Source organism: Pteronotus mesoamericanus, unplaced genomic scaffold (genome assembly GCF_021234165.1).
Source record: "Pteronotus mesoamericanus isolate MK-2021 breed Mesoamerican mustached bat unplaced genomic scaffold, CSHL_Meso_final contig_43, whole genome shotgun sequence".
In the NCBI taxonomy this organism is placed as follows: domain Eukaryota; kingdom Metazoa; phylum Chordata; class Mammalia; order Chiroptera; family Mormoopidae; genus Pteronotus; species Pteronotus mesoamericanus.
Genome location: NW_026555161.1, coordinates 1,537,897 through 2,649,149, shown reverse-complemented (window position 1 = coordinate 2,649,149; position 1,111,253 = coordinate 1,537,897). Strand labels below are relative to the sequence as shown.

At 40.1% G+C, this 1,111,253-nt stretch overlaps 2 protein-coding genes, 1 non-coding gene and 1 pseudogene across 3 annotated transcripts; 1 reads left to right on the top strand and 3 right to left on the bottom strand.

The window, feature by feature from the left end:
• Nucleotides 1-67,302: 67,302 nt before the first annotated feature.
• Nucleotides 67,303-67,429, bottom strand: LOC129073785 (small nucleolar RNA SNORA19). Its single transcript, XR_008529467.1, has one exon. It is a non-coding gene; the product is annotated as a small nucleolar RNA SNORA19 (small nucleolar RNA).
• A 25,050-nt stretch (nucleotides 67,430-92,479) lies between these two features.
• On the bottom strand, nucleotides 92,480-104,144 carry LOC129073782 (COP9 signalosome complex subunit 2-like; annotated as a pseudogene).
• Nucleotides 104,145-139,620: 35,476 nt separating this feature from the next.
• FAT3 (FAT atypical cadherin 3) lies at nucleotides 139,621-768,731 on the bottom strand. The gene is made up of 29 exons (XM_054577438.1): nucleotides 768,548-768,731; nucleotides 636,044-639,352; nucleotides 487,492-487,806; nucleotides 336,614-336,675; nucleotides 267,103-267,417; nucleotides 264,315-264,525; nucleotides 263,830-263,898; nucleotides 252,431-252,570; nucleotides 233,183-233,458; nucleotides 230,507-230,717; nucleotides 221,874-225,947; nucleotides 217,860-218,056; nucleotides 216,686-216,839; nucleotides 213,938-214,171; nucleotides 192,761-193,150; nucleotides 190,048-190,262; nucleotides 188,673-188,810; nucleotides 187,594-187,737; nucleotides 184,573-184,770; nucleotides 180,707-181,505; nucleotides 170,278-170,412; nucleotides 168,266-168,423; nucleotides 161,785-162,253; nucleotides 149,531-149,684; nucleotides 147,000-147,655; nucleotides 143,820-143,933; nucleotides 141,510-141,569; nucleotides 140,869-140,904; nucleotides 139,621-140,243 (listed from the first exon to the last, which is right to left on the bottom strand). The coding sequence occupies exons 2-29, from the start codon at nucleotides 639,333-639,335 to the stop codon at nucleotides 139,621-139,623; spliced, it is 13,839 nt and encodes a 4,612-aa protein (XP_054433413.1). The 5' UTR covers nucleotides 639,336-639,352; nucleotides 768,548-768,731.
• Nucleotides 768,732-818,928: 50,197 nt separating this feature from the next.
• Nucleotides 818,929-819,948, top strand: LOC129073777 (immunoglobulin-binding protein 1-like). Its single transcript, XM_054577435.1, has one exon. It carries the CDS (start codon nucleotides 818,929-818,931, stop codon nucleotides 819,946-819,948), a length of 1,020 nt encoding a protein of 339 aa, XP_054433410.1.
• Nucleotides 819,949-1,111,253: the final 291,305 nt, after the last annotated feature.

The following is a 1,111,253-nucleotide window of genomic DNA, read 5'->3' as shown; positions in this document are numbered from 1 at the left end:
AAGGAGAGAAAAAGTTTTGAAGAACACGATCACACACTGAAAGAGAACTAATTCCAATATTTCTCAAACTCTACCAAAACAGAAGAGAAGGGGACTCTTCTGACTCATTTGATGAGACCAGCATTTCTCTTATGCCAGGGCCAGGGAAAAACACCAGGGGGAAATTTTCAGCTCCCATACTGTCTATGAATAGAGATGAAAATCTTCTCAACGAAACACTAACAGACTCTATAGGGAGTGGAGAAAAACGATTCTATGCCATGAGCAAGTAGGATAATCCATGAATGCAGGAAGAGATCAATACAAGAAAAGCAATCTATATCATAGACATTAATGAAATGAATTATTGATTACCTCAATAACATAGAAAAGAAGTTTAATGAAATCTAATACCCTGTCATGAGAAAAACATGAATAGCCAAGAGCTTCTTCAACGTCACGAAGCTAACCTGGGAAAGCCTCACAGGTAACGACGTCACACATGTAGGAAGACTGAAAGCTTTCCCACTGGATTCAGGAACAGAACAAGGATGCCCACGTTCATCACTGCAATTCAAAATGATTCGTAACTCCAGACAGAGCAATTAAACACGAAAAAGAAATAGAAAGGCATCCGAATCCTAAAGGAAGAAGGAAAACTATCACAGAGGGCATGATTCCATAGATATATAACCTCTCAAAGAACCCGCCATAGATCTCCTCGTGGGGACAACAAGCATGCTGAGCAAATTTGCAGGAAACACAAAAAGCAGTTGTGTTTCACTCTACCAGCGAATGAAGGGAAGTGAAAAGCACTTCCATTTCCCATAGCATCTTAAAGAACTAAATACTTGGAAATAAACGGAAGCCAGGATATGAAAGACATGTACATGGAAACCTATAAAGAGAGGGTGAAAGAAGTTAAAAATGTCCAAGTAGAGAATGGCATCCTGTGTTCGGGGGATCCGAAGACAAGTGATGGAGATGTCAATACCGCCTACACGGGTACAGAGTCAACGCAATTGCAATCAAAGTTTCATTCCCCCTTCTTACGTCAACAGAAAGCGGGTCATCAAATTCACATGGAACCGCAGGGAGCCCCACAGGCCCAAAGCAGTGTTGAGAAGGAACAAAATCGGAGGACGCACACATTTGAGGAAGAAGGAGTGCCCAGAATATGTTAAAACAATGAAATTAGAAACACCCAAAGAACCCAAAGAACTGCATTTTCTACAGTGAGATAGAGATCTGAATATTCTGTCCCGCACCCAAAACCATGGATGGTCACAAGCATAGGAGAAAAATCCTCATTAGTCCCATGGAAACTGCAAATTAATACCCCAATGAGATACCAATGTTTACCTACTAGAGTGGTTAGCAGGAGGAAAAATTTTGAAAACTGTCCCATCTTTCATGGCGCACGAAGAAACAGGGATGTACCCATGCAGTGGAACGGTACTAAACAGGGGAAAGCAACACAGTATTGATTTAAACAGAATGAACATTCAGCAACCTATGGTCAGTTCTTCTACAATATCAATTCTAAACCTGTAACTGTGCCCCTGCTTCCCTGGGGGGCTTTGCCGCCAGAGCGGAAGGACCTGTGCAGCACTCAAGAGGGGCGGGTCCTGGCAAGCTAAGGGACAACTTTGGGGAGCGGGCTTCCTGGCCCAGCTGCCAAACACAAGGGGCAGCTTGGGCATCAGCACCTGTGAGACTGTGTTCGACTCCTTGGTCTCTTCCAGCCATACATACCTTCCACAGCAGAAGAGGAGAAGGTAGGCCATCACATCCTTACCAATTCTGTGTGTCTGCCTTTGTTTCTGCAGTTGCCAGCTTCTTTCCTGGAAAGACCACGGAGAGTCCTCCTGTTAGTGGACTGGACCACCCCTTCCTTTCCAGCCCCCCACGAGAGATAGTACAAGCTCTTGGACCCCAGCAAAAGGACAAGGACATTTCAGAGTTTCACCTCCCTCTTCTCCATTCTCTGGCCTGGGAACGAAGCCTGTGCTATGACGTTGTCTTGGGTCTCACGATTGTCTTGGCGATGCCTCCCAGATAAAAGACCTTGTGTTGAGGCTCAAAGTTCTCAGCTGTCGGGTGAAAACTCGGTCGATGGCCCAATGGTGTTGTGGTTGTGCGACAGTGGGGCCCGGACCACAAGGCTTTTCCCACTGGGAGCAGAAAGGAGCCCCCCCGCCCCCCCCACGCAACCGCCCACTCCAGAGGACAGCTACTTAGGTGGGGTGGTGTCCATGGGGGAGCCCTGGGTGTCACGGGCTGGCTGGGCAGCCAAGCTTGCGGAGGTTCTCGTTGACGGGCCCGCGTTGACAGGCGCGGTGTATGGTAGGCCGGCGGTCCTACCAGTCCACGCTGTGCCCGCAGCGGGGGCAGGGTAGATGGGGGTGAAGGCCGGGACAGACACCCCGCTAGAGGCTGCATTGCTGGTGCCAGTGCCGAGGCCCCCGCCGGAAGGATGGGAGCCATGCTTGGGTCCCCCGCTGAGGATGGGCGTTAAGGCGAAGGCAGTGCTGCCACCAAGCACAGGGTTCTGCGGAGCACTGGGGCCGGTGTGCGCCAGGAGGCTGCCCTGGCGAGTGCGCTTCCGGCCGTTCCGGCCCAAGCTGCCCCCAGAGCCTTGAGTGCCTGCGCCAGAGGGACCCGTGGCAGCCAAGGCCGGCCTGGTGCTGGTCTGGGTGCCCGAGGTGGCCGGCGTGATGGTGCCCAGGGCTGACAGGCCCGGAGCAGAGGCTGGGGCCTGGGCAGGGGTGGAAGCTGCCTTTGTTCCACCTCTGGGGTCACGGGGAGCCCCCGATACTGGAGTGGAGTCAGGTGGGGAGGTGTCCATGGGGGTGACCTCCGTGTTCGAAACGGGCCTGGGAGCCATGCCCCTGGGCGAGGGGCAGGCTGAGGGGCCGGCACTCACTGCGCAGGCGCCTGGCAGGCTGGTGGGTGAGGGGCTGCTTGAAACAGTGGCAGGAGCGGTCCTGGGCACAGGCTGCGGGGGGAGGCCGCCGAGGCTCTGGAGCGCCACAGGCCGAGGAGGCCTCCCCGTGGGCCCACAGAGCACGGCTGATGCGCTGCCACAGCGCTCGCCTCTCTGCCTCCACGTCTTCGGCCGTGACCCTGTAGCCCGGCTGGGGAGCTGGTGGCAGCCTCAGAGGTTCCCCTCGCCGGCGTGGCAGCAGAGGAAACCTGCGCCTTCGAGGCCTGTCACGGGCAGGCGAGCGGTTCCGCGGGGATGGGGGAGGGTCCTGCCCGCGCCTGTCCCCTGGGCCCTGGTCAGGCTGGCTCTTCCTGAGGGACCTCTGCCCACTTGAGGGGGGGAGCCTCAGGCGCCTGCTGCCTCACCGTCTCGGACGGCCCGGGGGATGGCCTGGCGCGGCAGCTGGCCGCACGCCTCCTCCTCTCCACTGGAGGGAAACCTCGAGTGGAGCTGTAGGAGCTGGTGATGGCGTCCGTTCCGCGGCAGGAGCTCCTCACGCAGGCCTGGGGTTTCTGCTGGCATCCGTCTTCGTCTTCATGGCCCCTTCCCTCATCGACCTGCCCCTCCGGGGCTCTGGGCTCTCCCTCCGGTTCAGGCATCTCTGGCCTGCTCTGTCCAGGGGCCCGCTGTTGACGGCAACGCCGGCAGAAGGAGGTAAGGAGGCGCAGGGAGACGCACAGGGCCCACTGGATGCTGAAACACAGCCGCAGGAATGCTGCAGCGCGGCGTGGCTGCCCAAGAGGCAGACACTGAGTGCGGGATGGCCTTGGAGTAGATGGGGGCGCGGGGACCTGTGGGTGCCGCTGGCGGACCAACTGGTGGGCGAGGCGAGCACCGAGCTGGCCCCCCAGGTCCCAGGGTAGGGGACGAGGGCAGAGTCTGCCCAGGAAAGTGCCCATCGGGCGCTTCGGTGAGGTCAGTCCTCAAACAAATGTACGATCCCAGCAAGCTCCTGGAGCAGCCAACTACACAGTTGAAAGCCAAGAGCTGACTGTTGGGCCTGTTGCTAGGAGACAGTTGGAACGTCCAGTGTGGGGGGCGGGGGGGCGGGGTTGGGCGGGAGGAAGCGGTGACCTCACCAAGGTTCTGGGGGGAGGGGCGCCCCCGGAGGACCCTCGAGGACCCTTGGGTACTTGCTGATCTCCCTCTGGCGGGGGCGGGCGGGGGGGGCAGGCGAAAGCCGTTCAAGCCAGGGCTGTCATGATCCTGGGGCACAGAGATCCAGGGGCTACCGCATTCTCGGGGCTCCCGCCAGAGCCACAGCCGCAGGGTGCCCGCCCTTGCCCTTGCGCCGCCGCCTGCTCCCGGTGGTGCTTGGCGAGCTGTTAGGCCACAGTGTTGGAGCACCGGGACTCAGGCCCGGCCTGCAGGGGCCCTCCTCCAGCACCCGAGGGATGACTGGGCTCTCATAGTCACCCTTTAAGGGGGTAGAGCCCTTAGAGCCAGAGAAGCTGATGCCCACCCTTCCCTCCAACCCTGTCTGCCACTTGATGGCAAGTGTCAGTCTTCTTGCCCTGTGCCAGAGAGCTCTCAGTAGGTTAGTGGCCTTGGCGGTGGGCGCAGAGGCTCTGGCCTCTTCTATTTCCTCCTCTTCTTCTTCCTCCGACACTGCCTCTGCCCTCTGAGCACAGGGGCCTGGGGTGAATACGGGCGCTGCCAGCCCCCAGCCCCTGCCTGACCCTTGCTCTCTTGCTTTTTCCCCTTTAGCTGGGTCACCACAGCCTGAAGCTGCACCCCTTGAAGAGCTCCCTGTGCTTGTAGCAGAGGGCACGTGTCCTTGAGTTTAAACAGCTGCTTCCCTGCAATCAGGTGTCAGGGTCCCTCCCTGAGCTCCTCCTCACTCAGGACATCTCCCCTTGGAGGCTGCCGCAGCCTGTCCTCAGGAAGTACCACTGTGGGCTCCTCATTGGTCTCTTCTTCAGCCAGTTTCTGGACATCTAGTGCTGCTTCCTGCTTTTGGGACTCTTGTGCTTCACTGGGCGGCTCTTCAGGCTCATCCTGGGAGGCTCTGTTCGTCCTGGCTCAGCCTCTTCTCCTACAAAGGAAGGCCCTTCGCTCCACGTCTCTTCTATATCCCTCTTCATCCCTTAAGCTTGCTGGGAGAGTTGTGGCTGATGCTGCAGGCCCTGCCTCTTGGTTCTTGGCTGCAACCTCCTAGGCATCTTCGCGAACTTGATGATGCTAATGGAGCAGCGGAGGACCTGGCTCTCAGAATGGCCGCTGGAGTGCCCCAGTCCTGCCTGCTGCGCGGGGGTGCGGGGGGGGGGGGTTGGGGGGGTGCTTCTGAGGCTGCCATAGCAGGTGAGCACCTTCTTGCTGCTCTGGGCATCATCCTGGGTCTGGAATCACCAGAGCTGGGTTCCAGTAATGTATTTTGACTTTTGTCTTTGTTTTTTTAACCTGGAGGAAAACTTCACAGATCGTGAAAATTCATTGGTCTTTTTGATCGTGATATTGAAGATTTTTCTTTACATATATAATACTTCAATTAAAAGTTGGAAGGAAAGGAAAGGAAAGTTAAGTTTTAAACATGTTAGGAAAATCTCAGCATTGACTCATGGCTGCAGACAGGGAAGCTGAGGAATCTGTCATAAACCCAAATCAACACCTCTACATCCAAGTGCAGCCATTATACTGAATGACTGTTTCACGACACCAAAAAGCCCCCAGATGGCTGCAGGAGCCTCTTAACATTCACACTCACTGGACCTCATGGCTTGGACTTCCCAAGGCAGCACTGTCTAGCACTCACTTTGAATCCTTAGATTCAGACAGAATCTCCTAAGCACACAAAAAGCATAACTCTTAGGGCATTTAAAAAAAGCTACATCAGCTTTTATTTTCAACCCTTTTATCCACCTCTTTTTCCATGATTTTATCTACATTTATTGAGAATATTGTATGCCTGCATACTGCCCTTTCCAGGAATCCTCACGCATACAGAAAGTGAGAACTCAGTAATACAGTGGTGGAGATTGTACTGGTGTCTTACCCCTTCCTCAATTTCCCCTTCTTCCTTAGTAAGAAGATCCTAATTCTATCTTAGGACAACAATGTGATCATGTAAATTAAGTGCTAAAACATGACTACATTTATTAAGACTCATGGTTAATTTGGTTGCTTATGATATCAAGAGCAAATAATTAGTTTGATTTTTTTTCTTCCATAGAAACATCCCCAAATATGAGTCGAAAACCACTTTCATTAAATGTATATTTTATGAGTCCTATTCTATAAAGCAACAGTAATTCAGAAAAGGGAATGAGATTTGAACCCACTATAGATAAGATCCATATACCTGGAGAGGATAAGGGCGCATGGATGTTCAGATAAGTTGAAATTCACCTATATTTTTCTGCCACACAAGGTATCTAAGCACGTGAGGTTCTAAAATTGTCAAAATCATAAATATCTTTTAAATATTTAAAAAACTAAGCATAAAACTAAAAACAAAGCCAAAGATTCATAAACTACCAAAAATGTCTAAATTTTTAATGAGACAGATTATAAAGGGAGTCTATTAGAGCTACTAGAAATGAAAATATGGAAATTAAGATTAAACATTCATTTAATGAGTTATATCAGATTAGAGATAGGTGAAGAAAGAAATACAGAAATGGAAATAGACCTGATGTATTTTCCCAGTTCAGATATACAAAGAAATGGACGATTCAAATAAAGCAGTTAAATAATAAGAAACACAGAATAGGAGCTCTAGTCATCTAATTTTATTCCAAGGGGAAAGTGGAGAGAAAAGAGGATGATGGTTGTTAATGATGGATTGGCTATAAAAAGAGGATTGGCTGTTAATGATGGAGCCACTCATCTGCTCAGTGAGTGGCTCCATCATTAACAGCCAAAATGTACTGAGGGATACTATCCATCAAGTATTATCTCATTGGAAACTTCCTACAATTGTGTTGTCCATTCCACAGATGAAGAAATAGAGGTTTTTAGGTTATGGAATTAAGCCTACAAAGCACCTTGATGAGATTCAAATAAATCTATCTTTCTCTAGAACTGAAACATTAACAGTATAAATATGGGCAATTTAACAGAATACCTAAATCCAAAGTTACAGGCATCATGAATCCATTCTTTTGGGAGGGGTGTCCAAAACCATTAGTGAAAAATCGCTGAATGCGTGTAGAAAGCAGGTTTCTCCATGATTCATTTGTATCCTGGACTAAAATATCATGAACCATGTATGGAAGCACAGTTTGACAAGGTCAGTTTTTAACTGCAATGCACAAACACAGTCAATAACGTTAAGTAAAAATAATATATTAAAATTTCATTCCAACAAAATAAAAAGACACCCCAAAGAATGAGAGAACATACTTGCCAGTACATTGGATAAGGGGTTAATATCCAAAATGTATTAAGGACTTACAAAACCCAATACCAAAAAAACAAATAACTTAATTAAAAAATGGGAAAAGGACCTGAATAGACACTTCTCCAAGGAGGATGTAAACATGGCCAATAGACGTAAGAAAAAATGCTCAGTGTCACTGACCATCAGAGCAATGTAAATTAAAACCAAAATGAGATACCATCTCACACCTTTCAGAATGGCTATCATCCATAAATCAACAAACAACCAGTGCTGGTGAGGATGTGGAGAAAAGGGAACTCTTTTGCACTGTTGGCGGGGCGGGGGGCGTGCAGATTGGCGCAGCCACTGTGGGAAGCAGTATGGAGATACCTCAAAAAATGAAAAAGGGTCAGCCTTTTGACTCAGTGATCCCACTTCTGGGAATATATCCCAAGGAATCCAAAAGAGTAATTCAAAAGAACATAAGCACCCCTATGTTCATTGTAGCGTTATTTACAGTAGCCAAGGTATGGAAGCAGCTCAAGCGTTCATCAATAGAGGAGTGGATACAAACTGTGGGACACTTACACAGTGTAATACTACTGGGCCACACAAGAAGAAAAATTTACCTTTTGTGACAATATGGGTGAACCTGGAGAACATTATGTGAAGTGCAATAAGCCAGTCAGAGAAAGACAGATATATGATCTCATTCATATGTGGGATTTAATGAAGAAATTGAACTAATAAGAAAAATGGGAATAGAATCACGGATGGAGAGCACGATGACGGCTAAGGATGGGCGGAGGTTACGGGGGGGACAGACGGAGCAGAAAAGGAAAGGACTCATGGACACGGATAACAGTGGAGCGATGCTTGGGGGACAAAGGTATAAGGTGACTGAATGATAGAAGGAAAAATACAATAAAGAGTGAAAAACAAATGAATAAAATTTTAATTCTATATTACTGGCATATAAGCTTTTAAAAAATTGAGATCAGTATGCCATAAACTCAATGTACTGTTAAAAACATCCAAAAGCCATGTGTATCAGATAGGGTTTTTAAGAAAGTATTCCAACTAACCTACAATATCTATATGAAACCATGTGGTTAGATACGATGTTAACTGTTCATTTCCTTTCTAGGCTTTTCGCACATAACAAAACAGAGTACGACTTACAGATGAACTTATGTCACTATTGTAAATAAAATTTATTCATTAATATCATTTTAAAAATATATTTTAAGCTATAGCTGGCACATTTCTGAAGAGATTTTCCACAGAAAATCTGCACTCATTAAATGTTTCATTTGTGACACAATAATTTACAGCTGGATTTTTTTGTTTGTTTATTTCAAGAAAGGTACACACAGGGAGGAGTTTGACTTTAACTTGAGAGACCTAGGGAACAGCTACAGTTTGCTGTTCCTATGCTTCTGTACGAGGAAAAATATCATTACAGATTTATAGCCCCTCAGGTCTAAGAGGTACATTGGTGAGGAATTCCCACACAGCTGGTCAGGGAAGGCTTTGCTGAGGAAATGGCATCATCTTGACATGAACGTTGAAGAATCAGCTGGAATATAGTTGAAGACAAAATGTCCCATTAAATCAACAATGAAAAGATGGCAGGTAGACTTCACTGCTAATCATGTATTCCCCAAGAAAAAGGAGGGAGTGATTGGAAGGAAACAGATGCAAAATACCTATTGACCTTACATAGGGACCCTGCTGTGGGCCAAAATTCTTTGAACTTACGCCCCCAAAATTGTGATGCAGTGCTCAGACATACCAAGAACCAATAAACAAATGGTAGATCAGTGGGAAGGGGGCCAAAGAAAGAGAGCAAAAGTAAATTGCTAACTAGCAAGGTGAACTTATTCTATTATCAATTGCAATTTTGTTTTGCAGAGAATAACTGAGTAAAAGAAAACTGTCTAAATTAGCTTACAAATTTTTGAGTTCTGCAGTTTCTGCTCTAGATCTATTTTAAAAGGATCAAAAGAGTCTAAGCTGAAAATACTGGCACATTTGATTTTTTTCCAGTTTCCCAAGTATCCCAATTTGCATTCCCCTGTCATAATGTTCTATGTGGAACCACATGGCAATTTTCTTATTATCCATTTGTCTAGTCTACTTTCACCAGAACTTCACATGGACCTTGTTTAGCATATTCATCATTATCTCAAATGCCTGGTACATTGTAGAGTTGCAGTAATTTTGTGCACTAATAAAAATACAGCCATTTCCATTAAAATATTTTCCCCTATGATTTTATTTCCCAAGGATAGACTGACTAGTAACAGAATATATATACATATATTAAGGTTGAGAGTTTAAACACAGTTAGTGTGTGAAAGAATGAACAGACTTTAAAACTTACAACATTTTTAGCTATGATGTACATAAGGACAGCAAACCTTCAACACTCAGTTCAGCAAAAACTCCCACACACACAAATGCCCGCTAGTGCACACACAGAATCTATTTCCCACCTGTGGTATCACTACCCAGATGAAAACGGAATGTTTTCTGCATTGCAGAGAACTCCCTCGTGCTTTTTTACCCCACATGGTGGACTTCATTAAAATCTGTTCACAAATTTCTTGAGAGTCCTCCTTTGGAAAGGTGAAGCCTTTTCTTCCCTTCTGAAGTGTGGGCTGTCCTCAGTGACTCACTTCTAACAAATAGAATATGTACAAATATTTTACCTCCTGATTAAATTTATCTGGACATACTTAACTCTTAGATACTAATGTCAATTCAATTCTAAGTGAAATGCAATTTCCTTTTTAGGTTGTTCACTGCTGGTACATAGAAACACTACTGAATTCTGTATGTTGGCCCTGTGCCCTGCAACTTTACTAATTCATTTCTTATCTCTATTAGAGTAGCTTTCTTATACCTTCCCTGGGCTTTTTGACGTGTATATATAATGATGTCAGACCTGGTCTCTAAACACCTGGTGAATAGAGGTGTTTTCGTTCTTCCTTTCCAGTTTGAATAATTTTTATCTCTTTTCCCTGTTCAATTGCTCTGGTTAAAATTTTTGATATTGTGTTGAATAGCAGTGGTAAAAATGAGCAAATTTCCACATTCCTGATTGAATGGGGAACACTTTCAATCTCTCACCATTAAGTGTAATGTTAGTCATGGATACAAAGATTTTGTGTTACAGAAGAAAGCCACTTAGGGCTCCTGTAGCAAATGCAGCTTTTCCCCAAAATTAGTACTCCTATGGACAAAGGGGTCCATTTTTTGGTTCAACAACTTCTAGGATGCTAAAGGTTCTTTTCCTTCATCTGTACTCTAAATGCACAGGTGTGTTCTGCTGGTGAAAGTTGTTTAAGTTATAGACACACAATCTGTACATTTTCTGATAAAAGCTATATTTCAGTAAAGAATTTACCAAAAGATAAGTTTCAGGGCTATTGGACTCCCAATGAGAAGAACGACTCCATTGAAATATAGCAAGGTCTGTAAAGCAGCTCTTATTTTGTTATTTTTTTTATTGGAGGCCTGCTGTCATGACATCTTCAAGCTGATTTCAATGGCATTTTTTCGCTCCTCTCATAACCAAACCTACACACCTACACTAGGCATGATGTTGGCTGTTTTTCTTACCTCAGGTATCCCAAATGGTGATAGTAAAGGTCTTGAATCCAGTTTTAATATATGACTTCAACCTAGCACTACAAGTTCTCTTTCTTATTTCTCTTCTATTAAAAAGATATAAAGCATCTGTCATTTATTGCACATATCAGAAGTCAATTTCTTTTTGATTTTGCTATAAATAGGAATATCTGATTTTCCTCAATATTGACAATGTATTTTCAAATGGACAGTTATCTACATGTGTAAGTAAACAACTTTTCCCTTTATATGTACACATATATGAATGTCTAAGAAAGGAAAAAATGAAAGAAGGGTGGCTTAGGGATATTTGAACTAAACAGAAATGTCCCTTAACTAGCATCTCACATTTCCTCAATATCCCAAATTACAAAGTTTACTGATTTGAAAATATTATGAAATGACCACTAAACCAAAAACTCATTGCTCACAGTCATTCAGCCAAAGAGTGTACCTAAAACTTCCCTTTTGCAAGTGTGAGTTGACGCCATCTTGGATAAACTCAACAAGCTGACATCGAGCGTCACCATGATGGCATCTCATGGGTTATTTAGGAGCAGTTTTGAAATAATTAAACTATAACGGAGACAAATCTTTACTTTACAATATGTTTACATATTAAAGTTATCTCACCAGAAACCTTATATGATGAAATATTTTGAAAAGTTTTCAAGGCATGAGCACTTCAAAAATATTAAGTGATACCAACCATATTCTCTGACCTTAATGCTTTGAAATTAGAAACCAACTGCAAAAGGAAGTGGAAAAACCACATAAATGGAGACTAAACTACGAGTTATGAAAAAATAGCTGGATCAAATAAGAAAGAAATGCGAGAAAAAATATATATATAAAACAGAGAATGACAATACATCATGTCAAAATTTTGGGATTTTTAGAAATTGATTCTGAAATTGGCCACAGTGGGCCCATTTATTTCTTTTTAATCCTTGTTTATTCTCTTACAGTTGCCCCAATTTTTCCCCCTTTGCCCTCCTCCGTCCAACCCACCCTCAACTGCAACAGTCCATCCCCTCACCACTGTCAATGTGCACGGGTCACTGAGACAGCCTCTTTGACTGATCCCCTTCCCTTCTTTCCACTGTTCCCCTCCCTGTTTTCCTCTGGCAGCTGCCAGGCTGTTCCCTGTTTCCAGGTCTTTGGTTCTCTTTTGCTTGTTGGAATATTTTGTTCATTAAATTCCTCTTATACGTGAGATCGTATCAAAACGTTTTGGATGTTTCAAAGGTGGTAGTGAGAGGGAAGTTTAACCATTTCAGTCCTATACAAAGAAATGAGAACTCCCAAGTAATGACCTAATACTGCATCTTAAAGAACAAAAGGAAGAAAAAAAGGAGCCCAATGTTGGAAGAATAAGGAAATATAATAAATATGAGAGTAGCCGCGGCCGGACGCTGGGTAGGTTGCAGTGTCATCCTGTGAGCTAAAGAGTCATGGGTGTGGTTACCAATCAGGACACATACCTCAGCTGTGGGCTCAGTCACTTGTTTGGGTGCAGAAGGGAAGCTACCCACCGATGTCTCCCTCACATTGACATTTCTCCTCTTTTTGTCTATCCACAATCAATAGACTTGTCCTCACGTGAGGATAGGAAACAAAAACAAAAACAAAAGGTAATAAAAATTACAGGAGAATTAAATGAAACAGAGAACACAAAGACTATAAAAAATCAAAGTAATAAAGACCTTGTTCTTTGAAGAGGTTAATAAAACTGAAAAACTGGGCAATACTCCTGAAGGAAAAAAGAAGAAAGAATAATACAAAATGAGAGAAGTTATCATAGACACCACGAGAAATACAAAAAATCATATAAGTATATCATGAAAGACTATATGGAATCAAATGAAAAACCTAGAAGAAATGAAAAAAATTCTTAGAAATATAAAAAATTGAATGAAAAATAACAGGAAACTCTAAATATACCAATCAAAAGTGAGGAAATGGAAATAACCATCAAATACTTCCCAGAAACTTAGAAGTCCAGGACCAGGTGGCTTCACAGGTGGATTACACCAAACATTCAAGGAAGACTGGATACCTATCCTTCTCAAAACTCTTCCAAAAAGGTAAAGAAGAGGAAATAACTTGAACACATTCTCGGAGGCCAACAAAATGCTACAGCAAAATCCTGCCAAGAAAAACACACCAAAAGAAAACTGCGAACCAGTATATCTGATGAATACAGATGCAAAAACAAATACAACAATACATTAAAAACAGAACATTCCATGCAACACTGGTCAAGTTCATCCCAGGGGGACAAGGATGCTTCAACATATGCAAATAAATCAATGTAATGTCCCTATCACAATAGCAAAATAAAGACTAAATATTATATGACCATATCAAGAGAGCAGGAAAAACATGACAGGATACAACATCCACTTATTATTAAGCACTCAGTACAATGAGTATAGAAGGAAAAGTATCTTGACATAATAAAATCCATATATGACACCACTCAGCAAACATCCTACTCAATGGTGAAAAGGTAAAAGCTTCTATTCTAAGATCAGGGACAAGACAGGGATGCCCACCCTCACCACTGTGATTCCACACGGTACTGGAAGTCCGCACCACAGAAATCAGGAAACAGAAAGAAATAGAAAGCATCCATATTTGGAATGAAAGAGTGTACTTGCCACTTGTTGCTAATAATAGGAATCTTCCTATGGAAACTAAAGACCTCACTGAAACAACTGTTAGAAACAATAAACCAATACAGGAAAGTGGCAAGAGACAAAACCAGTGTAAAAAATCCATTGCATTTCTGGTCTGGGGTGGGTGGAAACCCCGCGCAGGCCTCCCAGTTAGGAGCGGCAGCGGGAAGCGAGGGGGCGACCACTGTGGCACCTGTGCAGCTGCCAGGAGGAAGAGCGGCGAGAGTACCTGCACCTTCCAAGGCGCAAGGTGGAGCGGAAAAAGGCAGGCCCAGCAGAGATGAAGCAGCGGCTCAGGCAGGAGCAGAAGAAACCCCTCGAGGAGATCCACCAGGAGCACGTGCCGAGGCCTGCAGGGAGAGAGAAAGAGACGGAGAGAGAGACAGAGAGGTCGTTGGAGGAGGGGAGGAAGTGGACTGGCTGGTGACTGCCCAGCCAGCTTCAGTACAGCACGACCACCCCAAGCACACCATCATGTTGACCACACTTAGTGTCCCGGACTGCCCCGCCTGAGCCCGGGTTGGGCCCCGATTCAAGGAAGTGGTGGCATCCACGGAGAAGCCCACCAAAGCCTTCTACAGGAAGTCCAGGGAACACCTGCTACCCCAGCAGTGTCCTCTCTCAGGGCACCCTTGTAGGCACACAGTGGCAAACAGTCGAGAGCAAACAGGAGAACTACCTGAAGTCTGGAAGAGCTGCAGGTGTTGCTTGAAACCACAAGGCTGGCCAGCAGCACACAGCTGCCTGGAGCCAGAGATTCCTGTGGAGGCATACTACGGATCGCCTCTCGCCTGGGAGGAAAGTTGGGCAGAGAGCTTTTTCTAGAAATTAGAGAGCATTATGCTAAGCGAAATAAGCCAGAGGGTGAGAGACAAATACCAAACGATCTCACCTAAAAGCGGAACCTAACCAACAATACAAAGAGGCAAGGAAAATAAGACCAGCAACACTGAAAGGAAAAGAAACCAACAGAAACAAGAGGGAAGGAGGGAGGGGTGCGTGGGGGGAAAAGGAAGGGAAGGGGGAAGTCAAGGAACATATAGCAAGGACTCATGGACAAAACCAAAGGGGAAGGATTGAGGGAGGGGCGGGGGGAGGGGGCAAGGGAATGTGGTGGGGGGAAGGCAGAGACAAATGTATTTGGAAAAAATAAATTAGTTAATTAAAAAAAGACATTCAGAAAGATATAAAGAATAGTTCATAGTAAAAAACAAACAAACAAACAAAAAAAATGAGACTTAACATATTCCTAGATCTATTACATAAAATATACAGAGAGTGGGGCAAAAGTAGATTTATAGTTGTTTGTATGGAAAATACAATTAAATACTAATACGACAATACAAAAAGAAAAAAAAGGAAAGAAATTAGAGCACTCCCAAGCACCCATAAAGCTAGGAAACTGATGAGGTCACATTCATGCCAAGGGCCACATGCTTGCTCAGAAATTGCATTGGACGACACACACTCTCACATTGGACCAGTCCCTGGGCTCAGGGAAAGCCTGGTGACATGCCTGGGGAGAGTCCTAACACAGGCAACCTGCAAAATCTCCAAAGGCTGCCATTCTCTTTCCCTGACTCCTGGTGTTCAAGAAATTCTCTGTCCAAACATTCCCTGAATGTAAGTTCAAGAAGAGTCTGCAGTGGCCAGGCACGGCAAGAAACAGATTCTCCATACAAAGAGTTGAGCCAACTCATGAAACAAATGGACTACGGCCCCCTTTCACAACCACAAGACAGGAAGTCAAACCCGGAACAGGGGGGAAATCTGATTTCGGCAGTTACGGAATAATAGTCAAGCATGCCGCTTGCAAGAAGAATTTCCCAAGGCGTGAGCCAATTAGGACAGAAATGAAGCAAGAATGGCCCATTCATAGGCATCAACATCCTGACTGAAAAAGGTCCTGGGAAAGTTCAGGGAATATCGTCAAAAGACTTCAAACAACTGTCTTCAGTAGGTAGGGAGAGCTTAGAGACCAAGGAAACAGAAGACACAAGGTACCAAAACCACTGGGATGCAGGAGATGCAGTGCTGAGAAAAAAATATGAAACAGTAAGCACTTACATGAACAGAAAGACTGGAGCCTTGGCTGGCGTGGCTCAGTTGCTTGCAGCATCATCCCGTCACTCAAGGGCCATGAGTGTGATTCCTACTCAGGGCACATACCTAGGCGTTGGCTTCATCACCTGTCCGCAGCACGAACAGGATGTCGACTGCTCCACGCCTCTCTCTCTCCCTTCCTCTCTCTAAAAAGCAATAAAATACACACACACACAGACACACACACACACACACACACACACACACACGGTGAGGATCAAAAAGGAGAGACAAAATTTTGAAGAACATGACCATACACTGGAAGAGAACTAATTCCAATATTTCTCAAACTCTGCCAAAACAGAAGAGAAAGGGACTCTTCTGACTTATTTGATGTGACCAGAGTTTCTCTTATGCCAAGGCCAGGTAAAGACACCATGGGGAAATTATCAGCTCCCACACCGTTTATGAACAGAGATGAAAATCTTCTCAACAAAACACTAACAGACTCAATTGTTGGTGGAGAAAAAGGATTGTATGCCATGAGCAAGTAGAATATATCTCAGGAATGCAAGAAGAGGTCAATACAAGAAAATGAATCAATACCATAGATATTAATGAAGTAAAACGAATTATTGATTGCCTCAATAATACAGAAAAGGCATTTAACAAAATCTAACACACTTTCACAAGAAAAACACGAATGGACAAGAGCTCATTCCATGTCAGAAAGTGAGCCTGTGAAAGCTCCATGTGGAGAGACTGAAAGCTTTCCCACTGGATTCAGGAACAGAACAAGGATGCCCACGTTCATCACTGCAATTCAAAATGATTCGTAACTCCAGACAGAGCAATTAAACACGAAAAAGAAATAGAAAGGCATCCGAATCCTAAAGGAAGAAGGAAAACTATCACAGAGGGCATGATTCCATAGATATATAACCTCTCAAAGAACCCGCCATAGATCTCCTCGTGGGGACAACAAGCATGCTGAGCAAATTTGCAGGAAACACAAAAAGCAGTTGTGTTTCACTCTACCAGCGAATGAAGGGAAGTGAAAAGCACTTCCATTTCCCATAGCATCTTAAAGAACTAAATACTTGGAAATAAACGGAAGCCAGGATATGAAAGACATGTACATGGAAACCTATAAAGAGAGGGTGAAAGAAGTTAAAAATGTCCAAGTAGAGAATGGCATCCTGTGTTCGGGGATCCGAAGACAAGTGATGGAGATGTCAATACCGCCTACACGGGTACAGAGTCAACGCAATTGCAATCAAAGTTTCATTCCCCCTTCTTACGTCAACAGAAAGCGGGTCATCAAATTCACATGGAACCGCAGGGAGCCCCACAGGCCCAAAGCAGTGTTGAGAAGGAACAAAATCGGAGGACGCACACATTTGAGGAAGAAGGAGTGCCCAGAATATGTTAAAACAATGAAATTAGAAACACCCAAAGAACCCAAAGAACTGCATTTTCTACAGTGAGATAGAGATCTGAATATTCTGTCCCGCACCCAAAACCATGGATGGTCACAAGCATAGGAGAAAAATCCTCATTAGTCCCATGGAAACTGCAAATTAATACCCCAATGAGATACCAATGTTTACCTACTAGAGTGGTTAGCAGGAGGAAAAATTTTGAAAACTGTCCCATCTTTCATGGCGCACGAAGAAACAGGGATGTACCCATGCAGTGGAACGCTACTAAACAGGGGAAAGCAACACAGTATTGATTTAAACAGAATGAACATTCAGCAACCTATGGTCAGTTCTTCTACAATATCAATTCTAAACCTGTAACTGTGCCCCTGCTTCCCTGGGGGGCTTTGCCGCCAGAGCGGAAGGACCTGTGCAGCACTCAAGAGGGGCGGGTCCTGGCAAGCTAAGGGACAACTTTGGGGAGCGGGCTTCCTGGCCCAGCTGCCAAACACAAGGGGCAGCTTGGGCATCAGCACCTGTGAGACTGTGTTCGACTCCTTGGTCTCTTCCAGCCATACATACCTTCCACAGCAGAAGAGGAGAAGGTAGGCCATCACATCCTTACCAATTCTGTGTGTCTGCCTTTGTTTCTGCAGTTGCCAGCTTCTTTCCTGGAAAGACCACGGAGAGTCCTCCTGTTAGTGGACTGGACCACCCCTTCCTTTCCAGCCCCCCACGAGAGATAGTACAAGCTCTTGGACCCCAGCAAAAGGACAAGGACATTTCAGAGTTTCACCTCCCTCTTCTCCATTCTCTGGCCTGGGAACGAAGCCTGTGCTATGACGTTGTCTTGGGTCTCACGATTGTCTTGGCGATGCCTCCCAGATAAAAGACCTTGTGTTGAGGCTCAAAGTTCTCAGCTGTCGGGTGAAAACTCGGTCGATGGCCCACTGGTGTTGTGGTTGTGCGACAGTGGGGCCCGGACCACAAGGCTTTTCCCACTGGGAGCAGAAAGGAGCCCCCCGCCCCCCCCACGCAACCGCCCACTCCAGAGGACAGCTACTTAGGTGGGGTGGTGTCCATGGGGGAGCCCTGGGTGTCACGGGCTGGCTGGGCAGCCAAGCTTGCGGAGGTTCTTGTTGACGGGCCCGCGTTGACAGGCGCGGTGTATGGTAGGCCGGCGGTCCTACCAGTCCACGCTGTGCCCGCAGCGGGGGCAGGGTAGATGGGGGTGAAGGCCGGGACAGACACCCCGCTAGAGGCTGCATTGCTGGTGCCAGTGCCGAGGCCCCCGCCGGAAGGATGGGAGCCATGCTTGGGTCCCCCGCTGAGGATGGGCGTTAAGGCGAAGGCAGTGCTGCCACCAAGCACAGGGTTCTGCGGAGCACTGGGGCCGGTGTGCGCCAGGAGGCTGCCCTGGCGAGTGCGCTTCCGGCCGTTCCGGCCCAAGCTGCCCCCAGAGCCTTGAGTGCCTGCGCCAGAGGGACCCGTGGCAGCCAAGGCCGGCCTGGTGCTGGTCTGGGTGCCCGAGGTGGCCGGCGTGATGGTGCCCAGGGCTGACAGGCCCGGAGCAGAGGCTGGGGCCTGGGCAGGGGTGGAAGCTGCCTTTGTTCCACCTCTGGGGTCACGGGGAGCCCCCGATACTGGAGTGGAGTCAGGTGGGGAGGTGTCCATGGGGGTGACCTCCGTGTTCGAAACGGGCCTGGGAGCCATGCCCCTGGGCGAGGGGCAGGCTGAGGGGCCGGCACTCACTGCGCAGGCGCCTGGCAGGCTGGTGGGTGAGGGGCTGCTTGAAACAGTGGCAGGAGCGGTCCTGGGCACAGGCTGCGGGGGGAGGCCGCCGAGGCTCTGGAGCGCCACAGGCCGAGGAGGCCTCCCCGTGGGCCCACAGAGCACGGCTGATGCGCTGCCACAGCGCTCGCCTCTCTGCCTCCACGTCTTCGGCCGTGACCCTGTAGCCCGGCTGGGGAGCTGGTGGCAGCCTCAGAGGTTCCCCTCGCCGGCGTGGCAGCAGAGGAAACCTGCGCCTTCGAGGCCTGTCACGGGCAGGCGAGCGGTTCCGCGGGGATGGGGGAGGGTCCTGCCCGCGCCTGTCCCCTGGGCCCTGGTCAGGCTGGCTCTTCCTGAGGGACCTCTGCCCACTTGAGGGGGGGAGCCTCAGGCGCCTGCTGCCTCACCGTCTCGGACGGCCCGTGGGATGGCCTGGCGCGGCAGCTGGCCGCACGCCTCCTCCTCTCCACTGGAGGGAAACCTCGAGTGGAGCTGTAGGAGCTGGTGATGGCGTCCGTTCCGCGGCAGGAGCTCCTCACGCAGGCCTGGGGTTTCTGCTGGCATCCGTCTTCGTCTTCATGGCCCCTTCCCTCATCGACCTGCCCCTCCGGGGCTCTGGGCTCTCCCTCCGGTTCAGGCATCTCTGGCCTGCTCTGTCCAGGGGCCCGCTGTTGACGGCAACGCCGGCAGAAGGAGGTAAGGAGGCGCAGGGAGACGCACAGGGCCCACTGGATGCTGAAACACAGCCGCAGGAATGCTGCAGCGCGGCGTGGCTGCCCAAGAGGCAGACACTGAGTGCGGGATGGCCTTGGAGTAGATGGGGGCGCGGGGACCTGTGGGTGCCGCTGGCGGACCAACTGGTGGGCGAGGCGAGCACCGAGCTGGCCCCCCAGGTCCCAGGGTAGGGGACGAGGGCAGAGTCTGCCCAGGAAAGTGCCCATCGGGCGCTTCGGTGAGGTCAGTCCTCAAACAAATGTACGATCCCAGCAAGCTCCTGGAGCAGCCAACTACACAGTTGAAAGCCAAGAGCTGACTGTTGGGCCTGTTGCTAGGAGACAGTTGGAACGTCCAGTGTGGGGGGCGGGGGGCGGGGTTGGGCGGGAGGAAGCGGTGACCTCACCAAGGTTCTGGGGGGAGGGGCGCCCCCGGAGGACCCTCGAGGACCCTTGGGTACTTGCTGATCTCCCTCTGGCGGGGGCGGGCGGGGGGGGGGGCAGGCGAAAGCCGTTCAAGCCAGGGCTGTCATGATCCTGGGGCACAGAGATCCAGGGGCTACCGCATTCTCGGGGCTCCCGCCAGAGCCACAGCCGCAGGGTGCCCGCCCTTGCCCTTGCGCCGCCGCCTGCTCCCGGTGGTGCTTGGCGAGCTGTTAGGCCACAGTGTTGGAGCACCGGGACTCAGGCCCGGCCTGCAGGGGCCCTCCTCCAGCACCCGAGGGATGACTGGGCTCTCATAGTCACCCTTTAAGGGGGTAGAGCCCTTAGAGCCAGAGAAGCTGATGCCCACCCTTCCCTCCAACCCTGTCTGCCACTTGATGGCAAGTGTCAGTCTTCTTGCCCTGTGCCAGAGAGCTCTCAGTAGGTTAGTGGCCTTGGCGGTGGGCGCAGAGGCTCTGGCCTCTTCTATTTCCTCCTCTTCTTCTTCCTCCGACACTGCCTCTGCCCTCTGAGCACAGGGGCCTGGGGTGAATACGGGCGCTGCCAGCCCCCAGCCCCTGCCTGACCCTTGCTCTCTTGCTTTTTCCCCTTTAGCTGGGTCACCACAGCCTGAAGCTGCACCCCTTGAAGAGCTCCCTGTGCTTGTAGCAGAGGGCACGTGTCCTTGAGTTTAAACAGCTGCTTCCCTGCAATCAGGTGTCAGGGTCCCTCCCTGAGCTCCTCCTCACTCAGGACATCTCCCCTTGGAGGCTGCCGCAGCCTGTCCTCAGGAAGTACCACTGTGGGCTCCTCATTGGTCTCTTCTTCAGCCAGTTTCTGGACATCTAGTGCTGCTTCCTGCTTTTGGGACTCTTGTGCTTCACTGGGCGGCTCTTCAGGCTCATCCTGGGAGGCTCTGTTCGTCCTGGCTCAGCCTCTTCTCCTACAAAGGAAGGCCCTTCGCTCCACGTCTCTTCTATATCCCTCTTCATCCCTTAAGCTTGCTGGGAGAGTTGTGGCTGATGCTGCAGGCCCTGCCTCTTGGTTCTTGGCTGCAACCTCCTAGGCATCTTCGCGAACTTGATGATGCTAATGGAGCAGCGGAGGACCTGGCTCTCAGAATGGCCGCTGGAGTGCCCCAGTCCTGCCTGCTGCGCGGGGGTGCGGGGGGGGGGGGGGGTTGGGGGGGTGCTTCTGAGGCTGCCATAGCAGGTGAGCACCTTCTTGCTGCTCTGGGCATCATCCTGGGTCTGGAATCACCAGAGCTGGGTTCCAGTAATGTATTTTGACTTTTGTCTTTGTTTTTTTAACCTGGAGGAAAACTTCACAGATCGTGAAAATTCATTGGTCTTTTTGATCGTGATATTGAAGATTTTTCTTTACATATATAATACTTCAATTAAAAGTTGGAAGGAAAGGAAAGGAAAGTTAAGTTTTAAACATGTTGGGAAAATCTCAGCATTGACTCATGGCTGCAGACAGGGAAGCTGAGGAATCTATCATAAACCCAAATCAACACCTCTACATCCAAGTGCAGCCATTATACTGAATGACTGTTTCACGACACCAAAAAGCCCCAGATGGCTGCAGGAGCCTCTTAACATTCACACTCACTGGACCTCATGGCTTGGACTTCCCAAGGCAGCACTGTCTAGCACTCACTTTGAATCCTTAGATTCAGACAGAATCTCCTAAGCACACAAAAAGCATAACTCTTAGGGCATTTAAAAAAAGCTACATCAGCTTTTATTTTCAACCCTTTTATCCACCTCTTTTTCCATGATTTTATCTACATTTATTGAGAATATTGTATGCCTGCATACTGCCCTTTCCAGGAATCCTCACGCATACAGAAAGTGAGAACTCAGTAATACAGTGGTGGAGATTATACTGGTGACTTACCCCTTCCTCAATTTCCCCTTCTTCCTTAGTAAGAAGATCCTAATTCTATCTTAGGACAACAATGTGATCATGTAAATTAAGTGCTAAAACATGACTACATTTATTAAGACTCATGGTTAATTTGGTTGCTTATGATATCAAGAGCAAATAATTAGTTTGATTTTTTTTCTTCCATAGAAACATCCCCAAATATGAGTCGAAAACCACTTTCATTAAGTGTATATTTTATGAGTCCTATTCTATAAAGCAACAGTAATTCAGAAAAGGGAATGAGATTTGAACCCACTATAGATAAGATCCATATACCTGGAGAGGATAAGGGCGCATGGATGTTCAGATAAGTTGAAATTCACCTATATTTTTCTGCCACACAAGGTATCTAAGCACGTGAGGTTCTAAAATTGTCAAAATCATAAATATCTTTTAAATATTTAAAAAACTAAGCATAAAACTAAAAACAAAGCCAAAGATTCATAAACTACCAAAAATGTCTAAATTTTTAATGAGACAGATTATAAAGGGAGTCTATTAGAGCTACTAGAAATGAAAATATGGAAATTAAGATTAAACATTCATTTAATGAGTTATATCAGATTAGAGATAGGTGAAGAAAGAAATACAGAAATGGAAATAGACCTGATGTATTTTCCCAGTTCAGATATACAGAGAAATGGACGATTCAAATAAAGCAGTTAAATAATAAGAAACACAGAATAGGAGCTCTAGTCATCTAATTTTATTCCAAGGGGAAAGTGGAGAGAAAAGAGGATGATGGTTGTTAATGATGGATTGGCTATAAAAAGAGGATTGGCTGTTAATGATGGAGCCACTCATCTGCTCAGTGAGTGGCTCCATCATTAACAGCCAAAATGTACTGAGGGATACTATCCATCAAGTATTATCTCATTGGAAACTTCCTACAATTGTGTTGTCCATTCCACAGATGAAGAAATAGAGGTTTTTAGGTTATGGAATTAAGCCTACAAAGCACCTTGATGAGATTCAAATAAATCTATCTTTCTCTAGAACTGAAACATTAACAGTATAAATATGGGCAATTTAACAGAATACCTAAATCCAAAGTTACAGGCATCATGAATCCATTCTTTTGGGAGGGGTGTCCAAAACCATTAGTGAAAAATCGCTGAATGCGTGTAGAAAGCAGGTTTCTCCATGATTCATTTGTATCCTGGACTAAAATATCATGAACCATGTATGGAAGCACAGTTTGACAAGGTCAGTTTTTAACTGCAATGCACAAACACAGTCAATAACGTTAAGTAAAAATAATATATTAAAATTTCATTCCAACAAAATAAAAAGACACCCCAAAGAATGAGAGAACATACTTGCCAGTACATTGGATAAGGGGTTAATATCCAAAATGTATTAAGGACTTACAAAACCCAATACCAAAAAAACAAATAACTTAATTAAAAAATGGGAAAAGGACCTGAATAGACACTTCTCCAAGGAGGATGTAAACATGGCCAATAGACGTAAGAAAAAATGCTCAGTGTCACTGACCATCAGAGCAATGTAAATTAAAACCAAAATGAGATACCATCTCACACCTTTCAGAATGGCTATCATCCATAAATCAACAAACAACCAGTGCTGGTGAGGATGTGGAGAAAAGGGAACTCTTTTGCACTGTTGGCGGGGCGGGGGGGCGTGCAGATGGGCGCAGCCACTGTGGGAAGCAGTATGGAGATACCTCAAAAAATGAAAAAGGGTCAGCCTTTTGACTCAGTGATCCCACTTCTGGGAATATATCCCAAGGAATCCAAAAGAGTAATTCAAAAGAACATAAGCACCCCTATGTTCATTGTAGCGTTATTTACAGTAGCCAAGGTATGGAAGCAGCTCAAGCGTTCATCAATAGAGGAGTGGATACAAACTGTGGGACACTTACACAGTGTAATACTACTGGGCCACACAAGAAGAAAAATTTACCTTTTGTGACAATATGGGTGAACCTGGAGAACATTATGTGAAGTGCAATAAGCCAGTCAGAGAAAGACAGATATATGATCTCATTCATATGTGGGATTTAATGAAGAAATTGAACTAATAAGAAAAATGGGAATAGAATCACGGATGGAGAGCACGATGACGGCTAGGGATGGGCGGAGGTTACGGGGGGGACAGACGGAGCAGAAAAGAAAAGGACTCATGGACACGGATAACAGTGGAGCGATGCTTGGGGGACAAAGGTATAAGGTGACTGAATGATAGAAGGAAAAATACAATAAAGAGTGAAAAACAAATGAATAAAATTTTAATTCTATATTACTGGCATATAAGCTTTTAAAAAATTGAGATCAGTATGCCATAAACTCAATGTACTGTTAAAAACATCCAAAAGCCATGTGTATCAGATAGGGTTTTTAAGAAAGTATTCCAACTAACCTACAATATCTATATGAAACCATGTGGTTAGATACGATGTTAACTGTTCATTTCCTTTCTAGGCTTTTCGCACATAACAAAACAGAGTACGACTTACAGATGAACTTATGTCACTATTGTAAATAAAATTTATTCATTAATATCATTTTAAAAATATATTTTAAGCTATAGCTGGCACATTTCTGAAGAGATTTTCCACAGAAAATCTGCACTCATTAAATGTTTCATTTGTGACACAATAATTTACAGCTGGATTTTTTTGTTTGTTTATTTCAAGAAAGGTACACACAGGGAGGAGTTTGACTTTAACTTGAGAGACCTAGGGAACAGCTACAGTTTGCTGTTCCTATGCTTCTGTACGAGGAAAAATATCATTACAGATTTATAGCCCCTCAGGTCTAAGAGGTACATTGGTGAGGAATTCCCACACAGCTGGTCAGGGAAGGCTTTGCTGAGGAAATGGCATCATCTTGACATGAACGTTGAAGAATCAGCTGGAATATAGTTGAAGACAAAATGTCCCATTAAATCAACAATGAAAAGATGGCAGGTAGACTTCACTGCTAATCATGTATTCCCCAAGAAAAAGGAGGGAGTGATTGGAAGGAAACAGATGCAAAATACCTATTGACCTTACATAGGGACCCTGCTGTGGGCCAAAATTCTTTGAACTTACGCCCCCAAAATTGTGATGCAGTGCTCAGACATACCAAGAACCAATAAACAAATGGTAGATCAGTGGGAAGGGGGCCAAAGAAAGAGAGCAAAAGTAAATTGCTAACTAGCAAGGTGAACTTATTCTATTATCAATTGCAATTTTGTTTTGCAGAGAATAACTGAGTAAAAGAAAACTGTCTAAATTAGCTTACAAATTTTTGAGTTCTGCAGTTTCTGCTCTAGATCTATTTTAAAAGGATCAAAAGAGTCTAAGCTGAAAATACTGGCACATTTGATTTTTTTCCAGTTTCCCAAGTATCCCAATTTGCATTCCCCTGTCATAATGTTCTATGTGGAACCACATGGCAATTTTCTTATTATCCATTTGTCTAGTCTACTTTCACCAGAACTTCACATGGACCTTGTTTAGCATATTCATCATTATCTCAAATGCCTGGTACATTGTAGAGTTGCAGTAATTTTGTGCACTAATAAAAATACAGCCATTTCCATTAAAATATTTTCCCCTATGATTTTATTTCCCAAGGATAGACTGACTAGTAACAGAATATATATACATATATTAAGGTTGAGAGTTTAAACACAGTTAGTGTGTGAAAGAATGAACAGACTTTAAAACTTACAACATTTTTAGCTATGATGTACATAAGGACAGCAAACCTTCAACACTCAGTTCAGCAAAAACTCCCACACACACAAATGCCCGCTAGTGCACACACAGAATCTATTTCCCACCTGTGGTATCACTACCCAGATGAAAACGGAATGTTTTCTGCATTGCAGAGAACTCCCTCGTGCTTTTTTACCCCACATGGTGGACTTCATTAAAATCTGTTCACAAATTTCTTGAGAGTCCTCCTTTGGAAAGGTGAAGCCTTTTCTTCCCTTCTGAAGTGTGGGCTGTCCTCAGTGACTCACTTCTAACAAATAGAATATGTACAAATATTTTACCTCCTGATTAAATTTATCTGGACATACTTAACTCTTAGATACTAATGTCAATTCAATTCTAAGTGAAATGCAATTTCCTTTTTAGGTTGTTCACTGCTGGTACATAGAAACACTACTGAATTCTGTATGTTGGCCCTGTGCCCTGCAACTTTACTAATTCATTTCTTATCTCTATTAGAGTAGCTTTCTTATACCTTCCCTGGGCTTTTTGACGTGTATATATAATGATGTCAGACCTGGTCTCTAAACACCTGGTGAATAGAGGTGTTTTCGTTCTTCCTTTCCAGTTTGAATAATTTTTATCTCTTTTCCCTGTTCAATTGCTCTGGTTAAAATTTTTGATATTGTGTTGAATAGCAGTGGTAAAAATGAGCAAATTTCCACATTCCTGATTGAATGGGGAACACTTTCAATCTCTCACCATTAAGTGTAATGTTAGTCATGGATACAAAGATTTTGTGTTACAGAAGAAAGCCACTTAGGGCTCCTGTAGCAAATGCAGCTTTTCCCCAAAATTAGTACTCCTATGGACAAAGGGGTCCATTTTTTGGTTCAACAACTTCTAGGATGCTAAAGGTTCTTTTCCTTCATCTGTACTCTAAATGCACAGGTGTGTTCTGCTGGTGAAAGTTGTTTAAGTTATAGACACACAATCTGTACATTTTCTGATAAAAGCTATATTTCAGTAAAGAATTTACCAAAAGATAAGTTTCAGGGCTATTGGACTCCCAATGAGAAGAACGACTCCATTGAAATATAGCAAGGTCTGTAAAGCAGCTCTTATTTTGTTATTTTTTTTATTGGAGGCCTGCTGTCATGACATCTTCAAGCTGATTTCAATGGCATTTTTTCCCTCCTCTCATAACCAAACCTACACACCTACACTAGGCATGATGTTGGCTGTTTTTCTTACCTCAGGTATCCCAAATGGTGATAGTAAAGGTCTTGAATCCAGTTTTAATATATGACTTCAACCTAGCACTACAAGTTCTCTTTCTTATTTCTCTTCTATTAAAAAGATATAAAGCATCTGTCATTTATTGCACATATCAGACGTCAATTTCTTTTTGATTTTGCTATAAATAGGAATATCTGATTTTCCTCAATATTGACAAGGTATTTTCAAATGGACAGTTATCTACATGTGTAAGTAAACAACTTTTCCCTTTATATGTACACATATATGAATGTCTAAGAAAGGAAAAAATGAAAGAAGGGTGGCTTAGGGATATTTGAACTAAACAGAAATGTCCCTTAACTAGCATCTCACATTTCCTCAATATCCCAAATTACAAAGTTTACTGATTTGAAAATATTATGAAATGACCACTAAACCAAAAACTCATTGCTCACAGTCATTCAGCCAAAGAGTGTACCTAAAACTTCCCTTTTGCAAGTGTGAGTTGACGCCATCTTGGATAAACCAACAAGCTGACATCGAGCGTCACCATGATGGCATCTCATGGGTTATTTAGGAGCAGTTTTGAAATAATTAAACTATAACGGAGACAAATCTTTACTTTACAATATGTTTACATATTAAAGTTATCTCACCAGAAACCTTATATGATGAAATATTTTGAAAAGTTTTCAAGGCATGAGCACTTCAAAAATATTAAGTGATACCAACCATATTCTCTGACCTTAATGCTTTGAAATTAGAAACCAACTGCAAAAGGAAGTGGAAAAACCACATAAATGGAGACTAAACTACGAGTTATGAAAAAATAGCTGGATCAAATAAGAAAGAAATGCGAGAAAAAATATATATATAAAACAGAGAATGACAATACATCATGTCAAAATTTTGGGATTTTTAGAAATTGATTCTGAAATTGGCCACAGTGGGCCCATTTATTTCTTTTTAATCCTTGTTTATTCTCTTACAGTTGCCCCAATTTTTCCCCCTTTGCCCTCCTCCGTCCAACCCACCCTCAACTGCAACAGTCCATCCCCTCACCACTGTCAATGTGCACGGGTCACTGAGACAGCCTCTTTGACTGATCCCCTTCCCTTCTTTCCACTGTTCCCCTCCCTGTTTTCCTCTGGCAGCTGCCAGGCTGTTCCCTGTTTCCAGGTCTTTGGTTCTCTTTTGCTTGTTGGAATATTTTGTTCATTAAATTCCTCTTATACGTGAGATCGTATCAAAACGTTTTGGATGTTTCAAAGGTGGTAGTGAGAGGGAAGTTTAACCATTTCAGTCCTATACAAAGAAATGAGAACTCCCAAGTAATGACCTAATACTGCATCTTAAAGAACAAAAGGAAGAAAAAAAGGAGCCCAATGTTGGAAGAATAAGGAAATATAATAAATATGAGAGTAGCCGCGGCCGGACGCTGGGTAGGTTGCAGTGTCATCCTGTGAGCTAAAGAGTCATGGGTGTGGTTACCAATCAGGACACATACCTCAGCTGTGGGCTCAGTCACTTGTTTGGGTGCAGAAGGGAAGCTACCCACCGATGTCTCCCTCACATTGACATTTCTCCTCTTTTTTGTCTATCCACAATCAATAGACTTGTCCTCACGTGAGGATAGGAAACAAAAACAAAAACAAAAGGTAATAAAAATTACAGGAGAATTAAATGAAACAGAGAACACAAAGACTATAAAAAATCAAAGTAATAAAGACCTTGTTCTTTGAAGAGGTTAATAAAACTGAAAAACTGGGCAATACTCCTGAAGGAAAAAAGAAGAAAGAATAATACAAAATGAGAGAAGTTATCATAGACACCACGAGAAATACAAAAAATCATATAAGTATATCATGAAAGACTATATGGAATCAAATGAAAAACCTAGAAGAAATGAAAAAAATTCTTAGAAATATAAAAAATTGAATGAAAAATAACAGGAAACTCTAAATATACCAATCAAAAGTGAGGAAATGGAAATAACCATCAAATACTTCCCAGAAACTTAGAAGTCCAGGACCAGGTGGCTTCACAGGTGGATTACACCAAACATTCAAGGAAGGCTGGATACCTATCCTTCTCAAAACTCTTCCAAAAAGGTAAAGAAGAGGAAATAACTTGAACACATTCTCGGAGGCCAACAAAATGCTACAGCAAAATCCTGCCAAGAAAAACACACCAAAAGAAAACTGCGAACCAGTATATCTGATGAATACAGATGCAAAAACAAATACAACAATACATTAAAAACAGAACATTCCATGCAACACTGGTCAAGTTCATCCCAGGGGGACAAGGATGCTTCAACATATGCAAATAAATCAATGTAATGTCCCTATCACAATAGCAAAATAAAGACTAAATATTATATGACCATATCAAGAGAGCAGGAAAAACATGACAGGATACAACATCCACTTATTATTAAGCACTCAGTACAATGAGTATAGAAGGAAAAGTATCTTGACATAATAAAATCCATATATGACACCACTCAGCAAACATCCTACTCAATGGTGAAAAGGTAAAAGCTTCTATTCTAAGATCAGGGACAAGACAGGGATGCCCACCCTCACCACTGTGATTCCACACGGTACTGGAAGTCCGCACCACAGAAATCAGGAAACAGAAAGAAATAGAAAGCATCCATATTTGGAATGAAAGAGTGTACTTGCCACTTGTTGCTAATAATAGGAATCTTCCTATGGAAACTAAAGACCTCACTGAAACAACTGTTAGAAACAATAAACCAATACAGGAAAGTGGCAAGAGACAAAACCAGTGTAAAAAATCCATTGCATTTCTGGTCTGGGGTGGGTGGAAACCCCGCGCAGGCCTCCCAGTTACGAGCGGCAGCGGGAAGCGAGGGGGCGACCACTGTGGCACCTGTGCAGCTGCCAGGAGGAAGAGCGGCGAGAGTACCTGCACCTTCCAAGGCGCAAGGTGGAGCGGAAAAAGGCAGGCCCAGCAGAGATGAAGCAGCGGCTCAGGCAGGAGCAGAAGAAACCCCTCGAGGAGATCCACCAGGAGCACGTGCCGAGGCCTGCAGGGAGAGAGAAAGAGACGGAGAGAGAGACAGAGAGGTCGTTGGAGGAGGGGAGGAAGTGGACTGGCTGGTGACTGCCCAGCCAGCTTCAGTACAGCACGACCACCCCAAGCACACCATCATGTTGACCACACTTAGTGTCCCGGACTGCCCCGCCTGAGCCCGGGTTGGGCCCCGATTCAAGGAAGTGGTGGCATCCACGGAGAAGCCCACCAAAGCCTTCTACAGGAAGTCCAGGGAACACCTGCTACCCCAGCAGTGTCCTCTCTCAGGGCACCCTTGTAGGCACACAGTGGCAAACAGTCGAGAGCAAACAGGAGAACTACCTGAAGTCTGGAAGAGCTGCAGGTGTTGCTTGAAACCACAAGGCTGGCCAGCAGCACACAGCTGCCTGGAGCCAGAGATTCCTGTGGAGGCATACTACGGATCGCCTCTCGCCTGGGAGGAAAGTTGGGCAGAGAGCTTTTTCTAGAAATTAGAGAGCATTATGCTAAGCGAAATAAGCCAGAGGGTGAGAGACAAATACCAAACGATCTCACCTAAAAGCGGAACCTAACCAACAATACAAAGAGGCAAGGAAAATAAGACCAGCAACACTGAAAGGAAAAGAAACCAACAGAAACAAGAGGGAAGGAGGGAGGGGTGCGTGGGGGAAAAGGAAGGGAAGGGGGAAGTCAAGGAACATATAGCAAGGACTCATGGACAAAACCAAAGGGGAAGGATTGAGGGAGGGGCGGGGGGGAGGGGGCAAGGGAATGTGGTGGGGGGAAGGCAGAGACAAATGTATTTGGAAAAAATAAATTAGTTAATTAAAAAAAGACATTCAGAAAGATATAAAGAATAGTTCATAGTAAAAAACAAACAAACAAACAAACAAAATGAGACTTAACATATTCCTAGATCTATTACATAAAATATACAGAGAGTGGGGCAAAAGTAGATTTATAGTTGTTTGTATGGAAAATACAATTAAATACTAATACGACAATACAAAAAGAAAAAAAGGAAAGAAATTAGAGCACTCCCAAGCACCCATAAAGCTAGGAAACTGATGAGGTCACATTCATGCCAAGGGCCACATGCTTGCTCAGAAATTGCATTGGACGACACACACTCTCACATTGGACCAGTCCCTGGGCTCAGGGAAAGCCTGGTGACATGCCTGGGGAGAGTCCTAACACAGGCAACCTGCAAAATCTCCAAAGGCTGCCATTCTCTTTCCCTGACTCCTGGTGTTCAAGAAATTCTCTGTCCAAACATTCCCTGAATGTAAGTTCAAGAAGAGTCTGCAGTGGCCAGGCACGGCAAGAAACAGATTCTCCATACAAAGAGTTGAGCCAACTCATGAAACAAATGGACTACGGCCCCCTTTCACAACCACAAGACAGGAAGTCAAACCCGGAACAGGGGGGGAAATCTGATTTCGGCAGTTACGGAATAATAGTCAAGCATGCCGCTTGCAAGAAGAATTTCCCAAGGCGTGAGCCAATTAGGACAGAAATGAAGCAAGAATGGCCCATTCATAGGCATCAACATCCTGACTGAAAAAGGTCCTGGGAAAGTTCAGGGAATATCGTCAAAAGACTTCAAACAACTGTCTTCAGTAGGTAGGGAGAGCTTAGAGACCAAGGAAACAGAAGACACAAGGTACCAAAACCACTGGGATGCAGGAGATGCAGTGCTGAGAAAAAAATATGAAACAGTAAGCACTTACATGAACAGAAAGACTGGAGCCTTGGCTGGCGTGGCTCAGTTGCTTGCAGCATCATCCCGTCACTCAAGGGCCATGAGTGTGATTCCTACTCAGGGCACATACCTAGGCGTTGGCTTCATCACCTGTCCGCAGCACGAACAGGATGTCGACTGCTCCACGCCTCTCTCTCCCCCTTCCTCTCTCTAAAAAGCAATAAAATACACACACACACAGACACACACACACACACACACACACACACACACGGTGAGGATCAAAAAGGAGAGACAAAATTTTGAAGAACATGACCATACACTGGAAGAGAACTAATTCCAATATTTCTCAAACTCTGCCAAAACAGAAGAGAAAGGGACTCTTCTGACTTATTTGATGTGACCAGAGTTTCTCTTATGCCAAGGCCAGGTAAAGACACCATGGGGAAATTATCAGCTCCCACACCGTTTATGAACAGAGATGAAAATCTTCTCAACAAAACACTAACAGACTCAATTGTTGGTGGAGAAAAAGGATTGTATGCCATGAGCAAGTAGAATATATCTCAGGAATGCAAGAAGAGGTCAATACAAGAAAATGAATCAATACCATAGATATTAATGAAGTAAAACGAATTATTGATTGCCTCAATAATACAGAAAAGGCATTTAACAAAATCTAACACACTTTCACAAGAAAAACACGAATGGACAAGAGCTCATTCCATGTCAGAAAGTGAGCCTGTGAAAGCTCCATGTGGAGAGACTGAAAGCTTTCCCACTGGATTCAGGAACAGAACAAGGATGCCCACGTTCATCACTGCAATTCAAAATGATTCGTAACTCCAGACAGAGCAATTAAACACGAAAAAGAAATAGAAAGGCATCCGAATCCTAAAGGAAGAAGGAAAACTATCACAGAGGGCATGATTCCATAGATATATAACCTCTCAAAGAACCCGCCATAGATCTCCTCGTGGGGACAACAAGCATGCTGAGCAAATTTGCAGGAAACACAAAAAGCAGTTGTGTTTCACTCTACCAGCGAATGAAGGGAAGTGAAAAGCACTTCCATTTCCCATAGCATCTTAAAGAACTAAATACTTGGAAATAAACGGAAGCCAGGATATGAAAGACATGTACATGGAAACCTATAAAGAGAGGGTGAAAGAAGTTAAAAATGTCCAAGTAGAGAATGGCATCCTGTGTTCGGGGATCCGAAGACAAGTGATGGAGATGTCAATACCGCCTACAGGGGTACAGAGTCAACGCAATTGCAATCAAAGTTTCATTCCCCCTTCTTACGTCAACAGAAAGCGGGTCATCAAATTCACATGGAACCGCAGGGAGCCCCACAGGCCCAAAGCAGTGTTGAGAAGGAACAAAATCGGAGGACGCACACATTTGAGGAAGAAGGAGTGCCCAGAATATGTTAAAACAATGAAATTAGAAACACCCAAAGAACCCAAAGAACTGCATTTTCTACAGTGAGATAGAGATCTGAATATTCTGTCCCGCACCCAAAACCATGGATGGTCACAAGCATAGGAGAAAAATCCTCATTAGTCCCATGGAAACTGCAAATTAATACCCCAATGAGATACCAATGTTTACCTACTAGAGTGGTTAGCAGGAGGAAAAATTTTGAAAACTGTCCCATCTTTCATGGCGCACGAAGAAACAGGGATGTACCCATGCAGTGGAACGGTACTAAACAGGGGAAAGCAACACAGTATTGATTTAAACAGAATGAACATTCAGCAACCTATGGTCAGTTCTTCTACAATATCAATTCTAAACCTGTAACTGTGCCCCTGCTTCCCTGGGGGGCTTTGCCGCCAGAGCGGAAGGACCTGTGCAGCACTCAAGAGGGGCGGGTCCTGGCAAGCTAAGGGACAACTTTGGGGAGCGGGCTTCCTGGCCCAGCTGCCAAACACAAGGGGCAGCTTGGGCATCAGCACCTGTGAGACTGTGTTCGACTCCTTGGTCTCTTCCAGCCATACATACCTTCCACAGCAGAAGAGGAGAAGGTAGGCCATCACATCCTTACCAATTCTGTGTGTCTGCCTTTGTTTCTGCAGTTGCCAGCTTCTTTCCTGGAAAGACCACGGAGAGTCCTCCTGTTAGTGGACTGGACCACCCCTTCCTTTCCAGCCCCCCACGAGAGATAGTACAAGCTCTTGGACCCCAGCAAAAGGACAAGGACATTTCAGAGTTTCACCTCCCTCTTCTCCATTCTCTGGCCTGGGAACGAAGCCTGTGCTATGACGTTGTCTTGGGTCTCACGATTGTCTTGGCGATGCCTCCCAGATAAAAGACCTTGTGTTGAGGCTCAAAGTTCTCAGCTGTCGGGTGAAAACTCGGTCGATGGCCCACTGGTGTTGTGGTTGTGCGACAGTGGGGCCCGGACCACAAGGCTTTTCCCACTGGGAGCAGAAAGGAGCCCCCCCGCCCCCCCCCACGCAACCGCCCACTCCAGAGGACAGCTACTTAGGTGGGGTGGTGTCCATGGGGGAGCCCTGGGTGTCACGGGCTGGCTGGGCAGCCAAGCTTGCGGAGGTTCTTGTTGACGGGCCCGCGTTGACAGGCGCGGTGTATGGTAGGCCGGCGGTCCTACCAGTCCACGCTGTGCCCGCAGCGGGGGCAGGGTAGATGGGGGTGAAGGCCGGGACAGACACCCCGCTAGAGGCTGCATTGCTGGTGCCAGTGCCGAGGCCCCCGCCGGAAGGATGGGAGCCATGCTTGGGTCCCCCGCTGAGGATGGGCGTTAAGGCGAAGGCAGTGCTGCCACCAAGCACAGGGTTCTGCGGAGCACTGGGGCCGGTGTGCGCCAGGAGGCTGCCCTGGCGAGTGCGCTTCCGGCCGTTCCGGCCCAAGCTGCCCCCAGAGCCTTGAGTGCCTGCGCCAGAGGGACCCGTGGCAGCCAAGGCCGGCCTGGTGCTGGTCTGGGTGCCCGAGGTGGCCGGCGTGATGGTGCCCAGGGCTGACAGGCCCGGAGCAGAGGCTGGGGCCTGGGCAGGGGTGGAAGCTGCCTTTGTTCCACCTCTGGGGTCACGGGGAGCCCCCGATACTGGAGTGGAGTCAGGTGGGGAGGTGTCCATGGGGGTGACCTCCGTGTTCGAAACGGGCCTGGGAGCCATGCCCCTGGGCGAGGGGCAGGCTGAGGGGCCGGCACTCACTGCGCAGGCGCCTGGCAGGCTGGTGGGTGAGGGGCTGCTTGAAACAGTGGCAGGAGCGGTCCTGGGCACAGGCTGCGGGGGAGGCCGCCGAGGCTCTGGAGCGCCACAGGCCGAGGAGGCCTCCCCGTGGGCCCACAGAGCACGGCTGATGCGCTGCCACAGCGCTCGCCTCTCTGCCTCCACGTCTTCGGCCGTGACCCTGTAGCCCGGCTGGGGAGCTGGTGGCAGCCTCAGAGGTTCCCCTCGCCGGCGTGGCAGCAGAGGAAACCTGCGCCTTCGAGGCCTGTCACGGGCAGGCGAGCGGTTCCGCGGGGATGGGGGAGGGTCCTGCCCGCGCCTGTCCCCTGGGCCCTGGTCAGGCTGGCTCTTCCTGAGGGACCTCTGCCCACTTGAGGGGGGGAGCCTCAGGCGCCTGCTGCCTCACCGTCTCGGACGGCCCGTGGGATGGCCTGGCGCGGCAGCTGGCCGCACGCCTCCTCCTCTCCACTGGAGGGAAACCTCGAGTGGAGCTGTAGGAGCTGGTGATGGCGTCCGTTCCGCGGCAGGAGCTCCTCACGCAGGCCTGGGGTTTCTGCTGGCATCCGTCTTCGTCTTCATGGCCCCTTCCCTCATCGACCTGCCCCTCCGGGGCTCTGGGCTCTCCCTCCGGTTCAGGCATCTCTGGCCTGCTCTGTCCAGGGGCCCGCTGTTGACGGCAACGCCGGCAGAAGGAGGTAAGGAGGCGCAGGGAGACGCACAGGGCCCACTGGATGCTGAAACACAGCCGCAGGAATGCTGCAGCGCGGCGTGGCTGCCCAAGAGGCAGACACTGAGTGCGGGATGGCCTTGGAGTAGATGGGGGCGCGGGGACCTGTGGGTGCCGCTGGCGGACCAACTGGTGGGCGAGGCGAGCACCGAGCTGGCCCCCCAGGTCCCAGGGTAGGGGACGAGGGCAGAGTCTGCCCAGGAAAGTGCCCATCGGGCGCTTCGGTGAGGTCAGTCCTCAAACAAATGTACGATCCCAGCAAGCTCCTGGAGCAGCCAACTACACAGTTGAAAGCCAAGAGCTGACTGTTGGGCCTGTTGCTAGGAGACAGTTGGAACGTCCAGTGTGGGGGGCGGGGGGCGGGGTTGGGCGGGAGGAAGCGGTGACCTCACCAAGGTTCTGGGGGGAGGGGCGCCCCCGGAGGACCCTCGAGGACCCTTGGGTACTTGCTGATCTCCCTCTGGCGGGGGCGGGCGGGGGGGGGGCAGGCGAAAGCCGTTCAAGCCAGGGCTGTCATGATCCTGGGGCACAGAGATCCAGGGGCTACCGCATTCTCGGGGCTCCCGCCAGAGCCACAGCCGCAGGGTGCCCGCCCTTGCCCTTGCGCCGCCGCCTGCTCCCGGTGGTGCTTGGCGAGCTGTTAGGCCACAGTGTTGGAGCACCGGGACTCAGGCCCGGCCTGCAGGGGCCCTCCTCCAGCACCCGAGGGATGACTGGGCTCTCATAGTCACCCTTTAAGGGGGTAGAGCCCTTAGAGCCAGAGAAGCTGATGCCCACCCTTCCCTCCAACCCTGTCTGCCACTTGATGGCAAGTGTCAGTCTTCTTGCCCTGTGCCAGAGAGCTCTCAGTAGGTTAGTGGCCTTGGCGGTGGGCGCAGAGGCTCTGGCCTCTTCTATTTCCTCCTCTTCTTCTTCCTCCGACACTGCCTCTGCCCTCTGAGCACAGGGGCCTGGGGTGAATACGGGCGCTGCCAGCCCCCAGCCCCTGCCTGACCCTTGCTCTCTTGCTTTTTCCCCTTTAGCTGGGTCACCACAGCCTGAAGCTGCACCCCTTGAAGAGCTCCCTGTGCTTGTAGCAGAGGGCACGTGTCCTTGAGTTTAAACAGCTGCTTCCCTGCAATCAGGTGTCAGGGTCCCTCCCTGAGCTCCTCCTCACTCAGGACATCTCCCCTTGGAGGCTGCCGCAGCCTGTCCTCAGGAAGTACCACTGTGGGCTCCTCATTGGTCTCTTCTTCAGCCAGTTTCTGGACATCTAGTGCTGCTTCCTGCTTTTGGGACTCTTGTGCTTCACTGGGCGGCTCTTCAGGCTCATCCTGGGAGGCTCTGTTCGTCCTGGCTCAGCCTCTTCTCCTACAAAGGAAGGCCCTTCGCTCCACGTCTCTTCTATATCCCTCTTCATCCCTTAAGCTTGCTGGGAGAGTTGTGGCTGATGCTGCAGGCCCTGCCTCTTGGTTCTTGGCTGCAACCTCCTAGGCATCTTCGCGAACTTGATGATGCTAATGGAGCAGCGGAGGACCTGGCTCTCAGAATGGCCGCTGGAGTGCCCCAGTCCTGCCTGCTGCGCGGGGGTGCGGGGGGGGGTGGCGGTTGGGGGGTGCTTCTGAGGCTGCCATAGCAAGTGAGCACCTTCTTGCTGCTCTGGGCATCATCCTGGGTCTGGAATCACCAGAGCTGGGTTCCAGTAATGTATTTTGACTTTTGTCTTTGTTTTTTTAACCTGGAGGAAAACTTCACAGATCGTGAAAATTCATTGGTCTTTTTGATCGTGATATTGAAGATTTTTCTTTACATATATAATACTTCAATTAAAAGTTGGAAGGAAAGGAAAGGAAAGTTAAGTTTTAAACATGTTAGGAAAATCTCAGCATTGACTCATGGCTGCAGACAGGGAAGCTGAGGAATCTATCATAAACCCAAATCAACACCTCTACATCCAAGTGCAGCCATTATACTGAATGACTGTTTCACGACACCAAAAAGCCCCAGATGGCTGCAGGAGCCTCTTAACATTCACACTCACTGGACCTCATGGCTTGGACTTCCCAAGGCAGCACTGTCTAGCACTCACTTTGAATCCTTAGATTCAGACAGAATCTCCTAAGCACACAAAAAGCATAACTCTTAGGGCATTTAAAAGAAGCTACATCAGCTTTTATTTTCAACCCTTTTATCCACCTCTTTTTCCATGATTTTATCTACATTTATTGAGAATATTGTATGCCTGCATACTGCCCTTTCCAGGAATCCTCACACATACAGAAAGTGAGGACTCAGTAATACAGTGGTGGAGATTATACTGGTGACTTACCCCTTCCTCAATTTCCCCTTCTTCCTTAGTAAGAAGATCCTAATTCTATCTTAGGACAACAATGTGATCATGTAAATTAAGTGCTAAAACATGACTACGTTTATTAAGACTCATGGTTAATTTGGTTGCTTATGATATCAAGAGCAAATAATTAGTTTGATTTTTTTCCTTCCATAGAAACATCCCCAAATATGAGTCGAAAACCACTTTCATTAAATGTATATTTTATGAGTCCTATTTTATAAAGCAACAGTAATTCAGAAAAGAGAATGAGATTTGAATCCACTAAAGATAAGATTCATATACCTGGAGAGGATAAGGGCGCATGGATGTTCAGATAAGGTGAAATTCACCTATATTTTTCTGCCACACAAGGTATCTAAGCACGTGAGGTTCTAAAATTGTCAAAATCATAAATATCTTTTAAATATTTAAGAAACTAAGCATAAAACTAAAAACAAAGCCAAAGATTCATAAACTACCAAAAATGTCTAAATTTTTAATGAGACAGATTATAAAGGGAGTCTATTAGAGCTACTAGAAATGAAAATATGGAAATTAAGATTAAACATTCATTTAATGAGTCATATCAGATTAGAGATAGGTGAAGAAAGAAATATAGAAATGGAAATAGACCTGATATATTTTCCCCGTTCAGATATACAAAGAAATGGACGATTCAAATAAAGCAGTTAAATAATAGGAAAGATAGACTAGGAGCTCTAGTCATCTAATTTTATTCCAACGGGAAAATGGAGAGAACAGAGGAGATAAAACATTTGACATAATACCAGTCAAGGTATTTATTTTATACTTTGCTTTAAATGCCGATACTGCTTTATTTATTGTATTGCTGATATTGTTCCAGCTTTGGCCATTGAAAATTCTCTCAGTTGACTCCTAGATGTCTTTGATATATCCCCATCAACGTAGGTTGTTGTTGTTTGTTTGTTTTTTATTATGTTTATGTTTTTTTAGCACTACTAAATGCCGCAGGCTCATGTTATTTCATGTCCCAGTTCTAGAATCGGCCCTTTCATTAAAAGGAAGGACAGGATTTTTAAGATATTATATTTCCCACTTTACAACTAAGATAATAGAAGCGGACTAGGTAATTCATTTAAGTTTCCAGAACCAACTGATAATAAAATTAATATAAGAATTCTAGGTTCCTTCCACTAGGCCATAATTTTTATCTGCTTAGTAAACAAATCTTATTAGGTTCTGTGCAGAAATTTCAAGTAAGCACAGACTTTCCGAAGTTCTTAGTATAGAACCCCAGCCATTTGTTGGGGATTGTAAAGTTGTAAATGCTGAAACCTAGTAGATTCCGCACTCTAAAGAAAAGAAGGAATATAGGAGTATTGGGTAGGCTTGAGATGAAACCTCAGCTAATCCACCGAGGAGTTGTCATTTTTCAGAGAACCGGGGTTTCTGGGGGAGTCTGAGTAGTTCTCAGAGCAGGAAAGGGCCCCTCCCAGGAGTGCACGTCTGCCAGGGCTGCAGGGACCCTGTGGCTCAAGTCAGAGGAGCCGGGGCTACCCCGCAGGAAGCTGGCTCTCTGTGTGAGCCCCAGGGTCTCCTGCACAGGCTCCTTAGCTCTACAGGGAGCTTGTGGAAACCACTGGGGGCAGCTCAATATAACTTAGGATGTTTTGAGTATAAGGTCAGTCATTTGAATCAAGTGGGGCATTGTTACACAAGCTCTGTGATTGAAGCCCTCCGACATGTTGGAGGCAGAACGCACTCATCAGCACAGTTCCTGGAAAAGATGTTAAACTGTCGTGCTGGGGAGATAAGCATGAAGTCTGCATTTTCCATGACTAACACTCATTAATGTTCACATCCTGTCACTTGGGTCAAAAAAGCATTTGTTCATAAAAATTGACCAGTGGGATTTATCCATCTAGACTCTGTTTCCCATTGATGTGTTTTCTTGAAATTCCCCAGTGCTGATCCAAAGATCCCCAAGGAAGCTCTCCTATTTCCATTTAATTTTCTACCAATACTTTGCTGCTATATTAAATGTACCTTTTTAAAAAATTTATTTATTACAATTTCTGGTGCCCTCTCCAGTGTGTTGTTTTAGCCTATTGCCTGCATGATTAGACACCCCACAAGGAAGTTAGGATAAAATTGGCTGATGAATCATCTCCACCATTGCTTACACCATGGTCTCTATTTTATCTCCCTCCATGATTCCATCTTAAACAAGAGATGTTAACATTCTTGATAAACACCACACTTCCCAGAGGGCACATTCAAAGCTCTGAATGACAATTGCCTGAGTTATATATAATAAAAATGTTCAGTTCTTCCCTTTACCTATGGAGGTATTTAGTAATGAACCTTGATAAGTACTAGGGAGCATCTGTGTTGGTCAGGGTCCAGTCAAGATACAGAAACCACAGCAATCATTTTATAACACAGAGAACTTAATATAAAGGATTGTTAGCTAGGTATCAAGAATTGCCAACAAAATAGGTAGCTAAAAACTTGAATAGAGAACAATAAGATGTCACAGAAGTAGCAAATGCCGAAAGCCACTCCCACTCTGGGCTGGGAGAACAGAGGGAAAAGGTTGTGATTATTAAAATTTAGAAGCCTGAAGAGCTGTTACTTAGATCTCAGGATGGGTGGTATCTTCTCAGCTGGTCTTGGCATTTCTGTGCTTGACAGAAGGGCCCCAAGGACCTGAGACCCCGACCTTAGGGAAAGGGCATCAGCTGACTGGTAGTACAAATCTGGCTCCATGAATATTGGAAAAGTTGCTGCTCCTGGAAAAACTGCCACTGCCAGGGAAAAGGAGACATGTGGCTGGGGGGACACTGGCAGGAAGGGAGACCAGGCCGTGCAGATGGTGGTTACAAGTACCTGCTCTAGAGCCAAAATGATTGTTCTTGCTCCTCAGCTTGGCTATTTGCTAACTCTGTGAAAGTTCCTTAAACTCTTGGCAAGTCACTTAACCTCTAATAGCCTCAGTTTTCCTTACATAAAGTGGAGCTGGTGCTCATTATCTGATACTCCTTATCTGAGGAGCCACAGTGACAATCTATGTGAAGTATTTGGCAAAGTACCTAATACATAAATTCCAAATGTACAGTTGCTGCTATAGCAGTTAATAAATGCATGATGGTTTAATTAAATGCTTCTTACTGCATGGTGATTTTTTTTTCTCTCAAGGGACATTCAGCAATACCTGGAAATATTTTTGATTGTCATGACTTGGGGTCAGTGCTCTGGCATCTAGTGGACAGAGGCTGAAGATGCTGCTTAACACTGTATACCATACAAGACAACAGATAATTATCTGGCCTAAACATCAATAGTGCTGAGGTTAGGAAACCCTGGTTTAAATAAAAACCAAAAACTGTGTTCTAAGAACTGTGAAGAAACAATAATTCAGAGGGAGGAGAGCTCAGTGAAGACCAGAGTTGTCTGTGCACACTCAGGAGAACAAAAACCCAGAAAGACGGATGGGTTTGGCTGAACAAAGTGGAAATAAGAAGGGCATTCCAGGGGGGGAAACGACAAGAAAAGGTCTTAAAGGTGGAACCTTGTTTATTTTTCTGCTTTTATTAGTAAGTTACACATCAAACCCTCACAGAGACAGTGTAAATCACTGACTCAGAAAGGGAATGCCAACTGTGAGTCTCCATTCAGGTTGCTTTTCTAACAGATCTCAGACAACCACATGCTATCATTATGAGGGAGAAAATGTTCCTGCAGGATATATCCTAGACTTACCTGCCTGTCAATCTCAGTATTTCACAGAACTGGCACTGCAGTCAGACAAATTTCAGATGATGTGGGGAGACACAGAAAATTTGACTACCTTTCCAGAGTCCTGCCTTCTAAAAAATTATTTATCCTTTAGAAATTTGATGACTTTTCAAAATTTTTATTGTATTTTTTCCATTACCACTTAGCCTCCTTATACCCCACTCCCTCTGTAATTATCACACTGTGGTCCATGTCTATGAGTTCTTTTCCTGTTTGCACAATCCCTCTACTCCCTAACCTTTCCCCCAAGAGCTGTTAGCCTGCTCTCTATATATGAGTCTGTTTCTATTTTGCTTGTTAGTTTAGTTTGTTCGTTAGACTCCATACATCAGTGAAATTGTACGGTATTTGTCTTTCTCTGACTGGCTTATTTCACTTAGCATAAAGTTCTCCAGGTCCATCGATGTTGTCAGAAAGGGTAAATTTTTTTTCTATTGTGTAAAGGTCCCATAGTTGTTTTATCCATTCATCTACTAATGGACACTTAGGCTTAGGCTAATGGATACTTCCATATCTTAGAGATTGTAAATAATGCTGCAATGAACATGGGGGTGTGTATGTCCTTTCAAATTAGTGTTTTGAGTTTCTTCAGATATATTCCCAGAAGTGGGACCTGTATTCAGAAAAGTATAAGACACCGAAGAAAGAAACTGAAGAAGATACAAATAAATAGAAGCACATACCATGTTCATGGATAGGCAGAATTAACACCATTAAAATGCCCATGTTACCCAAAGCAATTTATAGGTTCCTATCAAGATTCCAATTATGTAATTCATAGAACTAAAACAAATATTTCAAAAATTTATATGAAACCACAAAAGGCCCTGCATAGCAACAGTAATCCTGAGTAAGAAGAATAAAGTTGGAGGAATTATGCTACCTAATATCAAACTATATTATAAGGTCATAGTAATCAAAACAGCAAGGCACTGGCATAAAAACAGACACATAGATCAATGGAATAGAATAGAGAGCCCAGAAATAAACCTACATCTTCATAGTCAACTGCTGACTTTTCAAAACAATAGCTTTTATGGGAAATCAACCATTCTGGCTAAACCACTGCTTGGCAAATCAGCTGGGCTTTGGATCCTATACTTCACCTTATGCAAATGACCTTACAAGTTAGTATAAAAAGACACTGAGTTAGTCCTATTTTTTATTTTTCTTTCAATGCCTTTTCTTTTAATGTCATTTTCAGAAAAAGTCATTGCCAAGATCCATATCAAGGAGCTTATGTTTTATGTGCTCCTCTAGGAGTTTTATTGTTTCAGGTCTCACATCATGTCTTTAATCCATTTTGAGTTACTTTGCTCTGTACTCCCATGATCATTGCAGCATCATTCACAACAGCTAGGATATGGAAACAACCTAATTGTCTGCCAGTGAATTAATGGGTAAAGAAGATGTGGTCCATATTTACAATGGAATATAATTCAGCCAAGAGGGAGAATGTAATCCTGCCATTTGCAGGACTTTGCAGGCATGCATTCAGTGAAATAAGACAGGCAGAGAAAGACAAATACTGTATGATATCAACTATATGTGGAGTCTAAAAAGCTAAACTCATAGAAACAGAGACTAGAACAGTGATTGCCAGAGATTTGGGAATGGGAGGGGGATGGGAAGATGTTGGTCAAAGGGTACAAACTTCCAGTTATAAATGAAGAAATTCTGGAAATCTAATGTGCAGGATGCTGATTATAGTTAATTATCCCATACTATATATTTGAAACTGCCTAGAAAGTAGATCTTAAATGTTAGCATCACAAAAAAGAAGTGGTAACAATGTGACTTGATGAAGATGTTTGCTAACACTATGGTGGTGATCATTTTGCAATATTTAATGTAGTATATCAACAGGTTGTATACCTTAAACTTACACAGTGTTATTCATAAATGAAATTTCAATAAAGCTGGGGAAAAAAGACCCTGAGCACATTCAAGGCTGTACCATAAATGAGTTGCCTGAAAGTTTTCATGTTTCAGAGTAATGGGGTTGAAGATCTAACCCTACTACCAGTAAACCTTATGACTTTCTTTTAGCAAGTTCATGGGCATCTCTTTGCCTTAGTTTTCCTCCCACTGAAATTTAGAAGACTGGACAAAGACTTGCTTAGGTTAATTCAGGGTATACATTTCTAAGGTTTTATCTTGCTTCTTTTCAGAATCTAAACTCTCTAGATCTTCCTTACTAATGTTAAAAACACTAGTTTTTTTTTTTTAAATCTTTCTTTACCTGATAGAGTGAAGACTACATGAGGATAGGGATTTATTTACTTTGACTGTAAATCTCTGGCTGTGTCTTCAGCACCTTGAGTATTTCCTGACTCATAGGGGAGACTCAATAAATATTTGTTGAAAGGTGAATGATCTCGAGTCTCCCATGGTATAGGGGTTGAGACAGAAAAAAATATGGAAAAAATATGGAAAAAGAGACAGAAAGAGAAAGAGCAATAGGTGTTTCAGAATGTAGACTAGGCAGAGTAGAATAAGAAAAAGATTAACGATATGTTACTTGAGCTGAACTTGTAGTATGAGTAGGAGTTTGCATGAGGAAAAGTGAGGGAGAAGACTTTATAAACAGAGTATGAGATAGACTAAGGACAAAGAACAAAAACAAAATTATTTTCAAAACCTGCAGATTGTGCCTTGGCTGGTGTGGCTCAGTGGATTTAGCGCTGGACTGCAAAGCGAAGGGTCATGTGTTCAATTCCCAGTCAGGGCAGATGCCTGGGTTGCAGGCCAGGTCCCTGGTGGGGGCACAGGGGAGGCAACCACATATCGATGTTTCTCTCCCTCTCTTTCTCTCTTCCTTCTCCTCTCTCTAAAAATAAATATATATATATTTTTTATAAAAACAACCCTGCATATGGCTATAATTTAGCTCTGGCTCAGCCTAAGATATGGCAGGGCAGACATCAGAAGATAACCTGAGAGCAGAGCCAGACCTGAGAGAGGCCTGTGTGCGGGCTGGCCCTCATCAAGAAATGTAGAGCAACCAAGAGTAGTTACATGACCAGACTAGGGTGTGGCAAAGCTTTTACTAGAATGACGGGGAGATGTGGGGCCAAGCAAGAGGAAGGGAGTGGGGTTAGACACAATGTCTGCCTGAGGCTGAGAGGGAGATGGTAGATCTCTAATCCATCAGATCTTCTGAGTTATGCTAGGTGTGTTAAATTGACTATTATCAGGGGTAGCTCTGCTCTTCAATATTATATATATATATAATATATATATATTATATATATATTTTATATATATATATTCTCGAAAACCTTCAAAACTCAAAACACCCTATAGTAGATTAATTGTTGCATATATTTTGCTAAACTCAAGTGAGATGTCAGATGATATTTCTGTCCCTGAGGGTTCTCTGCTTGTAATGGGTTGACTGGGTTTGAACGAGTTTTACAATAGTCAGGCTTCTGCATTTAGGTCATATTATAGACATTTCCTTGGCAATTTCAGTAAGATATTCTTTCATCTTCATTGTCAAATTGCCTGCTAGGCTTTATAGAAGTGTATATGCAAATATTTATTTTGAACTTTGAATTTTCCCTACCGGACTTCTCATTTCTGGAAAAATAATGTTTGCAATACATTGCAACTTATTTCTTACCAGGCAATGCCAATATCACTAAGTAGGATTATGTAGAAACAGTGAAGAAAGGTTTCTCCGTTTCTCATTATTTTGAGATTGAACGTGTCCTTCTGGACAAAGGGATTTATGCTGTTTATGGGAGCATTGTGATTTCCTTTTCCTTTTGCACATTCACTCATGTCATTTTAAGATGTGAAAGGAAGATTGGCCATTGGGGTCCAGATACCACTCACATTGTTGGATTTCCTATTCACCTTAAGTAAGGAGAGAGGCAGCGAGTTTATCTTCCTTTCAAGATTTTCTTTTTATTTACATAAATGTGATGTTTTCACTATAAAAATGGCCAGCCCCCTTGTATTTAGCAGAGCACACACTGCAGGCGAGACACAAAAAGCACCGCTGAATGGCTGTCGGTGAGCATCCTATCACCAGGGCTCACCTACCTCATCGCTCTGCTTGAAGCAGCCCTCTAATTGCTTTCAGCTGCTACTAATGAGCTTTGGATGTGGAAAGAAACACCTTTAAGTAAGCGTAGTGAAAACCACTTTGCTCACCTTTTCAGGTCAGTGGCGGGGGTATATTCCCAGGGTTATTGTCAGTAAGTCATGGTGACATTTTTTTCCTGTGGATACAGCTACTCATGTTGAGCTTTCATCCAACTGATCATCTTCACTCCACATTCTGACTCATGTGTTTTTTCTCTATTCATGGAAGAGAAACCCTTAATTCAGTCTGTTTAATTTCACACAACTTGGAAAAATCCAGAGAAGTTTTAGCAGAAACACTAATTTTTCTCTCTAGTCAGCAGCATCTTGAGCACACATGTTCAGAATGATTGTGAAGATTTTTACAGACTTGGAAAATCATATAAAGAACTGTGAACAATAGTGTGTGCTCTACTGCAAGAACTCCCTTCTGTTCCATTCCTCAGGTATTCACCAAGCCCTTACCATATGCTTTCATCACATCACAGGGCTGCTAAAAAATTTTCAGTGGTGCTCCATTACTTACAGAATAAAATTCAAACTACTTATCCTTGTATCCTAGGCCTGGCTAGGGTGATTCTATTCCCCATCTCCCTCCAGTTCCTACCAACAAACGCACACACACACACACATACACATACACACACAAAGACCCTCTAGGCATGAGTCTCCAAATCATGAGTCTCCAAATGTAAGTACCATTCCATCTTTTGAACCTATGCTTATGCTCTGGATACTGCCTAGAGTCCTCCCTCCAGCCCTTTATATATGGTTCCCCATCATTACTCACAGATAACTATTACAAGAAAACTATGGTATGCTAATAAATATTTACAACGACATCTCCAGAAAAACAAACAAACAGATTTGGGGCATTCACAGATTTCCATGGAGTGAATACTCCCATTATGGCCGATTGCAATCTACCAATGTGGCGTCACTGAACGGAGAGCTGGGAAGAGATGAGCCGTGGCCCACCATTATGAAATATTTCTATGATTAGATGCAATAAAATCAAACAATCTCAAGAACATAATAGTAAATGAGTATGAAGTAATTAAGAAATGAGTTGATTATTCATTACCTTTATTGTTCACATAGTTTAATCGTAACTTTATTTAATTTAATTTCTAATAATGGCCATATTTAACAACTGAAAACTTGACAGCTGTCTCTTGTGAGTTGGTTTAAGCCAGCACCAGCACACCACTGTGTGGACCCTGCCTTTACTTCCCCAACCCACAGAAATCTCCCTCTGTATGCATCTCCATCTATGTAATTATTTTGACAATACATTGAAGCCAATGTTTATTGAATACCTACTATGCAACAGAAATTCTAGCTCAGGGATTCAGGCTAAAAGCACATAGGGAAATAAAAACACAATTTGAGATGTAATCATGATCACCAGGAGAAGAGTGACTTGGTGGGGGCGAGTGGTGCCATTTATAATGGCTGACCACAAATGGGGCGGTAAGGCAGGGGCTAGGGGCTTGGTTTTGGATATGTTAGGCTTCAGATGCCTGTTAGGTATCTAAGGGGGAGAAGCAATCAGACAATTTTTATATGGATTCTAGAGCTGAGAGTGGAGCCAAGGCTGAGGGCATAGATATGGGTGTCATCCCCATAAATGGCATTTAAAGTCACAGAAAAGGAAGGAATCATTCCCAGAAAGAATAAAGATGAAGAAGTTAAAAAAAAAAAAAAGGGACAGAAACCTGAGGAATTCCAGCATTTAGAAATCAGGTGTTACAGACTAAACTGTGTACCTGCCAGTATTCATATATTGGAGTCTTAACCCCTAGTACCTCAGACTGTGACTATATTTGAAGACAGAGTCTTTAAAGAGGTATTTAAATTAAAATGTGGTCCTATGGGTGGGCTCCACCCAATGGACATGTGTCCTTAAAGGAAGAGGAGGTAAGGACACAGGCGAGTACAGAGGAAAGGCCATGTGAAGATACAGGGAGAAGAGAACCATCTACAAACCAAGGAAATCACCAACCCTGCTGAAATCTTGATCTCAGACTTCTTTGCTCCAGGATTTTGAGAGAGTAACTTCCTGTCGTTGATGCCACCTAGTCTCTGGTACTTCACTATAGCATCCCTAGCAAACTAACACACCAGGCAAAGATAGCAGCTGTGTTCTGCTTTCCACAAACTGTTCACACGTTTATCTTCTTTGTATAAACAGTATAAATCCTTTTGTCCAGAAGGACATGTTCAATCTCAAAATAATGAGAAACTGAGAAACCTTTCTTCATTGTTTCTACATAATCCTACTTGGTGATATTGTCATTGCCTGGTAAGAAATAAGTATATTGCAAACTACACGCTCTTGGAAGACGGGAACTATGTATCCCCCCAGTGTCTGCCACGCAGCTGGGCTTCTCCTGCTTACCCTTGCAGGGGTTTACCTGGGCCCCATGGCAGCAGCAGCGAGACTAGACCCTTTCATGCAGAGCAGAAAAGGAGCTGAGAGCACCAGCATCTTTGTTCCATGTACGGCAGCTCCCAGGCATTCATCACCCTCGGGGCAGTGTGCAGTGCTATAGGAACTCTGGAATGCCTTATATTTGTCTCGCATCTCACGCTTCACATCAACAGCCTGTGAGCTAGGCCGAGCTAGCACTATCACAACCATTCTACAGCAGAGAGAGCAAGCCCAGAGAGTGGCAGAGAGAGAGCCAGATCTGGGGCAGAGCCAAGGAAGGAACTCAGATTTTCTGTCTCCCTGTCTGTTTGGGTTCCTGGGGAGTTTTAATTACAAAGGCTGATTCCTCAAGGGAATCTCAGGATCCACCGAAGTATAAAATTAAAAGTACCACCAGGAGTGTAAGGCAAAGACTTCCCCAGAGACCAAATAGCATTAAATCTAGGAAGAAAGAAACAGTCTCTGTACTGACGTCGAAAGTAAACAAGTTTGTGTTATGCATTATTCAGAAAAGACATTTCTTAATATGATACAGAGTGTCATTTCACTTTACTCGGCTGAGAATTTATCATTTTAATAATAGACTCTGAAGTTTGAGAGGCAAGAACACTTCCCGCATTTGTAAACAGAACCAAACTTCCTTTGTTTTAAAAATGTGACTGAAATGCAGGCTTTGCGTACCAACAAGGAAATTAAAATAATTTGCCACTACACTGTTTTTCTCCAAGGACAAACCTTATAATACATGTTCTGACGTTCTTCCTATCGCAGTCTCTCCAGACACTTCAAAGACTGAAATGTAGTTACCTAGCATAAAGTTACTTTTTTCAGCTTTATTCTTGCACAGAAGTTAATTCCTGCAGAGCTGGTGAACTTGAATTACCTGCTTGTTCTTAGAATCAAGTCCTCCACGTCTCAGCATTCCATTTCCAAGGCTGTGTAGCCATTCACAGGAAATACTACCCAGCTACCTGAAAGCCACAGCTTAACATTTTTCTGTGCATAAATTTGGCTTGACCAATTTAAAAAAGGATTAGAGTGCATTTACTTTTGTGTTTAGTTTTGGTTTTATTTTTATTTATACTTTTAAAGCCACATTAGGTTTGGTTTTATCTACTTTTATCCAGAAACATTCTAAGAAGAAACACGATTTGTAAATCTTTTCTCTCTTCTAGTTTACTATTTAGTTCTGTCACATGCTATTTTTTCCCTCAATTTTTAACGTTATGGTAAAATACACATAACAATTTGCTATCGTAATCATTTTAAGTGTACAGTTCTGTGATATTAAGTACATTCATATTGTGCAACATCACTATTCATCTATAAATATATACGTATTTTTATATATTTTTAAGTCAGCAAATCACTCTCTCAATCAATGTCACATCTGCAGTCCCCATAATAATCCACCTATGTCACAGGCATGCGAAGGTAAGAAAACAGGGAGTCTGCCTGTCAGAGGGGAGCTGTTTCATGGGGAGAGAGTGGCTGCTTAAAGACTGAGGGCTCCCTGGGGGCCGAAGAGTGTTCTGAGGGAGGGAGGGGACAAGAGTGTGGCAGGCAGGAGTTGTGTTCCAATGGGAAGCTAATGAGATAATAAAGAGGGAAAACTTCAAGAGGTGTGGCCTAAGAGGAGGTAGCAGTACTAGAACAGAGATGAAAGTTATACAATCAAGGAAGTCGTGTGGCAACGTGAAAAGATAGAAAAATGTTGTCCTGTTTTGGGTGACTCATGGAGCTGTCCTTCTACTTACAGAGAGGCGCCCCTCTGAGGGTCCTGACTCCAGGCTCTGTCAAAGCTCCTGTTGTATCCTTTTACTTATGGCCTTGAACAAGCAAACATTTCAATTGCTAATCCCACCAAGTGCTGCCTCAGCTGTCCTTTGGGCAGAGGTCTGGTGTGAACCACCAGGAAGATGGACAGGCCTGGAGAAACCTTCAAAAAATGGCTCAAAGCTATAAACGATTGATGTTCACATGCAATCAAAACATGCTCCATGACACAGCGATTCTTGTCACAGTATCAAGTGCGCTAGAGGGGACTGCCTTAGGGTCTGTGAGGGCCCTAACAGAACTTATCTCGGCCCTTAGGAAGACCTGGAACAGTCCTGGGGAGAGGAATCAGGTAAAATATGAAAAGAATATAATATTGCTGGACACTTCATGGTTCACCCGGCAGGCACAGTCCTATATATGTACAACGACAGCCTGAGGAAGGCTCATATGTTTTGAAATGCAATCTCCTGTCTCAAAATTTGGTCATGAAAAGGGGTATGAAGGGCTGTGCATGGTGTGAGAAAAGAGGATAAGGGGAGTCTGACCTAGTCTGAGGAATCAATGGCCAGGTTAAAATCACTATTTAATTCTAATAATTTGTCTAATTACCCAACTGGCTACTCCTTTAAAAAGTAAAATAAAAAAGGTAAAACTAGTTTTAATACTGTTTCATTTAACCTAATGTATGTTAATTATCATTTTAGCATGTTATCAATACAACATAATTTATACCCTTTTATGTCATGTGAAATCTTCAAAATTCAGTGTTTTACATTACATCTCAATTCAGTCTAGCCTCATTTCAATTACTAAATAGCCACACATGGCTAGTGCTGGATAGTGTAGTTCTGGGCTTGACTGGATTCAGGATAAGCAATTTTGGCAAGAATACTTCATAAACGATATTGCATACTTCACGTAATATCACGTTAGGAGGATGTTATGGTGTCCCATGATTAGTGATGTAAGTTTTAGCACTTGATAAATAAGGGGGTGACCATCAGATTCCTTCATTACAAAGGTATATTTTCACCTTTATGTTAGTTGGAAATCTGTGGGCTGATACTTTGGTGCCATGTAAATGTCCTGTTGCCCATCCAAGTGTTAGCTACTGATTTTAGCTACTATTGCTAATAGCTGCTCAAATCAACTATTGTAGTGGATGCTGGAAACCACTGACTCTCCAATTCCATATTCCTTTTGTATTCACTATATTCTGTAAAGAAGAGTTTTGACTTATCCTGTTCCCCTGTTTTGAGACTCAGTATGGTTTGTGGATTTTTATTTACTTGGTGTTTTATGATTAAACAGTGTTTAATATTCAAGTTATTGCAAATTTTAGCCTCCTCAAGCTCATTTTTAAAAAAGCAAGTGCTAAATTTGTTTTTTACTTCTTTAGATACTTGCCTAAACAATAGCTTTCCAAATGACTTCATAATCTGTTTTAAAGTAAAATATCAGTAGCACTTCAGAAGAGCAATATTCCATATTCTACAATGTGTCTGTATTATGGTGGTTTTTAGGTGTTCATTTCTTATTCTGACATTGGCAGGATTGTCTTTTAGGCATAATGTAAAGATGTATTCCATTTCTTTAATCTAAGTAACAGGATGGTTATTTATTTTTTTAAATAAAACAACCAGTGTTGGTGCAATAATAGACTGCTACCACCAACCATCCACACTCTACAGACATGTATCTCCTGACAGGAGCTCCATCAATGTCGAGATGAAGAAGATTATAATCTGTCAGTCACAAACTGGCTGGTGGTATTTTGTTTATTTTGTGTTTCCCTGTTGGTGAATTTTCACCTCTTCTCCAAACTCATACCTTCTCCATGCTAATAATAGATGAAGAAATTCATTTCTCTTTGTTTTAAAAGAAGAAAAGAAGAAGGCATAAAAACTCTCCCTTTCCTTTTATAAAGTAAGCCAGGCTTTCCCTTAATTAGCATCTGTACTCATTTAACAGCAGGGTCATCATAATTCCCCAGCTTCACTGGACAGGCATGTTTGGAAAGCTGCACATCTTTCCATGCCTCAATGTTTCCTCAGGATAGACAATGGAATCGGTCATGCAGTGGGGCAGTGCTGGAAGTGTCCCTCCCTTGGGCTGGTGCTTGCCTGTGCCAGCTGGCATGACAAAGGAATCAGGGTCAGCAAGAACACACAAGACACACTCCTGTAACCCTGCTCTGACCTCAGGGCTTCTTGCTTATGGTATTGCATCTTATTCAGCAGAAGAGCTCGGTTTTCTCTGTGGCATCAATTCACATTGGCCAATCTAAAAAACAATATAAATGAGACTTCCAGTCAAGATGGTGGCATAGGCAGATATGGCTCACCTCTTTGCATAACCACATCAAAATTACAACTAAAATATAGAACAACCATCACTCAGAAATGTCAGAAATCAGGTTGAATGGAAGTCTGACAGCTGCAGAAAAAAAATAAACCTCATCCATCTGGACTGCTAGGATGGGCACAGACACAGAATGGGCTGGTCCCTCACCCATGTGTGGTGGATAAAAATTTTGGAGGGATATCTCGGGTGCGGAGAATCCCAGCCCCTCACCAGGCACCCCCAGCCCAGGGTTCCAGTGCCAGGAAGATAAGTCCCCACAAATTCTGGCTGCAAAAACCAGCAGCAATTGAGTTGATGTAAGAAATTTCTGGAGCACCACGCAGTTCCTCTTAAAGAACCCACACATGAGCTTCCTCAAACTCATTACCTCTGAGCTCCAGCACCAGGATAGCAGCTTGAGAAGCACCAGTGGTATATAGAAAAAATCTGAAGTGTCTGGCATCAAGGCAAGCAGAGGACATTGTCACTTTACTAAACCCTCCCACAACATAGCCTGCAAGCTGGGGCTATATCTGAGACTCCATCAACCTGGTTAACACTGCCCTGCCCTGAAGTTTCCCTGGATACTCAGCCCCACCCAACTTATCAGTCCACCCAAGCTGCTGCTTTTCTATATGAGTAGCTGGTCTTGGCTTATGCTTCACAACTACCTAAATCCTCTCAAACAAGCAACAGTCAGCTTCAGTCAGCGCCCAGCCCCCCATAACTCTTGCTAAGGGGCCCCAGGCCCAACACTGGCAGCAGGCAGTATAGATTAACAGCTTGGCTTCACCTGGGAAATCTCCAAGCCCAGCAAAAGTAGAAGCCATCTCAGATCACTTTATAGATTGGGTACGGTGATTCTGGGCAAAACACAGGTTGGGGCTGACCTTGGCCTGCACCACCTGAGAAACCCAAGGACGAGTGTACCCAGTGGATAGCTACAGACCACATCAGAGCACCACCACCCTGTCCCTGCACAGCTAATCCTCCATGTAGGGCAGAGGTTGGTGGTCAGGGGTCACAGTCAGTCCTTGCAGCTCACTGGCCTGGGTAAATCCCTCCCATTGAACTGCCAGCAGCAATCAAGGCTCAACTACAAGAGGAGGGAGTACTCAGCCCACATGAAGGGTGCACCTCAGGTACTTAGCTTTGGTGATAGGGGAGGCTGTACCACTGGACCCTATAAGACACCTACTATATTAAGCCATGCTACCAAGACAGGGAGTTATAACAGCTCTACCTAATACATAGAAACAAACAGAGGGAGGCTGCCAAAATGATACTAAGAAATGTGGCCCAAATGAAAGAACAGATCAAAACTCTAGAAAAAGAACTAAAGAAAATAGAGATAAGCAATCTGTCAGATGCAGAGTTCAAAACACTGGTTATAAGGATGCTCAAGGAACTTAGTGAGGACCTCAACAGCACAGAAATATCCAGTCAGAAACAAAGGATACACTAACTGAAATAGAGAACAATCTATAAGGAAACAACAGTAGAGTGGATGAAGCTGAGAATCAAAGGAATGACTTGGAACATAGGAAAGCTAAAAAACAACCAATCAGAACAGCAAGAAGGAAAAAGAATCCTCCCAAAAAGAGGATAGTTTAAGCAGCCTCTGGGACAATTTCAAGCATTTTAACATCTACATCATAGGGGTGCCAGAAGGAGAAGAGAAAGAACAAGAAATTAGAAATCTATTTGAAAAAATAATGAAAGAAAACTTCCCTAATTTGGTGAAGAAAATAGAGATGAAAGTCCAGGAAACACAGAGAGTCTCAAGCAAGATGGATGCAAAGAGGCCCACTCCGAGGCACATTATAATTAAAATGCCAAAGGTTAAAGATAAAGAGAGAATCTTAAAAGCAGACAGAGAAAAGCAGTTAGTTACCTACAAGGGAGTTTCCTTAAGGCTATCAGCTGACTTTTCAAAAGAAACTTTGCAAGCTGGAGGGGAGTGCCAAGAAATATTCATAGTTGTGAAAAGCAGGTACCTAATGCCAAGATTGCTTTACCCAGAAAAGCTATCAGTTAGAATGGAAAGGCAGATAAAGAGCTTCCCAGACAAGAGAAAAGTTAAAGGAGGTCATAATCACCAAACCATTATTATATGAAATATTAAAGGGACTTATTTAAGAAGAGGGAGATCAAAACTATGAACAATAAAATGACAAAAATACATAACTATCAACAATTAAATCTGAAAAACAAAATAAGCAAACAAGAAGAAGAGAGAGAGAATCATGAATACAGAGATCCTTTTAATGGTCGCCATAAGGGAGGGAGGTTTGGGGGAATGGGTGAAGAGGTGATGGGATTAAGAAGTACAAATACGTACATACATGGGAATGTAAGATACAGTACAGGAAATGGAGTATCCAAAGAACCTATATATGACCCATGGACATGAACAATGGTGTAGGGATTGGCTGAGGGAGAGGATGGTTTTGCATGTCGGGGGCAGCAAAAGGGGAAAAGTTGGGACAATTGCAATAGCATAATCAATAAAATATAATTTTAAAAGAAAAAAAGAACTAGACACCATATATGAATTAATTCCACTTTTCATTAGAAGAAAGAAATACATTTTACAAGCCTCTAACAGGTAATAAGGATAAGGTCAGTTCTAAGTAAGGTTCTGGAAAGTGTTGAATGTGAACATATAAGTATGCTTTTAGTACTCTTCTTAAAAAAGACCGTAAATCATTTCCTGTAGAACTAAATAGCAGATAAATTTTTTTTCTGCTGAGTACTCAACATGAATTTTTTCCTTTTTGATAAGAATTACAAAATATACCGCCTCAATTTTTTACTCTAAACTGCTAGGAAACAGCTTCAGGTTCAACCATATCAACTATGAAAAACTCTATAGTCTGCATAATTGGATTCTATTTTCTGCCCAAGGTCAAACTTCCTATTCTGATTTAAAACTCCTTGGTCCTGCTTAATAGTGCATATTTGTGTTTACCATTATATTGTATGTATGTAAGATACCTCAGGTCTTTGGAAAAATAAGGGAAGGGCAACAAAAAGAGAAAGGCAGGGAATATAAGCCTGGAAGAGCAAACAATGACTAGATTTTAGCATGGTTTCCTTAAGTTACAAGTCATGGTGGACAAATCTAATTTCCTTATTTAATAAAGGGTTAGATTAGACCAATAGATAAGGAATTTAAGGGCATAGGTACCTCTTATTTGTACCTTCTGAAATGCCATGATACCTTTCTGGTCACAATGAACATATCTGTGCTGATAGCAAAGCGCCAGGGAGATTTAGGCTGCTAGACTTTAAGCCATGGTGACTCAGAGGAAGCTTCTGGATGGCAGGACTTATGCTTGGGCCCAGGCCCTGGCCTCAGGCTCAATGTCTTCATCAGTGACTTGGATGAAGACCTGAAGAGTGGCCTCATCAAAGTTCTAATGCAGGCCTCTGGTCAAGATGGAGGCATTGGTAGACACACTTCACCTCCTTGCACAACCATAAGAAAGATCACAACTAACCTCAAAACAAAAACACCAGAACTGCCAGAAAATTGAACTGTAAGGAGTCTAAGAACCAAGGATTTAAGAAGCCATATTCATGTAGATGGGGAGGAGGGGTGGAGATGGGAAGCCAGGACAGGGAGGACACAGTATGGCGGCAGTGGTGGCCAGCAGAATGGGCATTTCCACATTCACATGTGATGGATAAAAATTAGGAAGGGTACAAAGGGAGCGAGTGATCCCAGCCCCAGGCCAGATGGTCCAGTCCAGGGTTCCAATACTGGGAAATAAAGCCTCTTAACTTCTGCTGTAAAACCAGTGGAGGCTGGGGCAGTGGAAGAAACTGCCAGTCTCTAAGGAGAGTCCACTTAAAGGGCCAGCACAGCCCTAGAATGTACACAACCTACTCTGGGAACCAACACCAGAGCAGCAGCTAGAGGGGTGCCAGTTGCATATGACAGGTGGGTGGAGTGACTGGAAGTGGGACAAGTGCCAAGCAAGCTTCCAGAAGCCAAACAGTGGCATTGTCCCCTCTCTAAGTTTTCTCCCATTATACAGAGGCACAAGGCAGTGAAGTGGGTTGCCCCACCTGGTGAATGCCGAAGGCTCTGCCCTAGACAACTTAACAGTTGTGCTAAGACAGGGAGTCAAAGTAGCTCTACCTAATACACAGAAACAAACATAGGGAGGCTACCAAATTGAAGAGACAAAGAAATATGGCCCAAATGAAAGAACAGAACAAAACACCAGAAGAAGAACTAAATAAAGCAGGGATAGCCAACCTACCAGGTGTGGAGTTCAAAACACTAATGATAAGGATGTTCAGAGAACTCATTGAGTATGGCTAACGCATAAAGGAAGAAATGAACATTACACTAAGTGAAATAAAAAAAAATCCACAGGAAACCAACAGTGAAGAGAAGAAACAAAGTCATTAACCCACTAAACCACAATACCATTATTGCATTCCAAAATTTTAACATCTATTAAAAATGTAACCCAAATGTTTGCAATTATTCTCCAAATATCATATTAGTTGTCCCCCACACTTCCAGGATTCACTGAAAGTTTAAACATTACCTTTGGTTGTCATGTTCTTTTAGTTTTCTTTAATCTAGAATAATCTTTTTGTCTTTTATTTTCTTCCATGATGTATTAGTTATCTATTGCCATGTAACAAATTAGCAAAGAAAAAAAAATTACCAAAACTTAGTTGCTCAGAAAAACTCTAAATTTTTATTGACTCACAGTTTCTTTGCATGAGGAATTTGAGAAGGGCTTAGTTGTGCAGTTCTGATGTGCAGTCAGAGTTTGCAGTAAACAAGTCACCTGAGGATGCAGTCATCTGAAGGTTTGTTTGAGGCTGGGGGATTATTTCCAAGGTGGCTCACACACACACATGGTTGACAACATGGTTTTGGCTGTTGACAGGAGGTCTCAGTTCCTCACTACAAGGACCTCTCCGTAGATAATTAGACATCTGCCTCCCAACCTGGTGATTAGCTTCCTCCAGACTGACTAATCCAAGAGGGTATGAAGAGAAAACCAGTATCTTTTATGACCTAGCCTTGGAAGCCATAGATAGTAAATTTTGCAATACCATATTATTTACACAGGTCAGCCTATACAATGTTAGAGGTACTGCACAAGGGCATGAGAACCAGGAGTCTAGGACCACTGGGGAATCACCTTGGAAGATAACTATCATGCCTGACATTGACATTTTTGGAAAGGCCAGGCTAGTTGTCTTACAGGATACCACAGGTTCTGGATTTGTCTGATAATTTCCTTCTAACTAGATTCAGATCATGTGTATTTCCCATTGTATTACATCAAGAGGTGCATAATGTCAACTTCTGCTATTGGTCAAGCTAACTTTGTCCAGTTACTTGAGGGAGTATAGCATGTACACTAAGTCTTTGATACACTGTTACTTCCTTGGCTATCTCTCTTGATGAAGCATCAAACATCGCATGTCAGCTTCTGGGCTGATTTCTCCACAAAAAATTTTAACAAGTTTTACTGTGCTTTTATACTACCAATCATGTAGTAGCAATTGGCTGTGTGTGTTTATATTGATATTAATAGATATTCTGAACAGAAAAATTCAGTAGACATGAAGCGAAGGGACACACTAAAGAGTTGTTGGAAACTGTCCTACCTGGTTTCAGGGACTGCAGCCTTGCCAACAGGATAGAGGGCCCCAAGGCTTGAGCTGAGCAAGGAGGCCTTGGGAAAATAAGCCACTGAGGAGACAAAACCTGTCCCCCTGGCACAGACCCTGTCTCCCTCACATCACCCTGCTTGGCCCCAGAGGATGGCTGGTTAGTCAAAGATGGGTAAGATCCCTCAATGCCAGGGGCAACCTAAGACAGATACAGTCGCATAGGGGCCATCAGAGAAGGACATGGGGGACATGGGGAAGGGGCAAAAGACCCTCACCCCTCTGCTTTATCATGGTTGGATACTATCCTCATTCTATCTGAAAGAAGTCTCCTCATCTCTTGGCTGCTCTGCTCCCCCCATATGATTCAGGCTTGAAACAATGCTAGAGGCAAGTACAGCCCTAAACTAGATCAGCTGGTTCCTGGGGGGCAAGTAGGTCTGGAAAAGGAATGCATTAAATTCTATGAAACCTGCTTTGCTAAGAATGCCCTTGAGTTCATGAGAACTGGTGTTTGGGGTCCAAGCATAGGATGAGTTTATTTTCCCAGGTTTTAGGGCCAAATGGGCATCACTCTGTCTACCAGACCCTGACTTGGAAAGACTCTTGTAATCACTTTACTGTTATCCATAAACAATATCGCCTTCCTTTAATCATTACTGTTTAACATTGATTGATGAGCTTTATGCGCATTCTACAGATGCCAACGAGCTATACTCAATAAAAGCCCAAGGAGGAAGGTGCTCTGGACTCTTCTCCTCTGAAAGATTAGCCAGCCTTTCCTCCCCAAGCAGATCTTGCACTGGGCATTTTCATTTCATCCATGACGCTGGGGGACACTACGGGATGGAGCTCCCCCTTCAAGGAGTGAATTCACTGAGAAGAGAAACTGTCTTTTTTTGGCTCTGGCTGGATAGTTCATTTGGTTAGAGAATCACCCTGATACACCAAGGTTGCAGGTTCAGTCTCTGGTCAGGGCACATATAAGAATCAACCAACAAATGCATTAATAAGTCAAACAACAAGTCAATGTCTCTCCCTCCCCTTCTCTCTAAAATCCATCAATAAATTTTTTTTAAAAAAACATCTTTTTTTTCTTTGTATTTTTATTGCTTTTCACAGTGTTAAACAAGTAACAGGCACTTAGTAAATATGTGTTGAACAATTGAAAAAAATGAACATAAAATGAAAGAAACCAGGAATAAAGAGGCACTTTCTAATCTATAAAAATGTAGAAATCAAAATATTAACATTCATCAAAATAAATGAGTAATTCCCTGAAGTCTCGTCCCCTGCTGTTCCCCTCTCAGGGCGGTTTTAGGTGCTTTAGGTCCTTGGGGCTGGCCATCAGATCCCGACAGTCCAAATCTCCGGGATCCGTGGTTCCTTAAAGAACACAACAAATTCTACACCAGCATTCCCCTTTCTCTCCCATGAGGATAAACGGCTTGCATGACATTTTGACCTTTGTTCAACCACTTTGTCAGTCCAAGAAGGAACTAAAGTAGAAGTAATGATATTTTCCTAATGGTGAGAGCCACGATAGATTGAATTGCCTGAGCTACTCTGAGCACACTTCTGTGTTCAGAATTATCCTCTTACAATTCCATTTTCAATTTGTTTTCTCTGTGTCATATTGATTCATGAGACCTTGCTCTGAGTTGTATGAAATCATGGTAGTGTGTCCTCTGGTGAACCAAATAATTAAAACAATGTTTCTCATTTTTTAACTGAGTTTTCTACTATAGAAAAAGGACAGAGAAAAGCCCAAGGCACCATGGAGTAAAATTCCTTTCTTTTCAAGCTTGCCTCAGGGACTGCCCTATTACCCAGCGAAGGCAGGTCACTGGAGAATGACTTGCTTGGGTATTTTCTTTCTTTGATTCACATATATAAATGCAAGAACTGAGAAGCTCAGAGAACAATAGAAGGAAGAAAGGAAAATGAAGGAGAAAGGAAGAAGAAATTACTGAGAAACTGCTGTGGTTGGAAGTGAATGGATGCTGTTCTGTAAGCTACCTCACCTTGTGGGCTGAGGGACACTAATAGCTTGTTCAAGGCAATAAACATCCAGGAAGTGTCAGATGCAATTCTAAAGCTAGGTCTCTGCTGCCAAAGCTAGTACCCTGAACACCGTATCACCACACCAGTATGCCTCTCTTAAGTTGAGATAAAAAGCCCTCCACCTCCAACATTTTGGGTCCACCTCCCACTACACATATTCATATACACCCTAAATTCCAGCCACAGATGATTCTCCAAATAAACTATATATGTAAAAGTTACTGAGCGTATATATCTAAAGGAAATAAAATCAGGATCCATTCTACTTACACAAATAGTTGTCTGTACCTGCTGCTCTACACATTGTGCTTTTTCTTCTTATGTACCTGGAGACTATTTCATCTCAATTATAAAGAGCCTTCTCTTTCTTTTACTGCACCAAGGCTTTGCACTGTAGGACTATGCCGAAGTTTATTCGCCTGGTCCCCTATGTCATACACTTAAGTTGTTTCCAATCTTTTTCTCTGACAAACTATGCTGCAGTGATCAACCTAGTACTTATGCACAAAGATGGGCTTATCTCCGGGACAACTTCCTAAAAGAGGAATTGCTAGATCACATGTAAGTGCATCTGTAATCATGAGAGATCTGATAACTATTCCTATAGGGCTGGTACCAAATAATACTCCAATCAGTAACCCCCGAGAGGGCTTGTTTCCAACACTGCTACCCACACAGCATCACATTCATTTTGAATCACTGACAGTCTGATAGGAAAAATCGGACTATGCATTTCAGGCCCTCATGACTTTGCTTTCACAGTTCCCTCTGCCTCACTCACGCTTCTCCCACTGGTGGGTGATCTTCTATCTGCTCTGCAGTGCCCAACGGCCACCTACAGTTCCCACAAGCATATGAAATGTTCTCACAGCACTTGGTCCTTTCACTGTTATTGCACCTCCCACATGATTTGTTTAGATAGTCTCCCTGACTTTTTTAAAATCCTCACCCAGGGATGTGCTCATTGATTTTAGAGAGAAGAAGGGGTAGGGAGAGAGAGAGAGAGAGACATCTATGTGAGAAACACTGATCAGTCACCTTGCACAGGTGTCCCAATGGGGACCGAACCCTCAACCTAGGTACGTGCCCTGATGGGGTATCGAACCCACAATGTTCTGGTGTACGGGGATGACACTCCAACCAACTGAGCCATCCGACTAGGGCTAACTCCCTGACTATTAATTTCTTTAAGACAGGAATCCTGACTTACTCACGTTGGTATCCCCAACACATAACAGGCCTGGCAGATAAGTGCTCATTTAATGAATTTTTAAAATGCCTTGATTGCATTTCACTTGGTGACAAAATTTCTCCTCTCTGACATACTTGGGTGGCAACTTGCCACACTGAAACACCTTCAGGTCAGGACTCTTCTCTGGTTTGCTGCTAGTATACATCCCTTGCAGAGAGAAGGAAAATGGTGACTAGGAATGGATTGTGGAGTTGATCATCAGAACTGACCCCATGCTTTCTGGGTGTTGCCTGGCTTTGACTTCTGAATGTAAGTGAGCAAAGTTGGAAAAATTATGTCATATGTGCTAGGCTCCAAGGGAGCTCATTTCATCCACAACTTAACTAGAAAAGTGTTATAAGTATAATATTTCAGCCACTGAAAATTTCTCTTCCAGATTTGCATTGCTAAAATAAAGGGTTATATCATTGTCAGACAGGAAAAAACAGACTTCTTTTAAGTGAAAACATGGAGCTAGTTTGTACACTAAAAATGAATTTTAGGGTCATGACAACTCTCGACTACTCTGAAAAATAAACGAATGTGAATTTATTGCCCACTCTGCTCATTTTTTTTCATATATGAGTGTTTCTTCCTCCTACCCACATTTCAGCTGGGTTAAATGAAGAGGAATGATGATATATCATATCTACTTATCTTAATTTGTTTTTCATCATAAGCAATTTATATGAAGACTGGCATTAATTAATTCCAGCTTCATCTATCATGTAATTCAACATTTAATCTAGCCTCATGCATCTGATAAAAAAAGTAGTATTCTCTTCTGAAATCCACAGTGAGTGATAAAGGAGGTCATAAATCTAAGACAGCACTTGTGTCTCTTCCTTTCTCCTGCTACTCCATCAAGTACAAGTAGATATTGACTTCCAGAAAGTTCGGGAAAGAGAACCATCAAGATGGATGGACTTAGACCTAATGTGGAGGTTTGTTTAACCATGACCACACTCATGACCCTCAAAATAAGGAGTCTATTATGAGGAGTATTTATCAGAAATTCTAGAAGCCTTCACTTTGAGTCAGTACTATTTCTAGTATTTCTTCATATTGTGTTGTGGATTCCTGGTTTTCTTCCATAATCTAGACCAAACACATTCTAACTGTCCAGCTTTGGAGAGCCAGCCAGAGGCTAAGGTCTGTAGCACCTTCTCAGTTACCCTGAATAGCACCAACACCTGCCTGTTTTCCCTCTCTGCAGCCTTTTTTTCCAGAGCTCAGAACACTTGACCTTCCCATGGGAGCTTGGCCCTGCCCCATACACTGGCCAGTGGCATGTTATAACTGAAGAGATATCTTACGGCTGTTCTAAAGTTAGGGTCCGTTTTTCCTTCTATGGGTCCGCAGCTGTGCCTTTGTCAGAAGGTTCTCCCTTGCTCTTGCCATCTCACTCTGCTCCGCTCTAAGGGCTGAGGCCCATCCCCTGCATGGAGGCTCTTGGCTAGGTCTTGGATTCCTGCTGCCCCCGACATTCTAGCCCACTTTCCTAGTCAGTCACCTGGGGATAGGATATTCTGTAAATCCCTGGGACCAGGGACACTGGCTGTTTGCTTCAACCTACCACCTCTCACCATTGTCCCCAAAACCTGTTCCAAGGTGTTGGATATACTTTTTCCCAGTCCTATTAACACAACTCTACCCCTCTGTTAGCACTAGAAGACCTGAGTTTATCCAGACCCTTTTCTATCTGTCCCTTTTGCTGTGGACAGCCATCCACAATTTAAGTCATCTTTGTTCAGTGGTATCATGAGAGATGACCAGAGTCCCAGCTATGTGATATACTTAAAAATTGTTTTTTATCTTTAATTGTTATTTCCCAAAATAAGACATGCTGAAAGAGGGAGAGATTATAAACACACATATACCATAATGTACACAATCTATACACAATTGTCTTATATCTGTTGTTTTCCATTTAACCCTATGTGATAGACACATTCCATGTTAGTTTAAAAATCTACCCTATGCTTATGCATACCTACAGGGTATTCCATAATTTATTTGTACCGCTTTCTATTTAACCATGATTCTGTTGAAATATACTTAAACTGGCCCTGGCTGGTGTGGCTCAGTGGACTGAATGCTGGCCTGCAAACCAAAAGGTCACTGGTTCAATTCCCAGTCAGGGCACATGCCTGGGTTGTGAGCGAGAGGCAGCCAATTGATGATTCTCTCACACACTGATGTTTCTCTCCCTCTTTGTTTCCCTCCCTTCTGGCTCTCTAAAAATAAATAAAATCTTCAAAAATTAAAAAATAAAGAAATATTTTTAAACTGAATCCAGTTTTCAGCACTATAAATAATGAGATGATATACATTCTTATACCAAATGGTACAAATATTTCCACAGGTGGAGAAGGGTCAAGACTGAAACAGAACCATTCTCTGAGTTCTATTCCTCTGGGTTCTATTGCCTGCCACCAAAGAAACCATGACTCCCAGTGCCAGAGTCTTATGAAAAGGAAAGGAACTATTTATTCAAAAGTTACACAGGTTCAGAACAATGGTAGAACTCTGTCATTACATCCTACTCCCTTTAGAAACAAAACAAAGCACCCAAAATCACACAGTCCTGCCTCCCCTTGCCAAACCAGGCCACTCAGAGTCACCACCTCTCAGGAAAAGAAATAGAAGTTCACAGCTCAGTATTCCCCCGAGTCTTAGTTGAACATTCCTGGCCTCTCCCAGCAATCTTGCTCAGCTAGGCTGCTCCTCTTAATCCAAAACTGCATGGCTCCTCCTCACAGTGGGCCGATGTGGTTCCTTCAGCATCTTCTCAAACCTCATGTCCAAAACAGCCTTCTCCATTCCCAAGCCACATGGTTAAGAAGGCAATGGCTGTCCTGCACTTGGGTTTAAATCTCGGCATGCATCTTCCTCCATAATCCCATTTCTGACTCCTCCCACAAAGGGTTACACCTGCCAGTACTCTGGTTTCTTCTGCCTTTCTTGGCTGCCATCGCCAGTCCAGGCAAGCGTGGCCCTGTGGTATAGGAACCTCCTCCAAGCCACTTGCGCAGGGTGGTAACTGAGAGACCACCTCCAGCTTCATCCCAGTTAGAGTCACACCCATCTCCCTGGCTCTGGAGCAGACACAGATATTAGCATTACTAAAACACTGGCCAAGTTCTTTAGAACTTGCAAATATGCAAAGTAGTTCTCAATGGCCCTGGTCTGCTGCTGCCCCTTCCCCAAGCCAGGTTAGTGGGGGGACTTCCCTTTTTTGGGAACCTCTAATTCGCTGTTACAATAAGAGAGACTTAATCTTAAGCTACATTATAAATGCCATCCAACCTAATCTCCCTCACTGAAATTTTGAGAGAGGACATCCATCTTTTTGAGGTCTAAACCATGACTGTAGGTCTAACCAGTTTGGAATAATATCTGACCTTGGCATAGGAACAACTGATGAAGCCAGCAGTTCTCTTCAAATAGTCTTGAAGGAGGCTCCCATCAGATGGTTGGAGGTGTGTTCCCCACTTAAGCAGCAGAGGTCTGGAAGCTAATGTGTTTGGAAAAATAGCTCTTCCCCACAGTTCCACCAGGATATAACCCACTGCATTTCCTTGTGAACTGAAAAAGAACACGCACACTTCCTTTTGTCTTAGAAATTTGCACCTTTGTCTTTATCCAAATTTATACTTTATATTTATTTAATATCAAGTTGATCAGTTAATATTTGGGGGAGGGTCAAAGAACCACTCCTAATCTGGTCCTAACATGTGGAATTAAGTTTCCAGTGATTCAGGGCAGGTGCCATTCATCTCCAGATACTGAAATCGGACGCTTCTTCTCTTTACTAATAAAGGCTCGGTCACTTGTCATAGGATAGGGCTGTTATGGTAACAGCATAGAGGAGGGCGGGATGGAGGATGTGTAGAGAGGGTACATTGTGACAGTAAAGTAAAATGTGACAAGGTAAAGAGCTTTGGGCATGCTTGTTTGGACCTCCATAACCTTGCTCCAGTCTTGAGACATCCATAGCCTATTGCCATGATGAGGCCAAGAAGATCTAGGCCTGGTTCCACCTGCCCTGTCGCCGGCACTCAGGCATTCTTGCTGCATCTGTCCCACTGTGTCTCAATCATTTTACTCATATTTGCTGATTTTTCTCTCAAGGTTTCTGTCAACCCCCCAATGCTATCCTGCTTCCTTCACAACTCCGGCAATCCATCAATCATTAGTTATGCCTAAGCTCTAAATAGAAACAGGGTACCTGCGCAAAGTTAGGACTGTGTCTAGATAGTGGCAGGGTGCTGTCACCTGTTTTTCTTTAGCAGCCCATCCAAACCTGAGCTCCAACCACATAGGATCCCCACAACATGCATAAAACACCCAGCACAGTGCCTGGGACATGTTTCTAGTAAGATTTATAGGAGAGAAGTAAATAGATAACTATCTCAAAATACCAAACCAAATGTACAAAAACGAAGAGAGAAAGAAGAAAGCTGCAACTACAGGGAAGGGTAATTCCAGGATACCTAGGCTGATGTGCTTTGCTGCGTGGATTCCCTATGTGTGTAAGAAAACAAAGACACTAAAAAAAAATCATCAAACACTTTGAAAAGAGCTGGAAGAAGCTTATTTTGTAAAGCCAAAAACAATTCTAAATTATAGCAGAGAGATCTTACTTTTAGAACTTGGCTTTAGGGAAAAACCCCAGGGTTTTACATTCCTTTTGACTTGTTCTCCTTAAATGCTTTGGGAATCTTTAAAACCACCTTTAGAATAAGCTTGTTTTGCCCTGGTCACATGCATACAGGTGGCACTGCAAACAGCAATTACATAATTCCATGCACAGCTCTAACATGAGATAAAGGAAAGTAACACCAAGAGTGAATGAGTGAGTGAGTGTGTATGTACAGGGGTGCTGTTCAGAGAAAGGAGTGTTCTCAGAGTGAGGACAACATGCATGACCGCACATGATCATGGCCTCTGAGAGCAGGGTCAGGGTTCCTCCAGCAGAGGAGCCATGTGTGGTTGTGGGTCTCAAGTTGTCAGGTTTGACCTGATGCTTATCAGCTCTGCAGAGCTACCCAGAAAGCCTCTTGGTCAAACAAAGCTAAGTTTATTAGGCCAAGTGCGTAAAGGAGAACAGCACATTAACAATCTTAGTATTTATGAAAGGGGAAGACGGGGAGGGTATTTGTAAGGTTTGGAGGTCTAGATTTAAGTAGTTTAAGGTGAGTTCCAGTGGGTAACTAGCTGGGATTGGGTGAGTTTTGTGACATGGTTGTTTAGGATTAGCAAGTCTTAAGAAGTAAACTGTTGTCTAAGAAGAAGTTTGCCCAGGTGAACAAAGTCTATTGTTCTCATAGCAGAGCTGTTCACTGAGATAAACAAACTCTGCCTGAATCAATCAGTTTATAAGGATTTCCTAGAAAACACAGGGAAATGACATATTAGATAAACCCTTATCTTTCTGATCAAAATTTTATCATGAAACAAATGAAGTTTTGTGGACACAGGTGGTCTCAGTTTTCTGGTTCATTGTTAAGGTATGAGACTGCAGGCAGTCCCAATTTTCAGGTTAGTGCAAGAATGAGTTACAAGATAATAGAAGACGGAGCCTGAAGGGTGTGTGGTTGAAAGCCACATTGACCTAACTGCCAGGTAGCAGAATAAATAAGTTGTAAAAACCTATTTGAAATCTGTTAGCGGCAATGTTGCTAGCTTTGGTCACCAGCTTTCTATTCACATTGCTACCACCCCAGGTACAGTTTTCTCTGTATTTTTCCCAGAAGTTTTCTAAATGGCCCCCCACACTCTGGTTTCTCTCCTTTCCATCCCTTCTACATGCTACTCTCAGATTACTCTTGCCAACATGTAACTTGGGCGCTGTTACCGCCCACATCACACAGCTCTTGAACACTAGTAAGTAAGCCTTCTGCTAGATCCTGACGCTTCCCAACCCCTGTAGCCTCCTGCATGTCAATGAACACCTGTCGCGCCTGCATACCTCACCCTGAGGTCTGCAGACCTGGGAGGACACTGTGGACGGGATGCGAGGGGTGGCCTCCAAGTTAAGAGGAAGGGTGTGACTTACAAAAACACACTCTGTCGACCTCTGTGATAAAGACCCAGATAGAAACCAACGTGTGATGCTTAAGGGTTTTGTTTTTTTTAATTGTGAGAAGGAGACTGGCAGCATTACTTATAGTTTTACGGCTAATTAGCCTTCAATTATTTGTATAGCATATAAGAAATAACACTGCTTACGTATACGAGAAAGCAGGTCAATGAAATGTGCACTGATATTTAAGGTTTAGTGTAATTTAGATTTTGTCGTGTTTTAAAGCAGCTTTCTAAGCTGTGTTCTCAGTGTACTAAAAACAAATAAACAAAACCCTGGTTTTAAGAAAGGGTGTAAACAAGGCACATGAGTTTTCACTCAATCTTGAATACCAGTTTCTCCCTCGTTATAGGTGAAGTTCTAGGGATGGGACAACTACGTTGTGCCAGGCCTGGCGCCAGGCACTTGACTACACACAAACGTTCAATCCTCCCTGTGACCAGAAGACGTGGCTATTATCCCCCACATTTCACAGAAAAGGAGCCTGGGTGCTCGCACAGGTCAGTATTTAATTTCAGATCTGTTTGACCCCCCATATCCTGTGCTCTTGGAGGCTGAATTTGCAAACCAAATTTCAAAGGGATGCAGCAACTCCATCTCAATTCCATAACAACCTGCCCTAATGTCGCATTGCAGCTCCTTCCTCAAGTGACCAGGTTGCTCACCTTGACCAGCCTTTCACTCACACCTCTCCTCCCCAAGCATAGCAATGCTGCTCCGACTAACACTGCGACTGAAACTGTTCCTCTCACTGCTGGCTCCCCCGCCCTGCCCCGTACCTTGGCTAACACTGAGGGGTACTTTCTCTGGGTCATTTGAGCACTCTACAGACTCTATTACATTGTCTTCTGAGACAGGTGGGGTAGGGTGGGGTGGGCAGGGTAAGGCATTTAGAAAATTATTTCAGTTTAAACCATTGATGGGTTGAATTCTTCCATTTTTTTTCTCGTAAGCATTTGACTTCACAGAGCCAGAGACTAATGTAACTTTCTGGTTCTGACAGCTTTGTCATCTTAAAGTTTTCTTGCAGCTTTCCTTTGTATCAGTATATCTTCCTTAAACCTGGGAAAACCACAGGTCCCACTGTACACAGAAAGGTCTAATTTGCACCTATTGTATTTACATGATCATTAACAGTTTCTTCTTTCATTTGCAAAGTATTTGGTCATCCTACTTAAATCTGCCATTGCAGCTGAAAGGAAACAGCAAATGTTTTGCAAGGCTGTAGGGCTCCCTGTAGGCTGTAACTCTACACTTCTCTCAGAAAGCTTTACCTGGTGGGCATCTTTGCAGAAGTCACGTAGGTCCCACCTGCTTTCTTCTCCTGGGACAGGGAGCTTTGTTCTATGAGTGATGCTGGGTGCGTATGCACAGGGCCTATCTCCATGCTTACCCAGTGGTTATGCCATTTCAGGATAGACTTCATCTTTCTCTTCACAGGATGAAGAAGAGAATGATGTGATTTGCAATTTTTCTAAGAAAAACAAAGAAATATGAGGGCATAGAATTTTCATGCCTCACATCAAGATGAATTTCCCTGCCTAAGGAAAGCCTTCTTTAGAATGCTTCCATCATCCACAACAGTGCACAGGCTCAGCCTGAGGAGTGATGGTGTTAAAAGAACTGATTTGGAAACTGCAACTTGGTCAAACATTAATAAGTTTCTATTTTTTAACTTCCATGTGCAATTAGAAAAATGTTATGCTACTATGGCAATTAGAGAGCAACTATTCCTGATTAGAGGCTTCCTGGAAAGCAAAAGCCCCCTCAGAGACAGTCTAATTGAATGAGGAAGCAAAGTTGAGGATATCTAGAAGGAAAAAATAACTCTTGCTTGGAGGCAGTCTAAATTTATGCCAGTGTCGTTGTGCCTGTCAAACGAATAGATGCATTATGCAACACTTACACAAGGGGGCTTTCTATGATACGGACACTATTTTCAGCAGTCACACACTACCTCACAGTAGATGGCAGAAACCATGTGTGACTCTTGCCTGCACTCTCCTCTGCCTGCCAAAGCCCATGCACAGTGCTGAAACAGGGGTGGCAGTCCATGAGAGTCCGTGTGGCAGCTGACCTGACATGTGGCAAATCAGTGCCACTATCCCTCTGTCAGCGCTGGCCTGTCATTTGGCTGTGCTCACTGGCCACGTGATGCAAGTCAGTGGCAGACTGCTTCATTTAACCAGGCCCTTTGTTGACCTAGCTTCAGGTAATCATCACCCATCATGCACATTTTGACCTGGTCCAAGAGTATGTCCAGTGGCTTGTTGATTTCCAGCTTACACCCTCCTACCAGAAAAGAAACTGCACTGATGCTCTGGGAGAGCACTTCAGATCTGATTATAATTTGTCAGCTTGAGATTTTTCAAAAAGTGCACATTCTAGAGGGGATGGAGACCTGTTTGCATGGCCAACAAATGGACCAATAAGGATATGGAGAACTTCTGGGCATGGTTTTAGCTTGTGGTCTTTAGGGAAGCAAGGGAGGCTCTGGGTCTCACTGGAGAGGAGGGCTCTAAGCAGGAGTGCTCTCAGCCCTCATGATTGGAACCCTGTTAATAAAAACCTGTTTCCTTCAACACTAATAGTTGGGTCATATGTCAAGGTACTAGGTGGCAGAGGCCCTGTTCGCTCAGTAACATTATGGGTCTCTCAGGCCGAAGTCTGAACTGGGAGGCCTCCCTGGGCAGGACTCTCCACACCCAGCAACTGGGTGTGCAAATGCTGGCAACCAGAACTGGAACATCTACCTTCCTAACAGTTTGGTCCAGGACCAACAGGGGCTGAATCAGATTCCTAAGTACTTCCTCAGATTTCCACAATGGGAAACTTCATGGAACCCAGGGCATTTGCTGATATTCAATAAGCTCCAAGGGTAATAAGGTGACTGAGCATAGCACCTGGCTTGATTCCTTACATTACAAGGGAAGGGAGAGCATCAGCGTAGGGCTGAGAATCAGCATCTGGGCACTTCCTTCCAGAAAGCAGCCACTGCCTCAGGTAACTTCTCTCTCTCTTTGGAGCTCCCTGGCATCATCTACATTTGGGGTACTTACTCTTCATCGCCTCGTTGCTGCCACACATTCTCAGGTGTGTGTAGAGGGTAGCCAAAGCAGGTGCTGCTATCAGACAGACATGGGCTCCACATCTAGTTTTGAATTCAACAGCCCTGTGAACTAGGATATCATTTCACATTGAATTTCAGTTTCTTACTAAAAATAGGGATAATGTACCTTCTCAAAGAATTCTATAAGGATTAAATGAAATAATGCTTACCAAGCATTTACCCTAGTACCTGATACCAAGCCCACATCTGATAAATGTTAGCTGATATTATTTGTTAACACGCTATGGCCTCCCAGAAGGCAGACAACATGCTTTTTGTTACTCCTGCTGGACCTAGCATTCTATTAATATTTGTGGATTTGAAGAATACAGATAAGTCCATTGGTGCTAAATGAAGATCTGAAATGTCTACAGATAGGAAGCCCAAAATAAATTAGCCATAAGAAAGATATTTGGTTGGAACCACCCTTCTCCACTTCCACACATGTCTTCCCCTTTCTCTTTTCTTGCATCCGTGTATGTGTGTGTGTGAGTGCGTGCGTGCGTGTGTGCGCACGTGTGTGTGTGTGATTTATTTTCTCCTTCCAGTTTATCTTAGATTTTATGTAGTTAGAATAAGAATAATAACTAATGATTACTAAGTGCTAGCCATGTGTCAGGCATTGTCCTCAGCTTTGCATCTGAATTATGCCAACAAATCCTAGGAGGCATTGGTGTTATCCCTCATTTTAAGGTGAGTAACTGAGAAATACAGAGGTTTGGGGATTTGCCCCAAGTCACATAACTTTAACTTGATGGAAGGAAGAAAGGAAGCCTGGCAGACTTTGTGATCCAAGTACCTCAATTGTGTGTGTAGTGTACTTGTGGTATGTGTACATGTACAGTGTGATGTGTTCATATATACAGATCACATATCGTGTGATGTGGTGGCATGTGTAGTATACATATGATGGTATGTGTGTGGGGGGGTGCATGTATGTATGTGTAGGGAAGGTCAGTGGGGAGAGTGTATATGGCTTGCCAAGACAATCTCATACTCCCTGCAGAAGCTCTGGTTCAGGAGCCCATAGACAGATGGCATGAAGACAGCTGTTGAAGTAACCCAGGAGGTAGCTCATGACGAAGAGCCCTTCTGGTACTTGAAGAGCCATTTATTCCATGTTGATGGCCGCAGCATGGCCAATGCTGTTCAGTGGGGCCCAGTAGATGGCAAAAATCATAAACATCACAAATGTGGTTAGAAAGCTCCGGATGTCACTGGGCCTCAAGCGCAGCCTGCTCTCCAACTTGGCTTTCCTACGGGCCTGGAGCAACAGCACCTAGAGGTGCAGGGGGCTGGGGCTGATGCGGAGGGTAAGCTGTCTACACTCTCCTCCACTGACCTTCCCTACACATACATACATGCACACCCCCCACACACACAATCATATATACATTGTATATGCCACCATTTCACACTCTGTGTGACCTGTGTATATGTATACATCACAATGTACATGTACACACAACCCAAGTGTGCTATACACACACACTCTTTTCTGGGAACTGAACACAGCCACGTTGCCATGTGGGCAGACATGTGGCAGGGTTGCTCAGAGTCCTGTCCTGTGGAATGGGGGTAGGGGCTGTTGGTACTCCCCTGTCTCAGCCTCTGCAGGACTCCCCGCTTTGCCTGCATATTCACCAGCTTCCGAAATGGCCACGCTCCTTTGAATAGAACATTCTCCAGCATCACCACACTCCAGAAAAAGCCTCAGACAACCACACAACCATTAATCAATATGCTTTAGCCATGTTCTGGACCAGCATCCTAGAGAGGAGATAGGACTTAATTCAAAGTACCTGCATTCTAAAACCAATACTCATGAACAAAGCACCAAAAACCTGGAAGACTGGGCAACATGAAGTTCAAGGCATGAGCAGCTCCATTACTAATGTCATTTGTTTTATTCACAAGGTGCGGTACTTTCTGAGCCCCTACTGTGTGCCCAAAAGATAACTTCCTACCAGTAGGGGCACTCAGGGACACAGTGGGTGCTGGACCCAGTGCTTCAAGTCTGCTGGCTGCTTGCCACATGGTGAAGCGCCAGCTACCAGCCTTAGAGTGGCTGACACAGAGGGCAGATGAAATGGATTCATAGAAGAGACTCTCCAAAGAGGCAAGGACACTGATGCTCCACTGCCATCATGCATCTGTTCCACATGCCAGAGCCTGAAGTGACTAGTCCAGGGGTCCCAGGGTCAGGCAGATGGATAGATTCCATAAGGCACAGTAATCAGAGAGGTCAGGATGTGGTCTGGCTTCAAGGAGGTTCAGATAAAGGGAGGCTCAGAGCCACCCAGCTGCGACTTCCCTGAGTCAGACCGTTAGGTGAGGTAGACTCCAGACTTGCAGTTATGACCCCACAAGGTAGAGAAAGGGCACGTCAGCCCTCCCCTGGCCCAACACACATTTTCATCCCACCTCAAGGAAGCTTCTATGGGACATGCTCCATGTGTCTTCAGAAGCTGGAAGACCCATAGGCAGCCTTCCTCAAGTGTCTATTTTGCCACCAGATGTTTGGGGTCAACCCCACTCAGAACCAACAGAAAAGAAGTCTGTTAGTTCTCGGAGTTCTCAGGACCTAACTACTCCTAGGTCCGGAGCTAGGGTAGGGCTCAAGGGAGACAGGATGTAATCAAATAGAAAGAGATCATTGGAACAATTAGAGAGTTTATAAGGTGGTGAGCTTCCCTGTCTCTGGAGACATTCAAATAGAGGTTGAGGGTAAAGGAGACTCTGGCCTCAGACTGACCTGTTGGATTCCTTCCAGTCAAATATTTTAGGGAATCTATTTATTTAATGGGATAAAGCCCGCTCATGTTCTTCCTGGTTGGTATTGCAAAGCAAGAAGTGCACACCTGAGGAATTGCTTGGGGTATGGAGGGTCTCTGCTTCTCCTTCTAATTCCCAGCTTTGTTGGCTGTCTCCACTGGTAGCTTTCTGTCTGTGACTCCCCTACTCAGACCCCACTTGGTCCCAAAGGGTGAAGGATTTTCTCTCTCAAAGTTCTTGTTTTCAGCTGAATTTTAAATGTCCTTTTGACATTTGGAGGTGGCGCTGGGAGTTGGAGTGACCTGGGATAACCTCAGTTCAGTCACTTTCTGGCCCCATGAACTTGGTCAGGCAAGTTATTGAACTTTTCTCTGTGATGATTCCTTCATGGGTTCCCTCCTTCTCTTTTGAAGGCCTCCTTTTTCCTCTTCACACATATTCACGTGGTTGTTTCTATGAGGAAACTCAGTTCTTTCTAGCAGTGGAATGTTGGTCTCTGCCAGGCCTGCTAAGTGGCAAACAAGCTTTTGGCACTTGCAAGCATGTGGGGAGGAAGTCAAGAGATGCCAGAGCTGGTGGCAGCTTGTCTGGCTGTTTCCCTAGCAAAGCCAGTTAAGCTCTGTCATTTTAGTGTGGCTTATCCCCTGATAATGCCCCAGAGGTTGGCAAAGAGCTGGTAAATAGTAGAAGAATACATTCAGCTCCAAGTGGAAAGTGATTCAATTAATCTCTTCTATTACTCTGGCTGTTCTTGAAAGGCTGAAACTGTCCAGTTCCTGCTGTAGAGTCATACTATCTCCTGGCTTTCTTGACACCATTCAAAATTGGGCAGATATAATTCTCATTTTTGTCTCCCATCTGTAAGAAGCCAGGTCCTATCTGGATGATAGTCAAGGAAAGACCCAGTTCTCGATCCATTTCTTCCCTGGACAAGTGAAAAATCAACCATCATGCACACAGTGCTGCCCATCACCTCATGCACAAGCTTCTAATGAATACTGATATCACAAGTCCTAGTGTACCTTATTTCCATTTTCCTCCATCAGACTGGGCGTATTAGTAGAGACAAACAACAGAGTTTTGGTCACTAAATGTAATTCTCTTCCATGTTCATATGCAAATCACAGCCCTTCACATACCAACAGTCACAATTCCCCCCTCCCTCCTTGCCTCCCCTCTCCTTCTTTCTGGGAAATCTATTCCTTAATGAGAACCTGGTAACCTGGAAAAGAGCCAGCAAGTGTTGAGCTACCTAGTCTTGAAAGACAAAGCTACTTCCAATCCCTTGCCCTCTTCCCTGAGGCTGCCCTGTAATGCCCAGAAGAGTTTGCTGAATTTAAACTGTTCCTCATCATTGAGCTAAAATAGGCAATGTACAAATACACAGCCATTGAGTAATTAACTCAACAAATATTGCTGAGTATCTACTAGGTACTGGTTCTTCTTATACCGGGGCTCAGAGAAGGGGGTGAGCTAGACAAACATGCTATACCCCCTTACAAAGCTCAGGATCCCATAGAGGAGACACTTAACTAAAAACAGGAAGTGAGGATTTTGATAGCAAATTCAGCAGATGGTCTATTATTTCTAACAGGATTAAACCTCCTGTGCCTTGAGGTCTTTTTCTATCTTCCACCTATTCAACCATATTATGCATTTGTTGAGCCCCTACCCTGCTTGGGGAGGGCACAGTGATGGATGAAAGACATGGGCACTGCCACTGAGATGACACAGTGCTGCTGGGGAGCAGACACAGCAACAGGGGCCCATTGGTATAGTGAGAGCTGGGAGAAAAGCCAGCATGAGATGGTGGGAACAGTGGCACGGGGCTGAGGGCAGTGTTGGGGGATGAGGCTGCTTGGGCAAGACAATTCAAGAAGTTGGACAAAATCACTAATACCCCACAAGAAGCTGCCTTCATCCCAGAAACAAGAATTCTCAAACAAGATCTTATAAGGGAGAACGCATAAGAAAGTATAGCAATCTCCAAATGAATGTGAGATATTTTTATTACTTTCCAGGGATATGCATTTGAAATCACTGTGAACAGATCATTTATTACAAACTTGATTTTCTGCCCTGGTTGGTGTGGCTCAGTGGATTGAGTGCTGGATGGCAAACCAAAGGGTCACCAGTTTGATTCCCAGTCTAGGGCATGTGCCTAGGTTGCAAGTAAGGGGCATGCAAAAGGTAACCATACATTGATGTTCTCTCTACCTCTTTCTCTCTCCCTTCGCTTCTCTAAAAATAAATAAAATCTTTTTAAAAAATGGTGACTTCAAAATAAAAAAAATAAAAAACTTGATTTCCTTACAAATACTAAAACAAATTTTTTATATTAATGTAAGCTCCTAATTCAATTCTCAAACTCTTTGAGGGGAGAGACTGTCTTCCTCTAAAATTACATTATTTATGAAAATCCCAGACTTATGGTCAACATGGCAGCATAGGTAAACACGACTCACCTCCTTGCACAATCACATCAAAATTACAACTAAATTATAAAACAACCATCACTTAGAACCATCAGAATTCGAGTTGAATGGAAGTCTGACAAAAACTGAATTAAAGAAAACTCATCCATCCAGACTGGTAGGAGAGGTAAAGAGGCAGAACAGACTGATCCCACACCCATCTGTGGTAGATAAAAATTAGGGAGGGATATCTCAGGATCAAAGAGTCCCAGCTGCACACCATGCTCCCCAGCCCAGGTTTCCCATAACAGGAAGATAAGTCCCCATAATGTCTGGCTGCAAAAACCAGCAGAGACTGAGTTGGTGGAAGAAACTTCTGGAATTTCAAGCAGTTCCTCTTAAAGAACCCCCACATAGACTCACCTAAGCAGACTCACTCCCTCTGAGATCCAGCTACAGGTTAGCAGTTTGAAAGGCACAAGTGGCATACAGGGAGGAAGCGAAGTGTCTGGTGTCAAGGCGAGAACTGGCAGACAGCTTTCTCCCAAACAGAAAGACCATTGCCCCTTTTCTGAATCTTCCTGCCACAGAGCCATGGAGCCGGCAGGCAGGTGCCATATCTAAGACTCCATCAACCTGGCTAATACTATTTGCTCCATCTGGAAGATCCCCTGAGACTCCAACCCACCCAAGTTACAGACCCACCCAAGGTGTTAACAGAGCCTTTTCCATATACATGACTGGTCTTAGCTCATGCTTCACAACTTCCTAAGTACTCTCAAAGAAGCAACAGCCAGCCTCCGTGAGCCCCAGCCCCCATACCTTCTACTAAGTGACGCTGGGCATGGCACTAGAAGCAGCCAACCTAGAGTCACAGCTTGGCTTCACCTGGGAAACACACAAGTAGCAGCCATCTGTGTTTGCTTTATAGCTCAGGCAGGGTGGCCCTGGGCAAAACACAAGTCAGGGCAGACCTTGACCTGCACCAACTGGGAAACACCAAGGCCAGCACCCAGTGTATAGCTACAGACCATGCCGGAGCACCACCATCCAGGCCCAGCACAGATGATCCCTTCACAGAGGGTGGAGGTTGGTGGGCAGTGGTCACAGCCAATCATTGCAGCTGACTGGCCTGGGAAAATCCCTCTCATTGATCTGCCAACAAGAATCAAGGCTCCACTACAAGAGGTGGGTATACTCAGCCCACACAAAGGGCATACTTCGAGTACTCAGCTTGGGTGCTAGTGGAGGCTGTGCCACTGGGACCCTACAAAACACCTACTATATTAGGTCACGCTACCAAGACATGGAGTCATAGCAGCTCTACCTATTATGTAGAAACAAACACAGAGAGGCTGTCAAAATGAGAAGACAAAGAAACATGATTCAAATGAAAGAATAGATCAAAACTCCAGAAAAAGAACTAAACTAAAGGAAGATAAGCAATCTCTAACAGTTCAAAACACTGGTTATAAGAATACTCAAGAACTTAGTGAGGACCTCAATAGCATGAAAAAAAATCCAGGCAGAAATGAAGGATACACTAATTGAAATAAAGGACAATTTACAGGGAAACAAAAGTAAAGTGAATGAAGCTTAGAATCAAATGAATGATTTGGAATATAAAGAAGCAAAAAAACAGTCAATCAGAACAAAGAAGAAAAAAGAATCCAAAAAAAAAACAAAGATAGTGTCAGCAACCTATGTGACAACTTCAAGTGGACTTATATTCACATCATAGGGATGCCAGAAGAAGAAAAAGAGCAAAAAATTAGATATCTATTTGGAAAAATAATGAAAGAAAACTTCCCTAACTTGGTGAAGGAAATAGCCATGCCAGTCCAGGAAGCACAGAGAGTCCCAAACAAGATGGATGCAAAGAGGCCCAATCCAAGACACATCATAATTAAAGTTCCAAAGGTTAAAGATAAAGAGAGAATCTTAAAAGCAGACAGAGAAAAGCAGTTAGTTACCTACAGGGGAGTTTCCTTAAGGCTATCAGCTGACTTCTCAAAAGAAACTTTGCAAGCTGGAGGGGAGTGCCAAGAAATATTCATAGTTGTAAAAAGCAGGTACCTAATGCCAAGATTGCTTTACCCAGAAAAGCTATCATTCAGAATCAGAGGACAGGCAAAGAGCTTCCCAGAGAAGAAAAAACTAAAGGAGTTCATCATCAGCAAGCCCTTATTATATTAAATGTTAAAGGGGCTTATTTAAGAAAAAGAAGATCAAAACTGTGAACAGTAAAGTGGCAAAAATACATATATATCAACAATTGAATCTAAAAAGCAAACTAAGCAAACGAGAACAGAGGCAGAGTCATGGATACAGAGAGCCTTTTGATGGTTGTCAGATGGGAGGAGGGTTTGGGGGAATGGGTGAAGAGGTGAAGGGATTAAGAAGTACAAATAGTTACAGAATAGCAGTTATATAGAATAGCCATGGGGATGTAAAGTACAGTATAGGAAATGGAGTAGACAAAAAACTTAGACACATGACCCATGGTTATAAACAATGGTTGGGGGATTGCTTTAGGGAGTGGAGGGGGGCAAAGGGGAAAATCAGGACAACTATAATAGCATAATCAATAAAATATAATTTTTTTAAGAAAAAGGTACCTGCCAGACTGAACATTCCCATCAGGAACCCTGAAGCACAGTCACCTGTTCCAAAGAAGAGATGGTGTTGCTGAGCATCTGCAAGACAGAGTGAACAGAGTGGATGAAGATCAGTGTGTTCAGCAACCAAGTCCTCCACATTTTCCTGAGTAATTTCATTGTCATTTTTTCAAAAGATTTTATTTGTTTATTTTTTAGAGAGAGGGGAAGGGTGGGAGAAAGAAAGGGAGAGAAATATCAATTGGTTTCACACATGCCCCGATCAGGGACTGAACCTGCAATCCAGGAACGTGTCCTGACTGGGAATCAAACTGGCGAACTTTCACTTTGGAGTATGATGCCCAACGAACTGAGCCACACTGGTCAGGACTCCATTGTCAAATTTTGAATATATTCCCTCTTTACAAATTACCAAAATGTCCTAGAAGTGGCCATGTGTCCACTCACTAACAACACCTTCCTGATAGCCTGTTTAACCGATTTGTAGCATTAAGAATCCATTGTCAAGCCCTAGCCAGTTAGCTCATTTGGTTAGAGTGTTGTCCTGATATGCCAAAGTTGAGGGTTCAATCCCTAGTCAGGGCATATCCAAGAATCAACCAATGAATGCATAAATAAGTGAACAACAAACTGATGTTTCTCTCTCTCTAAAATCAATCGATTAATTAAAAAATAAAAATAACAAAGAATCCATTGTCTGACCATTGTTCCTGGCTGTTGCCTGAGAAGTTAGGGCTGCTGTGTCTATAGACCAGGAATAACTGATGTTGTTGTGCTTTCTCCTTTGTTAATGGAGATTATCTTGACATCACAGTAAGGACACATTTCTCTCAGCTTTCTTCTGTGTGACTGACTATCTAGATAATGCAGGTAATGGCAGCAGGCTCACATTTATGAGCAGCTTAAAGGGGCCAACACCCTAAAGAGTCACTGGGACACAGCCTCAGGCAGCCATGGTGTGGCTGGAGCCTACTGGCCGCACAGAAGTAGTCAGGGAACAAGCACAGCTTCAGGCAGAAGGTGCCAGTCAGCTTTCAAGAACAGGAATGAGCTTTTAGTGCTAAAGGCAATTCAGTTCCATGAGAACTGTGCTAATTTCATGAGCAGTGCTGAATACTGTAATAGGCCTACCCTGCTTCATGAAGCAAAATTAATTTCTTTGGTCCCACTGCTTTCCTGGTATCTTGTCCATTCCTAATTTGTTTCAATATACCTGCATTTTGCATGTACTTACCTGGCGCTGTGGACAGAAATGGAATAAAAATCTCAGCTTTCAATGAGTTTGTGGTCTAGTGAGGAGATAAAAACAAAAACAAAAACAACCCCCCCCAACAATAAAATAGTGAGGCGAGGGCCATATGGGAGAGCACATGGATGCCAGAGGAGGGAGAAAGTAATTGCACTTTCCACAGTATTAATATTAGAAACATCAAAACCCCTTGGGGGACTTAAGGAAGGGGTTTGAAAGAAATATTCACTAGCAGAAAAGAGGCAGACTGCATCCCAAAATGAAGGTAGTACATCAGAGAGCACAGCCAAGCGGGAGTGGCAGCAACCCGCTGTTCTGGAGGTGACCTTGGTCTGTGGATGAGGGCAGTCACTGAAGGCAAGGGTGGCAGTGTCAGTGGGAGCAGCCGCTGGAGGAGGGAGCAGGGGGAGAGCCATCTGGGCACTATGGACACAGTTTGTTCAAGACACCATATGGGTGTATATTAGAGCAAGGGTAAAGACAAGAAAGGGGAAATTTGAGATATGGCCTACAGCAAAAATCACGAGGATTTGGGGAATAAAGGAACAAAGAATAACTCCCAGGGACCAGGGGACTGGGGGATGAAGAGGGGAAGGAGATTCAAAAACTAGCACCAGGTCCCCCTGACCAGGTGGCTCAGTTTGTTGGAGTGTTGTCTTGTACACCAAAAGGTTGTGAGTTCGATTCTCAGTCAGGGCATGTATGCGAGGCAACTGACCAATGTTTCTCTCTCACATCAATGTCCTTCTCTCTCTCTCTCTCTCTTATCTTCCTTGTCCTCTTTCTCTAAAATCAATGGACATAGTTTTGGGTGAGGATTAAAAAAAACAAAACAAAACTTGCACCAGGTAAACCAAGGGAATGAAAGGTCCCAAGAAGAAAGTGGCCCTCAGTGTCATTCATACCCAGGACAGAGGGGCATGTCCAAGGAGGCCAGGCACCAAGGGACCAAGGAGGAACTGAAAAGCAATGAAGTGGTCAATGGATATAAAGTGGTATATTAAGGTACCTGGCCAAGAAGGGAAGGAAGTTAGAAGGAGACATAAAATCAAGAAAAGATTATTTTTCCTTTAAATGCTGGGGACCCCTGTGTGTATGTGCACACCTGTGTGTGAGTGTGTGTGTGTGTGTGTGTGTGTGTGTGTGTGTCCTGGCTAAAAAGAAAGGGGCTATCTCTGAAAAAGCCAACTGAACGCATGCAGCAATAGAAGCAGCCGCAGGGCAATCCCGAGAAAACGGCAGTTACTCTGACCACTTACCCTGCCATCAGGAACATCCCTGTTAGGAATGACAAGGACCTGCCCCACAGAGAAACTGGGTTTGTAATAGTCAAGTAAAGAATACCAACTTCTGCTAAGAAAGGAGCTATGCCCTTCATATGACTGTGTGCCTTGGTTATTGGAAATGTATCCTTATTGTCACTCCTACCTTCTTAATACCAACGAGTTAAGGAATCAGACTTAACTACAGAAAGGTCTGAAGGAAGTGTTTCTTAAAGAAAATCCAAACACTTCAGTAAGGGAAGACCTGATTAATAGTGGGGTGAGTGCTAACTGTTCAAAGTTAAGTTTTAAGCACCTTTTGAAATTTCACTCTGCCAACATCAGTTAAAGTCAATACTATGCTTTTTCATTGCTATCATTAATAAAGCCAAGGGTCAGATAAAAACTGGTAAAATTACATGACTAGGACGGTCACTGGTGTGTCAGAAAACAATGCCATTGAGATACAGTGTTGTTGTTTTTTTTCTGGTGCTGAGATGTAGCAGATTCAACAGGAAGTAGGAAGGATAGAATACAGTATGAGCCAGCAATTTAACATGCACATTACCTGCTCCTACCATGCTCTCAAATCAATAGGTTTCTGTGAACCTGGTCAGCAGTGCAGAAAAGGCCAGCAGCATGGAAGAGACACTTGTCTGCCTCCAGCAAAAGAAAGCAGCACACACTACTCTCAGCCACCTCTCTTAGAGTAGGCAGCCCAACTTACTGAGCAGGGCGCCACAGCCCACCTGGCCTTCTCTAAACACTCGATTAGTCAGAGAGAGAAGTAGCTAGTGCCCAACCCTGGGGGGCACAGCCCTGTGCCCCTCTGTGCAGGGAATGAATGTGTGACTGCTGCAAATAGACGATATGATCGACAATATTAAATATAACTTTCTAATCATAACCTGCCCTTTCCTAATACACGGGCTTTTACTCAAAGGACACAATAATATCTTGAAAATATCCCAGATAATACTAGCCACTACTACTGAAATGACTGAGTTAGAAAGCTTACTTTTTCTTAATAATGTTGTTTTCTATGTTATGGATAGAAGCTCATGGAGGGACATGTTCTTTAGACAAAAATTCTAGTATCACAGGGTCACATGAAATATAAACATATAACCATTTACTAAAAATGATCATTCAAAATGGTCTATCTCCTTAGAAAAGCATGTTTAAGCTATATATTTCATTTCTTGCTGTTATTTTTTCATTTTAATTAATGCCAATATATAAGTTGCCTCTAATATCAACACTGGGAAGTTACAAATTGACAAATAGGTCATTGAATTTCTTTCCAAGCAGAAATGGTCAGCATACTCTAGTGACCCCATAGGACCAGAGTTCAGATATTCCTTTTCTCTGGTTTTGTTCCCTTGCAGGCCTGAGTATGGGAAAATAGAAATGAGCGTGGGCTGAAAGGGAGAAAATATTTTCAGGATTGCAGCACTCTGTTAGCCAAGTCATTGTTTTAATCCTTGGTTAATCCCAGAATGCCCTTTTCTGGGTTGGGGAGGGTGAGGGACACCGTATCTCAAAGCACTCTATCTCAATCCAAGCAGAGCCTGCAGATTTCTGCGTTTGCATTCTCTTGGTTGGAACTGGTCTTCAAAGAACCTGGAGATAAACTCCCAGACCAAACAAACAAACAAACAAACAAACGACAAAAAACAAAAAACACCAGGGTGCTTTCATTCATTCATTCATTGTCTCAGCAAACATTTTCTAGGCATCTACTGCTAAAGCCAGAGTGTTTGAGGGGAGGGAGAAGACTATTTAAAGATTCTGAGATTTCTGTGGCCAGAGGGGGGCTGCATCTGGACCTGCATAAATTGGAACGCCAAGGATGGAGACGTTGTTCAGCTTGGTGGGGGTCCCCACAGCTTTTGCGCCTGGCCAAAAAAAAATGTGGAAGAAAAACTTCCCAATTCATGGAAGCAGTGATGCGCCAAGTGCATCCTCAGCAACTGCAAGAAATGGGATCCGGAGACGCACACGGGAGAAAAAGCAGCAAGTCGCCCTAACTTTTTAGTTCAAGACCTAACTTGAGGACTGGGTTGTAGAGAAACAAACGGGGAACCTGGGACTGAGAAGGGACAGGGCGGCGGATTGCGGGGTCAGGGTCAAGACCAGATGCTAGGGGACGGCCTGAGCCCAGAAGCTGGTGTGGAGCTCACCTGCGTAGTTCCGGAGCTTGCGGTTCCTGAGCACCGAGAGGATGACCAGCAGGTTTCCCAGGACGTCCACCACGGTGGTGACGACGAGCACGGCGGACAGAGCGGGCGCCACCCAAAGAGGCCAGGGAGACCCTGATGGGCAGGCCGTTTGCCCCGGGCCGGCCAGGGTGCAAGGCACGACCACCCGTCTCGCAGCTGCAGGCAAAGGATCCGTTCTCAGGCGTCTCAGATTCTCGTGCGCTGCGCTCCAGCCACCGCGCCGTCCTCTCTTTGTAGCAAGACGAGCAGTGCAGAGGAGTGCAGTCCTGCCGCCCCCTTCCCTGTCCAAACCGCGTGGGCTAGGGAGGATGCCAGAGGGCAGGGAGCTAAAGGAGGGCAATTAAGTAAGCCTGGGCAGGGAGCGGAGAAAAATAGGGGACCAAGAGGAGGAGCTGAGGTTCAGGCATTAACAAAAGGAGTGGGTCCCTGGACAGCTTGCTTAGGAGCAGCTGCAACGGGAGCTGGAGCTGCTCGCTCTGCCACCGAGAGACCAGCACGTGTCTGGTTCAGCCCACATTCAGTTCCCGAGTGCACAGCCACGCCCAAACACCCGGATTTTCCCCCCAGAAAAGCTGTGCTCAGGAAGGGACATGCAGGTTTGCCAACTAGAGAGGGTGCTGGTGGTCCAGACCTGCTGTTGTCAGAAGGGCAAAGGTTGAGGCCCCACAGGGCTGTGCATCTCCAAAGGGAAGTGATCCCCAGGGTGTGGGGACAGATCCCAGGGCAATGCAGGGGAGAAAGTTACACACTAGGCAGCTGCAGGAGAAAGGTGAACCTGTGCTATTTATTGAGCACTTGCTGTTTATCGCGGGAGACATTGGTGATATCTCTTAATAAAGTCAAGACAACGCTTTGATAAATTTATAAACATCTATTTAAACACGATAATTCTCAAATAGATGCATGGTCAATACTGGAGGTTATTATAATGTGGTTTTTGAAGGGGTTAGAACAAAAAAAGAGAAGGTATGATATAGGAAAGAAAAAACTTGGATGCTCTATTTAAAATGTTTGAGCATTTGCTCTGATGGTAACAATAGCTAACCCCTTTTTAGGGCTAACTTTATGCCAAGCATTGTGCTAAACATTTCTTGTAGCACCAGAATCACTTAAATAAAAAAGCGCTGATGATACTAAACGTGGCACGGAGGGAAGCACCCGGAAGTCTCACACACCGCTTTCATCAGAGTGCAAAATGCTACAGCCACTTTTAAGAGCTGTTTGGTAGGTTTTTTACGGAGTTAAACATAAACCATCTTGTGATTAAAAATGGAATGCATATGAAATAAGTGAAACACATTCCCACAACAAATCTGTGCAAGAATACCCGGAGCAGTCTTATTTATAGTAGCCTAACTCTGGAAACAGCCCAAATGTCCATCAACAAATGAGTGGCATATTCCTACAATGGAATACTACTCAGCAATAAAAACTACTGATATTCACAATAACATGGATTAACTGTGAAATATTATATTGAACAAAAGGAGCAAGGTACAAAAGAGTACATGTTGTTCATTTTCATTGATACGAAGTCCAAAAACAGGAAACATGTATCTAAAGTTATAGAAATCAGGACAATGTTTCCCTTTAGGGGTAAGGATTGACTGGAAAAAAATACATCTGGAATGTTATTTGTATGTGTATTTTTTAATATAAATTCTACTTTTAACCCCCACCCCAAACACCAAAACAAAAAGAAAGAATGAGCCCTGGCTGGGTATCTAGAGCATTGTCCCCATATACCAAGGTTGCGAGTTCGCTCCCTGACCAGGGCACGTACAAGAATCAACCAATGAATGCATCAATAAGTGGAACAACAAATAGATGATATCTCTCTCTCTCTCTCTCTCTCTCTCTCTCTCAAATCAATCAATAAAAAAAGTTAAAAAATTTTTTTAAAAACAAGAAACCAGTAGAAAGGGAGAGACTCTGATGATGTGATGATGCAGAAGATGATAATTAAAGGAACAAACTCCAGGAGAGGGAAGCTCATCCAGAGAAGGAATATTATTGTTGAGAGAGAGGCTTTCTCCCCTACAGTAGAAAGGAAGCAGAAGCCAGGTGCCAATTCAAAAGTGCTTCTAGATTGGTGTGAGCAGATGAGGGAGTTCCTTTCTGGCTGCTATACTGCTATATTCTCAGGAAGTTTGAGGCTTCCTCATTAGCCAGGATTCAGGTGGAAGAAAGTGCAAGTTGTATGCAAAGAGAAGAAGGTATGAAATGTCATTTAAGAAAACGGGAACATTTCCTAGGAAAGTGTGACGGGTATGTCAGAAGAGCAAGTGTCCCTGTAGTTTAAGATTAAGGCTTTGAATGAAACCAGCCAGCTACATCAGGTGGTTGTCAACGAGTGACTTGGAGCTGTTCTGGACAGGCACAGAGAAGGCAGAGTGAACTTCAGTGAGGACTGTGGTTTACCAGCCAGGAGTAAAAAACAGAAAGAAGTGCAAGAGTATGATGGGAAGATCAACTTATGTTAAATGAGGGGTGATGAGAAAACAGAAGGGGACTGATAGACCAGGAGAAAGACGTAGGATCAAGGGATTAGAGAGATTGCATTCAAAGAATTTTAATGAGTGAATCTGAAAATACAGATTGTGGCATTTTATAGAGAGTGACTTGTTTGAAACTGAGATTCCTGAGGGGTGCAGATTCTATTGATGCAAGGGCTCTGATGGTGATTGTGGGAGGGGGGGGCTGGAGGAAGGTGAGAGGAAGGTTGTTGGAAAAGAGAATCTCATAGACCTGAGAAGTCAGAGGGCAGATATTGTGGAGATGAGAAAAAAAAACAAAAAACAAAAAAATCTGTGAGTCAAGAGGCAAATCCCCAGTGAAGGAGAAGAAATGCCCAGCTAGTTGGTAGGAAAGTTCCAGGGAAGAGGAGAAGGATACAGCTGGAAGAAGAGACAGCCAAACTTTCCTTGTTACATGCACACATATATCAAACATATAGTGGCAGTTCTTTGGCTTTCAACAGCCTTCATAGCAATAAATGATTTGAATACAGTATACATTACCTTGGTACAGACATACTAACAACACACATTTGATTAATTGAGCATGAAACATAGGGATTTGTTCCGTGTTGCCCTAGAATGTGATCATGAACACCCTGCAATATCCACAACAGTGTATCTCAAGACTCGTGGGCATTAAGAGTCAGGGTACTATCTACCCAAGAAGTCAATGTTGTGTTTTGGCACATCTGGCCAGGCTGTGCCTTAAAAAGGTAGGGAGATCATGCAGCCACTTTGGAAGACAATTTGGTGGTTACTTACAAAACTAAACAAACACACTCTTACCATACAATCCAGTAATTGCCCTCTTTGGTATTGTCAACAAAAGGTTGCTGCCACCAATGTAATACCAACAGAAGTCCCAATCCAGGGTGCAAAGGAAGAAGAAACTTTGTTCAGGTAAACAGAATCCACCCAGCTATCAATAAAACAAAGTAAAATAAATTAGAGAGGGGAGTCACAATGGTGAGGAGGTTGGAGCCATGACACCTGAAGTGATGGAGAACAATGCTCAGGTTTAAGAGAAAGGGTGTTACATTCAAAGGACTGAGAAGACACCTCCAAAAGAGTAAGCTCAGGGCAAAGAGGCTAGAGACTTGGCTAGAGAAGTAGAGAGGAACTGGTCCAGGTAATCCTCAAGGGAACCTTGAAGACCCTGGACTTGATTCCAAGTGCAGTGGAACCTGTTGAAGGGTTTGTAAGGCATCTGTACCCTGCCCCACTTTTGCAGTCTTCCCTTGCAATACAGAGAGGATGTCTATGGTAGAAAGCAATTGCCATGTTAACATATAAGGGTAGAAGAGTGGTGGTTTCTTCCAGTGTTCTAGGCTGATGGACTCATAACCTAAGATGATTCCTTTCATAGTAGATGAAATCAACAGTGGCTGCAGCAGTAAAAGAGAAGTATATGGGAAGAAAAATCAAACTCTGAAGAAGGGATGGGAGAGAGACAAAGGAGAGAGGTTCAAGACTCTTAGCAAGTTTCTTAACAAAACAAATCAACACTTTGAATAGCTACAGAGTGTCCTAGGATTACAAAAATGAGCAAGACTGATGTTTCTCACACCTGCCTTCAAGTTGAAACTCAAATCAAAATACACTCACAGAAGCTCATCTTCCTTCCCTTTCTTTTCCCGTTACCTCCCTCCCTTTTTCCCTCTCGTTACTGTCAGTTTGGTTTTTTTCTTTCAATGTTGCTGGTTATATTTTTCTTGCTTGTTTGTTTTGTTGATTAGGTTCCACTTATAGGTTAAATCATATGGTATTTGTCTTTCACCCACTGGCTTATTTTGCTGAGCATAATGCTCTGGACAAAGTGGGGAAGGATTAAGGGTGGCAGGTGGGGGTGGGTGGGGCTGGGGAAAGTGGGGGCAGGAAAATGGAGACAAGTGTATTTGAACAATAAAAAAAGAAAAAAGAAATAAAAGAAAACTTTTAGAAAAATGAACAATGGTAGAATTAAAAAAAAGGAACTTATACGCATGACCCATGAACAATGTTGGGTGATTGCCTGAGGGAGCGGGGGGTGCTGGGTGGAAGGGGGGAAAGTCAGGACAACTGTAATAGCACAATCAATAAAAAATAATTAAAAAAATGGAGCTCAGCTTCCTACATCCCAACAATAATACCTTTCACTTTGGATAGTGCTTGAAACCTTTTCCAAACCACTTTTACACATGCCATCTGGTGTCTCCTCTCAACAGCTCTGTAAGGCCTGAGAAGCAGGTATAATTGTCTAGTTGGAAAAGAAGGGAGAGATTCTCAGAAGTAAGTAACTTGTCAAGGTTGGTGGCTGATGATTGGCCAAGAGGAGCCTGTTGCCTAGATGTCTAACAACATCCATTTCCTTTTTTGAGTGCACAATGGTTTTTATTCCTGCAGTATTCAATGTACAAAGAATATAATCAAAGTTTTCTTTTGGTAATCAGCTTCCAACATGACTGAAACAACCATTTGCCCTTTTAATAATACTATAAACAGTCATATTAGTGGCCACAGCTCATATTGAGTGTTTAGTATGTGCTAGATATATGGGATATTTGGATTCTCTTATTTAATCCTCACATCTCTATGAGATGGATATGATTACTGTGTACTGTGAAAAAACTGAGACTCAGAGAGGTTAAGAAATCTGCCCAAGGTTGCCCAGCTAGTGGACCTCATGTCTAGGATTGGAACCTAGGCTGAATCCAAAACCTGGTGCAATTGTGCTCATGTGTTGCAGAGTATTAAAATCTCTGGACTCTTCCCCACTTGAAGAGAGAGATAAGGAAGCTCATCAATGCTGGGAAGGTTAAACCCTCTGAGAAAATGGTTCTGTCAGTTTTGAAAAAAATGGTTTTTATAGATTGCATAGAAGATATGCCACTACCTGGTGTCATGAAGCTGCCCTAATCTTTCCCTGAATTGAAGAATAGTCTGCAAAGGAGGGTATTATATTATAAAAGAGTAAAATCAAAACAAAACAACAGAAACCCCACCTTGGGGGCAGCCTTCTTTAAGTTACCCAGCACATGCCATGGCAGAGACCAGCAGGGGGATCCCTGGGCCAAGCCAGGACAGGTCAGGTCAGAGCAGCAAATTACCTCCACTGCTGGTTGCACGATCTTTGCCTTTTCTGATTTTTCTTTCCCTTCAGAGGAAATGTGAGAGTAAGAACTTCAGTCCTGGTTATTTCAGATTTGAATGTCAAGTAACAGCTCAGTGTACAAGCAGAGGGGGCTGACCCTTCCCGGGGAATGCACTGAATATCACATTGTATCTCTATTATCACTTACAGTCCTGAATGGATTATTTCTCCAAAAAAGGTATATAGTTACAATTCTTTAATGTTCGTTTTATTAGAAGATTTTTTTATAGTTTTTAATTTACCAGAAGGGTATACTTTCCTAGCAAAGTAAATTATCAGCTGAAGATCACAAGCAGAAAGATTCAAGTGAAAGGGTTACACCAATGTTGTGATGGTTTTGACTTCTACAGAAGAAAATTTATTTTAAAATCTTAATGCTTGTTTTTAAAACCTGGAGATGAGGCGGCTCAATCATAAAGAAATCAGTCAAAGGAAGAGCTATTAAGGAAGCAAAGCCCTGGGAAGAGCAGTACTGTCCCGGGGCCCATGTGGACTTTATCTCCTGGGGCAGCACATGCTGATATATCGACCTGTAGCCTCAGCCGGATGGAATATGTGAATGCCTGCTGTCTCTCGGGGGCATGTTTATGACTATGGCAGAATACCCACAGCCCTACAGAGACCTTGTTAGCAGACCAGGCCTCTTCCCCAGGGACTGACTGTCAACAGCCCAAAAGGGCCACAGTTGATAATGTTGCACCTTTGCCTCCAAGGCCAGTGAGTGGAAAACTCAACCTGAGGCAGAATTTTAAACACGAATGACTCACTCTAGGTTCCCCCTGAGGTTGCTTAACTAGAGCTATTTTTTCCCAAGCAAAGTTAATTAGCCAGGTCTGGTCTGGCTTATCCCCGAAATTAATATCCACAGCCAAACTGAAGTCTTTACTATAGAGATTTGAGTCTGTTGCTGTGACTGGAGAAGCAGCCCTTAATATTGTCTTTTGCCCCAAAAACCACTGATCCCAGACAAGTCTGATGAGTCACTAAAGAAGATATAGATTAAACATAGAAAGCCAGCTTGTTTGTAAAGGTCTGTCGTTGCCTGCACTATCAGGCAAGAGGCAGAGCTCGGACACCCATCCATCAATTAGTCAATTCCCTTTGTCCTTGGGGAAAGGAAGATTTGATCCAGAAAACGGTTTGTCCTAAGAGGAGACTGAATTTTTCTCCAGTGCCTGGGGACATCATGAGAGTGGATGAGCACTCGGCAGGAATTCCTCAGAATTCACTGCTCAGTGTTTCACCTAGCACATACCTGTCATCCCTGTAGGTCCCTGCCTCCATTTCTGTACACAGGATCCTTCTGGCACCCAAGACCTACCTTCACCACTAGGAGAAAGCGAAATAATGTTGGTTCTCCTGTGGGATCTACATCCACAGACTTCTCATTGTGACCCTCTGCTCCTACACCTCTTCCTTTTGTTTCTGTCCCCATATTCTCTGGCCAGGTCTACAGCCAATAATAATAGTTGTTTCTTGAGCATATTCAGATAATGTGTTACCACTTCCTATATATTACCTAACAAGAAGTCCCTGAAGTAGATAAATTCATTATTCATATATTACAAGCGAGGAAACAGGCACCAAGAAATTAACTAATTTTCTGAAGGCCATAGGGCTAAGGTTGGCAGGCCCATATTTGTCTGATTCCAAAGCCTCTTGACCATGCATGTCTCCCTGGTTAATAATATCTCTGAAGTATATTGTGTGGTAGTTAACCCTAAGCCAGACTACTAGCTGTGTGACCCTGGACAAGTTGTTTAACCTCTCTGTGTTTTGGTTTTTTCATGTGGTAAAATAAGGATAATAATGCTTATGTCACCAACATGTCGTAAGGATCAAATGAAGTGCCTGACTCATACACTAAGTAAATGGTATCTATTACTTACATTTTCAAGGGCTTTCACATTTATGTCTCATTTAATCCTCACATGAAGAACCAGGATTGTTCTCATTTTACACTGAGTTTCCAGGAGACTAAGTTAGCATACCCAGGACTTGACAATGGTAAGGAAGCCAAGACCACAGCCAAACTTCGGACACCTCTGCTCCACCTGCCCTCTCTCACTTTTGAGTGAATGCTGAGACATCTGGCCCTCCTAGGTTCCAAAACATCTCCTCAAGATCCGGCCTTGTGAGCTGGCTGTGTTCTACCTTACACAGACAACTGACTCAGAACTGGCTAGCTCCTGCATTGAATGTCTAGACACACATTCTTCCTTCTTTCTTTCTTTTTTTTCTTCTTTCTTTTCTTTTTCTTTCTTTCTTTCTTTCTTTCTTTCTTTCTTTCTTTCTTTCTTTCTTTCTTTCTTTCTTTCCTTTCTTTCTTTCTCTCATTCTTTCTTTCTTTCTCTTACTTGCTTTCTTTCTTTCTCTTTCTTATTCTTTTCTTTCTCATTCTTTCTCTCACTTCCTTTCTTTCTCACTCTTTTTCTTTCTTTCTTCCTTCCTTTCTTTTCTTTCTTTCTTTCTTTCTTTCTTTCTTTCTTTCTTTCTTTCTTTCTTTCTTTCTTTCTTTTTTCCTTTCTTTCTTTCTTTCTTTCTTTCTTTCTTTCTTTCTTTCTTTCTTTCTCTCTTTCCGTTTCTGAGCTGCACTGTTTATTTTGCTGCTTGAAACCTAAGTGACAGTATGCCACTATAATTATGGGGTTTCATCTAAACCTTTACTACACTGCAGATACAGAAATATATGGACAATTTTTGGAGAACTGATATATTGCAAAATGCAGCAAACATTTTAATTTACACATGAGACAGGCATGTGTTAAAAAAAAGGTATTCATTTCAAGCTATAGCAGGTTATTCATGAGAAAATTTCTGCAGGTAAAACATGTTTAAGTTTAACCAACCATAGTGTGTTAGTGTATTTAAAATCATGGCATCCTGTCCAGGTGGCTCAGTTGGTTAGAGCATCATCCAATACTCCAAGGTTTGGGGTTTGATTCCCAGTCAGGGCACATACAAGAAGCAACCAATGAAGGCATGAATAAGTGGAACAAAAAATTGATGTGTTTCTCTCTCTAAAAAAAAATCAATCAGTAAATAAAAATTTTGAATAAAATAAAATAAAATCATGACAGTTGCCCTGGCCGGGTTGGTTAGAGTGTTATCCTGATAGGCCAAAGTTGCAAGTTTGATCCCCCATCAGGCACATACTGGAATCAACCAATGAATGTATGAGTAAATGGAACTAGATATTTCTCTCTCTCTCTCTCTCTCTCTCTCTCCCCCCCTCTCTGTGTGTCTCTCTCCCCCTCACTCCTTCCCTCCCTTCTTTTTTCTCTAAAAAAAAAAAAAATCAATTAAATAAATAAATAAGTAAATAAAACCATGACAAAAATCTTCTCTCTGGTCATACTGCCCATGCCGAATTACTATGATGTTTTATGTTTAGGGCAAGATGTCAATACAGCATAAATCTCATGGCATTTCAGTTTTCTTCTTGAGATTAAGGCTGTTTTTATTGGAATAAATGCAGCAGCAACACAAACCAGTTGATTAAAAAAAGCACTTCCGCCATAACTTTCATAATTTTCAGGACACATCAACCGACAGTTTTGCCATTCCCAGTTCTAAATATTTTTTATTTATTTATTTTCAGAGAGAGGAGAAGGAAGGGAGAAAGAGAAAGAGAAACATCGATGTGCGAGAAAAACATTAGTTGGTTGCCTCTCACATGCCCCCAACCAGGGACCTGGCCTGCAACCCAGGCACATGCCCCGACTGGGAATAAAACCAGCTACCTTTCAGTTCACAGGATGGTATCCTTTGCCCACTGAGCCACACCAGCCAGGGCTTTTTTTAAAAAAAAAATTTTCATTTATTTATATTCAGAGAGAGGAGAAGAGAAGGAGAGAGCAATTCCCAGTTCTTTTAAGAATCGCATCTCTGCACTGTTGCCTTAAGTATGTCTATAAAAGCTTATTCTCTGTTAAGCCAGTTTACTGACTACAGCCTGGTTGAGAGAATCTAGAGGTTGGTCCATTTATCTAGTACAATGTATTGGGCACCACCCCTCTTTTGATGATACAGTTCAAGGAGTTGGTTACTTGATCAATTCAGCCAGGAATACTGTTGCCCAATATGCACTGTACCAGCAAGCTCTCCACATCAGCTACATCTGTGCTTGTTTCCTTAGAAAGAAAAGGAATATGCATTATTGTGTAAGATTTAACTAATTTTATGAGCTCTTGTGTTCTGATGTTGTGCAAAAGCTCTTCAATGTGTCCCTTTATGAAAGAATCATCCCTGATGTTGCTGTGATTTGTTTTTAGAATCTTTTCAAATTCGATGATGTCATTATTCCATTAGGCACTTACTAACTTCATCATTGTGTTTAGTAATGAATCATTTTTGTACCATGTGGCCTTCTGTAAGTCAAATAGATTTATTCCTGATTTCATTAGCATATTTGCTAAGACCAAATCGTCATGAACTTCCTCATTCATCATAATTTTTGAAGGCTTCAAAAGAAAATCAATGTGTGCTTTTTTAATTTCATGTTCCCTCAGGTGTGTATTACTACCACATTCTCTGATGACTCCCATGATCAGTGGATGAGGGATGGCAGACTTGACATAAAGTGACTGTTCATAGAGTGCCTTAAGATCTTGTTATTTTTCTGTGCCATATACATTTGAGTTTCCAGAGTATAAATTTATAATAACTGTGTACCCTTTTTCAAGTCATCATTTACACCATCAGTCTGGCAGGACTGATATGGAAATGCCTAAAATGATACAGAAAGGCCTACAATGTTTTGGAGCTTTCCATATTTTTCTGGTTCTAAATACAATTTTCCAAGCTTTGTGTTTGTCTTAAACCACAGTCCATCATTCTTAGCATCTTTTAAAGTTTCCAGCGTTGTTTTGTAGAATTCCCACAGTAAACCCATCTGTTTAGTAGTGGATATAAAATCAAGAATAGAATTAATGGATTTTTCAGAATAATTTCTTCTGATTGCACTCTGAAAATAGATCAATGGTTGTTTATATCTGTTCACCATTTCTGGAAATTAGTCAACTTGAAGTTAATCTTAATCATTTGTTTTGGTGATTAAATCCCCATTCTCTCTTTTCACATTCAAGTTCCAAAATCTTCTGGAAACTGCTTAATTCTGCTTTTGGATCATCATCCTTTAACACTTTGGAGTTATAGTAGTGAGTTTCCAAATCCACATTAGGCTCACAGTTACTATCTTCAGAGTGTTCCAGGTTGTAGTGCTCCTCGTCATCACACACGAAATCGTCTTCCACCAGACATCTTGGACAGGAAGTGAGGAGGGGAAGCCCATATTCTGCAGACATAAAAAAGTACAACCAGTTTAGTTACAAAAGCCCAATGCATGCATAAAAATGTTTCTAAAATCCAAACCTTGGAGCCACTGTGTGTGACAGTCTGGTCTGTAAGGGTCTTACCTGCAGTTTTCTGATCGGCTGAGGTTGAGGGAGCGAACTTGCAGCCTTGACCATAATCAAAGCTAAACTACAGTTGATGATGACCCAGGCCTCCTTCTAACATGAAAAGAACATATAGTTTCAGCATGAAGTCTCTGCTCAGCCCACTCCTCCACCCTCCGTGTGTACTAGACACACCCTCACAATTTCCACCCTTTGCCCTCACCTCTCCCCTTCTCAACGAGCCTACTCTTCTGACTATAATAGCCAGTCCTAGGGCCTAGATTCTTCGTGACATTCTTTTATAGTCAAATACTTCATTCTGTTGTCAGACCTTGGGTGTCTCCCATTCTTAGTTGGTAAAATGCAGTCAACAAACCTTTGTCACCTGTAGTTATTACCACTCACTGTGGCACAGTCCAAGGTAACACAGCCAAACTGTCTCCTCTTCGCCTCAAAGAAAACATAGATGTGACTACAAACACATTGAAGAGCACTGTAGATTTCTTTCTTTGATGTCTTGAGTATCCAGGGCAGGAGATTGTGTACATGCTTCATGGCAAAATATTTTAAGATTCCTTTAAACTGCTCCCTCTTTTCCTAAAGTTGCTTGCCCTTCAGCAACTGTCCTGAATCTCTCTCTCTCTCTCAGGTTTTATTTTTTCTTTTGCCTCAGGCTTTCTCTTCCTTTCCAGATTCTCTGTCTTCAGTCCATTCTTGAGAGAGAAGTGTAACCCTCTGCTAACCCCCTTATTCATCATCTTCATTAGCAGAATATCTCAGTGTTTCTTTTCTTGCCCTCTCTCTTTCTTCAGTGGGAGGAAAGAAATTCACCCTTATTAGAAATTAGTAGTAAAGACATGGAAAACCTATGATTGATTTTTTTCTATCCTACAATATTGTTTTATAATGGAAAAGAGAGAACAAGGTTGAACATATGTTAAGTACTAATTATATACCAGAGATATTCTCATTATATGCTCAAGTTAGTATTTATCAGCCATCCAGGAATTTCTTCAGGGAGTGAAATAAGTTTGACCACAAAATTATGGCTCATAAGGCACTTTCTAAATATTTTAATTAGAAGTCAGCAATTGGGTATATATGAATATCTCACCTAGAAATACTGACATCTGGCTTATCTTGAAAAACTGGGGATTTGGTATGTCCAACCTGATGTGAATTGGAGAATTTAACCCAGATCAGCCAATTTAGTCCAGAGATTGATTTGTAATCATTTAAATCACTCATCTTAAGCCCTGTTTCTCAAAGAGTATGAACCAAATTTTGGCATTCACACCAAGGGGAAACAGGGAAGGAATTGACAGAGCAGCAAATGACAATACAGGACATCCATGCCAGATCTTCCAGTATACCTGCTTATACCTTCTCTCGATAAAGACAGTTTGTTAATTGGATAATCAAATGTTACCTAATTTGTATATCTTTGTAAAGGTTTTCATGTAAATAATTTTAAGAATTAAGGAGAGATATTTCATTGTTTTACCATCTACCTGGATTTTTTTTTTTAGAAAATATGATAGTTAAAATTATATAGCTCCTTTCCTAATAACATTGATGCTCCCTGGGTAACACAGAGAATCCTGAGGCTAAGGTGGAGGGACAATGTTAGGGCTGGGGAAATTATTCCCCAAGTATCCTTGGAGGAATATTGATTTCACTCTTGTTTATGCTGACATCTCTCTACAGTCTACTTCACTTTTATTTTAGACCCCATTTGGCTCCCTGCTGGTTTCTAATAAACGTGCACTCTCTCTCTCTTTAGACCAGAATAGTTTGAGGATGGACTGTGCTATCTTTTTCCTTTTTAAGACATATTAGTGCCTGACTTGGTATCGAACATGCAGTAACTTTTTAAAAATGCTCCTTGAATGAGTGAAAATCTTTTTCTGTGGAGTGGAAACTCTCTGGAACACGTCCCATTCCTCTGACCCCTCTCATAGCTCCTTCTTCATGGCCCCCTCGTCAGTGTTAAGAGAGACTGAACAAAGTGGGAGCACTGGAAAGGAGAGGCCAGAACCAGATCTGCCTCCAATTTTTCCCACTTTAATTCCTGCAAATCTGAGTCTAGAAAACTCATAGAAAGAATTTATTTCCACCCTGGTTGGGTGGCTCATTTAGTTGCAGCATCATTCCACACACTAATAGGTTTTGAGTTTGATCCCTGGTCACAGTGCATACAGGAGGCAACCAATTAATGTTTCCCTCACATCAATGTTTCTCTCTCTTTCTCTCCCTTCCTCTTTCTTTCTAAGATTGATTAACATATCCTTGGGTAAGGGTTTTTTTAAAAAGGATGGACTTCCAGTCAAGATGGTAGCAATCTCCTCGCAGAACTACATCAAAATTACAACTAAATTATAAAACAACTATCACTCAGAACCATCAGAAACTGCGTTGAATGGAAGTCCAACAACAAATTAAAGAAAACACATCCATCCAGATTGGTAGGATGAGTGGGGATGCAGAATAGGCTGGTCTCACACCCACACCCACACCCACATGTGGTAGATAAAAACTTGGGAGGGATTCTCAGGAGCAAGGAGTCCCAGCCCCACACCAAGACCACTTGCACAGGGTTCCAGTGACAGGAAGATTAGTCCCCATAACTTCTGGCAGCAAAAACCAGAAAGGACTGAGCTGGTGGAAGAAACTTCTGGAGTCCCAAGCAGTTCCTCTTAAAGGACCTACACATGGACTCACTTACTCAGACTCACTCCCTCTGAGCTCCAGCACTGGGATAGCAGTTTGAAAGGCACCAGTAGCATACAAGGAAGTGAAGGGTCTGGCATCAAGGTAAGCTGGGGGACAGCTTTCTTCCAGACAGAAAGACCATTGTCCCTGTTCTGAAACATCCCCTCAAAGGGCCATAGAGCCTGTAAGCAGGAACAATACCTGAGACTCCATCAACTTGGTTAACACTGTTTGTCACACCCTGGAGATTCCCTGAGACTCCGTCCCACCCACTTTATGGGCCCACCCAAGCTGATGACCTTGATTTTTCCAAATGAATGGCTGATCTTGGCTTATTCTTCACAACTTCCTAAATCCTCTCAAAAAAGCAACAGTACATCAGTGAGCTCCAGCTCCTGTACATCTTGCTGAGTGGCCCCATGAATAACACTAGTAGCAGCGAGCCTAGATTCATAGCTTGGTGTCAGATGGGAATCTCCAAGCCCAGCACAAGTAGCAACCAACTCAGGTTGCTTTATAACACTCAGGGTGGCCCTGGGAAAAACAGGTGGGTGTTGACCTTGGCCTGCACCAACTGGGAAACCCCAGAGCTTACACACCCAGTGGATAGCTACAGACCATGTCAGAGTACCATCATCCTAGCCCTACAGAGTTGATCCTCCACAGAGGGTGGAGGTTGGTGGGCAGTGGTCACAGCCCGTCCTTGCAATTGACTGGCCTGGGTAAATCACTCCCATTGACCTGCCAACAGCAATTAAGGTTCAACTACAAGAGGAGGGTATACTCAGCCCACACAAAGGGTGCATCTTGAGTACCCAACTTGGGTTATAGGGGAGGCTGTACCACTGGACCCTATAGGACACCTAGGACACTAGGTCACACTACCAAGACATGGAATCAAAACAGCTTTACCTAATATATAGAAACAAACACAGGTGGCTGTCAAAATAAGGAGACAAAGAAACATGACCCAAATGATAAAAACAGATCAAAACTCCAGAAACAGAACTAAACAAAGCAGAGATAAGCAATCCAGCAGATGCTGAGCTCAAAGCACTGGTTATAAGGACATTCAAGGAACTTAGTGAGGATCTCAACAGCATGAAAAAGATCCAGTGAGAAATGAAGGATTCAACTAATTGAAATAAAACAATTTACAGGGAAACAGCAGTAGAGTGAATGAAACCGAGAATCAAATCAATGATTTGGAACATAAAGAAGCAAAAACAAGCAATCAGAACAACAAGAGAAAAAAAAAATCCAAAAGCACAAAGAGAGTGTAAGCAGCCTATGCAACAAATTTAAGCGTTCCAACATTCACATCACTGGGGTGCCAGAAGGAGAGTAAGAGCAAGAAATTGAAACTGAAAAAGTATTGAAAGAAAACTTCCTTAATTTAGTGTAGGAAATAGACATGCAGTTCCAGGAGGCAAAAAGAATCCTAAACAAGATGGATGCAAAGAGACCCATGCCAAGACACATCATAATTAAAATGCCAAAGGTTAAAGATAAGGAGAGAATCTTAAAAGCAGCAAGAGAAAGCAGTTAGTTACCTACAGAGATGTTTCCATAAGATTATCAGCTGATTTCTCTAAAGAAACTTTTCAGGCTAGAAGGGATTGGCAAGAAATATTTAAAGTCATGAAAAGCAGGGACCTACAGCCAAAAATTGCTTTACCCAACAAAGCTATCATTTAGAATTGGAGGGCAGATAAAGAGCTTCCCAGACAAGAAAGAATGAAAGGAATTCATTATTACCAAATCATTATTAATGATTATCATAATGATTTTAATAATAATCATTAATAAAAATTAATAATGAAATAAAATAATGAAATTTTTAATGAAATAAAATCATTATTAATGAAAAAATTTCATCAAATCATGAAATTTTAAAGGGACTTATTTAAGAAAAAGAAGAAGAAGATCAAAACTATGAACAATAAAATGGTAATAAATACATGTCTATCAACAATCGAATCTAAAAAATGAAGCAAATAAGAAGAACAGAGACTGAATCATGGATATGGATAGCATTTTGACGGTTGCTAGATGGGCGGAGGTGTGGGGGAACAGGTGAAGAGGTGAGAGGATTAAGTACAAATAGGTAGTTACAGAATAGCCATTGGGATATTTCAACAGGATAGGAAATGGAGCAGCCAAAGAACATATATACATACCCTTGGGCATGAACAATGGGTGGGGGATTGCCTGAGCGAGTGGGGTGTTGGGTAAAGGGGAGTAAAAGGGGGAAATATTGGGGCTACTGTAACAGAATCATCAAAATGTAATTTTTAAAAAAGATTTATTTCCCTCACATTGAAGAGGAAGAACTTATACAAGGCAGTAGCTGTGGCAGGTTTTCCTTAGAGGGCAGGGTTCTTCCCTCAGGGAGGGCAGTGGGGCAGGGGTGAGCGTCACGAAACATTATTGCCTGTGAGTGGGGGCTCACCAGAAGGGTGGCCAGCTGGAAACCAGGGGCCTGCATGCTGCATGCTGCGCACCGTGCAGGACCAACCAGCTATTGTTATGGATACTCTCAAATATCCTCCCACCATACCTCAAAGCAGCCACTGGAACTTTATCCTTAATGCTTTAAAAATGATTTACCATAACCATTCTGAAATCTGCTGCTGGCAGCTGTGATCTTTTTTGGAAGTATATAAAAATTCTGAGCCAACATTTTCAAATATCCAGAGTCTATATCGCTTTTCCTTAAAAATCAGCAGTTCTGGCTCTGGCTGGGTGGCTCAGTTGGTTGGGGTGTCAGCTCACACACCAAAAGGCTGTGGGCTCCATCCCGGTCGGGGCACCTACCCAGGCTGTGTGTTCGATCTCTGTCAGGACACGTGCAGGCAGCGACCGATCGATGTTTCTCTCTCACATCAATGTTTCTCTCCCTTCTTCTCTCCCTAAAAAAAAAAATCAATGAAATATATCTTTGCATGAGCACTTATAAATAAATAAATAAAAATCAGCAGCTCTGACATCCCTGACCTCCATAGCCTTGGCTGCGCAACTGCTGCCCATGAGGAAAGACTGTGCCTCAAGCCCAGCCCAAACTGATTCACTTCTCTATCATGCTTGCCTGGCTACTGCAAGCATCTGAGTTCAGGACTCCGAAACTTCAGTAGCCTTAAGACATTTGGAGCAAATGCCATCAGGTTACCCAGCTCTTTGTGTTATTAAATCCTTTCAATGATAGCATATTATCTGTATATAAAATCCATGTATATAAGGAGAAAAATAAACATCCAGTACTTTTTCCACCAACCCACAACTGCCTGACCCTCACTTCTGCCTATGTCCCAGCACACGTGCCTGTGATTTGGTGCATGCCCTGTGTTCCTGCCTCTGAGCTCTTATTCCCAATGAGTAACTCATACTTGGCAGCTTCCCTCAAAGGAAGAGTCAGAGAGCAAGAAAGAGTGCTCAAGTCAGAGTTACAGCCTTTATGTAACCTAGTCTTGGGGGTGATATCCATCACTTTTGCAATATTGTATTTATTAAAAGGGAAGGGGTTACCCAAGGGCATGGATACCAGCAGACAGGCTCCATCTGCCACACGTATCTTCCATTTGTTCTTCCCTTCCTTTCCCTGTCCTTACTCAGTCCCTCGCTACTTCCACCCAGTACTTACTGTGAGTCTACGGTGGCCCAGGATCTTCACCAAGCCCTGGGAATTGTGGACCTGAGAAAGAAGATGCCTACTAAGAAGGGCTCCTGGTGGCTAACTGGGCTCAAATTTTAAAGAATAGAGCCTAGCAGCCGTTTCTACACCTGGACCTCTCATGCACCAGTAAACTGACCGGTAAGCTGCCTGCCTCCTGCACTGAAGTGTTCCTGCCACCTGAGCCAGCCCTCCTAAATGAGTTCCTGGAATCCTATTTCAACCAATGAGACCGAGATTTTCCCCATCCTGCTGGAGCTGTGCAGCCATATCCCCATCAGCATCTTCACCACCGACTAATCAGAGCAGCTCTGTTCTGACCAGCCAGATCAGCACCTTTTGAACCAAACCGTGAGAATTTGGAGTCCTCATTTGCAGAAGGACAGATCAATCAGGGACCAGAAGCAGGGACTATGGTCTATATAAAACAGCTTCCCTCTTTCGCCTATGACTGAAGACCGTGCTTCCCTGCTGGAGCTGAAACACCAGAGATGTCTCACCGGAGCAGACCAGCGCAGGGTAGGGCAGACCCTTACGGCACAGGGCTGAGCTGCCCAGCAGGAGAGGGGCCTGGCCTCAGGGCCGGCTCACCCCAGGACCTCCTAACAGCCGTGCTATTTCACAACCATGCTGCTTCATAATTGAGCTGTAACACTGTTGAGCTGTTCCACAGCCATGCTATTTCTCCCAGCCCTGGCGTATCACAATTGAGCTGTTTGCACAGAATGGAATTTCCCTCTTTGTGACACCCCAAATTAAGGAGTCCTATTGACGTTGAATTGGTGCCAATGACCACCAGTTGGCAGAATACAAAGTCTGAGAACACTGAGGTTCCCAGCCTAGCGGAAGAGAAAGGTCCGATAAAATCAATTGTTTTCCAAGCTTCAGTCAATGTTTTTCATTAAGTTGATTCCCCTCTAAAATAGAACCTTATCCTAACCCCGTTCTTCACTCTGGCTGCCCATTAGCAGCACAGGAAGGCTATTTCGCCCCGAGGCGAAGGAGATAATGGTTAGCACAGGGCAGCTCTCCCCACTGTCCCACACTTACTTAGCACCCACTTAAGTCCACCCCAAGTGATCACCAGTAGGGAGGTGGCAGCTTTCTGCACTGTAACTCCAAGCCCTGCCTCCTTATTTTTCCCATCCCCCACCCCCCACTTCTAACCCCTTTAATCTTTCATCAACAAAGCAGCAAAACTAACTACCTTGTTTCAGCGAGACACAGCTTTCACTTATGAAAAACAACTTTGCTTTCTTACAGACTGTACAGTATTGTGGGCACTGGTGCCCCCAAGTGGTAGAGAAGGGAAAATACATGCAACGAAGTCAGGCAGGAAAGCAGTCTCTCTCCGGCAACCTAGAGCCACATTATGCAAAACAGTGTCTACAGGGGGCAAAAGCAGCACACAATGATCAATCACCTCTGCCTCTCACCTCATGTTTTGAGCAGTTTCATTCACATCTAAACAATCAGCACTTCCACCAGTACAAAAACAACCAGAAGATACAAATGCCCCTGTTTTTTTCTGCATCTTGTCTCCAGAACTTTGGAGCACGATACAGGAGGAGCTTCTCAAACTTCCCAAGTACCGCTACTGGCCGTAGGGACTAACTAGGTCCCTGCGTGGCTAAGGAGATAGCAAAACAAAATGATTTTGAAGGCTCATGTTTTATTTTAAAAACTCATGTGAATGCTGCATTCTGATGCACTCTTAATATCGTTATGCCTAACATAAAAATGATAGTTTACCCAATCTCTGAAAAGAAGGAGATACCATCTTTCTGCAGAGCTCCCCTGGGCCCAAGGATGAAGGGTGTAGAGAACATGTGGTTACGGGGGCCAGGCTCAGCTGATTGCTATCCCAGCTCTCCTATTTCCTGTTTGTGTGACATTGGCAAATCGACTGACTGCTCTGAAACAGTCATCGTATCTGTAAATGCCATGGGAAGCTCTGAGCTCTGGAGAGAGCCAGAACCACTGAGAATGATAATACTCTTGTGGTACAGTGTTTTACAAGTTACTAAGTATTTTTAGGTGTTATCTTATTTTGATAGAGCACCTTGACGTGGCAGAAAGAGAGCCGACTTTGGAAGCTACAAATCTCGGCTGATGCCCAGCTCTGCCGCAGAGTGGCTTCGTGCTCTTCAGCCAGTGACTTAGCCTTTGAGAGTATCCACAGCCTCATTCATGAAAGAGTTGTGATAACAACGTTGCAGGCTGTGGGATCATTACACAAAACATCTCCATAATAAGGTGGACAGTCTTTCATAAGTGGTAAGTGGGTGATGAACACACCAGCCTGCAGTCACAGTGGCTCAGCTCTTACTAGCTGGGTGGCCTTGGGCAAATCACTTAGCATCTTTGTGCCTCTGTTTCCTCATCTGTTCAAAACAGGATAAAAATGGTACCTCCTCAGAGGGTTCTGAGGATAACCTGAATTAACACAGGACACGCTCACTCTAGTGGCTGACTCATAGATATTAAAAATTACAGGAAGTCTCCCTGTGTGGTCAGCTGGCCAGACCATTGTCCTCTTCAAGTAAGAAAGCAGAGACTCAGAGCAGTTCCCCTCTATCAGCATGAGTCTCTTTCTGAAGTAAAAGATGAAGATGTGAATCAAGATTATGATTTAAGATCCAGTTGTTTTTTCACTGTGACCCAGCAGGGCCTCCTGGGAGTAGAGGCTGCACAGGGCTTCCAGTGGCAGCCTCAGACCCCTGGGGTGGGCCCATAAAGGGCAATGCTCACACAATATTCCCAAAGATAAACAACAACGATTCTCAGGCAACTCACTTCTAGTCCATGAAATAATGCACTCTAGTTTCCTGGAGAAGTCATAGAATAGACAAAAGCCCCATGTCTAATGGATTTCTCTCTAGGACATCATCATTCTGATACCTACACGGTTCCAACAGAGTTATAACATGTAAAAGTGAAAAGAGATCATAAGTTATTTTCTCCAAACAGGTAAGGAAATTGAGTACCATAAAATGTAGACCACTGACCCACACTCATATTTGTTTTGATCTATTCTATTTAGTAACCAGAGACTTTCTCATTTGGGCCCCACCAAACATGCTCCCCAACCTATTGAAGCTACCGCACCCACCCTCTGTCATTCTGTGTCCGACACGTCAAGTCTTCTTTCCCTTCAAGGCTCCAAACCTCCCCCATTTGCTCTGTCCCAACCTATGACCTCCCTTCTACTTATTACACGGAGAACAGAGATGCCATCGGGGGAAACGTGGGTAACTTCCACAGATGCACCTACATTGTACCGACCCCTCCGTCTCCTTGCCTGCCCTTGCAGAAGAGGGTCTTTACTAGTGCAATGTCTGGATGCCACACCACCCTGCCTTCTGAAGGAATTTAAACCGCAGTGATTTTCCTTGCTCTCCCATAAATCTCCCACGTAGCTTCTTCTAATCAGCTTTTGTACATGGCTCTGTCTTTTCCATTAAAAAAAAAAATCAATGTATGATGCCAAGTGGGTACCACTTTGTGAAGTATATGATTCTCTTACCACTATGCTGTTTACCTGAAACTAATACAAAGTAAAATTGAATGCCAACCATAACTGAAAAAATGAAATCTAAAAATGCTTTGAATCAAAAATTTTGCATGTGAAAATTGATTAATTAATTTGAAAGAACAATGAAAACCTTCCTCGATCTCACACCTCCCTCCAGATATCTCCGATATCTTCCTCATCCCCTTTGAAGCCCATTTTCTCCGGGGTCGTCCAAACTCGCGGCGCTCCCTGTGTTCCCCTGGACCTGCCACAGCTCCCGCAGCCGATCTCCCACCCTCATTGCACGGTCAGCACAGCCATCGCCAAGATCACTGATGAATGAGCTCTACGGTCAGTTCACTGGTAAATAAAAGACCAACTATGCTGCAGACACAGCCGGAGGTGCTGGGAACACACTGTAAACAAACAGCAAAGGTCAAGATAAGAATGCAAAAGTTTGGTCTTCATTTAACTTCATCTTCAATAGAAGCTGATCTCTTGCTTATTTTTTAAAATATCTGGTACTGGGTGTCATTTTTTTTAAATGGCTGGTATGTCCTGCTTTCTGTGTAAACTTATTGTCATCCTACCTGACTTCTTAAACTTGTCATTTATTTTTTTCATTCCAGAGATTTTTATGGAAGACCAGATATGTGCCAGACACTCTTCTAAGTGTTGGGAAATAGCAATAAAAAATAGAAAGATAAACATTCCAGCCCTCACAAAGCTCACAGGTTAGTGGAAAAGTGGATGGAGAGTGCCAAGAGTGAGTGGGGGTTACACAGGGTCACTGCATAGGTTCAGAGTCACTGCAGGGAGAAGATGGCATGAACTATGGAGCCAAGCCATGCCACTTGGGAGGGAAAAGTATTCCAGGCAGAGGGAACAGCTGGTACAGATGTCCTGATGCAGAACAAGAAGGTGAGGAGTTGACAACAAGGTCAGCTAGGAAGAGCCGAGCCAGAGAGACTGCAGAGCTGATACGCTCCCCACCCGCTGCAGCTGCCTCCAGGCATTAGGGACTCATCACGCACCAAGGTACGCCCACCTTCCAGACGGGAGGGGTGGGTGGACCAGGAAGTTTGTGTGCTGAACTGTGCAGAGCCTTGCAGTCGAAAAGACTATGGCTTTCCCTCTGAGTGAGCCAGGAGCTGTTGGAGGGTTTTGTGCCAAGGAGAGATGTGATCTGATGCGCGCTCTGACCACGCTGACTGCCTCGCGGGGAATGGCAATGGTGGAGGCTGAGACCAGGGTGCTGGTGGTGGACGGCTGTGAAGTCCTGGAGGCTGACACTGTGAATCTCCCCAGGGCTCAGCCAACCCTGGACTTTCTCCCTAGCGAAAGCCCTGTAATGACATGCCACTTGGGCGACTGCATCCCCTCCACAGCTCCCGTTGCCGTCTACTCACTGACAAGTCCACCCAAGCATCTTCCTTGAGTTCTCTTCTCAGCTTCTCCATCTGATTTCCTCACACTTAACTGATCCTAAGCTGCAGGCAAACAGAACTTTTAAGATGCAGATTTCATCAGACCACACCCCAGCTTAGAGGCCTTAAATACCTTCCCATTGCTTCCAGATAAACTCTTACAAAACAGAATTCACACCCTGAAGCATCTCACCCCTTCCCACGGTTCATCTCCAGCCGTTTCCCATACCCTCTCCATCTCTCTGTGTACTCCAGGCATATTAACCTTCTTTGGTTTCTTCCCACTTCAGGGCCATTGCACATAATGCTTTTTCTTCCTAGAAGACCCTCTCATACCCTCTTTACCTTCCATATCCTCCAGGCCTCAGCCTGTGTAGCTTTCCAAGGATGACCTTCCCCAAACCCAAGATGAGGTCAGGGATCTGTCTTCACATGCTCATACTACCTTGTAATTCCTCTTTCACGGCATTGAAATAGGACTGAATTTTTTTTTTTTTAAGATTTTATTTCTTTTTAGAGAGAGGAGAAGGGAGGGAGAAACAGAGGGAGAGAAACACGGGTTGCCACTCGCGCATCCCCCACTCACTGGGGACCTGGCCTGCAACCCAGGCATATGCCCTGGCTGGGAATCAAACCAGTGACCCTTTGGTTCACAGGCTGGTGCTCAATCCACTGAGCCACACCAGCCAGAGCTGAATGATTTTCTTAAGTAGCTATTTAATGTTTGTTCATATTACACGTTTCATGTTATATCTGTCTTCTCCCTGTTCTAGCTCTAGCATCAAGGCCAGTGCTGGCACAAAGCAGTATGGTCGCAAACAGAGAGGCCAGGCCTGGCTCCCGCTCCTGCCGTCCTCCAGAGGCAACTCTTGCCATGGGGTAAGCAGCCTAGAGGGCCAACAGAAATTTTCTATCCAAGGTTATATGCTCTTTCTAGAGGCCCAGCACCCTCGAGCTATCTACCCCAAAGGCCCCGGATCTACTTCCATGCCTGTGCGGGTCTTACCCAGCTCTCTCCTCCCACAGGTGGATGGTGCCATCAGGCAAGCACCCTAGTCCTGAGAGGTGTTCACAGAGTGGCTGACGACTGTACATACATCTGGGACACACAAGCTAGAGCAGCCACATGCCAGTGTGCAAGGACGCAGGTGCAGAATTGAACTGGGTGGGAAAAGGAGGTACCAGGCCATAGGCAGGGGCCAGGCACAGCAATCCTTGCATTGACTGACACATTTGGGCACAGAACTCTGAGAATGCCAAGAATTCTAAATTTAAACCTGGATTTCCAGTTCACCTCGAGAGTGAATTTGTCAAAGTAAGATAAAGTTTTTTATGTAATGATTTGTTACATTGAGTTTTGTCATTGTTAAATATTTAGACACATGCTATGTGGACCTCTGCAGTCTATCCCAGAGCCTGATAAATAAGTGAATAGATTTTATCCCTGGATCATGTGCATCAGTCCTCTCAATGGCAAGTACATTTTATTTCAGGTAAAGAGCCAGCCATCAAGTGAATAATCTGCCTATGAAGGGCAATGTTTTCTTTCCTCAAGGGAGCTCTTACTTGGATGCTCCCTTTCTACAATTCATTGACAAGTATAAATAACCATAATTGTCAATATCTATTGGGTGCTTATGTTCAGGCACTATTTTAAACCCTTTCCTATGGATTAATTAATTTAATATTCATGATCCTATGTACTGGAATGATCTTCATTTTACAGATGAGCAAATTGAGACTCAGAAAATTTAAATGACTTGCCCAAGATCACACAGCTAGTCAGAAGCAAAGCTAGAGTTACATTCGTAGACAGCTTCTGCTCTGTACATATGCAATGGTGTGTGCAGGAGCCCAAGTCCTCCTGTACCTCCCTCTACTTATCAATCCTTGGGATTGACTAATATTCTCAAGTCTAATTTCTACGTTCAGTCTCCTCTTGTAGACTTATAAGAATGCAGAGATAAGACAAAGAGCATCTCATGGTATAGAAAGTTATTGAATTTTCATTTATTAATCACAACATCAAGGGACCTGGATGGGAAAATAAATCATAAGCTCCTTAAAGATGAATTTTTCACATGCTGTAAACTTTAATTAGCAAGAAAGAATATTGACTTTCTGCAAATGCTCTCCCTTCACCTGGTAGATTTCCACTCTCAGAATGGAAAAGCCCAAATCCCAAAGGGAAAGTGGAAAATCTCCTTCCTCGTCTATGGCCATAGGATCACCAGCAGTGAAGCTCCAAAGGCCCCGAAGGGCAGTTTAAGCCAAGTTAGTGTTAGAGATGTGGGGCTAGGATGGGGGAAGGAGAAGGGAACAAAAACTGGATGTGAACTCAAGGCTATGGAGCTCCCGAGCACTAGGTCCCCAGCTACAGAAGCTGAGGGCAGGAGCTGGAGGGAGGGGTACCATTACCAAGGTTGGGCTCTGTATGAGCTTAATCTATGACCTCCCCTGGGGACATTCAGAAGCCACTGGAGGACTACTGGGTAGTCCCAGGCAGTGTCAAGGTGTCAATGTTAATCAACAATTTAGATAAATGTTTTTGTATAATAAAATGTTTTTATTTCAGTGTTATTTTAGGAACACTGATGTTACTCTGTGCAGCATTATTCATAACTGCAAAAAATGAGAAACACCATCTTAACTCTACTCTATAACTGGTAGTCAATTAAGGTCAATTCTCTTTTCCTCTTCCACTCTTATCCTGATCTTCCATTTAGCGTTGCTACAAGAATGAAATGAGGTAAAATATTGATATGCTCAACACAGTTGCCATTTACTCATAACCATGATCTACTGACATGATGTCATGTAAAAGTGTCTGACACACAGCAAACATCTAACACATTTGCTAAAACGAAACAAATGCTTGGAAAATGGCTAAACTTAAAAAGACAATCCTCTCCTTCCAGACTTCCAGGAATGTGTCCCAAACCAGAGTGGTGGAAATAAAGCAGGCTGAAAACCTGGGATAGTTCCAGCAATTTCAAAACAGATAACAAGATCCAGGGTTCGGCATCAGTTTTCCTAAAATACAGATAGCAGCACAAAGTCTCGGAACACTTTGAGTTCATTGAAAAAATGACCTACGTTCTTGAATGGTCATTGAGAAGTCACAGTCGTCGTGTACCAGCAAGCACTTCAAGTGTCCACTCCTGGTTGTCTCATGACTAAATCTGATCTACCCCTTGGGACAGTCACCTGGCCATTTCCGTCTGCTTGGCCTCTCACCCTGTAGCACAGGTGGTTCTTCCCTTGTTGTCATATGGTTTCCTTCTGTAGGCCACATGGGCCTGGACAAGGGAAGCCTGGAACTAGGTTCTAGCCTTATCCTGACCCTGCTTGACCAAATGGACTTCAGCTAGCCATTGACCTTTGTGAGTTTCTGTATCTTCATCTGCAAAATAATGATGTGGGACAATCTACCCTACCTCTCACTGTGTGGTTGTTAAATTTGAGAACCTGGTGGACTGTTCCCTCTTTCCCCAAACCTTTATTGAACTCTCTCACCCCCTACCCCCCCTACCCCCAGTTACCACTCCCCACACTGGCATTCCCCTAGCTGTGTGCAGGTCTCTCTCTTAAAGCACCTTGGATGCTGTATGTTTGCTGTCATTTCTCCTGCCTCCCTGGATCTCAGTCTCCTTAGTGCCTGGAGAAGGTGGTGCTCAAAGATTTTTGATGAATGAACACTAAAAAACACAATGTTCTAAATCAAGGAAACTTATCCATAAAAGTCCAGATATTTCAAGCTTTACGGGCTTATTGTAACTACTTAACTCTGCTGGTGTAGCCCGCAGACAGCCACTGACGTAGGTAAATGAATGGATGTGGCTGTGTTCCAATTAAAACTTATTTATGGACGCTGAAATTTAAATTTCATCTGATTTTTACATTCATTAACTATTATTCTTCCTTTGATTTTTTTCAACCATTTCAAAGAGTAAAAATCATTCTTTGCATACAGGCCATACTTGAAAACTGGAGTCGCTTGACCAATTCTGTGCTGTTAGTTATTGGAGGGAAGGAGGACTATCGATGTTTCCAAAGTAGACCTTGTGACCTTCATTTCAAGCTCAAGGGATCTTTTAAACCTCCTTTTGTTTAGAGCCCCAGCCCATTTATTATGATTGAAAATATCCAATGTTCCCTCAAAAGCCAAGGTAAAATGCCACTTTTACTACAAAGGCCTGGGAATAGCAAAAGGCATTTGCATTGTACTAGAAAAGCAATATTCCAATGGGATTTGGTGTCTTGGTAGCCTCAGTGAGAAAAAGGACCGTAATGGTGCCCAGCTCATAGAGGTGTTGTGAAGATGAAATGAAGCTGTCCGTGAAAAGTGCTCAAAGCTGTGCCCGAAGGTCAATGTTCTTTTTTTCTTATTTTATCCTTGTTATTGTACAGTTAAGGAAATCATTGATGTGACAACTGCAGTGATAATATTTGCAGTTTCCATGTCAGACCCCTTCTTTGTTCAACTATTGACAGATTCAGTCAGAGCCATGAGTCCTTCACCCTCCCATTCCAGCGCCGGGGGTCTGTGTGGTGTGTGGGACTCACAGCTCCTCCGAGGCACAGCTCACGTGGATCTGATGGTCAGAGACAGGGCACTGTCTTGTGCTCTAATGGTGTGAAAAAATGACAGCAATGACTTCACTATAAAGACTTTGTTCCCATGTGTACAAAATCAATAAAGGTCAAGGAGGTCATTTAAATGTCCCAGATATAGTCATACAACATTTTATTTTTTTTTTAAAAATGGTATGATATAGGTGTATTTAGAAACCTGGGGATTCAAGGTTTCAAAACATCTCTTATGATTGTTAAATGCCAAAGAAAAACAGGAGTGTGATTTGTTTCCTTATGAGAAACATGCCCACCATGGAGACTGCTCTTCTGCTCTCATTTTCTGTTCTCTAAACCAGTATTTTCCAAACTGTATTTCTCAGTACATTAGTTCCACGAGTGGCTAATAGCATGCCTCTAAAAAAGGATTCCCTAAATATGTGTGGTGAATCTAAAATGTGCTTTTTCCCTATAAAACAGGGATCTTGTAGAATTAAACCGTGGATTGCTCTGTTCACACCACTGATGAGGCGGCTGCTTTATCCATGCTAATGAAGACACAGTTCTCCTGAGATTACATTTTTATTGGCTTCTCAGGCACTTAAAATGTACAGATTATTGCTCAGTTGGGGATACTTCTCCAGAACATTAACCTCACCAATTGCTAGTGAATTTTCTTCATTATTTCTTCTTTTTTAGTTCAATTTTTTGAGCATTAGAATGTAGATTTCCTCTATATGTTGATGATAGCTTCAACTCACCTGACTAATCTTAGTTCATGTTCCCTGTTTTCATTCCTTCTGTTTTTGCCAAGTCTTTTGACTTCAGTAATTCACCAAATGTTTTGACTTTGACTTTTTCTACTTTATAACCCTCCCCTCCCCCACCGTTATTCTCTGCATGAAGGCTAATGATGTTTATGAATCTTATTAAAATGTTACCTCATTCATTCAGTCAGTCAGTCAATTATTAAACACCGAGGACCTATTACAAGCTGGGCATTGTTGTAGGATCTGAGTGAAAGGATCAGTGAATAAATGGATTTACTCATCCCTGAGAGTTGGGAAGATCCGTTTAATAATGCATGGCTAGCTACGGTTGTCTTTTACGGAGAAAGTGCTCTATAAATCAGGAACTATTATAATATTTACATGCTGGTCTCAGGAAAAATGATATAGGCAGTTTTCAGTATAATACAAATCTTGGTTATTTGCATTTATATAGCACATTATTGGCACAACAGCTTTGTCCCTTTGAGAAGCTTCATTTAAAATGGTTTTGTTTTAATTATCTCTCACACAGCAACTATAAAATGATTGTAAAACAATTTGTAATTATGTGTGTTATCTGTAAATGCTAAATAACAGTTAAATTTTAAACACTATGCAGTGAAATCTGACATTTCTCAGGATAATATTTTGGTTGTTCACCTGATGTACTGTCAGCTCTTGAGCATTAACATCTGGAATAGGACAGATGTGTGTCTGGGGAGGTAGGGTAGGGAGTGCACTTGCTTTAGGAGCATCCCAGAGGAAGGAAAACTTTGTTTTATTCTCTTACCATCTTACCATCTCTCAGTAGATCAAACGTAATTATTTCCAAAGAAAACCAAGGTATTCATAAAACATGGATGTATTCATGGACTGATAGCTTGCATTCAGATATACAAGGTGCTTTAGATATTAACTAATAAATGGACACAATAGACATCTGAGCACATCCTTCATTTAATGTACTGTGCAAATCACTGTGAATGGCATCATGATCCCTGAGCATCCATCCAACAAAAGAAGCACCTGGTAACATTTACATAATCACTTTTCTTCTCCAGTGCTCTGAGAATAACACCTATTTTTGCCAGCATTGCAGAGTTAAGTTTAAAGCTCTCAGTCTCTACTTGCTTTGAGTAGAGTTGCTCTGTGGATCCCTTATGGAACCTACGATTTCATGTCCAACCCATCATCTCATTCTCCTAAGGACTCTTAGAGGGCCAGGGCAGGGACAGAACTGGACCTGTTCTATAGGTGAAGAGCCTGTGATTCAGAGAGCGTCAAAAGCTCACTCAAATTTATACAGTGGTAAATGAGAAGCAGAACCTGAATTTTAGACGTCTAGAATCAAGGGAGGGAAGGGTGTTCACAAATATGAGATATCTACAATCTGATTTTCTCTACATCACATGCTTCACAATGAAAAAAGTTAGAATTGAAAATATGTACTTTTCCATTGCTACCTTAATGAATGATTGATTGAATAAATGAATGAATAAGTAGGAAGTTCAATGCTGATATCCCCTACTGACTTATCAAACACTTGCTGTCTTTAAAAGGAAGTCCCCTGGGACATTTAATTTTAACTGTGTCCTTAGCAGTCTCTTCTTACACCAACTTTATGACCACTTCATCCTGCCTTCTCCTCCACCCCTGCTGAACCACAGAGGAAAGGAGCCTCTCCTTTGCTTCAGTTCTTCCCCTGAGATACTTCTTTGAGAAGATCCTGGGGCTAGAGGTGGGGCACCTTGGATAATTTCAGTCTCCAGTCTGTGCCCTACCCTACCTCTGAAGTTCAGAATCTACTTTTGGATTTATACTCCTATTTGGTCTATGCTCCAAAGTGAGTAGAGATTGGTAGTCTCAAAACTAACTGCAATCCCGACAGAAAGAGGTGCTACCTTTAGAACACTGGAGGAGAAAAATTGTTATGTAAATATTGCCAGGGGCTTCCTTTGTTGGAAGGATGTTGAATAAAGGCACTTGTGGTCAAATCAATCAGCGGGATCCATGGAGGGTCTGTGACCACACTGCTAGTGTATTGAAATAGCCTATTTTTTAAAACAACTTTTAAAGTATATTTTATTGATTATGCTATTACAGTTGTCCCATCTTTTTCTCCCCTTTATTCCCCTCTGCCCTGTACCCTCCTTCCCACCAGCATTCACCCACTTTAGTTCATGTCCTTGGGTCATACATATAAGTCCTTTGACTTCTCCATTTCCTATACTATTCTTAACCTCCCCCTGTCTGTTTTGTACCTACCATTTATGCTTCTTATTCCCTGTACATTTTCTGCCAATTACAGCCCCTCCCCCCCCCTTGCCGCACCACTAATAACCCTCCATGTGATCTCCATTTCTGTGATTCTGTTTTTTCTAGTTGGTAGCTTAGGGTTTTTTTGTTTTTGTTTTAGATTCAGTTGTTGATAGTTGTGAGTTTATTGTCATTTTAATGTTCATAGTTTTGTTCTTCTTTTTCTTAGATAAGTCCCTTTTTAACATTTCATATATAAGGGCTTGGTGATGATGAACTCCTTTAACTTTACCTTGTCTGGGAAGCACTTTATCTGCCCTTCCATTGTAAATGATAGCTTTGCTGGGTAGAGTAATCTTAGATGTAGGTCCTTGCTTTTCATGACTTTGAATACTTCTTTCCAGTCCCTTCTCACCTATACGGTTTCTTCTGAGAAATTAGCTGATTTTCTTATGGGAACTCCTTTGTAGGTAACTGTCTCCTTTTCTTTTGCTGCTTTTGAGATTCTCTCCTTATCTTTAATCTTGGATAATGTAATTATGATGTGCCTTGGTGTGTGCTTCCTTGGGTCCCACCTCTTTGGGACTTTTTGAGCTTCCTGGATCTCCTGGAAGCCTAGTTCCTTTGCCAGATTGGGGAAGTTCTCCTTCATTATTTTTTTTAAATAAGTTTTCAATTTTTTGTTCTTCCTCTTCTCCTTCTGGCACCCCTATGATTTAGCTATTGGAACATTTACAGTTGCCTCAGAGGTCCCTATGCCTCTCCTCACTTTTTTTTGGATTCTTTTTTCTTCATTCTGTTCTGGTTGAATGTTTATTTCTTCCTTCAGCTCCAAATTGTTGATTTGAGTCCCGGTTTTCTTCCCTTCACTCTTGGTTCCCTGTATATTTTTCTTTATTTCACTTTGTGCGACCTTCACTTTTTCCTCTATTTTGCAACCATACTCAACCATTTCTGTGAGCATCCTGATTACCATTGTTTTGAACTCTGCATGTGATAGTTTGACTATCTCCTCATCACTTAGTTGTATTTTTCCTGGAGTTTTGATCTGTTCTTTCATTTGTGCCATATTTCTTTGTATCGGTGCTCCTGTTACATTGTAAGGGGTGGAGTCTTAGGTATTCACCAGGGTGGGGTAACCCACCTTGCTGCGTTGTGGATGCTATATGTGGGGGAGGGGTATGATAGGGAACAGTGCCACTTGCTCTGGCTCTCAGCTAGTTTTTAGTCACTTCCCCCACTACCCATAAGCAAATTGGACCCCTGTGGTGCTGAATATCAGGCTGGTGGGTTTGTGTACTTTTGGGACCCTGTGGGTCTTCCCAATGGACTCTCATGTGAGGCTGAGAGTTTCTCCTGCTGCCACAACCCCCACAGGTTTTTAGATCCAGAGGTTTTGAGGCTTTCTTTTCCTGTGCTGGAACCATGGGTTGTATGGTCTGTCTAGTTCTCCAGTTGTTCTTCCCAGTTTATTCTCATGCAAACATGGGGATGCCTGGCCCTCTAGCCACTGCCTGGCCTGCCCAATCCTCCAGCTGCTGTCTTGCTGTGGCTCCTCTCCACCCTGGCTGCCCATATCAGCCCCTCCTACCAGTCTGAGTGAATGTTTCTTCTTTAACTCCTTGATAGGTGGACTTCCATATAGTTTGATTTTCTGGCAGTTCTTGTTTTTTTGTTTTTAAATGTGTTGTTTTTAAATGTGTTGTCGTTCTTTTGGTTGAGCGAGGAGGCTAAGTGTATTTACCTAAACCTCCATCTTGGCAGAAGTTCTGCAATAGCCTATTGAGTGAAGGTATAAGTGTGTAACCCTTACTGTTCTGACAGTTCCTGGAGGTATGGATCCTTCTTGCACAGTGCCTGGTGCATACTTGTTAATGGAATTAAATCAGATTGAATCAGATTTGCCTGAGTCTTGCATTCTACATCTAAGATGAAGGTTCTGCCCTAGAAAGATGCTTAGGGGACTTCTAAAAAGGAAATGTGTTCTGGCTGGGATAAGAATGTTGTTTTTAGAAAAGAACACATCTTGATTAAAACTCCAGGTCCACTGCATATGTACTCACTGTGTGTTTTAGACAACTCATTTTACTTCTCTGAGCCATCTGTAAATAAAGGCAAAAATGCCCACCCATAGCATTGAGGTGAAGACTCATCAACAGAAGATACTCAGGAAATATTTGTTGAATGAATGATGCTTAAATAGTTGAGAGGAACTGCTTTCCATTTTAATGTGTTTTGACCGTAACTTCCCATATTGCCATTTTTTCCTAAAGTTATCAAGCTTTGGAACATAAAGGTAGAAACAACTACCTCACTTTGTTCCCATTCCCCACCTCAGCTAAGGTTACTCATGCAGAAAACCACTAATTTAAAGTCACAAAAATATTAAGACCTTTGTCTCCTCCAGTGCTTCCAGTCTAGCTCCCTGGTTCAGTGTAAGATGAATCCACCTTGTTTTCCACATTATGCTGTTGACTCAGTGAAAGCAGGTATCATGGTCCATTCATGCTCCAAGACTGCATCATGCAAGATGCTCTCTCCAATCATCTGTTGCAAAGAAATAACATCTTCCTGTTACCGAAGAGCACCTGGGGCTCTGCTGCCCTCCTCTGTCCTCTAGACAAAAATTCCAGAGGCAAAGGTTTGTTGATAAAAGAAAGGAGTCTTTATTCAAAAGCATCCACTTAAACCTATCAATTAAGGCTAACTCTAACACCTGAGTTCTCCTATTTTTCCCTGTTAGTTTTTAGTTATCTTGTTTCTGTAAGGTTAGTTTATAAACCGAAAATGATATAATATACAAAAACTACACAATTTTGGAAAAATGGCAGGCTTCTGCCTCAGAGCCTATTCCCTCTAGAACACCCAAAGAATAAACCTGCCATCCTCTGCTAGGCCAGCCTGATCCTAGGCTGTGTCCAGAGTTCCTTCCCATATAAAATATCATCCGTTAGGAAATGCAGGCAGCTGTAGCACAGTTATCCAAGCATCCTGAAGGAAGAAGAGCTTGAGAGCCCGAGTCAGAGCCAGAATCTGAGAGAGGGCCAGTGCAGGAGCTAGAGACCTCTCTCTCTGAGCCAGAGAGCCAGCACTCTTTTCATTTCCATTGGCTCTGGAGGCATTCATGTTCTCAGCCAATCCTGTCCTAGGTGGCCCACTGTTGCCTCAGCAAATTCCTCCTTCAGCCCCTCCCTACTTCTCCCCAGTGATCTGTTATCTTAGTCGGATCTCTCTGTATCATTCCTACTTAGAATTTTATTTCCTATTTCTGCAGGTCTGCTAACTGGGTATCTTCTTATCCAGGTGACAGATCAGACTTTGGGAAAGTTGGTTTTCTCTGCTCATGAACACATTTGAAAATGGTCTGAATTAAGTCAAAACAATTCTTTAGCTGGAAAAAAAAAATCTATTTTATAAATCAGGATACCAGAAGCTTGGTTACTAGAAGGAATTTGAAAAAGGGTCTTCCACATGTCCTCCTCAACCTAATTACTTCTGGAAGACACCCACTCAAAATAGCCCCAGACAGAATGGTTTTATACCTACCAGAGACTCAGAAGATCTGCAATCCAGTAATTTTATCACTTTGTTTACATTAGGCCTGTTTACATGGCCCAACAAAAACAAAGTACTGTGGCTCTTCTAATTTCTTGGTATTAGGTGTGGAACACTTACCAGTAAGGTTTCCCATTACTAACTCCAGTTTGCTTCATTTTGTGTGTTTCTTCTCAAATATACCAGTTTTATTGTGCAGACTCAGTCTATGTTTGCAATGAATTCTGTGTCCTGAAAGTTGGATGAGGTGTGGGAATTTCATAGCTACACCTCTGCTCACTAACTATAGAGACAAGGGGGCTTTGGGCAACAGTTATCTAGATGGATAAATTAATTGATAGATGTATCTAGTTCATATGCCAACATTGATGACATCATCAGCATCATCTAGTCTTTCAAGCATTGACCCTCTAAGTTTGGTTTTCACGAGAGTCATCTCTCCTTGTATTAAGCATTTGCCCAACAAGCACATTTTGATAATGTAACTTCATTTATCTCAGTGACTTCTCATTGCATTGTGCTTGTTCTAAATGATTTTATTTCATCATGTCTGAAGTCTTCATTACAGCTACTATAGATTTGTTTCTAATTCTTAACCATTCCATTCCAAAAACTCTGATGACTTTACATTTACAAATTATAAATACCATTCTAATAAAATGAATTGCCAGGTCCTTTCATATTTGTGAATATTGGGGATGTTTCCCGAGCAACAGCCAGTTACAGTAGGCAGGGGAAGTCATTCTATCAGGAACACTTATCTTTCAGCTTATTTCAATGTCAGAAAACCTCTTAATTTTGATTATTCTTTCAGTTCTGAGTCAGCCAAGACCACAGAGATATGCAAATGGATTAAATGGAAGAAGCATAATAATGATTCCTAATGGGGAGACTGCGTGGCTCAGAAGCAGCTTGGAACCCCATTAGACAGAGAGGTATCACCCTGTTTCTTCATTATTGTCTTTTTTGGCCTTGGGAAAATCATTTCGTCTGTATGCGAGCACTTTACCTCCCAGTGAGTGGAGTCTGGCAACACAAGACAGGCAGAGGAAGAGAAGACAATAGCAGTAACCAGTTACTGATCACTTACCCTGTGCCAGGCACTGTGCAGGAAGGATCTCCTGTAATCCTTATGTTAAGGAAGAGATCAGTATTATCTCCATTTTCAGATAAGGAAACTGAAGCTCAAAGATACTAAGTTCACAAAGCTGGTCAGTGGTACAGGCAGGATTTAGACAAAGGTCCATTTGATTGTGAAACTATCTTATGATTTATTTTGCCTTTGTGCTATTTCAAAGAGGCTAAAATACCAAAGATGGTAATGCAGTCTCAGGCTAAGATTGGCAGTTCAGACCCAGAGCAAGAAGTAACCAGCTCACGCGCACCCGTTGGGTGGGCTGCAGTCAGGAAGAGGCCTAAACTCTGGCCCTTTGGAGTTCACAGCAGAGTCTTCAGGGTGCGGCATCAAGGGCTTGACCCTGACTTTGGGACGAGGGAGAAAACATTGACAAAGTTATACCCCCCATCCTGGTAGCATGTGTCCCTGTTAAAGCCCAAGCTACTTTTCTCTCTCTGACCCCCTTTCCTCCTATGTCAAGTGTGTGTCAACTGCACCACCTGGCTGAGGCCCTATCACCTCCACCCAGGGCTCCTGCCGTGGCCCCTAAGGAGCACCCTGCCTCCACTCGCAGTCCCTCCAGGCTTCTGACCGCTTTATGAACAGAGTGATTTTTCCCACGAGGGCAATAAAGACTAATCAACAGATGTAAGCAGGATGATTACATTAGATTTACAGTTTAGAAAAATTAAACTCTGAGGAGTTAAAACACAATCATCTTCTCCTCCTAATCCCTTTAGCCACCATTCTCTCCCACTCATTCACTGCCCTCCAGGCACATTGAGTGCAGGACAGAGCTCAGCTGATTCCTCTTCCAGGCGTCCCCCACCCCTGTGGACCTTGAACTGCTCACTGTCTTAAAGACCTGATAAAGCTTCTCTAGGAAGCTATCTTTACCTCTCCACCCAAAGAAGCCTCCCTCAAAGCCCTCATGACTCATTCATTACATTGAAATACAGTTGATCTATAACAATGCAAGGATAAGGGACACCAACCCCCTCTCTCTGGCCCCATATTAATTGTGACTTTCCAAACGCTTAACTAGTAATAGCCTACTGTTAACCCGAAGCCTCACCAACAAAATAAACAGTCATTGAAAACATATTCTGCATGTGTTACGGAAAGCCAGACTCAAGACACGATTCAGGGAACGGAGTAAGCCTTTATTCACACGCGCGGGCTCAGAGGAGGCAGTCTCCAAATTCTGAGCCCCGAATCGGGGTTAGATAGGGGTTTATAAGCCCTAGCATTCCGGGCGGGAAACGGATGGGCTTCCCAGGTGGGGGAAGGGATTAGCATTCAGGTGGGAGATTGATGAGATTGATGTGCTACCCAGGCGGGGGGAGGGATGTGAAAACGGGCTACAGGAACAGATAAGCAATGATTAACAGTTAACCTGGGAGGGGTCTCTGGCTAGGCTGCTCCTCCCAAGTCATCTTGCCCTTATCACATGTATGTATGTATGATGATATACTTATATTCTTGCCATAATGGAAGCTTAGAAAAAAGAAAACATTATGAAGAAAATCATGAGGAAGAAAAAGATACATTTATACTATGTATTGAAAAAAAAATCCATGTTATGTGGACCCGCAAAATTCAAACCTCTGTCATTGAAAGATCAGCTGTAGTTTCTTTGCATTCTGTCTTCCCTATCAGAGTGCAAACCTCTCAGAGACAGAGGCTGTACCCTTCACATTTCCATCTACAGCTCCCAGAGCAGAGCCAAGCAGTGGTCTCTCCCAGACGATGGTGAAATAAACTGGCCAAACAAATCGGCATCCTCTAGAGAGGACAGGATAAGGACAAAGATACTGATTCTTTGTGGCTCTTTAGGGGCAAAGATGTAAAATGGCAGCTTCAGAACAAGCAGGATGCTCTAGGACATGGGTCGCACTAGAACCAGGAACCTTGAATGTCCAGACCACTGGCCTCCCACCACCCAGGCACAGCACGAGTCAGGGAGAAGACTGGGAGAAGAAAATGGGCATTTACTGTGTGTGACTGACCTGTGCAAATGGCTTCCCCAGGGAAGGTTGAGGAGACTCTTGGCCTCAGAGAAAACTCCAAACAGCTACAGCCAGACTCAGTGCAGTCTGAACAGATCTTCCAAATAATCACAGACTGCAAAACTGGACAAACCTCAGCAGAAACTGCTGTCTTCCCAGGACCCTGAGAGATTTGCAGAAGAGAGGCCAGGACTACTCCCTAATTTGGGGTGCTCAGCCTCTCACAGCATTGGGCACTGCTTTTCTCAGTAAGTGCTGAATGAATGAATGGTTAGCCACAATCTGCATCTTAGTCTTGGAGAGTCACCTGTACAAAGTCTGGTACTGTGAAGAATTTATTCCCTATTTTTCTCCTCACCCCATCTTCTTATGTTTTTAAATTTCCAGGTTTTTCCCTACCACCACTCAACACTCCCAGCAATTTAATTAAATAAGTATTACTGGGCCTCACCCACCCTTCTTCCAAGTATCTAATCAGTCCTGGGAGAAGTCTGAGAATCGGAACCTGAGGATAAAGATAGCAGTTCCTAACCACTCAGGGCTCTGGTTTCAGATTGGGTTGGAACCAGAAGAGGGCAGGTTCCTTGTTAGGTTCGTAAAAGCAGGAGGCAAGAAGTTCTGACTTCACAGCTGCTGTGGTTCTTGCTGATCTTTGGTTCAGCTTAGTTTCTTTTTCTTCAGGGTGAGGATTTCTAGGGGACCAAGAAATATAGAACATCAGGGTCTCTAGCCCTCGAAGTGAACCAGAGTTGGGGGGAGGCTGAGCCTCAGGTGTTTAAGGAATGGGTGACAGCAGGAGAAAGAATGGGACAAAACTGCTGGGAAGTACCCAGTATGGCTCTCAGATTAGTCAGGGTGGGGGTAGGGAGATGAGTGGGGGGAGACGAGGCAAGTCCTTTGGCTTTTCAGTTTATACCTACCATGGCCTCGACTCTGAGCTTGGTACTGAAGCGAGGAGGGGATGCTGGAGAGGAGCAGAGTGAGAGGTAAGGACAGATTGCTCACTAATAGAGATGCTGGTCTGGACAGAGGAGAGAGGTCTTAGTCTGAGGTCAACAGAGAGTGAGTCACATATGGAAGTGGTATCCCCTCTCCTAAGATTCTGCTAGGAAGTGCTCAACATGCACACACACTGCACTCCTTGAAGGCAATTAATCAACTACACAATTGCCATCAGGTTTTTTTTTTAAACAAACCATTAAGCATCAAACATTGAAAGTGTCATTGAGATGTGCCAAATTCTAGAAGCGTACTGTTGGAGTCCCTTCTGCAGCCAGGTTGGAATATCATCCCTTCCTGACTGTTTCTGAGACTTTTTTATCCAAGGTGTAGACTAGGCATGCTGTGGCCTATTTTTCTTACTGATCATCTTTTCATGACAATTAACTTGGCCCCCTTTCAAGTGCAAATCTCCAGGGAAATCCCAGTCCCAACACAAACCCAGAAATAATATCAGAATGACATATCAGAACTGTCACCACAACAGGTATCAAGCTCACCTATCTTCCGTGCTGGCAAACCTGTCAAATTCCAGCTGTTGTCAGAATGAACCTTCCTAATGGGACCTGGATCAGCCTCTGGAAAACCTCAGGCTTATCAATGTCATCAAAGGCCCCCCAGCCTGGGAGCCAGCCAGATTCACAAGCAAGGGGTAGGGTGCAGATTGCTGGCTCGTTGGTTCCCTACCCCTTCCTTGGATGTGTGCAAAACAGCTACTCCTTTTTGTCCTCAGAAGTCTTAGTTTATAATTCTGTCAGTCACAGCTGCAGGCTTGCTTGAAAAGATTGGAGAACTAAACTTCTTAGGGTCACTAATATGTACTCGTATGCACTCAATAGACTTTTCTTGGATAGTGAATGAATGTCAACATATGTGTTGGGAAATGCCCATCTGGTTTCAGGGACTGTAGCCCCACCGACAGGTGAGAGAGCCCCAAGGCCAGAGTTAATCAAGGAGGCCTTGGGAAAACAGGCCACTGAGGAGACAAAACCTGTCCCCCTGGCAAGAGCGCAGCCCCTGCCTCCCTCACATCACCCTGCTTAGCCCTGTGATGGCTGGTAGTCAAAGACGGGTAAGATCTCTCACAAGGAGGGATGACTTAAGACAGACACGGCCAGTATGGGCAGCAGACAAGGACCTGGGGGACACGGAGAAAGGGCAAAAAGGCCAGCACCCCTCGGCTCGGCTTGGACACGGCTGGAGTCCTCATTCTGTCTGAAAGAAGTCTCCTTGTCTCTTGGTGGCTCTGCCCCACCCACCTGGCTCAGGCTTGAAACAATACTAAAGGCAGGTACAGCCCTAAACTGGATCAGGCAGTTCCCAGGGGGAAACCAGACCTAGAAGTAAGTTCCTTGAAGCATGCTTTGTTCTTCCCTCAAAAGCTATGATAACCAGCTCATACTGGGAAGGAGATTTCCATTATTCATAGACCCTGACCTGAGGCAGATCTCTGTGTTCCTCCAATTGTTATCTATGATCTCTATTTGTTTTCTGCAAACATAGCCTTTTGACATTGATTGATGAGCTTTGCATCCATACCCCTGTGCCTATGGTTCTCAATAAAAGCCTTGGACAAGGGGGCCCCGGGCCTTCTCTACTAGAAGGAAGAGCCATGGCCCCTCTCCTGGCAAACAGAGAAGTGTTTGCGATGACTCGTGCTTATTCCCCCCATCTGTGACAACCCCAGGCTGGGCTCTGCGGGATTCAGAGCCCCGCTCCCTCCTCAGCTGGCCCCGGACAGTAACCCTCACTCCAGGAGCACCCCACGCAGCGCTCCCCTGCAACACGTATGTTTGTTGAAATACGTGAAGGTCTGTTTGGATGCCAATTTACTCTCTTTTTTCTCACTGAGGTATAATTGACATATTAGTTTCAGATGTGCAACCTAGTAATTCAATATTTGTATACGGTCATGTGCTGCTTAATGATGAGGATACATTCGAAGAAATGCTTCATTATGTGATTTCATCATTGTGTGAAATCATAGGTGCACTTACATACACCTTGATGGCATAACTTACTGCACACCTAACTATGCAGTGTAGCCTATTGCTCCTGGGCTACAAACCTACACAGCATGTTACTGTATTGAACACTATATTCAATTGTAACACAGTGGTAAACCTTTGTGTATCTAAACCTGTGTAAACATAGAAAAGTTACAGTAATAATACTGTTTAAAAGATAAAAAATGGTGCACTTCTGTAGGACACTTACCATGAATGGAACTTGCAGAACTTGAAGTTGCTTTGGGTCAGTCAGTGAGTGAGTGGTGAGTGAATCTGAAGGCCCAGGGCATTACTGTGCACTCCTGTAGATTTTATAAGTGCTGTACACTTAGGTCACACTAAATTTATAAAACAACACGAGATTAAGTCAGGCACAGCAAAGATGACGCAGTAAACATGAGATGTATGAGGCTGCTGGCAGTGTAACATGACACACTCTTTTACAGAAAAACTTTTGTTAATAAGTAGTAAGAGTATACTATAAAATAACAAAAAAAGTCTAGCATGGTAGATATATAAACCAGTAATGTAGTTGTTTATTGTCATTATCAAGTATTACGGACTATACACAGTTGTTCATGCTATACTTCTATAAGGCAGGCACTGCAGCAGGTGTGTTTATACCATCATCACCACAGACACATGAGTAATGAGTTGTGCTATGAAGTCACATGGACTTCAATCTCTGTCACTAGGTGACAGGGATTTTTAGCTCCATTATAACCTTATGGGACCACCATTGTGTATGAGGTCTGTTGCTGATCAAAACATCCCACACATGACTATACTGTGAAATGATTACCATGATATGTGTAGTTAAAACACTTCAACATAGGTAATTACAGAATTTTTTTTCTTGAGTTTTTTTTAAAGATTTACTCTCTTATCAACTTTCAAATATGCAAACAGTATTAGTAACTATAGTCACCATGCTATACATTACTTCCCCGTGACTGACTTATTTTGTAATGGTAAGTTTGTAACTTTTGGCTGCCTTTACCCATTTTGCCTACCCCTCAGCCTCCCCCCTGCCACACACACACTTCTAGAAACCACCAGTCTGTTCTCTGTATCTGAGCTTAACGGTTTTTTTTTTTTAAGATTCCACATAGAAATGAGATCATATGGTGTTTTTCTCTGAGAGACTTATTTCACCTAACATAATGCCCTCAAAGTCCATCCATGTTGTTGCAAATGGCAAGATTTTATATTACTTTTTTATGTCTGAGTAATAGTCTGTTGTATATATGGACTACAATTTCTTTATCAATTTATCTGTCGACAGACAACCAAATGGTTATTTGCATAACCATTTTATTGGCTATGTAAATAATGCTGCAATGAACATGAGGATGCAGATATCATATCAAATTAGTGTTTGGGTTTTTTGTTTATTTGTTTGTTTTTTGGATAAGTAACCAGAAATGGGACTGCTGGATCCTATAGCAGTTCTACTTTTAGTTTTTTAAGGAAACTTCATAGTGTTTTCCTTAGTGGTTGTACCAATTTACATTCCTACCAATAGTGCACAAGGGGTCCCTTTTCTACATTTTTTCCCAACACATTTCTTGTCTTTTTCTTAATAGCCATGTTAACAGGTTTGAGGTGATATTTCATTAAGGTTTTGATTTTCATTTCCTTGATGATTAATAATTTGAATATCTTTTCATGTACTTGTTGACTATCTGGATGTTTTGTTTTGAAAAAAAAATGTCTATTTAAATCTTCTGCCTATTTTTTTAATTGGATTGTTGGGGGGTTTTGTTATTAAGTTGTATGAGTTCTTTACCTATTTTGGATATGAACCCTTTACCAGATATATGCTTTGCAAATATTTTCTCCCACTCAGCAGGTTGCCTTTCCATTTTGTTAATAGTTCTTTTGCTGTGCAGAAGCTTTCTAGTTTGATGTACTTCCAAGTGTTTCTTTTTACTTTTGTTGCCTTTGCTTTTGGTGTAAAACCTAAAAATCATTTCACTAAGACCAATGTCAAAAAGCTTACTACCTATGTTTTCTTCAAGGAGTTTTATGGTTGCAAGTCTTATGTTCAAGTCTCTGATCCATTTTGAGTTAATTTTTGGTTATGGTGTAAGACGGAGGTCCAGAGCAAACATTGCTGGTAAGTGGGGTAATCTCATCACCTTAGAAACCCCAAGACCATTTCTTTATAGCACTGCAAGGAGAACTGCAAGAATTGACCAAAATTTTGCACTATAGCAGTACAAACTGTCATGTAAGAGCTCTGACAGTATACTTGAGAATGCCTGCTGGTCCCTCCTTTAGTCCTTAACATAATGTTGCAAATGGACCTAAAGCATCTTGGGCAATCACAATTATTAGGTTCTTTGCTGATGAGTGTCGGTGACCTCCCTGTTGTTAGATCTCCTAGGCCCATCCTTGAGACCATTTGGTACAATGAAGCTAGTCTCAGACTGAGTGCCATCACACATATTTTTATTAGCAGGCATAAAAAATCATATGTCTGTTGTAGAGCTTGATGAAATCTCAGCTATTCTTCCTTTAGTCTCTGATGAGCATCTCATGTGCAGGCAGAGGATAGCACCTGGCTTCAGCTAGCCTCCTAGTGGCAGACAGAGAACCCCCTGGAAATGACTCAACACTGGATGGATTCCTTAGGCTCTGGCTGCCTCTTCAAAGGGTAGAGGCTGCTCGGCTCACCTGTTCATCCAGGAAGCTGCCTATACAATAGTTCTAGTCAACTCATATGTCAGCCGTACTGGTTTCACCAGTGAAAAATCTTTACTAATATTCATTATGACAAACAACAACCCTCTGGTGCCAACTGGGCATAAATAAGGTTGAGGCTGGCCTGAAGCTTGTGGTAATAGCACCTCAAGAGTGGGGGCTTCTGATTACTCATTCAAATGTTAAATAACCACCTACAGAGTGTGTAGGCCCAATTAGGATTCTACAACCACCCCTATTCTGTAGAATAAAATTGTCCTACAGACCACTTGTCACATTCAAACACTCCTTATGAAGTCCTTGGGCCCACTCTTTCCTGAGAGATTATATGACCCCAACCCAGCCTCCCCATCACTTTCCAAAAATCCTGACTTGCTTTCCCAGTAGCAGCTTTCCCACCAGTTCTAGATCAGGTTAAAGAAGCATTTGAGTTGTCACTGAATCCCCTTCAGGTGAAAGCTGGCTGCACCCAACAGTTGCCTTGGTTCCAGCAGTCCCTGGGTGCGGAGCTGATCCAACTGTCTCAGAGCCAAAAGGAAGCACCCTGGCCCCCAGGCTGATAAGTACTCCTCTGTCTGTCCTATCCCAGAGCTCTAAAAAGCTTCCTGTCTGGTCAGCTGTAAGTCTGTCTCCTCTGGCCAATTTGGGAGGCTCTGTAGCTCTCAACCTACTCCCTGGGTGGTCTGTGCCTGTGGGAAGGGAGCATGTTCTGGGCTGGAACGCATTGCTCCCAGGGCCCAACCACTCCTCTGGCAATAGCAGGTAGCCCTTGACCCTACAGACTCACTGTGGACACCATACTTACTCCACCTGACTGAGGCCAGGAGGACGGGGAGCCACTTATGATTCAGTCATTCATTCTCTCTTTTACCAGATATTCACTGATTACACACATGTGTTGAACTGGGTTGGACACTTTGTCCTGCCCACCTAGATATCTGTCTCTAAGGGAGACAGAAGAATGAATGACTCAGAAATTATACTATGATATGAAAAAATGCTGTGGTAGGGCTAACCACAGGAGGCTATGGAAGGATAAAGGGGCAACAGCAAAGCTTGAGGAGTCGGAGAAAACTTAGAAATATTGACCTCTAAGGAAAGCATGTTCAAAGGTCCGAAAGAGAGCCAGGCGTAGAGGAGCATAAAACTGGCCTGCAGATTAGGACTGTCAAGAATGGGCAGGTTTTTCAAGGGCCTTGGTGTCAGGCTAAGGAGTCTTGCTTTGTGGTGATAGAAGTGTGGGGCCATGCAGTGCTCAGGGGATAGTTATCCTCTAAACAAACAGCGCAGGCTTTAAGGTGTCTCAGAAACTTCACTTGGGCCCTAATGCAAAAAAGCACATTATGATAGACAAAGCCTGATATTCCATTCGCTGCTAGGTGGTCAGGTACCCCTTCCTACTTTCATTAAGGCCTAGTGGGCCTGGGATTGAGGGCATCCATGTCACTGGCAGAGAAATAAACGAGCAAGACTCAATCCCTCCCTAGAGTAGAAGCTAAACCAAAATTCTAAAATGACTCTATTGTCATTTGCCCGAATACAAGTGATTTCTTTTTGTTCTATTAAACCAAGTGCCCCATACTGGAAACAGAAATCCAAGCTGCCACTGCCTATTCATATAAACAATTAATATTTTGGCCTTGGATGGAGACACACCAGCTCATGTTTACAGAGCTGCTTGCATTTGATGATGACAACATAACACAACTGAGAAAAGTCACCCTATGGAAAAATCTGTTTTCCTTCCGCTCTGAAGAGAAAACTCACATGTCATTAGACAGAGTAAGCATGTCCGGCATAAACATAGAGCACAGTAGACTAATAATTTCAAGTAAAAATCTTCCCTCCCCATTTACCTATAGGCCAACAGGAAGGTAGAAATAGTTCCAGTGAAGAACTTCATACCTTACCCACTTACATTCCCATTTCCCATAATTAAGCAAGTCCTAATTAGTCCCTATATTGTCTCTGCCACATTAGTTTTGTGAGACAATGGTATGTGAGACAATGGTGCATAACTCAAATACAGGGCCTATCTAAATGAGAAACAGGCAGAGGACTCATGGGACAATTGCATTATTCATGAAAAGACATCAGAACAATTGGAGGATAACATTAGATTTTAAATCACAGTGGCAATTACAAGACAATTATCTAAAATGGTGTAATTGCCGCAGCTACAGTGTATGTGATAGAACCTACACAGTGTTCATGCCACTTTCTATAATGCCATGAGGAAAACAGGTTTGTACATTGTAAGAGGAAATTCTGCAGAAGAAAATATTTGTATTCTCTTCCCCATGCTCCATACAGCTAACAACCAGAGCCTAAGTGAAAAATGGGGCCTGGGGCCATGCTTAAGTCTTTCAGGACCCCTTGCCTTGATTACTCCAAACTGTGCTGCTCTCAGTTATTATACCCTGTCCTTGTGTGAATTTCAATCCAACCATAGAATATGAATCCCACTCTTTCTAGAGTTTCTTAGCCAAGGATATCCTATATAGGGCAATGGGTAGTCACTTGCTTTGGAGGCAGCAAACTTGGGTTTATTAACTGTTGTAATACTGATAGTATAATTTAGTATCTGCAATTATAAATGCAGCTACCGTGTACCAGGTGCATACGATATGCAAGATATTTTTCATAACTTATTTAACTTACTCTCAGTAAGTCTTGATTATCATGCATTCATTTATTCAGCAAATATCTATCCAATATCTTCTTTGTATCAGGCTCTGTTGGAATAGCTTATGTTGCATTGTTGAATTAATGACAACACAAACCCTGTCTTCCTGGAACTTACCTCATGGGAGTCATTTTTGCACAGTCCTCACTGGTACTGTCTACAGTGCTGACAGAGCCAAATGCAAATTGGTATCAAAACATTCTCCATCTCTTTCTAAATCTCCTTTCTGTTCCATTTCTCTCTCCTTTCCTTTTCTGCTGTCCTTTTTTAGAACTCAAAGTACTTTCAAATCAATTCAAAAAACACTACTTAAGCACCTATTAATTTGACAATACCTAGCAATTTTAAAATGAGCCTATCTTTTGTTTGAAAAATTTCAGTATTAGATCTTTATCATACAATATACTTGCACAACATTGCTAAGATAAGTTCAATGATATGCAGTGCAGTGTTGTCTGTGACAGATCCAAACTGGAAACAATGTAAAGTATCCATTAAAAAGGGACTATTAAATAAATTAGGGTGCATCATCCACATAGTAGAATGTTATTCAGCTGCCAAAAGAATGTGCTGATTAAAGGATGTGTCCAGAGACTCCCATGAAGTGAAAATGGCAAGTTTCAGAATGGTGGGCACAGTTGGACCCCATATTTATCAATTTCACACACACAGGAGAAACACTAAAAGGATATACATCAAAATATTATCTTGGGGAGCCTCTGGGTCTTTACTTATCTTCTGATGTAAAATGTGCACAGATTCCTTGTGTAGTTAAAATTGTATGAAGAACTCCCCAGGCCTGGGCACTGGGTGTTCAGAGATGACTAAGCACGTGTGACTTTCTGACCTGGAGGAAGGTGATGGTTAACATTAGGTAGCTGTGCTATGGTTCCCAGGTATTTGGTCAAACATTACTTTGGTCAAAAATTATTTTGTGAAGGGGTGTGTGTGTGTGTGTGTGTGATCAACATTTAAATTAGTGGACTGTGAGTAAAACAGATTATTCTCTGTAATCCAGATTAGTCTCATCTAATCAATTCAAGGTCTTAATAGAACAAAGACTGACCTCCCAGAGCAAAGTTGTCTGCAGACTGACTACCTTTAAACTTGAACTGCAACTCTTCCCTGAGATATAGATGTAGATATAGATGTAGATGATATAGATATAGATATAGATAGACACAGATATAGACACGCTGTTGATTCTTTCTCGGAATAACCCTCATGTGGTTCAGTGGTCTAGTGAACACTCTCAGGGAGGGTGCTTCTTTGGGGCAGGTCCTCAGGCTCAGCATGCGGTCACACCAAGTGGGCCTGCAGGGGTGACTGGGCGATGATTTGGAGCTCCATAATCTCCTTCAGATACCCAAAATAAACTTAAGCGTGCACTTGCTCTGCAAAAGTGACTTTAAGAAAGTCCTCACAAGCCCTCAGGGAGATTTCCTCTGGAAAACAAGGTATGAAGTTTTGGAAAACACCCATTTCTTGTGACCAGCAGGGCACTGGGGCGGGGCCTCTAGGTCTCCCAAGGCCTCGTGGCAACATCCACATCCCCAGGGGCTCTCATTCTCGAAACTAGATCCTTGGCTTCCTGCCCCAGTGGACAGGCCTGTGATCCAGCTTCAGGGGGTTAAGGATTCTTCTCATGTCTTCCTCCGCTCAACTCTCCCAGCCTGGAAGCCCCATCTTCCATGAATTCATCTATAGCCCTCAAATACAAAGTAGACAAATGATTAAAACTTAAATATGATGACTTTGTAAAAACAAGAAAAGTATTATTTATACAGAGTGAATACATAGAATGTAAAATGATGTCAGTACTGTAATTACAACTGTAAAAAATTATGCAAATAAGTCAAAGAGTGTAAAGTAATAATAGAAAATAAAAACAGAAATTGTTAGGTTGGTAGAAGTGTGGTGAGTTCGCCTCCCCACCAATAAAAGCTTTTTTAGTTCTGAGGGGGTCCATGTGCAGTTGGCCTGGGTCCCAGGCCCCATTCTCTTGAGGGGGAGCACTTACTTAGGAGGGATTAATTGTAGGATATTTACTGAGTGTTTTTTTTTACTTTTGTTTAGTGGGGCAAAGGCAACAGAATTCTAAACTCAATAAATAGAGAATAAAGAAATTCAGAGGCGTTTTGCTTTTTTAAACAAAAAAGAAAAAGTTTATTTAACATTACTGTTATTGCTTGTTAATAAAAACATATCAATCAAAATGGAAAACTGGATGAGGTCTTTTTTGCCTGAGGAGCACAGGGTTGGCTATTTCTATTGGGCTTGCTTTTTGTCTATAGGCCTCCTTGACATAGAAGCTAAAATCTTTGCGTGTGCCGAGCACCTCTAGTGTTTGTGCCTATCAGCAGCATCTCATTTACCTACCACCCAATTCTGTAAAGTAGATACAGTTTGTTAACACCAGTTCTTGAAATCCAGGTAGCAGCAGTGTTGGTTCCTTCTGGAGTTTCTGAAAATGAATCTGTTCCATGCCCTTCTCCTAGTTTCTACCAGTTGATGACAATTCCTTGGTATTCCTTGCCTATAGGCAAGTCACTTCAAACTCTGTCCTCTTCTTCATATGACATTCTCCCTTGTGGGTGTGTTGTATCTCTTTTCCTCTTCTTATAAGGACAACAGTTATATAGGCTTGGGGCCACCCTAATCCAGTGTGAATTCATTTTAACTTTCGATGACCTTATTTCCAAATAAGGTCACTTTCACAGGTACTAGTGGCTAGGACTGCAACGTGTCCTTTCAGGGAATACAATTCAACCCACAACAGAAGGAGTCAAACCCATGCCTCTCTGACACCAAATCTATGCTCTTGGATGGGGCTCCAGGAAATCTCCATAGATAGCACAGCTAAGGTAGGGATTTTATAGGTACAAAATGAGGCAACAGATACTGTAAAATCATTCTAACAGCCTTGAAAATGCATGCTGGATAATTGATGCATTAATAAAAAGCATTACAAGTACACCTGGAAATATTGAAATCATCACTGATGAAATAATGTGAAAATGAGTAATTCAAGTACAGTAGATTGCAGCACATCAGAAAGTGAATTTTGTTCTTAATTTTTAACTCTATGAGTACTAATTGGAGATTAAAAAGTCTCTTCCTGTCAAAGAAAGTTGTAATTCCTTAGTAACTGGAGTTCGCCTCCATTATACATATGAATAATTTACTCATTCCCCTGACCTCAGTATATAACAGCAGATAATAAAATAGATTTACACACACACACACAATTACAAAGGGAGCAACTACAGCAGCTTAGGGTTAAGGAAGACATGAGATTCAATTGCAATTTTTTACATTTTTTTCTCAAGTATTTTTCAACTCTGAGAATCATTTCCATGATTTAAATTCAATCCTTTGATCCTGATTTTTACTGGGAAATCAAAATCAAAAGAAATAATTTAATTTGCTGACTGCACTGTATGAACCTTGCTCTTTACATCATCCAAATTTAAAATCTATGGCAGAAGATGAGAAAATTAAATTTTCTCATTGTTAAAAATGATCAGAATAATTCAGTAGCATGCCTCCAGGTTACGGTTTCTCTAATTACCTTGTATCCTGAATTCTTAATTAATTATATTCTCAGACATGAAAAAGTCCCTTTGTGCTCAGAGCCCATCCTAAGCCTTTTTCTGTACTAGCGGAATTATTTACACAGTAAACCTTATCACTGCACCTCAGTTTTTTCCCTGAAGTTGTGCCTTTTTGGTCATTTTAATCTTATTCCTCTCAGAGTCAATTTCCTACCCTTTGGAACAAGCATCTGGACCGTTAGCCTTCCCACACAGCAACATCTCATCACCTGTCACTGAATTCCTTTGTGACCTAGTTAAATACCATTTCTTTCTGGTTCACAGAAATGATACTGCCTAAAGTCTCTACCTCAGAAAGTACCTCCTGAAATTGATCAGGGACGCTGCTTCATTAGAGAACAACTCGATGAGAGAGGTGATGATCCTCAATATGGATATGCAACAGCACCAAAACCTCCTATCTGTGCAAAACACGTTGATTTAAGTAAGATGCTGGATAATGCTCCAAAGAATGTTCTCAGCCAGCATGACTCCAGAGAACACCTGAGCTTTAGTTCACAGAATTTTGCTTTTTTATTAATGGTTTTGATCATTATGACTGGACTGTTCCTCCAGCAGCCACACTAGATGGGATCCCTGGAAGTGATTAAAGCTCATTTTACACAATGGGACTTAGATGAAAATTAGGAAAAAATGATATATCGCTAACATTTGAGTGCTTATTATTTGTCAGACACTGCACTAAGATCTGTGCATGCATAGCATCAGTGTCTTCTTGGAACTGATCTATTTTGTAGATGAAGCAACTGAAGTACAGAGTGATTAACTCACCCAAGTTCACATAGCCAGTATGTATCAGAGTTCTAAGTCAAACACCCAGGGTGCTTCCCATTCACGGGCATACGAATCACCTGAGGAACTTGTCAACATGGTGATTCTGACTCAGTGGGGCTGGGTTTCTGTATTTCTAGCAAGTTCCTCCCTGGTAGATCAATGCTGCTTGTCCAAGGACCATGATTTGAGGTGCAAAATTCAGTCTCTGAAGTAACACATTATGGTTTCTTCTAATGTTCCCTTTTCAACTGACAAAAGCTCATATGGAAATCTATGTGTTAAGGTTTCTTTGTGTTTTTCTACATTGCAGAGATGGATATTCTCAAGATTAAAGGTTGTGGAACAATGATCATTCAGACACCCCTGATGTTATAAGAACCTCAACATTCAAGCTCTGTAGAATCTGCTTAGGTTTCTCTTGGTAAAATCTGTCTGCCTGGACCCTCCTGTCCAAATGTATGACCTGAGAGCCAGGCATTCAGTGTTTCAGAGAGAAAATTCTTGGTGAGTCTGTCAGCCAGCCCTCTGGCCCTCCTCTATGAGCCCTGCCCCGGGAAGGCAGAGAAGGGTACCACAGGTGACAATGTTTATAGAAGTGGAGACTTAATGGGTCAGTTCTCATGGTGAAGAGAAGTTGCCCTAGCAGTCCCCAACCTCAGGTGTCCTAAGAACCTATATAGTATGGCTTCTGGAACACGGGACCAGTTCCATGTACTTGGTAGAATGAGCTATGTAGTTGCTACAGGCTGTGTGGAACTATTGGTTGGGTTATTCTTTGATGGAGTCATTTTGAAGGCAATTAAAATGAGAGAAATGCCCTTACTTAAAAATGGACATATTATCCCTGGCTGGTATGGCTCAGTGGATTGAGCGCCAGCCTGCAAACCAAAGGGTTGCTGATTCGATTCCCAGTCAGGGCACATGCCTGGGTCACAGGCTTGGTCCCCAGTAAGAAGCGCACCAGAGGCAACAACACATTGATGTTTCTCTCCCTCTCTTTCTCCCTCCCTTCCCCTTTGCCTAAAAATAAATAAATAAGAAATGGACATATTATTTGGCCTGAAAATTCTGCTTCCAGAAATCTATTTTTCAGAAATCCTAACACATTTGCTCACCTGTTTAGGGGAGCATTGTTTGGAATGTCCAAACATAAAAATAGTCCATTAATAAGGACATGATTAAATAAATTATGGAATCACCGTAATATGGAAAACAATTCAGTCATTTAGATTACAGCACTGACTTGAAAAGATATCTAAGATAGATTGTTAAGGGAAAACAGCAAGTTTCAAGACAGTATCTAAAATAGGATCCATTTATACAACTCCCTCCTATCTACGTATGTGTCTGCGTACATACACAGAGAGTCTTCATTATCTGATCATTTTTGGAGGCACCTATACCACTTTTAGGACACACATTTACCTGCATACCACTGCGGGGATGGACTGATGATCAGAGGGTTGCAGCACACCTAACTCTACCAGCACAGCAAGGATTTCAAGAAATCAAGTGCCTACCCAGGGGCCGTTCTTCAGCAAGTGGCTCCAGGATCCTGGTTAGGGTGGGGCAGGGGGAGTTTTGCTGCCAGCCCAGGCAGGGCACACTCTCGTGGCAGCCAGCGACCCAGAGAAGGGACCTTTCTGTTGCTGGTGCTCAGACAGGGACATTCTCACAGCAGGTCCTGACCCTTCCTCACCAAGATAAGGCAGAGGGTCCCTCCCCCTTCTGGAGTTCTCCCTGGTCTCAAGCTAACTTATCATGTTAGCTTCCTCTTCAAAAGATCAACGTGTCCCTACCCACAACTTCTCCTGTACATACTTTGACTTTCTTTCATGTAGAAAACTTTCTTAAGGCTCTTTGGAGGAAAACCCAAGTGTTAGTCATGACCCTAAATTCTGCACGCATGCGTTCATTCGTTCATTCATTCATTCATTCATTCTTTCACTTATTTTGAGGGAAAGAAGTACTGGAGAGGTTGCCTTGAAGGTGTGGGGTTGTGTTGAGAGATTTCTGCAGAGGTGGGTGGAACTCGATGTCCCTCATGTGTCCTAGTCTCCAGCACTGTTTTTATTTTCATCAGGGAAAAACCCCACAGGGTATGTGGCCAATAAGAAGCTGTGTGAGATTCCAGCACATGTGCACCAGAACCGGTAAAAGTCTTTCTGGAGGTGAGAAGTCTCTGAAAAAAACCATCACGTCCTGCAGAGAGTGACTGCCCAAGCGCCGCCATGAGCAGTTACTGTAACTGAAGACAAAGAAAAGGAAACACTTAAGAAAAGTCAACACAATTGCTAGTTTTGTTTTTTTCTTTTTACTTGAAAACTTATTTTTAACCACCAAATTTTGTAAGTTATAAACACTGTTGAGTTTTTGTTTTTGGCTGTCTTTTTTTGTTATTTTTGTTTTTCTTTCTTTTTTTTAGAAAAAGAACACCAGAGTAATACTGCCGACAGCAATATATGCAGAAACAATCCATTTCAATAAGGGACAAGATTCACTTTAAGTGTTAGCTTTCCCCTTTGCATAAGGTTTGGTGCATGATGTGCGCGCAAGTTTCAGTGATTACACATGTGTGTGAAAAAATGATATATTTCATTCTGAATCTGAAATGGCATAGATATCAGGTGCTTAGTAACTGGGCAAAACACACTCATTTAAAAAATGTCAATAAAAAACATTTTCTTGAAAACAGAGAAAGTTAAGTGAAAACAGTAGAACCAAAGAAAGTTTACAGTACATTTTGAAATGATTAGAAAACACCATTTTCAAATCTAAAATCCTTTTTGTAGGTGTGTATAGTTACCTCAAAAGTTTGCAGACCAACAGCATGGATGACTTAGAATTGTATTCGAACCCCCAAATTAAAGCATCCTGATAGGCATCAAATACAGTATCTACAAAAGCTTGGAAAATCGAAACCATTATATACAATTTTATAAACATTTTAAACACCAAAACATACATCTTTTACAAACCAGCCTGTTTGCAACAGGTAAATATACAAGACAATCTCTCTGGTACAGTGCTTAAAAAGAACTGCTTCCATTTTCCAACACACTTGTCACTTCCCGAAATGCAGTAGTATGGGCTCATAAAATTGTTAAATAGTAGCAATTCAGGTATTTGTTTGCTGGAAGGGTACTACAATATACACTCATGGGTCCAAACACACTCCAAATGACTGTATGATTCTCTAGTGCATCCTAAACATTGGAAGAGACTTATTATGGCCTTTGTGTAATAGTATATACTTGTAATTATTGCTTTTCATTATTACATAAGGAAAGAAAATCTTATTCTTTTCCTATCTCTTAGCCACCTGGCTAAATATTAACTGATGCCAAACCCACAAATGGTGACTTTAAACCCTAGACTTATACAACCAGAAGCTTAAAGACATTGTGGATTTTCACCAGAACAATGTGCAGTTGAATGTCGCAGGACAAAAACCAGGAAAAACATATGACCACCTTCTCACAGACCACACAAAATGATGATGCTGAAGAAATGCCTTTTCAAATCCCCATGTCCCATGTTTTGAAGCTAAAAACATAAAACGTAAAAACCTAATCACTTTATCAATATCTGTGTACTGGAAGGGCAGCAGAGTAGAGAGAACAGACAATTATCTGGGAAACTCTTGCAAAATGAACACTAGATCTTCCTGAATTACCTCTCATGAAAGTGTTTACTGGACCTCAGATGATTTATTTTGCTATCTCTTTTCTCAATTCCCCTGACTTCGATTATGTAGACACAGCATTAGTGGGGGAGCGGCTGGGGTGAGGGTGGGAAGTAAGTAGGAGCTGGCTGATGGGGGTGGGGGGGGTGTGTGTGTGTTTATTTCACTTACTTGTTTTTCTCCAGGCTGTGCTAGTGATACCTAAGGGAAGTCCCAGGAAGTTCCAGGAATGCAGCATAAATTCTTTTCCATGCCTTCACAATGATCCTCTGATAGGGCAAACCTCAAATGCATGGATTTGGCCTATTGCTATTACTATGCCTTCTACAATGGCGTTTCATTAACAGTCGGGACCTGAGTATGTGGAAAGTTGGCATGGAATGAAACTCAGCAGCAAAATGCTTGTACAAGAAACTGAATAAACACCTACTTTTACAGCCCCAGAGCTTATAGATGACAAACATCAACAGTCTAGCCACTACCAACTTAACCAGAAAGTGTGCAATGCAAGTAAAGTGCTTACAACAGGCTATGGAAATGGCTTCCAGGAGGTGGCACATGCATGTTAGAAAAAAAGGGAAAAACACTAATTGGCTTAAATATTTTCCATGTGGTTCATCACAGTGGAGAGGGTAGGAACAAACACCAGAACTGGTAGAGGGGGAAAAAACGAAAAACAAAAATGCAACCAGTTGGTAATATTATAAACAAAGTTTCACCGTAATGGATGCCTAGTCTGGGTTCCATTCTGTAATTATCATTCCATCCTCATTTTAGAAAACATTCATTTGGTAAAAGCAGCATTTTGACACATGTCCAAAAGCATGTGTGAATTCTGTAACTGCATCCTTCCTAGTGGGGCTGCTAGAAAACATGCGATCGTGAGGCTTCCAAAGAAATAGCATCCATGATTTCTAGCACTTTCCAAAGTAATAGTGGTGGTAAGTCAGAAGGTCCAGCAGATAACATGCCCCAGGCAGTTCAGTGGCGAATGATATTATATAGAAAGAACATGGGCCACATGGATGTTCAGCTGCTTCACTTTCTGTGTGAGCTTAGGCAAGAGCCTTCCCCACCTTGGGCATGTTTCCTCTTGTATAAATATAAGAGGGTTGGACAAACAGATCTTAATGACCCTTCCAGATCTTCACATCAGCAGACATCCCACCTAGTTCCATCTTGGCCTAACTGCAAACCTCATAATCTACAAGGAAGTCTAATTTTCCAAAAGGTGAAAAGAGACATGTTTAAAGGGTAATGAATCAAAACAACAACACATTCTTGACGGGTATACATTTAGGTGCAGAGCTATTCTGCAGAAAACCAGAGGAAGATATCCTGATGAGCGAGGTATTTTATATAGGTCAGAGCAAAAGGAGGGCACGATTTTCTTGGGTGACTTCTGCATTAGGATCTATTTAGTCCTTCATTACTGTGTCAGTCAGGCATTCTCCCCGGAGGAGATGCTGTGTAAGCAATAGTGACTCACTGGCATTAATCTTGTCCTAATATTTCCTGGGGGCAAGAAATGAATTGTTGGTTTTACTTTGATGGTTTTTATGACATTGCATTATCAAAAATGTAGCAGTGATTCTATTCTAGACCATTAGTTCGTCATTTTCTCCAAGTTTTTGCAAATGTGCTTCTTACATAAGAAAAATACCAACGATTTTATCCTCAAAAGCAGCCTTAGTGAAATTCATTTATTTCAAGACCACAGTGCAGACGATGCTTCCATGAGTAGGTCTAACCAAGAGACAGGAAGGGAAGAAAAGCTGAAAAATGTGAATTGTATATGTGTACTCAGGAAACTTGACAATGAAAAGGAATTTCTTTTATGATAAACTTCAGAAACACTACAAAGTGGGTTAAATACAACTGAAACAACTGAAAATATGTCTGAGTGGATCATACACAGACTTAGGACAGCACAATTACACACCAATGCCATATGTTATCAGAAACTGTGGGCACAGATTTGCTCATTAAGCAGATAGTGCAAATATACATTTATTTACCATGGCCACTGCACATGCAACCATAATCTGATTGAAGCAAAAGAGGAAAGTCACTCAACTTGTCAAATTTAAGCTTAGAGTGCTGAGTTATTGTATTTCCAGTGGAATGATTCCCTTGTCAATTTTGGAAACTGACGGCCAAAGTCCACATGTCAGAGGAGAACCCCAGCGTGTAATTAAACATTACACATTTTTCAAATAAGAGTTTAGTTCTGGAAAATTATAACAAAATACTGTTTTTTTTAAAAAGCACAGTTTTGCTTTAAGTTAATATAAATGGCAGTATCAAAATAAAGTTAGTTGAACCGGAGTAAAATATGGCATTTGGTGTTTCTCTAATGCCAGAGAGATTAGAGAAATTGGAAGGTCTGCCTCGCAGGCAGGATTTTCAACACAGTCCACAGCCTAAAGCTCTCACGTCCGCGTTCCTCAAGAGCAGCCTTACTAAGTGCAAGCACATATTTGTATGTCGGCCCAGACACACACACTATTATAATTTATACACAAGAACTAATCTATTTTCTTCTTTTTAAAAAACATAATTGCATTTAGAGTGATGATGCTAATCAATTTTGAACAATACTCAGGTTTTATTTGCATTATCAAGAATTGTGATTATCTGGCTGAAAACTTTGAAAATGTTTTATTTTATTTTTTCTAAATTTATGGATTCTGCTTAAGCCTCTGGATATCTCTCATTCTAGAGAACAAAGTACTAAAGTACTACTTGCTTTCTTTTTATTTTCTGATTCTCTGAACAAAGGCCAATTTCTGGAGTAATATTAAAACTGTAGTTGCAGCCAGGGCTGTTAACTGAAAACAGAAAATCACATTCTTTCTAATGTTTGAACAATATTAACATCCCCACCCCACAAAATGGAACCCACATATCCTTTTATTCCTCTTCATTACACCTTTCTTAAAGATCGTGAAACCCAACTACTATATTATATTGGATGCTTAACACAAATAAACAAAAATAACTAAGCATACTAAACATGTTACCTAAACCTAATTTTATAGCTGAAAATTGGGCAGCTTATAAAAAAAATAAAGTTGATTTTTAAAGGCTTCAGCCCATTTTCTTGTTTGTTTCATAATATTTGCTTTTCCTTTCTTTTGCCTAAGTGACTAACTTTTCCAACGATGATAACTAGTATTTTCAGTTTCCCCCAGTAGCTCAATATTACATGCCTCTTTGCTCATTGCCAGTTATTAATACTGCAAGGACTGATGCTGTAACACTTTCTAGGGCACAATACTGCACAAAGCCACACAAGATTGACTGTGTAACCGAGGGGGTGAAATTTACTCCCCCCTTAAAAACTTGGTGAGCGTTCTTGGTCCTGAACGCAGGTACATACTTCAAGGGTTATCAGTCACCTCTCAGAAACAATTTCTGAGCCTTTTCTTTCCACGCAACTGGAGTCAAGCTGGCTTGAAGCAGGGTGACTCGTGAAGAAATTCCTAGTGGAAAATACCACATTTCCTCTGTGCTCAACACACTACTCTCCATGGAGACACTAGCCCAGCCAGTCTCTTTCTGTAGCAAACAGTGCAAAGTGCCAGAGGCGCGTCCTCTATACTTGGGTCTGGTGTTGAGTCTCGACAAAGGGAATGTGAAGGCTGGTGAGGCTGAGCTCCCCAACGCTCTCGTAGTCACTCATGGCTACTTCTGCATCATCAAAGCCGCAGTTGGCTGACACATCCGAGGATAAGGTGCCTCTGGAATTGTGCAAGGGTAGAGACACACTGTCTGCTGGGCCTGCCGTCTCCGTGCCCTGGTTCATATTCACGGCAAAAGTACTAAATTCACAGGCGGCAGGTGGGCCCACCAAATCCGCTTCATTGGGGAATGAGTGAGGTGGGAGGTACTGGCTGGGATGGAACTGGGGTCTTCTCCTGCAGTCTGGGCTCAGTGTGCTGGCCAGTGAGACAGGCTGGGAGGGCGGCAGGGTCTCGTACTGGTCCGGGAAGTCCTCTGGCAGGGGAGGGGGCAGCTGGTCCTGACTCAAGAACTCCTCCTCATGAGGAGGTGGGTACTCGCTGTCGATATCGTAGCCACCCAGGTAGTAATCACTCTCTAACTCCCGCGTGCTTCCCTGGTGTGCAGACCCTCCCTCCTGGTTCTCAAAGTTGGGCACCTCCTCAATGTCCGACAGGCGGGCCGCTGGCATCCAATCAGAGGTGTCCCAGTGATAGGCTGTGAGTAAAAAAGCCACAACAGTTAATTTCCTCAAGGCTGGAGTTGGGGAGGGTTTGGAAAAGAGCAGAGAAGGAACCTGGCATGCATTTAACATTCAAGAGACCCTAAAAAGCCAAGTCATGTGCATGCTCCTTACAAGGGTGGATCAAGGGCCAGCCATGCTCTGGCCCTGGGAGAACTAGGTGATGGCAGCTCTGAGAGGTGGCGCCTGGGTGCTGCGGGACCTTATGCTCAGCCACGCCATAAGGGATGGCTAGCAAGGGCATGCTGAGGAAACACAGTTCTAGGACCTTCTCCCCCATTCTTTCTTCCTGTCCATAGGCTAAGTGCAGAGTCAGGCTGGCAACATGCTTGCAGAGACAGAGCTGCATCAGCTGTACTGTGCACCACAGAAGGCAGGGAGGTGTGCACACAGATGCACGAACTGCACGAGTAGGGGAGCGGCTGGGAAGGGATGTGGGCAGGGCGCTCACTGCCAATACCAAGCTCACAAGACACCTGAAACATGCAAAATTCAGATCAAAGAAGCTCAGAATAAATGGAAGGAGAGGGACAGTAGGAACAAACTTAGCAATTGAAAACATGTAAGTAAAATGCTATGCTGGGGGTATAGCAGAGTCACCTCGGTTGTAGTTCTGCCCTTGATCCATGACAGACACTGTTTAAATACAAAGTGAGAGGTAAAACTGACAATCCAAGCCACGTGAAGAGGGCAAAAGAGAACATTTTTGATGACTTAAAACACATGTTGCTTTTCCTCCCCATTGCTATTTAGGCAATAAAAAGATAAATCCCATCTACACCAGGCACTAATTTTATTATGTCAGTAATATCTGTTACCTGATTGAAATCAATCCCCATTATATTGTAACTTGGAATGGTTTCTGAAGTATTATCAGGTCATAGTAAGTGCTCAATGAATACATGTTTAATGTAAGGTGCTCAATGAATACATGTTGAATATAAGGATGAATTTAGTATTAATCCGGATTCCAAGTAATTGGGTATTCTCTTGGAAGAAATTTCATAAAAAGGGCATCCCACATACTTAAAAAAAGATGAACTAGATTTTTTTCCTAAACTTTTAAATTCACCCCAATACCTAGAGAAACATCCAGTGTCTCCTTTGAACCTGTCTCTTTACTGCCCCTCCCAGTTGTCAGCTGATTTAAATCACCCTTAGTTCAAAGTAACAAGGAGGCTATATTTCCAAAAGCATGAGTCTTTACACAAAGAAATGCCATGGAAGAAAAAAGTAAATACCTTCATTTTCTATAGTGTCAACTACATTGTTGACAAGCTGAATGACAGTCACTATGGATGCTTGTGGCGAGGAAAAGAAGACAGGAGGGAGGGGGAGGACAGCTTTAGGTTAGTTATGTATTTCAAACATCTGTTAACTTTTCTTAACAATAATGACAACAACAAAGGCGCAGCATGCAAACACCCAGAGCTTCCTGCAGCCGTCCCTTAGGCAGTGATCCAGTGGACACTTTTTTCTAAGGTCTCAGGGTTCTGGGAACAGAAGGGAAATGGGAGCAAATCTGGGGCCAGGCCTCCTGAAAGGCATGATGGGCAGGGATGGCTGGGTCATAAATTCACACTTCATGGCCCAGTGACATCAGTCTAGGAAGGCAGCGGCTCATCAAGCTCATGCTGACTCCTCATTAGCAACTCCCAAAGGCTCTACAGCAAGGGTGCCCAACCCATGTGGCCCGAGGTGGCAGGAATGCAGCCCCACACAAAACTGTAAATTCACTTAAAACATTATGAAGTTTTTTTTTCTTCTTTTTGTCAGTGTTTATGTATTTAATATGTGGCCCAAGACAACTCTCCTTCTTCCAGTGTGGCCCAGAGAAGCCAAAAGGTTGGATACCCCTTCCAGGAACACCTCACTATTCCCGAAGAGAATTCTTTGTTGGTCAGCTATGCTGCTCCAAACCAAATGCCATGATTGATGGAGGATACCCTTCAGGACTCATGGTTTCACACTCACATGACACCAACCATAGCCTAGAATGACCCAAGGCCCAACTTTCACCAGTAAAATATAGACAGACGGACGGCAGCTTTTGGCCTCTGGAATTGTTAGAATCTGAGAAGGTGATTTCTGTGCTCTGTGTGAACTGACTTAGCACCTGATACCAGCAGCTCGTGGAGAGGTGATCAGGTTTAAAACTAATTTGCTGAAAGCTCCTAACACTGCCTACTTTAGCCAGGACCAATCCAGAATGCTAAGCATGTAAGGCTGAGTGTGTTAGGGTACACAGAGCAGAGCCCATGAGAATAGCCAGCCCACGTCACTGCTGGAGCTGCTGCCTGGAGTTTGGAAACTATCTGTTCTCGGTTGCTTCTCTACAAAACTCAAACCAGTGGCAACTTTTCTTTTGGTTGGGGATGAGAAAAGGAGTGAGTGCCGAGGCAAACAGCTGGAGGTGTGCCCCTGACCTTCTGAAAATGGTCAGGAGAAATCCACTGTAATAGGGTTTATTACCCCAGCTGTCAGGTACACTGTGGCTTCTGCACCTCTCAGGAGTACTAGGTCTCAGGGAAGGAAGTGATCCGGGAGTGGGGATGGGGAAAGTGGACTATTGTACTGCCAGGATTGCCATGGCCTTCGAGCTCACCTGCTTCTCTGTTTACCTGTGGGCAAAGGTAATGCTGTTTTCATTTTGTGCTTCTGGGTACAACATGTCCAGCACTGGGTTCAACACACAGAAGAAACTCAACAAGGATTTACGGGTTGAATGATTATATAAGTAAATAAATATTCAATTTCTGCCAATGGCTTTTAAATGGGAAAATGACACATAGGAAGGCTAACTGTCTCTGTGGATGACAATTTGATATTATTCTTGGTTCACCGCTCTTGCTGTCTCATGACCGTTTCTGCTATTCTCCCCTGCCCTGAGGAGGCCAACCCATCCTCCAAAGCTGGTTCCTCAGCTCTGGAAATCCAGTCCAGCGACCTCTTCATTAGCATAGATCACAAGGGGGAGAGGTCCATGAACCACATAGAACTGCATGCAGCATTTTGGGTATATGTGCATTTTTGTAAGGAGCTGATCCGTAGTATTCAATAGATTCTTCAGAGGCCCATGACCCCAAATGATCATAAGGGGGATTTAACTGAATGAAGATGTCAGTTCTATGGGAAGGCAGTATTGCCTCTGAACTTATTTCTAATGATATGGAGGCTGGATAGAGAGTGAAGAGACAATCATTAATAAAATGTTTTTAAAAGATATAAACAGCACTGTTAGCTAGAGAATATTAGTTGGGATAAGGCAGTTCCATCGTGAACCAAATCAAAGACGACACATTACTGGAGGCCCAGGGGAACCTTGTCAGCCTGTGACACAGATCCCTGGGCTTGCCCACAGCTGCAGCTCAATAGACACCCCTGCAGCAATGACACCCAACAATGGAGCCACACAAAAAGCTGGTGAACACACGCAAAAGCCCTTGATCGGGTCAGGAAACAAAACTGGTCACATCACCTTCCTCTCAACCACTGCCTGCCGGCGTAGGAGGCAGACGCCACCCCGGGAGATCAAATCCATGACTTCTTACCATTGTCGTCGCCAGAATCTGATTGGAAGGAGCTCAGGGACTGAACTTCAGAGTTGCTGCCTTTATTACTGCCTGCAAAGCAGGTCACTTCTCCTGGGTCATCGACTCCTTTGTCTTCGTGGACAGCCAGAGAAAAAGCAGAAATGACACTGTGTTACCTTGTGCGTATTTCCAGTCCTGCCACCCCAGAGTCCACTTCTTGGAGCTCTTTCATTTGCTCAGAGAAAATAATTTAGCTCCACAATGGAGAATTGATTGTGCCACTGGGGGCAAAGGTCCCTCTGTCAATCAAGTGATTTACATTATGGATACAAAACCCTTAACCCGTGGTAAATGAGCTTCCAAATAGCTGACAGCCGAAAGTAGCAGTTCCCTCCTCAAAGTGAAGCCTAAGTGAAGAGTGAAACGAGGATGAAGTGTCTGGGTTGCTCTTTGCCATTCAGAGTTCATTTAAATCATTTACATGAACCGATGTGGTGTCAACACCGGGTTAAATGAGATTACTTTTCAAATAGGGGTATAAATATTTTATAGGCAAGAATGCCATTACATTTATCCTAACTTCCATCTCCGGGGAGTGAGTGGAGTTCTCAGCACTGCCTTCTAGAGGGCAGTGTCGCCCCACTTTTGGGAATGACAGCGTTCTGCGCTCAGGTGAGAGGCAGCGGTACAGCACAGGCACGCTCTTACCCACACGCGTACTCCCTCTTTGCTATACAAAGATACAAACGCAGCCTGAACCACCTCCCCCCCTCCAGGGCTACCTTCTTGTTTCTTATTTGATGGACTAAAGGAAGCAATGAAAACAACCCATATCTTGAAACTGTCAAGTGCAAAATGAATTAGCCACCTAGAGACTGCCTCTCCGGCTAACTGCCTTGCTTAACAAAGAAGGAAATGTATTCAATAAAAACCCAGTAATACTTTGGGAGAAAATGCGTGTTTGGGCTTGAGGTAGATTCCAGGAATAAAGCTGTCTGTCACATTACCAGTGGGTGGAGGGAAAAGATCACTAGGAAAAGCTTCAAATCATCATGTAATGTGACGGTATGTAAAAAAACAAAAACAAAAACGGTGACTTGTGATTAAGAGAAAAGTTGTTCCTGTTTGTGGCTGGAGAAATCCCTGTTTCTTCCACTATGGGTGCTGTCAGTAGCGGGCAGTGGCTCTGCATCTGCTGTCAGATGCTAAAGACATGGCAAAATGATGAGTTGGATAAATAACTGATCTAAATGGAGAGGGACATCACGGAGGAATTTGCCTCCCAACAGCCACACCACAGCAAATAGGATGACGTGCCTTGGAAAAGCACTAAGTGGGCACCAGGCTCAGGCCTGAACACAAGGGGGAAAATTGACAAATGGCCTGTGCTGGTGAATATAGTGCTGTGCATAAAACTGCTTCCTCCATTCCTCCATTCATTCAAACCCCATTTTTTTCATTGTTAAATTAAAAAAAAAAGAGCCTTTCCTTTAGCCAGTGGATTGGCAAGGCTTTAGTAAAGTCTAACTTCACAGATGATTTGAGAGAGAATATATTTATTGGTGCAAGTCCAAAGGCATTGTCTTAAAATATAAATACTTTCCAGAAAAACATAGTCAGAAAACCCTCATGTGCTCTCTCCAGTGATCCAGATACTTCCTGCTTCTGGAAGGCCTTTTTCAACAGCGTCGTACCCAAATTTTACTCATGCTTACAGACACCAGTAGGAATGCCCCCTTCCTCAATGAAGGCACCCATTATCTCCTTGGCTACATAGGCTCTTTAGCTTCATTTGAAATCTGCCTCTCACCTACCCTCTACACCAACATATATCATAATATACCCAGGGCATCCCTGTTTCTCAAACAGAAAGCTATTCGGCCTGATGAAAGTCTCAGGTTACAACAGAGCTCGTCTTAGTTTCATCCCAACTGATGTTAGGGCAGGGGCAACAAACACATCTCTCACCTAGATGTTCACAGACAACATCTAACTAGTCTCTCTGCTTTCTTCTTTCTTTGATTGTGTTTAGTCTCTTCTCCAAGGAACACAGCCATCTTCTTTCAATGCAAATTAGATTAGGGCACTCACCTGCTTTAAAACCCACACTAGCCTTGCTGTTAAAAATGTAGCCATTCTCTTCTGGTGCTCAACAAGCTCCAATCACATTGATCTCCTCTGTGGTCTTCAACATGTGAAGGTCTTTCCTGCCCCAGGGCCTTTGTACTTGTGGCTCTTCCCTTTGTCTAGAATCCTGATGCATGGAGCCAACGGAGTGGGAATCACCACCATCTGGCCCAGACCATTTTTCCTGCCTGCAGTTCACCCTCTTGTTCCATGGACCCTGCTTTGCAGCCAGATAGAACAACTTGCTTTTCTTCTACCATGTGGGTCCTTCTACGTGGAATGCCCTCCTTTCTCCAGACTTATTATCCCACCATGATCCAGCTGAAATGCCTTTCTGCTCTTCTCAAGTCTTCAGTCTATAATACTGGAAATACTCTCTTCTCCTGTCCTTCCCGAGCACACTTTCTGTGTATCACTTATGTAGCTACACTGCCTACTTTACTGCCAATGGTGTGCTGTTTTGAGAAGAACATGGGCTTTAGAGTTTGGCAACGCTGGACTGGAGAACCTCTTGTTAGCTTTTACTATGAAACAGACTGACAGCTATCGGGGGGCGGGGCGGGGAGGATTGGATGAAAAACGTGTTTCTCCTCCAGTCCTCCCCACCCAAAATCAGCCAAGGGACATATATGCATAACCCACAGACACAGACTGGAGTGTGATGATGGTCAGAAGGAAGAGGGGGTGGCCGGGACTGGGTGGAGGTGGGCAAAGGGGGAGAAAATGGGAACACCTGTAATAGTGTCAAGAATAAAAACAAGGTTAAAATAAATAAATAAATAAATAAATAAATAAATAAATAAATAAATAAAAAGACTCTTATTAGCTTTGTGACCATGGGCACCTTATATGATGCTCTCTGAGCCTCATTTTCCCCATCTGAAAATGGGGACAAGACCCAGAGAGATTTTTCAGGGCTGGTATGTGAACACTCAATGCCACAACATGTCATAATGTGTGCTCTGTCCCTGCGGGTTCTCTCTTCCTTGCCTAATTCCCTTCTCAAGTGCCCCCTGCCCCCTCGAGGCTTCCCCGAAAATGACAGAGAAATACATAGTGATTCCTACTCACTCTCAGTTCCTGCATCCCAGCCATTCTTCCGGATAGAGTCGCAGTCAGAGCGGCAGGGTGACACGGCTGGGAGGTTGGGGGCCACACTGCACACGACCACACCCCGCCTGGCTGTCAGGATGCGTGGGGACTCAGGGTGGAAGGTTGTCATCTCCTGGTGCTCGCTGCCCAGTCCGTCAACGATCTTATCCAGGTTGCTCCTGGAGTCGCTCTGGAAGCACGGGGTGTAGGCCATGGGGCGCACGGGCACCTGCGGGGGCCCCACCTCCTGGTAGACGTTGCGGCCGTCCCCGCCGCCCCGCAGGTTCCGGAATGGGATGCCGTTGCTTTTGTTTAGCAGGGCGGCCGTGGCGGGGTCCTGCACCAGGGTGATGTTGTTGCGAGAGTAGTTCTTGCGGAAAACTTTCTTGCGGAAGACAATGAAGAGGACCACCAAGATGAAGATGATGAAGAGGACCACTGCAATGCCGATGAGCTCCTCCTTCCCCACGTAGGAGTGGCCAGCCTGGATGTTGGGCACCACCACGGGGCGCAGCCCGCAGTACTGGCCCACGAAGCCCGGGGTGCAGTTACACAGAAAGGAGCCAAACACGTTGACGCAGGAGCCCCCGTTCTCACACTCCTCTCGCTCGCATTCGTTGATGTCCTCTTCACACCTTCAGGACCAAAGACACATAGTCCGCTTTCAAACAGCAGGCCTGACCACACAGGCCTTTTTACTGGAGCTCGATTTAAAACTGACTTCTTTAAAAATGAATGAATGAATGAATGAATAAATAAATAAATAAAACACCTAAAGGGTACATGAAGTACCACGAAAATGGCATGGTGGTGCGTGTGAGCAGCAGGCGGCCGGAGTCTCCGGCATGCAGTAAGATGTTTCTCCCACCCAGCCTCTGCCAGATAGTCTGACCCTACCCTGGTGGGAGCATGCAACTGGCCAGCTTGGGAGAGAAGAGAAGGAGCAGAAAGAGAAAGAAACAGGTGAACAGATGCTGCTGAAGAGGTACTGGTTTACAAATCCTGGGGGCCAGACGCATTTCAGAATTTAAAATTTTGCAATTTTAAAAATGGCACACAGTATATACCTTTAATATTATGTAAAATACCCACCTCACCCCAGGAATTGGTGCTGATATAGGACCCATAATCAATATACCAGTGTTTCAACGGTAGAACATTTAGATATTCACACTCAATGAAAGAAACAAAGACTTAGAAATAGCCTTAGAGTGGCTTTGGCTGTTTTGGGCACCAGAATAGCTTGCCATTAATTTATCCTCAGTCCTGTCAGTTCGTGGAGCTTTGGGGTTTTGTAGAATTGCAGATAAAGATCTGTAAAATTACATATCCTGTAAAGAGTTTCCCGAGAGGAGGAAGTCGTTAGTTTTGACATTTTCCTGTAATGGTTACAGTAATTTTTGGGTAACAGGATGTACAGAGGTGGGTATGAGCATGGAGGTGTCTACATAGCTCCATATCTTACACATTCTATGCTTATATTAAAAGCTAATGCTAATGCAGATTACCAGGAAAAGAACGATTAAAGCATTCTAGTGAAAAATAATTAAATTAATTTTATTCTCTTTAAAGCAATCCATGACTTGCGTTGAGTATAATCATAAGGCAAACATTTAAGTGTAACTATTTCTTAGTTTAAAATTATTTGAGCACACAGACCATTTTCCTTTCACTTTTCTCTACTTCAGCAATTGTTCTGCTATGTTCACTTAAAAGGCCCCATCACCTACTTATATTTTTGGTAATCCACTTTGTAAAATGTAGTCAAATGTCCCTAATTTGAACAGATTGAAACCAGGTCAGTTGGAAATTAGTCAGAAACACAGAGTATTTAAAAATAAATGCAGCTTTATTGCTTTAAATTACATCCAATGATTCAAAGTTGGTTAAGTATTTCCTGGTAAAGTCCTCGGGAGATTTGCTTTAATGAATACATGAGACTGATCTGTAATTAGAATATCACTTGCTTGAGATTACATATATATACTTTTAAAGCCATCCAGGATGGATGAAAGTGACACTTTACTAAAAACTTACAATATTCCCTTTTCATTCGTCTAACACTTTAATCTCCCTGTTTCGTGGGAAGGGGAGTTGCAAAGGAAAGGTAAGCTTTAGTTTCTCAGAATGATCATAAAATGTTAAGCAGCAAAGTCCAGCTAATGAGTTCTGGGGAAATGGATACTATGTCTGCCTCAGAATTACACTGGAAATATTAGGGGGCAGAGATGACTTTCTTTAAAAGAATCGTTTTCTTGCTTATAGGACTCACAGTAATTATATAAGAATTTGAAAACATAGAGAAGTATAAAGTGTATAAATTACCCATAACCCCATTACCTAGAGATAAACCCTGTTAACATTTTAGCCACTTGTAAGCACTCCTCATATAAAGATATTAACTCTTTGCCCCTCCTATTAGTGCTTAATATTTCATCCCAGGTAGTTGTCTACTGTTTTGTTTTCTTAGCAGCAAGAAACATCATAATGACTTGAACAATCTCACTTACGTGACTCCAGTGAGCCCAGCTTTGCAATTGCAGATGAAAGTATTTCCTATGGGGTCGCAGGAGCCTCCATTCCGGCAAGGGTTTGGGAAGCAGGCTGTGATCTCGGATTCACAGTTTCTCCCGGTGAACTGTGAGAGGCAGGTACATTGATAGCCTGGAGAAACAGAGGACTTCATGAGCCATGGGTGCTGCTGGTAATGCTCAAAATACACTGACTCAGTTATTACACGTCCTCCTCATTCCTTCTGAACAAAATCAAAGGCAGATCCCGACTTCCAAAGATGATTAGTGAATTGGTTATTTTGAACTTGGAACACAGCTTTTCACAAAAATGGCAGGTAATAATTTGGATCTCCCACTAGTCCACAAAAATTCACCTAATTAATTACATACATGAATAATAGTGGGAATGGTAAGAGGCTCTGAAGGAACACCCAAGATTTCAAGAACAGAGACGAGGATGAGGAGGGAGATGCTTTATCATAGGTATCATGCTCATGTCATTAGAACACATTCTACGGTAGCTTCTTGAAAAGTGGTTTGTTTATATAAGGTAAATGTTATGAGACCTTGCATAGCTGGACATACCTTTTGTCCACTCTTATACCTTTTTTGATAGTTAGTGTATGGAATTATAAGCATTTCCTTCCAAGTTACTTTTGAGAAATCCAAAGTTGTTCTGTTTCCTCAAGTTTATATGTGACCTGGTTTCTCTTCCTAATGGCTTGGAGTTTCTTCTGTTGCCCCCAGTTTTCTGAGATTTCACTGTGATGTACTTTAGTATGGGCTATTTCAATAGTGCCGGGTACTCAGTGGGTCCTTGCAATCTGGGGAAAATTTTATTTCATTGATGATTTCCTTTCCTTTGTTTTCTCTGTTCTGTCTTTATAGAACTTTTGTGGTTTGAATCTCAGATTTTTTGGATCTTCCTTGAATTTTATTTTTTTCTTATACTATATCCCTATGCATTATTGCTTTATTTTCTGAGTTTCTCAACTTTTGAAACTTTTGTGAGATTTTCATTTATGTTGCCATTTTCCAAGAGCTCTTTGTTTGCTGAGATTTTTTTTTTTAAAACATAATACACTCTGCTCCTACTTCATGGTTGCCATATTTTCTCTTATCTCTCTGTAGATATTTATAATATATTTTAATCCTCACCTAAGGATATGTTCATTAATTTTAGAGAGAGGGGAAGGGGCGAGAGAGAGAAGTTGGGGAGAAACATTGATCAGTTGCCTCCCATATGTGCTGCAACTGAGGATCAAACTCACAACCTAGGTATGTGCCCTGACCGGGAATCAAATACGCAATCTTTTGTTGTATGGGACGGCACTCCTACCAACTGCATCGCATGGGCAGGAAAATATTAATCATATTTTAATGAAGTTTTCTCCCCGCATAGTTTCCTCCAAGTTGCTTTTCTCTGCTTCTGTGTTTTGGTCTCTGTGATGGTAAATTTTTTGTCAGACTGACCAGGCTATCAATGCCCAGTTGTTGGTCAAATGCTCAAATGCTACTTCAGATGTTGCTGTGAGGGTGTTTGTGGATGTGATTAACATTTATGATCAATTGACTTTAAGTAACACAGATTACCCTCCATAATGTGGGTGGGTCTTGTCCATTCAGTTGAAAATCCTAAGAAGAAGGAATTCTGCTTCAAGACTGCAACATAGAAATCTTACCTGAGTTTCCAGCTTTGAGAATTTCAAATTCAAGACTGCAGAATTAACTCTTACACAAATTTCCAGCCTGCGGGCCAGCCCTATAGATTTCATGCTTGCCAGCCCCAACAATCCTGTGAGCCAATTTCTTAAAATCCATCCATCCATCCATCCATCCATCCATCCATCCATCCATCTTATTGGTTCTGCTTCTCTGGAGAACCTTAATACATTCCATCTTCCAAATTAGAGGATTTTCTTCCTTGTCTGGTAATCCTGGCTTATCAGCTCATATTGGGGTGATAAAAACTAGAAATCTGATTGAAATTTCTAAGCACTTGAGTGGGGCTTTTTAACCATTATTGTGTGTCAGTTCCTTTGAGTCAGTCGATTTTTCTGGTAATTGCTCTCAGAGGCCTGATTTCTAATATTCAGGGGACTGGGTGGAAGAGGAAGGGTGGTTGTGGGTCTCAGCATTCAATGAGCACAGTATATTTACTTCTTTTGTGAATACTGTAAATTACCATCCTCACTCATATTTGAAGGGCTCTTGGGCTCATCTCTGTTCCCCAAGTGGTCAGTAACTGATGGTGGGACGTTGTAGATTGAGCTCTTATAGGTATAAGATATTTAATCATCTATAGATTGAAATAGTGCATACACTAATGAACATTTTACTGAATCCACTCTGCAGAGAACTCTTCTCTTGTATAGGACATTATGATTATGTGCAAGTGTTCACAGGTTCAGAGAGAGAAAGACCATTTTCAGGAGGCAGGAGCAGTTGGCAAGAGAGAACTCTTTACATTTTTAATAGGAGGGAACTCTGTAGCCCCAGCCTCTGTGGCACCAAGAAACACGGAGGGCCAGAGACAAAGGTTCAGAGAGGGACACTCTTAAATGCAATACCAATGAAATTCAAAGGTGCTAACTTATAAGGAAAGGCCATTATTGATGCAAACTGTGTCCGACAATGACCAGCCTAAACTCTATGGGCAGGTGCAGTGATCTGAGATATGCTTGCTTCAAATTAGACTGATTTGGAATTACTCTTTTCCAATTTGGAAAGTCATTCACTTAAATGTAACTGAGGATTGCTGAAAGCTGTTGGGATTGGGAAAAATGCTTCTTTGTGTCACCTGGCTACTCCTTAGCCAGGAGGGCATGACATTTAGAGGTAGAGTAACTTGTGAGGGTGAATTAGATTCCTTTTCAGACTGATAGGAGGGGTGGGGCAGCTGCAATACAAGACTCTGGAAAGCTTGTCAGTGATGATAAAGAAAGGAAGTCAAGAAGGGGGAATCTAAGGCAAGGCGGGTCAGCTCAGATAAAACTCCTCCTTTCTCAGCTCCTCTTTGGCATGATTGTGGCAATTGCTCAAATAAAACTATAGCAAAAGTAGTAGGGGGCAAGGGAGGGGCAAGGGGGAACTGTCTGGAAATAAGGAACTTTTGAATCCTATCATGGAAACTAGATTCTACAAGGGTTGTGGGTTTCATTTCTTTGATTTGATGTCTCTGTGCCCGGGAAAATCAGAATTTAAAACGAGGCACTACCTCTAGTGCACTGTTTTACACCCACACATTTCTTTCTTCATTTTGCCATTTCATTATCTTTTGTGGAATGTCGAGTGCTACCTGATGCGGCAGCCAGTCTGACTGATTAACCTGTTCATGGACTGAGTGCCCAAGCATTAGGCAGCAGTGTGCTGGAGCCAGCTCAGACAGGGGCGTGAAAGCTGACTGTTTAACACCTGGGAATTTGGCAGACCAGTTATTAAAACACTGGTAGCCTGACATCAGCCACGGTGGAGTATTTATGCTGCAGAAATCAGTAAACGCTACAAATCAGAGCTTTTATATTTAGAGAGCTGCTTACCAGCATACTCCTGGAATAAGGACTATGGCAGGCATTGGGATACTGTGAACACAAAGATGCTACGAAACTAGCAGGCACAGGGTGCAGTGGGAGCACAGAATGGGGACATTGGACCTATGCTGGAGAAAACTGTGCATGACTGAGGGGCGCACTCAGAGAAAACGTGCTGTCCATGTTGAAGATGATGACGATGACGACAGCTAACATTTATGTGATGTTTATTATGTGCTAAACAATTCTAAGCACTTTACATATATTAACTTATTTAATTTTCCAAAAAGGCCTATGACAAAGTGATTATTATTTCCATTTTATAGATGAGGAAACTGGGGTACTAAGAAGTCGGTTACTTATTCACAGTCATGAACCTAGTGTGGATTTGAACAGCAGCAGTCAGGCACCGGAGTCCTGAACCGTTCAGTATTATCTTGAATTATATTTTCAACAACCACAGTTCATCACACTATCTGGATTTCTTTGTTAGTGTGAAAGTAAACTGTGTAGGATCTGCTCTCATAGTCTCAAACCCATGGGGCAAAGGAAGTAGAGACCCTTTGGAAGGAATCTTGCTTTTTAGAACTTTAAGTTTGAAAGAGTTTTTATGTTAACATAATGCAAGGAAAAAGCAACTGGATATTTTTTTTAGTCATCGGATTTTTTTTCTAATGAAAAGAAGAGTGATATCTATTGTTTGGCTCTATGAAAGAGGGTTGTTGATGAAAATTAACCTGTTCTCACAAAGTATTATTTATGATCTCATTATCCCAGCCTGGGCCCTATTATGAATAATTTTTATAATATCAATAAGTCTGCCATAATACTAAGTGATCTAATGCTTTAGTGGTTTAAACTCATTTTCAGTCATTTTATGAAGGATAATAATAATCCTACAAAGAAAAAATAAGAGGCCCATTAACATCCCAACTCCATGGGGTATTAGAGAGGTTGTTCAAGGACATACAGCTAGTAAATGATTGAACTTGAACTTGAACCCAGGCTTTAAGATTCTCAAATCTTTCTATAAGACTGTACTGGCACTGGAACTTGTCAGCGAGCCAGAACTCATTACTTGCTAAGAATAAGGGAGGGGCTTGTAGTTACTTCCCACAAATCTCCAGGGAGCTGATGAGACCCACTGAGATGAGCAGTATCAGACTCCCTTTCTGGGAGCCAAATAATCATTAAATAATAAAGATAATAGCATAATAAAGTTTCTCCTCTTCCCAAACATTACCATATGTTGATATACAACACAAATAAAAGAACAGAACTTCAAGAGATATTCAGGCATTATTTGATCACTCATTATTTTAATTTCTGTAAATGGAAAAGAAAAATAAAATTCAGTGGGTAATCTCGAAGTCTTGTTTTTTTTTAAATCCTCACCTCATAGTATTTTAATTTTTGTGAGTGGAAAAGAAAAATAAAATTCAGCGGATAATCTCGAAGTCTTGTTGTTTTTAATCTTCTCCTGAGGATATGGTTATAGACCTTAGAGAGATAGGAAGAGGGAGAGAGAGGAAGAGGGAGAAAGAGACAGCCAGAGAGAGAGAGAGAGAGGAAGGAGGAAGAGGAGGAGGTGGAGGAAGGGGGAGAGAGAGGAGAAACTGAACGAGAGAGAGAGAGAGAGAGAGAGAGAGAGGATAGAGAAACAATGATAGGTTGCCTCCTATATGTGCACTGACCAGGGTTTGAACCCGCAATCTAGGTATGTGCCCTGACCAAGGACTGAACCTGCAACCTTTTGGTGCATGGCACAATACTCCTACCAACTGAGCCACTTGGCCAGGGCTCAAAGTCTAATTAAAAAGAGTGGATGTTTTTCTCTGGGGTGGGAGAGAATGTCAAATAAGAAAAGCATTAGCAAGAACAACAGCTTATTAGGTGCAAAAAAATATATGCTAATAACTTCCTATGCATTATTCTCATTTAATTCTTGATAACAACATCATTGTGTAAGTATTATTATAATAGTTACAAATGAAGGAACTGGGGCTTAAATAAGTTGGTTTGCTCAAAGTTACATAGTAAATAAGTGGCAGGTGCCACTTTAAATTTATTTTTGAAAGATTTTATTTATTTATTTTTAGATAGAGGGAAAGGGAGGGAGAAAGAGAGGGAGAGAAACATCAATGTGTGGTTGCCTCTCATGCATCCCTTATTAGGGACCTAGCCCACAACCCAGGCATGTGCCCTGACTGGGAATCAAACTGGCGACCCTTGGTTGGCAGGCCAGTGCTCAATCCACTGAGCCACACCTGCCAGGGCTCTTCCCAGATTTAAAAAGACAGTCATCCTACAAGTATTGAGATATGCATTAAAAATACCCCCCCCCCCCCAAAAAAAACAATGTCACAGCTTCTCTCCCTTCAAATCTGGCAGAATGAGAAGTGTATTTTTAAGCCTTGCCTCAATGCTGTGCTCCTGTTTATAATCCTTCTACTTTCTTTGGATGCAGATGGTTTTGAAACCTGTACCCAGATGAGCGTAAAATGCTCCCTCCTTTCCTTGTCAAAGAAGAACATGGCAAAAACCTATTAGATACAAAAATAGAAGTGGTGTGAGCAATTATAGTGTCAATTTAGGCTGTGTAGGTAAACAATCAAGATAATTCCTATCTTACTTCTTTGACTCATTAGTTGTTTTCCAGCCTGATTCATTCAGGTAATGGCCTCAACCCTAGGTTCTGCTCGCCAGCTTAGATGAACATCACTCTGATCAGATTTGGCTGCCTTGATAAGGAAACATCTGCCTGATGCACAAAGGTAGAAATAATGACAAATGTGCAACTGGCATGTGGGATCTGAACTCGGTATCAACCACTATGCTTGCTGGCTGAATTACAGATTTCATTTAGAAACTCCAAGAACTTGCAGGATTTTGAGAGGCAGCTGTGACTTGGTGGTGAGGCCCTGGATGCCAGTGTGTGTTCCGGCTGTTACCCAGCAGCCGAGTGCGATTGCAGCCGAGCTGCCTGATCTCTCAGAGCCCCTCGGTTTTTATCTGATAATTGAGCCTCACTAAGACCCATTTCATAGAGGATAATAAGGTTTCTGGATTCATCAACCACAATACAGCACACAAACATTAGGTGCTTTATTGTTGTAACTATTACAATTGCTATGGATTCTGAAGTTTCTGTGTTGCTATTAAATCAAACAATTGAAAGCTATGGGAGATTTTTACTCTTTTAGGCTGAAAGTTGGAAAATATTGAAACCTCTGGTCTGTGAGAATCTTAGTATGAGGAAACTAGAGGATGCATTATCGTCGAGATGCTGTCCCTACGTGGGATGAGCTCAGCCACAGACCCCGGTCTTCGGTCATTAGCCTACCATTTCCACTTGTAGTCTCTCTGACTTTTCTCTTTCACCAAGCAGGGTACACACATACCTTAAGACCTTCTAAAATAAAAGTCTTTGAAGGGTGACCTGTACATTTCCCTTGGAAATCTGGCTCACGTTTCATATATTGTGTATCGATTGGGTCAAGCCTTTAACATTGTCTTTGAGGATCTGGAAGCATTTAATGTGCTAACAACACTAAGCACACAATAAATCCCCACCTTCTGGTATGTTTTTTTGTGTCTGCGATATAACCTTACTGGGTTTTGAGTTTCTCTGTTTGTATCAATATTATATAATTTATGCTGTTACAATGAGCTTTTTCAGAAGTATTGAAAAAAAAAGTTTAACTCTATTTAAAAGCTATCTGGAAAAACATCCCCCCCACCCTGTGAGCTGTAAAGCTCAGTAAAATTGCAGTATATTCATTGGGAGCCTATTTTTTCCCTTCCCTGCTTTCTGTGCTCAGTGGGCTGACGGGCTGAACACATACAGGGGAACCCTGTTCAATCCCCTTACGCCAGTTGTGAGGGGAAGGAGGCCACACAGTTGAATCCATTGGTCACAGAAACAGCAATGAGACCCCAGAATTTAACAGAGAGCTTGGCACAAATCAGGCACTTGATTAAAGTTCAATAGACTGAATTTACCTAGACCATACAAGTTAGGGACACAAAATATGTTTTCAGTAAAATATCACCCATAGTAGCATGGATAGCTTTGTTGCTGAAAGCACTTCTATGCCCAACTATTTGTAACATCCAAGAACTTGTTGTTTTGTGCAACATGCTTAGAAGGGAGTATGTCGACACTGTTACTTTTATCTTTGAAGGGAAGCTCAGGGGCACTCCAGACTCTTGACTGTCTAGAAAAGAAAATTCAATCGTAATACGAAAACAACTATAAAAATGCAGGATAAGCTTCTGACATTCAAATTCTAAATGTCCTATGACTGCTTAGCTCTTCTGGAATTCACTAACTCACAGTCTTGCAAATACAGAGTTTACTGAGAGCTCCAAATACTAGTGGCTCTCAAACTCAGATGTGCACAATACCTTGGAGGCTTGTTAAAAATGGAGATCCCTGAATTCCACCAGGGCAGGTTCTGAGATTCTGACTTGTATGTTTGGGTTGCCCCCCCACCTCCAGACGTTTCGCTGAAAAAATTGTTCTTGGTAGGAAGTTCAGGAATTTGCAAATAGAATTCAGCGACCTAGCGGGAAGTCCCTCTGACCCGGAGAGCCAATCATGGAGGCAGGTAAGCAGATGCTCCTTCTCCCCTCACAGTCAAGCAGCTCTTCTATAGCAAAGTCTTATTTTAATCAGGTCCTCAGGTGACGCAGCTGTACCGCGGAGTTTTAGAACCATTATGTGCAATGTGTATACACACAAAAAAACTAGTTTTCTTAGGTCTCAGGGCAGTTAAGAGAAAGAAAGAAGAATCAGTATATCACCTAGGGATCTTGCTAAAATCACGATTTTGATGCGGTAGGTTTGGGGTGGGATCTTCGATGCGGCATGTCTAACATTCCCAGTGACATCAATGCTGCTGGTCCCTGGGACACACTTTGAGTTAACAGGTTAAGGGCATAGGCTGGATGGTTTCACACCCTTGGATCCACTGTACTAGCTGTGTGATGCCGGGAGAGCTATTCAACTTCTCTGGCCAGTTTTTTTTTATCTGCGAAATCAGGGTAGGGGAGAAGAATAGCATTGGCCCCAGGGTGCTGTTCTGAGAACTATGTCACAGTGCATAACCATTTATCACAGTGCCAAGCACATAGCAAGAAGCTAACAAACAGTAGCTTTTATCATTTAAAAATTTACCAACTTTTCATTTTAAGATTTAGACTTCTAGTCTCGTGCAAAGCAGTCTGAATGACTATTCTGTTTCGCCAAATTATAGTTTAGCCTCAACTAGGTTTTCCCGTAACGGGCTCAAGCTGAGCAGGGGGCAGCACGGAGGACCGAGGACTCCTTATTCCAATTGTGGGTGCTCACTGGGCTGCTCCCTGCCCACTAGGTCTGGGAATGTAGGGGTCAGAATGGGACCAGACCATTTCTTCTCCCACAGTGTTTGCTATTTCCAGTTCATGTTTATGAAATACATATAATTTGAAGCCTTTACCAAAAGAAAGCCTTTCCCGTGTGGTTGTTTTACAGAGTCATATTTACACTCTTATTACAAGTCAGTGTTCTGGGCTCTGACTCCTGTGGGGTCCCCATGGCTTGCTCCTGGGACAACCAGAGTCACAACACTGGTCAAACCTGCTGACCATGTCATTCTGAGCTAGCAGGCCTGGCCTCCTTGCCTTTCTGCCAAAGGTTTGATTGTGAGGGGTGTGGTTAAAGCGGAATCCTCCTTCTCTGAAAGAAAACGCTCCTTGCTGTGAGTTGCCTGCTTTAAAAACTCTGAATGTTTGAGAATAATGTGCTAGGGTAACCACAGTTTGAAAGTTGGCCTGTCACCAGGAGAGCCAATGGCCAATAATACTCCAGCATTCTTCAAGGTGCCAAGAGAATGATTATGCTAAATATGTTCCTGGAATGTGAGAGTAACACATGACACAGGGTTCCAACAAGTTAGATGTCCAAACAATTAAATTTCCATATCAACATTCTCCTGTGCATGAAGTCACATTTTAAGTACCTTACTTTCTCTAGCTCAGAGCTCCTCTTTGAATACTGCATGCGTTCCAGCCTTTGATCTGGGGGAGCACGACTCTCTCCCTGGGATTAGACACCCCTGGCAGCCAGCGGGAATTCTTCAAGGCATGGATATTCTTTCATTAATGACTCAGACTTATCGTTCTTTTTAATCTATCACTCATAACTAAGATGATTTTTATTTTAAATAACCTTATAATTAGCTACATAGTTTCATAGATATGAGTTAAAAAGCCAAATTGTTGGTTCTTTCTTCTTCGTTCCTGCCCCCTGCTATTTGGCACCCACTGAGGGAATTTGCACATAGGATACAGGGACCTGCCAAAATTACTCTAATATGAACAGATAGTGAGGGTGAGCAAATGGATTCTCTCGCCGCTTTTCTCAGAAGCCAAGGCCTTATCCCTAAAACCAGGAAGCAGGTACATGTCTCCTCACATATCAGAAGCGGAACCCCTCGCCTTTGACTCCTCAGGGAAGCAACAGAAGCTCTCCTCTTGGATTTCCTGGTGAGCGTCAAGGAGTTTGCTGGTCCTGGACTCAGTACTGCTGTGCAGAAGAGCCCTGGAGTGCCCCCTCTGCACCATGCCCTGGGGCTGCTCCCAGAAGAACCACTGGGCCCCCTCAATTAAACCGAGGTAGTAGGCTTGAGAGAAGTAAGCTGTGATGGTGGTGGTGAAGAAAGATACTTTCTTGGCTTTAGGAAAACATAAGCCTCCAGGTATAAAGGAGAGACTTGAACAGGTGAGACGCTGTATCATTTTGAAGAAAGAGCACCTGTTGTGGAATCCCAATCCCAGCCACTGGTGGGAGTGGGGAGCAGAGGGACAAAGAGGAGTATGAGTGCATGTAGGGTAGGTTGACCTTGACTGCTGAAGGCAAGTTGGGCCCCTGGGGAGGGGAAAGCAAGTTCTTTCGGCCGTGTGAAAAGTCTTTGACAGGTGGGTACTCAGTGCTGAATCTGGTTAAACCAAAAGGGGATTAGAAGTAGAGGAAAATTGCTGTTTTTGATGTGGGTTATAGTCATTTCACAAACATCCCTTCACTGAATACTTAGCTCAAGGATTTCATGGCAATTAAAAAAAATTACAATGCACCCTGAAGAGCAAGATCCCATCACCTTTTTCCTTAATACAGTGATTATTATTATTTTTAAAGATAACCCCTGCTGGAAGCTCACAGCTTTGCCAGAAGAAACAATGTCCTGCCATCGTTAAAAGTATGTTACAATTTGTGGCCGTGTACCTAGCATTTGACATGGAGTGGTGTTCTATTTCAACCCAATTTAATTACATGCTCCTTTTATATATTGTAGATGGCTCACACTAGCAGAATTGTTTTTGCCTGGTGAAAAACTGGCCATGACTTGTCATAATGGGCTGGTTTATAGAACCACTGAAGTATAGTTAGTGCCCATCGTTCGGGAATTATGGCACCATAACAACCCTTTATTTACATATACTGCTGAGATAGTAAAAACAGCAAATAGATTTCTTAAATCGAGACTGCAGAAATTTTCCCCCAGGGCACTTGGCCCTCATTGTGGCAGTAACATATGCAGGTCTAAATAACTTTGGTGTCTGTATTTCAGCAGTGCATCATTCGGCGGACAGTTTATAACATTCTAATAATAAAATGGACTCTAAATTTGGAGTTGGGCTTCACGAACATTAGATGGTAATGTGCACGGCAGAATCTCTAAGTGATTTGTGAGGAAGGTTTAAATTTGCTAATCACACTGCCACTGAGAGACTCCGAAAGGAGCTGCAGCAGAATCAGTGGTTGAGAGGCAGGGAGGTGGCAAAGGTGTCAACCAGGAGGGTGCCTGACCTACTGTATGTTAACACAACTGCATCTGAGTAAAGCCAGGGATTCTTTTATCTACAGACTCATAGGGCTTCAAAAATCTTGGCATTTTCCTCAAACAATAGAAACCCTCTTTGAGTTCTCCCACCCCTTTCTGTGGGGGAGGGGCACTCTGTTTTTTTCATTCTTTCATCTTCATGGTGTATCTTTGGGGAGAAAATGATTAAGGTAAAGCATTAAACCCTCATTGACTGTTTACTCCTCTGGAGATTTCATGTAAATTGCTGTCTTCTTATTCTTGACTTTCCACTCCTTTGTAGGGTTGTCACTAGACTTATCATTAATACACACATTTTAGAAGTATCTCCACTATATTTCTCTTCCTGAGGCAGTGGCTTCACTGCTCACCCCACCCCTTTAGCTTCCGGTAAATTTATATGTCTACGTAGGAAAGGATTATGTCATATGGTCTTCATAACTCAGGCTGCTATCAATCATTCTGCAGCCACATGCAGGTGACTCAAGAGGGCAAAAACTTAAAACGGGATCCGATTCCTGCAAGCTGCCAAAGCTTGGAAATGTGTGGGGTAGGCACAGGAGGGGGCAGCTGTGATAACATCTCTAGACTCCTGTAGTCACAGAGTCTATGGGTTGTCACAAATGGATGGGCTAAACTGGACACTCCTGTAATTAATTGCCAAGCTCTCAATCCCCACCCCCCCCCCCCCCCCCCCCGCCCCAGCCCAAAGAGATTAAGAAGCTTTGCCAGCATCTTGGCTGAATACTGATCTCTGGGAGAGCACTTCGGTTGGTTATGCAGGTGAGAGAGAGGTCTATTGCCCCCACCCCTCTCCTCCCCCTCCCCCTCCAGGGTGCCCAGGGCACAGAGCACTCACCCCCCGAGGGCAGGCCCGAGCAGCTGCCCCCGTGTTGGCAGGGGCTGCGCTCACACGCGTCGGGGTACAGCACGCAGCCCAGCTTCAGCTCGGTCAGGCCCACCACCTCGGCAAAGCTGCTGCGCTTGTTCTGCAGGGGCAGCTCGTTGCTGTTCAGCACCACCGAGTCCAGGCAGCCCTGGAAGCCGCTCAGCACTTGCGTGACCCGCGTGTCAGTCAGGCTGCGGATGTTATCCGCCTGCACCAGGGCCCCGAAGTAGATGGTACTCTCGGTGCTCAGTGTCTGGAAATAGAGGGGCGCCCTGCGCCGCTCCACGTAGCTGTCGTCCAGGGACAGGCTGGTGAAATTGCGGTTGAGCTCCAGGAAGACCGAGTGCCAGCTTCCGTCGTTGACTGCACGGCCGGAGATGCCCAAGAGTCCGGGGCCACTGCCGCAGTCCAGCTGGAACCAGAGCTTGCCATCGACGATCTGCGTGGGGAAAGACACCAAAGTGCTTTTTTAATATGCTTCTGGCAATACGTTCTTGTACACCCTGTTCCCTCCCAAATGGGGAAGGGGAAGGAAAGGGGAAAGGACAGGACTTCCAGGTCACTAAGAGCTAAGGAGATATAAATAGCATGTAAATTCACAGAAACTGCACTGAACCAGTCTTTCCAAAATGTTTGACTCGTGGTAGGCCCCTTAGGGACTATCACAGCCACACTCATTCTGACAAATAGGCTATATCTCTGTCTGTGTTTCAGTATGTCCCACAGGCAGCTCATTCTTAGGGACTCACTTCTGTCTCTGTGGCTCCATGGATTCCCTGGTGCCTTCTCTTTCTGCAGAAAGTTAATAGGCTCATGACACATAAATGAATACTATGCAAGAGGCAGACAGCCGTGTGAACCAGGCAGAGCTCTGGGAATTTAGGAATAAAGACTTGGATCAGGGCTTTGTCCTGTATCACCAAGGTCACCTGGAGAGAGTCACCTGGTTGGCCTGTCTGGGTTTGGGATCCCTTATCTGTAGAGCAGAGATAACCGCTGTGGCTTCTTTTATAAGGAGACTATGTCTGCTGTAGAGTGGTTGGCCACATCGTGCACAATTAGTGCTCTGTAATGCAATTGTATGGATGTGAAGACTGGAGACAAGTATTTATTTGCTTTTCAGAGAGCTTTCATGACTAATCTATGCTGTTGCCTTTGTCGCTTTTTTGGTTCAACAAAACGGACCAAATAGATATTGTAAATCATACCAGAATACTTGCTCAGTGACAACTCCTGGATAAATACCCATATTTTTATTTCAATGTGAGTAATAAAATGATCAAATGTGACTTTGGGGACTACCTTCTTCTGCATAGTCCATCTGCTGTTATGCTCTGTGGGTCCAAAATAGTGTCTCCAGTCTATCAAGGAAAATCTGGTGGTGAGGGTGCATTTCATGTAAGGTTTTATAAAAGGAAGTATTCAATTAATATATTCCTTGGTCCATTCTCCCCCTAACCCTACACTTCATCTCTTGGGATAATGACCAAGTTACAGATTTACCCAGGAGAGCTGATGTGGCCCTGAGGTACTCACATACATTGAAGCTCTGTAACTGAGAACCATAAAATTATCCCATACTAACACTGAGCACTGTTAAGTTTAACTTTCTTTTCCTGTTGAAAAAATAGCAGCAGCAACGCTACTGAATGTGTAGGAAGCCAGAGGCCTACATGATCCTCAGCTTTGTGAAAATAAAAGTCATTTGTATCTTCAAAATTCTAAGCCTTGTTTAGATGACAAACTAGAATGCTGATGCCAAAAGCTGCCTTGCAAAAAGTTACTTTGTGATTCCACAAGTTTATTATGCCACGGAGAGAAAAGAGCACTTTCATATGCTCTCACACTAGAAAATTATACTCTGATCATATTTCATTTTTCTCTGTCTTCAGAATAGGGTTTACCCAATTTTGAAGCATCTCTCTTTTAAGAGATCAAGACTTTTTCAAATCAGGGGGTAAGCTCTTTTAGCTGAAATTGGGGTGTACCTGAAACTGTAAGGAAAGTATATAGCAAATGATCTGAAATGATGTACCAGGCGAAGGGAAGGAGGCAATTTCTCCAATGAAATGCATAATTCAGAGAGTGTGGCCCTAATGTTACCAAATATTTAGGTCCTCGGGGTTGTTTCCAATCAATGATGTCCTTTCACTCAGATCTTCAGTGGCTTGGGGCTTGGGAGATAACACATCAGAACTGTAAGAAATCTTCTGGTAGGCTTTTGAGTAAAAACGTTTAAATTATGCCACAGAGTCTTACTGCTTCAGATCCGTGGTGTATGGCTGCAGGAAATGCACCATTATCATATGACTTGTAAGAGGGTTTACCATATATTCTTTGAAAAGGAGACTTTTAACAAACCTATTTTCCTGGCTGCCATTAATCACTATCTCACACACAGCAAGAGCTCAAAAAATACGTTTTGAATGCATGAATGAATAAATGATGATTCCAGCCCTCCAAATGTCTTCTTTTTATGAACACTTTCGTGGCTCCCAGCCTGTTTGCCTCTGTCTGAGGCCCAAATCGACTACTGAGCAGCCATCACTTCAGGCTGGTCACTGGGTCTCCCTGAGCCTCAGTTTCCTCACAGGCAAGACAAGGAGTCACCATATCTATGCACAGGGGAATGCAAATAAAAATATATGTATATTAAAATACTTTATTAACTTTTGGGTCTGTTACTATAACATGTTAACTTACTTCTCAGTGATATTCTTCTACAGACCCTTGGGACTCTGGAATCTTGTGGGAAGCTTCCCTGTTACACTTCTGACCTATGTCGGAAAGATCTGGATGCTCCAAGTGGCCGAATGAGCTTTCCCTGACCATCTCCCTTTGAGCCCTGAGACGATAACTAGCCATGTTTGACAGTCATCAAAACGAAGCACTATATCATCTGTAACTTTTCTCAAATATAAAATATGTGATATTTCCTTTGCCATAGTACTGGACTTAAAAGACTGGCACAGGGCAAAAGTTACTTGTATCTGGCAAATCTCTCCTGGTCGTCTGACATAGTTGCATTCTAGGTTTGAGGAGAGCCACAGAACCAGTCCCACCATTTTCATTCTTGCTCTGGCTGTCAGGAAACTCAGACTTACAGTTTGCGTTCAACTGAAATAGCGACCCTGGGTCTAGACTTCTAATGATGATATTCTGCCCTTCCCCACTTCATTGGTTGGCTCTTACTAGTCTGTCTTTATTTTAATGGTGCTTTGATTTTATTGCATTTGCATAATCATGGTAAGCCTCGAATATCTTTTGGAAGTAAACAGGGTATCAATGGTGAACAGATGAATGAGCACCTTTCCTGCTGCTTAGAGATAGCAGTGCTCCCTGTCCATAAGCATTTTCATTTCTTGAGTTCCCCATGCAATTCTTTAGCTGTCTTCAAGGGGTGCCCTCCACCCCACTGATTGTCTTAGGTACTTTTTAGAGAAGGCCTTCTAACTGGGAAAATATAAATAACCAAGAGTGCAATTTAAACAATGCATTTCAGCATAGTCACAGAACCAAAGTATAAACCACATACTGTACCTAAAGCCAATGAAATTAAATCTTGCATGAGGCTGAAAATCTTAAGCAAACAGATTCAAATCCCCTACGTGGCTATTCCTGGCGACTGTAGGAGAATATCTGCAATAGTTCAGTACAGCTGTGTCCTGCTTTGGGCAAACCGAACATATGAAAAGCAAACTCAGAGAACAGACAGATTGGGGGAGATTATTCACACCACAAAGGGACTAATGGAAAAGGCCCTTCAAACAGCAACAATACCTAGTTTATTAACATTCCATTTATAGAGAATCAGTTTACACAACTTTCAGAAACACGCTTGTTTCATGAAATAAAATCTACTCAGGAGCTAGGGCTGCCTAAAAGATTTAATTCTTCTTCTTTTCTGTCCTCAGGGATCTACACATTTTAGACATTTGCCAGTAAGGTGTCAAGTGACAAGCTCTATTTTAGGGTCAAGCCATTCAGGTCCAATATTTTTTTCTTCTCAGATTTACCACAGTATAAGAGATTTGCTAATAGACAGTATTTGTCTCAGAAAGATGCTCTGTGACCACCAGCCCTTTTAAAGGAGGAAAGAGCAAGGTCATCAACGCCCAGGCAGAACCCCTAGGAGCAGGTAGCTCTGAAAGGGCAGAGCATCTTCCAAGCAATTCTGCCAACCACTGCCACTCTGGGCTGTTTAGAAAGTCATCCACTGACTGAAGGCAGGGTGCCTTGGGGCCAGGAGAGAATAAAGACAGGACTTAGGTCTTTGATTTTGTTTTCTTTACACCATGAATATTTGATTTGAATTAATTGTTCTCTAAAATTGCACCTCCAGAGTGAGTGTTTTGAAAACACTGCTTTAGATCTCCGCTCAGGGCACAGAAAAAAATCAACCAATGAGATCTACTTGATTATTTCTGTGCTGGTGTCATGTTGTTTTAATTGCTGAGACTTTATAATGGTTTTAAAATTTTTAATATTTTATAATTAACTTTAACATTTAAAAAAATTAATAAAATCAATCTGCATTTAAAAAAGAAAGAAGGAAGGAAGGAAGAAGAAAGAAAGAAAGAAAGAAAGAAAGAAAGAAAGAAAGAAAGAAAGAAAGGAAGAAAGAAAAGAGAGAGATGGAACTCCTACCTTTTGCGACAACAGGAATGGAACTGGAGAATATTATGCTAAGTGAAATAAGCCAGTCGGTGAAAGACAAATACCATATGATCTCACCTTTAAGTGGAATCTATTCAACAAAATAAACTAACGAACAAAATTAACCACAGGCATGGAAACATGGAGCAGACTGAAAGTGACCAGAGGGGAAAGAGGACAATGATGGGAAGAAGGGGAAGGGACTAGACAAAGAACATGTATGAATGACTCATGGACATGGGACAACAGAGTGGGAACTGACTGTGGGAGAGGGGGATGGGGGTGGGATGGGTGGAGGGGGATAAAGGGGAAAAATTGAGACAACTGTAATAGAATAAACATCATTTAAAAATTAAAAAAGAATCAACCAATGAATGCATAAATGGAACAACAAATTGATGTTTCTCTCTCTCTCCTGCCTTTCCTCTCTCTTTAAAATCAATACATAAAAAATTTTAAAACACTACATTCCTTTTCAGAGCTGAAATCCTCTGAGTTGAATAAGGATAGTGGGAGATTTCTCACAAAAGTAGCCAACTTTTAAACCCCAATTCCCTTATCACTCCCTCTTGGCCACCAAGTAATACCTGGCAATACCAGAGTGGGTAAGCAAAAGTCTAAGCCATAGGGGAAGCCACTGGCATTCAATTCTCTCCCTCTAGGATTGAAGTCTGGGCACCTAGCTGATTTGGATATGACCTATCCAACAATCAAAGGACAGAAGCTAGGAAGGCACACCGTGATTCCAGTTGAACCTAGTGCTAGAATCCTAGGAAGGAAACATTGTCAGACATTTACACTTGGATGGACATTTCCTGCTGGACAGATTCTGTGTATTCTGCACGTTCTTACAATGGGCTGGTATGGCACCCTGGCAAGAACAGCATTGGATTAAGCACGTCTCCCTCCTTCTTATTTCTTCTCCTCACAATATTGGAGGGCTTGATCTGAGCTACAGACACCTAGACTGTGATTTTTGATACAACAACTTGTGATGGCAACACCAAGAGCTGGGAGAGCATGGGGATTAAGAGCCTGGAGTGAGAGAGGCCGGAGTGCGGGCCCCAGCCTTGCCACTTACTAGCACATGCACACCTTAGGTAAATTACTTAACCTCTCTGAGCCCTATCTGCTCCATCAAATGGGGATGATCACATATAACAAATCTATTGTATTAATTCTATAATCAAAATCAAATGATGCATGTAAAGTTTTTAGTATGATTTCTGTTGCTGTTTCATGAAGGTACCAAAAGCTCTGAGCTGAATACAAATGCCAGACATGCTCTAAAGGAAATCTGGTGGCCTTCGCAAGGTTTCTGAGGCTGGGATTTGTTTTAAAAATGGAGCTACTTGTGTCATGATGGGACATATGGGATCATCTATGCCCCAGATTTCCAACTTCAACCTGAGCAAGAACAGAAGTTGCTTTCAGAGGTCAGTGGAAATAGAAGCGTATACAGCCATTCTTTTTAAAGGACTACCCTTGCCATGGAATTGATTAGGAGATACATCCTAATGAACTGTTGAGTGATTATAGCTCAAAGGAGGCTGGCCCTTGAACCCACTCTAGAGAGAGATGCCCCAATCTGCCAACAGCCAGTTTTGAAACTGAATGTACAAAAGGAAACAGGGTATTGGCACAGTTCCCAGTCATGCTGCTGTTCCCTTTGCCCTAAAGTCTGCTTCTGGTCTTCTGACTTTAAAAGACAAAACAATTTCAGCAGTCCCCAACCCAAGAGCCAAAATACTAACATGAGAACTGACTGCAGGACAAGATAATCCACTTTAATTACCTTCAGAATTATGCACGGATTCGCTCTGGTGTACATTATAATTCCGTTGCTTTGCAGTGTTCGCAGACGCAGAGCTAGCTTAAAGTCCTCTTCTTTGCTGTTTTCAGAAAGCCGGTATTTAATGTAACTGTTTCCAGCAAAGCTGAGAGAAGTGTGCCCTGAAAAGACAGACCATGACGAGAAGACACATATGCTTTTAACTTCCAGAAATGAGCAGGGACACATGAAATCGCCCAACAACTACCAAGCAAGTTAATTAAAGACCATGAGAAGTTAATGAAGGCACTGAGGAGAAACAATTTTTGATTAAAAAATGATTCTCCATTTCAGGTTACACTCTAATTTCAAAGTGAAAAAATCTATTAACTAGTCAGATGCTAAAAAGATCTTCGTTGTTTAATGACAAGAGGAACTTGGTAAATTCTAAAACCTGAATTTTCTTAGTGTCACTAAAGTCCCAATTCCCACTTTCTAACATTAGTTCCATTAGAAGATAACCCATCACACCCACCCCCATCACTTAGGCACTTAAGCGAACTTTCAATTCCATGGAAAAAAGGAAAGACACAGCCATTTTCAAAGAATATCCATATTCCCCACATATCCTAAGGCCAAGTAGCCAAGTCATGACATTTGCAGTGATGCTAACAGAGGTAACTGATATAAAGGAATTCTATGTCTTGTGCAGTCACAACTCTCTTTTCTGACTCTTAATTTCAAGGCTTCTCTTCCCAGAATTTTTAGCTTTACTCACATCGCCCTCTCTTTTCACTGTCTCCAACTTTATGTTTTAACAACCAAAGTAATGGTTGAAAAGCTGTCTTGCTGGGGTGAAAGGTGGAAAGTTTGGAAATATACCAAATGGACGATAATTGTGGAGAATCAAAAGTTTTCTGTGTAGAAAGGACAAGGGAAATGGGCAGAAAGTGACATCTGAAGTTAGGAGGCTTGGCTTTATTGTCACCCAACATACACACCTGCTGTGTGCACAGTGTGTGTGTTGGGGTGGGAACAGCATAAATATCTTTTAAGTATAAGCCTTAGATGACTTCAAAAGCAAATATGCTGGTGACCCCTTCACTTAACGGGCAGCTCTGTTCTTGAAATCATCTATGAAAGAGCTTTGGCCCTATTTTTAAGATCAGTGCTTCTCTTTGCAAAGGCTGAATTTCTAGAACCCAATGCTCAGCAAGGTGCCTTGCGCACACTAGGCATGATCATTTTTTATTTCCACTACTGTTACTATTATAATCATTACTCAAATAGTTTTTGGATTCCAGAGTTGGTATCAGTGTACCTATATTTTACATATATCCTCTACCAAAAAGAGGGTTCTATTGGTACCAGAAATGAAAAATACTCTAAGAAAAAAAGTGGTAGAGAATATATAAATCAAATGAAGTACTGAAACTGAGTGAAGATCAGAAATAGAGGAGGATCATTTGGATTGAGATAACATAAGCACTACTTTTCTTTCTTTCTTTAAAGACACAGAGGTGAGCACTTGGAGTTTGGGGAAGATGCAGTTAGTTAGACATCTCCAGTGGAGAATCTGCTTACTTGGTGCTCTAGGCTGGGCTTACCCTGTGGAAGACCAACTGGACTGGCTCAGTTCTACCTTCTGTTGGTCTCTGTTTGAGGCTATGGGCCTGTGCAGCCCTTTGAACATCAAAGGTCATGCCACATATATTCCAACTCCTTTGCCTAACCAACAGCCTTCTATGTGCCATAATTTCACATCCTCATCCACACAACATGATTGAAAACACATGTTGTGGTCTCCCCATTATATCAGGAGTCTACAGTCACCGCATGTGTCCTTAGCACAGGCTGCAGTTGCAATAAATGCCAAGTACTTCAGAGAGCGGACGTCAGCTATGGTCCATTATGAAGGTCAATGTTGCCTGCAGACAGATAGGTCTTCTGGAAAGGCTAGGGCAGTGTAATTTACTCAAGGGCAAGTGTTTCAGGAATGTGAATTTAGACCCTCATCATTCCAACCCACTCTTCACCTGAGCACTCTCCAAGCTTCCCTGGTGGACACTGGCAGAGGAACGGTCTCCTGCTGGCTTCGTAACCAACACACTGCATGTCCCCCGGACACGGCTTCTCCATGCAAGGATCGTTGGACCCCGGGCACAGTCCCCCTGTGACAAAGGGAGAACATATATGATCAATACAAAAGGAATCACTCTACACCCCAGGGAGCACAGAAATGGTTCAAGAGCTGGACTCTACAGGTTCTGAGCTGAGAGACAAGGTGAAGAGGCTGCCTAGAAGCAGGAGCACCTGAATGGGCTTCACCTAGCGTAGGTGCCCATCAAACATTTTTGCATCTGCTGGAAGCTCATTGCCAGACTCAACTAGGTTGGGTGCAAAGAGTAAATGGGGCTCCTCCTTTGAGGCTAAAATGTGCTAAGGTTGTGAGTGATTCAGCTTCAGCTGAAAAAAATTCACACCACACAAGTCCTGGTAGTAGTTCTTGGAGTGGGATTCCTGCATACTGGCGGCCATTTAAATGCATCACTTGAGTTTAGATTTTTTTCCTACATCCACGTCCTGCTCAGGGGAAAACAGGGAGTAGACATCAGAAGATGTCAGCTGTTGTTCTCAGAAGAGGTGGGGGAAGACTTTTCTAAAGTATCATAAAACTAATTCTAAATTGTGAAAGTACAACTCATATTGTTTCCTAATCCCTTCTGCTACATGCTATTGTATCAATTAGCTGTAAACGTGCCCTACCAGCTATCAAAAATAGTAGAATTATCCTTGGCAAAGGAAGGCTTCCTTTCTACTTGTTCGATGTCCACAGCATAGTGAGATGAAAGGTTAATCCGAAATCCTGGAAAGCAGATTAACTGATGAAGGCAGAATGCAGGCCCCAAGTGAGTCATTTCAGAGCTGTGGCGACGGCAAATGTGGGTCCACTGAAGGACATGCTCTTTTCACAGGCTTTGGGTAATTCAAACGTAATTAAGCCACTTTCAAGCTGGTGAGAGTTAAAGTGGTAAAAGGTCTACAGAAAAGGAGACACATTGAAAATAACCCACAACTAGGTTAGCAGTGGCCGTAAGGCACGGCCCTCCTTTGGGAACCCAGAACCAGGCTGAACTTCAGCAGCTTCTTTCCTCAGCAAGATCTGGGCTGTTTTCATACTGCTTTCCATCCAAGCTCTTTCCTCATCATTAAGCATATTGTCCCATTGTATGTACAGTCATTTCTTTGTCCAGGAGGAAGCAAAAACTTAAAGCTAACTACACATAAACATTTTAAAAACTGTAATCCTTGAGAAGAGCAATATAAGTAGCAGCAGCGAACTCAGAATCCATAAATCTCATTTTCCACTGGTTTAGAGCTCAGCCAAAAATGATACTCTTGGCAATAGTCCAGCTTACAAAGTCTTAGAAGATGAAGGGATTTTTAACTGAAAATTTAGAACCTTCTCTGCAAATGGTACTAAAAATGCGCAATTGTCCTGAAATCCATCTTCCCATTTTTGTTCCAAGAAATCTTTATTCCTGCCACATATTTATCAATATTTATGGAACTTTAAAAAAAGCTGTTCAACCACCTTTTATCATCTGTTTCATAAGGCTTTTTTGATAACCAGTTTTAAAATAACTTTTGGTGCATTCATTCAACAAATAATTTTTCAGGGCCAATGAGGCAACAGGCCTGGACAGTGAAGATGGAAGGAAATGATCCTGCCTCTTCCTCCCTGCAGGCAACAACACGCAAAAACATGATCACAACATGATAAGAAGACTGCTTTTACAGAGATATGCGAGTGAATGGAAGCACCAGAGAAAGAAAAATGGTGTTTCCTGGGAGGATGTCATAAGCCTTGTGTAGGAAGGGAGTATTTTAAACTCGGGCTTGAAGGATGAGATCCTTTGAGTAACGAGAAACTGTGTTTTGCGGGAAAGAACCAAGCACACTGGTTCAACTGTATTCATGCGTTTTGTATTTATTCATGGTGAGTTCACAACTCTACCAGCTGGCTCTTTGCTGTCTCCATGAGTGGCTTCCTTTCAGTTTCTGATGGCCTGCACACTTCCAGGTTGCTCCTAAATGTTGACTCATTAGTATATGCTCAAAAAGTGCAAAAGGAATCCAGTGCTAAGTTCTGTCTCATGGAGGGGGCAATAAGCATGAATAAATAAAAAATGCATCACATTTAACTTGGGATTACCTGGACATTTTTTTCCAACTGGACACAGAAACAGTAATTTATGTATTTCAGAAATCAGTGGTTGGGTAAGTCCCATCCCCTGGACAGGCCTCTTTCCACGTCCTAGACAGCCCAATGACATCCCTTCCATAAACTTCTACATTTCTGAGATACAGCTGTATCTAATTCATTCATAATCTTTTCTGCTCTAACACGATGGCCACAGTGTTAAGAAACTTTGCATTATCAAAAAATGCAGTTTAAAAGCCACCATTTCAAAGGAAAAAGAGGGCTAGATAATTTTAGATCCATGATAGCAAAGCTATTTTTTTCCTATAGGAATTGTGGTCACTGTTTAAAAAATACTTATAAGTGCATATAACAAAAACTAAACACTGTATTTCAAAATAAATGTAGATTCGGGTACTTCTCCCTTTTATTCACAAGTTTTGACCTTTTCTTTTACCATCAGTCCTGCCCTGGTAAGGAGCACAGGGTTTTTCACTTTATCACCCACATGGCTTACATTGGGGTAAAGCACCAGGCCACTGAGACTTACAACCGAAGTTCAAACTCAGCTCTTTTTCTTCTTTTTTCTTTGTGGCATAACCATAGAACCCATATAATTAAATACAGTAAATTAATGAATTACGTTAGAGCCAATTCCTATTGTGGACATTCTAGCTGGAGAATATATAAAAACATATTAATATAAATATTTTGACACGTGCATTCTAAAATTAATAATGTTAGATATATAATAATGTTTATTTCTATTTATTCTAGCAATTGACTCTGATAAGTTATTTTTCTTTCTTTCTTTAAAAAAAAGGGTTTTTTTGTTTTGTTTTTTTTTTTGTTTTTTTAAGGTAAAGGGGGTCAGTTCTTGGCAAGGGATCTATCTCCAGATGCTTTCAAAATCCTCAGGACCTGTCCCCAGTCTCAGCTGAGATGGGAGGAGCCATAAGCATTTGGTCTCCAGCTGCAGCTGTCAGTTTGCTCTGCTCACAGCCCACGCTCTCGTAGTTTAAGGAAGTATGAAGGCAGGTTAGAGTCTGGAAGTCCGTGTAAATGTAAAGGACTTTCTAGATGGGGCAGGTGTGAGCATGTGCCTAAAATGCAATCTATTCTCAGTAGAGAAAGACTTCTAGTTACTGACAAACAGGTTTCCCAAAACTAAATAGTTTATTTATGCAGTGTTGTAATTCTCCCCTCCCCACGGACTGTGGTAAGAAATGAGGGTCTTCCTGAAATATACATTGCCAGAAGGACTTGATCGTTGAATGTCAACTCTGAACAATGTCATGTGTCCCTCAACCTCAGATGTACCCAGGTCTGGGTCCTGGAGACAGATGCCTAGAGATACTGACTATCTTTCTGGGCAAAGGCTCAAATTCTCTGGCAACATAAAATCCAGTGTACTTTTAATGGTTGCTGAGGGGTTAACCTTGTTTTTGGAAATCGTGTTTCTGTCATCCCCTTGGCAGGCAAGTGTGTACACCTACCACTGCAGAGAGCCTTACAGGCCCTCTTTTTGGGGGCAGAAAGGGCCTCATCAGCTTTCAAGTAACAGTGAGGAGACAAGAGTGTCAGCTCCTGTTGGCTTCTGAGAGGAAGTCAGCTTATTAACTATCATTAAATAACCCAGGTTTAATTAGCTTGTGCTGTGATCAGTGACAGCTTAGGGGGGTGGGAGCTCTAGACCTACACGCTCTGCATCTCCAGGCACCCATCAATTTTGTTCCAGGATGAGCATGAAGGGAGAAAGGTCCTACTTTATCAAACCAACTGACGCCATTTGTTGCAGGTCAGGGCAGACAGAAGGAGCAGACATTTTTAGCAACTGTCAGAACATAAAGCAGGCAGAGAAAGCTCCGTCCTCCATTCCCAGGTCCCCTCTGGAAGGCGGGGTAGTGTAATAGAAAATGGTGCTGCGCTGACAAGCAGCAGACCTGGATTTTGGCCCTGACTACATACTCAGCTTATTTACTGTATGGCTCTGAAAAAGTCTCTGGGTCTCAATTACTTTTTCTGAAAAGCGAGGATAATGATTCTTCATAGAGTTGTAAGCATTAAGTAGGCCAATGTATGTGAAAGCAACTTGCAAAGAAAAAAAAATTACGGTAGAAACAAATTGTTTCAAGGTCCCCAAACTGGGGACACTAGCCTGAATCAAGAACACGGCAAAGACCTGGACTCTGGTGTAATCTTTTTCTTGCTGTCCTTTTTGGGTCCAATTCATGATTTGTAAATTGACAGACATTACAAAATACCGGGTGCATGAGAGGTACAAAATAAAACCTGGAGATTTTTACTAACCAGTGTCACAGGCTACGTGCAGCCATGGCACCCCCTTTACCACCTTGCAGCTCTTCTTCTCCTGCAATCTCTCCGTGAGGAGAAACGTCTACACAATGTAGCCATTCTCCAAAAGGTTTTTCATCCTCTGAAGTTTGGCTTAGACAGAAATTTAGGTCACTCTCTACCGAGTTAACAGCATACAATTCATTTCAGCAGAAGCTTCAGAGCTTTGGAAAAGGCAGGGAGGAGGAAAGTAATCCTCTCGAGGTTTTAGGAGGTTCTCGCTATCATACATAATGACTCTCTTCTCTTCCTCTCCCCAGCATTCCTACAGCCCTTAGGATTAACTCAATGCATTTAGCTAACAAATCAATATCTAGCTGTGATTATTACAGCTACCACTTTGAGCTGATTCAACCTCTTGATTTATGTCTCTGCCTAATTATACTGAGAATGCAATAACTAAATGGTAAACACCTTGAATTCACATGCTTTGCCAAGGTGTTCTGTCTTGGCAAATGCCACAGAAGTCAGTAATCTTCCCTCTCAATTCCTGGCCTGCATGAAATTTTAAAACACCTTCTCCTAAGGTCTCTTGGCTTTGAAAATGGCCTCTTGTGGTTCCCCCAGAAACACAGAATCATCTGTGATGGTGTCTTTTTGGCTCAGTTCCATCTTCTGGATGACTTTTCTAAAGGTTAAGTGTCCGTTCATTAACGATAACCTCTCTGGGGCAGTTGCATGTGAACTCAATATATGAGGGAATATCCACATGCTGAGAAGCTCCACTGGGGCGGACACCTCCAAACCTCTCCTGGCACTTTGGAACTCGTGTGCTGGAGATGAGGGATCTACAGAGACATATATGTTATGAATGAAGAATGGACACCTTCTAGAATTAAGGAGAAACCTGGTGAAGATTCAGAGACAATACTGGAGGCTACTCAAAACCGCTGGGGTCAGGACTGCTGGTTCTCTTCTAAGAATTAGCGTTACCAATCCCCAGCCCAAGAGCAAACGCAATCGCAGGTTTTTCTTTGCTTTTTAAAAAAGCACAAGGCTAACTTTTACCTGTCTTACTGCCTCAAAGAAGCCTTCATCATTTTATTTTATTGTGCTTATTAGGAGCATGTTGCCATGGCTGCCTACCTATCACAGGCTGTTTACCTGTCCTGCCACATTCCTCCCAGGACCGTCCTTACTCCTCACCATCCAGTCAGGCTGAGCTCCTTGTTGTCTGTCCACTGCTGGTTCATGCTCCATAAGGATGGGGAACATATCAGTCTCATTCACCATGTATCTCTCCAGCACCCTGACCAGGGTCTGGCATAATATTCAGTTCAATGCAGAGTGAATGAGCAAAGGAAAAGGGGCCCAAATACCTGGACCTTTCTCTTCACTGCTCCTTAAAATTCATTCCCTGTCTGGCAAAGACCCAATAGGACCAGCTGCATTGCTTCCAATGCCTCTCATGGACTTCTCTAATAGGAGTGAGGACACCTCCTTTATGTCTCTTCTGTGCCCCACTTATGATACTTTATAGCTCCTATTTGTTTAAGGAACTTCTGCTGTTTGTTGAGGAAAAGCTGGTGCAAGAGCTCACAATAACTACTCTTAGATATCTGGATGGCAGCTTGCAGAGGAGGAGTTAGGTGAGATTCTGTGTGGCTCTAAAAGATGGAGTTGGGTGACATTACAAAGAGGTGGACTTTGGTGCTCTGTAAGGGAGAAGTTGTCTCAGGCCTATCTTGTGAGGTAGTGAGCCCCAGGCATGGTATTCAAATGCTGGCTGAATTACTGTGCCAGGAGTAATGTAGACAGGATGTCTACAGTAGTTCGGAGTTTGGATTAGGTCACTTTCAAGTTCTTTCTAAATCTGTGGAGAGGCAGTAAGGCAGTAGGTACAGTGGGAAAGGCTGCCAGCTGTGAATGCTTGCTCAGCCACTTACTAGCTCGGAGACCTTAACATTTCCAAGTTTTAGTTTCCTAAACTTTTGAAGAAAGTTAATGATACATGCCCTTTCAGGTTATTGTGAGGGTTAAATGCAACTATATATGCGAATGTTCAAAAAACAGGACTGTGACTGGTCATGGCTTAATAAATGTTAGTTGTTATGTTTGTCCCTGCCTTCATCCGTGCACTGAATTGCACTGTTTCTCACCTCCATTCTTTTGCTCTAATGCTCCTTTGGCAGGAACCCTCCCTTTCCATGTCTTGCCTAATCCTAGGCACCCTGTCAGACCTAGCTCAGGTGGTGTCACCCCCAGCAACGGGCTTCAGTGCTCATCCTATCTCCCCAAGCAAACTTTTACGACAGTGCCATAGCCTATGGTTGTAGTTGTGACTGCTGCTGTGTCACCTCCTCCTGGTGCGGAGCATCACCCAAACACTCCATTCATTTGATTTGGAGCTCCGGGTTCCATATCTGAACCAGGAATCGACAAATTGGGCTTCTACTTCCAGCATCAGTCATAAATGTACTGGTCTTAAACTCTGATGGTGTCATGGGGTGTTCATTCTCCTGGACAAATGTCTCCTTTTTGATATATTTCTGTATCAGGCTTTTAAAAAATCAGTGAAAAATTTCCAAAATAGATAACCAGCCCAGCCCCATGGACTGCCCCTGTGGGAGCTCAGGGGTGTCTATCATTCCTATTTGCTAAAGCCAGTGTCAGGTTTTCTCAGCCAAGTGCCAATGTTTATAGAACACCTGAAGTTTGTGAGGCACAGTCTCGTGGCATCAGAACTTTGTATCTCTTGAACTTCTGTTCAAAGTGATGCTTGATGGTGGTTGGAATTTAATGAACCTATTTGGCACTAAAATTCAAGTTTGCTCTCATTTTTTTGAGCAACTTGGCATTTTGGTTCAAGAGGCTAATGATGTTAATTGGACACAAAAAATCTGCATGAGTAAAAGAAGTTACTAGAGGGATAAATATCAAAGGATAAATTTGTGCAAATCTGTACAAATATCACTATACATCCCTTAGCATACTAATTGTTCCACCACAGGGTAGGAAAATCCATTGAATGAATCTGCCAATCTTCCAGGGTAAACCAATGCTAGCTGTGTGCATGTGTGTGTGTTGAGGGGAGGGGCATTTACTGAATTCAATTACATTTCCCTTCCAATAAATGCAAAGATGCTTAAAATGCCTAATACTTTCCATAATAGTTCTTCACTGTATTTTTATCTAAGAGGGCACTTTACAAGAAGTGAGAGAGCTATTACTATTACATCTAAAAGCTTGCCCCCTGAACCTGGAGGAAATTTTTTCTACTTTATCTTGCTGTGAGATTTCTCAAAGTTTGATTTTCTGACCGCTAGTATTAGAATCACCCAGGCGACATATACAGATTCTAGGCTCCACAGGGAACTTCCTGTTACATGAGGGTGGGCCTCAGCAATGGGCATTTCTAGGAAGCCCCATGCACACCACAGTCTGAGAGACCCTCTGCCATCCTGAGATGGTTACTGTGAGTCTGGAGATAAGTCTGCTGGGAAAAACAGGGTTACGTGAGTATCCCTACAGAGTACGTAGCACTGGGGTTATGACTCACATAAAAAATGGAAGTCTCTTAAGATGCAGATAATAAAACAGGGGCCCTAAATTACCTTTATTGAATCAGCATGCCACCCTCACCAGCTGTACAGCCCTGGGCAAGGCACAGAGCTATCACATTCATAAAACAGAACTTACCATATATCACCTGCTAAGACAAGACTGGGCCAGATGACCCTTTGGGGTGCTTTCCCCATTAAAATCCAGTGTTTTATTTTATAGCTTAATTGTAAGAGTGACTTGAGGGTGAGAAGAGGCTCCGAGGTGGACCCTAGTCTGCACAGAGCTCCCATTGAGGAAATGTTTGCTTTTCAAACCAAAGCCTCCTCGTGAGATGTCTGGGCACTGAATCACAAAACAATCCAGCATTCTGCAGTTACTGGGAGTAGAAAGATTTGTGGGGACTGAAGAACAGGAGTTCTGGGCAAGGACACGGCCTTGAAACTTACTGCATTTAAAACATTAGTGTCTCATGTAAAATGCAGAGCAAGCCCCCTTCTCGCCAACAAAGGTCAACCCCTCTAAATCCCTCCTATAAAGAAATTCTGCTAAGTCTGCCCTCGCCCTGTCTCTTCTTGATGAACTCACACTCATCCCTCGAGGCCCAGCCCCTAGGTGATCTCTGGTACATAAATATCACAGAAAGCTTTCCTCTGCCCACAGTTGAGACTTTGTCCTTTCTATTCCCTAACATTGATTAGAACACTTTTATTGTCAACAGGTACTTGCAAGCTGACTGCACGATAGCCAGCTCCTGAAGGCAGGGACTGTGCTTTTTTCACTTTGACTCTTCAGTGCCTAGGACATTGCTGCCGCCACTGATTTTTGCTGAATGAAACAAGTTTTCAGAGCAAAAGGATTAATTAGCTGGTTTGGTTTCTCCTGAAGGGTCTGCCCTGTCCTGTGGTGAATGCCTTTTGAACCTTGCTTTGAAGCACTGAACCAAGGCCCTAGCAGAGCTTTGGTGCATAAATCAGTTTGCCTACAGAAGAAATCTAGGTAAGGCCCAGACAGCTGGCATTCCTAAATCCTGCATGTTGGTGGCATCTGCCAGAAAGGCATTGCACCTAGTGTGCATGCTTTGAGTTATTCTGGAACTAATTTACATCTTCAACAGGTCAGACATCACTCCTGTACCTGATGAAAACACAAACAGAATTCACTTGGTACAGCTAGAACTCGTCTGGGCTGCTTGGAGGCTGTCAAAATGTCTCTTAAAGGGAACTATGATCCCTGTAGTCTTTCTCTGATGAGGTTATTTTCCAAACTGCAACCAAGAACCTCCTCCAAGGGACGAGGCCATGGGCCCTGCCTGTCCCTAATTACCTATGGGGATGTTTTACAAATGGCCTTTCTTCTGGCTACAGTCCTTTTGGGCTAAGTTCACACTGGCTAGAAAGGCTCTGGGTGCAATTTTCTTAGAAGAGGGCAGTGAATTTATGGCTTCACATGTCAAAGAGAGGAAAGGAGGGAGGGAGCAATGCTTCTCGCTGACCATGGTGGGCTCGTCACTCTGTGAAGTTATGGCCTCTGACCAGGGAAGGTCAAGGTTCAGTGGCTCTAGTTACATCAACAAACATGAAGCATTCCGTCTCTGCTGCTCTGAGGGCTGAATCCATCCCTTCACTATGCCCCCAGACATCTGGCCCCTGTTTTTCACTGAAGCAAATCTAACTGACTTGCCCTCTGCAATAGCTTCCTAACTTGTTTCCCTGCCTCTGACCTGGCCTGGTCTAATCCATCCCCTTCTACAGCCAGCATGCTCTTTGTGAAAGATGGAGCCAGTCCTGTCACCTCTTCTTTCACCTCAGCCAATGGTTCCCTTTGCCCCAGGATCATTTCTAAAATCTTCATCCTGGCTAACCCTTGTGTGGTCCTCGGCTTGCTTACAAGTCTCATTTGTCATCACTCCTGGCTGCTTCCAGTGACAGGAAATCTCTTTCAATCCCCTCAGTGCAGGTTCCTTTCTTGCCCTTAAGCCTTCCTCATACCAGGTACCCATCTACCTGGAATGCTCTCTTTCCCCTGCCTGCCTTCACATGTCTAATTCCTCCTTGCACTTTGTCTCAGCCTAGAGAGACTCCCTTTAGGAAATCTTCCCTCTGGACTGGGTCCTCTTGAAGGACTTTGTACTTGTCCTAACAATACTTACTGCATGTGCTCCAGCTAGCCTGTTTGTTTATCTGTGCTGTTCATAAGCTGTATGCTCTATGGGAGCGGGGGATGAGCTTGTCTTGTTACCCTAACAGCCCCAGAATCTCTCACAGTTGATAGACACATAATAGGTAGTCAGTAAATATTTTGTTGAATGAGTGAATGGACAAATGCACGTTTACCAGGAATGGTAACCCAGTCTACACAAATCTCACAAGGTGAGGTGGAAGGGCACTCTAAACCACACTCACCATTACAGGTGCACCGCACATTCCTGTAGAAACGCGGACACACAAAGCTGATGCGAGCTGTGCTATAGGTCATGAGCGCGTGGGAATCCAGCGACAGGCCCTGCTCACAATGCTGCTCCTGACAGTCCAGCCCAGAGCAGTTCTTCTCCAGGATAGCGGAGATGCGCATGACATTCTCCAGATGTCTCCTGGCATTGGACAGCTTCTGGATCAGGTAGGCCGGCTTGTAGAACTCACTGCTGTGCATTTCCACTGCAAACAGCATGTCCAGCTGGTTGGTGCCCACTACGGGCTGGATGCTGATGATGTGCAGGGTGTCCTGCTTCTGGGTGAGGACCACGTTCCGCAGGGTGCGCCGGAACCCATGCATGTGCAGCCCCACAAAGTCCTCAGGGGACACGTTCTCAAAGCGGATGGTGACGGTGTTCTGCAGCATCTCATGCACCAGCTGCTCCACATGCACGACCACATCAATGGGTACCTGGAAGCGACCATCACTCACCGACACATTCAGGACATACTTGCCACCATCCAGACCCCCCAGGGCGATGATTTTCCCATCATGACTGTTCACTTTGAACAAGCTTTTTTGCTCCGATTTCAGGGCAAACGTGAGCACGTCATACATGTCTTGATCTGTGGCGTGGATCTTCCCAATGACTCCACCAGGAAAGTCATCCTCCATGGTGACAATGAAAATTTCCAGAGGGATGGCCGTGGGCTTGTGGATACTTTCCTCAATGACCCGTATGCGGATGTAAGAGTGAGAAACTTGCTGGGGTTTGCCTGAGTCTTTTGCCTGAAATAATCAAGAGGCAGAAAGGCAAGGAACTAAGAAAAAAAATCATAATCATTTAAAAAAACAACAAAACTCAGAGGACATCTGCTCCTTTTACAACATTCACTTCTTCCTTTATCCCCTGCCACTAGTCTGAAAAATGCTGAAGATGTGCATTTAAGTAAGAGGAGTGATTTATCACCTTCAGTCCCCATCTGTACACTTTGCTATAGACAATGACATGTATCAACACAATAGAGCCTGCGGGGGGGGGGGGGAGCAGTGATAGAGGCTAGAGGGTGCTATGAGATCCAACCTGCCTGAAACAAACTGGTCTTATTCTCATTTTGCACAGAACTAGCATTCTCTCTTGAAGAAAAAAAATTAATTTTTATGTGTTGATTTTAGAGAGAGTGAGGAGCAGGGAGAGAGAGAGACATTCATTTCTTATTCCACTTATTTATGCATTCATTGGTTAATTCTTGCAAGTGCACTGACCGGGGATCAAATGCACAACCTTAATATATCAGGAAGACACTTTAACCAACTGAGCTACCAGGCTAGCATGGAAGGAAAATTTTTGTTTTCTTCAAATTTTTTCCTTTTGATTGGACAAGATGGCATCTTCCCACATACTTAAGAAGCAACATTAAGTGGAAATTACGCAAAGTTAAAGTTTAGAATAAAAAATGGTACACTGAAGGAAAAAAGTAAGTAGCCTGAATAAAACCATTTTAGTCTTCTTTCTCTATATCAGAATTGATGGAACAACAAATCTGACAACAGATCTTGACTGAGCACCAGCCACGTGTAACATGAACATAGTTGGTGTTGTAGGGCTTCAGTGAAGGGCACTCTCCCACAGGCTAGATCCTGGGGCGGGCGTCTGAGGATGCAGGGCTGAAGTGGACCTGGGGAGATGTGTACTTGTGTGTGGAAGGCAGGGTAAAAGCAGAGGCTTGAGCATCCCACAGACTTGATTTCAAATCTTGATCCTGCAGCTCCCTAATGCCTGGCTTTGAGTAAGTTACTTACTCTCTCTGAGCTTCAATTCCTGTATCTTTAATATGAGTAAAATGGTATTTGATTCAAAGGATTCTCATTTGGCAAGGATTAAGAGACATTGTAATTGCAAAATGGTTAGCACAGGCCTGACCCACAGAAGTACTTATTATATGAAAGTTAATGTGATTGTTGTTATTTTTATTATTATCCTCACCACATGCTTTATTTGATGGTCAATGTGAACCAGAGATGCCAACATGGAAAATCCATATGGAAAAGGATATGTTTAACAAATTAGGTTGAACTTGAAGTCAAACTGTGGAGGGTCTCAAAGGACAGTGATGAGTTTGGACGGTATAAGCCAGATGTTGTCCACTCAAAAGTCAGAGGCCAGAAAGATGACACAAAGACATGAAGCAGCTGGGTATAAAGTGATAGACTAGTAGGCTTGTGGCCTGAGAAGGACTGAGAGTCATGTCTGCCTAAAGACCCTGAAATTCAGAATCTGAAAGGGTCTGTGCCAGAATTTAGCCCATAGGCCACACATTTCCAGGCACTAGGAAGCCACAGATGGTTTTAGTTTAGGGCAGGGGTTGACACATCTTTTCCATGAAGGGCAAGGTAAGAAACAGTAGTTTAGGTTTTGGGGGTTATATGATCTTTATCAACTACTCAGCTAGGAGTCCAGCACACAGGCAGCCACAGAGCATATATAAATGAATGAGCGAGGCTGTGTTCCAATAAAACTTTATTTATAAAAACAGGCCAAAGGCATGATGTAATCTAGGGGCTTTCATGTGCTGACCCCTGGTTTAGGGGAATGACATAATCAGTGAATGATTAATTTGAAGGGATATAGGAAGGGATCAGAAGAGAATGAGGCTGAAGCTAGGGGAATCACCCACGAGGCTTCTGCATGGGGATGAGGTCATGCAGAATAGAGTGGCCGGTGGCAAAGGGAACATAGCTGATGCACACAGGGACCTTAAGAAGGCAAACACACAGGACTTGGTAGTATAAGAGACTGGGAGGAAGAAGCTTTCTTTAGTGTTTTCCAAGTGTGAGATGTGAATCTGCTCTGTGACAATCATAGAAGAGAGGAAAAGAACTCTATATGCTCCTGTGAGAAGGCCCTGGAAATCTCTCCTTGCCCTTGGGCATCTACTCTGTGATATAAAATTATTTACATAATATTGTTGTATGGAATGGGTGGAACTGAAGCATTCACTGATATGCTCAGAGCCAAAAGTCATTAATTTGGAAGGTTTCATGGAGCAGAGTAAGCCATACTTCATCAGAAGAAATAATGTACACAATTAAATGCTATACAAATATAAAAAATTTTTTGGTCATTATTACCACCATTAATTACATCTTCAGGTTTCCCTCTGTGGGAATTGTGTATAAAAATAGTCACTCAGTTTCTCTGATGGGACCCAAATCTTGGTACTGGCAAAATTCATAGATAGGAACTTTTTGGTGCTCTCTCATTTCTTGCTCCTGCCCACACCCTTTCCACACCTGCCACTTCTGCTTCTTTGTCCCATTTCACTGCACACAGGCCAATGACCTTGAAGGAGCAGGGATGTTAGGAGGTCATTGCCAGCTGAGTGCTTGGTTCTCTCTTGTCCCATTGAGGAAACTCACCAAGCAGAGGTTTCTTCAAAAGCAGAGACCATGATTTGGCTCAATTACCTTAGGACCAAGACTGGCTTCCCCAAGTTGCGTAATACTGCAAATACGACTCAGTACAAAGCAGCAATCCTTGACCAAGTAGTTGTCTTTGGGGGTCAATTAGAACCCCAGGATTTTTTGGAATGCAGATTTAGGCCCTGAGACTGTCTGCCCGGCACATCCTCAGGAATGTCCTTCCTGAACTATGATGCTTCCCTTCTTTCCTGTTCAATTTCACACACAGAGGCCACTTTTATTGGTGTGAAATTGAATTTGAGATTAAAAGGGGAACATTCCTGCATGATAATGAATTACGTTGACTCGCTCAGTAAAGAGAAACCAAACCAATGGGGCACAGAAACCAGCCTGAGAGAAAGCCAGCCCGACATGGACAGGAATGAGGCCATACCTGGACACACAGCACGTATTCTGGAGACTCCATGTGCCGGAAGACCACGGCTGACCGCAGGACCCCATCCTGGTCCAACACGAACTGTTCCTCCTCATTTCCCGACAAAATAGAGAATGAGAAGGGAGGCCCGTTGTGAAAGGAGTCTCTGTCTGTCACCACCAGCTGCAAAATGCTGGTGCCTACTGGCTTATTTTCCTGAATAAAAGAGTATATTAAAAAGGAAGATAAAATTACACCTCTCTTCACATTTTAAGAAACCCCATCATTACTGGTTGACAGTGCTGTGTTGGAGAAAAGGGCTTCAGAGGAAGGGATTCCCTGCGATATCATCTTGTCTACCGAAAATATGCTGTCATCTGTAAGCGTCATGCTTCCTATCCTTGGCTGCCTCCCCATGACTGCCCCATGAGACATTGAGCTGCAGGTGAGGACACAGGACTTCACCTTGAATGGGCTTATAGATTCCAAAGATGGTGTTGCTGCGTCTTGTCCTTGGATAGACTGGAAACGTGCTGAGCTCACCTGCACAGCTCTGAAATATATGGTGCTCACTGGCATTTGTGATTACGTCAAAAATCCTCTCAGGCCAAGAAAACATCAACCTTCTGGGAGGGGAAGGCACTTTCTCACATTTGTCACAACATGATCATGCTGACGCCCAACACTGTGGTGCAATGTCACAGCACTGGACTTTCAGAGGGGACATCTTGGCAACTTCCCAGTAAATGTACAAAGGCATATGCCAGGCAGAAAATGGGTTTTACACCCCAGCCCTCAGAACACAGTTTTGCCATGTTTCTTGAGGAAAGGGAAGGAGGGTAGAATGAAGTTGAGCATGAAGAGAAGGAAATCCTAACTTCATCAGTATCTTTAGAAGCCCCGATGTTATTATGCAAGCATTATTTTGCAGAACCTCTCTGCCCTTCCCCCAAAATAGAAACACATTCTTTCTTGGCTCAAAGGTTATCCTCACTTTTAAAATGCCATATTAAATTCCTCTGTAGCTCAGGCATGGGGTCCCTGGCCTCACTCTGTTTAGACTTCAGCATTATCACAGCTTGGGCCTAAAGTCAGTTTCATTAGTTCAGGCCTTCTGACAGCATCAATTTAGGATTAAATGGGTTTGGGTCACAGAGATGAAGACAATGATACACTGATGTTTGGAGGAGAGTCATGAACGGGGCAACACACTCTCACTGTATGTGCTGCATTAGTCTTATAAAAACCATGTGTTGGAATAAGAAAATTAGTCTTGGTTGAAAACAAGGAGAAATACTTTTTGAAGGAGAAAGAGAGAAGGACCTCAAAGACCCCTTATTTTGCTCCTTCCCTCCAGCTGCTTTTTGGTCATTGGGACCTATACATAGTCTTCCTCAGGAATCAGTCATGGAACTGCCTCCGCCCGGCATGGATTTACTGTTTCACATTGACAGCACACTCAGCACCACACAAAACAGAAGATTCATTGATTTGTTTTGCTCAGTCTATAAAGGCTATTTCCTCCATAGAAGGCAGGGATGGGGCGGAGAGAGAATGTGTGTCCTAGGGGCACTAGCTGAGAAAGAAGGGTGAAATATAACATAGACAGGCCCTAGTGCTGCAGACATGAACCACGGTCACTGCCCACGGGTGGAGGTTCTCGGTCTTCTCACTGCTGACTTCCTGTTGTGCATGTGAAAGCAGTCTGTCAAGCTGATGGATGTGTGTCATCAAACTGAATGTTGAGTAGGCAAAGCCCACTTTGCTTAGGGGCGAGCTCACTGAGGTGGAGAGCGGCAGGGAGGGTGACGGTGATGACAGTCATGGAGAAGAGCAGTCTGAGAGGAGGAGGGATGGAGGGAGCTGTAGACCCTGCATGAAGCTATGTGGGAGCAGGAGAGATATAAGAATGCACAGCTGCTGGAAAAAGCATCAGACAGGAGAGGAAAGCCAAAATACCACCAGGTGAAACAACTGGGTTTCATCGACAAGGGTGGGAATGAAGCAGAGAGCTGCTGGCTTTACGACGGCCCCTCGGTCTGATTCCCGGACAGCTCAGTGGTGCAGGGGGGAGCTGGCTATGGACGGCTGGACTCAAAGTCTTGAGTATTATTCCAAAGGGGCCCCTCAAGATCTGCCTCACTCTCATCTTATCTTCTACCCACAAAGCACTGGGCTCCATGGGGGGTGATTCTGAGGCCAAACTGGGTCAGGCAAGAGCTCATCTTTAAAATATCTGTAGCCTCCCTAAGACATGTATATCAATCCCTGTCTCCTCTAAATCCTCCACGCTGACAGTATTCCTGAACTGGATTTCCTTATCCTCCTGAAGTCAGGTTTCCAGATTCTAGAAATATCGGGAAGTGGCGGTAGCTCAGTGCCTAGTACTGTGCTCATGAAATATCTTTTGCATAAGAAAAAAATAGATGGGAAAGAGTCATTCTGATTGCAGAATATGAGCAGTAAGTCATTCTATCCTGCAGTCTAATTTTAAAGAGTTAGTGGATTTAAAGTGCTAAACAAATTATTTATGGAAGAGAGACTAGTGAGTAGTGGCTCTAGCCTGATGCCCAGACTTCCTTCAACTGATACCACTGTTTGTAGCAATGTCCCTCTCATGCCAGCATAACACAAAGTGCCTTAAAGGCAGTCTTCACCGTGGCAAGAAAATACTTTTTGCCGAAGACAAATCTGAGTTCTATTCCTGACTCTACCACTTAGCTACTTAACTCCTCAGATGCTGAGCTCCTGTGCTGTAAAGTGGGGCCGGATCCAGCACCCCACTTTGTGGGGCTGTGGTGGGGACAGACGGTGTATGGAAAGCACCTGACACTTTAAAGAATCCCATTGGTGATAGCACTTACTAATGTTTATTAATCAGTTGCAGTAGAAGAATCAGCTTTTTTTTATACCAACTCTATGACTAGATGAGTTGATATTAGGTTAAAAAAAAACAAACAAACCATGACAAGTAAACCACAGCAGAGAAATGAAGGTGAGTATATAAAGACAAGTGCCTGACAGGCAAGATTTGCTCACCTGAATCACAGCGGTATAGTTAGCAGGTGTAAAGACCGGACTGTTGTCATTCACATCAGAAATGTCAATGTTGACAGTGGCAGTTGACGACATCACAGGAACGCCACTGTCTACTGCCTGGACAAGCAGGGAATATCCAGACACCTGTCAAAGTGCAAAGGGTTGACGGTAAAGAAGTGCAGCACCTTCTTTCTTCTGTGCACACTGAGAAATGCTGCAGGCTCTGCTCTGCTTTGTTGAAGTCCAGCCACCTTCACTCTGATTCTAAACCAGAGTTTCTCAACCTTGGCACCAGTGACATTGAGAGCCATGTTATTCCTGGTTGTTGGGGGCTGACCTGTGCATTGTAAAATATTTGGCAGCAGCCCCGGTCTCTACCAGAAGCCATTATCACCTCCCGCCAATCTGGCAACTGAAAATGCCTTCAAATATATGGGGGGCAAAACCATTCCTGGTTAGCACCACAGCTCTTGACCTTTGTTCGGACATAACCATTGTCAACACTGATCTATCCTACAAGTTTTGATACTTCGGGAATCATGGGACTATACCATCCAATGAGGTCTTTCTGCTTTTTAGCATCACCACTAGAACACCTTTTTTCCATATTTAATTTTTCTCTGAAGACTTTTTTTTTTGGCCAAAGAAGATAATGTTTAGAAACTTAGTATAACCTTGGACAGAGATTTTCCGAACCATTCTCTCTGACCTGGATACCTTTAGAAGATCCTTTTGTACCTGCTCATGAAACTGGGACCACAGGATCCTGATGCTCAAGATGCTTCTTTGCCTCCTTGTTTTGGAGGGGCCAAAATTCAAACCACCCAGAAACACACAGATTTGCTTTTTCTTTAAAACATCCATAGGTAAGAAACTGCCATCATCTGTTGGCAGGAAATTCTTCCAAAGGCCTAACCCAAATCATTGTGCTGTATATTAGCCCATCCCAATTTACTCATAGTATTTAGAATGGAGACTCTTCCTACTTCTTTCTACTCATTGAGGCTATGCCTGATTCCAGTGAAGGGACAAGTGTGGACAGGAGTGGATGGAAAGGGGACTGGCCTAAACTAGCTTACCCGTTCCCGGTCCAGTTTCTTCTTAACCTTCACAAGTCCCAAGACAGGGTCCACAGCAAATTCATTGTCCCGATCTCCACTCACAATGGAAAAATGAATCTGTCCGTTGGGCTGGCTATCTGCATCTTCTGCTATTAGCTTCATGGGACATATGCAACAAAGAAATCACATGAGAGGAGAAAAGGCTTATTTTTAGGGTTCCAGGTGTTTGCCAATGGGCACAGCTCTGACAGTCGTATTCTTAGGTGCTACACTCAGCGGTGACAGTGATCATGACCCCAGTGAGGGAGACAGTGTCGTCGGCTCAAGGAGGAAACCACAATTGTTAGGGCTGCCATTTTATTCTGCTAATTTTTAACCTGCATGCTGCCTGATGCTTGTTAGGCCTGATTTTCCTCAGGCCCTGAGCTAGTAAGGACAGAGCCAGAGCCAGCTGATAGGACTACTATCAGCTGTTCCAGTTCTGATCCTGTTGTGATCCTGTTCCAGTTCTGCAAAACAATGGTCTCTGTCACCTGGCTGGGCACTCTCTCAACCTGTGCATTTCTGTGTTACGGGAGCCCCCAAAATTTCCTTTCCCACCTGGCCAACACACTTTCCACTGTCTGCTGCTCATGTTGGTGATGCTGGTTTTTATATGAGTGGGAACAGTTTCCTAATGTCCAGGAAGGAGCAAGGACCTGGAAAGTCCATATCTGATGTATAAAGAATGCATACTCACAACCTGGTGCTGCAGGAACAGCGATAAGGATCAATGGAAGGCACCTGTCCAACCCAGGCATGATGAGGGTGGTGAGGATGGGATTCATTGTTTCCAAAATGTAATGTGTAAGTTGAAGAGAGCCCGTGCTCTCCCAACACATCATTTGTTCTTATTGGCATTAGAAAACAATCCTTCTGGAAAGAGGTCCTGTAAGAGTGGCCAGTTCATCTTAAACTTGCTCCCATTTGTAGCTGCCTTTGTGTGTGTGTGCACATGCACACACACACACATGCAGGGGGCTGGAAGGGATTTTATTCTACCCTTAGCTACCTAATAACGTATCATCTAAGATCACAAGCTAGTGGGAGCCACCATTACAAATTTATTTCATTGTATGTTTTATTTTCTCAAAAAAAAAAAAACCCAAAACATTCCTGGGAGGACAGTGATTATCAGTGACTTGTACCTTAATATAAATGCATTTTCAGACTCTTTTTAATAGACAAACTGAAGAAGAAGCAGCTGAGAGACTAATGCCTGAGGAGAGTTATTGGGGACAAAAAGGCATGGAAAGGATAAAGTGTGGAGAGAACCCAAGGCAGACTTTGCTCACTTTTTCACTCTTTTGAGGATTGTTAGTCCCAGACATCTGGGCCTCCCACTGGCACCTACCAAAATGACAGAGTCCCCAACCAAGGCATCTTCACTTATGACAGCGCTGTAGATGTCTTGGCTGAACTTGGGAGGATTGTCATTCACATCTGTGAGGTTGATGTTGACCGTGGCCATGGCGCTGAGAGCTGGGGTGCCCCCATCTTTAGCTTCCACCACCAGGTAAAACTTTTTGCATAATTCATAGTCCAGGACGTCAGAGACTGATATACCCCCTTTGAAGGAAAATGGGGAGCTTTAGATTTGATTAGGAGAAAACATTGGTCAGCAGTTCCATAATCATGGAAATATAACATCATCCCCAGCCAAGAATATTAGATAGTCAGGAATTTGTTTATTTAATTCCCTGCTGGGTCTGATTAATGCTGTCAGTTGACATATAGCTATCCATCTGACAAAACACTGAAGAAATTAAGTGTTTGCATGCTTTGGTTAATAGTTCCTGAACTTCTCTCAAGCAGCCTAACAGCCTCTGGCATTATTCACCCTCATGCAGCTAGGGACAGGAACAATAGCTCTGGTAAGTGCATCATGATGATTTTTCAAGTGAACTCAGGCTGACTGAGAATGAGCCAAGATGTGTGGGTGCAAGTGTATGACCCCTTGCCCAGGTCAGCAAATGAATACTTTTAGATAGCTGGACTCTCATTAGAAAATCTCCTGTGTTCCTGGCCTTTGCTTTCTGCGCTTATCTAACGCTATTATGACACAAAGAGGGCAAAGATCTCAGAAATGTGAAGGTATAGTGACCGAATGGAAGAGAAAATACCTGGGAATCACTGGCCAAATAGTGTGAGCTCAGTGTCCACAACTACAGAACAGCAATCCTGCTCATGTCACAGATATATTTAAATTAAGCAAATAGAATAGGTGAAAGCAGCTAGTTGGGTGCCCCCCTTCGGAGAAGTCCCATGAGCTACTTCCCTCCCATCCAAGCCCTTTCTGGTGTGGCAACCCAATCCTTCCTTCATCCTGCAATTGGCTACTGGAAGACTGGTTACTGAGAAACAATCAGTAGGACCAAGGTGAGTGTGTCACATCCACTCACAGTAGAAGGAGCTAAGGCTACCCTTCTACTTAAGGTGAGAAACAGAAGTCATACTTGTAACAAGAGTCTTTTTCTCCCCATAATTAAGTTGTCTTAGCAATTATCACCCTTAGCATTTTATGTTGTACCCCAGTCTTATTCTCCAGTGCCAAATTTAAACAGTACTTAACCATTTCCCCATGGTTCTCATATACAATAGCCATAATGAGACAGGTGAAGGCTAACAAATATTTAAATGAGGAAAACTTCTGTACATTTTAATTTGAAGTAATGACCTTAATAAACAGAGTTACTGCTGGGAGGAGCTACTAATGTAATTCCTTCATCAATATTTCCACCTCCCTATACTTAAGGGCAGGTACTGTATCTCCTTCATTTTTTTGGTACTCTCCACAGCATAGCAGTGTAATTTAGATGTTAAGCATTTATTCCAAAGTCAGCAAGATCTGAGTTCAAATCCTAGATCCTCTATTTATTCACAGTGGACATTGGAGAAATTATTTAACCTCTCTGAAGCTGTTTTTCTAATATGGAAAATGTGAGAAATAACCCATGATTTAATAGGAACCTGGAGCATTTGCTGTGTTAAATGAGCACTGCTAAGTATGCTAATTATGATGGTTTCTTCTTTGTATTTACTGGACTATCCAAATGGACCTCCTTTGCCACCTTGCTCAACAAGTACATGTTCCTTGAGTAATGAGGGAATTGTGCCCAATGGCCAGAAGGTGTGAGAGACTCGATTTTCTTTTCTACCAAACAGGACTACCTTGCCTATTCATAGGGGAATAAACAAATGAGAAAATTCACAAAAGTGCTTTGGAAATATTAACACAAACACTGTATGAAAATACAAGGGTAAATATGTTTACTCTTCAAAGAACATCTAAGCGCACATTCTAAATTGCCATCTTTATTTACCCAAATTATCCCTAATAGTTATTAAGTCTTTGATGAAGAGAAAGCCCAGGGGGTTCTCTTGGTTTTTTTCTAAGCATCTTTTCTCTAGAAAATGTCACATCTTCCCCTATGGTTTGAAAAGCATGTGGTAAGAAATGACAATGTAGTGACCAGGAGCAGGGAACAGGACTCAAATACAGTGCCAGTTCCACCTGACTGGAGGGCTGGGTTGAGAAGGCCTATAGGTCATTGTCAGATCACTCATCGATGTCTGCCTTGGTAGGTGAACAGAGGGTGGCAGCCTGAGTGTGGACGGTGGCAAATGAACGCTAATCTCCAGGAGCGCTTACCAACATGCAAACACATGATCCAAGTTAGAAAACAAAGCAACACACAGGAAAAAAATAGAGAAAAAAACAAACCCTTGTGCACAGTGTGCAAAGAATACTTCCCCTCCCCCATCTAGGAACTGCATTACTGCTCCCCAACCTTCCTGTGGGGAACCCTTCAGACAACCTGGGGGTCAAGCATCTGCCAAGTGAATCCACAGCTAGGAGCTTCAAGCTCAGCAGGGGCATCCTTAGAAGCAGAATGCCAGAGGGCACTCTGGGGCCTGCCTGTAGGCCGTGCTTTAAGAAGACTTGTTTCTGCTGCAAAGAAAATAACAGGAGGAAAAGAGCCTGCCAAGCAAAGTGGTTAAGGGGTTAGGAGATGAAGCAGGACAGAATGAAGCCTTGAATTCTAAGTAGGCTGCCGTTTACCTACCTGTCTTTGGATCGATCCTAAATTTCCCTTGTTCATTCCCAGAACGAATGAGATATGTAATCTCAGCATTCGTGCCAATATCTTTGCTGGTGGCAAAAACGGCAAGGACTTGGGTGCCAGGGGAGGTGTCTTCAGGCAATGTCACCAGGTAGTCCCTTCTTTCAAACACAGGGGGGTTGTCATTAATGTCCAGGACAGTGATGGTGACAGTGGCAAGAGAGGACAGGGCCTGTCCAGGGCTCTGGTCGGTGGCCTGCACGCTGATGTTGTAGGAGGACTGCTGCTCTCGGTCCAGAGGCTGCTCCAGGATGATGATGCCAGATGACTCGTCAATGGAGAAGAAGCCATCGGCCGAGTCGGCCAGGGAGTACACAACCTTCCTGTTGATGCCTGCGGGAGATGCGAGGATGTGAGCGCAGAAAGTGTGGCCTGGCGCACTTTCTCCAGAAATACTCTGGAGCAGAAATACTCTGCTCCAGAATATTAGGACTGTGCTTACTTTCGAAGGACTGCACAAAGAAAAAGCAACTATAGAAACCCACGGCTTTGGTCCTACAAAGATGTAAACTTCAGTTTGTAAATTATATACAACTAAATTAAATAGTAAGGAGATAAAAATATTGGCAACAAATATCAGAAATAGTTGGACATTGCTAATATATTGAAGGAAACAAATTTAAGATGCTAATAGATACGAGGGTGAAAAGACATGCCACAGAAAGACAAATACAAATTAATCAATTACTTCCACAAATGTTTCTCTAAAATCTCTCAGGCACTGTTTATTCTAGATACTAGAGAGTCTATCAATGGAGAAGAGCCAAACACTTCCCGTGGAAATTTTTACATCCTAGTGGGGTAAATAAGAAATCAACAACAACAAAGAATAAAAATAAATGGCATGTTACAGAGTAAAAAGGGAAAAAAATAAAGCCATAAAAAGGGAGAGGATGAGGAGTGCCGTGGGGAGAGAGCATTTGGGGGATGGCAGGAAGGGTGGTAACTGTAAATGTGGTCAGAGAAGACCTTGACATCTGAGTGAAAACCAAAAGGAGAGGAGGGAGTGAACAGTGCAACGAGCTGGGGGAAGAACACCCAGGCGGAGGCCCCCGCAAGGGCAGAGGGCCTGAGCCGGGCATCCCTCTGCCGTGTGTGAGGAGCACTGTCACGAGGCCCAGTGTGACCAGAGTCAGGAAGGGAGAAAGAGAAGATGAGATCAGTGAGCAGATCCCGCGGGGGGGGGGGGGGGTGGGGGGTGGGGGGTGGTAAGGTGGCGAGCCACTGAGGGGCTTAGGTGGGGAGTCGTGTGATAGCCTTCAGATTTTAACAAGACCCATCACTCATGATATTGCCTGTGAACAGAATGAAGAGCAGATGAGGGGGAAAGCAGGGAGACCAGCCGGAGGCTTCCGCAGGAATGCAGGTGTGTGAGATGGCAGCTAGAACCCAGGGGCCATGGTGAAAGAGGTGAGAAGGGAGAGCTGGCCTGGTCCCAGGCCTAGTCTGAACACGTGAGTGATGAGAAAAGACTGTTTTCTGATTGAGGAACTGGCAAGATATGGGATGTGACAGAAAAGGACATTCCAGGAAGACTCTTAGGTTTTGGTCTGAGCAAGTGAAGAGAGGGAGTGACCATCAGCTGAGATGGAGAGAATGCAAGGGGATGAGGATTTGGACGGAAGATCAGGAGCCCTATTTTGGGCAAATTCAATTTGGGATGGACATTTTATATTTAAGTGGAGATTCAAGTAGGAAGTTAGTACAGGAGGATGGAGATCAGACAGGATCAAGCTGGAGCAATACATTGGAGGGTCATCAGCATTCAGAGAGCCTGCAGAGCCGGGAGAATGGATGAGATCATGAGGGAATGTAAACGAAATCCAATGGCCAGTGAGCCCGGAGCACGCCATCAAAGAAGGGAGAAGACCTAGTCAGAGGGGGAGTTCCAGCTCTACAATGTAAAGAAATGCACTTAGACACCAAAATACAATTTTATCTCCATATATATGAATGCTAAAACATATCAACAAGGAAACGTCCATTAACAACCAGCAAATCAGTGACTGATGACTGGGTTTACTTCTGGTTCTGAAGACTGATTTACCTGCTTTTATCAGAGGATCTCAGCACTTCAAAATGGTTTATAAACCTCCAATTTGCTGGTAGTTAAGATTTATAAGGAGCAAAATTTAATTGCTTTGTAGCTGAAAAAGCACCGTTTTGATCCCAAATGCTCTTAATAAGGGCAATCATCAATCATGAGGTTAGCTATTACAACACCTGAAAATGGCTTTTGCGAACCATAGACCTCTAGTATAAGCCCTTAGAGGAGAGGGCCTAAGTCTGTGCTGTTTTCTATCTTAACACCTCACTGTGGGGACGGACATTTGTCAGTAACTTGCCCAATGCACATTTCCCTTAAGCCAAAATTCCCAGCAAACCAATAAAATCATATATCTAGAGGGGATGACATAAATTGCGTTATGTGGTTTTAGCCAAAAGGTCAACACTAAGAGCTTGTTCTTGATTCCATTCCAGGGAGTCCATTTTTTCCAAAGTTTCATCATTTACTTAAATTTATCTCTCAAAGCAACCACCCTATGATATATAAACAACAACCTCTGATTTCATAGATGGTGGGATTCAGAAATAAAAGGTTTTTCTCTTCTCCACAAATAAGGCCCCAGAGCAGATGTTTCAGGGGTGGTTTCTGGCTATTTTTAGAGTGTCTGAAAGATTAAATTCTTTAGCACAAATCCCTGGGGTAAATGCATAGAGGGTTGTGGAGGTGATTGAAATTGTACCTGAAAAACAGTTCACTGCCTGGGTGTCAGAGCTGGATGCATGCCCCGGGAGCTGCCTTGACTAACTGGATGGTCTCAGGGCACTTCTCAAGGTCACAAAAATGAACTTATGTAAACATATCAGTGATTGACATAAATCCACCACATAGGGTTTCAACTCACATACATTCCCTGTGGATTTAACTTCCACCCCCAGCATATGGTACAGCAGTCTCACCAGTAATAAGATGGGGCACGAAATCCATGCAGGGGCTTTCCTCAGAGCATCTGCTGACAACTACAAAACCCACTTTATTGACACATAAACCAAGGACTGATGGATTTGCTTGGTGCCACCAGCATTCTTTAGGTATGCACCAGGGACAAACAGAGTCCTGTTTTCCCCAGGCTTCTTGCTCAATCCATTTAAAGATCTAAGATATGCCCCCTGAGATGCTTCCTCTTCACACCTGAAGATCATTCGAGAGGTAATTTTGGACTTACTGTCCTGAAAGCTGTGGTGCTTGAAACAGGTGAATTGGGAGAGAGGGGTTGGATTTGCACAGTGCTGCTCTCTGGGGCTGCAAGGCCCGAAGGGAAGGTGCTTTAAATGGCTGCCTGCATTTCCTTCCCTGGGACAGACAGCTGAAATCTCATTAAAAGTATCTCCTGCATTCCCGGTCTCCAGCTTTCTCATCCAGCCTTTTCCAGAGGCACGGGGTTCTGCTCAGATCCCCAAGCAGGGGGTGCCGTCTTCTGCCGGCGTCTGCTCAGCGGGCTAGCCCTGTTGTTGGAGCACTGCATTTACAAGGCTGACATTAATCAGCCACACAAAGACCATGGCTCCCCTCTGGGCAGATTCTGTTAATTTAAACTCGGTGACAGGGTTTTTCTGCTTTACCACAGCAGAAAACCATCTCCTCCCCCAAAGTGGCTGACCTTACTTCCCCCCACCTCCCCATACATTTTGTTTCTGACAGTATCTTGGGCATTCACACCAGGAGGAAGGGGGAGATTTATTGTTTACCTCTCCTTTCTGTTACCAATCAGACTGATAGGGAAGCAAGACCAAAAAAGGTGGGGGGAATGGGGGATCCCAAATCAACAAACCTGCTAAACTCTATCACTTATGATTTGGTAGCTTTCAAGAAGAGGGCAGGATATATTTTTGGAACATATTAACTCCAACTGAGACACAGTTGGTGATGGATTTCAATGATTTCTAGAAATAAAGTTAGATGTGTAAATGCGATTTGGAGGCAGCACTTTTGGTGTAGCACTTTCTTTGCTGTGTTTCCAGGCGATGGGGCGCTGTCTGTTAAATGAATGCAGGTCATGTTACTAAAGCGGAAACTTTCTATCCAAGGGCATTTGATAAATGCCATCCTTCAATTCACTATCCCTTTGCTCCATACCCGGCAGAAAAGATGAACCCGGGCAGAAGACTCGCTCGCTAATTGGTCTAATGCTCTTACTGCATGTCACGATGTGTTACATTAGGTATAACATTAATCCATCATTTTGCGTCTGTGTTGTTTAAGTATGTAATTCTGTTCTCCAATTTGAGTCTAATTTAATGAGGATGGAGCTACTTAGCTTCTTAAAATGCTGAAAGGCCAGGCTACCAAGAGAAGTATGACTTTCATTGCAAGTGAAGTTTCTGCACGTTAACTGGCAAAGGGAGCAGGGCTTTGGAGGATTAAAATCAAGTAAAAAGAGAATGATTAAAATCCCTATTTGTTCAAAGGAAGTAATAGGCAGTGGCATTTTGCAGAGTGGGGTTGGAGGACAAAAATAGCACATAAAAATCCCCAGTGGGAAAGGCTGTGAAATCCCGGCATGGCTTGCCAAGGGCATCGCTTATTCCTTCCCTTGAAAGGTTTCTCAATAGAAGTGAAATCCCTTTCCATTTGGCCAAATGGGAAGATAGACCTTTTGGATGTGGGGCTGCCAATGTGGTCCAGTCCTGCAAGACAGGAGACATTGCTGCTAGTGCATGATCTGCCCAAGCTACACAAGTAAACTTGGGCAAGTCGCTTCACTTCACTGGGTCTCAGCTCTCTTCATATTCAAAATGACAGAACCCAGGTCAGTTGAAATCTAAGATTATCTTCCAGCACTGTCCTTCATTTCCAAGTTAAACTAATAGCACTGGTTTTGTTTTTATTTCCAAAGGACTATCCTTCTTCCCCAACTGCCCATTATGTTGCTAGACCTGGGCACAGATGGGCCATGTCACCAACGGAAAAGTCCACAGTAACCTCGACCATGATGAACTGTTGGACTTTCTGGATAGAAAGAAAACTTAACACAGCAGACTCATACCATTCAGTTAAATGTTCAGAGTTCACACATACAGCGTGTAGCAAGGCTCTTACACCTCGGTGAGAAATAACACCCACTGCTAGGATCATCCCCAAGGACTTAACCCAGTGTCAGAATAACTCAGCTTTATTTGAGATTGTTAAAGGTGTTAAAATCAGCACCAAAACCAAATGGCAAGAGTGGGCAGCACAGCAAGTGCATCGAGACTTTTTTCAACCTGACCTTTAAAAAAATGTTTCCTCCCCTCCTCCAAAGATCAAGCTCACTGGCATAAGGAACCTAAGGAGAGCTCTGTTGTGCTTACTCTGAGGTCTTATGTTGGCAGCTGCTTTGATCTGTCAGGGCAGGGCCTCATCCTGGACGTTCACCACTGTACCCTCCAGCGACTGCACAGGGTCTGGCCTGCAGGCAGCACACACAAAAGGTGGGCTGTACTAAGTTGCTATAAACTGGCTTTTATAAAAGCGTGTAAATATATATGGAATATATATCTGGGGAAGAAATAATTTGAAAAAAATTCCATAATTAGACTCTAGTAACACTTTAAATCTTGGTTCTAATCACTTTTATATCAACTTCATCAAGGCGTCATAATCTACATACAACAACATGAGCACGTTTTAAGTGTCCAGCTCATTAACTCTGACAACTGTATACCCCCAAGGAATCACGACCCTCATTGAGATGTAGAACAGAAGAGTCACTCCTTAAAGAGTCACTCCTTTAGTCATGCGCAGGATACCATGCCCCAGGCAATCTAATAATTTGTTTTTGAACCAATATTTTCTCTTGCCTTTGTTAATGCCAATTCATCAGTGCTCAAAATCTCAGAAGAATATTTAGATATCACAGCTTTTATGACTCAGGGGTGGTGATTAAGGCATGCTCTTATTTAAACTATAAGGCTTATTCTTCATAGAAAAGGTTAAAAAAACTTTGGCTCTTGAATATGTCAATGCATTCCTCTGCTAAGGTCTTATCCTTAAAGGACAGTAGTTACTTTTGAGGAATGGAAGAGTTCTGGCTTTCTTTCAGAAGACACTGGCTGTGGCCCTTCCATTTAATAAATATTTGCTAAGTCCCACCTGTTTGATTGCCCCAGGCATGGCACTGAGGAGAATGGAGCCCAAAAGACATCATCCTGAACTCTAATAGTTTAGCAATGTGGCAAAGAATTACTTAAACTAGTCGGTTTCCTGTGCATCTTGCCCCAACTCCCCTCTCCCATCTGAATCCAAATGCTGCGTTCTGTTGATTCTTTTGCTTGTCTTGAGGCCAGGTCTCACAGCCAGGTGAGGCTCCCATCCCCTCTCACCGAGACCGCTGCAAGAATCCTGATTACAAACTATCTCAGGCTCTTTCCCCTTCTGGCCAAACTTAACCAGAATTAAGTTCTTAAAACTGGATCCAATCTTCCCTCCAGCTCCTCAAGATAGTGACTGACTTCTTACTTCTTACAGTCATAAGTAAAAACTTTTGGGAATGGCCTTTAGTCCTTTGCGGTCAGCTCTACTTCATTCATTTACTGTCTTTCCATTCGCTCCTGAAGACATTGTGCACTTTGACCCCTCAGACCATGGCCTGTGCTCTGCCTTCTCAAAACACTGTCTACCCCTCCTTCCCTTGTCAAAACCCTATGTATTTCCAGGGTCTCCTCTGGCACAGTTTCCTTAATTCCGCAGTTATTTCCTTCTCTCTGCTCCCTTGACATTATTTTTGCATTATCATTAATTATATTTATGTCCTCTTTCCTACTCAGTTAAGATATCTTTTAGGCAGAGTGGCTTGTCTTATTATCTTTGTATTCTACACTGAGCGCAGGAATATTTAATATTAATAATGTACATAAATCCTTCATAGCTATATTAACAAACTATTGCTAAATAGGTGTCTGTATTTGTGAAAAATACCTGGAAATGACCCAATTTTCTAAGAATGAGGGTTGGTTGAATAAATTATAATGCATGCATATCAAGGAATACCATATATATCTTATCATCATATTAAAATGTAAAAGAATATATAATGACATGGAAATACAGGGAATGACAAAAGGAGGTTTACAGTTGTGAGTATGCAAAACACAGTTTATTCTTCTATGATTTATTATTTATAGTATTATTTATTACAAACAACTATAAACCTGCTTTTGTCTCCCCTCTGTATGTTGCAAGCAGGTTACAAAACAATATCTAGTTTATGAGCCCATTTTTGAAAAGAAAAAAAAGGCAGAAGGGACCTCTATCAAAATGGCTACAGTTGTTAGAACTGAATTGTCTTACTTTTTCCTTGTCCTAGATTTTATACAGTGGACACGGATCATGTTTGTAATACGTAAAAGAACTATTATAAAAATCATGTACCTGGAAAATAATCATTTAATATCAATTTTAGAGAGAAGTCATAATTTCAAGGTATTTTACAGTCCAGTTTAATGCTCACCATGCATACCATTTGAACTGTTTGTAGAAAAAGATATTTAGATATTGTATAATATTTCTGTTTCTGGATATTTACATTTCTCAATTTAGTTTATGCTCAGAAAGACACTGACTTTACTTAGAAAATCATTTTTGTTGAAAGTCTCATTATAAAAGTTATTTCAAGGGATAAGCTTAAACATTTTTTTTATCTTTATTGCATTTTTTTCCATTCAAGGGGTACACTTTTGGAACAATATTCTTTTACACTTAAATTACCCTATAGAAGAAAATGGCTAGCCTAAAATTCTTCTCTCACTGTGGGAGTCAAGTAAAATTCCACTACAGTGAAAAAGCTTAAGCTGACTGCTCTTATCTATCTTTAAAATATGCCTTTCGATGATATGAAATAAAACAGAAAGTTGTGAGGAGGTCCATGGACTTGCAATTACTTTTCAAGTTAGAAATGACTTTTAAATAGACTCTAATTATTTCTGTTTTAAGTGCCTTTTAAAAGTTTTTCATTGGGCGATGACTAACCCTGGCGCTTTCCCATGTGCAAAATACCGAGTCCAGGGTCAGCAGTCCCTTGACTCTTTGAACAGTCAAAAGAAAAAAAAAAAGACCAAAGGCAGTGCCAGTCATGTATCCGGGGAGGTCCTGACTATACCATAAACCTCTTGGGGACTTGCCAGTTGGGCAGGCACCAGCTCTGCCGGGCAGGATCGGCAGCACAATTATGAGCTCCCATGCAACATAAAAATGTTTTAAAATCGTTAAGTTCAACACAGCCACAGCAGAGTTCTGAACCAAGCAAGGGGTCCTTCTCAGCAAGGTGCCCTGTACAAATGTAAAGGTGGCACGCCCATAAAGCTGGCCCTGTTGTTGAGCAAGGCCACCTTCTATGATAATTCAAAGGCTACACTCATCTGGGTATAAGCTCTTTCAACTTTGCTAGGCCTGGGAGAGTTAAGAGTAAGTAAATTAACTCATCAGCCAAGTACTCAAAACTCCATCTCTGTGGGTGCAAAGCACTTTGAAGCTGAACTGCTACATGACAATAATACTCGAAACGTTTCCTAAGTAGTTTTCACTAAGTATGGCTGTTGCGTCAATTCATCCATCCATTTAATAAAGACTCCCAGGACTTCGGCCCGTGGCAAGCACTGGGGATGCAGAGCAGAATGGGTCACTCTTCAACCTTGAAATGGCTGTCTTTTCTCAGAAGACAAACGTATACACTTGACTATTGGAGGGGGTGGTCAAGGGAAGTTTCCAGAGAAGAAAAGAACTGAATTGAGACATGAAGGAAAGACTGGAGCTGTCAGGAGTACAAAAGCAGAAAAAGTGACAAACAGAAGGAGCACTTCAGGTGATATGAATACACATGAAGGTAAGAATGATGAAGCTGCAAGGTGTACTCAGAGAAGGGTAATGGGTTCAATATGACTAAATTAGAAATTTAGAAGAGCAGAAGCTGAAGCTATCTGTTTTCGGAGCCGCTAGTAGATTATCAGAGCTGTTGTAAACAATTATTGCTAGAGTAATCTAAAAACTGGGCATAAGTTAATGGATAAATTTGCAGAGAGAGAAGTACGGAGATTGGAAGAAGCAAGTTGGAGAGGGTGTGTGGCTGTGAACTGGTTTTTAATATGTGGGAAGTTACTCAAAGAGCTCCCAGCAGGTGATGGACAACATAATTGCGCCTGTCAAGGAGGCTCCACAAGGTGAAGTGAGAGTGTATATCCTGCAGCAAAGCTGATAAGCAAACTCTGCTGAGCCTCCACATACCCTGCAAAGACAAGAAGCCAAATCTGGGGACTCCTTGGATTCTGCACAAAATGCCCAGGGGGAGGTGGAAATTCCAGACACCCTGCCACTCCCTTAAATCCATTCTCTGCATTTCTGAGTGTTGAATCGGGATTGATCCATTTGAGCAGCTCAGAGGCACTACCAACCGGTGGCATCTATGGATGAGGCCGCATGTGAATGGGTGAGCTCATAGAAACGAATCACTGTGATCAACTGTTAGAAATCAAAATTCCCTGCCCATATGGCTGATTGCTAATATGCTTAAATAAGATACATTTTCTGAAAGAAATGAGCTATTTCATTTAACAACTAGTATTTTTTTACCCCCTGCCTGGAAGACATTGAATTTTAAAAAGAATAGTAATAACAGCTTGTATGTGTTAAATGCAAAGACTCCTAAACCAGGCAAGGGATCACAGTCAACTAGAGAAAAATACATATGCAGATCCCTGCCCTGCACTTTCTGAATCAGATTTTGGAGATGCATCCCTTGCCTGTTGGTTTATTTTTGTCTGTTTATTTTTAAAAGTTCCCAAGGGGATTCTGATGCTCAGCCAGGGTTGATAACCAATTTGTCTGATTTTTGTGCATTATTTTATCTGTTGCTAGATTCTGGAATTTTGGATAAGGTGGTTCGTAGGCCCCAATCAAGTGAAGGGATACTGTTTTCTGGTGCATGGGGGAGTCACTTCATACTGCCAAATTAAGCTGCGAGTGACAGAAGACATTCACATGATCTCCAGTGGAACTGGAGAGCAGAATTGCCAGCCTTTGAGGATTCCTGCAGGAGGGAGCCCAGGGCGTGAGTGTGAAAGCCTTTGCAACAAGGAACTCATATATGAACGAGAGGACCTTAGGAAACTTAGGTGGACTGTCAAACTCAGTTCTCCCAACAACCTGGCAGTTCGACAGACATGTATCGCACATGTACTGGGTGGCTGGTGCCATGCCAGTGCTGGCAACACAGCGGTGGCCAAGCTGCAGTCCCAGCTTCCCAGGAGCTCATTGTCTGGTGGGAAAATAAAATAACAACATTAATATCTCCATTTGTTCCCAGAGAAAGAGGAGTTCAGAAGGTTTGGGGAACTTATTTAAGGTCACACAGATGAGGTTGGCCCTGGGATTTAAGATCAGACAGTAAAGGCTGGCACTGGGATATTTAACCAGGTCTCATCCCAAAGCTACTCTACTGTAATGTAAAGCATCCTCATTTAGGGCAAGTGTGACCCAGAAGGGATGGGGTGTCATGGGGCTGCCCTTGGCTTCTAGCGACATGCACTGCAGAAGGTGTCCTGATGCTGGTGGAAGATAAAGAATTCAGGGGAGGGGTTTAGAGGGCCCCAGAGCCCTTTAGTTAGGACCACTATCCATCTAACATGCCTTTGGAAGAACCACTTAAACTTTTTGAACCTCAGTTTCCCCATCTGCAGGTGGGTGTGAAGATCTATTCTTACCACAGTAAGATTGCATGTGTTAAGTGTTTGGGGCTCTCTGAAGAAAGGCTTTAAATATGAAATTATATTTTTTGATATCTACAACAGACAAAGGGCTTTGACCTCAACATCCTTGAAAGAATGGCTCACAGCTCTCAGTCTTTAGGGGGATTACTTAATTTTTATGTATATTTTGATAGCCCTTCAACTGTCTTCAAGGATTTAATACTTCAGAGAATAAATGAGCTTTGAGAAAGAGAAAAACAAACATTGAATCACTGATCTGTGCAGCTGAGAGGTAAGAATTTCTAAGGTGTTAGGAAAAATATAGAATACATGATATTTAAGAGCAGATGGGCTGAATTCAGAATTGGATCCTTGAAACATCTTCTGGTAGAAACTACTAGGGAAATGGAAAGAGCACTGGACTGAGTGTCTGCCTACCCTCCTTTCAGGTCTAGCTCTGACACTAACAAAGTCATGTTGGGTAAGTCTCTGTCCCTGGGCTTCAGTTTCCTCTTCAGAAAAAGAACAAACTGATGTTTGCCAGAGGTGAGGGGGTTTGGGAGATGGGTGAAAAGGTGAAGAGATTGACAAGTACAAATTGGCAGTTATAAAATAGTCACAGGGATGTAAATTCAGCATAGGGAATGCAGGCAATAATATTTTAATAACTATGTATGATGCCAGGTGGGTACTTAAATTATCTGGGGGAATCACACTGTAAATTATATAATTGTCTAACCACTATGCTGTACACCTGAAACTAATATATAATAATATCCAATGTCAACTGTAACTGGAAAATAAAATAAAAAAAGAAAAAGAAGTATTTTAAAATAATTTTTATTTTTCCATTACAGTTGATGTACATTATATTAATTTCAGGTGCATAGCATAGTGATTAGACATTTATATAACTTATGAAGTGATCACCCTGATAAATCTAGTACCCATCTGGCACCATACATAGTTATTATGGTATTATTGATTATATTCCCTATGCTGTGCTTTACATCCCCATGACTATTCTTTAACTACCAATTTGTACTTCTAAACCCCTTCACCTTTTTCACCCAGTCTCCCAAGCACCCTTGCCTCTGCCAACCCTTAAAATGTTCTCTGTATCTATGAGTCTCTTTCTGTCCTGCTTGTTTATTTTTTAGATTCCACATATAAGTGAAATCATATGGCGTTTGTCTTTCTCTAACTTATTTTACTTAGCACAACACCCTCTATGTCATTCCATGTTGTTGCAGATGATTGAGTCATGTCCCATTATCCACATGCACCACTTCTTCCATTCACCTACTGATGGACACTTACGTTGCTTCCATATCTTGGCTATTGTAAATAATGCTGCAGTGAACATAGGGCTGCCCATATCTTTTCAATTTAGTGTTTTGGGTTTCTTCGGTAAATACCCATAAATTGAATTGCTCAGTCCTTCTTGGATCTTATTATGCAGCCTTTGTTTTAAAGTCTATTTTGTCTAAAATTAGTATTGCCAGCTCAGCTTTTTTTTCCATTTCCATTTTAATGAAGTATCTTTTTATGTCCATTTACTTTCAGTCTATATGTATCTTTCAATCTGAAGTGAGTCTTTTGTAGACAACATATGTATGGATATTGTTTTGTTATCCATTCAGCCACTATATGTCTTTTGCTAGAGTATTTAATCCATTTGCATTTAAAGTTATTGTTGATAGATATGCATTTATTGTCATTTATTATTCATATTTTTAATCTGTTTTTTTCTTCTTAAAGAAGACCCTTTAGACCCTTTAACATACCTTGCAATATTGGTTTGGTGATGATAAACTGCTTTAGTTTTTTCTTGTCTAAGGAGTCCTTTATCTGTCCTTTGATTTTAAATAGCTTTGCTGGGTAGAATAACCTTGGTTGTAGGTCCTTGCTTTTCATCACTTTAAATATTTTGTGCCAATTCCTGTTGGTCTGCAAAGTTTCTCTTAAAAAATCAGCTGACAGTCATACGGGAGCTCCTTATGTAGGTAATTCACTGCTTTTCTCTTGCTGCTTTTAAGATTCTCTCTTTGTCTTTAAACGTTGGCATTTTAATTATGATGCGTCTTGGTGTGGCCCTCTGTGGTTCATCTTGTTTGGGATCCTTTGTGCTTCCAAGATTTGTATGTCTTTTCTCTTCACCAGGTTAGGGAAGTTTTCTATCAGTATTTTTTCAAATAGGTTTTCTTTTTTGTTTTGTTTTTCTTTCTGTTTTTAATGGTTCATTTTTTATTGTATTTTTTCCCCAGTACCATTTATTCCCCCATACTCTCTTCCACCTCCACCCACCTCCCCCCCACCACAATCAGCACACTGTTGTCTGTGTCTATGAGTTCTTTTTCTTTTTTGCTCAATCCCTTTATAACCCGCTTCCTTGCTGTCAGCCTACTTTCTATTTATGAGTCTGTCTCTATTTTGCTTGTTAGTTCAGTTTGTTCATTAGATTCCACATAGGAGTGGAATCATATAGTATTTTTCTTTCTCTGACTGGCTTATTTCACTTAGCATAATGTTCTTTGGGTCCATCCATGATGTCAAAAAAGGAGAACATATTCATTGATACATCTGAAAAGGGGTTAATATGCCAAATTTATAAAGAACATATACAACTCAACACAAAACAACAACAACAAATAATCTAATTTAAAAATGGGCAAAGGACCTGAATAGACACTTCTCCAAAAAGGACATACAACTGGTCAATAGACATATGAAAAGATGTTCAACGTCACTAATCATCAGAGAAGTGTAAATTAAAACCACAACAAGATATCAGCTCACACCTACCAGAATGATTATTATCAATAAATTAACAAACAACAAATGCTGGTAAGGATGTGGAGAAAGGGAACACTTCTGCACTGTTGGGAATGCGGACTGGTGCAGCCACTGTGGAAAGTAGTATGGAGCTACCTCAAAAAATTAAAAATGGAACTGCCTTATAACTCAGGGATTCCACTTCTGGGAATTTATCCTAAGAAACTCAAAACACTAATTCTAAAGAATATATGCACCCTTATGTTCATTGCAGCATTATTTGCAATAGCCAAGATATGGGAGCAGCCCAAATGTCCATCAGTAGATGAGTGGATAAAACAAGTATGACACATTTACACAATGGAATACCACTTGGTTATCAAATAGTTTTCAATTTGTTGCTTTCTCTCTTCTCCTTCCAATATCCCAATAATGTGAATGTTGGTAATGTGAAGTTGCCCCAGAGGTTCCTTATACTACCCTCATTTTGTTTTGTTTTGCTTTTTGGCTATTTTGATTTGGTGTTTTCTGCCTCTTTACCTTCCAAAATGCTGATTTGACTCTCTGCTTCATCTTTTCTACTGTTGATTCCGTATAAGGTACTTTTCATTTTTGTTAGTGTCGTCTTCATTTCTCACTGGTTCTTTATTGTTTTCTATCTCCATTTTATGTTTCCTGTCTCTTTGTTGAAGTCCTCACTAAGTTCATTCAGTCTTTCTCTAAGTTCACTGAGCATCCTTATAACCAGAGAGGCCAATGACTGGGCCAAGGTCATACAGCTTGCACACAGCACAGGGCTCCCCCCATGCCCAGGTGGCCTCTTGATCAATCTGGTTAGCAGGAGATATGTCCCTGAGGAATGTTTGGGGATATCCTCATGCCTCATTTGCAGAGTCCAGAGATGCCACAATGTTGGCTCAGGCTGTCTTTCCTCTCTGTCCCACACACCCAATTGCTGAAAACAGTGGAAAAGGATGCTTCAGGCCCTGGCCAGTGTGGCTCAGTTGGATGGAGCATTGTCCTGCAACCAAAGGGTTGCAGATTTGATTCCTGGTCAATGTACATGAATGGGTTGTGGGTTCGATCCCTAGTGTGGACATGTACTATCCCCAGTCTGGATACATATGTGAGGTGACTGATTTGTGCTTCTCTCTCATATCAATGTTTCTCTCTCTCCCTTCCTCTCACTCTAAAAGCAATGAAAAAATGTCCTCAGGTGAGGATAAAAAAAAAAAAGAAAGGGATGCTTCAGTATTTACCTCTTCTGTCAGATATGACCTTTTTCATTTTCTTTTGGGGACCAGTACAAAGATAATATATAGTTAAGTCATTCAGATAGCACATGCTGAACATCTATTTGTTTTCCTCCATAAGACCAAAGGCACTGATGAAAGATTTAAAATCAAAAGCCTCTACAATTTCCTCTGTTAGATCATAGGTTGAATAGGGAAGATTTAAAATATACCATCATCACAGGACTGAAACTTCACTTTGGCCAACCAATTCGAAGTTAAGTGAGAGTGCCAGGTGTAGACAAGTGTTTCTAATTCTTATAGGTGGGTGTGAATAGAATTCTCTCAGACTTCATCCCAGTAAGATGTAGGAATCTGCTAACCCAGAGCACTGGATGTGCTTGTTTGCCATCGTTCCAGCATCTATCAATCACACTGTGCTGCAGACTTATCCCATGTCTTAGCTGTCTTCCTAAGACTCCTTTCATGGCTCTCCATACGTGGCAGGCACACAGGCTAGGATGAGTCAGAAGAGGCAAGAAACATCTGGATAGATTGATTTAAAGTGGTTTGGTCAGAAAGATTTCCATTTAATAACCCTCCATGGTTATTTTTGTGAACATTTCTTTCAGATAAATAATTTTCTCCTCCTTCATAAGGAACTACACTCTCAGAGAAAGTGATGCTCCAATATACTGGACGAGATACCTGCAAGACTGCTGCATTGGAAAGCCAAGTTCATTCCAGCTTTTGCCCCATGAGAGCACAGCACAGGGATCATGTCCCCATCTCCCTCCGGAAATACAGAGAAAATAAATGCCCAATATTGACAGTAAGCTTACACTATTACACTGAATGATAGTACAAAATGAAGGCTGCTAAGGGCCGCTAAAAAACAAACACTTGGTAAAAAATGGAAAAGTTCTGTCAAGAGATGTTCTCTCCGTCTCTTTCTTGATCTTTGTTAATATGAAGATTTAGCTATTAACTTCAGAGGGAAAGGCATCATTTGGAAGACTCTGAAAGAATTTCTCTTATTTCCTATTAATATAATTCACTGTACTGATTGATAGTGTCCACTCATCTATGTAGCCCAGGACCTACAGAGCCCTCAGTGGGTGAGACATTTCTCTCCCTCATTTCTTAGTGACCCTTTTCACTTTCCTCTAGTCCCTGAAACAAACTACTTGCATTCTCTGTAGAGTGCCCAGCCAGCTGCTGCCATGTTAGTCTCCTGAGATGATAGAACCTCTTACCATGTGGAGATGCCTGCACGCAGATGTGTGCCTCCCATTGGGTTATGCTCAACATCTCCCTTTTTTCTTTCTCTGGGTGTCAGTTTTTTTCCTTTCTGCTTCTCTCCTTTTCACTTCTAAGGTTAAGTGGTCTCTCAGTGTTGCTGAGGCTAACATATTAGTAAGGTCACTCTCTCCTGCCTCTTTGAGACCTGCTGAGCCAGCTGTCTTTTCCTGCTTTCATCACTGTGACAGAGACGAGTGCTCATCCAATCTCCCATGGCCGCCCCCACATTTCCTAGCCTCCTCAACTAGTGCTGGGCAACGGACAGTGACAGAGGGGTGTGGGTCTCTCCCAGGCTGAAGCAGCTAAGAGCTGATGTGCCTCCTTCTTCCCTCTCTTCTGTATCAGTGACCTTGAGAACCAAAGGCCAAGAAGGTGGTGTTGACAAGAGAGAGACCAGATCTCCATCTCATCTGTACTTCACATGGGAAAGAATTAAATTTTTCCTGTGCTAAGCCACTGAAACTTTAAAAAATTACCCCAGTTTAGCCAAGCCTATCTTGAGAGAGGGGTGATACAACTCTCTTTCTCTCCCCCTCTTCTCACTTGCTACTAGATTTTTCTCTTTTTGCCTATCCAAATTCAAGCCCCATCCCTTGAGACACAACTTAAATGCTATTGCCACTTTGTGGATCCTTCCTGAGTCACCTCAGTTGAAAATTTATTGCTCACATTGTAATGTTTCGAAAGGGACCTGCACTAACATATTATATGTGTTGGCTAATCCTTACTAAATCCCCATTTTTACCAATGTACTCTGTTATAACATTTATTACATTATTCTTTGAATGTTCACGGGTTCTTGCTTATTACTAGGACTGTAACCCCCTTGGAGGCAAGATCTCCCTACTTTGTCACGAGTAACAAATTTACTTTATCCTCACATTTTTTGTAAAGGACTATACTTTTAATTTCCAATATGTCTCTAATTTTTCCTCTTTCTCTCTACACTAAGTCCTATTCAGGCCACCTGTGCTACCTCTGTTCACTCAGCACCTTTACCTGGCACTCATGTTTGACATCTTGCCCAGACTGTTTTGCCAAAACTTAAGAGGTCACATTTAAAATCTCTCATATGCTCCTTCTTTTTATTGCTCAGCTTTTTTAAAGAATGATTTTTAATTTTTCAATTATAGTTGACATTAAATATTATATTAGTTTCAATAATATTCCCCAGTGATTATATAGCTTACTAAATGATAATCCTGATAAACCTCGTACCAATCTGACACGATACATAGTTACTTGAATTTTATTGACTATATTCCCTATGCTGTACTTTACATCCCCATGATTCATAAATACAGAGAATATTCTGCTCCTTCATTTTAAATCCCAAAGACACCACACCTATTTTGGCCTTTGTGGTCTTTCTCAATCTCCTCCCAGAAGCTTTCCTTATTCCCATTTTAATTGTTTTTATCCTTACCCAAGGAAATGTTCACTGATTTTAGAGTGGGGGAGACAGGGAGAGAAAGAAGGAGAGAAACATCGATGTGAGAGAAAAACACTGATTGGATGCCTCTCATACATGCCCCAACCGGGTATGGAACCTGCAACCTAAGTATGTGCCCTGACTTGGAATCAAACATTAAAACATTTCTTTGCTCTATGTCCCTCATCCATTAAAGGAAAACCAGGTAGTCTTGCATTTCAAATATGTGGAAATTGGCCTCTCAATAAATCATAGGCTATAGCCTATGTAAGCATATTCCAGTGTAAGTTGACATTTTATTTTCATATTATTTGCCCAAAGTGGTCAAAAATTTTAGCTCTGAACTTCATTCATTACTATATATTCCATTTGCTAGAATAAAAAACTCTCAAAATTTGGAACCTGGACATAAATGGTACCTCTAAGAGGTAGACTAAATAGTAACCAAAGACATAGTGCAAGCAAATGTCTCCTAATTTTTACTGAAAGGGTTAAATTTTCATAAATATTAGGTTATGTCATGCCATTAGTGCATGGGATTGAGGCTATTTACATTTTAAAGGAAAACAAGTATTTCACCTAGACAATAAAATCTAGGCAATTGCCATGCTAGTTCTTAGAACTCAAGATAGGTATTGAAATGATCTTGTCTGCCTCTGGTTTTATTTTATTCCTGACTTGGCAGTTACTTTCAGGTAACGGAATACAGTTAACAAAAGAAGTTTCATGAGCCAAACAGCCCTGTCACTTACACAGGGCGGCCAACATTCTTCACTAGAATCAAAACCAATTTAACAACTTGGATGGATCTCAAGGGAATGGTGCTGAATTAAAAAAAAAAAAAAAAGGCAAGCTAATCAAAAGGCTACAAATTATATGATTCCATTTAAATACAATTTTTGAAATAACAAGATTACAGATATGGAGACTAGTGGTTGCCAGAGGATAGAGTCTGGAAAGCAAACGTAGGAGGAGGTCAGTGTGGCTGTGAAGAAGAGGTGGCAAGAGGGAGCCTTGTGGTAGATGAATGTGCTGGTGCTTATGTGAAGTTGCACAGGTGGTAAAGTTACAAAGAACTACACACACACACTTATGATAAAATCTGATAATTTAGTTACTCAGGGTATTATCATAGGGGAAAGTGCTGTACAACTTCCTGTACATTTTTCTTTTGTAATTTCCTATGAACCTATAATTATTTCAGAATGAAAAAAACATTAAGAAAAACCCAGATATTTCCTTGTCACTTTAGAGAATGGACCTCTGAGATCAATCAGTAACATAAGTAAGTGAAGGGGTGGGAACGGGGAGGCTGGGAACTGCCAAAGCTCAAGGAGGCAGCTTTTATTTAGCTCCCACCACAGTGAGGCTATGCACAAGGAATTGCTGAGTCTTCTGAGTGCTGTTGTTGTTTTTATAAAATGCCAGAAACTAAAATTTTGAATAAAAATCTCCTGACTTTTATTGACAACTAATTCAAACTTTTTTGAACACTGTGTACAAGCCAAACTAAATACACTAAAAGACTGGATTTAGCCTAATGATTCATGTGCAAACTTAGCTTTAGGCCAGAGGTTCAGTTTGACCCCAAGACGACCTGCCCGCTTCACAATCTGGTAATCTCAGTTCGCAGTTCATTCTCCTCTGTGGTCCCTAAGAAAGCCTGAGAAATGGGTGTTCCTGCCAAAGTAAGAGTTCTTCTCATGCCACTGCTGAAAAATGGCACAAGCCACTAGTCACTGACACTCTGGAGAATATCAGGCTGATTACAGCTCAAACTGACACCACCGCTGCTGGGATCCTCCTGCAAGCTCTGACCAGGCCTTCACGCCCGCTGCCTCAGCATGCTGCCTGCGATAGGGGAGGTGCTCAGTTCGTGTTTCTGGATGTGTTCATTTGTTCTTCTCCAGCTATCTTAGTTCTCTTATTTTTAAAAGCTAAATGAGTCCTAAGAAAACCCCCAAAAAAGTGAACGAGAATCTGGTCTTCTAGGTTAGGATTTTCCTGAGGCTGATACGGTGGCCCGGTGAACGTAATTCATATTTTGGTGTCAGCAGCACTCACAGCTTCTGAGTCTATTTGAGGCCTGAATGTAAGGCTTTTGTTAATTAGTGCAAATGAGCAGAGGGAGGTGTTGATAGAGCCATTATTCTGGTTTTGGTCCTTTAAAGATTCTATCATCTCTGCCCTGCTTAAGGCCCAGAGTCTAGTCATCCTTTCTTCTCCAATTCCCAGCCAGGACAGCCGACTCAGAAGAAGTAAAAAGGAGGACAGAGCTAACGGCATGTTCTTCACCCAAACCACACCTGTGAGTTCATAGTATCTCCCCACTCTCCTCTGTCTGAAACACCATGTGCCCTAATCAGACTCCTTCTATCTTCAGCCTCCAGTAGACAGAGCCCACCCAATTCCTTCATGAACAAAATGAGTAGAATTCTTTAAATTGGAGTTTTAATTCAATTTCATTTTAATTAAAAGAATTATTAAATCTTAAAATTCTATCTATGGCCCAATTACATATATTTAAATTATTAAAAATTTCATTTTCATGATTTCTACCCTCTTTTCCCCAAAAGTCTGCTTGTAAGAGTCCAGAGAATGTTTTCTAACTTCCTTTATAAGACATCATTTGTAGGTATTACATAATTATAAATCATAAGAGTCATTTCCTGTTTATCAATTTTCATCAAGCTTTATAATATGCAGATTTTTAAAGGGTTGGTTGTCAGCCTAGAAAATTATGCTAATGAGATAAGAGCAATAATTCAAAGTGTAGCCACTAATTTCTCTGAGGGGACATATGCAGAGACCCTGGGCTTTATGTTTGTTTTCAACTAATTATAGTGTATTTACTTTTCCATTAGTCCAATAATTTTTCTTTCAATTCAGAATTAAGCAATAAGACAATGAATTATAGAAAGGCCTGTTTAGCATAGCAGACATGCCCCATCATTCCCTAGTCCTCTGATTTACAGCTCTTAAAATGCACAAATGCTGTCTATATGCCCTTTTGTATTTATATTCCATCATGCAGTCACCTCAATAACTTATGCATTCTCAGAAGGACTACCTAGCAATTAACTCCAGTCTTTTCTAACTTACCATCTCATTATGTAAAGTGGTTTTGAACACAAACTTTATTAGCAACTTTCATTCTAATTTCTTCTTATCTCACACACCCTCAGCCTGACTAGAAATGTCAGTTTATATGTGACCAAGATGCTCTGGAAAATGGCAGTTTAAAAAAAATCCACACTGGACCAGCAGCACATTTAGTAATTGGTCTTTACACTATGGGGCACTACCATAAATCGAGATTGTCATATTTCAGCTGAAGCATGTGATGCAATTCTTTATAGAAATGGAAATGAATTCTCCCTGCCACACAACACAGCATTTTAACTATGTTCAGGAGGAATGAGCAAGTAAGGAAGCTGTAGTTTTTATTCACAAAGTTAAAAGAAAAAAACCCCCCAAAATTCTTTGTTAAAAGGCAAAGGAATTCATAGTACTGGAAGAGCTGAAATGTGGCTCAATGCTCACGTTCTTGGGAAGGAACTATGGTGGGCTGATGAGACTAGAGGGAAGGCAACAGGCAGCACCTGAAGATGTGTCGACTGTATAAAGGGGGAAGTCCCATCAGTGCAACGGACTTACCAACATCAGGATCCACGGCTTGAACTCTGGTCAACAGAGCCTTGGTGGCTGTGTTCTCGTAGACACAGGTGTTGTAGTGATCAGAAGAAAACACAGGGGGATTATCGTTCACATCCTCCAGGATCAAGCGGACATCAGATTGGCAAAACCTGCCACCCCCGTCAGTAGCCCTAGCGATCAGGTTGTATGCAGGGACCCTCTCCCGGTCCAACAGAGACAAGGTTTTTAACTCGCCTGTGAAAATAAATAGCTTGGCTTTTCAAAAATTGTCTTTCTTTGAAAAGCAGAGGATCAATTACATAAAGAATCCCAAAACAGGAAAGAACAATGACATTTGGCTCAAGTGCCTCATAGTTTGAAAAATAGAACAAATTCAATTTTAATCATCAGAGAAAAAATTTATGTGGTTTTGGATGCAACAACAAACCAACTGCATGACCTTCAAATTTATTAATTCCACTGCCAAACCTCTGGGATCGGGGGTTCCTCCTTTGGGCTATGTGGTGAAGCTCCCTACTTCCATAAACCTCCCAAGACCTGCCACATCTCTGGATTTCTGCTATATCTTCAGGGAAAACATACAGTGTGGACAAATGTCCTGAGTTCTCTGATAATCAATCAAGTCAATAATAGGTAGACACTGATGGGGCAGGAGTGTCTCTGCTTCTAGGTACTCAACATCTTTTCACTTCATCTTTTTATATAAACTCACTTTAAAAAAAATTTATGTATTTTTAGAGAGAGGGGAAGGGAGAGAGGAAGAGAAAGAGAGAAACATCAATGCGAGAGAAACATCGATCAGTTGCCTCTTGCATGCCCCCAACCAGGGACCTGGCCTGCAACCCAGGCATGTGCACTGGCCAGGAATCAAACAGGTGACTTTTCACTTTGTGGGATGATGCCCAACCAAGTGAGTCACACCAGTCAGAGCTTTACCCCATCTTTTAGAGGAAAACAAACTCAAAACAAAGGCTGGTTACAGCAGGAGTTTCTAAGGGAGCCCTCCTGTGTCAGGGGGAGCCCTCCTGTGTCAGGGGAACCCTACTTGCTGGACTGTGGAAGGGCCCATGGTTGCTGGGGGAGTGTTATGGAGTCACATTTCAGAAGCTTGGAAAAGCAGCTATTAGCAACCAACATGGAGGTGGGTTATGTATTTTAACCACTGGAACAGCTGTACTGGTGCTGGGTGTCAGCCCCCATGGAGATTGAGGTTTTGTTGTCATTGTTTAAAGTTTAATGGTTAAAGATTAAGTACAGTGACAGGTCTGAATAAGTGCTATTTAGTGAAAAGTATGACTCACTAAATATTATACACTTAACTGAAATTAGTAGATGTTATTTGGACCATGTCAGCCATACTTATAGAGCAGTTCCCCCTCTGGCTTCCTTGCCACATACAGCCAGTTCTCAAACACAGGTCGGATCATTTCCCTCTCCTACTCAAAGACACATAGTTTTCCAGGTAGGCATTCAAGACCCTCCATGATGTGGTCTAAAGTCATTTTCCAACCACTTTCGTCACAAACCATTCCATGGCTCCTCTCTCCAGTGACAATGCTGTCTGAGGCATACCCTGGAGGTGCCATGCTCTCTGCGCACACTCCCCCAGGCAGTGTCCTGCCTCAGCTACCAGAATCCTGGCTTAATAAAATGCCAGCTGTTTTCAAAAACAGTTTCCTCTTTCCTCTCATCAGAATATTAGCGACTTCTTCCTCTGTGCCTGATGTAACTCTCCTGATATCTCTCTTGGGCACTCATTTCATTCTGCCTTTCGTTATTATTATTATTGGTTTATGGGTCTGTCTTCCTCCCTTGGGCATGGTTTGTTTGGTTCATCTTGGAGTCTACCACAAATGTCCCATAAAGTTCTTTTATGTCGACTAGCTACCCAATAAATGTTAGCTGTTGAATAAATAAACACCAGGCACATTTAGTCAAGTAGTATATTCCTGTGTAGCTCAGTGCTTCCACGTACAACAAAGATGCCATTGGCGCAGGGCAGGGAGGAAACACTACCTTTTGGAGTCCCAAAATTTTGTAGTTCCAAGGACCAAGACAACACTGGAAATATGCGAGTTATTTATCTTTACAGGTCACTTAAAAATTACCAGTGGATGAACCATCCAATACATAACGCTGAAATAATTTACCTCTATAGAAAGTGTCTTTTCTATTAGCTCTGGTGCTCAATGCAGGCATCTGCTTTGGCAGACATAACTTTTCACGTTATAAATTTTACCTGAATATGTAAGCAAATGTAAGGGCTTATGACTTTGGAGAAACTAAGCAGGAATGTTTAATAAAAACCAGACAAGTGTGTTAATAAGCATCGGGAAGGGGCCCAAAAGAAATTTCAACAGGGGAAAAACTTTCCTTACTGTGCATTGCTGTCTGGTTTGCATGGCAGCCTGTATTTGTGATGTAAATCTATTCATACTCTTTATAGGGCAGATGCTTTAGCTAACAAATATGAGGAATAGGAAAAGCAAGATGACATGTCTGATTACTTGATGCTAATAAACGTAAGTAATTCAGGTCAAGTTTTATAATCCAAATAAAGTTTGTATGCTCCAGAGCACCCATCTTCAGATACCAGGTGCAATGAACACTTCTTAGAGACCCAGGTAGTCAAGCGTCCTACCAAGGCTCTTGAACACTAGCTACCAACTCTTGATGAGACCACATGAGAACTTAACATCTCTAATGGATTAACAATGACATTTACCCAAAGAATAAATATCACCTTACCACTTTCTGAATCTAGAAAAAATTCATTATGTCCAGGTCCATAGAGTGAGTATTGTATATCTCCATTGGATCCAATATCGGCATCTTTGGCACTGACCTTCAGGATGATTTTATTTGACGGTATGTCTTCGGGAAATAATACTGTATATGCAAACTAGGGAAGGGTAAAGAAATATAACTAAATTATTAGTATTTGTGGGGCAACTGCCATAGGTAGCATGATACATGATTTTTTTTAAACAAATGCATTCACATAATTTAGTTTGTTATTTTTTTCCTGTGCCATAGAACCATCCTACATTATATGATGAAACATGGCATGTCTCTTGCCCAGCTTCTCCCATGCTCATTCAACAAATACTTATTGAGCACCTGCTATATGCTAGGCACTACTGAGATTCTTGGAGTACAATGGTGAAGAAAACAGATAAAAATTCCTGTAACCATGACACAGATCACATATTGATCAAGGTCCTCTTTTCTGTTAAGCACGAGTGAATCCTTGGGATACTTTAACTCTTTAAAGAGCCACTACTAACATTTGGTATTAGAAAGAGAGATTAAATCTGGTTGTAACACTTTTCTAAGCTACAGAACACCAATATTGTCTCTTGGTCCTAATGGTGATTAAAAGAGGAAAGGTAAATAGTGATTTAATTTCAGTAAGAAAGAAAACCAGATCTATTACTGGCACCTGGCACAGGCTGTCACGTTTTGTACTGTGATAGAAAAACCACCATATGAGGAGCTTGGAGATCTGAGTTCATTGCCAACATGGCTATTAACCAGCTGTGTAAACCTACATGAGCAGAGTAATTTATGCTTTTGAGTGGTCCATTTCTCTTTTATGAAATCATTGATTTAGGCAGCGTAAGTCATAAGGTCATTTAGAATTCCTTTAAAATTATTTAATTTTAGGACTTATGGTTTTGTTTTTGGTTTTGTGGGCAAAATTAGATACCTGCCCATGCTACTTGTCCTCTTTCCAAGTTTATAATATTTCACCCTAGATTCCACCTCCTACCCTCTTATATACAATTGGAGCTCACTAATTAAGTGGATACGAGCAGAAATTAGCCTGGCTTTAAGAAGAAAAGGGAAATGGGTTTTGGTTTAATTTTAGAGAAGCAAGAGTAAGAGGGAGCAAAGTATCTGATATATTAACAGATCTTACCTGATCACACACTGGGCTGTTGTCATTCACATCACTGACAGTCACTTCCACCATGGCCTGTGTGACAAAGAGCCCATCGGTGGCAGTGATATTGAGGAAGTAAATGTCTTGTTCTTCCCTATCTAGAGGTCTCTTCACATAGACCTTCCACTCACTCTGCACCAGCCCGAGGGCAAACCTTCCTCGGGGGTTCCCTCCTGCAGTGAAAGAAAAGAGATTTTGCAGCTGCGCAATGAAAAGCTTTGGCCTACACTTACAGTGAGAGGCCTGTGTAGGGCCACCCAGGTGCCCTACAATTGCTATCCTTTATGATATGGAACAGCAATTGACACTTGCTTCTTCCTTTTGGTTCTTGTGCAAGGAAGCCTTGTATTTATACACTTGGCTTATGTGGAAAGTAAAACAGTAACTTTCCAAGAGAATAAAATGCACTTAGAGAGATGATCTTGTGTTTAGTGCCCCTTAAGGACAATCAAATTCAAACTGTGAACAATCAATCCTCTTCTCAGGATGATACAATTGTCTTCCCACTTTTTCTCAAGAGAGGATGTAATACACTGTAGCTCTTGTTACCAAGACAATTTCATTAGCTGTTGATTATGCAATCAAGGGGGGGGGGCAGTCAGTTCTAGTAAAGAATCTTTTCTTTAAAGGAATCTTTTTATTTTTAATTTATGAGGGTGGCATGGGTTAATAAAATTATGTAGGTTTCAGGTGTACAGTTCTACGATACATCACAAGTCTATTATTTTATTGTGTGTTCACTACCACAAGCCAAATCGCCTTCTGTCACCATTTACCCTCCTTTATGCTCTTCTACCTCCCCCACCCCTCCTTCCCTCTGGTAATCACTATACTATTGTCTGTGTCCATGAGTTTTTTTCTTAATCATTCACCTATTTCACCCAGCCCCCCAATCCCTGTCCCTTCTGACAGCTGTCAGTCTGTTCTCTCAATCTATGAGTCTGTCTCTATTTTGCTTGTTAGTTTAGTTTGTCTCATTAGATCTCACATATGAGTGAAGTCACATGGTACTTGTCTCTCTCTGACTGGCTTATTTCACTCAGCATAACATTCTCCAGGTCCATCCATGCTGTTGCAAAGGTAAGATTTCCTCGTTTTCAACAGCTGAGTAGTATTCCACTGTATAAATGTACCACAGCCTCTTTATCCACTCACCTACTGATGGGCACTTGGGCTGCTTCCAAATTCTGTCTATTGTCAATAACACTGCAATGAACATAGGGGTTCATATATTCTGTCAAATTGGTGTTTCTGCTATTAAGGAATCTTTTAATGAAGGCTTTATCATACAGCTGCATTCTTCTTAGAAGGACTGGAGTTTGGGGGAGGAAAGCAGGTGTGACAGAAGACGACCCATTAGTACTGCAGAGCCCTAATGAGGGGCCACCGAAAGAGCAGTTCAAAGACAAGACTACAATTAGATCAAATTTATCACAGTGAAGCTGTGAAAGAGGAGGAAGAAGAGAAGAAGTGAAGTGGAACAGCTTTTGATGATGCTGAAACACCGACAGTGGTCCCGGCAACAACACAAGGGAAGAAAACTACCTTGACCTTCCAATCCCGAAGAGGAGGAAGATAATGTCACTTCAAACATGGAGGGAGACTGGAGGAGACAACTGGCAAGGAGCTTGGAATTCAGTTAAATCATCACCGTTTCACTCGTTTGGCCATTTAGCCAGCATTTGTCACCTGCTCTGGGCCAGGTTCTGCTCCAGGCAGTATCATTACAGCGGTGGACAAAGCTGACAAAAATCTCTGCTCTCCTGATGGAGCTCACATTCTAGGAGGGAAGGTCTGCCAACAAACAAATAAATAGGGAAACATACTGTATACTGGCTGCTACTTCATAGAAAAACTAGAGCTAACGTGCCTTCTTACAATGAATCTTCAAAAGAGAAGAGGGCACAGATCATGGTCCTGCCGAAGCCGGGGAGGGGGAAGGAGTGGAATTCCAAGGGCCGGCCTGTGCTCTGCATCATATGGCACGGTGGGCGGTGGGGGTCAGCCCAGGGGCCTCAGCCATGTGGTGCAAACACGGGGAAAACAGACCGTCCTGGGCAGACAGTACAGAAAAGGAGAGGGCTGCCCAGTCCTCTAGGGCAGTGGTTCTCAGTTGAGAGTGACTATGCCCCCTTCCTCTACCCCCCTCAGGGGACATCTGTCAATGTCAGAAGACATTTTTGCGGGTCACATCAGGGGTCCTACTGGAATCCATTGCATAGGGGCCAGAGATGCTGCTAATCACCCTATGAGGCACAGATTGGCCACCTGCAAGAAAGACTTCTCTGCCCAGAATGTCAGTAGTGTCAAGGTTGAGACACCTGCCCTGGTGAGGCTTGGGGTCCTCATTAGGAGACCACTTTCCTCCATCACTGGCCAGGATTCAATCAGGCTGCTGCTGAATATTACTTGAGCATGCACAAATTTAACCTGTTAAATGCTTTTGCTACAGGCCCAGATCGTTCTTTTGTTATATAAAATGATTAATAGTCCTTTGTTAATCTGTGGCAGCACAGCCAAATTGTGCAACATCAAGAGCAAAAGTTAAATCTCATTAAAGTCAGCTGGTGGTTGGCACTGTGAACAGTAACAGTAGCTTTAAGCTACTCTGTTCTCATTACTTTGATAAAGTTGATAGGATGGTCCCTTTAAATCATCCATTCAGAGACAATGTATAAATAATTAAAATTGAGTAACAGTTCTTCAAAATAGGAAAATATCCCTCAGGATGCCTAAGAAGCTTTTTATTGGAAACTGAATGCAAATAAAATCAAAGTGATGCCTTACTCACCATTCTTTCCTTACCACTATGGATCATGTCTTTATTATAGAAATGTACATTGTAATAAAAAATGAAGTTCTCAGATAAAGCATACAACCCATAAAGAGCTTTAAAAAGAACACATCAAGAAAACAGCTCCATAAAAAAGAAGAGTCATGCAGCAAAGTGTGGCAGTCCCAAGCACTGACACCCATGCTCTCCTGCGGATCTTATTCTGCAGTGATTAATTAACTTCCCCACCAATGTACTTAAGCAGATTCTATGTCCTGAGGGCATTCTAATTAATTCATTTTTCACGTTGAATAATGCAGTTTTTCTAAAGGGAAGCCACCTGACTACAAGTATTGATGGAGTCTTTAAAATCTTTTGGCACTTTTCTTATGTTCTGCCTTTGAATGTCACAACACCAAAATGTTAGTTTTAAACCTCCCAAAAATAGTTTTTAGGAAGGCTGCTCCCAAACCACCACCCTCTCCTCTTTGTAGTTTAAGGCCAATCATCCCTGGAAACCTACCCCTGATCAAGGCACCCCTTCTTCACTCTGACATGAAATCCGTGGGCCCTCAGAGCAATGGTGACATATTTTGTGCCCTCTGGGTGACCTAATTTGTCTATCTTTCCTTTCGCACTGAACTGCTACTTAGTATTTGGAAAGACAGAAGAGGGATCAAATAAAAAGGAGTTGTCAGAAGAATTATCTTTGGCTTAGAGTTATAATGTTTGTTTTTTTTTAATCAAAAGATCAAACTAGGCTCTAGAGTTTGTATATCAGCATGCACTTCAATTTTTATTATCAGAGGAAACTTGTAAGTGAAGCTTACAGGGGTCAAGCTCTTTACCTTTTTCCCCCCTAATAAAAGTAGGGAAAAGAAATATAGGTAAAAATATATCTCCTATATCTCCCAGGCAAAAAGAGCTGTTATATTTGACATATTTGGCTGGACTCCGTTTGAAATGATAAAAAGTGACTCAAGGACTGGGTAGCGATCTGGGTCATCTGTCGCAGGCAAACCAGTGAACTCCAAACTAAGGCTGAGTTAGTCACAACCAACAGTTGTGTCTACACTGAGGTCTCTTCCTCAGCCCCAGAGTATTACTACTCTTGATCCTTCATCTCATCTTCCTTCTTCTCTCCTATTCTTACCACCTGCAACCTTCCATCTTTGGAAAGCAGAGCACATCGTGAAAACCAAGCGTGGTAGACTCACCTGTAATATGGTAGCTCACTTGGCGATTAATGTCGGAAGTGTCTCTGTCCCACGTGCTGAGCACCGCAACCACCTCGCCCGGAGGGTCACTCTCCTTCACATTCCCCTGGTACACTTCATGGGCAAAGACTGGTGCATTGTCATTTATATCTGTCACCCTGACAGAGATCAAAGCTGTGGAAGAAAGAGAGAAGGCCTCTCCAAGGTCGGACGCCACCACAGAGAAAGTGTAGGAGGGGTCTGTCTCATGATCCAGGTCCTTCAAGGTACTGATCCAGCCTGTGTTGCTGTCGATACTGAATGCTTCCATTACCTTTTCGGGCTGGGAATCTGAGTGGAGGGAGTAAGTGACCTGCCCATTAGCTCCCCAGTCCATGTCAATGGCTCTCACCTGTGTGAGTTTGGTGCCGATAGGCATCCCTTCCATTATAATGGTCTCATAGCTTGAAGTGTCAAAGACCGGCTTGTTGTCATTCAAATCCAACACCTTGATATCTACGTCCACAGTAAACACAATGTCCACCTTGTCCAGGGGGATAGTGGCTGCTACTTTAAAGTGAAATGCTGGGCTGACTTCATGATCGAGGCGTTTGTCAAGCTTGATGGTGCCTGTTTCCTGTTCTATGATGAAGACACCCCCTTTGTTATTTTCTGGACGTTCCCCATTAACTGTGCTAAATCTGACATTCTGACTAGGCAAAATTCTCAGGGTGTCCACTGTGCTCCCAATGGCTGTATCTTCTGAAATGGTAAAAGAATACTGAGACTGGGTAAATGAAGGCAAGGAGGTTTCCGGGGGCAAGACGTGGATATAGACAGGAATGAGGGAGTGCTTTACTGGAATGCCCCCATCTACCGCTTTGACAAAGAATGACAGCACCGTGTTTTTCAGCTGGTTAAAACTGCCCTTTGTGACCATCCAGCCATTGTCAGGATCGATTTCCAGCAGGTCAGCCACCGAGACTGAAGCCTCACTATAGAGGGAATAAGTAATCCTTGAATTGGCTCCATCATCTGGATCCATGGCTTGAACCTGGGTAACCAAGTGGCCCCTTCCAACGTCTGCCCTGACACTGGCCCTGTATTCCACTGTCATGAACTGGGGAGCATTGTCATTTTCATCCACCACAATCACCCTCACAGTGCAGAAAGTCGTTCTCCCTCCACCATCAAGGGCCCTCAAGAAAATACTAATATCTCCTTCCAGAGGGTTTTCCCGGTCAAGCCTTTCTGTTGTAATGACTTGTCCATTGTTGTCTATGAGGAATCGATCTTTAGCAAAGTCATTGATGATGGCATAGGTGATCTGCCCATATGTCCCTGGATCCCCGTCTGTGGCTCGAACGTGAATTACCTTTGTCCCAGCAGCCACATTCTCTCTAACCTCAGCTACATAGGTGCTTTGTGAAAAGGCAGGGCTGTACAGGTTAGCCCCGAGGACCCTAATGTGCACCTGTGCAGTGCTAGTGAACAACCCATCAGAGACAGACACATTAAGACTGTAGAGAGGCTCCATCCGCTGCTTCCGGTGGTTGGACAGTGTGATGATGCCACTTTTGCTGTCCATCAGGAAGCTTGTCCGGTCATTCCCAGATAAAATGTTATATTCCAACCGGTCAAAATCAGAGCTGTCTGCATCAGAAGCTTGCACACACGTTACAAAATGGCCCCGGGGGGCTAATTCACTCACATACGACTCATAAATGAGCTGATTAAAAATCGGAGGGTTGTCATTTATATCTGAGATGTAGATATGCACCAGGACCTCACTGCTCAGGGATGGGAAGCCATTATCCGTTGCTCTGACTTTCAAAGTGCAATGCTGCACTAACTCGTGGTCCAGCATCCTTGCTGTCAGGATTAAGCCACTTGTGCTGTCTATGTGAAAATAATCTGTGCTGTTATAAGTATCCTGGACAATCTGATAATGTACCATTTTATTGTTTTCTGAGTCTGCATCAGTAGAGACAACTTGCAAAACAGGTGTCCCAATGAGAGATGCTTCTGACAATGTTGTGTTGTATGTAAGCTGATCAAAAATAGGGGGGTTGTCATTTACATCATTAACCAGTAAGTCAACAGTGACTTCAGCCCTGGCACCAGTAAGGGCATCACTGGCTCTTACTGTCAACTTATAAACAGGTGTAATTTCATAATCTAGAGGGCTAACGACTTTCAGGACCCCAGTGTCAAAGTCAATGTTAAATTGTTTATAAAGATCTCCATCAATAATGATGTATATGATGCCTTGGCCTTCTGGGCTGGTGGCATTGATGCTCAGAATGGGGGTGTCCATTCCGATGTCTTCGTTGATGGATGCTGTATAAAAGGGCTTATCGAACACAGGCATTGCTTTGTTGACAATAGTGATGGGAAGTTCCACAGATGTGGACAAAGAGGGTTTTCCACCATCTTTGGCTAGGATGGTGATGCCATACTCAATGTTGGACAAGTCAGAGTTGAATGCTTCTTTTAAAATAACATTTCCCGAATTAGGGTTAATTTCAAAGTGGCCATAGTCATCCTGTAGGACATAGGTCACTTCCCCATTTGCACCTTTATCTTTGTCAATGGCTGTCACTCGGTAAATCAGAGTCCCAGGCTCAGCATCAACCTGCACAGCAGCATAGTAAGGTAGGCCCACAAAGACTGGAGAATTGTCATTTATGTCTTCGATGTTAACTCTGACCACCACCCTAGCCACACGCAGATGATCCATCTCACGGCTGGCTTCCACCACCAGCTCATATAACTCCTGTTCTTCACGGTCAAAGGGGACTCCTGTGGTCTGAATGACCCCTGAGGTAGATTTTATCTTGAACTTATTTCCTGGGTTTAAGATGCTGTATTTTAAGGGCTCATTAAGGCGATTTCCTACTGCATTGACAATAGCAACTTTGGTTATGTTAGTGTTGTTCTCTGAGATTGAGGTGGAGTAAAAGCTTTGTGTAAAGTGGAGGCCACTGTCCATGGCTTCTTTAACTGAGATGGTGACCATGGACGTACTGTAGAACTTCCCGTCAGAAACTTTAACTACCAGCACATAGTGATCTTTGGAGAGGTTGTTGTTTTTTATGGTGAGCACTCCAGTATTTGAGTCAATTAAAAAATGATCCAAACTGCCTTCCATTAGGCTGTATGTCAGTTCCGGGGGCACCTCTGAGTCAGGGTCTGTGGCACTAACTTTCAGAACCTCCACTCCAACATAGGTAGGAAGAAGTAAGATGGTCTCAAACACAGCCTGAGTGAAAACAGGCGGGTTGTCATTCACATCTGTCACCTCTATGTTCACTTCAACGGGGCTCTCTGCAGTCAGCTGGGGGCTACCACTATCTCTCACATGCACATGAAAATGGAAGTGGGAGATGGTTTCATGGTCCAGGGGGGCAATTGTTCTGATTGCTCCTGTACTGGAATCTACTGTGAAGAACTTCTTGGCTGTGGACTCCACAATCTGATACACAAGCAGAGCATTCCGGTTGCTATCAGCATCAGTGGCTCGAATCACCAGTGGGCTGTTATCTAAGCTCCTGACAATGCTATTAACTGGGGCAGCCTCACTCAGGCTGCCCAAATATTGAGAAAAGAGGAAAACTGGGGCGTTATCATTTTCATCAACAACCTGAATATTGACCGTGACATTGGAAGCCATTCCTGCCATGTTAGTGGCCTGTACAATGAGGCGATAAGAGGAAGTGTGCTCATAATCCAGTGCCTTCCGGGTGGTGATGACTCCGGAATATGGGTTTATGGTAAAGATCCCATCAATGTTGCCATCTTTAACTTCATAAATGAGGGTAGATTGACTGATAGCAGAGATTAGAATGACTGATGTTCCAATATCAACATTTTCATTTACTTCTGCTTGGTAGTCTTTGTGAGTGAACTTGGGATGAGAATTATCAGACATGGTGACAGAAATGCGCACAATTGCAGTGGCAGACATCGGCGGGGAACCCTGATCTGTGACTTTGACTGACAGGACAAACTGACCCATGGTCGTCATGTCTGGTTCTTTCGAAACAGTAATGATGCCCAGGACTGGTTCAATCTTAAATGTGTTCCCAGTGTTCCCTACAATATGGAAATCAAAGGGGAAATGAGTTACAATTGGATCATTTTTTGAAGATTAACTTTTCATCTAAAGGCTACTTTACTGCGATGGGGCAAGTAGAAAGCAGGGTTTTGTTTTTGTTTTTGTTTTTTGTTTTTTTTTTGGTATCCATTCCACCTCATTCTGAAATAAAACAAGAGACTTCTCTTTCACAAGTATTCAGAAGCAACCAAAATGAGTTTTCTGGTAAAACTGTGAATTTCAGATCATTATCTTCTTAATCCAGGTTAACACCAACAACATAGTACTGTGTACATTAAAACAGGTAAATAAAAGCTTGTAGGAGAGACTTTTCTGTTAAGAATATTTAGGACCTTCTTATTCCCAGCCTTGTGAGAAGAGAAACAGATTGGGCTGGCACATGCTAATGACAACAGGAAAAAGGTAGTTTTACCTAAACCATATTCCGTATTCTATGTTATGAGAAAGAGGGTTGTAGAAATTGTTTCAGAATAGTATCACAGTCATTTGGCTTCAGATTATCCTGAAGAGAAGCTTTACTACATGGAATTGGTATTGTTTTATGCTCTCAAAACTGACTTAATCCTAAACACTACTTTGGAAAAGGAAGGGTTTGTTCAGGCAGAGGGAATTCTTCCCAAGTCACTGTTTGCTTCGTAAGTCCTGAGGATTTTTTTTTTTTTCTGACTAACCAAGACTTCATTTCCCTGCATTCCAAAACACACACAGGCACACACAGACATAAAACTAGACAAATAATTATAAGGCAGTTGCTCCAATCTGCAATCGTTCTATTTGCAAAAATTTTCAGGGGTTCCTAAGGAAGTAGGAAACTGTTGATAATCTGAACCAGCATCCAAACTAAGAATCTGAGGTGTAACCCTTATGAAGCTGAGAAACTGGTGCCCATTCTGACATAGTTGAAATGGAAGGGCTGTGAATTGTGAAACGGTACAAGGTTAGAGCTCTGTCTCTGAAACATGTGGTGGTGGGGACTGTGGAGGAGAAGGGACCTTAAAGGGGAGAAGGGAGTGGGGGACACATAACTTGAATAATGGAAAGAATGTAGTTCTGAAGTAGTGGACGGCATGAAGCAGAATCCTTCCCCAAGTTTCTTTTGCTTTTCTCATCAGGCTTTCTAACACTTCTCAAAGAATACACATGCTCGTGTGTCTAGATTCTTTTAAATCAAAAGTTAATAATAATCTTGATTATTCAGTTATATATGGATTTTTCTTTCTTGTTGAAATATTGTAGTATGGCAGACACATGGACAGTTTGAATGTTATTATCATTAAGAACAGTTCCAGGATTGAGAGGGCCATTCTGTAATGTTTCCATTGTAAGATAGAGCAAATGCAGCTGTATACATACTTCTTACTACATACGTATTAAATAAACTTTTTCATGTCTGAAAAGTTTCATCCTCATAGAAATCCATTTCTATGAAATACTTGCTTATTGTTAAAGAGGAAGTATATCTAACAAAGAGGTAAAGAATTTAATTCTAACTCTGAAATGTGAATATTAAATAATATCATCTTTAAGGTTGGGATGATTCTTTTACTTCGCCACCTAAACATGACCATACTGTGATGAAAACAAGCTTGCAAATTTTCAATAACTAGCACAGTAGAATTGAGTGGGAGTCCAACATCAACATCAGATTCATAAACCTCACAAGGAGGCAGCAGTCATCTCACTTCAGCATCTCAGAGGAGAGAAGTGTAGAGATATCTGAGTAGTGGTCACCTTCCAGCAATGGCACCAACATGCAATGACGAATGCGCCAGAGCATCCGGTGTCCCACTGTGGAGTTTCCAGGTAAGTGTTTTTCAACTCTAGGCACAGCAGATTTTTACATACCCAGCAGGGCATTCAAGGCAGGGACCAAGAGGAGCCGGCTTCTGACCTTGAGTAGAACATCATAACCCCGCCATTATCTGGCTGCTGACCTGCTTGGCCCACTCCTCCAGGATGCTGTGCTCATGTCAGGTCCAATGTGGGCTCTCTGCCTCTTTTCCTCCTCAACACACTATGCCATATTCTTAGGGTCCACATCCTGCTATCATTAAATCCTCAGAACCTAATCTCTGCTTGTTTTCTTGGAATCTACAGCCTCTTGTAGACTTCCCCCAACTGGGCAACATGCTTATGTTACTTATCATCATTTATCTAGTACACGGTACAGTACCTGACACAAAGAAAGTGCTTGATAAATATTTGTTGAATGATTGAGAAGAGAGATTTAAAAAGATTTTTAATTCTCTATCTCTATATATCTTGGGATTCAATATGCCCCCGTCTAAATCAGCTCGTAGTCCTGGTCTCCCTTATGCTGCCTGGTCTCAGAGCCACACACGAGCCACTGTTTGCACCAGACATGAAACCTGAATTAAGTAGAAGACCTGAAGTTCTGCACTTGAATTCTGCCTCAGTCCTTCAGGCCAAAATAAAAAGCTCCAATAGTTACTTAGAGGCCAGGAAGGGGAGGAAATTTATAGCCTGCCAGTAAACAGAGTAAAATCTTGTTTATTGGAGATTTGTGAGGGAAATTAAAACATACACTTCACACAACTACTTGTCATTTGCTTCAAAATGCTGATGCATCTGGGATCTGCCTCTCTTCTACCCTGATCTGGGAAGAAACTGGATAGGTAGGAAGAGTCCCATCCAGTGTAGGTCTGTGTCCATGAAGGCGGCCCAGGGGATTTATTGAGATTTATTGTATACACTGTAATTCTCATTAGCTTTTTACATATAGAGCTAAAGGCCATTTTTGAAGATACCAATCATTCTTGTGGACTTCTAGAAATTCAAGCTTTCTATATAAAAGGTGTTTTAAGGAAATAACGTTTCTCTTTAGTTTTAGTAAACTCTGAAAGAAATGACAGAGTTCCCACTCTATGCACAGCATAGGCTGTAGCCTGTGAAGGTTCAAAGATAAAGGGAGGCAGTCCTTTCAGTTGGATGGTAATTTACTTTTAAATTAGTCTTCAGGAACTTCCAAATTGGTTTAAGAATGATCTGGCGATCTAAGAGGTGTGGTGTAGTAGCCTTAATGACAAACATAAAAAGCAAGTAGGCATACAAATGTTTAGAAAAAGTAAGTAAAGTAGAAATAAAACCCTGTATCTAAATGATTACAATGACATGGAACAATGTACATGCATGAATGGATATGGGGAAAATATATAAGTTAGGAAAAAACTATAAAAAATATAAAGAGTTATTAGATTAGGTGACATTTTCTATGATGCTATTTAAAAATTGGTTTCTTGAAAGGAGTTTCTAGGTTATCTGTAGAACAAAAAAACAAGAATTACATGATGAAATAATAAAATGTCCTGTGATAAACAAGAGATGTAAAATAGCATTAAAAAAATTTTTGGTAGGGCTTTATTTAGACTGAAAGGAAATTCCATGGAAATCCAGGGGAAAAAATGGTGAATTTGCTGAAGTCACCAGGCTGTTATGAACCTTTTTTTTTATCTTTTCTTTTTTTAGAGAGTTTACAACAGACTTATAAAAAATGTGAATGCCTAATATAGGAAATAATTTTAGATTATCATTCAATGCAGGGTTTTTAAAAGAAGGTTGTTGGCTTTCCTTTTTCTAATATTTTTGAGTCCAAAACTGTCATTGTAGCATTCATATTTTAATTCCACTACTCATAAAAATGCTCCACATTTAAATCAAGGGAAAGAAGCTTTCCCAGTGCTGGCATGAAAGGAGACAGCATTTGGCAGGATGCAAGACAGACATAATGTTGCAGAACATTTTGGAAAAATGTGGCTTGAATATTCAAATAAAAAAAAGAAGAGAAGAGAAAACAGAATGGATAAAAGATATTTGTAATTTTTAGGTTTACAATGCTATCCCTTGATTGAACATTTATATCTTCTGTCATAAATGATTTCCAGTGGTCCATCTTCAAACGCTCAGTAAACTATGTATGGTCCTACCTTATAGACATTAACATTGATTTTTTAAAAATCTCACAATTAACAAAATGAGAGTCTGTATTTATTTATTTATCTGTCCAGTTAAGCAGGCAGTTTAGTACCCACCAAATACTCTGCTACTCAGATTACCTCCAGTGAAGTGAATTTGTGTCAACTGTGGGGGCATAGGAATGTCTGAAGTCCACAGCCCACCTACTGACAAGTAAACAAAGTCATGTAAGATTCGATTCACACGACTGTCTGGGAGCCCTCAAATGACGGGAGACTTTGGTTATTTCAGTCTGAGACCATGGCATATTGACCCATAAGTAAAAGACGCTGAGTTTATTGCACATTTCTCTTCTCTTTTCCATTCCAGAAAAATCTGAAATTGAACAAAAAAAGGAAACTCTTTCCTCGCTGTCAGTGATGGAAAACATATTACTGAAATGCCAAGAACTTTATACACCATCATCACACAAATAGGGTAGTTGCTTGGCCAAAAAATTCATTTGGTGATGTTCCAGTGGTAACTACGTGAATTTTGCAAGGTGATAAATACTACTGAGGGTCCAATGCCATCATTATTGGGCAATCAGTGCAACAGCTCTCACCTGCTTCTATGGTATATATGAGTTCTGCATTTTCCCCTTTGTCTTTGTCCAGTGCCGTCACTTGCAGAACAGCTGATCCCAGAGCAGCCGATTCAAACACAGATGCTTCATACAGTGGGTTGGTAAAATAAGGGCTGTGATCATTAGCATCTTCCACATTCACAATGACTCGGGCCAAGTTTCTTCGATAAGGAAACTCCTGATCTCTGACCTTTAGGCAAAATACAAGAAGCAGTAGGACTAAAGTCTTAAGTTGCAAAGAACTCACATGGCTATGCATGTAGTGGAAAAAAAAATGACACGATGCACACAAAGTGCTTGACCCAGTCCCAGGCCCATAGTAGGTGTTCAATCAAGTCAGGACACTGATTGTGAATCAACTGAGAGGAGGGACCACATCATCTTTATTGCTCAGTATCATGCCTGATGAATGGTCTGTGTTCAGCCTGTGTTTGTGGAACTCAGTCTTGGATACCACAAACAGCAGTCTGCTCAGCACACCCCCAGCCCCATGTACACAAACAGCCACTACCTCTCAGTTGTGTATACAGCTGCTAATTGAAGGGTGGATGGGGGCTCTTTTTAAAAGGAAACTAAAAAGTGGAATCGATGAATGCAATGTAGGCATTGCCATTCATTGATTCAATCATTCAACAAACATTTACGGTCATCTATTATCCGTCAAGTTCCAGGACTGACTTTGGTGGTTGAGCAGTGAATTAGATACAGTCCTTACCCTCAAGAACTTTATCACTGACTGAGGAATTCAAACAAGCAAATAGGCAGGTGTAAGGCCCAGTGGTAATTGCCAGGATGGGAGTGGGTAGTGAGAAGAACTTCATTTTGTGTTTAGCTTTGAGAAGAGGTAACAAAAATAAGTATGAGTAGTAAAATGGTGGGGGTGGTTGTGTGTGGCGTGTATTTCAGGCAAAAAGAACAAACATACATAAAGGCCCAGGACTGAGAGAGAACCCTGATTGTTGGGAAGATGAGCTGAATCTTAATTTTTAAAATGTGAGACACTCATTGTGACTTCACCAAAGAACCTGCCTTTAAAGTTCCCCATTTAGGGCAAAAGCTCGCAAATAATCAATTCTTTAACTCTAACCACATGATTCTGCTGTAATTTTATGTAACACTAATCAAATGTACACTTTCCATTTGTTCAATTTTAGACTCCATATCTTGAGAGATGTAAAACAATTAGAAAATTTTCCGAGAAGAGTCATCATAGGGAAAGGGATTTTCAGAAATGATACCTAGAAGAAATGAACAAACTGACTAAAATGCTTAGCTTGGAGAAAGGCAGCATTAAAGGATTTGTTTGCTCTAAACATTCAGTTACATAAATGGTAATGGTACAGGGTAACCAAACTGAATTTTGAGTTTGTTAAGGAAAGAATGAACAGAAATGACTTGAAGAATCATGAGAATGGAGTTAGTCACTGGCATAAGGTTTCTGCCCCTGAAAAAATGCATGCCACAGCAACCCAGGGGGTACGCTGAATTTCTGCCTGCAGATTGGCCTGCCACACCCAGGGACCACACTGCACTCTCTATTTTGGGCTTACTGAAATCTGGGTCTGTTCCATATGAATGTCTAAGGGTGCAGGGACTTTTGTCTATTTCATATCTTTAGTGCCCCCAACAGTATTTGGTACACAGCAGGTGCTGGAGAAATAGCTGTTGAATGAATGAATGGTGGTTAGAGGGATGGATTCAAGGGTTCCTTCTTCTGTTCCCTGGAGTCTCAGCTGGAAACCAGAGCTGAGGGCATGACACTCAGGTTTCCTCTTGTCCAGGACAGTTCTCTAGACTTGGGCGGGCAGAGGAGCACTTGGTAGAACATGAACTACTTTCAGGTGCTTGGGAATTGGTAGCATCTCGGTCTATCTTAAAGCCAATTAGTACACAAGATTAAGCCTCTGTTATGCCACATGGTCTTAGGGGACTCAGGAGGGCTCTGCAGGCAGAGGCTGTGCAATTGCCCAGAGGTTTCTTGGGTGGTTAAAGGGACAGATTTTAGGTCATAAACCACTCAAGGATGCTTCTTATTAATCCCTACTTCACAATATGGGAACTAGGCAAACTCCACTTTAAAATAAAGCAACTTCTACATAATTTGGAGGCCTATTAGCCCAAATTCAGATGTAATTCTCTCGGCAGGTTCGGTGTGTTTTCGGTCCTCTTTTGTGTGCTAGTATTTACCACTAGGTCCAATGCTGGTGAAAATAGATGAATTCTCTAAATGCTTCCAAGGACTGAGCATTGCATAGGCTGAGTAAATGATTATCATTGTAATTAACTTCTCAAAGAACTTCTTTCAAACTTTCCCACATAATCTTCTGGATGTGAACCAATCCCATACACGGGGAGATTTATGGCAACTCAGCCTGTTCCCCCCTCTACGTTAGTCTGTCAGCAGCACTTCCTGAGCAGCCACTGTCTGTAGAATGCATCTAATATTTTAGTTTGGCAAAAATATGGAGTCACTGCCTAACAATAGTAATTCTTTGCTGAAATAAAAAGGCAAAAATGAAGGCAGCCTTGCTGTGAAAATACCAAATTTAGCACTACTTAAAAAATGTAAGGGCCTTGTATATCTGGAGACTAAGGCATGTGCCTTGAGTAGTCAATGATTCTGTTAGGAGAGCACATTAAGCAGGGCAGGCCTACCATTACGTTGAGAATGTGCTTGTCCTGGGCCTCGTGGTCCAGTCTCTCGGCGGTGTAGAGCACCCCGGTGCTGGGGTCAATCCGGAACTTCCTCATGCTGACTGCGTCGATGCTGCTGTGGACAGTGTAGCTCAGCTTGTGCTTCTCATCTCTGTCTGTGGCTTCAATCTGCAATATCTCTGTGTCTGGGACCACATCCTCAGAAATTGTGACATCGTAATTTGGCTGAGAGAATTCTGGGCCGTTGTCATTATTATCCAACACTTTGATAAATACCTATAGTTAAAAGAAGGCAAGAGTGATGACTAATGCCAACACACTCATTGCTAGTGTACGAGGCCCCAGCCCTCCTGCTTCCCTCCATGTCCTTGGATCCCAGCTTGTAGCAGCTCTCTCAATATGTAAGAAGTTCATGTATGAAAACACTCTGTAATTAGAGGCTGACACTAAACCAGTAGTTCACAGTAGCAGGAACATAAACTACGAGCTGATCAATTATTCTCATTATTAATTGCACAGCTGAGACAGCCCCCAGGGAGAGATAATTCCACAGGATTACTTGAGGCACAATGTAAGAGATCACAAAGTGACCTTAGTGTGTTCCATTCCTATTATGTTAAGTTTTTGTTACATGTTCCTCATAGTGGGCTTTATGTGGAGGCAGTGACAGAATGGGAACAGTAACAAGAGGCTGAGGAAAGTGGTGGCGATCTCAGAGCAATGAGCGCTTCTCAACTGCAGCGTGCACACACTTGCAGCTCTCCTTTAGATGGGATGTGTTGAGCAAGGAACGTGAGAGGTAAATATGAAGTTCCCAACTTGTTTTCCTTTATAAATCATTTTGCTTTTAATATTTTCAGGCAGATATAAAAGTAATAGCTTAATGAACCCTCATGTATTCATCACTCAGATTTGACAATAACAACTTCAGGGTTCACCTTGTTTCATCCCCATCTGCTCCCATGTAATATTTTGAGGCAAAGCCCAGCCATCATTTACTTTCAGCATGTGTTGCTAATAGGAACTCTTAAATACTCACAATACCATTTTTCCATCTAAACAGAGAAAAATTAATTCCTTATTACCATTTAAAGTAAATCATTATATTATCAGTTGGTGTTCATCTTTCTATAACTTTTTTACATGTGTTATATATGTTGATAAACATATACATAGGTTTTTTTCCTAGTGTATTTTAGTCAGGATATGCAAATAAGATGCAAACACTGCATTTGGTTGACATGTCTTTTAATTTATAAATTTTCCCTTGTTTTTCCCTCTAGTCCCTGCAATGTTGTTATTTTTGGTATTGAACAATGTGAGCCATTTTATCTTTAGTTTCCACAGTTTGAATTTCACTCATTGCATCTTGGTGGTTTCATTCTATATGTTCCTCTGTCCCCTGTATTTCTTACAAACTGGTAGTTTGAGAAAGGAGAATTGATAAGATTCAAGTTTAATTTCTTTCTCCTCCTCCCCCCTTCATGGGTGAAGGTCTTTTTTTGACAAAAATATCTTTCATAGGTGATATAGTATACTTCCACCTGGAGATACATAATACCTGGTTCTTTCTTTGGTACATGGTATTAGCAACCATTGATGATTGTTACACACATAACATTAATTCATTAAAATGCAAAATGGCAACATTTAAATCTATGATTTATTTCTCCCTTATTAGCTAGAATAGTTTTAAAAAGAACTTACTACAATTATTTGGATACTCTGAAGTACACTTCCTGTAGGAATGGCAGGATAAATACTTAATTCTTTTCCTCTATTTATTGTTTCAAAATAATGAATTGGTTCTTCAGCAATACCCACAATGATCAATGAAGTTTTTTTCAAGTATTGTTATGAACTACTGAATGTAATCACATCTGAAATATTTCTGACCACTGCAGTTATTATACTTACTGATGCACACATGGCCCTTCCTTGGTCAGTGACAGCCTCTTCAAATTGGCTCTTATGATCTTTTGACACAAGCCTAGTAGTCTTTGATAACTCACTTGCTTTCCAATAATTCCTATTGGTAATTTTTTTCAGGATTGTTTTGCATATTTTCTAACCTCAGTCCTGAATTATTCATTTCTACAAATGTGTTGGTTACTTTTTAATTAGAAATGGCATTTAGAGACCATGCATGATCTGGTATGAGGAATGCTCATCGTTGCTAGATCTGCTATTATATCTAGCTTTTTTCCAGTGGTCAAAAATCAGAAACATTTCTTTGTTTTTAATAATTGTTTCATGAATTGATATCAACACTTCCAATTTAAAATGGAAGCATATATCGTGCTCATGGATTGGAAGAATTAATATCATCAAAATGTCCATACTACCCAAAGCAATTTATAGATTCAACGCAATCCTTATTAAGCTACCAATGACATATTTCACAGAAATAGAACAGACGTTTCAAAAATTTATATGGAACCATAAACGACCCTGAATAGCCTCAGCAATTTTGAGAAAGAAAAACAAAGTAGGAGGGATCACAATACCGGACATCAAACTCTACTACAAAGCCACTATACTCAAAAAACAATCTGGTACTGGCACAAGAACAGACCCATAGACCAGTGGAACAGAATAGAAAGCCCAGAAATAAGCCCAGGTCTCTATGGGCATCTAATATTTGACAAAGGGGGCAGAAGCATAAAGTGGAGCAATAATAGCCTCTTCAACAAATGGTGTTGGGAGAGCTGGACAGCTACATGCAAAAAATTGAAATTGGATCTTTAGCTGACACCATACACAAAAATAAACTCAAGATGGGTAAAAGACTTAAATATAAGTTGCAACACCATAAAAGTCCTAGAGGAGAACACTGGCAGGAAACTCTCAGATATCCCACGCAGCAATTTTTTCACTGATATGTCTCCTAAAGCAAGGGACATAAAGGAAAGAATAAACAAGTGGGACCTCATCAAAATAAGAAGCTTCTGCACGGCTAGAGAAAACATCAGCAAAATGAAAAGGGAGCCAACTGTATGGGAAAATATATTTGCTAATGATACATCAGATAGAGGTTTGATCTCCAAGATATATAAAGAACTCACTCGACTCTACTCTAAGAAGACAAACGATCCAATCAAAAAATGGGCAAAGGACCTGGGCAGTCGGTTTTCCAAGGAGGAGATACAGAGGGTCCAGAAGCATTTGAAAGGATGCTCAGCATCACTAGCCATCAGAGAAATGTAGATCAAAACCACCATGAGGTACCACCTCACACCGGTCAGAATGGCCATTATAAACAGATCAACAAACAACAGGTGCTGGCAAGGCTGTGGAGAAAAGGGAACCCTAGGACACTGTTGGTGGGAATGCAGACTGGTGCAGCCACTGTGGAAAGCAGTGTGGAATTTCCTCAAAAAGCTGAAAATGGAACTGCCTTTTGATCCAGTGATTCCCCTGCTGGCACTATACCCTAACAATACCAAAATGCCAATACAAAAGAACCTATGCACCCCAATGTTCATAGCAGCACAATTGAGAATAGCCAAGTATTGGAAGCAACCTAAATGCCCATCAGTAGATGATTGGATCAAAAAGTAACGGTACATATACACAATGGAATACTATGCAGCAGAAAGAAAAAAAGAACTACTAAACTTCGCGACAGCATGGATGGAACTGGAGAGCATTATGCTAAGCAAAATAAGCCAGGGGGCGAAAGACAAATACAATATGATCTCACCTATAAGTGGAACCTAACCAACAATACAAAGATGCAAGGAAAATAAGACCAGCAACACTGAAAGGAAAAGAAATCAACAGAGACAAGAGGGAAGGAGGGAGGGGGGGCGGGGAAAAGAAGGGAAGGGGAAAGTCAAGGAACATATAGCAAGGACTCCTGGACAAAACCAAAGGGGAAGAGCTGAGGGAGAGAAGGAGGGAGGGGGCAAGGGACAGTGGTGGAGGGTAGGCAGAGACAATTGTATTTGAAAAAATAAATTAAAATAAAATTAAAAAAAATTTTACTAAAAAAAAAAATTGGGGCATCGAAGTTTTTACTTAATCTCATTCTTTTTACATTTGTATTTCCTCTCTCCCATACTGAAATTTCTCATGCTTAATGACATCATCATAACTAATCTCTGTTTTATTTGAAACTCAAAGTCTCAGAATAATAAAACCAACACTGTTGTTATAACTCCATTACAATTATAGCCATTCAAAAACTATTTAATATTATTTTGCAGCTCTTTTGGTCCTTAGGATTTATCCCACTAGGGATATACAGTCAAGTTAGCATGTTTAAAGTAACTTAGAACAGTTTTTCTCTGTGTAGATGTCCTACCAACTGAATACACATATAAGTTCATTTGCTTCAATTTACTTTCAACTTTTAGATGTCTAAAAAATATTTAATTATACACACACACACACACACACACACACACACACACGTACCAAAGTTAAATTTACAAAATGGTATAGTGAAAGAAATTTAGCTTCTATATTTTCCTTTCATCTTATTCCTTCTTTCTATAGGGAATCAGTTCTTTAGAGTTAATATTATTTTACCCATCTATTTTGTTAATATAAACATATTATGTACACTTTCTCCCAACATGCTATTTCACTTATTATATCAACGGTTCTCAATTGGTGATGACTTTGTCCCTCAGGGAAGTTTTGCAATATTTGGAGACATTTTTGGTTGTCACAAGTGGGAGGTAGAGTCTTCCTAGGACCTAGTGGGTAGAGGGCAGGGATGCTGCTAAACATCCTACGATGCACAGGACAGTCCCCCACAATAAAGAACTATCTGGTCCAAAATATCAACAGTGTCATTACATTATATCCTGAAGGTCAGTCCACTTCAGTTTAGAGATATTCTTTTGGGGGGTAGAAATGTCATAGCTAACTCAATCAGTCCTCTACTGATGTTTATTTAAAACGTTTCCTGTTCTTGCTCTTAGAGTGTGTAATGAAGACACAGAGTCTGTACCCATGTCTTTTCATATTTTTGCTAACATATATTTGGGACCCTAGATTAGGGGATTGCTGGATCGAAGGAGAAGTGCTTACACAGTTTTGGGAGATACTGGGTTGGTGAAAAAGTTCATTTAGTTTTTCCATAAAATAAAAGACACATTTTTCATTTTTACCAATAAATTTGATTTGCATATTTTGAATATGTTCGCTACCTCTCACGTGGTATAACATTGATTGTCCTCAATGTCTCCATTTGATCGCTATCAACTTCAGCTGGTCTGACTGTGGAGCACCATCCAGTGAGAAATCTCCAGCATAAAATTCCGCAAACCACTTTTGTCATGTTCAATCAGTCACGGCATCTTATCCCTACACTACCCAAATCTTTTTTTGCGTATTTCTGTTGTGTTTTTACCTTTCTTGAGATAATAAAGCATAGCATGCTGTAAATGTTGTATATTTTCTTTCATCTTCAATATTAAAATGGCAACACAAAATTTCATCAATTTTTGTTTTTTTCTAAATGCACGCTGATATGACAACTGTCACAATACAATCTAACAAAATTGTTTTGAATGAAGTTCAAGAAAACAAAGTGCTTACTAGAACCATCTTACAAAAAAAGCAAAATGAACTTTTTGGCAAACCCAGTATTTCCATATTCTCCTCCCCAAAAGTTTTATCATTTTGCCTTCCCATAGCAAAATATTGTGGGGCAAATGTAGGTTTACAGTTGTGAGTACATAAAACAGTTTACTCTATTTTGTATTATTGTATTATTTTCCATAGGAATAGCTGTAAACCTACTTTTGCCCCAACCTGCATATAAGAATGTCTTCCCACAGCCTTGGCAACAGAGTATGTATGTAGCAAAACTTTTGAGGCCAATCTGATGGCATCTTAGTGTAATTTTCAATTGTTTTTCTCTTACTATGAGTAAGGTTGAACATCTTTTCCTTTTCATATGTTTAAGGGTCATTTGCATTTCTTTTTGTCATAAAACTATGTCAGATCATTTGATAGGTGAAATGGTCTTTTATTCTTGGAAAGTATGATGATATAAATTGCAAATGTTCTCAATTTTGTCATTTGTCTTTATTTTGCTCATGGTGATGTTTTTGCCATGGAAAGTTTTTATTTTCATGTTCATGTATTTGAATAGATCAATCTTTTCCCCTGTTGTTTCTGTACCTTAAGTCATAGTTTAGAACACTTACTACATGTTTACATAGTTTAGAACATTTCCTACATGTTTACTAGGTTATAGGTGAACACATTCATATTTTTAATAAATAGCATACACGTTTCCTTTACTTACATTCCCATCTCTAATTCATTTGGAATTTTTCCTTGTATATTATGTGAGGAATGGGCCCAGTTTTATTATATTTTTTTCCACATGGCTCTCCATTTATTTCAGTGCCACTTTTTAGATCATCACTTCCCTAGCAATTTAAGAAGCCACTTTTATTGTATACTGAATTTATACATGCAAATCATGTACATGAGGCTTTTCTATTTTGTTCCATTGGTTTACCAGTCTTTTCATGCAGTAATATAAAATGTTTTAATTACACAGGCTTTACTGCACATTTTAATTATTTGGAAAAGCTGGGCCTTCTGTTTTTTCCAGGGTTTTCCTGGCTATTCTTGCTTGTTGTTCTCCCAAATAAACTTGATAATCAATCTGTATAGCAACGGACAAAACTTGAAGCTAGCTTGCTTTCTCTCTCTCTCTCTCCCTTTCCTTCTTTCATTTGTGTTTTCACGTCTCACCTGTGCATATATTTATTGATTTGAGAGAAAGGAAGGGAGGGAGGGAGAGAGACATTGATGAGAGAAGCATCGACTGGTTGCCTCTCTGACCAGGGTCCAAACCTGCACCCTAAGTGTGTGCCCTGACTAGAAACTGAACCCACAGCCTTTTGGTGCACTGCACAACCAAATGAACCACATGGCCAGTGCAAAACTTGAAACATTTTAAATTGGAATGACTCTAAGGGAGAACTGGTTTCTTTATGATGGTGTCTTTCTATCCAAAAAACCTAGTTTGTCTTTTTATATTTGTTCAAATCTACTGTTTTGTTTTTCAGAGGTGTTTTAATTTTCCTCAAATAGGTTTTGGACTTTTTAAAAAAGTTTATACATGTGCTATCTTAAATGGAGTCTTCTTTTCCATTATATCTTTTCATCATTTTTTTTATATAAATGTAGGCTATTGATTGTTGTAAGTTAAATTTATAACCTGTTCCTTCACTAAATTTTCATATCACTTGTAGTAGTTTTTCATTCACTCTTTTGAGCTTTTTGGATGCATAATTATTTTATATGCAAATAGGTATCATTTTACATTTTTCTTTATAATTCCGACAACACAAATTGCTTTATCTAATTGCTTTGACTAGTCCTTACAGCACAATATTAAATAGTAGTGGAAATAGTGATACTCTTGTTTTATTCTTAATAGGAATGCCCCTAGTGAGCACCATGAAATGATATGCAGGCATTTGGATGCATTCCAGAAAATTATTTTTAAAAGGAAATTGAGTCAGACCATGGTCATTCTTATCACTACACTTTGGTCCAGATATGCTTTTCTGAGGGAAACAGGGCGGCACTCTGACCTCCAGGCTAGGACAGCTTGCCCATGGGAGTGAGCCTGACGTGGGCACAAGCTTTGTCTGTAGCTTCAGGCAGAGAAAGGATGGAGAAGTGTGCCTATAGAGTTTTCAGTATTGTTTTTATATCCACTGTATTTGGAAAGTGTTTGAATGTCAATCTGTCCCTTTAAAAAGTTCAAGTTAACTTAGTCAAGATGCTAAAATATTTGTGTTCACAGATGCAGTTATATTAATGGGGGAAAAAAAAGCCTTTCCAGCTAGTAAGCCTGCCCTGACCTTCATGAAGTTTCAAAGCTGATGTGCTCTTGAAAAGCTTGCCTCTTTCTGCTTGCTTTGTCCGGAGCCTAATCGACAGTCAGAACAAGTGTTTCTCTGTAAAAGACTTCCTTTTCCTCATTTGCTTTTTATTTCCCACAGTTGGGGCCATTTGTGAGTTCCTGAACTAACAAACAAAGCCAAGTAACTCTCAAAGATGTTGTGTTCAAAATGGTAATCGAAAGGCCTTAGGAAGTACAATGGATTCAAAACAGGAGGAGACCTGAATGCAGGGAGTCCCTTCAGAGTTGGTTTCAATGCTGCCCACCATAAACACTTGAGACTTTGCAGGCTCATCTAGGCTAAGTCTGGGTGGATGCCAAGCCTGGCTTTACAAAGACTCATGGTGGGAAGCGTCCATGGGGCGAGTTGCAGGGTAAGAACTCTGTTTTTTATTAGAACCAATTAAGTGCTAAATGACTGAAATTCTGTTCTGCCTCCATTGGCATTTCAAAACCATATTGAAAACATTCTATAGTTGTGATTTCAAGGGTGATGCCCTTGGATATCCCCCAAACTAACAAGTTGTGTTTTTGAATGTATAAATATAAACATCATGTCAATTTTTGTGCTTGTTTTACAGTTTATAAACCTGTACCATCTTTGTTTCTTAAACTTTATTATCTGTAGTTTACCAGTGTTGCGAGAATCAGAGAAGATAAGGGATGTGCCCAAAGTCACAGTGTCATGGCCAGACTCAAACCTAGGTCTAACAGGGGCACATTCTGAATTCATACCGTCCACTCCATCATACCATTTCATGTGCATGTAAATTATACATACATTAATTATGAAATGCATGTGAACAAATGTGTGCAAATATTATGTACCTTGCTAAACAGAAATCCTAATTTACAAGGCAGATAACTGGCCTCACATGGGATTATTCTAAATAGAAAGTTTTCTGTGGTCCTTAAAATTAGAATCCACTTCCAAAAACTGATTTACTCATCAATTGTCAGGCTCAGATCTACTGTCAGCAGTGAAATTTTGTCATTATTATTTTTGAACAGAAAGTTTCACATTAGAGTTGGCTTCCTGCCTTTTTTTTTCTATATATAACTGCACTTGTTTCAGCATTTTTCTAACTTAAGTGTACAAGAAAGCTTTGGGCCACTGCCCTTTTTACCTGCTAAGTGTGACATGACACTAAAAGAGATGAAAGAAAATCTTTGATGAGGGCAGTGTCCCTTGGGAGTCCCTTGATCTAGGGAATCATGGAGCAGCTTTAGCAAAAGTGGTTTGTTTCTACCCTCCCCCACCCCTCACCTTTTATGAAGGTACAAAGTAGAGAGAAAGGATAAGACAAAGTCCAAAGTTTCAGGATAAAGTGTGTTTTAAAAGAAAGGAGGCTAGTAAGGAACTCCCAGGACATCACTTCGAGGCAAACGAAGAAGAGAATCCTCCTGGCTTTGGAGGACAAAGCTATCTTTAGGAATGCAGGTTACAGACCCTTTGTCAGAAAGCCTTTGTGGCCAATCTCAATGAACTGCCTTTGAGGGGCTTAAGAATTTTGAAGATCATCTGAAAGAGATTTTTAATCTCAGGTTTGGTTGCAGAACATACAAATACAAGCTGATTTTTATATTTTTATAAATCAAACAAGACTTGAATAAGTATATTAAAATCACAAAAGCACATATCGTGAGTCCCTGAATCAAATCAATGTAATTTTTAGATTATTATCTGGGCATGACTTTCTCTGGTCATTCATAAGTAATAATAAAAGCCACACATGCAATATTTTATAGTTATCAAGTATATTATTCCAATTTTAAGTTGAAAGGAAGACTATAATAATAAGACCTGCATATGTCCAACAAATCACAGATCTCAAGGACTTTCTCAGAATAGTCTATCCTTACAACAACCCATAAAGCACGTAATGCCTTATCCCCAATATAGAGAAGAAAACAAATTTCACAGAGGTGGAGCTACCTTCTGTGGTAACCTTCTGTGGTAACACAGACAGCAATTGATTAAGTGCTGACCTGAACTTGAGCACCCGATTCAGGCTCAGTCCTCCTTCTACTATATCAAATGCTTCACCAAATGAAGTAAATTGTATGCTTTGTATATATAGGTGTCTAGAGAAAGGTTCCTGAAATGGTATCTGATTCTGAGAAGGAAGAAGTGGATTTATATCTCTTTACCTGTGTACACCTAGGGTGGCCACCTAACTAGTCTATAGCCTCAGTTTCCCACCATAAAAAAGAGTGTAATGATAACATTTGATTTACCTACCCTCAGTGTGACAAGGAAATAAAACTTAAGAAGGAGGCTTGTTAAGTCTTACTATACAAATATCAAGAGTTGTAAATTACTATGTACTTCTATTGACCTTTTGAAAGGGTCACACCCTAAATTTGTTTAAACTTTCTGTGAAGATGCAGTAGCTCAGATTGGTCTGGCAGATATTTGATGAAAGTTGTTAAAATTCATAATTTCTCATTCTTGGTAATGTGTGTCTTTGTGTCCCATAAGCTCAGTGGGTTGAAGGGAGGGCTGAGGATGGTGGGGTATAGTGCCTTCTTCCCAGCATGTATGGCTGGCTACAAGACATTCCAATGGCTATAGGTGGTGCCATGTTCCCCAGGAATCCACCTTAAAGTGTTGCTCTGGTAATTAGGTTAAATTCTTCCTGCCTTAGATTTAATCATGACTTCAAGAGGCGGCACGGAGACTTCTAGTCAGGATGGTGGTGTAGGTAAACACAGCTCGCCTCCTCACCCAACCACATCAAAATTACAACTAAATTATAGAACAACTATCACTCACAACCCTCAGAAATCAAGTTGAATGGAAGTTCAACAACTATAGAATTAAAGACAAAAAGGAGGGGCAGAGATGTGGAACAGGCTGGTCCCACATTCACATGTGCTGGATAAAAATTCAGAAAGGATATCTCAGAAGCAAAGAGTCCCAGCCCCACATCAAGCTCTCCAGCCCAGGGTTCCAGTGCCAGGAAAATAAGTCCCCATAACTTCTGGCTGCAAAAAAACAGCAGGGATTGAGTCAGTGGAAGAAAATTCTACAATCCCAAGTAGTTCCCCTTAAAGAACCCACACAAAGACTAAATCAGACTCACTCCTTCTGAGCTCCAGCACTGGGTAGCAGCTTGAAAGTCACCAGTGACATACAGGGAGAAACTGAAGTGTCAGGCACCAAGGCAGGATCTGAGGGGAAGCATTCTCCCAGACAGAAAAGTAAGCAGGAGCCATTATCCCTTTTCTGAACCCTTCTCCCACAGAGCCATAGAAGCGGCAGATGGGAGCCATATCTGAGACTCCATCAATTTGGCTAACACTGTTGGCCCCACCTTGGAGATCCTCTGAGACTCTGCCCCACCCAACTTATGGGCCCACCAAAACTTTACATATGAATGGCTAGTCTTGGCTCATGCTTCACAACTTCCTAAATTTTCTCAAACAAGCAACAGCATGTCAGTAAGTCCCCAACCCCCATATCACTTGCTAAGGGGGTGCCAGGCTCAGCACTAGGAGCCGCCAGTCTATACTCACAGTTTAGTTTTGCCTGGGAATTTCTAAGCCCAGCACAAGTATCAGCCATCTCAGATTGCTTTATGTAGCTCAGGCAGGGTGGCTCTGGGCAGAATACAAGAGGGAGCTGACCTTGGCTCACACCACCTGGGAAACCTCAGACCTGTGCACCTACTGGACAGCTACAGACTATGTTGGAGCACCATCACCCAGCCCCTGCACAGCTGATCCTCCCCACATGGTGGAGGTTGGTGGTCAGTGGTCATAGCCAGTTCTTGCAGCTGACTGGCCTGGGTAAATCCCTCCCATTGACCTACCAACAGCAATCAAGGCTCAAGTACAAGAGGATGGTGTACTCAGACCACACAAAGAGTACACTTCAAGTACCTAGCTTGGGTGCTAGGGGAGGCTGTGCCACTGGGACCCTAAAGAGACCTACTACATTAGGCCTTGCTACCAAGACAGGGAGTCGGAACAGCTCTGCCTAATACATAGAAAGAAGCATATGGAGGCTGCCAAAATGAGGAGACAATGAGACACAGTTCAAATGAAAGAACAGATCGGAACTCCATAAAAAGAAAACTAAACAAAATGGAGATAAGCAATCTGTAAGATGCAGAGTATAAAACACTAGTTATAAGCATGTTCAAGGAACTTAGGGAGGACGTCAACAGAATAAAAAAAGACTCATTCGGAAACAAAGGATTCACTAATTGAAATAAAGAACAACTTCCTGGGAAACAAGAGTAGAGTGGATGAAGTTGAGAATCAAATCAATGCCTGGGATCATAAGGAAGCAAAAAACAAGCAATCAGAACAAGAAATAAAAAGAATCCCCCAAAATGAGGATAGTGTAAGCGGCCTATGGGACAAATTCAAGCATTCAAACATTTGCATCATAGGGGTGCCAGAAGGAGAAGAGTAAAGAATTGAAAATCTATTTGAATATGTAATGAACGAAAACTTCCCTAATTTGATGAGTGAAATAGACATGCAAGTCTGGGAAACACAGAGGGTCCCAAACAAGATGGATGCAAAGAGGCCCACTCTAAACACATGACAATTAAAATGCCAACGGTTAAAGATAAGGAGAGAATCTTAAAAGCAGCGAGAGAAAAGAAGTCAGTTATTTACGGGGGAGTTCCCATAAGACTGTCAGCTGATTTCTCAAAAGAAACTTTGCAGGCTAGAAGAAATATTCAAAGTCATGAGAAGCAGGGACCTACAGTAAAGATTGCTCTACCCATCAAAGCTATCATTTAGAATTGAAGGGCAGATAAAGAGCTTCCCAGACAAGATAAAAACTAAAGGAGTTCATCCTTACTAAACCATTATTATATGAAATGTTAAAGGGACTTTATTAAGAAAAAGAAGATTAAAACTTTACAAATGGCAATAATTTAAGAATAAAATGGCAATAAATACATATCTATCGACAATTGAATCTAAAAAACAAAGTGAACAAGAAGAACAAAGACAGAATCATGGATACACAGAGTGTTTTGATGGTTGACAGATGGGAGAGTATGCTGGGGAATGAGTGAAGAGGTGAGGGTTTTAAGAAGTATAAATAAGTAGTTAGGTAGTTACAGAATAGCCATGGGGATATAAAGTACAAAAATAGGAAATGGAGTAGCTAAAGAACTTAGATGCATGACCCATGGACATGAACAATGTTAAGGGATTGCCTGAAGGAGTGGTAGGGTCTGGGTTGAGGGAGGCAAAAGGAGGAATGGGACAACTATAATAGTGTGATCAATAAAACATAATTAAAAAAAAAAAAAGGCTGCACAGTGTGTGGTTCAGAAACCAGGCTCTGGAATACAAATGCCTGTGTCTGAGCTCTAATCTACTCAATCACTTAACATGCTTTGCCTTAATTGCTTTACCTATAAAATGGGTATAACAATAGAGGATTAGTTTTGTGGATGAAAAAGGGCAATGCAACAAACCTGAGAAGCTCACAAGGGCCACATGGCAGGCCTGACAAGATCAGTGAACAAAAGTAATCACATAGTATAATCTGATCACAAGTTCCTAACTGGGCAGGTCATAGTGGGTAGTCATGCCCCAGGCCTATAGCTTCCTTAGGTCAACATTTATTTCAAGTGAGCTCTATCAATTGTTCTTATGCATATAGGATAATATACCTTTGAAATGCCTGAGTAAGTTGGCATTGCTCTTCTAGACCTCTGGTAGGCACAATCACTGGTATGCAAGCACAAAACCACTGAACCTCTCATTGTTATTTAACTCCCTATCTACCATCTCTATGTGCTGTTAATGTTGGTTATTAACTACCATGCACCCCACCAATGTAAAAGAAGTATGTGTTTCTCCATTTTTCCTTTTAACCAACCCTAGAGATTTTCCTGCTTTGATTTTTCCCACCCCCTTAATCTAAATTACCAATGGGTCTCATGAACCTTCCTTATGTCTTCTTTGATGTTAATGTATACAATAAGGTGCCATTCTCCAGAGCATTTGAGACCTTTCTTTCTAGTCTATGCCATCAATTTGGCTCAAATAAGCTTATAAAAATTCTCTAAGATTTGGAGTTTCTTACGTCTACAGTTTCCTATTTCTAACGTAACAAATTACCACAAACTTAGCAGTTTAAAACAACACCCATTTATTATCTCCTACTTATGTTGTTGAGGAGTTTGTATGGTATGGCTTGACTGGGTTCTCTACTTAGAGCCTCTCACAAAGACGAAATCGGGGGTTGGCAGGATGTATTCATTTCTGGGAGCTCTGGGGATGAATCAGCTCCAATTTGGCTGAATCCCATTCCTTGAAGTTGGAGGCCTGAGGTCCCTGTTTCATTGCTGGCTGTCAGCAGAAGCTTCTCTCAGCCTCCCTAGGCTGCCTGTGTTCCTTGTCATGTTGCTCCTTCCACACTCAAGCTAGTGGGGGTGTTTCAAATCCTCTCACAGCTGGAAACTCTGCCCCTTTTGCTGCAGCTGCATCTCTTCTGACTTCAGCTGGAGAAAGTCATCTGCTTAGGGGCTCATGTGATTAGATTGGGCCCATCTGGATAATTCAGGCTACTCTGTCTTAAAAGTAACCTTAATTATATCTGCAAAATCCCTTTTGTGATGTAACATAACATATTCACAAATTCTGAAGATTAGGGCATGGGCATCTTTGAGGAGTCAGCGGGGGAACACTCTTGGCTACTGTAAATCATACCTGTTTCATAAAGTAATTGGGAGAGTTAAATGAGTTTGTTTTTAATATAATACGAACACTTGGGTTTTTAAAATCATCTATTTTATGTGTTTCAGTCAATTATAATCATTATCTTTTAGATGTTCAAATTATGCCATCTTTGATTAGTGGAAGGCAGATTAAGTTGTCTCTTTTCACCTTTTAACATGATTCCACTAGTCTTTTCTTTTCTGTCAGAAAAGATGCCCAGGCTCCCACCCCAAACCTGGAATCAGCTATTTCTATAAGAAATCCTGGTTCCTTTCCATGGGAAATGGTATACAGTGACCACAATCTGGACTTTAAGGCCGAATTCCTTTCTTTTTCAAGATTTTATTTATTTATTTTTAGAGAGAGGGGAAGGGAGACAGACATCAATGTGTGGTTGCCCCTCATGGACCCCCTACTGGGGACCTGGCCTGCAGCCTAGGTGTGTGCCCTGACTGGGAATTGAACCAGCAACGCTTTGGTTTGCAGTCTGGAACTCAATCCATTGAGCTACACCAACCAGTGAGAGAATCCCTCTTATAAGAGATGTGGAGTGCTCCATATGTCTAAACAGTAATCTCACCTTCCTTGGCTTCTCATTATTCCTTCTCTTTCTGGGTGTCTGGTTCCACCCGGATATTCCCTTTCCCCTCTTATAACAACTAGGGCTCTTATGATTCTGCACCTTTCCCCTAAGCAAATTGGACCACCTCTGTCAACCCTTTCACCCTTCCCTTCTAAGCTAGACCCTCATGCTCACCTCTGGGCACCTTGTAAATCAAAGTGGGGGACAGTTCCACAATGCTAAAGAGCGGTACTTTCCTTCCTTCCTTCCTTCCTTTTCTTCCCTCCTTCCTTCCTTTCTTCCCTCCTTCCTTCCTTTTCTCTTTCCCTCCCTCTCCACCCCCTCTCAATGTCTTGAAGGGAGTTAAAATCTTGTTTGCTACCCAGGGCTTCAGTAGACAAGCTTAGTCTCTTTCTTAATGTAGATCAACAGTGCTCTGAAACACCATGGAAACAGCCAGCCTGGTCCCCAGAGCAGTGAGGCTTTATAAAATCAACAGTCACTTCAGGTATGTGTGTTTCCTAGGAAGCATGGGTGGTTGCATGTTGAAATTTTCAGCTGAAGTTTCTGAGTAATGAAAAAGTGTTGAGGAGTTAGTTGATCTTAACCGTTTTTAGGCCACATATCCATTTGAACACCAGATGAATACTAATGATCTACACTCTATAAAGAGATACATATACACCAACATTCATAAACAATTTCATGGCCTTCAAGGATCTCACAGGACTTCAAACTCTCTTGAAGAGTTTCCTTTGTTTGCACAACTGGGTCCTGATTTGCCTTGGCTTGCTGGAGCAGCAGGGTTTGGAGGTCAGGCATGGGTCTCGAGGGGAAGGAACATAGCTGGAACCAGGGTGTTGGTTTTACATCTCTCCCCTCCACATTATTAACTTTCTGGTCTAGAGCACTGCTATTCTGGCCCCAGTCATGAAAAATTTGTTACTCTTCCATGCCATTATACATGTAGAAATTGGGAATACATTTTTAAAACTGTGGGATAATTTTTGGAACACAGTGAGCACTCAACAATGTTGGCTGGTTTTAGGCAGAGAGAAGACTGTCAAAGAGCCACCAAAAGTGACCATCCTGGGAGGAAGCATCAGGAACTAGGAAAAGCCCATGAGTATACCTCTGTTGTGCTCAGAGTCCTTGACAAATTCTACCTGGTTTGATCTGCACCGAGGATGCCCAGCGGGATCATTTTGCACTTTCCATCCCAGGGCAAGTCAGAAAGTGTCCAAAACAGTCCTCCATTAAAAGCCTGGGATGCAGCACTGGATCATCCCTTTACCCAGAGCATGTCTCAGTCTCTCATTCATTTCTCACAACAGCCTGGGACACAGTCCCCGTAATACAAATACTCACAGAGACTGTGATGACAGTAACAATAGCAGCAGTAGCTAATATTTAGTGAGAACTTACTATGTTTAGACCTCATACTAATACTCTGTATATATAAATTCATGTAATGCTCAGCAATTCTAATGATGCAGGTATTAGTGTGCCCATTTTATAGGTGCAAGGGCTATAGTGCAGAGAAATTAAGTGACCTGCACGTGCTGGAGGGGATGCAGCTACTAAGTACAGAGTTGGGATTGGAACATGTATTTATTGCTATAAAACGCATGCTGTCAAATACTCTGCAATATTATATAAAGTACAATAATGTTCTTCATAAAATCAACTACTTTATGCGGAGGCTCTTGTCCATTTTTCCAGGTGGGTTTTGTATATGTTGGGATGCTTTGTTCTTCCATTTAGTACATCTTCATCCTATAACTTGAATTCCACATAACTTTTTACATCCTGTACTTCATGCAAGGGGATTTCAGTAAGGAAAAGGATGTTTATTCATCACCAGATATTGTAGCTGTGAGTCTCAAGAATCTTATGAGTTGGGACAACAGGCAAAACTGAAGATGAAGGAAGAGTTTTCACGTAGACAGAGATCCCCGAGGCTCAGATTTATTTGACATTTGTGAAGTAAACTCCCACCTGTTGTTTACGGCTGATTGAAACTTGTGTCATACCATGTTTTACGATTCCTAATGAACAAGCTAGAGAAACATTCCCAAAGGAAAACTGAACAGGTGTTTTGGGGCTACAGGACATTTATTTAGTTATGTGGTGAAGGGTATCTGATGGTAGAGTCACTAGGGTCATGGGTTGGAGCAGGCTTTAGCGGTTTCTAAAAGAAACCTAGAATGCTTTTCTTTCCCCAGACATCCTTTTGTAAAATGTCCTTGACACTGAGGGCTTTGACTGATTCAGAGAACAGCTGCCGTCACTGCTGCCAGAGGAGCTGTGGCAGATGCGAGCAGAGGCCTGGACTGGCAGAGGCTGGTGGGGTATCCAGGCCCAGCGCGTACCCCATCTGCCCATCAAAAACCATGACTCAACAGGGTAATGGTTTTTTGATGGCACTAATGATGACATACAAGTTTATGCTTTGGAAGCTATGTTTGTTCTCACTTCTTGAGAGGGTCATGGCCGTGGAGACACAGAGTGGCTTGGAAGCTTTTGACAAGAAAATCTCTTGATACCCTTTTATTAATCTGCTTAGCTTGGCCTTGCTAAGAGGAAGCTCCAAGTTCACCCCATTTCTCTAACTCCTTTCCTACTGTTCTAGAGATAAGTCTGAAATAAAATCAATGAAAGTGGGACTCAAACAATGTGTGCATTCAAATTTTTGTAATATATGCTTCCATACAAACTTTTAAAAGGGGGTGCACATTAGTCATCTGGTTTTAAACTTCTGAATCACTGTGACCTCCGGCATCTAGTACAGCTCCTAGCACATGGTATGAACTCAAAAAATATTTGTAAAATAAATGCTGTTAAATGATTCCTCATTGGGTCCTAATGAAATTCCAAAATAAAATTTCATTGATAATTTTTTTTTTCTGGTTAACATGAATCCGTTTGTGCTTTGGATCCAGCATACCTGCAATAAAGTTCCTGTTGAATATACAGTATCTGCCACTCATTCACTTATTCTAAAAATATTTAATGTATTTCTATAACATTCTGGGCACAATGAATTACCATTTAATTCAATTATTTTAAAACCCTGAAGAAAAGTATGGAACTAAATATGGTTCCATGCTTTATTTGTATTTTACTCACATGTCTCATGTTTTTAGGTGGTGCTAAAAACTTAAGGTTGGATATGCTAAGACATGACTAATTTAAAAAGCTTAACTGAAATTCCCATTTTAATGAATTAGCACTAAAGATTTAGCAATACAGAAAGTGGGTTATTTTATATTAGGCTTGGGCCTTTCTTTGATTCCTGCAGGAACTCAACCATGGTGTCCTTTCCCAATATTTTGGAGGTACTCTCAAACAGGAGAGATTTAGGTAGGGTGACCATGTAATTTGCCTATATCTCTGAGGCTAAAATATAAAACAAGCCCTGGTCATTCAATCCCTGCTCAGGGCACAGACATGAGTCAACCAACAGATGCGTAAATAAGTGGAACAAAAATTGATGCTTTCTCTCTCTCTACCCTTCTTCCTCTCTCTAAAAACATCAATTAAGATATCTATCTACCTATCTATAAGATTTCTCATATTTAAGGTAAACCTGCTTTAAATTGATATCTATAACACTATGTTGGTCTCACCTAGAGATTTTCTCTTCCTCCTGGCTTCAATGTCCTCTCATAAGCCCTCACGTAGCAGAGTGTAAGCAGCAGTCTCTGACTCTCGCTGCATGTTAGAATCCTGCAGGACCCCTGGGGATGTGGCCCAGGCTGCAGTGGTTTTTAGTGTCCCCAGTGGCCTCAACCAGGAGATTTCACAGTGCGGCCAGGATACAGAGCCACTGGCACACAGGCTAAAATAGGAGATGGGAGTCAGGGCACATAGATCTTAGTCCTTGTTGTTCATTAATGCTGTGTGACCTTAGCTGTAGCACTTAATCTGATCATAGTTTATAAAAAGAATTTGGACTCAGGTATTCTCTAGCTCTAAGTTACTGTGGCTAACAAATAAGGAGGTGAAGAATATCACAGTGTATTAACTCAGATAATATAGATGTTCTCCTCTTTGTAAATTCAAGAAAAGAGGACTTTGTTGTCAGAAATCAACATCTTACCTGAGTGACAGCAACATTTGTCCCATCGGTGACTTCCACACTCATATTATAAATGGACCTCTGCTCTGCATCCAAAGGTTTTGCAATGACAATGGTCCCAACACCCTTCTCTGCATCAAAAGAGCTGTCAAAATTCCCCCCTGATGATTTCACAAAAACAACATAAAATTAGCATATCTGAGAAGTTATTACATGTATTGAAGCACAGGCATCCTTATGTTTCAATTTTGTACACAATCAATGAGACCTCTTTATTTCTAACTTCATTCATATTTTAAAACACAGCCTCTACGATGCATAACAAATGTCACCCCAAAATAACATACTGTGAAGACAGCCTCAGCACTGATGGTAGAGTCGTGCATCATAAACTGACTCTATAAACTGCTTAGAAAGTTAAAGGCCCATCAACCTCTTGTAGCTTCTGTGCTAGGAATTTGTACATCGTTTTGCTTTCCCAAAGTAGATTAAAGTCTAAGTACACAAATATTCCAATTATGATGAACAAAAATGAGTAGACACTCTTAAAAATCTATTCCAGGATTGATGGCAAACATTTGGTTGGTAGAGTTCATAGTCCCTCAATTAGATTTCAAAAATAAAATGACAATACTAGAAAATAAGAAAAAGCAAAAAACATGAATTTCATATTGACATTTTATATCTGCAAGTTGGGATATAGAAATGTTTTTATGCCATTTTGACAAGGTGAATTATTTTTTTCCCCTGAAGGGGAAAGTATATGGGGGATTTACAAAATGAAACCTGGAAAGAAGTTGAGGAAAACATCAGCTTATGAACATAAACTCATAAAACAATTAATATAAAGATTAGAAACTTTACTTTTCCCCTCCTGAACCAAGTACAATCTACCATCTGTGAATGATGTGCTTATGAAACAAAGGCTTTGTTAAAATTACTGTAGATGTTTTCCATCTCTGTGAACCAAAGTGTGGTTTATGATCATTGCAAAATGAAAACTTTTTTTAGGGGAAAGAGAAGATAATGGTTTATACTTTTTATATGCTGGAACAATTTTAGTTAAATATCAGTGTATGTTCAGAAGCTCTATTTTTGTCTGAAATTTTATGGTGTCAATTAATTTTGTTCTTGAGCAGTAACTTTATTTAGCTACAGCACACAGGGCAATGTGTTTACTGAATTTCCTATTTTATAAATGAAACCTTGGCTTCTTTTACAGCCAACATTCTCTTCATTTCATTTTGCTGATCAAAAAACAATACCATATATGATTTCTATGATATTACAATTACAAATGAGGGAACGGGTTAAGGTACGGGAGAATTTTACTTGAATTACTAAAATTTGATACAGTGACACAAAATAAATACAGTGGTCCGCCCATCTTATCTGCAGGAAATGAGGGGCGACTCCCATTAGATGCCTGAAACCCAGGGTAGTGCCAAACTCTAAATACGCTGTGTTTTACATGCATACCTATAATAAAGTTTAATTTATAAATTAGGCACAGGAAGAGATTAACAACATTAACTAATAATAAAATGGAACAATTATAACAATACATAATTTTGTAATAAGAGTTATGGGAATGTGGTCTCTTTCCCAAAATATCTTGTACTCTACTCACCCTCTTCTCAGGATGATGTGAGATGATACAATGCCTATGTGAAGGGCATGGCATAGATACTTTCAGACCAGGGTTGACTGCAGGTAACTGAAGCCGCAGAAAGTAAAATGATGGATAAGGGGGGGACTACTGTAATATGGTTAATTAAAAAAAAACTGGTCATACATATTTCAAATACTTATTGCTTGCAGCTGTCATATACACTTTAGATTATATAATTGCTCGAGAGAGCATAATTGCCCTTGACATTTAATTAAAGTTATGCAGATACAGGGGTATCAGAGAATTGCTTGGAGATGATATATTTTCAAAAAATTTCATCTAAAAAGAGGCTCATCTTCCAATTAATATTTTAACTGATTTACTGAGAACTGTTAATTCTAAAAAAAAATCCTTTCAAGAACAGGATAAGGAGAAAGGGGAGGAAATCTAGACTGAAAAGGGAAGCAAAGTTTAGGTCACCATGTCTTTTTCAAGGGGAATGTTTCATGTTGATAACCACATGAAAAAAATGTAAGGCTGATTTAAGTGTCTTGAATAACCATCTTAATGAGCAAAGAAAAAAATCATTTGCTATCAAGTGGTACCTTCTAGAAAAAAAAACTTTCAAAGAAAGAACATAAAATCTTGGACCTGTGTAGAAAAAAAAGATAAGAATGCAGCTTCTCAGGATGTCTCTGGTGGGTATTAAATCATGTTTTCAATTACATTTAAAATCAGTTTTATAATGTTTTCCTAACCAAGATGTTTACAGTGGCCCTCCCTTATCTCCAGTTTAAATATCAACTGTGGTCCGAAAATATTAAATGAAAAATTTCAGAAATAAACAGTTTAGAAGTTTTAAATTGCTTGTCATTCTTAGTGTGATTAAATCTCTGAGCTGCCCAGCTCCATCCCGCCTTAGGCATGAGCCATGCTTTGTCCTGCCCTTTAGTCACTTGGTAGCCAGTTTGGTTATCTCTTGTATCTCCATAACTTGCATTCAAGTCACATTTATTTGACTTAATTATAGCCCCAAAGCACAAGACTAATGATGCTGGCAATTTGGATACACCAAAAAAAGAGGAGAAAGGTTCTTTATTTCAGTGAAAAGATAAAAGTTCTTGACTTAAGGAAAGAAAAAAATCTTACGCTGAGGCTGCTATGATCTGTGATAAGAATGAATTTCCTTCCTTTCATTTGTAGTCTGTTTTACTGGTTATGCTATTACAGCTATCCCATTTTTTTTTCTCCCCTTTATCCTCCTCCTCCCTTTAGCATTCTCTCCCCCTTAGTCCATAGCCATGGGTCAAACATGTAAGTTCTTTGGCTTCTCCATTTCCTATATTATCCTTAACTTCCTCCTATTTTTTTGTGTACCAATTATGCTTCTTATTCCCTGTAACTTTTCTCCTATTTCTCCCTCCCTCCTTGCTGATAACCCTCCATGTGACCTCCATTTCTGTGATTCTGTTCCTGTCCTAGTTGGTTGCTTAGTTTGTTTTTGTTTTTATTGTTTTTTTAGGTTCAGTTGTTGATAGTTTTGAGTTTGTTGTCATTTTAATGTTCATAGTTTTTGATCTTCTTCTTTTCCTTAGATAAGTCCCTTTAACATTTCATATAATAATGGCTTGGTGATAAAGAACTCCTCGAACTTGACCTTATCTGGGAAGCACTTTATCTGCCCTTTCATGCTAAATGATAGCTTTACTGGACAGAGTAATCCAAGTTGTAGGTACTCATTTCTCATGACTTTGTATACTTCTTTCCAGCCCCTTCTTGCCTGTAAGGTTTCTTTTGAGAAATCAACTGATAAGTTTTATGGGAACTCCTTTGTAGGTCTTCTTTTCTCTTGCTGCTTTTAAGATTCTCTCCTTATCTTTAATCCTGGGTGATTTCATTATGATGTGTCTTGGTGTGTTTCTCCTTGGATCCAACTTCTTTGGGACTTTCTGAGCTTCCTGGACTTCCATGTCTATTTCCTTTGCCAGATTGGGGAAGTTTTCCTTCATTACTTTTTTCAGATGTTTTTAATTTCTTGCTCTGCCTCTTCCCCTTATGGCACCCCTCTGATTAAGGTGTTGGAACGTTTAAAGTTGTCTCAGGGGTTCCTAAGTCTCTCCTCATTTTATTGAATTCTTGTTTCTTTATTCTTTTCATATTTTGCTTTATTTCATTTTGCATTGCCTTCACTTCTTCCTTTATTTTGCGGCCATAGTCAATCATTTCTGCGAGCATCCTGATTACCACTGTTTTGAACTCTGCATCTGATAGGTTGGCTCTCTCCTTGTCGCTTAGTTCTTTTTCTGGAGTTTTGATCTGTTTTTTCATTTGGGCCATATTTTGTGGTCTCAGCACACCTGTTATGTTGAAAGGGCCTTTGTTAGGTATTTTCCAGGGTGGGACAATCCACTTTGCTGCATTGTGGTGATATATATTGGGGAGTGGTCAGAGAGGGAATGATGCTGTTTGCTCAGCTCTTGCTCTGCTTTCAATTACTTCTCCCAGTTCCGACAAGCAGATTGTGTCCTTTCAGGTGCTGATTCCCAGGTACGTGGGCTTGTGTGTTCTAGGGTCCTGTGGGCCCCTCCAATAGACTCTCCCGTGAGACTGAGAGTGTCTCCTCCACAGATTTTTACAGCCAGAGGTTTTGAGGCTTTAGTTTTCCCATGCTGGAACCCTGGGGTGTGCAGTCTATCTTGCTCCCCGGTTGTCCCTCCAGGCTTATCTACACACAAACGTGGGATATACAATCCACTAGCCACTGTCTTGTCATGTGTCCTTGCCACCCTGGCTGCCCATCTACACCCCTCCTACCAGCCTGGATGAATGTTTCTTCTTTAACTCCTTGGTTGTCAGACTTCCATACAGTTAGATTTTCTGGTTGTTTTTTGTTTTTAAATTGGTTATTACTATTCTTTTGTGTGAGGAAGTGAAGCATGTGTACCTCTGCCTCCATCTTGGCCAGAAGATCCAAGAGTGAATTTTCTATTTGTGAAATTGTGAAGAAAGAAAAAGAAATTTGAACTAGTTTTGCTGTTCCACCTCCAACTGCAAAAGTCCTGGTCACAATGTATGGTAAGTGCTTAGTTGAGGTGGAAAAGGCATCAAATTTGTGGGTGGAAGACATGGACAGAAAACATGTTCCCATTGATGGCTGTTTTGTGCCAGGAAATATTGAGCCCACTGAAGATGTCAGTAAGGAACCCCTGAAACAAGTGACACCAAACCATCTGTTGTAAGTGAGGGCAGGTTACACAGATTCAGGATGAAGTTTAGGCTGAAAAATTACTGGGGAGAGAAAGACCACATTCACATAACTTTTATTAGAGTATATTGTTTATCATTGCTCTCTTTCATTATTAATTATTGTTGTGAATCTCTTATTGTGCCTAATGTATAAGTAAAACTTTCTCATAGATATATATGTATAGAAAAAAACAGTATATGTAGGATATAGTACAATCCACAGTTTCAGGTATCCGCTGGAGGGGAGGGTCTTAGAATATGTCCCCCAAAGAAAGGGGGAACGACTATAGTTTCTTACATCTGAGGACACTGATTAGTTTTGGGGGGCATGGGAAAACAGGTCACTTTTCAACATCAATTATCTGAGAAGGTGAAAATTTGTAGATTAAGGCAAAACAGAAATTATGCAAATTATAAGACTGGTTTAGAGAACACGCAAGCAGATTTTCCAGTTTCAGTTACTGTTTATATTTTATATTTTTGTTTTGATGATATAAAATATATTGAAGTGTCTATTTTAAGTCAGTTACTATTTAAATGGGGCAATCCTATGTTTTCCCTCAACCGCCTGAGGCTCACACTGTCCTCGGGGCCCTAGGCAGAAATACATCATCATTTCATGTGCTTGATGGCATAAAATTGACGTATTTTACATATGGCATATGGATTGTGTCCTTTATTACTAGTTATTTTTCATATCAGATAATATTTCTGGCTACTCTGAGGGCTGTCATTTTTTATAGTTCTCTCTTCCTGTGTATGTGTATGTGTGTCTCCTTCATTTACTGTTTCAAATATTCTAGAACAGAAACCTCTAAAAGGGTCAGGGAGATGGACGAGTAGAAAGCAGAGTGGGAATGCTTGAGAGAGCCTGTGGAGTATCTCTCAGTCCATCAGTATGGCTAACAGCCATTATGATTACTTCCAGGGCACTTGCTCCTGGTGAAACCAAGATTTCATGTACAACAAAGTTCCTGAAATCCTTCCCATGTTTTAAAATGAACTCCTGACAGGGGACACAGAATCTAGACCAGCAGTTCACCATCAACCCTCACACAATTTAATAACCTACCACTTAAGCATCCCATTTCATAAACAACTCCATGTCTCTCCCCCAGGGCTCATTTTTCAGGCTCTCTTTTAGCCTGAGAGGTAATTTCATTTCATAGGAAACCATGTCCAATTCATCTGGGGTGAGATTATCAAATGAAAGGAGTCCCTTTTCACCAGCAGCATTCTGTTTAAACAAGATGTGCTTCCTCAGAGCCAGTAACACAACATGCAAAGCCAGAGTGTGCTGCTGCAGCAGCGTTACGCTAAACAAAAGGTGGGAAAAGGGAAGGACACCGCCAAGCTGGTCTGAGTTTCAACAGAGTGGGAAATTAGAAAAGTCACAGCCTGAGCGTTGCTGCGGGGGTGTGCGGCAGAGATGGTTAAAGCGAGGTTGTGAACAGCCCACATAACAGATAATTCATGTTGGGGACATTTCTCTGTGACTGTTTTCTGCCAAGACAGGTGTAATAGGGTAAACAAAGAGCAGAAGAGGCATCTTGGATTTCTGTTGTATTCTAAAGTTAAACATAGTAAGTTGGAATGTCCTAAAAAGCTTTTAAAAATGGGACAAGAATGGCAATACTTTGAGGCAGCAGCTATTGCTTGAATATGCTGGGCAGCAGTTGTTGACCCACAATTTAGTTAAGTTTTTCTCTAGAGAAGGGCACAAAGTGTCACCATCTCTCCATTGTGAGCTCCAATGGTGAATATCATCCCCTCAGAGAAGCTTCTAGCTTCCTCCCCTAGCATATGATTCCGCCCCACTCTCCCTGTAATTATAAATATACTAACCAAAATCTAGTAGCTACCAAGGGGGAAGTGTTATATGAGAAGCTTCCAAAACACTGAGCTGCTGAATCTCAGTGAATTAAGGGAGTCGCTCACAAGTTGTTCATTCAAGTTCTGCATGTACACAGAACTAATGGGAAAATGTTAAGCACCAGTAGCAGTTTGATCATGACTAATTTTTCTGCCTTGGAATGAAGCAAGCACAGCACGGAGCTGAAAAGGATATTTGTATGGAAGGCAGGAGATGTGGGGTGGAGGTCAGGCAACAGCGGTAGGAAGGAAAATCCCTTCTAGAATCTGATTTCATTTTCTTAAAACAATCAATAGAGAAATCACTGGTTAGCCTTTTTACTATTTTCCTAAAGTCTCTTCAGGTGTGCTCCCATGGTCTGTATTGTTGCTATGGAGAAAAGAGATTCCTGTTTGTGATCAAATTAGGGGCAGGGAGCAGCCTAGGATAAATAACGTGTTTGAAGTCAACTGAACGACTTTGAGTAAGCATCACACTGATGGTGAGATAGCTATGTGAGAAATGGTACACGGACATGGCTTCTTTCAGGAGGGATGGGTAAGGGTTTTGTGGTAAAGAAATATGGCCATTTGATTAGAGAAGACCCAAATGTGTCAAAACTCTAGTTAAAGAACTGGGCTGCTGCTGATTCTACCAAACAGTTTAACTTGTCCACTTGATCCAATCCTAATATGGGAAGGCTCCACTGGGGACAAGGTTCAAGAAGGACAGGTATTAGCTTAGGAGACAGAAGCATCCAAGAACCCACAGTCTGCAGAAACCTGCGATAATAAATGTCTAGGCAATCTTTATCTACCTGCAACACAGAGAGGTATTTCCAATAGAGTGGAACCTATGTCCTAGCTCACCCCTTCAGAAAACAGCCTTTCTCCTCTCTACACATTAGGTGAGGAGAATGAACAAATATGCTGTCATTGTTTACTATCTACCAGAAAAAAAATTTTGTAGCCTAAGTCAACTATGAAGCTAGAAAAGTGGGTGGCAACATCCCCACCAAGCTGAGGGTGAAGAGGAATTCTTTAAAGTGTGTAATAATGGTGGTCTTTACAATACCAGAATTTGCCATTGGGCACTCAATGGTGAATGACAGTGTGTGCCCATTAGAGAGTATGTAAATCACAGAGCTACTGACTTAAAATCACAGTCTCCTGAGAAGTGTGAAGATATATGATAAAGCCACAAAGGATTATGGGTTAATTTTGTTCTCGTCATTTTTCCCCCCTTTTAAGGCACAGAAGGAACATGCTGTGTGCTGGGATGTTTAAACACAGAACAGCTGAATTTTATTATGTTTCCTTTTAATAACAGCTTTTTTAACTGGGTTACAAGTCAGGCTTCTATTTCTGGAAGCTAAAGTGAGTTTGGCTGTATAACATCTTGTAAGCAGAGGTCTCTTTGGAGGCACAGGAAAGTGACTGGCAGATCTTGATGCAGGAAGTCCAGGCTTGGAAGAAAATCATGCTGGCCATCCAGTTTTTGTGAATTTGTATTATGGTGGGATGAAACAAATGCAGTTATATAAGAATTGGGTAGATGTGTAAATATGGAAATAAGGAGACTGTGATCTCAGGGGGAAAAGCATGCTGAAACACTATTTGTGCTCACTTAATGAGAATTCACCAGTTATAGCATTTATAAGCTGTAAGTGCTAGGCCAGGGTGTTATATTCTCTGTAATCCTAGTGTCAGTATAGGTGTCTGAACGCACTAGTTTTATAATGGAAACAAGGGTTGACTCCTCTTGGAAGAGTCATAGAGTATTTGCCCAGAAGAGACCTCCACTTTAACCTGAGACCTCATTTCAGGTCCATGCTGACACTGCATGCCTTGTGTCTACTCTTAGCATTTAACTCTAGTGCACTGCTAGGTTTCTTACCCACTGAGAAACACTGTTCCCTCTATTTCCCTTCTATTGTTTGCTTGACCAGGGAAGATGCTTAGATAAGGAATAAGGAAAGAGAGAGCAAAGTTTCAGTGGCTAAGGATAATTAAGCAAGAAATCCTGAGAGTGAGAATGAAGCATCTGAATATGATAAAACAATAGTTTTGTAGAGAGAGAAAACAGATGGAAAAAAAATGACTCTGTTACATTAGAAAGGATTTTCAAAAGTAAGATTTGGTGGAAGAGAGATCATATCTATACTGAAAGCAACCCAGCACCTGGGAAAAAGCTTTTATGTTTGCAGTGAACTAGTGCTGGCGTTTCAAGATGTTGTTGGCTAGATGTAGGGGTGGAAATAAAATCATGTTCTGTTTGGGCCTTCGGCTGAGTAAGTTTCATTTGTAGAAGCTCGGCTAGATGTTGCCAGATGTCCAGTGAGATCTCTCTGAGGGAAGCATCACAGACCAGAGGGACAACCCTGCTCTGTGGCCTTCATTAAAAGAGCTACTCAGTCCACTGACATGGAGAGGAATCTATGGGGAGACTACAGCATTTAGAAATGCAAAGATGCAGAAACAGAAAATGGATACCATGTTTTTGATAATGATTCCCGGGTATAAATTTGGAGCAACCTAAAGGGACTCCTTCCAGAGAGGGCTATCATTTGTAAAATGCTCCTCTCACGTTGGAGTGTTCTCATTTTGTTGAAGGTGCAGTGGTTGATATGGCTAGGAACACAATGGAAGGTCACACTGCCTCTGAGTTGGTCTCAGGCAGCATCAGTAGGATGAATGCATTAGCTACCTGGGCCATCTCCATCGGTCACCATTGTTTATTCCACGCACACTTGGTAGACCACAACAGAAGCATTGGCAGCAGGAAGGAATGAGGACACAAAGGCCTTGACCTTAAGGTTTAAGAATGGAGATAGGACAAACACAAATGAAAATATACTATAGCACTAATAATGATAATATAAAAACATGCAAGTAAGACTACATGCAGCACTACTAGGCATGCCTTACCTATATGAAATCATACACACACACACATGCAGGAATGCTGAGGAATTGCAAAACTGACTTGGTTAACTCGGGTCAGATGGCTGGTCAGGCTGAGCATCAGAGAAGGGTGTGCTTGCATAGTTTTTGAAGAGGGGTACAAGCAAGGACATCCTGGGTTGGGCGGAGAAGGTGGTGGGATGTGCTGAGGATCAGGAGGTTGCATGCATGGATCATGCAAGGGACAGAAACACTGCTGTCAGGATGTCATGGTGCTTGCATACTGGATGGTCAGGGAAGGAGGGAGATAAACTGGTGGCTGATGAAAGGGGGCGACTCCTCCCAAAGCTTAGGACAGCACACAAGGAACCCTGTTGTTTGTCAAGTTTTGAGTGTACTCTCCTTTGGGTTATTTAAAAGAAGTCACTATCACACATGCCCATGGAGGCCTGGGACCACGGGCACATATTGACGCTGAAATGCACTTTCTGGGAGTCTGACTGGGAGTGGTGGTGAAGGAATCACCGCAGGTGATAGGTCAGACAACCAGGAGGGGCGTGTATGCAACCCTTTGTTTCACCAAGAGAGAAGACGCTGCAACAGATATTAACTTAATGAGCTAAAAGTTACTGAGGAGATACAGAAGCAAAGACATCTTTCATGGATCAGAGGAAGTTCCATTTCAAATGCATTAAGTGGAGATGAAGAAGGAGCTGAAAGCTTGGAATGAGGATGGCCATGTACAGGGATGTTGTGGTTAATGCCAATTAAGGAAAACAAAGACATTCTATCATTATTCCATAGAATGAAATATGTGGAAAACAAGTCCTTTCTTTCTGGGATTTCAGAGGACCCTCTACTGAGGTCTGACTGGGGGTCATGGGGCGTTTTTTTTCTGTGCCTCATTAAAACAGACGTGGAATGTTCTAAATGCTTCCCCAGACCCAGCCATTCCTGGGAAGAGAGGCAGGTTCCTCGTCTTTTCCAGGCAGTGACATGTGGAAGGAAATGAGGAAATGATTCCCCCAGACCAGCAATCTGGATTCCCTGCCTCCCACGGAGAACCGTGGGAAGTCAGCTCCAGCTCAAGCAGAGTCAGATCCAGGGTTGGCACATGCTCTCCCCTCTCCTCTTAGCAACAGCCTGTGATGTTTCCTGGTCCTGAACTTATTTCCTCTCACCACCTCTCCCTGCCGGTTTGTTGAGGGCAATAGTGCGGTTTTACCCTCTCCTTTTGCAGCCTGGTGCTTGCTTGCTTGCTTTCAAGGAATTCAAAGATTGGCTCCCAAGGTCTGTCCTGCATGCTCCCATCTGCTTTTTCTATTCAGCTCTTGAGGGAAGCTCTCACTGGCTATATATCTAGGTTCCATTTCCTGCCCTTCCTTTTGTGGACAGCAGCCAGGAAACCCTTCCTGGTGGGTTTTTGTGTGTCTAGGAATGGCATTACTGCTGCAAAACAGACGAGTTGGTATATATTTTAATTTACTTCTCAATTGGAAAAGGCTCCGTTAAATAGACCAACCTACCGAACAAAACAATAAAAGCCCACATACTGCAAAAGCAAAGAAAAAAATTAAAAATAAATCAAAACAACCCCCACCCGAAATCCAAACCCCATCAAATCTCAAACAAAAGAATCACTGGATCCAAGTAACGAAATAGCCGTTAGAGGCATGTATGAAGTCTGTGGGCTGAACTTCAGCATGCCACAGGCAGTTATGAAAGATGTCATTTAACTCGCTTAAAAAAACTGTAAAAGGCAGATTGGATAGCTGTATTTTAGCAAACGTGTTTGCACTAAGGGTACCTTCTGTTGAACAGTTCTGCCCACAAGCTGTCTGCAGAATATAGAACATCTCTCGAGCATGCTTGCCACCTTGAAGCAGGGCAGTCGGGAGCAGAAAAAAAAAAGAACAGAATGCAGAAAAAAGGTGAAGAAAAGAGAGAAATGAAGGACAGCAAGTCTAGTACCATCAATACATTTAGAAATGAGATTAGCCAAGTGTGACAATAGAATTTAAATGACACACAGAGAGACATTAAGATTGCAGTAAATAACATACTATGGAAAATTCAGCCAGAGAGCACTTTCTGTTCAGCTTAGCTACAGAGTCGGAACGAAAGCACAGGTCTATTATTCATTTTACTGGCTCTTTTGCATTCCAGCACTACACATGTTTTAATCTTAGCACTAATCATTAGTGGGTTTTGTTTGGGGGAGTTTTTTTGCTAGTTACTCCAAACAGTCAATGATCACATTGCCCCACACAGCTCCGGAGGACTCAAACTTACCAACTATGTCAAACCACAGAGGGGTGTTAGCTGGCTGCACAGACACCACCCCCACAATCTCGGTGACTCTATCGCTCTCCATGACTGTGAAGTTATAAAACGGCTCATCAAAGGTAAGTGGTATAGGTGAAGGGGGTGGTTTCTTAATCCATTCAATGTGCAGACGGGCCGTGGAGGATTTCTGTGGGCGCCCATTGTCCACCGCCTTTATCTACTCACACAGGGAGAGAACACAGAAAGCTGCCTTAGAGACTGGAGCTTGTGGAAGTTTGGATCTGTCACTCATACATTGTTGAGCTGAGCGTCCACACTCACCACACTGTCAGCAAAAGGGAGAAGAGAGTGGAGATTGGGGAAGCATGACCTCAGGAATTGGGAGGAAACAACTTGGTCACCTAAGGACCCCATGTCACATTTGCCAGAAGGTGATTTGGACCACTGCCAACTTTATAGATGTGGAAAACTTGGAATACAAACTTTGCACTTACAATTGTTAGTGTTTTATGGTCATGAATGGGAATAAAGTGCATTGTGAATCCAGCTTGAGTGTGAATAAAGTGTGTGTGCACAGAAGTGTGTGTGTGTGTGTGTGTGTGTGCGTGCACGCGCGCGTTGACGCACGTGTTGTCTATGGTCATGTTTTGCAGCTCCTTCCTTCTGCTTTACTCTGGAGAAGGACTGCACTCACACAGGTTCCCAGACGAGGGATGGGAGTAGGTATGGGAAAGACAGCAGCCTTGCTCTAACCACCTCACAGCCCCTTCAGTTATGCCAGCTGAATGGTAAAGAACTGTCTTGGTGGAAGCTTGGGTTCCTGAAGGCAGTGGAGCAGGAAAGAGGTGGTTAATGATTCTTCTGTGTGGTCTTATATAAAAGCTGAGGAAAGCTTTTCCTCATGCCTCCTCACTCACATGTACAGGGTTAACTGCTTTGGTGTCCTGGGCTTAAATTGGGGAAAGGGCAGTTAAGTCCAACAAGAATTCACCACTGAGAGAAAATAAAAATAAGGATTTTAAAATATTACATTAAAAATAACATTTTAGGTCCTGGTCAGGTAGCTCAGCTGGTTAGAGCATTGTCCCGATATGCTGAGATTGCAGGTTTGATCTCAGGTCAGGGCACATACAAGAATCAACCAATGAATGTATAAATAAGTGGAACAACAAATCAATGTCTCTGTCTGTCTGTCTGTCTCTCCCCGCTTCCTCTCTTGTTCTAAAATCAATAAATAAAATTTTTAAAAAAAATTGTAGATGCATATAATAATTACAGCCTTTAAAAACAGTGGCAATTCATAGTTCCTTAATGCTATGTGTTAATGGATGATCACTTTGCCCTGGAAAATTCATGTGAGATAGAGAGGACCATTGACAGTAGATGGCTTAGGTCAAGTTTTTTTGGAGCAAGAGCCCAAGCAAGGATTTGAGTACAAATGATTTTTGGGAAGAGAAGAAGTGTTCTCAGGAGAAAGGAAGTAAAGAAAGCAGGATGGACAGGGAAGATGTTAAGCAAGAAGATGGTCTTAGCTAAAGTCTAATCTCAGCCTTATGCCACAGGGAGCTTGGTATCATTAACTGCACCACAGAGTTGGATATGTGTGGAGGTTAGGGGGCTGGGATTTTGTATTGGGTGTCAGTCAGTCATTGGCTGTGGGCTGCTGGCTGGGATGGGAATGTAGAACCAAGAAGTTCAGTCAAGGATGACTCTCTGGAGAAGATGGCACCTATGAGCCAATAGTCAGTTATAACAGCTGGGGGATGGCTGCAACAGCCCGGTAAAGGGAAGCTGGATGGGGCACCAACTGTATCCGCTGCAGTCCATCCAGTCCTCAAAGATTCCCACTGGCAATTTTCACACAGCTGCTATAGCACTTATTATATCAGAGCTTTTAATGATAGAAACAGGGTTAGTTTTTTATTATCTTCTTTTCTCTGCCCACTGTTCTGGATATATTAATGAGCAGGGAAAGAACTCAACTCCAGACCATAGAAGTGAAAAATAAATTAAGAGACTCAGATTATCCTTTAAAATAAAAAAGAGCTGACCATAAATAGCAGAGAAGATTGAGGACTAAGAGAAGGATGGCAGATGGCACTAACTCTTGACATTTGTTGGGACCTCGAAAGTGCTCATCATTTGCAGGATGACCAGTCCCCTTTATGGCACAGGTGCTACATGTCTATTGTGGTTGGGGTAAGGGGAGCAGGCTGGCACCTTAGATATGCGAATTTAACTCTCTATTTGAGATGGTACTAGTGTTTGTTTTTATTTTAAAATTTCTAATACTGAAGAAAGTGACATTTAGTCACTTTTTACTAAAGTTTTTTTTCCTTACTTTTTAGAGAATACATATCTATGATTTGTGTCTCACAATTCACACAGTTAAATTCATGTTCTATCACATTATCAACAATTACAAGCATTGTTTTCTTTGGGAATTCTTGGAGCCATAGAGTGACGTTGAGTAGCTGGTGGGATGTGTCACTCTGCTATTCCCCTACCCTCAGTTTACATCTGGTTCAGTACCTTGAAACAATTTAGGGTTGCAGGAAGTATGTTGAATATGTGATGGAGCAGGCTGTGGACTGGCAATGAGGGAGGGTTGCTGATAAAACACAACCGAAGGAAATGATAACGTTATTTAGGAATAGCATTGAAACAGAAGTCACCTTCCACTGCTATGTGGCTATACACTTTACTCTAAAGATTTATTATTCAGGGAATATACATGAATAAGAAAATGACTCCCTCCCCTCATTAATGTCACTGAGGTTCAGAATAATCTTACCGTTAAGATGTCATAACTTCCTGCTGTAAACTGCTTTCTGGAAGAAACCATGCCAGTTTTAGGGTCAATAAAGAACTTTCCATCATCATTCCCATCCACTATACTGTAGGAGATTTCTGCGTTGGGGCCCTCATCTCTATCAAATGCAAAAGCCCTGTAAATGGGTTCTCCCCTCTTCTTCCGGTCACGTTCTGGTAGCTTGATCTGGTAGACCTTCTCTGGGAACTGGGGCTTGTTGTCATTTTCATCCAGGACCTGAACCACCACCCAAATGGTTGACTGTTTTGGAGAGGAACCACCATCTGTCACGGTTACCTGAGATTTGAAAGAGAAAGCATTTTATAATCAGAAAGGAGAAGATCTTTTCTTGCCACTACTCTTCCTGCCACTCTACAAAAGGTCTATTCTGTGCCTGAGAACATCTCAATGTTTCTTATTTCTGCAGTTCATGTCAAATGTCCAACTCTTCTTAGTTCATCCATAAAAGCAGGGAATGCTCTAAGCTGAGTAATGGAAATCACTGCTGAAATGGTGGGAGGGAGGCAAGCCTCTCATGCTACAGAGTGAATAGGGAGAAGAAACAGGACTGCTTTACAAAATGTGCCAGCTTATGCAGACTTAGTAGACCTAAACTATTCTCCCCTCAACAGACACAAAGAATAATATAACAATTCTTATATGTTAACCCATGGGTATTTCTTCTAATCCCTGGCCAATGCTATCGCCATTCATATTTTTTCACCATTCATTTTCTTTTCTTTCTCTCCCATCTTCATGTAAAATTTGTGATATTTATACTGTTAATACACCAAGGGAAACTGAGAGATATACTTCACAATTTTGCTGGCTGGTTGGAAATACATTTGATAGTTAAAATATGATTTTGACAGTCACAAAATAACTTTTTCCCCCTCTCTGAAAAATGGGAGGTGGGTGGGCACCCTTCCCGTAGCTCTAAGATGCTATTTTTATGTCTGTCTTTGAAAACTGAGAAAGAGGAGAGATATAAAGTGCACACATATAAAAATTTGTATGGCAGATGTAAAGAGTCTTTGAGTCTTAGGGTGAATAATCTCCTTGTTCACAGCAATGAGAATTACTATCATATTCATACTTAACACGTGGATGGTGACACAGTGTATAAAGCACTATTCCATGCATTACCTCACTCACTTTCTAAAATACCCTCTTCAGTAAGTGGAGCAGATTTATTCATTCCCATTTTATAGATGAGAAAATAGAGGCACTGGGATCCATTGTTACCAAGTGCTAAAGCCAAGTATTGATTTTTTTTTTGGCAATTCTCCTTTACCACAAAACCTGGAAGAACCTACATTTAATCTTTAAATCATTACCTTGGATGTAACAGCTTATTACCTCAAAATACGTATTTGGAGACTGGGAGGAACATGCAGATGCACTCATCATCAACAGGAGAAAAACAATAGTGAATTACAGCACCTGGTCATCCAGTTTTTTACCTAATAAGCCAACCTGACAGGAATAATGGGGAAAAAAGGCCAAAAAATTGGCAAAACAAATTAAAGACTTTTTGCAAAATGGAATTATAATTTAATTTAGTTTCTTTTACAAGGTGCCTAGGAGGATGGCTTTTTCAGAGGAGTTCTTGTTTTCTTTCAAAAATCTATCAAGTTTCCTTCCAAGGTTATTTTCCCAATTGGTTTGTTATGACACACACACACACACACACACACACACACACACACACACACACACACAGAGTCAAGGCCAATATGTGCCAAGGCTGAATTTTGACTCTTGAGCTAATTCCTGGACACACTGGGCTCTGAAGAGGCATGTTCTGCTGCTGCCAAATTAAAATGTTATACTCCCAGGTGAGCTGTGTTGACCAAAACACATTAATTTCTTGGCTTCTCCACTCCTCTGCCTGTCTTTTCTGCTTGAACAGCCTCTTTCCAAATCCAGACAACTCTCACAGTCTTCACCATGCACAAAATCACCTCCTCATTGCTTGCCAATCAATGCCTCAGGGTGAACCTTGAGGTGGAGCGCTGGTGCTGGTTCAGGCCAGGTAGCTGCCAAGGAAAAGAGCCACTCTCTGGGCTGTGGTTCACTGCTTCCTTGAGGATCCCACTACTGTAAAAATGTTTTCCTTTGGAGTAAACCTGGATTGACAAAACCAGGTCCTCAAGGCCAGCAGGGAAGAAGGGCAGCTGCACCGGCTCATTCATGAAGCAGCTCCCAGGTGTGCTATAGGGAGCTCGGTCACCTATGTCACCATCTCACTTCAAGCACCCAGCTCTCTTGCTCCCTCAGGCTGAAAAGGCATCCTTCAGGTCCTGGAACACACGCTTCCATCTTAGGGCTTTTATACATGATGTCCACTCTCCCTGGAGTGCTCTCTGCTTCTGCCCCCCTGGGTCTTGCCTACTCATCTTTTAGGTCCAGCTGAAATGTCACTTCCTCAGGGATATCTTCCTCTGACCCCTCAGGCCAAGCACCAGCCTCTTCCCCAAATGCCTCCCTCAAATTATGTACTGTTAAATTGCCCTAAGTACTTTCCTTTTGTAGTACTTCCTATTGTGGAAATTAACTACATACATGATTCTCCAACCTAAGCAGTTAGTTAGGCTGCAGAAGGGCAAAACACTTTGCCTTTTTTTGTTCGCTGCTCTCACCCGTGTCTCAAACCACATAACATGCTCCTCATATACTTATTTAATGAATTAGGTTTTAATTCAACTTCTGCTTGCACAGTCTCTTTAGCCAAAGCAGTCTCACCTTGTAAAACCTTCCTAGATTATTCAAGGCCTTCTATAACGTCACTACAAGGTGTCTTTCCTGACATTGGCCTATATATCTTCCATCTTCTTACCCATGGCTGCAGTCACCACCTATATGCTGATAATTCTCCACTGTGTGCTCTTGTACCTAAGCCTCATTCCCCATCTCCAAACCAACACGTTCAATTATTTGCTAGGAATCTACTCTCTGGACCTCTCTGGACCCCATCACTCCCAAATCACAGATTGAAATCACTACCCTCAAATATTTTCTTCTCCTATTTTCATTGACTCAATGAGTGATACCCCCATCTACTCTTGCTCTGGTCCACACCAGAATCCCGGAATGCATCTAGAATCCCTGCTAATTATCCACATCCAACCAAACTTAGAGGTCTTCATGTATTTCTCATGTGCACCTGCTATGCCAATCTCCTCTGCCACACTGTCGTATGGACAGGCCCCATTTGCATCTTGCTTGGACTACCAAGTTAGTCTCCTGGTGTCCCTGCCTCTAGCTTTCACCTTTGTTGTAAAGTGTTATTTCTTCCTCAAAAATCTGACCTGCGTACCACTCTTCAGGGGCTCCTCGAGGACAAGGAGCTGGTTGGCTATCACTAGACCACCGCTATCTGCCCTCCCTCTTTTCCTCCCTGTGTACTCACACTGTGAGCCTAGGAAGTCCTGAGCATGCCATGCTCTTACACCTCCATTCCATTGCACAGCTGTTGGTCTCCATGAATGTTTTCTATTGGGAATACACCTGACTCATTCTAGAAGCTTCAGTTCAAACACTCCTTCTTCTGCAAAGCCATCCCTCCCTCCTGTACACTGAGGTACGCACCATTACCCTATTCCCACCCCACTGTGTGCACAGCTCCAGGGCACTCATTATCACCTTGCATTTTTGAGTGTCTGTTTGCTTGTTGGTCTTTGTTCAGTCATTTCAGATCTTGAGCAATCTGAGATGAAGGACTGTTTCTTATTTATTGTTATGTTCTGGCAGCTAGTACAGCTCTAAGTGCCAAATAAGTGTTGTTAAATAGAATTAAGAATTAATTTACCCAAAACTCTTCCTTATGACAATAAATAGAGAGCACATTCAGATCCTGAAGGGTCACTGTTTTTTCATCCATAACAAAGATATTGATAACATATTATCTTCCAAGTGCTTCTCGCTCTAGAATTCTATGAATGGGGGTCAGGTAGAGATAGACAAAGTTTCAACCATGCATTCTGGTGTTCATAACAAACTTATATCATTGAGAACACTATATCACTGATTGCATGATTATTCATAATGATTTCTAAGCAATTCCAAAAGTGTGCTGGCCACTTACCTACTATCTTCTGACATGATTTATTCATGTGTTTGGCTCCTTCAGTTCACTGTGAGCTATCCAAAGGCATAGACCTTGTCTTTTGCACATCTTTCCTAGAACCTGATATACTCTTAATAAAAGTTTCCTAAACTGAACTATGTCTTAATTTCCATTATTATTTCTGTGAAAATTAATAAACATAAAGCTCAGTTAAAATGGAGTTAGAAGGCTAAAGAGACAACTTGCACACATGTGTCACTCAATGCATACTACTGATCCGAACAGAGATATGTACCTTGCATCTTCAACAGGGAGTGATACCACATTACTACCTCAGCAGGAGGAAGAAAAGATTTCTCCTTGCCCAGTAACAGCTCAGCCAATGAGGGACTGCCATAACTCAGCCAATGGAAAGTTACTGTATGAGGTCTGTCCTGAAGGTATCCAGCCATGCAATATGAAAAATAGAGAAATTTATTGAAGAAGATACAAGATACAAGAAACATTGTACATAGGACGACGATGCCTCAGTCCCCTTCAAGGTAGGCACCTTGGGAACTCGCACAGTTCTCCCAATCACCATCAGCTGCCCCATCATATTTTCCTGAATCTCATCAATGGTCTGAAATCGCTTCCCTTTCAAAGGTGATTTTAGTTTTGGGAAAAGCCAGAAGTCACAGGGTGCCAAATCTGGGCTGTAGCGGGGCTTAGTCACCTGGGTGATTTGATGTTTTGCCAAAAGACTCTGCAGGAGACATGATGCACGAGCCAGCTGTGGTCAGGATGAAGCTGTCAACCCCCAGTTGCCCACAGCTGTGGCCTTCTAAATCATCTCAATGGTTTCGTGGAGGAATGTTCAAGCTTAATGCAAAATTTGATGCAGATTTGTCACTTTACTTGCTCAGTCATTTTGAATGAGATGGCCACACAGTACACATGCTAACTTAATAGCGCCTATCACTCCCACTGACTATTACAGTGAAGTCATTGTTGTTCATGCATGTGCATTCCAGTCCACTCTTCTTGGCTGCCAGGTTACATCGATGTCATGCAAACTGTTCTCATATTAACATTGGCTGCACTTTTCCCTGACAGACCTCTTCGTATATACTTACAACTTTCAGTTTGTTCCCGTGGAGTCTTCATTTACCACGGCACCTCCCAGGTCCTTAAAACAGCATTCTTTTCTTTGGTTTCTCTGGATTTGTGTGTGGCTCACTTTTAGATCACAGGTCCCAAACTACAATTCTTTGTTGTTTTCAAATTCTTTGCTTATTTTGGTTATTTAAAATTCTTTGCTTATTTTGCCAGAAATATCTGGCAGTCTCTTTGTTTAAGGTCAACATTTCCCTAGACCCACTCATGTCTCCAGCCATGTTTTTACCGAGATGTTTGTACTTTGATGTTTCCATCAGATTCTTAGACTTCATACTTAATACTGCCATAGGCCTCAGCACATCATGAGGAATTAGCTTATATGGAAATAGCAGCAGCACTGGAGATCAAAGCAAAACTAACCATGATAAGCCCTTTTTTTCCTCTTCCTCTGCATAATTTTTTATTAATGATGCAAGGAATTAGCCATTGTTTAGAAACCATCCATTGTCTTCTTGCTCTGCCACAACCTGACAAGAAAATACCAAACCATTTTAACTTAGATTTTCTGTTCTCGTCATTGGTCAATAATCAGTGGTTTGGCAATTAATCAAAAGCTTGGAAGATTAATTTCTTCAGTTCTTTACAGCTAACAAAAGGAAACACAAATAGTTCAGTACCACTGAAAGAATAACATAATCCATTTCAATTTCCTATGGTACCTTTGTGGTCTGTGAATACCAGGCAGAACCAGAACGTAATCAACATGGCCTGATTGATTATGACAGTGTTATACAAGAGGGATATGTTTTTAAGTCTATCCATGGAAGATGAAAAAGCTTTACAAAACCAAAAATGGATGAATATTGAGAATTCTGAAGTTTGACACCTGGTGGAGGGTCACACTTCTCACTCACTGAAATTGCCTGACATATTTACATTTGCTGTCTCCCTGCAGTAGAATATAATATGTAAGCTACATATTAGAATATTATATGTAAGCTACCTTAGAACTGAGACCTTGTGTATTATCACTAACTTGTCCCCAGTGATTACATTGGAGTCTGAGAATATACTCACTTATTTCTAAGATGGAGAGTTCAATTCTGTCATTCTCAACCATTAATTTATAAAAAATTGCTATTTACAGACCATGATATTTAAAGTAGTAAACCTCTCTTCAAGAATTACATATTCCCTCCCACTGCTCTTTATTTGTCCTTGACCCTTTATGTGATTTAACTTGTTTTATATATACAAATATATTTCACTTATATACTTATTTATTGCGTGTCTGTCTCTTTTAGAATCTGAGCTCCATAAAGCATAGATTTTCATCTGTTTTGTTCACAGATGTATCCCCTAGCATTTACAACAGTGGGTGTAGTAAGCATTCAATAAATATTTGTTATTAATGAAATATTCATCCAGCACCTTCTAGTTACAAAACTCTTTTCCAGGCAAATTGAGAGATAAACCAACAAACAAATACACATGGATTCCTACTGAATTCACCTCCCCCATGCCTCAAATCTCTATAATATCCAGACCTGCAATCATTTGGACACAGTTTAGATGTTTTCAACAACAGCTCAAAACAGCCCATTTATTAATTGATAGCTTTAATTTTTACAAAGCTCTTCTTAATATTGAGCCTGAGTCTACTTGCCTATATTTAGCCTAGATTGTCTGTAGCTCAATAGACTACTTTTACTCTTTGTAACTATGCAGAAAAAGTTCAATTCCTCTTCCATATTATTTCAGTTAACATGGTGTAACCCAAAAATAAGTGGCTTAAAATAACCATAACCTAACCAGCCATAGTCTCTTCTGTTTCTAGGGGTTGAATGAGGCAGTTCTTCCTTAGAGTTTGTCGAGAATGCAACCTCAGTCATAGGTAGCTGGGCCTCTAATCATTAAATATGCCTATTGGCTTACGATGGCCATTGGCTGGGGCCTCAGGTGGAGCTGAGGTCAGCAGCCCCAATACTTACAAGTGGCTTTTTTGTGTGGCCTGTGCTTCCTCACAGCATAGTGACTGGGTTCTAAGAGCAAAGGTTTTAAAGTACACAAAGTAACAGGTGCCAGTTTCTTAAGGCTGAGCACATAAACTGCCACAGCATCACGCGATCCATATGCTGCTCACTAACAGTCTCAGAGTTCAGGTTCAAGGAGAGGGGTCACAAACCCTACTCTATGAGAGGAGAGTTAAGTAATTTAGGGGGCCATATTTTAAAATTGCCATACTCATAAAATCCTTAGGTATATTTGAGATTCCTCCCCCAAGACTGAAAAACTCTAATCCATATAATCATTTTTCAGGTCATTCATTATACATAATGAACTGCTATTCATTACACTGGTTACCTCTTTCAGGTGTTTTCTTATATACCAGCTTTCTTCTTAAAATACAATGGCAAAGAAAAAAACAATAGCATATTACACTTATTCAGATCTGTGCAAGCTACCTGTGTAGCCCTATAGACAATTTCATATGTATTTGTGCAGTCCATGACACTACTTATTTTGGATGACAGCCCTGTCACACAGCTTTGTGACATGAATGAATTAAACTACCTAGATCTTTTTCCTGTGAAAAGCAATCAACTATAAGTATGTGGTTTCCTTTTGGGGCCCAAACGGCAAGATTTTACATTTGTCCTTATTAAATTTTATCTTACTGGAGACTTTGACTCCTAATCTAGATTGGTGGGGTAATCATATTGATGACAGGTAACAAATGTCAAAAGCTTACCCTGTATCAAGGACTCACTGTGAGAGGCCAGCTCATGCTGCTTTAATTTTTCCTTTAATTCCTTTATTTGTTAAAACTCTTTTCCAATAATAACAATCTCATAAGATAGTTATTATTATTACACACATTTCATAGATAAAGAAATTGAATTTATAAACTTGTCCAAGGTCACATTGCTCGTAAGTAGTAAAGCCTTATTTTAATCCTGGCAATTGGTCTCTGAACCAGGGATCAGCAAACTATAACCAAATCTGGTCCTTGCTATTGTAAATAAAGTTTTATTGGGAGACAGCCATGCCCATTCATAACATCAGTGAACATATTATCTATGACTGCTTTGCTGCTATAAGGCGTAGTTGAGCATCTGAACCAGAGGCCTAACATATTTGGCCTTTTACAGAAGAAATGTGCTGATCTCTGCCCTAAACCATGTGTTCTGCTGCCTCTTTTGTTACAGTGACATCACTTATTGCATACCTGCTTTGCCCAGTTCTCGGCATGATCATTTACCTTGTCACTATTTTTCACAGGAACCCTGTAGGCTTTGCTGTTTCTATTCTTCAGCTGGAGACAATGAAACTTGGGACTTAAGTAACTTTTGCAAGACCACTCAGCCAGTCAGTGACAGAATGCCGGTCCGCACCCACGTCAGTTTGGCGTCACAGCTCATGCTCTTGTCCTTACCTTGCACAGTCTGTGCAGAGGTAGAGGCATCTGCTAACCATCTGTGTAAATTTCCCTCCCCAAGTGTGGCTTTGAATCAAAATCAAGCTCGCAGCATGCTTCTAGAATCGAGACTTTCCGTCCTTTAATAATTGGGACCATCTCTGACTGTCTCCAGTCTTTGCACACCTTTCCTATTTTCTTCAATTGCTTAAAAACTGCCACCAGGTGTGGGTCATGACGCAATTTCTTTCAGCTCTCAAAGGTTTGAGACCCCAATTTATTTAGTGCAGCTACATCTTCTTCTGCTATCTTGCTATACTTCCACACCTTCCGCTCCCTCTCACAAAACCTGCTCTATCCTTCTCCCTGATGAAGAAGATGGGAGGCTGCAGGGGGACTGGGTGGTCTTCAGTTCCTGTTGTCTCTTATTTCTCAGGCACTTGGTGTTTACTCTGTGCAGGGTCTCTTCTTTCTACATGCTTCACAAATATTAACTCATTTGTCCCCTGGTCAGACCTACGACAAGGAGGAATGATTGTCCCATACTACAGATTAGAAACATGAAAGATGAAGTAAAATGGATTCAACCTGTTCCAGGGTCTGTGCCCGTAACCTCTGCTTTATTCTTCCTCTCACCTGACTGCTTGCCTTAAATAGGGAGAATGGCCACATTCTCCTCCCTCTGAATACAGTTAGAACATGCCCCTTCATTGGCACCTGCACCACAGTTTTAGTAAAGATGGCAAATGGATGACATGTGGGTTGTGGCTGCTCCATTGTGCCAGCTGCACCCTGATGTCACAGTAGACAAACAGCTTATTCTTCACATGGCAGGTGGGCTGTGGTCTCAGCACCTCCAAGATGCAGTTCCCCCGAGTGCTGTTACTGTTAATTCAGCTACCACTATCTAGGCTGAACATACCCCAAATACCAAGTATACCAAGTATCTCTGAGCTCATACTTGGCTCCTGCATCCCTTCTCTCTCTTCTGGAAATACTCCTTCTTTCTCTAAAGTACTTTGTGCCCTTATTTATTCTGAGTCTCTTGATTGCTATAAGCTATTTGAGCACCTGATACTCTTCTAAAGCCAAAGACAAAAATCAAAAGGAGTTTATTTTTCTTCCTTCTTCTCACTACCAAAACTCTTAGGGTCCAACTAATAGATTTTGTGCAAGAAAGAAATCTAAAGATAAAGCTATTTCAACTAAGCCATAGCTTCCAACTGCAAGTGTCAAGTAGATTACAGATATGCAGCAATATTGATTCTCCTAACTAGATAGATAGATAAATATAACCACCTAGAGTTGGACCACAGGGCTACTCACCTCTGGCTGGGGTTAGCCTTTCTCTTTACCTAAAGATAGTGTACAAATATTACCATATTTTAGGTGCACCATATAGGAAAAAGATTAGGAAGGCTTGTAATAAATTACTAATAATATAAGTATGTTACTCTTCTCTTGGATCTGATTGCATTTTAAAACCCTATGTCCAGAGATCACTGGATTCAAAGGACACACAATTTTAGATGCTGTGACTATTGAAAACTGATTCCAGTGGGGAAGCCTATCTATTTTCACTAGTCTCTTACCAGACCAGTTGTGGATAGCACAGCCTTCCCCATTTATGTGTGCTTGGGTGTCTCCATTCTTGGTTACCCCACAGGTAGGCTGACAAGTGAGGGGCACACTGTTGAGTCTTTTCTTACCCCTATTATGTTTTCACATGCACAGAAGAGCTTCAGAGCGAAGGGAAACTGCCTTTCCTTACTTCTATTATACTCAGGAAAGCATAGAGTCACTAGGCGTTAAAAGAGCTCTAGAGTAAGTGAGAGTTTATGCTTCATTCCGGTTCAATCCACTAGTTTTACAGATGATAAGACAGTTCTAGATAGACGAACTTCACAGCCCAACACCATATTACAAGCAATAACCTCAGTCTTCCAAGACATTGGCTCCACGATTCCAAGCTGCCTTTTCAGTACTGCATTCATAATGAGACCTTCTTTCATAAATTCTCATGCGTGTGATTTCAATATTGCAGTGGTTTTCATTTAGGTATTTTTAAGAATGTTAAACCCTTAAAATAGAAGTGTGTTTAGAGTTCAGATGTTATGTTTATCTTTAATTTGCAAAATGTTTCATAAACATTAAATACTTAATCCTTCCAAGAGAGCAGAGAGGTTGAAAACAACTTTATCTCCTCTTCAAAGAGAAACGATCCTTCTCAAAGAATATTCAGGTCCTGATATCAAGGTGGAATTCAGACCTCTTTGCCTATGCTTTCAGACTACCGCACAGTATGGAAGACAAGCACTTTCAGCCTTTTCTGGGAAGAAAACTATGTACAAACAGTAAACTAAAGGGTAGGTCTCTAAGGAGGGACAACTCTTAAAGATAAACCTGAAAGGTAAAATCACTGAGCTAAAATTAACATGTACTATGACCCACATTTTCCATGGAGGAAAAGAAACAAGCCAGCCTTAAACCATCTGCTCTGGGTGTTACTACATGTGATTAATTTGACTTAGATTTAGCATTAAGGATTAATTATATGGAGATGGGTGCTCTGGTCACTTACCATCCTGCCTTCCCACCCTGTGTTAGCTTTTAGGTACCACTGAGGAACATATTCTCTGGACTGTGAAATACTGGTGTCCCTGCTATTTCCAGTTTCAGTAAGTCAGGTATTTCATGACGTATACACTTACGAGGTTGAATAAATTTATAGAATGGTTTATTTTGTAAGGGAAAGTCTTGATCTGAAATAATAAGAAGAAAGGAATTAGGAATTAAAAGGAAAGAAGGATGAGACAAGAGGAAGGAAAAAGGAAAGAAGAAAGGACCAAGTATGGAGTGAGGTAGGGAAGACAAGAAGGGGAAGAAGCAAATAAGGAAAACAGGAAGATAGGTAATCTTTTGGGAAGAGGTGAATGTAGGATGCACAGTGAAGCTTTCTCAAGAGAAAGAGAATGCTTCCTTCATACAGGGAAGGACATTTACAAAGGAAACCAGAATATCCACTGAAATACATTAGATAAATCAGATGAGAATTTACTCTGAGATGTCTTTCAGAAAATCTGTTTTTCCTAAAACATTTTTTAAAAGGCACAAGGCATAGGCACTCGATGATTTGTTTAACCATGGAACTTAGAGGTTAGGGCCACAACATTCATTTTTGTAATCTTTCTCTTTTCCCAAAGATGCCACAATACTGTGGAGCCCCAGGACAAAAATCTAATCACAGTCTACCTGAGACCCCTTCTGAGCACCTGCGGTCTGTCTTCTGCAGGGCGTTGATTCTCCCACGTCTGCAAGCCACTCCAGGGGCTAGCTCAGCGGGGGCATGTAGCTGGTCCTCAATAAACATTTGCTGGTTGGATGCACATGTAAACCTTGCATCTCAGGACAATGAAGGCATCTTTTCCTTACCATGTTTAGACCCAGCAACTGCTAAATGGCAACTCTTTAGAAAGATCCTTGACCAATTCACTTTGGCAGCGGCTGCTGAGATTACAGCTTTGTCCAAATCTCTTCTTTGCACTTCAGGAAATAAAGCATTTCCCAGCCTGACATCTTTTAAAGCTTTTTTTCCCTACAGAGAGGTATATATCAGCTACTAATCTCATCACATTTCCATTTCCTTCCAGGCTCATCTGCTCATCATTTTCTATTCATAAAACCTTCTTGATTCTAATCTTCCCTATCAGCAGGAACTAAACACCTCCTCAAAGTTTCTTTAGAATGATGGTGATTACCACACATGTGCGAACTCCTCTTTTCAAACACATGGGTCCAATCTCTGGGCTCACATGTGAGCCATTAGGAAAGTTCTGCCATGAACCAAGATGTGACATCATTTTAGCCCCAGGACTAAATCCCCCTTCACTCTTTCCCATTTCCCCTGACATCAAGGTCTTACTCAGTATACCATTCTGCATTCCCCTCTGTGTGAAACAGAATCCACCAGGTACAAATTACAATGGAAAGTGCATATTCGTAGCCTCCCCCTATTTACAGCACCGGACCTCACACTCCATGTAATTGTTATGCTGGCAGACTCGCAGGCCTTACCTCCAATGATGATGCTATTTGGACTTAAGCACTACACTCCAGCAGGCACCAGATTTTTGGTCTTTCTTCCCACAGTAAAGATTTAATGCAAAAATAGGAACATGTTCTAATTGTTAGCTCCGGACACACGGCTTTTCTCCTCTCTCTCAGCAATTCAACATGGGTTTGCAGAGCAACTTAGCAGGTCATTTAACACCTTGCCTTCCTAAAAAATATCAATTTTAAATCTATCAACTTAAAAAAATTAGGCCCATGTGAACTAAGGTAGAAATCATCAACCAGTGGCCCAGAGATGTGTGTGTGTTGTGTGTGTGTGTTGGGCTATACTGTGTATTGTAAAAATTTCTGCCAACACTTAAAACTAGAGAAATTTCACATAAAAATTCAAATCACCACTTCTCCTCAAAAGTCAGAATAACTGACCCACCCCTCCCTATTGTGTTCCTAATACCGCAGCCATGTGAGTTGTCATTCATCATCAATACTGTCCAGAACACTTTCTTGGAATAGAGAAATATTTCTCACTATCCACATGCCAATCAAAAATGGTTATAAAAAATAGATGGATAAGATTCCATATTCAAAGACAAGTGGAAGAGAGCATATTTCTTTTTATGAGTAAAGTACTTTCCTGTAAGTTTAATATGTGAGCCCTCAGCCTGTTATATGATGCCTGAGTGGGCTGTGTAGATATCTGAGTTTATAACCCTTGGTTCAAGGTCTTTGTAAAAAATCTCTGTGTAATGATAGAATGTATATTTTAATGTGCGTTGGAGATAAACCACAGCTTTTGGTAGAGACTGTTTAGAGCAATAGAGTTACACATTCATTATTCCTTCAGATGTTTATGACTTTAGATACTATCTTTTTAGAAGAATTGAAAGAAGTTTTAAAAAATTAAGGCAAAAAAAAAGGCATCTTTTGCCATACAGTTGTTTAAAAAACTATGAGTCATTGAATGCATCTTTTGCTTTCTTGCTACATCTCATCATCTCAGTCATTAACTGGGGACACTGCTAGTTGTGGATTAGAAATAGGTGGGCTTCCTGGATGGGCAACTTACTAACAAAGAGTATGGGCTAGGTTCAGTGCCCTGTGACCTACTTGGCCAGGTGTCTCTGGGTAGGGCACAACCTGCATACCTCTAATAGTTGCCCTGACAAGTTCTACCTCTGAAATGTCAGTTGCATTCCTTGGCTCTTTGTTCTCTGTTCTTGGAGGTCAAGCTCTCATGATCCCCTGCATAAACGGTTGCACCTGTCTTTAAGTGGGTCTTCTTGCCTTTAGTTTTGCCTTACCTCAGTTCATTCTTCAGAAGTCCAAAGAATCTTTTAAAATAAAATTCAGATGATATCAATCCCCCACTGAAAGGTCATTAATGCTTCCCCATTGCTTTGAGCAGATTTCATAAAATGTGTCATGGAGAACAGCAGTCTTGCAAGGTGCCTGCCTTGAAAGACATGGTCCAGGATCCTAGAAAGTCGAAGAATGCAATGGACCTTTCTGGGTGCTTTACAGTGCACATATTCAGAGTGAAGGCTCAAAGAAAGTGTAAGCAAAGAAGGTGATATAACTTTGTTTACATCAGTATTTCCCAAACCTATTTGGCAGCAGAACCTTTTTGTTTAGTGATGCTTCTTAACATCTTTCAGATTTGCTATTTCAAGGAACATACTTGAACATACAAGAAAGTGCTAAATTGCAGGATATAGTCCACACACTTAGTATTCACCTAGAAGATTTTTTCACTATTGATACAGCCTGTCCACTGGGTTATTCTCAACCTTGAGTTTCTATCCACTCCACACCTAAAGTTGTTTTTTATTTTTTAAGATTTTATTTATTTATTTTTAGAGAGAGGGGATGGAAGGGAGGGAGAAAGAAAGGGATAGAAACAGAAATGTGTGAGAGATACATTGATCGGCAGCTTCTCACATGCCCCCAGCTGGGGACCTGGTATGTGCCCCAACGTGGAATCAAACCAGCAATCTTTCAGTTTGCAGGCCAGTACTCAAGCCACTGAGCCACACCAGCCAGGGCTATTCCTACAGTTTTAATCACACAATCAGACCACTTAGTTCAACTCACATTGTGCAGTGTTTTAGACACTGGGTATACAGTGTGAACAAGACAGGTTTCCTCCCTCAAAATGCTTACAGTCCATTTATTCTTCTTCCAACATGCAGCATGTACTTCAATGCCCTTGCAGCTTTGGTTCGGGCTCCCACCGCATAGAATCCCCTTTACTCCCTTATTCTTGTAATTCTCACAAAATCCTCCAAGGCCCAATCCAAATGTCTGTTTCCTATAATGCCTTCTCAGAGATCACATTCAGGTAGAATTACTCCTTTTTATGATTCACTCAACTTTATTCATATACTAACACATTATTTATCACATATCAAATTATTAGGTCTGTCCTCTTTAACACCTTTTCATTGAACTAGCTTGTAAGCTTCCTGGGGATGAAGACAATGCCACATCAATTACTATATGGCAGCACCCAGCACAATGTTCTGATACATAATAAATGCTAAACGAACATCAGTTTCTTTTGGTTTTCATAAAAGATATCGGGAATGAGGCCCTGTTTTGGTGAAGGAATTATTTTTTTTGCTTTGTTTTCCTACTTCTAAAGGCATGTTATTTTAATTTTGGAGTAATAGCAGGATCATAGATTGCTAATAAATGCAGATTAATTAGGTAGATATCCTGTTGGTTAGAAACAAACATCATTCATTATCCTATTAACAAGAGCTATTAAAAATCCTATGTACTTGTGTATTCATCACACAACAGGTAGGATTTGTTCTCTACATATAATAAAATTAAAATCTCCGGGGAAACATGTTTTAGAGTTGCTAAAAGATGAAGGTGGTTCATCTTAGTTATTTAAAGTATCTTAATTACTTTCACAAGACTAAAGGAAATATATGTAAGGTTTAAATAAAGATCAATTCAGTAGACTTAATAGATTCAGGAAGATAAATTCAAAGGTGAACATTATGATCAATATGCAATGTTTAGGAAGTATTTATCATATATCTGTATTCAGCAAATTTATTAGATGTATATTTATATTCATCTAGTTCTTGCCTTACATGAGAATGTAAGACACACACACCCAGGCCCATGTCTAATTATGCTCCTCTCTTGAGTTCTCTCAGAGTTTGCGTTCATTTCTATCACACCGCCTATAAGCCTGCATTAAAACTGTTTGTCTGTGGGTACCTTGGGGGCGGGAACTATGCCCTTCATCTTCCCATTCTCAGTACCTAGAACAGGAGGAATGGAAGCAATGTATGGAAAAGTAAACTGCCAAAGATACGAAAACTCAGACATGAAAAATATTAGTGGTAAAACAGTTCCACACTGTATCTAGAAAATGAAATCAACCACAAATATAAAAGTCATCCATTAGTTGAAAAGACTGGAACTTTTAATATTGCAGGAAAGAATGTAAAACAAACAAACAAAAAAACACATGGGTGCTCAAGTACCTCTTCTGTTATAAATTCTTGAAAATTTGAATGTCTGTTGCAAAGTCAAGAATGCAACAGTTTTCTTTTTAAGTATAAACATTTTTTTAAATCCCTTCTTTCTCCCAGAGATAAGGGGAGGGAAAATAAAGCCAATTAACTTTTGGCCATGAAATCAAATAGATTCAGAAATCCAGTAACTTCAGAGAATGAATAAACACCTGAAAGAATAATTAAAAAATTAAAAGCTTAAAACTTCCACTGTGTTCCCAGTAAACACTCTATCTGTTTAAATCCATATAAAGCCTCAAATGACTCTTTGCTTTTCACTTTTTCAGCAGTGGAGGCAGAGGACTAAGTATGAACCTTCTCATCACTGTGCCCTAGGCAGCCCTTATCGGAGGCCTAAGTAATGTAAAGACAGTGGCTGGTGAACTTTCTGCCCTGCCCAATGCAAAACAGATTACATATGTTAAATCATGGAAGATAAATGAGAGCTACACTGCCCCCAGGAGTCAGTTAAAAACATATAGCTCAGTTGTGCACCTGTAAACTCTAGAAATATTCTTTTGCCTAGCCAAAAATATTGAAAAGGCATTTGAAACGAATAACCTCCAATATGTACTAATTTTTTCTGCTGGGTGTAAATATAATACAGTAGTTTTCATAGATGAGACTTTACAATCTTGAATTTTATTCTCAGAGTGTTATTACCATGACTGTATACAACTCCCTGCTATGTGCTATCTTCACACATGCCAGATTCATCCCTGTGCTTGACAGATATCCCCTTCCATTCATTTTGTGAGCCAGGGCATGACATTATCAGGACAATTCAACTACTTAATTTTTTTCTCAAAACTTTCTTCTCAGATCAAGCCCACAAATACCTATGTGTGAAAACTTCTGAGGTCCCTGGTGGGCAGCACTGAAGAAAAGTGAGTAATGAATAATGAATGTCTCTTTGTAAGAACTCTATTTAGCAGGCAGCTAGAACTATTTTTACTTTATGGCAAAAGTGCTCTGGGAGGAATATTCCCAAACCACGTTTCAGAATGTGTAAGAGGCAGCAGAGATTGCCAAGCATTTAAAGAGATTTAACACCAGAATGCACACTCACGGATTGTTGTTAATTGTTCCAGTGGTGGTAAAAAATCTCATTCTAGACTTAAATTTTGTGAACGAGTATCCTTTTCTTCAGCTATCATCAAAAGAGTAGTATGTCAGGGATTCCAACGGTCAGCCAATATAAAAAAAAATAATTCACTAAAATCTATGGAGAATGTCCTTGGAAGCACTGTACTATGACAGTAAGAGGAACCAGCTTTTGAAGCTTGCAAACTGATTAGATTTTTACTAGACTACAAAACTCAGCAGATATGGTGATTACCAGAGGAAAAGAGGAGTTAGAGGGAGGTAGAAAAGTGTATGGGGGGATAAAAGGTGATGAGAGGAGACTGGACTTGGCATGGTGAACACACAATATAGATGATATATTGTAGAACTGTACATGTGACTCCTATGTAATTTTATTAACCTATGTCACCCCAGTAAATTCAATTAAAAAAAACAAACCTCAAAAGAAAGCTTACAATAAAAAAAAATTGAACAGATATAATGATGATGGGGATATCTATTGATCATAAAGAGTTATCAGGACCTGGCCAGTGTGGTTCAGTTGGTTGGAGCATCATCCCATACATAGACCTTAAGGTCACAGGTTCGATTCCCAGTCAAGATACATGCCCAGGTTGTGGGTTTGATCTCTGGTCAGGGTGTATACAAGAAGGCAACCAGTTAATGCTTCTCTTTCACATCAATATTTCTCTCTTTCTCTCTACCTCTCCCTCTTTCTCTAAGAACAATGAAAAAAATGTCCTTGGGTGAAGATTAAAAAATAAAAATAAAAATAGAGTTATCAGTTTCCAGGCTTCAATGAATAGGACCATTACCATAACATATCAGTTCACAGCCTTCCCTGGAAAACTACAGAAATAATACTAATGAAAAGATCACATCACACATCAAGACAATGTGCTTTTGGGGAGAGAACTGAGAGAACAGCCGGCGGAATCTCAGTGCTGACTCATTCCCCCAGGCAGCAGCAGCCATTTTGCTCAGGCAGAGGCCACTGCCCTGAGTGGCAGCAGCGTCAGAGGACCCAATAGCCCTGCCCCCAGGAGGGACTCTGCCCCTCCCTGTGGTGTCTCTAAGTCAGCCTGCTGAGTGCAAAGGGACTAGATTAATAGCTGAAGGAGACAGCCACAGACAGCAGATGATTGGAAGTCTCAAAGAGACTGCCTACGGTCAGACAGGGACGACATCTGACATCATCAGAGGAAGATCCAGAAAGTAAAAATAGTGGTCTCCTACAATAGAAGTTTACACCACAAAGTCAGGAAGTCAAGACAGATCAATTTAAGAAGCAGAAAGAAAAAAGAAGAGTCTCACAAATACTGGAAAGACAAAAAAAAAAAAAAAAACCTCCCACTCGAAGGGAAAAGAGGAATCCCCAGAAAGAGAACTAAATGAAATAGATGCAAGTAAACTATCAGATATCGAGTTTCAAACAATGGTTCTAAGGAAGCTCAATGAGCTCAGTGAGCTCAGAGAGGATTATAAAAAACTACAGGGAAACTATGAGGAACTTACTGAAAACTATATCAGCATGAAAAAGGACATAGAAATTATCAATGAGACAAAAGAAAATGAAGAATACAATTTCTGAATTGAAGAACACAGTAGAAGGAATCAGAGGCAGGCTCGATGAAGCAGAGGATCGTATCAGTGACCTGGAGGACAAGGTAGAATAAAGCTCCCAGAAAGAGCAAGGAATTGAAAAAAGACTCAAAAAGAATGAAGAGGCATTTAGGGAAATGCAAGACAACCTGAAACATAACAATATCCATATAATAGGGATACCAGAAGGAGGAGGAACAAGGGATAGAGAACCTGTTTGAAAAAGTAATGATGGAAAATTTCCCTAACCGGAGGAGAGAAAAAGTCACACAAGTCCAGGAAGCACAGAGGCTCCCATTCAAGAGGAACCCAATAAGGCCCACTCCAAAACACATCATAATTAAAATAGCAAATATCAAAAACAAACAGAGAACCCTAAAGGCAGCAAGGAAGAAAAAAGTAGTAACATATAACCCAGCCCTGGTACAGCTAGCAGCTGACTTCTCAACAGAAACACTACAGGCCAGAAGGGAATGGCAAGAAATATTCCAAGTCATGAAAAGCAAAGGCCTGCAACCAAGACTGCTCTACCCAGCAAGGCTCTCAATTAAAATGGAAGGCAAAATAAGGAGTTTCCCAGACAAAAGAAGGCTAAAAGAAGACACCTCCACCAAACCAGCACTGCAAAATATGCTAAAAGGACTGCTTTAAGATTAAGAAAAAGAGTCTATGAATACCCAGTTCCTTTTACAGTTGCCAATACTTGGTATTACCAATATTTTTAATACGTATTAACCTTATTGTGACAAAGATGTGTTATTTTAATTGTTACTTTATTATTTGTTGAAACTAAGCCTGTTTTTGTATATTTCTTGCCTATTTTGATTAATTTTAAAAAGGTTTAAATGACTGGTATTCTTTATCCATTTATTGATTAAAGGTTTGTAGAATTTTTTTTTCCTAAAAAAAATAAACCCAGCTCTTAACACTTTTTTAGATGTGTGGCAAATACTTTCCCATTCTATTACTTGTCCTTTAACTTTTTTTATATGTGTGTTACTGTATAGTTTTAAATGTTTAATGTAGTCCTATTGTCAATATTTTACTTTATATCTTCTGGGTTTGATTATTTTACTTCAGGGTAAGAAAAATATTAGTTTGTATTTTCTCCTAAAACTTCTTAGATTCTACATATTGATTTTTAACTCACCTGAATATTTCTTGTATAATGTGTGAAACAGGGCTCTATACTTGTTTTGTTTCAAGTAATAGTGGTCCATGCACCTTATTTGTTGAATAAGACTTATTTTCCCCATTGATTTGAAATACCTATTTAATCATATATTACATTGTTAGACAGATACATACATTTGTTTATAGAATGCTCATTATATTTCATTGATCTACTTGATTATTTCTCTGCTGGTGTCATGTTGTTTTAATTGCTGAGACTTTATAATGATTTTAAAATTTTAAATATTTTATAATTGACTTTGGCATTTAAAAAATAAATAAAATCAATCTGCATTTAAGAAGGAAGAAAGAAAGAAAGAAGGAAAGAAGTGAAAGAAAGAAAGAAGGAAAGAAGTGAAAGAAAGATGGAACTCCTATCTTTTGCGGCAACATGGATGGAACTGGAGAATATTATACTAAGTGAAATAAGTCAGTCGGTGAAAGACAAATACCATATGATCTCACCTATAAGTGGAATCTATTCAACAAAATAAACTAACGAACAAAATAAACCACAGGCATGGAAACGTGGAGCAGGCTGAGAGTGACCAGAGGGGACGGGGAAAGAGGACAATGGTGGAAAGAAGCGGAAGGGACTAGACAAAGAACATGTATGAATGACCCATGGACATGGACAACAGAGTGGGAATTGACTGTGGGAGCAGGGGGTGAGGGTGAGGTGGGTGGAGAAGGGGAAAGGGGGAAAAATTGAGACAACTGTAATAGAATAAACATGATCTAAATTTTTAAAAAAGAAAAGACAATGTGCTGGTAGCAGCAGAGGGGTCCCTGCCAATGACTCATGGCTGTTATCCAGGTGCTGGTCCCTTTGGTTTTGACACATGATGGTCAGGGGGCCCAGGACATGTCACTGTAGTCCAGGGCAGGCTGACTGTGAGTTGGCCTGAAGCTTGTTCAGCTGTTCTCCTGACACACTTTACATCCTCAGGCCAGCTCAAGTCTTAGTGCTTCTTCCTGGTGCTTTTGAATTTGGTGGATCTGCTGCCAGAATGACTGGGACCCTTCATGTTCTGGATCCCTAATCCATTACAGTAATACTACTGAGGCCACCTCATTCATGACACCCCATTTGGAGCTCTTTCTTACCTGTGATCTCATTTGATTCTCCCAACAAATGAACTAGGGAAATTGGTCAAGGAATATTAATCTCATCAGACAGAAGATGGAAGACCCAGCAAGGCCAAAAGTTTTGCTTAAAGTCATGCAGCTCATGGGTGACAGCATGGTCTTACAAGACACAGCACTTTGTGAAATGCAGACCAATGATACAACACCCTCACAGACTCATAGGGCACCGACTCAAATTCTCATTACTGCCAGTGAAAACCAGCTAGAAGTGGGAAAGTGGTGTCATGTCTTCATGTATGGCAGTGTTGTCTTGTTTGTATCAGAACACTTTGACTTCACTACTCTCCATCTGAAATATGTATTGCATGTTCAATAACTATTCTTGGGGTCGTGCAATGCAAAAGCATCGTGGGGGAGAGTGACACAAAGATGAATGAAAACACGGTCTCTGCTCCTCCACAAGCTTGCCATGTAGAAGGGAACACGGGCGTGCCTGTAAATAACAAAGGGACGATGGAAAGTAGATGAAGCTCTGTATGTGGGCTGTGTGTGAAAGGAGTCAGTCTAAATGTTCCTAATGGCGTCATCAATGTTATGGTGCCATTTTAAATGCCATGCTGGTGCCCTGGGGAAACTGGTGTTTTAAAGAAATGCTCTTTACTTTCAGAAAGTCAAAGTCCCAGAAAAGAAATCTGTATTATTTATTTCTCTTTTTATAATGTGATTATAGAATTCTTCCTCATAAAATGGAATGTTTTTAAATCTATCTGGAATGATACATTTGTGTTGTTTTGGAGAGCTGCCCAGAGGATTTCTCAAGGTTTTGCTGATCCTTAAGACCGGTACTTTTCACAAAATGCTATAGAATAAAAGATGATAGGTTTTACACATCTTTTTTTTAATGGATTTATAGGACTTCAAGTTTATTTTCCACTGATTCTTGGCAACCCTCTCCTCACCCCCCTCTCTGTGCCAATGTGAACAAGCAAATAAGCAGTGCTAGTTGATTCTGGTGGCCTTCTTAGAATGAAGAGGGATGCCAGCTTCCAGAAGACCTGACCTCGAAGGCAGCAGGGCCAAGGAACTTGGTGTCTTAGCCTTGTTACACCGTGGAGCGATTTCCAACACTGGTGGCTCCTGGACTCCTGTTAGGTGAGTGATGTATTTTCTGATTGGAAAAAAAAAGCGTATGCTTCCTAAATTTCAGGAACTAATTCCACTGTATTTTTAATAAGCTGGCTAAAATGTATTAATTGTGACTGCTTATTCGTAGTAATTCTATGTAAAAATTACTTAACCAGGTAAATTCTTATCTAATGTTTGGGTATTCGCTTTTTATTATTCATATGTCTTACCATGTGTTCCTGTCTGAATAAACTTACACATACACACACACAGTAATGTAGACATATGCGCACACACCCTTTAACCGTGGTTTAAGAAGACGCTCTGGGTGAGGTGTTTAATGTGTCTTTGGATTGCTGTAGGTAAGGATTAGGATCCAATTGCTTGCACCAGACATCACCATATTATAATAGAACAAAATGCTCTCTGCTATTCTTTATATCCTCAGTACAATGGCTACCCAGGGAGAAGCCCTGTCGTAATGAAAGGACCCCAGCTGAATGTAAATCAGAGAGTAAAATCAAGGGCTGGTATATTCCCTTTGTTACAGAGTATAATCAGAAGGCCAGGCAGATTACTCGAAATTCCAATTTCTTCCCCGTCTGCTGACAGCATACTTGATCTTCTGCTTTTCCAAACATTTTGAATAGTGACTCAGGATTCTATGAAATCCTTACTGCTTTAGACTTCTGAAAGTTGCAATTAAATACACTGTAAGTAGATGTCACCTTGCCAACTTTTCGTAAAGGTATAAGAGAGAAAAAAATTAGCCATCAGAGGAAAAGAATTCATAGTTAAGGCTCTTTCTTCTTCCTTAACCACAATCTGTTTGTCGCTTTATGGTAACAAATGTCTAATCAGAGCCTGGTTACAGCTTTCTAAAGATACCAATGAGATGGGAACAGGGTGGGAGGAACATATCTCCTTTTACACATATGAAAGGAGGAAAAAAAAAAAGACAACCCTAGAAGTGACAAAAATTTCATGCGAGTGACAGATCTTTTAAGTAAATGGATCAGATTCTGAATTTATAGCTCAACTACTAGGAGTCTTTCATTTCCAGAAGAATGTATAGTATTGTTACATTTATGACTTTCTTCATAAAGACAACATTTCTACAATATTAGTAGTCAAATGAAGCCGGGGGACTTGCTGGAGAGTTTGGTAGGACAATGCTAATGGCCTCTGGTGGCAGGGATTCAAGGTGCAGGTCTCAGAATGTTTGTTCTTTTCACAGTCTTATGTGGGTCTGACCAAACACCTAAAGAATCAATTGGTATTATTTACCTTTTATTACTTAACAATTCTGCCTCCATGTGCCGCTCTTTTACTCCATTTCACCCATCTGCGGTGTAATTGGTTCTACTGAATCAATGGTAATCATTTTCACGGTTATCTGAAGTCAGCCTGGTGGCCTGTGGGTGAGGGATTACGGTGCGCTCTGTGGAGGGTGCACATCTGGGCTGGGGCAGCATCTTGCAAGGTTGGGATTGTGAAAGTCATTATCTGGTGCATTGCATGAAGCTGGGGGCCTGGGGTCACTTAGGCTCAGCCTCTTTGCTGGTGCTTCTCCAATAGTGGCTCCACATGAATATACGTGATGTCTGAGTCAGCACAAACAAGTCGGCTGCTAATGATGAGACTTCTCCACGACCTGAAAGAGTAACTAGGAACTGTAGAGAAGCTCAGGTAAAATCCCCCACTACCTTCAAAGAGCCCTATCTCTGTGACACTGGAGAGAAAGAGAAAAATAACACTTCTGGATCACAGAAACTTGTGTTCAATTTCCACTTTTTCCACTGTTTTGAAGTTGTACCGTCTTTGAGGCAAGTTATTTAAATTATGCAGTGTTGTCCATGTCTGTTATATGAATACAGTGATATCTACCTCACTGAGATTTTACTAGAGGTACCTCAGTTATTATGTTAATTATCCATCAAACATTTTCAGAACAGCAACTACCTGCCAGGGAGGCACTGAGGATACAAAGGGAAAGGACCTGTGTCTTTCAAAAGCGATTTTTTTCCGCATTGCAAATTGGTTGCTACCATAGCATAACACCTCCATCATGTCACATAATTACCATTTCTATTTTTGTGGTGAGAACATTTAAGATTTACTCTCTTAACAATTTTCAAGTATATAATACTGTATTTCCAAAAAAAATGCATACAAATGGCCAACAGGTAAATGAAAACATGCTCACTAATCATTAGGGAAATGCAAATCAGTTACTATCATCTTGCACCTGTTAAAATAGCTCCCATGAAAAAGACAAAAGATATATAACTAGTGCTGAGGAGGATGTAGAAAAAGGGAAACCCTTGTGAACTGTTTGTTGGGAAATTGATTCAGCCAAGGTTTGACTCTATTAGTATATGGAAGTGCTCAAAAACAGTGCCTTGAATATAGCTGTTTAATAAATATAAGTTATCTTGTTACTAATTTTCCTTTAAAAAATTTAAAAAATTATTTAAAATGTGTTCTTAAATTTTATTATTTCTACAATTTTCTTTCAAAATTGTTAATGTTCTTGGAAACGGAGCACTGACTGTTATCATTGATTTCTATTTGTCTGCCTATTTGTCTATTTGTCTATGTCCATCCATCCATCCTGCTAAACATTCATTTCTGCACAGTCTGCGTCCATCAGTTTAACATAAACACGCGCACATGCATGCACTTACACACACACACACACACACATCTGCAATGAACAAAGGATTTGATTGTCAGTGGACCTCTGTGGTAACTAAGCTTCTGAGAACATAAGCAGTATAAATAGTGATTTTCATGACACTGGTCTCATGGAATGGTCTTAATGCAAATAACTTTGTCCTGAGAGAGTGAAATCTTCTTCCTGTGTGAACTGCAGTGATTTTGCTCTCAGTACTGCAATTCAGTATACAATTGTGAAAATGGCTACGATTAGCCCCCTAGTGACCTGAAAGTGTTAATGCTACTTCCCAAAGTGTCAAGCAAACCATCAAGCAGAAGAACATTGGTGCTGGAAAAATCAGACTCATCCATCAGCACAAGGAGAGGCCAGATATGCATGCTCCACGTCAGATGTGACTTGTTCAGACTCCACTGGAAGTCTCTGAATGGTGGCATTCTGAATCCTTGTCTGTTTATACACACATTCGAACAGCTACCAACTTCTGTTCATCCTACCATCCAAATCTATCTAAAATCCATCTCGTCTCCTCCCTACCTTCGTTCAGATCCTATCCATGCTCCTCTAGACCAGAGCGATAACCTCCTGACTTGTCTCTTTGAATCTGGTATTGCTTGGGCTGTAATCCACGTTCTCCATGGCAGACTCAGGTATTGTTTTATAAAGCAAATATGACCATTTACTCACTAACATTTCCAGCACAACCTCCCAACAAACCTGCATACCATGCCCACTCTTCCTTTCTGTGTGTTTTTGGACACCTACCTTATTTTTTCCTTCTGGAATAGACTTCATTCTTTAATTTCCTTACTTCCTGACACATTTTTTTTTCCATTTTTGAATGCTTTTTGTGTTCCAGGAAAAGAAGGATGTTGCTTTAAAAAAAAAAATTAAGACTTCCCGGTTTTCCTTATTATTTATATCTTGTATTAGGATGGTGCATTGGTTACCATTGGTGAACTGATATTGATATATTATTATTAACTAAAGTCCTTAGTGTACATCACAGTTCACTTTTTGTGTTGTACATGCTATGGGTTGACAAATGAATAATGACGTGTTCACTATTACAGTATTACATACAGTTTTATTGCCTTAAAAGTCCCCTGTGCTCTACCCATTCATCCCTCTCACCTCCCCTGCAAAATTCTGGCTACCGCTGAACTTTTTGCTGTCTCCAAAGTTTTGCCTTTTCTAAAATGTCATATAGATGAAATCATATAGTATGTATCCTTTTTAGTTTGGCTTCCTTCACTAAGCAATGTGTTTTCAAGATTCCTCCATGTCTTTCTGTGGGTTGATTGTCCATTTCTTATTATTGAATAATGTTCCAGTCTCTGGAGGTACCACAGTTTGTTTATCACATGCTCAAAGACACATTGATTTTCTCAAAGTTTTGGCAATTAGGAATGAAGCTGCTATACACATTGATATGCAGGTTTTTGTGTGGACATTGACTTTTAAACTCATTTGGGTAAATAGTAAGAAGCATAGTTGCTGAGTCTTAATTTTAATTTTGTAAGAATTTTTCAAACTGTCTTCCAAAGTGGCTGTACCATTTTGCACTCCCACTAGCAATGAATGAAGTTCCTGTTGCTCCAATTCCTTACCAGCAAACACTGTACTTGTGTTTTGGATTTTAGTCATTCTGATAGGTGTTTATTATGTATCACATTGTTGTTTACCTCAGGTTACCTCCTTGTTTTTCAAGCTCAAGTATTCTACCTTTATAATACCCTTTGAACTCTCTTACATCAAGTGCTGATGTTCTTAAACTAGAGAACTTGTATGATTAGTATGATTTTCAGAAACCTGCATGCAATGCAACTACCATTATGTGCTTAGTGAATATTTTATTAATCATAACATTGTTTGTCAACTAAGTTGGATAAAGAAGTTTGTGACATTAACTTAATATGGCCTAGATATTATTTATAATAGATATACCCTAGATTTAACACCACTAATAACTGCAATAGCCCTCAATCTCAGTTTCAAACATAACCCTCTGTGATCATCATCTCCTACCCTTCTAGCCTACCTTCTACAGTATTCCTGCTCAAACAGCAAAGTTACAAAATCCCATATCCATTGGATTTTCCACACGTTCGCTATACACTACTCAGCTTGGATTCCCCTCTAGCCTACTCAAGAACTTTGCTCTTGCAATTTTCCTTCTTTCTCCTGTGTTACCATTTTTTTACGCCTTCAGTACTGGATCATTCACTTAGGAACAAAAATATATCTTCATAGTAGCCACCTTTAAAAAAACCCCAACAAAACAAAAAACCTTCCTTAACTCAATTAAGCTGCTGTTATTGCCTCATTTCTTTTTTCTCCTTCACAGGAAAACCCCTCAAAAGAGTTGGCACTACTGGCTACCTCTACTTCCTTACTTCCCACTCCCATTCACCTGCGCTTTTGTCTCCACAATTCCATTGAAACAGATCTTGTCAACATCACCAATGTCGTGCACTAGCCAAAGCCTTATTCCATTCTCTCTTCATCATACCTGGCTCCTCACTACTTCTGATACCTTCAACCATAGCCATTTTTAAACACTGTCTTCTCTGAGTTTCCAAGGTATCCTCTCTTTTAAGCTACCTGCCTTCACTACCTCCACCTTTCCAGTTTAGTAAGATATTGGTCATCCCAAAGCTTTTAGTCCTTCCCGTTAGTCTATCTACATCTGTCTCATGGCTTCAAACACTATCCATATGGTGATGATTCCCAGCTTTAGATCCCCAGCCTGGGTTTTTTCCCTAGAGCTCCAATTCCCAGTGTAAAATACTTTAATGCCTTTCCACTATACCTGGAGTAAATACATTTGTTTATTTTAAATATAGAGTTTTTCTTCACCATGTCTTATGAGGTACCTACATAAACTGTCAGTCTTCTAACTACTTCCAAACTCCATCACTTGCTGCTATTTTACTCATTTACTTACTTCCGGCCATTTACACTGGCCTTATTTCTGCCCCTGCAACATACCAAATTCACTCCTGTTTGGGGCATTTGTATTTTCTGTTGCTTAAGCTTGCAAATCTTATCCGCCACCTGCCCTCTTCCTTTCATTTAGGTCTTAACTCAAATAGGATCTCCTCGTCTAGGCCCTTTGCTGAAGCAACTGCCCTAGTCACTCCACTATATTATTCTACTTCTTAACATGTTTGTTGTCCACCTAATTCCGCTTTAATACAAGCTGTATGAAGGCAGACACTGTGACTGTCTCCTCTCTGCCACATCCTCAATGCCTGAACAGTGCCTGACACAGACTAGATGCTCACTATATACATTTGGTGCCAGCTGGCATCATTTCACTTAACCGCTAAAGCAAATATTACTTAGCTTTAGAGTTAAGTTCAAATGACTGGTATTTCTACACTACTTCCCTGGGCAGGGTCTGCCTCTGTTTCTTCTAGGGCACACCTCTATTTTAGCCCTGACCATACTCATTGAGTATCCCAAGTATTTAATCCAGTGCCTGATACATAGTAGGCACTCAAATATGTGGGGGTCCCACTGACATAAGAGACACCAAACTGAACCTATGCTTGCTTCTCCCTCCCAACTAGAGACTATTTTTTTTCCAGAAGAAGCAAATAGATTACCACACACAGGGTCTGGTTATTAAGAACTCTCACCATAATTAAACTAGTGATGTTCCCCTATGTATTACAATATCAGACATTCAGACAGTGCTTTGGAGGCTGGAAATCTTCACACTGCTTCCAAAGGTGTCAATGTATCACAAGGGAGTTGCAGAACATCCTGGCTTATTAGGTAGCAGATGTTTTCTAGAAAAGAAAATGTATTTACAAATGCGGCTCTGTTAATCAAATGCCATACAAAAGCAACTATTTAACTCCAGAAAAACTTCTTTCAAAAACTAACATAAAGATCATGAAGACGCATTTGCTTACTAGTTAAAACAATCATCTATGTTTTGCTGATTCCCAAATCTGTACCTGTAGCTTCAGTTTCTTGCACATGCGTTTACCAGATATATCCAAGATCCAAATGGAAGGTTTCATTTTTTGGCTCCCTTGCATCGAAAACATAATGTACAAAACTCAACTCACCATCTCTTTCTCAGACCACATCTGCCTATTTTATCCAGGAATCCCCATGCTCTCGTTTACTTCAGCTTATAGTTAGTTGTAGCCTCCCCCTCTCCTTTTCACACTGTTGGTTCTTCCTTCCAGAAGACTGGAGTCCATCTCTTAATTTCTGTTTCGATTGTTCCCCCCTATCCTGATCTATAGTTTGATAACTAAATATGTAATATTCACATCATCATATTCAAGCCTCAGGTCTTTTATTCATCTATGACATTTTGCACATGGAGCTAAAAATCACTTTGCAGGTAAGTGACCACCGAGACTACCATAATTCCATCACAGTCTTGCCTCATCCTAGTTACTCAAATTAGCCACCTAAACTTTCAAACATGATCCTTATGCTAGTAATGCCAGAGTATGCCAAATTCACTTGAATCTTTACCTCAAATTTTCTGGAATGCAGAATTATTTTACTCATCTATGAAGTAGTTACCAAGCTCTGTTTCTTCCAGTGGCTCCCAGTTGTATCCGCACCCTAACAAGGCTCACACAGCCCGCTGGCATCCAGCTCTGCTCCTCCGTCTTCACTGCTCTGTGTTGACACTGTGCCCACCCCTGTTTGTACCCCATGTCTCACTTTCTTCTAGGGTCCAGTCAACCACCTACCCCTCAATAACTTGCTCTTTTTTTATGTTTGGAACACCATGCTCAGTGTCTTCCCAAGACTAACTTCCAATCATTTCTAACATTAAATTCAGTGGTTTTTCTCCTCAGGAAAACTGTTTTTTGTTTCACCTCTCCACCCTCCAAGTCAAGTAAACCTGCTCTGTGATCTCTTGGATGGAATTCATCAAACTATCCCAGAAGATATGTTTATTGTCCATTTTTCCTTACCAAATCATGAGCTCCTTGAGGGAAGAAACAATATTTTATTTATCTCTAGCAGACACTAAAAGTTTATGTGAATATCTGAATGAGTGAGTGAGTGAGTGAGTGAGTGATGGACAAAAAAACACCTGTTCAAGTTCCATCTTACTTTCAGGAGCACAGATTGAGTCATTTCATTTCTACAAGTTCCTCACCTATGATTAAATTCTATTTTGATTTTTCAATGAATAGAGACCATCATCCAGCCATTATTGGATTACAATTAAATTATATATTGCTTTTACCTAAGCCTTGCTTCCTCATTCCGAAAGACAGGTCCCTTATACCCTTCTGGAAATGCTGCACTTATCATAAGGAAAAATTAGTAAATTGATGAATTAACTAACTGGGTGAAAAATAGAACCCCAGATGACAAAATAACCAATGGAAAAAGTAATACTGAACTCAGAAGGCACAGTGATTCTGAGGAAGGGGACAAGGAAATACAAGCAACTGGAATTTATGGTCTAGAACTTGAATATGAAACTGCAAACAATACAATTAAAGTCATTAATTCAACAAACATTTATTACATGATTTTTTTTACATGTTGCCATTATGCTAGGTAATGGCAATATGTCCTAATTTAATTTACTAAGGAGACCAAAACAATACCCTTAAATTGTGAAAAGCAAACAAACCGTGTTCCACTAGAGAGATAAGGGGAGGGTGCAGATGATTGAGCAACCAAGTGCACTCTTGGGTGTCTTCTTACTCTCCTAAATGCTTTTTATTATTTTCCTAAAAGAATGAAGCTAAGGCCTCACAGAAGGAGCAAGCCACTTTCTGTACCCTAGATTTGAGGTGATATGAAAACCACTTCTATGCTAGGTTACCAAGGCGAAGTAAGGATGAATCTGGATCACTGGAATAATGCTGGACTGCCTTGTTTAAATGCATTTTGCAAAGCCTTTGTTCCTCAGTGGGAAAAGGGCTGGGAACATCTGTGAGATGGAGATGAAAGATGGGTGCTGTTGATCTGTGTCAGCATTTCTTACAATGGGCAGTGCTGCCATTTGTAAGAAATGACATATAATTCTCCACTGTGGGAGTATATCCTGGGCATTTGCAGATGTTTAGCACCATTCCTGACCTTTACCCACCAGATCGCATGCCCTCAGGGCTCTCCCTACCCCTCACTATTATGACAACAAAAAATGTCACTAGATATTACTAAGTGTAATATCTATACTTTTGTCTGGGGGCAAAATTGCCCCTACTTGAAAACCAGCAATCTATGCCATGCTGTGAAAATATTTCTGGTTAAGAACAATTGGAATGCAAACCATCTATTAGTTTTCTCATACACATTTCCATATTCAGTAAAAATGTCTAACCACTATGCTGTACACCTGAACTAACATAATACTGAATATCAATTGTAATTGAAAAATTAAAAAAATTAAAAATATTTCCTCACCTAATGATTTTGACTATAGAGTTGTTTTGACATAGCTATTTACAAATTACATGTGGATAGATATGTCTTAATCACATTGTACATTCACTTTTATCTCTCATCTTTCATTTATCTTTTATTTTTTATATTCACTTTCTAAATTATATTTTATTTATTATGCTATTACAGTTGTCCCAATTTTTCCCTTGTCCCTCTTGACCCGACATCTCCTAGTCCCTAAGGCAATCCCCACGCCATAGTTCATATGCATGAGTCATGCGTCTAAATTCTTTGGCTACTTCATTTCCTATACTGTAATTTACACCCCCATGGCTGTTCTGTAACTACCTATTTATACTTCTTAATACCCTCACCTCTTTACCCACTCCCCCACCCTCAACTTCCCATCTGGGAACCATCAAAATACTCTGTATCCACAATTCTGTCTCCGTTCATCTCCTAAGCTTAGTTTGTTCCTTAGATTCATTGTTGATAGGTATGTATTTATTGCCATTTTATTGTTCATAGTTTTGATCTTCTTCTTTTTCTTAAATAAGTCCCTTTAACATTTCATAAAATAATGGCTTGATGATGATGAACTCCTTTAGTTTTTCTTGTCTGGGAAGCTCTTCATCTGCCCTTCAATTCTAAATGATAGCTTTGCTGGGTAGAGAAATCTTGGCTGCTAAGTCTTGCTTTTCATGACTGAATATTTCTTGCCAATCACTTCACGGCCTGCAGTTTCTTCTGGGAAATCAGCAGACAGTCTTATGGGAACACCACTGTAGGTAACTAACTGCTTTTCTCTTGCTGCTTTTAAGACTGTCTTTATCTTTAACCTTTGGGATGTTAATAATGATGTGTCTTGGAGTGGGCCTCTTTACATCCATCTTGTTTGGGACTCTGTTTGCTTCCTGACTTGTATATTTCCTTTACCAAATTAGGGAAGTTTTCTTTCATTATTTATTTTTTTTATTGTTTAATTACATTTTCCCCATCCCCCCATTATTCTATTCTACCCTACTCACTTAACACATTCAATCCTCCCCCACACTGTTGTATTTGTCCACATGTCCTTTATACATTTTCCTTAGCGACCCTTCCCCTTCTTTTCCCTGCTATCCCCCTCCCTCCGCTCCTCTGGTTTCTGTCAGTTTGTTCTTTATTTCCAAATCCTTCATCATTTTTTCAAATAGATTTCCAACTTCTTACTCTTCCTCTTCTTCTGGCACCATTATGAAGCAAATATTGGAATGCTGATATTGTCTCAGAGGCTGCTAACTCTATTGTCGATTTTTGAGTTATTTTTTCTTCTTCTTGTTCTCATTGGTTGTTTTTTGCTTCCTTATGTTCCAAATCATTAAATTGAGTCTCAGTTTCATCCACTTCACTACTGTTTCCAAATAAATTGTTCTTCATTTCAATTAGTGTATCCTTTGTTTCTGACTGGATCTTTCATATGTTGTTGAGGTCCTCACTAAGTTCCTTGAGCATCTTTCTAACCAGTGTTTTGAACTCTGCATCTGACAGATTACATATCTCCATTTTGTTTAGTTCTTTTTCTGGAGTTTGGTTTGTTCTTTCATTTGGGCCATGTTTCTTTGTCTCCTTATTTTGGCAGCCTCCTTGTGTTTGTTTCCATGTACTAGGCAGAGCTGCTCTGACTCCCTGTCTTGGTAACATGGCCTGTTATAGTAGGTGTCCTGTAGGGTTCAGTGGCACAGTCTCCCCTATCATCCAAGCTGAGTGTTCACGGTGTGTTCTTTGTGTGGGCTGAGTACTCCCTCTTCTTGTAGTTGAGCCCTGAGTGCTACTCACAAGTCAATGGGAGGGATTTACCCAAGCCAGTCAGCTTCAAGGACTGGCTGAGACCACTCACCTCTGTGGAGGATCAGATGTGCAGGGGCCAGGTAATGGTACTCCAACGTGGTCTGTAGCTGTCCACTGGGTGTGCAGGTTCTGGGGTTTCCCAGGTGGTATGAGCCAAGGTCAGCTCCCTCCTGTGTTCTGCTCAGGGCCACCCTGCCTGAGCTATAAAGCAATCCAAGAGAGCTGCTACTTGTGCCGGGCTTAGAGATTCCCAGGCAAAGCCAAAATGTGAATCTAGGCTCACTGCTGCTGGTACACCCCCTTAGCCAGAGATATAGGGGCTGCTGGCTCACTGAGGTGCTGTTGCTTGTTTGAAAGGATTTAGGAAGTTGTGAATCATAAGTTAAGGCCAGCCATTCATATGGAAAAGTCAAGGTTAACAGTTTGGGTGGGCCTGTAATTTGTGTGGGGCAGAGTCTCAAGGAATCTCCAGGGTGAGGCCAACAGTGTTAGCCGAGTTGATGGAGTCTCAGATATGGCATTGACCTGCAGGTTCTGTGGTCTGTAGGGGGAGGGCTCAGAAAAAGGATAATGGCCTCTGACCACTTTTCTATCTGGGGGGAAGCCTTTCCTTCAGCTCCCTTCCTTCACATCAGACACTTCAGTTCCTCTTTGTATGTGACTGGTAACTTTCAAGCTGCTACCTGGTGCTGGAGCTCAGAGACAGTGAGTCTGATTTAGTCCATGTGTTGGTTCTTTAATGGGAATTGCTTGGGACTCTAGAAGTTTCTTCCACTGTCTCAATAATTGTGGGACCTTTATTCCTGTTACTGGTACCCTGGGATGGGGGCCTGGTATGGGGCTGGGGCTCCTTGCTGCCAAGATATTCCTCCCAAATTTTTATCCACCACAAGTGGATGTGGGACCAGCCTGTTCCACCTCTCTGCCCCTTTTACCTGCCTGGATGGATGTGGTTTCTTTTATTTCATAGTTGTCAGACTTCCACCCAACTCAATTTATGAGTGTTCTGTGTGATGACTGTTCTATAGTTTAGTTGTAATTTTGTTGTGGTTGTGCTAGGAGGCGAGCCGTGTTTACCTATGTCACCATCTTGACTGGAAGTCCCCATTTATCTTTTTTTAAAACAAATCCTAAATATTCACAACTTCCCTTAATTATATGAATAACTTGTCTTCTGGTATCAGTTAAGATAAAACATTGGTGATCTCAAGTCTAAACTTTGATAATCCTTAAATTTCCAAAAAAGACCCCTGGGAGTGAAAGCTCTAGAGCAACAGAAAGATACTTCCTATAAATGGTAGAGACCCAAAGGCTATATCTAATGAATTTGAAGTGTTCAATCCTCCTGCAAAAACAGCACAGGGATGATGCAACTGGCCAGCATGTTCTCTCAAAGGCCCGAACCTTGAGATGTGCAGCAGGAGACAGGGAAGTAAAGGAATAAAAATAAAGAGGACTCGCTGGTGTGGCTCAGTGGATTGGGCACTGGCCTGTGAACCAAAGGGTCATTGGTTCGATTCCAAGTCAGGGCACATGCGTGGGTTGCAGACCAAGGTCTTTAGTAGGGGCACTTGAGAGACAGCAACATATTGATGTTTCTCTCTCCCTCTCTTTCTTCCTCCCTTCTCCTGTTTAAAAAATAAATAAATGAAATCTTTTTAAAAAAGAATAAAAATAAACAGAAGAAAAGGAAAGAGGACAGGGGTGACCAGCATCAGCAGGAACAATGGGGAGCAATCACAGCGCAGTAGTCAGAGAGAAGCTAGAAGCCTACAGGTGAGAAAAAATACAGAAATGTGTCGGAATGCCACTTTAAGGACACAGATCATCTCTAGTGGGAACAACAGAAAGGGTGCAAATGCATGATGAACACTAGAAACTTTTAAAAAAGCCAGCCCTTGTCCCTCCATCAGTGTCTACTTGGCCCTCGGCCTGCACGCACCTGCCCCCGCAGCCCAGCCACTTCATCTGTAACACTTGGTGTGGGGAATGATACTGACATCTATTCCCCTAGTCTCTTGCAGGGCAGAACGGAACTTATTATTTTACAGAATTGTTCATTGTAAACCAATTAAAAACAAAAACTTCCAGTAACCAGGTCCTCCTCTCATTTCACACTATGTCTTTAACAATTTTTTTAAACATGCTCATTGATTTTAGAGAAAGAAAGGGAAAGAATGACAGAGAAACACTGATGTGAGAGAGAAACATCGATTGGTTGCCTCCCGTATGTGCCTGGACTAGGGATTGAACCCACAACCTAGGTATGTGTCCTGACCAGGAATCGAGCTCCTAACCTTTTGGTGTAGGGGATGACAGTCCAACACACTCAGCTACACTGGCCAAGGCACACTATGTCTATTTTAAAGGACTGTTACACCATGCTTTTTTTTTTTTTTTTTTAAAGCATTATTTCAACTCTAAATAAGTATTTGTGTAACTTTTATTTAATGTTTGTATTCCCTGATATACAGTAACTCCTGTCAGTTTAGGGGCAATGTTTGTTTCAGTCACCACATATACCCAATTTCCCAGCCAATGACTTTTGGCACATGACATTTATTCTTTTAAAAATGAGTGTTTTATTATCCAGTTTGCACTTTTTCTGAGGCCACCAGATATCAGAAGAAAGCTAAAGTGCTAAAGATCAACATGCTGAATTAAATAATGTACAGCATGACAGTTTGACAAAGTCAATGTGCTAAAAATCACTGTAATCACTTTTTGTAACTGTTTACAAATTTAATGGAAGTTCATTTACTTTAAGAGGTTTTAATAATTTTTAAAGATTTTAGGAAAGTGTTAGATGACTATTTCTCCATTTTGTCACAAGAGCAGCATTTCAGTGAATGTTCATTTTACTGAGAGTTAAAAAAACCAGAGGGATTTATACTTCTACAGAACAGATTTAACATGACGATAAATTTGATAGCGTCCTGATCTTCTGAGTAATCCCATCCTATTTCCTTTCTATTACATTGGACAGTTTTCACTTTTCATGTTGAATCTGCCTGCCCATTGCTATCAACCTGACATTTCCTATTTATAGATATCCAAGTTGCTAGGTAATAACTAATGAGCTTATCATTTGAGATGGAATGACTTTAGACATTCTAGATTTCTTCAGTCTTTTTTTTTGAATGGCATTTTCTATTATTATAGAGTTTAACCATTCTTACATTTTCAATCAGAGTGATTTAGACTTAATTTACCTTCTGGCAACTCACCTGTTAAAGTTTATTATATCACATGTGAAGTTGTTGTTTTGGGCATCTGATTGTCTTCCAACCTCTGCCATTAAAAATACTTCAAATTTTAGGCATTTTATTATTCTTTTACCCATGACTCAAATGGTACATAGCTGAAGACTTGCATTTATCATAGTAATAAAAATTTCACCGTTTCCTATTGCTATGGTTGCTCTGGATTTTTCCTCAGCAAATTCATCTGTATGATGATATATAGGAAATTAGTGTCATCTTTCTATTGTGGTTTGTCACTATAAAATATACATTTCTGAAGGTTAAACACTTTGATAAAGAATAAATAAATTAGGCAACTATGACCTTTAGTTTTTGAAAAATTAAATATACTTAAATTAAATATAGTTACAATGCTGGATATAGAAAAGAAAAAGAAAATCCCTGAACTAGAACTAACTAGAAATTGTCACAGCTGTTAAAACAATTCCACCCAATGTGGAATTTCTGTAGACTTTATAGCTGGTGTTTGAGTAAATTTGGTGAAGTGACTTAAAGCTCTAGATGGAGTATTTTTGGTAACTGAATAATTTAAAATTTAAAAAAATTGAAAGTTTTAGAAATTAAAACATATATGTTAGCTTTGTAGCTGCAGAGCAGTAACAGGGAGATGGACAGACTCTCCAGTGTAGCTTTCCTGGCAAGACATTTGCCACTACTCCCCCTTTGGCCCAGTAGACACAAATAGTGGAAAGCAGCGTCTATTTAATGTGTCAACCTGAGGATTATAGCAAGGAAATGAGATCTCTGCTTTGGAGAAAAATATAAAAGCTCTTTATAATTCTAAATTTACATACTCCTAAGAAGCTTGCCCAGGACTTTTATTTAAAAAATCTTAATTGTATCTGAGGCCACAGATTATGAAAAGAAAATAGTCACTTAAGATACCTTTTAAGATGTTAGATTTCTATACCTGTATAATCGGTTAAAAAAAAATTCTAAAGTAAGAAGGTCTTCTTCTTCTTCCATTAAATAGCTTGGAAGCATGTATTTCATTTGATGCCATGACCCTGGGAGCTGTGTTTATAGAAAATGGATGCCTAGGGAGAGGAAATCAAATTGAACACTACACTTTGCTAACGTAGGTGAGGGATGAAATTTTCTGTTTGAGGCTGAAGGTTGAACTTGAAGAAGTTTTTCAAAGTTGGACTGCACAAATTTTTATTGGTCATGGACAAAGGTCTTTGGTTCTGACGTAGCTAATGTCACATATGTGGAGTTGAGTGGTTTTCCTAGCTAGACCTGGGCATTCTGCTCTCCACCTATAAGGAGAAGGCCTCTCTCTTAGGGACAATTGGCAGTGGAATGATGACCTCACTGTTTTAACAAAGATGTGAGATTATACTTAGATACTTCTCACTCCCAAACTTTTCCCATTGCTGCGAGAAAAGTTTTAGCCAGCAAATGACCAGAATCAGAACATAAACCATAATGTAATTGATTCTCAATTACCCAATGTGTACTAACCACAACATAATTTTAATCCCATTTTGTTACTCCTGCTCCTCTGGCATCAGGCTCCTATGTAATGGTATAAAAATTTGGAGCACAAAGAAATATTTATGCTAGATAAATCTGTGGCAAAATTCAAAAACAGAATTGAAACATTTTTGGTTATAGCTGCTGTTATCTCTACCACTTCCAGTGAGGCAATTAATCCAACATTTAATACATGTGTAATATTATGATTGTGTATTTTATAACACCCACGGCCAAATCATCTTTATTAGAGGACCTAATTTAATTAAAATGAAAGGGATACAGTGGATATCACCAAAACAGATTAATATAGAATGTATAGTATGGTGGATTGCAAAAATGGCCACAAAATTTCATAGCTCCCTGTACTAAGAAGTGAATTCTATTTCCCTATCTTTTAAATCTGATCTGGCTTGGTGTTCTGGACTGAATGTTTGTGCACCCAAACCCCAAATTCATAAGTTAAAATATAATCTGCAGCATGATATTAGGAAATGGGGCCTTTGGGAGGTCATTAGGTCATGAGGGTAGAACCCTCATGAATGGAATTATCAGAGAGGTAGTTGGCTCTCTTTCCTTTCTGTGGGGATACAATAAGAAGTTGGCAATCTGCAGCCCAAAAGAGGGCTCTCACTAGACCCCAAATGTGCTGACACCCTGATCTTGGACTTTATAACCAGTCTGTGGAATTCTGTTGTAGTAACCCAAGCTAAGACATTGGGTGACTTTCTTTGACCAATAAAATGCAATGGAATTGCCACTGAATAAGTTCTAATTCTGAGTCTCAAGAGGCTTTGTGGGTTTTGCTCATGCTACCCTTAAGTCCTGGGGTCACTGTGTGACCAAGGTAGAAAATGAGAGGCCATGTAGAAAAGAATAAAGCACCTCAGATATCAGCCTACCAACTCCCAGCCATACAAGTGACTCTGTTGTAGATCAGCCAACCTTCTCACCAGCTGACTATATGTCTTGAAAAAGTCCAGCTGAGATCAGCCAAGAAAGGCCAGATAACAACCACCCAGAAATCCACAACATTGTGCGCTAAATAAAATGGTTGTTGCTTTAAGCCACAAAGTTTTGTTACATGGCAACAGGTAACTGATGCAATTGTGTTTTATTATTTTATATCTTTGGCTCTCCAGGAGCAATCCTTATCAAAATTAAACTTAATTAGCACTTGCCAAATGGCAGGAGCATCAAGGATGATACATTTGTATATCATAAGATGGAACCATGGCCACAGATGAGACACAACCTTCAGAAAATTTCTTGGGCAATTGATGTTTACACCTTTAATGTTGCAATTACTATTTGTTTCAACTGAAGGTTTTATTAGGATTACTGATGCCTTTAAAAGTATATATAAATTAAACTATTATTTCATTACTTCACCAGGAGGCAGCTTTTTAAAAAATCAGCTTTACTGACATATAATTTATATGCTATAAATTTCAGCTGTTGAAAGTATGCAATTAAATGGTTTTTTTTAATGGTTAATATCTGTTTATTATGTTATTTTTACAAGTAGCAAAGTCCCTCATTTTTTCCCCTAGGTTAGTATACATGAATATAAAAAGTTATTGATTTTCACACTGCACACCCCACCCCATTCCAACTGGGTTAATAGGAAGTTGTGAACCATAAACAGTCTCCTGAAGTAGCTGTGGTTTCCGCCTTAACTGGGTCTTGAACTTTAGTACTCTGGTCACTCATCCTTTCTAATTTCTCTTCAGTTTAAGAAAATCGATGAGTTTGTGAGCATCTTCCTCAGTAGAGAGGTCTACAAAGTCCTTGGGCAGTCAATAACTCAGACACTGGGCTGGATGGAATGTAATTTCACTGTTTGTGCAACGGAAAGCTGTGGAATTCTGTTCCAGAGCATCCCCTTCACTAAAATCACCTTTTTGCTTTCTGAAATCAGTTCTCCCTAAGTAAACAGCAGTGAATCTGTTACTTCATCAAATGGATTAAAATTGATTAGCCACACCTCCCCACTACTTTCTTTATAGATATCCAATACAAAGTCTTTATCCAAGAATTTCTACTCTATGTTTCTTGAAAAAGTCTTGTATACCTCTGCAAATTTCTTCCCTTTGTTTAGAAATATGATCACAGCATGGTGTGTAGTCCCTTTGAGAAATACCAATAAGCTTGTTTTCCTTGACAAAACATCGGAACTCAGCCCCAGTAATTAATTCACACTATCTTCAAAGAACAAACTCATATTCCATACAAGCATCTGGGGAATCATCAGTGCAGTGGCTGAATGAAGAAGTCCTAAGTGATGAAATCAGAAATCTTGACGCCCCTGAAGGTTTTACATTTTAGAGAACTATGCATTGCTATGCAGTACTCCTCCTTTGGGGCACTCCAGTTAAGCTTAGGAAAAACACTGCACCCATGGAATTGATAGCTTCTTGGACTGTAGTGGTGAATACAAGAAATTCCATGTCTAAGTGGGACTGCGTTTTTGTCATCTGACCACTGCATTTCTTCTGCCTCATCATCACCGCCTTGCTGTGAAGGTGTTGGAAAATAGTCTCTTCCTGAAACCACCAGAGTTCCATCATGGAGTAAATAATGCTTCACATTCTGAGAAGTGGAAGAATGGCCCTCTTGAAGGTAACGCTTCAGAACAGTGTGTACCACACAAAGAACTGACAGCGTAACACATGCTCCTTCTTCCTTCCGCAGCTGCTGCCACTATCTCCTCTTTCTCCTTCCAGCAGCCTCCCGGAACCCAATTCTCCAGGGCCGGAAGAGCGCGCCCAGCTCTTTTGGCTCAAGGACTATTCCAGTCCATAAAGCACGGAGAAAGTGACAGATAAGGGAGCAGAGGAGGAGAATCTTGGGGCTTGCTTTTAGTGTATACTCATGCGTGGATACATACAGACTTTGGATCCGGGGAGAGGAATTCTGGGAGTGTGGCGAACAAGACTTGAAGAAGTGTATGCCTCTGCCTTGTCTCCTAGACACACAGGTTTTTAAAAGGGGAACATACACATACTATTGTAACTGCAAGGTGTGGTTGGTCTCTCAAGCACTGGTACCAGCTTTTCTAGAGACTGCCCTTGGGCTAGTGCTTTCCTCTTCTGTCCCCCTTGCCAAAGGGCTCTTAAATATTTTTTTAAAAAAATATATTTATAAAGTTGTGCAATAACCAAAATCTAATATTTTAGCATTTTCATGACCCCCAAAGAGGCACAGCTTTATACATATTTTTCTTTTAATGATACAGCTATCATTAAAAGACTTTTTACTATCCCATTTGATTTCTAATAATACATTTCCTGCATTTGCCCAATTAGCCCATATTGCAGTATATAAACTGTGCCTTGTTACTAAAACATGCTGACATTTAGAATCCTGGACTATGACACAGAAATCCTAAGAGGATAACAAATGCTGTGGTCAAATATTATTTGTATTAAAGGAAGTAGTCAGCAGATTTTGAGTTGGAAGTCCTGGTGTAGTTTAATAATAATTTATTTTTTAAATGCAAAAAAATTAAGCAAACTTAGATGTCTATTAAAATAGTTCTTGAAATTACTATTAACAAGATAGAGAATAGTTAAGTTCCAGAAGCAGAAGCATGGAATCTAGAAACGGGAATGAAGAAAACGGAATAAATGGATAGAGCTGAGGATATGTTGCAGACTTCTAACACTTCACCACTCTCTGACCCAGTGTGCAATACTGTCAGATTAATAGTCCTTCCTCACCAAATGCTTCACAGTTCAGTATCTCAAGACATACATTTATTTACTGGCTTATATATTTACTATACTATATTTTATCATTTAAAATTTTTTCTTTCTAACTTAATCTTTATTTTACACTTTATTACATTACCTTTTATTCCCCTTATACCCTCCTCCCCCCAGCAACCACCACCCTGCTGTCCATGTCTATGAGTCCTTTTTCCTTTTTGCTCAATCCCTCCACCTCCTACCATACCCCTACTACCAGTTGTCTTCCTGCTCTCCATCTATGAGTCTGTCCCCATTTTCCTTCTTAGTTCAGTGTGTTCATTAGATTCCACATACGTGTGAAATGATATGGTATTTATCTTTCTCTAATTGGCTTATTACACTTAGCACAATGTTCTCCAGGTCCATCCATACTGTTGCAAAGGGTAAAATTTTCTTCTTTTTTATAGCCAAGTAGTATTCCATTGTGTAAATATCCCATAGTTGTTTTATCCACTCATCTACTGATGGACACTCAGGTTGTTTCCATATCTTGGTGATTGTAAATGACACTGCAATGAACATAGGGGTGCTTATGTTCTTCCAAATTAGTGTATTGAGTTTCTTCAGATATACTCCCAGAAGTGGGGTTGCAGGGTCAAAAGACAGATCCATTTTTAATTTTCTGAGGTATCTCCATACTGCTTTCCACAGGGGCTGCACCAGTCTGCATTCCCACCAAAAGTGCAAAAGGATTCCCCTTTTCCCACATTCTCATCAGCACTTGTTCATTGATTTATTGATGAGAGCCATTCTGACAGGTGTGAGATGGCATCTCATTGTGGTTTTTATTTGCACTTCTCTGATGATTAGTGATGTTGAGCATCTTTTCATATGTCTATTGGCTATCTGTGTGTCCTCTTTGGAGAAGTGTCTATTATGGCCCTTTGCCCATTTTTTAATTGGGTTGGTTGTTTTTTTGGTGTTGAGTTTTGTAAGTACTTTGTAAATTTTGGAAATTAACCTCTTATCAGATGTATCAGCAAATATGTTCCCCCATTCTGTGGGCTGTTGTTTTATTTTGCTGATGATTTCCTTTTCTGTGCAAAAACTTTTTAGTTTGATGTAGTCCCGTTTGTTTATTTTTTTTTGTTTCCTGTGACTGAGGAGTTATATCTAATAAAATATTGCTACAAGCAATGTCCAAGATTTTGCTGACTATGTTTTCTTCTAGGATTTTTATGGTTTTGGGTCTTTTATGTCTTTGATCCATTTTGAATTTATTCTTGTGTGTGGTGTCAGAAGGCAGTCTAGTTTCATTTTTCTGCACGCATCTGTCCAATACTGTCAGTACTATTTATTAAATAAACTATCTTCAACCCATTGTACATACCGGCTTCCTCTGTCAAATGTTAATTGACTATAAAGGTGTGGGTTTATTTCTGGGCTCTCTCCTCTGTTACATTAATCTACATGTCTGTTTTTACATCAGTACCATACAGTTTTGATTATTACAACCTTATAGTACAGTTTGATATTAGGTAGCGTGATTCCTTCAAATTTGTTCTTTCTGCTGTTACGTGGGGCCTTTTCTGGTTCCATATAAATTTCTGAAATATTTGCTCTAGTTCTGTGAAACATGTCATTGGAGTCTTGATGGGAATTGTACTGTATCTATAAATGGCTTTTGGTAGCATGGACATTTTAATGATGTTCATTATGCCTATCCATGAACATGGTATGTGCTTCCACTTATTTGTACCTTCTTCAAATTCCTTCTTCAGTGTCTTATAATTTTCCAAGTCCAGGTCTTCTACATCCTTGGTTAGGTTTATTCCTGGGTATTTTATTCTCTTTGAAGCAACTCTGAATGGGATTGTTTTCTTTATTTCTTCCCTTTCTTTTAGTTTGTTATTGGTATATAAAAATGCAACTGATTTCTGGATATTAATGGGGTATCTGTTACTTTAATGAATTCACTAATCAGTTCTAGTAGTTCCTTGGTGGAATCTTTGTAGTTCTCTATGTACAGGAACATGTCATCTGTGAATAAAGACAGTTTTACTAATTCGTTTCCAATTTGGATGCCTTTTATTTATTCTTCTTGTCTCATTGCTGTAACTAGGACTTCCAGTACTATGTTGAATAAGAAAGGTGAAAGCAGATATCTCTGTCTTCTTCCCAATTTAAGGGAACATTTATAGTTTTTGCCCATTGAGTATGATGCTGGCAGTGAGTTTTCATATATGGCCTTTATCATGTTTAGGTATGTTCCCTCTAATCCCACTTTGCTGAGAGTTTTGATCATAAATTGGTGCTGGATTTTATCAAAAGCTTTTTCTACATCTATTGAAATGATCACATGGTCTTTAGCCTTCATTTTATTTATGTGGTGAATCACATTTATTGATTTGCAAATGTTGTACTAACCTTGCATTTCCAGAGTAAATCCCACTTGATCATAGTGTATGATCTTTCTGATGCATTGTTGTATTCAGTTTGCTAACATTTTGTTGAGTATTTTAGCATCTATGGTCATCAGAGATATTAACCTATAATTTTCTTTCTTTGTAGTGTCTTTATCTGGTTTACAAATTAGCATAATGCCGGCCTCGTAAAATGAGTTTGGGAGGCTTCCCTCTTCTTGAATTTTATGAAATAGTTTAAGAAGCAGAAGTGTTAGTTCTTCTCAGAATGTTTGGTAAAATTTACCTGTGAAGCCATCCAGTCAAGGACTTTAGTTTGTTGGGAGTTTTTTTTTTAAATTATTGCTTCAATTTCACTAGGTGTAATCTGTTTATTTAGATTCTTTGATTCTTCCTGATTTAGTTTTGTAAGATTGTATTTTTCTAGGAATATATCAGTTTCATCCAGGTTACCCAGTTTGTTGGCATACAGTTGTTAATAATACTTTCTTACAATCCTTTGTATTTCTTTGGTATCAGTTGCTATTTCTCTTCTTTCATTTCTGATTTTATTCATTTGATTCCTTTATCATGTTTTCTTGATGAGTCTGGTTATAAGTTTGTCAATCTTGTCTATCTTTTCAAAGAACCAGCTCCTGAATTCATTCATGTTTTATATCATTTTTTTAGACTCTATTTTGTTTATTTCAGCTCTAATCATTATTATTTCCTTCCTACCACTTTGGAATGGTTTGTTGTTCTTTTTCAAGCTCTTTTAAGTGTAAAGTTAGGTTGTTTATTTGAGGGTTTTCTTTTCTTTTTTGACATGTTTGTACTGCTATGAATTTCCCTCTTAGAATTGCTTTCCCAGTGTCATACATTTTTGATAATTGTATCCTTATTTTCATTTGTTTCAAGATACCTTTTGTTTTCCTTGGTCTTATTTTTGACCCATTCATTGTTTAATAACATGTTAATAACGTGTTATTTAGCTTTCATGTCTCAGTGTCTTTCTTGTGATTGACTTCTAGTTTCATAGCATTATTATCAGAGAAGATGTCTGATATGATTTCAATCTTCTTAAATATATTGAGCTTGTTTTGTGTCCTAACGTGTGGTTTATCCTAGAAAACATTCCACGTGCACTTGGAAAGTATATCTATTTTGCTGCTTTGGGGTGAAATGCTCTGAGGATATCAATTAAATCCATTTGATTTAGTGTGTCGTTTAAGGCTGCTGTCTCCTTGTTGATTTTCTGCCTGGAAGATCTATTGATTGAAGTCAATGGTGTGTTAAAATCCCCGAATATGACTGTATTTCTGTCAATCTCTTTCCCTTTATGTCCATCAAGATTTGCTTCACAAATTTAGGTGCTCCTATGTTGGGCACATAATTGTTTATTAGGGTTATATCCTCATGTTGAATTGTTCCCTTTATCATTATGTAATGTCTTTCTTTGTCTCTTACTATTGCTTTGTTTTTAAAGTGTATTTTGTCAGATAATTACTGCACCCCAGCTTTTTTTTTCTTTTCCATTTGCAAGAAAAATCTTTTCCCATCCCTTTACTTTTAGTCTATGTGTATCTTTCAATCTAGATGGATCTCTTTGAGGCAGCATGTATATGGGTCTTATATTTTCGTTCATTCAGCTACCTTATGTTTTTTGGTTGGAGCATTTAAGCCATTTACATTTGAGGTTATTATAGATAGATATGCATGTAGTGCCATTTTACTGTTAGACTGATTTCTTCTGTTTTTGTGTTTTTTTTCCCCTTTCTCTTTTTCTTCTTCTTAAAGCAAGCCTTTTAACATTTGTTGCAGTACTGGTTTGGTGTTAACTAACTCCTTTAGCTTTTTCATGTCTGGGAAGCGCCTTATTTTTCCTTTGATTTTAAATGATAGCCTTGCTGGGTAAAGTAGCCTTGGTTGTAGGTCCTTGCTTATCATAACCTTGAATATTTCACACCACTCCCTTCTGGTCTGAAATATTTCTGATGATAATCAGATGACAGTCTAATTGTTGCAGCCTTGTAGATAACTACCTGCTTTTCTCTGCAGCTTTTAGGACTTTTTCCTTGCTTTAAGCCTTGTCATTTTAATTATGATGTGTCTCGGTGGTATAGGTCTTTTGGGGTTCAACTTGTTTGGGACTCTCTGAGCTTCCTGGACTTGTGTGTCTTTTTCCTTCCCCAGATTAGGGAAGTTTTCAGTCATTATTTTTTCAAATATGTTCTCGAACCCTTGCTCACTCTCTTCCCCTTCTGATATTCCCATAACCAGATGTTGTTTTGCTTCATGTTGGCCAAAATGTCTCAAGCTATTTTCATTTTTAAAAAATTCTTTTGTCTTTTTGCTCCTCTGCCTGAGTGTTTTCTTCCACCTTGTCTTCCAAATCATTGTGTGATTCTCTGCTTCATCTAACCTACTGTTTATTCCTTCCAGTGTATTATTTATTTCAGGTATTGCATTCTTTATTTTTTAAGGTTTCCATGTCTTTGATCATGTTTTGAGTATCCTTATAATCACGACTGCAAGCCATCTGAAAAATTGCTTGCCTCCATTTCATCTAGTTCTTCTGGAGAATTCTCTTGTTCTTTCATTTGGAGTCTGCTTCTTTGTCTTTCCATTTTGACAGTTTCTTTGTATTTTCTGCCTTAGCTGTTAAACTAATCAACCATTTAAATTGATCAGCTGTTAAAGGAATCAAGCTGTACTCAGCAGCTGGGCTTAAGCTCCACAGAGTGGGGCAGAGTAATTCCTGCTGTTGGGGCTATTCCTTCCCCTAAGGCTGATACCACTTGGAGAGGAGTGCTCTGCCTGAGAGAGATGGCTTCCGCCATATAGGGAATGACTCAGCACAGGAATCCTGGTCACTGTTCCTTCAGTTCTCCCCCCAGCCACCAATCCGAGAATCTCCTCAAGCATCTCTATTCTACTCTGCCCTCCCTCTGCTGTGCCAGGGTAGTGGCTGCAAATTAAATTTTGTGCACTAGCCCTTTAAGAGGCTCTCTTGAGTCTCCAGCCTTCTCTCCCTGGCATACAGAAACCCTGCTGCTTTTCACAGCTGGTTGTTATCTGGGTTCCTTTCCAACTCTGGTGCTGTAGGCTGAGGAGCCCAGCTTTGCGTTTAGACCCCACATTTCTCAGGGGAATCCCCCAGCCACTGAAATATCCCTCTTCAGCACTGCCCGTGGGAGCCCCGCCAGCCCTCTCGTGTTTTTGCGCTCCTTATCAGTCATGTTGTGGTGAAGCGTTTCCTTCTGCCTGTCCATGATTATAAGGCTTCTCTCCAGCTAACATTTAGTTGGTTATTCAGGATGCTTTCTCCACAGTTCAGTTGTTATTCCATATGGGCCGTAGGAGGAGTTTATTGTGGCTTCTTCTTACTCCTCTGCCATCTTGAATCTTTTATCCTAAAGGCATATTTTTAATGAAAACATATCTCCAATTGTATGGCAAAAATGTCAGGAGAACATATTCATTTTATAGAAACTAACTCTATTGTTCACCTTATGTATATCCACCTATTTCTTTAAAAATTGTTATTTTTATTACATTTTAAAGCACTATAGGTTAAAACAACTATATTAACAATGGCTTTTTGTTTCATTTTCATTAAATCAAGCTCTAGATAAAAGAAGACCATCAATCCTATAGTTTCAAAGATAAAGTGTTCCTGGAGATCATTCTACAATTTTGGGGGTCCTAAGACTTAGGCATTATGTTAAGCAATGAGAGGACAAAGAGGAAAACCAACCCCTTACTCCACTTAAAAGATGTCCTCTGGGATATTCCTGGAAAGTAGATGTGTTTAAAATTCTAGATCCTTATAGTCTCCAAGTTCTGGTCATGAATGGCACTAATTTAGCCTCTAAGGTGTTAAAACAAAACCTCAAGAGAGAGTAATGCAACAAAGATTTGTTGACCACTTAAAATATGCTAAGAGAGATGTATGGGAGAATAACACTCTACCTCTAATGGAGTAACCTCATAGCACACTGAGCTTTTCATTTCTCTTTAACAGAGAAAGGACAATGGAAAGTTAAGTCTCACTCAGACTTTTTCCAGTGTGTCTCAGAAGTAAGATCCATTTATTAATTACTAATACCATCCTTACTTCCAAAGAACAGTTGAGGAGGCTTAATAGGAAAAGTGTGTGTGTATGTATACATATACAATTTTAACAAAATTGCATGTAGTTATAAACAAAAAAAGGCAAGAGGTGGGTATGTGAGTGTGTTAGGAATAATATGAGAAAATCTAAGATAAAGGAAGCAACAAGTGTTTAGCACAACAGTTTGCTCTATAGTAGATGGCTAAATTCCTTATCCAGTAAAGGGGGGAATTCCCACTAGCCCGATGTCTTTTTCTAGGAAATGGTGAATAACCTAAAGGATGGTGTTCTGAGCAGCACTTTTACAAAATATTCAGAGACAGGTGGACATGGTTGTATAGTATAATAATGTCAATAAAAATCAAGAACATGATGCTGTAGAAATATTTCCAGGGGAAGCCAGAGTAACTTGAGCCAGGTACATGATGTTCTGGCAATCTGACTTGATACAAAGATATAGCTCAAAATGTAGAGAAGAACCAAAAACTAACAATTCCCAGCCATTCCTTTGGGGGTATCAACTTATAGGAGAAGCAGAGCAAGTTACTCAAATTTAACATTATTAGAATTACCTGCGGTGCATCTGTTCTGTGGTCACTAAGCATCAGGATTGAGCACAGAGAAACTAACGTTCACTTGTAGAAGTTCATTCATACATAACTATTTACTGAGCTCCTATTATACATCCAGTACTAAACTAGTGGCTGGAGATTCAGTGGAGAATAATATAGATTTGGTCCCAACCAATACTCAGTTTATAATCTGTATTATAAATACAAGATAGAAAAGGTAGAGAAATAAATAACAAATGGGTAAAATTTCTTAAAAAGATAATTTCAGGTCTAAGTGCTATGAAGACATTTGCATTAAAAAGTAGTGAAGCGTCTAACTCCATTTTTCTGACTGCTGACAGCTTTCAGGCCCCACTACACTCTTTTCTTTTGTCCCACATCTAGGCAAGTGGGTGAGAAAGCTTAGGTGCTCCTACCTTTGGTGCTGGTAAGAAGTGCAAACCATGTCAGCACCAGCTCAGAAGAAGGAAAATTCCTTTTAGTCCCAGCCCCAAGCACATATAATCCCAAACCTCCTATCCCTACTTTCTCAAGCCATTTTTGAACCAGCTTGAGAGTTTAATCTGCTCTCCCCAGATAGTGCATTATTCAAGTAATAAACCTTTCGTAACCTCTTGGTGAAAGTGTGGCATCATATCTAGACACTCAAGCCAAAATTTGGTTAGAGGGTCCATCTTGCCTCTGAGGAGTGACCACATCATGAGAACATGGCAAAGTCTCAAGATAACAGGCACAGAAAGAACAGAAGCAAGGTCTCTTGGGGCGTAGACTCAGAAATTGCGCATGTTTCTTTCACTGGATGCTATTGGTCACAGCAAATCACCAATCCAAGGCTCTGCCTGTTATTGGAAGAAGCTGCAAAAATGTGTGGCCATTTTTACAATCCATCTTGCTTATCTTGCTGAATCCAGTTTGGCATCATCTAGTTTATCACTTTCATTATAATGTCCCTATCTCACTGAGCACAGAACCTACATATCCTAGGCACTGGGGGAATGGTTGTAGAAGTGAACTAAAACCAAATTTAAGTTAAGAATAATGTAATAGTTAAGGCACAGGAGTAAAAACAAGTCTGTCATAACACATTTTGGAAGATTATTCCATATATGTTCATATATCATCTCATGTATCATTTACATTTTTCAGTCATTTTGAACACAGCAGTATCAAACCAAAGTCTGTTGTCAGGTGGGTGAAAAAACCATTCCAGATAATTCTATATTCTAATAACATAATTAGCCACCTGATCTTTAGGAAAGTGAGTCATCTCAGCTGCTGACAGACCTGTGAGATGGGATAAAATGGCTTACCTTTGGAAGTACAAGTACAATGCACACACTTGCATGTTAGCGTGGATGTATGTTAGCTGAAGTGCTGAATAGGTTCCTCCAATGGAAGGCAAACAGGTGTAATTACCTATGGGCATTGCTGCTCTCTTTAGTCCTCAAAATGCTCTTTGGCTTTTGCATCCATTGAGCAAAATATTCACTGACTATGCTAGGACTGTGCTAGGTATTACAAATAATGAAATATGCAGAGTTTTTGCCTTGAAAAAGAAGGAAATTAATAACAGGTGATATCTTTACATGACTGTGATTCAGTTGGAATAATGGATACATCAGGTAAGGAGGCCCTGGTGAGTGAATGCCTACTCCTCTTGGTCAAATCCCAAGTACACATTCGGTGAAGAAGAAAATTAAAATACATGGACTCTAAGTCAAACTCACCTGTGTTAGAAACACAGCAGTTACCAGAGTGGTCCCAACATGCAGAGTCAAGAACTTTATGAAAATGAGTAAAACATATAAATTTACAACAAAAAAGGAAAATTATCTTTCTATTTTTTTCAGAAAATGTTTATAAGTCCTTCTATTTTGCACAAGACAAGAGTAGACCAATCCTGAGATCATATTCTTATGATGAATGAGAAGAGGCTAATTAAACAGGTAGGAGTTGGCATTATGACCACATCACTTCATTTAAAGGGAAGACTAACAGATGAAGCCAAGCACACTTACGAGGTCTTGATAGGTCTGCTGCTGAATATTAGCTTCTGACAACTGTGGGAAACAACTACCCTTGTTCCTCCCTTGAGTCTCTCATTCAATCCCCAAGTCTGGCTCATTTTCCCATGTCTCTCTCATATTACTGATATCCCCACCTGTGTGTGATTGGGTAGCAATCCCCTCATACCTGCGTCTTGCCTCCTCTTAACTTGCTGACTTGCTCTCAGTCTGTTTCTTTCTCCAAAGCCCCCTTTCACTATACAAGTGATCTTTATATACAACTTCATTTCCTCATCATTCTGCTCAAAAACCTTTCATTGCTCTGTATCTCCTCATGTTTCTAGTCAAAATTACTACCTTAGTCTCCCCCTCCACTGGTCTTGAAATCCTATTTCCCTGGGCAGCCACGCTGCACCAGTCTCAGTCTTGCAGGGGTGCCATATTCATCCCTCCATGCTTGGATCATACATGTTCTCTTCTTTTACAGGTCCCCTCTTTTTATCCAAGGTGCAGATCAAGTCTCCCATCTTCCATAAAGCCCCCACTGATAAGTCCAGCCCTTAACTCTTATTGGACATACAAGCTGTTTCTCAAAATTGGATACATAATTTTATTACATACTGTCCTACAGTTAATTACTGAAGCATTTGTGTTATTCTAGTGTCCCCAACTGTTTTAGGGTAACCGTGAGTCTAATCATCATGTTTTATGTATTGGAAGTACTTGTGTGTATATGAGTGTGTGTGCACATACATGTATCTATAGTTATTTATTGTAGTAATCATGGATTGTTACTACAATCTCACACGAAATATTTGCATATTTGCACAAATAATCATTTACATAGATTTAATATCAATTTAAATATTCCCATAGAATTTTGTTACATTTATTGATAAATTAGATTTTTTAAAAGTAAGTTCATTGCCCTAAAAGTCCAAACTGAAATATGAGAAAAAGTTAAGGATTTTGTAAGGTAACCCCAACAATCTTTTGCTTTTAAAAAAGTGGCAAAATAACCAAGACCAGGTTCCTGATTAATTACCTCCATGATTAATTAATTGATTCATTCATTTATTCATGCAATTAAATAGTTCCAGAATGCCTTTTACATGCCAGGTACTATGGCAGATATCAAGGACACTATTGGTAAGAAAACTCTCTGTGGATAATTTCTATTAAGCCCAAAGAAAAATTAAATTTCATTGGAGAAATACATATGCAAACTGACAGATATTCCAAAGTATAGTGAGAGATGAATCAGGCAGAGGGAAAAACATTGTTTTCCTGATTTGAAAGAACAAAAAAGAAAACACCCCAAAACTTGTTCCAGCCCTGTTTGATTTCTGTTTCAGCCCCTACTATGGCATAAACAGTTTGACTGAGGTTGGTTAGAGCTATTTAATCATCATAGACCTATTCAAATTTTCTCTATTTCTCTCCTTTTTGTGTGTTGAGGGATTATGATGTAGATGGTTTGGAGGACGGGGTTGGAAACGCCAGTACACCAAGCCCTGAATTTTAGTGTGGGGAGTAAAATTTCTCTGCTTTTTAATGAATTCTTGGACAACCCCATGGCTCTGCTCCAAAAATGTCCTGCTTGAAGTAGAGGATTATCTTACATGGGTCATTACACTTCCAAGCTTTAAGGCTTAGAATGAGCATTAAATTAAAATTCCCTGCACCTTTTAGGCAGAACATTGTGACACTCAAAAGATGTGAAAGTGTTAATGAATTCTGAGCAATAATATTATCACCACTGCATATTTATTGAGTTCAACAGTGTGCTAAGTCCTGTACAGACAGATAATACAAGCAGCCTCCACAAAAAAAAAAAAAAAAAAAAAAGGCAACAGCAATAGTCTTACAAGAACTCTCCCACTCCCATTCATTTGCTTTAGGAATACACATTGTTAGGAATAGTCTTCTCTTTTCAAAAGTATCCTCAGGGCTCTGTATATTTTTGTTTGATTTAAAAGCTGCCTGGTTTTCTACACTTACCATTTATGAATGTGGCCAAGTCTCCCAATTTCAAGATCACCATAAGAATGCTGTAGGCATTAAAATGAAGACCCTCATCCCCTCATAACTAGATATTATGAATGGAGTTTTCTGGGAAACCTTAAATATATCTGTTGTAAGATATGATATACATACTATTATGTTTTTTATTCAATTGGGGCAGTATGTGTTTTTAAATTGATAATACTGCTTTTTTAAAACTAGCCTTCAATTTTCTGAAAAAAATGCATAGATTTAAATGCCAGAATAACATTATAGTTTAGCTTAAAATTAGAGTGCAAATATTCAAAGTTAAACATGAAGCAAATTTCCTATTTTTAACAAATCTAGACACAAATAGAGGAAAAGTTAAAGTACAATACACCCAATATGTAGGTACAAGAACCCATGTGCATGTGGATGAGCAGAACGAATAATTCTGCTTATACAAAAACTAACTGAATTTCAGAATCCTGGCTTTCTTTATTTAAATGCCAGCCCATCAGGGTTATAAGGAAAAAAAAATTAAGTGCTTTAGAGAAAATGGGTTATAAATTGTCATTGTTGAGTTTAGTGTTCTGACAACTTTGAAAGTAACTATAATGTAATTTCCCAAGTTGGTAGCTAAAATAATGGAACATCTGGATGCCATTGAAATGTATGACAATCAAAATGAGAGCAGAAAAGCAGTGGGAACAATGCTTTTCCTTTGCTTATAATTCTTTGTGGTTTTGAACTCTTGCTCCAAACCTCGGTTGTGGCAGTCAAGGGGAACACCCCTCTCAAAGAGTCACCTGTCATTCCTGACTATATGAGTCCATCTCTGGGCCTGCTTATTGCTTCCAGCAGCTGTACTTTCCACTGGCTTGTCTTCTTCTTTGCTGTCAGACCTTATGCCTGGACACCTATGTGAGGTGCTAAGCAGTGTACAGGGTCATATGTAAACGGGTCCGCATGCTGATTTCAACTTCATATGCTGGGTCTGGCCTTTGGAAGTGTAGGCATCTCCAGAAAGTGCCGTTTATTAGGCAAGCATTAGAGTCCAATGTGTTCTATTCTGGGAACAAGTGCTCCTGTAGTGGATGACATAATGAAGTTGAATGGTGGCTATAAATGATCCAGATAGATGGTCTTACAACTGGCAGCCTCATACATGGTGCTTCCTTCTACGGTTTCTAGACTGGCTTTGCCATTTGTCAGATGTCTCTATAGTTATACAGTATGTTGTTAGAAATATCTGGGCACAGGCCTACATAGCTAAAGCTCCTCCCACATAGGAACTAATTGTAACTGAGATTCATTTTCTCCTTCCTGTATCTAACCACAACAGAGGGGAGGGAGAAACATTTTTTTAGTCCAATCCAGCCAACACTTAGGAGGGCTGTGAGTCTAATAAGTATAACTTCAGTGCCAGGAGAAAAACAAAAATAGTCATTAAGGACCTTGTAATCTACAGTCTCACGATAGTCACAATTTCATGAATTATATATTTCTTTACATTTTTACCCTCAAAAAAGAATATTCCATAGAAGCATATTATTTTTCTTGCCCTTCCTTACTAAAAACCATGTTTCAAGGTTGTCTGAAAGTAGAGTCTGAGTACAGAGATGACTTGTTCTTGGCTTGCATGTCTGAGTCTTTCCAGAGTCCCTTTTACTTAACAGTTCCAAGCTGGAACTGATGTGGCATATGGAGGGGCTGCCCTTCTTTCGACGCATTCTACGTGCATCATCTGATAGGATTCTGCTTTTAAACATGGGAAGACATATGTGCCCTCTCAAAGATGTGTCAAGCCTCAGTTACAATTTGGTTTGGATCTCCTCCCTCGTTTTACACTACAATTTGTCACCGGTACAGAATGCACATGGCAATGCCAAATGTGAATGTCACTTGCGTGCCCACATTTGGCAAATATTAACTGAGATCTTTAACTTGAGATTTCATAGTCTGTCACCTAATACATGATTTCTAAGGTATTGTCTAGTGCTGTAATTTTATGATTTTGTGGGATTTATTTGCACTTTTGTGAAAAGATGCTTACGATGAATCATTCTGCCTTCAATGAAAAAATATTATAAGCATAAGGTAGAATATTAATATCCAGCAGAACACTGTCATTTTCTACAGTGGAAGAGAGAGAGTAGTTCATATAAGTGCATACACATTCAGCTAAGTTACCATATTTAGTTTACAGGTTCAGATTTCTAATTTTCCAAAGAACATTAGTTAATATGCAGTAGTCTTTTTCTTCCAAGTGTTTCAGAGATATTTATGTACACATTTTCATACACTGCATATTTTTTCTTTCAGTAAGTGAATGCTATAAGATAAAGTATCACAACTCCAGTCAAAGGAGGGATTTTTGCTTCTGTTTGTGTGTAGTCTGGTCAAGTGCCTGGCACAACCTGCTAAATGACATTATGTCATGCCCAGGGTCAGCTAATCCACAGGCAGAAGACGGGGTAAGTAAACGCCTGCCTGAAAATAGGCACCACACCAACACTACAGAAATACGAGTAGGGGACTGGGCTGTATCCATGCAATCTTCCAGAAAAAGTGACAGACGGTCCATTACTTAAGGTCATTAAAAACCCTGCCACATGCAATCTCATGCAACTGAAAAAAAAAAAAAAGAACAAATGGAATGTGAATTTGTTAATATAAAAAATGTCATAAAATAAATTGATAAAGGCAAAAGGAGGGGTTAGAAAAACAGTATGCAGAGTATTATTTCCATTGTTTTGACAAATTTTATGCAGGATTATACTATGTCAGCTTAAAGAAGTTAAGAAAGTTTATATTCCAAAATGTAAAAAGTGATCATTATAGCATAAGAAATTATGAGTGTTACATACTTCTTCTTTTTGCTTATGTCTCTCTACTTTTTTTTTACACTGAACATGTATTCTATATTACATATTTCTGGCACATTGTATTTACATATTTCTAATTATGTGATAACTGGAAATATTTTTTAAAATCCTACTATAAGCACTGTGTAATTTCTAAAAGAGTGTTGAAATAGACTCTAATTTTCCCTCTTTCACTGAGGTGTGTGTGTGTGTGTATATATATATACACACACACACACATAAACACATATACACACACACTTTAAACCATTAGAAATTGAGTTCACTCTTCCTAACATATTGATGTCCTTGGGATATGACAGGAACTTTTAAATGAGTTGCTCCTGGAAGCATCATTTTTGGTAAATGGTTTTGTGCATGTATCAAAGCACACATCAGAGTTCTGTCACGGCCTTGCACAAAGAGATCTGTAATTCTTCATTCCGAGGTGGAGCAAGCATGTTCTGGCTACTGCTGATAGAGACAGAACAACGTCTGTTGTTGTAAAATGCTAAATAAAAACCCCATCACATTCTCTAGCTCAAACCAAACCAGCCCATCTCGAATTCCCACATTCCACAAGAACTTGTCTATTGCAGCCCTGTCTCCCTGCTGGCAAGGCTATAGTGTTGCCTTAAATTGAACTGCAGACATTCCGACTTCTCCTTCACTTGATGAGAAGAGGCCTAAGGCCTTTGATGGTAATGATGGAACATGTAATGATAAGACTTTGCCAAACTTATTTTCAAGTGGCAAAGAGGCTGTCCCCATACCATGAAGAGAAAATTTCAGTGATTTTATGACCTTATAGGCCACCAAAAGTTGTTTTCACAGCAATGAATGGCAAGAGCAAATTAAGTACCTTTCAATACAGAGAAACTTAGAAAACCTTTTTCAGAACACAGGGCTTCATTGGTCAGAAGCCCCCTGCTCTGTAGGTACTAGTTGCCTAATTAAATTGCCTGCATGAAGCTTCTTAAAGAGTGCTATTAATGCGTACTCACACATTTTTTAAAATATTGAAGTTTTTTTTAATTTTATTTGAAAGTAGTATCCTAAAAGTAGATTTAATCTCAATTACATAATAGCAAAGTGTACATTAGCCCAGAGCTTAGCCCCGTATCCAATTTTAAGAATTATCAGCAAAAGTGTGTTGTGGCATGCCAGGAATTGCAGCAGGGCACCTCATGAAAAATCCACAATCTTCCTTCTGAATAATATATTTATGAACCTCTGATGATGGTAGGTTTCAGGTACATAAATGTGATTTAGGGACTATTTAGGCTCCAAGTACACGCTGGGTTGGCAAGCAGCTTCTGCGCCGACTGGGACGCAGTGGGGCGAAGCCTGTCCCCTTCCTGCCTGTCAGCTGGCATAATGGGAACCCTGAAAACCCCTGGCCAAAGCACCTCTTTTATGTAGATTTCTGGGCAGTGGAAGTATGGGGTACCTGGCTTGTGGGTCACCTGGAGCCCTAAACTTAAAGTTCAACCAACATTCATTGAGTGTCTGTGATGTCCCGGGTGTTGCTCCAAGTGCTGCGGGTCCTCCTCAGCTCTGGCCTCCAATCCTACTGCTGACCTTTATGAAAGGGAGGGCCCAGAAGGGAGAGGACCCAGTGTCTCTGCGGGGCTCACCCTGCAGCTTGCTAACAGTGGAGAATGGCATGAAGGAGAGGAGGAGCACGAAACTAGTATGGGCGGTGAATTTTGAATTGTGGTATCTGTCACTGGATATTAACCAAGCAATGGGTTGCCTCCACCGAGAATCTCCTGATTACTCATGACTGGTTTATTATCTCCACACAATTAAGGTACTGACATCTGAATGAAACGGGAAAAAAATCCCATTATGTGTTTACATATTAAAAACACTGACTGCATTAACAACGAAACACAATTTAGGGCCTTAAAGTGGTTACGATTCTGGGGAAAGCATGGGAGTTAATGATGAGACTGAGTAGGCCGGAAGACGGCTAACTTAGAAAAACTAGGGACCTGTCCCATGCTAGTCTCAGGAGTACTTACTTTACTGAGACCTTAGAACTGGGAATGCTGCAGCTCTGCCATTGAGCTGGGATGCTTTCGTTTCCATCTCAGATTCTGACTTAGAAAGCCAGGGGGCTGCGGATCCTCTAGGAGAGCACCAGTGACCCTCTTCTTAGCCAGTTCAGGTGCCTGGTGGACTCCCAACTCAGCCTATCTGAGGACAGTGAGCTGCTCCAGCTTACACGGTTACCATCCACTTATATGGATGTTGGCAAATGGAAGACGATAAATCTCTGAAACTTTGGGCTCTTTCTCAGAAAAGGAAGGAAATAATTAATACTTTTGCATGCATGTCATATGCCAGGAACTACTCCAGGTACAGTCATAGATATTATCTCATTAAAGTACCGTAAGTATATTCAACAATGATGAGCCAAACTATAAATACAATGCATAGTAAAATGCACTAAGTGTTCTGAATTCTGCCACAAGAAGAGTGCTTCTGGAATCACAAGGAAAAATTTTAAGCTTCTAATCATCATGGCTAACAGATAAGAAACACTCTATATGCACAATGTACATGCAACATGCCAACCCTCACAAAATCCTATGAAGAAGCTGTTATTATTATTGTCCTAATTTACAGGAGAGAAAACTGAGGTTATGTAAAGGTTACACAACTAGTGAGTTGTGAGCCCTGCCTGTCTGTCTCCAGATCCTATGCTTTAACCATCTCTGTCTATATATGTGATAAAAGATTAGATTGACATAAACTTTACAAGGGCTGCTATAAAAAGGACATTGTTTTATATGGTTTTATTTATTAATAAGATTGAATAATTATGTAAAATATATACAGTGCTACCTGAGAAAAGAAAAAATAATCAAATTTATTATAGATTTTCTTAATTCTGAAGGAACTGATGGTATTTGCTCTAATATAGCAATCTATTTTCCTTGGCTCTGACATTGAAACTCTCCTGACTTATCTCCCTTGCAGTGATCTGCATCCGGCTGACAACCCTCTCAGCATTTCACTAAACCAGTCTTGCCACAAAATAGATGAGGCTGGTAGCCCCTGATTTGCCACAAAAGCAAGTCACTTGAAAGGTCCTGAAACAACAGCTCATTTGATCACAGCTGTCGGCTGCAAGCAGGAGGCGAGCCAAAGTAGTTTTTCCTTTTCATTAGCAGAGGCACTTGAGTTGGAATCTCATGCTCTGATCCTGCTGCCGTTACATTTTTTATTTTCCCACAGACAGATTTAAAGTGCTCAACTGGGTCATGTACATCTGGTGTTAGGCACTGGCTTGGATGGTTTCTGAAGGGCCCAAATGAAATCAGAGTGGACAGATCATTCTGTAGCTCAGAGAGTTTGCTGCACAAAATAAACTACGAAATCAACATGATGGAAAAAGAAGGGAAAGGTGCTTCAGGAGCACAGGACAGAAGGTCCATTTAGCAACACTGCAAAAGGGGCAGAAGGCAGCCTGGCTCCCAGACTGTGTGATGTGCAGTGGGGACTTCTCATGATTGTTCAGAGCCATACAAGGAAATCTGAATCTCTTCTCTGAGAGGGGATAAGGCATTTATGTGACCAGACCTGCTGAGTAAGAGGTTCTCTTCCACTCCTTCCCTCCCCACAGGACCCAAACAGTACTGCCCAGGGAAGTGTGAAGGGAGCAGCAGCATAGCACCCCATTCGGGCAGGAAATAATTCACAGGTGAACTCAAAAGCAGAAGCCTGTGTGCTCAGCTCAACAAGCTGTGGCCCGCCTGGAGCAATTATTGGCCAGGAGCAGACTTGAGCAGAGCGCAAAAGCCGGCTCATTTCCATTTCCGAGCTGAGCCACTGGATGGAAGGACCTTCCCAGGTCCAAGGTAACAGGTTTCATTTACTGTTGCTATACTAATTAGGATTCAGATTCAGGGAGAGCAAAACAAATGCAACCTTTCACTGGCAGGTAAATGAGAGGTGGTTATTTATGAAATCAAGGATTTATTTCAGACAACTCTCCTACTGTGTTTGCCTGCAGATTATTAACTTGGAGGCTAACCAGGGACACAGACAAGCAAGGCGAAGGAGTAAAGAACTGCCAAGGTGGGAGACAAAGCAGTCAGGAGGCCCAGGAAATTCTGTTACCCAAGGACCCAAAGTTCTGCTTCCCCTCCTTGGTTCATACACAGTAGCGGCCCTCAGCTGAGATCCTAACCAAGTCCTCATATGCTGTCATTTCCAACCTCAACAAGGTCTCTTAAGGGACCCTGAGTGGGCTCCTTTCTTCTATTTCTATGGGCTAAAAGGGACACACTGTGAAAAATTGTGGTGCAAAGAGATGACAAGAAGCTAAATGTATTCTGCCCTGGCTGGTGTGGCTCAGTGGATTGAATGCCAGCCCGAGAATCAAAAGGTCTCCAGTTCAATTCCCTGCCAGGGCACAAGCCTGGGTTGCGGTCCAGGTCCCCAGTTGGGGGCATGTGAATGGCAACCAGTTTATGTATCTCTTGCACATTGATGTTTCTCTCCCTTTCTTTCTCCCTCCTTTCCCTTCTCTCAAAAAATAAATGAATAAATTATCTAAAAATAAATAAATATTTTTTTTTTAAAAAAGAAACTATTTTGTAATACCTGTGATTTATTTTATTGTGACAGGATTATAAATTATGAGGCAGGTAAGAAAAACCAATCTTCCTTTATATCAACTGTTGCAAAACAGGGGCTCATTGGTGCACACTGTTAAAAATGGAGGTGTCAACATTTACTAGTTTGACACGTAAATCCAACTTTGTTGTTTTGTTGGAAAAAAGACCCGTCACACTTCCCCTTTATCCCCGCTGCATACATGCTGCTCCTCCGAATTACCTGCCTAGCCCTGTGGGCACCTTGCAATCTCTGTTTTCAACAAACAATCTTTGAGAATTAATATTTGCTTTGAGAAATTCATTTGTGTCTCTGATTCAATATTGACTCTTCGGTTATTTGGGAAATATATCTGCCATTCACACAGCTGGGAAGATCTCACAAAAGATGGCTCTCAAGGGCCTGCATCAACCAGAACTATTCTGCAGGAAGTGGAACGGCAACCCTTGCTCCTACTTCATACGAATATGCGTGCACACGTGTGTATACACATGCCACCATAGCCACGACTACCTCCACCACCGCCTCTCCTTGTGCAACTTGACTAGGTGTGCCCAAGGCCACCCCGGACTGCCCTGCTGAAAGCCTCTTGGGGCATTATTTCAGACTTTAAAAAAAATCAGCTGCTTAGAAGAGGTTTATTCCTTGAGCAAGAACAATTCCCATGGGAGAAGTTATAGGATTTTCTGGAAAGTTGGGCTGGAAACTTTCACTGAGGTGTGTGAAGGAGGCGGGCACTCAGAAAAGCAGGCCCTTGCGATGAGGGAAGCAGTGAGAAGCCATCGTATGCCCTGAGGGCTTTCTGTGAAGATTTTAACGTGTAGCGTGGAGCCTAGAACATGGAAATAACCATATTTAGATGTAGGTTTTATCCCCCTAGTCTGTAACTGTAGTTGCTTCAGTCCCTAGCAAAGCCTGATGCATTTAGATAGCCTTTAGAGATGGTGAGGGAGAAAAGAGTGGCAGGCCAGGCCAGGAAGTGAAGTCTGGCCTTCTGGAGAGTTTGCCTGGGGTTGCCACAACAAAGGATAAACACTGGGTGGCTTACATGACAGAGATTAATTTTCTCACAGTTCTGGAGGCTAGAAATCTGAGGTCAAGGTGTCAACAGGGTTGCTTTCTTAAGTGACCTCTCTCCCTGGCTTGCAGGTGACCATCTTTTCCCTATGTCTTCACATGGTCTTTCTTCTGTATCTGTCTGGTCCAAAGTCTGTTTCTCATAAGGACACAAATCATACTGACATACTGAGTTAGGGTCCACCCCAAAGACCTCATTTTAATTTAATTATCCCTTTAAAAGACTCCAAATAAGGTCACATTCTGAAGTACTAGGGATTAGGAATTCAACATATGGCTTTTAGGAAGGTTCAATTCAGCCCATAACACCTGGTCTACAGTCACTCTTCTACTGGAGCCCAAACTGCCACTCACAGCATGGGCACAGCATCCTCTCGGTGGACTCAGTCCTGAGCTCAGGGAAGTGCCCAGCAGCAGAGAGGGCCCCTGTCCAGAGCACTGAAGGGTAGTGAAGGGCAGAGCAGTAGGTGCTGAGGAGCAGCTGAGGGAGTGGTGAATGGACAACCGAAAAGAGTAAGAGAAAATCTCCTCTTTTCATGTGTGTATATGCTGATCCCTCAGCGTGGGCTGACCTGACACCTGGTAAACCCATTAGAAAATGAGAGTGAGAAGAGATAATTCAATTTGCCACATTTTAATATGCTGATGGATGTTTATGGCCATATGTGTTCTATAAAGGAAGACCTATAGTGGACACTATCATGAAGTGATTATGTGTCCTCGGACCTCTCTCTTCTATTTTCTCAGTCTCAGTCCCTGCATCTATATGATGGAAGAGAAGAAGTTTGGATGGTATGAATGAAAAACAGCTCCTTGAGTTCAGGACAGCAGCTAACTGTTAGTAAGTAACAGCAGTTACTGTTAGTAACTCATGAATAACTAGAAGTTTCACTCTCTAATAGACTTCAGTGTGAAAGGCAAAGGAAAAAACACTCACTACAGTAACAGAATGTTAGCGCCTACCCCCAATGCGAGACCCAAAATAAGCATTTGATAAAGCTTTTAAGACAGGAGGGAAAAAGAACGAGTCTCCATTAACTGAAGTTGATATAGCATGAATGTGAATAATTACGGCTTGAAGAGGCATGGTCCCAGAAATAGAGAACAGAGGAGAGGGTGTCATGCTCTCCTGGGAGCTCTGGAAAACAGAAGTCATGCCCAGTTCTCCTTCTGAGTCCCGAGCCTGCCACAAGTGCTGTGAATGTGCAGGTAGACACCATCTTTTTTAAGGGTCTACTGGTGCTTCTTGCAAAGTTTTCTGAGGGTGACAGAAAGAGGAACCCAGTGAGAGAATTTTCCATTTCTCTTGGGATTAAATTATTAAAATATGGACTTCTTAACGGGTTGAAAAAGCCTACAATTCTTCACCTTCAGAAATCACCATCATTTCCCAAGCAGATACTTATCAAAGAAAGAAACTGCTAAGGAGTGTGCTCACTGAAGAAATCAATTTGCATCCTAAGGCAAGGAGAAAATGTTACAAAAACTTTCCAAAGGGCTGTATTTTTTCCCTCAGAAAATAAAACTTTAAAAAGTGATGAGAATTTTAGACAGGAAGAAAAAATAGTCGCAAAAGGTGTGTTGTACAGAGGACGAAGATATAGATGAGGATGCTAAAGGGACAGATACTAAATAACTTACGTTCCTATGTTCCTATAGCTCTAGTGTATTCCTCTGTAATGTGTTTTGCTATTTATACTGACTGAACTATAAAATATCACCAAATTCTCTTGGCTACTTCAAGTTATATGCACACATAGCATCGTTTCTCATCTCTGTCTTTATATTGGTTACTGGGTCCTGTCATCTTTTTTGATTTGCAAATAAACCACTCTCTCTGTTCTCTTTTGGAGACTTTTATCAGAACCATCCAGCCCTGAACAGAGAAACATTTCAAGATCAAGAGGGAGGCAAGCTAATACTCTTTCAGGAAGCAAGATAAAGATTCACACATAATTAAGCCAGGACTATAGAGTTATTTAAGTGGATATATCTTTTAAGAACAATCAAACTGCCAAACGCTGTTCAAACTACTGGGCGCAGTACTGAAAAAGAAAGGGAACTGACAAGGTGTTTGTTGAGGACAAGGGGAAAAGGGAGCAGCTAGAAAAGAGGGAGGGACAAACAGTGATTTAGTAGTCTGTGTGTGCTAGGTCCTTTGTGTAGTTCGCCATGAGGCAGAATTTATTAACTCTATTTCACAGATGAGGCAACGGAGGAGCAAAGCAAATGGGAAGAGTCAGTGTGTTCCATCCTTTCTGTCTCTGAGATCGTGCACTTTACAGTGCGCTACTACCCTCCCTCCATGATCTCATCTAGGGATAAAATAAAGGTCTCTTAGCGTAATCACTCATTCACAGGACATTAATTGAGTGCCTCCTATTTTTCAGGCATGGGGCTAGATGCTCTGAACACAGAGATGAGTAAGACAGTCGGTGCTGACAAAGCCACCACTGTTCATGGATCCCTTACTGTCTAAAAAATGGCATCCTAAGGACTTTTTGCCTGTCATTTCATACTCTTTATATCAACCCTATGTTAGGAACTGTTATCCCCACTTTACAGACGAGGTAAAGGGGGTCCAGAGAAGTCCAGTAGCCTATCCAAGCTCTGTGAACAGTCCTAAAATAGCATCTCAGCCCTGTCTGAATTTTATATCCACACTTTCCCACACTACTTCCTTTCGCTAACTTGAGAAATCAAGTTGCAAGCCCACAAGGAGATTAAGTTTAGAAGGTGAGGAAACAATCTGTACAAATGGTTACAATAAAAATTAGTGCCTTTATTCCCTTATTTCATAGCTGCCTTCTCTGATAATGGGGAAATCAGGGCTGAAGTCACAGCTCTTGATACTAAGCTAATATATTAATTCACTATTTAGTTTGTGCATCCATTATCAACTTTCTGCATCTATTTGCTGGAATTGGGCTTCTACCTACACTACAATCATAACAGGCTATCAAGGAATGTATATGACTGGGAATAAATGGGCTGAAAATTCCTTATTTTTGGAGTGAGAGAAGATCAGACTAGTATTTTCACATAACAGCCTTCTAATTTAGGCAAGAGTGTAAAACTTAAAACTAACTAAAAAGATGTCTATGCTATATTTGTGATTTTTTTAAAGTTCTGTGCTGTTCTTGTTTCTTTAGCAAGTCCCTTGGATTCTGTTAATAACTTTCCACTAACACTCAGAGATTTGAGGTGAATGCTTACAGACTCAAAAACCCTTACAGCCCATACATGGTCAAGTTTACCAGCTTAAATCAATGCACAGGCAGAAACCCAGCAGTGCACGATTAAAGTGCCTTCTATCATGAGGATAGAAACTATAAACAAATCATTAATATCATCCTGGTTACCTGTTCATAAGTATACCTGCTGAGTCAGCTTCTAAATGGGTCCTTTCAAGAAGAGAAATTTTATTTTATTGGGAAGGAGAGAAATAAAATAGAGCCAGGAGGTTAATAGGAGTTTAAGAGTAACATAGGGTCATCTTAGCAATTAAAGGCTCCCCAGGAGGTTAATCACCCACACCCAGCACATACAAATGACACATGTATCAGCAGTTATAAAATTCTGTGTACAGTGCAGAGCTGTGATCTGCACCCTGGAAGGTATTATTTTACTTATTTATTTATTTTGAGGAGATGAGTTACAGCAATATTCTTTCCATGACCCATTTAGAAAAAAAGAAATGAGTGTCACTCAAACTGTCAGAGCAATGTTATATGTAAAAACCAATGTGGCCAAGCATTTACAATGGGTTGGGAGGGGGAGGGCAGGGAGAGAGAGAGAGAAAGAGAGAGAGACTTAACTGGTTTCCGTAGTAGGAGGGTTTACTAAATGAAAGAGCGCATCATACGAGGAGGGGTCCCTGGGAGTGTGCAGAGGCAAGCTGGAATGGTTCAAAAGATCTCCAGTTTCAAAAATTTCTGTTCTGAAAATTCAGAAAAGACAGCGTGCTGTTTCTTGGCCAGAATCATGAGGGATTTGTGTAGACAACCATTCCCTTTGACTCACTGCCTTCATGTTGAAATAACTTTCTAGGCCCAGCATGGAACTGCACCTGTCCAGGGAGCCATGTCAGCAAGCCAGAACTTAGGTAACTTCCCTGACCCCGTAGACGCTCTGCTTGAGTTCAACTGCAGTAGATCCAGGCAGCCGATCTCAAACACCAGACCAACGCTGGGCCTTCTCACCCCGAACAAGGTTGACTAAGTGGCCCCAGCCAATCAGGTATTTTCTGTTTTTCTCCTCCTTGATCTTTATTCTTTTTTTTTTTTTCGAAGCTTCTACCATGAACATTTATTTTTGTTAAAGCAGATTATAAATTCTCATCAGTACAAATATATATAACTTACATTTGATTGTAAGGCCAACGTTCAAAAGTAAAAATGAGATGGGATCTCGTGTTGTTACCAGAAATCAAGTGGCTGCTGCTGGCAACGGGGCGTTCTGCTCGCCACAGGGGAGGGGGCCGAGGGTGGACGCACACACGTACACACACGCACACCCCTGACCAAACCAGGAACTCCATCCCCACAAAACTTGGGGGAACAAAATTTAAAGGACAAAACAAACCCCACCAAGGCAGGCCCACATGACAAGCCAGCACAGTAACCTGCGTTCCAGTCTATGGATATGATGGCATTGTTGCCTTAGTGTTAAGTAAAGGATTAACATAAGGAAACGGCAGCAATATATAAAGGAAAATACATATTCTCTATAGAGCACATTTAGATTGCGTCCATTAAAATAATGACATTAGAATTTCATCATAGGTTTAAAACCAGGACAATACTAGTCTTTCATTTTCTTTATTTAAACTACAACCTAGTCACTGTGTTGGTCATAGCATGATTGTTGTTGCAATGTAGAAAGCAAGTCCAAGCAGCGCACTAACCCCTCACCCACCAACCCTTTCTCCAGTGACTTACAGAAGATGTTTGAAATTGAACTGTGAGCAGTCCCTATGGCTTATGTATTTTCTCTGTACTTAGGCAACGGGTGGGGTGGAGGTCAGAGCAGACTTTGCGTCCCTGATCAGTACACTTTTCACTAATCCCAAAGGTTCCAAGGAGCATGTCCAAGCACACAGTGCTGTGCGGGTGATTTTGCAAAAAGTGGAGAAAACCATTCCTAGAAAAGAGCTGTCCTAGTTAAGCTAAAGAAGTCAAGAAAATGTAACCCTCGGCCCATTCCTCCTGCCTCAGCCCCTTACAAATCTCTGGCAACAGAGAGGCAGATGTATCTGAACAGGAATCTGTATTATTCAAAGCACATTTACTGGAATATAACACAACAGGAAGCAAAACGACCTCTTTTTGTTTTTCAGGCCATGCACCCGCCTCCTGTCAGTACTGGCCTGTCTTAGAGGTCAAGAACAGGGCGGCCTGTGCTTGGGCTGTGGACGAGAGGCAGGCGGTATGGCCAGAATTCCCAGGAGGGCGCACCAGCAGCTGCCCAGAAGAGCTATATTTTAGGGGGCAGGGTAAAGTTGAGCTTCCATTTTGAGTAAGAATAAATATTATAAATATATATCAAAAAAGCCAAAATCTTTATTTTTATGCATTTAGAATATTTTAAATAGTTCTCAATATTAAAAAGTTGTAAGAGTTGTAACTAATCTTGCCAAAGGTAAAAGGGTTAACTGTAAGAAATTGTACATAAGATTGATTTATCATTGATGCCTATTGAAGTAAAATGAGGAAAAGCCGGAGATGCAGATGGGATCCCTAGCTTATTTGGTGTCAGTCTTAGTAAGTAGCACATTGCAACAACGATCTTTATTCTTTATACTAAAAACGTTTCCCACCTCCTGCTCCATTTTGCAGTTCTCCGAATGGATACAGCACGCTTCATGAAGTGTTAAAGTTTGTTTCTATCACCTAAGTAGTTTTCTTGAATCATTTTTTAACAACACTCATCCAAATCACCATCATCTCTCACCTGGTTCCCTCTGAAAGACCGCACAGTCCCTCCACTCCTGGAACCCTGCCCAGCCTGCCTCTGCCCAGCAGAGCAGCCATCGACCTTTTATCTTGGCGATTTTGCATCATGTCACTCCAGCTTAATGGCTCCCACTGCTCTCGGAAAAAATCAGGACCATTACTGCAGGCCTGTTTGCTTTCTCCTACTTGACACACTACCATATTTACCCTCCCCCGCACCTTTCTACCCTGAGTCACACTGGCCTTGGTGGTCATGTGTGACCACCTGGCCTTGAATAGAATCTTGGCTTCATGTCACCAAGTTTTTCCTCCTTAAAGGGGCCCTTCTAACCAGCCTATTGAATGTAGCCCATCCCAGCCCCACTTTCAGGTACTACCACGGAACCTTCTTTGAGTGGCCTTAGAGAGCTTGCATCTGAAGTCACAGCATTTATTTGGTTATCATGTGTCTTCCCATCCTTCATGTTCACCCTGCATCCCCAGCACGCAGGGCAGTCCCCGGGACTTGGCCGAGTCCGGTGGTCCCTGAGGCTCCTGCGTGCCAGGGCCTGGAGCTGCTATCATCTTGGAATAGGGAGGTGAGTGGAATCTTTAGGAGGGTCCGGGTATCATGGCACCAGAAGATAATAATTAAAGCCACAGTGATTATGACTACCCTTTACTCAGCACCTACTTAGCACCAGATATTGGACTGGATGTTTTACACGTATTTCATATTTGAACCTCCCAGCAGTCCTCTAGGTAGGTTGTTAACTGCTATGCCATACTACTTTGTTAGGCAGAGTAGACCAGAGACTAAGAAATGGTGTTCCAGATCCATCTGTGTCAGACTAAAGAACCAAAATGTTTGGTCAGTATTAATGTAAGTCTGTAGAGGATGTGAAACCATGAAGGGCTCTTCTGGGAAATAAATCCACATGCCTAGAAAATACTCTTGTGTTTTTCTCTACAGTCACGCTCTGCACCACACACACCCTGAGGACACTGCCTTTCCAGGAACAAGCCAGTAAATGATCTTGGACAGATTCCCCAGCTAATGAGACACCCTCCCTTTTCCCTGCTGGGAGGTAACGGGTTCAACCATCTAGGAACACAGCCTCTCCAGGAGACTTGGACTCTTCGCTGCAAAGGAAAGGAGCACAGAAATATAATATAAAGTGTCATTATTCTGGCAAACGTACTCTAATTCTGGACCAGGTACATACAGCAGCCTAATAGTATAATTTTGAAAAAAAATTATAATAATTATTTTTTGGCAGCCTGGAGTCTTTCATCTTTATCAGATGATACCAGTGTTTTAAAGGGTTATTGTAATGCTGCAAGGTAATAATAATAATAATAACCCTTTATTATGTGTAATGCTTTAAGAGTTTTAAAAATACTTTGATATAAAAATGGAAGATTTGATCTTAATAGATATCTTTTGAGGTATGCACGTGTGTATGCCAGGGGGACCTATGAATTCCAGTAAGTCTTTCTTAGGGCCTAACAGGTCATTTTAGAAGCACAGACACATTGTAAAACCTTAACAAAGCCCTAACTTCTAAGCATTATCATCTGTTCCGTATCACACTTAAAACACAATGTCATACATACTATTCAGACTTCAACTTCCCAATAAAGACACTACTTGATAAGTAGAGAAAGAATGTTCCACAAAGCTCTTTAATATCTATTTTTTCATCCCTGGCCTTACAGTGCTTTTCCCCTCTTCCAGAAATAATTCTCTTCTAGTTTATACTGCCACTGCTTCTGTCTTAATGAATTATAGGAGTGCATGTTATAGTTTCAGAAACAGTCATCTTGGACAGTGAATCAACTAGCAGCCTTCTCTTCCTCAACTCTCTCCCTGGGATAAAAAAAAAAAAAAAAAAAAAAAAGAAAAAGAGGAACAAAGACAAAGCAAAGCACTTCACAAATGATGCACTTCACTTTAGCTGCAGTACTTTTGCTCTTTCTCATTCTACATCTGAGGCCACAGTGGCTCTGGGGGCTCTGCTCCTGAACTTTCTTTTCCTATTATTGACAACAGGACTTGAAGTAAAGGCAGAGATGCCCATGCATCTGCTTGTATTCAGCAAAAGCCAAGGCTGCTGTGCCACCTTTGCTGAGTACACAGAAGTATATTCTGAGGAATATACCAGAAATCTCAAAATTCAGAACCAGTCAACCCAAGAGAAACATCTTTATTGTGTAAGCCAATGTTCAAATATATTAAAGTTGTAGTTTATATCGAAAGTTAAAGAGGTTTAGTGAAAGTCAATTTAATTGAATGCCAGTTCCCTCTACGTGCTTACCTCCAGAAAATGTTCTGCCTGTTGTTCTCGATCCAATTTCCTTGAAGTTGTTGTAATCAGACCTGTGTAGAAATGAGAATATTTGACTTTTAAATATCTGGGGCAAGTAGTTTACTGAGAGTGGGAAACAAGTCCAGTTAAAGGGAAAGCAAAAACAATGGGAACAGTAACTGTCCAGTCCCTAGTGACAACCAGATGGTCTTGGAATTCTTCTTCTTCTTTTTTTTAGGATAAGCAATTTATGGATCTTCAGAATTATTTTTTGAATTATTCTTTTTATTTACTGATGGGGGAGAGAAACATCGATTTGTTGTTTCACTTATTTATGCATTCATTGGTTGCTTTTTTGTGTGTCCTGACCAGGGATTGAACCCATACACATGGCAATATGGGGATGACTCTCTAACCAGCTGAGCTACCCAGCAAGGGCTTCAGAATTATTCTTAAAACAAAGAAAATTTACAAAGAAAATCTGAAAAATTTGTTCGGGTTCTGTTTACCTCAGGTATTATAAACACTTTGGTGATGTAAAAACTCACGAAAGAACCATTGTTTTTCTGATAATGAGGAATTTCAATGATTTACTTGTATACGACTAAAATTCTGCAGTAGGAACCTCATTAAAGATTTTAGAGTTTTCGAACAATTAATATATTGTTGATGCTGATTAGATTCAGGCTATGAAACAGCACTTTCTTATTTAACTTTTCTTATGCTTACAATGTTTTTGTTATACTTGACAAAGAAGGTTGTATTTTTGCAATAACTATTGTACATAAAATTACTGCAAATTTAGTAACTCATATACCTAAGATTTCATGCTATAATTTTATCATTTTATTATACGTGTTTAAATCTTCACACAAAATAAGTCCCACACGGGAAATATCTGTCTTTTCTTTGAATGGTCTTTCTCATAAATGAATCACCCAATTCATTTTGTGTATAAAGACAAAAATAGGGAATGAGAAGACAAAACCTTCAAGGCCACCCAGCTTTTACACCAATTTGTCTTTTGCAGGTTTTATTATTATTATTGTTGTCAAACGGCAATTATGAGGTCAAACTTACATTCCATTTTTTGATTCTCTAGTGTGTCTTAAGATAAGAGGCTATGGACTGGGCTGTTTTCATGACATACACTGAATGACAGGAAATCACAGAGAGAAAATCACATGAAAATCTCCCTCTCAAGGCTGGCCAGGTACATCAAATAAGAAAAAGGTATTTTATAGAGGTTTGCTGAGGACTTCATGACCTCCAGCTTTTACTGTACATGGAAGTTGTGGGTGGCAGTACATGGTGGGTTTTAGAGAAAGCTGAGAGCCGAGAAGAGGCCATAGGGGGTTAAATGGGCTTCAAAATACAATCCCACTGGAGTAGCAGAGCTCCTAACCAGCTGCCCCCCACCCCTCCATTCGCATCCATCTACATTCCCACAGAAGGAAAATCTGTGTTCCCATCACACAGATGACCTGCCTTTCTATGAATTCTTTCTGGAATGGGCCCCACTCCACTGCTTCACCCAAGGATCTTTCAAGTTTAGGTCAAGTGTTAGCTCAGGTATTAGAGGTGACCTCTCCACCGGGGTTAGGTGCCCATCTGGCTTGTCCCAGCAGAACTGGTATTCTCCACCATCACTGTCCTTTGCCCTATATAGCAATCCTTTGCTCATAGGTCTGCATTTTCTTACTAAACAAGTTGACAGAGTTCCTTCAGGAGAAGGGCCTGCCTTTTCATTCTGAAGCCTTGGTGCCCACCAAGCTCCTGGCCTAAAACAAAGACCAGCAACCTCATTAATGCTCAGATAATGGAAATTGTTGTAGAAGAGATAGATTATTTATATTCTAATCTGCAGTTTTGCTTCAGAATAGGATGTGTTTGCTTGGGAGGGTATCGTTTTGTGTGTAGGGAGAGTATGGGACGGTGGGCAGAGTGTATATGCCGTTAGTATTCATTTGAAACCATTTCTTGAGGTCCTCTGTGTGAATGGTGACATGCTCAGCACCCTCAGAAACAAAGATGAGCTATCGTTTGAGATTATTGACAGAAGACGGTTATCAGGAATTTTAAGCGAGAGAATCAGTAACTTCTCTTCTCTGGCTGCCCATGAGAACCTTCCGGAAACTGAAAACAGATTCTGTGTCCCGCTCCATCCCTCCTTTACTGTATCTGAATCTCTTAGGGTGATGACAAATAGTCCCCTGATTCTAAAAGAAGGTTCTACATAATTCCACCATCCTTGCTGACTTTCACTATGACTTTATTGACATTAATTTTTCTGCTCAACCACACAGAAAAGAGAAATACATTGAGCTGCTTCAGCATATGGACCAGGCGCCTGGGCTCGGTGTATGTGCGGGGGTGAGCAACAGGAGATGGAGGTGCTGTGTGAGGGCCCTGGCGATTGGGCTGATAAAGGAAGAATAAAGGGGAACACAGCTCTCTGCTTCATATTGACTGTGGGTTGGTGTGGTCACACCAGTAGGTGCCTTCATTTCCTGGCCATTCTATTTTACGAGGTCATATGTCACAGAGGCTCTTTCTCAAAAGGAGGCGGGACGCTTTCACCTTTTCAGGGGGCTTCCTCTGGAAGAGGTCACAATGGGAGAGAAATATACTCGTTAAATTAAGGCTATGAAGGGGTGAAGGGCTGTCGGCTTCCACTCTGCTGTTAGCCTGCTGCTCTTCCAGTCATAGAAGACCAGGAGCCCTTTGCCCTCTGTTCCCCTGAGGGCACTTGTGGCATTTCAGGTCCCACTCACCCTAGGTCAGGTCACCACAGCCCAGTGTGGTGTGACTGTGCAGAGGGAACAGGTCAGCTTCCTCTCCCCATCATTCTTACAGTAATTTTTTAGGAAAGTCATGTGTTTTCGCAAAGCACATGTGTAACTGGGAGAGCAGCATGACTCCCCTTCCATCTGTATACCTTCACCAAGATGTGCCTTTCACATATTTATCAGCCAACAGAGAAAGCAGCAGGCTTCCTGGAAAGTCTGGAACAACATACACAATAGTGAACCTGGAGCTGTGAGGAAGGCAAGCAGGGTCTGTTCCTGGAAAAAAGGCAGGGCAACCTCTGCAGGCTTTCAATCTCTAGGTGTGCATCGTTTTTATTGGCACAGAAATGAGGTGAAAGTATCTAATGCAAAAGTGAAAACTGGTAGGAAATCAGATGAGGTAGGGGAAGGAATGATGAAAATAAAATTATAGATTATGGTGACAGTCACATAGTTCCCTGAGTATTCAGAAAACCATAGCATTGTATATTTTAAACAGGCGAATGGGAGTTTATGTAAATTATACATCAGTAAAGCTGTTTAAAAATCAGTAGGGAACCATAACTGTGCCTTTTAGATTTTAACGTGTCTTTCTAGTTGGAGAAGACAGGCATTTCAAAATACTTTGAATGAGTGAATGAATGAATGAACGATGGGGTGAGTGAGTTTAGGAATCAGGCATGAAGAGGGGTTGGAATGAACAGAGTGATCAGGCTAGTCCGTAAGGATCTGGAACATAAAAATAATGAACAAAGCATTTTGGGTGAAAGCCACAACTGGCAGCTATTTGCATTGAAAAAAATAAACCTTATTGAGCCAGGGTCAGCTAAATCACAAAGCTGAAAAAACTTTCTTCCTTCTAAAGCACCAATTTTCAACCTTTTTAATCTCATGGCACACAAAAACTAATTACTAAAATTCTGTGGCACACCAGAAAATATATTTTTTGCTGATCTGACAAAAGGTATAATTTTAATTGATTTATAAGTGTAATAATAATAATAATAACAGCAACCGCCTACGTTTTGCTCCAAAGTGAAAAAAATAAATCAGGTGCCTATACTTGTATATAAAGATTTCTGGTACCAAGAATTAACCAATCGGATGCAACCTTATTATATGATGTGCCAATAAGATGCAACTCTATTATTTGACCTATGTGTTTATGGTTCAAGACAGTGCATTCACACTGGATGGTTATTGCTGTGTTGGCTGTTGTCATTTTTTAGTTTGACAATCTAAGGGAAAAGAAGTCAGTGCCCCTGACTAAATAGTCAGGGGCTGTACATTTGAAAAATTCCTGAGGCACATCAGTTGAATACCATTGCATTAAAGGAACATACTTAGGATGAGCTATGGTGCTTTGGAAGCTGTGTTTTTTATAGTCAGAAAGGAATGCGGTGAGCCACCCCTCACAGCCCAGAGGAATTAGTCAAATTGCCAAAGCTGCATCTTCATTTTCACAACTTTGTTGTGGTGAATGCAGTTGGGCTTTAGAAAAGGAAAATGAATAAAACAGAGTGATCTCCCTCTACAACTGCTATGATTCATCACCGTGGAAGGCAACCTCATTGCAGTCTCTGCAGGAAAGGGGCACGGGCACCACACAAGGAATGTGGGCCCACACAGTAAATTGGAGACTGACATGACAAAATTGAATTTCAAAGATAAATCATAGGCAAGCTTTTGAATGTGGTTCGGAGATATAAACACACACATCATTTGATACAGTCACATTTGCAAAGCTCCAATTTAGGAGGGGAGTTCGGCCAGTCCTAAGGGAATGATACTCAGTAAAGCAGTCGGGAGGGCACACGGCTGGGACCGTGTAATTATGTTAAAATGGCCACTTGATTTTTGGTTGCGGAGATGGAGGAGTCTAACAATCGCCTTGAGGAACAGCCTGAGCATGAAAATGTGGCTGCCTGTTCAAAAGAGAACCCAAAATGTTCTAAGTAGTTACAATTAGAGAAGTGATACTTGTGAGGATGATATCTTTTCCCTGCTCTTTCTCCCTGTGGGTGTCCTGGGTCACAGCTGTGTAACCTACTGCTATGACAGTCACATTTCCTTTAAGTGTTACTTGAAGCAGTAGAGTTCTTAGCTGTTTCAGCATAATTTTCCAAGACTCTTGGAAGCTAGGGCTCGCCTTAAAAATAAAACTAGAATTATCAGCTCTCTGAGCCAAAATTAGTGAGTATTCTATCTTTTTCATACCCCATTTTTCCACGCCTACCCCCAGCTATCTGGTAAACCCCTCAACATCCTTCCAGACAGTTCAACTGTCACCGTCTCTGTGAAGCCTCTTCTGAGCTTCCCTTCATTTGCATGTTGCATGTTACTCAACTGCTGTCTTGATCCCCTTCACAGTTTTAGGAAGGCAGAGATTCTGGGTAGTTCACTAGCTGAGCTCAGGAGGCTAGATCAGTGCCCGTCACATTTGTTGGCTATGTAAATATTGCTGTCATAGCACCTAATACTGGGTTCGAGTTATTTGTTAAAGAGTAAATCTTTCCAAACTATACACAAACAAAAAGGTGGTGAGTAGGTCTTATTCATGCTGTGTTCTTGGTATTTGACATAGAACCTGGCACACTGCAGGTATCAAGCAAAACTTGTCTCAGTGGTGTCATGGACACAGTCTTCCAGAGCTCTAACCTTGTTTCGCCATAATGATCCCAAGGCATAGGAATTAAGTGATCTAAAAGCTCTCTTCCATCCTTTGAATGATTTTAATATTTTCCCAATTTTTGGACACTCTCTTCCATGCTCATAGTTGGAGGTCATCAGAACAATTCCTGTTGGCCTTTTAAAAATTTCCAGCTGCTGATTAAAAATTTTAATCTTAAATGTCATGCACAGGGGCTTTGTGGCCATCCCACTGTCTTCCCAGATCCTGGTTTCTAACTAGTTTATAGAGAACGGTGGGCACCTAATAGTATAGCAATGACCCCCATCTGAGTACTATGTGCCAGGCACTATACTAAACCGTTCATATATATGATCTCATTTAATCTCACAATAGTTCAGAGAGATAGGAACTATCTTGACTTGGTTTACATGAGGAAACTGAGTTAAATAACATGCCCAAGATCACCAATGACTGAGCAAGGATTCAAAGCCAGAAACTCGGAAGCTTCTTCCCTGTCTGCCTAGCAGACGAGGATGCAGAGTGGTGGCAAAGCCACCTGCCTAGGAGCTGGGAGACCTGGGTTCCAGCCTCAACTCTGTCAGTCACTGGTTATGAGATTCCAGTAATCCCATCTTTTTTTCTAGGCCCTTGCTTCCTCTTATAGGAATGTTCCAATGTCGCTTTTCAGTATGAAAAGTCTACAACAATATAAAAATACTAAAAAGAGACACTTCTTCTCTCTCCTCTCCTGCTTTCTCACCTGGCCCCATTTTCTTCTTCATGGACCCAAGTGCATCTATGAAGGTCACCTAGGCAGGAAGAGGGGCTGTATTCTAGCTTTGATTTATCCACAAAATCAGCACGTAAATGCCCACATGCATACATCTCAAAGGGAAAAAGTAAAAAGGTCACTTAACTGCAAGTGTATGTTTTTAACTAGGAAAAAAAAACCCTTAGTCATTGCCATGTTTGTTGTCTCTTCTTCAAGACTGTACTTCTAGAACCCTGTTTCCACCTCCTTTAGCCCATTACAAAGCCTTAAAATGTTCCCTGCATTTATACATATACATAAGGATGTGCAATGGATTTACAGAAAATAAAAGGGACACAGTAAATGCAAATTCATGATTGTAGGAAAAGTTAAAGTTGAAGTTAACATATATGTTAGGTTTATTTTAAAGAATACTAAGTAATAGGTGGTCTTAGACTAGATGATGCTTGTTTGAAAAGAAAAAGAATAACCAGGAAGAAAAAATATAAAAGACTTACAACATCAGTTATGAAGGGGTTAAAACAGGATTCTAGAAATTGGCCCCGTCACACATGCTTCTTAAGTAAGGGCTGTTTCATCAGGTGTAAAGATTGGGAGCTGCTCGATTGAGCATACAGTGCTGCTATTAAATTTACTAAAGAACATCTGACACGGGAAATCACTGAAGGAGCTCAAGCCTACAACTTAAACTTTTCTTTATAAAGAGTTATTTTCAAGATGCTCACAGACCTGTTTTAAAACTGTGTAAGTGAGGTTGCATCTAGAGCCAAAGAATGAAGACCATGTGGATTGACTGGGTTCATAGCTGTGGCTTTTCTGTAACAGAAAAGTTTCATTTCTTCCTTCTTTGCAAGCCAAGGGATGGCATTTCCTGCCTTCGCAGCAGAGACATCACAGGCAGCATTTCTTCTGCCAGAATCACCTTTCCCTTTGGATATAGGATTGGTAGGTGCTGCAGGTAGCAGAGGGAAAAGCCAGCTTGTGAAGGAAAAGTGTTGATGCTGGCACACACTTTGTACCTTCCCTTCAGGCCTAGTTGACAGATGGAGTTGCCCATAGCCTGGAGGGAGAGTTCTGAGCTCCAGACATGCCCTGCTCACTCACTGTACCCCTCATTACAGACAAGATCAATTAGGGACATCTGAGTCGAGGCAACTGAGTCATCCGGGTGAAGGTTAGGATCGTGGCCAACAAAGGAGGACTAATGAAGAAGATATATGGTGGAAAATGTTTCCAAAGGCCTTTTCCTCTGAATCACTCTCTCTTGTAGCAGGTGGTCCTGCCAAACACACACACGTACACACACATATACACTTAGGACTAGAGATGCTGCATGTAGGTTTAATTCTGCCAGAACACCTGGGTCCTTACCAGTCCCATCTGTCCCTCCCTCAGCTCCTGTCCTCATCGCCAGTCCTCATGGCTCCCCTCCCATCTCACCCAGATCCCGCCGGCTCTGCCTCTCGATTCGGCGGAGATAAAGAAGTATTTATGTACCTGAAGAAGTCTCCGGGCAACTTTAACTAAACCTCGAATGCCATATTGGGTTTCATCAGAGAAATTCAGCTACAGATGGTGAACCAATATGAAGGGTGTCGTATGAAATGGTGCCATCTTTAGGTGCCATTAACATACCACTGATGTGTGTGCTCAGATGTGCGTTATGGTGCACTTCTCCCTTTTTCTGTCTCTGTCAAGATTTTTTTTTTTTTTGCATAACTCTAAATATTGGTTGATCAAAATAAGAAAGAAAAAGTGGCCGGCAACCTAAATGACACTGGATGGATGGGTCTTAGAGGTTGTCTAGTCTGAGAAGCATCCTGGTATCCTGGTTAGCAGCACACCGACCAGTACCTAAGCTCTGCAGCAGACCGTCTGGCTTCACATTCCAGTCCCACCCCTAGGCAACCGCCTGTGCTTCGGCAAGTGACTTAGCTTCTCTAAATATCAGCCTTCTCAGTAAAAGGAGGCTTATTAAATTAAATAACCGATTTCAAATGCTTAGCTTGGTTCCTGGCATATATTAAATGCTCACAGCATGTTGCTTTACTATGCGCTCCAAGGATGATGCCTGGAGTATCACATGTGTTCAGGGGTCTAATCTTGCCTCCTTTCCATCCTGAGATTCCCTTCAAATGTGTCTAGACATTTGGGCAAGGAAAATTGTAAAATGTCTGCTACTTACCCTGTCATCTGGCAGATAAGGAAACTGATGCTCACAGTTGAAGTAATTCGTTCAAAGACTTATTCGTAAGAAATCCTTCATCTGTGCACTGCTAAATGTTATTGAGTGGACAGTATATACCCTCGGTTCTCAAAGCGCGACAAGGATTAGCAGCATCAGCATCACCTGCGAGCAGCTGAGAAATGCAGAATGCAGGCTCCTCGCAGTACACTGAATTTTGAGACACCTGCACCTAGACCATTGCTGGTTTCAAACTTGGCTGTGCACTGGGATCACCTGGGGTGCTTTAAAATATGCAGATGCCAAGGTCCCACATCCAGGGATTCTGAATGATTTGGTATAAAGAGGGGCCTAGGCATAGGGATTCTGAAAAAGCTCCAGGTGATTCTAATATCCAGTCAAGTGTGAGAATCACTGCCTCTCCAACTGTTAGCCCTGGGTGAAGGGGTTATGGTAATTAATTTTCCTGGCTTACTTAAATGGTCTAGCTTTCCCACAATGAACAATGCTCTATTTTTATAATCCAAAAGGATTAAAGGCCAATAAAATGGCACAAATGGCACACAGTCTCCTGCATGTCCTTGCCGGATTCCACCAAGGTCTACCTGAATCCCCCTAGCAAAGGTGTCAACTTCGTGCTTGCCAGGATTGTTCTTCCTTTCGCTCTGACCCATGCTTTGTGTCTTCCTCTAAAGCACTGGCTGATGACAGCAAAGGTTTGGCCTTTTCATTCCACACTCCGGCATACTTTGCCGTACTGCCTATAGGGTTACACCTCTCCTAGCTCCATCTGGCCCCCTTGGTTCTTGTAGTGGAGGTAAAATGCCATCTCTGTGGTGATTCCACATATTCCCCACAAAAGCATGTTGGACACAAGGCACAAGAGTAGCAAGAGCCACAAGGATACAACAAGTCCTCATGTCTGCCTTGCTGCAGCAAACAGCCCCATGAGGGAGATGGACACATAGGCCAAGGACATCGACTGCATGTCCTTGGTAACTCTGGGTGCCCTGAAGAAGGAAAGAGAATGCTGAGCTGTGTGACTCAGAAAGATAAGAGAGTAAGTTGTATTTGTACCAGGCCTTTAATAACGAATAAGAGTCCAACAGATAAAGAAGCTGGAAAAAGTTACAATACCTAATCTGTAGCTGAGAATAACGCGACAGAAGGAAGACTAACAGAAAAAGGTAAATTTGGTTTTAAATCTTGGCTCTGCTATTCCTTAGCGGTGTGACCGAGGACAAGTTACATAACTTCTCTGAGCTCAGTCTTGTTACCTTTGAAATGGGGATGGTAATAATCCCTAAAAGGCTTTGGTAACAAACAGCACAGATGAAGTGCTTGGCAGAATGCCTTGCACTGAGCAGATGCTATTTGGAAACAGAAACAGCACCTATAAGAAGCAGTGAATTATTTTTTATTTTTATTAAAAACCCTAAAAGCACTGGGGTGCTATTACTAACTACATTCAAAAGGGAAACCTTATCGTCTCTAGTTTGGTCACCTCTGACAACGTCTGAAAATTTAGTAACCAGATAACTGACAGTTTAAGTTTCTTTCTGTTTACTTGAATGAAAACACCATCAAGTTCTTTAATTCCTACACACTCTGGAGGTGTGAAAACAACTGCTGCACTCCCCTCAGAAATGATTTCACTGGAAATAATCTGTTTCTACATCTGTTTTCACATGACAGATAAAATCAGGAGGATGGATGGAGTGCAAATGATGCAGAGGAGGATGTGCAAATCTTGAAAACATGTGTGCTTTGTAGGTACCCAGTTCTTTAAGACCATCTTTGCTCCATGATTGATAAAAGGTCTTAGGGAGGAGCAATGCTTTAGAATCTAATTTTAAAAATTCTGGGAAAACTGTCACTTGTTATGGGAGTTTTGAATGTTATCAGAAGACTGACAACACTTTTTTTTCATATCACACATTTTCAAGTTAATTTTCACACAATTCAATGCTGTCTTTTTGTCTTAAATTTACACACACACACACACACACTCACTCTGTAATACCTCATTTTTCATTCTACCCATCTGAAAATTTGTAACAGTAATGTGGCTAGTTGAAGTTTACCTTTGTGTTACCTAGGTAAATTAATACGGTAGCAAGGTCTCAGGGGAATATTTAATGTACTGGAAACAAACTATTTGCAAAGCACTTTAATTTTAACAACCACTACTTTGATGTTTTAATTGCAAACAACCTATGTAACTATTCATTAGAGACTGTCCAAGCAGGTCTTTTGTTTGGCAACACTTTGCTAATAATAACATTAACCTTATGTGTTCATTTGAGAATAGTAAACATGTGTCCCTTGGAATATTCTAGAACACACATTTTCAGCTGCTATAAAATCCTTCTCAATGAGAGTCTGAATAATGAAATGCCATGGTATTTCTGCTCATTGGGAAGAAGGACCAACGATTGCTAGAATGATGAAATGTATGCCTAATCATTTATCAATGCAGCAACTTTGTGTAAGTCTTTAAAATTGTTGTGTGCCTCCGTTTCTTCCTTTGAAACATAGCAATGATTTAACTGAGAAACAATTAACCTCTTCCTCAGTAGGAGTAACATACAGTTTTTTTTTCTTTATAAGTGGAAACAAAGGAGGAGCTGGAATCCTTTACAATTCATTGAGGAAAAATGCTGTCAACCTGGGGAAAGGCGTATATTTCTTCTGCTATTTTGTAAAGAGCTTTATAAACAATTCTGTTATAGCTTTATCACATTGTCTTCTGTTTGCAGGCTTGTTTCCTTCAATAACAGAGGTTGTCCTGTGACCTCTCGAGGACAACCATGTTTTTATTCATTTAATGTTCATTACAGGGATACCTTTTAAGAAACTAGACTAATCTTTGTATCTTTCATGCTTGGCACAGTGCCTTGCATATGAATGGCAATCAATACATATTAGTTTATTAGATAAGTAAACTATACTATTTGTGTGTGAACACATGTACATGTACACCACCCAAAGCAGGTAATGGTCCATGTTTGTGAGAATGATCACCTAGTATTTGTTATGGCTTTCAAAAGCTTCCATGCCTTTTGGGAAAGGCTTCCAAATAAATTCAAAATAGAATTATGTGCTATGGTAGTGATTTTGGACTTGTAACGTACAACATTACAAGTTCACAAAGCCATGTTCTTTTCACATCGTGTGTTGGAGTCTGACGTCTGTGTGGTTGAGGTTAATGGAGGGAAATGGCAAACTGCCAGTGTTAATGAGTTTTTCGACTCCAGTATGTATTTTCTTTCACTTTTGCCTTTACTTTTTGTTTAATTAAACTGTTATTTATCTAATAACCTGTCACATAAGTAGGGATTGCTCACCTGTCAGAAAGGGTTCAACCCATGTTTCATTTCCCAAAGAATAGTAAAGCCTTGTCAGGGGCAGGGGGCAGGGGAGGGGTAGAGGAAGACAAAGGGAAGGGCTGCAGAAAGCAGCCGGCCTCCGACTTCTCTGGGTCCACCGAGCATTCCACGCTGAACATCAGGATGGAAGACTGGTCAGAGAGCCTTGCGGCTCTCACTCCTGGCTGGAATTAACCCATTCAAAATGCATCCAACAATCTAGCAAGCAGCGTGCTAAGGGGTAACTCAGCCATGTAATATCAAAAGGGTAACATGTGTGGCATTTTAATTTCTATTCAGAAAATGCAAACAAAAGACCAGCAATAAAGTGAGAGAATCAGTGAAAGAGCAAGCTGAGGAAAAACCAGAGAGCAGCCAGTGCTGGTTCTGTGAGACGGGGCCTGGCACGCGCAGTGGGACAGCCTCAGAGACCACCACTGCATCCGTGCCTAGATCTTGTCTATTCTATATTTATCCACAGACAGAAGAAACATGAATATACTTCAGTTATTGAGAGCTACTCTGTGTGACTCCTAAGTTTGTGCCCTTGGCTAGCATACCGTTATTTTTTTTGCTTGGTTTTCTTCTACTGGTGCCTTTGGCAGAAGCTTGTTTGGGGTTTCCTCCTATTTCCAGAATGAGAACAGTGACAGCAGACCTGAAATGGGGGCACATGACCTGGCCAGTCGTACATTAGGGGTTCAGCTGATGGCGGATTGCAGGGCACACGTGTTGAAGTTCCTGTCTCTTACTCCTTGTCTTGTCATCCCCGGCTGACCTCCATCCCCTCCCACGTAGTCCAGCAGAGGCGCCAGAAGCAGAGCTGCTAAATGTTTCTCCTATCAATACATTTTCAGCAGTTTAGCATTCCCTTTTTGGGGCTAACAGCTCACACAAAAGATACCCATTTAAAAACCACCAACATGCCGAATACACATACCACCTATGTCAAAAGAAAATGTCATCTTTGTTGACATTCAATATCTTCTGAACAAATGGATGCGCACCCAGAGTCTGAGTGTGGATTTTTAACCATAGCACCGTGTCAGCTCTTTCTCAGTGAAAATGAGCTCGATTCTGCTGTGGCTGTAATTAGTGACTGATTAGTACTTGTACGTGTCCACGCACTGGCCCTGGTTTAGCATCCATTCCACAGGACTACTTTATTCTGTTGCAATTTTACTTCTTTTGTGTCACACTGGTGCCCTGACACTAGAAAACCTGAGACTCAAGCTAAACAAACTAAGGTTTGAAACTATATGAATGGATTTCATTTTTTCCCACGGGAAGAAGAGTGTTGGAAGGTTTGGCATTAATAAACCAAAGCAGCAGACAGGACAGAGGGCAGGATGCACCCCACAGTTTCAGCAGCTGTTCTGGACACCAGGTTTTTAATATAACACAAGCTACCGTTCTGGACCCACCGTAGGCTTGGCACCGGGGTACTTGCCTTTAGAGGACTCTGAGAGTTATGGAGAACAAGCAGTGACTAAATAATTGTAGCCCAGCTATTAAAGGCTCTGGTGGAACTACGCAAAACAGTAACATGAGGGCACAGAGGGTCAACCTTGAACTCCACCTGGGAGGTGCAAGGAAATGCTTCTCAGAATGGGGTCCCCTGGTTGGAATGAGTAAATGTTTCTGAGGTAGACAAGGAAGATAGGACCTTCCACAATATTCTGATCAGAGAGGAAAAGCACATAGGCAAGAAATATCCCTAGTCCTGTTCCAGAGTTACTTCAGGAGACCTTAGGGGAAATCTTGGAATTTTTAGTATTTATGGTTGGGACTGGAAGGAAAGTACTATCTTTCTCCTTATGAGCACTCAAGTCAGTCAGCTCTAGAAGGTGCTTTCTTATCTTTTAACTTGGAGGCATCTTTGCATTTTTATGTGTCACAAAATAGCATTGTGAGTTACAATGGGAAAAGTTCTCTTTCCATTCCTATCACACTCAGAATAAAGGGACCAAGATCACATTATAAGCAAAGACCTGGCCTTAACAAAGTGACAGGTGGGGATGACAGAAGAACACCAGAATGTCCAACAGACACTATTTAAATAGAGTTTCCTCCCATTCCCTTTGCTTCCTCCTGGAAGCAACACTGTAGTAGGGTGAGCAACCATCCCCGTCTGCCTGAGACTATTGGCTTGCACTGAATATGCCAATTCTACATCCCGAGAAACTCCTTGACCTTGGGCAAACCAGGGCGGTTGGGCTCCCTAGACCACACCAGATGCCAGGTCTCTGTGACTGACTGATCATACAGTAGACTTTCAGGGCCGGATGCCTGTGAGAGCTTTTACTATCTTGCCCTGCCATCCACTTCCACTTACAGGGGGGGAAGAGAACTAAGGCCCAATGAGGAGAAACACCTCGTCAGATCGTACAGTGCTTAGCTTCAATGATGGAATGCCTGCTCCAAAACACTCAGAGCTGCTTTATGACCTCTTTTTGCCTTCCTCACATAATCACATATTTTAACCCTCCTTCCCAGCTTCTCCCTAATATAACTAACAACTGATACCATTTTCAGATTATTCTCTGCGTGGTCGATGGTACACTGAGCAGTTTAATCGCAACATTTCATGTAATCCTTATAACAATTCTAAATAACTATTATTAAATTGCTAATTGCTACTGTCATCCCCATACTGCAGATGAGGAAACTTAAGTCTTACTTAGCAAGACCAAGTAACCTGCCAGAAGTAACACAGTCAGTAAGAGAGATTTGAAACTTGATCATGTTGTTTGGCTCCAGAATCCTCATTCTTAATTATGAGGACACAAGACTCCTTTTCCAATTCATTTTTATCTTTCACTATTTCATGTAAAATTACTCCATCATTGAACCAAAATAGGTGAAAAAGCCCAGGAGTGGATTTCCCATCTCCACACTTGGTTCTATCTCCCATTCATTATTTCATTCACTGGAAAAGCAGCTTCAGATGAGAGCCTACACTTGCCTTTCAGGTCTCAGTAGGTTTGGAGCCACCTCAAACCTTCCCACTGTAATATTGTTTCAGAAAAATGCAGATTTGCTGTATGGATGGTGCTTTTGTCTTAAGCCAATGAGCTGTTGTAGGAAAAACCCAATTAAATGACATTGGGGCCCCCCACTCACCGAAGGACACCCTAAAGGAATCCTTCTCTTAGGAACTTTGTCACAATTATTACCTTTCCGATTTCTACTAGATTTTCTCTAAGGTTTTCTCTCTTTTTCCTCATCCAGTTCTTCTGCTTGCTAATCTCTTTATTTTGAAAGCAAAGTCTTCATACTTCAAAAATTCAACTCACTTCACCAAAGTATTGATAATTTATCAGCAGGTTCCAGCTCCCCTGCAATTCTTCCTGTTTATTGAATGTTTAAAGCTTAATTTTGCTTTCAGCCTTTGTTCTTGCCTTTCCCTTGACCAGTAGCCCTCTTCTCTGACCCCCTCTTAACCCCCATATCTGTATGGCTGGTTACTTCTTCATCACACGGACCTCAGGTCAAATATCACCCCTTGAAAGAACACTTCCCTTCTCTGATCACCCCACCTAAAGTCTCCTCCTCCTCATTCTATATTCTTCTGACCCAACCTGTCTGAAATCATCCTGTTTGCACACTTGTTCATTTACCTGTGGTCTCTCTTCTTCTCAAGAATGAAGGCCTTATAAAAGCAGGGGCTTCACCTCTGTTGCAGCTAAAAGAATGTCTGGCACCCAGTAGGCCCTCAGTAAATGATGTTGAATGAAAGAAGAACTTCCTATATGCAAAATACTTACACATATTGCTGAAGCTCTTCTATCTCTGCATTTAAATATTTTGCACATTTTTTGTTCTATTTTAATTTTCCAAGTGAATGTTCTTCTCAGCATTGGTTTTGACTCTAGGACTGAAAGTTTCCGCATATTCTCCACCTGAGAACTTGCCTGAAGGGCAGTGGACGGGGATCGAGAAAGGTCCAGGTTTGGTTCCAAGCCTCCTCACTTCCCAGCTAAAGGGTCTTGAGCAAGTGACCCAAACTCTTTGAGCTTCAGGTTCCTCACCCCTAAAATGGGAATGCTTACACCTACCTCATGGGACCACTGTGACTATGAAATGAGATGAGGTATGAAAAAGCACCTGCAAATGCAACAAGCACTTGATGTGCTCTTTATTCTGACACCTTATATAGTTATTAAGGATATTTCACTTTTATAATTTTACCTAAGTATCTATAAATACTCAGTAATTTTGAAAATGCAGATCTTGGAATATATGGAAGTTCAGGATAGTGTGTGAATTCTCTATTCTTTTCAAAAACCCAGGAGCCTCTAGGGCCAACTCTCAGGAAGGGTTAGTTAGAAGTTTGCTTCCAAAGCAATGCCAGGAGGTCAGCAACACTGTGGCAGGAAATTCTAGAGAGATGGACGTAACTTCCACTAGCAGACCAAAGAGGTGAGTGTGAAGGTAAAGAGAGCTAACCTCATTTGAGTCAATGAAATGAATACAAATCTCAGAGTTGATTTTAATCTCTTGCACATGAGATCATCAGAACACCTCTCTGCTCCTCTGATCAGGCCTCTCTTAACTTCTACATCCCTTTTGCTCAGGTGTACTTTTCTAATGGTATAAATGGGCTCTTCTGTAGGGAGTCCATAGGTAGAAGTTCCCAGCTATCCCTTTTCGTTTACCTTGCCCCTATTTTTTGGTAGGAGCATTTGTGGCCTTTGCAAGAAAGATTGTGATGAAAGATAGTGGAGAAAGCTCTGGAGTTTGGAGGACAAGGCTGTACATTAGCTTCTGCTCTTAGATACTCTATGATCCTACACTAGTCACATAACCACTCTGTTCCTCAGGTTCTACCCCTATAACAGGAATAATACTGACTATTCTGACCACATAGCCCATCCATTTATTATCATCCATGACTCCCTACCACCACAGCTTAGTAGCTTATTGAATAAAGTCTTGACTCAACCTGATGTTCAGAGACTTTTATGATCAGATCCCAGACTTTTTCTAGCCCTACCTCTCCTGTGCCTACACACAGTACTTTAATAAATACCAACTAAGAGAATGAATGAAAATGAGAGGATACAAGTAAGACAACTTTAAAAGAGCTATTTCCAGTAAAAAGTGTTACTTTAACAAAGTAGGACAGTGATTAAAGTCTTTCACATTGTAGCGCCCTCAGTATAGAGACATGAACAAAAAAGGATGTGAAATGACAAACTCTCCAGCCATTACACAATTAAATACCCATGCTTTGACTAAGATCTACCTCTTCCTAACCATACCTGTTTCAAAACCCAGTTTAAATATCATCCCATTCATTGATTCACTCAACAAGAATGAATTGAATGCTTTCGGGCTAGGCACTGGAGATCCTTTCCTCCTCCAGGAGTTTTTCACATACGACCCTTTGAGGACAAGGCCTGCCATTTCATATGCCTGTGGGTGAAGTGCCTTCATAGCAGTCATGCTCACCATATATAAGTTAGGATAACCAGAATAAAACAGACCGGGTTCTAATCCAAGCTTTGCTATTTACTTCCCACGTGATATTGGGTTGACTCTCATTGCTCACCTGTTAGGTGGGGAATAATACCAAGATTATATGCTTATTGAAAATATAAATTATGATCATATATATAAAAGCATGTAGCATTAGGGTTGGAGCATATTCAGTGATGAGTGCATGTGAATATCTGCCTTATGCTGACCATATCATCAACGTCCATGACTCCCTACCACCATGTCTTAGTAGCCTATTGAGTAAAATCCCGACTCACCCTGGTGTTCAGAGCCCTTTGTGATCAGATCCCAGCCTTACCCTGGTCTTGGCTGGACCATTGTAATAGAGTCTTTATCTTGGGTGAACACAGTGTATTACAGGAAAGGAAATAACAAGTATGAAAAGCCAGAACAGATACTTGCTGCTTACTGCTTTGCAGGCATTCCCTATTTCTTCTTTCTGGTCCCTGTGGCCTCAGCCACCACTCATGGCCACCCTCTTGTGTTATTCCACCCTGGAACGGATCTCACAGGGCTGCTCTGTCAAGTGGTCTCTGGATGAAACCAGGGAAGGCCAGAGCATCCCGACCACAGCATCCTCTTTTCAGCTTTCTTGCCTGTGAAAGCGAGGGACTGGAGGTGTCACCCTAAATTACCCAGACATCCTACACCGGGGATCATTTGTTTTTCCTCTGTGAAAACTTTAAACAAGGAATAATATGAAAGAAATGAATCTTGTGTTTCACTGCTCTAGAAATGGTCCTTGGTGAAGAATAAGATCAAGTGAAATTTAAGTTCAATTTGACCCAAGTTCTCTTAAGATAAACACACCTCAAATGGAGGCTGATGGGAATCTCATTACTTAGAATTGGACAAATAACCTAAGGCAGTGAGATTATAACCTGGCAGCAGCAATGGTTTGCTCAGCAAACTACTTGAACCTCTACTGGGAACATTTAACACCACTTGTATTTTGAAATCAGAGGCTACATCTACAGGCAATAAAGACTGTTATCTCTCCGATTCATTGCAGTTGCACAAACACCCAGTTAATTCAGCTATAACACATCTGCCCAGAGAAATATTTACTTTTGGAGCCTCCTGGGTATGCTTTAAATTTCTCCTAATTGCTACCCATTGAGTTCTAAGTTTAAGTGCCACTGAGATGGACTTCAGGTCCTATTTCTATCCTGAGAAGTTCACCACTATCACACATAAAGAGCAGACACTTGAATGACCTCGCTGCCCATTTAGGAACTGTTTTCTTCCTCCAAACTGCACAGAAGAGATTCTTTCTGAACCTAAGAAGATGGTTTTTCTCACTGCTCATTTGGCTTCTCAGTAGAGGAAACAGACGATAAATGTTTCTCAAGGATCACAAAGAGAATAACATTCATGCCTCTTCTTTGAGAATTAGATTTCTCAGCTACTCAAACTGTAGGAAATGAAGTCTCAGGACACCTCTTTAAATTGTGAGGGTAACAAGGATTCTTATTCTATTAGAATGCTAAGAAAATAGAGTTAGAGGAATCAATTTCAGAAGAGAAACAAGGAATAAAACCTAGCAGATAATTCTCAGAGGAGGTGCTAATTATAAAAACATCTTAATGAACATAACTTACTTATCTTGCTCCTTCGAAAACACTAATTTATTTATATACCCTTTGAAGATATAGCTCCAAATATATATACACACTAGATCATTTTGCTCCTTTAAGAAGCAGGGTAAAGTAACGTGATTTAGAAGCAAAAGTCAGGACTGGGGTAAGTAAGGGAGAAAATGAGAGTCCGAACACACTGAGCCCAGGTTCTCCACGTTCTTTTGCACCAAGACCTGTGCTTCTCTGTGCACCACAGCACACACTTGTAAATCTCATCCTTTCTCTCCTTGTGCTAAACCTCAGAAGCTCATAGACATTGGAAGCACTGATGTTGCACTGCTCTGTCCTCAACAACTCCAAATTCCTTATTGCTTCCCACACCACACCCAGCATCTTGCCTGCACTGTAACAAGTATTTCTATTGGTAAATGCACAAAAGGCCAGGAGAAGTCAAGGAGAAATCCTCATTCACCCGATTTCATACCAGTATTCAGATTTTGAACCATTTCTACTCCAGACTCCTACGAAAATTTTTATTGCAAGATTGGAGTCCAGACTAAATGGAAGGGTAATCATGTCACAGCTAAGGAAATCGGGTGACAGTCCAACATATAAAGAAATAACATAGAACTTTGTGAACATTTAAGCATCTCCTGATGCCAAAATACCAATTGAACTGCAAACTCTTGGAGGACAGAAAACATGCCTCATCCTTCTTTGCATCTGGGTGCCTAGCAGTTAGCCTCCACTGAGAAGCCTCGCTAACCACTTAGTCTCACCAAGGATGACTTAGATAGTCTCCGTTACACTCACATAGTGCCATGTACTAACGTCTACATGGCACAGTCCCCACCAGGCTTGTTATAGCAGATGGACTTGCCTGAACTTGACCATGAGTTCCCTGATTACAAGGTCTATGTTCTCAGTGCCTAATACACTCTGGCCCCTGGTATATATGTAATAAAGATTTGTTGGATGAATACACATAACAAGTGTTCAATAGTGTTTATTGAATTGAGCATAATTGGATATTTAATGGTAAAAATATAAATTAAAAATGACACTTGGAAAAGCTTTTTAGTTTATGACTTCTTTGCAGAGCACTGAGTATGTGTTGGTCATATAAAATTGAGAAAATAATCTAATTTCAATTTCATCCCCCTCTTAAATCAATTTAGGAAGTCAGCCTGACCTTAAGATCCCGAGGCACAAAGTAAAGTAGCCTAAATCCAAATCCAAGTCAAACTAATAAATGGATTGTAATAATAATCCCAAACAGAATTAGAATTACTAACGCCTAGAGTGGAAAAAGCTTTATAGTTCATCTGAAAGTCAATACGAATGCTTTTTGCAGTATCCCTATCACATAGCCAACCAACCTCTACCTGAATTCTCCCAGCTTCATGACAGGTCGTCCTTCACTACTGAATCCATGAAGAGATCATAAATCCCTCCTTGTAGTGATTGAAATGTGTATCCCTGTAATGTCCACCTAATACGATCCTCCAGCAGAACAGAGAAAAATCTACTCCTGTTCTACATGGCACTCTGAATATTAATGACAAACATCACATTTCCCTTTTGTCTGTAAGAATAATCTTTATGTCCCCGTTTCCCACTCTGATTCAAGGATTTCAGAGCATGTCCCATCATGGTCACTCTCCTCTAAACAAGCTCCCCAGTCTGTCTGTCTGGTTAGATTACAAAACAACTGGGGTGGCTGATAATTTTTTGAGTGATTCTAACTGATACTGAGACATGTCCTAATTCTGCCAGGTATGTCTGTCACCAGGGAATAAACAGCAATATGATTGCCAAAGACTTTCCATCATAAGCTGCAACCATTTCAGCCAAAGGGCAGAATCATTGGCAGTATTTACTCCAAGGTCTCCAATGTTTGGAAACATCGCAAAATCCCTTTCTGCTCTAAAGATGTTTATATTAGATTCTCCTGCCCATCCAACAAGGAGCAGGCTTCAGCTGACAGAAAGAAAGGGAGAGTCTGACTCCAAAGGATCTTTCCAATGCGAGAAAGATAGCAGGGTGCCACGTGAAGAGAACCAGGGCTGGGTGGATGGATGAGCACGGGGATGAGAGGGTCCCCACTGCATATTTTGTCCCGTTTGCCAGGCAGTTACCCCTGCCGAAGACATCATTCAGTCATTAATTCATTCTAGAATTTCTCTTATAATCCTCTATTATTGTCTAAGCTCTTTATTCAGATATAAAAAGGATATAATGAAGAGTAAGAAGATTCAATCCCTGCGCTTATGGAATTTATAGTCTGGCAGGAAGGACACACATTAAACAAATAAGCACACAAACACCAGATTGGAAACTATCGGAAGTGCTTTGAAGGAAAACCAGTGAATGCAATAAAATGGATTGCATAAAATAAAAGGGCCCAAATTTAGATTGGAGTTTATCTAATCTCCAATTAAAATGAAATGCAATAAAATGGACTGCAATAAAATAAAAAGGCCCGAATTTAGATGGGCGTTTGTAGGAAGGCCAGTTTAAGCAAGAGACCTTAAAGGAGTGTCCTGGAGGATGGGCACAATTCAGTTAACCTGAGTAGGCAGTAACCAGCATATGGTAACAATCTAGGGTGGGAAAGAGCCTGGTGGAAGAAGGCCTGTGTGGCTTCAGAGCAGTGACTCAAGGAGGAATGGGGTGGGATGAGGCAGAGGCTCTGCATGTTGGGTTTAGGAATTTTTAAAAAGTTATTTTTACAGCAATGGAAAGCTACTTACAAGTTTTGAGAAAGGGGGTGACATGATTGATTATCAGCACGGGATCTAGAGGCTTCCTGCGCCTTCTTCTTGTCCTGTGAGTAATCTCCGGCTAGACACGGAGTGTTTTGTGTCCAGACAATTTGTCCACCCTAACCTGTCTCACTTCCCTGCCACAGGTGTTACCCATTTATAAAATGCCTTTTCTCTTTTGAAATTCAAGCCATTTCTTCTGCAGATGTTATCACAGTGTAAATAATCTAGCACCCGCTTTGCTACAGAAAATTTCAGGCAATGGAATCCAGGAAACTTGTGTCATGAAACACTGTCTGGCCCCAATTCCCAGGCATTCAGGCACGTTTGCTCGAAAGGATACCTGATATGTCAACAACTCATCCCCCTAAACAAGGCAGTTCAGCTCATTAACCAAGTACTACGCCCCGGAGGTAATTTGAGTATCCTCTAAAAGGATGTGATTTGCTATGTTTCATTAATAAAGAAACACGCAATGTGGTTGCAGATCCGTATCTAGAAAAGGCTTCACAGTGGTTTTGTCTAATTGGGCAGGAGAGACACTGGTTTTTGTGCTGATCGGCATTGAGTCTACTGAAGTTTGTAAATGGGAAGTCTGCTTTTAAGGAATGAAAAGCAGTTGTTTCAACCAAAGAAATGAAACAACTCTATTACAAGCATATTCATTGAAGATAAATTAGAGATTGCTCATGCCTCAAAAGCATGCCCATAAATTAGATGCCAAGGCCTCAGAATGAAAGCCATCTTTGGACAGCACCACCACAAAGGATAATTAGAGCATTAATAAAAATAATAAAGGCACCACTTTTCTGTTATCTCCTTTTAGCCAGAGAACATCACTGTGGTATCCATATGAGAAGAATCATTATGCCTTTTGACAGCTAAGAAAACAAACACAGGGAGGGCTGAATGGCTCTCCTCTCATGTAGCTAGTTGCTGGTAAACTGGGCCTTTGGCTTCTGATCCATTTTCTGTGAATGGCTCATGCTGCCCATTTTTACGACAGCAGCACTAGCTGCCTTGTGATTCATTTGCATGCTCTCATGTAATCTCCACAATCACACTGTGAGGTTGGCATGAAGATTCCCATTTTATAAGTCAGGAACAGAGGCTCAGACGCTCAATGATTTGCCCTAGGGCCTGCAGCCAGTGGGTGATTGGGCTGGAATTGAACTTAGGGTTTCCTGTCCCTAAAGCAAATGCTCTTAACACTGTCATTGTCATCCAGCCCCTGGATAAGAAAGCTAGCCATCTTACCCTAACCCAGAATGGACAAAAGCACTGTTTGCTCAGAGGACATTACGAAGACAGGCAAAGTACTGAGGAAATGGTAATCAATATGTCAAAAGTGAAAATTCTGTGTAGAACAGGCCAGGTCTGGGAGCAATAGGCACAAGAAGGGATATGGTCAAAATCTGTATGTTCACAAAGCATGGGCACAATGAACATAGGCTTGCCTGTGAAATTCAGAAGGGGGCTCTCATGTGTTGAACCGTACCTCCCGCAACATTGTGCTTGCAGGGCGTGGGTTATTTCATTTATTTTGCCCAATAGCTGTGTAGTACTATTGATTTCATAGTCACCATTCTGGAAGCTCAGGCACATTGAGTGACTGTGAGATCACAAAGCTAGAAAGCTTTGGAGCTGGGATCTGTCTGCCTGAAACCAAGCCCAAATCTCTTCAGGGTGAAACGATGAGTTCTACAAATTCTGCAATTATCTGAAATAGCAACTCTCAACTTAGATTCTTTATTCCAGGGCACAGAATAGGGTGAAACCATTAAAAAAAAACAAACCAGAAAAATATCTGGATAAATCATGGTTGTTGGTACTGTAAAGGTGTCTTGGAAAGCCAGGCATGTTTTACAGAGCCCCCTGGAATCCTCTAAATTAAAATCATTGGTGACAGCTATGTCCTCACATAGGCCCCCTTTGTTGCTATTGTCTCAGTGCCCCACGTGGTTCACAACTTCTGCATTTCACCTCAGTCAAGGGACTCCTTCTCCAGTTGGAAAATTTTTCATGCTGCTTGGACACAACTCACTCGGAAAGTTGACCCCCATGCCAGAGTAGCACCAAGGAATGTTAAAGCTCAGAAGGTGCCTAGATGTCATCTGGCCCAACTCTCATGTGTCACAGGTAAGAGACTGAAGAAACAGGCCTAATATTAAGACAGACCCTTTTACTAAACAATTTACACTATGACAGGCATGGTGCTAGGAACCTGACACACATTTAGTCTAAACCTCACAGTGATCCCACAGGAAGACACTGTTTTCCTTGTTTTACAGATATTGGAAAACCAGGTTGAAGAAAGTTAAATGACTTTATCAAGGTGACACGACTTGCAGGCAGTAGAATCCAGGTTCATACAGCACTGTGTGAGTCCAAAGCTCATGTTATTTCTCTATTCCTGCCGCAATCTCTCTTTCTACACTGGAAGCCCCAGTCACTGCCCGAGACCAATGTAAATCAGAACCACCTGGATCACTATAAAAATAGAAATTCCCATGTTCACTTTGACATACCAAATTTACCATGGGCAAGGGTCTTACCTTCTTTTCTGTATCTTCCATTTTATCTGCAGAGTACATGGAAGGTGCTGAGGATATGCATTTGTAAAAGGCTTACTTAATGGTATAGCAGGATTGAGAACCTTGACTGAGGTCACATTCAGCCAACCTCAATCCTGATACAGGTTCCCTGAGGAGATTCCATTTGGCAATTTTCTATAAGAACTCCTAGCGAGTTTCTTGTAGCTTTGTTGTCCTGCCTGTCATCCAGTCGTGAAGACATGCTGTGCTCCCAAGCCAGAGGAGACAAAAAGGCAAAATATCAACCCAACGGTCAATGCAGGTTTCATGCTGCTCTGATGCAGCCCAAGGAAGGTTCATGTCCCAATGCCCTTCCTTTAAGCAAACTCTCTTCTATTTACACAACGAAAGCATACACATCACATCACTATGCTGTTATTGAAAAGGGTTTGGTGGCAAAAGTTGCTCATAATCCACTTTTATATGAGAATCTGACATTTGGGCAGCAGAAAAAAAGAAATCAGTTCAAGCCAGTGACATTTCTATGGGAAAGGCCCCAGCTCCACAAAAGAGCCAGGGAAACTGGCAGTTAACCCTCTGGTGGCCTTATTGTTCCTTATTCATGACTGGGAACATTAGGACCTCCAAGAAGAGGGCTCAGAGAAAGAGGGCTGCCACCTGTTGCTAGGGATGACATCACCATCCCAGCAAGAGCAGCCTGTGTGTATGTCGTTAATCAGCACTGGCTTCTCTGCATGCCCATTCACTAAATTCTCAACTGTCAGCACTCTGGCTTCAGAATTTAAAGGGGTCTGCCAAAATGCCTGGCCTCTGTCTTAAAGAAAGTTGGCCTGTATTCAAAATTACCTTGGAGGGAAGAGGAGGGGTGGTGGTGATGTGGTGATAGTCTCTTGCTTTGTTTTGTTTTTTTTGTTACTGTTGTGTTTGTTTACAGGTCTGTTGCGGTTAAGTAGGAGAGAGGAGAGGGTAGAAGGGGCTGGGGAGAAGATCAAGAAGAGGCCTACCTCATCCCATGTGAGGGGAATAGGAAAGAAGTCAGACAGTACAGTCCTGTTAACTTGTGTGGTAGCCCACTTTTCATTCTTCTTTTTTTCTTAATGTTGAAAAATTCCTCTAAGATTTAAACTGTCAGTGGTGTTGCAGAATAAGATCTGCTACCGAGTTTGAGTCATGGATATTAGTTATAAGCAAAAATCTTAGGTATCACCCCTTCATCTTGCAGGTCAGTAAACTGAGTCCAAGAGACGAAAAGTCTTGGCCACAGTTCTCTATTGGCAATAGCTATCTGCTCACTATAGCTACTTTATTCTTCTTTCTGTGCACAACACTGAACTAGAATTTCCAGCTTCCCTTGCAGCTAGCTAGGAATGGCCATGTAACTAACTTGAGGAGATCAGATGCGTATCACTTTCAGGCTGGCCCAGGATAACTTTCTGTGATCCAGTTTCATGCTCTTTCCACTCTGCTGGCTTTTTAAAGCCACTGAAAAGGCTGGACTGTAGCGCAGCTCTCCTATCTTCCCTTTCCTCCCCTTAGTGTCTGGTCGTGCTGCTACCTCTCACCTTAGCAGAACAATTTATGCTAGCAACCTGCCCCTTCAGGATATATTAAAAATGGCTTTAAAATTCATTCTTAATTATGCATTAGAAATAAAATCGGTACAAATTAATCTATTAAAATTTTTCTATTTGCTTGTTAAATTAAGATCTTTACCAATTAAATCATCAAATACTGATATTTCCTCAGACTCTTCTCAACCTTGATGTTACCAGTTCACTACTTTAATAACTCAGCCCTTTTGGGGGGCCTCTTTTTTAGCAGCAAATTGTCAATGGGCAATGGCATAAACTTTGCATCAAATGAGGCAGAGGTGTTTCAGAGTAGGGTATGTGGAAGCCAAGAAAATATATATCTGTCAAGAAAGACTCCTTGTGGTTAACGGGCCCCAAATACATAACCAGAGTCTAGCAATCATTGTTGAGAGACGACTCTCACTAGTGCTACATTTCAGGAAAAATCCACTGGCTGAGCTGCCAGCCTTCTGCACTGTGTTCCTGCCATCTGAGCCAACCTTTATAAAGGAGTTCCTGGTATTGTTTTTCTACCAGTGGGCTGAGACATGCCCTGCCCAATCAAAACTGCACAGCTATATTCTCATTAGCATCTTCACCAATCAGTCAGAGCTGCTCCATATGACCAATCAGAATGAGTGATTCTGACCAATTAGGACAGTGCTATTTGGAACAAATCAGACTGTGCAACTTTGGATCCCTTATTTTCATGAAAATGGACCAATCAGAGGCCAGGGCAGAGACTTTCTCTATAAAAAGTGGTCTGCCCTTTATCTATGTGCACAGTACATTTTTGGTTTCCACTGGAGGATGTGTCTCCCTGGTTTATAAACAGTTTGCCTGAATCAAGTTTTTCCTTTTACAGTACTACAGATTAGGGGCTCTTGTTGGTATTAGATTCATGGCAGCAAACTTTTGCTGACTAATGCTGAACAGAAAACTCTTGGAGTGCAAAAATTTGAAAGTAGAAGAAAAGAAAGATTTGGAGTAGCTGCATCTCTCCAACACAGAAAATGCCACAGTCTTGTGAGACCATGCTTATGCAACAGTACGAACGGGATGGTTCTCAAGGTGGCCTGGAGGAGAACCTACAAGGGGAGAGCCATAACAAGCTGAAAATGAGACTTATGTGCACATAATGCATCACTCTCACCTCTATGCCAGAGCTTCAAGCTGAGACCAAGAAGAGAGGAAGACTTAGTTTATACTTGACTGATCTCTGATCATTCTTTTAATTTTTAAGATTTCAGTGATTAGCAACTGAGGTGCCACAACCTGTTTTACAATTCTTTCCAGGGACGTTACAATGAACCCTAGAAGAACTCTCTTGGGGGCTCTTTGAGAAATGTATCTATTGCTGTCATGTCTTTCTTATTTTGAGTATTTTATTTTTTCTCTTCTTTATTAATTAGAAAGAGAAACCTTGCTGTCAGTAGAACCAGATGAACATAAATACAATTGGTACTTATTAAATTTTAAAAATCTGTTATTTTTACTGGAGTCATTCTTCCATACTTGACAACATCACGTTGTGAGATGCATCTGGTCAAGCATTTGTCTCTGGCAAGAGCACAAGAGAAATGAAGTGAGGTCAGTACAGTGGAAGAACAGCATTCAAACCAAATGTCAACATGCATTTGTGGGAGGTTCTTGTGAAATCTTAAATTACTTTTTAGGCAAACAGAGACTCTTCTAACCTTTCTGTCTGACAGTATTAAAATTATTTTGACTGTAGAATATAATTGGATATAAATGACCTAACAAGCTCTTGGAGGAGTTTGAGTACAAATCGGCACAGCGACTGCCAGAGATGACAAATGAGGCAAATATGACTTCTTGCTCAGGATTTTCAGGGTGGAAATTTCAGCCCGGACATATGACCAAATTAAACTGTTTCTTCTTCATTAAATCTAATACAGCGAACTAAATTCAAAACAAAGGACTAATCTGCCTTTGTTGGGAGCAAAGGTGGCAATTGGGGGGATGAGAAAGAAAGACTGAATAGAGAAGAGGAATTCATAAAAGTCCCTGCTTTAAATTGCAAACAAATAAGTAAACAATCTAATATTTAAATAATGTATGTAAGAAAGATATTTTCCTAAAGGATTAAAGGTTAACCTAACTTTTAAAATTCTGGTACAATGACTTCACTGGTGAATTTTACCATACATTTCAAAAAGAATTAACAGCAATCCTTCTAAGTGCTCCCAAACTCATTTTCTGAGGCCAGCATTATGTCGATATCAAACCACAAAAGGGCACTACTAGGAAAAAAAAAACTCCAGGCCAATATTCCTGAGGAGCATATTGCAGATGTCAAAATTCTCAATAAAATACTAGCAAACCAAATTCAGAAGCACATTGAAAAATTTTTCACCATGATCAGATGGATTTTATCCCTAGGATGTAAGGATGGTTCAACATATGCAAATCAATCAATATGATACAAATTAAAACCACAATGAGAATCCACTTCATGCCTGTTAGAATGACCATAGCCAAAAAAACCCAAGGGATAACAAATACTGGTGTGAATTTGGAGAAAAGGGAAGTCTTATATATTGTTGGTGGGATTGTAAATGGGTGTTATCTACTATGAAAAATAGTATGGAGTTTCCTCAAAATATTAAAAATAGAACTATTACATGACCTAGTAATTCCATTCTCAGAATACATCCCAAGGTAATGAAAATGCTAACTTGAAAATGCACCTGTACCCCGTTGTTCACAGCAGTGTTATTTATAATAGCCAAGACACAGGGACAACTTAGGTGTCCACTGTGGATACAAAAAGCTGTGATACAATGGAATATTACTCAGCCATAAAAAAGAGGAAATTCTACAATTTTCAAGAACATGGATGAAACGTGAAGACATTACAGTAAGTTAGAGAAAGACAAATATTACATGATCTCTTTATATGTGAAATCTAAACAAAACAAAACAAAAACAAAAAGAAACTCATAAAAAAGTGATCAGACTGTGGCTACCAGAGGAAGAGGAGGGGGGAAAGGGAGATTTGAGGAGGATGTTTAAAAGATACAAACTTCCAGTTATAATATAAAATAAATAGGGACATAATGTACAAAATGACTATAGCTAACACTGCTATATGACATACAGAAAAGGTGCAAAGAGAGCTAATCCTGCCCTGACTGTCATGACGCAGGTGGCTGGGCATCACACTGTGAAGCAGAAGGTCATCAGTTTGATTCCTGGTCAGGGAACATGCCTGGGTTGCAGGCTCAGTCCCTGGTCAGGGCACATACCAATCAATGTTTCTCTCTCACATCAGTGTTTCTCTCATCCTCTTTCTCCCTTGCTTCCCCTCTCTATAAAAATAAAAATAAATTTAAAATTTATTTTTTTAAAAAAGAGAGCTAAACCTAAAATTTCTCATCATAATTTTTTCTTTTTTCTTCTTGCTTTTCTTTCCATTGTATCTACCGGTATATGAGAAGACAGATATTAGCTGAACCTATTACGGTAGTCATTTCTCAGCAAATCTAAATCAAACCATCATGCTGTACAACTTAAACTTATGCAGCGATGTATGCCAATTATTTTTCAATAAAGCTGAAAAAAATCCTGGGATAAAAGTATATATCATATTCATTATGTATTTCATATTCTATTTCATAAGCTACATTGGTAATTATTATTCTTTAAAGAAAGATAAATTATCTCTCAAAAAGTGTGTTCCTATGTGAGTAGGATAACACATTTTTCAAGTGCAAACAATGTATTAGATGTTTTATTTAATTAATTCATTTTACAGAAGAATGAAAAGTAAATTTAAAGGATATTTGAGATGTACTGGGTAACTGAATTGGTAAGAGCATTGTCCTGATATGCCAGGGTTGCGGGTTCAGTCTCTGGTCAGGGCACATACGAGACTCAACCAATGAATGCATAAATAATCAATGTCTCTCTCTCCCCCCTTTCCCTCTCTCTCTGTCTCTTTTAAATCAATAAATGATTTTTTTTTTAAAGAAAGGTATTTGTTCTGGTGTGACTCAATTGGCTGGGCATCACACTGTAAAGTGGAAGGTTATCAGCTGGACTCCCAGTTAGGGCACATGCCTGGGTTACAGGTTCGGTCCCTGGTTAAGAAATGGGACATCAATAATCAACTGACCACCAAGATCCTGATTGCAGTCATCTCTGACCTTCATTCATTCCAGACATTGATTAAATATTTCCTGTGTATCAGGTGACAGGAGAATTAACGTCAATCAAACCAAGTCACTATCTTCAAGTTCAAAGCTCAGTGGAAGAGGCAGAAATGTGGGAATATGTCTTATTAAAATGCAACAGATTAAAAAGGCCAAACTACTCACTCTATGCACAATGCACTACTGGAGCACAGAGTAGTTAACTGATCATTATGAAGAGGATACAAAGAAAATAATCCAGCTGGGTTTTGAAGGATGGGCAGGAGTTTGCCAAACAGGGAAAGAACATGCCATGTTGAGCATGCATTATGTATAAAATCATGGATAAGGACAAGCGTGTGCATCTGAAAAACACAGTTCCAGATGTGGTGTGTGTGCTTGCACTGGGGTGGAGTGGGTGGGGTGGGTGGGGCAGAGGTGTTAGGATTGAAAGGAAAACAGGTAGAGGAGGCAAAAGTATGATATTCTAAAAGAAAAAAAAAGTATGGTTTATTCCTTTAGTAATGGAGAGCCAATGGTGATTTTATAATATCCAAGTTACATGAGTGTATCTGTTTTCAAACAATAACAAGCAGCCACAAGAAGTCTAGACTGGGAAGGAAGACGCATAGAACTGAATTGACCGTTTTAAGACAGTGGACGGCAGTGAGTAAGAGGGAATAAACTGATACCCTGAAGTAGGAGGGAGACGCTGTCAGAGACGATGACTGGTTTGATGTGGAAGTGGAAGACAGGGGCACTTAAACATAAGATTTTTTTCTTTTTTAAGTTTGAGTGGGTGGATATGCAGTTTCTCACAAAAGGAAGAGTGAGTTTAGATTGGTAGAACTTTTGGACATGCTGGATTTGGGATTTTGCCTGAGAAGTCCAGACAGAGCTCCCCCAGAGGCAGTTAGATATTTAGGTCTGACGCTCAGGAGAGAAGGCAAGGCAGGGTGGCAGTGGTATATCTGAGAGTCAGTCAGCAACTACCCCATTCCTGAACTGCAGGTCTGTCATTCTGGTCCAGCAACATCCTTTAGCTCCTACATTGCCCATAGACTCAGGTGCAGACCCCTTATCTGGACTTTCAAAGACTGCTGTGAGCTAGATTAAACCTCCCTTCTCAGCCTTACCTCCCTCAATCTGGATGCTCAAACCAAATAGCTCACTGTCCCTTTGTGAACAGGACCTTAGGTATGTGCTGCTATTTCCTCAGCTTTGCATTCTTATCCTGCCCAGATTCACTCCACGGGTTGAAATCTGAGTTATTTCAGGTTTCATCCCAAATCCCATCTTGGTCTTCAAGTGTTACTCCAATGGTACCCTTCAGTAATAAACAACCTCCTCTTCTTCTGGGCTCCCAGAACACGTGGTTCACACCTCTGATGCAAGGTCTTACTTCCTCCAGCCTGGCCCATCCATGCCTCTATAAGTCACTCTCCTGCATTAGACTGGGAGTTCTTCTGGAGCAGGGCCATTCCCATAGGACAAGCTAAATAAAGGAGTGCTGAAAAGAAATGGCTCCTCGGGCTTAAAGCATATAACATCCTTTGCTCTGCTCCTGGGAACAGAATCTTGCTATCACGTCGGAAGCTAAAAGCTTCAGGGCTGATCACTTGGGCCCCAGTGGGGAATAGGGAACTCAGGATGATGTGATGAAACATGACAAATGACTTAGTGAACTGACAAAATTGCAAAGATTAGACTTTCCTTCTTTTCTGGTGTTTATCTGGCTTCTCCACTTGTCATGGCCCTTCCTGCCAAGCCTGAGCACCAAGACTTCCATGTGCAGAGCAAAAGAAGAGAAGAAGTGTGAATTCTTTGGCAATTGTGAGGCTTTTGTGTTTATGTGCCCATTTGATTTTTTAAATGATTATTGCTACTTATATGAAAAAACAAGCATCTGTGACCCTGACTATGGTTAAATGTAGGCTGTAATCTCAGCTGTCAACAGTTAACATCTCTCCAGGAACACAATATAACTCGACCTCTAATTACAGAGGAATTGTTCTAGAAAGGGATTAGGTTAATGAGGGGTGGGACCCAGAATAGAGGCAGCCTTTTCTTTCTTGTAAACTCTCTCATCACCCAAGAGTTAGGGATGCAGAGACAAGTAGAAAGATGCTCACTACCCCGCAACTGCTGCTTCTAGTTTCCGCTCTTTGGAAGGCTGATACTGCCCTCGTGCCTGCTCCTGATAATGACTCTTGGCATTGGATGCCCTGTTCTCAACTCCACATTAGTTGACAAGACACTAGTAACTTGGACTCTGAGTGCCGATATGAATGCATATATCCTTAGATTCTGCTCATATAATATAGTTCCTTCTATATTTATCCTGGTCAGGCATGTCAATGTCATTCTAATAATTACAGTAACAGCAGTAATAATATTAATATAGAAGCCGAAGAACAGAGATCATCTTCTTGGCGACCAAAAGAGCCACTTTTCTGTATAATAATCACCCACATTCACAGATGTGTAAGGCATGCATCTTACATCTGCCTGAAGATCCTCTGGCTGTCAAACAAAAAACAAAGATTCTTTGTATTGTTCCAGCTTATAATTCCTTTCTTACAATTTCTGCCTGGACTATATAAATAGCCAGTGCTTATTTTCAGAAAAAATTAGATGCTGATTTATTGATCATTTGTAAAAACCTCCCTCCAGTTCTTTCTGAAACGTTCGCTTTTTCAATTTCTAAAGACAAATCGGTTTCCCCCATATGAATTTCTTGATGCTTCAAACAGATCAGTGGAGATGGAAACATTTATATAGTTGAGTGAACATGTGTCAACATGCTCTAAAAGAAAAAAGAAGAGAAAGACACTAGTGCGTTGTAGGAGCACTGCCAACCACACACTTTAATGCCCATCCATTATGCCTTGGAATCCATGTGTGAAACTGTCTTCATGACTCTAGGGGGTCCTTGGAGGCAGGATGTGGATCTTGAAATTGAATTAATTTCAAGACTTGGCCACATATGGCAACAGCCTCTCCCCTCAGAACTGTGGGGCAGTTCCGGACACCTCATGGACCATGGCCATGGTTCAAAAGACCACACACCTTTTTGTCTGCTTCAAGTGACCACATTTTATCAACTATATTCCATGAATAGCTCTGTGTACCCTTGACTCATATGGAATTATGCACTGGATGTGAATTCAGACAATCTGTGCCTGAATAGCTTACCACATAGTCTCTCCTGCCTCCTGTCCCAACTCCATGAGCCCGTCTTGGATTCTGAACCATTTCCAGTACCACTCAACACATTTCTTTGCCTCAATCCCATAGCTATTTCTGCTTCATTATCAGGTACTTATATAATGAAATACCCAGATTAAAATATATGTGTATATAGACAGAGAAGTAGAATAATATTTTTAAAAGATTAATTTACTAGGTCTATTGATACTACTCTTATTGCCATTGGACTTAAACATTGAAGAATCCTCACTGTGAAGACAGCTGTTGCTGTTTAAGACGTAATCTGGAACAAGATGTGTTTTATGTGCTTATGACTTTGGAGAAAATTTTAGGCAAAAGCTACGTGATGAAAGTCTTTCAGTCCATGAGGTCAGCGACAGGCTGACTTGGTTATTTACCTTTGTCTCAAAGCCATGAAATTCAGAGCAAGAAAAGGCTAAGTCCACAGTTTAAGACCACAATTTAAATCACTGCATGAGAGACCCAGACTTTTCATTTCCTATTCTCCTCTTAGCGTTAACACTGACTCTCACAATAATCACCATCACTCTCAAAAAGTGACCACCATGGGACACCTCTTCATCATGCTTAAAACAAGATTTCATTAGTAAGTGGGATGCAGCCTGGATGAAGCATGGCTGTTCTCTGGTGTAGTGCTGTTTATTGATTTTGGACATCTTAGTGGACAGATCTCTGCTCTGAACATCAGCAGGGTAATAATGCTGGCCTATCTCATCACTCAGCCCCTGCTGGCTGCTGCCACCCCTGCCCCAGGCCCAGCCCCCATCACTAGGTGAGACGTTAAAGAAAATGAAGTGCTCTTGTTATCTTTATTTAGTCAGGATTCTGAATGTTAATTTTAGGAATTCAACTCTTCCATGGATTTAAAGACACCTTTATAAACCCTGTTCCCTGTCCCCAACCCCAGCACAAATGTTCATGTAATTCAAATCAGTAATTCACTCTTAGGTTAGATGCTAAAAGACTTTGCAATAAATAAATAAGTAAACGAACAAAATATGCCAGTAAAAATCCAAAGAGTACTTTGGGTTTTTATTATGTTATTCACATACTTATGTGGAAGTCACTACATTTCATCAGAACAAGAAAAAAAAAAAAAAGAAACCCAAAAAAACTAAGTGGTGCGTAACATGGCTACACTAAGTCTTCCCTAATTTTCCTTTCATGTTTTTTCTACTTGTCACCTGGGAAATACAACCGTGTTCTCAACATGTGGCTAAGTGAGAGCCCCAAGAAAAAGCTCTAAATTTTGGCTTTCATTTTTTTCCCCTAGTACCTTACCAGCGTTCCTCAAAGAGTTACTGTGTGAAGCGGCATATGCAGAGGACCGGTGTCCACATGCAGGAGGTCCAGTCTGAATTCCCTGAGATGCACCTGGCACGCTCTCCAACGTCTCTCCCACTTCGCTACTCCCTGCAATGTGTCTTCATCACTGTCAGTCATCACTTGTCACTCATGTTTTGGGAACAATGCCATCTTCCACCACCAGCTTCACACCTTTTTTTTTCTGTTATGCTCCTGACTTCACACGATGGAGTCTAAACCTAGACAGCAGCCCTCCCTGAGATATTATTTCTCCAGAGACCAGTGTCCCTTCATGAACACTTGATTATTTTTCCTCTCTGAAGCTTCCTGAATTTTTCATTTAAAAAACCAGGATAGTTAGAAGGAATCTGTGAGGAAAGTCATAAGATAATATGTGTGAGCATTCTTAGAAAGAGAAGGTAAAAGTAGAATCCTCACTGGATACTCATGGGTATGACTTTATAATGAAGAGGCAGAAAGGCAGTCTACCCATCAGCTTTCTAGTCTAATGACTGCACTCTTGTTTGTGAGTACAAACTCAACATACAACACAACTGCGTACCAATGAGGACTTACTGTATTATTACATTCCCTGCACACTATTGTTCAATAAGGATGAATAGCAGAAATAGCATGGACTTGGGAGTCAGGTCCCACCTGGATTTACATCTGAGCTCTGCCATGTGATCTTGGGAAAGCTACTTAACCTCTGTGAATTTTAGTATTCTGTACTGTTATAAAAGAAGGAGGGGAGGGCTAATCAGCCTTCCCTTTTGAGGGTTATGTAAGAATGCCTAAAATATTCTAGAGTTTTCCCCCATAAACTCCACAGTTGGATACATGGTATGAAGATTTAGTTTCTCCTATCCCCAAACAGGAGCTTCAGTTGGATAATGAGGATTTAATAGTCTGAAAGGGGGAAAAGGAAGGTGACTACACTGATGATAATGATGGTGATGACAATGGCTAAGATGATAAGGACAACTACTTTTTTAGATCCTTTACCCTTGTGGCATTTAAACGTACGTAACTAGGCTAAGCTGATGAAGTAGGCTGAGCCAGCTATCTTTCCAAAAGACAGGTTATCTATTCAGAAAATGCAGTGGTCTTTGAGGTGCTATAAGCATGTAACTCTTAAAGAAGAACTTGAGACAGCAGGTGACATAGTAACTATGCGAAGACTAAAAATGTTCAGACCTTGTTTTCTTAAATCAACACTAAGTCAACAGCCTCTGGGAAAGAGTAAGGCAAATGGCAATCACTGGACCGGGGCTCAGCAAAACTGGATGAACTGAAATCAAACTAGAGGTCATTCAGTCATTCAGCCTGGCTTCCTTCCACCGTGTCCATGATGGATGCAGAACAACTCCTTCCCTTTTGCCCCCTGTTCTGGATTGAGACACTACCTCATCCTGATGCCCACACTGGAATGATTCTGAGGCTACCCTACACTGCCTAATACGCTAGCCACCAGCCTAACCTCTCTACTGAGCACATGAAATGTGGCCAGTGCAACTGAGGAGCTGGCTTTGAAATTTCAGTTTAAAGTAGTTAAAATTTAAATTAAAAAATTGATACCTGATTTTGTTTTTGGAGGACTTTTAAATATATTTGGAATAACTTGGATATGTGAATCTATTTTTTCAACCATAAATTTTAGGAAATCTAAATACAAATGAATTACTTCTGATGAAAAGAGCATTCAAACTGTGATGTGCCATTAGTGTAAAATGCACATTGGATTTTGAAGACTTAGTATGAGAACCTAAATATCTCGTTAATATTTATATATTCACTACATATCAAAATTATGTAAGTAAAATAAAATATATTATGAAAATTAATTTTGCATGTTTATTTTTTAAGCTTTTAATGTGGCTAGTAAAACATTTTAAATTACATTTATGGCTCAAAGTATATTTTTATTGGACCATACTGATCTATACATTCTGAAATAGAGATAAAATTTCAGATATTGTCTGACAACTAAAACTGTGCTGGGAATATCACATCCTTTGTAATGGATTTGTCGGGTCTAACAGTGCATAGACTTTGGAGCCAACAGCTGAATCTGAAACTAGCTTCTACTAATTTCTATATCATCAACCTACTGTAGCTATCCGATGTCTGCCTGAACCCTGATGCAATATTCAAAAGTATTTGCTTTCCCTTTTATCTCTATGTCCTATGAAAATTTGACAAATATGCCTTCTACTATTTGATTAAATGACAAAATACTGTGGAATTCATCTGAGAGGGCTTCAAAGATGTGTGAATTCCATAGCACACTCCAACTCCCTGACGTCATGTGGAACACTGAAGACGTCTCCTCTCACAGTCCCGTATAAGGGGCTCTTCTGTACTCTACATGCTAATTTCACAGTCCTCACCATGAACTTGGCTATCCCAAAGTCTGGGGTGACTTCCTTTCTGTGTGCCCACAGCAAAAATAATAATCAAATGTTGACTCTTAAACATCTGCCATCAAAATTATTAACCAAGAAATACTAAAGGAATATATATCTTTTAGTGGTCATCTTTATTCAGCAAAATTTGCTCACTCTAAGTTTATTGGGCACACTACTGGATGCACTCCAGTAGATGTATATTGGGGATGGCCAACCACTCAGGGTAACAGGGGATCAGCTCAAGCCCTATTCTGGGGGCAGGGAGGGTCTTTGGTGATGCCACTGGAAAATAGGCATGCCTTATACAAACAGATCTGAAAGATGCTTAACAATGTGACTTCCATGTGGAAGCATAAGCTCCTTTTTCAACCCAATCCTTTTCTCTCCTAGGTTAAGGTCTTCTTTAGCTTAATTTTTGGTGGTAGTCACCAGGTTTTCTTTTGTGCTACAGCTATCTCTGACTTCTCGACATCTCCTGCCCGCCGCCCCCCCGCCCCAGAACAATCTGTATTGCAGATTTTTGAGGGAGGAAACATGTGGTAAAATGAACAGTAGAGGAGGAGGCAGAGAAATAAATGGAAAAGGCAGAGCTGCAAAGGGCCAGCCTGAGTCGATCTGTTTCCGTTGTTCCATCTATAAAATAGAATCCAGGCTGAAAAAGTCTTCCACCCAAGCATGGTGTATTAATTGGCTAATTAATGACTGTAACTCACTCATAAGAATCCAAAGAATGTCATTAATGCTAACTATTTTTTACATAGAAACCATTTAAGTAATTAGCAAAATTCAGGTTGCTCTGAATTAGAAAGTAAATTTCAACTTGAGAATCCATTATTAGCATGGTAGAAAAAACTGAACTAATTGTGGTCTAAGCAATCATAGTGGGCATTTTATGTCACTGTCTGGTGGTTTGGTTGTGTAATTACATCAATAAGATGGGCTATATACAATGAACAGGTGGCTTGGGTTATAAAAACAATTATGTAGAAAAAATGCATGCATGCAAGTACAAAAAATAAAGTAGAAAAGAAGACATCTCTAGGCTGGAAAATGATGGACCTAGTAAGGACAAAGAATCTCTTCGGAGCCCCCAAGTGGCTAAACCAGCACTAGGGTGGATATTAATAGGACAAATCAAATTCATCAGCAGTTAGCTAGCTATCTGTATTCTACAGGTGAAATAAAGTGAAATTTAACAATCAAGCCCCATCCTCATAGGACTGAACATAATATTACTTTGTTTCTATTACAAAGATGACCTGGTGATCATTTGTCACAGGGAGCAGAGCCAATGGCTTGAATCAAATGTGGGGTTAAGCAACTCAATTCCAGGTGCACACAAACCCCAAAATCAGAGGTCTGTGGGCCTTTGCCAGTGTGTGGGCAAAGATTTCAAACTTCTCACAGCTCAGTTCCTCCAGTGTCCCCAAGAAATTCAGGATGAAATGAATTTAATGCATCTAATAGCTTAAGATATAGTTATGGTAATTAACTCATCATTTATTCATTCATTCAATAGGTATGAAACAAGGACTAAATACAAGGTGTAATTCTGGCTGGACAACATGAGGTTACAAAGCTGAATCAGGCACAGACCTACTGTTAAGGAACTTCCAGTCAAACTTCGTAAATAAACCAGTAATAACTGACAAAAATAAATATGCTTGCACCCAGCACAATGCTCAGTACCTTGAGGGCACTAAAAGTGTTGAATAGCAAAACGCAAGACAGAGAGGCTGTAAGTGCCCTGAAGGCAAACACTCTGAAAGGTGAGTTAGGAGACAGTCCCACCCACCAAGGGAGGCGTGTTCTGTGAGAGCTGAGCCTGGAGGATTTGGAGCAGATAGAACTACGAGGCAAAAATGTATAGAGCAATAACAACAGTGATAACAGATGCGATTGCTTATTTTACTAAGAGGGTTACATAACTATTATACTTTCTCCTGATGACAAACCTCACTTACAGATGGAGAAATTAAGCAATATGACTCTGGACACAAAGTGATAGAGCCAGTATTCCTTCCTTCCTTGATCCATTCAATCAGTTAATCATTCGTTCTAGGTGTTGGGGATACAGAACTTTACAAAACTGGTACTGTTGCTGTGCTCCCAGTGGGTCGGGATTTTTGAGGAAATGCACAATAAATCTGCCTTAGATCAATTTATCTCCTGAATGTTGCAGAGGGGGCAATATCTAAAGTCCCTTAAGTAAGTGGATATCTGCCATCACTGGCAATGAAAGATATTCAAAGTAATTTAAAAATATGCCACAGGAAAAAAAAGGAATGAGGGTTAAGAATAGAGTGATTTAGTAATTTATAAGCAAAATTTAAAACAAAATATCAAAGGCTTAGAAGTATGCAATATGTCAATAAGATTTATGGAGAGCTTTGAAAAATGGTATAGGAGTCATTTTTCTAGAAGCATGAAGAGGTCTTGTTTTAGAGGCAGCACAAGTAATCTATTTCAGTAAGAAATGAAAAAGAAAAGCAGATATATTTAAAATACATGGCAGAATTAATGTTAAGTAGGCCCATACTTAGGCAGTCAAGCTGATGAGATTTAATTTGTTAGGTTCACAGTAGGAAGGGATAACAAAGAGTTGGACTTTCCAACTGCACTATACAGAAACACTGAACATATAATGATTTAAGATTTCTTATGAACCAGATCTGACTGTTTCTTAATAGAGGCAGAGCAATCAATTGATTGAGGAAAGAGAATTCCGGAAACTTTCCAACACATTTATATATTTACATTTTTGGAAATCAAAGATTTGATTTGATGGCCTTTAACCGAGTACTAACATGGGCAAAGCATCATATTGGTGGAAAGGTGAGCTGCCAAGATCACTCAGGGTTCCTGTCTCCGAAGAGCTTATCTACCAGCTTAGAGTGGAGCTCAGGAAGTCAGGTACACCCCCAAGTCGTAACACCACAAAGTAGCAGAGAAGGGCCACTGGCAGGCTAGAAAGGGCCATAGGGACAGAGAAGAACTTTCAGTGAATTAAGGATCAGGGATTAAAATTGGCTCCATGGAGGAGAAATATTTTAGTTGGATATTGAAAGATACACACAAGCGCACATAGGCATACCTTTTGGGGAAGGGTTATTTCTTATTTTTTTAAATTAAATTTATTGTGGTGACATTGGTTAATAAAATTATACAGGTTTAAGTATACAATTCTATGATATATCATCTGTATATTGCATTGTGTGCCTACCACCCAAAGTCAAATCTTCGTCTCTCAACATATATCTAACCCTCTTTACCCTTTACTACCTCCCATCGCCTTACCTCCAGTAACCACCATACTGCTGTCTATGTCTGTGAGGATTTTTTTTTTTATTGTTTTCCAATTACAGTTGTCTCCCATTGCTCTCGCCTGCCCCCCTGGCCCCCCTCCACTTCCTCAGTCAGTCCCCACCTGTTGTCCATTACCATGGGTCCTTTATACATGTACCTTGACTAGACCCTTCCCTTTCTTTCCCCTGTTATCTCTCTCCCTCCTCCCCTCTGGTCACTGTCAATTTGCTCCTTATTCCCATGTCTCGGGTTCTATTTTGTTCATTTGTTTGTTTTGTTCATTAGGTTCCACTTATAGGTGAGATAATATGGTATTTGTCTTTCACTGCCTGGCTTATTTCACTTAGCATAATATTCTCCAGTTCAATCCATGCTGTAATGAAGGGTAGGAGTTCCTTCTTTCTTTCTGTTGTGTAATATTCCATTGCGTAAATGTACCACAGTTTTTCGATCCACTCATTTACTGATGGGCACTTGGGTTGTTTCCAGCCTTGGCTATTGTAAATAATGCCACTAGGAACATTGGAGTGCATAGGTTCTTTTGAATTGGTATGTCAGGATTCTTAGGGTATAATCCCAGCAGTGGGATCAGTGGATCAAAAGGCAGTTCCATTTTTACTTTTTTGAGGAAACTCCATACTGTTTTCCACAGCAGCTGCACCAGTCTGCATTCCCACCAATAGCGCACTAGGGTTCCCTTTTCTGTGCAACCTCGCCAGCACTTGTTGTTTGTTGATTTGGTAATGATGGGCATTCTGACAAGTGTGAGGTGGTATCTCATTGTGGTTTTAATTTGCATTTCTCTGATGGCTAGTGATGCTGAGCATCCTTTCCTATGTCTCTGGGCCCAGTGTATGTCCTCCTTGGAGAAGCATCTGTTCAGGTCTTTTGCCCATTTTTTTAATTGGATTGTTTGTCTTCCTGCTATTGAGTCATGTGAGTTCTTTATATATTTTGGAGCTCAAACTCTTGTCTGAGGTATCACTGGCAAATATGTTTTCCCATACGGTTTTTTCCTTTTTCATTTCGTTGATGTTTTCTTTAGCTGTGCAGAAGCTTTTCAATTTGATGTAGTCCCATTTTGTTTGTTCTTTCCTTTATATCCCTTGCCGTAGGAGATATATTAATGAAGATATGGATGCTTGGAACATCTGACATTTTTGTTTATTGTTCCTGTTTGCGCATTTGTTTCTTTCAGTTTTATATTCCACATATGAGTGAAATCACATGATTCTTGACTTTATCTGTTCGACTTATTTTACTTATATATGCGTACTTTTTGACAAGCAGAGAAGGGATTTTGAACAGCCCGGGAACCCAAATGCAGGACACAGGCAAAGGAAATGAGGGAGGAGACAGGGCGAGAAGAGGTGGTAGCACTTCAGGTAGCATCTTCCCCACTTTTATAATTAGATGGAAGATGCAAAATTTTTAGACTAACACACACAGAATGCCTATCATTTCCCAACTGAGTGCTTTCAGACACTTTTTTTCTTATCCGTTTCTGAGAAGCAATTAATGAGAAAGGGAAATATTCATGGGAAGAAGATGGGCTCTTGGGCAACGGGGAGAGAATAGGAGAAGCATGGCGTTCGCAGGTTCTTAGGCTACTGGTTTTTGACTTTAATCAAAACCTTACGTGGTTTGAAGGAACACAAGACCAGTTTTATTGGAAAATGTGGTCCAGAGTTTTGTCTAAGTTTATCTCTTCAAAGTGATTTAGTAAACTCTTGAAAACAAAATCAGTTTGATGGCCTTAAAAGCACAGTAAAATTAAATATTTAAAAATTATGTTAATTTGAGTGACCTCCTTAACTAGACAGGAAAATGTCCGTGTATGGTTTATAGCTTTGATGGGGACCAAGCTCCTTCTGGGTTTGGCCTGAGCAGAGGAGGCAGTGCCTTGCTGTACAGCTGGAGGAGAGGATGTGAGCACAGGCCTTGGGAGAGGGCTTTGGAGCCAGGCTGTCCTAGCGGCACCTCCCTTGCAGCATTGCTGGGATGGTTACAATGGGTCGATGTGTTCAATAATGTCTGCTCTCATTGGGGGCTGAGCATACAAGAGTGAGCTCCTTACTCTCAAAGTGTGTATAGTCCAGACAGAAAGACAATTAAAATGAATATATTATGCAAATTATCAAATCAATCTTCATTTCTCTAAACCAAAGCATCCCCTAGAAGTCAGATACAATGTTCAAACTCTCAGCAATTCAGGAATCGGTCTAGGAAGAAATTTACAAGGACAGCTTTGGCATTGCCTAAGGGGGACAAGCGCTGATTTGCTGGATATTCATTTCCCCACACGATCCAGAAAAGGTAAACAGAGGGGGGTCAGGGAGGAGGGTGACCTGTATGTGCACAGTGAGCTACCTAGTCTTTTGACAGAGGTAGCTGTCTCATCATCAGCTTCATGTCAAATTATTAATGTGCACCTCTTAACTTTCACTGGCCAAGGTAGAACTCTGTGGAGTGGGAGGCATGTGGTTTTATTCTGAGAATTAAGAGACAAAGAGTTCCCCCACTGAGACTCTAGTCTGAAGCAATATACAGTCCCAGGAGGGATTATAAGAAGAACACGCCTTTTCTTTTTCTCCATCCCGAGGCAGGTTCACACACTAGGAGAGCATATTCCACATTTTGTCTGTCTCTGAAGCCAGGTGCAATAAGCTAAGCAGTCCTCTCGGCCCACGGCATCCTCAGCCCCTCTGGCTTCATGATTCTGTGTCACTTGTGCAAGTCTGTCTCTCTCCACTAGGACCACAAACTACTTGAGTGAGGTCTAGACCTGCTCAGGTATTTCTCCTATAACATCCAGCATGGCACACTCTTCTTTGAACAACAGCCATTTAATAACGAATAAATGGTTATCAAATAAACATGATGATGAAGCTATAGCAGACGAGCAGGGCTGCCAGCCCCACTTTGCTTGTTAAGTGTACCCTATAAGCTGAAGGAGGCCAGTCCCTTTTCCCACCTGAAGCCAATATCATAAGCTGGATTGGATTCCTCATGAGATGAAGGTGCCCAGTAGACCTAGCTAACCAGGTATTTCTCATTGAATGGTTATATGCTCTTCATGCTAAGCTAAGGTCTATGCATGAAATATCATTGAATCCTCACAATAACCTTTTAAAGCAATTATTTTCATATTAACCTCATTTCACACCTGAGGAAGCTGAGACTTAGAGAGAATAAGTAATGCTCACCAGGGCTGGCAAGGGATGGGTCTATGCTCAGTCGTAGGGTCAAGGGTGCCAGGTACCAGCTCACAAGAACCAATTGTGCTCTCGTCTTTCCCCAGCTCTGTGTTCGATGATTTCATTTTGCTACCTTGAACTTGCCCACGGTGGGAGTATTTGCACCATGAAAATCAGCAAGCACTACAAATCAAGGTTGTGCGTGTGTGTGTCCGTATGTGCCAGTTCTTTCCAACCCATGTGCTGCCTATAACTGTCTGATCCTAAAGTCTCTGTGCTAGTGAACTGTTACTCCACAGACAATCAATAACTAATAGTACACGGACTTGGCAATAGCTGCATGAGGAGATGCGGAGGGCAGTGTGTAACGATGAGAACAGAAAGGACAGAGGTAGGTAAGGAGATGAAAAAAAAAAATAAGACGCTGAGTATTAAATTTGCCATGCAGCCCCAGGACACAGCAAACACTAAGTCTGGAAGACCCAAGCCACCAGAAAGTTATTTCCTTGTGAAGCAGAAGGAAAGTTCATTAGTTTCCACCCCAGGCTGGAATAAATATCTCTCGAGTTCATCTAGCGCCCCTTCTCTGATTTCTAGCAGCCTTCTGAAAACTGGGAGAAAAGCAGACACCAGCACTATGCTCATTAGAAAAGTATACTCTCAATTGTAATGGCAGAACAATGACGTTGCCATCAGCTCTTCATGGACCTTGGCTGATAGTTGTCTTCTCTAATTTTGATTCCTCCTAGGTGGACTAATGAAGCCAGTCTTCTCTAGACCCACATATAAAAAGAATTGAGCAGTCTCCTTGGAAGGGCTGTACTTCCTCTTCATTTGCTGCAGAAACAAAGTGAAAAGTGAGGAGAAAAGGGAAAAGAAAGGGAAATGAGGAACATACACACTAAGGTACAAAGCAGGTGTTCAATGTTTGCTCAATGAATGACAAAGACAGAGAAAAAACGAGAACTCTCATGATTTCAATTTGATCTCTCACCATCTATTCTCTAGATCTCTGACATCAGAACTCATCTAAGACAGACCAAAGGATGGCTTTGCTGGGACCCAAGGCCCCTTTTCCTTTATTTGCTACCCCTTGCATCACGTGGCGCTCAGTCGCCCTCTGAGATGAAGGTCTGAGTAACACAGCACTTAGCCCAGATGTCAGTGCCTGCTTCGTAGCTTTGAAAAGGGCCTTTCCAAAACCCAGGTGACGGATATCCAGAAGTGGTACCTGCTGGCAATATGATAGGGAGATAAGTCCTCAGCAATGGATAAAAGAAAAAGAAAATGAAGAAGGAAAACAGCCAATTTTAGGAGAGTTCTAGAGCTCTGCACTGAACTCAACAGCACCTCATGCCTCAACCAGGCCAGTATTACAAAGGATGGCAGGGGGACATTTGCAGACAAAGCACAAGCAATTTTTTAAGTCATAAAGCCTCAGACGAGCATCAAAAGCTGATTTTTATGGTACTCTCTGGAGTCCTGCTCGCTATAAAACACTATCCTATGGTATTTATAGCCTTGGACTTCCATTTCAAGATTCATAACTCCACACAAGTTAATGGAAATCAATAGATCCAGCGATCCCATATTCTTTATAATTAGTGAGAAATGCTGGTCTTCATCACAATCCAGGGTGAGACCTGTTTCATCATGTGCCCAGACACTTTTTCACACACTAGACATGAAAGACAAATATCACCATTTAGGCCTCACTGGGCAGGTACATGAAGCTGAATTATAAAGACAAATAGATATGGGATGACTCAGAACAGGACTGAGGAGAAAAGGGACAGGAAACAGAAGGAAAGGAAAGTCACTGCTCAGTTCTGGAGGAAGTTATCCAAAGACGCTTGCAGCATTCTTACATGATCCCTGCTATTTCTTGACAGCTTCAGACTGTGCAGTGGCCAGAGGCCTTATTTAAACATGTATCTTCATGCCTGTCATGAGTCCCTGGCAAAAAGTATGGGCTTTACAATGGCTTGTTGGATCCTGGTATTGGGATACAGTCCTGAAGACTGTCCACATTTTGGGCTCAGGTTCCACAGGAAGCAGACTGAGACAAAGATTAATGTGGGAGAGGTTCGCTAGGGAGAGAGTCGGGACCAACAGCCGTGGGCCTGTGGCAGCAGCAGGATTAGGCACAAGGAAGACATGAAAGGCAACACAGGCCTCAGCTGATCCAGGGGGAACTCTGGAGCTAGGATGACCCCACACAGTTGCTCGACTTTGAGAAAGGCAGGCCTTTGTGTACCCTGGATGTGCAGTGTCCCTGGGGAAGACGAGATGGTTCTCTTCAGCTGACTATTCCCAGCGATGGAATCAACTTAGAGCCATCAGCTGCCACTACTCCCAGAAGCAGCAGGAATGGTGTCTCCACCCCGAGGGGGTCAGATAACACACCACAGCATCTGCTTCAGGTCATAGTCTGAAGCACTGCCCAAGGTCAAAGCTATTATAGTGCCTTGCTTGGTTGTCAGTGGTGTCTCACTACACTGTAGCTGTCCTTCAAGTAACCATCTTCATATATCTTCTGTGCACTCAGTCTCACTCCTCCAAACTAAAATATAGCAACTTGATTAAATTGCTATGTATGCTGCAATCCAGAAAGACTTTATTGTTTTCCCTACCCTGTCCATCACCACACTCGCGAGAATAGACTGTGACAGACCCGGTGATCAGAATGAAGATATAAACACTTTCTCTGCCTCCAATGTCCCTTGTCTCCAATATCCCCCCCGCCCCTGGGGGTATGTCCTTCTGGGGCATGGCCATGTGAATTTCCACTGAAATCTCCTTTCAGGTCATTCTGTCCCAAGCAGGTGAACACAACCTCCTGAAAGCCAGGTTGCCAGTAAAGTAATAGAAGGCATACTTTTCACAGGGTGAATGAATGTACATCATGGGAAACAAGCACATTATCATTTTATTTAGTCATTTCCTGTTTCTGTACATTTAACATTTATTAAACCCTGGCCATACGGAGCAATTTATTTCCCCCATCAAGCATGAGACAAATGTCTACTATTTCCTGTGTCCCTTGTTCTGAAAGCCAGAGGAATTAAGATTCAGAAATATGATAGGGGAAATACAGCTTATTTGATAGGCTGCTGGTTGCTAATAAACCAAAGCGTTGTCCCCCCCAACTCTATTATAAGCTTGCCGGAAGTACAAAATGTATTTCACCACTCCTGACATTTCCCAGACCCCTAGCAGAGCTTGCCATTAACATTGGGCCCTCAGTGATGATGAACTGAAAAACGTTATAAGAATTCTGACCTACTTTCTTAATAAGGAAACAAGATGGAAAGAAATATTCATAAGAAATTCAAGTCCTTGAGAAAAGTACATGTTGTATCAGTTTGAAATACTTTGTCAAACCGATGTCAAACTTTCCCAATTTTACAATTAAGACAGGCTCTTTATCTTGGTATTCAACGGCCCAACCAGGGGACCACAATTCGCCTTATTCATCTTATTTCTAGCAATTACCTCATTTGAAGTCCATTCCTCGTATTTGCTCTTGTTCTTAACACTCTCCTGTTCAGGAATCCTAAGTTAAACTACATATTCTTTTCAAATAAAGATTTGTGTTATTTGTTCATAATTATTCACATACCTTTTCTTAACTCTAAGGATTAGCACAGTCAGTATATTTTTGCTTATTTTATGGCAAGTTTTTGAGGTAGATTAAAGCAAAAAGTTCATAAATACACTCACAAAACAGAAAGAAAATTAAGATATTAAAATCAAAGAAAAGGAGACCCTGCAAAATTCTAAATGGAAGGCTCAACATAATTGCTTGAGTCTCAGTTTGGGTCCAAACCTCCCAGAAGCCAACCCGGTAAAGAAAACAGGAATTGTCCTAGTTCTTATCAGAAACAAGAAAGCAGAGCAGGTTTCGCAAAGCCTATTCTTGGCATGATTTGGAAAGATAAGTCTCAGCAAGGGATTCTATAAGGAGAAATACAATCAGCATTTCACAGAAAATGCAGTTGGAAATTGTTCTTTGTTGTTTCCTACACTGCCTTTTCAAAAATGGTGATGGTCCTGTTCTTTTTTCTTTAAACTAACAGCTACTAGATAAAGAGCTGTCAGTGTTGGAACCCTGGTTCTCCACCCACTTTTAAGCAGAAAGTTCCTCCTTTGGGAACACATTCCTCCATTATCTTCAGGTTTGTTTGTTTGTTTCTATTTTAATATTAAGATTAAAGTTAGTATTATGCTTAAGGTTGAGGTCAGAAATAAGTTTAGAACAGAGTTAAAGTTAAACATAGAGTTAGGGTAGGTTTACGGTTAGAGTTTGGTATTAAAACCTCATCCTTTCTTCCAGACTCCACTGAAAACTCATGCATGGCCTCCACAAAGCCTTCCTTCATCAGGCTGATTTTCTTACTCCACATTCACATGACTGTAACACATGTGGAACTTAGCATTTTTGTCTAAATATTGCCTTAAGGTTGTTCAGTAAGTATGCCTTTCCCTTCTGTTACATGGTGCGGTAGATTCAAGATGGCTACGATTATTTTTGCTACTTCTCCCATTACCCTTCCATTGAATCTGGGCTGGCCTTAGTGACCTGCTTAAACAATAAAATATGGTAAAGTCATATTATGCCTATTCCAGACCTATCATCTCAGACAACTGGCAATTTCTGTCTGGCCCTCTTGGAACCCAGTGTGGTCATGCTGTCGGAAGTCTATGCCACATGGAAAAGCCACATAGGCGCTCTGATCAATAGTAAGAGTTTAGCCCATCCTCCCACACATCCCCATAAAGGACTAGGCATGTGATGAAGCCGCCTTGGACCCTTTATACCCGTTCATCTGCCAAATGAACACCACCAACTGACCATCAACACCAAGCAGAACAAAATTCCCAGTTGAGTCCTGTCCAAATTTCTAGAAAAGAAAATCTCAAGATCTAATGAAATATTAGTTGTTTTAAGTCACTTAATTTTGAGGGTGGTTTATTATGTGACAACTGATAGCTAATCAAAATCATCCTGAGGCTGAAATCATGTAATCTCCTTCATTTATTCATTCACTTCAGCCAGTAGTCCGTGGAGTAGCCGCCACATCCTAGAAACGGCTGTAGAAGCTGGAGACACTATAAAATGAATTGACTGCTGGGGCAGGGGGTGGGATGGGCGGAGGAGGGCAAAGGGGAAAAAAAATTCGGGACAACTGTAATAGAATAACAGTTAAAAATGATTAAAAAATGAGTAAGGGAAAAGCTCTGCCCTTTGTAAGCTGATGTTACAATGGCAGTCCAACAATGAACCTGAAAACAAATACTGCTACTTTGGTAATATCCAAATCACCAGGCACAGCACTGACTACAGAAAGTGACTAACGAGTGCTGCACGCCTTCGCACTACAGCTCAGCTAAGTAGGTCATTGTCAATGCAACCTAAAAACACTTAACTGAATCCAAGTATTTGGAAGAGTAGATTACTAACCAGACAAGTTAGATAAGCCAGAGAAGTTAATAAATAACACCTTTTTGCAACAATGAGTACAATGAAAGGATATTTACCTATATTCTCTGAAGCAGTGTGTCTTTTGCTTGCCGAGTCCTAAAAGTTTTCTTAAGAAAAGGGGGTAAACCACAAGATTTTCAGAAACGTAGGTTATTACCTAACTAGGGTGGAATGTAATGCTCCATAAAATGTCAACATCAAAACAATATAGAAAAAATAATTACAGACAGTGTTAGTGTTGTAAGCTGATAAGGACCAGATGGTCTTTTGTATTTATGGTTTTTCTTGTGCATACAAATGCTTTGGAGATCTAATTAGCCTTCTACAAAACTCAAACTGGGTAATTACTATCATTATCCCCTTTTCAAATAAATCTGAAGTCTAAACTGCAATTATGTTTTTTATTTTACATGTGGTATTCACACATTTTAAGAATTGTTCTTTGCCATCTACTCAGAAAAACTTAACATGGACTGAAGTAAATAAAGTGCAGGAGGATTATAAAAAACATTTTTTAAAAATGGATCATTCTGTTAGAGGAAAGTGCTGACAGCCAGAGAAGCACTTTCTCAACGACAGTCCTGTTTCTGTCACATTTTCACTCCAATCAAGAATACAGTCCCTGTTCTCTGGGATTTTCTATTTCCACTTATGCTTTGCACAGCAAAAGAGAAGAATTTCTACATGGAGACATAACCAGTCACGCGTGTTACAGAAAGGATTCTCCGTGAGATGCAATGTGGCAGCCATTTCAATTAACTTCTGACTCTGCCCCCAAAGTGTAATACCTGGGCTGGCGGCGAGCTATGGAAAAGCAGTAGGGCACATAACAAGGCTGGTATGTCATCTTTACTGGAGTTTTGGCCTCAGGACAGCCAAGTCACATGGTAACAACATCTCTGTACTGGGAGGCAAAGGAGAAGTAATCATGTGCATTAGAGACTCATAACAGAGAATTCATCAAAATCCATCTTCACCGAGAAGTATGAGACGAGGGGCATTAGGAGGCAATCATTTTATTTCAGGCGCAAGGCCAACGTTTAGAGGTTATCAGGGGATCTGTGGGTCTTCCTTGACAGGCAAAAACATGGACAGTGACAGGTGCTGGGAACCATCTCTTCCGCAACAGCTCCCACTGAGGAAGGTCAAGAATATTCAGAATGTCTGGCCGATATCTCAAATTTAGTATCATGATTATGGGTCCAGAGGGCAAAATCTGAAAATAGTTGACAGAGGGAAAAATGCAGATGATGAACTGAAAGTGAGGTGGGTGCTTGGCAAGGGAGGCATTTCTCCTGAAGAGGGGTGCCATATGTCAACGCAGCTTCCGAGGTGGCGCCCCACCCCGCCCCCGCCCCGCTCCGACCTGCCTGACTGAAGGAGGGCTCTGGGGCTGCCACCTTGGCCCTGTGCTCCGGAGACCGCCCGGGGCTGCTCTTGCAGGCAGCAGTTCGTTCAGGCGGCCAGGCATCGACAATGAGGGCTGCAAAATCAACCCGTCTCCTACCTGAGGTGATGGCAGCAACCTCACAGCTCACTGAAAACAATCGGGAAGGCACGCGCTCATTCCTCCATTCATTCAACAAATATCTACTCGGTATCTATGTAGTGCTGTGCACTGTGTGAGGCAATTTATGCAAGTTCAGGTGTCAATAAAACATTGGCTTTACAAATAGTATCGTCGGATTCCCATCATAAAAGGTGTTAGAGATGCAGCCCAACACTGCACCAGAGTGAACGTGTATAGAGCAGTGCTGATGGCCTGAAGGGTGTGGGCACAAGCAGTGAGGCTGTCCTTGTGTCTTGGGCTCTGTGACAGCCTGGTGTGTTCACAACCATGATCATGGTTGAGGATTTGTAATGCAAGAGAATTTCTCTCTATGAATTCATGCATCTCCTTGTGTTAGCACCTTAACATTTGTACAGCTGTTACAAATTGTAAAGATACATTGTAACAAATGTACCACTATTATCCTTCTTGTTGGAAGCCTGACATGAAGGGTGGTATTATTTTAATTTTACCAATGAATAAGAGACTTGCCCAAAGCTATAAAGCAAGTAAGAAGCCAAGCAGACCCTACACTCATGTCTTCTCATAGCAAACCCAAGACTTTCCAGGCACTGTGCTGCCTGATGGGGACTTGCTGAAGCCTCTGAACAGAGGTTTGGGTGCGAGGGCACCTCAGTGTGGGGCTGCCTGAGTAGACTGTTTGTCAGACTTAAGCGGCTTGGCACCTCAAATGTCCCTCTTGCTTCTGAGGTTGCAGGTCTAGAGCTCAGAGGAATTTGAGTCAGGACAGGACCAAGGTATCTGCATTAATTAACCTGCAACCAATGTAGCAGAAAGCAAAAACTTTCAGCTGGCAAGCATAGGAACAAATCTCAGCCAGCCCAGAAGAGCTTTATCAAGGAACTTAACTCCTTTGGGTCTTGGCTTCCTTACAGGTATGGGCAGCCCATGGGCATGCAGCAACTGATAGTAAATCATAGCATTCTGAGGCTGACATCATGTATTCTACCCCATTTTCTCATTCACACCACCTCTCAGGGTCGCTCTGAGGATGAAATGAGGTGATGTGGTTCATACACAGATGCAAATCCTGGCAGGGTAAAGGGTTAGCTCTGCTCCTCTCTCCATCAGATTCCCTGTCGGTTTGGTTCTCCTCTGTAAAGGGGACGAGAGTGTTCTTGGGAGTTCCCACCAGGGGGTTGCCCCAGAACTGTACGTATCTAGAGAAAGCCTAGTTGTAACTAAATGTCAAGGAAGAAATCTGAGGGAAGCGCTAGGCACGACAGAGTGCCAAGGAGTGAAGTGGGGGGAAGCCATCCCCAGTGCTATCCAGATACACTCAGCAAATCCGCCAATAGCCTGTAGTGCTTCACTCTGTGTCCTTGTTTAAGAACTTGAGTTAAAGGGAAAAATAATACCTCTTGTGCCTGCAATATCATAAGCATTTCTTGCTGACTTAAATATAGTCTCCATTTTCTGGGCAGGATGAAATCCAAATAACCTTCTAATATTCACTTAGCACAGTGGGTTTCCTGCCAGTCAAATGGTTGTGTGGTGCCCAGACAATAACTGAGATGACAATTCAGTTGTGTAACGGAGGTTAAAATATCACATTGTATCAGCTCCATTCCAGGTCCTGATGGCGATTTACCCTGTCGACTTGCTGGGCTCTGCTTATGACAACCACAGGTGCAGCCGACCATGCTCCTGAACCAGGGCATCTTCGAGTAATGGCACCCCGGAACCCAACGGTAATCATGGAGCAGGAGGAAGATGGGAATGAGCATGAGGCTTAAGGCCAAGGCAGATCAGTCAGGAACTTTTCCTCTTCCCACACCCAAGGCCATCTTGGATAAGTTCCTCAGGTTTCACAAGGGCAAATCACAAAGGAAGATGCACAGGCCCCTGTTTCTGATACATGCATCTCATGACTTACCACTGCTGCTCCGATCTGGGGCGATGGACAGGTGGTCCAACAGGGCCAATGCATTTCATAAGAATTCAGTCTTCCTCAGAAGACTACAGCAGTGTGCTTCGCAATCTCCTTCGACCCGTGTTCCATAGATCTCAGCATCTTATTGGTAGGTAGTGTGTTGAAATAACTTTTCAGTTAACCTATCAGCTATTATTTTGGTTTGTGTTTTAAAATTATAGTAATAAACTTTATTTCCAAACTTAGTGTAAATGATAGAGTTACAGAATGGTTATAACAGGTATGCAGAATGGTGGTAATGTATGTGGAGTGGGGTGAATGGTGGCTCCCCAAAATATAGTTCATATCTAACTCTCAGAACTTGTCTGTATGACCTTATTTGGGAAAAAGGATCTTTGCAGATGCAATTTAAGAATCTTGAGATGTAATAGATCATTCTGGATTATCTGGGTGGAGCCTAAATCCAATAACAGTTGTCATTATAAGAAAGGCAGAAGGAACAGCTCCTGTGGAAAACAGCTTGGAATTTCCTTAAAAAGCTAAAAATGGAACTGCCTTTTGACCCAGCAATTCCATTGTTGGGATTATACCCTAAGAATCCCGAAATACCAATTCAAAAGAACCTATGAACCCCAATGTTCATAGCTGCACAATTTACAATGGCCAAGTGCTGAAAGCAACCTAAGTGCCCATCAATAAATGAGTGGATCAAAAAACTATGATACATTTACACAATGGAATACTACACAGCAGAAAGAAAGAAAGAGCTACTACCCTTCGTGAGAGCATGGATGGAACTGGAGAGCATTATGCTAAGTGAAATAAGCCAGGGGGCGAAAGACAAATACCATATGATCTGACCTTTAAGCAGAACCTAATCAACAACAACAAAAACAACAACAAAACAAGCAAGGAAAATATAACCAGCAACATTGAAAGAAAAAACAAACTAGCAATAACGAGATGGGGGCGGGGGGCGGGGGCGGAGGGAGGGGTGTAAAGGGGAAAAGAAGGGGAAGGGTCAAATCAAGGAACAGGTATAAAGGACCCAAGGACAAAGCCAAAGTGGGGAAGGACTGAGGGTGGGATGTGGGAGGTGGGTGTGGGTGGGGCAAGGGAAAGTGGTGTTGGGAAAATGGAGACAAATGTGTTTGAACAATAAAACAAATTAAAAAATAATAAATTAAAAAAAAAAGAAAGGCAGAGGGAGATTTGAAACACAGAGGGGAAGTCCAGGTGAAGATGGAGGTAGAAACTGGAGTTGTGCAGCCACAGGCTACGGAACGCATGGAGCCACCAGAAATTGAAGGAAGCAAGGAAGTGTTCTCCCTTAGAACCTTTGGAGATCACGGTCCTGCTATACTTAGATTTTGAACTTCTGGTGTCTTATAACTGTAAGAGAATAAATTTCTGATATTTTAAGCCTTCAAGTTTGTTGTAATTTGTTATGTCAACCTTTGGAAATTAATACAGTATATTTATAATATGTATATACATTTAACATGTATCTATATCTCTACCTATCATCTATCCATTTATCTGTCCATCCATCCAATGTGTGTGTATTACATGGTGAATGTGTTGTTTTATCACATAGGATATAAATTCATCATCCCTGGTTGCATGATGGGACACAAAACAAAAGAGACTGTGACCCATTGGCCAACCTCATTCAACAACTGTAGCTTATGTGGGGGACAGAAATAATGCCACTGGAGCTCATAACTGGGAACTGGGTAGATGGAAAACAATACAAGATTATCTTTTACTCAGAAAGAATCATTAAATACTAGGTAAAGTTAGGCTACCTGACAGAAATCAAACTAACGGCATTAGCAGAATATATATTAAAATACAATGGTGTAGTATGTTCAATATTCAAGGGGATATATGGTATGAAACAGAGTAATGGTTCCTATAAACTATTCCGTAATTCTATGTTCTTATTTTTATGTGTATGCATTTAGAGAAAAACTATCTTATGTGTTTCTAACCTGCTCTGTAATAACCATAAAATAAAATCATAATGGCTATAATTAATAATTACTGAACACTTACTGGATTCAGGCACCAGGCTAAACCACTTATGTACATTATCTTGTTTAAGAAGACCAGATAGAATTGCCCTGAAGACTGTTTATATTTGTTTTTCAGATAAAGAAGCAAATACCACGTTCAGAAACACGGGGTGACTCGGCCAAGCTGGCGGCGGCTTTAACAAGCAGGAGTGCTGGGCCCCGCACCACAGCTCACAGCTCGCGGGCGCCAAGGGTTCTGAGCCTAACACGTCCGAACAGGCCTGGGGGCACGTAGAACCTAAAATCTGTTGTGGAATTCTCTGTTTACTCATAACCAGCGACAGGATCCTGATGTGACCTTTCCAAATTCCCTGCCGCAACTTATTTGAAGACAGAAAAGGAAAAAAGTCATAATACTAAAATGAAGACTTCCAGAAACTGGGAGGTATTACAAAGTTGAATAGAGTTTAGGTAGATAGAGTCGGGGAAACGGGCACTACTAGGAAGGGAGAAATGGAGGTGGAATGTCAGGCACCTTTGGGGACCTGACCTGACACAGACTAGGGGAGCCTCCAACGCCAAGCACCTGAGTCTGAGTGTAGCCTGGGCCCTTTCCTGCAGGACAGTGACTTTCAGCCAGTGTGCCGCAAGAGTTTTTAAAGCATGTAATACCTGATTATTTAGTTGGGGTCTCTGACCTCTCCTTCTTTAGACTGCCAAATAAAAAAAAGACAACAGCCAACACAACAATAGCCATCTGGTAAAAATGAATCAAAATTATACCTATTTTTTGTCAGGTTGGCAAAAAGTAGAATAGATTTTTGGTGTGCAGCAGAGTTTTCGTAATTAGTTTATGTGTGCCATGAGATGAAAATAGTTGAAATCACTGCTATAAGTTGATTAATAAATTTCCACTCCAGAAAAGATAGTTGCAAAGTGGTGAAGTGTGAGTAAAACCCGTGTTAAGTCATGAGACAAAGAGGTCATTCTCAGCAGCAACAGAGTCTACCTGTAAATAAATGCCAGGACTGGCTGGAAAAGGAGTGAAGAGTACGAGACATTAGGAAGGGGAAGCGCCACAGAGGCCCTCAAACACATACTCCTCACACAGCTCAGACATTTCTGCTGCTGGGCTATTTCTAAACTCAGGTATCTTGTCAAGTATCATCTTCACACTTTAAATGGCTCCCAGCAGAGTGGTCAGATCAGGTAGGTTAAGCAAGGGGCGGGGGGGGGGGCGGTGAGGGTGAGAGAGAGAGAGAGAGAGAGAGAGACTGATTTCTTCACAATCACCCTGAAGTACTTTTTTTTCTTTTTATCATCACCTAATCACATTTTTTTCATTGTTTTTAGAGAGAGAAGAAGGGGGGGGAGGAAGGGAGGAAGAGACAGCTGGTGTGTGTGTGAGAGAGAGAGGGGGGAAGGGGGAGAAAGAGAGAGCAAGAGAGAGAAAGAAAGGGATAGAAACATTTGATGTGAGAGAGAAACATCAGTTGTTTGCCTCCTGTACACGCCCCGACCAGGGATCGAACCCACAACCTAGGTACATTCCTTGACCTGGACTCAAACCCTCAACCTTTCAGTACATGGTCTGGCAATCCAACCAACTGAACCACCTGGCCAGGGCACATAGTGCCATTTGCTGAGAACAGTAGGAGAGGCATCAGCCCTCTGGGTAGTCATGATCCTTAGAGTATAACTTATTGGACTAGAGAAATCAGGCTCCTTTGCTCCCCAAAGTAAAGAGAATGGGAAACACATTAAAGACAGTGTCAGGGAATCTTGCTCTAGTGTGACAGATACTAAATCTGAAGCCCCCACGATCACATCATGGCTGCTTATTTTTTCTGCCCCCTAACATGCATATGCTGATACACATATTAGGGAGCACTGGAGGGTTGATTCTAATACAAGAGAGGATTCCGTCTGGAAGGAAGGCGGGCTTAATTAGCTGTGCCCGTGCCTCGAGCTCTTAGCATCAATATACTTATCATATTATAATTACTAATTAATGTGTTAATCTGGAGAAATGTGGGTACACGGGGGATGCACGATGCTGACTGTGCTTGGGGGTATGGGACCTTCACCTTCTCAGACATGGCTTATGTCAGACTAGTAAGGGCTCTGAGAGGTTAATAATACATCAGTAAACAAGTACCACTGCAGTCTGAAACATGGCTACTATCACTACTAGACCATCATCATCAAGTTCCTTTATTGTATCAGGCTGAACTCTCGGATGAAGGGGATAACGAATATTGGAAACCAGGTATGCTGTACACAATTGCTCAAGTGTCACTTATTTCTTGATGAATACAGCCCAGAAAAGCAAAATTCACAGTGGAATGTCTTCATGACACCTGAAAACTTACTGGCACTGACATTTGCTGTGATGCATGCCAATAAGTTTCCAATTCAATTGCAAAATTCACAGCAGGTCCAAATGTGTAGAAAGAAGTGCAAGGACCCACATTTCAGAAATTATTTCATGCAGATTTAACTAACACAGTGCCAAACATTTCTTTCCCCATTTATACAATCTGGACTCCATAAAGTCCAAATTTATAATATAGCATAGCTTACTCAATTCACTTAGAGGTAAAGGGAGAATGAGAGATGTTATCAAGGCTGACAATCATAACGGGATACACCTGAGATCTTACCTAAGGCAAACGGACATAAAAGCAAGAGTGGAAATGGCTCAAGGAAAAAAATCCTAAAGTAAACCTCTGACTAATTTATGGCATTTGGGTCAAGATTATGTTCAATAGATCATGACATAGGAGTTCAGGGTTATGTATACACTTGTGTCCACATACCTATTTGCTGTCCATATTATTTAATGTAGCTTAAATTTAATATGCAAATAGTCACCCTATTACCCAGTCCAATGAGTCCCTGCCAACCTTTTTGAAAGGTGTTTTACTGAGCTCTACTTACTGAAAGTTGACGTCATTTAAATCCATGTGATGAGGTTTGCATTTCCACATGACTGTGACCCACGTCAGTGGTTGTACCAAATATAACATGAAGTACTTGGGCTTCCTCAACCTCAAAAATACCTGTCACCTGAATGAGGGATGTGCATATATTAAGGTAACAAAGGAAATATACACACAACATACAGCTTTTGCTGAGAGTCAGATTTATTTTCAGGAGCTTCATATGTCGGACATGCTAGTTCATTTATTTTAAAACAAAAGGCCCACGTATACGGAGGAAATATTATCTAGACATATGATAGCGTCAGAATTATATCCAGAGAACAAACAATATTCAGAAGCTCAGCAAGGTAAAATAAACCCCATTGTTCACAATTACCTTGCTCCTGTTTTCTTGGGAGATTTTCATAACCACTTGGATTTTCATAACACTCAGGATGCACCTACAGCTCTTACATCACTTAATAACCCATGCCGATACTGGACCAGAGGTAACTTGGCTACTCAGTGGAAATGAAAATTGTTACTATTTGTTAAGCCCTGCAGTGAGGGAGGTTTCCCTGACTTCAGTGCCATGAATGATGGAGATATCCTTTGGTTATTATTCTTCTTTGTAATGATTCACTGCAAAGGTGAGAGAAATTAATCTTTTCAGCAGGATAGGAGGCAGCTTACATTGTCTTTATTTTGTTATTAATGAAACAAATAATGCAAAAATAGTATTCACCCTTCCTGACCCCCTATTAGCCATTTTCTCTGAAAACTAACAAACGAATCTGAATGCGGCTCTGAGAAGAAGAAATATGCAAGGAGTTTGGTACTTTTTCCTAAACTAATGATCAATGGGACATTGGTTTTTCAATCATTCATTCCATCCCTTACACCACCTCTTCAAAATGCTGTAATTTTTTTAGGGTAGGGACTGTCTTTGCCTTTTCATGTATCTTTGAACCTCCCTTTCTCACTTTCGCCCTGACTCTCTCAACATAACACCTAGCACTGAACTTTACTCAGTAACGGTCTGCTCTAGTAGAATGAGGGATCCTTTAAATATTGACAGAAGTGGGCACTTTGGAGGAGGTTGGCAAAACCATTTTGAGAAGCAAATGTGAATGGTTTGGCACATCTTGAGTTTGCAGTGACAGCCAGATGTCCAAGCAGAGAGGGTATACGGGACCGGCCCTGATGTTCTTGGTGATACTGGCAATTGCAGCCAAGATAATGTAAGTTTCCTAGGGTTGGCCATTAAGTCACTTGGAGAATGAAACAGCTGAGGCTACCAACGGGACAGAGACTGATGGATTGTCACCATGGTTCTCTGGCAGAAACAGACCTACCAACCAGTTTAGTTTGCCCCCTTCACCTAAACAAAAGGGAGAGCCCTGAGGCCCACAGTCCAGTTCAAGCCCAGTCTTCAGTAAATTCCAAACTGTGGAAAGCCCAATAGCTGCTGTGAATCTTGTGGATTTTATTTTTATAACACATTGATTTCTCCTTCATTGTTGAATCTTTGTTTCTCAGAGACTAGTAAATGCCCTAGGATGTTTTAGGAAGTTGTTAAAGCTAACTGCCCAACGGTTACGATGATCTGATTTGTCTACATTCTACTCAAACTTCTCAAGCCATACTTGTCCCTGCTGCAGTATAAGTCCTTTAAGAAGATGTAATGACTGAAAGGACTGGTAATTTCTGAAGAACTCTGACCAGAATATGGATTATGGATAAGGTAATGACATCTGATTTATAGAAAGATGAGTCCCTGGTATAACCTGGCCTCCCCTTCTTATGCTCAATCATGTATCATAACCAAGGTCAATGGGACACCTTTAGGTCCTTTAAGAATAAAGCCCTGGAGGAACTGCTGACATCCATCTCTAAGACTTTGTTACTGAATTGTTACCCAGTGATCTAGTACACTTTCCCTAAAGATTATAGCCCCTTCATATTGTAATATTTATTTTAAATTGTAAGGCAGAATACTTTTCTCTGATGCTTTAATTTTCCCTTAACACAAACGACAGTAAGTGTTTAAGTCACTCCAGTTACATTTAAAGAGAACAGTTTCTGTTCCATACTAACTGAGTTAAATAGCAGCTCTGTTTCCAGAAAGACAATAATGTCAAAAACTAGAGAGAAAACAGGAGGCATTCTGGGGAATTTAACTGCTGAACAAATGGCTGGAAGGTGCTTCAAAGTCAAATTAAAGAATTTTTTAAAAAATCACACTCCTGACTTGAGGCCTAAGAATTCTTTTTCTCCCTACGTAATTAAAACATAATGCTGAAGACCTCATCAGACAGTGACTCCTGATATTTTAATAATAAAATAGAATGCCCTCATGATATGGCTTATTATTAAATACATTTGAATGTACTGCAGATTAAATCAATTGGAAAACTACAGCATATGGTAAAAGTCTGGTTCAACACAATCTTCTTTATAATGATTCCTCAATGTCAGTAATATGAAAATGTCCTGCTGAAAAATTTTTCTTAAATATTCTGCTGGAGAAGTAGGTCAGAATGATGGGGGGAGGTCTGTACATCACAGTAGGCTCCGGCAGGGACAAATCTTGTGAGGACTGAGGCCCAAAGGAGCAGTCCAAGCGCTGACCAAGGGCTGCTCGTGTTGGTATGCTCAGGTAGCCATAACGACACCGCAGACTAGGGGCTTAAACAACAGAAATTTATTTTCTCATAGTTCTGGAGCCTGGACGTCCAAGATCAGTTGCTGGCATGGTCAGCTTCTAGTTAGGTCTCTCTTTCTGGCTGGCAGATAGGAGTTTTCCCTGCTATGTCCTAGCATAACCTTTCCTCAGTGTGTATGAGTGGAGAGAGAAAGTGGAGAGACAGAAAGCAAGCTCTCTGGTGTTTGTTTTATAAGAACATGAATCCTATCAGATCAGAGCCCTACTGTATGAGCTTTATAACTACTTTCTTAGAGGCCCCATCTCTGAACACAGTTACACTGGAGATTAGGGCTTCAACACATGAATTTTAAGGGGACACAAACATAGACTATAATACTTATTTTTAATCCGTACCCGAGGACATGAAGACATGCTTATTGATTTTAGAGAGAGAGGAAGGGAGGGAGAGAGGGAGAGAACATTGATGTGAGAGGAAACATTGATCAGTTGCCTCTTGTATGTGCCCCGACAGGGGACCAAATCCTCAACCTAGGCACATGCTCTGACCAGGAATCAAATCCACAACCTTTTGGTTTATGAAATGATGCTCCAACCAAGTGAGTCACACCAGCCAGGGCTAGACTGTACCCTTTTCCATTGCATTCCTGTTCTGCAGAGGGTGCTGGGTTCTCAGAGTGGGCATGACTGGCCCCGGCTGAGAAGAGCCTGGGAGCGATCTCACCCCCACGCCTTGCGGAGGCCCTGTAAGAAGCCCTGCCCTCTACTCCCTGGAGTTGATGAGCAGTACATGATTCAAGAAAATTAAATTTATGAGGAAAAGTCAAAGGAACAAGAACTGTATAGTTATGAGAAGAGAAAACGGAGGTGACTTAACAATCTGCAATATAGGAAGAAATATTATGCATAGAATTCCGATCAGCTGTTTTCCATTGGTACTGGGGGCAAGACAGAAGAAAACTGGATTAAGTTACAACACTGGAGAGATTTCAATGAGATATAATGGATGGACATCTTGACAGCACAGGTTTGTTGCCTGACCATGAGAACAGAGATACAGGGAAATAGATTACAATGGGGGAGCTGAGCTCCCAGGATCTGTAAGTGACAGGCAGGGGTCCAAAATGGTGGGAAGAAATAGCAAAGATAGAAAATAGAAAATAGCAAAGATAGAAAATAGAAAATAGCAAAAGAGCCAGAAGCAAAGCACTGAGTCTGTCATACCAGGCCTATGTCGGGCTCTGTTGTGTTTGAAATTTAAGACTTTATTGTTGGGATCTCTGCTTGCAAATGTGCCCTGGGCTGTGTGTGCACTGTGGAGGGCTCCATGGTCAAGAAGGTGGCTGTTAATAACACACTATTCTAGCAAGCAGGGGACAGAGGGTCTCAATTCCTTGGCATAAGAAATGAAAAGTTATGGGTACAGTATAATCATTACATGCCCACACACCTGTCTCTGCTTTAGGCCGAGTCCCTTCAGATAAGGAACATTCATTGAATGTGTATATCCATACTACGTAGCACAGTACTCACTACATATAGGGAATGACAAATAAATATTTTCTTCCTGAAGGAAAAATAGTAACACCTACAGGCAGGTGATGAACCCAATGGAACATGCACATGTTCAATTTTCCTTTATCTTTAACCTCGTCTACTGAAGATCTCTTTGGGAACACACCACCGGAAAGATCAACAGTGATTAGACTCATATTTAAAAAGTGATGCATTTCCTTCTAATCCTTTACTTCTAAAGCTGGTAAGTAGCAGGATGAGCAAGACTCTGACATGGTTTGCTGACCAATGCATGTTTGAAAGGGGAAGTTCACTGCCTTTCATTTTATGCCTTACTCTTTTGTTCTCCTTTACCCGTATCAGCTTCCTGAATTTGAGGACACAGAAAATGAATGACACACTGTGGAATTATTTAACAGTTTATTGACTACACTGACCTCCCACTCAATCATCGATATTCTCAGGGTCCACAGGGGCATTCTCCTGATTTTTAGGATGCTGGCAAGCAAAGAATGCTGTTGAAGTCATTGTCTAACAACATATTTAGCTTATTTTGGCTTGGAAAATGTAACTAGCAAATTTACTTTTATTAGGAATACCCATCAGACAAGAAACGACTGCGTGAGCCCACAGAAGCCAGGACTCCCTACAGCAAACCTTGGAAAGTTCTCTCTTTTATATTAAAAACTATTGACCCACAAGGTATTAAAACCCCCTTAATTGTAGTCCTCTTGTGGGTGAAAAGCTCCTTTTGTTTCCAAAGTTACTTATGCATAAATAGAATTGGTGAAAGTTAGATAACCCACTAATGTGTCATAAAGTATCAGAGCATGAAGGGAAATAACCAGAAACATACAACTAGCCTACTGAATAAATATAGTAAATTTTAAAACCGATTTCAGTTAATTATCATCAATAACGGTATCAGGGCAAAAGAAAGAAAAATGTGTAGAGGATAAGCCGAGGTGGTATGTCCCCTATAACAAGAGACACTTTTTCAGAGGCAGTAAATAACTACATACTTACCAGCCCACTGCTCCCACATGCTCAAGATACATGTTTCTCCAAAGACTGAGGAATAAAGAGAGGCATATCCTTTCTGACCTTAAGCCCAGAATAAGGATTAACCTCTGACTGTACATACATAGTGAAATTCAAGAGAATAATTACAGGCCAGAAGGTGAAGTCCTGTCAAAGCTTCTTTGCCTCCTGCCTTGGAACCTGTAGCACACGGAACTTTGTTGTGACACTGATCAGGGACTGGATTCTATTACAGGAATGTGTGTACAACCATGTTTTGTTTACCTTCTTGACTTCTCTCTCATCTCCCCCCCACCGGAACAGGACCTGGCTCTGAGGAGGCCTCAGTTAATGCCTGTAAGATAGAAGTGACTGCCTAGCCCCAGGAGCAGTCAAAACGAGTTTAATGATGCTTTTTGAAGCTGGTTTTCAGGAGCTGATTATCCAGTGGTTGCCTCAGCTCATCCCCTAGCTACAGCTCCTTCTCCAGTAACCTGCCTGCCTCTTGGCCGTTTCGCCTCTCATTAGAGCCCTTCATGAAAGTGTACTGGGAAGGAAGAACATGTGAAATTCAAATGACTGCCCCTATGACAGCAGGAAAAGGCAGATAATACTGAAGGACTCCAGATTTGTTTTATTATCTGTAGATTTAAATTATCCGTACCATGTCCAGTCCTCATTAGCATGGATGGCCAAAGTCTTGCTAGGATGTATATTTACTACATGGCAGGTTACGCAGCAAACTACTCTACAAGTCTTCACATGTGTTCTATGTTGATGATCTTTCCAGTGGCTGAAGCAAAAAAAGAAAAAAGAAAAAAAGGAAATATAATCCTAAAACCAGGAACTGTAAACATAGGCTTTCAAATGTCACCAATCACCCTTGGCTACACTAATAGCTACTTATTTAACTTGACATATTTCCTCCAAGAAACTACAAATGCTCTTCATATACCTCACATAATGCAGTTATGCAGTGAAGGAGCAGCAAAGCCAGCCTGTTTTACAGAGGGAGATGGGAGTGTCAGAAGATGGAAATTTTCAATTCTCCCAGGTAATCAGCTGATTGGACAAGGGCTTGCTGCCGTGAGCTATGCTTTCTGCCTGTGCATGATGGGCTGGGGGAAAAAGGAATGACACGTTTTCATATTTCAGTGATATTTTGTTGCAGCAAGCATTCCCATGCTGTGAGAGATCCACAGGGAAATCAGAGACTCAGTGAGGAGACTGCCATGGTGACCCTTTGTGACAGATGACACCTGAGCCACACTGCCCATGCCTGTAATTCACTGCTAATCTGAATAGGTCATGAGAGAATATACAAGTTTGAGGAACTCATTGTAAAGTTGAGATTCATGGCAATGAAACTAGAAAAAAAGGCCACTTTTAAACGAAATAGCTGTCTCCCTCAGTGTGGGGAAAATTCAAGCTGACCTAGTTTGGTGCTGAGGACCTGAGGGAGGGAGATAAATTGCAAAATTCTCAACTTAATGCCAATACCAATCAGGTTACTGGCAATTCGGGTTTTAAACACTCTAGCCCCCAAGCTCATTGCTTTGTATGTTTGATCTGTAAGTAAGAATTTCCAAAGACGCTGTGTGTTAGATGGCTCATGCTTTCATTTATCTAACGCTATTGATCACCTGCCAGGCATTCAGCTAGATGCTGAGAATACAGCATGAAGAAGTCATATTTTCAAACTTCATGGAGCTAACCATCCAAGATGGGTGGGGAGAACATAAATAACTGCTAGATACCTGGAAGAACCTGTTAGAAGCCTGTCATAAGGGGTAATGAAGGTCTGGAGCTGGGAGAAGAGAAAGCACAGTAAGAAATATTTAGGAGAAAAATTGGAAGGATTTGGTAATGTTTAATGTCGGAGGTAAGAAAAGTTGAAAGATGACTTCAAGTTTCTGGCTTGTTGGACAGTGAGGTGTCTCTGGGAAGAAAACACACTACGGAAGGTTTACTAAAGAAGGCAATGTTCAGTTTTGGACACGCTGAGCCTAAGGAACTTACATGGCGTTGTGACGTGTGTCCAGAACACGAAGGTATCTATGAATCTGAAGCTTAGATAGGAGGTGGTCAGTATTGTAGGTACATGTGAGTGTCATCAACATATCTGGGTAGTTAGCCATAGGGATGGATGAAAATGCTCAGCGTCTTTAGGAAATAAGATTAGAAGGCTGTGCATGGTATTGGGGGGGAGGGGGAGGTGACAATATTTTAAGGATAGCATGAGGAATTAGAATCCACAAAGGGTACCAAGAAGGAACTGTCCAAGAGGCCAGAGGGATGATTGGGAGAGCAATAGTATCATAGGCGCCAAACGGGGAAAGTTCCAAAGTGGGAGTGAGCCACTATGTTGAGCACCCTAAGTGGGCCAATGTGCCACTGCCTTCGGTTGTTAGGAAGGACCACGGTAACCTTGGCAGAAGCATTTTCACTAACATCAGAGTGATAAAAGCCAGATTGAGCAGGGCTAATGGGAGTGAACAACGGGACAAGAGGAAATAAGAGGCAAGGAGCCTTGATTAGCATTCCAATACCTGACAGCACACCAGAATCATCCAGGGAGCTTGCTTAAAACAGGAACTCACACACGCAGAGGTAACTGGAGCTAGGAATCTGTATCGGGCTCCCCTGGTGACTCTGAGGCACAGGTTGGTTGGACACAGGAAATTCTTTATTTCAAGGTACCCAGCACAAAACGAAGAGAGAGATGGGGCAGGAGTTTGACTTGGGGGAGAATGGGAAGCAGGGATCAAATGGGAGAGACGAGCATCTGTATAGATGGGTGTCAGGGAGAGAGGAATGCGGGTCCCGGTGCCAGGAGGGAAGAGGCAGAAGATACAGGGGATGTTAACTGCTCATCACACAGTAAGGACTCAATAAAATGTTAGTCTTCTTTCCTTTCATTTTCCCTTTAGCAGAATAAAATTTCTGCATAGTTATAAGTAATTAAATTCTCTCACTGTCCTTGTATTTTGATTCATTTCCAGTTACACTGGTTGATGAAGACTGACCGGTTTGTAGGGAAAGATTTGGGTGCATGCTACAAATTAATTGGCTCTGCTATAGAGTGCTGCAGTTTTAGGAAGTATCTTATGTAATAAAAGTTGTACGTCTTCTTTCTATTGTCAGTATTTTAATCCTGAATGACTGATAATCCAGGCTATCTGAGAGCATAAATTCAACTGAAATATGGGAAAAAAAAAGATTGGATGCACTTTTCCCTTCAAAGAGTCTGTGATAGGATCATTTCAAGGGAGAATTTCTACAGTGTAGCATTGTGTGTGTGTGTGTGTGTGTGTGTGTGTGTGTGTGTGTGTGTGTGTGTGACAGAGAGAGAGAGAGAGAGAGAGAGAGAGAGAGAAAGGGAGATAGGGAAGGGGGGGAGAGATGTAGAGATATACTGCCAAGTCACCAACTTAAATAATAGCTCCACATACATGACACCACAATAGTCTCCACAGCAACTGTAAATGATATTACAAACCTGTCTGTGACTAAATGGGAAAGATAAGCAAGAAGACAAGAGTGGACAATCTCCTAAGCAACAAATGTGCTTTTTTCCCTGGAAACACTGCTTTGTGGAAAAGAAAACACAGAGAGTAGACAAAGGTACACCACAGTTTCTAAATATAGCATCTCACTAAGCACTCTGTCAATTGCAATTTAAAGACCATTCCACCTATGAGAAACCTCTCCCCTAATTTAATGTTTCAAGAGAGGAAGGCAGAGGCATTTTTCTTGAAGTCAGTCATCACATATCATCACAGCTGCTCACAAAAGAGGGCAAATGTGAATGGAGCAAGTTATTAGCAAGCTCTTAGGTCTGCTCCACTTTAAGAAAAAAACCAAGGAACAGAAGCCAAACAACAAGCCAGATAAATTATGAGTAGGAAATTAACATAATTAAAATCCTCTTATGAAGAGAATCAAGCTGGATTCCTTTGGAATAGCAAGTCCATTAGCAAACATGTGGAACATTTATATTCTGAGGATTATTTTAAAAAAATTTTAGGGAACATTTGCTAAAAATGCAAATGACATAGGGCACATATGCATTGCTCAGAATTGAAGGCCCCATTGCTGATGCCCCACTATCTGTAGACAACATGCTATGCTCTGGGCATCCAACATCTGAACGATCTTATTTAACAACCCAGTGAGGAAGACTGTATCAGCCCGTGTGTCTAATGAGGAAATAATGGCTGTGGGAGTAAACATTCCCCAGTAGACACTGCAGATATCAAGCTCTGATCCAGATCTCTTCCCCTTACTCTTTTTGCTGAACTCTGTCACCTCCAGCACAGGCTTGCTCACTTACAAAGCGATTCACACCTTACTTTCTCCTATATTCCTTTCATGATTGATGTCAACTCATCCTCACAACGCCATCATCCTGTTTATCGGTGGCATGCACATTCTGCTGTCCACATTATAATCATTAACTGTTAGAGGAAGGGGAGACTTCAAGAAAACATCTTTCAAGAAAGTGACCAAATATCTCACTTTATTGCTGGGAAAAACCAAAGTTCAAAGACTAAATTCCATCCACAGAAGTGAGAGGGGAATCATAGTCTTGCCTGGCTCTCGAATCACAGCTTCTTACCACCCCACACCCCCATGACCTAATCCTTGTTTTTGCCATGGATAATTATTTTCCTATGTGGGCATCTCTATCTCATCTTCCTTTCCCTCTCTTTGCCCCTCTCAACTGTAAATTCCTAGAGATTTAGGAGCCATTTTATACGATAAAAGTTTAAATTCCACGGAATAGTTTCCCTGGGAACCGAGGGCTTCTCCCTCCACTCTGTTGACTGCTACAAACAAGACTTTTAAAGGCTGCCTCTTTCCATCCCTCCCCAGCCCATCATAAAGTTATACTTCCTTAGGTTGTATTTATTGTCACTGATGTAACAGAACCTTCACCTACAAATCAAGTCATCGACATTATTTGCTCATGGAGGGCCACTGAAATCACTGCCTACGTCCTCCTCACTAACCTTATTAGTCTCTCTCATTAATCTGTGACGATCACTGATTAATGGTAATATGACTTACATGCATAGCAAAGAAGATACTGATGATTCAATAACAATTCAATTTTCTCTGAAGGCCATTAAAAAGTAAGACATCCATAGGTTACCCTTCACTAATAAATGGGGATTTGCAGGCTGATTAGAATTCACAGGGTGAGGAAGTCTATGCTTAGTCCAACAATGTTGCAGCTTCATTCCTAAAATTCACTCATTTTTTTTCTTAAGTGTGTGTCACTGGGTGAATTAAAAGTGTAGTTGCATCAAACAGCTCCTATTGAGATGAAGGGCATTAGTGATGGGCTCCTTCCATACCAGAGCAAGTACCATGCATAGTTCATATGAGGTGAAATCAGCAACCCCCATGGTTGGCAGTGCCAATGGGGTGGAGGTTATCTCCCTTGACAGCCGTCCCATTAACTCCATATTCTCCTTAACTCTTTGCTGGGTTGAGGAGAAGATCCAAACCTCTTCACAATTATCCCAGTTCTTCATGAAAGCACACTTCATTTCTGCACTAAAATAAAGTTCTAGCCCTGGCTGGGTGGCTCTGTTGGTTGGAGCATCGTCCCATACACCAAAGGGTTGTGGGTTCGATTCCCATTCAGGACACATAACTACGCTGTAGGTTCGATACCTGGTCAGCATACACACCGGGGGCAACTGATAGATGCTTCCCTTAAACATTGATGTTTCTCTCTCTCTCCCCCTTCTCCTCTCTTTCTAAAAAAATATAAACAAACAAACAAATAAATAAATGTGTAGAACTACTTCTCATTCATTCTGGAGCTGGCATGTATGAGAAATTTGAATGTCTTCTGGGTTATAATAATTGGCCCAAAAAAGGACCTAAGGAATATCAACTGATGGTCACTGGCACAAATTCAATGCCAACATGAACCCCCAACTTGGGGTGGTGAATGGGGAGACTTTGTTTAGTGAAATCTGTTTAATTGTGATACAGCACAGCTGTGGAACAGCACGGCTGTGAGAAAGCTCACTAATTTACAGCTCATTTATGATATAGCACATGGCTCTGGGGTAGCCTGGGGGCTAGGCATCCCTAGTTTGCAGCTCCACTCAGCTCTGCATAGTGAGACAGTTGCTCTGGTTTGGTGTTTCAGCTTAGCCCCTCTGTGGCAGCCTGGTTCCCTTCCACTCTGTTCTGGCCAGACAGCTTCCATGTTACAGGCCCAGGCAGGGAAACGGTCTTTGGCAGGAAGGGAAAGTACCCACCTGAGTCAAAGCAGAGCTGACTTATATAGAGGGAAGCCCCTGGTTGGTCTGTCTTCATGCAAATAAGGACTCCAAATCCTCAGTTTCATTGGCCCCAAAAGCACTGTCCTGATTGGTCAGAACAGTGCTGCTCTGATTGGTCAATGAAGATGCTAATGAAGATAAAGCTGCGCAGCTCCTATTAAACAGGTAATGTCTCAGTCCTATTGGTTGAAATATGATTCCAGGAGCTCCTTTATAAGAGCTGGCTCAGATGGCAGTTCAGCAAATGTGCTTGGCAGTTCAATGCATGCTTCTCCCTGAAGCATGGCTATGTGAGAGGCTCTGTTTAACATTGGATGCTAGGCTGTATCATTTAATTTTAATTTTATTTTTTTGTTTTTTTCCCCCCAATCAGCCACCAGGAGCCCTTGTTGTCAAGTATTTTCTTCCTTTCTCAGATCAACAGCAAGTATCAGAAACAGAAGCCATCAAGTAATTTGACAATTAATTCATTAAGGAAAGCAGAAGTTCTTTTATTGAACAACAACAAAAATAGATTATACCACACCAATGTCAAATTCCCTTTTCCTTGATCTACAAAAATTTTCTGCTTAATCAAAAAAATGATACATAAAAAATTTTTTTCAACCTCTCTTCATCTAAAAAGTCCCAAAATGTAATTTCTCTAAATTTTCTAATTAAATCAGGCTACCAAATTAAATCCCAACTTCTAAAACTATTATCTCAATTGTCTTTCTTTAAAAAATTAACTCTCAATAAAAATAATTAGGCAAATATAATTCTATTGCATTTCTTCAGTTGGGGAGAAAAACAGCCTTAGATAAATCCAAAGTTAGGCTTTGGGGCTGCTCCAGGAGCTATAATAAAAGGTGTTTTTCACAGTAAAACTTGGTCGTTTTCCAAACCTCAGGCATTTTCCAGCTAATCCTCCATTAGGATGTCATTTATTCGGTTCACTTCAAAGCCCTGGCTATTTTCTTACTTTTTTTTTGAAAACAAGTATCTGTGGAAATCATTGTGTCAGATAATTTGGTAAGTCACAATGCTCATGAATTTCAGTAGTTCAATTTAAACCCAGGAAGTCCCCTCTGCCCAATGTGATTCTCCTCTTTGAGTCACAATTTATCTCTGCTTTCAACAGGACCCAATGCTTCAAAGTGACAAAGAAGAGGAATCTCAGGCTTGGGGTTAGCTACATATGTTTCAGGATTTGGGTAATACTGAGTATCCTGCTCAAAAAAAAAAAAAAAAAGAAAGAAAGAAAGAAAAAAAATTGAACGACAGATACTTGGTTTACTGAATTAGTGGTTGACAATCTACCCACACTATCTCACCTCAGAGCATCAAATGATGGTAGCCAATGACAACTTTGGGGAAAATAAAGAGTCAGTGTGGTGTCTGAGTATATTTAGCTGCTAAGTCTGACAGCAGCATCTTTGCTCTCTGGGCTTTGGTCTGAGCTTTGTTGGGGGCTCCAACTGACAATATGATTGTGGAGAGCTTCTAGAGGCTGGTTTTACTGGCCGCACGTGTCATTCTCAGCAATGACAGCCACTATCTTGAGGAAGGGAGAGTTAAACACGGCTTAATGTCATTCACAAAGAATACCTTAAATGCTATAGAATCTGACAGCCTATGGATAAGCTGGACGGCACATGGTTTCTCCACAGCAACATTCCCTTAGGCACTGTAAGAGGACTAAACCAATAAAGCTACATAAACACAGAAACAAAGGTGCTGCATAGGCATAAAATAAGTCACAAAAGCAAGCAGCTATGTGACTGTAACACTATATTTCAGCAAATGTGGCATGGGAAACACAGCATGAGACAAAATCAACCTATTACCCTTACCTCCACCCAGTCTCCTCCTGTATTTTCAGTGAATGGCCCCATACCCACTGTTATGGGCTGAATTATATTCTTCCGAAGATATGTTGGAGTTCGAATCCCCAGTACCTCAGAATGTGACCTTATTTGGAGATAGGGTCTTTACAGAGGTTATCAAGTTAAAATAAGGTCATAATGGTGGGTCCCAATCTAGTAAGACTGATGTCCTTAAAAGAGTTGGGTAATTTGGATATAGGGTCAGATATATATAAAGGGAAGATGATGTGAGGTGGTAAAGTGGGAAGATGGAGATCTACAAGCCAAGGAGAGAGGCTGGGACATGTCCTTCCCTCCCAGCCCTCCTCTGACTCCTTGATTTCATTCTTCCAGCCTTCAAACCTACCAAACAATAAATTTCTCTTTGGAATTTTGTTTAAGGGCAAACTGGAAAAGTCAACCAGTTTGTTGTACTTTTTGTAGCAGCCCTAGCGAACTGAAACAGCTGCCAAGCCAGACATTGACCTCTCTTGACTAATAGCCAAGAGTAGGTTTTGGTTCCACTAACTATATCTACTTAATATTTTGAGACCGTTCACTTTTCCCTGCCCTATTGTTAGACTTCAGACCACCATCATGCTGACCATTCTAGTTGGTCAGCTGGCCTCAAATCTTAACATCTGTCAATTCGCACTGTTACCAAAGTAGTCTTTCTATGATGCAAATCTCTTTCTCAACTTCCAATGCATATCCCCTGGCATCAATGTAGGGGAAGTGTGCCTAGCCTATGCATCCCTGACCCTTCGTGATCTGACTTGGCTCACTTCTCCCAGACCTTCATCTTGTTAATTTCCCCTCTCAAATCCATCCTTCCAGCCTTACATGGTTTCCTAAGCCTGCCAGTCTCACCCATGTTCGTGAGTTTGTGTTTATGTTACTCTCTCTGCAGGGCATATCCTGTCCCTTGCATCTCACCTGGCAAAATGCCACCCAACCACAGCCCGAGGTCATCACTTCCAGAGGCTTCTCTGGGAAGTCTCCTCTGACCTCAGTTGGGCTTAGTTCCTTTCCCGAATTGCTCCCATAGTACCTATACGTGGCTTTGTCAAAAGACTTCGAGGAGTCCCCCCTATGTGCAGTCGTGCCATGTGTGGTTTCAGTTATTCCCAGTCAATCATGCCCCAAAAATATTAAGTAGAAAATTCCAGAAATAAACAGTTCACAAATTTTAAATTGCTAGTTGTTCTGAGTCATGTGACGAAATCTCATGCCATCCCACTTCATCCCGCCCAGGGGATGGATCATCCATCCATCAGCTTCTCCGCGCTCTGGATGCTCCATGCCAGTTAGTCAAACAGGAGTCACCGGGGTTATCAGAGTGACTATCACAGTATAGTGATAGTGCTTGTCTTCAAATCGTCTTTATTTCACTTTCCAATGTCTCTTTAACCTCACTTTGCCTCATCACTCAGGCATTATATCATCTCACATCATCACAAGGAGGGTGAGTAGAGTACAAGATATTTTGAGAGACCACATTCACATAACATTTATTACATTATATTGTTATATTCTATTACGTTATTAGTTATTATTGTTAATCTCTTACTGTGTCTAATTATAAATTAAACTTTGTCATAAGTATGTATATATAGGAAAAAACATAGTACATACAGGGTTGGGCACTATTCTCAGTTTCAGTCATTCAATGAGGGTTTTGGAGTGAGGGCCTTGGAATGTATCCCCTTGGATAAGGGGGACTACTGTACTATACTACGCTATGATAGCATCTTGCCTGTGAGCAACTTGGGAGCAGAGGACATATCTTGACTTTCTATCCTTGTTTGCTTTTGTATCTAGAAGCATATTGGATACATAGCAAGTGCTTCATACATATCTCATGATGTCTAAGTTTTAATGTTTAATAGAATGTAGTAAGAATAGAATTCTGTAATATTATAAATGTAATTTAAAAAAATCACAATTTTTAAAAAAATTTTATAAAAGCAATAAACAAGTAATGAATTATCTTGCCCTTAAACAACATCCATATGGCATATTTCTATTTTCTTTTAGACATATATGACAAAAAACATGAGTTCACATATCCTCTGATAATCCATCTGATTTAAGACTAATTAAGACCATTCTGTTTTAAGTCAATGCTATTCTAACAAGCACATATGTACTGTATTTCTGCATATATGTACTACACATTTAGTAAGGCATTGGAGGCCTAGGGGTGAGGAAGGCAGGTGGCATGAGTAAGATTAAAAATATAAAAATGAATTATAAGGTCTCTATCTTCAGTAAGCTCACAGATCACTGGGAGAAGCATACCGCCTTCTCTACAATATTTAATAAGCAGTCTACATGTAACTACAAGGGATCAACATTACAGAAATATTTTGTGTTCAGGTTCTTTTTTAAGTTTTTAAGATGACATCAGAGTTGAACACCACGGCCTTTAAGAGCAAGGAGTGAAAGACACTCAAAGACATCCCTGGGTCCAGCCTCATTAGAGGAGGAGCCTTGAGTTCAAACTTGCTGGGAGGCCACTCTGGGGGAGCTCTGAGTCAGTGACTGATATATATCATGGAACCACCCAGGAACATGGCTGTAATTCTTTAAGAGGAAGCTTGTTCGCACAGCGGAGGCAGACACGAGGCTGCTTTTATAGCCAAGTCTCTTACAGGGAGTGTCGGGGAAGAAGAACATCATTTCAGGCAGAAGATTTAAACTCCTTTTTATTAACCTCTGTGGCTTCACTATGAAACTAGTAAGGCTCAAATGAGAACTCTTCGTGACCCTGCTCTTGAGAAGCTATCCTTCTTCTCCTTTTAGCCGATTTTACACTACTCTTCCTAAAACCCATGAAAACAGGTCATGCGTGACTTCTGATGTGTGATGATTCTGCTTGAAGGTTGATATAAATACACAGAGCATACAAGGTTTTTATCACAAGGGAAAACCTCAAATGCTCCCTAGCAGTCAAGGCTGAGGAAACAGCAAGGATGGATTTGCAATCAAATCTCACTCAACAATGATCTCACCGTCTGTCTCGCTACCTATTTGCTTGTGTAAACACTTGATACTGTACGTACTCTACTGACTCCAAAGAACTGCTCAGCAAGGGATTATTGGGAATACTGTTTATGATCAATAAATATATTTAGTATGCAAAATAACTGCATTAATAAGAGGATCCAGTCTCAGGAACTCTTTCATAACTATGTTCTACCAAATGTTTTAAGGTGCTGGGGAAAATTAACTAGGGGCTAATAGTGAGGATGGAATTCTTACCTATAATGGAGTAGTTACTCAATAAGCCCCTAAATCAGTGGATCTAAAAGTTCAGTACATTACAATATTGTGGGTTGTTAAAATGCCGATTCCTGGGCCATAAACAGAGCTACTGTGTCAAAATCTGATTTTCAAACAAGCAGCCCAGGGGTTTTGATACAGCAGTTCCGCTGATCAAGCCATGGGAAACAACAGTGGTTAGCTTTTATTATAGATTCATACAACTTCAATGTCATTCTTACCATAGAAACTCGAACAACTCAATGAACAAACTTTAGGAATCACAAACATTCAAAGAACAGCATGGATTACAAGGATAAAGTAAAATAACAAGGAGAAGAACAATTCTGATTATTAATGGCAAAAGAATGGTCATGAGCTACATGCACTGAGGAAACTACGGATGTGCAGTGGCATCTGGGAGAGGAAGCGTATCACACAGGGAAGCTTTGCCCAGGGAGGTGTTTTTGTGAGACACTTGATTCTTTCCATTGCCCCCAAAGGATTGATCTGGTTGAATAGGTCTCAACATGTCAAGGAGGAGGATTTAGGAATGAAATGTAAGCCTTAAGGGTAAGCAAAAAGTGCTGGTGATTTAATCCACTGGGAAGTAATTTTCCAAAGATCTTAAACCTAATTTTTCTTTCCTCCTGACTTCTTAGACAAGACAAAGAATTCTCCTGCTCCCCACCCCATTTCTCTTTGTTTGGATACCCTTGATTCCCTGATGAACTTAGAGCATATGTGAATGTATTACTTGGTTGACTGGGAAGAAGATGTTCTGAGAGGAATAAAAGGCAGAGTTAAATTTTGGAATTAAATCAGGAGGCAGTTTTCAAGATGAGGCCTGATGTAGGAAGGTAATTGCTATGAACTGCATGTTTGTGTCCCATCAAATTTATCTGCTGAAACCCTGATGCCTAACCTGATATGTGAAAATGGGCCTTTGGGAGGTAATTAAGTCATGTGGATGAAGTGGTCCTGGAAGAAGAGACACACAAGCCTGCGCCCTCTTTCTCTGTTCTCTGGGCTGTGAGGGTACCACGAGAAGGTGGCGGCCTGCAAACCAAGAACGGGACTTTCATCACTCCCTGGATCTCTCAGCACCTTGATCTTGGACAGGTCTGCCTCCAGCACTGTGACAAATAAATGCTAGTTCAGCCATCCAGTTTATGACATTCTATTATAGCAGCCCAAAATGACTAAGGTAGTGATGGAGGGAACAATCATGAAAAGAAAATCAAATAAAAGAGATTTTGATGCAAATAAACCCAGTGAATTCCATCTCCACATTGAAAAATGTAAATTGCAAAATGGACTGTAATATAGTGGGATAATAAAGGTATATGAAAGTGTACTAAATAAAAGAAACCAATTAAAGTTTTTCCTAATTAGCTTAGGAGATGGTGTGTTTGAAATTTGGTTTAAAAAAAGATTTTTGCTACAGGAAACTACTGGAGAGGAAGGTTAAAATGTTTAAAACATGGGGCTTAAGTCAATGTAAAATCTGTACTATGGAGATTTCCATGTTAAAGCACATATACTGTAGACTAGGCAAAAGACCAACAAAGAAATAGAGGACTTGAAAAACACTGTAAACCAACTAGACCGAAGAGACATCTATATAACACTCACAAGAGATTTCCCATTCTTCTCGCAAATACCTGAAACAGTCTTTAAAATAGGTCACACAAAAAGATTTAATAAATTTAAAAAGATCATAATCATGCAAAATATATTTTCTGACCACAATGGAATGAAATTAAAAATCAATAATAGAAGGAAAGTTGGGGACTACTTATATATGTGGAAATTAAACAACACACTCCTAAATAATCAATGGGTCAATGCAGGAATTACAGGGAAATTAAAAATACTCTAAGATCAATGAAAACAAAAGCCTAATATGTCATGTGAAGGATTGAGGATGGAAGCCCGCTGCGGTCTTTGCACATTCACTCGCTCCCTCCACAAATATCTATAAAGTACCGACCATGTGCCAGCCACTGTCCTCGAGCAAGATAAATATAGTTTTTATCTTGTGAAGCTTTTAGGCTAGAGGGGAGAGAAGCATTAAGGAAATATCTTTAATTATGTAATTTCAATTATGAAAAGTGCTATACAGGAACATAGGGTACTTTGACAGCATGAAGCGGGGAACCCAGCCTGATCTAAGACGCTAAAGAAAGCGTCCCTGAGGACCAGACACTCAAACCTACATTTCATAGTGAAAAGAGGAAGCGCTCCAAAGAACAGACACTAAAAAGTCTGAAAAAGAGAGGTTGGGCCTAAGTACTAGCCTGAAATATAGAAATGATTGAGCTTTAAAATATTTTTAAAGGAATATAGCTTAATACTGTTAAATATATTTTACAAATAAATGTTATCAAAATGTTTTCAAAGATAATACAGACTTGTTTTGAGGACTCGATATAAGTCATTATACTTACTCGACAGAGCCTCATTACTATCTCAAAATAATTACGAAGATAATGTCCTTAAGAAGAATCCGACGATAAGCTGGAAATAGCCAATAAATACTTTCTGACAGGGCGACTGCAGTACCCCTTCTAATATGGTTCTTACTACTAATTTAGTGTAATAATTTAATTTCGTTAGCAATCCTGTATACCAGTGCAATACTAAATGTCAGCTCTATTAAAATTAAACTACCGCAAATTTTCAATTAATATCAACTTACTAAAGTTTATATTAAATGAGGAAAATGTTCAACAGAAATCTGCTTAAAAATGCTTTGTGCACCATTAATGTGAAAAAAATAAGAAGCCCAAGTGGAATTTTATTTCTAAAAATATTGACAATATTTCAAAGTTAATAAGTGACTCTTCATTTCCCTTAACTAACAAGAAAAGACAACTTTAGTGTCCCGATTTTCAGTAGCTCAGTGTCAATTACGAAATGTCTGAACCCGCAAATTGATAGTAAATGATACAGCTTCCAGGTCCTTTTGTAGAATGCAACTGAAATGGTACTAACAGGAAACAATATGATCAAATTGTAGACATACACACAATCTTTCCAGGCTGCTCTTTTATTCACAAGTTGAAGAATCTCTGATTTTTCAGCCCTGATAATTGGTTTTCACTTGTGTATCTGACTTCTAGTTCTTCTTATAACCCCCAAACAAGCTTTGATACAAAAGTGTGGGTATTTGGGCGGGGTGGGGGAGAGACTTAGGTTAAATAGTACTTGAGCTATAATGAGCTTTTGGTGCACCCGCTTTTTTAAATTAAAAAAATAAAACTAAATTCAGAATCCATCAGATATTTGTGTAGGACACATTTAAAACACAAGTTAACATGAATTCAGAATCCATTAGACATCTGTGTAGTACACATTTAAAACAGGTTAACATGCAAACTCACGTGCATCACACCAAACAGACACACCCTCTCAGAAGCCCAAAGCAAATTCATTTCACTACGCGCAAATTCCCAAGAGGTTTTAAGCTACCGTACACTAATTATTAATTAGAAACTCTTCCACCCCCATTTTGTACTTCTGTAAGTGCTCTGCTATTATCAAGGAATTGCTTACAAGTCCATTTCTGCTATGGAAGTGGCAGAGAGACACCATAGAGCAAGAGGTGTACCTAGGGCATTAGAGTTCTGAATATTCAACGACCCACGGTTAGTTATTTAGCAATCATGAATAAGTATCACTGGGAAAGAAAGGGCCTCTTTGTTCCTAAGTGCTCAAGGATACATTTCTCAAAATGTATGCAAAACAAAACATGTGTTCATAAACAGCAGTATTAAAAAACCCCAGCCACAAAAATGAAAAATTAGGAAGTATCTCTCGGAAAGGTTCCCATTTATCTTCATGATCTCTTTTTCTTGCTTTGTGTCACAAAGCTGTACCCTCCGGAAGCCTGGGCCATGGCAATAGTTTGCTCCCCATCTTTCCAGTAGGTTCCTGCAAAGGGGAGATTCCCAGAGTGTTCCCTCGCTGGCTGGCTCTCTAAGGTTACTTCTGTCCTCCCTGGGGGAGGTGCTATTCCCTAGGCATCACTTGCTGCACTAAAAAACTGCCTCATTGGATATAAGTTTTTTATTGCTGAAGTTAGGGCTGTAATTTCATGGAGGACATTACCTCAATATCAGGTTCTTTTTAGTTCTCTGATTCTTACAGGCAGGAATACCACCATGCAACCAACTAGCCCATTCTAAAAGCTATATCCTATTTCATTGTGCTGTCAGGAGAGAGGACATAGGTCAGAAAAGTTCTGAGGTATGATGCAGGAAGAAGAAACAGGCAGAAAATACGTAACCTGCAAATTCACATATTTCACACCCAAGCAAGATTTTTCCATTTAGTTTTCTATTAAAAGCTGAATAATTGCAATATGAAAGTGTGAACACAAGATTGAAAAGTAACAACTAACAGCGTATCATTCCACAAGGAGTTGAAAATGAAAAGTAAATTAACTGAGCGTTGGCAAGTATCAATATCCTGGTAATATAAAACCCATCAGAACTCATGTGTGTAATGCTGCTTCAAACAACTCACTGGAAATGGAAATAAAATGCATTAACTTAACGTTTGAAGATTTTAAGGTCAGGGAATTGGTATTTGTTCACAGCAAAAAGGCAGTGATGACTCAGCTATCAGATAGGTGAAATTTGTTACACTTATCATCCATGTATTATTATCTTACGAACCTGCAGGGATCCCAGCTTTTAATTTCCTGAACACACTTAAAACTCAGCTACAATGTTACATGTCATGGTATTTCATTTTAAGGTGAAAAGAAATAAAACAAGTTGTTCAAAAACGGAAGGCACTCTGTTCACTTGACCACACGTATAAGGCAATTTTAGGTAGGCGTGAGAGATGTTGGTCCAAAGTCTTATTAGGCTAAAGGAAATTGGACAGGGCTGTGGGAAGAGAAGACCAGTAATTAAGGGTGACCAAGCCCATACTCATGCTGACTCGCAGGGGTATAAGAGCACCTGTCTCAAAAATGGATCTGCAAGAAAAGTAAATAGTTGCCTTTTCCATTTTAAAGGTAAATGAGAAATTGGTAATAATTTTTGTCCATACAATGGGACTCCTTGTATAAAGGACCCATGGACGGACGACGCCAAAGTGGAGAAGGATTAAGTGTGGGAAGGGGGGGTGGTGGGGCAGGGGAAGTGGTACCGGGAAAATGGAGACAAGTGTATTTGAACAGTTAAAAAAATTTTAAAAAAACTCACAGAAAAAAGAATGTGACTCCTGTGTAAAGAAAAGATTATAATAATAAATAGTACAGGCACTATCAGGACAATTTTAATCATGTGGTATTCAAGAGGATGTTCAACATCTGAATTGTTTATGTTACAGTTAAATACATGTTTAAAATATAATTCTGCTTGGTTAATTTGTTTCAAGACTGAAGAGCAAAACAATAATTATGCCTTCATATATGCAAGAAATTCCTAAACATTTGCTTCAAAGCTGGTTTGAAAAAAGTAAGGAAAAAACAGATGAAGTTCTCTAAGGAGACAAAATATTCTGTTATTACCAAATATTATATTAAAATTTCTCTAGAAGTAAATGTTAAAAAATCAGTGTAATTGCACCCGGGGGTGGTAGCTCAGTTGATTAGAGCATTGTCCCATTATAACAAGGCTGTGGGTTCGATCCCTGATCAGGGCACATACAAGAAGCAACGAATGAATGCATAAATAAGGGGAAGACAAACTGATGTTTCTTTCTCTCTCTTTCTCCCTTCCTCTTTCTTTCCAAAATCTATATAAAGTTAAAAAATAAAAATAAAAACCAAAGTAATTGCTGCCATGTTTCTTTGATCAAATAAACGGATGACAGATCAGTCAGCTAGCTACACGACTAGGGACAACTCATTTTCCCACTTTTTCTTAGTCTCTTCTGTCAGCAGGCACCCTACCCGGCTTCCACAGCAGCGCATGAAGAGGTAAGAGAGTGCGAGAGAAATGATGGGAAAACATCATGGGGTAAATCCCAGCAAGTACTTCCACTGATCACAAACAAAAATTTCTCAGCATCGCAGAAAATGCACAACTACCAAAAATAATAACTGGGCTCCCAACTGAAATCTCTCAACCAAGAGATACAAACATCAAGAAAGACGACACAGGTGAAAACTAAGGGCCTCAACGGGACGTGATGACGGTTAGGTTACACCTGTCATTGCTAATGGTGGGCGTCTTTGAACAAGGAAGATGAAGATGCAGGAAGCTGCTAAAGCAGTTGTGTAATGTAACATGTTACGGTCAGAGTAACACCTTCCATTTCCCCCACTTCACTGTCTCAGTTGGGAAGGGGTACCCACAGTGAACCAAATGATCATAAATTAAAATGAGATGGGGTACCTCCCACTCCCATCTGCCCCAAAGCCCACTTGAGCTCATTAAGATACCAGGTTTGGGATTCAGACAGGGCCAGGTCTGAGTCATGAGCAAATCAGTTGACCATCTTGAGTCTCAGTTTCTTTAACTCTAAAATGTGATTTAATAATAGCAACCTCAGAAAATCAGGGTGAGGATTAAATTAAACCATGCACATAAAAGCAGTTAGTGGGACCACTGGCACAGAGAGGACGTGACAAATGAAAGTGCTTTCATGACTGCCATTATCCCCTTTAGCAAATGGAGATGCCTGCTCTCGGTGAGCTGGAACGAAGAGGGAGGAGGACAGAAGAGGCCCAAGCAGACGAGCATGGCCAAGTACTGACCAGGCAATGCCCAGGTGCTGGGTCTGCAGGGCGCCAGGTCCCTGGCCTAGAGAAGTTTCCATTTTTCAGGCAAGGCCATGCAGGTTGCTCTCCTGTCCTGCGGGAGGAGGGGTGACTGCAAACTGAGGGAAGCTGGAAGGGATGACAATATAATTTTCTGCTTAGTAATTAAAAAAAAAGAGTCATTTTTAGGAAACCCCTGGGACAGAATTATGAGGTACAGACACACTGCAGTAAAAGAAATCTCCTAACTCATTCGACTGAGAGAACACTGTGATGCTTTCCTGACTTTACCGAAGTAAGTGGGAAACAGGAGGCAGCTGAGGACCGGGAATCAGTCACCAGTTGTTGACGACCTAATGAGGGGAAAGCAGAAGCTTTATCACAGGAATAACTCATTCAGCTTGTAAATTAGGAGAGAACAGGAGTTTTTGGTTAAAGGATAACATTCTGTGTTCACGGAATTTGCCGTCTGCTCTACTCCCGCATGCTCCCTGGCTGGTCCCCCATCCTGAAAACTGATGGTTGCAGGCGGCCTGGCGCAGGGGCCCTGGCAAGGAGGATTACACACCGGTCACCGAACTAAGCGCCCAGCACTGTGGACGCCCCTGGCGCCAGTCCAGGCTCTGCCAGTTCTTCGGGGTTGGTTTGGGTAAGAATTACTCTCTCTGAGTTTCAGTTTTCCTCTTTGTAAGTGGGGGATAATAGTAGCTATTTTATTGCACTATTCTGAAGTTTAATTTGTTGGGAGGCTTAATTTTTATGATGTGTATGAAATACACAAAGTGAACTGTGCACCATTTCAATGACATGCCATTTGTACCATTTAGAAGGGAATTCTCTGAATTTTCCAGACCTATTAGTCTCCAGTTCCTTTATTTTTTCTCACGGCACCCTCTTCTTTTCCTCAGCTATACTAATGTGTGTTTATCAAAGCACCTTTCCCCCCAGGTGATAACCTGTCTTGAGGGCAGGGATCATGCCTGCTTTGTTCATCACTGCTTTGCAGGGCCGAGCTCACGGCTGGATGAAAGTCAGCACCGGGTAAATACTGGGCGGCAGAGAGAGGGCTCACTAACCCCATTGCAGCACAGCCCACCCTGAAAGTCACAGAGGCAGGACTACGTGTTCCAGAAGAGCCTCCTCTGATACACGTGCTGTGGGTTTATACCCTTGGCAGGAGGAGGCAAGATTGCTTTCACCCGTTAGGCGACAGGCAGTAAGTATTTTTCAAGCCTCTCTTGTCCGTCCAACTAGGTGGCATGTGGGAATTCAAAAGAAGACAGAAATTAGGCTTCTGCCTCATAAGAAGTCCAGGACTCAAATTCTGAGTGCAAAAGGTAACCGGAGGGGAGACTTGAATGATGCGGCGGGTACTGGGGCAGCCTTCACAGGGACGGGGCCCTGGGGGAGCTTTGTGCACTGAGCACCTAATGCGGGCCAAGCAGTGTTCATCACTTCACATCCTTTCCTCCTTTCCATCTTCATAAACATCTCACAGGAGGCACTACATTTCCAGATGAGGAAAACCAAGCTCAAAATGTTTAAATAACTTTCTCAGAAGCACTCAGCTGGTAGGTACCAGAACCCAAGCCTGCACCCAGGCCTGCCTGACCCTGCATCCTCCGCTGCAGCCATCACAGCACATCGCCCCTCCTTGGCTTGTCTGAGGAGGGGGTGCCACGCCAGGAGGAGGACAGGGAAGAGGAGACCGGCCCTCCTGGGTCCAGTGCTGCTGCTGGGAGAAGGGTAAGACGACGCAGCATAGCTACGCACACTGGGGTCAGTTACCAGAGAGTGGTGAATGCCGAGATCCCCACGTATGTTTAAGCAGTGGGAAAAACTTCTCTTGTTGGAACAGGGACATGGTCAGGAGGTATAGCTCAGTTTGGCTCCGGGAAAGACTGTGGGACTGGAGACCACCCAGGAGAGATTATAAACGAATTACCTGAAAAAAAGACAGTAATTGTGCCATTTATTTCTTCATGATTCCCAGCCTAGGACTGTAGACATAGTAGAAATTAAAGTATAATTAAATATAATTAAGTTTATAACTTCTCCTCAAGCATAAATTTATAATGAAAAAGAAAATAATCCTTACCCAGAAAATTGATCCATACATATTAACACTTTTTAATTTAATCTTTATTGTATTTTCCCCCCTTTACTATGTCCCCATATATGCCCCTCCCCCAGCAGTCACCACACTGTTGTCCGTGTCCAGGAGCCCTTTCTCCTTTTTGCTCAATCCTTCCACCCCTTAAGCAGCACCCCCACTAGCTGTCACCTGCTCTCCATCAATGAGTCTGGCTCTGTTTTGCTTGATAGTTCAGTTTGTTCATTAGGTCCCACATATGAGTGAAATCATACGGTATTTGTTTTTCTCTGACTGGCTTATTTCACTTAGCATAATGTTCTCCAGGTCCATCCATACTGTTACAAAGGGTAAAATTTTCCTCTTTTTTTATGGATGTGTAGAATTCCAGTGTGTAAATATCCCACAGTTGTATATTCCACTCATCTACTGATAGACACTTGGGCTGCTTCCATGTCTTGGTGATAGTAAATAACACTGCAATGGACATAGGGGTGCTTATGTTTTTTGAATTAGTGTTTTGGGTTCCTCTGAATATATTCCCAGAAGTGGGATCGCTGAGTCAAAAGGCAGATCCACTTTTAATTTTTCGAGGTATTTCCAAAAGGCATTTTTTTGAATATTTTGCTCTCTGTTCAGCAGTGTTAGCGTGACAGACAGGCTTTCTGAGAGCTCTGCCTCTGGTGAGAATATTGGAAAGTCATCAGCACAGCTGATGGGCACACTCCCAGAACAAAGCTGAACTCCTGAGCACATGCATATACTTAGGAGGCCTCAAGGAAATATGTATATAATATCATTTCTTTGTAAATGAAACTGTGGTGGCCTCCTCCACATAGGGAAATTCTGATGTCTATCACAGCATTTTAAATATAAGTGTTTGGGGGCGGTATTTAAATTTTTTAAAATTTATTGATTTGAGAGAGAGAGAGATCAATTTGTTGTCCTACTTACGCATTCATAGGTTGGTTCTTGCATGTTCCCTCACTGGGGATCAAGCCTGCAACCTTGGTGCATCAGAACAATGCTTTAACCAACTGAACTACTGGGCCAGAGCTGAGAGGGTATTTGAGACTGAACATTAAGGGCAAGATAAAGTTTTGCCCTCAGTTTGTTTTCAGGATACAGAATATAAGAATCTAGTTCATGTGAGATCAGGGATCTTGGAATGGCTAAAAGTTAGAAAGAAAAACATACTTTCGTTGCGTTTTGGTATGATATTTCCAATGCTAGTCACTTAAGTGCAAACTAGTGAACTGCTCAGAGCTGTTCAATTTCAAAAGCGCATTTCACACATGTACTGTGGGCAAAGTTTGGAGTCAGGCAGTATGGAAATCCAAAGATGAGGTAAAACCCAGAGGCCTGGAGAAAACGACGAGACAGAAGCAGACCCTGGTGAGGGAAAAATAAACCACACTCAAACCAAATATCTAATGATTCTAATTGAATCTATACCTTTATGAGAAATGTGAAACTTCTGAAATTCTAACTCCTTGTTGAAGTCAAAGTTTAGTTTTATTTAATAGGGCTCCCATTAAAAAAAAAAAAAAACCTTTTATTAAAATGACCAAGCAATTAGCCTTGAAAATCACAGATGAACATTTCATTAGTCTCCTATCATTTAGACTGGTGAGTTCCGAGCTTTTGCCTTACTCATTCAATACAATCTCGTCATTCAGAAGGAGGCAGAAGTTACTGCGGAATTGGCTGGTTCTGAAAATGCCTTTCCCAGGATGGCATGTGACAGCCTAGCTCCCACAGGGACAAATGGGCAGCAGCAGAGAGCTGGAAAGAGCCTGTATTCTCACTAATGTCTTGGAGGCCGTGTGAAGTTTACCAAACTTCAGGAATTACTGAGAAAACATAAGCCAACACAACATGACTTCTGTACATTTATTCTGATTAGTAAAGTACAGGTTAAATGATTTATCACCCTTTCTCCCAGAATGCATAGTAAAAGTAATAAAGTCTTTGCAATAAAGTGTGGGGCTATTAAATCTTTGTTGAAAAGCATGTAGAAGCTGCCAGGATAATTACTTTTATTTTTTTGGCTGATACCTGGGAGAGCCAACAAATAAATGAAAGAAAATTCACCGACCCTGAGTCCACTAAATCTTTTGTTCAAGGGCTCAGAAAGCTCCCTCTGTTTATTATTATTGTTGTTATTTCTAATAAATCCAACAATAAACATCTTTTATCCTTCTATCAGAGAAGAAGCCACTTTGGGGCTGGAGTTAATTACAGTAGCTGCTTAACAATGAATTCAAGCAGATGGTGGTGGAGCAAACTAGTAAGCCCTTCCCAGGAGCACTGAGTGGCAGTTCACCTGAGCCTCTCTGATTTGCCACATTTCATCCACACTTGTATCCCTAAGCATTCTTGCAGGAACACACATCAGCCACTGAGGCCCGAGGGAAGTACACTGATGAATAGCATGGTCTCAGAAGTCAAGCTGACTAGGTTCAAGTCCAGACACCACCTCTCATTATCTGTCACTGTGAACAAGGTAATTGGCTGATTGTGCCTGTCTCTGCGTCAGCAAAATTGGGATAAAAAGGGATGTGCACGTTAAATATGGTAATGCACATAAGTACGTAGGACTGTGCCTTGCACACGGTATGAACTCAATAAATGTCAGCTATTATTATTCTTACAGAGGGAGAAGCAGAATCAAGGCTGTTCTAAGTACCTGGCTAGAATCGCCCCAGATTCACTTAGGGCACATGCCTGCAGAGTTTAAGGGTTAGCTATTTTGCAATAAGAAACTGCAGTGTCATTTCTTTTATGTGGACTTTCAGAGGCAATCAAGTCTTGGCACTAACGGTGTGAATTCCAACCTTAAGCTGTTTTGCAGAAGGACAGAGAAACATAGCCCTATCAGATACAAAAGTTTATTCTCTAAGTAATAGATTACATACAGTTACACCCCTCCCTCCAACTCATTCTCTCTCTCTCTCTCTCTCTCTCACTCACTGCTACGCACATACCCCTTACATTCTATGCTTTTTCCTTTGAAGATGCCTGATTGAAATGGCTTTGCAATTATCTCCACTCCTGCCACCAACTCCACCTCCTCACAGCAGCCAGGCAAACTTTGAAAAAGCACGTCACTCCCTCCTTAAAATCTTCTCGAGCTTCTCTCTGAACTTACAGTAAAACCTAAACTCCTATATGCTCTTCCCCTTCCTCCCTCTCTGATGACACCTCCTGGCTCCTGTCTCAGCAGCTTTTTCTGTGCTCCTTGATGGTGCTAAGTTTGCTCCTGTCTTGGGGCCTTGGCATTTCCATTCCCTTCACTGAATTCTGTTTCTCTGCTATTCCCAGGGTCAGATCCTTCTCACCATTCAAGGTTCAGCTAAAACTTCTCTCTCGTGGCCTCTCCAGCCACCTTCCCCAAAGTGGCCTCTGCAGCCCTCACACAATTGGTGTCTATCATTGGCTTTCCTATTTTCCTATCATACTTGTTTCCAGAGATTATGACCTTTGAAACGCTCTTGTTTTTTTTGTTGTCCATTGTCTTTCTACTCTCACATATATATTCCATGAGATCAGAAGCCTTTCTCGGCTTATTTCTTTGACCTTCACCTACAAAACCACCTTTTCCCATAATAGACAGCATAAATATTTACTGCACAAATGAATGAATGAGTAAATATACATCTCGAAGTCGTTCTTGGAGGTCTAAAGTTGCTCTTATCCTACAATGCCTTCTGTAATGGCTTCACCTAATCTGAGCTCCTGATGCACTTACTACCAAGACTAAGCACTTTCTTATAAACATAGTTGTTTCTGTTTTATCTGTAAAAGTGTAAGACTTCTTTCCCGAATTGGCTTTAACTTCTCAGAGCAGCGACCTTGACCATCACAAATGCAGTGCAAATCAGAAATAATCAGAATTTCATGCACTTCACTTGGTGGAAAGGCTGACTGTGCCTCAGTAAGGGTCCACACACTTACTTTAGGCACAGCTGTAGCAACTAAGCAGATTCTGGCCAAAAGAAAAAACAAAGTGATAGCTAAGAACAGGAGGCAAGGAGGTCAGCTGTAAAAAGAGAAAAAGCAGGTATAAGAAGTCCCCGTATGTTGGGGGATGACATTGCATGGGGAACACCAACCCCCCACCTACCTCAGCAATGCCGGAAGTATCATGAAAAGTGCCTTCTTTAAAGCCCAGGGTGATCATAGATGTGCTTAGTGATTGTTATCAGTTTTAAAATGCACAGGAAAGTATTATGTATCTTAGTAAAGCTTACAATCAAAATAAGTTATTTGAGGTATAAGCACTTAAAGGTATAGTTTTCAGTTGTCTAGATTTCCCCTTTGTGTGGGGCACCTCTTTTCTGGGGAGGTCAAAGAAATAAGGCATCCTTGTCATATGCTTACACAGGGATGGATACATCGTTTTTAGTGATGGAATTATTTCCTTGGGGAACCAGACCAGAATGAAATTTAATCTCTGCAATCACTAATTTATGTTGCTAAGCGATAACAGTTTTATCTGATATTTGCTAGGATAGTGATGGAACTTGGTGATTGGAACTTCTGAACTTTCTATTAATGTTTCTTCCTGAAATGTTGAGACCATTCCCTTGGGTAAGAAATAAACTTCCTAGATAGTAACACAAAGCAGAGAGATGAGAACCATAGCAGAGGACTGTTCTCTCCAGATCTGAAGTAGTACAGAAGAGCTGTCCTTTTGAAAGTTTCTTCCATGGCCAGCAGGGGCAGGATGGGGTGGAAGAAGGAGCACAGGGCTAGGAGTAAAAACCAGAGCAGGAGGAGCTGATATTTATTGAGTATTTATGTTGAGCTAGGAACCATGCTGAGTGCTTCTGAATCTCATTTGACTGAATCTCATCACTTAATCTTAAGAATAATTCTATTAGATCTTCTCCATCATCCTCGTCGTTGTTGTTGTCGTCATCATCATCATCATCATCATATAGAAGAAGAAACTAAGGAATACAGAGCTTCATCATCGTCCTCATATAGAAGAAGAAACTAAGGAATACAGAGCTTCATCATCATCATCATATAGAAGAAGAAACTAAGGAATACAGAGCTTCATCATCATCCTCATATAGAAGAAGAAACTAAGGAATACAGAGCTTCATCATCATCATCATATAGAAGAAGAAACTAAGGAATACAGAGCTTCATCATCATCATCATATAGAAGAAGAAACTAAGGAATACAGAGCTTCATCATCGTCGTCATATAGAAGAAGAAACTAAGGAATACAGAGCTTCATCATCATCATCATATAGAAGAAGAAACTAAGGAATACAGAGCTTCATCATCATCATCATATAGAAGAAGAAACTAAGGAATACAGAGCTTAGTAACTTAGGTTCACCAGCTAGTAAATAGAGGAGCCAACTCAACTCTAGACCATGTAATTTCAAAGTCCTTCAACTTAGCATTTATACAACACCTCAAAGTCCAGTTTCTATTGTTCCTTGCACTTTCTAGTTGGATGCCTTACATACCACATAAACCTTTTGGCCTCAGTTTCCTCATCTATAAAATGGGAATACAAACATCCACACACACACTCAGTCCCCCCTCCCCCCGCCACAGCTATATGAATCTGAAATTACTCCCTCGAATCCCTGTGGAAACTATTATGTGTTATACAAAAGTACACTATAATATATCTGATTATTTCTATTGTGAACACCCATATCGCACAGGAAACCCATTTTTCTCAAATCTAAGAACCCCATTTGAAGAAAAAAAAGTTACCTGGTTTTTACACCATAAGTTCACAATTGATTATTCTCCTCCAAACCCCAATCAGATTCTTCAATATGGATTTCAAAATTGTTCTCCTGCTGAGATTGTTCTTTTAGAAAACTCCAAATAAATTACAGATCTTTTAAACGAATGAGGCCATCTGTATTCCCATGGTTTACTGATGCATTTTTTTTTTTTGCTTTAATATTTCAACCGTTTTCCTAAAGGCTTTTCCTTTTTTGATTCACATCAGTCTGGCATGCTGAACTTCGTTATAAACTTTGGACTAGTCATTCATCTCTGGGTCATTCAGTTTTATATCCTGTTATCCGTTATATTTAATAGGAGCTACTGCAGAAGAAAACTCTACATTTCTCAGAATATACTTTGAGTCAAATTTTTCAGCAATCTTCCCAGGAGCAAAGGGATATGTCAAACCTTTTACTCCTATTCTACATGCATATAAGCAGCTAAGGAAGAACTGCCTGAGACATTGTCAAAGAGGTTTCCAACAACCGAGAACTCTCCATCCATAAATGTGCTTCCACTGCACAAATGATAGGGCTTGGTTAAAGCCACAGAGACCAGCAGTGCGCATCTAGGGAAAAGACTTAAACTCTGTAAAATGGGAACAACAAGATCTTATAAATTGTCTGCCACTTATAAGTACTCAATACCATGTTAACAAAAAAAAAAAAAGTAGGGGGAAGCATTCGTTTTGCTTTGAAAAGATTTAATGGATCACTATGTGGAGTCTCTCCGTTAAGGTCTAGCTTAATGCAGCTGTAAGAAAAGACACCCTAGAGTTCTTTCTAATCACAACTCTATCCATAAATGGCCCAGTTATATGTGCTATCAGATAAGTTTTTAACATTTGAACTAATTTATGAAAACACTTTGTATGCAGGAATATATAGATGAGTCAGGTTTAAGGAGAGCGGGGCAGTGTGGGAGGTGATAAAAGGACAGAAAAGGAACAGGCAGAGAGAAGAGGTAACTAAAAAGCAAAGGGGAAATAGTCACGCAAATGTCAAGGTTGGTCATTCAAGTGATAAAGGCAATAAGCAGGAAAAAATAAATTCACAAAATCTTGGTAATAACAGAGGGTGGGCACACTAGCAGGGAGCTAGTACACAGTGGGTACAATTAAGCTCATGAGATCTAGGCTGTATTAGGGGAAACAGAGCACCAGTCGCAGGGGATCCGGTGGCAGGCTGACTTCTGACAGTATTGAAGCCCGATGTAGGTTGTTTAGTCAAGACATTTTAATAATCGTGACTGCTAGGAAGCTGAGAGGAAAGCAAGTTTGGTGTTCTTATATTTGGACACCAAAGGATGTGGTATGAACAGACTTGGAGAAAGCAGCTCATTCTCACTGTACCCATGACTCACTCCGTTTCACTGTGCACGAGAGTCAGTAGCAAGATGGCTCCTTTTCTCATCAGAGAGAATTGGTGGGGGCCTTATACCCTGGAGCATGGTCTCCATGGGCCACCAATTCAGAAGAGCACTTCACCAAAGTATGGTGCTTATAGCTTCCATCAGTCCCATATGCTGCCTTGAATGTACATGCAATCTAAACAACAACAACAACAAAATGTATTGTTTCTACAAGTGCAGTCCAAGGCAAGTCCCCAAAGTCCCTATCAATCCAATGGCTCCCATAAACCCATCTGATATAGCAATTTTAGAGCTGCTGCTGGTGTTTCTCAGACAGTGAGATTTGGGTGGTTGGGAAGAAGATGGTGGAATTAGGTGCCACAGGGCACTCAGTGGAAGGCCTCATAAAGCAAGGACTGAACCTACATGGCTAGGACCTCCCCATGAATTTTTAAAAGAAGAACATAGATAAACAAAAGCGGTTGCCTGTGGTGCTGGTACATTGATAAGGACGACCTGGGAAACATCACTTTTGTAAGCGTTCTCGCAGCAACCCCAATCCCCCCGCAATCTTTCCTGGGGCACACACGCAAACGCCACCTGATGGCCTCTCTTGCTCTAAGATAACCAGTAAAGACTGGCTGGTGATTACCTTCCAGGGACCCAGGAACCTGGATCTCAAGCAGGAGAACATGAACATGATAATGGGGTTGGGGAGGCTGCTCCAGGAAGTCTGACCTACACGCTACTGTGTAACCTTAACAGCGTTTGAGAGCATGTCTGTATGTGCTGAAGGTGTCAGTCTCAGGGAAGCTCTATATGAATAAGGTCCTAGTCATTTATTCTAATGCCTAGTGTACTACCAAGAGTAAGTAAAATGCTTTCTAATGGGAAACTATGTCCTGTACCTTGGAATAAGGCATGGGAATAAGATTGCCCTGAGAAGGAACTTACTTATTGCTTCATTATTTGGATTACAAAGGTCTTGTTCTTTTCTTTCTTAGTACAAAAACCAGCAAAAGAGACCAAATTCAACAACCATGGAAATCCTGAGCCCGGAAGTCCCACCATAATGTTTGGAAAGAGACGCAATTTGTGTTGTGGACAGAATGCATTTCTTTCCCTCTGCAGCCAGAGCCTGCTAAAGGCCTGTCAGGAAACAAATGAAACACTCTTTGTTCAGTTGCCTACATTCATGTGCTCAATTCAACAGATTGTAGCCTCCTCAGAAACGCAGCCTAAGGTGAAGCCGAAAAGGACACGGTGGCTGGGGAGTGGAAGTGTCCCGGTGGAGCTTTTTTCACTAGGGACACTGGCTCCTCAGGCACTTGCTTCACTAGAAACTCTGCCCCTGCCACCCTCTTCTGAAAGCACACGCTGTTAAATTCAGATTCAACCATGAGACCACATCCCTGTCAATCCCATGCTTCCTGCCAAAGAGAAGCATTCATCGTACAAAGGGAAAGGGGGAGTGTAATTAAAGAGCCCACATGGTTTATATGAGTGAATGCTTTAATATGTATGCTTTTTCTAACGCTATATTTTATTTTAACTGAACCCTACTATATATATTCTTCCTCTAAGCAATCCATCTCACACCCATTTAGAAGCACTACCAAAATAGAAAGGGATTTGAAGCATAGAGTAGATTTTGGCAGCAAATATCAAGGGTGGGGAAGGGGAAGCTGAGTTTTATGGTAAAGCCATATGGGATACTACTGCAAAATGCATAGGCAGTCTTTCAACTAAGAATAATCCACAAAAACCAAGGGCCCCCAAGTGCCATCCATGAGTTCAGAGACTAAGTTGTCCTTTCTACCCCCATATTCCCTGTGCCCGGCACTGTACCTGACCCACACTAATTACTAAAAAGATGTGTTCAGTACAGTCCGGCTCACTAAGTGAAGGGATACCTAAGGTACAGAGGGAATTTGTATACTGAAGTGAAAAATGGCCTTGCTTTCATGGTTCTGAAAACCTAGGGAACCAGGAAGACTATATTCAATCATTCTCTTATGCACATGTGCAAGTTCAGTGGTTGGCAGCCAAAAGCTTCTGCAGTGCACACCCACCCCCAGCTCCTTGAATCCTGCCTGCAGGTCCTTTCTGGCTTTCGTGCTGAGCCCTCATTGTGACACATTCTGCTGCCTACGAATGGGGGAAAAGAGGATCAGGGGAAGGGGACCCCACTCCTCCTGTGTTTGTTCTGGGTGTGCATACAAGGTAGAGCAAGGATCTGGTGTTTCTGACATCATTCATGACTGGGAAGTGGGAACACACGTGACTGAAACAATGCTTTAAAGCAAAAAGCTATCACACCTACTATCATTTCTTGCTTCAATAGGCTTTTCTGGCCTACCTGGGGAATCCAATCCTGTGTCATGATGGCATGTGTGAAGTCTTGAGGGTGCTACATCTTGCAATAGGGTCAGTGTTGCAGGTCCTTAACCATATGGTAGTTACCCTTCTAGGATGTGGAAGGTACAGATGTACCTGATGTAACTGTTGCCCCTACGTAACTGTTTATCAGTCAACTGACTCTACAGAACACACTCTCAGAGCCTGGCACAGCCTAGCCTAGGGTCTTCGAACCAGTAGGAGCTCCACAAACATTTGCTAAATGACTAATTAAAACCAAATTAGATCATCTCACACCCATTATGATGGTTACTATAAAAAACAACAAAATAACTCAGGATGTGGAAAAGCTGCAACCCTTGTGTACTGTTAGTAGAAACGTGAAATGGTACAGCTGCTACAGCAAACAGTATTGTGTTTCCTCAAAAAATTGAAAACAGAATCGTCACATGATGTTGCAACCCCACCTCCAGGAATATCCCTAAAATAACTGAAAGCAAGATCTTGAAAAAGTAGTTGTACACTGATGTTCACAGCAGCATTATTCACAACAGCCAAAAGGGAGAAGCAGCCCAAGTATCCGACCGTGGATGAATGCAAAAACAGTGATATAAACATACACTCGGATATCATTCAGCTTTAAAAAGGAAAAGAAATTCTGATAACATGTTACAACATGAATACATTTGCGGGATTATGCCATGTGAAATAATCTAGTTACAAAAAGACAGGCACTACATGATTCGACTTACGTGAGGTACCTAGAGTAGTCAAAAGTCAGATGTGAAGCAGAAGAGTGATTGCCAAGGGCTTGCTGGGGATGGAAATGGGGAGTTGTTCAATGGGTAGAGAGTATCAGTGTTCCAAGATGCAGAGAGTTCTGGAGATTGGCTGCCAAACAACTGAATGTGTTCAACACTACAGAACTGTACACATTAAAATGGTGAAGATGGTAACATTGATGTTACTGCATTTTGCCACAACTAAAAGTTCACAGAAACAAACAGAAAAGATATGCACAATACCTAAAGAGATACAATTCCTTAAAATCAAATACCTATCAATTTTCAAATGTCCAATCATCCCATAAACATAATGAATGTTTTAAATATAGCTTGTTTTAATCAGTACCAAAAAGTGGTTCATACTCTTAAAAAAAATTAGAAGATTCCTGATCTATTGTTGGGTAAGACTGTGGTCTACAAAAGAGTTAGTAACTAGACAATTTTAAAAATGATACGTGTTCCTTGACCATGAGACTAAGAAGGACTTGAGGGCAGGGGCGGTCTTATTTACTCTCTATCCCCGACACCTAAGAATGGCTGCTGAATAAACAGCCAGAGAGTGCACTCTTTCAAATTAACTACTTTTGAAACAGAAGAGATCAAAGAAACAAAATGTTCATTCACTTTGCAACAATTCATATGTCAGAATCTGGATGCTTGTTATTTTACCTGCAGCTAAAATGTTAAAATTCTATCTCTGTTTAAGAGTAAAATATTTTAAACCTGTGACATGAGCTTTCTTAACAGCTGGCATGCTTTTAGTTCAGCAAAAATGGACTTGATATTCCTACCAGTTTCTGCATTGACAGTAACAAAAAAAAAGCAAACCACAATCTATTTCTGAGAAGATAACATTACAGGTGAAATAAGGAGGGTAAGAGTGATATAATTAATACATTGAATATTCTAGCTGCTACACTTCTATTGCTGTGACATGGCTGTTTATGATAAAATCAGGCCTTCTTTGGATTGATAGAAATATATGAATACATTCCACAATGTTCTTGAATACTTCCAAAATCACCTCTTCTAGAATGTTCCTCTTTTGTAATGCTCCATCTGTGTAAGGTCTGTCCTGTGAAAATCAACCCATCGCAGGAGCCCATTTGAGGCAAGCACAGGGGCCCATGAGGAACCATAAGCTATTCTGATACTTAACTGCAGAGATGAGAGATACTATACTTCGGCCAAAGAGGATGAAGTCATCAAAGCCACATTTTCAGAGCCCGAAGGCCATTGTGAGCACTTTAAATAGGTTTCATTCTTTAGTTCCTAGGGCAAGTAAATTTATATTTGGCTTGGTAATAGAAGTTTTTCAAACCTGAGTTTGAATTAGCCTTTTAGAGACTCTACCATAAAATGCCCAGGCGAATGTACACAGGAGTCAGCCTTGTGGCTGAATTGTCTGTCTAGTCATGGGAATGGGTTCTGTTGATTCCTTCCCAATATCTAGTCCATTTTCCCTGGTAACCATTTTAGCACAGCTTAGGTTCTGTGTCAAAATCCTAGCTCACATTATGACATAAACAGAGATAGAGAGAGGGATTGTTGTCAAAAAGATGAAGAAAGATAAATGACAGAGAATGCAAAAATATCACCTTTGTTTTTTTATTAATATGTCAGCATACTATCTATGTCAAGTGTATGGTGAATAATAAACTATTATTATCATAAATTCTCAGTAAGCAAAGGCTTTTGAAGTATTTGCACCTGACCAAACCAGAAGATTATTTACTGTATACCACATAGGGATCTTCTATGGATAAATAAGCATTAGTTTTAAGCACTCTTTTCTTTAACCTTTTTATATAAAGTCAGCTATTTGGGGGGTATAACAGAAGTAATGATAACTAGTTGAAATGAGAATCTGCTTTTATTATGAGAGATTCTACTTTTGTGAATATATCCAATTTATGTCACAAAACTTCTCAGTTACTTATTCATCCACTATTTGGCCTCTATCTACTTAGGCGGTTTTTCTCACTTACTCTCCGGCCTCCTCCACACTAGTGTACTCTCATTCTGAACTTTTCCATCTCTGAAACTCAGCTCTTCTCCCTGCTGGGCAAAACCTTCCTACCATATATGTTCTTCTAAGGTTTAATGGCCAAGTTCAAATCTTCCCAAGGAACCTTTGTCAGACTTTCTCATCTTTAATTAATTTGTCCCCCCCCCGCCATACTCCTACAGTATATTGTGTATACCTTGATTTTACCCCTTATGAGTAAGTTCCCTGAATTTAAAAAAAAAATTCCCTTTGTGTCAACCTTCACATACTATGCATTTGAAATGTACACAGAGCTTCAATCACAGCAGCTGCTTAAAGAATATTTATTGAAATGATACTAAATAACACCAAAAGAAAACTATGAGGAAAATAGGTTCTACAGGGAAAGAAGTTGGTTCCAACTTAAAAATCTACAGAAATTTAATTTGGGATAAACATGAGCATCTAGGCATCCATTTATAACTGATCTAATGCAGCCAGCAGGTATTCCATGTGCTTGCTGATGGGACAAGATTGATTTCCTATATTTAAGCATCCTTTTATGACAAACGGTACTTTATATAGAAGTAGACAGCAGCCTCACAATATGAATAGCCTCAGTTAGGCCTCAGTTGTATGTGTCATATCTCTGTTATTGAGATCTGAGGAGAAGAAATGCTGTTTACATGGCTAGAGAGAGAAAGACCACCAAAAGTCATTCTAAAAAGATAAGCCTACTCAAGTAAAGCAGATTAATATATCTACTTTGCTGAGCAAGTGAGCAAGTTTAGGCTTAAGTAGGCAGCACAATTAAATTAGGGGAAAACTGTGCTTAGATAGTGTGTGTTTACCCATGGGGAGAGGGTCAGGACATAGTATGTGTAGGCTGGAGCTTGCCCTACTTCTTCACATCTGAATCAACTCATTCAATAAATATATATACTGAGTACCTGCAAGTGCCAGTTTTATGCCATTTGACAAAACTTTCACTAGTGAAGGAGAAGTGCTATGGCAAATAATTTGCCATCTGCAGTAGAGACTGCCACTTGTCCACCACTAAATGTTCTCTTCTTACACAGTAATGGGAAATCATGGCTGCTCAGCTGGAAACCACATACATTTCTCAGACTCCTTTACCACCGGATACGGCTAGTTCAGGCCAGTGGAATGCAATCTGCAGGTCATCTGCAAAGTACAAGTCAAGCCATATGCCCTGGAGTTCCTTTCTCTTCTTTTTCTGTGAGCTAGAATATGAATGTGCCTATGACTCAGCTTCAACCATAGACATAAAGATAATGCCCAAGGAGATGGAATAGGAAATTCCTAGTCCTTGAGTGATTTACATAGAATACAGCCAACCCATCTACCTGAACTGTTACTCCATATCTCTTAAAGGGAAATAAACGCTCTATCGTTATTATACCACTGTACCTTGGGAGTTTCTTTGTTGTAACAATTTTTATCCTAATATAAGTCCTCATTAATTTCCAAATATAAACCTCTCAGAACTCTTGGAAGGTGGCTGCATTTAGACTTTCCGTCTTGATAGAGATTGGGAACCAGGCTATGATGATCATAATTTGTGGGAAATGTGCCAAGTACTATTTTTCTACCTTCATTCCACTCACATTCATCTGGCTGATATCTGAAAAAATAAGGCTGATTTCTTTCTCATTCTGTCTGATGGGGACCAGTGATTGGCTGAATGGTCTGGAACAAGTCTCTTAACCTTTTCATCTGGAACAGAATAAATACCCATTTTCCTCTATGGAATGTTTTGTTAATTAATGTTGGTAGAGCAGAGACTGTTCCAAAGCAGGACTATTATTATAAGCCTCCTTTAATCCAACTGCATACACAACCCTTGGAACTAATCACTCAAGAAGTAAAATCAGTAGCAAGTTGTCAAGAGGGCCAGCCTGAAATTAATCAATGAGGTCACTGCCAATAACAATAGTACATTCTGTTACATGTGTAACCGGATTTAATGGATGTACTACACTGGCAAGTTACTGGGGAAAAAAAAAAGGCTTTCCATTCCATCTCTGCTCTGGAACGGCATCTTATTGCAAAAAGCAAATGAAAAATCAGTGAGCCATGCCAAAATGACATCAAAAAGGAATAGCAACAGAAGCTATTGTTGGAAACACTTGTTCTAAAAATGGACCAAGGTAAATGGTGGAAAAAGGACACCACTGTTGAAAATATGCATGTTTTCCAAGTCTCAACCATAAATCTAATGGAAAATGTCAGAACATAAAGATTCTTAGACCTGTATGGTCATCTTCTTGAGGATGGAGCAAAGTGGGAGGCCAAGTGCCTAAAGTCTTGGAAGCCTTCAGGCAACTCAGAGAAGCTATGACTTTGAGCAAACGGCGTGCGGAGCGCTGTTCGTGCTGCTAGCCAACCTTGCTCCAATTCCACTGTTGAGGAAAAAGGAACAAATTTGTTCCTTGTTGAGATTTGGCTTTAGATAAAGCAAGATAAAGGCTGAAAATGGAAAGAGAGATTTTGCGTCTAATTTAGTTCTACCCCTAAAAAAAAAGCATAAAAGCAAAGAGTTGGAAAGAACTGCAAACTGTGTTTTGAAGGAGGATCAAATTCCACATTAGCCCTCCAGCTCATTCTTCAGAGGCCAGAGCCTGTAATCCCACCTTCTCCAAATCCTCCCTCGGAATAAGAACCTCTATGTTCCTTAGTACCACGATGTGATTTGAATCAACAGATTCATCATTCTAAGAACACAACGGAACATTAAAAATCAGGGCTTCATTTGGTAAGTAAAATATGCCATACTTTAGCATTTTTAATATTAAAAATGACTTAATTAGTTAAAATGAGTGCAGGGAATTTAATTTGTGAGACTGCAAATGATCTGGCAACATTTATCAAAAGCCTGGAATATGTGCATTTCTTTGACATGAAAAGTCTGCTTCTGAGAATTTATTCTAAGGGGAAAATAAAGACAGATTAGTTTACAAAGATGTTGATCACAGTACCTTTGTAATATTAGTAGAAAACTAAAAATAGTCCCCACCTTGGCTATTGGAGGCAACAGAAGAGGTGGTAGCTATGATCTGCTATAATGGGATTATACTAATACCCATTTTAATATAATTACATATCCACTTTTATAGATCATGGTCCCTAAATATATTTTAGTGCACTCATTTGTATTTAAGAGGGTTAGAAAAGTGGGTACAATTTACCATCAAATAAAAAAGTCCTTAGAAAATGTCATATTGGTATTTTTCTATCTCTAGAAGAAAATGAAGAGAAGAAAATCAGCTATAAGAATATTCTCATAGCTACTAATGCAGGTAAACATACACTAGTAGGAAATCAATGGTGGAGTTTCATAGATTTCATTTCTGACATTCCTCCTACATTTGAAATTATTCCAGGACAAGGAAAACACCTTTCTCTTAATTACCTGGAATCTATCACCTAAAAAACTCTCCAGTTAATATCATTCAAAAACATAATTTTACCAAAGCAACTCAGGTAGAGGCACTGCTCAAATAAATGCAGCCCATTTCTTAAAAGCGTGGTATTTCAGTGAATCAAAGTATGTTCCCAAAACAAAGCATACAAAAAATATTGCCATTATTTAAACTCATTATTTGCAATTAACCAGAACTCATTTTAATCCACTAGAATTGAATAATCCCAGATTCTAGAGTCTTGGTTAAATTCCAAATTTTAAATTTACTGACAGAAACAACTAGAAACTAACAAGACAAATATTTTTCTAGCCATTCTTATTATTTATTTCAAAATAACTTTAAAGACAAGCTGCGAGAATAATACAAGGAATTCTCATAAATCCTTCACTTAGGGACTCCATTCAAATTTGACTAGTAGTCTTAATAATTTCCTTTATAATAAGAGAATCAAATCCAGGGTCACATGTGGCACTTAGTGGTCTTGACTCTTCAGTCTCCTTCAGCCAGGAAGACATTCTTCAAGCCTTCTTGATCTCTATGACCTTTATCATTGTTGACAATGCAGGCTGGACTCAGGTATGCTTAAAGCTACGAAGGTCTCCATACTTTCAGCTATTTTTACTGCAAAGAACTCAGATTATATTGGTATATACATACACACATCCTTGCATCTATATTTCCTTCTATAGCTAACTATATACTGTGAAAATGTACCTCAAATTCCAACCTAACATCACACAGTCTAGCCTCACTCTTTTCCTATTTGCAATGCCCTCTCCTCTGATAGTGGGGGGCGGGGGAAGAGGGTGAACTGGCTTCCATTATCCACTTGTATATTTGCTCAATACCCCAATATGTCACAAATCTCACCTACTGACACAACAAGCCTCTGATCTTCTCAGCACCTCCCTCCCTCCGTCTCTGACCCCAGTGTGCCGTTCTGCTCAGGAACCTTCCTTGAGTGGTCCCAACCCACCCAGTCACTCCCCTTCCCTTGGGCTTGCCTTTTTTTAAACTGAAATAAAAAGGAGGAAGAAAGGAAGGAAGGAAAGAAAAAAACTGTGTCAACAGTTATGGTGCATTTTATGAGGGAAAAAGAGAGAGAAGGAGGAGGAAGAGGAAGAGAAAAGAGGCAGCAGAGAATGATGGTGTAAAAACATCATCTCTGGAATCAAACTTCTTGGGTTTGAATCTTCAGTCTGCTACTTACTGGCTCTGAAAATTTGGACAATTTATTTTACTATTTTGCACCTCTGTTTTTCCCATCTTTAAAACAGAAATTATGTATCTATCTTATTAGATGACTGTGTTCAGATCACACATGTAAAAGATTTAGAACAGCACCTGGTACTTTGTAAGAACAATTAAATGCTAGCTATTTTAGTACTTATCTATGGAAGTGCATAATTTCCCTCTTTGGGTAGTACTATAGAAGATGTCACTGTGAGACAACCATTTTAAGACACAAATGAGTTCAAACAAGATTTTTATCTTAAGACGTCCTGGCAAGAATGCTGATGAAATAGAAAAACAGTGCAGAATTAAATCTATAATCACCAGAATTTAAAATACTCAAAAATGATACTTATTATCATATTCACCACAGACTCCTTTCTATTCCCCAATCCCTCATTTCCACAGCATGTCTGCATCATAAAAACTGTCTAGGCTATCTTGGTATTCAAAGATTTTCAAATATTAATTACTCTCCCAATAACTTCATTGTCAATGACTGTTATCATTTCAATCATTTTTCTTCCCACAGGATATTAGGTAAGGTATTTCTTCAGCAGTTAGCATTTCTAAAATGAGAGTGTCTACATAAATAACAAAGGGGTACTATTTTAAATTACAAATCTCTAGCTCAGATAATCTAAGTAAATTCCACAGGCTATTCAAAACACAGCTCAAGGCAAAATACTATCCTCCAGCTGAGATAATGACTTAATTTCCTAATCAGTCTTTTTTTTTTTTTTTTTGCATTTTTTTCAATCTACTGAAAATGTTCCTCAGCATGTTTAGAAAATGAAGTGGTCCCTAAAGAAACTTTTTAATTTACAAATAGTTACCACACATACCTCCTGAGGATCACAGACTATCAAAGAATTAAAACGTATCCATTCCACATTTTGCATCTTTTGTAACATTGGCCTTTTTACCATCATCACCACTGTATCAGAAGCCTATTAAAGACCTGTTTCAACCTCTATTTCATATTCCTGGACATAGCTGTTTCACAAATCGATGACACTAACGCGGCCACAGAGGGAAATGCTAACTCAGCATGTGCTCTCACTTTTGGGTCTACAAACAGGTGCAGGGGCTGCTACTGACGGAATATTTATGTCTCTCCAAAATACACGTTGAAAATGAATCCCTAGGAGAGGGGATAAAATGGTGAGCAAGTGGCTGCTGAAGTGACTGGCACACCTGATCCCAACATTCATATACAACAAATATGACAATAATAGCTATTATTTATGGAGATTCAGAACTAACCTTCACCCAACAGTAAGGAAAGATAAACAAAGGAGAAGGCTCCCTTGTAACGCTCTCTAAACTTTTCCCCTGTTCTCCTTATTAATACAGAAACGAGTTTTTTATTCAAAGGACTATACTAAGCCCCTCCCTTAGTAGGAAAGGTCTGTGTGATGTTAATTAGATCCAGTAAATGCAAAGATATTTCCTTTTAGACAAAGAAGCCTGAATTAAATTTAATTTAATGTAATTGTAGGAGATGGATGGTTTAAAAAAAAAATTCTGCAAAGTGCTAATGCGATTTCACTATAATAACAGTCTAATAAAGGAAACCAATATTTACAGGGAAGTGTATTAAGTGAAACACGAAATTATTAAAGAGTATTTAAAAGGTGCCTCATAATGTACAATATATTTTATTTCCACTGCTCTCTACAGTACCTATTGTGGCTAAGTTTAGATGTAGGATTTGCTTTCAAGCTCAGAAGAGGTCCACTCCTACATTAAAATAATTATGTAGAGAAGTACATTTTCCAATTATTATATAGACCTTTTATCTTCACAACAGAAGATCTGAAGGTGATCCAGAGTTTATATAATTTATTCCTTTAAGACAAGTAGAATTTAGGTTACCCTGAAGGATGTGATATTAATTTATGTACCATCATATTATTTCACATTTACTAAGTTAAGAATAGTGTTTAAAGGACACATACTTTTGCAGCCAACAAGTGTCATTGGAAATCTAGCTCAGGGCAAATTACTGAATGTTTCCTCATTTATAAAAAGTGGATGTAATATTTTTCTCTTAAGTATTTTGTGTAAAGGGTTGCTCAGTTAAATTTGAATATCAGATAAACAATGATTGATATTTAGAGTAATTATTTATCATATTACAGGATTCAATATTGTATCTTGTATTTTATCTGGCCTAATTGTGTAGATTACATTAAATAATTCATGTAGAGCATATAGTGTCATGCCTGGCACATACCAATCATGTTTTTTGAGGAAAGTTTAATGGCAAATGAAAAGTTTATGGCATCGTCTCCCCCTTGGGATACCTTGTAAGCTAGCTGGGAAGAGGAGCTGTCCATTCCTGGAACAACAATAGAACGACAGTTCAGTCAAGGGCAAATCATAAATGCAATGTGTGGGTAAGGATGGGAAAAAATGAGACGGCCTGAATTGTTGAATAAAAAAATCACAGACAGAGTAGCTCTTGAATTGGGCCCTAAGGAAACTGTTAGAAGAAAAAGGAGAGTAAGGAGAAAGGTGTTCCAGATGAGGGACCACTCTGTAAGCAAACACCCCAAGGGGGAATGAGCCTGTCATCCTCACAAGTGACCAAGAACAGCCCGGCCTGGAGGAGGCGGGTGTTGAACAGCACATGACAGGAAGCTTGCCCAGACAGGGTTGCGGATGCTGGCACATGAGGCTGATCTGCTGGCTTCAGAGAGGCCACAATTCCCTTTCCTACAAGGAGAACAGCAAATCTCTGTGCTCCTTCTAAGATCTGGGGAATGCTGGTTGGTGACTTGCACTGGGCTGAAAACAAACAAACAAACAAACAAACAAAAACCCTGCAGAGAAAGTAGAGCCAACAGCCAGTTCCTGGGCAAAACTAAAATGAAAAACAAAGCTAAGAGCTGTCCAAGGGGGGCAATGATATGACAGAATTGGCCAGAGAGGCGAAACCCAGGCATGTGGAAACACACTAGAAACGAGGAACCGCAAAGCAAATATGAGGAGATGAAATGGAATGCCAAGGTAGTTGCTGGAAAAGATCCCTGAGCTACTAAATTGGAGTTGTGGGGGTTTGATGGGCTCCCAAAGCTTGGCAGGTGAGGGTAAGATGGTCAAGAAATCCAAACATGCTCAGATGAGGTAGCTGGGGCAGGAATTCAGGTATCAATCACCATGACAATTAAAGTGAAAATGACCAGAACACACTCTGTTTGAAGGCAGAAAGGACAGGACTATAGAGACAGTGGGCAAACAGGAGACTGGGGGAGAAGTGGATTCAACGGATGTTTAGTAAGCATCCAATATGTGCAAGATAACCTTGTAGATTTTGCCAAGAAGACAAGGATCAGTAAGACATTAATGCCTTCAAAATGCTCCTGACCAAAAGGACAGCCAATTGAGGATAAGACAGAGAACAATGAACAGCCAGATTCTGATGCAGGCCAAGTGAAGACATGAACTAGGTACCGTGGATGTGCTCAAGGAAGAAAACTCTTACCAAATCAGGGGTGAGGAGAGAACTGGAGAAAGTTTTGTTGAGTTGGATCTTAAAGAATGGGTAGGATTATAAAAGGTGTAGCTAGTGCTGGGAAAAGAGCATTTCAAACACAGGTGACATAAAAAAATCATGGTAGTACCACTGGATTAAATGACACATTGGGTCCAGGGCATATTGAAGCATCTAAGTGAGACTGCTCTGGAATTGGCTGGAAAAACAAAATTGGAGTGAAGGTGAAAAGTAAGAACCTCGATAAGAACTATAAATCATTATTCCTCTTGACCTAATCTTTTTTGTAAGACTAGCAAAAAACTTTTACATATTTATTTTCTTCCATGATGACTTAACAAAAATAATAAAAACAAGATTAAAACCCAGGTTGCTTTATATCATGCCTTAAGCAATTCAAGCACCTATTGGCAATTAAGCACCTATAATGTACCCTGAAAAACTATGCTTATGTAGTATTCTAGTTTATGCCAAGTATTTGTTTACCCTAACTACTGGTGTTTTTAACATGTATTAATTACATTAAAATATTCAGAGACTATATAATTACTGCTTTTCATAAATCTCTCGTAATTTCCAAAAAAGGCACCCAATACACTTCACCATTAACAGTACCAAGGTGTTTCATAAGGTGATACAGTCTGGCTAGTCCTGTAGCTTCCACTATTTCCATAACAGATACTGATTATGGGAGACCTTTCTGATGCCTTTGCTAAGGTAGTCAGAATTCTGTAATTATGAGAAAGAGTGATGTACTATGCTTCCTTAAGAATGAAACATAGGTCTTTACTTAATAGGCTGAGTAGCATTTGATTGGGGTCCTGAAATACTGCAGCTCTTCTAGTGATAGACTCCACAAACTGAAACACTCTGTCCCCAAATTTAATTATCGTAGGGCATAAGCACACTATATGATAGAATGCACCCTTTTATCCATAGCCTCTAGCAATTTGCTGAGATGGAAAGGTGGCCTATTATTAAATATATCTCCAGAAAAAAAAAAGAGATTCTATAAATTCAATCAATAGTACATTTCAGTAGCTTACAACCTGCAGATGCATCAGGGTCTCCCTTGGGCACTACCTACAATCCTCTGGTCATAACTTAAACCAATTTCTTTCCATTCTGTCTCCCGGTCACCACCCACCTCTCATATTTCTCTCGTTCTTCAGCCTGGTCTTCTGTTTTATTCTCTGCCTCCAACCTTTCCCTAATGGGTTCTGCTTCCTGATTCTTGAGTCATTTTCACTGATCCATTCCTGACTTTTTCCAAATATTTTGTTTGTTTTAGCTTCTTGACATAGCTATTTTATAAGAATAGATTGCTGAGCTTTATGTTACGAATTTTACTCCCAGTAGTCTGGCTTTAACTTACAACACAATTAATGGAGCTATAGATACTCATCTGGGTTTTAATAAAGAACTGTTTTCATGAACCATCAGCTCAAAAGTGCCCTTATAAGGTAATACCATTCCAGTCACAAAAAAGAGCTGTTTTTATTTTCATCAGTTTTTCATTCCTTTCAACTCCTCTGTCAAAGCCACATACTTAATTACCTTTGCAGCATTGGTTTTTATGACATATTAGACGATTATGGTGAAAAATGTTACTTCGTCATGTACTTTTCTTCAAAAGAACATAAAGCTTTTCTCGTAAGTGATCTAATGTGTCCTTAAAACACTCATCCCTGAGAGATGGAAGGTTTTATTACTCCTTATCTGATAAACAGGGAAGTGAGGCCTGGGAAGATTACATGATTAAGGCTTAACAGACTGCGAACGTGGGGCGAGCATCGGGCTGCCTTGCCCGGCTCTCTGCTGCCTAATGCAGCCGGAAGACAGCACCGTGTAATAGCCCTCTCAAATTGGCAGTCCATTTTCAAAGTAGGAAATATTTCCAGCATAGTGTGACTGGGTGGCAGGCAACGGTGCCTGGTGGAAAGCCGACATGGTCTGCAGAGTGAAGACACTAGGTCACCATTTCTTGGATGCGTGACTTCAAGCAGACCACTTAAGCTCTCTGGATTTTTGTTTTGTAAAATGGTCTTGATAACAATACGCAACCCACAGGATAAATCCTGGAGTATACAACAGTGTTTCCAAACTGAGTTTAGGATTTATCACCATGATAAAGCCCTGAATTTTTAATGCATTGTTTAATTATTTTAAATTTCTTAGCACACCTACAAGGTGTGAGTAAGGGGAACCAAGTTATTCTGTGAATACTACTGCTTAGTGTTGGTTAAGTAATCCTGGGGACACTACCTGTTAGTGCTGGTCAAAGTGTTGGGTTTTTTTTCCTTATCCTTAACACATAATGCTCAAATACTGATTTTTATGGCAACTATTTCACTATCTGTTTGAGTCAATAGTTTATTAGCCTGCAAATAATTTTTGTGTCTTTTTATTCCACTTTTATTAAGATATGTGATGCACATCACTGTGTAAGTTTAAGATGTATAGCATAATGGTGTGATTTCCATATATTGTGAAATGATTACTGTTATAAGTTTAGTTAGCATCCATCATCTCATACAGATACAATGAAAAAAGAAAGCAAAAAAAAGAAAAAAAGAGAAAAAACTTTTTCCTTGTGATGAAAACTCTTAATAATTTCCATCCATGCCATATAGCAGAGCCTACACATTATTTTACATACTAGCAATGTATCATCATACTGCACATACCATAATTATACCACAAATATCTACTGACATATCTAATGTGTATACACTTTTCAGTATATATAGTCTCTAGTTCAGTGCCCTCTGTTTCTCTCTTCTCCTTTTCCCTCTAAATCTCTATTTCTTTTCTCTCTGGTGGCCCACAAGATACGTGTAAAGGAAACAAAACAATCAAAACTCTTATATCAAAAGAAAAAGGAATTGTGTATCACAAAGAGACCTACATTTTCCCTTCGAAATGTCTAGGGATCTCTGTTTTCTGAAGCCCCAGGAAAGCCTTGCTGAGCTGCTCCAGGCAGCCTGCCCGCAGGACCTCAGGGCCACACCGTTAGTTTTTGTTAAAGTATCTCCTCTTCTTTGAGGATGTTAAAAATTTTATTGTAACATGTGTACTGCTTCCATCTCTTCTTGGCTGTTATCAAAAGCAAAATCTAAGGCAAAGGATTTTTTTTTTTTTTTTTTTTTTTTACAGAAAGCTGGTTTTGCACCACCTGGAGTGGTGCGGGTGTGGTAGTCCCCCCATCTTACTCCCTCCTCCCTGGGACAAAGGCTCAACTGATTGGAAGCTTTGCTTCAAAGTTACTGCCAACTTTCAGAGCGCAATTTCCTTACTGTATGCAAAGTTAGTGTTCTTGCCCAAATCAACAACTTCCGGCATTTGAGCACAAAGGCTGGAATTTGAATAGATTCTCCCAATGGCTTAACAGTGTTTCACAGAATGTATTAATACTTCGTAAAATAAGAATAGCATATACATCCTGCCTGGGAATGAGCACAAGATCTATAACACAGAAATATGAACTCCTCTCTTGGGCGAAAGATTTATAAATTTACTTGTGATATAATCCACCTGTTTATAAAAAAAAAAGTCCCAAAGACCTCACCACAAGATCCTATTTAATGACCCGGGCAAGGTCATGTTAAGGTTCAGGCCAACACGTAATTGAAACCAAACCAGGTAATGAAATATTCTCTGGGTATTAACTTTGGGGAGGCCCCTCGTCACCGGGGAAAATGGGTGCAGCTCTGAGAGGAAGCTGGCGCCAGCGAAGAGCGCTGCTGCTTCCTCTGCTCCGGCCCTTCAGGACCTGGAGTCCCTCCCTCACAAACGAGCGAGCGGGATAACCCGCATAGGCTGCTGAACCCAGTCCCAGGTCGAGGCAACTACTGACATTGGCGAAGATGATTCTTAGGATCAGCATACATTTTTAAACTCTTAATTTATAATTCATTTTATGACAGCTAATTATTAAAGTAATTAGCATGTAAAACTCAAATTAAGTATGACACATTTTAGTACAACCTAAAGGGCAAGATATCTGATAATTTTAAGTATCTTTCTTTTATCCCAAACTCTGACTTGTCATTTCTAGTCTCAGAAAGTTAAAAATAGTCCTGAAGAAAAGCCTTGTTCCTTCTGCCTGTTAACTCATTTGGAGTAAAAACAATTTTGAAATAAGAATAGTAAGATACTCTCAGGGAAGAAGAGAGAGAGGCAGATAACACGTATTTATATTATTCATGCAACTGTACTATTTAAAAGTGCCAAATATGAAGTTAACAGATCCTCTTATCACTAAATTAATTATCAGTCCCATTTTACAGATAAGGAAACAGAGGTGTAAAGGAAATGCTAATGTTGTCAAAGAAAGATCTCTTCTCCCCCCAAATTCTTTCACAAGATCTTTCAAAGAGCCTTAGATACTTTATATTTAGATCATTAAGCTGAAAAGTATGAGACAAAATATAGAAAAAGTGTTTAAACGAAAACGTGATTCATTTTAGGATATCAAATTACAGACTCACAATGTACTCTTAATGTTTCTGCCATATCACTTGCATGAATCAATTCATGGTGTTGCCTGAAAAGGAGAAAAAAGTAGAAAAAGCTGCACAGAGGGAGGTGGCGACGGTGGGCCCGTGCTGAGGAGCAAGGAGCACTGTACAGGCTGCAGCAGGCGCAAGGCCTGCTGAGTGTGGTGGGTAGGGTAATAATATGCGTGTAATAACTTACAGTTTTAATTTGAACAGTTTGAACATTTCCTCTAAAATGTCACATGGTGTGCTTGAGTGTGATATTGTTATGTTACAGGATTACATGCTTACGATTTTGTAATAAAAGATTTTGTAATAAAAAGGGGACATTATTTGCGCTAGACCCTGTATTTACTGGGCAGCTTTAATGGGCCAGGAATGGGGACGATGTTTACCTGCTATCTCAAATAATCCTTACAGCACATGCATTAGTTTTATACATTGTTCCTCAAAGTTAATGAAGTAGCTAAAAGATATACATGGAAAACAACAGCATACATATCTGATAAGGGAGAAAAATCAGAGTAAAGGACAGCAGTTTTTTAAAAAAGCAAGGCATAGGCATAACACTAGTGTTTCGTGTACTCAGAAATTTGGCTCCGAAGCCACGAGATCAGAATCCAAGTGCAAACTCCATTCCTTAATAGAGGTGGACCTTCGAGTCAATGACAGAAACACTCAAAATTTCAGTTCCCTTTTCTACAGTGGAGCAACCCACACAGGGTTGCCATAAAATAGAAAATCAAGAAAATATATTCAATACTTAGCACAGTGCCTAAAATGAAGCAATGATCCACAAATATTAGCCAACAATACTAAAAATAGTATACAATACACAGTACACAAGAAGTGTGCCAAAGACCCAGTACATATATGCCAGGAGCTCGCCATGATTTGGCTCAATCTTAAACCCATTAAAGTAAAAGAAAAGAAAAAAAGATCTGCTTTTAGATGTACAGGCTGGCCCTGGCTGGGTGCTCAGTTGGTTGGAGTGCGGTCTCGATACGCCAAAGTTGTAGGTTCGATCCCTGGTCAGGGTGCATACAAGAAGCAATCAATGAATGCGTAAATAAATTGAACAACAAATCTATGTTTCTCTCTCTCTCTTAAAATAAAAAGATTTACAGGTTGTATTAGAAGAAAACGAATCAATCACTGAGGAGAAATACAGCTGCTTTTCCCTCCATTTAAGGAGGGTGGTGATCAGTGGTTCCTGTGGTGGGCCTAATCGCCCCCATTTTATTGAAGAAATGAAGCCCCGCGAAGTCAGACACCAGGTTCAGGGGCACTCGTTAGAGGCTGGCCAGGACACAGGGCTCGTTTCACTTGAACCCTTTGCCAGCTTAAGGCATTTGGGCTCCCCTGAGAGACTGCTGGGGGCGCCATCGTGGAAGCAGATACCTCTGTCATCTTGGGCATGAACACATTTCAAATTCTCTTCTAAGTGCGATGCAGGAATTGGGAGTCAGGTGGGATTTTTATTTCCTGTTGCTTTGCTGATACAGGGTCATCTCAGACATGTGTGTTTAACTTTGGCCACCTGAGATGCTAACACTCCTAAACAGGTGTGTGGCACTGCTCTGTGACAACCAGCCTCACCCGCTGCTACACTGTTTTCAACCAGCCTGGAGAATAAATCAAATTTCTCTTTCCTCCGAAAGCCCTTGGGATGTTTTAAGGCTTGTCAGCCTTGTGAAAATAAACATTTGCTCTTTTATTAAACTTGTCTTGAGAGGAATGTGTCAGTTTTCTGTTGCGGCTCAATGGAGAACTTTCATTGTAGGTGATTTCAATTTTATTAGTTTTTTTTAATTGAACAGTGTGTTCACTTCCTAGGGCTGCTATAACAAATTACAGAGACTTGGAGGCTTAAAGCAACAGAAGTTTATTCTCTTACATTTCCAGAGCCTAGGATTCCAAAATCAAGGTATGGGCAGGGCTGACCTCCCTTCTCTGAGAAAGAGCTCATTCTTTGCTTCTCTCCACGCTTCTGGTGGCTGCTGGAAACCCTTGGCATTTATTGGCTTGGAGCTGCATTAACTTCAATCTCTGCTTCTTATTTCACATATTTCCCTCTCTCTGGGCGTCTCTATGTCATCTCTGTCTCATGTAAGAAGAATCACCATTGCACATAGAGCCTGCCCTAAATGATGATGATCTCATTTTGAAATCCTTGATTTATCCACATCTGTAAAAACCGTATTTTCAAATAAGGTCACATTCACAGGTACTGGGATGAGGATTGGACATACTGTATTTCTCCATGTATACCCATTTTGTGTGCATTATACACAGGATTATTATACCCATTATTATACCCATAGTATGTAATCATTATCCCCACATATAATGTGCATCCTTACTTTTCCCTCAAAAATTTGGGCAAAAGAGTGCACATTATGTGGTAAAATATGGTATACTTTGGGGGCCACTATGCAACCTATTATGATCAGTAATGACTATGGTTTGTGTTCACTTCCAACAAAATAGAAAACATAAGGTGGGATCTCTTTGGCAAACTTCTGTTCTCTACCAGAATAGACACCCCTAGGAGACAAGTAGGGGAGGCAAAGTTAGCCTGTCCTTCAGGGTCCTCCCACAGCACATTTATTTAAGAATTTATGGCCCAAGGTAGTAATTTAGTTGATTCTTCCCCACTAGTCTGTTGGCTTATGAGAAACAGGGACAGCCTTTTCATATTTGTATATTTTAGCACCTGCATAGGTCCCAGAACATAATAATTAACCCAGTCAAGCTATAGGGAAGAAAGGGGAAAATTTAAGGAACTGGAATATGAGAGAAGATAAAAGAGCTTCAATTTTGTACAATGCATCATTGTTGTCTAACTCAAACCCTGGCGTTTCTCAATTTAGGCACGAATCTATTGCTAACAAGATGCCTTCTCTTTTTCACTTGCATCCTAGGCACCATCTTCACATGGCATCATCTTCTTAATTAGGTTAGCAAGATTCTGCACGCTTATCAGCTAACTGAGGAGGAAATCAAATGCTTAAATTGTAAGTACTGAAAATTCAATGTATATTAAGGAAGATGAAGGGTTCCGTTGTCATGGTAACAGTACAGGCTGAATAAGGACAACCCACCCATTCAGCAATTAGCTACTTCAATTACTAGTTAACTAGTTAAAAGCAACTCAATGGACACAATCATTTTAATTCTTTTTTTTTTCCTGTGAGATTCTTAATCTTTATCCCTCTCCTAACATGTTAGAGGTTATAAAGATGAATTGCTATATGCTGTCTTTGATTTCACTGTATTATTAAAGTTGGAATACTGACAGAGTTTTAAAAACCATGGTCAGATATTATTACTCTGCTCAAGTTGCACACAGAGCAGCATTCTTTGAAATATACCTTGGCATTTACTGCATGGATGGGAAAATACTGCACTATCTGTAATGTTTATTTCATTTTATTTTCATTGTCAGATGCTCAGTTATCATTTCATCCTGACTGGCTTTAGGATGAATCTCTTTTCAGAATCTAGCAGCTTTTAAGCATAAAAATTACCAGTGGAACTTGTTGCTAGAATGATATACTAACTTAAGTAAATAATATCTTTAAAATTGGAGACCTCCTATAAGATCACTCCATTTAAATTGTACAATAAATGATGCCTCATAGGGGTATGATTTTCCACCATAAGAAACACTGGGTGGTGAGCTCCATGTGAGCAGGGGCTGTGTCTCCTTCACGCCCATTCGAACCGCCATGCCAGGAACAGGAGACGCTCAGCCAACGTTGTTTGAGTGAACAGGGAATTTATGGCCTTTATTGAACACTATTCAATATAGGACAAGCATTTTATCCTCAGAAAAGGATTGAACAAACGGATTAACAAGTTCCTGGGCTCTGACATTGAAATTGTACCTTGTTGGTAGTTTAGTTCCACTAGCTCTTAAACAATGAGAATCTTGAGAAACCCTGGAAAACACTGGTTCTGTGCAGTCAAAACAGGGTCCAAATACACAGGAAGTCTGCCTCTTTCAATGAGCAGCATTAAAATGCCATGTAGAGCTTGCTAGGAGAGCAAACATCCCTTGAAGGCTGACAATGCAAAGTAAGGTATGTGTTTATTTAATTTACTGAATAATCTGTATATACATGTTATAATCTTTCCTGTATGTTTTCTTCAAAATAGTCTGATGGGCAAAAGGAATGCTAAGGTTATAGATGAGACAAGATTGGCAAAGGCTTGCCCATTGTTGAAGCTAAACGATGGCTATGTGGGGATTAGTTATATTATTCTCCTTCCTTTTGTGTATATTTGTGAATTTTCATAATCAAAACTTTATAGAAGTATCCCAAAGTAACATCACTAATGATTATCCAACAACACGCATGGAGTCTCACTCCTGCAGCCTTCCATCTGACATTTACTTAGGAGTCGTATGTGCTGGAACTAATTTACGTGCGAGCACAAGGATGACCAAGGACTGGGCCTGTCTTAAGGGAGCTTACAGTCTCGAGGGGATACAACATGTGTGTTACTATCACTGTCTCATGGAAGACACTGAAAATCGCTGCCAGTGAATACAGAGCTAAAAAGTAAATTCAACTTAAACCAATTACAGTTTTTCATGCTAGCCAACTATCACATATTTACTCTACCCTTTACTCCATTTTCTTACATGGTGCCAAAAAAAATTGTTAAGGGCACATGGACCACAATTCTCATCACTAATCAAAGTTGTGAATTTCAGATAGTTGCTGTCAGAGGCATCAAAGGAACTTACGTAGTCAGACAAAAGAGAGAAATACCACATCCCAGGTGGACAAGGAGGCCTGTGGTGAGATGAAACATTCACTCGGAGCTCCAGACAGCATAAGCTGTTGGAAATCACTTTTCCAACCAATTACTGTGATGAGCCACTGAGAGAGTAAAGGCCTGCAAATTCCACAGCATTCACTGGGCTCCTAATGAGGTGGTGAGGGCTCTAGCTTTATTGAGTATGCAAAACGGCCAAATTAAAAGGGTGGGGAATGCTTCAATTAAGTAGGGATATGTCCACTAAATTTATCATGAATACAATGGGATATATAGCAAAGTTAACCATTTCTCCCTCGGGGTAAACAGGAACAACAAATATGAAAGTTACGCGGGCAGCAGTTTTCCGCTGAATTTCCTACCAGTACAACAGGAAATCTTCCAAACTTAACCAATTTCTATTGGGAAAATGGTGGAAATAGTGTTTTTGGTGTCCTGGTCTCATATTTCTTTTCTCTTCTTCCTGTGGTGGCATTCCCTCTCTCCACCTGCCACATCAAACTTATCCAAAACAAGCAAAAACATGACATAAATATGTCATTTATACTTTGACGGAAGGCTATGTATACATATGTGTACTGGCATTGATTCTGTATTTTAACACAACTATCTACATTTATCAAATGTTCTGAGAGTTTTGCCTTTATTATCATGTTCTTCCTACCTCATACCAAGTCTATAATATAGGTATATTTGTTATCTTAATTTTACAGAAAAGGAAACTGAGGCACAAAGAGGTTAAGTAACATAAGATCATGGAGCTCAGTACGTGGTGGGGCACGGACTGTCTCCTGGCTGCCGGACACCCACATTTAACCACTGGGCCCTATGGCATCCACTGGAAGCTTTCACTTCATTTGCAAATAGAGACTTGGATATCTGCTCAGTCAATTTCAGTCATGCGAACATTGAAGGGGTAGGCACAGTGGGGGAAATGAAGACTTCTTAACTCCAGAAAATCAAACCATATGCAGAATGCCTCAGGTTGGTGCCACTTGTTCACAGCTTAGCAAGGAAAAGAGAAAAGTAGAAAAAAATTAAAATAACAGAGACCTCAGGGTTGACAGGCAACCAGGTGGAGATGCTCCTGAGGTCAGAACACAGTAGGAATAACTGGAACCGTCCTGGTGACTTTGTGGAGGGGAAGATCTTCCAGCTGAGTTTTGAAGAAGGAGTCAGATAAACACGGTAAGAATGACATTCAAGGCATGTACAGATGTAACAAAACAGACTTAACATAGCTAGAAAGCAGGCAGGAGCCGGAGAGTGAAGACATTGGTATGCCAGGTCAAGGAGTGCGGAGTTTACCATATGAGCAACGAAGAAACACACAAGGGTTTTACAGGCTCTCTTAAAATCGGTCTAGTCACAATGACCTAACTGCTGCCTGAGGTTTTGTTCCAGTTTTGTGTATCTAAGTCTGACAGGGACACATTTTCTGTTCTTTGCATTGCCGGCATGAATCACAAGGAAGCATCATCACAGAAAATTTTTGGCTCAGTCTAAAGCAGATACAGAATATAAAAACTGCGTAACAGTCCACTTCCTCACGTTTTGAGGATTGACGCCCTCAGGTCCCTGTGAATACTATTCCCTGGCAGGTCACCACCTAACTCATAGAGAAAGCGTGGTGCCAGTGTGACTCTGCACAGTCACTATCGGTAACAATTACATTCTTCTGATCTTGGGGGAGGTTGAAAATAAGTGCATTTACAAATTACAAAATGCATTTTGGTTGCCTCCGCTCTGCTGTTCCACTTGGTAGGTTCATTTGCCTAGGACAGAGACAGAGACTGTATTTATTTGTTTCTTTTTGTATTGTCAGCACCTAGAACAACAGTGCAGATGGCTGAGTAGACATTCAATAGCATTTTGTATTGACTGAACAGGATAAATTTTAAACTGGGTTTTCAAGGAGGTTAGGTTGAGGGGCCGTCAAGAATTTCTTGAATTTATCAGCTAAAATGAGTAATTTATCAAGATGCTTATCTTTGTTGACTGACACTTAAAGAAACCTTAGATTTTTTATTACTGTTAATAATAACATATTTGAATAACCATTTGGTCTTTAAAGTCAGTTGACATAAATCTATTTTTTTAAACAATTTTATTTATTCCTTATTTTTTTTGAGGTACATACATTTTATTTATTTTTTTAAATTTAATCTTTATTGTATTTTCTTCCATCACCACTGCATCCCCGTATGCCCCCCTCCCCCCAGCAGTCACCACACTGTGTCCGTGTCCGGGAGCCCTTTTTCCTATTGGCTCGGTCCCTCTGCTCCCTTCATCCCCCTCCCGCAGCAGCTGCCCTCCTGCTCTCCATCTATGGGTCTGTCCCCATTTTTTTCAATGAATCACAAAATATTGGGGTGCTTGCTCAGAAACATCTTACTGATAGGAGCACATGATCAAAAAGTTGGGAGGCCCCTGTCTTATGTAAATGACCTTAATTACTTACAGTCCCTCCTTCTTTCTCACATGTTTTCTATCACTTTTGTATAATCCATATTATATGCAGAGAATCCATTTCATATCCGGAGAATGAAGCAGCTACTCAGAAGCCAATCAGAAAATATTCTCTGAGAAGTTACTCCGCAGATGACGCTGGACTTGGAGCAGAACAATCTGTGGGTGGGAGACAGCAGAGAAACAGGTGGCAGAAGCCCCGTCCTCCTGCTCTTTTCAATTTTAGTCCAAAAACCAAAGCTGTTCATAAAAATTATCCTAATTCACACTCACTGTAGCGCTATTAGACAGTGTATCCATTTTATAGGTGAGATGACTGAGGCTCAGTATATATATTTAGTAATTTCTATTACTAAGTTACTAAAGTAAGTAACTGGAGAACATAAATCAAAATAATAAATTATGTGAATGCAGAAGAGAGAGAGAGAGAGAGAGAGAGAATGAATAAGAATGGATAATTTACGTAATTTCCTGTTTTGTGCCTCATATAGGAGATGGCCATATATACACATTACATCTGAATATAAATATCCAAGTGGCCCATATGCGTAAAAACTTCAACTGGTGAAAGGCTGAAAAGTGATACTCAGAGGCAAACAGAGCCAGGCAAGCAGTCAGCCAATACTGCCGGTGGGAGGTGAGGGTATGCAGATACTAGGGCAGGGGGTGGAAGGTAACAGCCACCCTCGGCAGAGTATTAATCACCCAATTTGGCGAGGAACGTTGACACTATTAAAATCAACACTCCCAAATACTCCTTAATAGGAAAGAGACAATTTTGTTTATCAAATGGTTGATACCAACTGAAAAGAAATGTACTACTCCCTTTGAGAAAAACAACAACAACAACAACAAAGTCAGGGAAACTATGAAAGATAAGGCCTTTTATGTTGGATAAAGTCCTACTTTATTTAGAGTCAAATATATTTCAATACTCTAAGTTACTTTTAACTGCATGAATTTTGGTGGAAATATTATGAATATTAAACAAATAATTGACTTTTCTTTGTGTAAAGACCATACTTTTCTTCAAAGAGCTCTCAGGACTTCATTAATACATAAATCAGATAACATTACTAATGTATAAAGCAGATAAACATGTCATAATGGAACCATTTTGGGTAAACATACTCACACACACACACACACACACACACACACACACAAAGAGCAGAGGATCTGAAAGGCTATCAGTACTGAAGAACAATAGCTATAAAACTGTCAGCCATGTTGTATATACACTAGGGTACTACTGTTGCAAAAACATCTCTGAAATTTGGAGAATTCCCCTTGCCCATGCTTCAGATAGGTTACTAAGTAACTGAAAGAAAAATTTCCTTTCCTACTGATAAGTGCTTTCCTACTGATAAGTGGTCTTAAATCACCTTTTAAATACTCTGTCAAAAAAAAGTTGATAATATAAGAGAGTAGTGCATTGATAGCTAGTCTTTCTTTTTTTAAAAGATTCCCTCAATTTTTTAAAGATTTTGCAGTAAATACTCCAGTATTTCTGCAGAAGTGTTTATAAGGACAATCTGGGAGAGCAACAGAAAATAGCAAAGGGACATAAACATCAGATAAACCACAGGTGCTGAAATATGTAACTGCCTCTCAAAGTAACCAATAAAGAACAGCAAAGACCCAACCAGAGGATGCCCAGCACTTACAATGAACAAAAACGATGTCTGACTCGGGGAAGGGAACTTTAGATAGCCCTGAAATTGGATGACAGAAGATTCTAAAATTACACACAGCAGAAACAAGGTTTTTCAACAAATTCCAGTATTTTAGAACTAGGGAATATGCCCATAAAAACAAAAATATATTTGAGAACACTAAAAGTAAGTAAGAAAAACAGGAGCACATTTTTGTGATCTGGGGTGTCTCCGTGGGCTCTTAGATGTGACACAAAAAGCACAAGAAACAAAAGAAAAAATAGACTGGACTTCATCAAAATTAACAACAGTTGTTATTCAAAGGATTCTATTAAGATATAAAGACAATTCATAGAATAGGAGAATATGTTTGCACAACACATATCTGAAAGGGGACTTGTATCCAGAATACATATATAACCCTTCCAATTCAGTGACAAAAGTAAAATAACCCATTTAAAATGTGGGCAAAGGACTTAGACATTTCTTCAGAGAAGATATACAAACAGGCAAGAAGCACATGAAAAGATACTCATCATTGGCAATTAAAAAACTGTAACTCAAAACCGCAGTGAGACACCACTCGACACTCAATTAGATAACTAGAAAGAAAAAGTGAGATAATAACAAGTGTTAGCGAAGGTGAAACTTTTACATACTTCTGGTAAGAATGCACACTGGTTCAACCACTTTGGAAAACACTAGGACATTCCTTAAAAGTTAAGCATAGAGTAACCATGTGACCTAGGAATGCTACTCCCAGGTATATCCTAAGAAATTGAAAATACTTATCCACACGAACTTGTACACTGATAATCATAGTAGCATTGTTCATGGTAGCCAAAATGACTCGAATGCCCATCCACTGGTGAATGGATACACAAAATATTGTATATGCATGTAATATTCAACCACAAAAAGAAAGGAAGCACTTATACATACGACAACGTGAGTGAAACTTGACAACATTCTCAGGAAAAGAAGTCAGGCACAAAAGACCACGCATGACATAATTTAACTTCTACGAAATGTCCAGGAAAGGCGAATATATAGAAACAGAAAGTAGGTAAGTTGTTCCTTAGGACCGGGACACAATGGGACAGGAGGGTTAGAAAGCATAGGATTTCTTTTTGGAGTGATGTATGTGTTCTAAAACGGTGGTCATGGTTGCACAACTCTGTGAATAAAAGCAAATATACTGATTGTACACATTACACAGGTGAATCGTATGGTATGTGAATTATGCCTCAGTAAAGGTCTTATCCAAAAGTAAAGCAAGTTGGAAGTTGGCAGCGGGGGCAGATGAGAGTGAAAATGCACGCAGTGTTACAGAAATGAAGTCAGCGTAGTGCACAACGGGACTCTGAGGCCGACGAGCATCGCATGAATTCCGATTACAATGCTTTGTAACTGAATGGTTTGGGGGAAAGTTACTCAATCTCTTTAAACCTCATGGTACCTCTTTTGAAAGGAGGAAGTGACAATTACACCAAACTTAGAGTTATAATGAAAAGCATCAGTTTGTATCAAAAACTAAGAATTCCAATTTGTATTGAAAACTACGAATTACCTTATTTCAGTGGCCCACACTGTCACCTGGCCACTAACAGCTCCCTCAAGAGGAGCAGGTGCTTGCCAGTCAGCTGCAACCCCGACCCATGGGTCCCTGTAGGCCCTGTCAGATCATTGAGTTGGCCCCTCCTGGAATAATGATGATGATCTTAGGTTCGGGAGAAATTACTCTTAAAATGCAACGGTAAGTCGAAATGTTGTGTTACTAAATATCAATTTGCTCACTCTGGAATGGGAACAACAGTAGTGACCTCTCATTGTTTGTTATGAAGATAAATAAAATGTATGAAAAGAACTGAGCACAACACCTAGTATATAATTGCATTCCAAAGGATTTATTTAAATCACTGGAAGAAGTCAGAAAATTGTGCTGGAAAATGAAGCTCCGGCTCAGTATTAATACGCACCAAAGACTAGTCACGGACAGGTGTTTTAATAACCTCTGAAGTCCTCCTCGCCCCACAATAAATGGGTCTTGAAGGGGTGTGTGATGGTGAAGGAATAGGCCCATGGAAGGTTTTCAAAAGTTAGCTCCTAGCTGTCAAGGACAGCAGCTCTCCAGCCAGGTGCAAAGTAGCTATTTGAAAAGGCTCCTGAAAAAGTCTTCTTTGGGTAATCAAAAATATAAAAACACCTCACCAACAATTTTGCCCTTGTGTTATTAATTACCTCTCAGGACAGAAATAAAACAAAACAAATTACCCATGCTGAGTAGCGTGACAACCAGACATGGCACCAGATGAGCTAAGCCTGTTTCATGCCAGAGACAAATAGGGCTTGCTCAGTGCCAGAGATAAATTGGACAGACTCATCTCCTCTTAGAAATAACCCTCAAAATACAAAGGCAGGTTGACACACTCGGCAGCTTACACACACGCACACAATCCCACAACCCCTGCAGCACACGCCGCCCGTGTATACAAATAGATCACAGTCTACAATCGCACTTTGGCTTCTGAGAGACCATTTGAAATCTAATTTAATGCTGGTTAGGCAAGAGCTTATCTTCAGGAAAAGAAAATTCCTTCTTACCTAAACAAGCATTTTATGGAGTTACTAACATAAATTCCTATCAGTGTTTAGTAATCGTGTTCCCTGGAATCAGCACCCTGACGACCAAAGGACAGAAAGTGTCCCCGTGTCCTCCAGAGATTCAAGTCGCATGCCTGCCCAGCAAGCCTGGGCCCATCCTAGAGAATGGGATTCAAGGGGTTGTTCATATTTCAAAGCGTTCCTCACACACTGGAGGCCAGCAGCAAGTGCCTGATGCAAGAGCATGAGGCACCCACCCTGGCTAAATAAAAGAAGACACGGCAAAATAAGGCCCATAAAATACAAGACAAGAGCCCTCAGACATATGACAGTTTCACATTTTATCAAAGCAATCCTGTTTAATCTGCACCCCCACATACGTCATCCCTCAGGAACATAAGATGAGCTCTTTTAGTTTCCTTATTAAATACAATACTTTTCTTCTAGGTTTCTACCAGACCAGAGGCCAAGATGTGAAAGCATGTTAAGTCATCACATGGTTCTATTTTCCTTGCTTCCAAACCAGGACAACGTTACTAAAGCACAAGTTTTATCTCCCCCTCCACTGCACAGGAACTTATAATGGCTCCCTGCAGTCACACTGGGGTGGTGAGCGGCCGGCCGTCACCACACCACAGCTGGATTCAGGGTAGGCCCAGCACTGACACCAGCGTTTACAAAGAATGGACCAATGCCATCTTGGCAAGGCCAGGGCCGTGCAGATGAGGGGCCTGGGGCTAAGCAGCAGAGAAGTCAGAGGTGACTTCTGGCTCGAGGGTGGGCACCTCGTACAAGGCCAAACGCAGGCAATGAAGGCACAAAGATGAAAAGTGTAGACTCACAGAGCCCAGGAGAGCTTTAGTTGGTTTAAGGTCAGTCCTCGAGAGAGATCCTTGGGAGGGAATCTGACAATTAAATTCAACAAATTTCCTTTGAGCCTGTACGATATTGCAGGTGACTGATCTAGGCACAGGAGGAAGCACACGCGGAGGACAGTTCTGCGAGGAAGAGGAACCCTGTGATCTCTCCCACTGCCTCCTATACTGGGTGGTAGTGGGCACAGAGATGGTCCAAGCAACTTAAAAGAGAATTCAAGGAAACCCACATAAAAAGGAATCAACACCTTAGATAAATATGAGTCAAATGCTTCTGCAGAAAGTGAAGATGGAGGAGTCGCGGGCTCAGGGCAGAGGAAAACTTTGAAAGAGATGCTGCAAAAACTGTTATAGAGATTAAAAGAAAGATAAAAATATATATACAAAATGGATTTGCCCATCAACAGAGATAATTACAAAGTTAAAAATGAGAAACACATTAATTGACATAAATTCAACAAATATTAATTGAATCTTTCCTATAAACTAGGTTTGAATTAGGGCTACAAAGACATTAAACAGTGTATGGAACACTGAGTTTAGTAGGAAGACAGCTAAGTAAACAGAAAGTTACAATTCAGTATGTGGTGAGTGCTGTAACTGTAATGGAGATGATTAGCAACTCTGAGATGTTTTCCTTCCTTTAGTGAGCTTGGCAGCCGAAAAATAGCAGATACAACAGAAGACTCCAGTGACTCAGAGCTATGGGCTGATAAATTGGATGTGGAGACACCGAGTTTATGAAACAACAGTATGGGTCTCTACTTATGTTTCAGCACCTTGGAGAGTACCCAGTTAGACTAAGGTCCCAGTGATTTTTTTTTAAAATTTAAAAAAAAAAAACATTGTATTTTTTCCTTTATCATTTATTCCCCTTATACCCTCCCCCATTCCTGAAACCATCACACTGTTGTCCATGAAACTAGAAGAGGGACGCATTAATTAATAAATTACCGGGGCTCTTTCATGAGTAGGGAGGCTATGAACAGATACAGAAGGCCAAGGAATTCTGGGAATTCAGTTTTAGGAGTGAGACTTGATAGGAACACAGTGTTTTGTCATGTAAATTGAGCTGAAGAGCAGAGAAGATGGTTTGGGTTCCAATAATGAACTTTTGGTAATCACCCATGGAGGGGCAGCAGGCCCTGAGGACAGCAGTGAGGGGAAGGACGGAGAAGGCGATGGCACACAAGATAAGGAGCACACAAATTGTGAAAAGCCATGGGGAAGGCTAACACACAACAGCTAGGAGAATAAGGTGAATTTAGGGCGAGATACTAGGTGTATGTTACCTTGATCCCTTCTCCTCCACATTATACCAAACAGGAGAATGACCTCAACCTCATTCACTTTCCAGAACAGTGAAGTTCTCCATAGTGAACTGAACTGGCTATGGGTAAACTCATAGAAGCAATGCTAATCATAGCTAACATTCGTTGAATGCTTATTATGTCCTGGGTGTTGAATTAATCACTGTGCATGCATTACCCCACTTAATCCTAACCATAACCCAGAATGAACAGTACTACCACTAGTCTCATATTAGACTGAGGCTTTTAGAGTTTACGTTTAACTTGTCTGGTCAAAAGCCAATAGTAATAGAACTAGGATATAAACACAAAGTGCATACTTTTAACTAACAGGCTACAGAAAGGGATGCCAAAATGTAGGTTTTGGGGGGTAGTGTGGTGATTTTTGTGTGTGTTTTTTATTAAAAATATAAAACTACACAAATTTCTCAAAATGAATTCCTGAATACTGCTGATTTTACCGACGACTGACTGAGTCTTGCTCTGGGCCGGCCTTGAGGATGATGTGTGCCAGCCAGGATTAATCGACACTGCCATGCTCTCCCTTGTGCCCACACGCAAGGCACAAGTGGCAGTGGTAAGGGGGTGGCCCCTCTGCGTGGCTCAGCGCTCGGCATTAGCTGGAAGGGGACTGACTAGAAGGGGCCTAGGTATGGCTGAGTGAACAAAGCAATACAAGCTTTAAAGAAAAACCAAATTTATCCCAGGAGTTAAATATACACAAACTTATCCCAGAAGGAACTTGGCTTAATGAAAAAGGAAAACATCTTCAAACAACCACAGCTTCCCATTTCCAATTAAAACTAATTTTACAGCATGCAGCTCGAGTTACTTCTAATGGAAAGTTGCATAAGAATATTATTCCTAACCATAACCAAAGGGAACATAGTTTTTTTTTCACTCTGTGCTAAGCTATTTAAATAGTTAATTCTGAAGTACAATCCCTATTACATCATGGCACTCAGAATCTCAAAATCATCTCATCAAGTCATCTTGTTTTCCAGGAAGAGAAACTGTACCTGGGTTTGTGGTATCCTTGCAAATTTTCAATCTAAAGCACCAACTCGTTCTGGATATCATGGGAAAAAGATCAAAATGAGGATTTTTTTTTTGTTGCAAAGCTTTTGTTATGACCATAGGATTGAAAAACATGCTTCTGTAATATTAAACAGTATCTTTCTGAGATACTAGTGAATTAGCACAGTAAGACAAATGGGTAAGAAGGTGCTACCAGCTCTCTCATTCCCAGTGTCATCATTCTTCCAACTTATGAGCGTCTGTTCAGCACATACATTAGAATCAGAAGCTACGGAGAAGGCATGTCACCCTTTCTCGAATGACAGCCATGGATGTACACACAACAAGGCCAACAGAGATACTGGCAACACCCTATGACACACATAGCATGTGGCCCCTCTTAAGGAAAGAGGACGTCTTTGCCCTGTAAGCAGCATGCATGGGCCACAGGAAATAGAAGGCTTGGCACAAAGCAGGGCCTAAGGAGGGCATACTTCTGGACTTTTATATTATGTTTAAAGGAAGTGGTTCAAAGATTGGGAATAGAGTTAGACTGTAGATGTTACAAGCACTGATCTCATCCACTAAGCCAGTGATCGCCTTTTCCTACTTCTATTGTGTCTCCTCTAGTGATGGGTTTGAAATAGACAATGCTAGCAAACCCTCCATTTCCTTCCTTTCCCAAACCAAATTCTATCCCATGCTGCGTCTCACAGCGCTTAAAAAAATAGTGGGTTCTAGAATTTATGTCTTCAGTTTCCCATGAGTGCCCCTCTAGGGATTAGATCTGCTCCTGGGGTGGCAAAAAGCCCAACTTCATTTCTTATTTTGCACATAAACCTCTGGTTTTCATGTGTAATATCAGCCTTCTCACATTCCGCAGCTGAACAGATGCCTGGCAACTCCAATGACAAAGTATTCCACTGTGAATTCCTTCTTTCTGGAAGAAACAACCTCTCTAAATGCTAAGTTCTTTGATGCCAGTATGTGTGTCTCATTCATCTTTATATCTTACAAAGCTCTTGGCACAAAGTAGGAACTCCACAATTATTAATTTAAAAAGAAAAGGGGGAAACACCTGGTATAGGGACAAGATCTAGCCTTTGACCTAAGTATAAAGAGATGGCGCTTATAGTTGCAAAACTACAACTGGAATGTTAATTTATAACCACAACATTAAAAAATGCTATAAGACAGTGATATTATTCCTTGAAGACTAAGGATTTTTTTCTGTTTTTCTCTTTCTGTCTCTTTTTTAATGCCCCTTTGTTCATCAAGGATATTGGCCTATAATTATTATATTTAAATTTTTACACCACTGGCTGCAACTGTAGGGTAAAAGCAATTTGTAATATTAGCCTTTTTTAGATGCTGAATATTAAAACTTACTTTTGTATTTCAAGGGTTATTTCTAATTACATGCACAATTGCTAATCCATCTGCTGACTACATAGATGTCTGTGGTTATATATGCTTGAATAATTATTGAAAATTAAATAACATCGTAAACAGTCAAATTGATTTCTTTGAGCATACCAAAGGCAGGGAGGCAGTACTAAGACAAAATATGATTTGCCTTAGGAACATGAAGAGAGCTTATCCTATACCTCACTGGTTTCTCATATTCTTTTCTTACTTGATAAGAGTTTTTTTCAAACTCCCTAAAATTTGAAACAAGCAATATCTGAGAAGTATGGTTGAACAGCAAATAACCTTAGCTGGATGAGTAATTTAAAATTTTAGTCTAAATATGTTTCACTGTCAAAACTATAAGCCCATGATGTGTTCCTGTAGTAACATGGCTGAGCGTAGCAGTTTCAGGAAGAAATAATTTCCTTGAGTGTCCTAACATAATACAGAAATGTGTGTGTGTGTGTGTATGTGTGTGTGTGTGTGTGTGTGTGTGTGAGAGAGAGAGAGAGAGAGAGAGAGAGAGAGGGAAATAATTCCTGTCCTGTCTTCTGTTTCCACAGTAGCAGGGAGCCATTGTGAAATGTGGAAAAAATGGAAGGCTGGACTTGCAGGGTCTATGAAAATTTGTTTATCTAAATTTAGTAAAGAGGTTGAGGAATAGTTTGCTCATGAGAGAAAACACACACACACACACACACACAAGAGGACAAGGATCACCTAGGCCCAAGTTGCAATTGTAAGACAGGTCAGTTCTGACTGGAGAAAACAAAAGGAATAGGTCTCCCTGACTTAAATATGAAAGGCAGGAAGATTTCAACCCCAAGTGTTAAAGTTAGATAAGAGGGTACTGACCAAATAGTTTTCCTAGAGTGGAGGGATTTGGGAAGTCCCAAGGAATGCAAATTTGAATCTTGTATTTCTACTACATGTCCTTTCAGAGGTTGACCCCCTAGACCAGACCAAGACATCTGCTGAAGTTGAGTGCATTTGTTGGCCTCCAATTAGTCTGTAGTAAGCATTCAGGGCCCAGCCCTGCTAAAGAGGGATTGGATTACAGATACACATAGAGGATCATGGCTGCACAGGTCGAAGCACTTTGCCTGAGGTTCAGCCTCACCTGAACCAAAGAAGTACAGAATCTGGAGACTGGGTCACGCTCAGAGACTGAGTTTGGCGCAATTCCTGCGTGGGGCGCCTGATCAGGTCAAACTGGTAGCTCAATGACCAGAGAAAGGCAGAACACAAGTGCTGTTTCATGAAGCAGGTGGCAACCAATAAGCAAGGATGGGTAGGGACCTCAGAGCCAAAGAAGCAGCATAGCTGGGATGCTGCTGAGGAAGCTCAGAGAAGGGAGCACTCCTGCTGGACACAAAGAGACCTGAGATGAGCTGCCAGCAGGCCAAGGACACTCTCAGTTCGGGGCCAAAAGACAGTGTTTCCTGGACCATCCAGGGTCCTTAATAACTTAGGGATACTTTGTCTTTAAACACAATATCATAATAAGCAACCATGTTTCAAGTGTAAAATCATTAAGTAAAATCATTTTCCCATAAGTGGTTTCTTAAGAGCACAGCTTAAGTTGGTATGGATCTAAATTAGAATCCTCTTCTTCCATCTGTGGGCTGTGTGACCTTGGGCAAGTCCATTGACTCAAGTTAATAATATACTTACCACTTAACATTGTTGTGAGAACTAGAACAGACATACGTGAAAAATGTCGAGCACGTGCCTCTGCCCCAGACATTCTACGCTCTCTTCTTCTTTATGCTTGCTCACTCCCAGAATACTCTCCATCATGCCTCCACAGGTTCGTACACAGCCAGTTCCCCATATCCCCAACCCTGGATTTCCTCAGAACCCTGCCCCATCAGAGGACTCATCACACTCTGCTGTTCCTCCCCACCTACCTGTGTGTCCCCTTCAGCCTCCTTCTCCCTGATGGCAGCAACCACGATGATGTGCACCTCATTTGCTGGGCTACCCCTAACGTTTAGGAAGGACCTGGCATAGAGTAAGCATTTAGTACATCTTTTCTGAGTTAATAAATAAATGAATAAATTCAGCCCTATGTCCTCTGAGATTTCTCAGACCACACCGAGCTCCTCTTTTCTCAAATAAAGTAACCATTACCAGGGATGATGTTTATTTCTTAAGTATACCAAGGATGAAGCCGTAGTTTAATTTCTGCATGAATATAGGTATTCCCTCACAAAATATAAATTTTTTTTTACCTCAATGTCACCCCCTTCACACATAGTAGGCAGGTGAATGACCATCCAATGAATTAAAATCAGGCTCATGATCTTTGGCAAATCAATTAAAATTTGACTGTTTCTGTTGCTATATAGTGAAGAGGCTAGATTACATAAACTCTGAATACCTTTGATTTTATGCTTGTATTGAAAAGAAAAACTGAGATGATAGCCACTCAACACATTGACATACAGCACACAACTGCACTTACAATCTATCCTTGTATAATTTTCAGTTAAGGTGCCAACAAGAGGTCAAGAAGCAGAGGCCTCCCAGATCAAATCCTATATCCAGTAAAGAGCTGCATTGCAAAAGGCCATATATTTTGCTAAGCACCTGTAAAGATCTAAATACATTCATGCCAAGGACTGTTTCAACAAAAAAAAAAGTTTAAGTAACATACTTGCGCACACAAAGCCTATTTTCTTAAAAGAGAAAAATGAGGCAACCAGGTGAAAGGAACAAGGTAATTTTAAAAGTCCTAGCTTTCTCTTGGCAGGGGCTTTGGGTAATAGCTTGCCAATTGCTAGTTACTACTGCCAGGGCCCAGGACTGCTGTGCTCAAATTGCTGGCAATGGCCACCTATTGTTTGCGAATTTCTATCTCAGCAGGGACTCTGCAGAGAGGCTACTCAGGTCAGCAGGTAACCAGATTTGGCCAATACTCCCAGGGGTCACCGCTGCCTAATGCAGAGACGTCACTAGAAATGAGAAAGAGGACACCCATGAAAATCTCCCTAGCTAACTTCGTGAATATGCTAAAGATTCAGGAAGTCATCCAGGAAAATTTTATAATTATATAAACATTTTATATATATGTTTTTATATATATATACATATATATGTATATACATATATGTATGTATACATATATGTATATATACATACACATTTTATATATATGTTTATATATATATATATATAGTCTGCCCATATATATGAGGGGGATCCAAAAAGACTAGATATTATTTATAAAACAGTGTATTTATTCTTACATGTTTAAATTTCAGTCACCTTCAAAGTACTCTCCATTTGATGCAATATACCTATCGAGACATTTTTTCCACTGTTCAGAACAGTTTTTTTTTCTTTTTTTATTTATTTTTTTAATTTATTTACTTTTTAAGTACATTTGTCTCTGCCTCCCCCCCACCACTTTCCCTTGCCCCCTCCCTCCTTCCCACCCTCAGCTCTTCCCCTTTGGTTTTGTCCATGAGTCCTTGCTATATGTTCCTTGACTTTCCCCTTCCCTTCCCTTTCCCTGCGCCCCCTTCCCTCTTGTCTCTGTTGATTTCTTTTCCTTTCAGTGTTGCTGGTCATATTAATTGACAATAGCCAAGTGTTGGAAGCAACCTAAATGCCCATCAGTAGATGATTGGATCAAAAAATTATGGTACATATACACAATGGAATACTACTCAGCAGAAAGAAAAAAAGAACTACTAAACTTCGCGACAGCATGGATGGAACTGGAGAGCATCATGCTAAGCGAAATAAGTCAGGGGGCGAAATACAAATACCGTATGATCTCACCTATAAGCGGAACCTAACCAACAATGCGAAGATGCAAGGAAAATATGACCAACAGTTTTTGAATGTGTCGATTTTGATGCCTTTTAGGGCATCTGCTGTTCTTTGTTTCACCTCTTCCACGTCGGGAAAATGTTTCTTTTTGAGGACTTTTTTCATCCCACGAAGCCAAAAAAAAAAAAAAATCACTCAAGGCAACATAAAGTGAATAGGGAGGTTGGAGCACTGGGGTCATGCTGGCTTGGTCAAAACCTGCTGAACACGCCATGTGGTGTGCGCAGGTGCACTGAGTTGTAAATCGCCCATCATGAAATGGGCAAACGCATTGGAAGAGTCTTAAAAAAAAATTCAGTGAAGTCAAATGCAGCCTCTCACAACAACACCAGCTGGTACACTGATACAGATGGTTCCTAGAACTCACTTGGCAGAGGAAGCCTATACTACAAGGGGCCTGGCCCCCAGAAGATAATTCCTTTTTTGGGGGGTACCCCCTCATATGTACATACAGATGGATATGTCCTCTGCAAAATAAATTATAAAATAATATTAATAATCATCTACTCTAATCACTGAACATTTACAAAACCACAGCTTGCAACCTGCTGGCCCTCTTGATTGGCTGGTGGTTTATTCATTTATGCTGGGTGGTAATACACCACACAGTAAGAGCTCACACAGCCAGAAAAAAAAGGACCCATTTGGAAATTTCTGTTTGGTGAACTCAAACATAGACACTTTGGCATCTCTTTTATGACTTAATTCTCTAGCATTATCTGCTAAATGTCATAGAAAGTGATTTAAAACAAAAATTGCCTTTTAATTCTTGAAGGTTTTTCCCCTTTCCGATCCAAAGTCAATGCAGCACTCGAGAGGCCCCAGAGTAAATCCCAACTCTGCATTCACAGGCTGCGCGGTTTGGGCACAACTGTGAAACTCTCTGAGCTTCCGTGTCCTCACCTATAAGATGCAGTTAATCACAATACCCTCCTCTGGCTGTTAGAGAAAAATAATGTGAGAGTACATGTGTAAAGCGTTTCCTATTACTAAAAAATAAGGGCTATCATTTATCGTTCTATCCATGGTCTATTGGAGAAAAACAGGCTCCCATGTAAGTAAATGTGGCCTTGGGTTTTAATCTTGCAATCTACTAACTGAGGGACTCTGGTAAGTTAGATTCCTAAATTTCATTTTCTTCAATGATAAATTGGGAAGGATCATTCTAATACCACAGACTTCAGTGTGTTATTGTGAGTATAAAATTACAGCTGTATGATTGGTAAAGATATACCAATGTATAAGCTATCACCATCATCATCATTATCATCATCACCATCGCTCTGTACCTTCACTAAATGCCAAATCATAACAACATTCACTTACATTGTCTTCTACCATTATCTGAGATCCATTATATAATCTATCTTCCCGCTCACTGGGGCCATGTAAGGCATGAGGATAAAAAGGTACTTTAATGAGAGGTTGATGGTGAGTGAAAAAGAAAACTTTAATCCCCAACATAATAAAACTAAATGGCTCCTTTAGTATTAAAGGAGCAGGAAATATTTTGAATGGGCATCTAGGACTGAAATATGCTTATATACAACTAGATCTTCTGCTTGTACCAAAGTATGAGTTATTGGTTATCCTAAATGAAAATGTCCCAAGAGTAGGGACAATACCTAAGATAAGAAAAATGTCACTGAGTCTGTGATAAACTAAGTATTCGGTATTATCTATTATATCTATGAAGAGGCCCTGATGACATTTTTTAGTCATTTGGAACTATCCGGCACATAAAAGAAGTTCAAGTATTCTACAATGGGCGTATTCAGCCTCACAACTAGACAGTTAGCATTATGTTCTCAGCAGGGTAATTAGTCAGACTCTTTTTGCAACAACTGACTTAATATACCAAACAAGAGAGACTATAAGCTTGATGCCAACACTCAGTGGCCATCATTGTTGGCCAATGAAAACTCTAAATGCCAATTCTCTCAATTCAGTATTAAATTCTAAATTCCACACCCAATAACCATCTTGTAATGTAAGAAAAGTCTTGGTGTACATTGTATTTAAAATATTTTCCTCTTAGTAAGGAAACCCTCCCTTCTTTCCTAAAATAAAAATAAAAATAGAAGTCTATCTTTGCAAAAATCTCTTGCTGAGGCGATTCATAAAAGTTACACAGGTGGAAGTTTCCATGGACACTTGGGCAAGCATGTCTGCACCAAGTCTTGAGAACAAATTGATTTAAAAATTACACATAGCTTTGGAAATCATTATAAGGGCCTTAAAAATAGAAAAGTTATCAACATCCAATTCGGAGAAAATACATGAACTTTTTCATGTTTAAACAACATCTTCTTGCTAATTTCCTTTCTCAGTTGTTCTTTTTCTCATGAAATAATGAGATAGTTCAAGGACTAGAAAGGCAGGCTGAGACTGCCCTTGTATTTAATCAGCAGAGCCTGAGCAAACAACTGTGGCTGAGAGAGTTAGTGGAGCAGACATCGCCAAGGGCAGATGTTCTATTAGGATGAACCAGTATCCAAAGGTCTGAACCATAATTGGTCAGAAAAGCCCTTGATACACCAGAATAAAATTTATTTCATCTCCATTTACCAGAGGAGCAAACCAAGCTGCTAAGTCACACGTCACTGACCTAGCAAGTACTAGACTAGGGATTAGGTTCAAGTATGTCCGATATGTCTAACTAAAAAGCCTGAGATTCTACAGGAATATGTTCTGCTTCTCCTGAGTTGGATCTTCCCTTGTACACTAAGGCTTTGGGTCTAATATGATGATCTCTAAGGTCTCATTGGAAACAAATATTCTATAAGTCAAGGGCTCAAAGAGTGCCATTTAGATTCCAGCCACGAAGGCCTCTGCCCCTACAACGCAGAAGGCAGCCCCTGGCCCTCCTTCGGCCCCACCTCCACCTACAAGGCCAGGAGTGTGAGGAGCCAAGGAGATGTGCCCACTTGGTGTCTGTGGATATGGTCTTCCACAGATATTCTCGAGTCTAGATTCTAGACCAAGCTCTGGGTGTAGGCATCCTGGAGTTCTCAGCCCAGGTGACCACCTAGGCTATCTCCATGGCCTGAGTGGGTCTCTTCACTGACTCCATTCTCACTGGGGCAGGTGTGAGGTTGTACTGGACATGGCTCCTCTAAGCCCCCATAATGGAAGGCTAGCCAGAGGGCCCCTGGCCAGAAGGAATGCGTTTTGCTTTCTATCGTAATTCCCTCCTTATCTTCTTTTGGGAGAGGCTTCTCATCTTATGTGACCTCTTCTTGACCTTTTCTCTTTGCAAGCACACACTGAGGTAATATAGTTTAGAGTCATGCACAAGACACATGCCTCCTTTGTCTGGGACCCCTTAAAACAAGTCACGGACTCAGGGAGGGAGGCACAGTGCTGCTTTGCTGATCTGCTGCTGTCGGCGCTCCCTGTAATGTGAGTAATAAAGACTATGTCTGCTCCATCCATCCTTGTGGTTTCTTTCTGTTTATCTGAACAAGCAGTTGAGATCCCCGGGCTTGACCTCCTGTGTTACAGCAGACCATGCCTCCCCAGTGCCCAGAATGGAGAATTGGTTAATAGGAAACTGTTTACACGGGGTGAGGAGCGTGAGATCAGAGCTTGAACATGTGGCCAGAGGTGTCTACACATATGCACATGGGACGCGACAGGGGGCGAGAAGAGCAGCTGGGCAGGAGTTGGCTGGGGGTGGGGGGGGGGCAGGCAGGGCCTGGGCTCCCCACTCTCATAGGACTTAGAGAACTCAGGTTTCAAACCTGGCCTTTCAGATTCGAATATCTGTCAGAATCAAGGGATGGAATGTATTTCATTAATAATTTTGTTAGCTTGACGTATTAATTTTAAATACGTATACTTGCAGTATGTGGGTCTCTACTTGTTCTGTTTTTGATCTCGGGTCTATGAAATGGTAAGACCGTGGGATGTTTGTTAGGCTGGCAGGAATGATTGCGTCTTTTAGATTTCAACTAATATTGTATAACAATCAGGGGATTTTGCATGAAAACAGCAATTTGTAGTCACTTTTAAGGAAGAGATCTGGCCGCTGCAGTGCAATATTCTGGATTCAGTCATCCTTTGGAATTAAACAGCAGCAGCCCCCTTTGGGATAGGGTGGGACTATCCATTTGGTCACCTTCAGAGATGTAAAGTAAAGCTTCAGCGGGACCCGCATAACCAATACCCCCTTTTCCATGGAGACCTTTGACCAGGCCCAGTTCACTTCCTTACCATTACCTGTCTGCCTGGGTAGGCGTCTGAGCACAAGATCCCTGACCTGAAGAAACCTTATGATATTAGCTGAATCACCTCACCAAAGAGGGTCATCCAGGGAAGTTAACCTAACTGAGCTTGTTTTGTATCTGGTGTAATTGAAGATATAATCCCTGGCTTTATGACCCTCACTTAAGACAAGAACATGCAGTAATCACTTGAACTGGGGGAGAAGCCTCTTCACCTATTTGTCTTCCTTTAGTTCAGGCATGCCAGAAAAGCAGTTAGTTAAACAGATCTTTCCTGTGTTCACTGACAAGAAAAAAAAAATTCCCACTTAAAAAACCTTGTTGAAAAATAATAAATCCAAACAATGAGGATATCATTTGTATCTTCTTATGGAACCTTCATCTTTAAAATAAGGGCAATGTTATCTATGTTTCATTGTGTACAATTTTTTTTCCTCTTAAAATTGAAAACTCTACGGTGAGTGTAATTTCAGTTAAGATCAGAAAATAACAGCATATGGTGTATGGAAGCAAAATTAATTATGGACTCAACATCCCTCCTTAGTTCTTTCTCCTCATCATGTATTAATCTTCTGGATACTGTTCTACATGTTAAAATAAGAAGTATGAATTGCTGTTAATATGCTGTTGCCAGGTTAAAGTACCAGGGAATGTGAAAATGTCAGAAAACAAATCCCAGAGGGAAATGAAACACTGTTTTCCTTAGCTTGTGATTAACATACAAATAGACTTCTTCTGAATTTAAATTACAATGACAAAAAAATCCTTTACGTTCTACTTAAGCACAGAGAAGGGGAGAGAAGGGCAGGTGACCTGTGCACTGTGGTTCCACAGTATTACCACCATTTTCACAGTTCCACATGCAAAAACACAATCAGGCAACACACTCGCACTTTGAAACTTGGAAAGTAGCATGTTGCAAAACATTACGGCAGACGACATTTCTTGAATGAAACGCAAAAATCTGTTATCTTCAACCACAGGGAAAAGTTATTATAAACAACGTATGGAAAAATCTAACGAGCACGTGGAGAGGGGAGCTGGAGGGGGTTGCTATTTCTCTAAGTAGAGTTGTGAAATTTCCAGGATCAAAAGCTTAGTCTTAGAAATGCCTGGGCACATTCACCCATCAGTTATAGTCTCCAGAGGGAAAGGTTATTATTCTTATATTTGGTAGGCAACAACAAGCCCCAAGGTGGCTCTGAAATGGCTTTGGGAATACCAGGAAACGCCCAGGGCTGAACAGGGGAGAATGCTGTCCTTCAACAGATGCTTGGTAAGCAGATCCCCAAACAAACCTAGGACAGTGGAGAAAGGACGCGCGTGGCTGCCTCTGTTGCTGCACCTTCACATCTCTTCTCCCCTTGATCAACTTGCCAACACCGACACATTCTTAAAGATCAAGTTCCCATCTGAACTCTCCCTGTCCTCTTGGTTTGGAAGACTGATACATGGCCTCTAGACAGACTGACTACAAATTTGGACTCACTACTTGTAATCTCTCAGAGTGAGAATTCTGGCACATGTATCCTTCTACTAATTCATCCATTCATTCAACAAATATTTACTAAATACCTACACCTTGCCAGTCAATGTTCAAGCCAGAATATATAACAGTCTACAAACAGACAAGAGCTCTGCCTTCATGGAGGTTGCTTTGTAGGGGGGGACTAAAGGATAAGCAAAACAAAGAGGCTACATATAAACTTTGTTAGATAGTGATGAGTGCCAGAGAGAGAAATAAAGCAGAAAGGGGAAAAGAACACTGGGCATTGCAGCATTTGAGGGGGTGAACAAGGAAGGCCGTGTTAGAGGATGATGTGCAAAGAATACCCCAAAGTGAGCCTGTCATGTGGGGACTAACCAGAAGAACATTCCAGGCAGCAGGACCAGCAGGAGCCACAGCCAAGAGTGGGGCTAAGTACTCAAGTAACATAAGAAGAGAAGTGAGGAGTGAGACATGGATGGGACAGAGACGGGGCAGGTCAGACCTGTCCTTAGCAGCCAACAGAAGAGCTTGAGTGAAACCAAATTTCTTTGAGCATCTACAGAACAGCAGACATTGTAACATGCACCTCCTACAGTTATGCAGAGTCAAGAGATCTTGGCACAGTGCCCAGCACATATCAGTCTCAAAACTCACTAGGAGAGCATGAGAACTTATACTTCTTCAGCGCCTAACCGCATGAATGGCTGTCCATGCTTGACCAGGAACGCCCCAACAGTTGAGGTGGCTGGTGAGTCCTTCCTGTCACCAGGGGAGGGCATTGCACACTGAAAGCACCAAGAGTCTTTGTCAATCCTAAGAGCTTTCCTGGTGGGGGCAGGGCTCTGGGCATTTCTGCTAAGGATGACCTTGTCAACAGTCCAGCTTTCACAGTGTGATTTACTTCCTAGGTGAGGGGAGACAGGTCAGGTAATGACAGACACAGTAAGTCCTTGTCATGTCTGATTGCTGGTTATAATGGTTTGGTGGTTCTACCTTTATTTTTTAATAGAAACCAGCTTTTCTCTGCCAACATCTTTTTAGACATGTGTACATTTTAATGTTTTACTGGGTACTGTATGCCCTGAAGCAGAACCACTTGAGATTCTTCTCTGCACAAAAGGGCTGACAATGGGGTTCACACACAGGGTAGCTCCCCTAATGCATCGAAGTGCTGGTTTATGATCATTCTTGTCTTGGCAAAGAACCTGGGATGCAGAGGAAATTAAAGCTATAAAGGGTAAGAAGCCATTTGTTCAGTAGGGATCAATAAAAATGAAATGAAGTACCGCAAAAATTGGAACAAAAGTCCAAGAGAAGTGGGCCGTGGCAAACAGACCCTGCCTGCCTTGAAGGATGGCATGTTTCTCTTTTCGTACTCCCAGCGCCTAGCATAGGGCCTGCCATAGAGCAGGTTTTCCATACATGTTTGTTGAATCAATGAAATCATAATTAATACATAAGTCAAAGCACATTAATATCATCAAGTCATTAAAGGCCAGAGAATGTTGGATTTATTTACTATGGGTTCGTGATACAGGTCAAAGCCATAATCACACAATCTACTACTTTCAATATTTTATTCTTAATAAGGTTTGTAGACAGCTGTATCTACTTTTACCACTACCTCTTTCTTTATTTTAACTATCAAGACAATGGTTGACCTTCCTATAAAATGAAGGATCTAATTAGGGTGCTTTGGTAACCTAGATTTGTTGGTTGCTTTTGATTCTAAGGTATAAAATTTTCATTCTAAAAAACTTTTTTACAGCTTCCCTATGTGGACATTTATCTTATAAAGAGGTTATTCTTAACCTATCATAGATAAAATAAGTTAGTTAATATTGTGAAGCATCATATAAATTATAATTATGGCCCTGGCCGGCTAGCCCAGTTGGTTACAGCGTCAGTGATACACCAAGGCTGCAAGTTAAAACCCCGGTTAGGGGACATACAAGGAACAACCAATAAATGCATAGATGGGCAGAGCAATGAAGTGATGTTTGTTTCTCTCTCTCTTTCTCTCTCTCCCTTTAAAATCAATCAATATTTTTTTTTTAAATTACACTCATCATAGCAATTGTTATTAGGCTTTCTATTAGCAGAAACCAACTCCCATTTTTTCTTGTTTATGGAAATAAAAGTTATTTCCCAAATAATTACCTGTTTTCTTCTCCCACATATCAAATCCCATTAAAATCAAACAGTAGAATGTCAGCGTCACAGAGCTGGAAGGTCACTGAGACACTGTTTTAACCATGCCCATACCTTTAATTGTGCCCATACCTTTAATCAGTTAAAGTTAAGACCTGGTATAAAAGTGGTGCTGTAATTCCCAAAGAGCTTTAATAATCTAGAATAAACTGATTCACAAAGCAACTAATGACCCCTTAATTTTCCTTTATAAACACTTATGAAATTTCCAGTACTGTGTACATTCTGACAACTTGCAACCTATGTCAACATAAAATTTCTTTTAATTCCTCTGAGGCAAGTTTATCGAGAGATGACATTTTGAAAATAGTTCAAATGTCAAATGGAAGTTTAAACAAAGCAATTAGAAGAATTTCAGCCATGGTTAGATTTCAGAAAGGTATAAGCACTTATTGCTACAAAGGGGGTTCAGAAATCCCTGTACAATATTAATAAATGATACATATTATTCAAAGCATTCTTCCATTCAGTCATCCATTCACTCATTTATCTTTTCCTTAGAGCACTGGCTGTGTATAAAGCGCTGTCCTTGGAATGGGTAACGATTACCTTATTCCCGACTGTAGCCTGATACGTACCACTCTGTCTGGCACACAGTAGGCACTCAATAAATGATGTTAAATGTTGAATGAATAAATAAGAAACAACCCTTTCTCCATCCAAAAAATCTTATTTCCTTATAAAACAAATGCCAGCACCTTTTGAATGACCTAAAAATAACAACAAAACATTTATTTGGTTTTGGCTTGCATTTGCTGCAGATAGTTTGGATGTTGGAAACCAGAAAAATGCACCAGAAGAAAACCAGAAATCATTGCAGAGAGAACACTTCTACTTTATGTAGCTGGTAAGAGTACAATTGCAGGGGGAATCTATCAACTGTGACATGTGTCAAAAAGGCATGTCATGGTTTACTTTAGGGCAAAAAGACACAGGCAAGAACACGACTTTGAAGGTACATGGACAAGCTGAAGGGGTAGAAATTACTGGAATTGAAAGCATTCTCTCATGGTCAACAGTGAAAACTTCATTGTTTATAAGATTTATGTAACAGAGGTCTCATTAGAAGAAATCTCACTTACCTTTTTATTACCCTAAAAATTTTGCAAAAATTAAGCTTTTAAATAGATTGTTTACAACAATTTTCCTTTAATGGAAATGGGCCAGAATTGCACATTGCCACCTGGTATTTATACAGAGACAGCCTCTTCACCAAGACAGTCAGGCCAGGAGAGGAACAAAACCAGCCTGTGATCACTGAATAGTATCCCAAAGCCCAGCTATGGACGCTCTGGCACTGGCGCTCTGTGGGAGGAGTCTTCAAGGTCACCCTTCAGAGCCTAGTGATTCTCAGCCTACTTGCTATTCTAATACCTTATTTATATGATGTCTCAGCAGATGAGAAGCAGCAAATTAGAAGGCAGAGCCCTGGAAGAGAGAGGCATACTGATAACGGAAGTGAGAGCTGGCAAGCGGAGCTCAAGTGAGGAAATCCGAAGGGTACTGCGTCGGCTGGCCCAGACGATAATTACCAGTCCAAATGGAAACCTCGTATCCGTGACTGGGTACATAATTTGCAGGGCCCAGTGCAAAATGAAAATGCCAAACCCCTGTTCAAAAATTATTAGGAATTTCCAGACAACGACAGCAGAGCATTAAACTAAGCACGTGGCCCTCCCGAGCAGGGGCCTCTCGGGACAGCATAACCTGCAGGTCCGTGAAGCCAGGCCCGCTTGTATCATTAGACTCAGTAGGCTATGCTTGAAAAGGAAAAGGAACATTTAATACACTTGGGAAAGTGGTTCAGAAACATAAATTTTTGTTTGTTTCGGCCCCTAACGAGGTTAAACTTCAGTTATCTGGGAAAACCACACATGCATATCTGAAGATACTAGATATGACTACAATTCCAACATGCAACTTTGGTAACAAGCTCAGGACTCACCCTAAAACACGGGCTTTCCCTTTATTGTAAAGTGTTTTGTTTTGTTTTGTTTTTTGTCTGGTAAACAGACTGTTTGTTTTTTTAGGCTTGAGGAATTTCCTATTTCTTTGTGTTCGTCCCCCACCTATATACAGAATCTAAATCCATAAAGTTCTATTAAATCACAGAAGGATAAAAGCACACAATAATTTGTTATTCACTAGTCATTACAGCTCAGCAAAACATTGATAAAGATATACTGAAAACACCTCTAGTATTTCTACACATATGCAAGCAAATACCAATTTTCCAAGTAGATTTGATTGGGTATAAAAGGAGACTTTGGAGACTCTGATTATCAAAGTCTACTTCACACGGAAAGTAATTTCATTGGGCACTAAAATGCTTAAATACTAAAATTATAGAAATATGCCTCCATCTAGTTTCATAATAACCATTTTAATAAATATTCCTACTTCCCATGCATGAACATCATTTCTTCAGGGGAAAGCATTTCTCTCTATGACAGAAAACAATTTAACTAAGTAAAAAATGAACAATTTAGTATGTACATAGCCAAGATGAAGTATGTCTTTATAAAATAGGAAATTTTAAAGAGAAGAGAAATTAACTTAAGTGGTAGGAGGTAAAATTGGATTTGTCTTCCTTAACTAAAGTATCTGCAGTGGCAACATATTTAAAAATGGTGCATTGGCAAAGGCTTAGCGTTTTCTGCCTGTAATAGTCTGTTTCTAATGTGATGGATTTGCTTTACATCTCCTCACTCAATGTCTCAGATGTTTTCCTTCCTAATACAACCAGTATATATTATAACCATTTATTATTGCCAGAAAAAGCCCGATAAAATCTCTTATTATTTACTTAATATTTTCATTTTAAAGCTGTGTGACAGTAGCAATCAATGACAGTTTATGGTGAAATAATTCTGGCCTCTGTGATGCTAAAGGATAGAGTCCTTGTTTTACCATCCTTAGACCTTCTATGCCTAGCACAGAGCCTGGTACACAGTGGGCATCCATAAAACCTTAGCACACGTTATACCTCTTAGATCTTCAAAATAGTTAATCAGACATATTCTTCACCAATTTTCAAGAGAGAATTCTTTATAAGCAAACTCTGTTGAAAGGCAAGAATTTTGAATGTATTTAATAACTACAGTATAATAGTTAATATTTATTGAGCATTTTGCATGCACAAGGCTAAGTGTTTTATAAAATACAATAACCCTTTTACCCTCACACTGACTCATTCAGTATCCTCACTTTACAGATGGGGAGCCTGAGCCATAAGAAGTTAAAAACTTGTCCATTGCCATGTGAATGGGAATGAGACGGGACTTTAAACAAGGAGGAATCCATGCTCCTCATGGCTATACTGGGTGAATTTCACGGAGCGAAATTCCTAAAAGACAGGTGGTTATTGTGCACGTCTTGTTGAACAGGTTAAGGACAGGCAGCATTATCTAAAATAGGTTAATTTCACTTTTAAAAGAATTGTTGGCAAATTTTCCTATGGAACACTTTAAAATTTAAACCAGTAAAGATCCATTTAAGAACTATTAATAAAGAGAGACAGGGTTTAATCCAAGCACATGCTGGAGACCACAAGTATTTTAGGTCACGACCCACAGAATTTCACAAATGAAATATTAAAAAGTGTCAGTCAACATTCAGGCTAATGTAGATGAAAAACCAAGCAATAATGTCACTTATGAAGACAACTACATTCACCGATCGGTCCCCTAATTACCACTCCTGAAGGCTTCGTCTGGTCTTGAACCCTTGTGCCACAGCCAACATCAGAGAGCATTTCTTCTTTGTGAAGCCTCACTCCCGACTTGGTTTCTACAGTAATATCCTGGTGTGGTCCTTTCACACTTATATAAAGAGAAACCCATTTCAAACTTTGGCAAAAATTATATATTATGATTACATAGTGTATTAGAAAATGTAAAGGCAAAGGCTACGGCTAAGTTGCACTATCATCTGGAACAGCCATTGAAAAGTCTTTAAGATCAAGCCTATCAGAGCTTGTCTGTCTGTTTCTCAGCTGCTTCACGCACACAGCCACTATCTTGGTATGTTCAGGGTGTTGTGAAAAGATACCTTATACTGGGTCACTTATAAACAACAGAAATTTCTTTCTCATAGTCCTGGGGGCTAGAAGTCCAAGGTCAAGATGCTGGCAGATTCGGCATCTGGTGAGGGCCATTGCTTGGTTAATGCATTGTGTCTTCTAGCTGTGTCCCCACATGGAGGTGGGGAGATGGGTCTCTCTGGAATCTCTTTCATAAGGGCATTAATTTTATTTATTAATATGGGGGAAGGGGGACACACAAACATTCACATACAGTTTTAAGGTTTACAACTTCCCAATTCTGCCACAGCCAGAGGTTATCTCTGAACACCACTAACAAATTCCTGGAAGATAGACTCTCCGTCTCAGTATCTATCCCCATCTTTGCCTGGGGCAAGGTGGGAAGGACTGGGGACACTCTGAGGAAAGGGGTGATGATGTGGGCTGGGCAAACAGGCCCAGTGGTATTTACAGCAAGGCCTCTTCTCTGTGAGATTTCGAGCCTGGTGCTCCTTTTCACTGCACCCTGCAGACTGTCTTCACTTCTCATGTTCACCTGTGCTCAGTGCCACCAAGTCCCGAGTGACTGTATTTCTGCACTGCCTCTCTCATCTGTTTCCTTCTTTCCTTCCTGCCAATGCTACTGTCATTTTATAGACTCAAAGGCTATTAGAGGTAGAAATGGTTTCTGGGCTGTCAGTGGAAAATAAATTTATCTTTTCATACCAGCTCGCCATCAGTGTGTTAGATTGAACTGGATGCCACGTTCGGGCACAGTGTGAAAGGCTGTTACAAGTGACTGATGTCTGCCATGGGAGCAGGCAACAGAGTGGCAGCACACGTCCGGTACGGAGGCTTTTGACTCTTGTTCAACCTCATTGATTTACAAGTGAGGATTCTGAAGGCCTCTAGAAATGAGGCAAATGTGTCCACTGTTAAAACAGTAGTTAACGGCAGGGGCTGGATAACCCAATTACTATTACTAGTGCTCTTTCCAAGGCATCTTACTATTTTATTCTTGCGAAGCAGATATATCTAAAATAAGGAGAGAGGTTTCCAAGAGCCTGGCACAGTCTACTTTTCAGCCACGACTTAATTTAGGTGATCACACCTGGAAGTCAGTATGGCACACGGACACAGCCTTATACGATGACACTTAACAAACCTATCAATAAAGTGTTATCTGTAGTTTGAAAACACCAACTGCCTAAGAACTTAATTATGTAATGTGGATGCCACATTAACTACAACAAACTCTGTACGCGTGAAGACAATGTCATTTTACATTCATTGCGAGTTTACTATATGCCAAGTACTTTTTAAAGTATTTGTTAATATATATAAACTCATTTAGTTTTGGTGGCAAACCAATTCATTAGTTAATTATAAAATCAGTTATAATTTTCCCTATTTCCACAGTGGATGAAACTCTGAGAAGTTAAGTAACATGCACAACATCACTCAGGAAAGAAGTCGTACGGCTCAAATACAAATGCAAAGACATATGCTTCTAGTATCCAAGCTCTTAAAAGTAGTCCCTGTGGCTTGTCCCCTCTCAGTTGTATGACCAAGCCTAACTATGACTATGCAGGGCAAAGTGCTGAACAAACATTTGTCATGTTGCTGTAAAGTAATGAGACTGCTATCCATAATTCACCACATGTTGGTTTCATAATTCTAGTGTTAGATTTCCATATGCTTTCTTAGAATATTCTACCTCAGTGTGAATAAAATTTATAGGTTTTTAAAATACTTGTACATTTTTATAAGAAGGTCAAGAAGCTAGAAACAAAGTCACTCGCAGATGACAGACAATAGTAAGACCAGAATATAAAGTGCTAACAACACTAAAGCTGGGCTTCAGGTTCTCCAGGTCAATGATGAAACTCTACTTCATCCTCTAGTAGCTTTTCAAGTGTAATCTTTCAGTGATTTGACAGAAAAGTACTTCCAGGGCATCTGCTTTAAAAGACTGGGAAATAGCAAAATAAATGAGACTGATAAGGGCTGAGTTATGAAGCACATTGAGTGCCAGTCGACAGTCATTTCCACGTGACCCCCTGCTTTACATAAAACACTCCCATGTTCAGCTCCATGTGAGAGGAGGGGGCCACCGTGGACGATCTTTCAGAAGTCCTGAAATGGTTCTGGTAATTCAATGCCACACAAATCTCTCTTCAAAACCCCTATTGCTTTTAGAATTATTAAATAATCAAACTCAGTTAGGTCAAAAGCATTGCAAAACAAGCAAAAAACTAGCTAAAGTCAGACTTGACTACTGTAAAAAACCGCTGGATCTCTTAACATTTTGGTCTAGTGAAAAGATCACCGCGCGAGGAGTCAGTGGCCCTTGGTTCTGCCAGCCAGCTTCACTCCCTTCAGAGAGCTCAATCTTCCTACTTGTAGCCTGAGAGTGCACCTTGTTATGTTTCCTAAGACTACCATAACAAGGTGCCACTAACTGGGTGCCTTAACACGATGGAAGTTTGTTCTTATAGGGCTCTGGAGGCTAAAAGTCTGAAATCAAGGTGTCGGCAGGGCCATGTTCTGTTTGAAGGCTCAAGGGGGAGAGTCCATCCTTGTTTCTTCCTTGCTTTTGGTGGTTGCGGGCAATCCTCGGACACTCCTTGGTTTATGGCAGCATAACTCCTAGCTCTCCCGCGTCTTCACATGCCGTGTCCCCTGTGTCTCTCTCTCTGCGTCCAAATTTCCCTCTTCTAATAAGGACACCGGACACTGAATTAGGGCACACCTGAATCCAATATGACCCCATTCTGCAAAGACCTTGTTTCAAAAAAAGGTCACATTCATGGGCACAGGAGTATAGGGACTTCAAACATGTCATTTTAGGGGACAGAATTCAACCCATAATTCCTCTGTAAAACAGAGCATGTGAACATAATCATCTGAAAGATTTCCCTGAGCTTCAAAGTTCTAGGATCAGTAGCATGTTTATTGAGTTTGCTCACATTTTTCAAATTCAATAGCATTTGGCTTTAGCATTATGAACCATTAATCAGACCAGCCCTAGCTCTGCACTCACTAGCTGGGCGACCTTGGGCCGGTCACCGAGGTGCCCCGAGTCCCAGTTTCTTCCCAGGATTGTGGTGAGAGCTGAAAGAGCTAATGCAGGAGAACACCAGCATGGCTCAGGGCACAGAGCAGACCTCTGCCTTCCCACCTTCCCGTCAACCCGGGAGGGAACGGCACACACCCAGGAAGGCCCAAGGGTCTCCCTAACAATGAACTGGAAGAATGAAAAGAGGCAGGCTCTGGTTTCAATTAAAATTCACTGTTTCTCCTAGAACAGAAGAAAGTAATAAAGCAATGTAGTATATCATTGCAATGGGATTAATAGCCAGATAGAAGAAATAGAAGAGAAATTTATAACCTTAATCAATCAATATCTCTTTCTACACACACACATACACACACCTCCATCATCTGCTCTATTTACATGACTCTATCACCTCCCAAATAATTCTCAGTAATTTCCAGTAGCAGCTATGTCAGCAGCTGAGCTCCAGGGGCAGGCTGGATATTCAGGAAGACCGCCCCTCCTCCTCACCCTCAGGAGGGTTAGCAGGACATAGGAGCAGCTTGGAAGCCAGGCAAAACCATGAGCCACAGGGAACAACCAGCACCCTGACCCTCCAGGAGGCGCCTCTGCATCGCCTGCAAGCCCAGGGTAGGTTCCAGCCAAGGAGCAGCAGCATCATTTCTCTTCTCTCCAGCGTATACCTGCTCAATCTTCGTTCCCTTTTACTGAAGTTCCCCATCCCTGCCTGTAATTCAGTTTTATAAAATAAGCCCCTGAAAAACTGTTTTTCCAAGCAACAGTCCTATTAACTCAAAAACCGGAATCTCACAAATTGGATAAAACGCATGATGTTGCCTCACTAGCAGCCAGGTCTATTGAAACTTGACGTCATTTGGGAGGAAAAGTTCCCTTCCGATTACTGATGGTAACACCAGTTCCCACTCAGCAAAGTCTTTTCAGTCCTATGATGTATCCAGACCAGGTGGTCTGGGACACTTATTTAAGTCCCCATGCATCTACCACTTCCTGGGGCTTGTGAGTGCCACATTGATACAAGGGAGGCCAAGATGCTCAGAGGCCATTAGTCTAGATACATGGCTGCACAGTCCCCAACCAAGGTCAAAGGATTTTTTTTTCTTTCGTTTTCATCATGTTTATTCCAGGTGAGAACGAATCCACATATTTATCTGTCAGAAGACTGACTTTAAGCAGGAACAGGGTTTGGAGCTGCTTTTAAGCTTTTCGAGGAAATAAATCCTGGAACCTTCAAAATCTTCTCTGCATGCTCTCTTCTGAGAATGTTATTCAAAACTGACTCTGAAGAGAATTTTATTAGCAGCAAAACCCTATCCAAATACCAAGAGTAGAGAAAAAGATAACTTCATCCATATTCATTCTGTTTGAAGTTTTGTTATTGCTTTGTTCTTTTTTTTCCCTAATAGATTTGATTTCAAGTATTCGTGGGGCCTTCAAAACACACAGAACCTAAAGTCACAGTGGAGTGAGAGGCAGCTAAGGATTTCTTCCTTCTTTTATTTTGTTAATGATATATATGTATGTGTGTAAACAGAGATATAGATATATGCGCTCACACTTTTTTTTTCAGTTAACAATACCACCACACTTCCATAACCAGTAAATCATTTTGTACAGGGTGCTTTGATTAGGGCCATATGTAAGGGAGTCCTAAAAAATATTCTGCATTAGTTCAGCGGTTCTCAATGAGCAATTTTATTCCCAGGGGAACATTTGACAATGCCTGGAGACATTCTGGCTGTTACAACCAGGAGGAGGGGTGTACTAGCATCTAGCAGAGGCCGGAGATGCTGCTAAACATCTTATAATGCACTAGACAGTCCCCTGCAACAAAGACTTTTCCATTCCAAGCTGTTAACAATACTGAGATTGAGAATCTCTGAAATTGGTACTTAGATTCACAACCATCATTTGAACAAAATGAAGCCACAGGAAGGCAGAGCCAGAGTCCACACCAGGAAAGAGCACGTTCTCCCTTCCCGTGGGCTCCCTGACCAAGCCTTCTGCACCCTGAGGCCCCCTGATCCCAGATCCCCAGCCTGCAGTTAAGAGCTGATCAGATGGGGAAACGCATAGATTCCTTAGGGACATAATGACTGTGCAGAAAGTTCCCTCTGTCCTTGTTCATTTGGAGCACATGCACAGGGATGCAAAGGTCACCCCTGAATTTAAATAACCCCCTATGATAAATCTGCATGAGCCCGATTTGTTCTAGGGGACTTGTTGGATTAAGCGAACACAATTTAATGTTCTATAGGACAAGGCCCCCTTTCTTAGCTGAAAGAAGGAACGAGGGTGATTTACAGTTTCATACATACTCATTCGCTACATTATCCACTTTGTGCCTGGACTTATGAATATCAACTCATCATCTAGCGGCCGTTTCTGCCCATTCAGAAGTTAGCTTTCCATGAGGAAGGAATAAAACTGACAGCAATAGGAAATTTCTATAATGTTCACTATGAAGAAAAAGCACCAGTAATCGTATGTATCCTTGTCCCTCACTTTGTGTGTTTTTTCTTTTTAATCTCTGCTTTAATACATGATGTAATATATCCCTCTGTCTTCCATGAAAAGATATTTTCTAAGCACATCACCACCAAATGGGGCTGTGCCTTAATCCTAAGACTCAGCTTACTTAAAATGCCAAGTTATTTTTGAGCAACACTGTCTTATGAGCCAATATTTTTTATAACAATATACTAAATATCAAATGTTTGGTTATTCATTAAAGTAGGTCTGAGTTCCACTTTAGTAATAAATTCTGCTTAATTCTATAAATTTGGAGACAATACAGTTTTATCTAAATATAATATAACCCATATTATTTAATCAGCCACAAGCCCTAGTTCTGATATTTTGCTCATGAACCATTAGAGAGACAGCATTTTCCTTTTTTTTCCTTTTCATATCATAAAACAGGAAACATAAGCAAGGATATGAAAGATGGCTGGGGGTGATGGCAGAGAGATCACTCTGAGTTCATAGTCAAACCTCAAAACTCTGGTGCTATCCAGCAAGAGCGTATGATGAATTATAATGCTGGGTACCCTGTCCTCAGGTGCATCGCTCAGCACGTGGGGCCTCCCTCTTTTGTTTCTCTTTGGATACTAAAGTCTAGAGTCTTATTCACCAGGCTTTCAGGGCAGCAACATTAGCATCGTCTGGGAACTTGTTAGAAAAGCAAATCATTGGGCTCTACCTCAGGTATCTCTAGTCTAACAAGCTTGCTCCGTGACTACTATCGTGCTGAAGTGTGGTCTAGATTTCTCCATTACCTCTTCTATGAACACTTACCCACTATGTCTTATACCATTTACCAAAGGCAAGCTCAAATTATTTACAGTTGATATAAAAATGAAGGATATCCAATATTTTCATAAAGCATTCTCCTGTTTTAACATGCAAAACTATCCAGCCCCAGGGGAACGAATAGTTACGGGGAGAATTTGAGGTATCAAAGTGTATCTGCAGCAGATACACTTTGGAAGAAGAGCTCTTCCTCTCAGCTCATCTAGTGGGAAGACAGCTGGTCTACCTATACGTAAAGTAGACTTTGGTTGGGTTTATACCAAGATGCTCACAGAAAGGAAAAAAAAAAGAAGCTGAGCTTCACCATCACTCAAATACAGGTGAAGATGCCAGTGTGCCAGTGTCAGAGCCAAAGGGAGATATTGCAACTGCAGGAGGGTGTTTAGAAAGCCACGGCCCAGACAACCAGCCATCAGGAGGTCCGGCGTACCCAAGGACTGCTTTCACAGACGCGGGCTCTCAACACAGCATATGCTGATCTCGGATTTATGTTTAACAGAAGCAAAGGAAAGAGTAAAGGGATCTCTCTTACGTATGTTTTCCCCTCTCAAATAATTATTTCAAGTAGGCCTCTCAGAAGGAAGATATAAAAATACATACTTTAATACATTTTAAAAATGCACAAAGAAAGATATTAGCAAACCAAAAAGAACGGTGTGCCTATTCACTACTCTAATAATATCTTACTATACTCCAGACATTTATGAGTCTTTTAAAATTTCTTTGCTAATGATATAAGGCCTTTCAAACTAGCTCCAGTAGCAACAGATGGGTTTCAAGGTCAGCTTAGCTTGTTTCTGTTCCCTGGGGAGTCTTCTGGCGTTCTCTCTGCAGACAGACCCAGGCTTCAGGGCCCACCTCGGCTCTGCGGAGTCCTTGCCCCAGCCCCTCTTACTCCAGCTGCACTGATCTCCACCCTACTCAGACGGGTTACCTTGTCCACAGCTTATATGCCACAGAGTTTGGCCATTTATTTATAAACTGCCTCACGTTCTTGCTAAAGTACATTGTATGTGTGATTCCTATTTTTTCCCATGAGACTAAATCCCCTGAGTGCTAAAACTATCTTATACTTGTTATATCATCCCTCCTGCCAACACCTGGGGTCTAGAACAGCAGCGATACAAAGTAGTGCACAATACATTTTATGAAACTGAAGGGAAGGTTCCCATGCTACATGTTAACTAATAAGAGGAGACACTGCTGTCTTCCAAGTACACCTTCCTCAAAAGAGAGTGAAGTTGTATGCTTGTAACTTACACAAACTTTATTCCAGTGGGGAATATGGGATGACTAACAATAACAACAACCAACATTTATCAAGTGTTTTACTAAATGCTAGCACTGTGCTAAGTGGACCCCAAGCTATAGACATGACTAAAACAGACATTCTGTAACCCGGAAGAACTTCCTATACCTGTTCCCCAATTCAGCCTGGATGACCAATGTGTGGCCAGGTTGGATTTTGTTACAAGAGCTGGAAGGAAGCATTTGAGTCCCCATCACCCAAAGAGGCAAGTGAACACCAGCCTGCTGGGTGACTTCTGTTCAGAACACAAAGGTAGGGCTCCAGTTAATGACCAGGAAAGGCGTGTACATGCAAGGAATCTACATTTGATTGAATTCAACTGCTCATCCTGGAATTAATCAAAGGTCCTCTTTACAGGTCAGAAAGGATTTCATAGCACTACAGCTTTTGTTTTTCTTCTTAAACCACAGGAATTACTGAAGAAGGTCCATAGACTACTGATACTAAATGATTTTAAATCTCATAGAAACAAATAAGCAAGCAAACAGTTCTCTGAGTAGAGAACAGAGTGTTCAAAACAGAAATCTCTCTCCCTTCCTGGGTCCAGGACATCTGTTATCTGCTGCAAGCTGTATTAGAATTGATATTATCTGACTTTGCATTAATCATTTTAATCTTTATTTATTATGTAGCACATTGCCAAAACAAAACTCTATAAATTTCAGCTCTACCACAGAGGAAGGAATGATAGGTCCATTTAAAAGAGACTACATTCAATTTTTAGTTGAAAAAATCTAAAGCACAAATCTTTCATTACTAAGAAATATTACATTAACATAACTATTTCAGACAAATGACTTTAGAGACACAGGAAGAAATGTCAAAAATTAAACTTTTTTTTTTTAAATACTCACCAGAGGATATGTTTATTGATCTGAGACAGAGAGGAAGGGAAGGAGGAGAGTGAGAGAGAAAGACAAACAGAGAGACAGGCAGAAAGACAAACATTGACCAGTTGCCTCCAATATGCACCCTGACTGGGAATTGAACCCACATCCTTTTGGTGTACGGGATGATGATCCAACCAACTAAGCCTCTTGGCCAGGGCTGAAGTGCCTCTTCAGACGGTTGAGCTGGCCAAAAGTTGCTCCATAGGCATCTTGGTACTTAGAACAACAAGCTTAACAAAATGACACTAGGCTTGTGGTTCTGTGAATCACAATAGAAATAGACATAATAAAAAGATGATTCTTACAGAGCTTTTTAGTTTATCAATAGCCTTCACACCTGTCATGGCATTCAGTCTTTCATGAGGAACCCTGTGAAGTAAATAAGGTTATTCTCATTTTCCAGATAAGAATCTGAGGTCTAAGGAGATTAAACGACATGCCGGTAAGGTAATCAGAGTTAAAGCTATCAACCTGCACTGCAGAACTTCAGTGTGCCAGGCACTGTGCAAAGCACTTCACACTAGGACTTCTATATTCCTTGCAACAATCCTTTCTCACTGAACACTGACATTCAGAGAGTTCTGTAATTTCCCCAAGTTCACAAAGCTGGTGAAGCGGTCTGATGTAGTCTATGTTTCCCTGTTTCTCAGATAAGAAGTGCAGTGCAAGGATTTAAAACACAAAACTTCTGACCTCTTCGATGAAGCATACCTTGACCATCACTCTCGCCAAACTTATGAGTGAAATTTCTTTACCATAATCTGTTATTGCATTCTTTTATTGTATTATATTCGTTAATCATTTTAATTTCACTTTCCCTCAGTCCCTGAAAACAAAACAGACCATATTTTACATTTATAACTATAGTTATTTGCTCTTGTTTGTAAACTACTAGGCACAACACATGCTTGGTGAGGGAACAAATGAATAAACAATATCCAGTGTTTTCTTATCATGTGTCTGAAAATTACAAAGCATGCTATATATTTATTGTAGGCAATTTAAAAAGTTACTCTAAAATATCATTTCTGGTACAAATGCGTTTAAAAAAATCTGTGGCAAGAACAGAAAAATTATAAATATGGTCACAGCTCTTATTAGGTAAGATAGGTCAAATCGTGGTAATACAATATTTTCTTAACATTCATGTGCAAACTTTTAAAAGTTACATAAAAGACAGCTTCAGTTAAATGAGTCTATATGATCTTCTCTGCTCATAATGTACCATCTATATTCTTCAAATCCAACCCAAATTCTTCCCTGTGACATTTATGCTTCCTTAATCTCAGCTGAAAGTGTCTGTCTTTTAACTTATGAAGAGGGTGCTGGGCTCACTGTTAATAATCAAGCGGCAGTGAAATTAGATTCCACAGGGGCTGTAAAATGTAAAGATGTCTGTATCCTCAGCTTCTTTACTATGACATTTTTTGTCATTGTCCTCTCTCTCCACTTCCTAAAGTTTCTGAATGCATTTCTCTGTCACCATATTACCCGGAGCTCTTTGTTATAGGACAACAGTGAATCAGGAGGGACTTCCTAACTCAGCTCAGGGGTTCTTGGTTTGCAGGAGCAGTTTTCCCTACTTAATGGGGCTCTGACAAGTTGGGCTAGATGCCCAATCTCTGAGGGTTCTCCTTCAAGTTCAAGCAGGCCCCCATCAGACACTGAGAGCTGATGCCCACTCTTTCTCTTACAACGAAATGCAATTCAAATCCTGACTCAACACTGTTAGAATGCTAAACTCTGCTTAACAAAATGACTGACTCATACACAGTTAGAGAAAATCAATAGTTTCCAAAATATTTGGTGTTCTCTTCAAATTATGTTAATGAGAACCTCGTATTTATAAAATGCTTGGGGCCAGCTGTATGCTTCTACTTTAACAAACATAGGCAGGAGAAATAACGATCAATGCCATCAGCAGTTTGTGGGAAACCTGAGCGTGTCCACACCAACAAACATCAACCTACCCTAACATCTGACCACTCTCAACTCACTTGCCCAGGGTGAGAGAGCAGTAGCACCATTTTATTTACATTCTTCTAAATTTCAAATAAGTAAAACTTTATCGTTCACAACTCTCACGGCGTGTTTTACTCCCTTGTTAATGTCTAGAAGAGGCAAATCACAAGAAAGCAATAAACTGAGAGTTAATCTACAAAGCATTTTTCCAGTGTATGTACTTGTCTCAGATTGCATTCAACCCAACTCTACACTGGCCTTTTCTGATCCTTATTCAAGAAATTAAGTTTTCATTATAATCTCTAGAAATTTTTTTGAGCAAAATACCAGAAAATAAAAATTATGTATACTTTATGTAAAGATTGAGATATCAGAAGTTCTTCTAAACATTGACACTTCATTGATGGGTAGGTAGAGGAATCATAGAAATTTGGGGGCTCAAAGTAAAAGCTTTAAGAAGAGTATTTACAGCAAGCTGGACTGAGACCCAGCAAGGGAGAAACCGTGAGAAGGGGGTGTGTCACAAAACCAGCTCACCCATAGACAGGCTACTCTCTCCCAAGAAACAGAAAGGCAGCAGTTGGCCCTTTGAGTATCCTGGGTGACCACTGTTTGTTATTTTGAGTAATGCAAATCTAAGGCTTTCTATGAAAGCCTCTACTTTTTATTGGGTGACTGCATCTTTGTATTAGTTGAAATTAAAGCATACCGACCAGACAAGTAGAACGCTCAGCTTTTCAGAAACTACCCCTAGAAAGGAGGACACTGTTCTCCACACAATACAATAAATAAGGGGATAAATACAATATGTAAGCAAGGGTCAGGCTGATGGATTTAACAGCTGGACTACCAATTTTAAAAAGTCATATGAGCATTCCCTTACCTGTTTTGATATTGATGGCAAAAAAATTCTGAGGATTCCCACTTGTAATCCTGTATGTCAGTTTTTCATTGGAACTAGAGTCAGGATCCTCAGCCTGGATCTGAATGACAGACACATCCTTTGGAGAGTTTTCCATGACAACTGGATAATAAATAGGCTCCGAGGTCAGCGGTGCATTGTCATTCACATCCTCAATTTCAATGTAGACCTCAATAGTGGAATAGAGTGGAACAACGCCCCGATCTGTGGCATACACTGTCAGCCAGTAGGACCCTGTTGTCTCTCGATCAAGAATGTCTGCAGTAGAAATGACTCCTAAGAGAAAACAGAGGGAGAATGATTGCTACTGTGAAACTGAAAGACATTATGTAAATCATCCCGAATTCAGGAGGGCTGTGCTAAGTAATCTTGGCATATTAAAAAAATCCATGATATGAAATTACATTAAGATGTTTCTCCTTACGTAAAAAAACAACTATTTTTTTGTAAAACCATATTAAATAGTACTCCTACCATTTGAGAATTATAATTAGATTCACAAATACTTTGAATTGTAGGGACAGGCAGAATCTCAATACATCAATACACAATACGGAAAAGATAATAGGAAGCAACGAGAAGAGAGTAGGGCAGAGGTCAAAACACTTCCCATGTTGCAGGGGAAATTAGAGCAATATCAGGTCAATATCTCCATTTGACCTGATATTGAATTGATTTCCTTTGCAACAGAAAGCTCTCTCAGGGTGAATTATTTCATGTGTTCATTCACAAAACTAAAAAAGGCCTTTCAAATATTCTTCTGCCTGTTAGGATAAAAACTACTTGGCATGCAAAGATGTAAGCCTTTTTCATACTGCTTCCCCTAACATCAAATGCCACAGTTATTCCAAACAATCAGCAAGGAAGCCATACCAACACACTTTCTGAATAAGCACTGTCCCCTTGAAGAACTCTACAGAGAGCCGTAAATAAACTCAGAGTTACTTTGAGAGATACTCACGGACAATCATCCAGCATTAGGAGCAGAAAAATGCCCCATCTTTTCCCTCCCACCTTTCTCATTTTATGGTGGAAACACGTGCCAACCAGGAAATCAGACGTCTGCCGGAAGAGACAGAGGAGATACAGTGCTCTTCAGGGTCTTTACAGCCCTCACCCAGTCGCCAGGCTGCAGACACTTAACTACAGAAATAGGAACATACGCGTGTCCACTGTGATGGGGAACTCTGGGCTCAGCTGAGAAAAACTCTAAAGCAGTCAGTATTTTCAAGGAACGCATGGGATTCATGTTATACCCTAAAAGACACCCATGGAAGGAGTCAGAAACAGTCCTTCAGTTCTGACCTGGGTCCTCTATCTTCTGTATTCCCAACGCACCTTGGAATATATTAGGCACACGATTTGCCCCACAGACCCTGCATAAGCAAATTGCCAAGTACAGCAACTAAGAGGGAGGAGGGCATCTGCCCAGAAATAATTAGGCTGAAATACTCATTTGCCTAAAACTCAGAGCAGCTAAACTCTTCAAAGGAAATAATCCATCTGATGTTGACATTGCAGCTCCAAAGCTGTCCACCAAAGAGCCTGCACCGTGTTATGCCATGGGACAAAAGATAACATTAAATATTCTCAGTGGAAATATGTAAAACACAATGGGTTCCTATAGATTTATGGATGGCACCTAAAAGTCAGAAATGCTAACATGGCATTAGAAGAGTAGATTCTAGATATTAGATAAAGAAGAAAAACAGGAGAATAAAAAAATAATGATTGCAAACATGAGGCTACGTGCCCACTGATAGAATGAATAATAGGCAGCCATATAAACTAAGCCAAGGCAGGGTGGAATGCCAGCATGACATTAAGGTCCAAGAGAGCCGGCCAGGTGTGAGAACATCTGCAAGTACAGGGCACAGATCCATCAGAAAACCACGGCTAGCTTAGTGGAATGCTTGCAGCAGTGAGAGCCACGTGCCTCCATGCAGACATGGGCTGTGCTACTACCCGGGAACCTGGAGCTTTTCAAGTCAGAGGATGGTCAAGTGATGGGGAATAAACTTGACTCTGAACTGAAGACAAAGAGTAGGTAGGCAGGGTCTAGGGTGCAGGACATGGTTTGCAAAAAATGCTCTAAAGGCACTGGAAAGGACCTCTTGAATGAGAGCTGTCCATTTAACTTATGAGCATCTAGTGTACCCTGTGCTGGACACCTCAGGAACAGAAGTGAGAGAGGATCTCTGTTTTCAAGAGACTCACAGTCTTTGTGACTAGACAGATCTTGAATGAGATCTGCACTGAGTGGTTAACTGCACAGCTAACAGCCAAGAGGACCCAGCCTCATGTGGCTGAGATTGATACAGTGGGAAGGCAAAGCACCTAGAACTAGAAGGGATTGGGAGGCAAATGAAATAGCATTTACTGAGCATCTATGATGTGCTATGAGACTTGCAACACAACTTCCCTATAATGTGTATTTTATAATTCTCTCTTACAGATGAGGGCATCATGTATGCTAAGAATTTGGCAGAATGCTTCCAATATAGTAGCTGCTGAGTATAAGATAAATCAATATGAATCAAAAGTAATACCGAAAGCCTTGTAAGTAGTAACCACACGTCAAAGCAAGGGGTAATCTTCAGGGGAGAGAAGTCTGGGATAGACTATCATGTTTGATATTTATTCCTTCTCTGGTCATGGGGCATTCTTGCACAGTCTTTGCAACTTGCCCATGACATACCCTTTCATAAAAATATGCTTGAGGAACAGAATAGTAAGGCCAACAAAAGGAGGACATAACTCAGTAAGCAACAGCATCAAAGAAGTTGGTAGTGTTTGTACCTTTGCACCTTGATCCACCCACCCCACATGCATTCACATGCACACAGGTTTGCAGTCACAGAATTGCTTTGGGATCCCTGGAAGTCACTTTATTCTCTTTTCTTACACCAATTAGACTGGGAGATGGTCTATTACAGACTTTGGACATTAAATGATTTTGGGAAGTCCTTGGATGAAAGGTTTCCACTAATGCATATTAAATTATATGGGTGTAATTTTACTGTATTTTTAAACAATGGATCAGAAATGTCCTCTAGAAATCAGAATTTTCTTATTAAGATAAACTATGTCTATGACTATATTTCTACACATTAACTAGAAGTGTGAAAGCGTATTGTGGAACAACAGTATTCAGGCATCAGTCTCATGATCCAAAAACTTGAGGACAAATTTAAAAGAGTGCCTGAAATGTGTTAACAGTCATTTTAAGATTCACCTAAGGCTAGTCCATATTAACCATATTACTACAATCAATATCCAGTGAAAGTACTTCCTCACTTTCTTCTCTGCTCTTACTGGTCACAAATGAAATCGTAAATTCACATTACCTTTACCATGAAGCAAAAACTCAATTTCAAAGTTGCCCAAGTGTTGTCAGAATCATATCATGAGCCCTTAGGTTTGTAACAACCATCATGCATTCTTTATTACTTATTTAATTGAGGCAAAATTGACATACAATAAACTATACCTGTTTAAACAATTTGGTAGGTTCTGATACCTGTGAAACCATTAACACAATCAAGATAACAAACATTACCATTATCCTTAAAAGTACCCTCCTTCTCATTTTTAATCCCAATAATAAAAGTTCCCAATTCTCCCTACTGCCAGGTATCAGATTAGCTTCCTGTCACCACACTAATTTTCACATTCTACAATTTTATAGAAAGAGAATCATACTGATGTACTCTTTTTGTTTGGCTTCTTTCAGTCAGAATAGTTATTTTGAGATTCACACACATTGTATATAACAATGCATCATCCCTTTTCCATTTTATTTCTAAGAAGTAGGCCATTGTATGAATATAGCACAATTTTTAAAAAAAATATTGATTAGTTCAGGGACATTTAGGTTGCTTTCAGTTTTTAGATGTTACAAATAAAGCTTCATGAATGTTTATACACAAGTATTCTATGGAAATACTTTCATTACTCTTGAGTACCTGGGAGTAGAATGGCTGTATCACATGGCAGGTCTATGTCTGTACCATTTTACTTTCCCACTAGCAGTAAATGTGGAGCGTTCCCGTTGTTCCACATTCTCACTTGTGACATGGCCTTAACTTTAGACATTCTACTGGGTATGTAGAGGCATCTTGAAGTTTTAATTTGCATCTTCCTGATAGTATTGAACATCTTTAAAAGTACTTATTACCACTGCATATCTTATTTGGTTAAATATTCACATTGTTTATCTACTTTTAAAATTGGGTTGTTTTCTTTTTAAGTTTTGGAAGTTCTTTATATATGTGGATAAAACTCCTTTTTCAGATAAGTGACTTGCAGATATATTCCTCCAGTATGTGACTTGTTTTTCATTCTCTTAATAATATCTTTTGGAGGACAGAAACTTTTAATTCTGATAATATGCAAGTTATTAATTTTTCTTTTGATGTCAGAGGAAAGAGGGAGAAGGGTGGAAAGGAGGGGAAGGGAGTAGTCAAAGAACATGTCTGAGTGACCCATGGACATGGACCACAGAGTGGGGATGGGCTGTGGGGGGTCAGGGTGGGCTTGGCAGAGGAGGGCAAAGGGGAAAAAATTAGGACAACTATAACAGAATAAACAAGAATAGAATAAAATTTAAAACAATCTCTACCTAATTCAAGGTCACAAAGGTTTTCTCCTACATTTTCTCCTAGAATTTAATAATCTTAGGTTTTATATTTATATCTGTGATCAATTTTGAGTTAATGTTTGCATATAGTTCAAGGTATGGGTCTAAGTTTTTTTTGTATGTAGATATTCATTGTTCCACCCCCGCTTGTTGAAAAGACTACCTTTCTTGTCTGAATTGCCTTTGTATTGCTGTCAAAAATCAATTGATCATATACATATGAGTCTATTTCTGAACTCTTCTTTCTGTTCCATTGATCTATTTGTCTATCTTTACACTGATACCACTCTGTGTTAATGTATCTTCATAGTAAGTCTTAAAATCAGGCAGTGTAAGTCTTGTTATTATGCTCTTTTTTTTCCAATTTGTTAGGGCTATTCTAGATTCTCCATGTTGTTAACTGGATAAATTATAGAATCAGTCTTAGAATCCATCTAAAATTTAGAAAGATCTACTATGATCTTGACTGGGATGGCATTGACTATAGATAATTTTATACAGAACTGACATCTTAACAACTTTGAGTCTATTGATCCTTAAATCTCTCCATTTATTTATGTTTTATTTCTTTAAACAATGCTTTCTAGTTCTAGTATGCAGATCTTACACATCTTTTGTCAAATTCATTCCTAAGTATTTCATGTTATCCAATGACATTATTATTTTAATTTCAATTGTTGGTTGTAAGTATATTAAATATAACTGATTTTGGTATGTCAATCTTATATCCTGTAGCCTTGTTAAACTTACTTCTTAGCTGTAACAGAATTTTTACAAATCCCGTGGAGTTTTCTACATAGATGGCATATGATCTCTAAATAGGGACAGTTTTACAACCACCATCATTACTACCATCATCTCCACACCCATGCATTATGCGCCTGGTACTATAGGAGGCACAATAAATGCATTCTTCATTATATTTTCTAAATCCCTGATTTAACCAGAAAATATTTATTAGTGCCAAGCACTCCTGAGGTAGTTACTGTTTTTATCCCCATACTACAGATAAGAAAACAGAGATTAGGTTAAGTAACTTGCCAATGATCACTCAACCAGTAAACAGAAGATGAAGTGCTCAAACACTGGTCTGTCAAACTTAAGACCAGTTGTTAACTAAAACACTATTAATCCATATAGCTATCAAACTTGCATAGTATTTTGTGCCCAAAGAAACTTTCCCTCCTCTCATAGAGAAGTGTCATTAATTGGGCAAACAATATTAAATAAATACTATATTTTCCTACATGAGTTCTTCATATTGACTGTAGAAATAATCATAAGATACTTCTGGGAGTATTTGTAGAATATCAAAAAATAAATAAAATAGTACTGATCCTCTGCAAAGAGAGTTTGTTTTGATTTGTAAAAATATGCAGAATAGAATGTTTTTGACATATTCTTGGTTCATTACCCAACACAGTGCTGGAGTGTTGATCTCCAGAAAGGAGCCTCCTTCCATGTGCCTGTTACAGACAGTAGGCAAGTAGGCTCTATAAGGAGAGTCCCTGCTTAATCATGATAGTCTCCCTGCCAACAACAGTGTCTGGCATATAGCTGGCACTCAATAAATCTGTTTTCATGAATGAAGTCAGTCAGTCCTGACACCAACTCAGCAGTCTGTTAGTTTACATCAGTGATGAGATGAAGTCAGCCTCACTCAAATCAGACCTGGATGGGACTTCAAAGATCACTATGTATAATCAACCCTCTAATGAAAGCATTTCCTCCCACAGCATCCTTGACCAGGCACCCAACCTCTGCTCTGAGTCTGGTGACAGGATCCCTCTCTCTTTACTAGGGTACTCCAGCTAATGTGAACTTCTTCACACTGAGGCAAAATTTTGGTCTTTCTCATTTGGTATGCTATTTCTACTGGCACATCCCACCTCACTCTCTCTCTCTCTCTCTCTCTCTCACACACACACACATACACACACACCCACACACCCACACACGGCAGAATAAAACAGAACAGGTCTGCAAACCACTGTTCACTGTGACAGCTCTTTAAATATCAGAAGATGACTTTCTCTTTCCAGGGCTTTTCCTCTCCAGTCTAAGAATTCCGACCTTATATGCTATGTAGGCTTCTAGTCTTTTCTTCCTCCTCAAGTCATCTCTGTCTCTGAATCAGCAGCGTATGGCCTTTGTCCATTCACAACTGTGTATTGAGTAGGGGGTGAAAATGGGTGAGTAATATATCTTATTAAAAAATAAACCATTCACAGTGAGTTTGTAGCATGTTCCAGGGAGTGCTGCTCAGTGAAAAAACTCAGGGGGAGTATCCAGATGTGGACTCCTGCTGCCGTCACACCCTCACCTGTCACAGAAATGCTCAAAGGGGATTCAGTTGAGATGCTCGGATTTTATGCTGATACTTATGAAGCTGTCATTTAAAAATTCTTTAGAAATACATTTGAGATTTTTTTATAGCCTGTTTTGGAGATTTGCTTATGTTTATAAATTTTTTTTCCTGTTTCATCTTTATTTGCTGTATAAAAAAGGCAATAGCAGACCAGAATCTTTTGTGCATCTTAATATTTCATTGTATAAGCACATACACAAAGAGTATGAGCGTATGTACTTATATGTGTATGTATGCAAGTGTGCATGCATTTATAAGAACTGTGCACAGCTTCAACTGGAATTAGTTGATCCCAGCATGGAGCACATGCTAGCTACAATTGTTCTTCTTCATTCAAAAACAAGTAGTAGAGAAAAATAAGTACATTGCTCTCATCAAATAGGCTTTAAATATTTGAGAGGAAATGGAAGTGTATGGAGTTGTTCTCAGTCAGATGGCTATTATATGATGGGGTATTCACTTTATCTGTTTTCCAGTCATATCCCAAGTCTCAATGACATCTTGCGCCCAGAGAATGACACCCAAGCACCCACAACAGTGCTAAAACAACCTGTCAACAAATAGTTCAAGGAATCCTTTGGGGGTCATGTGCTTACAACACAATGAAAATCACCCTACAGAGATAAGCATTATGGATTCTGAGGCAGCTAACAAAAGACAACACAACTTTAAAAACACCCTGACAGCATTTTCTTTGTAGATACTCTTAACACAGTCTATTTACTTGTGCATATCTGTTTAATTTTTATTTCAGTGAGTCAAAGCATTAACTATTAATTCTCAGTGCATTTACAATACTTGTTACCTTTCTATTTTGAAATCACTATAAATTCACGGGAAAGTGCAAAGACGTGTACAGGGATTCCCATGCACCCTTCAGCCAGCATCCCCCAGTGCTGACATCGAAGTGCATTTTTAAATTGCTGAGAGTACTTCCTGGTCCCTGCAACCACTTTGGCCAACCCTGGCTTGCCTTCAGCAGGATCACACAATAACTATTTTACTTTCTTTGTTTATTAATCCCTGGGCTCTTAATGCTTAACAGGGATCACTGTTGTGACCAGAGTGATCGCAGTTAAGAAAGAATGGGGATTTTTTCATTCTCATAATCCCAACCAGGGTCCCTCCACACAGTCCTATGGTCACATCTGTAACAGCTGCCAGTTTGAAATACACGACATGACTGAAATGAGCTGAAATGGAAGGAGCCAACATGAGTAGATAAATTGTGGATGAATAGGATCTTAACTTAGATGTTTAAATTATTCAAATACATTTCGATGTACACATATTATATAAGCGTATACCTTTATATACTTCATATATCACATATTTGATATGTATTTAAATATATACTTTAATGTACTTTTTTAATTGTCAATTTTAAGTGAATCACCCAGCTAATCAAGTGACAAAAGTCAAGCCTGGAATCTGGAGCAGTGAACAGAAGTCACAGACTCTTTTCATTACAGGAGTTGCCTGCTGATCTATCCACATGTGTCCATTATCATGAAAAAGAAGGCAATTCCATGCCCACGGGCTCCTCACAGTGGGCTGTTATCAGCTATTTGGTAATAGGAAATTCAATAGTATTATTATCTTCCTCCATTTCTAAAAGTTCCTGCAATATATTATTCTGAATCCATTTTTCTATCTTCTCAGAAAATTCTCACATATTGGACTGGTTTGAGGCCAGGTGAATTGGTGGACTGAATCTTCATTATATATCCATCGCTCCTTTGCTTTTGTGCACAAAAGGCTGCACATGCTGTTCCTGTAGGCCCAGCTTCCTCCAGCTGCCTCTGTGGTTTTCAAGTTTCAAGGTTTCAGATTCAGAGAGGCCTGGCTAGGGGTTCATCCCTTCTGCCTTTATTGTATCACTTTATTTTTGTCCCTCTATCATTTGACTGGAGCTTCCTATGAGAAGGGACCATTCTGTCTTGTTTTTCTCTACTGTAGGGTGGTGACTAGAAATCTGGAACACTATAAATGTTGAATAAATAAACTGAGGAATAACATTATAACATTTGGTAAATTCAAGCAAGCTGGGATGTCTGGGTCTTTACAGACAAGCACCATAACCAATGGCTACATCAGCAAAAACCAACCAACCAAACAAAACCCAAACCTTGAGTCAACTAGGCATTTTCCTATCTTGTGATCATAAGGCAAAATGAAATGATGGATTGACCTTATCATCTATTTTAGACTTCTCTAATCTATGTGCAGAATTGATAGTCAACTGGCTTTGAAATGTAACTCTATCTGTGAATTATCCTATTTGAAGATAAGACAATTTTCTTAAAAATCAGGTCCAGGTTTGGGTTGTCACTTTGCTACCTACAATGAAGATGGTGTCACGGTAATATACTCAAGGCATAAAGCCAAGTTGCAGCCTAATGGAGCCACCAGCTGAGTCTGTCATGAACTTGGATGCGGCACTGCTCACAGGTACATACCACAGGCAGTAGGGATCTATGCCTTAAGGCCCCGGATAAAGCACCAGCAGGGTGCTTTCTCTCCCTGGGCTCTCATTCACTGATTCACATCCACCCTGGGACACTTTTGTTCCACTCTGTTCCCTCCTCTTCATGCCTACTCCTATTGATTAGATAGCTTTCAACTTTGCAGGAGGAGAAGAAAAACCCACAACACAATTGTGGGGAATAATTATGTGCTGGGATGCAAGCCACCTTCATTCCGTGTTATGTCACAAAGCTCAAAACTGTAGAGCTGTGCAGAAGATTAAGACAAAGGGCTGAAGGCTGAATTCAAGCTTTTATTTGGAGTTAATGAAAATGGACAGCTCTCCTTGCCTGTTTAGGACTGAGGAGTTCTGAATTTTGCTGCATGCTCTAAAGCCTCCCAGGCAGAGAAGGTCTGTAGGCTCAGTAAGCATACACTTGGGATTTGATGATGTTTTGAAGACAAACTTTTAGGTACTGGTTTTTAATGGACTCACCATGTATACTGTTCTCTCTCTACAGTAATTCTAGTCTGTGTAGCTGGCATCAGGCACCAACAGCCTGAAAACAGGAAGCACACAGACGGTATCAGTCTGTAAGCAATATGTCCAGCTTGCATTCAGTTTTCTTTCTTTTCTCTAACCCAGAAACAAATATTTTCTGTGGCTTGGGCTGATTTGCATCTCCACTATACCCAGCACAATGGTATGTACATACAGTAAAATGGAAAGGAAGGTTGAAATCCAAAGCAATGGAAAAAAATGCTTTCAGACAATATAGGAAACAAAGTCTAGAAGTGATTTTGTTAAGAGTCTGAAAATATGGAAGTTATTATATGAAGGGCACTAATTAGCTAAGTTATATTTTTTTATAAGAAGAAATAAGCACAAACTTCAGCACACAGGATTTAGGTTAGATATCTGGACATAGATTCTGTTGACAGTGGAAGACAAAGGAATAACTATGTAAGGGAAGATTTTTGTATTTCTGTATTTCAGTGACAGAAGATAGATGAGAGGTAGATAGATAGATGAGGGGGAAGGGAAGTGGGAAGAAGAGAGGGAGAAAGGAAGGCAGAAATTTATGAAGCAATCAAACTGGTTACCAGGTTAGTGTCTGTATTTAAAAAAAATTAAGACTTCAGTGTAGAAGAAAATAGGCAATATAAAAAAGTAAAAAATTAAAAATTCATCATCTCATAACTCAGAGATAATAACAAAGCAAATCCTTGGTGTATTGCTTTGTTCTATATTATTTTCACCCCAAAGCAGCATATTTCTCTGTAACTGTACATTATCACTTACCATTGCACACTGAACATTTTTCTATATCAATAACTATAGTTCTATATAATTCATTTTAATAACTTCCCCAGTATCCCACTAACACAATCAAATGTAAGCTTCTTATGTGCAGGAATTTTCTCTGTTATATCATTGTTGTATACCTAGAGGAATGGCTAGTATGTACTAAATGCTCAGTAAATACTTGTTAAAATACACATATGATATTTATCATTTATTTAATGAGGCCCCTCTTGCTAGGTCATTTTTTATTTTTCCCTATTATAATCATTAGTAGATGAATAACCTCATATCTATATGTATTTCCAATTATTCTTTAGGATGAATTCCTAGAAGTAAAGCTGATGGGCCAAAGGATATGTACATCTTTAAAAGCATTTGAATTATCTGCCTTCCAGAAAAGTTGCACCTATTATCACGAGCAGTTTTTGATCATATTTTGAATAAGTCTTTGTAAGATTTGTATTATTGTTGGGGAAAAAAATAAAATTTCATGACCTTCTCTCATAAATAAAAATATTTAAAACCTTCATCATTGTATTTTAATGATTTGACTAAGCAACAAACTTCTGACATAAAACTCTGTTGACAAAGACATGGTGCTGAAAATTTAGTTTCAAAGAAAAAATTCACACGCAGCACAACTTTCATTAAATAAAATTTCTCCATAAAACCAAACCCTTCAACCTTGAAAAGTGCTATGGAATTTTTAAATAAAATGTCAGAACATAACCTTTAGCTCTTCAAGTAAGAATATTTTCAGGTGGATATGCTGTCAGTAATAGTCATACTTTAATACAATATTTAGACTTATTTACTACTAACTCGGCACAAAGAGTTAGAGTTCTGGGGCCTCTCAACAGATCAGCTATAAGCAAGTCTTCATTTGGACTGGGACTTGGGAGTTTTGCTTAGAAAAGCCTTTTCACTTTGTAGAAGTTACCCTGGAAGAAAGCAAAATGGCTGGGGCCCATGTTGTGCAGAGCGCGCACATGCACACGTTCAGGAAAGTGCACGTGTTTCCTCTGTGAGCAATGCTGGGTGGTACGAAATCCAACCCCTATCCGGCACGGACCCACTTTAGCTTCTCTCCTTTTATGCTGAAATTTCGTGGGTTTTGAAAAATTTAGGGAACACTATTTTCTTTCTTTGGTTTCTCCCATATCAGAACAGGAAAACTCTAAGTTGAGCTGCCTCCACCCAAATACAGATCTCCTCCCTACCCCTCCCCACAGAGCCACAGCCTACAGCTACCTCCCAATAAAATAGAAAAAGCACACAGCTCACTCACTCTCCTCTCAAGTGAAGAAATGCACTCTGACTTCCACAGCTGACTTGATATGTACCAAGAAAATACATTTACTGAGTTTGCAGATAACTGCACATACGATGCCAAAATAGCTGAATTTATTCCCTTGGCAAAAACACATTCTAGGTGATGGAAACAAAACACAGACCAAACAAAGGAAGATGGATTGGGGTCTAAGTTTAGTATTGTTGTTTTTCTTATATGTGACCTAAAAACTTTCAACTATCTTTATTATGACAAGTTTATAAAAACTTACCCTGGAAAAAGCTCCCTACAGAACTTCTGTTTTCTTTCATCCTTGCCGGTTAAATCCCACTCAACTTCTTTTCGCTTTGGCCAGCGTGGATGAAATCACACAGACTATGCCATACTTAGGTTAATTAAGTTAGGTTGATTAGGTTATGGGGACTCTACAAAAGCATTAGAGCTCATGAATGAAATCCTTGAAACCACCTTACCTTTCTCCACAATAGAAACAATAAACTCTTTGCTTTCCTATTTATAACCAAATAAGCAACTACAATAGTGCAAAGAAACCAGGGCCCAGAAGGAGGAAAGTGTATGGTTTTCTCAAATTGAGTTTCTCCCGTTCTCACCTTCTAGAGATCTCTTGGATTGTTTTCCAATTTTCATTCTCATTTCATCCCATTAAATGGTTCTAACCTCTGACACAGGCGCATCACCCTGTATTCATCTTCTATTCGTAATTGAGGTGAAATGTGCCCACTTGCTCTGTGGGGAGCACCAGATGCACTGACGAGACACAGATAAATACTAACCCACTCTCGGCCAGGCTTCGACAACAAAACAAGAGAAGAATCTTGGTCTAGTTACAGTCATTGAAATCAGTGTGCATAGGCACAAGGCTTGCATTTTTGGTAAATAAGTAGCTGTTCACTTGTAGAGAGAAGAAGAAAAGAAGAGAAAATGCTCTTATAAGACAAGTTTGCTGTCTATGCTGCTTTTATGCTGCGGATAGAATAGCTATTTCAAAATTTCTATTTAAATGTCCTCAGTGATTCTAAACCATGTAAATAGCAATACAGGTAAATGTTAGTTTTAGAAAAAAAACTATTGAGATTTGTGAACAAGTTGTTATGCTGTTTCCTTGAGACAGAGATAAAAAATCATGTTGATTTTTATCCTCTTTATAAAATCATTAATTTAGACTCTGCCCATAATGTAAAGCAAGTGATATATGTAGAATCAGAAACAATTATTTTAGGAAGTAAAAAAAAAAGTAGTAATGATGTGATAAAACAGTATTATTGTGAAAATTCAAGATGATATGAAAAATGTTCTGATCTTATATTAACAAACTGTTTTAAAAACTTGCTTGCATGGCTCAAGGATTCTGATGCTAGGTACAGACAGTGTATATACATAATAGATAAATATCAAATCTCCAAAAAACTGGTTCACTGAAATAAAAATGTATGAGACTGGTATTTGGGAGGTATCACTCAACATATGCAGCTCTAGGTTAAACTTGGTAGTTCCTTGGCCAGACAAGACGAACAAGCTAGGATCAAAGAGAAAAAAGGGACAGCGTTCCAAAAGGAGGGTCCCTTGGTGCCCTTGGCTATCATCATATCCTCCTTCCTCCCTTTCATTCATCTGCACTTCTGAGTCCAATGCAGGTGAAATTCCAGGTACCCATGGAAGGTTGCAAAAGAGAGGAAAAAACATGGGAACTGTGGTGTTAAGAGAGAATACAGGGGTAGCCCTAGAACTTCATGAGATCATTCTGAACGGTAGGGCGCACGGGGTAATTTTTGGTGTTGGGGTCACACATGGCCATCTCAATGATCTCTGCACTCCTCTCTCCGACCTCATCTATGCCTGCTCAAAATGTCAGGCATATCCTACAGCCACAGATCTACTGTCCTGTCTTTCTGAGGAGGGGGTTCTAACTCATGTGACTTTAACTATAAGGGTAATGTTTACATGCCCCAGTCAACTGCGCTATTCTCCAGGGCAGAGAGGGTCCTTCCTGTCCTACTTAACATAGACCCCAGCACCTACAGAGCACCCGACAATTACTGCACATATTATCTGTATGAGGGGGGGCCCAAAAACTCTGGAATTTATTTGTAAAAAATTGTGTATTTATTTTTACATGTTTAAACTTCAGTCACCTTCAAAGTACTCTCCATTTGATGCAATATACCTATTGAGACATTTTTCCCCTCTGCTCAAAACAATTTTTGAACTTGATTTTGATGACTTTTAGTGCTTCTGAGGTTTTTTGTTTCACCTCTTCCAGATTGGCAAGATATTTCCCTTTGAGGACTCTTTCCTTCCAGGGAGACAAAAGTCAGTTGCGATTGAGATCCAGTGACTAGGGAGGGTGGGGAACGAGGGGCATGAGGGTCATGCCGTTTTTAGTCAAAAACTGCTGACCACTCAACACTGTGTGGGCAGGTGCGCTCGTAAATCACCCCTCGTGAAATGGGCACACATGTTGAAATAATCTTCCAAAAAAAATTCACTGAAGCCAAATGCAGCCTCTTACAATAATGCCAGCTGGTACACTGATACAGAGGACTTCCTAAAACACTCACCTAGTGGGGGAAGTCTGTACTACAAGGGATCCATCCTCCAGAATATAATTCCAGGTTTTTGGGGGGGTCTCCCCTCGTACAATAAATATTTGTTGAATGAGTGAATGGTATTCCTACTTCTAATGGAGCTTTGATGATTGTACAGGATGAGCCCAGCAGAGAATTATTATAATTTGTTACATCCATTAACAATGTCCAACATGTGGCAATGAGTTGAAAAGCAAAAACACACCCAGGAGAGTGAAAACAGGAAGAGCTGCTCCAAGCAAAGTTTAGTTAAAGTAGCAGGAGGCCCAGTAGAAAAACCAAAGCTTCTCACCAGTTGGCACAGTCTTCACACTACCCATTCAAAGCTGTTGTAGATGTAGCTCTGCAACCTTGTCCCACTACAGAGAGCCCAGAGAAGGCAGTGACATACACATGCCAGCAGCACACTGGCACTTCCTGCTTTGGCTCCTCCAAAATGCATCTGCTGCACAACTAGGAGCTAGGGCCAGAGATGTAAACAGACACCCAAAGTCATGAATCAAGTGTAACGTCTGTTCAGGCTCCAGTAAAACATCTCAGCAACCATTGCTCAAGAACCATTGTAAAAGGAGAGCCAGACTGAACCAGCCTCCCCTGAGAGCCACTTCTCAGAAAACCTGGCTTGTACGTAATCAGGTGGATGCAGCAGCAACCAGAGTTGGTTCAAAGGAGGTAGCAAGTGCACCCAGACAGCCTCCAGGAGGCACACATGGCCATCTCAATGATCTCTGCACTCCTCTCTCCGACCGCATCTATGCCCACCCCCGGCCCCATCTGCCTGGATACTCCGAACACCCCAGAATTACTTCATGTTGTTCCCTCTGCCGGGAATGACCACCCCTCCCCACCCTTAAGCCACAAATTGAGCATTTCCTGTTTTGTGATGCCACCAATCCCCAAAAGAGGCCTGGTCACTTACCACACTTGACCTTAGCCAAAAGGCTGATGAGTGACTGGCCACTTACTTTACCTCTTTATTTATATATACCATCAGTACACACTTAGCACACGACTTTGCAATTTTCTTCAAATTTGACACCTCAGTCAGTGTCTTAAAAGGGGCCAATGTCTTATTCATCTTCTGTGTCCTTGATCGCTGGCACACCTAATTACTCAACAAATGTGTACTGGGTGAAAGGGAAACATTCCTGAACTGAAGGCATTTGCAGAAATGTCCTGCCAGGGAACATGCCAACAGGTAAATCTTGTCGGAGAGATTGTAAAGTTCGCCAGGATAACTGGTCTTGCAGAAAGAAAAATTATAGCGAGGAAGGGAGGGCAACAGTACAATATATTAATTCATAACCAGTTAAAGGAATGCTTTAAAGACATGGCCAACACAGGATTTTAAAGTAAGCTATAAAAATGCTTCATTTTTAGTGAGTAGAGCTTATCAGCCATTTGCACGATTTCCTGCAGAGAACCAATATTAAACTCCTAATAACCAATGGACCTTTGGAATACCTTACTTCAGTTTCTGCTATTAAACCTGAGCCCCAAGCAGAGAACAGAGAGGTTTCAAATGGCCCTTAAACGAATAGGCATATTTGCTGGGAAACATCCAAAAAAGATGGGTGAAAAAAAAAATCACCAAAAAAAGTGAGATCTGCCCCCTCCATGGCCAGATCTGAGCCCTGACCTCCCAAGAAGTCTGGCTCCTTCACAGACTCTGTGCCGTCTTCCGGTTCCCACATTGTATTTTTCACGGCACAACGTGGCTTTTGTGTATGACCGGGACCTGACAGCTATGGCTGTTCTAGAATGAAAAACTACAACTATTTAGCTTCCATTACATAATAATTCACAATCTCTGATGGAAATGTTCAAGTCACTTAGGACTCTGATTTGGAACAAGGTATCTGTTTTAATTCAGATGACAGCAGTAATTCATTTGGACAACGTGATTCATAGACTGTGCTTCTCCTTCACTATAACCTCTGCCATTATGAAATGACACTATTTTACGGGACCATTTCAAAAGAGTAAGAAGCAAATTCTTTTTTATATGTGAGTACTATATTTCAGCCAATGTACACAATTTTTATTCCTATAGAAAGAGAAAGGACATGTGCATTATTTTTTAAATTGTAATTAAAATGATCGCTTAGTAAGATCACTTAATATATTTGACCTGTGTATTTTTAAAATGCAACGCAGTATGATGAAAAACATCAGAATATGTTGTGCATAATAAGGATAAATAGTGCTTTGTAACCTTTGTGTGTCCGTGTGAGAATAAAAGGGAACGGGGAGGGAAGGAGGGAAGGAGGAAAAGAGAGAGAGAACTTTGCAGGTACAGCGGATAAATGTATCCTTTTTTTCCCCTCCACAACAAAATAGTATTTACTGCAAAATATTCCATCAATTCTTTTTTTGTTTGTTTTTCAATTACAGTTGACATAGGCTATTATATTAGTTTCAGATTTACGACAAAGTGATTAAACATTTATATATCTTACAAAGTAATCATCCCCTTTAGTAATCATCTCAAACTATACACAGTTATTATACTATTATTGACTATATTCCCTATTCTGTACTTTACATCCTCATGACTAATTTGATAACTGGATATCTGTAATTTTTCATCCTTTCACCTTTTTCACTCATTTTTCCAACCCTCTTCCCATCTGAGCACCATCAATTTGATCTCTTTGTCTATGAGCTTCTGTTTTGTTTGTTCATTTAGTTTCTTAGATTCAACATATAAGTAAAATCATATGGTATTGTCTTTTTCTGTCTGGCTTATTTCACTTAGCTTAATACCTTTAGGTCCATCCATAGTGTCACAAATGGCAAGATTTCATTCTTTTTATGTCTGAATAATAGTCTATTTTGTGTATATATAATATTATATATATTTCATATATAAATATTTTAGTCACATTTATATATTTGGTTTATATATAACATATAAATATGTTTTTATATTTTATATATAAAAAATAGAATACACACACACCACTGCTTCTTTATCCATTCCTCTGTTGATGACACTTAGGTGGCTTCCATATATTGATTATTATAAATAATACTTAAATATTTTTCTTACTGAGGGTCATGGCCAAAAAAAGGTAGAAAACAGATGATTAACTGTAAAGGACTCTGATTCTGGAGTAAGGATTCACGGTGAAAACTGAGATGAAAAATCCTAATTTTAACTCATTTATTAGTGATGTGCAGTGCCCTTGTACATGTAACAGCTTCTCCAAGCCCCTGTTTCCTCATATATGAAATAGGGATGGCACCTCATAAAGTTACTTGAGGTTTAGAGATTATAATGTGTTTAATTCACCTACTATGATGATAATGGTAGCAAACAGCAGTTGTTTACTATTTAAAATGCCTAGCACAGTGCCTGGCCACATAATAAGTTCTCTTTAAATGTCAGCAGTTTTTGCTGTTACTATTATTATTTTTATATCATTAGTATTGTTTTAGAGGGCAATATGCATATTATAACTGGGTATTTTTCTAAAATGCAAGAACCAAATATTACTTTTCAAGTTCAACGGACATAACTAAGCAAAGTAGATCAGGGCTCCTTTTTTGCTGTCACACTTTCCGGTTCAAACTGCTTCACATTCAGCTGAAAAATTAAGTGCTGGCGAACAATACCAAGGACCTACAAACTGAGTATACGTCAGATTTTCACCAGCTCATCTGTTACCATATGATCATCACCAGCTCACTTCTCAGACTGAAGAAAAGGAAGAATAGGTACAAAAGATTAGAGCAATAATTAACTACCTTTTATTGAGTGCTTACTATACTGTACTTACATGTATTGTATTTAGTCCATTTTAGAGAGGAGGAAACAATTTAAAAGTTTAAGTACTTTTCAAGGTCCTGTTATTAGTGACAGAATCAGGCTTTTGTTTTCATGTCCATTTCTCAGGTCTTGGGAACTTCAACACTGTTACTACATCATGATCATCAAAGCTAAACATCAGACTGTAGCAGGCTTCAAATTTTAGCATCATTTTAGTCTGAGTTTGAAGGATCAATATTGATGAGCTCCCTACTTCCCAAGCCCTTCTGCTCCTGCATAGGCAGCTGTGATTGTTAGAAAGTTCTTTCTCATACCTTGCCCACGTATTTGCCTGCCTATACTTTCTACCCATTGAAACAGCAGAGAATATGTATTCAGCCTCTTCTATACCACATATCTTAAAACAATGAGTGCATCTAACTCTTTGTCTTTTCTTATCTGTAGTCAACATTCTTAGTTGTTTTTTAACTTCCCTCTATGAGATAGTTCTTACCCATTTCTTCCCTGCTGCTTATCTTCTCCTAGATGATAGTCAGTCTGAAATTATCCCCTAATGCAATACTCCTGATGGGTATGAGAGGCCCTGACAGAGTATTGGAGAAATGGCACATTTAAAATCCACAGTTGTCTCTCACTATCATTGGAGGCTGCACTATGTTTCTTGCATAATGCAAGAAATAAACTGCTTCATATTCTGCTTCGTCTCAGGGTTTTGGTCACTTAAAACATCAAGGTATTTTTCAAATGAAATGCTAGGTCATCTTTCCACCCTGCATTTCTTTTTTTTTTAATTGAATTTATTGGGGTGACATTGGTTAATTAAATTATATAAGTTTCCTGTATGCAACTCTATAATATATCATCTGTATATTGTAGTGTGTGTTCACCACTCCAAGTCAAATCTCCTTCTATCACCATTTATCCCTCTTTTCCCTTTTCTACCTCCCCCCATTCCACTTTCCCTCTGGTAATCACCATACTATTGTCTGTGTCTGTGAGAGTTTTTTTTTCCCTTTGCTTAATCCCCTAGCCTCTTTTACCCAGCCCCCACCCCCCTTCCCATCTGACAGCTGTCAGTCTGTTCTCTATATCTCTGAGTCTGTTCCTATTTTGTTTGTTACTTTATTTTGTTCATTAGATTTCACATATAAGTGAAATCATATAGGGTAGGTACTTGTCTTTCTTTGATGGCTTATTTCACTTAGTATAATACTCTCTAGGCCCATCCATGTGGTCAGAAAGTTAAGACTTCCTTTTTTCTGGCTAAGTAGTATGCCATTATATAAATATACCACAGCTTTTTTTCCCACTCATCTACTGATGGGAACTTGGGCTGCTTCTATATCTTGGCCACTATAAATAATGCTGCAATGAACAAGGGGTACATATATTCTTTCCAATTAGTGTTTTGGGTGTCTTTGGATAAATTCCTAGACATGGACTATCTGGGTCACAAGGCAGTTCCATTTTCAATTTTTCTAAGTTATTTCCATACTTTTTTTCACAGTGGCTGCACCAATCTATATTCCCATCAACAGTGCATGAGGGTTACCTTTTCTCCACATCCTCACCAACACTTATTGTTTGTTGATTTATTGATGATAGCCATTCTGACAGATGTTAGTTGATACCTTCCTTGTCTTCCAAATTCCTAATTCTATCCTCTGTTTCATCCAACCTACTATTTATTCCTTCCAGTGTATTCTTGATGTCAGATACAGTATTCTTAATTTCCGTGGTTCATTTTTTATGATTTCTATGTCTCTTTTCATGCTGCTGTACTTCTTGTTAAGTTAAGCAACACCATAACCATTACTCTGAACTCTATATCTGATAAACTGCTTGCCTCCATTTCATTTAGCTCTTTTTCTGGATAGTTCTCCTGTTGTTTCATTTTGGGACTGTTTCTTTCTCTCCTCATTTTATTTCGGCTTCCTCTTTTGTTTTTTTCTATGTATCAGATCTATCTGCTATGATTCCTAGTCTTTGTGGGGTGGCCTTATGTAGTTGGTGTCCCGTGGGACCCAGTGGTGCAGTGTTGTTGATTGCCCGAGCTGGGTGCTCCAGGAATGTCCCTTTTGTGGGTTATGTGAGCCTTCCTGTTGTAATTGAGTCTTGACTTCTGTTGGCCTGTTTGTGTGTGGGATTGGTCCTCAGGCTGGCTGACTGTGAGACTGATCCCTGATCATTGCATGTGAGCTGCTGCACAGGCGCTGACCACACAAAAGCAGAATTTGCCACGTCAGGGCTTTGTGCCTACTGAGATCTCCCTTTGGATATTATGAAGCTTATTGGATCCTGCTCTGATGTTGTCTGGATCTGGCCAATGGGTGTGTTAGTGCTGGGTCTTTTGGGAGGGGCTCTGGTTCAAACCAGTATCAGACGCTGCCCATGACCAGACCTTGGCAACCTGTCTGGAGCTACAAGCGGTCCACAGTTTGTGGCTGCTTTTGCTGGGCTTGAGTGCACATGGGAAGGCCCAAGTTGCACACCAGGGCTGTCTTTTACCCTTACCAGGCCAGGGGCAGGCCAGCAAAAGTCCCAAGGCACCCTGATATCCACCTCCAGCAGCCTCTGCCAGGCAGTTTCCTGTTAGGTTCAGTCACTGAAAGAGCCTCTGGTGGAGTCAGGAGGATGGACTTAGTGCATGTCCAGTGAGGGGAAGCTGTTGGTCAGGCTTCAGGGAAGGTGGTGCATGTGGCCTTGCCCCAGAGCCACACTACTCAGTCTGTCCCGGATCTTGCCCAACCATGGTAGAGTGGAGCCACTATGAGTCTGGAGGGTGGGCCTCTGGAGTCCAGGGGTTGGGTTCACTAGAAGCTGGGAGAGTGGCTCTATCAGATTTCCCGTGAGCAGGAAGTGCCAGTCTAGTTCACAGGCAAGTGAGGGGGATGGCCCCGCCCCGAAGCCAGACAGCTCAGTCACTGACACCCCTGAGCTTGCCCAGACCAGTCTACTCTGGCAAAGGTAGCTGACTCCTCAGAACAGCCTAAGCTCCTTAGCCACCCTGCATTTCTACAACCTCATTTTGAACCTCAATTAAAGTTTTAATTTTATCCCTACAACATTTCCTTGACTTGTTTTTGGCCCAGCATTCCAGCCTAGAGAGGTCACTTCAATTCTTAATTCTGTCTTTCATAAAATAAACTATTATTCTCAGGAGTATATCACATGCAGATGTAAAAAGCATGGGGTTACATTAAACTATAATAGGTTGACAAACTATTAGAAATACATATAGACTCACAAAAGCATACATTTTGCTTCTCTCTAATTACATTCGAAGCTCCTGGAGCTCATGAGCACTGCATCCTTCTTTTAGTATATCGTGGGCACAAAGGTCACTATATTCATTTTGACTGAATGATTATTAATTTGCACATGTCAAAATTCACTGCCAGAATTGATGAGAAGCCAAGAGGCAGTAGAGGAAATAAAACGCCACACATCTGAAGTGCAGGTTCAAAGGCAACAACTGGCACATGTTGCTTCCCTGAACCCAATCAATCATGGAGTTGACAGAAAATGGAAATTCACACTAGAAAAAAGCCCAGCAGAAAGACAAAGGGGAGGGAAAGAGACAAAAAGAAAACACACATGTGCACATGCATACACACATACACAGCTCTGACTGGTGAAATTCCTTAAAGTAGTTACTGGAAAGCTTTCACACATGAATAGCACCATTTAATGGCATTAGGTCCCTGACTTTGTATGACTATTAACAGACAGCCTATTAAGGCATTGCTATTTTTGGGTTTCCACAAGGCAACATGATTTCCCAGTAGTATATTACCATTAATTGGTAAAAGGCACTCTAGGAATACCAGTCTAAGACAATAGCTCAGCCACAATTAAAACAGAATTGCATTTGCTGACCTAGGCGACAAAGCAAAGTGTGCCTGGGAAATTCTCTGCAATATTTTACAACCTGAACTAATTAAAGATCACATTTCCCATACAGCCAGAAAGCAAACACGAGAAGTACCCCCAACTGAAGACTTTCTAGTTTGACGGTTACTATAATGAGTTCAGTCCCAAAGGTTCAAGACAATAGAAAGCACTTCCATTTGAAGGTTGTGCGATGAAACTCCGACTTCCCCTAATTTTGGAGCAATTGCTCCTTGTGCAGCCCCATCCATAGGCCACAGTCAAATTTTTCTGTAGTGAACACAGGGAATGTAGGGAGGGAAATTGATCTCACTGTAGCCTGCTAAATTTCTTAAACAGATTTAATGTTGACAAAGATTAAGAATAGCATATCCTCATTGCCAGACTGTATGCTGGATGAATTTCATTTATTAACACAGACGAATCTTCTCTCATCTAAAGTAGGCAGCAGACTAAAAATGTTTTTACTGTATGATTAAAGTACCTTTACACAGGCAGCCCTAGGCAGCCCAAGTTATTGCTCTATCGCCTGGAGGTAAATTAAGGTGATACTTTTCCTGTTCCCCATCTCTAATGGGACTGTACATTCTGCTGCTGGCAAAACCAATTGCACTATTACCTATTGCTAAAACCTCATTCCTGAATGCTGATGTGTGTTCTGTCACATTTGGCTTGAAAAAAATTACCTCTTACTAACTTTGTTCTTCTGAAAAGGGAAAAACTTGAAGGAAGAATATTTCCAGGGAGAGAGAGAGAAACGTAAAGGAAAAATGCACATTAGGCAATAAATGTGAGCTAAGAGATGTTATTATTTAGAAACATTTCATCTTATTTTTCCTCCTTCAAATTTCTTTTACAATCAGCTTAATCATGGTCACCAGCATTTTAGAGAGTGGACACTGTGTCAATAGGTACAGGTTGTCTTATCCCTGAACACAAATCTGTTCTTAGAAAAAATACTTTATAGATAATAAGATATCCAAAATTAAAATATACTGTATAATAACTTAATCTAAACCCAATACAAATCTTTGGTAATTGATCCTTAAAGGAAAAAATAGGTGTATGTGTATGCACTGAGTCTGAGCACTTCAATGTTAATAAGCCTTTTAAAATCCAATCAAGAAACATTTATTAAGCATCTACTATATTTACAGGCATTTTATTTATTTATGTGTTTGTTTGTTTGTTTATTTTTTAGAGAGAAGGGAAGGGAGGGAGAAAGGGAAGGAAACATTGATGTGAGAGAAACATCAACCAATTGCGTTCCATACGTCCCCAGCTGGGGACTGAACCTGCAACCCAGGCGTGTGCCCTGACCAGGAATCAAACCAGCGATCTTTCACTCTGCAGAACAATGCCCTGCCAACTGAGCCACACTGGTCAGGGCTTCACAGGCATTTTCTCAGTCTGTGGATATAGTGTGGAATGTGAAATCCCAAGGAAGCTTAAAAGCATTTTAAATTTTATAATATTATTTACTCTTACTATTACTAGCATATAGCCCAGGTCTCAGTTGAGTCCCAATCTGAACATCAAAAACTTCTACATCTATTCGACTCCTGCCATTTGTAACAGAGTGGACATTCTACATTAACATTTTGCCTCAGTTGTGATTATTGGTTCCTCTAGTTTTATGCTATCAGTTTTCCAAGAAATGTCACATTTCTTGTGCATCCTCTTCCAACATAAGCTAAGTGCCTGACTTTCTATGTTTTCCAAGGGTTTATATTTCAGATATGGTCATTTCCAACAAGCATTCAAGGCTTTGCCTGCGCACAAGATGACTTAATATGACATGGAGAATGGCAAAGCCAAGTTCAGGTGTGACTGCCGGGAACTCAGCTAGGGCCACTCACTCTGCAAATCTTTTGCTTCCATGCAGCAGTCCAAGTTAGGTTATTAAATTGGATTCTCAGTAAAATTAGAAATTGCTCATATCAGACATTCTCAAATTAGTTTTGAATAATCAACACCACTGGTGCTAAATCCATGCATAATAAAGGTATACTCTGCTGGGTACTATATAGCTAGATTTCATTCAGTTATCCCTTATAATTAATATCCAAATAGTCAATGACAGTTGCACTTTATATAATGTGATACATATATGGTCCCGAGCTACCACTCAAAAAATGAAGTTAAATGATTGGGTCAGCTCAAACCGTATAGAGACTTTCACAATTCCTTTCCTTCCTCCCCCAGCAGAATTAGTTACTCCATCTACTATATTTCCAAAATAAATTTTGTGCTCCACTAACAAAGCACTCATCATGCTATAAGCAATTTACCTTTTTAACATACGTACCCAAGGTCACAAAGTAGATGCGGTCACATGTAGTAACCACCTCTGGATCAAGAAGACAGTGGGCCTTCAAGAAATATTTGCTAAAAGAATGACACCACAATGCCACACAACAGAAAAACACAATATAAATGTAAAAGAAATAGCACAGGTGGCTACTCCATCAACATGAGAAGTTTAAAGTTATTTTTTAAGAGCAAGATATTTCGGTACAGTAAATAAAGTGCTAAAAGGTAAGTTCGGTGAGGCCAAGGGCAGGTCCGCTCTTCCTGAGGCACAGCAGTCCTCCCAGAGCCTCACGGGCTGCACCTGGCACAACAAAGTCTTCATGGACAGTGGGGAATGAAATGAACAGTATTACAAGGCACCTCGAAACCAGATCTTCTTGTGTTTTATCTGTAGGACAATGGCCTTTAAAAGTACACCATCTATAGTAAAGGTTACAAGACATGCAGTACATCATCAAATTGCAGACCAGTAGGTAGATAAGAAACTCAGAAAAGCCATTTAGTCCACACTCTGCTTTTATGAAAGACCTTACAAAAATGACCACAGACTCGATTCCTTTATACAGTATCCCTGTCCTATTGATTGATGGTTTCAAACCAACTTAAGCTGTGTCACCTCAATAATTACCAGATGATGTCATATTATAAGATTTGGAGACAGACTAGGGTCAAGGTCTGACTCCATCATTAACTAGCTATGTGACCTCCAGCCAATGATTACATTTCTCAAGAGCCTCGGTTTCCTCCTTCTCCTCCTTCATAAAATTGAGATGAGAATGACATTTACCTCACAGGAGAATTAAGAGAGAAATGTGTGCCTGAGAGTTGCTATTGCCTTTAGTGTTTATTTGTGTAAAATGTTCCATACTAAATATCTTTCCAAACAAAAGCCCTGCGTTAGACACCTACTGGTGGTATTTAAAATGCACAGACATTGACTTGATTTGAATCCTCTCTGTAAAAATAATCTTCCTGATACAGATTAATTTATCTAACAAAAATGAGCTCAGACCTCAAATGCCAGGCAGCAGAGAACCAGCCATGCTCCCTTCTCTGATGCAGTGAAAAGGTTAGGGAGAGAAAAACTGAGCTTGCCAGTGTGGCAAAGCGCATGGAGTAGAACACGCAACACACACTAAATTCATTAGAGAAGGGGAAGCCCAGGGACCTATGGAAATGATACCAGAAAGAGCCAAACTAGGCTACAGAATTCCAGATAAACTCTAGATAAATGCACTGAACTCCATGACCAAAGTCAGGTTCAGTGCAAAATACACTCAACCGAAGTGAGGAGGCTAAACAAAGGCCAGTGCGTGGCATGCTAAGCGTTAAAGTAATCACTGTGTAGGGTATGCAGTATGGAGTGCCCATGAATCATTTTTATGATTATCACATGAGTGCTACGTATGCTGAATTTTTAGCACTTCCCAGCTTGGGGGTGTTACTTCAGTGCTCTCTTACAGCTCTCTCCAACCACACAGGAGTATCTCAACCTTTAAAACTTAATCCCCCAGCCAGGTAGCTCAGTTGGTTAGAACATCACCTGATATGCCAAGTTTGTGGGTTCAATCCCTGGTAAGAGCACATACAAGAATCACCCAATGAATGCATAAATAAGTGGAACAACAAATTGATGTCTCTCTCTCTCTCCCCCCACCACCCCACTTTCTCTTTCAAATCAATTTTAAAAAATTAAAACTTAATCTCCTTCCTCTCCATAAAGTGGTTTGCACGCCTAATACCTTTGGGCTACATTTAGCATTCTTTCCTTCCTTTAACCAACAAGGAATTAGCAAGTGTCTACTGTGTGCCCACCACTACTGTGAGTAAAACAGAGGCCTTGCATTCCTGGATACAGCCTAGGAGAACTTTGAGATACCACAGGCACATGACAAATAAGAGTGTCAGATGAGGCCACAGAAATATGTGCAAGGGAAAGTGAGGTACAAAAGAAAGGCACACTGTGAACTCTGTGGGTAGATGTCATACAAGGCCCCACAGAGGAAGAGAATGTGATCTGGGTTCAGGGAATAAATAAGACTGCTAGGCAGAAGATGGGCTACGGGAGAAGAGATTTTTGCAAGAAGCAACAGAAAATACGGCCTTCTTGTAATCGGGGGCATCAGGGTTAGAAGTGAGTGGGGGGGGGGCGGGGGCCAGAGGTGAAGTGGAGAGTCAAGGAGAAGAGTTGGCAAATGTCCAAGATGCTGCACTCAAGTACAAATACCACTATGTGCCAGGCACTGGGAATAGAATCATGAGCAAAATCTCAATGCAGACTAAATATTCTTTAAGCAAACGGCTACATGTGCTGTAAAATCCATTGGCTTTTATTACATGCCCATTGCGTAGGTGGGAGAGCTGACAGGGTGGCTATGTGCTGGCAGAGGGATCCTAAGCCTTCCCTCCTACTCTGCACAACACATTTAATCAATCAGCAGTCCCCAAATTTTTGCACTGAAAATACTCAGTGCTCATCTTTTGGATGGATCCACAGCAGAGTCAATGCAAGTCTAATAAAGATTTTACAGATTACCAAAACAAATAGCTAAAACTTGGAAACGTCTCTTCAACTCTGATTTAAACCAGCTGATTTGGGTTCAAACAGCTAAGCGTTAATGACCAAAATCATCCCCAGCCCATGTGGCTCGCACTACAAAGAACTCTGTTAAAATACTCTATCAAGGATCTGAAAAAATAGTATAGTGTGTACATAGTTTTATTACTCTCTCAGGACCTTCTAGTGGATGTTATGTCCCAGAAACCACTGGAGTTGGATGGGTGTCCTCTCCAACATGAAGCTGGACTCCACTTGACCAGCTCCAGGTAGATTATTCCCAGTAATGACTGAAGAGAGGAGAGTCTGCGTTAGCCATTGACTGAAACAGCAAACTTCCCTGCTTTGCAATCGTTTCAGGCGTCTGAGGAAACAACTTTCAGAATTGATCCAGGGTTTGCTTTCTGCCTCTTTTCCGCAAACCAGCAAACTGGAGATAATGTGCTCCAAAACAACTTTAGAGAAACAATGGAAATTACAGTGAAAATATCTGCAGTTATTTTGAGCCAAATCAACCAGTCAACATTTGTGGAAGATTTCATTGTGTACAAATTGTTGCAGCCCTTCAATATCAATGATGCAAGCACTTGGGAGAAGGTGCATGCTGAGGCAAGAGACTGGATTCCAGGATTCCAGGTGGCTGTTACAAGTTACTTATGGGACCTTGGATAACTCAGCCCCCTAGGAGCTCCAGCCACCTCATCTGCTCATGAAGAACAATGTCCTTCACCCTGCCTACTTCTCCTGGTGCTAGAAGGATCAAATGAAGCAGGTTTACAAAAGCACCTAGGAAAGTATTCTTTGCTAGACAAATACAATGATTTATTATTAAGCAGAAAATGCTACTTATCCTCCAGGAGGTAAGAAGGAAAAAAAAAACCCTACAAAATTGTTGATTTTTTTCCCCCACGGCAAATCAACATCTGTATCTGTAAACCTGAGGACTTTAAAGGAAGACATCAGCAGTTTATCTCCTATCCCAGTTTTCAAGCTGATCCTAAATTATGCCCAATGGTCTCACCATTTCAGCACTAAATTTATGTTTTAGGATTACCTGGTCCTTTGGTCCACTCCTGGGTAAACTAGGAAATTGAAAAACAGTGTTTTTTTTTTTTTCTTTTTCCCAGTTACTTACTATGGGAAATATTGGGTAAGTCACCTATATTTTATAATCCCCAGTTTTCACAGCTGTGTAATATATATACCAACAGAAACTCTTATCTTACAGGATTATTGCGGAAAAATTAAATGGGAAAATGTATAGAAAGTACCCACCACAGTGTTTGGCAAACTAAATGCTTATTAATGATCATGATGATGTGAACAATAGGATAGATGCTGTGTACTTAGACAATGCAAAAGATGCATGCAGGGGACACCCTGAGTACCTATCTTCTTCAGTCCTTAAGTCTAAAAAGCAGAGCACTTTATTGAGTGCCTACTATAGGCAAAATGCATTATCTCTAAATAGGTGACACTAACCACATTTTTACCAAAAATGACTCACAGCATCAAAGAACTGAATTTGAATGATATCATAGAGCCTCTAAGTGATGGAATGAGGATTTGCCCTTGGGCTTCCAAGTCCTGCTCATCCCGCGGCCGTTCTCCCATCCCATTGCTATCTGCGTCTCAACCTCTGAAACTCCCGGACTTCCCGGTATCTTCACTTTCCAAGTCATTAGTTCACAGTGGCACTGACAGAATGAAGTCTGAAGCATCTACCCATAGTCTCGTTCCTGCCATTTTCCTTCAGCATGTCTGCAAGTCCTTCTTGCTTCTCTCCCTGTCTCCTTAATTATATGCACCAGGGCACATTCACTCTGTGCTTACATTGTAGCAGGGCCTGTGAATCCAATGAAGATCCATTTTTCATAGCCCCTGTGCCCTTAGAACTCAGAATCTTCAAAATTTTGTTGGGGCACATGAAACTCACAATGCCAGTAAGTATTATAATATGACCATCACAAATGCTAGGTGCTTAGGAGGTAGCAGCAAAGGAGTCTGTGCTAAGGATGAGAAATGGCAGTCACCTCCATCCATAGGATGGAAGGGCAATTCACTCAGAAGGAAAGGAAGTGTTAGAATATTCCAGAACCAGCGAGCAGTGTAAGGTATCAGAAGAAATAACAAAAGGTTGGGGGGAAGCTAACTTAAGACATCTGAACTCTAACTTAAGACAGTCTGGACCACAGAAACTGGAATGGCCTGAGGCGGAGAACAACAGACCCTCAGTGAAGTGCCCTGGCATTCTTCCCGCTGGGAGTAAGGCTGGGAGCCAAAGGGCAGGAGCTCTGAGGGTAAACAGGAAAATCCTGTCTACCACCCCGCCCCGGGGGTCCAGTGCAAACACACCCCTGGATGCCAGGACAGAAGTGACTGAGCCAGAGAAGAAATACTGGGAGTTTAAGCTAGGATTGGAAAGGGGCGGAACCAGCAGACTGGTGCAGACAGGGTTGAGATATCTCCACTCAAGGTCAAAACCATCTATGAGAAATGTCTGGAGATGTCTAGTGATCAAATCAGAAAAACAAATTTCACCTTGGAGAATGACAGGTCATCTGAAATCCACTCAAGTTGGAGGGAGAGAAGAATCTCTGCATATTTTGTAAAACTGAAAGAAAACAGAGCCAAACAAAACCAAACCTCTGTAATTCCCCTTATTTTCACCCTTGATTTTCATTTAACCTACTTTGTGTTTGCAGCAGTAAACTCCACAAACATCTTGATGATGACGGCCTCAGGGAGCACGGAACCAGCATTTGTTCGGTGTCTATCGCGTGACACAAATGTTAATGTTTTCTTTCATTTAGTTCTTGCAAATCACCTGGAGATGCACAGGGAAGTTAAATAACTTACCCAAGGTCAACAAAGCTCAGGCTTACGGCTGGGCGGCTGGTACAGGGTTGGTACCAAACTGAGGTGGAGAGACTAAGTAGTACAAGGGCCACACTGGGCTGGAGAGTGGGAGCTCTCAGTCTGAGCTTCACAATAGAGGATGCCTCTTACCAATCTTCATATCCTCCACTATCATCATCTTTGCCACAATGGCTGTAATAATAAACCTAATATTTATTTAACATAGCTATCATCATGTTTTAGGTTCTTTGCATACTACCTCTGATCCTGAATATAACATTGCTAAGTGCTATGAGCTCCATTTTAGAGATGAAGGCATTTGCCAGAAACCCCACAGCAAGTCAAAACCAAAGCCAGAATGCAAACCAAGATTTCTCAGCACACACAAGCATATTAGGGTTAAAGGATACATTGAATGGAATTGATTTTAACCAAACTGAAGTTGTGGCATAATAAAAAGGAGGGAGACAGTATGCATGATTGGTTCAATAGCATGGAAGGCTAGGACCATAACCTGGTGTTTACTGCATGAAAGGACACTGAGTACCACTCCCATACGCTGCCTCATCTAACTTCTCTGGAGCTTAGACCGTGCAGGAGACATTGTACCAGAGGCCATGGATACAAAAGCTAGGAAAGAAGTGTCCAGCGCATGTATTCAAGTGTTCACTTGCATGTGATTCAATTCTTACAGATATCCACCAACAGGAAATAAGCCCCGGTCTGTGGGGACCTCAAGTTCTAGGGGCGACCAACCCATGGCCCAGGATGGCTATGAATGCAGCTCAACCCCAAATCATAAGTTTACTTAAAACCTTTTTTTTGCTCATCAGTTTTCATTAGTGTTTGTATATTTCACATGTGGCCCAAGACATCTCTTCTTCTCCTAGTGTGTCCCGGAGATGCCAAAAGTTTGGACAGCCCCGGGTCTGCCTGCCTCACTGCTATAGTCTCTGAGAGACATTCTTAAGAACGGGTGAGATATTCACAGACTGTCTTGCAAAAAAATTATTATCAAAAACAAAAAACAAAAACAAAACACGTTTACAATGCAACTCATTGTGAATCACTGTTAGAAAAAAGAACTTAACACACTGTTTCAGTGTCATCTCACTACTTCTCCCAGAAATGCTAAAACTATGCCCAAGAGCTCAAATATTCATACATTTGAGGCACCATTTCAGGCCTCTCTACTTTTGCAAATGCCAGACCCTTTGTCCAGAATACCCTTTCCTTCTCTCATCTGCTTGAAGAATTTCTAAATTACCTTTTCAACCCCAGTTCTGGTGTCACTTCTGTCAGGAAGAACTGCCTAACTCCTCTAGCTAAAGTAAGGTTTTTTGACCTCGGCACTGTTGACATTTTTGAGGCATATAATTCTTTGTTGTGAGAGGTATAGCTGTCCCACACATTGTAGGATATATGGTGGCATCCCTGCTCTCTAACTATTTAGATGTCAATAGCATCTGGCCAGCTGCAACAATAAAAAATGTCTCCAGATATAGTCATCCGTGGGGGGGTAGGCAAGGGCAATGTCACCAGTTGAGAACCAATGAACTAGAGTATTTTGGTGGTAGGTTTACACCTTGGTTGCAATGGCCTAGCCTTAGCTTTAAGTAGGGGAATAGATAATTGAGGGTCCCTTCCGGTTCCATCTTTCTCTGCTAACATAAGAGAAGGTTGAGATGTAAAGAGAAGAATTTTCACAGGGGTCCACTCTGGCAAACTCAAGGCCCCTGAGTACATTATTTATGATTTTCTTCACAGAAAAAACTGCCACCGAGGACACGAGAACGATGAATTATAAAGACCTAGGTCAAGATGTGTAACCTTGAACACTGATCTTAAATTTCCTTACCTAAAAAGTGAAGCTAATTTGAGCTTCCTCACAAGGTTTCTGGGTTAAGTAAAATATATACATCAAGCTACCTAGTAAGATCACCTTTCCTCTTTCACCAGAAGGTTAAGAATCGGTTAATGTGTGAGAAAATGCGTTAAAAACTCTAAGCGCTCAACAGTGTTACTAGCTGATACTAAAAATAATCAGTAATAAAAATTGAGCTTTCTTTTCCAAATGTAGCACTCAAACAATCTTTAAAAGATCACTGTGAGGATGATATGAATTAGAAACAATAATCACTTACAGGTAAAGAACACTTTACAGTTTATAAAGTCCTTTCACACACATTTCTTTTGATGGTCTCCATTGCTCAGGAAGGTGATCGTGGGAAGGTGAGGAGATAGCTGAAGAGAACTGAAGAATCTCCTCGCATTTCCAGAGCTGGAAAGTAGAGACTCAAATCCAGTTTGCAATAACAGACCTCTTTCCAGTGAGCACTAGTAATATTTTAAACACAGAACAAAGAGCCATTCAGTCCAGCCTTTCAGAAATTTGAATTATATTCTTATATGCAAAACTAGGTAGACAGTAGAGACCATTAGGACTGATTATGTCGATGGTTATCATCATTAGTTGCATATAAGCCAGCACTAAGCATTTGCAGACATAAAAGAGAGCTATTATTGTATAATTGTCTGAAGCAATTATAATTAATTCTCAAAAAATATATATGTTCAACCCAAATCATATGGAGGAATAAACCAAGAGGAGAGATGGGTTCCTTCCATAGTTGCATGCAAAAACTCTTAATTAAACCCAGACATTCAAAAGTAGTTTCAAAGAAAGGTTAATGAAATAGTGTAGGGAGGGAGAACATCCCCAGAGAATCTTGCAGGCTATAGTTTTCTGGGCCAGCTCTCAGGATAAAATAAAAAATCTACAAAATGCATTTCTCTTTTGGCAATCAAGAATGAAATTGAGCTACTCTCCGGCACACTGCAAAGAGGGCTGTGTCATAATATATTCTGCAGCACTCTGACTGGCCCCGGTGGAAAGTAGCTGAGTTCTGGACACACAGTGCTCGATCTCAGAGAGAAGCTAACATTGCCCGGTTTAAGGCAATGATGTCTTATTAGTATCCGGTAGATCTACAACTTTGAAACACCATTAAAGTAAGAAGGAAAATGTTAAGAAGCAAAATGCTCAAGTGTTTGACACAAGTATCATTATTGAAGACTACCTCTCCTCTATGTTCCACGGCAGAAACAAATTATACCTGGTGGTATGGAATCCACTGGGACCCAAGGTCAGGGTCAGCCTAACAGGCGCACCACAACCCAGTGAGTAAAGGGTGGAGCTCAAGGACTGATACAATTAGAGACTGAAATACAGAGGAAACTGCATTCCACCCAACTGGAAAGAAAACATATTGATCTGGGAACAAGCCTCCCGGACTGGGGTCCTGTTACCATTCCTTCGTTCTTTGAATGTGCACTGTATCTTTTGACTGTCCATGTTGTGCCAGGTACTGCTCCAAGTAGAGGGGCCAAGAACAGAAGCAAGAATGGTCATGGTTCCTATTCTCATGGTGCTTATAATCTGGAAGGGGAGATGGGCAGTCACATTAACAAATAAGAAATTTCAAGCAGTGAAGTAAAGGAACATGTGTCTATGGGGGATCATAACAGTAGTAACAACACAAAAAGCACCATCACTGTTTACTGAGAATATACCACATGCCAGGCATGTTTTTATGTATTTAACTCATTTGATCCTTCTAACTTGATAAAATAACCCTCTACCACCATCCAATCAATTTTTTTTGTGGGAGATGTTAATTTTTATAATTTGATGAAGTAACTAAGCATATCTCTTTAGTGGTGAGGTAATGGAATCATAGAAAAGTTAATAAATTTGTCCAAGTTTCCACAGCTATAAAATGATGGAGTTGAGATTCAAACCCACAGAGATGGAGTTCAGAGCCCATATTTTTCACCTCCAAGTCAACACACAAGAACTCCACATCCCGACTGAGGTCAGAGAAGGCTTTGCTGAGGAAGTAACACTGGAGCTGGAAGGAAGTACAAGCTCATCCAAAGATAGATCAGAAGTTAACCTTTGGGGATGGGTGGTTCTAGGCAGAGGGAAACTGGGGAGTGGAAAGAAGGCCTGTGTGCCTGGAGGGTCGAATGAAAGACAATAGGGGAGAGAGGCTGCAGGGTGGAGCCTGCACCCTCACAGGCAGGGGAGGAGTTTGGGTGTTAATTAGAGCAGCAGCAAGGTGCTGAAAGGCTTTTAGGAAGCAGTAATATAATTTGTGCCTTAAGAAATTTTCTGGCTACAGTGTGGAAAATGGAGCTGAGAGGTTCAGAGGGTTCATGAAGAGCACAAGAATATAATGTAGTTGTGTCTAGGGTCTAGGCCATTGATTCGCAAAGTGAGGTCTCAGGACCAGCAGCATTATTATCCCCAGAGAAGTTACTATAAGATCAAGTTCTTGGAACCTACCCCATACCCACTGAAATAAGAACCTCTGGGGATGTAATAGTTATTGCTGTACAGAAAATTAGCACAAACTTAGAACAGCCTATATTTATTATTTCAGAGTTCCCATGGGCCAGGAAGTCTGGGCTCTGCTTAGGTGGGTCATCAGCTCAGGGTCTAAAAAGCTTGCAATCAAGATGTCAGCCAAGCTGTGTTCTGGAGGCTTGGCTGGGGAGTATCTGCTCCCAACATTATTTAGATTGCTGGCTGCATTAATTGAATTGTGATTGTGGAACAGAGGGCCCTGGGTTCTTGTTAGCTGTCTTCTGGAGGAGGTTACTCTCAAGTCCTGCAGGCTGCAGGCAATTCCTGGCCACATGAGCTTGCTCAGATGGCTGCTGACTTCATCAAGCCAGCATTGTCTCTACAGCAAATCTGTTAGCAAGGCAGAGCCTTCATATAACATGTGGTAATCATGCAAGTGACACCCATCACTTTTGCCATATTCTGCTGATTAGAAGCAAGTCATAAATCTCCTGCACAAAGGGAAGGGATTATAACAAGACACAAGCACCAGGAGGTGAGGAATGTAGAAGACCACCGTAGTGTCTGTCCACCACAGACTCCGTACACTGGGTTTTGACGAATCTTTTAGATAACCGTGATGCATGCTCAAGTTTAAGAACCACTAGTGCTCGCAGCACATATGTTAAAATTGGAACATTATAGAGAAGTTTAAGAACCACTAGTCTAGAGTACAGATTTGAGAGAGATTTAGAAGGCAACACCGAAAGAACTAGGAGCTGTCGTAGCTCTGTTAGATTATGTAGATTAGCACAGTGGTCATGAGCATGGACTTTGGAGCCATTAAGATCTAGGTTCAAGTCTCTGCCACTTTCTAAATCGTGTGACCTTGAGCAAGTTCCTTAATATCGTGTAGCTAGTGCATCTTCATCTATACTATGGCATTCCCATGGAATCTATTTCTTAGAGTTCAAAGTTGTCAAGAATCAAATGATCGTCCATGTAAACTATGTCTGGATGTCTGACACAAAGATTGTCGTAAAAAAATTTAGGCTACTCTTGCTAACTAACATCTGTGGGATTCAAGTTCTTCTGTATAATGAAATTAGACCAGGTAGGATGTAGGTCTCCTCAATCTAAAATTCCAATATTATAGGTAAAAGATCTTTCTTTTAAGAAGGGTGTATTTTTAGTCTGTTACCTATAATAATAACACCCAGAGGATAATTTTTTTAAATCTTCTGTAAAACTGGAAGTAAGCCACCACCAGCTCCCTTTTCTTGGTGAGGAAAACATCTGTGTAGACCTCCTGAACGCTTTGCACACCTTCCAGGGACCCAGTTCCTATACTTACCTCCTATGAATGAAAAAATATGAAACAGATTACAGAAAGTTATACAAACACCCTCAAGGAGCTGTCTAAACATTTATTATGGGGGATCCCCTTCTATGGAAACTCTTGCTTTTGGCACTTATCACACAATACTGTAATTGCGTATTGACTTTCCTGGTCTCCCCGTAGAGTAAAAACTCCTTGGAGACAGGAACCATATCTTACTGTCCTGGATAAGGGGGAGGAGAAGGTGCTTCTGTAAAGAGGAGGTGACTCTTTTATTCCCCAACCTTCTCTCTCCCCTGTTCTTTGGCGTCCCTTCCCTCTTCCCTAATCCCAATTCCCCCCCCCCCCCCCCCCAGTATCTGGGAAAAGCTTTTCACTTAAAAGAATGTCTGCTAGTAGGGATCAGAAGAAAGCTGGGCATTATGAAAAGATCTTGACAGAAATAAAGGACAGACAATTTCAAACCCTCCTCTAGTTCTCTGTGCCTATAAAAGTAAAGATCAGAGTTCATCTTTGTAAGCAGTTTTGTTTAGGAAAATCACCTGAATGGGCTTTTAGCCTTGCAAACATAAAAGAAAGACTTAGAGAACAGAGATGAGTCAACAATAGAGGAAGATGCCAGGAAACCAGGATTTGAAGAATCCCAAACTTACAGTTATTGGTTGTGGAGTTCTTGATCATGTTATTTGTGTAGATCAAAGAGGTAACATAAAAAATCTGAGATTTGTTTTCATTGTGCTTGATTATAATATCTGGCACAAAGTAAGTGTTTTATAAATGTTTGTAGAATAAATTAAAGAATGACAGAATAAAATCAAATCCTACCTTCTTTTCCTTGTTCTTTGCAATTGACCTCTCACTACTGACTACTGAAGTAGGCAGCAGACAATGCCCCAACAAATAGCATGTGTAACACACACACACACACACACACACACACACACACACACACCCACCCCCAAACTGTCTCTCCGACACAGGCACCACCATCTGCCTACAATGGGAAGTATAATTTAGTGAAGAAACAGGCAGAACATGTAATTCAGAGAATGGTAATACACAGTCAATAAAGTAACTAACCAATCCATTGTAACAGCCCCCCAAAGGACAATTCAGGAGTGTTTTATTCCAAGAGCAAATTAAAGCAAAACAAAGATGAGTCTACCAAAAAGAAAAAAAAAAGCAGACTCTCCTCTATTTTGCATATGAGTCCTTAGAGGAATTTATGGAAATTATTCATATCATTCCCATATCTCCTACCTACAATGTATAAAAACCCCTTTGTTTGAGTACAGCTACACTGTATGAAATGTGGGCTCAAGGCTTTACCCTTTTCTATTCCCTGCACGCAGAATATTTTCAGAATTAACTATTCATGAGCAGTATTAACCTAGGAACAGATTCAGAGTTCCGATAAGGTTGCAATTAGCCAGTTAACCAATCAGAAGTCCTTTCATCAAATCATGAATGACTATTTTTAAACAGTACAATTCTTAGGGTACATAAAAGCTGATATTTTATTCTTTGCAATTGAGAACTGTTTCCATGCCTTTTTGGTTGGCTCCAGCAGCTGATGAGAATTCCCCCGGGACCTGTGGTTGTTTAGTACATGTACATTTGTGTGCTTATGCATGTGGGGTGGCAGGATGGAGACAAATGTTTTCATTCACATAATAGATACATGACCACGGAATTCAGACGCTAATTTGGTGTTTAGGCCCTTTCGCTTCTCTGCAATCTATTGGATTTAGTGCCCTTATTAAGATGATTAAAATAAGCCAGTCTATCAATATGTGGCCCAATTATTTCAATTATCTAAACACAGCTTTAGCATGGTCCTTTTCTCTCTCTAGAGAAACATGGCTTTGGAAATCACTTTTCTGGACCTTTCTCAGGAAACTTGGGACACTCCAATCTCCTTTATGTCTTCCAAATGAAATCTGTCAATGAGAAGACAGGGTGAAGGGCATACAAATTTCTTGTCTTCAACATTTATTTAAAACCTATTATAAGCCACAGTTTTCAGATAGTAAGTAGTGGACACACATAAAACCCAACACTAGGATTCCAAGGAGTTACACTATTGGCTACCATGATACATGAAGGCTTCTTTTTTTTTTTCTTCACCCAAGGATATAGTCTTTGATTTCAGAGAGAGAAAGTGCGAGAAAAGCATCCACCATCGATCACTTGCCTCCAGTACCCACCCTGACCAGCAATCAAACCTGCAGCCTAGGTATGTGTCCTGACCAGGAATCGAACCTGCAGCCTTTTGGGGCATAGAACAAATGCTCCAACAAACTGAGCCACTTGGCCACGGTGCTTCTTTTTTAATTTGAATTTTTATTTTATTTGAAGTAAATTGAGATTAAAAATAAACTTTTTTCCCCCACTGAGGAGCTCACTTATAAGCTTATTTCTTCCTATATTCTTTAAACTGTAAATCTTGTTTCCTCCAAATTATATACTCTGTAAACTGTTAGGCTGTATCAATATATACATGAATACTATATTCACTTTCACCACATGCATATTTCCATTGGCACTTCTCAAAAATTACTTGTCCAATTAACTTCTTTATGAACAAATAAATCCTACTCATCTACAGACAAGCTATAGTTACAGTCTAGCAACTGGGTGTCTGATTTCAGAATATTATTAATGGTGGTTATTAGCTGAAGGCTCAATGTAGAAGTGAACATATAGGGTGAAATTTATAGTTACTGCTCTGTGGAGAATAGCAAGAATGACTCAGTCCTTCTAATTTAACTTACATATAATAAACCGTGGGTTTCAAATGAAATGACTTGATTTTTTTCCCCTGTAGTTCAATAATTTATATAAGATAAAACTGATGCATTGTTTTTATCAGCTTTTATGATCCAACATTTTAAATCTTTGTTTTCCTTTCTCTGAGGAAGCCTAATAAAGGAGATACACCATTGTTCTAATGTGACTTTCATGTTCTTACTTTTTCTGGTCTATTTCATTTTGAGTTGCATGCTATTCCTATATCTATCCACTCAGTGAAAACAGGTACCATTATCAACAACATTTTTTTAAGCAGTATCTTCCAGAGGTTTCTTTTTTATATTAGTCAAACACTATGCTGTCTTATATTAGTGAAAATTCTAAACATGGGTAAATTTTGCCCAACCTGAAAATCTACGTTATGGTAATACTTCTAGCATAAAAAAATCAAATAAAATATAAAACAAAAGTAAAACTGCTGAGTGGAAAATATCACAACAGAACTTGTGAAGTAACAAGAATTTATTTTTATAATTCATGTAGCGTTGACATAGATATGGTCAATAGTGGGGCTCTAGGCCAAAATGACACATCTTGGGACAAAAAGGTGATCTTTTAGCAAATGTATACAAGTGTTCACATTGAAAAAGTGAAGGGATTATAGCCCTTGACCACCTATCTGTCCCACATGCTAAGTCTTACAAAATTAACACTGATTATGACCTGTGGCATACCACCCTCCCTCTTCTTAGTGTATTACAATAAAAACTACTTTAACTGGGCAGACAAGTTGAAAATTGCATCCTGGCAACTGGCATTCACAATTTGAGCTATATAAGTAAGCAGATAAGTCAGGCAATAACCCTGAGAATCAGTTTCCATATCTGTAAGGATTTAACAAATAAATGTAATAAATGCTTTTATTAAGTGCCTTCTCTGTGCCAGATACTAAGCAAGAGTCTGGGTTTTCCGGCAGCTTCTATTAGATTATGAGCCTGGGTGAGAGAACAGGCTGTATCTTTCACACATATCATCGTACTTCCAGGGACAGGATGTGCCTCCCAGTGCCTGGCATAGAAGAAGTGGTCAATAAGCCTGGATGGGAGTAAGGAAGCAGAAAATGGTAGAGGAAAATACTGAGGATGAAAGACAAATGAGATAGCCACCCCAACAAAGATCTCAGTCTAAAGGACAGAGAAACACATAAATACATGTTAGAGAACAAGTCTGTTTAGAAATAACAAAAGAAAATAAGATAGGAAAAAAAGAAGCATTTGATGGGGACACTGGGATAAGATTTAGAAAAGAATTGAGTTACGATGGACACACAGAAAATTTGAAGACAGATGTACTCCTCCCACATAATACCCAGAGGTTGTTCAAATACTGTATAATCTTGTACACTTTCACATAGATTGTCTAAGCATCAGCACTGGACCGTGGTTATTTTTGCACTATACTCATAAGTTCTACCAAAAGACATGCCAACATCTTCCAGTTCATTTATTTGGCTGCTCCCACTGCCTGGCTGTACCGCTGTAATTCGAAGCACCGAAGAGCATTGTGACTTTTCATTTTGGATATGCAGTTATTTTTCTTTCCTTTCCCCCACCCTTCCCTGATTTATGATGACAGCTGCTCTCTGTGACTGCTCTCTGAGACTGCTGGTCAGCTGGAATATGTAGTCTGACAGCAAAGGCATTATAAATCCAGGAAACCTAGAGGGAACATTCCCTCCCCCTCTCTCAGACCTAGGCAAGTTGCACCTTCTACCAGGGATGCAGCCTCAGCAAGAGAGGCCAATATGGGCTTGAGGAAGGGTCCAGGCACAAAGGAGACAGAGGGTGGGGGGAGGGGTCTGAATGCTCAGTTCTGTTTCCAGATATAAGGGAAAAAGACAGGTCCTGGGGGTTTGTATATTGGGCCGTCAGGACAGCAAAGGAGAGAGAAATCTGGAGCAAAAGTTCAAGCTGAGAAAACAGAACGTATTTGGAAGGAGAAACTCAAATAGAGACGTAGGTGTGGCAAAGATGGCAAGAGGACAGTGATGGCCTATATTTGAAAGACCTGGGTTTCATTTCAGATTCTGTTTCTTATTTGCTAGGTGACTTTGGGGGAATTATTTAGTCTCTTATAGACTTAATTTACTCAACTGTAAAATGAGAAAATATGAAAGAATCTGCCTAACGGGGTTGTTGTAAGGATTAAAAGGGATTACGGCACATTCTTAGCATAAGACCTGGCAGATGGTAAGGACCAAAGAGTGACCAATAGCTACTGCCATTATTATTAAATCTCTAATATCCACTATAAGAATATTAAGTCACAGAGATATTCTCATAAGTGAAACTGTCTATTCACTGTAATGATGTTGGAAATGATAAAAAATGGAAGACAATTCAAGTGTTCACTAACAAAAGCAAGGTTTATAGCATAGCACATCTTTACTGTATTAAAATAAATGAGATATGTCTATTTGAACTTGACATACAGGTGTCCAAATGTATAATTAAGTAAAAAAAAGACCAAGTTCAATAATCATATACTATTATTCCATTTCTTGAGTAAATAAAATGCATATTTTAATATCCAAAAAACATATGCATCAAATTATTAAAGTGGTTATCTCCAAGGAGTGACATGAAATATTTTACTTATTTTTTTAAAGGTTTTAAAGAATTATTTATTTATTTACTTATTTTTAGTGAGAGGAGAAGAGAGGGGAGAAAGAGAGGAAGAGAAACAGCAATGTGTGGTTGCCTCTCGTAAACCCCCTGTTAGGGCCACAACCTAAGCCTGTGTTCTGACTGGGAATTGAACTGGTCACCCTCTGGTTCACAGGCCAGCATTCAATCCACTGAGCCACACCTGCCAGGGCAGATTTTAATTTTTTTAATTATACTTTGCAAGTTTGTGTGTTTTAACAAACAGGTATCCATTTTGTAATAATCTTGAACTATTATTTTTAAGTAGCGGATATTAAGATGGCTGAGCTTTCTCTTAATAGTCTTATTCCCAATAGTCCATTTGCTACATGGTATCCACTGGTCACTAGAATCACACAGCTGGTGTTTTCTAACTTCCTTATCAGCAATTTAAATCTCTCCTGCTCTGAAATCTCACCAAGGAGAGACATCAAAAAGATGCAGTAATTGGGAGGACAGAGCTGCAGCACAAAACATTTATATTTTAGGTGTTGAGTCAATTCACTTCATTAGTTAATTTGCTTCTTAAAATCCTGAGAAATTATTAGAACTAATGAAACATTACTCTGTAATTTTCCTTGACTAATACTAATAAATCCAAATCTATCTTCAATTAGAAATTCTCCAACAAATTTCTAAACTAAATAAGCTGGATTAATGTACAAATGCGCTGAAATAGGTAATATACTATTTCCTGGAATTTGTTAGTTTCGTATAATCTTACAGTTAATGGTCTGATTACTTTTTTTTTCCTTTAAAACTTTGGGATTAGATTCATGAAGCAATAATACAAAGCCAAAAACATCACTAGGATCCTAACATATAATATGAAAAAGTGTATGTTCCACACAAATATAATATTTCAAACTACAAATAGTCTAAATATCTTTGCCCAGATACTTTTATTTAGATGAGCAAGGAGTGGAAACAGCAGGATTCCAGTTTAACTGATTAGAATAATCTAGTATTGTCCTTGCAACGCATACTCACAAGTCAAACAAATGCTGAAATGGACCAAGATTACGTTGACAATCCAAGTCTTCCTTCCTGATCACCATTCAATTCTCCATAAGTGAAGTGCTTTGACTCCTAAATTTGCAACGATGTCTTTCCCTTTAATGAATGAATAACAGGAACTGGACATAGCAGTTTAGTAGCCTTCCTAAGCCTTATTCATGAAACAAACATTTGCCAGGAATTATCCTAGTATCTTCTGCTACTGCTTCTTCCATAAAGTCATAATTTCACTTTACATGATTTATTTATCGTAGATTTTGGTTATGCAGCCTTCACTAAAAGTATTTCATTAAGGTCAAAATCAGCCACTGGTCAACTCCCCTAGTGTTTATTAGAATTGTTTATTTCTCTTATAGTCACAATAAAATGTGCATTGTTTCCATTTACAAGACTGGAGTCTTTGTGACCTCCTAGGAAAATCCACATGCTACTCATAATCATATAACGCTACTGAAAGGGAACATATGGAAGATTAGGTACCTTTCGCATAATCTTTGCAGAAGCTAGAAAATCTGTTTCATGTAAACTTACCAGGGAAGCAGAACATAAAGTCAGTTTTTCCTTTTGCCTTTCACCCCCTGGGCTGCATTCCCCAAAATAACTCGCCATTGCAGTTTTGGTATTGGGAGCCCTTTGATAAAAATGCTTTTCCTTAATGCTAGAGCAAAATTTCTAGCATCAGTTTGCCCCATAATTCTAGGCATGCAGAGGCAGTAGACTCCAAGATGTATCAACTCCTTGAACTTTCTCCATTTGAAATGCGCGTTTCTGGCACTGTTTCAATGGCCTCCTGTTTACCATATTGTTGAGGGAAGGATTCCTAACATAGGGTCATGGGAACGGCAGAACACACAACACTCAACACTGGACAGATGAGATCGATAGCAGTTTATTAGTCACAGGCACTCACAGGGCAGGGGAGGAGGCTAACACATGCCATGCAGGGTCACAAGGGGGTTGTCCTGGGAACAAAGTGAACCACCAGAAGCTGTGGGAGGCTGACTCTGTGGTACCAAGAGGGAAAAGTTCCCCCTGGTTCTCAGGGGACGATATGATTGCCTTGTTTGAATAATTCTGCAGGCTGGCAGGGATAAGCAGGAACTGTGCCTGGTCCCTTTGATAAGGGGGCGTGTTTAACCAGGGGATCTTATCTGCAGGACCAGAGCAGGGAGGCAAACTTGTGAGTAGGCCATTCAAAGCCTTCCTGATCTTACCAGATGTTAAGGTAGCCCATAACATAAATGAGCCTTCATGGTAGGCCTTACACCAGTACACACTGATAAATATTGCTGAACAAGTGAGTGATTGAATGTGCTGAAAGTGGGAGAATCCTAAAACTTTGGAGCATGCTCTGACCTTGGGCAAAACACGTGACATCTTAGCTGCACTTCAGTCATTTATAAAATGGTAATTGTAATATCTTTTCTATTTATCCCAAGATAAACTGTTTTCAAATAGGTTTTCAATTTCTTGCTCTCCCTCTCTTCTGCTCCCGGCACCCCCACCCATAATGGGAATCTTGTCCCAGAGGCTCCTTATATTATCCTCGTTTTTTAAAAATTATTTTTACTTTTTTGCTATCCTGACTGGGTGTTTTCTGCTTCCTTGTCTTCCAAATCGCTCATTTTGATCCTCTGCTTCATATATTCTACTGTTGATTCCCCGTAGTTGTTCTTCATTTCGGTTATTGTGTTCTTCATTTCTGACTCGTTCTTTTTTTTTTTCCTATCTCCATTTTTATGTTTCCTGCCTCTTTATTGAAGTTCTCACTTAGTTCATTTACTCTTCCTCTAAGTTCATGAACATCCTTATAACCAGCGTTTTGAACTCTGCATATAGTAGATTGTATGTCTCCATTTTAGTTTTGTTCCCCCTATAGTTTTGTTCTGTCATTTCATTTGGGCCATGCCTCTTTGTCTCCTCATTTTGCTGCTTCCCTGTGTTTGTTTTCATGTATTAGGTAGAGCTGCTACATTTCCTGGTCTTGGTGGAGCGGCCTTACATATTTGGTGATCCATATGGCCCAGCGGCATAGCCTCCTGGGCCACCTAGCTGGGCTCTCCAGGTGTACCCATCATGTGGACTGTGCCCACGCCCCTGCTGTAGCTGAGCCTTGATTGATTCTGGTATGTCAATGGGAGGGATTTACTCCCTGGCTGATTGTTTTTGAAAAACAGCCCCCCACCATCACAGAGTATCTGCTGTGCAGAAGCAGGACTCACTTTGTTAGGGACTCTGGTACCTTGCTCAGTGCACCCCTTGAATGTTTCTCATGGAGGTGTTTTGGGTGGTGCTTTGGTGTCATCTGAAGCTATACATCATGTACGTTGGCTCTGTACCTCCCAGGAGGTGCAGGTCCAGGTCAGCTACAGTCTGTGCCCTGCCGCAGACCACCTGGCATGAACTACAGAGAGATCTACAGATGGCTTCTGCTTGTGCTGTGCTTGGAGGTGCCCAGGAAAGGCCAAGCTTAGAAGTGAGGTTGGCTGTCACTAGTGCCAGGCCTAGGGCCACTTAGCAAGAGGTACGGGACATGTTCAGGCCAGATGCTGCTTATTTGGGGCATGTGCACCTTTAAGAGATGTTTTAAAAGTCTACAGCATGAGCCAACACAGGCTGTTTTTATGGAAAAGGGTTTGTATCGGGGAGGATCCCAGGAAACCACCAGGTTGGGCTAACAGTGATGGCCAGGTTAATGGAGACTCGAACACAGTGCCCTCCCGCTGGCTCCATGGAGGGAGGGCTCAGTAAATGAACAACGGCCTCTGCCAGCACTTCTATCTGGGGGAAAGCTGCCCCTCCAGGTCTCACCCTGATGCCAGACATTCCTCTCTGTATGTCCCTGGCACCTTTCAAGCTACTGCCCAGAGACAGAAATCAGAGAGAGTAAATCCAATTAAGTCCTTGCTCAGGCCCTTTAGGAGGAATGCCTCGGACTCCAAAAGTCTTCTATCTCACTCAGCCACAATCTCTACTGGTTTTCACAGCCAGAAATTATGGGGACTTCTCATCCTGGCACTGGAACTTCGGGCTGGGGAGCACGGTTTGGGGCTGTGACCTATCACTCTTCAGGGTGGTCCTCCACAGCCGAGATACCCCTTCCAATTTTTATTGGCCACACAGAGGTGTGAGACCAGACCAGCCTGTTCCACATTTCCACCTCCTATCAGTCTCCATGTGGTTTCTTCTTTATATCCTTATGTAGAAGACTTCTTCTGCTCAGCTAGACTTCAGGTGGTTCTGAATGACAGTCTTTCTGTAGTTTAGTTGTAACTTTGATGGGGCTGTGGAATGATGCGAGGACCACATTTACCCTCATCATCATCTTTTAAAAAGACTCTAGTACGTCAAGTCTGAGTGACTGGGAAAAAGATGTTGCCATCTGAAGAAACTTTAGAGTCAAGAGTAAAACCAGTCGAAGAGAGACAGCCAAAGTGATGAATTCAGTTACCAGCTCAAGAGGTTCTCCTATAAATATAAATCTTGATCACTGAAATGATGGTAGCATTTTCCACGACTAGGAAAACATTGTGTTGTGAAAATGTCTGCCTGGCCTCGCGTAGCTGGGGTTTAACCTATAGCTAGCTGCCTTAAGTAACTTTTCTATACTGTAACTTCTCCCCAAAGGACACTTTAGAAATGAAATGTGCCTTGCTAGCTTACTCGTAAGTGTATACAAGGCCTTCTGACTTCTACAGCGAAGGCTTTTACTATGGACAGTATTACTGACTTCCAATGAGCCCCGCAGCTTCACAGGCCCATGCCATGTTGCCATTTTGACAGACCTCCCAGAGCATGCTCTTGTAAGTTAACCAAGGTCAAGGCTGATCATACCCTGAGCTGTCTAGCTGATCTCATGTGCTAATACAGATGTAGAAAATTCAGTGATCCTTGAACAAATTCAACCCTACACACTGACTGGGCATCTGCTCTGGGGTCAGACACCAGCTGCATGAAGTGTAAGAGCTACAAAGCCAAATAACACATTTTGTGCCTTCAAGAAATTCACAGCCTAGCCTGAATGTAGACAACAAAATAAGTAAGTACCGTAACACACAGTAAGTACTAGAGAAGATGTAGATATAAGGAGTGAGGGAGCCACTGATGTTCAGTGAGATAATAAATAAAATTAGGGAAAGAACACCAGGACATCAAAAGTACAGCCGTGTCTATAAGAACAAGGCCTTACAGAAGGATAGACACAAAAAAATACCAGAAAAAAGGGGACACGCACACTCAGTTTTGAGGATTAGGCCGCACATCTGATTTTGTGCCTCTTTATTCAATTCCCTAAACTAGGAGTCTGACAGTTTGTATTTTTAGAATGCTGCTTTTGCAACCTACTTAGGCATGAGCCCACGGACAAAAATACACTTCACACCAGAAACCCCTAAATAGTGAAAGCTGCATCGTCACCTGCTATGAAGAAGAAATAGTCTCATGTTACCACAGAAATCCCTACTCTCTCCTGTGGGAAAGTATTTTAAATAAAGATGTCAGAGAGTCTCAATTAAAAATAACAAACGAAAGAATGATTATGGTCCCTCTGGATTCACTAATAAACTTCATCAATGAACTTTCCATCAGGTATTCAGAAACCTAAAAGTGGCATATGGAGGAATTTTCGATGCAATTAAAGCACACCATTTACATTTTATATTACCACCTCTGGCTGCTAAGAGTCTGAACAAAATTAAATAACTGGTTACACAATACAAGTTCCCTCCTGGTGGTCAATGTAGCAGGAGAAATAAACAAGTAGATGAGAAAGGCACAGCATATATACTTGAAATGAGCAATTTCCTACAATTTTCTAGAACAAATTGAATTTATTTTTAGCCCCTCTGTACCACTTTCTTCAACTTGGTCCGGTAATACGGTGTATTCATACCTGGTTCATTTTAGTAAATGTCATTTAGTTTCCTTTTTCCATCTGCGCTCCCTGCCACCCCAAGCTCTTTGGGTGTCCTAGTATTTAAAGCTTATGGGCTTCATAAGGGCAGAGGTTAGCTTTACATTCTCCCAGGGATCACCACTTAACACACAGCCCACTGTGTTTTGATAGAATCAATGCATTTAAATGCCTTTTATGCTACTACATGTGAATTGCTAAATCTTTTGCTCTCCCCTTTCTTCAGTATCTCTTGTTATTTTCTCATTTTGTGCATTTCTGCATGTTTATATGTATGGAGTGTGTGTTGTGTACGTTGCTCTGCTACCATGTCCCATAAAATTCCAAACCCTCTACCTACTTCCACGATAAGATAGCAGCCAATGGAAGACAAAAGCAAACTTGATTTTGATGTAATTTTTCTTATGACCCACATACACTTAGATAGATGGCTTCTATGAATAGTTTTGAAACTAGATTACACATACAAGAGATATCATCAACTGGACATTTCCATCTGCTTAACAGATTCCAGCTGACCTGCTCAGGTGGCTTCAACAAAAAGACAGTGATCTAGCCAAAGCCAAAACAAGTTAAAGGTCACCCTCTTGATATGTGTTTTCCAAGTCATATTTCCAGTGTTTTATAGACACCTTTTTACTGCACACTCACCCCATTCTGGAACCCTCTCCAATCCCCCATATATGCTACATACACGCTCACAGTAACTCACTGCTGGCCAGACTGGTGCCTTCATTATTAGACATGTGAACCTTGAAAGGCAGTTGATCTCTCACTTGAGTTGTCTCATTAAATCACTTAACCTTCCTCCTTAGCCCTGCATTAACCTTTGGTCTTTAATTTCTTCCTTTTCCCTTGATTTTATGACCTGCTACCTCTATGAAGCCATTTCATGAAGATTTGTATGGAGGTGACTCTCTAAGAATAAATTCATATTTGATTATGATGATTATAGCTCATAATTTTAGATTTAAAATATCATGCCTCAAATGCATACATATAAATAAGTGCACTAATGATAATCAAAACTCTTCTTTTAAAAATTTAGAATATTCTCCTATATTTTTTTTGGCTAACTTTTTTTGGTTCCTTTCTTTGTTTTGCCTTCCTCTGATCAACAAGTAATTGCTGAAAAACTAACAAAGAACGTTAGCATCTTGTAAAGTTAGGACTGAAAACTTTCATCCATAAGAGTGAGAATTGTAAGGTTTGTCTTTGTAGGGAGCATATAACCAGCTTTTCACATGTATATGTAGGTCCTTTCTGAACAGTTTCACCTTCCCCTTGACCCTGAGCTCCTCACAATGAATAATAACAGTCTAGAGCAACATCCTAGAGTATGCGCATGTCTATTCTTCATCAGTGACCCAAAGACAAAAAAATAGACAGTCTGAACAAAAGGGCCAGCAGAGTGCTACTGGTATGTGGAGTTCTTCGCCAGGAGGCGAGAATCATGACTGGAAAACTGTCACTAAAAACAGCACAAGGATACAAAAAAATGCAGAGAATCACAGAATGTCCGAAGAGACAGGAGAACGAAGGAAGAGTGGTCTCCTAGAAACCACAGGGGACACACCTCCCCCCATTCAAAGACCTTGCCATGAAAATGGGAGAAACTCATGAACAAAAATAAGCTTTAATCAAGACACACAGTGACTAAAGAAACACCAATCCATATCAGGTGGGGTATGGAGAAGAGAATTATCTAAGGCAAGTGAACATCAAGGAAAGGCAATGTTCCCACTAGGGCTTCCTGGTGCAGTTCCTCACGGTAACATCACTGCTTGTGTTTTTCTAAACAGAGCAGACAATAAATAGAATCAGTGAGGGATGACAGACACTAAAGACAGCAAAGCATATTTTTAGCCATCTCCAGTATTTTCCCTGCCTTCTGAGCTTCTTAACTCTCGTCACCAGCCTGGGCGTAATCTGGTATCAGTCTTTACGCTGGCACTACTTAAATGAAAAGAAACACTCTTCTTTTTAACTCTTCACCTGATAACCCTTACTCAGACTTCAGGCTTTAGCTTTGATTTCTGTCTCAGAAACCCTTCCCTAGGCCCCCGGTTTACAGCAGTCCCCCCTCCGCCCCCGCGCTGTAGGCTCCCAGAGGCTCCTTTTCCCACCGAGACCCTCATTCCACTCCAGTCCGTTGTCTCAGGACTCCCTGCCCCACTGCACCCTGAACACCTGGAGCGCAGGGATACCTATCCCACACATCCCTGTATTCCCAGCACAAGGAATGTATTCAATACATGAACTGTTACCAATTACGGTAGACTCTATTTCCAAGCCCACAATTCATTTGGCTGTAGGGGTTCAAGGCTTTTATAGGAGTTAAACTATTTTTCATGAGTCTTTATATTTCATGTATGCCCTTTCTAGGGAACATATTTGTATATCTCCTTTTCTTATCTCCTTCTAGTAAGAAATGTCTGATAAAGCAATATGTCATTGGTACTACCACGCATCAGGAGCAGAGACGTTACTGCCGCCTATGAGCAGGCATAGGAGCCCCCATTATGCAAAATGACCTGCACTTGTGATGGGAACAACCTCAGGAGTGAGCCGCATGCAAGGTTTATAAGAGACTGCCGGGACAGCCCAGGAGAAACTCATCCCGAGGAAGAAGAAAGCTGCTCCTTTATCTTTTGACAATCAAATGTTGCATTCTCCAGTTCAATGTAGTACCACTTAAGCACCAGGCGTCCACACAGTGTTCATGGTTCCCAGCATCATAGGCAGGCTGACAGCACAGGTGTCCCGACAAGGGCCTTAAGTGACAGCAGATCCAAAAATTGCCATGGATGCCTGACGATGTCACTTCTTTAATAGTCTTCCTAGACATAAGGCCCATTAAGAACTCAAATCATCCTGGACTAGGACTACAGAAATAGTATTTTGTTTCATCTATGTGGAAAAAAAACATTCTGAGTTTCTTGCCAGTCCCTATGTTCACACGGCATTTTCTCCGTGAAAGGCTTTGCTGACCAAAGTCCTCTTATTTCCATTATGAGGCATAAAACACATGATGGGATCCCAGCTTTAGAAATTAGTACTTAACCTCAATGCAAAACCAAAGAAAGCAAATGTCGCAGAGGCCATTGGAGAAATTAACTATGTTTTCTCACAGGAATAAGTCCTAAAATGCAATTTATTTGTGTCTGTATTGATGCCCAAGATGAAGTGATCAAAGATGCGCTTACTAAAATCGCAGCTGACATTCAGTTCGCTGGTGTTCCAATACTATAAATGACTGGATAAAATTTCAAAATTGTAATCAACAGGAAATGGATCCCAAAGGAAAAAGATGAAATGCAAAAGATACACAGAAGGAATATAATAAGACAGTGGCTGACATTCATACTCATTTTCTCTCTCTCTCTCTCTCTCTCTCTCTCTCTCTCTCTCTCTCTCTCTCTCTCGTATGCAGGGAGGGCTGAACATCCTGGTCCTTCTCACACACAAACTGAGATTATTTCTAATTTCAATTAAGTTAACAAACATTTACTAAGTATCTACTCTAGTACTGTGCCAATTAAGCATATAAAATGAAGAGCGCAATCTCTGACTGTAATAAGCTTATAAGCCTAATTAGGGAGATAGATACACAAACTAAGAGTCACAAGTGAGGACCAAAGTGCGCAGATGTTGAGATGTATACAGGGGCTCAGGAGCCCCACGTGGGAGAGACTGAGGCTCCGGGAAGAATTTCAGCAAGGATTTACATTTCAGCTAAATTTAAAGGACAAATGGGGTTTGCCAAGCAGATGAAGGGCTGAAGAAAATTCTAAAAACACATTTAAGAACAAACGGGAAGTCAAAGGTGAGTGGAAGAGCAAGCAGCCTTTTAAGAACCACCATGAAGCCTGCAGTCTGGAGAGCGGGAGCTGGGTAGAAGAGCAGGGACAACTTAGATGGTGAAAGGCCTCAAATGCATCACCTGGCACCTTTGGAAAGGTTTCCTTGAAGCAGTGGCAGTGCTGAGTAAGAGGCTCACAATGGCCCCTCTGGCCACCCCGACAGAGACCCCTCTGGCCAGTGGATAAAGGGGAAGCTGACTATGGGTGGCAGGCAGTCTCGAGGCCGTGACAGTTAACACTAAAGAACAGATTCAGAACCTGAAAGGGTGTTAGCACTTCAGTTTTTATGCAGAAAATTGAGATGCACTGCGGGCTCAAAACACTGTATGGCAAATGCTTAAAACATGCATTGACTTGAATTATTAGCTTAGCTGGAAACAACTTGGGAGTCTAAAAGGGTCAGGTAGTTTTTCACAAAGAAAAATCTGTTCCACTGCTTGGAAAATACCCTTGACTCTTGCCAGTAGTTATCTTCAAAATGCTCTCTGGTTTTCATAGGTAGACTAAAACTAAAGAGCGTGCGTCTCTCAGTCAGGTGAAACCTATCATGGCAGGTAGAAAAAAATATTCAAAATTAAGCTATGGAGACCAGAATTGCCATCAGAAATGAGGCGGTCAGGGTTGGCAAGGGTAGGAAGAATGGATAATCACATATAATGATGGTGGAAATAAAATTTGTTCTTTTATATTTCAAAACACCAAAAAGCATAGAGGATAAATGTAATACACATTATACACTGCTCTATTTAGCTTAAGAGCTAAAACTTAACAAATATAATTGAAACCCTGCGAAGGCTTTCCACTCCATTTCCCTCCATATATCACTACTAGGAACTTCTCATTTTCCTGCGCGCTTTTTAATATATTTACTCCATGTGAGTATCTCTAAAAGTAATATATAATACTGTTTTGTGTTTTAAATATTATTTAAATGATATACATGATATACAAAAAGCAGGCTTTTTTGAAGCCTCTATTTCCCTTCACCAGTTTGCTTTTGAAATTGATTTCTACTGATACAAGTATCTCTGGTTTATTTGTTTCACAGGTGCACGGCACTCCAATGCCTGAATATACTGCACTGTGTTTCCCCGTTCTTCCAGCGATGGGCTTTCAGGTTGCTCTCAGTGTATTAGAAGCGACACTGCAACAAACTTTTAGGCACTTACAGGAGAATTTCCTCTAGTTGATGAGTATAAGTGCATTTTAAACTCTCCTTTGATAAATATGGTTGAATTAGGCTCCAAAGGTGTTGAAACAATTTACACCCTTCCCAGTGTGCATGAGTTTCTACTGCTTCACAGCCTCAAAATCACTTGGTTAGAGCTAAATTTAATTTTTGCCAAAGTAATGGGTGTGAAATGGTTCTTGTAATTTTAATTTGTTTCCCTGACTGCTAGTGACGGCGAGCATTTTCTCATGTTTACTGACCACTTTGGTTTACTCTTCCATTAAATGCTTAGCCAACATATTTACCCATTTTTCTATGAAACTATTCTCCTTTTTTGTATAGAATTTCTTTTTAAATGTCAGTACTAATCCTTTGTTTTAAAGTTTTATAGAAAACAAATTATTGCTCTGCATTAAGTCTTTTAAAAATACTTGTACTCTTTGACCCAATAAATTATACTTCAGTGAATTAAAACTAAGAAAGTAATAAAGATGTAGTAAAAGATTTAGGTTCCAAATATGCTCATCAAAGCATTGTTTATAATAACAAATATTACAAACAATATACTTAATACCCATAAAAGAAAAAATATATAAAATTCTACAACACAAAAAAGATTGGGATGTCCATAAAATAGACTGCTATACACACATTAAAGCAGATATTTATAGAAGAATGTTTAATGTATAGAAAAATGTCAAAAATATATTAACTGCAAAGCAGAATGCAAAAACTTCACAAGGAAAAAATATGACGCTAAGTGCAATTATTGGTAGTTTATGGAATTATATTTTTTCTTTTTATTCCTACAGTTTTCTCAAATTTCTATAAAGAGTATTAAACACTCCTTTAAAAGTTACATATATAAATAAAAGGGGAGGCTCTTTTGGAACTGGACTATAAGGAGAAAAGTTAATCTAAAAGACAGACTTTTGAAAAGCACCAGATTGCAAGGGGCATTAAAAGCTACAAATAAGACCAGTGTGTACATGTATGCAGGATCTCCATTCCCAAGGCCAGATAATTCAGCCAAACCCACAGAAAATGATCACCCTCGGATCACCGCTGTCTCATCTAATGGAAAATAATAACCCCCAAAGTTCTGTGGGTTCCATATACAGCAGGGCTGTGTTTCCCAAAGGACTTACAATCTAAGTAAGACAGATGAGACAATTAAGACAAACAGACAAGGGATGAGAAAGGCAATTTGTACCCTAGTCATGGGGTGGGCATATGGTTTCTGTGTTTATGCTTACATTTCAGGACAGTTTAGGGAGAGTCAAGCCAGATCTAAATAGAAAATGTAGCTAGAACTCGATTCTGAGGGTTATAAAATAAGAAGTAGATTTTATGTAGCTGATAGTAGAAGACATCAACTCATAATGAGGAAACTGATTTTAAAACACTTGGACCCCAAAAGGTGATGTTCTGAAGCACTGGTATAACTGTCCTTAGTTTATGAAACATTTAATTATAATTATCCAGAATTTTGAAAGATCCAAGGTCAAATGTGGAACAGAAGACAGAGAACATCCTTCAGAGTCACAACTGGAAGAAACCATGGACACATTTTTCAACCTCTTTAGCCTTAATTTCCTCATCATGAGAATGTGAATAGTAAGAAGGCATCAACGTTGCATGACTATTGGACCTTTAGTGATAATGAATATAAACCCTATGTGTTGCATATTGGAGGCACTCCATAAATGAAAAATATTAATCCCAAGAATACAGCAGTTTCTTCTGCACTTGGAATTAGAGCATCATTAGATAACATATCCCAGATATTTAACTGTCAAAATATGCAAACCTAATAAAACTCGAAGAGCTTTGATTACAAGCTTACTAGCAACATTTGGTTTCAAGCTATATTTTTTCTATTTACAGTATATTTTTTCATCCTAAATAATCACAAAGTACAATAATTTAAAAGACACTTTATAAAAAGGAGTCACCCACAGTCATCGGCAAATACTAGCTCTCTCTGTTTCATGCCCATGTAAATACACAATTAATATTTTAATCTAGCTCCTAAAATAGTATCCAACCATTTCTCCTTTGTCTTGCCAAGAAGAGACAGATGGTGAATCAGCTTATAAATCAGCCCCCAAAATTCTTAAAGGCAAATAAGTGCTTTATAAATCAGGGTTTTAAAAAGGTCTCATTTTTATAACAGTTATTCATTGAAGCAATCTTTGCCTAATTATATCCATAAACATTAAACAGGGCTAATTTATGAGTTCCTGAACAATTTTGGGTTTTCGAATGAAACAATCAAGATCCCACATGCCTGCCTTTTCTCTTTTAATCATCACTAACATATACAATGACCTTGATCAGCCCTATGGTTCGTTAAGCTATGACCCTCACACAGTGAAACCATGCTGAGAAATTATTATTCAGCTTTAAAACTCAGAATACATTTGAAAATGACTTTGGGATGACAGAACACCTTGGTGGTTTGGCCATGGCCTCACATCCAAGAAAAAGAAACCATTGGCAGAAAAAATGACTTAAAAAGATTGCAACAAAGCCTCTAAACACCACCCTCCACACCCCACACACCTTCCAAATGCCGTTCGCCTCTGTGCTGACCCCACCTCAGTTTCTCAGAGGGAAAAAGGAGGGAATTAAGCTGCACCTCTTCTCTGAATATACTGTACCAGTGCATTATGGATGCATTAAGAAAGGATATACATGGCAGAACTTTCTAAGGCCTCTGTTAAGTTTATAAAGTAACATGTTAAGCCAACGATATCCAAATGTGGTGCATCTTATTATAAGATAATGTGTACTGTTGTCTAGTCAGTTGAATTTCTATAACGAGGCATGTGTCACACAGAGTTATATAGTGATTCCTGTGTTATTTCAGGGCTACAATTCCTGATCCAGCCACAGCTCCAAAATCCCAAAAGCTCTGAAAACTCATTTAACTGCAAACTTTGAGCTAACCAGAAATCATTTAATGATTAAACGCAACCTGGTCAATGTGAGGTTATTATACTCAGCCCACCTGTGTGACTCTCATATATGTTTTGCCAGTAAAATGCTAAAGTATTTGATTACAAGCTACTGCCCTAGACCCTGCTGAGGGTGTCAAGCATGTGTTACACTATATGGTCCCTCTCTATTGCATTCTAAATTCTGAAACACATCTGGCCCCAAGGGTTTTGATATGGGACAATGGACTTGTGTTAACATTTGCATTTTCCTTTCTTCTACAAGCGAAGGAGAAGAAAGTTAATGCTGCAGCCCTAGGTTAGATAAACAGTGAAATCTCAGGCAAATATTTTAAAATGTCAATACCATTGCCTTCAAGCGGGCACTGTGGTAAGGCTGGTCCTCAGCAACACTCAGTGATTCAAATGAGTGGTTCATCCTGGGCACACAACGCAAGCCTAGCCTGTAGAACCTGGCAAAGGACAGCAGACTAACACCAAGGAACAAATGTAGGACTCAAATGAGCCCTGGTCATACACAGACGTGGTAACTAAACTATACAGAGGACAAGAGACAAAGGCACTGAAGACTGGTGAGTGAGGTCATGATGGGTTTGCAAAATTTAAGTTGGGATCATGACTCTTCTGATTGAGCCAAGGAAGGGAAGTTTTAATAGAAGAAGCAATAACTAACGGGCACCTAATGTGTGTGAGAACGCTAGGGCGGGTATGGGTGTGTATGTGCATTCACACAGGAGAAGAGGAAAATTAAATTTCAAAAGACATCAGGAAAGGAGGCAAAGATGTGGCACCTTGGGCAGGCCAAGTGAGCAGGGACCATGGGGACACAGTAAAGATGCTGAGTGCAGAAGTGACACATTAAATCATAGTTTCAGAACCAAGAGATAAAACTCTATTAATCCAACATCTGGAAACCGTTTTCTTCTTATGTACATACCTACCTCAATTTTAGGTTTTTAATTGCTTGTTTTCCATTTTACTTTCCCACCCTCTGGTCTCACTGTATAATGGATAATGGTAATAATCATCCTGTATATCCATATAGGTAGTACCTCACAATTTCATAAATATTTTCATAACATGACTTTTTATGAGACACCAGTGTTCCAAGGACAGGTATTTTGACCCCTTAAAATGAAATAAGAGTCAGAGTTTAAAACACGGTTGGTTTGGTCATTCCTACCTTGGACAAATTAAGTAAGCTATTAAAACCTCAGGTTTTATCAGCTGGAAGATAAGAAAAATAATACCTACTGTACAAAATTTTTAACAGAATTACATGAGGTGATACCCACTGTACAGAATTTTTAACAGAATTAAATGAGGCAATATACATGAAAGTGCTTTTCAACACTTATTAACTAGTGTTAAACTAGTGTCTGTGGTTATGGCGATTACTAAATCTGTGACTTTGTTCATGTTCTACTCTTAGGAATTATCTCCCATCTTTTCTTCCCTCCTCCAACAACAATTTATTTTGGAAGACAGTTCTTTATAACATAGTCAAAATCAGTACTAGGAAGCCTCAATTCAATTTTCACTTTAAAAATAATTCTGATAATTGCATTGGCTTAATATGAAATTTCTGGCATAAAGCAAAACTGTAGCCTAGCAAGACACTCAACATTTAAAATGCAATTCCATTAACTTGCAATTAGTAGTTTTCACACGTACAGGAAAAATAAATTGATTTAACACCTTTCTCCCATCCACAGTAATACTGAAGATTTTTTTCCTTGCTGTTATTGTACCCTGGCTGCAAATATTAGTCCCCCTAACTGCGTATCACGTAAATCAAATACACGTTTCACCCTCACCCCCCATAATCACGTTGGCAGCTGCTCCAGCATGTTTCAATGGCCATCCACTGGAACTCATTAAGAAAGCATTAAGTGTAGTAAATTAAAATGGAAGGTCTATGATCTGCAGACAAAAAGATGACAAAGCTTATCACATGTATGCTCTGGCCTTCTCATTAGCTCTCAGGGTTTAAATGGCATTGTCCTCTCAAACAGGTCCCAGAGCATATTTATTCGTTATGAGCAGGGCGAAGTCAGATGACCTTTATATGCTAGAGATATTTTAACATTCCCCCAAAATAATTTTAGACAGAAATTGAAGCCTTAGATTAGGGCTTAGGGATATTCTAAAAACTATTCAGAAACACTTATTTTTCCTGTTCAGCTTTTCAATGATTTTCGACAATAACCAAATCTATCCACTTCAGCACTACTGGTCCATCCAGTGATCAGTTGCAATGGTGTCATTTCAAATGAAAAATAGTTGCCATATAGGCTCTTCTGCTGAGGCATCCATGCCATGACAGCTGCTCCCTTAGTTTCCCTTATGGTGGAAGGTATCCTTGCTATCAGGAGCAGAATGTAGGCATGGAGGGAGCCCCAAAGTTCCTGTATGAGAAACAGCTGAAGAGTCAGGGAGACTGACTTGGAGTGTTAAAGTCATGGAGATTATGATATCTGCCTTCAGATATGTTGAGATGGCAACTTCAACCAAGGCCTTACTCTACATAAACCCCAAGGGACCTAGATGCAAGCACTAATAATTAGAAGGCACAACTGCCTTGCTGTAAGGAGAGCGCCTGTGATGGAGCTGTGTACCATTTCGATGACCACCACGTGCAGGGAATGCTAAAGGAGTAATCCCTCCACCAGATGGGATGAGTTGATCTTTAAATGCCTTTCCAATTATTGCGCCCTTCCAACTATTGGGTGCTCGTCTTCATTAAAGCCCTAGTTGTCCTTTCCACTTCTGACTGCAAACTTGAGGACTATTACCTTTATATTCCCAACTTCTAATGCAGTGGTGCACACCCATGAGGCCAGCAGCCAAGCTTTACTGAGCGCTTACTATGTGCTATGTGCCAAGGATTCAACATTTGTGTTTCACCACACTCATGTGGTTTTACCAAAACCTAGATGGGTATTACTTCCAGTTTACAAAATTATTTCTAGTTTACAATATTATTTCTAGTTAACAAGTTAGGAAAGAGAGAGTGAGAATGCTTACGTGATCACTCAAAGTTATATAGACAGGAAGGGGCTGAGGACTGAACCTTCAAAGTCATGTTTTTCTACATGGAAAGTCCAGACATTTACCCTTTGCAAGTCCTACAGTTGATGAGCCCCAGTACAGATATGGGTGCCAGAGTACCTGTGTAAGAATAACCTGGAGTGCATGTTAGGAACACAGATTCTGGAAACTACTTAGAAAAGCTGATTGAATGAGTCTCAGTGGGAGCCTAGAGCTGGTATTTTTAACAAACTGCCCAACTCAATTCTGATGCTAATAAAAATAGATACCATTTATTGAACACTTATTGACAGTCACTACATTAAGTGCTTCACATTGACCAGTTCCGTTTTTTTCCCCACAGAAACTCCATAAGGAAGCTTCTAGTATTATCCCCATTTTACAGACGAGGAACCTCAACTCTGGAAGCATTCAGAGTCTTCCCCAAGGCTACGCATGCTGTCAGCTAGCAGAGCTGGAATTTGTACACAGGCTGTTTTGTTCCGGAACCTGTCCTGTTAACCATTGCGCTACATTATCTCCCAACAAACACACAAATGATTCGATAATTTGCAAAAGAGTATCACCACTCACTTATTCAGAAAAGGCTGGTATAAACCAACAGCATTCCAGAGGCTATATTTAACACACAGTGTATAAATTTGGTCAGTCTTACACATTTGGTAGGCTTCTTTCAAGTGCTGGCACAAATATTTGCTCCTCTATGAAGCTTCCTAAAATATCCATGAGAAACACACTTCTCACTCTACCATGCTGCCAAGGCACACAAAACCACCTTCTGCCACCCACACAGCAGCAAGAACGAAGCCTCTGCAGGCTGGCCACGGGGCTTGGGCATCAGTTCTCAGCCCGCAGCAGACACTAACATGTGCTTGTAGAAGAGAAAAATAAAGAGCATCATAGGCACCAAATGGGCAACAGATTTGGATGCAGAAAAAAAGTATTTCTTCCTGAGACAAAAGAGAAAATGAGGTGCTGGAAATTCTGTTGGCCAGAGCAAAAGACAGACACTCTTTTAACCTCTTACATTTTGTTGGCATTCCAATTCCTAAAGCAATTCATTCTCTCCTAAGTTTTACTAAGGTATAATTAACATATAATGTGTACATTTAATGTATATAACATGATAATTTCATATATGTATATATTGTAAAATGATTACTGCAGTAAAGTTAGTTAACACATTCATCACCTCACAAAGATATGTGTATGTGTGTGTGGTGAGAATTTTTAAGATCTACTCTCTTAGCAACTTTCAACTACACAGTATTGTTAACTACAGGCACCAAGCTGTATATTAGATCCCTAGAACTTAATTCATTGTATAACTGGAAGCTTGTACTCTTTGACCAACATCTCCCCATCTCCCTCACACCCCAGCAATCTGGAAACCACCAATCTAGCCTGTGCTTCTGTGTGTTTGGGTCTTCTTAGACTCCACATATAAAGGAGCTCATTCAGTATTTGTCCTTCTTTGTCTGACTCACTGCACTTAGCATAATACCTGTAAGGTTCATCAGTGTTTTTTATAAATGGCAGGACTTCATTCTTTTTTACGGATGAATAATATTCCATTATAGGCTATCTACATTCCCATTTTCTTTATCCATTGTTCTTTGTCCGTCAAGAAGAGACACTTAGGTTATTTACACATCTTGGCTATAAAATACAATTCTTAATGAAAAGCATTAACAAAGGAGAATCAGTCACTGCCTCAGGATGTTAACACTTGAAGGCTAATTAACAATTTAGATTTTGAACTCTCCACCAGGAGCAAAGAAATGACTCTGGGTAAAACGTGCACAAAGCTTCCTAGGTTTCTCGGAGAACAAACAGGGAGGAGGCTGCACTTTGTGGGAGTTCTCCAAGTGGTCCTCGGCTCCCCCCTGGGGTCTCCCCTCCCCTGGTGTCTGCTCACTTTGTTTCTGCGTTCCTCTGCTACTTCTGAACACAGGGGGATGATAACTGTGCTTTTACACTTCAGATACAATCGTGAAGCTGAGATGAGCTGGCATTTTCTTTATAAGCCAAAGGGAAGAGAATGAACTAAAGGAAACATAAATAATATATATAAAACCACTTACATATTCAGAGTATGGGATTCTGGTCCCTAGACTCCCAGTGGAAACAGCGAAGAGCTTTCCCGGGTCCCAGGTGTCTTTTGGGGCAGACTGCTACTCTCAGTCCTAAAGGGGAGCATCATCAAGGTACTCCCTGCTTTTTTCTCAGCCAGGTTGGTTTCTGCTACCAGCATGTCTTCTTGGACACTAAAGATTAGTTTATGTTACAATATTTATTGAGCCCCATGCTAAACACAAGAAATACAAATGAAACAGTCAAGACATATTCCTTGTCCTTCTGGAGTCTTCAGGCTGGAAGAGGTTTTAAGAACTATAAACAAGCATTTACTATATATGGAAGGGGGGCAGCTTTGGGTGCTCAAAGGTGGAGGAGAGGGAGGGGGAAAGCTTCTCAGAGGAGACGGCTTCTAAACTCCATCACCCCTATCTAGACTTCTGACTTTAACCTTCTAAGACCTTGCAGTTCAGGCCCCTGCCTCCTATTCCAGACCCTCTCTCGGGCCTCTCCTCTTCTGCCACCTCCTGGCCCCATGTGCCACTCGGGCGTTGGAACAGACACCCATTTTTCGCTCACTCTGGCTCTTCAGCCACACGGCGTCCTCTGCGCGGAGCGCTCTCGGCCTCTCACGCTGTGGGCCCGCACCTCTCCCCAGCGGCCAGCCTGAAGGCCAGCTCCTCCGCGGGGCTGCTTCTCACTGCTCGGAGGGGGGCTCTCCACCGCCACGCCTCCCAGGCCCCTTCAAAAACATACTGTGCTTTTTAAAAATAGTGCTTTGAATTTTGTAAGAAAAGATATGTTTATTCTAATTTTTATAAATGTGTTTACTCTGATTTTATAAATGTGTTCAATCTGATTCTATCATTACTTCCAGACCATTAACTTGATGAATGTGGCGACTGTGTCTGATTCAGTTACTATCACTTACCCAGGCAGAGTGGTGAGGAGCGGACAGTGCACTAGGCTGTGGGGACAGCAGGAGTAAAGCTCCCGTCCGGGGCCTCTCCTGTCCAAGAGAAATGCAAAGGACGCCAGGGACGAGAGTGAGACGAGTGAGGTACCCGTCTCACATCCAAAAACCCTCCATAATCTAGATAGATAAAATCCTAATACAACATTTTCTAAAGAATTAAAATTAATGCAATTCATGATAAACAAAATACCAATTTTAAATAAAGACAGGGTCAACATTCCTGATTTTTCCTTTAGTCACAGGCTCCAATATGGCCAGGCAGGGCACACCCCATCCCACATTTCCCTGCTTCACACAGCTGGGAACAAAAGGACCTCCTCTCCTCCAGGGTTTCTGGATGACTTCACAGCATTTCTGTAGGGCAGCGGCGAGTGGGTCATCTGGAGAAGAGTCCCCTCCCCTACTCCCAGAGAAAGATCCTGTATCGTAAAGCTTCTCCTTTATGTCTACAACATAATTATACTTTAGCTATAGGACATCCATAACATACATCTAATGAGAGTAGAGATGCTGGGTACATGCGTTTTGCGTGCAAATGAGCATGTTTCCATAGGCTATAAAGGTCACTGCCTTGCAGTGTGATTCTAAATTTCATCTATTTGTTTTATAAGCAATGGTGGCTTTGGGCTGGTAGCAAGCTTTCTATCCCTGGGCCACTAGCATGGACACAGACTTTCTAATACTGTTTTTAGAAAGTTTTTGATTTCTTATGCATGCTCTCTTGCCTGCTAAAATACCACTCTTAAATAAGTTAATTCCAAACCAACACACAGTCATAGATAAAAAAAAAGAGCACTCCCAGTCCATCCATTTGCATGATTCTAGCAGCTGCGTAATTAGTCCAGCCCTGCTTGCCTGTGGGTTAGAGCTGGACCTGTGCAGAGCAGGACAATGCAGGGGTTGCAGCTATGCTTCAGCAGCGATCTGATTTCCCAAAAGGCACCTCCCTTTGGAAAACATCACTCATTCACTAGAAAATAAAAAACCACATCAACAAGCTGCCGGAGACCAGACAAGAGCTTAATTATCTATCCTCTCTTGAATATGTGTATTCAATATTTATGTTTCCATTCCTCTTACCTCTGAAAGAGCTACACAATCCGTATACCAAGACTCACTTTACAGAGCATTGCTAAAATTAAGCCGTGCCCAAATATCAAAGGAAGGCATCATTGGAGGTAAAAATAAGATGGAGAGAAGCTGCTTTTTAAAGCTAGCTAGTAAATAGGTCTCTGGCAACAACAAACCTTAGGCCAAAGACAAAACACAGGAAAACATACTTTTTCTGTTGCTTTGCACTAACCTTGCTCCTGTTGCTTGATAGTACATTTTGAAGCACCTCCAGGCATGCAAACAAGGCAAACGAAGTTAAAGATCAACGAGCATCTGAAGCTATGGCAAAAACACATCATGTCCTTCAAGAGTTAGATTCCCATTCTTAATCCCCAGGGAAATGCAGGTTTGACGTTTGGCAAATAGGTGACATCAGAGCACTCTTGGCTGTTCCCCCCAATAAAGCAAGTGAGGCAACTGCTGCACCTTCAAACAAGCAGGAAGCGAGTGAGATTCCATCTGCTCAGAATGGAAAAGGTTCGACCAAAATTATTCATGTAGAACTTCACATTCATCCTATCATCAAACTCTTCCCAGCACCTCCTCTGCTCCAGGCATAGACAGTCTAGTTAGAGAGAATTTCAAGGAGTGTGAGGAGTCCAGAAGGTAGGTACACTTGGAGTATGATTACAGTAACATGGAAGAGAACTCTAAGGCTCCCAGAGAGACACATTGAGATTTACCCAGGCTGCAAAGCCAGCAAGGAGCAGAGCCAGGCATGGAAAGCTGCTCCTTCACCTTCCACCATTCATTCTCTTTTGCCTCCAAAGCAGCACAGGAGCAGCTCTCAGGGCAGAAAGTACTGTCTTAAGGGCATGGGGATGCACCAAACCTTTCATCGTGTTTGAATTGGTTCAGAAACCACAGGCTCTGAAGCCCGAGCATCCACCCTACGGCACTTGCACGCACCAGCGCAGCCTCACTCAGACATCTGACCTTCCTGAGCTGTGCAGCAAGCGCCTCAGCAGACCATGCTCCATAGTGGTCACAGGATTGCAACACAGGGCTGTCTGCATTTCAAAGTTGTCTGTGGATACCTTTTTGATATGGGGCAATACAATCAACTGTCTTACCGTATTTTAGTAAATAGTTGCAAATTTGCCTAAATTCAAATTTAGCAAGTTATCAAGTGCCCGTGTTCGGCCCCCGAAGGGCACACATACAGTGCTGGCTGACTAAGTTTGCCAGAAGGCAGCAATGGACTAACCACTGATGGGTCGGAACAAGGGCCCCAGTGTTCTCTGCAGCAGGGGTCTCTGCCCTCCAGGCCTCGGACCCGTACCAGTCCATGCCCTGTTAGGAAATGGGCCACACAGCAGGAGGTGAGCTTGAATGTAATGAGTTTTAATCATCTCGAAACCAGCCCCAACTCCCACCCCCGGTTCATGGAAAAATTGTCTTCCACAGAACCAGTCCCTGGTGCCAAAAATGTAGGGGGCCACTGTTCTGTAGGACTAATATCAGCTGTGCCTCACAGCCTGCTCATACCCAAGGCCATGCAGACTGGTGCTACCTCTCGTCGTTTCTCTCGCTAGTATATCACACACTATAAAGGCCACCATGTAAAACATCTCCAGGGAAGCCAATAAAAGGTCACTTATCCTGAAAAAGACAGTCACAATGGCCCACACCATTCTGGAAACCAAGCAGGTAAAGGGCACAAAGGAAGGTCACGGCTGTGACTAAGCAGGGGAATGGCAGAAATGGGGGGAGGTGATAAGAGCACTGGGTTTCTCAGTTTCATGGCAAATTACAGAAAACAAGCTGGATCTCACTGTTATACAAACACTCTTCCCCACTGAGTAAGTGGTGGAGAAAAATATATGTTACAGGTTCTGGAAATTTAAAAGAAATGACTCTATGGAAAGTGCAGCTATCTAAACCTACATACACAGAGGCAAAGAGTACAAGTAAATGTCAGAACCTGCAAAAAGCAAGGGAAACACTGCTTCCAAATATAGATTAATGGACATTATGGCATTTATAATTCATCAGTTAGCCCTGTATGGTTCTACTCACTGCTTCAAGTCCCCAGGGCAAAAATACAGTAGAATTCCATTAGTTAAAATATTTAAAATAACCAAGCTGGAATACCACAGTCTCCTCATAGCACTGCTTACCATAGGAGGAAAAAGAAAATCGGAAATCACCCAAGTATAAGTGATATGTTGCAGAAAACTAGAGATTTTCATCTGGTTGGTCATAAGTAGGAGGCTTTGAAGAGAAAGGTGATGCTTTTTCTCAGCCGCTAGCCTGGTGAGAGGCAGGCAGACTACTGGCTTAAATTTGACCCAGTGGTCTAAGATGTTCCCGTTTATTTTAATGTGTAGTTATATGAAATACAATCTTATTCTTGGAGATTAGACTGATTTGAATAAGTAATTTTTTATTTTTTTAAAGGTAAGGCTATACACTGATGATCACTGATTAGCTTTTCTTCCCCCTTTCTCTGGGCAGCCAAAGTGGGCTAGCATCCTCTGCGGAGCAACTCACAGGCAGCTACCACAGGCTACCCAGAGTGACCCCAGCCACAAAACTGCACTGCTAGCTTCTCCACGCTCATGGGACCCAGTCCTTACCAGACCACACGTGCTGTCCTCCCATCTGAAGCACCCTTGCATTTCCTCTCTACCTGTTTATTTTTATTTATAATCAAAAACATCTGTTTCAAGGTTTGCTAGCTAGCCCAGCTCCCAGAGCTTTTGGAATTTCTCTGACCTCTTAGGTCAGAAGTTCATTGGCCCAGAGAGAAATGGGCTATGGGGACTGGCACTGCAGAAAAGACCTCTTCTGTCAATGGGGGTCCTTCATAGGCTTCCTCGGAGGACATGTGGGCTCGGTTTTGCTTGCCTTGCCTATCCCTCTCTTACATCTTAATTATGCTCCATTTCCCCTCCACTCTCAGATTTGCTGCCTGGAATTGCCCTACTCCTGCCTCTTTCTCTGCTCAGAAAGTGGACAACAGTTCCGCCTCCCCGCCTACCTCCTAGCAATAGACCCATGACTATCCTCTTTACTCAGAAGATCAAGCAAAACACTTTGACAGGCTGCATGCCATTTCGGTATAAGTCAGTCTCATCATAGTGATGTTGCCAACACACAGACACACACACACACACACACACACACACACGAGGGCTCCTACATGTCCAACAGAGGGGAATGACTTAATGAATTATAGCGCAACCACACAACAGAACAGTGTTTAGTCATTATAGGCTGCAAACAGTAATGGATAGTATAATTCTATTTTTGGAACATTTATATATACATACATAATGACAAAGACATGAAGTTATATACATCAAGATATTGGCCATTTTTATCTTTGAGTGATGTGATTTTGGGTTTCACTTCCACCCCCTCACTTTAATCTATGGTTCATAATTTGTCTACAATGTTGATTCATTGCTTCTACAATAAGAACAAATAGAAGTTTTTGTGTTGTTGCTGTTTTGCTTTATTTATTTATTTACTCCTCATCCAAGGATATGTTTTTGATTGATCTGGGGTGGGGGGAGAAAATCATTGATCAGTTGCCTCCCATATGCACCCTGACCAGGAATGGAACCCACAACTGGTGTATGGGACAATGTCCCAACCCACTGAGCCACTAGGCCAGGACTGTTTTTGCTTTATTTTTTAAGCCATTAGAGTAAGGAGTAATAAAGTACTTGTGGATGAAAAGATTGGAAATTACTGTTCTTGACCAAAAGTTATACCACACATGTGGCAATGAATCATAAGTTACTTATTATTTCATGTGCAAGGTCTGCCTCCCTGAGGAATCCATAAACTCCAGAGGTAATATTATTATTGTAAACAAGAGCTAATTGCTCCTGAGTATTTACCATGAGACAGGCGCTGTTTTAGGCATTTGATATGTTTTATTTATTTAATTCTCATTGTGGCCCTGTCAAGTAGGTGCTATTTATTATTGTCACCTTTATAGATGAAGAAACAAAACGGCTGAGAAATTTGCCCAGGGCCACGCAGTTAAGAAGTAGTAAAGCCAAGATTGTAGTCAAAGTCCTTCCGAAATCACATTACATAAGAACTGGAAGCAAAAGTCTCATTTGCATATTCTCAGAGTTCAAGGATCCAAGCCACACCAGACCACACACAGCTTGCTCCCTTCTCTGTAGCAACCTTCTATCTTACTTCTATTTATTTATTTACTCTTATTACCCTAAGCTAACTAGAGTACTATTTTCAAGAAGCTTTTCTAGGTCACTAAATGAACCGTAAGAGTGTGTGAGTGTGTGTGTGTGTGTGTGTGAGAGAGAGAGAGAGAGAGGAAGGGGGAGAGAGAGAGAGAGAGAGAGAGAGAGTGTGTGTGTGTGTGTGTGTGTGTTTGCTAAAGAAAGCAACATACTGAGTGTGTGTTTATTGGGTTAGGAGTTGGAGTCTTATCATGCTGGCTCTATTATTATTCCGCCATCTAGATGAAGAGTCTGAGAGGTTAAGTAACTTCCAGATCTCCAAGTAAGGAATGCTGCTAGGATTTAGGTCCAGTTCAATCTCACTCAAGAGTTCATGTTTTATCCCCTCTCTTCAATTAATGATATTTCTGCTGAGTATTGGCCCAGTGAAAAAGGATATATTCACCAACTGGCATTCTTTCCACCCAAAATCATATCATATAACCAAGCTAGTAGAAGCAGACAAAACTGTCAATGTTTTCCTTGCCTCCTTGATTTGATTTCCCAGATCACTACCTACAGGAAGCCATGCTTCAGCCTGGAAAACATCAGCCCATGAATTAATAACATAATTACCATATGATATCAGCCAACACACTACAGTAGTGAACAGGTGTCCTGGTAAAGTAAGATTAATGAAGTGACTGCACCAGGAGCTTGTCAGAGCCACGATTTCTGGGAACAGAGAGAGTCATCATGTTGAAATTGGAAGGTGTGGACAAATTGAAGCTTCACCCAGAGAACAGCCTTGACTCTCCCGGACTATGTTCAAACTATCCCCCAGGTTTTAAAATAGAAGTGTTATGCTCTTCACATTCACAGAATTGAAAAAAGTATTTGAACGCTAGGTGTCAAGGATATTTAGAGATCTTCCCCTGAAGGCCATGTGCATGTGCAGTGCTGAGCCCAGAAGGCTGAAGATTCACGGATGGAGAGCACATGGGAATCCCGTGTTCTATAATAGCATGGGCTCTGGCACTGAATAAAACTGACCATTGTGGAAGAGTCAAATTTTTTGAAACTGCCTAAGCCTCTTTTCCTTGTCTATATAATGAGGCGATTCATAAGTTGTGAGGATTAAAGGAGATGATACATATTAAATAGGGCTTGGTACATGGATAACACTAAGGACACGTTAAGTGTTACTATTAATACCTATTTCCTAATAAACACATGCACACCTACCTATTCTGCTTACATTTGCATTTGAAATTTCTCTGACCCAAAGGGTTCTATCTAATTAAGTCTCAATATCTTTCTTCTTCTACATCATGTGCCTATAGGGTTTCAATACACCCAAAGTCAACTAAAGAACCTCCCCTAAAAAAAATTAAATTTTATCCTGACAAGGTTAAATGAGGTTTCTCTATGCCTTCCTGTTGAATTTTACTAAATCAAAGACTTCCATCAGTTACATTCCCTTTCCATTGAGTAAACTTGACACTGGAACTGAATGAAACAGAAACATCAAAGAAATATAAACATGCAACTAAATGTCTTACTGATTCACAGAGGCGAATGATATTGTTGAGGTTAAGTGAGAACTGGTTGCACACTACACTCCTGGAAGGAAGGACCAGGGAGACTTTCCCATGAGGGCCACCTTTTTATGGACCTATACTGTTCAGCCACTAGTCACATGTACTACTGAGTTCTTCAAATAAAGCTGGTCTGTACTGAGATGTGTTGCAAGTATAAACTATGCCGGGGATGTTGGAGACTTCGTAGGAAAAAATGTAAAGTATCTTACTACTAACTTATATTTTGGATGTAGTAGTTCGTAGAATATATTATTAACATCATTTTTTGCCTTTTTCTTGCCCTTTTTGCTGGAGAATCTAAAATTACATACAAGGCTGGCACTATGTCTATTGGGCAGTGCTGATGTAGACCATGAGGTCCACAGGTTATACATGGATGTACATTATCACTTAAGTGCCTATTTATTTGATGGGTTTGCATGTCACCTAGGCAGTTAATAAGTGTCATATTAAAACAAAAGCAGGGCAGGAAATAAAATAATGCCCAGGACAGTAGAGTTCCTCGAGTTATTTAGAACAGTTGTTATCATGTTGAATGCAGGTAGTTAAAGCTTAAGTTTAAATAAAGCAAAATTTTTAGTTTAGGACTTCTCAGAATACTACTTTATGTTTATTTGGAATCTAATTCTCAAAGAAGGTAAGGGGCCAGTGTTTCTCAGACTCATTGGACCACACATCAATTGTATTTCCTTTTCTTATCTTTTTTTTTTTTTTTTTGAGGACCTATAGAACTAATATTTTTTATCAGAAAAAGTTCTGGGAAATGGTCTAATCTTAATTTGAAATCTGGAGAGGTACAAAAAGATATCTTCTACTTTGGACTAGAAATTTTGGTGTATGCCTAGCACAATTAAAGAAAACAAACAAGAAAGAGGAACAGAGCATTTGGCCTGGCCTAATGTACAGAGGACAGAGTGCATAATAAGACGTAATGAATATTTAACTTGCAGCATTCAGTTCTATTAATGAAAAGTGTGAAAAGCAGCATTTAAGCAATAAACTGTCCTACTATGACCCATTCACTGAATCCAGGACCCAAGAAATCTTCTGGTTAACTTCTTAGCATTCAGATCCTCTTAATACTGACTTAGCATGGAAGAAAAGAAGAGCTAACTTGCAATAATGTGAGTAGTAATGGGTAGAGACCAATAGCAAAAATAGAGGTATCAATGTAGAATTTTCATGATGGATGTTTGAGGCAGTTAATTCCTCTGCCCTCTTTTTAGTCACTTCTATGAAAGAAGGGACGTGTGCTTGTTCCATTTAGCACTCCCTGCATCGCGGTGTTCAGGTCACCACCGCACCAACTCTATGTGTGTGCGTTCCCATCAAATTACTTCGGCAATCCTTCTGAGCCTTTCAGAAAATCTCTTCTCTGCCATGTTTTTTACCAACTAAATTATTGATCGACCCCTCCTCAGTGGCAAAGATATTTATAATGCTCTTCATAATGACAAAGGACTTCTACTAATCTCTCATCATCTGTTGATCTCTACCACTAGTTGTCTGAATCATTTCACTCAAGGTGTCTGAAGTCACTGTAAAATCAATGTTTTTACATCTAGAGTGATACTCTTGCTTTATCTCTGTGAACAATCAGACACTATCACTTGCATATTTTATGGCAGTAATTCCAATAATATGAAGTAAAGGCTAGAATGAGTCCACATTACAAACACACCATTACAAGAACTCATTTACAGATAGGTCCATAGGACAAACAGAGCATTACAAGAGCTCATTACAGAGAGCATTTACAGATGGAATGCTAACGCTCATTGTTTGATAGTGTATCTACTGCCGGCTCCTTAAACTTCCATAGGCTGAAAGCATACAGCCATAATCAGAGCAACCAATAGATAAATAGAACTTTTTCCTAAGCGAGTCTCTCTCTCTCATCTATCAGTCTATTTATCTATGTGCACTTCAGAAAAATTTCAGAGAAAATAGTACTATAACGAATGAGAGCTGTTTGGAGAAGTGTTTAAAAGACATGCACTCAAAATCATATGTTCCACATTTTTTAAGCATCTACTTGTGACCAACCTATGCTAGGCACTGTCACAGCTTAGGAACATAAAATGAACATATACAACACTGTGGTCTAAAGTTGTTTTGTTGCAGAAAAGTTAATGTAGCCTGAAACTAACTTTTGTCTCTCCTGTAAAGGAGTTTTTTTAGTTCTCATCCCTGTTCATTAATTCAGTTGCCAACCATTCAATTCCTTCTGTTTCATGTGACTGGTGCTACCAAGAAAAATAAAGGAAAAATACAGTATTAAATTTCAGAGAAATTCCTATATACCTATGATAACGAACATCTAAATACTGCCACGCTCACATAACTAATGTTCACTTGCCTTCATTCAAAAAGCTTTGCTTCTTTCCTCCTTTAATGTCTTTCATAAATTTGGTCTCCAGGGAATGCTGGCTGCTGTTAATTATGCATATCAAGTTCTGCTGTACCAGAGGAAACTTAATTATTCTAATTTTCAAGGTCATAGAAACATCCAAAGGTGCCAGTTTCACAGTCCAAAGAATAACGTCAACTCAAGGGAATCAGAGACAGGACTTGCTATGGAAGGCTGGTTACAACCTCATTCATGGAGCTGGGATGAAGGTTCAATAGCTTCACAACCTGAATTAAATTGCTTAGGACAAGCTCCCCCAGAGTGACCGCCCAATGACCTGGCCATAAATAGGAAACACTTCTTCACCACAAGAAGGGAGGACCATTTTCTTTCCAGGGTCCCTCAAAGCTGCAGGTTCTTTCGGACAGGTAAGTGCTTGTGAAGTCACTTGGCAAAACCACTTAACCCTTCCTGCTAACTCACTGGGGTTTCAGCCATGACAACAAGAATAAGAAAAAGTAAGAAAAAAGTGCTTTGTGTAATTTTAAGTAAAATCTGTTCTACAGTTTGTAACAAAACTGTCTCTGGGACACACTTCAAGAGACTGACCAGCAAGAATCAGGATTCTATTTTTAAATTTCTTATGGAACCCCTATCTAGAAGCGCAAGTATACAGGATTTCAATATTTCAACTAAAATGAGCCATACTGAAAAACTAGTTTCAAACCAATGCAAACCTATATAGTTAATAATATTTCAAGGGAACACAACCTATAAAATGTCCGTATTATCAGTTTACCATCACCACAAAGGCAAAGGATATTTAGGCTCCTAAAATCTAGGAGGTAAGTAGACTCTAGGATTTCATGGCTTCTGAAATATAACTTCTAATTCACCTGAAGACGATACAATTCAAAATTCCTGGGCCTAACCCTGGGTACAAGATTTACCTTTTCCCCCTTAATTCTCAGATCTTGCTGCTGCTAGTTATTTCCACCTATAGGTCTTATAGGTCTATAGGTCTTCATAAGGTCTTATGGGAACCAGAGATTGTGATACTGTGTCTCCTTCAGGCTCTTTATCTGGTTCATTCATAAGGATCTTCCAGGAAGCCTCCTAATGGGAACCGCACCCAAGAATCCCTCCATATACTCAGGCACAAGGAAGCCAAGCTCTGAACAGGAATAGCAGAGTCCCCCAATGCAATGGCAAAAGTTAACAATACTACAATTAAAATTTTTAGGTATTAAAAATCTTAATAATCATATTTTAAAGATGAGGATTGTTTTAAAAACATGGCCTCAAGATAGATATAGGGTCATTGGCTTGCCTGCCAATGCTGAGTACATCAGGTCACGCAGGTGACGTAGAGATGGTTGTCATAGTGCTGGGGCAGCATGCCCCTCAGTCAAAGGAGGTGGTTACGGCCGGGCAAGACAAGCCATGGGGAAGGAAGCTGGTTTCCAAATAGTCTGTGGTCTGAAAGCAAGTTTCTCAGGCACGGCTTTCAGGTCCTAGGTCAGAGTCAGTTTTGAGAGGAAAATGTCCAGTGGCCAGGATAACTTCATGACAAGGTAGCGATCTATATTGTGAAAGATAAGGTCTCTGGAACTTTGAATAGATTGTTAACAGCAAAAGTACAGAGTTGGCAAACCTAAGGGAGAAAATTTCTGGGTATCCTCCTTGGATAGTTTACATAAAATCTTGTTTTGGATTCTAGAAGATGAATGACCTTTCACAGCTTTTTCCTATGTCAAAATTCCAATCTTTCAATTTGGAGAAAAGCTCTAACTCAGTCTAAGATGGAAAAGTAGAAAGAGTGTATTCAAATTTCAGCTCCACTGCTAAGCAGCTGTTGAGGCCTTTAGCAAGCTGTTTCTCTGTACTCCCACTTCCTCATCTGAACTCTACCCTACACTCCTTTCATGAGGACATAGTTTCCCTAAACAAAGTGCTGGCCTCTCTCCAACATTTAACTCATTCCATTCATCTTTAGGAGCAGTGGCTCGTTGGTTTAGTACATTTGGGAAGAATAAAGAGGTACAGTCCACTCAGCTCTACACTTCCTCTTAGAACCAAGCTACCTAGAGGGAAGCCTAATTCCACTGCCCTCCCTGGGCTCGAATGCTGCTGGGGTCCAGGGTCCAGGGTCTAGGGTCCAGGGTCCAGGGTCCAGGGTCCAGGTAAGGAAGCTTCTACTGATGTTGTAACTGGTGTGCACATCTGCCTAATTCTGGGTTTGCAAGCTCATTCGGCTATGATGACAACCTATAGCCGCCAACTGAACATCTCTCCAATACAGGTGATTTTTTTGGCCTCAATCTTTGCTCTCTTGCTTTACTTCTCAAATTGTTCAGAACTCAGGCTGAGAGGAGTGATCTCCTTGGGCCCTCCCAAAAGTCTGCAAAATAGGGATCAGGATGTTGCAAGGAGTAAATGAGGACTTACCTGAAGCTGCCTAGCAGAGCCCCATCCAATGTAAGATTTCACTACATGTTGGCCAAATCGAAATCTCACACACCGTGTGAACTGTTGACCAAAGTGGGCTCAATACCAAAGCGCCAGCCAGCCACCTGTGTCTCCAGACTCAAGAAAGAGGCTGGCACCTGTACAGCCACATGCTGCCCTTGGGAACTACCTGGGTAGCAACATCTGTGTGCCTTGTAGTATATTTTGGAGTAACAGCATGAAAATCTTAGCAGAATTCAGAAATCAGTGGCTCTTAATTGGGCTTAGTGAAAAGTGAAATCCCAAGACTCTGAATGCAAAAGAGCCAGGAGAAGGAGGCGTGAAGGCAGAGTTCTGCTTTCCCAGGGCATGTTCAGCAGACAACAAGGACAGTAAATTAAGGAACTGGGAGGGGGTCCTGACCTACCAAAAACTCCCACTGTGGTTAGAGGAATTTATCACAGAGAACAGCAAATACAATCTGAATCCTAAGTAAATGTCTTTATTAAAAACTGATACGCGTTCTAATTTCAGAAATACGTGGACTGTTAAGAGTTTTTGTTCAGTCTGCAAATGTATTCTGTACTACCAATGCTTATCAAAATGCAGATTTTGCATTTTACAGATTAATAAAGATTATAAACAATCCTTAATATAAAAAGTAACTGTTTCCATGACTTTAATACAGAACAGGCTGAGGATTATGAATTATAATTCATAATGCCATACGTTATCTGCCCCCCAAAATTAGAAACCCTAAAGAGTCACTTTTTAAATGGAAAAGCACATAAATCCAGGTACAATCTCAAAAAAAAAAAAAAAAAAGAGGGAGGAATAAAAAACCTTAGCAAAAGTAAAACTGGCCATTTAGCCCTCCAGAGTTAAGGAGATTATGATAGCTAACATTAACTGAATGCTTAGTTTTTGCCATATATTGTTCCAAGTATTTTCATAAATTAATTTCCTCAGTCTCCACAACCATCCCAGAAGGTAAGTGCTATTTTTACCTCCACTTTATAATTAAGGGAATTGACCACAGAAAAGCAAAAAGACTTGCCCAAGGTCATACAACTCATTAGCGGCTGAGCCAGAGGCCACGCCCAGGCCATCTGGTCCCAGAACGACTTCATTTGGCCATCTCCCTGAAGCCCTACCCCTTGCTCTGAAGGAACTTTTAAAACTTCAAGTCAGTTTGAACCTGATTCTTGATCCTGCCTACCCGTCAACTGTGTTTGGAAGATTTTATTCAAAATGTACCTTCTGTAAATGTGTAAGTGCCCTAGAGAGGCCTGGCTATAATATTCCCTCTTCTGTTCACAGGATTAGCCTTGAATAAAAGAAGCCATTCTAGTTCTCTTCTTTCCACTTCTTCCAGAAATGTTTCTACATCCCTGACTCCTGGTCCTGTTTCACTGCAGTAGATGGATGTGCTTACATGAAGACACTTGTTCCGACAACTTAAACAGGAAATTCTGACCCCAATTCAGCAAAAGTGCTGTTTTGTCATTTTCCAAAAAAGACTAGTGAAAATTCACTGTGTCCTATCCTTATCGTATCTGAAGGAGTGGGCAGAAGTTGGTTTACAGTTTTGAGTACACAAAACACAGTTTATTCTTACATTGTTTATTAATGACTATATTATTTTTCTTTTTCTTTTTAATCCTCACCCAAAGACATATCCATTGATTTCAGAGAGAGGGAGAGAGCGAGAGAGAGAGAGAGAGAAACATCTACGCAAGAGAAACATCAATGAGTTGCCTCCCATACTCTTGCCCTGACCACGGATTGAACCCAAAACCCCTAGATGCACAGGATGCACTCCAACGAACTGACCCACCCAGCCAGGGCTAATTATTGTATTTATTTTCTATACGAACAAATGTAAATCTACCTTTGCCCACCCCTGTACATATATATGTACGTGTGTGTTTGTGTGTGTGTGTGTGTATACACATGCGTTACCTTGCTTTGTACTTTACTGTATTTCAGACTGGAGTAAATGGAAGCTTCATTGTAACACTGTTTAGCTGTTATTGGGCATTTATGGGGCCATACTGACACATCTTCAAGAATTCCACCTTTATTCTGCCATTTAATCTCCATGTTCTAGTAGATATTATTGTCCTCCATTTATAGAAAACAAACAAATAAGACTAGAAGAGGTCAATGAAGTTCCCCAGAGTGACTTACAGAGTAAATAGTACAGCAAGGATATTAGTCCAAATCAGCTTAATTATGAAACATGTGCTTGAAATCACAACACAAATACATATGTACATATGACTCTCTGATGTGTACCTGTACCTACTTGGAACTACAGAAAATGTCTTTGCATAGGTGAAACATTGAATATGGGAAATGTGTGTGCTCCATTTGCAGTGATGGGAAAATACAAGCAGGTGAAGACTAGGACATGGTAGGGAAAATGAGAATAGTTTTTGTATTAAGATGGGCTTATAAATTCAGGCTGTTCACATGTGTATGTTTTTATAATTTAATACATGAGAAGATTATTACAGAAAACCACTATATTCAAGAAAATCATACTATGTTACTTTTTCTGTAAGCGAAAATGAAAGAATTATGTAAAGGGACCAATCTCCCTAAAAATATCTATTTCCTACTTTCTGACCTTGGTATTTTGTTTGGGAAGCCTGTTCTACCCTGATATTGGTTAAGAAGGCTAAAAGCCAAGCTTGCTGAAATTAGGTCTAAAAGAGAACAAAGCAGTCTGAGAAAGGGGCTGCTGGAGGAGTTGGGCAAGTTCAGGGCTGGCAGGTGTGTGGGCTTTGGGATCTCACTGCTTCTGCCACTTCCTAGCTCCAGGATTTTAGGTGAAGTTAGCTGACACTTCCCTGGCCTCGGTTTTTCCATCTGTAAAATGGGGAGACTAGCATTATCACACAGGGTTGTTTTAAGGTTATGAATATAAGCACTAATATCATTCATGACACATGTTAGTTATTATTTTGACATTTACTGTGATTTTCCACAGGTCTTTTTAAAATTTCTAACCTGACCTTTGTTTGTTTGGCTGGGGATCAATGACTTCAGGTCAATGAAATGCTGTCTATGTTGTGTATATATATGACTGTACAGGACAGGTAAATTCCCTAAAGAGGCTGATTTGTGTATTCATAAAGAAGCATGATTAGCAAACAAATGAGCTAGGAGTTCAATTTACACTTCAATTGTGAATGACATAATTTGTTTAGCATCAGACCTTTTGCCCTACCAGCGGGTTTTAGAAAGAGAAAATACTGATTAAACTGAGGTCATTACTACAAAACACCAAACTGTGAAATTCTACATCTACTTATGAAAATCACTCCCAGTGTCCTTAACACTCTCATCACTAAACTGTCTAATAAAGGAAAAAGACCCCAGGAAACAATCACAGACTAGAAGCTTGAACAGGCTCCTTATTGGTGCAATTACAGGTAATTTTTTCTTGCTGAAGACAATACATATTTACATACACACATACATATTGGGTTGGCCAAAAAGTCCATTTCATTTTTTCCATGAAATAAGAGATACAGTTTTCATTTTCACCAATAACTTTATTGATTTGGATATCTTGAGTTATGTTGGCTGTCTCCTGCTATTGGCTTCTAGTGGGTAGAGGCCAGGGGTGCTGCTGAACATTTTCCAGTGCCTAAGGCAGCCCCATAGCAAAGAATTATTTGGTCAAAATGTCAATAGTAACAAGAAGCTTCACAAACGACTTTTGCCACATTCAATCAGTCACATCACCTTCTTCATACATTGCACAAATCCTTTTTCACATTTAAGTTGTATTTTTACCTTTCTTGCCATAATAAATCATAATATGCCACAAATGTTGCATATCTTCTTTCATCTTCAATATTAAAATGGCTACACAAAAATTCACCAATTTTGGTAATTTTTTTTACATGCATGCTGATAGGACAGCTGTCACAAGACAATCTAACAAAATTGTTTCAAATGAAGTCAAATACAGCTAAGCACTACCAGAGCTACTAGAGCCACCGTACAAACAAAACTAAACAAAATTTTGGCCAAGCCAATACATACATAAATACATAAACACACATAAAAACAAACGTTAGGCTATCCTGAATCTAATGTCAGGAGAATCACTTATAGGCTATCTTAAACATATAGACTCCTGCCCCATCCCAGTGTTCCAAAGACTCACAGATCAGAACTTCTATGAATCTGCATTTTTAAACAGATATTCAGGTGATTCTAAGGTTGGACCATTCCTGATCCACTGGCATGTCTCCCTTTGCTCAGTGACTAATGAGCCACAACAAACAAGTGGGTGAAAGATTTGTTTTCCCTCCTTGAAAGGAACCAGTTGGGAACCCTTCTGGAAAGACAATGTAAGTCAGTAGTTCTCAGCCTAAACTGTATCAAGATTTCCTGGAAAGTTTTGAAAAACACAGCCGTCCAGATGCCATCCTCAGCCATGCTGATTCCACTGCTATGGCACGGAGCCCTGAGCATTGACATTGTTGAAAGGAAAAAAATAAATTAAAGTGGTTTTAAAACACAGCCATATTTGAGAGCTACTGACTTAAAACAGTGTGTCAGTTTACTAGGGCTGCTGTAACAAAGTGCCACAGGGCGGGTGGCTTCAACAGCAGATTTTATTTCCTCACAACTCTAGAGGCTGAGAAGTCCAAGATGTCAGCAAAGTGGGTTTCTTCTGAGGCCTCTATCCTTGCCTTGTCTTCTCCTTGTGTCGCCACATCGTTGTCCCTCTGTGTGTATCTGTGTCTAAATTTACCCTCTTTATAAAGACACCAGTCAGACTGCATTAGGGTCAGTCCTCATGGCCTCATTTTAATTTAATTAGCTCTAACAACCCTGTCTCGAAATACTGACATTCTGAAATTACAGGAGGCTAGGGCTTCAGCATATGATTTTTGTTTGGCATGGGCGGGCGCACAATTCAGCCCACAAAGAGTTTGTGGCCATTGAATTTTATTACTTCCGTCAAAATCACAGAACCTTTTCGTTTTAAGACAGAGGACACTGAAAGGATGTAGTCATTCCATTTCGATTATGCAGTTTCTGCTAATTTCTTGTTGATGTATCCTTGAGAAAGAGAAGGGGATTGGGCACTGACAACTGCCACAACTGAGATGTACTGAGGATCCTTACCTGACTTCTGTAAAACTGAGTCATCCATTCTGAAAAGTCTGTGTGCTTCTAAGAAGATAACATAAATTGTATTTTGCATGATTTCCTCCCAATAATATTCATTAACATCATTAAAGTATTTTTCTTCTCAGGAAATTGGTGGACATTTTCCATCTACATTGGAGATGAACTCTAACAATTATCTATGTTTCACTCTTTCTTCTCATGATACACTTTTTATTTATTTATCAAATTTGAATGTAGCACTCACTCTGGGCAGGACACTGGGGTTCAAGCCATTTTACAAACAGATTAGCTGGCATTTTAAACCCCACATTGGTCCTGTAGAGCTATGAATGCAGATATGGGATAAATTGTTGATAAGAAAAAAACATCAGACTTTGAATCAAAAGCTCACACTCTAGCCCTGCCCTTTGTTTAAGATGCATGACACATAGGAAATAATATCAAAAAAATACCCCTTCCTTCACTTGTGACTTCAGCTATCTCACTGGGCTGTTTTAAATGTTAAATTAGATACCAACACATAAAATCACTTTGTAAATTACAAAAGAATAAATAATTTGAAGGGCATCATTATGCTCTCTCTCTCTCTCCCCCTCCGCTCTTTCTCCTCCTCCTCTTCCTAATTCATCCTTTTTCTCCGTTTCCTCCTTTTCCTCCTCCTCCTGCCACCACCGACAGCAGGACACTTTGGAACAAGTGATTAGAAGTAAAAAGCTCATTAAGAAATAGCCATCTTCCCACATACAATGGATTGGTTTCTTGGAAAGCCCTTCAGGAAATATCTCAAAATATAATGTTTCAGAACAAAAATAAAATACATGCCTTCTGCTAGACTGGCCTTGGTGACTTGACATATTAACTGGACAATTCTCATGTGTGAGAGCCCACATAGCTATTCATCTTTGGTTTTCAACTTCTATTCTCAGGGCCAAGTCAAGGGCTTAAATCACCCACTGGCAACAGTTCAAAAGAATCCAGGAGAACCAGAATATTCTATAAAAACAAAATTTAAAAAAGCATGCTGTAAGCTACGTTGTTAAAACAAAACGCAAATGCCAAAAATGTTCTCAGTAGCGCTGCAAGCATTTGACAATACAGCGCACATTTAGAGACTTTGAGATACTCGCATCCCATCCTTACTGCCCAACAGCTGTGCCAAATTAAGAAAGATTATTTTTAGAAACAGCTAGGAAGAGCCTCGCCTCTCTCAAAAGACTAGTTTGCTAACTTGATTTTTCTCTCACTGATTTAGGAGACTGCAGAATGACATCTCTAGGTTTGAAAACACAAACTTGTGCAAATGTACAAGACATGAACATTTTCTTGACTAATCTTTTTAAATAGTTATGTTTACAATTAATTATAGAATCAAAACAAACACAGAAGAGGAACATTGGGCAGGTTGATCAAAAGACAGCCCCTTCCTGGTGTCTGTATATCACTACAGAGTTTATATATCTATATCTATCTATATCTATCTATTTCTTTTGTTATTAGAAACTGTTTTGAAAATAGAAAAGGGAAGTTTTATGTGAATTTTAGAGGATGCTAAGGCTCAGTGAGGTCAAGCACCTCAGCTCAAGTATGCCAGCTAATAGGTAGCAAGGCAAAACTGAACCTTAGGTCTTTAACGGTGCAGTTTGGGGATCTTTTTACTACATGAGACAGGGACACCTCCCTGTCAAGCTTAATCAGAGAAGGAAGATGTATCCTACCTTTTGGTTCAGCAGTGTGAAAATATGGCCCCCTGGGCCCCAGAGCAGCAGGCACATATAAACACATTAAATGCAGGCGAATGCGCACGTGAAGGGGTTTGACCAGAGTCATGTCTTGATTCCTTTTGCCATCAGCTCTGCAGGAAACTCTAGGTGTCCGTGCTTGACAGCTGCTTTGTAAAGTGCACGAAGCCTATGTCTGCCAAGCAATTTTTCAGTTTCTTCGAGGCAGAGAGAGTATAAATGCATTTGTTTTATTTTGGTGGCACCCCACATAGCACCCTGAATATCACAGATGCACAAATGTATTTCCAAAGCTTTTCATTAAAAAAGCTTATACTTTATTTCAGGACCTCACTACCTTACCGAATGCCTGATTAAAGAGGTACACTAATTTTCAAAACATCATTTCTAGAGTAACTTCTGGGCATGAATGTGCCTGCAGAAGGCGGGATAGTTGAACGTAAGAGTAAGCTTCTAAGAGATCTTTGTAGAGTTTACTTAAGTAGCGTTCATACCCAGAAAATTAATGAGGTTCTGGATAAGGCACATCCTTAAGAGCTCCCCTATCCACAGTAACTCGATCTAGAATTAATTTGGTTGTTACTATTTATATTTCAAATCCTAATCCAGGTCCACTTGTGTCTGTGTGTTTGTCAAGGGACAGAAGGAGACAAAGACTGTTTTATGGCAGTTTAAACACAGGCTCCCCTAATTGGCATGAGATGCCATTTTTAGTTTTAAATCAGCGAGACAGAGAGCAGATTCTCCAGGTTCTGATAGGGAGCGATGAAATGAATCAAGCAGCTGAAGGCCAATATTAAAGGCCAGCGCCCACTGTGGAGTTCCAATTGGTCACACTCATGCCTCGTGATTTGGGGGTCCGCTATAATTCACAGTCAGTGCCAAAATGCTTTCAGAAGTATTTATTATCTTCCAGACACAATTTACTGCTTTTGATTATTCATCTTTCATTACTATGGAAAGCAAGATTAAATTGTTTCAGAAGCAACCGCTTATATTAATCTTTCAAACACATGCTCCATGTAAAATTCTCTGTCAGGCCAACAGATATAACTCCTGCTCCCAAACTGCCACAGAAAAAAATAAACCAACACTAAATAGAAATATCTCTAAAGTCCAAGATGAAGTGGAAGAACACCGGCAGACAGAGAATAGAAAGGGCTCAGAGGAAGGGCAGAGATGGGAAGAATGCTTTAGAGTTTATTTATTAGTCTCACCAAATTTATTCTATGAACATTTAATTTCAAAAATAATTTGAATTAGCTCTTTACTTAAGTGTGAAATTAGATTACTTCTCTGTTTAACATGCCATACACTTAAGAGTTTAACAAACAAGTAGGGAGGTAGGAGTCAGACCACATCTTTGAATCCACATAAACTGCACTTTAGCACTGGGAGAGATTGGAAACCACTACCTCATTGTACACACAGGAACCTGAGGCCCAGAAAGGTTCAGGCAGGTACCTGAGGTCACACAACTAGCTAACAGCAGAGCCAGACTAAAACCAATTTACAGAGCAAGTCTACCCATTACATTTCTCGGGTCAATGCATATTTGGATAGTTTGGGGTCTGAAAGCATAATCATCACTATCCTTTTAGCAAGATGTTATTTTCCCTTCTTATTGAAACTCTCCTTCTTATCGACTCCCAAGACACTGCATGGCATTCTATTCTGGCTTCTCCTCCTCAGTTTCTTCCATTGACACCACCACTGACCGCTCATCTAACCGAGGTACCTCAATGTTCTATTCTCTTCCTTTTTGTAATACATGCCAAGGCTCTAACTACAAACACCACTGAGTTGTTTTTTTGGGGTTTTTTTTACGGTAGCAGCAGAAGCACACTGCATCTGTGCATGGCAGGTTGAAAGGGAGTCTCCCAAAAGCAAAGCAGTCCTCAGCCAATGACTGCCTGAGAGCTGTGGATGGGAGTTTCTTTGGCCTTTAGTTGGGATGATTCTGAGCTGTGTCAGAAACTGTTTCTCAGAGCTCCCCAGGGGGGCTGAGCTCCGCTGGCCCACAGTGGTCACCGCTTCCTAACACACCCTTTAGTAATTCCTCTCCCTTCCCAACCTTACCCCCCTACTAATGTTTCCTGGGATCATCCCGTAGTAAATGACTCCAATTCTGCTTGTGGGAGGACTCCAGAAAAGACATTATCCAAACACCACGCTGTACACCTTTAATTCTGCACTTTGACTTGGGCCACTGTTTCCATCCAAAACGCCCCTTTCATGCAGACCCACCTTGTGAAAGTTATCCACGCTCCCAGGCTGCAGGCCACCCTCACCCCTACCAATGCTCCTTAGCCAGTCACCCAGGAAGAACCCCACCCACCCAAGCACTGTGTGCTTCTCAATAGCACGCTTCAGCAGGTCTTGTATGAGGAAGCGTACATGTGTATTTGCTTCGACTACAATTCAAGGACTAAATTGTGAGCTCCTGCAGGGCAGGCACCCTGTCATATTCCTTCTCATCTCCACAAGAACAACTGTGCTTCATGTGGGAGGCATTCATTAGAAGTCTGCCAGAAGGAGGGGAACCTTAGAAATGTCCCTAAATAAAACCCATGTGTTTCTTGTGGAAGGATTCTTCCTTATGGAGTTTTATTTTTTCTTATCTCCCAGGAAGATCTGGCTGGCACATTGTAGAATAAATATACCTAATACACAGAGTATAGGAGAGGGAAAAAAATGCTAAAATACTCTCACTCCTGTTTTAGATCAGAGGCAGTGGAGCTGGCCTGTAGCAGAGAATTTTTTTAAAAACCATTTTATGTTTTGTTACTTTGAGATCTTTGGTTAATGTTTTGCAACAAAAGCTCCTGTAAGTTAAGGAATTTGGATATCAGGGAATCCAAACATAGGCAGCATAAAATTGAGGTTGAAATGCTTGATGTTGAAACAAAGCAAGGGTCTCCCAGAGTCACCTATATGCTAATACAAGGATCTCTGTCCTTACCTACGTTTTTTTCACATATGTTGCCTTAACCAGATTTGAGACTACTAGTTTCCTGAAGCTAGTGTGACCAGCTTCACCAGGGATCACCAGTTTGATCAGGGATCTGATGGTTTAGCCGCATTTTTCATGCTACTATAATCAACTGGTCACACCAGAAGCCTACAGGTCCCCACGTCCTAAATCCAGTTACGATCAACTGGGCATGACAGATTTATCTCAGGGAAAAACAGCTCTAATCCAAGGGGATAAAGCACTGGAAATAGGCCTTCTCTCAGTCCCTTTACTTCCTCTTCATTCCAGCGGGCATGGTCTTGAATTGGGATGTGCTTTCCCACATCACAGAAATTATCTTACATCAGAGTCCAATCCTTACTTTGTATTTTTTTATCCTCTCTGAAAGATATGTTTATTAATTTGGGAGAGAAAGAAGAAGAGAGAGAGAGAGAGAAACATGGATGTGAGAGAGAGACATTGACTGGATGGATACCTCCTGTATGTGCCCCAAGAGGGGATTGAACCTGCAATCTAGGCATGTGCTCTGACCAGAAATCCAACCTGCAACCTTTTAGTGTATAGGACAACGCTCTAACCAAGTAGCCACCTGACCAGGGCCTCTCTTCATATTTTTAAACTTAATTAGTGTTTTGTTTATAAAATTTAAATATTCAAACAATATATAAAAGCATGAAGAATAAAGAAAAAAATCACCTATGTTCAAGGTATGGAAAGCAATGACGGTTGCACAACAATGTGAAATGTACTCAATAACACAGAGCTTAAAAATGGTTCAAACTGTAAATTTTAAATTATGTATATTTTACTACAATAAAAAATGACCTACAACACAACCTCACAAAGGTAATCATTGTTAACATTTTGGTTAAAATTCTTTCTGAAATTTCATGAAGGAAGACATATTCTTTCACACATAAATTTTTTAAAAAATGAGGTCATAATAACATAATATTTTATACTTTAAAAATCATTTTAGTGTTCGCTTGGTGGTCTATGTTGCAGTTTGTTCATTTTAAACCATTATTTCTGAAAACTTTTCTAAAATAGAATTGCCAGGTCACAGGGAGTCACTTTGTACATACATCGCCAAGAGCCTCCCATCCTTCCACTTTGAATAAAGAGGGCCTCCTCCTCCCATACATCACCTTGCCATCTGTTAGCCCAGGTCTAATCATCTCTCTGCCTCTCTGTCTCTCTTATTTCACACACACACACGTGTGCACACACATGCACCAACTAAGCCATCTACTGACCTCCCTCCTCCTCCCAGACCAATCATTGAAGTTTAAATTCCATGTCCTGGCCTTCAAGACCATCCATGCTTAGGTTTCAACCACGTTCTCCGAGGCTGCCTCCCCCTTCTGGCATTCATGCAATGCACGACAGAGCCGAGCAGGGCTGCTCCCACTGTGCCCGCTACGACTCCCGATGCCCTGCCTCTGTGTGTGCCCTTTCTTCCTGGAATATCCTCACCCACCATGGGCATCGGTTGAAAATGTCTTCTTTTTCTGCAGTCCAGCTCACAGCACATTTCTTCCTGCCCTTCTCTGTACTCCATCATAATAGCCAATATTTACTGAAGTGCACTAACCACTGGCAAGCTTATCTCATTTAACGTATAACAGCTCTGTAAGCTTGACTGAGATAATTACCCCTGTCCTATAGATGGAGACACTGAAGCTTAAAGAGGTTAAATGAATTTCCCAAGGTCACACAGTTAATAAGAGGGAGAGCTGAAATCAAACCCAGTTCCTCTGCCTCCAGTCAGTCACTATATAACTAACACTGGGCAAAACTTTAACTTGGCTTTAGTTTTCTTATTGTTAAAGTAAATGAAGGTAGGTTAAATGACCGTGAAAGCATTTTCAGCTCTGATGTGCTATGAGATTTTAAGAGTTTCTTTACTATTTCATGTCTGTTTCCAAGCCCTTTGCATCCTTCCAAATAAGCATAGGAGTTTATTTGCTGCCTACTCAGAACATTACTTAGGTAATAAGATTTTGTCCTCTAACTTCACTGGAGACAGGAATAAAAAATCATAACACACTACAAAAATGTCATTGCTATTATGACTTCTCAGTGACCAATCCATTTATGAGAATGGCAGCATAAATATTAGCCGAAAATGGAACGACATGGCTCAGGATAGCACTGGAAAACTAGTGTCATAAAACTACTTTTCATGTAAGACTGAAATTTCCAGAGGCTTCCACATCAAGGACAAAAATGTGTGTGCCTTCTCTTTCTTTTCTCTTCTTTCTTTCTTTCTTTCTTTCTTTCTTTCTTTCTTTCTTTCTTTCTTTCTTTCTTTCTTCCTTCCTTTCTTTCTTTCTTTCTTTCTTTCTTTCTTTCTTTCTTTCTTTCTTTCTTTCTTTCTTTCTTTCTTTCTTTCTTTCTTTCTTTCTTTCTTTCTTCTTGTCTTTTTCTTTTTTTAATTTGAGGGTTGCGTGTGACACATAAGATTAATTCTGGTTTATGCTCAGGAAACAAAACAGCTCAGAACAGGAACCAGAATATCAAAATGGATCTGTCAGAAACTGGAAACTCAGAGACCAAAATGGGAGAGACGGGCCTCAAAGCTGGCTTAGGGACTTAAGCCAGAGGCTTGTCTTGATGCGTCCTGTCCGCAGGACCTGAGAAGCATATTTTCATCTCTTCCCTGGAAGGGACGGTGCCTGGTGCTCGCCCAGTCCCGGAACGAATCAGTAACTGTCTGTGAAGAGCCCATCCTGGAAGCTACTAAGCTGGCGGACTGTGCCTGAACTCTGAGAGGTGGAACCTATTCTTTCAAGAAGGGATTCCTGGCACAGCAGAGGTAATTTTGGGTACCAAACTAAAGGGAGAACAAGGAGGCCTTCAGGCCTGTGAATTGTTAGGGTGTGTCACAGGCAAATGAGATGCATCATCAGGTACGCTTTAATTCAAACGTTTTATATTTGTAATCTGGGAACTACTGGACCAGAAAGCTAACGTGAGGTCAGAAATGGTGAAGTGGTGTTTTATTCACTTAAATCCCCAGCACTTACAGTACTAGACACAAAGTAATTAGGTAACATAAATAAAGAGAAAATAAGAAAGGAGAGAAAGTTCTAAAGAATAAAGTCTGTAAGAGCTACATTATTCACCTTAGGCTATTTCTTATTGATTTACTAACACCAGTTAGTGCCAGTCACAGTACAGACACTGAGGACAGACACCTGTGCACGGAAATGTCATATATGAGGACACTGATTTAGATATCATGTGGGTCTTCCATTAATAAAAATAGAAACAGCTTTGTTTAATGTGTTCTTGTCATATACCAGGTAATTTGTTAACTGCTAGAAGTAGTTTATCCAATCCTCAAAACAACTCTGAGAAGTGGATGTTATACAGTAGTGGAGACTGGTTTTTAAGCTGAAATCTGTCTGGCTCTAGAACCAGGGCTATGAACTAGCAGGAAGTCTCTAGAATGGCGGAAGCAGGAGAGGTTCTGAGTCCCTACGTACCACTCGGGTTCTCCCCACATTGCATCATGATCACGGGCCTCTAGAGGGGTGATACCCCTCTCACCGCAGAAATAAGCCAATCTGAAGGTTTTTCACACTGTACTAATGAAGATTGTCTTCACCACTGAATAAAAGAGTAAAAGAAACTACTTGAGTCCTTACTGTACTTTGGACGTCAGTAGAAGTGATGTAAATAGACCTGAGCATGAGAGGTTAATGGAGCTATCGACCCCTTCGACCTCCCTGCTAAAATCCGCTGGTGATGCACTGCCATTGAGAAACATGAACAACCCCAGCGAGGCATCCTCCCTTGCGCCACGACGTCCCTTCCCCAGTTCTTTGAGCACTGCACTCACCAGCCTCCCTGAACCCATCGTGAGGTGAGACACTCTACGGCTGGCAGTGCCCCCGGATCAGCAACCTCTGAATTTCACCACTCTCAACCTAAGTCAACGGCTCCTCAGAAGAAGTAGCTTTCTGTTGCTGCTTAGCAAGCAGCTCAGCCCTCTATGGTCTCCAAAAATGCTGAGGTTTGGGTCCTGCCCAGCCAACCTCAGGACCCAAAGCAGGCAGGGCCCTGCGGGAATGCTATAATCCTAGTATTCAAAACCAGCCAAGATGATACCTTTGTAAAAATAAAAAAAACAAATTTTCATTCATAAAGCTGTTCACTAATGTATAATTTACAACACGGGAAAAGAATTGATAAACGACCTGAAGATCCAAAAGGGAAGAACTCTAAACAACATAAATGTGACATGCCCCTATGATAAAATAGTATACAGATTATAAACCTAACACTTACAAAGAGTACTTATTGTCATTGGAAAGTGTTCCATTTAATTAAGTCACCTGATGAAACACAAGACATGGAAGTCTATAACCAATGTAATCTTAATTTTTAAAAGTCCACAGAAAAAAGGGAAATATTCATATATTAATGATCATACTATAACATGATCAGAGATATCATTAATTTCTTTTATTTCTTTGTACTATACTTCTTCAATGGTTTCCAAATTTTCTACAAGCAATCCTTCTAAAACAAACAAACAAATAAACAAGCAAAAGTTAAGCAATTCAGCACTAGGTTTAGTATCAGTTCAGCAAGATGAGAGGATGAGAGTTTCACTTTGACATTTTTCACTTTGACACTTTTCATTACACAACTTTGAAGAATCCTTCTCCTCAAAAATCCTAGCAACATCTTTTCTGCTGAGGATTATCAGCTGCTCTGTTGCAATCTACTGCCTGGCAAAGCTGCCCAGTGGTTAGTTCCTGCAATATTGTGAAAATCAGAGCTTTTACAGATGCTTGGGTGGCTTCAGAACCTTCACTGTTTATCCAGAAGCAAGAGAAAAGCAAGTTGTTGAATACTTATAAAGATATTTTTCTGGCAATTTTTGTAGGATAACCAGTATGTTCCAAGAAGACTAGCTAATCCAAACATTTCACAAAATATTTCACAAAACATATCATAAAATAGTAAAACATCTTTAAATATAAAGTTATATATAACTCACATCTAGTTAAAAAGCTATCTAAATTACCAAAGTGAGAGGTTAAATCTTTTTTCAAAGAATATTTTAAAAAGATGCAAGGTCAAAATAGCAGTATTCAGTAAGTTCTTTGCTAATAATTATGAATGAATATAAACAGCACAACAAAAATCCTGGCAAATTATCCAGCCTCAGCACAGCCCCGGGATGCTAAAGAAAACTTTGTCGCTGTGCTCATTCACAATCTGTCCTCCTTAAATAAGTAGTGCTCTGGTTAATTTTTCAAGACAACTTGGCTAGGCTATGGTGCCCACTTGTTTGGTCAAACACCAGTCTAGATGTTGCTGTGAAGGTATTTTTTAGATGTGATAAACAGTTAAATCAGTAGATTTTGAGTAAAGCAGAATAGCTTCCATAATCTATGTGGGCCTCATCCAATCATTTGAAGGCCTTAAAAGCAAAGACTGAGGTTGCCCAAGGAAGAAGGAATTGTCCTCAAATCTTCATCATAGATACCCTGAGTTCCCAGCCTGCTGCCCTCCAGCACAAATCAGATTCAAGACTGTGACATCAACTCTTATCCAAACCTCCAGCCTGCTGCTGGCCTGCCTTACAGAACTGGCATTGAGACATGCCAGCCCCCACAATCACATAAACCAATTCCTTAAAGTAAATCTCTCTCTTTCTCTGATGGATAGATAGATAGATCTAGATGTAGATCTATATGTAGATGTATATAAGTAAATCTATTTTTATCTAGATACAGATAGATATGGATATATATCTCCCACTGGCTGAGTTTCTCTGGAGACCTCTAATACAGGCAGAGCAGAATGACCCTATTTCTTAATTAGTTTTAGGCAGTTCCTGTTTATGTCCATTGCTGTCGTATAATTAAGAGCCACCACTTTCCCTCTGAAATGTGTCCTGGAAGGGATGATAAATTACATAATCTCTTTATATGCAGAGCTAAAGACAGATTTATCGTATTCCTAAGTAATGAGCTCCTTTCACTTACGAGGCTGTTTTTCAATCTTCTTGGTAACCCACACTGAGAAATAACTTCTGTCACAAAACAGAACTGACCCTTCTGATGTGCAATGCAAGGGGCTATTTTATATTTTATAATATGTGTCATTTCAATTGCTTTCTGCAACCCACTATCTTCATTGCATGATCTGTGGACAGGCTCATAACTCAGTTTGAAAAGCACTGACTGAGAGGAGTCTGGCTGACTGGCACGCAGGGTCCATTTCTGCCTCAGCGTACACTGGTGACAGAGAGGCGGGAGAGAGAGGCACAGGCGTCAGAGATTTTACTTTGTCTATAGTCCACAGAGCCTCTGGTACGATTTCTCCTAAATATAAAAGAAACAATAGTAAATGTGAATATATCACCTAGAACCATGATTCCAGATCATTTTCCTTTAGTGCATCTCTAGTTTCCTATGAATCCTCCACACACAGAAGAGAGAGAATGAGTAACACTGGCATCCTAATGGGTTATGCTGCCTCTAGTTTCACTCTCCTCCAGTGCAATTAATTTCCCTTACAGGAGGACCCATAAAGTCCAGGTCCAATCACCGGCCATTCAATAAAAAATCGCCGACTGTCTGTGCTAGGCGCAGGGCAAGGCGCAGCTTCTCCTGACACTACGTCCCAGCAGTTCTCAGCTGCAGACAGAATAAACTCCAAATCCTATGTTTGCATTCCAGGCTCCATAACCCAGCTTCAGCCGCCTTCTCAGCCTCTGTCTCTCTCACTACACACCCCTCCATGTCCAATGCAAGCACACACTCTACACAGAACCCATGCCCCTACTTCCTCCTGTAGCCTCTGGTCAAGCTCTGCCCTCCACTCCATATGTCCTGCCTGGCTTCTACTCTTCCAATCCCCCTTCAGATCTCATCTCCTCATAGGGCCTTCGAGATGCTGCCAGTGACTGAAGAGGTCCCAGAGCTTTAAGGTGGGATTTGGCGGAAGCCAGAGGAGCTCAAGTTTAACACAAACACTTCTGAATCAAAAGTTGCCCTTAGGAACTGAAAAAGTGAGGGAGGGTCTGGGAGGCACAAGCAGGAGACAGAGGCAGGAAGAGAACTGGACATGGTGGCAAAGCAGGTAGGAGACAGCACAGTCCAGATCAGGAATGCATGGGCCCAAACTCAAACAGGGACGGGACATTATTGTGGGTAAAGGCTATGAGAGTTAGGTGTCTCTCTTGATGACTCAGTCAATTAAATTTAACCACCCAAGGACAAGGTGACACAATGTTTGGTACAGGTGGGCAGAGGGCACAAGAAGCAGCTTGTGGTCTTTAATGCCTGTCAGATCTGCGCTGAAAATGTCCTTCTGTCACTTGCTGGGTGACTCAGACAAAGGTCACCTCACCCTCCAAATCTCAGCATCTTCATTAGTCAATTTATGGACAAAGCAAAGCTGTGGTGATGCCGTGCGCTAGCTTCAGGCACTCCGCCGGGGGTGGGAGGCTCAGTCAACTTGTCCCCCTGTCTTTTGCATTTTCCTCACTCTCCTTACAAATAGAAAGTTGCCTCAGTCTTCAAGAGAACAAAAGCACAAGACACAAAGGAATACCGGAGAAAAGGGAAATACACCTTCGATGTTTTGAGATAGATTGCCATTCAATAAAATGCAATATATATATTTTAACCAAAAGACTATTTCAGAAAGCTTCCTCTTCAAGTCTGTTTAGAGACAAAAATTTAAGATCTCCACAAGTTGCTCATGCAAATTTCATAAATCCGTGTAAACACACAATTGCTCAATTCCCATACACATGGTCACTTGCCAATAACACAACAGGAGGCTAAAAAAATAATTCAGATGCCTTATGCAGACTTAGATCCCTTCAGCAACAGACTGAGAGACTCAACAGAGAATTAAACACCAAGCTGAAACATTCAATACAGGACCAGATATCTTTTCTAATGACTTTTGCAGACAAAAAGAGCTGATTAAATAAAAACTGAATTATAACTTATCTAAAAAATAGAAAATAAATGTTTTTTTTAAAATGTCCATGCTCTCAGTAATAAGAAAATATAAATAGCAAACTACAAAATTAAAACAATTCCAAGTGAAGTGAAGCAATATGCAAAGTGATATTCAAGTTACAACATTAAAAGTGAAATTTAACAAATGAAAACAAAAATTATTCTTTGAGATATATTCATCTTACCCAAACTTGAAAGAATGTTTTATTTGTTCTTTTGAAAGATGCATTTCTATTGCACTACGCAATATCAACAGGCAAGAGAATTATCTGAGACAGGAAAATATTGGCTAATGGAAAATTAGAAAGTTAAAAAACGAAGTCATACTGGGTATTTTATGAGCACGGCTGAAAATACAATTGATAGAAGTAAAATACCATCGTGATGGCTGAGCATAATAAACCAATTGTCTTAAAGGCTATGTGTGATAGAAATCATTTAAATAAATTGAGTTATGTTTCTTAGCAATTTGATAAAAAGGAAAAATAGCGTAATCGAGAATCAAGTGTTCCTTTGGGAGCTTAAAAACAAGTCAGCTGGGTTTATAAGTGCACTTCAATCTGTTTTTGTATTTTTTCTCTTTTGAAAAAAGAAAGGACAGGAAAGAGTCCTTCTTTCCTGTATCAGGCTGCCAAAACCCTGGAATGTGTAGAATTTAAATTATTAATAAGAATTTAGTTATGACAGAGAGTTCCCTCTGCTCCTCAGGCTCCATCAAAGAGTTAAATGGCCGATCAGAGTTTATTCTAGTCCTGTCTTCTGGAACTGTCTAATCCTTTGAATCCTTTGGGGCTAGAACTTGAATGTGAAATCCCACTTTATACGAAACTGGGGGGAAAGGGGGAGAGAATAAGAGCCCCAGGATGTCTCCATGAACTGATCATAGCTCTCCATCTGCACACAACCTTGGTTCAGCATTTCCTACCATGATACGCTTTTTGAGTGGTCAGAAAAAAAGTTCAAACACTTTTAGGAAAGCAGAAACCATAATGTACAGATTGATCAACAAAACCCCTTCTTTTTACAACTTAAAATTATCAGCCTAATTGTCCAAATAAATATTAAGCAACACTAATACTCTAAGGCAGAATTTTGCAAACTTTTCTGCACAAAGGGTCAGATTTGGGTTTTGTGAATCAGATAGTGTGGCAAGTACTCAACTCGGCCCTTGTATGCCAAAAGCTGCCCCTTGAGACCTTATTTACAAAATCAGGCAGCCAGTGCGCAAGCTAGACTTTGTGGGCCCTGTTTTTACAATCAGCCATAGAAATCAGAATGGGCTTAAAATCTAAATGAACTTTCTGTGTTTACCCTGCCTTGGACATCCTTGAGGGAATGATTTTTCATATAAAATGTTTCCCACTTTCCTTAAAGATTCTAAGTGGTTATCCTGGAAATATGTTCAATTATCTCTTGAGCCAACATGTGATATTGTCATTTAGCCAGTAAGTACAAGTGAAATTGACTCGGTAGCTCCAGATTGTCACCTATCTCATGTAAACCTGCTCAAGGGGCCTTGGCTTTGGTGACAGGACATAGTTGAAGATGAAAAATTATAAAACAGGAACACCAAGCATAGATATATAAAGTACTGAAAAGGCAGAAAGTGGAAATTCAGAGTTCCACCCTTACCTTGCAAATCAAATCATGAAAATACACACTGTCCTATCACACCTAGGGATTAAGGAAATCCAAGGTCTAAAAAGAAATGTCACACATATACTCTTATCTCTGATTCATATTTTATAATAAAGTAATCTTCATGGGGATCTTCATCTGTTTTTTTTAAGCCCCAAATCCTCTGCTTCAGGCACCCTTATAATAAGATTAACATAAAACTGGGGCCTGGTGAATTTCCTGGATCTTTGTAGGTCAACGTCCACCACTTGGAAGTCACGTCTATTTGGAAACATGGAAGTGCCTTAAACCACCTTTAAGAATGCCACATAGAGATGAAAATAGCACAGGCCCATGAAACAAATTTAACAGCAACAGAAATGTTAAGCTGTTTTATAACAAGAGTGTTTACCTAAGAAAAATAAAATTCAGAGCGCATAATAATGTTCTGGTTTCTAAAAGAGTTTCCATAGAGAGCACTAATAATTTCAGGCAGAATATTAATTGGGGTGAGGGAACAAGAAGCCTGCACTTGAGGGCTTTCATTCCGTGGCTCTAACCTAAGTGAGGAGTGTGCTGGGGAGGGGGGCCCGGGAAAGGCCAAAGCCTCTTCAGAATACTCTTTTGCTTTGTGAGTGATTTTTAAAAACTAGATAAATGTTTGGCCTGGAAGTCTGGATATAGTACAAATGTTTTTCTCTCCTGGCCCGGTGATTTCCTAAAAGCTACAATGGGCCCATCTTTGTTTTGCAAAGGCAGAAAGCACTATGAAGGTAGGGACTCCAACTTTGCTAGTCACCTGTGCCACTGAGCCAATTCCCAGCAAAGTTAGTCAATTATTTTTTTTTAAATCAGCTTTTTGAAACAGAGCTTTGATTAAAAAAAAATCCAAACAAATTCCCCAAGCAAACTACAGCATGCATCTGTCACTGTTGGCTGGAGTGGTTCCCCGAACAGCAGGGTCAATAAACACTTCTATGGGCCCTCTGCAGGCACAGTGAGGCAGGCTCGCTATAAGGCATGTCTTTGCCAAAGGTGCTCGGTGCCTTCGGATGACTTGGCACACAGATCACACCTGGAGGGTGACAATGAGAATCGCAGCAAGGCACAGAGTCTGAGATGCTTGCTGGTGTTACGGTGGAAATGTTTTGGCTTTTTTTCCTCTTTTGGGGGATAAGACAAGTTGTTTAACTCTTTCACTGAAGTTTAGTATTATAATTTTTCCTAAATATTATTTTTTAGAGTAATTTCTTTTTTCTAACCTAGTAAAAGCTGGTTTCTTCAGGGTATGAGGTTACCATACATGAATACATTTACTAAGTGATACGCAATAATACCTCAGTTATCCAGTATTAGAGAATTTACCAGACACATGAATTATTCTATTTTAGGTGTAAAAATTTCACCTAAATTATCAAAGATGTTTTGACAGGTGATGGAGTCAGAGCTGGAAGAGAATTTAGATATTGTACATACAAACATCTCATTTTAATCAAAAGGCAAGCGAGACTTCTCCAAGTGACATGCTATGGCTGCACCCCCAATCAGGGACCGTTGAAAGGAGGGTAGGTTTCCCACCTCAGAATTCCCAGGCAGCCAATCAGGAAGTATTCACAGGGCTCCGACTGGTTTAAGGGCAAAGCACTTATAAACCTACCGGGATTGTCTCCTCCCCTAAACCTAAGGAACATGGGTCTTGTCTAGTTTTAAGGACAGCTGGCTATTAAAGACCCACAGGGAGCACCAAGAGTGCTGTCTTGTTATTAGTAAAGTCAGAGTCAATTAATTTAGCTTTTTTAATTTTAATTTTTAATATTCTGTGAGTCAATTCTTTCCCATTAGAGTGGTTTAAGACTAAGTTACATAGACTCTCATCCTTGCAACTTCGCGCGTGCTGTGACTGCGCAGTAAGCTTTCCATAGCATATCTTTCTCCTTCCTGGTGAATGCCTATCCACTTGTCAAGTCGCTTCAGGTATCACTTCCCCTTGGAAGACAGCCCTGATTCACACTCCCTTCCAGGAGAGTTAACCATGACCTCTTCCATGCTAATTGTTTTCCTTATGCATTTCTGTGGCTACACTCACTCATCACACTACTTGGTAGTTATTGATATACCTGTCATCCCGCGATAGGCCACGTTGTTAAGAGAACAGAGTCCACTTCTTCTCATTTTGGTATCCCCGGAATCCAGCATAGTACTTAAGAGGTATCCAATACTTTTTTTATGCTAATTTGAGTGTGTGATTCAAAATCAAACCCCTGGAAGGGGTTTAATTATCTAATGAGAAACATACTCTGTTACCAGCTGACAGTGAAGCGATCCCCACAGCTGTGATTTAGAAATCACTTGCATAATGTGTTAAAATTTTTAAAGTAGGAATTAAACAACAAAACGTCACCATGGATTCTTAAGAACTATCAAAACAGCAGGTTGTGCAAAAGCAACGATGACTATAAGTTCATTTTTAAACCCCCAAAGAACCCATAATAACCAAACAATTGACTCAATACCCTATTTGTCCCCCCTTCCCTTGTTTCAGTCCCAAGATTGTTCTGCGTGGCTGGTATTTTCCAAGGCACACATCCAAACTACCTTGGCCAAATTCCCCGGGACACTGCCTAACCTCCAGCATCTGTCATGGTTCCCATCCTCTGCTCGAACCGAAGGTCAGACACATCAATCTTTCTCAGCAGGAGGTGGACAGATCTGCACCTGTGAAGGATGCTAGAGGAGCCAGCCAGAGAGGGTCTCATCAGCTCCTCTCTGTGTTTGCCCTCTGCACTGGGACCTAATAAACAAGGGCGTCCCACAGGTGACCTCACACCCTAGTAAAATCTCACCTGTCGGGCACAGTTTCTGGGGTGGGCTGCTGAGATATTAAGTGCTTTCAAGGGATAAAATTTTATGTGAACTGTTTATGTCTCAAGCCAAGTTACTGTTGTATAGTGGATAAAGTACTGAGAGAGTTTAGAAATAATCTGTTCTGCCAGTGGCTTCCTTAAGAGAACACAGCATATCTTTTTTTCCTCCCAATCACAGAAAAATGTATAAAATACACCAAGTCAAGTCTCAAGTAAATTAATTATCATTTATGTTAATCTGGGAAACGTTTTTTTAAAGGCTTCAAGGAGTCCTACCATCTAACTGTGTAAAGGTGGCTTGCTCTGGATTATAAGGAATAGGGTTCAAAACAAAGGAAAAATTCTTATACTGGATGATGGGTATGGGTGCTTACACCCTTTCTTACCATCGAAGCAGTGGAGGTTATAACAAAGGATATTTCAGAGGCCAATTTGGATCCGGCAAAGCCAATAGTATAACAGGAAAACCCCCAAAGTTAGTCCTAGACTATAGCTGTTTTGGAGCATCTGAAGGCACATGGATTCGTGCCTACCAGTATTTTTGTTCCTTTCTGACACTACAGATGTTCTTTTTCAACCATGACAACTGAGCATCTTCCTAAACCACAGCCATTGATATTTGAAGCATGGAGGCAGAGGACGGTCTAGTGAGACTTCTCATTTCTGAAACTGTGGCCAACATTAGGGGAATAAAGGGCAATTCTGCTGCTCCAGCGATGCAGGAGGACAGATTAGCTAATGACCGGGGGCATCTGTTCCCACTCCAAGAATTCTGACTCCATGCCCATCCTGATGCAGACATGCCAAGAACACACAAACATCTAGGAATGAAGCACCCAAGGCATGTAACCAACCAAGAGGCTGATCAGTCTGCGGAATGCCATCCATACTCATTGCTGAATAAATTAGATCAAATGAGAACACATTTGAAATTGTGAAATGGCAGGATTATTCTAGGCTTGTCACTTACAAAGAGAACAAGTTAAACAGGCGCCATGGTTATTCAGCTGAAATTGGCAGGAGAATCTATTTTTTTCCCAAGCATACCAGGAAAAGAAAATTTTGTATTTTTCAATTGGGAATGTTCTGAAGCAGAGATGTCACTGCAAAAATATTAAAATACAAGCCAAATGTATCTAAGGAAGTGTAGTCTTTAGCTTTTTTTAAAGCCCAGTTGCGAAAGGGTAGTGTGTTCTGTTCTCCTGCTGAGAAAATTATGCTTTTATTATATACAGCTTTGTCAAGCATGTTCCAAGAAAGAAAATCGTCCAAGTCCATGTGCTGTGTTTCTTGTAGGCCAAGAAGTAGCAGAGAAATACAAAACTGATGCAATGCTTTATAACGATAAAATAAGAAAAGACAGGCTAAATTTAAAATTAAATTCTGTGAAAGTAACTACATTTTATCTTTGCAGTGGAGAGCCACCAGTGGCAGGGCCCGACAAAAGGGAAATCACCTAGGACGTCTAATTTTCTCATCGATTTCAAATTGTATTGACCAGGTCACCAAATTCGTGGAGCATTTTTTTCTGGTTCTCTCCTTAAACATTGGACTCTCACTTGTTCACTAGTTTCTGTGACGGTCTTGATCTCATAAGAGCTCCTAGTTCCCTGCTCCTGAATTGGGGCCATAGGGGATGCAGATCTTTCCCAGTTTGTTTTCAGATAGGTGCGTTTTGTTGCAAGCAAGATAATTCAAAGTAAGGCCTAAGGAAAAAAGACAAATAGAAATGACAAAGAGAGGGAATGACATTCCAGCTAGTAAAAGAGGAAGAAATCATATGAACTGAGCAGGGAGGCATTAAAAAAAAAACACCCATACAAGGACATTCTCAAACTCCCTCACCCAAAATGCAAAGCAGACACAGAAGGTAGGTGTGGTGTCATCGGTTTCTGTAGCAGCAACTGAAAGGGCAAACTATGCCAACATCACCAACCATAGGTCACAGAGGTAGAGGGAGTTTGGATCAAGAAAACTGTACCTCCTTCACAAGAGGCCACACTGAGACCAGCCACACCTTCATCTCAATTCTGCTAAGAACATTTATTTAGTCTTCAACACTTTGCAGACTCCTGGGTCAGAAATTCCCCTCTCCTGCCTGCCAATGTGTATAGAAATAATGTTCTTAGTGAAAACTTAAATGATTATATAGGAAAGTGTCTTAAATTTTCAACATGGTGCTGTTCAGCAAACCCACTCCATACTATGTCCTCTTTTATTGCTTTTAGTTCAAGCCAAAATTCTAGACAGGCAGTACAGTATGGCAAAATGCACAACAGAGAAGGCCGGCTCAGACCAGAGGAAACTCTCAAAACAGAACTTGCCTCCACCCTCTACCCACAAAAACTTAAAAACAAGAAAGTGATAGGAAGACAAGGGTGTAGGTGGAGAAAAACGTGACCCCATTTGACAGATACTACCTAAACACTCTAGGGCTGGCCGAACAAATCATCATGGGGGATGAAAAGACACAAGTGAGACATAAGAGTCAATACATATAAACAATAATGTCCATTTGCCAAACACCTACTATGTTCTTTTTACGTGCTGTAACCACTTTATCATCACAATCGACATCATGATAGATGGAAAGTTTTCTCCCTATTGTACAGATCCAGACACGCCAACCATGCTCGACGTCTGACCTATTGTTCCAATAAATGTGTTTTCAAACACAGAAAGGCTCGTTTATTGACATTAAAAGCAGCAGATTCCCAACATGATAGTTGAGTTTTTTGTCTAAGAAAACACAAGAAGATAAAATAACATTTTAAATTTTATTAATCCCTAATACAGCTAACTCTAGCAGGAAAAAGATAAAATGCATTTATGTGGATATGGTGGTAGTTACTGAGTCTCTGGACAATGCCTGATACCTATATAAACCTAAGAATCCCATATGAGCATACCTCAATTCCCCCAAGGAGTCCAAATACAACACATTGAAAGTATCACCTGAGTCCTGGCTGGATTGATCATTCGGTTAGATTGCAGTGCTGATACATCAAGGTTGTAGGTTTGATCTCATGACAGGGCACATACAGGAATCAACCAGTGAATGCATAAATAAGTGGAACCACAAGTCAATGTCTCTCTCTCTCTTCCCACCCCCCTCTCTCTAAAAATCAGTCAATAAAAAATTTTAAAAAGAAGTCCTTTATTAAAAAATACTACCCTACACTCTGCTTCTTCTCTAGGTAAATTCTCATAAAGAAAAATAACATGTGGGGCTAAGATATGAACAGTCTGCCTGCAAAGGCAAAGGCCGCAGCACAGTACCACGTGTGATCGGGATCTCTGTAACTTTGAAGAAATATGGAAAATTAGGGGAAAGCTCAGACAAGAGCAATGAAAATGATGAAAGGGTTGGAAGTTAAGAGAAAAGGCTGACGAATGAGGATTAATTAGCCTGGGGAAGAAAAGACAGTGGGGAACTTAATATTTTTCTTGAAATATAGCAAAGGCTATTATACAAAATATAATCACCATGATTCACAATTCCACTGAGAATGAAAACAGAGGAAACAGCCTTATGGAAAAGCATGATGACTGTAGATTAAATGTAAAATAAATCTTTCATTCTAGGAGATGGAGGTACTAAAATAGGTGGCAGCTTAAGAACTCTGCAAACTCTGCTTTCCTGCGGTGCCTACTCATATTTGGTCAGCTCCCACCCAGCTTAAACACAACTTCCCCTAAGAACCACTTGATTCTCTTTATATAATGCACAAAGCCAGTATTTCTCAAATTTTAGTAAGCATCACTATCAAAATACAGATTCTTGGGCCCCCCACACAGAATAGATTTAGGTGGGGCCGGTGAAATTGCATTTCCAACAAGAAGCAGATCTGCACACACACACTTTTAGAAGCAATGAACTAGACGCAATCTTTCCCTACTTCCTCTCTCATAAAAATCCATCTGCACTTCTCTGGGCATTTGTCATTGTTCTTATACCACAGCATTTCATGTACTTTCCTACAAGTCTTTGTTCTGATTTAACTTTGAAATCTCTAGGGTGCCTAGTGCAAGGCAAGTAACATGCCAATCTAAGAAACATCCTCCTTAACTTGTTCCGTAAAAAATGGGTCATTCTAACTTGCCTGGGGTTTTTTACTGGCTTTAGTATTTCTCATGCATTTCTTTATCCTGTTTCCTGGGTGAAGTGACTCCACAGCTTTAAGACCTTCCAATCTTTGTATGTGAAATTGTAACATATGCCAACCCTATCTAATGTTCAAAATTACGAAAATAAAATCTAGTTTGATATATGAAAGTTTCCTTCCCATAAGGTTTATTCTTCCTCATTAGAGCAGAGTTTTGGCTTAGGCCCCCAAGACTATATTCCAAGAAAAGAGCAGGAAAGGAGCCATATATATATATATATATATTTTTTTTTTAATTTATTGTTTATTTTGCTTAGTTTCTGGCTGAGAGGCCAGGGAGGTCAATGAGTAAATAAGGACCTGGCACGTCTGAAATCATGCTGGCTGCAGCTGAAGTCCGGGCAAGAAACTGATCTGGAAAATTATTCAATAAACTCACCCCCTCCTTCTATTCAACTACCAAGCTTACTTATTTGCTAAGAACTAAAATCAAGTAATGACAAAAATTTACGCAACACCAAGAACCAGGACCCCCAATGGAAAAATTGGAGACTTGTCTCCTGGGCTTCAAGTTAACTCAAACTGACTTAACAAAGCTATTTGCCAGATTGTATGCCCGGCACTGGGGCATCATATCATAATCTCTCAGATGTTTCAAAAGCATGGTTAAAGCTCCACTATTCCCCCAAATTAGTCCCAGAGTGATTATTTTCTCTCTCTCTCTGTCTCTCTCTCTCTCACACACACACACACACACACACTGTTCAAATACACAGAACTTTTAAATGATCACATAGTACAATTAGCATGCATGTAAGGAAGGCAGGCAGAAGAGAGTGCAAAGGAGTTCTGGTTTTGTGGAATCCCACAGCTGCAATACATCTGATAATAAAAAAGAAAAGAAAATCACAGACCACCTTACACACAGCAGGTATAATCATAATCCTAAAAAGAACTCAAGTAAAATAAATCTAAAAAAGACTTCGTTTTTTTGTTCCTTACATTTTGATCCTCATTAATTCCATGCAATTTTCCCCCCTATCAACAATGCATGCTCTTTGTTACCTCTTCTTACAAATGAATAGATAAACCAATGCCGTGGAACAATTTAGCAGTCAAAAAGATTATGTCCATTCTCCTACACTCTATTTGGGAACATTAAACCACCAGTGCAAAACGTTGTCCGAGGCTGGCAAAACACAAAAGAAAATAAAAAATACAAGTATACTTCATCTAGGAACCACTCTAAGCTGTAAGCACTACCCTGTAATCACACCAGCTCATAACTGTGAAATACGGTCATTATCTTATGGAACTGATCTAATTTGGTACTCAATGCCCTAAAATAAAGGGTTTCTTTTGAATACCACATACAAGAACTGGAACCAAAAAAAATGATAATAATTTGACAGCACTTGAAAGCACAGTTCATTTTCCTCCCTCCTGTCACACTAAATAGCACCAACTGACAACTACCTCACAGGCTGAAAGAATGAAAGAAGATGCATTTGCTGAGCTGGAGAAATGCCACAGATACACTGTAGTGGAGGGCTGATATTAGCTCATTATAGAGGGCTTAATACACAGGTACAAACAGCATATTTAAAAAATCTACAAAGCTATTGAAATGCAGCTGGAATAACATATAGTGAAGTTTTTTTTCAGTACAAAGGAAGGGAAGAAAAATATGCTTATCTCTTTTAAAAGTGCCAATGTTCAGGTTGCACTGATGTATTTTATATATATTATATATGTGTATATTTAAAAACTTCATTAATTCAGGATAGTAAAGAATACACACACACACACACACACACACACACACTCTGTGGTGACATTTATTAACATCTGTGCTAAAATCATGAATAAGAATTATATATAACACTTGGCCTCATGAATTTAACTTGAAATACCATGAGAAGAAAGCCCAAGGAAGATGTAAAATCTTTTCTCATGAGTCTTATTTGCAGTGCAGGAAATAAAAACAACACTTCTATACATAATGTTTAATTCATTAACCATTGACAGGATTATTAAAAATATTTAAAGATGGGCATAATTTTAAAACAAATTTCCACTGAAAATTATTCCATTTTATTTTCTCATCAAAGAAAGCCCTTAGCCTAATCCCATAATTTGAAAGAAGAGAATTAAGGTCATTCTCTCATTTACTCAAATCATTAAAAATATCACCCTTAGCATCACTATTCCATAATTTCCATTGAACTTAATGTGCTTGCTAATCCTCTCATTTTCTCAACATCACTGCATACTCAGGTAGTCACACATTCCATATTTGATCCAGGCTTCTGAAGATTTTTATGCCGCCCTGGAAGAAGAGCCACTAATCACTGAGAGAGGCATTAACCCCAAAAAGGGGCCTGCAAACCTGACCTAGCCTGCCCAGGCAAAGAAGGACAAAATCCTGGTGGCCATTAATGTAGCAAGGGAGATGGTGGGGGGCTGGCATCTGGTGAGCTTCCGCTACATGCCCTGCCCTTGGCAAGTTCTTTCATACATTTATGTAATTCACTGTCATCTCTCGACTCAGGCTTGTGACTATTACTTGCGTGATCAATGTAGCGAGGGGAGTGAGACTCAGAGAGCCTAAGCAACTGGCGGCAGTGGAAACCACTGAGCTGAGGAAAACCTGGAGTTCAGACCTGAAGCCACCCCTCTGCTATGAACTGAATTGTGTTCCCCAGAATTCATATACTGAAGTCCTAACCCGAATGTGGTTGTATTTAGAAATGAGGCCTATAAAGAGGTAATTAAAATTAAACGAGGTTATGAGGGCGGGGCCCTGTTCTGATAGGACTGGTCTAATTATGGGTCCCTCTGGTTCTCTCTCTCTCCCTCTTGCTCTATCTCCCCCCCCTCTCTCTGCATGTTCTCAGGCTACATGAGAACAGAGCAGTCATCTACAAGCCAAGAAGAGGGCTCTCTCACCAGAAAGTGAATCCTGCTGGAACCTTGATCTTACACTTTTCAACCCCCCATATGTGATATTTCACTATGGCAGCCCGAGCTGAGACACTCACTCGAAAGCTCTCCCTTGTCACTTTGCCTCATGGGATGGAAGGTTCTTTCCTCCTCAATTCCTGCAGCAAATGCTTCCTTCTGATCCTCCTGGTCTTTCACTATCTTCTTATTAGCTGCATTCATATGAATGAAATGTATGATTCTGCAGGAGGCTCATCATAATTTAACAGGAATTAATGTCCTCTTATTATAAAGGACCCTACAAGCTGCTGCTTAACAGTCAGCAACAACTAGAATTAATTCGTGGCAAATGAACATCAGGAAAAATCCATTTATGACCCCCGAAGTCATGAAATTTAGCATAATTACACATACTCTTGTTTGGATAATTTTTCCTCTCCTCATTAAATTAGGTGCCTACATTAGATTTCAGTCTGATCAGTCCAGACTAGCTATATGTCTGTAATCAAGGGCATTTCCTCTCAAATCAACCAGGGTTTCACCGGCAAACTATACTAAATGCATGAACCTAAGCTAAGGTACAAGAGCTGAAAAACTGAAAATAACACATCTCTGATACCTCAGAAATTCACTCATAACATTTACCCATGTTTTCCCTCAATAAATATTATTGAAAACCTACTATGTGCTAGGCAGTGTTCTAGCTATTTTGGAAATGTATGAAGTAATAACCTATGAAAAAAACTCTAAGTAGCTCCTTGATAGCTATGCCTGCCTCTCTTCTCACTACTGTATCTTTAGCTTTTGCCATAGCACCTGGCACCTGACATCTGTTCCATCATCAACAGGCAATGGACATGTTGTCTTAAAAAATATTCCTTAAGTGTTAACAGCCTCCACCTCCCTATCTTTCTCTTAAACACAGTCTGCCCCTCTGACCCTTTTATAGTATCTCCTAAATAATTTTTCTATCAAATAAAATCACCTGTTTAAACCTGAGTAGAGAGTGTACTCATGAGGCTGGTCCCTGGAAGCTAGAATGATTTTCAATTTCAACAAAGTTTAGCTTTCCACAGCCCCTTCCTCTCGTCGTCTCCATGAGTCAAGCCTTTTACAAGGTTAATAGAAACTTTTAAAAATCAATGACTTGACAGTGTGATGAAGAAACAGAGGCTTCTCTAGGCTCTGTAGGGTGGATTTCTGGACTGCTTGGGAAAAAGACACAAAGCTAGAGAAATCTGCCGTTGCCTATAAGGATGTGCCTATTCAATCAATGTTGGAAGTCTCAGTCAACCGATTTCCAAAGGCACCTGGAATCTGCACTCAGGGGAACTACTTCCACGTGCTGTCTCTGGTTCCTGGAAACGGGCTGAAGTCAGTGTTTGTCTAAGCCATGCTCACGTGGAGCACATGACAAGAAGGACTCCTCAAAGTTATCTTTCCCTTTGAAAATCATTCTGGAAGTCCACTGTGGTCTGTACAGCTTTCAGGACAGCAAATTAATTGTGTTCATGTAGCAAAGAAGTCAGATTATTTTGGGGAAACGGGATGTTGTTCCCTTGGTTACTCTAATTTAGGAGACACTAGGTATTTATTTAAGAATGGGAACAGTTAGTTATAAAGGAATTTTTAAGGATCCCTTATGTGCTAAAAATACAATTAGAAAGGAAGTGTATAAACTGCTACTAAAATACAGTTTTATCGGAGATGGGGGTAACACAAGGAACCAGAAATAAAAAAGCTCAGTTTTCTACATGACTGACTCCTAAAACAGTTTCTTTCTCAAAGACAAGACAATCTCCATAGAAACACTAAAACAAAGTCATAGAATGTGTGGCTCAAATGGTAAAAGAGAATCCTTTTAAAAATTTTACTGCTGCCAGGCTGAAAACCAAAAATGGAATGCTGAGTGGAGACTGAGAAGGCTATATAAGCAGCGCTATATAAATCAAGCAACATGGGCTAATAAACCAAGGAATGAAGCTTTTTTTCGTAGCTTTCACAATAACAAAGCATATTTCAAATTCCAAAAATATGTCCTGATATATTCAAAGTTTCAAAATGTTCATGGGTTTAACTAGGAAACTGGAAAAAATCCAAAACAAAACAATTTTGCTAAAAAAATATATATTACTGGTAATAAAGAATTTTAAATTTCTGCAAATTGTCTAAGAATAGAAAATTTCTAGCCACTCCCATTCCCTACTTTCTCTACTTTTCAAATACATACTTTTCTAAAAGGTCTCCCATTGATTAATGGATCTTAATGTATAAATGCCATCTTTAAATATGACTCAAAAGAGTATTTGATGAGATCATGTTATTTAGCAAGTTCTTGAAAAGTAATAAACCTTTTTGATTTGGACCAGTCTTGAGAAAGGCTATGAATTTCACATTTCAGCAAGTACTGTCCTAACAATGCTCCCAGGTGCACCCTCAACGATCCCTCTGCTTCTCTAGAGCATCATGGGAAGGCATCAGAAAGGCTTCCTCCGTGACCAGAGTGATATATACACACACATGGGGAAAGTAGAAGCAACTTCTGCACCTGGAAGTGAAATATCTGTCAAACAGGACAGCTTTGCTTGGGGAGAAATGGCCATGAAAAAGAACACAGGAAGAACCAGTAAATAAAAGGTGTTTTGGAGCAACTGCCAGCAAGCCACCTTCATCCACCTGCCACACTAGGCTCTGAGGCCATGACCCACACACATATGGGGTCAGGCTGTGACCAAACACAGATGGAAGACCTCTAACGCCCACCGATCACTCAGTGAGAAATAGTGCTGAGGATTTGACAAAGACAGATTGTCTATGCTAAATCGTCCAAGGTAGTTTACTTGAGATTACATCCTCCTAGCTCTTTGTTATTCTTCCCCTTGCCTGACAAAATTAATCACTCTTTCTTCTGGGCCTCCCATACCCTGTCATACATTCCACCAATATAGCACCTGTCGTAGTTTCTTTCCGTTATAGACACATCTGTCATTTTAGTTGCAAAGCTCCTTGAAAGCAGGAATCATGTCCTTTTAATACTTGCACTTTGGGTGGTAGCATAGAGATTCAATGTTTGTTGAATGGGAGAACAAATAAATTCATAGATGAAAGTTCCAAAACCTTTATCTGTTTTTCATTATAGTATAGAATCGAAAAACAAACTTCTTCCATACTTGTTTCCCACAATTCCTCAATACACACTTCTCCCTCCTGAGTGACCAGGACATTGACCTACACATTCCCACCTCCAGGACTTTAACAATGCTGCAGCACTGGCCTGCAACACCCTTGTAAATCTGCAAATGGCAATCTGAAATGTTAAGACCTCCTTCAAATCTAATTATTTTATTTTGTCTTCCTGGACTATGTCCACAGCTTTTATCTCTAAACTCCTACTGTAACTTGTGTTCTGTAGTATCCACATGATACTTAATCATATGGTGCAATGATTTATATTTAACTTGCTTTTTCTGGGAACCTTCTCCGTGTTCCAAAGAGCAAACTTCCTTTTGATCAAATAAGAGGGAGTAAGACTGGCTAAGCAAAGCGCAGCTAGTCAGTGAGAAATCTAGGAATGAAAACAATTTAAGATGACACCAAGGGAGGGAACTTAGAAGACTGGGTAAAATAAAGAAAAACAAAAACCCAAATAAAAGGTCAATGTAATGAGACATCTTGCTCAGCTACCACAATCTTATTCTACTTGCTGCCATTCCAACTTTTTTTGTCCCCCCAACCTCACCTTTTGTTTCTTTCTTTCTTCAAAGATAGAATAATAGGCAGATCTTAGGCTCTGGACTATGCAAGCTGAAATCATAGTACCCCCAACCAACAGCAATATGATTGAACAAATTACATAGCTCAACATTTTCCTTTAATTTGTTGATCAGCTTTCTTAATTGACAAATTTCCTAATGTTAAACTATCTCCTATTTGAAATACCAATTGGACATAATGTATTTTTAGATTATACTATTGTATTCAGTTGCTAATATTTTATTTAGGATTTTCACATTTACATTTGCAAGTGTGATCTGTCCATAATTTTATTATCCTGTGCTTGTCTAGTTTTGTTAAGAAAGCCAGCTATATAAAACGATTTGTGTAGTTGTCTTCATTCCCCATCCCCATTTTTTGACTTCCTAGAAAGCTTTGTAAAAAAAAAATGCAGATTAAAGTTACGTAAATTTGCTTGTAAAACTTAGGCGCTGGCTATCTTGTTGGAGAAGAAGACAAGGATGGGTAGAGGTAGAAAAATGAATGAAGAGTTTTGACTTCTGATTCCACTTCCTCACGTTCCCTTGACACTGTTCTTTTTTGTCTTTGGTTTCCTACAGTTTGAATACAACATGTGTACGTGTAGGTTTTTGGTGGTTTTTGTTTGGTAATTACCATGCTTGGTATCCTGTGAGCTTCTTGGATCTCTGGTTTTGTGTCTGTCATTAATTTTGGCAATTTCTCAACCATTATTACTTCAAAGATTTCTTCTGCCTTGTTTTTCTTCTCCTAAAAGATACGTTACAAATTGTATACTGGCCCAAAGTTCTTGGATGGTTTCACCACCCCCTCAATTCTTTTTTCTCTTTATGTTTTAGTTTCAGAAGTTTTATTGGCTTATCTTCAAGTTCACAGATTTTTTTTGGGGGGGGGTATGTTAAATATACCTATGAGCATATGAAAGGTACTCTATTTTTTTACTGTATTTTTTATTTCTATAATTTCCTTTTGAGTATTTGATTTTTTTCTTAGAGTTTCCATGTCTCTGTTTACATTACCAATATGGGTTTTTTAATTAAAACCCTTAACATATTAACCATAATTACTTTAAGTTCCTACTGATAATTGCAAAAGCTGTGTTATAGCTGAGTCTGGTTCTGATGATTGTTTTGTCTCTTCAGGCTGCATGTGCACATGTGTGTTTTTTCTTTTTTCTTGCCTTTTGGCATGCTTTGAAATTTCTTACTGAAAACACGGTATGAAAGCTGTATAGGATAATAGGTACTGAAGTGAATAGGCCTTTAGTATGAGAATTTATACTAACCAGGCTGGGAGATGACCTGTGTTTAATATTTGTTGTAGTTATGGGTACCTGAGGCTTCAAATTCCTAGAGCGGTCTTCTTTGTTCTTTCCTCTTGGCTTTGGAGCTTCCCTTTTCACTGCTTCTCAAATACATTCTGTGCTGTTTAGTTTCTTTAGCTGTACTCCATTGTTAGTATTACTGGAGGTTTGTTAGTGAAGCAGTACGGTATAGGGAAGAAAGATATTCTCCAATCTTCTAATCAGTTCTTAGTCAGTATATCTTGAGGGGTATGGATTTCAAGGGTTTTGTCCCTCTCCAGGAGTAGAGCTTTGTTTCTGCCCTGTCCCCTAGTCACTTCCCTAACTATTTTCAGTCTGTTTCTTTGAGGTTCTCTCCCCTGTTGACTATGGATTTTATTTATGGATATTTCCCCCTTAGGTGGAACAGGAAGATGGCAGGTAGCTGGAGTCTGGCCAAGTTTCCTTCCCTCAGCTGGAATAAGACTTTAGAACTGCTCTGTGGGGAAGTCCTTCCCCTGGAGGAGAAGAGCTTGAGAGTGCTTCCCGCGGGCTACTCTACCCCACCCCCTTTCCCGGGGCTATGATAGGAGCTTCTGTGAATCCGCCCCCTGAGGACCTAGTAGAGTTCCAGAAGGTAAAGCTTGTGAAGTGTGGGGACCCACTTGGACTTACAGCCACCAGGAGCTTTTGTAAGCTCCCACTTCTCTGCATTCAGCCTCCAGCAATTCATCAAGATTGCTGTTAATATGTTCTTACCCGTTTATCGCATCTGATGGTTTCTGCTCCAGGCAACCAAATCCCAAGCAAAGTCAGTCTGTCCAGTATTTTTGTTGTGGGGGTAATGTTAGGAGTAACAGCTCCCAAACTCTTTACATGCCAGACCTGCAACTGGAAGTCTCCTTTGTACAGTTTTGGTATTTTTAGGTTTTCTATTTCTTCTTGGATCAATTTTAATAACATATATTTTACAGAATGCTATTCATTTCATTTCGATTTTCAAAACTACTGGTACATAGTTCTTCATATCATTCTCTTTGTGAGTCTGTGCACATATTCATATCAATCTTTTAATTTCTACCAAGCTTATAATTATGTATTTGAATATCACTGATCTGTGTTTTCTCTCATTTGTCCATCATATTGATTTTTTCATTACTTTATCCTGTTATACTTAATTTCTACTTTTATCTTCCATCTGTTTGTTTAGCTTATTGTTATTTACTTAGCATTTAAATGTCTCAGTCTCATTTTTTGGGGGGAAGAAAATTGCACAGACAGTACCTTTCTCATAGGGCTGTTTGTAAAAAAAGTACATCCGACAAAGAAGTAACGCACAAATATAAGATGACATGACCACTTATTACCAACCCACAGTACTTTTCACATGAGACACCTTTATTCTGGATTCTTTCATAATCTGGTTTATATACTATACTTGTCATTTCTCACCAACCTTACCCTCTGAGCATTAGACCAGTTTGTTGAAGACTGTGATCTGCTGAGAGAACAGTTAAAAGCGAACAAAGTCAAAGCACATTCCTTTTATGAATAAGTGATCCAAGGCTAAGACAGTTACAAAGAAAATGTCTTTCAGTTGTTTCAAGCCAGGCTGCAGACCTCCTGTGGATTTCTTTGGCATTAACTTACTAAGTTAATGAAACACCACTTGACATTTCCTAATAAAGACTTAGTAAAAATTACACATCTGCTTTTTTCAAAATTCAGCTTAAACTATTTTGCTATTTTTGCTATCCAAAATTAATGACACAGTAAAAAAAAAGTCACCTGCACTAGTAGAGAAAGCTCTTCCACTGTTAAGCATGGATTTCCCTCCTAACAATCACAAAAGCACTGGAGAACAGCCAGGAGGAGCCAATAATCTCTGAATCTAGGTAACTGCATATATCCCAAGTCCATTACAAGAGCAACCTTGAAGCACAGAGGACAACAAAAACATTCCTATGAAAGTTCATTTCTTTCTCCGCATTGTTTCACTCTCAGGGTTGGCTGGATCTGTCTTTAAAGTCCCAACTTCAGTCCTAGGTCAGTGGTGGATGTACAGGTGGGAGGCGCTGCTGAAGGTTTAGACAGGAGTCCCCAAAACCGTACAGAACAGCGAGTTCAACCTTTTTCATCTCATGGCACACATACACTATTTACTGAAATTCTGTGACACACCAGAAAATATATTTTTTGCTGATTTGACAAAAAAAGAGGTATAACTTTGATTCATTTACAGTAAATGGCTAGTGTTGTGTTGCCTGTTGTTATTTTTTTTTTTTTACTTGATAATCTAAAGGAAAAGAGGCAGTGCCCCTGACTAATCAGTCAGGTATTGCATGTTTTAAAAATCCTTGTGGCATGCTGGTTGAAAATTGCTGACCTAGACTATGGCTAAGAACTGAGTCACAGAAGTGGTTGTGAAAACACAGAAACTCCCTACCGCCACTTAACAAACTCACCAAATGAACAGTTGTTCTAGATTCCACTGTAAAATATGAGCCAATGTCCATGTCAAGACTGAAGGGTCAAGGCCAGTAGGTATTTCTCCACTATGGCTCTACTTCTGCCCCCACTAACTGAGCTCATCAAGAGTCAGCTAGGTTTGTGCCCTAAACGGTGTATGCCAATTTTATAAGTTAGCAACATTTTATAATCTAATTAAATATTGCAGAAGCTAAAAAATTAAGTGTGAACAGAAAGATAATTAAGTTGAATGAAATAAATTTTTAAAAACCAGCCTTCACATTAGATGTGAGCAAGACAACTGTGAAACTTTCAAAAAAATAGTCAACTATTTTTTACATCAGCAGAGAAAGTTTTTCTGAGAATTTTACACTCAGATTATTTTGTGCTTTTAATTCATGCCATTATAATAACTGTAAAAACCTCTAAGAGAAAACTGTAAATGATAGTGGGCTTCATGCAAGAAAAACGATGTAAAATGTCAATCATGGGACTCTTAAAACAGCATCCACAAACAAAACTCTTGGCATGTAATATCAAAAGACTAGAGAATAAACAATTTATATCTTGTACAGTATGTGTACATGGTATATAATTGTTAATAGTACAAAGCTTTCATTGAATTTTTTTATTACAACTATAGACCCTGATCTTATCAGACATGAAAGGTTCTAGGTAGCTTCATCGAGTAGATAAAAAGGTGCTGCTCATGTTTTCCTATTCATTTTTACTTTGTTTGCATTGTATTTAACTTATCAAGAACCTTCTCATATTATCTTGTTATCATATCCACAGACTTATAGGGTAGAGATTATAACTTCCGTTTCTAAAGGCAGAAACTGAAGATGAAAGAAAGCATAATTCAAATGCAGAATCATTGTCCTAAACAGTAGTTTCAAAATGATGTGAAATCAATTTAGCGAGAAGCAAGGTACATTTTTAAGAGAGAACAGAATACACCTTAAGGCATTATTTAAGGGTTAGTTTTTGTTACGGGTTAAACTGTGTCCCTCCCCAAAAGATATGTTGCGATCCTAATCGGGGGTACCCCACACAGTATCCTAGAGAATGTGACCTTATTTGAATACAGTGTCATTACAGAGGCAGTCACATTGAAGTGAAGTTCAGGTGAGCCCTAATCCAATATGACTGGTGTCCCTATAAAAAAGGGAAATCAGACACAGGGACAGATACACACCGAGCAAAGGTGATGTGAAGACACGGGAAGACAGGGAGAAGACAGTCATGTGACTGGAGAGAAGGATCTACGAGCCAAGGAACACCAAAGCTCGCCACCCAACACCAGGAGCTAGGAAGAGGCAAGGAAGGATCCTCCCCAAGGGTCATCAGAGAGAGCACAGCCCAAGCTGACCTTGATTTCAGCCGTCCAGCCTCCACAACTGTGAGACAATAAATTCCTGTAGTTTAAAGTCAACCAGTTTTTGGTACAGTTACAGCAGCCCTAGGAAACTCATACAAAGTGTTTTGTATGAGAAATGAACTTTGTAACAGCTTCTGTGGAGGGGGTGTGGATGTGGCTGTGGCTGTGTATCCTGGGTCACAATGTAAATTTAATTCCTACTATGGACTGTGATCAAAAGAAATTTGTGAAACATGTTCCATAGCAGAGGCAAATCTACTGTTACTGAAATCTATCTGGGTAATCCCTTTAAGACCAAAGGGCGGGGGGAAGAAGGGAGGTGTGGTGTTCGGGGTTGGGGATGGAGTTTTTCTGGGAAGATGGGTAGAGAGCAGCACAATTAGCACAATTAAATGGAGGAGCTGGTGACTGAGTAATATGCTGTGTGAGACTAACCATGTGTCATGTGCAAGAGAAAACAAAAACAGCCATTTTGGCAGGTATTTGGGAAAAGGTTTCAGCCAATCTACTTTGCATAAGTAGATATGATTTAACCCAGCCCAAGCTTCAAAAGAAACTACGTGAGGCGTGTTAACGATGCTGCGAACTCCATCCAGACAGGGAGAAAATCAGAGTAATGGAGAAGCAGACCTTAAGGGACCCGTGCATTATTGACAGCAGACAGCAGAAGACTGCTTAATATTCTTACACAATTAAACTAATTCCCTTTAAGCTTGCTTCACATGCCATAAACAAGATCTCCCCATCCCTTAGAAATTAACTTTTAACATCTGGGCAAATGTATTCCTTAATGCCCAAATCCCAAAAGTCCAAGGTTTTTTGTTTGTTTTTACATAGGCTGGATCAAAAAGCACTTTGTAAACAGTTTTAGCCTTGCTCTTGTAATGCACACTGTGACACAAATTAAGTGGCACAAAATTTCTATGTGGAATCAGATTACCATTAACTGAGAAAAACCGCATTATTACCAAATCTCATTTATTTATAAATGTGCGTAGCCAATAAAGGTGTCAAAAAGACAACAAGACGAAACCTAGCAGTTTATTCTGTTACTAAGAACAAAATGATGAGATGGGGAAACGCATGATTTACTGAGGAGCTGCATCCCAGAGCCCTTCCCACAGGGTCCCGTGGCTATTCACGCTGAGTGAGGGGAGGCAGCTGGTCCATACCACACTTCAATATCCACTGGCAAGAAACCACTCCATGGTGCTATCCTACTTATAAACAGGCTCTCCCATTGTCAGGTCAGATGAGAGCACACAGATTGACTGGTAAATTCTGCCCCTCTGGCCCACATAATACACCAGGATAGACGACAGGCAGCAGAGCAAGTAGGAAGACAAAGACAGACAGAGAGACAGACAGACAGACGACAGACAGACAGACAGACAGATAGATTGATTGATTCTAGAGCGAGGAAAAGGGAGGGAGAGAGGCAGGGACAGAAACAGTGATGTGAGAGAGAAAACTTGATCAGTTGCCTCATGCATGTGCCCTGAGTGGGGACCGAACCTGTAGCCCACGCGTGTGCTCTAACTGGGAATTGAACCCATAACCATTTTGTTTACAGGACAATGCTCCAACCACCTGAGCCACAGAGGCCAGGACGGGAGACAAAGCTCTAGATAAACAAATTGAGCTTACGCTCACTCAAACTTCAACTCTATGTTCAGTAGCTCCAAGTCTCTTGTTCCTCAGGAATAAAGTGGATTAATGATCATACTCATTTCATAGTATTTCTGAGCATTAAATGAGATAGATGGTAACTGTAAAATGTCTGGATCAAAGAGATGTTCCATTCCCCTCAGATTTCGGCCTACAGTTGTACCTGAGGGAAGCTGTCCCCCACTCCTTCTATTAACATTTATAGTGTCTGAAACATGCCGAGGACTGAGTGGGTATCAGGGTGGGACGACTGCGAGGGAGGAAGATAAGAATACAAAGGTGACAAAGCTAGTTTCCCTGAGCCGGACAGGCTCAATACCTAAAGGGAGAGATATGAGACACCCAGATGAGTGTACAACACAGTAAAACAGGTTAAATATCACCACAAAAGGAGAAACAAGGAGCCAAGGATGCCCAAGGAAGAGACCAAAGAATGTGACACTGAATCTGGGCCATAAGTATGCAAAGCAGAGAGGAAAAGGAAGAAGGTAGGCACAGAATTTTTTTTTAAAAAAATGAACCTCTTGGTAGAAAAACAGAGAAACGTGGTAAAGTGTAGTCAGGCTAAAATTCAGAACTCCTGGTAGACAATGGTCAAAGATAAACATGGTATGAAAGATCTGGGACGAACTGCATAGTCTTGATTCAGAAATTCTTATGAGCAAAAAGGTGCCCATATATGGAAGGGAACAGATAGTCCATATGTAGAAGGGAACAGAGAGTCAATAAGATGGGAAGCGATGTTTGCACAAATATGTACTGAGCACCTACTGTGTGATAGGTGCTGCTCCAAGTGCTGAATAATGTCAATACTATCAAACTATTCAGGTGTGTATTCAAATTCTAGGTCTTCCGTTTTACAGAAAGACAAAACAAGAAACCAGTAAAGGACAGAAAGAATATATTTAGAGAAACTGTAGAAAAATGTATTTAATACTCCTGAAAACATTTTAACAGATAGTATTAAATTGCAAAAAATGATTACATATACCACTCTCAACTAGATTAGAAAGGATGTGGTGCTCATTGATTCATTCAGCAAATATTTAACACCTACTGTGTGTCAGGGTTCTAGCTGATGAGCATGGCAGAAAACAAAATAAACATCCCTGCCTTACTGGGAGCTGAATTCTAGGGATATATTTAATGTTGTTTAATTTAAAAAGTTGGGGAGAGGAAAAGTGCTAAAAGTTTTTATCCCTTAAAGCCTGCATCTGTATAGGTAGGTAAAAATACTCTAAGGCATATATATTAGGGAAGAAAAATATATATTAAGGAAAATAAAATTAATTGTGGACTCTCCAAAAAATTCTAGAAAGACTGTAAATCTAACTAAAAAATAAGAATTGTCTGCTTTAATTCTTGATATACATATATTTTTTAATTGAATCTAATGAGATGACATTGGTTAATGAAATTACAGAGGTTTCAGGTGTACAACTCTGTAATACATCATCTGTATATTGTATTGTGTGTTCATCAGCGTAAGTCTTTCTTTCCATCACCATTTATCTCCTCTTTACCCTCTCCTACTTCCCTCAACTCCCCTTTCCCTCTGGTAATCACCATATTGTCCGCTTATGAGGTTTTTTTTTGTTTGTTTTTACTTTATCCCTTCGCCTTTTTCATCCAGCATACCAAACCCCTCCCCTCTGACAGCTGTCAGCCTGTTGTCTGTATCTAGGAGTCTGTTTCTATTTTGTTTGTTAGTTTACTTTCATTAGATTCCATATTATACATAGATCATTTGGTTAAAGTTTAATATGTTGGTGACTCAACTATAAGTAATGCCTCCTAAATAAACCTTGTCAATGTTATTCTTTGAGTGATTTATTGAGCACCTCCTAAGTGTGCAATGCTATCGCATTCCTAGGGATGGGAAGGAAGAGAATATGCACACCTGCCCTTAATAGGTTTATTGGTTGTCATGAAAATGAGGAGTCTGAAACAGTTAAAAAGCATTCAAGAGCAATTCTTGAGATACTGCAAGATAACAAGTCAGGAGCATATAAAATTCATGTGTTGGTGACAATGGAAAGTGGAATCCTCCATCACCAGAAGTTTAAGAGAATATCTTCTGCCACTTAGGAAAACACCTGCTTCCAAGTGAAGCCCTTCATGCCATTCTGTTTAATGATGCTTCTCACAACGAGCCAGTAGATTAGGCCTTGGAAAAATACTGCTCTTTGTAATTAATTAATCCATTAATTACACTGTCAATTATTATAATGAGAAGTAAATTCAACATTATTTTTAATATGTATTGTTTCAGAAATCAAAACTGCAAAACATCCCATCCGCTCCCCTCAGTTATCAAAGCCAAGCACAAGCTGTGCTTATCCCAGATGAGATGTCGGTCGTTGATCTATGATGCCTCACCCTTGAAAGACTGGGATGCGGGTATTACTGCTGATGAGAACATATGGTTTGGGTGGTTTGGCAGGCGAAATCCTGGCAGAAGAGTCCCAAAGCATCAGCAGATGCTGCCATAGCACAGACATCCAAATGGTGGCATAATTGCCGCTGCCGCTTTGACACCACATGTTTCACTGTGATGACAGCAATGCCTCTCCCTGAGAGGCTGGTGGCAAAACATCACCCCTCCCTAATCCCCACAGACAGACACACAGGAGTGTGAATATACAAACACGGGCATGTGTGCATGCGCACGCACACATGGACACACAAAATCAGGTGAGGTCTGCCTTCCACAGGCCTCTTTCATCTGTCTCTAATGGTGTAAAGCCAGCCCGAAAGGGAACAGCAACTGGAGCACTATTTTGTTCTTTGCTTATGTTACTGATATTTAGGTTCCAATCAGAAAACAGGAAGTCACCACCAGCCTTCTGACACCCTCATAACCAAAGAAAAGATGGCCTGTTAGCAACTCAGAGATAGGATCAGAGTCCGCTGGTCTCCCTGCCAGCCTGTGGCACGGGCAGATCCCGAAAGTTCCTGTCACAAATTACTCAGATTCATCTTCATCAGACTCATTCAGTCGGTCAACAAATTTGTACTGATCACCAGCTATGGGCTAGGAGGGTGGGGGCTTCAAGGCCTCAAGGAAATGAGAGGTTGCTGGGGGACACTCTCCTCCCATGCCTGCCAAGTCACTTTTAGTCTTTCATTCCACCTTCACTGAGCAGTGACGGTCTAGCACTACACTCAGCCTGGAAACACAATACCAAACAGACAGATGTGGTGCCTGACTCTAGTAGAGGAGTTAGCAAGTTAACTAGTGGATGCAGCGGGCATCATGCTACAATAAGGGATAGGCTTGTTGAGAGACACTGGGGGTGAGCGCGGCAGCACTCTGAGTCCCAAAAGTAAACTGTAGTTAGGTGGCTAGGGAGGAGTGCAACCAAGGCAAAGGGAGCAGATTCAGTGTCAGAAAACTTGTTCTGGGGTCATCAAGTGCTCCAAACCTTAGCTCTTTGGCTGTTAAATGGCGAAATAGTAATACTCAAAGAGGAAATGTGAGTAAAGAACTTAGGACTAAAAAACTGACGGCCGCCATTGTCATTATTATTGTTATTATTATTAATAACAGCAACATCTACAGATGCTTGGAGGTAAGAAAACATAGAGAACATTCTGGAAAATTAACATGGTTCAATTTGGCTGGAATATGTGTGTTTGTGTATTTCTGTACAGATGCACATGAGAGAGAGAGAGAGAGAGAGAGAGAGAGTAGAGGAGGAGTATCTGATGGTGGATGTCTGAATTACTTCCAAATTGAACATGATGCTGAATGCCAATGGAACGGACACAACTGAGCGTTCCAATCAACCGTCATCACTTCACTGGATCACAATGTAATGTCTGGATCTTGTGGATTCCTCACCTAAAAGAACATTAGGACACTTGTCCTGTCTATCTCAAAGAATTACTGCTGTTAATGGATCCCATTCTGAACTCTAAGGTGCCAAGTAAAACTCAGAAAGGACAGGTAAAAGTATGAGGAAACAGGGCCACTGTCATGCTAATTTAGATAAATCTCCAAGTTTGTGTATAGGCTCTAACAGCACAAAACGCCAAGCTGTCTGTTTTGAATGTCAAACATTTGCATAGTCCACATTTGTCATTCACTGAAGGAAAGGTAGACAAATTAATGAGCTGACAGAATACAGATCTAAACCACATGTACATAATAAGAACTCACAGTAAAGCATACAGACTGTCTTGCCTCAACACAGGAACTAAGCTTCTCTGAAGAAGTCGGGGTGGGCAGGGGCAGGGGGTAGGGGAACACACACCTGGGTCTTTCACAAAGCACAGATCCAGAAACTGAGATGTCCAGATAAAAGCTATTTGCCTACAGCCTTGGGGCTAAAGCTTGTGAGTGATTCATACTGATTTCACTTTGCAATCAAAACAGAAATTCGGAGAATGAAGGGCCATATGACCTGGGAATAACGGGGCTAGAAAAACTGCTGGGGGACAGGGGTGTTAGAAATTTATACTCGTTTAAAAGGCTGCAGGACACTTTGGGATCCTCAGCAGCCTGACTCCTTGGGACAGTCTGGAATGTGGCTACTCCTGAGTCAAGCATCGCCAAGAGTGGAGGAGGGGCTGTGGGACAGCTTGGTAGAGCTGGAAAAAGCACAGTACTTTTTCCTCACACAAATCGAGAATTCAAATCTGCTGAGTTCTACCTCTTCTCAGTAATATAGACTTAGTTTCTCTGGTGCTGTTTTTGAATATTAAGTGAGTCATATGTCTGGGTAAAATGCATAGTAGAGGATTTCATCAAGCCATAAACATCAACAAACAAACAAAAGATAGCTTCAATGGCTCCCCGTTGACCACAGGCTGAACTCTAAACTGTAATTCCTCATTCAAGACCCTCTATGCCAGATTCTAGCCCTGACCTGTAATTATAGGATTTAACTACTTCAGTACTAAGGAGGCTTTCTACCACGCCTATGCTCACTCTGCTAGCCCTCCTTGAAGGCTTCTCCTACCCTTTCTGTCCTCCTGGTACCTACCCATCTCTCAAGGTCCTGTGTTGGTCCCTCCTGCTCCCAGAAGCCATCTTAAAATACTCTTTAACTGCTCATTGTGAAATACAGTCAGTCCTTCCTGGGTAAGAACTAGGTCACAAAAAGGGGGAAATGCCCAACCTGGGTGGTTCACATTAAGGCTCGGCAGAGTCTCAGGGCACAGGGAGGGAACGTTGGTTCTAGCAGCACGCAGAAAGCCAACAGTGCAGGCCTGTAAGCAGTGTCGAGCCACTGCTGTGGTTCCTTGATGCAGGTGACATATGATGCTCATTCCAAAGGGGAGGGAAAGCAGGTTTTGGCTGGGCTCCCAAAGCGGGCCCTGGATGGCGCTTGGCATATTCTCCACACTTGGCTTTGCTCTTCTTATCTGAGGGTAGCCCAGGTCCCGCCCCGTCATCGCAGGCCCAAGACCCTTCCTCCCTACTCAATCCTATCAAACTCTCCCTCTCTCCTAGCCCAAGGATCCTCCGTGTTGGGAACTCTCCAGGGGCATTGGGGGCAGACAGCTTCTACATCTTCTTCTAGTCTGTTTCTGATTTATAATTATGGCATAAACTCTATGTCCAGCTTTACCAGAGACCTTCATTTTTTTATTCTCAGGAGCCTTTTCTTCTCCAAAAAAAAATTTAGCTCTTAAGATCAAAAGCTTTGCTTTCAAAACTGTTATTTTTCTAAAGTAAACTTATAAGTCTATTTTGGAAGTAAAAAAAATAGTATTTTTTTTTAAATTTGCTTTCTTTGCTTTTCTGTGGACATGCCTGCTGCTTGCTCTGTTCCCTGCCTGAAGTGCCCCAAATTCTCCACAAGGCACCATGAAGACTGCTAGCTGATCAGAAAGCCAGGAAAGCCAGACATGGGACCACGAGGAGAAGAAAATCTCAATCTAATATCTCACGGTATTATACTTCTCTAATTCCACAGTATTTAAGAGAATAAGCTCTGGAGACAAACAGAACTGCCATTCACTCTGACACTAGTACAGGGTGGAGCAACAGTGATTTATAGTTGTTCGTATGGAAAACACAATAATTCATAAATAATAATACAAGAACGCACTTCGCGTTTCATGTACTCATAAATGTAAAGCTGCTTTGGCCCCACCCTGTATGCGATCATAGGCAATTAACTTCTCTGTGCTGATTTCATCAATAAAAAGTAACAGTACTCATTTCTAACTGCTATTGTGAAGTTTAAATGATCATAAAGTGCTTCACCCAGAGCATGTCACATCCGTACCACATACTAAAGTATAGTTTTATTATGCACCAGGCATTTGACAGTTGAGTATGTTCTACCTTACAGTATATCTAATGCCATTAGTCTTTATTATTTAAATCTATTTTTATTTCACTTTCCTTGCATGTGTTCTCAACTGTAAAACAAGAATAAGAACAATTTGTCTTGTGAAATTGTAAGCATTAATAGGGGTAGTTATGACTTCTTAGTTTGACTATAAGACAGAGAACAGAAGTCACTATTTTTCTCTCTCGTAGGGGGAAAAGCTGAGTACCCAGGACACGCATCTATGAACTTGGATCTGTGCGAGAGAGGCAGGCGGTGCAGTGCCTGTGCCCCTCCCCTCATCCCAGGGGCTCTGCCATTCCAGGGGCTCTTGATGACGTCACACTCCATCTCTGAGTCTGAGAGTTTTTGTACTGGAGCTAAGGCCATTCTGCCCACCTCATAGCAGGCTGAATGTGCCAGGAAATTAAACTTCCTCACCTCTCGGCAGCCCCCGACCAACAACTGAACGCACATGGTGCCTCCATTTCTCAGCTCCCTCACCCCTTGAACAGGATAATTCTGAAGTGTCTCTTACACCATTTCTCAGTTTCTCCTCAGAATCAGCCCCACTTATCCACCATGGCAAATACCTAATAACACATCCTTTGTTGGCTGCCCTCCTTTCTTGAATTCCTTCCTCTCTTTCCCCCATCAGCACTCATTGATTACACCCAAACAACCCTCTTCAATTCAAATTCTGGGAAACCTAAGCTAAGATAGTAGGAGCTAAGATAGTGCCCATTAGTAGAAAAGAAGATAAAAAAGCTGTGGTATATTTACACAATGGAATACTACTCAGCCATAAAAAAATGAAATCTTACAGTTGGCAAAAGCATGAATAGACCTAGAGCATATTACATTAAGAAAAATAAGTCAAAGACAAATGCCTATAATTTCACTTATATGTGGAATTTAAAGAACAAAATAAATGAGTAAATGAAATTAAAACAGACTTATGGACACAGAAAGCAGGCTGGCAGTTGCCAAAGAAATATTGTGATAACTATGTATGGTGTCAGGTGGGTACTGGAAATATTAGGGGGAACACTTTGTAAAGTATATGAGTGTGTAAACACTATCAGCAATTTTCACCCCCTTTCAACTCATGGCATACATAAAACAATTACAAAAACTCTGTGGCACACCAAAAATATATTATCTTTTTTTGGCAATCTGACAAAAAATAGGTGTAACTGTGATTAATTTACAAAAAAGATAATAATAATAATAGTAATCCACCCTTTTTGCTCCAAGGTGACTTTTTAAAAAATCACATGCTTATACTTGCGTATAAGAATTTCTGGTACCAAGAATTAACCAATCAGATGCAACGCTATTATGTAACATGACCAATATGATACAACTCCATTATATGACCTATATACTCAGTGTTCAGGACAAGACATTCACACCAGACAGCTATTGTTATGCTGGCTGTTGTCATTTTCAGATTTGACAGTCTAAGGGAAAAGATGCCAGTGCCCCTGACTAAATAGTTAAGTATTTTATGTTTTCAAATTTTTTGTAACATACTAGTTGAAAATTGCTGCACTCTTCTATATACCTGAAACCAAAACAAAATAATATTGGAAGTAAACTGCAATTGAAAAGTTTTTTTTAAAAAATGTAGAAAGGGTACCCATGCATATTGGCTTCCGCAGGCATGTGGCACCATACCTATCTCCAGTATGGTGATGCTAGTGAGCAGTGTGGTTTAAAGAGTTTAAGAGTCAAAGTCAGAAGATTTGGACTTGATCATGGTTTTCCCTCAAGTAGCTGTGTGACTTGGTGCAAGAGATGGAATATTTGTGTCACCAAAAATTCATGTGTCCCCAATGTCACCATATGGCACCTTAATCCCCAATATGATGGTGTTTGGAGACTGGGCTTTTAGAAGGTAATCGAAGAGGTAATGAGGGTAGAACCCTCGGGATAGGATTATGTGCCTTTATAAGAGTCCGGAGAGAGCTTGCTTCTGCTCTTGCTCCCCCTCGCCACCAGCCATGTGAGGGCACAGAAAGAAGACAGTGGTCTACAAACCAAAAAGAGGATCCTCACCAAAATTCAACCGTGTTGGCACCCTGATCTCACACTTCCAGATTCCAGGACTGTTAGAAAGTAAGTCTCTCTTGTTTAAGCCACCCAGTCTATGCTATTTTCTTAAAGCAGCCTAACTAAGGCCCCTTGGGAAAGTTTTCAGTGCTCTGACTTTTAGTTCTCTTATCTGTAACAACGGGACTAATAACAGCCTCTGTGCCACAGTGCTATTCTGAGAATAAAATGAGAAATTTCACATGTCACTATGACACTTGCAGAGCATGGAAGGGAACAGAAAGTTGAACAGAGAGGGAGTCTTGCCCTGAAGATGTCCCCGGAGAGTGTAGGAGAAAAGAAACAAAGCCAAAGCACCAAATGTGTTCAAAGAAGCACAGGTAAAATATAAAGAAAAGTCCAGCTCAGGGAAAGGGACATGACCTTCAACAAAGTTGCCCACTAATTCAAACAAGGTATGCGAGCGTGTGGACTGCCAAATCAGCACTCCTCGGCAAAGAAGTTGTTACAGTTCTCCAGGCAGTCATTCTCTGAGTCCCCACGCTCTTGTGGGTATACTTTGTTTACGGTATTTTTCTCTCGTTGCTTTGTACTTATTTGTTTAGAAATCCATCTTCCCCTGGAAGACAAGGAGCTTCTCCAGGTCGGGACTACTAGTCCCTGTTGTTTTATATGTGAAACCCAGTCATCCCTCCACCAGGAAACTAACCACAATACGTGGTACACAATAGTAAGTCCTAAATATATGTTTTTGACACATAGCCTGATTTTTCATCTTTCCATGTCTGAAATATGCAACTTGAGAATGATTAAGAAATAAATTATAGTGATGTCTTCATTTTTCTGAAAACTGTTTCCCCATCATTTCTCTTCCAGGAAATATCTTGACCTGAGGCACTCAACACCATTAAGTGAATAAAAAAAATGGGCAACAAGTGTTATCTTCCATCCCTTGGTGACGACCAGGAGAGGGGGAGGCATCTCCCTGAAGAGTGTGTTGAAGAGACCTGGCCAGGTGTGGAGGGGAGGAAAGGGCGCCAGCCCAGCCAGGCTCAGCCACAAGCTGAGGGCACACTTTCTTCTGAGAACTGGCATTTCCCTCCCTTTCATAAAAACAGATAAACAGTTGTGACACATCCACAAAACCATACTGATATCATAAAAAATTTCCTTAGTTTATCAGCTTGGAGCCGAAACATCAAAAACTAAAGCTGGTGTTAATCTACTTCTCTCCATTTCTAAGTGCTACTGCAATAGCCTGACAAAAGGCCCCAAAATGAACATTCGTTGTTCAGATTAATTCCCTTCACCAGAAAATATCCTTGTACTGTATTTAAAACAAGGACAGAGTACCAAAGGTCTTCATTGACTGGACAATTACTCAAAGAAGACAGAACTTAATATAAGCTAATAACCCCCAACGCTACTTAATAGGGAAAAATCGAGGGGCCTATATTACTCCAACTAGAAGAAGAGAATGTGCGTGAAGAAGCCCGTTTCCAGCATCGGCGGCTCCACAGCAGTTCCTCCTCTGTGCCACTCCTGCTCAGAAAGAAGCTCCCGCTGGTATGTCGGAGGCTCACTGAAATCCATGGGTACATTATCTCCCCCATCTCCATCTTGTTCTTTCTCCTATATTTTAAATTTATACAAAAGGCCTCATCTCACCCTTGCAACCATGACAAGCCAGAAACTTGGGAACCATCTTTAACTCTTTCTTACTCGGCCCACCGCCACCCTTTTCCCCAAAACAGACACACCCATTGGTTGCCAGACTCAGTGAATTCTCCCTCCTCATGAAGTTGAATCAGTTCCTTCATTTGATCCCTGCTGCCCCACCCTTACTCTAGCCCCTTACTTCTGGGTTTTCCTACAGCGAGTCTTCCTGGCTCCAGTCTATCCCCCGTCACGATCCACAGAGCTCTTGGCCAGCTTTCCAAAACGCAGCTCTGATCATGTCACTCCCTGCTTAACAATCAATCAAGAGCAACCTACGCCATTCAGCATGACATTTAAAGACCCATAGCCCTCCTCACCTTAGGCCCCTAGCCAAGCTAAACTATGGATGATTACTCACCTTCCCAGCTTTCTCACTCTCTCCTCAATCTTTGGAAATGCTACTCTTGAGTCCTCAGTTGTTGCAAGCCTGACGTACCATGTGAGGCTCACACCGAGGCCCTTAATGGGACTTGGTGCACACATGCACACTGGCTCCCACTACCCTGGGCATTGCTGGCTCACAGTGTATATCACAGTATATTATAATTCCCCTTTGGATCACAAATATCTCTAACAAGACTGTGATCTCTGCAAGTGTCTGTGGATGTCCAAAAGCTGACATAGTCCCTGCCACTCAGTAAGCGTTCAGGAAATGCTTATTGAAAAAGAAAATGAAAAAGGTGAATAAATGAAGCCATAGCATATTTCCCATTCTGTGATGAGACGATCTGGTCCCAGATCTATTACCCAGTAACAATCGGGCTATAATGGGAGCAGTTTAAACAACTGAACACACCAAGGAAACCTCCCAAGTAAAACAGCCCCGAGGGACCTCTCCATTCAAATTGGGTAGCAAGTGGCTTTCCACTTATTTATTGTTTCATGAATCTTGTCTTCTCTCTCAAGTTTAAATTACCCAACGGCAGTGACTGACATCCATTATTTCAACAAATATCTGACAAACAGTAGTAATGTGCTAAGCAATAATAATAACTAATACTTACACAGTACTTGCTGTGCCACACTGGGTTAAGCAAGCTCCATTATGTTTTTACTGTTGCTGCAGGCAATGGACTGGGGACCAGATATATGAACAACTTTATACCACATGGGGAACATTCCATTTAAGCATTCAATGTCTCTTTCAACTAACATTTATTGAACATTTGCTATGTTCAAAGTCTTTTAAGGGTATCAAGCCATTTTCTTAAGGTAAGTATCCCTATTTTATCAAAAAAGAAACTGAGATACACAGAGTTCAATTATTTTCCTCAAACCCCATAGATGAGAAGTGGCAGAGCTGGGATTTCAATCCAGGTAGCTAGACTAGTTTCAGAGCCCTGGCTTTAACCACTAAACAAAGTCATCTCTTGCTCATTGTCCAAAAATAGTACGTGGTGAGTGAGTGAGTTTAAGTGAGTTTTCTTTTATCGTTTCCTAAATTTCTTTTCTTTTTTTGCTTATCCATGTTTTCTACATCGAGCCATGTAATGTTGAACCTAACTCACAACAAAAAAATATAGCTGACCGTGCAAACAACTGCTACATTATAGAGAAAATAAACAGAGATAATAAAATGCTCATGAGATGAGCTGCCTATAGTCCGTGAGTCCACCATCAGACTCTGCACTGATAGACACGCAGAGACACCAGCTCGCTTCCTGTGCTGCCAGTAATCCCAGCCATAGTCAAAGCTAATAAAGATGCTACTGCAATTTAAATGGTTAGATTTCTTCGTGAACTTAGAAAGAGGTGAGAACAAGAATAAACAGGAAGAAAAGGTTGCTGGCGCTGTTTTCTTAGGAGGAAACTACACGTAGATGCTTTCCAAGTGAAAACACTGAAGTTCAAGGCACTACGTAAGCTCTACACTGTGCTATTTTGCCTGGAGCTAGCAGATCCTTTCTCTGCTTCATCTTCTAGGTATCTGCAGAAATCTGGGTCATTCAATCACATGGCTGACCCACATTTACAAAAACGCAGCCTTCCCATCCTATTAGAAAAATAGAGCTCTGTGAAAGCATGTTTTATGAATAACTAAATTTACAGATAAGCCCCTTTTAATTAGCTAGGGAAGAGGAACACCACTCCTTCTTCCAGAGGAAGCCAATACTGATTTTTCTACATGGGCACATCTGTAAACACCTCCCAGTTCCTTCCACTGCACTGATTAGTCTACTTGAAATTCCTTTTGAATGCCATTAATTTGCTTCCCCTACATTTTAAATCTGTACATCAGAAAGGCACTGCTTTTGAACCACCAATTTTCAAGGGAGGACAGCGATGTGTGATCTCCCAGATGCCTAGTACTCCAGTTTCTGTGTCTGTTTAAATTCAGTTTGCTTCAGGTCTTCACAATGAATCACACATCATGGGGGTGGGGGGAAGCTGGGGGAGGAATTAGCTCAAGCTGTGAGTCAAGTTCTTTTCTGTGGTTTTAAAGTCAGAATTATGAGACACACAGATTCCTACTACTCTCCTTTTTCTTTTTTCTTTTTTTTTTTTTTTTTTAGAAATAAACCCTCTTAGTAATATAGTTTTGTCATTCAAATGTGCTACAGGAATTCCCCGTTCTATTTCATGCACCAACCCTATCTATGCCTGTTCCTTCCCTGATATGCAAGAGAAACAGATGAAGGTATCGTGGGTGCTTAGCAGTAATGGCTCTAGTGGCATGCGGATGAGAAAGTGAGGGGCAACCAGCTTAAAGCCTCTGAAGGTTTTTACAGGAAAATGCCCACCTCTTCACCCTTCCCAAAAATGACCACTTCAGGGTTAAAAGATGCCCTCTCCCCCACCTTCACATCACACAAAGAGGAAAGCTGGTATTAAGGATTTAAGTCTGCACATGCTGCCGTGGGGAGGGGAAACCTTTCTGTAAAATGCATGTGGATTTCTTTGTTAGGCCCTATTAGGCTCTAGTGACTCCTGGGAAGTATATCTTACAATCTGCACATTCCAGATGAAATAACCAAAGAAATTTATTGATTCAAATTTATATCTTTGGATCAGCAGGAATGGGGATAGTATGCCAAATTAATCTCACTTTTGTCTTCTCTTGTTTAAATTTTATTTTCCCTTCTCTCTTCTTCATTTCTTTTTAAGTGTGTTCGCTAAACTGGTGGATCAGGGAAATTCTGTACATGTAGCATAGCTGGATGTCAGCAAGGTATTTGACAAAATCTCTCATGAGATCCCAAAGGACAAGCCAGGGAAAATGTGGGCCGAATGACAAGCCAGGGAAAGGGGTTTAAAAGGGATTGAATTTCAGAACACACAAGGCAGTGTCAACCTGGAGGGAAGTCTCCGGTGGCTTGCCTAAGGACTCTGAATTCAGTCTTGTGTCTGTCAACATTTTTCCTAATGACTGAGATTAGGTTACAGACATCTCACCAAATTTTCACATGACTCAAAATCAGAAGAACAACAAATATATTGGATGACAAAGTAAGGCCCCAAATGACTTTAATAGGCTAAGAAGGTAGTTCTCAAAGTGCAATCTGCCTATCACCTATGTAAGAATCGCCTGACTTAAAACAAATCGCCTGACTTAAAATGAATCACCTGGTTTAAAATGTGGATGCTTAGCCCACAGCACACCTGCTGACTTGTGGCAGACACAGTCACTTGAAACAGTAGACCCCGACCTGCACTTCATTGTGTCTGTGAACATCCTTTCTGATGCATACATGAAAGGACCTTCAAAATATCGTTACCTCAAGATGAGCGAAACCTGAGGGAGAAAAAACCTCCAGAAAGTCTGGGTTTTGTTTTTTTCACTCAGGAAAAGACCTAGGAGTATCTTTTAAAATGAATTCAAGCTGGAGGCCAATAGACATGTAGGTGGTGGCAGAAGAATTAAAGCCAAATTACACTCCGGTAGAATGGAAGAATGTTCCAGTTCAACCCTTAGGTGTCCCTCTTGGGAGGCAGCACCTCATAATGATCTCCTTTCAGCAAATGTACGGTTTTGTTCCAGGTGCCTTCCTGGGAGTAAGCACCACAAGCAGGTAATTCCATTAGCTTTGTCACTTTAATAACAACCAGATTTAGCAAAGGAAAACTGAAGAAAATATTGAACAAAGGACAATGTAAATATTGCTTGTTTCTGAAAATGACACTCAAACTTAACCCTGCACTAAGAGTTGCTGTGATTTTTTTTTTTTTATGTTCTAAATAACAACTCTGAATTCCACTTCCAAGGGCCCATGCAACTTTAAGACTCATGCAACTTTCAACCTTGAGGAAATTAAAAATGCATGTGAAGCCATGTCTCTTTACTATTAAATACTGGAAGTAGATATTAAAATCCAGAATCAAAGGAAAACCCAGATCTTGCCCCTTCACATAAGGTCACTGTCTGCTAATATAACATGCACTTGATTTGAGCCCAAAAGTTCAATTTTCTCCTTGATATTCTGGCATTTATGAGATCTGGCCCACTGAAACTAACTAACACTGTAATGAAGAGGCAACGAAACCTCATGAAACAAAAATCCTGCTGAACGAACACAAACTGAGAAAAAGACAGCATCTCATATTTCCCTCATTCTCTCTTAAACGTCTTGTACAAATCAATCATCTTCCCATATTAAATGTTTCAAAATATATTTCCCTTTAAGAAATTAAGTGGGATATTTAAAATGGAAGATCCATAAATTTCCCAGACTGTTACTAGGATTTTGGGGGAAAAAAAATACATCAGTTGATAACCTTTCAGCTAGCTGCCTATCTTCTTGAACAAAAATACATGGGTTTTACTTCTTGAAAGTCAGATCGAAGGTGCTTTAGAAAATTAACATCTTTCTTTTATTACTAAAGGGAAGATAAGGAATGGTGTAGTCTTATTCTTGAAACTCGCCTCCTGGATTTATGATAACATGAAAGAAACGCCAGTCCCTGTGATCCCACCTTCTCATTTTTAACACTGGGGTAAGTGAATCATGTTGCATCCCATATGGCTATACTCCACGCTTATACAAAACAAAAACAGGATATAGAAAACAGACTGGTGGGTGCCAGGTGCTCGGAGAGAGGGGAATGGGAATGAGGTTCAGAACTAGAGAGAGGTGATAGTTGTACAACACTGTGAATGCCCTAAATGTCACTGAATTAAACACTTTGAAATGGTTAATTTTAGGTTATATGACTTTCATATCAGTAAAACAAAAACAGTGAAATTCCATGGTTACCCTGAGGACTTCATTCTACCAGCGTCTCACCAACAGAGACAGGTCAGCGGGAAGTATGAGGGCAGTGAGTGGGAGTCTATATTCCAGTACCCACTCATGGAAATGTGACCCTGTACCTTTCTCAGTCTAGAAAAGAGTTCTAGCTGCTAAACTAAAACTGAAGTGTCACTGAGAGGCTATCTATCAAAAGAGAATTGGCCTAAGGGTGAAGGGATCTAGGCTTTGCCTCAGCTCTACGAAGAGCTAAATCATGCTCTCTGCGTATACTTACCTGTGAGGTGTGGATAATTATGCCTCACAGGGCGGCTGTGAAGGTCAAGTGGCACCACCTCGCACGACGGAGCACAGTCAACATGGTTTTTTGGGGGGTGTTCAGCAAAGAAGAAACAGCAATATAAACTACAGTTGACTGATCAAGCAGACAGCCAAGTGTGGCTGGAAGAGGATGGTGGAGCATGCAGAAGCCATTAAGGACCACAGACCCTGAGAGCTGCGGAGCAAATGGAATATTTATGTACCGGGTCCAAACTGTCCACGCTAGGAATTAGCAAGAGGCACAGGAAGTGTCAAAGGTCAACCAGAAATGGGAATTTATGCGACTAACAGGTGCATTCACATTAGTTCTCAAATTTAATCTTCCCCACACATAATCCCTGTTATTAAATATAACAACAATTATCTCTACAGCAGAACTTCACCTGTAACATTTTGTTCCTACTTTCCTTGAATGCACTTCCCCTCACCCCCCGTCACCACGAATCTGATTACGGGATGGCATTCCAACCCAACAACGTCATCGAGAAATAGCACAATCCATTTTGTCTCTCATGGTTGCTTCCTCCAAATGTTCTCCCAGTTAATGACCTAACCAGCTCCTTTAACCTGGCCTCTGACCTCACCTAACCTCACAGCCCCATTCTGGGACATCTATCACCCAGAACCTGGTCTGATTCCTAATTGAGCTTGTTCCTCCCACATATGGTTAGGACTAAGAAGCCATATTCTTCTACTCCAACCACCCTATTCTGGCCATTTTAGCAATTTCATAATAATGATAAACATGAAGTACGAACCCATCTTTTTTTTTTTTTTACAAACCCAAGGTTTGATTTTTTTTTTCCTAGTACTTAGTATGTTTTTTATCGCACACTAAGTGTGAAGGTTCTGGCCCTGAAAATGAACAGGTGAGGAAACCCAAGCCAGGAACTGACCTGCAATACTCCTCATTGTTCACAAGAGCCTCCCAGCCATCAGAAAATGAACTGCCCCAGTTCAGTGTTTCCGGCTTTCTTCTCATCTATAGTCCAGCAAAGTGACTTTGGCAGAGGCAAAGACAGAATAATCAGCCTTGGCCTGAGTCACCACCAAACAGCTTTGGAAATGCCTGGTATGTACACAAAAGATGATTTCTTTCTCACAGGAACCATTTCCTGGCCCCATCAAACAGAGTAATCCCATCAGAGGGAGTGTATGTTACTTGCCAAAAGAAAAAAAAAAATGAAGCCACGGCTTGGTAACTACAGGCATGTTTGATAATGAAATGCTTCTGTGTTTCAGATTTGCATGTCTGACGGTATGGGGGCATGTGCTACTGAGCAACAGTAATGCCCATTACATTCCTTTTGAAATGGGAAGGCTAAAATAAACACATAAGGAAGCCAGACATGGTGCCCTACGCTGCATACGAAATAGCTCATTTAGTATATAATGCAAAGATCATTTGTGGGGCAAGCTCAAAACTACGCTTTCCAGAGAGACACTAATTCTTACTGAAGAAGACAGAATAAAGAAGACAGAGTGTTTTGAAGAAGTCAGAAAAGTGTTGCCTACAGAAGGCATGTGGGTGGAATCGGGGAGGGCGGTGACAAGGCCAAAGGTCTTCCTCACGGGAAAACCATGGAAGTCCTTTTGCAAAGAAACACCAAAAGAGGTCGATGTTTATGAAACAGAAATTGAGGGACTTGAGGGTAAAGATATTAAAAAAAAAGCTCTTCAAGAGAGTGGTGAAATCTGAGGTCTTTGGCACAGTCCAAATAATATGGAAAGTCTTATCTAAAAAATTGCCGTCTAAAATGTATTCGAAGTTCCAACCAGGGTAAGAGCAGCACCTGCCCAAGCCAGGGAGAGGTGCGGAGGGGCTTGTTGAGCTGAAGTTACCAGTAAAAGGTTTATGGGATTTTATTAAAAGACAGAGAGGAAAGAAGAAAGATAATGAAAGAATTATGTTGAGGATTAAGTCCTCCAGATAACAGAAATATAAAGAGTCAACCTAAGAGCTGACTAAGAGAGCATTAAACACACTGTAAGAGAAGGACAAGCCAGGTGACAAGAAAACATGGGAAATCTGAGATGACTACACTTACAAGAAAGTGATGGGTAGGTCTGTAGACATTTTCTTGGCTCTGTTAGAGCAGCGAGAAAGAAGCCATAAATATAAGCTAAAAACCCTACTGGGGTCAATAAAATACAGTGAAAATTATTGAAAAGTCAAATACTATTTTTTTCTATGTAAGTTACTATCATTACTTTTGTCACTACCTTAAAAGGCTGGGGGAAACATAAGCCACAAACTCCCATTATTACACTTAAGCTCTTTGTAGATCACCATGTCTTAATGTTCTTGGTCTACACTTATATTATTCAAAGCTCTGAACCACAGAAGAACAAAGTAGGTACTGGGTCAAATCCCTGACACTTTCAGAGGGGAAGCTGATGGCCAGAAGACACCTCACCTTCATCTAACCCAGCCTTTGGAAAGGAATGAGACAGAGACACAGGGCTGCTCTTGGATATGCACAGCTGGCCCTACCTCTCTTCCTTTCCTTCCAAAAATTCCTATTGACTAGTGATTATAGGCCGAGGTGTGACTGGGGGGACACAGGACACAATGGTGCATTAGAAATAAATCCTGCCTTCAAGGAACTTACAATCAAACAGAGCTAATAAGACAAACTAACAACTGACACCAAAATAAGATGAAGTATTGCCAATGGAGGTGAATTCAAGCTGGGCCTGTATACCCAAATCTTGGGCATATTCAGCACTTCTAACAAAACCAGTTGATCTCATAGTGTGACTTAGAAACAACCAGACAGATTCTTTGACAATGTGACAAACAATGTGACAAACAATGTGACTATCAGCGAGAAACATTTTATCACTTGCTCTCTGGGCAGGTGAACAGAATCTTAATGCAGACAGAATACAGAACACATAATCTCAATGTGATTTAAAGTAACTGGACAACAGTTTTTATTTCATTTCCTTGGGCTATGTGGAGCAAGTTGAATTTTTAAAAAGGATCCTGTATAAACAATTAAGTTTAACCACAGGCAAGAACTCCTGTCCCTGGCTGAGTGTTCCTGGAAGAAAAAATGTAATCAAACTTTGAAGACAGATTGTTCAAATTATTAGTCCCAAAAATTATACATTCATAAACACAAGAAGAAACAGTATGATAGGTTGGAAAGATGAAGTATTTGGGCAAATCATCAAACCTTACTGTGTCTCATTTTTCTCATTTGTAAAATATGAAGAGGGTAGATAACTCACAGGGTACCTGTATCAATAAAGTGACACATGTAGCAACACTTTTAAAATGTACCATTATTTTATTATATGTTTGCCTTCAAGTTGATATATGTAACAAGGTACAAATTACGGTCATAAATATGTGTCCCTGCACATGAGCTCTTCTTGGGTTTCACTCATTTCTTCATAAGCATATATATACAGAATGCACAGGTTTAAAATTTGTACCTCAATATTCTGAAGCCTTTAAAGCTGCTTCCAATTGAGCCATCTTCTTAATGTCTGCTGAAGGGAATTCGCACTGTATTTATGGCCTGGACATAATCATTACCTTCCAATAAAAATGACTCATTAAATAAAAAGCAATTTTCATCCATGAGCTCTTAGGATATATTTGCTTACTTATAGCCTCTTGCTCAATATTTTCTGTATTTCTAAGGACAATTATTTAAGGTTCATATGTCTGTTCAATATTTGCCACATCAGAGCACCTCAGAAACCCTAAAAGACAAAACAAAACAAACACCCAATATCAACAACAAACACCCAAGCAAAGAAAAATAGACTCATTATCGAAAGTGAGAGATTCAAGGATCCATTTGAGAGAGACAGAGAACTTCTGATCTTTATTCAGCTTCTGGTTAGAAGCCAAAACACGGCAGGTTTGCTGTTTCCAACATCTTTATTAAGAACACCATGCGTTGAGTAGGAAATATTCCCCTGCCAGAGAGAGAAATCTTGAGAGTGACAGGCCATCTCCTCAAACCTGGGTGCGGAGTTCTGCATGTTAAGCCAGCACTGGAGGTCCCCAGAATGATTAACTATTTGCTGGAGAGCCAGCTGCACATTCTTGCTCCCCACATGGGCTGCTTTCCCACTGCAGCCCCGTCTGCCTGAAACTAAAACTGGTACTACACAAAGCAGACAATTTAATTTTACAAAAGGGCTGGAAATTTGACCTTACAGCTGAAGAAACTACATTGGTTTGATCAGAACAAAAGAATGCAGAGCCCGTCTTTCCCACCTACGCCCAGCTGAAGTACGCGGGCTAGGCAGTCAGTCCCAGCGGAGAATTTCAGCACCCCAGCGTTCACCCAGGGAAGCTGGAGTCCCCAGGGCTATCGCTTTGTTTAACAGGCACTGCAGGAGCCACAGGGGAAGGATTGTGTTGTGTTTTTCATAGCTTCCTGATATTTTATAATAACAATGATAGTGCTTCTCAGTTTAATGTCTAGTGTCTTAATGTTGGATTTATTTGTCTTACCCAAAGTTAACATAATTGCAGAGTAGAAAACCACTTTGGGAAAAGGAATGTTTACACATGCTAATGATTTAATTTAAAGAGTTCTGTGACTAAAAGCTGAAGATGTGTGATTAAAAAATGTGCTTCCATCTATACTTCGAACATTAAGTATGGTATTTCTAGGTCAGTAAACAACAGAATGTGACATACTAAGTTGTAAAATAACATAAAGAGAGGTCACCAGAAAACCTCACAAGTGTACACGTGGTCACCTCCGGCATCAGCCGCTCTAGTCAAAGTCAGTAACTTCATGTCTCCATGATAAATAGTTAATGATGATAACCTAAGACATCAAGAAAAGTATCTTTTGAATCATCATGACATCTCTGAGCAGAACAGCACCCATACTTAGAAGTCCTGGGTCCAAAGTTCCGGTACGCCCATGACCAGCTGTGGGGCCATGGGGAAGTCATTTCGTCTCTCCAAGTCTTACCTTCCTCGAATGTCCATGCAAGGCACCAGACTAAAGGCGCTCCAAAACATCCATCAAAGAATTTTTAAAATTCAGTTCAATTTTAACTATAGCAGGAAGAGTATTAAATTACTCTAAGTCTTTGGAAATTAGTAATTTAGGTACAAGTGTATTTATTTTATTAAACAGGACAACACACTTCCACTTTTCCTGCAGATGTGCTTTCTCCTCCCAAAGAGAATGGAAGTTCTCTAAACAGGGACCAGCCCCCAGCCCCGAAGCTAGGCGATCACACCTCACACAGCAGCTGCTCAGTCTGAGAGGATGAAAAACAACACATCTGATAATGAAAGTACAATTGCTGTGTAAAAGTAGTCAGAAAATCAGACTCCAGAGGAAGTTGGGAAATATGTATATAATTAATAAGGGAGGGGGTAGTGAAAATGTTTTTCCTCTTATGGCATAGATATGGTAGAGTTAAAGGAAATTCGAGATAGGGCACATTTACATCAAGGCTTTTGATTCACTGGAAAATATTTTCAAAGAGGATACTTCTGTGTTTAACAAATCTACACTTACAATGGTGTCTCCTAGATAACATTTTTCCTACAGTTCGTAATAGTTTTGTTCATTATAAAGAGTAGTTAGAGTTTATATGTGGCAATCAACTGAGTTTGCTCCCATCTCTCTTCCCTTCCTCTGAGTTGAAATAACAAGCTTACAATCTAAAGTCTCTCAGGACCTAATCCAGGGGCCTTCTTTGGAACCCACCTCCACTGGCCCACTTTCTTTCTCCCTTACTTGCATTATTTTCCTGCTTAGCACTTAAACCCATCTAACATGTTACACATTACACTTACCTTGATTATTTCTATTAACTTCATTATACTTATTTCTTGGTTATTATTAGAATGTTACAAGAATAAGAATTTTTGTCCATTTGGTTCATTGGTCTCACTTAGTGCCTAGAATAATGCCTAGCACACAGTAGGTGTTCAATGAATATATACTAACAATAACACATGATCATATCAATATAATACATTATAACACGTACAAAATACAAGATGGGGCAGAGTAGGCTTACAGTTGTTGGTATGAAAAATAATACAAGAATAAACTGTGTTTACCAAACTTACAACCATAAATCTACTTTTGCCCCACCCTGTATTTTATAATTTACATTACATAATGTATTGTACATTCATATTTAATACACATATTTAGCTTATGTTCATTGTATTATATATTACATGCTATAACATACAATGTATATTACAATGAATGATTCAATATTGCAGATATTCCCTTTATGCTCCTATCAACAAAAGCACATGAGAAAATGGGATGCACAGAGTGGGTTGGGCAGGTGGCACATTTCTTGGAGGAACCAGACAAGTGGACCCCAGGACCAGTGTGTGGTCAGAACCAAAGCAAGGGCTGTGAAATTAGGCGATGTGAGTTGAAGCCTTGGCTCTATTACCAGATTTGTAAAATTGGGTAAGTGATTTTACCTCTCTAAACTTCAATGACCACACCTATAAATCTGGAGTTAGTAAGAGTACCTGCACCTCACAAGTTTATATGAGGATTGAATGAGTTCAAGTATGCAAACCACCCTGCGGACAATCTGATAGTAAACCCCCCGTAAGTGCTAGATAATACTGGCGATGGCGCTACCGACGGGGGCAATGATGGTGGGGATAGTGTGACAAGACATGAAGCCAAGAGAAGCAGTTCAACAGACAATCCTCAACCTCTAGACTGTCTTCTGTCTCGCTCTGCACTTCTAGCCTGTGAATTCAAACATAGACACTTGATAGAAAAGCACTTGATGTCAGATGCTCACAAGAATTCAGAGAAATTAAGAAGATGCTTTGCCCACATCAGTCACAGAATACGAAATGCTGACACTGTTTGCCTTGTAGTTCTAAGCAATCCAAGGTCCAGAGAAACAGGAATTGTAACACCTTGACCAATCAGTCAGAGTCTTTAGGAAATGTGTTGTGTAGTTGAGTTTTCTAAGTGTGTAGCTGAACACCTGCCCAGGTAGGCAACACAATTTTATGGCTTGTGTTTTGCTTTGCTTAGGTTTGGTTTATTTTGATGAAGAATCTTTCCCAAATACATTCTAATTCTTTGCCCAGATCCAGTCTGTGCAACCAAGATCTGCTCAGCCCAACCTGCTTCACTACCCCACAGGCCTCAGCTGTTTACCAGCTTCCTGACAGGAACTCTCGCTGCTGCAACAGAAAAAGGAGCTCCCCCACAGCTGATAGGAGAGGCGGTGATGGATGAACAATGACCAGACTGCACTATAACCGCAAGTACTGACTCTACACCAATTGCCCAGGCACAACTAGTACAATCCAGAAGAGTTGGGAAGTTACTGTCCTGGGTGGCAGATCTCACTAATAAGAGGTCTAAAATGGGGAACAGCCAAGAGAATTGCTTGCCCTTCTCTTCAACTCTAGGCCTAATGGCCCACGATGCAGCAGCTCTATGTGGCCTCCCTGGAGACAAGCAGAATGGGAAACAGGTTGAAGCTATGACCAATTTAATAACACATCAATTTATATTAGGCATCTCTTCTTTCCAACCTCCCTTCCTTCCTCCCCCTCCCCCACTCTTACCCACCCTAGAATTAGCAGCTGTAATAAAACATTAGCTTGTAACTGGAACTTTTGCCTTAGGCTCTGTTTTCGAGGGAGCAGACTTGGACAATACCTGGGAGTTTTCATTACATTGTTCAGCTATTACACTGTGTAGTAATGAAGTGATGGACTCCCTTTGGGTTTCTCTCCTTAAGGAGATACTTAGGGCTATTTATCCAAAGAGTGTCTGAAGTGTAGTGATTTAGAGCTCAGACTCTGGGACTGAACTGTCTCATTCTAATCCCAGCCCCACCACAGGCTGTGAAAACTTGGACAAGTTATTCAAAATCAAGGTTTTGTTTCCTCACCAGTAAGATGTGGATAATAAATACCTATCTCATAGAATCCTTGTGAATAGCAAATGAGTTAATACTTTTTATTGCCTGACACATAATAATCATGCAATGGCGGTTAGCTATGCATTTTTCTTGCCTCCAAATTAACTGAGTTATTTCTCATTGATGTTAGTATGCTACTTATAGAAGTATCTCTGCTTTGTGATTTCTAAAATACTAGAGAACTATATCTCAACCAGTCTAGCTTATTAGAATTGTTTGCAAAGAAAAAGTAAATAAGGTCTACATAAAACATGAGTTCATTATATCAGTGCAAATTCCTATTTAACTTTAACTTTTTATTATCTTTTAGTTCAGTTTATATAATAATATGTATCTGTGAAAGAATTCAATTTTATTGAATAAAAGCCTTTGCTTATTATTTATGAAGCAAACTGAAAAATAAGTTGTTAAAGGGGTAGCATTTACTGAATAAAATAATACAGTTCTGGGTGATCTGTAATTGACGTACATTTTATTGAAAAACTAAACTGTATTAGGTTAGCATGCAGATTTATACAACAATCAAATGTAGAAAAAAACACAAAAAAGTAAAGTTCTCTGTGATCCCAACAGAGTACCCTTTCCTTGATCATAAGAGAATTATGTTAAGCTAAAGCTATTAAGTTTACAGAAGTGCAAAACACCAAAACACTAAACAAAAACTTTATTTTTAAGGGGAAAAAAGTATGTTTTTCTCACTTTCTATACTTGGCATAAATTTTAATTCTTCCAGTAGAACACAAACCTCCGGAACCCCTTTCAGTGTTATTCAAAACTTGAATTTCCACTACTTCTGGATTTGAAAAAAAAAAAAAAAAATCCATTCACAAATGAGCTGTGCCATTTGGTTACTCTTTTTTACTTCAAACTTTTCTTTGCCATAATTAAACAGTACAACACCAGTATTCCCTCTATAACTTTCACCTATGCCTATGACACCAGCTCCTACATCTCTGAAGCCTTTTGCAGCCAAGCCAGGACGCGGAGCTATTCTTCCACAGCACCCGGAAGGAAGAGCGATCGGGGTGTCGGTTTTCACAAGAGTTTTCTCCATAGGTGATGCTGTGCAATCACAGGCACTGCACAGGTCAGAGTCCGCGACCCGCGCAGACCCCGTGGGCGGGGAGGTGGCTGCGCCGGGGACCGGATGAAGCAGGGCCTTGACCACTTGCTTAGGGAGATGGCGGCTATCTTGGTACCATGACAACCTGGGCTCAGGTTGCAAGCGCTGGACAGTGGCTGGAACCGGTGCAAATTCTGTTTACAAGCTATTTAGAAGACACCGCAACAGCAATTTTTGCTTACGTCCTGGTTTTTGAGAATATCCTCAAAATTTATATTAGGCCTCTCCAAACTATCCTACCAAATTATCAAGTTCTCCATGCACTTAAGTCTTACTACACATTTTTGAATCATGCAGTGTGACTGCGGAATATAGAATTCTGACTTCGTGTTAACAGCCTTGAGTGCCTACACTGGCCTAGCTGGGAAACGCATAAAGGGAACTCTCGCCTAGTCTGATTGATTATTTGCCTTCTACGATAAAACTACCAGACACACAGGAAAAGGATCACACCTGCACTTTTAGCAACTAGAATAATGTTTTATGGAATTGTTATCCATGTTACTTAATCACTTTTTCATCTCAAGGCTCATTCAGTTTAACCATGAAGTAAATATTCCTTTAGAAATATCCTCTGATGTGAGAAAGAAATACATAACTAGCCAGGTTTTGGGAGAAATGTGCAATATGCACACGGGCAAGGCATCCACACGCTTGGACGAAGACTTAAACTTTCCTTTCCTTCACCGAGCTTTATTCAGGATCTCAGGGCCTCACACTGGCTCAAGTATGGTATAACAGCCCAACTGTAAAATTCCATATCAAAGCTGACCTCAAGTCAATGTTTATTTTTCATAATCACAGGGTTTAAACAAGGTTACAGTCAATGAAATACAAAACATCCTACCAATGCCCATGGGGACGAACATTACTGATTGTGAGATGTGTTATTGATATGTACACTATTATAGCAATAAATTAGATTATAATAAAATTTAATAATATGAAAATTATGGTTAAGTGAAACCCATATGATTTAGGGAAAAAGGCCAAGTCATGCTTTTAGAATACAGATAATGAGCCTAAGTGAAAGAACTCCGCGGTAGTCATTAAGACAGCTCTCAAAGGCCCGTTTTTATTTGCTTTCAGATCCTGGTGTATTCTTAAGAGTGGACTGCCAAAGAGGCGTTGTAAAACAGAGGGGGCACACTGAATAATGCAATTCCCTCCCCAGCCACCTGCTATGAAAGGGCAGAGCTCGAGCCTCTGTATTTCTTGAACTTGCAGATTTTCCTCCTCCTCAAGTACTGCTTTGGCAACAGAACTTCCAGGGCACCTCCTTGAAGGCGCCTGGGAGCCAGAGCCACTCACATGCAGCCTTGATCTTACGTCCTTTGCACTGGTTTGTCTGTTGGTTTAATAACACGTGAAGGTGACAAAATCCTTAAACCTGGTCTAGGTATCACCAATTTTCAAATCAGGACCAACCTTTGTGGCCTATTGAGCATAATCACTCGACTCATAGTCAAGCAAAGTCATCACCTTGAAGACTTATTTCTTTCAGAAAAATGTTCATTTACTAATACTGCTAGGAAGATGCAGATTTAACATGAAGCTATCAAAGTCAAAGCTTTCAAGCCATAGGGAGGACCTAGCAATGTTTCCCATGGTTAAACATTTGCAATTGACTTAAAAACGTCTTTCTTTTTTCCTTCCAATGACATTGTTTTCCCCATGACATTTTGAATCATCAGGTAGAGTGGCTGCAGGCATTTGGGCCATCTGTCCCAGGGAAACTGAGAGGAGGATACATTTAGTGTGTAGTTAGTAGCATATATTTATGTGGTTCACCATCAATTCTATGGATAGTCAAACTGTTGTTAGTCGTCCCAGTGTAGAAATGGATTCCAAAAACACTCTGTCTACATCCGGGACTGAGACACCCACCACTGTAGCATGGAAATGAAGGACTAGTGCTTGTATCACCATTTGAACATTTCCTGTGGCGGCCCGCGCTGGAATTGTGGCAGTGGGGGAGGAGGAGGTAGGCCCAACGTGTACAGAGCCAGAGCCAGTCTGAGGAAAATTCCCCAAGTATTGTAAACCTGTCATTGGAGGCTCGGTTCTTGCCTACAGAGTCAAAATGAAAGTTTTCTTCTGAAATTCAGCCTACTCATTATAAACACACCACGATTTTTTTCTTTTGTTGATTAGATTCTCTCAAACAAAATTTACTAGACTTTGTCTATAAAGCACAGACCTGTAACAGTATTAACGGGAAATACATCTGTTATAGCTCATATGAGAAAGATATTTGACAGTTTTTCAAAAATGACACAAATATATAAAATTTAGATTACCAATAACAAGTTGCAACAATAGAAAAAACATTTCCAAACTCTCAATAAAACACAAATTTTAATCAGCAACACTGGAGGAAAACAAAACAATCTTTCTGTACTTTTTTTAAATTTCATTTTCTAATACAATTTACATTCAATATTATTTTGTATTAGTTTTGGGTGTGTACTTTCTATGGAAACGATTATAAATTGCTACCCATAAAGAAGCTCTCAAATCAAAAATGCAACCGAAAAAAGTATTAAGAGACATGTCAAGCATTTAATCAACAAAAATATATTACTTTTCTGATTTTTGTGATATGTACTGTGTTTGGCTTTCAAACTGATGAGTTATTGAAATTTCTTTTCTCATTCCAAACAAATATAACAATTTTGTAGTCATAACTTCTCATATTTTTTCTCAAAGAAGGCACTCAAAATCATATGTAGTATATGCTTCAATCCTCACAAAACTTAGATCCTTCTCAGGGTTAGGCATTCCATGATAACTGAGCCTTGCTTATAGATCATCAGCTCACTTTAATGCTCCAGTGATCTCTCATACTGTCTTGCATCTGATTGGAATTTGTAAAATCATCCCACAATGCTAATGGGTGACGAGAGCTAAGGCCACGATGAACATGATGAATGGCTGGCACAGGCACTTAAGGCATCGCACAGTTTGCAATTACATGATTTTCTACTAGTCCTTGACTTAATCTTCTATGCATCCTTTTCAGTGTAAAGCAGGGAATCAGGGCACTATAAATGTGGGAATGAGGGAAGGGAGAGGTTGAAGGTAAGAAAAAGGAAGACGGGAAACATAGAAAGAGCAGGCAGACTTTAACAGAAGCAAGTGGAGAAAATCTATGGAAATGGTTTAAGTTCTATTTATTCGATTTTGGGGATATCCCACAAAGCCTTTATGTTTTTACCATAATACATTGTGTGTGTGTGTGTGTACCTCAAATTTTTAGCTTAATTCCTTCAATTTTTATTCACTTCTTGACTCAAGACATTTCATATTCAATGTTATTCTAACTCAGTATTATCCTCACCAGCATACCGCTCCTTAACAGCAACTAGAATATTACCTATGTTATGCAAATGAAAATCTGTGAATTTCATCACAAAGAATGGTCTTAGAGGAGCCACTAAATCCTCCCATGTCCAATGGGAAAATCTGGAGAGTCCTATTATATTCAATAATTTATATACCAGTGCCCAGAATTTAATATAAATTGAATTGAATGCTATATACAACTCTGTGTAGATTCTGACTGTTGATAAGACATGCTTTCATAAAAACTGGCACGTTAAAAATACAGACTACAGCCTATTTTAATTTTCATTTCATATTCCTTTCAGTGAAACACTGTGAATATAGCAGCATCACATAAATATTTATCAAACTCTGTAATTCTTCCAAATGTAATGATAAATAAAAGTATCTTCAAAACACCTGCAAAAACATTTTTAGAAGGCTGAAATGAGATGCAAGCTATCCAGTCAGGGAGGGCAATACATTTATCCCACACCTACAGAACCATTAGTATATGAAGTAATCATTTGATAGTTTTTGTAATCTCTGCTTACTAGACCTCTGATATTTCATTCTTACTGATTGAAGAAATAAAAACAATTCAGTATCACTTGGTACAGCAGAAATAATGACCTTGGTATGAAGAGTGAGGTGAGCCACTCAAAATTTCCATTATTAATATAACGGGAAGTACAATTTCAGGGAAGAAACAGCCTAAGTTTCCGGTTGTTGGCTTGCCACTATATTCGGATTCCCTCTTTATGGTGGTCATTATTTTTATCATTGACTAGTTACACAGGGACAACAGCAGCTCAAACTCGCTACATGATGCAGATGTAATTACAGATTTGAACCAACAGTCCTCTATTAAAACCTAAATTGCTTTAGTCAACAGTTAAGAAAAGGTCAAGAAGAAGGCACCTGCTGAAAAGAGTAATAAAAACATGCTGTTCATTATTTTCCAGAAGCTTCTAATCCTTTCTCCCACCTGGCTTACATGACAACCACTAAGTTCATCTGAACATTGTGGACTGTTCAGGGCTCCTCTGGGAAACATTATTTTTCTCTTAAATAATTATGTTCAAAAAGTCTAGAGCTAAGGTTAAAAATCCAGATCCAAGAAAAGTTTCTGCTGTCACTTGATCATAACTTAGATTTTCTCCTTTGCTTGCTCCGGTCCCAAGGGCAAATTTTAATGGTAAGCATTGGCCAAAATTCACTGAGTCTCTTTTGACTTGATGGGTGGAGGTAAAATATCAGCTCAAACAAAAAAATGAGGACGGGGAATGCCATTTAGTATGGAATTGTCATGAACTGCACCAGAGCCACCAAGTAACATCTGTCTTACTCCTCAATTTGGTAAGGAAGAAGTTAACAGGCAAGTTGGGGGAAAAGAAGCTGGAAATATTTTACTGTAAGATAAAATAAGATTTCTGGTGTCCCTGAAAAGAAGAAAAAAGGAAGCTTATATATTATTACATTATGCAAGAGGTATGCTATACTGGGAATTACCCACCGTCACTTTAAACGTCTGGGCGGGGCTACCAGTTCTTGCAATGACAAAAGGCTCCTCATATTTCTAATACACATTTTCCCTTTCTTGGTTTTCATCCACTCACCCTTGACTAGCTGATGATTAGAGACTACATATAGAGTGTTAGACTCAGCACTGGCAGCTAGCAACCAGGCCCTCAGTTGAACCAGCTCGGTAAAAGCTACTCAGTTTTATGTCTTAACTTTTTTTTTTTACTAAGCCACCAGTTGAAATGAATCCTTCTCCCTGTAGAAGATCAAAGCGCAGCATCACAACATTTGTGAGCTTGAAAAATCCTGAAACCACACCATCCAGCCCAACTCCTCTTTTTCCTATGTGTGGCGGGACAGGGTCTTCAGAAAAGCATTTTCTTTCTATCATAGAAAAGATGTGAAAAGCATAAGCTAGATAGGAAGACAAAGTCCTCTGGTTCACTTTCTTTCTTTGTAAAATGAAAGCACTAAATAATTACTACCATTCTGTTGTTTCTCCAGGTCTCCAATGAAATGTGCTAACACACAGAGCAGCATCACAGAGACTGGCATTCATAGGAACTGCTAGACAACGTCAGTTTTAGAAATACTTTTTTAAACTTAGAATTTGTTTTAGAATATTTGCATAAGAAGAATATTTTATCAGTCAGGGTCCTGTCAGAAAACAGATGGTCCAATCACACTGGGTTATTGAGAAGTATTTAATAAATAGATTATTTACAAAGGTATGGTCAGGGTGTCAAAAAAGTTATAATAATAATATAACAAGATGTGGTGCTTCAGAGTTGGTAACAGCAGGGAGTCTCTACCCATCAACAGAGGGATGTGGCCAGTCACCAGTAAACAGAATGGAAAGAGTCAAAGGGATAAATAACCTGAACTGAAATTCTCTTTCATCCTCTCTACATTCCCACTGGCGGAACCAACAGATGTCAGGAAGCAAAGGAGCCCACTGGCCAAGGAGCTCAGGTATCTGGACACAGAACAGAAAGGAGGTTGGAAAGTGAATCTGGAGAGGTAAATGGGAGAAAGCTGGCACAGATACTAAACACAATTATAAAGTCATAGTTATTGTCGGAATAGCCTGTTCACACACAAGAAATAGTTTTACGGCACTTAATGAGTATGGGAAACTTACTTTAGGAATCTAGTTGAACCGAAGGGCACATTAGACCTCCTAAACTTCTGCTAAGCCTATCAAAATATTTGCAATAAAGACAGCATTCTATGCTCACTTTAGTTGGAGAAATGCCGGCTAGAACCTCCATATAAAGAAAGATAAAAATAAATGCATATGTGTGGTAGATGTGTTTTTCCTCTTAAAATACCAGAGGTGTAAAAATAAGAAAACAACTGTCCCTACCTCCTGGGATGCTGACCAAGACGATCTGTACATAGCATTTGCACGGAACTTGTTACAGAGATGGTACTCAGTCACTGTTAACCTCCGCTGCCATCGCCACAGGCATCATCACCTGCAGCTGCATTCTGACCTCTCAGAGACACTGGGAAATTTCCCATTATACACCTGTAGTTGTATGTGTCACTAGTGGCTGGCCCAGTGCCATAAACACAGGTAGCACCCAATTAATTTTAGACTATAAAAACCATAGTGAGAGCTGTCATATACTATGTCAGGCTGTATTATTATTTTTAAGTAGTTACTCATTTCTCTCCCTTCTTCCCTCTCTAAATATTCTTCCCTTCCCTGCCTCAATGCTGAGGTTGGCCCATGACCTGCTTTGGCTAGTAGAATGGGGGCCAGTTTTGAGCAGGGGTTTAAGAAGCACTGCAAGCTTCCAGCAGCCCCCTGGCACTTCCGACCTCCACTCTGAGAACATCAGCTCTCAGATAGTTTCTGTACTCCTTCGGCCTGCATCCCGCAATGGGAAGACGCATGAGACATACTGTAACTCAGTTCATAGCCTGCAACAGTGCTGCTTCAACTGTTCCCCAGACTCAGGAGCAAGGGAAAAATGTCTGTTTCGACAAGCCACTGAAATTTTGTGTCTGTTTGTTATGCAGCAGTAATACAGAAAAATTTGCCTAATACATATGCTTGACAAGGTTATTATGGTATGGTATGCTGGAGTGGAAAGAAGGGAACTAACATGATATTTGGTGTCCATTTCTGGAGTTCCATCCCAGCTCTGATAACTTCCAGGTGCATGACCCTAACTGAGCAAACAACATTAAACTCCACCTTGCTGAACTACTGTGACAATCAGAAATAGTATCCACAAAGCAGCTAGCACGGTGCCTGGCACACAACAGATACCTGATAAATGGAAAATATATATATATATAATTAGCAATAATGGATGGCAAAAATATCTTCCCAATTATCCATGATTTATGTCCTAAACTAAAAATTGTTTATCCCAATTAAGTATTTCTTTAAGCTCAGGTAAATAAAATGGTGAAACCATTGCTTCAGTTTGCAGCTTGCAAAAGAATCTAATAGAAAATAACAGTTTAAAAGAAACAGCGTGCTCTTTCTAAACCATCTAAAACTTGAGTACTCAAGAATATGAGTTCCTGATGTGTCAAAGAATGAGAATGCATTCTTAGTGAAGGAAACAAAGATTATATTGCATCTTCCAGACTAGTAATTTAAATTGGGATCAAATCCACTGTGTTTGGGCCCCATAGTTAATCCATTTATTGTGAACATTATCAAACATTTATTAAATGCCTGTGCATGGTAAAGGATTGCAAAGACGTGGTTTTGTTCACCAAGTTCCAAAAAAGTTAAGTACACAAAACTACTAAATGGATCAACTAATCCCAGCATATGCAGTTTCAACAGAACAGGACCACACAATCACTGAAGCCCAGAAATAGATCTTTGATCCATTGGAAAGGCATTCAGAAAACTATCACTGCTAATGAATAATAGAAGATTTATTTGGATTGTAAAACTTGACTACTAAAGGAATTTATCTAAAATATAAGCTCAATTCCCTGCTTTTCAAAAAGAACAAAGAAAAGGACTTTACAGAAAAGACAAAATCTGGTAGACACTCTCTGAAGAGCCCAAGTAAATTTAGGGTAGTGCTTCCAAACCACATGCAAAAGGAATGCTTGGAGTGCTTAAATGAAGATTCCTGGGCTCCCACCTTAGACCTACTGAATTGGAATCTTTGGGACTCGGCCCTGGGAATCTGCATTGCTAACAAACTCTGCTGCTGATACACGTGTACTCCTAAATTTGAGAACCACTAAACAACGTGAGTTGTTAAGTAACCTTTGGCAGATGACTTAAAGTTTCTTGAAAGACAAAAATCCAAACAAGTTGAGGCCATTCTATGCCCAAGGGTCAAATGAAGACAACAGAGTCTGAACTTGAGACTCAGTAACAGCTGCAGCGATAAATAACTGTTCATTCTGCCAACAGCTCAAGCCATGATTTTGAACACTGGGAAGCCAAGAGCTGATGGATCACTCAACAGTAGTGTAAACCCAACAGCACCATGGTGATGACTTCCCTTCTTGGGCATACATTTGCCAAATTTCCTCTTAACCCTGGATCTCCCTGGCACAAGTTCAGGCAATCATTCCTCATCAGCTTCTTGGGCTTGGCTGTTAAAATCTGTAAGAGCTAAGAGGGGAGATAGTAAGACGATTAAGAATGGTATTATATGAAAATTCTAAACTTCATTTAAAAATTTCAAAATCAAGTCCAAACCTTTCTTTTTTCTATAATGTTAAAAAGAAACATAGTTTTATTTTCTAGGAGAAGTAAACAAAATAAAAAGCGAAAAAAAAAGACGCTGCTACTATAGCTTTAAAAATTAAAAATTGTCTGGGAAAGTAAATCAGAAACATATGTAATGAACACACACACACACACACACACACACACACACACACACAAAGAGAGAGCACTGAATTATGACTGAGGAGAGATGTGCGTTCTAGATCCATCTAGACCCTCTTGTGGAGATGTGACCTGACACAACTCCCAAAGCTTCTCTTTAAACCAGGGGAATTAGTGTTTCCAAGAAAGAGCTTTTTAAGTCACATAACAATGTCAAAATGTAGGTGGCACTATTATCATCTATGACAAAATTTACTTTAGGCACTCCAGAATCTAACAGGACAAATGCAGAACAGTGAGCTGTCTTCTCCACTGAGGTAAAGGATATCAAAATCTTGGAGTCAAGAGTTATAAGGGCAGCTATATCATCAGATAAAACTATACATTTTGGATGTTACTTTCAGAAAAATGTTTTCTGAAACCCAGAATGAGAACAAAATGGGGGAAATCTAGGTCACTCTCACCAAATTGATCTTTTTCTCTGTATCAAGCTACTACATCAAGATGAAACTTCCTAATAAAACAATTCAATGTGGTTTAATGCACTCATCTAGCTAGCAGTGGTTAATGATTCAGTCTAACACCGTCCTGCTGACCTACCTACCCACATCTATCTGAATCCCAAAGGTAAGCTTCTCTAACTGGAGAGCCACACAAACAATGGGACTCTAAGGAAAAAGGATGGGTGATTAATGACCTGTCTCATCAGCCAATGAGCTCAGGGTTTAAGGTCTTCAAAACTTGTTTAATACTTTATTGCCTTACAGATTTTAGATCAATACCAAATTTGTGCGTTGAGGAACATGCACGGAAGCCTGTACTTGCCTTTAGATGCAGCATAGTATACTGCAGTACTCACAGCTAAGTTTGAAACTAGGTTCCAAGTTACCTACCCTCTCTGAATGTCAGTTCATGAATTCATTGTTAGTTCTACTCACAGGACTATTGGGAGGAATAAATAAGGCATATAAAGCCCTTGAAACAGTGTGCTACCCATTTTAAGTATTCAAAGAAGTCATTATTAATAATAGCAAAGTATTAGCACAGAGTAGACAGCCAGTATGAGCTACTTCCCTGTCTTTTTCATTTTATATTTCAAAGGTGAAAATATATTCCAATCGAATAGCAAGTTACATATAATAAAAAAGTGTAGGTGGCTGAATCAGAACCCAGTTTTCTTGACATTCACCTTTTCTTTTATTACAGCTATTAAGACAAATTTTATAATTTACACTATCTATAATTACAGCCATGTATATAAAAATTACAGTTTAAATCTGTGAGGATACATATTTTGTAACCCTATCCAATACTTAATACAATTTCTCAAATCCTTTTTCTATTATTATTGATGTACAGTTACTATCCCTATAATGGACCTTTACATTCCCTGTTTTAATTATCATCATCATTACTGGGGAAAAAACACCCTATGAATGTTGTTGAAAATGATTTAATATATATAAATTATGTCCTGAAGACTGTAAACATGCTAATATAACCACTTACACAAGAATAAAGACATAGATAGCCCCTGTCTTGAGATGTCTACAATCTACAGGAGACTAGAAAAATGGATGTTGTTATTCAAGAAACACAAACACATATGCACATGTTGAGGCACAGGTACACTTAAGGACAAAGAATAAGAATAACTAGAATAGAAAAAATATACATATCTGTATCTATAATGGAGAGTAAATAAATAGGTAGGGGACAGTAATATTATTGGGTAAATTTTGCCCATATATAAAAGTATTAAACAATCAATTCCTTCAAATAAAATCTTAAAATGAATTAAAAATAATAAAACCCACAACATGCCTGTTCTAGTCTGTCATAAAAACAGTTGTAGATGCACACCTCTGTACACAAATGGGGCACACACAGTGCAAATGCCTGTCGTTCAAGGGCCAGATGTGCCTGTGAAACATGAAAGACCAAGCAACTGATGCAGTATCACCAGCAACGTATAACCATAAAGGGAAAGATTAGTATATAGATCCATTTGAAAATCCATTTCACACTTCTAATTTAAAGCCAATTCAAATGTAATTCACTTTATCAGGACCCTTAATTTAGTGAAAGTCAAAAAGTGCAATCAACAGAGGTGAAAATTACTTAATGCTTATCAAAAGATAACCTGGTAATAGGACTAAACAAGAAAAAAAATTAAGGACTCCTACTGAAAACGAAGGCTATCACTGTATGAACAGGTCTAACAAACCAACACATTCTAAGGAAAAGCTTTTACTGTGTCATCTCTGCACCAAATGCAACCTCACTTGTCATTCTGTTTTCGTGTGTGAGAATATCCGTTTACTTTTCCAATGTTGATTCGTGAGAGGTGAAACAACACTTCTGACACAAAAAATTAAACTTACCACTCTCGTCATCTATATTGAACCTTCCAAGACCACTGCCATCCCTGATGGAATACTGGATCTCTCCATCCCTCCCAGAGTCCTCATCATGGGCAGTCACCTGCAGCACACTTGTTCCAATACGTGAGTTTTCTTTTACAGATCCAACAACAGCAAAGTCTGGGAAATAGGGGGTATGGAGGTTTTCATTGACATCCACCACTTCCACTTCAACAAAAGAAACAGATGACAGAGAGACAGGCCGCCCTTTGTCTTTGGCCCGAACGGTGAGGTTATAGAACTGCTGCTTTTCGTAGTCTAGCTCTTTGCTCAAGCGAATGGCGCCACTTGCTTTATCTATTTCAAACCTCCCATTATAGTCATTGACCAAAGAATAACGCACTTGACCTCCCAGTCCAAGATCTGGATCGTGCGTCTCCAGCCAAGCGATGACAGTGCCAATGGGGAGATCTTCAAGAACCTTCACACTGTAGCTGCTGGGAATGAAAGCTGGGGAGCAGTCATTGACATCATCCAAAAAAACCTTAAGAGTGACAACTGAAAAGAGCTGCTGGCCACTTTCTGCCTTGTCTCTGGCTTCTATTTTTAATGAGTAATTTGCTTTCGATTCCCGGTCTAGCTGGTCAGCTACATAAACAATTCCAGTTGAGCTATTGATGGCAAACTGCTGTGTATCTGTCAAGACTGAATAAGTTACTTCACCATTAGAACCCAAGTCTTTGTCTTTGGCTTCCACTTGAATAATCTCAGTACCAATACTTGAACTTTCAAGAATGTTAACTGTGTAACTGTCTTGAAGAAATATTGGACTATTGTCATTAGCATCTTCCACATTGATGGTCAGCAACCTCCACGAAGATTTCTGTGGATTACCTAAGTCATAGATGGTGATATTAAGGAGATAGAGGTCTGTGTGCTCTCGATCCATGGGCATAAGGACTTTAAGTTGCCCAGTCTCCATGTCAATATTAAAGCAACTATCCGTATTGCCATCAGATATTGTAAATAGCACCTTTCCATTGAAGCCAGAGTCGGCATCGTAGGCTTTAATCTTCAGGATGTTGGCACCAACTGGCAGATCCTCCTTCACAGCCACATCAGAAGGAAAGGACTTGTCAAAATGTGGTCCTTGCCTATTCATTGAATAAAAGTCAAGAAATCCATCTTCCAGATTCAGTTTCCCATTTGCTTTTGCCTTCATGAGTAGTTTCTCTGCCAGCTTTTGAGCCACACGAGTTTCTCTGCAACTGAAGCTCTTTGAAGACACCTTCCCATGCAGGACTGAAATGTTAACAGACATGGGATCTGCAAAATTTTCTCCATCTGTAGCTGTAATCCTGAGGGCAAACTGACCATTTTTAACACCAGAATTCATCAGTGACTTTTTAAGCTGTAAAACACCAGAGTCTGGGTTTAAATAAAAGAAACCAAGTTCATTTCCAGAGATGATTTTGTACTTTACAAGTTCAAGTTCATCAATATCTATTGCTGAGACAGCTGTGATGTGACCCCCAACTGGAAAGTCATATGAAATAACTCCCTGGCAAGCCACTTTTTCAAAGAGAGGGGTGTTGTCATTGACGTTTCCTATTCGAATAGTCACATTTACCTCACTTTCATGGCGGTATGGGGAACCCCAGTCAGAGGCTCTGACAATGAACCTGTAAGTTTCTGGACAGGATTCAAAATCCAGTTCTTCAGTTGTGCTAATGACCCCGGTAAACTGGTTAACAGCAAATGGCAACAAATTCAGGCTGGCAATACTATAGGTGATGTACCCATTTTCTCCTTTATCCTTATCAGAAGCTGAAACTGTCAAAACGCTTGTTCCCACTGGAACACTTTCATTCACAAAAGCATCATACACTGGCTGCTGAAATTCTGGGGTGTGGTCATTTGCATCTTCTATGCCAATGGTGACTTGTGCTTCTAAATCTCCTTCCTTGTTTGTCACCACCAGTTTATAAACCTCCTTCTTAACGGTATTAAGTGACTGTGCTGTGACAATCAGACCTGACCGAGGATTAATTTTGAAGTACTGCGCATCCTCACCAGGAGATAATTTATATTCCACATCTAGTGGTTCGGGACTTAATTTTACTACAGCAACCACAACACCAGGAGGGGAAAATTCACTAATGCTCACATCGTACATTTCTTTTTCAAATCTAATTGGGGCAGTGTGTCTTTTGGGGTTGGCAATGTGGACTACCTTTATGGCAGAAAATTTCTGCGGCGACCCCTTGTCTTTTGCTTGGAGAGTGAGATTGTAGCCATATGGAAAGCTCTCCCAGTCAACCTGCTTTCTCTCTTTAATCTTATATTCATTTATCCACTTTCCTTCCTTAGCCAGGAAGAACTGATCTAAAGGATCCCCAGCCACAATGGAAACAGACTCGATCTCTCCATTGGCCCCCTCATCTAGGTCATCAACTGTCACCATCGCATATGTTGGCTCTTTGTCCAGTGAGAAAGGTACATGAGTGACTACATGGATAGTTGGGGCGTGTTCATTTATTCGTTCAATGTGAACATAAAGCTTTGCAGTACTGCTCACTCCATTGTTCCCATAGAGTTTCATCCCTCGGTCCACAGCCAAAATTTCCAGGTCATACCTGTTCTTTTCATCATAATTTAATCGTCCGCTTAAAGAGATGACACCACTCGTGGGGTGAACTGAAAAGAGATCAACTTTGTTTTTAAAGTAGTAGTAGAATTCTCCATTGGAACCAATATCCGCATCTGTTGCTGTCACCTGGGCGACACTCGTCCTTAAAGGTGTGCTTTCTGCTATTGTAACAGAGTATGTTGTGGGTGAGAATAAGGGTCTCAGATCATTCATATCTAAAACCTGAATATTCACTTTGGTCCATGCTTCCAAATCCTCTCCTCTGACAGAACCTTTTATTATCAATAAATAGTTGTCCTGAATTTCCCTATTCAATATGGCAGAATTGCCACCTTTAGTTCTTATTCTGAGAAAACAGAAATCTGCAATTATGACTTCCTCTGCTTTGAAAAAGCCTTCCTCGTCTCCGGATACTATTCTGTATTTGATATCCCAGGACAGATCAATTAAGGTGATGCCCATTCTACTCTGACTGTTGACGTAGGTCCGTGCTGCTGAGTTCTCATACACCGTAGCATTATAGATGGAATGTGTGAAGTGGAAGCCCACGGGCCCGGTCCCCGGCAGACCCTGGGAGACAGTGGCCAAGAGCTTGAGAAGCAGGAGGATGAGGCAAGAAGGAGGAGGCCGCGTACCCACACAGTATCCCATAGTTATATCCATCACATCATACTTCCATCCTGGAGAGGGAAAAAGAGAGAGAGAGAAAAGACAAATTAACTAGAGGAAAGTGGGAGAGGAAATAGGAAATAACTGTTATGAAACAGTCCTGTTAAATTTTTTACTAATAATTTTTTTCCCTAAAACAGGAATTCCACTATGAGATGACAAGTAATTCAAAATTACTAAGATTTAACTTCAGCTCATTTATTTTTAAGTGACACTTTTACACTGTTGACAGACTTAATCACTGGTACAAGATTTCTTGCATTCTGAAGCTCAATTTAGAAATATGTACTGGAAGCCTTAAAAAGTGCATTTACTTTTGACTTAGAGTTATTTCTAGGCAATTATCCTATGGAAATAATTATACAAGTGTATTCTTATAGCTCAGTTTAAAATACAAAAAAAATCAAAAAGATACTAATTGCTCAATAAAGAATCAAATAAGCTTTGGCACATTCATAAAGTGAAATACTATGCAACCACTAAAAATAACTATTTAAAAAGATAAGTATTTTCAGATATGATAAGATATAATGCTAAGTGAAAAAAGATAATAATACAGTGTATGTGGTATGAAGCTATCATTATTTAAACATCTAATGTACAACTGAATTCTTACATTTCAAGAGGATTAGCAGTGTAGTGGGATTTGGGGCATATGTTCATTTTCTAATATTTCTTCAATTAACATTATTCATTAATGAGTACATAATTAATTTACAATTATTATCTTTTAAAGAAATGCATCCAAGATACACCATCTTTTGTTGTGCTGACTTTTAAATTCATCAAGATTTATGCATAATCCAACTATGAATCCAATTATGAAAATGAACAAAGCACCCTGTAAAGAATGAAGCAGAAAGGACCACCTTTAAGAATTTTTACCATCTAAGTAATATCCATGAGGGGACTGTGCGCTATTCAGAACAAGAAAGGTAAGAAAGATTTTGTGGAAAAAAAAATTAAAGAATTACAAGAAAATTTTTCTTAAGAGTAATTTAAGGAATTACTTTCAAATATTTTATCGATCTATTAAATTTCCACAGCAACCACAGTTCTATGACTATGTAGATTAAAAGATAAACATATATTTCCTATTTTGAAATCTGTCAAGTATTTAAAAATAGAAGTTCGGGGAAAGGGGCTATTTAACAAGGAAGAGCTAAGTCTATTTACATCCTGTTGGATCAGAGTTTTAGAATCCCCCAGTTTATGAGTCCTTCCATGAAGGCGTACTCTGCAGGACCTCACATTCCCTTTCTTATCCATGAAGTATGTGGAGAAAATTTGAAATGGGAAATGCATCCTTTTGCACACTGTGAGCTAGGCACGTGTCCGGCATTTTCCCACTTTGTTATATTTAATCCTTACAACAACCCTAATAGATAGGTCCTATTCTACCAAACTACATGTTGGAAAACTGAAAAAGAAGTTAACTATTTGGATGGAACACCATCCTACTCAACAGATGTCTCCCCACTGGTAAGCAGCCGAGCGCGATCTCAAACCTGGGTTCTCTTATTGTAATAGTCATGCTTTTTTTCCGCCATGGTTCTTTTCATCACACCGTCTTTCTCTTTAAATTATTTATAACAAGAATGAAATAAAGCCTCCTAGAAACATATATATGTCATAATTTAATTCTATTAAACTAGTCAACATTTATCATTGATGCCCAGCTTCTCTATTTAGTTATCTCCTTTCTGGTTTTAAACTAGTTCCAATTACTAGCTATACACTGAAAAATACACTACTGAATTTAAACTTTCTAAAATATTATAAATTATTTTGTAGTTTGCAGTAGTCTCCCCTTATCTAAGAAAGATAGTTTCCAAGACCTCCCAGTGAATGACTGAAACCACAAGCTGTACTGAACCCTGTATACACAATCTTTTTTCCTATACATATATGCCTTCTCAGTTAAACAAAGCACTTTATGGCTTCTCTTTGGCATATCTGAATTGCCAGCATCACTACTCTTACACTTCGGGCCCATTATTAAGCAAAATAAGGGTTACTTGAACACTGGAATACAATGAGAGTTGACTTGTTAATCAAGATGGTGGTTACTACCAGACCAATGGTTGGGAGCATACACAGCGTAGATAACCTAGACAAAGAAGGCGATTCACGTCCAGGGTAGGATGGAATGAGGTTTTGTCAAGCTACACAGAACAGCGCCCAATTTAAATGTTATGAATTGTTTATTTCTGGAATTTTCCATTTAATATTTTTGAACTGAGGTTGACTCTGGGTAACTAACACCTTGGAAAGTGAAACCATGGATAATAAGGGAACTACTGCATGAAATGCTTTCATATCCAGGGTTGGCAAGGCATATGTCCTTATACCTTCTCTCTAGCTAGATGAGCCCATCAAACTTCATTTTCCCAGTAGCTGAGGCTGAATTAGAACTCAAGCTCTCTCCACACCAAACAAGGTGTCTCTCTCTTTTTCTCCGCAACTCTGTCCTTCAAGAGACTCTCATAAAGCATAACTCCACACGTGCATTTCCCTCGTTCCAACTGGGGGTAAAAGTATGTCTTGCTGTTCTCACCTGCACTAATATCCAGGAAACACTGAGCAGGCAGGTAGAAAGAGTACAGTTTAACATAGGGATTTCATAAGCGGAATAGATACTAGAAACAAAAAGCAGAAAGATGGGATAACTTATTCTAAAAGAAGTTAATTTCAGATGCAATTCCTCTGCTGTCTGTTCTTAGGAAATACCTCAGGTGCTAAGTGTGTGAAGCAGTAGCTTGGATATAGTAGGTTCAAATATCCTACCCAGCAGAATGGGACCTATACAACAGGAGATGCTTCTTGTGGAGCGTGGGGAACCAAGAGAGCCCTCTGTAGAAATCACGGATGTAAACCAGCAGGAGCCTTAATAACATCCCTCTGCTTCAACAGACTTTTTTATTTCACCATCTGAGAATGCTTCCCTCCTCCAAGAATAGGGAGGTATTTTTAGGTTCACTATGAACATAGTGGAATGAGACATGGCTCTCATAAGAGAATGACCAAAGGCCATGTACACTGTCTCAGAGCAGAAAGGGGAATCACTCCCAGCATCTCCAGGGAAATATAAATTCAGTTTCTGCCTTATTTCCCACTCACTATTCTATGCCAAGGGTACTGCCTATGAGAGCAGATTTGCTGACACTTTGCTCAGAGAGTTGGAATCCATGGTCATCAGGGAAGAAGACGGCCCCAGTGGCAAATTCAGTTCAACTGAACTTTTTTTTAGTCTGTCCACCTTCCCCCCATCACCACCCTAAACTCAGACTAAGGGAAACCTGATGGAAGGAGCAGCATCTGTGGCTCATCCTATTCCCAGCACCCAGGACAGCATGTGCCACAGAGAAGGCACACAATACCCGTTTGCTGAACAGAGCATTAAGGTCCAGATGTAATCAGAGGCCCAGAAGCCTTTACTGTATTCACTTTCCAAACCTCCCAAATAAACACATCTTACTTCAGAAAACAGAATCAAGAAATTAGACAGAGTCAAAAGAGCCTTAAAGGCCAACTGCTCCAATCTCCTGAGTTTACAGATGAGGAAACTGAAGCTCATGAAGATGAAGTGATTTTCCTAATACCAGGTCTTGGATATCCCAGGTTCAGAGCTGGTAGCAAACAGAAACATGTGTTACTTGAATTCTTTTTCTCTGAGTTACGTAAAAATTTGAGAGCAGTGGTTTATCATCATTTTGCAGTGATCATCATTTTCTGACATCTTATTACTCTCCCTGGTGCTACTCCCTGCCTATAAGTAGTTAACTGTTTATAAGTAAACATTGAAGTACCCAAAGGGGACAGTTACTTTTACAACCCTTCTGGTGAATCCTTCAAAGCACAGAATGCTTTCACAATATGAAAAAACATTCTTCAATTTAACTGTTCCAGAATTGGTACTTTGCATACAAAGTTTTTCTTTCAGCAAGATACACTGCTGGAATTTTTTTCATATAAAACAAAATCAGTGGTCTTAAATGCAAATAGAAACAACTGCAAACCATACTGATGTGGAACAGTATTATTGTGTACTAAAACTCAAAACAAAACAAAACAAAACAAAACAAAACAAACAGCAGGATTAAGCTGCTTGGCCTCAGTTCTTTTTTCTTTTTCTTTTTTTTAATTTTTCAAATACATTTGTCTCCATTTTCCCACCCCCACCTCCCACCCTCAATCCTTCCCCACTTTGGCTTTGTCCCTGGGTCCTTTATACATGTTCCTTGACTTGACCCTTCCCCTTCTTTTCCCCATTACCCCTCTCCCGCCTTGCCTTCCCTCTGGTTACTGTCATTTTGTTTTTTCTTTCAATGTTGCTGGTTATATTCTCCTTGCTTGTTTGTTTTGTTGATTAGGTTCCACTTATAAGTAAGATCATATGGTATTTCAGTTCTCGAAACCAAAGCATCTCATGAGGTTTTTGTATCTTTACTAAGAAAAAAATAGAAAGGCAAAAAAACCCCTGACAGAAACTAATTTAAAAGCCCTGAATGTTTTTTTCATTGAAATAATAAAGATATTTTTTTCACTTCCTTGTTTTAGAATGACAAGATGACTGTTAAGATGCTTTTTGAAAAAACAAAACAGTACGGCTTTTTCCACATAGAAGCCAAGCTCTTTTTGAAGCCAACCTGATAGTTATGGTGTTTTAGATGCTCTGCACATTGATTTATTCTACTGCTTCTAGATTATTTTAAAAAAAAGCACTTAGCTCCCAACCTCAGTGCCTATTTGCTATGACTTAGTAACACAATCAATAATTTTTGATATAATCTCCAAAGAGATCTTCAAGCCATCCATCAGTCTTGGAGACATTTAATTTTCAGAGGCAGTCCAACGTGCCTCCCCACCCTGCCCTACCCACTCGGAGTGGATCTCAGCGTGGGACTCAGAAAGGCAAGCAGATCTTCCTAACCAGGGATGAATAAATACCAGAGACCTCAGGGCAGGGAAGAGCTCTCACAAAGGCTTCACTGGGAGTGCCCTGACTCAGCAGGGTGCCTCTGCTTGCCTCTAACCTGTGAAGCTTCAGTAACCTGTGAAACTGTTTTCTGCCATCATTAAACCAGCCTCCTTAAATAGCTGAGGCTTCTGAACAATAAAAATGGCATCTTAGGAAAACATCCTACTTTTCACTCCATCTCTTCTGATCTCATATAATTTGAAAAGATTTTGTTAGCTAGACAGACATGGTACTGGGGAAATGTGCTGATAGACTGTACAATAAAGAACAAAGTCTATACAGGAAGGCCTGGGCTTTACAGACATCATTAATGACAGAACTGCAAATGGAAGTCAGCTACCACACAGGTGAGTCCTACACCTACACCTACACAGAAGCTGTGTGTGCAGTGGGTCTGGAATACACACTTTGATATCTGACTGGCTGGGTTTGAATCCCAGCTCTGCCATCTACTTGTTATGTAACCTTGGGCAAGTTATTTAACCTCTCTGTGCCTCAGCTTCTTCTTCTACCAAATGGGAAAAATAGTTCCTACCAACCAGGATTTGAGTTAATAAATATGGCGTACTTGAAACAGTTTGTTGCATGTAGTATGTATACAATTGCAAGCTATTAATATAAACTTCGAAAAGACAAAATTTGTGAGTCACAAGATAGGGATGGAAATTCACAACACACTCTGGCATTTTCTTTTCCATTAGGAAAAGCCACATCAAAAGGAAAGGAAAGGATGTCTTTTCTTTACTAAAAACAAAGGATTACTATATTATACTCAAAAGTCAAGGAAACCTAACTTGAATGCAGGCTTTGCCTCTTACTGGTTGGGTGACCTTGGGGTAACACTTTTAAGGCTTAAGTCTCAGTTTTCTTATTTTTAAATTGGGATTATAAGAGTTCCTACTGCCATGTAACAGGCTTAGAATCATGTCTGGCACACAGTACATGTCTCGTAAATAATAATTGATATTTAATTATTAAGGTGTTCAAAAGAAGGGATACAAAATGGAAAGCAAGTAAAAACTGGGTTAAGAATAAAGGGTCCAGAGTAAGATGATGCACGGGGTAGCCCATCCTTAATATAAAAGCCACTTTCCTTCCCCAGACTCCCACGCTATGGGTCAGGGTCAGCATCAGGGTGGCATCTGTACATGGTGGCGTGGGCCAAGGGCTACTGCCACAGCTCTGCAATTTATCTCAACTCCCGTGTGTACATTTTCAAGCACAGGAAACTGTAGCTGCATGAGGGAGCTACTCTTCAGATCTGGCATTTAATTCCACAGGAATTCTAGCAGGCTTCCCCCGTGTGATGATGAGTCCCAGAACAGCCAGATACTGCTAAGCCCTATCTTCCAGAGCAGCTTATTCTGATACTGCTCAAATTACCATCCTCAGGACACTACTTCATGTTCTGAGTCCTTGCTCCTGAAATCAGTTATACACTCTCTGTATGACACACTGGGGAATAAAGTTTTACTCTCCGGCTGGTGCTAATGGCTGCCTGAAAAGAAGAAAAAATGTTTACTATGTCGTTTTTCTTCATACAAGCCATTGTAGCTAGAGTATGTACAGGATAATATACTAGGCATTTGGGTCACAAATAATTCATGCCATGCCGTTACGCAGCTTATATCATGATATACTGTACCAGAGCCACATAAACTAATTGAGTTTTACAGTCAAAAGGATCATAAAATTGTCTAGTCCAACACTCCAGTTTTAAAGTTGAGGGAACAGATTGAGAAAGGTTAAGTGATTTGGACAAGGTCACATAACTTGCTGGTTTGAAAAAAAAAAAACAACCCTAAAATTGGCCCTCAGATCTCCACTGTGACTTTGACTCGCATTGCTATTGCCTACTTTAAGAATATAGGTCTATTGTTCATGTCTCCAAGTTTTACTCCTCTTCTAAGATTTAAAATGCCACCTATCTCCCATCTAAGTGCGAGTTCTGCTTCTATAGCTGTGATTCTCAGACTTCAGGTAGAATCAGAGTCACGCAGGGATTGTCAAAGCTCACATTGCCGGGCTGCACCCCGCAGTTTCTGGGTCTGATGGTCGGGGATGAGGTCAGGAATTTCCCTTTCCAGTAAGTTCCCAGTAGATGCTGGTCCTGGAACGACTGCACTCTGGGAACCACTGCTCTAAACTGTTTTCTGTATGTATCTTTCTGATAGCACTTACTTCCTTGTATTAAAGTTAACTATGTGCGCTTTTAAATTACATATTGGGTAGTAAGCTCCCTTATTTCTTCTTCTAACAGTATCCTTGAAAGGCCAAAACTTAATCTATTTTTATTGAGTGAAACTTGTCTAATCAGCACACACCTTCCACAACATGCTCTGGGGAGAAGGTGAAAATGAGGATTAGGCAAATCAGAAGTATAATCATAAAATCTAGAGACCCTGAGTTAATAGATAGTCTACCATTTCCCATAGCACATGAGTTCCTATTTCCATGACACATTATCTTATGAGATGTGAATAGGTTTACAACTAAAAAAATAATATTTTAGGAAGCACTGGTTAAACAAAGGTAAACAGATTCCATAATTTAGAACTTCTCGAAGACTTTAGTATGCTTTAGAATAAACTCTCCCCATTTCCCATACTTAGTAAGAATTAATCCTACTTTGTTATCTGCTTATGAAAACACAGTCTATATTTACTGTCTATTCCCACTAGTAGCAGTAAGTTTTCTGGTTCATAGTCAAGACTCAGTAAACACTTGTTTCATGTACAAGCATACTATGTAAATCGTGATTCCAAGGGATATAATACGCACAATTTCTAAAATCTATTTGATTATGAATCTCTTCCCCCTCCCCCAGCATATATAGCTACTTGCAGGAGAAGAAAGCATATTTTGTGAAATACAGTTGGGGAAACACTGATTGAGTCCAAGCCAGACACTGTGCCTCAGACAGTTCAAACAGTTGCCTGAAAATCTTTGGACGTGGGGTGTAATCCAAGGATTCTTGACACTAGTTCATTATTCTTCCTCCTACACCATATCAGAGGGTATAAATTCTCATTTCAACTAAGCTGAGAGTTATTCCTGAAGAAACTGCTTCAATACTTGTCATATAAACACATCTTCATGCTCCAACTGAAGAATGAGACAACTGTTCCACAGTTTACTGTGCTACTTTCTTCTTTCATTAAAAAAAAACAAGTAAAGAATTTTCACAGTTCTGTGAGCTACAAAGCCTGGCAGGAGAGGTATGATCGTATTAATGTTGAATAATCACCCATATATTTTCATAGTTTTTTATTTATCTTAGTAAACAGCCAGCATCAGGTGGTCGAATTAATAATACTCTGAGATGCAAAAATCTACAGCCAAGTTCCTATTTCACTCTTCTCTGGAAAATTCAGCTTATCTACTTGAGCCCCAAGTCTAAGCAGGACTTTATAAGCAAGAAGAGCATTTCCCTTACAAGGATATGGTATCACCTTCTGTCATTCTGAACATGGAAAAACAATCCCAAACCAAAGCCTCCAGTTGGTTCTGCCAACCAGCCAAGCAGACCGTTACCCAAACCCAATCTTTTTCATGGTAATAATACTGTAAATTCTAACTTTTTTCCAGTGGTGCAAATCTTTCTGTTGTTTAAAAGCGGTCTCTCAGGAGAAAAGTCAGTCAGCATGAAGCAAGTGCAATTCAAGTTGGTTCTGAGAAAAATGGGAGGCTCAGCCACACAGCGGCAGTGTTATGAATACCCTCCTTTATTTTCTCCCCAGGTGCTAGAAATATTTCCATACAACACTGGTTAATGTCAAGTATCATTTCATCAGTAAATGCTTCAAATTCAGGGGTAATTCAACCAGGGGCTATCAGAAGGAAAGATTAGCATGTTGTTCAAGCTTTTTAAAAATCACTTCTCCCTCTGGAGAAAGAAATTCATCATGGGGTAAGAAAAAAAAGGGTATGGAGAGGATATAATTTGCTCTTATGCTTGGCTGTCTTAGAAAATGTTTCAAAGAAATGCATGATTTCAATTTTTCTCTGGTGGGCCTCATGACAGAAACGAAAGGGTATGTACATTAGCATTCATTTATGCTCAAGATGTAAAAAACAAAACAAAACAATAAAAACCTTTTCCCAGTAACAGCATTTCCTGTGACACAACTGCCTGAGAGAGATAATAAAAAGAACCTAAATAGTTTCAAATAGAACAAATGTCTTTAATAGAGTTCATTCCAGTAGTTAAGGGGCACGATGCAGTCGAGGGGGGAAGTAATCTCAACTTTCTGCCTGCTGCGTTCTCACACACTCCATATTTACTGCTGTGTTAAGATCCTGTGCTCCGTCCTGTTTCCAAAAGTTAGCATCCTTTTAGCCATTCCAGTTGTCATTCTCCTTTAAGAGGGGCCTCCTTTAAGAAAAAGAGCATTCTGCAAAGTGAAATCAGGAATCGGGAAAGCAGAATTCGGGGCTTCCCTCAGTACACCCCTTTCCTGCTGTGATCAGCAGGGTACTGTTAGGGCGAGAGGGAAGTGGGGGCATCCATGGCAGGGCTCAGGGGGACATGGAGCTCGAGGACCTATATGAGATAAAGAAGCATCTGGTTTCTCTTTTCCGAAAGAGCTGAGCCACCGAAGACAAATGTGATAAATGATAAAGCATCCTAAAGATCATAGAGGACTTCTGGGAAGAGAGAATTCAAATCCAAATTTGTGCAAGGTTACTCATGGGACCAGGTCTGACTCTGGCTAAAGCAGACCACAGGCTCCAGAGGCAGTTCTCGAACTGCCTGTCTGCTTGACTGAATGTTACCCCAGAACGTGAGACAGCAGCCCTGAGCCAGCACATGTTACTCATACAGTCTACAATTTCTAAATAAATCTAATGAGAAAGGAGATAATGCTACCTGTTCACCTCATGAAGGCTGGGGAACAGGCAAATGAGGCTGGGGAAAAAGAATACTTGGGCAAGAAATAAAGAAACAATATGTCAGGGAATCGCGAGACTCTTGAAAAAGGAGAAGAGATGACAAGACAACTTAACATATGGAAAGTGAACACACCATGGAGAGAGGTTAAAATTATGCTATAGGAGGAGAAGATTATTTGGAAGTAGACAACAATAAAAGTTGCCAAGATTTAAGACAGCTTGCCCATGGGTTAAGAAATGCAGGCTAAGAGTTTGCTGACAACCCAGAAAACTTGTCAGTCACATCTCCTCTCATTGTCATCGCTGACAACTGTTGTCTTCGCATACAAGGCAAAAGTGCAAATTTGGTTCCTTTGGCTCTCCCTTATTCCCCATTAGGTTATTTATTATTGACTAATAAGTTGATGCTAACTTCACCTGGACTCAGTGCTCAGTGCTGATGAGACCAAGTCGCAGGTTCAATTCCCACACAGTCTTCCTAAGAACAGGTCAAGGAATACATGTGAGCATCAGCTATGCTTCACCTCAACTAAAAAGCTCAAGGCTACAAAAATCATGCATAAAACAGGGGTGGGGGTCCTCATGTTCACTTAAGACAACATATTGTCTTAGAAGGGCAAGATGTTTTTAAATATTTCTGTAGACATAAGCTGAAGGAACTGTCAAAATCCTACCAAGCACATATTAGCAATTTTCAGCATAAACCACCTTGGCCTAACATACTAGGTCCAGGAGAGGATTACTAACTGAAAGCAGCCAGAAATGGACTAGGAGTGAGAACGCTCAGAGCCTCAGAAATGACCTGAGAAGAACTGTGCCCCGGGGAGGTGCTGCCACAACCTGGAGGTGAACGGCCCAGGGCAGGTCCTCTCTTTGGAGAATAATTACATGCACCTGGACAGGGCTGATCAGCTGCGCTCACTGTCTGCATCTCTGTGCCTGCTACTGCGCACTGCAGTTTTGGAAGAATTAGAACCCAGGGTTAATAAAGTGGCTTCCTAGGACCCTCTCTCACCCCCTTTCCTGGGACCCTGGCTGGCATCACTATTGAAACTGAAAGCCGGAAGTGAAAGATCAGTCGAATGTAGTAGGTTCAAAAAGAAAATGAATGTGGAAGAACTCAGTGAGTACAAACCCAGGGCTTTGGAAACAGAACAGAGCAGACTCACAGAAAGCTAATTAAAAAAAAAAAAAGAGGATACCACTAAGGGCCAAGTGCCGGCCATCTGTGTAAGAGAGGACAGTACCCTACCGCCTCAAACCCCTGATCAGCATGACACATCATTCTCGTCCCCTCCACAGCATTCTGCTACCACCAGCCAGTTGCATACTTAAAACCTGAGCCAATCCTACCCCTGCTGAAACACTTTAATAACTTTCCTATGCTTTCAGGATATAAAGACCCAAATTGTCCACATGGCTGAGATGCTTCTGCCAAATCTGGCCGGGACTTCTTTTCTGGAATCATCTCTAACCACTGTGAGTTCCAGCCACAGTGGTTGGGGTGGTGGGGTTGTTGGTGGTGGCGGCGCTTTTTTTGTTTGGTTGGTTGTTTTTTGTGGTTCCTGGCAGATCACCTCCTGCCTCAGGTGCTTTGCACATGCCGCTGCCCCTGAGTGCAACACTCTTCTCATTCCTGAGTCCCCATCACAGAAACACCGCCACCTCAGCTTTCATACCCCTCAGGGTCCATTTCTCTGATCCCCAAGACTACCTGTGGCCCCTTGTTATGTGTTCTCAAAGCACCCAGAACATTTCCTTCATAACATTTAATACCGTTTTAATTATATTTTGGTAAGACTCTTCGATTAGTGCATTTTTCTTAACCTGACTATAAATTATATGAAGGTACTGTCTCTTATCATTGCTGCCCATACCAAACATAGTGCTTGGCACAAAGTAAGTGCTCCATAAACTCGCTGTCAGATAAAATATAAATGCATATAATCCCCTCCCCCAAAATATAGGATTAGAGCAGTGGTTCTCCAGGAGGGACTCTTTTGTCCCCAGAGGACATTTGGCAGTGTCTATAGACACTGTTCACTGTTCACCATGAGGAGAGAAGTGCTACTGGCACCTAGTACGTACAGGTGGGAGGTGCTGCTAAGTGTCCCCCAACGCATAGGACAGCCTCCCAAACAAAGCATTATCTAGTCTAAAGTGTCAATAATGTCGAGGTCACAACTGGATTACAGGAACTACGGCAATTACATTGAGAAGGGGAGAGCCAAACAATTCCCAAGAACAGGCACCGGAGACCCGAGACGAGAGACACCACAGGGAGCACTTCCAGTGCCATTAAAACATTCCCAGGATAATGCCCCCGGGAGGTCAGCTCTGTATACTTGGTGCTAAGAAATGGACTACCCTCTTCTGGGGCTGGGATGACTTCTACCCTCAAAGTATAATCCCGGCTGGGTCTGAGCTCCCTGCCCCCAGCAGAGAATGAAGGCCTGTCACTTCTCTGTGGTAGAACCATTTGGCTTGGCTTTTCCAAGAGTATTCACGTGTGGCAAGGCCATCAGTCACCCTGACAGCAAGAATTCCCCTTTGCTCCCAAGGACCAATGTTCTCCAGTTTTCCACCGACCTGATTTGGATCTCACTCTTTACAGAAGCATTTATTCTGCCAACAAAATCAAGGCCCTGAAAGATGGATCTTTCGAGGTCAATAGAGGGCCAGCTCACTGGAAGTTTACATAATTCTCTCTGCATGACTACTAAGATCACAGCCTCCCAAGCATTTGAGCGGCCTCACTTCTCCACGGCTTTGGGCAATCATTTCACTCCACATCATGGTATGCAAGATAGGACTACCAAACCCTGCCCTGGCCGAGAGATCAAGCACAACTCCCACCATGCCACCTCAAGCCACAAGAACCTGAACAGATTGTTAAACACTCTTTAATAGCAACAGTTGCTGGAAAGTAAATGGTTTGCACCTCTGACAAGGCTTAATCCAAGTATACTCAATTCCATGTAGTTAAACTGAGTTTTCTTCTAGTCCACCCCTGAGTCCATGTAGTTAAAACCCAAGTGCTATACACTTTGCCACTAATTATGCACTACAAATAAATAGTTTACACGAGCGTATGTAAACTGTGAAGGGGGAAAGCAGCAATTCTGAGCATCCACAGCAGATGTTTAGGGACAGCTGTACAGGGAAGCTGACAAGAATTTAGATGAAATTTATTTCAAAGTCCCACTGGAGTCAAAGAAGGTTTGTTTAACCTTTACCAAACCACTCCACATAGGTGGTTCAGATCTGAATTTCCCTTCAGAACAGATTTCTTTTGTTGTGTTTAACACAACTCTCCCACTTTCTCTCTCTCTCTCTCTTTTTAATAACTAAAGAAGGAAGCCCTGGTGATTTGACCATTATGAGCAAATGTCATGAAACCATAATAAATAAAAGCCCAGAAGCTTGTTTTTCTATGTCCATGTCTTATCGGTAAATGTGAATAGATGAGAGTAAATATTATATTTTTAGTTTTTAAAAAGATTTTATTTATTTGTTTGTTTGTTTATTTTAGAGATTGGGGAAGGGAGGGAAAAAGAGAGGGAGAGAAATATCACTGTGTGGTTATCTCTTGTGCACTCCCCACCAGGGACCTGGTCCACAACCAGGCATGTGCCCTACCTGGGAATAGAAATGGCAACCCTTTGGTTTGCAGGCCAGCACTCAATCTACTGAGCCACACCAGCCAGGGCAAGAGTAAATGTTATTAATAAAGAATTTAGGGAGAACAAAGTATGTATACTAAGCAGCTCATGTTCTGAGCTTCAAGAATCCGCTAGGTTACATTACTGTTTTCAAGAACTTATCTTCCATGTCAAAAAGAGAGACATTAGTTCTCAGTCTCATGTGGGTAACAATACCATCCTTCCATTACTTCTGTGTTTTTCAGAGAAAGAAAAAGCAGTATGATTAGTGAAAAGTTACTTACATTAAACATCCTTAACCAGAATTTGGCAGCAGCTACCCTTTGCCTCACATACATTCTTCAAAATCAAATACCAGTTATTCAATAAACATTAGTTGAACTGGGGAATATTAACTATAGCTAACACATAATGAGCGCTGACCACATTGTCAGATTTGTGCATTGCCATGTTACCTAAGTTAACTGCAAGGCTGGTGGTTCCAGAGTTAGGGGGGCTAAGAGAAAGAAATTCCAGAGGTAGTTTAGTTCAGCCTCTTTGCCTGGAGTTGAAATGATGGTGCTAAGAACTCAGGACTCATCACACAAGCTCACTGATGGCAGGGCCAGATGAGAACCGAAGCCACAGACCAAAAACAAACAGTTATCCTACTATTAGATTTTAAAATAATATTCTAGAAATACAGAGAGAATGTTTATTTACCATACTCTCATGGAATCTCAGATGAAAGCCACAGGCTTTATGGCCCTGCCTCTCCTATACTTGAATGTAACATGTCATAAGAAACAGTCAAAAAACATTATTTGGTAGGTTAAGATTATTTAATTTTGCAATCAAATAGTTGATTTTTTTTAAATCAATTCTGTTCTAGAGTATTATAATGCTGACCTTTCCACTAAGTAAAAGTGAAACAGATGAATAAATTATTTGTATAATTTTGCCCTTCACAATTCATATACAGATTACATAGAGTATATACCCTGATGATTCAACACCTATCAATCTGCTCTTGAAACTTTGGGCTTTACTATGTTTATCTAATTGCAGGAGGGGGGGCAATTTTGAAATGACTTTTATGCTATACATTCTTCTCTCTCTCCATTAATCCAACTTTAATATCAGTTTCAACTTTTTTTTACAACATATTTACAGTTTATGTCACACATTATGGCCACTTGTTTGTCCACTATGACCACTCCAAAACCATTCATCCTACAGTTGAAAAACAATATGAATATCTTAGTACCACTAAATTGTACACTTAAATAGAGATAAAGTAAATTGTTACATATTTTAATTACAGTTTTAAGTATTTTAAAAACATTTCTTCAAGGCCAGTGCTTTTATGTGGTTTTTTTTAACATCAGATTTATATGCTGACACACAAAGTAGAACATCTGAGATTTTCAGCAGAGCCACAAAATATTTGGAAGAGGGTTGGGGGGGGGGAATTTTATTGTGGACTATATAATTGAGAATTACCTCACTCAAACCCAAGGGAGTACACAACAACTCTAATGCCTCAGCTTCTGCCCATCATCCCACGGCAAAACTCCACTGCCTGTCAAGGAAGCCCTAATCAACTATTTAACCTAAATTTAAAAATCAAAGGAGTAAAACTTTCCATTTCAAGTCATTAGAAATTCTGCATACATTCCCATACATTCCTACATTCCGTGTCTGAGTGGGGGTGGAGGGTAGGGTGGACATTTGGGGAATTTTTCCCGTTTTTTTAACAAAAACAAACATCTGGGCTTCCCACGTAGATCAAGAAGAGGGATCCAACACACAAGATGGGAGGAAATGGGCAAAAGGTAACTCCTGGGGATATTCAAAGTAGTCGGATGACAGAGATGGCTTTGTGTCTAACGTTCCTACTGTGGCATCATCATTTAAAGGGGTAAGCTCTTCTCCTTTCTAATATATGCAGAGTTCATCAAGATCCTGGCACACGGTCTTTTCAGAATAAGAATTTCCGCAGGTCTAATCAATAGTGAACACACAGGGCAGTCCTTCCAGCCTGACATTCCCTCACAGAAGCCTAATTTAATTGTGACCGATTCTTATCTGAGTCAGCTCTTCACACAGAAGAGAGGAGCTCTGACCAGGTTTCACAAATGCTGGCCTGAGGCTGTTTCAAAGTCTCCCCACAATTGAAGCAGCTATCTTTTCTCCTCAAGGTGATGTTTTCATATGCTACCAGGGAAAGAATTATAAGCTAGATGTGAATGGCATTATTGGCAAGTAAGATGCACCCTCCAAACTCGAAGATTTTTGACCTTTTACATCTCATGGCACACATAAATTACTAAAATTCTGCGACACACCAAAAATACACTTTTTGCGGATCTGACAAAAAAAAAATAGGTATACGTTCGATTCATTCACACTAGAATGGCTATTATTGTGTTGGCTGTTGCCATTGTGTGTGTGTGTGTGTATGTGTGTGTGTGTGTGTGTGTTGACAGTCTAAGAGAACAGGTCAGTGACCCTGACTACATAGTCCAGTATTGCACGTTTAAAATTCTTGCAGTACACTGGTTGAAAATCACTCTCCCCATAGAAAAAAATCACTCCCTTATCAATGTCACTGTTTGGAATCACTCCACAGATGACAGAAATTAAACAATGAAGACAGAAAGAAAATCACAGGCCACAGAATAGCCTCATATATGACGGTATAAAGTAAATCTTGGTAAAAGTGGATCCTGACAAAAGTCATAACGCATTATTAGTAAGATATTTTTCAAAGTCTACCAAATATAATGGGGTTACTCCCTTTAAGATATTACACTCCTTTCTTATATGTAAATATGGGAACACTGGTCAACTACTTTGTTTCTTAATTCAATATTCACTCTCAGTTCCTTACCAATTGTAATGTATTTAACTGGGAGCAGAATGAAAAAGGCTTTCTTTCCTTTTCCCTTTTTTGGGGGATGGGTGGGTGAGTGAAGGGAAGGTCTTGATTAAAGAAATGCTTTGAGAAGAGTATTAAGACTCTGTATCCACATGTGTAGGCCATAACTGGAGAGGGTCCCTAACACTTTCTTCAAATATGTCTTGTTGCAGCATTAATAGAGAAATAAAATAATTTTAAATTAAGAGATATTTATGACACAGGTATAGAGAGGATGATAATTTGAACATCATTAAAGGTTGAAAGAAATTTTCAGTTTTTCCGGTCTTTGATGCTTCTAGATGAGAATCAGGAGAATTCTAAGTTCCAGGGCTCGCTGCTCCAAAGTCCCCACCAGATAAGGGGATTTGGAGAGAAAACACATATACAGTGGGGGGCAAGAATAGGTTTACAGTTGCTCATGTAGAAAATAATACCATAATTAATAAGAGTATAAGAATATAACCTATGTTTTGCACACTCACAATTGTAAACCTACTTTTGCCCCACCCTGTACCTAGAGAAGAGGAGGAGGAGAGGCGCAGAGTGACAGCCAAACACTGAGTATCACCCCACCTCCCTCCTGGTCACAGGCCACCAGTACCAGCTGCTGCTTTGCTTGACAGCTTGACTCTCTTATTCTAAAATTTCAGTGATTTGAGTAAGTCAGCTGCTATGATTAATAGAAAGTTAGCATTGCTAATATAATTTAATGTGAATCAAAATCACACAGAAATCACTATTAAAATAAATACTTGTAACTTTACAATGGGTGCAGATGAAACCAGCGGTGCCGAAGTCCAAACACCCTGGACATGTTTCCATGTTGAAGGACCTTGGGCCAGCTATTTGACCTCTTTTGTACTCACCAGCTATTCAAAATTGAAGTATCTGGACTTCAACTCTGCTCATTTTCAGCTCGATTTCAGTTATTTTACTATAAAAGTACGGTGCTTGGGCTTTAGGCATGACCTAGGAACACTTCATTATCTAAAATCCCCATTTATTTTACGGTGAAATCATTTAACTATACTGTTACTAAGTAACTAGTTGAGCACCTCAATTCAAACTGCATTTGTGAAATACCTAGCAGAGATAAACTTCAAGGAGCTTAAGGAAAGGGAAATGCTGACAGAACACTGCCTTACTGTAAGGTAAGGATCCAAAGGGTTATGAGAGGGAGGCTAACTGTCTGGAGCAGGAAAACAAAGTTCACGGAGGAGGAGGTGATTCATAATACTTTATCAAGTGCTTACTAAACACCAGGCACTTCGATCATATATGCCTCAAACTTTTAACTTTCACAATAAACTCAGGGGGTACCCTTATGCCCGTTTTACAGATGATGAAATTGAAGTTTGGGGAATATAAGGTTCAAGCCTATGTTCTCACTCGTATCAGATAGAAGCCACATTTCCAACTTGGGTGCCCAGGCTCTCATCCCCGCAGCATCAGACTCTTATCTGAGGGGCTCACAGAGGCAGAAAGAATGCTAATAATGGGTTGAAATCCTTTTGGGTCTCAACTCCAGAGGAAGCAAAGGAAGTAAATCATGCAAGGTCACTGAATGAACCAGTGACTCAGTTTAGCTAAATGGGGGGCAGCAAGAGGACAAGAGGGGGAAATACGTAAATGAGGCTCAAAAGGTGGGCCTCCAAGCCTTAAATATCAAAATGGATACCATAAACTTTAACTTAGAAGACATGCCGGAACCCCCTCCCCACCTCAAGAAAATTATAGCTCTTTACCTAAGGTGCTTAGGATATAAATGAGGGAACAGATAGGTAAGAGGCACAGAGGTCTGACAAGGAACATTAAGCTAGGAAAAGGCTTTCTTAGGAACACATAATGACCCTTAGTCAAGTTCATCTCAGCTTTAGTATTTTGTATATATGCATTATTGTTTCATGCATTTTTATTGCATGTCAATACTATCTTTATTCAACAAATGATTGAGTCACAAGAACGTAGCGTTTAAAAAACTCCATGTTTATAAAGCAAAGTTCAAACTCAATGTTTGATTCACATTATATTTCATTGTATTATGTATTTCACAAAGACAAGAGACTTAGTATCTTGCTCCTAGAATATCTCAGGCCATGATCAAGGCAAAGAGGTGAAAACGTGGTTTTACAACCACTTTGGTTCAAAAGAACATCAACTGCTTCTGAAGCCCTGTGACAGCAACTTTAATAAGAAGGGGTTTACTGCTAAAATAACACTCCACACCTGCCCTGGGCAGCTATGTCCAGGGTTATTTTACCATTATGTGCATTTCAAGTGCCTTTGCCACAAGCCTTTATTTTGTTAAACAAACTATAATATATGACCTGCCTGAAGAGAAAATATTTATTCAGACCAGAGAAGGTCTTTTAATATCTTAGAGAGGTTTCATTGGAATTCTCATTTAGAAATAAAACATAAGAAAATACACCGTATGTGCACCAAATTTCATTATCCATTCAACCACAGATAATTTTTAACTGCAATAGGAGTGCTAAACAATCTTAAATTATTCTTGGTCTCCTCCATCTAGAAACAGGTGGAAAACTTACCTCAAACAGAACCGCTAAGTATATGTTTTATTTGACATGATAAAGTATTTTAGTACAGGTTTTACTTTCTTAACATTTACTTAAACAACCATGTATACCATTCAATCAGAACGTTTGAAAAGCTGTAAATGTAGTTACAGATATTTTACACACACACACACACACACTCTCTCTCTCTCTCTCTCTCTCTCTCTCCCTCTCTTTCTCTCTCTCTCATCAGTTTCACAAGAAATCCAGTCCTTTACTTCATTACCATAATTTGCAAACTAAAGTCAATGGAAATTCATTAAAATACTTCACATTATTCAATGTTTGCTAGGTTTACCTGATATTTAAAGCTTTTCCTTAGAAAGTGCTAATGTTTCAATAATAAAATGCTTACAAATTTTGGAGTCTAAATAGCAACATTCAAAGGAATATTTACTCAAATAAATAACAATGAAAATAAAATATTCCATTTCATTGCATATTTTTATCCATTACCCAAAGTGATGTCTTCACAGTTTATACTAGCAATTTTCAATAGTTTTTATCTCATGGTACACACAAACTAATTACTAAAACTCTATTATATTTCTTTGCCAACCTAAAAGAAAAATAGCTATAATTTTGATATGTTCATGCCGGATGGCTCTTATTGTGTTGGCTATTGTCATTTTTTTTTCTTAATTTGACAGTATAAGAGAAAAGAGATCAGCGTCCCTGACTAAAGAGCCAGTACTGCATATTCTAAAAATTCTTGTAGTACACGGTTGAAAAATCACTAGTTTACAGTAGACCCTAGCTATGCAGTGGAGCTAAAGAAACTGGATTCGGAAAGTGAACACCTAAGTTATACTTCTGCTTGGCTTGCAACCCTGAGCAAAATATTTCAACTCTCTGACCTCCTTCTTCCTCACTTATCTCATGGAGCTGTTATGAAGTCATGGATTTGAAAGCACCCTGAAATTTAACTCAGTCACTGTGTCTCATTGTACAGATGAGAAAGCCAAGGATGGAGAGAGGAAATGCCTGGTCCAGAGTCAAAGCCAGAGGGTGAGACAGCTAAGATAGCTGTGCTAGGTTCCCCCGTGGGTAGGCTAAAAATTGTTAGGACTTCAGCAAAGCAGAATGGGAGAGAGGGCAGATTCCATGACTTCATGCCAAATCCTGCAACCATGCAATCTAGAAATGTAGTAGGCAGTTAGAGAGGCAGGACCAGAGCAAGGATGATAGGCTAGATACAGAAGGTCACTAGGGCAGAAAGCCCCGGGTGCCTAGCAACAGGAAAATATGAGAAAACAAGGACCTCACCCCCAGGGTGACCTCTCCTCCCCTTGCATATCACTGGTCAGTGGTTTAGACCACTGAACTTTCATATTGCTGGTCACGCGGCTTAGACACTCCCCTGAACTTTCCTCCCGGGGTAGGTACTTGTCACGTGGTAGACCATTTAGAGGAGGAGCAAGGGTATCAGGGAATAGCCTCCTGTGACTTCCGCAGGAGCCCTCGCAGGACCACTCCCTTAAGCATTAAGCCTTTGAGACACTGAGTTTCTGACCCGCATCAAATAATCTCAGGAACAAAACCTTGGTCTGTTAACCACAGAGTCAGACTTCAGGTCACACTAGAGATAATTTCTAAGCCTCAGTTGTGTTTCAGCTCCAGGCCCTGAAAAGCAGCAAGACCAGACGGGGTGACACTGTGACTTACAGCAGGACCAGCTTCCATGATTAATGACCCCCTACCCCAGCACTGACCAATGAGTGAAGACCACAACCCTGAAAGGGCACACCTGGAGAGCTGATGAACCTTCTGTTAAGATCCTCCCCTAGGACCTTCCCTAAAATCCCCACCCTTAAAAATCCTCAGGACACAGGACCCAATGTAGTCTGTCTGTCTGTCTGTCTGTCTGTCTGTCTCTCCCTTCTCTCTTTCTCTCTCACCATCCACCCTTCTTTGCTTTCTTTCTCCTAAGCTCAAATGGCCCTTCTTTTGCCTCTGGAACTTGTTTCCTGAGCCTACACATCCCAGCTGGCTCACTTCCTCCATGGCTCACTTCTTTTATTTCTGTGACTTTCTAAATAAACGTTTGCTTGTATTTGAGTCTTGACTCTAAATTCTTTCTTAGCCAGAGTTCAAATACCGAGGTACAATCACTGGTAACATTCTGGTGCCATTTCATGAACAGAAATACAATATTTTAATTTCAACATACATAGAGTCTTATGACATTTCAAAAAAACAGCACTTTATTTCAATTTGCATATGGGAAGTACACCATAATTTTTCCTTGTTTGGGACAAAAGAAAGTCTTAAATGTCTCTAGGAAAATAACTCAGGACTTCTACTTTCTCCTTCAGTTCTCTTTCCACTCACTACAACTGCTATCAGGTTTGTTTCTTAGTCTTTTTCACACAATATGGATTTGCAACTTTCACTTTAAAAACATTAAAAGTACAAAGCCATTTTAATGTTTGACTTTAAGACATGCCCAGTTTCTAGCAACTGTGGAAAACCTGTTCAAATGTGGCTGACGTTTATTAAGCACAGGTAAGAACTTTCTAAATCATCACCAAATGTGCAAGTTTCAAACCTACCCAATAGTTTATTACTGAAGAAACTGTCAAGATTCTGACTCACTGATAGGAAAGGCTCACAAACACTTGGAAAGCGAATAAACTAGAAATGGAGAGGGGGTTTTTTTGTTTGTTTTTCTGTTTTTCATTCAGCGGGCCTTTTTCCAACCTGTTCAGAACTCCTTGCATGAAGCTGCCAGGCTATCATAAAAGAACTGGATGCTTGCGCAGCCCTTACCCTTTGTTTACTGTCTGAAACAAGAAACAAAGAAAGACAGGTGCCCAGCAACGAAAGCTCTGCAGAAAGAATTTAAGTTGGTCCCCAAATTTCAGAAGCTGAAGTTAAAACACGTTAACAAACAGGCAGTTTCTCCCCAGCAATTCCTTGAATCCTCAGGCTGGAGGTTTTAACTGCCAAGATTGTGTAAGATGCAAGCAAACAGCCCCTAAGGATGTATGAAAGCAGAAAGACAAGTGCCTGTTCAGACATCGCCTGCCAAGATCCACTTCCCATAGAGTTCTGCAAGGTCTAGTTTTTGGAAACGTTAGTGCTGGAGCATATGACTAGTCACAGGTCTCTGAGGCAGGTAGGTGTCAATGCAGCCAAAGGCTGATGGATGCTCTAATGCCTGTCTCTAAACAGTTCTTCATCTCCCCAAAACGAGAGGCAGGAGGACTTTTTTGACAATCTACCTGGAAGTACAGCATTTTAATTTGAGCTGGTACAGAAGCATTAAGAGATTCTAACAGGGACAGTGATACCTCAACTTGCCACCTTGTAGGTAAATTTGAAGCATAGTTCAGTGGCAATCTGTGATCATCACCAAACCTCTACATAGTGTCTTCCATGTGCACAGCGCTTTGAGAGCTGGACACTGGCAGACAAACAAAAGTAGACAATGTGATCTTTGCTCTAGAAAGCTTAACTCACCACACCCTCCTTTACAATTCCAAAAGTGCAATTCAAATTTCCCTTCTAATGTCATATTCCTTAAAAATGTACTTATAATGCCAAATGTTTTAAGACACAATAACTCAAAATAAAAATTTTACTGACATCAGAAGAAATTTGACTTACGTAAGAAAGAAATCCAAGAAATGTTCACAATCACTTATAGTGCCAGTACATTTTTACTCTCCCCTCAGCCTAGGGTTTCCCAAATTATTCAGGTAATTTTTGTGTGTACTAGCTTTTTCTTCACAGCAGCCCTTGAAAACAGTCATTATCTCGCATTTTACAAGTGGGAAAACTGAGGCTCACAGAGGTTAACTGCCTCAAAAAAAATCAATCAGCCTACACAACCCAGAGCAGGCACTCATCCCACGGTCTTCATTCACAGTGGTCTCGATGATCCTAAGATATGGTTTCTATTTTTCTAAGAAAGACTTAGAAGAAATTTCTTCTGCATGCATTTTTTTCCGGACCCTTTGACCTTTACAAGCAACCCTCTAAGCCAACTATCTATGTATGCTCCCTAAGCCATTAGGGCACTCTGAATTACTTAACCACACTCTCCATGAATGCTACTGGCATTCCTTTCTTCATTCTCCACAAAGCATCTGCTTACTGGTAGGATTTTCTTCCAGATGAAATGTAATGTAAATTGTGCAGCCAGCGTAAATGAGCGCCTCTGCTGGACTCCACCCATTAAACTCTCCCCTTCATCTCAAGGTGCTTTCTCTACCAAGTACATTCTTGGTCATCAAGCCTGCTCTTTCGCACTGTCCACTAAGGAACCGATTCAAGTGACTGACTCATTTTCTCTCATTAGTCACTAAGCCCTGGTAGACCGGTCCTGAAACACACTTTGACGGATTTAAAATAGGAGCACGTGATTGTTTATAACCTCTAAGATCTTGGTGGGGAAATTGCTGTAAAAGACCACCCCCCCAGCGCCTTGTGGGTATTGCTATCACCAACTGCACCCTGAATGTTTCTCCAGACCCTGGCTCCCACTAGGAGTTCATTTTGTTTCCTCGTGTAACTTTGTATCTTATTTTCTAAAATAATTTACTGTTTCTAGGAGTTCATAGTAAAATCATACATGAATCAGGCATCTCTACATTAACACCACCAAACAAAAGCAAAAGAAAACCCAAAACTTTAAAAGTATTCAAAAACATTTTATAATATTTCTAAAATCTTGGCAGGGAGAAGTCCCCCTTAAACATGACATAATGTTTGCAAGCCATAACAAAAATGCTAATGAGTTTGACCACATGTAAATTAAAAACCTCTGAGCAGTAAAAATGAAGAAAGAAATACTAACAACAAAACAAAAAACACTATAAAGAACCTTAAAAGATAACAATAGACCAGAAGAAGCTCTTTTTTACCACTAAGAACACAAATATCTCAAAATGAATTTGGAACAAGAATATGAACTAGCCTTTCACAGCAGAGGACGTACAAAAAGAAAAGAAAAAAAATCACTGCAAAAAAAAGATGTGCAACCTTCAGCTGACCAGGGAAATATAACTCAAATGAGAGTCCATTTTTGTTCATCAAATTGCCAGAATCCAACAGATTTACATTCCCCAGTGTTGGTGAATATGGGGAACTGGGCACACTCCAACACTGCTAGGAGAAGAGTAACTTGGGGTGACAGTTTCAGAGGACAACAGGAAGCCTTTATTAAAAGTTTAATGACATATATTCTTTGACTCTGAAATTTCATTTCTTTGAATCTCTCTATGAAAGTACGGTCATGATATTTCTTACAAAATTGTTTAAAATAGTGATGAACTGAAGATAGCCTAAGTGCCCTTCATACCAGAAAGGGTGAATACCCCTGGTGCGTCCAGTCAGTAGAACACCAGGCACTCATTAAAAAGAATCAAGTAAGTCTCTATTTACTAACAGGAAAAAAATTTTAAAGCAAGTATTTATGCGTGTGTGTGTGTATTTTTTAAAGCAAGTATTTATGTTGGGTGGTATAAAAAAGGTCTGGAAGATTGCATACTCAAAAGTAACCCAATAGAGGGATTAGAATGGAGTAGGAGAAAATTGTACATTTTATTCTATGCTCTCCTTTACTGTCTGAAGAAAGAATTGTTTGAAGGACATTATTTAAAGAATGAAGAATTGTTATCTATTATTTGGTGATTTAAGCACAATGTTCTAAAGCATCAAAGCAGACGGTGGCCCTATGCCACCCCACTGAACTGCCCTTACTATGTCACCTTAAATACTGTCACCAGGTGGCCCGTACTTAATGTGACAAGCCAAAATACAAAATATCCCTACTTCTCTATGCCACACAATCCAACATCTGTCTTCACTGAGTCCACTTTTTAAAGATGAAGAAAGCCAAAAAGCAGCTGGTAGTAAAAGTTTTACAGCTGGAAAGGAAAGAAAGAAAAAAAGAAAGAAGAAAAGAAAGAAAAGAAAGAAAATGAGCTGAGTTCTATCTCGCTTAGTAGTCATCTTCTAAGTCAGCGTGACCCTTAAATAACCAGTGACCCTATGGCCAGTATACTGGATTCAACAGGGAGAAAGATGAAGAGGACTAGGAAGTGAAGAGGTGGCTCTTACAGTAGCTGGAGCACTGGATGGGAAGACTTGGGTGCAAGTTCTCGGTTTTTCACTTTTAGCCAGATGGCCTTGAACAATATCTGCTCAACTTCGCTGAGTCTCAGCTGTTACAATGACATGCATAAAATCCCAGAGAAACATCACTATTTAGTTCATGTGTCTGGTAGGAGGATTATGGTAAATGTACTGCTTAATGTGAAAGCCTTTTACAGAGGATAAAGCACTATATATAGGATGTAATTCTTATCTCCTTCACTTAGCCCACCAACTGGAGAGCCTTTTCAGGGGAACACAATGATCTTTAAAAATGCAAATACCCCTGCTGAAGTTCAGCATCATATGACACCTAATGTCCATCACTTTAATAAAGTAATCTGGCAACTAGCTAAGCCTGGTTTAATGTTCAGATGGTTAGAGAAGTTGACAGGACTGGAAACTGCCATTTGAAGCAGGAAGGCCAGTGTGGGTGAGGTATGAGAGCGCAAAGCACTTAATTTAAGGGCAGAACTACAAACAAAGAGAGAAAGACAATGTCCTCAAATCCCAGATGGAGGGGTAATGAGAATAAGAGAAGAACTAGAGCCCACCCAGCACGGAGCTGGTCTGCACACTGAAAATCGCAGCCTTCCCAGATACTGCCCAGTCCTCCTGTGGGAAAGAGGGAGAGAAAGATGGAGACAGGGACTCATGGAAGCTTTGACCTCTTCTTACCCCACTGTTAATATCTGTTTAGGCACAGAACAATAATCAAAGAACTCCCAAATTACCGTAAAACTGCGTACAGTTCAAACTGAGAACACCACCCTGATTTTGGAAGTTGAAGAAGCCAAATAGCTTCATTGTTTCATTAGTGAGAACTCTCTTGGGTTAAGTGACTTCCTCATGATTTAGCCATTCGGTGCTACATGGCTAGTTACTGGCTAAACCATGCTAGGTCCCACAGCCTCACCTCAGGGAACTGTTGCTCTCTCCATCACCTAGACTCATGGGAAGCTGGCGATGTCTGAAATCGTTCAAGGACTACATGCAACCGGAAAAACACTTTCAACCCACTTTCTAAGAATCTCGAGAAAAGCCATTTGTCTCTTCTTGACAAATGATTAAATTTCCAGATAACTTCCTTTTACTAGGAAAAAAATATGCAGACTAGTGTTTTTTAAATGTTTTACAGGCTGGCATCCACCATAAATCTTGGATTCTGAATTTTCTGAAACATTCTGCTCCAATATAAGAATACCTCAGAGTCTGAACAGTCCAAGAAATTTCTCATTGTCCTGGTCTTTCAAACACAATGTGACCTATTTCTATCCTTTCCCTGCTTCACTCTGATTCAACTATAAAGAAATCTGAATTCTCTGATTCCATGGTTCTGAATCCTCACAAGTAGAAAAAATAATAAAAGGAAATCTACCTTTCTGCCTAGGTGCCTTTTAATAGAAGGCGTATATATTTTTTTCTTTTTATTCAGAAAAGGTCAGTAACAGGTTACATGATAAGCAGAAGCAACTCCCTATCTTTTTATAAATATAATTGAAAAACTACACTGCATAAGAAATACCTTCAAATTCTGGTTATGCCTATTTCACATTGAAAAATGATGAGCAGAGGAAAGGGAACTTCCAAGTTTGCTTTTCAAATGCAATAGTAGGGTAAGGAAGCAGCTGCTTTGTACTGGGCTCAGTGAATGCTGATTCTCGGGAAGATTTCATCCCTCAAATTATTACAGAGTTATCCAGCCGTGGTGCACTAAACTAGATAATAATGGAGTCAATATAGGTCCCTATATATAAGTGAATCTTCGGAGTAAATAAGCAGGTAGGAAATCAGACCCCAGTTTTGGATGAAGTAGGGGTGGGTACGGGAGGGATGGGCTCCTGCCTTAGAGAATGTAGGCGGCATAAAGAGAAGACATCAGATGGCTGTGCCTGGTCTCATGGTCAAACAAGGTCCAACATCATACCCATTATATTCACTGTAAATTACAACCATCCTGATGGATGTAATGAAGCAAAGAATGGATATTGAGGCAGGCACCTGTCTCGTTCAAATGCTTCTATTTTTGTCCACTTTACCTATTAAATGATACCACATTAGGCACATTCAATTCATGTGGAGAAGGGTTAGAAGTCCTTAGAATCAATTGTTTCCCCTGACATTTAATTCTTCTAATTTAGAAGCCAGCTTGCACAAAAAAGTAAGCCGAAGTCTGTAATGTGGTAGGACACTACTTTTGTCTACCTAATTTTCATCATCCTGCTCTTGCTTAAATAGCACTGTATTTAATTATAGAGCAAATATGTCCAACTCCAGGCGAGTATCATAGTTGACCTCCTTTGCAGGTAATGTGATTCAGTTTAGCCCAATGAGATTAGCAAAAATAACAAACAATAGGTGATAGATGCCATGGGCCTTCCTCCTTCTTTCCTTCTTCCTGCATGAATGGAGATGTGATGTCCAGAATTCATTAGTCATTATGCAACCACATAGAAAAAAAATCTACAAGATTCACAGAAACATTGGCCTTAATATCGTTGAGGGCCTAAACCAAAGTTAGTAACCACCCACCTCTGGGCTACTTGTTAAATTAGCAACATAAACCCTTATTTGTTTAAGCTGCTGTAGTAAGGGTCTCTGTTACTTGCTGTCAAAAGCATTTCTAAACAATACAAATTTTCTACCTTCTTACAAAATTAGATAAAATATGAGGTCTGTCCAGAAGGTATACAGCCATATAATATGAAAAATAGAGACATTTATTGAAGAAGATACAAGATACAAGAAACATTGTACATAGGACAGTTACACCTCAGTTCCCTTCAAAGTAGGACCTTGGGACCTCACATAGTTTTCCCAATCACCTTAAGCTGCCCCGTTGTACTGTCATATTGTCTTATTTTCCTGAATCTCATCAGTGGTCTAAAATCCTTTCCCTTCCAAAGGTGACTTTAGTTTTGGGGAAAGGCTGAAGTTTCAGGGCATCAAACCTGGGCTGTAGTAGAGCTGAGTCACCTGAGTGATTTGATGTTTTGCCAGAAAACTCTGCAGGAAATGTGATGCATGAACAGATGTGCTGTTGTGATGAATCTGCCAATCGCCAGTTGCCCACAGCTGCGGTCTTCTGAATCATCTGAATAGTTTCTGCTGGAGGAATGTTCAAGCCTAACGCAAAGTTTGATGCAGATTTGTTGCTCTACTAGCTTAGTCATTTTGAATGTGATGGCCCCACAGAACACATGTTTACTCAACGGTGTCTACCACCCCTACTGACCAGTACAGTGAAGTTGTCATTGTTTATGCATGTGCATTCCAGTCCACTCTCCCTGGCTGCCAGGTTACATCAATGTTGGGCAAACCATTCTCATTATATTAACAATGATTGGACTTTTCCCAGACATACCTGATATTTATACATAACTGAGAGGGAGAAAAACTCTAATAGCCGCCCCCCACCCCAAAAAAGGAAAGTTAAGGAACACCAACGAGCCTTCCAGTAATCTAAAGCTAGCTAATGTGACAAGTGCCCATCTCTTTATTCTGTTTTTGATCATAGCCACCAATATAGGAGAGTCACTTTCCTGAGAGCAGAGATGTATTAATTCAGAAATTCTATTTCACACTTACATCGATATCATTTATCACTTAGACTGTCAAATAAAGACCCTTGTTCTCCAAAAAGATAAAAGATACATGTATTTTATGTTAGTGCAGTGACTCCAAACAATAATTATAGTATCATTTATCAAGTGCTTACTAGCTATATGACACTGGTGTTTTAAATACACTGTCTCATTTTACCGTAAGACAACCCTATGAGGTAGGTTAAATTAGCCACTTTTCACAGACGGGCAGATGGGGAAACGGGGCTTAGAGACGAGTGAGCATATGATGAAGCCTGTGTGAAGCCAGTGCTCAGTGTTCAGCTGTTGGTTTTAAACTATTTTGCCAACATGAATATGACCTGGGAGCCAGACCCTAAGTTAGAAGCGCTCAGGCATGCATAAAAGAAACACACACATCCTTACAAATAAAGAATGGCCCCTAATCTACGTCACTCAAGCTGCTGCTGACATGCCACAGCCCTGCACTCCAAAAGCACAAACACCATGTTAGCCACATGTCAAATGAGAGCTAAGGTAGGGAGTTCCTGTCAAAATGAGACAACGTCTGTCTTCAATTAAAGCACAAGTAAAAACTAGGGGGGTAAAAAGAAGAATTACACTCATTCTGTACACATAGAGAGCTAGTGATAAGGTTTCCAACTTAATAGCAACCACCAACTGGAGGGCCTTCTACCTTTTCTCAGCAAAAAAATTCTTTCATGCAGCATTAGCCAAGGAGCAGAATTTTTTCACTGTACCACAAGGAACCAGAGAAGAAGTGTCTTCAGGTTCCCATCAACTGTTTGGAGCTGGCAGGGCTGGCAGGCAAATTAGAAAGGATCAAGTCAAGCTTGTCATAACTGCACCTTAATGACTTCACAAGCTGCAGGACTCTCACCTGCTCCAAATGTCACACAAGGATCCCCAGAGAATATTCAGATTCCAGAGATGTCTCCCCAGAGCCTTGACATAATTTACCTAACATGCTTGAAATGGATTTTTGAATGTTATCAGATTAAAAGACCTGGTTCCTAGAATATCTCTGCAAGAATCATCTTCAAATTCCTGGTGGCAGTCTTCAATTACAAGCTACAGAGAATTCCAGCATGGAGGAACATCAGAGATAATTGGTCTTTTCTTCCAGGCATCCTTAGAACAATTATAATTGTCAGGAAATGGGTTAGAGGCCACCACTCACGAACTGTTATGCTTTGTTATCTTACATTCACTACGTTTCCCTGGACTGTAAGACAAGGCCTACATTTAACCTGACTCTGAATTTCAGCAATTAAGGTTTTCAAAGCTCTTTCATCTACCTCTAATCTCAAAGGCCCTGTCACTTGAACAAAAGTGGTGATCTGGTTTACACGGTATTGAAATGAAGTGAGCAGAAACTCAGATAGGTGTTGATGAAAAAGTTTTCCACACAGAAGAATATTCAAAATGAAAAAGAGGTTGTATTTAGACTTAATCTGAATCTCCACGAGAGCTTATTATCTCCACTCAAGATATGGGTCTCAAAGTCTGAACTGACTCAAGCCCACAGCTTGGCTCTGAAATCCGGCATCAGAGTGTTTCTGAAGAGAAAGTTAAACCTCTCTGCAGGGCTTTCCACTTTTGTTTTCCTCAGAAAAATCATAATCTTTTGAGAAGAAGTAATTTTGCATTATATTTGTTTAATTATTTCACTTTAATTATGCCGCTTTAGTATACCCCTTCAGCATAATAAATTAGTAATATAAAAACCAGTCCTAAAAACAATTGAGAGGTTTTTTAGTAAGATCTTTCATTTTCTTCTCTCTTTGAAGACTTATCTATTTCATGCCAAGACCTTATCAAATTTGCTTTAATTACAAAATTTCCTATCCCTGAGGATTTGGGCTTTATATCAAACAAGTTTAAGCATTATTTCCTAACAAAGTCAGAGAATAAAACAAAGCTCACTTCATATTACATTCAACCTCTGTGGGGAATGTCTGCTGCAAAGAAGAACAAATGTCTAAGGATATTATAAATGAAATAAGTACCATTTTAAAAAATAATAATACATCAACATGATCTCAAAATATGGGCTGATCTTTACTGCTACCCAAACAACCACCACACACAAAATATACAAATCAAAGTCCCAAACTAATAAACTTGCTAGCAATTATTATTTTTTCTTTGGGCGTTTAGTAAGAGAATGTGTGAGCCAGCACATTCTAAAACGGTCAGTTTCATAAACGTCAACATGTACTTCTTGGGTAAATGAATTTTTGCTGTTAAAAAAGTTGGGGAGGGCGACATTCGGGACGTCAGCGGCGCACGGGACCTGTGCTGAAACAGACAGACTTACTGCCTAAAAGCAGTCTCTCCCAAACACGTTCTCAACGAAAACCCCAGCGCTCACCCTCCACGACGATGATTCAGTAAGCCTGTGAAGAGTGGACATTTGGGATTACATTTCCAGATTTGAGAACTAGAGCTATAACCCATGTTGGAGATTCACAATGCTCATCAATAAACTGAAAGTTATCAAAAGCATAAATAAGAAAATGTGCTTACTTCCTTCAGCCCAATGTTTGTCAAAATCATTTGGCCATAGAAACCCTTCCAGAGCCTTCTCCCATAACAGTTAACATTTTTCCATCAAATAAAATTTGGGAAACACTAATATAAGCAAGTCCAGTATTTTCATAACCCTCACATTCTCAGAATCTCATTTTTAGGTCAAAAATGGTAAATATGCAGACATGTTTCTTGTAGGAATTTATTACAAAAGGACTCCTTGAAGATATATACTGAGTGGTTTCTATTCAGAGCTCATTTTCCCTCACTCCTCCACATAAACCTACAGAACTATACATGAAAAAATGAGTTTCAGAAGCAGATGTCCATAAGACCTTCAAATCATTGATTTGTAAGTCTTTAAGTATGGAGATCATTTCATACTCATTTCTGTATCAGCAACACTTCACACAGGGTATTAAATGAGTCAGTGTTTGCTCCTGGAGCTGTTATAATGAAGATTCACATTATTATACTTACTAAACACAAGGTGGGTTTAAAAGATACAGCTTTTTTTTTAAAACAACATGAATTAAAACAAAAATGGTTTATCATTGCCTAAAATCTCAGACAACCAATTTTTAAAGTCTACTACTTTGCACTTTTCCAATAAATTTCATGTCACCTGTTGAACACTTCTTGTTCACTACTTATCACCTTGACTCATTCCAGACTATCAGTCCATAAAACCTCAATGAATTTGAGAAAGGATGGAAAACTATAACAGACCCCTGGAGCAAGGTTTTTGTGATTTTCCACCTCTTCTTTGTGAAAATACAAATTACACAGGAGCAGAGATCCTGTTTCCCTTGCCCCATGCCTTTCAGAGAGGTGTCTAACAATCATTTGTAGTGTATCTTTTTTAGATTGTGTGCGTAAGCGAGTGATCGAAGTTCTCCCATTGGAATGGTCTCATGAGACGAGGATGTTTGTTTTGATCACTGATGTAGCCCCAGTTCTAGTACAGTGCCAGGCATGCTGCTCCATAAATAGTTGCAGATGAGGGAATTAATGAACTCCCCATTAAGCACATGCACTTTTTTCAATGTGCATGGCCATGACCCTCCTTCCTTCCATCCATTACTTCCTCCCTCCCCCCCTTTCTTCCTCCTTTCCTCTCTTCTTCCTTCCTTGCCTCCCTTTCCCAATCCCTTTTTTTTCTTTCGTCCTTCCTTGCAACCAACCTATCTACCTTCAGAATCATCAGTACTCAAGTCCCAACTCTTCATCCGCTACCTCGTAAGATTACTTGAGAGAGTGACTGGTTAATTCCTTCTTTGTACAAATTAAACCACGGGTCTTGCTCTCCCAAAAGCCTAGCCTCAGAATGAAGAAAGACTGTCATGTGGGAAATCACTGCCTGAAAGCTACAATAAGGGTATTAAATAGTTTACTCAGCTTAGCACACAGCAGCACAGAGATCCCACAGACCTTCCCTAACCTAGACCTATGGTCAAAACGTTGATGAAACAGAATGATTCCAAAGTGAGATTTAATCATCTTTTCCTGAAACATAAAAGTTGGGCACCACACAATCTCAGCCATCATTTACTTCGCATGTATTTTTGCAGCTCAATTTTGCAGACACATTAGAATACAGATCTACATTTTGGTTGCATAATTTGCCAAACTAACTGAAGCAATTAATTGTGAAGTGCTCAAGAGGTAAACTATCTCTGATTCAACTTGTTAAGCATGGCTAGCTGGGACATATTTTTGGCATGATATTAAGAGAGCCATTGTGAATAGAAAAAGACATTTAGATTAGTTATTTTTTTAATCAAAGCAACTAATAAATATGTATTTTGAATATACTTCTTCAATAACCAACAGTTATATAGCTGCCAACAAGTATGTTATCTTAGGGTGCACTCTTGTGTGTCTGAGAACTGAAACCTCTATCTTTCAGCTACATGAGACCTTCTATACCTGCCGAGTTACAAGTGGAATGTCTTCTTTATACTTCCTAGGTAATTGCTTCTTCCTCTCCATCTTTGTATTCCTAATTCTGCTTTGTTCCAGGCATATCAGAGAACTGTAGACTCTCCAGAAGCCTTTGGGGATCTTTCAGCCCAGCACTGCCTATTCATTTTTAACTTGGGAATACTTTATTCACAATAATGTATAATCACTGGAAACCCCTTAGGAAATCTTTTAATCATTTCATCCTTTTTGCATAGTATACGATAAGAGATTTAAAATGAAGCATTTCACTTGAGATCAATACATTATTAAAGATTTTATCATAAAGTTCATTTAAAACAATTTTAATAACATTCATTATGTATGAAGACAAATTTCAACCTTTCCTCATTTAATAAGTAACACAATATATACTGCTTAATTTACTTTAAATTTATAAGAAAAATAGTGATTTGTCTGGAATTAAATATTTTTATCTTTAATCCTCACCCAAGGATATATTTTCATTACTTTTTAGAGAAAAAGGAAGGGAGAGAGAAAGAGAAACAATGATGTGAGAGAGAAACATCAACTGGCTGCCTCCTTTACTCACCCTGACCAGAGATCAAACCCACAACCTAGATCTGTGCCCTGACCAGGAATAGAACCTACAACCTTGCATTGTAAGGGACAATGCTCCACCACCTGAGCCACCTGGTCAGGGCTACAATTAAAAATTTAAATAGCATTATATCAGGTTTTATTTTAGGATCAATCACATATTAAGATGTAAACTGAGTTTTAATTAACCAATATTGCTTCATAAATAAACAAAACTTGTCCTCTAATAGTTAACTCTTTATCTGCTTAAACAAATGTTCTTGTAATATTCATGCTTTCAGATTTCCACTACCATGTATCTCTCAACAAATAACCATAGAGTGGGTACAAATAATTTTTAATCTCAGCAAATGAAGAGCCAAAGTGGATTAAGTAGGCACTGTGTTTTATATTTTTATCACCTGATATACTATATTAGAACCCTGATCAACTCATCTTGAGGATTTTCTCGAAACAATCTCAAAGTTATTAGTAGGATTAAAATTTCTGTGCTTACTTGTCAACTTACTTGTATTTTAACATCAATATTTCTTATGTTTCTCTTTTCAATCAGAAGTTCATTAACATTATAAGTTACATTAGGTATGTGTGTGAATCAGCTTGGGCTGCAACACCAAAACGCTGCAGGTTGATCTGCTTAAATAGCAGAATATTAATTTGAAGGGTGGAAAGTCCAAAATCAAAGTGCCAGCTGTTTCAAGTTCTGATGAGCACTCTCTTCCTGGCCTGCAGATGGTGGCCACCTTTTCACTGTGTCCTAACATGAGAGAAAGTTCTGGTTCTGGTTTCTCTTCCTCTTTTTACAAAGATACCAGCCTTGCTGATGCTTATGACCTCGTTTAACCTTTATCACCTCCACACAGGCTCTATCTCAAAAAAATTGTCACTTTGCAGGTTAGGGCTTCAACATATGAATTTTGGGTTGACGTAATAATCCAGTCCATAATAGCATGTTTAAGAGTAAAAATGCATTAAATCATTAAAGCTCCAACCTTTTAGCCACGTGACTAAGTTATGAATGTGGTCATCTGACCTTCTCTGTCACAGGTTTGCCCTAAAAGCTTTCAAATGGATACACTTTAAAAGAAAAAATGTTCTAGGGAAGGAGCAGAAAGGAGCTCCACTTTACAACTTAAGAGGAAAGAGTCTGGCCATACAGCCTGACAGATAACAGAGCTAGAAACCAGCAGGGAACCTAGAACAACTTAGGAGCCCCCAGGTGTAGCTCTACACTCTGACTCAGTCATGTTTAACTCCCTAGAGAAGTTCTGCAAAGTTCTAAAGGGCAAGTTCAGTGATAAAACAAATATTAACCCAGCAGGAAGGGGCAAGATGACACCCAGAGCATGATTAGGCTGTAAGTGCTTGTGGCCAAAAGTCAGAAACCTGAGCAAATCAGAAACAAAAACCCAAACTCCAATTCTCAGGCCCACAATAAGAATACACTGAAAACAAACCAACCAACCTGCAGTATGTACTACCGGTCTACTACTCCTGAAGATTAAAGGACCCTTGTCCTTCTTCCAAAAGAGACCAGCATTCCTCCTTGTTTCACACAATGAAGAGTTAAGCAGCTTTTTAATAAATATAAAAATGATCAAATGTGGATTAATTTGATAAAGTTCTATACCAAAAGTATGATATACCATCTCCATGTTTTAATCTGAACCTTAGAATCTGTTAAAAATTATATGATCCTGTGACCTTAATTACTAATTACCTAAGACCGCAAAACACATCTTATTTTTAGGATTGGACCAATTATCTATCTTCCAGTGATGTTCACTTCTGCGAATCCCATACGACTTTCCCTGACATTTGGAGGTTTGAAAAATGATTATTCCGAGCCAATCCTATAGAGCTACTCAGGAAAAAAAAATGCAAAGTAGGAAAAAGCAGATTAAGCTGACCACATTCACAGAAAATGCTAAATATCCTCAGCATTTAGCCTCGAAAAATTTTAGCACAACAAAATCCATTAGTCAGTTCTGCTGCAATAAAACATATGCATTCCTAAAAATCTCTATGCTATGCAAATGGTGCAGTAAAAACCGTGGGGCTTATGGGGAGTGTGGGGTTAGGAGTACCACACTGAAAAAGGGTATCAGTAACAGTAAATTAAAAGCAGAAGCTTAATAAAAATAGTAGCATGGTTTTACATGTGTAAGACAACAAAGAAACAGATAAATACTATCATTCTAATGGTACTTTACCTCATACAAAAGCCTAGAGTTTGCCTAGAACTGGCTGTGGGAGAGGATGCAGCTCGTGAATTACTGTGAAGCATGGCAGAAGGGTGAGCTGGCATCGAATGGAAAGCTGTAACACCAAATGTGGATCCGTGGGGCTCATAACCCTTGGGTACACTGAGGCTGCAGGTGACTGTAAAGGTATGCGCATGCATTTGGGGTAGTCCTAAGGGGAGTCCAGCTGGCCATAGTTTGTACTTTTCTGCATTCACCTAGCGTTTCTCCAGGAGGAAATGGCACATATGTAAATGCAGTCTTTGGGTTATGTTCATTCTCTAACATATCAGTTGCTTTCCAACAAATTCTCATTTTCAAAACAAGTATTATAGCAGAACTGACTCTACTGAGAATTGATTAGACTTATAAAAGAAATAAAGACTAAAATTCAGAGATTAGAAAGCTGGGAATAATTTAAAGATCACTTATCATATCACAGGTAATATGAAGATATTAGTATCTTTGAACTTTCTTTTTGCTAAGGGATTTGCCTCTCTCCCTTAAGGACCTCTCATAATTTTTTAATATATATTTTATTGATTATGCTATTATAGTTTTCCCATTTTTTTCTTTCCTTTATTCCCCTCCACACTGCGCTGACCCTTCCCGCAGTATTCCCCAACCCCCCAACCCTTAGTGTATGCCCACGGGTTGTACATGTAAGTTCTTTGGCTTCCCTATTTCCTATACTATTCTTAACCTCCCCCTGCTTATTTTCTACCTATTATTTAAGCTGCTTACTCCGTGTACCTTTTCCCCCATTTTCTCCCTCCCTCGCCCCTCTGATCTCTATTTCTATGATTCTGCTCCTGTTCTAGTTGTTTGTTTTTGTTTTTCTAGGTTCAGTTGTTGATAGTTGTGAGTTTGTTGTCATTTTACTGTTCATAGTTTTTGATGTTCTTTTTCTTAGATAAGTCCCTTTAACATTTCATATAATAAAGTCTTGGTGATGATGAACTCCTTTACCTTTACCTTTACCTTATCTGGGAAGCACTTTATCTGCCCCTTACGGACCTCTCATAATTTTTAAGACTCAATCTAAAGCAGAGAATATATTGGAGGAGAGAAGCTTTAATAGGAAAAACAAATGCTTAGCTCAGATTCACGGATATGGTGCCTCATCTGACATGTAATGTCTACCTAGGTGCCTTAAGAGTTCTTTGGGAAACACGTAATTATTATTCAAGAAGCACACTCCTACTGGTTCAAGTGAGAAAAAACGCATAACCCAAAAACATAGATGTAAATGAGTATTTTCAATTGGCTGCGTTCTCTCCATCACATCATTTTGAGGTTCAAGAGAGCCATGAACTGGGGTACACAGTAATTTCTAAGAGGACTGTTATTAGTATCACTGCTAGAGAGGTATAACTACAGGGATAGGCAAAAGTAGATTTACAGTTGTAATATCGTACAAATAAATAATACAATTAATAAATAATGATACAAAAATAAACTGTGTTTTGCATAGCCACAACTGTAAACCTACGTCTGCCCACCACAGCATATGTTTTGTGTGGTGGAAAATGATTAGAAGACCCTATTCACCTATTTTTCAGAGGTTTGAAAACATCTGCAAAAGAAGTCTATCCTTTCAAAAGAAGCCCTACTTTTTTCAATATGCATGTAGGAAGCACAGAAGTACCTTTCTCCAAATTCACCTAAAGAGGGAAAGGGAATGATGTTTGCATCGTTAACAGTGACTGTTAAGCAATATGGCCTGTTAGAATCAACTCTGAAAATACTTCAATATTTAACATTCAGCGAATATTCCTGAACACCTGCCATGCAGCAGGCATAGATGCCAACTTACAGAACAAACTCCCTGATGGTGGCAGCAGGAGCCAGCATTATTCAGACACCTCCCGGGTGGGCCCTGTGGACACCCCCAGGCTGAGAAGTCACTGCGTTTGTACATGAAAAATTATTACATTTCATATAGGGGATAAATCCAGTTGAAATTTCAGAAAACATAGCTTAAAAACTTGGAACAGAAGAAATGCATATAGGGAAGGATCTGGAGTGATTTTCTCTTTCCTTACGTTTTCTTTGTATTAAGAAGGAGGTGTATGGGATACAGTAACAGGAGAGGGAACTTAAGGTCTTCAGGAACATGTGTCGATCTGAGCCATTTCTATTGATTTGGAATGGAAGGTAAAGCCATCCTGCTGACACATTAAAGAAACCAGAAGGATTTAATGACAAAGACACTACACTATGGGAAATGGAGGTAGGTGATAGCTAGCTGTGGGAGAGGAAGGGGCTCTAAAATCTGGGTTCTACTCTACCTACTCAATCTGCAGCAGTTCCAAGAGAACCCTCTGAGTCAGAGTCAGGGAAATGAAACTTTTCCCCTTTAGAGATAGCATCTTCCCTTCAGTATCTGCATTACTTCTTGTCTCTTCTCAAAGACAAATCACTAAAGAAATCAAGTTTGTTTTGCTACCATCACTAGACTGTGTAAGTAGATGCATCAACATGCCCTTTTGGAGAGAAGATTTCCTACATGTTCTTTGGACCAAATTTTATAAAGTAATAAATAAAATAAGTTGACTTAAATTGGGTATCCCAACATACACCTTCCTTTCATTTATGGCTCATGAGACAAATTGATAAATAGAGCTAGATTGCAACGCACATCACATACCCTGAGTAGCAGCCATAAAAGAAAATACCATTAAAGGGACCTCCATCTCCAATAAAATATAACCTATACCACTACCAAAGAGACTTCATAAATCACCAATGCTTAAGAAAATAAGGCATAATCATTTTTTTCAATAAAGCTGAGTTGACTTCAAACTGTATAAATTCCATAGTGATGTGCAATCTGTTTTTGAAATTATGTTTCTTAACCAAAGGTAAGTTTTTCTGAGATATAGCAGGCAATTGATATTCTAGTTTCAATTACTTTAAGTAGGAAGTTTAAAAACATAACCTCATGGTCTATAGTTCTAAGAGTTCTTCATACTGAGCTTCGTTTGCCTGTGCTTCAATATATCTGAATTCTGAACACAGAAAATTTCTAAAAAATACATAAGACAAAAGGAAAATAGGTGACTTATATTTATAATACATGTATTTATTTGCATCAAAATAACTGACCAATCAGTGCAAATGTTACTCTTCATTTAAAGTCTCTAACTTTCTTCACTTTGATTACTCAAATGCACTGTAATTTTTCATTGGAAAAAATGTAATCTGCTGAATTAAAATACTGTTGTTAGGACAGAATCAGACTCTTATTCCCAAAGTTTATAGAAATCATTGGAAGTGCTGATTATATATGCACTCATCTTTTCATTGGTAAGTGAAAGGTTTTAAATGAAAAGAAACATCATGGAATCAAAAGTTTTTTTTCCCTTGAATACATGTAAAGAGACATTCCATCAATAGCCCCAAGACTGCCAAGATTATTTTTCCTTCAGATAGTCAAAAAAAATCTGAGAGGTCTAACAGGATAAGCTACCGAAGTCAAGCAAAACTCTCAGTCCAGTCTTCCATCAAGAGCCAATTAGTTGAAGGCCTTAGAAATAAAACAATGCCCCAATTCTTTGCAGCAGCAAATTACAGAAGCCCTTACCTTTTAGTCAGAATAAGTGAAAGATAACCAGCATAACAAACTCAGCAGGCTTGCCTGCAATGCACATTTCTCAGTGGACTCATTCTGCAGCCCCTAAAGACCTGTGCATAAAAACTCCAGCCTGCCTGCTCCATCCTTCACTGTCCGAGATACCCGCTACCAGGGTAACAAGAAAGGGGCGAACGAAGCAGCAATCTTAGTTTCTTAAAAACCTTTGTCCTGAAAAAAGAGAGGGGAAAAGAGCAAGGGGTGGGCCGAGGGAAAAGGGAGAACAGAATAATTACTTTCATGAAGGTGAAGTGGTTTTTGCCATAAACTAAATGCACAGCAACCAGCTAAATTTGAATGACTCTGCTTCAAGCTCCCAAAAGAATGTGCCCCTACTTCTGCCACTTGAGGGGAGAAAAGCGTGTATGTATGTATGTGTGTATGTATATGTGTGTGTGTGTGTGTGTGTGAGAGAGAGAGAGAGAGAGAGAGAGAGCGCACAGAGAGAGCAGAGAGAGACAAGAGTCAATGTATGGACAGGGAAAGGAGGTAGATGGGTGGAGGAATGGGAGGCCAGTGCAGGGGTGGGGGAGAGTGCTAAGATGTGACCCACATATGGAATGAGCATTAGAACAATGAGGACAGGACAGCCAAACCAGTGCACTCTGGGGCAGCAGTTTTCAAAACAAGGCTTCACAGCTTTGCAGGAAAGGGGGGTGTGGGGAAACATAACACAAAACTAATTGAAATAAGCAACTGGATACAAAATGAGCTGGCCAAATCACTAGCAACTGGGACATTGTAGGCTCCTGGATTTCATTTCTATGCAGCCTGTGGGTGTTTTTTCCCTTCCTCACTAGAAAGCTTTTGGTCCCAGGGGTCTAGAATTCCAGAGGACCCAATTAACACCGTACTTGGCAAGCTCCTTCGTATGATCAATATAAAATAAAGCTGCCTTTTAGCATCTCCATAAAATAAAACAGCCTGGAAACTGGGTCTGCTGCTCCTTTTTTATTTCCTCTGCAGAGTGACAGCCAAACAGGGGGCTGAGGGGCCGGCAGAGCCACACACATATCAAACACCAAGCGAGGACAGAAAGGGTCCAATGGCTTGGTTGGACATACAGAAAATCTTAAATCTAATAGAGTTGTGAAGTCAATGAAATCATCTCGCCTGTATCTTCAGGTCTTTGATGGCCAGCAGGATGTTTCACATGTGAGGCTTTTGACCTCACACTCACACAGGACTTTAATGATTGCTGTGTTCTTTGCAACATAATTCCGGTGTTTTGGCAGAGGATGCACTCATACTCATTTCAGAAACACTATTCTCGTAAACCTGTCATGGTTCCCCCAGTAACCTTCACAGCAAGTCTTCCTTAAAAACGCTATTATCTCTGGTTCTGATTTCATTTCACCATCAAACAACTGATTTTTCCAAGGCCCAGAGATAAAACAACATCAAATTAACATTGCTAGCTTTAAGTATTTTATTAAAAAAAGGAACAATTCTCAAGTGGGGCATCCCAGCAGCTTTTATTTCACAATATTTTATTCCTAGTGCAATTAATCTAATATGATAGTGCAAAGCATTTCTACATTCTGTCTACTGCTTACTCTGGAAACACAGACATTCAACAAAACTATAAAAGCAAGAGATGGCAGAAAGACTTTCCAAACACATGCATACACACACTGTCAATTTCAAAATGAGTGCCATGCTTCTTCTATTGTAATTGTAATCTTCAAATTTCAGAAGCGTGGGACCAGAAAAAAATTAAGTCCATGGTAAATACAAGGCTAGAATTACAACTAAGTTCACGGCTAACAAAAAACACACCCCCTCCCAAAAACAGAGACCAAATTTCCATAAGAATAAGCAAGATAAATGTTCATAGAGAAAGAGATCGTTAATTCCCACACGTTACAAAGGCCTTACGAGTTAAATCACAGAATATGAAAACCTGTGTTTAAATAATTTTTAGGCAATGACACAAGCTGAGGAGGAAAATAAAATTAGTAAGTGACAGGAAAGAGGGGCTGTCAACACCAACTCCAAGTTTCTTGCTCCTGGGCTTGATCCCGTGTTTTATGTAACACGTATGAATAATGTGCCTCTTCTTGTGAGGTCTGGTACTTTAAAATCTGAGGCTGAAGAAACTTGGGCTGTGATTTATCTGAGAGATAAAACTGAGTGGGATGAGCTGGTGGCTGGGCTGAGGGTGGAGGCTACAAGCATTAGCTGGTGTTTACAGCTGTAACTTCAAGTCACAGTCTAAGCAAGGTTGCTGCTAAGAGTCAAAGTGGGATCCTGCGGGCAGTGATCTTTTGGATGTGGCAAAGCTCACCTTCTGAACAAGTGTTGTTCAATTCCAGGCTGCTGACAAGGACAGTTTCCATTTGCATTTACCTTTGTTTAATTTGATTGTAACTTGGCCTAGCCAGGTCATGAATCAAACAAAGGAAAACTTTCAAAATATTCTACGCTGGCTTCAACTTGATGTTGTTTTCATCTCTGCTATTTTGAAATATGAGCCAGGATGTAAATGGGCTGTGTTGTCTTGTATGGGGGCTGCCTCAGGCAAAATATTCCTATTAAGTGGGAGCATTCCAGGTGTTGTGGAGCTTGAAGTAAAGCATAGGAGGACCTTCCTGAAGAAAAGAGTATGGTATTGTGAATTGAAAATTAAGCAGAGGGCTTTGGAAGAGGCCCGTGGGAGTGAAGGGGTCTGAAGCTTAAGCTTCAATACATTCGTTGGGGAAAGTAGTTAGCTAGTTATTAATAAAGGAAGGAAGCAAAGGAAATCAGACATTATTAAGCATAATAAACTAGGGAGCGGAAGCATGCTTGCTTCACCAGGGAGTTACAGCCTCACACACTCCCCAGTTCCCCACAAACGGCTAGGGGAAGAGATAGAACAATAAAGCGGGGTGGGGGTGGGTAGTAAGCACATATGTGGTAGGAGCCAAGACAATGACCGTAAGAGGCCTGTCTGTCTAGCCTGCGAAGAGGATCAAAGTTGGCAGGGGACATGCGTAGGAAAATCTGGAGAATGGATTGGTCAGGGGGTGGGCTCATCTGAACCCTGCAAAAGCCTGGGTAGTTGATTGGTTATTTTGAAAAAGCACCTGGTCCTCCCCAAGCCCACGATCACATAATCCCAGCTAATATAGTGCTCTCCTCCCCCAACATGTGCTTGCCCTGTTTGTTAGCACGTTCTCTTTCCTTAGCAACCATGTGGCCTTAGCAGCCCTCCGGCTCCAAACTCCAAACACAGTCTCCAAGCGGGAGCCTAGGTACAGCCGCGCAGCAGGCGCTAGGCCACCTGGACGGAGGCTGAGATTGCTGATGCGAGATCAGTGGCACAGAATCTTTGGACAATGGCCTTTGTTTTGGCCTTGATGAAGACAAGGCTGGACTTTTTCCATGGAGATGAGACACTGGGCACGTGGAGGCAGCCTTCTAATCTTACCACGCCACAAACCCCCATGCATGAGCCTCTCAAAGTGCTTTCCTTGAGATCCCATGAAAGAACACGATTTCCACCGGCAGCACCTTCATAGTATACATGCCTCTTCTATCAACAGGACCCTCCCTTATGAAAACCCCAAGGGTAGGAAACCCCAGGTACTGAGGAAAGCTGAAACCTCCCTCTCCCCACAGAACTATGAGAATCTTTTCTTACTGGTGATAAAAGGAGAAAAGAGCCTTGAGAAGCTAAAAAGCTTAGTCTGACTATCCAAGCACAATGATAACATAAACGGGAAGTCTGCATGTGCTTTTATTTTCTTAACTAGGTATGTGCAGAGACAGGATATGAGGGAGTTAATGAATCTACCAGTTCAGTGAAGCTTAATGTCTCCTAAAGAAGGGTTTTCCGTTTTTAAAAAAATTTCAAATTTACAAAAAGTTGGAAAATCTAGTACAAATTTCCCACTTACCTGTCACTCAACTTTCCCAGATTATATAACAATATAACAATTATAGGAAATTAACATGGATGCTATACTATTAAGTAACCAACAGACTATTCAGTCTTTGCCAAATGTCACAGGTATGTCTTTTTGTTGGTTCAGAATGCAGTTCAGGAACCCACACTGCATTTAACTGCCATGCCTCCTCAGTCTCCTCTAATCTGTGACATTTCCTCAATCTTTCTTTGTCCTCTGTGACCTTGACATTTGAAGAGTATTGGCTCGTTATTTTGTAGAATGTCTTTCAATTTAGGTTTAACTGATGCATTCTCATGATTAATTCAAGGTGTGCATTTTTGGAAAGACTATCATAGAAGTGATATTCTCTTTTCTTCTGCATCGTATGGAGAGGTATATGATATTGATTTGTCTCATTATTAGTGACATTGACTTTGATCATTTGCTAGGTTCTTCACTGTAAAATACTATTCTCCCTTTTTAACTTATAAATTTCTTCTGGAGAGATGCTTTGGGACTATACAAATACCCCATTTCTCATCATATTTTCACCCACTAATTTTAGCACACACTGATGCTTCTCGCCTGTAACTATTATTGCTGAGGTGTTTGCCGAATGATGATTTCCTATTCCCACTATTTCTTGCTTATTTATTAATTAGAATTCTACTGTAATAGGCATCTGTCCCTTCTAGAATAGGGATTTTTAAAAGAAAAATATTATAAAAATTGAATTATCCCAAAATCAATACAGTTGGTTTATTCATATAATAGCACCTCTCTGTGCCACCCAGATTGTGATGGTATGAACATTTTGCAGCCTTCCCTTTTAACCTTCTGCTGGCATTTTAGCTTCCTCAGCAGCTCCACGGCAGTGAAGGCCAGGGCAGAAGCAATGCAAGGATACAGAAATGCCATCAGTTTCCCATTAGCAACTATGGCTTATAATGAGAAAAGTTTGAAACAAATGGATAACTTTTCCATTTAAAAATGTCTCTTAAGCAAACTTTGCCACTATGTCCAATTTACTCGTCCAGAATTGAATTCAGTGACTCATATTGCATTCAGTTGTCATGCCTGGATTGGTCTGGCTCATTCAGAGGATCGCGCCTGCCCAGTGTGATACACCTGCCCTGCCAAAAGGGCCAATGGAATGGCCAACATTTCACACCTCACATCTGCTGATCACCAACTGCTGGTCCATCCTGATCTCCATGTATGTGATTCCTTTAAGCCCTGTCTCACCTGACCCCCTCCAAGCCTATGAAAGATCTAGTTTCTCTGAGTCACAGACTGAAGCTGTCTCCTTAACTTTCATTCTTCAGATAATGTCCTCCCGGTTAGAACAGGACAGAGGTCATCTTTCCCACCCTAACGTGGGAAAGACACAAAGACAGGACCCAGATACTAACCATCTTTGCCCCTTCACATCTACAAACAACTGAGAGACAACCATAGAACTAGCTTAGTGTACCAGCTATTAAGACCACAATTTCAGTCATACAAACTACACAAGCAAAAATAAACTCAACCAAGAGGAAATTCTGTGAGAACAAAGGTAGATATTCATTCCAGAAAGAGATGACCACGCTGTTACCAAGAACAGGACACACACTCACCCAATGTGTAAGTCCTCACCAATTCTTTCTCCTGGCACCTGTAGAGGAGAGGAACCAGCCCTGGGCTTTCAGCCTGTATCAGACTTTGTCAGAAAGAGCAAGGAGAGAACTGAGAAGCAAAACACTGGCTCGATCAGATCCCAGGGAAATCGCCCTGGAATTCATCCAGACCCAGGAGGAACCCTAATGTGTTATGCAGGAGGAAGGCGGGAGGCCAGCAAAGGAGCTACCTGGATGCCTTCTGAGCCACCAGAAGATCACCTGGTGAGGATTAAGGAGGGGAAAGTCTTAGGAGGAAAAGGTGACAGAGTCACTTGGAAACCACATTACACAGCTCCCTTACTTTCCAGGTATATGCTCTACAGGCATCCTTTAAAATCACTCAAACACCAAACAGAGTATGTCCTCAAATCCCAAGGGTTTTCAATCAAAATCTGTATATAACCACACAATTGCTAAAACAGAGTTCTACATTTATTATTTATTATTGGCATCTAAAACCTTTTAAATTGTTTTTTAATAGGCTGTCAACACTTCCTCAAGATTTGCAACACCAGGTGCTAAATTTTCATCCAAAATAAATGATGATTTACTAAGGTGAATCCAACCCACTCCCTGTTATGATACCACTGTTTCTCTGACTCCCCATCCCAACCTAAACATATTTCCTAAAGGAAAAACATTAAAAAACTAGTTCAGTACCTAAGCTGTTACTGGAAATCTGAGCTAAACAATAAATGTATTGTTCTTTAATTCATTTGTATGGTCATAATTTCAAAGGCCTTTCTAGACTCCATAAGAACAAAATCATGAAGCAATGCCTCCCATTTGGTTTAAAGTGCTGGATTCAATTCTTCAGCTCCTAGGATAAACAAGGCTATTAGTCCCTCAATGTGTTAGCTACCCAGTTGGTACTTTTAAGGGTTAGAACACTAAACACTCTCAAATGTTAAACTTTGAAAGACACAACACACAACCACAGGGCTGGTAGAAGAGACAGAGATCTCTATTCAGACAAATGGGTAAAGAACCCCCATAATGGGATGGAAAATGGAAAACAATGCAACAGAATTTAAAAATTAACAATAACAGGCCAATCCGAATTTGAAAATAAACTTTTATCTCCAAATTTATAAACTGCCCAGAAAACTGATTTTCACTTAAAGGGGTTTCCTCATCTGTATATTAAGAATCAGCACAAATTTGCAATTATACAGGGGCTCTCAATTCCTCTCATTAATTCACATGGACCAAGCATCCACGGACATATCCCACTATGGAAAAAGCTAACCGTCCTTGATCCAAACTACAAACACTCTAATGATGTTGGGGGCCGCCCCGTGACTCACCCCCCGAAGAGCTCTGCCAATCTACTTCTCCACAAACACTTGCTCTACTCATTAGCTACACGCTAAAACGGAAGATGACAAAGCCTCGATCTGTGCTTATTTCCATAGTTGTTATTAAGTAAATACCGTTTTGGGGAGTAAAATTAAAGTAAACCCACATACATGAAATGTCTTCTTTCCCTTCCTTGACATCTTATTAACATAACACTGCCAGGAAATTAATCAACACCATACAATTGTTAAATGATTAATAAAAAACAGTGATTATAATAAATTGCAACTTGAGATTATTTCTCATTCAAAATAGGTCTATGAATTCTGTTTGGATTTTTCTGCCAGCATGGAAAAAAAATGTTTATAAATGTAGAGACTGTTTGTAAATGCAGCACCTTCCACGCTACTTAAGAGGTTAGATAATATTCCACAAAGGGGTGATTTTTATCAATAGGTTTTAGCAATGTTTTTCTTCTTTTCCCTAAATTAAACTCAATAGACACATAAATGGTGCCAAGCCTGAAAGGAAAAAAAAACTCAAGAAATAAAACAACCTTTTCAGCAACATGCTTAACATGAGAAAAGGTTAGGTAGATAATTACCATTTACATTTACACAATAAACTGCCAGATTTTTTTTTAGCTGACTAAATACTACTCTATTTCATTATGTAGCCATCCTACAAAGGCTATTTCTTCTTTAGAATTTCAGTTTCCATGACATAAAACCACCAGAGATTTGAATATTGTCCAACAGTATTTTAAAACTTCATAAAGACATATATTTTTAATTTAATCCTTACTGTATTTTTTCCATTACTGTTCAGCCCTCTTATACCTCCCTCCACCCAGCAATGGCCACCCTGTAGCCCATGTCCATGAGTCCTCTTCCTGTTTGCTCAGTCCCTCCCCCCAGCTTCCCCGCCCCCCAGTTGTCGTCCTGCTCTCCATCTATGAGTCTGTCCCATTTTCCTTGTCAGTTCAGTGTGTTCATTAGATTCCACATATGGGTGAAATCATATGGTATTTTTCTTTCTCCAACTGGCTTATTTCATTCAGAAGAATGTTCTCCAGGTCCATCTATACTGTCACAAAACCTAAAATTTTCTTCTTTTTCAATGATTCTGTGGTTATCTCTCAGTTGTTTGTAGATGTGAAGGGGCAAAGATGGTTAGTATCTGGGTCCCAACAACGTTGAGTATTTTGAACTTGTGAAGGTATGAGTGAGATTGGGAACCTCTGAGTGTCCAGTGTGCATCTTCTGTCAGGCAGTTGCTATGACTTATGCTAACAATCAATAAAAAACAAGGCAACCACATATTCCTATGGTGGAGATGGCTATGGTATGTATGTATATACGTGTTTGTGTGTATGCGCACACGCACTGCCATCCCCAAAGCAGAGGCTAGGTGGGTTAACACCCTGACATTTCATTAGGCTGTGTCGATGGAACTCCAGCAGGTTCTGCAGAGTTAGGCTGTACACTGAATGATTCTTTGGGCTCTTTGGGAAGAGGTGGAAGTTCTTCTGGATTCTTGTGCTTACAGCCTAACCTAAAAAGTACACATGCACACACACATACACACTCACATGCACACACACTCTAGACCTAATATGAGGTTTAAGGCTTACAAGGATGATCCAGTTATGTCATGTAACATTTACATAATTATGATCCCCTCCCTGTTCCCCGGGGATAACAGTGAAACAAACAATAAGCTCACATGGAATAGAGAAAAAGTAACATAGCCCAACTGGCTATTCTAGGTCCCTACGCAGAGAACAGTAGGTATAATTGTTCCCACCGAAGAGTGGTGCTGGACTGGCCATCCAGCAAAGCTAGTGCCACGATCGCACCCCATTACCTGCTTCTAGACTACATAAAAGAGGGTAGTCAAACTAAGGAACTAAGGATGACTGCTTGGCTAGAGCTGTGGGGCCACAATAGGCCCCATGCTATGGGAGAGAAAGCAGGTTCTACAGGGAGAAGGAGAGAGGTGCTTACCCGGTCACCTCCAGCCAAGTGAGCACAGTCCTCTGCACATAGAGAATAAGCCCACTCAAGTCGTTGGAACTCCAGGATTTCCCAGTCACAGCTATCCCTGTAGTACTCTCTTTTGTCATCTCCCTATGCTCTTCCTTCAGCTCTGTGTCCTTATGCCCCATGGAACCGTCAGCAGGCATTAAGGAAAGAAGAAAATAAAAACAACTTGCTTTCTGCCCTCTCAAATGTAACTCACATATCAGGGTTGGCCAGCAGACTTCATGGAGACAAGCAGCTGAGAAAGACAAGGGAGATCAGGAGACAACGCCTGACTTCGCACTGCCAGTCACTGAAAGCACACAGAGCAGAGGATTTGGGCCTCCGTGATCCAGAAAGAACTCATCTTCCGTGCAGCATCCGCTGAGCAAAACTCCATGACAGGTTAGTGGCATGGAGCCAAATGTGGCAAAAGGGAAAACACCGTCCCGCTGCCATGATCTTCAAGGTAACTCAAGCCCCGAATGAGAAGAAAACACTGTATGAAAAAATTGTGAAAAATTTATTTTTTAAATAGTAAAAGGCACATTAGACCAGATACAAAATCAAGGAAAAAAGGGAACCAAATGCCTTTCACGTATTAGACAAATACATACTGAAGGCTTTTCATGGGTCAGGAACCATTCAAACAAGACAAACATCTCCATTCTTAGAGAGCTACCATTTTGTAGCAACAGACAAAAGCAATTAAGAAATAACCTCACATGGTGATGTATGCTATAAAGTGAAAAAGAGAAAAATGGATAAAGAGAAGGGTTTATTTTAGATGAGGTGGCAGATAAGGCCTCTCAGAGACTGAGTCGTCGATTTAAAGATCTGGGGAAAATGTATTCTAGACAGAAGGAACAGCAACTGAGAAGGCTGCCTTAACAGCCTGCCTGCATTCCTGTAGACTTTCATTAAGCGTCTATTTTTCACAAAAGTGAACAAGACAAATCCCCTGGCTTTGAAGTCCCCACGTGTAGTGACATGATAAGTGCCCACCCGAGCTCCCCCACAAATACCGATGGGAAGAGTCCGTGACAATTTCTAAAAAGTCACCTTGAAGCATGAACTTGATTGAAGAGTTGGATTTGCTCAAGACCTGTTTATAACAATATTCTGCGCACAGGAAATATAATGAGCAAAGGAACAGTGGCATGAAAGTGCATGGCATGTCAATGAGCTACATTTGTACCCAATAGAAATGTGTAACATTCCAGCACTTAATTGTGTGAATTTGCTTCATGTTTTCCTCCACTATTAGAGTGTACACTCTCTGACAAAAGGGAACTTATTCATTTTGAATCTTGAGCTTTTCATACAGTGCCTGGCACATAGAGTCAGTTAATGTCTGTAAAATATATGGGATGAGGCATAAAAAGACAGGTTAACGGCACTCTGTAAAGGTTAGAATCTGTCACGCTGTGGAGTTGGACTTCTTTCTCTAGATTTGGGGGCCATCGAGGCTTTATAAGTGAAAACCTTAAGAATAACAAAAGTGAGCTTAACCTACTACTGAACGTGGAAGCCTTCCTTTATAAAGGCGATGCTATGTTGGTGGTGCTGACAGCTGCAGCTGATGTTGTTTAAATGAAGATGTGGCTTTCCGTTCCCTTTACTGAAGAGATGTATATTAATTGCAGTGCTTTTTTAAGACATGAAACATGGGTTTAAAAGCTTGATAATCACTTCGACTATAGGTTTCCTGCTGTGGTTGTCAAATACAAGACTTCATCTACTCCCCGTGACCCCCTCCCTGCCATTACCTTGCTCCACACTGACTCAGCCAACCCATCTCTACATTGTCTTCCTCCTCTGTGCACAGCAAGAAGCGCTATGAGAGAGAACATATCCTTCCCACATCAGAATAATAAAGTAGCTGCAACACCCCTTGGAAAGGGCAAGAACATTTATGGCATTTTTGTCCCTACTGTATTTTATTTTCTAGTTCAGCCCTTTCTTCTCATTTTCAATCTCTAGTCCAATCCAGGTAAATAGGCTGGCTCCTGGAAGAGCTCCCATGATAAAATGTGTTTTTTGGCTTCGGATCATCAGGAGCCAATCTTTGTTCATCTTAGGTACCTCCAAGGATGACCAACACAAGTGCTTGGCACTTCTAAAGGTCAGCGCATTTCCTCAGATAAATTAACCCCTCCTGTGCTGCCACTTCTATCTTTGTATGCCGGTGGCCACCTCCAATCTCTACTCCCGTTTCAGACCTCAGCCAGATTCCCATAATGCCCAGATGCCAGGGCATTATGTTCCCAGAAGCCATTGAGACCTGGCCCGAAATGGTGTGGCTCTGTCCACCAACAGGAACTCTGACATGGAAACAGATGAAATACTTTGCCAGCCAGAAATAACACAGATGTGGCCACACACACCTTCAAGCATGCAAGGCACTAAGATTAGGTAAGTGTATTAATTTCAATAAAAATGAACCAGAGACAGTGGAAGCCCAGGTGATAAAATAGATCCATTCCTTCTAGAGGCCCATCATCCCACTTACAGAGAGAAGCCGGGCAGCCCCATGAGTCAGGTGCAGGTGAAAACTGGACCCTCAGAAGTTCCCAGTCTCACTCATACCCTGACTAGTTCAAAATACTCAACTGTGTTGGGATTAAAACATTTTAGTTGCTTAGGCTGTGTGGGGCCATCCACCTTAGAGGAAACAAACCACACGTAACTTAATGAATGTCTTTAATAGTATGATTAGTTATTACGAGAAAAGTAATGAAAGGTAGTTGTCCAGCTCAAAGATGTTGAACCAAAAGTCAAATCATCAGCATCAGACTTCAACAAGCATGACAAGTCTCCCTTCCAATATGCTATTTTTAATGTATGTAACTTGCTAATGATCTAATACTACCTCATTTTATAAAACACTAGATTGGAAATTAGAAAGCTAAGACACATGAAAGAGACGTCACTGTACACAGAGCAAGGAGAAATCCATCAACGGAGAGAGAGAAAATTGCTCTCTAAAGGAACAGGAAGAATGGGACCCAAGGGGAAGGATTGCCTATTCTAAGTAAGCTAACAAACGAAGAACTTTTCCAACAGTTCTGTGGATTTCCATTCACTATGCACAGTTATTTCCTTAAGCATAATTCATTTATCTCTCCGAGACAGAAAACCATAATTTAATTAAAGTTAAAATGAAGAACTTAACAATTTGCTACATTATTAGATCCCTTTAAAGGAGTTAAATGTTCCCAGGCTCAGATCTCCTCTCTTCCTGTGCTTCAAGATAAGTACTGGGAGATTTATGTGCCATGAATTTCCAATTACCCATCTCTACCGGCTGGGCTGTCAATCACCACTAGTCTTATCCTGGATGTCTTCGCCACCCCCACTTCCTTGTTGTACATTCAGAAACAAGCTTATTCTTCCAAAAAGAGCTTTACCACCACGCAGGCAAAGGCTAATTTTTCATGTCCAGTTTTTGCTGGACAGAATTTCTGACTGAAATTACTGCCTGGTGGTAAGCTCTTGAATTGTCCCAACATATTCAAATAAAACAAGAGTTGCCACAGATTGTGGGCAATTTAAGATTTCAAAAGAGAATTGACATCATGCATCTTCCCAGTGTCCACTGAAGCAGAATTGATGAGCTCTCAAGGGCAATCTACCTCCCACCTTTGACATCTGGAAGCAGGTGGGAGAATTCCAAATGATAACTACACTCACTGAGAGAACCAGCAGAATACAGAAAATAGCATGTTTGCAAATGTGTGCTTATATACATACTAGTTGCAATTTTGGAGGGAAGAAAATTAATGGTGGAAATTCTCGGACCTGGGTTTTGTCTAGAGAATGAACATTAAAAAATTAAAGCTTCAAAGACTCTTAAAAGGAGTCTAAGAGGTCTGAATATCAGTATTGCAATTAAATACCTAAAAAATAAATAACGGTTGTCATTTAATGGTCAGGATTATAGTGGTGAGTTTTAATGGACCAGATTCATTTCTTGTGCTTGTGCCCAAAGCATGTATCTCTTTAGCTAAAAAATACTGAGTACTTACTATGTTAAAGGCTCTGTGTTAAATCTTAAAAGAGATACAAAAATAACTAATACAATATAGTCTCTGTAAGAAGAGCCTAGAAGGATGTGCATAAATAACAGCAAAAGAAAAATTGGATCAAAATATCTGTGGGACACTCCATGAATTCAGAAGAAAGACCCTGCAATCTGGCTGGAGCAGAACAGGAGTTCAAGGAGATCAAAATGAAGGAGGACTTCACTAACGATGCACTAAATCCAGTCAACTACAGCATTCCAGTGCTGCGGACCATCTAATTCTCCAGTTGTTCCTCTTCCTCCCGCCCCACTTTGCTTTGCTTGTTTCTAGAGGAAGGCAGAAGCAAGATAACTGAAACTCAAGCTCCAATTTTGTTTAATGAAGTTTGGGTAATTTTGCTGCACACAGAGTCTTTCATCACTAAAATAAAATCTAAGGATCACATAATATTCACTGCTCTGGATCACTGTGGAGTATAAATAGCATGAAAGGCGTATCCAAATCCAGAAAAGAAGTGAGTCCTTCTTCCAGTCCTTCTCGGCCCGGAGAATGCTATATGGCACTGGACTGTTGTGATTCAGAGAACCATGTGCAAAGGATTCCTTCTTGCACCATCCTGACAAATGGGGAGGTCGTGATGATGTGGGAAAGGCAGACTTAACCCCTTAGATCAGCTCTATTTCATACAGGGCTTTGAAACGTCTATTAAGTATTTCACCCAATTATTCCCCTGATTGTGAAAAACACATGAAAGAGATGGAACATGACAAGTTGGACCTGACGTGCCTTCAGCCACTACCGCTTCCTGATCTTGCTTTCCTCTCCTACGTCATCAGGTAGACGGTGGCACCCCAGCATTGCTAGTGCTGTCGGGGTACTTGTGGCCCAAGACCTGTTGTTGATTCTTACACTAGAAATGCAGCTACAGCTACCATGATAGACAATGTGTTGTGAGGCCTCCATCTGTGCCTGGTCCACTGAAGTGTTTTAGAAACAGTCTCATTTAACCATTAAACAATCCTTCAATGCATGTATTATTGCAGTTTTCTAGAGGTTGAAACTAAGCCATAACATTAAGTAACTTACTTAAGACCGCACACCTGGAAAGTGGAAAAGTTAGGATCTGAATCCAGTTTTTTCCAACCCCAAAGCCTATGGTCTTAACCATGTGCTCTTAGTCACAGCTCTGTACTGCTTCCAAGAGACTGAATGCCTGGGAATTAGAGGTGGAATTCTGAGTTTTTAACCCAGGGTATGCTGTCAAGAATGTGAGTATTATGCTGAACAAAAACGTCTCTATTAAACTTTTTACTCTTATTTTGGTCATGACTGCTGAACCAAAAGAAACTACTAATGTGGCCTCCTCTCCCTCCTCCTCATGTCCTGTCCCCCCTATTTACCAGTAGCAGCAGCGCCAGACCAGTCCTCCAACCGGCCAAAACCTGGTGGAGGCTGAACTTGATCTGGTGACATGGTGGTTCTCAACCTTGGCTGCACATTAGGAATCTCATGCCTGGGGGAACACTTGGGTTTTCTTTAAATATCCAGGGTGACTCTACTGAGCATCCAAGAATGAGAATTGTTGTGTTAAGAGAAGAAAGTCAAGAGTTTAAGGCCCTTCTTTCCACAGTCAGCAGAGCAGCTGGCTTCATCTCATGCTTTTGTGGAGGCACATTAATATATCCCTGCTGATGACAGATTGCACTCTCCAGAAGAGAACAGTTTGCCGACTGTAACCAAAAATTTAAGGGGGATGAGGAAGAAAAGAAAAAGAGGAAAAACTTTTCAAGAGTAAAATGTATCTCTAACCAAAATTTAAACATAAAATAACTGATTTTAATATAATAGGAGACTTTTTTTTCCAACTGAGATTCTTTTTTTTTTTTTTAACCTTGCATCCACAATTCAAAGAACTGTATATCACACAACCCAACATGGTAAATATGCAGTTTTCATATCACCACTTCCTTTTCCCTCAACTCCCTGTACACTAACCACAGTGGACCCCACTAATGCAGCACAGCCTCCCAGCTGAGTCTAAATGCAGCCTCAGAAACAGTTAACATAGGTACTGATAGCAGCCCCTGTGAACTAAGTTTATGGATGAGTTGAACAGTATTTTCCATCCCTGTACTAGCCTACTCGCCTCTCCAGGTGAAGAAATTCTCTCATTCTGCTTTGTACCCACTAGTTCCATCTAGAAGAGTTTAAGGCAAGTTGTAAATACCCCATAAATACGAGTTGAATGAGCAAAAAGACAGCAAGATAAAAAATGTATTTGACAGAAAACTTCCAGCTCTCTGATGTCTTTTCCTAGCAAACTGAGATTCCAGGTTTGGTCCTAATGAGGTAATCAGAAAGACCTTGAGAGAAGAAACCATGCCTATGGCCACTGAATAAAGCAAGCACGGTACACTAGGAGAGATCAATAGGGACTGACAGAGATTACACAGCTCTACTAAATCTTTCAACTATCTCTTTAAAAAGAGAAGACTTAGAGGGAAACAGAGAAGTACATGCCTGGAATGAATATGACAACTGCCTGACTTCAGGCTCTGCATTTTATTTTATTTATTCGTATTCCAACTTTTTAAAAAGGGGAGGGGGTATACAGTAGAGGATTTGCATGGCTTATAAAATTCCTTATAATCCAGCAAGATGAAGCTAAATAGAACAAAGCAAGGAAGAAAAGACAAAAATAAGTTCTGTTTACTTCTCTATGCTAGAGGTAGAGAGCAATATAAAGTCAACCCTTGATCACCTTCCCCTCTGCTGCCTGAAACCTATGTATCTCTAAAAGTGTAACTCACATGTCACGGCACAATCGAGGACCGCTCTAACTTACAGCCCTATGAGTGTCCCCACTTCATTCCACTCTAGCATGACATGCCAATGGCTTATGGATGTGTATGCACACCTTAGACTCCTTAGCAATACAACAGTAGTAGGTACCTAATAATGTTTGTTGGGCAAGTGTGATGAAATAAATATTGTGTCTCCTCAAATTCATATGCTGAAACCCTAAACCTCAGTGTGTGGCTATATTTAGGACCTTCAAAAAAGGAATTAAGGATGAGACCCAGATTCTTCATCCTCTGAGAGAATTAGTGTCCTTATTAGAAGAGACACCAGAGAACTCCAGAGGTCTCTCTCTCTCTCTCCCCCCCACCTTTGCTCTCACTATGGCTACTGCTCTATCTCTGCCAGTGGTGTTCACTCACCAAGGAAAGTCCATGTGAGAGCAAAGAAGGGAAGACAGCTATCTACAAGGAAGGAAGGAAGGTAGCCCGCACCAGAAACTGAATCAGCTGAAAACTTTATCTTGGATGTCTATTCTCCAGAACTGTAAGAAAATAAATTTCCGTTGTTTAAAGCACTCCAGTTCATGGTGTTCTGTTATAGCAGCTCGAGCTGACTAAGGCAACAAGAAAGTGAGAAACTTAATAATGTGGTGGTAAAGCTGCTACATTAGAAAACTCTCTCTCCAACTGTGTAGTCATAAATGAGAAAGCAACTTAAGTCCAACACTTTATTTCCTCATCTCTAATATGGACAAGATAAAACATCCTTTATCTACCCTTAGTGACAATAAGGATCACAGAAGCTCTGAATAATTAAAGATCTTTCTGAATTCAAGGCTGTGCATCACTAGTATCATTAACAAAGCAGAGTACTTTCCTATGAACTCTGACAACCCATCTCCACCAGCCATGAGTGCTACAAGGCCTCCGATCCTCCCCTGAGGTGTCTCTCTCTCCACAGGGCCTTTATTTTCTAATTGCTCAATTAAGAAGACCAATGGCTAATATATGAAGTTTAAGGGTATATTCTGTACATTCAAATTAGATTAAAAAATTATGTGCTATTTGAGGCTCCACTTCAAAACTGTATCTGGTTATATGAGTCAGGTAGCTATGAGCACGATTATAATTTTCTTCTTTATATTCATGTGTATGTTCTAAATTTTCAACAAACAATTGAGTTAATTATGAATTAAGAGAAAGGGAAAAAAGACACAGGATAAAAGCTAAAGAAAGGACTGACATCTGCCCAGCAACCTTTTGCCCCTTTGCAAGGACAGAGAGAAGACGGGGCTGTGTGCAAGGGGAGGACCTAAGCCCTCCTCACAGCCTCACCCACTTCTCTGCTTTCCGCTCCTGCCCTCTCTCGCAAAACCAAAACTGTCTTGGTAGATCACCTGCCACAGTTTCCAAATTGCTTTTCTCCTTCAGCAGTTCCGGTCATTGAGAACTGATTTTATTCTAAAGTGCTCAGGTTGTCCCAGCCCCATCGCTCTGCCTTCCTCACATACCTCTAATTTCAGAGCTCAGTAGGAAATGCCAGCTTGCACACAAAGCACAGATCTAGCCACTGCCAATCTTCCTTCCTACTGGGCCCCACACTTAAACCCCCCTTTAAAATAAAAGTGTCATTTCAGATGGGCAGAATTTGCCATATGCAGAACTGTCTAAAATTTTTATACAGTCACACAGATATGCAGGGACAGAAAACGAATTTGCTTAATAAACACTAGCATCTCCATTCTGTGTTTTAAAACTACACATGCTAATTTTCTGGAAGACAGAAGGCAAGTGTCATACAAATTAAGTTTCCTCATAGACAAAAGCAGCTGTCTCACCTCACTTACCATCCCCACGGTCATGTTCAACAGCTCTAGCTTTCAAACTACTGCTGGAGGTATGTTTAAATTTGAGGGAAAATACAGTTCTGGACATCTGGATTCATTAAAAAATAACCTAGCCCCTTCTCTCCCTAAGGATAATAATAATAAACCCATACTTAATGTAGTCACACACTTATGCTAAAGATATACACTTAACGTATTTTTAAAAATATTCTTGTTTATCATTAATCTAAGAATATGTTTAACCAGCAGGCTGTGCCTTGATTACAGGCCATCGAAATCTGTTAATAAATATACTTCTTTGGGTTTTACATCATAGTTAAATTTTGCCTTGTAACAGAAATGAGGGATTAAAACATTCACCAAATTTCATACACTAGTGTCTACGTCATCCACATTACTTACACAAAGTATTGTCTTTTTCAGTGAATAAACCATAAACATAAACACAAACCATGATACTACCATCCTTACTTTCTCTGGAAAAGATAACTGCAAATTTTCAATTGCATTTTCTCTTCTAGGCTGAATCCTAAAGTGCAAGTAAAGTTCGCCAGAGGAACATGGAAGGGAAGTTTAATGGGAGAGGGAGCTGAGCAGGCAGAGGTCGAGGTGAGGGAGAGAACAGGGCTGGGGCATCGTGGACAGAGAAGCGCTGCGCGAGCTCCAAAACCCATTCCACTCTGAAATCAATCCTCCGATGTGGGTCCTCGGAGTACACTGGGAATTTCTCTGTGGCTCCGACCTAGGAGAGCAGAAATATACAAAGCTAGAGAGACATCTGGGTATATATTAAGACCAAATCTCTCTGTCCAGAGAGATCAGGGGGTACACAATGTATCTGTGCCCAGCACAGTTAAGAGACTCTGGGCTCCTCTCCCCAACTAAGTGTCTCATCTGCTAATGTTCCCGTCCTCCCCAGCCAGAAGCAGAGAGCTGAGGTAGGGATAGGATACTATCCCAGTTCTGGAGGAAGGAACATGTATTATCCTCACCATGACCTCTCTCTACTCCTCTGGCTGGGCCTGATTTCATCAGTGCAAGCATCAGCCTCCCACCAAAGATGGGAAAGGAAAGATCTCAGTGAACACTTGAGGAAACAATTCCTCCAACAGAGCAGAGTGGTTAGATACCTCCTGACATGACCACCTACTATCCTTTGAACTTCTTCACAGAATGGAAAAAATACCTACCTACCTTACAGGGCAGGCATGTGTGCTTGTGTGCTTGTGTGCGTGTGTGTGTGTGTGTGTATGAGAAAGAGGGAGAAAGACAGAATAAAAAGCATTTAGCAGGGTATAACCCAGATAAAGGCTCAATGAATGTTAGATATTTAGATATATTGGCTTCCTGTGTATCTGTGCAAGTCCATGCATTTCAAGTTGGTATTTATAATAGCACCACTATAATTATGTGAAAAACCCCTGATTAGTTAAGACAAGAGAGTCACCTTGGTGTTCTAAGGTGGCTGGCATGCAACTGAAGAAAGTTATATAAACTAAACCCATTCCTTTGGCTGGTGGGTTTGGAGTATGGCCTATTAAATGTTAACATCACAGAAAACACAACCTTTGGGCCATGAAAAGGCAAATTTCACTGGAAAGCATTCATTCAGTATTCAAGATACTAATGGCATATTATGGGTCAGGCCCCATTAAGGAGCAAGTGATACAGGCCCGGAGAAAAATGTTTAAAAAAAAAAAAGATGATAATCTTTGCCCAAGAGGGGTTTTACATGCTAGTGGAGAGAGGCTGAAAAGAAATAAAGAAAATCACTAAAATATATGATGATAAAAACTATGAAGAGAAAAAAGGCAAAAGAGGGAACTAGGCAGCATTGCGGGCAGGTACCAGCTTTCAATAAGGCATTCAGGTAAGGTGCCACAGAGAAAGTGGCACTTGAATAAACACATAAACAAGGTAAGACAGTGAGCCAAGTAGACACGTGGGGCGAGCACGCCAGGCTGAAGACACAGCAGAGGAAAGGCCCCGGGGGCTCAGGCACAGGAACGAGAGCAGCGTGGCGGCAGTCGGCGAGCGAGGGAAGGGTAAAGACCAAGTTGGAGAGAGTCGGGGGCAGATTCTGTACAGTCTCTGTGAAGATTACTCCGAGTTAGACAGAAGCCACTTGTGTTCTGATCAGGGGAGAGAGATGATCGGACTAATGTTTAGCCATATTATTGGGCTGAGGGGTTGAAAACGGACCACAGGAAAGAAGTACAGAAGGAGACCAGTTAAGAGGCTGTATCACAATGATCCTAGAGAGAGACAGCGGTGACTTCAACTAAGGTGGGAGCAATGACAAATGGTCAGATTCTGAAAACGTTTATAAATATATATAATTCAAAATTGTATAAACTTATGATATATAATACAGCTTATAAATTTATATAATGTACATTAATATCCAATATTTACCTCATAAAGATTCCGAGCTGAAGTCTGGAGAAGCAGCCATTACTGAGATGAGACAAGGAAAATGGCAGAAAGAAGCACATATGTAGGATGAAGATGTGGAGATTCAGATTGGACAGGTTTCCTAGAGCCCTTTAAAGATCCCATTCAAACGCTGAGCGAACTCTTGAATATATGAATCTAGAGCATAAGGGAGAGTAAGGCTGGGGCTCTGTGTTTAGGATGTATAGATAATATTAAAAGCCATGATACTGCAGGAGATCACTAAGGGAGCGAATTTTATTTCAGGATAGAAGGGGTCTGAGAACTGATCCCAGGTTCTCCAGTGTTTGGGGATAAGAGAGACCAGGACTCACCAGCAAAGCAGGCTGCAAAGGAACAGGCAGAATGGTGGGAGGAGAGCCAGTCTTTCCTTCAATGAAGAACCTGTCTCAAGCTAGAGTGTCAGAATGATAGATTGTGTGAAATGTTGCTGCTATGTCAAATAATAGGGCTGAGTGCTGACCACGTATACAGCAACATGGCTCACCGTGACACCAACAGGGATAGCTTCAGTGGAGAGATAAGGACAAAAATCTGACTGGGTTGGAGCTAAGGGAGTATGGGTGGGAAGGAAGTGAAAGAAACAAGAATAAGCAACTCTTTAAGGAGTTCTACTAGAAAGGGGAAGATAGGGCAGTGTCTGAAAGGAGATGTGGAATCAAATAAAGGAGTTTTCTTTTAAGATGAGAGGGATTATGTATATGCCTGCCATTGTGAAGTAACAGAAAGAAGTAACAGGAAGCAGAGAATAATGCAGGAGAAACAGTACAACAGGAATTTCCACTCAGAATCAAGGGACCAGAAAGAAGGACCCCAACCCGGAGCCTGGAGCAAAATACAGGTAAGAGGCAACGTAAACTGCTTGTCCCCGAATAGACAAGCATTGGAGTGGGGCCTGGGGCTTAACTGTTCAAACACTGGATGTTTCCAAACTGCCAGCCAACATGTGTGACTAAAACCACCGGAGGTGATTTAGAAAACACATGCTCCTGGATGGACCGCAAAAGTGTTACCTAGAATTGTTTTCACAGCCTGCGCCTCTCTGCCTGAAGCCTGACCTAGACTTGGACTCTGAGCCCTGCAAGCAGGGCCTGAAGCTCGGGGCATATTATTATTACTGAGGCTCCAGCAGTTCTGAGGTGGAGTTGTCAGCACTAGGAATAGAAAGGAAGGCACTGACATGGGAAGCCTTCCTTTTTCTTCGCCAGGTTTAACTACCCTTCACCGAAGAGCTTAAGCAAGTGTTGTCAGCAAACCTGAAAGGTAAAAAAATGCCAATATTTGATTTAAGCTGTCCATTCCCTAGGAACATTGTTTGGATGTTCATAGGCACATGACCAAATTTTAGAGGCTACAGGTTTGTTTCAGTTTAGACAAGGTCCTCGTTTTTATGCAACTCCAACTTTGAGGGGTGGGGGAGAGAAAGTAAGCAAGACAGGAAAATGTACTGATTTATAATACGGATAAACAAATAGATTGATGAGAATGAACATGTTAAAACGCAAAAGGCAGAAATTCATTCACTTGGTTATGTACTGCCTTGTTCCAGGGAAGTTTTAAGATGAAAAAAAAATGCATAAGTAAGCCAGCCACAGAGTTGAAGGACAGAAGATAAAGAGAACTCAGGTACTGACTGGCTAAGGCTTCGAGGAGGTCCCTTCAACGCCCTGGGCGCCAGTGCTCTCATCGCTGAGTCAGGAGACCAACCAGATGGCTTCAGGGCCTCCTTTACCGCAACACATTTTTGAAATCTCAATTTGTCTTACTTCTCAAAAAGTATTTCTTGGCCCAGCAGTGACTTCCATTTTACAAATGCATCCTCCATACATGTACCTATATCATTAGACCACCCACTTATTTGGCAACTTTTCTGTGCCTGCCAAAAGGCTCCAAACTCAGGCCACTTTAACAGATGTCCCAGCTCCCAATTCCACAGCCATTCCAACACAGTTCATAGCAGACATATTTTAAAAGAGCTGCTCCCTGGTACAGGTGGCATCACTGAGCAGACTGGCTCTTTGCAAGCCAGCCCCACAATGTTGAGAAGGCAGGAAGGGCAAGGCAGTGGTCACAAAAATCAGCAGCTTAAAATTACAACTCAACAAAGCAACTCATGGAGAGCAAAGCTTGCTTCTAAAATAAGTACCATGGCTACTGGTGGAAGATTAAAAGAAATACCATGAGATCACTTAGAGAAGAACACAGGTATTTAGAAGGGTGAGGAGAGATTTTAACCAAATAGGAAATGTGAAATGGAAGATCTGGAAGGTTTGAAATTTGCTTATTATTTCTGCACACAATTCTACTTCTTGACAGTGGCATTTCTGATTCCAACAGCAAGATGGGAAAGCCAGGCCCAAAATAAGAGCTAAATATGGCTGTAATACAAAATATTATACTGTACACTGGGTAGACATATAATAGTTATAAAGGACCCATAGTGGTTCTGAACAAGTTTCTCAACTGCACTGTACATTTATTACCTAAGATATCACAGCAGGTTTTCACTCCAAACCATCCAAGTATGTAGATTTTTAAACACCACTTAAACGATCTTCTCCCCAAAGAATTAAATTACCATGTGTGGCTTATTCCCCTATTAAAAATTAATGAATTTCCTAGCTCCTAGGATGGAGGCCTTCATTTGTTTCATAATGAAAAAAAGCTTTGATCTGCAATTCTCCAAGGCTGTGATTGTTTTTATTCTTCAGTCCTCATTAAAAATAAATACCTCCATTCTCTAAGATACACCTGCAAAGCACTTAAAACACCCATCTGAACAATAGGAAACCTATTTTCATCTCCCTGCAAAAGAATCTACTGTTCAAAGTGCTCCAGCGGTGGGAAAAGCACTTTCCTTCGATACCCAGGCACCGTTCTGGGTGGTGAAAGACTGAAATTGAAGGTTTGCAAGTAATCAGTATTTACAGAGCAAGCTCAAAGGGCAAATTCTTAAAACCGAAGATCTGAACTGTAATCAGAATCCTTCACATCTTGTTTTTTGCTCAAGAGGGAGTAACGAGCCAACTTGAAGTCACAGTTCAATTCATGGAATACTTCAGGCCACGCCCCTAAAGCAGTCCAAACCACCAGAAGCACCTTTTTTCTAGCAGATGCCACAGTCAGACCAGCCAAAGGTAAATGAGCTCGTAGGGTACAACCAAAAACCAGCCGGCAACACCTAGAGTTTTTTCTCTCATGCTATCACTATAATAAAATGCTTATAACCAGGCTTTCAGTGTTGTATGTGTTAGTAAACAAGGGAATTGTGAAGCCTTCCAAAAAGAACTAGTTATTAGAGACCATTGCTAATTCAAGCGTGGTCATTCAGAAAAGAAGCTACACCACCCTCTATATTTGAATAACACGACCCATTCCACTCCAGTAACTACATGCCGATTATGTAAAGGACCGAATGAATAAATGGAGTAAGTTCCCTCACCGTTTGAGGGAAGGTTTCTCAGAACTATTTCCAGAATCTGGGTATTTATATCCATTACTCACCACTAGACTTATCCAGGCTTCTGCAACACAAAATTCAGAATAATCAAAAACCCTGCACTGATCCTGCCACTGGCAGTGACTGCCTGCCCAGCAGCCGATAATGTAGACTCAAACCCTGAATTGTTCCAATCCACAGACACCGCTCGCCAAATCTCTGCAATGTATCAGCTGCTGGAATGACAAAGTGTCACCCGTAATGTGTATCCCTGCTCCCCAAACTGGGGAAAGTTTCCCGCTGGGATCAGTCTCTGATCTAGAGCCGCGGGCCTACAGCAAACGGAGCTGTTGGTCTCTGAGGAGAGCAGGGGAGCCGCGCTGTCGGTTGGCAGCAGCTTCTGCCAACAGCCTCACCTTGGGGAAGTGTCAGCAGTGCTACTCAAGAGCACAGCCCCGCTGTTCACCCACTGCCTGCCTCCCTGCCCTCCACACCCGTTACCCTCCGAGGAGGGGCAGGGAACAAGGTGGAGCAAAAGAAAACAACACACAGAAACCCTCGAATGAGCTACACTGCCATTTCCACCCTCTACTCCCTCCATTAAACACACACACTGTAAACACATAAGTGACAAAAGAGAATTCTTCTTAATTTTGGCACCGAATTAAAAATATATGAATGCCTCCTCCTAGGAGACAGAACACTAACATACACAACAGAACCAGATACAAGACTCTTCTGCCAAGATGACTGCTTTTCCTTAAGTATAAAGAAAATAATTTCAAATTTGGCTGACTCTTTCACATCCCTACACGTACAAAAACTGGGACAGCAGAGTCAACTGACCTCCATTCTGGAAAGCTTAACCACTTGGCAAAACAATAATAGTATTAATAATAATTAATAATAATAACACCAAGTTAATAGATAACAGCTTGTCCTTAGTAAAAACTGGATGTATATACAAATGTGTGTCTAATTGGAAAAACAGACTGAATAGGTTTCCAGAAGTTGCAATCTTAGCTGTGCACACGAAACTCATAAGCAGATCCCCACATAGCTATCTTACATACTCTGTCTGTGCTCTCTCATTTTTCACCCATTGAAAATGAAAGACTGCCTTGGCCAGGTGGCGCAGTTGGTTGGAGTATCATCCTATATACAAAGAGGCTGTGGGCTCAATTCCAGGTCAGGGCATATACCAAGTTTCCGGGTTCAGTCCTTAGTCAGAGTGCAGAGGGGAGGCAATCAATAGATGCTTCTCTCTCACATCAGTGTCTCTGTCTCTCTCTCAATATATCCTCAAGTGAGGATTTAAAAAAGAACAAAAAAAGAAAACATCAGCTCCTGACTTCATCATGCAACCTAAATTTTCTTGAACACTCCCCAATTCATATCCCAGGGATAACCACTAATTTAAAGACAGTCTGCTGCCCTCCTCTGTCTCTGCTCCCTTCCATTCCCATTCCATAAAGAAACCAGGAAACTAATACCTGTAATGTTATTTTCCTAATAGAAAAATTCTATCACCAATGAGCTATGAGCATCTAACTTCAGTCCAGATGAAAACCCTGTTTCTGATGTTCCCGAGGCAATACCATCCTTGGCTATATTTCAACAACTCAATTCCACTCAGATGATATTTATAGAGGATCTGCCATGTGCCAGCACTGCACTTGATCTGGAGGAACAAAGAAGCATCAGGCAGCCACAGCCATCGGTGGAGAAGACTGATCTGAAAGCATTCCTATGACAATATTTGGGGTGTTGTGTTGGGCGCATGGACAAAGAGCTAGGGGGCAGGGCAATGAAGTCCTCCTAGCACTCAGCCTCTGCAAAGTTCATCTTAAAAAATCCAACTCAGGCCTGTCCAAGCACAGCATGCCCCAAGGCAGACAAGTGACAACCAATAGGACCGTAGGGTGGGATAGGCCTAGTCCAAAAGCCCTGCAGTCTTCCCGTCTTAGCCCTACGCAGTCCTGAGCTCCGTGAAGGATTTTCCAGGCTCTAATCCTCATAACATGATATTCTCATTCTGACCCCACTTAGAACTGCTTTCCCCCCCCCCCCTCCGCCCCCCACTAAAACCTAAGAGATGGAGTCTCCAGCATTGGTACAAAGGCCAGTGAGTGGCAGCATTATTGGCTTTGCCTCCTCTGTAAAACCCATACAGAACCCCCTGAGCTCCTTTTCCAACACAATTTCCATCTCTCACCTTTGTGAATCCCACACTCCATTCAAAAAGAATCACTTCTGGAGTCACTGAGGCTTTACGATTTCCTATTTCCACATCTCTGATATGCTGCATCTATTGCTATATTGCCTTCCCTCACTTTGCTACATGTCCATCCTTCAAAGCCAGCTCCAATGCCACCTCCTCTACCATCTTCCCAATGGATGTGTACTTGATTCTGCACCTAATTTCCGTTTGCTTATTTATTCACCACACATTAATTAAAAACCTATTCTATGCCATGTTTAGTACTAGGGAGGGAGAAATGTATAGAATTTGCTCCAAACCATTAGGAAACTCAGATACATGTACATACAGAAATGTAATACAACAGGATAAGAATAAAGTCCCAGAAACCTTTTGTTTCCCAAGACCCAAAAGGAAAACAATGGCATCTGCTTGGATAGATCGGGGAAGGCTTCACGGAGATCTTACCCTCCCTTTTGGACTTTAAGCTGCTTCAGGGCAAGGCCAATGTCTGGTTTGTATGTCTTAAGGTGCACTAGCCCAAGAAAGAGTATGTAAAGGAATAAATGCATGGATGTGGGTGAATGAATGACATATTAAATTCACCCTGTGGCTTTCACTTTATGCAAGGCTGTTTTAATAAATACTTCCAGAAAGCACCAGGGTTCCAACCTCACTGAGAAGGGGTTTCAGAAGAATTACATCACTTAGGTGCCCTGAATTGAAGGGGAGGCCAGAAACTTATTCACATGAATAGGCCACCATTAACCGTAAAAGCTGAAAGAAAACCAAAACAAAACTGGATTCAACTCTTTGGGGCATTCACTAGACCATGAGAACAAATGAGAAGAAAACCTAAGCGGTGTTACAGAAGCAGCGTCCTGATAGAACCAGGCTAGCCTGACTGTCACAGCACCTACAATACTTCAGAAAATTAAGATTTAATTCTGGAGGTGGCAGTTTGATGTCAAAACTTTGGACTGATGAACTTAATAATATTCCAACCTAGATGTTAAGTAAAATAAAAAAACACCTGAATGCCTCCCAACTCAGGGGCAAAGCTTGCCACCGACGAGTCTCAGATTTGATTTTGCTTTAACAGGAATAAAATGGTTAGCGGTACAATAATTTCTGGGGAGGTGAACGCACAGCACTGTGTACTGATGATGCATTATAGACTGTACACTTGGAACACGCACAGTTTTATTAACCACTGTCAGCCCAATAAATCCAATAAAAAGGAAAAAAGTCTCTGATCAGACTAGAGACATCAGGAAGAGCTTCAAAGAGCCAGAGGCATTTGAAACAGATCCGAAAGAAGGGGCACAATTTGTACAGGTCAGATAGTGTGGGTGGGGACTTGAACAGTGGGGCCCTTCAATAGGACGACTCTAGTTCAAGTTCTAGGAGTAATCTGAACATGCAACCATTTCTTCAAGGTCACAATGCTCTCCGGGCCTACTGTTTCCACCAATGGACTAGGGAGTGATTAGGTGGCTGCCTTACTCTAGAAGAATCTTCATTTCTAGTTTAGTGATTCACTGACTTTGATTGAACACTCACCATAGGGCAGTTACTATGCTAAGCTCTGAGGAAAAGTCACTTAAGACTCATGGCTGCCCTTAAGAATATCATAGCCTAGGATTGGGGCGAGATGAATAAATCAGTGATTAGCATTCAGTCCAAAGGTAAGCGTGGGGCTGGCAGAAATGCAGGACAGGCATCTTGATCAGTAGGGGAGTTCATGGACAGCTTCTCCGGCAGGTGGATCCTTGAGCTCATTTGCACGTGTTCAATTAAAATATTTTCTTACAGAACACACTTAAACTTGCAGAAACATGGAACACCTAATATTTATAATATTAGTAAAAATAAAAATCAACTATAATCCTACCACCCAAAGAGCTTCTACCAATTTTAAGGTATTTCCTGCCAGTGATACTTGCAGCCTCCCTCTTCTCCTGCTCACTAAATACAGCAAGAGACAAAAACATATAAATGAGCACACACGTGTTTGTGTTTCATACTTTATCTCATAGATCGTCTCTAATGTTATCAAAAATCTATGGCAATATAAACTAATGGCTATGTAATATTGCATAGCATTTATTAAACTATTTCCCTAGCATTAGATTCTTAAGTTTGCTTCAAACACAGTATTTTTGCTATTATAAATACAGTATTTTTGCTACTATAAATAGTAGCAATAAGCTGCACATAAATATTTGTTCCAAAGAAGTGGAATTATTAGGTCAAAGAGAAAACACATTAGGCTTGAGTTTTGAAGAAAAGAATAAAAAAAAAAAAGGAAGGGTAATGTTGCCACAAAAAATAGTATTTATGAAGCTACATGGTTATGAAACAGCATGACAACTTCTGGGAACTTCAAGTAATTTGGTAAGGCTGTATCAAAGGGGTGTGTATGTTGGGGTGAGGGCGTGTCTGAATGGAAATGAAGCTGAAGAGATGAACTAGGACCAAACCATAAATAGTCCTGGGGGCTGAGTTATAGGGATTTAACTCTATCGTGGAGTTAGTTATGAGAAACTGAAATATTTTCAGGAAAAGAGGAACATGATGACATTTGTGATTTAGAGAGGCCACACTTGTGTCCATGACAGATGGGTAGTACAGAGAAGCAAAAAAGACAACCTTGTGGGCTACTGTAAAAATCCAGAAGACTAGGAACGGCCTGAAGCCAGGTGACAGAAAGGGACGAAATGGGATACATGTGAAGGATACTAAGCTGCTGGGATCTACAAAATTTGGTAACTGATTTCAAAGGCATTATAGTACCCCTGTCATGAAGTTGAGCTGTCTCATTGAAGAGGGAGAGGGTGGCATGGATGGATGAAAATTCTAGAGGTAATCTACAGGTTTCTCATTTCCAATATGCTGTTCAGGTTCTTTTCAAAACCTTCTCCTGTCAACATCTATCCAATGTTCCTGCTGAGCCCTGACAGATGGTAAGTACTCAATACCTTAGAGCTTTGTCTCCAAAGTGGCCTACACTCACCCTTTCTGCCTACACAGATGATGGCGGTTTCAGCAGCAGTCAGTGAAGGGAGAGGTGGAGCCACACATGGGGCAGGTCATACCCAGGACGGGAGGCAGGTGGGTCTGATGGGTACTTAGACAAGCTGGCACACTCTAATGTTATCTTATGCACAGTATACAAGCTTTATAAAGTCTTACATAAAAGGAACTGTAGTGTGGTTTTAAATGATGTTACTTTTCTTCGGCCCTACTTACACTACTCAGGTGAGGATTTCATCCTCTTGAATTAGGCATTTCCTAATTCAGGGCTATTGTTTTCCTTTCTTCTTCCCTTGGCATACCTGTTGCCCTTAGGAACCCAGTAGTGCCTACCACAGAGAACAGGAAGCCACCCAGGATGTAAGCATGCAGGAGTAAGCAGGGCACACTTAATCAACAAGCATTGTATTGACCATACTCGAAATGGACTGTCTCCTGAGATGGTCTGGTCTCCAGAAAAATGTCCCTCACTTCATCACCAAATCTTTTTTAATTGGCACTCAGGGCAAGGGTACCTCGCATGAATCACTGCCTGTTGCAAAGTAGCTTTGTGAAAACAGAATTCAAAACTTAAGAGCCAAATCACAACTTGTTTTGATTTTTCCATATATTTTGACAGTTGCTTATAATTTGCTTCCATAGGAATAGTGCGTGTATATATAATTTATAAAATATATGTGTGTACATATGTACTATGTACTTGATAAAGAATAGATATAATTCGGTATAGTACTCCAACCACCACAGCTTCCAGCTTCTATTAGCATGTATTATTTAAGAATATTCTCAGATTTAACAACCCAAAAAAATATACTTTAAAACTGCACATGGGAAATCCAAAAAGATCCAACAAATACTAAATATGTAGAACATCCAAATATATCTATCTATAAGAAAAGCTATTACAATGATGCATAATCATAAGGAAATGCTCATTCTGACAGGCAAAATTCTTCAAGAATATTCCAACACTTTTTTACAAGGAAAAAAACTCCAATGAAATACCCTTGACAAAGCTTCTCTCTAATCCAATGGTTGGTAAATATACCTAAGAAGGTGATTAAAGAAAGACTTGAACATGCAATCTGAACATAAAATACATAAATATAAGTTCATTCTGTAATCATCTGAGAAGGTTCAAGGCCTCTTGCAACTCCATCATGTAAATGGCATATGTAGGTCTTTGCTTATGATTCTTACTCAGGCATTCTTAAAGTAATAATTTAGGGATACTTACAAAGGAAATTCAAGATGTTACATGTTTTTCCATTCTCGTACAAGTTATCTTACCTGCCTAATTTCACAAAAACTTTTTGGAAACTAGCTTTCTCCCAGCACTAAATTTGCTTCCCAGAGGCAAATATCTTTACACAGAGATGTTTCGCTATTTTATGTAACACTTAATTAAAATACCTAAGTGCAACTGGTATCAGTTTGAGCTCAACTAAATCTTACTCTCGTAAGCCCCTAACAGCCGCTGGGAGAAGTACATGGGCACACTGGAGAGGAAGCTACCAGCTGCACGCTGTCGGTGAGTCAGAAGCAGCACTCAGAGTGGGAGGGCAGTGTCTGTGAGCCCAGGAAGTGGGTTAGTTAGGAAAGTTTCTATCAGAAATGAAAATTATTTAATAACAAGTATGGCTGTCCTATGACATTCTATCCATTAGCTATTGCAGCAACAATGCTACATAACAAAGCAGCCCCAAGGCAATCATAAGCAATCTGTTCTCATATTTGTAGGTCCTTAAGTCGACTGTGATGTAGGCAGGTCAGTACCTCTGCTTCAAGCTGTGGGTTAGACAAGCTCGGTTCCTCAGTGGAGACTGGGCTGGGTCTGCTGCATACACAAGCGGTTCAGGCACCCAGCCTGAAAGGGCAGCAGCTGCCTAGGGGAAGTTCTGCTCATGGCAATGACAAAGCGCAAGATACCTTTCAAGCCTCTTCTTGTGTCATGAATGCTAATATCCCATTGGCCAAAGGGAGCCACATGACCACACCAGGCATCGAGGGACAGGTAGCAGAATCCACCAACCTTAAGGTCAAAATGAGTCATGTAGCCAAATCCAAGATGTCAGAGTGAGGAAATACACTTCTCCCACAGATGGGGGAAGGTAGTGATTATTTTCAGCAACAATCTAACCTATCACACAAAGCAAAATGTTTACTTGGGGTTTTGAACATATGAAAATTCTGGTTAAGATTGATTTTCAAAGTTGCTTTCAGTATTCTATAATGTTATAATCTTATGATTACTTTGACAAAAATGTATTAAGAGACTGATTTATAATGTTAATGGAAACAAAGAATTAGTGTCTTAGACATTATTTTCCTTAACAGTTTGCGATAAAGAAAACATTCTTATTCAGGGCTAGTTGCCCATACAGTCATACACAAAGAGCTGCAGTTTAGCAGAAAACATATTCTATCAAATGACAGCAAAATAGCTTCCTTCTCACATTCAAAACTTGATTTAACAAGACACAGTGTCGTTTCTTTTTTAAAAAACTAAGTCACTTTATATGGATCACATACATGTATCATAAACATAGGTTGACTATGTTCTCTGAAATTTGATTCAAATTTTAATGGTGAAAATATTCTAACAATGAGACACCTAATCCAACTCCTTCATTCTATAGGTTAGGGAAGTTGCTGGGAAACAGGGATTACTGAATATAAAAGGTTGCGATTAATACGCATAAATGAATGTAGGTGTTAAATTTAAGAATCATTATCATTAAAATGAACATTTAGAGGTGTTTCTTATTTTACAAACCATATGTGCTCCTGAAAAGTAAACTCATCAATAGTAGTTAAGCACGAAATTGCCAGCAGAGACCTACATGTTATCCTCCGAAGTGGGAAAGCGTGGTGACGCGATGACGTAAGACTCAAGCTGGACTTCCGAGGATAGGTAGGTTCTCACGGAAATTGGGAAGGTAAGGAAACACAGTTCAGGAGATGGGAGAGGGTCGTCATAACTGATGTCATCGAAATAAGAAACATGTTATATCTGCCAATCAATGGAACCAGCAATGAACAGAGGGGCCTGTGGACATTTAGAGAAAAATAAGTTTGAATGTAGAGATTGAGGTCATTGTATGGCAACATGAACTTAAGACACGGGAGTTGGATTTACTATGGTAAGGAAGTTACATGTTGGAAGTGGCTGAAAATGGGAAGTTACATGGAAGGACTGATTGCGAAGGTTTGGCCAAAAAGTACAGCGCCTCTCATGAAGAAATGGAGAGGCTTCTGCTTTCAGGGTGGTGCCTGGGAAGTCTGGAGAATCAAGAGCTTAGAATTCATGGCTAATGCTACAGCCGAAGTTGCCTGTTACTGTTGCTATGTTTACTCATATTGCATTAAATATCTGACAAACACAGCTAAAATATGGAAGGAACCATTTGTATGTGTGTAAATGGGCCCTTGTTTGAAAATATATCTCCTAAAGATCTCCATTTACAAAGATGCTGTTATTTCATATGGATCTAAGTGTTTCTAACAGCTGTGAAAAGCTCTTTATATTAACATTCAAAGTAAACAACACAGCAAAATAAATATATAAAGACCAAATGTGGGTGCCTACAGAGTCATAAAAAGGGTCAAGAATTCTGTGTTCTAGCTCCCTCTGGGTTTAAAAAATGGGTAAAATGAGATTAAGATGATATTAAGATCAATCTCCTATAGCTTTGACCCTAACCTGGTAAAGAAATCACAGAAATATAATAATAAAAAGATTTTACTAAAGTATTTTTTAATTTTTAAAATCCTCATCGAAGGTTATCTTATTTTTATTTAAAGAGAGAAGGATAGGAAGAGAAACATCGATGTGAGAAACATAAAAGTTTAAAAATATATGTATATTCTTGGCCAAAATATTCTCTGTAAGAAGAGGTCCCACATAGTTTTATTATTTAAGGGTACTTTATAATTGACATATCACTTTTACAGAAGATGAGATTTGAAAATAAACCTGAAATGGTCAAGTAAATTAATGCTTCTCAAGTGCTCAAAAATCTGGGTCTCTAAATTTAAACCTAACATTTGCAATCTATTTAATTGCAATTAATTTCCACTATATTATACTATCAATAATTCAAAATCAAACATTAGTGACCCTCCAAGTTATTAGAAAATTTTAATTGAAGACAAAATCCAGGCTTTACAGTATTATTATAGTAATAACAGAATAGATGCTTTGTGAATAGAAAATACAGAATATATATAGTTCTCTTCCCCTGGTCCCTGTCACGGCGCTCCTAAAACCCCTGTAATTTCCTAAGTGATAATAGCACCAAGAGCATCTTTTGTTCTATTTGATCTTTGAGCCTAGTTCCTGGCACAGAGCTCCTAAATCCTTTGGAGTTTCCTGGGTGATAGAGGTGTCTTTTGTTCTTATGAGGTGACTCTTGGTGAGCTCCTGAATAGCTACAGGAGGGGGCTGGTCACCAGAAAGACTAAATCACACTTAGGAGCTTGGGACTTTGCATCCACTCCTCCATCCTATAGAAAGGGAGATGGACTGGCGACTGAGTTCATGATTGATTACGTCTTCGTGAGGAGACACCATAAAAATCCCAGAAGTGCAGGGTTCAAAGACCTTCCAGGCTGATGAACACATGGGGGTGCAGGGAGAGTGGCTCACCCCGAGAGGGCATGGGGGCTGCCTGCCCTTCTCACATACCTTGCCTTACATCTCTCTTCCATCTTCCTGTACATCTGTATCCTTTGTGATACCTTTATTATATAATAAACTGGTAAATGTTATGTCAATTTTTCCCTCAGTTCTGTAAGCCGTTATCAAGTCCAAGGAGACGGTCATGGGAACCCTGATTTATAACCAGTCTGTCAGAAGTACAGGTGGCAACGTGGCACATGACTGGTGTCTGAAGTGGACTGAGCCCTTCACCTATAGCATCTGATGCCCACTCCAGACACAGAGTGTCAGAACCGGATGAAATTGTAGGACACCCAGCTGGTGTCGCAGAATTGTACGATGGGTGCAAAACCCACACATGTGGTATCCGAGCAAAGCAAAGGGTAGTAGTGGTGCCAGGGTAAAGGAAAGCTCACAGGAGGGTATCTTTCTAACTTATACCACACTTATTTTCCAAAAGAAGACAGACAAATCTCCCTTTATTATGCTCATTTTTCTATAATCATACTCTAAATCCTGCATGTGAAGAAAACAGTGAAGAATGCTGAAGGAAAATTTACAATTCCACGAACTTTAGTGCCCAGGAAAGATAGTAAGAGTACAAACTGATTAAATTAATAATGAAAGTTTTAGAAATATTGAGACCTGACTTTTTTAATAAGGAAGCTAAGAAATACCATCACATTTTCATTAAACTTTTGATAACAGCAGACATTTCATTATGGGCCATTAAAACCCAATGTTTTAAGCTATGCAATAAACTTGCAACCTGCTGATAGCAGACCCCTCATAAAGTCAGTTTATTGTACCAGATATGTTCTAATAAACATAATCATATTCTACAAATCAAACAACTTTGCGTGCTAATTTATATTAGCTCAGAAGAATAATAACGGTTAAAGCAAATGAGTGAATGAGGGTCTCGTTTTTCACTCTCTGCAGAATAACAGGGTCCAAGAGACTCAAGAGCCCCATGCAGACAATAACTTAATCCTCAGAAATCTATTCTGGCTACAGAGCTTTACAGTCTTCCCCTAATTTAGTCCTATAGGCCTTGTTGCAGTTCCTTTGTCACCATCTTCTAGACTGACTTCCATTTCATTTTACACAGAGGCACCATAACAACTTCATTTGCCGGCTTTTAAATTATTTTGATAAAATGTATGATATTATACAGTTATTACAACTAGGACCGCAGGAAACATTACCAGATCGATATCACCATCACCCATTAAATGGCGATTCAGTGTGTCTGTAATTTCCTTTCATTGCACTTCAAATCCTAAAATACCAAAGCTCTTTTTTATTATGTCCTCTACAACCCTGCAGGCTTAGAATGTTACAGAATCTGAAAGGGGGTGGGGAGTGACAGGAGGGGAGAGGGAGATGAAAGACAAGGACTTAACAGGACTGCTACAAAGATGCTGAAGAAGTAATTTTATTTTTCTCCAAAGCTGAAATGGCAGAAGATGCAAGTTCTCTGTAAACGGATTCGGCATTACTTGTATAAAATACACGAGATGAATGTAAGTGGTATACAATTTGAGAAAATCTGTAACTGGTAAACTTGTAACAGACTCATGATCTCACAGATACTATTGTTTAGAATGGGATTCGATTTTATTTAAGGAAAAATTGAATTTAAAGACAATTATGAGGTGAGACGTGGTCCAGGGTGGAGTAGGTGGGTTAGGCTTCCCCCAGGTTCACAGATAGCAGACACAACACTGGACAAAGTGTAGGGTTAGATCTGACAGCTGGACAGCAGGTTTGCAGATAAATAGTTTATTTGGCTCAAAATATCTTATTTTTGCAAAATGTCTAACAGGGTTCCTTGGCAATCCTTTCTTTAACAAGGTTGTCCAAGGTCATGGACAGGAACAGAATGAAGAAGGCCTGAAGATCGCCTGTCCTCAACATTTCACTCAGGCGGGCACATTTTTCCTGGGTTGCCCCACCCCATACCGCATGTGCTCCTCTAACGGCCCCTCTTCCACACGGCTTCCCCTCTTCATTTTCTCCCATCCTTCCTCCAACCTACATGTGACTTTCCGCTTTAAAGACTCACATATTTTGCGCCTTTCTTTCTTCTGACTGAAATCATATTGTACCTTTTACGTTGGTAATTTTCATATTTACAAGAGCTTTTCGAACACATGATCTCTGTCTCATTCATCTTCCCAAAAACTATTACCACCACTACTCAGGAATTCAAAAAATGTCTTACATTATTAGGAACTCAGAAAGCAGTTTTACTGTGCTACGAGTATGCAAAGTTTATTTTAGAACAGAGAATCCTTCCCCAGAAAGTTGGCATAGCCCGTTCAGCCTTATGTGCTAGATTTGTCTTGCTTGGTGTTCTACAACCAGATGGGCTTCCCACTGAAGTGGGGATACCATGAACAATGGGAACCCCCTCCTCAATTGCCCTCTGAAGCCTTCAAGTGGCTTCACTGCTCCTTCCCATCCTCACTTTCCCACCTCTACATATAATGTGTGTAGGAATTTAGAACAACATCAATAAATGAGCTCTCTTTGATGAACAAGTCAGGCATTTTTCCTTCTGCATTCCCGGAGAAGTGAGGTGGAGGGCAACGACTCCTAAGGAGAAACTGATCTCAATTTTTATACAGCCATATAATGACAAAGATGCAATCTCATGGCAAAACGCTCTCAACCCAAGACAGAAGTGAAAGAAATCAGGATAGTTTTCTTCCAAGAGTTGTCACGCACAGTTTAAAAAATGGAACACTAGTTTTGCAACATAAAATAAATCCACTTCCAAAATGGGTACCTAGAGGAAGACAGAAAAGGCAAAGTCACATTAAAAAGACAAAAGGGATCTGGGAGGATAGTTTATTCAGATGAATGTGGCAAATCCAATTTACTCAGTCCAGCATATCAAAGGGAATTGTTACCTGTCTCCTTAAAAGATAAATCAAAAGAGCTGCAGAAACAAAGAGAAAAATACAGTAAACTAATGTTTATTGAGCAGCTACTTTGTACCAAGCTGTTCTGGTCACTGAGACTACACACTGGAAGGCTTTAGCAAAATAGGAGTATAGCCTCACAGACACTCTGTCTCAGTGTGGAAGGCGGGCTCCAGCAGCACAAGACCGGAGGCAGGGAGTCCACTCCCAGACGAGAACGATTGCAATGGTCCAGGGCAGAGACACCGATGGATTGAGAAAGGACTCCACGATGGAGATGGTGAGAAAGGGTTATACACACGTATTTTGGAAGTAAATGACACAGGATTTGCTAATAGATTGGATGTGGGAAATGAGGGAAAGAAAGAATCGCTGATGACTCCTAGGTTTTCAGCCTGAGAAATTGAGTGGATGGCGGTGCCATTTATGGAGACAGGAAAGACTGGGATAAAGGCAAGTTTCGTGATGGGACTGGAATGTTAGTTCTCTTTAGCCATGTATGTACACGATATCCCTTGGACACCCAAATGGAAGTCCAATTGGATTTATACATTTAAAAGTAATTAACCTATATATGGTATTAATACCAATAGACTAAATGATATCACTCGAGGTAAAGAAGAATGAAGATAAAAGGAAAAGAGGATCCAAGTTCAAGGCCTGAGGCTCTCTCAATACTGAGGGGTTGGTCAGAGGGCCAGCAAAGGAGAGCGAGAAAGAACGGCCAGTGAGGTGAGGTGGAAGTAAACCAGGGCAGGGCAATATAACTGAAGACCAGAAATGAAAGTGTTTCACAATGAAGAAAGCGGCCATCCACACCAAATACCGCTGTGCAATCTCCCCTCCTCTAGCAGTTTAGAATCCTAAAATGTCATCAACCACATAGAAGAAAGTCCCTTAATGGAGAGGAGAGCGGCCACAGCCAAAGTAGGACGTGAACATCGTATTCCTCAGATGGCTTCACCATCAATTATGGCTGAAGTGTCCAAACTAATAACGTAATACATGTTAAAAGGTGTGAGCTCAACAGTCAGCAAGAAACAAATTCTTTAGTGAGACTAGAGAATGTATGGGGGAATATTTCCCAAAGCCCAACTTTCTACGTGGGCTGTCAAATGGGAAGCGGAAGTGGGGCACAGTGGGTAGACTGGTGTCAAGTGAATGGAGTACTTGAACTTTATTCTGAATCTCATCTCCTCCATATCTAAAATGGTAATATTCAACACTAAGTGTCCTCTACACGCAAATGAATTAGGAAGAAGGCAGGTAAATATTTCATTGCCCAAGAGCACTTGGTACTGGACATGTACATTACAGCTATTAGCCTTTCTTTTTCCATAACTCCTAATGAGAAATCCTCTCAATATAGTTCAATCCTTCTGCTTCAAGCCATAGGCTCTTCCAACAAATAACTTAAAGATGAACTGAAGAGAACATCTGTTTGTTCAAATTTTATGACCCAGGTTCATTTTTTCATGGGATGAGGATAAAATCGAGAAAAATAAAAATAAATCAACAGGATAATTTTCACTCTCATCCAAATATCTTGTGGAAAGAACCAGTAGGAGTCTTACCTGGTACATACTTGCTTGTAGATCTGAAAACAGACCTAAATAATTTGAATTCAGAGCACTTATGGTTGGGGGGGGGGGGCGGGGGGCTGTTAAATGGCCAGGCAAAACTGAGAGTTTCTAACTCATTAAGACCACACGTCTCTCAACTCCTACAGTCTTTCTGGAGTCTGTCAACATTGTGAGTCATATTGTAACTATAAGGAAATGCTTTTAACTTAACTTTTGACCTTCAGTATAATGAATCCTCTAATTCCACCAGTTCAAACTGTTGAATAATTCAACAAACAGTGTTCTGACCCAAGGCAATTTAAGATATGGTGATATTTTTGCTCTGAGATTAAGGAAAGCGCTGATTCTGCATTCTATTCCAGCTCATCATGTTAAAAACACCTGAATACATCCATTTTTAAAGTTTATCTTATGCAGAGTAAAAGGCTGAAATGGTAAAAATAATGGTTTCAAACCACAGTCTCTCTTTACTGTAACCAAAATCTCCCTTGAAAATGTCTCCTTTCCCCCTCCCTTCCTTAAATGGAAGAAAATTGTAAGTTGGAACTCTGCTTACCAAAGGGTATACTTTGTGCATGTTTATAAATGCCAGGAGTTTTCTGAAGCCAAGGGTAACTTATATTTTAGTCAATTCTCTTTGAATGCCTAGGGAAATATGTACAACATTAATCAGGGTAACCTCAATTGCGTACTGCCATCTGAACAGAAAAGAAATACATACAGAGGAGTGACCAGAGATTAAAATTAAGTTAGTGATGCGTCTGAGAACTCTATACAAAGAACAAAACATTAACCAAAAAAAAAAAGAGGAATTTTGAAATTACAGTCTCTAGGAAAATTATTTTCACTTTTTAAAAAGCTGAAAAAAGAAATTCGATACTAATCTCTTTTACAATTGGTATACATGTTCAAGTTTTTCCAAGTTGAGTACTGTAATATATTGGAAAGAGTATTATTGTTTAGGGGAGGAAGATACTTAGTTTCTAGTTCATTCTCTTTATCCCTAACTAGTGGGAAGGCCCTGAGGTGGGCCGGCAGAAAGAACACAGACGCTGGCACTGGCCAGATCTGCACTTAAAAGCTCATCTCTGCCTCTGCCGTGTTCCCCCGGGCACGTTCCTCAGCCTCTCTTGAGTGCAGTTGCCTCACAACACCAATCAGCTCAGGGCTAAGATTAAGTAAGACGATGATCTGAAAGTGACTAGCACAGAGCTGGCACCAGGGTTTGTTCTCTTGCCTGAGGAACTGCAGGCAGGTAACTAAATTTTCTTTACGCTCTAAAAGCCTGTGATGTCGGTGCTGCACACTGAAGGAGGAAGAATCTGTTTTCAGGAATCTAGGCCCCTGCTTAAGGAAGCGCCACCCCTTTGGATCCGAAGAGCCAGCTCTCCAGATCCTAACAAACAAGTGCTCATATAGGTCATTCTGCAAAGGACAGGCCTTATGCATTCATAAAGGATTTTCACAGATTCAGATTACTGAAAAATTTCAAATGTCAGCCTTAAAAAGGAGTATCTCCAAATAAATAATGTTAACCAATGGCTTCTGTTGCGAACTGTCAGAATTAAGCATTCCTTTTTTAATTTTCCTTTAATATACTTCTGGGTAAAACTACATTTTAGCCACTTAATCAGAGAATATAAAAAACTGACAGGAGGTGAGAGGTCTAACTGGTAGATCTAATGCTTTGGGATCACTTCCCACCACCATTGCTGCTTTTTTCCATACTTCCAACCCCATCAGCTGTTCCCTCCTGAACACAGTTGTTCCCAAGCTGCCCCTCTTGGCCCAAGGACCCTCCACAAACTCTGTGCACCTTCTAGGCTTTTGCGGGGGGGAGCTCCAGCCTCTGTGTTCTTGTTCCCCTGCCCCCAGTCAAAACCTATCCATCATTTCTTCAAGGTTTAGAGCTAATTAACTAATTAGATTCCTTGTAGGAGGTTTCAGCATTTACTTAGAAATTCTTTGCAAACATGAAAGAATTCCTACATTGAGGAATCTGTTCACTGTTTTCATCTTTGAGAGGTAAAGGGCACACAAACAAACAAACAAAAAAGATTTTGTTTTCCATTCCATTTCTTCTGTCCTGAATTACAAGTAATAGGATAAACTCATGCATACCAACTAGGTTTCTTTTCCAGTAAATGCTTTCAATAAATGAATTGGTGGGAATTTAGGGAGCGATGGCTGGTGACAGGCAAGACAGCGTGAGGCAGGCCGCCTTTCAATGCCCTTCCATACCACAGTGGAGCAGTCGCCTAAGTACAAGCTTCTTTCAGAAGATTCAGCACAGGGCACCATGCAGACACATGCTCTTGGGCCATTTGCTCACAGACTGTAACTGTGTGATATGCCAGAGTTAACTGAGAGTTATGAAGCATGAATCAGAGAAAATGAAAATCACTAGGTAAAATAGGGAAGAGGCACCCAAAAAACATGCCCAGATTTTCAAATGGTATTTCCATAAAACTACTGGCAAACAGTCACCCTACAAAGAGAGGACATATTTTCTCTGCAAAATAGAACTACCAATGAGGTGAGTCTCAGAACAGTTCCTGCTACCTCTGAGCAGAGGGCTTTTGGCCGGCATTTGGGCCAAAAGGCTTCCTCAGCCACAACCACGGCAGACAAAACAGGCTGAGGCTGTTAGAGTGAAAAGGGACATGCATTTCTCCAAGCCAAAGTGTTGTAGTAAATTCCCTAATATAAAAATACCCACTCAAGTTAATAAAGAAAGGAAAGTACCCTAAATTATGCTTAATTTTCTAACATAGACAGTGATAAAAGCTTAAAAGTACCTATCAACCGAGGCCACACAGCTCAGTGTGCCTCCCTAATGACATTTTATTAAGGAGGATTTGTACATGTCAAACATGGAATAAAGAGCATTTTGGTCCTGAAGATGCTTCTTTAGCGCTGCCCATATGAAACAGAAAATAGAGATTCAAGGGTACCGGGACATGATTTTTCATTGTGAGACCAGATTCTCAAACTAGAGAACGACATAAATAGCATGAATTGCTCAGAGCTACTTTGATGAATTTTGAAAAGAAATGTGGCTTATTTATGACCCCTCTCTTTTAATGAAAACTAGTTGGTATTTCTTTTAAAGGAGCATTTAGAACCTGAGATAAATCTCCTCCCAAGTTGAAGACCTGGAGGAAAATGTTACAAATCGTGTCTTGTGTCTATTAATGAAGAGTAGTTATTGAAACCATAATTTGAGTTGGGACAAATGCTGAAATTAATATCAAAAAATTAGGAAGAAATGATAGAGGAAAAGGAGAAGAAAGAAGGGAGAAGGGAAAAGAAGCCTGAAGACTCCTGCCCTTCCCCCAGCCTTAGCCGTTCTCTGGAATGCCTTCCCACAACTGGAGGCCTTAGGATTCCACTTGCCTGTAACTTCCTGTTTACTCATCTGTCTTCCCCGTGATACTGGGCCCCTATGAAGTCAGAAAAAGAGGTCTACCCCCTCCACTGTGTTATCTGCAGCCCCCACCACAGAGCCTGGCACGCACTCAATATTGGAGGATGGCGAGAAAAGAGAAGGCAGTGTAGTGGAGGGAGAGGATGAATGAATGAAAGCACGAGGCAGAAGAGCTGTTGTTTCTCCTTATTCTCAGTTTTTGTGATTAGCCTAGTGGAGCAAATGGCATTAAGTTCTGACCTCTCAAATAAATACAGGGTTTCAGTTCTGGAGAACTCAAAAATTGTTCAAACATCATCTACAGCCATCTGACTCTTTTTTTCCTTTTAAATCCTCACCCAAGGATATTTTTTTTTAAATTGCTTTTAGAGAGAGTGGAAAGGGGAGAGGAAGAGAGAGAGAAACATCACTGCAAGAGAGAAGCATCAACGGGTTGCCTCCTGTACACACCTGGACCAGGAATGGAACCCTCAACCTGTTTGTGTCCTGACCAGGAATCAGAGCTGCAACCTTTCGGTTACAGAACTACACTCCAACCAACTGAGCCGTGTCAGCTAGGGTGACAGCTATCTGACTCTTGGTCCTCTGAACTCACACCATGGGTTTCAAATGGCCCCCAAGACAAAAAAGGTCCCAGGAGCAAATGACAGTATCTAGACTCTTGGCTTAGCAGCTGTTTTGTCTTTTTTCTCCTTTTATTTTATTTCTCTTTACTGAATACCAAGAAAGCCCCCAGAGAATAGTCAGAGACTTAACTCCTTACAATCTAGAAAGGTGGGCATAGAATATTTCTGACTCAGAATCCTCTTTACCCAAGGAGATTTAGATTTAAAATACAAGTTGAAATGATAATAGTGAGGAAAGATGTCTGATCTCCTGGCATAACTTCCCTAAGAAAAGGGTGTCGATGTGGTCTAATGACAGCTACACGAAAGTTCCAGGACCTTCACCAGGAGCTGGGAGTGAAAGAAGCAATCGCATAACTCTGAAGAAGCATGGGTAGTGTCTTCCTCACTTTTTTTCCTTTGTAACATGAAGTCAGAAAAGATAAATGTGAAATACAAACTTACGCAATATTCAAGCTTCATGTGTTTATACTCTAAAAAGAAGAAAATGAACATATTTCATTGTCATAGCAACCTGAATTCACCCACAGTAAGTGTATGCTATGTGATAGTGGTCATTCTGAATAACTGGTTAAGCTCCGTCTAAATACATAGTTTGTTCTGCAGTGCAAGAGGCAGAGATGACTTTAATGTCCTTAAAACAACTTTGGTTTCGCAATTTAACCATTTCAATACACAGCTTTCCACACTGTGGATAACCATTTCCATGTTCTGTTCTTCACATGTGGAAAACAACGCCATAAGTCACACTATCCTGAAACAAGTATAAGAAAACAAGGTCAAAATTTGAGTCTCAAGTTTTTCCAGAGTCAAATCTGATATATCAGCATTCGTGTTAATGTGCCTTGGTTTGTCAGGAGAAAAGGAAAATGTCACATTACCCTGGTTTCCATTATTTATCATTTCTATGATTAAAAAAGTCCAAGTCTGAACTAAGTGGGGGTGGAGGGGGGCAATGGAGGTGGGAGGGTGGGCGCAGGGTGGAGAGGAATAAAGGGGAGAAATAAAAAATAAATAAATTAGTCAAAGTCAACAAAATGACACCTAGAGTACATAAGGCAGAAGAGTTATGATGCTGGAGTCAGAATGAGACTTGGGGCATGGTAATGATTATCAGTAGCGCAAACATAACCATGTACCTATAGTTCCTATCTACTCTGCAGCTCAGTTTCTCAACAGTAAGAGAGGTATTGACACCTACCTTGTAGCCCCTCTCTGAGCACTGCCTGTCTAGCACAATGCCTAGAGCACAGTGGCTGTGGAGTGAATGTCATCTTTCTTTTATCCTAAGAGCTAATACCACATGCAGAGCCCTGCTCTTGGGGCCTCAGAAATGTAACTGCAAAGGTCAGATGATACACTGGGGAAATGTTTCATCATTTGTTCATTTTTAAGCATTTAGAATTAAAAATTAAAGTTAGAGCATGAATATATACTTACATTCAAACACCACATATATCCCATAATATTTTAGACTAAGTGGAATTTGACTTGGAAATTCCAATACCAATATTATATCTTCTGCAGACATGAGGAAGGAAATTTTAGAGGAAGGAAAAACAGGCTTTTACAAACCCTTAAAATCTTTATAAAGCAGCTATGTCATTATTATTCCCACAGTTTTGATGATATGAAATATTTTTCAAAAAATTTCCTATTTAAAGCTGTCTAATGTGACATAAGAAATTGTAATATACACACAGTTCCAGACTCTGATATGACATAAATCCCTGAGAAGACCAGGTTAATTTTGGTAGCCATGTTGACCAGAGTAAACACCTCTACTTGTCTATGCTTCTCTATTCTGTTCTTTATGGGACAGAACTGGCAGTCACCCTTCAGAAGCATCTACAATTACTGCATTTTGACCAGGTGCTATAGACTCAGAAACATGGGCATTGCCACCGCACCACTTTTTCTATGAACGTTTCCTAACCCTGGTCTTATCACAGTCCTACATGGAATCTTCTAGTTTTCTCCAGAAAGATATGTACTAAATTCCCAAGTGATTATCAAAATAAAACTCATTTCAATTCTTTCATTGAATTATTTCAAATATGTCATGCTCTGCTCTATTTATAAATGACCAGCAAAAATGCTACAGAATGGAGAAAGGGATTTGTTTAATTACTTTAGACTCCTGATGTATCAATATCATTAAAGGATCTGATGATCTTTTCTGAGTTCTGAGAAGGATCAGGCCAAGGATCCCTGAAAAGTATCTCATAACAGTTCAGGGATTCGATCCTCCAAATTCTGAGCTAAGATTTCCTCAGCTGATGGAAAGAGCTTAATGTATCAAGGAACTCCTCTGAACTCGGTAAAAGTGGGTATATCCTTGTTCTTTCTATCCAGTCCTCAAAAGATTCATTGAAACTAGTCTGGAAAAAGACATCTACTTACAAAAAAAATATAGGAGAGGGAAAGATGAGAAATTCCAAAGTTTTTAAAAACTACCTATGAACACTTACTACCAATCAAGGGCAGTTAAAAAGGTCTACTTCACTATCTGTTCAACAGTAGAATTTCCAATTAAATGTTCCTTCTTTGACGTTCTTATCGCCATTCCATCATTTCAGGTGCCTCTTGTTAGCAAAAGTTAATCTAACATGGTAGCTTTTGTGCAACTGTTGCTAAGTTACCAGGAAAAAAATAATGCCTGAGTCCATTTACTCTTCTAGAGACTTAAGCATTAAAATAAAAAGAAAAGAAATGAAGTAAATACACACACACACACACACACGCGCGCGCGCGCGCACATCCACCTACGCAATACAGGGATAAGAAAACCTAGAACTCAGGGGAAAGAGGATAGAATAAATTTTAATTGGATAATTAATTAGAAGGCTTTAATTTGGTGAATCCTTAATAAAAGGAATGGTTAAAAGGCCTTGTAATCCAGCACATGATTCAGTCAAAGAACTGGTGATTTGGAGTTTCAAAGTCCACTGCACCTAACCTTTGGTTGTGGCATTATTCTGCTTTTAGAAAGGGATCTCTTGAGGAACCAACTATTAATACATAAGTTACATAGCCACCCATGGGTCAGAATAATAAAAAAGATTTGGAAGCTACAAGACCTTTAGAATAGATGTTATACTGAACCGGGTCCAATTGGTGGCTGTCATTTTGCTGTGCAAGTCTGAGCTGAGCTAAAATGTCAGAGAGTAAGAATTCTGGACAGAAAATACAAATGAAAACACAAAAACAGACCTAACTAAATTATTATCCTTAAAATATCTCACAGAACAATTCTCAACCCTGTAAGTATGAGGCCTTTTAATATCCAAAAAAATAGAAAGACATCCAGTTTTTATTCATTCAGTCCACAGATAATGAGGATCTGTCACACTCCAATCACCGGTAGGACTAAGGCCCCAGGCTGGGGAGAGCTGCTGTACCACGGGGGGGGGGGGGCGGGCGGGGAGTACAAGGGAGTAAAGGGGGGATAAATGGTGATGGACGGAGACTTGGCTTGGGGCGGTGAACACACAATAAGATATACAGATGATGTCTTATAGAACTGTACACGTGAAACCTACATAATTCTATCTACCCATGTCACCCCAATGGGTATTTTTTTAAAACGGTATCTTTAAACTGGGCATAGTCCTTCTCACCTTTCCTATTTAATGATATGACCTCAGTAAATGGCTTTCCAGCTTGGAGGAATTCTTCCTTACATTCTAAAATTCCTCCTATGAAGAAATTAAAATAATTTTTACCTCTGAAAATACTATCTTTTACAAAAATCTCCTGAGTACAGGGATTTGGGATGATTTTTGGGAACAACACTCATCTGAAGGAGTACATTGTCACAGCATTTTTTAATATGAATAATGATACAGCTCTTTCTCTTTCATAACTCTGCCCTATAATAAACTATCGCCACACTACCCACAGATAATGACATTACATTTTTCCCCAACTATTCAAACTGCTTAATATCTGCAGACAAAAAGCAAATCGGATACCCACTACTTAAGTTATTTTGCTGTCTATCTGATGTCCTGCATGTCAGCCTACTCCATCAGTTTCTCAAAATCTTCTTTTCTATTAAAGGATGTTCTAATGTCCATTTCAACTTTTCAAAGACAGGCCATCTACTGCACACACCCCCACAGGTACAACCTAAGAATGGTAACTACACTGTCTCAACTTCAGGATAGAGAACAGACCAGGTGATATTATAACTTCATGGTCTATTTATTACAGACACATAAAATAGGCTTCCTGGTCTAGATCATAGATCTCAAATTCGTTTATGGCCTATTTCCTATAACTACCTAGATGAGAGCTTGTCACACTGATGCATTTACCTACAAGGCCTTAAGAGCCCTTAAAGGACTATTGAAAGTGGAAATTTACAAAGATTTTAAAGAAACTGTCAGCAAAATTCAACTAAAGTAGAAAAGTCTAGCTATTTTTATGCCATCTGTTCCAATTTCATGCCTTACCACTTTTATAACCAAATAAGAAAGCTGATAAGGATATCTGCTCTTCTTTTTCCCTGTATGGCAAAGTTTTCAGTGCCCTGAGTCATTTTTTTGTCTTTGTGACTCCTAGAAGACAAAAAAGAATCAGAGTTCAAGCACACAAATGAATACTCTTAAAACACACACACACCCCCCACTTCTAAGTTACTAAATCTGGAACATTCCCAATAGGAAACAAAACTGATAAAAGACAAGGGCTAGAGGGGTAAGGGGGCACAGTCAAAGGCTGCATCTGCCCAAGAAACCGGGTCACACCAACAGGCTTTACCAAATGGGTGCTTAGAATTCTGCCTGACAGCTGCGCAAAGCTCTTCAGCTTCACTTTCCTGCCTCAAAAAGAGCAGCTGCAGCACAGGGTGTAATAGATCCTGTCCCTGGTAGGTAAAGCTGTCTCATTATCCTTGAAAGACTTGAGGGCAAACTCCAGTCCCATCTTAAAAACACCCCTACCACATCTTCTGCTTCCACCCCTTATGTGAAAAATACCCAAAGAAAGAGGAGATGAAAGCAGGTTAAACACCCTCTCCTTTAAAAATTGGGGAGGTCTTTAGGTTCCCTCCAGGATTGAAAAAAGCTCAATGCATTAGTTTTCAATGACAGGTCTTGTTCTTTTCTATTTCATTTCAATTCAGCAAAATTTCAAGTAGCTTAGTAGCTCTAAGATTATTTTCAAGTTGTTAGATGTAGAGAAACGGTTCAGTTCCTTCTGAAGTTTTGAGTTTTGAACACAAAATATACTTAATACCACCACTCCAAGGTGGAAATATTCTTGTGTCATCTACCATATATAAAGGTAGGACAGAAACTTGAAGGTACAGTGTTTTTTAAGCTTATAAAACTCATTATATTTCCATTAGTGTGGTCTCTTTGGAAATTTCAACCCATTACCTATTTATTACCCATTGCACAACTGACCTTGATTATAAATGTGGCCAGTGTCGGTGCCACACCAAATTACTGCCATCCTAAGTGTCAAAGGGAAAAACTTCCTCTTCAGTAATTAACAAACCCTTCCATCTTTCATTCAAATTGTATTTTTCTGCTTTAAAATCAAGAGTCTAAATCTTATGCAGCAGCAGAAAGTTCAGAAAACTGTCATATTGTATGTCCTGTTCTCCCTTTTCTTACTTTTTGAAAGCTGCTCAAACTACTCCATTCTTTTTCTTAAATCACATTTAGAATAATGAATTATAAGAATTAAAGATGTATTTTACAAGTGCAGAAACATGCTCAGAGGGTTCACGTGATGAAGCCACTTGCCCAACATTACAGGACTCAGGAAGTGTCAGATCAAGCTCTGAAGGAAGGGCATCTCCTCCTTTCTCATTAAATTCCGTTAACACGACCATCCTTCTCTTTGTCCTCCAACCGCTATCCCTTCAGCTTCCCCCACGCTGCATCGGCGGTTCAATTGTAGGCTCTCCTTCCACTGTGTTCGTGGTCTGTGGTCCCCATCTCCACCCCACCTGCTCTAGGTCCACCCCTCGTTACCATTGCTGCCAGCTCACCTGCCTCTTTAGTGCCTGTCCCTCTCTCTGCCTCCATGTCCGTCCAATTCTTTGTGCCCACTACACTGCCTCCAGGTAACTCTACATGAATCGTGGTTCTCCTAATGATGCCATGATGCTCACATTTTTTCAGCAAAGCCTCACCATCTCATTAATAAAACCCAAGCTCCCTCCCTGACACCCAGGACTCTTAAAAATCTGGCTTCAATTTTCTGTCCCATTACCACCCTCCACACAAACAATACTCCAGTCAAATGAAACCATACACAGTCCCCTGCCTGTCACCTCTGTGACCCCCCCAGACCTGGGCCTCTGCTCGTGTTGCTGTACCTAGCCAGGATGCCCCTTCTCAGCACAGCCAACACTGTTGCCAGTTCAGATGATCTCTCCCATTACGCCTCAAGCCAAGGTGCAATCTCCCTTCTCTGAACTTCATAGCACTTTGACCCCCTAGAGCCCATTCTCTATACACCAGGTATTTTCACTTCTGTAAATGACTTACTTCTCCCAATCAAGAGTCGGCGTTTGCTTCACTTGGGGTCCAGTCAGCCTTAACACAGGATCAGGCACACCGCAAGAACTCACACGTCCTGTTCCAATGAATGTATGTGGGATCTCAGAGGCCGACTCCCTCTATTGGAGCATATTTATTCCCAGAGCCAAGAACAGTCTTACACACACCGGCCAGTAACAAAAGTCAGATAAGAAAGTAGGTAGACACATTGCCATTCTGGGACAACCTGAATAACAATAAAACACATTAAAGTAGAAAAGGTATTGGGATATATCCAGAGGGGGGGAAACTGGCTTTAATGTTACAGGTTCCAGATACAATTTCCAGGCAAGATGGGGATGGAGTGTGGGGAGTGTTCTGGGTGAAAACTGATTACATAATGGGCCCCTTTGACCAGGAAACCCTGGTATGCGAACAGCTAAGCCACTTAACGAATACTTTTAGTCTGTGGAAAAATAAAATGCTTAATTATAATTAGGTTATATTATTCATTAGAATATAGTTCCAGCTGCATCCAAAGCAATCTTGAATGGAGCTGAATCTCAGTATTCAGCGATGATTTTGAAGGGGAAATGGGGCTAGGTAATTTGTGTTTTCAATTACACATCAATCTGATTTCTCTTCCACATGTCTTCCCTTGCATGTCTATATTCCAGTACACACCTATTCTTCAAAGCGTAGACAGGAGTACAGGGGGTTTATAGTCCTGAAGAAAAATGGAAGGGGTTACCGGTTTCACTTTTTTTTTGTTATTTTTTAAAGGCAATTTTTTCCTTCCTAAAATTTCGAGAAATGGAAAATCCATTAGGTAATTATGTCCAACCCAAGAGACCAATTCAACATTGTTCCCTCCAGTTAGTTCACTCTCCAGCAATTTTCCAGTCCACTTCCCTGGGGAAATGTTAAAGTTGTCTCCCCCACAGTTACTTTTAAATTTAGCCTGAACCTGGGTACCACTGCAAAGCTTTAAATGTAAACTTTATAACAAGACCTGAGCTGAAATTGCAAACAGCTATGAAAACCAGGATCTCTGCTTTTTGCAAAGGGGCAAATAATCCTAGGCACAAATGAAAAAGAGCACGTCAGGTTTTTACGCATTTCTGAGTTAATCTCACCATAGCTGTTCTCCCCAGCAAGTCTTAACTCCTGAGAATTTTTTTGTTTTGGTTTTGTCATTCTCAAAAAAAATGACAACTTCTGAACTAGGGCACAGATTTTTATTTGGGATTTTTCTTCAACACCAGAATGGTCCGAAGCAGGCTACCAACTTCTAGAACTTTCAGAAAATTAGTAAGGGAGAGGAGCAGGCTTTGCTCAGCAACCTAGTACCTGCTGTCAGTGTTACAAGTATGCAAGTTTCCCAGGGGCTGAGATTACATGATTTGTAGCCTAACTGTTGTCAACAGTACCGCACTGGGATCAGTACAGATCTGTGTACCAAACTTGGCTCCATAATTTATTAGCTATATAATCTCAGGCAAATTAAGTGACATCTCTGAATCTCTGTTTCTCACCAATAAATTGGGCATAACAGTATTTACCTCATAGAACTTCTCAAAGGATAGTTTTCAAAGAACTGAGATGATCTTGACACAATGCATATAAAATGTTTTGCACAAAACATCCTGTGGTCCAGTGTAAATCCACAGTAAACGTTAATGATTAAAAAAAAACACTTAATTTACTATTAAACCTAATAGAACCACAGCACCAGCATCTTACATTTAGAAAAGGCTTAGATTCACACATGCCAAATGATGCCTGGGTTTTCTTTTGGTTCTGTACTTTGGTTTTATAATTCCCTACCTACTTTTCATTTGTTTATATTCTTGTTTGTTTATAATATGAACAATGCTAAATTCGGTGGATATCGTTTATCTATGATTTACAATGCTTTATAAACTTTACAAAGGAGTCATATAAAATCTTACTTGGAAACTTTTGACCATAAATTCCCAACATTTAAAGCATTCCCTCTGTCGCTGAGGGAAACCATGAGCATGTTAACAGCGTATGCGAACTGAACGTGCATTCTTCGTGGAGTGGTCTCCACCCACACCTGTCTTCTTCCTGCACCAACCTGCCCTGCTCCATAAAGGACCTATTTGCTACACTAACAATAAATGGATGCCAAATCCTTTCAAAGTGGAACCAGGAAAAGGCGAAACAACACAGCCCGAAATCCTCAGTGTCATTTAGGATCAATAACAATTATCTATCATCCATTATCACACTGTAATATCAAAAAAAGATAGCTTTTTTTAAAAATTTTGTAGATCAGTTTTTCACAAAATGTAAGGGCATTTACATCAGACTCAACATTTACTTGATTTCCTCTGTTGTAATGGGACAGATGTCACCGCCACATTTCAATTACTTGGACACCGCCTTCTCTGGTTTCACCCACTCTTGACGTCTTCGTCATAGCAATGGCCGTTTCTAAATAGTGATAGTCTGAAAAATATATGGCAGTGGAACTACTCTTTTACTTAGTCTTAAGGAGCAGGTCCTTTCCTACTTACGTCACCTTTATATTGTTGAGCACTTGCTAGATCCCAGATTCATAATCATAAAATTCTATAGGGTAGATGCTATTATTGTCACTCATTCTTAGAGAAGGACATTAAAGCACAGAAAAGTTAATTCCCAACATGCTAAGAGCTGAGGAGTGGCAGAGCCAACCAGGTTCAGTCCAAAGCAATGTTCCTAACTACTCCACTTAGACAGCCTCCTCAAAGTCCAAAGTACCACAACAGCTCCTCTTCGCTGAGGGAAACATGGAATCTGATTGTTTCGGCAGTCATTCATTCACTCATCAAATATGCTGTTATCGGGTCTCCAGTATGTCGCAGGGACCACGCTAGCTAGTGGGGATCCAGCAACCAAGACGACAAACATTGTGTATGCCCACAGGGAGTTTACAAGCAAATAAGAAATTTTTATTTACAAAACCCTAAAATTAAAAATTATCCAAATACATCAGTAAAGTTTACCAAAGAAAACCCTACAATTAAAACATGCCAGGAATTAATTAAGTCAAGTCAGGATCACTGCTACCAGACCAGGGCGGACCCTGTGAAAAGGTACGGCAGAGAGACCCATCCTGGTCTGGAAGAGCAGGGAACACAGATTCCGGATGTTGCTGATGAAACTATTACCTGGGGATAACTTCAGCCATCACATCTACAAAGGCAAAGGGCCACTGAATTTGTTTTAGAACATTTGGATTTCTGATTCCAAATGTCCAGTGGCATTGTTCAGCCAGTTGCTGATTTTCAAAAATAGTACAAGATGGCTGTCAATAAAGTTTCAAAATGCCAACCTTCCTCCACCTCTCCCTGGGCGTCTATAGACTCCTAGGAATTAGATGAGCTCCTATAAAGGTTCAATAGAGTAGCATGTCGTAACAAGCTTTCCCCGGTCCTAAAACCTCATGTAATTCTCTATTCTCTAACCTGGTATCCAATGTTAGTTTGGAGTTTATATAAGGCTCCTCCCTGCCTAATGAACTGAAAGTCTTAATTCAGAAAAGTTTTAACATGTCGTAATGCCTTCTTTTTTCCTCAAATGCTTATTTGGAAAAAAAATAATAGTTCCAGCCAGCAAGATCTTATTTGAAACCTCTGTATACTTTGTCCTTTAAAATCTTTCCAAAATGCATTAATGAATAAAATAAAATTGATCTATTTTTAAGACAGGATCTTGGATACTTCTGTGAGATTTCTCAAGATATCAACATTTCTTCAATCTTGACACACTGACCATACTTGGATGCGGAGAACAGGGCCCCTGTTGTGGAAGAGGTGGTATAGTTTTCATAGATGACAGAGAAAAGGCGGAGTTGCTGGATTTCTACTTCGCCTCCACCTGCCATCTCTCAGCGTGAAGCATACATACCAGGTAGAAGGAAGGAGGGGATTAAGGACCCCTAATTCAGAGCCCACCAAAGTATGGGGAGCTCTCCCTTTATCTATTTCAAATCTGGAGATTCCATGAAGGATTCCAGCGTCAAAAAGGATGCTATTGCTTTAAAAGGTTAGAAAACTACTGATCCAAACACAAATGAATTAAGTCTCAGAGTAATCTAGGAACTTGCGATGTGATCTTTTCAATCCAGAATTCATCAATAGGAGACTGGAAATCTTTTCTAATTCCCTCCCCATTTGAGATTTTATAACTGAATGAATATGCTGTCAGCCTAGACCACTTACTCTGGGTGTTTCTAAAGTAAACAAATTCCTCACAGAGGCTGACTTTCTTAAAACCTGCCAATTAAAAAATTCTACGAAGGAAAAATGGCCAAATAATGGTTATAATTTTGTCGAAGAAGGGCATTACTTCACATTAAAAGAAACCTGACTTACTGTAAAGTGATGCTCTCTACAAATCCCAAGTACTGAATAATTATCCTTAAGCTTTCCAGTTGACTTCCTCTACAAAGAGCCACTAAATATACCCTAGGTGCTCCTGGCAAACAAAAGCACCAAGTCCCATTCTTGTGGAGAAAACTCCAAGCAGAAACCAAGGAAATAAGCAGAAAGAGTAAGTACAAAGGGCCACAGTATTAACTGTGAAGTTACTGTTTTAAACATGTTTAAATACAGGGTGCGGAGAAAAGTAGGTTTACAATTGTTTGTACAGAAAAATAATATAATAATTAATAAATAATAATACAAGAATAAACTGTTTCAGCCTGGCTGGTGTGGCTCAGCAGATTGAGCGCCGGCCTGTGAACCAAAGGGTGGCCAGTGATTCCCAGTCAGCGCACATGCCTGGGCTGCGTGCAAGAGGCAATCACACATTGATGTTTCTCTCCCTCTCTTTCTCCTCCCTTCCCCTCTGTCTAAAAATAAGTAAATAAAATCTAAAAAAAAAATGTAAAGAATAAACTGTTTCATGTGCTCCCAACTATAAGCCTACTTTTGCCCCACATTGTATATTAAGGAAAGGGCAGAGCAATCAAAGAGAGAGTGCCTCAAAAGAGAAGGGGCGAAATCTGAAATTCATTGGTAACAGGAAGAGAAGCTGAAGCTGTCCTGGAGATGGGGATGTGAAGGGGTACACAGCCCTATTATAGTGTGAGAGATCAACCTTGTTCCCTGAGGGGACATATTATCCTGCTCCACTCAGGACATGGAACAGGGAGAATCAGCTTCAATATTATGGCAGAAAACTGGGCCAAACTTGTGTAGTTCCTGCCCAGAGCCTCCCACCACTGCTCAAAGGGTATAAAAGGTAAGCTGCAAGACTGCTGCGCCCCAGGCAATGAGGAAGACGTGAGTGAGTCTATTTGATGGCCCACACTCGTGCAAAACACTGCTTGATTCAGGCAAAAGGGCAGTGGCAGTAGGAAAGTGTGGCAGTAACTTTAGAAGGAGCAGGAGGTACTTTGGCTTGATTGCTGATCCCAGAGTGATAGTTGAGTCCCCTGGGGAAAGAATCATGGAATATTTGCAACTTACTCCAAAGTTCTAGATGGCAGGAGGAAAGGAGGGGGGCTGATGAAGAAATCCCTTTCCAGCAGTTTCTCTGGTGAAGGTTCAGGGAAATAATGACTTATTGCTATTGGAGGAAGGTTTACCTGCTCTTACTTTCTTATACTTTGTCAGCTAAGGGGACTCAGTCAGTAGAACCTGGAAATCTGTATTTTAGACCCCTCCCCCCTGATTATGATACACGGTTAGGTTTTAGGAACCACAGCTTAGAAAAACATTAGCATATAGAACAGGAAACATTAGTAGAAAGAAAAGGAAATGGTACATGGTTGTAATGCAGTGCTTGCAGCCAAGTAAACTCTTTGAAGTTCTCAGCTCACACAATTTAGAGGAACGCTGTTCTCACCCTGATATCTCCTTAAAGAACTGTAAGCACAGGATTCCTAAGAAAGGGTCAAAAGTTCTAGTCCTAGCTCTGCAACTATTTAACCATGTCACTTTGGGGCAATAAAGATGGCTAGCGTGATTGAGCCAGTCAAAAAAGACAGCTGAGCCTAAAGGACTTCACTGGATTCCATTTCACTCACCCAGCACTAACCCTAATCCACAACTTAGTAGAGATCTACTCTCTTAGTGAGAGTAGAGAACTCTCAATTATAAGAATTTTGTCAAAAGCTGGTGTTAAGCAAAGTTGCTAAATTTAGTTTCTACATTATTCCTCTGGTTCTTCATGTTCTTCTCAGATGTGTGGTTTCTGACGCCCTGTAGTCTCTCCAGAAGGTCCATTCGCCAAGTGGCCTCTGATCCCTTTACACATTTCCGACCAAGTCAAGGCCCTCAAAACCTTGACATTTCATAAAATGATAATGGTTAAAAATGGAGTAACATACAACCACAGATAACCTCATCACATCTTCAAAGTAAGCAATGAACTATGTGTCTAGAACTGTCTAATTTGTTAAAGCAAAACAGAAGGGAAGATAGAGTTTGCCAAGAAAATTAAAAACACTGTTAACACATATGTTTGTTCATTGGGCCTTTCTAGGTCACAGATAATTCAAAATTGGATAAAAGCAAATCAGATCTTATTATCTGTCTCTCCCCAAAAAACCCTAAGTTTTATGAGGGCAGGACCTTGCCTGTCATGTCCCCCTGTATCACTGGTGTCTTCGAGCTAACACAAAGCTAACACAAAGCTAACACAAAGTAAGCACTCAAATTTCTGATTTTTTCAGTGAATTAAGGAAAAAGTCATTTGTAATTGTGAAATATAATTTCTGGACCTCTCTTCAGGAGACTTTTTAAAACTAAATTTCTATTTCAATGAATCCTAAGATAAATATGGATTACTTAAGCACATTTCTGAAGAAATGAGAGATAAAGAGACTAGAATAGGAAAAACATCCTAGTTGTGGGAAAAATCTACAAATCATCATTGTGTAACTTCATTTCAATAAAGTCATCAATTACTTTTCATTGTTTTAAGTACCTCTTTTTTTGCGCAAATGTAATATTCTAAATGTTTCTAAAGAAATTAAGACAGCCCTGGCTAGTGTAGCTCACTTGGTTGGAGCATCGTCCAGTAAACTGAAAGGTCACAGTTCAGTTCCTACTCATGGCGCATGCCTAGAGTGCAGCTTCTGTCCTGGTTGGGACATGTATGAGAGGCAACCACCTGATGCTTCTCATGTTGATGTTTCTCTCCCTCTCTCACTTCCCTCCTTCCCCTCTCTCTGAAACCAAAAAGCATGTGCTCAGGTGAGGACAGAAAAAAAAGGAAAACATAAAGGGGAGGCAAGAGGCAAGATGGCAGCAGAGTAGGAGGATCTTTCTCACACTTCCTCTCAGAAACAAACTAGAAATAAAACTAAAAAGGGGAACAGCCACCCAAAATTACCAACCAAAGACTACCTGAAAAGGAGACTTTTACCCAAGGACAGCAGAAACCACCTCAAGACTGGTAGGAAAGGCAGAGTCACAAAAGGGGCTGGCCCGCTCCCATGGGCAGCAGGCCAAGGGTATGAGGGATAGCGTAGCTGTGAGAGCTACCCAGACAGGAGTGAAGTCTGGACACCAGACCTGGCTCCCAAGCACAGAGCATCAGAGCCAGGATCAGCTGCCCACACAGCATCCAACAGTGAAAGGCAGCAGAGATTGTGTCTGCTGGAGAGAAAAAGAATCTCGTGGATAAGAAGCTAGGTGACTTTATTTTTTTTAAGGGGCAAAAGCCCAGATTTTTCATTGGCAGCCAGTCACCTTGGGCTCCAGTGAAGGGCAGGCAGTGAGGACTAGAGTTGCCTGAGGAGTCTGGTGTGGGAAGCATTAGGGAGAGATGTGGGGCAGCAGCTGTTAGGGTCCCTGTACCAGGTCATCCCCCCAAATTGCAGCAGCCATTTTATTTGAGAAGAGCGAGCACCTCCCAGAGGAATCAGTCTGCGGAAAAATAATTACTCCATCCAGTGGGATACAGTCTGTCCCATGCTCTGGAATTTTGCTCATCCCACTCTGGACCTTTTTTTTTCTTTTTTTCCCCACCCTGCATCTGAACCCCTACAGAGGATACTGTAACACTGGCAGGCACAGCAGGTATCAGAGACTGGCTTTGAGGTGCCGCCATCACCTACACTTCCCAGAGAAAGAGACTAGCACTTCTCCCTCACAGGAGAGCAGATAGAAACACTTGCCTGGTTTTCCACAGACCCTAACTCTAGGCTCTAGAGGCCCCACCTGCCCGCCACTAAAGGCTCTGCCCTGCCAAGTTCAGGGAAATAATCTGGGACAGATTCAGACATGTGGCTCAGGGGTAGGGGGACACACCCACCAACTTTCCTAAAGTCTGAACGGCACATCCCTACCCCCAATGGGAGATCCAGGGATCCCGTTCTGATTCCACCAAAAGCCCTTTCAGAAACAATCGGGTCAGCAACTAAGACTGACGGTAGGCCAGTAGGCAGAGTCAGATGGAGGTGGATACTGTGGTACCTTGGGACCTTTGTGGACCCACCCTTGGGTCCTGTGCTGATAAAAGCCAGTGTTGCAGACCAGCTTGGCCTCTGCCATGTGCAGCCAAGGCTGGCAGAGGCAGTAACAAACTGTGGGTACCTTTTAGCTTCAAACAGGCTGCTGAGGACCAGACATGGACAGTACATGAAATTGGCTTACACCACCTTCAGACAACACCAGAGCAGTATCCAAAGGGCAATCCTAACAGGCAGGAAATAAACTCTGCGGAGACAAATTTCACTTTGTTCTTTTTCATGCCCTTTTTATTATTTTTTCTTTTTCTTCTATTTTTTCTTTCACATATTTTACTCTTTCCTTTTCTTGCTCTGTATCTTTCTTCTTCTTCCCTCTTATTTTTTCTTTCCCTTTCTTTGTTCATTTTTGCTGTTTTCCTCTTTCTATTCCTTATTCTTATTCTCCCTCTCTCTTAATTATATTTCTTTTCTTTGGCCAGCTCATTTTTTTTCTTTTCTTCCACTATTCTAATTTCTCTTTTCTTATTCTCTGCTCTTTTGTTGTTGAATTTGCTGCTGTTGTTAGGGTTTTTTCTTGTTTTTATTTTTTGGTGGTGTTTTGTTCTGCCAACACCTGTACAACATCATACAAGATGTGGTGGGGGCTGACCCCTTAGTCAACCAACCAGAGGGGAGAGCCCATCAGCGGATGGGTCAAGAACAGTCAAGACCCAATTACAAAAGGAGAGCCCACTTAACCCACACAAGGGGCATTCCTAGAGCATCCAGCACAGGAGATCAAGGAGTCCGCAACACTGGGTACCACAGGACTCCTACCACATACTGCCATCCCATGAAGGCTGGGAGTCAAAGCAGGTCTGTCTATTACATAGAAACAAAAAGACACAGCTAAAAATGGAGAGCCAAAGAAAAAAAACCCAAACAAAAGAAAAGGAAGAATCCTTAAAAGAGCTAAGTGAAATAAGGCAAGAAGTTTATCAGACATAGATTTTAAAGTAATGGTTATAAGGATGCTCAAAGAACTTAGTGAGAACTATACGGAACTTAATGAGAACTACAACAGCATGAAAAAGGATATAGAAACTATGAATAGAACCACTTGGAAGTAAAGAATACAATACCTGAAATATACTAGAAGGAATTAAAAGCAGGTTAAATGAAACAGAGGGCTGAATCAGCAATTTGGAAGATAAAGTAGGAAAAAACACCCAAAGAGAGCAACAAAAAGAACAGACTGAAAAAGAATGAGGACAGTTTAAGGGAATTTTGGGATAACATGAAACATAACAATATGCACATCATAGGGATACCAGAAGGAGAAGAAAGAGAACAAGGGATAGAAAACCTGTTTGAAGAAATAATGACAGAAAACTTGCCTAATTTGGTAAGGGAGAGAATCACACAGGTTCAGGAAGCACAGAGTCCCAGTCAAAATGAACCCAAAGAGCACACACCAAAATATATCGTAATTAAAATGGCAAAGCTTAAGGACAGAGAGAATCTTAAATGCAGCAAGAGAGAAACAGTTATCTACCAGGGAGCCCCCATAAGGCTTTCAAGTGATTTCTCAACAGAAACACCAAAGGCCGGAAGGAACTGGAATGAAGTATTCAAAGTAATGAAAAGCAAGGATATGCAACCAAGACTACTCTATCCAGCAAGGCTGTCATTTAAAATTGAAGGCAAAATAAAGAGTTTCCCAGACAAAAAAGGCTAAAGGAGTTCATTAACCCCAAACCAACACTGCAAGAAATGTTAAAGCAAGAAATGCTTTAAGAAGAATAGAGAGAAGGAACATAAGTATAAAAAAAAAAAAAAGCAGTAAGTACCTATCAATAATAATGTTAAAATGAAATGGATTAAATGCTCCAACCAAAAAAAGTAGCTCAATAGATAAGAAAACATTACCCATATATATGCTATCTATAAGAGGCCCACCTCAGAATGAAAGATTTACACAGGCTGAAATTGAAACGATGGAAAAAAAATATTCAATGCAAATGGAGAAGAAAGAAAAGCTGGCATAGCAACACTTATATCTCACAAAATAAACTTCAAAACAAAGGCCATAACAAGAGACAAAGAGTAAAGGAAGCAATCCAACAAGAGGATGTAACACTTGTAAACATGTATGTACCCAATATAGGAGCACCTAAATATATATGCACCTAGATATATAAAGAAAGTCTGGGTGGACTGTAAGAAAGAGATCTTACAGCAATACAGTCATTATAGGGGATTATAACACCCCATTGTCACTAATGGATAGATCTTCCAGACAAAAAATCAGCAGGGAAACAGCAACATTAAATGACACATTAGATCGAAGAGATTTAATTGGTATTTATAGAACATTTCATTCCAAAGCAGCAGAATACACATTCTTCTCAAGTGCACATGAATCATTCTCAAAGATATAACACATGTTAGGATACAAAATTCTTTAAAAATTCAAGAAAAGTAAAATCATGTTAAGCATTTTCTCTGATCACAATGACATGAAACTAGAAACGAACATCAACTAAAAAAACTCAAGAACATTCAATTATACGGAGGCTAAATAGCATGTTATTAGATAATTAATGGTCAAGGAAGCCATCAAAAATTAACTGGAAACAAATGAAAATGAACACACAATAACCCAAAACCTATGGAACACAGCAAAAATAGTTCTGAGAAGGAAATTCATAGCTTATAGGCCTGCCTCAAGAAGCAAGAAAAATCTCAAATAAACAATCTAATCCTATACCTAAAAGTACTAGAAGAACAACAAACAAAACCCAGAATCTGTAGAAGGAAGGAAATAATCAAGATTAGAGTGAAAATAAATGACATAGAGACTAAAAGAACAATTCAAAAGATCATCAATATAGGAGCTAGGTCTTTGAAAAAATAAACAAAATTGATGAACCTTCAACCAGACTTACCAAGAAAAATAAAAGAGGACCCAAATAAATAAAATCAGAAATGAAAGAGGAGAAGTAACAACTGCTATCACAGAAATACAAAAGATTCTAAGAAAATACTATGAACAATTATATGCCAAGAAAATGGACAACCTGAGCGAGATGGAGAAAGTTCTAGAAATAATCAATCTTCCAAAACTGAATCAGGAAGAAGCAGAAAACCTGAATAGACCAGTAACAACTAATGAAATTAAAGCAGTAATCAAAAAATCCCCGCAAACACAAGTCCTGGACCGGATGGCTTCACAGACGGATTTTCCCAATCATTCAAAGAAGAACTAATACCAATCCTTCTCACTATTCAAAAAAATTCAAGAGGAGGAAAGACCATCAAGCTCTTTTTATGAAGCTAGTATTATCCTAATTCCAAAACCGGATAAAAACATAGCAAAGAAAGAAAATCATAGGCCAATATCCCTGATGAGCATAAGATGCTAAAATCCTCAACAAAGTATTAGCAAACCAGATCCAGCAATACATTAAAAAGACCATTTACCATGATCAAGTGTGGTATGTCCCAGGGATTCAAGGTTAGTACAATATTCACTAATCAAAAAATGTGATACATCACATAAACAAAATGAAAGATAAAAACTACATGATTGTATCAATAGATACAGAAAAAGCATTTGATAAAATCTAGCAACCATTTGTTATAAAAACTACCAGAAAAGTGGGAATAGAGGGATCATACCTCAACATAATAAAGGCCATTTATAAAAATCCTTCAGCCAACAACATAGTCAATGGTCAAAAACTAAAAACATTTCCCTTAAGATCAGGTACAAGACAGGGATATCTTCTTTCACCACTCTTATTCAACATAATTCTGGAAGTCCTAGACACTGAGGTCAGAGAAGAAATAAAAGACAGCTGAATAGGAAAGGAGAAAGTAAAACTCATTATTCGCAGATGATATGATACTGTACATAGAAAACCCTATAGACTCCATCAAAAAGCTACTAGATTTAATAAATGAATTCAGCCAAGTAGCGAGATACAAAATCAATACTCAGAAACCAATGACATTTGTATACACCAATAATGAACTATCAGAAAGAAAAACTAAAAAAAAAATCCCCTTTACTACTGCAACAACAACAACAAAAAAAGAGGTACCTAGAAATAAATTTAACCAAGAAAGTAGAAGACCTGTATTCAGAAAACTATAGGACACTGAAAGAAACTGTTGAAGATACGACTAAATGGAAGCATATATCGTGTTTGTGAAGTGGAAGAATTAATATTAAAATGTCCATACTACCCAAAGCAATCTATAGATTCAATGCAATTCCTATTAAAATACCGATGTCATATTTCACAAGTCTAGAACAAATATTCTAAAATGTGTTTGGAAGCAAAAAAGACCAAGAATGGCCTCAGCTATCTTGAGAAAGAAGAACAAAGTTGGAAGTATCACAATACCTGTTATCAAACTACCCTATTAGGCCATGGTAATCAAAACAGCCTGGTACTGGCATAAGAACAGACACATAGATCACTGTAACCAAACAGAGAGCCCAGAAATAAACCCATACCTTTATGGCCAATTCATATTTGACAAAGGAGACAAAAGCATACAATGAAGTAAAGACAGTCTCTTCAATTAATGGTACTGGGAAAACTGGGACTACTACATGCAAATAATGAAACTAGACCATCAACTTACACCATACACTAGAATAAACTCAAAATGGATAAAAGGCTTAAACATAAGTCACAATACCATAAACAGTCCTAGAGGAAAACACAGGTAGTAAAATTTGAAATATCTCACGAAGCAATATTTTTGCCAATATATGTCCTAGCGCAAGAAAAACAAGTAAAACTTAGACAAATAGGACTACATCAAGGTGAAAGCTAAAGAAACCATCGTCAAAATGTAAAGATAACTCACTGTATGGGAGAACATATTTGCCAATGATACACTGCACAAGATTTAACTTCCAAAATATTTAAAGAAGTTACACAACTCAACACAGGAAGACAAAAATAAGACAATTAAAAAATGGGCAAAGGACTTGAATGGATAATTCTCCAACGAGGACATACAGATGGCCCATAAACATATGAAAAAATGCTCAGCTTCACTAGCTATCAGAAAGATGCAAATTAAAACCACAATGAGATATCACCCTGCCCCTGCCAAAATGGCTATCACTAATAAATCAACAAGCAACAAGTTAAGTGCTAGCAAGGGTGTGGAGAGAGGGGAACCCTTGAGCACTGCTGGTGGGAATGCAGACTGGTACAGCCACTGTGGAAAACAGTATGGAATTTCCTCAAAAAATTAAAAATGGAACTGCCTTCTGACCCAGCAATTTCACTTCTGGGAATATATTCTAAGAATCCTGACATCCAATTCAAAAAGAATATATGCATCCCTGTATTCACAGCAGCATTGTTTACAATAGCCGAAATCTAGGAGCAGCCTAAGTGCCCATCAGTAGATGAGTGGATAAAAAAGCTGCAGTACACTTGTACAATGGAATACTGAACAGCAGCAAAAAAGGAACTCTTACCTTTTAAGACAGCATGGACGGACCTGGAGACTATTATGCTAAGTGAAATAAGCTGATCAGTGAAAGACAAACACCATATCATCTCACTTAGGAGGGGGGGCACCAAAAAACCCCTGAATTTATTTATAAAAAATTGCATACTTATTCTTACATGTTTAAACTTCAGTCACCTTCAAAGTACTCTCCATTTGATGCCATACACCCACTGAAATTTTTTTCCCCACTGCTCAAAACATTTTGAACTCATAGATTTTGATGCCTTTCAGGGCTTCTGCTATTTTTTGTTTCACCTCTTCCACACTGGCAAAACGTTTCCCTTTGAGGACTTTTTTTTACCAAGGAAACACAAAAAAAGTCACTCTAAGTAAGATCAAGTGAATAGGGAGTATAGGGAATGGGAGTGATGCCATTTTTGGTCAAAAACTGAACACTCAGCGCAGTGTGGGTGCGAAAGGTCGTAAATCAGCCATCATGAAATGGGCAACCACGTTAAAAGTGTCTTCAAAAAACAATTCGCTGAAGCCAAACACAGACTCTCACAACAGCACCAGCTGGTACACTGATACAGGTAGGTTCCTAGAATACTTACCTAGCAGGGGAAGTTTGTACTACAACAGGCCTTCCCTCCAGAAGATAATTCAGGGTTTTGTTGTTGTTTTTTTTTAGGAATCTAATTAAACTGACGAGCAAAATAGAATCAGACACATAGAAACATGGAATAGACTGACAACTTTAAGGGTGGTGGTCGGGGGTGGAAGGGTAGGGATTCATTGTAAGAAGGTGAAGGGATTAGCCAAAGAGCATATATGCATGACCCATGGATGTGGACAACAGGTATGGAGACTGCCTGCGGGAGTGGAATGGGGGGCTGGGTGGTGGGGGACAAAGAGCGAAAAAACTGGGATTATTGTAATTGCATAAACAAAATATTCTTTAAAAGTTAAGAAAAAAGGTAAGACAGATGAATTCAATTAGTATAACATGATATGGACCATAGTTTTTAAAGAAAAACTATGATCTGCAACATACTTAGGTTCAGTTACTTATCGTGTGTGGAACCATCAACAAATTAGCCTCCCTCACCCTCAGGTTCCTCATGTAAAGATGAAAGAAGGGCAGTGCCTACCTTAGAGGCAGTGAAACTTATGGGAGACAATCCCTACAGAACTTAGCACAGTACTGGCTTTCGACTAATAGTGATGCTTATTATTGAGGCACTTGAAATTTATTCCATTGGGTGTTTTTGAATTCTATTTTAAAGGAGATTTCTCTGGATCTGTACATTTACTAAAACTGTCTCCAGAAAACACGACATGTACTGTAAAAATTGACCCACAGTAAACATGGTGATCTTTATCCCTTGGCTTCATTACTTGACTTTCTGGAGCTACGCTGGGAGAGATAATGTCACTTTACTAAACTAATGCAAAAGACATACTTATGCCTGTAAATTGTTTGCGAACTCTGTTAAGAGATGACAGCTATTCCCAGAACATTTCTCATCCTCCTCCTGCCTCATCCTCATGGAGGAAGTATCAGCGATGGCTCTGAATTACTAAAGTGGAAATTGGTTCCGAGACACTCTTCTCAAAACTCAACTGTTTTGCTCTATGCGCTGTCTCTTCAGAGTAACCACTTCTCACATGTAAGGGTTTAACAGTCTGCAGTTCTTCAGAAGTCAGCTCAATTAATTAGACACCCTCAAATTCAGTTTTGGTTTCTTTTACCCTTTTGATGTATTAAACTGGCTGTCAGAAATTAAATTAATTCAGACAGGAATGACTGAATATCTGCAAATTAAATCAGTTGTTAAAGACTGCCTGGACTATGATTTTTTTGTTGCTAATACAGGATTAGCAACCTGCAGAGCTGACTGACTTGTTATTTAAGAGGACAATAGACATTAATATTGTACAACTGCACAGGCCTTTCCATAAAAACTGGTTGACATTATAATAAAAAACACAGATGCTAAAAATAGAAAACTATCCCTTCAGTGTTTATATACCAGTTTGTAAACAGGAAAAAATGTTTTAGGATTCATCTATAAAACAAGAATTTAAAATGTCATATAACTGGTTTATCTTATAATCAAGAACACTAAGATGTTAGAAATAGGGGAAAAATATTTGCAGAAATTATGTATCAGAAACTATTTAAAAAAAAACGAATACTTCAGGAGTCATCTAAAATGTCCACAGCAAAAAACAGTAATAAGAAAACTTCTATCCTTAAGGTTGATGCGTTCAGAAAATTTTAAGAGCAGAAAAGATCGTAGGTACCAACTCATCTATTACTCTACCATAGGCAATATATAATGTAACCCTCCCAGACAGATGAAACTCCAGTCTATACTACACTAAGATTACAGATTTGCAATCAAGCAATAATATCTGTCATCATTTGCAAGGGTGGCATCTCATCACATAATTAACATTAAATCCTCTTCTTGGCTGTAAAGTCTCTCCAATTCTCTCTGATGACTTCCATGTGTGCAAGGCAACAGCTTCCATCAAACCATGGTGGCCTCTAACACCATGGGTTTTTATAAGGTATTTGCACTGCTTTTAAATCTGTTTCATCACAATGACACTACCTTTTGATGCTTCACTCTTGCATATGAAGCTGAGGGAAGAAAGATGAAGTTCTTTGTTGCTATAATTCGAGTATCAATCTTTTCCAGTACTCTCAGTCTACACACACAAAAGCCAAGAAGCCTCTTAAAAGAAGGTGATTTATGAACTTGTAAAACCCAAGACGTCAATCAATATGTAATGAAGTAAAAAGAAAAAGAAAGAAAAGCAGGCAGGTGTGACAGAATGCTTGGTCGATGGCAATTACTGACATGCCTGGATTGAAAGCATTCAGTTCACTTACTAAGACCTCCAATTCTGATAAGCACTGACTGATGAGTGAGAGACACATTTTAGATTGCATGTGCCTCTGCATTTTCACTTCTCCTATGTCAACAGGTGGTGGGTCTATACTTACAAACGCAGGCTGCCACGCGAAAATCTCCCATTCCTCCTTTCGACCATCATTTTCCTCTCAGTTACTCCCTTCAGGTTCACCTTGAGGTGATAATGTTTGTTTCTCGACTGAAGTAGCTGTCAAAATGTTCCCATATTTTGAGAACAAAATGTAGGTAGTACATTAACTTACTTTTAAACCACAAGTAAGTCTTTCAAAATGCCCAAAAATGAGCCGTAAGTGCTGAAAATGCAAGTGCTTAAAAATAATGGCCAATTGAACAGAATTTGAATTTTAGAATATTGAATTCTAACCATTTACCAGGTCACTAATTAGTTATGTGATCCTGCAAAATTAATGAGCCATCTCTGAATCTGAGTTCATCCATTAAAAAAAAAAAAGTTTTAATTGATTTGAGAGACAAACATTGATTTGTTGTCCCATTTATTTATGCACCCAGTGGCTGACTCTTGTGTGTGCCCTGACCAGCAATCAAACCCACAACTTTGGTGCATCAGTATGACACCCCAACCATCTAAGCTACCGGCCAGAGCCAAAAAAAAAAAAAAAAAAAAGAAGAAGATTAAATCAGATTTACTCTAAAGTTTCTTCCAATCCTAATACTCCATGATTCTCATATCCTTTCAGGATTATTAATGTAGCTATGTTGTTGGAATTTATGCTGCCCCTTAGAACTGTCTATACATACAGGTTATTTAAACACCAAACCAGATGCCTTTCCAAAATGTATGTAGAAATATCATTGTCATGTAGCAAGTTCTGAGATTCTATGTTTGACTCGAAGCTCTGTCTCCATCTGTTATTCCTCTTTGCCCAATACCTATTATTTTTCACAATGATAATATACATAAACTAAGTTGGTAGAGATTTAAAAGAAATTTTTAAATGTGTTTTTAATGTTTTAGTTGTCAATATACTGATCAATGTCGAGTACAGGGTAAATTTTTAACACAGATTTAGTCTAAGGATAAACGTTTATACATTCCAGAAAAACAGATAAGGTATTCACAACATCAGCTATTCTAAAACTCTTTCTCCAACATTCATTATCTTTCATATTTACATCTTTCCTTAGGCAATTTGAAACTGGAGGGAAAATGTACATAGGGTAATGCCATCTGTATGCGATGTGAAACCTAGTGTGAGATGTGTTGATTCAAAAACTAAAAAATGATACTTTTCCAATTCATTTTCTCTGATTTTTTCAACTGATAAAGTGACAGTATAAGATAGAAATCAAGCCACTTTTTTTTTAAAAAAAAAAAGCTTGAAAGACAAAGACAAACTTAAAACATAGTCCTCTTTTCAGGAGATGGAAGAAAATGCTCATATTCCAAGAGAAAGAGCAGGCAGGGGCGGTGGGGAGGAAGGACTGGGGCAATGGGGATATATTTCTTTGAAAGCATGGATTCCCTGGTGAAATAGTTTTAACCATTTGTTTTAAAACTTTCTTAAAATTTCATTTAAATGTTATTCTTGTTTAACTTACTAAATTTGTCATATACTTAAGTTTGTATTTTTTAATAAGAGATCCAGTTTGTTTTTAGAAGGTAATCTTAAATCAGGAGCTTGAATATGAAAGACAAATGAGCCCAAATTTTTTACAACAGACAGGTTTCCTCAAAGAAATCAGCTGTAATACAGACTGAATATTCAGCAATGCCTGACAACTAGTAATGCTTGGTTGGGAGGAAGACTTGATCTCTCTATTACAGAGGAAACTGGAAAATGACTACCATCTGATTTAAAAAGGATGGTCACCGAGTTCAAGTTACCAACATAGAGATGGCCTACGTGTTAGTAAACTTTCTTCATGCTTCTCTGAGGGGGAAAAATGAGGCAAGTAAAAATGTGTGGTGAATTCCTTCAGTGGTCATTGAAGAGGCACACCACGCCTGGCAGGGGCAGAAGCAGACAAACAGGAGCAAGCACTGGGGGCCCCACACACCTCAGAAGAAAAGGCAGGGTTTCACGTCTCAGCCAGGTACGACGGGTAAGGCAGGGTAAGGCAGGTAGAGGATCGGGACCCCCTGCTGTGGCAAGAGCTTTCTCCTCTCCTGCTTTCTTCTTGTGTGACTTCAAGGTCTATCCTAACTTACACAACACACTTACCTCAATTTCCGACATCACTTCTCTCAACTCTGCTTCAGAGCCTAATTCCCCAGCCACTGCCCAGGCCTCTGTCATTCCTTGGAATTGCTACATCTCTGAAATCACTAAGAAATTACAATTCTCTCCATCTCCCTTCTGTCTCCCTCTAACCCTGTTCTTCATCTTAACCAAGATTCAACTTGTGACAAGTATAATATAGCCTCTGTAAAATATTTTTAATGTTGACATTATTACAGATGTCCCCCGTTTTCCCCGCTTTGCCCACCTCCACCCAGCCCCTGCTCTCCTCCCCTGGCCTTCACCACACTCTATATCTATGGGCTATGCACAGGTGTTTCTTAGTTAATCCTGTCACCTTTTGTCCAATCCCCCCACCCCTCTTCCCTGGCATCCATCAGGCTGTTCCATATATCCATGTCTCTGGTTCTATTTTGTTCATTAGTTTATTTTGTTTATTAGATTCCACATATTCGTGAGATCTTATGGTATTTTTCTTTCTCTGACTGGCTTATTTCACTTAGCATAATACGCCCACTGTTCCGTTCCCCTCTCCACTGTTTTCCTTAATATCGCCATTCACAGGCATCTGAAAATCTATGACTTGATGTCTTTCCGACCCGTATCTCTTGACAATCTGCAATTCTGAGTATCTCCTCCATCTGTTTTATCTTTACAGTTTTCAGGCTGCTAAAAACTACAGAAAGTCCCATACAACAGGGCGGCACAGGTGCGCTAATGAGTGAGTTCCAACCCCAGCAGAACCCTCAATGCTACCTGGTAAACTCGGTACTTATCTTTGGTGTATTCGCTGCCTCAGTGCCCACTCTAAACCTTCAACTTCCTTAAAATCCCTATTGTTCCCCACAGTCTCTTCACTCTAGCTTCGCTTCCGTCTTTTCCAAGGAAACAGACAATCAGCTTAGAATTCCCAGACTTGCCTTCCTCTGAATGGAGTGATCTGATCCTCACCCACTCTTGTGTTAGAGGAAATACTTCCCCTTCCACAATCCAAGGTGCAATCCCTGCCCACCTTCCTAATCCCTTTCCATCCTGTTCCTTTTGAGAACTTTTCTCCACTAATCCTCTCTCCTCTCCTATTCCTCTTCTATATTTTCATCTACTCCCTTTTCAATACATGTGACACAACTTGGGGGCACACTTTTCTTAAGAAACTATGTGTTTGCAGCCCAGGCACCTGTTTCCAATGGTCCTTTCCTCTCTGCCTATAAACATACTTGTGTTCCTCTTACTCTCATTAAAAAAACAACAACAACAAAAAAACCTTCCTGACCCCAACGTTTTCCTTAAGCTTCAATCCCTACCCCCTCCTTCCCTACACTGCCATACTTCGTGAAAGACTATTCAAAATTCCCTGCCTCCACCTCCTCCTTTACTTGCGCCCACTGCCATCTGGCAGGCATCCCTCCCCACCACCCTATTCAAACTGCTCAGTCAACAGTTAGTCATTACATCCTAACTGCCAAGTCCAAGGGCTTCTTTCAGCATTCATCCACTCCTGCATCCTTAATTGCCCTGCGACACTAGAGGACAGTGACTCCTGCTTTCATTCTTAAAAATCTCCGATACCATGGCTTTGGGGACACTCTCCTCCCCTGTATCTCCCACCATTGCTCATTGCTCTTTCTCTAGTTTTTTCCTCTCTGCCCAATTCTTAAGCCTGGATATCCTTAACTCTCATTTGTCACTCTAGATCAAGGGTTGCAAAGTATGAGAGCTACCATGGGCCACAGAGGGCCAGTCACCTGCTTTTGTAAACAAAATTTTATTGAAACACTGCCATGCTCTTTCATTGACGTGTCATCTATGGCTGCTCTGAGGCTACAAAGGCAGAGTTGAGTAATTGTAACAGACATTACATGGCCTGAAATATTTACTGTCTGGCCCTTTACGAAAACATTTGCTGATTCCCTCTAGAGTATCTACTACACAGTGGCTCCCAATGTCTGGTCTCACACCAGCAGCATTGACATTACTGGGAATTTCTAAGAAATGCCGTCCTCGAGCTCCACCTCAAGCCTACTAAATCAGACATTATGGTGTGGGGCACAGGTACCTACGTTTTGTGTTTTACAAGCCCTGCCAGGTGATCCTGATGCTCACTACAGTTTGAGGACTGCTGGTCTACACAATGACCCAGGAAAATCTCCAGGGTTTCAAGTCCCTCCCATGCATGTGACGGTGATTCTTGAATCAAGTTCTACTGTGCTTTAAGTTAGTATTTTCAGCTACCAGATACTCTCACCTATAAGCTCATTCAGTCATTCAACAAACCCTCTCTCAGCATCTTCTACAGGTTAAGCTGTGATCTGGGCAAGAGTCGGGTTGCCAACAAAAATATATTTCATGCAACATTTGTTACATACATACTTTACTAAAAAATTATTTATCTAAAATTCAAAAATAACTGAAAATCTGTTTTTTTATTTACTTGATCTAGCAATCCTACACACAGATACAAAGTGAACATAAAAAGGGTTTTACCCCAAAGTAGCACAGAGATCAGAGAGCCAATGATATAAACATAGTACAAAACAGTAGGATAACCTCAAAATCTCACATTAGAAAAATCTTCCTCCATACTTCCTAAGTCAGTGAATTATTGGGTGAAGCTACTTCAAAGACCTCTTCGAGATACTGAAATAGAGTTTCTGACCCCAGAGTTGAGGGAAAAATGGTGAGGCAGAGAGAAGCATTCTAATCAAGAAAAGGATTGTGCTATGAATCATAATGAATTCATAAGAAAGACATTAAATATACTTGGATGTTCGCTTCTTTAAACTTTGATCTATATCAATCATTATATATAATGAGCAGTAACATAGTTAAAGCTTACTATTTTAAGATATTTTAATAAAGGTTGGTTCCATTGTTTAAAAATGATATGCAATGAAAAGCTCATAGTTTGGAATCTGTATCTAAAATTAAAACCTTGGCTTATGGTTCAGACTCCAGACCACAAACCAAAATACTATGGCTCATCTGGTAGCATTTTACCCTATTAGCAGGCCAAAGATCCAGGCAGAACTCTTTAACACTGGGTTTGCAAACAATGATGACAACAGTTATTGTAAAGCACTTTATTAGCTGGCATACCTGTAACAAGAAGGTAGATTTCTAAAACAATGGGTGAAATGCAAAATATCTGACCTATTAATTTTTTTTTTTTTAATTTTCTGACAGTTTTCTATTTAGGAGGGAAAAAAGGCAATTTCCTAAAACATAGACCAAGGCCATTTTTTTAAAAAATCACGGCTTCCAGCAAAAGCATTTCCATCTAACTCTGAATAAACTCATTTTTAAAACTTTACCCCCAAGCCCCCAAAGAAAACTTACTGCTATTATAATTCACCCATGCCTGAACACACTACATTGAATCACCTGGGGTAATGGAAACAATGACAGCAGAGACAAATGAAATTCAGACTTTATCTCATTGTAGCAAATACATAGTCTTAATTTCTTTTTCTCCTCTTTTCATTTTAATCAATATTGGTCGATTGCAATTCAACAGTCCTGGCACGCCACATCTGGTTTAGCTGGAAAAAGGAAGGCAACGGAGAAGCAGCAGCTGCCAGGCACCAGGATAATCTGCAAATTTAATACAGCAGTTCTCTGATTTTAAATTTCTAACATTGTTTTAGTAATTCCAAATTCACAACTCATAAATTATGTGTTTCTTTACAAAAGAATAACGTGTAGGGCTTTTTTAAGTGAAAAGATTTTACCGCAATGTAAAAACAAAACATACCTCCAAGGACTACACATTGTTTCCTAGAACAGACCTACTAAATAAAAGGTTCTTTTAACCCTTCTTTGAACAATTTTTTTTTTAAAAAGCCAGAATAGACCAGGAGCATCAAGTTGAGAAACTTGACTCATCCAGTGGTAATTATTAGGTAAGAGGCCACCCTGAGCTCCTGTACCAGGAGTGCCAGCACTGAAAGGGGTCCTGCTTCGAGATGACGCAAAGGTCCAGGCAGGAAACCAATTCCCTGGTGAGTTCAGAGAGGACACTTTCATGTCAGAACCTACAGGACACAACCACGGCAGCAATACTAGTTTCTACTCCTTGGAAATATCTCATCCCCATACCTTAAATTCCTTTAGGTCAAGAACAGTGTTGTTTGTAATCTCCTTGACCCTTCTAGTATCCAGCAAGATGACGCAGTATAACAGAGCCCTATGAATATTTATGAGCCAGTAAAGAACCGGAGAGGAGCTAGGGAACCCCATAAAAGGATGATTCTAAGCTTTCACTTGGAAGTTGCACTTAACTGGCCCTTCAAATATTGTTCCACTGTTTTAACCACAATAGTTTTCTACCGTCCTTAGTAAAAATCATGACAGCATAATGCCTCTCTCGGCAAAATTAAACATAACTTGTCATTATCAGATGTCTGAGCATCCTTCATGCCAGTAGGCAGTCCGATAAGATTTTAGAAAGGTACTGGTTTGTACCTTTCTAAACTGGTTTGCAAACTACCATCTTTAATAAAATTTGTTTCTGATTCAATACCTTAATCTAGAGATGCCTTCTTAATCCTAGAAAAAGAGTCAAATCCTCATTCTAGAATTCTCCATGTTAAACACAAAGTTGATCGAATCAACCCTCTTGTCAATGCCATCATTCTAAGTGTTAATGCGTAGGAAACAACGGTGTAAGATAAATGTTTTCTCCATAGTTCCTAAGCCTTTTTATATCAAGTGTAAAGTACACTTTCTTTGAGTTAGCAGTTATTTTAGCCAAAATCTCAGAACAAACTCAGTGTCCAGTCAACTCTGTATCTGCGTATATATAAAGAAAATTTACTGTACTGAAACAGTCACTATGGTAATAATTACTTAATAAGTTAACATTTAAAATATGGCCAATTGCTCAAACTACAAAGGGTTCATTAAAAACTAGAATTAAAAGGAAAAGAATCATACTTTTGTAAATTTTTTAAAAAACAACCTATCATACTAGTGAATTAAAAACACCCCTTTCTAACCAAGCAAATGAAACACCAACAAAAACCTGTACGTATTAAAGGTAGCTGATTCTTTCTGAATTAAAATCAGATTCCACCACTTCAGTAACTACTTATCGATACTAGGAACACATCTGTTAAATCAGGTAAAATCAAATTTCAATTGCAGACAATTTTAAAATAAGTATTCCATGACGATTTACCTGCATACACAGATATTTTTTCTGTAAAATGTTTGCAATGTTGTCACAGATGCAAGTGAATAAAGCATCCATCTAAAAATACAGTATTGAGCCATGATAAAAATACCTGAGACACCACAGGAAACATGTCACAAATGAGCTTTCCCAATATTGTGTTGGCATACCAACAAGTGCACCTTGCAAATAGGAAAACCGAGCTTCCTGAGAGACCCTCTATGCTGAGAAGCTGAGGAGAGATATAAGGAGGTTCCTGAAATGAAAACATCCACAAAAGAAGGAGGTTAAGCTCAGCAGCTTGAAATAGCAAGTTCAAAGCCAACAAATAGTTAAACACCTAGGCTAGCTCAGTAATGAATGCTTAGCAAGTTTGGCCAAAGAATATCAAGTAGATACCAGGGCTACAGCAACTGCTAAAGGGATGACCTTCTTGAATCTCATTTGCATAGCAATGAGATGTCACAAAGGCACTGAGTCTGAAACTACAATGCTGTTTCTAATCCATGCTTTATTTTGTTGTGACATTAAGCAAACTGCTTTTTAAAGTAAAACAGAAATGATTCCAGCAATGTGGGGTTGGGGGGTGGTAGGGACAAGTATAGATTATAAACTAGACTGGGAAACAGCTAGGCAAAGAGGTACTGAGTCATTCTGTGAACAAAACCAGCTGAAAAGGATAATAAAATAATAACTTCCAAGGATATTTTCAAAGCGAGACCAGGTAAGTTACTGGCTTTTGTCAACTGATACATGTTACTTGGTCCAAGAATAATTCATGTCTACTCACAACAGACAAAACAATATGTCAATAAAATGAGCCCAATACTCTCAAAGTATCTGTTACTGCCTTAGGCTGTTGCCTGTAATGATGCAAAATCCTTGAATTCCAGCTTGGGGTTTGTTTTTGTTTTGTCTTATTTTGTTTTAAGGAATTGTGCTTGCAGGTATCACAATCATTAGCTACTACTAAGGAAGATGGAGGGCTTTTCCTCCACCATTGAGGAATGAAACTTCTTTTTAATGCACTGGATTGAATTACACTAACAGCCCAGGCTGCAAAAGAACAACGGGGGAAAAAAAAACCCAAAAAAACAGCATTGAAGTCAAGCTTTTGTGTTCCAGCAGTTACAAACTGAAAAGGCATTCAACAAAATGTTGAATACTCAAGCTCTACCTATATTTAAAAAAGAAAGAAAGAAAAAAGAAAAACAGTTCCAAGTTTCAAATGTCACAAGTTCATTTCTCTCCCAGAGTCTTATGCATCAAATTCAAACCCAGTGACAGTGCAATTAAATGAAAACAAACAAAACCAAAAAGAAAAAAGGAAAAACAAAAAACCTGCTCCATAATTCCTTGAATATGTAACTTACTCAGTTATGGTTGTTCATTATATAAAGATTTTTACTCATTTCTGCCACAAAGACAGGCAAAATGAGAGTAAAATTTGGGCCGCCTATTACTCAAATTTCTGAACGACCTTTCCAAAGGCATAAAAAATAACTCTATTACTTTGTGATTTTGACACAGCTTCAAGTTATTCACCAGACCATATGAATCTACTTCAGGCAATGAAATTAATATTTCAGTAAGTCATCTTCCATGAAACAGGAAGTCTATAAGTAATGACCTTGGACCTGACAATAGAAAGAGCAAGAAAATGGGGTCCAAAGCCAGAGGGTGGTAATTGCAATTCAAAGACTTTTTTTTTATGCAACTAAGACCCCTAATTAAGCTAATGTAATTTTCTACATTGTATCTTCTATCTTTTTATTTACATTCAGCTGTGAAGCCCAAATCAGAAAATAGCAAAAATTTCCAGCTTCCTGCTCCAACCTGTAACATGACAGTAACATCCCAACAATTCTGAAGTTAGTTCTAGCAAGTGGTGAACGACTGAGGTAGGGGTTTTAACCCACATTTATTGGGTACTGGTTAACTTTTCCATTTCCTTTTGTTACCAGCCTAGTCTGGAAGGGAAAAGTCAGTGCCAAGAGGGAGCTTCTGCATTATTACCAGGACTCTCTGGAGGCAATTTGCTTCCTGCTGACCTGGGTGCACACTCAGGTTTCATAAAATCAAGCCAGATTTGCCCTGCATGCACTGGCAGGTGTATTCAGGGATACTACAAAGGATCACTTAAGTGTCACTGTAACTATGAATAAGGCCCCTGGGGATAGGCCAGGAACCCTGAACTCCACTAAAGAGAGACCGGCCTGTTGGCCAAGCAGAGGGGTAAAGAGCACAGGTTGTAAAGTTAGACAAAGCCAAATTAGAATCCTAACTCTGACACCTCCTAAACCATGTCACCTTGGGCAAGTCGCTTAGCTCTGTGCCTCAATTTCTTTATCTGTAAAGTAGACATCATAATAGTACCTGCCTCACAGAGCTGGGCGATAATTGAGATAATATATGTAAACCTCTTATCCATGTTAGTTGTTGTTAAATACAAAAAATAATGAAAAAAAATCATAAATGGTAAAGTTCTAAACAAATGCAAGTTCAGCACACATTGCCCAACTATTATTAATATCATCAAGAATTCCTTTTTAACAGTCTCCTATCAATTCAATGCTTGCTGACCATAAGGAAGTTTGGGGGTGTTCTGTTTTTCAGGATTTTTTATCCATACTCTCTTTTTCTTGTTTCTTCCATAAAATTTATCATCCATACAGTAAAACCAGGATAACAAAACAGCTCTTTGTAATTAACTATATGTGTAGCATTTGTCCTCGGCAGTGTTGTTACTATTATTCAAATAACGCAGGGCAACATATTTCTGCACCTGCCTCTCCAACTTCAATCAACAGCATTGTATCAATGATGCTTAAAGCTCCTGAATAAACAAGAATGAAATCATGGAGAGTTTTAGCACCTCCCTTATCTCTGACAGCCCCTGGCTCCTGAAAATAAGCACGCAATCTAAGTAAAACTCTACTAGCTATGGAAATAAAATTTCAAGAGAGACTTCACATCCTACCAAATTGCCACCTCTTATTCTCTCTACATGGAAATTCCAGAGAGGTCCAGAGGATACCCTTGGAGCAACCTTTAGGTGGGTCAATTTTAATTAAAAGATTCTGGGGGGAAAACTTAAGTACTTTAATAATGATTTTTAAAATAAATTTTAAATTACTTAAAAATATTACACACACATTATATAACAGACCATAAAATTCGCATAAATTTTTGGAGCAAAATACTTATCCATCAAAGATATCTGACTGGTGCTCATGCCCTATGTTTGGGCTCCACCACCAAGCTCTGGGAGTATGACACCATCCTCCTCTTTCCAAATGGGGATTTGTGTGGCGATGTCTGAAAAGCCCCGGTTGTCGGCAAGAGCTGTGAGTTTAAATCTCAACCTTGCCAATTAAAGTCTATGGCCTTGGTTCAATGCCTACCTATATCTTTCTCATCTGTGAAGTGATTATGCTAACGTTCGCCTTTTACTACACAGTTGATTCCAGAACTAGAGTACATATGCAAAGAGCCTAATGCAGCACATGCTCAATAAATCTTAGCCATTTTCTTCTCCCCACCTACATTTCCCTTTTCCTGCTTGTTATTCAGGATCTCAGATCATAATGATGCTTGGAACTCCATCAAACATAATCTATAACTTCTCTAGATGTTAAATCATTCCAGTATCCAATATCTGTATCACAGCTCATTCATTCATCCACTTGGCAAATATTCACTGAGCATCTATTTTATGTCAGACGCTGTCTACGAGTGAAAGGGCCCAAGAGGCTAGAAAGGGTGTACAGATATACTATTCCAGGTCACCTTTTTACAGACAAAGTATTTTCTCTGATATCAAATGACCACAAAGCTTTCTCAGTTAGGGGAAGGAGGGAAGCAATGGCAAAACATGCTGGAATTCCAGATAATTCAAGTGTAGCTTAATGTTCTCAACAGTGTTCACCAAGATACTGGGGTTCCAATTCAGTTCCCATCAGGGATATTAATAATCACCAAAAGCTATTAGTGAGACCAAGGGAAAGAAATGAAAAGCCCCAGCCCCAAACAAAGAAGGTTCCCAGCAGCAAAAAGCAACCAAGAAGAAACTGCTGGAACTTGATCATCAGGGCTTCATCTACACAGCCTACCTATTTACTCTCTTTCCAGTTCAGTGGTAACAGCGATCACACCATTTAGACTCAGCACTCAGGCTGCTCCAACCAGCCCGGAAATCTGCATGGAAGCAAAGGGTCAAAATGCCCTTTCATCTAAATAACTGTGAATTAACTCTCTGCCTTTTTAATTACTCTCAATTACTTTCCCACTACTTACAAGGATTTTTTTTTTGCATAACAAAATCCAACTCTAATCAATATATGCAGTATATCCCAGCTGATTAGTATAATTCTTGCTCCACCATGATGCTGGAATTGTGCCAGCCTTACCTAGCACACAATTAAATGTCTAGTAATGCCTGCTGCTACCCAGCAGGCTTCATGAGTTAATAAGGAAAAAACTGGATTCGCATTTGCCTCCACCAGCCCCTGAGTGCCCTCACTCTCTCTCATCTGCTTGCAGACGCGGGGACAAAGTGTGCCCAGAGAAATAAAAGCCTGGAACAATCACACAAACCTAAAAGGCACAGGAGCACAAGAAGAGGATCTCCAAAGTATAACTCATCATCTCCTCATTTCAGTAAATCCTTCCAGAAATAAGACATCATTCCTCCCACCACCCATTCCAATAATGAACTGTGAGCACATTCTTAGTCCAGAAAAGACTTGGGTATCTAGACTCACCTAAATCCAGTATTATGAATTATGTTCAGTGTACCTTCAAGTCAATTTTCAATAAACACAAATCACTTAATAAGAAATTAAGAGCATTACACGTTTCTCATGCTCCCATAGATTTGGTATTAATGAGATTTTGTTTGTTGAGCTCAGAGAATAACAAAGTGTCTGAAAAGACAGGAACAGCCTTTTCCAATTTCCATTCATTCCACAAAGAGTTATTGAACATTTTTATAATTTAACATTCCCAAGACGCACACCTGTCTACATGTTGATATTACCTGCCTGCCCTTCAAATAATGCTTTAGTGCAGTATAATTGAAAAAAACATGATATTTGGAATTTTACAATTCTTGCATTTTAATCTATTCTATTATTAATTGCCAATTAATTACATGCATCCATTTATACAGAGAAGCTTTACTATATGCCGGACACTGTAAATTTGGCCCTTAAAAAGCAAGAGTCTCTTGCCCACAATGGTAAGCAGTACCCCAGTGCAACTCCATGTCTCAGTATACACTGGAATGGTATAATGATTATAATTTAGTGTAACAATGGTTACAGCACAGGGTGTATACAAATAATTTAATTTTTAAATATAAATAAGGAAGGCTCCAGGGATCCTCCAAATAACATTGTTAATGTACATATCGTAAGCTTTCCTAAGACAGAAGACAGCGCTGAGATGACTCCTACCTCGCCGTATACTCGTATTTTATCTTTGTGAACATCAGCCTTCACTGGTGTATACCATCAGGGATATAATCCTGTCAGAACCTCCTCAAAAAAGTGGTTCCACAGGAAGGTAACCAAACATTTGGACGTAACCAACATGTCTTCTCGCTGTCTTCACCACACTAGCAGCCAACTTACAGGAAAAATCTGTAGCTTTGACAGAACCTGGGTATCAGAACCTAGATTGAAAGAACTATCAAGAAGAACCTGGGTATGTATGCCTGGAGGATCTTTCCTTCAAGCAGAAAATGTGGACCTCAAACATGCTATATCCCTTCAGTACCAGAACCACAATGCAGTTGCAATACCTCGGGGCTATTTTTCAATATTTGGTCACAGGTGTTCCATTGTGAAATTTAATGACACACTCTTCAAGTTGAACATAAATATATATGGTCATTCGTTTTTAAAATTTAACACTCATAAGACCCAGCAATAATAGAGTAGGGGATCAAAGCTTAAAGTTATGCCCCTGAGCCCAGGGAATAATGGTGTAGAGTTGGGAAAGAGACACAGCACAGGCAACTTCATGACAAGGCAGGTAGGATTAGGTGCCATTAATACTGGGTTGGCCAAAAAGGCTGTTTAGTTTTTTCCATAAAATAAAAGACACATTTTTATTTTCAACAGTAACTTTATTGATTTGGATATTCTGAGTAGATCAGCTGTCTCCTGCTTTCTCAGCTTCTAGTGGGCAGAGAGGCCAGGGGTGCTGCTAGACGTCTTCCAATGCATAAGACAGCCCCATGGGAAAGAATTATTTGGCCAAAATGCCAATAGCACTGTAACGAGAAACTTCACAAACCACTTTTGATACATTCCATCAGTCACAGCACCTCCTCATACACTGCACAGATTTTTTGCATTTCAGCTGCATTTTTACCTTTCTTGAAATAATAAAGCATAATATGCTAAAAATGTTGTGTATCTTCTTCCATCTTCAATATTAAAATAGCTGCACAAAAATTCACCAAATTTTAGGAAGTTTTTTTTAATATGTACACTGATAGGACAGCTGTCACAATACAATCTAACAAAATTGTTTCCAATGAAGTTAAAGACAATTAAGCACTACTAGAGCTATATTATGGAAATAGCTAAATGAACTTTTTGGCCAACCCAATAGTAGTACAAACTGTAATGGGGATCTGAGAGCAGAAATGTGAAAAAGAAATACAGGAGGTAAGCTTTAAGCAAAACTTGAGGATTGCACAGGGCTCCAAGTAGTGACTACAAAAGCTGGGAAGAGTGAGGGAGCTACAAAAGGGCCAAATGGCAACAAGAAGAGCAAAAGATAGGAGGGGCTCCTGCACAACAGGAAAAGTCCTGAGTGATAAGGGCCACCTCTCTTGATGTTCCAAAGTCTGGGAATGGGGGTGACCTTATTCAGTATACTCACAAAAGAGCTGATGATGTCGGAGGTGTAACTCTGTGTGGCATGGGCCTGAACCTGCTGCCCCAAAACTCTTAAGTTTTAACACTTGCCCACGGTCTCCATAAACGACGTCGACATTTGTATCCTAACTCCAGTCCTATTTTCCATCTTCTCTTTAGCATCCCCTCTAATGCTTCTTAAAGCACTACATTTCCCTATGCATATACTCTTGCCTCATTTTAAGAAATTTGATAGGTTAAAAATTTAAAGTTAAAAAACAGATAAATCAAGGGGAAACAAAAACATTCTTCACTTTATAAAAGAATACACTACAAGATCTGCTTCAATAGTGATTCTTCCCTAATTGAATGCATTTAAAATGTGATTTGCTTTGAAGAATGTGATTTACACTCATGTTTAAAAACATATCTATTGTATAAAAGCAATCTAGGCTTATTTACTTTGATTATTATAACAAACACTCATGAGCTATATGAAAGTGGCAAATCTCATAAAATACATGTAACTCCCTCTCTCTCTTTGGAGAGGAGGTATAATGTGCTATTAATCCTAACTATTTAACAGAAATACAGAATATAAATTGAACAGACTATATGCGTTGCTTAATATAACTTGGGAAAAAAGAGATTAATGCAAATAATTACACATACAAAAATCTGCACTTCCAAAGTAAAAGAAGATTATTTAATTATTGGATAATTCAAGATCTAGGAAATTGATTTGGCAATATAGTGAATTTTTGTCTTATATTTCCTAATCAATTGTCTAGATTTCATAGTTCCCTCACTGTAGTAGTTATCTCCTGAATATAAATGAAAAGCATTTTAAAACCACGGTTAATCCAGGAACTTCCAAGCAAATGATATCCCTTCAACTCAGTAAAAGATGCTGGTCCCATCTTTCTGACTAGGGGTCAAGTGGGTCTTATGTCCTTTTCTGAGCCTAAGTATGCATCATCCAGTTGAGAAAGCTAACTTTTGAAAGATCAGACACCACCTTTTTTAATGTGTTCCATGGAAAATCAGTCCAAGGTGCTAAAAGCACCAAGCAGAACTCCATTTCCAAGCGAGAAATACATTTCCAAGGACACATATTTGAAGAATCCAGCACAGGCCATCAGAAGGACTAACGATATAATGTGTACTTAGTTCACCCAGACTGTGAATGATCTGCTATGTCTACAGGAAAGATGGAATGCTAGATTACTTTAAACAGCTCCTAATTAGAGAACATACCTATGAAGATGAAGAATTAAGAAATCTTATAAAACTAGCTGTTCACATTAATGCCAGTACAGGAGGCAGCTAAAATTTAAATTGTAAAACAGGTAGTGACAAATCCTCAAGGATTCGGTGAAGCATGTTTCTCCCTCACTCACTCATTGTCAACATTCCCAAGTTATTTCTTTACTAATTGCAGTACTTTCAAGCATTTAAAATCATCAAATGCAGTTCGGAAAGATATATATCCCACAACAAAGATATTAAAAAAGAATTTCACAGTCCCCTGTATGATTGGAAACTTTTCTACATCAACAATCTGTAGTAAGAAGGATTTATACCACCAAACGATTAACCATAAAACTGAAAGGACATGGAGACATGTGGATTTAAATGTAAACTATGCTATCAGGTAAATACAGTAGAGAGCTAAAACTTATAAAGAAGAAATCTCACAAACTACTTTTAAAACGCTAGAGCAAAACTTCCGCAATTAATACCTTTCCTCCCCAAGCCTTGTTTTTCAGCAATTCAAAGCCCTGCCTGATGTTTTGGTGACACTTCACTTGTTAGGAAATATGTGCTCCATCCATGGGAATGGCCATCAATGGGAGGTGCACCATCATCCTAATGAGTTGCAAAGGAAAAAAAAAAAAAAAGCACAAATCACTGAAGTCAAGAAGCACAAAATGGCAAACGGTCAAGTCCCAACATCTATAAAAATCCAAGACATTATAAGCTTTTAATGAGTGAGGCATGCCATAAGAAAGAGACCTTCTGTCAATAAATCCAAATCCTGGTTCACTAATTAAACCATTTAATACAGTGTCTGAATATGTAGACACCAGACTTCAACATTTCTTAATTATATTCAATTCCAGGCATATTTTTTCCATTAATTGACATTCTGAAATGCCTTTACAGTTCTATCAGATAGGTACCAAATTCTCAAGGGATACGGCTACACACTTCTGAATTCCGATTCATCTGATTGCAATTGTTATTATAAAACTTTTTATTTTTGATATGTGGGAAAGATTCACACCCAACTTTCTCCATAGCTCCAACAATGTTAAACTCATCTGCATTTGGCCCACTTCCGACATGCACCTCCCTTTACAGGGAGGCTCTCTGCAGCCAGGCCAGTCTGATGAACTAGGACTGCCAATTCCAACCTGGCACGGGACGCTGCCACGTGAATCACTCAACGCACCACTCAACCAGCCACAGCACCAACTGCCATCATCTACCCACCAGTTAGAGCTTAAACAGAGAATTTCAAACCAGTCTTACAAATAGACTTAGGTGCCCTAACTATTAATCACATACTTAGACTTCAAAAACAATCAACAATGCCATTTGTAATAGATGCTCTAGGTTTCAAAAAAGACCAAGATATAGCCTCCCAAGACATAGCCTCATTCTGCTTCTGAAGAACACACACACACACACACACACACACACACACACACACAATTTCTCTAGGGAAAGAAAGGAAGGATGCCATTAATACTGTCATTAAGTACATTTATCACTAGATTTAATCTGTATAATCTGGCATGATTTCAGATGTTTACAAGTGTTGAATAATGTTCAATGATATTTAGTAGCATTAATAATATGGGATTAATTTCAAAATGTGAAATGCGATAGCTGCTCCAACATGCTCACTTTTTAACCTTCCATGGTACTGAAAAGGCTATATAGTTTTTATCGAATTGTTTGGAATTTAATTTAAAGTCCTGAAGTTACAATTAAACCTTCAGTTAACCTCTCATATCTGTGCCTCATTCAACAGCTGGGCTTATCTCTGACAATTCAAAAAAGAAAAGAAATTAAAAAATAACTGAAATATCATTTGTAACTGCTTTGCATGGTGTTAAGGTATCAGCAAGTCATGGTGAACATCCAAAGTAAAAGTTCTAGCTTTTCCACCCACATTCTGGAAGTTAGTGTTACTAGGTGTATCACTGCTGAATTCCTAAATAACATAACACCTCAGAGTTCTCTGTGCCAAAGCTAACTCTGAGATTTATAACTAAATCTCAAACAGAGGAAAACAGGGAACTTGGGCTACGCCAAGTACCTCACTCTACAGGAATGAAGTTTCTTCCTAGCACATGCCAGAAGCATGCCTGCCAAACTTAGTAGGTTCCTTCCACCTCCAACATTAAATAGCGCTGTGAATTTTTCCTTAAGTGTACACATCCTTAGCCACAACTAGACTGTAAGCTCCCACAGGACATGATTCACTTTTTTATGCAACATTATCTCTTTTAATCCTTACAAATAAAAAGAGAACTGAGCAAATGTTGATGGATTACTTTGAATTGATTCCCTGATTTCAGAATTACGTATCAAACAGACCCCAGAGCAAGAGTCCAATATGAAAAGAGGGGAAGTTTCTGCTCCTGGAGGTGTCTGAAACCTTTTAAATTTCTTTGACCAGCTCCCAAACCATGCTATGATTACCACCTGGAGAGGAACTGAGGCAAACTAGAGTGAAACAGAGGATAGATCCACATTAGGCAACAGAAGGAAGAAGGAATGTAAACCACTAGCAAAACTGAGAACCAAAAAAATGCAGGAGGAAGGCAGCCATGAACTTTCCTAGACATCTTAAGGGTCAGTCCAGCACAGCTTCTACTCAGTCTAGAGTCCCAGGGATTCCATGCACAGCAGGAGAATGAAGAGCACGTATGTGTTCTTGATTTTCACTCAAATTTCCTGAGGTCTAGGAGCTTTCCAGAGGACTGAACCCTAATTCCAGATCTGATGCACAGCCTTTGTAGCTGTGTTCCTTGACCCGATAAAGCCATCGGTAAGGATTTAAAAAATACTGATGCCCAGGTCCTACCTGCCCCTCCCCCGCCAAGTTTCTGATGTAGGTGATCTGGATACAACATGTGCATCAATAGTTTTAAAAGCATTTGGGTGATTCTAAAGTGCAGATGAGCACTCCCACTTCAGGATCACTTCTGCAAGCTTTGGGTACTGCGAGAAGCCTCAGAGTTAAATGTGGACGAATAATAGGTAGTGCCATAAACAGCCCACTGAATTTTATGAAAACAGCAAAAGGGATGATTCCTAAAAGACAGCTTATTTGCACTGATACTTTTTCAATACTACCAAGTCTTCTACAAAACGCAGAATGGGTGCTGTAACCACTAGGAAGCCACAGAGCCTGTGTTGAGGAGGAAGTGGGGGCATGCACGTGTACCAGCATACAGGCTTGAGACACACTTAAAACACCTAAAGGTCCTCTTTGAAGTTGGGGACAGGGTCCACAAAAGGATAATGGAGAAAAGAGCCTGAATAAATTCTGGTGTCTGCAAAATACTGGCATTCCAAGAGCCTAAGTGGCCTGTCTCATGAGTATGTTCTTCCAAAAAGGAACCCTGTCCTACAGAAATGAAAGGATTAATTCACTGTATGCTTTCTTGCCTACATTAGGGTTTCATTAAGAATTATGAAATTGGATTCTATTTACTTTATACTCCTCCTAAAAGTTTGCATTAGCTTATATTTAATCTCTCTCTCCTCCTCTAGGACCCTGTCCAGTGACACTCTTTTGTCAATTAACAAATACGGCCAATGTGCTGATTTCTAGTTTATGGGTGGCACATCCCATCTTCCCAACAAACCAGTAAGTACACAGAAGCAAAGAATGGATTTTACATTTACAAAGAATATATTTGAATCCTTCCTATTGCCTTAAGTATTACTAAAAATAAGTTTAAAAGAAATATGTGTTGTAAAGACATAAAAGAAACAAAGAAAAATAAAATAGGAAAAATAAAAGTGAGGCTTCTTTAAAAAAGAAAAATAAAATAAATGACTTTTAAACTGTGTGACTTTACAGAATAAAAACAAAGGGATAAATTTAAGACATACAAGGGCAAGAGTTAATTAAACAAATTTCCTTTATTAAATAGAGGCTATAATCCACAGTCTTGAAAGACTGTGGATTACTAGAAGGGTAAAATGCTAAAATGTGCTCAAGGGCCCCGTTCAACTTTTATGTCCAGACAAGGGAGCGCTCTCATAAAGCAATGTCTAAAGAAGGAGAGTCATACAACCCTCCCCAGAACTCCACCTGGGCCCTCACATTCACACAGATCTATGCAGTGAAGGAAGAATCATCTCTCATTATATGAAGAGCCTGATCATTAAGTTTTAAAATCTGTTCTCTATTTTTCTCTGACCACCATCATGCCAGTAAATTCACTCTCAAACTGTCATCCCTTCTGCTTAAAACAAAAATACCTCAACCCTAGGATAGGCTAAAAGTAAGACTAACCTGGGAAGGCCATTCCATTTCAGAACTACTAGAGTGGGTCATTTGTCACTGTTACACATAACTGATAACCTATTTTGGTAGACCAGAAACTGGCTTGAAGCCACCAGACAAGTGTCAAATATGTTCTCAATAAACTCAATCAGAATCTTTGTTTATTTAAGGAAAGGCAAGCTTTCTTATAATTATTCTTGGAAAGGGATCTGGGGGAAAGAGGGAATGTAAACAACGTGGGGGAAAAAAAGCTTATTAAAGGAGTAGATACTCTTCAACTGACAGAAAAATCAGTAAGTTTCAGAAGCAAGTAGAACCATATTGACAAAAACACAGAAAAGATATTTACCCTCAGGATTTTCCCAGAGAAAGTCACCTAAACTGAAAATATTTGTTTTGTGCCTATTAGGCCGTACGCACTATGGCTGTCCTGAAGAGGTCAGGATATAAAACACAGACCCAACCCTTCCAAGTGGGCAGAACGGTGGTCATACTTAGACAGGCAACAATTAGAGACTGAAAAGTCTTTCAGAAAATTTTATCAATAAGCAAAGCAATATACAGAGGAGTTGTGTTTCTTCCTTCAATTTTTTAAGACTATGAATATCTGTGGAAGTCAGGACTCCCTTATTTGTAGGAAGAAATTGGGCAGAAGATATGTCCCAATTCCCTCTAAGGGTCTGTCAGAACCCCTTTTAAATTTTCATTCCTCGCTGCTGCTAGTCAAAATCAGCAAGGACAATGGTTTCATCAAAAGTCCTTCCTCAGCAATAAAAAGAAATCAGTCTGAATGGACTTGCCCACCTGATCCCATCGAATGATCCCCACTCAATGTTCCCGCAGAAGGGAAACCCTAGGAATAACCCACAATGGAAAAACGCCAAATGTCCCCCAAATTATCCTTTTCCTCTTGCCCCAGAGGAAGAAGCCAACCCACCATTCACTGGACTGATAGGGGTATCAAGGAATATCACACCCAACTCCAAAAACCAGTTAAGGTTAAGCCATGCTGGTCCTATTTGCATTATGAGCTATTAATACAGCATAACAACACAAAGCCATAGGAAGCACTTCTCAGACCAGCTGGTAATGACTAAATATCCTCTCCTCTGGTAATTGCCTACTTCTTTCTATTTGACATAATTCATCAGCCAGATTAGAGCAGGTCATTCTGCAGCGAATAGAGAAAGCAAGGATAACATAACCTGACACATCAAAATGTTCTTATGTGAGCAGTCTGAAGAGCTGCTGCTTTACAAAAAGCTATGAGCTGGCAAAATAGCCATATAGCATACAGGTCAGTGGGCACACACTCTTGTTTATTGCTACTCATTTCATTTTTGAGTAGCTCAGCACAACTGTAATTGCTAGTTAAGAGATAGACTACGTCCTATTTTTAAAAAATGCCCCCAAATGACTGTGCCAGGAACCAGAATAAATAAAATTTGGAAAAAGAGCAAAGGAGAGGTGGGGTGGGGTGGGAGCTTCATAGCCGGTCACTGGGCAACAAACACTGGCTGTGAAAATCCTGCAGCTAACAAGAGATGGAGCCAGCCCAGCAGCTGACCGATTTCTGATCTCTGAGCCAGCTGCCTTTCATGTGGAGTTCTCTGTGTGGTTCAGATATGAAGACATTATAACTGGACAGTTCTGGGAACTTTCTCATCCCAGCACACTGTGCATAGAAATTGGCCCCAACACCCTTCATTGTCCAAGTTCCAAAAAGGCAACAACTAGGATTCATGATTAAACATCAGCACTGGTTTTAATTCTAAGAGACAACTTTTCTCCTTGTAAAACGTTAAAACCCCTTCCCCCACTCTAACCCCATTAGAAAAAAAAAAAAAAGAACATCAAAGCACTAAAGTTATTATGCATTTTTTTTGTCTTTGTCTCTTGGCGCCCTGGTTTTCTTGGCTGTTCTTTATTCTCTCCCTGCTCAACGGCTCCAATTTAGGAATAAGAAATAAAAAAGGCAAGAGCAGTTGGCTTTGTGCAATTTCCAGGATTCTGCAGAATCTCAATCGCTTTTCCCTCATTCTCTTTATCCCCTTCCTTCTTTTCCTTGTCAGATTCAAATCTATACGTCACAAACCAGAACATCATTCAAGCGTTCGATAAACGTTAGGAGAAGTTCAGTGCCTGCCAGTGGAAGCGCAATCTGGGCTCTCTTTGATCTACACTGAAAAGCGGGCACCTCAGCTCTCAATTCCTAGATGGCGAGCTAACCCCCTTTTCCACCACCTGAACTTGCCTCCTGAATCAGAGGCAAAGTGGTCTGCAGCCTTTCTGATGGGTTCCCAGTCTCTCCGCATCTATTTTAACTCGGGCCGGGCGCAATCAGAGAATCTAATCCTAGCAACAAAGCCAGGAGCACAAATCCACCGTGATGAACTGGTTGGCCTGCTCCCCCGCCCCCTTCCTCCCACCGCCCCCGACTAGTCTTTGAAAAGACGAGCTTGGGGGCCAGAAAATTAATACGTCCAAAACGAGAAGAAAAGCGGCGGAATACAAGTGGCCAGAAGTGGTTTTGGCTTCGCTGGTTTGTTTGTGTATTTTTTTAAGCATCAAGGAGCCACACAAGTGTGAACCCAAGCTGCACAAGCCCCCAAGGCTGCGTGCACAGCCCCAGGCGCTGTCCAGAGAGTTCTCCCCCGCCCCCTCTCCCTTCTGGCTGGGGCCAGGGTGAGTGGGGGAGGTTTGCGCGCGTTTGTCTGACACTTGTAAATGGAAGTAGGATCCAACTTGGAAAACAAACGCGCCGGAGTCTGGGGCAGGGAGAAAGGGGGAGGCGAGGAGAGGAAGAGAGAAGACTCTTCCCTTGTTAGCGCAGTCCGCTCTTCCCTCCCACCCTCCCGCCGCGGCTGCAGCAGGTTCGCCCAAACCAGAAGCGGAGTCGAAGTCAGTGCGCGGCGGCCACCAGAGGAAGGAAGCTCCGCGCCGAGACGCAGGGAGTCGGCCAGGTGCCGCCGGTCCCGATCCGCGACCGGCCACAGCCCCCGGCCGCCCACTCTTCGGGCTGCAGGCGCGCCTCCCTCCCGGGAAACGCTCCAAGCCCCCCATGGCGACCTCGCCAGGTCTCGGCATCCTCGTTCCCTCCTCACACTCATTCGGGGACCCCCTCCCCCTGCCTGGTTCGCCCACATTATTACACGGAGCAGCAGCTGCAGGATGCCGCCGCCACTACCGCACACACATCCCGGGGGCGCCACCCTTGCGCCGTAGGCTACTCGAGGCTCCCTTAGCTCGCAGCTAAACTCCCGCCAGCCCCATATCCTTGCCCCAAGTGCACGCCCGCCTACGAGAGTAGGGCAGGGAAAAGTGAACAATAAAAGTTGCCTTCTGCAGAGCCCAATCGTGGTCAATGTTTAACCGTCTGGGAAAGCACACGCGACCAAAGTCAGTGGCATAGGGGAGGGAGGAACACAGGCCACAGTAGTGCTAAAAATACCCGTGCTCGCCACCTCGCGCAAGCCCGGCGGCCAGATGCACTTTAGCTCAGCGACCCCCACTGGCGGAATCCTGGTGCGCACTGCACGCCGCGCCAAGACAGACTGGACCACGACGGCTGCCTCCTTGCCCGCGCCCCTCAGACCCCCACCTCGGCCCTGCACCCACAATGGTCCGGGCGAGGGGGGGTCCATCCAGGACCTCCTGGGAAGGGGCCCAGAGCGCAGACCCGGTGCGCCCTCACGTTCCCTCGCCCCCACCCCCCACCCCCGCCACCAGAGAGGGCTGCAATGCACCCCTAGGACAATCAGGCCCGCTCAGCTTTTTTTTTTTCCTTTTTCTTTCCAAAGACAGCAACCTTTACACACGCCCGCCAAAAATCATGCACTCTTCACCCATGGTACTCTTGTTTCCCTCTCTCCCTGTCAAGATAGCAGGAAAAGTCCCTCCTCCCACCATTCTGTAAAAGGCTGTGGCTCTACGGGAGCTGCTGCCAGTTCAGTAAATTTCACCCTGTCCATGACCCTCGTAGGCGGGAATGAAGCGTGGGGCAGACCCGCAGACTAATAATCCCTTCCCCGCAACACAACGCCCCCCCCCCACCCCGGCCAAACTGCAGCTGGGTTCCCAGCTCTGTCCGAAGCTTAGCCAAGCGACGACCCAACTTGTGCCTCCGGGTCCCTCAAGTGCATTCATCGGCATCTGAACATTTCCACTGCGTCTGATGGGGACGGGCTACCAAGCAGGCTCGCCGCCTAGACCCTCTCATCCACCTGCACCAGCGGCCAGGACTGGGAGGGGATGGAGATGGGTGCACCGATCCGCAATCCCCTCGCGCCTCATCCCAGGTCCTCAGTCCCAAACTTAGCCAACTCTCCATGACAACCTCCCGGCTACCGCCGCAGGACCGAACCTCCTACCCTTCTTTGCAGCGGCGGCGGCGGCTCGGAGCCGTGCCGAGATGGGAACTTTACAAGGTGAAAAGTTTCCCCCACGCGCTCCGCCGGCTCTCGCCTCCCGGAGCCCACCTCGCAGCCCATTTGCACTAGGCTGCTGGAGCTGTGGTCCGGATGGCGCGCTCCAGCTGGTGCAACGGGCAGCCAAAAAATCACGTTAAAAATCCCCACGCACCCTTGCCTCCGCGAACGATCCACAAATCCACTAGGCGCTTTCCCGGTGGTCTTCCTCTCCGGGCGCTCCTGCCCAGGGCGAGCTGGCCACCCGGCGGCTGCCGCCGCAGAGCTCGCTGCGCGCTCGCGGGGACTAGAGCCGCGAGCAGAGGCGCTCTGCGCCCGGGACGCCGCCGCCGCCACGCGGGCTCGCAGGCGAAGGAGGGAAGCCGGGAGGAGGAGAACGGCAGCGGGAGGAGGGGGGGTCGGGGGCCCGAGATCCCAATCTGCAGCCCAGATCACAGCGCAGCCTGCCGGGAGAAGCGCCGACTCTCGTGTCGGCTCCGAGCTGCTGTCGCTGCCGTCGCTACTGCTCGCCGCCTCGCTGCTCCCAGCTCCCCATCACAGCCGACGCCGACGAACGGCCAAGCCCCTTTCTCTCGTCTCCCCCTCTCGCTTCTCTCTCGCTGTCTCCTCCTCCCAAACCGCGAGAGAAAAGGGCGAGGGGGAGAGAAGCCTCGGCGTCCGGGATGACTAGCGATCTCGGAGCGCGGCGCAGGGGAGAGGGGGCGGGCGGGGAAGGGGAGGGTAGTGGGGGAGGCGGGCGAGCTGGAGGGCGCTCCCGGCGCCTGGCCTGCAAGCTGGACTAATTTTAGAGCTCGAGTCTTCCTCCACCAGTCTCTCGGGGCGGAGGATAACACCAACGTGCCTTCCTGCGGCGCGCAGAGTGAAGTGCCGGCTTAGGAGAGCGCACTCACAAACTGTGCAGTCTCAGCCAGCCGTACCACAGCAGCGCGCAGAGGTCGAGCACGTGTTACTCTCCTAGAACCGATGAGGAAACTGAGGCATATCGAGGTGGAAACGGCTTCTCTAAGAGTCTAAGGTTAGTTTGTAGTGTAAATATAAAACCATCAAATATGTACCTCTTAATTCCAAATGTACTACACAGATGGGTCCTACTACTTTCCCACACATTTTTGGATCCTGGGGTCCTCAGACAACCTTACAGAGAAGGGAGGAGCCTTAAAACTAAAAAGGTAACCTGGCACATTCTCTTCACTCATTAATCGTTTTAAGCATTTTTGTCGAAATGGAGAAAAGTGATTCTGAAGAGAATGAGTGATTGATTTAGGGCTTGATGATTTGCAACTACAACCTGAAGGTTGGCTTGTTCCTGTAACTTCTACACCCACATTCCTCCTAAGACTCCCATGCCACCCCCCACACATTCTGCTGCAGCAGAGCCTACACTCGACCGTCCCCCTTACCTCCTACCCTCACCCCCCACCCCGACTCCCCTTCTCTGTGTATCTTCACTCTTCTGCTTTTCTTTTTCTTCCCGTCAAAGCAGGGAGGCAGTCTTAACACCACCCACCCACATGCACATATACCAGCTTCCTTCCCCACCCCCACACCCAGAGCAATGTACAGCTGTTCCTAAAGCAGACCTGTAAGCATGCCTGTTGCCTTGTTGCTGTCTCTTAAGCTGTTTTGCCCCAGCTCAGCCTTTGGTACATGGGGAGAGGCACACCAGGCCTGCAGATCTATTCTCCAGAAAAAAAATCATTACTTTTTTCTACCGCGAAATTCTCTTGGGGGAGCTAGGTAATGGTTGCTACTAGGGGGCTTTGTGCTCAACCACTAGAGCGAGCCCTTTGAAGAGCCGCTTCTGTTTACCTTTCTGTCCCCCAGCTCCCAGTCTGGGGCCTCCTCCCTGTCACAGCTACACAATGGCCTGCCATTCTCCACAGGTGGAAAGTTTCCCTTGAAAGCCTCTGGCATCCTTGCTGCCTTGACTGCTCCATAAAGCATGGCATGCTCCGGTCACTCTACTCTGAGACTTTAATGTGAATACTAAAGAATAGTGACAGCTCCCCATACATCAGCTAATTCGGAGGTAATCAGCATGATGTTACCTAGGGCTTCCTTGTCACATAAGGATAGAAGATAGGTCTGGAGTGAGGGAAACCACCATCAGGGCTAAGAAGCCTTACTTGCCCTCAAAAATGTTATCATTTGAATAATTTTATTCCTATTTTTATGTCAGCAGTTTTCTAGGGCATTGAAAAATTTATTACCATATAAATATGTCCCTATCATGGTATTTTTCCTGTGACCAATAGAATACAGCTAACTGGTCATCAAAGATTTTAATGAACCCATATATTTCCTGCCAGTGCGCTTCCATGGAAGTACTGAAATAAGTTGGTTCCTGAAACCAAGTACTTTGGGTAGGGTCATCTGGTGGTGGTTTGGCCAGTAGATGCTCAGGGAAAGCGTACTGGCTACGAAATAGGGCATCCTCCACCTTTTGCCTGGGAAGGCTGCCAGATGAATGTAGGTGTGGCCACTGCTGGTGATACTCTGATTCCAGCTCTTAGAATGTTCTCTTATGCCTCGAAGGTACCGTACTGATAGATGAGTACAAAAATCTCTCTAAATTTCAGCCTCCCTTATTCTCCTAGGCACTACATAGATAATAAAGTAAACAGCCTTTACTCCCATGGCAGGCACAAGCCATTATAGTCTGTGGGTAAGACACTTCCTGCAAGGATGATAGAGTGGTTTATCTAGCTGAACATCCTCCTGGTCATTTAAGATTTGCATAGCACTTAATCCTCATTTAATACTGATTGTATTAGAATGCCATTTTATTTCTTTTAAAAGTGCCTACTGTGTGCTGGTATTGTAGTAGGCACAGAGTTGATAACCCAGTAACTTTATGGCAGCAGAAAATCTTCTCATTCAGGGTGGGGCAAAAATAGATTTACAGTTGTTTGTATGGAAAATAATAAAGCAATTAATAAATAGTAATGTAAAAATAAACTGTTTCCTATACTCACAACCGTAAACCCACTTTGGCCATACCCTGTATTTAGATTTCTATCCACAGTTCCTTACACAGGGCCTGACACACTCAATGAATATTAGTAAATGCTCAATTCATATTCAAAGAATGAACAGATAATGAAAGTTTGAGAATCTTCTATTAATCCTAATGAAAATGATATATAGGACATTGAAGTCCTTACAGGAAAGGAGGCCAAAAAAATGAAAAATTATGAACCTACAAGAAAATAATGTTACCCGCAATATCACACCTCCCGTGCACCATTTAAAATCCTCTGGGCCTCACCTGTGTCTTTTAGCCTTTGCAGGGACAACCAGTTCTCAGTGGCTCCAGCCGGCTTCACACAGGTGCCATCTGACAGTGCCTTGCCCTAGGCTTCTCTTACATCTCTCCCCGCCAACCCAGCGGCTTCTTTGTTAAACTTTCAGTGTAAGCTAAAATCCAGAGAGAAACATGAGAGATTAAACGCCCTGTGGTAAATCTCTGACCAATGGGAGATGGGAGTCCCCCCTTGGGGACTCCCAATAGGAGGATAAATGCTCCCCTTTCTGTCCTCCAACAATGGATCTTGAAATGTGTTACATAGTGCTCCTCCGGTGGTCTTACTAAATTAAGCAGCCAGTGGCCAGAAGCAGTGGCCAGCTTGACAACTCATCCTTGTACTGGCTGTCCTTCTTTTGCTGGGTCTCTCCCTCTTTTCTTCACAAGCTCTCTGGGATCACACTCCCCAAAAATGTATTTTCCATAAGTCCTTACATCAGTCTCTGTTATCTGGCAATTCCAGGCTAAATACCCACCATTAATCCTAAATATTTACATCAAGGAATAGTCAAATAAAATGCCCTCTAGCATATACGTAGGTACACACACGCACACACACACAGGCTCCTCTTTGTGATGAGTTATACTCCACCCAGATCTGTTTTTATTAATCCCATTCAGTTTATTTGTGTTTATAAAGTCGATGATCGTGAAGGAACGTGTGTATGTGACATCTGAGCCCATGCCCACCTTATTGTTAACCTTCCTTAAAACATTGAGTAATGCTTTTCTTTAAAGAAAAATTTGTTACCACAATGAACTATTGAGGGATGTGGTGGAATTTCCTTCAACTTGGGATGGGAGTGGATCTGTCAAGAAACTATGGTAATATGATTTTTTTTGAAACAGATAAAATCAAGCTATATTATGAAAGAGAATCAATTTAGGGTGATAGTTAAGTGAGCAGGCCCTGGAAGGAGACAAACTGACTGAGTTAGAATCCTCACGTTCCACCCTCAAACTGTATTATCTTGGATAAGTTTCCTAATTTCCCTAGGTCTTAATTGCTTCATATGTAAAATAGGACCTATAAGAGTGCCCATGTTATGAGATTATTGTAATAGTAAATGAAATAATTCATAAAAGCATAGGTTCAACATATAATATCCAACAAATTTTAGCTGCTATTATTCTTACAGAGACAAATTATTAAGCAATTATTATATCATCTGATCTCAAAGTCAGTGCCAGGAGCCAGAACAAAGATCAGACCCCACTACTGCAGTAGGGCAGTTAGGTAGGCACAAGCAGAGTAGGAATGGTGGGTCAGCTGCAGAGGGTGAGCAGGGCAGAGAGCCCCAGACACCTAGTAAGGGGCAAAACTGCAAGTCCTTGCACAACTACACTCTTAAACCTTAACCTCTGGAGAAGACCTCTGGGCCTCAACTATGCTTCAGCTCCAGGCCCAGAAAAGCAACAAAACCAGGTGGAGCAATGCCATGGCTGACATCCGGACCAGCTGCATTGACTAAGGACCATCTGGTGCTAACCAATCAGTGGAGGCCCAGAGGGGGCACACCTGGAAAGCTGACGAATGTTCTTTTGAGAGCCTTGCCTGAGATCCCAGATAAAAGCCCTCAAGATGGAGGACCGCTCTTTCTAAGGAGCACAGCCCACCTTGTCTTTCCCCAGGGTATATATTCTCATTCATTCATATTCATTCTCCCTCCCTCTCTCTCTCTGCTCCCTCTTTTGCCCCTCAAGGCTCTTATCTCTCTCTCCCTCTTACTCATAAGCTCCAAGGGCCCTTCTACTACATGTGTAACTTTCAAAATAAACTTTCCCTCATATGAGTTCTTTGGTTCTGAATTCTTCTCGTACTCAGAACTCAGGGTTGCAGAACTGAGGTTGCTGAACTGGGGTCTGGCCTAACGCTTCGCTAATGCCTGGTGCTGTTTTTCCACCGCTAACACTGCCGTCCCTTCCATGTTAAAATTCTGATTCCAGCTCCAGGTCTGGAATGACATCTAGTTATCCATATTGCTGTTAGAGGCCAAACTTTTATTAAGATACAGCAAGATGATGTTCCAGATATTCATACCATTTATATGTTATATATATAACAGGATCAGTTGTGCATGGGAGCGTTCATATGCTTTTTGTTCTTCATTAATAAATAAAGCTCCTTAAGTTTCAAACTTACCTTTTGCAAAACTACGTTTAATAGTTGAGAATGACATAGATCATATGATTTTAATATGTGACTGTAATTTTACCTCAAGCATTTTTATAGAAAAACATTTTTTCATTTAACTATGGATTATGAAACAGTGAAGAATATAGAGGAGACATTGGCTACACTTTATACCAGTGGCTCTTTATATATTTTGGTTCAGTTTACTTGATTAAACTTATGGAATCTCTTTTTAAACATATATGTATATACACTCATATTTTTTGCATTCTGTTTCAGTATTTTCACAGTCCCTCTAAAGTCCTTCCATGGAACACAGATTGAGGAAAATGTACATGAGAAAATATAGTCCAGAACTCAAGTTCTGTTTCTTCAAATTTTTAGTTACTAGCAGCTTTTTTGATCTACTGTTTAAAAAAAGGAATATATAGTACCTCAGGGGTTGGAAGTACAAATCGTACCTAAAGTGAACTTGAATCATTCCAAACTTTTAGGAATTTACTCTGAAACACGTAGACAAGGCCACCTATGTTGGGAACCCACTATACAACTAGAAGCTCTCTGAATTAACTTCTTCTTAGACTACAAAGCTTGGTAAGTAATTAAAATGTGCTAATTTGGAGTATACAAACTCCAAATTAAAATCCAATAGTACTTAAGACAACAGTAACTGCAGGAATTGTTTCAGAACTTAGACCAAAAAATATCTTGCTACAGAGGAATACTTTATCACTGATTTTTTTTCTTAATTGCAGGTATGCAGTAATACTAAAAAACAGACTGACTTTTTAAAGTCTCTAGAGATAATGCTTGCACACAATCCATTACCTGTGCGCTATGCAGACCCCTCCTACTCTCCCACCCTTGATATGCAAGCCACTGATTAGACTTGCACAGGACCTTCTTTGCCACTTAGCTATCCTGAAGCTGATCAAGCTGATTCCCCTTATTTTAAAACAACAACCAAGCAAAACTTGGACAGACTTAACTGCTTGGCTTTTACCGAGTAAGTTGTCTTGCTGACTGTCTTATCCTTTAGAAAAAAATTTTAGACCCCTCTTTGGCTATGACTCTCCTGTCTTTGGTTACACACTGACTAATAACAAATGTAATTTCAGACAACTATTTTTAACACAGCTGCAATTCTCTGTTCTTTTAATCATTCCTCTTTTTCTTAGTCTCCCATTCATTCATTCAAACATACTTTTGAGCAACTATATACTTGACTCTCTGCTAAGTGCTGGGGGTATAACGGTTAGCAAAACTACTAAGATATCTGCTTTCTACGGTCTTTAGGCTAGAGGAGAAGTCACCATTTATGAAACTGTTGGCGGTGATAACTAAAACAGCACCAGGTGTTAAACCAGTGGAGTCAGACTAGACTTCTCTTCAGCAACTTCGGTACCTGAATTCTGACTAATAAAGAATTCAGAGCCAAGACTCAAACTATAAAAGAAAGTTTATTTAGAAAGTTACAGAGGTAGAAGTGGTGAATGGTAGAAGGTAAAGGTAACTTGAGAGGGCTGGAGGTGGGGGAGGAGGAGGAGGAGGAGGAAGTAGAGGAGGAGAGAGGCACAGCAGAGTGCTCCCAGGAGGGAGAGACACTGGGTCCTCTGCCCGAAGGGCTTTAAGGGTTGAGACTTTAGGGGAGGTCCTAGGGGAAGGTTTCAATAGAATATTCATCTGCTTTCCAGTTGTGTTCTTCCAGGGTTATTATGGTCTCCACTCATTGGCTGGCACCAGGGCAGAGGGTCATTTGTCAGTGCAGCCGGCCCTGAGGTCTGCCATGGCATCACTTGTCTGGATTTCTGCTTTTCTGGGCCTGGAGCCGAAACACAAATGCGGCCTAGATGTCATCTCTAAGGATTAATACTTAAGGGAATGGTCTTACAGGGGCCCGCACGGGAGTCTCCTGAGGCCACTCCTCAGCCCCTTGTTCCTCCTCCAAGGGTGTCTGCCACATGTCTAGGGACGTCCAGGGGAAGAAAGGGCAGGGGAGGGTCTGAGCTGTATGACCAGCAATGTGAAAGGTCAGGGTGTCTAAACCGCATGACCAGTGACATGCTAGGGGAGGAAAAGTCACCCTGCGGGCACTGTCCTTGTTTTCCCAGTTTTTCTGGTGCTGGGCACCAGAGGCTTTCCACGCCGGTGGCCCTCTGTACCTGGCCCATCATCCTTGCTCTGCTCCTGCCTGTCTAACTGCCTTCCACAAAATGATCATACAAAGAAATCTAACCGTGAAAAGGGCTGGAAATGCATGCCTCAGCTTTTTTGTTTGATGATCACCACTGTCCCAGGGAGGATAATTTTTTATTTCTCTACTTTATTAATAAACTAAAGTTCAACGCTAACCATGGCTGATAAGCAAACGGGACATTTAGTGGTACACCTGATATATGTTTTGATATATTATAAACAACCAATGTCATCAAATATTAAGGTATTAAAAGCTTCAGGATCCCACTTCAACTTCTTCACCAAAAGTTTTCATCTCTCTGACCTCTAATGAAGCCATATTTTCCTCAAGTATTCTGAGATGAAATTTTTGTTTTTCATCAAAATCACTGCTTTTAATTATTTCTAAATTATAGATACTTATCCACCCCTATGTTTCAGTACAGTAGATAAGTTGTATTAGGAATGAAATATGTTTACGTGGGCTAATCTACTTAGACCACAATTTATAACATCTTTCTGTGGGAAAGTCATTCCAAGTGTAAAACAACTGGCCTACAGACTGTTGGAACGTGACTTGTTTGTGAATTGAGAAATTATTTTACCAATCAAAGGGAAAGTTGCTGTGTAATATACATGGGAGGTAATCATTTATTTTAAATTTCATAAAATTGTAGAGTTAGAAAAGTAATTAGAATTTCTCTACCTCACTTTCTTTAAATTTGCCTACCATGTCGTAGCTGCTTATTCCTTCAGTCTTTACTTACTTCTCTCTAGTGTGCTTCCAAAAACTAGTCTCAGCACAAAACGAAGACTTTGTCTGCTTGCTAAAAGGAGGAAATAAGTGTTTTTTCTACCTTATTCATAGACTAATGCAGAAAGGAAAGTTAAAAAGAAATCCATCTAAACTAAGAAGCTCCAAAATCAAAGAAAAGGAAAAGCCTTTCCAAGGGTTTGATGAACAAATTATAGGAATTGATCTTTTTTTACCAGATCTTAATTGAATCAGCAAAGTATTATTAAAAATAGATGCAAGCATATTGCCTTAAATTAAGGAATATAGACCCCTTTTTCATTCTGAATTCATTAAAAAGACCTATTTCCCTTTATTTTTGGAATACTTTAACTAAATGAGTTAATGCCTATTTCATTTCACCAGGCCAAATGTTAGCCATGAATGTCAGAGTAATTTGTCAAAAGTGAACCGCCTCAAATTATTTGCATAACAAAAATGTCATTGTGAACCAGCACCTTGCTGCCTGTGGCTGTTGGAAGCTGGAGGAACATCTATTTTCCTGTCTGACAGTTTCGTTCACCTGAAAATAACTGCTACTTACCAAATGCAGTTGATTATCAGTAAAGTGAAAAAACAAAAACAAAAACAAAAAAACTACTGAGTATGAGGAAGTAAGTGGGGTCAAGGAGTTGATAATAGGATTCAGTTTTGGTTTTTTTAATTTCAAAATCTGCCAGTCCAAATTCAAACCAGATTTGTGGTGATTAAAAGTTCTTTTCTTCTGGCTCTGATCCAGGAGTCAATTTGAAACAAGTTATTTCTCTCAGTACATTTTCCATTGGGCAGATCAGATCATCATACAGTATTTATTACACATGGACAGCAATTCTTTCATACACAGAAAACTGACTCTGTGCGGAGGGGCAGATGTTGGACATCTCTGCAGGATACATGGACCCTGATAAAATAAGAAGCTTACCCATGACAACCATCCAAATCTAGCACCGCCCCTCGACTCAGTAACTTTGACTTGTATGAATATAAACAGAACTGTTAACCTTAACACTTTTTTTTTTCAGTTCTTTGCCACTGCGCCAAGCCTGAGACTTTTCCTGGTCACCTCCAGTCCCAGTGAAATTTCTGTGTTCCAGATGGCACCTCTGTGATATCATTCCTCTCACCATCTAATCCTCATCTTCATCTGGTTTTGTGTCTGTCTCTACCAGACTGGGAGCGTCTCGAGGATAAAGCCTAATATTTATCTCTGTATCTTCAAGGTAAGCATCACATGACAGTTGCTCAACAAAATGTTTGCTTGTCGAATGAATAAATGCACCTTAGCCTTATTTGTTTGGGTTTTTGAGAGATGAGAGAGTACTGAGTTGCCCTTAGGAACCCTCCTGCTGTTTTTATTTTTCTTGGGTCTAAATCAGTGGTTCTTCAAATGGGGTCCCCAAACCAGCGACATTCCTGTCAAGTGGGAACTTGTTAGAATTGCACTTTCCCAGGTCCTACATCAGACCTAGTGAACCAGAAATCTTGGAGGTAGAGCCCAGTAATTTGAGTTTTAAGAAACCATCCTGGTGATCCTGATGCTTGTTAAAATTTGAGAACCACTTGCCTAAGTCTTCCTACTCGTAACGTACACACGTGCACGCACAGTTCAGAGTAAGCCCATGTAAAACCTGATCTTGTGTACTCAAGTATGGAAGTGTCACACCCCTTTAACTCAAACTTTAAATCCATGAACAGGATGTAGTTAATTAGTCTGACTAATTTGGCAAAAACTCCAAATTATCCTACCTCTTTGCTCCCCTTGGGGAGGTGTTTGGGCTTGAATTGCCAGGTAATTGCTTCAATTAACCAATTCATTTTTGCTTAGGTAGGCACAGCTGGTGGTAAAACCATCCACAGCATCCTAGGTGTTCTAGCTTCTTCCCCCCAGGTTGAAGCCAGCTAGAGACTTGCCCTGGAAGGGAAATTAATCAGTTGGGGAAAGAACAGGGCCAGTGTCTGCATCTCCTCAACCCTGTTCACAAGCTTCTTTCTTTTTTCTTTTTGTTTAATTCATTAATTTTTGTTGTTGTTGTTCAAATATATTTGTCTCCGCCACCACTTTCCCCTGCACCCTTCTCCCCAACTCTCTCCCTCAGTCCTTCCCACTTTGGCTTTGTCCATGAGTCCCTGATATACCTTCCTTGATTTGACCCTTCCCTTCCCTTTCCCCACCCACCCCTCCCTCCTTCACCTCTTGACTCTCTTGGTTTCTTTTGTTTTTTAATGTTGCTGGTCATATTTTCCTTGCATCTTTGTATTGTTGGTTAGGTTCCACTTATAGGTGAGATCATATGGTACCTGTCTTTCGCCCCTGACTTATTTCACTTAGCATAATGCTCTCTAGTTCAATCCATGCTGTCACAAAATGTAGTAGTTCTTTTTTTCTTTCTGCTGCATAGTATTGCATTGTATAAATGTACCATAGATTTTTGATCCAGTCATCTACTGATGGGCATTTAGGTTGCTTCCAACACTTGGCTATTGTAAATTGTGCTGCTATGAACATTGGGGTGCATGGGTTCTTTTGAATTGGCGTTTTGGGATTCTTAGGGTATAGTCCCAGCAGGGGAATCACTGGATCAAAAGGTAGTTCCATTTTCTGCTTTTTGAAGAAATTCCACACTATTTTCCACAATGGCTGCACCAGTCTGCATTACCACCAACAGTGTGGCTAGGATTCCCTTTTCTCCACAGCCTCGCCAGCACCTTTTGTTTGTTGATCTGTTTATGATGGCCATTCTGACCGGTATGATGTGGTATCTTATTGTGGTTTTGATCTGCATTTCTCTGATGGCTAGTGATGCTGAGCATCCTTTCAAATGTCTCTGGGCCCTCTGTATATCTTCCTTGGAAAAGCATCTGCCCAGATCCTTTGCCCATTTTTTTGATTGCATCGTTTGTCTTCTTGGAGTGGAGTTGAGTGAGTTCTCTATATATTTTGGAGATCAAACTTCTCTCTGATATATCATTTAGCAAATATATTTTCCCATATGGTTGGCTCCCTTTTCATTTTGCTGATGTTTTCTTTAGCCATGCAGAAGCTTCTTATTTTGATGAGGTCCCACTTGTTTATTCTTTCCTTTATGTCCCTTGCTTTAGGGGACATATCTGTGAAAATATTGCTCCATGGGATATCTGAGTTTCCCGCCAATGTTCTCCTCTGTGACTTTTATGGTGTTGTGACTTACATTTAAGTCTTTTATCCATCTTGAGTTTATTTTTGTGTATGGTGTCAGCTGATGATCCAATTTCAATTTTTTGCATGTAGCCGTCCAGCTTTCGCAACACCATTTGTTGAAGAGGCTATTTTTACTCCACTTTATGCTTCTGCCCCCTTTGTCAAATATTAATTGACCATATAGACATGGGCTTATTTCTGGGCTTTCTATTCTGTTCCACTGGCCTATGAGTCTGTTCTTGTGCCAGTACCAGATTGTTTTGATTATAGTGGCTTTGTATTATAGTTTGATGTCGGGTATTGTGATCCCTCCTACTTTGTTTTTCTTTCCCAAAATTGCTGTGGCTATTTGGGGTCATTTATGTTTCCATATAAATACTTGAAATGTCTGTTCTATTTCTGTGAGATATGTCATTGGTATTTTAATAGGGATTGGGTCGAATCTATAAATTACTTTGGGTAGAATAAAGGGGGCATTCCTTAATGTAATAAAGGCCATATATGAAAAACCTACAGCCAACATCATACTCAACAGGCAAAAACTGAAAGCTTTCTCGTTAAGATCAGGAACAAGACAAGGATGTCCGCTTTCACCACTTCTTTTCAACATAGTATTGGAAGTCCTAGGCACAGTGGTCAGGCAAGAAAAAGATATAAAAGGCATCCAAATTGGAAAGGAGGAAGTAAAACTATCATTGTTTGCAGATGACATGATAGTGTACATAGAAAACCCTGTAGACTCCACCAAAAAACTACTCAATCTAATAAGTGAATTTGGCAGCAGGCTACCAAGTCAATATTCAGAAATCAAAGGCATTTTTGTATACCAGCAATGAAATAGAGGAAGAAGAAATCAGAAAAAAAATACATTTGCTATAGCAATAAGAAAAATAAAGTACCTAGGAATAAATTTAACCAAAGAGGTAAAAGACCTGTACACAGAAAACTATACAACATTGAAGAAAGAAATTAAGGAAGACACAAACAAATGGAAGCTTCTTTCTTTTATATCCTGGTTCATAGGATTTTACGCTATCAAGGTCTGGCACCAGAGGAAGTGCTTTCCGATATACAATATACTTTGGGTGCATGTCCCCCATTCCTCCATTATTAGAATCATAATAGGAGAAGTGGATTAAAGTGAGAAAAGTTCCTTGCCTGCTGCCTCAACAGCTTTGATTTTCCTATTAATGGCAAGTGCAGTTTTGCATGGATGTGAACTGGAATTTAAGTCTATGCAACTGATGAGCAGCATTGTCATAGTCACAGGGGAACACAGTTTCTAAAAACTTGAGAAGGGAATTTTCAGGCAAATAATTACAAGCAATTCTTGTTGATTTTAAGAAGTAACCAGATTACTTACATGGATTAGGTGCCTCAAAACATGAAAGCGTGCTAAAGAAGTTTCACGGAAAGTATGCGCCTAAAATCAGTAATTTTTTAAAGCCATGGTACAGGTATTACTTTCCCCGAGATATTTGAAACCTAGTGCCAATAACTTTTTATTTCCCCATAAGACAAAATTGATTCACTTGATAGAGTCTTCTATCCTTCCGAGTTGAAAGGCTTAGCTGAAGAAATGTCTAAAGAAAATTTCATTTCTCAGTACGTATTTCTGAGCTTGTTTGAGAGTGACAGTAACAGCATTACAAGGTATTGAAGTGCTGCTCCAGGAAGCGAGTGAGAGGCGAGAGCAGTGTGAAAATATCCTGCAAATCTGTGGAGCATCCTCCAGCCCCCAAAGGTTGCGCAGAGTGTTTTTATTAGTGGCCACAGTCAAGGAAGCTAGCCCACTCTTGAGAATGACAAGTAACATTTAGAGATCCCATAAATTTTTGTTTAGTTTTTTAAGTGGGGGCAGGGTGATTTTTTTTTCAAAACTCTGAATAAACACACATGCTTTAGCTCATTATGGTTAGAATATTTGGAAGTTTTAGAGAATTCAGGGAACACCAGGTTTTAATTTCCGTAAATTTGAGTGTTACTTACAGTAGAGGGTTTGTAACTATTATGATAACCTTGGACTAATGTACTCCATAGGAACCAAGAGAGAAAAAGACCAGTACTTTTATTCATGGATTAGCCCACTTATTTACATGTGCAAGCATAAACGCATCCCATAGACACTCCAGAGTGTCCAAACCAAGGGTCTGCAGGTTCACATGACATAGTTTCTACCTCAAAGAGCCTGCATCCTACCCTAGTTGTATGTACTCACCTTTACAATATCCTAGAACACATATCAGTGCTAATTTTAATTCAGTGTAATATTTATTCTTGCTTCCTTTCTAGAGTGGCTCTCCCTTTGTCTAAGTCCCCATCTTGCTTTTATGATACAGAAAAAAAAGGAACCTTTTTTGAAAAGTAGACAACTATTTGAAAAATATTTCCAGAGCAGCTCCGAGGATCTCAGTTTTGTGGCTCCGCTTCACATGGTGTAGAGACCTCAGTCTGGTTCCTGAACAGCTTCAAGTGATTGTTCCCAATAGTATATTCTCTTGGAACAACTGGATTCCTCTGGTAATAGGAACAGCTATTGTTGGGAGATTGCTCAGCACAAGTCAGTCTCACACCCAAAAAAGATTAAAAACTGCCCTTGAGAACAAACTTTGGCAGCTTTTTATTTATTATGGTGGCATGTTCCAGGGCACAGAGGAGACATCTTCTTCTTACCTCCACTCTCACAGGGCACATTTAGTCAGATTCATTAGCATTTCTGTAACAATTGATTAACTTGGAAGGAACAATACGATTCAGTCTGAATGCCCCTTCTACCCTAAGTGTAAGAAGTACAGCATTGTGGTTTTGCATTAATAAAGGTTGATAAATGACAGTCTTTCCTAGTTTTTGCTTTTCACCCTGCCAAACCCTAAATTGTCCTGGTAAGTTGGGTGGTATTTCATCATGTCCCTGTTGAAGTAACTGAGAAACTGCAACAGCAGTAATATCACAGCAAAATTTGCCACTCAAAAGAGTCCATAGCTCTTGAATGGAGCCAGAGTGAAATCTTGGCCAGGATCTTTGAACCCCAGCCCAGCCACACGGCTGATGTAACGTGCAGTTGTCTCACAGCAGACTGGCTCTCCGCAGCCTCTGCCCTGCAACAGATGCACAAGGACCTTCCCAACAGAAGAGGGTGAAGAGGCAAAGAAGAAAGGAAGGGACATTTTACAGTATAAAGATAGGAGAGTTAGCCCTTTCTTATTCTAAATCAATAATTTTATATAAGTATATTTAATATAGGTCATCTGGTTAGCTTAATTTAAAATACTTAGTTGCATTCAACCGATAATTCTTACATGCTAGATAGAGTGTTTGTTTTGTTCACTTCTGGCTATGTTCATTTCAATATGCCTACAGTCTAGTTGTAGAGACTTGCGTTATACTCGTAAAAAAGGCCAGTCATTGTAGTAACATAATCAAACTGCTTGGAAAGACTTGTAATTTCTGGGAAGTGAGAAATTAATGCATGCTGAGATATTCAGAAAACTTTCATTGAAGAAGTGCAGCTTGGGCTGAATCCTAAAGGAAGGGAGGGATTCAGAGAGATGGGCAGAATGAATTGGAAATTTCAAAAGACATGTAGAAAGCGAGCAATATGGAGGGTGGAAATGAGTAAGAGCTCTTCTGGGGACACTGAGAGTGCTGAGCTAGAGCTTTTCAGTGGGAGCTTTAGTGGAAAATAATAATATGAAGTCCAGATTGAAAAGGCTTTCGAATGCTAGGTTAGGGAGTCTTAATGTTGTCTTAAGGCAAATGAGAGACATGGAGAATTTTTAGTTGAGAAGTAACAAAATGAAGAGTGTTTTAGGGCACTAATGGTATGATCTGCTTTGAAAAGGGAAGAGCCTAGAGGAAGGAGAGCCAGTAAGAAGCAGGTAGGCAGTTTCTGAGAGGGCGGGGCTTGGGACCCCATTCTTCTGGGTTCCAGACTTAACCCCTCCATTTCTGAGTTTGTAACCATCCATCACTTAACCTTCTGAGTTCCAGGTTCGGATGATAATCTCTACCCTCTTCATTCATTCAGCAAAAACCACTGAGAACATCCTCTGCCAAACACTGTTTTAGGCATTGGGGGTATAGTGGTGAGCAACATGAACAAATTACCTACCCTGGGTTGCAGTTTTTCATGGGTATAGGAACATTGGAAGATTAAATGAAGTAACCTATAGATAGATAGATAGATAGACAGATAGATAGATATATCGTCCATTGCATACAATAGACACTCAAAAAATGGTGACTAGAAAGTCCACATCATTTTCTGTATCATTACCTGTAGCAGTATCCATTGTTGTGGAGAACAAGACAGGAATACATTTCAGTATATGGATTCCACCCCACAGGCTCTTTCCCAAGGAGGCCTCTGTCCTTTTGTTCCCGTTCATCTAACCTTCAGGAATTTAAACTTTTCAAGCGTACATGAACTTGTCAGAGACGCACTGAGTCAGACTCAGGTGATCCAGGAACTATTTTCCCCTTCTCAAGTGCTTAGGCTGTGGAATCTGCCAGAGGCCTCCTTGCAGGTGGACGGAAGGAGCCTTTCCTTCCCTCAGCCAGTCCATTCGCCAACTCCTTTCCATCTGACAAGGCAGTGAGAACTCAAATGATCTCCTCAACATCTCTGTGCTCAGGTCGACTCTGCTAAAGCAAAACGTATCCTTGAAAGATTTGTTCATAATCTGAGCACCTAAATTTTTTATCACCACATGGTTGGCCAAAGGACAAACGATGTTTGATATTTTTAATACTCTCCAAAACAGTAACAAGCGAAGCTCTGAAACACATTTTATTTTTAAAACACATTAGCAATTCTATAATTTGTCTTGGAGTCTGCTCTCTCTTCAGTTATTCAACACTGTCTACTGACTATCCATTACATGCAGAATGTAGTGCTAGATGTTAGGACTGAGAGTCTGGAGCTTGCAGCCAACTCGTCATTGTCATACCTCAAAGGGACACTTCACTAGCTTGGGAGGCAAACAACAAGGGAGGATTTTAATCCTGACTGTGGCATGTGATCCTAAATAATGCATTTAAAGTCACTTTGAAATCAGAATGATACCAAAACAATTAACACTCATTGAATCACTAAATGCATGGCAGTGTACTAAGTGCTTTATGTGTATTGTTTTATTCTCATAGCAACCCAAAAAAGTTCATACTATCATTATTCTTCTTTAACACATGAGTGAGGCATGGAATGCGTTCCCCACCCTGCCACCATTAGTGGAAAAAACAAAGGCGAAACTGCATCTCTCCTCATCCAGAGTCCCAAGGCTTCGCATCCATTCTCCAGGGTTATCATAAACATCTAACTAGTTAATATACATAAAACTACACTTTGAGCTTATAACAAATGTAGAGAATGCTCTTTATCCAGCTGTACAACCTTTGACATAGAGGGTTGTGTCTGATTGTTGTGTCTTATCTTCTCCGTGCTTGGCATGGATGATGAAGCAGTATGTGTTGGGCAGAAAACATTTGTAAACTTGTGCTACTGTCTTCCAAGCCCCACTGCTGCATCAGCGTAATCTCCACGTCCACTGAACTGCCCCAAACGTTGCCATTTACAGAGTGAAGTTTTGATGTTATTAATGTATTGAAATGAAGTGTCCCTAGCTCCAAAATTCGGTTTTAAATTACTTCACAATTCTGAGAACGTGCATATATAAAAGGCTAAACAGTCATACCAAGGAATTTCTACCCCCATTAAACTGAGAATCCATCCTAGAGTATTGTCATGACTGCAGTGTGAAGAGAGTGCAAAAATGCCAGGGGTGCACCCGAAAAATGACGCTCTTTCAGGGGAAATAAAGAGAGAAAGGCATCCCAAAGCGTTATTTTTAGGAGGATTTTGAAGGGAAGGAATAGCCGGCGGGTGTGATAGTCCTCCTCGCATATGTCACATCAAGCCCTCTCTCTTGGTTTCCTTTCCTCTTATCTCTCTTACTCTCCTAACAGTTTCTTTTTAACAACATTTCGTGTTTGTTTTTTGTCTTGTTTTGGGTTTTACGTAGCTGTAAAACTGCAGAACAGAGTAGCTGAGGCATTGCGTCAGACCCTCTGCCGCACCCCTTCAGATCTGCCTCCCTCTTCCCTCCGCTGATCAACACTCCCACTCCGTCCTGCAGACTCAGTTTGACCATGCCTTGCCTCACGCCAGTGTCAAGGGACTCCACCTAATGTCCACGCATGGATGATTCCTAAGTGCAGGAGAGCTAACGTTCTGTGCTGTGAATCTGTGTCCTGAGAGGTGGGTGCATGTGGATAAAGTCTCTTCCATCCTCCGGTGGATGAAGTGGAGATTCTGATTATGCAGCATCCTGCGCAGTCCTGAGGTGGCCAGCTTACCAATGCACTCTTATGCAGGCTGTCCTTCCTTCCCGGCTTCTCCCCACTTTGCCATCCCCCACCCCCAACCTGCTTCCTTGAACTGTGCTTTCTAGGGGACTCAGGTTATGAAAGCACTAAGAATGGAAAGTCAGTATCTTACCAATGAATATCCTTAAAATAAGGTCATTGTTTTTTGATTCATAGATACAAAATGTGACATTGGGAAATGTAGACGTAGAAAGGTATTAATCTATTTGTTGGACTACCCTAAAGGCATAAAAATCATGTTCCTCAGGAATAGTTAGTGACAATGATCTGAGTTAATGCTTACATATTAAAGATGAATAAACAGTGGGCCACCTAATCTTCGTATTCTAATTTTACATAAAACACATATATATGTATATGCAAGAGTTCTATGAAGAAAAACACTAACATGTTACTGTGATTGTCTCTGAGTGGTGGTATTAAAGATGGTCTTTATTTATTTTGTCTTGTTATAATTTTCCCTATTGTCTATAACCATGCTCTACTTTTAAAGTTAGATAAAAAATTCTAGTGATTAGAAGTGAGCCTAAAGAGTCACTTATTCCTTAAGTTTTTTTCATCATGAAAGTAAATGTGTTTCTGCTTAATGAAGCACAGTGGTGTCCTAGATCATTCTGTTTTTCACACATCCAGAGCTGGTATGGTTTATGCTATAATACAGTTGCCCATAGAAGCTCAGAGATGGCTTCTCACTTTAGGTATGTGGGCGCTGCCGCTGCAGAGGCTGAGCACACACTTACCGCTGGGAGGGTGGCATTGATGGCCATAATGATGGGGGAGGAGGGCTGGGGGAGCGCTGACCGCAAAGAGATGTTGTCAGAGTATGCAGATGGACACAGTCCCAAGGTCTAGATTTAATCTACGTTTCTATAAGGCGTCCTGACAGCCCTTAGCATCACCCTCAATTGGTGATGATTGATAAGGGGAAAGAGGTACAGAGACTTTTCTGGTATCCTTTAGTATCATAATAGCTTTGTATATGGGTCAAATAGGTGGCTGCTTAGGTAGGGTAGTGGAGAGATTGTTCCTAACCCCAAAGTTTGTCATAGATGGCTGAAACTTCACCATTACCTCATCATGGATGGATTAAGGAATATCCACCACTAGGGTAGGCAGAGTCCTTCAGTGTGTTCCTGGGGAGATAGTATATTATACCATTATCAGTTCTTATCATTTAATACTGAATATCAGATCTCTTGTCTTTGGAAAAAATTAAGAACAGATTAAAAGGACAAGAAATATAGAAAGGAGAGAGTTTGACTTCAAACACTCTACAGCAATAAGGTGTTGCCTATTGTAAAGAGAGTCAAGATAATAATTTTATTATCTTTCTACCTATCTATCTATACTTCATCTGTCACCTATCCATATATCACAAGTAACTCCAGGCCTATACGCAAAGTCCAATTTGACTTCAAAATTTGTATCATAGATTTACCCGTTTTTCATCCTTCTTCCATACGGTTCCCAACTTCATAGTTGCTCCCTCTAAACTTTGAGCAAACTTTGAGCTCTACTATAAATCTTGCTTTGACCAATGATGTATGAACAGAAGTGACAGTACTCGCTTATTTTCACTTGATGTCCCCCTGCTCTTCCACCATTGTCATGAGAAGACCATGGCCAAGTGGCCCAGTGATTGAAGGGGTACGAGAGGTACTTGAAGAAGAGCATCCTCAGATAAACGTGGACTAGATCAGCTGGGCCCCCAGCTGACCCACAGATGCATGATCAGTAATTAATGATTGTTATCTTAAGCCACCAAGTTTGGAGTGATTAATTTAGAGCAATAGCTGAGTTATGCAATGCTCTTTCTGTTTCTACATCCTAAATCCATTGTATCATAGCTCAAAAAACTTTGAGAACTATTTTTCTCTCCAGCACAATATTTGGCATGTCATATGTGATTGGTAATGTTTGTTGAATGAATGATTCTTTGCAATGGTGCCCCAGCCTACATTTTCAACCTTAACTTTGTTATGGGTTGAATTGGATCCCCCAAAATATGTTGAAGTTCTAAAACCCAGTATCTCAGAATCTAAACTTGTTTGGAAATAGGATCTTTACCGTAGTAACCAAGTTTAAATGAGGCCCTTAGGGTGGACCCTAACCCAACATGCATGATGTTCTTATAAAAAGGGAAATTTTGGATAGAGTGACAGAAATACACAGAGGGAAGATAAACGGAAGACACAGGAAAAAGATGGCCAGGTGACTGGATTGATGTATCTACAAGCCAAGCAACACCTACAATTGCCAGAAACTGTCAGAAACTAAGAGAACCCAGGAGAGACTCTCCCCTAGGGCCGTGGGAGAGAATGGCCCTGCCAGCACCTTGATTTCATACTTCTAGCCTCCAGAACTCTGAGACAAAGCATTCCTGTTGTTTAAAGCCACCCAATCTTTGATATTTTGTTACAGCAGCTACGGGAAAACAATACTCTCCAAAACTCTTCCTATTCTCTATTTTAGTCACGTCCAACCCCTCGCATATTCATTTATTCCTCTCTGCCCTTGTACATACAATTCCCCTTTTTTGAAAAGTTTTCCCTCCTCCTCAGCCTTTTAGCTTTCTATTCAACTTTCAAAACCCACAGAAAGCTCGCCTCCTCTGAGAAGCCTCATCCAGATACCACAGGAAGAGTTCATTTCACTATGCTGTGTTCTTCTTTTCCTTCATAACTGTCCTGTAGTATTTGTCACGTTGTAGTTAACTATCTGTTTGGATGTCTTTCCCCCGCCTCCACCCTGCAATACCATCGGGCAGGAACTGTGTATTATTTCCCTCTCCTAACATCTTCCATTTCTACTACAGTTTCTGGCTGACATAGGTCCTTGATAAATATTTGTTGACTAACCATAGAGGTTTAAAAAATGAGACTTTCCTTTGGGAATAAAAGCCTGAAAGGTGACCTGGGGAATGCCTGGATGGTGGCAAAGGGCATTGGTGTCTTGGGGAGCAAAAGGGCATTCCATGGGTCTGATGAGGTGGCCCAAAAGGGGGATCTAGGGTGGCTACTTAAGCTCTTTGTCGGGGAGAGGTGCTACTCTCCCACAGCAAAGGTGCGAGTTCAAGTGCACTTCTGGTTCTAGTCCACACACTTAACATCTGCTTTTTAATCATTGGAATTTCATAAATCAAAGGAAAAGAACAAAGAGCTGAAAGCCTCTTTCCACCTACCCCTCTCGGCACCCTTAAGAGAATAAAGATCTAGTAGAAGAATGTGCAACAAGCAGGGCCTTTGAAGTCAGGATAACTTGGACTGGAATGATTCTTGTACCACTTCTTTACTGTGTGAACTCGGGCAATTTCTTTCACCCCTCTGAGCCTTTGGCTTCTCATTTGAAAAAATGGAAAGGATGGTTTCTGCTTCATCAAACTGTTGTAAGGATCAAATGATACATACTACCTGAAAGAGATTGGAGCAGTATAGGTGTTCTTAAACAGCAGCTTCCCTGGTTTGTGCCTGAGCAACTAATAATTTAACCCAGAATGGGAATGTTGCCTCTTTCGCAACATAGACAAGTGATTAGAACACTCTGATCTTCAGATCACACTGATTTATCCTCTGGTAATCATAGTAAAATATATGAGTGATTTAAAGACAGATAATATCGGAGTTGTAATCCCTACAATTCTGAAGAATTTGTGTCAAGTTCAACCCCTTATGTAGTTTAATAGATGAAAAACTTACAGAAATCAGGGTTAAAATGAAAATGGACAGTCTTTTAACTCAAGCAATAAAAAGGATCTTCTTTTGTAATGATATAAGTACAATAACTCTTGGTTAAATTTTACCAGGGTTCACAGCTTTAACTGTTGGATAAAAATTACACTATAGTACCTGAATACAGGAAAGAATATAAATAATGTATTTATAAATGCCAACAATTTTGTGATCTCATTTCATACCTGTCACCTCACATTAGGAAATACATCTTTCTGTTGGTATTCAAACACACCAGCCTTCCTTTCGTCTTTAGAACTGTTTCAATTTCCATTTTTAAAGCCTGTTCAGAGGCAAATTTTTGTTTTTGAAAATTGCAGTTCATAAAAACCGTCTTCAAACTGAGTGAAATTATTTCCATAGCATCTGGTTCCTTCATGTGTACATTCATTTTTATTTATTAGAAGAGACTTTCTGGCAGCCAAATATAGATGCAGCAACAGGTTGGCGGGTGTACCAGATGCTGGACACAGCTGTCCTTCGCAGCCCTGGGTTAACCTCTTCTCGTAAGGGTCGCCCAAAGTCACCGCCTAGATGGAGATTCTTTTAGGACTCAAAGATAGGTAGAGAAAGCTGTGCCTTACGGTGCATACAAATAGCTTTAAAATATATATACCCCTGGAGGTTTAAGTTTTATTGTGTGTGAAAAAGAGAATGCGAGTTTTAGTGCCTTTTCTAACCAAGTTCTCCTATTAAATTTTTTAAATTACATATGAGAAAAATAAAATTAAAGAAAGGCAATGTAAATAACCAAATTGTAAAGCATGTATAATAAACACCTTTAAATCAGAAGAGCTCATGAAAAATATTTTGAAGCTTTTACTAATAAAATTAATATAGAAACACTTAAGAAATTAATACACACAGTGCTGCCCTTTCTCCCTCTAGGAAGCGAAAAATGCTTCACTGATACGTTAACCAACCTTTAACACATTCTATGCGTTGTGGAAAGTGCAGAATTTATTTCCCCCACTTGAGTTTGGAGAGATCAGACCACAGATTAAGTAAAGTGTCCTGATTGCTGAAGCCCGCATTACAGGTTTAGGATTACACTTTTTTTAATTATTTTACACAGTGCATCTCATTTTATTCTAGCCCCAAATGGCTTTAGCCTTCTCACACCACCTTCTCCCATCCTAGAGCCAACTGGCTTTCTTCATAAGTCTGATGTTCACACCTCCCTTTCAATTAGAAAGTCACTTGACTCTTCTCCCAAAATGTGCCCCTCATGCAGAAGCCAGCTCAGATTAGGAGGGTTTTGTGCAATCTTTCTTGTCTAACAAACTCCTAACAGTCAGAAATTCCTCAAGGTACTAACTTAGATGGTGTAAAACTAGCTGAAAAATACAAACCCGACTACTTTAATAAGCCTCAGGACAGTTCTTTAAGGTAGGCATTATTTTCTCCTTGAACAAAGTTGTGCAGGTCTTCAGTGGTTCATCAGTCGTTTATGGGTAAGTTGTGCTCATTACAAGGATGAGACCTTATGTTGAGATAATGTTGTAAATTGTGCACGTAAGTACCATTCTCTCCCCCTAGACAGGAAAAAAACATACTGTGAGAAACTTAAAAAGAGATTCTTGTGCTTTAAAACAAGACACGTATCTCCATGGACCAGAAGTGAAATATAAATGCAAAGTAGGGAGCAGAGCTGAGAAGGTGCCCTCCTGGCCTCCTGGCCTCCCATGAAGTAATTGAGTCACAGCCAGGAGTCCAATTTATAGGGGGCAGGGGAATGGAAGTGGTACCCTATGGGGTGGGGACCTGAGCCAGGCTCACTGCTTGAAACCAGTGGCAGGGGTGCATCTTCTCTAGGTGAAATGATGTGGAAAAAGTATTGCAACCACTTTCTAGGCTGGAGTTTACATGTAGCTATAGAGCGATGGAAGCTGGAGGATATAGTCCCAGCCCCATGACCAAGAACAGAGCCAAGCTGGCTACCAGTTGGGCCAAAGTTGGGTGAAAGCAAATTCAAAGGTTTGACAGGGACAGGTGGGAAAAGGAGGAGAGGGATGAGAAGGAAGCAGAGGGAGTGGGAGAGGAGGGAGAAAGGGAAGGAGGAAGTAACAGAAACCTCTCTATCAAGATAAATCTGCAATCCCACAATCTAAAATACATTTAAAATAAAAGAAACTAATTACAAAGACATGCAAAAAGTCCACAAATGGAGGAGGGATTTACCACAGAATCAATAACTGTAACAGAAGAATATAAATAAAGATTATATGTCCCTATTAAAAAGAAAAGATCAGAGAGATACTTTAAAAAACAAAGTAGACATACAACAAAAGTAGTGGCTATGAAAATATTTAGAAATAATTTTATGGTAAAATATAAAGGCATCATTTATAAAACATAAAATAGGAAAAAGATCTCACGATCACAAATTCTCCACAACATTATATTGGAGAGAGTAGCAAGCAAAATAACTTTTGAAAAAAAAATATATATATTAGAATTAAAAACTTATTTTTAAAATTCAAAGAAAACTTTTAAAAAGTAAAAAGAAAAACCGTGAACTAGGAGAAAATATTTGCAGTAATACATACACAGAATTCACAAATAAGATCTATAAATTTATTAAGAATGACATGGGATCAGAAACCCTAGGACCTGGGTTTAAATCCCAGCTCTATCACTTGCTAGCTGTGTGACCTTAATCAAGTTAATTTACCTCTCAATACCTCAGGTCCTTTATCTATAAAGTGGGAATAATAGTAATATTCAACTCATAGGTGTTTTTAAACATTTAAAAAAATGTTTTTATAGATTTTAGGGAAGAAGGGAGAGACAGAGAAACATCCACGCAAGAGAGAAACATCTATTGATTGTCTCCCATACGCGCCCCAACTGGGGATCAAACCCTCAACCTAGGTTTCTTCCCTGATCAGGAATCAAACCTGCAACCTTTTGGTGTATGGGATGATGCTCCCATCAACTGAGCCACACTGGCCAGGGCTTACCTTATAGGTTTTTTGTGAGGATTAAGTGATAAGAGTAAAACACTTAAAACAGTATTTGGTTGTTCAGTATTATTGGAAGAGAGCCTTTCTGATTCAATTAAAAAAAAAAAAAATGAAGAAAATAGGATCCTTGCCCTTCAGGAGCTTGTCCGGAGCAGTGGTCCATAGCTACCGCAGGCTGGATAAGATCATGAAACAGGATCAGAAATCTCATTTATAACTGTTGCATTTTTTATTCTAAAAATGGACATAAATCAGGCTCTCATAACAGTGCTGTGGATTCTCCCCAAGGCCCCGAGACTGTCACTTAGAGAGGGAGGAGTAAAGGCTGGGAAGGGCAGCAGCTCTGTAACCCACAAAGGGCCAGGAGGGCTTTCTTATTTACTTATATAGTGCCCCTTGCCGTCATCTGTTATAGGGATGTCTATTAAGTGGATTTTTCAATATCTAACCCTCACAAAATGGAGAAATAGCTTAAAAAGATCCTTTTGAAGAAATAGTGGATTAAAGATAATACAACACAAACACAAGCAAACAGTAAAACACAGCAAGGCAGACTTTTTTTTCTTTTCAGCCACATCAGACAGATTACTGACAGGTCACACAAAGTAAAATACCAAGGTGACTATTTCAAATACTGATTTATTTACATTCTCTTAATGACAAATCTTACCTTAAGTAAAAATTGTGTCCTAAACTATTAGCAATATGGTAGTCTGAAGCCATTATAATTCTCAAGATATTGAGAAGATTATTCTTTAAAAAATTATCTCATTAATTTTTAAAATTCTTATATGATTTACAATATACATTATATAGATCAGAAAAAATAGCACTATAAGTAACTTAAAAAGAAATATGCATCTATTGGGATTCTACATCAAACATGGTTCACTTGTAAGATGATGGTGTCAAATAAATGTAGAGACAAGCAACAGAGCAGCTGTTTACAGCGCATTCTGACGGGTGAGAGCAGAGGCCTATGGGAGCCTATTTGAGGGGGAGATAATCCAGCCTCGAGGAAGTCAGGGCTGAAGGCTCAAGGGCAAATAATCCTCAGCCAAGTTTGGAGTGGGTGGAAGGGCATTCCAGGCAGAGGGAGCAAAGTCAGCAAGGGCATGGCAAGACTGGGAGAACTGCAAGGGGAGAAGAGAAGGGGCAATGGTGACTCTGAGACAGGGAATGAGATCCATGTCCCTGCCTCAGCAAGTGGCTGAACCAAAGTTTTAACTCGGGCCTTCCAATCTCAGATTCCCCTTATTTCCCTTGGTAAGCAATACAATGTATGGGTTAAACAAAAACATAAAAAGAAAAACAAAAACAAAAAACACAGGCTTTGGACCCAGACAAAATGAGAAGTTTGAGTCCGAGCAATGCCATTTGCCCTGTGACCTTGCTAAGTTCTATCCCTTTTATAACCATGGATGACCTAATCTCCAAATGATTATTATAAGGTCTAGGCAATAGAATCACCCAGAGGGTTGTGTGAGATGGTGTGCTCCCCTTAGCGCAGTGGCTGGCCTGTGGCGAGTGCTCGCTCAGTGATTGCTGTACGTGGTCAGGCTTCTAGGAAAGATTCGTGCAGGTTGGCAGCACAGAGCCACCATAGGCAGCCTGCGTGATGCATTGAGAGCGAAGACGTGTTTCCCTTGCACATTACACACGGACCCTCAATACTGTGAGATTACAGATGAAGAAAATGAGAGGTAAGGATGAGACCTTTCGAATGAGTCCTGTTGCAGTAGGTAAGAAAAAGCTTAGAGAAACTCCTCATGGAAATGGCTTTTAAAAGGAGCGCTCTGAACAGGGAAAAAGAAATGACACTTCTATCTGAGAGGAAAAATCTGGAGTAAATGCCTGCCATGCTCCACAGCCAGGGCTTGCCTGGGGCCGTGGACAGGGACAAGACAAAATTACCACGGGGTTACTCTAGTCACATGTCATCAGAAATACTTTGAGGAAGGCAGGGGACCCATTAAGTAGAGTCTTAGACCACCAGTGTCTGGGAAGAATTGCTATCACTAAGAGAAGAGAATAATAGATAGAAGAAATAAAGTCGTAGTTGGTGGTGGTGGTGGGGTGTGTGTGTGTGTTTAGAAGGGAGGATATTTTGTTTTTATATTTTGGAGAAAAAAGTGAAAGAGAATTGAGTCATTTTATGTCAGGAAAACTTAACTCCAGAGAATAACATTAAAAAGCAGAATAACAGGCAGAGTTCCTCTCAGCTTCATGGCAAAACCCCGCAGCATGCTATAACCAATCACAGCATCTGTCTCAGTTTCCTGGTGTCACTGCCTTTTATCTACAAGATTGTCTTGACTGCTGGATTGGTAGCTTCCAGAGGGAACAGGCGAAAAGACACAAAGAAAACTCACTAGCCTGAATTTGCTTTAAATAACTTACATGCAACATTCAAGCTCTTTTCCCCCTCTGCACGTATCTGGTGACATAGACTAGCAATTAGACACAGCCGTTAAGCAGGCACATTTCAGAGTGGTAGGTAGTGTGTCTCTTCTCGGGAGCACCAGGGCTAGACCTGGCCTCTTCCCCTCTCTGCTCTCTCTGCAGGAACACCCGTCATCTTTGTTGGGGGAAAGAATGTGGCTCCAACCACTAGATAGTTTTCACTTTCGTGGAAATTGTCATCTTGCGATGTGATGGCAAGAGTTTTTTATAATCTGCTTTGCCATTCACTGGTGATGTGATTTGGGTAACTTCACTTCTCTGAGCTTCAAATTTCTCATCTGTAAATGAAAAGATAAAACCCACCTAAAAAATGGTCAGAAAGATTTAATAAGAGAGTATGTTTGAGGTATCAGGGACAGATCCTGGCATATACTGCAAATGCAACATATGCTAATTACTTAATTAGAAATCACTGACTTCTCTAGCAAGGCTTTCTCCACCTGGTAAGGGAGAGGACTGTAAGCTTGAACTGTTGCCACTGTTAATGATCCCATAGACAAGAGAGTGACTCCTTTTTTTGGCATCACTATCGATCTTCAAAGAACGTGGGTCAGAATATTGGCCACATATCCACCCTAAAACTATGATAGTGTCCAGAGTGATGGGATACTTCAACCTGCCTTTGTCACTTGACCACTCCTGTGGTAAGGAGAGTAGACGGATAAAAACAACACCGCAGAGGTGCTTGTTACTCCACGGGAACTGAAGTGAAATGGTGGAGCAATGAGAGGGATTTACAGTGGAAGCTTTGCAATATTATACACAACTTCCAGTGAGAGCTTTGACTTCTTAATCTGTAAGATTCTTCACATTCCTTGACTTTCATAATTCTAAGACAACGGCCATTTGTTCTAAGCAATCGCAAGTAGTAAAATACTGTATGTTTAGTATTAAGAAGAACGACTAAAGAAACGATGTAAGGAAAGGTAAATTATCAGGAGTAGCATTCTCTAGGTCGGGGTCCCCAACCCCCAACTGGTCTGTGGCCCATTAGGGACTGGGCCGCACAGCAGGAGGTGAGCAGCAGCCCAGCAAGAAAACTCCATCCACTCCCCCTCACTCACATCGCCCCCGTCCCCGGCCATGGAGAAACTGTCTTCCACAACAAAGAAAAAACGGTCCCTGGTGCCAAAAAGGCTGGGGACTGCTGCTCTAGGGGACTCTAATATAAGAACCCAAGAAACAAAAACCAAAATGCCGAAAATCCCAGTGGATCTGCTACTTGGATACTTCTAGCGCATTCAATATCTATCTCTAATTTCTATGAAGTGACCAGAGAATCCGGAGAAGTCTGGATGAAGCAACAAGGAAGAAATCAGAGAGGTAAAACAGGGCTAAGGGAAATGGCCTAACAGACAGTTATGAAATAGATACTGAAAATGTACATTGGAAACACACCACCAAGCAGGTAGGATATCTTCATAACCGAAGTATAGTAGTAATAAAAATATAGTAATATGTCTATAGTGTGTATTTTATGCCTGTTCTAAGCACTCCATATATCATTTAATCCTCACAGCAGTCCTATGAGATAAGGATGTGATATTGATCACATTTTGACACCAATTAGAGGTAACAAAAATAATGAGGGGGTAAAAGGCCACTTATTAAAAGAAATAACTTTTTCCCTAGTGATTTGCAACCTTCTTTCACCTACAGGAATGTCAATTTGATACTATCTTCATCTAGCACAGCAATTAACTTTAAATATTATCATTGATTTATTTTATGTAAAATTGTGAGAAATCAAGTGTCTCTACAATAGAAGAAATCTTCCATATTATTAGGGGCACTCATATCACTGGATGGCATTTCTGGAAATTTTGCATGTTACTTTTGGCGTTGTAAAATGAACAGCTTTTCTTCACTGTTGCTATAGAGTGCAAAACATTTAATTTACAAGGTTGCCAAGTTAGGAATAAAGCACTTTCTATAATTAACATTCTCATTAGAATGTATTTCTTGCTTTTCCAAGTTAATGATGAAGACAGCACTTAAAAGAATTAATGAAGGATTATTCAGAGATAGATCATAGATATTTCAAAGCATCAGATTTGATAAAGAATATCAGCTGACCTCCATAGAAATATAGTATATTAAGTAGAGTTGAGCTTACCTCTGGTATATCTGTATTAAACAGTGTTCTTTGCTCCATATATCATTTTTTAAAGAAACTCTGGTGACAAGCTACTGTATTGCTTATTCCACATGGTTACCTGGAGGTGAGAAACAGAATCAGTGAGGTGAAAATGTTTAACCCATGTTAATTAGAAGTTGAGAGCTAGACTTCAAGTCTGAATTTGCACATTTCTTAATTCTTTGAGCCAGCTGGTTCTTTTTGAAATCATGTGTTTACTATGGTTTATACATTTTCAAGCTAATGAAGAATCTTTAAAATAAAGATAAAGAGACTCACAAAACTGCCATTCTATATTTCATGATATCGTGCCTCCCTAGTCCATGTCTACATGCATATATATTTTATGTATGTTTAACACACATGTATCTGACAGTCCCAAGATTCAGGAATTACTCTCACTTTTAACTCCCAAATACTAATAGTTGCAGGAAGAACAGTGTGTTATTAGGTTCTCCTTCACAAAAGTTTTTTTTACATCTCCCCAGATTCTCAGTTTTTTACAAATTCTGTTCTGCTACAGAAGGGGCCTATACCCAGTGACATGCTGGCTCTCCAGAAAAATATGTGTGCATTTATATATGTACATAAGTTTATTATTAATTTCATTGTTATAAAGGATGTATAACACAATTTACAATAATAATAAAATATGCAATATACTTTTCATAGCAAATTCCATATAGCAGTGGATTCTCACAGAATGATTTCATTGATTTTTTTTGCAGAACTTTTGTGCCCATAGACAACATATGGTTGCAATTGACAAACAGGTGTGGTTCTGACATAAACGCTGGTTGATATTTTGGTTTATATTAAGGAATATAGCAAATGTTAAACAATGGAAACATATGTCAGAGCTTCACTCATTGGGTTTTCGGCAGTGTCTTATGCTATTCACAGTGAAACGGTACAGACATGACACAATTGAACTTTGATCTGGATTTTTAACATTTTCTGTATCACTTTCTCAGCCTAGAAAGTCAACAATGAATCGACCCCTGTTTTGTTTTGATTTCCATGGTAAATATAGCCACCGTGGCTGATTTCAAGCTATCAACATGGCACCATCAAACATGGAATTGTGAAGAGCTGTGTAGTAGCGTTCCATTACATGGTATTTTCACCGTGCAGGTGTAAGAGCACAGGTGATAGTAAAATATAGTAAAATACTTAGGTAGTAATGAATTTTGAGTATTTGTTACCTTTATTTTTAATAAAATTTATTTAACTGTAAGATTATATAGTGAATTCGAATAAAGTCTGCATTTAACAATGATCTCACAAAATTCCTTTTATGAGCTCCTTTCAACACACTATTTCCTTGGCCATGTTTCTACATGGAGTTCAAGTTCCAGCATCTTTGAAAGACCCTCCTCAACACTGCTATCCACAGTGGAGGAGGGGAGGGTGGGTTCAGGAGGTTTTTCAAAAAGGAAACAAGAATCAACAGAGACGCACCTCTACTTACATTAAAGAGAAACTCATTATTATACAGAACAGTTAAGCTTATCTTCCTATTTCAGAGAAGGCATTTTTGCTTCACCGTATAACCAAAACATTCCATTCCAGACAAAGGACTGATATGCTCTAAAAACAAACTCCAGTTTCCACCTCAAAAGACAGACCCTGCTAATAACTTTTAAAATAGATATCCCTCTCTTTATAACCAGGATTCGTTATCTTTTTAACCAATATGCAAGTCCCAATATGTAAGTCTGTAAAACTTACATATTGGTTAAAATGTAAGTTTAAAAAAAAATGTAAGTCTACTCTATGTTATAATGGGATCAATAGTATTAAAAGTGTTCTGTATGTCTAAACTATACACATATTGGAAATATTATGCACAATCGTGTTTTACATAATGTTTCTTATTTTGCTTTTCCCACATTATATACTATAAACATTTCCCTATTATGTTCGTAATTTCCATTTTACTGGCTGCATATAACATAGAATATTTCCTGCTGAATATAATAATATTTACTTAGATTCATTTATTCATTTAGCAAAAACTTAAGGAGAACCTACATGCCAGATGTTTGTGTACAGGAAGATGATGGATGGTGCATTAAACCATCACGGTCCTTCTTCACATAACTGACACTCTAGTGGAGAAGAGAAACATTATACTAAACATATAAATACTTACAAATTGGGATAAAAGCTGGGTGGAAAGGTCAGCCTATGCTTGGAGGGATTAGCAGAGGCAAGACTATATAGGTTTTGTAGGCCTTTTAAGAAGATTAGATTTTATTCTGGGTGTAAGGAAAGCCTTTTAAGGTTTTAAATAGGGGGACATGGAATGCAAGATTTACATTTTTAATAGCTCTCTGTGGCTTTTATTTGGAGAGTGGGTTGGGATGCAGACAAAAGTGAATAGGTGACTTTGAAGGTCAAGAAGATGCTGGTAGGTTGGACCTGTGTGGTTTCTGTGATGATAGAGTTACCTGGAGATATCCGAAATGCCCTTTGGGGTTAAAATTGACAGGATGTGGAGGCAGTTGGATGGAAGGTTTGAGCAACTACGTGGTTGGAGGTATTTGTAGTTCAGAGGGGAGGAGAGAGGCTTCTGGGATTGGTGGGTACTTGGCAGTGAATGGTCAAGGGTTCAGGGTGATATTTTTCTTTTTTTAAACATAGTACTTCAGAGTATGGTAAGATAAAATTATTCTCTCTAATTACTTTCTTTTTTGATGACTAACATAAAAAGTAAATTTAAAGCCTCAGCAAATTAAAGAATACATCTGATAGGCAACAAGATATACAAGAAACTAAAGAGCCTTGGAAACCATTAGAGGGAAAAAAGGACAATTTTAAAGAGTTTCTTTCAAATCACAAAGAACCATTGGAAATATACCACATTATGAAATTCTGCAAAGACTAGCTAGTCATCGGCATGAAATGATTAGAAGCTTATAAGTTTCATGCATGTGATTTCCCCCTACTAATTAAAAATGGCTTTCACTTAAACCAGGTAAGAGGCTGTGGGTTAAATAATGTCATAAATGGGGAAAAAACTGGTTACAAATGATTTAGCTTATATTGAAGTTATATCTTAGATGATCTGAATTATGAAGCCTCTGAATAAGTTGCAAAGATACTTTCAGTTTCTTTTCTGAAAATAAAAGCCTTTTTGCTATGTGACACCACAAATATGCATAGACCTGATTTTGTTACTGATACTTCTAACCTGACTTGCGCATTCTGGCTCCAGAACCCTTGTTGTGAGTGTCATTGGGGTCCCTCAAATTCAGTCTTCTTTTTAACGATATCTTAAAATGTCCTCTATGGGGAATTTCAGGAGTAGATCTAATACATACGTTTAAACATATAGGTATTCATCAGACTACGCACAACTACACAGAATGCCATAGCGGCGTCTCCTTGGAAAAGTTGCTTAGTGTCTCTTAGCCTTGCTTTCCTTATATGAATTATAGAGACAATAATACTTAATACATGGAGTTGATTGAGGACTAGAAGAGATCCTATCTGTAAAGTGTTCCCCACTGTGCTTGGAATAGAGTAAACCCTTAATAACTAGTTACTATTATTATTCTATTTACTAAGGTCAGTGCAATCATTCTGTTGTTTATCTCAAGTTTCCCCAATAGGGATTTGTTGAAATCCTCATTTTATGTGCCTTAATAGATTTTTATCTTTTTTCACCTTATTTCATAGTGTCTGCTTATCTTGTATTGGGAATTTCTCCCACACAAATTGCTGCCAGACAGTCATTTATTTAGTCTCTACTATGGGTCACGGGATGTTTAAAAAGGAAGCCCCAGCAGGTGCAAGTGCTCTGCCATAAAGGAGTGAGGTGCCAAGCCACCTCTACAGGATTTGCAAAACAGTTTTCAAACTTCAGTTTTGTAACCCTGCAATCAACACCCATCATAAAAGAATTAGAAAGTGCTAATTGGAGAATGCATGTGGAAAAGTTGTTGGAGTGCTGAAGCATTTTCTCCTATACAACTCCCTACTCTATTCACGCTCAACCCAAATTGAGTGGGAGTTGCCTCAAGGAAACCACTCTAAGAGAATGAGTTGTGTTTTCTGTAGCCCTAGGTCAAGCCTAGAAAAGCCTACATTTATGAGGCGATGGCTGGTTAGATGTGTCTGTCGCTGAGTGAGGAGAGGTGGTAGGTAGTCTTAGGGAAACCTGAACTCCCAGAGTCTGTCTGAGCAAAGGATGGGTGAGGGTTGCCTGACAAGCAGATGTGGGACAGTAAGAGACAAAATCTGCCCAGAGATGTTTTAAAATAGCTTTCTCAAAGAAGAACGATAGGTCCTCAAAAGGGAGAGTTTGTGCAGAGTAGATCACTTAAATGTGGGGATTTTAAGGGAGCAGACAGATGAGACATTGCTTCTGTTATGGGAATTCAGGTGAAAAATCCTAGAATTGATGCTATGAAGAACCCCAGAAAAAGAGTCTAAACTTCTGTCAATCCCAAAGAGACTTAGTTTTTGTGGACCTTGAGAAGGAATGTAACTGCCAAGGACTCCTAATTGTTAACTGGGCAAAAATTTGTAACTAGAGTCTGGCAGTCTTTGCTGAAAGAGACCTCTCACAGAAACAGCTACAAGACTGAGTGGCCAGCCTGCCATACAGTTTTCCTGGAATCTGAGCCAAGTCTCTTATAAAGGAGTTCCTGGTTCATCTTTTGACCAATGAGCTGAGCCCTTCCTCTTCCAATCAGAACTGTACAGGTATATCCTCATTTGCATCTGTACTGACCAATTAGGGTGGCTCCATAACAGCCAATCAGAATGTAGGATTCTGACCAATCAGGAAAATGTTAAATGGACCAATCAGACCTTGCAAATTTGGATTCCTCATTTACATAAAAATGGACCAATCAGGAACTAGGACAGGAACTTTCTCTATAAAAAGGGCTCTGCCCTTTGTCTCCATGGGAACACATTTAGTTTCTTCTGGAGGCTGCATTTCTCTGATTTGCAAACTTTTTACCTGAATAACATTTCTCCTTTTACTGCACCCCAGACTGGGGACTCCTGTTGGCAGTAGATTGGCGGTAGACACTTTTTACTGACATTTAAGCCTTCAATAAGTCCAAAGGAAACCAAGGGTAGATTACTAATATCAGGTAAGTGACACTTTCTCTGCCTCTTACCTCTTTTTTCTCTCTGGGCATCTATGCTGGAAGAGCCTGTGCAGCCCAGGGCTGGTAGAAATGAGGTGGGAAAGTAAGAAACAGCTAGTTGATTGTTGGAAGAGGTTATTGAGAAGATGTGACAGACGTGACAGCTGGTTGACCTGAGAACTGGACTCGGACAATCAGAGGCCCCTCACTCCCTCCCTTGTCCCTGGAATATGTATTCTAGCTACCACTCCCACAGCTGGAGCCATTTTGAAGGACACAGTCTGAGAGAGTAAGGTGTTACTGAGACTAACTGGGTGGCCTCTGTATATGAGGTCTGTCCAGAAAGTACCCATCCATGTAATATGAAAAATGGAGACATTTATTGAAGATTATACAAGATACAAAAAACATTGTGCATAGGTGTACAGAGGCACCTTGGGACTTCACACAGCTCTCCCAGTCGCCAGCAGCTGCCTCATCATATTTTCCTGAATCTCATTGATCATCTGAAATCTCTTCCCTTTCAAAGGTGATACTAGTTTTGGGGAAATGCAGAAGTTGCAGGGCACCAAACCTGGGCTATAGAGGGGCTAACTCACCTGGGTGATTTGATGTTCCACCAAAAAACTCTGTATGAGATGAATGCATGAGCAGGCGTGTTGTTGTGATGAGGCTGCCAATAACCAGTTGCCCATAGCTGGGGCCTGCTAAATCATCCGAATAGTTTCCATGGAGGACTGTTCAAGCTTAATGCAAAATTTGATGCAGATTCATTGCTCTACTCATTCTGTCATTTTGAATGTGATGGCCACACAGTTCTCACACTCACTCAATGGCATCTATTACCCCACTGACTAGTACAATGAAGTTGTCATTGTTCACACATGCACATTCCAGTTCACACTCCTTGGCTACCAGGTTACATCAATGTCATGCAAAAGTTCTTGTTATATTAACAATGGCTAGACTTTTCCTGGACAGGCCTCCTGTATTCTTAAGATTCTTAAGGGCAGATGTGGAGATTACTTAGTTTACAGTCCCAGAAGATAGGCCACAGAAAACAAGTCTCATTTAAGTTCCTTTGTTAACTAAACCTGCTGCCTACCCATGTGGACTGGTCTGCCTCCTTTTTAGGTTTCTCCTTAGCCCTCTGTGCAAGGGCCAGTTTGGAAGTCATGTCAGCAACTCCCAAGGTTGCAAACCAACACCCATCTTCCTGGTGCAGGAGAAGAGAGGCTTTAATTTTGAATATGTTATACTAAAATAGACATGTTAATTAATGAAGCAAGGCTGTTTTTTGGACTGATAGTAACCAGTATATGTATATAGATATGTATGTATATGTGTATGTAGTATGTACATATCATCTAAAAGGGAGTGAGCAAATTATGGAGACTGCCTGGGATTTTATCTAATAGCAGGGGGAAAATGACCTCCACTGAATGGGTTTGAATGCCCAGTTGGTGTTCAGAGTCTTCTTTATTACCTCTCTGAATCCCATGTAGTCAATTTACCGGTTACATTTGTACCTGGCACTGTACTGACTGTTTGACTAATACTTGCTAATATTTTTTGAGCTCCAGTCACATTCCAGGCACATTATGTTTAACACATTTTTCTTCACCTATTCTACTTGTCATATTCATTATTCTACCTGCCCTCTATCAAAATAAGTGTTTCTTAATTTTTGACCCATAGATAATTGACATTCCCCATTCTAGCACTTGCTATACATTTATTTTTATTTAAATAATTCCCTTTTTAATTGTCCATCTTCTCCAATAGACTGTAAATGTGTGAGAATAGGTCTTCCTGCTGTAGTGACTTGACAGTAAGGTATTTTCAGAATTATCTCAATTATAATAATCTAATGTGTTATTTTGAAGGTAAGCAGTGTGAAGTTCAGAAGTAATGTGCCTAAATTCAATTCACTGATGGGAGGTGGAACTAGAATACCATCCTTGGGTTGGAATTGGTCTTCCTAACTCTAAGGAGTATGGGGATATATATGGCCTACTTTCCTCTGACAGAGAACTTGATTGCTTTTCAAACATCTCTTGACATTAAAAAACTCAAGATTTTCAACAATAGCATAACATAATGATAAAGGATTCTATCCATGTATGATGTTGCCTTACATTGTAACACAGAATCCGAATAGGGTCTTTTCAAAAATTCCAGTGTATTTCAAATTAAGCATAAATTCAAAAATGTGTTGGTTATTACTATTTGCTTATTACAGCAAGAGCTATTTTAATGCCATGTGCATTTTAGGACAATAAATACAATATACATTCATTCTTCACCTTATTTTAAAAATTTAACAAAATATCCTAGTTTTATTTTTCTGTATAGTTTAGATCGTATCAGTGCAAAACTACAGTCACTACCTTCTCTTTGTCCCTCTACATTCAATTTCCTCCATTTACCACTTTCTAATAGGATGGATGATGTCAACTAGTCCCAATCTCCTGAGCCTTTGGGTGGATTCAGCCAATGGGAGTCCTAATTACTGGTGGGAGGGAGCCAGTAGGATGGGCTCAGGGTATTTACTCCCCTGAGTCCTTCTTTGTGGAATCCATTCAGGCTGATTGTGCTTTCCAACAAGTCACAGCTGCTTCCCAAATAGTCTTCTGTACATGACTCTGGTGATCCTATTTTTTACCTGTGCCTTAGAGCTTAGGGGTGGTAATATCTCCTCAAATATTAATCCTGATTTATGGCATTTTCCTTTTTGGTTCCCTTACACCTCTCAGCCCCAACATCTTTGTAATTATACTCCATATTAAATCCTCCTCAACACTTTTGGTAATTTGAATGTCATCTAAAGGTCATCTAGAGGATGTGACCACCAGTTGACCCATGAGCTAATGGACCCAGGCAATTGGAGGCTCCTTACCTTCCCCCTGCATACCTTTCTTAGAATGTACATTTTTCCCATGTTGCCACAGCCAGAGCCATTTTCAAGGGGACAGTATTGACAGAGTGATGTGTTATTGAGACTCTGGACAGTATACATGAACCCAGTTAAGGCCTCTATATGATATAAACTTTTAAGATTATGGTAGGCAGGTGCAGAGAGCAACTCATCTTGCAGCCTCCCAAGACAAGCCTTGTGTGTAAGTTCTCTTGCTTATTAAACCTGTCACCTACTAACCTAGAATGACCTGCCTCTTTCTTCAGTCTCTCTTTGCTCTCTGGGTACGGGAGCCAGTTAAAGGTTTCGCCTGAAATCTCTTGAGTTTACAAATCGACAGCCATCTATTCTTATGGGGACCCTGATGGATAAACTGAGGTAACTCGTCGTGAAATTTCAAAATATCAAAGAAAAAGAGGAGCAACTGGAGAGGAAAAGAAAATAACAGCAACAAGCAACAAGAACCAAATTACCAGAAATTCTCTTCAACAACACTTGCTGACAGATGACAAGAGAATTATGCCTTAAATATTCTAAGGGAAAACTATTTTGAATCTAGAATTCCATTCCCAGCCAAGTTATTTTGAGGATGAAATAAAAATATTTCATATATTCCAGATTATACCCTTATTACTACAGATTTATGCTACCTTTCTAATAATGCATGTCTGGTGAAATTTTGGTGAAAACCAAGAAAAAAAGGTTAAAACGTTTTAAAAATATGGGACTAAAGAGTATGATTAACATATATACTGTAATGACTATTTGTGCAGAGGTCTAAAAACATAACTCTTTTAAATTGCAAAAGACAGAAGCCTCTATGAAGACACTGCTCATGAAAAAAAATGAAGTGGATTATAGGCAGTAGAGAGAATAATCAGAGGGCTGAAAATTGACAATATTAGAGAAGTAACATCGTTATGTTAAGAAAAAAATAAGAAAGGCATTAGAAACTTCTGGAAAATTAAACAAAGTTTTATGAAAAATCATGGACTAAATACAAAGGAAATAAAGACTTGTGCTTCTTTTAGAAATGGGATTTGCAAATATTTTCTCCCTGTTTTTGGCTTGTGTTTTCAGCCCCCTGACATTGTCTTTTATTTTTTAAAAACTTTTAATTAAATTTATTGGGGTGACATTAATAAAATTATATAGGTTTCAAGTGTACAATTCTATAACACATCATCCATATATTGCACTATGTGTTCACCTTCTAAAGTCACATCTCCACCTGTCATGTATATTTGACCCCCTTTACCTTTTTACTACTTCCCACTCCCTTTTTCCTCTGGCAACCTCCATATTGTTGTCTGTGTCTATGAGATTTTGTTTGTTCATTTGCTGCTTTGTTTTATATCCTACTGTGAGTGAAATCATGGTTTTTGTCTTTTCTGTCTGATTTATTTTGCTAAGCATAATATTCTCAAGATCAATCCATGTTGTCACAAATGGCAGTATTTCATCTTTTCTTATGGCTGAGTAGTATGTTGTACGTATGTATCACATCTTCTTTATCGAATCATCTATCAAAGGGCACTTCAGTTGTTTTCATTTCTGGGCCATTGTGAATAATGCTGCAGTAAACATAGGAGTACATATATCTTTATGAATAAATGTTTTTAAATTTTTTGAATAGATACACAGAAGGAGGGTTGCTGAGTCATATGGTAATTCTATTCCTAATTTTCTGAGGGATCTCCATATTGTTTTTCATAGTGGCTGTACCTGATTATATTCCCACCAGCAATGCATGAGAGTTCCTTTTTTCTCCACAACCTATCTAACACTTGGACATTGTCTTTTAAAGAGTAGATGGTCTAACTTTTGATGAAGTCTAATTTTTCAACTGTTTTCTATAATGGGCTGTGCTTTTGCTGTTATATCTAAGAAATCATTGGTTAAAGGAACACAAAGATTTTCTCTTATCTTTTAGACTTACAGTTTTCAGTTTTACATATAGGTCTATGATTGATTTTCAGTTTATTTTTGTACAGAGTGAGGGATATGGATAGAGGGTTCATTTAAAAATATTTTTACATATTGTTACCTAATTGTCTCAGCACCATTTGTTGACTTTCCTTTCTCCATTGGTTTGGCTTAGCACCTTCATAAAAATATTGGTATTACATGTGTGCATCTATTTCAAGAGTCTCTATTCTGTCCCATTTATTTATATGTCTGTCCTCTCTCGTACATGAAACTGTAGTTTTATAGTAAAGTTGGAAATCAAGTAATGTGAAACTTCCAACTTTGTTCTCTTTACCAAAATGTTTTGACTATTCTATTTCACTTGCCTATTTATATGAATTTTACGATGAGTTCGTTGATTTCTTTAAAAAAGTTTTTCTGGGATTTTGATTGGGATTTTGTTGAATCCACACATCAGCTTATGGATAATTGACAAATTAGCAGTTTTGAACCTTCCAATTTGTGAACTGTTAGATTGCTCCATTTATATAGATCTTTTTTTATTTCTTTTATCAATATTTTAAAGTTCTTTTTGGGGTACTATTGAAAATAATACTTCAAAAAATTTAAATTTGTGATTATTCACTATGACTATATAGAAATATTAAATTTTATGTTGACATTGTATTCTTCAACCTTGATACTCACTAATTAGTTTTAAAAGCTTTTTTGAAGCTTCTTTGAGAGGTTTTCTATATAGACAAATCATGTCACTTGCAAGTAGAGACAGTTATGTCTTCCTTTCCATTGTGTATGCCTTTTATTTCATTTTCTTGCATCTTTATATATTTTTTCTTTCTTTCCTTGTTTTAAATTTAGCTCATTATTCTACCTGTCAAGAACTTTGGAATTGTGAAACTGGCGCCTAGTTTTTTCACTGCTGATCAAAAAGTTAATCAATTCCTCATCATATTATTTGATTTAAAAGTACTGAACCAGGTAGTTTTTATAAAAATAAATAAATAAAACAAAACAAACCTACTTTTCATTAGGAGAATTTCAAATATATGTATGTGTGGAAAATACTATGATGAACACCGTGTACCCATCAGAGCTTCAAAAGTTATCAACACATGGCCAATATTGTTTGTCTCTATCTCCACTACTCCCTCTTTGTACCCCCGCCATTGTGTTCTTGTAAAACATAGGCAAAGAACATATGATTTTTAGATAAAGATTTGACAGTGAAATCCTCCACTATACTGCAAGCTATCAAGGTTGGGAATGGTGTCTTATTCATGACTTTATTTCCACTAAACAGCTCAGCATCTTACATGTGGAATATACAAAAAAAATTTGTTGAAGTAAATTTTTATAGAATATCTCACTTCAGCATAATTTAGAATCCCTTTTTCCCTTTGCTTTTTGAAAATCAGTGTATCTTGCTTTGAGTTATTTTTCTATATTTAGTTGTTTAAACAATCTTTTGAAAGTATTTTATTTAACACATAACACAAAATATAAGTAATATATATAAGAATATCAAAACATAGAAATGCAGTATACATTCAACAACCAACTCAAGAACCAGAATTTCACCAAATCACTGAAACTGCTATGCTTCCCTCAAACCCTGTGTTCACCATCTCTTTCCAGAAGTTATCAGTATTATGAATTTTATCATTCAAAATTTAAATAGTTATATATATAATTATGTAGACCCACATTCTAGAAAGGATGTTGTTTAGTTTTACTCATGTTATGAGGCTTGTAAAAATGATATCATGTTATAGTTCAGTCACTGTGAATTATCATTTAAATTAGAGAATTCAGACAATTTACATTTTATGTAATTATAGGTATGGTTCAGTTTAAATATGCCATCTTACTTTGTATTTGATCTGATTTTGAACATTTTTTTGGCTTTCTCTGGCCTTTTTTTTTTTTAATTCTACTTCACTTCCACTTGTTTTTTTAATTAAATCTCCTTTATAATTCTTTTGGTGATTGCTCAAAGATTTACAGTGTGTTTTTAACTCATTGTAGTCCATCTTCACATTATATTGTATCACTTCACCTGGAGTGTATGGATCTTATCACAGAAAACTTTCATTTCTTCCCTGCCACATTTTTACCATTATTGTCAAACATTTTACTTCTCATATGTTATAAACCCTGTAATACATTGTTACTATATGTGCTTTTATAAGTTAATAAGAAAAAAATAAACATTTTATATGTGATTCATTGCATATTTAGCATACCCCCTTTTGAACTGCAATAACAAATTTACATTTAAAATTTCATGTATTTTTTTAAAGATTTTCTTATTTATTTTTAGAGAAGTGAAGAGATTTCATGTATTTTTTTTAAAGATTTTTTTATTTTATTTATTTTTAGAGAAGTGAAGAGAAGGAGAAAGAGAGGGAGAGAAACATCAATGTGTGGTTGCATCTCGCATGCCCACTACTGGGGACCTGGCTTGCAACCCAGACAATGTGCCCTACACTGGGAATCAAACCAGCGACCCTTTGCTTTGCAAGCCAGTGCTCAATCCACTGAGCCACACCAGCTAGGGCAAAAATTTCATGTTACGTCAACCACAGACAATTACTTCATAGGTCAGGAGACTTTTAATTGATTTGTATCTAAAATTCCTTCTATAAAGGACAGAATGAAAAAAGCATTGTCCTTTAACCTTGTAGACAGGAAGTCATCGGGGACTCTTGTGTTTGTGGTCCTGGCATGGCGTTTATAGATGTACAGGCAGGAGCAAGAGGCAGTAGAGCTACTGTACAGAAGGAATGGGATTTAGGAAAACAAATGTGATAATGAAAACTAATATTTTTCTTAATAATAATTTTTAAGAAATGAGTTTTTAAAATGATTGTGTGTATTTCTTTGTTTTGGAAAAAAGGAAAACCACCCAAAATTCACTAAGTAATGCCTGGAAAACTTGTATAGTTCATCAACTAAAACATAAGGTTGTTATTTGAAAAATTTGTTTCTTGGAAGTATTAAAATTACTTAAAAGTAGTAAAAAAACTTTACATTTACTCTAATTTTTACCACTTCTGATGCTTTACATTTCTTTATGCAGATCCAATTTGCATTTGATACCACCTTCCTCTGCCCAAGGACTTTGTTTAAAATTTATTGCAGTCCAGATCTGCTGGCATTATGTTGTCTCAGCTTTTGTTTGTCTGGAAAAAAGTCTCTTTTTAAATTATATTGTATTTATTATGCTATTACAGTTGTCCTGATTTACCCCCATAATCCCTCTCCACCCCGCAGCCCCCACATTCTCTCAGGAAATCCCCCTACCCTTTTCATGTCCACGGGCCATGAGTGTAAATTCTTTGGCCACTCCCTTTCCTATATTGTACTTTACATTCTCATAGCTGTTCTGTAACCACCTATTTGTGCTTCTTAATCCCCTCACCTCTCACCCATTCTCCTACACACACCCTCCCATCTCTTTATCTTTATTTAATCTTTGGCATTTTAATTATGATGTGTCTTAGGGTGGGCCTTTTTGCATCCATCTTGGCTGGGACTGTCTGTGCTTCCTGGACTTCCATGTCTATTTCCTTCACCAAATTAGGGGAGTTTTCTTTCATTATTTTTTTCAAACAGATTTCCAGTCTCTTGCCCTTTCTCTTCTCCTTCAGGCACCCCTATGAAGCAAATGTTGGATTGTTAAAAGTTGTCCCACAGGCTGCTTACACTATCCTCATTTTTTTGGATTCTCTTTTCTTCTTCTTGTTCTGATTGGTTGTCTTTTGCTTCCTTATGTTCCAAATCATTGATTTAATTCTTGGCTTCATCCACTCTACTGTTGTGTCCCTGTAAAGTATTCTTTATTTCAATTAAGGCAGCCTTCATTTCTGACTGGATCTTTTTTATGCGGTTGAAGTCCTTACTAAGTTTCTAGAGCATCCTTATAACAAGTGTTTTGAATTCTGCATCTAATAGATTACTTATCTCCATTTTGTTTAGCTCTTTTTATGGAGTTTTGACCTGTTCTTTCATTTGGGCCATGTTTCTTCGTCTCCTCATTTTGGCAGCCTCTCTGTTTTTGTTTCTATATATTAGGTAGAGCTGCTTTGACTCTGTGTCTTGGTAGCTTGGCCTAATGTAGTAGGCGTCCTGTAGAGTCCAGTGGCATAGCCTCCCTTATCACCCAAGCTGGGTACTCGAGGTGCACCCTTCATGTGGGCTGAGTAAACCCCCCTCTTGTAGTTGAGCCTTGGTTGCTGTTGATAGATCAATGGAAGGAATTTACCCAGGCCAATTAGCTGTAAGGATTATTGCCTATGAATACTTATCACTAACCTCCACCCTCTGTGGAGGACCAGCTGTGCAGGGGCAGGGTGGTGGTGTTCCCACTTGATCTATAGCTGTCCACTGGGAGCACTGACCCCTGGGGTTTCCTGGGTGGTGCAGGCCAAGATCAGCCCCCACCTGTTTCGCCCAGGGCCACCCTGCCTGAGCTACAAAGCAATCTGAGACAGCTGCTGCTTTTGCTGGGCGTGGAGATTTTCAGGCAAAGCCAAGTTATGAATCTAGGCTGCTAGTTCTGGGCCTCAATCAGCCCAGCTGCTACTTGTTTGAAATGATTTAAGAAGCTGTGAAGCATAAGCCAAGATCAGCCATTCACATAGAAAAGCCAAGACCATTCATATGGAAAAACAACTTGGGTGGGCCCGTAGGTTGGGTGGGGCAGAGTCTCTGGGGATCTCCAAAGCAGGTCAAACAGTGTTAGCCAGGTTGATAGGATCTTAGATACAGCACCAGTGTGTAGGCTCTGTCGGGGGAGGGCCCAGAAAAGGGACAATGGCCTCTGCTTTCCTTGATGCCAGACCCCTCGGCCTCCCTCTGCATACCACTGGTGCCCGTCAAGCCACCACCCCATCACTGGAGCCCAGATGGAGTGAGTCTAACTAGGTGAGTCCATGTGTGGGTTCTTTAAGAGGAATTGCTTGGGGCTCTAGAAGTTTCTTCCACCAACTCAATCCCCGCTGGTTTTTGCAACGAGAAGTTGTGGGGACTTATCTTCTTGGCACTGGAACCTTGGGCTGGAGGGCCTGGTGTGGGGCTGGGATTCCTCGCTCCTGAGAGATCCCTACCAAATTTTTATCCACCACACACGAATGTGGGACCAGGCTGTTTCACATCTGTACCCCTCCTACCAGTCTGGAAGGATGTGGTTTCTTTAATTCCATAGTTGTCAGTCTTGCATTCAACTTAATTTCTGCTCGTTCTGACGAATGGTTGTTCTGTATTTTAGTTGTAATTTTGTTGTGGCTGTGCAAAGAGGTGAGCCATGTCTGCCTACACTGCCATCTTGTCCAGAAGTCTAAAAAAAGTCTTTGTTTTGCCCTCATTTTTGATGTATAAATTTCCTAAATATAGAATTCTGGGTTGACAGTATTTTTTCTTTGAGCATTTTAATTATGATGTTTCATCACCTTCTAACTCACAAAATTTCTGACAAGAAGTCTGTTATTCTTATTCTGAACTCCAATACTTATGTTAGATTATTTGATATTGTTCCACAGCTCTTGGATACTCTGATCTGGTTCGTTCTCTCTCTCTCTCTCTCTCTCTCTCCCCCCCCCTCCGTCTCTCCCTCTCTCCCTCCCTCCCCCACTCCTGTCTCGTTTTTTCCCCTCTCCTCTCTCTCTCTCTCTCTAGCTCTTAAATTTGTATAATTTCCATTGAACTATCCCAAAGTTCACAGATTCTTCTCTCAGCCATATGCAGTCCACTGATATGTCTGTTGAAAGAATTATCTCTATAGCAAATTAGTTCTTATAGCTTTTCTATTTGACATTTTTAGTAGTTTCCCTTTCTCTGCTAAAAAGCATCATCTTTCTATGTATGTCATAAAACTTTTCCATTAGATCCTTTAGTATATTACTTAAATTATTTTAAAATCTCTGATACTTATAACACCTGAATTATCTCTGTGTCTGATTCTAATTATTGCTTTATCTCTTGACAATTTTTTCCTAGCTTCTTCTTGTCTGTCTCATACTTTCTTTTTATTGAATATGGGACATTATTTGTAGACAGTAGGGAATGAAGTAAATAGCATTTATGTCTGGAAATGGATATTTCTCTTTGCTCAGAGTGTTAGTGTAGGGGTTTGACTCAATCTAGTCACTGGTTCAACTGAGTTTCTGTTTTGTTTTTGCTGTAGTTACTCTCAGTATACCACAGGCTTTAAGTTCCTCCCTCCCTTAGTGAACAGCCATTACCTTGATTTTCCTATGGGGTCTCAATTACTAGGGGTTTATTTTCTGTGCTCCTGCTTTACTCTTGGCTTTCAGGACTCCAAGTTCGCGTATTTTATAAGGGTCTCTCTCCACACTCTCCTTTCTCAGGGATGGACTGTTAATTGCTTGTTACTTGCTGCTAGGTTCGTTGTGGGACCAGAAGATATTTTGGTTGTTCTGGGTCAGTCTTACCTTTAGCCAAGACCTGTGCACCCGGGCCTTGCTTATAGGGCATTTTCAGTGTTTCCGTCAATTCTTCTTGTACCAAGCAAACTCTGTCTTGGATCTGTGGCAGGCACTAGGCAGAAACATTTCTTGGCCCTCCCCTAGGGTAGCAGACTTCTGCTTTGTATTGGTGCAGCGCCCGGGGACATACTTGCTTTCTGTGTCCTGGAGAAGACAAGTTTGTGTCTGCCCTTACCCAAGAAAGGATGCAGTGGCAGGATGGGAAGTGGCATAGCCTGTCTTCAGAGGTAGGCAGAATTTGCTTCTATCTCTTCTGTGACCCTAGGTAATAGAGGATTTGCTGCCCTTTCCCAAGTGGCTTAAGATTTTTGCTTTTTGCAAGAGATGGCCTATGGAAGTATATGTTGTTTTGTGCCTGAATGCAAGGAGAAGCTATTCACCTTCTGAGTACCTGTACTACTGAAGGAAGATCTCTCTCATCTTCTGTTCTGCTCTTAATGTTTCTTGAGAGCACTGTTGGAGCCCAGTGGAGAAGAGCCGGTTTGTGAGTACGAACCACCCTATGTCTGGGCTCCTAGTTATTATAAATGTACAAACAAGCCCACATTTGGCCTTTAGGAATTTGTTAAAACTTTAGCTGATTATGAGTACTTACCTTCTTCTGGAGTGTCCCCCTATTTTTCTTGTGTTTTAGCAAAAGGGACATAATTTCCATGCCTTGTCTCTCCTTGGAGGGGTTTGCCTCTTATGGAAATTCAGTTCTTGTGGTTGCCTTATGACCTCAGCTCCCTGATGAGTTCAATAAAAGTTATGATCTTCTATATTATCTGGTTTTTGTTGTTGTCACTAGGAGGGGAACAACATTTTCTTGCAGCTTTGTATAACTTAAGTGGAAGCAGGATTTATATGGCTCATTTTCTTCACTCAGCCTCATATTTTTAAGATTCATTTATGTTATTACATGTAGCTACAGTTCACTTATTTCCCCTGACGTATAATATTCTATTATGTGAATATAGCACAATATATCCATTCTCCTGTAAATAGATATTTGGGTTGCTTCTAGTTATTTATTTTTATGATCGGCATTGTTTTGAATGCTCTTAGTTACATCTGTTGGTGCAGTTGTAAGTTCTGTAGCTTATATATCTAGGATAAGTTTAGTGTGATTGTAAGACATGTGTGGTGATGTTCAACCTTATAAAATAATGACTCTGATTTTTAATTCATGCCTCTACACCTGAGAAATAAAAACTACACGCATCACTTATAGTTAGTTATTCTCTTTCCTTTTTGTCATTACCTATGTCTACCCTTCCTTTCTTTTTAGGACCTCTTGGATACTAATTCCTTCCATTCTCTTTTTTTATAAATTTGGATCTTGGCTTTACCTGTGGCTTATGATTTGGCTCTTGTCTTGATGTTATTCATTTGCTTGATATTTGACTCTTGATATTTGATTCGTTTGACTCTTAGTGCTTCCAAAATATTTTGGCTGGGACTTGCTATAGTATAATAGCTTGTATTATGTTGGTAATATTCCTCATTTTATTCAGCCCTTCAGTTTCCCCATCAGCTCTGACTAATTGAGCCAGCCTCCTGAGTAGCTATTTACCCCTTGACCTACTGTGTGTGTGTGGTGGGGGGGAGAGAGGGAGAGAGATTGATTGATTATCTGGACACTTGAGGTTGAAATAACTGTCGATCATTATCCTGTAGGTAGACTTAATTTCACTTTAGAACTGGTTTACATAGTTAAGTAGTCATAATCCCAAGCCACATTTTTTTGTTTTGTTTTCAAGAATATTAAGAAACATAAGTCAAGATTTAGATACACAGTTCAGGACAAAGTAACCTATATTTTTTCCTCAAACTGTAGGCAGCTCAAAGAACTGGCTTCATAAGGCACAAATTAGATTTTCTTTTCCTTCTTTGGTCTCCTTGTAATGAATCTATGAGCCAGAATTAGCGTACTCATGGGAAGGCTTGTACTTGGGAAGGAAGTACTTGGGACATAACCCATAAGAACAAATTTAGGGAGATTCAGAGTTTATGCTTTTACTGTCAATTGTCTGGGAATCTATTTTATGCTAACAAATATAAAGAACTAGGTAGAATTTATAGGAGGAACTAAATAAAGATACTATTATTTTCTATATGCTATGATTTTTAATTTCCTTGGGGAAATAATTGATTCAAAGCAGCTATGGAGTGATAGAATTTTCTTCCCTTGATAGTTATAAAATTAGGAGAAAACATGGTCTGTGCTCTCAAGGAGATTACAATTTAACAAAGATTAGTATGCCAGCCAATGCCAATGGATGCATCAATAAACACGTGGTAGAAGCCAAATATAAATAAGTAAAGATACTCGGAAGTTATAACTCAGTGTTAAGAAATAGTTTGATCAGAATAGGTCAGGCAATGATATTTCAGAAATGAGCAGACTTATCAAAAAGAGAATGTGGCATAAATAAACATTTCCTTATCCAGAAGAATATTTTTAAAAATATGTATCTTTCCATAATGCAAAATTGTTGAAGTATTATACTGGATGCTTTTGGCGCCCTCCTGAAATCATTCTTACCAGGCAAGTTCTTCAGGTCTCTAGCCGTCCTAAGTGCTCACAGCTGCCCCTCCTACGGAGATTCATCTCAGCTTAGTGATCACAAAGAGTGGGTCCCCAAAAAGTAGCATTAATTTCACCTGTAGATTTGCTAGTCCTGCAGATTCTCAGACTTTACTCCAGAACTACTGAACCAGACACTCTAGGGGTAAGGCACAGAAATCTGTGGGGTTTTTTGAGCCCCATGTGACTCTGATTCACAGTGAAGTTTGTGGACTACTGTCCTGGTTGATGGGAACCACATTGTCTTAGAGGCTATGCACCGCCTAGCCCCACAGGTGATGACTGATTGATACACAGTACAAAAGGCCAAACTCCTTGCATTGGGGTGGGGCACACAACTCTGTGGTGTGATTTATACTCTGGATAAGCAGACAGCAAACCATGGTTCCTGGTCAAAATCCATCCGGCTGACATTTTTTTGTAAATAAAGTTTTATTGCAATAGAGCCAGGCTCATTTATTGTATTGTCTATGGCTGCTTACATGTCACAGTAGCAGGGTTAAGTGGTTGCAAAAGAGACTATCTAGCTCTTTACAGAAAAATACCGGTTGACTCTTATGATAGAGTCTTGCCTGTTCCCAGTGCATCAGGTCAACACTAGACTCACTTGACACCACGTCCTTGCTTGGTTCTCTCTCCTCCATTCTGCTTCCTTCTCTGCCATACAGACTGCATCCAAATGTGCCTCAGGCTCTGCTTCCTGACAGTGGGACTTGACAAGTATATTCACAAGCTTCTTTATTTTTTTTCTACTTTTTCTGTGTTTGCATTGGCTTTAAGGGAGCTGTGAAGTTTCCCTGACTCACTGTACTTGCTCAGTAGGCAGTTCCCTCCTCGTTGGCCTTTTGGATTGGTGATACTCTTCTCAGAAAGGGATGGTGTTTCTTACCATTGCAACCCCAACTTTCCTTTCTACCACTTCTCTAATAGAGTGTCAATGACTACCTGTAACAGTCTTTACTACCCTGGTTTAATGGTCATATATTATTATTGTATTTGTATTTACAATGTACAGAGAATGAAGAGCTTTCATGAAATCTCTCACCATAGGATATCTGATTTGGCCTGTGGCCAAGGACCTCTGGAAACACAATTAAAAGTAAAATGAAAATACCCTAATCACCAGTGATAGTAAAGTATGCACAGGGGTGGAGCTAAGATACTATTGTAATTTATTAAGTTAAAAATAAAATGGAGAAAATATGTTGTCTACAGTTTACTAAATGCTCTACTAAAGGAATTAAACTTATAGCACCTAGGCCTGCAGTGTATATCCTAAGTTGTACACCTTCTTAATAATGAAGTAGTACCATAATTTTTTCATTATAGTGATATTTTCATTGTGTGATACTTGCAGTTGATGCTAAAAAAAAATTCATGGTTTCTAATGAAATGTTTTAAAATATTTTCTTACAAGATGAAGTAGGACAAACACAAAAAAATGAAAAATATAATTGGTATCAAGAGTTGAAATAGCAAAAGTCATTTTCTGGCGGGATAAAGAGCTAGAATGAGATGAAAGCGAGAGAGACATTAATTAAATAGGATCGAGCATGATGCGGTTGCACTTTAATATTGGCTGAGGATTCAGGCTGGGATGAAGAGTGAAGAGACAGTTCTTGTCTGTGTTTAAAGACAGTAGATCATTTTATCAAATCTGTGACTACTCCTCAGAATACAGAAAAGGAATAGTTTCTCTATTCTTGGAAATACCTATCTGTAGGTCAGAGGACTACTGTGGGATTTCCAAATGTATGCTTTCATAATGCTTGCAAGAAGCTGTTTTATATATGGTAGAAGAATGATTTCTGTATCAGAATAGGAATTTTATGAACTAAAGTTTAATTTAGAATGCCATTTGTTGATAAACTTCAGTAAAGTATTTCACATTTGAGGGACTTTTTTCAAAGCCCTTTTCAGCTTTCCAGTTGATTAAAAATCATTGTTGGGTACTAACAGAATGAATAGTGGAGCACTGCAGATTTATAACTACATATTCACATCCAACCATTAGATTTTAATATAGTAACTCAAATCTTACAATGGTCAATATAATGGACTAATAGATAATAAAATATTACATTTGTATATCATTTTTAAATTGTTTCAAAGTACCTTCATGTCTTCAATTTTACCTATACAACATTACTGAAAGGGGGAATAGGTATTTACTTAATTAATTAACTTAATAATCCAACTCACAATAAGCTTAATACAAAAATTAATGTTTATTCCTTCCCCAAGATGGCAGCAGCTGAAGAAGACAAATCACTGCTACCCCGGCTGCCTGAGCTGTTCGAAACCATCCAACAACTTCTGGATGAAGTGGAAGAAGCAGCTGAACCCACAGCTTCCCGGATAATCCAAGACAAGGTGTTGAAGGGGCTAGACCTGCTTAAGACAACCGCTGAAATGTTATCACAGCTTGACTTATTCGGCCAAAATGAAGATTTGGAAGAGATTGCTTCCACCGACCTCAAGTACCTTATGGTGCCAGCATTTCAAGGTGCGCTCACCATGAAACAAGTCAACCCCAGCAAACGTCTAGATCATTTGCAGTGGGCTCGAGAACACTTTTTAAACTATTTAACTCAGTGCCAATACTATCATGTGGCAGAGTTTGAGTTGCCCCAAACCAAGAACAACTCAGCTGAAAATAACACTGCTAGTTCCTCCATGGCCTACCCTAGCCTCATTCCTATGGCGTCTCAAAGGCAGGCTAAAATAGAGAGATACAGAGAGAAGAAGGAGGCAGAGCGTAGGTTGTCTGCAATGAGATCTGCTATGGAAAGTAGTCAAGTAGATGACGAGCATGTTCGTGAATATTACCTCCTTGACCTCAGAAGGTGGGTTTGTATCAGCTTAGAAGAGATAGAGAGCATTGACCAGGAGATAAAGATCCTGAGAGAAAAAGACTCTTCACAAGAGGCATTGACTTCTCACTCATCTCTTCAGGACAGGCCTCCAGTGAAACCCTTCACTCTCACTCGGAATGCAACCCAAGCCAAAGTATTTGGAGCTGGTTATCCAAGCTTGGCATCCCTTACGGTGAATGACTGGTATGATCAGCATTGGAAATGTGGGGCATTGCCAGATCAGGGAATAGCCAAGACAGCACCAGAGGTCAAAAGCTCAGCTCAGGAACAGGAAGATCAGGAACAAGAGGATGAGGATGATGAACAAACATTCCACCAAGCTCAACAGCAGGATGACTGGAAGGACACCCATCCTAGGGGCTACGGCAACCGACAGAACATGGGTTAGTCTTCCCACAAGACAGGCCTATGGGACTATAGAGGGGCACATCTTCGCTGTAAAGGAAAGCTGTGCTGTCTCCCCCTACCTGGATTCCTGCTTCAGCTCTGTACCCCAAAGGCAAACATGCTTAATCTCACTTTGAGTTCAATAAAGTGTCAAGCAATTAAGTGTGTGTTTGTACTCTAGATGATGAACCAGCAATCTTGTTTTGGCATTATGCTCATCATGATGTATTCCAGTGGAAAGAAATGAGTACTGAGAAATGGCTATATATAATCAATGGCTAAGTGAATTCTCCTTAAAAAATAATAAAAATCCCTTCTATTACATGATGAGCCTATGCAAAAAAATAAAAGTAAATAAAGTAAAATTTAATGTTTAATAGATATGCAGTAGTCATAGATAGGAGCATGTGCTTTGGACCAAACCAGAAAAGGTCTGGGTTCAAATATCAGCTCTGACTTTTACTGTCTTTGTAGCATAGATTATGTTATTTGACAAACCTGAACTTCATCTTTAAAACAGAAGATGCTGTTACTGAATAACATCTAAGGTTATATATGTGAACTACTTGGTAAAAATTCAGTGGTTCCTTTTATTCTTAATCTCAGCTATAGGCCTCTAAAATTAGAAAAAGATAAAAAGCAACCTCCAAGTTAAACATAATGTAAAAAATGGGCTTTTGATGACTAGAGTAGAAGAAATGCTACCAAAAAAAGAAAACAAAAAAACCCAAAGTTGGTAGTGACAGAAACCTTAGCGAGCTCATTTTTAATAGGTATATGAATTTAGCTCGTGAGTTTCCTGACATCTGAAAGTCCATCTCATTAGTTACCTAATGTTCACTACAGACAAATGAAAGCATTCAGATTTACAGATAGAAACAAACCTTTACTTGGAATCAAGTTAAATGATGTGAATTTCTGTGGGCCTTTTAAAAACTGGTATTTACAAGCATAACAGACACTGCCTGGTTACAGCTTTACAAAAACAACAGAAATACTGATGAGACAGTTTCCATATCAAGCCTCAGTTTGCTTAGGGCAAAACTTTGAATCATCCATCAGTGAAGGCATTTCTATGGAGAACTGAAATAATTTGGTCCAAGTACATTTCTTCTTGATGATTTAACTTAAAACGTGGCAAGCTTGGAGAATCTAGGAGAAAGGGTATTTGGCATGTCCATTGGACTGTCTTTTTCAAACATCAGATGTCTGAAGCCAGCCCTTGGCAGGTGCTGGCTCACAGACAATTCATGATTGAACTCTCTTAACAACTACCCATGGTGCAGCTATTCTATGCTACTGGCTAATGTGAAAGCCATATGCTTTAGACACCAGACATGAGGGAGGCAGAGTTCTCATTATGTTATAAAAGTTAAGAGCTCTCCTTACATTTTTGCCAACTCAGAGGGCTAACCCACTTTAGTAGAGGCTTAGGGAGCAAGGGTATTTATAGGTGAAGTTTCTATTTCCCTTCCAGAAGAGCTTTGACTTTTTTCAAGTGCTTACAAGAAATCCTTGGTTCTGTTTCCCAAGTTCTGTCCCTTAAAACATACAAAAGACAAGTATCACCTTCATGTTACAGAAGTAAATTATCTTCACTAATGCCACAATTAATAGCATATACTAAGACTTTTATTCTCTGATTCCCTGGACCAGAGTGGTTTACAGTAAGTAGTATGCACAGCCTAAGCTGCTGCAACAACCCAGTCATGATTCTACTTTAGCATATTGCTTCTGACAGTCCTTCTGGTTCAATCCATTTCAGGTTAAATTGTCAATAATTTTGTTTCATGTCATAAAATCTTGCTTTGGCTGTGTGTTTCCAAAGATGAGATTTTTCATACTCAGCTGGTTGCCCTGATGTCAGCATATGTTTTCAAGGACTGACTCAGTCATGTAGAGTGGACCTGATTTTTTAAAAAATCTAGTTCACATTATATTACTCCTGCAAATATTCTCATGTATTTTTATGATTTTTCTTTTAAGAGGCCATAATCCCAAGATTTGAAGACAAGAATGTGCTTTGGAAATTTAAGGCAGCCACCCTGTTCACGTATTTGACTCATAAATGAAGTTATGGCAGTGCAGGTGGCATATGTTTGAGAGATGAAACTGATGGTTGTGTAATACCTGCTCACTTGTTTTTAAGATTCTTTTACTGATGATGTTGCAGCTTCCATATGCTATACCTCTGACACCCACAGCGCAGGGATTATGGCAATAACACATGAGCTTAATTTTTAATCCAGTGTTGCACCTGGTCTTTTAATGTAAGTATTTCTTTACCTTTTTTGAGAGAAAATTTTCCAGGTCTGGGAGGGCTCATCATAAAATTAAGGTTTGGAGGTTATAGCCTCCATCTTTATTATATTTCTTGTTACAGAAAATAAAGTCTAAATTCTAAAATGTTCAAAGAGAAATACAGAGCTTGCTCTTACACCAATACTAGTCCCTTGGGGGTAACCCAAATAAACACTTTGATATGCATCCTCTTTGAAAAAATTTAATTGATGTCTAGTCTCAACAATTGAAGGGTTTATCACCAAAAGATATATTGACTCAATAGATTACAGAAAAAAGATTTTGTACTGGGAACGATAATAGCTCTTTAGTGAGGTATCTTTTAATGTGCATGTCCAATTTTCAAGCTGTGATTAAAAATAAAAAATCAAATAAAAAATAACAGTAAAATTCTTCTATAGAAAAACATGTAGTATCTCTGTTCCAATAATTCTCCATTCCAGAACCAGTCAGTAAAGTTATTGATGTTGTTTTATTTTTTGTTGTTCCAGGTTTACTCAATCAGACACACATAGATACAAGTTTCCAGGAGAGAAATAAAGATTTTGTGTCTCAGAAGTTTAGAGAAGAGGTATATGACCTTTATGAAGAATATTTTCATTAATAAGTTTACATAAGTGAAGCATTTGCATATTTTTATCTACTCTTTAAACACTTCAACCAAAACAGGTATTTGTTTAGCAAGATTGTATCACACATGTGGGCCAACACATCTAGCTCTGTTCAGTGTCTCTGCAACACCTCTCCATATATCTCAGAAGAGGGTCACCAGGGTCTCTTCAGTACAAAATGAATGCACAGAGGTATGCAACAGGAGCCTGAGTTAACCAAGGACAAATGCAAGGTAGGGTCCCTAAACCCTTTTCCAATTCCTTCACAATTGAGTATAGAAGTTGCCTTGAATGAGGAGCTTTCCATGGTCCTCAGGCCTGGGTTAATTGTCCCTCCTATGTTTCCATGGTACCCTTTGCACATGAAACATTTTATTGTATTACAATTGCAGGTTACTTGAATTTCTAAATAGCCCTTTGAGGGTAGAGGTGACATCTTTTGCTGCTGTTGTTGCATTTTTTGTATTCTTGTTTATTCTATTATAGTTATCCCAATTTTTCCCCCTTTGCCCTCCTCCATTCAGCCCTGCTCCACTCCCATAGTCCATCCCCACAGCATCGTTCATATCCATGAATCATTCACACATTGAAAGTAGAGGTTACATCTTACTCATGATTGTCTCCCCATGTCCTAGCACATTTCCTAACATGCAGTGGTCTCTCCATAAGTGCCTATCAAAGGAATAAACACATAAACACATGAATAAATGTTTACTAAATCTTTCATCCCCATCAATGGCTTCTAAACTCCAGCTCCAAAGCTGCATTAATGGTCGATGCCAGTAACACACTCAAGGAGCCTCGCTTGCTTTTTTCTAAGGCACAGCTCAGTTGTCACTACTTTTGTGATGCTTAGAAATATTTTCCTGAGATATGGATTGAGAAGCTAGGCCTGATAACCCTTGACACTCTTCTAAATAGGCATATTAGGAATTGGAGGAGGTAGACTTCTGGCCAAGATGGAGATGTAGATACATATGCTTTGCCTCCTTGCACAACCCATAGAAGGACAACAGTAAATTTAAAAACAACACAACCTGGACTACCAGAAAATCAGACTGTATGAAAGTCTCACAACCAAGGAGTTAAAGAAACATTCATCCAGACTGGTAGGAGGGACTGAGATGGGCAGCCGGGGTGGAGAGGACTCACAGCAAGACAGCAGCTGGAGGACTGGGCAGGCCAAGTGGTGGCTAGAGGGCCGGGCGGTCCCATGTCTGCCTGAGGATAAACTAGGAGGAACAGCTGGAGAACTAGACAGACCACACAAACCAGGGTTCCAGTGCAGGAAAAGAAAGCGTCAAAACCTCTGGCTGTAAATATCTGTGGGGCTTGTGGTGGTAGGAGAAACTCTCAGCCTCACAAGAGAGTCCATTGGAGAGACACAGGGTCCCAGAAGTACACACACCCACCTGCCTGGGAATCAGCACCAGCAGGGCCCAATTTGCTTATGGGTAGAGGAAGGGAGTGACTAAAAGCTAGCTGAGAGCCAGAACAAGTGGCATTGTTCCCTCTCACACTCCTCCCCGACATATAGCACCACAACACAGCGAGGTGAGTTACCCCACCCTGGTGAATACCTAAGGCTCCACCCCTTACAATGTAACAGGAGCACCAATACAAAGAAATATGGCCCAAATGAAAGAACAGATCAAAACTCCAGAAAAAATACAGCTAAGTGAAGAAAAGCTAGCCAACCTATCACATGCAGAGTTCAAAACACTGGTAATCAAGATGCTCACAGAAATAGTTGAGTATGGTCGCAAAGTAGAGGAAAAAGTGAAGGCTATGCAAAGTGAAATAAAGAAAAATACACAGGGAACCAAGAGTGAAGGGAAGGAAACCAGGACTCAAAGCAACGATTTGGAGCTGAAGGAAGAAATAAACATTCAACCAGAACAGAATGAGGAAACAAGAATTCAAAAAATGAGAGGCTTAGGAACCTCTGGGACAACTTTAAACGTTCCAACATCTGAGTCATGGGGGTGCCAGGAGAACAGAAAGACCAAGAAATTGAAAATTTATCTTAAAAAATAATGAAGGAGAACTTCCCCAATCTGGCAAAGGAAATAGACTTCCAGGAAGTCCAGGGAGCTCAAAGAGTCCCAAAGAAGTTGGACCCAAGGAAGCACACACCAAGGCACATCATAATTACATTACCCAAGATTAAAGATAAGGAGAGAATCTTAAAAGCAGCAAGAGAAAAGGAGAGAGTTGCCTGCAAAGGAGTTCCCATAAGACTATCAGATGATTTTTCAGGAGAATCCTTACAGGCAAGAAGGGGCTGGAAAGGCAAGGACCTACATCCAAGAGAATTCTATCCAGCAAAGCTATCATTTAGAATGAAAGGGTAGATAAGTGCCTCCCAGATAAGGTAAAGTTAAAGGAGTTCATCATCACCAAGCCCTTATTACATGAAATGTTAAAGGGACTTATCTAAGAAAAATAAGGTCAAAACTATGAACAGTAAAATGACAACAAACACAACTATCAACAACTGAACCTAAAAAACAAAAAACAAAAACAAACTAAGCCACCAACTAGAACAGGAACAGAATCACAGAAATGGAAATCACAGGGTGGGTAATCAGTGGAGAGGGGGAGGGGGAGAATGGGGGAAAAGGTACAGGGAATAAGCATAAATAGCAGGTACAAAATACACAGGGAGGTTAAGAATAGTATAGGAAATGGAAAAGCAAAGAACATATATGTATGACCCATGGACATGAACTAAGAGGGGGGAATGCTGGTGGGAGGGTGGTGCAGGGAAGAGGGGAATAAAGGGGAGAAAAAAGGGGACAACTGTAATAGCATAATCAATAAAAGATACATTAAAAAAGGAATTGGAGAAGGTGCATCTCATTTGAATCATCTAAAATTCTATCCCAATAACTACCCTCTTAATAGGCAATCCTGTTAAGGCAGTACTGACACAACTTGTTTTGCTTTGTGGTCAAAGAGCTAAAACATATTTGTTGATCACTGCCAGGACACTGGTGGGCATTTCTTGTACTGGGCACAAGATAGAACACAGCATTGGAACGCTGGGGGTGCTGCTTCTGGCAGCAGCTTGCAGGTCTTGCACTTTAGCCCCCTGTCCTTGGGACCCCAACCCAAAAAATAACTGGTGAGAGTTTCAACATTTTGCAGAACTGAAATGTAGTTACCTGGTTTCTTCTCTTATTTCTTCACTAATCTATCCAGCTCCTAATGGCAGGATTATATCCTGTGCAATGTTGTGTTTCAACTCCTCATACATTAATGTAATATTAGAAGTAATGTAGATGTAATTATTTCCACTCAGTATGGGAGATTTCTTGGGTTGTTTTAAGTTGGAAGTTATATTTGGAAGATCAAGAAACCAAGAATGTGTTTTTTGTTCTTTTTCCTTTCATAAATAATCAAAGAGAGAAAATTAAAGCAAGCAGTTTCACCAGGTATGTCTTGGAGAGGGGAACCTTCGGCTCTTGCATTGTGCAGACATATCCAGTATGAAATTAAGTGCAACCATGTTTAGAGCTGTAGAACCAGAGAAAATAAAGACCCTTCTGAAAGTATTAATTTCTGGAATTACTTTTAAAAACCATAAAGAACGGGAAGGGGAAAGGTTTAATTATAGAATTGGTAAAATAAGTTATTAGTGAAGAGAAGAATGAAGCAAGGCTAGGTCACAGAACTTTAGCTCAGTCACTCCTGCCTAAGAATTGAACTAATTTTTTTCTCTTACAAGAGAAGTTAAAGTGAACAAGCATGTCTTCATTCATTCATTCAGCTACCTTCCAGGCAATGTATTAGGTTTGGGGAATTAAAACACACACAGACACACACACACACATGCAACTCAAGCCTTCATGAGCTCATTGTGTAGAAGTGAACAGACAAAACCAGAAAACAATAAAGATAATAATACTTTGCACTAGATGTAAGTAGAAAATTTAATGAATACATGGAAGGGGAACTTAATACATGTTGAGAGATGAGAGAAGACTTTACAGAGAAGGTGATTTGGAACTTAGTCTTGAAATCTTAAAGGCTAAGGTGAGGAAATAATTCTGAGTAAAAGCTTCATAGGTTTAAAAAAAAGTTCAAAAAAATCAACAAAAATCATCCTCTATGTAAAGGAGTAAAGACAAGTGTTTTGTATTGTAAACAGCAAGACATTGAGTAATTGGAGATGACATTGAAAGTTAGCACAGGGTCACCTGTGTCTGGGAGCTTGAACTTGTAGTATAAGTGAACTGGAGTCATTGAAACATATTTGGATTTTAGGTGAACCATGGTGAGGACTGCTTGGAGGATGGATCCAGAGGGGAACCAATGAAGTTAAGGAGTTGTGTGAGTTGTCCAGAAGAAAAACAATGAGGGTTTAAACCAGGGAAGTCGTAGGAATAGAACAAAGGGATATCTTTTGGGAAACACTTAGGAAGTCAGGTTGGAATTATTTAGTAATTCAATGTAATGTGGAGATAAAAGAGAAAGGTAGAAGTATGGATGAATTTTGCTAGTTCTATGGGTAGATGTTGACATAAACAGAGACAAAGCTATAGGAGGAGGAAAAAGAAAATAAGTGCAGTTTTGTGACAAGTTTGAAATTCCAACTGAAATATAGGTGCAACACTTGCAGAAGACGAATACAACACATGAATTTGTATGTCATCAGTATATAGTTAGAAATCACTAGAATAACCTTATTGTACATTGCTTTATATATGTATATATTACATATTTATATTATATAAATTAGTTTATATATTATATGAATTTATATTTTATATTAATATTAAATATATCATAATACAATATGGATTTATATAATATGTGCTAAATTAACATGCATATTTGTATATTTGTATTTATACTCAAGCTATTCTGCTGATGGGGCATATTTTAGAAATTAATCACTCTATATCCCAAAAAACAATGATGCAATGTGGTTACTGACACTTAATGTCTTACTTTTAACACTTCTGTAATGAAATGTGAATGGCTGATTTTAGAGACTTTGGATCTAGTGATTATTAACTTTTTGTCTGGTATATATAACCTCAAATCTTCAAGACTAAGAAGTTGTCTGTAAAGTTTCAGGCTATCCAACTTTTTATTTCCTAAATGCAGTGAAGAAATGCATTATGTTTGAGAATTAGAACTGTAACCATTCCAGAGTAATCAAATGAATACTTTTTAATTTTCTAGACTTTGTATGAAGAATCTCCAAAAGAGAATCAGTAATCTTAACAGACTCATCAGCTCTAGAACATAAACAGAATTTAACATCCAGGAAGTCCAATTTTAACACTATTAACCAGGCAGTGTGTAAATCACCAGGGATCTGGGCTGTGATGGCACTTTGTTTACACTTCATTAAGAAGAGTCTGTTCTTGGTGCTCCAGGTTGGGTCCAGAGACAGAATATTTCATTTTCTTGCAATACACATATTTCCCCCAAAAGCTCCAGGGCTTTTTTGGAATATCTCTTAATATTTATACATATTTCAGCCATACTACAAAGAAAACCTAAGGGCTTCGGCTAACATTCCTGTACCTCATGAAGAGTCAGAAGTCCCTCATAAGATTAACTTTAGATCCAAAGTGCAACTGGCTTCATGAGATATAGGATGGTTATCCTGACAGGCAGCCCTTGTGATGTGGAGTTATGCAGTAATCTAGGATGAGATGGGTTTGTTTCATTCAACCATGTATTTATTCACTCAGGATTTATTAAGCATTTACTGTGTTCTAAGCACACTGTGAGGCTTTGTGGGTGAAATATAAATAAGGTTCAATTCTTACCCTTGATGAACTCATTGATTAGTTGGAGAACCTGGATATAAATGCGTGACTTTCAATATAGTGTATTAAATTTCAAAATAGAATTATGAACAGTGTGTTATGGGAACTCTGCTTCTAGGAGACTGACACAGAGAAATGGATGATTTGGTCTGAGAATTTCAGGATAATTAAGAATTTTTAATATGAAGAAAATTGTGTGTGTGTATTCATGGTGGTGGGAATGGGACGGAGTGTGATAAACCCCAACAGTATCCTGAAGTACAAGAAGTAGCAGTGTGTGGAGAACGTCAGTGCTACTGAAGCAGGACATTTGGCCATAGAGAAAATCCCACCCTAGGTAATATTAATTCGACAGTTAGACTTCAACCAATTTCAACTTCTGTAGCCCTATTGGAAGGCCTACACAAATTTCTAGTACATAAGGTTGTAACTTACTGAGCTATAATAGACATCTGAGTCTGAAACATCTGGAAACTGAGACTGTGAAGACCCCAAACTGAAGCCCAAGAGAGGCCCCCAGATTTTATTTAAGTAACTTCAAGTCCTGAGATTGATGTAGTAGATGGTTGATCAGTTGCTCATGACTTTTAGGCCTATGTTTGTCTGCAGTATAACCTATACTTCCTTGTTTCTGCTTGTCTATGGGACTGTAAGGCCACCCTGAAATGACAGGCAAAACAAAGGTCAGCAGCTGCATTCTCAGCATGCTGATTGCTGCATGTTTACACTTAGGTACCTGTGTGCACCTTGCAGCCAATGTGCTGAGACAAAGCATCACTTTGATAAGAAGTGATGGGAAAATGCAGGCTACATTTAAATAGTGACATTTCTGGAGTACTGAATTAGTTTCATGAGGGTCTGATCATTTTTCATCATCAATTAACCACTGCTGAGCTCCTTTTATGGAATTAACATTGATTGAAATGGGTTTTCTTTATAGAAGGCATTTGGGTTGGCAAAATCTTTTAGTCTTTTCAAGATCCTGGAAGCAGACTTCTTGAAGCCAGTGTCTGTGGCTGTCTTGTTCACCATTATTTCCCTGACATTTATAAAAATGTTCATTATTTCTTGAAAAGGCAAATGTTTATAGTGTTATATAATTTTTCTTAGCTATTTTTAAAGATCTTTTTGTAGGTATTTAAGCTTGGAGGATTAAAAAAGCAATTAGGTATCCATCTGTATATTGGGAATTTTCTTATAATGTATTCTTTTGATGTTCCCTTGGAAATAAAGAATAACAGAAGTCATAAAGACTATATTTAGGGTTCAGCTAGTGAGTGTATCTTGACATAAATAGAAAAACGATAACAAAACAGATTTATTTATATTGGTCAGCATGACCTAGCCAAAAAATGTTTTAGCTTCCTGTATTTCTCTTGTGAAGTAAGAACAGTTGAGGTAATAATAGGAGACCCTCACCCTTTGCCCTAAGTTTGGGAGGAGTTGACAGTAAGGGAAATCCCTCATGATTCAAATAATAGTCCTTGGGGAGAGGGACCAGCCAAGTCAGGGGCAGGGCAGGAGGTGGTTACCGAGCTCTCTATCAAGCTCTAAGTTGTGTCTCAGCCTGAGACTGACATCTCCTGTTGTCATAACATTCACTCAAATGACTCCTCCAGACCCAATATTACATCTGCATTTGTCACCAGGACAGGTAAAGCCAGACAGCATGGCTGAACCCTGGTCTAGGAGTCATCTAAGCTGCATTACCTTTTAGTTGGTGCATCTACCCTGAGGGTTTCATGTTTAAAAGGAAAAGTTTGATAGGGTTAGCATATGGCAAGCCTGCAGGAAGGGCCATTCCCAATGCTGACCATTGGAGGGTTCCCTGGAGCCTTGCAATGAGCAGTGTGGCTGTGGGGTGGCCTTGATCTTCTGTTTTGGGGATAAGGCCAGGAACATGGGACTCATGGAGCTACTGCGACTCTTCTCTTTATTTTCAATTCCAGATAATAAACTTCTTTTCCTTTTTAAAAAAATGTACTTGATACATTGCCTATATTATTTGAAACAGGTAAATCGGATATAACAAATGGACTGTAAACAACTCAATTTGGTACAGTAGCCTTTCTGTGATTGTACTGGAAATAACCATGATAGGACAAGAAGAATAAATGCCTATCTCATTACATTAGCCAAATTCTAATCAGAGAAGGGGTTCATTGATTTTTCATTTTTATTTTAATTATCTATCAATTATTAAGCACTGTCTATAAGCCACATGCCCTGTTAGAAGCTGGAGGAAGGCACTCATCATCGTTGCAAGAGATGTCCAAAACAAAGTTGCTGCCCTCCTTTTCTTCTGTCTCTTTCAACATTTTGCATTTAAAGGAGCTGGGGGGTTGACATTTAAAAAGGGGAAGAATAACCCAGTAGTTATGCTCTTAGCATTAGGGGCTTCATTAGGAATATGCAGTTGATAAATACCCTAGATTTAAAATTGCACCTATGTATTACTGACCTGCCAGAGAAATATATGTGGCCAGTGGCTGTATCGTAGTGATATAGAGGCAGGACAGTGGGTTTCATAGCTAGAATGCGCCCTTGTTCTTTGTTGGTAAAACAATATTTTTGTCATATGTGACTTCAGGTAACATAATTCTTAGAAGAAGAACGAACATTTCCAAGGAAGTTTCTGGCAATTGCTTGTAGAAGGTTAAATTAAGTCTGGGTATGAGGTTAATATTTGTTTCCGTTAATAAAATTGCAAAGAAAATAAGGCTGTCACCTCATGGGACTACCTTTGAGGACATTTGCAGAAAAATTGTTATCCAAATAATTGGTGTAATTATATTGTGCTTTATTCTATAGTTTTTCTGTATGTTGATGTGTAAATAAAAAATTATGAATTCTGATTTCAGTTAAGTAAAATAATTTTAGAAAGATAGCTTATTTGTTTGAGGTCTCTGTTTTACTGTTAATCAAATAAGAATATAATTGATTTACCTCATGCAAGTGTTGAGGAGCAGCATATAGATAACTGTTAGGAGTCCTGTGAATATTTTAGTAGCACAAAAATGCTTATTATCAATAATAATAGTAATAAGCAGTGAAAGATTCAGATGAAGTCAAAGGGAAGACATTGTTACATTGTTTTGTTGGAATTTTAAAAAAACTTTGACTTTCTTGTGCATGTGACATTTTCAATTGTGTTGGAGAGAATAAGAGTTCTAAATGTAGTACTTGGTTGTCTAAGGAATTCTTGATGGAGACAGATTTCATGTGAAGTCTAAATTGTGTCACTCACTGTCTGAGTTTTAGCATTAAGAACTTTAGAAGATAATTTGTTTATTCTTAATATAACCCCAGGCTGAATTCTCTTAGGTTATCACAGAAGAAATGTCACTTTTAAGTAGGAAATATTCCTGAGATTGCTTCAGGCTTGAGTACAATTGTTCTTGTCAAAAAGTAAGTCCAATGTTGAAGGTTATCAGTATTTGCATATATATACATATCCCTATTTTTTTGGTTCCCAGACACTAAAGGGTGAAGTGACTAGAAGTGGGTGGAAAGGAGATTATTTTTACACTGAAAAATACTAAAAATATTTTAATCTTCCAAGATGGAGCACATTAACAATCTGTGTATCCCTGGTTGATATATCCTTGAGTCTTTGCAAAGAAAGGTCATAAACTGTTAGGTATACGGACAGGATCCAAACTCAATTGTGTATATTCAAATCCTTTTACCATTTCCTCCTCAAATCACAGTTTATTTTAATGAATAGATTATTTTTGAGTGTATACAAAACTGGTTTTAAAAATAATATATGAAACTATTTTAAAGGGCAAATTAGCAATATTTTAGTTATAGTGTGTATTTTCCATGTGGAAATTAGAGAGGCAACATCCACAAGTAAATTTATTTGATTTAGCAAGGTTCTCTCACTCAAGAAAAGCAATCTCGGTAAGAAGAGCACACATTTTGGATAATTAGAAAGAGGCAACTATCCTGAGTGTGGTGAGCTGCTGGGAGGGCGTGTGATTCAAGGGCCACACTTTGCCTCCAAAACAAAGGGAAAAGGGCAGGTTTGCATTCTGGAATGACAGAGTGGGCCTCCCTAATGCTCTGATGAGTGCTGGAGTCCAAGACATTTCTTGGTGAAGATCAGAAATCAAGTTCCTCTGGAGGAATTTTGTTTTTGTTTTTAAGCAGATGGTCACAGTGCTGCAATCTTCTTTAAACACCAACACCAGGGAAATGTTACAGACAGGAATGCATCTTGTCAATCACAGTTTAGATTGGTTTGGCAAAGGATTAGTAAGGATTTGGAAAATTCCAGGACTAGTTTAATGTCAGGAAATTAGGAACACTTTATTCTGAGGTCAGAAAGGTGACTTTGAACCTCTGGGGTTGGTCAATTACCCAACTAAAGCGCAGATCTTTTATTAAAGACAATATCTAGGCCTTTAGAGAGGCCCATAAAGAATTATAATCTATAGTCTCTGTCTAAACGTAAAAGAGATTACATTTAGTTGTGAAAAAATTCAGAAATCATATGAAAAAATAATAGGATAAAGCAGAATATGTAAAGTGCCCAGCAAAAGGTAAAGACTAAAGGGAAGAATGCATATGAGTTAGCATTCTATGATTCAAATCAACGACATTGCTCTCAATAACGTGGGCAAAAGAGAACTTATTTGAAGATTATTAGCAACTCACAGGCTTGCCAGGAAATCCTGAGAGTCTGACTTGGAGGCCTGGGGGACACAGGCTTTGGAGAGCTTATACAGCAGGCTTGTAGGAGCCGTCCAGAAGTCTGAGAGGCCACCAGTCCTGGTATTTGAAGAAATCATGCATGTTATATTACTCCAAGTTGTGGAATTTTTTTTTTATTCCACCATAGATGTAGAGATGAAGTTTATAGTATGCTTGGAATAGTACTCAGATTCTTTTGCTTGAAATGAAGGATTAATGCATGAGGAAAGAGATCAGATTGGCAAAGTAAGTGGGAAGCAGATTATGGAACTTTGCTAAAATTATCTTACTGGTAATGGAGAGCTATTTGTAATATTAGCAAGAGTGTAGCATGGTGATAGTAACAAGGTTTTAACTCTGCTCTTTATAGTGATAAGATTTCAAAGAAAATAGCTACTCCCTTCCTTGTTTCTGAGGTTTCTGAATTCAGCCTTCCCATGGTCTGTTCCTGAACTACCTACTTTCCTTGCGGCTATCTTTATCTAGGGCAGAGTTTCTCAAAGAAGCAGCCAAAGGCTATGTGCCTCAGAAATGACTGGGGAGGTTTGTTAAAATGCATCTTCTTAGGGCACTACTGAATTAGAATATTTGGGAATGGGGGCAGGAATCTGCATTTTCAGTAAGTTTCCCTGAGTGATTCTTTTGTGAACTGACATTCTTGAGCCACTGCCTTGAGCACTTAAATGAGCCAGATAGGCATAGAGCAAAGGTAAGATCCTTAGATTCCTTCCTTCTGCCTTTCCTGCTTCATCCTCTCCACCTCCTCTTCCTTTCATTCTCCGTATTTGGCTTCTCTCTGTCTTCTATCTCTCACCTAATAAACACTCCATCCACTGAACACTGATTGTATGCAGAACACTGCTAAATGCCTTTATGGACACTGGAGACTTAAAGACATACCTACGGAGCTTAGATATATCTCTAGTCAAAATATATGTTGGCAGAAAATTGGTGTTATTTCAGGCTGGGCCTTTTATAGGAAAGGCATTTAGCTTTAAGTAAGGCTCACTTTGCTCTGAAAGCTTGGTAGGGCTTGCATCAGCAAGATCTGCAGAATTTTGGCTGTTGATAAAGAGACAGCAGCTGGTGAAATCAAATGGCAAGGATCAAGGGAAGAGTCTTTTCCACATTAAGTCAGAACGTCAGTGAGCATGTAGGGTCACTTAGAGTGTAATTCTTTCTCCCCTTATCCATTACTTTTGCTTCAGACATCATAAAGAGAAACAATATTTATTTAGCATACCTAAGGCTTTATAGATATCATCTCATTTATTATTCATATGAATCCAGTTACTAGAACAATACTTAGCACAAGTAGGCTTTGAGTGACTGTTATTGTTGAGTCATTCATTCAGTAAATGCTAGGCAATGCTCTAGGCATGGGAGATGCATCACTGAAAAAAAACAAGTCCTGCCCGCATGGAACTTACATTCTGGTGTTGCATCATATTTTACATCAACCTGATTTGGTAGATAATATAATTCCTATCTTACACATGAGAAACTGGAGCTTAAATAAATTGATTTGCTGGGGTCAGACAGCTAGAAATTTGTGAAGTTTAGCTGGAGGAAATGGATTCCATTATCATTTAGCTTCCAAACTCATATATTTTCTAAGACATCATTGTGGGAAGATTTTTAAATAAAGAACTATCTCCCTTCCTCTGGAAATGCTGGCCACCCTCTGGAATTGAAGCCTGTTTACCAGAGACAACCTTCATGCAATAAGATGCTAGAGAGAGCTGAAAAGACCCCAAATGATCCACTGCAACAGTCTCTTGCACTCTGTGCAAAAAATCAAAGGCTCCAGTTAAATTCCTATATACTGACTCTGGACTGAAAACATACATGCTTTTGAAAATGTCCTGTTACATGTCTAAAATGTATCTTGCTCCTGATATTTCAGCCCATTACTTTTGGGAAGGGCACTGTGGTCCTGCTGACAAGTCAGCTGCTCCACATTCGTAGTCCTGCACTGAAATCATCCGAAGAGGTTGAAGGCTGTCCTCCGCACCGCTCACCCAATGTGTGGTTTCCTGTTTCTTCCTGTCCTACTGATCCTCTTCTCTAAGGGCCCAGCGTGCTGACATTTCCAGAGCCTGCCAGACACAGCTAAAAATGACCTAAACAGATGACTGTGTCAGAGATGTAATACCTGCCTCTTTCAGGAAGAAGTGTTTGCATTTCAAGAGAGGGTGATGCTTAGCCTAAAGGAATGACATCCTGTCAGAGGCAGCTCATGATCTGAGGCTCAGTCTAACGCCCTTTCCACTCTGTAGATTTCCCTCTTCTCCGAAGTAGAATTAATTACTTTTTTCCTTTGATTCCATAAAGTTTTGCTCATATTTCTTTTAGAGTGCTTTTCACAGTCTACAGTGTTTGTTAATTAGCTATAAGACAAAACTGGACCTACATCTTGAAAACATTGGCATGCCTGCAGTGCCTAGAACAGTCTCTGCACTGTGCAGGATAGTGGTTTGGTGCATTGAAAAGAATTGAAGGAGTCATTCTGAGAGAGGGTAAATTAAGAGTACCATAAGTAGTTTCACTTTGAGTCTCTTCCTAATAATTTGCCAAAGATGTAAACAGGTGAAGGGAGATGAGATGGGCATTCTAAGTTATTCTCTAAAGAAATCAACTAAATACCATTTATTTGCTTCCTATTATACATTTAAACACTACAAATATGGGTATCATCTGTCAGTTATTAACTGATTTGTCCCAATTTGTCCCAATTGTACTAATTGGGTGGTATGATCATTCTGATCGGTTATGGAGTAGTTCTGATGAGATGGGGCGGATCTCAGTCCATTGGTCTAAAGACAAAACCAGGAACTCCGTTATAGTAGTTGATGCAGACAAAAAATGAGCATGGCATAGTGTGAGAAGCCAGGCGTTCAGTCAGAGATTCTTCCCTGTGTACAGAGTACGTGAGAAGCCCCTGCCAGCAGATGGCTTAGACTCTCATCATACAATTTTGAGTCCTCCGTTGACCATAGGGAGTCCTCCTCAGCAGGTAAACTCTTCTTCGGGAATAACATCAAATTATTCTCTTCTGGGGGGGTCCACAATTATGAGGATTCAGTCAGATAATACATGTAAAGCACTGAGCACATAGTAACTCTCACTAAATGGTCTTTATTATTTTTATTCTCACAACACTTTGAGATTCAAGATACCTCCATTTTACAGATAAAGTAAGAACAACAACTATCATGTATTAGGTGCAATCTTTCGTTGAATTTTTACAGCAAGCTTGTGGGAAAGTACCATTATCATCCGTACTTTCAAAAAGAGGAACTGGGCTGTATTGAGGGGTCACCCAGCTGGATAAATGGTAGAATTGGGATTTGAACCTACCTAGAAAACGCTTGTAACAAGCTGCTTGTAAGGAAGGATTGCCACTTCAAAATTGCACCCAGCCTTCCTAAAATATTTGTTCTTCAGATGAAATACCTCGTCAGTTCTAAATCTGTAATACTTGGGGAAGTAGAGCTCCCCCAGTGTAACACTGCAGTGTGCTCTCTGCATTGCAGAAACTCCAGGCACAAGGGCTTTCACCACTGAGGCACCTGCATTGTATTGATGGGCTGAGGGCACTTCGGATGAAGAATCTTGTAAATGTAAGCCACTGTTTCTGCACAAGACATATTTGTTGCCATTACTAAATATATTAGTTCATTATACTTCTCCAAGTAATTATAAAGCATGTTCAGCAAGCATTATAGAATACACACATCTTTAACCCTGCACTGACATTTTATTAGCTTTTAGTTATTAACATGTGAATTTTAACTATTGTTCCCTGCCAGAGATAATCGATAGCAGAATAAAAATTGTTAAATGTAACTTCGACTTTAAATTGTGAATAGATAGGGCCAAAGCAAAATCTGATTGGAAGCTGGATTCTTGCCAGCTCTTGAGCCCTGAGAGAGATCTGAGACCTAGGGGAAAATAGCCAAGTTATAAAATATGAATTCCTTTTACTTTCGCGTTTCTTCAAATGTAACATTCCCATGTAATCCTTAGTGATGTTTGATCACATCAAAGCTAACTTAATACATCTCTGAAATACTCAAAATATTTTGCTAAAAACCTAGAGAGGTCATTTATACTTTAGTGTGAATAAAATCCAGATTTATTAGAAGTGGTTTCAAGCTTCCCCGCACCCTAATATTTGTACCAGTTCTTGAGAAAATTTTCACAAATCTGTGGGAAAACAAAGGACAAATTGGCATACTTTTCCATGAAGTGAATTCATTTCATTGTAAGAGCTGATCCTTATTTTTTTTTTATTTATTGATTTTAGAGAAAGAGGAAGGGAGAGGGAGGAAGGGGGGGGGGGAGAGAGAGAGAAACACGTGAATTTGTTGTTCCACTTATTTATGAATTCATTGGTTGCTTCTTATATGTTCCCTGACTAGGGATCAAATCCACAACCTCGGTGTATCAGTATGATGCTATAACCAACTGAGTTACCTGGCTAGAGCCTAATCCTCTATTTGAGATTCAATCTTTTTAAAATGTTATATGTTGAAATGTCCCTTTTTATTATGAAATGGTAGTAATAGTAGACTAAAGCTTTCACTTTTTAATGTTTTTGGAACTATCCAAAGTTGCTAGCTCTATTTCTGTTTGCCAATTTTTGTTTTTAATTTACTGGCCTAGGTGATACAAGTCTGGGAGCCACTGGTGTGGTAGAAAGAGGCTTTGAAATCAGAAGCTCCTAAATTTCTTTTCTTGCTGGATCTGCTGCAAGCCAGATGAGCTGGGGCCCTATGAGTCCTCTTAGAATCTCAGTTTCTCAATTTGTAACATAAAGACTATAATACTGTTGAAAGAATTAAATGTAATCACATATGCAAAATGTCTAGCTCACAAATCTACTGAATAAACAATAATCTCTCCTTTTTATTTTTTTCCTTCTAAGAAAAAGAGTATGATCTTTGGTTGCAATTTCAGGGAGGAGCAGATAATGGAGACAAGTCACAAAATAGCAAATTAGGATCCCAACGGCAGGTTGTATTTGAGGTAAGCTTTTCCTACTATACCTTATGATGTTTTCTGATACTGAAGTGGCCTTGGGTGGCAGGGATGTTTCGTTGCCTTTGATTCTGCAGCATCTGGCATGAGGCAGGCAGAGAAGCACTACTGCAAAGTAATATGATGTGGGAAGCTGACTCTGAATTGGCTGTTTGCATGCAAGGAGGTTATTTTGGTCCCTTTCTCAGTTTAGTGCCTGTATGGGAAGCAAAGGTAGAAGGGCCAGGCAGAGGTCTCTGCCAACACTACAGGGAGTTTTAGAGCTGGGTAAACCTACAGATTTATCCTGAATTAGACAGGGGATCCAGGCCTTTATACTCTATTCACTGTTCAGACACAGGTTATGGATTGACACAAGGAATGGGGCCTGACTTGGGAGGGGTAGCTCTCTTCCATTGAAGGCAACCTCAGGAGGTGTTTTAGCCATGAGTTCTCAGCTGCTGTTCCGAGTTGAATTCTATTCCTCCAAAAGATGTTGGAATCCTAACACCCATTACCTTAAATGTGACCTTGTTCAGAAATAGAGTTTTTATAAATCATCAAGTTAAGACTAAGTCATTAGAGTAAGCTCTAATTCAATATGACCATGTTCCTATGAAAAGAGGGAAATTTGGACACAGAGGCAGACATGTGTCAAGGGAAGACAATGTAGAGATACAGGGAGAACACCATCTACAAGCCAAGGAATACTTGAGGCTTCCAAGAGCTGGGAGAGAAGCATGGACCAGACTCTTCCCTGGAGTCCTCAGAAGGAATCAAGCCTGTCAACAGCTGGATTTTGGACATCTGGCCTCCAGAACTTTGGGACAATAACTTTCTTTTGTTTAAGCCAGCCAGTTGTGGTACTTAGTTACAGCAGCTCTGGGAAGCTAATCCAGGTGCCAGCGCTGAGCAGCTGTGTAATGTATACCTGAATCCTGAAGTGGGGGCAGCTGGTAGCATCCTGGATGCCATGTTCCAGTTTTTATCAATCTAGGTCATTTTTCCTCCTGAAAGAATTCTACTAACTAGGCATTGGAATCATCTGTCCATCTAATGATGTCCACACACCTCACTGCAGTGAATCACCCAGTGCCTCAAGGCTAACTGTGTCCAGAAGCTGACAAAGGTATAGATATCTGCAAAGACTCAGGAAGCGTGCTTGAACTGAGGTGCCCTAGAAACTAGGTATATTTATGGAGTTGGGTCTCAAGGTAGACCAGGACTGTTCGGGGGCTTATTACCACTTTTACTTACATTGTCAGCTTGAATGAAATGAGATTTTAAAATATATCACAGTCCTGGCAGTGGAAAAAGAAGGAGATATCAAAATAGGAGAATAAGGAACATTTATATCACAATGCTGCTTAAATGCTAATGAACAATTCTCTCAGGATACAAGAGAAATGCGGGTGGATTCACGTTAATTTTAGATTGATATTTGCTGGTACTATATGTTTCTCTATTATCTTTGGATTTTGTCCAGCCCTTAAAAGGCAGGGGATGGATCTTATTCATCTCAGTAGTAGCACCAAGCAGAATGGACGATGCTGGGGAGTATATGAAATTGGCCTGTGTAATACCCTTTCTTCCTGTAAGTTGTGGGTGTTAGCTGTATTCTTTTTCTATCAATAGAACAGTAGGAGAGGAGGAATCTATTATCTCACTCATTCCAACAAGTCAATTGTCATTGAAGTTTAAATTGCATTTTTTTTTCTTTTTTTTTTTTGCATCAAACACAGAAAGAAAACAACTTGCTTTCTACTGAACTCCAGATAAGCACTTAGGGTTAAAGGTTGAAAAAGGTCATTGTTGATTGGATATTGAAGGCATGATTAAAGCCCTTCAAAATTTGCAAGTTTCCATCTTTACCTTGTATGTAAGTTTATGCCCATTAAGGAAACCATACATGTTAGTGCAGAAAGGCCCCAATTTCCATTCCTTTCTTGCAGATCATTGAGGATTCTCATAGTAGGTGCTCAGTAAATATCTTTGGAATGAAATGCCATGGGTTTCCCAAAGGGAATTTACCTGATCTCCACAGAAACTTTTTTTTCAGGAGTCAACTTTTTTTTAAGTATTAGAGAGAGGAGAAGAGAGTGAGGAAGAGAAGGAGAGAGACATTGATGTTTGAGAGATGCATCAATCAGTTAGTTGCCTCTCGCATGCCCCCAACTGGAGACCCAGCCCAACCCCGACAGGGATTGAACCAGCAACCTTTTGGTTCATAGGCCAGCACTCAATCCACTGAGCCACACCAGCCAGGGCCCCTTTCGTCCCTTTTTACTGTTTATTTGTGAACTCCCTACTCACCTTCCTGGCCTATAGCTCTAGCGCCAGGAAGAAGACGTGGTGACGAAGACTCTGGACAGCTCTGTCAGCTGGGTTCGGTGTTGGTGAAGACTGTGAGGGTCCTCATCAGCAAAGGCTGCAGAAGGCCACAGTGGTGATGATGCTTCCTGGGGTTCTCCCAGTCTCCCTCTCCCTCTTGGGTGAAGGTGTCCCTCTTGGTGCCCAGCCACTCTAGACTGAAGACTGGGGCAATGTGGATACAATGTTTCCTATGCTTTTCTCTGCAGCCATCCTCAGTTTTGGAGTTCAACAACATTTTTGTTCCATCTTCATTATACTCCAGAGCTTTCACAGAGCTATTTCATCTGTTTGTCGTCATTTATTTATTGATTTTGTTGTTTTCCTGAGAGAGACAAGCATTGAGACCTCCTAGCCCAACATGTTGATGTCTGCCCTAGCTCCTTTCAAGACTGACCCTACTGTATGTGGGAAGTATTCACCTCAGGAAAATCCCTCCAGCATGAAGGGAAACTGAGTAATGCATCAACGCTACATTGGATCAACTTCCAGAGCCATTCCAGACACCCTAGAATGAACTCTAGTTCCTAATTTGGTTCTGAAACTCAGAGGCTGTTTTGTTTTATATAGGCTTCTCCAGAAGCCCTGCCAGCTCACCTGGAGGACACACTCCCCACCCCGCACCACCGCTGTCAAATGTATCTGTTATAATTTGTGGTGCAGTTCTAGACAGCAGAGACTATGCCTCACTTACTAGAACTACTGGCACAGCATATGGCCCCTTCCAAAGGTACTCAGCAAATGTTTGCTTGGTGATGTCATGTCCACTGAGGCATTGGATTGTGTTATTAGCCTTGAAATTTAGGCCACTTTCAAAATCACTCTGAGCTTAACTTTCTCTATATCTACCATATGGGACTGTGGTGAAGATCAAATGAGGGAGTGGAAAACAGCCCAAAACCCATGCCTGGTATGTAGTAGGCCTTACAGATATCCTTATTTCTCTCTTTCTCCATCTCTCTTCTTCTAAATTCCTTCTTCCTATTGTAGATTTACCTATCATTGCAACCTCAAGGCTAAGCACAAAACCTACATCCGTTCCTCCTTTCTTTGTTCCTCCCTCAAATACTTCCTCCTTTCTCAACTGACTCTCCTTTAGTCTTTATCACCTTTTGTCTCTATTTTCTACTCTTCCCTTGTACTCAGTGTTCAACCCTACCTACACTTTCTCCTCTTTCTTAAAGTTTAACATGAACATCAAGTCCCTCCAGCCTACCAAAAAAAAAAAAAAAAGGGATGGAGACTGCTCTTTAGTTAGATCTAAATATTAGTTTTCAAACTGCAGAAAAAAAAGACTCTATGAACCTTGTCTTCTGCTCCCTACTGAGACAAAAGGGCTTTCTAAGCCCAGGCAACCCAAGTGCTGAAATATTAATAAGAAAAAAATAACCCATCAAGGCAAGGGCCCAGGACAGTTTGGGTGCGAGACCAGCAGGTCTTCTGGAGCTCGTTTCTGTGTGGAGCCCCCAGGAGGGCTGACATTCAGCCTGCCTCCACGCGGAGGTGCAGATGGCTGCGGAGCCTATTTCAGTGAGCATACATGGAAGCGGTGGCAGAGACTGCATAACAGAGCCACGGTCCCTATACATGGCGTTAAGTTGCCAAGATCTGAAGACAATTAAAAATGGATCACTTGAGGGAAGGACACAAGGTGACAGTTTGAGCCTCATTAAAATGCATTGAAAAACTTCTTTTCGGAAAAAGGAGGAAAAATCATTCCAATTTATTTTTAATTTTTAAAAAAGAAATATCCTTTAAGATTGGCCTCTACTAAATAGGGTTGGTAGGGGCATGGATACATAAAAATAAATCCAATCAGACTTCCCACACTATCTTCCTTAAAAAAGATGCCACTAAATTTGTAATACTTCCAAGCTCCAAAAGAACAGATTGAAATATCCCAGATTATAAATTCAAATTTTCCCATTGAAATGGCATTTTAATTTCCTTCCCTAGAATATCCTAGATGGGGGCAGGGTCACTTTCTTTAGATGCTTTCTGGTTTTCTGTCTCTTATTTTACTTTTTTTCAAGTGGTGGATTCTAGTTGAAAGAGGTAAAAATACTTAGCTAGATTTGATTAGAAATCACTTTGGGTTTCCCTATAAATCTACTAAATAAAGAATATATCCATATGTGAAGATGACAAAACAATAAATTAAAGGTAGTTAATTAGTTCTGAGAATTCCTTCATGGCCAAGCCAAGCCCATCAGCTCCATTCCATTCATATGCTAGAAATGAGCCGTGCATTTATAAGGGTATAGAATTTTTGAGTGTTGACCCTTTCTTCACCATTATAAAGTTTATAGTTCATCTTTACAGTATCATGTTGAAGAGCTTAAACTCAAGACCTGAATTTCATTTTGGGTCCTACCCCATCCATCATTTACTAGCTGAGTGACTCTGAACAAATTACTTCATTGCTTTGCACCTCAGTGTATTTATTCATAGAATGAGGATATTAATACCTGCCCCTTCTAGCTTTTGTGAGGATGACATGAGATTCAGCATGTAAAACACTGAGGAGTGTTTTTATACTCCTATATGTACGAAGAGTCAATATTATGTTAACTAGTATTATTTCTGCTGCCTGAAAAGTTTGTATGACATTGGCATAATAACTTCTGATATTTTCATGGCACGCTGCAAATTTCAAAGCATTTTCACTTACATTATGTCATGTGACCTGTGAGTTTGGTAAGGTGAGAATCACCTATTCTCATTTGACATATTATATTTATATACTAAACCAAACTCATTTAATTAGAAAGTTTTAGGTCAGGGTTTGAACCTTGGTGCTTTATAGTCCGTTGCTATATCTATGAAATATTAATAATACATTTAAAATTTAGTGAGTTCTTACAATGTACCAGACACTGTTCTAAGTTATTTACGTGAATGATTTCATTTGATCCTCACAATATTGTGAGGTAGGTACTATTAGTCCTCATTTTACAGATGAGAAAACTGGTATTTAAACATGTTGAGTGCTTTGCTCAAAGGCAACAGCTTTTACATGGGAGGTAGAGTTGGACTCAGTTTCATGTGACCAAGCATCTGGCTTCTTAGCAAGGCAGCTAGCTTTTAGGCAAGAACACTCAGGGCTGAAGTATGTCTGAATTTTCAGCTGTGTAGGCTTGGATAAAATCACCAAATTTTTCTGCATTCTCATTTTCTCATCTATGTATTGGGAATACTAATTCAAGCCGACTTCCCAGAGTTGCAAAGATAAAATAAGACATTTGAATGTCCTTTGGAAAAACAACATGCTGCAACTATTTATTATTAATATGGTAATAAATCAATTATATTGGTGTATATAGCTAAAATAATCACCAATGGTCTGAGTATAATTTTTTTCTCATTTTTTACAATGTTGTTTGACAATATGTAGATACAGGCATGACAAGAACTCACTAGTAGTAGGTCAACAGTGGGTTGTTCCTTTAAGAAGTGGCTAAATAAACATTTCCACAGCTCGGATAAGTTGAATTCCTAAGTCTAAATTGTCTGCAGCTGGGTCAGTGTTGGTACTGGTCCTTCCAGCTTACAGCTTCTGGATAAGTGGCCAATGATTTCTGGACACCACTCTTTATTGGATCAGAAGTCATTCTAAATTCATGCAAAGTGTTTTAATATTTGTGCAGATAACCCATATGGACTCTGAAACTGCAATTGATTGTGGCTGTTCATTCCTCAACTTGAAGTTCACTTAATGCAATTGTTTGAGGAATGGTGTCTGAGTAAATATCTGTGTAGACAGACTGGGGAGCCCCTTCTCCAGCATTGCTTACCTTGGTATTAAAAAAAAAAAAAAATCAAACAATGGTGACTTAAAAGGCAAGACAATATGACCCTGTGCTTTCTTCTCCAAGCTGCTTTTCAGGCTCATAGGATGTCATGTCTTCCTAATGTGATAACATAGATAAAGCCTGGATATGACAGTGGCTGACACTGAACATTTCATACGGGAACGATATTAGAATGTGATGTTAACTACCCACTGTCCAAGTAGAGGAGCAGGGTGTCAAGGGCTCTGCAACCTGGCCCCTTGGTGAGAGTCCAGCCTCTGGTGCGCATTAACTCTGCAGACTTAAGTTCCTTCATCTTCCTGACCTCCTTTTCCTCATCTGTAAGATGGGGCTGATAGTAAATACACTTTTGGATTGAGGATGATGAAGATGATGTAGGTAAAGTATGCACACAATATAAAAATATAATTATCAATTTTCTGTTTGTTCTCTACAATTTACCCTCTTCTCTCACAATCTGAAATTCTAAATTGAAGATCTTCAGGGACAGGGTCATGGAAGGTGGGAGGTTTTTTAAACATGAAGTGTTTTACACTTATTAATTTTGTCTTATCCTTACACAGTTCCATGAAATAGGTACTATCATCTTCACCATCTGGATAAGAAAATGAGTAAATAGAGAGATTAAATCACATACCCACAGTGTCCTATCTAGTAGGTGAAAGATTCAGAATTTCAACCCCGTGTTCTTTATTGGACAAAATACTGCATTTGGAGTCAAGTGGCTTTTGACCATATAATAATAATAGAGCTCCTATTAATGGAGACTTCACCATATACCAGATCTGTGTTAAGCAATTCCAAACACCAACTCAGTTATGTCTGCCTTAACATTATCCTCATTTTGCATGCGAGTAAACTGGGAGGTTACCTGGATTGCTGCAGGTCAACAAGCAAACATCAAGAGTCAGGATTTGGCCCCACACAATTTAGTTCCAGAATCTTTTCTTTGAGTTCTGCACTATATTCTCTAGGGGTGGGTTCACCTCCGTCACTCTCAAGCATGGCTTTTCTCTTCCCTGGGCCTCAGCTTGTTAATTGGTAAAATGAGCAAGTCATTTAGATAAACCATAAAATTCCTTCCATGAGTCTATCCAATAGAGCGAATCAATGTTGTCATAATAAAAATCACATAAGAGCATGTCCTGCAGGTCAGACCCATTCTCTCCGCTGACTCAAGAACTGGGGCCGCTTGGTGAGTAACAAGGACTGTGTGTGCCTTTTCCTCTCTCTGTGAGCTGTTGACACAGAGCTGAGGTTTATTGGACCGCAGAGAAATATGTCATCTAAGCAGCAGGACTCTTCTGTCCTCTGAGGCAATTCCTCTTTGTTCCCTTGTAATTTTCTTCACAAATTCGAATTTCCTCTCACTGCAGAGTCAAAATGTATGTGGCAAAGGGATTGCAGGGGTTGGGACAGTCACTAGGACGGGCCTCACTTTAGGTTTAGTACAAATGAAGCATCTTCAGTTACTTCGGTCTCTTTTTCTTTATTAAGGACTAGCCCTGCAAAATTTCAGTCTAAAACTTGTAAGCTATGTAGCAGAACATTAGGTACAGTGTTTATTCTCTGACATTTTAATTTTAATCTCCTCTTACAGAAATTCAAACAACACATTTTCAAAATAGTAGAAGGAAAGCCCAGCCAAGACGTATGTAAGGAGAGAGGGGAGTTCCCAGTAAGGAATTTCTTCCTCTTTAAGAAGGACCCCCTTGCTCTCACTTAACTCTCTTTATATCATAAACCGTTTTGAGGCTATGAAGAAAGCTATGAACTGCTTTCCTAGCAAAAAGCATACTTTCTGTCACACAGAATTTTGCATACAGTTTCAGGGGTTCATAAGTACTCCCAAACCTGTCCATGGTCGATGACTCCCGCTAAATAACCTCTTCTCTAGGACTTTTATTCCTTTTTTTGTTTTCTAAGCCTCTTTTTCTACCACTCACTTGCCTAATGCTTTACTCATCACTGAAGTACAGTAACAGCCTCCGGGATGTGGAAGCGCCCTCAAGGCCCAGTGCACCTATTCTTTGTCAGTCCAAATGGCCAGTCAACATGCGCTGCACCTCTTTAATTAAAAGGAATTTACTCTGCAATGATGACTGCTCATTTAATTTTAAAATATGAATTAATTAATAAATAAATAATTATAATAGAAGCTTTTAAATTTTGTTGAGCAGAATCCTACCTTCTGCTGTATAGTGGATACTGTTGGGCCCAGCCCATAACCCCTTTATCTGCTGGTACATCCATGCCCCAGCTGCCATGAAGGGTGGCTGATTTCAATTTATAGCTGTTCTTTCCCGAGAGAATTACCATGGACTGAATGTAAGCTGCAGTTGCTATGTACGCCCTCCTCACCTACTGCAGACACAAGCAGTGACACTTGCCTACATGTAGGACCAACACTGGTGCAGTTTGAGTCTGAGAGTATACCTGTGGGATCAGATCTAAGCTTGTCTTCAGCTGAGGTCACATTCTTGCCTAGCATCTGTCCTATCTCCCATCCAGTGGAGAGGAAAAAAATCCTTTGTTTTCCTTTCCAAGAGCACTCCCATTTCCTCTCTTGGGCTCTGCTTCTAGACCTAAGGCGCTTGGCATTACACATGGTCCTGGGGTGGAAGTCTGGAGTTGCGTCACTCCCTGGACAACTGGCAATGAGACCCTTGTCACTGGTAGTAAGGCGGCGGGGGCTGGTGGGGGAAGGGTGCTTGATAGCCTCTGCAGGAGCAGTACAATTGTTAAGCCACTCACCTGAAATGAGCTGGGATGGCTACTTGTGCAAGGGATACTAGCTCATGCAGAGCCTTGGGTATTTGAGATGTGTAGGGAAATAGCAACTCCAAGCCCTATGGAATTATGTAGTTCTTCTAAGTACCACCCATTCATTCAAAGACGAATATGGCATTTTCAGATCTAGCTATCAACAATTTAAAGCAAAGTGAGAGGCAGAGAGCTTACTTGAAGGTTTTTTAAAGAGCCCACATCTCCTACAGCTAGAAGGGAAGCATATCTGAGGGTGAGGAACAAAATGTACTCAGAAGAGGGTAGAACTTCAGAGAAGCTTAAAAATCTCAGCATAAGTATCTTCTATGCCAAAATCAAGGCCCATACAAGGAGTAAGTGAGGCTCTGAGACTTGAAATGGGGGTAGCTGGCAGATTCATTAAAAACCTTGAATCTCCAAATTCTTGGGAACTCTCTGGGAAGATGAAGTAGCTTCCTTCACTCCAGTGGAGACAGGGTACTGCCACGTTAGCCCCTTGATTGAAGATTATGAGGGGCTTTAAATGAGGCAGGAGCCTTGTAAGACTTTGGGTTTGTCCTACCTTCTGTGGCCTTTAGAGACTCAGGAATTGCCCTACCTTCTCTGGTCCACATATGCATAACTAAGGTCAAATTGCAATATAATCTAGTCATCCTGCTAAGATGGGACAGGGACTTTGTGCTGAAGTAGATACAGGACTAGGCTAACATGCACTTGTGGGACTGGATAGTATTCCTGTGAGTGGATCTTCACCATGCTACATCAAGGGAAAGAGAATATAAAGCTATATAAGAAGGTAATCTCATGTCACATAGGACTTAGCACCTGTGCAAGGACCCAGAGTACTGGAATGGCTCTCAAGAGCTTGAACATAAGCAGTAGTCCACATTAGACAAAAGAGAGATGTCAGAAGTGTTGTGGAAAACTGTAGAAAGAGGAATAAAAATGCTCAGAGAAGTGGATATGCTAGAATGGGGCAACCACAGAAGACTGGAAATCCTATGAGCTGATCATATTCCTCTCAAAATCCTAAGAGACACTATTTATCAGGTGATAAAGAATGTGCTTGTGAGGAGGGCACCAGTATCACTGATAATCTCCTATTGGCTGTTTTTGGTAGACTGGGATTGGCAGTAGAAGATCCTGTTAAAGAATTGGACTCTCCACTAATAATAGAGATGAGAGGATTATGATAAAACAGAGGACAGGTGGCAGCACATAACAATCAGAAGTGATGTAGGTGTACTTGCCATCAAGTGGAATGGCAGCCAGGGAGACTGACTCAGAGGCATATGCGGAGATGGTTATAGAACACAGTGTTCCTAAAAGCATGATACAAAGGCAGCCAACAAGCGTATTACTTAATATATATAATTAAGAAATCACACATAGATGAACAAAAGGCTGAGGACATCTGCCTTAATGGAAAATCATAACACCTTACTCACTTTTTATGTTTCATATAGTTCTCAGACTCAGAAGATATCAATTGGAGGAGAGGTAGGTCCCCATGATGAAGGACTATGAAACAGCATGACAAGTGTAAAAATAATAACTACTATAGTCCTTTCCTAAAAGCTATTTACTTGAGTATGCTTACATTGGGGAAGGCAAACACCTAGATCTTTTGAGAACTTTTGGATAGAGAATTGGAGTTAATATTAACATCTGCTGCCATGCTTTCTCTGATAGAATAGGGGCATAGTAGGTATTGGATAACAAATAGGTCCAGTGGGGCCACAAACCTACCATACCATTTTCTTGGTTCTCAAATATGTAATTGGACTAGATATATTGGGCAGTAGATGGGACCCTTACATTGGTTCCTAGTTATGTACAGTAAGGACTATTGTAAGACAGGCCAAGGTGAATCTCCCCAAACTACCACTTCAACTAAATAAAAATAAGAACACATTCTGAAATGTCAGCAAGAAATGCCACCCTCAGGTTTAATTGTTCCTACCATATCCCTATTTGCTTCATCAGTTAAACCTTGAAAAATCCAAATAGATCCTGGTGTGTAACAGTGGACCACCCAATCATAACCAAACACTAATACCAATTGCAGCTGCACACTGATGTGGTTCCTTTACTAGAACATATTAACACAGAGATTTATGTATATGGTATGAAACTATTAATCCAGCAGATACACTGATTTCCATAGTCTCCAAGAAGGATGACTAAAAGCAGTTCACATTCATGAGAGGCAAATAACAATATACATTCATGGTGTAGTGCTAGTGCTATGAATTCTCCTGTTTTCTGTCACAATATATTCCAAAGGGGCATGGACTGTCTGGACAATTCAGAACATCACATTAGTCTACAAAAATTGATGATGTCATGTTAATTTGACCTGATAGTCATTTGGTAGCAAGTATTTTGGATGCCTTGGAAAGCACATACGCTACAGAATAAGGGTGATGAATCTTACAAAGATTCGAGGCCTGCCACATTGGAGATTTTAGGGACCTAGGCATCTGGGTTATGCAAGGACATCTCTTACAAAATAAAGGACAAATTATTTCACCTTGCTCCTTCTGCCACTAAGAAAGAATTACAGCCCTTAATAGCACCCTTTGGATTTAGGAGCCAGCATTTTCCACACATGATACTTTAGCTTCAGGGGGCAATAAAGTTGAGAGAGGCACCATTTGTGGTCTCTGGCAAGACCCAATAGGAGAGTCATAGAACAGAATCTTGTGGGTCTGAAACATGGTATTTCTATTTGCAGCAAGGCACTTACACAACATTCTAAAGTCTCTCCTGACATGCTTTGGGGCTCTGATTGAAAGTGATCTCTGAATATGGGTTATTAAGTGATCATGGGGCCAGAACTGTAGATCAAGTGATGTGTTCTGTCAAACCCACCAACACACAAGGATAAGTAAGCCTAACACCAAGTCCTCATTAGATAGTAGTGGTACATCTAAGATCAAGATTGGGACAGTCCAGAGGGGTCTGATCTGATAAACTTACAGAGCAGGAAGCCCAGGCCCTAATGTCACTTCTTATGCTGCTGCCTTTTTCTCAGCTCACCTAGGCCCTCATGATGGGAACTCCACATGACTAGCTGATAAAGGAAGAAAAAACTGAGTTTGGCTATGAATGGCCTGGCTTTGTATATAAGTATAAACCATAACATGGACTGCTGCCACTCTACAGTCTCCCCCAGGAGTGACCCTAAAAGACAGTGGTGTGTGGAAATTGTTCCAATATACTGTATTTGAAGGAAGTGACAGAGAGGGAAAAGGAAAAGGAATGAGAAAAAAATAGATGAAGACTCTAAAAAGTTACTGAATAGTTAGACAAACCTCCCAGTTTTTTTATATTGTTTATGCATGCTGCAATAGTATAATAGTTCCACAGGGATAATGGGCAGAGCTTTGGGCACTGAACCTGGTCATACACTTTGTGTGAAGAAAGAAGTGGTTTGAAGCTAGGATATACACAGAATTATGAGCAGTAGTGAATAGCTTAGTTACCTGTTCAGAGCAAAATTGGGTACCTGAGGACAAAGAGTCTTAGGAAAGAACCATGTGGATGTTCCCATTGAAATAGTGAAAAAATGTGAGTATCTTATATCACATGTCATTACCCATTAGAAAATATTCAAGGTAGAAAAGGATTAAACATCCCAATGGACACGCTAATATAATATAGCCAGTAGATATAAACAAGCCTCTGTCATCAGCCACCCAGCAAACAAATTAGTCATGGTGGCAGAGATGGAGGCTATGTATGGGCTCACCAAGGCTGATCTAGCTAATACTACTGTTGAATATTCAACCTGCCAGCAACAGAGACCCTGACACTGTGTCATTCTTAAAAGAAACCAACAAGTGGCAAGTTGACAGATTCAACCTCTTCCATTTTGAAAAGGCCAGTAATTTATGTTTACTGGGGTGGACGTATAACCTAGACATAGATTTGCCTTTGCGTTTCTGTAGTATCTTGGTTAGTACCAGTCTCTAAGACCTCATAGAGTATCTGATCTACCAACATGGAATTCCATATAACTGTTTGGATCTACTTTATTGTAAAAGAGACAGGGCTATGAGCATATAGCTGTGGCATACACTGGTCCTTCCTCATACTATACCGTCCAGAAGCTCATGGCCTAGTAGAGAAATTAAAATAAACTCTTGATGGCACATCAGCTTTGAGAAGACACCACGCAAGGATGGAGTGCTATCAGCTTATACCTTAAACTGTTAAGCATTATATGATATTATGTTCCCAATAGGTAGAATACATGGGCCTGAAAACAAAGGAGTGGCAGTAGAAGTGGCACCAATGATTTTGACACCATTTCCCATTTGTGAACTTTTTGCAATCTTTTCTGTAAGTTTTGGTTTTGCAGTTCTAGAAGGGGACACAGTAAAAGTACTCCTAATCTAAAGCTATGGCTGCCATTTGGTCACTTTGGGATCCTCAAGTTAGCTGACTATCAGCCAAAGAAAGAAGTTATCCTAATGGCAGAGGTATCTACTTTGTATACAGAGGTGTCTAACCCTGATTATCGTGAGGTGGTAGGTTTGCTTATACATAATAAGGCAAGGAAGAATATGTTTAACATATTCTCTTACGTATCTCTTGGTAATTTCATGCCCAGTTGCAAATTGACAGAGCAAACATAGTTGATAAGAGCATAGAAGCAAGGGATTCAGACACCGTAGGTATAAGAATTTGTGGCAAATCATAAAATAAGAAACCTAGAATAGCATTAGTGCTGGCGCATGGGGAGGAAAAGCTAACATGGATATTTGAAGTTGTGGACGATGAATATCATTATGCAGCCATGGATGTAGTTCATTCCAGTTAACCATCCTCCTGTGAGTTCTCCAAGAAATTGAGACCAATGAGAATTCTGAGAAGCAACACTCAGAGGGAGTGAACTGAATGTAAGAAACACATGGATCTAAGTGGTACAGGCCTGGACTGTAGTGGGCGCTGTCAGTGGCTTGCACAGATATTTTTACCAACCAGAGCACCCATAACCCACCTGCTGAGAGTGCTGGCTGAGAATAGTTCACTGCTTTCCCTCCTTTGGAGACTTGAGTTAGGTAAGAAGGAGCACCTCACCTGGGAGGCTATCCCTGTTTGAGGGGCAAAAGCCTCACATCATAGTCAAATGAAAGGCAGCCCACTTGCCTCAAGGTGAGACTAACTTTGTGGTGCAAATTGTTCCCTAGAGCATTTCTGTGACATAAGGATGAAGCTCGTCTCTAGATGAGATCATTTGTTTTTTTCCCTCTTTCTTGTCCCACTTCACTCATTCTCTTCTTGCAAGAAAGCTTACTGAAGAAACCACTTGAATAAATTTTTAGGGAAACCTACCTAGCACATCCTATAGCTTTCACTCCTTGGTTCTTTTGTAGCCATGGCTCTTTGTACAATGCAACGGTTAAGAGAAAGGGAGAAGAATATAGCATGATATGGTAATGATAAATTGTCAAAGTCCTGTCTTTTCACTTTTACAAACTCCAAAATTGAAGTCTCTGGACATCCACCTCTAAGCTTATTTCCTCACTAGTCTCTGAAAGCAATCCTGGTTTAATTTCAGGATGATTTAAAGACTACTACCTAGAGCCTGCTAAGGCATGTCATCTCATTTCATATTTTGAGAGCTTTCTACTTTCCACTAGGTATTGTTCTGCTCTAACCACTTCAGGTTGCTCCATCCCAATCTTATTGCCCATACTTGACTTTCAGTGTCGCCATACTGCCTGGTACTTAACTTCCTTCAACAGTGAGACTTGTAGTTTACATGAGCTCTGCTAGGATCTGCAGTCCTGGCCCATAATCCTATCTGAGCAGTTGGTGTCTTGCTTCATGCTGCTTGACCACACTGACACCAGCTACTTGATTGTCTATGTGGCTGCTCTATTTCACCTCCTCTGAAAATGGCCCTTGAACCTCTTTCTCGACCATTCAATCACTACATCATACTTTTCTGGATCCTGCGTTCTACCTACCCACTTGGACTTCCTCCAGGTACCTTTTGCACAAGGGGGCTTCATCCTCATTGACTCTGCTTAGATTTCAGAAACCCTTTGCTTCTCCTTAGTTTTTCTACTCAGTTTATATACGACTTTGTGGAAGTGATTTAATATCTCTGCTCCCAATTTCATCATATAATAAATGGAGCTAATTATTTCTTATAAGGTTTAAACAAGAAAATACTCATAAAGCTTTTAGAAGAGTGCCTGGCAAATAATATCATTTAATGAGAGAATTATTCTGTGAGTTAGTTATTATAGCTTGCCATGCAGATTTGTCAGGAAAACAGAAACCACTTTAGGAATTTCAGGCAGGAAGGAATTTAGCACAGAGAGAGGCTTACACAACTTGGAAGGACCTGGGGCAAGATTAGGAAGGCCCCTGCTAGATTTCAGAACAGACTGATGTGCAGGAAAACAGGGCAGCTGCTTCCTGTGGCCTCAGCTCTGGCATCATGGAAATGGGTGATCACAAGCTGTCTGCTGCACAGCTTCTGGAAAACACTCTACCTGTCAGTGCCCATGTGCCTGCACATAGCTAAAATAATGGCTTCCTTGTTCTTTTATGTTTTACAAATCTTGTGTAAGTATTTTATTGCTTAAGTATAAATTGTGGAGGAAGTATAGTATTGAAAATACAGGTTCTAGACTCTCAGTCCTTGCAGGAGAGAGATTAGAAATGTAGGGATGGTGCTGAGTATTGATAGACAATACATGCCACAGTTGTTATTATTTCTGTTCTTATGAATGCATTCCAGTTCTATTCTTCTTAGGAATCATGTAATGGACAGTCTACTGAGACTGAAGTCAGAGCGCATAATGACTGGAGGTGGGCACCACAGCCCTCCTGGAGAAATTTGAATTGGATGCTTACTTACAAGGCCTGCAGGGAGGAATAGATGGGTACCAAAATAGAGTCCAAATGATTGACTTTAATAAAGACATGACAAAGCGTAGTCATAGGCATTCTTGGGCAATTTACTGCTAAGCCTCTCAAAGCAGCTAAAAAAAAAAAATGTCAGAAACAGATATGTACCTGGTAGAAGGGACATTATCTCATGTGTTCTTACTGCTGACACTGCATCCCATTTCATTTCATCATACTTGGCTCCAGCAGTGATGCTTCTCTCTGTCACATTCAGGAATGACCTGTCAGTCTTACCATTGCCTACACAGAGATCCAGATACAAGCTATTATCAATCACAACACTAATATTGGGAACTAGGGTTTGGAAGGGCTGATCCCAGGGGCTCTGCTACTCCCTGTGGTTTGCACAGTGCCTGTCATGTAGAAAGTGCAACAGTATGGTTTGTTAAATGAATGAAAGAATATTTAATCCAAGTATACACTTCAATGACAAGGGCCCACACCTTGTAAAAACAGCTCATTCCACTGAGGATTCAGATTACTCAGAGGAAAACTGCAAATGGCAATGCAAGTTTTTGTGGCAGTAAAGAAACATTGAGTTGGAAACTCCATGGGGCCAACTGGGCAGCTTTTAGGCCACCTGTTTTACCTGGATAAACAAGGTGAATTCAAGGTCACTGCACACAAGCTGAGCAAATAAATGACTGGAGGGGACTGTCTAGGCTCTCAGGAAGGAAGAAAATGCCCTTGGGAATGCTGAAAGGCTATGCTAAGTGCTCTTCATAGTACTCCAAGAGAGTGGGAGCTAAACCCATAGGATCCTTGGACTATTTCTACACCTGAGGGATGCTAAGCAAACAAATCCCCCTCGTACATCCTAGGGTCATAGAATTTCAGAGTCAGAAGGAACCTTGGAGACTATCTGTCCATACTCTTATCTGGTTCCTGAATTCCCTTTTTATAATTTTCAAAACGTTGATCCATGGACAGGGAGCTCACTGCCTTCCTACTCATTTCATTTCCTGTTTTAATTTATTGGGATCTGACATTTTCCCCAGAGTCACTATTGTTTCAGTTTATTGCTTCATGGAACCTCCAATGTTCTCACCTCTATTTGCCTCCCTTTTTATATCTTAGCTGGAGAAGACCTGTTGTCCAGTTTACTATAATCTTCTGTTTGCAAGGGGCCATGTGATTAACAAGTGGTAAAACCAAAATAGGATACTGGTGTTGTTTGACACCCAAGCTTGAACCTTTAATCATTTCATTACACAGTCATGAGCCTTATAGCTCTGTTTCCTTCAATGAGGAACCACTTATATGATGGTGGTCCCATAAAATTATAATGGTGCTGAAAAATTCCTATTGCCCAGTGATGTTGTAGTTGTCATAAAGTTGAAATACAAGGCCTTATGCAAATACTAACCAATGTATTAGAATTGCCTACATTATTTAGTAGAGTAACATGCTGTACAGGTTTGTAGCCTAGGTGCTATAAGGGAACAGAATTCGTGACCCCCAAACATTTCTATTTGGCATGAGAATTATTTTAAACTGGTTAATTTTAAGAAACAGAAAACAAGGGAGAAGCTCTGAAAACCAAATAGAAGTTACCATTTGTAAAATATACATATATTTATAAGGAAATCTCAATTTGAAAGGATGTTTCCCTCATTGTGTCAGAAAGAGGGGGATGATCTTATCTCTAGGAACTTCTGTCATGCAGAAAAGAATGACTTAAATCTACATAACAACTTTATCCTCATTTACTCTGCTTTTCCTGGTAACCTCCCATAGCTAACTACTCCCACCCTCAACATCTTCTGTCTTCAGTTGAAGATGGTATTTAAAATGGTTTCTTCAAGAGAAAGCCACCATTTTTCTTACCCTGAAGTAAAATATTCAAACCCAGAAACTATAAAGTAAAATATTGATGATATGACTATATTAAACATTTAAGAATATATCGTAATATACATATAAAAAAAGTTAAAAGACAAGAGATAAAATAGGAAAGTATTTGCAAGACATCTGAAAAAGGGTTAATAGTTTTTTGAGGTTTTTTAGGGAAAAAATTCTACAAACATTTACTAAAAAAATGGATAAGGAATACCAAAAAGTCATTTAAATCTTTTTAAAAATAATAAAAATAGGCAAGAAATATACAAAAATGGTTATAGTTTCAATAAATAATAAAGTAACAATTAAAATAACATATCATTGCCTCAATCAGATTAATAAGTATTAAAATTATTGGTAATATCAAGTATTGGTGACTGTGAAAGGAACTGGGTATTCATAGACTCTTTTTCTTCATCTTCTTAAAGCAGCCCCTTTAGCATATTTTGCAATGCTGATTTGGTGGAATTGTGTTTTTTAGCCTTTTTTTTTTGTCTGGGAAACTCCTTATTTCACCTTCCATTTTAATTGAGAGCCTTGCTGGGTAGAACAGTCTTGGTTGCAGGCCTTTGCTTTTCATGACTTGGAATATTTCTTTCCATTCCTTTCTGGCTTGTAGTGTTTCTGTTGAGAAGTTAGCTGCTAACCATACCGGGGCTCCCTTATATGTTACTACCTGTTTCTCCTTTGCTTTCTTTAGGATTCTCTGTTTGTCTTTGCTATTTGCCATTTTAATTATGATGTGTCTTGGAGTGGGCCTCATTGAGTTCCTAAAACTCCTTAGATTTTACATACTGATTTTTAAATCACCTGAATATTTTTTGTATACTGTGTGAAATAGGGTTCTGTATTTGTTTTATTTCAAGTAATAGTGGTCCATACACCTTATTTGTCGAATAAGGCTTATTTTCCCTATTGATTTGAAATCATATATTTGATGATAATCAATTTAATCATATATTACATTGTTAGATATATATGTTTGTTTCTAGAATGCTCATTTTATTTAATTCATCTACTTGATTATTTCTGTGCTGGTGTCATGTTGTTTTCATTGCTGAGACTTTATAATGGATTTAAGTTTTTTCATATTTTATAATGGATCTTGACATTAAAAAAAATAAATAAAATCAATCTGCATTTAAAAAAAAATAGAAAGTAGGAACTCCTACCTTTTGTGACAACATGGATGGAACTGGAGAATCTTATGCTAAGTGAAATAAGCCAGTAGGTGAAAGACAAATACCGTATGATCTCACCTGTAAGTGGAATCTATTAAACAAAATTAACAAACAAAATAAACCACAGGCATGGAAACATGGAGTAGACTGAAAGTGACCAGAGGGGATGGGAAAGGAGGACAATGGTAGACAGAAGGGGAGGGGACTAAACAAAGAACATGTATGAATCACCCATGGACATGGACAACAGAGTGGGAGTTGACTGTGGGAGACAGGGGCAGGGTGGGATGGGTGGAGGGGGGTAAAGGGGGAAAAATTGAGAAAACTGTAGTAGAATAAATGTGATTTAAAAATAAAAAAATTAAAAAAAATTCTCTACTGAACAAAGAAAAAGAAAAAATGAATAAAATAAAATAAAATAAAATAAAAACATAAAATAAAATAGCGGCTTCAGTTATTTTGGTGAGTTACTGTTTTCCTGGGTCTTTCCTATGTATACAGGAAGTATACATGTTATTAAGCTTTTATTTGTTTTCTGCTGTTAATCTGTCTTTTATTACAGAGATGTCTCAGCCAAGAATTCAGAAGGGTGGGGGAGAAATTATTTCTCCTCCTTTACAAAGCAACTGGCTATTCTGTATAACCTAGGTGTACAGTAGTCTATACCATCTATGTTTGTGTAAGTGCACTCTATGATGTTCTCACAAGGATGAAGTCACATCTCTCAGAACAAATCACCTTCATTAATCAACACACTGTAGCGTTGGAAAACACACATGTATGCTCACATACATGTGCAGTTGCACATCTTTCCAACAAAGGTAGGAAATTTTGCTCCCTACAAGAACCCTTTACAAGAACGTTATGGAACAGAGGTAGTTCTTTAAAGAACTGCGAATCCCCAGGAGTGCTGCTCCAGTGGCAGTTTACCTTCCTTGTAGGCTCATTACCTTGACTATCTGAGCCAGAAGGAGTTTTGGTGAGTGTTAAATAAAACTCGCATTTTATTAGAGGGCAATGGAAGGACTACGGTGTGAGGTGCTGGCACAAGTTCTCTCAGCCAAGTGGATGCAGAATTAGTGCTCAACCTCAGGGCCCTCTAAAAACCTTGCATGTGTAAGCAGTAATGTAACAGGTCTGGAATGAGGTTCAGAACTTAGGGTACCTGGGAATATAGGAAAAAAACTACGACTGTTGATTAGTGGATGGGTAGAGAAGTGGACAGACAGGTTGAGAGATACTCTGCATATCAATAGCGGCTGGCTAGCTTCGTAGATATGTTAAGTAGCGGTGTCAGGGTCTCAGAGCCAGGGAGATGGGCATGACTTTAAGCCATGATATACTCTTGTAGCAGTTCCCCAGTTGCTGTGCCAGCCAGCACTAAATCAGGAGATTCCCCTACATCTTTGTGGGAGGAGTCAGAAATGGGGTTACGGAGGAGGCATTGGAATTTAAACGATGCGGGAGCCATCTCACTCTCTGGACCATGTGTCTTGGAAGTGAGTAAGAGAGCTGTGAGAGGTTCTCGCCCTCTCGCTCTCTCTGCCACATGGCTTAGAAAGGAGAAAGGAGGGTTTCTGCCTTGTTGGCTGTGGTAAGAGATTAGGTCATGGATGCTGCTGTGGTCATGTCTGCTCTAGTTGACACGAGCTGCAAAGGACGTCTTTGTAGGATGCTGCCTTGCAGACTTGGACTTTACCTGGACTTCTAACATGTGCCTTTTCTCAGTTTCACCATAATCCAGAGTTTCAGGGCACATGATTTTTTGAACTATTAAAATGGAGGCTGATGACCACGTTATTAGATCCTTAAGGAGAGAGAGCTGCTGCATGAGGATGGCAACTTGGGCACCTTCCAGAGAGACTGGAGAACTGTTTGCATAGCTGGTTTAAGATAAGAATATGGGGAACTTTTGGGTTTTCTGGCTAGTAGCCTGGTGGGGAGCATGGGAAATGCTGGGTCTTGTGGAAAAGGAGGGCTCTGAGCCGAGGCGCTCTGAGCCCCCTCAAGATTGGAATATTGTAAGTAAAGGTCTGCTCCTTCCATCATTAAGTGTTGGGTTAGTCCCAAAGGTGCCATGTGAACAGGCCCCAGTCTGCTCTCTTACAGCTTTGGTGAGCTCTGTAATTGTAATGCCTGGCACTGTGCTGGTGAGAGTGAGGGGGTAAACCACACACATTGAAAGACTGGAGGGCTATATATATTTAATTTCCTTTGGAAACCTTGACTAAATATATCATTGTAATTTCATGTTGTTCTTTTGATTCAACAACTCACATCATTTATAATTTGTCCCTGTGCACACAGACTGTTGCCTGACAAGAGACAAGAAGGGGAGGAATGAATGAAGAAATCCTTAGTACTAACTAAAGACAACATGGACCCAAGGTTAGAGTGATGATTCCTTTTATAACAAGAGATCAACCCCCTCATGATTGCAGGACTTCAGTAGGTGACAGCGATAAGACCTCTGCAGATTGGAATTCAAATCACACGTCTAGATCTTTCCAGCTGTGTTCCCTTGAGTGAATTTTCACCCCTGCTGTACCTTACTTTTGTTAACAGTAAAATGGGGGAGTTTGTAAGGAAAGTAAGAAGCATATAAATAAAAGTATTTTGTCTAGTGACTGAGACTTAGTAAGTACCCAATAGAAAGCATATTTACTATTATTATTACAGTTTTATTTTACTCCTTTTTCCTTTCCCATAAAATAGGCATTAATAGATTTCTGTTAAATGAATGCATAAAGTTCACAAGATCTTTTTGTTATTGTACAATATGGAAAGAAAAATGGTATCTCTTATTTCTAGCCATAACAATCAGAGGAAATTCTTTTCTAAGATGTTGAACAGTGAAGATAGTCTAGACCAGGTTTTGGCAAACTATGACCCATTGGCTAAATCTGGCCCAGTGCCTGTTTTTGAAAATAAAGTTTTATTGGAACACTAGAGCTCTTATTTGTTTGCATATAGTCTATGACTATTTTTGTACTATAGTGATTGTTGAGTAGTTGCCACAGAAAACAGACCTCAAAGTCTAAGGTATTTTCTGTCTGGCCCTTTTTAAAAATGTTTTCTGGCCCCTGATTTACACAGATATGAACTAATTGGATGCATGATGTAGAGCTCAGAATGTCCCCATCTGTGAGAGAAGATATGTGAACAACAAAAGAGAAACAGGACAAAGGGGCTGTGTAGTTTAGTTGGAGAGATTGTGAACTAAAAGCCAGGAGTCTTGGGCGATAGTCTCAACCTTACCGGTAGTTAGCCGAATGACCGTGGATACTTGCGTAATTCCTCTAGGCCTGCTTCTTCATCTGCAAAATGAAGGAGCTGAATTAAATCAGCTCCATGGGCATTTTATCACTAATATTCTATGATTCTTTGGAAAATAAGTCAAGGGCAGAAAGGTTTGATATTTCCTTTATACATTTAAACTCTATTATCTCTTTAGGATGTAGGAAAGGCCAGGAAGAGTTCCTGGATTGATATAGAGGTAGACTTGAATTCAGGAGGAGTTACAAAATATACATACTTCCCCCAAAAAATAACTGACAGTGAAGTGTAAATTTTATTAAGACTTTCCAAATTCTAAAGGGAATAAAGGGGGTGCATTTTCTAAAGATATTTTTGGCTTTTGTCAACTACAATAATCACATGGTTCAGGTACAAGAGCCAAGCACTAAAAGCATTAGAGGGAATTCCTTTCCTCAGAGCATTGCTAACATGAGATTATAGCAACAGAGCACTCAGGTTGAAAAGTTTAAAGAGCTTTTTAGAGAGTTGCTTGGGAGAAATAGATTTTAGTGTTTAAAAATTTATATATATGTATATATGTATATAAAATATATATCTCTAAAGAATGATATACCTATTTCTTTATGCATACATATGTATTACATATGAATACATCATTACCTGGCCCCCCAGCCTGACATTAGTAGTTGAATACACAATTCTGAATGAATGAGAAAAATCCACTAGAGCTTCTCCATTAGACTACTTAACCCTTGAATTCCACAAACATTTATTTTTTGGCTATTATTTGGATTATTGGGTCCCTTTTCAGGGTTACCCCCTTATGGATAGTAATGAGCTGCTTTTAGCACTCCAGATGTTATTAATAATGTTCCTTAGATGAAATGCAAGGAGGGAGTCCCAGCATCGTAGTTTTAGAGCTGACGGGCTGGACAAACCCCTTCACTCTCAGATATATTTTTCCTCAGCCTCTTACCAAAGGCCCCAGGGCTAGTTAAAGGCAGTTAGGAATAAAACCTATTCTTTGGATTCTTAGTTCAATGTTTTGGTTTTTTTCTTGCTACACAGTACCTTTGCGTACATTTTAGAGATTGATAATGAACTTCCAACATAGAACATCCTTGAATATGGTAAGGAATTTGGGTGTTCTGGTTAATGGCAATATGGTTCAGTTATTCATTCATTTATTTCTTTAGGAAGTATTTATTAAACACCAGCCATATCTGTTCCAATAGGCTATACTCTCTCTATAGATGAAAAGGAATGAGACACAATCGCTTCCCTTAAATCAGGGGTCTCCTGGAGGAAGATTTCTCTGAACCCCTTTTAATACCCCTCCAAGCTTACCTGCAGCACCCTACTGTGCTGGAATATTCTGTTAAGCATCTTGCTCTTTCATTAGTCTGTAAGATGCTTGGGGACAGACAACATGTCCCTTCTACCCCCAAAACTTACTTTGACTGCATGAACCTGATCTCGTGATATATTTGGGAGAGAAAATGAATAATAAATAGCTATCCAGTTTAAGACATATGTCATGGACTAAGTGTCTCTCTCTCAAATATATATTGAAGCCCTTACTCCCAAAGTCATGGTATTTAGAAATGGGGTCTTTCAGAAACAATTAGGATTAGATGAGGGTATGAGAATGAAGCCCTGGCTTTATGAGATTAGTGCCCTTATAAAAAGAGACAACAAATTGCTCTCTGTCTCTCTTCTTGTCTTTGTCTCTCTGTCTCTTTCCACCTCTGTCTCTCTGTCTCTCCCTTTCACCCCTAAGGAAAGGCCATGTGAGGACACATCAAGAAGGCAGCCATCTGCAAGCCAGGAAGAGAGTCTTCACCAGAGCCCAGCCTCATTGGCACATTGACTTCAAACTTCCAGAACTGTGAGAAGATAAATTTCTGTTGTTTAATCGCCATCACACATCCAACTGGTTCGTATCTGTGTAAATCAGGGGCCAGAGAACCTTTTCTAAAATGGGCCCAATCTATGGTATTTTGTTTGGCAACTTGAGCTAATATAATATGCTATACGATATTCTTTACTTTATAACTATAGTGAAAATAAAGCCTTTCACAAAACTACCACATTCAAAACTTTGTAGTCTTTCTCAGTTTTTGTAAACTTTTCTAGTGAACCAAAGCATCTCTAGTTGGTTAAGACTGACAGTTAATAAAATACTAGCTAAATCGAGAGACTCCTTGAGCAAGAATCATGACTGTATTAGTTTCTGGTGGCTGCCCTAATAAAGTACCACAAACTAGGTGACTTAAAATAACAGAAATTTATTCTCTCACCATTCTGAAAACCCGAAGTCCTAAGTCACAGTGTTAGCTGGACTGTGCTCCCTCTGAAGCCTCTGTGAAGTGATTCTTCTTTGCATCTTTCAGCTTATGGCATCCCCAGGGACATCATGACGCCAACCTCTGATACCAGTTTTGCATGGTCATCCTCTCCCTCTGTGTTTCTCTGCCATGTTCCATCTGTCCATGTCTGGTTCTGCGTTTCTGCTCTTCTTACAAGGACTTCAGTTACTTGGGGTTAGTGCTTACTCTAATAAAATCATGATAAAAATCTTATTTTTATGTTCCTCACAAATAATAGCATCAGCTTCTACTATTTGGGACCATGCATTCCATGCCAATCGTATTGCTAGACATTTAATTACTTCATTTGTTTTCTTCTTAATAAGGCTGAGAGGTGGGGAGTGTTAGCATTGTTAACAGCTGTGAAGTTGAGACTCAGGGATGTTGACTCTCTCATGCAAGGACCATACTAGATGGTAGAGCCAGTATTTAACTTAGATCTCATTGATATGAAGGTTAATGTTCTTAGCCACAGTGCAATTATTTTATTTTACCCCGAGCTTATTAGTCATCCTCAGATTCCCTATGTCTTAAAACTTTGGGAACTCTTTTCCTGATGTTTGCATTGAGCATGTCTTATATATTTAATCACTGCTTAACTGAGGTGGAAATATAGGTCTTTATATGCTGTTACCTGGTTAGGGTCTCTAAAACTGTACTTCACCCTTTCATTAGAACATCTCATCTGTCACTGCCCTACCTCATCTTTCCCCTTGTCTTGTAATCCATATCATCCTTGAGAGCCATTTCTAGGTGCTAGGTCAGATCACAAGGAGACGCTCAATAACTCTTGTATAAGCTCTTTTATTCTAACCTTATTCTGTATCAAGAAAACCTAACCCTCATACTTCTATGTTCAGCCACTGCATTTTCAAAGCTGACCTAAGACACAAATTTAGTCAATTTTCCCTGGATTTGGAACTCAATCATGTACTCTGCTGGTTTTTTCATCTTTTCCTGCCCCTGAGCCCCAGCCAGAGGCACAGCCAGGTACCAGCCCCACTTAGCATTGCATGGCTTTTCCCAAGGCACCTGGAAAAATCGTCAAATTATTTTCAATTGCATTTCTGCAGTTTGTAGCTGTTTGAAAAACTGCAAGCTGATTCTCAGCCAAGCCATGCAGCCTCAATCCTAATAAGGTTCAAGCACTGAAAAAGTACAGCAGCGAACCATTGATTAAGTTGACACTGCAATCTATTTTCCTGCCCCTGGTAGGCTGAACTGGCTGCTTGCACTTGGATTTGTTAAATGTTCCAGGCTTTTGTCTTTGTGAATAATCTTATCTGAGACCAGAGCTGGTCCTGCGTTTGGTTGCTCTGTTTGGGTATGTGTCAGTGCCTCTTTCCAGGGGTGTGAAAATGAAAGCTCAGGAAATTAAAGGAAATGGGCAGGGAATTCACCAATCTGAAAACCTAGTGTCCTTCCTTGCTACTGTGCACAATTCCAGCTTGAGAGCTTGGAAGACTGTGGTTGGAAAATGAACATGTCCACAGGGAAATAACAGCAGGAGAGTGCACAACCAAGTGAGTGTCAAGTTTAGGGCATGAATGGCCTCTCCACATTAGGAAAGTGTCCCTAGACAGTGGCAGCTCTGTTGCAAATATAAATCATTAAGATATACAACATTAGCCTCTTCCCTCTACCCTAATTCATCCACTTTCCCAGCTTCTTTGAACTGATGTGCTTCAGTTTGAATCAGAGTCTTGAAACTGCTTTGTGATCTTGGAAACAATAGTAACTTGTATCAGCGTCAGTATCTTCATCTCTAAAATGGGTATATTACTGGTATTACCTCATAGAGTATTGTCACAATCAAATAAGCTAATGGATATAGCAAGCCTAGCATACAGTAAGCATCTGATAAATTAATAATAATGAAGCAAGGTTTCAATTTGAGACAGATAAAAATCATATTGGAAGTCAACGAATTTTAACCAAAAAAAAAATTTTCCCCTTACATTGATATTTAAATGGCTGGATAGAAATAAGTGGCATCGTTCATTCCCACCATGGGAATGGGTATGAGGGAGCACACTGACAATCAGAGAGACCCCCTGCCCCATGAAGTAGACAGCCACACTCAGTGTCACAGTGACATGTCTCTACATCAGCAATGGCAGGGTGAAAATAATGACTAAGGAAAAGGCACATTTATTGTTCACAAGCTGCCCACCCCTGGCTGCTCTGCCTCAGCAAAGGCATCCTCCCTGCTCTTCTTCCTTCAGAGTGATTTCTAGTCACATAACAGTTGTTCTCATAGGGCAAATATTAGGTCTTCCAAATCTAATGTAGAGGAATTTTAAGCATCTGCATAGAGTAAACATACACATATATCCATACATATATACACTCTTCTATGAATATTTATGGAGAGTATATAAATGATTCACACACAACCCCTCGCATCGTAGGAGAGGAATAGTGAAATGCACTGTTCTTTGAACTGATCCTTCAACCCCATCAGAATGCAAATTATCTAACCCTGGACATGTAATTGCTCAAATAACACAGGTCCTAGAGAGCTGATTCTCATGTGGAGCACAGTCATATTCCAGACACTTTCATCAGTCCACTCCTTCAGTAATAGTCCCCCAGACATTTGCTACCTGTTCTGTGCCTGCCTCCAGATTATTCTGAAAAATTGCAGCAGTCATGTGTGTGCATTCTAAAACAGAGATGTATATGGAGGAAAGCTTGGATCAGACTCCTGATAAAGTTGTTGCCTTAAGAGGTGGGGGTGGAAGGAGGTCTCTCAAACATCACTGTCCAAGAGCACTTTCTTGAGGATGCAAATCTTCTTTATCTGTGTCTTCCAGTATAGTAGCCAATAGTCACATTTGGCTATTGGGCACTTGAAATATGGTAACTGGAAATTAGGTGTTGAATTTTTAATTTAATATTAACTAGTTTAAATTTAGATAGACATTTGTGACTAGAGGTTACTAAGTTATTACTTAGGACATAGGCAGCCCAGTCTCCTGCTTTTAAGGAGATAAACAAGAAATAGAGAAGATGTAGGATGATCAGGATGGAAGCTGACAGGTTATATCTCATTTCTGTTCTGACTAACATGCTCAGTGTCTGAATACTCAAGATTTGGTAGCATGAGGAAAATTGAAGATTTAAAAACGAGTTATCAGTTCTTCAGTCATTTACTGAGAACTTTAATGTGTCATTTTATATCCTCATTATGCAAGGAAGTAAGAATGAAGAAATAAATAAAATAACAGCACAGCTTTTGCCCATAGAGTGTATACACTGAGAACATTAGCTAGGAACACACAGGAATAATTTTATATAGTAGATTGTAGAAGAAAGGCCATGAAAAATAACAAAAGTGTTATTACATTTTTGAGAGATAAAGTTAATTCCAATTGGTATTAACAATTCAAATTCATTATGCTCTTCACAAAATATAAAACATGACTCCATGGAGTTACTGCACTTAAAAAAAATGATAATCAAACATTGACCATTGTTTCTATTTTCCACTTCTTTGACCACGCCAAGTGCCTATGTTGCCCTTATTCTCTTAGTAGGGTCAGCTATAATGGAAAGTCCTTGCTTTGTGATGTTGACCTGGTCTCAGAAGCCTGGGATATTTGGGGGTGAGATAAATAACTCAGGAATGGTTTCTTTGCATAGCTTCTGGACTGTCACCATATTGCTATTATTTATAGACCAAACAAATATCTAAGAGTGAATACACCTGTGTATTCATCCTGCCTATTCAAGATAAGTCAGAACTCTAAATATTTACAACTATATTTCCCTTCAATGACTGCTTCCTGGTGACAAGAGACCCTAATCACTACTGCAAACCACATGAATATATAATTCTGCTTTTCTGGCTTGTGATTTTTTTCTAAGAATATCCTTCCCCTCCTGTCTTTTCTGTCTCGCCTCCTACTTTTGTTTATCCCATGGTAGTTATTGAGTATGCAGTGTTTGCCATGCATGCAGTAAAGTGCTGGGGATGCAAAACTAAATACAATTAAGCCTCAGTCTCTCAATTTGCAAAATGGAAAGTGTTGCCTAATGGTTAAGCTTATACACTTTGGAGTTGCATCATCATTAGCTACTGATGTGATCCTGCGGGGGTACAGTGATAATTTAGTAGATAATGCATGCAAAGCACTCAGCACTTTATCACGGAATATCACCAGTAAATGTTAGTGTATACTACTGTGGTTATTAGTATGATTAATTTCCCAGGGCTTTTCTCAGGAAGTATCTTGAAATAGGTAATGTTTTTGAAAGCTTACATGTGCTCCGTGCTTTTGTTTCAGTTCACCATGTTTTTCATATTTCTGTTGTAGCATTCAGAGGTTATTTGCATGTTACTATCTATATTTCCAATTCCCCAAAATAGACAACGTGCTACTTGAGGGCGGGGACCTTAAGTAATTCATCTTTTTAACAACAAAATACCTGGCCTTTGGTCAGTACTGAAGAAGTATTTATTGAATTTTTGTTTTTTGCTAGTTTTGAGAAGCTTACAGTGAGTTAGGAGAGAAAGAGGTGCTGCTGTCACCTGTATGGGTAAGCTGGAACAACTCAGAAGTCCAGCACACATACATTCTCCTTCCTAATTCACCAGTTAGGTGAGTCACCCCATTTGGCTGGGGGAGAGTAAAAGAAGTTGGGCAGAGAAGCCAGGATTGACACAGTAGGGGAACCAATCTGACATGGAAAAATCATCAGGATTAGGAAGACCAGTTACTCTCAACAGGAATGATTAGAATACCCATTTTAGAAATAATAAATCTTTAAGATGGAAAAAGGCTCCCAGAAAGAACAAGAAATGGAAAAAAGACTCAAAAAGAACGAAGAGGCATTTAGGGAAATGCAGGACAACCTGAAACGCAGTAATCCGCATAATAGGGACACCAGAAGGAGAAGAAGAGGAGCAAGGGATAGAGAACCTCTTTGAAAAAGTAATGATGGAAAATTTCCCCAATTTGAGGAGAGAAAAGTTCTCATGGATCCAGGAGGCACAGAGGACCCCACTCAAGAGGGACCCAAGGAGGTCCACTCCAAAACACATCATCATTAAAATGGCAACTCTCAAAGACAGAGAGAATCCTCAAGGCAGCAAGGGAGAAGCAGAAAGTAACATACAAAGGGGCCCCGATACGGCTAGGAGCTGACTTCTCAACAGAAACACTACAAGCCAGAAGGGAATGGCAACAAATATTCCAAGTAATGAAAAGCAAGGGCCTACAACCAAGGCTGCTCTACCCAGCAAGGCTCTCAATTAAAATAGAAGGTGAAATAAGGAGTTTCCCAGACAAACGAAGGCTAAAGGAATACATCTCTACCAAAGCAGCACTACAAGATAATGCTAAAGGGACTGGTTTAAGATGAAGGAAAAGAGTGAGAAAGAGAAAAACACAGGCACAAAGAGAAAAAATGAATAGGTTTCTATCAATAATAACTTTCAATGTAAAGGGACTAAATGCCCCCAACAAAAGACACAGGGTAGCTGAGTGGATAAGAAAACATGACCCACACATATGCTGCCTGCAAGAGACCCACCTCAGAGCAAAAGACCTACACAGATTGAAAGTAAATGGATGGAAAAAAATATTCCAAGCAAATGGGCAAGAGAAAAAGGCCTGGGTTGCCATACTTATATCAGACAAAATAGATTTCAAAACAAAGGCCATAAAAAGAGACCCAGAGGCGCACTTTATAATACTTAAAGGAAGACTCTAACAAGAAGACATAAACATTGTAAACTTATATGCACCCAACATAGGAGCACCCAAATATATAAGGAAAATCTTGGATGACTTTAAAAAAGTTATAGACAGCAACACACTGATAGTAAGGGATTTCAACACCGCACTGTCAAAAATGGACGGATATTCCAAAAAAAAAACATCAATAAGGATATTGTGGAGCTGAATGATGCATTGAATCAAATAGACTTAACTGACATATATAGAACCTTACATCCCAAAGAAGCAAAATACACATTCTTTTCAAAGGCTCATGGAAGTTTTTCAAAGATAGACCACATGATAGGACACAAAGCAAGCCTCAGCAAATTCAGGAAAATTGTAATAATACCAAGCTTTTTCTCAGACCACAAGGGCTTGGAACTGGAAATCAACCTCAAAGAGAAACTTCAAAAATTTGCAAACTCATGGAGACTGAACAGTAGACTATTAAACAATGAATGGGTCAATAATGAGATAAGAGAAGAAATCAAAAAATTTCTGGAAACAAATGAAAATGAACAGACAACAGTCCAAAACCCATGGGAAACAGCAAAGTCAGTCCTGAGAGGGAAGTTCATAGCAATACAAGCTTCCCTAAAAAAGACAGAAACATTTCAAATAAAAGACCTCACACTACAACTTGAAGAACTGGAGAAACAACAACAAATAAATCCCAGAGCAAGTAGAAGGAAGGAAATAGTCAAGATTAGAGCAGAACTGAATGACATAGAGACGAAAAGAACAATTCAAAGGATCAACCAATCCAGAAGCTGGTTCTTTAAAAAGACAAATAAAATTGACAAGCCTTTAAGCAGACTCATCAAGAAAAAGGGAGAGGACCCAAATAAATAATATCAGAAATGAAAGAGGAGAAATAACAACTGATACCACAGAAATACAAAGGATCGTAAGAAACTACTATGAACAGTTATATGCTAAGAAATTTGAAAACCTTGATGAAATGGACAAATTTCTAGAAAAGTATAATCTTCCAACACTGAAGGAGGAAGAAACAGAAAGCTTGAACAGGCCGATAACAGCTGGGGAAATTGAAGCAGTCATCAAGAAACTCCCAGCACACAAAAACCCAGGGTCGGACGGTTTCACAGGAGAATTTTACAAAACATTTAAGGAAGAGCTAACCCCTGTCCTTCTCAGACTATTCCAAAAAATCCAAGAGGAGGGAAGACTCCCAGATTCTTTTTATGAGGCCAGCATCACCCTGATCCCAAAACCAGATAAAGACCCTACAAAGAAAGAAAACTACAGGCCCATTTCGCTGATGAATATAGATGCTAAAATCCTCCACAAAATATTGGCAAACCACATCTAGCAATACATTAAAAAGATTATCCACCATGATCAAGTGGGATCCATCTCAGGGATGCAGGGGTGATTCAATATACGCAAGTCAATAAACGTAATGCATCACATAAATAAAAGGAGAGACAAAAACCACATGATCATCTTGATAGATGCAGAAAAAGCATTCGATGAGGTACAGCATCCATTTATGATCAAAACACTCAGCAAAATGGGAATAAATGGGGCATTCCTCACCGTAATAAAGGCCATATATGAAAAACCTACAGCCAACATCATACTCAATGGGCAAAAACTGAAAGCTTTCCCACTAAGATCGGGAACACGACAAGGATGTCCGCTCTCACCGCTTCTTTTCAACATCGTATTGGAAGTCCTAGCCATAGCGGTCAGACAAGAAAAAGAAATAAAAGGCATCCAAATAGGAAAGGAGCAAGTAAAACTATCATTGTTTGCAGATGACATGATAGTGTACGTAGAAAACCCTGTAGACTCTTCCAAAAAACTACTCAACCTAATAAGTGAATTTGGCAAAACAGCAGGATACAAAGTCAATATTCAGAAATCAAAGGCATTTTTGTACACCAGCAATGAAATAGAAGAAGAAGAAATCAGGAAAAAAATACCATTTGATATAGAAACAAGAAAAATAAAGTTCCTAGGAATAAGTTTAACCAAGGAGGTAAAAGACCTGTATGCAAAAAACTATACAACATTGAAGAAAGAAATGAAGGAAGACACAAAGAAATAGAAGCATGTACTGTGCTCATGGATTGGAAGAATTAATATCATCAAAATGTCCATACTACCCAAAGCAATTTATAGATTCAACGTAATCCCTATTAAGATACCAATGACTTATTTCACAGACATAGAACAGACATTTCAAAAATTTATATGGAACCATAAACAACCCTGAAGAGCCGCAGCAATTTTGAGAAAGAAAAACAAAGTAGGAGGGATCACAATACCAGACATCAACCTGTACTACAAAGCCACTATACTCAAAACAATCTGGTAGTGGCACAAGAACAGACCCATAGACCAGTGGAACAGAATAGAAAGCCCAGAAAAAAGCCCAGGTCTATATGGGCAACTAATGTTTGACAAAGGGGGCAGAAGCATAAAATGGAGCATAAATAGCCTCTTCAACAAATGGTGTTAGGAGAGCTGGACGGCTACATGCAAAAAATTGAAATTGGATCATCAGCTGACACCATACACAAAAATAAACTCAAGATGGATAAAAGACTTAAATATAAGTTGCAACACCATAAAAGTCCTAGAGGAAAACATTGGCAGGAGATTCTCAGATATCCCATGCAGCAATTTTTTCACTTGATATGTCTCCTAAAACAAGGGACATAAAGGAAAGAATAGACAAGTGGGACCTTATCAAAATAAGAAGCTTCTGCATGGCTAAAGAAAACATCAGCAAAATGAAAAGGGAGCCAACCATATGGGAAAATGATACATATTTTCCCATATTTGCTAATGATACATCAGATAGAGGTTTGATCTCCAAGATATACAAAGAACTCACTCGACTCCACTCCAAGAAGACAAACAAGCCAATCAAAAAATGGGCAAAGGACCTGGGAAGATGCTTTTGTAAGGAAGAGATACAGAGGGCCCAGAGGCATTTGAAAGGATGCTCAGCATCACTAACCATCAGAGAAATGCAGATCAAAACCACAATGAGGTTCCACCTCACACCGGTCAGAATGGCCATCATAAACAGATCAACAAACAAAAGGTACTGGCAAGGCTGTGGAGAAAAGGGAACCCTAGTCCACTGTTGGTGGGAATGCAGGCTGGGGCAGCCACTGTGGAAAGCAGTGTGGAATTTCCTCAAAAAGCTGAAAACGGAACTGCCTTTTGATCCAGTGATTCCCCTGCTGGGACTATACCCTGAGAATCCCAAGACACCAATTCAAAAGAACCTATGCACCCCAATGTTCATAGCAGCGCAATTTACAATAGCCAAGTGCTGGAAGCAACCTAAATGCCCATCAGTAGATGAGTGGATCAAAAAATTATGGTACATTTACACATGGAATACTATGCAGCAGAAAGAAAGAAAGAACTACTATAGTTTGTGACAGCATGGATGGAACTAGAGAGCATTATGCTAAGCGAAATAAGCCAGGGGGTGACAGACAAATACCATATGATCTCACCTATAAGTGGAACCTAACCAACAATACAAAGATGCAAGAAAAATAAGAGCAACAACACTGAAAGGAAAGGAAACCAACAGAGACAAGAGGGAAGGAGGGGGGAGGGGCGGGGGGGAAAGGAAGGGAAAAAGCAAGTCAAGGAACATATAGCAAGGACTCGTGGACATAACCAAAGGGGAAGAGTTGAGGAAGGGAGGGGGGAGGAGGCAGAGAGGGCAAGGGAAAGTGGCGGGTGGAAGGCAGAGACAAATGTATTTGAAAAAAATAAATAAGTTATTAAAAGAAAAAGAAATAATAAATCTTAAATAATTTAAGACCTTGCCCAAGCTGATAAGTCACAGATCTAGAATATGAATTTAGGACTGAGAGAATTCAGATCTAAACTATTGTACTACCGTACTACCTTCATCTTTGCATTAGTAATGTGAACCTTGAAAGGGAAAAAAGACACCTACTAAGAAGGGCTCCTGGTGGCTAACTGGGTTCAAATTGAAAAAAGAAAAAACCCCAGCAGAGCCTAGCAGCCATTTCTGCACAGGGACCTCTCCCCGAAAATGCACTTCCCTAAGCCTGTATGCTCAGCTGCCTGCACATGGGCAAAACCGCCTGCCTCTGCGCTGACCTGCCTGTCTGCATTGTGTTTCCACTGGATGAGCCAGCCCTTATAAAGGAGTTCCTGGAGTCCTATTTCAACCAATAGGACTAAGCTCTCCCCATCAAATCAGAGCTGCAAATCTCTGACCAATCAGAATGGCTTTATTCTGATCAATCAGGATAGCGCCTTTGGACCAATCAAACTGAGGATTGGGAGTACTCGTTTGCATGAGGATGGACCAATCAAGGACCAGGTGTGAGGATTTCTGTCCATATAAGCCAGCTCCCCTCAGGCTCAGAGAGTACACTTTCCACCAAAGACTGAAGACCCAGAAAATCACTTGTCATACCAAGAACCAGGAATATCACACAACCTGAATGAGAAAAGACAATAAACAGAAACCAATGTTGAGATGAATTAGGTGTCAAAATATTCTGGCAAGGAGTTTTAAGCAGCCATCATTAAAATGCTTTAAAAATGGACATGGGACCAAATAAAAATATAGAGAATCTCAGCAAATAAATAAAGGTTATAAGAAGAACCTGACATATACAATTATTAAAAGTAAAAAAAAAAAATAACTCACTAAATGGTCTCAAAAAGTATAATGGAGATGACAGAGAATAGAATTAGTAAATTTGAAGATAGATTAGTAGAATTTGCCCAATCTGAATATGTGAGAAAATGGACTACACAACAACAAAAAGAACAGTCTCGGGTAACTGGGGTACAATAAAAAAAAATTCCACTTACTTTCATATCACTGGAGTTCCAGAAGGAGAAAAAAGAGTGATACTAAAGAAATAGTTAAAGAAATAAAGACTAAAAACTTATGAAGTTTGACAAAAGGCAAACACCTATATTCAAGGTGAGCAAACCCCAAGTAGGATAAACCCAAAGAAATCCATGCAAAGGCACATTATGATTAAACTTCAGAAATTAAAGAAGGAAAATTGAAAGCAGTCATAGAGAAATGATGCATCACTTTCTGGTGCATCACCAATTAGAATGGCAGTGAGTTCCTCATCTGGAACCACGGAAGGAAGCAGAGCAACAGTCTTCGAGTTCTAAAAGAAAAGAGCTGTCACACCTGAGTTCTCTGTTCAGTGAAAAGATCTTTCAGGAATAAAGGGGAAATACATTTTCAGATGAATGAAAACAAAGAGGATTTGTTGTGAGAAAACCTCTCTTTGAAGAATGGTTACGTAGGTGGGTTGGAAGTGAAAGAATTGGAAGAGTTACATCATGCAAACACTGATTTTAAAAAAATGGTATTAATATCAGATAAAGTGGACTTTAGAGCAAAAACAGCTTTTGCCCTATTTAAAAGAGCTTAACAATTTACACGTTCAGTGTTATTGAACGTTACATTTTCAATTTTTAGAAGGAAACATTAGTCATGAAAGCCAGATCATGGGCTTAAAGACACTATTAAGCAATTAAAAAAAAGTTAACTTTTAAAAAGTATAATCAGCTCACAATGTTTATTTCAACTGTGTATTTAGCTTTGTGTATGTGTTGTTGGGTGATGCAGATGACAGAGAAATTTCATGTAAAATGCAATGTAATGGGATTTTGAACTGCTTCTAAAATATCGGGAAGGGATCTTTGAGTGTCAGACGCTTTCATTTGATTTATGAAAGCATAGATGGATAAGACAGACATGGTCCCTCCCCTCATAGAAATTAGGATGAGGTTGATTTGGCAGGGATGAATTTGTGGTATTGGGAAAATAGGATAATAGTGAGGTCAGATTGAGAGGAGTTAGGAAAGGGATTAGTAAAGGATTACCCATTGCCTTGATTTTTGTCTGTTGTCAAGTTCCTAGTGAAAATTGACTATATTTAATGATGGAATTCTCTTCTAGTAACTGCTTAATTGGTAGCAATGATTCTTTAGAAATACATGAAAAACTCATTCTACAATATTCAATACAATAAAAATACTTTTTCTGCACTGTAGTTACAACTCTATAAAACTGTTCATGCATGAGGAAAAAGACCAAAAGGAAAATCGGACCTATGAAAATAGTTAATCTCCTGGGGTGGTGGGAATGAGAGTGGTTTGTGAATCATTCGAAGTGACCTTTATTGATAGAAGGCCGTCTTCAGAATAAGTTGACATCGGCAGGAAAATGATATGCTGAATCGCAGAAGGAACAAAAAGCTCATGGCGTCTGCTGTCCATGTGCGTGGATGAGAGCTGATGACAGGAGGCGGAGCAGGGTGCCTTCCCTTGCTGTGAGGTGGACACCTGGCTGGTGCCCACTTAGGGGTGTGGTTCTAATTGGGAGATCCTGTCGCTGGCTGAGTGAGGCTCATGCTTTAGGACCTACTTTCTCATGCTGCATGTGAATTGGTCTGTCTTCCACTCCATTTATCAAAAGAACAGCTCTAATATTAAAGATGTTTCATATTTTCACTTTTCCAAGCATTTTAATGCCATTATCGATCTTGATGAGAATGCTGTGAGGGGCTGAGGGCATGAGAGGGGTTATGTCCACATTTAACAGACAAGGAAACTGAGGCAAACAGACTCCACCACTTAGTACCTGCGGAAACTTTGCCTTAGTTTTCTCACCCATAAAGTAATTATGATACCATTTAAATCATAAGGAAACTTATATAATTGGAGAAATTACATATAAATTACTTTGAGCAGAGCCTGGTACATTGTAAGAACTCAATAAATGTTAGCTATTGTTATTTGATAAGTATTAATATGATCATATGAACTTCCTGGATTTATCTAAACCACTGGTGTAGTCAGGACAACAGCCCTGTTTTCCATCTCTCCTTGGTCCTCAACTTCTTGAGAAAGTAGCATGGTAGAGAAGGAAAAGTGTCACTAAGAAAAAATCCTTATTTTTAAATCTTAAGTTTTTCACTGAACTATGAAATGTTGGAAAACTCTATGAATCCTAGTTTCCTTATGTTTAAAATGAAGATGATAATGATAATATCAATGGCTTGAGACAGCCTAGGTTGTCTAAAATACAAAGCCTGAGTAAAGGATATATTCCCAATGCTTTATTCGGGAGATACCTTTTCAGGGCTTTGAGAGGGAAAAAGGAAGTATGGCAGGTAAGAAAGGATGAGATGCAATACTATGTAGGCCACTGTGGCACGATTTACAGAGACACTGTCAGCCACTTGGCAGGTGCATGAGTTTGACCTTATAGAATATTTCTAGACAAATAATACTGTGCTTCCAGACTGACCATCAGTGGGAGGAAGAGAGGGAATTCATCAGCTGGCTTCCTCCTGTAACCTGTCTACAATTGGTCACAATTTGTCAATTTGTGCCACAGGAGAATTAACTTTGGCAGCTGCTCAGAAAGTCAGATCCCATATCCTGTTTCATGGAAGTTTATTGGAATCTGGAAGTAGAAATCTGGAGGAGTTAGCAACTATAAGAATTGGGCTAGTTACCTTGTGGAAGCCGATCCTCCCAGATCTGTATTTTCTTTCCCCCCCCCTTTTTTTTTTTTGTTTCTTCTTATGGCAGTGCCAAGTGTGGACAAAACAGCCAGGGGTCCAGGAATCTCAGGCGGTCCATAAGATGTGCCTCTTATCTCCACAGATGGTGAAATAGGATAGAGGAATTGTCTTAGTTGGGGCTGCTATAATAGGATACTAATAGACTGGGTGGTTTATAAACCACACAAACTTATTTTTCAACGTTCTGTCAGCTGAGAAGTTCAAGGTCAGTGCTATAGTAGATTCAGTGTCTGATGAGGGCCCATTTGTAGTTAGGAGATGGTCGTATTCTCACTGTGTGCGTACATGGTAGACGAGAAAAGGGAGCTCTCTGTGGTCTCTAAGTGGGCACTAATCCCACTCATGAAAGCGCTACATGACCTCATCACCTCTCAATGTTCGTGACACCTAATATCACCACACTTGAGACTGGATTTCAGCATATGAACCTGGGGAAGACACAAACATACAGTTTATAGCTGAGCTGTACTAATATTAGTTGTAAAATTTTGTCTACTCTATATTGAATAGTGGCAGCAACAGGGAGATGGCGCTGCTGGGTGGAACTCTAGAAGACACTTTTGAAACCATAACAGACCAGACATAGCAGATATTCTTAGAAATAACATCATCTACCAATGTGTGTACTCAAGGCAGGGTCTTTGCAAGTTTATGTGTGATGCAGAAGCACCTAGTGGTCTGGCACAAAAAGAACAGTAGCTAGTAGCCAAAGGGAGGAGGGAACCCTATCATTTAAAAAATGCTTATACATTTAGAAGCTCTTATTTCCTATAGTACAGGTTATATTTTCCTAAAATGGCCACACCAGTTGACTTAGTCCAGGTGAATTACTTACTTCGTGACACTGATTCTCCTCTCCAGAGGAGAAGTCTGTGTTCCCAACCCTTAAATCTGAGGAGAACATTGTAACTGCCTCAACCAATAGAATGCACCAGAAGTGATGTTGCATGTTTTCTAAGACTGGATCATAAGAGGCAAACTAGCTTCTCCCAGGCTCTTTGTCTTGGGACATGCCTTCAGAGATCCTGAGCTAACATTAAGAAGTCCAGCTACCCTGAAGCTGCTTGTTGGAGAGATTATGTGGAGAAACCAAATCACAGAGGAAGAGAGGGAGAGAGAGAGATGCTTGAGTTGCTGCAGCTGTTTCAGCCTTAGCTGTTGGGGTCTTCCAGCCCAGTCACCATACACATGAGTAAAGAAATCTTTGAGATGACCCAGCCCCAGCCACCATCTGACTGCAACCTCACGAGTGAACAGGACCACACTACTGAGCTGCACCGGATTTCCAGGCCCTAGAAACTGTGAGTGAAAAATCAATTGTTGTCTTAAGTTGCTAAGTTTTGGGGTAATTTGTTTGCATTTTAAAAACCAGAACACCTGCGGAACCTTCGGTGTTTTGATTAGGAGGCTGTCACTATAGCTGTTTTAAAAGCATTCCTTTTTCTTTATTTAAAATGTTTAGCCCTAATAATTTTGTTAATACGAAAATATTTGTTGAGTGCCTACACAATGCTCAAACTGTTCTAGCTGCAAGGGTGCAAAGTGACAACAACAGTCCCTGACTTCCTGAAGCTTAGAGCCCAGCTTTTTATTGGGGGGGCTGACATTGAGATGAAGAAGATGTCAGCTAACAGTGATCTAGGGACACCTTACACTTTTTCAAAGCTCTTCTACTTCTCCTTTTGGGGAAAAACAAAACATTTTTGCACTAGGCAGAGACTGATTTACATTAAAATAATGAAGCTTAAGCTTCAGAGCCCTTCAGTGTTTATATCTTTTCAACATCCTGGCTGCAATCACCTGTTTTTATATATTTATAGTTATAGATCATATACACATATATTTTTTGTAATTTTCAAAAGTAAGATATTTTACCTAAAAGCACGTGCAACCTGTGTCTCTTTCTACTCTGCCTTTTCTTCCATTGTTCTCCTCCTGTCAGGTGGTGTTAGAGGGACCATGACATTTTTGATAACGGCTAGGAGCAGGTGAAATTGAAGATACTTTTTTTTTTTTTAATCCTTACCTGAGGATATGTTCACTGATCTTAGAGAGAAAGAGAGAGAAAGACAGACAGACAGGCAGACATCAGTTGCCTCCCGTATGTGCCCTGACCAGGGCTTGAGCCTCCTACCTAGGTGTGTGTCCTGAATGGGAATCAAACCTGCAACCTTTTGGTACATGAGACAGCACTCCAAACAACTGAGCCACCTGAATTTACCTTTGGTTTAAATTTAGTGGGTGCTACATACGTGTTTCTCGGTCAATTCTCTGTAAGTTAAGTTATTGCTAGTCACCCTGGTGTAAGACAGTGTCCAAAAATATTGCTCCCCACTTGCTTACTGTACTGGTGTGATGACACAGAAGTTCAGAACTAGAAGTTGTCTTGTACTAAGAACACATTCTGTGCAGCCAGCACCACTAGTGGAAGCACGGGGGTAGGGGAAGGGAAGCAGAGGATGCAGTTCTCATTGCCACGTGGTCAAATGATAAGTCCTCTCCCATCAGGAAGATTCTCAATAGGCACTGTGTGCAATTTTAAACACTAATGATTAAAGGTGATAAGTAGCTTAAACACTACAAAATCCAGAAAAGTAACATGATATTTTTATTATTTAAGTATCAAATCAGCAAGAAATTAAAATCTTCTGCCAATGTCATCATATTATGCACCCCTCTCCATTAATAGGATTATTGAAATCTAGTTACTACTGCTATTCAAAATTCATCTCTTCCTCTTAATAATTTATTACCTTGGGTATGAGCTGAATAGATTATTTTTATAATTTTCCTCTTTGTGTCAAAACAGTTTCTATTGATTTCATCGTTTATCTTGTTTTTCTTTCATATTTCATTAACTTTTAATTTGATTTTCCTTCATTCTTTAATAAGTAGATATAAGACAACAAAGAAGGGTGCTTCGGTGCTGACCAAATTGTGTGTAACTTCTCATTTTCTTTAAATTTGTAATGATTATAATATTTGTCTCATTGTAAATGAATATTCATTTTTATACTTCATTTTTAAATGCTTTTTATCAAAGAAGGTCATCCAAATTGTAGAAGCTTCAGGCTTCATACACCAGGATCTGTTTCTGACTAGACATTGAAGCATGTCTTCATTTAGGAATTCAGAAAACCTGAGGCTTGAGTTAAATACCCCCTTAATTCCTAAATTGTCTGTACTGATCTCTAGAGATCACCATTTTAAACCAGATACATGGTTTTTCTTTTAAAGCTTCCAAGACTGTATGGTCATGATGATAGCATGATGGTCAATTTTATGTGTTGACCTGGCTGGGATATGGTTGTTGGGTCAAATACTAGTCTAAATGTTGCTGTGAAGGTATTTTGTAGATATGATTAACATCTATAACCAGTGATCTTAAGTAAAGGAGGTAACGTGAACGGACCTCTTTCAATCACTTGAATACTTTAAGAGAAAAACTGAGCTTTCCTGGAAATGAAGAAGTTCTACCTCAAGGGTGTAACATAGAAATCCTGCCCCAATTTTGAGCTCACTGACCTGTCGTGGGGATTAGGAGTTGCAGGCCCCCATAGCCCTGTGAGCTAATTCAAATCTCAGTGTCTCTCTCTCTCTCTCAATACATATACACACAAACTGTTATCCTGCTGGTTGTGTTTCTCTGGAGGACCCTGACTGGAAAAGGTAATAATTGTCTGGATTTTATGGAAAATAAACAAGGTTCACAAGTAAATGATCTCAGGACACACAGCTGAGATGGGCAGCCAGGTCTATACACAGGTCTTGCTCTTTCTACTCTGCAGCATTCACTTTCTGGAGTCATAAAACCTTCTTAGTCTAGCTCTGTCTTGTTGGGTTAAGTGATCTTGAAAGTTTGGTACCCAACTTACTCAATCTCTCTTTCCTCATGTGTCAAGTGTGATAACACTGTTTGTTGACCTATATATATATATATCATAGGACTGTTTTGTGATTCTGTGAGAGTCAGGTAAAAACAAAACAAGTCTACAAATATAATTTTACTGTTAAGTGAAACATGAACTTCATGACTCTGAAAAGTCAGTAGCAAACATGCTCAAATGTTTGTGCTCTTGTATATTTTGTTTAGTCATCAGAGCAAACATGGTTAGATAAATATTATACCCATATCAGAGATTAAGAATAGACACACAGAGGCACACAAAGTAATATGGTCAGATAACAATAGAGCTGGAGCATTCTTCCATTATATCAAAGTGGAAGAAAAATATTATAAAATTTAAATCAATTTGAACCCTGAAACCATTGCCATAAAAAATAATCCCTTATATTGCAGGAAGGAATGTCTTAAATTCAGGTCTCCTTTCTTCCCAAAAGGGAGAAAATTATAATTTCAATGATTAAGCTTTTAAAGTCAGTATTTCCATTGGAATGCTCTGTGTCTGATTCACCTGCCACTACAAAGCTGAAGCTATCAAGCACTTGGTGCCCAGCTGGCTGAAGAAGATTAAACTCCAGAAAGGTGTTGTAATAAAATTTAAATAATTCATAATTTGCCTCCCTCTGAGTAGCAAGACCTCCCTAGTGCAAGCAGAAGAACTAGCAGCGAAGTCTTCAATAGAAGGCTGAGTTATGAAGGGAAGATATCTGAAATCTGATTTGCTATATAGATTGTGGCTGACAAAGGGAGTTTATATCTTTCCTTTATCCATCTCTAAACTAACTACTCTTATAAACTCCTGTAAAATTAAAGTGCCCAGAGAGTGTAGTGTATATTGAGACTAGAATTTGGTTATCATATTTTTAGGGGGCCATTGATGAACCAGAGCCAATTTTAGCATTGTGGAGGCAGTGTTGAAAGAGAAGCAGTTGAGGAGCTGAGGGTGTTCAACACTGTTGGGATCTGTCCCATCTGGTTTCAGGGACTGCAGCCGCACTGACAGGTGAGAGGGCCGCAAGGCTGGAAATAATCAAGGGGGCCTTGGGAAAACAGGCCACGGAGGAGACAAAACCTGTTCCCTGGGCAGGGACACAGCCCCTGCCTCCCTCACCTCCCCTCACCTGCTTAGCCCTATGATGGTTGGTAGTCCCTGACAGGTAAGATTCCTCAAGAGGAGGGACAGCCTAAGCCAGACACGGCTGGTATGGGCAGCAGGACAAGGACTTGGGAGACACGGAGAAAGGGCAAAAAGGCCCACACCCCTCTGCTCAGCTTGGACATGGCCAGAGTCCTCATTCTATCTGACAGAAGTCCTCTTATCTCTTGGTGGCTCTTCCCTGCCCGCCTGGCTCAGGCTTGAAGCAATACCAAAGGCAGGTACAGCCCTGAACTGGATCAGATGGTTCCCCAGGACAATCAGGCCTAGAAGTAAGTTCCTTGAAGCATGCTTTGTTCTTCCCTCAAAAGCTATGATAACCAGCTCATGCTGGGAAAGAGATTTACATTATTCATAGACCCTGACCTGAGGCAGATCTCTTGTGTTCCTCCAATCGTTATCTATAATCTCTATTTGTTTTCTGTAAACCTAGCCTTTTGACATTGATTGATGAGCTTTTCTGTATACCCCTGTGCCTATGGTTCTCAATAAAAGCCTTTGAACATGGGGGCCCCGGGCCTTCTCCACTAGAGGGAAGAGCCATGGCCCCTCTCCTGGCAAACAGAGAAGTGTTTGTGATGACTCATGTTTATCCCCCCCATCTGTGACAACCCCGGGATGGCCTCTGCGGGATTCAGAGCCCCACTCGCTCCTCAGCTGGCTCTGGACGGTAACCCTCAGATCCAGGAGCTCCACGCTCCTCCACCATGCAACATGATGATGGCTTAGAAAAAATAAGAAAACCATTTTCTTATTTCAAGGGTAGATGTTTAGCTCCACAGGACCTATGTGTGGAATATAAAGGGAAGAAGATTAAAATCCTTAGTAACATAGGACACTACCCACACATTTGACAAGCTGGTTTGTGGGGCAGGGCTCCTTGGTGCTGAAGGTGGTATTCAGAATGGTGACCAGGGACGCTGATGTCTGAATTCCTACTTTGGGATGTGCAGTGTTGGACTGCACAAGATTTAAGGTCTCTTCTATTGCTAATATTCAAAAAGAAAAAGTTGGTTAGAACTGTCTTGCCATTAAAAATATGCTCTAACTTGAACCTTTTTAAGCAGAAAACTGAGTTGCTCATTCGATTTGTCTTAAGGGGAATTGGTATCTATGAAAGACCTTTTACAAATTTATATAACCCTATTTCTAAGTCTCAGATTCTTTACACATAGAATGGAATAAATATGGTGACTACTTCATGTGGCTATCATGAAGATTGGTTTGACATGATGCACATAAAATGCTGAGTGCCTTGCACATAGTATTTTCCTAATAAGTGTTAACCATTATTTTGTTTTTGTTACATGTGAACTTATTCTGACTTACAACCTTGTGAGATTAATGATGTCATTTTCATCTTAGAAATGAGGCATCAGAGGCCTAGGTCAAGTAAACTGTTTGAGTGTCTGTAGTTGGAAAGATGTGGAAATGGAAGTCAAATCTGTTTCTTGATCACATCAAAGCCACAACAGTTTCTTTAGTACTCTCTATGGCTATAAAGGCCTTTTTTTAGTTTTCTCAGACATATTTCATTTTGATATTCAATCATTCTGAGTTCCAGCGGAAGCAAAACTGTGGTTTTATGTTACATACATACATACATACACATATACACTCATACATACAGCCTCAGTGACGAGAGTAGAAACTGTAGGCATCAACTTGATTCTGTTATTTGAAACATCATTTACTGATGGCTCCAGCAAAGCTTTTGATCATGCCAAGCTGTGTGGCTCAATGAAATCCATGTATAGAATCCTATCTAGCTGCAGAAAGATTGCATCAGAGAAGGCTGAATGGTTCAATTGCTGTTATTATAAAGCCGGCATTCTGGGGAGAGCATTAGTATTCACAAACATCAAAAGAGTCGCTAGAATGGAAATTGACCCTGTCTTGTAATATAAACAGGTCAGCTGTTTGAGAGTTTTCAAAGACAGTTATGATGTAATAGCCTATATACAGTACTCACAGTTTAATCTGTCTTAAGCTTCTCCTCTGGCATTTCTCTTTCCCAGGAACGAAATAAAAGGAAAAGTGAATACAGATAAAGAAGAGAGCTCATCCCTCTTGCCATTTAAGAAATGGCCTATTGTCCAGCCTCCATAGCGATATGGCAGTGCTGGTAAATACAATACTTACATCACCAGAGCTGTTTTCTCAGAGACTTTCTTTTCATGAGATGTTATCATCTTGTGATTTATGATCTATGCATCTCTACTGACATTTTTTTCTAAAGTTTCATTGTTCATAAGTGTACCTGACACCAGGCAAACAGCTAATGCTGACTGAGTTGTCTGCAGGTGCAGCAGACATTTTAAATAAGAACACAATTAAATGGAAATCTGAGTTTTAGCCAGCAGGATGTTAACAATAATACAGTGCACTGGGGTGCCCTGCAATATTGATTCTGTGGCACCTCTATAAGCAACAACACAGAGAGCATTTGCCATAAAAAGATACATGTATTTCAGCAGAGCTATATCCCACTCAGTGGAGTAAGTTGTAGGAGGAATTAGATTGAGGCAATCCATTCAAATGTAAAATATAGGTCAAAGATAGAACTATACTTTGTTTTGTTTAGGTTCTCCTTTCCTTTTAATTTTGCTGAGTTTACTAGCTTCTTGTCAATCCCCTCACCCCCAAATCCTTCAACAGTTATTAGTGAGCTTAAAAATTAAGAGTGAAGACTCAATTCACGCTGAAAAATGTAACATCACTGTTTTCCCCCAAAGTGACTATTTCTAAAATTAAAGGTGAAAAGCCACCAAGAACCTGCAATTGGCAGAAATGCAAACTTATTTAACTCACCTCGATAAAGGCATTAAAGTTGAACATATAGCTATAACATTGTGGGTGTTTTATCCAGGCCAGTATTTTGGGGGGCACACTGTCAAGACTCTGACAGTGTCACATATCATTCAGAAATAGGGTAAAAGGGCCATGATCCTAAGTCAGGTCAAAAGGCTGGTGAAATTTTCATATGGCTGGAGAGTTGTCAATTCTGCCACAATGTAGATCTCTAAAGTTTTTCCCCATGAACACTTACTTCATAATAGATGGTGTACAAACATATCACCATTTTTGGAAAATCTCTCCATATATAGTTTTAAAACAAAAGTTAAGTGGAAAGAAACTAGTACCTTACTATATGTATTTTCCAGTTTATGATTTAATGAATGTATAGGAAATGGCATTTGTTAGATAGCATTTTCTTTGAAATTAGCTGTCCATGAGTCATCCAATAAAGTCAGCTGGACTAGAGAATTCTATGGCCAGTAAACCCTGTAATCTTTCCCCTTTCTTTTAGAATCCCCTCAATCCCCAGTTGCCCACTGGCAGTTCAGAGTCTCCCAGCATAGCTCCTGACACACAGTAAGACGTGCTCTGTTATTTGTGTATTCCAGTGTTATGTACCCCTCCTCCTCTCACAACTCCATTTTCTCAAAGACAGGCAGCATAAAAAAGTACAGAGAGCTACTGAATCAGAGAAACCAACCCAGAATCCCAGCTCCACTGTTCCTGTTTGATTTTGTCCAATTCTCTCCTTTGAGTTTTGTGTTTCTTGTCTATAAAGACATACTTTACAGACTTGTTAATGTTCAATGAGATAATGCATTTGAAGTGCTCAGTAAAATGCCTGTTATGTAGATGTTGCTCAATAAATGTTGGCTTGCTTTTTCTTGGTACAAAAAAACATAAAGGAGATGTGATGAGTTACTTAATGTTTTGCTTTCTCTGACATGACAGAGTTGGATTTTAAAAGGGATCCCTTGTTGACCCAAAGGAAATAGAGATGATGGAATTTTAAAGAGTGGGGCAGGCTGGTGTGGGAAATATTTTTAAGTAAGCAAACTTTCCACTTCCATTAATTCTCACAGTGAGGACACTGAGTCCATCCAGGTCTCAATTAACAGGGAAATAAGAACATTGTCATAAAATTACATTAAACAATGCCTGTCATATGTTTAATGATCGTGATTTTAGGAAATTAAAGATCATTTTTACTTGATCAAATTTAATTAAATAGAGCCCACCACCTTAGAGCCCCTGGGCTTCTATAAAGAGAATATGAATGTGGTGATTAAATTAAGTCACAGCCAATAAAGATTCTCATCAGAAAAGAAAATGGAAGTGATTACCTGATTGTGAGCCCTGAGTCAATTATATGCCTTGAATGTTTCATGAAAAGTCATTGAAATTTACCTGTGATGAAATGGAGAAGAGAACACTTAGCAAAGCTATTCACTTATTCATCCATCCATCCATTCATCCCATATTTATCAAGCCTCTTCTGAGGTAGGCACTATGCTGGGCATCTTATAAGAAATACGTGGGTGAAAGAGATGCCTCTTCTACCTCCCTTACCATAAAATTGAAGGATGATGCAATCCCAAATGAATATAATCAGTAGCACTTAGGATGGAAAAAAATGTATCAATTTTGATCTGAGACTATAAGGAAAATATTATTCAAATGGGTGGCAGTGAATCTAGGCCTAAAGTTAAGATAGTTCAACAAAAGTAGTTTAACCATTTTGCATTAGACACTTACTATAAGCAGGACCTAACTTAAGTACCACAGATGCAGTTTCAGATGCAGTGGGATTGTGTCCCATCTCTGTTATTTCCTAGCTGTGAACTGTAGTGAAAGTTATTTAATCATTCAGATGCTAAGTTTCCTCAACTCAGTTAAAATAAGCTTTGACCTTTTAGGTAGATATTGAGTGAAATAATGTACATAAAGGTAATTATGTGCTCAATAATAGTTAACTGTTGTTATTATAACATTCCTTTGATTTCCTCTTTTCTATTATCTTTTTCTAAAATCTCCTCTGGCTGTTAAGTTTCAGTCTCATTATGTAAAACTTTAATCAACAAAATTTAAGCAAAAACTTTGGTAGCTTTTTAGCATATCTTGAGAAATTCTAAGTGAACGCTTTGTTTTTGTTTTTATGGTGTTTCATGATCTGCTTCTAACCCTCCTATCATATATACTGTCCAATTTCTGGATAAACTAGATTCCAAGATGTTGTTGACATGGTTTCTGCTTGTCGAAATGGGCTCTGCTGCCTTTGTATCTCTACATATCTTTGAACAAAACTTCCTGCCTTTCCTTTGATTCTTATTTTCTGGGATAGCATTCAAGACCTTGCTGAACTGTCACCTCCTCTCTTAAGCCTTCCCTCGTTCCCCTGCTTTATTACCATTCTTTGAATACAGTATTGGTCATGTTAAGACACTGTTGGCTTTTGACCCTGATGAATCAAGTCCAAATATTTTAGTATTACATGCCCTTTATAACTGTCATCCATATGATTTCCCAAAAATAATATGTACTTTTGTGCTTTTCTATAATAGAATTTGTGTATTTTTATATAATAAAAATATTGTCTTTTTTATTCATTTGTGACATGCCACTTGATATATGTGAATATCAGAACATAGAAACTATATTCTTATATTTCTATGCACATTTATTTTTTACTTTTATAATTTTTAAACTTTAAAATTATTATTATTTTTTTTTAGGGAGGGGCAAGGGAGGGAGAAAAAGAGGGAAACTATGATGTGAGGGCAAAACATCAATCGGTTGCCTCCCATACATGTACTGTCCGGGGACTGAACCCTCATCCCAGACATGTGCCCTGACTGGGAATAGAACCAGAGAATTTTCATTGTGCTGAACCATGCCCAACCAACTGAGCCAAACCCATCAGGGCTCTGAGCACATTTCTGAGATTAAATGAGAAACTCTAGGAATGTTTATTAACATAGAGTTATGGACAATTTCAGGGCACATGGTCCAGTATTGATTGGAATGTTTAATTAAAGATTCTTTAACTTTATTTTTATTGTTGACATTATTATAGATATCTCCATGTCCCCAGCTTTGCCCACCTCCATCCAGCCCTCACAGCCCCTTCCCTCTGGCCGCCACCATATTGTTGTCTGTGTCTATGTGTTACACATATATGTTCTGTGGCTAATCTCTTCACCTTCTTTTGATCAGTCCCTCTTCCCCCCTCCCCTGTGACAACTGCCTTTCTTATGCTATGTTTTCTGCATGAAATGCCTTACACTGCTTTAAAATCTTTGGCCTTTTTAGTGGTCATATCTGGGAAGCCTCTCTGGGCTGCATCAGTAGGGATTAATTTCTCCATCCTTTAGGTTGCCTTACCACTCCATTTACATTCTATTACTTAGTACCATCCCAACCCACAGAGCCTGCTGCATGTCCCTACCTCACTTAAAAAGTATGAATTCCTTAAGATACAGACTAATTTTTATTTATCATTAAGAGCCCCATTTGTATCACAGTGCCTGACACAAAGTAAGGCTCAATAAATGTTAACTGAATGGTATAGAGCGTACAGGTGTCCCAGGGACAGAATAGTGACTCTCAATGTGGTTCTCATTTTGCTGGATTCAAGGAGTGAAGTTCTATGCTTTATTTTGGTGTTATAAGCATATAGAAGGAATTCCTCCTGGATTTCTTTATCTCAGAATTAGGGCTCTTGTTAGAATGTTTACATAAGTCATTTTTCTGACAATACACTTTAAAACAGGCCTTAAGGGAGCCATGAAGTGGTTGACATCAGTTAGTCTGACCGATCTGTCTGGGGACAGTAAGCACTGGAGAGCAGTAACTAAGTATATTCTTGGGTGTTGGTTCACTATCCAGGCTTCAGTTTTATCCTCTATGCTTAGTCATTGCCTTTGTGAGGACTGAATGGCATCATGCCTGGCATATTATAACTTTTCAGTAAAAATAATATTGATTCATCTTTTACTTCTCTTCAATCAACCAATTTAGGACCATTTAACATAACATATAGTTAAGTAAATAATCTCGCTCCCCCAAAATCTACATGAAATCTTGAAATACAGTACAATGTGTAGGTGCTACAGCCCAGGGTCTTCCCTGTGTGCTCACACATGCCCTGCTCTGTATCCACTTAGGCCTCCTTCTCAAGAACAATGACTGGATTGCACTGGGGCTTCTAAATAGTGGCACTCAAACTATCAGGCAATCACAGCCTGGTGACTTCTCTGTCTTGGATAACTGTTAGATGGAAGCAAGTTCCCTGCTTGGTTTTCTTAAGGATGTGTCATGCTCTGTAGTGTTTGCTAATCAGCTTCCCTGCTCTATTGCTTGGGCCTTTCAGCTCAGGACTTGAGGTGGGAAGAGGGTTTAATATAGCATTTCTGTCTCTCCTGTCTGGTCCATCACTCTTTGCTGAGAAGGAGGGTGAGAGTAATGGTGGAAAAAGAGAATGGGGAATAATGACAACAGTAATAATAGTGACATAATTGGTAGGAGATAAAAGTGCAATTGAAATCTACATCAGAACATACTCTGCATTTGGTTGCATTAATCCTAATATTCAAGTCATTATATTCCATGCAGTGAGTGTCTCATTGATCGTGGTATGCAAATGAGGGCTAGATAATTACTTTTGGATGAGTGGCATGAAACTTCATGTTTAGTGTTCTCTCAACTATGAGATTCTGTATTTTTTATGAAAAGATGACCTCTTATCCTGTGAACCTCTACATGTCCAGACATCACTGAGCCCACAAATATGATAAGGATGCAAGAGCTCCAGATATCATGATGGAGCTGTCCAAGGGTCTGCAAAATTCATTGCCTATTGTCTACCTGCAGTCATTATTATTTTCTCTGTGCGAATTTTTCCTTTTCTGTTGAATGGGTAAAAGGACTGAATATGCTGGGCCCAGAAAAGAACTTTGGGGAAAATCAAAGACTCTACTTCTTCTTTATCCCCTGCTGACAGGTTTTGGCTCATAAGGGTGTAAGGTAAAGGATGAAGGGGTGTCTCTGGTTCCTGAGAAGGAATGATGGTTGAACAAATCCTAGTGTCCTTTAAATTTTAATCTTTAAAACTGTCCCTACTGATATAGTTAATGAAAATTAAGATAGAAACATCAAGAGATTAGAGTTAGTTTGAAATTGAGACTAGAGGTAATTTTTCAAAATAAAGTTTTTTGGCAATCCTAAAAGGATTTGAGCATTGATGTCACCAGAAAATAAAACAGATACTTTCATAGTAAGCAAATGATGTAAAACACTATAAGCAAAAAGTTCAAGATATTTGATCATATAACATAAGGTCCTCCATTTTTAACTTTTAGTTCTATCTCATCTTATCCTGTGACATCCCAGGCCACTTCATAATGAGCGCTATGAGTGAAGATGTGGACTCCTGAGGAAGTCAAATGAATACCTAATTCTACCCACAGCCATGAGAGGTCTTGAAGCACCTGTAAGTTTAAGGGAACAGGCAAACCCACCTTCAGATATAGTGTATTTTACTCATGAAATCTCTAAATGAATTTGTAATCATTCAATTACCTATTCAAGGATAAATAATTTTACTTTAAAGGTATAGTAACAAGAATTATGTAATAGTTAGTGAATCCCATTACTGAAGGAAATAAAATAATTTAAATGTCTTTTTTATAACTTTACTGAGGTATAATTCACATGCCAGAGAATTCACCCCTTTAAGGTGTATAATTCAGTGGTTTTTCCTACACTTACAAAATTGTGCAACTACCAGCACTAATTTAGAGCACTTTCATCATCCCCAAAGGAAACACATATCCATTTGCAGTCATTTCCTCTGTCCCTAGCCCTTGGTGACCAGGAATCTACTTTCTGCCTTTGTGTATTTACCCATTCAGGATATTTCATATAACCAGGAACATACATTATATGAACTTTTGTGTTTTGCTTTTTTCAACAAATATATTTTCAAGGTTCATCAATGTTGTAGCATATATGGTATATTTCCCCTTTCAATGGCTGAAAAGTATTCCACTGTAAGAATACCAATAGCTAATTTATAGGGTTGTTGTACACATTAAATCATATAGTGTAGATATAATCCTCTAACAAAGTGTCTTGAACACTTCTGTCATGTAATGGTAGCAATTGAGGAAGTTTTGGACCTCAGATGGAAGATATTAGCGAGTATGGCTCTTTTGTGATTTTTTTCTCTAATTTGTCCATTTTCATTAAACTTGAATTTTAAAAAGGTAAACGGGGAGAAGACAAAAGGTATGAACAAGTGGAATTTCAATGAGTATCCTTGTGTGAATGAATGGCTGGAATGCTGGATGACTGTGTAACTGGACATCTGTTCATTCATGCATTCACTCGTCCATTATTTGTTTGTTGGAAATATTTACTGAGTATCTATGCTGGATTCCTTTCTGCCTTTCTGCTCTCCAGTCACTTGGGTCAGTTTTTCAACTGTCTCACACTCCCTCCAGGCTCCAAGCACTTCCATATTCTCTTTGTTCTGTCCAGGATACTCGTCTGAGTTCACTTGTATTCCTTATTGAGATCTCAGTTCAAATTTAGCTTTTTGAGAGCTATGTTTGCTGATACTTCTCAAATGCACTCCATCTCAGATGAAAGAAGAACCCATAGACTTGAGCACTTAACTATTAGATCAGTACCTACCTATTGATTCCAGTAAACTATAAGCCTTATCAGGGTGGCAGTTGTGTCTATTTTTCTTACCACTTTATAGCACAGTGCTAAGCACAGAAAAATGTTTTCAGACCAATTGGCTGATGGCTGGCTGAATGGATGAATGAGCAAGTGTTAGGCGCTGTTTAGCATTCCTGTTGAATGGATGGAGACTCTGACCTGTCTCAGCACTTGCTGGGCAGGTTGTCTAAGGCTGCAGTGAGTGTTCTATGATCATAGGAGTGAGGGTGGAGTAACCCTGGGAAAAGATGGACACTAGGGCCTGACCTTCTACTAAAGTTGGTCCTTAAAAACATAAAGAACTGCCATTTTTACCATAAGGTGTTTCAGTGGCCTTGACTGTGGAATAAAAATTGTTCTTTTGTTTTCCATCTGACACATTCATATTCTCTCTCTCTTTTTTCACCATTTGAAGCTAAAATCCTTCACCACTTTTTTTCCCTCCCTTAGAAAGCAGTGCTTTCTTATTCTGAACATATCTTTCTATGCTGATTCCTCACCTAGTCTGGTGAGGAGTCAGCTTTGCCTATGTGTTTCTTTTAGCTTATTAGTAATAGGCATGATCAGTAGGGTAGGGTGGGAAGTGATGGCCAAATATGTTTTTAATAGACATAGAATTTATTCCCTAAGCCTATAAAAAGCAAATTTAAAAAAATGCATATTTGTTAAATAGTCCTTGGATTGCTGAGAAGACTGGCTTTGTTGTTATTAATATATGAAAGCCTTTATCTGAGCTTGCAATGTGTACAGTGAAATATTAACCACTTGCCTCATATGAATATTTGCCTTGCTCTGCATGGGCTTGGAGTTCTGCTGATATGCAGCTGTGACACCTTTGGGTTCACTGGAAAGAGGAGTCTTGCTTGTTTCTCTGGTGAATATGAAGCAGGAACTTGGTTCGCATTATTGCCACTGCCCACCAACTCTGAAAACACCTCCTCACACCACACTGGAGGCCAGTGGGGCAATATAATGCAGCATGTTGCAAAGCTAAAAACTGAAACTCTAGTATGAACATTTTATTTGTCACTTTGGAAAGCTACTCCTTTTTCCTGTGTCTGGAGCTGATGAGAGAAAGACAGATGACCCTCCTAGAATGGAACAGCGAGGAGGGAGAAGAGATATGGAAAGGAGGGTGAGGTATGCATGTCTCCATTCATTTCCTGGATTGCTGATGCAATTTGGATGAATGGCTGTATTTCCCAACCTTTTCCTGGAGGCTTGTGAGTCTGTGAGGTGACGAGAACTATAAGCAAATCACCATTAACCAATTTAATTTGAAATCCAAGGAGGCCACTTCTAACATTATGTATTGGAGGTATCATCTGTGGACGGGATTTTTCATTTCCCTGTCTACAGCAACCTGGAATTTGACTTGTTTTGTTATTCATTACACTTGTTTGTATAGTGGTCTCAATAATTAAACCAAAATGTCACTACATCCATATGCCTTTCCATATCCATTTTCTTGTTGAAAGGTTTATCCCACAGGAAGTAACCCAGTTTTAGTCAAGTTCTTTTTCGCCTTAGGGAAAAAAAGACACAGAAATCAACTCATCATTTCAAATGTTTTACTCAAACTCTAAGACAATTAAAATTATTTATAGACAACCATGCCACAGAAGTAATGAGATGATTAAAATACACTTAATGAGTTTGCATTTTCCAATTGTTTGACTTGACGTAACAATACATATTTATCACTTTAATTATTGTTTTGGCCTCAGAAAGTGTCTGCTTTTTAAAGATCAGCAGGGTTCATAAGAGAGTTGATATGTTGACTTGTTGACTTCTTGATTCTTTCCTTAGACTATTAGCAATTAGAATAATATGCGCTGATGAGGACATAATTTAACAAACTTATTTAAATGTGTTGCAAGCCTTAAAAAAACTAAAATGCCTAGGCCTCTTCTTTTTCCATTTTCTTATGTAATCTTTAAACCTATAGGGTCTGGTGAGCAGTTTAGCAATCCATGGAGCATTTAGAGGCACTTAACTTGTATAATGAGGGGAGACACTTATCTGCCTCCTCCTCTTGCTTTATCTTATTCTCATCTTAGTAAATGAGAGAGGAGCTGCAGGAGGTGGAGGCTAATCCCACCGACTGTGCTCTGGCATCTGTTTCCCCCCAGAGACTAAGTTCAACAGTTACTTCTCTGTCCTATCTTTTCAACCTCTTCCACTATTTACTATCCTCCATGAGTATACAACAAAACATGTTCTTCTCGTATGTTCCAACAATCTCACTCTTTTCCTTAAATGAATTGAAAACTTAGGTCTGTACAAAAATCTGCACATGAATATTAATTGCAGTTTTATTTATAATTACCAAAACTGGGAAGCAACCAAGGTGTCCTACAGAAGGTGAATGGATGAATAGACTGCAATACACTCAGAATATGGAATATTATTCACCACTAAAACAAAATGAGTTATCAACCCATAGAAAGACATGGAAGAACCTTAAATGTTTATTACTACACAAAGGAAGCCAATTTGAAGGGCTGTGTACTTTATAAGACCAACTGTATGACATTCTGGGAAAGGTAAAGCTATGGAAACAGTCAAAAGGATCAGTGGTTGCCAAGTGTTATAGAGGAGGAAGTGATGAACAGAGGGAGTACAGAGGACTTTTAAGGCAGTGAAACCACTGTTTATAATAGAAAAATGATGGATAAATGTCAAAACCTATTCATAAAATGTATGACACCAAGAGTGACTTCTAATGTAAACTACAGGCCTTCGGTAATGATGATGCGCCAGTGTAGGTTCATCAGCTGTGCCAAAGGTACCACGGTGGTTCAGGATTTTGAGAGAGGGGAAGGCTTTGCATGTCGGGAGCAGGAAGTATGTGGCCAATCGCTGTACCTTCTGTTCAGTATTGCTGTGGAGTTAAACGGTTCTAAAAACTAATCTATAATAAATTATTTTCTTCTTTCAGCCTCTGTCATATGCCTCTATATTAGCTTCTTCTCTCTAACTAGAGCCTTTTCAGTTTTCTACCAGCCCCTTGGAAAAACCAGTGAAACCTGCTCTCTTGTATCTACTGGTATTAACCCCTGTTCCTACTATCCTTTTCTCCTGATTCATCTCATTCACCTATTCTTCTGCAAGCATCTTAGCTGTGTGTCTATGTCGGTTTCACTATCTTTTTTTCCATTTGAATCCTTGGTCATTGACAATGTGGCTTCTATTCTTTCTACCTGTACTGACAGCATAGTCAACAATAATTTTATGTTGTCAGACTTAAGGGGCATATTTTGGTCCTTATTTGCCCAATTACCAGCATTGACACTTAGTACTAATCTTCTTAGAACTCTTTTTGCCTTGGTTTTGTGGTACCTTCTCTCCCTGAACATACTGATTCTTCCTTCGCAGTATCCTCCTGAAACATTCTCCTGCTTATATGTGGTGTTGTTGCCCCATGCCCCCGGGCTCTGTCTGCAACCCAGCTTTTCTCATATTGTATGTTTTGCCTGAACTAGCAACAATTTGAGCATATTTTTTAAAGAATCCTTATATACAAGGTATTCTCAAATCTACCCTTTTGGCCCTAATTTCTCTTCTTGACACGAAACCCAGGTTCTTCCCAATGCAGACCCTCTCCTGGAGGCTCTGGATTTACTGAGATTTCAAGATGTTTAACGTTGACTTCAATCTGCCCCTCCCACCCAGACCGCTCACCTTCCTCTAGTCCCGAGAATCCATATATTCATTTAATCAGTAAGTGCTACTGGGTGTGTGGCCTCTCTATAAAGTTTTTACTTTTATTTATATTTTATAAAGGGGGTTTGCAAGTTTTCTCTTAATTACAACTATAATAAAGCTTAATATTAATATTAGAAAGTAAGGGAATTTACAGAAAAAGAAAACAAAAATGAGCTATAATTATACCACCAAAGATAATTACTATTGTAATTTGGTTCATGATATTCCAGGGTTTTTCATAGTTTCCCTTTCTTTTATTTTTTTTAAAGATTTTATTTATTTATTTTTAGAGAGCGGGAAAGGGAGGGAGAAAGACGGAGAGAAACATTGATGTGTGGTTGCCTCTCGAGCACCCCCTACTGGGGACCTGGCCAGCAGCTCAGTCATGTGCCCTGACTGGGACTTAAACAGGCAACTCTTTGGTTTGCATGCTCGCACTTAATCCACTGAGTCACACCAACCAGGGCTCATATTTTTTCTTTACAAAAATACCACAATTTAAGTACTGTTTTGAAGTCTGTTTTATTTTTCTCTTAGCAATGTAAGAAAAATACTTTTTCTTCATCAATAAAGATTTTCCTCTAAAGCTATTTTTAATTTCTACTTGGTGTTTTATTGTATGAATAAAATCCCTTATTATTTAGACATTAAAATTGTATTTAAAAATTGTATTGAAAAATTGTATGCACATATCTTTGCTACGTTATCCATTTAGATAGTATTTGTGTGATAGGATGCCTACATACATATGTAAGAATATAGTTTAACCGCACAAATATATTTTAGAATGTTCTCTTGTTTATGTGGATGCGTCTCTTGGAACACTGACAAAGAAGGGCCACAGTGATTCACGTCTTGCAATTTTGTAGCCGAGATAAAAATAATATTGTTTTGTAGACTTCTGGTGTTAATTTGCAAGTGATTCATTTATGTAAGATTGGAAAAGCATGAACCTTTATGTTCCTCGGTGTTTTAATGGAAATAAAAAAAAAAGATGTAAAATGGAACTAGTAATATTTGCCCATCCGTTGTGGAAGGTAGGAGACTGTATTAAAGTACCGAGAAGAGTGAAGCCACATGTAGTTTTCATGGTCACTATTTTCTCATTTTTCTCATTGATCTTCCTTTTTGTGATTTTGTTTGGTATCATTACTCCCCACACCCATCTTATCATTAATTAATGACAGCTTTCAGGTACAATTTCCTTTTTATGTATGTGTTGTGTGGGTTTCTTTCTTATAAAGCAATACTTGGTGCTATACAAAACATAAAATAAGTATATATCTAAGTTACATTTAAAAATAAGCTATTGTTTCAAAGTGAACTTTGAAATACGGGAAGTCTCTGAAGTACAGGAAAAGATGAAACGATGGATTAAATAAGATGTGGCCACCACAGGGGGCATTCTACTTCATAGAAATCCCAGAAATCTCAATGAAATCACTACATAATTTACGCATGTTCATAAATAATCCATCAACCTTTTCCTTTAAGGATCCCATTTTCAAGTGCATAAACTAACCAATCCTGGTGACCTACCTCCAGCATGAGATGGGGAAATATATTTCAAGTTTTAAAAATGACTTCATGGGTTGTAGTTAATGGAATATTTGCCAGTTTCTTTATCAAGGCCAAAGGGACATTAGGAAATGCACACCCTTTGATCATTTATTAATGCACCATGCTCTGAGCCTGTTAAAATAATTTTAGCACTCAGGAATTGGCTTATGAGAATGGCAGATGCTTGAGAGGGTGGCTGAACTGTGTTTTGAAAAGTGCTTTTACCATCCTGGCTGAACTGTGCTACATGATCATTTCCCTTGCTGTAATTAGATAGAGGTATCACTATTACGACTCCAGTTTTCTTCTTGGGATAAAAAGTAGCAGAGGAGGTAAAGTGTAGTATTTTGTTTTTTGAATGATTCAGAGTTTGCAAGGAGAAGGAATACTAGAGTCTGAGGCAGAGTTCTATCCATCCCATCAGCCTGCACTCTAAGCCTCAGAAGTAACTTCAAGAATTAAAGAACAGAGCTTTCCCTCCATTGATGGATGAGGGTCTTGCCTCAGCCAGGATAGGAGCTTCACGTGAGCCTAAATACTGGGGATTAGCCTGTTGGTGAGCAGACATACTCTTCCCTATCTTCCCCGGGAGTTATTCCATGGGTGAAGAGATCATTCATCATCAGTGAAAACACAACTCACTTGTCTTCTATCACAGAGGATTGTTCTCCCAAATGTGCACATCTGGAAATCTTATCTAGGCCTGCATAATGACCAGTGTTTAAGCATAATCTATGTGTAAGTGAATTCAGCTGAGAGGGACTCTGCCTTCCAGCTTTTGCTGCCTGAAGCCTTGGCACTACTGAGCTCTCTTCTGTTACATTTTATCGTCTGCACAAGAAAATTGATGGGAGCTGGGTAAGAGGCTCTAAACCAATGATTTGACAAAGAATATGGTTGCACATCTTGCCATAAAATCGTACAGACTTCATACCACCACTGGATAGCTCAGCAGCTTTCAGACTGCAAGTCAGCTTTTTGGATTAGTATGTCTTCTGATTTCAGGGGTGTGTGTCCACAAGGAAGGGCGAGTACTGCACAAGGGCCCGAAATTTATGTTCTTTTTGTATTATGGGTGAAAAGTGTTCCAGGTGACTTGTGTAGAGTATCTCAGTTAATACCTACAGAGTCTTGAGAGGAACATTGTTATACACCTTTATAGATGACAAATCTGATATTCAAAGGGTGAAGTGACATACCTAGGAAGTAAGAGATTGAAACCCACCTCTAAAACTTTCTGAGTTTTTCTTACAGTTTCTTTCACAAATATTTTCTGTGGAGCTTAAGACTTGATCAATGGGCATTTGTTGACTTTTTCTTTTAGATAAAAGGCCATTTCTGCTCATAGAGAAAAATGGTATGTATGGCAAGACCATATGGAAATCCATGGGCAACAGCTACTGGCTTGCTTAGTGGTAGATGACATCCTTGAGGATCCAAAGTGAAGACATCACACATTTTTCTGCCTTCCTCTTGGTTTCTAGGTGGTTTCCATATAAATGGTCATTGTTGGCCTTACCAGTGTTGGCAGCAGTGCTGTGGATGGTTTCATCGCAAGCCCCTTATCAAGCAGAGCTGCTTATAATCTCACCCCTGGTTTTGCAGAGATCCTGGGCCTTTACTGAAAGCCTAGGGTCCCTGGACAAAGATGAATAACAGAGGAAAGAAACACCACTTCTAATAGTAGTCTTGCTACATCTTGCTGTCTCTGTAGACCTTTTAGAAAACTGAGAATGTTTTCGTTTTATCAGGATGTTATTCAGTGTATTACTTTAGTTTAGGGCTTGGGTTCTGTAGTCAGGCAGATGTGAATTTAAACTGTGGCTCTGTCATGTTTAAGCTTTGTGACAATGACAAGTTGTTTAACTTTCCTGAACTTGTTTCTTTATCTGTAAAGTGGAGACTTTCATGATTCCTTACCTTCTAGGACTATTTTGAACATCAAATAAAAGAGTGATGGTAAAGGACTTAGAATAGTGTCTGGCAATGTTGATTGATATTATTTTTATTTTTAAATTAATTCAAGTGATTTTAATTTTTAAATTAATTCAAGTGATTCCAGAAAATGTTTATAAAAATACTAATCAGAAACAGCAGAGTGCAATGTCCACTGTATAAAAATATGGATGACTACAAATAAAGGCAGAGCAGCTTAGCCAGTTAGATCTTGGACTTTAGAATCTGAAAGGCCTGGGTTAAAAACTTGGCCCAACTTATCTCTGTGATCGTAGGGATTTTTTTTTTCTTAGTCATTATATGCCTGTTTTCCCATTTGTAAAATGGAGTTAATTATAGTTCTAGTATCCTTAGGGTGCTCCAAGGATTAATGAGATAGGTTCCCTAAAGTTTTTAGCACCATGCCTGACACATAGTATGAGATCAATGCATGTTAAATATTGCAAGACAATAAATAGAATCGTGTCAGTGTGATGAGACAATGAGCATTTTAATTAAAAAAAAAATCTCTAACACTTGTTTTACACATGTTATCTAAGTATAAAAGTGGGACCCTCCCCCAGAATTATTGCAACCCAACTCTGCTTTTTGAATTGAGATTCAAAACGATGTTTATAATTTCAATATTTATATCCCCTGACCCTTATGATCATTTTTAGTGGATGTGGCCTGAAAATATCCAAAGAAGTCTATCCCATGACAACCCAGACTGGAGATGACAAATCAAAGGAAACAAAAAGAGGAAATGAATTGTTCTTTGTACATATGGAAACATGATTGGTGTTTAGGAATATGCTTTTCCAGATGAGGAAGTTGAATTATAATGAGAACCTCATTCAGTTCCCTGTGGGAAGAGGGATGACAGGGCCATCCTTGTGAATGGAAAAGTGAAGGAAGCAGGGTGCCGATCCCAGTAATGTCATCACCGTCAATTAGACCCACTCAGGCCCCGTGAGCTGTGAGCTTCTCTAAGTCTCCAAGCCCCTCACATAGAATCCGTGTGTCAGAGCCAGGAGTGATCTTAGCAGACACCTTGTCAAAGCGTCTCATTTACAGAGTGGCGAAGTGAATTGTCCCCTGATGCGGCTGATAAGTGGAGTAACCACTGCTGCAACATTCTCTGATACCTCCTCGCCTAGCTTGCTTTCCTCTCTGCAGAGGCCTCCCTGCTCTAGGCATGTTTGAAGAAATTACTTTATGGCGGGAGTCACAATCGAAAAAGAAATTCAGGAGTTGTAGGAACCAGGGAAAGTTCCTAAACTTCTCTGAATTTCAGTTGCCGCAACTGCACGGAGATGAAAGGATTAAATTCAGAAAGTCTCCATAGCCCCTCACGTAGAATCCGTGTGACAATAAAAATGAACAAATGTTGAGGCGCTTACTGTTGTCTTATATAAATATCTCATTTAATCTTCAGACAAATCCTAAAAATTAGATACTACCTTCATTTTCATATGATAGATTTTATAACCAAAGCTTAAAGGGGTAAAAATAAATGCCCAGAGTCATAGAGTTAAAAGGTCGTGCAGTGGAGTTCGACAGGCGTTGTCGTGCAGTGGAGTTCGACAGGGGTTCTGACTCCAAAATACACATTCCCAGTGACAGCTGACCCTTGAGGAACCCAGGGGTTAGGAAATGCCGACTGCCCATGCAGTTGAAAGTTTGCAAATAACTTTAGACTCCCCCAAACCTAACTACAGCTTTCCCTTAGTTCAGTGGTCCCCAGCCTTTTTGGCATCAGGGATCAGTTTCGTGGAAGACAATTTTTCCGCAGATGGAGGGGATGCATGGGGGGTGGAGAGAGGTGAAAGCCAAGCCCACCTCCTGCTGTGTGGCCTGGTTCCTCACAGGCCAGGGCCCAGTACTGGTCCATGACCCAGGGGTTGGGGACCCTGCCTTAGTATCTGCGGGGAGTTGGACCCAGGAACCTGCCTTTAGTAGATACCAAAATACAAGGGTGCTTAAGTCCCTAATATAAAATGGCATAGAACAATGCGTATAGATGGCCTTCTGTATCTGAGGGTTCCCAACATAAATTGAAAATGATGCTTTTAATCCAATGTTGATTGAATTCATGAATATGAAACCTGGGAATAGGGAGGGCCACTGTATATTTACAGAAAAAGTTCCACATATAAGTGAATCCACACAGTTCAGGCCTGTATTGTTCAAAAGTCAACTGTGTTCTGGAATCCTGCCTTCCTTGTTGGTATTCCATACATGGAAGCCACTGCTGTCACGACCATCTTCACACAAATGTACTTTAACAACCTAAGTGATAATGACATTACTTTATGGTAGGGGATTTGTCAGTATCTCTGATACAATCAAGATAGGATGAGTGATGTCTCTAATAGCTAATCAGAAAAGTCTCCCAGGTTGTTAAGGTTGTTAACATTGTTCTCAATGACCAGGTAATGGCAAAATGGCTCTGGATGAATAGAGGGATGAAACTCCCAGGTTAAGAAGCATACTAGCTGGGGATGCTTTCCCCTTCAGAAGGGAAAAAAAGGGAAGACACTAATATTTGTGAACTGCCAGCTATATGCCAAGTACTTTGCTTTTTGACTTGCACAGTTCTCTCAATTAAATCTTCCCGTAACCCATGAAGGTATATGCAATTGTTCTGTTTCATGGATAAGTTCACTGAAACCCAAAGAAGGTGCATGTTTAAGGTCATTAGGCGAAGCAAATGTTAGAGATGAGTCTTGACTTAAATCTGTTGGTCACCAAGGTCCATGTTCTTCCCATGTCATTCTACCGTCCCTACGTGCTTTAAAAATTTTTTTTTTTAATTTTAAAAAAGATTTTATTTTTTATTTCTTAGAAAGCAGGGAAAGGAGGGAGAAGAGAGGGAGAGAAACATCAGTGTGTGGTTCCTTCTCATGTGCCCCCTAATGGGGACCTGGCCTACAACCCAAGCACGTGCCCTGATTGGGAATCAAACCAGCGACACTTTGGCTTGCAGTCCACTCAATCCACTGAGCACATCAGCCAGGGCCCTGACCTGTTTATTTTTATCTTTTACATCTGTTAACCACACTGAGAATTAACACACATTCCACAATGAACACACACATATCTCCTCACAAACACAACTTGTCTGTCAGCTCGCTCTTACTCGCTCCCCATCCCCTATTCTCTGTCATATCCATTGGGTTCTATGATGAGTCCTCTGCTTCGTCACATGATAATTAGATTTATTTTTAGGGATTGATGGGGCTGGAGAGACAACTTGTGCTGATAGGGATTCCAAATCATTGCACTAACCACTACATAATTTACTCATCTATGCTCTCTGTGGACTAGGTATGCATGGAGAGAAAGTAGTGAGTCCTTGTAATAAAACCAGATGAACTTGGAGAGCATACTGAGGTCCCTGGGCATTTAAATTCTGAGGCAAGCATCAAGGCTGCCCTTTGAACAGGTGCTGCAGCTGAACCCTGGGGAAATTACATGAAGACACTGAATTCACGGGGAAGACTGTACTTGTGCCCAGAAGGTTAATCGGAGCTTCTCCCTCAGATTCCAGGGCTTGCTCTCAGGCCTGCCCTCTGTCCTCAGATCATCTGACCAAGAAAGAAAAACGTGGCTTGCAATTTGCGTTGAGCCATATGGATTTTTGGGTTTTTTTAATGTTCCAATAAAACTTTATTTACAAAACAGGCAGTGGGTTTTTGTATGCTGCTGTCATTCATTTCTTCAACAAGTATTGAAACTCTGTTGTATAAAGACACTGTTAGAGGCTAAGCTTACACCAGTGAACCAGACACAGACAGTTGATATGCATTGTTTTACTATCTTTTAATCTGTTGTGACTCAGGTGATGGAAAATCTTATGCATAACTGTGGTTGCCATTGCTGTACTGCTTTGTATAATTATAGTTACCCTAGTGGGCTATAATACTGTGGGCAAGGAGGGTGGCAAATTAATACACACGGACCATTTGTTATCACCTAACCTCCATCGTACGCCTTATAGTGCAGGGTCCAATATTAAGTTTCTGAGGCACTCAAAGCCACTTGGCTATCTTTTCTGCTGTAGTCAATTTGATCAACTTACCATGGCTATCCTTGGAAGCAGGAGTCAGATTTCCCTTTCCCAGAAGCTCAGACACTGTTCAGACATGGCTTGATATTCATGTCCTTAACGGCAGGCCAAGTGGTGTAACAAAAGGAAGAACCAAGATCTGAAATCAGATGTATCCAGGTATGCATCCTGGGCCTGCTACGTATTAGCAAGTGATGAGGGACAGAGCCTCTGTTACTTCTCTATAGACCGGGGTAACAATATCTGCCTCTGAGGTCTGCTGGAACAATTAAATGAGATGAATGATATAAATGTTCATTGCCCACACCTCACACAGTTATTCGGTTTCACATCAGTTCTTTTACCACCAAAGCATGGTTGGAAATATGTGACTTGTGGTATAAAAATCCTTTTGAAGTAGGCCCAGTTTGCTTTCCAGACTCATGCATATACAGTGAATTGCATACACATACTTTCCCAGTGTATTCTACAGTTCTAACTGTCCACCAGAGTGGGAATTCTTGAGTGCTGGAGTCACGGTCAATGTTTTCCTGCATCTCTGGAGTTTGGCTCAGTTCTGGTCTGCCATTTGCAGGCATTTAATAAATGCTTGTTAAATTAAAGACGTCTCAATCTCAGAACACCAATGTTATATGTGAAACACCTCAATGACTTTTATCTTTCTGATGACATTTGAATCTCTTCACCATCAGATTAGATCTATCTCCTGAGTATCTTTAATTTCCAGAGCTGTTAACTTCTTAAAAAATAATTATTCAGGAAGTCTTTGTATGAAGAATGCCTTCTAAAGCCACTTGGCTGTCTTGGGTTATAGCCATTTGATTATACTGCTAAAAGCAATACTATGAAATCTTTCAGCTTTCTGGGAAAAGACCGTAATGCTTATACTTGGTTATAAAATCAAGTTTGCCACAATTAAGAAGAGAGCTTATGTCAGCAGAGTTTTTGTTAATGAGAAGGTAATTTTAACTGAATGTCTGCATTATTTTGTTTACTCAAGGTCTAAGTGTGAGGCTGCGTCTTTGTTTCATTCAGTCACATTAAACTCTTACTGTAAAGCATCTTATTCAAAAACAGCATTAAAAATATTAGTGAATTCCAAGTGCTAGGAAATTGGCATTGTTCTATTATTCCTATTTTAGGGATAAGAAAATGAGGCCGAGGTTAAAGTGAGTATTGATCAAAGAAAAGCCCTGAGTCAATACAACACTTTTTAGGGTTAACTAGGGGAAAGGCCTATGTAAATTACTGAAAAGTCTGAATATGTATTATAAACATACTCTATTATTATTTTCAATGACATAAAATTATACAGAGAAAATGCTTCATTAATATGTTCTACATTGCAAATTATTTTATAGTAAGAAAGAGTAATTTAAAACTAATTTATTTTTATGCAACATTGATCTTGTAAGTGAGCGCACTCACTAAATATGTAGATAAGAAAAACTTCTGAGCGTTCCCCCATGTCATAGAAATTAAGAATGTGGCAAGTAATTAATTATTAATTATAACAGATACTAAAATAATCATGGAAGGTTATTTTGGTAGTCTTAGACCAAACACCAAGCATCACGTGACCTCAGCCTTGGTCCAGCCTTGCTTCTCAGTGTGAAGTCTCTGACGAAGGTCAGTGCACAAAGACTTCTAAAAAAGCACACGAACCCTTTATTACCTAGGACTTTGGTCCAATAAGTTAAGCTGGGCCCTAAGGAGGATTATTTCTTTCCTAAACTATTTAAGGTCAAATATCCTGGAAAGAAAAAAATTTAAGACCTATTTGTGCTACTTTCCCCAAGTTCAAATCGGAGTTTTCTCTTTCTCATTGGTTGGAGGAGAAGGCACCCAAAAGGAATTACGCAGGCATAGGAAGTAATGCTAGAGTCATACCAAGAAAGTTGTCTCCAGCAGGACCTAGAGCTGAACTGGCCTCGATCTCTCTCTCCCCACTTCAGCCTGTGCTCAAGAGAATGGGGTGATGGTGGTAGGGAAAGAGACATTGGGGATGGGGATGAAGAGAGAGACTGAGAGAGAGAATGCAAATGAACCTTGGGTATTCTTCCTGCTCATGTACAATGAAGAAATAAAGAAGATAAGGAGGTCAACCTAGGAACAAAGGTTATTTAATTTTACTAAGTGGCTCCACATAATGGTAAAGCACCAAAAACAAACTGTAAAACCTGATCTAACTAGAGTGGATCTCCTTCCACTTGGGATAAGTAAAGGGAAAGTCTCATAAAATTCTCCTTGAAGTTTAAACTATAACCATTTACATTCATGTTCTCGCCAGCTATGAAGTAGGTACTATTATTAGACCCATTTGATACATGATTAACCTGAGTCTCAAAGAATTTAGGAAAATTTCCCAATTCACAGAGTTGGTAAACCATGGAAATTCTAACATAAGTCTGTGTGAGTCAAAAAATCTAACACAGTATCTGGCAACAATTGTAGTACTACCAATTACTCATTGTGTGACCCCCCCAAAAACCAGACTAATAAATAGTTGTTGAATAAATAAATTCTCAGATGAAGCTATCCTGTTTCTAAGACTGAGGATGTTTAATTCCCCTTTCTTAGGGTTGCTGTAAAAATTAAATAAAATAGTTGAATTATGAGCTCTAGATGAAAATCTAAAACCCTTAAAAGGCTGAAACAAATTCTTTCTGAAATAAAAAGAGGAGTTAGGACTAATTTTTTTCTTAATCCATACCTTTGAGGTAGATGTCAGAAAGAGCAAGTGTTCTCTTACTGTCTGCTGTTAGGAATCCAATGAAGAACAAGACTGGGCATTCCTCCTTGAGTTGACTGTGGAGGCCCTGATATTCTTATGTTAATGTACAAATGGGTTGCTGTTGAGCTGCTTACAAGCACTTAGTTCTCTAAAGAAATATAAAAATTCTTTCTTGTTATCTTATGCACATGATTATTTTACCCGCATGATTCTCTTCTTTACTAAGTACAAAGATACCAATTCATAGATGGAATAATCACACTTTCAAAATAAATATGGAATTGGTGGTTTTTTGGTTCCTCTGTGAATAGAAATGTACCCAGCACTTGCTTGTACCCCAAAAGAAGTGATTCCCAGATGAAGCACCACAGACCCTCTAGGTTGCATCAGAGGTCAGGCTGACCTCAGTGAAATCTTCTTGTGCATGCAGCCTCCACGCAGTACTTGGCAAGGGTCAGTCAGTGTCTGCTTACTTTGAACCCTTTCAGGAAGACCTGATGCCTTTGAAATTTCTAGCTTCTCTGCTGTGTTTAAATTATGACTGAATTTGGAGAGATTTGTCAGAACTGTTCAATTTATGGCTTCATCAAGGCTTACCTAGATAATTCAACCCAGAAGTCTAAACATACATTCTGTATGTTAAACTTGACACCAAACATTCCCTTTTCATAGGGCAATAGTCCACTTTTCCTCCACCCACCATACATAACCTCAGCAAGTTACCTCTTCTTTTCCATGCCTCACTGTCTCTGAGCACGCTAAAAATAGATCTTGAAGAATTTGATTGTAGCAAAAATCTTTCTCTTTTCACTTGCCATATTTTTTTTTTTGTCTCTTGAAAGAACCTATTTTGTCTTCACTATTTTATCTTTGTTCCATAAGACACCTCCATTTTCACAGCTGAACTCTGAGACAACACAGAAAAATTAACACATTTTATTTGGATCCAACTGATTACAAGGCCAACAGAAACCTAAGGTGCTAATCTGCTCTTCTCTCCTTTTTTAATCATCATATCATCATTGTCGTTTATCGGCCAAGGTGGGAACATTACCTTTGAGAACACATTTAGTTTTCAGAGTTGATAAGAGAACTTTATAACTTGCACTGCAGATTTCTATATTTTATTCATGATTTTGATACTCCACATCATTATTTCAGTACCCTTCCATTCATGGCGGCTGGTTAATGTACGTGATAAATTTGTTTGCTAGAGGTCCTCACAGTGGACTGGCCTGGCTGGAGGTAGTCTCTGGCAAACAGTACTAGTCTCTTGGTTGGAGATGCAGTCATAAGTACAGACTAATTCAAAGGGACTTTAACTGTTTGAAAGAAGGTGGGCAACCAAATTACATTTCAAAAATACGAATTGTAAGGATCAGAATTAAGCTCACTCTAAAGATGGTAGTTCATAACTTTTGTTGTATTTTAGATGGATGATAGAACTTCATCTCACTGAGAGAACTGGAGAATTCTTCCATATAAGACATTGCACTGTCATCACAGGACGGGAAGAACGATGTTAGACTCAGTTATGCCAGTGGTTATCTGTGTGACCTTAAGTAATTACATTAATTTCTTTGAGACTTAGATTCCAGATGATAGTTTGCATTCTATGAAAATAGATGCTCAGCAAGTACTGTTGAGTAAATATATTAGAATTTAAAATCCCCTGTGCAGCCAAAATTCTATTTGGCAATGATTCATACTAGTAGAATCTCTTTCGTCTGTCTTCTCTATTCCTGTTCGCATTCTTTTAGTTCAGACCACCATCAGTTCTTTCTAAGATTAGGTCAACTGTTGCCTGCTTTCCTACTTCTGATTTGCCTCTCTGTTAGTGTCTTCTTTACAAGGCAATGAGGATGATCTTTCCGAAGCACACATTTGATTGTTTACTTTCATGTTTAAGGTTTCTGCCATAGATTGAATGCTTGTTTCCCCCTCAATTCATATGTTAAAATCCTAACCCCAATGTGGTGGTATTGGAGATAGGGCCTTTGGGTATTGATTAAGACATGAGGGTGGAGCCCTCATGAATGGAATTAATGCCCTTATAATAGGGACCCCAGATACTATGCTTTACATCTCTTTGACTATTTTGTAACTACCAATTTTATATAATATTATAATAACTATCTATGGCTTCAGGTGGATACTACATTTATCAGGAGGATCCCTTCTTCAATTATATAAATGTGCAACCACTATGTGGTACACCTGAACTTAATATAAAATAATATCAAGTGACAAAGTGTAAATAATGTTTGAAGTACCATATAAAGGGGGTCCCCAGAGAGATCCTTGCCCCTTCTGCCATGTGAGGACACAATGAGAAGATGACCATCTATGAAACAGGAAGCAGGGCCCTCATCAATGCCTAATCTGAAGGTGCCTTGATCTTGTACTTTCCAGCCTCTAGTACCATGAGAAGTAAATGTGTGTTGATTAAGCCACCTGGTCTTAACGGTATTTTTGTTGTAGCAGCTCAAGTAGACAAAGATACTTTTTCTGTTGCCCTTACTACAATGTGCAGTCTCTTTGCCGTGGCTTAGAACTGGCTCTAGTTTGTTTTTTTAGCTTTATTTTGTCACTATTCCTTTCCTTTGAACACTTTGAAATTCTACGGTTTTCTAAATGTTCTTTGACTCTGGGTCTTTGCAAATGACATCCTCTGCTTAAAGCTCTAGTCTCTTCTCTTTGACAAGCTGGTTCTTCCTATTTATTCTTCAGGTTATAACCTCCAAATTACTTTCTGTATGAGGCCTTTGCTGACAGTCTGAATTTGGTTTTCTCTGATACTCTTTTCCTCACCTACCTTAGCAGGGTTTACATTGTAGTTTACAATGCAGCCTATTTCTTCATATGTGATTGTCCCTAGACTGCAAGTTATACTGAGAGACAGAAGCTACATCTGCCTTGACCAATGTTCAATCACCAGTTTCTAGCAAAGTGCTTGGCACATTTTATATGTTTGTTAAATGGATTAATAAATGCAACAAATGAAAGGATTTTGTTAAGTTCTTTCACTCTTTTCCTATAGCACACGGAGGCAAATTTGTTAGTATGCACTATTTTCAATTTGTACCTCATCTGAGGTAAAATGTGTTTTATAAGTACAGAGGAAATAGGATAATACATTTAGTTGAGCATAAATGTGCATCTTATCACTTAATTGAAAGAGAGAAAAGAGAAATATGTAAGTATTAAGAGATGGTAAGAATTGAATTATTTTTTCTTACTAATTAATATGTAGGCATATTAAGCTAAAAATGGTATGTCTTTGATTATTCTTACATACCTTAAATTGTATTACTAGGTTCTCTGGAGTGCCAAATGAATAGTGTTATGCTCTTTTGGGAAAAAATAGTCACTTTCTAATAATGAACTAACTGTGAGACATTAGCATCTTTGGAGGAAGATACTAATAAAAAAGCAGAAATTAAACCAAAACTTAATTTTCTTTTGTTTAGTACATTCAGAAAATAAACTCAAAAACAATAGTTTCCGATGGCATATGCACATTGTATTACAGCTTCACTACATGGTACAGGAATCCATGTGAGGATAGGCATGAAGTAATGATTAAATTATATTTCAATTTAGTGAGTTGCATTTTTCCCCATAGATATTTCTATAATGGTCTGGATTAACATTTTGAGGGTAGAGCATAAAGGATTGGCTGATTAGTTGGATATGGGAGTCATGGAAAGAAAGAATCAAGGATACCTGTAATTTCTGGCCTGCAAATGGGCAGTTATCATTACTAACAACAGGAAGAGAGAAGGCTGAAGATAAAATAGATTTGGGGGAGAAGATTAGATATTCAGCTGAAGACATGTTAAGTTTGACAATTTTATTATACACATGAAAGAAGAGATATTGAATAGGCAGGGAACAATTGAGTCTGGACTTTGAGAAAAAAGTCTGTACCAGGAGCACCATGTTTATACATGTTTCAGACTCATCAGCATGCAGATGATACTTAAAAATCCGAGACTAGGTAAGATCACCAAGGGAATGACTGTAGATAGAGAAGAGAAGAGGAGCAAGGGCAGAGCCCTGGGACACTCCAATGTGAAGACATGGGGACGAGGAGGAGCCAGCAAGGGAGGATGAGAAGGATGGGGCCAGTGACAGGAAAGGAGCCCCAGGAGCGCATGGTGTCCAGAAAGCCAAGTGAAAAAAATATATCAAGGAGGAGGAAGTGATCAGCTGTGTTTAATACTGTTGGTAGATCCATAAGATGAAGACAGATTTGACCATTAGGTATAGCAACATAGAGGTCATTGCAACTTTGAAAAGAATCAGGGAGGAGAGAACAAGATTCTGAGTGGAGTGGGTTTAAGAGAGATGGGGAGGAAAGGAATTGTAGATTGAAAGTATAAACAACTTTCTATAATCTATATATATATTATGTATTTAAAAGAAATTTTGGTCCAATTATGAATGGCCCTTTCCTGAGATTTTATACATTTAAAAAATCTGTAGAACCAGAGTCACTTTTCCTTCGATGAAAAATATTCCCTAGTAACAAAAAAAATACAGTGTACACAAGCAGCAGTGAGGAAGCATGTGGACTTTAATGATCAGTAAGAATATTACAACTCACTGACAACCTTTCTCGTTACAGGGTTCTTATTTTAAATGAGATTTGCCATGATCATATAGGCAGACAAAATATCAATTGTCTTCATGAGGATGTAAGACTTTTTTTACTTTTCCTAGCCTATTTCTATTGAAATCTGGTAACTAACTGTTTTGTTCTACGTCAGTTCAGCTCCTATAATGCCTTATACATTACAAAAAAAAGAAAAAAGAAAAAAAGGCTTTTCTTTGTTTATTGAGCTTAAAGAGGACAATTTGGACTTCTTAAAACCGGGAAAATGCTGTGAATTTTTATTCACTGCTGTAGCAGTTCTGTAATAGGCACACATTTTGATTAGCTAGTTTGGTGTGTCATGATCACCAAGTTTAAAGATTCTCTTTGATTCAGGGCTGGGAGTTTATCCCTAGATTATTGTTATAGGTATCAATCCCTATCTTATATAGCCTTAAGTATCTGCCCAGAGTGAATATTCTGGAATAGTCTACAGCCCTCATTTCTACTGTATGGACTCCTCGGAAGTAAACTTAACCCATGCGTGCCTCTGTGTGTATTAACTGTGGTCTCTCCCCCCATGTGTGTCCAGCCTGTTTAGTGGACTGTCCTGGTACTCACTTCCATTCTGTGCTAGAATAGAAGCTTGATCTACTCATTTTCAAGAAAAGGATCTTAGCAAGGAAATCGAAACAAGTTATTTTTCTTCCCCCAGGTACTCCTACTCTGATTAAAGGCCAGGATACTTAAAGGCACTTCTGTTGAGGACCTTATTACATGAATTGAGTCATCTTTTTATCTAGGTTTCTTTTGTAATTGAGTTCATAATGATCTGGGATTATATACATAAGCCAGAATGCAACACAGTCTGATAGAGTGTGTGTGTGAAAATGCTGTGAGAGCACAGAAGAGGTAACAGTCTGATGCTACCCATTTGAACTACATACTAAAGTGAGCCTATGAGTTGACCATGTGGACAGGAAATACAGAGGCACATATGGCTATAGGACTAGCAGACGTGTGAACAAAAGTCTGGAGGTGGAGACAAGCTTATGGCTTGAGCAATGCAAAATGTTCAGGGTGGCTAGAATAGTGGGTGCAGAGGATGACTGTGCAGAGCAGTGAGGCTCAAGGTCTTATTTTTAGAATCATACTAAACAAGACCCGGTTGACACATGTGTTGTCACATCATAAAATATTTTGTCTTCAGTTAACTATTTTAGCCATCTGTTTAGTAAGAAACTAAAATTTTGAGCATCAATCAGTAAAGACAACAGCATTCCTAAGTGCTGTGGGTTAGGGAGAATGAGAGGACACCATGTCTGAGACTTGGTAGGTGAGATCCCACTTAGTATATTCAGCAAGGACAGTAGCTGGCATCTATCTTGCTATTAAACTTCCACCTCCCATTGTTGCTCCATGTCTCTGTGACCATGACTGCATGTATAATTTAAATAGGAAGAGGGACAGATGACCTCTTTTTAACAATGCTTAGCTCAGTTCCAATGGGAGAAACTCCCAATATGGTGACAGGACTTCCCACTGACCGTCTAGCTTTAGTTGGGTAGTTTCCCTTGTGCTAGAACCTACTGTATCTCTGACCTTGCTCTGTCCTTCACAATTACATAGTATATCTCCTCTCCTTTGTAGTAAGAGAGCAAGTGGGAATAGAGTTCCAGGGCTGTGAAATTTTTCATTCATTGTCCTTGTTATTTCCTAGGGAAAGACTATAGAAACTTTTGCTCTATTCCCCTATTTAATCTCCGGTCTCATATTCTAATGTGTGCTCTTCTTTTACTAAAACTTCTATTTTTATTATTAAATTGTATTTTAGAAGGATCTGATTAAAACTAGTAATAAATACAAGATTCTTCTTTGCCTCTATTTCCAGAGAACATCTTACTTTAAAAAAATATTTGTTAGCTTTCTGGGAAATGAGTCAGTCAATGTGACTAACTTAAAATGTAGCTTTTGTCTCTAGTTTAAAATTCATAATATAATTAGGTCATGGTTTCCTATGTTGATGTTTGCTACACAGTAATTCTGATAGCTGATAGCTTAATTGAATTTTCATGTGTTTGAAACAGATGCTATAAACTAACTCCCCCATCAAACTGGAAATGTTAGTCATACAAATTTAGAGGACTGCATTCCCCCAATGTTCATGACCACGTGGCAGGCTACAGGTGATTGAAAAAATTGACTCATTTTACCACAAACATTGATATTAATCATAGGAGTTATGTGTTTAGATTTTACCGGCCACCAAAACAGATACTTCAGAAAAAGATTCAAGCCAGGAGTGTGATGATGTAAACTGCTTTTTAAAATTGTTTTACATACATAAAGGATAGAGTATAAAAGTAACTATGCTTTTCATTATTCTATGCTCTTTTAAAAAAATTCAATATGCCAAAAATTATTTTGCTTTTTCTCTTGATTAATGTCAGAGCACACTCTTTGTATTTTCGGTTTAATGACTGAAATTTTGGGGGAAACAGATGCACGCATCATGAGGACCTAAAATAACATTACCACAAGTTCTATTATAGCATATAAAACACCTAGAATGTATAGTAAATACATACAAACTTATAAATAATGGAAGAGATTTAATCATGTTGACCATGTTCAATCATAAAATCAAGACTGCCTTATAAACTGGCTCTAATGGCCCCCTCATTACACAGAAACTTTTCTGATCCATTCCAGTCATGAAAACCTGAGTAACAACCTACAGTACTCCTTTGGGTTGTTGCATTTCTTTATGAGAAATTTTCTTCAATTCTACCTTTTATTTTGAGATCTCCCTGTTCTTTGTGCATTATCTCCCACTGTGAACTCTGCCTTGTTGATACAAGTGACTCTCCACTGTCCCTCACAAGAGCTCTGTGGACCTTGGAAATGCCTGCCCTGGTAGAGATTTGGTCAGCACTCCTGTCTTTTAAACAATAGCACACACTAGAAGTGCAAAATTTCAGTACTGAAATTTCCACTGCTGTGTAAGCAGTCATGTGACTGATTTCCCTTCCAATGTTGTTAAATAATGCCTTTTGACAAACAGGATATAAAACTGATGTGAGAATGATATGCACTTAAAAAAGAAAACTACAAGTGTTTGGGAGACATAATGTCATATTAAAGGGGCATTAGTAAAATTCTATTGTAGTATTTATATAATAAAATGAATGAACGTATGAAGAAATAGAAAAAACGTAAATGTAGGTAAAAAAGGGTATTCTGCAATGGTCCAGTCAAACACTTGGCAAATGTGAGCAGAATATACTAGGTGGAGGATAGATGGAGAACATTTCTTTTCTCAAAATTATATGTATGATATGAATACAGTTATACACACAAACACACAGGTACAGTTGTCCCTTGGTACCTGAGGGAGGTTGGTGCCAGGAACCCCCTGGGATACCTAAACCTACTGGTGATCAAGTTTCTTACATAAATATGGTATACTATTTGCATGTAGGCTACAGCAGAGTGTACCCACCTATCCCTTTGTTTGTGTGAATTCAGTATAGTGTTTGGCATGTGACAAATTCAAGTTTTGCTTTTTAGAAATTTCTGGAATTATTTTTTCCTAATATTCTTTATACAGTTGATTGAATCTTCAATAGGAAACCCGTGGATACAGAGGACTGATTGTACATATGCGTATATGTATAAAACGAACCCTGGGCATTAAAAGAAACCATAAAATATTAAAAATTAATAGTGAGTTTTCTTTGTAGAGATATAAACAATAGAAATTTGAATATTTTTCTATTTTAAATATTTTTTCAGTATGTTATATCACATTAGAATGATAAGTAAACTTTAAAAACCCAGGTTAAAGTGCTGTAAACAACCTAAGTACCCATCAGTAAATGAGTGGATCAGAAACGTATGATACATTTATACAATGGAATAATACACAGAAGAACAAAAGAAGGAATTCCTACCCTTCAAGACAGCATGGATGGAGCTGAAAAGGATTATGCTAAGTGAAACAGGCAGTGAAAGACAAGTACCACATGATCTCACCTATTTGTGTAACCCACTCAATGAAACAAACAAGCAAGCAAAATAGAATCAGAGACGTGGAAATAAAGAACAACCTGACAGTGACAAGAGGGGAGGGTAGAGAGGGATAACAGGGGAAAGAAGAGGAAGGGGCAGGCCAAGGAACGTGTATAAAGGACCCATGGACATGGACAATGTGAGGGGAGGACTGAATGTGGAAGGTGAGGGATGGGTAGGGCAAGGGAGAGTCATGGGGGAAAAAGGGCGACAACTGTAATTGAACAACAGTAAAAAAAATAAAATAAAATAAAAAACCTAGGCTAAGAACCCTGGCAACTAGTTTGAACTGAGTTTCACTGTGTGTATATTTGACTCCGACAATGGAACATAAAAAGTTAGAAACTATTTTTCTCTTATCTACAAAGTTACTCTCTGTTTGCTGCATGCAACACACTAGTGGGAAGGATGGTAAAGAAGGCAACGGCCCAATTAACATAAAAGATTGCTGTTCTGGTGTTAATGGTATTTTTCATCCATGTGATTTGGACATGAATAAATAATGGACATAGATAAATTGTTTTTCACTCTCCATGATTTTATTGTGAGCTTGCCATTCTTATCAGTGGAATAAATTGGTAAGTGCCTGGAACACAGGCTGTGCAGTGAACGATGTGAGCTGGATTCACATTAGTTTTACCTTTTTTTTCCTACCCTCTTGCTGGGTTTGTCCTGTAACGATTCCCTGGGCTTACCACTAGTCACTGAACAAATATTTCTGGTTAACAGCAAAATTCATCAATAAGCAAATGGAAAACAAATCAGGTTGGCAATAAAGTTGAAAAATAATCACAGCCTTGTAGAGGAAGCCTGCAAGGTGACTTTTACAGTAAGAGTGATAGCAAAATTGCTGGGATGTGACTTGAATTTACACCACAAATGACGGTCACAGGGCCGTACCACAGAATGCCAAATGATAGTGGCATGATTGCTGTGCAAAAACATATTTGTGCTTTCCTGTTATGGATAAGAATGCTGAGTACTTTCTGAAAGTAAAACATCTGAGTACCTTGTCATGAGTTCTTTCAGTGTAAAAGGACTATTCTTGTCCTTCATGGACTCACACTGTATAAACAGAAAACTAACATCATCTTATACCTAAGTGCCTTCCTGAGCATTTAAGATGATGAAAAAAATAGTTAAATTTTTTCATGCTTCCTACATACCAGGCATGGTGTTAGTGCTTTTAATATATCTTATTTACTGACCACAAATCCCTATGAACTTTCTGGCCCTTACTCAGTTGTCTCATTGTCCAGGGACTTTCTGTCATAGACACATCCTTTAGTCTTATTATTTGACTGATAGGCCTGACCTTCTGGATCATCTTTTTGGTTCTCTTGTCTCTCATGATTTTCCTGATTTCATGATTTTAATGCTCTTAAGGTATGTATGGTAATAATTATAGGAAAGACTTCTCAAACACTATATGCCAATAGACATATATTCTCTCTCTCTCCCCCTCTCCCTGGCTTTCTCCCTCCCTCCCTCTCTCTCTCTCTCTCTCACACACACACACACAAACACCCACACACATACACACACACCCTCTCCCCTATTATCTATCACTAGTATCCTCCAGCCAAGGACCCGGGAGCACCAGAGTTGAGCAAATTGAGTTTATTACTAATTGCCAAGTGGTAGAACACACAGGAATACAAGAAAGGAGCCATGGGATGTCCCGATAATAAGGTGTTGAAATAACTTAATAATGGATTTAGGATCTAATTGAGAGATTTGTAGAAAAGTCTAAGGAAGCAGGGATTTGTATCTAAATTGGATGCTGTCAAAAATCAGGGACAATTTTATGATCTCATTAAATTGTATATATGGGGAGGAAATATTAGAGCCAGAATAAAGTTGTCATTGGTAAAGAAGTAGCAGTCCCTCATTTTAGCCAAGGGAAGGGCACTGCTTGGTATTTTTGAACAGTGCTATGACCTTGCTTTTGTCTTTTCTTAGACAAAATTATGACGTTGCTTTGCTTTGTCTTGCTTTGCCATAGTTTCAGAGTAAATTTGTCTGAGGTTGGTATTCTATGAGAATTTTTAATGTCCAATAGGAGAATAAAGTGACCAATCTGTGAGTTCCAGGCCAGCTTCCAGATGTTAAGGACTGTTGTTGTTGTTTTTGTTTTTAAATCTACCTATCTATCATTTATCTATGCTCATTTAATAGTCACAATCCCTCTATGGAATGGTTATTATAGTTATCTCTATTTTACTGATCATGAAACTGAGGAACAGAGAGAAGTAACATGTTCAAAGTCTTAATGCTAGTAAGTAAAGACTTGGTATTCAAACTCAGGCAGTCTGACTTAATAGTTCATGCTATTAATCGCTATACTATACTGTTTGACAAGGGACCAATCTAATAAGCAGTTCATCCTTCCAACACAGAGAGCATGACCTTTTAATAATGATTTTCTACATTGTTTCAGTGAAGGAATGGTAGAATATTGAACTAGTTAGGAGGAGAGCATGCTGTCATGGCCGGCTGATGAGCAGAGCTTTTTGTGAAGGAGAGGTTTAAGAATCTAAATTTTGTCTTGAGAATAGCTACTTATTTCACTCACTCTGAGATCTGAATGGGCTGATCAGCTTAGGGGATGTAAGCAATAGAGATCTGGAAAAGGAGCTGCATCAGCCTGGGCTTCTTGTCTCTTGGTATGAGAAGAGTCTCTGAGAACAGAAAAATGGACACAATCATTCTGGCCAGGAGGAAGTAATGGAAAGTAAAGGCAGAATGAAAAGTGGAGGAGAGAGGAGGAGGGTAAGGGATATGGAGTGAAAAAGAGGGAAAGTAGGCTCTGATACTTGCCTATTTCCCTGGGGTTCTCAGAGTAGCTAAGTCCCACTGAGTGCAGAAGCAAGGGAAAGAGAGAGGGCCGGAGCATCCCTTACGTTCTGTGACTGTTTTGGCCCATGGGGGTGTTTGCCCAGTAGAGGTTGATTGACGTGCTTTTACATAAGATTTCCCCCCTGGAAACTTGGGCATGTCCACATTTGGGGACAGAGAGAGGAGATGATGTGGGTACAGAAATAGAGAGACGCCCCTAGTCCTGCAGGAGGCTAACAGCAGGAGGCATGAGATGTCACATTCATGATGTCTGCCCTCAGTCTTAATTTAAAAATCAAAGCAGAGAAAAAATTCTTATCTGAACATCCAGTCTATCATATAAGACAAAATGGAAAGTTAAAGCAGAAGGAAACAACCAGAATCCTAATTCGATAGAAAAAAGTGACATACAGTACGTTTTGAAAATATTTGGGGGTTTGATTTTTTTTCTTTTAATCGTTCATCACCTATTTATTAAAAGTCTACTGTATTTTTTGGCACCGTGCCAGGTATGGAAACCCAGTGATTAATGAGACAGTCAGGACCTCTGCAAGTCACAAAGTAGGCCCCAAACACTAGGTCATACTGCTGATTCAAAGACAAAAAAACCTCAGAATCTTAAGTGTATTCTGAGAGCATACATAAATTTGAGTTTTAATGCTGTTAGGTTCCCACAAATCAAGCTGCTGCATAGTAGTCAGCTTATCTATTGTACTTGGAAGAGAAGTAATTTGAATTTTGAATCATTGTATTTCTACACTGGGCCATTTATGCTTCTTGCTTCTTCAGTAAGTGAATGAATGCCTGGCTCTCCATGGCTTACCCAGGATTCCTGGGTGATTAGGTAGATTGGATTTACAAGTTCTCACCTTTCTCTGCTTCTGATTTCTGCTTCCTATTTACGATTTAAGAGCTGAACTCTCATTTGGGCCAGTGCTTGATCAGGTGCCTAGTAGAATGCAATTGCTCAATAAATGAAAATAGTATATTGTCAAGGTAAAGCAACCTCTGACCCCAGGTGAATAGCACTCCGTAAGAGCTGCGTATCACTATTCACTCTCTTCTTCCTTTTGAACTCTCCCCAAGGGAGGATGGGTTAGCTGACAGGTCCCAACTTTTCCCACCTGAATTGAGTCTTCTAAATAGCCACATAAAGAAATTCCTCTAAGCCTCCAGAAATGGTCAATAAGTCCAGTCACAAAAGAGCATTCAGGGATTTTGTTTCTCAATCCAAAGAAAGTAGGCGGAAAAATCTCTCTGATACTATCACTCTTTTAGCTTTAATTTCTCATTAGAGAGATATTTCAGAAGTCTGAAGAAAGCTTTCAATAGCCTGACATCTTGTGAATACAAGCTATTGTGCTGCTAAAGTGTCTGTTCGTGTCAGAAACACGAGGTCTGGGTGCGTTTGTCCTGTTGATCCACTTTAGATATCTTGTCATTGTCTGTAAGAAACCTTTCATCACAGACCTTTTACCGTCCTCTTCTCAGTTGAGTTGCAGAGCAGTTAGGCTTAAAGTGTAGCTCATTTTCTGATAAAAATGAGTCATCTGGTTCAGTTTTAATTTTCTGCTTTTTTCTAAGTTGACAGTCCCCTGTCGGATTGGTGTATGGGGAATGCAGAAGGCACCACCCTCTGGAGCTGGCCTGTGATACTTCTGAGCAAAAACTCTACATCCTCAGCCAGCCAAAACCAGAACCTCACCACAGCAAAAGGAAAACGAGAACAAAACAAATCCCAATTAAAAAGAAAATTAAAATATTTATAAGGGGCAATTTTCATCCTTTATCTCAGACAACAATCTTCATGAAGCCATATGCAATATACACTGTTAATTTACATCTGCTTTAAAATACAGGGATCAGGACAGGCTATTGTAATGCTTGGGATCCCAACTAAAAATGAGTGGACAAAGTCAGAGTGGCAAAATTGTGGTAAATCAACAATTTATCAGCTATTGATGCCAGTCACATCTGTTTGGAGTTAGCATAGGGAGGGAATTCTACATTTGTTTTTATTGGATTTTAATGGCAGTTATCTTTTGATGAGGGAGAGAGGGTGAGAATGAGGTACTACTGAATTTTCAGTAGACATCACAGGGAACAAAATGGTGTCGTGCCTTCCGCCTGTTCTTATAGTATCTAAGTTATCATCTGCTCAGAATTCCAAACACTGTTGGCTTCAGATCTGATTACATCTGTTATAAATGACCTAAGCAGAATGTGGGCTGACTTCATGAACAGGATCCTATGAGGTATGGAACCAAGATGTTCGGGCCAAGGATTTACTTGCTGTCAAATACCGAGCTCCCATTCTTGATGATTTCTTTGGAATTATTTGATAAATCATTTACACTATCTCTACCTTCCACATTAGATACTAAGCTCTTTGAGGGCTTGTTAATTGCTACATTTCTAGATATTAGCATAGTTGGTGTTCAAGAGTTATTTATCAAAAAATAAATAAAATAAATAAATGAGTGAAGGAATAAATGGACTTGAAAGGATCTGAATCTTTAAATTCCTCATCTAAAGGAGGTGGAGTCATATCTTGAGCAGATAAAGGAAGCTTTTTTTCCAATAATGTGATATGAGATAATACATGTACAATAAAATTTCTGGCACTTAGCAGGTGCTCCACAAAGTCCAGCTGTCTTTCTCAGCACATACTTTGGTGATGATTTGTAAAGTCTGAAGAGAGTAGGATCTTGAAGGACATGGAGAAGGATAGAACTTGAGCTTTGGAAGGGCAAAGAGGGATCTTATAAAAGAAACGGGAAGGTACCAAAACCACACTTTATCAAATCCACGATTTTCCTTACACTGTGCCTGAAGGACACCTGAATTGCCAATATTCCCTTTCACTCAGGGAGCCTGACTTAAAAAACTACCTTTTTTAGAACTTCCACAAAGTGATGTCAGGATTTCTTAGATAGCAATAATGTTTGAATTCCTATTTGTGACCTTACATCATATACAAAAATTAACTCAAAATTGTGCCAAGATCTAAAGGTAAAACCTAAAATGACAAAAATCTTAGAAGTAAATGAAAAAAGCTTGTAAGGATTCGGCAATGATTTCTTGGTGATGACATCAAAAGCACAGGTACAAAAATATAGATGAATTGGACTACATCAAAATTTCTATTTGTAGGAAGTCTAAATGCCTCAAAGGCTGCTCTTTCATATATGAGACTGAAGAACCGTAAGGGTTTGTACCTTGTAAAGATGGGTAGATTTCCTTATAGATTGTTTCCTATGCAAATGGTACTATTTCCTCTCAGCACTGTAAGGTTGGGGAAATCACTGCATTTTTGTTTTTTGGTTGTTTTGGGTTGTTTGTTATGGTTAAGGTTTCTGGAAACTTAAAAGAAAGTTGCTTTTCTGGCTAATTTTAAAAAGAGATTGTTTAATGAAGGTGTATGGGTTGATTCACAGAACCAAAGGAACATTTGAAGAATCACAATCAGAAAAACTGGGAAACAAAAGAGCTCTTGGGAACCCAGGTAGCAAAAGTGAATCATGGTCTCATCAGATAACATTGCAGACTGAGTCCCAGCAGTCTTTCCAAGTCCTTTGAACACTTAATATTTTATTGACCAAGTTTGAATCATGAACACCACAGCCTTCCCTTCAAGAAAGAAATAATATCTTTATTTAGGATCCATCAAGAATGCACAAAATGAAAGAGCCAATTCTACCAAAGGATGTAGGGGTGTTCTTTCCAGAGAAAGAAAGCGTGTTATGAAGCAAATGTAAACCAACCAATCAAACCAAGATTCTACAGGCTGTGAATCTGCAATTATCACCAGTTCTTGGGGGAAAACTGAAGTCCAAGAATTAGGTTCAAAAAGAACCTGATGAATGGAAAAGCTAATACTGAAGTCACCATTTCTCTACCTGAATTTTATTCCTATGTTAATCTTCTTGGGCCATACTGCAACATGCCAAGATGTTGGAGCTATAAAAGAAAAACTTATTTCTCATTATAGGGCAGTCATTTGGTCTTTAATTATGTTTGACTCTCTTGTTTCAGGTTTATGACTATATTTGTCAAATAGAGATGATGGATAGCAAGTGTGTATTAGGATCTGAGACTCTGGAACGCAGCCTGATGGCATCAGATCTCATTCCCTCTCCTTCAGCTAAAGTCTTAATTGTAGTATCTATAGGAAAATAAATACAATTTCCCAAAGATTCTTTATCCTGATTATTCCTCTGCTGCTCCTTGGCTCGTGCTTCATATATCATTAGGTAGTCACACAGCTTTTCAGCCCCTTGCAGAGCCTACTGAATTGTTATCCTATCAATATTTGTACTAACCCATCTGTGCTTATGTACACTAATAGCTCACATGTTCATAGTATATCTTCACAGATGCTGTCTCAATTAATTCTCATCAACAATCTGGGAATAAGTTTATCATTCCCATTTTACAGGTGAGGAAAACAAGACTCAGACCGGCCATGTCCTTAACCAATGTCACAGAACAAGCCAAGTTATGATAAGGCTGGGTCTTCTGCCTCCAAATTGTAATACAAGACACACTTGAGGTGAAGATCATATTTTCTACTTTTTTACTGTTATTTTTTAAATTTCTGATAACATTTAGCACAATATTGGATAGAAAGACATTCTCTTCATAAAAGCAAAGAGCTGAACAGTTTTCTTCCAGTGCTTGTTTTTCCCACATTCACTTTTTTTCTTCATTCCTCTTATGTCTTGCTGTGCTTTTAGTCAATTTCTCTCTCATCTTCAGCTTGTTTTTACATTTATTCATGGCTTTAAGTACTGAAGGGCATAATGCCGTCTATATTTGTACAGCACCTTTTACTTATAAAGAACATTTACCTGTATCACCTTACTGGACTCATCTGATTCTCCTGTGAAGTTTTATTATGATCTCAGTTTCCAGGTGAGGAAACAGAGACTCTGCTAAGTTTCTGTTTTAACTCCTCATCACTGGAGAGACCTGGCACAAGTTGTGGAACTAAGATTTGAATTCAGATTTTTTTTAACATTCCGCACTCTTTTTCTATTTCTCATATTGCTTCTCACCAGTCCATCAAAATGCAACAGGGTTGCAGTCTTTGCAGACTCATTCACCAGTCTCTCAGCTGCCTGCTAGCTAGGCTGTTTTCATTGAGAAATTATTAAGTTGTATATCAGTAATAATGGTTGAAAAATTATTTTTTCATGCTCCCAAGCAATATTATTGTATAGATTTTTCCTAAAATATAGTATTTCCTTAATCTAATTTTATTTTGAAATAGCGCTTTATGCCTTGAAAATGTGCAGTCTTAACATTTTTATAGCACTTGATTTGATTCAGATTTGCTTTGCTGAGGACTTTCTGCAAATGGAATGCCTACCTGGGAATAAATGAGCTCTCCAACACTTGGAATAGTCAAACAATGGATAGAGAGCTACTTAGTGATGTTACAGAAAGAAGACATGTTTCATATCTGGAGTTAAGTTTAATTAGATCAATGGTCTCTCTCCATAAGCTTTATTGAGGTTGTCTTTGAGTGGTTGCATACAGATTAGGGGAAAAATTGATATGGAGAATGAGCATGTTGTAGACAGCAAAAGAAGTTTTAAACATGATTTAATTTGGTTACGGTAAGCTGTATGGTGTGGAATGGCTGTATCAGTATAAGGTCAGGAGTTTTGGGGTGAAATGGACATTTCTTTTTTTCATGATCCTGGGAAAGTACTTAACCTTTGTGACCCTCAGTTTCCCATCTATAAATTGGGCATGATAATGATATCTCTTCCAGAGTAATTGTGCCAGGTAGAGCTAATGCCTACAAAGGTCGGATAGCTGGCATGTTTAGGCATATATATTGGTATATCACCACCATAATTGTACATGACAAATAATAAACCATGGAAACCATATTGTTTACACATCTTGATTTTCTCAAGCATTAACTCTTTCACAAAGTTAAATTCTTCTCAATTTCTTTCTGGGTTCACAGACAGGGCTGGTTTAATGAGTGTGCAACCTGTACAGTTTCACTGGATGCCATGCTCAGAGGACCCTGTGCTTGGTTTATTGTTGCTGTCACTGACCTAAATCTTCTTAATAATTTTATTTTTGGCCTATGTTTTGTGAGTGAAATCCAGTGGAACAATAGAGCATACACATTAGCAGGAGAACCTTACACAATATGCACATCCACCATTTCTTTTTGGCTTATTTGCATTATAGCAAAATAAAGTTATTACTTGTGACACTCTCATCCAAACAATCACATCTGTTTATATACATCTATAAATATATTAATACATATTACACATATTTGCAGGTATCTGAATATACATATATACATTACACACACACGTAGTTGGGTCTGCTATGTGATTTTAAGCTTATTTTTAATATTTTACAATTGACATATATGCAATCAAAACTAAAGTGACAAACATACTTCTAAAACTAAAAAATAAAACCAAACCTGGGCACGGTTCATGAATAGATTAGCATAATTCAATAGCGTGAGTTAAAAGTAGAATGTTCTATACTGCAACTGCACTCAAAGGTGAAAGACAGTGGTGGTGAAAGGAAATCGTCCCAGTGGGCAGAGGTTTGAAGAGTTTCTGGACGTCACCCTGGCCAGTGTAGTTCAGTTGGTTGGTCATCATTTTGCAAAGCAAAAGGTCACCAATTTGCAGGCCCTGTCCCCAGTTGGGGCATGTGCAAGAGGGAAACAATCCGTGTTTCCCTCTCTCTCTTTCTCTCTCCTTTGCTCTCTCTCTAAAAATAAATAATAGATAAAATCTTTTTAGAAAGGAATCAAGACTAGGATTTTTTATGTTTTTTATTTTTAATTTTAATTTTTTTTGTTTTTCAGCGATCTTTATTTCTAGTGTCCCTTTCATAACATGGTTAGTTCTGAAAATTTTAAAAATGAGTATTTATTTACTCAAATATTAATAAGTTACTTTAAAAATTTGCCCTCATTTATGATCACTGTATCACATTACCCCTAACAATATTTTCAAACTTTTTTTGTTGTTGTTCAAATACTTTTGTCTCCAAGAGTTCCAGGTCATATATTTTCTGTGTAGGGTGGTCAGAGGTAAAGACAATGATATCCATACTTCTGGGAAGTGGCACATGGCTCAGCTCATTGGCCTGGAGACTAGAAGGAACTAAAATATTGGAATATTGGAAAATAGGAGTCAAGCAGGTCTGGAAGAGAGGTAAGTGGAAAGAGCTAGAAGAGTGGGCACACAAAGCCTGGATCTGGATCTTTGTGTTTCATGAGCATACCCATAGGAGATTGTGGCAGACCGACCCTTAGATGGCTCCAGTGGTCCCTGTCTCCTGTTATTTCTGCCCTGTGTGATGTCCTGCTCTTTACTGTGGGCTGCACTAGCTACTGCAGCTAGCAGGTATATTGTGTCAAAGATGATACAATTTCACTTCCACATTACATCGCATAAGATAGTGTTCCATCTTGCTAGCAGGTTCCCTCCTTCTTTCTATCTTGCTGACTCTGAGGAAGCAAACCACCACAGCAGGGAGACCCATTTGGCAAAGAACTGATGGCAGTCTCTAAGCAACAGCCATCAAGAAACTGAGTCCTCCCAATAACCACTTGCACTTGGGAGCAGATCCTTCCCCAGTTGAGCCTTTAGATGAGATTCCAGCTTTAGCAGACAGCTTGTTGCGGCTCTGTGAGATACTTGAAGCCAAGCACCCAAGTAAGTAGTACCCAGATAAATAACCTACAGAAGCTAATATAATAACTGTGTCTTTTTTTAATTGCTAAGTTTGGGGTACTTTGTTAGGCAGCAATCAATAACTAATACAGATAGCATGTCTAATAGATGAATTGACAAAATCAAGTGGGTAGGATGACTCATCCAGGTAATGCCAGCCAGCCAGCTTCTGTCCTCAGCCATCACAGAATTACACAACAAGTTAATGACAGGGAAGTCAGGGTGGCACAGATGGAGAATATGCACAAGCTCAACAGTGGGGGCTGCTGCTCACCACAGCCGACCCAAGCACTGCTGGTGCTGCGTGTCCACCCTGCCACAGCAGAGGAAGTGCTGAGCCTTCAGTATGGGATTGTCTGTAAAGGAGACTGAATAGCCACTTAAGCCTTCTGAGCTCCAAGTGCTGAATTATGTACTCATGCCTTGCATCCGAGGTTTTTAAGTCAACGAATATGAGCAAATTCTATAAAACTTAGCTAATAGCAAGACTAATTATTAAGTATGCCTCCTAATTATTATACTTGTCTTTTGTTCCTAACTTTGCTCTTAAATGTTTTGGTCTCTTAACTTTTACTGACAGGTTGGTCCTATAATTGGAATTACTTTCCTAAAGGCATCACAGAATTGATGATGCCCCAATTTAATTAAGCAACTATGAAAACCCAGCAGCTCTAATTAAGAAGGAATAGGCATACAACTATTTGCAAGGAAAGAACCTAGGAGAATGGGAAGACTACATTTTTGTCATATTAATACAGTCCTATCTGGAATGCTGGACTATTGATTTATTCTGCTCAGTAAAGAGTAATCCTTTTTCTTTTATCACCATTACCCTAAGTAAAAGCCCTTTGAAATCAGATAGATGTGCAATTATTATATCTGATTTTGAAGCTGAAGGATTTAACTTTCGAAGCCCCATGTGAGAGGCCAAAGACTATCTTTGTAATGCTAGAGCTGAAAATAAACTATGGGAATCTCATTCCTCATTGTATCTATTAGACATATTGCTTTTGCCCCCAGTTTGTTTACCACAAATTCCTATTGACCTAGGCAATGTACAAAACACAAATCAAAATGGGACCCTCTTCTCCACAACCTACCTTGTCCATGTATTATATAATCTGTATTATATCTGTATTATATACACTGGAGGGGTGATTTTCCATATCAGCCAAGTTCTCAGGCCATGTTCCTCATTTTTATTTCTTTGTACTTCCTAACAAGGAAAATAGCAGCTTCTGGTACTTTTAGGAATAGAGTATTACAAATTATTTTTTAAAACCAAAATTTATTAGTGAGCCTGGGACAAAATTAGCTCACCACTTGTTCTTTCTTGTTTTTTAATTGTATTTTTTCCGTTACCATTTAGCCCCCATATACCCCTCCCCCACAATCCGCACACTGTTGTCCACATCCATGAGTCCTTTTTCCTTTTTGCTTGATCCCTCCAGTTCCTCACCTCCCTGCCCCCCGCCAGCCACTTGTTCTTTTCATGAGAATTAATACCTATTATTCACAGAACACTATTTTAGGAGCAAATAAAACAGGAAATCTTCCCTCAAGAAAATTTTAGACAAGTCAACAACCTAGTAAATAGAAAGCAGGATGAGCTTTCAGAAAGACAGAGAAATGACAGATGAATTAAGAGATCCATAGAACATGAAAACCAAGATGAAGCTAGAAAGCCTCTTGACTAGTAGTGCCCATATTTTTATTGCCAGTGATATACTTCATAGTATATTTTTTCTTTGCCTCAGCTCATGTTTTGAAAAGAAAATTGCCTATCAAACAGAGTCATTTACAAAGAATGAATGCAGTATCTCTTTCTTTTTCTCCTTTTTTTTTTTTTGGCCTGGCAATCAGAATTACATTTAGGCAAAGGTATTTTGTAAGATGGAGAAATTTTTGAAGGCCGAGGAGAAGCAGTGGACATGGAAGACAGTGGAACTATGAGAGAGGGAGAGAGAGAGAGGACAATTTAGTAGACAAGGCCCCTCTGAAAATGAGAGGGATTTAAAACAGTGTTTGGGGATGGGGCAGTAAAGTTTTTCTTTTGGGAAAGAGGAAGAGATGGTGGAGAGATGAGGTGGGAAAAATGGGAGCCAGGGAGGGTGCTCCGGCCAGGGCAGGCAGAGGGACACTGGGGAGGTTAGAGTTGAAAGGCCACAATCTACTCAAGGAAGAAACAGTTTTATTTGAAAAAATGAAAGAGAAAAGCTAAAGATTCAAACCAGATAGGTAGGGTATTTTAAGTCTGTTGAGAGCATTTAGGGAAAAGAAAAGGGATCAGAGCACTCCGTTAAAGTCCAGGAGAGAAGGAATATTATTATTTTTCTGGAGCCAATCAGCTGAGTATTCTGATTTTGCCAATAACCTTGAGCATTGTGGAAGCGGGAATGGAAGATCAATTGACTGGGAGCTTGCCAGGGGTGGGGGGGGGCGCACTTGAGAAGTGACAGGTGCTGGGTGCTAAGCACTTAAGAGAATTTGGGGTGGTGCTGAATGTATTTAGGAAATAGTGGGTATTGGGGCCCAGGCAAGTTCTGGAGAGACACAGTATGAGAAGAAAGTTTGTAGATTGGGATGACAGGAAGGTGACAAAGAATAGGAATTCACCTTGATGGCAAAGATTGGGTTCAGATAATAAGAGAAGTAGGAGCACAAGAAGTTGGGGTATTTGCAGTAGATATTTTCTGTCTGATTGTGCCATGTGTGGGTGGCCAGCATGAAATACTGAGGGGGGTCTCTGAAGTTCAGCACATTTATGAATTGTGAGACTAGAGTGCTTATAGAGCACCATTTACAGGATGCTGATGTTTCTGGTGCTGGCAAGATAAAGCAACAAATGGATATCTCTTTTTTAGAGCTGAGTGATCTGGTGGAAATATTCTTAAACCATAGTTCTACAGACTTGGTGTTGGTCCTGATTCTGCCATAAACCAAATCTGTGACTTCAGATAAAGGCCTTTGTCCTTTCTTTTCTTTGCTTTTCTTTTTAGAAAACATTTTATTTCAGAATAGTTTTAAATTTTCAGAAAAAATGAAAAGATAATATGGAGTTCCCATGTACCCCCACATCAAATTTCCCCTATTATTAAAACCTTACATTACACGATACATTTGTCACAGTTAATGAATGTATCTTGATACATTATTATTAACTAAATTTCATACTTTATTCAGATTCCTTTAGTTTGTACTTTATGTCATTTTTTCTCTCCTAGGATTTTATGTGTAATACCACATTACATTTCATTGTCCTGCCTCCTTAAGCTCCTCTTGGGTGTGAAATTTCTCTGGCTTTCCTTGTTTTTAATCACCCTGACATTTTTGAGAGTTACTGGTCAGATATTTTGTAACTATCCCACTATCAGGATTCATCTGATTTTTTTGTTATGATTAGAGTGGGAATATGGGTTTTTGCAAGGAAGACCACAGAAGTAAAGTACCATCACATCATATCAAAAGTACATACTGTCAATATGACTTACCTCTCCCAATGTTGACCTCAATCACCTCACTGAGGCAGTGTTTGTCAGGTTTCTACTCTGTAAAGTTCTTCTTTATCCCCTTTCTATACTGAACTTTTTGGAAGGAAGTCACTATGTGAAGCTCATGCTTGAGGAATGGGAATATGTTCCACCTCTTTGAGAAAAGGGTATCTACAGAAATTATTTGGAATTCTTCTGCACAGGAACATTTGTCTCATTTCTCCCATTTTTATTTATCAAATAACTTATTTATATCAGCATGGGCTCATGAATATTTCTTCTATATTTTGGGTTATAATTTAATGACAGTTTATTGATTTGCTCAAATTGCTCCAATGTTGGCCACTGGAAGCTCTTTCAGTTGACCCCTATGTCCCTTTGACATACATCCACCGTGGGTTGGTTGGTTGGTTTGTTTATTTGAGCATTTCCTTACCTTCTGGTACTCCATTACGCTCTACATTCAGCTTGTATCTTTTCTACCCTAGCCCTTTCTCCAAGGATCCCTGATTTCTTTTATTCGAAAATGGTTTTAGAAAACATGATCTGAATGCTAATAGCTTATTAGTATTGAAGATCAAAATTATGACCATGGTGTGCATGGACTTTCATGCATGAACTGGAGCTGGTATTCCTCTCCAGTGTTATTTTCATTGATCCTCTTAGTTGCCTCTTGAGTTCAGCCTCACTGAACTTCCTGTCATTGCTGGAAAACCCTATGCTTCTTCCAGCCTCAGAGACTTATACACTGTTCTTTTTACCAAATCATAATTGCCATTACCTTTGATTCTTAACTGGCGTTGCCTCATTTATTCCTACTTATTTTTCATTTTTTATTTGCTTCTATGTTCTTTTCTTGGGGGGTGTTCAACTCTTGTTTTATTGTATTTCTATTTACCATTTACCCCTTGCCATGCCTTCTGCCACCTCCACCCCTCTGTGCTCCTCGACCCCACAGTCGAGATCCCCTTTTTAAGGAGGCCTTTCAGAACAATCATCTCAGCCCAAATTAGACTGCCCCTTCTGAAATTTTGACACTTTTATAATTCCCTATATTTTGTCTCAATGCCACTTAACCACATATTGTTCAGTTTTATGTCAATCTGTATAATTACTTGATTAGTGTCTGTCTCAACCAGTCAGCTATGAGAGTATGTGTCTGTATTCTCATTATTATATACACAATATCTAGCACATTAAATAGTATGGAGTAAGCATTCTCTAAATTGTTGAAAATGAATGAAATACTTAAAAAGCTATACTGTGGGAAAAATTTTGTTTCTCTTTAGGATAGAACAATAGAATCTAAGTTTAAGGAAGGGCAGCTTTTGATTAAAAACAAATACATTTCTTATTACTAGAATATCTAATTTTGAAATGGTCCAGATCATGGGGTAGTGAGCACCTTGTCACTGAAAATGTTTAAATAGAGAATAGAAAATCATCTTTCATTAATGCTTCCAAAGGAACTTGTTATACTGCTGTAGAATTTTGGATGGGGACATCATTTTTTCCTTCTCAATAAAGTGATATGATAGAAAGTAACAGACAAAGTAGCTGAATGGACCTGATTGTATCTTCCCTTTATTACTTCCTTGCTCTGTGAACACGGGCAGGTTTCCTAGCTTTGCTTAGCCTCAGATTTCTCATTTGTAAAAGGGGGATAACAACACTTTCCATAGTTAGGTCATAGTGAGGACAAAAATTCATGATACATGTGAAATGCATAGCACAATACCTCACACATGCAAGAGTTCACGTAAGGGTAGATATTATTATGGAGCATATAAAACCTACTAAATGGCACAGGATTTGGAAACAGGCACATCTGTTTTTGAATTTCTACTGGTGTTTTTCATCTGTACCATTTTTGCCAAGTTACCTATGCTCCTTGAGCTTTATGCTCTCTGACACTTCCTCAAGACTTTTTTGGCTTAAAATCAGATTATGATTTTATCATCTTGCATTGTAATTGACTATGCCCATAAGAAATCATTTATTCTTCAGCTTTAGATATTCATGGTTATGCTCCCTCTCTTTCATTAAGAACATTTTCTAGGTATTGAGGAAGCTTTCGATGAATAGTTTCAAAATCTTTTATACAGAGAATTCTCTTTATTTTTGATTCTTTTATTGTTCAAATACATTTGACTCCATTTTCCCACCACCACTTTCCCCTGCTCTACCCACCTCCACCTCCCACCCTCACTCCTTCCCCACTATCATAATGTCTACCATGTTGTTGGCACTCAGTCATTATCTGCAGACTAAAATAATATGAATATGTATCCGGAAACCCATTCCATCTGAATTTAACACCCTCCTTTTTCCAATTGCTAACTCATTTCAGCTAATGTGTCTTACCTCAAACATACATTTTGGCAAAATATCTTTGGATAATGCTGGACCAAAAGGAGCCACTAAAATACATCATTGGCTCAGAAGCTTTGTATCACAATCAAGCTTTCACTTACCCCAGCATCTCCTCTCTTTGAACTCAAGGTACATTTTTCAAGCAGATGAGGTAATACAGTGTTAATAATAAGTGAAGGGAATTATAAGCTTCTTTTATGATAGCTAATTCTGAATTGTTTGAATATCATTCAGGTCATTATGTAATCTCCATAACACAAGCTTGCTGAAGATTCAATTCAACTAAGTAGACAACTTGTATGAATTATTTACTTAAATGCTTGCTAAGTAAGATTGTGAAAATAAAACCTTAAGGGACCTCATTAAGGGATCAGATATTTCATAAGGACTTAAGATTCTTGATAAGAATGTAATTCTTTACACAATATTAATGGGCTCAAATAAAACTATTTTTGAATATTTTAACTCGGTATAATACTGTAGAGTATTGAAGAATAGAGAGGTGAAACAGACGGTATAAAAAAGATATATCTTTTCCTCACTTTCTGTATACCATAATTTGGCTGCTTGATTTTTATAAAAGCAATAACTGGCTATACAGAATGTGTAAAATTTAATCTAGTATTGACTTAATCAACAATTTAAAGATAGTACAGCATGAGGATAATTGAAAAATAATTTTAACCTTTAGAAAGGTGACATCCTATTTGTTTATGTTGATTAGTTTTTTGGCATTGTACATTTCAGTATACACTCAGAATTCTGAAAGAGGAGGGAATAAAAATTCTATGGCACACAGGATTGGGAATCAGATTATATCATCTCTTCCAATAACAAGCTATGTTGCCCTGAGTACATGAAAAAGTTACTTGAATTCTCTGATTTTCCTCTCCAAAGCCATAAATGTGAGGGCTGGAAATGGTGATACATACTTTCTTTTCAGTTCTAATACTGAATGATCTTTTTGATGCCTGATTTTAATGTTTTCATTGGAAAACTAGGCCTGAGCCATTTGTTTGACATCCAAGTAAGAATTTCTAATAAACACAATATAGTATTCATTGTGTGTCCTGTACTGTATCAACTATACTTAAAATATTCTGACTTAATTTCAGCTTTTTACTTCCTAAATGGTATGCATGCAATTTGTCTTCTGGCTCTTAAACAGCAATTTTAGTTAGAGACTTCTCATTATTTAAATTTCTATGAATTAATTATCATTCTACTAAATTATTGGAAAGTAATGACTCAGAAATATAAAAACAAGTCTAAAGTATCTATGTAAATTCTCTACATTACACAGAATGAGATTTTTGCTGCCAGAAATGAAGAAGAACCTGGTATGGGACTTGCCATTCCACTGTGAACAACTAACACTTTGGACACAATCCATGTAACAATTGTGTTCAGATGCTGAACTAGAAAGAGGCTATTCAGCGTGTGACCTCTGAGAGTAGGGGGACACATGAAGTAGGTCGTATGATTACTTTGGCCATGGCACAGGAAAGGAAAAGTCAAGCAGAGTACTGTGTCTTACTGAGTTGTGAAATGAAAAATTTACTTAGATTCTACAGAAGAAAGATTGCTGGACTGGAAATCATAACAATAGAAACCATCCAAAACGTGGCATAGAGGGGAAAAAAGAACCAAAACATTTTAAAAGAGTCTCAGTAACGTGGTGGACAATATTAAGGAGTTTAATTTTGCCACTGTGTAATTTAAATCTAAGGGGGAGAGGAACAGAAAAAAATATTAAAATAGTTGAAAATTTTTCCTTATTTGAAGAAAACTATAAACAAACAAATGCAAGAATTTCAATGAAATCTAAGCAGGATATACTCCAGAAAAATCAAAGACAAATTACATAGAGGACAAATGAAGCAAAATAAAACCTTTTTCTGATAACCAATGCTGAAAGAATCCATTTCTGGCGGACTAAACTATTAAAATATTAAGAGAAATTCTTCATGCAAATAGAAAACAATATATCAGATGGAAGCATAAATCTACAAAATAAATAAATACATACAAAATACATACAAAATAAATAAATAAATAAATAAAAGACCTAGAAATGGTAAATATTACAGATTTTTTTCTTTTTCTTTTTTAAAAGATAATTCACTTTTTACTGTAATAATAATAATATACCATCGGGCTTATAAAATAAGTAAAAGCACTTATATGACAACAATAACACAAAGAACAGGAGGAAGAGAGAAATAAATATTTTTACATTGTATTTGTGAAGTGGTATAACATTTCAAAGTTTAGGATAAAAATGTAAACCCTATAACATCTGCTTAAGAAAGATCTTATGGCTAATAAACTAATAGAGATAAAATGGAATAAAAAAGTTTACCTAATCCAAAAGAAGGCTGCTAACATAAAAAAGAATAAAAAATATAAAGGATAATGAAATAAAATAACAGAATTATAAATCAAAATCAACCATATTGATAATTGCATCAGCTATATATTTTGTCTAAACATAACTTTTAAAAGCAGACATTATCAGACTGGGGCAAAATTATACTATCTGCAATAACATCTAATTAAGTATGAATTCCCAGATGAATTAAAATTAATGCAAAAGCAAACATGAATCAAAAATAATGGAAATAGCTCTATTAGTATCAGACCAAGTGTTCTCCAAAATTGGGAATGTTACCCATGATAACAAGGAAATTTTGATAATGATTAAGTGGTTAAATCATCATGAAAACCTAACAAATTTTAATGCATCTAATAGAGCTTCAAAATGCATGATGCAAAAATTGAACTGAAAACAGAAATAAATTAAAAATAACATTTAAATAAATCAAAGACCTTTTTCAGTAATTAATAAGTGAAAAATAGAAGGAATCGAAAAGACTTGAACTATTAATCAACTTAAATTGACATTTGTGGAGCACTCCACCCATTTCGAACAGAATACATATTCTTGCCAATTGTTGAAGAATAATCGCCAAGATAGACTATATATTGGTCCATAAAACAGATCTCAAGTAGTTTAAAAGGTTTAAAATCTTAGAGTCTGCTTTCTCACCAAAATTGAATTAAATTAACAATAAAAGAACAGTACATGAAACTCCAAATATTTAGAAATTAAACAACACATAAATCTAAATTAAAAAAGAAGACTTTCTATACCAACTGCTGGTGAAGATGGGGAGCCACTAGAAGAGACATGCATATAAAATACAAAGGAGCATAAAATGGTTTCACCCACTGGGGAAAATGATTTGACAATTTCTTATAAAGTTACACACTCCTAGTATATGATGCAGTAATTCTACTCTTAGGTATTCACTTGGGAAAGTGAAAACATATGAGGCCTGTCCAGAAAAAGGCCAATCATTGTTAATATAAAGAGAATGGTTTGTGCATCATTGGTGTAACCTGGCGGCTAAGGAGAGTAGCCTGGAATACACATGTGTGAACAGTGATGACTTCACTGTACTAGTCAGTGGGGGTGGTAGGTACCATTGAGTGAACATGTGTACTGTGTGGCCATCACATTCAAAATGACTGAGTGAGTGGAGCAACAAAACTCCATCAAATTTAACATTAAGCTTGAACATTCCTCCACAGAAACTACTCAGATGATTCAGAAGGCTGCAGCTATAGGCAACTGGTGATTGGCAGCTTCATCATGACAATGCTCCTGCTCATGCATCACATCTTGTGCAGAATTTTTTGGCGAAACATCAAATCACCCAGGTGACTCAGCCCCCCTACAGCTCATATTTGGTGCCCTGCAACTTCTCGCTTTTCCCAAAACTAAACTAACCTTTGAAATGGAAGAGATTTCAGAGAGTCAATAAGATTCAGGAAAATGTGATGGGGCAGCTGATGGTGATTGGGAGAACTGTGTGAGGTCGCCAGGTGCCCACTTTGAAGGGGACTGAGGTGTCATTGTCCTATATACAGTTTCCTGTATATTCTTCAAAAATGTCTCTATTTTTCATATTACATGACTGGATACCTTCTGGACAGACCTCATATACCCCCACAAACACTTATATACAAGTACACAGAACAGCTTTATTAATAATAATTCCAAGCTGGAAACAACACAAATGTCTGTCAAAAAGTGAATGAAGCCGTGGCTGTGTAGTTCAATTGGTTAGAGCATCATCTTGCAACACCAAGTTTGTAGGCTCAATCCCTGGTCAGGGCACTTACAGAAACTGACCAGTGAATGCATTAAAAAGTATAACAGCAAATAGATGTTCCTCTCTTTCTCTTTCTTCTCTCTTCCCTCCTTTTCTCTAAAATTGATAAAAAGTAAAAATAAACTTTTAAAAAAGAAGTGAATGAATAAACAAATTATGGTATATCACTACAATGAAATACTATTCAGCAATAAAGGTAGGAATGAACTACAATATTTTATTATAAAATATGTAATATATAATATAATAAATAATGTATTTATTATATGTATAAAATAATAAATAAATTTCAAAAACATTCAAAGTAAAAGGTACCAGAAACAGAAGAGTATAATATATGAAATTCTAGAAAAGGGAAATCTTAAGAAATGTTTGGAGTTGTTGGTCTTCAGGGACTGAGAATAAAGGGACACAACATTTTGGGTGATAGAAATATTCTGTCTTTTTGTAGTGTTGGTTACATTTGAGTGTATACAAGGTCTGCAGATTCATTGCTCTATTCACTCATTTTGAGTGCAACCGCCACACAATACACATGCTCACTCAATGGCATCTGTGCCCCCACTGACTAGTACAGTGAAGTAGTCATTGTTCACCACATGCATCCAAGTCCACTCTCCTTGGCTGCCACAATACTTTGATGTCATGCAAACCATTCTTGTTATATTGAAAATGGCTGGATTTTTTCAGACAGACCTCATATTTTGTCAGAACTAATTAAATTCTATACTTTATTTTTAGTATTTTAAAAATTTTTTCAATTAAAGTTGATATACAATATTATATTAGTTTTATGTGTATCCCTAGTGATTAGTCATTTCTATAAGTCACAAAGTGATTGCTTAAATATATCATTACCCATCTGACATGATACCTAGTTATTATAATATTATTGACTATGTTCCCTATGCATCGCATGACTTTCTGTATTTTACATTTCCATGACTATTCTGTAACTACCAATTTGTACTTCTTAACTCCTCATCTCTCTTTTTAATCCTCACCTGAGGATATATCTATTGATTTTTAGAGGGAGAAGAAGAGAGAGAGAGAGGGAGAGAGAGAAATATCAATGTAAAAGAAACATTGATTGGTTGTCTCACATATGCGTCCCGACCAGGGATCAAACCCACAACCTTTTGGTGTATGGGATTATGCACCAAACAACTGAGCTACCTGGCCAGGGCAATCCCCTTACCTGTTTGACCCATTCCCTCGACCACCCTCCCATCCAGCAACCATCAAAATATTCTCCATGTCTTTTAATCTGTTTCTTTGCTTGCTTGCTTGTTTATTTTATTTATTTATTTATTTAGATTCCACATATAAGTGAAATTGTCTGGCATTTGTCTTTCTCTCAGTGACTTATTTCACTCAGCACAATATCCTCTAGGTGCATCCCTGTTGTTATAGATGGCAAGATTTTATTCATTATTTTTTTATGGCTGAATCATATTCCATTGTATATACACACCACTTCTTTATCCACTTATCTATTGGTGGATACTTACGTTGTTCCATATCTTGGCTATTGTAAATAATGCTTCAGTAAACATATGAATGTATATGTCTTTTTGAGTTAATGTTTTTGGGTTTCTTTAAATAAATACCCAGAAGTGGAGTTTCTGGGTCCTTCAATGTCTCTTGTCACAGCATTTGTTTTAAATTCTATTTTGTCTGGTATAAGTATTGCTACTCTAGCTTTTTTGTTTGTTTACATTTTTATGAAATATCCTTTTCCATTTCTTTACATTCAGTTCGTGTGTCATTCAATCGTAAGTGAATCTATTGTAGACAGCATACGTAAGGGTCTTGTTCTGTTATCCATTCAGATATATTTTGTCTTTTTATTGGAGCATTTAATCTATATGCATTTAAAATAATTGTTGATATATATGTGTTTATTTCCATTTATTGTTAATATTTTAATCTCTTCCACTTTTACTTAAAGAAGATGCTTTAACATTTCTTATAATACTAGTCAATGGCGATGAACTCCTTTACCTTTTTCTTGTCTGGAGAGCTCTTTATTTCATTTTCAATTTTAAATTGTAGCCTTGCTGGGTAAAGTAGTCTTGATAGTAGGTCCTTGCTTTTCATCATTTTGAATATTTTAGGCCAATCCCTTTTGGCTTGAAATGTTTCTGTTGAGAAATCAGCTGAATTTTATGGGAGCTTCCTTGTAGGTAACTACCTTCTTTTCTCTTGCTGATTTTAGAATTTGTTTTCATCTTTAACCTTTGGCATTTTAATTATGATTTGTCTGGTGTGGACCTTTTTGAATTCATTTTGTTTGGAGCTCTCTGCACATCCTGGACCTGTATGTCTGTTTTCTTCCTCAAGTTAGGGAGGTTTTCCATCATCACCTTTTCAAATAAGTTTTCAATTCTCTGCTCTCTCTCTCTTCTCCTTCTGGCACTCTTATAATGCAAATGTTGGTACATTTGACGTTGTTACAGAGTCTTCTTACACCACCCTCATTTTGGGGGGATTATTTTTTTTTTCTTTTTGCTATTCTAATTGGGTGTTTTCTGCTTCCTCATCTTCCAAATCTCTAATTTGATCCTCTGCTTCATCTAGTCTACTGTTGATTCTCTGTATTATATCCTTTATTCCAGTTATTGTATTCTTCATTCTGACTATTTCTTTTTTATGTTTTTTGTTTCTTTTTTCATGTTTTCTGTCTCTTTGTTGAAGTTCTCACTAAGAGTCTACTCTTTTCCTAAGTTTGATCATCCTTATAAATAATTTTTTGAACTCTACATCTGGTATATTGCTTGTATCCATTTTGTTTAGTTTTTATTCTGGAGTTTTGTTTTATTCTTTTATTTGAGACATGTTTATTTATCTCCTCAGCTTGGCTGCCTCCCTGTTTTTGTTTCTATGTATTAGGTAGAGCTGCTACATCTGTTGGTCTTGGTAGAGTGGCCTTATGTAGTAGGTATCTTGTATGATACAGTAACAAAGCCTTCACTGTCACCTGAGCTGGGCGCTACAGGTTCACCCCACCATATGGGCTATCTGTGCCCTACTGTTATAATTGAGTCTTGATCACTGTTAGCACATTAATGGGAGGGATTTTCCACTAGGCAGATTGGCTACATGGCTGGCCATGACCACTGGGGAGGATATGCTTTTAAGAAGTCAACCCCGTTGAGCAGAATTGGCTTCAGCAAGGATTTGGTGCCTGCTGAGTGTGCCCTTTGAGTGTGTTATTCATGGAGGTATTTGGGTGGTGCTGCTTCATAGCCTAAATATGTTCACCAGGTGCACTGCCTTTGGGGCCTTCTGAGAGGTGCAAGCCAAGTAAGCAGTCATCTGAGCCCTGCCCAGGGCCACCTGGCACGATCTACAAAGCAACCTGCAGATGGCTGCTACTTGTGCTGGATTTGAAGGTGCCTGGGTGGAGTCAAGCTACAAATCATGGCCAGCTATCCCTAGTGCTGACCTGGGGCCACTTAACAAGGGGTATGAGGCATGCTGAGGCCAGGTACTGGTTCTTTTAAATTTTAGGACAGTCTGTAGCATCAGCCAAGACAGACATTTTGTATGGAAAGCCACTAAAAACAGCTTGAGTGGAACTGCAAGTTGAGTAGGGTGGGGCTTCAGGGAATCACCAGAGCCAGGTGAACTGTGTTAGCCAGGTTGATGGACATTCAGATATGGTATCCACCTGCCTACTGTGTGGGAGGAGGGCTCAACAAATGAAAGATAGACTCTGCCAGTACTTCTGTATGAAAGGAAGCTTCTCCTCCAATCCTTACTCTCATGTCAGATAATTCAGTTCTTCCCCATGTGTCCCTGATGTATCTGGAGCTGCTGCCCTAGTGCTGGGGCTCAGAGCAAGCAAATTTGAATAAATTTGTCTATGGACCCTTTAAGAAGAACACCTGGAACTCCTGAAGTCCTCTCACTCAGCCACAATACTCACTGGTTTTTACAGCTGGAAGTTATGGGGACTTGTCTTCCCAGTACTGGAACCCTGGGCTGGGGGACCTGGTATGGAATCCCTTCCTCCATAGGTGAACCTCTGCAGCTGAGATATCCATCCTGATTTGTAATGACCACATGGGCATGTGGGACCAGTTCTTTTTGCAACTCTGCCCCTCCAACCAATCTCAATTTGGCTTCTTCTGAGTATCCTCAGTTATAGGACTTCTGTTCAGCTAGATTTCAGGAGGGTTTGAATGATGGTTGTCCTGTAGGTTAGTTGCAGTTTTGATGTGGTTGTGGGAGGATGCCAGTATCACATCTACCTACTGCTGCCATCTGGACCAGCAGCCTCAAACTTTATACTTAAAAGGATGAATTTTATTGTATAAGGGAGGTTTATTCTTCAAAACATTTGATTAACAAAAAAGATTTAAAGTATTTCTGTGGGATATTTTCCTGTGTGACCCATAAAGAATAAACTGGTAACCAAATATACTGAGAAACTTTCAGTTTCAACAATTAAAAATTGTAAGAATTTTTATGAGTCTTTAGTAGGCTATTTTTATTTAAAATTTGTAAGACATTCTCCTGTATGTAACCATTTACAAACTTTCAGATGGAATGTCTTCCTGGAATAGTTTTCTCTGTATCATGATTGAAAAATACTCCCCTATTTTAACTAGACGTTCTGTTAAAGGGGTATGTGAAATAATATTTTCATCATCCTGCAGTAGTTTTACATTACTGACAGAGAGACTTTTTAGATACTGGCCAAGAATTGAAAATAGATGATTAAGAAATGTTGTAGGAGCAAAAGAAACCATAAACAAAATGAAAAAAGAAAAAACAACCCAGTGAATGGGAGAACAATATTCACCAATGATAAATCTGACAAGGGGCTAATATCCAAAATTTGTAAAGAACTCATTCAACTCAACACCAAAAAAACCAAACAATCAATCAAACTAAAACATGGGCAAAGGGCCTGAATAAACACTTTTCCAAAGAAGACATGCAGATGGCCAGTAGACATATGAAAAGATACTTAATGTCCTTAACCATCAGAGTAATGCAAATTAAAATCGCAATGAGATATCACCTCACACCTGTCAGAATGGCTATCATCAACAAAACAAGAAACAACAAGTGTTGGTGAAGATGTGGAGAAAAGGGAACCCTAGTGCACTATTGGTGGGGATGCAGATTGGTGAAGACTCTGTGGAAAGCAGTATGGAGTTACCTCAAAAATTAAAAATGGAACTGCCTTATGACCCAGCAATTTCACTTCTGAGTACATATCTGAAGAAATTGAAAACATTAACTTGAAAAAATATATGTACCCTATGTTCATTGCATTATCAATATTTACAATATTTATATTATTTACAATAATCAAGCTATGGAAGCAACCCAAGTGCCCATCAATAGATGAGTGGATAAAAAGAAATGGTGGTACAGATAGATATACATTGGAATATTACTGGGCCTTAAAAAAACTTACCATTTGCCATAGCATAGCTGGTTCTAGAAACTATTATGCTTAGTGAAATAAGTCAGCCAGAGAAAGACAATGACCATATGATTTCAGTTGTATCTGGTATCTAAAGAACAACATAAATGAACAAACAAAACAGAAACAGACTCATGGATACAGTGAACAGATTGAGGGTTGCCAGGAGGGAGATGGGTTTAGAGACTGGGTGCAAAAGGTTAAGGGATTGACAAGTACAGATTGGTAGTTATAAAATACTCATAGGATGTAAAGTACAGCATAGAAAATATAGTCAATAATATTATTGTAACTATGTGTGGTGCCAGTTGGGTACCAGAAAGATCAGCGGGAACACTTCGTAAAGTATGATTGTCTAACCAGTATGCTCCACACCTGAAACTAAAACAAAATAGTATTCAATGTAAACTGTAATTGAAAAGAAAATTTTTTAAAGGAATGAGAAAAAAATTTGTAGGTGAGTGGACATATACTTTGGTATATCTAGACAATGGAATATTATTCAGCGCTAAAAAGAATGAGCTACCAAGCCATGAAAAGATGTGGAGGAAACTTAAATGCATATTACTAAGTGAAAGTAACCAATCCTACAAGGCTATGTACATATGATACCAACTATATGACATTCTGGAGGTCAAAAGTATTGAGACAGTAAAAACATCAGTGGTTGCCAGGGGCTGGGGAGGGAAAAGGAATGAATAACTGGAACACAGTAGATTTTTTTAGACAGTTAAAATACTCTGTATAATACTGTAAAGATGAATACATGTCATTATATATTTGTCCAAACCCACAGAATGTGCAACACAAAGAGTGAATTCCAAGGTCAACTATGGACTCTGGTTGATCATGTTTAAATGCAGGTTGTAATAAAGGTATCTGATCTGGTGGAAGATATGGATAATGGGGAGGCTAAGCATGTGTGAGGACAAGGGTATATGGGAAACTTATGCACTTTCCTCTTAATTTTGCTGTGAACCTAAAGCAGCTTGATAAAAAGAAATTCAGGAAAAGAAAGAAAAGATGTATTTTGAAGAAGAAGTAATATTCATTATTAGACTTAATGGGTTTACCAAGAATAAATCATCCATGGTAGAGTAATTTTCTTCTTTGCTGGATTAGGTATATACAATACATACAGTAGTTCCTCTAATAATGTTCCTTCATTCAATGTCATTTTATTATAATGTTGATAACGTATAATGGGACCCTAGCTCATGTTTATATGAGTCTATGGTAAAGTTGGTTTTTGTTACATGAATTTCTGCTTAAAGTTCTAGAACCTATAGAGGACATTACATGATGACTTTCTGTATTTGGATTTCAACATGATGTCTGATTCTCCCGTGGCATCTTTCTGAATAGGGGAACAGTATGAGGATGATTTGCTATAATAAGAGTTATTCATGAGAGGTCCAAGGGCTGGATTCAGAAGGTTAATCCTTATCTGAATGGTGTTATTTCTAGAGACATGGGAGTCTTTCTTTTACCTCATATATATATGTGTGTTTGTAGTTTTTGATTGTTTACTTTTTATATTTTTAATTTTATTTTTAAATCATATTTATTCTATTACAGTTGTCTCGACTTTTCCCCCTTTGCCATCCTCCACCCATTCCGCTCTGCTCCCCTCTCCCAGTCAATTCCCACTCTGTTGTCCATGTCCATGGGTCATTCATACATGTTCTTTGTTTAGTCCCTTCCCCTTTCCACCATTATCCTCCTTCCCCACCTCCTCTGGTCACTTTCAGTCTGCTCCATGTTTCCATGCCTGTGGTTTATTTTCTTCATTAGTTTATTTTGTTGAATAGATTCCACTTACAGGTGAGATCATATGGCATTTGTCTCTCACCGACTGGCTTATTTCACTTAGCATAATATTCTCCAGTTCCATCCATTATGTCACAAAAGGTAGGACTTTCTTTCCTTCTTTCTTTCTTTCTTTCTTTCTTTCTTTCTTTCTTTCTTTCTTTCTTTCTTTCTTTCTTTCTTTCTTCTCCTTTCTTGCTTTTTTCTTCCTTTTCTTTCTTAAATGCAGATTGATTTTATTTATTTTTTTAAATGTCAAAGTTAATTATACAATATTAAAAAAATTTAAATCCATTATAAAGTCTCAGAAATTAAAACAACATGACACCAGCACAGAAATAATCAAGTGGACCAATGAAATAAAATAAGCATTCTAGAAACAAATGTATGCATCAAACAATGTAATATATGATTAAATTGATATTTCAAATCAATGGAGAAAATAAGGCTTATTCAACAAATAAGGTACATGGACCACTATTACTTGAGATAAAACTAATATAGAGCCCTATTTCACACATTATACAAAAAATATTCAGGTTAGTTAAAAATCAATATGTAAAATCTAAAGAGTTTTAGGAGAAAATACAAACTAATATTTTTCTTATTCTGAAATAACATATTCAAACCCAGAAGCTATAAAGTAAAATGTTGACAATATGACTATATTAAACATTTAAGACTATACAGTAATATACATTAAAAAAACCCTTAAAGGACAAGTAATAGAATAGTAAAGTATTTGCAACACATCTAAAAAAGGGTTAATAGTTTTTTTTTTTTTGTTTTGTTTTTTGTTTTTTTTTTTTTTTTAGGGAAAACGTTCTACAAACATTTGATCAAAAAATGGATAAAGAATACCAAAATGTCATTTAAAGCTTCTTTAAAAAATAATCAAAATAGGCAAGAAATGTACAAAAACAGGTTTAGTTTCAACAAATACTAAAGTAACAATTAAAATAACACATCATTGTCACAATCAGATTAATAAATATTAAAATTATTGGTAATGTCAAGTATTGGTGACTGTGAAAGGAACTGGGTATTCATAGACTCTTTTTCTTCATTTTCTTAAAGCAGTCCCTTTATCATATCTTGCAGTGCTGGTTTGGTGGAGATGTATTCTTTTATCCTTCTTTTGTTTGGGAGACTCCTTATTTTGCTTTCTATTTTAATTGAGAGCCTTGCTGGGTAGAGCAGTCTTGGTTGCAGGCCTTTGCTTTTCATGATTTGGAATATTTCTTGTCATTCCCTTCTGGCTTGTAGTGATTCTGTTGAGAAGTCAGCTGCTATCCATACCAGGGCTCCCTTGTATGTGACTACCTCTTTCTCCCTTGCTGTCTAGGATTCTCTGCTTGTCTTTGATAGCTGCCATTTTAATTATGATGTGCCCTGGAGTGGGCCTCATTAGGTTCCTCTTGAATGGGACCCTCTGTGCTTCCAGGACTTGTATAACTTTTTCTCTCCTTCAATTAGGGAAGTTTTCCATCATTAGTTTTTCAAACAGGTTCTCTATTCCTTGTTACTCTTCTTCTTCTGGTATCCCTATTATACAGATATTATTACGTTTCAGGTTGTCCTGCATTTCCATCAATGCCTCTTCCTTCTTTTTGAGTCTTTTTTCATTTTCTTGCTCTTTCTGGGAGCTTTTTTCTACCTTGTCCTCCAGCTTGCTGATTTGATCCTCTGCTTCATCTAGCCTGCTTTTGATTCCTTCTATTGTGTTCTTCAATTCAAAAATTGTCTTCATTTCCTCTTGTCTCTTTTTGATGGTTTCCATGTCCTTTTTCATCTTTTTCATGCTGATATAGTTTGCAGTAAGTTCCTCATGGTTTCCCTGTAGTTTTTTGAATTTCTCTCTGAGCTCACTGAGCTCATTGAGCTTCCTTAGAACCGTTGTTTGGAACTAAATATCTGATAGTTTACTTGTCTCTATTTCATTTAGTTCTCTTTGTGGGGATTCTTCCTTTCCCTTCAATTGGGGGGTGTTTCTTTGTCTTCCCATTCTTTATGAGACTCTTCTTTTTTACTTCTGCTTCTTAAATTGATTTGTCTTGATTTCTTGACTTTGTGGTGTGATCTTCTGTGGTAGGAGACTGCTGTTTTTACTTTCTGGATTGGCCTCTGATGATGTCAGATGTTGACCCTGTCTGACCTTAGGTAGTTTGTGCAAGACTTCCAGGAATCTACTGTCTGTGGCTGTCTCCTTCAGCTAGTAATCTAGTCACTCGGCAGTCAGCAGGCCAGCTTAGAGACACCATAGAGCAGGGCAGAGTCCCTCCTGGGGGCAGGGTTACTGGGTCCTCTCATGCTCCTGCTGCTCAGGGGAGTGGTCTGCCTGGGCCAGATGGCTGCTGCTGTATGGGGAGGAGTCAGCACCAGGATCCCATCAACTACTCTCTCAGTTTTCTCCCCAAAGCCTCCTTTCCCAGTCTCTCCTCAGACGTCTCTAGCCCACTCTGCCCCCACCTTTGCTGGAGACCAGGGTAAGTGGCTGCGAATAAAAATTTATGTGTTGGCCCTTTAAATGGCTCTTTTTGTTTCCTGCCTCCTGTCTCTGGCAGAGAGCAACCCTGCCACTTATCGCAGCTGGCTGTTATCTGTACTTTTTGGGATCTGGTGCTGTAGGCTGGAGATCCCTGCTTTTGGTTTAGACCCCGCTCTTCTCAGGGGGATCCAACTGGCCATTTCAATATCCATCTGGTTCTTCTGCCTTTGGGTGCCCCACCTGCCTTCTCGAGTCTCCACCGCAGTCTGTACCAGTTAGGTTGTGCTAAAGCTGATTCTTCTGTCTGTCTGAGGTTGTAAGGCTCCTCTATCACTATTGTTCAGTTGTTTGTTCCAGGTGATTTCTCTACAATTTAGTTGTAATTCCAGGTTGGTCCTGGGAGGAGGTCAGTGTGACTTCCACTCACTCCTCCGACATCTTGATTCTCCGATTGTTCAGTTTTTAAACAATATTTTTAAAAAAGTTTTTACATTTTAAAAAAACATTTGAAACAATGTCACACTGTGCAAGCATGATACTTTAAATAATATTATACCAACCATACTTTTATATGGTTCAAAGTTGAGAAGAGTGATTAAAATATTTGATTCCAGAACTGTTATCCATAAAGAATCCAAGTGACTCTGAAATAGTAGATGAACATTTGAAAGAAAGGTAAATAGGTAAAGTAACAATAAAATAATTATAGCCAGTGAAATATTATATCTATTATATATAAAGAGAATTAAGAATTGTGAGGTGATTGTAAATGGAATGTAAATTAATCATTGATATACCTTGCCCAAACATGAAAATTAGTAATAATAGTTATAGTTTATTGAGTGCCCACTATGTGTCAGGCATTGTTAGGGTCTTTGCATACATTTATCTGTAAATCTCATGTCCATCTTTATTTTTTAAGTTTAATTTTTCCATTTTATAAATGGAAATTTTAAGTTCAGAGAGATTATATATCTTGTTCACACAGCTAGTTAAGAGTTGAGATTAAATTACTGAGCTAAGATCCTTCTTTCTCCAGATCCATGTTTTCTTCTCTTTCTGCCTTATTAATGTAGTCTTTGGGTGCATCAAGGTGAAAAAAATAACTAATATAAAAGATGTAATAGATACATTTTAATCTAAGCTATGCAAAGTCCCACAGAAATTTCTTTTAAATTGAGAACATTTGGGGCTCATTCTTTCCATCTCATACAAGAGAAAAGTTGGAGTGCTTTTAGAGTCCTCCAGGTAATCAGGGAAGAGATTTGAATTCATTTTATACAAGGAACAGTCCAAAGAACTAAGAATTTTTGAACTGTACAACTGGTATCTGTCTTCAGCATTTGAAGAAATATTATTTGAAAGAGGGGTTACATTCTTCTTTGTGATTCCACAGAGTGGGACTAGGACTAATAAGTGAAAGTCATGAAACCAGCTTGGGATAGCATAAGTTTGAATTTTCCACTAGAGTTATCTGAAAGTGTACTGAAGTCTCTGTGTAGTGATGAGCTGACCAGCACTGGAGGTGTTCAAGCAGAGGGTAATCGGTCACTTAATTTACTATTCAGCGTAGAATCACTGGTGGTCTCAACTGACTTTTAAAGTTCATTTGAATACAGTACTGTGAATCTTTATTGTTACAAAAACGGCAGTATATTTAGAGAGTGCATTTTTAAAAAAGTAATTTTATTGAATAACTTCATTTTGACACTCAATTAAAACAGAAACAAGCAACAAATCACCTGCAAGTTAAAGAAGACAGGCAGTTGTTGGTAAGGAGAGACAGGATTTAGATATTGTTCCATCCATTGTTCTCAAAACTTGCTAAACAATAATAATTTACTTTTGGACAAAGATCCCTGGTGTATATTCTCAACATTCTTTAAGGAGCTGATTACTAAATGTTTTCTTCTCCATCCCCAGTCTTTGAGTCTTGGCAAAGGAAGACGCCAAGGTGACCTTTATAGAAGAGAAGGTGAGCATTCTTGGCTGTGATGGAAATAACTCTCCAGTTACCTGGGACTCATTCTTTCCATCTCGTACACTGAAAAGACCTCCCAGGAAAAGCTGCCAAGACATCCAAGGCCCATGTAGCCTCCATTAACAACACACAGGACACTTTGTGGAAGGCATGACTTTCATTCAGCGTTTTCAAAAGAACAAAGAGACCCTCACACCACCCAGTCCTCCATTGCCACTTTTATTTATTGATTTATTAAATAGTTGTATATCTAAAAGCATTTTGAATTCTTCACCCTTGCTAGTCAAAATGTTTTTGGGCCAGCATCGGCACCACTGAGAACTTGTAAAAAATATAAGATCTTTGCCTTCACACTACAACTATTCAACCAGAATCCCCCTTTTAAGCCCCCTTTCAAATAAAATCCCCAAGTGATTTGTATACACATTAAAATTTCGGAAGTACTATTTTAGACTACCTGCTCATGATTTTACACATCTCCTAAGCATATTCTGTGGTTTAGTACTTCCTCACATTATTCTAAATTTACTTTTTACTGCTTCAAGAGGTATCCCTTATATTGAGGTTAGTGAGCTTTCTGGAATTATTGCCTAAACGAAAATCTTGAACTAATCCTTTACTCTTAAACCTCATAATCCAATTGCCCACCAATTATAGAGCCTTAAATTCTACCTCCAAATTGTCTCATTTCCACCCACTATGATAGGCCTGCACTGGGCCCCCTTACCTCAGTTGGGACTAGCATGCTAGCCTTCCTGCTTCTGGTTTTTCTCTGCTCTTATTCATTCTTCAGACTGTGGGCAAAAGTAATTTTTATTGAAAATATCCTTGTCCTAGGACAATGTCCTAACTTAATAGTTTGCATAAAAATTCTTCTTTAATCAGTCTCCGATAGCCTTTTAGCTTCTTATTTTGACACATTCCTACAGAACACCTTAATTCTAAAAGTAAGCTACTACTGGCCATTTGCTTATTGCCATTTTCCTGAAAGCTGATCCTTACATTTCCTCCTCTTCTTTCTAGATTCATCTTCTACAGTCTTCCCAGGAAGAATCAATTGCATTTTCCTCTACTAGTGTAACACGGCTCACATGTTTGTGTCATTATGCCTCAGTGTTGTGTTCTTACCTCCATACAGTGCTAGATTATGAGTGCCTGCAAGGCAGGGATAAGGGAAGCACGATAGTGTTTAGTTAAAGGACTAGGTACTAGAGTGAAAAAAAAAATACGTCAAATTTCATTCCCTCCTCACTACTGCATGACTTTAGGTGAGTTACTCCTCTAAGCCTACATTTCCTTATGTATATATGAAAATGTTACACCTATCTTGAATGAGTTTTGTGAGAATTAAAATATGAGGGTTTAGTTTCATGATGTTGAGTTTATAATAAGAGCTCAATATTTTTTTTCTAGAAGGAAACATTATATTGGGTAGTAATCAAGGCACAGGCAGGGACTTAAACATGGAAAGTGCTACAAATTCAAATTCTAGAATTAGAAGGCTAGGATAGCACTTCATCATAGGGAGAAGAAAGAACTACGATACAGAATTAGAGGATTCACAGTGACCTGCCTTAATGCTGAGTTCCCTGGACTGGAGCTTCTGAAGATTCACCTAGTAGCTCCAAGAGGGTAGGCGCAAGGGATGCAGGGCTAGAGAACAAACCATGTCCTTATAAAGTGACTTTTAGTTACCTGTATAAAGAGTGGGGTCATAGGTCCCATTTTGTTTCTACTATCCTTCCTGATGCCATCCAGCATTTTGTGGGTGTAGGAATGTGAGAATCTTCTTTCCCTCCTCCCTCCCTTTCTCTCTCTCTCTCTATTCTTTCTTTCTCCCTTCCTCTTCCCCTTCCTTTCCCTCCCTTCTTCCCTCCCTTCCTCCCCCCTTCTTTCCTTCCTCCCTCCCTCCCTTCCTTCCTTCCTTCCTTCCTTTCTTCCTTCCTCCCTCCCTTCCTTCCTTCCTTCTTTTCTTCCCATTTTTTTTTGGTCTTCAATCTCCCTGCTGAAATGCCAGAAAGAGCAGAGTTAGTTTAATGACAATGAATTTTCAATACTCAGTTAAAACCAACAGAAAGCACACACACAGTTAGAGACAATTGCCTGTCATTATCAGCACTGATAGATTTTAACTAATAACATAGAATGAAAAGAGTGGCCTGCCATTTTCTATAAGTCAAATGCAGTGATTCTGATTGAAGAAGAGAGTGTTAAATTAGAGACATAATCCATATGATAAAATATATTAAATCTTAATTCTTATCACATTCTAAAAAGACTTAATATTTGGAGTACTTATTTATCATACAACAAATTCTTACTCACTTTGAAAAAAAAAGTAGGAAGTGAGAAAGAGGTTCATTTCCTAGATTGCAGCCTGGGTACCTGGGCCCCAAACAGACATCAGGATTTTAGAATGACAGTGCAGAGATCTAGGCTTAGACTTGACTCATCTGGTGCCTAGTAGCAGACAGAACCTACTAGCAAGTTGGTCATTGCCATGTGCCAGGTTGCTTTCACAGGTGTAGTGCCACATTTTAATTGATGTACATTAATATTTTCTACAACTGAGTATATATATACTGCTTTAGGAAGACCTACGGTATAAGATTGAGTGCAATTTGTTGCAAGAAAAAAGAGGTGAAATGTGAAGCCAAAATGGAACCAAAGGAAGAATGGTGCTGATTGGACCACGTGAGAACTTGGCCTTGTGAATATGAAATGAACATAATTGGGGCAGTGAGCAGTTTTACTCATAGAGGAACATCATGTTGACTAGCAAATGACAATATGAATAAACAATGTGATAAATGTGGATATTTTTATGTAGATAATTTTATGCTAGAGTGGTGACTGGGTTGTATTTTTTTGTTTGTTTACAGGTCTAAGGTTTTGAGTCTTTGGTTTTTTTCAAAATTAACATGCATGCAATTCTAGAACTTAAGTGTGTTGAAGGAAAATTAAGTTAATAACCATTATAACCAGGGCAACAGTGCTGTTACTACTTTTTTTTCTACCCCTGCCAAGTTTGTAAGAGTTTGAAAAAGACTCTTAGTGCATGGCTACTATGTGCCAGGCCATATCAAGGTATTTAGTCTGTGTTGTTTTGTTAAACTCTCAAAATCATTAAGTTAGGGATTGACACTCTCATTTTACAGATAAGAAAACAAAAGTTTCAAGGGGTGGAATAAGATGTTCAAGAGTACAAAGTGAGTCAAATAAGATTTAAATCTAAATCATTTGGATTTAAATTCTTGGCCTTTCCTCATTATTATACATAATGAGGTTTGCTTAATCTTGTCACTCCTGCAGATGTAAACAATAAATGTAACATTATCTGATTGAGATCTATCTAATATATATATACACATATATATTATTTATATCCTATCTGTTTTATTGCTCTTAGATTATAAGATAGTACTAACCACCTGAAATTAAATACTGTTAACCCTTCAGTGACTCAGTTTCTGACTCTATAAAATTAGAAAATTTAGACCATTTGCTTTCAGTAATCATTTTAAGCTCTAAGCTGTGTGTTCACACAAAGCTTATGGATAAGAATTTCCATTTAAAATTCTATTTGGGTACAAAATACACACATATATATGTAGTAAATAGAGACTTGAGCAGCACTTGAGAAAACCTTTAGGGAGCACAGTTCATGGCTTAATTGGGTTCAAACTAGCTGAGTCAAGTAGGAGTATCAAGGACTTCATGGTACGTGAGTGGGAATGAGGACAATTCCAACTAAGAATAATTATTGCTGCGACAGTATTGGATTGTGGTAAAGTGGAAAGAGTGTAAGTTTTGGAATAATGGATACCTTTATTTGAGTCCTGATTTGATCAGTTAATAGTTATACAAGCTGAGCATAATTCTGGGTTTCAGTTTTCCCCTCTGTAAATTGGGAGTAATTGTTGGGCTCTTGTAAGAATGAAATGAGATAATGGCAACTAACCATCTAGCACATGACAGAGAACATGGTTAGTACTCAGTAAGTACTAATTTTCCCTTCTCTCCTATATATGTGACTAGGCATAAACTTGCAAAATAAAAATCTGAGATATTTCAGTACAAAGTTCTTCAGATGACATCTCTGAACCATTAAATAATTATATGAAGATCGGAATTGCAGAAAAGAGTCTAGACTGACTCCATTCCCACTTCTAGTTCCAGAGGAACCACACTATCCCTTTTCCTGTTCTATTTTCTAACAGTCTCTGAGTAACCATTTTGCATTTTTGAGAAAAATTTGATGTGTGCAGACATGGAGGCCTGGCCACACACCATGGATGTTTGATTTTCCTTCTCCCTCCTCCAACCATCTCTCACGAGGAAGCCTTAATCAGAGCTGTTGCCAGGTGATGAGGTCTTCACATTCCTTCCAGCAGCTGCTATTTATGTACAGTGTCTGGTGATGTTTTAACACCTGCTTCAATATTTACCTGTGAGGGCTTCACTTTACTCTCTGACCTTATTCACAGAAAGGGGCTGTCCAGGAAATGATACCTTGGGGATTGCTATTAAGTATCCTCCAAGCTGACCACTTAGTATTCACCTGTCTTTCCAGAAATGTTCTTCTAGTTTCAAGGTTTTGAAATAAAGTCTGCTGCCATCTTTTCTTGGACTCTTGAAACTATGAGCACTAAAACATGATGGATTAATTAAAAGAAGCACGTCCTGAATTTATGGGTAACCGCAAGTTACAAACAAGAGAATGAAGGGTTTTATCTTCCTTCACTATACCCTCTTATGAATGAAGAGAAGAAATAAAACTCTCAAGTCTTAAAACTCTTTTTCAGCTGCAGTACTCACTTACAAAGTCATTTTGGTACATCATGTAGCAATTAATGTGTGTTTTCAGCTCCACTATTTCATTCCAGCTACCTCATGTCTCAGCACATGGCTGGTGTTATTCCATTTACAGATGGAAAATGGAGGCCTAGAGCAGTTAGGTCACTTAGCAAGCCATTTAAAATCCTATGTTGAATAAAATAGGGAGTAATTAAGCAAAATATTAAACATGTGTACAAAAAACACATATGGCCACTTAAAACCAGATGTTATGATGGAACTGTTACCATTAACCCATTTTACAGATGAGAAAGCGTAGCTAATAATCATGCATGGATTGCTCAGTTATATCAAATACTTGGCAGAAGGATGGAGAGGATGTATTTGTACATTGTTACAATAGAAGATATTGTGGTAGGAAGTATGTCATGAAATCAGGAGCAGGGACATGGGTTCAGATAAGCCTGTCTTTGAATCCTTGTTCCACTATGGGCAAGTGACTTAACTCTTCTGGCTTTCATCCTAGTTGTGAATCACTGTGTAGAGTAGTTTCCTAATTTTTAGAATGAGAAGGAATAATTTCTAATTAGCACTGTTGTACAAACTGAAGTCAATAGCGTGCCTGGCAATTGGTAGAGACTCAAGACTGGCTCACACACTGGAGAGTGTGCTGTCAGTGTTTACAATTCCAGAAAGGTGCTCACACCATTCTGGTTTGTCTCTATTTTGGGCTGGGCCTCTGGGAGTTCAGGAGAGAGAGGAACTGGCTTGAAGCAAACCACCCCTGCACGTATGTAGTTCTGGCTTGCGGGCTAGGTCTTCATCCCATGTAATTACAATGACATCTCAATATGTTCTTATGTCTCAAGTAGTCTTGCTTGTATCACATTTGCATTTGAAAGTTACAGATCCGGAACCATAAATGCTGAATGATCTCCAGGTAACTTGATGCCATGTGGAGCAAAGGGCTCACCTTCAAAATGCTGCCAGGAAGATTCACTTTTTATAGAAATTCCCATGGAGGAGAATTCTCAGGAGAAGAATTTGGCCTCTTGGTTTAAAACACATCTGGTTCTTTGAGTTGTCAAAGAGTAAGTAGTCCATAACAACCGAGAGAATGAGGTAAATGTGAAATTGGAGCTGGACAAAGTCAGGAGAAATTCAAATTGCAGACAGCTTTGTTTATCTTTCAAAACATCCTGCTGGCTCATAAATTAGATGGAGATTCTTTAAGTTAATCAAAAATGAAAAACCAGTAGAGTCCCAATGGAGCTGTGATATAATTAATTTTCCTTATCCAGAGGCTACTTACTAATTTGTGGGTTTTTCAGGGCCCTTGTTTTTATATCTCACACCCAGTTGTCTACCTTTTGGTTAGTTCTCTGCCTTGAACTATCTTCTGTAATATGTGGGAAGAGAAGGCAAAGAGGACCCAGTGAGTTAACTATTCATGTAATCCAATAGTGTACCTTAGTCTCAGAATTAGGTAAGCACTGAAGAATTGTTTACTAGATAGAGGAAATATGCTACTTATTAGGAGTTTTGGACTAATTGGGTTCTGGAGTTGCCATGAATTCTGTTAATCCATTTTATTCTCCCTGTGTAGGTAGATGATTAAGCCATCAAAGTCATAATTAGAAGTTTTCCTTTGGGTTTCGGGGGTTGTTCACATTTCCATGATAGCCTGAGGGTTAAAGAAAATATTTGGATTTGGAATTTTGTGAAAATTTAATTGTAACCAAGCCAGTAAAGATATCCAATTTTCCTAATCAGTAGAAATTTCTGTCTCCAGTGAGCTCTCAAATAATAGTATTTGTGTGTCCATATTGGCAGTGTCTCATGCCTTGCATTGTACACAGATCTACCTCCCCCACTAGACTGCAATGCAGTTGCCTTGAGGGCATGTCTGTACTTATCTTTGTAATCTTCATAACAGTCCAATAAAATTATGTCAGCCACATTTGTAATTTATAATTTTCTAGTAGCCACATTAATTGAAATAAGAAAAACAGATGAATTAACTTGAATAATATATTCACTTAAACCAATACACCCAAATTATTATCATTTTAATATATAAGTGATATAAGACATTATTAGGGTAATTTTACATTTTTAAAATTACAAAGTCTTCAACATTTTATATATATTTTCTGCTTGGGGTACATTTCAATTTAGGCAAGCCAGATTTTAAGGGCTCACTAATTACATGCGGCTAGTGGCTACCGCATTGGACAGCCTGACTCTAGAACACTTTTGACTGTGAGAGGTTATATAGTGCTTTGCTATTAGACAGCAGACTGTGTGGGTTCAAGTACCAGCTCTACTGATTTTCTAAGTTTCAACTTCTTTATCTTCTAGAGTGATATTACTATACTAATGAGAACAATACCTGCCACATGATATGTATTCAAAAGGCATTTGTTAAATGAATCAAAATACTTTTCATAAGGGGTTGCCTGAGGGTTGAATGAGATAATGCATATATAGTCCTTAGCATAGTATATGGCACATGGAATTTCTTCAATAAAAATTAGCTATGACTGTTTTAAGATAGCGTCTAGACACTAGAACATATCCCATAGATATTTTCCCCTCATGTCTGCTAGCTAAACTTTTATTCATTCTTTTTTAAAAAGATTTATTTATTTATTTATTTTCAGAGAGAGGGGAAGGAAGTGAGAAAGAGAGGGAGAGAAACATCAATGTGTTGTTACCCCCCACTAGGGACTTGGCCCACAACCCAGGTATATGCCCTGACTGGGAATCTAACTGGCAACCCTTTGGTTCACAGGCCAGTGCTCAATCCAGTGAGCCACACTGGCCAGGTTTTATTCATTCTTTATGCATGCCTCATAGAGCATGTTCTCCAAGTAGCCTTTATCACATCCAATCAAATCTATACAAATATTTTCTTCCTCTGTTTTCCTGCAGAACTTGATTCATCCTTATAAAAATTGTAGTACTTTTGTGTTTTAATTTAGGGGTTTGGCCCCTTAGGGGCACATCTGTATTGGTTTCCAGAAGTTTCTCTCTTTCTGGGACTAATCATCATTCTTTAACTTCCATCAATAATGTGGAAGTGGGGCTGGGGTCAGAATTTCTGGTTTTAGGTCAATCAAGTCTATGTATGGTAAGATTGTATAGAAGATATTAATTAATTTTTTTCTAGCTGTCAATTATGCTTGCCCTTGAATTCCATTCCCCTCTTCTCACCTTCTGGTACAGCTTAAGCAAAGATAAATGTTAATTTTATCAACAAGTGTTTACTGATTCCACTGAAGTTCATATCATTGTGTTAGAAGCTAGAGCACAGACATGAATAGAAAGTGGCCTGTCCTCTTATGTGGCAGGAGAGATGGACACACATACAATTGTAAGAGAGTAGTGTAAGGGCAGTGGTAGAGGTTCATACATATTTTCATGGGAGTATAGAGTAAGGGCAAGTAATTGTTGTTATACATTAGATAAATTTTAAAACAGAAAAGTCATCTGGCTCTATATCTTCTTGGCCAGGTAAGCAAAAGTAGGTGAATTGACCTACCTAAGCCTTCGTTTCTTCAACTACAAAATAGGGATAATTAGAATTCTTGTCTCTGTGGGTGCAGTTGAGCAGGTCCATGAGAAGGATTGCTGAGCAGTAAGAGGACTGGATGTATGAGTTGATGCATTTATCGCACTTGGCAGAGTAGTAAGTGTTGAATAAGTGTTTGCAATTGTTTTCATTATCTAAACATAAGATGACTCTTTGAAATGTATTGGTCCCTATATTTCTATAATTGAACAGATTGTGAAAGAATGTCATTTTATATTAAGATTCAAGGTCCTCTGGTGATGGTATGAAAGTGTGTGTCTCTGTGGGTGTCTGTGTGTGTGTGTGTGTGTGTATTTTTTTTCCAAATCAGAATTTCCTATTCAACTCACAGTTGTATGGAAGAGTAATTAAAAGGAACTTGTTCTGTAAGTAATCTGGGAAGATTTGCTCTGTCAATATGAAGAGATATTTTAAAGCCAAAGTTATTTAAAACTTGTAATATTGGTAAAGGAATAGTTAGATACTTCAATGAATAGAACAGAAAGTGCAGAGGCAAGTGCAAGCTATATAACAACTTTATATATAATAAAGGAGGCATCACAAATTAATAAAGAAAGGACTATGTATTATAATATGATGGGGAATTTGATATTTTGAAAAGAAAGTAATAATATATATCTCCTTTCAAAGCTTATATAAAAATGCCATGTCTGTGGATTAATATTTAAATATTAGATACATAGACAATATAACACATGTGACCAGAAACCCAGTCTTTGATTAGAGAGATGACTTCCAATTGCCCTTGAAACAAAGGCTAAAAATCTTAATACAGTTTGAGAGACTTTCTGGTTTCTGCCTAGTTCTTCATTCTTATCCAGAATCACTCTCCCAACTCCCACCCACTCTTTGTTCCTTCTCTAGAGCACTTGTCTCGGTTTCTTGAATATGCTGTGCTCTTTCCTGTCTGCCGGACTTGGCTTTGTTATTACTTTGTCTGGATGGTCCATTTCTTCTCTCTAGACTCACCCCCATTCCACAACGCCTAAATTTTACTTATTAAGTCAGCTTACCCATCACTTCTTATACTTTACATGACATTAAATACCTTTTTGGTATGCTCACACAACATCCTAACTTTTCCTTTCATAACATCCTCACATGTGTTACAAATTAATGTCTGTCTCCTCATTGCACTAAGCTTAGATGAGAGCAGAGCCCACATCTATCTGGCTTACTGCTGTTAGCCTAGTATCTAACCATTGCTTGACACACATTGGGCACTCAGAAACAATTATACCAAATGACAAAAATCAAGGAAACAAGATTTGGTTAGATAAAAATGAAAACAAAAACTTTTTATGCCATTATAAATTATTGTAGAAGATAAATTACTTCTACATGGTGGAGTAAGGACCTTTGCACTTTTTATCTCTGCTCATAAATCACCCCCCAAAAAACGAGAACTAAAGGCAGAACACAAACACTGTCTTCCACGAAACTGCATGAGAAATGGAAGAATGGCAAATGAATCTTTGAACAGAGGAAAATTAAAGTTAAATGCCGGTAGATTGTGACACCAATGAGAAATACTATTTTTTTTTTCATCACAAGCTTCAGTAAGGCCCTAGAATAGAGACACCAAGCATAAATTAAGGATAAAGTATGTGAGTGTGTGTACTGGTGAGACTTGCTGAAAATAGAGGGTTTGTTTGAAAGTCTTTTTAAGAAGCAATTATATTCTCTAGATGTTCATTTCCTACCCAGAATAAGTTAGCGGTGACTCTGGTGGAAAGGAACCAGAGAGGCTAAGGCGATGGTAGGCCTGGCGGCATGAGGAGCTGAGGTGGGATAACAAGTAATGGGCTAAGCACAGGATTCTTGTTCAGCAGTGCCCAATTCCACAACATGGCCACCCGGCTCATGTTTCTCAGGAAAGAGCTGAGAGGATCCTTCCCTGTAAAACTGGCTCCACCACAGAGGAGACTAGCATGTGCTGACTTTTATCCATCCCCGTTGAAGAGGGCAGCTGGCCATCAGTTCATCTCACATGGACCCATGGCAGTTGACAGGCCTTGTTTCACCCCCTCCCACAAAACCTCCAGTCAGCATTTTTGTGTCTCACTTAGAAAAATCCATACTAAAAAGGGTCATTAGCATTTGAGGAAGCCTCTAACACAAAATAAGGAGATTAAGATAGTAAGTAGTTAGATAGATAGTGAGAGGGAGATTTGGAGTAACAGAAAATATGAGAAAAAAAATGAATGGGGGAAAAGGTACAGGGAATAAGAAGCATAATTGATAGGTACAAAATAGACAGGAGGCTGTTAAGAATAGTGTAGGAAATGGAGAAGCCAAAGAACTTATATTCACAACCCATGGGCATGAACTAAGAGGGGGGGATTGCTGGAGGGAAGGGGGGTCTTGGGGGGGGAGCAAAGGGAAAAATTTGGGGACAACTGTAATAGCATAATCAATAAAATGTATTTAAAAACAAATAAAAGTTATCATGAATATATTTGAAGAGTTGTAAAAATATATTGCATTCATGAAGCAAGAACAAGATACTGTAAAAAGTATTTAGTAAACACATGGTCTCCTAAAAGTTAAAATTTTTGAATTCTGAATTAACATTTTAAATTAAAATGAAGAGCCTTTCATTTATTCAACAAACACATATTGAATGCTTACCATGCGCTAGTCACTGGTCAAGGCAGCAATGAAATGCCAAGTCTTGCCCTCTGGTAGCTTACATTTCAAATGGGCAGAAACAGATGATAAGCAAATGCATATGCAGGTAAAACAATAGTTATCAGCTGATGATAAGTTCTTTGGAGAAGTAAGATAGGGTAAGGGAGAAAGTACCTGGAGGAAGGAGTTGCTCTTTTTTAAAAAGTAGTTAGGGAAGTCCTCAATGCTTGGGTGAGATTTGTGCAGAGATCTGAAGTAGCTCAGATGAAGAGTCATGTGGGTATCTGAAGGGACTGCATTTCAAGCAGAAGGAAAATCCAATGCTAAAGGCCAGAGAAGTGACCGTGTTTGGACTGCTAGCAAGAAGGCTAATAGAGGTGGAGGTGATGGGGCCTTAGGGACCTCAGTGGAGGCAGAGATCATGTAAATGTACTTCTCAGACCCAATGGCTCATTGTTTTATAATTCCTCCTATACTTTCCTGAAATGAAATTCACAGATAACACACTTATACATATAACTTCAAAAAATTCATGTAATTCCCTGTGTAAAATATGAGAAATTTCTAAAAATGTGTGTAAACCCTAGGGTATGATTACACCAGAAGACATAATGAAGTCATCAAATGCTTCACCTTTATTCAGAATCACCGTAAACATGACATAAAATGTAGATTGATAATAATGGTGACTCAAGGATCATGAGTGACATTGTCATTGATGACATGACTTTGTGAAAAGAACAATTCTTGATAAAGTTCCAAATGAAGTCATGTGTACTGTCCAGAAGGGACACCAGAAAGTCATGCAGGTGGCAAGGAGATTCTTCACTGTGTGAACCTCCCCTGCATTACATCTAGCAGCCCTGCCCTGCTCACTAGGTGGTCTAGTGTGCCAGTGCCACTGCTGGTAAAAACAACCTCCAACCCCCCGAGAGAATTTTACAAAAGTCCCCTTCATTGTTATCACCTCCATTGAGAAACACTGACTGAAGCCTTGAAAGCCATTTAAAGGGTTTTGGCATTTATTAGGAAGTGATAAGGAAAGCCACTGAAGATATTCATCAAAGGCATGCTGCGACCTGACTCACGTTTTAAAAGCAGACCTGTGTTGAAGATGGGCTATTTTCAGTGAGGAAGGGCAGAAGCAGAAGTTGTGTTGCGATGCTCTGCCATTAGCCAGGGCGGCTACATAGCTCAGGGTGTTGGTGAGAAAGTGGCTGGATTCTGAATATATTTGTTTTATGTAGAGGTAGCAGGATTGCTGATGAATTGCATGAGACGATGATAAAATGGAGAGTCAAGAATAGCAAAATTGGGCATTAGGCTTCTCTGAAGCAGTGTTTTAACACGGTGTCTGTGATTCTTTTGTAATGCTTTCTTCGCATGGAGACCAATCCAAAGTTGTCAGATCTTGCAAGATATGCCATTCTGTTTGTCCCTAGTTTGCTGGATTGCAAATCCTTCACATTTGTCTTTCAGCTGTTATCCAGACCCATCAGTGGAGGCCAGTGCTATGACTATAATATTAGAATGAGTACTCTTTAGGAGTTCCTTTAATGAAGGCATATATATGGTCCAATACTGCAAATCTCATCGACCTGGCCAACGTAACGTCATCCCGCTACCTGATCATCTTACCACTGCACAGCTGGTAAACTGGAGGAAAATGTGAAATGAGTTTTCTAGCCACCAAGGGAATAGGGTCAAAGCAACACAGAATCTCTGTTTTTCATGAGTAATATCCTTCAAGCCTAGAGGCTAATAACTAAAAACAGAAATCAATTTTAAAAATTAAGGTGAGCTATGATACGGTAGTGAGTGTTTTTAAAACGTTCACATCTTGCAGCAGTGAAGAATCAACTTGTCCCAGTGGCTGGATGGAAAAAAAAAAGGGGGGGAGTAAAGCTAAAAATAATCTTTAATGGATAATAAACTTCCTTCAAATCATATGTTTTGTTTATAAAATTCATGCGAATTTTACATTCTATTCCATATGATTTCTATGCTTTCTTAAAATAGTAAAGTAACATTTTAAGTTACATTCTATTAAGTAAAATTGATGCATTATTTTTGTCTTGTGGCTTTCTCTATCCACGTATGCTGCAAGGGTAACCAAAGGATATTGTATTAGATTGGATACGGACAAGGAGCACAGTTGAGGAGAGTCCAATGAAAGCATTATTTTAAACAGGGACAGATGGAGTTCAGGAAAACCAACACAGAATGGTGAGGCACTGTAGAGAGTTGAGTGGTAACCTCCCGAAAACATGTCCATGTCCTAATCCATGGAACTGTGAATATTGCCTTCTATAGCAAATGAATGAATATTACTTTATAAGGTAACAGATGTTAAGGACATTGAGATGAAGGTATTATCTGGGATTATTCAGGAGAGCCCTAAATTCCTTCATAAACATCCTTATACGAAAGAGACAAAAGAAGGTAACACAGACTGAAGAGAGGGAGGCAGTGTAACAGAGGCTGTGACTGGAATGATGAAGCCTCAAGCCCCCAAAAGCTCAAGAAGGCAGAGGATGGAGTTTTCTCTATAGTCTCTGGCCTGTAATCCTGGGGACACCTTGATTTCAGACACTGGCCTCGGAAACTGTGAGAGAATAAATTTCTTTTGTTGTAAGACACCCAATTTTGTGGTAATTCCTGGGGGCAACCACAGGGAAAGTAATATAGGCACCTTGATGCTAGCAGTCATGTGGAGCCGTTAGCACCACTGGGTCTGAAGTGTCAGGGAGGGCGGGGCTACCAGCACTTGGAGAGAGTGGGAGCTGCTATTGTAGTTGTCACCTTAGGAGAGGGCCACTGACCACTGCGGCCTTATGGAGGGGAATGTTCCCAAACTGAAGAGAGCCAGGGGCATAAATACCCTGGCTTCTACCTCCCTCCATCCTCTGATCTTTTTACCAAGACTCCCATTGAATTCAATCAGATGCCTGGCTTCAGGAGAGCCTGCTTGATACAGTCCACAGATAGCAGCCTCCCTGGAGAGAACAGAGCAGGCTGGAGCGGTGGGGTGAGGGTGGGCAGGAGAGATTCTTCAGCATATTTGTACTTCAGTTTGCCCACTTCAGGATGGTGAAAATATTATTGGCTAAAAGTCAGGACATTTGGATTCTAGTCATCCTGTCACTAGCTATGTGTGTACTTAGTTATCTCTGGGTTTCATTTTCCAATCTATTAAAAATAAAATTTATTTTAAAACTTTAGAAGTTGGAGATATCTCAGGGATCATTAACTACTGAGGGTTAGAAGGAGAAAGAGACTTATGTATATCCACATGACTGACCAGGTCAAAGCAAGAACACCATCTCACAAGCGTCTGTGCCCGCTATGGTTTTCCAGGCTTTGTGAGAGAACCAATTGTTATACATGGAGAGAAGTGGAAAATGCTAGGCAACTATAAAGTGAGTAAAAGAAAATTTGCTTGTTGGGGTGGGGGCTCTCGTTTTCTGGGAAATCCTGTGTGACTTTGTTTCTGTCCTTCTCCATGCTGTTCCTTATGCCTCCTGCCCCTAGCCTCTACCCTCCCTTACCTCAGGTCTCAGAAGAATCAGTTAAATCATCAGAGGGTGCCTTTCCCCACCAACCAAAGTAAACCTGATCTTAAAATTCTTTGGGCCACCTATGTGCTTTGTACAATTCTGTTATTTTGCTTATCACTCTGTCTTTCAGTTTTTGCAGTATGATTGACTCTGTCCTTTGACAGTGAGCCCCTTGAGAGCAAGAGAAGTGTTGTATTTCCCTCTTTAAAAAAAATTTTTTTTTTTTAATTTATTTTAGAGGAGGGGAAGGGAGGGAGAAAGAGAGGGAAAGAAACATTGATGTACGAGGGGAACATCGATCAGTTGCTTCTTACATGTCCCCAACCAGGGACCTGGCCTGCATCCCACGCATGTGCCCTGGCTGGGAATCGAACTGGAGACCTTTTGGTTTGCAGGATGATGCCCAATCCACTGAGCCACACTAGTCAGGGCTCACATTTATTTTCATCTTAACTTCTTAGCATAGTGCATGGGTTCTTTAATATTACTTATTAAATAAATCAATGAAATAGTAGAGAGAGGCTTGAAATTTTGTAATGGCCTGACTTCCTCAGAATCTAGGTGTACCCAACTATTTGTACTGTGTGCCTAGATTCACTCTAGGACTTGAAATAGGTCTGCCAAAACTTATTAATTCAGATTGGCTCCTTGACTGTCCCAATGTTTTCCATCCACCAAAGTGTTCCCATTGCATCCTGGACAAATATCAGTCTAAAATAAACCACAGTGCATGACGTTGTTTCTTTGTGTACATGTCCCCACTATATTGGGAACCCCTGAGGAAAATGAAAACAACAAAACAACTATGTCTTGCTGTTTTCCCAGCACATACCACAGAGTCTGAATAAAAATAGATAATTAATTAAAGTTTATTAAAATTAACTAGATGTTTACATAATTGAAATTAATTTTATTCCAAAGCATGTCAGAAATAGCTAGATGGACTTTTACCCTTTTTTGATGCTGTTTGGAATTGCATGATGTAGATTTTTTTAAAAAAATAGGTAACATGTATAAGATTTATGTTTGGAAAAGTCCCAGGGAGCAACTCAAAGAGTCATTCTCTGGAGTGGCTGAAATTGAAGAACAATGAAGAGTCCCTGGGACTTTGGACCCCAAGAGACACGGCGTATGTATGAGAAAACATATAGTGCTTTCAAACAGAGCACAGGTCATTGGGGTAGGTGCTTTAAAGGGTCAGCATTGATTTGTGCGTAGGCTGATTCTCATTCGGGCATCTCTGTGTTGCCTGCTCCAGTGTGACTAGCAGCGGGGATTTTCCATTTAACTACAGGTAATTATTCTCTCCAGCCACAGGAGACAGCCAGCTAATCTCTATGATGGCAAGGGATTTGCAAGGAACTTCTTATGCATTGGTTGATTTGCTCCTCCCAATAACTCTCAGGAAGTTGTTTTATTTTCCATTATGTGAGAAAGCTGAGATTTAGAAAGTTTGAGTTGCCCAAGCTCACAGGACTAACAAATAGTCAGCTGGAATGCACAGCACCATTTTCTGATAACAGATAAAGATTATTTCGCTAAATTATACTTCTCTCCCCCATAAAAGATGCTAAAGAATGTCAACCTGCGAATGGATTCAGGACTCTGATGGATTAGGTTTTCCTTCTCCCTCCCACTGATGGAAACAAGTGTTAATGAGAAGGAAGCCTGTGCTTCATCTCCTGCCTGACTACCTCAGGTTTTCTGATCTAACCCTTTGTCTCTTAGCAAGTTTTTAATTCGTTTTATTATGGGGACCAAGGACACAGAAATTTGGAGAGAACCTTCTGAGAGAAAGCTCAAAGAGAAGTTATTTGGATAGTGGCTGAGTTCTTAAATTTTTTCTCTGACTGCCCCTGCCCCTTTGTTAGACTACAGACAGAAACTAGAGTGAACCTGCGGGGTCCTCAGATGCTTAGTGGCATGCGGTACAGATAATGGGGACCCACTGTACACTGTCAGGCAGTACATCTTCTACCCTTAGCTTCTTGCCAGGGTTGTGCAATAATCAATCGGCTCCTGGTTCTGATCTCTCTGACAAGGCTACCGTCTGTCATTCAACTTCATTTGCCACCAATTCCCATCCCCCTGCCCTCCCTCCTATCAAGTCCTTCTGGAGTGACACTGAGTGATTCCAAATGGTAATTTTTCATTGATCCCTTTGGCAGTGTGGTGGAGGGAAAAATGAGGTGGCAGGCAAACGTGATCAGCAAGTGAGTCTGAGGAGGGTGGGAGGGAACCTGCTCTGTGTGGGCCTCCAATAGAGAAATAGCTGAGAATTTGGCCCCCTCCCACTCTTAGCTGGCCTGGAATTTTGATCTCTGTTAATCTGGTTTAGCTTCCTTTAAGAACAAGGTGGAATAACGGTTGAAATGGAAATTGATTGTGATGCTAAAACTTGAGAGAAATGGCGGATGTGCCTCAGAGAGGAGCAAGGAAGTGCCACAGAGGGTAGTAACAAGGCCTGCAGGGCCTGTGCATTCACGCCATAAGTGGTGGCTACCAGCTTGGTCTTCAAAGACGGAGACCCAAATTCAAGTATCTATATTCCCATTTTATAGCTGTATGACTTTGGAAAGATTTTTTATCTCTTTGACTCTCAATTTCTTCATGAGTAAAATAATAGTTCTTGCCAAGTAGAGTTATGAGGATTAAATGCTTTACAATGTGGCAATGTTTAGCATCTACAACTGTTCATTGATACTAGATTTTAACATTTTATAATCTCTCCATTGGCTGCATGTTGGAATTACTTGGGGAGCTTTTGAAAATTTCTCTGCCCAGACCACACTCCAAATAATCAAATCTTAATCTCTGGTGTTGTGTATCAATACATTTGTTAACTCCCTTGGTGATTCTAATGAGTGGCCAAGGATGAGAATTACTGTTAAAAAATATTATTAGCCCAAAACATTTGGTCTAGTGCAGATTCTGTCAGAATAAAAATGAATGATAGAATGAAGTTAAATTCTGTTTGAGAACAATCATGTGCTTGGTGCTTTTTGCAAATTGAGGGGTTCAGAAGATTAAAGTACTGTCTGACAGAGTTGAAATTCCAATGCAGGGACTCTAAATTTCAGTCACTGCAGTTCATGTTACCTGAGGGCCCCATGCTTTCTAGGCTAGTCTGGTGGCCCGGTGCTTGGATTTAGTTCAGAATCTCTCCTTGTTAAATTCTAGAATAAACCCTGCTGGAAGCAATACGGTGAGGATTATACAGTATTCAGTGCCCTTTCCCATTATCACACAGCTAACAGGAGATTATAGCTAATAGTGGGTGGTGGTTTGACTGAGTAGAAGCCTAGGAGGCAGATGTGAGTACAGATTCTGTTCCTATTGTTATCCAGGTGGCTTTAAGCTTCACTCCTTATCTGTAAAAAGGCAATAGACTATGCAAACACAAAACCTGTGCACAAATGCTTATTGAGGCTTTATTCATAATCTTCAAAACTAGAAAGCAACAAAATTGTCCTTCAATAGGCAAATTGATAAATTGTGGCACATTCAGAAAATCAAATATTATTCCATACTAAAAAGAAATGAGCTATCAAGTCATAAAAATACATGGAGCAACTTAAATGCATATTACTAAATAAAAGAAGTCAATCTGAAAAGGCTACATACTATGTGGTTTTAACTATATTACATTCTGGAGAAGACAAAACTATGGAGACAGTAAAAAGATTAGTGGTTGCCAAGGTTGGGGGGTGGGGAAGGGTGAGTAAGCAGAGTCCAGAGGATTTTGTAGGGCAGTGAAACTACTCTGTATGATACGATAATGGTGGACAGGTCATTATATGTTAGATCATATCCATAGAATGTGTAACGCCAATAATAAACCCTTAAGTAAATTATGGACTCTGTTTGATTATGATGTATCAATGCAGGCTCATCAGTTGTAACAGATGTACTACTCTGATGGCCGATGTTGATAATGGGAGAGGCTATGTGTGGGGCAGTGAATATATGGGAAATCTCTGTACCTTCTGCTCAGTGTTACTATGAACATGAAATTATTTAAAAAATTAAAGTATAAGAAAGAAAAAAGATTAGCTAATTCTGATTATTTCTTCCTTAGTTCTTAAAAAGTTAAATTAGTAGAGTTGAAACCTTATGCAGAACTCCTCATAACCCCTCTCACACCCTTCTTCAAACAAATTGAAAGCAAAGCAAGATACAAAACAAGACGGCAATGAGAGGTGGTTTCCTCTGATGTTCATGGTCTAGGTTAAGTCTCTAAGGCCACTGAATTAAAAGCTTATTGAAGTCTCTCCATACATGTTACTAATTAATCTAAGTAAGCCATCCAATTACCTAGATTAGTTACAGGTATGGAAAGACATTACCTCCTCTGTTCATGAAGCAGCCGGGAAGAACCCAGGGTGCCTAGAGCCACTGGCCACCCCTCTAGCCCACAGAGCTGAGACCATACCCCAGGGTCATGGTATAGGATCACTGTTATGGGGGGTTAAAGATGTGAAGAAGATATGCCACACTGTTTTTGTTTTCTCTGTCTCCTCGCTCACCTACACTGAGTTCTGTCCTGATTGTCAGGAACTAAGGAGTTCTGGGAAGAATGTTCACTCTAACCCTCTGTTGTCCGTTGTTGCCCCAGGATCCTGGCCATCTGAGATGAGTCAGCAGTGGCCTTGGGAGCCAGTGAAGGTTCACGGAGGGCTGAGGTGCTTTGAGTGATGCTGATCTTGTAGGCTCTGTGCCGGGTGGTAACAGCACTGTGGAGGTAGCTTAGGCCGGGAAGATGAGGGCTTTGATAGACATAGCCGGGGTTTTTGTGCTTGAAACATTTTATTACTGTGTAAGGAGAGAAAAAAACTGGTCACTGGAATCTCTGTCCTTCTAAATAAAAACATCAAAATTTTGACAGGTCTAAACTCACTGAAAAAGAATTTGGAGACCTTAACTGTTCTAGAAGTGAGGCTGAGAACTATCCAATTTAGCAAACATAAAGAGCAGTTATAGAGAGCTTGAAAGTGAAACCTCTTTACTTTGTCTTAAAATAAATTCTTATAGAAAATCATGGAAAGAAGAGAAATCTAATGTTTACAACTAGTTTGGCTGGTGACCAAGAGGTGGTGAGAGTCATCCCTTGGAACACCCAACACAGCAAGTCCAATGGCAAATATTTGCAACACAATATCCTTTAAGACCCATGGGGAGAATGGAGAACTGGTTTGGACAGCACTAGGGGAGGCGCTGGAAGACTATTCCACCTTCAGGGAAACATAAATGTACTCCCCCAGGAATCTGAAAATGGAAGGAAAGAATAGCAAATTTATTGAAGAGGGGGGGAAGTTTCTGAAAATCTACAACTGCCTAAGAAGCCAGTTCCTAATAATAAAGAATGTCAGATCAAGCCTCTAGGTGAATGCTGATAAAGACGAACAATTGGCTGCTCCCTGGAGTCCCTGCAGTCTGACCAACTCCAGGCTGTCAGCGGGCTTTCCACAGGACAGAGCAAGACCGAGCTTGTTTTGGTGCTCCTCATGCAGACAGAAACTCAACAGCCCTCTTTGATTCAACCCTGCCATGTGACAGTGGAGTGGCTGGCACAGGCTCTCACCCTCACAATGTCTTCCAGTCAGAGGTCAGATGTTGAAGAGGGTCCTGAGAGAAAGGACCAAGAAAAGAGTACCGTACCTTTCCCCCCCATCTTCTGGAAAGTGCGGATGAAACTCTCCAGAAGTCCTCTCCTCCAAAGGTCATCCCTGGTCCAGCACTATTCCCCACTGGCAGTGTGGAATGTCTCAGTGTGAACTGCCTGACTTGTTCCTCTGTTCACACAACCTGGAGACACCAACAGATCCCACCCTAGTCCCTCTGCCTTCTGTTGAGTCTACTTTGGAAATCCACAACAACTGTTTTTAAGGTGTTTCTGCAACTGTATATAAAATATTCTTTTATCCTTTTTAGCATTATTTTATTAAGGGACTATGCATTGGTTCAATTCAAAATATGATATTTAACGATTGTTAGTATATATTAGAGCTGCGGAACATAATTTGAGTCTTATAGGTTGATTGATTTTATTTTGTTCAATTCACAGATAGTATAATTAGAGTATTTTTGTTGTCATTCACTAAAATAAACAAGACACACAGTTTATTGGTTCTTGTTTAACATGCTGCCCATAAGATCAAGTGTAGTATGAATTTTATTTGAAGAGTTTTATCAGTGGAAACATTTCAAGCTGAAGGCTTATATCTATATCACAAGGGCTCATTACCTTCTGGTTATAAGACTAATATTATTTACCATTATAAAATTTGATTAACAAAAAATCCAGAAAGCTTTTTAAAAAAGAAAGTAGGCCTACATTTCTTTTCTTAAAAAATAATAATAAACATATTTCTGAAATTGCTTTTTTCTTCTCATTGATGCCTTATATGAACAATTAATTACTCAGTGTTATGGACTTATAGAAATCAGTAGATTGAGAATACATTGTAGAATGCCACATTATTGTGTGTTTTTAGGATGATCTAGCCCCACTCTGTAGTTACTGGTGAAAATAAAGGTCAGAGAAGTGTTAACACAAAATATTAAGTAAAGTATGGTAAAGGTGGGAATGTGGCTTGGATTTCCTAAATCCCAGTAATGCTCTTTTTCATCTAAATTATGGTCCCTAATCTCTATCTATCAAGGGGCCTGCTAATCATGAAATGTTCTTTATATAATGCCATTATAGAATTCAGCATCAATTGCTGTGTTCCAGATACCTGTAGAGTACTGGCTTGTCAGACCACCTGAATCATTCTATTGTGCTTACAAATTGTTGTAGTCAATATAACATTTGGTTTGTATGGGAGTTAGATAGTTAACATTTGGTTGGGAAGAAAGTATTTAAGTCAATGCTTATTTATACCCAAACTTTGATACTTTAGAATTGAATTGGAAAGTTTATAGAATATTTAAGTTTAGGATTTCGAAACTTATGATAAAGTCATTTTGTTTTTCACCTTAATGTGTCTTCAAGGTCAACAACTATTACTGAGCACTGCAATTTCTGATAATCCCTATGGTTTGGCAGAAAAAGTACTCCAGGGTGCATACTCGTGCACATCTTCAGAAAAAAGTAGCCTGGTGTGAATATCTGTATGGATGGTATGTACCCAGGGACCTAAATTATTGTCAGTGTGTGTATGGAGTCTGAACAACTATTATTATTGTATTATTCTATAGGGTTGCTGTTCATCAAACACATTGCAGTGTATCAAAAAGGCCAAGGGCTTTGTGCTGAAGTGCAGCGAGGGCTTTATCAGGGAGGGTCATATGAAGGAACCTGAAAAGGGCAATAGCAGGAGTAGGGAACTGGCGGAATGGGATTTAGTGTTGGCAAATGCAACTTGATACATATGGGGCAAAGTAATGTGAAATGCAGATATTACATGGATTAGAAAAACCTGGAAAGCACCAGTGGTAGAAAAGACCTTGGAGTCTTGCTACCAGGTGATAAATTAGATTTGGACTTGTAACGGGCAAGCAAAATAAGCTCATGTTATTTTTGGCTTTGGAGACTAAGTCAAGTACCACATTATTTGAGATATAAATCTAGTATCTTTTTTTTTTTTTACTATCATTTTTATCTTACTATTTCCCTTTCTCCAATTTAGTGGCCCACCTTTCCTGGATTATTCTGTAATGTTGAAAGTGTTGCTAGTTTGGTGGGAGACAGGCCTGCAGATGGCGGGGTTTTATTTCTGGGACATTTTTTTCCCCAGCTATAGTAATCATTTAATGAGATAGAAATGGCATATTGGTTAGCAAAAATGAAAGAAAAAAAGCAGATTCATCTTTTCTGGACTAAGTAATTTTTGTTTCCCCACTGATTAGATGTGAAGAAATAACCTTATTCTGGGTAAGAAAAGATAATTTCCATAGGAGAAAACTCAACGTGACCCCACCAGTGTTACACATACGTCTATGCCAGTTGGTGGTTAAAGTATCTTTTGGAATTTGTGTATGTGACCAAAACCCAAGGGTCTGAAAACGGTTGATCCAGTGCTCTTGCCTGTCATTAGGAATTGATGACTGGATATTTAAAGATTTAAAGAGTTGAGAGCACAAATTGTGATTTGACTAAAAAAAAAATCCAGGTAATTCATTTGTCAGCTGAACCCTGACATCTATAGAATTGGTTTTGATAATTGGTTACTTATGAATGTTTCTTTTTGGGGCCTTTTCTAGTGTGTATATATACAACAATAAATGTAGAAATTGTTTTCCAGAGTCTGAAGGATTGACTCATATATCTAAGTGTAAGGTTTTTGAGCAGTTTTCACAGATAATGAAGCAGTTATATAGTGAATCTGTCCAAGGATTTCTATCTATTCAAGAAAAGTGACCACAGAGATCAAGTTTTAGATGATTTAAAACAAAATAAAGCCCCAGAAAAACATGGGTAGAAGAATCACCATTGCAGTAAAATGATTTTTCTTCCCCTTCACCCGTAAAATACTTCCCCGTAAGTATTTTATGGCATACTTACATCGCAATCATTTATCACTCCATTTGTTCAGTGTTTTTCACATACGCAATGTTGCATTAGACACTATGGTGGAAATAGAAAAGTATAGAACCTGTTTTTATACTCTGGAAGAAAACAGAAAGAGTGATAAATTGGTGCACTGGCCAGTGGAAACTGCTGGTATTTATTAACTCTCTGACCTTAGCAAGTTCCTTAACCTCTCCAAGATTCAGTTTCTTCATCTGTAAATGGAATAGTAGTGTCTGCCAAATAAGATTTTTGTTAGAATTAATTTAATGACATGTCTATATGCCCAGGCAGTCCCTAATACCTAGTAACCACTCAATAAATTTAAAATCTCTTCTTTTGAAATGACAGTGTGTGACATTATTTGGTAACTGCTGGAAGAGCGTGAAAGGGAAAGGTTTGTGTCTAGTGAAGTAGAGAGAATAGCTTTGCTAAAGATATGGGACTTTAAAAAGAGAAAGATAAGCTCACCATCGATACATTTTTTAATAGATTTTTTAAAACAAGTGAGGGACCTAGGGACTAGACACTGACACTGTCTCCCACAGATAAGCCAATGCAGCTTTGTGGAGAAAAAGGGCATGGGAGAGTGTGATATAGAGACTACAGACCTGGGCTTTGGACTCAGGAAAAAAACCAGATTCCTATTTCGCTCCATCAATTATAGATTGATCTTAGGAAAGTTACATAAACTCTGAGCATCAGTTGCCTGGCCTGTAAAAATGGGACGATGGCCCTACCTTAAAAAGAAACTGTGAGAAGTAAAACAACTCATGTTATGCAAGGTGCTCAGAACTGTGCCTGGCATTATTTATATAAGCATTAGCGCATTGTTATGTTTCTGAACTCAGAATGTGCTTTCCAGTCAATTACATGTCACCTCTATTAGCTGGAGTATCTTGGAAAATATAGCCTGAGGCCAATATTATATACTGATGCTTTTCTGGGGGTGGGAAGGGGATGTGTGAGTTGGAGATGAGATTGTAGTTCTAAGAGAATGATAGAAAAAGGGAAGTAAGTCGGGAAAGGAGAGAAGCAAAAGCAAAAACAGATGTGTTACCAAGCTTGCCATAGCTTCCCAAAAACCCCAGCTAGTTTTTGGTCAGAAAAGATGTATCAGGAAAAGAATATTGGGATCACTGTTCACCAGAACATTTTGATGTGTGTGGGTGAATGGTGATCAATTTTCTTTCTCTTGTCACTCACTGGTCAAAGTTTGATTTAACTCTCCCCATGTGTGGTGTGTTGTCTGACCTCTCCCTGGGGAAGAGATAGCCTCCAAAGATCTGGTCATGTTGGACTTGAGTGCTGGAGATGTGGAGGCCCACACCACAGTGAATGTGATGGAGGTCGCCCTGAAATTTAACATTTGCACATCAGAAGACCAATCGCTTTCTGGCCTGCTTGCCCCATTAGGCCTATAAAGGCCATGTCTTTATAACCAGGAAACTGCTTGGAGGTGTCCCTGGAGCTGGAAGCAGAACAAGAAGCCTAGGCTTGGAAAGCAGGTGAGACTCAGTCGACCTGATGAACACAACTGGGCCCTGTATAGAGGCACACAGATTAGTCTAAGATGGTTCTGGATCTTAGATTCAGTTAAATACCACAATATTAGCACCAACTTTTTAGTGTAGTCTAAGCACAGTTGTCACTTAGCAAGTTGTCATTCAATGTTAATTTGTGTTACTTATATTGTGACTTTTATTTTTAGAAATTTACAGAAACAAACAAACAAAAAAGGTTATGGGTGATAGAAAGAAAAAGAAGCTTTAGGACTGATGAAAAAACCCTGACAGGAAAATAAAGGCAGGCCTGCTTGTTCTTGAACTTGTACTGTTCTTATCTCCTTCCTTGGGGATAGTCAGAGTCCTTCAGGCCTGTCTCAATAGATTTATTTATTTTTCTTTAATACAATGCTACATTCCTTTTTTTATTTTTTGCTACATTCATTTCTTTAACTTTGGGGGGGGGGGACAATGCAATCCTATGGTGTGTACACCCCCATTTAATTATGTGTATACATTTGAGAATCAACCATTTGCATTCACAATCTCTTTCAGCAAGTCTATATTTGCCCAATGTACTAAGTTGTGTAGGTGGAAGGGAAAAACAGTGCAAGAGACTAGAATTTTTTATAGAAAGTCCCCAAGATTGCCCACATGTAAAATGATGTGAGTTCATGCTACTCCTTTTGGAAGTATGCTTTATTGAAACTCAGCATGCACCTCAAGAACTTCTTGGAAGAGAATGGTCTTTGATGAACTGCACATTTTGTAGTTTTTAGAGGTTAAACTTGTTTGAATTTTCACACAGTTCCATGGTTGGGTTCCAGTTTGCAATGCAGTCCTGAGTACCAGAGCTCATTAATGCCTTTCATTGCTTCCACTTTACACTGAATTGAATTTCCATAAATTAGATGTTCATAATTCTGTCCAATGATGCGATTTCTTTTCTCAACTAGCACCAACCCACAGTCATGGTGCATCAAAGAGATCTGTGATCTGTGAAGACTATGTTGAGTATGGAAATGCCTGATATTAAATACCTTTGTGTATATAGATTTTTTTCCAGATCCTATTCACATCATTTTCTGTATAATGTGATATTTCTTTAATTTGGCAAGCATAAAATATTTGCTAATCAGATACTTCTTGCATAGACTGAATATTAAGACTAGGAATAGAGACTTCAAGGTTTTTCTATATATGTAAACTCAAATATCTGTGAAATTATTTGCAAAGGATGTATAATTCTTCATGTACACACATTTTAAAACATCATTTCATGGCTGCAAGGCAAAAATTCTGAATCTTGTACTCAACCCATTTGGGAAAGTCAGCTCCCAGGATCTGCCTTACCATACAAGTGCCAGGGGATTTATAACAGTAGCTTTCCCTTTATTATCAGTTGTCAGTTTTTTTTGTGAAATAATATTTAATTCAAGCTTAATGTTCAAATACCACACAGATTCCAATTAGGAGAAGGGTACAATAAAAAATTTATAGAGGAGCCAAAGCAGAATCCAAGTGACTGAAGGTGCTGCTGACAGGTGCCATGGAGGGAACTTCGCTTCAATTGCATTGCTGACGTATCTTTTCTCTGGTATTAAATAAACCCCTCTTCTAAATACCTAATGTGAGATATATATCTCTATATTTCTCTGATGGGAAGGAATAAGAAAATTGTTGGTCATTACTCTTAAATTAAAATCTTTCAACAATTGCTTGTTTTCCTTAGGATTGGGAAAATAAGTGATATGGACCAAATTGTGTTCCCACTCACCATATGTTGAACCCTAACCTCTGGTGTGAATGCACTTGGAGATAGAACCTTTAGGGTGTAATTAAAATTGAATGAGGCCATAGGGTTGGGCCCTAATGTAGTAGGATTGATGTCTGTATAACAAGCGATACCAGAGCTTGCTCAAAAGGAATCCTACTTGGCCAACATTTTGATTTTAGACCTAGCCTCTAGAAATGTGGGTCATAAATTTTAACTGCGTAGGCCAACCAGTCTGTGGTGCTTTGTTGCAGCAGCCTTAGTAGACTAAGACAGATTTTGGTATCAAGAAGTAGGGTGCTGCTGTAACAAATAACTGAAAATGTAGAAAGGGTTTTGGAACTGGGTAATGGGTAGAGACTGGAGAATTTTTGAGGCATATTGCTAGAAAAAGCCTAGATTGCCATGAACATAATATTGGTATAAATGTAGATGGTAAAGGCCATTCTGGTGAGATTTCAGATGGAAATGTGGAATAGGTTATTGGAAACTGGAGGAAAGGTGGTTCTTATTATATAGCGGCAAAGAACTTAGTTGAATTGTGCTCTAGTGTTTTGTAGGAGGTAGAAATTGCAAGCAATGAAATTGGATATTTAGATGAGTAAAGTGTTAAAAGAGTAGCTTGGTTCTTTTTGAGAGCTTAGAGTAAAATGTGAGAGGAGAGATGAACCAAAGAAGTAATTGTTAAGCAGAAAGGAAAAAGGACTTAAACATTTGCAAAATTATACACATTTCTATATTGAAAAAAATGAAAAACTTGTTCTGTAGAAAACAGTAAGGATGTGGCTGGATAATCGCTGCTGAAAAAAGTTTCTCATGATGTTAATCAGCCATCTCAGCAGAAACTAGGGATAAAAATGGGATTATACAAACAGAGACACCGACAGCTTGGACTAAAGGGGAGAGCAAAAGTGGAACAGAATGAAGGAAAATCTTCAACTGTACAGGATAAGATCATAGAGCTATTCTGCTGTAACATGCAATATTCTTCAAGGAAAGGGAAGAATGAACCCAAATTTGATTTGAATATCATCAGGGCTGCTATCCCCACAACAGGCCCATAGAGCAACTTTTCTTCTTGGTTTCAGAGGACAGAGCTACCTCAGAGAGCTGCAGGTGGCGATGCTGCCACCTTAGTGAGCATGGAATGAGGGGCACTGAGCCAAAAAGTTTTAACAGAATCTTAAGGTTTAATAGAATTTGCTTGCTAGGCTTTGGACTTTCTTGGGACCAGTAACCATTCTATCTTTCCTATTTTTCCCATTTTGGAATGGGAATATCTCTCCTATGTCTGTTTCATCATTTATTTTGGAAGCACAAAACTTGACTGGTTTCTCAGGTTCACAAATGGAGAAGAATTTTGCTTCAGAATGAATTGTACTTCCCTTCTCACCCATAGCTGATTTAGAATGGTTTTTAGATGAGACTTTAGGCTTTAAACTAAAATTGATGCTAGAATGATTTAAGACTTTGGGAGCTATAGGGACGAGATGAATGTATTTTGCATGCAATAAATACATGACTTTTGGGGTGCTGGGGGAAAGTGCTATGGACTAAATTGTGTTCCGCACAAATTCATATGTTGAAGCCATAAACTCTGATGAGAAGATCTCTGACCTGATAGAATTGTTGTCTTTATAGGAAGAAAAAGAGAGACCAGAGTGTTCTTTCTCTCTCCCTCTCCCCATTCAGTGCTCATGCATGTAGAAAGGTCAGAGGAAGAGAGTCTTTATCAGAATGTGATCATGGTGGCACCCTAATCTCAGATTTCTAGCCTCAAAAACAGTAAGAAAATAAATGTTTGTGTTTAAACCCCCTGATCTATGATATTTTGTATGGCAGACTGAATTGACTGGGACCATTCAGGATCTGGCTACCTTTAGAGCCTTTCAAACTTATCCTGTCACTCTTGACCGCGAACCTCACTTCTATGGGGCTGAATTCAATCATGGTATTCTTTTTCTGTTTGGCTCATCCTCACCTATTAGTAAAGTCACACCCAAAATGGAACTTGGATTAGAAGTTTTCCCTTATAATTCCATGCAACATTGTAGTGTCTTGCTTCTATGTTCCTTTAGAATCTTGTACATAACTCAAATAAGAGCCATTTTTAAAAAATGCTGCAATTATTTATTCAAATATTTGACTCATTGTACTGACCCTGAAGACAAAAACTTTATTCTACTGAGATTTAAATTTCTGGACTCTAAGGAGAAGCATCGTTCATTGGTTAAGTTCTAGAACTTTAGAGATAGTATTTAGATCTATCACTTATTAACTTGGAGAAATTGCTCAACATATCTAGTTTCTTCATGTAGGAAATGGGGCCAGTGAAAAGGTTAACTGTGTCTGGAAGGCTGGTTAAAACACAGATGTCTGGGCTGTAGCAGAATTTTGAAGTTAGTAGGTCTGGGATGAGGTGTGGTACAGGAATTATGTTTTTAATATGTTCTCAGGTAATCCTGATGTTTCTGGTCAAGGAACCCACTGTAAAAGTCATCAAGACAGTTTGAGATTCACAAAAAAATGATTCAAATATTCATTTAACACATTTATTAAGTATATTTCTATGTCAAATTTTGGGTAAGCATTAGGTATACAGGAATGAAAAAATCAAAGTTTATTTCTTTAGAGACCTTAAAAATCTCTGTTGGCAACATATGTAAAACAATAAATAAATAAAACAAAAAAAGAACTTCAGAGGATAATCAATGTGAGTGATAAGACAGAGGATCATGAACAGTCTGGTGAAGAAGGACCTCTCTTAAGGAGATGATATTTGATTTGGGGCCTAAGGACAGAAAGGAGTCCACTATGTTGAGAACACTGAAAAGAGATTTCTAGACAGAGAGGAAAGCAAGTCTTAGTCTCTGGGAAAGGGAAGAGCCTGGTTTGTTCAAGGAACAGAAAGAAACTCTTGGCTTGAGGGTAGTATGTACAAAAATATGTAATATGAAGTGAGGTAGGCAGGAGCCAGATCACCTACTGTTTTATGACGGCAAGCTGTTTCCATTTTATTCAGACTACAGTGGATTTAAGTGGTAGAGAAGTGTCACCTACTTTGTGTGTTAAAGATGATTGGCTGCTATATGAAATGTTGTAGGAGGTAAGAATAAAAGCTGTCATTGGACTTCACAAAAGTTCAGGGAAGAAGCAGATGTGGCTCACACTAGTATAATGGAACTGGGTATGAACAGCATTGGAGAGGATTTGAGGAGTTTGAAAGTAGAGATATAGGACTTGGTGAGAAGGTGTGGTGATCCAGGGAAGAGTGTGTCCAATAAAAATTAAGTTTTCAATAAAAGAAGTGTAAATTATTAAAATTCCTTCAAAAATACCTGTTGGTTTTATTCTTGACATTTAGTTTATTAAAAATAGTAAGTCATCATGGGTAGAAAATCTTTTTTTTTCCCTGGACAGGAAACTGCTGACTTAAGCTGCCAGATATTTCAGGCATTGTATCTGAGGAAGGGAGCACACACATCAGGAGCACTGATGAGCTCATTTGAGGAGTATCTAATGGAATCCAGATGAATGCACTTCCACCCTGAATTCTTAATTGTGCAGCAGATCAAGGCTCCAATAAGAAAGGACAGCGAGTGGTCTGGAGGAGAAAGGGGGCCAAGTAGTGGCACAAGCTCTTCTTCCCATATCTGTGTATCTTCTCTCTGTAAGCCCTGGTTTCTAGTCTTCTTAAAATTCTCTCTCTTTTTTTAACTTTAAAATCATAGTGAAAAAATGAATAGCAACCTACATTTTCAACAATAGCAGATAGGTTAAACACATCTTGGTACATGCATACAATGGAATACTATAGATGACAGATGCTGTTTGACATATGACAAAATGTGTTTTCTCTTGGCTATTTCTGTTCCTCCCTTCTTCCTTTACTACTAGACTTTTAGGTTGAGCTTATGGTCCCTGGGCAGCAGGGGGTGGGGAGAGGGGAGTGGAACAGAGACATAAGATGTCTTTGCTTTGGGCTTCAAACAATTCTCTTTTAAAATTAGTAGCCTGACTTTCAACTCATATAGGTAGGATTTTATATACAAAAAAATGCCAATGCATAGAGGACTCACTATAGAGAAAAATTAAAGAATAATCAAGAAAAAGATGTGATATAAAGGAAATTTTTTGCCACTATTAAAGGAAAATTCCATCCTGGAATTGGGGGTGGGCAGGATAAAAGCAAGAGAGAGAAGGAAAGGTCAAAAAAAGAAAAGAAAATATCATGGCTCCTTTTTTGTAGCTGAGTCTTTGTAGTGGAAGAAGAAACACCAGTACATTTGTATAATTCAAAGAATATCAGGCTGGTACCCTCAATTCTCAGACATTGTCTGGGGAGGACATAAGCTTCTCAGAAGTGTTCTCAATTCATCATGGTCCTTGTTCACAAGTGATTGCAATGATAAATGGCTATGGGAGGAGCCTTGACATGTGCGGCTGAGGAAATTTCACAGTGTCTCGAACAACTTAGCATAAAATAGAGTGAACAGTGAAGAATTATCAGGGTCCCTAAGCAAAATGCAGATATTCAAACAGGACCAATCGATAAAGATTTTGGGATTCAGAACTAGAAAGTACAATGATGGTGCTGAGAGTAGAGTCTAGGCCAAGGTTCTCAGTCACCAGCATGACTCCCAAAGGCCAGGTGACACCAACCATAGCCAAACAGACACTGGTAAAGGACAACTCATGACTGCTTAGGCTAAGCTGCACTCTGGTGAATACTACAAGGACCCAAAAGACATTATGAGACCCTGATGTCACTCATGTGATGCTATGAAGATGCCATCATTGCCCCAAGACACCATCTTGGGAAAGGGAATCCAAGAAAGGTGAGGAGAAACCCTGAGAGACAGAGTAATTGCCCTCAAGTGAGTCTTTTAAACAGGGAGATAGTAATAATTTTACTTGGGAAATGTAATCCTCAGTGGAAATGAGAGCTCAACAATACAAAGAAATTTGCAATGGAAAATAAATTAAGTTTTTTATATTTACTGCCATATTTAATATTTTTGTACATCTGTGTAAACCTTTAATCCAGCTATATTTACACTAGGTAATCATTTTAAAAATGCTGGAACAGAATTTCTATTGACACGAAATGCATTTGGCACTTCTAAAGTTTAAAATGAAAAGGCTACAGAATGTTATTTACAGCGTGAAAAATTTGTGGAAAGGAAAGTATATATATGCATCAAAATTTAAATAGTTATTTGTGGGTGATGGGATTATGAGTAATTTTTCCTTTTACTTTGTGATTTTCTTAATTTTGTCTACATTTAAAAAGTTATTTTTAAAAATCAACTTTATTGACATACAACTTACATATAATGAAGTGCAGAGATTTTAGGTGCATAATTCAATCAATTTTGACAAAATTATAAACACGTGAAAACATCACTCCTATAAATACTTGAGAATATTCACTTGTGTCCCTTTGGAGTCAAAAGACCCCCTATGCCCCAAGCAAACACAGATCTGATTTTTATCACCATAGACATTGCAGAATTTGTTTGGTTTTTCTGGATAAAATAATGTCTAGGAAATTTATCCATGTTTTTTTGTGTACCAGAAATCTATTATTTTTAATTTCTAATTAGTATTCAATTATAAGCATATAGTTTTTTAAAAATCTGTTCACCTATTAAAAATACTTAGACTGTTTCTAGCTTTTAAAATTCATTTTATTTATTTATTTTATTTAAATTTTTATTGAATTTTTTAGGGTGACATTATTTTAAGTAGTTTCTCTAGAGATTCTAATATGAAATCTTATCACAATATTCTTACAAAATTATATTGAAATAATTTACACTTCACTGTTCAAAAACCGTATTTCATGAATATATAAATCTTCTAATAGTTTAATTTGATTTACCTTATCCTTTGTGCTTTTGTTTCCATATGTGTTAATTCTTTATACATTATAGACACATATTCAATGATATTATTGTTTCAGTCATTTGCCTTTTAAATATATTAAAATAAGAAAAATGCTACTTGTTGGGAAATGCCCCACCTGGTCTCAGGGACTGTAGCCTTGCTGACAGGCAAGAGAGCCCCAAGGCTGGAAATAATCAAGGAGGTCTTGGGATAATAGGCCACTGAGGAGACAAAACCTGTCCCCTTGGCAGGGGTGCAGCCTCTGCCTCCCTCACATCACCCTGCTTGTCCCTGTGATGGTCAGTTGTTGATGACGGGTAACGTAAGTTCTCTCAAGAGGAGGGGCAACCTAAGCCAGACATTGGCTGGCATGGTCAGTGGGACAAGGACTTGGGGGGACACGGAGAAAGGGCAAAAAGGCCCGCACTCCTCGGCTCGGCCTGGACATGGCCGGAGTCCTCATTTATCTTAAAGAAGCCACTTTATCTCTTGGTGGCTCTGCCCCGCCCGCCTGGTTCAAGCTTGAAATAATGCTAAAGGCAGGTACAGCTCTAAACTGGATGGGGCGGTTCCTGGGGACAATCAGGCCGAGAAGTAAGTTCCTCTAAGCATGCTTGTTCTTCCCTCAAAAACAATGATAATGGGCTCATACAGGGAAGGAGATTTACATTATTCACAGACCCTGACCTGAGGCAGATCCCTTGTATTCCTCCAACTGTTATCCATGATCTCTATTTGTTTTCTGTAAACATAGCCTTTTGACATTGATTGATGAACTTTGCTGTATACCCCTTTGCACTTGAATCTCAATAAAAGCCTTTGGACACAGGGGTTTGCAGCCTTCTCCATGAGAGGGAAGAGCCATGCCCCTCTCCTGGCAAACAGAGAAGTGTTTGTGACGACTCCTGCTTATTCCCCCATCTGTGACAACCCAGGCCAGCCTCTGCGGGATTCAGAGCCCTGCTCCCTCCTCAGCTGGCTCCAGACAGTAACCCTCAGATCCAGGAGCCCCACGTTCCAAGCAACATATCGCCCCCCCATGACAGCTACTCTTTTTTATTTAGGCATAAGTCACTCTTTTCTGTGATCTTTTTTGCTTTATGTAAATTGGTTTTCACCCTGTATTTTTTTTTTTCAGCCTGGAAAAAATTCTTTTAGCTGTTCTTATTGTACAGATATTTTTGGGAACACATTCTCTGAGCTTTCACTTATCTGAAAATGTACTTTATTCCCACTTCTGTGGGATGTGTTCACTAGACATACATTTCTGGGTAGACAATCACTTCCTGTGGCCTCTCTCCTTCCTCAAATTGCAATTCTTTAAAGATACCGTTCCTTTGTCTTTTGACCTTCACTCTTTCTATTGAGGAGTCAGCTCTGTGTGAAGAAATTTTAACATTTGTTATAGAGCAGGTCTGCTGAAAATCGATTCTCTGAAACTTTATTTGTATGAGAATGTATTTCTCTTTTATTTTTGAAGATAGTTGTTCTAGACCTAGAATTCTAGGTTGATTTTTTTTTAAAAACATTTTATTTAAAGACATATAGTTCCCATGCCATAAATTTGCCATCTTAAAGTGTACAATTCAGTGATTTACAGTTTATTTATAAGTTGTATAATCATTACCACTATCTAATTCTAGAATATTTTCATCCCCTCAGTAAGATACACTGTACAAGTTAGCTCCCACTTTCCATTCTCCCTCACCCAGCCTCTGGCATTCATTAGTCTGCTTTCTATCTTCAGAGAATTGCTTATTCTGAACATATTTATTCATATAATGGCATAATGCCATCTGTAGCCTTTTGTGTCTGTCTTCTTTATGACCCAGTGATTCTACTTCTGGGAATTTATCTGAAGAAATGCAAAACACTAATTCAAAAGAATATAAGCACCCTTTGTACATTGCAGCATTATTTACAATAGATTTGTAATAGATCACAAAGATTTGGAAGCAGCCCAAGTGTCCATCAGTAGATGAATGGATAAAACAACTATGGGACATTTATATAGTGGAATACTACTCAGCCATAAAAAAGAAGAAAGTTTTACCTTTTGCTACAGTATGGATGGACCTGGAGAACATTATGCTAAGTGAAATAAGCCAGCCAGAGAAAGACAAATACCATATGATGTCACTCATATGTAGAATCTAATGAACAAACTGAACTAACAAGCAAAATAGAAACAGACTCATTCATAGAGAGCAGAATGACAGGTAAGGGGTGGTGGTGGAGGGGGTAGAAGGATCCAGCAAAAAAGGAAAAGGACTCATGGACACGGACAACAGGGTGGTTACTGTGGGGGTGAGGAGGTGGGTTGAGATGGAAGAGAGTAAAAGCAGAATAAATGGTAATGGAAAAAATACAATACAATAAAAAATTATACCTAAAAAGCCATTTTATCATTTCAATAAATGCAGAAAAATGACTTGATAAAATCCAGCATCTATTCTTTATAAAAACTCTTAGAAAACTAGAAATAGAAAGAAAACATCCTCAAACAGATAAAGACAATAAACCCTGTATCTAATATTACAAGTTATGGTAGAAGATTGAATGCTTTACTTCTAAGATTAAGATCAATAAAATGATGTCTGCTCTCATTATACTGAAGTTGTACCCATGAAATCAGACTAGAAAATGAAATAAAAGTCATCTAGTTTGATAAAGAATAATACAACTTTTTTTTTGTAAATGACATCTATGTAAAATATCTCATGGAATATACAAAAAACCTCTAAAAACTAATAACTATAACAATGTTGCAATAACAAAGTCAATATATAAAATTCAATCAATTTCTTTTCTGTATAGCAGAGCAAACAATTGAAGATTAAAATAAAAAGTAATAGCATTTATAATAGCATCAGAATATGAAAAATTTTCAATAAATCTTATAAAATATGTGAAAGGTAACACAAAAATGTGCAAAAGATTTGAACGGGAACTTCACCAAAAAAAAAAAAAAAGATATACAGATAGCAAATAAACACTACATACCTAAAGATGGCTATGATGAGGGAACAGAAAATAACAAGTGTGACAAGGATATGAAGAAATTGGAACTTTTATACTTTGCTGGTGAGAATATAAAATGCTACCTTCCAGATGGAAAAACACTTTGAAAGTTCTTTGAAAAGCTAAACACTGGGTTACCATATGACCTGGCAAATCCACATCTAGTTATATACAAAAGAGAATGGGAAGGACGTGTTTACTCAAAGACTTGCACATGAATATTCATAGCAGGGCTGTTCACAGCAGCCAAAAAAGTACAAACAACTCAAATGTCCATCATTTGCTTTATGAATAAAAAAATACCATGGAATGTTATTTGGCCATAAAAAATGGTCATCTGATACACACTACAACATGCTATAGCTCTGAAACAATTATATTAATTAAAATATTATTTCTTTATTTTTGATTTTTAGCAGTGTGACTCTGATATAAGTTTGGTTGCATTGTTGTTTATCCTACTGGAAGGTAGGTAAACTTTTTTTTTAATTTCTTTTTTATTGTTCAAGTACCTTTGTCTGTTACCCATCTCTCTCCTCCAGTCTTGTTACTGTCAGTTTGCTTTTTCTTTCAGTGTTGCTGGTTATATTTTTCTTGCTTATTTGTTTTGTTGGTTAGGTTCTACTTATAGGAGAGATGATATATTTGTCTTTCATCCCTGGTTTATTTTAACATAGTGCTCTCCAGTTCCACCCATGCTGTCAAAAAGGGTAAGAGTTCCTTCTTTCTTTTTGCTTTCTTTTGGTACATTCCATTGTGTAAATGTACCATAGTTTTTTGATCCACTCATTTACTGATGGGCACTTAGGTTGCTTCTATAACTTGGCTATTGTATATCATGCTGCTATGAACATTGAGGTGCATAGGTTATTTTGAATTGGTGTTCTGGGATTCTTAGGGTATAATCCCAGCAGCAGCAGTACGGGGTCAAAAGGCAGTTCCATTTTTAGCTTTTTGAGGAAATTCCAAACTGCTTTCCACAGTGGCTGCACCAGTCTGCATTCCCACCAACAGTGGACTAGGGTTCCCTTTTCTCTACAACCTTGCCAGCACTTGTTGTTTGTTGATTTGTTTATGATGGCCATTGTGAAGTGGTATCTGAGTGTGGTTTTAATTTGCATTTCTCTGATGGCTAGTGATGCTGAGCATCCTTTCATATGTCTCTGGGCCCTGTGTATATCCTCCTTGGAGAAGTGTCTGTTCAGGTCATTTGCCCCTTTTTTCATTGGGTTGTTTGACTTCCTGGAGTGGAGTCATGTGAGTTCTTTATATATTTTGGAGATCAAACCCTTGTCTGATGTATCATTGGTGAATATGTTTTCCCATACAGTTGGTTCCCTTTTCATTTTGCTGATGTTTTCTTTAGCTGTGCAGAAACTTCTTAATTTCACGAAGTCCCATTTGTTTATTCTTTCTTTTATGTCCCTTGCTCTAGGGGACATATAGGTGAAAATATTGCTGTGTGGAATATCTGAGAGTGTCCTGCCTATGTTCTCCTCTAGGATTTTTATGATGTTGTGACTTATATTTAAGTCTTTTATCCATCTCGAGTTTATTTTTATGTATGGTGTAAATTGGTGATTGAATTTCATTTTTTTGCATGTAGCTATCCAGCTCTCCTCACACCGTTTGTTGAAGAGGGTATTTTTACTCCATTTTATGCTTCTACCCCCTTTATCGAATATTAATTGACCATAGAGACATGGATTTGTTTCTGGGCTATTTCTGTCCCACTGATCTATGTGTCTGTTCTTATGGCAGTACCAGATTGTTTTGATTAGAGTGACCTTGTAAAATAGTTTGATTTCAGGTATTGTGATCCCTCCTACTTTGTTTTTTTTCCCCTCAAAATTGCTGCAGCTATTTGGAGTCGTTTATGGTTCTACATAAATTTTTGAAATGTTCTATATCTGTGAAATACATCACTGGTATTTTAATAAGGGTTTTGTTAAATCTATGAATTGCTTTGGGTAGTATGGACATATTAATGTTAATTCTTCCAATCCATGAACATGGTATATGCTTCCATTTATTTGTGTCTTCCTTAATTTCTTTCTTCAGTGTTGGGTAGTTTTCTGAGTATAGGTCTTTTACTTCCCTGGTTAAGTTTATTTCTAAATACTTTATTTTTCTTGTTGCTATAACAAATAGGATGTTTTTCCTGATTTCTGATTCTGACGCTTCATTGTTGGTGTACAAAAATGCTTTTGATTTCTGAATATTGACGTTGTATCCTGCTGTTTTGCCAAATTCACTTTAGGTAAACTCTTTTGGTCTGTATATTGATATTTTCTGCCAAATTTGGAAAAATTTTTATAGCTTCTTTAAATACTTTTTTTGCCCCATTTTCTCTCTTCTCTTATTATGAAACTAATTACATATCTGTTAAATTAAACTTCTTGATATCTTCCATTAGACTCTTTTTTAAATTTATTTTGTTTTTCAGTAGGAGGGGTTAATTTCTATGGCCATGTCTTAAAGTTTATTGACTTTTCCTATTGCTATTTCCAATCTTACATTAATGCCAAGCTGTGAATATTTAAACATTTTAGACATTTTAATTTTCCGAGTTAACATTTCAATTACTTTTAAAAAATAATTTTCATTTCTTGGCTGAGATTCCTAATCCTTTTTGTTTAAATCCTTTATACCTATTTAACAGCTGCTTTCAAGTCACTGTCTGAAAATTATAACACCTGGGAACACTTAAGAGTTCTTTTCCTTTGATTGATGTTTTTCTTGATTATGAATCACATTTTCCTGCATCTTTGCATGTATAGAATTTTTTTTAACTTATATGCTGGACATTGTGGATAGTATATTGTACAGATTTTTGGACTATGTTCTCCTCCATAAAAAAATCATTGAGCTTTTTTCTGACAGGCAGTTGATTACTGGAAAGTTTCCTTCACCCTATTGAAGCTTTGTTTAGGGTTTGTAATGGCAGGTCTAGAGTAGTTTTACACTAAGACGTGACTGTTACTTCAGAGGCATTGGTATTGTGATGTTTCAGCTGCAAACTCAGGATGTTAACAATGTCTTTTCACTTTCACTGGGCCAAGTATTTCAAACTCTCCTAAACTATCTCTATAACATTATCAACCTTGCAGGTCTTACACTGAACATGTGCAGTCTTTCCAGGGATCTGCTGCAATTCTCTGTCCCCTATTCACCCATTCATGGCATTCTGTTGCCTCTTAATGAACAGCATTTTTCTCTCTGCTAATCTGAGCTACAGCTTCCAGGCTCCAGGAGCCCTGCTCTCTGATCTTTGCCTCCTCCCTCAGAGGGACCACTGGGCTACGTTTGGACTGTACCTCTCTGTGTTGCAGTTGGGAATTGTATCTACCCGGACAGATAACAGTGTAGATCACAGGACTTACATCTTAGGTTTTGATTCTCTCAAGCGCTGCAGTACTGGGCTAGCCATTATCGAATACCTGAAAATAGTAGCTTTATATATTCTGCCTAATTTTTGTTTTTTTTTAATGGCAGAAAGGCAAGTCTAGTACTAGTTAATCCAACATAAAAGAAAGGGGAAATCGTTTAAGTAAGTGCTGTTTTTGATAACAGCAATATACATAAGCATTACTGAAATTCACTTCATGTGCCACTTTGTTATATGTGAGCCCTGAGTTGCGAGGTAGCAAATTCAATGTTAGTTCAAAGATGTAATTCCATGGTGCATAGTCAGTGCCCCCCCAGAACTGTAACTGATTGACTGAGTTTTTTAATAATTTACATGAATTTTGTTTCAAAATTTAGATCCTTTCTTTTACTTCCACATTATACAGTCATCATCACTCTCTGACAGATTTGCACATGAACAATTTGGAATCAAGCCAGGAAGTGGCCAGTATGTGTTGTCACCTGTTTGAGAAAAGTTACTATATTTTGTTCACTGTGAATGGTTAAGGAAAGAAAGAAAAGAGAAATGTTGTTTTAAACTTTTAAACTGCCAACCTATGTAAACTAATCCTTTTCTTACCCTTTCTGGCTCTTTCCCTTTAATTTTTTTCTTCATTGTGTGTGTGTGTAATTTTGATATGTCTTTAATATGAATTATTGAATATCCACTGGTTTAAAATTTACTTTTTTTCTCTTTGCTCTATATACTTTTTTTCTACTTTTACCACTATATCAATGATGTTACTAAAGAAATTTTAAAACATCTACATTAGTTTCTAAATCAGCTGTAAAATGTTATTCCTACTAACAAGTTATTTGAAGGGTTTGGGCATGCCTCTAAGTCAGATGTAGGAGGGCAATGCCTGAAAAAAAGAATGCCTGTTTATTTTAAAGTATTAAGTCAAACAATTCTTAATTATACAGTTTACTTTCAAGGCATAGAACAGTACACTTATTTGTTGTTGTCTTTCTGTTCCTTTTGGAAATTTATAGAGAATTTTGCATTTATTGGTTCATGTTATAATGCTTTGAATATTTGCACATAAGTCTTTGGGCAAAGGGTCATTTAAAAACAAAAGTTATGAATTAACTGATTTTTTAAATTTTTTATGTAACTCTTTTGTTTCTTGTCTCTTAATATGCGATTAATCAGGCATTTGCCCCTCTTTCCTAAAAGATAAATGACGATAGGGTCCATCAACTGACACGCCAACAAACCTTCCTGTCCCTAAATGTTCCTGGAAAATCTATTTGTGATACACTGACTAAGCCCTGCACCCCTGATCATTCAGCTTCACAACTACATTTTTCGCACAGACACACATTTACACAGTGCCTGTTCTCAGCCAGACCAAATTTAAAATGTTGTCTGAAATTTCTGATTCTGTAAGATACAGTGGAGAGTGTATTGAAGGCGGAACCAGATAAACCTGGATTTGATTCTTGGCTCCATTGCTTGTAAGCTGTGTAACCTCTCTGAGCCACAGATTTCTCATCTGTAAAAGTGAAATCATAAATATCATTCATATGTGCCTCACAGGTGGATAACTTGCAGGATTTATAAGCAAAGATAGGATCTCTTAGCAAGTTTATGGTATTTGTAATTCTTTATTTCCTGGACAGGAAACTTGGAAGTGATGGGTTCTTTTTTTTTCACCACTGTTGATTCATCAAACAATTTTTTTAAAAAATAGTTTTTGCAATTATCTCAATTTCTCTTGAGGAGAGAACCTACCTTTTAGGCAGCTGAAGCCTGTTGGATATCCCATATTGACCAAGTTGTAAGTTATTTGTGCCTAACCTGACAATGGATTCTTCTCACAGAAAAAATGGGTGTGTTTTGCACACATTTAAGTCTGTTACCCTCTGCTGTAGGTATCATTTAAAGTTCATGTCTTACTAGGTTTGTGTTAAGCCATTTTAAAAGATGGATCACAGGCACTAAAGCCAAAAAGAACTGAATAAAATTTCCAATGTTTCTACTTCCTAGCTGCATTCCATTGCTCAAGTATGAATCTTTCTTACTCATTAAATGCAGATAACAACACCTACCCTTCAGGGTGTTTTTCATGACTAAATGATATAGTCTATGAAAAAATGTTCACCTTTGACTGTCATCAAATGTTAACTCTCTGCTTTTTCATTCTACCTCTGATAATATGCTGCTAAAAAAAGACTTTAAAAATTTTTTGGGTGTTAGAAGCCAACTTATTCGGTTTTATAAACAAAAAAGTTTGTCTTAAACTTTGCCCTCTTGTGTTGGTCTAACAATCCATACAATTTTTGAGTCTCCATTTTAAAGTTTTAGAATTAAAACATATGTGATTGGCATTGTACACATAAAATAACTTTAAACCGTTTGGCATTTCTCTCCATAATATTAAAAGGAATACTTTCTTTGGCAGAATTGTGAAGCCCAAATGTGATTTCTCCACTCAGTGTGGTCACAGACCTGGGATAACTCATGTCATACCTAGGTCTTTACTCGTGTATCAAGATAACCGTGTTTGATATGCATAAGTCAGGGGGCCCAAGTCTTTCAATCAGTAATGAGGAGAGAATGAACAACCCGATTGATATTAGTACAATACCCTCCACATCCCCACCCCCAAATAGACATCATTATTCAAAGCATGATAATAAATAAAGCATGATGATAAATGTATAGAATTGAGATTATCGTGTGACCATCTATGAAGTTCCAAAAGACCAAACTATATTGTTAACTGTTCTACAAGAAAGTAAATTTCAGCATGGGAAATACGTTCTTTGGATACATGTTTTTTGATAAAATAAGAGAAGTTCCCCTTTTTCCTTAAAGTTGAGAGATAATTTGGTTTAGATATTGAGCCGCAGAGCTGACCTCAGCTATTCTGGCAATGAAGGCGGGAACCTGCCCTGGACTGCAAGGAGGCAGCCTCCGTGGGGAAGGGAGACAGCTCTTTAAGTAGCACTGGGAGTTGTCAGGGCTTGTGCAGAATTGTTGTAAATCATTCTATGTCTTGCTCGTTGCCCTTCCATTATCCCTGCACCATCTGTTAACCCTCATCAAGAGTAATAGAACAATCTTTTCTATTTTGTGAAAGATTAAGTGGAAGGACATGTTCTATGTTTGGGATAATATAAAAAAGACATAGCTATGTTATCACTCCTGAGGCTGTTGTGGTGATCACAGGTATGGTGACCAGCAAGGACAGCTGTGTACATGCAAGCACTGAGCCCTCAGGGGTTGTTGGTAGCAGAGTCGATCAATAGTCGTCCATCAAGAAGGGGAAAGAGGTTGGGTGAAAATAACACAAGGAAATTATTCTTGAGATGGTGCCTGGAAATCACTGACAAAACTGTAGGCATATTCAAGGGTCTAATTACCAGCAAAGAAGGCAATGGAAGCTGTTAGTTTTGTGAGCTTGAATTACACATGGACTAAATCTAATTCATTCATACTGTTTTGGATTAACATGTTAACATTTAAAGAGAGAATTAAGAAAAACTCAAATAATACAGTTATAAGTATTTTTACATTTATCTTAGCTATGAAGTATTTTAAGCAAGGTCACAAGATTTGTAATACCTTGCCACTAGAAAAAAAGAACTAAGTATTTTGCAGATTGTGAAATAGAATAAAATGTTGGCGTGAAGAGAAGAGACTGAAGAAGAGCAATGACAAGACTTTTGTTTCCAGGCAGGGAGTGGAGGAGCTTTTGGGAGAAAAGATTTCAGAGCAGCTCTTTTGTGAAGGTTATAGAAGACAGTTTGTATAGATATTTGATCTGAAGGGAAAGTATATACCATTTGAGCTGCATAATTAATATCACTTAGAAAAGCAAAATGTTTATGCTCCCTTAAACGTTTCCAAACCTCTATGATGGTATTTCTCCAGCAAGTATGTACTGCTTTATTTGGCCCATATTGATTAATTTCCTCTCTTTCCAACAGAGCTTGAAATAAACTTGTGTTTGTTAGGGCCCTTGAATGCACCAAAATCATTAGGAATTTAGCTTTTTACTTTTAGAATTTAACATCATACCAGCAGGGAATTATAAAGACTACTTAAAGTTCCATATTGTTCCTTAACAAAATACCTCACTAGGTTAAACCTTTGATTTATATTAGCTTTCTTCTAGGTAAAGAATCTCAAATGTCTGAGGACATATTAAAGGTAACATGACATTACATTTGGAAGTTATCATAGATGTCATCTTGTCTGATCCTCTTAAGCGTTCAAGAATCTTTTCTGCATTATTTCTAATGTTTCTTCTGTTTAAATGTTCCACTTATTTCTTATACCTAATACATTCCATTTGGGAAAACTCTAGTAAAACTTGACTTTCATAAACACGTAAAAGTTAGGAACTTTCTGGGTTTTAGCTATTAATCTTTGAATTACCTAGAGAGAAGACCCTAATAAACTTTATCACTGTTTGTACCCATTAGAGAAGCACCAGTGTCCTGTGAGCAACCATGAACCTCCCCGATTTTTAATGGGAGGTTAAACCTAGTGACCTCTAAGATCTTTGCCAGTTCAAAAGCTCTCTGGTTAGTTGGAAGCCTGTAGCCTGTGCGCAAATTTTGATGTTAACAGATCTCTGCTTTTGCTATGTAATCTGATTAACCAATGTTTGGAGATCTTTATGAGTTATCAAGAGACCCAGAGCTCTTTCTTTCTTTACTATGGGATTCTACTTGGAATGTTACCTTAATTGCATCTTCATGGTTTGTCAGAATTCGTGTGAATGGAGAGAAACCAGCAACCACAATGGAGAGATACGTGCTTTAACTATGCTTAGTGCTCAGGATGCAGCAAAACGTGCTCCTGGCTATACAGAGAATCCTAGGACCTTCAGTAAAACAAGGAAAACTACAACAAGCTTTAATCAGGCAGGATATTTAAGTATAATCTCTGTTGGGCTTATGGTAGTGTCCTCTTCTTCCATCCCTATATTATCTCCACATCTCTGCTACCTACTTGGACCTAGGGTGGGGTTCTTAGACTATTAGCAGGATGTTACATTATACTCCTTGATGACTTGGTTGAGATGATTCTCAAAGGTGTGTCAACAGTATGATCAGCAACTATTCAGTGAGTACCCATTGCCTTCTGGCAGGGTGCCAGAGGCTTCACCTGCTTCATCTTTTTGTTTTTATCATCACTAACCTGTAACATGGTATTCTTATGTTCAATTTACAGATTAACTGAGGTACTGAGAAGTTTAAGTAACGTGGTTAAATCAGAGCTAATAAGTAGTGCAATTTTACTTTAACACAATCTCCTGTATTAGTTTTAGTGTTTTCATTACAAATTACACAAACTTAGTGGCTTAAAACTACAAAGTTTATTATCTTACAGTACAATAGGTCAGAAATGTAACTTGGGTTCTGCTGGGCTAAAATTAAGGTATCCACGGAACATGTTTCCCTTCTAGGAGCTCTATGAGAGAATTATTTCCTTGCCTTTTCCAGCTTCTAGAGACCACCTGTATTCCTTGCTTGTGTCTTCCCTTTACCATATTCAATGCCAGCAACACAGCATCTCTCTGACCCTGCTTCCATTAACATCTCTCTGTCTCCCCTCCTCCCCCCCCCAATCCCAGAGCTGGAAAACGTTCTCAGTATTTAAAGATCCATGTAAGTGGATTGGGCCCAGGAAAATTTCTATGTTCTTAACATAGTCACTCTTGCAAAGTTCCTTTTCTTAAAAATAATTTTACTCCTCATCCAAGGATATATTTATTGATTTTAGAGAGAGAAGAAGGGAGAGAGAGAGAGAGAGAGAGAGAGAAACATTGGCTGATGATTGGTTGCCTCCTGTACTTGTCCCTGTTAGGGATCAAACCTACAACCTAAGTATGTACCCTGACCGGGAATTGAACTCACGATATTTTGACACTCCAACAAATGGAGCCACCTGTCCAGAACTCTGCAAAGTCCCTTTTTCTATGTAAGAAAATATATTCACAGGTTCTTGGGATTAGGGTATATAACTTGGGGGTCGGGTGCGGTGGTCATTATTCTGTCTGCTACTCTCCTTCTGAATCTGTTTTCATAAGCCTGTAACTCTAGACCACATACTGGCCTTGCTTCATACATTTGGTGATATTTCCAACATCTAATCCATTTCTGACTCAATGAATATTTTTGAGCAAATTAATAAATATATTAAAATACTAGAATTTGGAAGTGGTTGTTTTACTGCACTCATGTGGACTAATAATGATTGATTTGAGGGGTAATTGTTTGTAACATCATTCTAGACTCTTAAATCGGGAGATAAAGGTTAATCCCTTTTCTCACAGCGGCAGAAATTCTTATTCTGTGTGCAGCTGAAGCAACAAGATGTGGTCTTGCTGTACAGCCCTGACTAATTAGTTGATGGCATTGATAATACATGTGTTATTAGGAATATTATGGATGCAACTGATCTCTGCCTTTTAAGGGTGATCCCTTTGGTCTGGAATCCTTCTTGGAAAAGAGTATTCAGAAGCTCTAAGCATACTAAAAATTTCAAACAGAAAGCATTGCTGACGTTTCCCTTATAATGAGGGGTTTTGTTTGTTTGTTTGTTTTTGCCTGGTTCAAGTGGAGACTGGGCATAAACACTTAGCCTGGATGCCATTAATTGGAGTCAGTGGGAATACTACAGGAATGCTGCCCTGAATTCAACTCTTGGTGCTATCTAGCAAAAGAGGGGAAACATTAAATTCTGACTATTTGGTAAACAGTAATCATTTCTAGTATTAGGCCTAGCTGGGCTGGGGGTGCTGGAGGAAACCTGGAGGAGGAGATCATTAAACTAGGTCAGCTTCCTGACAGAGCTCTAAGACCAATCTGAATGCTGAGACTTGAGGAACGTGTTGCAGCCAAGTAGGCTCCCTTGATACTGTGGCAAGCAACTGCAGTTGGTACTCAATCAATTTTAAGCAAAGAGCAAAATTAGATCAAGGATCATTCGGAGTATACAACAAAGTCATACCTTGACTAGGATTTGGCGTCTTTGTGCGATTGAGTGATCCTTTTGAACAGGAAGTGGAAGACAGCACAGTGCTTTCGGCAGGCTTTCAAAACTGCCCAGTGTTTCTCTTTGGCTTCCCTAGGGTCTCCCCAGCATCAGGCACCTATAGACATTACAAAAACCAAAGAAAGGCAGCTGAGAAAAGCAGGCAAACTACAAAGTGAGACAGAAAACTGAAGGTGTAGATTTGGACTTCCCAAAACAGAGATAAATATATGCATTTCTTGGTGGTACTAAAAAATAACTGAACATAACAGAATGTCACTTCAAATTACATACTGCTTGAGTTAGGAGAGGCAAATGTTTTATTAATAAACAGGTGGTTAGAGCACTATTTTTTCCCAAATCTAAGAGTATGGGAGGGCAGGGGAGGCCAAGCTGAAACCTCCAACAAGAGAAATGATTTACTAATTTGGTGTGACTGGCAGACCTGGTGATGAAAAGGGACTTTATTGTATAGCATCAGAGAGCAGCTGAAGGGAGGTGGTCAGAGGTTTTAAGAGGTCCAGTCTTGCAGGATGGAGAGCTTCCTCTCAGATCCTGGCCAGAATGATTAGGGTGGAACTGCGGGAGAGGGAAGGAAAGAGGGGGAGAGGCAGAGAGGGAGAGAGAGGGAGGAAGGGAAAGAGATATGTACTTCTTCATTTGGTGCAGAGTATAATTTAGGAACTGCACACTCATCCATCATGAGCTGGCTAATAACTAATCAATGATTGCAAAGCACTTTGAAGGTAGTAAGTTTTACATATGTGCTAAACAACAAAAGTGCTAGAATTTGATTCAAGACTGTAGCCAAATCTAGCCTGCCAGTGGAAAGCTGGGAATGTTATTTTTTGGAGAGGAGTGTAGGGTGGCTCGGGGACCCTCAGTGTAAACCACACTAGTATCCCATGTGTGAGTCTGGGGGTGATGTTGAGGATCCCACAGGTGCGTATCAACTGTGCTGTAATTATGGGTATTGCACTCCAGTGGGCACTCTTGACTCCTCTGGGTTCTTTGCCACTGCATTGAAACAGGCCTGATGCGGGGGCAAGGTCACATGACTCATCTGCATGAATGAAACTTCCTGATTAGGGCTGCTCTGGTTGTGATTTATCAGTGTAGAACTGTCATAACAAGGTCACTTTAAAGACATCCTGCAATTACTACCAATCCAAGTGCTGCCTCCTGCAAAAGTCTTTGCTTTTCCATAGACACCTGCCCCACCTTCTAGGAACAAGGTGCACATTCTGGTAATTCTTCACCTGCGACAGCTATTCGAAGAGAAAAACTTAGCACACTTTCTGATTTCCAAAACTGCTTTTGACATTTCAGGATCTGGGGTATTTCTCTGCCTATAGTTGATAATTATCTGTGTTTGTTTGTTTGTTTGTTTTTTAGGAAGGGTGAAATAACTCCTCCCATTTAGGAAATTTAATCACCAAGGTATTAATCTGTTAATTTTAGGCTGCAGTGAATTTTTACTGCAAAAACAGCTGTAGCCAACAACATTGCAATAGTGTATTTTTAAGCAAATAGCAATGTCTCTGGAATATGTGTGCATAAATATTAATTAGGAAGAGAAACAAGACAGCAATGAAACAGTTTCTATTAATTATTTTGGCTCCTTTCCAAATTTGTTACAATTTATCTGACTTTCTTTTTCCAGGAGCCCTCAGAATAATCTGTTTTTAGTCTGTCTATGCAGTGAAGGTGTCTGAAAGTCAATAACTACATTAAGTAGTAAATCCTTAGGAGGATTTTTTTTTTCTTCTTTGCTAATCTGGGCCCATGATGAAGCAGGGAGGAGTTATTTTGATTTTTTTCTCGTTTGCCCAGATGGTTCTCAAGGACAAGCTGTCAGGGGATTCCCAGGACTTTGTGGCTCGGGTAGGGCCTGTTTCCCAACAACTGTTGACTCAGAACTTCCCAGAGTTTTGTTGTGCTTAAGAGCACAGATAGTTCTCTTTGGAAAGGAAAAATAATAATAAAGTGCAAATGTAGAAGTTTCCTAGTCATTCAGATGAATTTACCTGTGAATATCCTTTATCGACAGCACAGACAATACCCAGATGTAGACTACAAAATTCTCTGAGCAGCCAAATGGATACCCAGATTCAAATTTCAGAGTTAATTTGTTTGGCAAAAGTTTGATTATCTTTCTATTTTTCTTATTCATTCATTCATTCATTCACTCATTCATTCTTATGGAAGATTAGAAGAAAGATATGAAGAAAGTAAGTACAGTGCAACAGCTAGAGATGTTTAAGGACAATAGCAAGAAATAATAGCTGATATAAAGTTAAGAGAGATTAAAATAAGCAAACACAGAAAGTCTGAGAGCCAATGCTAAACTATTGAGAATTCAGGAAAAGAAACCTGCATATCTCTTTCACCTTCAAAGACCTCACCATGAAATATTCCACATTCTTAACCACAACCTTGTATCATCAAAAACAGAATCAATTTAATTCACAAAAGAAGAACAGCCAATGGTCAATAAATACATTTAAAAATGTTTAGCCATGAGTAATCAAAGAAATGCAAATTAAGCACAAAGCAATATTTATTTATCTGTCGAGTTGGCAAAGATTTAAAGAAATAGATGATAGAAGGAATAGGCACAGGCGTTCTTGGCTATTTTGATCAGACATAAATTGGTACAACCTTTCTAATGAGTGCTTTGGCGGCACAAGTAAAAAGCTTAAAGATTTTATATACCCTTCGACCCAGTATTTCTAAATATAAACAGTTTGTATACCCTTTGACCCAGTATTTCTAGTTATAAACACTGTGTGTTTATTGTGAGTTCATAAGTTTTCAAGAGTTTAGCAGAGCTACTTCATAGTACTGCTGCCTCAGCATCAACTTTGTTTGTCTAAGTGGCCTGCAGGGGCCTTAAACTGACATCAACCCCCATAAGCAAACACGTGCCCTAGGCCCCTATAGCTCATAGTGTACGAGCAAATGCAAGTTCCTGATACCCCTTCCCCAGCAGCTCTTATGATCAATAGTCTCCCTTAGTTCCCAGGGATTTTCCCTGGTGTATCCCTCAGATAGGACCCCTGTGGAGCTTACCAAAACCCTGCTTTTTTGGTTTGAATTTACCTATCCAGCCTTATCCAGGGAACCTCAAAGTACTCCATCCACAGACCCTCATAAAAGTATGTGCCCCAGGACCTGCCTGTCTTTATCTGCCTGCATCCTGACTTGACCTCCCTATGTGTCCCTGGAGGTATGCTGTGTACCTCCTCCAAGCCCTGTGAGTAATAAAAGGTTCTATTTCAATTTCTCTTGTGGGTTCTGTTGAACCATGGCTCACCATCCACCACTCTATGCTTCAATTAACAAACACTAATAAAGCAAGTTCATAACATAAATGGTTAGCTTCAGTGATTGCTAGCAAGAAGTTTTAGTTGCAAAAGAAGAAAAATTACAATGTTCTAAGAACAAATTATGACCTAGCTAAATTCAATACAGTTTTATATTCGTCTTTATTCTTTTGCTTTTTAAGAGAGACATATAATTTATCTGTTAACATGGAATAAAGTTTAAAAAATTAAAAATTGATCAAGAAATTACATATATTCTAAAAAAAATTAAAGAGAAAGACAGATTCTTATTATATGAACATATTCTAGTTTAATAAATAATAGGAAAGGGCCAGCACATTTTATAATTATATTACATTTATGATTGGCTCATTTTTTCATTTATGTTTTTTTCTAGCAATATTTTGTAAGCACCTACTATGGGTCAGGCACTGAGTGTACAACAGCAAACAAAAGAAGTATGTTCCCAGGGCAGAGACGGTATTTCAGTCAAACTGGAGATAACATCTAGGCCTCAGTTGTGTTTCAGCTCCAGGCTCAGAAAAGCAGGGAAACCAGATGATTTGATGCCATGGCTCATGTCAGGACCAGATGTAATAACCAGTGACCTCTTACCCTAATGCTGACCAATCAGTACAGACCACAACCCTAACTCCCTTAGTCACCATGATTAATGATTTTTCCACTATATAACCCATTCCCTGGAAGCCATTGGGGAGCCAAGTGTTTGATCATTAGCTCATCTGTAACTCCAGGTGTTGGCCACTTCCTGAACTAAAATCCTTACTTTCTTTGCTGAGAAAAGAAAAAGTATGTTTTCGTCTCGGGAATCTAATGTACAGCATAGTGATTATGTTAATAATACTGTTTCATATGCTTGAAAGTTGCTAAGAGAGTAGATACATGTTCTCATCACAAAAAAAAAAAAAGATAATTATGTGACATAATTAGGAAGTGTTAGCTAACCTTGTGGTGGTAATAATTTTGCAATATATAAGTACAACACGTTGTATACTTTAAATTTACACAATGTCATATGTCAATTATATCTCAGTAAAGTTGTGGAGAGAGAGTAGGTTCCTGCCTTAATAAAGTCTGCTTGGGGAGATGAACAATTCCATAATTACACAAAGAAATTAAAAATTGCAAATGTGACCGGCATAAACAAGAGAGCCACAGAGCCCACCAGGGAGAATTAGGCTGAGCGGGGAGGCAGCAACACTGCAGAGGGCCCTTGGAAGGAGAGACCCAGGGAGCATGATGGGCCCATGGAAGGCCTCTGTGGAGAGAGTGCAGCAAGTGAGGGTGCTGTTATACAGAGTGTGGTTCCTGGGGTAGGTGTGGGTGATGGATGGTCAGGATCTTGAAGTGCGTTCTAAATTTTGCCTTAATCCCTCTTTAAAACAATGAGAAGCTTTCTATGCTTCCAGGCAAACCAATGAATAATTTGGCTTTTAAAAAGGTAGTACTGACTCTTGTGGAAGACACATTAGAAAAAGACCTAAATGTATGCAGAGATACACATTAGAATGTTATAAAAATAAGAGAAGCGGAAGTGTAGGAGAAGAGTTTGCCTTGAAACACAGGGCGATGGAGGTGGAGATTGACAAAGAAAACCCTAGATGACTGTTATTCAAGACCTAAATTTGATGATGGCATGGAGGTGAGGCTGAGGGAGAGAAGAATCAAAGATGGCTACCCTTTGATCTGTATCATGACTGACGGGAGGACGATACCATTCCTGTCACATTAGAAACAGGAAACCAGCAGCCAAGGTTGAGTGGGATTTGGTACTGACTTGATTTTGGACAGGTTAGTCGGAAACACACTTGAGACACCCAAAAGGAAATGTCGAATGATAGGTGATAATCCTAGTGGGGAATTAAGAGAAAAAGATGTCTCAGAACTTTCATAAGTTTGACTCTTTATTGTCACCTGACCATGAGCCAAAATTTGGTGCTACTTTTTTTCTTTATTTCCCTCAGAATATCTCTTCACAGAGAGCTCATGTCCTTTGAGGAAGCCTTGGCAGGATATCATGAAATAAGATTGTAGCACATGACCTGAATTTTTGTTAGATGCAAGGGCTGGGGATTTACAGTGGCCACTATCCTGGAACATAATAGTGATGCCCATATTCTGGTTGTTTCATTCTGTGTTGCTATTATAATCTCCTTTGAGAGCAGGTAGGGTATTTACATACTTCTTTCATTTCTTGAATGTTCCCAACATTGTACTGTTATTTTAGTATATGGCTGGCAAAAGCTTGCTCAATAAACAAATCAATAGATAACTGGCTGAATAAGCATGTGCATTCCATTTATTTTTTCTGTATGCATTGCCTAAGTGCATGTACCCCACATATTTTAGGTGTTACTGGTGTTTTTGAAGAATGGATGATGGCAAGGACCTAGAATTTTTGGCTGATTCCAGTCACTGTCTTGCTGCCCTGTTCGGTTCTTGTGCTCAGGTCTGGCAAATGCTCAATTTCTAGCTAGAGTTCACTCTCAAGGCTTAGTTAGCCTGGGCCAGAGGCCTTTTTTTTTTTCATCAGCACAAAAGTAGTCTGAACACCCACTCTGAGTGTCCTTTTATCATTTTCCTCAGCCTGCGGTGATGAGAAATGGCAGGAGAAGAGGGGCGGAAATTGAGTCCACTTTAACAGAGTGAAAACAAGCACAACCAACAAGAAATTTGGTAAATTAAAAAAATAAGTAACTTGAACAGTCAATTCACACACACAAAAGAAACATTTATAACATATAAAAATGCCCCAACCTAAGTAAATGGCTAACATAATGTCATATTTTTTATTAGATTTATAAAAATTCAAAAAATTGATATAATTTAGTACTGACAAGGGGCTGGGGAATGAAATACATATACCCGTTGTTGATATAAATTGGTGCAATTATTTTTTTGGAGGGTGAATCAGTTAAGCAGCACATATCAAAAGTTAAATACACATGCTCTTGGATCCAACAGTATCACTTCTAAATATTTATCATTTTTCTAGTAATATACACAATATTTTTGAGCTCTGACTGTGTGTCTGGTACTACTTTATGCTCTTTAAAGACACTAAGCAATTTATTTTTCACAACATTCTATGAGAGTTTTTATTGTTATCCAGCTTGTAGAGGTGAGGAATTGGAGTCGTGATGAAGGTAAGTAATTGTACAAGCCCACATTGTTGAGCTATTAGTCAGATTCAAATCTAGGCAGTTTGGTTCTAGAATTTCTTATGTGTACCTGTCTTTATTATCTTTATGTACATATAGGCAAAATGTCATAGTATTAAAGAATTCAGGCTCAAAAAAAAAAAGTTCATGCTCTCTGAAGCCTTCCCTATCTCCTCTTCTGATTGAATTATAGACCATCATCAGAGCAGCATCAGCACCCCCATTTTACTGGACTGATAATTTGGATGCAGAAAGAGACAGATATTTCATGTCTGAATGTGGAAGTGTTGATACTTAAGCATCCTCCTTTCTGATGTACCTGACAATGACACTGTTTGGCATAAGTTTCTAGGGTACCTAGGACACATCTCTTTTGAATGCTGGTCCCAAGGCTGGGTGTGGGGAAGTTCCCTTTCTCCAGTTTTCTGGGTGAGAAGATAGGCTGAGACTAGCCTTTGGAGGTTCTTAAGTAACAGACTACATTACTTCATTCTTGGCTTTATAATAACAATCAAAGTGACAATGGCCATGATGATGATGATGATGATGATGATGATGATACTAATAATAATAACAAAAATGAGAGCTAGGAGTTCATGAGTCTTCAGGTGGTAACTTAAGGACTTTTACATGTATTATTTTAATTAATCCTCCTCCCAACCCCCTGAGGTAGCATTAATATTATCTCCCTTTTGTGGAGGGGGACACTGAGCAGCAGAATGATACTATTTTACCTGTGCTTTACAAAGATGTTTTGGGGAGCCCAAGAGTCATGTCATAGTTAAGACAGAAGATAATGAGGTCTTGAATTAATCTGGAAATGAGGTAAAGGGGAGGACACATAGAGAGAGTACAGAGTGGAGGTAACAGAGGACTTAGTAACTAACAAAATATGGGTGACAAGTGAGGGTAATTTACCATTAATTTTCTTTGGCTTTTAAACCTAGGGGACTAGAAGGATAACAGTGATTTATGGTTATGAACCGATCTCTACCAGCTATTCGTGTTGGTGCCCTTGAGCTGGTGGGGGTTGTGGATATGCCAAACTGCTCATTCCAAGATGGGCATAATGTGCCAGTCACTTGATTACTGAAAGACGAAAGAAGAACTTATTCCTAGGCTAGGAGAAAATGAGTTCAAAATTTGTCAGAGGGAAAATGCCATAATATCTATTTAATATTAGACTCAAAAGGAAGGAATTTGCTGTTTGTTTAAAGTCTATAATGTTAAATAAATTTATAGTATTCATTGATCTGAGTAGGAATTATTTTCCTGTTGTCATATATAAATGAGAGAAATAATGTGGTCATGGTCACACAGGTGACAAATGACAGAAGCATCTTGTTACTCTAATTTCAGTGCATTTCAGTCTACCCAAGAGCCTAACATTACTCTTTCTTAAAACATTAGGTTTTATAAAGATTGAGAACTCTCCCAGTTTCCATAGCAATCCTGTTCTTGCCCAGTGGTCTCACTCTAACACAGACCAAACATTTGTGAATGTTCTGGTTTGTGACTCACATAACTCTTATCATTGGGTCCTGGCACAGTCCAGTAGTACTTGCCTCTGAGGCATTTCAGCTTCTTATTTGCCACCTTAGGTCTTGCTCTCAGACCAACAATATAAAATAGTTTGCCTTCAGTGTCCTGTGTGTGTTCCTCTCTTCCCTTTCATTGACCATGTCCATCATTTCTCTGATGCCCTTTAGATGTTCAGATATCGGCACTAGGTGCATATTAGTTTTACTTTATTTTGTCTTTTCAATAAAATTTATTTATCTTGTTTACCATTTACCATTCTTTCAGAGCCTAAAGAGTTGATTACTTTTTTTTCTTCTCTAGTAAAATTTGCCCTTTATGTTAGTCACAGCTCTCTAGAGAAACAGAAACAAATTATGTGTTTGTATGTCTATATTGTGTGTGTGTGTGTGTGTGTGTGTGTGTAAATATATAAAATTGGCTCATGCAATTATGGAGCCTGGAAAATGCAAATCTGCAGTGTGAGCTGGTGGCAGCCTGGAGACCCAGGAAAGCCAGTGGTGCAGTTCTGGTTTGCAGTATGGCAGGGAGAGACCCAGTGGAGCTGATGTTGTGGATGGAGTCTGAAGGCAGTCTGCTGAAGAACTCTTTCTTACTCAGGGAACCTTGTCTTTTTGTTGTATTCAGTCCTTCAGCTGGTTGGATGAAGCCCACCCACATTATGGAGAACAATCTGCTTACTCAAAGTTTACTGACTCAAATGTTAACATCCCAAAACACCCTCCAAGTTGATTTAAAATTAGATATCGTATCCTGTTACCAGACATTCCTGGATAATGTATTTCTAACAGTACGATGGTTGACCTGTTAACAAGTCAAGAAATGGGACTCCTGTGTAAGGGGTTTTTCTAAAACCCCCTCCCTATCCATCTACTGTGTAATTTGCTTCCTCTTTCACTTCTTCAATACCCGTAACTGATAGCTGATTATTACTGTGTAGGCTATAATATATCCTGTTTTGATTTCTCTCTGGGTATCCTCTGGACTTGGAAATGTTTGTGTACATCAAGCATGCCACTTCTATGACTGGATTGCTAAACAATACATCAGGGAATCAGCTTCCAGATACACACACACACACACGCACACACATACATATGTATGTATATGGGAAATATGTAAACAAAAGAAGATTGCCAACTTGCAATTCTTATCTAGTAGTAATTTCCATGTTATTTTGTAGAACCAAATTACATACTTGCATTTTAGAGCAGTGAGACAGTTTCGCAGCTCTGAACTCCTACTCTTTGGTCCAGAAGTCTTTTAAACGTTGGTTACCCACTTCTGTACAAAAGCAAGCTGTATAATCTGAGAACTGAGGTGCTCTTCCCTAGACTTACAGATGTTGCTGCTTTTGCCTGAGGTTTGACATTTTTACTAATATCAGTAAGATATTTAGAAAGCAGAGGTGGTTGGAGGTGCTAAATGGATACTTAATAGAGTTAAGAGCCTTGGCACTTAGGAGAATGTCCTAGGACAGAATTCCAGGACATCTAGGCTCATAGGCCTTCATGGGCCCACAGTGGTAACTAGATGTGTGCACTGAGAGAAGGGCTTAACAAATTGGAGAGCTTGTTTCCTCTCACAGAGCAACCACTACTCAGATAGAGCTATGGAGGAATGAGAGCCCAGTTCTTCATGCTTTAAAAAGAATATGGATGTATATGTGATCTGTTCAGACAGAATGACAGGTAAAGGATCAGTGCCATTTGAAAATGAATAAAGGTATATTGTTATTGAGATGACTGAATTTTTTCTAAAAGAAATCAGTAAGTATCCCTAGCTTACTCCACTCATCAAAATAAATTATACATACCTAAATATTAAGTTTTAAAATTCATAGAAAGACCAGAAACTATTATATAAGATTTATATGACACAGTAGGAAAGAATTTTCTAATTTTCCAAGAACTATATCAAAGCCAGAACTAGAAAACATGAAGAAATGATTAATAGATTTGACTATTAAAAAAAACTAAAGCTTAAAACACCTCTATTACAAAAATATATAAATAATAAAATTATGAAATAATGATAAACTGTTCTTAACATGTAAGAGACATAAAAGACTAATATCTTTATTACATAATGAAGTAATTACAAGTATTTGACCTAAAGAAAACCTTTTGGAAATATGGACAAAGAATATAAATAAGCAGTTCACAAAAATGCAAAAATGTTTAGGCTCACTAGTATTAAAGGCTGAAAATTAAAATGAGGTGTAATTATTCACCAACCAAATTATAAATATTTTAAAATAATGAGTAGGAGGCTGAGGTAGTGGGAATTAGAAATCACATGCATTACTGGTGCAGAATGAAATTGGGAAAAAATTCTGGAAGGCAATTTGCAATTGCAAGCCTTAAAAACCTGCTTACCATTTGAACCAAGAATTTGTTTTTAAAGCCCTATCATAAGATTCTCTCTATCTATCTCTATCTCTATCTATCTCTATCATCTATAACATATATCTATATCCCTCTTTGTCTCTGTCTCTCTCCTCCACCAGAATATAAGCTCCACAAAGAGACCTGTTCATTTAATTCTCTGTACTTTTACCTGAATCTAGAAAATTGAATGTCACGTAGTATGTAATCGATATGTGTTCGTTGAACAGATCATTATTTCTTAACATTTACAAAGGACCTTGGCATCTTATAGGGTGTCTAAAGAGAATGGTTACGATGTTAAGGAATTTTGAATTATATCATGAAAAACAAAAGAAAAGAGTATTAGGACAGTAATCAGCAAAGGATTTGATAATGGTCTTCCAACACTGGAAGAAATAAGTGGAAGAGTGATTTGACTCATTCTGTACAATTTCCAAGTGCAGAAATATATCAATAAATGGAATTTATAGAAAGGCAATGTGGTAGCTCTTTCACAAGAGTACTTTCAAACAACCTGAAACGTCCAAAATGAGATTGACTACCTTGGGAAGAAGCAATCCCCTGTGACTAAAAATGTTCAAACATAAGCACTTACAGAAAGATTTATACAACAGAAAAAGACTTTAGCTAGATTACTCTAAATTTCCTCTTACAAGACCCGTCTCCTGTTTCCCCAACATCACTTTCTATACCCGCTCTCCTTTCAGCTATTTACTCCTACTTAGTCTTTTGATCTTATACTAAATGTTACTTCTCTCTGGAACTCTTTTTCTGTTACTCAGTCCAACATAACGTTATAGGTTTATGCTTCTCATAGCCGTCTCATTTCCCCTTTATATCGAAGTGCATTGTAATTTTCCATTTTCCTGATTGTCCTCCACTAGGTTACACATTTTATGGAGAGAGCCACTGGTTCTGCCTTTCTATCATGCTTATCTTTTTCTATCTCATGTCTAGTACAGTGCCTGGTACGTAAAAGAATGAAATTATTCTTAATAAGGTATGTGCATAGGTTGAAATGGCATTATATTTTATTTCTTTGGAGACTATGAGCCATTTAATCAGGGATGCACATCTTTTTCCTTTGTTTTCTTTTAGAGTTTTCAGTTCCTCATGGTTCTGTTTACCTTGTCGGTACACTAGTTTATGTATATACCTTGAAACTAAATGTTCTAAAGGGAGGCCTTATGATGGCTTTTCTCACTGCTCCTACGTGCTTCCAATAATCCCAGATGGACCCTTTAGTCATCACCAACAGCTCCAGTCCAGCCCTAGTTGTTGGCCTACATCTTTTGTTAGGGAGATTATGTAAGTTTAGGAAAATTCTCCAGAGGGTAAGCAGGCTCGACTTGGATGCAAGTCTTTCTCAGACGTTGACTCAATTTCTGGAAAGTGGCTCTTTTGTTTTTCTAAGTTGTAATTAGTATTTTAAAAAAAATTATAAATGTCAAATACAGTTAATATAAAATGTTCAGATAAAAGAGAAAATGTAAAGTGTAAAGTAAAATCACACACATCCACCTTAAAATGACCTTTATTAACATTTTAATATGTATCTTTCCATCTAGACTTTTAAAAAAAGAAGCATTTTTATGACCAAATATCATAATATAGAAAGTATTTTATAATATATCTTTTCATTTGAGATACTGAGAAGTCATCTCCAGGTTAATAAATATGTATTTATACTATCTCTTCATCAGTTCTGGATAGCATTTGAGAATATGAATATACCACAGTTTAAATAATTTTCTTTTATGATATTAAGGTTTTTTCATTGCTTCACATTCATGGGCAATGATATAATAAATGTTTTTGGTTACCTATCTAATTGCATGTAATTGATTATTGCATTAGCATAGATTCTAAAATAAAGTCTTAGAATTAGGATTACTGGGTCATGAAGGCTCTATCGTATTTTAGCTTTTGGTATGAGTTGCCAAGTGACACTTTAGAAAATATGTATTACTTTCAATAAAATACCTTTGATGTGATTTACCAGCTTAACATTCTGTGAATTAACAGGATACTAAAGTTCCTGTCAACCTACATAATGGAGAACTGGAAAGTTGATATAGCCCTGATACAATGTAGAAGTAATGTACTGTTATCTTTGCCATGAGAAGGAAAATTGTTTCTGGTTGTTTTTTAAATATGATAGAGATGAGGGAAATGCATTAAGGTAACAGTTGCATATCAACTCCAAGGGCTTTGTTGATTTATTCACTGAAAATTTCATATTCAAAAACACACTTGTAATTGGCATTACCTCTTTTAAAAAGTATCCAGCTTTCCCTTAATTGAATGGACCAAGGTGTATGCAGTGGCTTAAACCCAAAACTGTGTTATATAGGCTACGAATCCTCACTGCTAATATTAAATTAGGTTTTTGTCTACTAGACCACTATATGTCAAGCTGTATTTTAGTAGGTTGCTTATCTATTTTATTTCTAGGAAACTTGTGATCAGTAACAATTGACCCAGATCCCTATGTGTCAAAAACACTCCAATTACTCCTCCTCCATGTCTTATTGTGGTAATTGCACCCACAGTTACTCTGAAAGTTAAGTGCCACTATCTGGTCTACCACTCTAGCATCCCATTATTCCATTTGAAGTCAGGAGCCATTCAATGTAGCAGTCTCTACAGCTACAGAAAATTCTTCAAAAAAACCTTTTCCTACCACTGGTAATATTTTTCATAATAGACAAGACGTTTCTTTTGGGTCCTCAAATGAGATATAGTTTGGAGGGTGGATAAGCCCAACATTGATTCATTCTATTGCTCCCCTTTTCCTAGACTTCTGGTTTTGTTCTAATAAGCACCTGCTGTTTTGTTTGAATTGGGTATAATGACAGACATGAGACAACTTACTTGGAAAGGGCCCGGAGGTATCACTAATAGCTGCTCTGTGACCACATACAGGAGACAAGGGAATGCTGCTTCACTGTCATGGACTTTATGATTTTCCTCTTTCTGTTCTCAGTTGTGTAGCATTCAGTTTCTAATTGTCTCTATTTATTCTTCTGACCCTGTAGGTCCATAAGAAGAAGACAGGTAACTTCATAATCTCTATAATCATCATAGCAACTAAGTGCTGTAGGCCACTTGATGTCCCAAAACTTTGCCCCCTACTTGCATTTCATTCCATTCCGCCACTGGAAGTAATTTAAATAATTTTGTTGCCATCAATGCTGTAGATTACTCAAATCCCAGTTGTCTCCAACTGGGTGTTGTCCATGTGTACTTCCATTATGTAAGCAACCCAATCCAAAATATTGTATTTTGGGTCTGTTCAATGAGATCTGGATCCCAATTTTTATGCCAGTTAGGAATCTAAAAGGAAGTAAATGGCACGCTAAACTTTGAGGAGAATTTTATAAAGGAGCTATTAATTAACAAATATATGGGCATAGTATGGGGAAATGATAAGGGATAAAGCAGTTTATAGAACTAGTAATAATGGAGGTCATTACCATCCCTACGCCTGAAGGGGTATGAGGATGGAAAAATGAACAGAACCCACAGACAGACCTCTGTGGAGAGGACTGTTTAACAGAATCTGGGACCTTTGATTAAGGGACAGACCTGACTGTCATTGTTACTGGTAAAAGCAGGAAAATACCCTAGTCTCATTTCATCCCTTGCTTTGATTTCCTATAGGTGCTCCTCATGGACTGAACTAAACTAAAAGACAAGCATCTAGGAGTTCACTGATAGAATCCCTGCAAGTCAGCCTCCTGGAGCACAGGGGAATCCTCTTGGGTGGATAAGGAGGGGCTCAGTTTGTACCTTGTGATGTATTCCAGCTTGATTTGAGCTAGACTTGCTCTCTAAAAGGGTTGAAATCAAGGACCTGAGTCCTGGAACTAATTCACTTAGCTTTGTCACCTGGACGCAGGCTGGAGGACTAGGAAACGGAGACAGATCCTGGCAGAGAGCATACAGAAGAGAAATCCATAGTGGGTTGGGACATTCATTCTGTGTGCTAGGATTTAAGACAGAGTTTTAGTCATGGTAGCAGGGGCCAGCAAACTTTTTCTGCAAAGGGCCAGATAGTTTAGATTTTGTAGGTCATATGGTCTTCATCACAACTACTTAACTCCCATCATAGCTCAGAAGCAGCTATAGACAATACAAAAGCAAATAGTTATGATGAGTCTCTTATAAAATCTATGTACAAAAGTATGTTGAGGATAGGATTTGTTCCTAGTGTCATAGTTTACAGACTCCTACTCTATAGGAAGTTGGAATCATAAACAGGAAATTGAATTAGAAGCTGTTATATAGACTGGACCAACTCAGCAGTAACTGGTGAATGGTATGAATTGGTCTGCAATTTTGCACAAGGCAAACTAATTTATGATTTTTAAGGAGTCTATGATTGTAAGATTAATTTCTGTCCCCCTCCCCTGACTCGGAGGTTGATGTTCCTAAAATGCTGTTTTACTAGCTAACTGTGGTTCAGGAACTCAGCAGTATGAAGGCTACAGGTAGTAGATATGCTTTACTTTTGAGAAAGATGAAGTCCCATTCCACAGGACTCCTGAGGCACCTGCATGGGTCTCGCTTCCTTGCCAGACACTGCTCTGAACTTTCTTGCTTTTAAGCCTCAGCTTTTGCTCTGAATTTCATCCCCCTGGTTGTTCTTGTATCTTAGAACAGACTTGCATGAATTTTGCCCAGTGGGCCTACTTTCCAGATGCTAATTTTCCCTTATCTGTCCAATTCTAGTTAAGTGGGACTTAGATTAAGATTGCTTGCATTTCCAGCTAGTATTTTTGTATGTATTTCATTTACTTTGCAGCTAAAGCGTTGGTTGTATTTTATGGGTTATTTTGTTTTTTAATTTACTTGGACATGGTACATCTAGTATTAAACCATTAAAAGGCTGAATTGGAGATTCAGGAAATGAATCCATTTGTTTCTCGAGATTTATTAGCCCCCAAATCACACACAGCAGAAACCAGAATGTTGGAGTGGTCTTGTCTAGATTTTGAGTTCCTTCATGGGGGTTTCAACATAGAGAGAAGGCACAGTTCAGGGCTTTTAGCTCCCAGTTCAAACACTTGACTCTAGGGAGCTCTGGATTCCTTCCAAAAGTTCTGACACTTTGAAAAACTTATGCACTTTTCTTTTATAGTGGTGGGCATGGATTTCCATGGGTGTAACAGCCTTTCCTCAGTCCCTCCCCTATAAACCTTTCTTACATAGGGTGTGCAATTGAGCGAATAGGGCTTGGCTCCAGACTGTGGCCACGGGCAGAGCTGTGATAACTGGCACATGCAGGATTGTGCCAAAGAATTGAGCTTGTTTTCACCTTGTTAATTGGACTAGGAGGAATTGTGAACTGGCCCGAAGTGATCTTTAAAACAGACCTGTTCACTGCATGTCCAGTCTAGTGGCTTTCTGCCATTCATAAGGCAGGATGTGAAACCCAGCAGCAGTGGCTGCTAACTCAGCTCTCCTAGAAGAGGGACTACAGAGCAGCTGGAGGGGAGCACAGCATTAGGGTGGAGGTTCTGTTGGATTTCTCTTAAGATGCCAAACGGGGAATATAGCGTCACGTAATTCTGGTCACCATGGAAGAGTCAGCGGAGTTGCAGAGGGGAAGTGCCTATCCTTGGGGCCCAAGATAGTCACATGCATTCTACTGAGCTTGAGAAGCTCTACTGAGGTTGGGCAAGATTACAAATTAGCAAGAGTCTTTGATTTAGGAACGAGAAATCAGGATTCCAGTCCTAGCTCTGCCTTTAATTGCTATGTAAGTGAGGTCTAATCATTCAGCCTTTTCTGGGAGTTGGTTTCTTTATCTGTAAAGTAGGATAATTAGTCTTGCCCTATCTCTCTCAAAGAGAAGATGAGTACCAAATGAGAACATTAATGAATGTGAAAGAACTTTGAAAATAGCATAAAGCACAGGAGAAAGACATTATTATCATTGCTGCAAATGCAATCCACTGACTCACCAACTCCACAAAGCTCTCTGTAGCAAACACAAACTCCCACGAGCACCCAGGCTTGCAAGTCCTTCTCTCAAATGGATTCTATGTGGTATTATTACAAATCCCATACCTGAACTCTGCTCCAGCTAAGCTAGTCTCGCGTCACATTTTGCTTATTCCTACCTTTTTGTTTCCTATATTTTGTTTCTGGTTTTTCTTTTTATTTTGATTCCTTCACAGCCCTCACCCTGTGTCTTAAGGCTAGTTCTCTTAAGGGCACCCCACTCAGCTACCTTCTCACTCAAAATAGTCATTGGAAGATCCCATCCACTCCTGTGGCATTAACTACGATCTATATGGTGATATCGATTGTGTATGTGTATATCCAATCTCACTTCTCACCTCACAGTAATAATACACTTTCCTCCCACTGAAGGTAGGCACAATGTATGCTTTCCTCCCCTCCCTCCTCCTTTACTGCATATTCCACATTTTCTTAGCAATCAAGACCTGTAACATTTATCTCCCAAATCTCAGCAGCAATATGATTGCTGCTGCTTTACTTTCCATCCAAATCTCTGATAACTTGGATTATTGTCACAGTTTACTGATTAGATTCCCTGTTTCTAGTCTGTTTTCCTGACAATATATCTTCTACTGTTCTGCCGAACTGCTGTTTCTAAAACACAAATCTGATCATGCCATTTCCCTGCTTTAAACGCTTCAGTAATGCTCATGCTTTTCAGATTTGTTTAAACTTAGCACAGTAGCACATAAGTCTCATGATGATCTGGCCCCCACCTACCCTGCTTTTCACTGGCTATTAACTCTTTTCAGGTCTTGTACTCATCTAAGATTCTGAGAAACAGAAAAAGTATAGGTAAAGATTTGCAAACAAATGACCATTTTCTTCTACAGTACATCTCCGTCACCCTGATGAATCACATTTGTAGTCCCTCTCCAACATCACCCCCCTCTCTCTCCATGCAGACACTTAGTTCTAGTCACACAGTGGTTTTGGAGTTCCAGAGTCATGTGTGGCTTTCTCATACCTTTGCTCCTTCGTGCTTTGTTCCCCTCTTCTGGAATTTCCTTCTTGACATCTTGTCCAGTTAAATACCACTTGTCCTTCAAATAATAGTTCAAACATCACTACCTTTAAGAAGTCTTCTTCTGTCTATCTGGTTTACCTATTCCTGTATTGTGGTTCCAGAATAGCTTGAATAGTCTTTCATCCCACCTTTTCTCAATAAAATTTTGATCTCATGTGTGTTTACTTGCTAGATGATTTGAAGGTAGAGATCTTGTCTTATTCGACCATGTATTTCCAATTTGTAACATATTACCTGTCATGTAAGAGCACTCAAGTCCCTGGCTGGATAACTCAGTTTGTTGGAGCGTCATCTGAATGCACCAAGGTTTTGGGTTTGGTCCCTGGTCAAAGCTACTAGGAGCAACCAATGAATGTATAAATAAGTAGAACAACAAATCGATGTCTCTCTCTCTCTCTCTCCCCCCCCTTACTCTCTCTTAAAAATCAATAAATCAAAAAAAGAAAAAGAGCACTCATAAAATGTTCCCTGAATGGAATTGAATTGTTCTTATCTAGAATACTCTTCTCCCCGTCTTTACTAGTACACACCTTATAGTTCTTTTAAGGTTAATCACAAAGACAACCTTTCTCTATAATCTTGCTTCATTATCCCCATCATTTAGTGATCTTGAATTTCTTTCTTTCTAGCGTGTGGTTTTTATCATTGCTTGTTGATCATGTAGAGGTTGCTCTGAAATATATCATCTCTAAACTATCACTATTCTTTAAGTATATGATGCAATGTAGGGGAAAGAGTCCTGGGGAAGAGTCAGCAGACCTAGTTCTAGCTTTCACTCTATAGGAACTAAATACGTGGCCCTGGGCAGAGTGTTGATTTTTTCCCTTTGATTTAAGTTTCCTTATTTTTTAAATGAGGGATAAGTACAATCTCTAAGATACCTTTCTGTTAGAAAGCTATATGCCATTAATGTTTATGACTCATCTATCATACATATATATTGCACTTTTTAATTACATCGTAGTTTCTGCATGCAAGGGATATTTTGTGCTCCAGCCCCTCTTTTGTCTACATGTCACTGACCCTACATCTGTAAGTACACAAAATAAACACTTAGTAAACTCTAAGCATCACCTTGGGAGATTTAGTGCAAAAGGATGATATAACAAAGGGTGGATAAAATCATTTGTCGCAACCTCAGATCTCTAGATTACTTCGTGAGGTATGTGTGGTTAATGTACATCATGCTGATGTACATTGTACATCCCTGTAATCAGGCCCATCTTTTAGAAGGAGGGATGGATTTGAATCTTCAAAGCTTCTTTTTGAAGTAGGAATTTTCTTCCACCTTGCGAAAAAGATGTATTCTGATTCAAAGTGGGGAAAAATGCTTTGGAGACTCTTAAAATATTTAAAGAAATTTTTGGAATCCAAACTATGCTAAGAAAATTAAACAAAAATAAATCATAAAAATGTAATTGATTATTTTTGTGTTAACCTAAAGGAAGATGTGCTGCTTTGCAGAGTATAAGGTATGGTTTTGCCAAATTTTTTACTGAGGATCAGAGACATTTTTCTGATTCCAAAGAAAGACGAAAAGTTAGTAGGCTGAGTAAAAAGTGATACCATGTGTTGCAGTCAAACTCACATTAAGACAAAACAAAACAAAAACAAACAATTCTGTTTATTCAGCACAGGTGCTCTTCATCTCTTTCATCTCAGCATTTGAATATCGGCATCATCCTGCCTCAGCAATGGCCGTATGACAGAGGACTCAGCCTTGGGTTACAGAGCTCACAAGGTTGCAATGGGAGCAATTTTGTAGAGCTGAATACTGGCTCCTTTACACCAAGCAATGTCTCCTAAAGAATAAATATAGTTTTTCCTTGACCAATTTAGATTGACTCTGTTCTTGAACTTGCAACAGTCATTAAATATTTAATCCACCTAAATCAGCTGTTACTTTGCTGTTGGTCAATTTAGGTTTAGAAATGGCCTTGATATTTTAATTAAAGGGGTCAAAATTACAGTAACTACATATTTATTATAGGAGTTGCAATTGCAATTATTTGTTTACTTTATATCTCTACCAGAAGTATATATAAAGTATTTGACACTGAGAGCAGATCAATTTTTAAGCATCCCCTGATCTATGCAACAAAATTATTTACAATAATTATTATTTTTTGTGGTACTTGGTATACTACACTATGAGTTCCTTGAAGTTAGGAATCATGCTTAATTTATCTTTGAGTCTCCAGTATTGGACCTAGTATTTTGCCCAGTTTTTATTAGGTGCTCAAGAAATGCTTATGAATTATTGAATAAATGAATGTGTTGCTGGTGGAAATAGGATTTTTCCATGGAATCTCAAGAGAAGTATTTCAGGGACCCATGCATAGGAGCTCTTGAGGCACAGTGGCAAAGTTTATTAGAGCGAAACCAAAGGACTGTCTCTAGGTGCCCAGTATCTCATCCATGACCAGGTGGTTCAGCTCCCTCTCATTGTGGAAGAAGTCCAGCCTTTGGGGCCCCAAGCCTGCACCCATGCCCACAAGGCCCAGGGGGGACTGGACCCAGGGATGCAGGATTTCTCTGTGTCTCATTCCCCACCTGCATGTCCATGGACAAGGCTGCACTTGGGCTGTGACCAGCCCTGCACTTGGGCCCGTGTGACTGCCAGGCGCCCATGGCTTCTACCAGAGAAAGAGCATACGAACGAACAAGCAAACACACCACAGGTCTTTGTTAAGCATTGGTTATACAGTATTTTCTTGGGTATGGGAAGGGGTAAGCTTTCTTTCAATCTAACCAATCACTTTCCTGGCTCTTTGCAGGCTTGTGCTAGGCTGTCCCATTAACTATCCCTTTCCTGGATCTTCCAGGGATTCATGCCCTTATAGAATCCAATCCCATTCTTTCCCCAGATTAGAGTCCCTCCCTTCACATCACCATTTTAGCTCCTACTGCACATGCCTTATAGTAGAAAGACCTCCCTCTGCACAATGTTTGCTTCTACTGCACGTGCCTCAGCAGAAAAATTTCCCCTACTGTTTTATTCCCCACCTTCCCCTGTCTGGGGTAGTCTGGGCAAACAGCCAGTTATCCTCCAGGGAGACTGGAAAGCTGATCTTCTTGACTGCCTGGGGATTAAATCCCCTTTGATGGAGGATGTGGCTGTCCGCTGGGGTGTCTGGAGCTGTAACTTCAAGACTTAATCATGCTTAGGCTTAGCCAGTTTTGTTCCTTTCTCTTTTGTTAATATCTAACTAGCTGCCTGCCTACTCTAATAGGGGGATCATCATCTGTAGCTGTAGCATGGCCAGGGTTGATCACTAAGTGACTTTAAGCATGCTAGAGATCATACACTGTGTTAGATAGAGGTCTGTGTTCTCTTTGGCATACTTAAGTAATGCCTACAAAATTCTTCAATGGTGGAAGCCTATGGACTTGATGATAGGTTTATGTATTTCATTGTCAAGCCAGATCTCTTCAACTCTTTCAAAACTATAGTTCCTGGCATTTCAGGTGCTCCAGCCATAGGTCCAACGTGGGTCAGATGCTGAACTGTCATAGTTATTTTGCTCTTACTATTGAGACTCTGTGCTAGATGTCAGAAATCACACAATTATGCCTCTTATCCTCGAATTATTACATGATGTTCACTTTTCACTCATTTTTGCAAGCACTGAAATTCAACTTAAATAATAATTAGGGGGTAAAACTATATAACTACATGATTCTTCAGTCTTCTGCACAATACCAGTTGCTGCACAGAAATTCTCAGTGAAGATGCCAAACCAACCATCACCATTTAAAGAATTTGAGTGTTCTGTTTCTCTGAGAATAATCCATTTTTAAATAACCTTTTTTTGCTAGGACTCTTGCTTCTCCATGGCTACAAAAGCAAGCAAGTAACCAAGAATGCAAGCAATCTTTTAAAAAGTGTTATAACTCCTTTGCAACTTTTATAACTTTAGCCTGAAAAGTAGGAGATTCATATCTTAATTTGCTTCCCAAGCAATAGTTTTCTTCACCCCACAAGTATAACAGTGTATTTATTTGTTCAAGTAGTAATATCATCAGTAATATCAGGCCTTAGGAAGGAGGTGATGTGTTGTCTTAAAATATGCTTTGGAAAGTCTTCAAAGTGGCCCAGTCTTCAAGCTAGAATCAGGCTGGTGTCTAGGATTTCCCATTATGGGGAATAGGAAGGGCCATTCTCCCTCTTGATTAGTATCCTGGCAGTTCAGAACCTTTATTTGAGGCTTTGCCAGACAGACATGTACCAGAAGAAATTTAATGGCCTAGAATAATTCCTTTTCTTTTGCTTTTAACATTTGTTGGGTTATACTGTTTGTATTGGCCTGGCACTATGCTAGGTATCTGTGTATGAATACTGTAATTGATTTTGTTGTTCTCAGTCACCCGGTGAGGTGGTTTTAGTTTCTTTTCCTTTATATGTAAGGCAACTGAGGTGCTCAAGTCATTAGCCAGTACCTGAAACTAGGTTTTATTATCATGTAATCAGCAGGGAGCATTCTTTCTGTAATAGGATAACAACAACAGGGGGAAGGGGGTCGATGGCCAGTGGGTGACTTTTTTCTTTCTAGTCTCTTTATTTGGCCATCTTCTTTTAGACATAAGTTTTGACCAAATTTAGCACTTTTCTGTTTGTCAAACTTAACATGCATGCTGTCACACCTCCTGGTTTTGCACAGGTTATTCTCAGAGAGATCAGTAGTTCCTTTCTCTGCTCCTGACAAAATTCTCCCTACTGGAGGCCCTTCCATAGTTTGTTTGTTTATTTTTTAAAACTATAACCTCTGGGAAGTTAACAGTTCCCTTAGCACCTGATACTTCTATAATTGTAGCACTGATTACATTGTGTACTAAGTCCCTACCTAATGCACTGCCCATAGATATAAACCTTATGAAGCAGGGAGGAGCCCATCAGCAGCATCCAGAATAGTGCCAGCAGCCTAACCGGTGCTCAATGCATAACTAGTGATTGACTCTTCTTGTGTCTGATTGTAATTTCCTTACTTTCTCTTTAAAACCCCCAGTTTCAAATGTGCAAAGAACACTAACAATGGTTGTTTCTGGGGTGTGGGAATGGGAGCTAGCTGTGAGGGGAGCACACTTTTCCTTTATACCTTTGGTGCAAATAATTACCACGTGCATATATTAACTTATAAATAAGAGCAAAACACATTTAAAAATAACTCCGTCAAAACGGTTTTGAAAGGCTGAGCTTTTCCCTATGCAGCCTTTCTCTAATCCCTTTCTGTGGCAAACCTAGAGCTCTCAACAGAATAACCATTTAAATGGATCCATTTAAAGCTTAGGTAAGTATCAGCGCAGGAGCAGGTGTTTGCCATTTGGCTCACACGGTCATCCTGGCTGGTACTGGACACAGCATAGAAAGCTGAAACTAGGCAGAAAAAATTCTGACATGCAAGGCTTATGACATAGTCATGCCCAATATATTTAATCTATAGAAAACTTTACTTTTCCCAAATATGCATTATAAACCATAAATCACTTGGAGCTTGAAGAAAACTAAGATATTATGTTTGAAATGTAATAGGATATTCCCTTTTGATAAGAAAACAATATAAATACAATAGATATGAATCAGCTCCAATAAATAACCCAGGAGATTTTTAAGGTAGGAAAAAAATGTTTAGAGCTATAACTCCATAAGGAAATGGACTTCAAGAGAATATATTGAACCAACTGGGAGGTAAATTCCATTAAGGGGAGATTAAATTAAAAGCTCAGAATGACTTCACAGTTCCTTTGTTTCTGGGGAAGTTATGGAGACTCCCAGGTGGAAATAGAATGTGTAGTAGTTGATTATAAATATAGTCTATTAATCAAATTAAAGTTATTTTAATTCAACAAGTGCCCATTAAGTATCCTCTCTGAGAATGGAACCCTCTCTTAGGTACAGCAAGTTGTGTGGGATGTATGGCTGAATCCTTCCCTTAAGGGAATTTACAATTTAAAGCAGGGCCTAGGGTAAAACAAGTATTCCAATAACCAGAACATTAGAATTACCAGCAAAGGGGTACAAACAACAAGTAAAAATTAGAAGAGGTAACTTTACACAATACAAGGTCAGAGAGAGACTTCATTCATTGGAAGTGGGATTTGGGGTCTGCAATGGAGCAGGGAGACTTCTGGGAAAAAGGAATAAACAGGAGCCTCAGCTCAGAGGTGGGAAGGTACGGAGAGAAGGGAATGGTGGGATTTACTCTGGTTGTAACAGGGTATGTCTGGGGGACCAGTGGGAATAAAGCCTGAGAACCTAGATTCGAGGACTACCTTGGATGAACTTGCCCGCCATCTGGCATAGGGGAGACAATGTAGGACTTGAAAAAAGCAAAGTGCTGGGACTCAGAAGACCTGGGCTCAGGTTCCACTTCACCATTTTGGTTCACCCCTCAGCATCTCCTGCAGAATTATTTGTTCTTTGCAGAGCAAAGAGTTGGTGTGGGGAGCCAATAATGTAAGACTTTGTAAAGTATGAAGAAACACATAAATAAAACCCATTATTCCATTGAAATGAGTGTCTGAACTTAAGAAACTAAGTAGGGCAGCTCACCCAGAATTTAGCCATGCATTGCTCACCATATTTTGACTTCTAAGTTATAATTCCATGAATGTGTAAAGATTCATCTGGAACAGAAAGAGTTGAGGAATAAAAGTCAGTATGTGTAATAGATAAGAGAACAAAATCAAAGTCAGACCTGGAATTGAATCTTGATATCTTAGCCCTCCTAAGATATCAAGATAATAATTGAGATAATAATTGACATAATGTACATAAAGTACTTAATAGAGTGCCTAGCAAACAACAAATGCAATAAGTTATGACTGTATTATTATTACTATTATTTTATAATTTTTAAAAATTATTTTATTATCATAATTTTAGTTCTTGGTTTAAAAGCGGCAGGCTAGGGTCAGGGTGCAGAGTTTTGGTTAGTTGTGTTTTATGGTATTACAACATTACAGAGTCATGCCTGAGACCTAGGGAGAGATGTGACAATAGTACAATGGGTTAAAATTAGAAGAGTAGTGAATTCTCAAGATGTGGGGAACACAAGGAAGCACAATGTTTTAGTCCGTGGGACAGTCTGATGGGACACTTGGGGATGAATCTATTGGAACCCACTGAACATGGCACCCAATGGTCAGAGCCACGGATCACAGAAGCCACATTTGAAACAAGGAATATGACATGATACTTTGGCACCTTTTTCATAGACGTAGGAGGCTCCTACAGCAGCATCACTTCAGAAATCCAGGAGAGAAGGTGAGGAACATGATGGATAGAGGCAAGGTGCTAAGGAGAGACATTGAGAACACATGCAAATCACCTTTCTGAGGACTCTTGGGAACTGTAGAGAGGAATCTGAGGAAGTGGTAGGAGGCAGGAAATGCTATTTAGTTATTATTTTGTGTCCCTTTCTCCCCTTTACCTCCCCTGCTAACCCCCAACCCGGTGTGTTATAAGATAACACTGGTTACACTGAGACAAGAGAAACAGAACTTCCTGAACAGGAAGATAGTAAAACGCAGGGGAACGTGCTGGGGAGCAGGCGGAGCAGAGGGATCCCTGATGCTGGAGGCTGTGCCGTCCCTCCCAGAGGGGTCAAGACAGCTCTTTATCAAAAGGGGAAACATGTTAAAAATCGTTCTGTTTTCTTAACTAAGAATACTGAAAAAAGGACTCATCTAACTTTTAAGGTTCTGTTTAACACTGGTTTCTTCTTTCATTTATCATATTAAAGGGCAAGAATCTTACCACAATAGCTATTGAACACTTTTAATTGGGTTTGGGTAATACTAGTTGTGGTTTATTAGACGAGTCTTTGGTTTGTTATACTTTATAGTGATTAAAAGCTTGGAACGACTGATTATTTTAACCTCTTAACAATGTGTTCCTATTTCAATATTTACTTTAACATTTAGCAGCACATGCCTTTGGTGCACATACAGTGTTTTTCCAATGTGCACCCTTGATTCCTTGCCTCCCTTCTATTTTCCTGAGGTAGTTATAAAATGAATTTTCATTTCAGCCTGCAGGTGACTTTGAAGACATTGCCATATGGTGCTAAAACATTGTAATACATCACCTCTTGTTTGCCAGATGTTGTTCTACTCTGCTAGGCAGTGATTCAGATGTTCTGTGATGATTTTGCAAAATGAATCTTGCTAAACTGGAGAGTTTTAGTTGTCACATCCCATCTCATTATTACTGCCTGCATATTTCAAACATACAAGAAAAACTAACAGTCTGAAACAAAGCCATTAGATAGCAGTGTTCCCTGCTGCCCATGGGTCTGCCAGCTTTGCATGTGACAGCATCCCCATTTTACAGAGTGGGGAATGGAGTCACAGAACACTAGTTCCATGGAGTAAACTGGATTGTGATGAGAGGTACCAAGTGTTCATTCAATGCACTGGGATTTCAAGCGGCTTTCTATGCTGTGCAATCAGAGCCAGGTCCAGCCATCTCTAGGAGGCTAAATAGCCAGCAGCTTATGTGGCATGATTTGAGAAGGTCAGGACAACCCCTGAATGTCTAGTTATACAACAGTGTTTATTTTTCACCATTATTGGGTTATTATGTAAGGTGGGAGATTTTTTCCAGAATTTCTCATTTATTTATTTAATTTTTAAAAACTATTAAATTTATTGGGATGACATTGGTTAATAAAATTATATAGGTCTCAAGTGTACAGTTCTATAATACATCATCTGTACAGGGTGAGCAAAAGTAGGTTTGCAGTTGTGAGTACATGAAACAGTTTATTCTTGTATTATATATTTTTACATACAAACAAATGTAAACCTACTTTTGCCCACCCCTGTGTATTGCATTGTATGTTTACCATTAAAGTCAAATCTCCTTGAGTCACTATATATTTGACCCCCTTGACCTTTTCCTACCACCCTCATCCTTTTTTTCCTCTGGTAACCACCATACTATGGTCTGTTTCTATGAGGTTTTGTTTCAGTTTTATATCCCACAATAAGAGTCAAATCATATGGTTCTTGACTTTTTTTGCCTGACTTATATTACTTAGTATGATAATCTCAGGATCCATTCATGTCATAGCAAATGGCATTAAGCATTTCATCTTTTCTTATGGCTGAGTAGTATTCCATTATATATACAGCATATGAAGTCTGTCTGGAAAAAGTTCAACCATCGTTAATATAACAAGAATGGTCTGTGTAACATCGATGACACCTGGCAGCCAAGGAGAGTGGACTGGACTGTGCATGTATGAACAATGATAACTTCACTGTACTAGTCAGTGGGGGTGGTAAACACCACTGAATGAGCATGTGCACTGTGTGGCTGTCGTGTTCAAAATGACTGAGCAAGTAGAACAATGAACCTGCATCAAATTTTGTGTTAAGCTTGAACATTCCTCTGCAGAAACTATTAGGATGATTCAGAAAGCTTTTGGGGATGATGCAATGAGTGCAGAAATGCAATATGAGAAAAATGGCCGCAGCTATGGGCAACTGGCGATCGGTAACTTCATCACAACAATGTGCTTGTTCATGTATCACTACTTGTGCAGAGTTTTTTGTGAAACATCAAATTGCCCAGGTGACTCAGGCCCTTCTACAGCTCAGATTTGGTGCTCTGCAACTTCTGGCTTTCCCCAAAACTAAAGTCACATTTGAAAGGGAAGAGGTTTCAGACTGTCGATGAGATTCAGGAAAATACAATGGGGGCTGGGCAGCTGATGGCAGTTGGGAGACCTGTGTGAGGTCCCAAGGTGTCTACTTTGAAGGGGCCTGGGGTGTCACTGTTCTATGTACAATGTTTCTTATATCTTGTATCTTCAATAAATATCCCTATTTTTCATATTATATGGCTGGATACCTTCTGGAAAAGCCTTGTAGACAGCATGTAGCACATTTTCTTTATTCAATTATCTGTCAAAGGATACTTTGTGCCCTTCTGGTGGGAATATAAACTGGTACAGCCACTATAGAAAACAGTATGGAGGTTCCTCAAAAAAAAAATTAAGTATAGTTACCTATTACCCAGCAATCTGTCTTCTGGGTATTTGTTTGAAAATTTTGAAAACATTTATTTGTAATGTTCGTTGTAGCATTATTCACAGTGGCCAAGACATGAAAACAACGGAGGTGTGCTTCAACAGAATTTCTCTTTTAAATAGTCATATAATACAGAGGGTGGGGCAGAGTTTTTAGTGTGCAGGAATTAAACTCAGTCATCTACCTTTGGTCTCTGTTATCCTATATTCATCTTTGAACTGGTATAACTAGTGCCTGCTAAGTACTCAATGAATAGTCATTGAATGAATACATGAATGAGTGAATTCATGAATAAAAGAACATGACTCGCCTCCACAGCAAGAACAATGGTAAAGAATATACTCCTTGGCATGTGCATGTAGTGGAATGATGCTCAGGACGGGAGGATAGTAAAATGGTAAGTCCATTCACTATCGAAAATATCTTGGAGTGCAAGGCCACATTTTGACAAAAAGACCATTCTGCTACACATCATCTCTGCAGAGTTGCTGAGTGCAGCTTTTGAGGATGGTGCATGTGTACCTCCAATACTGCGCACAGCACAGCTGTTTCCTTATTGGCATGGACCTTGCTACTCTTGGTGAATGAGAAGCCATTCTTCAGAGTGTTCTGTACTAATCGCGATATATCAACAGTTCTTTTTCACCTAGCCCAGGGTCAGGTTCCAATCTGTCCAGTTCCATTGTCACTGATGGAGCTGTCAGTCTGTCAGACAGCAGATCCATCACTGGATTTCTTTCTGATACTTATTGTCATGTGTTTAGGCAGCTGGACCACAGGCCTTTTGCTGGCAAAATACCAGATTCTTATAAAAGTGCCTATAATGAGGATAACCCTAGAACCTGGAATACATTTGAAATCCAACAGAACATGAATTCCTAGTCAGACTTTTGTATTCACCACCACAAAAGAAAAAGCTAGACACCGATGGATTTATGATAGTCCAGAATGAAAACTTAATTCAGATAGGATAAAAAGGCAGGGCTGAAAGAAAGGCTGTTCCTCTGGAGGTGATGGCTTCAGTGAAGAGCAAGAGGATTTTAGGACAAGATTCAAATGTTCACTGTGTGAATTCAATCTATGGTGGAAAATGCTAAGACATTATATTATAGGGGCTGGAAGTTCGGAGTTTTGAAACCAGTGGTGGGTTCAATAAGTAATTCAACTTCTTTCACTTTACTCTGGAAGGACATGGGCATTTTTATATCAACAAGTATTTAACCTATACTTGTTATGGTAATATCTGCTTGAGCATTAATTATGTGCTTAGCATAGTTCTAAATGCATTTTGTTTATCATTTCTCTTGATTCTCATTATACCCCTATTTCCATTTTACAGACAAAGAACCAGGCGTAGAGATGAACAGTGACTTGGCTTAGATCACACAGCGAGTAGGTGGTAGGTAACAGAGGCTTATGAGTTAAATTGGGTTTTAAAACTGTCTTTATCCTGTGCCTGCTGTGCTCAGCTATGGTGTTGAACGCCTGTGCTAGGTAATGTGGAAGTGTAGGAGATGCTATGAGGCCCACAAAGATCCCCTTTAAGAGGCCTGCACACCCTACCCCTAGCTGCTGGATTAGCTGCTAATGGCTTGAGGCTGCCCAGTCCCCATATCCTGGCTGCCTTGCCCAGGGTTACTCATCTCTCCCCACCACTGTGGTTCAAGGCACACTGAGGCTTCAAGGAGGGCAACTCTAGGCTGTGGTTTATGCTCTAATGAGCCTTATCCTTATATACAGGGCTAAGATTATACTTGACTGTGACCACATATTTCTGCTGCGATAGTTCCACTTCCCTGTGCCTTTCTCTTTTCTCCCTTTCAGATTCATTGGTAAGAGCACTCTGTCAATAAATCGTATCTACCTAAACCTCCATCGCAGGCTCTACTTGCAGGTAACCTGACCAAGAAAGAGTTTCTTCCTGTAAGAAGCCTACAATCTTAATGCAAGGAAGAGCTTTCAGAATAGTCGGTGCTATTTAAACGTCAAATTAATTGTTTGGGTCAATACTGTTTCCTCTTTCAGGAAGCATACAAAATAGGCTGGATACAAAGATCATTTGGGCAGGTTGTGGTATAGGGACTTCAGGCATGAAGTAGGAAGAGGGAGTACATAAATTTTTATCCCCAAGATTCAATGATTCCATGAATTGAGATTTATTAAAATACTTTTTATATGTACATTGTGCCTTATATTTTCTAAAGAAATGATATTGCTTCATAATCAGGATATGGACAGCATAGCCTGACTTCTTGGGGTTCAAATCCTAACTCTGTTATTTATGGGTGATATAACCCTGCACACTTCTTTACTACTCTATGCTTTAGTATTTTTCTTTTTCTGAAAAGTGGAGATATAATAGTACCTAGCTCAAAGATTTGTCATGTGGAATAAATGATCTAATGACCTGTAAAATGCTTATTACAATACCTGCCATAGAGTAAGTGCTCAATAAATATGAAGGGGGGACCCCAAAAACTGAAATTATCTTCTGGAGGGTGGGCCCCTTATAGTACAGGCTCTCCCCACTAAGTGGGTGTTTTAGGAAACTATCTGTATCAGTGTACCAGCTGGTATTGTTGTAAGAGGCTGCATTCAGCTTTAGTGAATTTTTTTGACGGCTCTTTCAATGCATTTGCCCGTTTTCTGATGGGTGATTTACAAGTGCATCCACCCACACCGTGCTGAGTATACAGCAGTTTTTGACCAAATACAGCATGATCCCTGTGCCCCACCTTCTCTATTTACCCAGACTCTCACCCTGAGCAGCTTTATTTTCATTTCTCCAGTTGAAAAAAGTCCTCAAAGGGAAATGTTTTGTTAATGTAGAAAACGTTAAACAAAAAATGGCAGAAGCACTAAAAGGCATCTAAATCAATGAGTTCAAAAACTGTTTTGATCAGTAGAAAAAATGTCTCAATTGATGTATTGCATCAAATGGAGTATTTTGAAGGTGACTGAAGTTTAAACGTATAAGAATAAATACATAATTTTTATAAATAAATTCCATTTTGTGGGTTCCCCCTTATATTAGCTCTTGTTTAGTATCTTTTTTATATATATGACACAACTCACCAATGCTTATTATATTGAACAATCATTATGTTTGTTTTGTGCTGTAAATAGTGAATTCTTTCCTTCCCATTGTCTTTTAAATTCCTTCATTAGAAAGAACTAAAAAAAATTAAGATATAATTTACATACCATAAAATTTCAAAAAAATTGAGATATAATTTACATACCATAAAATTTATCTTTTTAAAGAGTACACTTTGGTGGTTTTAATATATTTACAATGTTATACTTATATATTATTGGTAGTGCAACATTTTTACCACCCCAAAAAGAAACTCATATCTATTAATAGTCACTTCACATTTGCCCCTCCATCCAGTCCCTGGCAACCACTAATCTACATTCTTTGACTATTCTGGATAGTTCATATAAATCAAACAATAAAATATGTTAGCTTTGTGGACAGATGGACTTCTTTCACTTTGAATAATATTTTTAAAGTTCATCCATTGAAACATGTGACACTATTTTATTGCTTTTAGTGGCTGAATGAAGTCTATATTTTGTTTATCTATTCATCAATTAATCAACATTTACATTTTCCCCACTTTTTGGCTATTATAAATAATGCTACTAAGAATATTTAAGTACATGTTTTTGTGTGAATATATGTTTTCACACAATTTGATGAATACTGAGGAATGGAATAGCTTGGTCATGTAATAAGTCTGCTTAGCTTTCAGAGGAACTAACTAACTGTTTTCTAAAATGTCTAAGCCACTTTGTGTTCCTACCATCAATGTATGAGGATTCAATTTCTTTACATCCTTGCCAACAATTTTTGTTGTCTATCTCTTTTATTATAGCCATGTGAAATGCTATCTCATTGAGGTTTTGACCTGCATTTGCATGATGACTAATAGTGTTAAGAATTTTATCATGTCATTGGCCATTTGTATATCTTCTATGCAGAAATGTCTATTCAAATCCTTTGCTCATTTTTAATTTGGCTAATTGTCATTTTATTGTTGAGTTGTAATAGTTTATTATGTATTTAAATATTAGGTCTTATCAGACATATGATTTACAAATATTTTCTTTTATACTCTGAGCTGTCTCCATTTTTATGAGAGCACTCTTTTGAAAAACAATTTTTTTTATTTTGATAAAGTTTATATTATCTTTTTATTTTGTACTTTATATTTACATCTTGTGCTTGTACTTTAAGTGTTATATCTAAGAAACCATTGCCAATCCAAGGCCATGAAGTTTTAATCCTATGTTTTATTCTAACTTCGTCTCTTTTGACATAAGATCCTTGGTGAGAAGCATGATGACTAGAATCTAGTAGATTCTTAAAGAAATGTTAGTTAAATTAATGACTGGATGTATTGTGATGCCTGTTGCCATAACAACAGTGCTTTGTTATCTCTTCATTTCTGCCCAGCATTTGGCATTACATTTGCAACTGCAAGCAGTGCTTCAAGTTTCTTTGACAGTTGGTTGATGACATTAATAAGTCTCATGGAGTCTCACTACAGACTTGAGATTGAGGCAGTGAAGTCATTATTAGTTCCATCTGATAGATGATAAAAACTGAGAACCAGAGTATAAAGGAGTTATTGAAGGCTACATGACTTGTGGTAAAATTCTAGCTCCTTTTCTGGGCTCTCCCACTCAACTGAAATGTGTGAGCTCCTTTTTCTACACATAGCAGTCACCATGGTTTCCTGCCTGTTTTTTCTTTAGTTACACTTTTGTGACTGTCTCTGAGATTTCTAAATGTATACTTAGCCCTGTGTGCCTTGAGTACCCTGAAACTCAATAAAAATTCAAACAAGTAACCCCAAAACATTTTAGTCCTTATTTCTCATGCTCTCTTCTCTTTGCCTTTGGGAATACTTGTTTCATACCTTTTCTCTTGGTGAACAAACCTGGCTTAAGATTTGAAATATCTTTTCTCTAAGGACCATCTGTATTCTATTGCTTCTGCCACACAATTCACCATTCACTTTCTATATGTGATGCCCTAGGTTGTTCTTCCATTATTTTGAATGTTTAGTTCCTTTCTACTCAATTTAATTGTAAGGTCCTTGAGCACAGGAATTACACTTTATTTGTTTCTTTTATCTCTCCATAGTAGCTGACAAAATGTTTTCATTCTTCTGAGATTTCTACTACTTTGTTTTATACTTCCATCCTATTTGCGTATGCACTTATTGAACATTGTTCAGTTTACCCACCACCTTCTCCAGGAAGGCTTGCCAAGCATTACCTTCTTCTGAATACACATGACACCTGATCTGAATAGCTAATGTGTCATTTATTCCATACAGTCTACTTCCATTGATATTTATGGTTATGCCTTATTCCTCTTACTACTCCTACTAAATTTTAAGGTTGATGAGAGGAGCCATTACTTATCCAATTTTGTGCTTTTCTGTTCCTAAAAACAAGACCAGTGACTTGCTCATACAAGGCTAAAAGCAAATATAAGCTTCATGAGGCTCCTTAAAATTGTCGAAACTGGATAGAAATTAGACTCATAAGACCTCTATTGAATTTCCACCTCTGCCATTGTGTGGTCTGCAGTAAGTCACTTCTTAATGAACCTGAGATTCCTCATCTGCAACCATCCCTAGTTCAAATGAGACTGGGCATTGTAAATGACATCATACATAGAAAAGCTTAATGCAGTTTATTAATAGTAATAATAGTTGTTTTTGTTGCCGTTCTGAAATAACAGACAAGACTTAAATTCATCATCAAGAAACATATATTGCATTGAAATATCTAGTCCCTACAAAGCCAGTACAAGATGCTGAACATTAGGTGATAAAACACACAGGAAGAAAGAAAGAAAAAAAGAAAGGAAGGAGGGAGGGAGTGAGGGAGAGAAGGAAGGAGGGAAGTAAGGGAGAAAGAAAGAAAAGGACAGTCTCAGGATGCTCCCAGGCATAGGTTCAGTGCTCACATATGTGTGTCCTGATGCTAGACAGTTTGTTTTTTCTTTCGAGTATTTCTAGGCTTAACCAGGTCTGTGTCCTTTTATATAATTCAGATTGCAAGTCATCTAGCTCACCGATGGTGCTCAGTGAATGTTAATATTAGATACTCAAAATAGAGTAGTTCCTATTGTAAGGAGAAAAAGCATTTAACAAATGTCAGCCATTCTCTCTCTTCGTTAATATACAGACACCATTAGCAAAGAATCACTACTAAAATAAGTTCAACTGCCTGAATGTTCTCTGAAGAATAAGCACACTTTAAAACATTTGATGGTATACTTAGCTCAGAGCTACACTGATAATGTTAAGGAGCACATTTCCATTCACTTTATCATCCACATTAAAAATGATACTAATAGGTACCCAGAATTTTCCTAGGGGCTATAAGGGCAAGCCTAGTAATTGATTTTTCACTTAGCACATTTGTAAGAGTAGAGAACTAAATTACTTTTCATTATTATTATTGTTTAAATCAGGAAATGAAAGAGTGGAACAGGTCCAGGGTAAATGTAAGGCTGTCCTGGTCTTATCGGCCACTGTGGGGTAAGATGTTGTTCTTTCAAGACTGTGCCTCCAAGATATTCTTTCTGTGGTCTTAAAGGGGATCATTGTAAATCCTTTTGTACCATCTTTGTATACTTTCGTATCTGACCTCTTTCATTGCAGAATGGGACATGGACAGACATGTAATGATCAGAGGCATATCAAAGATGTTGCCTTGAGACAGGAAATTAAGTGAATGCAGTTACTTCTAGCATGACAGAAAGTCTCAAACAGATCATCTATGGCAGATAAATTTGACAAAACATTGTGAGGTACTTATATATCTCAGATGTATTGTCAGATTTGACAAACATTATATTTATTTATCTCCAGGTCTAATTAAGAATCTTCTGAGAAATACCTGACATAATTGAAAGTTGCTGGAGGAGAGGGTATCACAGTCATTCTTTCATCCAAAAACATCTCTAAAATATTTGTGAGGTATCAGGTACTTGGGACAAACACATAATGCTATTCCTTTATAAAAGAATTCACAGTCTTTGGTTAATGAGAAAGAGAAATGATCTCTGTCTTCAAGAGATTTACAATCTGGGAGAGAACACGAGTGGACAAATATGAAAGAACGGTGAGATGATAAAATCTGAAGGATGACTAAAAATGGAAACAAAACTTTTTGTGACCTTTTTTTTCTTTTTGGTATGAAGCCATCTTGAAGTGCTAATAAAATATACAGATAATTATATCCACTACATAATAGCACATCCTCATTTGCATATAAATATTTGAATATGATTTCAGGGAAACTCTTAAACTCCTTGATAACACCAAGGTTATGACCTCATGCAATAGATGTCTGGATAAAACATATTTCAATATAAAATACTTTCTCCAACGTAGGTTGTGTGGATGAATTAGGACTCAAATGAAAGATCAAGTGAGAGAACAGAAAATGAGATAATATACAGGGTGGGGCAAAGGTAGGCTTACAATTGTTCCTACGGAAAGTAATACAATAATTAATAAATAATAATACAAGAATAAACTTTGTTTTTCACATGCTCACAACAGCAAACCTACTTTGTCCCAGCTTGTATATTTTTGGTGAAATCCTAGGGAAATATTACATTGCTAAGCAAGCAGATGATCTAAGTGGGTTGAGGATTTGGAGACGGGGATTCTGGTAGGTCAACCTGCTTGAACAAAAGCATAGAGTTGGGGAATAAACTTGGTGTGTGGCAACTCATTTACTAGCCTGGAATGGAGACTTGAGCTGGGGATTATGAGATGCAAACTTAGATGGATAGTGACGTATGAACTGGAGAGCCATTGTTGGCCTTTGTTTAGAGAATCTTTGAAGCAATTAAATTCCCAAAGTTGTCAGAAATACTCGAGCTGAGTTTAACATCTCGGTCTCCCAATGTCGCTGGCAAGTGGTCGTTTATGCTTGTTTATGCTTGAACACATTAGTGCTGAACCACAGCATAACGTGCATGCGGAAGTTCCACTATTTAATGGCTCTAACTAATAAAAAATACTTCTTAATAACAAGATTAATTTTTTAAATTTCCACCTTCCCATCCTATGTGGGCCATCATGATTTTGTTCTTTGGAAACACAAAGTAAATCCTTTTTTAACTTGGAAGTCCTTCAAGTGCTTGAAAATATCTTCTCCTTAAAGGCCACATATCTTAGGACTTCCATCTTTTCTGATGAATACAGTATTTTAAGAAGATTTGTTAAACATATGTAGGATGTATTAGAGCAGGAAGAAAAAAACTACAATTGGGGAGACTAGTTGGAATGCTATTACAATAATGATGGTGAGAGAGAAATGGGAAGAAAATGAAAAATAAAATAAGGTTTTGGGTGAAGGAGTTGATAGCAGTAGGTGACAATGGGCTATAAGGGATAAAGAAGAGATGTGAATCAAAGACCAATGTCTCCACGAGTTCTGGCCTGGCATAATGGAAGAATGATTTTATAGTAGCCATTGATTTTCATGGGGGAAGGTTTGGTATTTGTTCACTTAATCTCAGTGGGAGATATTATGGTGCAGTGGTAGAATATGTGGGAAGGCTCAGATTTTGGATTTATCACTTATGTTTACATTGGAAAAATTACATACTAATATCTTGATTTCATCATTTATAAAATGTGAGTAGTATAACACATGTGAATATTTAGCTTGACTGACAGATAAGACGTCCTAAAGAGCAATAGTTTATTTATACCCTAATGGGTTTAATTGGAGATAGGTGAAGTCCAAGTGAAGAACTTCAAAACACACTGTCTGGATAGGAAGCCATAAGGACCTGTGGTCAGGTCATCATGTTAGGGTAGGTGTGGACACTGAAGATAGAAAAAAATCTTAAAATGCACAACAGAGCAAAGTCAGTTCTGAGGTCAGAAGCACTGGAGGGCAGAATGCAGAAATATAGGTACCTTGTCATTTTTCCAGACATATGGTAGAAACAGGGCAGGTTTGAAGAGGCACTTTTCCAGCCCAGGAAAGTACATCTTACGTCTTAAAGACCTGTCTCCTGTGCACTGTTTTTCTTTACCTGGCCCTAACTCATGGGTTAATCCTTTATACAGGTCACCTGTTTCTCTGGGGTTAGGAGGTCAAGAAGTCACCTGCTTGAGCATGTCAGACTCCAAGCAGAGGGCAAACACGCATGCAGAGGTGTTTTATGAGAAGTTAGAACTCAGCTGGAAATGTAGCTAGTGGCAAATAAAGGTCACTTTATAGGTGTTGGTGGATGCATGGAAACCCCTGAGCTTTCTATGTATTAATGCATTCAGGTATTGATATCCAGTAAAAATTCTCTTTGTTTTTGTATCTGCCCATCCTGAAAGAATCTCTTTTTATCCTGAGGACTTTAGAAGATTTCTAACCAAAGTTGGTAAAGGACCTGCAAATTAGGACAGAACAATACACATGGTTTTAATCAGGGGCAAGTCAATTACCTTTCTGAGCTTGTTTCTTCATTTGTATATTGATAAAATAAAACCTACTTGCATGGCGGCGGGCACCTTGGCAGTCACCAAATAAATGTTAGTTGAAACAGACGATGAGTATGATCAATTATTTAGTGAAACCCATCCTGTGAAAATATGTGTGGAGTAACATATGGTGGAGAAGCTATTCTCTGGGTCTAATTTACTTATTTTTAATATGATTTTTATTAAGTCCATCTAATTCTCACCTCAGTGTTTCTTGAAACCAGACAAAAGTCACCAGAGTTTTCTAACTGCTCTTGGCTCCAATAGCTCTGCCAGGAAAAAATCATTCCATATGTTTATTCACCTTGAGAAGCTGAGTTTGCTGTATCCAATTTCCCTGTGTACTCTTTCCCATGCTAATGTGGCTGAGCATGTACAAATACCATTCTTTATCATTCCAAGTAAGTCTCGGGTTTAATTACGGATTATGAGAAATGAGCTGAATGTTTGAGCACTTCGGTGCCTGGTGAGAACGATTTGTTCAGAATGGTTAAAGGCATTTTATTCCTTTGGAAAAAAAAAAAAAAGCCTGGTGCAGCTCACTTGTGATACATGAAAGATGAAGTGTGGCTGAAGTCAAACGATGGGACCCAGACCTCACTCACTCAAATTGATTCATTAGGACCCGTGTCAGCTTCCCCCAAAGGCACACATGCGCTCAGACGCTCAGAGAATGGGGAGGGCCTGGGTGACCTCCCAGGAGGAACAGTCAGCGTGGGGCAGTCTTCTCCAGGTTTGCTGAGCGATGATGAGGTTGTATGAAATGATTAGCAGTCATTTTTTAATTTTTTGGCTTCTTTTTGGGCACCTCTGAGGCTGTGCTTGTTAGGAGCCTCTCTTTCCTACAGGGGCATCATGACACTGTGGAAATTTTTACTTTGCAGATTATTAGAAATAAAGAGGCTTAAATTAATATCTAGCCTACTTCCTGAATGAGAGAACTAAGGAAAATGAAGAAGACAGGGAAAATGTGGATGCATTTAAAGAAAACTAAATTTCTGAATTAATTATAGGAATGCTAAATGTATAAACTAAGAGGCCAGGCATTCCAAAGGGACTAATAGTACTTTTGATTAGAACAAGTAAAAATGAAATTTCATTCATTCATTTATTCAGTCTTTCATGTAACACAGATTCCTTGAGCTCTTATTTGGATTAGGTACTGTGCTGGCCTCAGAGAATTAAATGATAAACTAGACACAGTCTTTGCCAGGCCTCTGAGGCTCACAATCTAGTGCTGGAGACAGAATTGTAGACAAATGATTACAACACAGGATAAAGGACGCTACGACAGAGGGGAGCACAGGGGCATGGGACACTGGAGAAGAGGGAGAGAGCGTTAGGGCATTCTGGGGTTAGTCTAGAAGGTCTTTCATGAGAAAGTGGTAGAGAAACTAGGACTAGGAAGAGGAAGTGGAGGCAGACAGCTAAAGGAGGGAGAGGAAGGACTTTCAGGTGCAGAGAACAGCATATGCAAGGGCTTGGGGATTGTCAGGACTGCTGAAGTGAAGAGAACTGCAGTGTGTGTCTATCAGAGGGTATGATAGGGGAAATGCAAGAGATGTTTGGACATGCTTTAGAGTGGTTGTGAAAAAATGTCCGGTTAGTGGTCACTGGGGATTGGCCCAGGAAATACTATATATATCAAATGGTGAAATATAGCCTTGGCTGGTGTGGCTCAGTTGGTTGGAGCATCATCCTATACGCCCAAAAGGTCCAAGTTTGATTCCAGTCAGGGCACGTGCCTAGGGTGCAAGTTGAGTCCCCAGTCGAGGCATGTAGGAGAGGCAACCAATGGATGTTTCTCTCTGACATTGATGTTCTCTCCTTCTCATTCTCCCTCCTTTCCCCTCTCTCTAAAATCAATAAACATGTCCTTGGTTGAGGCTAAAAAAGAAAAGGAAAAAAAAAAAAACATGGCAAGATCCATAATTGGCATAAAAAGGGCATTGGCAGAGAAATATATGGATAACTTTGCTACAAGCACATAGAGATAATTGGGAAACTTAATCGTTTTGTTGGTGATTCCAGAAATAGCTCAGATAGCATTCTACATTTGGCCCTACCTGTTAGGAAAATCATTAACTTGAGAATGATGTGTTACGGCTAGGTAGGTCAGAGAGAACTGAAAAGGATAGGTATGAATCCCCAAAATGTGAGGATTGTGGGTCCTCGGGCTATAAAAATTTCCAAAATGTTTTTGTGTATTGATTTTTACTCTTGCTTCAGATCTACGGTACTCAAAATTCACCATCTTTGACATACATAGTGTAAAAGTATATGACAGGCTCACGGAAGTATAGAAATATAGGGCTTGTGAGACCTTAGTGACAGTTTTAGTGATACAGCCTCAGGTCAGCAGCCTCTCTGGGCCTCAACTCCCTCAAAGAAGAGAGATTAAGTTGCCTCAAGAATCTCTTCAAGCTTCACTATTCTGACATTTTAAGTGAGGCCCAGACAGGTTAACATACCAATGTAATTTAGATATTTAGTATAGTCATAGAATCCACTCCAATGCTAAGTTGATTGGCAAATGCTTCGTGAAGGAAGTTGTTCTGTACAAAATTAGTCATAGTAAACAAACGAGCAACCAAACAAACACTTCCAAATAGTACAGAAAGCATCTAGTGACTATATTACCCTGTCATTTGGACAGTTTCTATTTGTTTCAATTTCCAATAAAGTCAAAAGAGATTTATAGACAAAATTATTCACTGGAAAAAATTTTTCTTTTTTTCCATAGCCTTTTCTTTAAATGTCCTGAAGGAACCATTGTGTAATAAAAAGTACATAGGGGTTTGGAATAAATCAAAACTGAATTCATATTCTGATTTCTCCATCTTTCTATTTGTGTGACCTTGGCCAGAATTAGATAGTAATATCTTCCTTGAGTCCTAGTTTCCTTATCCATAAAAATGGTGATAATGTTTTCACTTTAAGAAGGAGATTACATGAGATAATTTTACAAAAATATCCATCAACAAAGGTGTTCAAAATGTTAATTTTCCTTTTTTCAGCCCTTTATTAACCATTGCTTTCCAGAAAAAGTTGCAATGCACTAGTTAACAGCACAGTCTTTGGAGCTACACTACCTGAGTTCAAATCACTGCTCAGCCGTTCACTGACTGGGTGCTTTGGAGCAAGTTATTTAACTTCTTTGTGCCTCAGTTTCTTTGTAAAATAGGGATAACAATAATAGTACCTACCTAATAAGCTGCTCTATGGATTAAATTATTAATATTTATAAGGTGCTTAGAACAGTATTGGGTACCATATTAATGTTTGTTTTTGTTATTATTTCTAAGAATGGCAAGAAATCCTATCTATGCTAATAAAAGAAGCAAAATTTTAGAATAATCAAGGGTTCTGAATTGTATAAGGATTATGCATGAAACTTATTCTAAAGATGAAAGTGCCTTTGTCCTGTTAGACTGAACAGAGGAAGGAATGACCTTTGGTCATTGATTGCCTTATTGCATTGTCCTATGCTATACTATAATTATTAATTATTGTATTTCAGAGCCCTCACCCATGATTTCAAATCTTGGAATGCTTCCCCAGTTCTTCTATATTATGCTTTCTCCTGGTAAAGCTGTGGAAATGGATACTTTTTATTTATAGTAATTGCTACTTTTGTTGAGAAATTCCTTGGTGTCAGGTCTGGGATATAACACTACTTTTTAGCTGATCAGTTAGTCTGTTTTATGGATGCTGAGAAAACACAAGGTTGCTGGTTCAGAAACAAAGGACATCTTATTACTCATGGTACAGCAAGCATCATGAGCATCTGCATGAGTCAGTTCTTGTCCCTCACCACACCCACTGTTCTTAATGTGGGGGCAATGTGATTAAGGGCCACCATGAATGCTGAGCACACAGAATTCATTGCAGCTAAGGAACATCAAATTTGGAGAGCTCACCATTTTGTGGCAAAAGGTAAACATGTGTGCTCTTAGAACTAGAGAGTGACATGTCTTCATCCTTCCTGATGAATTCACTGCAAATACAACTCTGAGAAACGCTTGGAGAAGGAGCATTCAGGTTTTGCATTCTTATACCCAGCACGAGGTGCAGGGCTCAGGGCTCATGACAGATTTCCTCTCCCCACACTGGGTTCTAGGAACAATGCCAAACATATTAACTGGGTCATTTTTTTTAACGGTAGGTCACATGTATAACTGATATTCTATGTACATTGTACTCCTTGTGGCTTCTTAAGGTTCCGTGGAGACTTTAGAAGGGTTGCCTCCCCACAATATTACAGACTGGGTACATTTTGCTTGTGCACCCCATCTTCCTGTGGAAATCATTACACCCTAAGGAATCTCTCACATTTGAGGCTTACATTGCTAATGGTTCTAACCTGCTCTTTAAACTGTAAGCTCTTGGCCTACCCCTGGGCCATGTTCCAGCTCATTTCGTCTTCCTCTTTGCCCTGAAACAAGACTTATCTATTCTGTAGCTAATCTTGCAGAATGCTTCTCTGTCTCCTAAGACAGTCACTGAGAAACAAATCAAAATGTAAATATGTTAATATACAAAAGGGTGACTCACCAGAGAAAATACAATTTTGTTTTAAAGGAGACCTTTTGAAGACATACTGCTTTAACCAAGGAATAACCTAAATTGTGGGAATTTGGGATTTCAAGAATATATATACAACTCAGTAGGATTCGTCTATGTATGGTCAGCCCTGGATCTAAGGGATGAATTTAGTTTTGATTTTATATGAAGCATTAATGTTGTGTTCTCTAAAAAATAAAAAGAATATTTTGAGGTATGGATTTAAATGCCATTTTCTTTTTGCTCCCTGTTGTCCAAGGGTTTATAAGATATAGTTTTTGATCTTAGTGAAAGTTAAGAGTCTTCTTGACTAACTCTTTAGAAGTCTTCATAATAAGCAAGAGCTGCTCTCCTACTAATAAGCAAACCATTACCAAAACCATACTTTTTAATGGAGCTGCTGCCGAGGGAGTTCACTGCAAAACATTAGAACGTGGAAAATGAAGCTCTACTTAGGTTGCAAAGCAACCGTTCTGTGACCTAACGCTTCTATTGGCACCTGCATTTTGGGTCTGTAATGTTTTCCTAACTGTGCTTTCGAGACCCAAGTGATTTAAAAAGAAATGACTATGTTCGTAAAAATGGGAAACTGTAAACCATCATAAATGTCAGTTTTTATGTTGATATTTACATTTATTCCACAGAGAGACTGAATTGTTTAGTAATGCAATTCAATATTTGAGGTCAAATATTTTGGTAACATTTACAGATCAATAAATTAGACACATTCCATCCTAAATGATCAGATGTAGCTTAGTTTCCCAATGTGAATGTTCCAGCAGGGAATGTTCCCTGCAGAATTGTTAATTGTACTAATGCTTTAATAGTATTACATTTTAACCACAACAGTGTTAGATTTTCAAGCATCTCAGAGGTTTTAAACTAGTCATTAAAATTCATTCCTGTTGGCAATTTGGTCTACTGAGTTTGGACCCGGAAAAGCACATGTTTAATATTTGTGATTTCCATTTTAACATAACTATTTGAATTACTTGTAGTACTGTAGCCTCTGTAATGTGTCCCTTTTTAATCATTTTTGAAAGCTCTCATTGTATTAAACTGTGAAGGGTAAGATCCCCTATACTAGGAAATTGTCCCCCTGACCCCGTGACTTCTGCTAGCAAGGGCCCATTCGATGAAGGCATGTTGCTTGGACTGATAGTGGGAATATCATGTTTATACTTATTCATGTGAAAAAAACATGTAAGGGAAGATAAAAGCTGTGTATTAGATGTAACTATTAGAAAAGTATTAAAAAGTAAACATTATATAGAAATCTGGTAGTATTTATTCCCAGGTCCTTAAAAAATAATAGATGGGCAGTCATCAGGGAGCTGGCGTAAGGAAAGGAGGATCGTGCAACCCAACACATTGATTTATCTCTCTTTTCTGGTCCATCTTGGTTTTCTTTCCTAAAGTGTGACTTAAAATTTCTATCTTGTCTAATAGTCATCTCCTCACTTATTTCCCCATAAAGTGGATGCTGCTGAGCACAGGATCCATACTCATGTAGTTTCTCCCTCTTCTTCTTAAGCACTAACTTAATGCCTTGCAGTTAACAGATGTGCAATGTGTAGTGTGTTAATCTCCTAATGGATTTGTTTTCTTTCTCTTAAACTTCAGATGTTAGCATGAGGCAGGACTTGGCAATTTAATTATAGCCTATTTGGTTAGGCTGGACCCAGCTGAAATAAGCATAGTCATAGGGTAGGGATAAGAAAATTAAAAGAAGTAAATATGTCCCACCTAAAAGTCATGAACAAACACTAATGAATTTAAAGGATCACACTCAACTTACATGGCATGGAATATATTTATGGAAGACTTGATATATGGCTTTTAAAATGAGGTGGGATACAGTAACAGCCACTTGGGAAAAGTTCGGATAAAAAGTTTTTGATCAGGGGTGTGATATGATGACATGTTAGGAAGCTTAATTTGGACGTTACATAAAGATAGATTTAGAAAGGATGAATTAGAATGCAACATGACTGGAAAAAAGAAGAGCGATTAGGAAGCCATTGTTATAGTATAAATGAGAGGTAGATGATGGTGTCCTATACTGAATGTTGGCAGTTAGGATGCTTAGAATGGGACAACTTTTGGAGGTGTTGTGGAAGCAGCATTAGCAGGACTTGACAAGGAGGGGAATTCAACAGGATTTTGGGCCTGCATGATTTGGGGAAAAAAGTTTGTGACATTAACAGAAATAGGGAAGGCAGGATGATGAATGTCATAGCGAGGCAAAGAGGAAAGAGGTGACATTGCATGTCAGTATTTTTAGGTATTGTGCACACTGTGAAACCTCCTGGGTCTAGGCAGAGAGTTGTAATAAGGGTAGATATGGCCAATGAAGAAGTTGCTATTTGCCTGATAGATGAGGAATTCAGTTAGTTGCCAGTTCTATGACCTAGGGCAAGTTATTATCTGACCCCCTCTGGTTTTCATTTTCCTTGTTAGTATAAAAGAGAGAACTGGCTTTATTAAAAGCTAGCTTAATAGATTGATGCAATCCATGGCAGGTATAAAGTGATTTGGAACCTGTTGAGAGATTTCTCGTGGGCCAAGGGCATTTGCCTTGGATACTCAGTTTGAATTAATCTTATTTCAATCTGGTCCTTCCTCCAAATTGGAAATGTGTTGTCATTGTGATCATCAAGGCTGCCCAAGTTGACGCTCACAGATATCGCTAGGGCCTTCGTCTTAAGGGTCATTAGTACTCTAGGTGAAAAGGAAGCTTCTATCAGATGTATGCTGTCAGCTTTCTAAAAGCCTACTTTCATTTAAAAAGACACAGTCTACTCTTTCTCTTTTACTACTTTTCCACCTTCTGATAAAAAAAATACAATCTTACATTTTAATAGAGAAAAATGGAAGCAATCAAAAATTATTGTCTTTGATTTTGTGAGGCATTCCTTGTTTAGGAGTTGATTCTTCAATCCCCCTTCTGAGCCCATATATGATAAACCAGCAATATCTGATTGGGTAGAATGGTGTTGACAATGTTCAATAAATTGTAGCCTGAAAATAGAGACAGAAAATGGTAAAAATGTTGTTCAGCAGATTCACTTGTGACTTTTGACTTTTTTTGACTTTTGGCTTGGGATTTTTTTTTTTTTTATATAGTTAGATATGTATAAGTTTGGTATTCACAACTAATAATATTTCCCTGCTGATTTTCAGTTCATTTTTTTCTCATTAACCTTTATAAATATTCTAGTCAGAATACCTGTTTACTTAGGATGCAGTGCTTTTTTTAGTCAAAGAATGAAGTAATGCTTTAATATTGTTGTTAATCTTCCTCTATGAACCATCCTGAGAAATCTGGAAATGCTTTTACAGTTACAAAGACCCAGAATGCCATTCTGGTTCTATTATTTGCTAGCTGTGTGACATAACACAAATTATTATCCAATCTTCCTTGGTTTTATTTTATTCATTGGTATGATAGGTAATATCTACATATCCTCATGTTGTTGAGAGATCATGTTGGGTAATGGTAATATTTTTTTTAGGTTGTTAAGCACAAGGGTTCTAGATTTATAGTCCATGGGCCCAAATCCTGGTTGTACTCTGATCAAGATCCTTTACTTCCCCTAAAATCCTTTCCTCAACCACAGAGTGAGGATTATAATAGGACCTACCTTATAAGTTTGTTATAATGATGAGAGAAGATCTGTGAAAACCTCATTGTCTGGGTAAATGGAAGCTTCTCTCATTTCCCTCCTTCATATAGGCACTTAAATAATTCTGCAGGGTTTGTCTTCTGTACGTTAAGCAAAACAGGAGATGTCAGCAGGGTGGTGGAGTGAGAAGATTCCTTTGCATCTCCATTTAAAGTTAGAACAAGTTTAACAACTACAATGCAACAAAAGATCCTCTGCTCAGCTCACATATGTTAAGAAAAATAACTCTTAGAATATGGGAGCAATAATCCTTACATCTGTGCTGCTCACCTACAAAACAGGATTGTTTGTTGACTTTAGCTAGCACCTTTCTTTGAAGGAAACTCTCCTTTCTATAGAGCAGTTGTAAATGTGTATAGTCTAGACTTCCAGTTATTGAAATTGTAAATTATTGTGCCTTCTCCCAATCTATTGTCCCAGCTTCAAACACATTTTGAAGATCCTTCTGGGTGCTGCCTTACTTCTTAGTTATCCTTGCCTTATTTCTCAAGTTCTTATAAGAAAATTTCTCAGGGTCCTCAAGGCACTGATTTCTCTTATGACAACTTTGAAATGTTCAGGTTCATATAGAGCACATTTTCTTTGGGTTAAAAAAAAACACACTGGCTGGTAATGCAGCAGAATTTAAAGTCAATCAATAAATAACCATCTCTGCAGTTTCTTAAATCCTCACTACATCATAGGTAAGATATGATATTGATTAGGTAAGAACTAACAAGATCTACAATTTTCAAGAATTCAGAACCTAGAAAATGATTGGATGCCCCAGCACAGCTCAAGATGAGCTCTTCCACAGTTATTATTTATTTATTTATCTATCTGTTTTCTAAGTTGTTCACTAGGCAGTTACTCAGTACCTAATATAAGTAGGTTATTATTTATTACAGCAGTAATACTAATGCTAGCAATAGTAACTATTATGGGATGAATTGTATTTCCTCAAAATTCACCTGCTCAAGCCCTAACCTTCAGTACTTCAGACAGTGACTCTATTTAGAGATACAGCCTTTAAAGAGGTAATTAAATTAAAACAAGGATGTTAGTGTGGGCAACAAAACCAGTCTGACTGGTGACTTACAAGGACACCATCCTTATAAGAGAAAAATTGGACATGCAAAGGGACCTCAGGGGTGCACACGCACAGAAGAATGATCATGTGAGGACACAATGAGAAGGCAGCCATCTGTCATGCACGGAGAGAGGCCTCAGGAGGACCTGTACCTGCTGACACTTTGATCTTGGACTTTTAGCCTTTCCAACTGTGAGAAAATAAATGTCTATTGTTTAAGGCACCTAACGTATAATATTTTGTTCTGGAAGTTCTAGAAAACTGATACAGTAATACTTTAATTTTTATTACATTTAATCTTTTATATATTTGATTTTTTTCTTACATACATAATATAATATAGTGGCCCAAAACATTGACTCCTAAACCAGACCTCGTGGGTTCTAATCTACCACCTGAGTGACCTTAGGCAAATTATTTAACCTCTCTGCTCAGTTTCTTCATCCGTAAAATGGAAGTGATAATGTTATCACCACTTCATGGGATTGTTATCTGGATTAAATGAGTTAATGTTTGTAAATCAATTTTAGCAGTGCTAGGCATATAAGATCTAAAAAATGTATTCCTTAAGTTAATAAAATAACATGCATACCAAAGTTCATTTTATTCCTCTTAAATCTTGTGATGTTAAAGGGAGGGAGAGAATGAATGGAGTATAACATTTGCTGAGTCTTTATTATACAGTAAATAATGTGGTGACAGTTTTATTCACATTTGCACATGTGAGATTAAATTATTGACCATGTTTCCATATTGCTGAAAATGGTGGGCTTGGGACATTCTCTCAGCTTGAATCTAAATTTATTGTTTTTGCCTTCTATTCAGCATTGCCTCTCTACACGAGGAATAGAAGTGGTGTCTAAATGAAATGGAAAGCATAGTCAAAATCAGGTATTGTATCAGTCCAGTTTCAACTAGAGAAGCAGAACCAGTAGTCAGTCTATTATCTATCTATCTATCTATCTGTCTGTCTATCGGCAATTGGCCATTGGCTGATGCACCTAATTTTGGGGACTAAGAAGTCCAAAGTACATAGGGCAGTTGAGAAGGGAAGATCACGAGTAGACTGGAACCCCATGGGCAGAAGCTAGAGTTTGTTATCCATAGGTGGTTCTCTCTCTCTCTCTCTCTCTCTCTCTCTCATTTTCTTTCTCAGAGGCTAAGTTCTCTTTCAAAGGGTTTCCAACTAAGTCAGTTCGCCATGATACTCTCATTAATTTAAAGTCAACTGATTAGGGACTTTAATTACATCAATAAAATACTTTCAGAGCAGCACATAGAGTTTGATTAAATATTCAGAGAAGGCATGTTTATGTTATAAAAGAGATGCTACTTTCCTTCTGTCCTCTAGTTCTTCTGAAAAAAAAGATCTCTTACAGCTCAACCTATCTGGGAACACACTAGAAGGACAATTCTGGGGAATATAGCTCAGCTTAGTTAACTTGACACACCATAAAACCATTGTGGGTATTAAAAAATATAAAGCTATGATTTACTGTGCCTGGGACTGGGGCACATTTTTAAGTAGGCTACTCCTTACTTAACCCTCATGTAAACCCTTGAAATAGTATTACGATTTTATGAAAGAGGAAACAGAGGCTCTGGTAGTTTAAATAAATAGTCCAAGTCACAAATTAAGCTAGTGTGGGAACTAAAATTAGAATGCAGAGCTGACTCTGAAGACCATCATATTTAAGAACAATAAGAAATATCCTCAAACAACCTCCTACAGTTCCAAGGGCACTCTAAAGTGGTGGAGAAATCAGTTTTCTCCAGGCTCTGTCCACTGAACTGAATTTTGAACAGGTAAGAACATGAATTAGCAGAGGAGAGAGAATCTACAATCTTTAGCCCTCTTACTAAGTCCTGATTGTAGACTCTCAAGATTTTCTTCTGGGGACAGCTCTGCATTTACAGGAAGTTAGGGATTATTATTTGGAGGAGGACATGTATATGAATGTGTGTATGTATGTGACATAGTGCTGTAAGAAAAAAATCTCTTAGTTTTATATTTTGGATAACCTCTCAAGGAGTTGGACATCATCTACCATATAGTGACACAGTTCTATGATAGATCATGTAATACTTGAAATAATGATATTTAAGAAATAAAATTAAAATGTCCACATTTAAAAATGTGTTAATGATTGGGCCACTGGTAAATCATTACATAGACTCCCTGCCATTATAGTAATTTTTACTATTTTGTGTATTACTATGTGCCAAAAATTCTGTGTAAAGCCTTAATATACTGTACTTCACTTACGTTTCACAACAACTCTATGAGGTTTACTGCATCCTTATTTCACTGATGAATAAATGAAGTCTTCAAAAAAAAATAAGCAGCTTGCTCCAAGTTTACTGCCTTATACTAAAAAATAAATAAATAAAATAAAAGAAAAAATCAGTGTGAACCAGTCTGGCTAACTCCAAAGCCCAGATGTCTAGTAACTAAGCAATCAAAATCCCCACTGAATGTTTCAGTGATATTCAATTTATTAAAGTTATAGCGTTGTCTTATTCTTTCTAAACACATGGTACAAGGATTTAAAAACACAATTTTCATAAAATGATTTTATTGATTTTGAGTCAATCAACTCCAGCAAAGTATTACAAATAAATTATTTCTAATCTTTTGATATATTGTTTTAAAGTCCTGAGTAGCTTATCTTTGTGAATTTTGCTTTTATTGTTCTTTGGTGGGAATAGTTTATTTCTGAAGTCACAAAACTAGTCACGTTGAAACCCTGTCGTAGATTCTAGTCCCATTTTCTACTGATCCCTCCTGATCAATTCTAATTTTGTAAGAATCTCTGCAAATACCCATTTGTCGACACACAATGCAAATATAGGAAGATAACATTTTTAATGGGAGAATATTTGAATTATTATATCATTTGGTTGCAGTTACAAATGCCAGTTAATATTGGGGGAAATCACCTAACACCCTTTGCAATCAGGGCAGACCTAGGCTAGTGTCTGCAAATGGAACACATTTGTTAAGAGTCTTGTTTTAGTTCCATAGTTAAAAAGTAACCATTTGTCAAATTTAGTATAATTCTATGCTTCTGTGGGAGCTATATAAAAATGTATGAAAATACTAAGGGAGGCTAGGCTTCCTTGAGAAAATTAGGGCTTTTTGATTTGTATGTGCTTATGAAATTCCAGCATATCACAAACCCAGTGATAAGCAATAATTACTGTAATAAGCCATGGAAAATTCAGTCCAGATTTCAAAATGGGGTTCCAGTTAACAATAGAAGTTTAAAGGTTATTCTAATTGATGATTGTCCTTGCAGTATTTTAAGTGTACTCACTTAAGTTCAGTCGTATATTATGAGGCATTTAAATCATTTTAGACACGCACTCAAAACCCACATTCATTGTACTTAATAGCTGAAGACTGTATTTTTACTTGGAAAGTACAATTTATATCAGAACTGCCTGTTGCGAGTTCACCATGAGTCCTTTGGATATTAATAGTTTGAACACATAGTTCTAAAACTCTAAATCTCATGGGAAAAGGCATAATTATTTTTTTTCCTAGTGTGAATAGATAACTCCATGAAGTGAAAAAGGAAAAAAAAAACAAAGGAAAAGAAAACTTAAGTACAATGATCAATAAGAAATAATATGATGCTGGGCGACTGAGCCTGGCTTCCTGGCTTATATTTTCATGCAAATGTGATTATTTTTCTTTATCAGCACGTTTCCATCTACACAACGTAATAGAAATCAAATGTCTTTTTCACAATGCGTTTTTTAAGAAAAATCATGTATTTAAATATTATTTTCTAAAATAGGAAAGAATAAAAAGTTAACACTCTGTAAGTGACCTTATTGATGAAACTGATGCAAAATTTGGTGCAGCCTCACAACTGAGACTGTTGCTGTGTTTATTTTCAAGTGTTACTTTCCTATGAAGGGAACACAGGTAAAGTGGTTATTAATTCTTTCTAAAGCCTTTACTCATGGTAAGCAGGTTGACAAGAAAAGTACAGAGCATGCACCCTGGATTAGACAGTTTTATTGTTATCAGTGTGTCCCTGAGAAAAAAAGGGAGAAGGAGGTAGAAGGATGAGGAAGGGTGGAAAAAGAAGGGACTCATACCTTCATTTAAATTGCAATTTGCCTCTTAAAATAGAATACCGGCCTAGTCCGCACTAAGTATCATGAGGTTATCTGGGGATCTGGCTTTAATTAATGGGCCTGGCTATAGCTGAATCGAATGAAAGCAACTGCATTTGTGAGCTGTTTATTATCTAGTCTGAGCTGCACTGAAGCAACAATGGTCAGAAGGAAAAGATCCAGCCAGAGATTTTTTGAGAAATCCATGCTGCCATACCTCACATTTCACTCTGATTGTTTAAATGATAAGGTGCAGGAAGGCGAGGGAGGAACGGGCATCCAGATGACCCTCATACATATAATAAATTATCCAGCGAATGTGTAATGTTCTCCATAAAACACACCATTTGTATGGAGGAAGAATGAAAAGGAAGATGAGAAAATGTGTCTCCACTTGGGGTATCATTCTGGAATCTAGTTCCACGACTGTTCATTTGCTTTTCCTCTTTTGTTTGCTCAATATTCATGGAAAGAAGAAATGGAAATAAAACAAACAAAAAAGCTCTCTGAAAACCCATGTTTCCCCCCTTTCTCTTCCTCTTGCAATACAAGCTCCATCTCATTTTCAGTGGAACTAAAATACATTGAAGGTCTACGATTGGCAAGACAGCGTGACGCCTGAGTGACATATCCAAAGATGACTGACCCATAAGTCAGGTTCTGGAAAGAGCCTTGGCTATGAAATCAAGCCCAGGATTTGAGTTTCAGTTCCTTTTACTCACTTTGTGACTTTGAGTGAATTACTTGATTTCACCAAGCTTCAATTTCCTCATCTGTAAAATAAGAATAGTAATTGTTGATGGTGTCATCACTGTTGTTATTGTCATTATTTCCTATAGAATTTTAAATACCTTGATAGGAAATGTATGTAAAGAGATTTTATAAACTTAAAATGGTTTTATAAAAATAATGATGATAATAAGGTTAGTCATGAGCATTATTTAAACCCCCCCCCCTTCATCTCATCTCATGTGATATTCTACATGTTTCTCCCCTCTTGGTTGACCCTTTGTGACACATCAGACCACATTGACAGATGGCAGTGAGCTAGAAATGCAAACCCTAAAACTATCCTTTTTGGGAGTCTTGCTATCCTGCTGGGTAATCAGCTCTCTCACCTGGGATGATTGCACCCTGATCATGAAGTTTACCAGTTGGTGCTCCTTTTGGCCTAATAAGAGAAAATGGTGATAAAAAGAACCTTGCTATTGGCAGCTGGATCTCAACCCGTAAGTCTAGTCTAATTTAATGTATAGCATTGAAATAATGACTTCCTCAAATAACAGACCCATAGTGACTATGGAGAGAAAAAGCTATTGGGTAACCCACCACATAATACATACCATATGAATTTTATGTTGGCTCTATTAAATACTTTTTTTTTTCACTGTAGTTAATAAGCTAGTAAAAAATGTAGGCAATCTTTGAAACATTGAACACTTTGCCTGGGAAGTTTTATTTCCTGGTAGGGGAAACCCTTGTAGACTAATAGCTGGACTGATAAGCATCTGTTCTGGCAGAGTTAACTTGGTAATTTAACATAAATAGGGCATTAGATGGTCTAGCATAATGGTTAAGAAACTGGACTTGGAAGCAGACAGATCTGGGTTTGGGGCCAATTCACTCACTTCATAGCTATGATTACTCAGCCTTAACGTACTGTGATAGCACCGTCATTAAGACTTTGAGGAGCCAAAATGTGAAACTGGGTAAAAAGGCATTGGCAAAATTAAGCACCAGTACTAAAATTGTGCATTAGTTATATATTGCTGTGTAACAAACTATCTCAAAATTTAGTAGCTTCAAACAATTAGCATTACCTACTGCATAGTTTGTGTAGATCAGGAATTCAGGAGCAGCTTAGCTGCGTAGATATGGCTTAGATCTCTAATGATGTTGCAGCTAAGATGTTGGCCAGGGTTGCAGGCATCTGAAGAATTGCCTGGGGCTGGAAAACCTAGTTCCAAGATGGCTCACTCACACAGCTATTGACATGATGCCTTAGTTCCTTGCTGGCTTTTAGCAGGAGATCTCAGTTTCTTGCCACATGAACGTCTCTATAGGACTACTTGACTGTCTCCATCTCTACTGGCTTCCACCTGAGCAAGTGATCCAAAAGAGAGAAAGATATTAGCTACAATGTCTTTTATGACCTAGCCTTGGAAGTCATACCCCATGATATCTGTGGTATCCTATTATGTACAAAAGTCAGCCCTATTCATTGTGGAGGAGAATGGCTATGTAAGAGCATGAATACTATGAGGCAGGAAGCATTAGGCACCATCTTCAAGATAGGCTACCACATCTAGTAAATAGGAGAACCTGTTTTGTGTAGTGTATTCTGAATGTTCCTAAAACAAAACACCCCTCAGCTCAAAACACTGAAAAGAAGGAAGAAGGCTATTGTGCATGATACTTATGAAGAGGAACCCAAAGAATAATGCAGGAATTTTTTTTAAAAAAGGTACACTCTTAAATACTGATGTAATAGAACTGTTATGATCTTTTGTTCTGAGTTTAGCATTTAATTAAAAATTCCTAGTTCCCTTTGAGTAGCTAAGGTCATGACCTAAATCATAAGGTGTCTCTGGCCTAAAAGGAAATTTGAAAAAAATAACCAAGAGGCCTTCCATTTGAGTACTACTCCACTTGAAACCTACACAATCTTATTAAGCAATGTCACCCCAATAAATTTAAATTTAAAAAAAGAAAAAATATTCAAGAGGAAAGGCTAATAATTTTTTTAAAACTCCCTTTCATCTGAAAACATAGATTACTTTTAAACAAATATCCTTATCAGTCGAATAAATGCAGTCATACTCTGTTGAAGCTGAACCATATACGATAGGGTCTAAGGCCAAACTATAAGTCTGTTTTACCTGCAGGTGTCTTGAAGTATCTTATCAACTCTGGACTCTGCTTTTATTCTTCTCCATCATAGTATTATAATGATTCTTGATATTTTATTTTGGTGGTGGTGAACGACAGAGATTGGCAGAAGAGCCAGGGACTGCGAGCATGTGTCCTGTGACAAGTATGGGAAATTGAAGATACTGTAGATGACATTTCTCCTCTCTTCATCAGTAAATTAACCTGGTGCTTATGCACCAAGTGTTCTATGGATCAACAACGGCTGTAAACATGGTGGAGCACATGCCTGCAGGCCGCAACTCACTCTGCTTTCTAGCTCTGAGCTCTTGAACAATCTACTTCTTTGAACCTGTTTTCTCATTTGTACAATATGAATAATAATATTATGAATCTCTCAGCATTTTGTAAAGGTTAAAATGAGTTAATATGTGAAAAATATTTGTATGTATTCATATAATGTTTGAAAGTGCCTCTGTATATTTTTATTATTATTTTAAAATATGTACTTAAGATAAAATTTTTGGTCTTTAGCTAATTCCTTAGGCAAGATTTATATAGTCGTAACCTTAATAAAGGTTACTAGGGAGAAATTTTATTCATTCTTTTTTTTTTATATTCAGCAAATCTATTTCAGTCCTCTATTATGAGCTAGAAACTGTGTACAAGGCGGCTCTGGCTTAAAATCATTCATATATAGTGTGTGTGTGCGTGTGTGTGTGTGTGTACACACAAACACATATGGAAACTTCTATGAGATTAAAATCTAGTAAGAAAGATAGGCACATTCATAAGTAACTATAAATCAGTACGCATACCACAGTGTTATAAAGGAAAAAAAATAAGCTTACCCAGAATTCAATGGTTCTGTGAAGTAGAAATTAATCAGCTCCTAAATGGAACTATTGGGATAGGCATCTAGAGAAGGATTAGTTTAAATTGGGCCTTAAAAATGAGTTGGTTCAGCAGACAGAAAATTTCTGAAAAGGGGGAAAAATACTCCAAATAGAGAGCACAGCAAGAACAAAGGATGGAAGAGGGAAAGTGCCCACTATGTGAGGTGAGTGGGGAAGATGTCACTGTTCCCAGAACATGAACTTGAAGGCAAGAGTAGAGTTGGAGGAAGAGACTTGATGCTAAGGACTTTGGGTATTAGTTTATAGACATGCAGAGCTATAAAAAAGTTTTATTACCAGTGTTTGAAGGTATTTTGTTCTTTTCTATGAACTATTTATTTCATTGACTAATTTGTATTAGTTCTGGAAAACTAGGAAAACTCCATGTGGAAAGCTACATACATTCCCAAGTATAACCATCTACTTGGGAACTGCTGGGAGCCAATTTTGTGCAAAATAATTTGTGCCTTCTCTTGAGATTTGAGTTCATCAGAATTGGCTGTCTATCACAAGGCTCAAAAGACTCATGTATGCCAGAATGCTGGGCTTCCTCGGTGTGGGAGCCTGGCCCCAGGCATTAAGTTCTTGAACAAGGAATGCTGGAGTTGGCAGAAGAGGAAAAGGAAGGGAGAATATTAAGTGGTTAGGGGCACAGGCTTTGGAGATGCGCCTTGTATTACATAGTAACTCTGCCATTTACTATGTGTGTAATTTAAAGCAAATTACTTACTCTGTTACTTAAGATTCTTCATCTGTAAAATGATAATAACAAAACCCTTTTTATGGTATTGTTCTGAGGATTTATAGATATTTCCCTGTGGAATGCTTGGTACTTGGCACACAGTAAATGCTCAATAAATGAGGAATGTAATTATTGATGTTGATGATGTTACATTGTTTTTGATACTCTCGTAGGTAACTAGGTGGAGAGCAAGCTATGTGCAGGCACAAGAGAAGGATTGTTCAAGACTGAGGTATTTGAGCTGTTAGCAAGTAGAACATACCTCTATTAAAAGCTCCTTATTTCCATTGTTTCTATAAATGGACAAAGAAGGCTAATTTGGAGGATCTACTAGATCATTCCACCTTTGTGATATCAGAATAGTCTTTTTATCTAAGAGAAGATGATTTTCTTTGAGAGGGCATCAGTGGGGCAATAACTTATAATGAGCAAGAAGAGAGGGTCTCTGTCCATCCAATCAGAAGAGCTAAATGTACGCTGGTATTTTATAGAATGAAAAGTGCTGTTCAAATTCTGTTCCTTATATTTTTTTCTTCCTGAAGGAAGTCCAGCAATGTGTTCATGCACCTCCTTTGTTCTTCCACAGCACTTATAGCAACTCTAGGTAATATGTAAGAGCAGAGAATCAGAAATTAGACCTTTCTATGCCTCAGATTTATCATCTGTAAAATGATGAAATTTTGTGTGGCTTAAATGAATTAATAGATGTAAATCCTTAAAACAATAACTGGAACATTGTTTTAAGGATTTAAAGCTCTAGAAGTATTAGCTATTATTTTAAATGTTCATCACAATGCACTGTAATTGTGGACTGTATCATTTATATCCACTGTTAGACTCCAAGCTTACTTACTTTGAAGAATGTATCAGAAACAAGAATTACATCCTTAGAGATATTGTAGGAAAGTGGGAATTCAAGGTTCACTTCATTAAGTAATAGAGAAGGTCTATAGTCCCCCAAAAGTGAGAAATACTTCCTGTCCTGGAGGTTACCTGCAATGAACAGAAGAATGGAGCCAGGCATATTTTAACACCAAGCCATGCCCAAGGCCTGATGTTAGCCCTCGAGTCACTAGGTCTATGCCAAGAGCAGCAGGGGCACCAGGACAGAGCCAATCAGAAAAGGAGGACTGCATTGGGTGAATCTCTTTGGATGCCTCCCACCAGGGAAAGGTGGGATAGGGCAGAGTGTGGGAGAAAACCTGGGAAATGAGGTTGTTTAGAAGGAGGAAGAATAATGAAATCATTCCACTCACCCCACTATTTCCCATGTTTCTAGTTTGTAATAGCAGCAGATATGTGATGCCTTGAAATTTGTTTTTGGAATAATGGCTGTATGTATTCTTGATTCCAGGAAGTCTAAGTCGAAGTAGCTCCTGAGAACTGTAGGGTAAGGAAATGTCTTATCTTGTGGGAAAGATTTCATTATTTAGTATCACCCAGTCATGAGGTCCAGGATCATCACAAAACTGTAGTTCAGTTTTTCCCTTTTAATACTCAGAGGTAATATATTACAAGGTCACTGTAGCCATCCAAGCAGGATTAGGTTGGATTTAAACTTGGCCCTTTTTTGTTACATTTCAACATATGATCAGAAAGCAAGAAAATAGTAATATCCTCTACATTGCATTTGAAAGTATTCATATCAAACACTCATTTCTAGCTCTTTCTTTCCTCTACTTGTCTTATTTCTAACCTCATATTGTACCAGCCGTTGTATTTTCATTTGTTTCTGATATAACTCATAATAGTAAATTTTGGAAATTAAGAACTATAAAAAGAAAATTACAAAGACAATCACAATTCAATACACAGAGAAAACTAATGTCAGTTACCTTATTTCTAGTTTTTGTTTTTGTTTTTACAAATTTTGTGGCTAAAAAATTCTTGGACATGTCTCCTGTTGTGAGAAGTTCTCTAGATTAGAGCAAGAATTTCTAAGACTGCTGGATCTTAGTGACATTCAGAACTATCTACTAGAGTTAAAGTGGGTCATGAAACCAATTTAATGAAGTATGTTTTAAATCTTTTTAGCCATGACCCACATTAAAAATTCCTTTTATCTCAAATTAAATATACAGATATGTCAAGATTTTGGATAAGGGAATGTGTATGTTTGTTCTGTTTAGTAATGAAAATGTTTATGATACTGTGGGTTACATTCAGAACAATTTCAAAAATGTTGGCCTGATCTATTTAACTTATCTTTATAAGAAATGAGGAAGTTAACATGTCTTCCTCTTGGCATCATTCCCCTATGCACACCCTAATTTTTATTACAAATAAAGTGGGATTTTTAGATCCAACAATTATTACTGATACATTATTTGTATATGATATATCTTTCAATTTTTAATCTATATTATGTTTGTAACCATATTTATATCAAATGTATATTCTTGTTATATTTAATTAGTTTAAATGCTTGCTACCAAGTCTTTGTTCCCATAATAACCCCATTATTCATTTTTAAAATTGTATTTTTCTTCAGGTTTGCTATAGAACTTCTTTGAGTAATTTATTGAGGAAGGTATCATTTTAATATGATTAAACCTAGAAACTACTATAGTACAACTTGAGAAACTGGTAAATAAGTCACCAATATCTTGGTTTTTACTAGCATGCATTTAAAAAATGTGCATCATTTTTAACGGATTAAAGTGCTTGTTAAAAAAGCAACTCTTAATCGACAAATATTTTAGGAATACCAATTATTTGCCAGGCATTACGGTAGACTCTGATAATGCAAAAAGAACAGGATATGAGAACTGTAAGTGGTTCACAAAAACATATGGGATGGACCCCAGGCGCACAACCTAATGCAGTCATGATGAAGAGGATGATGCTATTAACTAAATCTCATCAAACACTTAATGTGTATTTCTGATGCAAAAGTTATTCAGCAGTATAAAAATTATTAAATGTTCAAAAAACTTTAAAATGTGGGTGTGTTATAGTTAATGAAATGGAGACACAGATGTTTATGTAATTTGCGCAAGTTGAGTAGACAAGTAGGAGAATAGCTGGGATTCAATACCAGGTAGTCTAGCTCCAGAACCTACATTAAATTGATACTTATTCCAATATGATAAAGTGGTTTTTAAAATCTTCTAGTTTATTTTTAATATGTTTATTAATTAAAAAACTTTAAATGGGTATCTCTTAATTCCAATATGGTAGAATGAGCTACCAGAGAATCCCCTACTAAAAATGTTAAGAAATACAGAATACAAGATGACCAAAAAAAAAAAAAAAAACCAAAACAACTATATGAGCTCAAAAGAAAGACATGGAAATTCTCACATGCTGGAAACAAAGAGCAAATTCAAAAGCAGACAGGTACCAATACTTAAGTTGGAAGTGAGGAGACTGTGGGAGCCTTGCATAGGAGAGAGCTGAGGCCCTCATAGGGAAAGATGACAAGAAAAACACCTCCTACCAGCCAGACTACAGCTGTTGAGAATGTGGCTTTTTGGCTCTGAATGGTGGGGGGGAAGCAATAGTTACCCATGAACAACCCTAAATTTAGGGTTCTCTTGTCTGTGCATGTACAAACCAGTTTTTGCAGGACTGGTGTTGTGAAGTTAATGTAAGTCTGGTACTGACCCAGAGGAAACCTCAGAGCTCTTGGAAGGTGCACACAGAAAAGCCCAGTGGAGGGATTCTCCCAGGACACAGAACGAGTGAACTGCACACGGTGGAAGCTCTGGCAGTGTAGATGAGCTCACAGTGAAGATCACTGACCATGTGCCTCATAATGACCTGGAGGCTCAGCAACCCAAGAATTTCAGATAATAGGAAGTTATGAAGGGCTATAAAAGCTCGTTTAAAATAAGTTTTAAAGAGTAAAAAGAATACAAATCATAAAGAAAAAACAGGTTACTATGAAAGTTTTAGATGGAGTCGAAAAATTACAAAACTTCATCAAACAAAAATGCATACATAAGTTTTATGCAAGTGAATTACATATCAATAAAGCAGTTATTAAAAATGTAGAGGAACAAAATGGAAAAAGAACACTGAATTGTTTAAACAGCATATGAGACACAATTGGAGACAGTCAATAAAATATAAGATTTGTAAAAAGAAATTAACCAGAATGGAGCACAAAGAGAAAAGGAAAAATTATTAATTGAGCACCTACTATCTACACAGCATTTTTCTAGACAATGGGAAATATAACCAGAGGGGGAAACAAAAACATACTTACCCTCATTGGAGTAAACATTCTATGAGGAAAATGAGAAATATAATAAAGAATTTTGGTAGCTAAAACACAGTATTTCAGGTAGTGGTAACTGTCCTGAGTAGAAAGTTGGGGAAGATATAGTAACAAGTGTGGGCAGGACCCCAGCATGGTGGTGTAATTTTAGTAGAGTGGTCAAGAAGATCTTCACCGAGAACTGACATCAGAGCAAACACCTGAGGAGAGAAGCGAGCAATGCGGAGACCTCGGTAATGAGATTTTTAGGTAAAAGGGAAGATCCAAGAAGAGGGGATTATTGTCATGTCAAAGGAACAAGAAGGCAGTCAGTGAACTCCAATGGGCCGTGGGGCAGAGCAGGGGACACAAAGCCGTGGCGGTAGCTAACAGTGGGGGTGGGAGGACATTTTAGGAACTCACAGGACCCTGAAGACTTTCAGTTTTACTTGAACTAAGATGGAAAGTATTTGGAGGGATTTGAATAAGTATTACCTGATCTGAAAAAAATGTTTTTACAGGATAAACAGTAGGGAGAAAATGGGGAAAGAGATCAATGAGGAAGCTATTGCAAAAGCTAAGGAGACAGATGGTGGTGATTTGAACCCAGGGGTAGCAGCAGAAGTAAAGGTATATAACCAGATTTGGGATATTTATTTAAGACAAAGCCAAAATTTGCCTAAGATTTGGTGTGGATGTTAGAGAAAGAGGGTGGGGTGAATATATCTAATATAAATCTAATAGTGGTCCTAGAAGGAGGAATAAACAGAATGTGGAGTTTGTTGAAGAATTTTTCCAGTATGGATGACAGAAATATAAATCCTCAGATTAAAGAAGCATACAAAGCCCTGACAGGAATAAATAAAATAAGGTAATAAAACCATAGAACAGCAAAACAAAAAGAATATCAGTTAAACATTCAAGGAGAAAAGGCTATTAAGTAATAAAGCAATAACAATTACACTGAGACCAGACCTCAGCAGCAAAATAGATGCTTGAAGATCATGGAATAATATCTTCATGGTACTGATGGAAGATTAACTGTCAGTCTGGATTCTATGCACAAGCAGAGGAATAAAGGGTGAAATAAAGATATTTTCAGGTACAAACAACTGAGAAAATATACCACTCAGTAAACATCACTGAAAGAACCTAATGAAGGTTACACATTAGGAAAATACAAAAATCAGGAAAAGTTTAGAATACTCTAAGCCAAAAAATTTCATAACTGTGCTATTAACACTAAATAAGCCCTAATTGAAATAAAAATAGCCACTAATGGGGGATAATTAAAAATATGATGGATATATCATTTCAGGAAAACATTTTAAGAAAAAGGATGGCAAATTATAATCATTAAGTAGAAGAAAGGCAGAAATGAAAATACAAGCAAAGATTAACAAAATGGAAAGATATGATAAACAGGCTCGACAAGCTAAAGTTTGATTCTTTGAAAAAACTAACAAAAGTGGTAAATTATTCGCAAGACTTATCAAGGAATAAAGATAAAGTACAAATAATTAAATACCAAGAATTAAAGAGATCATGTCTCTATAATCAATTAATATTTGACAAAGTGGGCAGAAGCATAAAATAGAGTAAAAATAGCCTTTTCAACAAGTGGTGTTGGGAGAGCTGGACAGCTACGTGCAAAAAAAATGAAATTCGACTACCAAATTACAGCATACACAAAAATAAACTCAAGATGGATAAAAGACTTAAATATAAGTCATGATACTATAAAAGTCCTAGAGGAGGTTTAGACAAGAAACTCTCAGATATCCCACGCAGCAATATTTTCACCAATATGTCCCCTAGAGCAAGAGACATAAAGGAAAGAATAAACAGATGGGACTTCATCAAAATAAGAAGCTTCTGTATGGCTAAACAAAACATCAGCAAAATGAAAAGGGAACCAACCGTATGGGAAAATATTTTCGCCAATGATATATCGGATAAGGGTTTGATCTCCAAAATATATAAAGAACTCACATGACTCCACTCTAGGAAGACAAACAATCCAATGAAAAAAGGCGCAAAGGACCTGAACAGACACTTCCCCAAGGAGGATATACACAGGGCCCAGAGACATGTGAAAGGATGCTCAGCATCACTAGCCATCAGAGAAATGCAAATTAAAACCACACTGAGATACCACTTCACACCAGTCAGAATGGCCATCATAAACAAATCAACAAACAACAGGTGCTGGTGAGGCTGTGGAGAAAAGGGAACCCCAGTACACTGTTGGTGGGAATGCAGACTGGTGCAGCCACTGTGGAAAGCAGTTTGGAATTTCCTCAAAAAGCTAAAAATGGAACTGCCTTTTGACCCCGTACTGCTGCTGCTGGGATTATACCCTAAGAATCCCAGAACACCAATTCAAAAGAACCTATGCACCCCAATGTTCATAGCAGCACAATTTACCATAGCCAAGTGCTGTAAGCAACCTAAGTGCCCATCAGTAAATGAGTGGATCAAAAAACAATGGTACATTTGCACAATGGAATACTACGCAGCAGAAAGAAAGTACTGCCCTTGACCACAGCATGGATGTAACTGGAGAGCATTATGCTAAGAGAAATAAGCTAGACGGTGAAAGACAAATACCACATGATCTCACTTATAAGTGGAATCTAATCAACAAAACAAACAAGCAAGAAAAATATAACCAGCAATATTGAAAGAAAAAACAAACCTATAGTAACAAGAAGGGAGGAGGGAGGAGGGTAATGGGGGAAAGAAGGGGAATGGTCAAGTCAAGGAACATGTATAAAGGACCCAGGGACAAAGCCAAAGTGGGGAAGGACTGAGGGTGAAAGGTGGGGGTGGGTAGGGGAGAGGAAAGTGGTGGCAGGAAAATGGAGACAAATGTATTTGAACAATAAAAAATTAAAAAACAAAAATAAACAAAAAAAGAATTAAGGAGATCATTATAGGCTCATATCACAAGAGGTTATAATGAATGAATTATGCCAACATTTTTCAAGATATAGATAAAATGGATACATTATTAGGAAAACATACCTTTATAAACTTACAAAAGAAGAAATAGATAACTTGAATTATCTTATGATTATCAGAGAACTTGAATTCATAATTAAAATATTTTCCATGAACAATTCCATGTCCACAAGGTTTTACAGGTGAGTTATATATAGCAAATAAGGAAAAAACAATCCTAATTTTATATAAACTTTTTCACAGAATAGAAATGATGAAACATTCCAACTGGTTTTACAATACTGGCATAATCTTGATACCTACCGTGGTCCATTTGAGCTGCTGTAACAAAATAACACAGGCCGGGTAGTTCATAAACAATAGAAACTTATTTTTTACAGTTCTGGAGACTGTAATTCCAGGATCAAGGTACCAGCATGTGGGTGAGGGCCCTCTTCTGGGTGCAGACTTCTCACTGTATCCTCACAGGGCTGCAGTGGGCAAGGGAGCTCGCTGGAGTCGGTTTTATAAGGGTTTAACTCTCTCTAATCATCTCTCAAAGATGCCACCTACTAATACCATCCCTTGGGACATTAGGATTTCAACATGAATCTTGGAGGCATGCAAACATTCAGACCATAGCAATATCCAAATTATAGCCACAATAAGAAAGAAAAGTAACTGACCAATCTCAAAAACATACATGCAAAAATTATAAACAGAATATTAGCAGACTGGATCCAGTCATATACAAAAAGGTTATTACTCAAAATTAATTTGAATTTATTTCCGGAGAGTAAGTTTGATATCAATTTAAGGCTTCGTATTAAGAGAATACAAAAGAAATGTCTTATAAAAATCTCAGTAGAGTCAGGAAAAGCATTTGATAAAATCCCATACCCATTCCCAATAGATAAAATAGGAAAATCTTCAGAGTAGAGAAAATATTTAAGCTAAGACTTGAAAAATAACCAGGAGAGTTTTCTAGGTAATCAAATGTGTGTGTGCATATGTGTGTGTATGTGTGGTGGAGAAATTTGGGGGGAGGAAGAAGACGGAAAGGAAGAGAGTACAAGGTGGGCTACACAGTCACATGAGAGCTTGAGTTTTGGGGAGATCACAAGTAGCTTTCTTTGAAGCAGAGGTTAGGAATTCAGTCACTGGGTTTCTCAAGGAAGCATTAACATTTGGCTTAATTAAATATTTACTTTGCTAAACCTTGCTTTTCTCATCTGAAACATGGGCAGGGTTACCAGCTGCAGCATCATTTCACAGGCAGTGAGGATTTACAGGGAAGCTAATTAGGCTCACATGAGGGTTCCTTCCAAGGCCCGGGGAAGACTATTAGCAATATACACATAGACGCTTGCATGTTGTTGTGGGAAACAGAGATGAAACAGTGTTTAAAATGAATAGAACTGTAAGTCTAACTGGAGTCTTACAGCTTGGACGTGAAAGGAGATTGATCCCGGTTTTCCCAAATGAGACAGCAATTCTACAAATTTTGCTGACATTTCCATTAATGGGTTGTGGAGCTGTAAAAAAAAGATTTTCTAAGTTAAAAATAATAAAAACGTATTTAATCAACCTTCTTAGAGGAATAACTAAATTATCACCCTATCATCACCATCCCCACCAAATATGATATTACAAAATGATCATCACTTGAATAGGTGATCCAACAGCATGCAGCCAAAAAATGAATGAGAAAATTATTGTAGAGATGTATGATGAGGGTATTTAAGAAAAACATTGTTTTCTGGATTTTGTCATACCTTTGATACTTGTAACGTTTTCAAAATTTATAATTTATGGTGATTTAACTTTACATTCTGAATAAATATTTAATAATATAAATGAAATAAATATTTACTTTGTACCTAGTTTTGGATTTATAAAAGGATCGAGCCTGGCACATTGAAAGCACTAACATCAATACTAGTGTTGCTGTTATCGTAACATCTTCAGAAGTTGATTTCTATAGAAACAACAATTTATGAAGTAGATGTTTATGTCATAAATTGTCAGTAAAAGTGATCCTATTGAAAGGTGGAATGAGCTAGTTGTTCAGCTGAGAGGCGATCCAGCAGCACAGAAACTGCCTGAGGACCAGGCAAGAACAGGAAAAACAAACAAAAACTCATAGACACAGACAACAATATGGTGGTTACCAGAGGGAAAGGGGGTGAAGGTTAGGTAGTAAAGGGTAAAGGGGGTCAAATATATGGCGACAGAAGATTTGAACACACAATGCGATATACAGATAATGTATTATAGAATTGTACACTTTAAACCTATATTATTTTATTAACCAATGCCACCCCAATAAATTTAATTAAAAATAATATAGAAAAGATTTCAGTATCATATAGGAGGTTGGACTAACTTACCTTTCCTGTCCCTTCCAACACTACAATGTCAAGACGACAGGCTTTGCAACTGCACCGGCTTCCCTCGGCCTGCCCCAGGGTCGGGAGCCCTGAGGGCTTTGGCAATGGTGCACAAAGTCATGTCTCCCCACAAGGACCTCTGTGTGCAGAAGGGTAGCTTTCAGATGGGTTTAAGCTGTGTCACAGGAGGAAGGTGGAAAATGCCTGATTTAAGCTTTGTTTAATATTCTGCAAAGTGCACACATCAATTCTTGCTTGATCAGAACTGGTTCGATCATTCCCTAAATGACACTCAGTGGCAGTATTTAATATTTTCAACAAAATATCCATCTAAAAATTATGGAGGCATTTTACATGTATTAATAAATCACAGCCCTTTGTGCTGTGCACAGAGAACAGCCATGAACCTGAGCCTGTGGTTTTCATGCGACTGTTCTATTTTTTTTTCCCCCTCTTCCAGGTACATGTCACCAAGAGCAATGCTTTTTCACATAATAATGGATTTTTGTCATTCCACAGGCAGTTAGTGTGATCAGAAATTAAAGTTAAATATAGACTCAAAGGAAAAAAAGAGTAATATTTAACTCTGGAAGGATACTCTTGCCCTTTGGCAATCTGCAAAATGGCAAAGAAGCATTGCATCATTTCCTGTTTCAGGGAGTGTTACTCCTCAGACATAGATTGGACATTGCTTTGTTTTTATAGATTTGGGTCATTTATTTCCATCTTTTGGCCTCTGCCATGTTTCCTCTGTAATTCATATGAATTCTGTGAGGCTGCTGTCTGAATACCTGGCTGTGATGAAACAAAAGTGAGAGAGAGAGAGAGAGAGAAACCTAGTGGAGGCTAACATATATAGGAGAGAAAGATGGAAAGGTTTCACTGCAGAAGTCAAACTCTTGGCAGCCTAGAGGATATTTTCCATTACTCTAGTGGAAACAGGGTCTTTTCTTCCTAGTGTGCATTTCTCACCTCATAAAAATAAAAGTTTCTCCTTTGTCAGGTTCACTGTGTCAGTGACTCTCTGACTGTGTCACACAAATCCAGAACAACTCATTGATTCATATATTTGCCAACCAAATCTGTCACATTGCATTAAAAAAAATCTGACTGGTAATTTGGCAGAAATCTGACTGGAAAACTGCAGCATTGTAGTTTATTTCCACTAACTTCAGTTTCCCATACTTGACATTTTTCTAAGATAGCATTTAGTCATTTATCTAATTTACTAAGGCATTTGGGTGCCCCAACCATTGTGCTAAGCATCGTGGAAAATATAAAGGTATATAAAACCTAATTCTGTCTCAGGAAGTTAATCTCAGTGAGGCAAACAGATGCACAGTCATTGTATACAACGAAGGCCAGTGGGCACATGATGATAAGGGAGCATACTTCCAATTAGCTGGGACACATCGTACATGTTGTAAATAAACTGCGCAGTTGGTTCAGGTCTGGACACACAACATGTGTGAGAAGTATAGAAGTATAGCTTAACTGAGAGTGTTTCTAATGTGCCACTTTTTTGGAGGGTGATGGAAAATTAATTTTGGTCAATTTGGGAATCTTACCCTAACAGTTTCCCTGAATCTCATTACATTCAGGTAGTTTATATTGCACCAGAGCATTAGAAGATGGGGCCCATTCTGTCCTCTTTATCATGCAGTTGATCAGCAAGCATCCCCTGAGATCCCAGTCTTGTTCCACCCAGCACTCGGTCAGAGAGAGAGTGCCTGGAGCCATCATGTGTCTACATCCACATGATCCTGAGGTCTGGCCACCAGCTGTGCCACATTCTAGCCACTCTTAAGCGCATACATGTCATTCTCCTAGACCATGTTTGGGGTGTAGGCAAATCTGTGAGGTTCTCTGAGTCCTGTCCGTGCGGACCTATCTAAGCACCACAGAGTCACACTTCCTTCCTGCAGGTCAGCCCAGGACATGGGGCTCAACGCACTTCTGCAGCACATGTCACCTCCCAGAGCTCACCCTGGGCGTCTCCCTTTGGGACACACGAAGTCACCTCGGTGACTGCCCTTTCGTTCCTGCCTTCTCTTTTCCTGTAACAGACTATCTTTGAGAGTGAAAACTAGGACAGGCTGACTTGTTGTTACATATTTATTTATTTGTTTTGCCTAATTTGTTGTCTTAGCTATATGGCCATTGTATCTTCCCAAGGGCCTAAGCTTTTAATGCATAAAAATCAATGGAGTCTCTCTCTCTCTCTCTCTCTGTCCTTGGACTGTCATATCAGATTCCTAAGTTCTTCAGGACAGAAAGCCTGACTGCTGCTGATGGGGGAAGGCCTAATGAGAATAAAAAGAAAAAATCAGGGAAATAGTTATTTTAAAAATTATTCTATTACCACAACATTTATTTTTAGTAGAAGGTCATCTTAGACACAGGCTTGTCAATTATTTGAAGAGATCAACTATTAGAGGCTCTCACTGAGGACCGGAATCATCTCTGTGCTTGGGTGCTGGGCCATGGCAGCAGTTGGCTGTGCCGTTTTGGCTGGGAAGTTATGTTGGGATTAAGGCTTTCCTGTGCATGGTGGTTTAGTGCAGTTCTGCACATTGCTGCCTGACTGAACTTTACATAGATCTCATCATACAATTTCTCTCCTTAAAAATGTCCCTTTATCCTCCTGCCTTTTCCAGATGTTTTTTTCTTATTTGGGGGAGTACGACAAACTTGGAATTGGTCCTCTAGTTTGCACCCTTTTCTCCTGTAGCCACTGTAAACTCTGCTGCTAGATTAAGCTGTCTACTTCCTATCTGGCATTTAAGGCTTCCTGCGAAGCACTCAGTGGTTTTGTTCCTGTGCAGTATGGGGTTAACTAAGCAGGTTTGAGGTGCTCAAACCCTGAATATTCTAAAGAAAGGACTGGTTCTTGATGGGTCTTGGAGATAGCCTGCCTCTAAGCCCTTGGAATGGCCTGCCTGCCAAGCTGTGTTTTTGTATACCGGGGCCTTGGGGCACAACAAATAGCCTATGCTAACAGTGTGATTTATAGTGGGTGCCTTGGGCCATGCTGTATCAGTTGGACCTTTAGAGGGCCTGCAAACAGAGTAAGTTCAGTCAGACAGGTGCTCCAGGTCTATGGGACTGACCCCCAATAAATACCTTAGGCTTGAGTGGGCTTCCCTGGTTGGCAATACTCCACTCCTGTTGCCAGACATTGTTGTTGGGAGAATTAAGTGCTGTCCCTTGGACACCATTGGAGGAGGACAACTGGAAACTTGCCCCTTGTCTCTCCTGGACTCTGTTCTGTGCACTTGATACCTTTGCTGATTTTAATCTGTGACCTTTGTTTCTTGTTATAAACTAAAACCATGAGTATAACAGCTATCCCAAGTTCTGCTAGTCCTTCTCTCAAATCACTGAGATGGAAGGTGTCTGGGGGTCCCTAACACAGACTCCAACTGTCTTTCCTGCCTTGCCTCTCACACCTCCCTCCAGGTACTCAGCTTTTCAGCCATGTGTAACAGTTTACTTTGGGGCATGCTCTCTGGGCTTTCCTATGCCCAGGTAATTATTTATCCTGTCTCTTCTCCATAAAACTCACCTACTGCTTATCAGGGAACGAGTGAAGGGAGATGAAGCACAAGATGACTTATTTCAAATCCTAGGCTGTTCTGTATCCTTAAACTATAAAATTTTGGTAGGTTCTCTTATGGGCCTGCTGGTATTAAGAAATCAGTTGAAATATTAATTTAAGTGTCCCTAGTCAAGTTCCCAAACCTCTACCATTCTCTCTACAAGTTTTTGAATTCAAAGTCTCTTCGTGTTCCCTGATCATACCCAAATCATTGTGAATTCTGTCCAACCAACTTCCAGTTGTTTTGCCCTTCAAATTAGCAAATATCGTTCTTCTGACTCCTTGAGGAATTTTGTCATCCTCATCTTAGATCCATACACATAACTATTTTTAAATGTTAGAAGTTTTAGATGATTTGAAGAAGAGGGTTAAAGTCTCAGACCTAGAAACCACTCTAGCTATGCAAATCTGAGCCTGTATGTGCTATTCCCCTGGGCAAGAAAATACATGCAAACATCTCTGCATAGATTCTTTCTCGTGAATAGAATCTTAAGTATTCCCTATACAAGTCTAAATAATTGAGGGTTGAAATGTTTATGCTTTATTAAAATGTATCTTCATAGGAAAGATGTACAACTTTCTTATAGGAAATACCAGTTGTTGGTAACAAGATATAATAACAACATCTCAAAGGCAAACAAGTAAATAATTTATATTCTTAAGTAGCAGAGCCTGAAAATTGTGCAGGTTTATTTTGGACGTTCTTTAAGGTCTCTCGTAAGGAAACTACATAAATTATCAGTTGCTTTGTAGACGGAGATGAGTGATGGCACTAGAGCATTAAAGATAAAAATGGCTGGTTGGCCTCTGTGGCTGAGGCCTGGGATCAAATAGGGCTTCTCTCCTGCACTGCGGTTAATGCTGCTGGCAGCTTTTGGTTGCTCAAGGTCGGCTTCTGTTTATCCAGAGTAGTTCCAGTTCAGGTGGAATTTGTAAGCAATCAGGTGGAAAGGCTTCTGGTTTTGAGTGGCACTGCAAGCCAAACATGCATCTCAGAAGCCTGACCTTGAAATTCATAATAAGAAGTGCCTTAGACTTCTCTGCCCCGGAGGGCACTTCTGTGATATTCACTCTCTTTGACCACTTGCATTCCTTCGAGATAGAATTTTTTAGAAAAATCTCATTTCCTCCCTCAAATCTTCTTTAAAGATCTGAAATTTGTGTGGTAGTTTCAGCTCTAGGAGGCAGGAGGCCTAGTTTTGAGGCTTGACTCTACCATTTATAGCTATGTGACCATAGGCAGGTAATTAAAATATTGAGCCTCAGTGTCTCCAACTATGAAATGGGGGATAATGCACACCAGCCTACTTCACAGGGCTGTTGTGAAGATCAGCTGCCACACTGGATCTCTCATACCCTTAGTAAGCAATTTATGAACACAAGTTTTGTCTTTCCTGTTCTTTCTTTGCTAAGTATTATCAAATACTTTTTTCACCACTCAATATGTATAGCGGTGTATTCATGGGCCACAGTATGAGGGCACTGTTAATGTATTTTTCCCATCTCTGCCCATCCACTAACTTGCTGTGCTGGGCTGTGCTGCTTGCAGACAGACACTGTGCTGCTTTGCAAACCAGAAGTGTCAGGCCAAGAAGGCCAATGCCCGAGGACGCTGTGGAAGAACCCTCAGAGTGACGCCAGCTCACGGGATTCCAGTAGCATTTCACCCCGGGTTCAGAAAGTGCCCTTCTCAGGGAGCATTTTACTTTCATGGCTCAACCTATTTTCTTTTTTCTAATTTTAGACCCTTCTTCCAAATAACAATTATTTTGACAGATCAAAGCTGGAAAGGAACAGTAGCTCTGGGAGCAAAGCAAAGACCATATAATTTTTTTAATCTTCACCCAAGGATATGTTTATTGATTTTAGAGAGAGAGGATGGGATAGAGAGAGGAAAAACACTGATCCATTTCCTCCCATATGCACCCCAACTGGCATCGAACCTGCAGCCTAGGAATGTGCCCTGACTGGGAACCAAACCCACACCTTTTGTACGGGATAGCACTCCAACCAACTGAGCCACCCAGCCAGGGCAAGCCTGTATTTCTATTTGGAGGTAGCATATGTGGGCAGGAATATAAAGATGGAAAGACTGGAGCATTTCCTCAGGAAGTTTATTGTTGTTATGAAGCACATGCTTAAACATGACAAAAGAATTGTGAGTATATAGGTGACATACATAACATGTGCAGGGGAAGGATGGGGCTAGGGGTGGAGGCAGGTAGAGGAAATACAAAATGGGCCTTTGTGTCGGATTAGAAAAGAGATATAGAAAAGGCTTCATGGGGGGCATGCAGATTAAGAGACATACAGAAATTTGCCGTAGAATAGTCAGTAAATCTGTGGAGATCTGCAATTCCCTAGTGGGGAGAAGCCCTACTCCACTGAAAATGTGATGAAGCAAAAGTAGTTGTGAAAGAAGGGATTAAAATGAATTTCTTCTTTAACTGTGGAGAGGAAGCAAATAGTCAAGAACTCTCAGAACACAGTCTCCCTGGACTGTCAGAGACAGAGCTAGAGAGGGTTAGGGGCTATACTGAGCTTGGGACCACTGCCAAGGAAAAGCTTTGTTGTCTTTCTAAAGGAATGTTCTATGCCTTCTAACAGTGACAAATCTCTTGGCGCCTTGAGCTAACATGACTTTAAAGAGCACTGAGAATATATTATAGATATGAATATGAAGAAAGTGGCCCTGGCTGATGTGGCTCAGTAGATTGAGTGCTGGCCTGTGAACCAAAGGGTCACCGGTTCGATTTCCAGTCAGGGCACATGCCTGGGTTGTGGGCCAGGTCCTCATTTCGGGGCACGTGAGAGGCAACCACACATTGATGTTTCTCTCCCTCTCTTTCTACCTCCCTTCCCTGTCTCTAAAAGCAAATAAATAAAATCTTTAAAAATAAAAAATAAACAAAAGTATGTATGTACGTGTGTGCATTTATGTGCATGTTCATGTGTGCTTAGGGTAGCATAGGTGAGAGAAGTACTTAGAAAATACCACTTGCAAAAACAATTTCCTATTACATATTTAACAGATACTTACGAAGCACTAACTGTATACCAGGCATGGTGATAGGCACTAGGCTCTAGGCAAAGCAGTATGTTCAAGGCAGGCATGACCTGTGTCTTCAGTGAATTTATAGTCTAGGCCCTAGATTCTAACTGGACTTCATGGCATTGTACCACTCGTCTGGTGGGCTAAACTAAAAGTTACAATTTCATAAAAACTCCCATTTCTTTGCACTGAGGTGGAGCATTAAGAATTTAGGTTAAGTCACAAATGTGATCAGCACAAAAAGCTGCACCTAGATGCATAATTGAAGCCACAGGGACAATTTAAAATGCCATTGATTTATTGTGCACACAGGCATCCTGAGCTTCTGATCGCAAAGTAAGATGATGAGGCAGATCACATTCCACAGGAAACCAGGAGTTCCTTAGGGACTGTGATCCAAACTTGCATGGCTGCTTAGTGTTGGGTGGTTGGGTGAAATGGGGATTTTGATAAAGATGATGAGAAAGGGGAAAGTCATGAAAACTCTCCCATCAGTCGTTGTATGGAAGCCTCGCCTAGTGGTTTTTCCAGCTCTTTGGTCAGGTGAGATGGATGCCTCAAAGTGCTAGATTAAAGCATGGAGGTGCATGTTTCCCAGGAAGGAAAGGAGGAGGCCACTTAGCTGACTTCAGATTGAATCAGGGAGATGGGAAGAGAGAACAAAAGCAAAAGGCATGTCAGTGGGCCTTCCATTTAGGTACCTGGGGCCTAGGACCACGGCAGTTAGGATTGTGAATTTTGTAACTTCCCTGTCCTAGTTACTTTGTGTAAAACCTTGTATATTGCATGTTTCCTCATGGTCTTTGGTATTAAAACTCAAAATGAAGAAGAGAGGTATGTTTTGCTTCAGAGGTAATAAAGATATTAACTCACCCTCTGTCTCTGTGGTTTCCCCCACCTTGAGCGGTTTCCCCATGATGGGAAAAAAGAATAGAATGGTGAGTAGTGGCTACTTTGACAGGAAGGGAAATCAGGTTGCATCCTTGGGTCTTTTGCATGAAAGAATTTGAATTGAACACTGTCTCTGGGCTGAGCTTGTATGAAAACCCTGAAGCTTGTATTATACTTGGTTTCAGATGATATTTCCTTTCTTCTTTAACAAATTTATATGTGTGTATGCTTTTGTTTTCCTTTTGTCTTACTGTCTGAATCTGAATCTGAAAAACACTTTCAGATTTACCCTCTGCCTTCTCTGCCCTCTTCTGTACCCCAGGGAGGCTGACACTTCACATTATCACACAGACCCTTTCACTACCTGGACCCTGGTTGGCTTTGGGTTATAGGAGGCAGTTGCAACAGAATGCAGAGTGAGAAGAGAGAGAAGTCAAAGCATTTACTCCCTGCTTCTACTTCCTTTATGCTGTGGGCCACATCTGTGACAATGATTGTCCTTCCGGGACTGGCCTGTTCCACAGCTCCAGGTTTCCCTGGGCTTTAACTATTTCTCCCCGTTTTCTTTTCAAATGCATGGAGTGGCAGTGGCTTCTCACTCTTGATAATTTCTCTGTTCTCCACTCTTCTTGCTGGTTCCTTAACTTTGTTCATGCCCATATAGAGTGCCCCCCTCACTCTTCTCTGTAGGTGATTCTGTTAGAGGTCTTTTATTTTCAACTTTCGGTCACATTTGACCCATCAGAAAGTCCAGTTAGTTCTACTCTAAGATGCCCATCACAGTCTTTCCATCTTCAATGCTATTACCCCAGTCCAAGCGGGATTAACTCTCAATGGGATTCAGCAATAGCCAATAGCCCCTAACTGGTCTCTCTGCTTCTTTTCTTGGACCATATAATGTACTCTTTACACAGAAGCCAGAGAGAGCCTTTAAATATTTAAAGTCAGATCACGCCACTCTGCTCAAAAGTTTTCATTAAAACAAACTCCAAAGTTATTATCTTGAGCAATGAATCTCCACATGATCTGGCACTTGCCACCCTCCTAGAGTTCATCTACCTCTACTCTCTCTTGTCACCAAGCCATTGTTACTCTGTCTTCCTGGAACATGACAAATTTGTTCCATTTTAAGGCAACATCTGCACATGGTGTTCCCTCTGCCCCAGACTCTCACATGGTTGGCTCCTTCTGGCCCTTCAGAGCTCAACGCAGACTTTCTTATAGAGTCTTCCTGTGGCTGCTCTATTTTAACACCTTGGTCCTACCCAAGTCATTCTCTAGAACAACATGTCATTTTATTTGTTCAAAGAACTCATCTCCAGCTGATATTTTAGTTATTACATACTTCCTTTCTTGCTTACAGCCTGGATCTCTACTGAGAAGCTGAAATCTAGCAGCTTGCCTGTCCTGTTTACTACTGTCTCCCTGTTGTATCGCAGGGCCTCACCCATGGTAAGTGCTAAACACACACACACACACACACACACACAATTTACTTATCAGAATTCTAAATGTTTTACATGTATTATTTAATTTAATCCTCACAATGAACTCATTTATCAGGAACTATTATTATCCTTGTTTTACAAATACAGAAACTGAAACACAGGCAAGTTAGATACCTTGCCAAAGAATATATCCAATTAGGAAGTACCAGAGACAGAGTTTGGAGACTGGCCATCTGGCTCTTAAGCCTGTGCTCTTAACTGCTAAAGTATACAGCATCTAACATTTGTTCAATAAATTAATGAAGACTTCCCGTCAGCTTCTTCTGTTTCACACTTGGACTTTAGGAAGAAGGAAGCTATCTAATTTTTAAATGTGGGAGCCTTCCTGACCCTACGCTAGGGGTTTTTTTTACGCCTGAAAAAAGGATACTCAGCCCAAGACAGGCAGAGAAGTGCAGATTCCTTTCTTGAATACAAACCCTTTGGGGAAAATTCCCAAAGAGACTCAGAAGTGCTGAGCCTAGTGACTGCCAGAAATGTGGTCTGGAACTTCACTGCAGGAATAACCGCCCCCCGACCCAGTTCTCTATCAGTTATTCAGAAAAAACTTACTAAGCCTCTCTGTTGCACTAGACACTTTGGATACAGAGATGAGTGAGACCAGGTCCTAGTCCTATATGAACTTACAGGCTAGTGAAACATCAGCTCTACTTCTGGACACACATTCCACCTGTTCAACCATTTTTCTTAAATCAGTTAAAAATGAGAAAGTAGACCACATGTTACATGAACTGACACCAACGGCCCCTGCACCTGGATCGATGGTGCAACCTTGTGAGCATGTCCAAGCTGGTTGGGGTTCAGACTTACCTGACGAAGGGCTGTTTCCACGGTCTAGGCTACTACGCCTGCGGCGGTGCTTCTCTGACAGCTCCTCTTGGCTGACCGTGCCACGGTTGCTGCCCGTTTGGAAGTACTTACCAGCTTTTCAAAACTGCCTTTTCTTTTTCCAGCTTTAGCCCCGCTTTGACCAGCAGCACGCCAGCACAGGCTTTTCCTCCTTAGAGCACATGTTGCTTCCATCTTCATCTTCCTTCTCCCTTGGTAGTAGATGAGATTACCTACATCAACCCATCTCCTTCCTTGTAATTCAATCACTCCCCTCCATTGATTGTTTCTGTTGCTGTCTTTCAGTTGCCCTGTTTGTCTATTTCACCCGGTTACCTAAGCACCTGAAAACCAAACTCGGTTTACCACATGGCCATTGCAGATAAGGGTGGAAATGGGACTTAAAATGCAGCCAAGAAATGCACCCTGTTTTTCATTCTGCTTTTCCACACCATCAGCTTATGTTCAAGTGTCTAATATCACCTTTCTGCTCTTTTTTTCCCCCTTTTTGTTTTCTTGCTAGTCTTGTTGCTTTCCAGGTTTCTCCCTGGAAATTTAAATAGCTGTGTTTCAGGTTCCTTTCCTCCAGCTGTATTAGCTTTCAGGTCTCCATGCAGAGTCTCATTTGGTAATTTCCTGCCCATATTTCTAAGCTGTGCAGCCCCTTTATGTTACTTGCCTGTCCTTAGTGGTTTTGTTAGGCCTTTCATTTCAGCTTGATCTGCAGATTTAATTAGTGAGCTGCATGTCCTTCCATCCTAAAGCCTACATAAGGTAATGGCAGTCCTCTGCAAAAGCAGGTGCATGATAGAAACAAGAAAGAAGAGAGACTGTGCTGCAAACAGCTCTCTGCAAAATAAGGGGTGTGGGGTTGTGAAAGAAGATGTGGAAGATGTGACAAAACAGCTGGGGGAATGTGACCTTATTGTACCAAACTTGCCAGGCTGTTCTGCACATACGGTGTGTGGCAGCACCTACTAGTACAACTTCAGAAGCAGAAATGCAAAGACTGATTGAGGTGGAGAAGTGAGATGTCAGTTCAGAAAAGGGTCTAAGGAGATGCAGCCTCAAATATGAATGATTTTTTTGCAATTTAATCTCTAGGAATAAACTCCACATCTGTCTTGGGTCAGGTTTCTGGGAAACAGACTCTGAGATGAAATTTTACTGGGGAGCGCGCTCAGAAACAACACCTGTGAGGGAGTGAAGGCAGCGGGATCAGGCAGAAAGTGGAGTTCAGCTGTCCTGCAGTTTCAGCAAGGAGCTCAGCTGATTCCCATGGGGTTCTCTTAAGCTGGGTGCCCCTGCAGAGGAGCGCTTTGATGTAAGGGCCTGCTCCTTTATCTCCCAACGTGGGTTGGTTATTGTACTCGGGCAGACTCTGGAGAGGGGGGATAAACTTGGGCGAGGCTGCTCTTTTCTGAAAAAGGTCATTCTTGGAAAAGGACCTGGCTGGGCGTCATTACAGCCAATTTTCCCAGCAGCTGGGAGGCTGAGCGAGCGCTCCAGTCCTGAAGGGGCCTTGGCGGCATACCTCATCACCCTCTGCAACGTGTTATAGGGCCATGCACACTCTCTGTGACATTTGGCATTACCGAACGTTCCCTGTCAGCAACAGGCCTCTCTCTTTTGTCTTCAGTGACTCAGCTGTGTTTTAGTCTTGACTGCGGCATTTCAGTCCCTGCTATGATTCCTTCTCCTTTTTCCCCCCCACTTCCCATTTGCTTTTTAAACATAGACTCATTCATTATTTTCATCAACAAGTGATTATTAAATGTTCTTTTTGTTCCAGATCTCCTGTAATACACTGAATATACTCTTTTTGACTACTTTTTCCCCATTCTTTCTCCCTGGGAAATCCTATCCACTTACTTTTTTTCTTTTCTTTTTCCTGTAATGATTCCCAATTCTTTAAATCAAGCTGTAGTCTCACTTCTAACACAAAAAACCCAATTTATTACTCTTGGCAGAGGAGCTTCACACTGAAAGTGTCTAGTAATGGAGTCAGTATCCTCTCCTGATCCAAACATACCTCATTTAATGAAATACACAGCCAGCCTCACAAAGATGGCATACCTGGAGTTGCCCCAAGTCTTGCTACTCAACGTATGAATCATGGACCAGCAGTGTGTTAGAAACATAGTCTTAGTTCCCATTCAGACCTGCTGAATCAGTCTCTCTCTGTTTTTTTTTTTTTTTTTTTTTTTAAAGATTTTATTCATTTATTTTTAGAGAGGGGAAGGGAAGGAGAGAAACATCAGTGTGTGGCTGCCTCTTGTAGGCCCCCAATTGGGGACCTGGCCTGCAAACCAGACCCTAACTGGGAATCGAACCGGCAACCCTCTATTTTACAGTCCAGTGCTCAATCCACCGAGCCACACCAGCCAGGGCTGAATCAGTCTTCATTTTAACAAGACCAATGAGTCACAAGGCTGTCAAAATTTGAGAAGCACAGATCTAAAACCTTCTTCTCCCTCAAACTCCATATCCACTGGATAAATAATTTAACGTATTATGTCTTTTTAACCTCTCTACGAGGAATATCAGAACGGTCTCTTTTCTATAATCAATACATTATACTGTTATATACTTGTTATCCTAAAACATCATGTCCTCTTGCACAAACTTCCAACTGCTTCCACTGCCTAGAGGGTAAATTCCAAAGATCTGACATGGTGCTCTTGGTCTGCTTTTCTGTTTTTACCTTCCACACACCCACGCTCCGGCCTTACGGGTCTACTCCTACTTGAATACATATTCACCCCCGTTGTGTCATTCTCTGTTCTGTTGCTTCTGAAACATCCCGCTGCCTGCTCCTTTGCCTAAGAAAATCTTACTTTGCCATTAAGTTTCAGCCGAAATGCCTTGTCTTCCAAGAGTCCCCTCAAGCTTCTTGCCTGAACTAATCCTAAAATATATTAGTCGTCTCTATTTTGCCCCGTTTTCATTCTACTTTGTGTGAAGCCTAAATCTTAGTACCTAGCAAAAGGCATAGCACATAGCACATAACATATGTATGTATGTTACTATGTGTAATAATTAAATCCATCCATGAATGAAATAAATGAATATTGACAATCAACAAAATTTAAACATAATGGAATTTGTTTGACTGGAAGGAAAAGAAACCATGGTATTTCATGGGATTGCTGATCATAGTATCTACATTCTTTGAGATAATCCTATTTCAGTAAGTTTTCCAATTTTTTCAAAATGATATTTTTATATTTGATTATCGACTTAACAATTATGGTCCTCATGTTCATGGTCACTAAGCTGCATCACTTGGTCATGTCTGAACCAGACTTCAGAGGTGCTGCCTCGTTTCACGCAATGAGGGATAGATTCTGCTGAGTATCCCAGGCACTCTCACCTGTGATTTCCCCGCGGTTTTCCCCAAGCCTGGCTGCTTGCTTTAACATCTACACGTCATGCCCTCCTCCCCACTCTTTCCGGCCTCCTTGGTTTCCTTCCACTGGAGTGGAAGGAGAGAGATCTATTTCCCTTTGCTAACTCTGTCTGAAGTGACAGAGTTGATCAATGAGTTTCCGTGCCTGTCCAGGAAAGCCGGTTTGATTGTCCTCCTGTGGCTGGGCTGACAGCATTCAGCCTTTTATGAACTGAACAGTGAAGCACTCTTTGGAGCTCAGTTTTGCCTGTTTATGGTGGCTTGCAGCTGTATATTTTATGTCTGCTGTTGTTATATTCTTGCCATTGGTATTAATCTCTGGCTAGTTTATTTGCTGTGAATTTATAATGACTTTACATGATAAAAAAAAAAAAGCAGTAGGGTAAATTTTAGAATGTGAGGAGTTGGAGTTCCAAGTGAACTGGAAGGCTAACTGAGACCTCCGGAGCTTCATGAGGGTAGCTCTTAAACACTTGTACTCCTGGAAAGGGGAGACCTATTTAGATCATCACACTTTCCATCCTTGTTGAGAATAAGTGCAGTAGCAACAGAAAGGCTCATTCCTGGGATATGAATACTGTTATAGTAATCCTTACATTAGCAGTGAAACATAGGACAGCATGGAGTGAACAGCCCTGTTTGGCTCAGTATCTATCTGATTTTTTTATACCAGCCATTACCAGGTTAAAAGAGTCCTTTCAAAAAATTTTCCACGAGGACCTGCAATTCCAGCCTAGCAAAGTGTGTACTCCAGCTTCCTCCGCCTTGATAGACATGTAATTTTCTTGGCACATGTTTTGCCTAAAAGTGAATATATTTGTCAAAGCAGAAATATACCTGTAATAGGCACTATGAAAATAATTAGATAGATAATCCCCCTTTGGTAGGTGAACCATTAAAAAATTAAAATTTAAAATATATTCAGACTTCAGCCTAATTAACATATTTTATTGAAGAGCTTTAAAATTCTGTTCTGGAAATTGGAATACACAAATAAACCTTAATGGGGTAGGAGACTTATTTTCTATACTGCTATGTTTCTTTCTCCTGAGGAGATTGCCCATCTGTTAAGACTTTCATTTATGGAAAAAATACTTCTTATTATAGGAGGAATTAAAAACAGGATTGAGAACGTTAAGACAAAATTTTCAACTGCCTGCAAACTCTTACAAATTCTTTTAGCCTCAGATTTGTCTCTTCTGCCGTTGAATATAAACTCCATAACTTAGAAATATTGGCCACTACTTGTTCAATGCAAATTTAATTAAACAAATACCTTTTTTTCTTACTGGTTGCTTTTGCTTCTTGTTGACAGAGATGGTCTGAAAGTTGCCTAAGAGACGCATGTGAATCCTCTCAGGACTACATATTCTAATGCTCATATACCATCCTTCCAAATTCCCCCAATCATTTTCATTGATTAATTGATTGATTTGTTCAATAAATCCTTATTGAGCTTTGAAACAGTTATAGGCCCTAAGATACCAAAGTTAATATAACAGAAAGAATAGCTGCTCTCAAAATATTTATAGTTTAGTGGAGATAGGTAGATGATGATAGGAAAGAGGCTGATAAACACCACTAGAGAGGTTAACAAAGAAGCACAAAAAGGATACAAAAGGATACCTGTCTTTGTCTTCAGAGGAGGCATTTTTCTATATTAAGGCCTGAAAAATAAGTGAATAGGAAGCAAAGAGAATGTAGAAGGAGTATCCCTGCAATAAGCATTTACAAAGATCTTGAAGAAAAGCATGTTTGTGGGTATGCAATAGTTCAGGGTGACTTCAACATGGTATAATTATAGATGAGGATGCAGAGAGAAAAAAAGGCCAGATGATGAAGGCTCTTGTTTATCACACCTTTGAGTTTCAACAAGCTACAGGCAATGGAGAGATATTAAAGTGTTGTAAGGAGAGAAAGTCAAGCTTTTCATTTAGAATATGCTGGCTACAAGCAATAGGTAGATTTTTCATCCAGCAAGTACTTACTCAGCACTTACTGTGTATCAAAGCACAGTAGTACTCTAGTATTCAATACTTAAAGAGATTAGAAGGGTATAATTGTAGACAGGAAGATCAGTTAAGAAGGAAGATTTAGGAAAAATAGTGAGGAAGTAGAAATAAAAGAAGATTTATTTATGGTCTGTTCATTTGCCTGATGTTTCCCCCTAATTACCACCTAAAGAAAAAAATCAATAAAGTAATAGCTTATTATTCAGTATACTTAGTTCAGTATAGTTATCCACCATGTTTGTTTCTTTGACAGATGCCTACTAATCAACCTGGCAAATGGTTCCTTGGAAAGAGTAAATGCTTTGGAAGCAGACAGATAAGAGTGCAAATTACTGCTCTGTTACTTTTTTAATTGGGTGAATGTGAACACCTGTCTCAAGGGGGTTCTTAAGATGTGCAATGCTATTCCCTTTTATTCCGTCCTAGAAATCTCTTCTTGACATGGCTTCCATTGTAAAATGGCACCACTCTAGGCTAGTGCCATCAAAACGGGGTCAAGAATAGAAAACAAAGGCAAAGAATGAATTATAACTCAGGCGTTTAAAGTCAAGCCTGTTCTTTGAAGGGTAAGTTCCTTGATAAAAATTTTTGCCTCATAAAACACTAAGTGTGTATCTGAAGGCTATGTTTCTGTTGTGTGGTAGATAATCATAATGATAATTTATTTTGTCCAAAGTTTACATCACTATGTTCTGGGTAGTGTGCTAAGTACTTTACATAATCTTCACCATGAACACATGGGGTAGTTATTACGTGTTCATTTTATAAATGAGAAACCTGAAGCTCAGAGAGGTGGAGGGATGTACTTCAAAAGGCTCTGGGAATGCTGAGTGAACCCTACCACTAAGTCATGAAGTTTTAAAGCCCATGTTCCTTTCAGGACACACTGTCCTTTTCCCCGTAATATCCAAAGTATAGGAGGAAGCTCTGGAGACGTAATATCCCTCCCTGCCTTCAGGAAATGTATACTATAGTATTGTGTTGGCCCAAAAGTTCATTTGGTATTTTTCCATAGGCTCCCATCCCCCATGGCTCTAGTAGCACTTAGTTGTCTTTAACTTCATTTGAAACAATTTTGTTAGCCTGCATCGTGACAACTGTCATATAAGCATGCATTTAAAAAAAAACTTAATAAAAATTGGTGAATTTTTGTGCAGCCATTTTACTATTGAAGGTGGAAGAAAATACACAACATTTTTGGCATATTATGTTTTATTATTTCAAGAAAGGTAAAAACACAAATGAAATGCAAAAAAAAGAGATTTGTGCAGTGTATGGAGAAGGTGCTGTGACTGATGGAATGTGTCAAAAGTGGTTTGCGAAGTTTTGTGCTGGAGATTTCTTGCTGGACAATGCTCCATGGTGGGGTAGACCAGTTGAAGTTGATCAAATCAAGACATTAATTGAAAACAGTCAACGTTATACCATGTGGGAGATAGCTGACATACTCAAAATATCCAAATGAATAATGTTAATTTGTGAAAATGAAAACTGGGTCTTTTATTTTACAGAAAAAACTAACTGGACTTTTTGGCCAACCCAATATAACACACAAATAGCTATGATTACTAATAACACATTTATAGTGTTGTTACCAAATGATGGACCCATTGTGGGGAGGCCCAGGTGCTATTACCGAAACAACGCGTCCCCCTTCCTCAGGGTCCCTCTGTTCTAGGTCCTTTGTCCTCTGCCCTTGAAATTATGGCTCTCAATGGCAGCGTTTGGTGAAAAGGAAAGAACTATTTATTCAACAGTTATACAGGTTTTGAATAATGGTTAAATGTCTCTGTTAAAATCTCAAAATCCCTTTAAAAACACCCACCAACACACACAGTCCTGCCTTGCCCCCGCTTGCCCAGTTATTCAGGCCAGTCAGGGGTACCGTCCTTCAGAAGAAAAAGAACAGAAGTCCAGGACTCTGCTAGGAAGGCCTCTGGTGGTTCCCAGTATCATCCGCTATGTCGCCGCGATCTCCAACTCGTAATCCAAAACCATGTGGCACCTTCTCTCCACCCACCAGCAAGAGTCCTTTCTCCCCTTTCCTTCCCACATGATCTTCATATTGTTCCCTAGAGTCTGTGTCCCTTTGTCTCTCCCACAGGCCGTCTCCCCTGTTGTTGTTTTTTTTCAGTTACCTCCTTTGTTAAAGTTTTTCAAACCTTCCCGGTTAGCCTAGCTGAGATGTAAAATAACAGTGTTTGCATATGAGGTCTGAAGTTATCCTGTTATTGACATGCAAATAACTCTCAATGGCCCTGCTGCACTTCAGGTAGGAAGCTGGCCTGTTACTGATACACAAAGTAACTCTCAGTGGCCCTGCTCCAGGTCTCCCATCCCCCATGGCAGCCTGCCTCGGTGGGGAGAATATCTTATATTTTTCTTGGATACCCCAAGTCCTGAACCGTGTTACTAATCCCCTTTGGGGGGGCCTTGGCTGTACCCCGTTACAGTGTTGCTGTATGTTCACCTGACACAGACTGAACATGTTGATCAGGATGCCAGTCTAACTTTTATTTATCCTACCTTATTAGAAGTATAACACTATGACCCGACCATCTACCCAGGTGGCTTTTTGAGGTGTGCCGAAGGAGACATCATGCCCTGGCTTTCCCAGCTGAGTGGAATTGGTGCCAATGTAGCCATTGGGGCAACAACTTGGATCTGAATGAGTCAGCTGCTCAGCCTGAGCAGGGTTCTGTGCACTGAGCCAGAGGGGCTGGACTGAGCCTTCCTGGATCCGCTTTCAGGCTCCCGAAGTGAATAGCCTCTGGGCAACTCCTGTTGAGGCTCCCGTGGGAGGTTTGGCCAGCTGTACTGGGTTGACCAGGTGATAGAATTAGCTAGACTGTTCAGAAGTAAACATTATTGAAGGAGAAATAAAACCGTTACCCATGGCTGCACCCATCCCCCAAATGGCAGAAACTGCTCCAAGAATGGGAAAGGAGACCCAAAATATGATAGTTCCATAATTCTAGATGGGAATTTAAAGTTAGAAAGAGAGTCAATTTCTTTCTGGAGGGATGGACACTGGGCAATTTTAAAGCTTGTCTCTTCCCACCCTGTGGTTTACATTAGAAAAGATTTTCCCCTAAACATTTCTGGTGGCTCTTCAAACTTTTATTCACTCAGCACCCTGGGGAGGGTCGTGCCTAATCTGATTAGTGAATTTGTGAAGAATAAAGCTCAGCTCATCAACTCCTCTTGGGAAGAAATACCCACTCTTTGTAGCAGAGGTTCCTCATTGCCCCTGCATTCTGTACATTTTACCTGCATGGGCCTGAGGCTTGGAGTGGGGTAGAGAGAGGAATAAGCCTGACTTATTCTCAGGTTTAGTATTAAGAAGGCTGTTTAGTTCTCCCACTAAGTGACATCTACTAGCTTAGTTGTTATTAGTCATGAAGGGATATTTTGACCACCATCTTTCACTTCATTTCTCAATTTGTTCAGAACTCAGGTTAGGGAAGAGGGTCGTTAATTATACTGGCCTGTTCAGAGTCCCAAAACCCCTATGAAAAAGAAAATGTAATAAATTAGATTATTAAGTTGACGTGGAAGAGGAAAAATGGAGGTGTGCTGGGGCACATGTGGTCTTTATTTCCACTCAGGGTAGACTCTCTGGGAAGGGGCTGAGCTGCAGCAGGCAGGTTCATCTCAGACATGTGGGAAAAAGCTCCCTGACTCCACCGGTTACATGGCCACAGGAAGGGATTACCAAAGAACATTGTACAATTCTTTCCCCACAGACACCTTTAAAAGTCTTACATATGTGTGTGAGGAATTAAGCCTAGGTAGCCATCATAATCACTAATCAAATTGGTTGAGCTGGTTAGTCACTTGGAAAGCCTGAGCTGCTTCTGGTGAGGTGTGGCTGCTGCGCATACTCCCTCAGGCCCACACAGCACTTACCACATCGCAGAGGACTTCTGTAGCTCTGATAAAGAAGCAAATCACAACCCTAGTGTTACAAAATCTCACATTCATTTCAAAGGACCCTAGATAGTAATCTGAAATTAATGTTATCTTATTAGTTTCTTCTCCCCCACCTCATTATTTCCCAGCATCTTTACTCACCCAGTTGAGATCTGTGCTTTAGCTCGTTAATGTACTTTCTTCTAATATATTATAGTAAATAGACCCTGGACTATGAGAATTTTGGAGGCCTCAGTAGAGGTGAAACTAGGAGAAAGCAAGGTTGAGATCAGGTAATAATGGCCACTCATAAAGCTGGTTAGATTGTGGGAAAGGGAAGAATGGCAGAGGAAAAGGAGAGTCTGGGATACCTAGGGTTAGTGGCGGGCACTCACCGCAGCCACTCCGTGGGCTCCATATTCCATCTGATGAGAGGCTCAGAAGTTTGAGAGCAACCTGAATATGGCCCAGAGAATTCTTTCTGGTCTTTTCCTTTTGCCCTGCTGTGTTTTATTGGGTGAGGTGATCATGCAACAGTTTTACCCTGGTGCTCTAGAAGGTGCCATTGATTTTTTTAAAATTATTGTAAATTACTTTTTAAAAAAGTAATTATTTTATGCATTGATTCTGTTATTCCACACAGTCCTCAGCAGGGGGAGAGGAAGGGAACATTGGGAAAGTCCATGGTAGTCATGGAGGAAAGCACAATGCCCTACCTGCATGGCTGGCACTTTATCAATGCTTACTGCTCCAGGGTTAACATTCTGTGATTCGGTGGGATGAATTAAATTAAACCAACTTGAATTTTCTATGTGATGGGAGGATATGTAAGAATAATGGATGCCCTCATAGTTCAGACAGAGAGAGACATCTCATCATTTTATTGTTGGGAGTAATAAAAATTGCCCTAATCTTTCAGTGAGCAAATAGCTCTTTGAGAGAGGGGGTGGGTGCAGGCAATAGTTTCAAGGCAAAGAGATTTGCAGGAATTCACTAATGAAGATATGAAAATGTCAAAACATAAATGAAACATTAAAACATATCCAAAGACATGGATTTGTAAAAGTGCCTTCTTTAAGAAGATGCCATGGTGTATTTATCTCATAGAACTAATCATTTTTGGAATATGGTTACAAATTCAAGGCTGAGTGTTTATAATGGCATTGGAAGGTCCTGTACATCTTGAAAAGTTGCCAAGTCTTCCTTTAGAAATTTTATGAAGAGTTAGCATAAAGGAGAAGGAATATATGTCTGCCCTCTCGCTCTAATAAGTTAAAAAGTCAGTTTTTGTTAATGAAGGTCATTTAGCCAAGCTGATTATTTAGAAAAGACATTCCAAATGGTAAACTATCCAGGAGCCCACCAGCTCATTGGATTTCTGTAGGTGAATTGGGGTATCCGCTTTGGGGAGGTATATAACCTGGTGTTTTCCCTGAGAGGTTCAACATGTCCCTGTGCCTCCAAGTATGGCTTGGTGAGTAGGGGATGGGGATGTCAAGTTGAGCTGCCATCTGTCACTGAGGGTGGACACTCTTGTGTAGTGACCAAAGCCTTGTAAATGGCAAACCACATGTGGTATATGTATCAAAGTACTGGGCAGAGCACCAGAGTCATTGGAGATAGAAAGTGACCACAGGTATGGGGCCCTGCTATGATTAAGAAGGACCATGTATAGCTCTGATTACTGGGTCCTGTTCCTTGGACAATTCCCATGGATGAATTCCTCACCTTTACTTGACACTGAAGGTCTCCGGCGTTTCTGCCAGTGAGTCTCCCTGGCTGGACCCACTGCAGTTATCCTCATCAAAGCTTCGAGGAGGGCAAAGAGAGCCTCCTGGGCACCTTTCTCTAAATTCAGAAGACATTAAGCCATTCTTGGCCAACTCATTTTTCTTTTTAAGCTCTGGGTATTATTTTAAATAAAGTAAAAAGTTTACAAAAATAATTTTAAAGGTCCCTTCCAGCTCCAAAGTCTGTACTAAACAAAGCCACATTTTCTGTGATTATTTACTTAAATGAAAACTCCCAAATAAATTATAAACTTCCCAGAGAAACACTGGCACATTTGTTAACAACATTTTATTTATTGTGAAATGTGGTAAAGAGATTTTTGTTGTTGTACATTTCTTAAAGTACACTCAAATTTGCTCTAAAAATGCAATTTCTATTTTTGCTTTAATTTATAGGAATCCAAACTAAAAAGAAAAAGACATGCATTATTTAATTTTCAGTCAATCGTCAGAAGAGCCCAGAGTTAATGTAGCGTGCATACACACTTCTGTAGAATTTCTGGAAGTAATGTTCACACCGGCCCAGAGTGCGTGAGTGGCAGGCCCTGGCCCGAAGAGTCACCTGTGAGAGAGCTCTGAAATAATAAGTACTGGTTTTTAAATGGCAAGCTTATGCTTCAAAATGCATATTTAAAAGAAATAAAGAGCCCTTGCTGTATCAAAATTCAGCAAAACATAATTAAAAATTTCAGTTTAACCATAGAACATTGGTCAAATGAGTGAGGACCAATTTTAGAGTGAAGGGCTCCGCTAAAGGCAGGTTTCAGATGACGGCAACATGAAAAGTATATTTTTCTCTCATCCCCAAAAGTTCAACTTACTGGTCTCTGGGTAAAGTGAACAAGGCTTTAAAAATATTGCCAAATGAGCATATTTTCAGAGCAATACACTGAGATGCTGAACTCCAATTTGAGTTTGTCTAAACAGGGCTGTGCGGTGACAAAAATATTCCAGATATATCGGAAGCTACAAATATTTCACACTGTTTAAGAACATTAGTTTGTGTTTTTCAGAAAAGTAAACCGATCTAGGTGAATTAATATCAAATATAATAAATTGTTTACTTGAGATTCTATTCCCTAGGCCCAATTTTGAATAAATGTCTACAGTATGCCTAGCAGGGCCTGGAAAATGTCTCTTGAACGACCATGTTGAATTAATTATATTCTTCCAGTCATAAAAAATTAAGGAAAAAGAGAAACTAAAGCAAAGGGAATTAAAAGGAGAATGCAGTCAGCTCAAAAATATTTTAAATATTTTTTAGTCTTAAGTAGCATCTCTGGGAAACCTGAAAATAAAAAATATAGCTTAATGTGAAGTTTTAAAAAATATAACTGTATGTGTAGATGAACCTGATCATCAAAGATTGAGAGCTTTGGGTCTTCATCGATTTGGTAGTTGAGGACTTAGCTGTGGACCACAGAAAGGACATCACTTTTGTTCAGAAGAAGCTTCTTGCCTTTCTGCATTCGTCCTCTGTTGAGCTGCTTTTTCTCTGACCCTCTCTCTCACTTCTGATGTCCCTTTCTCACTTTTACAGCTCTTCTCTGTTTTTTTTGTTTGCTCGTTTGTTTTTGTATCCAAGGTATCCAGAGGCGGGAAAATATGATTTGGATTGTGGGTTATTGAAAATTTGTGTTTATCTTATTTTCTGACTTCTAATGTTCTTCGCTTGAAAAGAAAAATGTCAGTGCCTCAGAGAGGAATTCTCTAGCCACGCTCTCTACTGTTGTATCCCATTTATAATTACATTCCTTGTTATCCGAATGTAGATGGGGTTGAGTAGAGAGTGCTGAGGCCTAATCCCCCACCCACAGACTTTGCAGGAAGAGAGTAGAGAAGAGAGAGCTCCCAAACTGCCTCTTCCACTCTTCCATGTGCTGCCAGAGATCCTCCCATTGGCAGAACCCATACTGGAAGAAGCATGTGAAAAAGCATTCATTTGGACCTGGAAGGAACAGAGAAAATCTCCCGACACCTATGTTGTTGCTCTCCATCTCTTTACCTTATTTAATTTTCTGTAGAGCCTCTGACTTTATACTTGAGGGTAACTTTTGTTTGTTTATTATTTTTGTGGTAAGAAGGAAGATTTATGGAAATGGGGACTTTACTTGGGATTCACTCTTGTTTTCTAGAATGCTGCTTGGCGCATACTATGCACTCATTAAGTATTTGTGAAGAGAAGGGAAAATAGAAGGAATGGAAAAAAGAAAGGAAGAAAACAAAAAGAACGAAAATAAAAATAAAGAATATAAGAATATTTTCATGCACGTAAACTCACAAGAAGATCTGACCTTCCTCTCTGATGGTGTATGAGATGATTTTAGGTGGCATGTGGATAATTGCTTTTTATTTGCTTACTATGTTTTTATTTTAATGATTATTAGATGACTTTATTTTTCATGATGTGTCTTGAGTGGGTCTTTAAATGCAATAAATGAAGTTATAAAAATGCAATAAACTAAGTTATATATTATTAAAAGTAAAACAATGATATCTAAATAAGTGAAGTTTGGGGAAAGGTAGAGTAAATGTTCCCCATACCCCCATGTTCTTATCAACAACAATAACAGGCATGATTCTTTTTGTCTTTGTAGTATTTAAAGCTGTTCAAATCTGTTTCACACCTACTGTGTGCTCTTATAACAACACTCTTGGGCAGAGTTTGAAAGGCTTTTCCAGGGTCCTGCATTGAGTTGGTGATAAATCTGAGAACATGACTCAGGTGTTATGATGTGAGAATAGTTCTCTCATCTCGCCCTTAGGATGGGGCTCCCCAGGCAGATGAGTAGTGAGTGTGCCATGAATCATTTCTATAGGATGGCGGTGCTAAATGCGCAGCTCTGAAGACAGGTTGCCCTGGCTCAGTGCCATCTCCACCAATCATTAGAGGTGACCTTAGTAAATTAGGACTCCCTGTGCTTTGGTTTCTTCATCTGTAACCTGGTGTAGTAATAATAACTCCTTTCTTGTTGGTTTGTTGCAAGGATTCAATGAATTAGTGTAAGCATCTAGAAAAGTCTCTGGGACATTGTTAGTGTGATGGTTTTCTAGTGTGGGAATATTTCTAACTAGCCAGAATTATAGCCTGCTTCCTTCTAGTCTTTTTTCCTTCCTGCTGTGTGAGCAGAGAAAGACTCAAGCAGCATGTCCTGAACCAAAAATATATCCACTTGAGGGGCCTAGCATTGATTTTTACCACTGGAATACTGACAAAGCATTTTAATAATTACACACTGAGTGGACATTTCATAGATGTGGGAGATGGCAAAAAGGATCTACTAAAATGAAACAAAATGTGCATGCTATGACTATCAGCTAATATGAAAATAATGCAAATATATATATATATAGATATATAGATATATAGATATAGATGTAAACCATAGATATTCTCTTAATAATAATGAGGTCTGCATTTGCATTTTTTCCAGTGAGGGCATGCATTTAAATTTATTTGCAATATGGAATATTTTCCCATGTGCCATGCACCTGGCATTGGCTGAGCCTGCCTAAACCTCATCATTTTTATATGTTTATGCAAGTTTACACACTGCTATATGCAATATCTGAACAGTGTTTTTACCTGACAAATACTATTTCCCTCTTCTCATTGTCTTAATAAGTACTTACTTATTTACAATTCTTATTTTTTCTCCCCTTTACCTTTAGTCATCATTAAGATGATGGTACTGAATAAAGCCTGCTAGCAAGCAGAAAGTCTTTCAGCTTTGGAATTTACTCAGTGATCCTATGAGTTACCATACATTTTTCAGCTGGTTCTTTTAGAGTAGACAATAAAAATTAGAAGCAGTGGATTTTGATAGACAATGAGCCCCTCACTGTATCTCCATGTAATTAAGATAACTTTACGCTTCAACCTAATTCAAGGGGATGGATCCAGCATGAAGGATGGCATCACTCTTGTTAAAAGAAAAAAGTGAATAAAGAAACAAAAGAAAGCAAACATATGATCAGAGTTCAGTGTCAACCGAGTTGTCTTAAAAGAGAGGGATCTTAATGTTTAGTAGGGCTGTCTTGGCTTGATTAGACAGCAGAGTGGTGATGGCTTCAAAGAAAGACAGTATCTCAGTTGTTGAGGGTTTAGACACCAATTACAATTCCTTCTGGGAAAACTTTAGAATAAAAAGTCCCTGGTGGCCTCTTAATATTATGATGTCTTTTTTTACTGATGATCATCTGCCCCTGTAAGAGATTCTGTTGTGTTGTTTTTTTTTTTAATTGGGGCATTAATGTAAAAATCTTCTCTATTTGGGTAGGTCCAACTGGAAGCTTTTGAAAAAACAAAGTTAGGTATAAAATTTAATAAACTGATCATCTCTTGCTCATTATTTTTTAAATAGTAAACATTTTCAAAATCTAAATGGTGAAAAATATCTTTATTTGTCAAAATTCCTTTTGAATTTGGCTAGTTTAGGGCCTTTAAAAAAATGACCCTAATAAGTCTCAAACTTTCATTCCTCTATGAGTGTGAAGATAATAGAGGTTTAACAAGATGCCAACCCAGAGGGCCATCTTGGCCTTTGAGCTTGATTGGGTTAATGGAGTCAGAGATTTTGAGTACTCATGGCCTAAACCATGTTGAGGATCAGCACTAGAACTACCTAGTCAAGTGGGATGGAGGACTGATTGGTGGGACCATCAGGAGTTGGACAGATACAGGACCAAGGAGAAAACAAGTAGTTCTGAATTTGGCTATGAATAGAGCTTGAGTTTTCTCATACTCCTAATGGGAATAACAATAGTACATATTTTATAAGGCTGTTATGAGAAATAATTGGGATACTAAATATAAAGCTCTAAGCAAAATGCCTGTAACTCAACAATAGCAGATTTGCTTTTTTTAAATAATAATATGATAATATTATTATGATTGAGGCAGCACAGAGGAGGAAAACATCCTACTGTTATGATATGTTCCAAGAAGTATTTTGTAATTGTTTTAAAAATCTTGCATACATGTAACCTTGAATGTCTCAGGGAGACTTTGGCAAATGGCAAACGGATTTTTAAAATTTTTATTTCCTAGAGCACCACAGGTGAGTTGGGAGCAAAGAAGCAGACAGGGTAATAAATGAAATTCCAATGAGTGAGAAAAATGCAGCTCTGAAGAACTTCTCCAATTTTATAGTAGGAATGGTCTGCATTTTTTCTCAAATTATTATTGTAGTCACATACACTTTCCAAATGGTCTCATGAAAAAAGATGCCACTTGGCATATTCCCCTTAAAAAACACAAAGTGAGTTAAGCTTAAAATCTGGTCTTTTGTTTTGCTTTGTTCATGAACAAGAGGCAGTGACTATTACTCTAAACAGGATATCTACAAAATGCATATCACTGACAAAATGCAAAGCCCCCGGAAGCCAATAGTCCCATGTTGAATAAAACTTTGATGATGATATTTGTAGTGATGCCCATTGAAGAGGCCTGTTGTTATTGCCTGAATTGCATTCTCTTGAAATCCATTATGTAGAAGTCCCACATTTCAGTATGTCAGAGTGTAACCCTATTTGGAGATAAGGTCTTTAAAGGTGTGACTAAGTTAAAGTGAGTTCTTTAGTGTGAAGCCCTGTAATCCCATATGACTGTTGTCCTTATAAGAAGAAGCAGGGCTGCTCACACAGAGACAAAGCCATGTAAGAACATAGCAGGAAGGTGGCCATGCCCAAGGCAGGGAGAGGAGGTGTCAGGAGAAACCAAACCTACTGATACCTTCATCGAGGATGTCCAGCCTCCAGACTGTGAGAAGATAAATTTCTGTCATGTATGCCATTCATTCTGTAGTATTTTGTTATGGTAGCCCTAGCAAACTCATACACCTGCCTTTCCTAGACAATACAGCCTGATCTTCTCCATTATGTTGAACTCTGACTCTCTTTATTCAGGTTTTACAATAACAAGCATGACAAAAACAGTGGAGCTGTCTGTGGGTGACACATGTTAAATGTCTGAGTTGTTTCTCATGGTTACACCTCGGCTGTGGTCACTGAAATAGATGATGCTACTGTGTAATTCCTAACCACAGAAATATGCTGGGGGAAAAATGATACAGCTGTTTAGAGAGATCCTTGACTTGCTATCACTGATAAAGATATGCACATGTGCCTCAGTGCATATATGTGCATTCACATACAAGTATACATGGATGTCCATGTTTTTAAGAAAAAAGCAAACAAATTCATGCAGGGCTCACTCACTGCAACATCCTGGAGTCACAAGGAATAGTTATCCACCAGAAACAAAAGGAAGTATGAGAAAACCACAGAGAATACACATAATCAATCTCTCTGTCTCTCTTTTTTTCATTAGACTGATGCTGTTATGCCTGAGTGTACTACTGACTGATCCTACCAAAGGCCTCGGGGTCTTCTCAGAACTGCAATCATATTCTTTTACTGCCTTAGGAATGATTTAAAGAAGCTTCCTATGCAGCCTAATACTATGAAAAAAAAGTCAGTGACACTAGGCATTCCAATAGTTTCAATATTCCTGGAAGATCCACCCACTCATAGGTTTTTGAAGTCTGCCGTTGCCTCTCCAGTCATCATTGTGGTCATGATGGGGCCCCAGGCAGGCCGAGACCTGCTGGGCATGTGCTACTCCCTGTCCAGGGGCCGGGGGGAGGGGGCGGAGAGACACTGTCTGAGTAACACCTAAGTCAAGCGGGGCTCTCCATCCACAGAGTCTGGATGGAAGTGCAGCTGGTCCTGGAAAAAGGCACGGCACTTCATCATATGTTTCTTTGCTTAATGTGGTAAAAAACACATTCAACTCCTCTCTTAAATCACAAAAGTCCCGGGCAGCAACAGAAAGTCCACATGTCAGCTCATCCGGGCTGTGTGCTAAAGGAAGCCAGAAACAGCTCTGTTTTTCAATTAGGTGAGAGTGAGTTTGGTCTGAGTGGTGTACAAATGCCCCTTTCTTCCACCCAACACCAGCCTGCCCTGCTTCCATCATTAACATAAGCTTGCAAGTAGCACACAGCGCTCTCAAGATGCAAGTGCTCCTTCAGGCCCAGGATGTCTGCTCTTTCTCCCCCCTTTGTGGAAATGCTGCTGCCCATTTGAAAACTCCAGAAATAAAGCTGTCAGCTTAAGCACATTAAATCATGACATGATGAGAACAAAGCCACTAACCAACCCTGAATCCCAATAACAAACCTCCAGAGGGACATTTTCCTGTCACAGAAGCTCTTTCTGAAAGTGTCTACCTTTGAAAATATTTTGCACTCTTGAAAGATGCATTAAATTTTATTAAGTCCAAATGAAGTTTATTTTACTTTTATGAGTTTTAATCTATATTTGAACGTAACATGGGTTGTTACTGATGGACACATCTCAGTACTATATGAGTGTGAGCAAATGAGGCTGCTTATTGAGCAGGCTTCTTAAACATTTTCCATTAAAATGTTGAAGGCATCTGAACAGTAAAACCATCCAGCAGATATTTATGAGTGTGAGGCCCTGTAGCCGAGACGTCCATGCACAGCAGATCTATGAAGGGAGAAATTAAATCAAAAGATGTGAATAAGTGTCTGGTGAGGCTGAAATAACTGTACAGATATATAAAGAACATAACGAGGTAGAGGGAGAACCGGGAAGGGACAAATAAAGGAAAGATTAGGAATTATAGCAGATATGCAAGCAATCATATTTTGTTTATAAAGAGTCTTGCTTCCAAGGAGTTCAAGCTGGATGTTTGATCATTTATTTAATAAATATTTATAGTATGCCGACCAAATGCTAGGCACTCACTTAGTACTTGGGATATAATTATATACTCCCTGTCTTTGAAAATATTCCAACCTACTGGGCAGTGAGACTGACTTCACTCTAAAAACTGTAAGGATGTGAAGAAAAGCACTCTGGGTAAAAATGAAGCCTGTTGTGGCTGGGGGTTGGGCTCAGGTACCGGAGGTATTGGAGAAAGTCTTCCCAGGAGGTATAATGAGATCTTAAGGAAGGAAGAATGCAAAGAAGAGGGTAGCTTTGCGTGGGCACAGACAGGGAGGGAGAGCTGTGGTGCAGAAACATGGCTCGGTGTGGAGCGAATGGTCTGTGCAAAGGCAATGTAACCAGGAAGGGTCTGACAGTGCCAGGGACGGTGGCGGGCCTCACATGACGGGAGCATGCTGTGATATGTGATGGCGAGGGAGGAGACAAGGCCAAGGATGGGGAACTGGGCTGGTCCAAGCTCAGGCATTTGTACTGTATCTTATAGTCATGGTGCGCTCACTGCCGGTTTTAAGCAGACAGAGTCAGCTTTGTTTTCTTGCAAGATCACTCTGCTAAGCAGCATGGAGGATGGGCTAAAGCAGGCAAATGGTACCAAATGGAAGACTTTACAACAGATTGAACCTGCTTAAAACCCTTCCCTTTTCCTTCTTCACTGAGTGCACAGGTCTGCCGCTAAACACACCCTGACCCTCAGGAACTTGTTCTAGGTTCCCACTTTTAGTTTCGATCCTACCTGCTCTCACGGGCGTCTGCTTCATTGGTTTAGCCTATGTTAGTTCTCTATGTCCTGAGGGCAGTGGCTCTGCAAGTAGAGAGAACGAGCTTTGAGAGACATTTCTGAGGCACAGTCAACAAATGCACTTATTAGCTCGGTCCACTCACTGAAAATTGCCTTATAATCTACCTTTATTTTTTTTTTAAATTTCTTATTCTTCCTCATCCATGCCCAAGCTCCTGGAATTTTTATTTTTTCCTGTGTTATGGACGTATCTCTTGCCTGGGAATGTTCAGATAGTTCAAGGCAGATCAGTTCAACTATTCAAACTTTTGTTCTGTCCCCACACGACTCTGTCCCCTATGCCTTGTGTAAGGATCATGTTAATGTGCCATCCCCCTAAAGAGGGCTTTAAAGTGTAAAAGGTACAAATCCTATTTCCCAAAGGTACAATGAATATCTACTGGGTACTATTCTAAATGCTTTTCATGTGTTAATTTATTTAAGTCCAAGAGAATAGATACTTTTCTTTTAATGCTTAAAGAGAAAACCTTATGCTATAAGTATTAATGTTCCCATATTACAGATTAAAAATCAAGGTCCTTTGAAAGTTCAAGCAGATGAAAAAGATCTTTTATGATAGGAACGCCTTCTATATGCCACAGATCACTCTTTAGCCAGCAAATTTCTATTAGAATCATAAATCTACAGTTATAGATTCTCAGAATGAAAGGAATTTATAGAAAATACTGTTTCAGCCCTCAAAGCTTCAGTATGTGTCTGGTCCTTGATTATATTGATTCTTTTAGTCATTCCTTCATTTACTTATTGTGGATCGACTGCCTACTCTTTTTCTCAATATTCACCGCAGCTAAATGTGCCCTGTACTGTCATCCTTCTAGCCTCAGGTCAGCATGTTTAGTGACAGGGAGTTCACTACCTCCTGAAGCAGCCTGTGCTGCTGTACTGCTGTATACTTAGTTTTTAGAATTTTGTATATTGAGACAAAACCTATTTCCCTCCAACTTCCAGTCACTGGTCATAATTTTGTCTCATGAGACCATCTAGAGCAGGTTTAATATTTCTACTACATGAGAATACTACAATGAATTTAAGAAAAAAAAATTTTTTTTTTGTAAATTTCCACTTGCTTCTGCTGAGTCTTCTCTTTCTTGCCTATACATTGTCAGTTCTTTATGTGGCCCAGTTTCAAATCTCCTTAGCATCTCAGGGACTCTCCTTAGGTTGCTTGTGGATAAACATATCCCACTTCATCTTCACGAGCCTTTGCATGCAGTGCTCAATACTCTATGCAAGTCTCTAAGCCTGCTTTATTCCACAAAGGGTAGAAAAGAGTTATCCCTTACCACACCCCCACCTTTTATTAACTGATAATATTGGTAATTATATTCTGGTATTGGTGTTTGTATCCCCTGCCAGACAGCAGTTTTCAGCAGTATCCCCAGCAGAGTGCCTGGTATGAGCAAGTGTGCAATAAATGTTTATGGAATGAATAAATGAATGAGTACATTGCTGTTAAAATACTGAACAAGAGCATACTGGTTTTTCAATATAGCACAGAACTAGAAATAAGTTTGGAAACTTGCTAGCCCAATCAGCCCATTTTTAAGAAAGAAAACTGAAACCAGAGAAGTCAATGATTTGCTGAAGATCACACAGCAGAGCTAAGACCAGAGCTCAGGACCACTGACTTCTACTTCAGTGAGTGAAGGGCAACTTCAGGTCTCATTGGGGTGTGGTGCTGGTGGTGGACATGAAACAGCAGTTTTACAGTCTCTGAAAGTCAGGCATCTTGGGCCCTTCTGAGGCCCAAGGAAAGTCACAAGGAAATAGTCTTTGCCGACTAGTCTCCCTTCCAGCTCAGGATCTAACTCATTGGGACAGGGCTGCATTCAGGGAAGCCTTGGGCCCCCACTGTGTATTCAGGGCTTTTCCAGGGCCCCCATAAAGCTCAAACATTGATTCAGCATCTCTCCTTTAAGATCTGCTAAGCTGCACTGGGAAAGGACTGACAAATAAGAAACAGCCAAAGATATACCCAGAGAATTATTCCAGAGAAATGAAATGAGGTGTTGGCAGTGCAATGAAATAAATTCTGTTTTTGTTCTGCTCAAGCTCACTGAGAGGCAGGAAGGAAGCCGAGGCCATTACCATTCTTAGAAAACAAAGCAAAACTGGATGTCAGTTACCGCTTTCTCCTATATGTGTTGTTCATAGATGTGTCTGGCCTGATCACAGGAGAATTATGGCCCTCGTACCATAAACAGCACTGATCCATATCCTCCCTCAGAGACTATGAGGGGGATTCTGCAATAGTATTTTATGGCTTGAAACAATGTATAATATAAGCCCCTAATCTGACGGTAATGGTCTACTCTGTCACCCTGTATTATAGAAGTGCCAATAACAACATGAATAATGCTTACCATGGTTAAACTCTGTGGCTATGCATGATTTCATTCATTTGTCACAATAGATATTCTTCCCATTTTATAGGTAAGGAAATCAAGGTTCAGAGAGTACCTGTTTTGAGATTACGTCTGCCCTAATGCTAATCCTTGAACTTGTGTTCAGAACCTTGTGCTCAGAGCTTGTATGATGCATTAGAAAAATCAGTATCATTCGAGGTGTGCTTCATCTTCTGTTTTAGACAGAAAGTTTCTATTCAGTGCCTTCACAATTTGCTGGCTCTCTGTCTTGAATGTTCTTACAACTCACCCTCAGATTTGCCCTGTTCCTACTCGCCCTTCTGGATTCTATGCCCCCACTTCCAAGAAGCCCAGTCTGTCCCCTCTTTCCTATCCGAGTTTGCACAACACTTCCTTCCTATTACTGCCATGGCATCAATGATTCTGTTTGCTTAAAATCTTGTTTTCCCCATTGCAAGATGGTGAGCCCCTTGAGGTCAAAGACCGTTTCTTATTGAGTCTGTGCTCCCTGTGCCTGATGGAAATAGGTCTTCCTTATGACTTTCTTTATTAAATTAAAGACAGGCTCTGCAGCACCTGATAATTAATAGGACCATGTTTTCTAATCACAAGATGATAGGAGGTGCTTTAAAAGATTAAATTCCTCTTGGGGTGGAGGCTTTGTTTTCATCAGTATCCCCAGCAGAGCACCTGGCATCAGTCAATATGCACTAATGTGACTCTAAAGGACCCAAAAGAATCCTACCAATAAAATACTAAACTAAACAAAAGAAAAGGCAAAGCTCAGAGGAAATGAATCATGTTATTCAGGGTGGTAAATCAGAGCAGGAATTATTAGGGATGCCAGAATGAGAAAGATCTCAAATCCCAGTTCTGTCACTTCATGTCACCTGATCTAGCAAATTAAGAATTGTATGTAAAGCTCAGTTTCTTCATCTGAAAACTCGGGATAATAATAATGCCAACATTATAGAGCAGTTGTGAGAATTACAATACTATGTGTAAAAGACAGCGCAAAGCTCAGCATAATGTTAGCACCAATGAATGGCAGCTATTTCTACATAGCTGCATAGTCCACTCTTAGCCAACAGGCATGTGAAGGTCTTGAAATACACTTTTTCTGACAAATGTTTCACCATTGGGATATGTCCAAAGTGTTGCTAATCTAATATGGAGGTGGAGGTAACTAGGTGACTATGATTTCATATAAGCAATATATAAAGTGTGGAACTCATGTTTTGAGGTTGTATTCTGGGCCTATAAAAAGTCTTCTTCCACATGCCATCTTAAAGGAGAATTGATTACTTAAATATAGTGCATTTATAATCTATATTTTAAAGTAATTTTTAAGACTGTATTTTCTTTCTATACTGTGAACCACATAGGTCAGAAATTATCTCTAATTCACCTTTCCGTGGGCTTTCTAAGTAGTACAATGCCTGGCATAGAGTAGATAATTTTATTTTTAGCACTTGTCATAGCTGTTCTTGACAGTTTTTTTAAGTATAATTAGGTTTAATATATATCTCTCCTAATAGGCTGGAGGAATCAGAGGGAGTTAAAATGGAAAAGTAACTTGCCCAACTGTTGGTCTTTATTTAATTGTATTACTTCAAATAGTGAGACCTTTGCAAAAGTACCATTCTCCTTTTAAGCCATGGGGCACTAGAAACAGCTACCTTCTCCGTGTCTGCTGCTGCTCACACGCTGGGAAGAGCTGTTCTAGGGCATGGATCGTAGATGTGACTGCAGGGAGGCCCGGGGGCTGTGTGATCACTCACCATCACATCCTCAATATTTCCCTACCCTAAATTTCAGGTACATAGCAAACACTCAGAAATAATTGCTCTTGAATGCTTTCTATCACTAGACAGTGAAAGAAGAGTTACAGGAAAGAATCCCAAAGAGCCTTTGTTTCTAAGCTATAGGTATGTGTGTCACTTGCCTTCTGTATGGGTGTTTCTCAGACTCCAGAGTACATAAGAATCACCTGGAAAAACTGATAAGACTTGACTGGAGGTGGTGGCAACTATAGGTGCTGAGAGAAATCCTAGTGTGGCACAAGAGCATGCATTCATTCCAGAGTAACTTGAACAAAGCTGCAGAGCCCACACATGGGGCCAGAAGGCTGGTGATGGGTCATTCTGTGGAGGCAGTCTTACAGTCCAGGCAGGAGTATAAACATCAGGGTGGCCTTAAGATGGTGTGGACCCTAGTCATCGGATTGGACGTGAGAGAAATACTTGAGTCTCTGGGGGATGCATTGACTACAACAAAGTTGGGCTTTTGCCTGGAGGTATAGGGGTACCAAGAAGGCTAATAAGATAGAGTTCAGAAACGAGAACTGGTACTTGAGATGGGGGATGGATGAGCTGAGTCTTTTTCTTTATGACACAATTCAAGCATCCCTTGCTGTAACTTGTTCCTGCCCCTTACTTTGCTCTCATCATGCTACATTGCAGTAATCTGTTTATATTTCTGCCTCCTTCACGAAATGGCGAGCAAGCTGAGGGCATGGTCCATGTATTATTATTATTATTACTTCTTGTCTTCATGTCTCTAGTAGTTAGCTCAGGGTCTGGCACATGATACCTATTCCTTAAATGTTTACTGAATGATGGCATGAGTGGATGGATGGGTGGATTTGTGAGTGATTTATTTTCCCTTTCTCCCCCTATCCCAAGTTTGAGAGAGGTGTTTAAATCCCTCTGGCAGGAAAGCTGGGCACTCCTAGGCACTGGAGCAGGTCTGAATGTGCATATGGGGATTAAGCGATCCCAGCTGTCAGGAAAGGTGAACCAAATAGGATGGGACCAGAAGAGCAAAATTGTCAACAACTAGCCATTAGTTATTGACACATTAGTGTGGCTGAGTCTATCATTTTAATCTTTTCTTTTTATCAGGAAAAGCCTATCAGAGGGATGAGAAAGGTGGGAAAGAGGGAGAAAAAGTTTACATTAATAGTATTCATATTTTCAAATTTAAACCTTATTAGATTCTTATGAAACAGATTTATTATTGCCCCTTTAGAGATGTGGAAACAACAATTTGCTTAAGGTCCTAGGGCTACCCCAGGGCAGTCTAGAGCTGGAGGCACACACTAGTGAGTGATTACCTTAATTTGGGACCCTGGAAATAAAGCAAGAGTATTACAAATGCATTGGATGCCTGGGGAGAGGGGGTCTGGACTCATATTTCACTTCAGTAACCTTGACATACACAACAGGACCACCAAGACCTGGAAAACCTCGTGTGACATATTTCATCAATCCTCAAATTGTTTTTCACCAATAATTGCTTATTTCCAATGGTTTCTGTGTAGGTTCATTATATTGATTAATCTAATGATTAGCCATAGAAAAATGTTATTCCTCCAGTTAATAACCAGCAGTTTTGGGTCATGTATATTTTGTGGCACATGGTATTAACAACCCAAGAATAATAAAAATAATTATGCTTTGTTGAATGACTAGAACTATGCTAACATTTCTCACATATTCCCTTAATTCCTCCTCACATGAGCTCTAATAAATAGATAGTATTATCACCTTGATTGGCAGTGAGGAAAAGAAAACTCAAACGTTAACTAACTTGGCTCTACTCTCTCAAGTTCTGACCTTGGATGATTCTTTCTGACTTTAACATCCATATTCTTTTCATTATAGCATGAATGTATCAGAGGTCCATAATTCACTCAGGAAGGCAGATTGTAAATGTATAATTATGTGTAAAAATTGATATAAGTTTTTTTAATATAAATTCCAAAGCACTGGGGGGCTAATCAATTCCCTAGCCAGAGAAGGCAGCAGCGTGAAGATAATGTTCAAATTGGGCTTTAAATAAGGAATAGTTTGTAAAGAAAGATCCCTTCCATTTTGTATATTAGCTTTAAATTCTCAACAAACAAACAAACAAACAAACAAACAAAGTTGGGGGTGAGGGAATATGTTTAGTGTATGCAGGTCCACCTTAGCCCATCACCTCCTATGCTTCCCTGGGACTTGCCTTCTTTCTACTCTGTACTGTTGGCAGCTATGCCTGGGTTCATTTGCATGGTTAAACTGATAGTCCATCTGTTCTCAATGAAAAGTACAAATATTCTGATGCAAACCTTGAATATAAAACTGTCACATAGTTAAAGAAGAGCTGTCAAACATCTTCTCTTCTGAAGGCCAGAGTATATTTTTAGTGATGTGTTCGTGTGACGATATTACTTATTCAGGGCCATGGTATAATCAGGAATATTTTAGAAGATTTCCTGCTGGCACTGGAGGAGTTTATGCATAGACTTAATAATAAATGGGAAATCACTACACATATGAAAGGAACATTCAGCATCCTGGAGTGGAATTCATCATTAACTCTTCAGACAGCACCATCCTCATAAGTTTTATTTTCCCTTCCTTTTCACAATATTAAATATATATTTATACACACACACACACATACACACACACACATTTACTCATCTTCTTCCAAGTTGCCAAGACCTGCTTTCAAAGTCTATGCTTTTTGCCTTTCCTCAGGTATTTTTTCCTTCTATTTATTGCCCAAACAAGGTGGCAATTGTCTGTCCTGGGCCCCTTGAAGGTAGTCCATTGTGTTAACTCAGGGTTTTTGAGCCTAAAGGCAGGTTTGAATAATAGCACCACAGTTTACCATCATGCAAACCCTTTCATTCTAGATTTCCCCTCTGTAAAATGCAGTGAAGACAGCGCTGACTTCATAGAGTTCATGTGACATCTAATGAGACAATGCTTATAGAAGGCTGGGTATCATTCCAAGTACATAGGGCTATCTCCATCAAATGGTAGCTTTTCTGATGTTATCTAGCACAATTCTTGGTGCTTAGCAGATACTTGAATGTGTTTGTTACATGGCAGAAGAACACAAACACAGGGACAGTAAGTGGCTTATTTAAGGATCCATAGTCAGTAGTAAGGTTGAACTGTAGACCTGTAACAGGGTGCAGCTAGCTCCCTCCCAAAGGGGATTTGTAATGGGGTCAGAAAATGGGGTGTCCAAGAAAAATATAGGATATTCTCCTTCCCACCAAAGCGGGCTGCTGTGGGGGATGGGAGACAGGGAGCAGGGCCATTGAGAGTTACTCTGAATATCAATACAGGCCAGCTTCCTACAGGACAGGGCGGAGGGCCATTTGAGAGTCGTTTTGCATGTCAATAACAGGATAGCTTCATACCTCACGTTCAAGGATAGTTATTTTACATATCAACAAGGCTTACCAGGAAGGTTTGCATTACTTTAACACAGAATGTAACTGGGGAGAGGGGCTCCCCCAGTTGCAGTGCCCGCTGAAAGAGTCGAAGTTGGGGATGGGGTTGCTGGGGAGGATTCCTGCTGGGGTTGGGATCCAGGGGCAGCAGCCATGGGCTTTTGACCACATGGTTTAGGGAGCAGAGTTGGGGGGGGTCCCTTGACCACGTGGCTTAGGAAACAGTAAAGTAAGATGTAGCAGCCATGCAGGCACCCCCCCGCCCACCCCCGCCTGGCCTTGGTCACAGCTTGTGTACAGGAGAGCTCAGAGATGGTTTGCTCCATGCCACGAGGGAACAATGCGAAGACCATGTGGGAAAGGAAGGGGAGAAAGGACCCTTGCTAGTGGGCCATGAGAAGGTGTCACTTGGTTCTGAATTAAGAACTGGAAATTGCGGCAACACAGCAGATAGTGCTGGTAACAGTGAGAGGCCTGCCTAGTTGAGCTCCAGACTTTTGTTCTTTTTCTTCTGCAGGACGAAACCCCTGACTGGCCTGAGTGGCCTGACTGTGCAAAGCGGGGAAGGCAGGACTGTGTGTGTGTGTTGGTGGGTGTTTTAAATGGCGGTCATTTTAAAGGCTTTGAGATTTAAGGGGCGACATTTAACCATCACACAAAACCTGTATACCTCTTGAATAAATAGTTCCTTTCCTTTTCACCAAACTCTGACATTGAGAGCCATAATTTCAAAGGAGGTGGGCAAACAAATATTTTAGAACAGGGGGACCCCAGAGAAAGGGGGCCTGTGTTCTGGTAATAGTATCTGGGGCCCCCCCAACAATGGGTCCATGTTCAGTAACAGTCCACCTCTTTCAAACCAAGAGATTTCTTTTTCTAGCAGGCAACCTATCTTTCTTCTTTTTTTCAAACTACCATTTGTCTAAATTTTAATCTTGTAAAAAAGGTTTGTGTCTATTTCTATTTATTTATTTCCTAAACACCTCCTACTTCCAAAACAATTGTTTATTTAAAAAAAACCCATAAAATAAAGTATGACTGCCACTTAACTGATATTGAAAATCAGTATCTGTAATCACAAAACAAAATGAAATGGGATGCGAAATGATATCTACAGTGATGGACTGCGTCCAGAGGCAGTGCCGGAACTTGCTTCTTCCTACTAGTCAGGCACATGCACACATGTGCCCAGGGGAGATCCATGCTATTTAGGCTGGGGCGGGGGGGTGGGGATTGTCTCTTACTGCCAGCTTCTTGATAGTCATGGTCAGATACTCTAGCTTGGAGTCCTTATAGGTCAATATGGAGCTCCCCCTAGAGTTCTAGCGACACCTCCCTCGCTGGTATTTCCACTTTCCCTCTTGAGATGTTCAACACACCTAAAAGACCAAACTTGAAGACTGGGTAGCTATTAGAAAGTCCTTCAACTGCTGGGGCTGTGGTTAGCAGAGAGAAATGTAGATCAGCATGCTTAGTGTTCACCAGGGGAGGTTATAAGTGAAAATGCAGCTGGATTACAGCACCATAAGCTAGTGGTCCTTCCCACTGCTCAGGCAAAAGGTCAAATTGGAAAGAGTCTGAGTCTGATGTTCAAGCTGGACACATCTTTTAGACAGACTGCAGATGGCCTGTGGTTTAGTCTGCTGGATCAATCACTGCTTGCACTTGACAAAACGAGTATCCAACCAAGGACATCTTTATTACCATACTTTATAACTACTTTTTACCCTACAGGCTTCAACATGATCTTAGGTAATTAGAAGCTGGCATGGTGGTGTGGCAGATCTTGTGATTTGGTTATGTGTCTTGCTGTCTGCAAAGTGGACCTCCCTAATTCTAAAACAATGCCTAGAGTGTTAATTGGCATTGCCCAAGAAGTTAAGAAGTCTCCAGCCACTATGAAAAATAGACAAGGATATTTTCCATTTTACATGACATGAAGAGAAAATGATATATCAGTGAATTATCTCCTGTTGTAGGGGATATGTGGAGAAATTATTCAGAATCCAAAGATCACAGCCTAATGTCAGAAAGCTGTTCTATTGAATGTATCTTTAGAGGGCTACTCTTTCAAAAATTGTGGTCAAATGTATTTGCTTCTGAATGTTTCTGAAACAAAACCAACTTCAAAAGCTGAATAAATTAGCCAGCTATACGCCTGTCTATCTAGTGATCCATCCATGCAACAAAGATTAACTTCAGTCTATTTTCATTTAAAGAGTTTGGTGGTCATCATAGACATGTAAAGTTTAAAAGTGAGGGTCCCTAAAGTCAAAGAACTAAAAGTAAAGAAATGCATACATACCCTTCTGAAACAAAATAATATTGAATGCAAACTTTAATTGAAAAAAAAAAGAGAAAGAAATATATACTCTTTAGATTGGAAGGAAATTTAAATTCCTTTGGTCCAGCTTCTTTTACAAAAAGTCTGGTAGGAAAAAATTTTATTTGCAGAAAAATAATTACTTTTAAAAGCTAAAGAATAATAAAGTGCTATAAATTTTCAGGTTGTGGAAAGACTGCTTCAAGTTGAAGGCTGTATGCTGGAAATGGCTTTTATTTGGTTCTAAAGAGATGGTCTATCCTTAATAAAATATTGGCAATCTGGATTCAGTAATGCATTAAAAAATCATACATAATGATCAAGTGGGATTAATCCCAGGGATGCAAGTATGATACAATATTTGCGAATCAATAAACATATTATACCACATAAACAAAATGAAGGGCAAAAATCACATGATCCTATCAATAGATGCTGAAAAAGCATTTGATAAAATCCAGCACCCATTTATGATAAAAACACTCAGCAAGGGGGAATAGAGGGAGCATACTGCAACATAATAAAAGCCATATATGAGAAACCTACAGCAAACATACTCAGTAGGCAAAAAATGGCAAGTTGTCCCTTTAAGATCAGGAACAAGACAAGGGCATCTGCTTTTACCACTCTTATTCAACATAATATTGGAAGTTCTAGCCACAGTGATCAGACAAGAAAAAGAAATAAAAGGCATACAGATTGGAAAGAAGGAAGTAAAACTGTCATTTTTTTCAGACAACATGATAGTGTACATAGAAAATTGTCTAGTCTCCACACACACACACACACACACACACACACACACACACACACAAATCTCTCAACCTAATAAGTGAATTTGGCAAAGTAGTGGGACACAAAGTCAATATTGTGAAATTGATGGCATTCTTATACACCAACAATGAATTATCAGAAAGAGAAACTAAGAAAAAAATCCCATTTACTATAGCAGCAAGAAGAATAAAGTACCTAGGAATAAATTTAACCAAGGAAGTAAAGGATTTGTACTCAGAAAACTAGATAACAATGAAGAAATTAAGGAAGATACAAATAAATAGAAGCATATACTGTGTTCATAGATTGGAAGAATCAACATCAATAAATGTCCATACTATCCAAAGCCATCTATAAATTTAATGCAATTCTTATTAAAATACCAATGGCATATTTCACAGAATAGAACAAATATTTCAAAAATTTATATGGAACCATAAAAGACCCTGAATAGCCTCAGCAATCTTGAGAAAGAAGAACAAAGTGGGAGAGACACAATACCTGATATCAAACTATACTACGAGGCTACTGTAACCAAAACAGACTGGTATGGGCATAAGAATGGACATAGAGATCACTTGAACAGAATAGATAGGCCAGAAATAAACCCAAGTCTCTATGGTCAATTAATATTTGACAAAGAGGGCACAAGCATACAATGGGGTAAAAATAGCCTGTGCAATAAATGGTGTCGTGAGAACTGGACTAATACATGCAAAAAAATGAAACTAGATTATCAACTTATACCATTCACCAGAATAAACTCAAAATGGATAAAAGATTTAAATATAAGTCATGACACTGTAACAGGCAGGAACACTTCAGATATCCCACATAGCAATATTTTTGCCAATATATCTCCTAGGGCATAGGAAATAAAGGAAAAAATAAACAAATGGGACAACATCAAATTAAAACGTTCCTGCACTGCTAAATAAACCATCATCAAAATGAAAAGGAAGAACATATATGCCAATGACACATCAGACAAAGGTTTGATCTCCGAAACATATGAAGAACTCAACACCAGGAAGACAGACAATCCAATTAAAAAATGGGCTAAGGACTTGAATAGACACCTCTCCAAGGAGGTCATACAGATGGCCCACATGCATATGAAAAAGTGCTGAACATCACTAGCCACCAGAGAGGTGTAAACTAAAACCACAATGAGATAACACTTCACATGGACCAGCAATTCCACTGTGGAGATTATACCCTAAGAATCCTGAATCACCAATTCAAAAGAATTTATGTACCCTTATGTTCATAGCAGCACTATTTACAATAGTCAACTGCTGAAAGCAGCCCAAGTGCTCCTCAGTAAATGAGTGGATCAAAAAACTGTGGTACATATACACAATGGAATAATTTGCAGCAGAAAGAATGAGGGAGCTCCTACCTTTTCTGGCAGCATGGATGGAACTGGAGAATATTATGCTAAGTGAAATAAGCCAGGCAGTGAAAGACAAATACCATATGGTCTCACCTATAAGAGAAATCTAATGAACAAAATAGAACCACAGGCATGGGGACGTGGAATAGACTGACAGTAACCAGAGGGATGAGGTGAGAGGGATAATCGTGGAAAGAAGGGGAAAGGACTAGTCAGAAAGCATGTATGAATGATCCATGGACATGGATAACATGGTGAGGAATGACTGTGGGAACAGGGTGTGGGATGGGCAGAGAGTGCAAAGGGGGAAAATCGGTACAACTGTAATAGAATAACAGTAAAAAATGATAAAAAAAATTAAAAAAAGAGATGGTCTAGTAGGCTGAATAGTGGCCCCAAAAGATGTGTGAATGTGCTGGTCCCCAGAACCTACATCTGTAACCTTTTATGTTACAAGAGTAAGCATTACCTTATATGGCGAAAGATATGACTCAGTAAAGAATTTTGAGAGAAGGAGTTTATCCTGGATTACCTGGGTGGGTCCTACTCAATCCAATGACAAGTATATTTTTAAGAATGAAGCAGAGAAAGCTGACAGACAGCAGAGGAAGAGGCTATGTGTCCTCGGAGGCAGAGATTGAAGTGATGCTGACACAAGCCAAGGAATGTGGGCAGCCACCGGAAGCTGGGAGAGGCTCCCCTGCAGCATTTGAGGGAGTGTAGCCCTGCTGACAGTGATTTTAGATTTCTGGCCTTCAGAATTATGACAGAAAAAAAATTTTTCTTTTAAACCAACTAGTTTATAGTAATTTGTTACAGCTGCCACAGGAAACCAACAGAAATGGGTAGGATTTCAATATATGCAGTTGGAGAAAAAGGGCCACTAAGATGCAGGGAACAATGTGAACATACCCATAAAGACAGAGCATTTTGGGGATCCAGAAAGCAGTTTGGCATCATTTAGTAAATAATAAATGGGTCAGGAACACAACTAAACTCAAACTAGCCAACATATATTGAGCACTATGTGCCAAGCCTGTGCCAAGCACTCTCCATGTAGTTACTCACCCATGGAATTCTCACAGCCAAACCCGTGAGCCAGGCATTTTCTCATTCCTATGTACAGAAAAACAAAGACAAAAACAAAAACAAAAAACCCCTGAGGCCCAGGGAGGTTAAATATTATGCCCAAGGTCACCAAGCTAGGAAGCATTTGAGCTGGAATTCTGACTTCACCTGTCTGCTCGTGCTCTAAACTTCTACGCTCTCCGCACTACTTATTATGAAAGGATCTTTATGTGAGCTTCACCTATGAGTGCTTACTTATCACATGTATTGCAATTTGGTTTCATTTGCCTGTTTCCCCTACTAGACTATAGGCTCTGTGAGAGAAAAGACTACATCTTTCTGGATTGCCCGTGATTCCCCAGGCCTGGCACATAGTGACTTATAAGTAAGTTTTTTGATAAATCATGACGCTTGTAAAGGTGTGTAATGGGATGGACCAGAAATCTTCATTTGAATGGGGTCATTTAATACAAAGGTCCTTTGTAGCCCATCTCCATATCACAAGAGGATTTCCTCCTCTATGAAGGAAATATTTGATAGGAGTGTGGGTGGGGTAGATGCAATCTGGCAGTCTCCATATGGAAGAGTTACTCTAGACCCAGTCCTGTGCATCCAGTGAGCACTATTGGCAAAGAGTCTAGATTCCTTCTACTGCTGTGTGGGTCCCCACCAAAGAAGAATCCATTGCAATTATGCTCAAAGATTCTTTGAGCATTTGAGGAAACTAAAAAGCACCATAGATGGCATAGTTGTTTTGCCTCTTGGAAGGATGATCCCTTGATGGAAATTTTAAAAAAGGTAAGGGTTTTTTTTTTCCTCATTTTGTTTTGTTTTGTTTTTACTTTAAAGCCAGGGTTTCCAAAGGAATAGATTTCCTGTCCTTACCACTCCCAGTTAGGACAGAGCTATAGCCGCCGCCTCTGCTGTGGAGTGCAGCTTTTGCTCTAGATGTCAGAGCTGGAAGCCTGCACAGGGGAGTGCTGGTCTGTGCAGACGGCTGTGGTCAGAAGCGGCATGATGGAGAATGCACGCTGCAGAAAGTACACCAGCCTATGCCCCCAGAGCAGTCACTTTCACCACACGGGCAACCAGGTCAGTGGGCGAGTTGCAAACCATGCAATATGAGAAAATGTATGGAAGAGTTTGAAGTAAAGCATTCATGAAAAAAAGGCAAAAGATGAGAAAGAGTGCCAAGTTGACAGAAACTTATAATAAAGATTTCCATGGAGGGCAACAAATCCCTAAAAGGAACATTGTATTATGAACCTGATAACCCTCTGCAACATACATACACACACATGCACACGAGCAGAGCAAAACATGAGAGGACAAAAGAGAGATAAGAGCACAAAAGAGAAAAAAGAAGAAATTAACGCATTGAGATGACGGGTCTAACTCTGATTTACCTACTTTCAAACCCAGAAGTCTGCACAGCATCCCTCTTTTTAAAAATAATTTTAAAACCTTCTCCAACCTTACTGCATTCCAGCTCTTGTCTACATTTTACATCATTCTTTACTGCATCACCCTGGGTATGTGCAGGCAGCACTGAGCAGAACTCTGTGGATCCCATCCTCTATTTTCCTTTCTCAGTTTCTTCACTCACAGAGTCTCCACAACATACGAATGCATATTCAATTTTATTTCTTCCTCTCAGATTGTCCCCCGATCTCCATTCTTGAAGGCCTACGATAATCTAACATCATTGATTTGTGTATTCTTTTATTTATTTAACTAATATCTGTTGAGAACTTTTATGTCACAGAAAGCATGAACTGTCTATTCCAGTTGTTTTTCTATTTGTCACAGCTGCCCTACCTGACTGACTGGCAGTTTCAGCTTTGTAAGTCTGGAGTGCTTTGTGTATGCCAGTTCTCACAGATTTTTTGAATAAATAATTCCCTGGCTAGAGCCTACTTGTGTGAGAATGCTTTGCCAGTTAAAATGAAACTCACAAAGTATGCTTGAAATTAGTTGAAATGTTCAAGTGTTTGGTAAAATTTCCTAAGGTTTATGCACAATGTGGGATGGATGTTACCCAGAGAGCCCTTTTGATTCCAGGCTCCCATTGCCATTTCGCTGGCAAAACACCCTCTCTCAAGTGGCTCCTGCAGCAGCCTCCTGGCATTCTTGCTGCCTTCAGTCTTGCTGCCTCGAATCCATGCTCCATCCTACTGTCATCTTTCTAAAATACAGATCTGATTGTGCCTGCCCCCACTGGAAGACTCGGATGGCTTCCCTTTGTTCTTAGGACAAAGTTCAAACACTTGAGTCAGAACACCCTGCAGGACCTTCTCACAGCTGAACTCTTCAGGCTCCTCTGTGCATCATTTTCTTGCCACTTAGCTCATCTTAGCTGTTTTTTCTTTCTGGAATAATGCTCCACCACCCCAACATCATGCATCATATTCCCCTCCTTAACTCTTTATTATCCTTTATACAACTACTCCCTTACCCCCTGCCTAGATCTGAGATTTTGTTTATATAGCATTTGATATATTCTCTATGGTAATATGTTTCACACCATTTTGAATTGCCTACATTTTTATTTAAACTCAGTGAAGCTGAGGATTCATAATGGCAAGGATTATGTCTGTCTTACTCATCAATTAACACAAGGGTATAAGACAAGATAGCACTCAATGGATAGTTGTTGAATTGACTTGAGTAGAATCTCATTAGGAAACTAACAGGACACTTATTCTATTTAAAAAATCATGAATAAGAATGGCACTTTGTCATTTAATATCACTAAACTGATTACCCTGTGAAAATGGAATGACCCTTCTGGAGTCTTGTATCTTCAGCTAATTAACTAAGACAAAGAGGGGTGTCCTGCCCAAAGGAATGCTCCACCTGATTCCTAGCCTCACTCCCAGGCCTAAACTGCTTGCAAAAGGTGGGGTCATCAAGTTACAACTCTTAATAAAACAATGATAATCTGAACTTCAGTGCTTTTGATGAGACAGCCACTTTTAATTTACCTTGTTTTAATACTCCGAACTATTCGGTAAGTATCATCCTTTATTCCTTCACATGAGGAAGCTGAGCTCAGAGGTTAATAAGTTACAAAGCCAGAATTCTATCATTGCTTCTACTTATTCCAGAGCCTCTGCTCTTTGGATTTCACCACATGGTCTCTCTAAAGGCTTCCCCATGCATGCAGGCTAGGAATGGAGTAGTGACCAGGAAAGTCTGGTGAAGTCGACTCAGGGAATAGTGAGTTCCTCCCTAGTTAAGGAATGTTGGGGAAATGTCTATTCATCTCTGTTGTACTTGTTCAAAAACAAATCAGCACTCTTCATTTATGAACATACTGTTTTGGTAATGATAAGGAATAAATGATTTTTGAAACATTTTAAGGGCAGATGAAAGTCTTCTACTTCAAGATCTGTATTTACCAATACCCACTTAGCAACAACTCCAAAACCTGAGGAGAGGCCCTTTAGGACTGCAGGTAGTGCTGCTGCAAACAGCTGTTCATAAGCCACATTGCTGAAGCATCATCAAGTGTCTGTGACACCAAAATAGATCCTTGCCTCTGACCCATGACATATTCTGTCATCTAAGAGACAACTCCTGAAATACATCTCAACAAGCTGCATGACAAACCAGAGCTTCAAAATTGAGCTGTTAACTAGTGGGAAACTTTCCATTATTCCAAGGTATATTATGCTAAATGACCAATCATTTTTTATTGATTCTTAGTGCTATTAGTCAGGAAGTCCTGAGTGCATAATCTGATCTTGTGGTCCTTGGAAGTGACAGCTAAAGCCAGCAGCTGCCTTAGTGGAAGAGTGAGATGAAGTAATGGCCATGCAGGACCCCAATTAACTCTTGGTGCTTAGAAACAAGAGTCAAGGATCAAAGTCTTAGCAAAAATATAAGTATGAGGTTATAGGAACATGTCAATTATTTTTAGGTGTTTTATTCCCATAGCTTTAGATTTTAAATTTTGAGTTTGAGGAAGTTAGGCTAATACCTATAACAATTTAACTTCCCTTGATCTACAAGACTATGTAGCACATCTTACCTCAAAAATATCTGTGATTTAGGTAAATGTGTGTGGAAATTTGGACACAGATATGAACAGAGGGAAGATCATATGAAGATACAGCCTTCCATAAGTCAAGGAGAGAGGCCCTTGAGAGAATCTAACCCTGCTGATATCTTGATTTCAGACTTCCAGGCTCCAGAATCATGAGAAAATATATTTGTGTTGTGTAAGCCACCCAGTCTAAGATGCTTTGTTTGGAAGCCTTAGAAAACTAATATAATCCTCTATAAACTTTATCAATTATCTGTATCTCTCCAACTCTCCTGCTATCACCCTGGTCCAAAGCAACATCTTCTTTTTCTTGTACTATTACCATTGTTTCTTAAATACTCATAGTTGCCCCTATCTATTGTCTCAGCCCTTCCACCAATAACTCAAGTAACCTTAAAATGCAAAAAATTATTATGCCTCTTCTCATCAGTGGTTATATATGGCAAACCATTGCATTAGTCTGAGTAAAGAATGTTAGGGACTTGACAAAAGGCCAGGTGTGAGTACAGCGAGGAAGAAATATGAATCAGATGGGCTTCGCGGGCAGAATCCAAAGGAATGCATAACCCACTAAGTGGTGAGAGAGAGGACAGTGAGGAATGGATCATGATTATCTTTTAGGCAGTGATGTATTTAGAGTTCTTGATATACAGAGGTGATATTTAAAAAAAATTTTTTTTTAAATTTTATTTTGAGAGAGAGGGGACGGGAGGGAGAAGGAGAAGAAGAGAAATGTTGTTGTGAGAAAGAAACAGCTTGTTGCCTCTCACATGCATCCTGACCAGGCACCAAACCTGCAACCCAGGCATATGCTCTGACTGGGAATCGATCCAGCAACCTTTTGCTCTGTGGAATGACACCCAACCAACTGAGCCACACTGGCCAGGGCAGAGGCGATTAGTTTTAAACTCTTGCTCCCCTATATGACAAATTCATATTCAGTGATAATCATGTAACAATTGATGCCATTATTTTCTTGACTTGTAATTTAAAAACAACGCAGAGACTAATGCATTTAAATTTTAAAGTCATTATTTAAATTTACTAAAGTCTATTATATATTTTACTAGAGGCTTTTTTGTTTGTGTTTTCAGAACAAAAACATTATACTTTACAGTTCACTTTTATTTCAATATTTTTAACTTTTAACACAAATGAAATCTCCAAGTGATTACACAGAATGAAAGAACAGATGCACCTGTGTCCTTTCTTGGTCTTTACAATGGCTATACTACTGTAGTTTATTTCTAAGCTACTATTTTAATGCAGGAGAATGTATTCTCACAGGGACTGAAGACACACACTGTGCCTGATGTGAGCTTGAATGCTTCCGAACTATTTCGAAGTTACTTTCAGTTTCAAAGTTCGAAAGAAACAGGTGTATGTGAGTCCACATATGTTGGGGGTCAACTGCATAACTGGAGAGTCTTTGGTTTAAGTTCCATGAAGAATATAATGTTCATTGCACTATGTCCTGCAATGGGCTAATTTGAAACTTTCATCTATATTACTAAAATTCAAGAATAACAATAGCAATTATTTAGAATTACATTAATTTTGGTGTGTGGGGGGATTTTATCACTGACATTGTTTAGACTTGCCAGAACATGGTAATAATAATAATTATTATTATCATCATCACCATCAGATCTATTTTTGTCAGAAATTATGCTTAAATTCTGTATAGATAATGCCCCCCGGAAGTGACTGCATCTCGGATGGACTGTTTCCACTACATTACTCTGCCCTAGGTCTACCACTGTTGTCAGGCATTTGACTCAGAAAAAATAAAGGATTCCATTAATGTTGCTTTTTTGGGGTTGGGGATACAGTAGTGACTAAGAAAATCTGGCAAAATCAGATTTTACATACTAAAGTCCTCACCCCAATCATAACATGACTGTATTTAGAGATACAGTCTTTAAGGCAGTAATTCAGTTAAAAGGAGGTAATTGGAATAGGCTATGACTCAATATGACTTGTATTTTTATAAAAAGAATTTAGGACACAGACCCACACAGAGGGAGGATGATATAAGGACGCCCGAAGACTACCATCTATATCCAAAGAGAGAAGCTCAGAAGAAACCAAACTTGCCGACACCTTAATATTGAACTGTTAGCCTTCAGAACTATGAGGAAACAGGCTCTTGTTTAAGCCACCAAGTCCATGGTGCTGTTTTAATGGCAGCCTTAACAAACTAGTACATTGTCTGACCCATAGAGAGAGGTTTAATTAGAAAGGTAATAAATATAAATTCAGCTTTGAATTGATTTAACCTTGCATTCTCTGGGACAGCCCAGAAATTTCAGAACTGGATTTGGAAGATAACAGTGAGCTGGATAAAATGTATTATTGAGTCATCAGCATTTGAGTGGTAGCTCAATCCATGAGAATAAATGAAATTACCTAGAGAGAGGCACAGAGTAAGAGAAACAAGGCCAAGGATGAGGTCCTGGGGCATGTGCAGATCTGAATAAGTGTGCATGTTTGCTCCCAGATATACCTGAACATACCAAATGGGGTTATTCACCAGAGAGAGGTCACTTAGGAAGGCACAAAATTTTGGATATTTTGGATATAAAGTCATCTGGAAATGAAAGTTGTTCACATGATAATTTTCAAAATGAATAATTTTGCCACCTGAGGCTAGTCATCCCTGTGATCCACCTGAAAAATATTTAGCTTAAAAAAACTAAATAGAAATAAAGTCTGAGTTGTTGTTTTGTTTTTGAAGAAAGAACTTATGTAACTGGCAAAATAAACTTTTTTTTATTTACTATTTCTTCTTTTTTTTTAAAGATTTTATTTTTAGACAGAAGGGAAGGGAGAGAGAAAGAGAGGGAGAGAAACATCAGTGTGTGGTTGCCATTTGTGTGCCCCCTACTGGGGACCTGGCCTGCAACTCAAGCATGTGCCCTGACTGGTAATCGAACTGGAGACTCTTTGGTTTGCAGGCCAGCACTCAGTCTACTGAGCCACACCAGCCAGGGCAAACTTCTTGTTGGATAAAAAGATGAACAGAAAATTTAGGTTTTTGAAATTTAAATTCTTTATGTGCTGTCAGTGCCATTTTTAAAAAAGATTTCATTTATTTCTAGAGAGGCAGGAAGGGAGGGAGAAAGAGAGGGAGAGAAACATCAATGTGTGACAGATACATTGATTGGTCGCCTCTCAAAGGACCCCATCTGGGGGCCTGGCCACAACCCAGGCATGTTGCCTGATGAGGAATTGAACCAGTGGCTCCTCAGTTCACAATCCGGTGCTCAGTCCACTGAGCCACACCAGCCAGGGCTGGCCATGCCATTCTTTGAATATCTCAGAATACTGTAATTTTCATTAGTAAGCTGAGAAATTGGGATATCTATAACAAAACTAATTTGAAAAGAATAGACAACTTCAAGGCTTTAGTGAGAAAGAATAAAATGTCACTGACACTTGAAATAAAAAATATCATAGGGCTTTCCCACCTTCAAAGTCAGCCCATTTTGTGTGTACATGTGTGTGTACACAGATTTAATGTCAGATTTCAGTATATCTTCCTATTAGAAAATAATTTTCATTTTATAATAAAAGTTAATGTCTCTGATTTATCTAACTCATACTGAGTATGTATATGTAGAATTAATTTATTAAAATGTTAATGATTTTTTAAGCAAAAAGCAAGTATGTAGAAAGTCCCAGAGGCATAACTGGTTTCATTCAAGCTTTATGTAAGGGCTCACAACTTTAGAAACAGGATTCAGTTAATGTCTCAATCCATCTCTGCAGCCTACTGCCTCTGACTTAGCACATATCTGGGACGGGCTGTTTTTCTTAAAGGCAAGACGATTCCAGGTGGTCCAATCTTTCATTCAAGTTCAAATGTCCAAGCAAAAGTCTCACTGAATCTCAGTGAATCCTTTTGAATCATGTACCTGTTAATGAACTCATGAAAGTGGCCAGAGGTCATATGCTCTGCTGATTTTCCTAAGCCTGGTTCATGTTTCCCACTTTAACTTAGTTTGGATTCCACATTGCCTATAAATTCAAGAAGGTTTACCTCCAGATAGCTGATACCAGAAGAAGAGTGCATGAATATGGAGTGGCTGAAAAAAAAAAACAGGATCTGGCAGAAGTAACACCTGCTTGAGTGTGGTTGGTAGGGTAATTTTATGGATGTAATAATTTATAGTTTTAATTTGAACGTTTCACCTAAAATGTCATATGGTGTGCTTGAGTATGATATTGTTATGTTACAGAATTACATGCTTATGACTTTGTTATAAAAGATTATTTAATAAAAAAGGGGTATTATTTGTGCCGGACCCTGTACATACACTCATGCATACATGCACACGTATATACACATATAGTAAGTATTTGTATATACATATATATATGATTATAAGAAAGTGTAATGCAAGCTAAGGAAAGAAAACTTGGAGGTGTTCCTAATGCTATTTTATTTGTTGTGTAAGCAGAACGAATAGAAGGGGAAAAAGTCAAATTGTTGGGCACATTGATATTTTAATACTGCAGTCAGACTGCTCCAAGAAGATAGTTTTCTACAGGCTGCTATAAGAATAAAAAGCTATACAAGGTTATTGTTGTGGAATAATATTTTAAACTGCTCTTCTAGACATTCTTATTTAGAACCAGCCAGCTGAGAAATATTAAATCCTATTTATATTTATATAGAAAATTTAATTAACTCCAAGTTTTAACAATTTCAATTTAAGTAATTAAGTCTAATATTGCTAGACGAGGATGATTGATTGGGGGTTGAAATAGTGCATTTTCCAGAAATGTGTATATGCCTACATTCATGAGTCTGCTTGTGTGTGCATGTCTAACCAAAGACCACTGGCTGATGACATATAGAACCCCCACAGAACTGAGTAAGGTTTTGTTAGGGCAATTAGAAGCATGAGGGAAGCTTCATCCACACTGTCAGGTGTTTGAGAAAATACCCTCCATGTCCCCATGTGGGATAATTACTTCTACAAATGCTCTGAGATATAAGAAAATGGGGGAAATTGCACTCAGTGTTTATTCCTTTTGTTTTGGGTCTCTCTCTAACTTCCATCTTTCTCCATTATGCATTGTACTTTGCCTCTCCTCCCTTATGTCTCCATCCCACACTGGTCCTTCTTCCTCTGACACTGGGTGTTCCCATCCTTTGCCAATTTTAACTCTGAAGTGTGTGTACAATATCTGACAGCTGGATAGGGCATTAGAGGTATATTAAGGCAATCCTTCCATTTTGTATCTGCTGAGTTGTGTGCGAGGCACAGAGCCTGTGATGTGCCTAATGGCCATATCACCAGCTGACGTATGACCTGGAACAAGAGTCCATGGCTGTTTTCACTAAGCCCCTGTCACCAAAATATTCTCTCAAATCACCCACATCATCTTACCCACAGCCCACATACACATATACTCTCTGAGAGTCACCTTTCTCTGCGTTTTCCATAATTACCTCTATCTAGCTTTTCTCTCAGCAGCAAACTTTCTGTCGGAGTCAGCTCTACCTAGCTTTACCCTCTTTCTACCTCTCAGCCTGGGCTTGATGTGGTAGCAGTGATATAATGATCCAATAACATATATTGAGTGCCCACAATGTGCCTTTCATTAAACATTTTACATCTACGACATTATTTAATTTTCACACAACTCTATGCAGTAAATACCATTGTTTTCCTTATTTTGTAGGTGAGATTTAGGGAAGTTATCTGTCTGAACTCATATTGTTAGTAATTAATAAAACTATGATTTGAACCCAGTCCATCTGATTCCAAAGACAGAGCTCTTGTCTACAATGGTATACCGTCTCCCTTTCAGGTGGTCCCACATTTTGAGCCGTAGACAATTGGCTGGCAAATCTGTCCAGTCTCATAGATGAGAAGGTCCCAATGACACATGGATCTTTACCTTGAAATGGGGACTCCAGGGAGCTGTTCTCTGCTTCTGGCTCGTTTTTGTGATTCCAGCCCTAATTGGTCTATTCAGTTCCACAATTTAATTTTAATCTTAACATTGAAAATGGGGAAGAAAGGAAAGGAAGTGTGTAGAAGACTGTGATGAAGGAAAAAGAGAATACGGAACAAGAATCGAAGGAGTAGGAGAATCTGGGGCCAGGTGGGAAGTAAAATGGTTATAGCAAGAAACAAAAATCTGAACCTCACTTCTTTGCTTTTCTGACCCAACTGAATATCTTTGTGCCATGTCACCCTTCTGCTTGTTTTCCATTTTCTCACCACTCTAGGATCTTAATAGCATAATAAAATAAAATACACTTGTCCAATGTAAAACGTGGCTTAGGTGGAAAAAAATCTAAGTCATCATAAAACCTCACCAAATCCCTGTAACAGATATTATAGGTGGCTGGCAGTCAAGACAGAAGGGCCCTGAAGTGCAACTAAGTTCAGGTCAATAGGAAGTATTTGTAGCTTGAACTTACGATTTACAATAAAGAGGAAATATGCTGGCTGTAAGCAGCAGAAGCATGTAATAACCCGGTCCCAATACATTTCAAAGTTGTTTTTATTGAACTCCAGCCATCTATCTAATTTGCTCTCCAGGGCATTCTCAGAGAGTAATTTTATGATATATATTTTTAAAAAGCTGGCTGTTTTCAATAGTTTAGATTTAATTCTTTTCTCAGTCTATTAGGTGTCATTAAGTCATGGCATTTTTTTAAAGCTGTTGTAGACAAATGCCTCAAGTAGGCAAATTAAAAATAGAAGATTTAATAAGTGAAAACTGTACCCAAAAGTAGGAATGAAATAGTTTGCATTAGATGGAGAAGTTAAAGCACAAAAGATACTGGGAAATTCACTCAAGCTAGACTCATGAAGACTACACAAAGGAATACGAAAAGGTGATAGAGTTTCAGCAAAACTTTCTAAACTAAATTATGGTTATCCCATACAGCTTTTGAAGTTGGAAAAAATCAACTCAGGAAGAAGAAAATCTGAGCAAAGTAAGGTCTGGGAATCATACTTATCCATCTACTTTGCTCTTGGCCTGAGACCATTTGCTCAGGGTGCACTAATGGAGTGGTTTTGTGCAGGTGGGTAGAGCAGAAGGCTCTGCTTCAAGCTTATAGACCTGACCAACCCACAGGTTCTCGAAGCAACGTGGCATTGTGAAGAGAAGTCTCTCTGCTTATTAGCTGTGTGACCTTGGCCAAGTTATCCAACCACTTGATCCTCAGTTTCCTTATTTGTAAGATAAGGGTGATTTTAATACTCATCTCCAGATCCATACCTAGAAAGGGCAATTCAGTATTTATCCCAGGGCACAAGAATGTAAATAAGGATAGATAAAGATTATCAATTTAATATTAGATTTACATGTTCACAGCATATTTACTCTTTCCACAGCACATAAGATCAACTGAGTCTATTACCTAGTCAGCCAGGCTTATTCTAAGAATAAAGTGTTACTAGAGAGCACACAGTATTATTAACATGTCTATAAGCTGTATCATCAGTTACAAAACTGTCTCTGTAGCACGTTTTGTGTCTGTTGGTTGCTTAGAACACCTATAGAGCTGGTTTTAGGTTTGCCTACTTTTTGAAGTTTAAATGAAATTAAGATTATTTTTTCAGAGCAACTGAATCTAATTATAAAAATTTAAGTAACACCTAACAAAATGCTGGCTTTAGTCCACTAAATGGATTTTAAGTCCCACTCACAGGTCATGACCACTGTTGAAAAGTCCTGATACTGATATCCAATTACTCAAGGAAAACCAGCCTCTGTACATTCAGCAGGTTCTGTAGTTTGCTTCCTAGTATAAAAAGACTTTGATGATTTCAGGGCAGAACGCGGTGCCAAAAGCATAGGATTTAGTCCATGTGGCTATTGTTCATGTGCTTTTTGCTCATAAAAGATACTGGACTTTTAAGTATCCTTGCTGCAGAGACCTTCTGTAGGACTGACCTCTCAGAAGCAAGAAGGGCTAGCTACCTTACAAAGGAATAAGCAGGAAAATGGAAGTTGTTTGGGCCACTGCTTACTTCCTCCCTTGCCTGGCTAAATTCCTGGCCAGAAAAAATGGGCTGAGGGAGGGAGTAGGGTGTATGTAGGAAGCAAAATCAGGGAGAACAGCTGGAATGATTGGAAGGTAAATTAATGGAGCTCCGAGGCCCAGTTACTTCAATTATTTGTAGTTAAAGCATCATTATGAGCAATTAATGAGCAGCCATATGGCACATCTCTAAGTCTAACCTATCACTAGATTTATTCACTAAGGCTGTTTAGTGCACATCCAGGTGGTGTAAGTAATATAATCCCATTTGGGTGGCTTTAGAAACAACAAAATGAAAGCAACCACTTTCCCCAATGTGTGAGTGCACGCGCAAGCACAGACACACACAAACACACATGCTCCCTCTTCAACAATATTGTGTTTCATTTCATTCGTTGGATAGTGTTATGAAACTGATAGTTGGCTGTAAAAC

Coding starts and splice junctions, on each gene's coding strand:
- LOC129073777 (XM_054577435.1), top strand. CDS start 818,929: ATGGCAGCAGCTGAAGAAGACAAATCACTGCTACCCCGGCTGCCTGAG.
- FAT3 (XM_054577438.1), bottom strand. CDS start 639,335: ATGGATATAACTATGGGATACTGTGTGGGTACGCGGCCTCCTCCTTCT. Junction 216,840..217,859: donor ACAGCCCAGTGTGTGATCAG/GTAAGATCTGTT, acceptor ACCCTTCCCTAG/TTTGCATATACAGTATTATT. Junction 188,811..190,047: donor TTGGGGACTCTGTCATTTTG/GTAGGTGCCAGT, acceptor TGTCCCATGAAG/CTAATAGCAGAAGATGCAGA.